At 43.2% G+C, this 1078786-nt stretch overlaps 96 protein-coding genes, 12 long non-coding RNA genes and 1 pseudogene across 239 annotated transcripts; 59 read left to right on the top strand and 50 right to left on the bottom strand.

The window, feature by feature from the left end:
* Window positions 1–4121: 4121 nt before the first annotated feature.
* On the top strand, window positions 4122–19626 carry LOC105689569 (organic cation transporter protein). Of its 4 annotated transcripts, none has more exons than XM_012406679.4 (9): window positions 4122–4881; window positions 8978–9100; window positions 16490–16854; window positions 17232–17490; window positions 17579–17889; window positions 17980–18292; window positions 18687–18868; window positions 19276–19418; window positions 19516–19626. In XM_012406679.4, exons 2-9 carry the CDS (start codon window positions 9073–9075, stop codon window positions 19568–19570), a joined length of 1656 nt encoding a protein of 551 aa, XP_012262102.1. In that variant the 5' UTR covers window positions 4122–4881; window positions 8978–9072; the 3' UTR covers window positions 19571–19626. The 4 variants fall into 4 exon arrangements, with proteins under 4 accessions (XP_012262102.1, XP_012262103.1, XP_048510822.1 ...); XM_012406680.4 differs by lacking the exon at window positions 4122–4881 and adding an exon at window positions 8276–8507; XM_048654865.1 differs by lacking the exons at window positions 4122–4881; window positions 8978–9100 and adding an exon at window positions 15585–15959.
* A 1971-nt stretch (window positions 19627–21597) lies between these two features.
* Window positions 21598–25569, top strand: LOC105689542 (protein yellow-like). Its single transcript, XM_012406623.4, has 6 exons — window positions 21598–21743; window positions 23675–23947; window positions 24022–24233; window positions 24305–24512; window positions 24594–24932; window positions 25001–25569. Coding segments are annotated over exons 1-6 (1224 nt in total). The 5' UTR covers window positions 21598–21742; the 3' UTR covers window positions 25192–25569.
* LOC105689534 (trypsin-3-like) lies at window positions 25559–26552 on the bottom strand. Its single transcript, XM_048653745.1, has 2 exons — window positions 26532–26552; window positions 25559–26478 (listed from the first exon to the last, which is right to left on the bottom strand). The coding sequence occupies exons 1-2, from the start codon at window positions 26550–26552 to the stop codon at window positions 25693–25695; spliced, it is 807 nt and encodes a 268-aa protein (XP_048509702.1). The 3' UTR covers window positions 25559–25692.
* Window positions 26553–38627: 12075 nt separating this feature from the next.
* Window positions 38628–150453, top strand: LOC105689572. Of its 3 annotated transcripts, none has more exons than XM_012406693.3 (8): window positions 38628–39587; window positions 133122–137110; window positions 138458–138583; window positions 138684–138794; window positions 139339–139525; window positions 145389–145570; window positions 148099–148339; window positions 148435–150453. In XM_012406693.3, the coding sequence occupies exons 1-8, from the start codon at window positions 39455–39457 to the stop codon at window positions 148680–148682; spliced, it is 5217 nt and encodes a 1738-aa protein (XP_012262116.2). In that variant the 5' UTR covers window positions 38628–39454; the 3' UTR covers window positions 148683–150453. The 3 variants fall into 3 exon arrangements, with proteins under 3 accessions (XP_012262116.2, XP_020710041.2, XP_048510739.1); XM_020854382.3 differs by lacking the exon at window positions 38628–39587 and adding an exon at window positions 106291–106379; XM_048654782.1 differs by lacking the exon at window positions 38628–39587 and adding an exon at window positions 132586–132643.
* A 4547-nt stretch (window positions 150454–155000) lies between these two features.
* Window positions 155001–161304, bottom strand: LOC125500576. 2 transcript variants are annotated; one of them, XR_007277950.1, is made up of 6 exons: window positions 161167–161304; window positions 159002–159219; window positions 157321–157484; window positions 156049–156216; window positions 155818–155957; window positions 155001–155430 (listed from the first exon to the last, which is right to left on the bottom strand). It is a non-coding gene; the product is annotated as an uncharacterized LOC125500576 (long non-coding RNA). The 2 variants fall into 2 exon arrangements; XR_007277949.1 differs by having other exon boundaries at window positions 155007–155430; window positions 156060–156216.
* On the top strand, window positions 159940–166145 carry LOC105689533 (neurotrophin 1). Its single transcript, XM_048653689.1, has 9 exons — window positions 159940–160545; window positions 161219–161389; window positions 161618–161878; window positions 162600–162702; window positions 162781–162904; window positions 163001–163168; window positions 163843–164007; window positions 164334–164990; window positions 165597–166145. The coding sequence occupies exons 1-9, from the start codon at window positions 160513–160515 to the stop codon at window positions 165823–165825; spliced, it is 1911 nt and encodes a 636-aa protein (XP_048509646.1). The 5' UTR covers window positions 159940–160512; the 3' UTR covers window positions 165826–166145.
* Window positions 166146–177398: 11253 nt separating this feature from the next.
* On the top strand, window positions 177399–178706 carry LOC105689557. The gene is made up of 3 exons (XM_012406644.3): window positions 177399–177616; window positions 177728–177824; window positions 178406–178706. The coding sequence occupies exons 1-3, from the start codon at window positions 177602–177604 to the stop codon at window positions 178651–178653; spliced, it is 360 nt and encodes a 119-aa protein (XP_012262067.2). The 5' UTR covers window positions 177399–177601; the 3' UTR covers window positions 178654–178706.
* Window positions 178559–180312, bottom strand: LOC125500578. Its single transcript, XR_007277952.1, has 4 exons — window positions 179875–180312; window positions 179626–179804; window positions 179257–179474; window positions 178559–178667 (listed from the first exon to the last, which is right to left on the bottom strand). It is a non-coding gene; the product is annotated as an uncharacterized LOC125500578 (long non-coding RNA).
* Window positions 179474–182975, top strand: LOC105689532 (formin-like protein 14). Its single transcript, XM_012406610.3, has 5 exons — window positions 179474–179634; window positions 180017–180080; window positions 180171–182387; window positions 182457–182622; window positions 182749–182975. Exons 1-3 carry the CDS (start codon window positions 179617–179619, stop codon window positions 181400–181402), a joined length of 1314 nt encoding a protein of 437 aa, XP_012262033.2. The 5' UTR covers window positions 179474–179616; the 3' UTR covers window positions 181403–182387; window positions 182457–182622; window positions 182749–182975.
* A 6775-nt stretch (window positions 182976–189750) lies between these two features.
* Window positions 189751–199235, top strand: LOC105689531 (proline-rich extensin-like protein EPR1). Of its 2 annotated transcripts, XM_048653683.1 has the most exons (4): window positions 189751–189885; window positions 194847–195004; window positions 195115–198094; window positions 198155–199235. In XM_048653683.1, exons 1-4 carry the CDS (start codon window positions 189883–189885, stop codon window positions 198974–198976), a joined length of 3963 nt encoding a protein of 1320 aa, XP_048509640.1. In that variant the 5' UTR covers window positions 189751–189882; the 3' UTR covers window positions 198977–199235. The 2 variants fall into 2 exon arrangements, with proteins under 2 accessions (XP_048509640.1, XP_048509639.1); XM_048653682.1 differs by having other exon boundaries at window positions 189752–189885; window positions 195115–199235.
* A 126-nt stretch (window positions 199236–199361) lies between these two features.
* Window positions 199362–203981, top strand: LOC105689530. The gene is made up of 5 exons (XM_048653688.1): window positions 199362–200015; window positions 201145–201581; window positions 201664–202074; window positions 202167–202637; window positions 203064–203981. The coding sequence occupies exons 1-5, from the start codon at window positions 199869–199871 to the stop codon at window positions 203623–203625; spliced, it is 2028 nt and encodes a 675-aa protein (XP_048509645.1). The 5' UTR covers window positions 199362–199868; the 3' UTR covers window positions 203626–203981.
* Window positions 203982–204059: 78 nt separating this feature from the next.
* Window positions 204060–250281, bottom strand: LOC105689582 (cadherin-23). 11 transcript variants are annotated; one of them, XM_048653676.1, is made up of 25 exons: window positions 249790–250281; window positions 246795–247568; window positions 246213–246329; window positions 245901–246092; window positions 245389–245601; window positions 244939–245220; window positions 242866–242969; window positions 241641–241867; window positions 221413–221930; window positions 221091–221330; window positions 220704–220848; window positions 219719–219817; window positions 211288–211597; window positions 210671–210942; window positions 210420–210584; window positions 209848–210286; window positions 209523–209764; window positions 208881–209405; window positions 208447–208799; window positions 208110–208324; window positions 207456–208015; window positions 207081–207389; window positions 206707–207001; window positions 204994–206638; window positions 204060–204784 (listed from the first exon to the last, which is right to left on the bottom strand). In XM_048653676.1, the coding sequence occupies exons 13-25, from the start codon at window positions 211583–211585 to the stop codon at window positions 204574–204576; spliced, it is 5529 nt and encodes a 1842-aa protein (XP_048509633.1). In that variant the 5' UTR covers window positions 211586–211597; window positions 219719–219817; window positions 220704–220848; window positions 221091–221330; window positions 221413–221930; window positions 241641–241867; window positions 242866–242969; window positions 244939–245220; window positions 245389–245601; window positions 245901–246092; window positions 246213–246329; window positions 246795–247568; window positions 249790–250281; the 3' UTR covers window positions 204060–204573. The 11 variants fall into 11 exon arrangements, with proteins under 11 accessions (XP_048509633.1, XP_048509635.1, XP_048509636.1 ...); XM_048653678.1 differs by having other exon boundaries at window positions 245901–246076; XM_048653679.1 differs by lacking the exons at window positions 244939–245220; window positions 246213–246329; window positions 246795–247568; window positions 249790–250281 and adding an exon at window positions 245263–245321 and having other exon boundaries at window positions 245901–246038.
* Window positions 217992–226151, top strand: LOC105689556 (basic helix-loop-helix neural transcription factor TAP). 2 transcript variants are annotated; one of them, XM_048653704.1, is made up of 3 exons: window positions 217992–219115; window positions 221087–221293; window positions 221430–226151. In XM_048653704.1, the coding sequence occupies exons 2-3, from the start codon at window positions 221108–221110 to the stop codon at window positions 221958–221960; spliced, it is 717 nt and encodes a 238-aa protein (XP_048509661.1). In that variant the 5' UTR covers window positions 217992–219115; window positions 221087–221107; the 3' UTR covers window positions 221961–226151. The 2 variants fall into 2 exon arrangements, with proteins under 2 accessions (XP_048509661.1, XP_048509660.1); XM_048653703.1 differs by lacking the exon at window positions 217992–219115 and adding an exon at window positions 220850–220987.
* On the top strand, window positions 241618–249289 carry LOC105689579 (vitamin K-dependent gamma-carboxylase). 2 transcript variants are annotated; one of them, XM_012406708.3, is made up of 10 exons: window positions 241618–241892; window positions 243300–243579; window positions 245269–245590; window positions 245684–245866; window positions 245957–246120; window positions 246199–246755; window positions 246821–247021; window positions 247295–247533; window positions 247630–247944; window positions 248040–249289. In XM_012406708.3, the coding sequence occupies exons 2-10, from the start codon at window positions 243318–243320 to the stop codon at window positions 248197–248199; spliced, it is 2403 nt and encodes an 800-aa protein (XP_012262131.2). In that variant the 5' UTR covers window positions 241618–241892; window positions 243300–243317; the 3' UTR covers window positions 248200–249289. The 2 variants fall into 2 exon arrangements, with proteins under 2 accessions (XP_012262131.2, XP_020710038.2); XM_020854379.2 differs by lacking the exon at window positions 241618–241892 and adding an exon at window positions 242004–242597.
* LOC105689580 (organic cation transporter protein) lies at window positions 249418–254194 on the top strand. 12 transcript variants are annotated; one of them, XM_012406711.4, is made up of 8 exons: window positions 249418–249556; window positions 251740–251920; window positions 252058–252297; window positions 252397–252655; window positions 252793–252961; window positions 253105–253403; window positions 253489–253772; window positions 253860–254194. In XM_012406711.4, exons 2-8 carry the CDS (start codon window positions 251744–251746, stop codon window positions 254118–254120), a joined length of 1689 nt encoding a protein of 562 aa, XP_012262134.2. In that variant the 5' UTR covers window positions 249418–249556; window positions 251740–251743; the 3' UTR covers window positions 254121–254194. The 12 variants fall into 12 exon arrangements, with proteins under 12 accessions (XP_012262134.2, XP_048509657.1, XP_012262136.2 ...); XM_048653700.1 differs by lacking the exon at window positions 249418–249556 and adding an exon at window positions 250114–250228; XM_012406713.4 differs by lacking the exon at window positions 249418–249556 and adding an exon at window positions 250280–250422.
* A 238-nt stretch (window positions 254195–254432) lies between these two features.
* On the top strand, window positions 254433–260921 carry LOC105689562. Its single transcript, XM_012406654.4, has 2 exons — window positions 254433–259347; window positions 259428–260921. Exons 1-2 carry the CDS (start codon window positions 255157–255159, stop codon window positions 259713–259715), a joined length of 4479 nt encoding a protein of 1492 aa, XP_012262077.2. The 5' UTR covers window positions 254433–255156; the 3' UTR covers window positions 259716–260921.
* On the bottom strand, window positions 260594–271936 carry LOC105689563 (bifunctional 3'-phosphoadenosine 5'-phosphosulfate synthase). Of its 3 annotated transcripts, none has more exons than XM_012406655.4 (6): window positions 271267–271936; window positions 263195–263998; window positions 262607–263041; window positions 262309–262518; window positions 261939–262221; window positions 260594–261867 (listed from the first exon to the last, which is right to left on the bottom strand). In XM_012406655.4, the coding sequence occupies exons 1-6, from the start codon at window positions 271324–271326 to the stop codon at window positions 261770–261772; spliced, it is 1890 nt and encodes a 629-aa protein (XP_012262078.2). In that variant the 5' UTR covers window positions 271327–271936; the 3' UTR covers window positions 260594–261769. The 3 variants fall into 3 exon arrangements, with proteins under 3 accessions (XP_012262078.2, XP_012262079.2, XP_048509647.1); XM_012406656.3 differs by lacking the exon at window positions 271267–271936 and adding an exon at window positions 267738–268060; XM_048653690.1 differs by lacking the exon at window positions 271267–271936 and adding an exon at window positions 264136–264549.
* Window positions 271937–272199: 263 nt separating this feature from the next.
* On the bottom strand, window positions 272200–301242 carry LOC105689573 (protein FAM13B). 3 transcript variants are annotated; one of them, XM_012406696.4, is made up of 12 exons: window positions 301110–301242; window positions 295438–296536; window positions 292594–292749; window positions 291359–291740; window positions 290999–291242; window positions 277425–277592; window positions 276981–277122; window positions 276649–276882; window positions 276134–276337; window positions 275400–276047; window positions 275063–275310; window positions 272200–274967 (listed from the first exon to the last, which is right to left on the bottom strand). In XM_012406696.4, exons 3-12 carry the CDS (start codon window positions 292714–292716, stop codon window positions 274754–274756), a joined length of 2607 nt encoding a protein of 868 aa, XP_012262119.2. In that variant the 5' UTR covers window positions 292717–292749; window positions 295438–296536; window positions 301110–301242; the 3' UTR covers window positions 272200–274753. The 3 variants fall into 3 exon arrangements, with proteins under 3 accessions (XP_012262119.2, XP_012262118.2, XP_048509641.1); XM_012406695.4 differs by lacking the exon at window positions 301110–301242 and adding an exon at window positions 298046–298200; XM_048653684.1 differs by lacking the exon at window positions 301110–301242 and adding an exon at window positions 297577–297820.
* Window positions 301243–301267: 25 nt separating this feature from the next.
* On the top strand, window positions 301268–306483 carry LOC105689539 (inhibitor of nuclear factor kappa-B kinase subunit beta-like). 4 transcript variants are annotated; one of them, XM_012406618.4, is made up of 13 exons: window positions 301268–302450; window positions 302566–302707; window positions 302912–303111; window positions 303224–303400; window positions 303482–303699; window positions 303817–303921; window positions 304007–304142; window positions 304229–304402; window positions 304534–304742; window positions 304833–305120; window positions 305215–305364; window positions 305469–305750; window positions 305821–306483. In XM_012406618.4, the coding sequence occupies exons 2-13, from the start codon at window positions 302608–302610 to the stop codon at window positions 305882–305884; spliced, it is 2103 nt and encodes a 700-aa protein (XP_012262041.2). In that variant the 5' UTR covers window positions 301268–302450; window positions 302566–302607; the 3' UTR covers window positions 305885–306483. The 4 variants fall into 4 exon arrangements, with proteins under 4 accessions (XP_012262041.2, XP_048509643.1, XP_048509644.1 ...); XM_048653686.1 differs by having other exon boundaries at window positions 301268–302707; XM_048653687.1 differs by lacking the exon at window positions 305821–306483 and having other exon boundaries at window positions 301268–302707; window positions 305446–305652.
* Window positions 306484–307247: 764 nt separating this feature from the next.
* Window positions 307248–312679, bottom strand: LOC105689587 (translocation protein SEC63 homolog). Of its 2 annotated transcripts, XM_048653685.1 has the most exons (13): window positions 312531–312679; window positions 311643–311986; window positions 310971–311073; window positions 310776–310890; window positions 310598–310703; window positions 310302–310525; window positions 310054–310215; window positions 309750–309978; window positions 309522–309667; window positions 309295–309442; window positions 308697–309195; window positions 308316–308607; window positions 307248–308155 (listed from the first exon to the last, which is right to left on the bottom strand). In XM_048653685.1, the coding sequence occupies exons 2-13, from the start codon at window positions 311764–311766 to the stop codon at window positions 308015–308017; spliced, it is 2289 nt and encodes a 762-aa protein (XP_048509642.1). In that variant the 5' UTR covers window positions 311767–311986; window positions 312531–312679; the 3' UTR covers window positions 307248–308014. The 2 variants fall into 2 exon arrangements, with proteins under 2 accessions (XP_048509642.1, XP_012262146.1); XM_012406723.3 differs by lacking the exon at window positions 312531–312679 and having other exon boundaries at window positions 311643–312112.
* LOC105689548 (E3 ubiquitin-protein ligase TRAIP) lies at window positions 312067–314539 on the top strand. The gene is made up of 7 exons (XM_012406632.4): window positions 312067–312453; window positions 312620–313000; window positions 313209–313310; window positions 313397–313519; window positions 313605–313812; window positions 313901–314032; window positions 314143–314539. Exons 1-7 carry the CDS (start codon window positions 312341–312343, stop codon window positions 314320–314322), a joined length of 1239 nt encoding a protein of 412 aa, XP_012262055.2. The 5' UTR covers window positions 312067–312340; the 3' UTR covers window positions 314323–314539.
* A 300-nt stretch (window positions 314540–314839) lies between these two features.
* On the top strand, window positions 314840–315883 carry LOC105689588 (protein FAM166C-like). Its single transcript, XM_012406724.3, has 3 exons — window positions 314840–315091; window positions 315157–315321; window positions 315410–315883. The coding sequence occupies exons 1-3, from the start codon at window positions 314918–314920 to the stop codon at window positions 315674–315676; spliced, it is 606 nt and encodes a 201-aa protein (XP_012262147.2). The 5' UTR covers window positions 314840–314917; the 3' UTR covers window positions 315677–315883.
* A 149-nt stretch (window positions 315884–316032) lies between these two features.
* On the bottom strand, window positions 316033–319198 carry LOC105689589 (calcium and integrin-binding protein 1-like). 3 transcript variants are annotated; one of them, XM_012406727.4, is made up of 6 exons: window positions 317887–319198; window positions 317356–317459; window positions 317180–317282; window positions 316946–317093; window positions 316744–316868; window positions 316033–316623 (listed from the first exon to the last, which is right to left on the bottom strand). In XM_012406727.4, the coding sequence occupies exons 2-6, from the start codon at window positions 317445–317447 to the stop codon at window positions 316513–316515; spliced, it is 579 nt and encodes a 192-aa protein (XP_012262150.1). In that variant the 5' UTR covers window positions 317448–317459; window positions 317887–319198; the 3' UTR covers window positions 316033–316512. The 3 variants fall into 3 exon arrangements, with proteins under 3 accessions (XP_012262150.1, XP_012262149.1, XP_048509662.1); XM_012406726.4 differs by having other exon boundaries at window positions 317356–317482; window positions 317887–319197; XM_048653705.1 differs by having other exon boundaries at window positions 317356–319198.
* A 5014-nt stretch (window positions 319199–324212) lies between these two features.
* Window positions 324213–397023, bottom strand: LOC105689544 (luciferin 4-monooxygenase). Of its 6 annotated transcripts, none has more exons than XM_048653694.1 (7): window positions 396999–397023; window positions 326882–327091; window positions 326169–326376; window positions 325768–326101; window positions 325263–325557; window positions 324623–325166; window positions 324213–324535 (listed from the first exon to the last, which is right to left on the bottom strand). In XM_048653694.1, the coding sequence occupies exons 2-7, from the start codon at window positions 327029–327031 to the stop codon at window positions 324417–324419; spliced, it is 1650 nt and encodes a 549-aa protein (XP_048509651.1). In that variant the 5' UTR covers window positions 327032–327091; window positions 396999–397023; the 3' UTR covers window positions 324213–324416. The 6 variants fall into 6 exon arrangements, with proteins under 6 accessions (XP_048509651.1, XP_012262050.2, XP_048509649.1 ...); XM_012406627.4 differs by lacking the exon at window positions 396999–397023 and adding an exon at window positions 377654–377783; XM_048653692.1 differs by lacking the exon at window positions 396999–397023 and adding an exon at window positions 328049–328164.
* LOC105689529 (lachesin-like) lies at window positions 349496–402163 on the top strand. Its single transcript, XM_048653702.1, has 9 exons — window positions 349496–350331; window positions 390700–390814; window positions 393593–393708; window positions 396685–396870; window positions 396971–397157; window positions 397235–397366; window positions 397470–397589; window positions 398245–398415; window positions 398537–402163. Exons 2-9 carry the CDS (start codon window positions 390760–390762, stop codon window positions 398878–398880), a joined length of 1311 nt encoding a protein of 436 aa, XP_048509659.1. The 5' UTR covers window positions 349496–350331; window positions 390700–390759; the 3' UTR covers window positions 398881–402163.
* On the bottom strand, window positions 397189–398396 carry LOC125500577. Its single transcript, XR_007277951.1, has 4 exons — window positions 398260–398396; window positions 397988–398185; window positions 397411–397572; window positions 397189–397327 (listed from the first exon to the last, which is right to left on the bottom strand). It is a non-coding gene; the product is annotated as an uncharacterized LOC125500577 (long non-coding RNA).
* On the bottom strand, window positions 402131–404906 carry LOC105689584 (ATP-dependent RNA helicase DDX51). Its single transcript, XM_012406720.4, has 6 exons — window positions 404738–404906; window positions 403929–404560; window positions 403633–403845; window positions 403292–403502; window positions 402783–403220; window positions 402131–402670 (listed from the first exon to the last, which is right to left on the bottom strand). Exons 1-6 carry the CDS (start codon window positions 404758–404760, stop codon window positions 402298–402300), a joined length of 1890 nt encoding a protein of 629 aa, XP_012262143.2. The 5' UTR covers window positions 404761–404906; the 3' UTR covers window positions 402131–402297.
* Window positions 404907–404926: 20 nt separating this feature from the next.
* Window positions 404927–407533, top strand: LOC105689585 (phosphorylated adapter RNA export protein). Its single transcript, XM_012406721.4, has 4 exons — window positions 404927–405132; window positions 405490–406099; window positions 406243–406521; window positions 406644–407533. The coding sequence occupies exons 1-4, from the start codon at window positions 405082–405084 to the stop codon at window positions 406913–406915; spliced, it is 1212 nt and encodes a 403-aa protein (XP_012262144.2). The 5' UTR covers window positions 404927–405081; the 3' UTR covers window positions 406916–407533.
* Window positions 407534–411081: 3548 nt separating this feature from the next.
* On the bottom strand, window positions 411082–412742 carry LOC125500755. The gene is made up of 4 exons (XR_007278219.1): window positions 412421–412742; window positions 411907–412011; window positions 411742–411821; window positions 411082–411651 (listed from the first exon to the last, which is right to left on the bottom strand). It is a non-coding gene; the product is annotated as an uncharacterized LOC125500755 (long non-coding RNA).
* Window positions 412743–413368: 626 nt separating this feature from the next.
* Window positions 413369–418668, top strand: LOC105689558 (DNA repair protein REV1). The gene is made up of 6 exons (XM_012406645.3): window positions 413369–413546; window positions 413614–415201; window positions 415284–415725; window positions 415810–417196; window positions 418107–418249; window positions 418345–418668. The coding sequence occupies exons 1-6, from the start codon at window positions 413463–413465 to the stop codon at window positions 418496–418498; spliced, it is 3798 nt and encodes a 1265-aa protein (XP_012262068.2). The 5' UTR covers window positions 413369–413462; the 3' UTR covers window positions 418499–418668.
* Window positions 418669–418786: 118 nt separating this feature from the next.
* LOC105689559 (GMP synthase [glutamine-hydrolyzing]) lies at window positions 418787–424323 on the bottom strand. 2 transcript variants are annotated; one of them, XM_012406649.4, is made up of 10 exons: window positions 424177–424323; window positions 423789–424051; window positions 421560–421828; window positions 421267–421479; window positions 420887–421184; window positions 420240–420702; window positions 419908–420149; window positions 419625–419795; window positions 419079–419510; window positions 418787–419005 (listed from the first exon to the last, which is right to left on the bottom strand). In XM_012406649.4, exons 3-10 carry the CDS (start codon window positions 421778–421780, stop codon window positions 418904–418906), a joined length of 2142 nt encoding a protein of 713 aa, XP_012262072.1. In that variant the 5' UTR covers window positions 421781–421828; window positions 423789–424051; window positions 424177–424323; the 3' UTR covers window positions 418787–418903. The 2 variants fall into 2 exon arrangements, with proteins under 2 accessions (XP_012262072.1, XP_012262069.1); XM_012406646.4 differs by lacking the exons at window positions 423789–424051; window positions 424177–424323 and adding an exon at window positions 421992–422709.
* A 73-nt stretch (window positions 424324–424396) lies between these two features.
* LOC105689560 (leukotriene A-4 hydrolase) lies at window positions 424397–427834 on the top strand. Its single transcript, XM_012406652.4, has 10 exons — window positions 424397–424725; window positions 425038–425150; window positions 425223–425365; window positions 425647–425758; window positions 425831–425899; window positions 425979–426255; window positions 426342–426637; window positions 426713–426967; window positions 427049–427344; window positions 427426–427834. Exons 1-10 carry the CDS (start codon window positions 424575–424577, stop codon window positions 427661–427663), a joined length of 1950 nt encoding a protein of 649 aa, XP_012262075.2. The 5' UTR covers window positions 424397–424574; the 3' UTR covers window positions 427664–427834.
* On the bottom strand, window positions 427832–429047 carry LOC105689561 (39S ribosomal protein L13, mitochondrial). The gene is made up of 4 exons (XM_012406653.4): window positions 428816–429047; window positions 428591–428714; window positions 428350–428504; window positions 427832–428256 (listed from the first exon to the last, which is right to left on the bottom strand). Exons 1-4 carry the CDS (start codon window positions 428837–428839, stop codon window positions 428023–428025), a joined length of 537 nt encoding a protein of 178 aa, XP_012262076.2. The 5' UTR covers window positions 428840–429047; the 3' UTR covers window positions 427832–428022.
* A 140-nt stretch (window positions 429048–429187) lies between these two features.
* LOC105689567 (myeloid leukemia factor) lies at window positions 429188–434681 on the top strand. 9 transcript variants are annotated; one of them, XR_007278218.1, is made up of 7 exons: window positions 429188–429472; window positions 430083–430284; window positions 430421–430712; window positions 430827–430983; window positions 431730–431854; window positions 432286–432344; window positions 433285–433367. XR_007278218.1 is itself a non-coding variant. In XM_048654723.1 (7 exons), the coding sequence occupies exons 1-6, from the start codon at window positions 429420–429422 to the stop codon at window positions 432302–432304; spliced, it is 816 nt and encodes a 271-aa protein (XP_048510680.1). In that variant the 5' UTR covers window positions 429188–429419; the 3' UTR covers window positions 432305–432344; window positions 433285–433425. The 9 variants fall into 9 exon arrangements, 8 of the variants coding, with proteins under 8 accessions (XP_048510680.1, XP_012262091.1, XP_012262085.1 ...); XM_048654723.1 differs by having other exon boundaries at window positions 431762–431854; window positions 433285–433425; XM_012406668.4 differs by having other exon boundaries at window positions 431759–431854; window positions 433285–433425.
* LOC105689528 lies at window positions 434548–436714 on the bottom strand (the record flags this gene model as incomplete). Its single annotated transcript, XM_025746649.2, has 4 exons — window positions 434548–435347; window positions 435473–436027; window positions 436170–436359; window positions 436497–436714. Coding segments are annotated over 4 exons (1143 nt in total), but the record flags the coding sequence as incomplete, so codon positions are not given.
* Window positions 436715–443938: 7224 nt separating this feature from the next.
* LOC105689550 (turripeptide Lol9.1-like) lies at window positions 443939–446427 on the top strand. Of its 2 annotated transcripts, none has more exons than XM_012406635.4 (3): window positions 443939–444083; window positions 444530–444729; window positions 446135–446427. In XM_012406635.4, the coding sequence occupies exons 2-3, from the start codon at window positions 444534–444536 to the stop codon at window positions 446203–446205; spliced, it is 267 nt and encodes an 88-aa protein (XP_012262058.2). In that variant the 5' UTR covers window positions 443939–444083; window positions 444530–444533; the 3' UTR covers window positions 446206–446427. The 2 variants fall into 2 exon arrangements, with proteins under 2 accessions (XP_012262058.2, XP_020710026.2); XM_020854367.3 differs by lacking the exon at window positions 443939–444083 and adding an exon at window positions 444253–444413.
* Window positions 446428–446566: 139 nt separating this feature from the next.
* On the top strand, window positions 446567–448006 carry LOC105689549 (mitochondrial coenzyme A diphosphatase NUDT8). Its single transcript, XM_012406634.3, has 2 exons — window positions 446567–446848; window positions 447208–448006. Exons 1-2 carry the CDS (start codon window positions 446783–446785, stop codon window positions 447916–447918), a joined length of 777 nt encoding a protein of 258 aa, XP_012262057.1. The 5' UTR covers window positions 446567–446782; the 3' UTR covers window positions 447919–448006.
* Window positions 448007–448348: 342 nt separating this feature from the next.
* Window positions 448349–451561, top strand: LOC105689538 (sorting nexin-2). 2 transcript variants are annotated; one of them, XM_048653539.1, is made up of 8 exons: window positions 448349–448508; window positions 449094–449348; window positions 449426–449672; window positions 449769–449933; window positions 450026–450147; window positions 450282–450290; window positions 450598–450897; window positions 450983–451561. In XM_048653539.1, exons 1-8 carry the CDS (start codon window positions 448404–448406, stop codon window positions 451328–451330), a joined length of 1551 nt encoding a protein of 516 aa, XP_048509496.1. In that variant the 5' UTR covers window positions 448349–448403; the 3' UTR covers window positions 451331–451561. The 2 variants fall into 2 exon arrangements, with proteins under 2 accessions (XP_048509496.1, XP_012262040.2); XM_012406617.3 differs by lacking the exon at window positions 450282–450290 and having other exon boundaries at window positions 448352–448508.
* Window positions 451562–463840: 12279 nt separating this feature from the next.
* On the top strand, window positions 463841–466752 carry LOC125500770. The gene is made up of 2 exons (XR_007278229.1): window positions 463841–464367; window positions 465332–466752. It is a non-coding gene; the product is annotated as an uncharacterized LOC125500770 (long non-coding RNA).
* A 301-nt stretch (window positions 466753–467053) lies between these two features.
* Window positions 467054–470140, top strand: LOC125500581 (WAS/WASL-interacting protein family member 1-like). The gene is made up of 2 exons (XM_048653744.1): window positions 467054–468439; window positions 469916–470140. The coding sequence occupies exons 1-2, from the start codon at window positions 467054–467056 to the stop codon at window positions 470138–470140; spliced, it is 1611 nt and encodes a 536-aa protein (XP_048509701.1).
* LOC105690321 (sodium channel protein 60E) lies at window positions 467109–532294 on the top strand. 2 transcript variants are annotated; one of them, XM_025746652.2, is made up of 21 exons: window positions 467109–468439; window positions 500294–500502; window positions 505297–505517; window positions 511051–511231; window positions 512652–512729; window positions 512942–513083; window positions 513267–513401; window positions 514326–514540; window positions 515173–515675; window positions 516552–516640; window positions 516824–518184; window positions 518264–518579; window positions 519604–519720; window positions 519892–520053; window positions 520164–520460; window positions 520944–521098; window positions 521243–521729; window positions 521816–522135; window positions 522237–522596; window positions 522675–523055; window positions 524223–532294. In XM_025746652.2, the coding sequence occupies exons 2-21, from the start codon at window positions 500441–500443 to the stop codon at window positions 524599–524601; spliced, it is 5961 nt and encodes a 1986-aa protein (XP_025602437.2). In that variant the 5' UTR covers window positions 467109–468439; window positions 500294–500440; the 3' UTR covers window positions 524602–532294. The 2 variants fall into 2 exon arrangements, with proteins under 2 accessions (XP_025602437.2, XP_048510046.1); XM_048654089.1 differs by lacking the exon at window positions 467109–468439 and adding an exon at window positions 492278–492473.
* A 267-nt stretch (window positions 532295–532561) lies between these two features.
* Window positions 532562–533635, bottom strand: LOC105690254 (NADH dehydrogenase [ubiquinone] iron-sulfur protein 4, mitochondrial). Its single transcript, XM_012407895.3, has 3 exons — window positions 533471–533635; window positions 532935–533273; window positions 532562–532870 (listed from the first exon to the last, which is right to left on the bottom strand). The coding sequence occupies exons 1-3, from the start codon at window positions 533530–533532 to the stop codon at window positions 532693–532695; spliced, it is 579 nt and encodes a 192-aa protein (XP_012263318.2). The 5' UTR covers window positions 533533–533635; the 3' UTR covers window positions 532562–532692.
* Window positions 533636–534862: 1227 nt separating this feature from the next.
* LOC105690260 lies at window positions 534863–536459 on the top strand. The gene is made up of 3 exons (XM_012407905.3): window positions 534863–535080; window positions 535350–535475; window positions 535603–536459. The coding sequence occupies exons 1-3, from the start codon at window positions 535045–535047 to the stop codon at window positions 535783–535785; spliced, it is 345 nt and encodes a 114-aa protein (XP_012263328.2). The 5' UTR covers window positions 534863–535044; the 3' UTR covers window positions 535786–536459.
* A 329-nt stretch (window positions 536460–536788) lies between these two features.
* Window positions 536789–540230, top strand: LOC105690256 (peptidyl-alpha-hydroxyglycine alpha-amidating lyase 2). The gene is made up of 7 exons (XM_012407900.3): window positions 536789–537296; window positions 537515–537672; window positions 537761–537959; window positions 538094–538295; window positions 538368–538556; window positions 538843–538955; window positions 539807–540230. Exons 1-7 carry the CDS (start codon window positions 537135–537137, stop codon window positions 539924–539926), a joined length of 1143 nt encoding a protein of 380 aa, XP_012263323.2. The 5' UTR covers window positions 536789–537134; the 3' UTR covers window positions 539927–540230.
* A 6643-nt stretch (window positions 540231–546873) lies between these two features.
* On the top strand, window positions 546874–572713 carry LOC105690255 (growth arrest-specific protein 1-like). Of its 4 annotated transcripts, XM_048654093.1 has the most exons (6): window positions 546874–547004; window positions 551657–551846; window positions 568728–568997; window positions 569105–569316; window positions 569424–569728; window positions 571957–572713. In XM_048654093.1, the coding sequence occupies exons 3-5, from the start codon at window positions 568731–568733 to the stop codon at window positions 569722–569724; spliced, it is 780 nt and encodes a 259-aa protein (XP_048510050.1). In that variant the 5' UTR covers window positions 546874–547004; window positions 551657–551846; window positions 568728–568730; the 3' UTR covers window positions 569725–569728; window positions 571957–572713. The 4 variants fall into 4 exon arrangements, with proteins under 4 accessions (XP_048510050.1, XP_048510051.1, XP_012263320.1 ...); XM_048654094.1 differs by lacking the exons at window positions 546874–547004; window positions 551657–551846 and adding an exon at window positions 557147–557293; XM_012407897.3 differs by lacking the exons at window positions 546874–547004; window positions 551657–551846 and adding an exon at window positions 560672–561149.
* A 3349-nt stretch (window positions 572714–576062) lies between these two features.
* Window positions 576063–579146, bottom strand: LOC105690297. Its single transcript, XM_012407983.3, has 5 exons — window positions 578850–579146; window positions 578611–578736; window positions 577338–578473; window positions 577094–577265; window positions 576063–577013 (listed from the first exon to the last, which is right to left on the bottom strand). The coding sequence occupies exons 1-5, from the start codon at window positions 578997–578999 to the stop codon at window positions 576897–576899; spliced, it is 1701 nt and encodes a 566-aa protein (XP_012263406.2). The 5' UTR covers window positions 579000–579146; the 3' UTR covers window positions 576063–576896.
* A 50-nt stretch (window positions 579147–579196) lies between these two features.
* LOC105690296 (ubiquitin conjugation factor E4 B) lies at window positions 579197–586199 on the top strand. Its single transcript, XM_012407982.3, has 8 exons — window positions 579197–579366; window positions 580319–580609; window positions 580767–581192; window positions 581279–582645; window positions 582727–582874; window positions 582989–583675; window positions 583747–584068; window positions 584156–586199. Exons 1-8 carry the CDS (start codon window positions 579343–579345, stop codon window positions 584218–584220), a joined length of 3330 nt encoding a protein of 1109 aa, XP_012263405.2. The 5' UTR covers window positions 579197–579342; the 3' UTR covers window positions 584221–586199.
* Window positions 584251–587677, bottom strand: LOC105690298. Of its 2 annotated transcripts, XM_048654095.1 has the most exons (5): window positions 587340–587677; window positions 587138–587264; window positions 586884–587055; window positions 586561–586763; window positions 584251–586399 (listed from the first exon to the last, which is right to left on the bottom strand). In XM_048654095.1, the coding sequence occupies exons 1-5, from the start codon at window positions 587448–587450 to the stop codon at window positions 586380–586382; spliced, it is 633 nt and encodes a 210-aa protein (XP_048510052.1). In that variant the 5' UTR covers window positions 587451–587677; the 3' UTR covers window positions 584251–586379. The 2 variants fall into 2 exon arrangements, with proteins under 2 accessions (XP_048510052.1, XP_012263407.2); XM_012407984.3 differs by having other exon boundaries at window positions 584251–586763; window positions 587340–587675.
* A 106-nt stretch (window positions 587678–587783) lies between these two features.
* Window positions 587784–593905, top strand: LOC105690267 (translation elongation factor 2). The gene is made up of 14 exons (XM_012407916.3): window positions 587784–587948; window positions 588883–589097; window positions 589286–589479; window positions 589800–590008; window positions 590100–590333; window positions 590410–590523; window positions 590721–590867; window positions 591068–591308; window positions 591516–591683; window positions 591781–592070; window positions 592251–592460; window positions 592658–592840; window positions 593035–593292; window positions 593584–593905. The coding sequence occupies exons 1-14, from the start codon at window positions 587799–587801 to the stop codon at window positions 593650–593652; spliced, it is 2682 nt and encodes an 893-aa protein (XP_012263339.2). The 5' UTR covers window positions 587784–587798; the 3' UTR covers window positions 593653–593905.
* Window positions 593906–594146: 241 nt separating this feature from the next.
* On the bottom strand, window positions 594147–597034 carry LOC105690270 (protein PRRC1-like). Of its 2 annotated transcripts, none has more exons than XM_012407918.3 (5): window positions 596896–597034; window positions 596009–596476; window positions 595519–595621; window positions 595067–595424; window positions 594147–594999 (listed from the first exon to the last, which is right to left on the bottom strand). In XM_012407918.3, the coding sequence occupies exons 1-5, from the start codon at window positions 596984–596986 to the stop codon at window positions 594853–594855; spliced, it is 1167 nt and encodes a 388-aa protein (XP_012263341.1). In that variant the 5' UTR covers window positions 596987–597034; the 3' UTR covers window positions 594147–594852. The 2 variants fall into 2 exon arrangements, with proteins under 2 accessions (XP_012263341.1, XP_048510048.1); XM_048654091.1 differs by having other exon boundaries at window positions 596009–596495; window positions 596896–597033.
* LOC105690266 (protein brunelleschi) lies at window positions 596962–602812 on the top strand. Of its 2 annotated transcripts, XM_012407914.2 has the most exons (14): window positions 596962–597101; window positions 597211–597327; window positions 597600–598576; window positions 598642–598915; window positions 599024–599222; window positions 599297–599508; window positions 599580–599778; window positions 599849–600263; window positions 600340–600560; window positions 600632–600992; window positions 601057–601213; window positions 601288–601462; window positions 601543–601766; window positions 601846–602812. In XM_012407914.2, the coding sequence occupies exons 3-14, from the start codon at window positions 597639–597641 to the stop codon at window positions 602035–602037; spliced, it is 3567 nt and encodes a 1188-aa protein (XP_012263337.2). In that variant the 5' UTR covers window positions 596962–597101; window positions 597211–597327; window positions 597600–597638; the 3' UTR covers window positions 602038–602812. The 2 variants fall into 2 exon arrangements, with proteins under 2 accessions (XP_012263337.2, XP_012263338.2); XM_012407915.3 differs by lacking the exon at window positions 597211–597327 and having other exon boundaries at window positions 596965–597101.
* On the bottom strand, window positions 602417–605110 carry LOC105690268 (ATP-dependent DNA helicase PIF1). The gene has a single exon (XM_012407917.3). The coding sequence runs from the start codon at window positions 604664–604666 to the stop codon at window positions 602810–602812; it is 1857 nt and encodes a 618-aa protein (XP_012263340.2). The 5' UTR covers window positions 604667–605110; the 3' UTR covers window positions 602417–602809.
* Window positions 605111–605868: 758 nt separating this feature from the next.
* On the top strand, window positions 605869–608227 carry LOC125500608. The gene is made up of 4 exons (XR_007277992.1): window positions 605869–606171; window positions 606581–606685; window positions 606771–606850; window positions 606941–608227. It is a non-coding gene; the product is annotated as an uncharacterized LOC125500608 (long non-coding RNA).
* Window positions 608228–609294: 1067 nt separating this feature from the next.
* Window positions 609295–613721, bottom strand: LOC112694964 (the record flags this gene model as incomplete). Its single annotated transcript, XM_048653743.1, has 5 exons — window positions 609295–611328; window positions 611420–611595; window positions 612972–613238; window positions 613369–613487; window positions 613634–613721. Coding segments are annotated over 5 exons (696 nt in total), but the record flags the coding sequence as incomplete, so codon positions are not given.
* Window positions 613615–619590, top strand: LOC105690300 (heat shock factor protein-like). Of its 5 annotated transcripts, XM_048653865.1 has the most exons (12): window positions 613616–614470; window positions 614547–614848; window positions 615870–615978; window positions 616075–616199; window positions 616282–616632; window positions 616726–616808; window positions 616903–617091; window positions 617368–617457; window positions 618147–618617; window positions 618990–619095; window positions 619182–619284; window positions 619366–619590. In XM_048653865.1, exons 2-12 carry the CDS (start codon window positions 614744–614746, stop codon window positions 619575–619577), a joined length of 1944 nt encoding a protein of 647 aa, XP_048509822.1. In that variant the 5' UTR covers window positions 613616–614470; window positions 614547–614743; the 3' UTR covers window positions 619578–619590. The 5 variants fall into 5 exon arrangements, with proteins under 5 accessions (XP_012263412.2, XP_048509822.1, XP_012263411.2 ...); XM_012407989.3 differs by having other exon boundaries at window positions 613615–614848; window positions 618147–618605; XM_012407988.3 differs by having other exon boundaries at window positions 613616–614848.
* Window positions 619591–620031: 441 nt separating this feature from the next.
* On the bottom strand, window positions 620032–625656 carry LOC105690299 (EIN3-binding F-box protein 1). Its single transcript, XM_012407986.3, has 6 exons — window positions 625422–625656; window positions 623651–623929; window positions 622558–623574; window positions 622065–622472; window positions 621843–621986; window positions 620032–621766 (listed from the first exon to the last, which is right to left on the bottom strand). The coding sequence occupies exons 1-6, from the start codon at window positions 625494–625496 to the stop codon at window positions 621563–621565; spliced, it is 2127 nt and encodes a 708-aa protein (XP_012263409.2). The 5' UTR covers window positions 625497–625656; the 3' UTR covers window positions 620032–621562.
* Window positions 624554–683244, top strand: LOC105690224 (zinc finger protein 423 homolog). Of its 6 annotated transcripts, none has more exons than XM_048653851.1 (10): window positions 624554–624688; window positions 631306–631389; window positions 632924–632983; window positions 640700–640789; window positions 671481–671719; window positions 673932–674074; window positions 678136–680580; window positions 680673–681150; window positions 681264–681485; window positions 681576–683244. In XM_048653851.1, exons 1-10 carry the CDS (start codon window positions 624664–624666, stop codon window positions 681981–681983), a joined length of 4194 nt encoding a protein of 1397 aa, XP_048509808.1. In that variant the 5' UTR covers window positions 624554–624663; the 3' UTR covers window positions 681984–683244. The 6 variants fall into 6 exon arrangements, with proteins under 6 accessions (XP_048509808.1, XP_048509807.1, XP_048509809.1 ...); XM_048653850.1 differs by lacking the exon at window positions 624554–624688 and adding an exon at window positions 626208–626598; XM_020854768.2 differs by lacking the exon at window positions 624554–624688 and adding an exon at window positions 626210–626598 and having other exon boundaries at window positions 640700–640768.
* A 434-nt stretch (window positions 683245–683678) lies between these two features.
* LOC105690304 (HEAT repeat-containing protein 3) lies at window positions 683679–686911 on the top strand. Its single transcript, XM_012407997.3, has 6 exons — window positions 683679–683912; window positions 684076–684336; window positions 684655–685592; window positions 685674–685956; window positions 686042–686215; window positions 686334–686911. The coding sequence occupies exons 1-6, from the start codon at window positions 683772–683774 to the stop codon at window positions 686445–686447; spliced, it is 1911 nt and encodes a 636-aa protein (XP_012263420.2). The 5' UTR covers window positions 683679–683771; the 3' UTR covers window positions 686448–686911.
* A 382-nt stretch (window positions 686912–687293) lies between these two features.
* LOC105690303 (putative uncharacterized protein DDB_G0274435) lies at window positions 687294–696402 on the bottom strand. 2 transcript variants are annotated; one of them, XM_012407995.3, is made up of 7 exons: window positions 696103–696402; window positions 692126–692463; window positions 689590–689660; window positions 689255–689504; window positions 689035–689166; window positions 688643–688922; window positions 687294–688351 (listed from the first exon to the last, which is right to left on the bottom strand). In XM_012407995.3, the coding sequence occupies exons 2-7, from the start codon at window positions 692326–692328 to the stop codon at window positions 687380–687382; spliced, it is 1908 nt and encodes a 635-aa protein (XP_012263418.2). In that variant the 5' UTR covers window positions 692329–692463; window positions 696103–696402; the 3' UTR covers window positions 687294–687379. The 2 variants fall into 2 exon arrangements, with proteins under 2 accessions (XP_012263418.2, XP_048509824.1); XM_048653867.1 differs by lacking the exon at window positions 696103–696402 and adding an exon at window positions 693484–693499.
* LOC125500607 lies at window positions 690705–692119 on the top strand. Its single transcript, XR_007277991.1, has 3 exons — window positions 690705–691244; window positions 691327–691621; window positions 691856–692119. It is a non-coding gene; the product is annotated as an uncharacterized LOC125500607 (long non-coding RNA).
* A 2569-nt stretch (window positions 696403–698971) lies between the features above and the next one.
* Window positions 698972–703781, bottom strand: LOC105690336 (calcium-independent phospholipase A2-gamma-like). Of its 4 annotated transcripts, none has more exons than XM_020854815.2 (7): window positions 703284–703781; window positions 701762–702558; window positions 701469–701681; window positions 701294–701311; window positions 700748–701155; window positions 700415–700627; window positions 698972–700317 (listed from the first exon to the last, which is right to left on the bottom strand). In XM_020854815.2, the coding sequence occupies exons 1-7, from the start codon at window positions 703334–703336 to the stop codon at window positions 700064–700066; spliced, it is 1956 nt and encodes a 651-aa protein (XP_020710474.2). In that variant the 5' UTR covers window positions 703337–703781; the 3' UTR covers window positions 698972–700063. The 4 variants fall into 4 exon arrangements, with proteins under 4 accessions (XP_020710474.2, XP_020710475.2, XP_020710476.2 ...); XM_020854816.2 differs by lacking the exon at window positions 703284–703781 and adding an exon at window positions 702775–703246; XM_020854817.2 differs by lacking the exon at window positions 703284–703781 and adding an exon at window positions 702658–702800.
* Window positions 703782–703794: 13 nt separating this feature from the next.
* LOC125500605 (transforming acidic coiled-coil-containing protein 3-like) lies at window positions 703795–706259 on the top strand. 2 transcript variants are annotated; one of them, XM_048653875.1, is made up of 7 exons: window positions 703795–704787; window positions 705062–705118; window positions 705201–705301; window positions 705382–705552; window positions 705634–705783; window positions 705863–706009; window positions 706119–706259. In XM_048653875.1, exons 1-7 carry the CDS (start codon window positions 704656–704658, stop codon window positions 706195–706197), a joined length of 837 nt encoding a protein of 278 aa, XP_048509832.1. In that variant the 5' UTR covers window positions 703795–704655; the 3' UTR covers window positions 706198–706259. The 2 variants fall into 2 exon arrangements, with proteins under 2 accessions (XP_048509832.1, XP_048509833.1); XM_048653876.1 differs by lacking the exon at window positions 706119–706259 and having other exon boundaries at window positions 703801–704787; window positions 705876–705987.
* Window positions 706260–707471: 1212 nt separating this feature from the next.
* LOC105690225 (atrial natriuretic peptide receptor 1) lies at window positions 707472–719899 on the top strand. Of its 8 annotated transcripts, none has more exons than XM_048653857.1 (19): window positions 707472–707613; window positions 710442–710610; window positions 712857–713022; window positions 713108–713182; window positions 713422–713701; window positions 713801–713910; window positions 714020–714208; window positions 714294–714514; window positions 714592–714831; window positions 715115–715241; window positions 715339–715544; window positions 715641–715791; window positions 715957–716116; window positions 716229–716389; window positions 716493–716659; window positions 716721–716867; window positions 716958–717150; window positions 717245–717518; window positions 719147–719899. In XM_048653857.1, exons 1-19 carry the CDS (start codon window positions 707538–707540, stop codon window positions 719431–719433), a joined length of 3399 nt encoding a protein of 1132 aa, XP_048509814.1. In that variant the 5' UTR covers window positions 707472–707537; the 3' UTR covers window positions 719434–719899. The 8 variants fall into 8 exon arrangements, with proteins under 8 accessions (XP_048509814.1, XP_048509812.1, XP_048509811.1 ...); XM_048653855.1 differs by having other exon boundaries at window positions 715641–715800; XM_048653854.1 differs by having other exon boundaries at window positions 715641–715890.
* A 123-nt stretch (window positions 719900–720022) lies between these two features.
* LOC105690315 (cysteine and histidine-rich protein 1 homolog) lies at window positions 720023–726832 on the bottom strand. 2 transcript variants are annotated; one of them, XM_048653873.1, is made up of 6 exons: window positions 726199–726832; window positions 721752–721990; window positions 721449–721660; window positions 721156–721316; window positions 720779–720999; window positions 720023–720685 (listed from the first exon to the last, which is right to left on the bottom strand). In XM_048653873.1, exons 1-6 carry the CDS (start codon window positions 726430–726432, stop codon window positions 720658–720660), a joined length of 1095 nt encoding a protein of 364 aa, XP_048509830.1. In that variant the 5' UTR covers window positions 726433–726832; the 3' UTR covers window positions 720023–720657. The 2 variants fall into 2 exon arrangements, with proteins under 2 accessions (XP_048509830.1, XP_012263443.1); XM_012408020.3 differs by having other exon boundaries at window positions 720797–720999; window positions 726199–726828.
* Window positions 726833–727178: 346 nt separating this feature from the next.
* LOC105690326 (kinesin-like protein KIN-14D) lies at window positions 727179–737806 on the bottom strand. 11 transcript variants are annotated; one of them, XM_012408037.3, is made up of 9 exons: window positions 734831–735726; window positions 730886–731281; window positions 730571–730796; window positions 729973–730109; window positions 729680–729901; window positions 729090–729275; window positions 728872–729000; window positions 728509–728749; window positions 727179–728334 (listed from the first exon to the last, which is right to left on the bottom strand). In XM_012408037.3, the coding sequence occupies exons 2-9, from the start codon at window positions 731012–731014 to the stop codon at window positions 728264–728266; spliced, it is 1341 nt and encodes a 446-aa protein (XP_012263460.2). In that variant the 5' UTR covers window positions 731015–731281; window positions 734831–735726; the 3' UTR covers window positions 727179–728263. The 11 variants fall into 11 exon arrangements, with proteins under 11 accessions (XP_012263460.2, XP_012263463.2, XP_048509829.1 ...); XM_012408040.3 differs by having other exon boundaries at window positions 734874–735726; XM_048653872.1 differs by lacking the exon at window positions 734831–735726 and adding an exon at window positions 734557–734803.
* On the top strand, window positions 733184–742158 carry LOC105690339. Of its 2 annotated transcripts, XM_048653868.1 has the most exons (10): window positions 733184–733782; window positions 734090–734272; window positions 739611–739762; window positions 740092–740413; window positions 740557–740693; window positions 740847–741018; window positions 741103–741297; window positions 741383–741579; window positions 741673–741816; window positions 741894–742158. In XM_048653868.1, exons 3-10 carry the CDS (start codon window positions 739685–739687, stop codon window positions 742032–742034), a joined length of 1386 nt encoding a protein of 461 aa, XP_048509825.1. In that variant the 5' UTR covers window positions 733184–733782; window positions 734090–734272; window positions 739611–739684; the 3' UTR covers window positions 742035–742158. The 2 variants fall into 2 exon arrangements, with proteins under 2 accessions (XP_048509825.1, XP_012263488.2); XM_012408065.3 differs by lacking the exons at window positions 733184–733782; window positions 734090–734272 and adding an exon at window positions 738622–738891.
* Window positions 742159–742307: 149 nt separating this feature from the next.
* On the top strand, window positions 742308–748517 carry LOC125500606. Its single transcript, XM_048653878.1, has 4 exons — window positions 742308–744019; window positions 745268–745406; window positions 746579–746656; window positions 747054–748517. Exons 1-4 carry the CDS (start codon window positions 743911–743913, stop codon window positions 747100–747102), a joined length of 375 nt encoding a protein of 124 aa, XP_048509835.1. The 5' UTR covers window positions 742308–743910; the 3' UTR covers window positions 747103–748517.
* Window positions 748518–748548: 31 nt separating this feature from the next.
* LOC105690288 (endoplasmic reticulum metallopeptidase 1-like) lies at window positions 748549–755017 on the bottom strand. Of its 2 annotated transcripts, XM_048653862.1 has the most exons (15): window positions 754877–755017; window positions 754264–754807; window positions 754055–754182; window positions 753828–753959; window positions 753632–753752; window positions 753245–753553; window positions 752925–753154; window positions 752667–752847; window positions 752390–752574; window positions 752142–752297; window positions 751845–752050; window positions 751659–751771; window positions 751406–751581; window positions 751146–751332; window positions 748549–750360 (listed from the first exon to the last, which is right to left on the bottom strand). In XM_048653862.1, the coding sequence occupies exons 1-14, from the start codon at window positions 754877–754879 to the stop codon at window positions 751168–751170; spliced, it is 2649 nt and encodes an 882-aa protein (XP_048509819.1). In that variant the 5' UTR covers window positions 754880–755017; the 3' UTR covers window positions 748549–750360; window positions 751146–751167. The 2 variants fall into 2 exon arrangements, with proteins under 2 accessions (XP_048509819.1, XP_012263393.2); XM_012407970.3 differs by having other exon boundaries at window positions 748549–751332.
* A 1008-nt stretch (window positions 755018–756025) lies between these two features.
* Window positions 756026–759310, top strand: LOC105690290 (trimeric intracellular cation channel type 1B.1). The gene is made up of 7 exons (XM_012407972.3): window positions 756026–756161; window positions 758220–758376; window positions 758450–758545; window positions 758628–758716; window positions 758777–758864; window positions 758963–759083; window positions 759148–759310. The coding sequence occupies exons 1-7, from the start codon at window positions 756041–756043 to the stop codon at window positions 759301–759303; spliced, it is 828 nt and encodes a 275-aa protein (XP_012263395.1). The 5' UTR covers window positions 756026–756040; the 3' UTR covers window positions 759304–759310.
* A 228-nt stretch (window positions 759311–759538) lies between these two features.
* LOC105690289 lies at window positions 759539–761797 on the bottom strand. Its single transcript, XM_048653877.1, has 2 exons — window positions 761043–761797; window positions 759539–760962 (listed from the first exon to the last, which is right to left on the bottom strand). The coding sequence occupies exons 1-2, from the start codon at window positions 761409–761411 to the stop codon at window positions 760573–760575; spliced, it is 759 nt and encodes a 252-aa protein (XP_048509834.1). The 5' UTR covers window positions 761412–761797; the 3' UTR covers window positions 759539–760572.
* Window positions 761798–761806: 9 nt separating this feature from the next.
* LOC125500604 lies at window positions 761807–763200 on the bottom strand. Its single transcript, XM_048653874.1, has 2 exons — window positions 762048–763200; window positions 761807–761941 (listed from the first exon to the last, which is right to left on the bottom strand). Exons 1-2 carry the CDS (start codon window positions 762841–762843, stop codon window positions 761856–761858), a joined length of 882 nt encoding a protein of 293 aa, XP_048509831.1. The 5' UTR covers window positions 762844–763200; the 3' UTR covers window positions 761807–761855.
* Window positions 763201–764204: 1004 nt separating this feature from the next.
* LOC105690245 lies at window positions 764205–768672 on the bottom strand. 3 transcript variants are annotated; one of them, XM_012407881.2, is made up of 5 exons: window positions 768233–768672; window positions 767882–768120; window positions 765874–767808; window positions 765705–765756; window positions 764205–765616 (listed from the first exon to the last, which is right to left on the bottom strand). In XM_012407881.2, the coding sequence occupies exons 1-4, from the start codon at window positions 768433–768435 to the stop codon at window positions 765746–765748; spliced, it is 2388 nt and encodes a 795-aa protein (XP_012263304.2). In that variant the 5' UTR covers window positions 768436–768672; the 3' UTR covers window positions 764205–765616; window positions 765705–765745. The 3 variants fall into 3 exon arrangements, with proteins under 3 accessions (XP_012263304.2, XP_048509820.1, XP_048509821.1); XM_048653863.1 differs by having other exon boundaries at window positions 765705–767808; XM_048653864.1 differs by having other exon boundaries at window positions 765705–767802.
* A 6337-nt stretch (window positions 768673–775009) lies between these two features.
* On the bottom strand, window positions 775010–777240 carry LOC105690258 (2-amino-3-ketobutyrate coenzyme A ligase, mitochondrial). The gene is made up of 7 exons (XM_012407902.3): window positions 777086–777240; window positions 776674–776876; window positions 776316–776602; window positions 776022–776228; window positions 775747–775939; window positions 775481–775658; window positions 775010–775391 (listed from the first exon to the last, which is right to left on the bottom strand). The coding sequence occupies exons 1-7, from the start codon at window positions 777105–777107 to the stop codon at window positions 775234–775236; spliced, it is 1248 nt and encodes a 415-aa protein (XP_012263325.2). The 5' UTR covers window positions 777108–777240; the 3' UTR covers window positions 775010–775233.
* Window positions 777241–777394: 154 nt separating this feature from the next.
* LOC125500609 (nicalin-1) lies at window positions 777395–780844 on the bottom strand. The gene is made up of 7 exons (XM_048653882.1): window positions 780460–780844; window positions 779870–780057; window positions 779450–779779; window positions 779155–779364; window positions 778662–779066; window positions 778351–778571; window positions 777395–778263 (listed from the first exon to the last, which is right to left on the bottom strand). Exons 1-7 carry the CDS (start codon window positions 780632–780634, stop codon window positions 778122–778124), a joined length of 1671 nt encoding a protein of 556 aa, XP_048509839.1. The 5' UTR covers window positions 780635–780844; the 3' UTR covers window positions 777395–778121.
* LOC105690295 (NADH dehydrogenase [ubiquinone] 1 beta subcomplex subunit 3) lies at window positions 780762–781933 on the top strand. 5 transcript variants are annotated; one of them, XM_048653885.1, is made up of 2 exons: window positions 780762–780900; window positions 781445–781933. In XM_048653885.1, the coding sequence occupies exon 2, from the start codon at window positions 781449–781451 to the stop codon at window positions 781782–781784; it is 336 nt and encodes a 111-aa protein (XP_048509842.1). In that variant the 5' UTR covers window positions 780762–780900; window positions 781445–781448; the 3' UTR covers window positions 781785–781933. The 5 variants fall into 5 exon arrangements, with proteins under 5 accessions (XP_048509842.1, XP_012263404.2, XP_012263402.2 ...); XM_012407981.3 differs by having other exon boundaries at window positions 780844–781000; XM_012407979.3 differs by lacking the exon at window positions 780762–780900 and adding an exon at window positions 780908–781148.
* A 27-nt stretch (window positions 781934–781960) lies between these two features.
* Window positions 781961–786189, bottom strand: LOC105690291 (meckelin). The gene is made up of 12 exons (XM_012407974.3): window positions 785973–786189; window positions 785631–785804; window positions 785235–785536; window positions 784958–785152; window positions 784638–784889; window positions 784421–784575; window positions 784160–784325; window positions 783756–784040; window positions 783224–783694; window positions 782879–783153; window positions 782388–782782; window positions 781961–782280 (listed from the first exon to the last, which is right to left on the bottom strand). Exons 1-12 carry the CDS (start codon window positions 786187–786189, stop codon window positions 782057–782059), a joined length of 3111 nt encoding a protein of 1036 aa, XP_012263397.3. The 3' UTR covers window positions 781961–782056.
* On the bottom strand, window positions 786183–789132 carry LOC105690294 (UBX domain-containing protein 6). Its single transcript, XM_012407976.3, has 6 exons — window positions 788850–789132; window positions 788212–788420; window positions 787973–788128; window positions 787489–787900; window positions 787082–787377; window positions 786183–786995 (listed from the first exon to the last, which is right to left on the bottom strand). The coding sequence occupies exons 2-6, from the start codon at window positions 788286–788288 to the stop codon at window positions 786605–786607; spliced, it is 1332 nt and encodes a 443-aa protein (XP_012263399.2). The 5' UTR covers window positions 788289–788420; window positions 788850–789132; the 3' UTR covers window positions 786183–786604.
* An 836-nt stretch (window positions 789133–789968) lies between these two features.
* LOC105690236 (protein Wnt-5b-like) lies at window positions 789969–916935 on the bottom strand. 2 transcript variants are annotated; one of them, XM_048653883.1, is made up of 8 exons: window positions 915736–916935; window positions 820763–820848; window positions 805364–805629; window positions 803510–803690; window positions 799529–799640; window positions 796574–796676; window positions 792201–792368; window positions 789969–791706 (listed from the first exon to the last, which is right to left on the bottom strand). In XM_048653883.1, the coding sequence occupies exons 2-8, from the start codon at window positions 820840–820842 to the stop codon at window positions 791519–791521; spliced, it is 1098 nt and encodes a 365-aa protein (XP_048509840.1). In that variant the 5' UTR covers window positions 820843–820848; window positions 915736–916935; the 3' UTR covers window positions 789969–791518. The 2 variants fall into 2 exon arrangements, with proteins under 2 accessions (XP_048509840.1, XP_012263292.2); XM_012407869.3 differs by lacking the exon at window positions 915736–916935 and adding an exon at window positions 824529–825430 and having other exon boundaries at window positions 789970–791706.
* On the top strand, window positions 812794–813383 carry LOC105690238. The gene has a single exon (XM_012407871.3). The coding sequence runs from the start codon at window positions 812872–812874 to the stop codon at window positions 813271–813273; it is 402 nt and encodes a 133-aa protein (XP_012263294.2). The 5' UTR covers window positions 812794–812871; the 3' UTR covers window positions 813274–813383.
* On the top strand, window positions 833347–837832 carry LOC105690244 (F-box/LRR-repeat protein 14). Its single transcript, XM_012407880.3, has one exon. The coding sequence runs from the start codon at window positions 834437–834439 to the stop codon at window positions 835868–835870; it is 1434 nt and encodes a 477-aa protein (XP_012263303.2). The 5' UTR covers window positions 833347–834436; the 3' UTR covers window positions 835871–837832.
* A 609-nt stretch (window positions 916936–917544) lies between the features above and the next one.
* Window positions 917545–921010, bottom strand: LOC105690239 (beta-hexosaminidase subunit alpha-like). The gene is made up of 8 exons (XM_012407873.3): window positions 920699–921010; window positions 920201–920497; window positions 919833–920046; window positions 919077–919198; window positions 918618–918990; window positions 918218–918513; window positions 917847–918106; window positions 917545–917767 (listed from the first exon to the last, which is right to left on the bottom strand). Exons 2-8 carry the CDS (start codon window positions 920393–920395, stop codon window positions 917587–917589), a joined length of 1641 nt encoding a protein of 546 aa, XP_012263296.2. The 5' UTR covers window positions 920396–920497; window positions 920699–921010; the 3' UTR covers window positions 917545–917586.
* Window positions 921011–921445: 435 nt separating this feature from the next.
* On the bottom strand, window positions 921446–923782 carry LOC105690249 (neuronal acetylcholine receptor subunit alpha-5-like). Its single transcript, XM_012407890.2, has 8 exons — window positions 923626–923782; window positions 923357–923520; window positions 923227–923271; window positions 922989–923098; window positions 922660–922873; window positions 922400–922577; window positions 922141–922293; window positions 921446–922028 (listed from the first exon to the last, which is right to left on the bottom strand). The coding sequence occupies exons 1-8, from the start codon at window positions 923687–923689 to the stop codon at window positions 921631–921633; spliced, it is 1326 nt and encodes a 441-aa protein (XP_012263313.2). The 5' UTR covers window positions 923690–923782; the 3' UTR covers window positions 921446–921630.
* Window positions 923783–925312: 1530 nt separating this feature from the next.
* On the bottom strand, window positions 925313–926814 carry LOC105690250 (trans-1,2-dihydrobenzene-1,2-diol dehydrogenase-like). The gene is made up of 4 exons (XM_012407891.3): window positions 926588–926814; window positions 926174–926465; window positions 925702–926102; window positions 925313–925561 (listed from the first exon to the last, which is right to left on the bottom strand). The coding sequence occupies exons 1-4, from the start codon at window positions 926787–926789 to the stop codon at window positions 925455–925457; spliced, it is 1002 nt and encodes a 333-aa protein (XP_012263314.1). The 5' UTR covers window positions 926790–926814; the 3' UTR covers window positions 925313–925454.
* A 269-nt stretch (window positions 926815–927083) lies between these two features.
* On the top strand, window positions 927084–931417 carry LOC105690335 (ADP-ribosylation factor 6). Of its 2 annotated transcripts, none has more exons than XM_012408057.3 (5): window positions 927084–927220; window positions 928334–928446; window positions 928645–928748; window positions 928842–929040; window positions 929159–931417. In XM_012408057.3, the coding sequence occupies exons 2-5, from the start codon at window positions 928365–928367 to the stop codon at window positions 929299–929301; spliced, it is 528 nt and encodes a 175-aa protein (XP_012263480.1). In that variant the 5' UTR covers window positions 927084–927220; window positions 928334–928364; the 3' UTR covers window positions 929302–931417. The 2 variants fall into 2 exon arrangements, with proteins under 2 accessions (XP_012263480.1, XP_048509841.1); XM_048653884.1 differs by lacking the exon at window positions 927084–927220 and adding an exon at window positions 927837–927988.
* A 410-nt stretch (window positions 931418–931827) lies between these two features.
* Window positions 931828–951524, bottom strand: LOC105690328 (voltage-dependent calcium channel subunit alpha-2/delta-3). 2 transcript variants are annotated; one of them, XM_012408046.3, is made up of 24 exons: window positions 951393–951524; window positions 949794–949875; window positions 948519–948629; window positions 946306–946528; window positions 946035–946166; window positions 945333–945923; window positions 945042–945178; window positions 944858–944938; window positions 944639–944719; window positions 943993–944067; window positions 943852–943866; window positions 943610–943717; window positions 943219–943290; window positions 942957–943098; window positions 942639–942863; window positions 942440–942539; window positions 941455–941487; window positions 938200–938316; window positions 937998–938110; window positions 937769–937908; window positions 937530–937702; window positions 937226–937425; window positions 936791–937133; window positions 931828–936643 (listed from the first exon to the last, which is right to left on the bottom strand). In XM_012408046.3, exons 1-24 carry the CDS (start codon window positions 951488–951490, stop codon window positions 936355–936357), a joined length of 3681 nt encoding a protein of 1226 aa, XP_012263469.2. In that variant the 5' UTR covers window positions 951491–951524; the 3' UTR covers window positions 931828–936354. The 2 variants fall into 2 exon arrangements, with proteins under 2 accessions (XP_012263469.2, XP_020710485.2); XM_020854826.2 differs by lacking the exon at window positions 941455–941487.
* Window positions 951525–953631: 2107 nt separating this feature from the next.
* LOC105690264 (exosome RNA helicase MTR4) lies at window positions 953632–958347 on the bottom strand. The gene is made up of 11 exons (XM_020854821.2): window positions 958207–958347; window positions 957687–958090; window positions 957525–957626; window positions 957206–957448; window positions 956885–957092; window positions 956523–956789; window positions 955611–956442; window positions 955359–955531; window positions 954776–955207; window positions 954169–954706; window positions 953632–954059 (listed from the first exon to the last, which is right to left on the bottom strand). Exons 2-11 carry the CDS (start codon window positions 957803–957805, stop codon window positions 953902–953904), a joined length of 3072 nt encoding a protein of 1023 aa, XP_020710480.2. The 5' UTR covers window positions 957806–958090; window positions 958207–958347; the 3' UTR covers window positions 953632–953901.
* Window positions 958348–958727: 380 nt separating this feature from the next.
* Window positions 958728–965413, bottom strand: LOC125500610. Of its 4 annotated transcripts, none has more exons than XR_007277994.1 (7): window positions 965270–965413; window positions 964920–965148; window positions 963386–964842; window positions 960800–963300; window positions 959512–960641; window positions 959047–959231; window positions 958728–958884 (listed from the first exon to the last, which is right to left on the bottom strand). It is a non-coding gene; the product is annotated as an uncharacterized LOC125500610 (long non-coding RNA). The 4 variants fall into 4 exon arrangements; XR_007277996.1 differs by lacking the exon at window positions 965270–965413 and having other exon boundaries at window positions 964920–964954; window positions 965018–965143; XR_007277995.1 differs by lacking the exon at window positions 965270–965413 and having other exon boundaries at window positions 963386–964954; window positions 965018–965143.
* LOC105690263 (protein pigeon) lies at window positions 965104–969745 on the top strand. Its single transcript, XM_012407907.3, has 10 exons — window positions 965104–965236; window positions 965675–965811; window positions 965885–966206; window positions 966393–966655; window positions 966778–968021; window positions 968148–968492; window positions 968621–968835; window positions 968938–969141; window positions 969222–969293; window positions 969381–969745. Exons 1-10 carry the CDS (start codon window positions 965179–965181, stop codon window positions 969449–969451), a joined length of 2931 nt encoding a protein of 976 aa, XP_012263330.2. The 5' UTR covers window positions 965104–965178; the 3' UTR covers window positions 969452–969745.
* LOC105690262 (ubiquitin-protein ligase E3C) lies at window positions 969508–975914 on the top strand. 3 transcript variants are annotated; one of them, XR_007277993.1, is made up of 7 exons: window positions 969508–969546; window positions 969853–969954; window positions 970045–971737; window positions 971850–972388; window positions 972503–974556; window positions 974612–975543; window positions 975791–975914. XR_007277993.1 is itself a non-coding variant. In XM_048653879.1 (7 exons), the coding sequence occupies exons 4-7, from the start codon at window positions 971322–971324 to the stop codon at window positions 974777–974779; spliced, it is 3177 nt and encodes a 1058-aa protein (XP_048509836.1). In that variant the 5' UTR covers window positions 969508–969546; window positions 969853–969954; window positions 970045–970314; window positions 970415–971321; the 3' UTR covers window positions 974780–975914. The 3 variants fall into 3 exon arrangements, 2 of the variants coding, with proteins under 2 accessions (XP_048509836.1, XP_048509837.1); XM_048653879.1 differs by having other exon boundaries at window positions 970045–970314; window positions 970415–971737; window positions 974612–975914; XM_048653880.1 differs by having other exon boundaries at window positions 970045–971106; window positions 971247–971737; window positions 974612–975914.
* Window positions 975915–976327: 413 nt separating this feature from the next.
* Window positions 976328–978157, top strand: LOC125500664 (hydrocephalus-inducing protein-like). The gene is made up of 3 exons (XM_048654231.1): window positions 976328–976496; window positions 976603–976852; window positions 977283–978157. Exons 1-2 carry the CDS (start codon window positions 976332–976334, stop codon window positions 976819–976821), a joined length of 384 nt encoding a protein of 127 aa, XP_048510188.1. The 5' UTR covers window positions 976328–976331; the 3' UTR covers window positions 976822–976852; window positions 977283–978157.
* Window positions 978158–978905: 748 nt separating this feature from the next.
* On the top strand, window positions 978906–983858 carry LOC125500665 (annotated as a pseudogene).
* LOC105690227 (hydrocephalus-inducing protein-like) lies at window positions 983812–995678 on the top strand (the record flags this gene model as incomplete). Its single annotated transcript, XM_048653742.1, has 33 exons — window positions 983812–983985; window positions 984072–984289; window positions 984364–984524; window positions 984602–984706; window positions 984794–984955; window positions 986707–986878; window positions 987005–987204; window positions 987278–987473; window positions 987562–987758; window positions 987895–988088; window positions 988221–988436; window positions 988533–988656; window positions 988761–988856; window positions 988923–989215; window positions 989305–989408; window positions 989524–989647; window positions 989754–989864; window positions 990046–990291; window positions 990426–990649; window positions 990733–990862; window positions 990931–991070; window positions 991138–991434; window positions 991522–992116; window positions 992239–992569; window positions 992667–992945; window positions 993029–993261; window positions 993326–993468; window positions 993591–993765; window positions 993841–994157; window positions 994238–994462; window positions 994522–994832; window positions 995005–995167; window positions 995299–995678. Coding segments are annotated over 33 exons (6816 nt in total), but the record flags the coding sequence as incomplete, so codon positions are not given.
* A 37-nt stretch (window positions 995679–995715) lies between these two features.
* Window positions 995716–997640, top strand: LOC105690280 (probable dimethyladenosine transferase). 2 transcript variants are annotated; one of them, XR_007278097.1, is made up of 6 exons: window positions 995716–995906; window positions 995993–996359; window positions 996458–996803; window positions 996921–997027; window positions 997286–997390; window positions 997495–997640. XR_007278097.1 is itself a non-coding variant. In XM_048654230.1 (5 exons), exons 1-5 carry the CDS (start codon window positions 995849–995851, stop codon window positions 997326–997328), a joined length of 921 nt encoding a protein of 306 aa, XP_048510187.1. In that variant the 5' UTR covers window positions 995716–995848; the 3' UTR covers window positions 997329–997484. The 2 variants fall into 2 exon arrangements, 1 of the variants encoding a protein (XP_048510187.1); XM_048654230.1 differs by lacking the exon at window positions 997495–997640 and having other exon boundaries at window positions 997286–997484.
* LOC105690279 (E3 ubiquitin-protein ligase Topors-like) lies at window positions 997020–1001841 on the bottom strand. Of its 3 annotated transcripts, none has more exons than XM_012407942.3 (7): window positions 1001700–1001841; window positions 1000795–1001309; window positions 1000300–1000527; window positions 999833–1000110; window positions 999584–999742; window positions 999219–999432; window positions 997020–999133 (listed from the first exon to the last, which is right to left on the bottom strand). In XM_012407942.3, the coding sequence occupies exons 2-7, from the start codon at window positions 1001262–1001264 to the stop codon at window positions 997882–997884; spliced, it is 2601 nt and encodes an 866-aa protein (XP_012263365.2). In that variant the 5' UTR covers window positions 1001265–1001309; window positions 1001700–1001841; the 3' UTR covers window positions 997020–997881. The 3 variants fall into 3 exon arrangements, with proteins under 3 accessions (XP_012263365.2, XP_012263366.2, XP_048510182.1); XM_012407943.3 differs by lacking the exon at window positions 1001700–1001841 and adding an exon at window positions 1001475–1001671; XM_048654225.1 differs by lacking the exon at window positions 1000300–1000527.
* LOC105690278 (zinc finger protein Xfin-like) lies at window positions 1001082–1016182 on the top strand. 3 transcript variants are annotated; one of them, XM_012407940.3, is made up of 11 exons: window positions 1001082–1001223; window positions 1001284–1001403; window positions 1006492–1006629; window positions 1006767–1006974; window positions 1007056–1007449; window positions 1007588–1008048; window positions 1008152–1008474; window positions 1008567–1008826; window positions 1008901–1009171; window positions 1009651–1009839; window positions 1010167–1016182. In XM_012407940.3, exons 3-11 carry the CDS (start codon window positions 1006537–1006539, stop codon window positions 1014214–1014216), a joined length of 6249 nt encoding a protein of 2082 aa, XP_012263363.2. In that variant the 5' UTR covers window positions 1001082–1001223; window positions 1001284–1001403; window positions 1006492–1006536; the 3' UTR covers window positions 1014217–1016182. The 3 variants fall into 3 exon arrangements, with proteins under 3 accessions (XP_012263363.2, XP_012263362.2, XP_012263364.2); XM_012407939.3 differs by lacking the exons at window positions 1001082–1001223; window positions 1001284–1001403 and adding an exon at window positions 1001890–1002481; XM_012407941.3 differs by lacking the exons at window positions 1001082–1001223; window positions 1001284–1001403; window positions 1009651–1009839 and adding an exon at window positions 1001890–1002481.
* Window positions 1002454–1006507, bottom strand: LOC125500666. 2 transcript variants are annotated; one of them, XR_007278099.1, is made up of 4 exons: window positions 1005006–1006507; window positions 1004758–1004928; window positions 1004413–1004625; window positions 1002454–1004313 (listed from the first exon to the last, which is right to left on the bottom strand). It is a non-coding gene; the product is annotated as an uncharacterized LOC125500666 (long non-coding RNA). The 2 variants fall into 2 exon arrangements; XR_007278098.1 differs by having other exon boundaries at window positions 1002456–1004625; window positions 1005006–1006499.
* On the bottom strand, window positions 1009249–1010226 carry LOC125500667. Of its 2 annotated transcripts, XR_007278100.1 has the most exons (4): window positions 1009915–1010226; window positions 1009777–1009831; window positions 1009536–1009678; window positions 1009249–1009389 (listed from the first exon to the last, which is right to left on the bottom strand). It is a non-coding gene; the product is annotated as an uncharacterized LOC125500667 (long non-coding RNA). The 2 variants fall into 2 exon arrangements; XR_007278101.1 differs by lacking the exon at window positions 1009915–1010226 and having other exon boundaries at window positions 1009777–1009911.
* A 243-nt stretch (window positions 1016183–1016425) lies between the features above and the next one.
* Window positions 1016426–1018074, bottom strand: LOC105690248 (60S ribosomal protein L11). Its single transcript, XM_012407889.3, has 5 exons — window positions 1017930–1018074; window positions 1017471–1017614; window positions 1017041–1017190; window positions 1016802–1016949; window positions 1016426–1016615 (listed from the first exon to the last, which is right to left on the bottom strand). Exons 1-5 carry the CDS (start codon window positions 1017933–1017935, stop codon window positions 1016488–1016490), a joined length of 576 nt encoding a protein of 191 aa, XP_012263312.1. The 5' UTR covers window positions 1017936–1018074; the 3' UTR covers window positions 1016426–1016487.
* Window positions 1016575–1017189, top strand: LOC125500669. The gene is made up of 2 exons (XR_007278103.1): window positions 1016575–1016716; window positions 1016990–1017189. It is a non-coding gene; the product is annotated as an uncharacterized LOC125500669 (long non-coding RNA).
* Window positions 1017733–1021862, top strand: LOC105690228 (dynein regulatory complex protein 1). 2 transcript variants are annotated; one of them, XM_048654226.1, is made up of 12 exons: window positions 1017733–1018277; window positions 1018349–1018457; window positions 1018643–1018993; window positions 1019108–1019505; window positions 1019632–1019848; window positions 1019907–1020033; window positions 1020110–1020324; window positions 1020495–1020637; window positions 1020712–1020884; window positions 1020962–1021350; window positions 1021416–1021520; window positions 1021608–1021862. In XM_048654226.1, exons 1-11 carry the CDS (start codon window positions 1018144–1018146, stop codon window positions 1021473–1021475), a joined length of 2316 nt encoding a protein of 771 aa, XP_048510183.1. In that variant the 5' UTR covers window positions 1017733–1018143; the 3' UTR covers window positions 1021476–1021520; window positions 1021608–1021862. The 2 variants fall into 2 exon arrangements, with proteins under 2 accessions (XP_048510183.1, XP_020710437.2); XM_020854778.2 differs by having other exon boundaries at window positions 1021416–1021862.
* LOC105690252 (zinc finger protein 385A-like) lies at window positions 1021764–1024460 on the bottom strand. 3 transcript variants are annotated; one of them, XM_020854822.2, is made up of 6 exons: window positions 1023953–1024460; window positions 1023563–1023788; window positions 1023312–1023450; window positions 1023168–1023197; window positions 1022257–1022402; window positions 1021764–1022062 (listed from the first exon to the last, which is right to left on the bottom strand). In XM_020854822.2, the coding sequence occupies exons 2-6, from the start codon at window positions 1023749–1023751 to the stop codon at window positions 1022000–1022002; spliced, it is 567 nt and encodes a 188-aa protein (XP_020710481.2). In that variant the 5' UTR covers window positions 1023752–1023788; window positions 1023953–1024460; the 3' UTR covers window positions 1021764–1021999. The 3 variants fall into 3 exon arrangements, with proteins under 3 accessions (XP_020710481.2, XP_012263316.2, XP_012263317.2); XM_012407893.3 differs by having other exon boundaries at window positions 1023949–1024359; XM_012407894.3 differs by lacking the exon at window positions 1023168–1023197 and having other exon boundaries at window positions 1023949–1024360.
* LOC105690309 (zinc finger protein 248-like) lies at window positions 1023828–1033503 on the top strand. Of its 5 annotated transcripts, XM_048654229.1 has the most exons (3): window positions 1023828–1023975; window positions 1024166–1024341; window positions 1025500–1033503. In XM_048654229.1, exon 3 carries the CDS (start codon window positions 1025641–1025643, stop codon window positions 1026676–1026678), a length of 1038 nt encoding a protein of 345 aa, XP_048510186.1. In that variant the 5' UTR covers window positions 1023828–1023975; window positions 1024166–1024341; window positions 1025500–1025640; the 3' UTR covers window positions 1026679–1033503. The 5 variants fall into 5 exon arrangements, with proteins under 5 accessions (XP_048510186.1, XP_012263425.1, XP_012263427.1 ...); XM_012408002.3 differs by lacking the exons at window positions 1023828–1023975; window positions 1024166–1024341 and adding an exon at window positions 1024590–1024726; XM_012408004.3 differs by lacking the exons at window positions 1023828–1023975; window positions 1024166–1024341 and adding an exon at window positions 1024762–1024896.
* Window positions 1033504–1033758: 255 nt separating this feature from the next.
* On the bottom strand, window positions 1033759–1036974 carry LOC105690337 (actin-related protein 5). Its single transcript, XM_012408062.3, has 7 exons — window positions 1036570–1036974; window positions 1036172–1036486; window positions 1035799–1036079; window positions 1035474–1035692; window positions 1035004–1035305; window positions 1034733–1034913; window positions 1033759–1034623 (listed from the first exon to the last, which is right to left on the bottom strand). The coding sequence occupies exons 1-7, from the start codon at window positions 1036670–1036672 to the stop codon at window positions 1034003–1034005; spliced, it is 2022 nt and encodes a 673-aa protein (XP_012263485.1). The 5' UTR covers window positions 1036673–1036974; the 3' UTR covers window positions 1033759–1034002.
* LOC125500668 lies at window positions 1034571–1036801 on the top strand. Its single transcript, XR_007278102.1, has 6 exons — window positions 1034571–1034704; window positions 1035663–1035762; window positions 1035915–1036043; window positions 1036116–1036253; window positions 1036380–1036563; window positions 1036664–1036801. It is a non-coding gene; the product is annotated as an uncharacterized LOC125500668 (long non-coding RNA).
* A 114-nt stretch (window positions 1036975–1037088) lies between the features above and the next one.
* LOC105690243 (DNA-directed RNA polymerase I subunit RPA2) lies at window positions 1037089–1042586 on the top strand. Its single transcript, XM_012407879.3, has 16 exons — window positions 1037089–1037305; window positions 1037379–1037711; window positions 1037924–1038163; window positions 1038359–1038681; window positions 1038881–1039140; window positions 1039256–1039498; window positions 1039586–1039863; window positions 1039950–1040147; window positions 1040296–1040403; window positions 1040551–1040727; window positions 1040809–1041023; window positions 1041154–1041292; window positions 1041374–1041530; window positions 1041642–1041895; window positions 1042047–1042211; window positions 1042346–1042586. The coding sequence occupies exons 1-16, from the start codon at window positions 1037237–1037239 to the stop codon at window positions 1042556–1042558; spliced, it is 3372 nt and encodes a 1123-aa protein (XP_012263302.2). The 5' UTR covers window positions 1037089–1037236; the 3' UTR covers window positions 1042559–1042586.
* A 3485-nt stretch (window positions 1042587–1046071) lies between these two features.
* LOC105690287 (V-type proton ATPase subunit H) lies at window positions 1046072–1051039 on the bottom strand. 3 transcript variants are annotated; one of them, XM_048654931.1, is made up of 11 exons: window positions 1050896–1051039; window positions 1050620–1050701; window positions 1050204–1050393; window positions 1049870–1050088; window positions 1049605–1049613; window positions 1048944–1049045; window positions 1048003–1048208; window positions 1047831–1047915; window positions 1047032–1047438; window positions 1046834–1046947; window positions 1046072–1046751 (listed from the first exon to the last, which is right to left on the bottom strand). In XM_048654931.1, the coding sequence occupies exons 1-11, from the start codon at window positions 1050951–1050953 to the stop codon at window positions 1046670–1046672; spliced, it is 1554 nt and encodes a 517-aa protein (XP_048510888.1). In that variant the 5' UTR covers window positions 1050954–1051039; the 3' UTR covers window positions 1046072–1046669. The 3 variants fall into 3 exon arrangements, with proteins under 3 accessions (XP_048510888.1, XP_012263390.1, XP_012263392.1); XM_012407967.3 differs by lacking the exon at window positions 1049605–1049613; XM_012407969.3 differs by lacking the exons at window positions 1048944–1049045; window positions 1049605–1049613.
* On the bottom strand, window positions 1050955–1059189 carry LOC105690286 (pentatricopeptide repeat-containing protein 1, mitochondrial). Of its 5 annotated transcripts, none has more exons than XR_007278253.1 (7): window positions 1057520–1059189; window positions 1057115–1057420; window positions 1056794–1056956; window positions 1056170–1056391; window positions 1052482–1052711; window positions 1051586–1052025; window positions 1050955–1051162 (listed from the first exon to the last, which is right to left on the bottom strand). XR_007278253.1 is itself a non-coding variant. In XM_012407966.3 (3 exons), the coding sequence occupies exons 1-3, from the start codon at window positions 1059050–1059052 to the stop codon at window positions 1056834–1056836; spliced, it is 1962 nt and encodes a 653-aa protein (XP_012263389.2). In that variant the 5' UTR covers window positions 1059053–1059189; the 3' UTR covers window positions 1056580–1056833. The 5 variants fall into 5 exon arrangements, 1 of the variants encoding a protein (XP_012263389.2); XR_007278254.1 differs by having other exon boundaries at window positions 1051788–1052025; XR_007278251.1 differs by having other exon boundaries at window positions 1050955–1052025.
* On the top strand, window positions 1051612–1057346 carry LOC105690285 (protein virilizer). The gene is made up of 5 exons (XM_012407964.3): window positions 1051612–1051753; window positions 1051845–1051957; window positions 1052072–1052435; window positions 1052507–1056146; window positions 1056235–1057346. Exons 1-5 carry the CDS (start codon window positions 1051700–1051702, stop codon window positions 1056531–1056533), a joined length of 4470 nt encoding a protein of 1489 aa, XP_012263387.2. The 5' UTR covers window positions 1051612–1051699; the 3' UTR covers window positions 1056534–1057346.
* A 120-nt stretch (window positions 1059190–1059309) lies between the features above and the next one.
* LOC105690229 (dynein axonemal heavy chain 8) lies at window positions 1059310–1075030 on the bottom strand. The gene is made up of 52 exons (XM_048654921.1): window positions 1074886–1075030; window positions 1074615–1074795; window positions 1074205–1074542; window positions 1073917–1074080; window positions 1073577–1073831; window positions 1073215–1073455; window positions 1072935–1073134; window positions 1072647–1072818; window positions 1072420–1072565; window positions 1072218–1072356; window positions 1071832–1072062; window positions 1071507–1071712; window positions 1071203–1071423; window positions 1070883–1071031; window positions 1070613–1070749; window positions 1070335–1070473; window positions 1070015–1070235; window positions 1069741–1069924; window positions 1069520–1069660; window positions 1069066–1069413; window positions 1068804–1068993; window positions 1068575–1068720; window positions 1068257–1068455; window positions 1068058–1068176; window positions 1067640–1067976; window positions 1067282–1067552; window positions 1067018–1067218; window positions 1066639–1066884; window positions 1066260–1066578; window positions 1065923–1066149; window positions 1065634–1065856; window positions 1065382–1065558; window positions 1065059–1065226; window positions 1064749–1064964; window positions 1064530–1064667; window positions 1064127–1064423; window positions 1063907–1064062; window positions 1063613–1063768; window positions 1063408–1063543; window positions 1063171–1063322; window positions 1062836–1063089; window positions 1062320–1062748; window positions 1061954–1062230; window positions 1061678–1061864; window positions 1061326–1061587; window positions 1060974–1061213; window positions 1060709–1060876; window positions 1060489–1060630; window positions 1060165–1060354; window positions 1059947–1060068; window positions 1059703–1059864; window positions 1059310–1059579 (listed from the first exon to the last, which is right to left on the bottom strand). Exons 1-52 carry the CDS (start codon window positions 1074940–1074942, stop codon window positions 1059454–1059456), a joined length of 10503 nt encoding a protein of 3500 aa, XP_048510878.1. The 5' UTR covers window positions 1074943–1075030; the 3' UTR covers window positions 1059310–1059453.
* Between the last annotated feature and the right edge of the window lie 3756 nt (window positions 1075031–1078786).

Raw genomic sequence — 1078786 nt, 5'->3', positions numbered from 1 at the left:
GCTAGATAATTGACTTTATTTTGCTCTTATCCGTCGTCGGCCGTTATTTTCTTCACTCGAATATTTTAATTCAAATATATTCTTAAATCTGGATTGAAACATTCTGCGAAGTACGTGTTATGATGTGTGGATGGAGCTACAAATATTCCACTGCCTCACCACGATAAGGAGGGTATCACCGTTCTAAAGTCATAATACTCATAACTGTCAGTATCGGCATCAGGATATTTGATGGAACATGCATCAACGTTCATAAAAGTTTGGATGAAATATTGCCCCGTATGAGCCAGCATTTTTCTTTCTTCACCGAGATGCTTCTGTAAGTTTTTAAGTCCGTTCATCTCCCGAACAGCTGAGTAATAATGACTTACATCGTAATCAACGCTCCGTTCTAGTGGAAATTTACCGTAATTCTTACATGGTGGAAATAAGAAGCAGTATATCGCGCTTCGCAAACGGAAGATTCCCCGTCCCTGTACCCGGGTGGAATTTGGAATTTTTCCGCCCGCGTGCGAATTCCATGGTGCAGAGGCTAACTCCTCCTAAACGGTTTAAGTTTAACAGAGGTTAACGCGCCACTTAGTCGTGCAATCTAGAAATTATAGTCTTAATACGTATCCTCGTTAAGAACAGGATTCTAAGGCTTTCAGCTCTTCAATCATTCACTTAATTTGGCTATACTTATACCCCTGAAACCATCTCACAATACCACTTATATCCTTCGTCCAGATCCAGTTTCATCTTACGATTTTGTTGAGGTGGTAAGTCATTCGTTTTCCGCAGGATCAATCTGTCTGTGTGATTAAAATTTCGAAAGATGATGATTCGATGAAAATTGGCTGATTCTGTTCCGCAGTGTCACCGAAGGATACAAGTTGCGGTTCGCCATCGACCTATAAATCCTGGAATTGTTTTGAAAATCCAGTTCTATTTCTGTTTGTCATACAATACTTGAATAAGTGGCTGAATTGACATAAATTTTATGCTCGGGTACTACACATGCTGTTATACGTACAACAATGAATACGATACGCAAATTAGTCGTCCATCGCGTCGGCGTTGCTGACATAGCGAGTCTCTCTGATTGCTACACAAAACAATTTGCGAAGTTAACGCGTTAGTCTTTCTAAAGTCTAGGGTAAATCTTGAGGTCTTCTTCCTCGTAATATGAAATCTCTCGTATCCCCAGACGTTCGCTTATCATCGGTTTACTAACCGTCGAATCGAGGGACTTTGAAAATGATTTTATTACTCGTATCCGCTTTCGCGCGACGGCTTCAGAAAATTTTGTGCGTCCTTACGCGTGGCTCGACGGTTTTCCCGTTTGTTCATTCGAGTCAATTTGTTATTCTTATCAACTATAGGTACTGTTGAGTTGCACCGAGTTCTCAACTCCGGACGATTAGTCAGCCGGTATACGCGTACCGCGTCCGGACGTGTATGGTATACACCATATATATTCGTACAAGTAACTTGTGCATCAAACGCTCTTACGAACAATGGAATAATTGTGCAGCACACGTCTTGTAAACGAAGCGTTTAATTATTGCACGTGTACTTTTTAAGAGCCTCGCGCTACGTGTAGCCTAGAATCGTATTAACTCGTTGCGTAACGTTAACGCGTCAACGGTACGTTAGCCACCCCTCGGAGTCTTAATTAACGAGGCAAACTTGAAAACACTCGTCATAGATCGTGACGTAACGAGCGTGAATACTTTCACCCGCAATCAACTGAAATTGAAAATATGAATGCATAATGAGAAAATTGTATGCAAATAAATAAATAACAAATTGATAAAAAGAAAAATCTCACAATCGTGATCGATCGTTATAAACAAAGTTCTGACGCGATCGTGTAGCTGTCGTCACATATTTACTCGTCTAACATGTAAACTTTGGCTGCGTTAAAATTAAACACGTCTCCGATGTGACGTTAAATTGCCAAAAAGGTGTTTCAATTATATTAACTAATTTTTATTTACTCTGTACACTGACGTATATCGGTTCATAATGCACACGTACCTGTACGGTCATGTAATTGTTTAACGACTAACATTATTCGAATTTTCCGCATATAGGATCACTTGGTTGTATGTACACAAGTACAAGATCGTACACAGGAAGCATAATTTCTAACGCGATAGTAAATCGCCCGGTACATATATGTATACGTAAGTATGGAAATGAGATAAGATCGCCTCCGACATTTACTTTCAATGATAATTATTATAATAAAAATCATTTGAAGGTCTCCGTCGCAGCTACTGAAATTTCAATTGGACGAGGATGAGGTATGTAATGTTTGGTTCAAAAATAATAAAGCTAATGTGTACATATTGTGGATACATTCCCTCTTTTTTAAAATATCTTTTCAAGCCGGGAATTCGATAAGAAAAATTTTTTATAAAAAAATAACAAGAAAAGAATGATCGCAATCGTTATCGCTGGTGTTATACAAATAGGAATGTAATGAGAATCGCATCTTATTATGAATTCATTTGATAAACCCAAATTTAATCTAATATCCATCCAAATTACGAACGGCGCTGCAAGGTTATTGGAAGACGATTCGGCTGATGCAATAAAAATTCACATTTTTGGGGGATCGTGCCAAGCGGCGTTTATTTATTTTTTATTTCATTTATCTTCAACGATGTCCATGTAACGTACCAGATCTTACACGCTATGTGCAACACATGCAAAGGGGTTCAGATGTAGTTGAAGGTCGCCGAGGGAGATTATTCGCGAGTTATAATTGCGGGCGATTTGATAAATTGTATTTTTTTTTTGTATTTTGACATCCCACGCATAACATTCCCGAAGGGTGTACGGAATCTGGTTTCTTCTAATTTTTTCTCTTCTCTTTTAATAAATCATCAAAATAAACGAGCGTTATCATATCTGTCCCATTCTCGAGCACGAGCTACTTTGGTAATTATAAATTTTACACACGTCTGTTTCATTAACAATTATAATACTATGTATATCCATTACGAGCACATGCATAGTTCCGCTTTGTATCTATATGGAAATTAGGGTTCAGGAGGCAGGCGGCTAGTTCACACCGATAAATTCATCGTGGGGTTAAAAAAATGCAAGTCATCGGTTCAAGTGCACTCCGTTACAAAACATTTTGAATTTCCGTCAATATATTTCCTATATATCGCGACAGCCGGGTGAGTATACAGAAGATTACGCGGCATATCGTCTGCCGTACCGTAGCTTGGTTTTTCGTGTATTCTCCCTGCATGACTTTGGACCGTCGCCAACGAAGGTCCAAAGTGTATCGACGCCACGAAGTTCCAAGACTGCGGTATACGAACTTTTAAACTCCTGTGAACTCGACTGCCGAACACTTCACGCTCTCGGATGGAGTAAGCGATAAAAGCCACCAATAAGATTGAGATTTATCTCCGCAAGCCAATTAAGATAGTCGTAATTAGTGGGTGATATTTTTCTCCCTCTAGTTCTAATTTTCCCGTACAATTACGGTGCGCTTCAAGATATTCCAGGGCACCAACTTCGAGATTAAGGGTCACCCGAAACGGGATAACGTGTGGAAGCGAAGAGCTGCGCTGAAACGCGGCATTTCTTCCGCTGGAAGAGAGATGCATTATTTTTACCAAGTGGTATCCACTGCTTCATTTTTCGAATCAGAAATACCGATGTCCGATTTCCCCTAAATTTTACTAACCGATATGAAATTCGATGAACATCTTTCCAAGTCGTGATGACGACTACGTCTACGCGTGGATTGACAGATTTAGTTTTTCAACGCGGGATTATTCGTTAATTTGAATTTAGAAAAAAAAAAGAACAGCGACGTGTACGATGGGGAGTCACAGTGCTTATATTTTATCACGAGGAAAAACCATTTCTGCCGGAATTCATCGCGTCTATTACGAGGTATTCAAACGATGCAAATATTCGTTCGAATAATCGCGTGTAATTTTTCATTTTTTCTCCGTTTTAATTAAAAAACGACGAAGGGGGCAAACGCACATCGAGCCGACGCGATCGTCTGTTGTCGCAGGAATGAATACCGATCGCGGTTGACTATTCTTCGAGTTCGCTGTAAAATTTCAGATCGCACTTTACACGATAAAATAGCGTAATTTTGAACCGCGCCAAAAGTCTGACGAACGACTGAAATAACTATATGAAGAAAAGTACCGCGATATTCGTATTAATTGATAGCGGCCACCGATTCGTTGCGTAATAATTTTCTGGTGGCGCCGCGGCGCGTCTCCTCATCGCATATAGAGACGCCGAACACTTGAGCATCGAGTCACCGAGCGCCGCCAGTTTCGAATCAGACGTTCGTGTCGACAAGCGCAAGCGGCGCAATAATTTCTTCGATACTCTAATCACCACTCTGCTAATACCGCATTTAAAATTATCCCCAGTTATTAATCGATCCAACGATCACTCCTTCGACTGGTTACCATTTATATTCGATTACAACCAACGCACTTTCATACTTCGTTACACCGCAGAAAGCTACGGATCGTTCGTCGGTGCTCAGTTCACGATTTCATTCGATTTGAAGAGACATTTTTCGTTTGAAAATCACTTTCTAAAGAACGAAACCTAAATAAAGATACAATAAGGAATAGGATATAGAAGCTCGCAATCAGATTACAAAGAACTCGAGCTTCAAGTGTTACTTGAAAGCTTTTATCCTGTTACAATTCCCGCACACTTTGTACTCCCGGAACAGAGAAAAAAAGCGGGAAAAAAATTTCCAATCGAGCTTTCGGGGCTTGGGGTTGATCCGTCGACGGTGTGCGGAGGAGCTTTTTACTTGCAAGTTCGGGACCGACGGCATTCCTGATTCGATTATCCGAAAGCTGCGAGTTTAGAGGCAACTAGGCGCAACAGGTGAGCATGCATTCTAGTCATAAGTCTCATTTATAGTCACAAGTCCTATCTTTTCGAATCAAGGAGTAATTTTATGTCATAAATTTTTTGCATCTATTTTTAAATTTCTGCAACGAATTTCATGCGAGATAAAAATTTTGTTTGTCCTTATGATTTTGCTTTCCATTTGTTCAATTTTTTTTCAAATGTTAAGAAACATTTTTATCTCAGATTTAAAGCCGTGCACCATAAATTTTGCAATGTGAATGAATTAACCCGAGTTGATCCACGTATAATTATGCATGAGTTTTTTTTCTCCGGTAATACTGGTTGTTGAATGATCGAAGATTCGAAAATTAAAATCCAAATTGACCAAAGGATCTCAGGAAGATCAGATAACCGTCCGATCAAACTTCCTTTATTACAAACACGTCTCGTCAAGCAGTTTGTTAATTTTCGCAGACAATATCTAATCTGTGCAGACGGTTTTATCTGCTTAACGCGCCATTAAATTGGATCGCAATCTAATGTTTGTCCGTTGCATTATTGAAATTCATTTTTCTACGACAACGTTCGAGTGCAAACCATGCTTATAATCCCAGAGTCGAAAGCTCGACTTGCGGTACAATAATTGCACGTAGTCGTCCCCCATCGAAGCTTGCGCGCAACGTAGTGTATCCTCCAGATTTGCACAGAGACAATAAGTTCGTGACACGCGCTCGGTTCGTTGTCGCATACAATGAACAATACGTCGATTATCGATGACGGCGAGACTCCCGCGGTGAACGTAATTGATATAGATTTCAGTCGTCGGGCGAAAGAAGCGCGCGGTACGGGTCAGCGTACGTTTCTTTTTTTTCCGGAATGATTCGAAGAAAGATACGGCGAGGACCCCGCGCTGATAATTTAACAACGTTTCGCGGTTAAACGTTCGAGTTTCAGAGGTCGGTGAACGTTTAAAGTTTATTCATTTCTCTTCTCTCGTACTTTAGTCATCGGTAAGAAATCGTCATTCTACTATTTTACGAGCACTGCGGTAGCCTCTGCTATGTCGGGCGTTATTCACCTTTTACGATGCACCGCAGATGAGACGAGGTAGAGATGATTGCGCAGTTGTTTCTAATGTACGTTCGGCGGTGGGGCCAAGAAAAAATCTGGCAGAGAAATTGTAAGGTTTACCAGTTGCTTCGCTGTCGGAGAAAATGCAGCTTTCGAGAGCTCTTAAATATCCTGGTTAACGTCCACCGAATTCCCACGCAACTCGGTAGTATATTATACCTATATGTATTGCGTTCAAGTGCGGATTAAAGCTCGGAGGCGTAGGTGGCCGGTGGATACGTCGCAGTTACTCGACCAATTTTCAAAACGAATTCAAACCGCCTCTGTTCGCAGTTTTCTTTTCTCCTTTTTTTCACGCTACTGTGCCGCATGGATGTAATTATCCGTCGTCGAAAGCGAGTTAATAACAGTCTTACGGAATACGATGTTGTAAAATCGATTTCCGAGTTCGTAAAACGAGCAACGTGGAATGTTGTACGGTAATAGCCGATGATAATCGTCAACCTAGAAAGCTTCATTCTTGTCCTACATATCGGGATAATGTTAACGTATTCATAAACCGATCACGTTAGAGCTCCACCTTGAAACGAAGATCAAGACATTTTACTTCTCCTGACCTCACCCAACTCTATACGGACGCACCCGACGTTGTACGTACATACCTGTGGTATTAGTAAACCTAGCGACTGGTAATCGATGGAAAAAGTATTTTTCGAAATGCGTCGTTTCGAGCGCAGTTGCGGAGATACCGAGCTACAGAAATCGCAAGTTCTCATTTCCCGACACTGTAATTCTCCCCGATGATAAAGTACGATGCACCGACGGCTATACGTATAAGGGAAAACCTTGACCGCCACGAGTTCAAAGTCGCTCATCGGACCCACGAGATAATTAAACACTGGAGAGGCTGAACGCCGGGGGTATGAAACCTTACTTAATTCGAATTTGGAACTCCCCGCAACCTCGGGGGTTAAATTTATAACGAGACACGGTGATACTTTGATGTACGCAGCGGAAGAAAAGAAGTAAGAAAAAAAAAAAAAAAAGAAAGAGAAGTAACAGGTATATCAGCTGCGTTATTAAATTTGAATTTGAATCATCGTACCAACGTGCAAAAGGGAATCACCTCCGAGGGTACATAAAAGCTCGTTAATAACGCGTCATAAAATAACGTCGAGGTAAAAAAAAAAAGTCTTAAAATTTTTTTTACACGCAAAGATTAATGGCTATCGGCGCTTTCCTCGATCGGTAATCTGGATTTATAATGCTGAAGATAAAAAAAAGAGGAAAGAAAAAAGGAACGCATCGACAAAGCTTCCGAGTAAAATTGCAGAAGGAAATAAAAGTGCGTGTGATATTATATCAGCGACAATTGTCGGTAGACCTCAAGCTCGACGTTCCTTGTAATTTAGCTCCCGATTTCCTCGGTTATGAGAGTGATTAGGTACCTGAGTAATTATACTCAGTCACTGTCGTGGCCTGTGATAATGGGTTGTTGTGGAATCGAGCGAAGATGTTTCAGCACCCGGCGTACTTGAATCCGCCAATTAAAGCTCGATCGTGATACGGATGAAACACAATTTCTCAATTCCGAGTCGGTTGGATTTTTATTCGAGATCATTGAAAACACGGTCACGCCTTCGCCATATTTTCACAACAGATTATTATCGTACAAAAGTTGACGAATGTTTCGTCACAGGTCGCGGAGATTGGAGCTCGTAAAATTAGAAATGTCGAGTATCGCGAATTTGTTACACATCGCGCGGTCGGGGAGGTTGAGAGAATAAATATTATGCTCACACGCGGAGCTTTCGATATCAATGGGAAGAAAAAAAAAAAACAAAATGTTCTCAATGAATCGATAAATCCGATAATTTGGCTCACGCAGAGCTCACGATTCGCCGATATGTGTGTAACGGTACGCAGATGGCGTAGCGTCGACGTCAGGAATTTCGATCAATTTAACGCTGAAAGATATGGCAAAACTGTCGACGGGGATTGTATGGGGAATTCATCGAACACGCCTTCGTCCTCGGAAAGGAATTCGCCGACGAAGCGCGTCTTAAATTTTGACAAGGAGGAGCCGTACGTGGCAATTATTTCTCGCGGAACGCGACGCGACAGACACGTCGATGTTTGCGATAAGAGGAGACGTCGTTCGACGGTTATTATTAAAGGTGTAGTGTGATCGGACAGAGTGACGAAAGATTTTCAAACAACGGCCAAAATTTTACAACGCGATTTCACTGTATCTAACGCTGGAGTCGATGAAAAAAAAAAAAAAGAAAAAAAATCGCCGATACTTTCACGGGGTAAAAATCGTATTTCGCTGACAACTGTATCGTCGGGTCGTTGCGATTGACGATTTTTCGAATTCCCGTATGACGTGTGCGGTGTCTCGAAATCGTAGTGAGATTTGATCAATATTTATGGCGATTCAATATTATTACAAGTGGCTTTATAACATCGGCGCGCCAGCAGTCGGTTACATTGCACGTGTCATATATTAAATCCGATTATTTATTTACTTTTATATTTACTACCTCACGTTGTACAAACACTTCAGATTAGCAAACGGACAAACAAAGGTAAGCAATTATTGTACGCAATAAAACCTCCATCTCGCGATCTCTGAGCCGACATTTTCCCCGTCGTCATATTTATCTAGGGTGAGGATTCGGAAAATTATTTCTCCATTTCTTTTCATGTTTTTATTTTCTCAGTTTACAAAATCCGAGCGTATCGAGCTTACGAAAATCAGCGTTACGTAATAACGATAATAGTTAATAGTCGTCATCGGTATTCATGTGAGAATGTTGTTCCTCTGGTTCGTTGCGCGAATCGCGCGCATAAATGCGAACTGCGGAGTGCGGAGTACGCGTAACGTAAGTTTATCTGGATATACATATGTATATATAAAATTGCCACGGCGTACTGCACGGTGACCATCGATCTACTCTCAATCATTGTGTTTGCCGTTCACATTTTCTCGACCTTCTTTTACGAATTAATGTTTAATATTATTTAACGGAGCTCTTCTCTATCTCGATTGTTTCAGATTTCGATTAGCCGTGCGCGGTTGCACACCTTGCGATCTTGGGTCAAGACCGTTGACGCCGGTGGTGGTAATTTTCTGCAGGCTTTAGCGAGGATATGAAGAATTCTGAAACGAACGGAAACGGTAGGTTATTAGCCTGAATAGTTATGAAATTATTCGCTGCACTCTAATAATCCAGCGGCTATACCTGCACCTCGCTAATCTCCGAGTAATGGCTCTGGCGGTATTATCGTAAATATTCAAGTTTTGCAATCGACTGTGGAAACGTCGCCGAGTGCAGTCTACTCGATCATAGACACACCCCTGTGAAAATAATCCCATCAATGGAGACGGAGGAGGATCAGGTGCGACGACGTTAATTGCGAGTATACAAGTACACTTGTAAAATCGAGTTTCGAAAATTTTCGACGCGATTATTTCACCGTCAGCGAGATGCCGAAGGGATCTTATTCGATTCCATCCGAAAGAACAGTTTCTGCTAATTTTATTTTCACGCCCCGTTTTACTCTCGGCGAAATGCGATGCGTATGGAACCTGATTAAGAAATATCCAGTCGAGGTCAAATTCCGCGGTTCGAATTTTTTTCGTGTAATTATAACTATAAGGCAGTTGCAGCTGTTATCGGTCATTGAAAAAAGAAATCATCACAAGTGATGCAACGTCGGGGCACTGTGATATCACAATTTTCTAGTTATAGTTTATGTACGCTATACCGCGCGATAACCGTCTGTAAATATCTGCATAACCGGAATTTTATGAATCATCGTCATCGTCCCGTGCGCGGTGACGTTTCCACCGGGACCGGTCTCCATAGATAGGAAATAGTACACACAGCCACCGACTCGACGACGTTACATTCGGTTTATCATACTTCAAATAAATCACGAAATTGTATTTTGAAATATCTTATTGTTTTACCGGGTCGAGAACAACTTATTTCCAAACTGCACGAAAGCTCGCACCCTACTGTAATTCAAAATTAATTTTATGGTCGAGATAAAAGGAAGAAATTTATCTCGCGGTTTGTTAAAAGTTAAAAATTTGTCGGGGAAAAAATTATACGGCCGGCATGTGATCCGGATCTAAAATTTTTCGGAGGAACACGTGAGGCGGCTATACAATTATGTTTACACAAATTTTCCATCTCATTAAAAACGGCTAGACACACATAAAACAGACGCGAGTCTTATTTGTTCAGACGTTGAACCCGCTTCGCGGTTTTATTATTCCAACAAAATGTTTGAATTTCGGGATTATATCGCGTTAGCGGGGCACGAAATTCCGGGTGGGATAAAATTGTATCAGAGGTTGTTTCAAACCGAACCTTGGTCGTTCGGTCAATTCAGTAAGTAGTTACGGACGTTTAACGAGAGCCGGCGAACAGGAAATTGCAGACACCGCGAATTAGTGGGCGGTCGTTGGTCCAATGCTCCTGTCGGTCTTCCATGGGATGTATAAAGGGTCGTAATTTTATTCACTGAATTTTAGACACTTGAGTACCATTAACTATAGACAGAAGGTAAATGTAGGCTTGGTCAACGAATAAAATTCAATTAAGCCAATTACGAATTATATGCTCCTCTTAAAGTATCTCTACAACTCCGTGCCACGGCCGGACATACTCGAGTCCAACGGTCCGTTGACTTATCCGCTGCTGTGGGAACCGAAGGGGAACTGATTTGAAATATGAAATGGAAAAATTGTAAAAGCAATACCGTTCCAAAATAATTACCGCTCGATCCCAGTTGTTGGAAGCGAACGGTAATTCTGAAACGCAATAATATTTAGATCATTTCTGTTCTCGTTTTATTAATTCAATTCGATCAAACGAATCGATGAACTCCCCTAATTCCTATTGACATCATCTCGCGGTCTCGTCTCGAGTTTAATTCGACCAGCACACGCGAAGAACCTAATTTCGCGTTCATCGTATATACTATATGTACACGTCAGTGTGCAACGCTTTAAACATCGATGAAAATACCCAACTGGATAATTCGATAAACGTTACGCGACGCTTATCGCTGCCGGGCGCACGAGCCTCTAATTTTCGCAACACGACATATCGCGAGCAACGATATCGTATACATCGTGGGGAACGAGCCTCTGCGTTGCAACACGGCGATACGTATGAAAAATCAAAAGTTGAGATCGCACCGTGAAATAAAAGTAAAAATAAAACGACGGTAATGACGACGATCCCGACGATCGTACAGCGTAATAATAAACCGCGAGTGTCCGTTGCGATCGCTCCGTGACCCGGTTGCTAGAACCGCATGGCTTGAGGCGCGTTTCTCGTATCCGCGAATCAGAGCTTTCCGTTCTGCGCACACCCACTTGTTGCGTAATGAGAGTTATTGCGAAGGTCTCTGACGTCATTGACACTCTCACAGTATCGGGTAATACAATAAGCATGCTAATTTATGGCGAATAACGTGACCCGCGACTTCTCTATTCCTTGATTCCCGAACAATCGCCCGCTACCGCACGTTTTTGCAATCATTGACGAAGTTCATTTTTTCGATCGTTTCTTTTCACCCTTCGAATTTTAGAAGCCCTCCCTTTCCTTCGTGCGACGTACGTTATACGGTTGATATACTTCGACCCCCGTTTCACGTCGTTCGGACTCTGCGTAGGCGGATGGAAATTTTCATTCATAGGAATATTTCTTCGTATCGGTATAGCTGTTTGTTAATTATTCGATAAATTTATGCAAATATGTAAATAAGATACGTGGTCGTTGAATGCGTGCGTATATACGACGGCGGATGCACCAGAGAGTGCGGTATAGGTTGCGAGTAATATTTCATATATTGCGTTCGATAAAAGTACGTTGACTATTGGATTAAAAAACAAAAAAAAATAGACAACAAATAAATAATACATGGTAATTCTCATTTGTCGCGGTATCGTTTAAACTTACGTAATGACAAGTAGTCGCAAATAGATATATTTGCGACACATACGTAGGCGAAGGCGTTTATGCATGCTATTGTATTATTGTTATGAAATCCGCGATGCCGTCGGTTGTGTTACACATACGTCGCGCACGAGATCGACGAACATAAATTATTGATCGATTAAAATTTTTCGTCTTTAATTGAATCGAATCGATTATAAACGCGACGAATTATATCATTCACGCCTCGCGCGTATATCGAGGTGCAGTGCGACGCTGGATAATGTTTCTTTGTCTCAACTTACGAGGAAAATTCAATCGCGACGAGAAGTCTGCGACGATATTCGTCACGTCCGGAAAAACTGCCGAATGAATTCGCTGCACAGGTACGAGCACTCTCTTGATCCGAATCGTGGCTCGCGAAGCGCACACCGTTCATTGAGATCAAGCTCCATGCATGCACGTACGCGACGTTGCACAACGAAGTTTGTGAGCGGAGAAAAAAAAAAAAAAATGAACAAATGAAGAAAAAACGTTCTTCAAACTTCTCGGTTGATTCGCGAGTGACAAACATATCTATTACACACGATCAGAGTTTGAACAATAACAGCTGCGCGTTTTACCCTTGACCATCCTTTTGATTGAGTATTCGATCGTTGAATCGGATTTGCCGTTTGTATCGGTAAACAGCGTAATTTTTCAATCTGTGTGCATGAAACTCACTCTTTCGCTGCAGTTGGCATCTATCGATTCGATTCGCAGAAGTGATGAATTCCCAATCAACAAATTACGTTGGTGGCTATGTGTGATGCGGGAAAATTATAGATAAAATATATTACAAGTCGGATAAACACCGTGACTCAAAATCTCGGAACTGATTTGTGATATGGTAAAAATCATGTATCTATTTGTATTTGTATTAATTGTTTTTAGTTAATTTTTTTTTTACCTCTTCTATCCTCATTTAGCCCGATTCCTCCGCGATGGCGTTGGCCCTGAGTAGATCGAGTTTCTGCCAGCCTTCTCTAGTTTGCAAATAAGGGCGACATTGAAGCGAATCATCGCGAATTTATGCTATTGCGTCTCAATACATGATACATACACATGTATCTGATACGCGGTGATGTATATGCCTAATTAAAACAGCTGCTACAACGAAAGAATAACTCGTGCCAAGACACGCGCCAACCCTGAACAGGATAACCATGTTCTGTTTGATTATCATATCAAATTTACTCTTGCCTTATTTTTTTTTTTTTTCTTCTTTTCATTTCGTTCTTCATAAAGCTCCGTACTCAATCGTACCGCGGTTTAAATTTCGCAATTTGCAATTCGCGATACCGTTTGTCATCATCATTATTATTGATATTACAATTTCGATGATGATTATTTGATTTATTTTTAGTTTTCTCACGGATCAATGAAGCTCTAATCTGTACGAACTTTTACTTAATGAATATTACACGCGAACGCTATATCTAATTAATAATAAATGTGTCCACAACCATTACCCCGAGATCTTTGGACCTTATTTATTTCTGTACTTGTTTTTTTTTTTTTTTGTTTTTTGTCAATCATTTTTTCTCTCTCAATAATCCCCAATCATTGTACAAATTAAGACTTCATTTAGATAATGCTCATTTTTAAATATTACAGACTAAATACATTGATGATAAAAAAAGCATTCGTTCAATGATCGGAGAGATTTGCAAAAAATTGACAATTATTATATCTGTGCGAATCGCATCGCTCACGCGTGAGTAATAATTGTTTCGAGTCGATGTTGGGACCGATTAATTTCAAGCTCATGCACAATTTTTTCGGGGCCGCAGAGGGAGGAAAAGAACTTGACGTGCTTTCGAAAAGTGTCGAAGGATAACGAAGGAACGGTAGAGAAACGAGGATGGCGTGGTACAAGATAAGAACGTGTGGAAGCTTAAACTATACTACTTTGTCGTATAGTTTGTCTATGGAGAAGAACCGGCTTCTGAAGAGCAGAAGCAAAGGAGATATACCGAACGGCATAGGCGCCGACAGTTCCCCCGGGGAATGACTCTTCGTTCTTTTAAATTATGCTCTAATTACCATAGCTATGCATTACAGGCTCGACTTAAGACTTTGTCGAACCGTATGTTAAGTTATGCTAATCGTCGTTCAAGTCTGATCTAAGCGGTTCTTAGAAACCGTACAATCACAAGCCGCTAATAAAGGTTGAACCTACGAACAACGAGGTGGACCCGTAATACCGCGCGAACAACGTCGGAACATCTGCAATTTCGGTGACGCTCACCTCGTTCTCCGCAATGCATCGATTCCTGCTAAATTATTCTTCAAGAACCGTACAAAGGGTTCCCGTACGTGGAAGGCCGTAAAATTCTCTCATGTACACCTATACTTATAACCCGGCGTGTTTGCAGACAACTCCAGAGACTCGTACGTTTACAATTGTTTGAACAATTTAGCGCCTGTAAAGTCCGCGTTCGCGTCTACGTTGGTGAGATCAGATAACGCGGATTTGTCGTCCATATTGAGGAGATTACATTTTCACCTAGTTAACCGCTGGTAGAGACAGATAGCTGGTGAAAAATCCCAACTCTGAAGCCACCCCCATATTCTTGCGATTGGGAAAGAATCGCGGTTTCGCCGGATGTGTAACGAATCCCGACGTGAAATCGTCAACAAAGTCCGGTGTGGTGTGATTCGAATCGGTACGAAACGACCGGGTGCACCGCGAACGTTACAATTAGTATGTAGACGACGAACGGCGACGATTGCGCTCCGACGTTTTCACGAGGAGTACGTAGCATGACGTACGACGACGACGACGACGAAGATGAAGACGGAGACGATGACGAGGACAAGTGTGTAGAACAAGTAACATAGACCGGTCATTGGCCCGGGCGTTCACTGCACACGTGAGTTTGGAATGCCGTGTGATTTCCGCGCGTCTCGATTTAATTGAAGGGGAATAAAACGTGGTGGAAATATCGAGGACGATCGCGAGGCAGCGTTACGTACGCAGAACTTTTGAATGCGCCCCTGCGCGATACGCGACGGCTTTTCCAGAATCCGTGCGTTTAGCCGTCTGCGCTATTTCCTTCGTGAATACTATTCACCGCACGGCAGTTGAATCTGAAGTTGGGTGGCTCGCTTATAGTCTACAGGCGCAGCTGGTATTCACGCGCGCGCTCGTATTCTCAAGGACTGATCTTGGCATTGCTGCCGTTGGGGTCGTTGGAATGCAAAAAGAAAGTGAATAATGGCAGCGGCGCCAAGATGTGTAAAGATTTTCATCCGATGGGATATGTAGCCGCGACTCGGTCGCGGGTGTTACTCGCTAATTAATATCCATAAACGCGCTGATCACCTCCCACGCCGCAACGCGCGGTCGATCCGCTAAATCTCCATCGCTTCTGGATCGATGATTTCGAAATTTCGTTATACCTTGCACCAAAGATTTCAATACTTGTGGTGAACTTGAATCATCATGCGAACGAGGATGATCGGTTGTGCGGATCGGTTGATCGATGATTCGTACGATTTTGATGACGATCCTCGGTTTGTGCGGGCGTTATAATTATATTCCGCGAAGTGAAAACGATATACCTTGTAGCGAAGGGGGGAATTAGGTAGGTGTCGGGAGAGCGGGAGAGGGAGAGGGAGAGGAATTCGTCGAATATTTTTTACCTCTAAGAAACGATGTCGTTAACCCTCCGGCAGGCAGGTAGACGACTCCGGGAATTCAGGTGGTTCGGATACTCCCGGGGGGGTGCGATACTAGTTTGAAACTTTGGAGTAAGGGAGCGTCTCATCGGGATATCCGAGGGCAGGGCGGTGGTGCCCATTAACCGACCTTAGAGAAGGATATATCCCGTGCCTCGGAGTAACTCAAACGACTATCTATAAAAGCAGGGACTCAAGCGGCAGAGCTGCCAGTCGTGAGTTGTGCTTGAAATTAAAAGAATCGACGTTGTGATATACCGCAACCCTTGTGCCCGCGCCGCGACGATCACCCGACCCAATAATCGTTGTCACGTGTATCGGTGCGACCGTCTGCGACAACTGCGCACGACTTTCAAAAGAGTAATTATCATACGTTGTTGTTATTCTTGTTATTATTTTATAATTAAAAAAAATTTAGATGACCCACCGTACGCGCCTTCGTATTTCTCTTATATAAAGAGGGAGGTGCACGCGAGCGTTAAGTCGCCTCAACGTCAATGAGGGCGGGCAGAAAACGTTTAACGAATCTCTTATTTAGCGAAGGTTTCGTGACTCCGGCAATACGAAAGACTACCTATAAAAGCGGGACCGCGTCAGACGGAGCTGTCAGTCGCGAGTTGTTCTTGAAATTAAAATAATCTGTGATAAAATTTTTTTTCATTCAGTCTCTCAATCGTTGTTTTTATTTTTACTCAATCTTTCTTTTCGTCTCGGAGTTTCCGATCAACTTGAATTCTTCGCTCGTTTAGTGCGCCACCGGCTGCTCATAGGGACTTAGAAAGAAGTACCTATCTCTCAAGATACCGATTCCAGATTTAATCGTTATTTTATCACGATTTATTATACATCCCTTTACTTACCTTTTTTTTTTCTCCCCATTTTTGCTTCAGTGGAGGTCAATGGCAAGGAGCTGAACGGCAAGCATTTATTAGCGAATGAGAAGGACGCCGAGGCCGCCAAGGACGCCAACAATGACGAAGAAATTGATGCCGTACAGAGAGCGATGGGTGGATTTGGTAGATGGCAAATTCTCGTATGCCTCGCCATTTCCCTCGTCAAATTTCCGGTCGCTTGGCATCAACTCGCCATCATATTCATGGCACCGCAACCCGAACTGAGATGTTCCGTTCCGAATGGAACCTACAACCCTCAAATTTCAGAGGACCAATGCTCGTACACCGTGAACGGTACCGAAGTCACTTGCACCGCGTGGGAATACAACAGAGATACGTTCCCGGAAACGATTGTAACGCAGGTAAATTGTGAAGCAAAAAAAAAAAAAAATTAGAAAAATTCTTTTTTCAGCTCGAGAAAACATCCGGGTACCGAGAAAATTGAAAAATTATTTCGGTGACGCGTGGTATACCTAATTATTGACGCGAGTATATTTTTTTTTTTTATTATACCCTTCTAATTAATTCATTCGAACGACTCCCAAGTAGGCTACCGTTTGCGTACATACATATAAGTATTTGAATATCAATACACATTGTGAATTCGATGGTAGAGCATACGTTCGACCAAGAGGGACATTTTTGTAGTTATCTGTGAAGTCGTAAAAGTTGAGCTTTCGCTCGATGATGCAATTATTTTCTTCCGTTACTGATTTTTTCTTCATCGCTTCTTTTTTAGTGGAATTTGGTCTGCGGTCAGTCGCTCTACGCGGAGATCTTGCAGTCTCTCCTCATGTTCGGTGTACTTTTGGGTAACATCGTTTTCGGCAGTTTGGCAGACAGGTACGGAAGAAAAAAGCCTCTCGTCGGTTCGGTCGTGCTTCAGCTGGTCACGGGAATCGGATGCGCGGTCGTTCCTTGGTTCCCTGCGCTTCTCGTGCTGAAACTTCTCAGCGCCCTGGCCACCGGAGGCACAATGGTCACCAGCTTCGTCATCTGTAAGAACCATTCGTCAATTTTTACACACTCGTCGAAACACTTTTCTTCGATTATCGTTCGTCACATCTCCATTATTTTCTTCCGCAGGTATGGAAATCGTGGGAACGAAATGGCGAGCCCCTATTACCGTTCTCTATCAAATCCCCTACAGTTTGGGACACATGTCTTTGGCAGGTTTGGGCTACTGGTTCCGTCACTGGCAGCATTTGCAATTAGCCATAACTTTACCTTCGATAATTCTCCTCGGCTATTGGTGGACGGTACCTGAATCTCCCCGGTGGTTACTGGCGATGGGAAGACAGAGAGAAGCATGCCGAGTGCTTCAACGTGCGGCTAAACTTAACAAAATCGAGAACAATGACATTCCAGAAATGATCAGGAAACATTGTCTCCATCAGGTAGATAGTCGAATGTGAATTTTGTATTTTTTTTTTGTTCGCAGTGCTTGAGAAGAAAAGCACTGATAATTTTTAACGAACATTTTTCAGAGCACAAAACAAACTGTAACGGATCATAAGCCGTCATTCTTGGACCTCTTCAGGACGCCCAATATGCGTACGAAATCTCTTGCCATATTTTTCAACTGGATGATTTGCGGGATGGGACTTTTCGGTATGTCTCAGTACCTGGGGCAGGTCGGCGGTAACATATTCGTCAACGTCGCTGTATCGGGAGGTACGCAGATCCCCGGAAACGTAGTTTCTCTGTGGGCGATGAGCGCGTTGGGCCGCAAAACTACCCTCATCGTGAGCAACGTAGTTGCCGGACTCGCCAGCCTGCTGCTCATAGCCGTACCCACAGGTATGACTAGATATCGAAAAGAATATTCTCGACGATCTATTTCTTTCGAGGACGGTGTATTGAGTAATGAGTAAAATTCGAGAAAATTCTGGGTCCCTCCGAAGAGACTTGCGTAGGCAGTTCTTTATTCGTCAAGTTACACGTCAGACCTACGACTCATTGTCTGAGAAAGAAAAAAAAAATAGACAAAACAAAAAAATAAAAAATTGGTTGATTGCTGCTATTAAATTGGCCTAATAACCCGCTCAACTAGTTGATAACAATTACAAACAATTATCCTACCACCGTACACTGTGGTCGATCGTTGTATTTTATACGTTAGCGTTTCAGGGATGCTGCAGATCTCGGCGATGTTCGATTTCTCTGATTGTTTTTTTTTCTCTTATCGTTTCAGAGACCGCTTGGGTCAGGCTGCTTTTATCCTGTTTCGGTATCGTCGGTATGTCGGTGTCCTTTACGACGGTGTATTTATTCTCCGGCGAACTATTCCCCACAGTTGTGAGAAACGTTGGCGTAGGAACGAGCAGTATGTGCGCAAGAATAGGTTCGATGGCCGCACCGTTCGTCGTTTCGCTGGTCAGTACACACATTATTTATAATAATAATAACAATTGGCGATGAGGTAATCGCAATTTTATAAACGCGACATTTTCAATTGGCCTGCATTCGCTCGCAAATCTGTCGAATGACGACACCGGTCGTTTTCGGAAACTTCGCGATACACAAATTAATATTTATTGCCGAGAAACGAGAAAGAGGTCAGATTTTGCCCTCGTTATACAGAAAAAAAAAACGCGCAATTTCATTTCGACAAATAACAAATGATTCTGTAATATAACAGTCAATTGAATCGCTCACTCACAGCGTCTGATCTACCGCATCATCATTGACGCGTTTCAATTGCGTCGTGATTTGGCTATTGAGGAATTCATTTCGTTTCTTTTTTTTTCCGACGAGATTCCAATTTCGGATTTACCTTTCAGGGCAGAGATGACTCGAGGGGTTGGTTGGCACCGATGATCTTTGGAACCCTACCCTTAATCGGAGCGCTTCTCTGTTACTTTTTACCGGAAACCGCCGGTTGCACGTTGCCGGAAACTCTGGAGGATGGAGAGACCTTCGGAAAGTGAGTGTCGACCGGTCATTTGGAATATCATTTTGTTTCTCTTTTTTCCTCGGAGTTCTCCTCTCCAATCGAACGGTTGTATTTTGCTTTTTTGCAGGAAACTCGTCGAATCGGATAGACGGAAAGAGGCTGAAGCGGAAGCTGCTTTATGATGGAAGACTGCTAATTAGTGGTTAATAATTATTAAAGAAAAAGTGCAAAAATGCCCAAAAAAAAAAAAAAAAGAAGAAGAAAAAAGAAAAACTAGAAAGGCAACAGCTACAATTTTAAATGATCTTAGAATAACAGCTTAGTTAGCGTGCGTACAGTGCCGTTGGATAGAATTTAAGAATCATTCCACCTCTCTATTTATTACACCGCATACCTTTGATGATATTGAAGAATTTTCATCATTGTCTTCACGAACACTAAAAGTGTAGTAACGTATATACGTAATATTATAAAGCATCGGGCGAAAGTCGGCTGCTAAAAGTGATCGATGTCTTAAAAACTGTCTACGAATAGTTCGCAATCGAAGCTCCCCCATTACAAATGGTCGCAAGAATGAGATGCTGTAGGGAAAAAAAAAAAAGAAATATTTCAGACGCGACAAGCCTTGATTAAGAATTGCCGGTTCGTCCGAATCCTCGCGTAAGCTCATCCACGCGGTGTTACCTCCGATTATCGGGAGCCTCGACGCCGCGCAGGAATATTAATTATCGCAATTCATACGAACCGCAGTCTGAAAATCGATGCATTTCAGTTCATTTCTTATAATATCGCCATATCGTTAAGTACCTTCGTTATATTAGTGACCCAATAAATCGTGAGAGCGAAATTTCACTAGGAAATAAGTAAGAGGAAAAATAAATGTAAAATAATAACGATATATTTTTATCAATAAGACGTCATCGATACACATGTACGAATACATCTAATGTTAATGTTTGTGTAAATATATGTATTTTGTTTTATATCGTTGTTTTAGGTAGATTTTCTACCAAATTCGCTGTTGTAATATTCTCGTAATAGATATGCAATTTGTTTTCAGGGTTCCGAAATTTTGGACGTTGCGTAAGAATCTTACATCGCACGATTATTAAACTCATACCCGCTTGGATACAAACGCGGGCTGGTTTGAAATCGTTACCGCTGATTATTCCGACCGTGTGAAGTTATATCACACGACCATTATCCTCGCTATTGTCATTACCGTAATTTTTTTCTTTCCTTTTTTTTCCGCAACGAACGGAAGCTTGACCGCGTATTTACGTTGGTTAACAATAGATCACAATTAATAAGCTCTTTTGAATGAAGCGTTTGGTGAACTGCAGCAAACCTGATTTGCCACTACTGCCGAGGTCTCGCTGTTGCCAAGTGAAGTTGTTGTAAAAAAAAATACGCGTATAGGATGTTCGGTGAGGAAGTACGCTCCATTTGTAGTTTTCGTCAAACGCTGGAACGATTTGATGTGGATGGATTTTATTTCTCGGGGTTGAACCGGATAACAAAAATCGTCAAGTTAGCTTCAGATTTTATAAATTTTTGGCATCTGTACGTCGTAACAATTCAGAAAAATGCTTCGTTAATTCCGATATATTTTTCAGAGAAGGGAAAAATCTAACACCACGTTGTCACGGAATGCCCTTTACATACCGTGCGCCTCTGCTTCTCTACCAGTTCAACCAGCTCGACTATCTGGTTCCACAGGGTCGAGAAGATCCTGAGAGGTTTCAAGGGCAGAGAATATCGACCCCAGATACGATCCAAGCCCGCCCAATATTCAAGAGCGCAAAGAAAATCTCGAGCAATTTGTCGAGGATTCTAGATGATCGGTATCGAATGTTATTCGGGTGGTCAAATTATCTGCCGAATTCTGCATAATGCGACGCAGTAGATTCACCTCGCTGAATCAATTCGCTTATTTTCATTTTCGATATCGTTTGAGCAAAATATTTTTATCTCTACTAGAAGAATCTCGTACCAAGAATTTTTCAAATATTACTCACCTACTCGCCATCGACGAAAAATAGACGCTTGGACTCGACGTTGTTAATTTCGCACAATTTTTGTGACAAAGGTACATTTCGTTCAGATTTACTATTTGCTCCGTTGATCGTTACACCGTGACATTTTTCGGGTCAACCTAATGGCTGCGGAAAATATACCAGATAGCGGAAAATAATGATGGGGCGAAAAAGCTGGATGTAGAACTTTTACGGCGGTTACGGTGGTGTGTAGGAAGATCCGGCACGCCGAAACCGATATAAGAAAGGCTTACCGGGGCGTATAGAGTCACTTCACAACGTGCCGTTCACCGGAGAGCTCATTTCGCCGGTTCGATCAGTGAGTACCTGTACAATATCAATACTTCGAGGCATAATTATACGTAGTATGTATAATTCCGTGACTCGGCGCGACAAATTTTCCACACAAATTTGCGACTCACCGGATCGCCGTTGCCGAAGTTTCTCATCCGGTTTATAAGTTAATCATTGAAAACCCGAAATCAGACGGGATTCAAGGATTTTCCGCGATCCAAATAATAATGAGAGAGATAATGCAATTCACTGGGAGTGCCGGGAAAGGTGCGTTAGATCGCTCGTTACGAATGACAAATGTGGATTTCTTTCAACTTAAAAGTTTATGCGTCGCTCTAACGAGCACCGTTTGTGCAACGCGAGTGAAGTTTAGCAATCATTTTGGCACAGATCTCCAACAAATCTGGAGCGTTCCTTTGTTCTTTCGCTCAATGTATCGCTCGATTTGAAAGAAGAAAAAAAAAAAAAAAACCAAAAGAAGTCAAGTCGTGGCGAAGGGTGTAGGATCGAGTGAATTTATTCATGGAACAGCCGTATTTGAAGTAGTAGAAAAATTTGAAAAGGAATGCAAAAATGAATCGCGTTTACAATCGGTGCATAATTATCGACAATTTTTTTAACGAGCCATCATCATGCCCTGCTGAATGCAGTACGACGGTGTAACGATCCTCTGCGAATGAAATCTCGAGATGAACGTACATATGCATAATAATGTGAACGTGCAAAAAAGTGCCGCGGGGCTCGCGTATTCTCAGTTGCGCGCGACACGTTAATATTTGTTTGCTTATTTTAGTGGGCATCGTCGATGTGTGATTAACAAAAGGATAAGTTTCGATTCTCGGCATGGAGAGTGAGTCACCTCCGTAACAGTTATCAATCATCGTGCTATTCATGCTCGTAGTGCGAACGGAGAATTGAACGATCGGTTAAAACCCATTTACTCGAGCTAGTGCCACATGCAAACTGGTTTTCCAAGAACCATTATAATCATGGCACACGAACCGATCGGGTAATTGATTTCTTATTACAATATTTGTTTTGCCATGAGTTCACGAACTTCGGACTATTTCTGAAAATCGGTTTTTCTCTTCGCAAGGAAATCTGAAAAAGAACGTTTCCTCCCTTTTCGATGTAACGCTATTCCGATTGTCCTTAATCGACCGCTTGGTGTACGCGACCGTGCACATTGTTTCGGTTCGAAAAGTGAAAGTACGGTAACTCAATCAAGAATCTAAGCGTAATCGATGATTTCTAACGTCAGTGCGGCGAAAGCCAATACGTGGTACACCGATTGGGTTTTAACTGTAATTGATGTACGTACATTAACGTGATTATCGGTCTTCGCAGATTGGTTCTGGAAATCCACAGTTGTAAAAAGAATCGATTGGTTTTACCTTGATTTTTTTCCAACTACTGGCTGATTATAAGAAAACAGAAAAGTGGATACTTTTGTACGGTATAATTGAGCGAGGATGATTCATAATTGTCAATTTGCATCTCACCTTGAAATTAGATAATTGCAAGAACGATTATTATCAAGATTTTCCAAACTGTTTTCATGAAAAAAAATACACCTCATTTGCGATTGAATATGGGTAATGAAATGGACTTCCGATCTGGATGAAACGATAGTTTTTTTTTTTTTCAAATAATCGTTTGAACTCTTTGAAACCTTGACTTGATTTCAACTACATCGAATCGTTTATGATTAACATGACCCGAAATCCCTAAATTGTCTCTCTCAAAAATACTATAGATCTGCTACAACACCGGTACGCATGAAAGAACTGACCCGAAACATAATTATCATACCATGTCCACGGTGAAATCCAAACTAATTCTTACAACCGAGAAGGACGCATGGAAATTGGTGCATGACCATGGAACGCATATTGTTTTGTTCTCGAATAGTGAATCGAAACCTTCGATCATTGAACATTCACCATTTCATTGCAGTGCAAACGTCCGTGAATTTACTGTTACTACTGCTGGGGGTGGCGGCCGCGTCGCTCGGTCCATTCAGCGAACTTTACGCCTGGAAACAACTCGATTTCGAATTTCCAAATTCGAACGCTCGCGAGAAAGCCATCGCATCTGGTGATTTCATACAGATCAACAATCTCCCGGTGGGTATCGGAGTTTGGAAGGACAAATTGTTCGTCACCGTGCCGAGATGGAAGAAGGGTGTCCCTTCGAATTTGAACTACATTTCACTGTCAAAAACGATGGGTGAGTCAATCGACGAATTGAAATCTGAAGAAACGTCCCGGACGATTCAAATACGATTGTTCCAATGTTTTTAGACAACAAGTCGCCAGCTCTGATTCCATATCCTGACTGGGAGACCAACGACATCAATAAAACCGACGGTGAACCGATCGTGAATATTTTCCGCATAGCTATCGACGCCTGCGATCGTTTGTGGGCGATCGATGCGGGCTCCAACGATATCATGGGTGACAATACCCTGGTTACGCCCGTCCAGATAATCGTCATAGATCTGAATACCGACAAAGTCAGTGAAACTGAATTTATTTCGCGTTCCTAGCGTTATTGGCAACTTTTGCAACTTTTTTCAATCGTTAGATCGTTCGACGTTACGCGCTCACCGATGCCGATCAAAAGTTCGAGTCATTCTTCGCAAATCTGGTGGTGGACGCCGAAGCTGGATCTTGCGACAAGGCTTACGCTTACGTTTCGGACCTCGGCGCCAACGGACTCGTCGTTTACAGTTGGGAACAGGATAAATCTTGGAGAGTGACCCATAACTTTTTCGCTTTCGATCCGCTTCACGGTAATTCGACGATTAATCGACAAACGTTTGCTTTTGAACGAACGGTCTTTTTTTATTCGACGGGCGCTGCTTCCTCCGCAGGTGATTTCAACGTCAGCGGTATCAACTTCCAGTGGACCGACGGTATCTTTGGAATGGCTCTAAGCCCCCTGCAAAACGACGGGTACAAAAACCTTTACTTTCACGCTCTCGCTTCCACCACCGAGTTCGTCGTCTCGACGAGTGTACTTCAAAACGAACCACTGGCCACATCGAGCAAAAACTATTATCACTTCAAGAGACTCGGTTACAAGGGTGATTTCGGTCAGTGTACCACGTCGGTCATGGATTGGAAGACCGGCGTCGCCTTCTTCGGTGCGGTGAATAAAAATGGGATCGCCTGTTGGAACACCAAGGAACCCCTGGACCAGTCGAACTTCCGTAAGTGAAAAGCGATCTTCATTCAACGAATCGCCTCGTTCGGTTAAATATTTATTTTTCACCCGTAGGTATGGTCGCGGAGGATCGCGAGGCGTTGGTATTTCCCAATGACGCAAAAATTGCCAGAGACGAACGACTGCTCTACGTCATAACCGACAAGATGCCGATTTTCCAATACGCCGAAATAAACCCCGATCAAATCAATTATCGTATCCTACGAGCCCCGGTGGACGAGGCGGCGAAAATTTGCATGCAGTGAAACGTGGAAATCGATCGTTCTGCAAGCGAAGCGCGAAATCCAGTGCAGGGGTGAAATAATTATGTGAATTGAACGACCGCCATCGCCAAATTACCGTACGGCGGTATCAGCGGTCAACTGATTTTGTAAAATTATATTCGCACTTACTGTCTCGTAGAATTTATTCTGACTTGGATCGGATCGTTCGACGATTTGTTACGAGACTCCCGCTAACCCGGAAATATTGGGAATCTTGAGGGGATATTGAACTCACGATATGGTGCTAACGTTCTCACTATTAGATTAGAAAGAGTCGTGTTTGCCGACGATGATGTGTACATGCAAACAAACAAAATGCCAATACTGGCTTGAAAAAATACGAATCCGTCGAAACATTGATTCTGGGTATTCAGAAAAAATCATCCTTCGTTTCCCATTCAATTTCTTTTATTTATTCCCGCTATTGTAACCCTCGTAATGAATGTACATGATTTTTTATGGTAATGAGGTGACGTTTATCCATTAGAGCCCAGTTGCGGAGGCGATCCAAGTTCGGTAAAAGGCGACGCGAGTATAAACTCCCGGAAATCCCGGGAGCGCGCACCGATTGCCCCAGGACACGATACCGACAAGCTTTCCCTCCGCGACTAGAGGGCCGCCAGAGTCCATTTGGCAGGCGTCTCTACCTCCTTCCCAATAACCGGCGCAGAGCATCGATTGTGAGATCCTTCCACGATAGGCGGTATTGCACGTCTCTTGATCTACTATAGGAACGACGGTCTGCCGCAATCGGACCGGCACATTCGATGCATCCCGATGAAGGATCCCCCATCCGGACACCGCGAAGTAGGTACCGTACGACCACGAATCTGAAGGAAGTGGTAGCGAGACGGGGCGAACGGTAAGGCTGAGGACGAAAGGACTGTCGGACTTGATGATCGCGATGTCGTTGCTCGCGGTCAAATGATGATAGTCCTCGTGTTCTATGATTTGAGAAACGCTCCGGATTTGCCCGCCGAACAGTCGGTTTTCGCTACCAGCTTGAAGAGAGAGCGATTTCGGAGGTCTGTCGACGGTGCAATGAGCCGCGGATAACGCCCAGGACAACGATATCAAAGCTGCACCGCAGCTGTGGACTCCGTAATATCTCAGACTCAGTTGGTACGGAAAATCGATGATGGAAGCTTCCGTGCCTCCGACGATCCGACCATCGGGACGTTTGTATCCTTCGTTTTCTGGTGTGGAAAGATGATTTTCTTCGATTGAGTATGCTGATTCGAAAATGAGGACGGGGGCACCGATAATTTTCTCATCAGTTACTCACTTGCGACGGCGATTGTGGAGGCCGTGAGAAAGCAAACGACGGTCCGGATATCCAGCATTTCTATATCGAGACAGAGGTCTGTACGTCTCGAGATTTTGTTGAGATTCTTTGAGGCGTTCAACGATACACGGGCGGTCCTCAACGCGTCAAATTTCTCTTCACGACTGCACGTGTTCGAAGGTATTTCGTCCTCAGCCCTTCCATTTCTCGTTCGTCCGAAATGACGTGGAGAAACGGTATGTCTAATCGCTTCCGTAAACGATGTTTGAAGTGATTTACTCCGAAGCCAATCAGCCCCAGGTACGAAGGTATCGGTATCGGCTATGATCTGCGGCCCATGCCGAGCCCTTCGAGCTATCGTCGTTTAATCTACACTTCGTACATCGAAATTACCTTACAAATGAGCATGAAAGGAACTGTCTTGGCACATCCAATACGAAAATTTGAGGCCGGAGGCTATCGGAACAAAGTATATGCTAATCATTTTGTACTGTGAATCACCTTTGGCGGTCTACTTCGAATTTATAGCTAACGAAATTTCCCCAAACCGAGGTATGAAATCTCCCATTGTTTCGTTTGCATTTATTTAGCATTCGATGAGACCGAAAAATTCCCGCTACAAGAATTTCGAAAATGTGGATGTCGATAATTTTTTTCCAACAGTGCGCGAGCTTTTCAACGTGAGAAAACCACGTCGTGCGTACCTACTACCGAAACTAAAAATCCGCAGAAGATAATCGACGAAGTCGCTCAAAGGTGGGCAGGTGGGTAAGATGAAACACTACCGCACCTGCGCGAGTTTCTCAGGTGGGCAGTGAGTGAAAGGTTTCCGTACAGGCGGAGGCACCGCCGGTTCGAGATCTTTCTTCGTACGACCGCCGGAGGCCCACCGAGCTCGAGACGACAAGCAACAAAAAAAAAAAAAAAAAAACTCATCTATTGAGTCAATCCCATCGACCATGAAGTTGGTTGATTGATTATCGTAAGAATGTGATTCAGATTGACGGGACCGAGACAATAGGGGACGGTTCTTATATCGACTCGATGTTCACGTCAATGCGATTTCTTCGCTTTTTCTTTATGATAATAATTTCTGGCGAGGGTTCGCAAGATGCGGCCGAAAGGAACATTGTCAATTTAGAACGTAAAAAAAGTTGTGCGTTGAATTCGGAAAGCCGAAATCGACGGAGACGGCTAGAAGAAGCGCGCATATTTTGCCGGGTCTTCGTTTGCCCGGTTGACTGCCGTCGTAAAGCCTTCTCGACTCACGATTCAATCAGTACCAACCAGGAACGCCGGTATCGACCGTTCGGAAAAAATTCGGAAAATGATTGTAACGTTTCCCCTTGTTAATCGGGAATCGGTAGAGAGCAGTGGTTTATTGCTGGGAGAAACAATGCGTGGAAGCGCTCGAAAAGAGAATGATGCGGGTAACCGGATAATCCGTTATGTCCATTACGCTCTCTGTACCGGCTCTAGAGCTTAAGATTCCCCCGAGTTATTTATTCGCTAGAGCAGATCACGGGAGGACCTCGTAAAGTCGCCTTCTAACTGGCTGAAAATGGTCACGTATATACGCGCGCGTGATCGGGTACCAGCGGCGGTAAAATCACCGGTGCATTTCTTACGGGACGAATATTTTTTCCATCAGTTCATTCCCGAATATATCATTCCAACTGCCTGAAAGTGTCTGAACATTAGAATCCAGAACTTCAAGTACACTGTTTTAAATTCGATCAGGATAAGGAAAAAAGAGGAGCAAAAGTGCAGGCGTCTCCCACCTTTTCACTCAAACGAGGAGAGGTGTGTTCGTGGAGTGGATCGTTTCGGTGCTGAAACTGCCGAGGCGACCGCACAATCCCGAGTCCGCTACTTGCCACACGGATCTAAAGACCCTGGTGGTAACGATTTACGCGTGGTTACATGTTCTTGCCCGATGATTACAATTCACGGAGCGGGAAAGCAAAAAGGGGTATCCTTCTGCTGGAGCGCTATTTTTTATCGTTGCGCCACAACGATCTCGGATAGCTGAAATGACCGGTGCGGAGTACGTCGTCTTTGGAACGGAGCGGCACTTCGGGATTCGCGTCGTTTGGAATTTCCTTTTTTTTTTTTTCTTTTTTTGTGTTCTCGTTAATGTTTATTTTCAAGTAGCGCCGATACTCTTCGGTCTCTCGCGGTGGACGATCGTTGTTCTCGTGCTCGAATAAAGTAGGAACGATTCAAATTTCTTTGCCAATTAATCGGATAACCGCTTATCAATTTCAGAATTAATTGCGATTGGCTCATCGCCGAGGCTGCGCCGATCGACACAATGGAGCGCATTCGTGACCGAAGCAATTATTTCCAATGATATTATTATTCGAGTAAAGATTTCCCAATGGACGAGCGGGGCGGGATGTAAACGCCATTAAGAATTATACCCTTCGCCGGTATAAATTCGCAGGACATTGCTTAATATCGGTGACTATCCGGAGGCGTGTTTGGTCTACGGATTAAACGGTGCCGTGTGAAAGCGGCCATAGGGATAATTTGATCGACGATCGATTCCTCGATAGATCTTTAACGTTATCGCAATCGTTCGGACGCGGCCCTCGGGCCTTACGCACGCCCAAAAACTCTCGATCGTTACGCGGCTTTGCCGCAGTTGGAAATTGAATAGCTAGACAGGTGCACCGTTTTTTTTTTTTTTTTTTTTTTCATATTAATGATCTTAACGTGCAGCGGGTTCTGCACAACAAGTTTTTACACTATGTAGGTGGTATGCGCAAGGGGGAACGAAGAAACACCGGCAGCGTACGGTGATGACCGAAAAGATTGATCACCGAGGAAACGCGCGTAAAAGTACGGAGTAATTTATTTACACCGACCTTGAAATATCCTCGTGGTTCTTCGAAGAGTTTAAAATTGTATATACCTACACCTCGCATCTGTGCGGGTATTACGATAGCCGTACGGCAATGATTCGATACGAGGTATGTAGAATTTCACTTCATTTAGTTGGTACGAAAAAAAAAAAATTTATTATGCAGTTGCACGAATCTTCTCATGACTCGACGTCTAACAATCAAACGCGAGTCTAACTAAGTGCAGGCTGCCATCACGCGTGTGCGAACGTGTATCCGATGGGTAGCTGGCTGCCTACCTACCTACCTACCGACCTACCGTTCGCTCGGAGCCATCGTCCGGGTAATAACTGTTCGTAAGAAAGCTTAAAAGTAACGAAACTTTAATGACATAAAATTTTCCAGCGTAGACACACTCGCTGCATGACCGCAACCGTCACTTTTGACGACGTACCCGCATCCCAGGGAACCGACCGTCGTGCCAACCCACTTCCGGTGACATCGTTTCAACCCGCTATTACCCTATCGCTGAAATGCTTACGGTCGCAAATTACTGGCATCGATAAGTGAAACGCTGCCTTCAATTGATATAGGAAAGGAAAAACGACGGACGCGAGCTTCGATAGGCAGACGCGAAATCGGGGCGTTAGATTTTCGAAGGGGTTTTAAATTTTCGTCGAAATCAATTTCACGAATAATTATTTATTGCCCCGCGTTATGTATACGGCAATGTTTCGCAGAGCTATCGAAACAATGGTGTGTGTGTCTCGTTTGAGCGCGGAACCGAAATGGTGGGGGCTCCCCGGGGTTTGTATAGAAACAATTAACTTCACACGAACTGGTAGTTCGTGGGAAATCGTTGCATCGTGCCTGAAAATATGCGGTTCTTCGCTGAAGAAATCTTGCGGAGCAGCGGCAATCACGGTTTATAAGTGTCTGCCGCCGTTGCCGCCGCCGCCGCCGTTGATGCAGTGAATTCAAAAATGAGGAGTTCGTTTAGCGAACCCACCGCCGAAGGTCTAAAAAACCGGTAAATCAACATCAAGTAGAGATGCGATCCGGGGAATTAATTTAAAGTGGACGTGTATAACTCGCCTTCGAGTGCGCCAAGGGTCGAACAAACGAATTATTATTTACGTGCTACGGGAGGAAAAAGATCCCCCGTCAAACTATCCATAATCCAGGTTCATACGCTGCAGGGCTCGTTTTGGCCCTCGCCGTGCCGAAGAATTCTCGAACAATGCGATGTACTTGTACCGCAGACTTTATTCTAGGCCTCGAACAATGTGCACCAGATCGCCCGCGTGTGATACGGGCCACGGAGAATCTACGAAGCACGTTCACGGTGGCTTTTGAGATACCGGTAAGCACCTCGAAAGGTCTGTCCTGAAATTTCTGGATTTTTATTATTCGTCGTCCAGTTCGAAAATGGATAGAAATCCAGAGGAATTCGATTTACGAAATCATTTTCGGCCGCGTTCGAAGGGACGGAGAATATCCGCTCGGGGGCACCTTCTCCTCCCGGTTCGTGAATTCAACATTTTTTTTATTTTCTATTAATTTTTTTCCGCGTTACCCATCGCGTATTTAACGACTGTCTAATCGAGTGAGTTACGCGCCCACGAAATATTATAAATTTTAAACGATGATGCATAGCGCATGAATATTTAGATGCGCCGAAAGCGATGCCTTTTTCGTTATAATGCATCCATATGCGAGTTTGCCGCACTGTACCTACTGTGTGGGATACGTTACACATACGCGAACCTCCGTGAAATATAAATATACGTGTGTGTATACCGTACGCAGTTGTTTGAGATGTTGAGAAGTTGAACAGATGCTCCGCGTCAACGGGGAAAAGACGTTAATAAATTTCGTAAGAGTTATAACGACGTATTTTCTAACCAATTTGAAGCGATAAATTTCAACCATCCGACAACCGCCTAGCCTCTGGTCATATACCGGGGGGAGGGGGCCGAAATATGACGGTCATTTTGCGAGGGCGAAAAATTCTACGGACCGTAATGCGGTTTTGGTTATTTTTTTTGTTTTTTTTTTTGTTCAACGGTGTTTACGAGTAACTCGGTGAATCGCGAATCGCCGATGAATTTCGACCGAAATTCTACACCGAGTGCCGAGTTTCATCGTCGTTATAATTATATATACATATTTGAGGTCGTGAATCGAGGTGGCGAAACGTTGAACCGTTGGAACAAGTAATTCATAACAATAAGGAAAGAACGAGGAGGACTGTGAGAAAAATCGGGCCTCGAATCGAACGGTCGGACGATCAATAAATCACCAACGAGTCGGTGTTGATTGATACCGAAAGACTCGATGTTTGCACAGCTACCTGCACCTCGATTATATACGCGAGAGAAACACGATCTTTTGGTCAAGGTTCGTTGGTCTTCATATTTTCTGTTAATTTTCATCCTCTTCGACGAGACGCCGCTCGCGCACCGTTTTGTATTATACCTGTAGATATGTGTACACGTCAAGTCGAACCGCGTTAAGTGTGGGTGAGAATTTTGACGTAATTTATTTTCTCATATACCTGCAGCTTAAAACTTTGAGATCTTTCAAATTCTGCCGCATCTACTCCTTGATTTTGGACGCCGACAGCAGGGACCGGTATGCGCGTATCGGATTACGAGGGGGGGTGGGGGGAATCCTCCACCCCCCGCCGCCGGATCCGCGATGCAACTTCCAAACGAATATTAAAACTTTACATAAATACGATACCCGCTCTCCCGATTTCATCTCCTTCGACGAATTTTTTCTATGCCTCATAACATCCGATTCGTATCTTGAATTACGCTTGTAACGACGAGGGGGAACGGTCATCGGGATCGTCACGTGCCCGAGAAAATCGGGACGATTTTTACACCTGAAAAAAAAACAAAAAAAAAAAAAAAAAAAGAAAAAGATACCGGTACTGGATCGACAGCTCCGCAGGATCCCGCTGATTGTGAGCCAGTTGAACGAGTTGAGCAACGACGTCTTACCGTTACGAGTTGCGACGTCGAGTTTCGAGTAAAAAGTTTGTCCGGAGACCCGACCATCGGCAGAGAATTTTGTGTCGAATAGCTTCAAGTCTTGGGCAACTTTTGTAACCGGGAATCCGCTGGATACCCGCCATTGTTGATATAATCAAAGAACTACGTGTGACTTTTCCACACCACGTTACGTCCCGATGGGAGAATATTTTCACCGAGAATTATCCGGCTGAGAATGTATGAAATTCACGTTTATCGAGTAGCGATGTCCTTCCTCCCCCCGCCTGCTTTAATTTGATCGATAATGTCCAGCATCAATTATAATATTTGTTCTTCGGATGGAAATAAATCAAATATAAAAGCGCCGTATGAAACGCCCAGGGCTTGTCCAGGTGGAGAAATACGGTTATAATTCAGGGGGAGAATATTATTTGTATAACCCGTTATTAGCGATTCAGTTGAGCACGCACATATATGTATATGAAATCGATCGATAAGCGGAACCGCGGTGCTTGTTAGCGCCTGGAATTGATTAACAATCTGAGTAATTATCTAGTAAAATTAAGACTCGTTTTTTTTTGCTCAACGAATAATCTATTATAACGCGTTATTCGAACAACACCAGAAGTCGTGGTGCGTTATAATTGAAACAATTGACACTGTTTATGGTCTATATACTATCCACATTCAAATTTCACACGCAATTAACGATCCGTTTCATTCCCACAGCAATTATGTATTCGTGAAAGAAATATATTAGCCCGCGCGAAGCAGATACTGGTAATGAGCTCGATGTTAAAATTGATCGAATCGTAAACGTCCGGGAACACGAAATAAATGTCGAATAAGTTTCCTTGTTGTAAAATTGCCATTTAAAAATCGAAAATCAATCGGAAATTATCGCGAGAAAAATTATTTCGGGAAATTAAAATATTTGCATAAACTTTCGTCACTTGCGTCCAACGGTGATTCCATTGATTCAATGTCAACGAACCGTTTTTATTTTCGCATGAGCTCATTTCAGTTCTCAGCAATTTTTGCACACCTAAGAAATACATTCGATTTCTGTAACTACAGTTATTCTAGAAAGTAAATTCGTTATTTATTCAGGAACCCGGAATAGCCTGAAGGAATGATCCAAAAATATGAGATCTGATCGGATAGGATGCAGATCGACCGCTCGTAAAATAATTGCAAGCTTTTCACTCGAAGGAAGATTTAAAAAAAAATGAAAGTAACCGAGGCTAATTAGAAGGCGTATTAAGAAGCATATTTTCGCGTTCGAGTGAACTCTATATTAATTAAAGATTAATTCAATTACGCAGCTGCATACTAATGAATCTTTTTCCAAGACTTGTAATTAGTCGTTTAAAAGTTTATACGCCATCGTGTTATTACGCGATGCGATGGAATTGCGGTGGCGTTTTGGTTTTCTTCTTTCTTTCTCTTTTTTTTTTTTTTTTTTTTTTTTTCATCGCAATCGCGTAGTGTGCAATTACGCGAGGTGACACAATGTGATGCACGATGATACGCGCGAGTATACAATAAAAGTGACGTCGATGCGTACGCTCGGAGGTACTGCGGGTAACGGGTCTCGGCCGTGCACGCTTCGCTGCTCCCGTATCTCTTCAAAAACCCATAGCTTCCTGTATCTCCGCGGTCTTTCTTTTTCCAGCCTCGACTTTTTCCTGAATTTACTTTATCCGCTCGTTTATTTGTTTTTAAATTTTTGAGTGTCCGAAGAACAAGGCTTTAATTGAATACCTAGATCCGCACCACCTCCCCGTGTACAATTCCTCTTTGAACCCGTCCGGTATATAAATTGGATCTGGAAGGAAAGGAAGGTGTATATTATGCTGATGCGAATGCGAATTGCGGAGGTGGATGCACTGCGTTGGCCCCTCGGATTTTATACCGGGACTGCGTAATCCCTTTCCCGCGTATTCGTGCGTTCGTATATCACACCCGTTCGCAGGGTTCATGCAGTGAGTTGGAAAATAAACGAAACAAGGGAGAATAAATAAATCGAGCTTCAGAAACGAAAGGCGTATACCCTGCGAAAGTTATGATTAAACGTCTGGTTTTTCGGGTGGACATTAAGAATGAGAATGTAAGTTACATATATCTATATACGTATATGGTTGTAAGGCTACAGCGATGTTTCATTTCCCTCTATATAAATAAAAAAATCTTGTACCAAAAACAAATGCGAGGGAGGAGATTTTTGATATTCAGATCATAATAAAAATATTACAACATTAGGTTCGCCGCAGTAATAACGAGGGAACTTCGGTATTCTGACAGATTCAATTTTCGTCGCCCAGATGTTCTGCTCTGACGGATAATTGACGTGGTTGTCTACTGACATTAAAAAACCAGAAAGCATGTACGTAAATTATACTCATTCATAGCGCATAATCGTAATCATAGATATTATCATACCATTTTTCAATCGATCAATATTTTTCAATCATATATTTCCAAGTTTCAAGTATTTGAAAATTTAATATTTGACAGTTTGTTTTTCAAGTTTCTTCGTTTCTCAATTCGTAAATCATTGTCCTAAGTATAGAATCAGGAAATGACACGCTCTTTTTTTGACTTGAAATCGAAGTTAAGTAAAAAACAATCACAATCGACAACTTTTAGATGTTTCCTATGATTTTTGACCAGAAAAAAAATGTTATTGCTGGAAGTACCCCACTTGATTAATTATTTATTCAAAAAACCAGTGGGCTACCTCAAAATATCGAGTAAAAAAATTTTTCCACCTAATGATTACTCGATCCATTGCACGAGTAGATGATTTTGGCTTTCAGATTTGGATTCCTGAGCTGATTATACGTGAGATTACCCTTGAGAAGCCAAAATAAAAATCGATTTTTGGGCCAAAAGTAAAGTAGTTTAAAAATTGATTGTATTACACTTTTCTGACGTATTTTGACCTCGGGAATCCAAATCTGGAAGAAAAATTAATCTATCTCTGAAATTGACAGAGTTATGGCCAATTTTCAGCTTTTTGGGGTCAAAAATAAAAAATTAGTTTTTTAGTCTATCTTAATGTAATTTGAGCCCGGGAATCCGAATCCAAAAGAAAAATTGGTCTATCTTGAAAAATGATCGAGTTATCCCCATTTTTTCGCATTTTTTGGTACAAATTTGAGGATATCTCGAAGGGAAAAAATCGTAGCTCAATTTGGCTTTCGGATTCGTGTTCCTGAGGTCAAAATACATAAGAAAAGTGTCATACGATCAATTTTAAAAAATAAAAATTTTTGGCCAAAATTTGAGATTTTTCCAAGGGGTACCCCTTACGATTTTTTCAAATTTTGGCCAAAAATTTTTATTTTTTAAAATTGATCGTATGACACTTTTCTTATGTATTTTGACCTCAGGAACACGAATCCGAAAGCCAAATTGAGCTACGATTTTTTCCCTTCGAGATATCCTCAAATTTGTACCAAAAAATGCGAAAAAATGGGGATAACTCGGTCATTTTGTAAGCTAGATCAATTTTTCTTCCGGATTCGGATTCCTGAGCTCAAATTACATGAAGATAGACTAAAAAACCAATTTTTTATTTTTGACCCCAAAAAGCTGAAAATTGCCGATAACTCGGTCAATTTTCGAGATAGATCAATTTTTCTTTCAGATTCGGATTCCTGAGGTCAAAATACGTCAGAAAAGTGTAATATAATCAATTTTTAAACTACTTTACTTTTGGCCCAAAAATCGATTTTTATTTTGGCTTCTCAAGGGTAATCTCACGTATAATCAGCTTCCAAATCCAAATCTGAATGCCAAAATCAATTACTTGTGCAATCGATCAAGTAATCATCAATTATTCGCTGTTGGGAGCATAAAAATTATAAGACATATCGATTGGTTTTAGTCGTAGACCCACTTTGAATCGTCGCAATCCATGCATGGGTCGAAATATTCGAATTTCTCAATTCATCAGCAAACCCGAGCTTTGCTGGAGTCAGCGTAGCCAGCAGCGTAGCGCTTTGTTGTGAGACGTCACCTTGGGGGCTGTGCAGAGGTGACGCCCCACAACAAACCCACTTTGATTCGTCGCAATCTACGCATGGGTCGAAATATTCGAATTTCTCGGTCTACGAGGAGCCCGAGCTTAGCTGTAGTCAGCGTAGCCACGGGCGCGCGGTTTGTCGTGCGGCGTCATTTCTGCTCAGCCCCTAAGGCTGAGGCTTATTTCTTTAAATAATAATGTTCTTCGAAACAACTTTCAAATGGGGGGAGTCATGTGTCATTGGATGTTCAAGTGCGACGACCTTTCGGGATGGATGTTAAAAATTTAGTTAGAAAATTGCACTCTCTTACGTTAGGAAATCATTGTACGCATATATTCCACCGGTTCTATAATATTCGTAATTTACGTACATAGGTAGGTATCTACGTATAATATGCATAATTTGGAGTACTGACCATATCCGGTTTTCTGCAACGTCAAATAATTCGTAAGAGAGTTCTGAGTAGACTTTCAAAAATTAACTGGCACACAAGCCTATCTCGCTAATGCATCGTTTTGAAACCAGTTTTTGGTAGGAGCGAATTTTCGTACTTATGTGAACAGGACTTTTGAGTTACTCATCTAATATTCCGTATGCAACACGTGAGTATAACAGCGGTTTTTTTTTCGGTGTACACTTGAAACTGTTTCTCTGAAAAAGTGTTTCATTTTTCTAAAAAATTTCCTCCTTCCACATTATATTATAATTCAACTATCGTTGCGAAACTTTATTACACATTGAAGATTTTCTTCAACGATCTTTCTCTACTCCATATTTGGGTAAGAAATGAAAGATTTCGGAATTTTATTTCGAAACAAGGGCTGCTTTTGTTTATAAATTGTCTACCAGATTCGCAACTTAGTCGTGGATTCGAAGTTTCGCAAATTGGACAAGTGTAATAATATGCCTACTAATTGGGTAAACCGCACAATTACTACTCTCGCGATTTACTCAACATCATACTTGAATTTTCATGCAACAAGTTGTCGGCAGTTAAAAGAAAATAACAGCCATCATTTATCATTCGAATTATACTTCATGCAGACGTTATTGTCTCCCATGGACGAAAAATGATGAGACTGCCTTTCTTTTTTTTTTTTTTCGTTATTCGATTCATCATCAAAAACACAATAAAGAATTTATAGGACACGACGAACGCGGAGCGGCTTCTGCTGTAATCGTGTTTAAAAATCGAATAAAACTGAGAATGACAAAGTCGTCTCGATTCTTGTTCTCTTCTTCTTAAATTTTTGTTCGAAACAAAAAAAAAGGGGTCCGAATGAGGAAATTTAAATGCACAGCTCCGTGAGAAATTTTCGCCTTTGACGCGTTCGATTGCAAATTCAGATCCGGCAACGGCGAGGTGCTGGAAAAACAAGAAGTAAAAGAAAAAAAGAAAGGGGAAAAACGCTACCGCGGTCCGACCGGGACATAAATTAATTTAATTAACATCGACCCAAGATTTCGGAAATTGTCAATCGAGGATATTTCGTAAGGATAATTATGTCGACGATTTATCACTTTGGGGTAGGTTTCAGTTTCGACGTGTACCCGCAGTTAACTCGTAAATCATCAGCATATTTTCAGAAAAATTGGAAACAAATTTGAACCTCTCCGTAACGAATTCCGAATGAAACACGAAGTATAAGATCTTACATAACAGTTCTAGGCACGAAAAGTCACGCGCAGCATCCAACGCGGTATTATTCCAAGATTCAATGAGGCAAGCACAGAATGTTCTTTCTTATTCATCGATCGCAATCTTACATGACTGCGAACGGGAGGGAATTAAAGGGAGTGTATCGCATCGACCGCCGTACAGGGCCAATAAAGAGCCGCTCCCATCGGACAAGCGCTGCAACAAAAGTGAGAGGAATTGTCCGAATGTGTTTGAAATTGCGGGAATTGCGTGAGGGTTTTGCTATAGAGGAAAACCTTCTCATCGCTACCGTAAGATCCTCTCCTTCCTACACGAACGTCGTTCGTTTCCGCATCCGCGGTTTCAACGATTTTTTTAAAGTACCTAACGAACCCGACGTCGATCCGCACCTCAACAAACGACACGTGAGCTATACGCGGATAACACGTGGGTTCGGATGTGTGGCCCATGAATGAAATCCCTACCATGTGGACCTACGAGAGGATCTTTCTCCTTCGGTACGCGCGGGAAAGGTGATTTTCGTCGGAGTTTAAGAATCAACCGCCAGGTATCGTGCCCGAAGATATGGCGGCTGGTTGAAACACCTGATCCGGCCAGTGCCGCATGGGCTTGTGCGCTAGACGCTTCTTTTATACGATCACACTACCTATTGATAACAACGGACGAGAATCACGCCATGGATAACGTCGTAGAAATTTTCAAAAATTAAATTCGATACGTCAGTGCGCTACGGACGATGCGACGATCGAACGATGATTGCAGCTTTTCGAAAATTTGAATTTTCGACGGATGAAGATCGCGACCTTTGAACGCCCGCGAAAGTGCAAACTACGTAAATTATTATCAGTATCGTTTCGAGAGTGTTCCGGAGTGGACTGTGCTTTGAATCGAATTTTGTGTGATAATTCTGTTGAATTATTTTGAAAACGACGACGACGAACGTCGAGCGTTCCTCGTACAATATATCTTTGAAGAAAGACGAACGGAGGACATGGTTGCATTTCCGTTTTCATCGGTGCATTTCGATAAGGAAAATATTTTTCGAGACTTTTGATGAGCTCGACGATGATCGCGAGTGGTTTTAATCCGGGCAAATAAGGTCATTTAAATTTTTGCTTACGTTCATTTAAATGCCAAGCTCATCGCACGCTCTCTCGGAGCGGTCTTTAGGAATAATTTGACGATTGGAAAAAAAAAAAGGAGAAATATGCCAATCGAAATTCGAACTAATTAATTAATTGTAAACGCGATCGATAATACTCGATTTATAAACGGCGGTTACGAAGTCGGTGCCGGAATACGTGGTAACGTAAGAATCCCGTTTCAGCATAAGAACGTAATTATCCATGGGGGACATTGAGAATATAAATAATAAAATGAATAAAGTAACGTGAGTGTTTATCAGTTTTATCAGTTTCATCAAGATGCTGGTATTCCGATTACTCCTGTTGTTGTCCGTGACATCTCTGCCGCTTGTTTACTCCGAAGATCCGACAACGTCCGTTTCAACCGACCTTCCGGTTCTACTCACCGCTGCCCCGCATCAACATGACACAGGTCAGTATCCCACATTATTTGCATGTCTTCTTCTTTCAGCGTCGCATCATCGGCATAATACTTTATAAGGTCGACGGAAGACGAACGGCTACGTTTGATAAATTATTCAAACGCTCATCACGGCTGGACATTTATTCGCCTATGGATTGGATTTTCTGTGTTTATATATACGTGATAACGAGGCCACACACATATCTTTCCAGCGATCGATTAGCGTTTATTATTCGAAATTTGAGCGTCGTACTACCACGTGATTAAAACTCGATCTAGAGATCCGAAGCAACTACTCGTCGTGCAACAAATTTCCGTTTCTCAGAATCATTATGAGACTCAAATGACGCGTTATATTCCCTCCACGTTCGCGTATACAATCAGAACCGACCGTAAAACGTTTGTGAGAGAAAAAAAAAAAGAAAAACTGAAGAATCCGCTAATTGCGCCGGGGTCAATTTATCGTCCTCTTGAGTAAATTAGAATTTCTTCTTTCTTGCCGTCCTCCTCCACGCGCTCCGTCGCGTACACGCGACGATGACACCACCGTTACTGTGCACCACGACATTACTGTGTTATATTTTTCTAAAGTTAATGTTGGGTTGCGAGGACTACGATCGTTCGAATCATCGCCCATGTCCACTTAATACGTTGTTAATAATGCCAAAGTAATCGGTTCAACGTGGACGCAAAATGTGTACTTTTTTCGTTTTCATTATTTATCTAACAGTAGAAACTGTTCGATTCCTCGTGGCATATCACGTACGGCGCACGAAGTCATAAATTCTTTTCGCGAAAGGACCCTACAGCGCATCGCCTCGTAGCGAATTGTTTATGATAGGTGCGAATTTCCGAGTATAGCGATGCAATAACAAACTCGTCTTTTAAATATATGTAATGATGCAACATTGAGCAGAAGCACCGCTGGTGTAATATACCCTGTTTCCTACTTCTGTATATATACGTAAAACCAGAATAAAAATGTATTTTGCCGGTAGACGCAGAAAACTCATCGTCGTAAATAGAGTATAATTTATGCGATATTACGCGTGCGCCTGTCCATATCACCGCGGTTCATATAATGGCAAACTTATTATTGCGAAAAGTTGCCTCCTCATTCTAGCGAGCAAAAAAGCGAGGCGTCGATCGAAGAGCTATAGGCTAGAAAATTTCTTAGATCGCGGAGCGAGAATCGGGCGCGACCCGTGGCCTGGCCCGGTTATGTCCCGGCTGTGGGATAAAAATAAAAAGTGAAAAAATGACACCGTTTGGCGCTACCTGCAGTCGGCGATTCTCATGTAAAGTCGAAGGTGTAACGGTACGTTGCGTCGCATACTCCGCTCAGATTTTTATGTTTATTTCAAGCCGCAAGTTGTAACAGAAACCCAGAAAATCGCCAACGCTTATTCCCCGGGGCCGTCGGACATTCGCCGTAGTCGCCATTCCGGTACGGCGTACTACTACTTCTTTTTCGCGACGGTAAAAAAATAAAAAGGAGCGTAAGGTCACCGACCGAAATGCAAATGATGAAGTATATCGGCGCCGCGGAGTTTCCTCCGCATCTCGCTCCACATATGTCTGTTTGAATATTAACGATGGCGAACTTTGGATGTTCGAACATACGTTGGAAAAGTGTCCTGCGATCGGTGTCGAAAATACTTCATTTTTTGCCCCTCGGAATTTTTCTTGATTCAGGGGTCAGCACTCAACTTTCTTTGTCGCAGGGGTATGCCGGCTTATCTCATGTAGTTTGATCTGAGACACACGAAGTAATTGACTGAATCAGAATTAGATACCTGCTGGAAAGAAAAAAAAAAAAAGTGTTGGTGATGAACTGCCCGTTTTCATACATAGATGTTATTCAAAAGTAATTACTTTCTAAACAATAAAGCTGTGTTGACGATCGTAAACTCGAAAATTACCGAATGTCTGTCACCCCCTCTCATGATGTACAAAAGCGTAATGTACGAAAAAATAAATTTCTAAATTTTTTTTTATCCTGTACACTTGGCGCCTCCGATTCTGAACTACAGACGTATGCTTTAGTGTGGCAAAACGTTACAGAATTGATCTTCTTCAGTGTACTCTGAACTATACAAGCATGTATAGAATTTTTACATATTTACTTCCTTAAACGATTATATAGAAATTCGAGGAAAAATCACTGCCAAGGAATGCCGCCAACTAGGTGGATCGAAGGGGTGATTTACGAGGTGTGAACACGATCTTTATCAGGTGTTGACAGCTCGTCCGACACCTGCTCACAATGGGAGCAGTAAAAAAAATAGAAGCTGTGATTTCACACTTCATCACCTATTAAAAAGCCATAAATTTTGTTTAAATTCTGGCACGTGCCGGCGGTCAAAACGTCTGTCGCACGTATAAAAATTGGGTAGTGGGAGAAGAGAAGTGATCATCCCTTTTGATTGGGTGAGCCGGAGCTCGACACCGAACTCCGCGCGGAGTGGATTCGCCTAATGTTTTATAGATGTGGATTTTGGTGCGAGAAAGCTGAGCGTGGTGCGAGCGCAGGGCGTGAGGCGTTACGCCGCGCGGCGGTTGCAGTACGAACGAAATCGAGAGCGCTCGAGCGCAACCCGCTAGAAGATGAAATCTCGAATTTTCAAGACGTTTTTGTGGCCATGGATTTTGTCTAAAAATCCTAGCTTAAAATTCTTGACTTTTGGCGTGAATTAGTGGACTGAGCATAACTTATGAGACTCTTCAAGGCATTGACGAAGTCTCATCAAGTTAAAAAAATTATATGCATGCGGATACATCAAAAATTCTCGTTTTTGTAAAAATCGTGAATCTCCAAAAATCCGTGATTCAAAGACGAGAGCTCTGATTAAAGAATGCCTTTGCAAATTTGTTGCTTTTTTCAAGCAGAAGAGTAGAGATATTTGAATCCGAAAATTGAACAAATTGCAGAGATTGCTCGATGGGATTCATTTTTAGCTGAACTTACTCAACGAATTCGTATTATTGGGGTTCAAAATACACAGGTATATAACGAGTTATGTACGCGCACATCGGTATGTGCACGTACGTACAGCGTATAACATGTGACCCCGATGTGTAATCGATCGTAAAATATATTTGGTATTGTCAGTGACACGTTCGTTGTTTCATATTAATGTGAATCGCGAGTCGCGGATTATGTAGGTGTGACGATCTTACGCTGGATCATATTTCTGTCGTTTCGCTTTGTCGAATCTGATTTTTGCTCAACTGCGGACAATTCATCTATTTTCGAGCTCAGAATCAATAGGTGTATGTAACGATTCTATACGTATACGGGTCAACGATGACGCGTGTGAATAGAAAAAATAAACGAAATAAATCATATGGTGGCATTGTCAACGTGACGTAATCACACGTGTATTTATCGTTAACAAATAGACAACGCGTCAGTTCGATGTCTATACCACCTATCCACCCTGCACCATATTTAGCGTCGTTCTTTCCACACAGAGATATACACGTGACACTCAAGTCTCTCCGTAGTTATAATTCTAGGCTATTCATCCGTTTTGTTTTATAATTATATGTAATATAAACGCACGATATGATTATTCGATAGAAAGTTTTCCTTCGCTCGATGCGCCCATGTGTATGTACCAATACCTGTATCATAGGTTACACGCTTGTTCATACATATAAATAATATGAATTTTTATACGTCGCGAGTATGAATTAGAAAATGTTTTTAAATACAACGATCAATTAGCGCTTCGACGATGATTACAGAAGATTGATCGCTGATCGCGCATGTAATGATATAGAAGGTCGTGATTATCGTCGAAGGAATTCATGATAGGTCATTCATCCGGGGTCATCGAGGTACATCCTAACCGAAGGATAAATGGGTTTTGGTGTTAAGGTGGAAGTATTAACATCACTTGCAGAATTATATCCGTCGTATCGTCGTAGCTACGTTATCGCGAGGTTCTCGATCGCTGTTCCCCCCCTACACAATTACATTGTATCGACGAAAACCTTCGGACTAATCGAATGATAAAATGACGTAAAAACTTATTCTTCCGATCTGTATCGCTTGTAATGTCCATATATTTCGTTTAACGAATCGGGTGAATCTATATGATAATGTCAAGTTTACCGTACAACCATCTAACACACTCACATCCACTATTGGATTAAAAAAGCTCATGGTTATTAATATATTTCTGTATACCAGGAACGTGGCAAGGTCTGTCAAAGTCACGCGGTCGCGATATCTGTGATTCTAGAAGAAAAAAAAAAATGTTTAATTTTCATAACAAGAAAAACTAGATATGTCGTTAATTTTCTCAGTTTCCTCTCGTCTGTACGGTAACTGGTCAATGTCATTTATATATTCTCGTAGTGACAGAAAAAATTCCTCGCATTATTTAAACGTATAGGTATACACCACGTGAAGAATCTACTCTAATTGAAACACGTCTCATGAATAATTTCCTCGTAGATCGATCATTAATATGTCCTCCGATGGATGAGATGGAGGAGAAATAACGAACGAAATGATAAAATAAAATAATAATTTATTCAACGATATCTCACGATTGGTGATACAAAATTTTCAATCTGAGATTAAAATTTTCTCTATAAGAAAACGATGCATCATAATACCGCGATGGCGCCTCCGCTTGTTGCGGGGGTTCGTTGATGTATCGAGTCAATTATTCAAAATTATTATAAATTGCTTATTAATTATTCCCACAATGATTCACGTTCGTAATTCTTTTCTGGTTCGTGTGCGCGTTGCCAGCTCACGCACTTCGTTCGCTAGAACATTAATTTGCATGTGTTTAGAAATGCGGAAGTGCGTGCCGCATGTTACGACTCCCAGCTCACGCCTTTGAGACCGTCTAGAAAGACGAACCAACCACCGTTCAAGTACTCGGCTGGTTCGTGCTCATCCAACGAACTATTCACCGATCGTTGTTTTTTAACAATGTGCGTGTCGGTGTACGCACTTTCTATTGTCAAATAATTAAAATATAACAGCGTTGTTCGTATTCTTTTTCTTTATCTTCCGGTTACCCTCGCGGTCATTCCTCGCTGACGCAGGGGGTGGGTTTGCGTATCCGAATTCGTGAAAATTTTACGTCAATCAAATTCGAGCGAAAAAGGCTGTTCCATTTGGTCTCGTTTCTCTCGAGTCGTTCGGTGCGAATGGGATTTTAATGCGAGTTTAGTAGAGCTGAAACGCGGCGATCGTTATTTCGCTGTATCGCAAGTTCTGAGACGTTGATTGGATGGATCGCTTATAGCAGAGAATCGCGAATTCCAAGGTAAAGGACGCCAAGTTCATTCGGCGCGGTGTATTAACGAGACAAAATTTACGATTCTCAATCGTTATTTATGACTCATAACGTAATCGCTAATGACTCACGTTCGCCCAATTTGGCTTACTTCTGCAGCTTTTGCAGACGCACGCCCGTAGATACCCGCCCGATGCGATGCGCTCCTCGAGTCGTTTTAATGATGCACAATTCTTATTGGTACGTAACGATCAAAACTTAAAAATCTATCATACTATCGATGGTAAATATTTGAATAAAAATTTCTCGCGGTGACGTTGCTGCGGTGCAACGGGAAAAAAAAAAATTTATAATAGCTTGTCGTTAGTGTAACGTGTCGCGTGGCCGAACATGACAAATGGCGAATCGAATGATCCGAAAAATAAGATCGTGGAAAAGATAAGAAGATATAAAGCGAGAGTCAGAGAGCAAAAGATATAGACAATTAACATATATAGAGGTACGGATTTCAATCGGATTAACAGGTTGGATTTTTGCAAGTTAATTAATCCAGGGCTGTCCGGATCGGCCAATTATCGCGGTATTGTAATTGCGAAAAATTAGCGCGGTATGTTTTTTTCGAGCTAAACTGCTGCGAGACACTATATTTTATACTCGTCAACTTGAGATGCACGGGATCATATATATGTATGTCGATGGTCGAACGTTACGTGCAGTTTGCATCGAAAGCAATTCAGTTTTGTCGTAATAAGGTGCACGACACATGTTCGAACGTAGTACGTGTGTACGATCCATTCCTCGTACGTGTAAAAGAATAACTGGACGAACAACATTATCTCAAAGTCGTAATTAAAATTCATTGAATTGAACGGCGTGTGCTATACCCGAGCGTTTCAACGACTCCGACCACTTAATTTCGTTCGCATTATAATTATATTAGCTCTAATGCGATCGGACGGTATACGATCCGGTTACCGGTGGGCGAATGAATTACTTACAAGGGACAGTGTTGGGTCGTTGCGAACCGCGATATACGTCGTGCGACCCTTTGGGCTATTTTACGGTCCACGTTGGACCTTTACGATCAAAGTGCACTTCTCGGAATTTATGTGCAATTCCGTGCATGCGTCGCAACTGAGAGCTCAATTCTCCGCCGCGTATCACACCGTTGTCAAACAGCGTCGGATAAAATTGGATAAAAAAATAATAATCCCCCAAAAAGAGGATATGAAAAAAACGGGATTTCAACTGCTTCGTAAATTCAGACGTGCAGCTTTGAATATCGGCGAACATTAGTCGTGAAAATAATAAATAGTAATTACGCGTAGATAAGTTGGAGCTAACAAGCCGTGATGCCGAAGCCTTGACCAACCGGTAACATATATAATTTTACTTTTTCAGAAATTATTCCCTCGTTTGAAATTATCGCGTGGGCGATTATTATTTTGTTTATTATAATGTGAAATATTGACCTCGCGTGTACACTCGTACGTAGTTACCCGGGTAAAACATACGTGTATATATAAACCAGTCCACGCGGCGGAAGCAATTTCGTTTTCTAGGCAAAATTCACGACGGTTTTTAAAACTGCCGGGATGTCAAAATGTAATGTGAATTACGAGAGGAATTAATAAATATTCGCACTACGAAGACCCATCAACCGATTTATTCGTTTCTTTTTATTTCGTTGTTATTATTTATACTTCGTCGTTGAAAAAATTTAACGCACCGGACGGCGAACGAGTGAGTGTCCGCGTGTACCATTAATTCCAATTTGCGCTCCCGCGGTGGTCGCGGTCACGGAAAACAAAGACGATTTCTTTTTCCAGCAGCTGGAGCGGCTAATTTGTGCGAGAGAATATATATGTAGTATACGTTAATCTGCCAAAATAATGATATTTTAAACGAGAGTTAATGGGCCAAGTTTTACTTCCAGATTTTTGCCTCGTCATAAGTCATAACCTCATAAATATTTCCCGACAAATTATCGCGTATTTTTCATCCTCGCTGTAATTCAGAGCTGCAATTTCGGCCGGAGGTAGAAGCCAGCCGCGTTCGCGCGTATAGCTAAAATTCTTCGCCTGCGGAACCCTCGTCTTCTTTATTTTTCGCCTTACTTTTTTTTCCACCCGGTTTTTTTTTTTGTTTGTTTGTTTTTTCTTTCTCGATCTTCGCTTCTCTTTTCTCTCGTCAATGTTCACCAAGGGAAAGAGGGTAAGAGATGCGGACCGGCCACCCCGGCAAGAGGTGTAATTTTATAACCGTCATTATTTCCATTATGGTAGCGTTCGGCTCTTTCGAGGTGTTACGTTCGTTATTCGGTCTCGCGGTTGTCGGTTGTATTGTACGTCGAACTTTGGCAAAAATGGCGTACTTCTGCACCGAGGTCTTTCACCTCACCGACAATTCCTACTTCGCCCCGCTCACAAGAGCTATATAACTTGAATTGTTAAATACGTTCGCCGCGAGAGAGACCGTATAAGTTGCGGGCAAACGGCGAATACCGTTCAACGATTGAAAACATTGTAAAATCCTCCCTTTCCGAATGGAGTTGTAAACTCGATTTCATTCCATGCCCTATTAACTCGAAATTGTGGACCGGCGAAAAAAAAAGAAAAAAGGAAAAATCTTATTGCGTCCTCGCCGAGGACGATAAATTTCTCGTTTGCCCTGGCACCGTGAGATTAGTTTAAGGATTATAACCTGCAGCCCGGCCCGAAACGATTACGGGCGAGAAAATACCAGAGCGAGTTGTAAAGCGCGCTGCTGTTACAACGACGACTGGGTCAGAAGATCGCGGTTGCAAAATTTTTCTGATATCTTATTTTCAGGTCAGTCGCAAAAGAATATATAAAAAAAAAACAAAAAAAAAAACGTACCTACCCGTACACTCAATTCGTATCGGAAAAGGACCTTCGCGGAGGGTATTCGGCCCCACGCCCTCGAAATTATGGACGTATAAAAAACTTGAGCGACTCGTCCAGAAATCGAAGTCGTATGAAAAACGACGGACATCGCCTTCCCCGATAATATTCGCCCCTACAATATCCCCGTGCGATATGGAATGGCGCGAAGGAGATCGAAACGGGGGTGGGAGGGTAGAAAGAAGAATAAGGAAAAGTCGAGTCAGCGCGTATATTCTTCGTCACCGCGAATTCTCCAGGCTCACGCAGAAGCCGGGTAGCTACGCCTTCGTAATTTCTTTGGTTTTCCTTTTATTTTTTTCCTCTACTCTTTTTAACCCTCTTCTTCAGCGTTTGATTATACGCGCGTCTCCGGCGTAGGAATCTCCGCCTCAACTTCTCTCCCCCTCCACCCACCCCCGACATTCGAGGAGGGATGACACTGATTATGTTTGCGCAAAAAAATGTCAGCTTAATAAATCACCGATTCCGAAGCGGCGAGGATCAAAGATATCCGCGTGGGGTTTATATACATATACGCAACGTCCAATCGACACTCCGTTCATTCGTAAATTTCAATCATTGTAGATATTATCGTTAGATTAGGGAATATTACAAGCTTATATAAGAATATTATAGACAGCTTGGTATAGGCGCGAGTAAGCCGGTATAGATAATATCTGGGAGGATGGACTGTGAGTCAAGAATAGGTATGGGTAGGATCTACGCCATCCGATCGATGGGCGTCTAATGGCGAGGTGCGATAAATATTAATTCGGTACGTAAACCATACGTAACATACATAATACGAACACGCGCGGACTTCTTCACCTGCCCGCGACACGAACTGCCTACGAACAATGTAGAAGAAACACACACGCCGATCATTTTATACGCGAGTCGATTGTAAATTCATGGATTAAAGAGTCCACTTATAGACCTCGCGCCATGAACGACCTCGCGAGGAATCCTGTACGGTTTTGTACATGTTCGATCGAGGAGTTTTTTTCTTTTTTACTTTTTTATTTTTTCATAAGCGCTCCACCGGCGAAGACGGCAGCCATTATTGCGACGAAAAAAAAATCGCGATAACCCCACAAACCATAGCGAAAATCATGGACCATATAAGTTTCTAGAAAAAACGTCACAGCGAATTGAATTATTATAACGTGACGTTTTTATTTCTATTTTTTATCTTTTTTCTTAATTTGTTGAAAAGGCAACTATGATTAAATAATGAGTTTATGCAGAGATCGAAGAGTGAGCGATCCGTGAAAAGAAGAAGATCTCCTTGGGAGTATTAATTATGCTTGCGAGAATCGAATTTTTTTTGATTTTTTGTTTCATTTTTATTTATCTCGACATTTTTTCCGTACCGAGAAGCGTGCCTCTATCCTCCTTTGATCTCGATCATCGCGTCGTCCGATCGCTCGCTTAAAAAGTATAAATAAAAAGTAAAACATCTAACGCCGATCGGCGTCCGTTTGATTCACAAGATATACGGATCAGTTTGGGATTCTCTTCGCAGACATACAAAAAATTGAAACGTGTCCAATCCGATCGATCTATCGATCTCACCGATATTATACTCGCGTGACTTCGAACGTCCGAAAAAATACCGTCCGACTGGAACCCCCAGCAGGCAAAATTTCAACCGTAGCAGTTTCACTTCGATCATCCTATATGCGACCCGTTGCAATTCTCTCGCAAATAATTGTTTCCTTTTTTTTTATTTTTGTTTCTGTCAAATTTTTTTCATCGATCTCTTGTCGTCGAGACTTTCAACGTTCCTCGGTTAATCGCCGCATCTCGCGAGCGTGTATCGCGATTCGGAGAAATTCGACTGGACATCGGTACGCGATATACTGACCCAGTCCTCGAAAAGTTGGTCCGAGAGGTGCGGGGGGGAGTAACGAGGCATATCTCGACCGACGCGACGCGATCCCCAGATTTCGGAGCGCGAATTTGTGCATCGTCGAGCGCAATTTAAAAGATAGCGTCAAAAATGTCAAGCGGAGCGTGCAGCTCGCGTTCAAATACTCTTACAAGTATATACATATAATGTATAATCCAATGTTATCAGAGCGACCGATCCGTCCGACACGAGACTCGCTCAGCAGCCGCGTTCGTCGGCGTCCCGTTGACACACTTAAAATTCGCCCTTTATATTCGCCTTACAAGAAGTGAGAACACACCGTTACGATAATGTATACACGCGTTAATCCGTCGGGTTACAATAATCCCGTGTGCACATTTTTTATGCGTGCATGCGTGAATTTCTCATCGGAGATTCGGCGTGTTACGAGGAACTCTGCCTACACCCGGCAATGGTACAGAACGGCGCGTCGAACATCGGGAAGAGATTGTACGTGAAATTTTAATAAAAGATTTTCTCGGCGTCAGTACGAAGAGGCAATGCCCCGGTAACCCAGAATCCGAGACGTAGGTATACTGGGATGCACGTGCTCACAACGGCGCGCCTCATGGCCCGGTCTCCGGAACCTATTTCGTTAGTCACGGTAAAAGGCGGGTCCGAAGATGAAAGACATAAGAAGAGGATATTGAAAGAATAAAGTGGGTTATACGTGATTCTAGTTGTCCTCGTCGTTTTTAATAAAAGGACTAAAATAAAAGCGACCTTCGCCTCACGTCGAGCTACTACGTATCCTCATTGTCGTTTTTTCATTTTGACTACAGGCAAGCATTTTCGAGCTCGTTACGCCGCGGTTGTATTTCAACCGAGGAATTTCGATGTTAATAAAATAAGTCGAAGGAGTCGATTGTTATTTCGTTCTAATAACCCCCACGGCTCTGACGAAATGTAGATAGGAACGTCGTCAACGACTGTCGGGACGTACGTTAGAATTATCAACGAAAGTTGTGGTGGGCGGCCATAATTATTATTTCCCCGCATCTTCGGGGTATCGTGTGTGTGTGTGTTCGTTGAGCGACGCCCGTGGACCACCCGATGCAGGACACCATGTGAAACTTGTTCTCTGAGAAAATTTCCAGCTGTGATTATACGCGATGTGCGTATACCTATACACGATCCCGATCGGGGTTATACCCGTGTCAAGAATTTCAGTTTTATGACGAGAATTTATTTTATTCCTACCGCACGTCGACAGCTTTTATACGAAATTATTACGACCTCTCAACGCTTCGAATAAAATCGGTAAATATAATAATTGGGATTGTTTTTCTCGTCTTTCTTTTTATCGTCGCAAACTTTTTGGGGGCGGTGAAGCGGCCAACTTTTTAATCCCGGCAAATTGAGCGCTCCGATAATTAACGAAGTTTGTCAGCCACACCTGATCCTCGAATTCTCGCGGACACCTCGTAACAAAGTTTGAGAAAAATCGCTACCATCTCGAACACCGAATAACAGAAAAACCGATTTAAATTCTACCAAATTACGTTCTGACGAATGCTGAAAATAAAGAAGAGGGAAACCCGCGATGTAATGTGGGTGAAAAGTAGCCGCTTCAGTTTGGAGAATTATAAACGATCGATAAATAACCGCACGGTGTGAAAGCGGGCTTGTCCGTTTTTGACAACTTTTTCGGCTAATTGGTCGGTGAGAAAGAAATGGTAAGAATCTGGGATTTTCGTCCTCTAATTTAGTAATTAAATACTTGATTCACGGACCCCTCGTAATCTATTTACACGCCTGTCACCGCTCTCTTAAATTCTTTACACATCCTCCTCCGGAATTAAGAGCTCAAAGACTATCCGCTTTATTGTGTTTTCGAGGCGATATTGTAAAGAGACGTCTTTTTATTTCATCGAATTTTTTTCATCCATTCCTTTTTTTTTCACGACCCACGATATTCCGTGAAGAATCCTGTGGGAGGATCATCAATTATACGTATTTATCCTCAAGTTTGTCGTCGTCTACGACTTCCAGCCTCCGCTTTGGTAAAATATCCTCCTCCGCCCCGGGAGATAAAAAAAAACTAGACAAATAATAAGAAAAACAGACGGAGTGAGATCAATAAAACGAATCTGGTACCTAAACCTACACCCGTATATCTATCCACAGGGTATTAACGCGAGAGGGCGATTTCTCGGTAGTAATTGGAGAACGTTTCGGTTGACATTTGAGCGCGCTTATTCCAACGATAAGCCTCTTAAAAAGAGCATCGAAACGAAAGCCCACGATCAATCTTACCAGCAGGCATTGACCCAGACTTTGTGCCACCAAATGTGACCTATAAGCTCGCCAGACTAGTCTAACGAGATTTTATCTCATTCTATCCTTACCCTCCTCTCCTTCCATCGTCCATCTCTCTCACTTCATCTACGCAGCTGCCATAATATCTTACAAGTAAAGAACGAATAATAGTCACGAAAGAGCCGTGGGGGGGAAGGGGGGGATGAGAATGTTCGTAACAACCGCGTCCGAGTCCATAAACCGGACAACCGTCGAGATGCATTTAGAAAGAATGCGTTTGAAGGCGTGCGGCTAGAACGTAGGTAGCGATGTACGTACACCGACGTACGCAACGCACGTGTAGAAGAATGTGATGTACAAATAGAAAAGTACGTTGAAAAACGTGCTCTAGATTCCAGCGGGCAGATATTCGGTGTAAATGAACGAGCGGAGCGCGCGTACCGGGAAGTTGTTAAGAGGACCGGGTACGCGATATTTGTTTGAAGCAATCCGCGTCGATTCTTATCAAATAGTGTAGGCTCCGTCCATCGCTCGCAAGCAAGCAGCGAGTCGCTTCGAGGTCGGATAAGATTCCGATTGTTTCTCGGTCCCGCTCCGGGCGAAACGGAGAAAGAGAGAGAGAGATGAGGAGGAAAAAAACGTTATCAGTTTGGCCGAAACGACCGCCGCAGACATTCTCTCAGCAGATTGGATTCGGCTGCTCGTGGATCTCGTTGGTCGGTCCGCTGGACGTTAATCGAAGTATTGATTAGCGGACCGTGAACGTCGGAATGCTTTTTTTCCAGATCCTCAGTTTGCTTTACTTTTTATTCTTACCGCACTTCGTCTGGGCCAGGGAGTGAAAAAAAATACTACCAGCGTGTCTAGGTCGTGGGGCGAAGGGGGACTCCCTCAACGGTTCAGCCGATTATTTTAGCGACCACGGACACCCGAGTCGACATCGAAGCTCCGAACTTGTGTCGAGTTTCACTCGGACCCTCGGTGCGTTCCTTCCACAGTCGAGTTATTCGCGGATGGGGGCGAATACGCTGCTACGCTGCTGTGAATAATAATACCCCGACGGGGATTGAGATTTAATGGAGTCACGCCGGTCGTAAGATGCGCCCTCGCAAAAAAATCCGAAAGGCGGACCCACGAATGCACATTCGTACTGTTCCTCTTGAGAATCATGTACCAAGATCGTCCTCTCCCGGGACACTCGACGATGCGCGGGATTTTTCGATCAACGGTGAAAATACGCGCGACTGGTCGTTGATTAGAAAATTGCAATCACGACGATATCCGAAAGTCAAGAAACGTGAGAAAACCGCGATTTTTTCGGTGTACCGTTCGCGGGAGGGAGGGACACGAGGGATATCGGAGGTGAAGATAGCGCGATCGTTGCGTTACAAGCGTGGGTACATATATATATCCATCGCCCCATCATTGGATCCAATTTACGGAACAAACTGCCATGATTATATCCGTATACACCACCCGCGCCTGTTTGTCTCGAAGTGAATCTCCGGTTAACTTCCTCCTGCCCAAGGGGTCAGGGGGTTATGTCTATCATGTTATTTTGCTCCGCGGTCTCGAGAGAACGGTGGATGGTTATAATATCGTCGAGGTTGTTCCGTGGGATAGGGAGGTGTACGACTCGGCGGCGTAGGATCGTGTTCAACCTACGCGGGTAACGTGTACGCTTCGGTGGGACGAAGAATGAAGCTCTTCGCTTTTCGACGCAACCGAAATAAAGGGGGCGGACAAAGGCGCGGGGGAGGACGGCCGCGGTATAAAAGTATCGAATTATCCGGTCACGGGAAAAGGGACATCGAAAGTTACACGCGCAGCTGCAGTCCGCGCGATGAATCCGTGGAGCGACAAAAAAACACCGCGCTACCGGCTGCGGGGTCAAAAATTCCAAAAAGGACCAAGAGCGCTCAACGAAGAGAGAGAGAGAAAGGAAATGAAAATAACCAACAGAGAGTACGGCGAAGAGGTGAGAGAAAAAAGACGTTCGAAGAGAAGACGAAAAGTCGATAGGCTGGTTAGCGGAAGGGTTCTACTATAATAACAGGATGACGTTGCACGATTCTTCGAAGTTTCGCTCGGGGCTGTCTCGTGGCCCACTTGCAGCAGAGGCGTAATGTGACATAACAAACGTTCGGGACGAAGTGGACCCATCTCGACTCTCTGAGTGGATTTCGAGAATTCCACGTCGCATTCCCGGGCCCTCGTCCGCGACTCGGGAAAACCGACTTTTTACTACCCGGCTGGGCTGTTCCAACCAGTTTTGTACACCGCGTCGCCGCTCCTACGACGTCCGAGAATTATTTTTTTTATCTTCCTTCGAAGTCTCGTTAATCGAGTACGAAGTGTACATCCTCGGCGGATCTATCGGGGGCTGTGCCGAGTTGGCGTTCGGTCGCGCCCGTTGCGATGGTCCCTTGGAACGTAAATTATGAGTTGTGGCAGGGAGTCGGTAATGATTAATATTCAGCGCTGGTTTAATCAAGCGATCTGCGTCGCCCCGCAACCCGTCCGGGTATTACACTCCGAACGAGCGGCGTCCTTGATCGAGTTCAGGAAGAAATGGCAGGGGAGGTAATTTGTTGCGAGAACTTTTGCCGCGTTACGCGCTCATGTATACGCGTCTCGGTGGGTAACGTGAGGATATTGTCGCGCCGTCGACTTCCTACACTATAGATTCGGCGATACGGATCATCGACGGTTCCCGTTATATTTCGTTTTTCTACAATAAATTTCGTAACTCTCGTCCGCACCAGCCACCAACTAGAGCGAACCAACCGCGAACCTTTTTATAATCGTTACGACGGTTACCGCTGTCCGAATCGGAACCTCAGAAGTTCGATCGAGAATGTGGCTGAAAATCCTACCTACGGTTGTCACGCGTGTTACGAGGAAGTCTAAAAAATTTCTAATCGTCCTAAGGGTTATCTCGAGTTGCGTGGAGTTTATAAACAGCTACTGGATTATGCAAATCGATCCGTATGCAGAATCACGACGAACGCATTTTCTCATAATTAACCTGGTCCACTGGCCCGCTTACCCGTTCAACGTCATTAAAATATCTAAATCCGGTATACAACGTGAAGAATATTTCTTCTCACACTACGGAATATACACGTACGTACGGTACAAGGCTCGCGTTCTACGGAGCACTTTGCAATTAGTTGCCATAAAATCATAGCATCTTCTTTCATGCATCATATGCAATTAACGGCGTAAAACGTGATAGTGCGGATGGTAATCTCGTCCGCGAACGGCCCACACCGAGCGAGTAGTTTTATTTCAGGCGCCCTGGCACGGACGCCGCGCACTTCTTCTCTACAATTATAACCGATTAATCGATTTCAGGGAAGCAATTCAACGGATAATCAAACGATGCTCCGGAACTACGAAATCATTGAACGGATCTCATTGTTTCCAAATGGTAAAAATATCCCCGACTCCGGTGGCTACCGAGCGCGAGTTATCCCGAGTCGAGATGATCGCGATAGTCGTCGTCGTCGTTGTAGTCGTAGTCGTCGTCGTCGTCGTCATCGTCATCATCTCTCGGATAATATCCAGTTCGCGGAGAAGTCGGTGCCCTCTAAGCCGTAAGCGAAGGGTGCCGCGGGATGCCCATCGACTAGAGAACAGGTTCGCATCGTTCGGTTGCTGGCCAACTTTCAACTTTTTGCAGATATCCGCGCTGCCTAGTGCAACAACTGCGGGATATATAGCGAGTTTCTAGGTATACGATATCCGAAGATCTCGTCGGGGCGCTAGAAACGGGTCGCCGTGGCAAAAAAGCCCCCCCCCCCTCGGCAAAATGATGAAAATAAAAACAGGGGAAGGATCTCAGTTACACCGTGGAAAAATAATCGGTATAAGTAAACGATAAAACGAACGAATAAGTAAATGAAGGGAACAACCCTACGGTACGGTGGAGTGTACGGAGTATATATATATATATATATATATATATATACAGCTATCGGGATTATCGCGATGTCTCTCCCCGTGTACTTGAGATGTGCTTCTTCCACGGAACGATGGAGAAGTAATTGCGCGATAATTAGCCGGTGGCGATCAGATTTTCTCAAGTTGTCTCGACGCGGGGAATATACGTATACGCTATATACGTCGCGTGTTCGCAACCGACGAACTCGAAACGCAGTCATGAGAACACGCGGTAACTGGAATTGCTGCAAGCCAACGAGTGAAAGTGTCAAATAAATATCCGTTTTGCCTGGTTAATTAGTAATTACGCTTTAAACGTTGAAAATAAAAGCGGAAGTCGAACGCGAAACGACGCGCGGTGTGCGCAAAAGAAATAGCAATACAACGGAACGAGTTGGTCTTCTTTCTTTTTCCTTGCCAAAGACACAACGACGACCACTCGGAAATTGTGACGGGGCTGACGTGAATTTGACCGATCGTTTACGACGGAATCGCGGACGTCACGGGGGTGGGGGGACGCGCGGAGTTTGAAAAGTTAACAGGGATGCCCCCGGCGTAACTTGTATCGCACGTATCTTACTCGCGGTGGAAATGGCTACATAATTGAAACCATTTACGGTAAGACGGCCGGTGATTTTTTTGCCGCCGATGCTTAAGCTAACAAGAAAGTCAGTTCCGACGATATCGATTCTTCGTTACGAGCGTTTACTGCCGAGGCACGAGAGGAGGAGGCGAGCCTATCCCAGCGGAGGATCTAGCCCCGAGCGGTTTGAAGAGGCGCTCTCCGGTCCTCCTCACTCCACGTGCTCCGTGTAGGAATCTAGTCTTAATGAATAAAATTGGCTGGGCGAGTCAATAAGGCAGGTAAAGCTAGCCGAGGCACAGCGAAGAGGTGGAGTAGTAGTACAAAGGTACGAGAGTAAGCCTTATTCCTACGTCGGTAAGAAAGATACTCGAACCCTCTTCCCCCGTTGGGCTACGAGGTAAAAATTCCCTCACGAAGACCTGTTCCCCTATCTGGTGCGCTGGTACGGGATCAGGATCTCTCGGGTCGCTTGGCTACGTGTACTCGATGTGTATACTTACCGACTACTTTTGCTTTTGCTACCTCCCTAGGTAGGTATATACCTTCTACTTGTTGTTCGGTTGTTCTTGCGCGTCGTTCAGGAATTACGCTGCGGTGAGTAGTGTTGGCTCAACGAACAGGAATTTGTGCTTAAGGCTTTTTAGACCTACTTAGCGAGGGAATACGACCGACTCTCAACCCACCGACTCTCAACGTGTTTACGGTAAGTGCAAAGCCCCCCTCCGACTCAAAGGTGCTTTCCACTCGGTTGAAAAAAAAAAAACGAAAAAAAAAACGAAAAAAACCGTATCGGGATCAAGTTCTTTCTAATACCCCCGCTTGGCGATCTTTCCCAGTTCGATGTCCGGTTGAGGTTTCGAGTCATCCGATTCCGGGGTTCGCGTTCGGCGAACTCGGATCGCAACTCGTTGCGTCGTAGGGTGTAATCCCAGATGACGAACGCGCGATTCGGTAAATTTTTATCGAGGCGATTCGTCGACTCGGCGTATCCCTCGCACGACGAAGAAAGTCGCTAACTCGCACGTTCGCGAAGTAGGCTGCGGCGAGGCCGCTTTACACGGCAGAAATTGCCGGGGCCAACGACCCGGAGGAACGACCGAGCTAATAATTGGCAGAGCCGTTGAACTTTTACCACCTTTTATCGTCCATCACCACCAGAAACGCCATTATTCTCGTTACCACCACTTTCGAGCGGTACTATCGACACCCGGCGGTACGGTACGGTGCGTTTCGCGTGCGCGTTGCGTTCTCTCGGTTCTCCATACGGCTTCGCCGCGGTAAAGAACACGTCGTAAAGTGCCGAGGGACTCCTTTTGTTTTCCTCCGCTTTGGAACCACTTTGGACCTCGCGGCTGTTTCGTATATCAAGCGATTTCACGCCCTGAAATTGAAACTCCGGGGGTGGGTCGTGGGTCTGGGTAAAATTCGTGTGCCGCTCCTCGGACATGTTCGCCTGACAAATTTAAGAGCCGAGTCCGAGCGGACGAGCGAGAGAGTTTGAACTTGAAAGTGAAGGGGGCTCGGTTGAAACGAGAGAGAGAAAAAAAAAAAAAAATATTCGGTCGAAATTGAATTTGTAGAGAAAATAGAACAACGAAGTCCGAATTGCTCGGGTCTTTTTGTAGGTGGCTCGAAAACTAGGTGATCAATTTATTCGCGTTCAAACTCCCGCGTAGGTTGTGAGATTACGAATTGAAAATTCCTCAGAATTTATTCGCTCCGGAGAGGAGGAAGATTCGAGCGAAAATCTGATTTAGAATCTCGCCCGTCCGGCACTTTGATCCTCTTCAGCGGAGTTTTATATTCAGTTTACAGCGTCACGTGCGCTACGGTAACTAAAGAAACCATAAAACGAAGATCAAAGGATTACTTTGACACGCAACACGTAAGCGTGGTGCACCTCGGTATCAATTAGCGCACAACTGCGGATCGTTTACAGTGTGGGCTGCATAGTAAATCCGAAGTTGAAAATTTTTTTTCTCTCATCGACGTACCGCGCTCTCGCGGATCCTGCGATCCGAAAAGGTAACGCGTGCACACCGCCGACGCTCACGCAATCGCTTTTAACGGCGATAAATAATTTTTTTTTTTTTTATTATTTTTGACAATCGCGTCGGGCCACGAGTGTCGAAATTTGGCGTATCGTTCGATCGACTTCTGGCTCCTCTCGACGATACGAAAGTGGATACCGGTGGCTTCTGCGGGGAGCAGCGTGGCAACTACTTTCCACGCTCGTGTCCCACGCAAACGAGCGGCGAACGAAAGCCCGAGGGTGATGCGGGCAAGTGAAAGTGGCACGCGCTACCGAACCACCACCTAGGAACGAATCGAGGAGTACGAAGACCGCGCGACCAAACAACACGAGGAGTCGGAGCCGTACCGTCTCTACGCACGTAGATATACACAGGAACCCGCTCACTTTCATACTTTCCTCTTCCGATCGTCTCGCAGCTGTTTTCGTCGCCTCTGGAGAGTTTTCTCATCATTCGCGCGGACAATGGTCACCTGTGGCGAAATTAAAGTTGTCCCTGAAGCGCGGTTGCCGGAAGAATTAGATCCGCCCGAGGAAACCGGAAATAAAAATCAGTCGGCACGCAGCGGGGGAGGATCCGTTGAAATCGCGGCTATCCTCTGGAAAAGTAACAGGTGGACTTTTTAATTGTTCGAATTGTATTTTTTCAATTACCTGTGTCACGTGCTTCGCTAAATACACCACGCGTACCTACCTACCTCGTAATCTAGGATGAAACGGAAGTGAAACTTACTCTCTCGCCGAAGAGCGTCTCGTTCGTCCCTTTCTATTTCTGTCTCGCGTACACACTCTCTTCTCTCATCTTCTCTTCCTTTTTTTCTCTCGGCTCCTTACCGTCGTCCTCTTCGCGACGTGGACGGGTCGCGGTGACACGCTCGCGAACATCTCAATTCAAGAAGAGAAGGTGTTCGTAATGACGTCTGATTTATAAACTCCGGTCAACGCTTGTCTTCGGATTCATCTCACATCGAATTAAAGTGAGGGGGAGGGGGGGAGGAACTCGTCGCCCGACGCGAGATAAGGAGAGTCAAAAAATGCGACGTCGTTTCGCGAGCGATATCTTCAATTAAGTTTCCACCCCGATCGTTATCTCTGTAGTTTATAATCTCAATCCTCACTTTTGTCACCTGAAAAAAACCAACGACGACGCCGATCCATGACCCCACGTTCCAACCGGTCGCTTATCGCGAAGCAGCGCTTTCACCGGGAAACTGTGAAAAACGATTCCTCGTACACGCTTTACCTTCTTCGGGGGGATCGTCGATCCGGGGGGATAAAGAGGCCCGCGAAGCTTTTCGAACGATATTCCGGATCGGCCGGCGCACTGTGTTTACAAAAATGTCGCCGTAGTTACGGCCTCGATTCATATTAATATAGTTTGAAAAGTTGAGTCGCGTGACGTGAACTGGTTTCGCTTAGCCCCCGAGGACTGGCCAATCCCTGACACTGACATCCTTCAAGGTTCGCCTTTTGCAATCGTTGCGGGCCCAGAGGCGCATCGCCGGCCGTGACATTGACTCGAGATGGAAGCCTCGTGAATATGGTAATACAGTGAGCCCAGACGCGAGTCGTTTGGTGCAGCCTTCGGTTCCTCGCTGTTCTCCTATACCTTCTCCGCGGATGGCGGATCTCCGACTCACTGACTGGTTATTTTAATTGGCGAAGAATCTTCCGGACGCGACCGTAATACCGGCATATATTGCCGCATCCCGCGGCCTAACCAGATGCACGACTCCGCCAACAGGACAATCCAATCGCAATACCTTTTCAGAAATTCCTTAATCCGAAACTTTTTTTCCGCAATTCACCTTTCTCGGTTCACCCCCTTCCTCCTCCCTCCTCGCCACCCCTCTCTACCCTCCTCGCCTCTTTTCAAGGCATTCAATTTCTCTCAAACGTCAAAGCCGGATAGAAATAACAAGTTCAACGAGCAACCGATCGGTTCCTCCGACCGCTCACCCCGTTTCCATTCGACGTTCTTTCGAAAGTCACCCTCGGGCACGAGAGTGATCCGTCGTAGCGGCGATCGAAGCGGAAGGTAATCCCGTCGGTCTTCGGAGGCAGATAATAGCGAAACCATGAACCATAACTCCCTAATAAATCTGAGCACACCTATAGCGTCCGAAGAGAATGAACGACTGTCGTTCGAATATAGGCGACGTGCTACACGAGAGCTCGTTACGGTGAGAAAGGAGAGAGATGAAACGAGGGAGAGACAGAGAGAGAGAGAGATGAGTCGTATGCAGTCTATTCCTCCGGGAATAAGGAACTGCCGTTCGCCTTGTCTCGCCTGATCCCGAGGCTAGATTTATTGGCGCACGGCGGACTAATGGTAACGTTGCGCGCTTGTCCCCGGACTGTAGCGGAAAATCCTCGGATCTCGCTGAATTCCCGCTGGTAAGGGTTTTCAACGTTCGTCCGTAGGTGGTAACCCTCGTACCTTCGTGTTCGCTGATTACAAGGTTACCTCGCGGATCGGTAATTGCAACTGTACCGTACAGGCTGCCTTCATCCGAACGTACGTACCGATTAGACCCGTGTACCATTACGTATAGGCGTCATTTCTGGACTCCCTCAATTACCCGAGGCGCATGAAAATCGGTAATCACGTGATCGGCGAAGGCGAAGCCGATCCGCAAAATTTTTCCATCCTCACACCCCGTACGTTGTACACGTCCGATTACATCGACGGATCTCCGAGAAATTATCGAGCGGAATCTTTGCCAATAAAGGAAATAGGATACTCGGTCTATTTCCGGCAGGAAGCTATCGTAACACGCACCGGTTTCGTCCGGGTAACCGAATGTTCGGGTTGGTTACCCATTTGAAACCCGTACGCAACGCAATTTGCAATTATTTGAATAGATTTTACTCGCGAGACGGGCGGCGGTCGGTGCGCGTCTTTCATCGCTCGATGCGATAACCACCGCATCGTGTGCCGCAGCGATACGGCTAATGGTCTATACGGGGTTGATTCGCTAGCGCGGATGAGAGATAGTTCGGAGGTGGTGGAATAACGCTTTTTATCCGCCGCGGTAATCACGAGCGGAGCGCGTTCTACGGCCTGCCGCCGTAATCGCGAACGAAGACGCGGTACGATACTAGTCGGGTGCACGTGTATACGTGTACACGAGGTACGTACAAGGTGCCCTGAGCGGCTGCAAAAACGGCGGGTGCAACGCCGGTCGGAAGCAGAAGCAGAAGCAGAAGCAGAAGCAGAAGCAGAAGCAGCAGCAGCAACGAACAAACTATCGCATCAAATGATCTAAATTAGAGTACGCCGCGTCATGAATCAACGTGTCCGTAACAGCGGTTGCTTGCGAATATAATTTCCCCGCGCGACTTAATATGCATCGGCGGATCGGGCCCCTAGAAATAGCAGTCGATTGCTCAGGTGGTCGGACTTACGGTGGTCAGGTGCTGCGTGAAACCTGCTAGCCATGAATGGTCGCCCACTCGAAGTAAGTACGCGTCGCTAGCTCCGCCGGTGTAGTTTCTCTAGTAAAATCTACATGATGTACGTTTACGCGAATAGGATTTTTTTCCCACGCTCCGGATCGACGCGAGGCCGATCCCACAGGAGACCGGATTAATAATATCGTCGTGAGAAGGACGAAGACTTTGACCGTCCCGTACGTACCTCGCTATGCGGAAGGCGTTAAATGGCGAGTTGATTCAATGCCGATTGAGCCTTTGTGGGGCACAGGTGCGAACCGAATCAAGCGGAATTAAAATATCGGGGGAGACAAGTGCGCTGGAAAAAATTAACCGAAACCGATCGAATTGTCCGAGCGTTTCTAACGCTCGCGAATCATCGCCAGCGCTCAGGTTGGTACGGAGAAGCGTCCGGCTGGTCAGGTCATTGAAAAATTCATACGTATGACGAATAGCGAGTACGCGCAATTAATGGATCGGACAAAGAAGTCAGGTGTGATTTTATGCAGGCGATAGGCGCGGCGATACAATTATCACAGGTACGCGCGTACACTGGTCTACGCATCTGCATGCGGTAGCGTAGACGATTTATTCTCGGGATGTTTCCGATCCGTAGCTCCGAGGATTGGCTGCGAGAAGGCAGCCCTACAGAGTTGTATCGACGTTCTCGTATCTCGCATCTCGCATCTCTCACATCCTCTGTATATCAAATTGATCTATAATTTACGGTTTCGTCTCGAGAGCCTCGGTCGAACGTTGTAGGTGATTTTCTCCGAATTGAATATCTCCCGAGTCCCGTAACGGAGTCACGTAAAATCATTGAATTAGAAATGACAATAACTCCTTTAGCACGTAATTCAATAAATACTCACTCGCTCCGACGAAACGATTGGATAATAACACCCGCTACGATTTCAACAATCCTCGTCCGTTACACCGACAGCGGCGCGCTAGCAGTCGTTGGGTATATTTTCTGTACGAATTATAGTGTGTAAAAAAAAAATTTGACGGCCAAGGATATCGCGCGAATTCGATGCTCCAAATTGCGGAATAACGAGTGGAGAATATTATTCAATTTTTTTTTTTTTTTCAAAGGCCTCGGGCCGTTCGCCAGTTGTGGCGTATCCGCGATTTGTATTCGTTGCCGTTACGCCGCCAGTCAAAGAACTCTCGTATTTCCGAACCACCTGTTCGTCGACAAAAACCCTCGAATCGACTCACCGCGGCGATAATCTCGAGGGCGCTCCGGCTGACCGTCTCTACCGTGAAACGTTATTTGGTATTCAGGGACGAAGGAGCTTAATCGATTTTTATCGCACTTCTTCGAAGTTTTCGTGGGGTGAATACCGGAGGAGAACTCTTTATACTCGTCGAATAACGAATTCAGACGGCGTGCCAAAATTTGTACGAGACCCCTTCGATGAAAGAGGGAAAAAAATAAATGAACTTGAAAATTTACAAAAAAAAAAAAAATAAAATAAAATAAAAGAAGAAGGAAAACTAGCATGCTCACAATCGGACACAAATATCCTTTCGAGCGAATGGAAACGCGGCGAGTGTTATTATTCGGGGAGTGTTATTATAGTCTCTGACGGCAAAAGTTGAACATCATATTTCAGATCGCAAATTTCATAAATTGCCTGTCTCGGGCCAACAATTACGCTGACATGAGTTTCGACTTGGGGTTTAAAATTTAACAATTCGTGAATACGATTTTAATCGGAAGGTTTCCAGAGTGAGAGGCAAACGCGGATATATATATATATATATATATATATGCTATACACGGTCGGCGGTATATTCGTTTAAACTCTTGTAATTTTTTTTACAATTACGAAGCGAGTGAATCGCCGAATCGGGACGATGATTTCTCTGAAGTCCAGAGGTCAGACAAAAGTGATGATTTTTGTTCCTACGTTTGGTGAGTAGTTTTTTTTTATTTTGCTTCTCATCGATGCGAACAGCTGCGGATGAGATGAGACCTCCTTTTTGGAAAGGTCTCGGAATCGGAGGTAGAGTCGTGTTCGTACCGCGAAAAGAAATCAGAAATTCGATCGTCGAAATTTTCGCGTTAGGATAAAAAATTGGCGATCTCGAAAATTCAGAGCAACGCCTTTCGTTCGTCCTTGTCTCTACTTTGCATAAACCACCGCGAACGATAAATTATCCGAGAAAATAACCAACGTCGGTCGAATAAATGCGGTTAATCCGTCAGAGTTGATGATGGATTTTGTGTTTTGCCGAGGAGGAATAATCGAAAGATTCTCATTGTTACCGCTTATTATTTTCACCGAACGAGTTTCCTCCTATTTCTGCCCGTGTATCAACACCGTGATCTGACCGTGGCCGACAAAATTATTTCGACCTACGGATAATCGGGGATGTACGAAGGTCGACGCGCGTACGCGTTATCCATCAAATCTGAATCCACGCGGAAGTTCGCCGACTATTCGGGGGTCAATATGGCGAACCTGTACAGTGTACACGTTGCACGGCGAGATGACGAGTCGTCCAAGGTTTGTTAATTAGTCGACTCGAAGCGATGTCCGTGCCTTTGTATCGTCTCCATCTTTTATCTCGTCCCCGCGCGATGATCCTTCGAAATACGGACGAGGAAGTGGATCTTCTTCGCGCTTCGTTCTGATGATTTTCCGCCGGATTCTCGGGGACGCGCGCTGGTCAAACAATTTTGTTACGCTGCCGCGCGTAACGCGCCGTTTCTCGTTTCGCCCTTGGCTAGCGATTAGACGCCATTCGACAGAAAATGCATCGGGTCGATCGACGGTAAACTCTACCCTCCGAAGGAAACGGAGGAAGCGCGGTCGCTGCGGTCCTCCGAAACGATGCATAAAACATAGAGATTCGACTTCGTTAACGAAGAGCACGATGATCCGGACGAGAGGGACGACGTCCTGCGCCCACTCGGCCGGTGGCCCTTCGCGGTCGGCCGAGACCAAATTGACCGAACGACTTTGAAAGACGTGCCGGTCGCGACCGCCTATTCGAGAAAGGTGAGCTGAATTTCAGGGCGCGCTCCGCGGCACGTCTCGAATATGAAAGCGAGACAACCGACGCGCGGGGCTAGAGAGCCCCCCTGGGGCAAAAGTGGGCGACGTTGGGGCTAGAACGATCGTTGATGCGGTAAAAATTTGAGGAGCGTATCTCGAACGGATCTGGATCGTTGCGATTTTTAATTTCGGGAGCAAAGACGAACGTCACTCCACTGAAGGATTATCTCTCCTTTATCTTCAATTCATAGCTGTAGTTGATGTTCCCGCGAGCTTCGCTATCCGAATGACTAACGCACTCCGTACCGAGCGACAACCCTACGCGCTGACAAAGGATTAATGTTTCTCATCCTCGCCGCTCGCTTGTTGCTAGTAAAGAGCGGGATTACTGCGGCGGGATGACCTATGCGTCATTCTCGAAGCGAGGTACGAGGAGAGATTAAGTACGTCTAACTTCTAAGCTGTCCACCATGTTTCGCTTCCATCAAAGACACGAGCTTCGCTTCCTGGATACATCGGTTAACTTTAATTGACGATCGAGGAAAAATTGAGTGTCTCTCTGCGATTTATACCCCCGGCGAAACTATCTCTTGATCACCATCCTTCGATTCCGAGTGCGCGACTCAATTTCGCGGAAGAGAGTAGTCGAGGTCGTACAACTGACCAGGATCTGAGGAGGAGCGGCGATTTCTTTCATTTCATTTCTCGATTAGTCGGAGAAAATAAATGACGGTACAGGGACGAAGGGATGAGGAAACGGAGAGCCGAAAGTGACGCGAGTGATCGTTGCTAATAAAATCGAAAGGAGGTTGAAGAAATAGAGAAAATTCTCGTCTCGAAGCGGTTATTAAAATCCAATCCAACGATCCACGAGATCCACGACAACAATCAACTTCCGAAGGAGATAGATACCCACCGGATAATAACAACGGTGGCTTCGAAAAATAATGAAAGAGAAATTCCAGCGGCTTCGGAGAGTCCTCTCACCGGGTACGAGCCTAGTGATCTCCCGCTCTGCGCGCGGAGCGTTGGGCGTTATCTTCCCCGATGCCCCGAGTCTAAATCCTAGAGATTCTAGAACTAGATGGCCGGATCACGATCGAGTGGAGAAAAAGTGGACTCGCGATGCCGCCGCCAGCTTTTATGACATCGGCGCGGACTAGTTCGCGGAGTCCTTTTTCTCATGGTCGGTTCTCGTGATATTTTTTTTTTATTTTTTTGTTTTTGTTTTATTTGTCCTTTTTTTTTTTGTTTCCACGGTGTCAAGAAGTGAATAGAAGACGGGAGAACGGCGCGAAGCGGATCCTCAGGAGGTGGTATCCTCCCAGGGTTGTTGATCTTCGTCGTCGTTGTCGATATCTCCACCGCAGCTCGGCTGTGTTTCCTAGGCCCCCCCGGGGGGGAAATCGGGTTATATATATATATATATATATGAACGAGGTGCGTGTGCGGCGTTACGGTGCAGCGGCGGCAGCGGGAGCTCGTCTCCCTGCGAGTTCAGCGGTGCGAGTATATTAACGGATAACGTTTCAATGCGACGCGACGTTGCGATTGTAGAAAAATTGCGGTCTATCGGGAATTATCGGGATCCGCCCTTATAACGCCGCACCACGTCTTATTAGACTCACCCATTTCCGCGTTATCCGATCGAACCTGCGGTATTCTACCGCCTCGCGGGACCGGTGTCTAGTCATAATTTTTCTCATCTCTTCAGCGGTGAGAGATTTCTATGATTTATCTCAGAAATTATACCGCACCGTCCCTATCATTTATCCTCGGTCGTCCTTGATTCCCGATACCGTTTCCCGAGGGAGTATCGTTTACAGGGAAATTATCTTCTTCCCCGATTACGATTGATTCCGGGTCGCGCGTTGTTACGCAACGTCGCCGCATCCCGTCGATCGGCGTAAGGCGATCTCGTTCCCCTGGGAGAAAAATAAAAATCCGACGCGAGGCGAGGTGGAATGAAAAAAATTGTAGGGATATTCTTCCTGTGCCGTCGCCGTCACACGTGAGACAGGCAGGCAATCTAATCTAACAAATTCCAACCGTCAAGGCGGCTCAGACCGACCAGCCACCTAGGCACACCCTGCTCGTAATATGCAGATGAGGGCATAAATATGAAACATGAGATCACCGGCACCACCTACAGTTTTCTCGAGCACAATACCGAGCGCAAACATAAAAACAGGGAAACCAGCACCGAGAGAGCGATAACCTTGGGGACCGGCGAGGCGGTCGAAAAGCTTTTGTTCGAAAGACTCTCGCTTTTCGTTTTGCTCGTCGGAAAAAGTAAACCAGGTAAAACTAGGAGCAGCGGCGGTAGTTTCGTTCGATACCCTCGGGGATTCGGTGAGGCTTGCGTCAAATGTTTTTTTCTGCCTAGTTTACATGCATATGTGTGAAAATTATTGTATAACTCGAAACCGTGTATGAATAGATTTATTTCTAGTTTCGCACGCGTACCTCGGAGACGCGGTTACAAAATAATCACCTCGCGGTATTGTTTCGCGCGAGGATCATTTTACCAAGCGACTTTTCCCTCTCGTGTGAAATCGCCGCGCGCGTTATCCTAAACTCGAAGAAGCGGGGATCTCATCGTATTCGACTGCGCAACGCGCGCTCATTGACATCGTCACCGTAACGACTGACCGGGTAACGTTTAAGGTATTCGTCGGTGGGGTATGTCGAAACCTCGGACAAACGTCATTCGTCATTACCGAACACAACGATCAACTGCACCCACTTCTCGAGGTCCCACGTCAGCCCCGCGAATGCCTTGCAATTAACGGTCAAAGGCCGAATATCGTTTCTAATTACCGCGTACGAAATCATAATTCCATCTCATCGATCGTGGCGCGTCGCCTGGTCTTCTCGCGACCCGAGTTGTGTTTCGTCACGACGATCGTCGTACGGCAATTGTCAAGATTACGTAGGGTCACACCTCGGTGATCGCGGTGCTGAATTTCATCGCGAGCGTCGCGTCGTCCGTCGGACTCCACGAGCCGGACCAGTTGAGACCGAAGTGGCGGTCAAGTGCAGAACGCCCCATTGTAAGGAGTTGAACATTTATCGCCTCCTCCCTCGATTTCTGCAGCGAGGCTTTCGTACGCGTTGGTAGTAGATGTAGTTACGATTAAAGTACACACTTTGAATGGGCGACCCACCGCCGGCGTTAGGGAACGACGCGATATCGTTCGTTTTCGGGGTCGTTGACTCGAGAGATTTTTGCGCCGTCGTGCCTCAAAGGATTTCGCGAAGGTTATAACGATAAGTCATCTTTTTAGATTGGACTCTTCTCTGCAATTAAAAAATTGAACCGAACTCGAACGTCAACTCGTAGGGAACGCGCGATATCTTTTTCTTTTCGGACGTTTGAGTCGTGCTCGATTTTTACTGCATCGTATTTCGGGGTTTTTTCTTTTTTTTTTTTTTGCTTTTTCGCTTTTACGGGGTCGTTCAACTCCCGCTGCAAGTGAGCGCTGCGGGATGGATATTGTAGGGAGAAAGCGAGGCAACAATCCCCAGCCTAGTTTTACACTAAACGATTTTACGACCCCCCCTCGACCGCATCGTTACCTTCGAAATGCTCTTTCTCTGCGGAGACGACGCGTCGTTCGTCGAAAAAGTAAGGAGAGCGGAGCGCGAACGACGTACGTAAATACTTCCAAAAATCTGCCCGTGAACATACGACCATTAATCTTGTAAATGATACACGGGGTTTCCTAACGATGAATTCTTCGTTGTATCGATCGGAAACCTTGGAACGCGTTGCGCCGCGGATCATTAATTTTAATAAATTCCTCGGCTTCGGTGTTCTTCTTATTTGTAGTTGTAATAACGTACACCTTATTTTCCTCGTATCTTTGGTAGTCGAAAGAGAAAAATCAACGTCCGCTGGCTCGCTCGTTTATTAAAACCAGTCGATAGAAGCTCAGAGCAAAAAGCAATCACGGACAAGTAGAGAGAGGCACGAGCAGCCGCCCTCCCGTAGGGAAGAGCTTCGTTCTCTTCTGTCTATTCAAAGTCCCAGGTGTTGTCGATGCTCCGACGATTCCCATGGGGTCTCATAAGGAAATCTTTACCAACCGTATCGTACACTCGAACCAAGGTTACGATTGTAGTACTGTCTTATCTGATCGCCGTTAGAGGAAACTTATGCGAATGTTTTTTTTTTTTTCGCAAAAGTTTGACGGGGCGATACGTGCGAGCCGATTTTTCACACCCGTCCAATTAAAGTTTAGCGTGGAATCAGTCAACTCTCGTGTAAAGATAGATAGATTCCTCGTAGGAACAAGAGATGGACGCGTCGACGTAGACAACGTGGCTTCGATTTATTCGCTATAGTCGAATACGGTGGTATTGTATCTCGGGTACGCGGTATTATATTTTATCCATTCCATTCCTGCGCACAGCATCCCCAAGATTTTTCACCGATACCTCCGCCGCACGGGTCGCCGTGAAAATCCCTTTTTTCATCCGACGTTTGCATCCACGAATTTTCGCGCCAAAAAATTTCTCGCCGCATCCGTCGTCTCGTCGGACGTCTCGAGCTAATTGCGCGTCGAAAGGAAGTTGGCTGGTGCAGCTAAGACGACATACGTGTATACCCGTCGCCGTACGAGGCTCATTGCTAGTCTGCCCGCAAGACGGGGCGCGTCTTATACACTTACGTATATCGGTGCGTGACGAGTCTCTTACGACCACATTTCGGTATCGGATGCGCGAACATGTGTGTGCATTACGTATTTATTGTACAGAGACGCGGTACGCGATGCAGTTTCGTGAATCACGGACGAGAATTTATTTTTTTTCTCTCATTTTTTTTTTTTTCTTCTTCTTCTTCTCTTTTTCTCCGACCGTCTGGGAGCGATGCACCGACGCGCGTAACATCCTCGGCGGGTGCTACGTCGTCGCTTTCATTTATTATTCCCTAGTGTCCGGTATTCGAGGGTGGCGTGACGTCACCGAGGCGATCTTTCCGACGCGGATTCGACTCGTTGAATAATTGAACCGTGCGTTATGATTCGAATTTATTTCTCTTTCCCCCGAGACCTCGGCGATTTCGTTGTACGTCCGTTGCGCGTACGGTGAATCAAGTTTCGAAGATCGTCGTACAGGAAATCGTGAAACAGTTTCGAGCGACGAACTTGTATCCATCCTTTTGAATGGCGAGTCACGAGGGCGGTGACTAATTCGCGGCCGGTGGTTGCGGTGCGGGGATGACCCCGGGCGCAGGACGACTAGCATGAACAATTAAACGTTCCTACGGGACACTCGAGGCACTGAATTCTGAAGGCATTAAATCTCGCAATACCGGCATTACGACGACGACGACGACGACGACGACGACGAGGGCTACGCGTTACTTGTATTATTATCTACGGACGGCGCTGATTCAACCTCCGAGGAATTCCGTTTGATTTTATTCATTTATTTATTCGAGCTATTTTATTTTCTTACGTTAGCTCGTTAGTATATAAGAAGCTGGTACTGCAGGTTTTCAAAGTTGAAAGCATCTGCGGCGAAATACCTGCGCCAGACGTTAAGAGGCACCGGTGGTAGCGAGGCGATATCACCGCTTTGAACTATCGTCGAGGTATAAAGTACAAGTACGGCACACACACGGTGCAACCGAAGCTCCGAAGCTAGGCGGCACGGATTTTCAACCTGCTTTCATAAGCAGCTAAATATCAGCACGTGCATCTTACTTTTAGACCTTTTGTACTTTCGGTAGAACCAGGATCACGAACTCTGCTACACTAATTGATCGCGTCTCTCGGATCCCTCCCGTCGTATCCTCGGTACTTTGCCTTACCTCTACTACCGCGGGTATACTCTCGCCCCCTCCCCCCTCCCCCATCCCCCAGAGACCCCGGAGGATAATGAAGACGCGCATCCGAGCGTACGAGCCTCGCGTTCCTAGAAGATCCCTCGATCCTCGATCCTCGCTCTTATAATATACCTCCGCACTCTGTCACTCGTTCGTTTTATCTCCGTTTCTGGTTACCTCGGCTCCTAGCCGCGACTGGAAGAATTTTCACTCCGCGTATCCGAGAGGAGCAAAAAAAGGAGCGGAAAAATATATTAACCACAGACTTTCAGATGTGGGGGGGGAGGGGGGTGGATGAGTTATGGCCTTGACCGTACGATCCGGAAATAAAGATCGGCGATAATTATACATCCGACGTACGTTACTTCGAGGCTTGCTTCCCGGTTCGCTTTGAGAATCGAAGCGAATTGAATCGTCGGTAAAAAATTTGTTAATTACCCCGCGGTTCACGTGAACGTCTGCGATCTTCTTGATTGAAAAAAAAAAAGGAATCGATGAACGGAGAAAAATAGAATGAACGTTTTAAAGATAGACGCGCGGAGGTTATCTTCACGCCGAGGTGAGTCTAACGAGATAACTCGTAATTACAGTCACTCGAGAACCTTCGAATCTGAAAGATTCAACACCTGCGTCCCTCGACTTTGTTGGTATGCTTTGGAAGAAACCAAAAAAAAAGAAAAAACGTTAAAGAAAAAATGAATAAACAAAAAGAGAAACATTATCTACGAAACATGTCGATAGCCTCTGCAGCTGAGAAGCGATGATTCGTTCGAAGGCGTACGTTTTTTCTTCTACAATTAAGCCTTGGATAAATATTGGCTCATCAATTCCTACCATAAATGCATTATCGGATGCCTTATTAAGGATTATTTCCATCAGCCCGTGCGATGAGCTTCTTATCGAGGATAACCCGTAACGAGTCACGTCGCACCGATATTAAAAATAGGCACTTAACAATCTTCGCGTATTTCCGTGGGATTCGATAACCCGTTATTAAGCGTTATTAAATACGAAATAAGATGATCGATGTGTATTCGGAATATAATAATCGATCGAGAAAAAATTTTATCGTATAAAAAACAAACCATCCGACCAAAATCTTCGTTCGGATATCGTCCAACGAAAATCACGCTCGTCGCAAATTTCCGCAAACCATATTCATCCGAACTTCGAACGGCCGAAAATTATTTCGGACTCGCCGACCGGATATGCACCTGCAACGTCATCCACGCGGAGTGAGGTCGTCGCGCCAGTTTCGTATAGAAATATTGACAATGGTTGTTACGTAAGTTCGCGATATGCGCGGCGACACGAGGTATTCGGTCACGGACGTGATCGCAATATTTAAAGAGTAAACCTTAGCTTTCACTCTTAGGGATTTAAAGTGTCTCCTCTTTGTATGCGTTTCATTTTTTTTTTTTCCACGTCGTTCTTACGTCCCGTATCCTTTTCTTTTTCGATTCTCTAGGTGCATCGACTATTGGGCAACCAGTTTTTGGTGAACCGACAGCGCGTACATCCGACTCCTCGGATCTCGTACCGCCTCGAATGAGACTTTGTTCGATTCGAAAAGCTAAAAATGCCACCTGTTGTAGATTCTCCCGATTCGTTTTTCGAATGCAAAATAGAAACGAGAAGCGCGTCCGTCGTTACGTGTCCACGCAACGAAACTTTCAGCGGCCTCAAACTTTCCTCCATCTGTTACGTTACGCGCGGCAGAGAAATAATTATCTGGAAGTCAAGGGAATCGAGTGATAATTTTCTCGTTTATTTCAACGATCGTACATCGAATCGCGATCAGGTGATTCGACAGGTGCATTCGTCGGCGTTGACCGGGTTGTTGTTATAATTATAATCGGTCGCTTCGTGCGTCGGCACCTCACATGTTTAAAAAGCGGTTGGACGTTTTTCTAGGAGTTGCCCCTGACTGCGGTCTAGTTGTTGACCCTATGCGGTGAATAGCGACGCCGACGCTTTCAGTAATTGGATCAAAACCAGTTTTGATACAGATGCTGATTTTCTCCTAGGTATGATTCGTTAAATGAAAAAAAAAACTCGTCAAGCTGGTATATCTGGCGGCTAACGCCGTCGTCGCCGTACGTATGTAGGTATATCAGTTAGTCATATCTCCTTGCGCGTAAAAAAACCGTTCGCCTAGGATAGTGGTAAGCGCTCATCTAGGACACGTTAGCGGTAAATATTCCAGAATCGAGCTGAGCTCTTTAACGCGACGTTGTCAACCGATTGACCGAGTTACCGATCGTCGTAACCGTATCACGCCTATACACCGACGCTATTTCAATACGTTTCTTTTCAACGCCGCGGAATGGGATCGCTTTTGACCGCGGCTTTGTTATTTCTATTCAGAAAAATTTACAAAAAATACGCTCCGCTTTGTTGAAATCTCAGCAGAAATTTCTTATACTTTCTTTGCGATCGTCGGGCATTGTTCGAGAAACGTAGTGGTTCGGTCTCTTTGAAAAAAACGTACCTCGAAATTGCTCCGATATTACGGAGGCGAAAAAAATCGAGGGATTCTCACAGAGAAATCCGTCTCGAATGTGTATTCGGAGAGGAATAATCTCGACGGGGAACGCCCCGCGGAGGTTGAGAATCCCGAGCGAGACCGGGTTACCCACATCATTTCTGTTTCTCGTCTTTCACTTCTTCTCTCAATGCAGCTGTTGCCCCGTACCTGATCCTCCTCGCCGCAAAACTGGGCGTTTCACGCCCACGAATGCAAACTCGGAAGATGCACTGCACTGCACTGCACCGTATAGTTTCGTAACCCGAACCCTCGATCCACTCGCTACTCTTGCCAACGTCTGCGTACCCGCGCAATTGCAAGTGGTAGGTAGGTAGGTAGGTAGGTACGTACCCTAGCAGAGTTCACGCTGCACCGTATCTCGACAAAACTTTCTACTGCCCTATTCTACATTCGGGATAAACGATCCTCGTATATTATCAGCTACGAGCGAAATCTGAAACCTCGTTCTACGGAGTAGGCATTCGTTTTATTATCAACTCGGACATAATTTTCGAAATTTCACGCCCCCTTCGTCCTGAAATTCGTTCGTCCGAACGAAAAAGGAACGATTATTTAAATAATTCACCTATGCGAAATCATCGCTTTCGGATACTTCCTGGAAGCTTGACCGTAACCTGGAGCGAACTCTCCGATATTGTATACAGTTTTGCGCACAAATCAACCGAAGAAGACAGGTGGTGGTGGCCGGGAGGCAAGAGGATTCCGAAGATCTTTTCGTCGTATACCCGTTTAGTTTATTTCCATACATCCGTCGATCCGTTCGTCTGGTCCGGCGGTTCGCCTCCCGTTGTCCATCTACGCGGAATCTCCCTGTAGAAACGTCGGAGACAGACCGCCCGTTCGAACGGGCGTTTCTGCGACGTACGAGACAATCCGCTTCCCGCAATGTTGAAAGAAACTTGTATTTTATTTATATTTTAGTTGGACGATTTATGCGCCGGCCAGTTTCTCTTCGAAACGATCGATCGGGTCTAGCCGGCTCTAGGCCGGGTTATACGCGGGTCGATGTTGTTTCGCCGCATCGGTGGTCCGGAGGCACGGGATTTTCGATTCAGTCGGACGCCGGGTCCGCTGCGTAGGTAACGTTCGAACGAACGAATCGGGTGGAATTTAAAATCGCGCTTAACCTGTTCCAAGGTGAGAGAGAGAGAGAGAGAGAGAGATCTTTTACGGGTGAGTCTAGCTGGTTGGATTATATTGGCGCCTTGTCCTTGGCCCGTAAGAAACGTTTACGTATTATAATTATTCCTGCGTACGCGCTACCGCTAAGGTGCGCGAAGCTGCGGCACCGTCCGCGATAAACTTCCCATGCAAAGATAATCGCTAACGTTTAATCTTTAATCCCGTATACGCGAGATATTCTTCCCATCCGCATGTTACGTGCGGTGTTCTACCTACCTATCTACCTACCTACCGGTTGCCCCCCAGTGTACACCCAGGTATGCGCGCGGTGTGTACGAGCCGGCTATTTGCCTAGGAAAAATTCTCGGCTATTTTATATTCCGAGAGTCGAGCAACGGACGTTTGTCATAATGACGTTCCGTCGTGTCATTTCGCTTATCCTTGATTTCCGATACGCTTTAAGAACACCGTATCGTCGCGAGCACCGTTCGCCTTCGGGTGCACCGAGTGCGTCGTCCATTATGGGAGCGGGGTGAGCTAATTTCAGCGACTCGGTGTCCATCGATTGTGTTCGCTAGCGTAAGAAAATGGAACGTGTTCGAGCTCCGCGCGTACATCATCCTTGATACCTCGCACCCTTGAACAAATTTTTTTTCTCAACTTCTTTATGGCGTTTCACGCGCGTTCGTAACTCCGATTTAATTTCCCACGATTCACTTATCGTTTGTCGCGACGTTGTACGCGCCCGTTTCTCGGCAAAGACACGCGAGGTCGCCTCTACGAGATCAAATTAGTCACAACGTTTGTTATGCGAGAACGAGATTATTCTCCCATGCGAGCGTACCACACCCCGCGACGATCATCGTTGTCTTGTGCAACCCACAAAATTTGGACGCACTTGTAGCTGGTACGCTGCATTTATAATTTGCATCTCTAATTTGTTTCCTTGTGTTACAGGTAAGCCACGTCTCCGAACACGTTTTCTCGTCGGGTTACGTCCGATCCGATTTGCCGAGCGGTGAGTGAAAAAATAAATAAAATCGTGATCGATAAATCGCGAGGAAATCTCCCTAATTATTTTTCATTCATCAACTTCGTTTTCGCCAACTGTATCCCATCTGTTGCATAATTTTGCCATCGTTCAGTCGCATGTACAGATTCATCAGCGCAGCTGCCGCTTCTTTTTTCGAGGTGAAAATAGTTCAGCCGCGTTACGTTATGCTGTAGATTGTGAGTTTTATGGTACGGGCGATTGCGGGTGTAGCGTCGTTGACGTGCGTTACAAGTTTTGTCGAACATTCTAGCAGAGGTAATAACGCGTTTAAAAAGCTGCGGGCCACGGTATCGCGCTACAGAGGCGCAAATGTCCCGCGATACCTTGGCACAGATGCGTACACATTTTCAGTCACATTTCCAGCATACGGTGAAGAACCATATGAGCTACCGATATCGTCACGTATAGCGACGCACGAACTCGCCATAAACCTGTGTGCGATCTCAAATAAGCTACGAAGTATTTACGCGAGGCCTTGTTAACTCCTCGGTAATGGGACAACTTTACAAGATGTTATGTAATCGCTAACCGAACGTAAAAATCAAAAATAAGGCCTTTGGGGAAACAACAATTCTCTTTTTTTTTTGTTCGAAAAAGATTTTTTTTTTAAAAAAAATCACTTATTTTTATTCCTTACTTCCGAACACGCGATGTTTATTTTCCAGACACTTTTCTCGTTAACGGTGTTAATTGTCAGATCGTACGATTCGAAGCTCACGCGGCACGGAACTCGTAATTTTACTTACATTATTTTTATTTTTTTTTTTTATTTCATTTTGCCTCAGTTATTTTTTTTTTCCTTGTTTTTTAGAAAGAACCGTGGGATGTTCTTCCTACCAGGAACAATATGGTCTTGATCATCGTGTTTAATGATCGTATGAATAACGTGTACCACCCGAGGCTTTTGCGAGGCTCCGGTGTCTTTATGTAACCTCGGCGTGTAATGTTCTCGTACCTATTATACGCGATAGGGCGTGTAAAAACTACCTTATTGGACGCAATTACCTCCACGATTCATATCCATGTCTAACTGATCTATGCAGAAACATGCTTCCTCGATATGTATCGTCCCCGTCTGTTCAATATCATTTACAACGTGATATAATATCGTTTGTGTAGCGCGAGGTGTGGAATTATTTAAATGAAAACGAGATTTTTCGCTCCGTACAAAGATTTTCGAACGATAATTTTATTTCTGCGTACGGACGAATGTGTTTCGACGAAACATCTGGAATATTTCGAATAGATTTAAGAGACAAGCGGTGATCGTACAACGCATAGAAAAACACCTCCAGATGTTTTCTGAAGATATGAAACCGCTCCATTCGTGTGTCATTTCGAAACAATTAAGTTTTATTTAATCGGTGTGCGGTTTCAGTTTGGAAAAATTTATTCCACAAACCAATCAGACGCGTAATTACTCCGCTTTTTGCGAGACGTCTAGCAAAATTGAAATCGACGATTCCGACTACCCGCAAAGTTATTACGAGTCGGTGGTTGTAAAAACTTTTTCCTAACGACTGTTGTTGTCGTTGTCGTTGTCGTTGTTGTTGTGAATAATATTCTTTCGCTCGACCATTTGGTCGAAAAGTTACAACTGACGGGAATCGTAAAATGCAAAACGGTATGAAGAGGAGAGTCAACGAATGTCTCATATCGCGCGCGGCCTGCGATATTCGATGATCGTCGAGAGAATCGCGGGGATCGCGTGAACTTGGACGTACTCGACCATCTCCACTTGTTGTGAAAGTCACGCTCCGCGAATTAACCACCCTCTCCCTCGTTGCTCGGACGTTAAAAGCATCGCTCTGACGTGCATATAAATATCGTCGATGTGCGAATTATCCGAGTGGCAAATCCAGAAGCCTTTCTTCGGTAGCGTTTCGCTACACCGCTTCGACTGGGTATATGCAGAAAATTTATCGCTTTTCTTGCACACCGGCCGCAGTCGTATTATACCGACGAATATCCGTGAACGAAGAAATACCCTCTGGCGACGCTTACTCGTCTTAAATAGAAATAGTCTTTCCGAACGAAATGAAGAGAAATTCTAAATTTAATCGCCTCATGAAAATTAACAACGATTCCGAGAGAAGTCTGCTGAGCGGCGATTAAAATTTTTTCATTCGTCCACCTTCCGCGATGAATGAAACAGATTACACACTCGATCGGAATGTTGTCCGGACACCCAGCGGTCTGGCACAACTTATTATCACATCGGATGAATAGAATTTATTTTCTAAGACCGTGATTATGATCGTTATACAGATATAACTATCGGTTTGTACCACGAATCTAATTGAATAGCGACGTTAACGACGAACAATATTCTTCAAATATATTTAGAAATGGACAGTTTCCTGCTCGACGGGACAAGCGGTAATATAATTTTGTAAGGGCACAAAAAAAAGAAAAAGAAAAAATTTGAAGCCAGAAGGAAAAAAGAGACGAAGAATCCAGCGAGTTCATTTATTATAAAGTAAACATAGAGTCGAGTTGATAAGTAATTAAAGAAAGTCTCGGATGTAACGTCGCTCGGTTGAGCGCGAGTAAGATGAAAGGTCGGGGGATCCTTTGCGGAAGACAAAGGCGGAAAGTTATCGGACAGGCGTTAACGTGGATTTCTAGTGCCTCGGGCGGTGAGAGGATCGTATCGGGATGTGGGTTGCGTCGTCCGGACCTCGGACTAATACCACCATCTCGTGATCTGACCCATTCCAAAGTGCGGAGCTATCACTAAAATTACATCCCCGCGGTTCAATTCGAACGATATACGGACGTATGTGAAATACAACCAAATAAAAAATAAAAAATGAATACGGAGTTGAAATTCCGGTGATATTTTACACAGCCTCTCAATTATTTTGTCACGCTTCGTTGGGTAGTGGTGATGTACATGTTTTGACAAACTTGAGTTATTCTCCGAGTGAAGTTGTTTCGTACGAATCCTCCAGCGGGGTCAGGACAGAAGACGTATAATTAGTTTGACAACTGTAAACTCTAGTTTAATTAAAATTAAACTGTTTCTCTAATTGAAAGAGCTAGACAATAAAGTTTCATACGATGAAAACTTGGAGAGATTTGCGGTCCTAATTAAATAACACCGTTCTTCGTGGAGAGGAGAACGTGGAACGGAGGAGGGAAATAAATAAACGTGAAAAATAAGCGGTGGTAAAAAAATGTATAAATTAAATATCACAAAGGCACAGATGGAGAAACGAGGAGAGAGCGAGAGAGAGAGAGAGAGAGGAATAAAAAGTTACATCTGATACGGCTCAGTTGTAAAATAGTAAATGAAATACAATCGCCGTCGTTACAGAAAATACACGAGTCACGGTGACGGGATTCCAAGTTCGAACGACGCGCTTTCAATTCTCGTTATAACACTTTTAATGCATCTTAACCCTATAAGGCTCTAGATTATCTCTAGCGTAAAGCAATATGAGAACTTATCAGATAGTGCTAATCTAACTTCCCACTTGCTAATAGCTTATAACGGTGTATACCTTCGAAGCGAAGTTACGGCTGTTTTACTTATTGCTTTATTTCCATCCAACGAGTTCACTACTATAGAACGATACGTAATAATCCAACGGACCAATCTCAGGATCGGTAATTATCGCCATTAGCGGGTATACCGTATCGATAAAATTTCAAATTGGGGAATAAATAATCCCGGAGTGAATTTCTTTTACGTTCGAGATTTTTTTTTTATTATTTCTACACGTAATTGCGAGTGTCGGGGCAATTTGACCCCCGTAATAGACCGCCGATCCCGATCGTTCGCTTCTCGGCCGATAATCGGTCGCTCGAAAAGCGTTCTAATAAGTTTCTCAAATTTAGTCGAGAATCTAAAACGCGTCGGGACTCACTCGGTAATCTACGTTCGGTTCGGCCTGCCTCGGAAATCGATTATGCAAAAGATAATAACGCCCTTACGCAAAGGATAATAACATCCTTTCTCGAGAAGCATCCGAAAAAGGATGAAAAGATACGTAAAAGCCCTCGACGGCGGCGGCAGCCACACGTGCGACCTTACCTCGTCCTCTCTTGGGACTCGTCGGAATTGCGTCGTCTCCCGACGATTTGCGTCGCTCTTTTCGGCCCTAAGGTCCAGGCAGGACTCCTCCCTTCTCCGCCGCGAGGCTCATCGCGATTTATCTCTATCTCTACGCGGAAACTTTCAAGGGAATTCAAGGGAATCGTCGTCGATATCGTTCACTTCGCCGTAAAAAAGCTCCGTACAATATTCCTTCGAGTGTACGTATGACAGGGCCGATTGTAAATCACGTTTTCTCCGAGCTACCGTAGATGACCGTTCAATAGAGGGACAACTCCCCGTTAAATTCAGTCAGCTATTTACCGCGTGGGTAAAAGTTTTTTTTGGAGAATATTATATATATTTTATCGCAAAGATTTTTATACCATTTCTGCGAGTGATCGACGTGCTTTGAATAAATTTTTTTTCATTTTATTTTTCGCGACGTCGTATAAAAGAAACGTACGCGGAACTCGCTCCGCAAATGGACTCGAACGGATCCAACTTTTGTACTTTCAGAGCGAACGTTAAACTTTCGACAACTTTTGAAATTCACCTCGCCAAAAAAAAACATAATATACCTACACATTTTTGCGCGTACGTTCGTATAATTACCGTTCTTTTTTTTTTCATTTTCGTTGCAACGATATATTATATATATTGTAATATGAGAATATTTTCACAGAGCAAACTTCATTCTCGCGCGTTACTAATTCAACTTCGAAGAATACTTCGTACATCAAGAGCGAGTCGATGGTGAATATTTTCCCAGATAAAAGGAAAACAGAAAAGAGAAATTTCAAGCTCCCGGTTCAAAGGTGAGCCGTGGGAATAAAATTGCCGATATTCGATGATCCGAGATTTTCACGAATCCGCAGTAATTTTCGCTCTACCATATTAGATATCGTTTGGATTTCGCGCATATACATATACATTATACATATACCGAATCGTACGAGTCGCAGCTGCTGCACTCTAGAAATGAATTAAGTCCGACAGGTTTGCCGAGCCTTCCGAACGGCAAGTAGGGCATGCCTGTAATAAAATGAATAGGTAGGTACGAGGCATCGTTGTTTTGTCGTTATTGAACTCGTACGTACCTACTTTGCACTTGGTTGTTCGTCGTCGTGGTCGCGTCTCTCGGTACGCGGTAAATGTGTACGTAGGCATTTAGTAACCAACGGTAGGTGGATACCGGGGTATACGTGTACACCGTGTGCATAAATACGTACATTTATCCCCTTTCTCTAGAGATCATAACAATGGTGCATACAGAGGCATGTGGTGGACGACGAGCGGTGAGGCTGGGTCGGATGGGTTGGGTTTGCGGTGAGGTGAGGGGCGAGGCGAGGTGAACGGAGGAGGAATATACCACGGAGAGGATAAAGAGCGAACATTAAGATCGCCGGTGGTTGCCGGGCGTCGCAACTAAATCTGACGAAATTTATGGCTCACGGTGTCGGTAGAGAGTACACGTAGATTATAAACTTTTAGTCAGTCCGTTTGGTAACGCGCTCTAACTGCAAACTTGAAAATTCCGGCATTCAATGCTAATTTTGTGATACAGAGCGTGCGGAGACGGTGCGGAGGTGTACGTACACATACCTCTATCCAGCTCGACGCGGTTCGTACCGTTTCGCGTTACGTTCGAGCGGCGAAGAGTTCAGGAGCCTTGCCCGGGTAATTAAACGAATTAAATTAACGCGTACGTTCCGCCTCTCGTAATTAAATCCTCGTCCAAGTTCGTCGTAGTTCGTCGATGCGGGTCGAGTATGCGCGGTGTTGATTTTTTAATTTTCATTATTCATACCCAGCACTCGCGCGGATGCGGCCATGTTCGAATATGATTAATTGTTGTCTTCTCCAAAGCTTTCTTCCATTTTCATCCTCCTCTTTTATTGCTTTTTGTTGCTCGCGACTCGCGAATGCGCGTCATTGGAATCGTCGGAGGTCTTTGAATTTGAAAAAATGAAACCGTCGAATTACCATTTTTTTGATGTACTTACATCCAAAGATCCGAAAATACTTTTACTTTTATTGTTTCCACTTTTACTTTCGCGTATCTTCGGATTTACTTTGATGCTTTACAACGCAACTAATGCCCGCCGTGTACCTTATAGGTAATGAGAAACATGCGAGGGAAAGTGATTCGATCGTCTTCCGCGCGTGCGGTGGTCAACATCTATTTTTACTTATCTCAACTTTTCATCTTCATCATCGCCACCGTCCTCCGCTATTCTTTCCAATTAGAACGCCGCAATTACGCTAACCGCTATGATCTTAACACGTTGCACAATCACGGAAAAAGTCGATTTTCAATTCACGTATAATAACACAACGTAGAATAATTGAATATTTAACCTACGCACTCCGCACGTATTCCATATCCAGCGATTTATACATATATTCGCCATGTAGTATGACAAATTATCATAATTTTACAACGGTAATCACGCAACGCGCGCGTTACGACCGTCGAAATAATCGCGATAAAGATATGAGCGGTGAAAGAGAAAAAAAAAAATGAATCAACAAAGAGAACAGGTGTTACATCCGTGAAATTCTCGAACTCCGTTAATCAGTGTTACCTAACAACGTTGCAATCCTCGAGATCAATGGCTGGTGAAATGTCGTCGACCGTTATTATATCGTCGCGAATATACCGGACATATAATGCGTCGTTAAGTTAATACCCGTAAGTCGAAAGCACGCACGCTGCTTGTAATGTCGTCCTCGTAAGGAACGTTAGGATCTCAACACGGGGAAGGTAGCCTCGGGCTGGGAGGGCTGCCCGCGATAAAGCAACGCGACACGTCATCGGCTCCGTTATAATTATCATTTATATCGTCGAATCGGATCGTTTATTAAAACGATTCGTAATTTCCTCGTCGCTGGCTTCGCGCCGCGGCGGTCGGGGTACGCGGAACGCCCTAAGGATACCGATCGAAAATGCACAACCTGCGGGGCGTTGTACGAGATTACATTACGAGACTCGTTCACCTTTTGTCGAGCGTTGGCTGCCGCTGTCCGCGAGGAAGGACCTGCGATATTTCCACCATAAATATTATTTCGTAAAGCGATAAATTTTTTTTTGGCTACCGAAACATTTTAATTGAACCGCGCGTACCTCGAAGGGAAGCGAGCGATTCTCCTCTTCGATTGCGGTGGCGCGAACGAGATCGAAAGATGATAAAACGAGGCCTAACGATTTCGAACCTTCGCGACGTCCAGCGGCCACGAAAGTCCAGATCGTCGACGTTGGCGCGTTAGAAAAAAATGTCTCAATTCTTCCACTGTGATTTCGATTCATTTTTAAACAAAAAATCAAACAAAAAGTTACGATTCGGATCTCCGGCATACCTATTGGGGGAAAAAAAGATCCCTTGAACTCGTTACCCGCGAGTGCGATGCGCGGTTTTACATTTGTGGAATGTAACGCGGCGCGAAACGTGCGGGTCCGGTGAATGAGATAAAATGATGAAAGAAAAAAAAAAAAGGAAATAATCGCGGTAGATCGAGGGCGAGGATGAAAAAAAGGGTATAAAAACGACGTGGAAAAAATTGGAGATTTTTTTGTTTCGCGCCGAGGTAGCGAGTATCGTAACCGGCCTGTATTATTCGCGTCTATGGTATAGCCGGAGAATTGAAATAATTCACGAATGGAAAATGTTTTACACCCAAGTTCAAAGTGGCGGGTAACCGCAACGCCGATAACTACTAAACGGCGATCAGATTGGGCCTCGATCGAACCGCGAAGTGTACGAGCAATCGATCCGCCGTAACGCCGCATAGATCATCGCTTGTAAATCTTTCGCATGATTCTCGCAAGTTTCTCAACCGATTCACGCCGCAGATTATCATCAATCGGATTCTTCGGCGGTAGCTTCGACTGATACGGCACGCGAAGGTTTTCAAGTGTCAGTCACTTTTATGACGTTCTAATTACCTCGGCATTACTCATTCCAATATCGATAAAGTGCGAGCGAAGAGGCGAGATTGTACGTCATTTTGCAATAATTATATTTATAAAGGTAATTAGAATTTCTACCCGTCTGTACACGTATCTATATTTACATATCAGGAAACTGGCGCGGATTAACTTAATCCGCGTACGATAGCCGACACGCCATCTCGCGTTTTCGATCACGTAAAAGATTAAATGATGATTGAAAAAATCATCAAGGGATAATGTATGATTTATACGTATCCAGTGTCCCACGCAAATGTTGTGTAACTTTGTCATTATCCCCGAAGGATTTATGACGCGTGTATGTGTACAAGAATAGGTAGGGAATACGTTCCGTCTTCAAATCCGCGACTCAATCTTTCACTTCTTTCGTGCGGCAGGAGATCGGAACTTGGAAGGGAAAAAAGGGGGGAAAAAATGAGAGGAAGATGCGAAATTGTGAAATGACTCTTTGACTGCGGCACGAATCGCATTTTTATCGAAGGAACCTCGTCGTTTAGCGTTTAATCGCTGAGATTTTGCCTTTCTAATTGATTAAGGATTTGCATTTACGGTCAACGGCGTGACTGGAGGAATTGCAACGGGGGGCAGCCACTCGAATTCATTGCATCTACGCTCGGTCGCCGCGAATATAATAACCGAAAGAGATCATCTCTCGTAGTCGCGACCAAGTATAGGCATACGTCGTACACTTTAAACTTTCACACTTTACCTACTAACTTGAAACCGTCCGGGATGGGTATATATCTCGTTTCCTCATCAAAAATGCCTAATTACAAGTCTTATACATTTTTGGACAATAAAGCATAATCCTGTTTCGCTCCGAGAAGCTAAATGACGCAATCGTGATGCGGATGAAAAAAAATAGAACTCGCATTTCAGGTCTCATTCTATTTCTATATATTCTATATGTGAGATTACTCTTGAAGAAGCAAAAAACGAATCGATTTTTGAGCGAAAAATAAATCATTGTTTCAATTGAGTTTGATATGCTTTTCTGACGTATTTTGACCTCAGGAATCCGAATCTGGAAGAAAAATTGATCTATCTCAAAAATTGACCGAGTTATCGCCAATTTTCAGCTTTTTGGGGTCAGAAATAAAAAATTTATTTTTTAGTATATCTTAACGTAATTTGAGCTCAGGAATCCGAATCCAAAAGAGAAATTGATCTATCTTCCGAAATGACCGAGTTATCCCCATTTTTTCGCATTTTTTGGCATAAATTTGAGGATATCTCGAAGGGAAAAAATCGTAGCTCAATTTGGCTTTCGGATTCGTGTTCCTGAGGTCAAAATACGTAAGAAAAGTGCCATACGATCAATTTTAAAAAATAAAAAATTTTGGCCAAAATTTGAGATTTTTCCAAGGGGTACCCCTTACGATTTTTTCAAATTTCGACCAAAAATTTTTATTTTTTAAAATTGATCGTATGGCACTTTTCTTACGTATTTTGACCTCAGGAACACGAATCCGTTGTCCAAATTGAGCTACGATTTTTTCCCTTCGAGATATCTCCATTTTTATGGTAAAAAATGCGAAAAAATGAGGATAACTCGGTCATTTTTGCAGATAGATCAATTTTACTTTCGGATTCGGATTCCTGAGCTCAAATTACATTAAGATAGACTAAAAAATCAATTTTTTATTTTTGACTCCAAAAAGCTGAAAATTGGCGATAACTCGGTCAATTTTAGAGATAGATCAATTTTTCTTCCAGATTCGGATTCCTGATGTCAAAATACGTAAGAAAAGTGTAATAGAATCAATTTTCAAAGTATTTTACTTTTAGCCCAAAAATCGATTTTTTTTTTCGCTTCTCTAGGGTCATCTCACGTATAATCAGCTCAGGAATCCATATCTGAAAGCCAAAATCATCTACTCATGCAATCGATCGAGTAATCATCGATTATTCGCTGTTGGGAGCAGAAAAATTATAAGACACATCGATTGGTTTTATTGTTAGTCGTAGACTCTCTTCGATTCACCGCTAATTGCCTGATCTACAACTTGGAAGCGAATGCACTTTTCGAAAATTATTGCCGCTGCGTTGGAACTATGAAGCGATGATTCTACAGCAGAACGAGGCGTGGCCCGTGCGGAAGAAGAGGGAACGTGGATGAGAATCGCATTTTTTCCCCTTCTGTATTTTATTCATGCGTTCTCACGGTGAGAGTTCGAGATAGCCAAAGGCCACCATTGAGCATATTTTATTCTGTACCTGTACATGCCTTCGTACCTACCCATGTGCGCACGTACGTACTTGTATCATACCTATATTCGCGTACATGTAACGCAAGGTAAATTCTGCACGCAATTTCTCTTCGACGTTTTCTAAACTTATAGCTTCAAGTCCAAGTTGGATGTATGAAATCGAAACGGCGGTAGTGGTGCGGTCGGTGTGTGCCGGCAGAACGCTACGTGGTTACGTTCGCTCGTGTTTGTAAAATTTCGAACATGTAACAGAAACGCCAACGTATTTCGAACGCATAATGCATGCCGTAATAGAACAAGTTTGTAGAGAGGATAACAGCGCGGGTCGCGGGTCAGAGACACACATGCTACCAGATAAAGGTTTTTATCTAGATTTTACGATCTTCTACGCTCTGGGGGATTATGAAAGCTGAGAACGGTAGGTAGGCATCCATGTACACGTACAATAACTGGTATATACATACATCCTACCGAAGAGAGCTACATCGCGCTCGATCTTACGGAGATACGTACATTGAGCAGCGATACGCAAGTTGAATAAATGAATACTTTCAAGTGTTATGGTTATTAACTTGATGTTAATCAGCTGGGAATCCTATCGATCCGACTGACCGTAATCGTACCTATAATCACCTTCGCACTTTGTCGAACCTCCGGTGTACCTGTCGTACGTCAAAAATTCACGAGGTATGCGTATACCCATGTACATACATGTACGCGTTTCTTACGCGTGAGAGAAATTTTTGAAATTAGAAAATTTTTTGGTAAAAAATTACGCCATCATTTCGAACTTACGCTTCTACATGTTTCCCATAGAGTAGAATGGTATATGTATATATACCTGTAATTACATAGACTACACAGACCTCGATGTGCATAGATCAGTTTTTTAGATTCGCGGGTTGCCGGAACGAATCGAGAGTACAGTTTGATTTAGGGGTAGCGATTTTGAGATTGTAATTTCGAGACGTCCAACGCAGTAGGAACACGTGCTTTCGTTTGGGGGGGGGGGGGGGGGGGCAAAGGTCCGACTTTCACACGGGAGAAGATTCCTCGCTTGGATCGCGAACGATCGATTAGACCGTAATTAACGGTTTACTACTATGTGGCTCTTTGATAAATAGCTGTTATATGGATCGCTAGGTGGCATGAGGCACCTCGGTTCGAAATTTTCACACCACCAATTATGCAAGACGCGTGTATTATTACTTATCTCTCGCAAAACTCACCGTTCATTTCCATCGCTTTTATAACGCCCACTTAATTCTCCTGCCAGGAACTGATGTATCCGAACGGTCGTTCGAACTACTCCGACGAATATTTATACCGTATATTTTATTTATTTATTTATTTATTCATCCGTTCGTTCGTTCGTTTTTTTTTTCATTTCATCTCTTTACGATATCATAGACATCAGGTGCGGTTTTCCATTCCACCGTATAGGTATGTACGGGAAGTTTCGAAGATATTTATCGGATTTTAAGCGCTCGAAGAATATCGATTTCAGGAAACCGCGATGTGATTTTTAATTTGATCATCTACGGGCCATCTCCTATCCGAATGAAATTAGACGACCTTGAACCGCATGAGATATTCGTCCGACGTGTGACAAGTGGGAAAAAAAGAGAGAAAAAAAAAAAAAAAAATTAAAGACATACGCAAAATTCCAAGTTTCTCGCACCGCGAGTTGGAATTCGCTGTATGCGGAGCGTACGTGTTATCTGAGATCGTATAAGTATATCTGTAGATACGTACGTGCGTATGTATAGCAGGTATATATAACAAGTTGAACTCGTTGCGGTGTAATACCTTTGGAGAGCGTTGCAGCTGTACCTAGTCGTATATTACACTCGATGGCGTTGGCCGGTTCTAATATTTCGTAATTTCTCTGGGAATTCCGTGCCTCTTTGAAAATTGAAGCCACGCATTTATCGCTTTAGCTCTTGGCCTATTGTTTTAAAGAGATTCCTAGCTGAGTGAGATCGGCCGCTTCGGAGTCGAGTGTATCGCGAGAATAAACTCGCGAGACTCGCGGTGCGTAGCGAATTACGTAAGGGTACATAATCGACGCCGTATTTGGCGGCGTGTCTCCGACGCGATTTGCGTCGATCGACTTTTTTCGAAAAAATCAACGGAATTTTATTCAACACCCTTGAAATTCAACAAACAACGAAATTTCGTCGATGTGGTGTTTCATTCGGAATTCATTTTATTTTCCTTTTGATGAAATTTTGAATTTCAGAAATTTCATTGCCTAATTCCGCCGGGTTTTTGAGAGAAAACGAAAAAAATCATAAATCTCCGCTGCATAACATGGTGCAGCTCGTACGCAATAAAAACTGTACCGTACGTACGTACGTACAATAATAAGGATAGGGTAATTAAAAAATTGGCGCGAATTACCTGAGCGTAGGAGGGGTAATAAAATTTAATTGATCGTAGGTGCATAAATTAAATGCGTTCGTTATAAAATGGAACATCGGTTAAGCGTCGAATTTGCGGTAAAAATAGAGAAAAATGAAAAACGAGAATAGGTATACATACGAGTAGAATTATGGTACGTATTTGGAAAGCCTCGGTAGATATAGGTGCGCAGGTATTATATACCGGGGGGGGGGGGGGGGGGGGGGGGGGGGGGGGGGGGTCGGGATGGTGCGTTACAAGTATAACGATGCAATGGGTAGTCACACCGGCGTTGAGATATGACCGTGTTAATAAAGCAGGTGTAAGACGGGCCACGGTTGCCTGACCGCGTTAGTGCGTGCGCTCGGTTATAAGAACTAGTCGGTGTTAATGCACCCTCGCATGAGTGATTGCACCCGACTTCATGCGAGAATAATTCTTAATCCCAGAGCAAACAGCGACCGTATAACGTCTTCAGCATCTCCGGGCGAGCCGCACTCGCCGTTCCCTCGCAAAAAAAAAAAAAAAATGAGGAAAACAAAAGGAGAAGAGAACTGACAAAATGAAAATAAGAAAAATTGATGAAAGAAAAAGAAAAAAAAAAAACAACGAACTGGTTTTACTTGTACAAATTTTCTTTTTTCGTATGAATCCGACAACTGCAGAGAGTAGGTATATACCTACGTGTATTATGGATATAGGTATGCGAGGTATACTGTTACCGCAACCTTGGATTTGACACGCGGGCCGAGAATTACGACTCGCGTCTTTTTAATTAATCGTAATCGATTACATGCTGCAGTGAAAAAAAAAAGAAGAGGAAACGAAGCGAAAAAATTTCTGTTTCCTTACGTCTATGATTAATCGAGATATTCGCGTCGGTCGTTATTCGTTGGAAAAAGAGAAAAACGCAAATGGGTCTCTGACCCGTATATTATTTCTTGGCAAAAATATTTGCAAAATGACGATACCGAGCTTTGGAGGTCGTTCATTGTTGTAATTAGATTTATTGAATATCGCAACGTTGATGCAGCCTAATTAATCCCAGGCTGTCTTATGACAAATCGAATAAATTAGCGGCATCGCGTGCGCTAACAAGCGCTAATTTTTATAATTTCATCACGTTAGGCATACTCTGTGTATATAATACAGAATTCATGCACTCGGTAATAAAACGTAGAGTCCAACGGCAACTTTACTGAGGTCAAAGATCCTATCCGACAACCCCCGCAGAGAAGAATGACGGGGCCTGTAAGAATCCCATTGCGAGACTCTACGCGGTACGGAGAGAAAAGAAATAGAAAAATGGCTTCGACGCGTGTTGGGAAAACGGAATAAAAAAAAAAAAAAAAAAACTTATCAAAATATTAACAAACTTACGTTGAAAACTTGAAGTAAACTTTTGGTCTTTGACAATGTACGCCGGACGTCTCAGTAGTTGGATTTGAATTTTTTTCAAGTCATTTTGAAGATTGAAGTGTCCTCTTCAAAGAGCGTTTTCTTAAATTTTTCGTACGATTTTTTTACGCATGAATTACGCGACCCTACGGCAATTATTGTCTACGACTCCTTGATCGAATACCCTGACCGACCTATTTATCGTATCCAGGCATTTCGAAAATGATTTCGATGCTCAAAACTCCAGCGGAACGGGTGGCATACGGGAAATACGAAAAGTTCATCAGTTTAATCAGGAGAGTATAGCTAGTGAGCGAAAAAAAGGCGATGGCCCGAGAACGGGGTGGTCCGCTAATTTTCGCGCGTAGCCTGTATACGACCACCGAAGAAACTCTCGACTCTTCGATTCACCGCAACGGATGCAGTCGGTGAAAGCTGACCTGCAAACTAACTCGATGTAGGTACTGCTGCATCGCGGGTAGTGGTGAGCCACCGAGTCGTACCGTACGATAAAGTCGATCCGACTGCACCGAAAAAAACTCGCGCGTTGGAATCACACGTACGAGGCGCAGGGTCGTGCGGTGTAAATAAAAATATTTCGCACGTCCGAACCGCATGTGAATTATTTTAGAAAATCAAAGTCGTCTTCGCAATATCATATCGTCCGTAAAAATATAACTTATGAGTCGGCGTTATATTCCGAGTCGGCCGCAGGTATAACTCGCTGCAGATTTAACGATCGCCTGAATCTTATTTCAACGGAGATACACCCGCGCGGTGAAAGTTGGGATGCATTTTGCGTGCGGTATCTATGTGCGCGCAACACGCGGAAGTGCAGCTCCTCGCGGTGTAATCTGCGCGTAATGGAATTTTTTTCCAGTTTTCGTGAAAAAAAAAAAAAAAAAAACTTGCATTTTCAGTCTCATTTTTATTCTTGGTTGAAAGAGAGAAAAAAAAGGAAAAAATCTTGTTTCTGCCCTCGTGTGTTATTGCAGATTGTTAAACGAGGTGAAATGAACAACGGGAAGTTGTAATACCTGTGGAAATAGGCGATAACGCTATATGTATACAGGTGTAGTATTTCGAAGTTGGTAGGGAAAAATCATTCACACCGAACAATCTTATCTCAGATTATAATACCAATAGCGCTGCAAGTGTTTTATAAAATGATCGTTGGACTTTGCCTCGCGATGCGGAGAACGGAACTTCGTCGTTGCATATCGGCGTATATGTATACGTGTACAGTGGTACCCATAATGTTATCCAGCAGCTGTAACTCCGCCGTTGGCATTGCATTATTTATTTCCGCAATCGTTGGGTACATGGTTGTAAACTGTTCTCTTCCCTCGAGTTAATATTAGCCAATTGGTCTCGTGGTCGTAGGATATGCCTACCTACCTACCTACCTACCTACCTACATACCTACCTACCTACTCTCGGAGGCAGAGGTACATACCCGAGGAATCGTCGTAATACACCACGTACACCGTGCGCCCCGCGAGTCGTGCACAGATATTGCCGTAATTAAGCATAATAAATGAACATCTAGTCCGCCGACAGTAAGTGATTACACCCATCGCTAATGCCTTTCAGTATCATACCCGGCTAATAAATTCTATTCTTTGGCCCTTGGTGGCTAAGTATATCGTGATCGTTACGTTCCGGGCATGCAAAAATATCCCGCACCGTCGCCTTCGATTTATTCTATTTCCTTCGGAGCGGCGTTTCTTCTTTTATTCTTCTTCTCTCGTTTCTCTTCTTCGTTCCCTCGTGTGATTTACGGTGTTTAACGCCGATCGCGCGGACTCTTCAAATTCGCGGTGGTTTTGCACACAGGTGTTCGGTACTCGGGGCGGACAATCTTCGATGAAATTCCCACAATTCCGCAGACTCTCGGGGAACTCCGTGCGAACTCTTGACGATAAGTGACTCTACGTGATCGAATAAAAGTTTTATGCAGTTCAAGCAAAATTACACCTGGCCAGGTATTTCAATACCTAATATCCTCGCGATAATTTATGCGTTCGGTTATTTTCTGGTTTTTTTTTTTTTTTTTTCTTCTTTATACACACGTACGATTGTAGTATACCTGCCGGGTGAAAAATAATTACGTAAATATTGTTGCAGGTATATTATAATAACACACATAAACTTTTGTTGAAACATGGTTTATTCTTCTTTTTTTCTAACCTCTTTTCCTTTTTCTTTTCTTACACATACATACACCGATTGACGGAGAATATACATACATATATATAGGTATATATTTACATGAGCAAAGATTCACCGACGAGATCCGCACCTACGGATCATTGTTCGCCTACCTACCTTGTACCACACCGACAATATACGTATCTGACAATTTTATGTGCAAATAAATGCACACACCGCGTATATACCTTCTCTCGAATCACGGTAAAACTTCCAACAAGTTTGAGAAACAAAAATCGTTACCTAACCCGCGCGTAACGAATTCTGATTTAAAACACGATCTGTTTTAAAACAGTTTCATGTAAAATTCGGACGTCCGAATTTATTCGAACACACGTTAGGTGTATAATATTATTTTCGTGTAGAGAGGAGTGTGCCGTATACCGCATCTTAGGTACGTACGCTGGATAATGTATAATAGTATAAAGCTGAAACATTTGCATGCGTATCTTCGTACGTGAAATCATTTTTACCACGGGATTATCATTGTTATTATTGTGATTATTATTATTATTTCAAACTATATGTTCTCGTTGTTGCGTACGCGAGATTTCTTTTTTTTTTTTTTATGGTACTTAAATTCTTATACGTTATACTCTGATACGTACGAGACGCTGAATCGCGCTGGTCCTTGCCATGATCTTTTTTCGGGTCGAACGGTCACGGATGGGTCGTTGTAATGGTCAGGGTTATGCCGATGAGTGGTCATCATTGAGAGATGTAAAAAGTAGCCCCCATTACACGAGTATTATAATTATAAGCGTACGTGCAAGTCTCGCATCTGTATTATATTTGAGTTTTTTTTTTTTTTTTTTTTCTCGCATAAACCGTACAGTCTTTCGCACCTCTGCGGAAGTGAAATGAATTCGGGTACATTGTAATTAATTTGAAATTAATCGCGCTGCGATCTTAACCCTTCGTGACCCGAAAATCGAAGGTCTCGTTATTTTTCATTGAATTCGAACGACGCTGAAAACCTTGTCGCGGAATCTGCACCATAAGTTCGTCTGTAGCTTGTATTTTATACCATGTGTGCGACGTAGACATACGGACGTGTGGAAGAAGCAGCTAGGCCAACTAACTGTAATTTGTGTTTGCGATCCTCGTACGAGACTGCAACGTTTCCGAGTGTTATAAAATCTGAAAGTAGAAAGGAACCGGATAATTCGAATGTGTATAATTGCCGAATAAGAGAAAAAGAATCACTGAAAATATTGTGACTCTTAGCGGTTAAGTGTATAGTGGTAAGACGTACTGCAATTGGCAATTAAGACGAAGCGTCGTTTACAATTCCGTGAATATAAATGTTTATACACACAGACGATTAAAAACGTCAGGAAGAATTGAAAGTCGCGTGTCGATTGCCAGTTGGAAAACTGATTAGACTTTATATCGAAGAAAACGTCGGTAATAATGACGCAGAATCGACGGAAAGAAAAAATTTCACTTTATGGTATACGTATGTGAGCGCAGCTGTCTTCGAATATGTCAGTTATTTTGAGATCGGTGCCAGAAATAGAATTTTGCATTAGCATCAAACGTCGAGTCCTGATGAAATTATTATACACTTGGAGAAGTTCGAGTTAACGGCACTAACTCATTTCTCGAGACCAGTTTTTGATCCTATTTTATGGCGGTCGGACTGCCGCTTATTATAAGCCAATATCATCGTCCATTTCTTTAGTCACACGTTCGAATGCCGTACATTTTAATGGTCGTTGACTAATTCCAAACGGTAGATCCGATAACGCAAATTAAATGAATAACGTAAAAGCGAAAGAACAAATCAACAGTTCAATTTCGAAGTCTGAAATTATCATTTTTGTTTCAACAAAACTATTCGCATAAGTCGCAGAAATTATCTAATTCCAACTAGCACTTTTTTTACATTCTTTTCTATTTCTAATATCTCATGTGGTGCAAATCATAGAAGAACGCCGACGGTCTATACTTATTCAAGATCCTGTCAGGCTCAACTTAGAAATGAGATAAAAAAAAAAATCTTAGGTCAGCCGGGTATCTAATCTGGTTAATTCATCCCCCACACCGAATCTATCGATAATTGAAATCATATCGATACAGATGCGTATTTTCTGCGGTTACACAACTGATTAATTCCCGACGTTTCCTACCTTCTGTCCGTAAAAGGATCACAACTCTTGTGGTTCGGTCGTTTCTAGTCGCCCCCGACATATTAATCGCGAATTACATAGGCACATTCTACCTATTATATTCACTGCGACGGGCAGACGGACGTCGTGCAATTTAAAAATTCGCGCATAACGCGACGATCGTCTCGCTATTGAGCACGACACGGTTCTTGTCTATCGGTAATGATCCCCGGAAGAGGAGAAGAGACATTATTATACGTCGTAATTCACATGTCGCCGCGGTTGTGCTCGCACTCTGCAGCACCCACACATCGTGAGATTCCTTTGGATGCGGAGTTGAATGTTAAACAGTTTTTTCTTCGTTTTCTTCATTTTTTTTCTTCATTTTTTTTTTTCATTTTTAGTTTTTATACTTCAATTCTTTTTCAAGTCCTGCGCAGGACCTTGAGTTCCCTCCTCTTAATGGTTACTTATGGTGGACGTTAAGACAGTTGAAGAATATTTCTGTGGCTTACAAGTATAAGTGGGTAGGTATAAGTACTGCTGTAAATTTTTACTCATCTCTCGGTTGCAATCCATATATCTCCACTTTTCAAACGTTTTTTTGCCTTCTCTCCTCTGTTACGTTAGTTGCACCTTTTGTGCATACATCATTATATTTCACACGTGTTGAGAGTTTTTTTTGTCGATCTACGAATTTTTCCAATCGTGATAACTCAATTTTTTTGCTCCAAAAAGTGAAAAATTGGCGATAACTCGATCAATTTGACAGATATACCAATTTGGCTTTCAAATTCGGATCCCTGAGGTCAAAATACAGAAGAACAGCATCCAAACCCAATAAAAATAATATCGATTTTTGGCCAAAAATTGAACATTTTCTAAGAGATTTTTTCGGTTTTGGGGCCAAAAGTGAAGTAGTTTAAAAATCGATTGTATTACACTTTTCTGACGTATTTTGACCTCAGGAATACGAATCTGAAAAGAAAAATGATCTATCTGTAAAATTGACCGAGTTATCGTCAATTTTCAGCTTTTTGAGGTCAAAAATAAAAAATTGAGCTTTTAGTCTATCTGAATGTAATTTGAGCTCAGGAATCCGAATACGAAAGAGAAATTGATCTATCTCTGAAAATGACCGAGTTATCCCCATTTTTTCGCATTTTTTGGTACAAATTTGAGGATATCTCGAAGGGAAAAAATCGTAGCTCAATTTGGACAACGGATTCGTGTTCCTGAGGTCAAAATACGTAAGAAAAGTGCCATACGATCAATTTTAAAAAATAAAAATTTTTGGCCAAAATTTGAGATTTTTCTAAGGGGTACCCCTTACGATTTTTTCAAATTTTGGCCAAAAATTTTTATTTTTCAAAATCGATCGTATGGTACTTTTCTTATGTATTTTGACCTCAGGAACATGAATCCGAAAGCCAAATTGAGCTACGATTTTTTCCCTTCGAGATATCCTCAAATTTATGCGAAAAAATGGGGAAAAATGAGGATAACTCGGTCATTTTTGCAGATAGATCAATTTTACTTTCGGATTCGGATTCCTGAGCTCAAATTACATTAAGATAGACTAAAAAATCAATTTTTCATTTTTGACCCCAAAAAGCTGAAAATTGGCGATAACTCGGTCAATTCTAGAGATAGATCAATTTTTCTTCCAAATTCGCATTCCTGAGGCCAAAATACGTCCGAAAAGTGTAATACAATCAATTTTTAAACTACTTTACTTTTGGCCCAAAAATCGATTTTTTTTTTTTGCTTCTCAAGGGTAATCTCACGTATAATCATCTCAGGAATCCATATCTGAAAGCCAAAATCATCTACTCGTGCAATCGATCGAGTAATCATCAATTATTCGCTGTTGGGAGCAGAAAAATTATAAGATATATCGATTGGTTTTAGTCGTAGATCCACTTTGATTCGTCGCAATCTTTTTGCATTTGGCATATCGCAAGTGCCGAATGGGTCATGCGTGAACACAAAAGTGGACGGATATCGAGATTCGACCGGACAACTTTTCAGAATATAGGATCGCTGTACGTACGACGCTGTAGTCGCGTTCGCTTTTACCTCGAAGCGAGCGCGGAACCTTTGACTCCGAGATGGGCCTTCCATAGTTATGGATCGTTGGAGGCAGTCTTAGACGTAATATAGTTGGTGCCTTGGAGCAATTTGCAAACGCACAGTCAAACCTTTGATTCCATGGACCGGAGCCGGCCGGGGGTTTGTCCTTCGGAAGACGTGAGGTGACGCGTAATTGGCGTGTTGCAGCTTCTTGAAGCCTCTCGCGGCTCTCTGCCTTCCCTTTCCCTCCGATGTGTAATGGATTACAGTATACCTCTGTATACGTATCGTGGCTTATGGGCACGTATTGTTACGTTCGTACCTCATACCTAAGCTTTTGCCAATATTATTGGCGTGCACCAGCCGTGTAATATCGGATCGTTCGGTTATTTCCTCCTTCGACAATAATACCGCGCGCCACCATCGCAACGATTGATACCCAAGGTATGGTCGACCTGTAGCCGCGACTTTTATTGTGGAAGGGAACGCGGCACTCTACGTCTCTGTGATGAGAGTAAAAAACCGGCTCGATTATGGAAGCTTATAATGTATCGTGAGTTAAATTTATGGACGATATCTAATTTTCATTCTCCATCGGTTACATAAGTTCTTTCGATGGTTTTTCGTTTTTGTTTCGTTCATTTTTTTTTTTTTTTCTATTCATTTCTGTTGAGACTGAGACTGGCCTAATCATTCGCATCGATTATATCCAGCTTGGGTCGATTAGAAACGGTCTCCTCTCGTCCGTCTCCTTTGTAGTGTAATTGAGTATCGGAATGTTCGAGCTCAGTTGGTGTAATTAGATAAATGGGTATACCCCTGAGTCATTAAATCATCTTTTCATGCTTTAAATCGCGACGATTTAAACCTATAGCCATCGGTTTGATGGGTAATTGCAGGGTGACTGCCGATTCTGCAGCTGATGTCCGTTGATGAAAACACATTTAAAAAGAATACGTCAAACAACGTACGTTTCTAACGTCGTGTCATACAGCTTAATTCCTTACAAATTTTTAAAAGGTAATAATTTTCATATACCTATTCATTCCACGCACAAATTTCAATAGATTATTGCCCATTATATCCGAAGGATCATTTTTTACTTCATTTGCCGATTGTTTTGTCTTATTGTTAATACGTAAGTACATCTTGAACAGTAAAATGTTTATGAGTTTGTTTGAAGATTTTTTTTTCTCTTCAAATTTATTTTTTTTTTTTCTGGCTATTCAAAAACAATTCTCTTCAACGTTGGACTTAATTTACCTGCCGTACATACGAGTTCATTTTTTGCCAATTCATAGATTTCTTTTTCTCTGCTTTTTCCGACGGAATCTTCGGAATTCGAAACTTCGACTCACGTGTGCAAGTAGCAGCTCATAAACGTCTAGATAATATATAATAAATGAAACTTCACGCCCCCGAAGTTTGAGGTCGATGCTCAGAATTTGACACGCCTTTTACCGCAGGGAGCAACAGTCGGTCGGTCGGTTGAAGTCGTGAGTAAAAGTTCCTTAACTTTGCGTAAAGGTTGGTATGTACCGGGCGTGTAATCTGTTGTTACAGGCAGCTGTCGCGTGGGCGGTTTCACGGGGGCATCGCTAACACGTATACGTTCTCGAAAGTGAAATTACGACCGTTATTGTAATTAGAACCGGACAGTTATAGGCATGCGATACGAATGTGCGTTATACGACAGGTAGGTACGTACAATGGAATGAAATTCTTCCGGGAATTCTTCGACGAAATATGAAACGGCAAATCAAAAATACCTCACACGTGTATTTGTGTCGTCGCTGATTGTGAGGCGTGGACATAAATCGTGATTTTTTATGCCCGTATAAGAACGAGGATATTATGCGGTTACTGGAAAGGATGAATAATTTAAGGGCGTTTGGTTTTTGAAAAATAGGGATTTACGAGCGACACGTGGTTCACAAAACTTTGTATTGAGATGCAGGCTATAGACCAGACATGCAAAGCTGAAAACTTTGTATGCCGCGGGGGTTGCGGACGCGTATAGCGAAGACGTGGGGGATATAAACGTCTTCGGTTGGATTTGAAAAAAAAAAAAAAAAAAGAACGAGTGAAAAAATTGCGAGAAAAAATGGTTAAATTTATATTCTCGTCTCACGAGGACGGATGTATCTCTCGTGACGGGGTACCTTTATTTTATTTCATTTTTTCGAGTCATTTCTTGAGGTCTTTTTAATTATTCTTTATTTGTAACTCAGGGCCAGACTTCTGGCAGTTCTTACAACTTGATGATTTTTGTTTCAACGTGTAGAGCGTCGCACGCGAACGAAACTTCCGTTATTGCGATACAATAATTAAAGAAGCTCTCAGTTTCACCGCCTGCATGACACTAATTTGTCCGATCATAATCTTCGAGTCTGTATGTTTGAACTTTTTTTTTTTCCTCCTCTCGTTCTTTCTAAGTTATAGGCAGAATGACGACAAAAAATCCTTCCCTCGCATCCATTGTTTTCGCGTAAACTATACCTATTGTACAATGACTCGTGGATAATTGGGAATTTGTCCCTGAATAAAAAGAAAAGTAAGAAAAAAAAAATAAATAAATAAAAGTATCCAGGTACTTTGTACATTCTTTTGCCGGTACGAAACGATATACATACACGCGAATGTCGCAAATCTCACGTCATTAGATTAAGAGGCTGGTCTATCCGGTCTTTGCTTGATATACAAAGATATACGCGCGTATACATACCAACACTTTCGCAATTAAATTGCATTGAATAATCTGTTATGTGGGCGCCTAGATCAGGCTAAATTAAAGGTCTCCGTCTACAATATAACTGTGTCATCTAACGATTACATATATGCTTTTATCCGTAACGTGCTGACCCGCGCAACGGACCGCGAAAAAATACATCGATTTGTAATTAAACATATATCCTTGCGTAATCAATGCGATTTGGGGCACACGGTTATTTCTCAGTCACTCGAGTTATGTAGTCAACGGACAAAAATCTGTAACGCGCGTAACTTCTAAAATCGTGCATCAGCGCGTGTAACGCGCTTCCCCGCGACGTGTCCTATGCGGGCATCGGAGTCTCTACGACGTGTCCTGCCCGCGCGTCGAAGTCTCCGCGACACGCTCTACGCGCGCGTCGAAGTCTCCCGCGGTCGTGCCGTATATCCACTGTAGGGCGCGCTAGCTTCTCTAAAAATTCAAACACCGGTTGTTGCCGCAGCTGGCGCCTTGGGAGCATCGGCATTGATGCAGCGTTCGCATATACGTGTAAAATATGGATGTCAATGATTCCGTCACGAGGTCCTTTGTCCGGTTGTCTTCGTACACGTCCGTCATATAATATATAATTCAATTCTCTCGCAGCAGCAGCTGCTGCTCGAGGATAACTCTATTCGTGTATATTATTACATATTTATATTGTAGTATACGCGCAGCCGTACATATTTATTTTTTTGAAAAAAAAAAAAAAAAAACAAGGAATAAAAAAGGAAAAAATTATTTTTACGCGATGCCTACGCGTAGGGTATACATAGGTAGATACATTTTGCAGCCAAGGCAGCGACCGCGCGCGCGTGCAATATTGATAGCGCGTCGTGTATAGGGACATTATGTGTAGTATATAGGTGTTACATAGAAATAACTTTCAAGGAAGACTAATGCCCGTAAGTATCGGTTACATCAACAACGCGACGGCCGCTGCAGTATTTTCCCATAATTTTTAAGGCACGGTGATGTGATGCTTCTGCATTTAGCTTTACACGGGGTATGTTGGTGGAACTTTTTCACAATAAAGTATCGCTCCGGGGTGCCTCATCGACGGTATCTAATGTACCATATACTATAATAACACACCGCGGTATTGTCGACGTACGAGAGCCGGTGCGTAACCGGAGGTCGTTTACATCGATTATGGTAATCTTTTTGACTCTCTGAAGGGTCCACACTCGGTGCAGTCAGCTCGGTGTTGAACTCCACGCAACGTAGGAGTTTCGTCATTTTTTGGTTCATCCGAAAATAATAATAATAATAATAATCGTAATCGACGTCGTTCAAGGTTTGAGATAACCTGGTGAAAAATTGGTTCACCTTTATTAGATATTAATCAATGACATTATTTCAATATTCGAACTGCGATCGTGTACACATGCGCATCCATTGTGCATGTGGCTTAGGGATCTTGGACGGTGATAGGAAATCTTATCGGGGAGATCGCTATTCTTTTCTTCCGTACATTTGTTTGGTCAGCGTTGTGTGAACCGCGGGATATTGCGGGTGAAATACCGCGGTAAAAATCGTACCCCTTTACATCGTCGAGTGTCCATTGGAATCCGGCAGCGTCCATGTGCGTTTATACGACTGTAACTGCGCACAATGCGGTACCATTTATCTTAGTTATTTCGTTTATTTGGCGCTTATTAATTTCAACAACGAGCACTCGGTATACCCCGGTGATAAAGTACTATTTGCCGCATGCCACAGCCTCTGGCCCCCTGAACCGAGAAGAGGGGAGCCGATGCGAGTCTCGAGATATAAAACGGGAAAAGAAGGCTCGGGAGAGGCTTCGTTCGGTACGGTAGCATGTGAGGCTGCCCGGATACCTGCGTTGGGATTTCGTGTATTTTTATTTCGCGATAAAAAAAAAATCAAACGAAACAAAGCGAGACGAAAATGCCCGCGGGTTCGTTTGGCCAGTTAACTCCGCCCTAGGCGACTCGCTCACAGGTATATACAGCAAACAACTTCGCTCCGATCCGATCTTGGGATATTTTTTTCTCCGTTTGTTTATTTATTCTCTTATCTCAACTTTGCTCGTAACAACAACGATGACGACATGTTAACAACGGTATAACGGATGAATCCGTTGAGATGAAAATTATTCAAAACAAATATTTTTTCACACCTTTTTTATTGGCTTATTAAAACTCGTTTCGATCGTCGGGTAATTTTTGCTCTGTCTTTTCCTCGTATTATTTTTTTACAATCAACAACTTATCACCGACCTTTCTGTCGACTATCAATTCAAATTTTTCGACATATATTTTCTCTACTTGACTTCGGCGACGAAAAAATTTTGTTCGTTCGTTTAGAAGAAAAAGGAATATAAAAAGTTAGAAACCAAAAAAAAAAGATACGCTTCTTCACCTCTTTGCCACACTAAATTTTAATAACTAGATCCGAGATTTTTACAATTCGACGAATTCTTTATTACAGCTTCGCGATTTACATAGGTATACGCAAAGTGATGTGAAAGTTTGAGTTAGATTAACTCACGAACTCAACTGAGTTTCATGAATATTGGTGAGGACAAGCCATAGGACACTTGGCGAATACTACCCCAAGTGTAATTGTCTATTCCACGCTATATTCTTCATTGTAATGCAAACGTATAGAAATTGTGTCTTCGTTAGCGGTAAAAAGTAACCACAATTAACTTTTCGATCGTCATTTATAATTCACTTGCGGTACATTATAACATTAAAGATACGGAATCCCGTGCTCGTCCTCCTCAAATACATTTATACTTTAAACCGCGGGACTACACGGCGAGTCCCAGAGTCTCGGTAACGGTTAAACGGCATTTCTCTCCGTGATTTTTTTATCTCTCTTTATTTCTCTTTTATTTGAAGAGAGACTCGAGGCACGTGCAGAGCTTACGCTACTCGCACGATTCTGGACCCAGACGGAAGGTCCGTTCGTCCCTCTCGTCATATTCACCCACCGACCTTAAAACTTGAATATCCTGTAGGAGAATCCGTTGCACCGCGAGCACGTCGATGTGCATGAAAAAATTAACTGTAAAACTTCTACCGGGTCCAGTCCAGGTGCGAAACCAGGAAGCGCGCGTTCTCAACGTGCTTTGCACATGCACCGGCTGTGTGTATATAACTGTATATACCCTACCTGCTCTACCGCGGCATATAACAGAGTGCAGGCCGGTCAAACTCTTTATCAACATTATCTGCTCGTTAGCGGTTTGAAAAAGAAAAAAAAAAAATCAGGGTTTTTCCATTTCCCTCTTCTTCTTTTTTCATTTGTTTTTTTTTTTTCAAAATAAAAGCGGCAGGTCATCCAGGAAGCTATTTAATCGCACGTGGATTTCGATCTCAACGCTTGCCTGCAATCTCCGGTAAATTTACAATTAACGAGACGATTATTTTACCACAAAGTGTTGACGGGACGTGCAATCTCTATATGATTTAACATCAGATCGGCGTAGATACGACTACCGAGTGTTGATTTTATAGTTTTATAAACACCTTGGAATATCCTTCGGACTCGTTGTGTGTACCACAGCGACGCATCGCTAATTGATCACCTCGGTGAATTGTTTTTTATACATTTTGTATTTTTTCTATAATTTCGTTTTAACAATTAACACCAAAGTGAATTAATGACTCAAGTGCTGCATGACGGGGCTGAAAAGTGAAGAAGCTTCACGCGTCAGCTGAGAGTTATTGAATTTTTTCTTTTTATGATTTTTCGAGGCCCAATTTTTCCGTGGAAAGTTTTTTTCGTCTCACACCCAGGTATACGCATAACTCAACCGGTACCGAGAACTTTAACGCTGCAGCTAGCATAACTAATAAATTATACCTACTAGCTGCAGCAAATGTCGATCCCACGTTTCGGAAAAATACGTTGTTTTCGATCCACCGCGATCACTGAGATAAAAAAAAAAAAAAACAAGGAAAACGATTCGTAATACACACTCGCTAATCGGGATGGACAATATATTATTCAAGATTGATTCTGATCACTTCTGACTCAAAATTTTCTACCTATACATCTTCCCTCCTACGTAAGCCCCGCAGCAAATTTTCCATCGTATTGTTCAACTTATCGTTGCAACTATAGTTTTTAGTTTTCGTAGCGATATCGTTGCGGTGTGCGATGTCGTTTGCTTATGCACGTATAGGTATATTATACATACCTGTACGTATTATACGCGCGTTTATAGTTGTGAAGACTGAAGTCAGTAGCCTCGTCCCACTTTCTTGGCGTTCGTAGTCGCTGATTACCATGATAATTAGCCCAAGAAAAAAGGCACGATTTTTTTTCCTCTCTTCGCTCATTCTTCTACTTCTCTATTCTTCTATCGTTATTGTTAACAGTTTTATTTCAATTTTTTTTTCAATCTTTATTTTGTCATTTTCATTTTGTTTACAGAAATAAAATGTTCAGGTATAATTTTTTCATTATTTCTAAATACCATGTGCCGCAGGGTGTTTTAATTGCGGAGAAATTTTGTTCATTTTTGTTTTTCTCTTTGATTTTGTGGAACAGTTGATATATGGTGCGACTGGAATAATCTACCTACGAATCGTCTAGGTTTAATGCAGATTTATCTCTCATTATTCAATATATCTCGTACACTGTACACATTACTTATGTACCTCCAACTTTGGTTTAACTCCGTAACCACAATACAAACTTCTCGCTTCGTTGTTGCAACGTGAGTTTCCAATTACAAGTTTCTCTTCTTCGTATACATATGTATATGTGTAGTACATACATTATATTAATACAGTAGGCGTCTGTATTATAACTAGCGTAACTTTTACGCCTAGACCTTAACTGTCTCTTCAATATTTTCAATTTCGAATCAAAAGTAAATTCACGAAAGAACGTAAGTAACCGATGCCTGCGTGAACCCACCCAGCTGGATTTTAATTTCCTTTCTTTTCTCCCTGCAGTTTTTATTCTTCACCCGCCTATCTCAATTTTTTTTTTTTCTTCTTTCTTCCGTCCTGGCGTTTTATAAACTGCGGGTAAAAGACGGGGCCGACCCTTAACCTGAAATGTTAGCGTATCAAAATATAATTACAGGTTTAAGGGCGCAGCTTCCATGAAGACGAGAGGTAACGTCCGTGTTCGCTCGGTTTTCTTCTTCGGTTCTCCTGCAGGCTCGTATTCTTCACCGCCCACGTGAGATCCTACAGAATGGGCGTGCCAAGTGCATTAAACATGTAAATATACATCAAACGTGTTACTACCGATTTCATATGACGTTTGCCGAGAATATTAGGTATTATATACGTAGGGTTTTACCGTTTCACTCTCACGTAATTCATTCATTCTATACTCTCAAACTAAACCCGCGGCCTACGCCTTCATTTTCACACAATTAATATGCTTCGCGTCGTCCGAGGGAATTGAGGAAATGTATAATTACAAAATGGATGTCGGTATGTGCGGAAAAAAAAATTTAACAATCCGATGTACGAGTAGCATATAGTAAAAAGTGGGTGACACTCGATATAGCGTTTCCGATCCATGGTGCCTACTTCATTAATCGAGTCGGTTTCTTTTTTCTTTTTTTTCCAGTGTTTGATGAGCTCGTTTTTTGCCATAACGAATGATCGATGGTAATTGTTTCACAGAGTTAGTTCAACTGTGAAGAGAATAGTTATATTTCACGCATGAGATTTTATTGGGGTTTCTCTCGTCTTTTTTTGTTTGATATACACCTACTTTGTACGCTAGTAAAATTAGACTGTATAATAGTAGCCGAGGATATAACGCTTGAATCTAATTCGAGAAGTTTTTCGTGAAAAAAAAAAAAAAAATCAAACAGGTAAACCAATAACGTTCTCGGAGTTATCATCAGCTACGACGGGTACACCTATGTCTGTGTAATGCAGGTGTTACGCGTTTTACACGGTTATCTATATTTCCACGGGATGAAACCAATCCCGTTGATTCAATGATCCGGAACAAATATTCTACGTTCTGGAATCCACCAACTTTACACGTCCTTTGTAAAAGAAATATTTATTCTGACTTTCTTGTTTGTTGTATCTGTATATTATAAATGTTTTGTACATCTAATGGTGGAACAAACTCGGTCGAAGACGACGACGACGACGACGACGACGATGATGAGGGGATTGAACGAAGGTGGGCTAGAAAATTGCGTCAGATAATTGACGAGAAAGTTTAACTGTAATACACGCTTTGAGTGACAGTGCACGAACACGATTACAACCGGGCGAAATATATCGTCAAACCACGATACGTCGCGACGTAACTCTCCCACTGACGTTCTCGAACTCTGTCAAAAATATTTCAATTTCGCTCCGATTTTTTTCTTTTTTTCGCATCTACCTTCTTGCTCTCCCTCGACTTTGGAGGGTCCATCGCATACCCCGTAGAAATCGATTCTCCTCTTCTCGATCGTCGATATTTTGCTATTGTACGGTGAGGCATGGTAAACGCGTAGCTCATATCCACGTAGTCGCAGCTCGGATCGCCGGAGGTCTGTTGTACTTCGCGTATAATAATTGAAAGTTCGACTCCAGTTTCAACGTAACGACCGAGTTAAGCTAGCCTTTTGTGCGGCAATTTCACAAGCCGTACATTTCTTTCTTCTTCTCTCTCTCTCTCTCTCTCTCTCTCTCCCTCTCTCCCTCCCTCTCTCCGTACCCACGAAGACCTAATAAGCGACGATCCCGCCACACTAATGCTATAATACCATAATGCCATAACTGGTTTGAGAAATCGGGAAGAAAATAGTGGACGGAGTGACACGCGTTCCGATGAACGTAACTCGGAATTATCCCATATATCTAAATATTACGTACACCTATTCACGTACGCCTCCGAAAAAATTCAAATAAGAAAAAAAATGAAACATACTTTTCTCTCGTGCCAGATTTTTCGTAGTAATTTTGTAAAAATGCGTACGTGTGCGAGGTGGGCAGGTGTTGGAAAAAAAAATTAACGCCTCGAAGGGTTCGCCCTACGAAGACGCGGGACGATTGTGGATCGGAAGAGGCAAAGTTCCCACGCCGATCGGCAGCAGCGAATATCAGCTGTGGCTCTGTTATTACCGTGGTTGTTAGCTGTTAGTTTCTACTTGTTACTCGTTACTGGTTACTGGTTATTCGATACTGGTTACTCGTTACTAGACTTGGTTTCACCGAGAAGCGAAGTTGGCGCATCCTGCAGCAGGTTTTTACGTACGTATACGTATACACACGTTCGTACACGCGTACGTATGGGGCATTCGCATCATAAATTCATGATATACATTTCCCATACTAAGTTAAATGGCGGCTTCATCCGGTGGACAATATTTACCCCGTAAATTGCACCTTTATATCCCATAATATCATGCGATATGTTGGTAAGGAGGTAAAAGTTGTGTCTGTAACATACTAACACAGTTTAAATTTTATCCACCTCATTTTATTCCCATTTTTTCTTTTTTGTTTTTCATATAAAATCAAGAGTAGCTGCGCTTTGAATGGATGCACGTTCGTGTACGCTTAATTCATTCTATGTACGGTGGACTTTACTCTGTAACTCCCAGTAATTAAACTTTATACTGTACGGTATAATAAGATAGCGAAGAACTCACTGTTATAATTAAGATTGTCCATTTTTGTTGCAGGTTCGTATTATCATTCGCCGAAGCCGCGCTCGACGTTAAATCTTAAGTAGTCATATCTAGCCCTATATCTCGGCGCGCATGCAGAGCGTCGTCAATGGTGAGTTTTATCGTTGTTCGTTGCTCCGATTATTTCCTTTACTCTTTTCATTCTCTTTTGTAATTATTTTTTGCTCGTTTCTCTACAAGCTGCATATTCACGGTGCACTTTGTTTTTTTTTCTTTGGTTTTTCTGTTCGTCGGTAGTTAACGTTCGGAATTTCTGCTCGCACTGTACTTAGCAGCCTTCGGCCGAGTATCGTGTTAGCTATTTATTATTTAAAATATTTACCACCATTGAAAATTGGTTCATTTACGTTACGTAGAAGAATCAATTATCCGATGTACATTCTATATACTGTACTCGTATTATAGTAGAATTCTACACGGTTGAGATGAAATTATATTTATACGTGTATGTGAGGTACTTCGATGATATATGTATTATATACTCAATTTACAATCATTTATGGCGAATCAGGAACACATTCTTATCATATACATCTATATATATATACTCTTGAACTCCGGAGTCAATCGCGCGTCATTTCCGATTTCTTTATTCTGAATTAAAAACCGGTTCTTTCTTACCCACCGTATTGTGTTGTGTATGTTACATATACATGTTACATGAGCGCACTGTGTACCCACATATATATATATCTTTCAGTTTTTAGTCAGTGAACAGAATTAATTTAAAGGTACTACCGCGATACTCGTATAGAAAGCAGTACCGAACTTTCGAACCAACGATCTGTTAAGAGTCCAGCTTTTCGATTCTTCGCTACCGGTATTAATTGGACGCATCTTGATTATTTTTTTCTTTTTCTCTTATCGCAACGTTTGGCGAAAAATCTTTTTCGCACCTCGTATAATTGGTCGGACCGCGGTAGCGGGATTCAGGGGGATATAAATGATCGAGACGGTCGTCCGCGAGTGCGTGTTCGCCAATCGGATTTGTCGGCTTTACAAACTGGACGTGCGAATGTTTCGCAGGATACGCAGGTAGTTCGCATCAAAGGGAGATCCTTATTTTTTTACGACGAGTCGTCCGGTTTCTAGTTGTCGTTGTACAGGCGTGTAGAACCGGGTCATAACCGTCGCTAGCTGAACCATTACTCGATACAACCCGTGAGGATTATTATGGACGGAAAAACGGCGGCAGGTGAAGATAAGATAAGAAACGTTCATTATTGCAACCCCCCGAGCGATTGATTGTCGTCTTTTATTATAGGCGTTATATGGAGCTATTAAATTGTCCGTTGAATGATAATTACGTCGCACGGTATACAATATACGTACGTCATTTGAATTGTTTTACTTTTGAACGTGCAATTTCTCGAATAGCTGCAAAAAATTCTAGTCAGTCGGGTTACGATCCCGACTCGAAGATGCCGCGTTAAATTTAATCAGTCCAAGTTTTATTATTACCCGGCCATACCGTGCGCGGAATTCCTCAGCTAATCGTGAGCTACTTTATTGAATTCCATAACGGATATCCGTCTCTCGGGAAAATCAAATAAAACGAATAAAAAAAATAGAAATTAATTGAATAATTGAATAATTCAATGTTGAAAGTAGAACGAATCTCCGGCGCCGCTCCTTCAACGCATACCTGTAATACACCACGTCGAGATTTCCGTCCCTCCGTCAACGTCCCCCCATTTTATTCAATTAATCATAAGTCTGTCCACTCGGTATTCTACGGACGACAATTTCTCATCTTATTTTCGATAAACTAGAATAGAAAATCGAACGGATGTCTACGTGGGGCGGTGGTGGGAGAATCGTGTTCGGAATTGCAACGTTCGTCGAGTTTTCTCATCCCCACAATCGAGCGAGAACCGCACCGTTCGCATAATCCGAAGTTCACTGCAGGTTTCTAATTAAGTATCGAGAAAGTAATCGTCGGACACCGTTCGCATCGCGTTCTCCGCCCTTACGGAATTGAGAAAAAAAAAACAAATGAAATAAAAAAAATAAAATAAAGAAAAAAAAAGCAAGAAAAGGTTATTGATAAATGAAGATACCTGTAATATGGCCACAACAACGCGCGAGGAAGACGTACGGCCTTTGCGGTGAAAAACAACGCGCGCGCGGCAGATGCGCTAAAGATAATGAACCGTATAGAATATCGCGGAGCGGCGGTACCTACCCGTACACCGTACATAGGTGCATATACTCGGGTCCGTATACGATCGCCGCGGGGTAATCTGGGCTGATAACTCATGTCGCGTACGTACCTACCTACCTTATATACCTGCAGCGTATATTTGATACATACCAGCGAGTATTTCACCTCATACCGCCACATACTTGTAATTTTAGTAGTTGAAGCGAGTGCGTTTTTGACGTTTCGCCGGTTTTTGCGTGTATAGGACTCGATGTCATTTTCCCCCTTTTCTTTGAACGTACGCGCGATATCTGCCGCAAATCGCGCGCGAACGTTCTTATCGGATAATCTTTGCCCTCGGTGTCAAGGCCTCTCCGCGCATCGTCCTTGCCGACCGTAATTGTCAAACGTAATTTAATTACGATAAAAGGAAGGAAAAGAAAAAAAAAAAAAAAAAAAACAAGGGGAAACGCTCGCTGCCATACACGGCGTTAAAGATATTCAACGCGAGAGAGCGGAATACGCGTAGTGTGCAGCGTACGAAAATTTACGAGACAGCTCGATTATTTACGAGAACGGAGATGACGCGGAGATGAGGTACTCAAATCCGCCAACCGAAGATGGTAAACGCGGTGGAAAAGGGGTCCTTGATGGGATGCATATATTGCGTACGTACCGCACGCACCTATACGCACCGCAACGCGGTGTCTTTAAATGAATTGACTTACACCGCTGATACTCGGCTGATGTGGGGAGAGAAAAAAAAAAATAACAACAACGAAAAAAAATGAATAAATAAATAAGATGAAAAAAAAAAAAAATAAATAAAATGGAGGGCATCGGGCTGCGGGACTACCCACGGATAGGCAGAGGTAGGTAGCCGTCGCTTTTGCTCGCGGGAGCTACCGAGTCATGTATAAGACATGAGTAGGTACCTACGTAGGTACCTCGCGAGGAGATGCAATGAATAAATGTAAATTCAGCCTCGTAATAATTGCCGGACGGGTGTACCACCACTGTAATCACGTTAATAGCTGCCCCCTTTCTCTGCTCCCTTCCCCCTCGCCCATCCCCCGCGGTTTTCGCCCCTCCGTCTCTCTCTCTCTCTCTCTCTCTGCGTCGGGCGCGCGATAACTGCAGCTATTCCCATTAATGGTGCATTTTACGAGCTTCTAGTCTCGGGGTCTCAAAGTAAATGTCCGCGGATAGGTGAGCCAGGGTAGAACGTCTCTGACCCGCGTTGGAGTGTACGCGCGTAGGGGAAAAAAAAAAATTTATCATTCTTCTGCACGTGTGCGCGAACACGAGCGACGATGACTTCTGGCTACCGGTTCCCGAGCGATCGCGGATCCTCGCGTAATGAGCTAATGAACTCGTACGCGTTGCAATTACGCTCGCGCTACAACGCGAAGCGGCTCGCGCGATATTTCGCGGAGTACCTAGACTCGAAATTGCCTCGAGAACGATCAATCGCGGTCCGGTTTCTCGTTGGTTTCGGCCGACGAGCGAGCAGGGGATCGAATTCTCGTTTTTTTCGCGCGGCGATCGGCGAAATTCATCATCCCGAAACACCGGAGTGATTGAAATTAATCGCGTAATAATTGCGGACGATTTTCGGCGGCGAAAAAAGGACGAGGCAAAAAATTCAACGTTCGAACGAGGAGGCGGGCACCCCGACCGTACGGTAACCCAATTATAACAAACGATAGTCAACCGGGTTTTTGTGTTTTTCCTTAAAAACTTTTTGCCTCGCAACTTCCGCTTTTTGCCCGGTAATGTCGCCCCTTCTCGCACCGCGGATTATACCTCTGCGTTATGTTATACGGAGTCGGCATCGCGGTCGCGCTACCTACACATTCCTGTGGGGGGGGGGGGGGGACTCCTTTGATTATTACGTGAATTCCTCGTGGATTCCTCGACTCCACGTGATTTCTTACGGAGCGCCGTGCGTTGCCGGTATTCTTCGGGTTCTTGAACCCGATGTGCGAAGAATGGGTGGAAATCTGGCGCTGGGGGAAAAAATCGTCGCATCCAAAAATCTCCTTCCTTTTTTTTTTTTTTATTTGTTTTTTTGGAAATCTGGAAGAAAAAAATCGTCGTCGCGTTTGGAAGTGAGTCTCGGGATGACCGTTTGGTAAAAATGTCACGCCTTCTGAATTGAGTGAAGCGAGTACACGCGTCCCTTTTAAAGTGCATCTAAAGATTATCGTGGCAACGGAGAACGAATCTCTTCTGAGCTAACAACAAACATAAATAGGAGTTTCCTGCGAGCTGGTAGGGATTCATGGAAGAAAACCTGCGTAGAATATTGAGGAGTATCCGAGCCCTGTGAAAGTTGTCATGACGCTGATCAAGGCCGAAGGATGTTTAACTATGATACCGCGAGCACCCGAGGAAACGAGAAACGGGAATAATAACAAGGGGTGGATTATGATCGGAGTAAAAAGTAAGCGAGTACAAAGAACCCTTATTTGGTCCGCTAAATAATTTACGATTCATCTTCTCCCCCCCTCCGCCCCTTCCGATCTTTGATGCTTCGATATTCCTATACGTATGTACGTGCGTATCTATATACGTAAGTAAAACCTGATTCGCAAGATTATTCGATCAGAAGAGCGTCGCGGAAAGCATAAATTGTGGAATCGACTCCGTCCTTACGTCGATTGGTGATCTGAAATCATGACTGGCAAGCCGAAAGCCCTCGCCACGTCGGTGAATCGAGCTGGTGGGTAACACGTTTCTGACTCTTTGTCGTGGTGAAGAACATTCGACGGACGATGTCCGTGTCGTTTAAATAAACATGAAGCAGAAAGATGGGTCTGACGCCACTACTAACACCGTTCGAAGTCATGCTGGGATTACAAATCGCAGATTAGAATATCCTTTGATACGATTTTTTCTCCTTTTTTCAGTCGATTCGGTGGAAGTTCTTCCCGAATTTTCATCGCGGACCCTCGTCGGAGACTCCGGGAATATTATCCTCGAGTAACGAAATTCGTGCGAAGAATCTCTCGAGTTTTGAGTTGTAAAATTTAATGGCGGGGTTTTATCGCCTAGCGGAGATTTTTCTTTTCTGTTCGAGGTGTTCTTTTATTTCGATATTCGAGTTCGTTTTATACCCGGTGGTAATTCGAGGTAGCCCGTTAATTGGAAGTTAAATATAAAAGTTGCAAAATGTGGCCCTACCCGTAGGTTGGTTTAAGGCAAGCGAAGTCCCGGTCTTTCAGACGGCACGAAACGTCACTTATATAATCCGTCAATGTCAGAGCTGCTACCGCAGACTATGCATGTTGAGGTATTCCAAAAGCCCTTTATGCCGCGAGTCATAAGACGTTGGTATATATATATATATATATATGTATGTATATACACGTAGGCACAACGTATTTTTATACTTGCCGACGATCTTTCTCTCAATGCGGTTATCGCGCTGTGTACATTTTCCGCACCGCATGACGCGGGGCTGCGGTACCGCAACGCCGGAATATAACCGCGCGGCGCTGAGGTTCGTTTTATTTCCAATTTACGACAGGAAGTCATTACTGCATGGAAATTCACCGTGCAAAGGGCGAAGGGCAATTACGCTCGCGAAAAGAACAAGAACCACTGCCTTCTGTCTGAAGATTTATTGTTAAAAAGTTGATTGTAAAGCATCGCCACCCCAGATATCACCCAGTGCGTGTATAATAGCGCGCTGCGGAGCACAGAAGTATAATAGCCCAACGAAGAGAAAAAATTTCATCTCGGATAATTCGAGGCACGAAACTCGTTCGCAATTACATCGATGTATCCTAGCAATTTTCAGGCGAAATAATTGCCTGAGAAAAAAACAAGAAAATTCAAGAAAAATATTCATCGGATCGAGAGAAGCGTCGAAAAATAGAATAAAAAGGAATCGGAGAACTCGTTCCCCCGGGAACTCGCGAGAGACTATACGGGATTGGTAAAAATGCGTAGATATCTGCGTCGGTCTTCCGAAGCGGGGTACGTTGTAGGTACGGGTGAAAATTAACGACCGGTCATACCGCAGGTGGGAGTGAATCCGATTTTTTTTCGAATCAACTTACAGCTCACTACTCGAAGATATGATAGAAAGAAGTAATAAAAGACATCCGCTCTACGGAATGCCGAGTACCGGGGGACGTCGTACGTTTGTCCCCTAGTGAGTGAGATTCGCCTCGCAGCCTGTCGCTGCGTCGATGATTTCTTCTTATTTTCGTCACACCGCGGCGATCCGAGTTTCCTCGGAGAACGACTTCGGCGTCGAGGCCCGTTCGCTCCCGGTTTTTCTCCGGGCGTACATAATGCCTTTTTCCCCAAGCCGACGACAAGCACCGCGGACGATGTTAGACGGGACGAAGCTAACGTCTCTTGAAATTACGTAGGACAATTAAATAATTTTATCGCATATCTCGAGAGTCCGCGGTTACGTTGTTCCGCGGAGGTTTCTTTTGTAGGATGCGGAGAGAAAAACGAAAAAAACAGAAAAAAAAAAAAAAAAACAAGTCACCCCGCCGGGAATGCGCCACGTCGCGTTGCGACAAACCCGCATTTCAGGTCGTGTGTGATACTCCTCGGATATGTAAGCCCTTATAGGACTTCGGCAAAGGGGCGGTTTGAGGAAAAAAAAAAAAGAAAAAAAGAGAAATTCAAAAAACACTGACAATGGTCAGGAGCGCGCGAGCAGATGGCACAGCGGTAGCTTTGGGTAATTTACGATTTTGTCCTTTCCATCGGTAACTAGTATATGTTTCCCCCCGTCCCCCCCGCGCGCCGCCCCCCCTCAGATTCCTAGCGGTCTGTAAGTCTCATCCTTTCATTCCCGTTTCTTCCTTTAGAATTTACTTCTCTTTCTCCTTTTCACGGCGGCGATTTTATATTCTTCAAAAGATTGCTCGTACGCGGTGTCCCACCGCCGTCGGTATAAGTATGGAAATTAATTGATACAATTATTGAAATTGGCTACATTAATTACCCGGGGTGTAGGCCATAATACGGTAGCCATCGGGATAAACCTTGGATAACAATCTGGTCGATCGGGTCCAGCGTCGCGCCGTCGAACGGGGTATCCACTGTGCGTACATTATACACAGATTAAAAGATTACGTTGGAATACCCATAGAGAGCGTATAATGTAAGGAGGAGAAATATGGAGAGAGAGAGAGAGAGAAATAAAAAAAAAAAAGGAAGGTGAATCTTTTTCACGTCGCATCGACGGTCCCGAGTAAAAGATCACGGTCCCCGAGATCCTCGAGGAATCATACTGGTTTCTTCTTTGTTTGCAGGTGCTGCATCGGCGCAAAACTATAAGCTAGTATATTACAGATATACGTATATATACGTCGTCGTACGTCGACATACGCCGCGGTCCTTTTGGACGCTGCAGCAGCAGCAGCTCCTACGTCTCTCCAATCAACGAAGATCCGAGAACTTCGGTATATACCTATACAACTTACACGACGCATTCCCTCTGGCTTCCCTCGTCGACGAGTAATTAGAGGAGATTAAAAAGTATCTTAACGACCATTTATTGTACACAGCGGTGTAATTATCTATTAGTTAGTTGGAAACGCGACAGAAGCTGGAAGTAGCAGACCGCGGCATCAGAAACTCCGCTCGCGGAAAGATGGGAGTAAAACCGTTGCCAAAGGGGGGTGAGGGGGGGTGGGTGGGGGGGAAAGGGGATGCGGGTCGTTGCATTCGAGACAGACTCCTTATAGGACCGAAGCTGCAACGCGGCATTGTCCAAGTGTGTTTTTTTTTTTCATTTTATTTTATTTCAGTTTTTTCTCTGTTTTTTTTTTCCACTCATTTTTTCCACGTTGAGGTCTAGGAGAATCTCGCGTGCAAGTTATATAACAAAATGGCTCCAACGTCCGATATGAGACGGTGTGCGTGCGGTAGTTCGACACACACGTACATAGCGTTATATAATATAAAGAGATATACGTATAGGTATATATATATACGTACGTAGGAAAAAAAGAAGCGAGAGCTAGGTTTCTCTATGCATCGAGCTTGAGCGTAAGGCTAGGTTGAGTCAGTTGCATCTTGGGTCTATAACCCAAGAAGTAAAGAAGAAGAGAGGCAGCAACCGTAAGCTTAGAGTTGAGGGGGGTGGGGGAATGCCTTCAACCGAGCACGGATGCATAGAAAACGGGTTATCATTCTACGGAACAAACGATCAAAGTTACAGAACGTACTCGCGACGTAGCTCCGCGCTTCCGGGCGTTCTTCGAAAATTACATCTCGCCAGCGAACCGCCGAGATTGAATTATTCCCACCCCGATATTCGAAGCATCATCATCCTCTTTCGCGACGCGTGCTCCGGATCCCGAACTTCCGGACTCGAGCGAAGGTCGTCGACTCGAACTCAGCTCCGTTTTCCGGTGACCCGGTTGACCTCCGAACTAAGAGAACGACGTACGACGTCGCAAGGCGAAACGAATGATAAAGTCGGCGAGATCGGATGAGAATCGGTACGAAATAAATATCCACGTTCGCGTCCAGTCCTAGGTGGCTTCGTTTTCCTCGGTTGTATTATTGAGCTCTCCGAGGTCCGCCGCGGCGAGCAGGAATATAACCATAGCTGGTCAGAGCCCCGGAGGCTTCCAGCGGGTAGTAAGTGCCCCCCGTGAGACGTGGAAGAGGATCGGTAGGAGTTGAGGCCGAAGTAACAGCAACAACGGCAGGAGCAGCGGCAACGACCAACGGGAAGAAGGCATGCGCACTCGACTAGAATATATAGTTTTTTTTTTCTCTATCAATTCTCTTTCTTCCTACTTCTATCCTCTAGTTTATACCACCACGATTCCCCGGGGCAAAATGCCGGTAAATCAAGCCACGACGTTTTCCGGTACAATATTCCTCTCCGGATGCCGGGCGGTTCGCGTTTAACGCGCCGAACCAAAGAACACCTTTATTCTTATATAAAAGGGAGATAGGATCCACAGTGAGCCGTTTCACGGTATATTATGTATTATGCGTGCCGCCGTTTGTGTTTCCTTCCGTAAGGAACTACCGGCTACCGGACTATCTGCGCTCACCTATCTCCAAAACAAATTGAGCCGTGAACGTTTTCCATACCTGAATATGATACATCTGCTTCTTCTCGAACCTACCTGTAAATTATCTCCGAGTTACCGACCTGTGCAACGAACTCTATTCGCGATCGCGATGCGGGTCCAATTCTAACGTGAGATCGACTCGAGACGAAGAAAAAAAAAAAAGCGACTCACTCGCGTTTACGATCGGCGTTTAGTCCCCCGAGCGACTAGGAATACCGAGGAGTACCTCGTGCGGCCTTGGTGTATAAGCTGCAGGAACACCTTTTTCGAAAAAGTTTCGCTTGTTCATTGTACACCGAAGTACGGAGGCAAAGGAGGTTAACGGGGCTACGAAACGAGTCTTCTCTCGGTTTCATTTTGCGGTGATATTCAGAAAGACCAACCGCGAGCGTATTTTTTTCTTCTCTTCTTTATTCCATTTTTTTTGCTTTTACATATATTTATACATTTTGTACGTGTATCCACGTACATCGCCGAGGCTCCATATGACTGGTGGAACGGTCGTCTGCCCACGTTCGCCGATGGCCCATTGTGTGCGTACGATACTAAACACAATACGCGAGACAAGAACAGGAGGAGTTGCGGTCCGTTCGTACGTATCCCACCCCGTAACCGACCAAATGTCCCGCGGGTTCGCCGTACAGTCGAGCAAATGAATCAGATTCAAGAGGCCGAGACGCTCCCTCAACGGTGTATACTCCGGAACCACCTACCTCGCCAATTTTATCCTATATCGCGTCTCGTTCTTCTCGGAAAATATCTCGCTCGCCGACGACGTCCTTTGCGGGAAAAAAAATTTCCACCCCGTCGGGAGAAAAAAAGAGAAAAAAAAAAAACACCTCCGCAATCAACGTCGTTCGAGTAACTCGGTGACAAAGGTCACTCGGCGTACGAATTCGCTGCGCCGCTTTTAATATTCGCGGAAAGCTTGTACCGCGGATCCAGCGCGACGCGAGGTCTCTACCGCGGTGGAGGTAAAGTTAAATATGCTTCCTGTGTAGCGACCGGAGGAGTCCTAGAACCCGAGAGATGCGGCCTCGTCGGGGCCGAGTAGTTACTCCCCTGGAATATCAACAAGATAGAATTTCACATGGCTATCGATTGGCTCTGATCGATTTAATACGAGCGGTTATATCGACGGTTCCGCAACGCGGCGTTTTCCTCCCCCCCCCCCCCCCCCCCCCACCGACCCTCGGTGAACACTTGAGGCTGTCAATCCCAGCGGCCATCATCATTACTTCGATCCCCGATGCCGTTGCGGACCTCCTCGTACACGATGTGTCGATCTCCTTCCTCTGTACATATCGCGGTGTACGCTTCTATATAGGTATACCGATTCTATGTTGACGCTACCGCTGCGTACAACGCGGCTCGTTCTTCCGATACCGAGGACTTACGACGCCGCTAAGTGCTTCCAACGACCGATGTTTGTTCGCCGTAGAGAAATATTTTTACCTGTACAATGCGCGAGACCCCTCGGTGAAAAGGTATGACGCTCGCACCGCGTCGCGTAGACGTACCTCGGCTCGTAGCTATCCCGGTGCTACCTGCGGAGTTGAAGACATTGATCCGAGGTCACAAACCTCTTGGTATCCATCGGCGGAGCGACCCGTTATCCACCCGGCAGGTTCGCCTCGCCGTAAAACCGAGTGATTTTTCCCCTCCGTTACCTCGGTGGCAACTCGGAATAGTCGTAAAATCTGGAATCGCTCGACGATTATTATACGCCCACGTCGCGTTACCGGGATACCCCCGTACAGGTGTAACGCGTCGCGTGTCGCGTTATAAAGATAACCGTGGACCGCGCGGAGAAGAAGACATATTTACAACGATTTTGTGACCCTCGATTCGTCGTTTCGAGTCATAGAGTCGTTGTTCGTTTACGATTATCGGTGTGAGTTGAGAAATGACGCGCGAAGCTTTTCGACGATTATCATCGTCGAGGATAAAAAGCAACGCCGTCGCGATGTTCTCGGTGAGCGTGCGAGATGTGACCGCTGGCTTTTGTTCCTCGGACAATCGTTAGTTCTTCTCCATTCCCCCGTTTTATTTATCTATTCATTTTTTTTCGCGAGGGGGAATTCAGGCTCGCCTCTCGCTGACTGCTGCAGTTTCAGTTTTTTACGAGCCGGATCGAACGAAGGGTTCCGAAGTTATCGGCTTGTTTTCTGGAGAAGCGAAGTTTACCGCTGCTACGAACCTTCGAAGCTTCGTACACTTCGGGGAATTCGCAGATTCCTAGGGAGCTTATACCGAACGTCAGGGACTACACGGAGCCCTAACTGTGCACGCCGCATAAACAACCTGCCAGTCTTAGAAAGGAGAGGCGAACAAGCCGATCGGCTATCCGCTTATATTAATTGATGGCTCCGCTAACATTCGACACTTTATTCCGTTCCTCGTACTCCTATAGACGCCGAGCCTCGGTGCCTCGCTGCGCGTGTACACAACGTTTCTTCATTCATCCAACCGACGTTCCTTTTTTCAAACTCCCTTCCTCCTCTCGACTCCCGGCCGATCGACGGTGTCGCGGATACGGCAGTAAATTCAGATGGAAACTACACGTGGGTGGTACTCCCCGGAGATTCGCACCTTCGACACTTCGAAAACCCTTTCTCGCAATTGTCCGTGATCTCCGGCGGTTGCGCCGCCAGTTTCCCTCAAGAGAGAAGACCTATCTTACTTCGAAGCTGTAACTCAAATCGACAGTAGCATCCATTTAGTTAAGGAGCCCTCCGGCAGATAGGAATCAATGATTTACAACAACATGTTGGAATGCGGGACCTACGGATCTTCGTGATCTGCTCGCGACGCGGATATTTGTTGGCGAGCAGCTGATGCGAACGAAAAGAGAAACATGGGTCGGTTGTAAACGGGGGGAAAATGTGGAGACCTCGGTGAACGTGCACCCGATACGTCTGCGCGACTGTTCTTAATTTCGAAGGTCTGTTTCGCGAGGATAATATTCGTGTGTAACGAATTCGAAAAACAGCCGACCGATGGGATATTTTATTCGCTCTTTAGAGCGCCGCGGCACTTCGATTGTTTTAGAATTGAGCACGGAGAGGATAATTTGTGCACGGAGTGAACGAATGCCGCTACCGTTCAATTCTTGCGCAAATAACGCGCTCCGTGAAATGCCTTGTCAGTTTGAAACAGGTGCAGAAAGAATTTCAGAGACAGAGAGAGAGAAATAAAAAGAGAGAAACAATTAGTCACGATCGGTTCATGCGATGCTTTAATTAGGCGAAAATTCACGCTTTTTCGGTTATCTTATAAATATATAACTATAACTATACAGTCGGTGGTTACGACGGAACGTGGACGTGAAATTTAAACTCGGTTACCCGTGTCAAGTTCATAACGTGATCGTGCACAATCTCATAGCGGAGATAGTCGTTAAGAGGATTTCTGATCGGATAAAATAAATCTTCTACATTTACAAGGAGGGAAACTGTTAAAACACCCGTTCACGTTACACGGTCTGTGTAGTAGCTGCTTATACCAATAACTTGTTGGAGATTCCTCGGATTAGTAGCGACGTTTCTTACCCACTTCAAAAACCTTACCCACTATTGTGACATACTTGACAAAACCGTATAGATATAATTCTATTCCCCTCTATATAAATAACAAAATCTTGCACCAAAAACAAATACGTAAATTATACTCATTCATAGCGCATGATCGTAATCATAAATATTATCATACCATTTTTCAATCGATCGATATTTTTCAATCATATATTTCCAAGTTTCAAGTTTTTGAAGATTCAATATTTGACACTTTGTTTTCCCTTCGTTTCTCAATCTCTCAATCGAGATAACTCAATTTTTCTGCTCCAAAAAGTGAAAAATTGGCGATAACTCGATCAATTTTACAGATATATCAATTTGGCTTTCAGATTCAGATTCCTGAGGTCAAAATACAGAAGAATAGCATCCGAACCCAATGAAAATAATATCGATTTTTGGCCAAAAATCGAACATTTTCCAAGGGATTTTTTCGATTTTTGGGCCAAAACTAAAGTAGTTTAAAAATTGATTGTATTACACTTTTCTGACGTATTTTGACCTCAGGAATCCGAATCTGGAAGAAAAATTGATCTATCTCGAAAATTGACCGAGTTATCGCCAATTTTCACCTTTTTGGGGTCAAAAATGAAAAATTGATTTTTTAGTCTATCTTAATGTAATTTGAGCTCAGGAATCTGAATCCGAAAGAAAAATTGATCTATCTTATAAAATGATCGAGTTATCCCCATTTTTTCGCATTTTTTGGCATAAATTTGAGGATATCTCGAAGGGAAAAAATCGTAGCTCAATTTGGACAACGGATTCGTGTTCCTGAGGTCAAAATACTTAAGAAAAGTGCCATACGATCAATTTTAAAAAATAAAAATTTTTGGCCAAAATTTGAAAAAATCGTAAGGGGTACCCCTTGGAAAAATCTCAAATTTTGGCCAAAAATTTTTATTTTTCAAAATTGATCGTATGGCACTTTTCTTATGTAAAATGACCCCAGGAACACGAATCCGAAAGCCAAATTGAGCTACGATTTTTTCCCTTCGAGATATCCTCAAATTTGTACCAAAAAATGCGGAAAAATGAGGATAACTCAGTCATTTTTCAAGATAGATCAATTTTCCTTTCGGATTCAGATTCCTGAGCTCAAATTACATTAAGATAGACTAAAAAATCAATTTTTTATTTTTGACCCCAAAAAGCTGAAAATTGGCGATAACTCGGTCAATTTTTGGATTAGATCAATTTTTCTTCCAGATTCGGATTCCTGAGGTCAAAATACGTCAGAAAAGCATATTAAACCCAATTAATACAATGAATAATTTTTTGCTCAAAAATCGAATTTCTTTTTGGTTCTTCAAGGGTAATCTCACGTATAATTAGCTCAGGAATCCAAATCTGAAAGCCAAAATCATCTACTCATGCAATCGATCGAGTAATCATCAATTATTCGCTATCAAGAGCAGAAAAATTAAGATATATCGATTGGTTTTAGTCGTAGACCTACTCTGATTCATTGCGATCCATGCATGGGTTGGAATATTTGAATTTCTCAATTCACCAGCGAACCCGAGCTTTGCTGGAGTCAGCGTAGCCAGCAGCGTAGTGCTTTGTTGTGACACGTCACCTCTGCTGAGCCCCGAAGGTGACTTATCACAACAAACCCCCACGACCGTGGCTACCTGACTCCAGAAAAGCTCGGGTTCGCTGGTGAATTGAGAAATTCGAATATTTCAACCCATGCATGGATTGCGAAGAAACAAAGTGGGTCTACGACTAAATCCAATCGATATGTCCTAATTTTTCCTGTCATTTATATCTTTATTTGTTCGGTTTTTTTTGGTTTTTTTTCTCGTTGCATAAGATCCGACAGCGCGCGACTATACCTTTGGAAAAATTCTTCGTTCACCGCCCGAGTGGAATACAAATTTGGTCGGTAGAATTTATTACACATCCTCTTACACCGATGCGATTATGCATTAAATTATCGTGTTTCGAAGTAAGGCGATAATAACTCGCGTAAATGTGTGGGTTGAAAATCTAATCTGATAGAAATCCCGAATGGATACACGCTGATCAGTCTTACGTTGTTTAATTTTGTGTCTATTCGATATAAAAAAAAAAAAAAAATTTCCAACGTCCGCACGGACGATACGGTAGAAAATTTTTGCGCCGTTGAAACTGTAGCTACGGGTTAAAACGCCGACAGGAAGTCCGTGTATCTGTTTTCGGTTGCGTAATTTTACCGTTAGATATTATATACGACGTGTTATATATGTACCAAGCCATGAGATTTCGTGCGTAACAAGTTCCTCGACTCGAGCTCGGTATAATTCGTTTCGAGTGGAGCATAGATGAAGATAAGAAGGAGATGAATAAGAAAAAAAAAAAAAAAAAAAGAAAAGAAATGAAATAAAAAGTGAAAATAAACGCCATGATTGTTTGAACATCGAAAAGCCAGACTGTAATCTTCGCTGCCCCGAGGCGGAACTTTGGAGCTCATAGACGCGTCCAAACTCCGGCTCGTGATATTCCTTAAACGGCACTCGATAAAACTTCCATTTCTCGTTTTGCCGGCACGTGCCACCGTCGGAAATTAACGGACAGGGTCGAGGTTCCATTGAAAACAGACGCGACTTACATTCGATCGGGATTGGCGGACGATCGGGGCGAAAAGATCGTCGGAATGCCGAAAGAAATGGTGTATCGAACGGTCCGGATTTCTACGAGTCTGGTTAGAGAAAATCTGCCGTCGTTCTTGATAAAATTGACGCGATTCGGAGGGGTGAGGAGAGAAAGAAAAAAAAAATCATCGAAGACGTGATTGAATCTGAATTCACTTTGACGTTTATTACGAGTATCAGTTGAGATGTAGAGTTCGCCTTAACGGGACGTAATCGTTAGCTTTTTTTTTCTCGTACGTCGGTTAATTGTGAACGTTGTTGAGTAGTCGGTAGCGATCGCGAGTTGAATTATTTTTAAACTCGATGCGACAAAGTGCAGTTAAACGTGACAGAACGTGCAAAGTGAACGCGACTGAATGCTACCGTTGCGAATAGCTTTCATTATACGTGACGCAAGGCGTAAGGAGCGAACACTTTAAACGGTTACGCCTTCGGATCTTGAACGCCGCTTTGTTTTGTCAAGTTTGCGGTTGGTCATTCTCGCGCTTGTTCCTCGGGCCTCCAGCTCTCGGGTAAATCGTTGCGTGACCTTGGACAAGGTTAAACGCGCGCGAACGAGGCCGTCTTGAGGCCACGCAGAGTCGGAATGTTCGAATGGTCGTTTTGAGAAAAAAAAATTTTGCCACCGCATCGACTCCCTTTCGGAGTAGATGAAATTCGGCGGAACAGCATCGTCGGGATACGTTAGTTCTTTTTTTTTTTTTCTAAAATAATTTCATCGATCAAAATTCAGCGACAGTCAGACGGTGTTGCTCGTCATGCAGGAGTTCGGTATCGACGATTCGCGGTTGCGTAACTCGTGGCGTTGGTATAATACGTACGTATAATACATCGGATCACGAAATCGCTTGAAACTAACGTCACGCGATCATCGCGAATAATTAATTATCTCAAAGCATGCTAGAGGAGCCCAAGGCGATGCTCGATGCCTTCGTAAATCATTAATTTTCATCATCGCTATTAATTAGAACTTCCGCGGTGAGGGTAAAAATTAACGATAACGTCGAAACACCGACGACGACGGCGTTGTATCGTATAGCGCGTGAACTACAATACATCCGCGTTACGGAACCGCCACGAATCGCCGGCGAATCGATGCGAACGAAACTTTGCAGCAGACGTCGCGGAGACGAGCAATTCCGTGTATCGTGTCCATTGGCAGTCTCTCGTCCCCGTATCATCGTATGTGAGAATTACAGACCATGTGACCGACCGTCGAAATACGTTTGCTCCCACGGACGCCGGTGTCAATGACGTCCGGTCTCCTCGTCGCCCATCGTACGGGTACACGTGTGTATAAAACGCGCAAATATATTTTTCCTTCCGACAATACGAACGGATTAATCATTCGGATCGGTTGAGTGTGGCAAAAATTTGCTTCGAACGAAACCGATCCGTGTACAATCGCATTATTACGCCACGATGATGTTTCGCAGCGAAATCGTATTCACAAAACTTTTGACGAAAGCCAGAAATAAACCGAACGGAAGAAGACAGCGATTTTCGGGGGATGGACTAGCGTCCGAATTGGAGAAGAATCTCGGCGAGATCGATTCATCCCGGAATGGTACGTACAAGTCGGGAGAAGTAACGAGCCGCAATTTTATCGGTACAATGGATAGTCTTGTCGCAGGAAGATTTCACCAGGTGAATTCAAGGTCTGAGCACAAGCGGAGCTGTGACCCGACGTCCGAGAATACAATGGCTCCCTTTCTCGATCGTTGGTTAGAGAGTCATTGGCGGTTTGATGCCTCTGAGTTCCTTTGGTCGCTATCGCTTGTACTCTGGTTAACTTGCACGTTAATGTATCGATTTCTGTATTCTTCGAGTCTTTGTCCGCTACGGAGGAGAACGACCGTCAGCGAGAGACGAGATGCTTCGCGAATAGAAATTAGCGTCGTACCACTCATTAGCATCTCCGTAGCTATTGTTTCGCGTTCGGTCGCCAGCTGCAGTCCTCTCCCGGTGTCGTAAAAATTGCGAAAACTTTTTTTTAATTTTTTTGAACAAACACGAGCAAACAACCTAATAAAATCGACGCTGTACGAAAGGCGCTCTGCGCATCTTCGATCGAAAAATTTGAAATGAAATTTGGAAAACTCCTCAAGGATCGCTCCCGGAATCGAAGGGAATTTTCATTCCGCGGATCGTTGTATACGGTACGCGATCTACAGGGAATTTGCGTAGATCGCCGTTGTTGAGAACCATCGATTACACTCGATCCATCCGACCCTCGACGGAGGTCGACGGTTAATATCCGTGCAAAGGCGACGGATGCGTCGTGGCTAACGAGAGAGTTACTCTTAAAATTCCAATCGTTGAAACCGATAATTCTTCCATATCGCGTATCGCGCCGCGCTTCTACGCGTACGTCGATTCGACCCTGAGAAAACTCGCGGACGGATGAACGATGCAAAGGTGTGGATCGGTGCTCCTAGGTTTGCGGAGCGCGAGGTATTCGAACGATCGAGAATTACTCGGAAACGATTAACGAGGCAAACTATCGTATTTATGCGCTAGGTCTTCGCCGCTGACAATAAGATCTTCGTTAATATAATTAACGCGAGTTATTCACTTCAGCCGGCTTTTCAATGAAATACAGACTCCGCGTTGTTTTTCAACGATGATTCAAATGAACGCGCTCATTATCCGCTGCAACGTTGATGAACATTGATGCCACGCACACACGAGCCTTGAAAAAGTGGTATACCTGCTGTAATGATAAAAAAAAGAAAAAAAAAAAAAAACCACGCCAGGTTAAGTAATTAATTAGTTTCTGGAACGTATGGAACCAGGTGATATGAAAAAAAAGAAACAAGGACCGCGTACCGACGTGGCATAAACGAAAATTATTCTTGATAATGTTCGCCTTGGACTTGTCAAGTACACTTGTAACTGGTCCAGATAAATCACCATCTCCCGTTGTTCCGTAGAAAATATATCGCTATCGGTCGCCACAGCTGGGGATAGTTTCGTATGTTACAAGCGTCGCTTGTCAGGTAATTAGTAGGCACATTACTCGCTTTCGCAATCGGTAATATACGTTATACAGCTCTACTTCGTCAGGTTGGGTTCGATCTCACCATATCTTAATGCGTAATCTTGAATCAGTAATCAATAATCCAATCCGATGTACGTTCAAAGAAGAGGAGAATCATTCTCGATATTTTTCAGCTTCGGAGGTTCGATATTGAACTTTGCGAAAAGGGTCGAGTAGGTGAGATACAGAAGTAGATATGACGGACGGGAGGCGGTACCGCGTCTGCTATCGCACGTCGAGTGAAACTAATCGTCGAACTCCACAACAGATTTCAATATTTTTGAGTTCCGATCTTACGCTCTAAAAAAATGGACCTTCGACTCTGCGATTCCATCCCTGGTTGGAACCCCTGATCCAATTATTCGCACACGTCGTTGGACACGGTGATAGTTTCCGACAAGAAAAACTGAACGCGAAGGGATCAGAAATAAGCATCCGACTGGTTTCGGTCATCGTATTTCGACGCGATCGTTATATTATCCTCCCGCGATGATGTAGCGGAGCGCAGGGAGGACGCGAGCGAGGATGCTGTAGTAGGCGGAAGATAGAGCCGAGGCCGGTTCTCGCACGAACCGTCAAGTAAGTCTAATTGAACACCACGAGTTGACATTTCTAGCAACGTGTAGTCGAAGACGAATACGAAGACGAAGACGACTCTTGATATATCCGGGGACAAAGGCGTACCGCTGCGGCGCGATCGTTCCGTCTTTGATTATTTTGCACGTGACGATTCCGTGAAGATATTCCCATCGAGTTCACCGCGAGTCAATGATCTTGATCTTGATCGTGAAACATGGGAACTGGCCTCGAGGCTTTTGAGATCTTTACCGGGGTAACCCGAACTAACGTTTCCGTTTCGCTCTTTTAATTACATCGGCGATTCTCTCGTGCCGCCGGATAATTACGATATAACTAATTAGTTACCGCCCCCTCCGCGCTCAAAATATATTACCTCCGCAAATTTTCTCGAACTACTACTAGCGTACGATTTACAACCGCGGTGCCCAGAGGTCGCGATCCCGACTTCATGAACCTTAAATTAAAACGCTGTTACTTATTCCCTCTAGCGAATATCGCGATACGTTCGTACGTACGCTATATACGTCTCCGCGTACGTTTGTCAAAGTTTGTGAAAGAAACAAAAAATTGAAATTGAAAAAAAAAGGTAAGTCATCGACGGGCGAAGACGAGAGCGCGAACGACGCGACGGAGAACGCTACCGTACTTGCGACATGTAGGAAACGTTCCCGGGCTGACTGAGACCCCTGGCGTAGTAACAACACCGGGTAAGGAACTACGCGATCTATTCGACTATTCCTCCCCGTCCATTGTTCGCCATTTACATTTGCATACGATTTAATGGATCCCCTCTGCCTATTGTACGATTCAGGAAAAGCTTACATAACAAGTTGGGGGTCGATGTAATCTAGCGACGTAACAGCATCGCTTTTACAGCTTGCATCCTACACCCACGTCGCCTCTGCCTCGCTGAAAATGAACGACGATAAGGTGGCTGGCTCTATTTTCCCTGTATTACGCTCAATGAGCCTCACTTCGTAACTCCTAGCGACACACCCTGTCGCAGGTACACGTGTACCATTCACGGGACGTTTCAGGACTGGAAATTGCTGTGACGTTGGCCTCGGTTCACCCGGCGGACTCTGCAGAGAATCTTCGTTTTGCACTTGCGGAAGACTGACGGAATTTCGCCGACGAAATTGACGCAAATAAGTCGCGTGACGTAGCCACGCTTACGCGTGACGATTCGCGAGTAACGCTTATTTCCTTCTGGCGAGAATTTTTTTCCTCCATTCAATTTTCGTTCGTTCTTTTCGTCATTCGTCTCTCAGGTTTTATTGGAGACCTATCGATCAATCGGATTAATTCGCTTCCTCGAAAGATTTTGTTCCAAGAAATCGCGTTACACCGTTCACATACCGAAGTGATTTTTCGTACGTTATATCGGCAAATGACGCATTGTGACGCACCCATACACACACGTGCGGAAGTTCGACGATAAAGCTGTGAGTGGACGTTACGGAGTACGACAAAAGTGAATTTGTTGAATCGTTAACCGTTTCGATCGACCGAACAACGCGACGGCGTTGTGTGCGTATAATTGAGCGCATAGAAATCTTTTGTCAAAGCTACGAGGGAGGTTCCTCCCAACGGAGAAAATGATTTTGCAACGTTTTTTCTGAAAACATTCGTTAATTGAGAACGAGGACGTCCGGTCGGGTCGTACCGGACGCTACGGGATGACGGATCGGTCAATTTTCCGTGTCACAAAGCAGCCGGTGTTAACGAACGGACGATCGTAGGACTAGCCCAGTTTGACGATGACTAGCCCAGTTTCCGTTTGTTCGTTTTTTAACAGTTTGGTTTTTTTTTTTTTTTTTCTTGCAATAGTTTTTCTAGACTTTTTTTTATTCCGAGCTTACGGTAATCGCGGGAGTTTACCGTACAAAACGAGGAGCGTTTCATGGCAGCTATAACGCGGATCTATCGGTTATGGACATTTCGAATGGCCGTAAGTTCATCCGTTACATAATACTGTTACCACGAGGTTGTGCGTGCGCGATGACCGGAGTGTCCTCTGCCCGGCGAGCGGCGCGTTGCCACCGGAAACGGATGTACGCTCCAAGGAAGACGAGTCGTACACAACGCGTGTGCCTCCTTCGTTGTTCGTCGTTGTATACCACACCACACCACAACAACTTTGTCGTTCGCATCGGTGTGGCTGGGGTCCCCGCGTAATTCGAAGGTACTGCACGCTCTATCTGATTGTCAGCTGAAATGCATTCGAGAGCAATGCACCGCCGTGTATAATGGAAGTAAAGCAGCGGTTGTTTTAGTCGGACGATTGAGAAAGTGAAACGAATGAGAACAATGCGAATTAAAACGGGGGAGTAAAATTGTGTCCCGATCGGCGATCGATTCGTTCGTCGCAACGTTCGAGCAACTTCCGAGTCATCGACTGCGGAGAAATATGATAGAGAAATTTTTTGATTGAATTTTTCGATTTCAATTTATGGATATACGCGGAAAAAGACTCGTTCGATGTACACCGTTCGAGGTCGTACGGACGTAAAAACTTTGACGAAGTTCGACGTTTTCTTGCGATTTATTTATTTTTTTCTTTTCTTTCCTTTTTCATTTTTGCCGCTCACTTGCGCATGTACATTACGACGTGCGGTTTTAACAATTAAACCGCGTTGAGCAAGCGGATAATTAACTTGTCACTCGATCGAAATCAAGTCGTTGACTTTTAGTGGGGGCGCATATTTCGCGCCAAACATACGTGAGTAAACCGTCGCTATTATATTCTCATGTGAGTTTTTTTGAACATGTTTTTCTGCTTTTTGTTTGTTCCGTTTTTTTTTTTTTTTTTTCAGGTTTTATAGCCGAATAGTATGCTTTTTAAGAACTGATAATTATCTCGTAATTTCTCGCGGTCACGCTATCGCGCTGGGAAGATGCAAAACTTTCGGTGGAATTTTATTATAAATTACTTTTTTGGTTCACCTTTGTTGGTTGAATCGCTTGTAGCGCTTATAGACGGGAATATTCACATGGCATAGCAGAGAGACGCGGTAGGGTTAAAATCGGAGTCGAAGAACCGTGTAACTTTCATGGTAGTCGTACACAGGTCTCGGCAATCGGTGCAATTTGCATTTTTCAAGATATTATTCAGATTAGTTACGCGAAGACCTTGATTGCGTCAAATTGGCGGAACGGTGATCGCATCTTGCTTACATAAGGTGCCTTCGTCTGCGGCGGGCACGCCGCCGCCGAGGAAAGCTTAAGTTTTGTCTACAAGCGCACCGGTACCCGTATCCCAAAGTCTGACTTGAGGCTAAAACGAGCAAACGAAAGCCGCGCTGCAGGCCGTCTGAATTTATTACGTACTTTAGCCAGCGCTGAACTAATTTTATAGTCCGATGTAATTCACGAGCGCAAAGATAGATATTAATTTTATACTTAGAATTTTCATGCGCCGCGGTAGCCGCGTTACAACGCTCCGCCGTGTATTCGAATATTATTTGCGCGTGTTCGTTACACGGGGCGATAGACATTGTTGTACGGATGTGATTTAGGCACGGCGAGTTTAATCAGTTGTTGGTTCGAAGCCGAGTCGCTATTACCGCGAGACTAGTTGTAGGTACACTCGGTACTTTCGAGACGGCGAAACGTGTTCGACCAGTTTCTTCTCGCCGGCATCCGTCAGTGTCGTCGGGGAGGTTCAATGCCACGATCGCCGATACAATGGTCATAGTTTTGCCGCGGATTGTACAATTTCACTGATAATATAATATTAAGCCATCGTGGTGTGCGATTGTCGTGACATCTAGATCTCGCGAGGGGCCAAGGTCTCGTATATAAACTATCAGATCATATTCACAGATAGAAAATAACCCTTCGGGTTATCTCTTCTTTCGCTGCGGCGGCTACGTGTACACGCTCTTCGAAGAATCAACGTAATATTATACGAGACGCGAAACTGTAGCAGTTCAAACCCGTACCAAAGGGAATAATATGCATCGCATCCCGTATCCCTTACCCGAGGCCTGCGGAGTGGAGAATCTAAAAAATTATATACCCACCCCGTCGCGGAGATTATCTGTCTTCCTTTTTTTTCTTCTCCATCGCGAGGAGTCGTACGAGATCACGAATACTCGTGGGTAGTCGCTAAAAATGATTAAACCGGCGGCGCTACCGATCCCAAAACCGCTTCCATACCGCGAACGTTGAAACATCGCTAAAGCTGAATTATTACTTCGATCCGCGACTGTATGACGCTCGCGTTTATCGCGGGGAGGATCGCAATGATGACACATTTTATTTTTTCCCGTCGGCGGTGCAGCTCCCGGTGGTTCTCGGGGTCCGCGACGTCCCTCCCGAAGAACAGAAGCAGCTACAGAGCAGCGGCAGCACTGACCTTCCTTTATACACGTGTTGCCATAAAATATTATGAGCTTTACCGTATACGTGGTCACGTTGCGGACTTCGTATACCTCGGGTCAAATATAAGCCGGCTGTACCCCAGGACTCTGGAAATGCGGAGTACGTCTCACCGTGAAGAAGAGAAGTGGAGCACGACGCTCGGGAAAAAAAAAACAAAAAATCACGCAAACGTATAAATTCACGAAAAAACATTTCAGTGATACCTTTTTTTTGCGCTCGGTGAACTTGGGGCGTTCGATTTCTAAACCGCCTCGCCGAACGGGCGAAGAAAAATTAATTGCCGATTCGCCCCGTGATCCGAAGGTTGTTATAGGTTTTAGTACAGTGTGCGTAGCTACACGTATCGTTTGTTTTACGAGGTATTTACACGAATGTTAACCTTGAAACGGTAACGATACAAATCATTTTTCAAACTGATTCGTAACACGCGAATACGTACGTAGCGGCCGTCACGAAATTTTTCGCCTCACAAAATAGTAAATCTAAACACTCGAAGCGGATTATGCCGCTGGAGGCTCCTATGCTCGCGCCGGAATTTATTTCGTACATCGGAATATCTTGATACGTTCGGTTTTACCTGTGCAACGATTTTACAAGACGTAACTTTATCGCCGTCATAAATTTCAAAGGACGCTGCAGTCCCCGCCGCGGTTCCATTATTCGGGGATCTTTCAACCTCCGAGCTTGAGGGCAAAAACTAATTTTACTCGCGAAGGTAGTGCAGTCGAACGGTTCCCGTCTGTACGTATACCTACTCGCGTACCTGTACCACTAGAAATGCAACACGGGGCAACCGCGTACGAGACCTTATCGCGTGGCCGCACGCTTGTCGCCGTTGGACAACGTTTTCATTCCCTTTATTTTCTGCGAAATGGCTACTCAGGTGCTAAGGACATGGTAACCTGTCATACCGTTGTGATATACGTCCGCGAAGCTCTTTCACGTCTCAAAAAGGTGCTCAGGGCCGTCCCAAGGGCGGTCCAAAGGACGAACGGAGTATCGGCACGAGATTGCGGCGTTATTAAAAAATTTAATTCGTCCCTTTTTTCGGTGTTTTGAGGCCCAGATATACATTTCGATTTGTCGCACAGCGTGTTGTTGAAACAGGACGAGGTACCGATTCGGTTCACGGATACAACGATTTTCTCGGATAATTATTTTCAGAACATCGAGCGTACGGAAGAAATGACACGTACGTTTAATATGCGACATAGTAGAACCTGCGATAAAACTTAGGCATTACTATAAAGGATGATGTGTTTTGCCCACGCAGCTGCAACGACCCTGAGGTAAGTACGTGAATACGCAGGGCCCGGCATACGTGAGACCCTGAGTAAAACGTTCACCGTTCTGGCAACGCGAGCAAGAACTTAAGTTATGGCAGGACGTGAATCTGGTTACTTTGAAGAGCTGCGAAGAAAAAAAAAAAAATAGAATAAAATCGCCGAGCGTGAGCCTTTCACCTCGAGCGTTACACATCCGTCAAATGAACGCGGCTTCGACACCCTTCAAAATCAGGTATACATGCGACGAAATCAATTTTTTTTTTTTTTTCTTTTGGTTCGACCCAACAGACCCCCGTAAATCCGACGAGTCGCATCGATCCGGCAACACTTGTAAAACGCAGTAAAATTTTCTGTACCGCCGTTTGCCTTACTCAGCTAATGACGAATCATGAGGTCATCGTTTATCGTTATTAATAGTACGGTAGCAGATAATGTAGTTCTGGTACCCTGCCCAAAACTTGTGACTTATTTTTCAATCACGATTGTCGGAGTGTTAGCTTCAATTTTGCTGGGGTAGATGAACCGTACCGGTTCGCGGTGCAGAGAGATTTTGCCTTGAACTTGGCGCGGCGATTCGACTCGCCTCGATCGGCATCGATAAATTTGTCCGAGGTATCTAGGTATGACGACGGAGATAATAAAATAGTTCGCAGCTGGATGGTGGTAAACGGAACGACGGTGGGACTCGATATGCAAATTAGAGGTGGTCCCGGGAGCAGCGGCTGGTCTAGGCGATCGTCGTAGAAATATTCGGCGAGTCATTTTCGTAATCGACAAGAGCTGAGGTTACCGTAGAAAAATCGTAACATCTGCGCCGACGATAGCGGCGAGTTTTAAAGAGAGGTGACTCGTTCCCGCTACGACTCGTGATCCGTGGATCCACGATTTTATACCTACTACGCGCAGCGATATCGAGTGTATAGTAGCCGCGGCCAACCTTCGGAGTTTGCCTCGGTGCCTGGATATTATTCAAATTTAAATCCGAGCGAAGCGATCCCACGTCGATCCCGATCGCGATCTCAATACGAAGAATTGCTCGGCGTCGTCCGGAATGACGGGCACCTGGTATTAAAGTTTTTTTTTCTACATTTTGAGACAAACTGCATACCGTTGACGTGCGCCGTATATAACTTGTGAAAAACTAGTCTGACTTCATTTGTGTATATCAAGTTGAAATCCGAACCGCCGTGATATACTTTCGATGTCGATCTGTGTGCGGGGTGACACAGTTAAAGAGATGGAACGATGCTGCCGGGAGTAATTGTACGTACACATCTCGCGATCATACCTACGCAAGGATTACCACCGCTGATCAAAGTCGCGATTTACTACAAGCGAACCGATATGCGTGGGCAAGCCGGTCGCATATTTTACATGTAATGAATTCTAAACACGGTCCGACCAGTTGCTGCTGATGCGGATAATTTTTGACGACTATGACGGGCGAAATCTCGAAGCGCGATGTTTTGGATTACAAAACAAAAAAACAAAAAATCAAAGAAAAGGAAGGAGGTTCTATGCAAGTTGTTTTAATCGTTGTCGACGAAACAAGAAATCAAGATCAATGTAACCGCGGCGAACATTTGAAGCGTGACGATCTGGAATGCAAGGAACAAACGGTGGCCAACGACCAGAGAAAATTAACGGTAAATGTCTTGCACCGACCAAACCCTAAACGGGCAGAAACGGACCTACAGTCACTTCATCTCTGACCTTCGGCTATCGCCGGCGCTGTTTTGAGACGGTTTTTTTTTTCCGACCGAGCTGATCAGTCATTTGATATCTGCCTGGCAGCGAGTATCGTGTACGAATTAATTGAACTTTTATAAGCTACCACTTATCGTGTTCGCCGTGATTTGAGTCGCGGTTGTTTTTCGTGAAGCCGTTATTAACCGCACCGCGTCCTCAAAAATTACCGTTACTCCAACATCTTGATTTAAATTATAATCAGAGCCTAGCAATCGGGCTGTCGTAAACCTTCGCCAGTCGATAAGGAATCGCCGCGAGCGTTTTTTATCCGATTCAAATTTGTCGAATTCCTACTTCCAATTCGTACGCCAATCCAACGTTACGAATACGACGAACGGGTCGCTAATTTTTCTTTTTTCTCCTTTTCTGCTTCAGTTGCGGATGCGTCTACCGAATCGCAGAGACAAGGGCGAAAGTCGTTGCAGGCGGAGTTGCCCGCAGCAAAGGCCAAAAGGGAACAAGCCCTCCGAAACATTCTGGCAGCCAAACGTCGACAGGTTCTCGGACAGCGGGCAAGCCTCGTTGCTCCTCGATCGCGCGGCGATGTAACCAAGGACATGACCGACGTTTTGGAAGTCCAGGAGTCCAGACACGGAATTTACTTCGCCGTGCCGACAGGTGTCAAAGATGTTTCCGTCGAAGGAGACGTTCCCGAGCCGTTAACGGTTACGCTTGCCAAAACCGCGTCCGAAGATCGGATCGGTTCGGTCGAACGAATCGAGGATGCGACCTCGAAAAGTCCGGAGCCGATCAAACGGACCACGGCGATGAAAGATCTGGGCTACGACGAAAGGAGCGCTGCAACCGTCGCCACCGAAATCAGACAGAAATTGTCACCCGGTGGTATTTCGAGGAGTGGCTACCCGTCAGCGAGTAGAAATAGCTCGGTTAATGTACAGAGGGCTACTGCTCCGAAAAATACGGCGATCAACGATTCCGACGGCCGAAAGAATAACAACACTGTGATAATGTCGGACAGTCTGTACAAACACTTCAGACCGGTGGAGAGCAACGTTCCGATAGAAGAGATGACGCAGTTCCTGCACTTCGGTCAAAAGTTGAGCCCCGAAACGCAGAATACGACCAGCAGTAACTCCCTGGAAGTAACGCCGACGTTGCCGCCGGTTCCGAGCTCGAGAAGACGGTTCTCTATGAAGCGATACAGTACAACGACACCGGTTCCAGTTCCAAGGCTGGAGGAGATCATAAACGAGGAGATGAATATCGCCGTGGAGAGGCAAACCGTGGAGAGGAATAAAATACCGAAGATAAAGAACCTCTTCAGAAGTCCGAGTGCCAGCAGTCTTTACTACAGGAAATCGCCGGTGAGACCGGCGGATCCCACGATAGTTTCGAACGTAATCAGCCAGCCGACTACGAAGAATATTTCGGAAGGCGACGTCACATCGAAGAGGGAAAACGATTCTAGATACGAAGAACTGCATCAGCCGTTGAACCCGTCGTCCTCTCACGCCTCACGGCGACACCAGGTGCAGCGCGGCGTCGCGCCGATCGAGGAGAACGAGGACCAAGGGAAAGGAAGTGCGACGTCCCACGACTCGGTCGCATCTGGGTATGCCGACGTTGGTGCGACCCAGTTATCGAACGAAACGAATAATCGCGGTTCCCAACTACCGAGAAATACCAACGAAACGAGGTCGACGGACGCGACTGAAACAAAGCCAGTATCCAGCGAAGAGACCAGAGGATCGATAAATGGCCACTCTTCGGGCTATCCGATGTCTTCCTCGAACGTGACGACGCAGGACGCGAGGGCGAACAATTTGGACGACCGGGTACCGGTGTCCTCTACGGATTCTCCGGGGCGAGAAACCAGCACCACACTTAGGATAGTGGTCGCTGAAACTCCTGCGAAAGATGAAGAGGATCCTGCAAACCCGTCGTCGTATCCAGGTGGTTCCCCACCTGTCGTCGTTCTACCGGCGCAACAACACGTGTATACGTACACGATAACCAACGTGACGCGACTGTTGCGCAACTACTCCGGACCTGGGGTAAGCAGCAAGGAGGAAGGCGAGCAGAAACGGCAGCAGTACCCGGGCCCCGCACCGGCCGGGACCGCTGAGATAAGCGACGACTCGTCGAGCGGTATAGTGGCGACGCGGTCTCGGTCCGATCTCAGTGCCGGCCCAGCGGCTGAAGGAGTTACAACATTGGAGGGGAAACAGGTAAACCGTAGCAGTGGGGATTACGATCCCAGGTCAGACGCAGACGCAGCATCCCGCGCCGCAACCTCGACACGACGAACGCCACTCGAAGTAAACAAGACCGCGACAAAAGTCGCGGACTCGGAAGTCGGTGGTAGCGTACCTGCCGACGCTGTATTTCGCACTGTCGGGACCCACGACTCATCGGCAAATTTTACCTATCGAACAAATCTGCGGGAAGATCTTCGGGACGCCGATCAGCGTATGTTGCAAAAATCAGCCAGTGCCGTTTTGAACCAGAGACCCGGTGACGAACTGCTTATCGGCGATCGTACGGCGGGGAAAGGAAGTCGTCGCAGGGATCAGCCCAGAGGTCATCCCTTCGGGGCGGACGATCGAGCGCCAAAAGATCACAGGAAGACGATACAAGTGGGAAGTAAGGTGGGAGATGACTCAACTCTGAGACAATTCGCTTCGAGAGGAGAGCGTAACGAAGCGAGTGAGGTTCCATCGAGTACATGGAAATCGTCCGATGAGTCAGTGCAGTCTACTCGGCCCACGGATAATGTCAGTAAAAATCGTAACACCTCGCGGAACACCGGTGATCGTCAGGTTCTGAATAGGAAGCGTAATTTCGAGGAGAGTTCCGAAAAAGAAACTCTCGATGTTCTAGCCGATCGGTCGTTGAGAAAGTATTCCGACATGACGAATCATCACTCGATTCCCGATACGCAGATACGGGGCACTACGATGACACCTTTGGAAATAACGACGATCGAAGAGAACAATCGGAAATCGGATGCGTCGAAGATCGCGGATGGGAAAAACGGACCCGACGATTTTAGGGAGGGCCACTTGCGGAGGAACAAAGTCGAAACGAGCGTCGGTCGTTTAAATGCCAGTGACAACGGTGCTAGTGCGGGAACCGGTGATACGGATCGAAAGATCGTCGGTGCTGATCCGCCGATAGACAAAAGTGGGATCGCGGAGCGAAAATTCGAATCAGCTACGAGTTCAACCAAAGAAACCGTAACGTCAGACGGTACGACGGCACCGTCGCTCTTTCCGGTCACACCGAGAATCTTATCTAGTGTAGAAATATTAGCGGACAAAGAAGCCAACGCTGTGACCGTCGAAGAGTCCGTCACGGACGTTCCGACGATCAGAGCGACGAATAATATTACGGAAGCGGAGAGACCCTTCGGGATAGCCGAAGACCTCAGTCCATCGGAGATTCAGCAAATGTACAGGCCGTCGAACACCGCGAGGCCCGATTTAACGACCACCTTGAATCCGGAGTTACAAGTGCCACCTCAACAATCCCAAGGTGAAGGCAAAGGCGAGGAGGAGGAGGGGGAGGAGGAGGGGGCGCCGCGAGTTCCAGATGAGAGATTTAACGGCACGCGACAGTTAGACGAAAATTGGAACGGTCAACGACCGGTGAGTGTCGAAAGATCACCGGAAGTCAGGGGGAGAAATTTGTCCGACAAGACGCGAGATAAGGACGACATACTACCCATAATGCACCTGTACAATACCACGTCGATTTTCAACGAAACCAGTTCTCCTCTGGCGACTAGCCCGTCCTCCCACGGTGCTGAAACTCGGCACTCGGTGCTTCCGGTTGACGAGAAAAACCTTCGAACTAACGAAGATGCTCTGGATTCGGTTACAACGGCTCTGCCAACGGTCGGGTCGCTCGTACCCGATCCCTCGAAGAACGTCGAAAAAAATAAAATCTTCGAACCACCTTCGCTACCCGACTACCCCGCCGTCCAACGACTTCCTGATTCCGCGTTAACGAAACCCGCGGACAATTCGACGCGACACAAGGAAGATCACGGATCCCGCGAACCGGCGGAACCTTCGTATTCCAATAAAGGAAACAACTTTACGAGCGGCGCCAATACGAGCAGACCGCGACACAAGCACAACCACCAAAGTTCGACGGCCAAGTTCAACACTTCCGTGTTCGAACCGGCGTTAAACAGGACGTATTTCGAGCCGGGTTCGTCCTCGCCGAGCGTCAAAGATACGGTGAATATCAGTGAAGTGATTAAAAGGTACGAGGGCGACGCTATAGCCAGTCAGGAGACGGTCGCTGTCGTCAGTTACATACTGGCGACCCTCGTCGTTTTTCCGATCGCCCTTGGAGTCGGGCTCATCCTGAGGAGACTGATTATAAAGAATCGTAAGGTGAGATCATTTGCATTTCTCGATTATCAATCACGTCCAAGGTAATGACCCGAAAATTATGCAGCTCCCAGTCTTCATGGGAAATGCATTTCTGATGGTTTTGCTGTAGATTTTTTTGCGTTTCAATTTTTTTTTTTTTTTTTTTTTGTTGCAAAATAATGGTAAAAAGTAACTTTACGCTTCACCGGGTATAAATTCTTGCGAACGCTTCGAACTTGTCTTTCGTATTTCTTACGCGATAATTCCGATCTTCTTACCGCGTACGATTTCAGTATCTAGCGTAGACCTTTAGCTTTACGACGAATAAAAAGGACTCGTACCGATACGAAGTACCATTATCCATATCGCGTGAAAAGCGAGCGTTAAATATCCATCTCGTTAAAGCTATTCTGATGCGTATCCATTGAATTTGGTAACAACAACAGGTGTACGTACTACGTCAATACTCCATACACCTTCAATTAAACATTTTGCGTCATTTCTCACATCCACAATAGCAGCGACTCTACGTCGTCGTTCGATCGTTCGAAAAACAAAAGATCCCAACGAAACTACCTCGCGTCATATCGTTTTACACCATTTGCTTTGTAAATATCATTTACTCGCTGCGCGAATAGATAAGAAGAACGAACAAAAAAAATAAAAATAAAAACTTGAATCGAATTTTTCCATTCAGATTTAAATCGTACTTGAGGATTTCCAGATTCGTTTGTATCTGCGAAGGATTTAACGCGTGTCCTTATTTGTTCGGTTTCGAAGTAGTTTCAATTTTTTTTTTGCCTATCGTTCGCTTTCGTTACACCGCGCAATAAAAATCCGTACACTCGAACGTTCGATTAAAAGCGAGGCAATGTTCGTGGGCGACGAACATAACTGGCGTCACGGTCACGTGTGTACCTACATATTCACGATTGAATAAGGTGACCGAGTCACCGTGAAACACACATGTCGAATGTATGCCACATCGGGATATCGTACGACAATCGAATAATTTCGCGATTTTAAAAGCGCCGCATCGAATTCCGGGTGTAAAATTTCACGAACATCACGAGTGGTGCGCGCGATGTATTAATTGATGTAATTCGAGTAGGAAACTTGAGATATAAATTTTTATCGTACCGTTACCCTGAATACATTACGCGTATACATATACACGCACGCTCGCGACGCTCGCGATTCTTTACAACTACCACCAGTTTCGGTGTCGACCGCTACGTTCGCGGAAAAAAATTCACGAGATGGAATAAATTAAAGCACGTCGCAAATCGCGCGTCTACTTGTTAGAGTTTGATAGCTCTGTAGTAGTGTAACAATATTTAAAAAACGGTTGAATTATCTGATGCGCAGATGTTAGAGGAGTCCGACACCTCGTCGGAGATAAGCTGTAGAAAAGATGCGCTGAATCTCGAGAACGGGGACTTCAAAACGTCCATTGAAAAAGCTATAACGAAACTGCCTCGCATACAACATTTGGTAAGACGAATCTTTGACTTGGAAACTCGTTGTCGAATTACACGAAGATGCAACTGAGATGCAGTTTTATCAATAATTTTTTTCATCGATAACTCCGCAGTGTCACGAGGCGGAGAAATCACCGTTACCTCCGGCCCAGGAATCGAGGTGGGAATTTCCGAGAGACAAACTTCGATTGCAGACGGTCCTCGGTCAAGGGAATTTCGGCCAGGTAAGTTCACCGCGTTTACGCGATCGTTCGGGGTTCCGACAGAGCCACGATTACGGTAAAGCCGGATGTTGGCGCAGATGCAAACGATTCGAAAGTCGTATTTCATATTCCTCGTATAATTCGCGATTGTTCATTCGCATTCCCGAGGCTATTCGATCCGGTATATCCTGACCGCGCTGGTCGATCCATAAATTGAAAAATAATTAGAAGTGAGCTGTGCCTACATACGTATCCAGCTGTCGCCGTAAACATTCGAGAAATTTGTTCAAATTGAATACAGCGTTTTGTGCCTCGAGGTGATCTTTCTCTCAAAGCTCACGGTGTTTATTGATTGAAATATCATGGTGAATCGCGTTGCGAAGCTACCTCGCGAACGCTCTCACGTTCGCTTATATTAACTGATATGGAAACACGTGTTGAACCCCTCCGAGCCACGCGAAGAGTGGTTGTTAAGTGATTATGCAAAGTGCACGTTCGATTCGCATGCATGTACGGATATTCGCCGGTGGTTAATGGTGTTCATTCGGTTTGTATTTTTCGCCAGGTCTGGAAAGCCGAGGCCGACGACCTCACGGGTCACCAGGGCACGACGCGACTCGTAGCGGTAAAGACCGTAAAGGAAGGAGCGTCGTCGAGGGAGAAAGAAGACTTGGTCCGGGAACTTGAAATCATGCAACAGTTGGGAAACCATCCGAACGTCGTAACTTTATTGGGCTGTTGCACGGAGGAAGGTAAGCGATCGTCGATCAACGACCTTGAATCGAATGAACGCGAACGTAATTCCTCGCGCATTATCCCTGGGAATTGTAATCGAGGATATTCGACCAAAAAGGGTGTCGTTCTTTCGAAAAAGGAAGCGTGTATCATCGTTTTCATGAATTTTTCCACTCGCCTATAACCGCAAGTTCGACAACTTTATTTTCAATACATAACACGAGTGAATCTCACCTCGCGCACATCCGACGCTCGCCTGCCTAGTCCAAGACGAGCTTCGCTCGTATGTTAATTCAACGATAATATTTTCCTTAACGGAGATATGATCGCGGCAGCAACTTAAACGCGACATAGCCGATCGCACCGCACCGCACCGCACACAGGTGCCTGCGTCACGCGTTTGAACAAGTGCATTTGTAATATACATACCTACGTACTGCAGCGTCCGTCAAAACCTTTGTCCATATAACGAAGCTCCGGGCAACAGAACTGCCGGCTCATTATTGTTAAAGTACGATACGTACGGTACGTACGATTTACTCACTACCGCGGCCAACGAGCAAACGAGTTCTTACGGAAAATTATTGTAATTATTATTTGTGCATCGATTTTTTTTTTTTTTTCATCCGGTTTGTAAATAACCCGGGGATACGAACGAAATCTCGGTTTTATTGGCGGCGTCGTCTCGTTCGCTAGCTGGCGAAAAATTTTCAAAAATATTTACTTATCAATTTATTTTATGGAACGCAGGAGATAAAGCGGCGGTAATACCGATTTTAAAACGTTCCGTAAATGGCGAGATGCTGCGCATCGAGAATTGTGCAAAATAATGACGATCGTATCGGCAGCGGGTAATTTAACCCGACGAGAATTCGCCGTAACAGATACGAACGGTAGACAATTTTTGAATAACATTGTTCGAAAAGAATACCCCGTGGTTGCGTAATCGATATAATTGATCTACGGTATATAACGATAATCGGAGAGACTGAATGCAGCCGGTAGCCGGTGATTTTTCAAACCAAATATCATCCCGTTACACGAGCTCTGCGGAGTTTCTGTTGAATTTTCATTCCTCATTCTCATTCAATTTTCACACCGGCAATTATACTTCGCATCAAGATTGCCGCGGTTAATAAATCTGCTGAATCGCCCACTGGATCGTAAATTATTACACGTGTACACCGATGTGCTCGCTAACGAGATATGAAAAATGATTTTTTGCGAAAAACATATTTTGCAACCGATGCAGCGTTCGCGTTCGGTCGGAAAATTCAAACCCATCGACGTGCCCGTTTGTACTCTGTACTTTTGAGAGTCGTATTCTCCAGCGTAACTCGATGTCCTCGCCCATATAAAACAGTTCTCTGTAAAACAGACCTATATATATATATATATATATATATGTATATCTATACATCGGATATTGCATACTCGCGAACAGGATTTAAACTAACGCGATTAACATGCGCAAGATCATCATACTTTCAAATTCATGCGATATAATTTTTCCTACCAAGGAACTCTCCATTGTAGTATAAAAGTTTTGCCAGCCCTTCACAACCGGCCTATACCGAAAGGTATATTTTAAAGTTTATATTCCGTCGTAACAAAGGGTTCCCCGTGCATTATATTATACGCTTTTTAAGTGACTCGAGCACTTAAATTTATGGGGGATATTTAAATTCTGGTTATTTATCAGGCCACTTTGACACCCTGAAATCTCGCCGTTGTCCATCCTTGAATCTTTATACCTCCCATTGCGACTTCGACTTTCTTCGCAGAAAACTTGATCCACGTATCGCTAATTTTTACAATCGCCCATGTTCCGGTTGGTCAAAATGAAAAGAAATTTCGCTGACCAATCGTCCTAAAATCCAATCGGACATGATTATCAAGAAAGCTACGTTCTATCAGACTTCGACCTACGGCTGCTTCGCGATACGACGAGCGAGTTATTTTTTTTTTCCACCCGCGATCTAAACTCCACCGACCATTTTTCAACGGGCGCCACTTTTTTGTTACGAAATAGAATCCGAGGAGAAGAAGACCCGGCGCGGTTGCGCATCTCCGATTCTTTTGCCGCATTTTGACTCCTACAATCCGTTCGGAGGATCGAAAACTTATACTTGACCGGCTCTTCTTCGGTATCCGCGCACCACGGGGTTTCCTCTAATCGTCCTCAGATCATCGAATAGGTACAGAATTTGGACGACGTTCGTAGATTCGGATAACGGCGACAAACTTCGGCATTCCACGCACTGTGTCTTAAAGCGTGCGCGTGTAATTAACTGCCGTCCCCGTGCTGCCCGATGTTTCGCTCGTAATGGACCGTCATTAGTTGATTTTCGGAACACTATTTAGCCTCGGCACGTGTCCCGTATAAAGTTCCGCTCCGAATTTTTTTGCCGTATTAATTTTCGACTGCAAAAAGAGGGGAAAAAAATGGAAGCTGTGTAACGACGGGAAACGATTAATCTTCGCGATCACCGAATCGCACTGCATTACAAACGGATAACCGAAATCAGAAAAAAGAGAAGAGAAAAAAAAAAAACCGGCGTACATGGCATTCATAAATTTTGTTAAGGTTCTGGTTTTTAAAATGGTTGACCTTTGGCACACAATCCTCGACCGGGTGGTGCTGTCTACGGTGGGCGTTGAATGCTATTATTTAACATCGAAGCAAGTGTGAATATATAAATTTATAATGTTACCACCTACAAGCTCGGCGCGTCCGTCCGGAGGAAACTCAGCGGTGTAAGAGCTTTTTTGCATAAGTCTCTACGTGCGCCGGTATAACGTTTGTTCGCCAGTGTCGTGTGTCGGGACGACGTGAGGACGAGGGAAGGACACGCGATATGTTCAAGGTGTTTCCACGATTCTTTCGATTCTTATCGTGCGCCGGTGAAAGCGCGAGCTGCGCATCTTCCACGATTCATCGAAGACCTGGACGATATTATTGAAGCGAATAGCGATGCAAATTACCCCGATCCGTTCTCAGTTTTTATTATTCCTCTCCTTCAATTCCGACGAATATCGGAAGTGTGTCCGCCGATACATGTGTTTTACCTATTTTTGCGTTACTCCCGGTCAAGGAGACGCAGCCTTATACGTCGCCTTGGATTGAATTTTTTTTTTTTTTTTATCACCGTACCAACTTCACCAACGATTTCTTTATCACTGATTTTACTGCCGCCGTATTCATCCATTGTTTTGCATCGGTTTTAACGATCGTTTGATACGTGACTCCTTCTGTACGGCGATTTTTAATCGAGACCTTGATTTCTCGCGCCGGTATAAAATTTTCGGGTCGGAGCGACAACATAAATAATATCTGAATACGGTATACCATATAAACTGACCGCGCGGAACGACGAACCCGCAATTGATTTGTCCTCGAATAATTATTAGCTTTGCGGTCCGATTTCTGCGGCACACGTTCCGCAATTATTCGCCGGTTCGTTTCTTTTATTTGAATTTATCATTGTCGTTCGACCTGTTTTTTTTTATCTTTCAATTTTCTTTTTTTTTTTTTGAACGAGTCGTTAATTCGGCTGTGCAAATAAATCACCAGATACGAATCTGCGTTATCCCGTGTATGTTTACATTTCCTGGTGCACCGAATCAAAATTTAAAAGCTCCGCTAAGGCAAACAACCATTAACTGAGAAAGAAGGAAAAAAAAGAAAACACGAAAATTATGAAGGGGGCCTAACAATCCTGAGTTATTAGTCGGCCGGGAACACCTAATGTAAAGAAGTTATGGGGCTGGCTGAGGTTTTTGAAGGGGGGGGAGGCCGACAAAAGTGCTCTCATAAGTTACAATCAGTCGTTAATTCGGCTGTGCAAATAAATCACCAGATACGAATCTGCGTTATCCCGTGTATGTTTACATTTCCTGGTGCACCGAATCAAAATTTAAAAGCTCCGCTAAGGCAAACAACCATTAACTGAGAAAGAAGGAAAAAAAAGAAAACACGAAAATTATGAAGGGGGCCTAACAATCCTGAGTTATTAGTCGGCCGGGAACACCTAATGTAAAGAAGTTATGGGGCTGGCTGAGGTTTTTGAAGGGGGGGGAGGCCGACAAAAGTGCTCTCATAAGTTACAATCAGTCGTTAATTCGGCTGTGCAAATAAATCACCAGATACGAATCTGCGTTATCCCGTGTATGTTTACATTTCCTGGTGCACCGAATCAAAATTTAAAAGCTCCGCTAAGGCAAACAACCATTAACTGAGAAAGAAGGAAAAAAAAGAAAACACGAAAATTATGAAGGGGGCCTAACAATCCTGAGTTATTAGTCGGCCGGGAACACCTAATGTAAAGAAGTTATGGGGCTGGCTGAGGTTTTTGAAGGGGGGGGAGGCCGACAAAAGTGCTCTCATAAGTTACAATCAGGGCGTACAAACTGAAAACCCACCTACCAATTCGGGGTAGCCATAATACGCGTCTTAAAATACCATAAATACGCCCCTAATAATTCCAGGAGCGCAGGAGGGTTCCTCGGATGGATAAAAATCTTCTAATCGTAGCACAGATTGTTTATAGTTATTATAAGCCGTTAAAATTCTGCAGGATACACGTCGATAAATTTCGCATATACAGATATATATGTATAATGCGAAACCGTACGGCGTTCGATACTCGCTGATAATTCATTACTGTATAGACGTTTCTACGTGCAGAGAGCGAAGATCGGTACACGTTAGGGAGCAAAACGAGTTAGAGAACCGGGAATGAAAGAAGTGTGCATATAATGTCTATACTCGCGCCATAATAGAATTCCGGAAAAACCCGATGAGGTAAAAATTGCGATTCTAATTTATCCGATCGATAAAAATCTGTCTACATCCTCGTGATTACGTAATGCGATTTTTATTGGCGATGCGACGAGGGGCTCAACAAGACCTGAAAATAAGAAGAGCGCGACCGATAATCGGTCGAATATATATATCGACTGCTTTAAAATGTGTAAAATGAATTTTTATAATGCGGTTTTACGAGGTTGCAGGCCGGCATGCGAGGTGCACGGTTGATTTTTTAATCCACGGGGACAGCAATGCGCCAGGCGCACATACCGAAATGAATTTACGATAGAAACTCGTATCGGCGAACGCGATAGTCGCGGGCGAAGGCGGATTCCACTCTCAGATACTAACAATCTAATTATGCAAATTGCCCACCCTAGTATTAAGTATGCAAAACCAAGGGATCCCGAAGACGAAGCGCCAATTGTTTTCAAACACGCTAGGATTTCAAGCAATTGCTTTGTGCTATTCGCAAAACGCCGCGAGGCGTTTTAAACTTATTATTCGTTTAGTTTCTCACAAGCGAATTGTTAATCGTAGCGTACGTACGTACCTACCGCAGGAAATATATTACGTAGAATGGAACACCACACTCGTTCCACAGCTCCATATACAGGATGACCTCATCAACCCTATAACGTGCACGCGAACGCTACACCTATACGTAACCTACGCTGTGCTGCAGTAGTTTAACATTTTTCAATACCGACGAACGTATATTATTTATCTCGGAAGTAGTTTGGCTCGTCACGTTCCAACCATTCAGTGAAACAATAATATAATGCGATAAGGTTTTTATTATTTTTCTAGAATAATAAGCAACATTATCCATAAATCATCGCATCCTTATACGGGTACTGGCGTGATTAATTTTCAAGTTGATTAAAGAATTTATCCGCATAATTATGATACTACGGTACACGGTAGTTCAACAAATTGACTTGTTTGATTAAATTCGATTAAATTCTTCTGATTTATACCCCTTTTCGTTCTCCTCTTTCATCATTTTACTCGCTACGAGTTTATACGACGCTGTTTGCGCTGACGTAGCGATACGTTTATTTTTACAGAACCGCATTACCTGATACTGGAGTACGTAATGTACGGGAAACTTCTAGCGTACCTTCGGGATCATCGTACCAGACAAGACTTTTACAATTTTAGCGAAGATTCGGCGGCTCTGACGTCGAGGGATCTCACGGTGTTCGGATACTGCGTAGCACGAGGCATGGAATATCTCGCTTCGAAAAAGGTGAGCGTATTATTCAATTTTTCAAAGGTTTTTTTTTTTTTTTTTTTCTTTTTGTTTTCTCTCTTTCGTTTATATTTATCTCATTGTTTCCCCGGTCGATTATGCGACATCGTGCGTATGTACTCTCCGTTCCGCGAGTGTACGCGTTTGTTCGCCGAGTCTCTTTGCTCTTAGCATACATATTATACCGAGAGAAATCGCGACTCTCCGACCTCCTCTTATTCGTCTCCTTCCTCCTTCTCTCTCTGGCGAGCGACACGGGAAGTTTGAACATCTTTACTGGGTCAGTATGACTCGTTTCGAATGTGTAACTCGAACCGAGGAACATGCGGGCACACCTCATTTTCGCATCTCTCACGTACATACGTTTGTCTAGTTTAAAAGTCTCCGGTTTCCTCTAAACACCGTCGTATATCCGTTCTGACAATTAAACACGACGATATACTCGCTTGATATTTTACCTCGTCGTTCTCTCCCTCTTCCTCTTTTCTTCAGAAGGTATAATTTTCATTTTTTACTCCACCGGTCTTCGCGAATTATGGGTCACGTAACAAAAAACAGATGAAACGTTCGAATGATATTATAAAGCAAAGAAGGCGACCGAAAAGGACCTTCAGACAGGAGTAAATATGTGCATATCTAGATAAAATATTTATTCTCTCGTGAAACTAATTTACTGACCAACTCGCGAACGCGGGGTAAATTTGTGCATGCATATATTTAGCAAAGTGTGTCAGTCGGCCCTTAAGAGGATTACCGAGAATATTATTTCCGAATGACGGTGAACTTTACCGCTAAAGGAGATGAGGTGCGAACCGGTACGTTACGTCGTCTGTAGGGTTACCGAGAAACCGCGCGCACGGGGTTTGACATTTTTTCAGCATTCTTATAGAACATGTTGACCGAAAATATCATCGCAAAAGTTGAAGACTCATCTGCTCGTCTGCGTCTATTTCTAACTGTGAGATGAGAAGACAACCGGTTGTTGTTTGAAAACGATAATTTATTCCTCGTCATGCACTTTTAACATTTGCATAAAAAGGAAAGAGCGAAAAAAAAAAAACGAATCAGAATAAAATCAAATAAAGATGCGATAATTGTGTGTCCGGGAGTTTCCGAGTAAACAAAATATATTCAAGAGATCGTGCGGGCATATTGACTAATTAAGACGTAATTATACCGACTAATGGATTTATAATGGTTATTCGGTGGAGGATGAATGAGCCACTTGTGCATCAAATAACCCTTGAAAATCCATAAATAACCCGCAATATCGTTAGATGCACGCAATTAATCAATGCTGGAACAACCGGGAATACGTCAATGTCAGAGTTTACTACACTTCGCTCACCGCGTACGCCCTACGGTTATAAATACATGAGCTCGCGAAGAAACCGCATTCGAAGATTTTATTTAACGACCGCTGCACTTTACGCCCCCGCGGTACACGATTCTCTCCAAGCTAACGAAAACGAATGGCTCGACGTACGGCGTTGATTAGCGATATTTGTGTCTCGGATGACGTAGGGGCATCGATTCGCGTCAGCTTTGTTGGTTCTTACTTTGACGCACACACGATATGATCTAGAGCCGGTCGTGATACAAACCCGGTGAAATATTTTGCCCGCGGAAAAGATCAGAGGGAAACGTTATTTCAGGATAATTCTGACGAGCGGAAAATTGAGGGGATCAACCGCGAGATTCGCGATTTATATCCTCTGGCTCTCGAATCGGATCTGCGGAGCAGAAAAATTCGATGGGATTTCATTCTTCCGTCTTCTCATTTGTAATCGAAACAGAGTCTCCGAAGAATTTATTCGAAAGCTAGGATCGTCGTAACTCACGGTGTCCATTTTTAAGATTCGTCGAATTGGTTACGCGAAAGAAAAAGATGAGAAAAAATAAAATGTGCATATTATCCGCTGCACCTGTAACCGGTAGAAATATCGGAGAGACGGGGACGATAGTTTGCTAAGTGCTTGAGACGACAATTGTATGCGATAAAAAAAACTTGTACGCCACGTTCTTTTACTTAATTATTTATTTCATTTCAATTACCTATGCCCAGACTTTTGACGCTTTTTGTTTTCGATTGCAGACTCGGCGGTGCTAATAATCGCGTATTGGCTTACAGTATCGCATTACGGCGTCTCGCGAAACCTTTGATGATTTCTTTCATTCGTTCAACTACTACCGTTCTTTAGATGTGATTGATTTTTTTTTAAATAAGAGGAAACGTTCCTTCGCTCGGCTAATTGTCAGACTCGTAGATGAATGTACGTCTACTAAACGCGAGCTGATATGCGTGTAGATTTGAACTTCTCAGAATCGAGAATAAAAACGCAAACAAAATTAACGAGCGCATCGATATATTTGCATTCCTGTATACCGTGGTAACGATTTTTTAACGCAGGAGAACGCAGACCAATAACTTTTGTACGATTGCATGAAAATTAATGACTCTGCAGAGATATTAGGATATCAGAAGCTGGAAATGATTGAACACGATTGTCCTTGTTTCTCCACAGATTATCCACCGAGATTTGGCAGCGAGAAATGTGCTGGTGGACCACAATAAATTATGCAAGATAGCGGACTTTGGAATGTCCAGGTTCGCGAACGAGGACGGTGAAGTTATCGAAACGAGGCACGGCAGAAACGCTCTACCTATACGATGGATGGCACCGGAATCCTTAATCTACTCGCTTTTTACAACGAAAACTGACGTATGGAGTTTCGGAATCCTAATGTGGGAAATCGTCACGTTAGGTAAGGAGATAAAAAAAAAAAACCTCAATTTTTATCGCCGCAATTTTTCACGCCAATCGATTGCTGAGCCAACATTTTTTTTTCTATCATTCTAGGTTCTACGCCGTATCCTGATATGACGGCGAGAGAAGTAATGCGAAATGTTCAGAGCGGTTATCGTTTGGAGAGGCCTTCGCACTGCCGGAGCGAACTTTTCAGGGTGATATCCAGGTGCTGGCAAGCTGATCCCGACAGAAGACCGGAGTTTCAAGTACTCAGAAGAGATTTGGCTCAGTTACTCGAGGACAATATGAACGGACATTACGTTGACTTGGAAAGTTTTGCTTCCGAATGCACAGATTGAAGCGGGTAATTTTTTCCCTCCCCACCCTCAAGACGTGAATTTGTTTGTACAGCGATCTCACATATCGTGATCGCTTCATCCCGCTCGGTTCCTCAATTTCTTTTGCGCTGGCGTCGTTGAAACCGACTCCTCGGTTGTTCGAGCGCCTAGAGTAAGGAAATTCGCTTCGTGGCTTGTGAGACTATAACATGAATATATAGTGTACATCGTTCACCTTCCGTCTGATAATTTCTTTCGTTTTTTTTCTCTTCCAAAATTATGTTGGAAACGGGATACTGCGAGTGAAAATTTGTCGGACAAGTGTGCGTAGTGAGTACTTTTTGTTTTTGAAATTATGAGATGAACGTTGAAATTTGGATTTATGGAGATGATGAAAAAAAAAAGGAAAAGATATAATTATAATTAGTGAGGTGGGATTATCCCGATGCTTTTACGATGTTAATAAAACTTCGGTATTCGATATCCGCCTGTGGATGATCGCTTGATGGTATCATTTGGTTTTCCCACGTACGTTTGTCGGGTAACAGTGCTCATTTATTCAAATATCTGCAAGCATTCGGATACGCTTCGCCGACTTTTCTACCTCGGTGTTTCGCAACGCCGTTGTTCCGCGAGCAGAAACTGCAGCTACGCGATTTGATCTTCGAGTGTTCTATTTCAAAACTTGCCATTATTACTTCGCTTGTCCGAATCGCTATTTGCTCACACTTAAGAAGAATGCGATGAACGTATGAAAAAGTGATTAAAATCGAACGGCGATCTGTTTACGGTTTTTATTTATTCTTTTTTTTTTCTCAGTAAGGTGTCGAAAATTTTGCTAAAGGGCTTGACAAAAATATGAGTATTCTTTTTAGTATTATTATAAAGTATATTAAAGGTAGCCTCGGCGATTAACTCGCCATAATTATATGGAATTATTGATGTAAGCTCTTCCATGATTGTTCTTATTTTTTAACAACAATTGGAAACTGGTGCCAGTGAAGCTCTATGAATAATATTTGATTTTTTATTTATTTCTCGCTGCGGTCATCTGCTGGCATCAATTATACATGACGACGATTATTTTTACGATGATTTAGATAAAAAAAAAAAAAACTTAAAATAAAAGAGAAATGGTGAGAAATGAAATAATGTAAATATATATGATCGCCAATCAAAAAAGACAAAAATATAAAGTTTTCAGATGATTTTCATCTTAGACGTTAGGATTATAGAAAATAGGTTTATATTTTACGTTTATTCTTAATCATTCTAGTCTTTCGACACGTCTGGGGCGGTAATTGACTGTGCCCTGTTAGTATGGTATTTTATTAATAATTAAAAAATGAAAAAGTAAAATCCGGAGTCACGATCCGGATATGACTATTTATGATAACAATTTAATACAGAAAAATTACTCAGATGTGATATTTTATTTGTTTAACTCTCAAGTGTCTAATAAATTAACACGTGTAGCGATATTGTATTACGCCAGTCAAGGCTCCGCCTCTGTCAGTTGATATTTTATTAAGTTTTTTTTCTTTTGACTCCCAGTGTGTTTTTCCAATTATATTTTTACAAACAAAATATCGATATCGTCGATGTATTGAACTAGTAGAAAAGAAAGAAAACAAACAAACAAAAATATATATAAACATATGTATACCATAATGCGAAATTACATACTTCTACGTCTAAAATAATCAAGCACTATTATATCTATAAAGATTTACGAATCGCAAGCATATTCAAAACAAAATGAAGAAAAGAATAAAAAATAAAAAATACTTTACTCAGCCTCAATTATTATACCTGTATCCAAAAATTATTTTCAGAGGACTATTCATCAAGCGCTATCTGATGAGCCATCACTACGATACGGAATGACCTATTCCCCCGCAAGTTCAATTCTAGTTTTCCATTATCTCTCTGTATTTAGGAAAAGGTGAGGGGCGGGGATAAACGGGGTAAGCGGGCAAAATGAAAGACCCCAACATATGATGTAGATTTTTATTTTATTGGCTTCATTTTTTTGTGAAGTCAGCTTTTCTTTACTTTTTTAGGAAGGGCCGTCCAAATTTCTAGATTCTTTGGTATTTCAGACCGATGCATCAGCCTTGATACGATTATTCAATAAATCTCTGTACCAGCTGAATCATAATTTTCATTATTGCGTTCCTTTTCTTTCAGAGAAGTATTTGGTCGCCTACGAAACAACCATGTTTCCATCCAGTGATTCCGCGACATTATTTATGACAGTCGTTGACCAATTTTGAAAACGTACGAGATTCGTTTTGTATCCAGTAGTTTTATACTCATTGTAATTATTGAAATACTATATGTGTATTATTACTGACAATGAAAAAACAATTTGTGAACCATCTTGTAATATAATTATTATCATAAGGGACTTCTCTCTTCGTAAAAATTCATGAAGTGTAGGATGATGAAAATCATTTTGTATCATTGATTTATAAATAAACAAAGAAGTTGCACGAAATGATTATTTGATTGATATAATTGACACCCCTGCACCCATAACCCTTAGACATTCTTTATCAGCAGCACATCACGTCATACATGACGTTCTGACTCAAAACACTTCCTCGCCTATCATATTCGCCTGATAGCATCACAGTATTTGGCCCGAATCGCCTGAATACATGTAGGTCCTACGAAATAAAATTGGGGCCAAAAATTCATTTTTCAATCAGGAGAACAGAAAAACTGAGGAGGTATTCCTAGACCTGGTGCCTCGTTTTCTGCGTGCCTGCAATCCTGTGTATTCAATCCTAGTATGCAAGACAGAGCAAGCAACCGTTTGTTCGCAACACTCGTCATATGCCTGCCTGTGCATTCAATCATTCATTCATGCTTTCACTCAACTAAGCAACGATAATGCAGATCTCTAGAATACCGGCCCTGGAAATTGAAAGTTTGCTGAAAAGTAGGTATTTGTATCAGGAGAACAGGAAACCCTAGGAGGTGTTCCGAGTCCGGGTGCCTCATCATGTGCATGCATTCAATCATGTATATTCATTCGTAGTATGATAGTTAGAGCGACTGGTTCCTAGCAGGACTAATCATATGCGTTTCTGTTGATTCTATCATTCGATTATTCTTCCATACGAGAAGAAATTATTAATTACAAGCGCTAGATCAGAGGTCTTAGAGAATAGAAAAGTCGAGCAAAGAATTTATTTTTCTATTAGGAGAACAGAAAAACTGAGGAGGTATTCCTAGACCTGATGCCTCGTTTTCTGCGTGCCTGCAATCCTGTGCATTCAATCCTAGTATGCTAGACATAGCAAGCAACCGTTTGTTCGCAACACTCGTCATATGCCTGCCTGTGCATTCAATCATTCATTCATGCCTTCACTCAAACAAGCAACGATAATGCAGATCTCTAGAATACCGGCCCTGGAAATTGAAAGTTTGCCGAAAAGTAGGTATTTGTATCAGGAGAACAGGAAACCCGAGGAGGTGTTCCGAGTCCAGGTGCCTCATCATGTGCATGCATTCAATCATGTATATTCATTCGTAGTATGATAGTTAGAGCGACTGGTTCCTAGCAGGACTAATCATATGCGTTTCTGTTGATTCTATCATTCGATTATTCTTCCATACGAGAAGAAATTATTAATTACAAGCGCTAGATCAGAGGTCTTAGAGAATAGAAAAGTCGAGCAAAGAATTTATTTTTCTATTAGGAGAACAGAAAAACTGAGGAGGTATTCCTAGACCTGATGCCTCGTTTTCTGCGTGCCTGCAATCCTGTGCATTCAATCCTAGTATGCTAGACATAGCAAGCAACCGTTTGTTCGCAACACTCGTCATATGCCTGCCTGTGCATTCAATCATTCATTCATGCCTTCACTCAAACAAGCAACGATAATGCAGATCTCTAGAATACCGGCCCTGGAAATTGAAAGTTTGCCGAAAAGTAGGTATTTGTATCAGGAGAACAGGAAACCCGAGGAGGTGTTCCGAGTCCAGGTGCCTCATCATGTGCATGCATTCAATCATGTATATTCATTCGTAGTATGATAGTTAGAGCGACTGGTTCCTAGCAGGACTAATCATATGCGTTTCTGTTGATTCTATCATTCGATTATTCTTCCATACGAGAAGAAATTATTAATTACAAGCGCTAGATCAGAGGTCTTAGAGAATAGAAAAGTCGAGCAAAGAATTTATTTTTCTATTAGGAGAACAGAAAAACTGAGGAGGTATTCCTAGACCTGATGCCTCGTTTTCTGCGTGCCTGCAATCCTGTGCATTCAATCCTAGTATGCTAGACATAGCAAGCAACCGTTTGTTCGCAACACTCGTCATATGCCTGCCTGTGCATTCAATCATTCATTCATGCCTTCACTCAAACAAGCAACGATAATGCAGATCTCTAGAATACCGGCCCTGGAAATTGAAAGTTTGCCGAAAAGTAGGTATTTGTATCAGGAGAACAGGAAACCCGAGGAGGTGTTCCGAGTCCGGGTGCCTCATCATGTGCATGCATTCAATCATGTATATTCATTCGTAGTATGATAGTTAGAGCGACTGGTTCCTAGCAGGACTAATCATATGCGTTTCTGTTGATTCTATCATTCGAATATTCTTCGATACAAGGAGAAATTAATAATTACAAGTGCTAGATCAAAAGTCTTAGAAAATAGAAAAGTCGAGCAAAAAATCTATTTTTCTATTAGGAGAACAGAAAAACTGAGGAGGTATTCCTAGACCTGGTGCCTCGTTTTCTGCGTGCCTGCAATCCTGTGCATTTAATCCTAGTATGCTAGACAGAGCAAGCAACCGTTTGTTCGCAACACTCGTCATATGCCTGCCTGTGCATTCAATCATTCATTCATGCTTTCACTCAACTAAGCAACGATAATGCAGATCTCTAGAATACCGGCCCTGGGAATTGAAAGTTTGCTGAAAAGTAGGTATTTGTATCAGGAGAACAGGAAACCCTAGGAGGTGTTCCGAGTCCGGGTGCCTCATCATGTGCATGCATTCAATCATGTATATTCATTCGTAGTATGATAGTTAGAGCGACTGGTTCCTAGCAGGAATAATCATATGCGTTTCTGTTGATTCTATCATTCGATTATTCTTCGATACAAGGAGAAATTAATAATTACAAGTGCTAGATCAAAAGTCTTAGAAAATAAAAAAGTCGAGCAAAAAATCTATTTTTCTATTAGGAGAACAGAAAAACTGAGGAGGTATTCCTAGACCTGGTGCCTCGTTTTTTGCGTGCCTGCAATCCTGTGCATTCAATCCTAGTATGCTAGACAAAGCAAGCAACCGTTTGTTCGCAACACTCGTCATATGCCTGCCTGTGCATTCAATCATTCATTCATGCCTTCACTCAAACAAGCAACGATAATGCAGATCTCTAGAATACCGGCCCTGGAAATTGAAAGTTTGCCGAAAAGTAGGTATTTGTATCAGGAGAACAGGAAACCCGAGGAGGTGTTCCGAGTCCGGGTGCCTCATCATGTGCATGCATTCAATCATGTATATTCATTCGTAGTATGATAGTTAGAGCGACTGGTTCCTAGCAGGAATAATCATATGCGTTTCTGTTGATTCTATCATTCGATTATTCTTCGATACGAGGAGAAATTAATGATTACGAGCGCTAGATCAGAGGTCTTAGAGAATAGAAAAGTCGAGCAAAAAATTTATTTTTCTATTGGGAGAACAGAAAAACTGAGGAGGTTTTCCTAGACCTGATGCCTCGTTTTCTGCGTGCCTGCAATCCTGTGCATCTAATCCTAGTATGCTAGACAGAGCAAGCAACCGTTTGTTCGCAACACTCGTCATATGCCTGCCTGTGCATTCAATCATTCATTCATGCCTTCACTCAAACAAGCAACGATAATGCAGATCTCTAGAATACCGGCCCTGGAAATTGAAAGTTTGCCGAAAAGTAGGTATTTGTATCAGGAGAACAGAAAAACCGAGGAGGTGTTCCGAGACCGGGTGCCTGATCCTGTCTATGCATTCGATACTGTGTATGCATTCAATCCTGTGTATAGAATCTCTTTCGAAATTTTTTTTTCTTATCAGGAGAACAGAAAAACCGAGGAGGTATTTCTGTATCAGGAGAACAGAACAACCGAGGAGGTATTTTGTATCAGGAGAACAGATCAACTAAGGAGGTATTCCGAGACCTGGTGCCTCATCATGTGCATGCCTCGAATTCTTCAAATGGATCTTCAGTATTCTGCTGAAAATTCATGTAGCCATCAAGAGTACACGACAGGCGAGGAGGTCTCTCGAGTCATCACATAATCCGAATATTTTAGTCATGTTCCATTGCTGATGACGGATTTCATAGATGGATGGTTGCAGAGGTTTGATTGATAATAATCTTACAATCATTTCGGGGGCGCGTTTCTTTATTTGCTCAATGGTATCGTAGAATACATCATAATTTAATATATAACATGGTCTTAATGGAAACATGCATCCTCATATCTCAATTATGACAAGGTCATTTACAAAATATTTACTCATTCCAACTTTATTACATCGTCTTAATCATTTTTATGAATACCTAATATGAAAACGTGACGAATCATTCATCCGTCAATAATCATTCACTTCATAACTAAATAATGTTTGTGTGGTTAGTAAGTCCAATTCGAGAAAGGGCAGACATGTAAACACTCTCTTCTCAAGGTCAGGAGGTTGGCTCCAATTGCATTCGGCGAGTTCATTTGGCTGCTGACTTCGTGAGACGTGAAAAGTCCTGCGGGTTCTGCAAATAGAAATGGAGATTCCTCGATTAGTATCGAGATTGGTTATATCATTCGCGGATTTTGTTTCGAAGGTTCAATTACACTATGAAACACTCGATCAGACAATACGGAAGATATGTAATTGCTCGCGATTTTGCTACAGTCCGAGATCTTAATATTCACCGTTTATCTTGACAAACACTCTCCAGGATTTCCGATCCAAATGATCCAAGTAGTCGTTTATTTTCAGCTCACAAATTGCAATCTCAATATAATTTTCCAAGCTTCATAAATGCATTTCGGTATTCATTGATCTCGTTTTTCCTCTGATGCGTTATAATGATGGTAATAATAATAATCACATCTATAATCATGATAATAATAAGTTCAACGATACCAATACTCACAAAGGATAGAGGAGCTGCTACCATGTATCAACGGTTTCTGATTCAATGGGGAGGTTTTCTTAGAAGTTCTCGTAGACTTTGCATGTTTTGCATTAAACTGCTTGTTGCATCGCGGGACATTCCACACGTACAAACCTGAGCTGCAATACTTTTTGCATGAGTATATGTGACGTGCGTTTGAATGCATTATATTCCTACTATGTGTTGCATATAGGCGATATGCGGACATACTTTGCACATACCTCACTCGCCTTTGCAGCCCCGCCGGCGGTATTACATTATATTATTCACTCTGCGCTGGCCATTATTTATACAGCGTGGAAAAGTGAAGAGGAACGAGTAGCAGGACACTCAGGAGGGCTGCGTGGTGCGTATCCAGTTCGCACTGCAAGCCAACCACTGAAACCAACCCATGTCAACAATAACAGCGAAATGCACCTTGCACAATTCTGACGTATCACAAATTACGATGTTGCAGTGACAGAATGCCTATAGCGGTTGAGAAATGTTGACAAAATGGGAATAGAAAAAGGAAAGATGCGAAACAACAACCGTGACTATAGATTTTCATCTCGAAGTCTGCAAAATTCGATAAAAACGATTCCATCATACTAAGATCTCCCTTGCAGGATTTGAGACTTAAAAAAAAATGTTATCACTAATCTTGACATCTAATCCTTGCGTGTATGTTTTCATCAATCAAAGACGATTTCAGGGGCAAATTATTCACTGGGAATCAAACCACAGCGACAAGTTGAACATCACATGATCGTACATCATATACGATTGCGACAACGAAGCTGAATAAATTTCGATGTAGCATCTTTTTTTTTCACTTCTAATAAATTAATAATTCACAATGAGCGATTAATTCATTTGCCCCTCATTGCTCTCATCTGTTTTGAATTAGAAACCAGAATCCATTGACTTCGATGTACCTATCTTTTTTCGGATATGCCAATTGAAGGAATAAATTTGAATAGCTGTAGCGATAACGGTACAATAGAATATCGTTCGATATAATAACCGTCTTTGCAACCCCAAAGTAGAAAAAAACCAAATCTCACATCACGCAGCTCTGAAGTAGGAAATAATATTCATTCACACTGTTTGAATATTCTTCAACAAAGGCACGAACAAAAAGTAATCACACGTCTTATTCGTTGTCCGAAAATGAGTCTTTTGTACAGTTAAATGACGAGAAAGCTACGAAGCAGATGGCTATTGGATAACGCTAAAAGATCTCTGCTAGACGCTAAGAAATTTTCTGGACCTCATTTATCACACCCCAGAATAAATCATATTTACGGACCTCTAATTTGTATGATACGTACGGGTATATTGCTCAACTTCAAAAATGACAAGAACTTTGAAATTCAAACGAATAGACGAACATGTTTTTCACGGAACGAGAACTACATCGTTTAATAACAGGTGCAGTAAGATTTAGTTTCCGTAATAGTAATAGATACATATATTCACAGAAATATACTTCTTACGAACCTTTGGACGACAACGCACTAGGTCAGAGTGAAAGACTTTCGCCTCGAAGATTATTCGAACGAATCGGGACTCCGTCCGTGACGTATACGTTGGCCTGGTCCAGCTGGATGTTGGGAGCCAGTCATCGGAACTGGGTCAAATCTCTGCGCCCAAGTGTATCTTGACTTTACGTAAAAATAAGAAATAAAATTTAACTAAACATTCTCAACTAATTAGCACCGGATAAATTCCTCAGGAACAATAAAAATGAAAGCACGCTTTACTGGGTGCTAAGTGATTTCAAAAGAAGAGAAAAATGCGTCTTAAGAATCTTGAGTACCTACATACACGAAAGGATCGTAAATTCCTCGGAAGGGAAAAAATTTTTGAGGTACACATAAGTATAGATGTAAGTTAGAGTAGTTAGGCGCATACCTAAGCCTGGGAAAATCCGGGACCGTGGAGATCGGTAACCGAACACTCAGTGAAGCCTAACGATTGGTATCTACCCAAAGGTGGTCTCGTAAATCTAATCAATCGAGCGTAAGAGATAGAGCTATAGAGCTAGTACCTGTTCGTAATCAAACACCGAGCGGTGCAATTAACAGTATAGTTAACGAGTCGAACAAATGCGATATACACACTAGTACCATAGCGTAGAATCTGATCCTTCTTGTAAACATGAAGAGTTTCTATTGCAACGTGCTACTTTTCGCGGAGTCAATTTATTTGCGTATTACTAATATATGTACATATGGGTGTTAGCCGCGTCGCTATTCGTCGCATATCTTCGTTCCAGATACTAGTCCCAGAATGATCGCCTCGCCTCTATCAAAAATAATATTCACACAGAAAAGTTTGCAGCAACTTTTTCGCATTCTCAATGCACCAATAATATCCTACGACAGTTTTCTTACCTCCCCATAAAGACGAATCACCGGACATATCGTTGACTGACAAATAAAAATTGAAGATGATTCCAGCCTCTCATTTTTACACGTTCATTTTATTATTTCGTTTGATTGATCGAACGTTGCAAAGACTTTCCCTGTAAGCGCTGAGTGTCTAACAATTAATTGTTCATCAATTTGTTCGAAAGAATAGAAACTTTTTTTCCCTTGGTTGTTTGCAAATGACAGGTGAACTAATTACGATAAAATTTCGCGCTCGGGCTCACGATTCGGAGCTTGTCGTGAAGAACATTTTTCAACAATTTTTTGCGGCCAAACCGGTCAAAAGAAAATGTCACATTTTTTTGAGTTATCTTTCTCCAGACGAAGATCAATCATTTTTACAGACGCGATGTGACCTTGGTACAGATTCACGATTAGTGAGCACAATACCACGCGAGAAACCGTTTGATCGATGACCAGGAATATCAGCCGCGAGGCATTTGATTTAGTGACAATAGCATCGTCCTGGTTGACATGTTGGGTAGAGAAACTTTAATTTCCTAGCGTTTACACGGTAATTATTTTACGATGAGGCAGAACTAATCCGTACGGGTTTGAAAGGAGATTTCACGGTTGGGTGAAAAAAATGAGGCATTGACAAAATGACAGCCAATGAAAATGTAATCACACGAAGCACCACGCTACGATTTAGACCACGAGATTTAGGTGGTAAAATGAACTGATAGAAGCGATGCTGCGGTGTATGGTAAAAATAAAAGAAAAACCGTTGCTTAATCTTCGAACGTTACCTTGTCCTTGGCCCACTGCGACTTTCCATTGACCTTCGGTTATGTCTGACAGAGGAATACGACGTCCAATTTGCTTGGGGGCAAGCCGGATTGCTTTCACCCTCATCTGAACCTCATAGCGGTCTCTCGTCTATTCAAATTATTATCTGACACAGCTGATGTTGGACGCTGATGGTCACACCGATCGAATAGAATCCAGAATCCAATCCGAGTCAATCCTGTGAACAGTGCCAACGATTACTCACAATCAGCTCGTACAAAAGATTGGATAAGGTGATAGATTCGGGATGGAACGCTATCTAGATCTTCGACGTTCGATGGATCGTCCGAATCGAATACCCCCGGCATGTAGAGAAATCTATTTAAGCCTTGACAATAAATCTCCTAATGATCCTGACGCGTATTATGAGCCTGCATCAATCCTTGTCACTAGAATCTCCTACGCGTCGCATTATATTCGTGTGTCTAATTTAAAGATATTTATACGGAAAAATGAAGAAGAAGAAATAAAAAAAATTGCCTTTCTCTCGAAACTGGATCCCGAGAAGAGTAAGAAGAAAAAGAAAAAAAAGTCGATCGTGGCATAAATAATATTCAATGACCGCCCCAGATCCGTACGACTCCCAGCGGTTTAGAAACAATAAAATTATCTCGATTACATCCGCATTTCCAAACTGCGAGATCTGTTAAGAATAGGAGGAGCGTAAATTTAATTTGAATAGAAGAAATTGAACATCAATCTTCGCCCGGATATTCCGATACGACGAGATGATGATATTCTCTCGCCGCGGAATGGTATACGGTAAACGGGACCCAGTAAACAAGTAAGCAGCGGCTACACCGTGTGGCCGACTTCCCGGTAGGGAAGCTGGTTGCCGATGTGGCAAACGCTGCGTGTTTTCTCGGTCACGGTTACGGACGCTTCCTTGTAACCACATCATACTCGCGATAAACCACGCGGTGTGGTGGGGAACAACAACTCAAACAAAAATCGTTGTTGGGACCGTCGCTAAAAAGAGCGATAGCTGTAAAGTTGTATAATTAGCCGAGAGACCGGAGGTGAACGAGGGCGGGTACGACAGGTGGTAGAGAATAGAGAGACGATGATGTCTCCTCGGGATGTTGTTTAAATCGTAATAATTTTCATTCACCGTTTTTTGATGCGCGCGCATTATTATAAGAGGAGAAGGCTGTATCGCGATCATCGTGACGACGGTACGCGCGAGTCTCTTTTGACCCACAAAAACCGGTGGAGAACTCGCAGCCGGTGAGTTTGTCCATTCTTCACAATCGTAAGAGTCTCGAAGGACGCCGATCGGAAGATGCAGATGAGAACTGTTCGACGAGGATCCGTGAAGTGAATCCCGTCGTTTGTCCATTCGGTTTTTATCGTGAATCCGGTAAAGTGGTACTACGTACATTTCGAGTCAGTGATAACGAAAAATCAAAGTGCAACCACCGCCGAGGGTGGGACGTGAAGAACTTCGTCATTTCAGGACTTGATTTCAAATATGAGGATACCGAGGAAAATATGTTTCCTGGTGGTAAGAGCAACATTGTTTAGAAAAAAAACTTATTCAATTCTAATGATTTTACGTAATTACAGAAATCTGAATTTTCAATCGCTACCCCGTGCGTTTCAAGGAAGTAAAATAAGTGCGTGATCCGTAGATTGGATAACGATTTCCGGTCCCGCATTATCGCGCTTACCGATGAAAATTTTGTAAAGATCATTCCGAAACTCAAAAAAAAGAAAAACGATGTGCAGATTCTTGAAAGTTTCAAAATTAGCTCAAAGAAATTCGAATGTGATAATTTCGCTGCTACTTTTTTCGAGACAATGACAAGTCCGTTTTGTAATCGAATATCGGCTACCGGTGAAACGTGTCGCAAGGACTGTTCCATTTCTTGCTTAGTGGGCCACATGGGCCCCTTGTCGCAAATGTAAGTCGGCGTAATTCATAGCGGGCATATTGGAAACGCGGAATTTCCATTTTACGACTATTTACAGCTAACACATTAAAAACCAGCTCTCATGAAACGTTTATATGTATACCCATGCCAAACATCAATACCGCAAACCGAACCCGCACTTATTTTATTTCCATTCCTATTTCGCGTGATGAATATGCTAACCGATCAAAAGTATAATGCATATTTCTCACCGTGAATGTTTCCAGTCATCAAAATAAAGACTTCTCTTCTTTACGTGCTCAGTTAGCTCTCCTGGCCATCATCGAGATCACCAGAGCCGAAGAAGAAAATCTGGATGACGTCGGTTACGATGACAGCGAAGAAGGAATCGATGAAAAGCTATCCACATCGTTAAACGTCGATGACGGTTACTTCCAGAAGAAAGAAACCGCCCTTCGGAACGCTGTTTCCGCTGTAAGTAACGCAATAATTTTCATTTCCTCATTAGTTGAATGATGGATTTCAAATTTAACAAGCTACGCTGGTCGAGAATAGAATTGGTGAAAGAGTGTTATTACATTACCTATTACGCTATTTTTAAGAAGGAGAAAATAGCTGACGAGAGTCACGCAATTAATTGTAACGACTACCTCGACAAATGACACGTGTCTTACGATCATTAAGAGAATAAATTTTCAACAGGCCGTAAGAATACCGGAGAAGCAAGTCCAGATCAGCCAAGTCCTACCCATAATTCGGAGCATGTCGCCTCCGCAAAAACGAGCGATGGCCGTTCTGGTGTCCACCAGAATGTCCCACAACGACTCAACTTTACCTTTCGATCAAGTCGAGATGCTCTTCGGCGCTGACAGTAATAAAAACATCACGAAGGACCTAATGCTGCCGATCAGTATGGACATCGCTAAGATCATCACCGACGACATTCCCGAGGAATTGCCAGAGGTGATTATCGCCTCTTTGGTCAGACCTGATGGGCGTGTATTTCAGGAGTTGCGAGTAGCTGCGAAGATAGAACGTTAACCGGCTGCTGCCGCCGCTGTTATAGCCCCGTTCGCGTAACAATACAATTTTTCCAAACAAGTAGAAAGTAACTAACTTTCAGCTTCGTCATTCCAATGCGCCGTTTTCTCTGGAAGCTCCTTTATCGATGCAACCATAGATCCGTTCGCTATTTATTACAAATACGAACCGCGACATTCCGTTATCCTCGTAATATAAAACGAACGGCGCACAAGAAGATTTCTTGGTAAAAACACCGTGCTACTTTCAAACATAGTTTCATACTTCCCGCAGAGAGTGTAATGAACAATGAAACGCTAGTTTATGTATCACGTTTAGCTCAGGGCATTTTTTGACGACACGTGCCGAGGCTGTTCATGCTCGCGGTATTTTCACTCCTCTCTCTGGTCCGCCACCGTACGAAATCGAGTCGCTTTCTCGAAGGACTTTGCCCAATGTAATTCCTACAGAATTCGATATGAACGCTACGCAGAGTACCTATCGAAATCACATTATTGGAACCAGCTGCGATGTAACTTCGAGAGTAAAGAAAAGCAAATACAGTTCCGTTTCTTTTTTTTTCAAAAGTTTGTCACTCGTTATTATTATCATTGCGATTCTCGTTCTACTCTCAATGACAACGAATAATAATTACCCGTCACAGGCCCAAGAATTGAGGTATGTACCGCATGGAAAAAGACGTCGTCCTCTGTACCAGTCGCCGCCGCGACGCCAGTCCACGATGATCCGACGAAACGTGCATCCCGGTACGAAATCCTCAGAGTTACCTCAAATCGTAAAACGAAGGGTTCATTAAAACTGGACGTATTCTTTACAATTTTCAGAAGGGTTGCGATCCCCTTTTTCCAGACCCGGAAGACGACCCACGGAAATCAAAAGGAGCCCGACCGAACAAGAGTGCAAATTTTTTTCGTCCACAGTTTGTCTCGAAGCCGCGGACTATCCACAGTTAGTAATTCGTAATTTTTATTTCCCTATTTTTTTTTTTTTTGTTCATAAAATCTCTTCGATGGCCGGTTGAATAAATCTGATGACTTATTATAGCGAAGCTATTATGAGGAGCATTAGAAGTAACAAAGAAATGATCTCAGCGCTGTTGGCTGACTATAAATCTCAAAGCTCTTCCGAACTTCACGACGATGGACTTCCGCTCGCATTGCCTCTGGAGCTGAATAAATACGAGAACAGATTCGAAAGCAACGAGATCAAAAGGTAATTCAAGATAAAAACAAACGTTTTAATTTTCTACGACTCATTAAACGACTGCAGTTGATTGAGAAATTATCAGGGTAACAATAGTTGAGCGGATGAATTGTGGTTACCGAGAAAAAGTCATTTTCATTACAATCGGCATAATCGATTCGTATTTAAGCAACTGTCACATTTCTAGATGGAAAGAAGTGGGTGATCGTTTTTTTAATTTTTTTTTGTCACGACAGATTTCGCAACTATCCGCTGTTCACCCATCGGTGGTCCGCGGTGGCATGCACCTATCGAAAAGAAAAAAAGGAAAAAACTGTTGCGATCTTGCAATTAGAAATGTTTATTTCCATCGCCCGGGGGATACAAATTGCACAATGTCGATATAGTAATTATTCCTAGATCCTCAATTATTCGCGACGAATGTAGAACGAAATTTACCGGAAGTTTAAATTGAGCCTCAATCTTTGAGGCGATTGGCCTACTCTCTATGTAAACGCTTGCTCCAATGTGGAGACGCATGTTATTACGTGTAATTTGAGATTGGAACGTAGGAAAAAGCTTCGGACCGATCGAGTACACGTTTCAAACGCACTCCTTGTACCGACGATTTTTCAAACCATTATTCGAACTCTCGATAATTTTTCCAAAGCTTGCCATTAAATGATTCGATGATTTTTTTACAGATCGGACACCAATTCGCCTTACGCGGATAACGTTGAAGAGGGCTTCACGTGTCCATCGCAGATAAGATACGCACGTCCACAGCTCGCAAGAGCAGCCTCTGGCGCATGGAAGTACATAATCAACACCGGGGAACACACGCAGACCCTGAGGCTCGAGAAATGCACGTGAGTTTGACCGGCTGTAATTTTTTGTTCATCTTTCTTCACTCGTGAAATGTAACATGGCAAAAGCAAGTGAACCGTGAACAATTGCCGAATGAATTTCGGTATCAATGACGTTGATCGTGGGCGCACACGTAGGTGAATAGAAGTAAAAGCGATCGATTCAGTTTCCAATTTTTACATAATCAGATACATAATATATTTGTATCGCGTGAACGAGTTGGGTTCATTGACTCGAGGTCACACAATGGCAGAGGCAATGGTTGAATTGTAAGTAAGCGAAGAAAAAAAATCGCTCGCATTAACCGAAGGACAATTTTACACCATAGGAAACCGCAGAGCAGCTGTTCCTTCGTATCGGATAATTACAAGTCGTCTTGTACCCAAGTGTTCAACTACCACCGTCTTTTGACTTGGGACTCAACGCTGGGACTTCACATGGATATTTTCAAGGTTCCCACCTGCTGCAGCTGTCACGTGCACGGATACTCGGATATTTATCCTCCGCACCGTAAAAATCCACCCGCAAAATTGAAGGAGACGTTTCCCGGTGCGGATTTCATAACGGAGGACCAACCCGACAATTATCGCGACTTTAACGGAAAACCGTCGAATTTTATCACCAAACAAAGTCCGAGCGCTAATTTTGATCCCGGTTTTTTGAGCGACTCTTCCGGACCGCCTTCTTACGTAGACGACGTAGAGGACGGTAGCACCAAGTACAATTACTTTGACAAAAAACCATTTTCCGAATCCGTTCCCAGTCGACCGACTCATCAGCCCCCCTCGAGACTGAGGCCCAAAAAACAACCTTCGGGAATATCGAGACCGTTCGATAATCTGCCCACGCAACACGCACCCAACACCAGAGCTCCCGGGTATACCGGACCAAAAATTCGGACGAGGCCGCACAGACCCTTCCGAAGGGAGTCCAATGCCCAACTGGACTTTTCCAACAGTGCGGAAACCGACAGTGCCAATAGCCGGTGAGTTAAAATTGGTGTTGGTAAGTTTTTGCGAATGTTTCCGTATACATGATTAAATCTCTTACTTCTTATCGTAATTGAAATGAGTTATGGTTAGATCTCTGGTTTCACTTTATCGTCGCAGAGTATAGATTCGTATTACCTGTGGCTGTAGAATTCACGGGGAATTAACTCGGATAATAAACTCTGTAACAATTTGCGAAAAGTGAATGCCGAGGGAAAATATTACGGTTATTCTTTCACCGAATCCGACGCGATTATATCCGGATGTCGTCCGACCCAGGAAAACCGTGTTACACCAACGTCACGATCTCCAATTTAGATTTTGACATCGCGACAACTCGATGTCCTTTCTCTCTCTCCTCTCTCTCTCTCAACTTTATTTCGAATGAAAATCAGCGCGAAAAAATCTCACGCACCCAAACCTACTTTTGTGGACAATAACTCCGCATTTTCGTTAATTATTTCAACAAAATTTGTTGAAAATCAAGCAGTTGAAATTACATCCGTGGAAAGTAAATTCTTAGAAGATATAAGCGATTATCAGCACGCGATTTGATATAACGGAACGATATCTAATTTTTGAATTTTTAATTTTTCTTTAAGATACAGCCAACAATTCGATCAAGACGTGGATGCCACGACTCGAGTTCAGAGCGTAACTTTCGACGAGGAATATCAAGAGCCACCACGAAGAGTGAATTACAATTATCATCCGATAATAGATTTTTTCAAACCCGAAGCATCGATGCTCCAGTCAATCCAGCCACAGATGGCCACACAGCCGGCTCCGGTGCAAAGCTCAAACTCATGGAAGCCCATGATTTCGACGTAAAAATTCACCCGCGATTTTACCAGTACCTGAAAATTTTTTTTCTTCATCAATTATTTATTCTCTCTCCTCATCTCGCGACTCATCGATCAACGATCCATCATATCCGCGAACTGACAGGGCTGATGCAATAATTATTGGCTAATAAATTCATCGATTAATTCGTTTTCCCCAATATTTATGTACACATTATCATTTCTTGATTGTTCTTCGTTGTTTATTTATTTATGAATCTACTTTTAAGTCGTATCAAATTTGTACCTTATATATAATTATACGCATACCTGTATATGCATTGAATAAAAACCTTGTGTTAGTTTTAATTTTTCCATTCCAATTAAAACTTGTATTCTGGTCTCCCAACTTTCCTGATTTCTGATTTGAAAAAAAAAAAAAACAAAAAAAAACGAGGACAGAAAGGTTAATAAAGTTTTCGTTCTCATGCTCCGGATATCCGCTGACTGGGGATTCGCGTTGACAATTACGTTGAAAACTGTTACCGAAAGTTTGCCTCGTAACTTTCTCTGAAGCATTGGGCTCTGGGTAGACTCAGACTTTGATAAAAGTGGTGATTTTAGGCGTAACTTTGACACGTACGTTGCTCAAGGCGTGGCTAAACGGTGAGTTGACCAACGCAATGATATTCTACTTCCTCAATAAACGATGTTATACGCAAGTAGAGTTAACAAATTGAGTTTAGGGCAGGAACCGGAACCTCCCAGACGTGATATAATCTGGAGATTCTTGACCAGTCGAATGTTATCGAATTATTACAGGTGGTAAGTTGATTTGCTTTTCGACAACTGGTTATATTCGTTCTTTCGACCATAATAATTTCGTTAACAGGTAAAGCTGTTGTAACTTACGCGGTAGCATAACGCGTACTTTACACCACAGTGACGTATGTCTTATTAATTTTTTTCACTCTATACCACGTTTGACTATAGAACGATTCGTACTTGGTGGTTTTCTGCCTCTTTCCGCCTTGATTTACCAAGCGTGTCGTTAACGGCCGCTCTCAATCGCTTGTGTTCCCTAGACAGCAGCGCGGCTTTCTTCTGCGGAATAAAATGCCGCAAAGTTGAATTGTCTGGGATATTCAAGTAGCGAGAATCGCAGTGTTCCATAATTTTGCGGTAAACTTTACTAGCGACCCGTGCAATTGACGCACGGGTAAATATTAGGATTCTTTTTGGACTTGGTTGCATCACATGCCCGTTTTTGGAAGAAGAAACCAGTCCCAGGATTTCTTTATACCCGAAGAACACGAACGACAAATTTTCAAAAAAGGACAGGAGAAAAAATTCTGGAGGTTCGAATTCGTCCGTCACTAGAGGAACGCAATGCTACCGTTCCGGCGAGTAGAGATAGCGTCGACGTTTTTCGTCTCACCTCTCCCTTTCGGATCGTAGGAAAATATAAATTAGACTGCAATGACCGCGCAGCGAGCAGTCCATTCTAGTTGTTCGTATGAAATTATGCAAAATTCGGAGCTCGTAATTTGACAGTGACAAGTGTGTCAATAACTTTACAGAATCTGGCGCGGATCGCATAGTTTCGAGTGCACGTCGAACTGAACTGAATAATTTCGTGGTAGGAAATAAATCGAGTGACGTATGCGAAAGAAAGTCAATAAATTTTCGTGAGGAAGTTGCCCGTGAATTTGGAGCAAGTATGCGGTGGAGAGCCAGCCAGTAAAATGATTCCAAAATTAGTTTGGTGCTTAGTTATTTCATTATTCGTCGATAAAAGTTATTGTTCGCCAACGGAACGCGATCTGTACGCTTTTACGACCCTCGCCAATGCGGAAAATCAATCGAAGAGCGACGAAAAACCGTTCGACGACAAGAACGAGGACACCGAACCTTCGGAAACGAATATCCACCCCGATTCTTACGGAGACTCGACCGAACTCAGCACGCAGTACGCTTCTCACCCGGGGGACGATTCGGAAGAAGAGCCTCGCGGTCCGGACGATCACGTGATTCCGTATTCGGAACATGAGAATCTCGAGGAACCACCGACAAGACCGGATTACGTAGCTCCCGGTGTTTGGGCGAAGCCCGCCCCGGAAAAAAATATCCCCCTAAATTTCGTACCCACCAAGACCTTGGCGCAAGTCAGGGGGACGCATACGGTGAAGATTTTGCCGCAAAGCGAAGCGTTGGCAGCGGCTACCAGCGACGAGGAGAAATTGAATGCACCGAGATTGAGAGAAGTGGTCAGTAAGAAAAAGACCAACACTATTTACACGGAGGAAGGATACGAGGACTCCGCGTACGATCATGCTGGACACGTCAGGGACGCTGATTTTCACGAAGGATATGCGAGGAAGTTACACGATCAACGTCAGAGCGAAGCGAGATCCGGAGCTGGTCGAAAACGGAAATCTAAGAAGAAATCTAGACAGAAAGCTAAGAAAGAGCCGGAGGAGTTTGAGGAATTTGGAGACGATTACAGCGACGAGGGAGCGACAACTGAGAGATACGAAACCGACGGCTCCGCGCAGAGAAGTGAGCGAAAGAAGGCTAACAAAATTTACAAGAACATGTGGAAGAGACCCGACGTGAATCCGAAAATAGTGGCGGAGAATGAAATCGAAAAATTGGAACACGATTTGAAAAGAGAAGACGAAGAAGCCGAGAGGGGTTCTGAAAATTATTCAGGTGTCACAAAGAGCCGTGGAGATGACGATGAAGAAGACTCGAGAGACGGATGGTCGGCTTCTGAGTCACGCGGATCTGAGAACAGGTCGAAAAATCCTTCGAGAACGAAGGAGCGAATTTTCAAAGAGAATTACGAAGCTACCACAGTCGAATTCGAGACACCGACGCCGGGAGGACCCGTGCAGTACGAAGCCGCAACTTCCGGATACGAAAATCCCACGACAAACGCGTATTACATTCCCGAGGGATCGGCGGTACGACAAAATTACGAAGCGACAACTTTCGCTAACGATCGTTCGAACGATCCACACCCGACGACCGTTAATTACGGTGACATATTTTGGAAATATTTCAAATCGTTACCCAACGAAGCTGTTACTCCAGTCGCTTTCCTGCAGGATCAAACCACGATTCAGCAACCTTTCTTGGGCGGAGAAGTGACCACGTTGGATCCATTCGGCGAACAACCCTCACCCGTTGCGGTAGCGACGATAAACGGGCACGGCCCCTACTTGCTAGTTTCCGAAAATGGGGGTGGCACTCAAAGTCCGTATTATTCGTCCGTCCAGAGCGACGTCCAGATTCGAAATGGACACCAACAAATCGCTCCGGACCTCAATTTCAAGGAAAAATATGGTCAGGCAACAAACTCTCGCAGTGGGCTTAATTTTCCGGATTACATTCGTTCTGATGGACCGGTAACGCCGGCGTACGACGCTTGGGGGTACAACAAAGGAGGGTACAATCCCCAAGAACTTCCTCTGATATCCACGGACTCACCCACCACGGGATTTTACGACAGCCTCGCGTTCTCTAGCACGCCTACGTACGCCGTGATCAAATCTCCGTTGAAAGAATTCGACGATTACGCCCGAAAAACAACGGCGAGAATCGATTCTCGATACAAAAATAATCCTTTTTTCGATTCGGCTGAAGACGAAAAGCAGAATCGGGATGACCGTGTGAAAGAGAAATTTGGATCTTTGTTCAAAGGTTGGTCGGCTAAGGATGAACGGAAAATTGGGGCAAAAGATTCGGCCGAAGAGGACGGCTCGAAATCGAAGAAGAAAGGAGTAAATTTTTTCGGGTACAATCCGGACTTGAAGTACAAAAAAATGTTGGGTTTTATTAAAAGCCAAAAAAATGGAAGGTACGATGGGGAAAAAAGTGAGAGTGGCGAGTTCGAGGATTTCACTATGATGAAGCCGCCGGCACTAAGAGAGTCCGTGTTCTCCGATTTCACGCTGAATTCATACCCCAATGTCGCTGGTTATTCGAGCGCGTCGCAGGAAAGCGAGGCATCGCAAGAACGCGAGGATAAAAAATTTAACGATAGAAACAACGCCACGAAACACAATAATTTATTAAAAAAGGATACCGGTCACAAATCACCGTCATTTTACGTCGGTAGACAACCACCAGCTGTTGGTAGGAAAAGATTGTTCCCAGCATCCAAACTATTGCCACCTGAACCGAACAGTAAAGACGATTACGCGGAGCACAATTATTCTAATCGAAAAAATGGGTATTACAAATCGTCGAAACATCCGAATCCGCGATACAACCCGAATTTCGGAAGTAGTGTTCAGAATTATAACCCAGACCCCGATCAGCTAGCGCGATATTTGAGGAGCCGCAAATCCCCCAAAAGACAAACTAGAAGTTTAGATGAGACAGCAATACGAGAGGAGAAAATAGCCAACGCCGTCATTGCGCAAGAGATCAACGCACGATTCAATTTTACTTTCGAAGATCAAGGATCAACGATAGACCGAAATATCGGGGAAAAATCGAAAGTGAAAAGAAATTCGATATCCATTACGCAAAATAAATCTGCGACGAAAGATTCATCATTGCCGAACGGAAAAGAACAATCGATTCGAAAAAAAAGGAGTCACCAAGATCTGTTGGACGCGTCTCATAAAATAACCGATGATGTTATCAATGGCGAAATTAATTCAAGATTTAGAAACAAGGAACTGGATGAAAAAGACGATAGAGAAAATGACGATCTGGAGGATCACGAGAACGAAGACATCGAGGAAGAAGAGCCGGAAAAACAGGTGGAAATCGAGGAACCAGATTTGGATTACCTTGATGAAGTCCAGGAAGTGAATAACATCGATCGCATCCCAACCACGGAGACTCCGGCTATCGACGTCGAAAAGTATCCCTATTACATGAACCGTAGAGTCTCAGATTCTTCCCCACTGAAGTACATCATCGATCCCAGAGAAGTGCCTAGAAAAACGTTCGGAGGAATGGAATTCTACGACTCGAGAGATAAATACGTACGGTGCGATGAAGTGGATCCTAATTTAGAAGAGGTTGTCCCCGACGACGAAGAACCTGTGCCTAATAGGGGTCCCAAGGAAAACCTACCCCGACTGAGAGGCTTGGGCGATAAATTGGACTGCTTCAAAGCTAAATATTTCGGAGCAAATCCGTTCGACAGTCCGCTGTTCTTCGAGAAACAAATCGATCAGCCAACCCCACCGACCGAACTGGACCCCGTAAAATTTGCCACTAGAATTTTAGAGCTGCCGGAAGAAAGTAGGAATTATCACGTACCCGCACAGTCGAGGAAACCCGAACCATTGAGTATCAGAAGAATCGATCATGGTAGTCGGAATAAGAATAGGCAAAACGACGCAGAAGCTTCGAATTCAATGACCGTCATTTCACCGAGATCTAGGAGACGTAACAGTACGAATCATAGTCAACCAAAGGTGTCGTCGACGGAAAGACCACGAACGGAATCTCAAAGAACCAGAAGACGAAGACCCGTACAGAAACCACAGACAACTACAACAGAAGTCCCTGAAATCGATCCTGTTACACCTTATCAAAAAGAGGTGTACGACGACGTGATGGGAACGATAAAAAACTTAGCGAGTATGTACGAGATGTTCGAGGCCCATACGTCGTCTCCGGTTGCGGATGTAACGATCGCTCCACCCTACGCTGGACTTGTTTCAAATCCGTCGAATACCAGGAACGTCAAAACGACGAATAGATTTCAGACTCCAAAAAGGCAAAGAGAAAAGGATTTTCAACCAGTGGGTGCGACGGACGGTTCTTATGCGTACCAAGAAATCGAAGGTCTTTTCCCACCCCCGGAACAGAACAAAAATCTCAATCCCTTGCCTCATTACAGATCCAACAAAATTCCGTACATCGTTCGATTCAGGGGTGAGCGACCGTCGAGAAACCGCGATAAAAAACTTGTCGGCTATTTCAAAACTGTTATGGTCCATAAACGGAGCTTGGACGACCGGAGCAAGCCACAGTCTGAAAATGACAAACATACGATGAAAAAGCGAGCCGTTTTGGACTCGGAGTATCAAGAGAGTCGAACGAATCCTCAAAAAGTAAATCCTGACGCTTCAACGTCAACGACTAACGCGACGCCAACGCGTGGAAGAAGACGCAAGACGAGCAGTCTTTCTGCAACTACGACCACCGCATCACCCGTAACGATTGGTAGCACCAGGCTGCGCGGCACAATCAGGAGTAGACACAGAAATACGCTAAATGATAAGAATAATAATAGATACGGATTGTTCACTACCACGGAACGGACTTCGACTACGACGGATGCTAGAAGAAATGAACCACGGTACAGTGAAATCACGAGGACGAGAGGTCGGACCACTACAACCACTACTCCCGCGACGATTTTACCTGAAATAACGGCAACACCTGAGATGAGCACGACTAGCGTTGAAAAAGATAGCGCAGAAGCGGGAGAAATTTATAAGAGCGAAGACTCGGTACCGCGGAGCAGGAAACTTAGTATTGGACAGGTGGAACCGTCGGGTGAAATTTACAAAGCTATTGCTTCGGAATTTGAAGCGGAACATGCGGATGAAGACGACGAAGAAAACGAGAATTATGAAGCAGAAAGCGAAGAAGACGGTGACGAAGAAGAAGACGAAGAAGAAGAGCAGACTACCGAAAAACCGGAGAAGAAAATTCGAAAATACGATGTCCACGAGGATGTTCAGGAAGATACGACACCCCCTCCCGTGAATATAGGATTTCCGAATTCAGCTGTGAAAACTGCTGACCATCCGGATCTTAATACTTTTTTGTCAACCGATCCACCGGGATTTAGCGAAGCTTTTCCCGAAGAAGCGATTCGGAGAGGGAATTTAGGTAGAGTTAATAACGAGGAGAGTTTACGTCACGCGGAATCGAAGGACGAAGAAGTCGAGAAAGACGAGGACGAGGATCGCGAGAATGAAAAATCGGAAGATGCAACTTATCGAGAATCGGAATCAGATTCGGAGGAAGAAAGCACGGAATCCCCGAGAAGCTCCGAAGCCTACAAAGACTCTTTCACCGACAATGTTGACGAATCTGGAAACGAGAAAAAAAACTCAGAGCAGGAAGATAGCGACGATAAGACTTTTTTCAGATTCGAAAGCAGACCTCAATCGCCTTTCGAGAGTTTCGAGGACGACAGGTACTCAAGCTTGGGGCCTCGCGTGAACAAGCCAGCCTTTTATCATCCCCCTTTCAAAGCCCCGAAATACGAACGTCATCACTTCGACGATTCTGAGGAAGAGGAAAAAGACAAGGCCGACGAAAGTTTGGAAAAAGAGAAATATGCCTTCCCTTGGTCACACGACGAAGAAGACGAAAAAGCTGAAGCTCGAGAAGAATATGCGGAGCAGTCCACGGAAAAATATGAATATCCTTGGGAGAAACGGGAACGGTTGGCCAAGCAACGCGCGCAAAGACGAAAGGATCGCGAAAGCCTGAGGAAACTACGGGACTTCAGCTTTCTCCACGACGACGACGAGGACGAGGAAGACGAGGACGAAAGGAAACCCGCGTCGTCCGTGAACACCGGTGAATACGTGTATCCTTGGGACCGTTACGACGTCCCTACGAAATCGAAGAAGAAAAGTTTCTGGAAAAGCGGGAGATACGACAACGACGAAATGAGCTCGGAACATCGTCCGGTCGCGAAATTCAGCAGCAAATATAATTCCAGTAAATTCAAATTGCCTTTTCTGGGTAGCGAAGCGATATCGGTTGCCAAGCCCAAGGAAATAAGAGAATCCGTGATGAAATTCTTGAGGGAAGAAGACCAGAAAATGACCGAACCCACCGTGGCTTATGAAACTGACGTTTCGACGACCGTAAAACCTGACGATTTACAGCAAACGAGGACAACGGAAGAAGTTCCCACCACAAAAGAACCGATCACGAAATCGAAGAGTAACAATAGGATATCGAACTCGAGAATAATTCCGGAAAATATAACGACGGCGCCGAGGAAAAGAGGCAGAGGTAGAGTCACAACCGTCAGAAGCAGAACGACAACGCTCAGACCGATCGTTGGAACGACTTCCGAAGGAGTTACCGAAGTTTCGCCAGTAAAAAGTACGACGTCTGCTTCTACCACGACGAAAAGACCGACCAGATCGAGAGGACGATCTTCGTACAAGGCTCAGGAGTCCCAAGTCGCCACGAGTAGAATTTCTCCACCTCCGACATCGACGACTACGTCCACCACTGAAATACCTGTGAGAACCGTTGTTAGGAACACCAGACGGGGTGCACGAAAACGTGAGGATACTACTCGAATTTCGAACGCACTGAACGCGAAAACTTCGCCAACGAAATCGACACCGGCAACGACAACGACAACGATCAGTCGCCGCAGAACGCGACCAACGACTGCGACTCTGTTAACGACTGCAAAAACCGTTTCGAAAAAATACGGCAAAAGTCCCAGGAGACCTTCGCGAGTTGACGTGAAAAGTAGGCGCAAGGAAACGAAGTTCGACGAGTATAATACTCCCGTCACTTCACCGGCGGATTCCGTGGATCGCGATCTTGAAAATTCCACACCGACGAGTAGAACGGTCGAGCATCGCTCTCGAGTATCGAAAGAAGAGATCATCACCAAGACTTCTTTTCCCAACGAGGACGGCACGTACGAAATGTACAGGGATAAAAATACGGCCGAGTCACCGGCTGCTCGTAAATCGAAAAACAGCTACTCCACCGATCGCGAGAAAAGTACGTTCGATGAAAAAACTTCAGAGAACGATAACCCAGTAAAGAATGAGAGCATAGAGAAATTGTCTGTTACGACGAAAGAGACGCCGGAACACTTTTATCAGACGAAAGAAGTTCTCGATAAAAATGGTCACAAGGGGATGTTCGTTTCCATAATTCCGAAGAACCAAACCAATGGACCCTTGGATCCGGAGGACGAACTTTATCTGAGAAAAGCGGATTTGGAGGAACTCGAGAGGAGAGAAGAGGGAAGCGACAGTTTCGACGAAGCTATAACGAAAAATGCCGAATCAGACGGAGATTACGGGGTGCCCCTAACGGACGATGTAAGTTATCTTAGCCATCGGGGAGTCACACGTTTGACAGAGCATGTCCATCGAAAAGTATTAATCTCTACCTCCTGGATTGCGGAAAACCACAATCATTAAAAGAGTAATTATCAACGTTGACAGTCTTCAGATTGTACAATATCTCTCAGTCCACTTACACAATTTCGATTGACGGTGTGGTGGCAACTTCTCGGACCATTCCACCTTGCGTCCGAATAAAAACTACAATATTTCCATTCCAGAGTTTCCTGCTGGGTCACGTGCTCCAGAGAGTTCCTCCCCGAACTTCCGAAACGCCCGAAAAAATGAACAGCGGTAGCGAGGAGTACGAAGATTCCGAAGAAGACGCGAGCACGGAACGCGATGGTCTTTTCAATTCGTACGAGGAAAGCGACGAAAGTGAAAATCGCAGCGAACAGAGCGCCGAAAAAAGTACCACGAAGGCCAAGTTCGAAAAGGATCCGAGCAAAAGACTTTACTACTATCTCGAAGATGAGAAATAATTGGCTCCAAATCTGAAAGTGATTGAAATCAATCGTTAAATGCGATTTTGCATAATTTAACGGTCTCGTATAAAGTTTCATTAATCACGTCTGTTGAAAAGTAGTTGGACCTTGAAGAGTTTCTTCCAAAGTCATTTTAGATTTTGACAGTCGTCGTCATGCTAATCGAATCTTAATTATCGCTAATGCAATTTTTCACCGTTCCTTTTTTTTTTTTTCTTTTTGATTTTATTTCGTTTCTTTATGGTTCTTTGTATAGTTGGGTAACGGACCGCGTGCTCGCCCGTAGAAATGTTACGTTGCTATAGCCGATACGGTTCACAGCCAAATATTCGCATGCATTCGACGATTGTCTATTATCTCGACTATTTTGCTCGACCGCCTCCGATCGATCGGCGAACGATTCGGACTCGAGTTTCACCTATTTCGCCCATATCGCGTTTGGGTCGTTACATGATACATTTATTTATAAATCTTGTACATAGAGAAAACTGTTTTGTTATAATTAATAAAAATACACGTTACGCAAAACGAAAGGCTTTACCGATATTCGTAGAATTTCAGACAGCCGTTACGTAAGTCGCGTGACTGTATAATTCTGTTGCAGAATAACGTCAATCGATATGAAAAATAGAAAGGGCATGGATAATCACCTCGGAAGACCGATAAAATTTCGCCAGTCCCAATACCCCTTCCTATAGGTCGCTACGTTCGACCGAACATAGATGAAAGTATAATCACCTAATTAGCCGAGATGCTGAGCTCCTTTCGTCCGAATACCGATGAATTGTTATTTTCTATATGTTCCGGTCGTTGAGTGCAGTTCCATCGTTTCTCCTCTTCGTTCACATTCGTAAAAAAGACCTCGTCAATATTTCCAGATCTGGACTTTTACCTCGAACTGCGAAGGTTCTGCAGAATTACAAGAAACGAAAAAAGTTTATTACTTAGCGATGTGTAATTACTTTTTCTTGGAACTCGAGTCTTCCATCGTCAACGTCGAATGCGACGATATCGGAACGGCAAAAAAATTCTCAATGCAGCCTCCACGCATCTTCGGATGGTTTTTATCCCGAGACCGTTCGCCGATTGTAATTAGGAATATTAACATCGGCGAACATCGCGAATGAAATTATTTTTTCAAATGCGAATCTTTACCCTGTTCTTGTACCTGCGCAACGACCACGATGCTCGTGGCGAATGATTAAAGTGCGGCACGTATCATTAGCATGCAGTTGCTAGACGGGTACTAAAATATAATTACATCAAGTAAGTAAATCTAACTGCAATACCGCAATTAAGAGACACTCGCAACGAGCAAAAGTGAAGTTATGTTACAGGATGCTAGAAGGTTTACCTTTTGTCGTGTAAACTTATACTTATATCTTTACAAAACTACATCACGCACGGCTGCATACGGTGCCTGATGAAATTGACGTACGTCTCGATCCTCCCGAATTATGAAATTTGACTCGAAATATTTTTCAATTACACGAAGCGCAAGAATCGATCAACCCCCGGAAGTCAGGCTGTGATTCGACGTACGAAGTTTATCGGTGCAATTATTTTTTAATACAATTTCGATGGAATTCAAATGTCCCAGTGCCTTGAACCGGTCTAGATTTCGATCGGTTGACGTGATATACACCGAGCTGCAATCCCTGACCTAATTTCGGGGATTCAAAATAGTAATCAATTTTCAGAATAATCCAATCGAGGTCGAAATACACTGCGACGGAAGTTCCTGGTAAAGAAGATGCACGTCATAAAAGCGACGGTGGAATCCCCAGGACCGATTGTCGAATTTTCCAATCATCTGGACTGTCGAGTGCTCATTTTCATGAAATCGTCGCACGTTATTTAATCAACACCTTTCCATATCCAGTGTCAATCGTGTGTGGATATTGAGCACGTACCCTCGACAAGCTGCCGCTGTCACATGGAACTAACAGTAATCGCTATGAAATGAGTCCTTGATGTGTACCGATCGCAGGTACACAGAGATAGAGCACACATAGTGTTACTCGTGACTTGTGAGAGGAACTGGGTCTGACTCAAGGTCAAGGAAGCCGACACACCGGTGTACAGATAAAATTCTAAGCCTATGAATAACACCTGATCTTGAAAAAAAAATTGCTCGCCTTTCATTGGCTAATGACATAGGCACAGCTCGTATATAATTCGATTCATACCATTGCCCGTGGGTTTCGCTCTCTATCGACCGACGAAGACTTCGCTTAGAAACATGGCTCTCGCAAAGGTGAGTTTTCGGGACCCTAAAATATCCCGAACACCCATCGTCACACCTCCTAAGTTAAGAAAGTGATAACTTAATCCGCCGTTGTTCGATTGACCTGAACTTTTTTTTCAGACCCTGATATTGGTGCTGGTATCCAGCGTTTTGAATTCGGCCGACGCTTTACCGGATAGTGCGGGAATAGTGGAGATGCCAAACGGACTCGCGTATGGTAAAATTTTTTAACAGTATACCTATCTTGTTTGGTACAAGTGAAACGTGAGATCCTCTTACCCGTTACTTCGGCACACCTGCGCGATATTCTCGATTTCTGAGAGTGACCTGTTCGTTCGGTTAAGCTCGTGTTCAGAAACGGAAACTCTTTGGATAAATCTTCGACAGGGACCGCTACCTGTATCTCGATCCTTTCTCTCGCTTTGCCGCGGAACGACCGACGTTGATTTTGCTGCGAACGAGACGATTGATAAAATGTTAATAAAAAAAAAAAATTCAAAGTGTGCGATTGGAGGGTGTTGGTAAACCGTGGAAAAAAAAGTGGACTTCTAAATCACGATTTCCCGATCACAGTATCGCGCGATCGCGATCCAAAGTTCGGTTTCTTTTGCACGATTCCGTCGTACGAAACGGCAGGAAATTCGAATGAAATTGCAGAGTGAAAAACAGAAAGTAGGTTTTCAGCTCCGGGTGCTGGTCGTTGCGTGAAGGACGAAGAGACAACGGTTATCGAAAGTTTTTCACACATATTATCTTACAAAGCTGCAGTCCGACGAGTCTCATTCATTTCTCACGCAGGTGGAATACCCTACGGCAGCGTGAGCGGAATGGTAGCTAAATACGGAAAAACGGAAGGCAGAAATTTCCCCGGCTACAACCCGTCGAATAATGCCCAAATAAACCCACCCGTGGTTTACACCCACAACACCAGAAGTACGGCGGTCCACGTACCTCGCGCAGGGGCTGTCGCCCCCGTCCAGATCTTCAACCACCCCGGCGTCGTGGCGCCTGGCGTCGTAGGAATGATCCACCAAGTCGGCTACTAGCGATGTACAGTTGTCTGTTTGTCGAATAAAGTTATTATTTATTTATCGAAAAACCATTTTATTTGATTCCACGTAAATACGTTCGACGACGGGGGTACCAGTTTTATAAACTGTCGTCGACGATTCCGATAATTTCAAGGTGGGAGTTTTGGTTCGGCTTGGCAAATTGCTACGATTAACATTCGAAGGAAAGTTCCTGTCCCAAAGTACCATGAAGGTCGACTCGATCGACCGATTCAAGTGAATGTGGAGCTTTGAACTGGATCGGGAGTATTTTTATTTTTAAATCGAACAAGAATAATGCAGATACGTTGGCTGAAACTCGGAGTACACGGGGAATTCAGCGGCGATAAAACAGGTTCGTTTCATAACGAAACTTGCGTCCCGTCAACGTAACGTGTGGCAACTGCGGCGGTAACCGTATGTATGGTTTATTGAACTGACCAAGTAAACGATAATCGCAATTACTTAATACACACCATCTCTCACTCCAATATTATGAATTATAATATACCACGAGCATCGGTGTAAATATCATCCTATCGAGTTAAAATGTTATTTGAAGTCGCGCTTTCTCCGTTTAAACGGACTCTTGTTACTTACCCGTTTGACCCGACGCGATCACGTCGTACAAGGACGCCAGCGTTGAACGATGAACCGAGGAGCGAAGAGTTCGAATGTAGTTTTTACGCCCCAACGGGTGCCGTAACTTTTAATTCGTAGTTCCTGTCGGCCCACCAACCACTCCGTATCTCCTGCGTCGAGTCACATGTACACAGAATTGCGCGAATGTTCGCAATACCTACTCCTCGTAGAGGAACCTGGCGACAAACGTCACGCTATATCTCCCCTTTCCTTAATCCAGATAGGCACTTGACGAGTTGACGGTAACAATCAAGGGGAGAAAGTATAAATAACATCGAGCAAGGAGTACGCCCTTTAGTCTAACACAGAGTCGGCACCATGCGTTACCTGCGACAGGTGAGTACATCCCAGCTGCGGTTGAAATAACAAAATTCAGTGAAACCTTGGATTTGCTTCCGAAGCGGCTAAGATCGATTAATGGGGTTTGTATAGAAAAGTTGATCGCAGATGACGTATTGTGACGTACGTTGTCTATTTCTCGATCGCTGATCCGACGAAATGTCAACCTGTGAATCGAACAGAAGAATATACATTTTTTTCATCCATAAAACAATAGATTGCGAAAGTGAGACTTACGTTTTTAGATCCATAACCGTGGCATCCGTTGTGAATGCTATTTATGTACGTGGAATACGTCGAGTGGTACCTGCAATTAGTGTTAGTACATCGATCATAAATATCACGGGCTTCACACTGATCTCTCTCTCTCCTCTTTCAGATCCTGTTATGCTGCACGGTATGGACGAACGTGCTCCCACCGTCCACGGCACAAGAATCTCCCGGTAAATCGAACGAACGAATCCTACCCTCAATCCCCGCGATAATTTGGGGGATGAACGCGAGAACTTTAATCGATCGTTAATTTTCCGTAGGCGCAAACCCGGAGCTTTTGAAGACGATTACTCGAAACGTCGAGTCCGTTTTGTCGCCGACCCTTGTCGGGGAACTCACGGGCGTCCAATCGAACCGCACGGCCGTAAACTTGGAGAAAACCGCGCCGAGGAATCCCCCGGAACAAACTGGCAGCATAAACGACAAGAAACCGGAAATACAATTCGACAATCAAGTGTATCCTTACCACTACGAAAGATCCTACCACTACCAATACCCGCCGGACCCTTCCAGGCCCGAGGGTTACTCCGAAAATTTTTACAGACCGAAAAATCACGTCCCGAACAACTATGACCCAACGTACTACAGATCGGAACTTTACAATCCGTTCGATAGAAATTCACAAGCCAATTCCAACGCGCATACGATCTCGAATACCGATGCCAACGTCGCTCCTGGCGACGGCGACGCCAAGCCTACCGAAGCCTCCCAGAATGGAAGTCAGGGTGATCATATTGCAGCCGGAGGTTACAGCGGACCGAATCCCGTCCCGTCGAACTCCTTTGCGTATCCCGACGTACTGCCGCGATCCGATCCATTCCCGAGCGTCGATTTCGACGGGTACAGGCACGGAGGTTTTGGGAGACCGTTGGTGCACAACGAAAACTATTTCAGACCGAGTGGCGAGAAGCCGATCGGACATTATTTGCCGCAGGGAGAAGCGAGGTTTCCGGAATCGCACTATCACCGACCCGTAGAATCTTACCAATATTTACCCCCCCTGCATGACTCCTTCCACAGTTATCCTACCAAAGATTTTCCTCACAGGTCTCAGCATCTTCCCTCACCTTATCTAGGCTCTTTTTTCCCTGGCGTGTATCCAGGTCATTTCAACGGTAACCACCGTCCCTCCGATCACTTCAATAATCTCTTCAGCGACAACTTCACCAGAAACTTTCCACCGAGGCCACCGTTCGGTGGATTTTATCCCAATTATCATTACCTTCCTCCTACACCCCCCGGACCAACTCCTGATCCTGGTTCTCCAGCACCCGCTGAACAGAATTCGGAAAACCCCGTCGATCCTCCCAAAGAATCTTCGAGTCAGTCGATTCCTACGACGAAACCGGATGACTCGGCCCCCGTACCTGCCGCTTCTAATTCCAATTACGAGGTAAAGGTACTTTTCCCTATAAAAGGAAACAACAATTATGCATACCGACCAAGAAACTCCCAAGACTTTTTAGAAATCGAGAAAAACTTTAGATTCTAAGTGAAACATGTTTGTAAACCGTTCGAGTATCCGAACATACCGATGAGAGGAAACGATGCTGGAAGACGTTACGTGTCTGATTATATAAATTTTCGACGGATGTTATTATAATAAAGTATTTATTCACCCTCGAATGATCGCTACGATTTTTTCACTCCTTTTACCGCCGCTGATTTCAACGTTGAATAAATATTTAGATCGCTTGTAATTAGCGCAGCTTCTTACGTCACCGAAAAAAGTCTTTCTACGTCAAGTCGCCACGGCAGGGCCGGAAACGAATGGAGGGCAATTGAAAAGCTGGTAGGTACGATATTACCGAGCCAAGGCTTTCTGAATATCGCCGATGACGGGGTACGGTGTAAAATTGCAGAGTAAGTGCGCGCGACGCTGAAATACTGCCTATCGATGATTGATGACGGTGATTTCAGAAGTATCCTAAAATTGTTTCGCAATCTTCGCACAGCGACTATGTGCAATTACAAGCGATTTACGTTACGCACAGGATGATCGTTTTCATTATGTAAAGGAAACTGTCGGATGCGTGATCGTAACTCAACAAGCTATTTCTCGTTAATAGCTATGGGAAGATATTTGGATGTCAAGGTATAGGGCGGGGCACCCGGTGGCCCCGACCAACTCCTTGTGCCGCTGTTTTACTCTTTCATAACGCGCGTATTCACGTGACTTTTGCAACTACTAACAACAAGTTTTAACAATGCACTCCGCTATTATCGAGAACATGCGTGAATACAAAGCGAGGAAAAATGATTTTTTTTTCTCCCCCTCATGTGATGACACGAGGAGGGGTCCCAAGGATCAGATTCACCGTATAAAAGAACATCGCTTTGTTCTCGTTGACATTACCGGACATCCGAACCACCGCTGCTGGTCTGAAGTCAAAAAAAAAAAAAAGAAAAATATATACCGCTTACCACCGAATCATCTGGAGTTCGACGCGTCATCGGCTATGGCTTCCGAAAAAATTGTGAGTGTTCGTCGAACGATCGTCAACTCCTCGCGAAAACGTTGATTAAAATTTTCGTCTTTTCGTCAGTTTGCGCTTCTTCTACTCGCCACTGTCCTCAGCGTGGCCTTCGCTCGACCCGGACACGGCGGATACTACGGATATTCATCCCCTATTTCGTACTCCAGTTATCACTTCCCGAGCTACAGTCACTACCCAAGTTACAAGTATGGACACGGCCTGTATTCGAGTTACAGTAAGTGAAACTGTGAAATTTTATCTCTTTATCACCAAATCACCGGTGGGAATCGTTCGGCAATTTTTTTTGCAACTTTCAAAGGGCAACGCTTTTTTGTTCGTTTTTTTTTTTTTTTTCTCTTAGGCTATCCGTTCTATGGATACGGCCATGATTATGGTTACGGAGGATGGCTGGGAAGCTACTGGTAGAACCAGATGTGATCGGATGAAATGAACACGTTTTTGGACATCGACGACCTGCAGCTCATCCAAGGAATCGAAAATTAAGCTAAGGATACTAAGGACGCTTCTTTTTTATACAGTTAATTATCTTCACCGTGTACACTTCAATAAATACAATTCATTACTATATTTCTTCTCCGAGGTACGATATTGAAACTGCTTTTAAAAAATTATCAGAGAAAACGCTTAACTTCGTAGTAATTCAGGTGACAAGAAACGAAATCGTTATATTATTTCCTCAAAGATGTTAGCTCGAAATATTTTTCCCCCTTTATCGATCGCGACTTTTATCCGTCCTTGTTTTACGAGAAACTCGCGATTCCATGGTCACCTTTACGCTGATCGTCGTTCAAATAGAGAGGCAATCGAGTAAAAACGTGAATAAGAATAGACCCGAAATTGAGTAATAAAATCTATCGGTCGTGTCGATCGGTTACTCGAAATTCTCGCGAGAAGTGGAGATGAGGATCGTTTCGACGAGTAGGAACACAATGTTGCCGAGTCAACGATTTATATTTGTTTGATTCCAGAAAACAGGTGATAATCATATGCAAACTTATGCAAACCTTAGAATCATTGGTTGTCATTTATATGTATATTCTCATTTCGTTTTTTCTTTTTTTTCGAACTTCTGCAGTCAGTAATCGGATAGTCGACTTTTGAATATCTTTTCACATAACGTGGTTAGGCACAATTATCGATGCGATCATCGTGCACCCGATGGCTACGTTGTTAGATAATTTGAAATTCTGTGAGTTTGAAGGAGCTCTCGGGATTGCAGCATAACATCCACATATAGGCAAAAATCCACGGACCGATGAGATTACCCAATAAGTGGACAAAATAAATTAGTCGATTTCAAAACGCCCTCGTCGCCCACAAAAAGTTAAACGTAGATTTTCATCACCGTTAGATGCTGCTCAACAAACCACCAGTTATACTGGAACCTCATCGTATTTATCTTCGACAGTATTTCAATCGTCTGGTGATTAGTTATACGAACTAATCTCTAATAAAACATTCATTCTACTATTTTCTCTCAATTTGAAAACTTATGATTATTCGAACAAGAATACCCATAAGAGGTCCCATTTTGACTCATCTTCAATCACCATCGTAATTTATTGGCAATTCATTATCTTTCTCAAGATGTCGATTACTCTCGAGAATAATTCATTGCATCTATTCACCCGTACGTTGAATTTTTAATTCTAAACTATGCGTATCCGCAGTGCATCTATGTATAAAGTAATTGCAACGAGTTATACAAATCAGTCGTTAGAAGTGAGCCGGTGAGAACGGGATAATTTAGCACTCGTTAAAATCAGAAGGTGTGAAGAGTTTTGTGGGGTCGTAATATTTGGGTTCATCGGATAAGGGAATTCAGAATTATTGGTAATTGCATAACGAAACTTGGTAACTGAACTAACAGTCATTTGACACACAGCTTTCACTGCATATCGACACACGCGCGCGATAAAAAGATGCTCAAATATTTGTCGAAGCAAAAAATAATGTACGTGTTTTTCACTCACCGAAAGAATCAGAATTGCGCTAGATTTGTATTATGAACTTTTGCAATCGTGAAATTATCGCGTGACGTGGTACGAGGCGCATCTTAAGTTGAAAGTGAAAATTAACGAGGGAAAGGACGCTCGGGGATAAACGTATCCTTGAATTGTCACGTTCGGTGATTTTCTTTTTACTCTTCGCCAATTTTCCACAAAATTATATTTGAAACAGAAAACTGCAACACCTGCGAATCGGTATAATTGTACAACACGTGCTTCTACCTGCTATGCAACACCAGAATTGATCGTCGACTACAAAATATTTTTATCCATTAACGCCCGATTAGTTCCCAGCCGTAAAACGTACGCTCAATACACGCGTCGAAATAGACAATAAAATTAAACTACCGTAGGGATAAGAATCGCGACGTTGCTACTGTCAAATCTTAAATACGAACCGTTAGTTAAACCTGCAGATAAACGTACAGTCGAAGTTCAGAGCTCAAAGTTGAATGTCATAAAATGTATGAAACATTTATACATAATCAGCAAAGTGTTCGTTGAAATGAAAGTTAACATTTGAGGTATAAGTGAGCACTTTTTTCATTCGTGTTTCATTTTCAAATATATTTTTACGTCGCACAATATTCACCTTCGCAAGGTTTCACGCGGTATAAATTCCGAGAGATGATAAAGAAAAGATTACGTTGCATCAGGGACACGATTAATCAAAGAACAGCTTTTAATTCACACATAACAATTTTTCGGGGACCAGCTGCACGTGAGAACAAAAAAAAGAATCACCCGTCTTGCCCCGGGGGTCCTTTTCGCCCGGCCTCCTTTACGGACTCAAGAATGGGAACGGTTATATAACAGGTGTATAACGAGTTGAGGATAAACCAATAAAAATTCACGTTGCACTTGAACAATAATAAATGCGCCGATTATTAATTCCATTGAAAAATATCGATCTGTTTTAAAAACGCGCGTTCCAACGGCGAGTCGACGCTGAGGAATATGAAATTTATAGCAAATAATTTGTCGTCTACGTCATCAGGTGATAAATGTCCGATTGATTCCAAGAGCGTAACGCATGTTTCATCTGTAAAAGAGGACTTACAATTAGAATGTTCTGGTCCGACACAACGACCCACGAGAACTCACCTTTTCAGGTCAAGTCTTACCGGCGTATTGCAGCAAGAGCCGATCGGGTAACGTGAGCCTCGGGTTGTAAAGCCGGACTTTAAGGCGATCGTAGAGTAAAGATGACTAATAATCCTTCACATTGTACAAGAAGATAATAAATAATTACTATTAGTTTAACATTAATAGACATCATCGAATCAATTTTCAATTGATGCGTAGGCGCCGGTTTTATACTGCACAGCAAATTCAATGACGACGTTGGTTTTCAAAGCGTATACTACGATCGAAATGTTTTATTTAAAACATGATCAAGAAAAAAAAGATTACATATGAACAAACGAGGAAGCGTCCGCAGAGACAACATGACTTTATACCGCTGACCTTGGTGAGAGTATTTGACGAAGAAGCACATCCTACTTTGGAGAAAAAAAGACAGAAAAAAGTCATTCGGGAGAAGGTCGTGCAAATAGAAACTCAATTTTGATTTTTCTCCAAACTTATTCAATCGAAATATACCGTACGCAGACCAGTCATGTTGATGTCATTAATTAAGCTATCACAGCCTTGTACTGAATGGAAATTTACAAACGGTTTTGGTGATAAGAAATGTGATGAATTTGATTCCATATTTTATTGCTGAAAGTACCCCACTTGATTAATCATATTTATTCAAAAAACAAGTGGGCTACCACAAAATATCAAGTAAAAAATTATTTCCACCCAATGATTACTCGATCGATTGCATGAGTAAATGATTTTGGCTTTCAGATTTGGATTCCTGAGCTGATTATATGTAAGATTACTCTTGAAGAAGCAAAAAAAAAAATCGATTTTTGAGCAAAAAACAAATCATCGTTTTAATTGGGTTCAATATGCTTTTCTGACGTATTTTGACCTCAGGAATCCGAATCTGGAAGAAAAATTGACCTATCTCGAAAATTGACCGAGTTATCGCCAATTTTCAGCTTTTTGGGGTCAAAAATAAAAAATTAATTTTTTAGTCTATCTCACTGTATTTTGAGCTCAGGAATCTGAATCCGAAAGAAAAATTGGTCTATCTTGAAAAATGATCGAGTTATCCCCATTTTTTCGCATTTTTTTGCATAAATTTGAGGATATCTCGAAGGGAAAAAATCGTAGCTCAATTTGGCTTTCGGATTCGTGTTCCTGAGGTCAAAATACATAAGAAAAGTGCCATACGATCGATTTTGAAAAATAAAAATTTTTGGCCAAAATTTGAGATTTTTCCAAGGGGTACCCCTTACGATTTTTTCAAATTTTGGCCAAAAATTTTTATTTTTAAAAATTAATCGTATGGCACTTTTCTTATGTATTTTGACCCCAGGAACACGAATCCGAAAGCCAAATTGAGCTACGATTTTTTCCCCTCGAGATATCCTCAAATTTATGCCAAAAAATGCGATAATTCGGCGATAACTCGATCATTTTTCAAGATACATCATTTTTTCTTTTGGATTCGGATTCCTGAGCTCAAATTACATTTAGATAGACTGAAAAATCAATTTTTTATTTTTGACCCCAAAAAGCTGAAAATCGGCGATAACTCGGTCAATTTTAGAGATAGGTCAATTTTTCTTCCAGATTCGGATTCCTGAGGTCAAAATACGCCAGAAAAGCATATTGAACCCAATTAAAACGATGATTTGTTTTTTGCTCAAAAATCGATTTTTTTTTTTGCTTCTTCAAGAGTAATCTCACATATAATCAGCTCAGGAATCCAAATCTGAAAGACAAAATCATCTACTCATGCAATTGATCGAGTAATCATTGGGTGGAAATAATTTTTTACTCGATATTTTGTGGTAGCCCACTGGTTTTTTGAATAAATAATTAGTCAAGTGGGGTACTTCCAGCAATAAAAATTTTTTTCTGGTCAAAAATCATAGGAAACATCTAAAAATTGTCGATTGTGATTGTTTTGTACTCAACTTCAATTTTGTATCAAAAAAAGAGCATGTCATTTTTTGATTTCATACTTAGGACAATGATTTACGAATTGAGAAACGAAGAAACTTGAAAAATAAACTGTCAAATATTGAATCTTTAAAAACTGGAAAGATAAAAATTGAATCTATCAAAATAACGAAGTTCCCTTGTTATTACTGCGGTGAACTTCATATTGTAATATTGTTATCATAATCTGAATATTAAAAATCTCATCCCTTGCATTTGTTTATGGTACAAGATTTTTTTATTTATATGGAGGGATTTAACTTGATTCGTCATTTCATTTGAGTTTGTTGCCGCTATAGATTATACCACAAAAATGCCCCGGAGCTAAGGCGAGACAAAATGATCGGTGGAATAGCTCGGATCGAAGATATGTTATTTAAATTTCTAAATGCGAACGCATTACCTACTCGGTGATATAACTATTGCTCAATAATTTGAAGATCTTATTTCACGGTCAGGATTAAGGTCGAATAAATGCTACAATTTCATCATGCTGGTAGTAGATGTATGTATACGGAATCAAGAAACGATCGGACAAAATTTCAGGAAGTGATCATCAAATTTCTGGATAACCGAAACTCTCTGCGGTTTTCATGGGTAGAAGACAAAAAGGATCGCATCAAATACGATACAGATACGTCTACGATATGTATACGCAAAATAGAATGAACGAAAAATTAATAACTATGCGCAGATGAAATTGAGATTCATTCATAAAAAAACCACAATCAGTCATCGAAATTCTTTCACGTGTCGTTAGCATCATCAATGGGTCCTTCGAGTCTTCGAAAGTACCAACCAAGTGCGATCCTTGGATTATAATTGTGTTTAAAATAAACAAGAATATTCTTGAAGCATCGGCACTACATGTATAATATCGCGACTTGCGAACCTGATGGGCAATAATAAACACTGATTTGCATCAAGAGATTTGAAAAAATTTCGTTTCATTGACACGTCGAATAATAATTTGAATAATATTTCCGAAAAGAGCATCAACACGATCGAACCAGCACTGGACGGTTCGCAGAGAAAAATTGGTACTTTTGCACGAAACAGCTAATCGCGCTCTCCATATCCCGCACGGATCCGCTGTTTAGCTATGAAAGAGACTTGAGAATATAATAACTCCGTCACTTTCATCTACCTACCCGGTTCGTCTGGCGTGCGCGGCCGTTGAGGAACAGTTGAATCAAAGTTGATGCGAATTTTCCCTCACGCTCCAACGATGACCTCTCCTCGCCCATTAAGTTATGCCTCTGAATAAACGCAACTAGTATAAATAAGAAATGTGCGTTTGCTCATATTATTACTTGTGTCATCACATTTGTACTTAGCTATGTTATACCCAAGTTTATGTACATGCCTTCGTTGGATCGCTTCTTTTATTGATCATTCTCTTCAGCATTGACCTGAGCGGTTTGATTAGCCGCTTGCGAAATGATATTGATTAATTTATATAATGAAGAATTGATTTGGTAACCATCGGATGAAGATACCTTCAGCTGAACTCTGGTCATATAGCCAAAAGTACGAGGTGCCAAAATGAGAAAAAATACCGGTTTGATGCAGCGATTATTATATCCTCAACCAATTGACGTGAGTTGTTAATTTCTATCGAAAATCCGAAGCTCATTGCGACACTGGTGTCAATAATTAGCCAGGAAAAAAGTGAGCAGATGTATCCCGGGGGCAAAACGTACGATTCCTCATTTTTCAGGTGAAGAGCCCCGGCCCCGGGGGCCCCCGTCTCGAATGTGGTATATCCTGACATTTTACACCTCATAATTTTTGACGCTTAACAATGATCTTTTGTAAGTTGTTTCTGTTTTTTTTTTCATTTTCTTCAAATCATCAAACGCTCGATCGAAGCCCTCGGGCGAGACATGACTGCCATTCGTCCATCGCAATAGCCATCCATCCATACCTTCGTACGAATCTATTACCGTGCGGAGACCTTCGCGGTTTACTGTGGCGGAGATCTCATTGAGCGGACCTTTTAAACACATCGGATACGTCCGTCCTCCGTCCTCCGTCCTCCGTTCTAGGATGACTATCGTCGTCGTACCGGAGTCTCTTCTCACACTCGAATCGGCGAAAAGTTGCAGCATCTCAGCTGGAACGACGAAGCTACGTGAAAAGTGGATTCTCCGCCGATCTCCCATACCCAACCAGCATCTGCAAATGTATCCATCCTTCCACCGTGTCCATCTCGCCGGATGATGCCAAACCCCCTTCCAACGCCCCTACCGATTCCCTCAACCCCCTTCCATTTGCTGCGGTCGATCGGGTAAATCCTATAAATGCCCGACGGTGTCGTCCAACAAGAAGTTTTAACGCGGGGCACCTATCCCGCGAATACTTCTCATTTTTTAAATCATCGAGAGTTCAGTGTCGCGTGAATTATGGTAAGTTTAGTGTACGTGGTGCGTTACATGACGTATTTCATGCGTGATGCGCGATGAACAAAAATTCGGGAGGTGAAATGCATCTTACAAAATGGATCGTTCGGTTATTATGTAAGTCGGAGGTATGCGGACTCTCGCGAGAGGATCATCGGGCGGCCTTTGATCGGAGAAATTTATAAAACGGACAAAAAAAATGAAAAAAAATTTTACCAATACTTCAAAATTTCGTACGAACGGCTATTTGGTAAAGTGTTTCCGTATCGGGCTTGAGACGTTATGTCAGCGTCTATCGACCAGTTCGAAATCATAGCAAACTGAAGAATTCGTCAACAGTAAATATTATGTCATTGATATGGACCTGAAGCGATTTGCAAATTTACTAAAAAAAGTACAGTGTCCAGATGAATCTCCAAATCGGTACGAAGATTAGATCACGTAAGCTTCGTTACTTACGTCGAGACTTACAGTGGGTGGTAACATAGTGGATTCGCTTGGTCGCGAAAGTCCGATTGGCTATTCGGATTTGGAAATCTGAAAATAAAAAATTTGTTAGACTAGGTCGACGATCAAATTTGACGATTAGATAGCCAAGTCTATGAAAAAGGTAATACGTAATCTGTCTTTTGGAAACTGAGTATATTCATTGAATTCCGTTCATTTTTGTGAAAATTATAGAAAAATCAAACGCCGACCGTATCCTAGTGACTCGAATAGAATTTGCAGTAAGGTCGGCTAATTATAGACCAATCGCTAAAGTACACGATCGATAAATCCCGCGTTATAATAAGTATAGAGTCGTGAATGACGTGACATTACAGTTTTCATTTTTTCGATCTCAAGATCCTTCGACCTCTCTTCTACATTGTGTTGAGAACCGGCGAGGTTATTTCTAATCATAAAACGAGGATTCCGAGTTCGCACCTGTTGCAATGGGTCAACAGATCTCTAAGTACTTGACGTTCAAAGATACTCGGGTATAGTTAGGCGCTCTTAGCTAAAGCTCCTTGTCCTGAGAACGACGATTCGTGCTTGCGCAATCGTAACATTCCACACGTTCTATGTCTATTGAAATCTGCGAAGAAACCTGTTTAAAAGTGAAGATGTCGCGTCCCCGAGATACGCGGCTTCTGGAGATCACCTACTACCTCGTCTCACCTTATCAAGCGACGAGTGGGACGTATATAATAAATTATTGAAACGAAAAAAAAAAAGAGAAAAAGCATGTCAAAGAATATGCGAAATACCGTATCTAAGAAGATCCATGTATTTTACAAAACCCGTTGGGATTTAGCATGCATATATCAAATCACTACGTTTTACGACACATGATCCGCTTGGGTTTATTTGTAATAGTCTCTACGTCATTTAAAAGTAATAAATTAGAAATCCACAGGTCGTACCGGATCCATCCCGATAATAAGAACACAGCGCGGAAATCTTTGGAGAATTTTTCGCAAAATATTTTCGCAAATTATGAAAATGAATACGTGAAACGGAATGATAAAAATAAAAAGATTTTCAATTTATTGCATCGTGTTTTTTTAGTCAAATTAATTAGTCCGTCTGATTAAGAAAAAAAATGTGCAAATCACATTTTGCCACGGCATTCAAAAACATGAATCCTGTTTTTTGCAAAATTTGCTTCGCAAGGAATACCAAGTTTCGAAAAACTGCTCGTCATTTTTTGTTCCAAAATAAGGTCAGATATCCGCAAGGTCGTCGTAAGTCCGCGAGATAGCAATACATCTAATAAAATGGCAAATAGCTTTCGATCTCCTCCGCGACGCACGTTTTGGACCCCCCGCAGGCTGTTTGTAATGAAATTCAGTTTCCTATTTACTCGCATCTAGTCATCCAGCATTAACACTAAAACCTGTCGATATTTCATGTCGTAATATGTCCACGCGATGCATTTACAAGTTTAAACATATGTACACGGTAGTACGTTACATACTTACCCGATGCTGCAGCCTTGGAAGACGCGTGTGCCACTGAACCGGGGGCCGAAGTCGTTACATTTTCGCATCAACATCGTTAGTCCGAATTCCCGGTCCTCGTGTTATTTTCACTTCTCTCTTTTCTTTTTTAGTTATTCTTACTCTCGCTTTCACTGCGAATTGTTTACCACAACGGTGGCGAAATTATACGCCTATACGAGACGTTTGCGGAACACGCATGAGCGAAAAACAAGGTTTTGTCTTCTGCAATTACGGGCCACTTCTTTCAACGACGGAGAATCGAAGAATTTCGCTAATTGGTCGATTTCTGACCCCCATTTCGACCCGACGATCAACACGAACTTCACCCGTGTACGGGTGACCGAGTACGTGATCGTTATACAAGAAGCCGAATCTAAAATCGGATAAGTAATTCACGGTTGACCCGTGTCCTTTCGAAATGATGATGAATGCCGACGTAGCCTCTCCGTCGTTCTTTCTCGCACTCGTCCTACCGACCAAAACTTACGAGTCCCCGAGTCCGCGTAGACTTCTCTTTACGTAATGTCCGCGTTTACGGCACACGAGAACTTTTACCTTCGACGAAACTGTATTTGAGTACGGTGGATTATTTACTCGAGAGAATTTTCTATAAGGACGTTCAACTTCGTTAGAAGTAACTTATTCAACGGCGCGTAGTAGTAGCGCTAATTTAATTTGATATATAAAAACTGTGAATACCGTTTCAGAGATGCTGACAATTGTCGTATGGTATGACATTATTCGTCCACGTATCAACTCTGAAGGCAGAAGTTATAACTGATCCTTTGTGTTCGCATTAAGCGGAAAAGCGAACCTCGTGTTCGACAATGGGGTATTTGTGACGGTAGAGTTTGTCAGACAATGCGAGTGCCTAATGGCGAGCTGCAGGCGTCAAAGAATAACACGAAACGCGAAGCATATATGAATATTTATTTTCGAAACGGAAATGTCCGATGAAAGGAAGAAAGAAAGAAAGACAGAATTCTCATTTAGTTAAGGAACTTTCTTATCAGGTACTAGAAATGCTGGCCATAGATTTCTCGAGATGTGGAACGCGCAAAAGTATGAATTGAAATAAAGTAAAGTCCACGATGAGAGAATAAAAAATCATATCGCTCACTTAAATCCGGGGCGGATTCACCGCCGAACACGTCAGATACCATCTTACGGTCGTAACGTGATCTGCCAGCAGTAATAATAGGGATCCAAGTGCCTCAACAGGCCAAAGCGTTCGAGACGTGTAATTACAATGATTTTATCAAACGGTTCCTAGTCAACACGCATCGCGGATCATCGCTAGAGTATAGTGATTAAATGATTACAGAGTATCAGCCACCTCGAATCGTAATTGCAGCACTTTTCGGTCAATTATCTAGATTATCATTGAATCGTCGATGATTCGAGAAAAACTTTCAGCTACGCGATGCACTCGCTTATGCATAATCAAATTCACTTTAAAATGGCAAGTTATCGATTGTAAATATATTTTTGTTGTGCGACAGGTTTACGTCCCTAATTACAACTCATCTCAAAAGCGATGCATTGCATTGCGCAATAAATAATCGACACGCAGCTTTTTCATTCGGGTTTGGCTTTGATAAAACGACGCAGCAAACAGCCACCGCGATATTGACTTCGTATCATCTACCGCGAGTAGGGACGCGCTTTCTCTCGCGGCAGATGCAAATGTGACATCATGTGGGAGCCACTCGGAAAATAATTGGGCAACGTTGCATGATCGCACGTGTGTAAGCGACACATAAGCGCCACTCACATGCTTACGATGAGGTTCTGAAAATATTTGCAAACTTCTTTTTCAAACATAATAACCACATGCGCTTCGTTGCATAAGCGCAATCCTCTGGATTCTTTATCGTCTTAATGTCGATGACGAGCGAGTTTCAATAGCTCAAGATTAAACACGGGGTCGCATCCGTTTAATCAGCAGCATTGGTCCCCCTTTCCCCCGCGTGACGCCAGAATTTTGATGAAGTGACATTTTAACAAATTATTGGATGGTCCACGAAGGTGGTCAACGTGCCAAGGCGAATGATCACGGCCACGCTCTTTACTGTTGAATACATTAATTATCCATGTACCTTAAAATTTATCACCAAACAGATCCGGCAAAGAATCCGATAATATCCACCCTTAATTTAATGGCGTTTTGTTCTTTGTTTTATGAATGATCACTACGCTGGATAATTCGTGGTACCTAACGTGGCGTAAGGGAATACGGATACGGGCGAAATAGTATGTCATTAGATTTATGGGTGAAAATTTTTATAGGTGAATTCAAGGTGATCATTAAAAGGTGCAATACTTAACACCGTTCCGTCATATGCAACCTACAGAACCAACGATACGTCGGCTTTCGCAGAGCGAATCATAGTATAATAATAATAATAATGCCAGCGGTACCACCATAAGCTGTAACCTTTCACATGACCATCGGTTGTTCTCTTCTTGTTGCCAGCATCTTTCATATAAATTAAGTTTAAATGTCAGCGAGCGCTACTACGAACTCAAACTATCATTCTTGTGTAGAACGTTTCAAAATCGAATGATATTTTAATTGATTGGGACGACTCCGATTTTTGGAATGCGCAAACAGCATGCGGAATGCATGCGGATATGAATACGAACCCGCGTGAATGTGACGTTTCATAAGACAATTCGGGATGAAACTCAATTTACCCTAGCAATAAAATACCGATGTGACGTAACCTTATGTGATTGTGGGCGAGGCGTGAGATTATCTCACGGGATAGCGCTGGGAGGCAAGTAGAATTACACGCGGATAATTTCATGAGAGTATAGCATCTTCTGCGCCGACTATTCTACTACTGCCTTGTTTTACAAAGTCACTTGTCGTGAATTGTGAACGGAAATTTTACGATTGCGCTTGAGTAAATTTCGAACGCAGAAGTTTCTTGAATTATGAATACCTTAGATTAATAGGTCCTTCATTTCTTGTTTCAGTGGAAGATCCTCTGGACCGCCACTCTTGTGGCGGCCCTCTCAACGTGCCATGGGCACGCGAGAAGCAAAAGAGCGATATACGGATACGCGCAACCTCAGACAACATTCCAAGGCTACGAATATCCTCAACCTAGCAATCAGCTCGGTTTTCAATCAAAGTAAGTTGCTACCATACTTCGGATTGGAAAAGTTACTTACCGAGAACAGAGCATGTTCTAGGGTTGTGACGATCTTTATCGTGGTGATTTTAATATTATGTGATCAACAGCAACGAGCAAGTCACTGAGAAACACGAAGCTACTGGATACGACTACCCAACACCAAAAGAGCCGTTTACGTTTCCACCAAAACCTTCACCCACGCCATCGCCGGTCACTGGATACGAATATCCAACACCGAAGGAACCGTTTACGTTTCCACCAAGGCCAACACCGCCACCAGTAACACCGAGACCAGTGGTAACATTTCCACCAAGACCGACACCACCTCCAGTTACACCAAGACCAGTGGTAACATTTCCACCAAGACCGACACCACCTCCAGTTACACCGAGACCAGTGGTAACTTTTCCACCAAGACCACAACCAACACCATCTCCCACGCCCTTGGTAACCGGATATGAATATCCAACACCGAAGGAACCGTTTACGTTTCCACCAAGACCTACACCGCCACCAGTTACGCCAAGGCCGGTAGTAACTTTTCCACCAAGACCTACACCCCCACCAGTTACACCAAGACCAGTGGTAACATTTCCACCGAGACCGACACCACCTCCAGTTACACCGAGACCAGTGGTAACTTTTCCACCAAGACCACAACCAACACCATCTCCCACGCCCTTGGTAACCGGATATGAATATCCAACACCGAAGGAACCATTCACGTTTCCACCAAGGCCTACACCGCCACCAGTTACGCCAAGGCCGGTAGTAACTTTTCCACCAAGGCCTACACCGCCACCGGTTACGCCAAGGCCGGTAGTAACTTTTCCACCGAGACCAACACCACCTCCAGTTACACCAAGACCAGTGGTAACTTTTCCACCAAGACCGACACCACCTCCAGTTACACCAAGACCAGTGGTAACTTTTCCACCAAGACCGACACCACCTCCAGTTACTCCGAGACCAGTCGTAACTTTCCCACCAAGACCGCAACCAACACCATCACCTACGCCCCTAGTAACCGGATATGAATATCCAACACCAAAGGAACCGTTCACGTTTCCACCAAGGCCTACACCACCTCCTGTAACACAAACCAGACCAACACCACCCCCGGTAATCCAAACAAGACCTCCACCACCAATTACTCAAAGACCAGAGTACAATTATCCAACACCGGGAAAACCGCTCACATATCCTCCAAGACCTACACCACCTCCTGTAACACAAACCAGACCAACACCACCTCCGGTAATCCAGACAAGACCTCCACCACCAGTTACTCAAAGACCAGAATACAATTATCCAACACCGGAAAAACCGCTCACGTATCCGCCAAGGCCTACGCCACCTCCTGTAACACAAACCAGACCAACACCACCTCCGGTAATCCAGACAAGACCTCCACCACCAGTTACTCAAAGACCAGAATACAATTATCCAACACCGGAAAAACCGCTCACGTATCCGCCAAGGCCTACGCCACCTCCTGTAACACAAACCAGACCAACACCACCTCCGGTAATCCAGACAAGACCTCCACCACCAGTTACTCAAAGACCAGAATACAATTATCCAACACCGGAAAAACCGCTCACGTATCCGCCAAGGCCTACGCCACCTCCTGTAACACAAACCAGACCAACACCACCTCCGGTAATCCAGACAAGACCTCCACCACCAATTACTCAAAGACCAGAATACAATTATCCAACACCGGAAAAACCGCTCACGTATCCGCCAAGGCCTACGCCACCTCCTGTAACACAAACCAGACCAACACCACCTCCGGTAATCCAGACAAGACCTCCACCACCAATTACTCAAAGACCAGAATACAATTATCCAACACCGGGAAAGCCGCTCACATATCCACCAAGACCTACACCACCTCCGGTAATCCAGACAAGACCTCCACCACCAATTACTCAAAGACCAGAGTATAATTACCCAACACCAAAAGAGCCACTGACTTTTCCACCTAGACCGACACCACCACCTGTGATACAAACGCGACCTCCAACCCCAGGAACGGAAAGGCCCGGATATAGCTATCCAACTCCCAATAATCCATTTACATTTCCACCAAGACCGACAGAACCGCCTCCAATTCAAACAAGGCCAACTTCTCCACCTGTATACCAGACTAGACCACCAAGGCCTGTGACGGAAAAACCTGGATATAATTATCCCAATCCAAACGAACCTTTCACATTCGCCACAAGAACCCCTCCACCTATATCAACCCCACCACCTACAAGATACACGCAACCACCAACTACCAAGAAACCGTTCACGTATCAACCACCGAGTACAACAAGCAGGCCATATACATACCAAACACCACCAACTACTTTTAGAACCAATCCGCCAACTTACTTGCCTCCTCAAACAACATCCAAACCATTTACTTACCAACCACCAAATACGACAAGCAGGCCGTACACTTATCAACCTCCAAATACTACAAGTAGGCCCTACACTTATCAAACTCCGAGTACTACGAAGAAACCATTTACTTATCAGCCTCCAAATACCACCAGCAAACCTTACACATATCAGCCTCCAACTACAAGCAGGCCATTCACCTATCAGACACCACCCACCCCTTCTAGGACCAATTCCCCAACTTACTTGCCTCCTCAAACAACCTCTAGACCATTCACTTACCAGCCACCTGGTACTACAAGTAGGCCTTACACTTATCAACCTCCGAGTACTACAAGTAGGCCTTACACTTATCAACCTCCGAGTACTACAAGTAGGCCTTACACTTATCAACCTCCGAGTACTACAAGTAGGCCTTACACTTATCAACCTCCGAGTACTACAAGTAGACCTTACACTAATCAACCTCCGAGTACTACAAGTAGGCCCTACACTTATCAACCTCCAAGTACTACAAGTAGACCCTACACTTATCAGCCACCGAGTACGACGAGCAAGCCATACACCTACCAACCCCCACAAACAACGAAGCGGCCATTCACTTATCAACCACCGAGTACCTCAACACCATTCCAAGGATCTACTTATTTGCCTCCAGTAGAGACTACAACTTTACGTCCATATCAACCCCAAGTAACGACGCAACGTCCATATCAACCTCAAGTAACGACGCAACGTCCGTATCAACCCCAAGTAACGACGCAACGTCCATATCAACCTCAAGTAACGACGCAACGTCCGTATCAACCCCAAGTAACGACGCAACGTCCATATCAACCTCAAGTAACGACGCAACGTCCATATCAACCTCAAGTAACGACGCAGCGTCCGTATCAACCCCAAGTAACGACGCAACGTCCATATCAACCTCAAGTAACGACGCAACGTCCATATCAACCCCAAGTAACGACGCAACGTCCGTATCAACCTCAAGTAACGACGCAACGTCCGTATCAACCCCAAGTAACGACGCAACGTCCATATCAACCTCAAGTAACGACGCAGCGTCCATATCAACCCCAAGTAACGACGCAACGTCCATATCAACCCCAAGTAACGACGCAACGTCCGTATCAACCTCAAGTAACGACGCAGCGTCCATATCAACCTCAAGTAACGACGCAGCGTCCATATCAACCTCAAGTAACGACGCAGCGAGCTACATACCTTCCACCTTACTCAACTGCTACCCCGACACGGCCCACATATCAACCTTCGACCCAAACGCCGCGTCCCTATGAACCCACAACGATAACATTGCCAACATACCGACCTCCAATTACTAATCAACCTGGCACAAGACCGCCACCATATTTACCTCCTTCTTCACCAAGGCCGACTTACACAAAAATCGATATACCCCCGAATCCTACTGTGCTGTACAGCATTACCCCGAGCACTAGCAGCCCACGACCTGTTACAGGTGTTCCATATCCCCCTCCAACTCTACCCACGGCTACCACTGAACGGGACAACGGGTATCAGTATCAAATTCCTGATATTCCATTTTACTAGCTGAATTTTGGAAGAGCTTAGGTTAATGACATTATTCCTGTACGCAAATAATTTAATACCCGACCGATCAAAGTCCCGACAGAAATGAGCGATATTTTTTAAGAAAATATAAGAAATTTATTACTGTCAACGAATGATTCTGTACATACATGAATTGACTCGGTAATGATAAAAATCATTTTTATACATCCATGTACAATGTATATGCGTTAGAAAGTAAATAAAATACCAATATTGGTAATCTTTTTTTAAATAAAAATCAACTGCCAAGTTATTTCCCCAAAGTTATTCGCATGATTATCGTGAAACTTTCCACCCGATATTTCTTCGATTGAATCTCTAAACACGATTGTATTAAGTAATTCAACGCGACGAAAGGACCTAGACCTTCGGATCCATGGACCTTGAACACATTTTTACAGCATGCATCGGTATACCTGACGTTTCACCGGTCAAGCCGCGACTTCTGTTCATAAAAAATAAGTAGTCCATAACAACTTGCATTTCCCCCTCTCTAATTAAAACCATGCAACTAAACAATAGCCGGTCTTATTTCTACCAACTAGAAGCCGCCCTGCGTTGCGCAGAGTATGAAAATTTCTTTGACTCAGATACAATCGCTAGAGAAAACATTTACAGCGTGTGACTAAAGAATTTTTAGTCTTTGTCGAGACTTTCAGAGAAGAGTACTCACGCAGTGTCCTTGTGTCAGATGCTCCAGGTATCTACCGATTAGTAAATATTCGTGCAATTTGTCCCGGTAATTGTGTCTGACGCGATGTTTTAGTCGAAACTATTGAGAACTATTAACATTCAAATGATTTTACTAGTCCGCTGCACTATTATCGCGGGATATTCTTAAGCGTTTTAAGATCTTCCACTGAAAAAAATAATGTTCGAAACTGGACGACGATCTGCAACGAGTACATCAGAACTTGGACTCTATTCCGATCGAAGCGATCATTATCACAGAAACCGATACGGAATTGGTGTTCGGAAATACGTTATCGGCGTTATGGTGGTCCTCGGCATTATTCTGGTAAGACCTCGTCACTGATACTCAAGATTTGTTAATTTAAGTTTGTTCTAATGAATGGTCAGCCATAGCTAATTGATTAAGGATCACAATAACTGCAATCTCTATGAACGACTGAGAAAAATTCTGACCAGTGTCCCGAACTAACTTTCGCTTTTTTAAATCCGCGTCGAAGTGGAAGAAATCCCTGGAGAATCGTTCCGAACACGTTACCGAAAGTCACTGATTGAAAAATAAATCTACAAATGCCCGATCAATAAAATCAAGATTCAATTAAGACGAGCAGCAGCGAGTATTAAAATTTTTCAGGAATAAAGTGAACTGAAAAATCAGTCACCTATAGGCTCACACGCAGAAAAACGATTATCGCAGGATTATAGTAATTCATTAAATTGAAAAGCTATAATTGGCTTCACTTTCTTTAGTGGTTTGAATTAAACCAGTACTAGAAAAATCAGTAGCTCTGTTGGAACTCCATTGATCGTTTGGTATTTTTACGACACCGTTGAAGTTATCGTAAATTTGTTAACAAACATTACCGAATGCAAAAATGACAAAATAACGTTAAAGGTCGAAGAGCTCTTCTCAGATTCCGCTCACTTTTCATTAATTGTAACCTGCAGAGATTGATGAAATAAATTGCGATCAATTTTACACGTTTTCTCCAGCGATTAGTGCAGAAGAATCAACAGGTGCTACAAACACCTGTAAATTAGTGGATAAAAATCAGATTTTCTCCTTACACTTGAAACACGAGTAGAATCACACCGTGTGTGCACCTTTCATGCCGCATGCATGAGAGCTCAAGCATCACGGGTCAAGCAGTAGATTTCTACGTATACTTCGCATACATATATGGGGCATTAAATGAGTTTTGACACGGATTGTCCCTCGCGAGTGAGAGAATAGCACTATTATAGCAACGTAATTAATGAATAACAATGGCTGTAATAACAAGTTGTACAGTACAGCGCTCTATTAATTACCTGATCACCTGGAGTTGTCCTGTGAACATTAAAAACAGTTCAAGTTCCCATGGTATTCAGCAACCATCTTCAGTTCTCATCAACGGTTCTTAATGAACATTACGCTTGGTTCAATTTCGGGACCACCATTCTCATATATCTTTCAGGTCTCGTTCCTGCTCTACGACTTCACCTCGGGCGCAATGGTGACGAGTCACGGAGCTAAGGAGACAAAACATATTTATATACTACAGAATGCCCTGAAGAGACCGATCAGTATTTCCAAAAGAACTACAACTACTACCCTTAGCCCGTCGTACCTCGACGGTAATAAGACTGAATTAATTAAGATGGAGGATCGTTCGGATGGGAACTACGACGGAGAAGAAATTTTGGACAGTGCCGAAGGAATAGAAGATCAGATCGCCTCCGAATCACGTTTGACAACAGGACCGAGAACGGACTTGGAATCGCGTAGTCAGAATTTGAACAATTTCAATTTACGAAAGAGGCTATTATCGATGGACGAAGATGAAAGTGAAGAGAAAGTCCGAGGGAAACAATTGTTCGACAACCACGCGATGGTTTATCGACTGAGACAAAGGTGGGATATGATATACCAATATTTTTCCACACACGTGAATCACGTTCATCCATCAAATTCTCGTACCTGTTTCGCTGCGCAGATACAAGCATCCGGTTTCGGAAGAAGAAGACAACGATAACTTCGAAGAGTCTCGACCGATACCATTTCACTTCGGTTACAGAACTCCCGTTCCGACTTCCTTCAAAAGACCGAAATTCCCGCAACTAGCGCAGTACCGTTATCCTCACAGCTCGAACAATATACAGGATATAATAAAATATCTGACAAGGGACAACGAGAAACCAACTCGTGGGATTAAATTCTCTGGCGTTTACGTTAACCCGAAAAAATTCGACTTTTATCCCGAAGTTGGCGAAATGATGTCGAACAGCGACAGATCCGAGGAAGACCATTCCCCTCCGTTCACCTATTCTTACAATTCCGATCCATTCTATCAATACAAACCGAAACATCCTTCGGACATAAACCTTTTAGCAACTTCAAATGTCAGGTACGAAGGATACGTTGCGTCGAGTGTTTATAAATGATAATTTTCTGTCTAACTTTCATTTTCTCGCGATGATGCTGATTCTATTACCGTAGATTCTCACCGTCCGGGACTCACAGGTACAATCCGAGTTTCTACGATCCGTATTTTCAAAGACCGTCCATCAATTTCAATGCGCAATCCTCCGCCTCCTCTTCGGAGTCACAGTACGATAATTACGAGTCTCATGGCACAGCGTCTTTTGGCAAGAAACGAAAAGCGAAACCCTTGAGCGTCATGCTGGACATTTATCCGATCTCGGACGGCGTTGATCCGAACAGAAAATCGTCACGACCGAGGACCGGGCCCGGCGGTTATCCGAATCAACTTTCAGCCGAGGAATCCGATACCAGAAGGCCCGTTTCTCACAGTAAGGGATTAAAATATCCCCAATTCGTTCCACCGTCGCAGCCTATTTCTCTAGTGGCTATTCCTAGTCAACAAACCAACGTGGGCGATGAGGAGAGACAGCAAATGGTGTTCCATTTGAATCTTTACCCCAAAAGGAGAAGTAACAAATTGATCAGGTAATTTTTGTATGTGTATAAAATATTCCTCAGGCAGGTCAATACCATGTCATACGTGTCAGGGTGATATTTTACGAACGGAGACGCGATTGTTACGTGTTTGATCGATTACGTACTAGATGTTTCCGATTTGATTGACAGTCAATGATTTTGCTGAGTTGCAACTTGCGAAATGACATTCACTCATTCGCAAGGTCATGCGACGATATCCTGCGTCTAATGTAAGCTCGAAAAACTACGACGATTTCAACGGCACGAGAGACTAATTTTTTATGTTTTCACGGATTAATTTCAAGTACCCCTACGGCAGAGGTTTCGTAAATATGACATTTGATCTTTGCGTTGGCTAATCGACAGCCTCTGGAAGTTCACATACGAGCGAAATATTCGTCACGGCGGTGTAATAAATGATTTGACGAATTGCAGGAACGACTTCAGCCCGAGATCTCAACGTACGGATCATGGAATAGAAGAATATCCGGATGAAAAAAATAAACCGCCGGTGTTCGATAAGATCGCGAAACAAGTTACCGATCATTCGGCCATACAAGTATCAAAATTCGAAGAGACTCGATCTTCCGAGACGACGGAGACTTCTGCCGAATTGTACGAAGATCCGGGATTGACTCGGTACGAAGAGAGCGAATTGCAGAGTACAAAAAATGAAGGTCAATCAGCCACGACGCTCGATGAGAATGTCGTTGAAAGAATCAAATCGAAACAGGACAAATTAGAGAACAGCACCTCGATACCCTGGAATCATAGGCCGTTAGATTTCACGTTAGAAAAAATCACGAAAAAATTGCTCAACGTAAAAAATGAAAAGCCCGAAACGGTGTCAAAAGACGTTTGCGACGGCTGTAAAAATTCCAAAGCTACCGAAAAACGCACGGAAATCGAAGAGACGGAAAAACATGTCAAAACTAAGGACATTGACACCGTCGAAGGTTTCGAAGACTTCGCGGACGGTCTGCTGGCGACCGATTGAATTTTTCACTAAATATTCAAGGAACTATGTAGTTTGGTCGAAAATTCGTTCGACCGATCGCTTATTCGAGTCGATTTTATTGCCTGATATAAAATTTGAATTAATTTGCAGTAATTTTGATTGAAATACTATCGATTTTTAAGAACTTACTGCCCTCGCTAATTACTCGTTTGATATTTTCTACTTCGTTATTTATCCTGTAATAATAATATATATATAGAGTGGACCCATGGTACACAAATACTCACGTATTTTTGGCGCTACGTCATGTGGTAGGCCGTTGGGCATTATAAATTTTCATATTCCACCTTGACATTTCCATAGGTAACGTTCAAACTCCTCAGGAAGCATTTTACATCGCGTTAAAGAACTTTGAAATAATTCTGTGGTTACGCACAGCCGGTGAAATCGCAACTGCAGCGAAATCCTGATAATTATTGTAAAATATATGAATCTATTCTCATTAAATATAAATTATATTACAATAAGAATGACGATTATCGTTAACATCTAACGTATACTATATCTCATACAGCTAATCTATAGTTGTTCATCACCGCAACAACGCTAATTCACCAGATGGTTTTTTCACAGAGTATTACGTACGTTGCATTCGGTGATTCGATGAAGTACTCTGGAGATTAAAAATTGTCTTCTTCCATATATTATAGTCCGTACGATCATTACCTTGTATGGAACCAGTTTTCAATATACATATATGTTTTCTCGTTTCTCTGAATAAATAAAATAATTTCCCTCTGAGATATTCACATAGAACAGTTTACACTATAGCACCATTTCTCTATTTTACTGTCTTTTTTTGACGCAACTTTCTGTACAATGAAAACAACGAACACGAGAACTCACTGACGTTCGAGTTCCCCGATTGTTCGTCATTCCGGCACTCGACCAGCTCGAACATCGATAACTTCGCAAAAAAATCACTCATTACGTTCTGGAGTTCAGGGTGTTAGGGTGATAAAGGGCGGCATCCGCCCCCCATTCGTAGGGTCCTTCGTGTGGTCCCAAAGTAACCATCGTCCCGGGGCCTAAAGTAGTATGTGATCCGGCATTTACCATTCCTGGACCAGCCGAGACGTAGCTCAAGGCTGGTCGCGGTTGTTCTCGAAGACGGGCGTGTTTCATGTGCTTCTTGTATCTAAGAAAAACCAAAAAAAGGAACATTGACGAGAAATTTAATTTCACAAACAGCGCGATTTGTCGAATCACTGTAAACGATATCGTGTGATCTTCATTCGACTCACGATACATCTGTATTCGAATGAAAGTTTCGACTCGTTGCGAGCGTTTCCTTTCTACAGACGCGTAGTCGTGATGAGTCGGTTTGACGATAATTTAACAACTCACTTCGCGTGCATGCAGCAGAGCGTACAACTGGAAACAATCGCGGCGATCCCCACGAGTACAGCGATTGCGAGAACCCACATCTGTGTCATGGAAGCGTCGGCCCTAGCGACGAGAGCAGCGCAATGCTGCACCGTGTCGACGTGATATTGTTGGTAGACCCTTTTCAATTCCTCGTTCTTGGAGTCCGTCAGAAGGGCTTTCATCTCTTCGAGGTCGTAAGACTCCTTTCCAACCATTTGGAAGCAGGAACTCGTCGACGAGAAGTCCAGAGAATTGTCTTCTTTCGAATAAAACTGAGTGTCGTAGACGTTCACGGATACCGGAAGCGACAAGGCTTGCTGTACCGCAATTTCGAATTCTTCGAGCGATTTCCTGACCTCCACCGGAGGTTTCGAAAACACGAATTTCAACATATCGCGATCGCGTAGCAGGAAAACTTTTACGGTAACATTCGTCTCTCTCCCCGGTGTCACGGAATTATTCGCCGATACCGGAACCTCCATGTAACCGTCGGCGAACCCCGTCATCGAACTGACGGTTCTCAACTCCCCGGTCTCGGGGTTGAGGGAGAACAATTGCGGCGTTTTTTCTCGCGAAATCGAAGGATCGACTACCGAGCTGAAAGTAACTTCGCCCATATTGTAGTTCATCGGTAAAGCATCCAGATCCGGGTCTGTGGCTTCCAGTGTGAGAAGACTCGTGTCGATCGGTACGTTCAATCGAACGCCCAGGGTGACGTTTTGTTTTTTGAATTTTGGTTTATTGTCATCGATGTCCAGAATCTTTATCAATATCTGTCTTTCCGACGGGTCTTGTCTGTTGTACGGCTTCGGAGGGACCTCCGATTTTTTCACGGGATACTTGAAGCACTTCACGGTGAGTAAATGACGGTCGAATTGTTCGCGATCCAATCGACCCGTGGATATTATCACCGCGGAATTATTTTCCGACCGTTCGACGGCGAAAAGGCCACCCTCGTTTCCGTACACGATCACGTAGTCGATCATCCCGTTCTCTCCGATGTCTTCGTCGATCGCTTCAACGATTCCGATCTCCGTACCTATCGGCACTTCTTCGTACGTGCTCAACTCCACGGGTGGGCTGTCCAGGCCTCTTTTGAAATGTGGCTTGTGATCATCGATGTCGTCTACGATCACCTGGAGGACACGAGTCGCTTGTTGAGGAGGATCGCCGAGATCCTGAGCTACCAGTATGAGAGTGTAACTGTCTTTAGTTTCGCGGTCTAGAAGCTTTTTCGTCGTTATCAGTCCGGTATCGCTGTTTACACTGAACGAACTCGCGTCGTTACCAAAGTTTCCATCTTCCAGAAACTTGAAAGTTATCTTTCCGTTCGGTAAATTCGGATCGTCCGGGTCGGACGCGACAACCTGGAAGACCAAACTACCGATCGTTGAGTTTTCCGCGACGTGAGCGATCTCGTCCAAAGTTGGCCTGATGAAAAGTGGGACCCCGTCGTTGCTGACGACGTCACCGATGTACAGTATCAAAGCGACGTCCGAAAATAAAACAGGCTTCCCTCCATCCTGAGCCCGCACCCGCATGTTGTAAGGCTCCGTTCGACCTTTGCCAGTCAGTTCTCCGGCAGAATAAATTTCGCCGGTGGTGTGATTTATCTTGAAGAGTCCTGGAGATTGTCGACATTGCGAATAGAAGGAAATACAGCTGAAATGTGGGGAAAAAAAAATTGCTCACCATTAGCTTCTCCTTCGTCGATGATTTCGAAATGAATTATTCCGCCTCTACCCTCGTCAGGATCGACAGCCGTGATATTGACAACACTGATGCCGGGAGGTGCGTTTTCCGGCACCACAGCCGTGTAAGAGTCCAGAGGAAAGCTCGGAGCGTTATCGTTAACGTCCAAAATATCGACGGTCACCAATGCCCGAGAACTTTTCTGTTCCGCGCCACCCTGCGGCATGTCCATGGCGACAACGTAGAATCGTAGAACGGATTGTCGCTCTCGATCCAGCGTAGTGTTCGCTGCGATCTACGAGGGAAACGGGTTGAGAAGACAAATTTTTTTTTCGCTTTCTCCGATTGAAAATTTCAACGAATTTTTTTCTCACCAGAATATTTCCGCTGATAGGATCGATCTCGAACAAGTCCGCATTTTCGCCGATCAATGAGTATCTGATCTCTCCGAAACCCCTCTTGACTTCCTGTTCCGTGTTCGAACTGTCCATATCCGTCGCTTTGACGTTCAAAACAATTTTCGACGGTGCGGAAGATTCGAGAACCGAAATTTTGTAATCTTTTTGATTGAAAATCGGACTGTTGTCGTTTATATCCTGCACTTGTACGATTACGTTCACCTCGGACATGCTGCGACTTATTTCATGATCCCTCGCCAAGGCACGCACTTTGAAACGTAGAACCTGCATAAAAAAATTTTATCTTCATAAAAATTTGAACCAGGAAACAAATATATTCCAGCTACATACCTTGTCACTGAGGGTTTCGTAATCCAGTCTTTTATTCAGCACAACATTTCCACTTTGAACTCCAACATTGACGAACTCTTCTTCGTTATCTTCGTGAACCAATTCGAACATCTCGATAGGTCGGCCGGTAGCCGGTTCCCTCGCGGATAACATCAGCAAGGTCGTTCCTACCGGTTGCTCTTCGGGAATGGAAACGCGAATCGTGGGATTGTTCGGAGACCATCCGGTGTTGGTGAATATCGGATTATCGTCGCTATACGCCTGGACGTAGATCGTTACTTCGACGTCGGTGACTTGCTTCTCCTTTTCAACGGCAGCGTTCAAGTCCCTCGCTTGAACGGTGAGAATAATTACCGCGGCTACCTGGTAATCCAGGACTTGATTCACCGTGATCAGTCCGCTCGTGGAGTTTATTCTGAACGCAGTTTTGTAATCATACGGCGTTGTACTTTTCAATGCAACGCCGGTTTTGTCGACAGCTTTTATGGGCTCGATTATCGAGTACTCGAGATTCGCGTCGGAATCCGGATCCGTGGCAGTTACCCTCAACACCGAATCGCCTGTGAAGAAGATGAAAGAAAAAAAGAAGGATCAAAACGCGAGTCCTGATCGGATTTCGGTACGTTTTTTTATTGCCTCTCCTTCGACACCCACCGATTGCCGCTCTCTCCGAAACGTACATCAAGTACGTCGAATTGTCGAAGACCGGCGGTTTATTGTTCACATCGATAATGTTCACGGCCACCGTGGTAGTTGCAGTCTCTCTTACCGGAGTACCGGAGTCAACCGCGTAAACAACCACATCATATCTGTCCCCCCCAGCCTCGAGATCCAGCCTCGCGTCCGGTGACACCGTTATGATCCCAGAGCTACGCGAAATGTTGCAACAGTGAAATTGAGCAACGAACTCCGTCAACAACTTACATTAGCAAGAAGATGGAAGTCTGCATGAGAACCATAATTTTTCAAATGAATTTCGAGCGACGCCTACCTCTGGTTGATGACGAAATTGTCTTTGGCTCCACTGGCTATGAAATATTGTAACAAATTATCTCTGCCGTCGGGATCGTTCGCTATGACCCTGACGACTTCGGTCCCCGGTGCAGCGTTCTCCAAAAGTCGCGCCTTGTAACTATTGGGACCCGGTGAACCCGCTTTGTAGTTACCTCGGAATATGGGTCTTTGATTACCCGGAACACCGACCCGGACCGAGAGCTTTGTTTCAGAATAGAGAGACGGTTTTCCTCCATCCGTCGCGCGAATGCTGAGTTCGTAAAGACCACGTTCCGTGTCAGCCGATCGTGCTGGCTTCAGCATCGTTACTTCGCCAGTATCTGGATCGACCTGATGGAAGAAAAAATTCAGGAAACCGTACCGAAATGGGATGTCGGCACGGTAATCGTCAGCTCCGACAAAATTGCATACCTTGAAAACGTTTTCCGTCATACTGTTGTGATGACCGATCGAGTAAGTGACTTTCCCATCACCTTGAGTGGGCCCATCGATATCCGTGGCTCTCACGAACAACTGCGGTTCAAAGCTGGTGGCTTCTTCGCGTACGGTTCTCGAATATTCCTTCTGTTCGAAAACCGGTTCATTGTCATTTACGTCCTGGACTTCGATCAGTATGTTTACGGTGGAAACTCTGCCGCCGCCATCCCTGGCTTCCATTGTCAGGGAATACGATTTTTGGATCTCGTAATCGAGCGCTTTGGCGACGGAAATACCGCCGCTTTTTTGATCAGTCTTAAATTTGTCGGTTCCGAAGCCTCGGAGATTGTAAGTCAAGCGTCCGAAATCTCCGCTGTCTTTGTCTACGGCGAAAACTTCGCCGAAATGGGTGCCCGGTACGGCGTCCTCGGGAACCGTGAGCTTGTACACCGATTGTGAAAATTCCGGACTGTGATCGTTAGCGTCTAAAAGTTCGACGTGCACTCTGGATGATGCCACCTTCGGAGAAACAGAACGAAAAATCCGTTACCAATATTCAATTCATCAAGCTAGAAACAGAGAGACGATGTACTCGGGAGGTTCAAATATCCTATCGGCAGAATTGGGATGGTTTACCACATTTCCAGCCACAGAAGCGGTGACGTCGAATTCCAGTGTTCTCTTAGTTTCGTCTTCGACGTCGTAATCGAGGACTTCTTTACTGGTCGCTCTCACAACCACCGGAACTCTTCCCTGGGCTTGTTCGGGACTCACTGAAAACGCTTTACCGATCCCTGGATACCCGGGTGCATCTCTCAAGGCCAACGTAAATCTAGCGTTGTCACCGACGTCGCCGTCGCTCACCACCATGTTGAGGCCTGAAAATCAGTTATCGATACAACCGACCCGTGCACCACATCGTCGAGGGTAGATCCCGCAATTTTGGTCCTGAAAAATATACCTGGCAGCGGCGTGTCTATTCCGATATCTTCTGAAATTTTTATCGAAAAATGATCGCTGCTGAACACCGGTGCTAAATCATCGACATCCGTGACTACGATGGTGACGACTGAGGTTGCAGTGTCGGCAGGAATCTCGTTATTTATCAGCTCGGTAGCTTTTACTTTGAAAATGTAAATCCCTCCGTTTTGTAAGATACTGGAATCTTCACGGTCCAAGGGGACGCCGGTCGTCGTCAGCTTTCCAACGGTTACATCTCCTTCTCGCGTAACCACAAGCTCGAAGTGTCCCGCATCTTCGTCTTCGAGGCTCAGGAGGAGAGGCCTCGGCTCTCCGGTATCGCCATCCCGAGATCGAACCGTTAAAACCACGTGACCCGCTGGAGTATTTTCAGGAAGAGCTGCACTGTACGGCGCATTGAGGAACGTCGGTGGCTGATCCTGCAACGAGCCAACGAATTATCGTCCGAGCATTCGTTTTTCGTCAGCGAATAACTCCCAGCCGTTTCACGTGGATGATATTCACCGCGTTACCGCGAACTGACGTTTGATTTTCGATCTGAGACTCATGTACCTGAACATCCAAAACGTCGACGGCGACAGTCGCTCGGGCGTTGAGTCTTTTCGCAGGATCGCTGGCCCCGTCAACAGCCACCAGATTAATCAGGTACGAATTTCTCCTCTCGTAATCCAAGGGCTTAGCTAGCGTTATGCGAACCTCGTATCTACCTTCCCCCAACTGTAACACAATCGTCATTGCTGATTCTGAAGAACTGCGATTATCGGTCATCTGCTGAAATTGTGCATGCTGAACCGGCGCCAAACCTTTTCCGTAGCAACGTCGAAGACCTCGCAAACGTCGTCGTCGCGCGACGAAGCGACGCATCGAACAACGACGTCGGCGTTAACGCCGCCGTCTTCGTCGGTGACGGTTATCGTCCCCGGAGGAAGCAACGCGCTGCCCACCCTCGCACTCTCAGGGACTCTGGCGGCGTACGGACGACCGTGATAGACCGGAGGATTGTCATTCTCGTCGAGAACCGCTATCTCTCGACGTAAGGAGACCGTGTTCGGTTCGGAACCAGCTACACCTTCGTCTACGAAACGCAAAAAAATCGATCAAGTTACGGATGCCCTCGGAAGGGATGGAATCGGCACGCGATTCTGACGACCGACTAAAACGCAGGAGCGCATAGTAACAGTCCGAGCAATTTTACGACCGTGTGGTACACACGCGTAATAAGTGTGCTAGCTGGTGAACAGATATGAGAATTCCGTGCATAAACGATCGGCACTTGCCGACTGACATTCACCGGGAGTCGAGACCGGCTCGACCGTATACACATATATTCACGTTATGCAGGAACGTTGCAACGTTTGCGAAAAGTTAGACGCGGATAGATAGGTGGAGAATTTTGAAAAATAAATATCATTTAGTATACCGGTTATGCTAATGATGACTTCTATCAGATCCTGCGTTTCCCTATCGAGTGCTTTTCTCAGGATGACAACACCCGTCTCTCTGTCAACAGTGAAGTACTCCCCGCTGATGGAATAGTGGAGTTTCGAATCTTCCGGGTCTTCACCCTGAAGAGTGTAAACCGGTGCGCCTGGTTGCGTGCTTTCGGAAACCGCCAAACGCGCCATGTCCCCACCTTGGATGAAATGGGGCGCTCTGTTTATCACTTGCCCTCCGACGGAGGAGCAAGCGACGATCAGCAGAACAAGATATTTTAGCATCCTGAAGACCTACTGGAAAAAAATTATTCGTCAGAAATTGCTTGACGGTGAATTATTTCGTTCCGATTCCCGAGGAGAAACACGAACGTATCGGCTGTAATAATTAGTAAATAAATCCGTCCCACGGACCGATCCGTTCACGGCAGAACTGGATCTGGTGTTCGACGTTGAGCTATTCGCCGCTTACGTAGCGTCTATATAAGGCGTCGAACGGTCTCGCGAGGAGACACCCTTGACTGGGACGTGCCAGCGTCGAGAAGCCGTTAGAAATCATTTTCCGTTTCAGGTGGTTAAGAATTCACCGAGTGGCCCGTACGCGTGTACCGTAATGCACCGCAAATGTCGTTCGGTGGAAAAACTTACAAGTCATTAAGCGCGGTTACGACGCACGCTTTCTGTCCGCAACTTTCTACAACGGGTAGTTAGCCGTCTACCGAGGATTCGGAAAGAGACCAAAGACCCCGGGGGTAAAAAAAAAAAAGATGGAGGGCGTACGTAGGTGCGACAGGGATTCGTGTAACAACCTCCGTGAAATATGGATGTACACTATACACGAGACTACGAAAATATTGCGTAAGTCTGCTCATTGTAACGGCTAAGCTCAGACGATTTTTTAGCTCCTCGCTGTTCTGCGCTAACCCGGGGATAGGTGCGCCACGCCGCTGGAGCAACTCTCACTTTTCGTACGGACGCTGAGAGATTTAAAATAAGGATCGAACGCGGGGTCTGGACTGCCGTTCGCTTCTTTTACCGCGAACGAATATTGTTTTCACCCAATCATTGAGATATCGGAGCAGCCGTGTCGGTTGCACCTTTTAAACCGAGGAGACAAGTTTTTGGACAACAAAAATTAGTTTCAAGAATTTTCTACGTTATAGTCGGCGTGCGATACCTGAGGAAGAACATCCGAGGAATGACTTTTTTTTTTTTTACCATCACGTAACTGTACTTTCAAAGTCCAATTGCTTACGTACACTCCTCTGGAGTTGAGGCGAGTAATTGAAAAGTAAGAATATCAACGCTTCGATTCGATGGTATAACTTTGAATCACTCCGAAGGACGTCTACATCCTGGTCAGTCTTCGATCGCTAAGGACCTTGTACGAATCTCGTTGTACAGTCCAATCTGATAAGAGAGTCTAGTACACGCGTTTTTCTAACCGCCGATTATTTCGATGTCATCGTTTCGTTTTTACCGGCCCTTTGGACGAACAATGATTATCACGATGGAGATGAAACGAGGAAATTATGTTGTAAAGTTATGAGACAGCGAACAGTTTCTCTCGACGAGCAATGCGGAAAGTGTTGGGCAAAAACCGTGACGAAGACAGTGGTGCTGCGATAAAATTTAAATCAGTTTACGTTTTCTAACTGGTCTGAAACGGAATGAAAATAAAATAAAACTTACAACGTACACGAAAGTTTTGCGCGCTCAAATATTACTCATCATTTTCGTGGGAAAATATTCTCTTCGGTGGGAACGATCCCCGATTTGAGTCAATTAAAATTGCGTAAGATGTTTGTACAACGACCTCGATCGCTGTGCAATTGGCATTAGTTGTCCCATACATCAAAAAACCTGTAATATTTCAACAACTCGTTTCCTTTTTTATACAGCGACGATTATTATTAACCCATACGACCTTCTCAATTTGATGGAAAATTTCCGGTGCAAACGTCGAGACTTTGAGCCAACCAACGAGGAGAAATTTCCAAATTTCAACCGACTGATCCAAAGCGCGAGGCAGAAAATTCGCGTGCAAATTAGGGAAATGACCGTTTAAGCGCGCGGAGTGGAAACATCGCGTATCCCAGCGTTGAAGTCTCCGGGTCTGAAACTCGTTTCTGCGCGGTTTTAGGCTGTCCGGAGCTCCGAGAAAAAAAAAGGAGTGTCAGTTTACTGACCCCGTGAAAATACCCGACAGTATCCCCGAATCCTTGCGAGACTAAAAAACGACTCCTCCTTTATTCGAGGCCGTCATTCTTTGTTCGAAAACAACGATTATTCCGTAAAGGTTCCGTGAAGAATTAGGAGCCGTCATTCCTGTCTCAATAATATTAAAACTCTCTCGATACCAATTATTCTTGACGATGAGATTGATCTATTACCTGCTGACCTACATCTGGTAGGATAATTTCTGCGACGTAAACCAACGTAATTAAATATGCACAGGTGTTATATAGAGGTAGGGAATCTTCGACGGTCAAAAAATGGTAGCTCTATAGTTCGTACGTCTTCGGTGGAGCAAATACGCGTGCTTAATGCGGACGTTAAATTTCCTATGCGTGTAACTATAGTTTAGCGGTATCGAGCTACTCGACCGTAGGAAAAAAAACACCGTTATCACCCGGTTACCTACCTACTTTACACGTGTGGCATTCCCGGCCCTACCTTCTTACGACATTAATCACCGTAACGGCGCAAGTGAACTAGAATACTCATTATCCCGAACGCATGTCCTTTTATTTCGGTTTCCTGGCACAGTTTTGGGATCTTTTCTACAAAGACGTGTCCATTGGGCGATCGACTCCTGAGGCGTACCGAGAATCGGTTTTAAAAAAGAGGCTTACCTCATAAGTTAATCCAACTTTATAGATGACTAAATTTTTTTTTGTAATTCGAAGGTGACGAATTATCACCATTTCACTCACACGAGACACTGCCGCACACTCAACGTCTCCCGATGTTCGTCATCGAGCGATCGCCGCATCGTTGTCCGACGAGCACATATTCACTGTTTAATCGTTTTAAACTAACTCATTTTACGGTAATGAAAAATTTTTTTCACCATACATCAAAGGTAGCGCGACCCGCTAGCGAACGCGTTGTAAAATTAACCGTAGTCTACGAGTCGACGAGCGAACAAACACTGCATCGCAAGACGAAAGGTATGCGACTAACCGCGATCGCCACGAGTCGAAGGAATGGTAGAGGCCCCGCTGCCTCTGCTCCACGTTCTATAGTCTCTTCGATGTAATTCTCACTTTTTACCTGAAAGAAAAAATACATTCTTCCCTCCGAAAGAGATCGATCCGGCGGGTCCTTTTCGCACCTGAATTTTCTCCCCGGCTTCCCCCGAACGTCGTTTCCCGTCTGGATATTTTATTTCGTCCTGCGAGCGCGTCCGAAAATTAACGAAGTGACGTAGCTGCGGGGAAAAATTTTTTGAAAGAAGAAGAAGAGAGTCCGTTCAAATTTCCCCGATCCAAACGAGGGTAAGATCTCGCAAGGGCTGCGCGACCCTCGTCAAAAACATGCATGCACGAATATTTAGCGATCAATTCGGGAGTACCATCCGTTGCAAAAAGGGCTGCTTCGGGAGGCTCGCTACGGAAAGTCTGAAAGGGCATAAGGGGGCGCTAAAAAGACGCGGGCAAATATTCGAAGAGGTAAAAGGCCTCGTCTACCGCGTCAGGTTATACCGAGAACTTGGTGCCGGGTATAGCCGCAACAACGAGAGTCCGACGGCGAATCTGATCCCTGGAGAGTAACGGAGACGGGAAATATCATGAAACAAACGCACCCCACAAACCGAAGAGAAAGATGGCGACTGAATGGAAGCGAGAGAGGGGGCAGGTACAGTTACCAAAGGCCAGAAACTGTCTGCCGGTCGTGTCACACACATACGTACATTCTATATTATATATACCTGTCTTTGAGTTAGTGTGCCGATGCCTTGTGCGCAAGAGACCTCGTAGTAGACGTCGCGGGAAAATTATTGGCCCTCGATGCTTCGATCATTGATATTTTATCGCACCTTCGAAACGGATGTAAATTTTTTTACCGCAGATTCCATCGATGGTGTGTTTGACCCGGATCGATAGCGTCGCTGTTTATTTCGAAGTTGTAGTAATAAACGATGAAAAATTGGATCCTTGATCGCCAGTTACGGCACCGAGGCGGCATCATCCGTAACGACATTATGTACACGTGTATATATACTGCAAGAAAGGATTACCGCTGACCTACCTCAGCACACGGAGATTATTTGTGTCAATCGGTCATTTATTATGCTCGAGTGAACGTTTTTCCCGTAATTCGTTTACCCGTTAATTATTATCCTTCGGGAAGCGGTGGATAAATTGACAATCGAATTGTAAGCGCGTGTTGTATATTTTTAGGGAAAGTTGCGCTGCGATTCTCGTGATACGATAAACGAGGTGAGAACCAAAAAAAAAAAAAGCGGAAGCGATATCTCGGGGGAATTAATTAGTTGAAAAATCATCGCGTCTCAATTATCTCGCGAACGAGAAATAAATTATAACGGAATATCGAACGGCCGACAACCGGTGGAGTTCAATTTGAATTTCATACGAGCGCGAAGTTACACAAGGAGCGCGGGCTATACAAAATCTGAAGGCGATTTAATATCGTTACGAGAGTTAACGAACGTTCGTGTAAAAAGTACCCACTCGAATAGCGCCGCGCGCGTTCGAGCAGTGCCATTCTACCGATCGAATGTCGCGCGGCTGGGACAACTACCTCCCTTGATATATTGAGTAATTGAAACAATCGAATTTGTCGAGGCTCGACGGTATTGAAGTGGACCGTGAGACCGGAGCTGGGCTGGGCTAGGATTTGGTTTGCCTTTTGCGAGTCTCAAGTGTATTATTTTCATCATCGTCGTCGTCATTATTATTATCATCATTTTGATTTTTTTATCCGCTACCGTGCAACACCTTGGGTACTACGCCGTAGCTACCGGCTCCGTCTTCTCATTATGTATACGAACGCTAATTAGCCCGATTCTCAGGAAAATGATGCGGTTGCAAAAGCCCGTAATTCTTTGCGTACGGCGTATCGTATTACCCTCGCGAAAGGATCGACGCTACGCCAGAATTTTACGCAGAAACGAAATTTTTCAAATTCACGTTACGCGTCTGAACATTGACGAAAAAAAAAAAAAAATACTCTCCTTCGAATCGACGTTTAAATTATTATAATCGTCGATGTCGTTCGATACGATCGTTCGAAAGAGATTGTAATTCACCTTCGATGTTTACGGCAAATCGCTTGAAATGTCGTACGATTTCTCAGGTACAAGTGAAAATGATCCCCCCGATACGGTCTCGAACTATCCCGCTCTCTAGATATTTCTGAACTTTATGTCGCAACGTATCGGTGAAATACGCGTGTGTATTTATTACGGTGTATCGGAGGCTATTCCACGGTGCACAACGATCGCCGATAAATTATCCAGTTGGAGCGAATCATTCGATTCACGGGGAAGCCAATACGGGCGGAAAGGGAAACCCTTTTTTTTTCCAGCTAATAACTCAACCCTGCCGATACGTCCGCACGCCCCTCTCTTCTCCTTTTTTATTTGATTTTCAATTTTTCACGCCCAAAAACCAAATCTTTCGTGTAATTTTTCCGACTCTTTTTCATACAACGTAAAATGACGGAACATGTGCCAACCTTTGCGATTTCACGGCCACAAGTTCTCCACGGCAATTCCCGGCTAAGGATTCGAAGTGCGAAACAAACCTCTCCCTGGATCTACGCGTCCTGAATATTTTTACGCACCGTATTTCGGGGGATATCTTTGAAATGAAATGTATCGATTCGCGACGCGACGCGTCTGAATTTTGTGCCGATTAATACAAGCTGCGGAAGGACCAGCGTTTTTTTTCCTCCGCGTGACCGCAACCGCGGAGACGCAACCGCACGCCCGGCCTTTGCAAAAAAAAGAAAGGTCTTCTCGTCTGTGCGAATAAACGTTACCGCAAGAATCGCGTGTAGAGTATAAAAATTGACATCACGTCTCAGGAATCGTGTCTCCGATAAATTCGATCCTTTTGGCGATCCGGCTGGCGTTGAGTTTCCGGCAAACTTTATCGCTCGCAGAGAAACCGAAGATATTTCGAGGAATCAAAAAAAAAAAAAAAAAATGGCTTCCGCCACCCATCCTGATTTGGCGAGAGCAGCTAAACGCAGTTGCGAAAACGAGACCGCGGATAAATAAAACGTGTTCCAATTTTCGAAAATCGAGGGTAAATCGAGCGTGACTTGTCGTCGCGAACCCTTTTTTCGAACGGTAAATTCTTACACGCGCAATATGTCACCCTCGATTGGTCACAGTATGTCGTAGCCCCGGTAGGCGTGAACCTTATACATACATTTTTTTTTATGTTACGCGTTTTGTGTCAACGAAACACTCGATCGAACATGATCGGCTACGAGGCGTCGCCTCGTCCTTTTCACGTCACGTCTCTTCTACAACTTTACACCACCACGAGCCCCTCAATCGTCCTGCGACTGTGGGGCTGTGTGGTGAGGAGAAAAGAAAAATATTGCTACGATCGGTCCGTCTGACATTAAGAATGATTCCAAGTTCGTTAGGCTCAAGATTTCTCAGAGGGAGAAAATTATTCCGAAGATATCGGGGCGGGGGGGAGGGGGGGGGGGGGGGAGGGGAACTTGCGGTTGAGACAGGTGAGTTTGTCCATGCCGGTAGCTGCCGGCAGTGGCGTGACTTTTTATCTGGACGTTGCTTACATTGCGAAAATAATGAATCGTGTTCCCGCATTGTACGAAATGGGAAAAAAAAAGGAGAAAAATTGATAGTAATACTAATAATAATAACGAAAGGCGATGAAATCAAGGTAGAGTAAGCACGTGATTTCTATCCCATTGGGAGTGACGGAGATCGTGCGGTGTCACCGAGACGTCTATTTGTTCTCATTGAACAAATTATTGACAGTACACTCAGAATGCGTGAATATGACTTGATAACGAATCGTTGAGCAAACATGCCACACGTGGTCCCAGCATTTTTCGTTCCCGTGTATTCGACGGCAGTTCGAATGGTCTTATTTGTCAGAGATCTGTGCAGACGAGAAAGCAGGTCCCATCGACCCTTGACAGGTACACCTCTCCGCCGGGTTATTAAACTTCGTATAGATTGAAGTTATTTATTTAAACTATACGTAACCACGTCACCTTCCGTATATTGGCGTCCAATAAATGGGCATATAGTGATCGATTGACTTCGACAGACTCGCTCGTTCCATTTTTTTATCCATATGGTTATCCAGCCGTGACCACGAGGAACAGGTGGATTCGCTCGACGAAAATCACCCATTCGGCGAAGGCTGTGAAAAGGCGATATGAGTTCGGAAAAATCTTCGCCACCGGTCTGTCGGTAAAAAGCAGCTGAAACATCTTCCATTTTTCTAATCAGAAGGGAATAAGTTTCGCGTATCACCGCCTCGTGAGTCGGACTGGAATTGCAGAATAGTTTCCATCCCGTTTCGATCCCAATCGCGAGCTAATTGTTTCACCTCTCCGTACGAAAAATCTGTAACACCTAGTCGCAGGTTTCTATAGCAATCCTATAAGGTATTATCAGCTGATTACCGTAGATGCGACATATGGCCAGCGTTAGCTTTATTAGATTATCGTTGACTTTCAGTTATTCTCATCCTGATATCGTCAGTGATCGTCCGCCGAGAGTGAAACTGTGTCAATTTTGGAGAAGCGAAAAAAAAAAATAAGTTGTTACGATCAACGTTAAATCGAGACGTCAAGGTAGGTGATCCGAACTTGTTGAATCATCAAAAAATCACCTGTAGCTCATTTCATCATTCATTCCAAAATAATATAAACTCGAAGTTAATAATGAAAGGACCGTTCCCCAACGCAAAAATATTTAGCAATGTTGAAAAAACAGCTCCATTGTCTTCAGGATCGATAAACCGTCCGTTTCTTTTCGGCAAAGAATCGGGGGAATTTCGTTGGGAACGCGCATTTCGGGTTGCGAACCCAACAGAAGAGCCGCGTAATTGCGCGTATATCATTAATGGCGTGGAAAATTTCTCGCGAACAATGGGTGTACGACTACCGTGGCTACCGTAAGGGAAAACAAAGAATCGTAAAGTTTATCAACAATAAAATTTTAAACACTAAGTATACATATTTGTAGAGGCACCAAACACTGACATATGGCGCACAACCGTATCTCTGACATCCGCCCGTAAGCACACAGGGCACAGCTATAACACGGATCCGATAAGTCCTTATTAATTTCTCGGCTGAATTCTACGAGCCGAATCCAACCCGCGCCGTGGATATTACGAATTTCGGGGGCTCACAAAATCGACGAAAAATCAGAGTGCTATCCGCCATATTTACCAATATTCGCTTCCGATAACGCGGAATCAGGTCCGCAGGGGTTGCTCGATCGAAGAATTAATTATAGTTCGAAAGTCCCGATAGTCGGCCTCCCATTGCCTGAAAAAAAAAAACGTTTCTTGGTTCAGGTCTGGACCAAGCGGATTTACGGGGGGGGAGGGCGGCGGAGGGTTGATCGCGAGATGCCTCGAGGGCGTTTCACTCATTGTGAATCGGGATACAAAAATACTCAGAGAAATCGGCGCGGGACGTTGATCGAATTACCGGAGTTACGAAGGCCGTTATATTTCGATGACGTAAGATATATCTACTCCGTTTCAAGATCGATCTGAAAGTTGGCGACCGCAAGCGATCGCGTAGGCGGTTATAGACTCGCGGTGTACGCGTCACGAAACGAAATCACGCGGTATTTCTATATCGTATACTCGTCCCGCTTTCACCGTTACCACACAACCCACGCACAGTCGATCGCTACCCTTCTGGATAATTGTTACAATTTTGTCGGGGACTTCCGGCGTCCGCCTGATTTTTGTTCCGATATTTCGTTCCATTCCAAAAAGGGCAGATGTGGCAGAAAAAAGGAAAGTGACGATCAACTTCGAGTAGAAATGAGTACCGATGTAACGTTACCGATTTCACCCCGGCTCCTTATCGGCATCGTTCGTCGATCGGCAAGAGGTTGTAACTAAAAATAATAAAGCAAGATCCGAAACTAAAGCGACCTCAAAACCTCTAATCCGCTAACAAGCTATTCCGCTGCGTCTGTTCGCCCCGGCACGCGTCTACGTCGAGGAAGAAAAGAGGGGGACGAACGGTCGTAGGTTCGAGGGTACCCCTCTGCCACTGATTATGGGGTGAGCCCTGCAGAGCCTGGTATGGTGCCCCATGGTGCACGGTGGTCGGGCGTGGTGGAGGGGGCGAAGGGCTCAGGGGGTGTATATATGCCTTCACAGCCCCTAAGCACATGCACAGTATTAAAGCGTACCCCGTATAGATCGGTAGTCGTTTCTTTCTCCGTTTGCCGTTCGATCGACGTACAGGTTTTCCAGTGAAATCTCAAAAGTTCGCGAAGTTTTATAAGAAAAAAAAAAAACGCCATGAATATCAGAGTATTCTTCGTCACGCGATCGCTGCAAACAGAGTGTTGAGTAACGATATTAGTTCAGTGTATGCGCAGTGACATCATCCTGCTTCTTTTTTTCTCTTTTTATTGAAAAAAAGAAGGAGAGGATACCTCTCGCTATTGGATATTAATTTTTCACCGTCAAGGTGAGAGAAATTCGTACGTTTGTACGAAAAAGTGTTAAAAAATCTTCGAAAGTGTTCTAGGTTCGCTAATTGGGATTCCGTTTGCTCAATTTGTTTCAGATACCGTGAGGACCCGTTACGATGTCATCGGAGTATTCTTTCTGCAGCGAGGGAGGTTTCGACGAACTTTCCAGTTCCTCCGATTCCGGATTCGACGTGAGCTTCGAGTCACCGAAACACGAATCTCCCTCGGACGGTCTCTTCCCCTCAGTGAAGGAAGAAAAACGCAAAAAGTCTCGTGGCACGCGCTGCAAAAGTCCGACTCAGGTGAACAAACCAAACTCCCACTTCTGATCTTCTTCGGCTAAAAAATATGTTTTTTTTTTGCCGAAACTAAACGGATTCAAACCTACGTTACATCCAACATACATATAACTCCAACTCACATTTTTGAAACCCACAGGTTTTGCGGCTGAAGAGAAACCGTCGTATAAAAGCGAACGACCGCGAACGACATCGCATGCACACCCTCAACGACGCCCTGGAACGTCTTCGACTGGCCCTCCCGACGTTCCCGGAGGACACGAAGTTGACGAAAATCGAGACCCTGCGTTTCGCTCACAACTATATATGGGCGCTTTCGCAGACATTGGGGAACTCCGACTCCGGCGAGATCACCCTAAACGTTGGCAACGTGACGGTCAGCATAGGCGAGAACGGAAATATGATAACTTCTTCGACGGGTAGCTGCGCCGTAGCCGCCCAAAAGCGTCTTGGACCGGCACACTCGGCATTTCCGTACCCCCAGGAAAGATTTATGCCCGAATGGCAGGAGTACGACTGTTACAGCGATCAAAGTATCAGTCCACCTGTTCAGTACCAACCGTGTTACGAGCAACGAATTTACGGACATCATCATTCCACGCACGTTCTACCGACACCCCATCATCACGCCATGGGACACCTAAACAACAACATGTACCAGTGCTTGTAAGATGATTGGACACCATCGAACCGGATCTTTCTTTCGCCAGTGAATATCGAAGAGAGTGTCGAATGGTTCAATGATTCATGCAAATATTTCGGAGGAGTCAATGGCCGGTATTTTAGCGTCGGCGAATAATCGCGCGTGTCGAGGTGATCGGGAAATACGCTGAACTGTTCGGTAATCAGAAGAGGAGATGAAATAACGTGATATCTTGAGTGAGTTAAATTCGGAGCTTTTCGCCATTTGATTTTATAAAAACCATTCGAATGTGAAACGAATGGCGGTTTATATCGCTCTTGTGGAGCGATGTAATTGTAAAAAAAGAAAAACGGAGAGAAAAAAAAAACGAAACAAAAAGAAAGAAAGTAATATTGCTAAAGATTATCGTTATCTATTTTATAAGAGAATTATAATATTATTTAATTAACCAATTAGTGGAAACGCACGATCGCGTATCTTGAATATTATTTAGAATTATCAGTACCCTCGAAACTTTAGTTACCAATTATTTTGAACAGTTTTAGTTTTTAATACGTACTAATTAAGTTCCTCTCGGATCTAGTCATTATTTTAAGTTGATCTCACGTCCACGATCTCATTTTTGTTTTTTTCCTCAATTGTATTTTATATTAATAATTAATTACAACTATGATAAATAACATGCCTCAACCAGTGCTCTTATCCCACGATGGAATTTTCGACTGTAATTCAGGGAAATATATTGTACAGAATTTATTATACTATAACAATAAAGTAATATTTTATCTATGAAAGCAAAAATTGTTTCGTACGTTTCATACTTTTTCCCCGGTCTGTTCGTCGAAGGAAAAAAAAATCACGAATCACGCCACGAGCAATTATGGCCATCCTCGTCGTTTATGAACAGATTTTTCGATCACTGCGAAGTCTGACCGCAAGTGCCAAAGATAATCCGACAATTGAAAATCAAAGTATCAATCTCGCGATCCGGGACTAGAACTTCGCTGTGTCGGTACCCCGTACACTTTGCAGGAATGAATTCGCGTTGAAAAATCACTCGGCACGTGCCGAGCCGCACGTGTCCTTTATGGAGGAATTAAGGGCACGAGGCAGATGTATCACAAATTTCTAGCCAATATTACGTCTACATCGTTAATCCGAGGGATTACATTTCGAGACTAGATTTTTGCTGTTTTTTACAGAGACGGCCGGACGAATGATTCTCAAATTTATACGACAAAAAGACTGGAGATTCGTCGGCATATTTCAATGGTTACGAAAGGGAAAAGTTTCGTGATTCTGCCGGCGAAGCTCGGATGAGTTTTGAAAAAATAAGGGAGATATTTCCATAACAAGGGAATCCAGGGCGTTCCCTTTCCATAGCAAAGGGACTGGTGGTTAGGAAAATAAATACAGAAAATGTCAGCTACTCGATCAATGATTCGAGAGGTGGTGTTTCGAAGATCTATCAAAACAGCACTCGAACAAGGTGCAAATGAAAGGATAATATTTTTCCCCATACCGTTCGCGCAAATCGTCCGTCAATTTCCTCGAGAGTTTTGTTTTTCTCGATCCACCGAAGTTATGCGGACAAATATATTTTTCCCTCCGACGCGCGAGTCTCGGGGATCTTATTTTTTCGAATCATCACACCCCGGCGCTCGACCGACGGACGATATTAGGTGGCTCGGCAAAAATTTCACTCGGACAAATCTATTAGTCGATCGCGTAAGTATTCGTCACGCCGTTCGGAATATGATCGGTAGCTCGGTACGAAGCTAAACACTGCGAGCCAAGGGCTATTTGCAAACAACGCGCAAGCTGCATCGAATCCGTTAGCACGCTACCGTCAGTTTCCCCAAATCTCACCAATAATGGTAATGGTTCAATAGAACCATTATACGACGTCGATATATTACGAGCGAACGCGCGAAAACTGCGACAGACGGCCCAACGTCGTATAAAGGTGTCTCCGCCCTAGGATTTCCAGATCTGTAGGGGGAACGACGTGAAAATTTTTTCACCGATTTTTGTCGATGGAAAAAAAAAAACTTCACCTGCAACGATTCCGATCAACGCGGAGTTGAGAATATTCCGGTCGATTATTGGACCGCGAAAGTGAAAAGGTCACCTCATCGCGTTCCGCGAATTCCGGGACAATTTTCCATTTTCTTCGTCGGCTGGTTTCAAGAAGTACGGAGATCGAGGAGGACCTTCGAACGATCGCGAGCCCTTTCCGTCGAACTAGGTGTGCGTGTACCTAGACATTCACTTGCGACACGCAGACCAACGCGCGCAAACGCATTATACGAGGGTGCTGGTGCGTACGGTGACATACTGGTGGGTACACGTTAGGTACGCTTCTCCGGGTTTCTCCCCTTCGCACGATATTTCCTCCCGATTCGAAACGAACGGGAAACCTCCAATGGGGAGGCCGCGTTTACGCGGCGGCACTCATCGGCTCAACGCGAGGGGGATGTTTCCTAATTCAGGGAAATTCGAGAAATTATCCGGTCCGATCGATGAGCGGATAATCAATGATTAATGACTCCGCTCATCGTCAAGATTGATGAGCGCGTCTGACGTATCACGCGTGATTTTCTATTACGGCTTTACGAAAAATATGCTGTACGTGTAACGGTAACGTTCACCTGTCCGATGTTCGAGATCGTCGGTCGAAGAAACGATGGAAAATATTTTAAAACGCTCGGTCAGCCAAAAATGAGATCGTGTGTCAAATTTTCTCCGAAAATTTGCGGCGCAGCAATTTTCTTTCCGTACAAAAAGTATCGAGTGAAAGAATAGGTGAAGCTGTACGATAATTCGCCCTTCTCCGCGGGGTCGCGTTCGAGAAAAGACTAACGCTACGCGGCGATGGAACGGGAAGGAAAAAAATTTAGGAAATAAAACAAAAATTGCCAAACGTATCGCGGCGTCGTGTTTCAGCATCTGTTAAGACCCGTAGGTTTCGTACACGCGGGCGCGGCATAGAACAGCTTTTCATTGTGAGCTTGGCATTTGCAGGCCATTGTGGTAAACCACGAACAATGCATAAAACCGCGTTGGGGTATACGCGCCATGTTCAACGTTCGAAGTTTACCTCGGATATGGATAGACGCGTTCCGCTTCGTACGAACGTATAGCTTTATCCGCTGTGTACATTGGCCACGATACCGCCACTAAAATATGGAAAACCCTGTTTGGTTTGTCGGTGAATCCGCGTGGAACTGCATTATTCATCGTACCAGCCCCATATCAAACATTGCCAGATGAAAAAGTTCACCTTCGGAGCGTACGACCGTCGCGACGAGCCAACGCAGGTTTCAGTTTCCGGAAAATATGTCTACCCTGCACCGTGTTGATTTGTGCGACGCAGTTACTGCGAAAAAAAGAGAAAACCCCATAAAGACCGGAGCAGAGAACCCATATCGAGTGAGGGAAGGGTGTAGATGAAATGGTTGAAAGACGCCACGTGACGTCACATTTCTTTTTTTCCCTTTTTTCAACCCCTCGAGTTCATACAGCGCTGTTTTATCGCGCCATAAAGAACTCGAATGCGAACCTATGTTATACCCATATAACTACCAGATACATTTCTGGCACGGGAAAAGGATGGGATCCTCAAACCCCCCCCCCCCCTGACTTCCGTGCGATTTGATTCGTCGCCCTCCTTTACCCGTTCATTTTCGGGAGACGATATCGGCACCGGATTCCACGATTAGAAGTGCGGCGAGAATTTGCTCCAAGATCCGGACGTATAATTTGACCTCGGCGACGAGCCCCCGGGATACCAGACTTCGGATGCATCTACGCCTATTCGTTTGTGTATCTGCCGTATATTTGTATTTATGTATCATGGCTGAGGTAGACGGGAGAAACGCGACGGCCTTTGACTCGCGATCGGGGGACAGATGTCCGGGTACGGGGTGCACTGGGTGAAACGCGACGGGTTTTGGATCGAGTAACTACGGGTGACGTTGCTCGAGAGGAGGCGACGGGACGCCGGGACAGAGGGGGGAAAAAAAGGAGGAGGAGGAGAGGGGCAGGTGAACCCCCGACGCGTGCCGGCCAACCAACCCCCCGCTGCGATGCCATTCAAGACAATAATTTACTTGAAGAATGGCGGCGGAGGCCACTGCGAGGAAGACCCGGTCGCAAAATGGTATAGCCGGAACGTTCGAAATTCATTTCTTTTCATTCATTGTATCCAATTTGTTTTTTTTTGTCAACTATATAGTTTCACTTTTTCGAAATGAGGGAATGAGAAAAAGAGTTGCGGGGGGGTAGGAAAGATACGATTAGCTCAGGAGTTCTTATTCGGAATTACTGAGGTCCCAATACTTGTTTTATGTACGTGGGGGGCGGGGGGTGGTGAGGACGTATAAAGATTCGAAGGGAGGCTTACGTAGGATTACAAGCGAGTTCGGAATATTTACCTTTGAACCAAAGCGCTACCCGTGTAAGTTTGAATTAGGGGGACCTGCTAGTCGCATGAATCGCGGACTCCACGCACTGCAAATGAAAAACGGTATATGTATATTTAGCTGGGATTTATCTTCCGATAAATCCGAACGCTTATTTTATAGCGCCAAAAATCCTCTCCACCCTCAGTGGTTGAATGAAAATAAGCCGCAATAACCTGCTTTCTATCAACGAACCAAAACATTTTCGCTACAAATTTTTGCTAGTATTTGATTTGAAATCGGCGATCGCGGTACCAAAAAAATGAAATGCTCCTGGAGATATGGCAGGAAAAATTCCGGCACCCAGCTGCGTAGCGACGAGGTAAGCAAGACGAATCGACGCGGGGGAAAACGTTCCGTTCAATTTCCTGACCGCTGTCCATCGCCAGCTCTTCTGTTGATACAATTCTAGGTAATGTTTCTATTCGGAAACTCAATATCTTCTATATTGGCTCCCGAAGACGTCTTATTTGCTTCTCAAACGCTCGAAGGTTGAATGGAGGTTTTCTCGCTTCACGGGCTCCTTGGTCCGGAGAAAGCACGAGTGAATATAATTACACGATCGAGAGGTTGCCGCAGGTACGATTGAATGGGAAAAAGTCTTGAATGACCTGCTCGCAGGTAATTTCGGGGGTCAACTAGCCGTGAAGTAGAAAATATGTATTCGGAAAAAGAAACGTGATTTTCGTTCTCATGGCGAAAGAACAACCCTTATTATTATTCCGACTATACAAGGCGCGCGATTCTCGTAACTCTGAACTATTTGCATACGACCTTGAACGACTTTGCGGGATCAACGGGTCTTCCGGTCAGCGATGAATTAACATAATACTCCCACGTACGATTATCAATTGCCAATCAGAATCAATAAGACGTGCATAGATTTGAATACATCATTTTTCTGTCTCCGCATGACGCATCGGCACTTACGATATGCCAAATGCTACGATTTATCGTTCTTCAATTGAATCGGAAATTGCCGAGCCTAAAAAAAAAAATGCTTGTGGTCTTAGATTTTTTTTAAAATTGGGGTGAAAAATTGATTTTTTTTTACATTTTGGAGCAGAAAAATTGAGATATCTCGATGAAAAAAATTCGTAGCTCAATTTGACCAACAGATTTGTGTTCCTGGGGTCTGAATACGAAAGAAAAGTGCTATACGATCAAAATTTTTGGCCAAAATTGGGAACAATTCAAAGGGGTACCCCTTAAAAAATTATCAAACTTTGACCAAATTTTTTTATCCTTTGCAATTGATCCTATTACACTTTTCTGACATATTTCGACCTCAGGAATCCGAATCTGAAAGAAAAATTGATCTATCTCTAAAATTGACAGAGTTATCGCCAATTTTCAGCTTTTTGGGGTCAAAAATAAAAAATTGAGCTTTTAGTCTATCTCAATGTAATTTGAGCTCAGGAATCTGAATCCGAAAGAAAAATTGGGCTATCTGCAAAAATGATCGAGTTATCCTCATTTTTTCGCATTTTTTGGCATAAATTTGAGGATATCTCGAAGGGAAAAAATCGTAGCTCAATTTGGACAACGGATTCATGTTCCTGAGGTCAAAATACATAAGAAAAGTGCCATACGATCAATTTTAAAAAATAAAAATTTTTGCCTAAAATTTGAGATTTTTCCAAGGGGTACCCCTTACGATTTTTTCAAATTTTGACCAAAAATTTTTATTTTTTAAAATTGATCAAGTGATACTTTTCTTATGTATTTTGACCTCAGGAACACGAATCCGAAAGCCAAATTGAGCTACGATTTTTTCCCTTCGAGATATCCTCAAATTTATGCAAAAAAATGCGAAAAAATGGGGATAACTCGGTCATTTTTGAAGATACATCATTTTTTCTTTTGGATTCGGATTCCTGAGCTCAAATTACATTTAGATAGACTAAAAAATTAATTTTTTATTTTTGACCCCAAAAAGCTGAAAATTGGCGATAACTCGGTCAATTTTAGAGATAGGTCAATTTTTCTTCCAAATTCGGACTCCTGAGGTCAAAATACGTCAGAAAAGTGTAATACAATCAATTTTCAAACTACTTTACTTTTGGTCCAAAAATCGATTTTTATTTTGGCTTCTCAAGGGTAATCTCACGTATAATCAGCTCTCAAATTCAAATCTGAATGCCAAAATCATCTACTCATGCAATCGATCGAGTAATCATCAATTATTCGCTGTTGGGAGCAGAAAAATCAAGACATGTCGATTGGTTTTAGTCGTAGACCCACTTTGATTCATCGCAATCTATGCATGGGTCGAAATATTCGAATTTCTCAATTCACCAGCAAACCTGAGCTTTGCTGGAGTCAGCGTAGCCAGCAGAGTGTAGCGCTTTGTTGTGATAAGTCACCTTCAGGGCAGAGCAGAGGTGACGCCTCAAAACAAACCGCGCGCTCGTGGCTACCTGACTCCAGCAAAGCTCGGGTTGGCTGGTGAATTGAGAAATTCGAATATTTCGATCGAGTTATCGCCAATTTTTTGCTTTCTGGAGCAGAAACATTGATATATCTCGATGCAGATAATTCGTAGATCGACAAAAGAAAGCTTGTGGAATATAATGAAGCGAAATTGAAGGAAGAATTACCTGAAAGAATCAGGAATAAGAATCACGTGAAAAATTTAAACGACCTAGGAAATGCAATACGGCTCGCGCGTGCAATGCCGATGACGTTTAAATATTCAATGTTATTCCTACACTTTACACGCGGTGTCCGTAAAGCAGTCAAGTGGTCCCTCCCCCATCTTTTCGCCTCCCTTTTTCATGCTCCGTACTTGAGCCTAGAGCAAAACGGGGAACAAATTTCCCCTTACTCCAACTCAGCGACAACGGTATAACTGGTAGTCAGTCACTGTACTGGCAGCTCATTAAACACCCACAGCACCCTCCGCCCCGCACCCTGATTTAACTATTGTTTAGTGTGCGTGTGTCTGACGTGACACGCGTGTGCGTGAGCCAGGGTACGCTATCCGTAGCTTGAGCTCCGATCGGTGAGCTCGTATTCTCGTCGGTGAGTCCAGGGGCATGGGGCGGCTCGCGCCACGACAAGCCATCTGTCCGCATTTTCAAACTGCAAGTCCGAATGGCAGGGGTTCGCCGAATTTCACGAAAACTCCCCGAACTCCTTCCTCGCTGCTCGCTCGAGACGTGGAGCAAAAGTGCAGCGAGTCGGTGGTTTTTATTTCAGCCGGAGGACCCGGTAGATTTTTCGCAGTTTTCTCAAATCTCGTCAACCACCACCCTCGAAAAGCACGCGGTCATCGAGGTGTGATTCCGAGTTCGCGAGAGCCCGGAATTGTCCCATAAAATGAATAAATAAAAACTGAATCGTTGTACGACCGACTGCGTTCGTTTCACCGCTTCGAATAGCGTATTTCGGGTGTAGGAACGTTCGAAAATTCGGTAAAGGTGCGGAGGAGGAATCGCAGCGCAGCTGAGAACCCCTGAAAATACGGTAGTGACGTGTTCGTGCGTTCATACGATCGTACACCGGCTTTGGCTTTGGCTTTGATTGTGATCGAGGCGGCTCCCCCGTCCGTTCACCCCCTCATTGGCCTCCCTCTCGGAGCTGCACTACATTATTATTTCATAACAATGACACTAGCGCGGGGCGATAACTGTTATGTGTGCCGGCGCGACACGGTCCGTTGAACAAGGCACGAATTAAAAGGTGGATTAAAAATTTACCCGTATAACGTCGTTTAAGGGATACTTTCCGCCCGACGAATGACTAATACCAAAAAATCGGTGGTCAAGCTCGATCGGTCGTTACACCCGACGGACTAATGAGAATAACACAAATATCCCAATTTCTGATTCCCGGTAGCGAGAATCATCTGGTCAGCTGCCCGGGCGTTTGGGTCCAAGGATATTTGAACTCCCCGGACGTATCGCCGAGTAGCGTGATTATTTTACGTGATGCATTTATCATCAGGCGCGTAAAAGCGGGGGACGGGCGGGCGGGCGGGGGGGTTGCGGAGGCTGCGGTGTTTGCGCGGTGTTTGTTTTAATTGGGTTTTTTATCGACGGTAACCCGAGAAGATGGACGATGGTCCGAGGAGCACGGCGAGTTGTCCGTCTGTTGAATCATCTGCTCAACGGGTTTACGTTTCGTTTGTTCTTTGCTTAACCGACGCTCCTTAGAATACGATAAAAAGTTAATTAACTCGTGGGGCAGCGCTCGCTGGAAAAAATAAACCACGTTCGCCGTGTTTGATCATATGCATTATGTCGAGTAACGTACGTTACGAACATACCTACCCATATCCGATCTCCGTTCGCATATGCTGTCGCGACGAGTCCGTTATCCACGTACATTTTCAACGATCGACTAACAAGTATACCCGATTCGAAGACAGATGGGAAAATTTTCACACGATTCTGGAAAATGTTTGGACACCGCGGAGTCTTTGATCTGAAGAATAAAATTTTGACAGGTGGGCGTCTCTGGGGGTCGCTGGGCGTCGAACCTACTCGGTGGTGGGCCAAGATGAAATCCTAGTGAAGCGTGGACGGCATCACTTAACAAGCGCGTATAGAGCTCGTACTTTTTTTGGGGAGCGGCGTCTTTGAAATCGGCCACTTTCGGGTAGATCTGAGAAATATCTCGATGGGATTTTCGCACTTTTAACCTTCCTTGGCTCGTTTCCACTTTGCCTTTTCTCTCGCACAAGCATGCGGTATAAACCGCTCGAGTGTTTCCAGCGCATGAAATCCTCAGATTGTCTGCTTTTTTCTTCCCCCATCTCTTTCTCTCTCTTCAAACTTGTAACTCGTCTCGTATTGAAATCGCATTTGTGGTTTATTCTCCTTTTTACCAAAAAATTTTTCAAATCCGCTTCAAAGCTCACCGACTCCAGAAAATTCTCAGCGACTACGACTGATCGCGGTGTTACAGTACATCTCAAGTGATTACTTCCTACATTACGTACAGGGCGTATTTTGTGCGGCTGAATCGATAGATCAATCGAAATATTGTTAAGAATTTCATAGAATAAGAATATCATGGGAACCCAAAATACGAGTAAAACCGCATAATGTTCCAGTCACTCGCCTGATTACCCCTAAAAAAGAACTTTATCTCACGCCCCACGTTCTGCAGCCAGCTGCACGCCGGAAACAGAGAGCAAAAGGAAAAAAAAAAAAGGAAGCGTGAAACCACTTCCTATACGGAAAATATAAATCTGACAATTAGTAACCTGTAATACCAACACGCCAATTCACGTAATGCACCCATTCCCGATTTGCTACCACCGCCGAACATTTCCCAAACCACACATACTGCCGCTGCAGCCGCTCTCTGAGGGCCGTGGCGAATTGATTTCACGGTACCGAGGGTGCGCGCCGCCTTCGGGCCAAGACCACCGTCCGCACAATTTCAGGCTATTTAAGGTATTTAGCGGTAGCCGTTTGCCTCATTCACGGGAAATTGAGAATGAATTTGCCTGAGCGTGACCGCTTCCATTTGCTAACTACCGCCCACCCTCGAACATCGGACCTATTCGAAGACTCGAGTTTATTTGGCATTGCGCGAATGGAAAAAAAAAAAAAAATCAGATCTCACGTAATCCCTGAGAAAACTCGCCGTACCTTCTCACGGCAAAATTTTTCAGTTCGACTCGTCTGACCGCTCGACACCGAGTTTAAATCAAAGACCGGATGACGGACCAGGTGGGGTGAAAATTCCGCGTTTTCGAATGAAAAAAAAAAATTAGTTACAGAATAGCGCGAGAATCTGCATTAGATTTATGACGAGGTTCCTACTGTTGGTCGCATTTGCAAGCCATCAGCGTTCCCGGCACGTGACAAGCACGTGGCTGGTCGTTCGGTGACTGACAAAAATCGTTCATCTCCTTGTATCCGATCCCCATAATTTTTTACGCCCTCGACCAGCGCGCACGTGTCCGATGTAAGGTGCGAAAGTTCCTCTTACATGCATAGGATGAAAACCAGCACCGCAGATACCGGTATCACGCGTTCACACCTCCCTTGAGAATCATCCACCGAATGACGATAACCATAGAAATAACACCGCGCCTGGTTTAAGCAATAACAACATCAATAACGGCTCCGTTTGCGTGACTAAAACACCAAAGGCACGTGGCGACTCGAGGTGGTGAGCAAAAAACCCTTCCCCGTATTTTTTAGATCCCATATCGCCATACTTTCGATGGACACGCGCGATATGAAGTGTTACTTATTCAGCTTCGCTGCAGCGCAGATCGAACCGCACCTGGTATTTAAAAAAAAAAAAAACTTATCAAAACGCTTCTCATCATTTCCGCCGTTACGAACATTAAGCGGGAGATTTCTGTAAAATCGTTCTAAAAGCGAGGTCAATTTAAAAAAATAAAAAGAAAGAAAAAAAAAATTACTTTTATATCTGGACGGTAAAAGTCGCCGAGGAGATAAGACGGTTAGCATTTCCCACAAACGAGATCAACTCGTAACGCGTTATCAATCTTCGTAGTGCCCTGCGATTGGCCACGAGTCACGGAGGCACGAGGCGGGAATTAAAGGTTGTCCAGAGGTCGCGTGGCCGGAGCTTCGCGCACGTGTCGAGAGTAAGAGATAGGTAAACCAACCCCGTAAACGGAGCGGTTCCGCTCACGCCCGTTGACACGCACGTGTCTTGGAAAAAACCGTGTGCACGACACCAAGGCATATCGATCCGCGCGCGGATCGGCCGGCTAAATATTTCAGGTTGCACACGCCGCACGTGTTCGGAAGAGCAAATAGAGGCTATTACACGCACGGAGGAGGAGGGAAGGCGGACAACGGCTAATTGAGATATCATAGCCGCAATTCGACCGCCGCCAAGTGTGAAAGCTACCGCCCGGGATTAAACAGCATCTCTCGGGATACTTTCGCACCGCGATGCAATGCGCACGTGCCGATGTGTTTGCCGGCTAATTCAACGCACCCCGGGAGGTAATAGAGCTCGAATAATCGCGGTGAGAAATAATCCTCGAATTAGATACGCCGCTGTATAAAATTCACCTTTGTAACGGTCACGAACGCGGTGAATTCGTGGCCGAAAAAATTACGCGCGCGCGAAAGTCACGCGCTTCTCCCAAAGAAAGAAAAAAAAATCAACCCGGAATCCCGGCGCGTTGCGACTTCGAGAAAATCTCAGTCACGAATTTTTCGAGTCCACCGACCACCGCAAGTCCTGTCGACTATTCCGTAGACTGATCAGCGACGCGCATCGTCGCTACCAGCTTAACCGGACAAACAAATACGTCGAAATTAAACCCCGCCCGAGGATATTGGCGGAAGCTCGCGATGTTACGCAAACGTTTGCGAACGCCCCCTTCCCACACGTGAAATGCTCCGGGCACGTTTGCTATGCCTTTCAATTAGGACACGTGGTTTTCTAGCTCAACTCGTACCTACGACTCAAGTTTGTCTTTCACCCCAAACGAAGTGGTGGACTCCTCGTCCACCGTCCCCGATGAGCTCTGGGCTATGTGCTCAAAATTTTCATTCACGCTCAACGACCACGGGATCCTCCGACGGATCGTGGTTGGAAGAGTAATAAATAGATGAATAAAAAATGCGAGCCACGTTCCGTGAATATTTCCGGTTCTACGGAGCCGTAACCGGTGTATGTATAAGGTCCATTATACGGCCAGTAACCAGAATACTAATAGTTACATTGTGACGCGTAGTGAAAACTCCGAGGAAACGTGATGGAAGGGTTGTTCGCTTCCTTCTTTTTTTTTCTGTCAAGTCTTATTTCTATTCCGTTTTATTTCACATCGGCGTACAGCGATGAGCTAGGGGTGCGCCGCGGCACTCGTACAGTTTTACGCCGTTGAACGCGAATGGACCGTCGATGGTTCCGTTGAACTTTTTCAATCAAAAGAAATCTTCAATCATCGAGTACTTGTACCACCCCTGCCGAAAACCCGCACAAAGACCCCGGTACCGGGCTCTCGGTAATGCACGCCCGCGGAACAGTTTTTTCGGGGTGGTAAAATTTCGGACGACGAGATAACGGATCTCTTTTACTGCCCGTATCTGTACTCCAGATTACAGATACGCGATGAATATCCGTGTGCACCGCCGTCGGATTCATCCCCCGGAACGGCGTCGTCGATTATTTCGCAAAATTTTCGCCAGAAATTTTTTATTTTTCTAAAAATAAAACCAGTCGAGATTATCAAACCACGAGAATTTACCGATGAAACGCGAACGAGGCGAACATAGCGACGAAAAAACGGAGTGCGGCGGGTGCGTGGCAACGGCGGTTGGATACAAAAGGGAAACGGTATTTAAAATGTAGTGAATATCTCGTCTTGTCCGAAAATATGGCACGTGGTTGCGGCCCGGCCAGGTGAGCCAATCCAACCGAATAACGCTTTTTGACGTTAACGCCGAGCTCTTATGTATGCTACACTAAATGCAGTGTGTAACAATGGGCCGATGGTAATCTCGAGCATTAGTCCCTGGTTACAGCCACATTACTATTATGTCCGGTGCTTCGCCTATATCAGTCCATTGTTTCACTTATCAGATTTCAAAATAGGGAACCCCCCGCTTCGGTAACGGACCCGGAGAGCCCGGAACGATCGATCTTTCGAACAGATACACCTATCCCCCCATTCGGCGAACTTGTACAGTGGTATACACGTGGCGCGGAAGTAACGAAATTGCAGAAACCCTTTTCCGGGTCGAAGGAGCTCTTCGGCGATATGATTTTCGGATCCGAATAACGAGCGAGTCGATCTAATTTTCGCGGTACGAAAGAAACGCGCGGCCGATATTATTAACGTACCTACATTTCGGCCAATTTACGAACTGAGCAGTTTTTATAGAAACCCTCCCTTGCACTGCAATTTGGCTCTTTTGTTCACAGCTTACTTAGATCTCTATCCGACGAACTCTCGAGGGAGAAGGAACAGTTCCGTCGAGAGTTCCGCGGTACATTCGAACCAATCCCAAAGGACTGATGGATTATCTCCTCAACATCCAGCGTACCCGAGGTTCCTACAACCTTATTCGTAGATCTGAGGGTTGTGTTTTCCCTTCGATTATTCGTAGCTCAGTTTTTTTTTTTTTTTTTCTAAAACTGAATAATAAATCCGCATCTACCCCCGAGAAACGACGATGTAAATTGACAAAAAGAAAGAAAAAAAAAGAAAATCATCGATGACAAAAAATAAAAAAATCGCTGGTGAATAAACTCCACGATGGAAATCGCGAACGAGGTCGGAAATAATAATTGTTTTAGAAAAATTTAACAAAATAATCGACGATAAGAGGTGTGTAGAAAAAATATCGCAGATGTCTGTATATATCGAACAGTGCAGCTTACAAGCCACTTGAGAATAAAGTGGTCGTCGACAAAAGGACCGGTGGGCCCTACGAGTAAAACAGTTGCCGATAAAATAATAGTAAAAAAAACGGTCCACGGGCTACTGGTTTTCTATGAATGGAAAATTATGAGCGTAGGGATGTTTATGCCCGGGGGCAGGGGAGATGCGTCTCGAAAGATAAGGGCTTGATCGTTGAATGTGAATCAATGTATAGAGGTGAGTGAATATAAGTGTAGCCGGTACCGCGCGCGAGCACATACCGAATCCACCGGCTCTTGTATATCTTTAAAAATTTTACGAATCGAAATAATAAATGACTTCACCGAATACTACGCTGTACACCGTTACCCGCGCTTGGGGAGCAAAATCAAATTTGGTTCCCCAAGTTGTTACGAGTAGCGAGCTTTTCAAAAAATTAGAGAGCTATTAGAGAGGCTAATGTGTCTTCGATGTGGGTCGTTTGCGAAGAAATCAATCTCCCTTCGCCACCGGATTACAGATGAGAAGAAAAGGTGAATGTAAAAAATTATTGAACATCTCGGGTGAATAAATAGAATTAAAAAAAAAAAAAAACGAATAAGAAGAGAGAAAAAAAAACATCTTTTCACTTTGCGAGGGTTTTTTCAGTTTATCAGATCCCAAAGGGAATTTCAAATTTCAAGGAAATCCCCCGGTGTATTTGAGATGGCCATAACGGCAGTAACGTGAATTTACCCTCGAACGTTAAAAATTGTATTTCGTGTTTTTATTTCTTTTTTCAAAAACGTGCTTCGTGTCTGCTGTTTTTATACAGCACGGATATATATATATACAGTACACGAACAGACAACAGTGGATTTTCCCCGTACATCGGGTTCAAGGGTGGCACCCTTCGTGCAATGACAGTTTCGCCGTATAGATTTTTTTTTTTCTGTTCTCGTTCTCTCCTTTTTCATTTGATTTCTTTTTTGCTAACTAAGGGTACCTGCACCGGAGATGTCCCCCTAGGACGTCTTTACGGTCGAACGCGCCCGCAGAATGGGCACATGCATGCAAGAGAACACGCGTGTAATCTCATCTAAGATTATGAGCGGGGGCAGAAATAGTTGGTAAATACTTTCTGATAAAGGCCACATCGAATCGTAACTACGACATGCTGATACCTGAGCATCCGCTCTAATCCGATCTTGATGAAAATTAATTTTCATTGCATATCGTCGGATATATTATGCGGGACTGAACGATCGGGCAGCGCGATACGTACGCCTTCGAAACGCAACTGCACCGGCACTGAGGCGTTGAGTGAAATTGGCGTGTGCCCAAGATTGCGCGAAAAACCCGCCCGTGAAATGTTTCACATTTCACTTCTTTTTGTTCAACTTCTTCGGAAAAAAGTGATGGAAATTTTCACTCGGAAAAATCGACAGATTGGCGCCAAACTGTCGATTAATCGTCACCGAGTATTTTGGAAAAAAAAGCGGGGTGCCCGTGGTGTGAAAATCCCTGTTAAGTCTGTTGACAAAATAGCGTATAATTTTTTTTTCTCGTTTTTTTTTTTTTCTGACGAAAAAAAAAACCGTTTTTGAGGGAAGCGGTATTTTTGGACAGCTGTAATAAGTAGAGCGAAAGTAATGCTCGAGATTAAAATCAAAGTCCTGGAAGAGTGCCTTAAGTTATGCTAATTGAATGGAATATTAATCAGGTGTTTGTCGCCCGTAAATTAATGATAAAATTCACTCCTTCATTACGACATAATGCCAATTGAATGTCGATCCTATAAATGGAACAGGGTTCATCTCGGAAAATTGAATAACCTCGCGAATAGAATTCACCTATAATATTCCGTCGTCTGGACGCTTTTTTTTTTTTTTTTTTGGATGAAAATGGAAAGTTTGCGACCCGTCGGAATACGAGGAGAGGAAAGGAGAAAAAAAAAAAAAAACCAACGAGCGAATATTCACGCTTATCGAGAGCGTTGGTCGGTAATAAAATTTCAAATCGTACGTCGTACGGGCTATGAAAAGCTGTCATGGTTTTAGAGGATTACACGACGATTACAAGGCTTAATTTTAAACGCGGCCATAGCAAAGTAACCCTTTGTGGGTTACTCCATGGTTTTACAATCAGTCACCCATGCTGTGACATAGTAAAGGGGTAGCTCACCCGTTTTAAAAAGCGGATTACTCCTTTTTGATTTTGCACTATCGATCCGTAGACGATTCTTCCGGTTATATGAGACGTGATTGATGGCGGTGTCATTGATTTCTAGAGTTCTTTTCGTACGCCAAAGAACCGTACATCATCCGACAGTAGCCACCCGTATTTGAAAAAATATTCTACCCCTTTGTACAAATACGCGGTTTCACGCGATTCGTCTTTTTCATTGATAGGACGAAAATAACGTCGCGTCACTCTCCACTCGAGCTTTCAAAAGCCCTTGGCTCTATTACCCAAATAAATGAATCCGATCAGCTTCCCCGCATGATGGTCTCTATGATAATTAGACGCTCCTAAAATTTCCCGAACTTATTCGGGCACGAATTTTTGATGGGCATCAATTAGGATCCTGCATCCGAAACGGAAATTCCTAACCTTCGGGTACGACCGACCAATCGCAAAAAAAAAAAAAAAAAACAGAAAAGAAACCTCGTGCGGTTACGTCGGAAAATTGGGAAGGGTGAAATTGATTAGAAACCAGCCGAATCAGTGCCGTAACCCATTCGATCCCGTTTTCAATTCGCAGCCGTGCCTCTCCGAGTACCTCGTGAAGAACGAAACATTTCCGCGATAAATTCGGAGGCGCAAAGAGCACGAGGAAAAAATGTAGTGAGGTAGACGGAGGGAAAAAGTAAAGAGGTTTTCTAGCCGTCGTAACGAACAGACTCCCGTTTACCAGGCCCAACGTATACTGGATGTAGGACCCCCGGTTCTTTCTTCCTTTTTCTCCTTTTTTTTTTTTTTTTCTCTCCTTTTTTATTACAGGAATGATGATGTATGGATGTTGGCTGGGTGCTAGGGGCTCGGTAAAGGGTTCCATTGTCGAGCCTTCCAACCCCTGGCCCCCTTTGGCCACCCTTAGGCCAGTGGCAGGGAGAAATCCTGATGGTCAGAGGGGAGGTGAAATATTGCAGCCGTGCAACAACCTCGGTACTCGTATACTATATACGCGTACGTTGTAATATGGGCTACGTACGAGCTGTATACTGTTAATTTTATGCCAGGTTTTTTGGCTCGCCCCCCCCCCCCCTTTACCCCCCTTTTCACTTTTTAAAATATCATTGTTCTCCGACGGACGATTTGAAAAACGAAACATACGGATCAAGTGCACGCGTACACGGTGTACGTAAAACGTTATTAGAAAGAATTTTCTTTTCACTCTCGAAGCAAAAACTTTTAGGCCCTCGTCGTTCGGATTGAGGGGAAAATTCTAAGCGGCTCGGTTCAACTAACAAACATTACGCGCCGCGAGAAGTCCTCTACGATTAGAAAGACGAATTATTTCGTTCCTTCGTAGTAGAGATTTTTAAAACATAAAGCCGCGGTAGACGTGACCCAAATGCTTCGCGTAAATTACGTAACGAACCTCTAAGCGTTTAACGGAAGATCAACTCGGATCTTTCGCTCTAATCGGAACCAGCTTGGAGAGCATACTTTCGACCCTCGAGGTATGAAAGATTGAACGGGAAACGCCAAAAGGACCAAGTTTTTAGGGAGGCGACAAGTTTGGTTGTGTAATTCGATCTGGATCGCCTTAAACAACCGGTAGAACGTGTAACATGCCATGGATTTCCGGAGAACAAAAAGTAAATCCTCAATTAACGTATAGCTTGAAATCGGACACCGCACGCGTTCAATATGCAAATCCGATCGGACATGGTTTTAGAAATTTGCTTCGGCCCTTCTCCGTTACCAACAATGCGTGACTCCGTCAACAATGGGAAATAATAAACCGTGATAAATAGCTGCGCAAATACACAACAATCGAGGTAGCTCACGCTCCAGGTGGGCGATTCAAATTCTTGAATAAATACGCGGGGCAAATAGTCCCCGGTGAGCCGATAGGATGGCTCGGATCATCGCCGAAGGGTACGCGCCGCTAAGGTGTTCCCATTATTAATTTTCGTGTTTGCATATTTACCTTGGTATCGCATAATTTGTCAAACGACGACGAGATGAAAGCAAACGTCAAATTTCATACGATTTTTTTCAATTTTTCACCGCTAAACTCTCGAAACTCTTTCCTCGCGGTACACATTTGTGCAATCCCAGCTGAAATTGTCCTCGCGTTCCTGGAACGCCCGTCTCGACTGACGTAGCGATTGCAATGGAAAGTGGTCCACGGAGACAGATTGCGGGGTGTACACAAAAATAGATCAGCCTTTTGTTTTACAGCCCCAAAACGGCCGTTGGGGATTTCGCCCAAAGTGACGCCTATTCATTAGAAAACTCCGCCCGTTTCCAAACGTACACGTGGCACCGTTCTCGCTTCATATACATTCTCGATAAAGAAACGTCGTGCGGACGTACACGCCTATAATACTCACTCTCAACTTCGCTGCCGAATCGGAGGTGGGATCGGAAAAAAAATAGCTGTAACATCGACCCCTCAAAAATTATCATCGAAAAAGTTCAGCGAACGGGGATTTCCTCCCCGACGTCAGGCGATCGTTCCGAATCACAGGAAAAAAATTAGCTCTCCCGCATCTTTCGCGAATTTATAATTGACGTTCTCCCGCTCGAACAACGCCGTTGAAGTGATTCGCCAATTTATGATCCAATTCCCTCTGCGCGACGCGAGGAATACCCGACGATTACGTTCGAGCGACACCACGGGACGAGCGGTGCCTCTCCCCCGTCTAGATTTTCTTTTGACGGAGAAATCCTCTGGGACGGGAGTCCGAGCAAACGACCCCCGTAACATTAATCCAAATAACTTCCGCAAGATCGCATCCACCGCTTAACCCTTTTCATTAGAAAGGTGTTCGACGTGATTAAACGACCACCGCGCTCGTCGCACCTCCTTCAATCAGCTCGAGCGATGACGAATTCGCGAATAATTAGCGGTCCGATGTGAAACGATTGGGGAACGATGACCGATTCGCGCCAGATACGAACCGGGGTGATGTTTAGAAGAAACAAAAAATAACATGTAATTTTTTTTTGTTATCGGCGAAACGGGAGATGAGCGATCGAAAATCTTTACCGAGACAGGGGTTGACCCGTCAAGTCCTGCCTCAGCGAACTCCGATTGAACGTTTCATTGTAGAGCATCGGCGAGTCCGGTGGCGTGTATGAAGTTAAGAGAGACAAATTGGCGATTGTCGATAAATGCTATTGTCGAAGATCCATCGCTCGTTCAAGAATCTTTGATCTTTGGACCCTCCGTTTGAGATACGCTCGTAGCTCCGATTCAGTCGTTCGCCAACTACCGTTCGCTACGCGCTTTCGCGATAATAAAAATCACGATCGCGGCACATCGCAAAGCGCAGAATACAACAATTCCATTGAAACGAATATCGATCAAAAAAAAAAGCGGATAAACTGGCAACCGTGAAACACCTACGAGTGAACAAAGCGGTAGACCAGTTTTTAACTGTGTGCGAAAAGGTGGTATCATATGTCAAAGGTTACCTTTCTCGGAATCCTACCTGACACACGGTAGAGGTATACGGTATGGTTTAACAGCCGAATCAGGTTTAGAGCAGTTGGAGGAACATTTTCATTTCGTTTTAAGCCCGATGGTCGCTACGCATCTTATACATACTTACGAAGGTGAAACGTCGAGGACTCTCGCAAGGGCGATGCGGTCGTATTCCCTCTCGGAAGAGATACTTCGAGGACAGGTTTCCGGGGCATCTTGCGGCTAAATTCCTACCCCCCCGAGTTACCAGCCAAATTGTATTAGCCGGCGTGCTTACCGTTGGTATTTACCTGAAGCAAACAATGACGAAAAGTTCGCCGACGCCGAAGACGCCGAAGACGACTGATCGTGAGGAAAGGTGAACCGAGAGAATCGCGCCAGCGCGGGTCGATAGGCGCCCAGGTTGCCTGGCGACAGCAGCCGCCGCATCGTACCGAAGGAGAGGACTGACTTCGGGGTACGCTGCAGACAGAACTCCGTCAGCCTCCGTTACGTCAAGCAGGGTCGTAGGATTTCTCTGCCGAGGAAACGCCGCACTTTTGGTAAGAATTTCAAATCAGTTTTGCGCACTATTCGGGGTCTGGTGAGGGGGAATTCATTCAGGCAAATGATAACGAGGGTTCGATTAGTTTTAAAAAATGTAAAACGCGATGCACAGCTATGGAAAAATTGATCGATCAAAAAGTAGTCGAGCGACGTTCGTGACAAAATTTTTTTTTTAATTGGAGTACAAAGTCATTAAGGAAAAATTAGAAACTCGCGCTGCCCGGAATGCTCGAGTGTAGTGATTACTTCAATTGAAACGGAACGATCCTTAACGATCAAGGCTCGAACAAGGCTTTAATCAAACATAAGTTCGAGTAGTCTGTATAATAAAGTCCAACACTTACGCAGCCGAAAAAATAAGGCAGAACAAACGCGCCGTCCGTTCCTACTAGTCGACTAGTCTGTGAGCTCGAATAAATCGTGTCTAGCATCCAGTTACATTACCAGTCCATTTGTTGGTGCGTTTATTCGTCCGTTCGTTCGTTGGTTCGTTCGTTCGTTCGCTGGTGCAACGAGTCCAGTTTGTTTAAGTACGAGTACATACGTCTATCTAGTCGGCTGGTAGACCGGAAGCAAGTTTCTAGTCTCCAGTCGCCAGGCACTTCGCGAGAACATTTAATTTTCCAACAGCTATTTCATCTGATTATCCGCAAGTTTAATTTGCGGATAATTCGTTCGAACAACGAGTGATTCGTAGCCGAGTAAGTAACAGCGTCGCAACGAAACGAGGAAATTCGACTTACGGCTTCGGATCAATCGTGATCGAAGAATTGACCAATCGCCGAAAGGAAAAAAAAGGAAGTTGAGCCAACGATCGGATCGGTTGGTTCGTCGATCGGCGGAGTGACTGGCTTAACGATAACGCTAACTCTGATATATCTGGGCGAAAATTATTTTGCAGAAATCGTTCATCACTCGTTCAATCTGCATACATTATCTTTGCACTGTTTGTCAATTAACTGGAATTACCTCTTGTAATGTTTCCCGGTCGTCTCGAAGAATTTATAGACGACATTCCAGACGGACTTATCCGATGACATCGAGTCGTCGAACCTCGGCTGCGAAATGCGCTACTGAAAAAAGAAGTTTCATTTTTTATTCAACTTTCAATGCATTTTGTTGAATAAAACAAAAGGTAAAAAAAAAATAAAATAAAGAAAAAACTGCATCGACGGCGAAGCCGCAATCCGTTCTCACTTGAAGAAATCCGAGCAGCTGCGGCGACGAGTGAGTGTTAGGATGACATAAGCTTACGCGATGCCTTGCTATCGGAAAGTCTGAAATGAAAGCCTGACAAAACGGGCGACCGATGTGTAGTCTAACGGCGTAGAAGAAATAAAAGTGATCGCAGAAAAATTTCGCAGTGATATATTCAAGGACAGGCGCGATTAACTCGGTTGCAGATATCGAAATTTGGGAAAATGAAACGTCGGGGCAAAGGTACGGATACGCCCCGAGAAAATTGTACCGTCGACGAACCTTTGCGGACGGAAAGTGCGAAGGGCCCCGCGAATGATGAAGGATGGACCGCGTCCCGCATCTCGAAAATGCTGCCCGGTGACGAGAAGTTTGAAAAAGTTTGCGGCTTCCGGCTGAGCGACCTCCAAAGTTACAAGAAATTCGTCGCACTGATGTACCGCCCGACAGATCCAGCATCCCTTGGAGTAGCGCGCGCTCTTTTCGGTAAGTGGCGTGCACAGCTCCTTACGTATTCTAATTTCGGTGATCGCTTAGGACCGGGCGAAAGGATCGAGAGATCCCGTCCGAGGAAGGAACCGTTCGATCGACCCGCTGGAACGAATTAGTAAATAATGTTCGCCGCTCCGGAGCTACGAGTTTATTTCTTATTACATAACACATAATCATATATTTCTGTTGCCGCGGGTGTATAACTATGTATAACGTTCACGGTCATCGGTGATCCGTGTAGGCCACGTTTCAAACGGGTATCTAAACACGGTATTAAAAATTGCCGTCGATCTCCCGAGTTGGACCGATAAAGCAACTAACCCCCGCATCACGGGTTCTTTGACACGAGTAATATTGCTGATTATAGTCCTTCGGATCAGTGGCTCTCAATCGCGATGATAAAAGAAATAGACAAAATAAAAATACCGATAAAACTATGTCTCGTACCGCCGCAAGTCCTTCGAATTAGAAAGTAATTACACGTACATGGATCGCAGTCCGATGGAATAAAATTTTGGCCTACGAATGATTAATTTTAATCGACGCGATCCACGACCGTACAGTAATTTGTCTCGTTAATATCTGCTTCGTTTGTATATATACCACCGCACGTCCGTTGGTGTTTTGCGCGATTTTGATCGTCGCCGGATCGAGTTACGCGCGTTATGGCGCGTGCACAATCAGCTTAATACGTATATACGGGGTGTTGATAAATAATCGTGGCAAAATCAAGGGGCTGATGAAGTGCGCTGAAACAAGTAATCCGAGATGAGAGCGACCCGTGTCCGGAGACGTCGCGTTCAGCGGCGCCTCAGTGTATCGAAGGTCGCAGGTTAATCGCCTTGTGACCGACAATTATGCCGATTATTTGTATTAATTGAAAACTTGAAAATTAACGAATGATATACAAAACGAATGGACCACAATCTAAAGCTCTTCGTCATCTGAATTGTAAGCGTATTACGGCTTCCGAGTGGGGGACGCACGTTGGGTTGCCAATGAGCAGGCTCAGACTGTGCTCTTCAGCTGCGACCTTCGATGCCCTGTAGCGCCTGAACGCGACGGAGCACGGGTTGCTCATCTTAGATTACTTGTTTCGGTAAAATTTATCCAGCCCTTGGCACAATTATTTATCAACGCCCCGTACAAGGAGCATCGGATAACCATCTACTATCGGAATTTGACGTGTAAAAGCGTCAGCAAAAAGTAAATGTCATCCACACCACTTGCGCGAAAGGATCAACGAATACTCTGTATGATAACGAGAGACCGTTAAAATTTTTTCACATGATCGATGATTATTATTAGCGGTTTGATTGATTTTCAAATGAAAGCGTGATGATCAGTTCTCACCGACGTACTCGTCGTCGAACGAAATTCACGAATAGCTTCTCAGCATCCCGTCTCTCATCTCTCATCACTTGTTTCGATCTTCGCTGTAGGTAGGGTTCGTTTGGTCAGAGATAACGCGATAGGCGTTTGCCTAGCCCTCGTCGGGGGTGTAAACAAGGCTCAAAATAATCCGGTCAAAATAACGTGCGGTCGCCGCGAGTCGTGACATCGTCCAAGGTCGATTATATTTAGAATATAAGTGTCGAGTGGCGAGTGTCGAAGGGCTATCGAAATGAAATTTCGCTGAAATAAAGTGGAGAAGGAATGAACGAATATCTTTTTCACCTGCAGGACTATGCATGGTAATCGACATCGTGGAGGAAAGGGGTTTCTCCGACATCGATCTGAAATGGGGAGATCCGATGATTTGTCACTTTCCATTGATCCACGGAATGAAACCACCGCGCTTACCGTGGACCATAGCGTTGTACACCCTCATGTGGATCGGCGCCGGAGGTGTAATGATTGGTTTTTGCTTCAAGTTAGCTTGCGGATGTTTTCTGCTGCCCTACTGGTATTTTTTTACACTAGACAAAATGAATTGGAACAATCACAGCTACTTGTACGGCGTCGTCTCCATCCTCTTTTGGGGTACCGGAGCCAGCAACTACTTGTGAGTTGACTCTGAAAAAAGTAAAAAAAAAAAAAAAACTGTTCAATTAATTGCGAACCACGAATCGAATCGCTGCAATTTATCGTTTTTCAGTTCAATCGACGCAAAATTATCAAAGTCGAAAGACAACAGCGTGCCTCTATGGAACTATTTTATCCTAAAGTTCCAGTTCTTCGCCCTGTACTTTTTGGCCGGGTTGAAAAAATCGAGTCAAGAATGGCTCGACGGATACGCAATGATGAATCTCTCCAGACACTGGGTTTTTGACCCGTTCAAGTTAGTCGCTACAGAATAGACGAATCAAACTCACATTTTTTTCATTTTATCCGTCTAGGAACCGATCGTCACGGTGGGATTTTTTTTCAGGCTCCTCCTCACCACCGAACAGATCGATTTCCTCATCGTACATTGGTTTGGATTCATCTTCGATTTGACCGTAGGATTTTGGATGTTATTCGACAAAACGAGACTGCCCGCCATGGTGTTCTGTACAAGTTTCCACCTAATGAATTCTCGACTTTTTCATATCGGTAAATAAATCGGTAGTAAATCGATACGTTCCTTTTTCAATTTTCACAACGGCTGATTATTCGTTTAATTTACTTAAGGGATGTTTCCTTACGTCTGTTTGGCAACCATGCCTCTATTTTGCCACGTCGATTGGCCCAGGAGAATCGAAGCCTGGTTTTACTCGAGTCGACTCGAATCTTCGTTATCGGATGACGAGGTCCAGGAGAACCTTAAAAATGAATATGCTAATGGAATTGATGAAAAACCTCAGGAGTCATGCTCCGAAAAGCTCGTTGAAATGAAAAACTTCGAAGACCCCTGTGAACAAAATGTTCGAAAGACTGATGACGATGGCGAAAGTAATTTCGATGAGACCGGTGCGTGTCCTCGTCAACACGATACCTGGGAACAAAATTGCACAACAGAGGGAAACAAGGATCAAGACAGATCAGATCAAACTTCTATAGAAAGAAAACTTGATCTGAGGCAAAGTGTCAGGGAAATGGTATCATCCGATTCGAAATACATGGTTAAATCAAGGAAAAAATCTTACAACGAATCAAGCGTTACTAAGAAACAAAAAACCGTTGTCGCACTGCTCCTCTTCCACGTTTTTATGCAGCTATTCTTACCCTACTCTCATTTCATCACCAAGGTATGGAAAAAATGAGAAGAAAAAATTCATTTCACGTACCTCGTAATCGCCCATTGATTTTTCAGGGATACAATAACTGGGTCCCGGGTTTGTACGGATACTCCTGGGATATGATGGTTCATTCCTGGGACACGATTCTGGTCGTGATAAAAATCCACGACAACGTGCAGAACGAGGACCATTACCTAGATCCGCAGGCGTGGGTCCAAGGAGATCGATGGTCCAAACACGGTGACATGGTTAGACAATATGCCCACTGTTTGAAGGTATGCAAAAAATAAACCAACTAACCGCTACCGTGTTACGAAACCAGTCTCCAGGCGATCAAAAGTAAATCGCGAGTTCAAAGGTCATAAATTTAAATTGGCGTTGGGCTCTGCCAACGCCAATTCAAATGCTATCAAGGTCACGGCATCGACAGTATGTTCATTTGTCACGACAATTTTCCGGCTTGATGTACACAGGAATTTAGAATGCAGACATAAATTATCTGAATGATCGTTCAGGTGTGAAATTCCAAGTGAAAAATTACTTTCTAGGATAACCTGATGCTTCAGAGGCAAAAAGCACGGGCGTCGGGTCGGCAACCCAGCGAAACCGAGCACTGGGCAAGACTGTCGACGAACTTGAGCATTTACATCGACGTATGGTGTTCTCTGAACGGACGATTCCTCCAAAGAGTTTTCGACCCCAGGGTGGACCTCCTCACCGCAGATTGGCACCCTTTTCAACCTGTTTCTTATCTCATGCCTCTTATGACGCAATTCAGCTCTTACCGGTGAGTCGAAAGTAATTCCTCGCTGACCTGGAAATCTGTAACAATGCAAAGAACAAGTTCAGCCAACGATTCATTTCTTCTATCGTTGTCTCGCAGAAATAGACTCGATGAAATTCAACGCGACGTCTACGCCTGGTCGAATTACACGGACGTGCTTTTCGTGGCGGACTATCCGGGAATGCAATTGGAGAATTACATCGATGAAGATTTGTCGAATGTTACCTTGACCGTGCTCGAAGGTCAGGTGATTTACCGGGAAGATTCTTGGCAGCAGGGAGTCACGGTTGCGAAAGGAAACTCGTTGGAAGTCAGCCCTGGAGAATTTCACAACGTTCAAACGATAAGTTATAACCCGGCCTGCCTGATGTACACTTTTACTAACGGAACTAAGCAAAAACTGGAAGCCAGAGGGTAATACGGTTTGCCGATTATTTTTCTCTGCTTTTGATCTCGAAAAAAAATATATATATATGTATTTTCTAAATCGCGTTTCGTGAAACTTCCAGAGAAATCATCCCGCCGTTAAAACCGAAAGATGCGTTTCCCATTTTCAAGGAGATAAAGTACAGATTCAACGCCTGGAAACGTACCCTGGGACATATCGCCGACGCATTTTTTTACCTCGCTTACGATGTGCCGATGCTTCGTCGTATTCGTATCAACTGATCTGAGACGATTGGCCGTGATGATCGCGTTGCTTAAACTGATATATGGCACTAGAGTTATAATTTGGCGTGTATATATTTTCAAATTAAAGACAGTTCCAATGACAATTGCCTGGACGTGCAATCGAAAAGTGACGGACGGGTTCTGAACAAATGGTAAAAAAAAAAAAAAAAAAAAAGATAAAGGAATAAACGATATTAAAGTCCAAAATAACTGCTGTGAACTTTGCACCCCGATGGGTGGCGAGTAAGTAGATATGTTAACTATTTATTTTGTGATATGACTACGGTGAAATTTGGTACGAGACTAAACCCGAATAATAACTGCCTATGGAATGTTGATGAATATGCGGTGGTTTAGTACTTGTGAGACCGAGGACCAACACGAGTCAAACTTCCTATTCTTAGAGTGTAAGCGTCTTATCTAAACTACATAATCAACAATACTTTTTCAACAAACCAGACATCTAGATTATTCCCACTTTATACCGCGCCAACACATCTCCTTTATGATATCAATGTGTACATACGTACCCCCCCACTCTCGACCCACTCTCGAATATACTTGTCTCGTTTCTTTTGTGTCTTCTCGCGATCTGTTTTAATTTTATAGCATCTGATACTGATTCCACATGATTTATAAGCGATACGGTTTCCTTATTTTTCGTATAAAGAAGGAAAATTAATGAAAAATGAAAAAAACGTTCAACAGTTGTCCGAAAAGGTGTATAATGTATACAAGTTATAGTATTACGAATAAGGTTCTGTATGAAAAATAAATATATTTTATATAAAACCTGTACGTGAAAAAAAAAAAAAATAAGAGCCCGTAGGGAATGTGATTAAAATATTTGGATGAATATTAATAATTCTGTATATTATATAGCGACTGATGTTAGGGTGCTCATTGCTGTAATTGCTGCTCCAGCCTATAACGCTCCGACAATGAATATATATATCCCCATGAAAGTGTTTAGAATATTATTATATAGTCTCAAATTGTAAGAATATACTAACCGACAAACGGAGCGGATGCACTTACGACCTTTATGTAATTTCAAATGTCTATTAAATGTTTTACAAACCAAATATACGTGTATCTACATCGACTTTTAAAGTACAGGATAAGTCGGGGGCTCGTGTGTGATATGGAAAAATAACCGATTGGTTATCGTGGTCAGTATACAAATATAAATCGCGTAAGAGGGCATCGTCAGTGCGGCGATAACTCCACTTGCAGTGACAATATTCAATTTCCGTACTCTCCTCTGATACGTTTCGATAGAAAAAAATTAATGTCAAGGATAATTTGGTATTACGCAATTGATGTGTCAAGAATAAGAATTCATTAAAACAAGGTTCGTACGGGGCAACGGTTTAAGCTCATGGTCATTTCGTCGATTCACTACCAATTGATTCACTGAGATTAAAGGCAACGTTTTCTTTTACGGAGAACGACAAAATCCTTAACGAGTATTAACGAATAACGACGTGTAAAATTCTTGAAATTAAATCTACGAACAAATATGCCAATTTGCGTGCGAATGAAATGAATTATACAAAAAGAAATCGAGCTCAACGATACACGTACCAAAAGCCTTCATACTCGACAAATTAGATCGCATCGACTCCGTCGAATCCACACGGCACGTCATCACCAAAGATCTTCGGTCATCACTGCGATTACGACATTCCCGGTCCATATCCAATTGTCTCAAGCTTCGTCTGTATATCCACTCATTTCACTTCACCGCATTTCAATTCACAGCCAACTCGTACGTAAGTTACAGAAAGCGTATAAGATTTCACCAATAAAAAATCCAACGAATCTGGAGCTACCGAGATATATCCCGCGACATCGTTGAAAAGACGGTAGTACGGAATAAATCATGAAAGATCACCGTAACACTTCCTTCTGACATTTCTAACGATAAACTAAACTCTGGCTTCGAATCCAGTTATATTTAGCTCAATGAACCAGAGTTCGTAAACACGCACACCCATCGGCCTTGAGGCCGGTCGACCCAGCGGTGAATTTTTATTTATTTCTGTTTGTTTTCGTGAAACTACAGTCTCGGAATCGTGTCGAACAGCTGTATAAACGTACTTTTACTCGACCGACCTACAATTCCTTTATTCATTTAATTTCGGATACTTTTATCTTCCGATTTTGAGCTACGCGCAGTCACGATGTTGTTAATTAACTGATTGCGGTTGAAATACGGTGTGAGAGAGAGAGAGAGAGAGAGCTGCTCGCGACCAAATTAAAGAATATCAACGCCAATGAAAGAATCCGAATACGCGATCACAGATACACGTAACAAACGCGGAGGTGATTGTGGTTCTGAGTTCCGCTGAAATTTTTACGCGCGGTTCAAGTTCATAATTACACAACGCGTGAGCATAGTAACATCGTTTAATAAGCTTTCGCGAGCTGAGTACTTAATTCTCACTAATCGTACATACCGCGCACATATGCAAAGTGCAGAAGATTCGTGTATTTATTTCACATTGAAAGAGGGGGCAAGTGTTAAAAGGGGGGAAGTTGACTCCGAGGTTGTTAATGATGGAGACGTCGGAACTGTTGTATAGTTAGTAAACCGCTAGTTTATTAGAAAGACGTACGCGAGCACAGGAAAGTTTGCAGGAGTAAAACTTTTCGTTTGCTTTTCAGTAGATCTGACATAAACTTGAGAAACAGTTTTTGCAGGTGGTAATGATCTGGTTCATTATTTTTTTACACATTATCGAAAGCGAGTGATTTTCAAAAAAGGTCAACCCGGAATTGAACGACTCGAAGAAACTCAATATACTGACAAGTTGACAATAAAAATAACTATTCTCAACTGGTTTGTCTACCACGGTCTGTAGGAATGTTAGTTCATAGAATAACGAGTTTCACATAATCGACGAGCTTACAAAAGTCATTCGCCAATTGTATCGCGACTATTGTGGGTCTCGACTTTTCCGCGATTAATTATTAATGACTTGAATGAATCATATCTTGATTCAAAAGTAGTGGTATGAAGTGAGGTAGTTTTTATCGATTTGTCAATCATTCGCTGATACCGGAATCAAATCGCAGATAACAGCTACGATGTTAGTGGGCGATAATAGGTCAAAGTCCTATACTCGGCGTCAAATCCGCGTGGTGATGTCATTGACATGTGCCGGCTAAACAAAACCCGCCTACAAACATATTGAATGATTTTACAGTTACTCGTGTTATCTTCATGTTATCACACGTGTCGCTGGCTCGAAAATAATAATCCTCCCGTAAAGAGCGCTGCTTCTGGTAGGTAGCATCTTAAAAAATTATGCCATGAAAACCAGTCTCATTTCAACCTACCGGAGCAATATCAGCGCCAGAGAATCTTCATCCGAAGGAAGAACTGAAATTTGTCTGTATATTGTGATTAAGATTTCATCGATAAGATTTATCTCGGGAATCATCGAGGATCGACCTCGAGGACTTTGACACGTGAGATAACTCATCGTACGAACATTGAACTAATGAAATGTCAATTAATAAAACTTGCAGCGAGATGATTGGACAAGAGGAGGAAGGGGATGGAAAAAGAATAGAACAAAAAGACGAACTGGTAACTGCACTCGACAAACTCGGCGAGGGGTCCAAGTTGCTATGGCTTGTTTTTGCGCTGACGGCAACACCCACGTTGTTCAACGGACTTCATGCAACGTCTTACGTTTTTTTAGCCGAGGTACAGTCACGAATAAAAGTGAGGGGATGAAGGAGGTGTACGATAATTGATAATCATGCGGAAAACATGTGTGCTGTACAGAGAAAAAAAGGGATAAATCCAACAGACGCATTACCTGATCGAAACGATATCCACAGGTGCCAACGCACTGGTGCGCAGTCCCGCAATTAACGATGGCAAATTGGACGGACGTGCAAATCAGAAACATCTCTTCAGCTTCGTCGTGTAGGAGATTTTCCCACAATTATACTCACCTTGCTACGCTCGATTTTGAAGGAGCTCTCGCCTACGTTAAAGCCAACGGAAATCCAGGGACAGAAAGTTGCAACACATTCAGCTACACGAACGATATCGACGGATCTTCAATCGTCGCTGAGGTAGGATAGAAATGATTGAGCGAAAATCATCGCTCGATGTACCCTCTGCAATGATTCTAGTGTAACACTTCCCTCACTGGTTGTAATACCGAATTACAGTGGGATCTGGTATGTCACAGAACCGCCCTCCGGAGCAGCGTGCAGATGGCATTGTCGTTAGGAAAATTTCTGGGTGCCAGTATATTTGGCATAATCGCCGATAAATTTGGAAGACGAACGAGCTACATCGTTGGCGTTCTCATTCTAATCGTCTCCGGTCCGATTAGCGCGTTTGCTCCTTGGTACTGGCTCTTTATGATACTGCGAGGATTGATTGGTGCTAGCGGTTCGGCAATTTATCACTCTTCTTTTACAACACGTGAGTTCCAATAATTTCATCTGTGCGCGGAAAATTTGCAGAATACGCTGGAAAAAGTAATTTGATTGATGAATAGAATCTGAGATGTTTTTGAATGAAAACTTTTCTGAAAAAGTCAACGATCAATGTCAAATTAGTGACGGAGGTTGCTGGTCCCAAACACAGAGCATGGATGGGTATCGTCTACAGCATGGGCTACCCTCTCGGCATGATGATTCTTCCCGGTATCGCCTACTGGGCACAAGATTGGAAACTGCTTCAATTATCCATCACGTTACCTGCCGTTATTCTGCTACTGCATTGCTGGTAACAATCACTTGCGTTATTTAACGTGTATAATGTCAACTGATATTTCTATGCTTGCACAGCGAAAAGGAATACTAAGTAATTCATTTTTCAAAGTTATTATCGTAATAATCGTAACTTCAATTTTGAATGTTTTATTCCAGGCTGATGCCGGAGTCCCCAAGATGGTTGATCGCTCAAAATCGTCGTAAAGAGGCGCAAATAATTATCGAAAGGTCCTACGGTCCAGTGTACCCATCGGTAAACATTGCTCTCACGGCTGAGAAGGAAAAGGATATGCAATGCGCAAAGGAAAAAGTAGCGAATAATAAGAGCGGCAAGGAAACGTTCGTAGAAAAGTGGAAAAGTCTGATCGATCTATTTTCCCACGCGGAACTGAGAAAGCGTATAATAATTGCATATTTTGCATGGGCTGCTACATCCCTGTCGTACTATGCAATCGGTAATAATAATTGGACATGATCTGGATTCTTTTCGCACATCATCATACTTCATCATTCGTATGTTTTCTTTTTCTCTTGTTCCAGCGTTGAACGTAGACAACTTCTCCGCAAATCGCTACCTCTATACTTTTTTAACTGGAGTAAGTGAAATACCAGCTTATCTTGTGCCTTTGCCACTCCTTGCATTTATGGGTCGACGGGCCGTGACCAGTCTGCTATTTTCCATATCTGGAATTGCATTACTCAGCATATTAGCCATTCCACAATCTGATACAACTGCTATTATGGTAGTTGCATTGACGGGAAGATTGACAGTGGCTGCAGTCTTCAGCGTAATTATTTTACATACATCCGAATTATTTCCTACGGTAAGTTCGCATTATTCAAATCGTTCCAATGAGGCAGGAACCATAGATCAAAAATTCAAATTCAAATTCAAATATTGACATGCGCAGGTATCTCGAAACAGCGCCGTGGGTACGAGCTCAACCATGGCTCACGTTGGCAGCATTGCGGCGCCTTACGTCGTGGATCTTTTAGGAGCGAAGGCGTGGTGGATTCCTAGCACAATATGTGGCGCCACGGCAGTAGTAGCTGGGTTATTGTCCCTTATTTTACCAGAAACGAGACGACGGACCTTGGTCGATACTGTCGAAGAAGAAGTTACGGAGGGTAGGGGAAAAGTATCAATCAAAAATTGTTTTTCTTTTAGATAAATGATTGGACTATTGTCCAACGATGTAAAGAAATGTAAAATGAATAACTATTAATAGAATTGCTAAAGACAAAACGAAGATGTGATATATGTTAGTAATTTGTATTTGGGATTCACGTAGATATGTTCTGCTATATGTATACTACATAAATTGGAGGCAATTTGTATGGCGATGGCTATGAAGCACATATTTATCATTTCTACGTGAAACTTCGATCCGTACGTGAAGATGTAACATAGTATGATAGAACTCAATAGTTTGTCGAATCTTTTGGAGGTCCGGCAATGGATCATTTACGTAATACGTTTACAATATCCAAAGGAAGCGCATCGATTTGAATGAACGATGATAAACTCGATTGTCATGTTAAAATCGCCTCACAAAAAAAATTCAAATTGCGTCTTGATACTACGTTCGTTACATGCAGTTCCATGAACATGAATTGACGGAAAATCGTTTGCGTATAATATGAGCGTGTATATTCAACTTTCTCAGACTGCATAATACAAGTATACAAGCGTAGAATACACCCACACATGCGTAGCTTCCGTATGTATTTTTAGCTGAGGGTGTAAAAGGTAGTGCGATCATTCGTTCAACCGAAGAAGCTCGTCATTGAATAAGTCGTAATTGACGACCGCGTTGAAGCACCTTGATTCCGCGTTATTTTAAATATAAATTCGGTCGACTTCCATGAAAGTAGTGAATACGGTGAAGATAGATAAAGCTCTGAGAAGGGAACTGAATATAAGTCATGAATTTGAGGAGCATAGAACGCCGTAATGATTTAAAATAGTGGACAACGCGGATGCCATCTTAGTATACGCCATCTGGATAACACCAGTGAAAAGTTACGGTGGCAAAATATTGAAAAACTCATTGAAAATATAAATATTTCACCGAAAATCACCTACTTAGAAGTGAACAAAGTATCTATGGACAATATTCGGACCTCTTATTCATTACAGAGTGCTGTTTTCGCGGGGTGTAATGTATTATGACATTGTTTAATGAGACCTAACCTCGATCCAGAAAAATGAGTGGTTCAGAGGGAGGTATCATATACTTTGCCTATGAAAACGAGGATGGTGATGATGGGGCTACCACGATACCAGAGGTACCTGCAGATCAATCTGAAACTTTAGGTGATACAAACTTGAAACCAGATGAGCCCGACAGGGAAGATGTCAGAGAGGATGTGACAGAGAATATCACAGAGAATGTTACCGAGAGTGTAACAGAACACATTATAGAGACCATCACAGAGGATATCACTGAAAATGCAACGGACCACGATTACATCGAACTTATTCAGGGTAAAGAAATGGAGCAATTGCCAAACATGGAAGAGGGAACGATCATCATAATACAAGACAATGGAGACATTGAAGATGAAGGCTCCCACGTATCGGTTTCTAATTCAGTAGAACTTCCTCCAATTAAAGAACACTCTTTTTCACAAATAACAAACTTGTCTCAATTGAAGAAGGTCACTCCTCGAGTCAAGCTGCAAAGTCCCGAAAAACATTTAGTCAAGGGATTAGCAGAGCTAAGGAATATAAATTTTCCAATACGCAATAAACATTCATTGAATCAAGCCAAACAGCAGTTGAAGAAATACTGTCGAACATGCGCGGGACTCAAACTTCCATTGGTAGATATATTTAGTGATAAAGGAATACAGATGCGATTGAATCAGCAAATGAAACATCTGGAAGAAATTAATCAACACGGAAGTTTATCTACCCAGATGTGTATGGATTGTATTTGCGATTTGAAAATGAGCTACAAATTTTTTATGCAAATTAAAAAGGCTGAATTCAAACTAAAATCTATATACAACTCACTTAGCGAAAAGTCAGAAAATGATTGCACATCAAAGAACTTATCACCTGGCGAAGTAAGCCCAAACATCGCTTGGAATGATCCCACTGTAAAAATTGAGAAAGATGTGCATACATATGCTAATAAGAAAACTAGCTTTGTAAATGCAAAAAAAACTGGCCAGTTACCCAAGACATTGTCATTTCATTTATCAACTGAGATTAGTGATTCTGTTAAGTCACCTTTAATTAAACCCAAAGAGGAACCATTGGCAATTTCAGATGCCGAATGCACGACTGATATGTTTGAGGATGTTACAGATCTCAACCATAATGATGACAATGATTCTATTGAGGAATTTGATCCGGAGGATCTACCATTCCATCCCGATACCTCGGAATATGGAGAATCTAACGACGAACTTGAAGAACTTGGAGTTCAAAAAGCAAAAAAGGCACGAATGATGCCAATGAATGAACAGCAAGAATTATCGTCGACTGCAGCGGTATATCACTATGACAATACAAAGAAAGCCTATGTTAAATATGAGGTCGGAGAAAGCAAAGAAAATTTACCCATCGACGTTAAAGACGTGGTCAAATCTGAAGCAGTTGATGGTGGGACGGATCCAAAAAAACAGCCAAACATCTTGAAAAGAAGGCTGTCCCTGCCCCTCAAATCAAAAACGGTCGTCGATTCTTTAGAAACCAGTCATTCAGCAGATTCAAATATCCCCACCAGTCCTGGAAAAACGTTGCAAAAATTGAGCATGAATCATCCGATTAGTATCGGGACTAAAGGCGAGGATGGCATTATGTATGTCACAGTAAAAGGATCAAAGCCAAATGAATTGCTTTTAGTGAAAGTGAAAAAAATGGATAAGCCTGGGGAAAAAGTTGAGGAAGTTAACTTAGCTCATGCTGCTATCGACATGAAACCAGTAGACCGCATGCTGAAAAAATATGAGGCACTAAAAATGAAAGAAAAAAATCTGTTTTCAGACAAGTATAAAAAACCTGATATAAGGGAACAAATAATAGAAGAACAGATCGAAGAGTATAAACGAAGGCGAGAACAGGTGCTAGGTGGAAATATGATTGGTTTAACTAGTGCGATGAATAATGAGGATGGATCATCAAAATTTATAAAGACGGAAAATAACTCAGGATATCATAGGCGATACACTCCACATAAAACCAGAGACAATGATGTCCTAAAGATAAAAGAAGAACCAGAATCTCTGGAGATTGTTCATGAAATAAGAATCAAGGAAGAGTGTACTGAAATATTTGAAAAACCCACAGATCACAAATCATCAAAACAAAAACAAGATACGAAATCAGATGAATATCTAGCTCGAATGGCTCACCTCAAAGAAAAATGGGAAGAAGCCAAATCACAAAAAGAGTCCCTGCTAATGGAGCTAGAAGAAGAGGGAAACCAAGAAAAGTTGGAGAGAATTTTAGGGGAGAGAGAAGACGTTGACTTGGAGGAGTTTCAAGAATATCTGAAACAGAGAAATATTGCAATATCCAGACTGAAAGATCAGGACATAATTTCACTGTATGAAGATAGAAATAATGCGCACATAGGAGACCATCTTTTAGAAGGCAGCGAGGATGTTTCGACGATACATGCTATTCCTTTGGAAGATTACTTAGAGTGTGATTACTGCCCAGAAACCTTTCCCACCGATGTTATGCTTGAAGATCATCTAAAAAAGCACGATTATAGAATAATGCATTATTGCGAAGATTGTCTTACAGAATTTCCCACAAACAAAGCAAAAAAAAATCACAATATTACCTGCATGCAAAAAATGATATGTAAATATTGCGATTTAATGTTAGACTCCAAAGGTAAAAAAAGACAACACGAACAAAAACACTGCGACAATATGTATGGCCAACTCTGTGATACTTGCGGTGAAAAGTTCAAGCACCAGGGCACTCTTGATCAGCATATTAAAACACAGCACATGAGCTGGGAGAAGGTCTTCCAATGTCCCAAATGCCCCAAAAAATTTGCATTCAAACAAAAATTGACTTTTCACCTGAAATCTGTCCACACCACACTAAGGGCATATTTATGTGAAGACTGCGGAGCTGATTTCAAAAATCCAGCAAGTCTACGGCATCACAGGATTCGCAAACATCAGCCTGTTGGTAACAAAAGAGAATGTTCGGTTTGCCATAAAATGGTTCCATTTTACAGCCTGTCCAAGCATATGCATACGCACAAGGCTTACACTATACAATGTCCACATTGTGATAAAATGTTCAAGAATAGTTCGACACTGAAACAACATGTTAGAATTCATGAAGACCAAAGACAATACAGATGTGACATTTGCGGGGTAGGATTCAATCGACGAGATGGTCTAAGATTGCACATGAGAGTGCATGAAAAAACTGATAGTCGAGGGTTGAAAGAGTGTTCATGCCAAGTATGCGGTGAAAAATTCCCTAATCATTCTATGCTGGTAATTCACAGAAACAGGGTTCATAAGGACGGAAGACAGTATACTTGCCATATTTGTAATAGATCAATGATCTCACCACGGTCCTTGGAATGGCACATGTCTCACATTCACAACCAAGCGCTTCCTGGAGAAATGCAAGCGGATTCAGAAGTTCCTCAAGTGAAGAAAAGAGTAACGTGTTATCACTGTGACAAAACATTCAAAACTGAAATGATTTTAAGAACACATATCAAGAACACACATGTCGAAAAAGATCCAATGAAATGTGCAGAATGTGATCAACTCTTTACTTCAGATGTGAGACTCAGACATCATATGATGGTAATCCACAATAGATTGGAGGGAACATTGCCATGCCCGCATTGTCCGAAACGATTTGTGAATCAATTGAGATTAAAAACACACATGATATCTCATTCTGAGGAGAGACCGTACACGTGTGAAGTATGTGGATTTAATTTGAAAACTAAAATCCAATTAATCAAACACCACCAAAATAGACATAGTGACGAACGGCCGTTACAATGCAAGTATTGTCCCTGGAGGTGTAAGCAGGTGAGCGCTCTTGTCTGTCACGAAAGAACGCACACAAATGAACGACCATACGCCTGCAGCGTTTGCAGGCAAAGATTTAAATATCTTGGGGACAAGAACAAGCACGAAAGAAGGCACGAGAGCCTAGGGGGTTCTGGATTTAAGAGAATAGTCACCGGTCGAAATACCAAGCAACCAAGGATACAAACAGAGATGCTTACTTCAGGTTCTGAACACGATCAAGAAGAATATGGGCAAATACAAGTTCAATACCAGAACGAGGGTCAATATGAAGAACAGACTGAGGATCAGTACGAAGATGACCAACAGGTCACGAAATTTGAACCGCAAGAAATTGAAGCCGAATACGAACAATCTTATGATCAGGCAAGGAAATCTCTTTGCAAGATTATTTACATGCGTTTTATAAGAGACTACCTCTGATAATAATCAATCAACATTTACAGGATTACGAGACATCCAGGGAAGCTTCAGAAGCAGCAGAGGTGATAATGAGTATGGAAGATACGACCGTGTATACCGAAGAAGTAACTGCAGATGACATGGAATCAACAGAGATTATAACTGATGAAATCACGAACCAAATATTCCAAACTGGTACAGTCGTGCATTTGGAGCAGCAAGACGATTCTGGTAAAATACAAGTTTTTCCTGTTATGCTTTCCCTGCCAGATCTAACAGATGCGAACTCAGAGGTCAATCTTGCGACAGCATCTATTATGTACAATACTTAATAATTATTGATATCATAGATAGATCAGGTACAAAGAAACGTTAATTTTAATATCTGGCTTTTCATTGTTGCGAATAGTTGTGGGCTAGTTTTAATTCCATATTATATTTGGTACGTCTACGCGCATATTAAACTTATAATCTTACGTGTTATCTTTACGTGTGTTCCTGGACCACCACATACAATAATTCCACACACATTCTGCACATTTGTTGAGACTCAAATCTTGCTTCCTAAGCAACGGTGCAGTATAATTACTGTACTGTTTTTAACACGGCTGGCCTTACTTCTTTTGATCCAGGCGCTATTGAACTGGAATGATCAATTACAAACACATTAATCAATAGGTTTAGAGGCATGAGATTTAGCGTTGAAATAGTCGTTGAGCTTTGGAACATGAAGTTTACGTTATTTCAATATCTTCTTAGGTATTGAAAATTCTATTGATGGAAATGACGCATGTTATAATTTTCGAAAAATTCGTAGAGTGCCATTTATATCCTTGCTAACTTTTCGTCAACACAAGAATATAGAATAAACAAAAAAACAAGAGACCAGTAAATCTGGTTAATTGACGGTGGAAAAAATCACACATATTTGTGATTATACAGTTGCCTTTTTCTTTGTAAATAAAAGTCCTAGAGAAAAAAGATGACAATTGTAGAACGTCGCGTCGCGTGTTCGCGATGTCGCAATGTCGCGTAGTAGAAAAATATCTGTATATCTTGGCAGACAAACAATATGATGAGAAATTGTTGAATGTTTCGGATAGATGATAACCCATCCTAGTATAATATACATACTTGTATATAATATACAAATAGTAATTAGTTTTGCTAACTGAGGAAGACTTTTTCCTCGAATTAAAATTACACAGGATCTTTAGAGTAATTTATATTTCATTATTTTATATAACATGTCACGCTGATCGTATAAATATTCCAGCTTTAACATAAGCCATGTAATTAGTTACTCATGATACGTATCGACAATTCACCTAGTATCTTGAATGATAAACCAGTCCTGTGTTTCGATTCAAGTTCACTGATTCAAACTTACTTCCTATACATGAATCGAGTGGTGAATGTCAATATGGATTGGAATAGTCCCTCCCCCCCCCCCCCCATGGTTCTGTTGTTTTAATTGAATGATGAAAAATCTAATTGTACCCAAATACCTTACTGCAACAATAAAATATTTTAAAGTACTCAGAGATAATTATTTATTTAAGATTGACCGAATAATACTTCACGAATAATATGAAGGATTTCCGTCCATTTCACGTGTTTCATTCGGGTGAGTATAAGCAGGTAAAACTTTTGCAGAATTTGAGCGTATAGCTTTCTGTTAAGACAAGAATTCGAATGCGACAACTGAATTCAGGAGTGAATTATTATAGAGCATCCTAGATGTTGATATAATTTAAGTGAAGCATTATTTATGTACATTTCATATTAAGTGTGTTCCTTCATCTGCAATAAATAGTATATGATCGATCGGCAATATATTTTACAATAACAATAAGTTTTCACGTAAATAATACTTGAGCGTGATCGCATTGTATGCAATTTCAACTCGCAACGTGGAATTTGTGACCCTAAATACCTGACTATTAATGTACATTATAAACTATAGTGTGTATATTCATAAAATATATATAAAATATCAACTAACAATTAATAAACTGCGTGTAAATAATTGTAAAAATAAAATTCTGTTATGTGCCCCAAAAATTGTTAGTCAATATACGCAATGGAGGCGTATGAGAATTGCCGTAGTAAAAATTCAACACCAAAAAACTAAGGAATGGTCTTGAATATTGAAAACAGTGATTACAGGCAAGCAGCAAGATAACTTTCTAGGTATCTTGTTGATTGTGCTAAAAGTAAAAATTCATCATAGAACGTGATAATACCCTTCGGGATCATGCATAATTATTTTGACTAATTGTAAGTAACGCGTGCGATTATTTTTTTTTCCTAGTTCGTAAGTTATCGGTTGTCGAAATACCTCCGCACTTAATGAAAAAAGGAAAAACAACAATAAAAATAGTCATCACTTTTTCGTCAGAGTCTGATAGTAATCAGCGAGGATTTTCCACGCCGTAGGGGCCATAAATCCATCTGGTGGCTGTTCCCCGGATCGTGCAAGACCTGGAAGAAATGGGATGCCAAACATCAACGAAATCAATGGTTCGATCTAATCGACTACAATTTTTACTTACCACGCATTCTAGTCCCCGAAATAAAGTCAAAGTCTTGCTTGCGCTCGGGTTCGAAGAATGCCATCTTCTTGTTCACAGTGTCGTACGCAGCAACTCTGAATGGAATGATTTCTAAACTCTGCAGTCCCGGTGCCATCGAGAGAACTCGCGAACCATGAGTCGCGTCGTATAGGTTTCCATCGGGTACGGAAGATTTATCGGGATGTGGCATTCCCGCTGGATCTCTACCCACTATGTAAAAGTTGGCCCCCGCTGTCATTCGGGATTTAGCATGCCATTGTACCTGTTATCGAACAATCATTGATAGCAGGGCGGATACGGAGGAACAAATAAGCGGCGAAGACAAAATTTCCATAGAGTTACAATTTACCTCGGTTGGTCCCGCGTACATCATTGGACTCGGGAAAATAGCCAACAACGTTGCGTTTGGATCCAAGACGCCTTCGTCCAAAACAGCTTTATGTTGCTTTATTCTAACAGGTAATGGTACATCGTCGTCTTTCGTCCAACCTCCCAAAGGATGAAGTAATAGAACTGGTTTTTTAAATCCTCTTTCTTCCAAAAGACGTCTTTTGGTATCCTGATAAGCGATATGTATCACATTTTGGATAAAAATGGTACAGAGTAAATGAAAGAAGAAAGGATAAAAAAATGAATGAGACCATTACCTGCATGAGAAGTGCATGACCATTGTGGATAGGATTACGCAATTGGAAAGCGAAAACCGCGTCGGCACCCATTTCTTGGCATTTTCTCCTAATCTCATTGGGAGTTAATCTATACTCATCGAGACCGTCGTTCCACTTTATTCTTTCCAAAGCTTCGATGTCTCCTCCAACCAGCCAGTCACCGGATTCATAGACCATTTTTATGTAAGGATGATCTCTGTTACTGGTACCAAATTGTCGGCTGCATCTCTCTTCTTTTCTATGGTAGTAAAATTCGGGCTTGCGGAGAATGGCGACAGGTTTACCTTCGTACTTCAAAGTGAGTGCTGAAACTCCGTCAAGACGATCCTTGTCGGCGGTTGACACCGGTAAAACTATCGGTATCGATTGATTGATCTCAGAACCTTCTTCTACGAGGCAATTGAAATGTTGCGTCTAAAAACGAGAAGGCATCGCTCGAGGAATTGAATTTAACCGAGAGAACCCGCATGCATAATTTAATAAAAATTCGAAAAAAAAAAGAAAAGGAAAGAAAGACATCATCGAGAGCGAAAGTGGACGTATTACGTAAAAATCTTGAAAACTCACTTGGAGGTACTGGCTCTCTCTCATAAACCCGGTAAGTGGAGCAGCCCATCCCTCAGCCAACACTTGAACCCACTGCAGGTCAACTTGCGTGATATCTATGCTCTTCAGGGTTTCCGCTTCGGCTTTGGCCGTAAGAATCCTCTTCTCTGGTACGAAGAGTTCGACTACACCAACGTCAGCTCTAGGAAGAATTGGAATGATTCCATGTTTTTCCAAAAATTCAATAACCAAGGCCGTCGATTTTTCTATGGTAATATTTTCCGTTGTAACGACTAGATCAGGATTAGAAGGCCTCTCGTAGCTCTGGTCAATTCCGGTGAACCCTTTGATGTCACCTTGCCTGGCTTTCTTGTACAATCCCTTAACATCACGAGCTTCGCATACGTTGAACGGGGTATCGACAAATATTTCGAAAAATGGCAATTCGGAATCCTTGTGTATTTGACGAGCCATCTGTCTGTCTTCCTCGAACGGTGATACGAAACTGCACAAACTTATTACCCCGCTATCGGCAAAAAGCTTAGCCACCTCGGCGACTCTTCGTATATTTTCTTCCCTGTCTTCCTTGCTGAATCCCAAGTTCTTATTGAGCCCTGTACGGACGTTATCACCGTCGAGACCGTACGCCGGTATTCCATGGGACACCAACAAAGCTTCCACCTGGAAGGCTATCGAGGTTTTTCCTGCTCCAGAAAGACCGGTAAACCAGATCGTGCACCCCCGAAAACCTCTAACCGCCCCCACAGCCTGACCACGTTTTGCTCGTGACACATGATGCGCCTGTGCCGAGACATTGGCACAAGTCTGTAAAAACGGATTTCAAAAATATATGAAGAAAAAAGATCGGAAACTGATTCAGTTACTAACACATAACGGCAACATGAATTATCTCATAGATGGGACGACGATTTTTTATGAATCTATGTAATACAGTTTCACACCTTGAATCGCTTCACATTGTTGTTACAACAAAATGCAGGCTGCAGCGCGTGAATGACCATTATGTACGATTAATTTACCGCACTGGTTGAAAAGGAAAGTGTAAAAATATTACGACGTATTTCAAAAACTCCGTTCGAGTGTGAGAAATCTGTGATGAAAATTTATTCCTGTAATTACACTACAGGTTTGGCGACATAATCATCTCAAGTAGAGTCTACACCATCTGTGATATACTTAATAGCTGATACTACGTTTTTTATGACATATATAGTAAAAAAATTGCGAATTATCGTTGACGATATAAAACAGATTGTATTAAAGCGATAATCAATTTCTATATCTTTTTATCTGTGCAGAAATTCCACGGTAACAATGCGTGAATTTGCTCAACTCTGACCACACTTCGATCGCGAAAGAATTCTCTTCAATAACTGATCGGAGTCTACTGCGGGAATCGTGGTCCCCTCGTTTAGCTCCTCGAACGTTGAACGAGTAGAAATGATGGGAAAGTTTAAGGAAAGTTATATACTTTCTTTACATCACGTTTGCGGATATATGTATACACGACTATCTCGTTCAACCAACACTTTGTACATGTATTTAAGTTTACATCCTGTATTTGCCTCATAATCCAACGGCCACTTCACCGAAACGATTGATGAGATGGAATAATCTCATCTGAGCAAATGACATACAATACCATACATTAAAAAAATAATTTTAACCACGTTAATTACACGGATGAAGTGAATATTTTTTGTGATTTGAGATTTTTGAATATAATGAACCATAACGTATGAACTTTATTTTCGTATGGTGCTTCACACATATTTTATGTCTACTACCATTGTACGAGTGCCCTTTGCGTGCACCGTATTTCACTTCAGCCTATGAAACCGAATAAAAAATGTTGATTTTTCACCCCAAAATTGAAAAAATTTCTAAGGAAAAATTGGCAAATTTTGGACAAATTTTTTTATCTATTAAAATTGATAAAATGACACTTTTCTGACGTATTTTGACCTCAGGAATCCGAATCTAAGAGAAAATTTGATCTATCTCTAAAATTGACCGAGTTATCGCTAATTTTCAGCCTTTCGGGGTCAAAAATAAAAAATTGATTTTATAGTATATCTTAATGTAATTTGAGCTCAGGAATCCGAATCTGGAAGAAAAATTGATCTATCTTGAAAAATGGCCGAGTTATCCCCATTTTTTCGCATTTTTTGGCATAAATTTGAGGATATCTCGAAGGGAAAAAATCGTAGCTCAATTTGAACAACGGATTCGTGTTCCTGAGGTCAAAATACATAAGAAAAGTGCCATACGATCGATTTTAAAAAATAAAAATTTTTCGCCAAAATTTGAGATTTTTCCAAGGGGTACCCCTTACGATTTTTTCAAATTTTGACCAAAAATTTTTATTTTTTAAAATCGATCGTATGGCACTTTTCTTATGTATTTTGACCTCAGGAACACGAATCCGTTGTTCAAATTGAGCTACGATTTTTTCCCTTCGAGATATCCTCAAATTTATGCCAAAAAATGCGAAAAAATGAGGATAAGTCGGTCATTTTTTAAGATAGATCAATTTTTCTTCCAGATTCGGATTCCTGAGCTCGAATTACATTAATATAGAGCAAAAAATCAATTTTTTATTTTTGACCCAAGAAGGCTAAAAATTGGCGATAACTTGGTCAATTTTAGAGATAGGTCAATTTTTCTTTCAGATTCGGATTCCTGAGATCAAAATACGTAAGAAAAGCATATGAAAAGAAATATTTCTTCTGCCCCAAAATCGACAAAATTTCAAGGGGTCAAGTCCAACTTTTTAGAATAGAATACACCCTCGGACACACTAGTATGGCGAACAAGTTACAAAATTGTTCATTGTCTGAGTATATCGCGAAGTTGACTCTCATCTAATGTGATAAAATGGATCCTCAAGTCAACTGTATAAAACAGGTAGTTACATGCGTAACAATATCGTAACACACGTGCACATATGTGGGCAATGAACGATATGACACCCGATACAAATAACCCATAATCATCGAATCCTACACGAACTCATAATGCTTCATACTATAAGTTAAGGTGTCGTTATCACAGCATCGGGATTAACTTTCTAACCGCGTACGGATCACAGGTTTATATACAGACGTGCATCAATTATGTTTTAAAATTTCAAGCAAATCTACATTACATCTATTCAAAGTTGTGTTTTGATCAAAATCGACTCTGCAGAGAGTGACGATACGTATAAAATATCCTATGAGTGGTTGGATGCAAAACCGCGCGCGACTGATTGTGAGACAAACCCAGATTATGTAACAGTGACTGTATACAATATTTCCAATCAATCAACCGAACCAAACCTATGTACATATTCATGGCCAAAAAGATACCTAATTACCAATAAACTGGGTCTAATTATTATAAAATTAAAAAAAAAGCTAATAGTGTGCGTGTAGGCGCGTTAACTATATGGGTAATTTCATCTCAATGCAGGTTGGCGACCCCTTCCGATCTGGAATAATTTTCGTTAGGAGTTTTCTATTATCAACAAACGAAGACATGCCGAAGGAAAAAATCAAACATTGTTTTTCGAAACTCATGTAAAATTCAAAATCTCGCCGTTTTTCGCATTTTTTAGGTTTAATTTTTAAATATCTCGAAAACTATTGTAGTTACTAAGATGAATCTGGGTTTATTTCGTAGGGGCTCCTCAACGCTACGGTGAAAAAATATTGTGCGAAAATAATTTTCAAAGAATAATGAATTTGTGAAATTTTGAAAGTTCAAAAATCGAAAAAATCGAAGTTGGGGATCATATTTTTGGCCCAATTATTTTTTCATAACGTCTTGAATTGATCTTGAATTATCCTGAGATTTTTTAAAGGATGTATTCTTTTTTTAAGTAATGAATTTTGGCTTTTTTCAAGTCACCTTGTAAAAAAAGTAAAAAATAGAAGAAAAAGAGACATTGTCTTGATAAAATTCCGATTTGACAATGAGATATGTCAGTAGTTCTAGATCTAGTAAATTGTACGGTGTACTATAATTTTTTACGTTTGTTCTTTTTTTCCTTTTTCTTCATCAAATAGATATTTTTTAGAATCTTTTATTCTACACCTGTACAATATATCTGAATGTACGGTCTTTGATTACGCAAACTGTCTTACAATTAGTAAGAAACTGACAAACACATATCAAGAATTGTTCTAGATATGACAGGAACTAGACACGCTCTAAGTTTCGTGATCTATCAAGCTTATAGTTATAACTATAGAATTCACATTATCTTCGAAAAAGATTCCACGTAACGAGTAAATACAAGTGACCCAATCTGATAATATTTCGCTGTACGTTGGCTAACGTAAACTTCACTGACTTACGCATTCGATGATCGCGATTCATAGATTTCAATAAACATTAGTTTGAAGCCTGTAAAAAATCGATCGCGTAAAAATGAATCCGAACGTTCTGACAGTTGAGAAAGGAGGTGGCTTTGAAAAAAAAAATCTTAACAATGATACAAATACCAATAAAAATTGTCGAATCGTGTTGGACCAGAATTTTTTTCATCGGTTCTACTCACTTTGCCATTGAGGATGAGCGGTCCGCGAATCATTTTTCGGATTTTAAAAACCTGTAGTTATTGCGACTCGCTGTGTGAATATTAATTGGCGAATTTTCGTCGTTTAGCCCTTCGGCCTCCCGTCCGTTCAATTTTTCTCCCTGCCGACGTTCTGACCGTTTTGTCGCCCGCTCGAAACGTCTTGAAAAAATTCACGATATGGTGTACCTCGACAGTTCTGATTAAACTCAAGTTATAGCATATACTGCATATAGGTATACGGTGCAAGCTGTTGAACGGTAGTACTGGCAACTTGAGTTTCGCCGCCTAACTCGGTGTAAAATTAATCAGCTGCTCCAATATATGTAGCTCCGTCAAAGCGACAAAGCCCAAATAGCGCATATCGGGGGTTGGCTGGCCCCACCACGAATCTTTAGAGTATACCTATACGATCTACCTTTTTCTCTATCTCGACCCTGGGAGCACACGTTCATTGCGAAAAACTTATACAGGAAATATAGATAAAAAAACAAAGCCCCTCAAGGTTTTACATGGGCATGAGACCTTTATTATTGACGATTATCGAATAGTCGCAATTGTAATCGAAATCTATATAACGAATAATCAATAACATCTAAAACCCATTCAGAGAACAGATCTCGTCAACTTATGGATCGGGGGATAAGTGATAAGCGATACGGGCGGGAAAGTGAGGTAACCATTGGACAATTCTATAGATACCGGTATCGTTTCGCACTGCAGTATTTTTATAAATCTTCAAATTTCCGGACAATGTAGTCCACTTAAATTAGCCATTTTTTATCGGCCGTATACACGCATGAAGACCTATATAGGAAATGGGAAAAAACAAGATCAAGGATAAATTCCGTAATCATTTATCTTATACATCACGGTTTCTTATTGTTATCATGTAGCGTTAATTGGCGAATTTCATCGTTCGCGATACGATGTCGAAAATATGTATGCGTGATATCTAATCGTCCTGATTTTTATCTAAAATAAACTTTTATGTAACAAAATTTTGGCTGACGATTGATATGGACATTTTTTCTTTTTCTCCTCTCGTCAGTCATCACTTGCCGATGTTCTGAAAATTAGTTACTATGTCCGTTCATTGATACGATATTGATACGATAGCATGAATGGAAAAATAATAACCAATATAACATCTCTCGAAGAAGTATTCGCTATTTTACTGTTACAGAATGACGTCGACTGATTTCAGCAAGTGTCGGTGAACGAGAAACGCTATCGTTTCTAATCAAACAAACTTGTGCATTACAATCAGCAGAAGATAAAAATTTTCCACTCTATTTCAATTAAACACGTGTTGGAATGACATGTCATTGGACTACCGAGATAACTAGGCTGACGATATTAACCTTCATTTGACACCTGGGGTCAGAAAAACCCCACGGTCCTTTTGATTTTCATTTTCTCCCAAATAAGATGAAATAGAAAAGAGGGTTCAAAATATACCGCCGATTTGGTTTGGGTTCGTTGAAAAAAATTCTGGGTATTTTAACCGTCATTAAATCTGTTGGGGTCTCACAGATCCCGTGCTGCAATAACGTCATTCTTAGGAGGTGCGTCATAGAGGGATTACGAACGCATTATAATAAATCCTTGATGCAAATTTTAGTCCATACAGCCCAAATTTCGATCGCAATAATTTCGCGGTTGGAGCTGATTTCCCATCAAACCGATCGTGTTGCACTATTAAAAATAATCGCGTTGTTCTGTTCTCATAATTATCTATGTTGTGTGGAGTGCATGTATCGGTCGACCGTTATTTTATCTATCTTATAAATTGATTGAAAGGTGGAAACGGAACGATTTCACCGAACTGTCATTGCAATCGAATTATTTCAAATGACCGTATTCGCACGAAAAATGCACTTGTACACAACGTACACCAGCGGATTTTCGAGTTTCTCTTAACCGTTGATGCAAAAAGTTGTCGGATGAAATACCGCTGATCCGTTCGAGTACACCTATTCCGATCGTAGCTCGATCTGCATAAATCGATTATATTGTAATATTAATTAACCGTGACCTAAGAGTGACCTACGGACATGCTTCTATAAGCATTCAATTTCATAGTTCGATAGAATTGTTTTTACCCGACTCAGGGACGAAATCTGCTAGACGACAGGAGATCAGTTATTGAAACTCGCAAAAAAAATTTATTAAAAAAAAAAAAAAAAAAAAAAAAAACAATCCATACACCTGCGTATGTCTCGCAGTTGGTAAGATTCATGGAAATATTTGTTTGACGGAAGAGTAAAGAGATATTATATCGCTGACTAAATAATATGTACGCTATTTTAACTTTTTATCTCTCACATATTTACAGTAGAGACATAGGCAGGAAAAAAAAAAATCAGGCTGTAACTTAATCTTCCTCGAGAAATGAGATCTCGTTCGAGAAGATCGTTCTCCCTATGCCAAAGTATGTTACGGTAAACGGCTAAAAATACAACCAATAAACGATTGAGTGCAGAGAATTGAACTCGATGATTTCGTATACGCACCTACATAATCAATCACCCGTTCGAACGTGAGAATACGAGATTCCGAAGCGGGAAAAATTAAAATTCAAACACGGAAGAGAGAGTTGGCGTTGGTGTTAGCTTAAGGAAATTCCGCGATCATATAATTAACGTCCGGATCTGCACGGTGTACCGAATCCTAATTGATGAGTTTAGAAGGAATGAATAATATAGGCTGCACGAACATTATATCATCGTCGGTCTTTTCCAGAAATTCCTTCGATAAAAATAGATGATAGATAACACGAGAGAGACACGCACATTAACAACCGAAATGTGATGGTTCAACAGTGTGGACTATGATCCACGGTCTATGACCGACATCTCGGCACACTGTTACAGATTTGTACGCGAAGAGCAAATAGATAAGACGAGAATAAAACAGAATTTTCAAGATTAGATTGCGTATAAAAATTTGGCCAACGAGCGAATGTAAATATTACAGAGGCATTTTGAAAAAAAATGAAAATAACGACGGCAGGGGAGTTTTAGCGAGGATTGTTGAACTAAGGTCATCAATCATTCTAATTTTACATGAAGGAACTATGACAGGGAAAATATTGTAAATCTGTTTGGCGAGAATCCCCGGTGAAATTTGGAGGAGAGGGGATTCCAGCGGTTGCAAACACAGTACTGGATAACGGTAAAATTGCCTGTCATTACCTCGTGAAAATTGAAAAACAAGTTATCACTGATAATTGATAAGCACAGTACGAAAGTCAGATATTGTGATTACAGATCGTGCATATATATATAATCAAGATACATGAAGATCTCCACTCACTACATTCAGCGGCCGATCGGAGAGTGAATCGTATAGTTGATCGCTATTATAACTGGTAGCACGAAAATTATTCGTAACATTCTGGTATCGTGAAAATAAGCAGTAAAACATGGGAATAATCGTACACAAAGATAGCATGATGACAATATTATTTGACGACAGTAAAAGAAATTAATGGATCATCGGCACTCACCGTCATCATCTTCTTCTTCGGAACCGCTGCTGTATCGTTTGACATCTCTGTATTGTGCATCAGGCTTTTAGTTTTGAATAAATTTCGAGCGGTGCAGCACACACTAATCTAATCTAATTAGAGAGACTGTTATCAATTAACAGGTCGCCGCGTGGTCGGAAAGAGATTACTCTTAACACGAGAGCAGCGTACTATATACGTAGCACGCACACGCGGCTTCCGACCTATTCACGTTATTAATCGATTCATTGAAGTAATTTCACTCCCACGCACACACTGTCAATGAAACGCACATCGTATTAACGGCGTTTGTTGACACGACAGCCGTCCAACTTGCGAAGTTAGAAAGTGGAGGGGCGAGTCGGCGATTACCATAAGCAATGTTGGAGAATATTCAATAATCGGACGTGTTCAACTCTCGTGTTGAATAGTTGTAAGTTAGGTTAGACGAATTATTCGCGTTACGCTACGTGGCAGACGTCAGCATTTTACCACTAACCAATATGAAGGATCAAACTACTCCCAGGGCCATTTGGTACTCTGATTATTTTTGTAGCGCACGAAACCGAAGCCCTTGTTTATCGAGGGTCCCTGATAGATTTGACAGTTCTTATCAGTTCTTATTGGATAGCGGGTTCTGCCGACGATACCCTAACCTCGGTGCGGCCTCCTCGAGCAGATCATGGCGCCCGACTAAACGCACAGTGATTTCACGGCTGATTTCGGAAACCATTCGGAACCGTTCGGAATGAATCATGGCGTCATCTAACGGTAGAAAAAACCGGGAAACGGAATCAGCCGAAATTGGCCGAACGCACCGAATAATTCAAATTTAAATTTATGGTTCACCAATGCTGGTATAATTTATTGTTCGATAGGGGCTGGATGAGGATTTATTACTACGGAAAATTCAATATTATTTCAGATAATTGGTCACGTTTGTAACTGTTTATGGAGTATATACTATTTCATCTACATATTCATATGTTTGAAGCAATTTAGATGGTTATGAGACGCTCTATTAATATTGTCTTGTAGCAATTATCGTCTGCAATTCAACTACACATAAGTTATCATTATAATATTATTCATTTAATTCATCGGTATTATTGTAAGTTTTCAACATCAGTTTCACTGCCCACTCATTTCTTGTGAGAATTATTCATAATGTGTATCATCTATAGATATGTTGTTAAATAATTATAGCCGATTCATTTTCAAAGATTTTTTTTACTCAACTCGTGTACGTGACTTTTTTTTTTAATCGTTCTACGTAATACGTGACTCTCGATATCTTATCAATTAGAATTGGATAAGGTTTGAGTGATGGATAAATTCGTCTTCAATTTGTAAATGCATCAGCTAGAATATGGTGAGAAACTTATGAAATATTATAATTTCTACTGGCTCTATATAATATTTAGTTTATTTACTACTCGCTAAAAAATATTTTAAACAATTATATTATCATAATATAAAAAACATTACTCTTATAAATAGTATTTTCTTTCTCCCTACCACAAAAAGCAATTGTATATGTAAATCTATTTATGTATATATATATAAGTATATATATTTGTCTTTAGATAAATCAGAACTCTTTTGTGGCACTAAATAAAAAAATTAATTTCTCTTTATTGGTCACGTTTACATTGAAGCGCAATTCAACTTATTATAATATTATAAATTGCACCTTAATGTAAGAATCGCCTATATCTTATAAGCTACCAACATTGCTTCACGATTTGCCGAATCAGACTTCAATTTTGACATTTCCAAAAATGGATAGAACCGTATCATATTACACGTTCTACGAACGGTATAACTCCATCGAAACCACTCGAAAAGATACTAATCCATGCTTTCCTTAATAAGACTCATGCATAATAGTTTTTATTATCACAGACTAAAAAATGCTTTGGTCTAAAAAATTCTTTACGATTCTCCTGAATCAAATTAAGTCATAACACTTAGAATAACAATAAAATGATAATCGTGAAATGACTTCTAATAATTACAATACTTTTGGATAATTATCAATTAAAGTAGTTCCTGTACCCGTAATAGGGATCAGTCCATGGAAATGAAGAATGGTTTTGGTTTCGTGTCATACGATATTTATGTCGAATATTTTCTCCAACAGATCTAAGAGGTATATGAAAAGCAAACTTATTTACACGTGTTATAAAACTTTGACTAAAAAGAACGCGTAAAAACACCTGCAATTGAATAATAACTCGAAAAGTCATAATAGGTCTTAATAACTTTTAATATGGTTATATATATATGCTCATAACATTTTATAGTACTCTTAAAATTACAACATGTAATATTCATTAAGGTACTTATTTCATATACATGATTCCTTTTTTTTTTCTGTTTTTTGTTTTTAATTATTCGATGATAACACATTCTCACGAGCGAGATCACGGGGATGGATAGAAAAAATGAGATATCTGTGATATTACGATTTGACGACTGCAGTTATCGGTAGAAGAGTGTGGCTATAATTGTTACGGTAAAGTGCGTGTATTTTATGATAATGTTTCTTATACTCTTACAAAAGTCTGCAAACAGATTTCATTAGCAATACGAATATACGAGAAGGATGTTTTCAAAACCCTTCGTTAATTATATTACGTACTATCCGACTGTGAGTAAATCCGGACGATGATGAAAATCGTGGAAATTAATGTCTTCGACAATAATTAGCGGCAGATCTACGCGATTCATGATATTTCGATGCTCTTCGGACAGCTTCTTCTATTTCCTAACATACTATATCATATTTTTATCGTTTAAAGGGATAAAATCTGTGACCAAGTGTACCAAAAAATTTTCATTTCTGGATGTGTTCATTATTTTATTCTTATCAGATAATTAAAAATTTGTCAAAGAAATCCAGGGCAGCATGAATAAGTCATAAAATTTGCGAATTTAGGGACAAAAATATTCTCAGAATGAAATATTATTCAATCAGTTTTCACCCCTAGTAATCCGATCGACCCCAAAGTGTTGAAGTTCTTATTCTTTATTCGAATTCGACCGTCTCCTTTACATAAGACGACCTTCACGATTTTCATGATAATAATAGTAGTAATAATAATAATAATTAAGTCCAATTTGTCCTCGATAAGTACTCGCATAATGTCTCTTTATAATTTTCAGTACATATCAACACGTTGCCAAGATAAAAAAGTCTTTTGTTTAATTCATTCGGTTTTTCAAAATTTAAATTGGACCCAGTGCCTCCACTTACGCATCTTATCCGATCTACCAAGATAGTTTCAAAGAACCAGTAGTTCTGATCAAAAAATCAACTGCAAAACTATCGCACTGTTTGAGTCGTCTCTGATGTCGTGATAAACTGAACGTATTATTATCATTTTTAGTACAGAGTGTGCTACCTTATGAAAATCCTGCTCCGACACCCGAAAAGTCTTCACAAGTCAGTTCGTCTTCTGTCCCAGCATACTTAAATACTTCGTCAGGCTTTCTTGGCAATCAGAGCGTCAATGAGCCTCAGTTTTGCCTTAGCTTGTTTGTAAGATTCGTAAACGGTAGTCACCGGAGGTCCACGATCTTCGCGTTGCATTCTACGACCTGCTCGCGCTTCGAATTGAGCCTCAAGTTCCTTCAACGCTCTACGAAGCCGTTTTTTCTCCTCGCGAGTAGCTCGTTGCTGCGCTTCGAGTTCCTCTCTGAAAAAAATAGAGGGGAAATTTATTAGATATGTAATTATTGAAAAGCTTGGGGGGGGGTGGTTGCGAAGCTTCATTTCAATTACTATACTCACTGAGGAAGAGCGTGAAGGCTCTCCGCACCACCTCGACTACCCTCACTGCTACTGTGCTGACTGTCACTGTCGGTTGGAAGTTGATCCACATTTTCAATGCAGTCCAAGATTCCTCGATGCGACATGTCTGGCTCACTAGCACGTCTCTCGCCGTCAGCAGCATTGCTCGGCAAAGACGATGATGTAAAATCCATCGCTTCATGCTCCAAAATGGTTGCCAATTCCGATACACTATCTTTGTTCTTATGCTGTAAAGAAAAAAAATACAAAAATGATCTACACTGTTAATATCAGTTTTATAAAAGAAGTTATAAACAAAATTGTATATTTCACTCACCGGTCCTGCTCTGATCAGCAATCTTTTGAGTGTTCTGTAACGATCGTAAAGCGGTCTGACCACTGCTCTATCTTCCTTAGAAACAGGCCTCCCGAAGGTACCTTCGATGTGCAGAAGTGCTTTTTGCACAGCAGTTTTTTCATCCATAAGTTGTTCGTGAGTGAGGTCGTCCATATCGTCAGATCTATCGTATTTCAACCTTTTATCGCTCAATTTTCGTTCGACTTCTATTACCATTTCTTCCATCAAAGTCGTCCTTGATTTTTCGCTGTTATTGTTGTTTATTCTATTCCCAGGGCTAGTTGATTTATTGTTAACATTTGCTAAGAGAGCGCCGATGGGATCTTCTTTAAGTAGCTTATGTTCCTTTCTCAGCTTATTCAATTCTGAGCACAATCGTTTTATGTCACGGTTGCTCATTTTGTCGGAATGACTGGGACGGTATCCAAAATTCTCTTCAAACTCCTCCTCGTACATCTTTATCTTTTTTTTCAGTCCGTTAATATGCTTCGTCAAAGTTTTAAGACCCCGTTCAGTTGTAATTGGAACACTTGGTTGTACTTCGGTTTCGGAATAAAACCGACGTGGTACAACCAACGAATTACGAGGAGACAACATGGCCTCGACCCGTGCACTCGCCTCATCATCCTGGAATCGAAATTGATGATAATTTATGGATTATGACGTTCTTTGCCGGATTCGTTTTACAGTGGATTGTATTATAGGATACTAACAGCAGCTTGACGATGTGGAAATCCCCAATTTGTCAAACTTGGATTGATTCCGTCGTCGTGTTCTACGGTCGGAGGTCTCGCTGGTGACGGAGATCTGCTGGGTCCACTGCTGAGCATCTCCAAAAAACTTTGTCCACCGGCACCGTTGCGATTATTTGCATGATTGGACGCCGCGTACATGTTTTCTGATTCCTCTTCGTTCTCCTTAAATAGTTGAATGGAAAATTTACAAACAAATTGCCTGACGAAGAGCCGGTATTCATTATTCATCATATTTTGATTCAAACAATTTTATGCAAACTTATATCACGGGGTTAAACTTCGGTAGGATCAATTCTAAAAAGCGCATTCCGTGCTTCCGATCAATAACTTCTCTGAAGCATATATTCGCGGAGTATACCGCTCATGCGAATTGCCCGTCTGAGCTCTGGAGATATGGAACGACGATAATGGATTCTTTTTCATCCCCTAAAAATTCCTTGAAATCGAAATGGCCGACGATGAATATTTTTTACCTTGCTGGATCCCTGGTCGCCATCTTTTTCAATGTGAACCCTCCTTCTGCGAGCTTGTCTTCGTCCTCTCGGTGTTACACTTCTGCTGAAACGTTCGGTCCTCCTGAGACGCTCGGCGTCGCATTCAAATCTTTCAGCTGCGAGAACCACGTCGCACGGCGAGGGAAGTGGAGACGGCTTGTGAAAGACCGGCGAAATATTTGTTCTCTCGTGAAGAGGGAGGCTTGCACATCGCTGGAGAAACGATTTCATTGTACAAATTTTGAAAAATGTTAGAATGTGAAAAGCTGTGTACGTTGGAGGAAAAAGGGTATCAAAATCATTGAACTCACCACTCCATGGCCCATTTCTTGACCGACTTTAGCAGTTGCTGTAGGGTGGTTTGCGCTATTGAAATCTTCGTGGCTACTGACGCGCCGGATGGAATCTGCAGACTTCCGAATCGGTTCTAATATCTGCTCTTCGCTGTTACTTCTGCAAATTGTTGCATATTTATAAAAATTCAATATAATTAACCGAAGTATTCGAAAAAAAGACACAGATATTTTCTCATCGTGAATTTTTCCATGCACAATTACGCGTGGTACAATCGACGAATATGAATGTCGTAATTACTACGCATATATGGTCCGTCGCGTGATAATTGACGAGGAGTATATTTAGTTTAATTAAAACTGCCCATGATAATTTGATAACAATAGAATAATCTAACGTCAAAAGGCATAATCATAAACCGCGAACATCCGCGGAGTCTTTAGCATTAATTTATCGGTTACCTAACTAATTTTCGTTCCTGACAGCAGGATTCCCGTCGCTCCTTACGCTTGCGTGGCTTCAGTGCACTCAGCAATGTCGAAGTTTCGGATTCTTTGAGATTGTCTTTCGAACCTTTACAGGCCCTGCAATCGTTTGGAATTACACCGTTAACCGTTGTATCTCTTGTACTGCAACAAAAATGTACAACCTTAGATCGGCGGCTCTTAATGTCGATGAGAGTTGGACATTGAAAATTGCAGAAAACGAGTTCGCAAAAATCAAAAAAAAAAAATCTTGATGAGGTGATGTACAAAGTTAACTAAACCACGATTTCGTATTGTACTTAATTACGGAGTACCGCCAAAATGAGTGCGAGGAATGAATCAATTTCGATCTAATACAGTTCAATATATATTTACGACTCCCATCGTAATTGATGAGGCATATGATACAATTATCTTATATTCTTCATTCTTCGTCCCCAAACCCTATCATGCAGATTTTTTCGAATAATATTTCTCGTGTAATTGGAAACACAGGTATGAAAATGAAAATCTAATTTTCATGCGACACTGGGAGAGTTACAACATATATTGTTGTTAAAAAAAACCGTGTGCATTTCCTGTTGAAAATTATTACACACGTCATAATATAATAATATATAATATGCGAATTATTCCGCGACAACGAATTTGGTTGCATGGTGAAACTATAATTCCCTCGAAGGTTCGGACCATGAGTGCAATACGGCATTATCATCCTTGGATAAATTGAATAAATAATAATGAAAATCTCTAGAGCTACGATATTACAGAAATACATACGTGATTCAAATTTGGTATGTTACGCTCGTATTATCCAAACGAATTCATGTAATAACAAATACCAGCTTTCTGTTCCAGTACTGAAGTACCGGTGTAAAAACAAATCTTTCAACAATTCTAAAAAACATTTATGTTGCACTTAATTAATAATATATAATCCAACCGCGGTACACTGACCGCTTCTACGGTGACGATTAATTGTTACGATGACGTTCGAATTTTTCGCGGGGAAATTACTCGATAATTAAATTCCTATCAATTTATCGATTCGACAAAAAGTGAACAGTTCTTGATAAATATTTATCACTTTTTACTATCGTTTTCTCACAGACGCCTGTGTTAGCACATGATATACGTCCGTACGATATCTTTGCACACATGTATAATAATCGGGCCCGGATGTATGGAGTACTTTCGAACGATACGAACGAATGCCGGGGACAAACTGTGCCGGCAAACCAGTCGACCTAAGTCTATATTCGTACCACGTTCCCGGTGGTGGTAGGCAGAGGAACGCTCCCATCATCGGCCACATACGACGTTACATGTATGATAAACGTATGTGCGGAATAGAGACACATACGCGTATGATGTATCGCAAGAATTATGCGATAGAATTAAATCTATAACAGCTACGCGATGCAAGAACCCCTGACTCTACGTTCGCCAAAATGGCCGCGCCAACGTTTGCGATTTTTTTCTCTTCTTTATTATTATTTATCTGTAATTTCGGAAGTAGAATCTGGAAATTGAACCAGCTGCTTCATTGGCGTTTCAAGAGAATTGTCTCGGGTCAATGGTTTCCGTGACTATTGTTCTTGAAAATTCATTTTTCGATAGGCTCCGTCACCAACGACGACGCGTACGTATCGGTAGACACACCTCTTCTCCATACGTTCTACGTCAGATTTGCGCACGAGCTGATAGTTTTCATTTGAAAAATTGAACGAGAAAAAAATAAATAAAAATAGAGTCAAAGTCTTTTTTCGACGACTCATCGTCGGCCGCGGATGTAAAATGGTATTCGACGCGTTCGACGAACGACGGTCAGGCGAGTTTGGGTCACGTAGGAGGTTTGTCTCTCCGTACATCACTGAAAATCAGGCTAATCGACGACAAAACAAAACGTCACGTGCACGTCTTCGACCGAAAATACAATAATGTGTGTCTGCGAAATTCATTCGAACTTCTCAAACTTTCGCTTTCACCAAAAATTTTCCTTCGGAACAAAAACAAAAAAAAAAAAGACATTTTTCGTTATCCATTTCTCTTCGTCTATTTTTCGTCGAAGGAATGCTCCGCACGTAACAGTGCAGTTTGTCGGACTTTTGACGTGGACGTAACCACACGTGAAGTCCTAGCAACGATGGTCAATGGGTCGATATCAGTTACACTCAAGGCTAATTACGGGGCGTTATTCAGCAAAGCTTTCGTGACACGGCTCGTAACTGTCATTGATTCGACTGCAACTCTGCTGCGGATAAGAAATGCAACGAAGAAAAAAATCAGAGGAGACGTAGCATCGTCGTGAAATCTGATTTCTTTTGCTTTTTATACTCCCGCGGGAGGAACACCAGCTGCCGATTCCCTTGGGTACAGGTAGCGCGGTATGTGCATACGTAAGCGTCGCGTGTTTCTACGAAGAAAATATACATTGACCCAGACGCATCGTTATCCAATCGATTTCGATGCACCGTAGTCTGCATCGAGAGATGATAAATTCTTCGCATCGCGCTTCATCTGATGAAACAGTACTTCCTGCGTTAATTAATTGAGCTTGCAGCTATCAACGCATGCAATTTCGACGAACGATCGAAGCTCGGACGTTTGCATCGGGGGTAAAAATTAATCGGCATTTATTTTCGCGAGATTCAATTAGCGAGACCAACCGAAGTCAAACTTTGGCCCGTCTATCGAATAAAACGCACAACAAATTCGCATGCATGGTACGGGAGAAAAAAAAAGAAAAAAAAAAAGCAAAACCAACAGCAGCTCGGTCGTTTTGCGGAACACACTTCATAACGCGGGGCTTCGGTTAAAAACGTAATTGCTTCGGACTGTAATCGAGTGAAGTGTATAAACGAATTATGTGTACGTCGCTCGGCAAATCAACTTATACACGCTGCAGGCTTTTTCAACAAAGTTTTTTTTTTATTTTTCTCTTAATTTTTTTTTTTAATCAGCATTTTTTTCTTCCTTTATTCTTCATCTCTCGAATTACAGCGATTATAAATGAATGATGAATCGATGCACGGACGTGATATTTATAGCGCCGCGATGCAGTGATGGATGGGCATTGAGTAATTAATTCGAGCATCCGTAATGAGCGTTATACGATCACGTATGCGTGGCGTCCCTGTATGTACGTACATTGCGGTATTCTTCCACTGCTAGAACTATAGGAATATTCCATTCGAAGTCGGATACTAAAATGAGGGACACCGACACCGCGGACGCGGTGGATATTATGTGAATGAAAGCCGTGACCTAGTGGCAGAAGTGTAGCCCGTAGAAATGCAAAATGTGTTTCTCCACTCGCTCGCCGTGTAACTACGAAAGGCGCGGGATATGTGGCCGAACGGTGGTTCGAGAGCATACGAGGAACCGGATCGCCAATATTTTTCTATTCTTTCCCCAAAAATTTCACGGGACTAGATTACTTCTTACTTGTTAGCCTCGGAAATATTTTTAACCCGTTCGCGCACGTGGAGGGATGTTACGGTAGTTCGCATACTTATACGTAGACATAAACGTCACCGGTCCGCAGTTTCCAGACGTCTGCTGGTCCGCGATGCGAGCCAAAAATTTTTGTTTGCACTCGAAAAAAAGATAATAGGTGAAAACTGAAAGCGATCCACGGAGGCCGGAAAAACCAACATCGATTGATTTAGTCACCTTTCACGCGCCCGAAGATAACATTATCGAATAGATTTCGCTAGATTTTAGAATATAATTGGAAAAACTCCTAGATAATGGGATTTTTGATGATAATCGTAATCGAATTCAGCGAGTCATGTAGTAGATAATCAACACTACGATGCAATCTGTAGTTCTCTATCGGATGAAATCGTAGATCAAATTTTCACGAGATTAAAATTCAAGGGGTTACAGGAAAAAATGATGATTGTAGAAGATTCTGTCATGGGTGGTAGAGCAATAACGATTAAGCTCAACTACAGATGCGGAGGTGATTCTGTAACGTTGAACTTTGCCAAATCAGGTTGTGATTGTATAGAGCAAATATTAATATCTGGGTGATCGCCAGGATTACAACACGACCGTTCCAACGTACCGCGCGAAACCTAGACACACTGCGTAGTTCGAAAGGTTGAAAATAAATTTGACAAAAATACCCGCGGACCGGCAGGTGGTCATACATAGGCTTACTCTACATCTCGCACGGGTGCACATGAAAATTTGGCACTTGTAATCATTGCAACCCGAAAAAAAGCGCAATTTGGCCGTCACTTTTCCTAACGGTGCGGTAGCGAAATTCCAGACTCGCATGTAGCGCGCGTAATGGTTCGTACTTGAAATATTTCAAGATCATTTTTCTTGGTCGAGGATTCACCGGAACGACCTTGGGAGGTCAGCAATTTTTTTTTTTCTAAGGCTAAAAAAGAAGTTTTATAGCGACCTCGAAGCTATGTTTGGAAAATAAAAGTGTCGGTAGTAAGTGCTTGCATTGTTCAAATCGTGAATTTTGATTTTTACTTTTTTTCTCATACACATAAAAGTGGGAGGTGGCATAAGTGCGTGAGAATAATCAATAATCTCGAGTTTCCTGGCCTTTATATTTCACCGACATTGGTGGGTTTTTTTTTTTTTTTTAAAACGCTATCGATACCTGAAGGATTCGTCGTCATCACTTTGACATTTTCTCTCTTAAGGATTCGCTACTCAAGAATTTTTGTTCCCTCGTACTCTCGCAACGCGAAAATTCAATTTAGAATAACGACGAAATAAACTGATCAACTTGCGTTGTTTTAATGAATGAAAAGCGTGAAATATCAAATAACAGACCGCCCTATCTGTATATCGAAGTTTATAGAGTCAACTCGATACACTTCAACGCATATTAATTATGTGAATGTTCCCGATGAAATCGAGAAGATGAATCACTGCGAGCCAACCGCGATCTGCGCTCTCCGTCCCGGAAAACTAGTTTCCCCTCTTTTTCTTTTTCTTTCAAAATAGTCTCCGCTCTTCGCAGGTGGTTAAAATTCTCTACGGAGATAAAACGGCAAACGAAAAAAATTATTACTCCGCGTTTGTTGAAAATCACGATTTATTTGTTCAGACCGTCCGGAGAGATGTAATGGCGATAAAATTCATCCGGGAGATTTTTTTTCTATGTCATTTGATTACTCGTATAAATAAATTCTTCTTCTTTCTCACCCTGAAAAACAGTGCAATTAATGTCAAACGCAATAACAACTTTAGATGGTTACACTTATATGTAATTTGAGCGTGTGGGTGCACGTACGCATACAAAGTTAGAATCGTAATTATCGGTTGAAAAGATTGTGAAAATATAATGGCAACGGTAGTAAACGGTAGTACCACTCCGTACGACCGCCAGAAAGCTTTATTCAGCTCGCTCGATAATATAAGTCAGAAAAATATACCATAATCGATGTCGCGTTAAAAGAGATCGAAAATGCGATCCGATTGTATTATATTACCTGCAACGCCATCGACTGCGACCTCCACATCCTTAAGCTGATTACGAGCCCAAATTTGAAGTCAAATGAGAAAAGAAGGAGGCAAAGAAAAAGAAAAATGGCGAAAACAGTTGGAGACGTGTGTCAGAGTATGCGGAGAATTTCATCATTCGCATTGCTGCATATATATTTATATAATAATTCAGACGTGACAAAAAAAGAAGAAAATATACCGCGGTTACACATATATGTTAACGCTAATTGCGGTATTTGTAATTCGCAGCATGAAATTGCGAAAATTTATGAAGACAAGAATGATAATGTTAACTCGTTGAAAATCGAGTGCGATAATAATTCCGTGCACCGTTTTTTATGAACTCCGTGTACATTCACCTGCCTTACGATCGGCCGATCAGAGCTTTATACGAGGCTCGCGTGAAATGTAAATCGCGAGTATTTCTACCTCAGAAAATTCGTGCAGCCAAAAATAGAACTGAATAATCAATCGGAATTGCATGCGATTACGCTACCCCCCGTGGGGGTTGGCTATAACCACGAAGCTCTACGGAATCGCGCGGGGCTGATCGAACGCGGAATTTCAGCCGCTAATAGAAACCGGTTATAATTAGAACCGAGAAAAGCACCATTGTTAATTGGAAAAAAAAAAAAGAGCAAACGAACTTGCGACAGTTTATACCACTTACAATAATTGTATATTGTAACAACATACCTCGGGCAAATGCGTACCGCGGCGTTTGCATAGCGTATAATACGAAACGTGTACGTACATCAGTTCCTATTAATAACGATTGTTTTAAATCGAATATTACGTTACCGTTTGAGAATTTTCTTCCTCGAACGAAGCGAGGTGTACGCCTCGCGATCGAATGGCGCGTGTACGAACAATGCTTCGAAGACGGTCACATGATTCGTAGAGTTTACTAATAACTGTACGGAACTCGTGATCCACGTTATATCCCATCAGTGCCATGGCTTCGACACATCTACGGTTGAACCACGTGCCTGATAACCTGACCTGACGTAACTTGAACCAAGTTGACGTATCGCACTGCAATGAAACCTGTCAATGACACGAATCAAAGCGTTGTGTAAAAAGATTTTTAAATTACTGCATAAACACGTAATGAGAAAAGTAGACGATTTCTCGCGGGATACGTCGACACTTGGATGGCTCCTCCTCGCAGGGGTGTCTGCGGATTTTTCTTTTTTTTTTACTTAACTTGAAAAACAACGGAAGTTAAATCTAATTCCCCGATCCACCTATTCTCTGCGAATGATAAAAATCTAAATTTTACTATAGCTCAAGAACGACACGTACACCTGAATTATATGAACGTAAACTAATTAGACGCATTTGACGGTTTGAGATAAGCGACCGTCAGAGATAATACCGAGTAACGCTATCGTTGTGTAAAAAACGAGGAGATTTTTTTGTTCGAGGGAACGGATACAAAAGATTCAGGGTATTTCTAAATAACACCGCGCGGGGTGAAGCGTGCGACGAACGGGAACCTTATTTCACCGTCGACGCTCTCGGGTATCGAATTTCTGCAGGCGTGCGTTCGATTTTCGCGTTGAATTCTACACCTCGGTTAGCAACAGCGTCGTCGTTCGGAAGGTACGGGTCGGAAAATGACGCCGGTTCCGGAGCGAAGCGGAATTCCTCCTTTTCCCTTTTCTTTTTTCTTTTCTTTTCTGCTCGATGAAAGGCGTCGTATGAAACGACTCGCTTTTCAGCAAGATTTCCTCTATTCTTTCAGCGGAAAACGTTCACTCTCACAGCTATATATATATACCCTTGTTTAACGACCGTAATGGGTTTCAAGGTCTGCTCGTGAGTAGAACTCTTGGGGGTGTAGATTATTCGTTGGTGAAAAATTGTCTCGGAATTGTTTTCGGTTGCACCGACGTCGTCGTGCTTCTGTACCGTACTTGAAAACGATCTATACCTCTGTTGCATTTTCATCATGTCCGATTGACACGCGATCGGCATTCACGGCCGCATTGGTCAAGGAATTGATTCCTCCGCTAATCACGTACGACGACCGACCTGCGAGAGGTCGAAGAATCGGAGGCTGTGCTGTGTAATTATAGATATATTCAAGATCACTCGATCTTGACCCAAACCAGACGTCGATCTGAGAGCGCGACGGTTTTTGGCGACGGTAACGACGATGACGGTGCCGACGACGACGGAGACGAGGATCGTCAACACAGTCCTGCTGAGCTTTTGTTTACGAGGTGAACGACATTAGACGATGACGCATGCGAACGGGAACGCCGTACGTCCGATCCACGTCTTGTTTGAGAGGACGCGAGATAATGTGTCGGCTGGTCTAATTAAAACGTTGATTTAACGCAGTGATGATAGATACGCCCGAGCTAAGCAGGACAATGATCGTTGAAGATGACAAAAGTTGACGTGTGCATCGGGTACGACGAAATGTGCAGGGCTCATGGGCCCTACGGTACATTGATTGGCGAGAAACGATGAAATGAAAAAACTGTTTGAAGTTTTTTTTTCGCTTCTTCCAGATATACGAACCCCGCACGATTTTTTTTTTTTCCAGTTTTCTCTCCATCTGTTTCTTCATAACGGTTATAAATTCTCGTTACGTAATTTGTATAACAAAATGTGATCTAAATTTAAACGTTCGCAGGACGCTGCAGCGTCTGCGTGTATATCTGTTTTCTAAAATATATATACACCGACGGGAATTGAAGAAAATTTATTCGCGCAAAATGACAATAACCTTCCGTACCCTGGATAAAATAAACTATTTTTTCTCTAGACTTCTCTCAGCGAATATCCAAGCGAGAGACAGCGTTTAAATCACGTGCGGTGGTACGACACGCCGTATTAGGTCTTCGAGTCACATGATGTCACTTTCTCTTGTAAAAATGATCTCAGGTGTACGCGTACCCTGGAGATCTAGTGTATTTTTTGAGACTAAAAATTCACAATTTTTCAAACAGCGCCTTTCCGTGGGATTGATTTTCGTTCCGAAAAATTCCTTTTTTTTTTCAAAATTATATACAATCGTCGCGATATTCCAATTCGTAACGGGAGCTCGCTATATAGATACGAATCGTTCGAATGTTTGCTGTGTTATAATTTAAGAATTCTATTTCAAGCCAATGGAAATTTTATATAGAACCCGCCAACGGAAACTTCTTCAGGTAATCCAGAGGTGAGAATTGAGGCGTTAAAGACACGTGTCAATAATCTTGTGTGGTCTAAAAATATTGACGGAACAAATAAATAATAAGATTTTCCACGGGTGCAGGAATATTCCGTTTAATCGAGGTCCTTATATGCAACGCGCGTCCGATGCATTTCGCTTGTATTCAGTTACAGTGTGCATTTAAATTATGGAGTCGACTGGCGAAGACTCGATACCTTGAATACCAATTTCTATGATTTATCAAGTCAACTTGAGAAGTTCTTTGCTCACTGACGTCAGTCGATATCGTGATGAGTTTATTACGAGAAACCTCTTGAAAAATTATCGCTGAAATAATTGCGCGTATAGGTACGTCAGAAATTTCTGGCAAATTATTAATAAGCACATCCGCTACATATATATATATATGTATGTATATGAACCTGTACTTACGTAAGATTCAAAAAATTTTGCCACGAGTTTTATCATCCTGCAATTGTTCATTTTATGCAGAAAGAGTAAGCGTGAAAGGTAAGAAAAAGAGAGACGAAAAAAAAAAAAGGAACCAACAAAGATCCGACAGTTTGTTGACCTACCTACACACTATAAATAGCAGAGAGAGTGTAGGTATAAAAATTTAACTACATTCACGCAAAGGATTCTGCATAATGAACGTATCATATACAACGTGGTGTTGGTTAATCGTAATTTTATGCGGAAAGCCTAATACCGCGGTAATATTGCATAATTATTGTCGAGCGTGGTAATAAGTCGATGAGAAGTTATTAATTTCACGAGTTTTCAGGACAAGGGTTTCAACGCGTGAAAACCGTGATTACGGAGAGCGAGCGAGGATCGGCAAAAAAGAAAAGGAGAGGAATAAAATGAAAGGAAATATGACAAAGAATTTTCCATCGGGAAGAAAACTGCCGCGAGGTGAAAAGAATATAATAAGAAATTGTGAGAAAAGCTCGAGTATCATTCGGTGAATGTCTCCGAATGCGAGATTCTTCAAGTGAGAAGGGGCTCCAATTAAAACTTTCTTTATATACAGCTTTAGCAACGGGACACGAGAGCCGTTGCCTCAACTTACATTCTACGTACGGTTATCAATGTTTATCGCAGATACTCACGTACTCGTACATTGATTCATTTATTCGTTTTTTGTTGTTTTTTTTTAATTTTTTTTATTTACTTTTTCATTCGACGCCGATCGCACGGTGAATAATTCGCGAGAAGAGCATTCGTGAAAAGAGTCCCGAGTTACAAGCACTTCGAGAAACAGGCATTGACGTCGAACGTGTATACTACAAACTTACATAAATCACAAAGCTTAGAAATGAATCGCTAAATGTTATGTAATATCATCTTCATTTAGATTCGACGAAATTATTCGCCTCGGCATCGCGACCGGTTCGGACCACAGTTTACCACACTTTTCTCGATACACGTGAAATTACTGCAGCTCGTACGTTCAGATGTACCGGAATAATGATGGAATATTTATAGACGATTGCGGAAATAGATTTACCAGTATAAATCGATCGATTGATTCCCCGTCGAGAGATACCCTGCACCCTCGTGACATAACTGTTAATTTAATCTCCTTGACATTCGTCGTGCAACGTTAATTATATCGTAAAAATACCTCACATCACCCATCTCCTACCCAACGTGAATAATTGGTATGAGTTTCATTTGAAAAAATTTACAGGGCAAATGGAGAGGTGTTTCTTTTTTTTTTCTTCCTCTAATGTCAAACTGACTATACCGAATGAATTAATTAAGTTTTTTTCTTTAATTTTTGTTCTATCGCAATGTACATATTTGTTATCTCTCTTGCGAGTAACGAGAAACTCGATCAGATAGGTATATACGTATGATGTAGTACGTGGTACCTTGAGGCTCTGGAGGAAAGGGTAAAAATCGATGAAAAGTGGCGAATATGTACAAGTGAGATTGCAGAACGCGGACAGCGGAATATAACGCTCGCGTATGCCCATCAGCTAAAATAACAATTAGTCTAATGGTGAAAATGAAAGGCGAAGCGGAGGCGCAGCTACTAACATAGATCCGTTTAAATAATCAGGTGGATGTGATACAATATAATTTTACGTTATGAGTACGAATCAGAGTAGATTTTGAAATTTCACGGCTTATTTCAGCTCTATAGGATTGAAATAAGCATCATCTGCTGGATGTGACGGGAGATATAGAGACGCGAGACGCGCATCCTGTTAAAATACGATGAAATCTTTTCAAAATTTCGTACACACCTGATTCTGACAGATTTCATTACCTTCATACGCTTGTAACAACGTTATTTATTACAACAATATATTGTCGTTAAATTGTTTGACAATTCTCTACGAAATCCCAATCAGATAATTCCTACATAAAAAAATCGCGACACATCGTACGTGGCGACTCAAATACAACGATATCTAAAGTCGGTCCTCTTCAAATATTAAACCTTGAAGTTACAAGTCTCGATTCGAACAGGATTAAATAGATTTACACATCTATATGACTCACTTTTTATTTGCACAATTATTTCACAGCCTCGACATTACTATAATATTACACCTATAGTGCCCGCAGTGTCATGAACATTAATTTTTCTAAATCTGTACGAGGTATACTTATCGCTTGAATAAATCTTCGATTATTCATAACCCCGTCAATCGTATACAATGGCCCGGGGGCAAGTTTTACAAAATTAGGCGCGTGCCTCGGCATTTAAAAGTCAGCCACGACTCGAAATTAAAGATAGATGAAAAGGAGAGAATGAAAAAAGAGAGAAGAAACAATCAAATATCGCAATCCTTCATTTTCGCTAATTTTAGGTCATGCATGCGAAGTGAGAAGAGTGAAAAGTAAAAATATAACAGCGGTGGAGGTTTGGTGCCATTCGATAGAACCGCGGATCTCGTAAATCATTGTCCTATGTATGAAATCAAAGAATGACATGCTCTTTTTTTGACTTAAAATTGAAGTTGAGTAAGAAACAATCACAATCGACAATTTTTAGATCTTTCCTATGATTTTTGACCAAAAAAAACAATTTTGTTGCTGGAAGTACCCCACTTGATTAATTATTTATTCAAAAAACGAGTGGGCTACCTCGAAATATCAAGTGAAAAATTTTTTCCACCTATGATTACTCGATCGATTGCATGAGCAGATGATTTTGGATTTCAGATTTGGATTCCTGAGCTGATTATATGTGAGATTACTCTTGAAGAACCAAAAACAAATTTGATTTTTGAGCAAAAAATAAATCATTGCTTTTTGTTGGGTTTAATATGCTTTTCTGACGTATTTCGACCTCAGGAATCCGAATCTGCAAGAAAAATTGATCTATCTCTAAAAATGAGCGAGTTATCGCCAATTTTCAGCTTTTTGGGGTCAAAAATAAAAAATTGATTTTAAAGTCTATCTTGATGTAATTTGAGCTCAGGAATCCGAATCCGAAAGAAAAATTGATCTATTTGCAAAAATGACCGAGTTATCCCCATTTTTTCGCATTTTTTTGCATAAATTTGAGGATATCTCGGAGGGAAAAAATCGTAGCTCAATTTGGCTTTCGGATTCGTGTTCCTGAGGTCAAAATACATAAGAAAAGTGCCATACGATCAATTTTAAAAAATAAAAATTTTTGGCCAAAATTTGAAAAAATCGTAAGGGGTACCCCTTGGAAAAATCTCAAATTTTGACCAAAAATTTTTATTTTTTAAAATTGATCGTATGGCACTTTTTTTATGTATTTTGACCTCAGGAACACGAATCCGTTGTCCAAATTGAGCTACGATTTTTTCCCTCCGAGATATCCTCAAATTTATGCAAAAAAATGCGAAAAAATGGGGATAACTCGATCATTTTTTAATATAGACCAATTTTTCTTTCGGATTCAGATTCCTGAGCTCAAAATACAATAAGATAGACTAAAAAATCAATTTTTTATTTTTCACCCCAAAAAGCTGAAAATTGGCGATCACTCGGTCAATTTTAGAGATAGATCAATTTTTCTTTCAGATTCGAATTCCTGAGGTCAAAATACGTCAGAAAAGTGTAATGCAATCAATTTTTAAACCACTTTACTTTTGGCCCAAAAATCTATTTTTATTTTGGCTTCTCAAGGGTAATCTCACATATAATCAGCTCAGGAATCTAAATCTGAAAGCCAAAATCATTTACTCATGCAATCGATCGAGTAATCATTAGTCAACCATCAACCATCAACCTACGGTTTCGCAATCTGCAGATATCGTGACGAAAAAAACGAAGGATGATAAAAAGCACTTCGTCATGCTTCGTTTGGCGGTCCACGCAGGCAAATTTTTTGCAGTAAAAAGAAATATACAAATGCGTACAACAGATCGGAAACACGATCGCGATTCCAACTAAATCGCGCAGCTGGTCCTTCGAAGACCGGAAGTTATACGGAACAACAATTAGTCGTGCACCAGTTGTTAGGGGCATTTTTTTCAGGATTGATACCCCATCCGTCATGCGGTCAATAATAAACTATAGTTACGCTATTTGTTATACTCGGTAAGGTCACGATACGTGAAAAACTTTACAACAAATAAGACGTTGGACAAGGCTGAGCGGAGTTCCAGTGCACGCAGGTTTCACCGGTAATCTTCGATATTAGTATAGGAACAATATTCATGTTTTATGGAACAGCACGGTGTCGTAACATTTAAAATATCGGAGTACACGTTTTTACCCATATGCATGTAGATTGTATTTACTAAGAAAAGCACGAAGAGAAATAAACTTGTATCATGCTCGCATGCTCGCCGGAGTTTGAAAATATAATAAGATTGGAATAAAATATGTACTGAAAGAAATATACAAACAGATCTTACATGACCTAGAAATTTTTTTTTTTTTCAAGGATCAACACGTGACTCACCAATCAGGAAATAAAACCGACGCCGCGGCCAGGATATCGCGAAGTAAGATTGTAGCCGGTGGAACGTGTGGAAAAATGACGGGGGCGAAGACGCCGCATACTCCCGCACCACGGCCATGTTTAGCTTCGTAACGGCCCAAATAAACCGTCAAATAGCCCAGAAGTCGGTAATGGGAAGGAAGAAGCGTCGACAGAAGATCCTTCGTAGATTTGATCCAACTCTCGTAATTCTTCACGTATTCTTCTGTTGTACGGTAGCCGCCCGAAGAGGAATAAAACAAGGGAACAGAAAAAGGTCCAGAGAGATTTAGGATGCTGGCCGAGCGATCGCCGAAAAGCTGAAATAAAATTCACACTCACGCGCATGGGTGTTGAGAAGACTGCCGACCAAAGTTGAGGGTACGACGGGCTGAGGTAACTCCTTCAAGTACTGTCGGAGCAAAGTGGCGGCTGTCGGCGGACAACCGGCACCTTCCAAGTCGGCGTCACCCCGTCTTTCGAAGGCGGCTCTCAAGCGTTCGGCGACCCGGGGACTTCCTCCGGACAATCGGAAGACGGAGGAGCTTTGAAAACCGTTGAGTTCGATGTAACTGCACAGTCTGTGAACGACGAAAGGGACGCCGGTGTCTTGGTACGGATCTATTAGCTCGAGACGTACTCCGAAAACGCGGTTCGAACCGCCCGATCTACCGAGGAGGGAGACCGCAAGGACTCTCTTGACCTTAGCAAGGCGAGATTCGTCCTGAAAATGGAACGAAACGAAAATGAAAAACGTGTTTTATCGTCGTTCGTTTTCAGCTGTGCGGTGTTAAGCGACTGTTATACCGCAAAAGCCGCGAGTAGAGCTTTTTTAATTATCGCAGGTTGACGTATAATACGTGGACCGTACCTTATACGCGAGGGTGTAAGCTAATTTCGTTTCATCGTCGAAAAGTTAATGATAAAACCGCGTGGATATACGCTTATCGCCCGGAGCCACGGGGAATTGGAATCGCGATGAGATCAAAGCGGTGGTGCGTATTTATTTTGAGTCGAGGGACAAAAAAAAAAAGGTTTCGAATTATTCCGAGATAAAAATTACTCGCGATGCATAATACATGCCGTTCGCATTATAAGCGTGTATTTCTTTTCGTTTTCTTACAAGGCTTCTCGTTGGTACAAAAGCCACGCTGTTCAACGGACGCGGTACGCCCTGACAAACTTCAACTCGATTAATTCCAGTATCAACTGGAATAATAATTACTAAAAATAGAAACCTCGCGGTACACATGACGAGTCCGTATAAATTCAGAGTACCACTTCGTAATAGTTACTTCCACGAAGTTACAGCTTCGCGATACCGGCCGAATGAATTGTGAGCTTTTTTCGTAAATTTTCGCAAAAAATTAAACGGCGAAAATTCGTAGCTTTGAACCCCGCAACGGTTTCACCTCGCGGTGCGAATAATCGTGAAATTAATTCGCACCAGCGATAAAGTTTGATTGCGATCGTCGTGATAATCATCCAATCGGAACAGCTACTCGTGCACTTTTAATGGAATTTACGTTGGTCATCGGAATCGCGGGTGATCGGATGAAATTATAACGCAGACCGACCTTGTCGTGGGCTTGGCGCGAACGGGTAGGGCTTGCTGATGACCCATGATGATGATGGTGGTGGTGGTGGTTGTTGTGATGGTTGTGGTGATGATGATGAGTATCCTGCTGGGGTCGTCTCATCCCACTACGCCGGCACCGCGACCCACCGCCGCACTGGAAACCAAATTCTCATAAACTAATCCGTAAACTGAACGGACACGAAATTCATGAAAACAGGTACGTGTCAAACGTCGTCAAGCTCACGTACTGAATTCGAACCCCTGCGTAAGCTTTCGAAGGAAAAAAAAGTGGTTATTACCTCGGCAAGAAGGTTGAATAAAAATGAAACACTTGTACTGGACTTTTTTCTCCGGTCTTCCGAGCTCTTCGGGACCGGTACAGATCCGATCGGTGTGAATATATTATAGAGTGAAATATTTAAAGATACCGACACCGGACCCGATCGTAATAGTATTCTAATAATTGAATGAATAATAATTCGCTCTCAACGTAGCGGGTGTCGCACACCAGCCTATAAATGTCGCCTGTAACTCGTATATCGACTTTCAAAGCTACGTTACGTAATGGGTAGGAAGATTCCGCTACTACGGGGCCGCTCGGACCGTTCCGAGGATATGGTCGAGTAACTCAAGCGAGTCTGAGATGAGGGGAAAAAAACCTGTAATAAAATTATAGGCAAATACGTTAGTCCGCGATTCCCGTAGAATTTGGGTTCGAGACGCGACTTTTATTCGTCGACAATTATATCGGCGTACCACGTGAAACGGACTTCGTCGCTGTCGCGAATATAACGATACCTGATGTGTCCGAAAACAGCGAGGCGAATAACATCGGCTCGGTAGATGCGACAATAATGGAAGGGAAATCGATCGATTCGATAAATATCATGCGCAGGCCTTTGAAAATTGTATTCGATCGTGATCGTTCTTATGACTATGTAGTTACCGACTTCTGTGTACCTGGCTTTTGTTTGGCCGTAATGTACATTTTGTCGACTGGAAAACTACTGCCGAAAATTCGTGGACAAAGATTATAATCGATATCGAAACATTATTGATTAGTTTGCACGTGGTGCGCCGATTCGTGAATGTCCCAATTTTCAGTAACTCGATGAAAACACGACATCCGTAGTATGTATGTTATATTTTATAGGTACATTTTTCCCGGCAAAAAAGGAGACAAATAATTTATGCAATTTTTACAACCTTGACGTTAAATTACACAGCAAGGTATGGAAGCAAATATAAGAACCGAAACGGAGTGTTGACGTTGTAATTATTTTCGCGTTAAGCGAATCGAAGCTACAGAAACATAAAAACGTTGATCAAAGCGCGTAAACTGGAATTTTTCCATTATAAAACCGAAAAAATTAATATACCTTCATTGAGAGCCAAACACTGTGGAAATAAATCTGTGAAACGTTTTGAAAAAAAGTCAGTTTTTGGCCTGAGAAACATTGCAGCTTTTGATTCCTTTAGATCTTTCGACCAACTTACAATTAGCCAAATTCTAGTGGACATCTTTTATCTTAAGACAGGACACGTCGAACAATGATTACGGTAGTTGGTAAGTCCTTACGATTATTTTATGAAAAAAAAAAGTGTCTGCACCTGAGTGATTAGATTTGCGTTTTACCAACAATAAGTCTCTTGAATGATGTGCGTAACGGTGTGAATACTCGACGTATACACAATGAATTCGCGCTCGTTAGCAAAATTACTTGGATAATTATTCATAACGACGGATGATAGGTCAGCGCGTAAGGATTCCGTGCATCGAAATGTGCGTTATGTAAGTGTATCGTACCAATATTAATTACGGGGCAATTTTGATTATAATGACGAATTTAATTAGCGGCTCTTGATACGGTAATGATAACAGTATTGATTATTCTCGTGAGTCGTTATAGGTAATTATTCGCTATAATTGGTATATAAATATAACTCGGCGTTCCTCCGCCGAGCGGAGATAATACCCTTGCCATCCACATATCCGTTTATGGTGAAAGGAATTACATACACATAAATTTTTTCCTTCCCCATACGACATAATATCATATTATGTATACTTCCAATAATCCCTCCGATACGATGAATTATATTATATCGTAATTTCACGGGGTTCTGACGAAATCTGTCAAATCGCGTGGGATGTTGATTACGAGAGCGAGGTAATCGCATAATATTACATCACATAACAATTTGCAATTATATCAGCGATACGCGTATAGATATATACAAACGATACGGATGTTTCCTGCAATCGGGAGGTGAAATATTTTCATAGATGTATGCATGTCTGCATCAATTTGAATTTTTTCTCCCAAGAAAAATAGATCGCTTCGTTCGACGACGCGCGAAAGGGTGTAAGGTATCATTTGAACGTGATACACTTTTGGAACGAAGGAGTTGTGAAGTACGACTGACGGATTGACGGAACAACGGATATTGTGTACGTCTGCTTTCATCGAAGCTTTTACAGCAGGGAAAAAGCGGAGGTAACACAAGCCTGAATCGCTTCTGGTTTCGATCCATATTATATACAAAGTTCAGAAACAGCATATAAGCAGAGATATCGCGACCTTGCACCGCCCAGCCTTCCACGACGTTTTATGACTTGCGATTGGAAAAGCTCTCCTCCATCCGCGTAGACAATAACGATTTTATTTTTATACGTGTGAGAGAAATTCCGAGGGAATATACATAAATTACAGAATTTCACACGGTGAGTTAGATGCGTATCGGATATAACGTCTGGCGATGGATGATTTTTGTAACTTTGCATTTTATGAGTTGTGAATATTTATTAATATTCCATACGTATGCTGCAATTGATACTTACAATACACTCTCTCGCGACTCTCCACAGGTTGAAATATCCGATGTTCAGTCTGGTAGCTGTCCGATACAGCAACGGCTTTTTTGGTTTCCTCCTTCTTCTTCTTTTTCAATCTTCCTTATTCTATTTAATCAATTACTTTTTCTCTTCCGAAGGGTGCGATGTACTCGGGAAGTATGTGGATCGTTTCGTCGCGGTGGTTGAGCTTTTCTTTTATCTTTCTTACCAGTCAAAATGATTTTAAACTTCCACTAGGGTTCGCGTTATTTTACAATCCCGTGAGTTTATTTACGAAGCATTTTTTTTTTCAACCTCTTCTGACGTTTCTCCTCTAACTTTTTTATGCATCGGCCGTGCATGCCACGACCCCGTGTTTGAGGACAAAAAACGAATGTAGACGAGAAATCAAAAATTTACACAAACTTTGAATCCCTGAAAATCTTTTATGGACTATGATTCACGAGATATGAAATAACGAAACGAAGAATCAAAATGACACAAAAAAAAAAGACGAAGGATGTGGATATGGAGTTTCCAAACTTCTGCTCCTTCCCGTCCCTCTCGTCGACTGGAATTCGACTTCTTTTTATTTCAGAGCTTACGAATTACGGTGAACTTTGCAGTATTAATCTGTTATACGTAGAGAAATATTTCGGAAAGCGCGGGTGGTTCAAGCGATACACTTTGTCAATAAAAAAAACAGAAAAATGTTCGTTCTTCTTTGGTTATCCTGTTTGTCCCGTTGGTTTTTTTTTTGTTATTTAATTATGTTTTTTTTTTTCTTTTCTCTTTTTCTTTGCCAAACAATATATCAATTCTGAACGTAGAATTCAACTAGGTTTGGGATCATGTCCCATTCACGGCACATCATAGGCCCTTTTTAGCTAGGCGCAGGGCGTTGCCTATGGCTGCTTAAGGAAATGAGTGGAAACCAGCCGTAGGTTAAGCATCGAGGGTGGTTCACGAGCTCAGCTCACCTCGCCGCCCCCTGGCCTACCATGACTTTGTTTCTTTTACTATTAAGATTCACTATAATCCGCAATCGCTGCGGAAACTCCGAGTCCCTTCGATATTCCGCGATTCACGCTGCGACCCTTTCACTCTGAAACAAAAAAATGAATAACCATTCACCTGAATTCGGGAATTATTCACTATCCCTACTTATTCCCACTTCGAGTGACCTTTTACGGATTTTTATCTCTACTGTGTATATAAGCGTAGACACGACGAGTCGCGCATTTTTTCCCTCTAATATCGGCGTGTCTTTTTTATCTAATTTTAATCTAATCCGGTTCCCTGGCAAATTCATGGGTTCCCATAAAGAGACAGTCGTTTCAATTTCGACTCGGGCAAGAGATTTGTGGCATGGGAGTAGGGCGCAGTTTATATACGTGCGACGCCACGATCGGGTTAGGGGGTCGATGGGGTGCAATTCCTGCGCACTTGCAAATTCTATGCAGACGCATATCCCCTCAAGTCTCAGGATTTTCAGGATTGTCGAAAAATCGAAAAAGAAAAAGGAAAAAACGAATCGTTGTTCATATCTGGACGATAAAAACGTAACGCCTGAGGTACGCGAGGCACGTTAACGTGTATCATTTTTCATTAGACGTAGTTCCGACTTATCTTCGGAAGCTGTTCTGATCGATATGAAAGCGAAGCACGCTCCGTGTGCGTTGGTTTGTATCGCATGCAGTTTTGCACGATAGATTTTTCTTCACATGTAACAACCGAATCTGTATCCCCAGGAAGTAATTACGGCGTAACAACGCTTCGTTAGCGCAACCCTTCCGGAAGTCTGAGGGCTCAGAAGAAAAAAAAAAAAAAAAACGCGTGAGAAAATCTTTTTTCAATAGGAATTCTCTCCATTTCAGACGGTCCTTCGAATGGTTGCGAATAACGTCTCGTGCGCCAAACGGGTTTTCGAATATTAAAAGTCGTGGGAAATAATCGTACCGAAAAATTTTAAACGCGCATAGACAACGGGGTATTTTATCGCCGGTGAGATTCGTGGATTACAGGTAAAAGAAAAGATACGATAAAAACAGTCCCGATGACAAATACGAACGGTGCAACTTTTAATTATCGCACCTGTCCGCACTCGTTATACAGGTGTTAATGGAAATCGTAATTTATACGTACAGGTATGTACCGATCTTTGAACGCAGGTGCAACACTCCGACTTCCGTGACTCACACGTATAAAACTGGCGAAATAATTGCAGGTATAGTTGGAGTCCGCGGTTCATCTCTATACCAGGTGATAAAACTTCCTTCAATCGATTAAACGAATAGACGATGATCGCGAAAATGTAAATATGAAATTTCTCAACCACATGTGACACGCAATAATATCACAGGAATTATGCTCAAGATTATTGCTCCCCACTATTTATAATACCGGAATCGATGCAAAGCTGGTGCGGAACTACCGGTACGTTTCATAAATAGCGTAAATATAACGGAAGGAGGTGACGAACGTAATCGAAGTTTCACATATATATATATATATATCTACACAAAATTACACCGATAATATTGCAAAATTAAGAGGTGGTTAAGAACTGCTAATCGCATGCGATACGCGTAATCGTTAAATAATTAATCTGTACCTGATTAAAGAAATAATCGAGAGTTCGTGGTGCTTTCTTGACTCGTGACGAATAGCTTTTGGTTCCTTTGCTTTCCTCAGCTCTATCCTCTGACTACGTCCGGAGGGTTTTCTCTGTCTCGCTTCCGCGACCGGTATTTCCCTCGACACCACAAACGAACGGAGCGTCGCGGCGCCGACGCGCCTTCACCCTCACAGAATCAATAGCTACCCCCGATCACGTGACGTTGCCAAACGAGAAATGAACGGAGACGGAAACAAGATGTGGGACAAGGATGGTCACCAGATACGTACCGCACACACACACACATTTCCCTACATATGTACATAACTCGGTGTACACACGGATGATACATATTTCAGTACGATATGTACACGTACATAGAGATTTGGTGTCAGCGACGATTGGGTGACGCACGAGTAAACAAACCACGGGATCTTATTCCAATTTTACGACGGATAAGCTTCTATAATTATTCGCGCAGACGCTTAACTCGTTTTCATCCTCGGTAGCTTTGCCTCGATGATATAAGTCTAATTATGCGATATTAATACGAACGTACAATAAGATACAATTAGAAAATCTAAAAAAAAATAAAAGCAAAATAAATGCGAGTATGCCAATGATCCCTGGACATCCCTCCCTCCATTCGCTGAGATTATTAAACGCGTACGAATCCACGCACAGGATGGAATAGCGTAACATCCATCGTTGAAAAATTTGGAATCGATCAAAAACAGCGCCGTGAGATCTCCGGTGTACCCATATAATTTCTGAATACCGATACTCGTCGACGATATCGATTCCGGGCAAACGGCCGATGTTCTTGTAATTTCGCGTCAATCCGTCACGATTGTATCGCAATAATTCCCGAACGGTTGAATTATTAATCGGAAGGAATATGTCGAAGAATAAAATGACACCCCGTAATTTTGCCTATATGCGAATAGTGCGTTGGTCGTGTCAATAGTTTATGAGGCAGTAGGTATAAGGTGGTTGTTTTTGAGATATAGGGCAGAGACGCAATACCGATATATGTACCGAAAATTTTGCGGTACGGCTCGAAGAGTAGGAAGGGCAGGGGGTTGAGACCGCATCGTGCGACGCACTTCTTGGGCCATCCCCTGCTAGGGCCTGCCCCTACTACAGGTATTGCGTAACCGGGACGAGGACGAAATAAGCCAGGACGCGTTTTACGCGGGGAGAGCGAGGAGGGTCCTGCAGGTGACCTTCAACTTGAAGGGGAAACCGTTTTCCGCTCCCACTACTCGTCCCATCCCCCATTCAGCAACGCAACTCAACGGGGGTCGGCGGGAAGGACAGGGGAAGAGAAGCGCCCGGTGAATGGGCCGGAATATTCCACTGGGTTCCTCTCGACCCTTACAACCCCCTGTCTCCCTCGACGTCTCAACAACGCTATTGGGAAAATGCGACGCACAAAGTCGCTTCGATCCATGATGATTCTTTTTTAAAGACAGCGCTCCAATTTCCTTACAGTGATTTTCTACGTTCGTTATAAGAAGTCCGATTCACAGGTATATGTGAGCGGTTCTCATCCGCAAATCCGACGAAATCGAAATCGAAAGTGAGTGAACTGCAGCGCGTTAATTGCGCACTCGGAGGTCGTCGTGCCGAGAGACTCGGGACGAGATGTTTGCCTTGCATATTTCGGTCGATCGTTGCACATAACTGATAAAAGTAAAGTTTTGCGTCCAGTGAAATTACATGAAACTTTCATAACTCACGTATAAGTCTTTAGATTTAAACATGTAACAATTGTTATAGTTTTCATTTTTCGCGTTCGGATTGAAAATTTTTTCACGCAAGTCATGATTAAAAAGCTGTAATCGCCGCTATAAATGTGTAATAAAATCATCACCTGAAATTCAGGGGACTTCGATACTCCAAATTTTCGTTTCCTTAGGATTTTCTAGACATATCCGTAGACGGAGTACCGATACTAGACAACGACACGCAAATGAATCGCGTGCATGCCGTTCGAATTAGATTCTCTGAGGACAAATAAACGCCCCCTCCTCATTCCCCGGTATAATAGAAATTAAGACCACCTGCGATGGAAGCGTTTGGTAGATCGATTTATGATGATTGTCGTTTATCAGGAAATACGTTCGGACGTTCGGTGATTGAATGCAAAAAATCACGAGCTCAGGATTGAGAAAAAAAGAAAAAGAAAGTTTTCGGTTTGACTTATCATCTTATCGTTGAGTGATCGTGAAGAAAAAAAAATGAAGTATTCTCTAGCGTGGCAAAAATTGGCTGATGAACGAAAACAATGTAATTGTAAAATGATGGAGACGAATACAGCAATTTGTTGTGTCCTGACGCAATTGAAATCCGTCCACGTTTGTCGAATGCGGAGTGAAATGCATAATCGATAGATCTTCGGATCAGTGCAATGTCCTCATTATGCAATAAATCGCAGGTTGCTGAAAGAAGCGTTCGTTTCACGGGTGAACACGTTGCTCTTCTATAAGACTTGTGAGAAAGTAGTGGAACTGTGGAATGTACCGATATTTTTTTCAGGTTCCGTCAGCCTACGAAGCGCCACGACCCGTGCTGGAACGACCATAATATCGTGACTATAGAAAGACGAATCAAGTGATACGGCGATGTAAAAAGTCTAGACTTATTTTACAAGATGAATTTTACGCTAAAAGTATTGCAGGTAGATCAGGTTCTGTGACTGAATTCAGAACTATCCGTTTAGATAATGTTATATTTTTTCTAATTTCGTTTCTGTTTGTATACGTTCGCCGTAAAAATGTGGGAAATTATAATATTCGGCGATTGTGCATATTTTCAGAAAAGTGAGATTCAATTTTTTATATTTATATATTTACTACAGTTGTAATCATGTAATTTCAATTGGTCAGACGTAAATGTACCACACAAAAATCTTGGGCCAAAGTGACATAAATATCACGGTGTAAATGATATGAAATTATACCTAAGAGTCGCAATTGGAATATGGTATATTACAAATTCTTTGGATTATAAAGATGACTTGAAATGATAATGTTATATCAAAAAACCATTGACTCACCAGCTTTTCAACGGCTGAGGTCTAATTAGTTTAATATCCAGCAACGAAAATTAGACACGATTAAATTATTGTTTGTACGACGTTGCGTTTCCGAACACTGCAACAGGCGATATAGGATATGCAGACATAAATGGTGCCGGCAAGAAATGCAGTATAGCAGCCATCTTTGCTGCCGAATGCAGCCAAAGAGCGCAGCGCGCATTCTGTATGCAATCCTGAATGAATTCAAACGAAAGGTTTTATAAATGTGGTGCAGCATCGCACCCCTAACTCAAATCTTTAGTCAACGATAGCATATGCAAATATGTTGGACACTATCTATGCACATACGTACGATAAACGTATAACATTCATTCAATTCATATTATGTTAGTTGGAACTAAATATAACAGATGCAAATCTATATAAAATGTACCGAGTTTTCACTTCCGTGAAATTTCTTAAATCGTAGAGGTGGTTACATCTGTTCGAAATAATAAGCTTATACAAGAGGTGTCCACCGAGCCAATGCTGAAAATGATTGGTCATTACTCATTAGCAAGAATTGTTACTATTCTCAAGAATTTCAATTAGCACGTCACTAATTCTATTCTACTTACAACTGAAGATTTCAAACTAAGTACTTTTTGCATAGCTTATTCTGGTTAATTACAGATTTATTCATGGTGCGATAGTATCCGCAATAATACTTAGCTCGGCTGAATACTACATTAAAAAAATTTATATAGCTCTTGGCTGCCTTGCCCAAATTAAAAGTAGGAGGCATGATTCGTACAGCTAACTGCGGGAGAATATTGCCTAAACACGCTTTGACGATGAGGATTTGGATTTTTTAAATATTTGATAAGCACCCCTCGTCAAACGATTTTCGCATTCTTCTTATTTTTCCCTTCAATTAACCCGAGACTAATATAAAATTCTTCAGTAAAACTATGTACTGCTAGAAATAAACTGAAGATATCGATGGCATTTTCTCGTTGTACGAAATCGAAAATCTAGTGCAAATGATTCGCACTGGAATCATCGGATTTATTAAAAAAATCCGCTTTCTAAGTTTAATATCAGAGGTGCCACCTATTCGTACTGCCTGCGACTACTGCATTATCGATGCGTTTACTGATAACAAACATTGTGTAGTGCATTGTGATCAACTGTGATGATGGAGTAGGATCACGGTATGCGAGATGGAGTGAGAACATGCCTATTGCTCTCTCTGCATCATTTTGCCTTTTAATAATGGGTGGTGGAAAGTCTGATCAAAGTATCCAATGCTTCCTTCATGTGATGTACACAGGCCATTTGTGACGTATAAAGCTTTGAATCGACCGTAGCTCAAAATTGGTGAATATGACAATATCCTAATACTTGTATTCTTCGTTAAACTATCAGTAATCAAGCTATGGCCATTCCTAGATCTAAATCAGAAGGAGAGTGGTAATTATAGTTTGTTTCTTAGATTTGTTCTTGTTGTTGCACGAATAAGTAAATCGCAGGTGCAATGGAGGTAGACCATAATTGGCAATGCAAGTCTATCTTGGGTAAAGGTGGATTTGGTATCGTAGAACTTTGGACAAATATAAACACCGGTGATGAACTAGGTAGGTTTTGAAGCAAGATGATATTGAGTGGTGTTATTAGCATCAGAGCTTCAGAGTTTGTGCTACACTGTCATACTTATACGCTTACAATATAAATTGTAGGCTATTGTTTAGTCATTCATTATATGAAATGCTCCTTTCCTTCACTCTGAAATCTCACAACTTTGAACGGATACTCATTAGTTACTTAATTTAATTTGTTAGCTATAAAAAAATGTAAATCTGGTAATGCTGTATTAACCGAGAGGCAAGAAGAACGATGGAAAGATGAGATAAAAATCATGAACAGGCTGCAACACCAAAATATTATTGCCACAAGACCTGTTCCAGATGAAATAAGAAGGATTATAGGGCCCTTACCAGTCCTTTGTATGGAATACTGCAGAGGAGGAGACTTACGCCATGTTAGTTTTATTCAAAACCTACTTTGAAATTTGATATTCTTCTATTTTGTATTCTCTACTAATTGATGAGATGAAAACTTTCTGAAATCAATTTGACCGAAGTGTTATTTAGGTACTGAATGAGAGTGAGAATTGCTGTGGTTTACCAGAACCAGATGTTCTTCAAATAATGAAAGATGTTTCCAGCGCGGTAGAGTACCTTCATTGCAAACATACACCTGTTTCACAGAGTATAACTCACAGGGATTTGAAACCTGAAAATGTTGTACTGCAACGGACAAATAATGAGGTATCATTTTTGCAGATGATATTTGATTTTTATATTTAGGATATGTGATACAATCATAGAAATGTTGACATTTCTTTATAGATAATCTACAAGTTGATAGATCTGGGTTATGCCAAAGAACTGGGCCACGATAGCATCTATGCATCGCTTGTTGGGACCTTGAACTATGTGGCACCAGAGTTATTATGGAAACATAAGTATAGTTGTTCAGTTGATTACTGGAGTTTAGGAATATTATTCTTTGAAATAATAACTGGATCCCGACCATTTTTGCCATCTGAATCAAATCCAGTGGCATGGTAAACTTTAGTCCTTCAATAGTTACTTACTGTCCATATAAACATGTATATTTCTGTTTCTTGTCTAATAGATGAATGCTCCCAACTTGAATATTACCTATTGTTTATTGTCTACAGGAGAAAACATATTGAGCACAAATCGTACAACGATATTTGCGCACAATATGTAAATGGCAGTGTGATACTTCAAGAAGATATTCCGGAACCTACAGACATAAGCCCGTAAGATTCCAATATGCAAATATCATATAAACCTCTTGGGGAAAAATTTTTTGATACAAGGTTTGGGTTTTCCATACATTGATAGATGTATCAGAGACGCACTGGTAAATTGGTTCAGACTCGTTTTACAATGGGAGCCTAAATATCGTGGATGTGAATTTATTAATGGTAATCACAAACCTGTCGTCTTCCAATTGCTCAGGCAAATCCTCTTGAAGAAGGTACATCTAAAACATAAAAAATCAGAATTATATACAAAATTGATCTGTAAGCAACGATCATATTGATTTTTTTGTTTGATGTACAGGTAGTTCACGTTTTCTGCGTATCAGAATATCGAATAATTAGTTATGAGGTAAATGAATCGACCACTTTGGGAAACCTGCAGTCTAGGCTGGAAGAAGACACCAAAATAGCTGTATCTAATCAAGAGCTCATTCGGTCTACTGGAGAAGCTATTACGGAAAATGAAGTATTACATGTAAATATCTCAGTTTTACAACAGAAAAAAATACACTAATAGGTGTGCATGCGGAAAAAATATCTTATCAAGTTCATAAGTTTTTCTAAAATAGATTTTTAGTGTATTGACTGCAATTCTTCGCCTTTCAGGATACGTTCCTAACGCTTTTTAGCAAAGAAGGTATTTTAATGCACCTACCTGCGCCTGACCTACCTGCACTCGTTGATAAGATGATAGTATCACCCAAAACGACTATGGGCATCTACGAGTTGAAGCAGTGCTATTCTGCAGCGATGTTTTTTATAAAAAAAGAAGTCAAGTTGTTGAAATGTTATATGAGGGCTCTCAGTATGAAAATGTAAGTACACCTGCCAAATCGAAATCAACCGGTCGGGTGTTCCACAGCACATAACTTTCACTATAGCCCAAGCAAGTTTTTCTTTCATAGAGACTTAATCAACTCAAGATTGGATACAATAATATCAAAGACTCGCGAAACGACTCTAGGGGTCGATGTGCTGAGAGCTGAATTCCAGTCCTTGTGTGAATCAGTAAGGGGTGGTGTAAATAATTGCCTTGAGAAGTGGGAGAACGATTTAAAGACAAACGCGATCAAACTAGAGCGTCTATCGGAAGGAGTAGCTGCCCTTGGGAAAAGATGTGATACGTTCCCACAAATACGTGAAATTTTGAGAGGGTTCATAGATATTGATTGGATGTCAAAATACGAAGAATCGTAAGTCACAGGCTCAACCTTTGGTGTTTTGATTTTTTTTTGATTTCGATGACCAAACTCACTTTCCGTTTTGATAATTCCTTTCATCCAATAGCTTAAATAGAGTAGCAGTTGAAGTTGATCGGTTAAAAACGTTACGTACGTCTACCAAAAACCGTCCAACTCAGATGGCACTGATAATAGCAGAGTTCCTAAAATTCCGCCAATCACAATTGAGTGACCCAAAATTCGCAAAAATCGCAAGGTATCTTATGAAATGAAATATTATTGTCTACGTTGGGTTTTCCCACTAAATGTATGACAACGATTTCAATCTTATAGGAAGTTTTCATTTTTTTCACTTTGCAGACACATCAGTCAGATGGCTAAACCGCAGGCGGCACAATATTTGTTAGAATTAGAAAATATTGTTGAATCTCCTGTTGCATTGACCAATGTATACCGGCAAGAGATTTCAATTATGAAAAAGAAATGGCAGAATCAAAAAGCGACAGTAAGTTCTTTTTGTGTTAGAGATCTACCCATGGTTGTGGAAGCTAACAATGACGCAGTTCTTTCATTATCGCCGACAAACAGCACAAACGTTGCAGCTGATAGCGTCATATACGACAACTTAGTCATACGATACATGTGAGTAATAATCAATTTTGTTTTTCTATTCTTCTTAAATAAGATTGACGTACACGTGTTTTTTCTCCAGGATGCATGACGTTATGTCCGACACGTTTGAAAGGTTGTTACAAATCCGTCACTTAAGTCTGTGATATGATAAAATCAAAGATACAATGATTTCAAAACGTATGTGATATAAAAAAAAGTGATTGAAAATATTATTTGAATATTCTATTGTTGGAACAAAATAGTACATTATGCAACAAGGAAATAAAGCTGTAGTATATTCCGGCGGACGACTGAACTGCCCGAGCAAAATTTCTGAGCGGCAGTATTCACTCGAGAGAATTTTCGGGAGGGCAGTAAGTCCGAAGGAATGATTAACTTTATTCCTGCGATGCATATGTATAGGATTTTATTTCTGACTCGACTGTGAAGACCACTTTTCGTCCCGCAAATTTTCTTTTCTTCGTAAAATGCCGGAGAAAAGTATAGTAGGGAATCAGATTCAACTTTAGTCCCGCCTTTCAGGTCAAAAAAGTTGTCTTTACGTTTCAGTCGGGAATAAGAAATTATAGTATCATAGATATATTCAACTATATCGGTGATAGTACTTGTATTATCTATCACGTGTTACAATTTTATACTAAATTAGCTGATCAGGTCACGCGATGCCGTGGCTCAGTTTATTAGTAATAGTATATAAGATTCATTATTGTTTCATAATAAAAATAAAGAAATTTTAACAAAGTTTGAACGTGAACTATCTTAACACCTAAATCTACATCTATCTATCGAGAATATATCACAGGAGACATTCAAAGCAGTTGAACTTGATATAATTCAATTCTTTCGAGGCAGGTAATGCCTCACACCCCATTTAATATTTGCTTTCTTGTCAGTCTTGACAAAGGTGTAGACAGGCCCACCATAGACTCGGGGTTTACCGTGTAATTGTTCCGCTCGGTAACTGCGTGCTATTTTGGAAATAATATTATGAAGAAATTAGTAATTCAATGGAGAATGATTTACTCTGTCTTACATCATGACAATGAGCTAGGAGTACTTACAAATTCCGGTAGCACACGCCATACTTGAAAAGAAAGCAGCACAACAGATCAAATAAATCTGAAATCCAAATACGACTCAACGTGATGTGATTGAATCAGTGATTATTTTAGTAATTTAACACTTACTATGCGTAGAAAATTCATTCTCCATTTCATTTTTCAGAACAATCACGTTCAGGAAGTGGACAGGTCTACTTTTCTTAATGAACTGGCAACAGGTTCAGCTTCTTTGTATTTCAAAGATATTGTTACGTTTCAATGATCACCAATTTCACTTTTCTCTCTTTACTTTCTCTTTACTTACAGTTTTTTGTGTACCAAAGTTCTCAAGATCTGATGGGTAAATAGTTTCTACTGTATACAGTGGACGAAACTTTCAATCACCCATTTAAAATCGTCTAATGGTATCTAAAATGTACTAGCCGTAAAGGGGAGAAAGACGCTCTTTTTAAACATACAGATATCTTCATTTTATTACAAAGTTGTGCACACATAGTTTCTACGGTCATAAATCAATTAACAATGATAAAATAAATATTCACTAACCCTTTCCCATGTCTGGGAAAATTTGTAATCTGTTGTCGTATGATTTTTATTGAATACATACAATAACACATGATCAATTCATACCTATACAAAAGTCCCATGTGATCTAACTTGAGTAAAAAAACCAGTAGATTTCTGGAGCGTTAGTTAAGGAGATGCATTCGCTACTGGCTATTATTATCATTTATATCCTATCAATTGAAAATCAAATGAATATGGAAATGATACAGGAAACAGAATATTCAGCTCTACCTCTGGACCGAGTAGATAGTTTTTCAAACAGTGTGCCTTTTAGGTACTACATAGGTTTGTCGTCAACACTGTGTTACTATGTATATTTAATTGACTTGATTTTTGAATTTCAGTATCCATTAAGCAGTTGATTTTTTCAATTCTAACTTCTCTGATATAATAACATAAACACCGATGAAATTTTTTTATTTTCTAACTAGACTAATTTTGTTTCAAACTTTGAATCTGTACAACAGTAATAATTTAATTATTTATCATCGAGAAAAATAGGGGGGCAAAAAATACAGTTCCATAAATAAGTTTCAACTGCAAAGATCTGCAGGTGATGACACAATATTAAGTCAGCCTTCTAGGTTAAAAAAAAGACGTGAATGCATCACCTCAATAGTTACTAGTATATTAAAATAACGGGCTTCATTCATTGTCACTGATATCCTCGTCTGTGGTAAATTCGGAATGTTCATCAACAGGATCTACATCCTCTGCTGTTTCCTCATCAGAGATATCCCATTGCGGATGTTCTGTTGGTACTTCAGGGGCTTCTTTAACGTCCAACTACGTTTGGGAATGCAAATTAATGTAGATAAACTATACTAAAATCGGCTTTACTAACCAGTGATGCAGGTAAATAATCATTGATATGGAATTTCAAACTATTGTTATGCTATTGTTAAAGTTTATACCATGAAGACGAAATAAGATGAGTTCAAATTACCTTTATATCTTGGGCTTGGTCAAAGCCAATGTAAGAATCACTACGCAAGCAAACAGTGAAGGTGTAAAGACCTGGCCAACGAGGTGCGGTAAATCGTAGTTGGACCTCTTCAAAGTTTGCCAATGACGTGATGTGCACTGGCGCGGTGAGCAACGTATGACTTTTTCGATCGCAAATATATGCCCACCAATATTCCTGCTTTGCTTCTGGGAATAGAGGACAATGCACGTCATGTGAGAGTTTGCTCCTTCCTTCAAGGATTTTCTCCCGCTTTGAGATCCTCTGCTGAAATCTGGTAAACAGAAAATAACAAAGGCAATAACTCGAATGAATTGAATTGATTTCAAAATCTGCAAATCCGTTAATGCAAAAACAACTCACCTTTCCCATTCTGTGTCGTCATCATCAACTGCGGAGTCTTTCTTATCATGAGAACTTTCTTCATCATCACTTCTCTCTGTATCGATTTCTGTGTCGCTAACATCTGAAACCCCTTCTTTGTGTGAATCTTTTTCAAGTTTGGCATCATCTTTTCTCCTACTATTTGGTGTATTATTTTGTTGAGTCGAACTCGCAGTTGCTTGAGTTTGTACTGGTACGGCTTTGGGTGGTGGTGCTTTCTTGTTTGCCCCCTTTTTGTTTGACTTCTTAGGGCCCTTTCTTTGCCTAACCCAGGCAGGCTTCTTAACAGCTTGATTTTCTTCTTCTACAACCTCTTCATTACCTTCTCCAGCAGCACCAGATTTACTATCATCAATTATGGTTTGTTCCTTTACAGTATTGTCTCCAAATAAGTGTTTCATGTCTTTACGTGTCAGGGACACTGTCACTGTGACTATTGCTCCTGCAGTATAAACTGTCGGGTTTTCGTCATCGATAACTGAAATGAGTATGGCAAAATATTAGACTTCATATATGCTGTCAACTTTTTTCCTTCACGTGTTTTTTGCTCATTAAATAATCAGCTTTTTCTACAAACCTTCAGAGCGGACTTTAAATTCAATGTATGGCATGCTGCCCAGAACTTTCATTATATCTTCGTATTGGCTATCGGTTAGAGCTCTGAGAATTTGTCTCCGTTCTTCTCCTTTCAATTGTGCAAATTGTTGAAGACTTTTAATTTGACGCTGGGAGATTGAAACGAATTAAACTTTTATTCAATATAATCATTCCTTCCAGAAATTTTGAAGGAAAAAGCATAAGTACCTTCTTGGCAAGGAAATACTTCAGATTATCATCTGTAATATGAGGCAACTGAAGTAGAGGGTTCCTGAACTCCCAGAATCCTTGTACAATCATAGGGCACAACTTCATGCAATTTTCGATGGTTTCGATACTTGGTAATCGCTGAACTGCGAAAATTGAAAGCACAATAATGCTACACCGTGCATTGAAACTTACATTTTTCGATATAATACCTGATAGCCCACTTACTTCGCCTAGCATATGCTAACAATATCAATTGATTAACGCAAGTAACCATCTCTTGTATAAGATAAGGACACTTTTTCACAATATACTGTCGATCCTTCTCCAGAGTTTCCGGATTTAAGGGCATTCGAGATAAATGAGCATGGAGCAATGCTCTTGCTTTGAGTGAATAAACGTAGCACAAAGGCCTCTCCTTATTTTTGGCTCCCAAATTACTGATCTGTTTAATGAGCTGTGACAAATAAAATCAATTGACAATTGTTAATAGTAAAACAACAATATCTTTCTACCAGCACGCAAAACTTACAGCTGGCACTTCTTCGTTATCACCAGGCCGTTCTACGATTTCATTATTGCGTCCTTTGTAAAATTCATAAGATGCAGCAAGGATCATTATCACTCGTTTCAGAGTCATAGATGGGGTTTTGTGGAAAAAGTAATAGTATAACTGTGTGGTGTCCAACAGCACCTAAGTTGTAAAAATAGAAAGCTTGATTGGTGTGGCTCATTACGCATTATTTGGAATGAAAAATATCAAACAAATGTATGTTGTACCTGGTCACCGGAATACCGAATACTTCGGTACCACCACATACCAACCACAGTAGGCAAAGCAACCATAAAAACCAGAGCATATAATCCCAGTACCCAAACTGAGTTTTCCTTCTCTACAATCCACGACGGCAGGGCTATTCCAAAACTCATAGCTCCAGGACCATCCGGATTACCATACTTTTCCCAATTCTTTCGTGCTTCATCGTCGGTTAATGCCTGATAAGCTGATAAATATTTTGCTAGTGTTAGAAAATATCCTGCACTTGAATAGCTCAAATAAAGCTGATATATGTTACCTTTCGTTAGTTTCATGAAGGCCTTTTCATTCCCTGTTTCCTTATCTGGATGGAGAATGAGCGATAATTTTCGATAAGCTTTTTTAATTTCGCCTTGTGAAGATCCCTAGAAAATCATGAAATACTCAAGATTTGAAGGAATTGGAGATAACAAAATTGTGAAGAATAATATTCTTACTGATGGAACACCCAAGATTTCAAATGGATCAAAGTTAGCCATTTCATAGTCAAACTGGGAGACTTTGTACGCTAGTAAAATAAGTACAACCCAGCCAAAGATGATCAGGAACTTCCTGTAATCATAATTGCCATTGATAATCTTGAAAGCAATAATGGACCGTGTGGATGACCGAATACAAAATTATCATCTTACGTAAGTAATGCCTTGGTCTCTTTCCAAGGTTCACTTGACTGTAATATAATTTTTTTCTTTTTGCATCCATCACACTGGCATTCTTTGGAAACAAGTTCGGGATCTGTTAGAAACAATTTTGAAAGAGTTTATTAGGAAATAATTTTTGATTCATGTCTAACAACATGCTAGTTCAATAATTCAATTGCCATTCAATACTTCCAGAGACTGCTAAGTAGCTATGCTGTCAGCAAAGTTGAAAAATTCAAGTCCGACACTTTTGATGTTTAATGGAATGATCACTTAAAATATAGAATCCTGAATTCACATTGTGATCTTCTGGCCAAAGGATCATGCTAAATAGTCACACCGCTTCATTTACTTTATTTCTCTATAATTCGATAGTTTGTAGGTATATCATATGGAAACGGAAATGATAGAATTTGGGCCAAAATCAAGGACAGGTCATTACCCTTCCACCAATAATCCGTTGACACTTACCTAATGGATTTGATTTTTGGATACAGGTGGTGGGAACTCTACAATCTTATTAGAGATATCAAATACAGACGATGATCCATGAGAAGCACATGACAGGTCACAGAATCGTGGTGACAAAAAACCATTTTTTTACATAGATTTTTATATATCTGACAAACGTTACCTGAATAGAAGTTTAATTGATATTCTAACCTTGTTTCGGCCGACGTGGCCATAAATAGTAGGTCCCAGGTATTAGCAGTAGAGCCAAGAACGAAAGGAGAAAGTAAAAAAATGTACCACCACTTTCGTCATACTGAAATTTTTGTCCACTCATATTTTATCCCTCTCGACTATTGCTTACCACTTTTTATTTAATAAATATTATCAACTTTATTTAGTACTAGAGTGCCATAGAATGAAGGTTATGTGTGTACACCCGCTATGGCCCCATGACCCGTGCACAACCGTTCAACGAACGTCAACGACGATGACGACCAAACGGGATCCCGACCAAACCTACGACGTCGCCGCTGCCAACTCATCGGGTGGTAAAACTGGAAAAACGTAGGAATAATCAGAAAAACGTTATGGCTGTACTGTTTGTTTGGCGCGTTTCTTCGGCGATTGCTTCAGAGGTTTCTCAACACGTTGAAATGATTTTCAAAGTGAACGCCTGACATTAATATCTCCAAACACGATGGTGATCTCCTCATCTCGTGAATAGCAACGCGGCTACATCCAGTAAAAGAAAAGAAGAAGAATCTTGCAAACAAATAAGGAAAAAATAGTGATAATCTTGAACTTCCACCAAATTTGAAGGTTCAAGGTGTCTGTTTAACGTTTTATTACGACTGTTCAAATTTTGTCATGTTTCTTCATTTCTAACTGACAAAGTAATTTAAGAAACGATGAATATCATTTGCGCAATTTGCACTGAATTATTTCTACCTTCGGACGATCTACATTTCTCTCCATGTGGGCACTTATTCCACTACGCATGCATTTGTGAGTGGTTGAAGAGGTAAACAACAATTGATGAATCGCTGTAACCATCAACTTCAACCATATACCTTTAACTGAAATCTAACTTTTATATACCTCTTATATAATCCAAGATTTGTCGTTGAAATCCAAGGTACAGCAAGTATGTGATGTCAGTCTTATCCCACAGTTTTTCTCATTGTCAGGTCCAAGACTTGCCCTCAATGTCGTAAGGAAGTCACCAGCAGAACTATTCGAAGAGCCTTCTTTACTTTTGGAACGTATACGACTGATGATTCTGAGACAAATGTAGCAAAACTTGCCAGCACAATCGATAGCTTGAAGCTTAAGTTAATGCTGTTGGAACAAGATGTAAAAAATTGTGGGGAACAAAATACGATCTTGAAAAACCAAAATAAAGGTCTCAGAGCAGAAGTCAAACATCTTGAAGCAAAAATTGAGGAACAGAAGTCCATTATTTTCAGCTTCAAGCAACAGCTGAAATACATGAGCGAACTTGACTCTAGTCTAGCAACAGCTAAGAAAGATGTGGTTAGATTGAGGAAGAGTCTTGAAGAATTTCAGCAGTGAGTTCTGCAGAACCATGCACCATTGAGAAATGCATTTATTAAATTCCACACTATATACTTTTTAGATTAATTAAAGACAGAATTTCCAAACAGCTAAAGCCAATTACTGGGATTAATTTCCTAGTAAGAGTTGTATGTTGTAGTTGTCTTTCAATGTTTCATTATGCATAAGTATTCAACTAATGTCACATTATTCCAACTACAGTATACAAATACTCCTGACCGGTTCACATGATGAGGTAGAAGAACTTCTGAATCATGCAACTAGTGCTAAGGAACTAGCTACGTATGTTTCGGTGATGAAAAGGTATTGGCCCACTTATAGAATGTCAACATATAAACGAAGCTGTAGAGGGAAGTCATATATCAGAAATTTACCGAATCTGATTACAGGGAAATTGAGACTAATGTACAAAAGCGCAGAGAAGTGCGGGGAAGGGTGAGACAATTGGAAAAAGAACTCCAGAAACATACTGACGAGCAAAAAAAGTCCATGAACCTCAATGCCGCCTACAAGTGAGAAATTCTCTCGAAATCAAGTTTGGAAAGCACCTGTATTATACTTGTAATCTAATTTTAACATTGGTGTTATATGTTTCAGAAAACTGCAAAGAAATTTAATACAATGTGAAAATGAGAAATTATCATTGCAAGATAAACTTGATAGTCTCACGTGCCAAATTGGTGCCACAAAGGTTCCAGAGACTGATGCGCCGAAGCAAGATATAAGTGAAACTCCAACTCCAAAAGAATATAAAAGTTGTCAGTCACCCCAAGTAGTAGTGTTGAACTCTGACACTGATGCAACGGTAACATTTTAATTAATACGTAACAAACTTACATATAGATAGTTGGCGACCTTTATTACAAATGTTACAAAGTCATAATAATTTTTAGCCTTGTAAATCAATTGAGGTAAACAATGACAAGGAATCATCTTGTTCTTCCACATCGACTGAGGATGGAACTAAAGTAAAGCAGTCTCTTTCAATCTTTTCAAAGAAATCAAGAATACCATCATTACCAGAGGTACAGTGTAATTTTCCTGTTGCAATTTTGAAAGCTTTTCCGCCAAGTATCCCGTGTCGTTTGATTCCATGGTAACGTAACGATTTTTCATCGGCAATAACTAATTACAGCGGAAGCCTGAATCACAAGGAATGTACTACGATGGTTTTGGAGGTCATTCGAAGATTGATGTGTTTCCCAGCCCACTTCCTAGATTCAAAACAAAAGTTCTGAAGAAGAATTTGATATCTATTAAACCGAAGCGGCGCAAGCTTAATTCAGACAACTTTTTGCAAATTGACTTGACATAATCTGACATAGAAGGTGACCTTTTTGTCAAATGTGTTGTGATGTAAAGCTATGTGGTAGTTCCTGCCTGATGTAACAAAAAAACCGCTAGACAATTATTTCTGCTATTTAAACCAATGAAATTTTTATACATAAGAATAGAATGTTTGTTGTTCTGAAATCATGTAATTTGTAAATTAATTTAAACAATAACACGAATATTTAATTTTCTGAAATGGATGACGCCTTATTTTCTTTACAATCTATCTATAGGGATATTTACCAATCTCCGCTTAACGACCGTTGACGGAAGGAACAACTAATTGTAAGGTATTGAGATGATTGAGACGATTCATTTGAACAATATCCTACAGTTTCTCACTCGTTACCGGGTCAATCGAATTATTACTGTGAGGGCGATCAGCGCCTGCTAGGTACCAATATCGAGAGTAGATGGCATGACGCATTCAGATTTAATTGTGATTCATTGTCGGCCGAAAGATTTACCAACTACCTCCAATCACTAACCGGAATCGAGGAGCGGGAGAAAATTCAAACAAAGTGACGGAGTCAAATTACCAGTGAATCGCAGATGTAAAAAAAAAGGAATCAATAAAAATGGGGATGGGAAGTCGAAATCTTTCAGAAAACCAAGCAACCTTTTATCCACCGTCATTGACGCCAATCTTTATGGGTGCTCCTCCGCCCCCAAAAGCTGAAGGTCCCACGTACGAAGGAGGGACAATAAGCTACTTTCAAAACTACCGAAATGAGACGCTTTCCAGATTTATGGTAAGACTATTCATAAGATTTACATCATGGTACCTGATTCTGAGGGTATTTGTCATTTGAAATAGATGCCACCTCACGAATGGGGTTCGCTGAGCACACCTTACAGTCCTAGGCCCGATTCAGCGACTGCGGCAAAGGTCCGCGATTATAACAAGGCGTTATCGGTACCACGAAATAATATCACTACGATTGATGCAGGCCGTATGCGGGAGATAGATGACCTGTACAAGGTTAGCGATTTCTTGATGAACTTGAAATATCGGCCGAATTTATAGATCTTCGACGGTAAACAACAATTTCCACAAATGATCCGTATAGGGTGTTCAAATGCATCGGCAACAGTACAAGGACCGTACCGGATCGCTACATCCTCTGACCTTCTTCAAGGCTGATGAGTACGCCTTCCAGTGTTCACCAGAACTCGTACCCTCTTATCTTTTCAAGTATCCAGAATCTTATACTGAATACAAGCGACCCCCCGTAGTGCCATTGACTTACGAGAGGATATCCAAAACCCCTTATATGCCAGATCTAGCCTTCCCTGGAATATATTCTTCTGACAATTGCATTGCTTACAAACGATGATCATTTATGCGTATCGACGACGAAAAGAATTCACATATTCTTAATTAAAACTCAATTTCATTTAATAAGTTGTCTTCCTACTCACAATAGCGACATAATCATTTACTCGACATCACTTTCATCATTGCAGCCCTTAGAATATACTTGATTCAGTGATGGATAATAATAATAATAATTACCACAACAGCAACAACAACAACGATAATTGTAATAATAATTACTTTCGGAAGATGGGTGCAAATGTCAGTGATTTTGAGGGTCGCAAAATATAAGCTGCATCGAAGAAGCGTGCTGATTGTGCGTTGATGAAACGCAGTAGATAATTTATACGTGATAAATTTGTTTGAGAATAAAAATTGCGAAAGGTATTATTTATTTTATTTTTTTTCACGGCTGCAGAGAAATAAATTGTCTCAACGGCTTCATACAGCCGCATTGTAGCTGGCGAGTACTCGGCCAACAGATTTATATACATTGCGTTCTAGGGATTTATTTGTTCAGCGTAATGATGTATGTACATGTTTGGGAAATACGATCCCGACACATGTGGAATAATAGATACAAATGCAGTAAAAATTCAACAGCCGCCCAGATTCTTTGCATATCTGTCGGCATAATAATATAAAATGACGTTATGCTGCTTCGTACGGATTATGAAAAAATATAAGCATACGATGACAAGAAACAGAAATCAAAGATATTCAGATGTGATAATAATGCTGACCATTATTATACTTTCAATTTCTAAATGATTCGAATTCAAATACATGCCTAAAATATTTTTTTAGTCGCAAATTATCGTCTCCAATGTATTTATTTTTCAGACTTTTAACTAGCTAAGGCATGAATCTGAACGTATGTGAGAATTCTGGCATCCTGGATACGATATGGACAAATTCCTGAGGGGCAACACTTCCCGTATGGTCCATATCTATCTCCGCGAGAACCTGAAGCCACGAATGAAATTCGATGAACAATTGATCGATAAATAATTTAATACGTATAGGTATACGTAACTAAATCCCATTAGAGTGATGAATGTGCAGTTTCTGATTAGGTTTACATACCGCCTGGGCAATGCGTTCGGAACTTTCTCGATCAATTCTAGGTTCGTTGTTCGTGTTGTAGCCAGTCAATCGCTCTATCACCGTAATTAGATCATCGAGCCCTAGCTGATTGTCGCCGTCAGTATCTAAAATCGCTCGTTAATATGTTTTATTATTTACATTTGGCTGTAATTGCTGCAGGTTTACGATTAACCGAAATTACCAAAGATTTTAAAAGCCCAAGCAGCTCTTACAGTGTCCGGACAATTTTCCGATAAAGCTGAGCACAAGTCAAGAGCATCTTCAAAACTCAAACATCCGTCGTCTTCCGAGGAGAAAACTTTCATGATTGAGTCCCGAAAGGGGTTGTGCTATGCGAATCACACGAATGAGACCGTGACATCGAACAATGAACGAATAGGACTCTTCGATAAAATTGTGAGCTTTTTTTTTTTACCTGAATCACTGGAAAAATCTTGCAAATTTCATCAGACGGAAATCTGTGGTGAAAATTCTCCGCTAATTCTTCCGATCCCACCTTTTTGAAGAGTTTGAATATGCTACGAAAGAAAAACGCTTGTGATATCGCCGATGAACGTTCACTGTGCTCTGATATCAAAATTAGGTACTTACTGCATAATTTCTGCTTTTGTCAGATACGTGAGCTGCGTATATTCTTCGAGCAGCTCCGGCGTGAGCTGTTTCGTACTAGCTGAGTTTCCCATAATTACGGAGGTCTGTTATAATGAATCGCGGAACCCTTAAATTAGATACTATTAACAGTTGACAATGCCTGCTAACTCGGGCAGGGCAGTATAATAATTATTCAAAGTCTCTCGCAAGCTTTGGATAATTTATTTCGTTTTTCAATCGAATGGGCAGCGTCACGTTTCACCTGTTCATAATTATAACTTATATCTGTAGTCTAATCGCTTCCGATTCCTCGATGTTATATCTCCGTGTGTCAAACTCCCTTTACTTCGAACGTAAAAGTTTATCCATAAAACCGGCAACCGAATACTCGTATCTCAAATTTTTAAATTCGACCACATATAAATACAACCAAAGGTACGACATATGTTTTAGAAAAATATGCGATTACGAACGTCGTTTTTCTTTCGACGGAAAAGTTAGAACGGCATACTGGAGGTGAAATTCACGAACCTTGGTAAAAATACTTCGGTATCAAACGCGAAGCCACGTCCCCAATTTCTTATCCGCTTCTTCTTCCTCTTCTCTCCTCTTATTTTTCAATACCTATATTCTCTACCATACGTGCTGACACGTTCCGACTTTAAGAGTCACGACGACAACAATACAGAGCAAGTCTTAGAATTAGTCAACACGGAGATGTCCGGTCACCGTGGTGCGCCAATCTTATCAGTAAACGGAACACAGCCATACTGCTTACACCTGCTGCTTTGTAATCTACGCGTTTCACGCTATGAACAAAAATATTATTTATGCTCGATTCGATAGGTCTAGAGGAAGGCTTGAATTATTGTTAGATTGATATGCTTTCAATGATTCGATCGAAGGAACCGCGGCGAACTGAGAACTGAAGAAAACGAGTCTCGTTTTTTCATGCACAGTGTCTCGTCGGCGGATGATCTTGACTGAAGGCGACGACCCAGGTTTATATATATAAAGATAGAAAAAATTGTGTAAACTAGCTGGGAGGCATACAGGATGCGGTTGGGAGATACCGGTTGCATGTATTTGTATTTCCTCGTCATGTAACAGCTCTCCGCGTGGCGAAGACATTTTGAATAATATGGGAATGATGAGCACGCTCGCGGGAGGCTTGAATTGAAGTGAGGAGAAAAGAAAAAAAAAAAAAAGTCAACTCATTATCTTACTGGAATTATTCAAAAATCTTATCTCCTGTACAAACAACGGCGGAGAATTACTGATTTTATACTATTAGCACGTTAATCACTACCGCGGCAGCTGGTGAAATTTTTTCACCAAAATTCAAATAAGGGATTAGCGGCCGCGAATTGTGGTATTTGATTACCCTATCCGCACTTGAAATAATTCCCCAACCGGGGGAATATCAAACTCACCGGTAACGTTCGCGAGTTTAAATTAATTTAGTAACAATCAGGATTATTGGTTTTCAATCAAACGCTAATAATTCACAAATTTATGCAGAAGATAATAACGCTAAAGTTGGACACCACGCTCCGCGTGAATTTGTCAAATCAACCGCATCGAACGGTCCATTCCCATTTAAAGCCATGTGTCTGATGCATCCCAGCGATTATCGCGAATCGAAGCCTCGAAATAAGATGACATTACCCCTGAACTTTATCGCTGTTTTATTTTCCATCAATTCATTTTTTACAGCGAGATCTCTCGCCTACCGTGTATGAACGGCAGGCGAAGTCCGACGAATTTTCGCGGTACAATAATCCCGGATATAAAACGGCGAATGCCTACTCGAACGGGTAACGAAAATCGGCAAAGTTGATAAGCTGCTTCGAATAACTGGTTTACTGCAGCAGCCACAGAATTGTTCCAGAGAGAGCGGAGCAACGTACGGTGACGTATCGATGTGTCAACGGCAAGTATATGTCAGGCTAACTCTGCACGGTATCGGGGCCTTGATCGGACGATACTGTGCCGGCCTCCGTTCGTGCCCTCTAAACCTGCCAGCGAACTGCTGGATACGGTTTGACACGAATTTCTATGTTTTATTATTGTACGTAGAAATGACGATTGAACCGTGAATTTTCGATTCGGTCGAAGGTGACGCGGTATGACTTTCGATCTCTGGTTAATTGATTCGATGCGATATTGTATTTACTCCGCAGTCGGCTGATAATTTTTAAGGACACATCCGCAATGGTGAAAATCTTTCTGGGACACTCCCTACTTGGAATGCAGAGGTAATATTAGAAACTGATAGCCGAGCGCGCTACCGTACTTGGATCTCGAAATGAACTTGGGTCGCGTTCTGCATAAAAATTCAAACGTCAGAACGGGGCGAAAAATCATCCTATATGCTCACGATTCAGATAAGAAAACTCGTCTTAACTCTTTCGCATGAAACCGCACGGGAAAAATACCACGCGAAGTACCGCAGGTGTGAATTGTAAGAGGAATACGACGAAACAATCTATACGTAATTGCATCTACTTGTCAAAAATTGACCCAGGATCGTTTTTTCAATATTTATAAAACCACCGCGATTCGTCGTATTTTTTCGACTGTAACGTTTCGTTTCATATTCGCGTATGAAAATCGCGATTCGCTGCTCACGAGATAGCACGAGCAAAATTTTGGAAAAGAGACGCTTTTCTCAGGGTGAAATCTCCTTGACCGAGAACCCCTGCGACTATAACTACGTGGTCACGTGAAGTATCGCATTGTATGTTGCGAACGTTAGCGCCTGATAGTTCCATATCTAACTTTCCTGGCATCGCATAAAGTACTTTGTACGTACTTACATCTATACGTGCATATCTTTTATCGTATGTACATGAATGTAGTATACGCCCATGTATCGCAGTTGCGTACATGCACCGCGTCCTCGTCGAAAATACAACGAGAGCATGGAAACTAAGCAGATATTCACGCGGCGCATACGACAACGGAGACCCTCGAGGGACCCCTCTCGTCTTTGAATCGTAATCACCTACCGTGTACTTGACCACGAAACGACCAACTTGACCATTCCCCGAGCCCAGAGCGCGACACTCGAGTAGCTAGGGCAGGGGGGGGGGGGTAACGATCGAGTTAATTGAGGATTAAATTTTGAGCACTTTGCACCGAGTCTATCGGGCAATACGCTTCGATATATTTTTACGCGATTTCTTTCTTTCTCTTTTAATCAGACAGAAGCTATGCAATATTTTGCAACGAAGAGGGGGGGGGGGAGGGAAGGAGGGAGGGGTGATATAGTTTTCAGAAAAATTAAATGGTAATTTAATTCTGGATAGATTAAAATTTTGTTTAATTATATGTACTCAATTAGTATATACCGTCGATAGTCGGGAAGTCAAGATCCAATAACCTCTAGTAATTAAGAGCTTTAATAAATTCCTGCATTTCTCTCGGAAACCTGCACTTCCCACAACTCGAGACGGAACTCCTAAATATCACTAATTACTCATAGATTAGGTCGGGTAGGATACGTACCCTTGTAGCTGATAATTGCGAATTATTGAAAGCCGAGTCTTTTTTAGAGGGGCTTACAAATATGAAAAATTAGTCACAAATTATTGCCCCTATTCCAGAAACCTTGAGAAACAATGATACAATTTTAAAAGCTCATTGGGATGTGCAGCTTCCCCATCCTATTTTTCAATGAATAATTGCAGGTACGTCCTACGGTTTGAAAAAATGCCGGAAGACAGACCTACGATCGCACATCGCGACGTCAGATCTTGTTGCATGAGTATATTAAAAAAATACGATTCATCGGGGAAGAAAAAAATGGACCAGAGGTAGTTTGTGAGGCCGGAGGGTGGAAGCTCATTGCGTCCTATTTCAGGGATTGAAGAGCTGAGATTTCGCGGAGTAACATGTCTCTCCGACGCCGACTATTATACCGCTTTTAAAAAGCCATTACGATGACGGGGAACACGAATCTAGGAGGAATCCTCCAGAATCTAGAGTTCAGACCGAGGGTGGCAACATACGGGGGAACAAAACATAGTTGCTCTCTAGATTCTGGAGTTATCTTCTCAGGACCATTCGCTAACTCTAGTCCGGAGGACGCCAGACGTCGACTATGGACCGAGTATCTATTAGGTGTAACTCTCACCCTTCGCGTGTAATGAATGCAAACTATCATAATTATAACGCGCGCAGAATTAGGGGTGTTTTATCGAGTGTCAGTTGAGCAGTGTCAACGTCGCCCCGATGCGTTAGATAAAAAGGTGCAGTTATGCTTCTTTATTATCCCTCTTTGTCCGGATCCGGTCCGGTAAACTGTCACGTAAGGTAACGAAGGAAATAGAGTATAGATGTGTATAGAGCTATACGGAATAGCCATTTCCCTTTTTTTTTTTTTTTCAGTAACTACTAAATTTCACTACTGTCTGCGTACTGCATCCACGATACGTTAAATAATTGCCATCTGTCAATTAAATTTGTCAGTAACGGACGTTACAAATTGTATTAACTGGGCTGCTAGCGTGAGTCGGAAACCGCTCGTGAACGACCGACACTGACTTTGCAGCAGCCCCCGTATCACCCCGGGCAACCACCACCGGGCACTCTGGTGTCTAGGCAGCGGATGTGCATTTGAATATACCTGCCACAGGTATGTATGCGCGTACATATGTATACCCGCTATATGCTAACCCTCCGCCTAACATCGGTTTTATCATTCTCGTACGGGTAAACCGATTTTACTCTTGCTGCACGAAGAGACAGATAATTTCGGTCTAAGTTAATTTGTGAATTTTTCACCCGACCGTCGCTCTATCGCTAAAAAACAAGGAAAAAAAAAAAAATAGACAATTCCTCGTCGTAATTAGAGTAATAAATTGATCCCTCCATACCCTCCGCGGTATCACGTATAGGAACAGAGTTGTTGTCGCTTAATTAAAGTATCTGACTCCAATTACGATTAATTACCTAATTATAAACGGGTATAACGACGTATCGTGGAGGAATATTTACCCTCACTTACCCGATTCAGTACATGATTTTATGAATAATTATATCGATGCGAAAATGTATTGTATGTATGTACTTATGGTAACCAACTGGCGACGGAAAATGTGGTCTTTTATTTTCTTGATTTTTGGACTGCAAGTTCGATCTCTTGCAAATCTATGCGGCTAGTTCGGAGGTATTTGAAAAAAGATAATAATCGGGCCACCGTCAGTCCTCCTAAAAAAAAATGGATAATTGATTACTTTTATTGTTGAGATGTTTTGATTTGAAAGAAACCGATTTTTATGGATCGGCTCAACCCCGAAGGTGACATCTCTCAACAAAGCGCTACGCTGCTAGCTACGCTGACTCCAGCAAAGCTCGGGTTCCTTCGTAGACCGAGAAATCCGAATATTTCGACCCAAGCATGGATTGCGACGAATCAAAGTGGGTCTACGACTAAAATCAATCGATATGTCTTATAATTTTTCTGCTCCCAACAGCGAATAATTGATGATTACTCGATCGATTGCATGAGTAGATGATTTTGGCTTGCAGATTTGGATTTTGGAGCTGATTACATGTGAGATTACTCTAGAAGAACCGAAAATAAATTCGATTTTTGAGCAAAAAATAAATCACTGTTTAATTTGGGTTTAATATGCTTTTCTGACGTATTTCGACCTCAGGAATCCGAATCTGAAAGAAAAAACGATCTATCTCTAAAATTGACCGAGTTATCGCCAATTTTCAGATTTTTGGGGTCAAAAATAAAAAATTCATTTTATGGTCTATCTTAATGTAATTTGAGCTCAGGAATCCGAATCCGAAAGAAAAATTGATCTATCTGCAAAAATGACCGAGTTATCCCCATTTTTTCGCATTTTTTTGCATAAATTTGAGGATATCTCGGAGGGAAAAAATCGTAGCTCAATTTGGACAACGGATTCGTGTTCCTGAGGTCAAAATACATAAGAAAAGTGCCATACGATCAATTTTAAAAAATAAAAAATTTTGGTCAAAATTTGAGATTTTTCCAAGGGGTACCCCTTACGATTTTTTCAAATTTTGGCCAAAAATTTTTATTTTTTAAAATTGATCGTATGGCACTTTTCTAATGTATTTTGACCTCAGGAACACGAATCCGTTGTCCAAATTGAGCTACGATTTTTTCCCTCCGAGATATCCTCAAATTTATGCAAAAAAATGCGATAATTCGGCGATAACTCGGTCATTTTTGCAGATAGATCAATTTTTCTTTCGGATTCGGATTCCCGAGCTCAAATTACACTAAGATAGACTGAAAGCTCAATTTTTTATTTTTGACCCTAAAAAGCTGAAAATTGGCGATAACTCGGTCATTTTTAGATATAGATCAATTTTTCTTTCAGATTCGGATTCCTGAGGTCAAAATACGCCAGAAAAGTGTAATACAATCAATTTTTAAACTACTTTAGTTTTGGCCCAAATATCGTTCTTTATTTTAGCTTCTCAAGGGTAATCTCACGTATAATCAGCTCAGGAATCCAAATCTGCAAGCCAAAATCATCAACTCATGCAATCGATCGAGTAATCATGAGGTAGAGAAAATTTTTTACTCACTATTACTTGATATTTTGAGCTGGAGAAATCTAGTCCGTTGTTATGTGGCCAAATCTTCATACAGCTGGTAAAATACGTTGTACCGGCTTCCCGGGACATCCCTTGGATACCCTCAATATCGTTTATTAAATAGTTATCTTACGGCGATATTACATCACGATGATAGAAAATTATTACAATATTAATAATAATTCTCATAACAAGTTAACGCCAGGGAAGCCTGCGAGCCTGGCCGAGACAGGGGCGGGGGTCCGTTCATTGTAATAATTTGGTACGAATTTTTGGAATCGTTGACGGTATTTTCGACGGTAGGAATGTACAATACACATGAAATAGACGTATTACAAAGATCACGAACACGTGTTTCAGTTTCATAGTAAAGAGATGTACGAATATAGAAAATTACACATAGATATGCGAGCAGTGGAAAACATTTGCGAAATAATCGCTCATCAATTATTAACTTTACAAAACATCGGGGTCTACAACTTTGACAAAAGTTTTCGCAGTTCTCGTCTTAGTATCTTGCCCGATGGATTTTTCGGGATATCCGGGATGAATCTGACGCCGCCTCGCAACCATTTCGCGGGAGATACCTGACCTGTGATCAGAAGATTTCAGTAAAGAATCATCAAAGGACCTCGTCTCAATAAAGCAGCGTGCATTTGGACCGTATTCATCCGCTTACCATCGACAAACTTCCGTATTTCGTCTGCGGAAACCTCAACTCCAGGTTGTCGGACAACAAAGGCCAGCGGAAGTTCTCCACTGTTCTCATCTGGTAGTCCGATTACCGCAGCCTCGCTCACTGCGGGATGATTAAGTAGGATAGCCTCGAGCTCTGCCGGTGGCACTTGGAAGGCCTTATACTTGATGAGTTCCTTGAGACGATCGACTACAAATATGTAACCCTCCTCGTCGTAGTAACCGATGTCACCTGTATGGAGCCAACCGTCTTTGTCGATGGTTTCAGCGGTCGCTTTAGGATCACCGCAATATCCCATCATCACGAGGTCCCCCGCGAAGCAAAATTCACCCTGCTGATTCGGACCAAGTGGCTCGGAGGTCTCCAGATCGATGACCTTCAGGTAAGTGTTCGGCGAAAGAATACCGGAGCTTCCCACCTTGTTCTTCGCTACCGGACTCAGGCTCACTATCACCGTAGATTCGGTCATTCCGTATCCCTGACGAATGCAGGATAGACCGAGGCGTTTCATAACCGCGGTCTGGATCTGTTACAAGTGCATTTGGGAGTGATTTATTCGTTGGACAATTTTTCCGAGGGGGGTTTAATCGAAAGGTAAAAGAAATATTTTCATGAAATCCACCTCCTCCGAAAGCGGGGCAGCGCCGCAGATGATCTCTTGAACGCTACTCAGGTCGTATTCACTGATAATCGGATGTTTGGCAAGGAATACCATGATCGGCGGTACCAAGGGTACAATCACCACTTTGTGGTCCTGTATAGCGCTCAGGAAGACAAACGGATCGAAGTCGCTCATCACGACCGCCTTGCCTCCGGTTGCAGTGAGTCCCAAGTTCAGGGAGAACCCGTATCCATGGTAATACGGCAGCAGACCGAGCAGCGGACGATCCGGACTCATGCTTACAAAATCTGGATTCCTAGAAAGTGGAATTTCGGGATTTACATTCGCCACGCGCGTCGACTCCTCTTACCACCGCAAACACGAGACGTAGGTTACTCCATAGTTACGTAATTATACGTGCCACGAATGTGACCTAATTAATGTCGAGCGAATTAAATTAATCGAAATAAACAACGGAACTATGTATCAAGAAATACATCGTTACACGTATCCCCATATAGCTTACGCAAAGTGTTGACCAAGCGTCATCAGATTGTGGTGAGACAGCATAACGCCCTTCGCGAGCCCGGTGGTCCCGCTCGAGCACAAAATAACGGCAACTTGTTTTTTGTAATCTGGAAACTGAACGGCTGAAAAATTGCTGAAATCTGACGGTCGTTTCGTCTCGGCCAATACATCCGGTAAAGTTGGAACGTCTTTGGATTCCGATTCTCCCGCAAGCTGAATGACCGAGGGTCGCGGTTTCAATTCCTCGACAACCTCCGACACGATTTCCTCGGTTCTCGGCGAAACGAAGATCATGCACGGCTTGGATATATTCAACGCGTGTAGCAGTTCGGCTAAAAAAATAAAGAGGAATTTATATAACTGTCCTTACGTTGTCCTCGGGCTGATCTCGACGGTCACCTTTCGAATAAGCCGGGTTTAAGGGCGCCAAAGCCGCGCCCAGGTAAAGCGACGCGAACGTTGGAATGATCAGATTCAGGCGATTTTCACTGCAAATAGCTACCCGATCGCCGGGCTTCAATCCACGTTTTTTCAGACTAACGGCCAAGTGGATACTTTGTTCGTAAATCTCTTTGTAGCTGATCTCCTCACCGGTAACAGCGTCGATCTACGAGACGTTTGGTCGAGTTAACTAAAAGTGTGATCTATTTTTTCAGACGTCATTCGATTCTTTGACGTTAGTTTTTTTTTTTTTTGATTGGATAAGTTATCGAGAAGTGGTAGACGACGGAAGAGAGCAACTCTCCGTATAGAGACCGAGTTGAGGAAAAGATATCGGTGTACCTACAACGATCGACGTTTGTATATGTATATATGTATGTACGTGCTCGATATCCGCATACATGCACACGATCAGAACTATCTTTCAATAGGATTCATTAAAAGCTAAAGTACCATTCACCGGTGATCCGCCGACCGGATGCCAGTTCTTGATTTCATATTGTCGACCGTTTTAACAATCACTTGTCGGACGGGCTTCGGCAGCTGATTTTTTATTACCGGCTGCTCGAATCCCGCGGTAAAAAAAAAAAAAGGAAAGGAAGGAAGGAAAAAAAAAAACAGATTCAACAGAATTTCACAAGGTAACGAATACTGTATACTTATAGACTTACTTGCGCTACCGTATCACCGTTTTTACGCAGGCAATCCAACATGTATTGCCCCAGCGAAATGTTCGGTGTTGGTTTCCCCGGAATTTTACTGGCCACGATATTCTTTCCTTCCAGCATTTTTCGGTCGCTTTGACTTCTGTTATTGCTCATTTTACTTCCTCGACAGGTGTTAACTCCCTTTTGACTACGAACTACCCGCGTGCGCTTCGCCTGTAAAAATTATTTAATGCGATTAAACTTCATGATATCCTACTCGTCCAGGTGTAACGTTCGTCAACGATTTTAATAATAATTTATTCCATTCGTACGAAACGGTCGTACCGCAACGCGAGCAATAATTCCTGCTGCCTTTTTGCCATTTATTTGCAAACTGTTATGCAACTGTCCAACGAAAAGTTAGCCGCGCATGGCATCATATTATAGCGAAGAAATTGAGGTCTGCGGTCTTTTTATGGAGGTACCATCCGAATGCATTCCGTTGAAAAACTCCGCGTTCGAATCGAGTGGATATTACGAGAATGTGTAATTTGTCAGTCGGTAGGAACGTGAGACTTTGGTTTACAATTCCGAGCAAAGTAGTCGGGGCGTATGTGACTACAGTATATATATATATATATATACATTCCGAAAGTTTGTTGATGAGTTAGACAAGAGAGTTTATGTATTATGAGCAACTGGGGGATGATGTCGTTGCGCGGTAAGCAACACGGTGTTGAAACGTAATTTTCGGGGGGGGGGGTAACTTGAAATGGAGAAGTCAGAAGGTTACGAGACTACGTCGGTGGAACACCGAGAGGTGAGAAGGGCGGACTTCACCCTTACAGACGCTGTGTACGTCCCGACGCTCCTCCAACAATACTCCAGACGTTTGGCCGACGTGAATTTCTATCTCATTGTCGCTATAAACGTTCATATTCCACTCGACAAAGTCAAGGGTTCAACCTCGTTTACCTATAGCACCGTTAACCGTCTGTATTTAACGACGAGAGTATATCAGCCTAATCATCCGTCAAAAAGAAATTAACTTTCGCACTTGCGATCATTTACAATTTTTCACCGCACAACAGCACAAGTTCCACTGCATTGGAAGAAAAAAAATATTGTTTTTTCCGTCAAATTAAAATATATATAAATTGTACAGTTTTATCGTCGCCGAGCTCACATTACCCTTATCGATTAACAACCTCGCCACACCGACTACATACAGCAAATACGAAGAGGATTGATTAGTTGATACCTCGTTATTTCAACAGATAAAATTCTCATCGTCCATACATATACATGTACAGCGTGTACGATAGCGGTAATTGGTGTTCGAGTATATTTCCGCGGTACATACATCTGTTTTTCAGCGATACGATTGTAATGTAAAGACACTCGCGATAAGCAACAGGCGCTAGGAACACAGCTGGGCTCATCGCTTTGTATTACGGTGTGAAGAACAATCAGCAGCCGTTCGAGTATAGGTACAGCCGTATAGGTGTACGTACGTCGTAACGGTGAACGTTGGTTACCTCTGTATAGATATATACCGCCCAATTTTCTCCTACCTTACAGAGTGAAAATATCGATATATACGAGTGCACCGCCTAATAGGTCTGCCGATCAATCGACGGACTGCGATGGGCAAAAATGTCCGAAATATTCCTACGATTTTATTTGTTCGTCGAGTGCAGGTATTCGTCCATCGATTGTTGTCCGAACGATGATATCGATTGCAGATTTTCACAATCAAAGTTTTTTCGTTACCTCGGAGAGGCGGGATGAAAAAAGGAGAAGAAGAAGAAGAAATTTTACCGTCAAGGAGCGCGAACGAAAGGGAGTTAAATTTATCGACGAAACGGAAATGAATAATATCCCGGGCGAAAAAATATCCCGACTACGCTATGAGTTGGGTGAAAAAATCGTTTCTATTTAGCTTCTTTTATTTTAATGATTTTTCGTTTTTTTGTTTTTTGTTTTTCTACGCCGCCCAAAAGAACGTGCGAGTATTTTTCGAAAATATACGATTGAAAATATTGAGATTCATGCCCGGCATAGAACTGCTGCTACATCCGCCGCTGTTACCGGTGCAGGTATATAATATAGTAAAGTCGGCTCAGAGCTCGCGCATCCTCCAAAACTGTGGAACCTGTTTGCGCCGTAATTTACGCGTCACATTATTTTCAACGCGGTGCCATAAATATTGGTTTTCCAAAAGCCGCTAGTGTTTATCACGCGTTCGCGCTCGTCTTCATTTCCCATAAAATTGGCGCCGCGCGGGCGTTCCTCGCCGTCGAAAACCTGCAGCTGCAGCGCGGTATTATCGCACTCATTTCACCTGTTAATGCTAATTTCCCCCCACCCCCCGACACCTGTTCCGCATTTCATACCTGCAATCAAACATCCGATAATTATTCCGTTAAATCACGCTGTATCACCCGCACCCCGAATAACCGAAATTTTCCAACGCGTTGTTACCGCACGTACAATTTTACCGTTCGGGAAGGGGGGCGCGCGTAATATTTGCCAAATGCGCGTGTATCGGATTATCCTTTTTTTCGTTACTTTCACTTTTTATTCTCGTTGTCAAACTTTATCAGCCAACAAAGGTAACGCGCACGGTGATGAATGTAATTTTATTTCACATTCGAACGAATGTGCGCGATACCTACAACGACGAGGGAGGCGGATACGCGGTACGGCTGTGCGTCGAATAGAATGGGCAAACTATAATCCGTATTCCGGCACGTGCGAGCAGTCGAAATATCGTGGGGATTGTTTGGCATGTGTGGCCGTCGGGCTACGCGGGGTGGCGGAAGGGGGGGGGGCAGCAAACGGGTAGGGCGATCGCCAACACTTCGGTGATCCCGGCAGTGCCCGTATCCCGTGGTCCCGCCCTACCGATACCGGGTTTGGAACGCGAGGCATAAATTGTATCGGTTTACACGACCGCAAACATTTGTAGCCCACGGCCCACGCGATGTCCCCTCGGATTCCCCTCCTGTCCGGTGCTTTCTACCTACTGTCCACCTACTGTCCGCTTCTGTCCGCCACTGACAGCTCTACGGGTGCATCGGCCAGATAATTAGTAGCCATTGACAACGCGCGACACGGCATTCGAATGATAATCGTCGTCATTTCTCTACCCGGTGAACTTCGTTGCGCCCACATCTGCGCAGGTATGGGAAAAGTACACGGTTACCCCTATCGCGAGTCGGAGGGATGCGAACGCACCTGCTACGTTCGAGGAGGTGAGCAGGTCCACGTGGATATTTATAATCGAGGACTCGTTTACGTGTGATGTATCTTCGGTTTGGGGTACGGAAAATTAAAACAAGGACGTTTCCCGTTCATTTTAATAATGCATCCTTTTAATTCGCCTTTTATTCCGCACCTTGTACACGCGCACCTACTTAGAATAATTGTTTCACGTACACCGCACATGGTTCTTTTTTTTTTTTACTCTACTTTTATTCGCGAACTCTTGATATTTTTTACCCTCAATTCGCCTAAATTCTGCAGGTGAGAATTCAAGGGGAAGTTTGTTCGACGTATGTGCAGGGAATTCGCGACGTGGACACGGTGAGAATATGGCACGTGAATCACTTTGCGACTTTGGAGAATTATCCAAGGAATTAATGTCCCCGATAGCGACTATGCCGCAACATCGTAGATACAACACACCGAAGGAACCGAAATTATGTACGCCGGTATTAACCCCCCCGATCACGTTATAATCGACTGCAAATCATAATCACGTTGCACGGAATTCTCTACTCGAATTCTTCCGTACCCCTCATATGCAGCGGGTGCGAGACAAGTGTTCGTTTTCTTTTCAACGTAATTCCAACGAAATCGAGACCAGGGTAATTTTGGGCGTCCGGGGGTCCCAGGTATGGGGGTATCAAAAAATGACGATCAGGTGACAACTGGATGGAAAGGATTCCGATAACGTATGACTCTATTATCTGCGCATTCGCGTGCGGAGGGAGGGAACAGGTAGAGTCTGTTTACTTAAGATAATAGGGCGGCGCGGGGGGGGGGGGGGGGGGAATGGAAGGGTATTTTAGGAGACAGTATACCCACCGGGGAGTTGGTAACTGTTCGTGGGGTTCGGGTGCCTCGAGTTTTGCGGAAGGTTGAGAGGGGCGGCGCGGTGTATGAAATCGAGGCGTTGGGGTGGAGCGGAGCTGCTCGAGACTCGGGAATAGGAGGATGGGGATTCTCCTCTCTCGGAAAGCTACAAGAACTTCATTTTCCGAGCCATTACGCTCCCGTCCCACTGCAACGCCGGCTAGAAACCCCTTTACCCCCTTAAATTAATTTATATCGAAATTTTAAATGACACTCATCGGTCCGTGCAATAAATAACATGGGAAACGCTTTTTCTACCACCTCTCGCCTGTTTGCACACCTTTCAGTCTTCCCCCCTTCGTACCACTATGCGAAAAGATTTTACCGATACACAACACACCTACGTCGCGTCTTCCGTTACTCGCCCGACGGTGGTATTTTTACACTTTTTCCTTTTGCTCCGAATTTATGTCTTCTTATTTCATTTTCCTCCTCCTGTTTTTTTTTTTTTTTCATTATTTTCTCCTCTTTCTTTCAGCGGAACGTATACGATGAATTCCGCTACATGCATCACAATACCCCATCCCCCGTTTTCCGGGGGTTTAAAAATCTGAAAATACGATCGTCGTACCCTTGCGTAATATCGTTTTCTATCCGCACGAACATTCGTCACTTCGGTTAACATCCATTTGCCGGCAACTTCGACGCGCCGCTCTCGCGTTGGTCCGGTATGACGGATCGCGTGTACTCGAGGGACAAGGGGGACGTTCAAGGGCCGTGAGACTTGCGGTGATTTTCGTTCCGAGAGACAAAACGGCCTAGGTGTTGTATCGCGTTTTCGGGTGTAACGTAACACCGCGCGATCCGTCGAGCGACACCTTTCCTTATCTACTCCGCGAACCCCCTCTAATCACGAGCATCCGTCACTTTATGCTCCCCCGGGACTATTTAGTCAGTCGGTCTTTTCCGCGAGAGATTTTTTTTTTTTTTTTTTTCGTTTCTCTTTGACGAATTCGCGGGCTTTTCCTTGCCGAAAGTTTTTATTTATTTATTTTTTTTTGATTCGTTTTTTCACTGCGACAATTGTGCGGGAAACGGTCGACTATCAATCAGTGATGTAAAAAATGGGAAAATTTTGAGTTTCATCGGTTACGAGCATGCGTACGTAATGGGTATAATGGATTCATTGACGTTGACAAAATTCTCGTTTTTTTTTTCATCGTTCTTTTTAGGTGTTTTGCAAAAAAAAAATAATCTGGGACGTATGAAAAAGGTCGGCGTGTATAACGGATCGTGCATGGAAGCAATCCGGCTGTATCGCGAGTGATATAAATATTCCAATAAACCAACTACGAGTTATTGGCTTTGACAGAATTTGGAATTCGGTTTTATATATCATTTTCCTGTCGGCGATCGTCCGAGTTGTTTCTAAGGATCGAGCGTACCTCCTCCGGGCATAATAAAAGCTAACTAGGTATCGCCCCGGCCTATCTCTCTTCCCTGTTTCAAAGTTTAGAAAAAAGAAAGGGAAAAAGAATTCCAAAAATTGACCTCCACCCTGCCCCCCCCCCCCCTTCTCTCTACCTACCTACTAGCTACTTCATCGGGGCTTTTTCGATCCATTTAAAAGGACCGAAGAGCCCGCGGCCAAGGGTCGGGGTTCGGGGGTATTTGGGCCGAAGGTCGAAGGTTGGAGGCTGGGATCCCCCCGAAAGGGGGTGGAAGTCGCGGACAAGGTTAGACGCGGCGTCGTCATCCCCTTGTGTGGTTCAAATTGGTACAAAAGGTCGCGGGGGCCGTGAGTATTTCACAAAGGATATGCTGACTTTTGACTCGACTCTTACTCCCGTTTGAGTTGCGTTCCTACCTAACAATAAGCATTATAATGGCCCGTTACCAGAATCGCTTTTCTCCCTTTCAAGATTGATTTATATATATCTATACCGCGCACAGTCTTTACCGCGATATGTATCGCCTTGTTTCTCTTGAAAACCTCCGGAAGAAGGGAGGCGTACTTTTCCCCAGCTGCACTTGTCAAAACGGAGGTCATTTTTCCCGTCTGTTTTTTTTTTTCGTCATTTTTTTTTGCCTGCAGGTAACGTACGACATATCCGCTCAATCGAGTACGACGAACGATCATTCGTACGCGTTCGCGGTAAAAAAAACACAGAGAGAAATATCCGACCCACGCACCCGTTTCGTTTCTGCGGTTTCGTTTACCCCCTCGCTTTTCTCGCTCGGAAATAAATATAGAAATGCACTTTACGGCGAGCGTGAGTGTAATACCGAATTTGAAAAACGTGAACTTCCCCGTATATAACGTCGCGCACAACCCTGGCAACCCTCTGTTTTCGGTCAAGTTTCCACACCCTGCACGGCTACGGGGATGAATCGGGGATAAAATAAAAGAAGCTCGACGTCGAAAAGATTGAGAGGGAGACGGGGGATGATAAAGAGAGGAAGATTTCAGAAGGGATTAAAGCTCGTTAAAGTCCGATACGCCTGCCTATTATTACGGCTCATTCGTCGGGTCCGCGAGATAACCGGGTCGGCTTAAACGGTAAACCTGAATCAAGTATTTGATTAGTCGAGGAGGAGTCACGTTTCCCTAATTATATATTCCAATCGAGACGCGTAAGACCGCGTTACTTGACGCCGCCCCCCCCCCAATATTCTATCCCTCTCAAGAGGTATTAGCCGAACCTACGATTCGACGAAGCGATAGCCCCCCTTAATCCGCTGAAATCAAAACTCCATCAACTGTACCAAGAATCGTCGAGCGCTTTTGACTTTGTAAATTTTCTCTCCGTTGTTCCGCTCGCAGCTTTTATTGCGAGTAGTTTTGGGATTATTTTTTTTTTTCTCGCGAGCCACCGTCGCCCGGTATATCCAAGAGGTTCGTTTTGTTCGCTACACACCCGGACCGACCCTCTCTCGCGGAGCGGGTTTTTCTCGTCGATTAAAATTTACCATTTTTCTCAACAACACTTCGCTCGCAAGCTTTCAATCACGCCCCCGACCCTAATTTGTTTTCACCCTTTTGTAGTTGTTTTTTTTTTTTTTTTTTTTAATTTTTCTTCTCTCCTTTTTCCGATTTTTCTTTCTCGCCCAACGTCGGCAAACTTTAACCTTCCTCCCAACAGAGTTTGAAAGCGCAAAAATCTTGAGCGCAAAAAATCGTTGTCGTTTACCGAGCGTTACCTACCGAATTTCGTGCAATCTCGTCGCTTCCTCCGTTATTCGGCCCCCGTTTACGTAACCCGGCTATTCGTTCATCCGATAATATCCGTCTTATCTAACGGTCGAACAACCTCCCCCGTCACTCTAATCATATCCAATTACTCTCCGTTATCGTAAAAATACCTAACAAAACGCATCGGCGGTGCAGCGTACGAGGGGCGATATCCGTGCCCCGACTGCGAGCGTGATTCAATCCTAAAATAATAGACTTGAAAACGAGAATCGCTGGAACGTCAATTAACCTGTAGGATAGAGTGAATATTCGTGCAATCAGTTCGTTTAATTTGCAATTTCAAAGTAGCGGCTATAGATGTATATATATATTTGTACAACGTTGTAATATACATCCATCTCGCATTCGGATGTTCCCATTATTAGTCTATTTTACAAATTTCGTCAATCTCAACGTACAACCCCAACGTAAATTTCATTTTAATTTCATACATCCGAGCATACATAGGACATTCATCCTGATTCACCGTCATTCGATGAAACGTGCTCATAGAGAAAAAAAAAAAAAGAAAAATAGAAAATGAGTCAGAGATTTTCGGGATTTTTCATAAATTCATCGGCGTCATAGGTACACGTACCGCACCAAGTAAAGCGAGTCGAGGGGGCGGCATAAGAAACGGAATTACCGGAGAGTCTCGTTCGAGGGGGTGAAAAGGAGTAGGAATGCTTAATAGCGATATCTGCAGAGCTGCAGTGGGGGGTTGGGGCGTACTATGAAATAAAAATACGCAGGGCATGAAGAAGAGGGGAGGGGGGGCGGGGGGGTGGTGTACGAAGCGCAGGGAAGGACGAGCCGCTGTGGCGAGCGCGATGAGCGTCGGTGAAACAACGCCGTTGTTGTCAAAGTATGCGGAGAAATTGTTTCGTCCCCATAAAGGAGACAACGTGCCAGGGGTTTACCGCACGCCAGAGGCGCCCATCGTCGTTCCTCCGTCGCTTCTACGTCGCGACGACGTTTTCACCCCCCCTTCCCCCCGCCCCCCGGTTGAAAACTGAAAACTGGAAGCTCCGTGCCGGTATCGCAGTTACCGGGGGCACGTGCATACGGAATTACACTGCATCGGGTATCCCGGTTATAAACCACCGCGGGAACTACGGCACGCTTATTAGTCGTTCGCGGGGAGTAAATTCGGTGATTCTCGACGGCCGTTATCCCACGCGAGTACGAGATGCCCGGGTTATTCGTGAACGTCGAATACTGCCGGCTTGGCGACGAACGTCCCGCGTCGCCCCGGAAAACGGTCTCTGTGTATCCCAGAGGCCCGAGGGCCCGCTTTGTCGCATCGCGCGCCCTTTAGACGTCGAGAAACTATATACATATATACCGCGGAGCATACTCGGCATACTTGTCGTGCCGAATATACAGGAGAAGAGTTGTAAACGTGAAGCTAAACTCCGTCGCGTCTACCTTTCAACCCTCGTAACCCTTTCCGCCTGCACTCTCGTACCCTCGGAATTGGGGGAAAAATTAAAGAAGAAAAAAAAAAAAAAAGTAATATCATTCGTCGCCCTTTTGCGACCCTATCTAGGACCCGAACGGTTGAATTCGACGGATTTCGTTTTACGGTTTCCTCGACGCCTCCGCGGGACGTCTGTTTGGTAAGGTGAGGTTTGTTCGAAGAGAAACCGGAGAGATTAAAAACCTTGTTGTGACGTTTGTGCCAGAGCCATTCCCGAGGACCCCCGAGCGCTGGTTTAATTTACTAAGCGCTCCTTAATCAGCCAAGATCTCCTTGAAGGAAAATCGTTTTTACTGCCGGAGACGCGGAGCTAGTCATCCTCGTTTGACGTCTCACCGGTCTCTCTCCGGGTACACAATGCGAAGAACGAACACACGAGAAATTTGGTACGAAAACGAACGTCACCGTTATGATTTCTTTGTCGGCTGATTCTCGGATAAACGAAAGATCAAATTATTTGGAGTAAATTTTGGGGATCCTCGAAAAGAGAACGGTAACTCGCCTTTCGTATTTTTCATTTCGATTCAATTGGCAAGATCGGACGATTCCGCAACGGTCCGAACACCTATATTGTTAACAATTTTAACACGCGAAGACCGACGTTCTCTCCGATTACAACGACGGATGCAATATATGCGGGGGCTTCGCTGCTTCGCGAATGTGCTCCGGGGCAAGAAACTACACCGTGTGTATATCCGCAATATTAACTCCCTTTCTCTCTTCATCTCTCCCTTTTACTTCGTCGTCTTCCTTCGACTCCCTTCAAAAGACTCGAGCGTAATTTGCACGCGGATAAACAGATTCCCCGGTTGCATTTGATATCCATCGATAACCGTTTCCGACGTAGTTTTTTTTTTCCAACAGTTCGTTGATTCGGATTCCAAAAATAGCAAGAACAGAAGGAACGTTTCGCGGTCCCGTGAAGAGAGCGGCGCCAACGAAAGGTTTGTTACCCGCTGATCCCGGGAGGTTTATCCAAATCGTCGGATAATTTCCAAAGGCGAATATTCCCCGGGGGGTGACGTCATTACACCGTACGCTTCTAAAAGCCAGGGTTCGTACGGACTCGAGAGTCGCGTCGGGGGGCGTTCTATCCACATCCTTTGCTTCTTATTGTTGCAAAGTTAAAGCCTTCGACTGGCGTAATAATAACGGTCGCGATAACTCTTAAGCCGCCCCCGTTTAGAGCTCACCCCCGTTTACATCTTCTGTCCTGACGTCGGTTCAACGGCGTGGTCCAACGGCCCATTCGCCCAACGGATATCCCAACTTTACTTGCATTTTATTTTTATATCTTTTCTCGCCGCCAGACGCAACGAATCTAATGAAAAAAAAAAAAAAAAAAAAAACTACGTCGGGCTATTCCACTGCAAAGTACACAAACCTGGAGAAATTGTGACGAGAATAATGCCGGGCGTAACTCGCGCGTTCAACTTCCACGGTATAAATGTATATAGACCAACGTCGTCCCCGGCGAGATTCGTACGAAGTTAGGGTCGGGGGTTGGGATCGCGGTAGCGAAAAAGTCGGCCTAGGGTCGGAACGTTCGCGAAAGGATTCGTACGCAGGTACGCGGTGTCGGAAAGAAAAAACCTCCCGCACTTGTTCCCTCAAGCCTGACTCGAGAAATCGAGGAAAATCTCAGGTGGCGAAAGAAACGATGCAGGCGAAACAATTAATGCATGCGAAACAATTAATGCATGCGAAGGGTGAGGGTGACTGTCCTTTTCTTTCATTTTCATCCCTCATTTTTTCACCTGTTTTTTTTTTTTTCACCGACGTAATCCATGGTCCAGATTCCAGGGAGAGGGAGACTTTTCCACGTCGGACGCGTCGGTGACGTTCGCGGGCGACGCTGGACAAACACTGCAAAGGGTGAGTCGTCCGTGAAGATAAATTCATCCTCTCCTCGGAGTTCGAACGGATTTTCTCCGGGATCGACGAACGTCTCGAAATTTCTGGAAATTTCATTCCGAACGAAACGCTCTTGATCATCTTGAATAGCGCACTTCCTTTTTTCGTGCCTCGTAATACACGAGTATCTGGTATTCGGCGAGTTATCGTTTCCACCCCCCGCCCCCTCCTCGAAACTCGGAGAGCGCGATCGTAACGAGAAACAGATGGAGAAAAAAAGAAAAAAGTACGGTACACGTCCGCGGTTATTACCATTCAAAATGTGGCCTCTGCAAGCCTGTTTTTCAAATCTACCGTGTCGGCGCTAAATTTTCCCACCGTTCACCGGAAAATCCGAAAATCGCGTCGCCTCCGTAACGCCGCGGCATGCGCGCAAAGTGCGATTCCTCGACGATATCGTGCTAACCTACCCCCGGAGACGTGAGCTTTGGCGAACGCGAAAACCGTAGCTTCCGTATCGTTCGGAATTCTCCGCCGGTATCTTTCCGGTCCACCGTGTATAGCGGTGGTATACTGTAGAACGGAGAGAGGGGGAGGGATAATTGAATACAACTTGATCGGGCCGCGCGTTTCCACCCCATTAAATCGGGCTTAAACTCTTGGGCGGCGGAGCGCGGGGCGACTCTAGCCCCAAGCCTCGCGCGCGCGAGAGAGAAATCAGAGAATGTTTACTGCTGCCCCAGCTGGGGGCCAATCAGTACCGGCAGCCGCGCCCTGCACCCAGTCGACGCCACTATACAACCCTACAATAGAACAGCTTATACAGCAGCAGCAGCAGCAGCGGCGGCAGCAACCCAGCCACCGCACCGACACGGGCAAATAGCGAGGCCAGTCTGTAGGGAGTCTGCAATAGCCGCGAGGCGGAAGTGTCGTTATATCGGTGAATTATTTCTAAACGACCTCCGGTACGACTGTAATCAAATTAATTCCTCCTGCACCGTTTTAGAATGGCACTTACCCGAATGGCCCTGTTACAATCCAGCGGCGGTGGGGGGGGGAGAGTAAAAGTTAACCCATGATTTTTGACGCCTCGCCGCGGATACGGATACGGGGTGGTTTTTCCGCGAGGCGTTCAACGGAAGCTCGTGTGAAGCGGGAATTACGAGGAGTAAGGTGGCCGCTCGCTACGTGAACATTTGAATTTACGTAACTAAAGAGGAATCGTCTCTTGTTGCGTTTTGGATGGAATCCAAGAAAAATTGTTTTCCGTTTTCCCGAAGTTCGCGAGTCGAACTTCGACGTCGGGGGCTTCATACCGAGCGATTTCCACTCCGCGATCTCGAGCGGCGCGTCCCGCCACATCGGCGGCACACTTCACCTAGTTTCCCGCGTACCCGCCCACCTTAACCCGCAATCAGTTCTTGAAGAACCGCCGCGCAGCAACGGTACTGGGGGTAGCCAGCCGTCTCTCGTCTAGTACCGAATACCGTTGCGAGCTTCCTCGCGCACCTGAATCAAGCTTACGAATTCCGGGAGGAATTCAACCCCTTCGGCTTCCGCCGACTAAACCGACCGTATCAAGCCAAATGTGTACACTCGCTGCACCGCCGTCGCGACTATCACCGATTCCCCCGTATATCCCCGTCCACCGACGATACACCGCGGGATGCGTATCTCTTATACACATGCGAAAACTATCGCGACAATAAGACGCGCTCTTTCACCTCCCACCTCCTCTTTCCGAAAATATAATCAAAGTTTTCGCCCCTCTCCTACCCCCTGCCGACGTCCTCTCGACGTTGTAACCGTAGGAACGAAGGTTACGAGAAGCGAAGGTCGCACGTCGTGGAAAACTTGACTCGTCGTGGTTGAGGTCGACCGGGTGCACCGCGGGTTGAATTTCGAATGGTATAGGAACAAGGGGGGTAGGGGGGTAGGGGGGGTATGGTGTACGTCGGCGACGGTCCGCTCTTGCGGTGCTATCTGTATCCGAGCTAATCTTACCAAGAAGTCGAGCGACCCGGTCGAACCCGAGAGCTGCCGCTACACGACTCCTCCGAATCCTCGCGGAATCCGCTCCGATGCCGTCCCAAAGCCGAGGCAAAGCCGGAGTCAGACCCGGCCTAATCTCCGCCGCAGTTGTGTTACTCGAAATAGGTATACGTGATTCGAGTTGCTCAAAGGAGCTAATGTTGTTTCTTTTATTACCAATTATCTCTAACCTCTGTCACAGGTTGATCCCACTGGAAAACGCCGCCACGTCGCTTTGGGGTAAACCGGCTACACCGCCCTGCCGCGTAACCGCCTCCTTCTTTACGAAAGGATTCGATTTCAATTAATCGCGAATCACGGGAGCAAACACCGGGAAAATAAGGAGGAGAATGGTCGTGGTATGAGACCGATTCCGAGAATATAAGACACCTCGACGATCGCGATATCGCTCGGTAGCGAATCCAACGTAAATGAATCTCGTACGCGGACGGACACGACGTGCCGCGAAAGAGTCCGTCGATGAGTCAGCTTCTTCCTTCCTCCGCGGAGTTCATCTAGCCGGGGGATTAAAAGGCCCGACGAATGGCAGTGGCACCGCGTACACGGCCGGTGGGCTATTAATCAAGTCGAATCAAGCTGTGGCTAATCAGTCGGCGATAGGCCAGTCAAGAAGGGATGCAGAAAAACTTGGATTGGCTATCGAGCAGTTTGTTGGGGGGGGGGTGGCGTGGCGGTTCGCCGGTCTAGCGGTGGCTTTCGGGGTACGACGGACCGGAGGGGTAGATAAGGTTGGGTTACGTTTTCGTTGCGCTGTGTTGCGTTGTAGCGGCCCTAGGCTGCACTGACGTTGAAAGATGGAGGTGTTCCTTCTCTGCGGCCGCTGGTTCCAGCATGATGTAGGAGCCAACCGAACGCGCTGATAGAACCAATTTAGAGAGAGCTCTCCTCGCCCCCCTCGGCCCCCAGCTCCGAGACAATTTTTAACTTTATTTACGAACCTCGCGCGAGAAAAGTGGCGCGATAGAAAAAAAAAAAGAGGAAGGTGAACGCGATCGCGCTTCGCAGGGTCCGGGTGAAATAAACGAATTCGCGATCTTTGAGTTTTTTTTTTTTTTTGTCCGGCAATCCGATGCCCCCGGCCGAAACGATGCGGGGACGTGCGAGCAGCCGGTCAGCGAAGATTGATGAAAAACTTAGCTAATTATTGTTGGCACGTTGCGGGGGTAGGAACGAAGCAGCGACGTTCTCCGTTTCGGAGGGACGCGTTGCATTCGGCGGTGGTCGAGCAAGGGATGTACTTGACGTATCGCTCGAGCAATTGGATATCGATTAGGCCGGGGATAGAGAGAGCCCCCGTTCGCGGGATACGTGACGCGTTTTTTTCTTCCAACGCGCCACGCGCGCTACTACCGCCGGGGTGTATCCGGGTGGCGCCCAAATCACCCTCCGCACGAATCCATCGACGGGGGTGGGCAAGGGAAGGGGATCGTAACTTGCACTCGACGCCGTTCCACTAATTACCGAATCGACATGGCGCGGCATTGCGGTTGACACTCGGACCTTGCGGGCCTCCGCGATCCACCCCCGATAACTTTCCGCTTGTTAACGGAAGTGCGTCGACCCCCGATTCAGAGGGGTAGAGATTTCGTTAACGCGATCGATCGGCGGTGGAACGCGCGTAATCGTTCGTCGCGAGATGGGGGAATAACGGTGCGCGTGTTCCGTCCGGGTACTGCAACGTACGCCGTAATTCGTATGATTAACTTCACACGCCGGAAGCGGGCCTCGAAACTTTCGCAGCTCACTCTCTTTGACCGTGTTGTTGATACCGATGGTTTACTTTCCGTTCTCAGAGCGCTAATTATTTAGGCTGCCAATTAAGCGGACCCCTTCTCATTCGCTCTAGTTTCTTAACTATGCCAACTATCCGCCACATGGTTAAGACGTCTTTCGATAATGCACCCTTTCCCCGTTTTCCACAACCCCCCCTCCCCCCGACGCCCTCGCCCCTTGACGTGTGCTTCCCACCCCCCTAACAAGTGTGCGTGGAACATATCTCGTTGTGAACCCGACGCACGCGTATTTATAGCACACGCGAAATCCGTTCCGCGTTTCACTTACACTGCAGCAGACTTGCGGGGGTTACGCAGTTATCGCTTAGGGTACGCCGGTGCAGAGGGGGGGGGGGGGGGTTGGTTGTTTGAGAAAACGGCGTTCGAAGGAGGGGCGAAAATTAATACGGGCGAACAATTTATTATACGAAAGGTGTTATTAATAACAAATACAGCGGGGTCTTGCCTCGGCTCCGGTACGACCGAACCCGCGAGGTCCCGGTGGCGCGTCGCCCCCTTTTCGTCCCGCGCGGTCCCACCCTCGCGGCTTACGAGGAACGGGCGAAGAGGGTGAGGGGGGAGGGCCGTGAGGATGTCGCGGAGCGGAGACGGCATCCCGACTAACCAGTCCCCGGAGCACCGCGACAGGCGATGCGATAGTCGCTTCTTCCAGCTGAGAATCTCCGCTTTATTGGACGTCACAGATTATTAACTCCGTCTTTAATTTTGAAAGGTGCCTTCGAGCGCTCTCTACCTGTATCCCATATCCCATCTCCGTTAAACTTCACTTCCGCTTCCTTCTTACCGGTTACTTTTCCTCCTTGTTCGCGTTATCCTCATCTCTATTTATCTTTACAACTACTTTACGTGATGTTGTGTCGCGTATTAACGACAGAGTTAATGGAGTCGGAAACATGTTGCAGGGTTTCACCGAAGCTACGGAACCCGGAGCTCCCTCGATCCGCCGATGCAACGGCGAGATAAATATTCCACCAGATATGCTACCCCCCCCCCCCCCCCCGACACAGCTTGTGTATATACACATATATGTATACCTATACACAACTTTCCATACATTCCTCAGATTATTTCCGCACTACGCTTGTATCGCACTTGTGCAGCGAAATTCCTATAGTTATGCGACGTTAATTCGTTCCCTCTATACACGTATATTACACACGGGATTAATAACGCGGATAATTAACCGCGTGCGATCGCATAATTTATGTTAGCTACAACGCCGACTCTCTAACAGGCGCACGACATACTACCCATTTCGCAATTGTTGCGTTCGAAACCGCGTAGAATTTGGAGAAAATCTTATTTATTTTTTTTTATCGTCGTCGTCGTCGAATCGAATTTAACTTGCATTCGAGACTTTACGTTCTAACGATGCACGGTACAAGGATCGCGTGGGGGAGGGTTGAAAATTTATTCACGACCGTGCAATTGTTTTGCAGGTGTCGCGCCCCACATGCTCGCGTATTTATATGAAACGTCTGTAAGGATATGCGGGGCGTAGTAAATCCTGCGGCAAGGAGCGGGGCACGTGCTCCCGCTTCTTGGGGTGGATTATTTCCACGCGTGTATATCGTACACGGATATACGTATATGTGTGTATACGTGTATACGCGTTCGCGTAAACATTCGTACCAAAGACGCGAGTCCAATTAATTTGGCGAATGCAATTTATTCGCGCGATCCGTCGGGGCTCCCGTAATTTCGCCAAATAATTACAAAAGCTTCGCAAAATCGTACTCGTATAACGGTGCGAAATGATCGGAACAAACGAAAAAATGATCGATCGATCGATCGACTCGGTATATTTCGTCGGCGAGCGTAGCAGCGCCAATTATAACGCACGGTGCTCGCTGATTTTCGGATTTAATTTTATTGGTTTGTTTTTCGTTTTTTTTCGTTTTTCATTTTCATTTTCTTCTTCCTTTTTCGAAAACGGGGACGTGCAATATTATGGTTGTCCGACGGGAACGCGGTGTCACAGCATCGGAACGGGAGCGGCACGGCTGTGTTTGTCGAACTAAGTGACACTAATTGAAAGTTCAATGCTGGCATATTGATTACATCCGTAAGACACGCGATACTGCAGTGTAAATGCAGCGAGGAAACTCAATCTGATTCTTGCTTAATTTATCCCAGAGACCTCTCGTATTCCCAAACTTTGCGGTTCGATACGTGGAGGGTGGCCCGTCTATATACCATATCTCTGTGTATCATATACGTATATAGATCCGTCTCGCGCTATACCTAAACATTCTCGTACCTGGTTCGCTTCAAACCGACAATCCACTCGCCCTGTCCATCCATCTATCCTCTTGTGCAAGTAACGCGGGTGGCCCGAACGGACGGTAGAAACATTCGCCGTAACGGGATAGTTCGCGGTTTAATTTATTATCGCCTTCTTACACACACCCGTTCGCTGAATTTTTCGTTCCGCGCAGCAATCGGATTGCATATTTTTCGGTTTTGTTATCACGATGTGCGTGGAAATTTTTTTTTTTTTTTCTATTCTCTTCGTCGCTATGAAAATAAACTATTCCATTCCGAAAAATGAGCCGAGCATGAATGGGTGCGATGTATTTTGCGGTTAGCGGTAAATCTTCATATTTCTTATTACCTACCCGTAGCTCCTCTATTTTTCTGAGGGCGCGGAATATCGCTGAAATCTTATTAGACTCGGGAGCACCGTGCAGACGCGTTTTATTAATCCCGCCTCGTGGGCGAGTTCAAAGACCGTGGAATTTAAAAAATTACCTTCGCATTCGGCCCACCTCGAGGGTGCCCGTAATTCGTATTACTGGGAAACTTTTGTGTCTGTAGATATTTATTCGCGTCAGTCCAGGTTGGATGGCAGCTAATCCATTCGTGTAACACGGAGTTCGCGATCAGCGACGATATCGTACGATTTTTAGATAAGATCGGAAAATGAGGTGAAATTATACCGACGACACCCTCTTCGTCGAAGAGTCGACCGTGAAATCGTGGCAACGATATCGTCGCTGAAAATTTTGCGCGCAGAAAAAAAAGTGGCAGAAATTTTTCGGCGTTTTAATAAAACGTGAATCATCGGGCAGAGACGCGGAGTGGATTATATGTATTATTTGTCGTACGCGTATTTTTACGATTTTTCCCTCGGACTGGAAGCAAAACTCGCTCGCTCCGCGCAAGTTTTTCCTCGACTCCTTTCAGAGTTGTTACAAGTTTACACGTGGTGCGGGCGCCGTGTATGTACTCAACCAATTCGAGTGGAGTGAGATTTTAAAACAGCCACTCTAGAATTTCTTCACCCGCACTCTTCGCCGGGTTCTTCGCCTTCTTCTACCTTCTATTGCCGCTACTTTTACTCCGCCATTTTCTCCCTCCTCTTTCTTTTGCCTCTCGTGTCGCGTTTCGTATGCTTCTGCGATAATACTCTTAGTCTTATTTACCGTCCTCGTCCGTTACGTTATTCTATTTCTCGTTCTCCACGTCGCGATACGCTGGTCCTGCAGAGACTTCTCACGTCGGTGTGTGACTTTTAATTTTTCAATAATTCGGTTTTTCTATTTCTCCGTAATTTTCATAGAACTTTACGGTCGATGAGCACTACCCGTCTCTGGTCATTTTTCGGAGATCGTTATCCGTTCCGCGAAACAACTCTGTGAAAATTTTTGCCTCGTTTATTCATTTCTCTTCGTACGGTGCCACAGGTTTCAGATTCTATTTGCTCGTGCGAAACGTAGATTTAGCAAACGTATCGGTGGCTGTGCGCCATGAGTAGAACTCGGTGTTTTCCAGAGCGACAGGGGTTGTACGATAGCCGTGTAGGAACGGTCCGCCGCCAACGTGTCTCTGCAGACCGCAAAATTGTATCTTGCACTTTGCGGCGTCGTGCGCGCGTGATACAATACGCGTGGGACAGCTAACCCGTAAAACGCACGGGTATTTATTGTCGCTGCCGTCTGGTGTTTTTTTGTCCAAGCGGGCGGTGGACGGGGTTCGTTATCGTCGATGCAACGCACGGTGTTCGTCCGCGCTTGCAGCTCGAACATAGCGCCCCGGTGACAGAGATGAGGAGAAACGGTTGATTAACATTTATCCGACGATGTCGGAGCCGAGTTTAGTTGGCTTCATAACTTGAGGGTAAGCTTTCTCAAGGAGGAAATTAATCCTTCAGGCTCATCCTGAATCCGTCCGCATTTCTGCCCCTCCGCCTCGCCAGCCGACTCCTCTGGACCCGCTTTTCTGGCTCATCTTCTCCTCCTCACCATCGCCGACGTTTCGCCGGCCTCGCTCGCCCCGCCGGTCCGCACCGTCTCTCAATTTAGACAAACGCCACGGCTATTGTTGTACGCGAGCAACAACACCTCGTACAACCGTTTGCATCGGCGATAAAAAAAAAGAATTTCGGACCCGTTATCCGGTTCGCAGGGTTCGCAGGGGTGCAGCGTAGTGTGGGTGCGGACGGATAAGAGTTTATCCTTATTTTTCACACCGTGCTCGGGAGGAGATTTTTCTTTGGAGAAAATTAAGGGGGCTTGGCGAAGACAAAAGTGAAACGAAGGATCGGAGGTACGTCGTCGGGAAAAAAAGCTCGGGAAATCAGAGTCGCCGGCGGTGTTGTAAAGATGAGCCCGATGTCGCGGACGGCGTGGTAAGGGCGAGAAAGCGGGAGGGAGGGGGGAGGAAGGAAACGCCGGTGAAACACGCGATCTTGATCTCTCAACATCCCTCCCTTCCTCCCTGCCTCCCTTTCTTTGGTCCCGAGCCCTCCAGCCTTCTGGGTTTCTTCATCCGCCGCAGTTACAGAGGAGATACGAGGCAAAGCCACGTAAAAGTCACACAATTATACGAGATTAAAGATACGCGCTTTGGATCGGTGGCGGGACGGAGTGTGGCGAACTTGTACAACAACCGAAAGCCAACCTGTACGCGAGGGTCGGAAAAGTGAAGAAGAAAAGAAAATCACGGCGAGTATAAAGGGCGGCGGGACAGAATGAGGATTAAAAGTAGATTTTTGGAGGACGGCAAACACCCGACTCTCGGATTTCCGTCCACGGGGGGGGGGAAGGTCTACAACCCTCTTATCTCCACCCACTCGTGGGAAATTAGAAACATCGTCGCTTAGGTGCGGTCGGTAGAGGCAAGCTTTGAAATTCAGCCAAATTTCGAAAAAAAAAAAGGATAAGAAGAATCCGAAATTGAAGACGGCCGTAGTTTCCCATTTTTCTATACTTCATTCTCCGGGTGTACGTATATCGTAACGCTTTGTTTAATGAAAGTCTATGCGGTGACCGTGCGGTCCTTTTGCGCGTAACTCGCAACAGCGATACGAGCCATTCAGCGACCTACTGCTATATTTATCACTCTGGGAATCCGACCGCCGGAAAGCTATCGAAACCCCTAAGACCCCCGGTTTTAATCACTTTTCGACCCGATCCCCTATCGGCGCCTCTGGATCCCACTTTTATCCGCTCTGGAGTCCGAGGACTTTCCCAAAGTTTCCGTCTATTCGTTAAATCTTCGAATCACATAAAAGGTAAATGAGATAAGAAGACCCGGAGCTTTTCTTCTTATCCTACTTTCTGCCGAAACAGCAATGAAAAATACCAGCTCTGAAATTATGAGGCGAGGGTTTGGAGGCTGAAAAAAAATGAAGCGATTCGGACGACCGACTTGATTACCCGTGTCGAGGGAGTAAGAAGAAAAAAAAAAACCGGACAACGGTAGCGGAATTCGAAAAATCGCTTCACGAGTGCGTGCGAGGGTGGCAACAGGTAGGCATTGGGAATTCCCACGAGGGATGCGCCGCGTCCCATACAATTAATTTCAATCACTCGATGACCGAGAGGGATGAAACGGGGGGCGAGAGAGAGAGAGAGAGAGAGAGAGTGGAGTCGCCGTACCGGATCGCGAGAGCGATGAGTCGAAGTATACCGAAAACTTTCCTACCCCCCAAATAAGAGTCCGGGAGAATAGAATGAAATAAAATAAAATGAAAAAATAAATAAGCAGAGTAAATGAACGAGGGACGCGGATCGAAAAAGAAAAAAGTAAAACGGAATGAGAGAAAAAAAAAAGAAAAAAAAAAAAAAACTCCAATCAATTACAAACTCCGGATAACTCCGAGCCCGCCGCGTACCGAATTCCACATGGATATTATCGGACTTTTTGTACCGTACAACCCTCCCCCCCCCCCCCCCCAACTTATAACGTACTTACCCCAGAAATATATATTCGAGTGGCAACGGTTGTAGTAAGAGGAAGCTAACTCAAGACGATTGCAATTCTCTTTCACTCGCGGTAGAGACGCGCGAGGAGGAGCCGGAGTTCCGACGTGACAGGAGTTTCCATGTCCGCCATGGCCGCAAATTCCCCGAGGGCGTAAGCCGGCATCCTGATAGCAATATTAAACTTAGCCAATGCCGATGCCTCGGGCTACGCAAAATTTCCTCCACAGTTTCACCGTCTCTACTATTTCTGGTATCTGCAGGGAGCATACCTCCACCGCGCGGTACCACGGCGGGCGTCGCATCCCACATCGCATCGCAACGCCGACGCACAACCACCCCCTCCCCCGCAAGACCTTATCCTCGTCCTGGCCACCAAAAAGTTCCGAACCAACCCCGACGCGAGGAACCATCCGCGGGCTTGTTACACAACGTACGTCCGCACGTAGGGTACACACTCGATCTTCAGACGCAATATTAAACGGCGTAAACTACTTGGCAGTTACGCGGGAGTAGGTGGTGAACAAACAAAAGTATGTCCCGGCAAACGGTTGGAGAGAAAATGGACCAGTTTCTCCGCAACGTATCTGGGCGATAAGTACGTCTGCAGGTTACAAGGTCCGTACATGGAGATGAGGTTGGCGTATATAAGCGCAACGAACGATCTGATCCAATTAAAAAACTTTATAAATCCCGCGGTGGGTGTAGAAAAAACGCACTCTTTTTATCTCGGAGGCAGGAGAAACTGGCAGGGCGCGAGGCGCCTGCTTTGCGAATTTTATTTATAAGGATGCTTCGGTTGTATGGCGAAGGTCCGGGAGAAGCAGTTCTTTAAAACTGACAAGCAACGGATTATAACGGGCAATGAATCGGCAGGGCGGAATCCGGATAATATTTACCGCCTCCGAACGACGAGCGAGGTGATCGGAAATATTGTTACTTTATTATCGTCGTTGTTGCCCTTGTTTTACGCGGTTCCCATGTGTATCTAATCGTAATTCTTCACCGACTTCATTTTTATTATTTTCACATCAACTTGTGTACGACAATTTGAATTCGCTTATTCCCCGGGGTGGATGGGGTTTTTTTTTTTTTGAAGAGGGCGATGTGTGGTATAATCTCAATTCCGACGGTGTATTCGTTCGACGCGATTAGATGATATTTATTTATTTATTTTTTTCGTCGTCTGCGAAGGCGGGAGAATCAACGAAATCGAAAGACAAGAGTTCGAGGAGGTGTAGTAGTGCGAAGGGGTGGCGACTCGAAAGGGGGAGCGATACGAAATATAAGAAACGACGAGTTCGGTAACAAAGCGGAGTTGAATTTTATCGGAGCGATGGGAACCTGGGTGAGAAATCTGATTGTAAAGAACACCCAAAGCTAACACCTCAATTTCTCCCTCGATATACAATAATATAGATGCGCTGTCTTGCCTGCAGCAGAAACTTTCTTCTTCTTCTTCTCCTTCTTCTTCTCTCTGTCTTTCTCTCTCTCTATCTCTGTCTATACGTCACTTTTGCACCACCGTCGGCGGGCGCGCAGTCTTCCACCTCCAAAACTCTATTTCTCTCTTTTATTATTTTTCTCTCTCAAAGAAATATCGCGACTATTTCAATTTTCGCTGATATTGGCGAGCGATAGACGCCGCTGTACCGTCGGTACCCCGCCCGCGGCACATATATCCACCCGCTGTCCTTTATTTTATCCTTCGTCCTTTATTGTCCGAGCGGGCGCCGTACATTCTTACTCATCCCGATCCCCCGTCCCGCCCCCCGTCCCTCCTTCGCATACTTCCTCCCTTTTAGTCCTTGCCCTCGAACATCACGAGAGCTTCCACTTTTTGTACACCGAGTCCGCGCGGTGTACACGATGCCAAATTTTCATTTTCATACGCGACGTGCCTCCGCGTCATCGACGATGGAAACGACGACTCGACGGTCGAAGAGCGATTGAAAAAAGGATCGGGAGGATGAAAAAGAAAAAAAAAGAAAAAAATCGTGCGCGAGAGACGGGCGAAGCGACGCGTTTTTTATAAGGGGGGTCGGGATCGCACGCGATACGGAGCGGCGTCGAGGCGTAAAAATGCGCGGTCGCTGATTTGTGGAGCGAAACCGTAGTACAGGTGTGTTCATAAATCTGGTCCCTAACCTACCCCAAAAAGAGAGGAGCCCGCGGTGGCGTGCCTTCCGACGTCGCGTCGGGGTGAAAAGCGGGGAAATATACCCTCGCGAGGGTTCGGAGCGCGCGCGCGGGCGCGTCGCTATTGCCGCGTCGGTCGCGCGCCTTCCACCGTGCAGTAGTGTTATCGGCTCGGCGAGGCGGGTTGCGCGCTAAAATGCGCTACGGCATAGCGCCGAGGGTGGAACGAAGGGGGATACACACGCCGCGGGGTGGAAAGTGGAAGAGGAGGACGGGAACTACGAGTTTCCGCGGAGAGGGTAGCGATTGTGTCGGGAGTTGCGTTACAGTCGTGCCGCGCCACCCCTGGGAGTGAGACCGCGTGCGAGAAGAGGGTTTCAGGTACCTCCGATAATAAAGTAGTAAGCAAACGTCAAAAGTTACGAGGCGGTCGACCCGCGACCGGCGCTTTTTTTACGCGCTAAAAATAATCGGAGAAACTAAAACGTCGCGGTGTTCGATAATATACACACACAGGGGTTCCGATCGCAAACTCGATCGCCTCGATTAAAAAAAGAGAATCGATCCACGATCGAGAAACATCGTTTACCTACGTGCGTATCGGGCAAAATCGTGAACGATTACCAAAAGTTAGAGGGGTGAGTATTTCGTGTATTTATCGCATACCTACCTATACGTACGCGGACGGGTACACGCACGCATCCCCAACGCTACTTTCTTACGTGGTTAACGTAAAGATAAAAATGTACGTGTGCGAAGGTTGCTACCTACGTTATCTCGCGCCGAGATTCCCGTGTAACATGACTTCAACCGAATGAGATACCCACCCCCTTCACCACCGTGCGGCAAATGACCGAACATAAAGTACGAGCAAAAATGTATTTTGTACGAACGCTTTTTTTTTTTTTACCTTTTTTCCAAGGCGGAGAGAAGCCTTCGGAATCGATGAAACAACGTGCCGCAATTTTATTGCCGCCGTTGTTTCGAATAAAATTTTCCCGCCAACAACTTTGCAACCTTTTTTTTTCACGTTCGTTGAATCACTGGTCACGATATATTTCACCGTATCTAGTTTCCATCGTTTTCGGTATCATAATGCAATAAAATCCTGTAACGAAGTTTTCCTTCCTCGAAGTGTATCCGTGCGATGCGGGTGATGTACAGAATGAAAAAAAAAAAAGGCGGGCTTGGAAGCGTCTTGATCAACCGACGTCGATGCCGAAGCACGTCCGGCGTGTCGTCTAATTGTTTTCCGCGTGTAACGTGGCCGGCGATTTTTCCCATTCCTTTCAATTTCCGCTCGACGCTGTGCAAGGGTTGTACGAAAACGAGTCCACACGGTCGTTGATGATTTTTCAAGGTGGTAAAAGCGGTTCTCTCGTGTTTCACCCCTCGCATTCGGGCGGGGGCAGGGGGCCAAGGAACGGTCGGTATCGTTTGGACAAACGCCAATGACTGTTTAATCGGAAAGAACCTGTTGACAACGCCGGAAAGTGTTTGCCGTTAAACGCTCGCCTCTGTGTGTACGTATATACGTGAAGTGGATACGGGGGTGAGGGCTGTTCGAACAATGAGCGCAAAGTCGATTGATTCCCTGAAGCCTCGCGCGAAAAGCTCAACCCAATGAGTGTACGAAAACGTTATCGTCGAAGTGCGCGAATCATCGACGGACCTTGGAAATTTCAACCCTTATCCCGATCGTGAATTCTAATACCCAATCATACTCGTACCAGTTCGTATATTTTTACGTCCGCTCGTATTATGCGACTTACGTTGTACAGTTTTTTTTTTTATTTGCCGCTTTTTTGAACCGCCGTAAAAATGACGATGAAGAACGTTTACCTCGCCAGTTTTATTATGGCTTGGCTCTTTTCCTCTTTTCCACCCCTCTGCACCACGTTCGAAATTAAGATTCTCCGACCGGAATATGCTTTTGACAACGAGATGTCCACATATTTTCTCGAAAGTAAATTCACGGTAATTTATAAAATGACATCCGCTAGCATTCGATGACGGAAAATACCGTCGATGACGGTCGAGGGTTGAAATCTATCGATTGCATCGTCGACTTATTTTTTTAAACTTTTTTTTTCTCTCCCTATACATCGCACCCGCTGTACACGTAGGGTATCGATATAATTATATACTTTTATTTCTTCTTATATTTCTTCCGGGTTTCACCCTATATAAATACCGCACATAAGATACTCGTTTACTTTTCTCGACCTAGCGTTAAATCTTTCGAAAGCCAGATGAGATTCGTTAAGGAGAGGGATGCATAACTTCGGTATAGATAGCCAACGCTATAGCGTATACCTATAGCTGGGTGTACCGATCCGCCGAACAAAAGGAAGCCTTCCATTTTTCCTTCTCCGGCTATCTCCCCCCGAGATGCGATCTCGACATCGACGTCATCGCGTAATCGAGACACGTGACACCTTCGATTTGTATCATTGCTGATTGGCACCTATTTCTTCCCGCGATAAGAACACAATGACGATCATTTTCCTTCGAACCTTTCCCGTTCCAAGGTTATTTTTACCGAACGCATGGAACGTCACGTTCCCGGGAAAAAAATAAACATCCCTCACGACCGCACAGCGACACTCCAAGTTCGAATTTCTTTCTTTTGCTGGCTACACCTCCGACTTCCAAGTTCGACAAATTGAATGAGAATGGAGAAAAGAAAAAAAATTGGCATCGGCGTTCTCCGATCCTCGATGAGAATCGGAGACTCGAATGAATGTTTCTAGCGTCGCGTCGGGTATCGTACCACCGACAATAACTTCTTGCATTTCCGGTTTCTATAGTCGTAAATATTTCTCATTGATACCGCGCTACCGACACGGTGGAATTTTTACGGCAACTAATCACATTTCTGCCTTCCAAATGTAAACCCCCTTCTCCCCCTTCGCCACTCCGCCGATCCGCAACGCTAGGATATACTTTGGCTGGAATTGTTATAATGCAAAACGCGAAACTCTGTTGGGTTCCGAACAACTTTCTATTGTTTTTGATGTAATGCAATCACCTTGTGCGCTTCGGTATAATTCTTCTTCTCTCTCGCTCGCCCCGTACGTTTTCAACCCACCCCACCCCACCCTACCCCACCCCAATTCCTATTCCTCTCTTATTCTCCTTTTCCCAAAACCCCTGCAGGCGCCCAGTTGCGAATTTTCTCTCTAACGATTCAATTAAAATTGTGAAAAGCAATCCTGCTCCTGCAGCCCTACGTATCCGACCGTTCAACTACCTACGTTACGCTAGTAAAGCAATATACCCGGACAAGCAACATTTGTTTGTTGCGCTACGGATGGTAGGGTATAATGGCCGACCGTACACCGTACACCGTACACCGTACACCGTGCCCGGAAAACTGAAGGCGGGGAACATTTTTAGATTTCCAAAAACTTCGCAGGTGCGATGCAGCAGCGTCGGTCCGTGCACCCTCTATAGTCTAGACGCACCTGCAAAAACATATCCACCGTTTCGCTGGTTTTATTTAATCCGCAATCGTATTACCGCTTTTTGTATAATAGCGTGGTACGCGCGGACTTTTATTACAAAAACTTGACGAATGGCGGATGTTACGAGTTTTTGTTCTAGACTCGCTATTACCGAATCGATTTTAACCAACGGGGTGGTATTGAACGGGAACGTTATGGCATCTATAACGGTAACGTTTCAATAGGAAAAACGAGAAATTTGGGGACGGGGGTACCAAACGGCACGATGTACGCGAATTCAAATTTTTTGGACGAGACACACGTGCAGCGGCAGCCGACCTCAGTCAGGTTTCGACAAAAATTCGTTTCGATTCGCACACGTCCGCCCTACGCTACCTCTACAATTCGCTACAATTCCAGCCGCGAATTGCACCCCGTCTGCAACCACCCCACCCCCCGTCGCACTTTTTCTCATTTTATCAAACTTACGGTTTATCGTTCAAAACGAAATTATCCAGCGTCAGTATTAATCGGATTATATTCCGCATCGCGGCGCGATTTTTTTAAATTCGAAATATTAACAAGTTTTTTGCGTATCTGTTTTTGTTGTTTTTTTTTCTTTTTTTTTTTTTGTACGTGTATACAAAGTGCCTGGGCGAGGGCTGAAAAATAATATATTACAGCCATTACGTACGTCATCGCCAGTTGATTGTTCGCAACTGGTTCATTTTTTCGCCCGTGTACTTCGCGAGGATCAAACTTTTTATTTTTACTCGCCCCTCCGTGGTTTTTCTTTCGAATTTTTTCGCCCCCCCCGTTTTTTTCGTAGATTTTAGGCGAATCGAGTTTTCAACGACGATCGGGAGTTACGCACGAAATATCGATGACCGGCGGTGTTGTGCCGCGAAACGACGAACTTTTCAAGCTGAATAATTCACCGTCTGCATTGTGTCGCCTATAATACTTTAAGGTAGAAGTGGAACGGCGGTAGAAAATGAAGTAGATAAATATAGAAAACGCGGGACGATAACGCGAGCTGGGAGCGCGGCACAGAAATTATACTCCGATACGATAAATCAGGGGGATACACAGTAGGTATTGATTATTGTCCGCAAACTATCTCGTGATAATTGCAACGTTCTAATTTCAACGGAAAAATCGCCACGGCTGAAAGAATTCATCCGACTTTTCTCGTTTTCTGTTTTCTCCGTCGCCACGTCAAATAAGAACTGTACACGCCTCGCTGCGGACTGTGCAGTAAAAGCGACTCGAAAGTTTAATCCACATTAACCACCGGATATCTGCTTTACAGAATAGCCGAGGAAGGAGAATTATAAATTAAAAGACGTTTCGCGAAATCGGTATACCGTCAACGAATTGGGAAGAAAATATTTCTGCGAGCCTACTCGCCCGTGTGATTTTCGAGACGAAGATTTCTCGCCGACGAATCGAAACTTTTTCTTTCCTTTTTGATTTTTAGATTTAGATTTTTTTTTTTTTTGTTTCATTAAGACGGAAGTGTCCCGCTTCGACAGATACGTTATAAATTGTTCGTAGTGTGCGCCGCATTACAGTAGTTTAGCACCATACAGGTTGGCCACCCGCGAACGTTGGACATTGCCTATATTTATTGCGATCGCTTCGTGCGAAATACCCGGCTTTAAATTTACGACCGCGGCATGTAAATATGTGTACATATATAGGAATATGTATTGATACGTGTAAGTGACGTATATGCGTATAAATATATACATATATATTTTTTCTTTTACTCTTTCTCTGTCAATTTGTGAAATGAATTTTTCCCGTGATTCGTATAAACTGCATACTATAACGGACGGTGTACGGGCAACGGATCGTGAATATAAGTCGTTAAAATTTTTACAATAAATAAAAAAAAATATAAATTGCGTCGTCAAAAAATTAATGCCCCGTGAGAGAACCGCGGAGATCCGTTCGATTTTTACCCAAGTAAAATGCGAAATATATCCACCATCGGATGAATTATTTAATATTTGGGTATATTTTCTCTCGCGAGTGATGTCGATAATAAAATATTTGCCGATAATTTTCTGAACGGGGTTTTTCGATCGTTCGCAAGATACGAGATCTCCTCTTTTCGCAAACGTCTAAATACATGGGATACAAAGAGCAGAAAATTACGCGCAAGGCATCTCCCCGCGAAGCTCAAATATATATCCAGCCGTCAAATTTTCAGGGGTAATTTTAACGGAAAGGAAAAAGTATATCAGAGGCAATTACTACGCACGCACACACACGCACATACGATACGCCTAAAAATATCATCGGAGCGGAATTATGTTTGCCTTATGTATGTTTTCTGATACGCGCAAATATATATCTTACGTAGTGAGATTTTCCCAGAGGTCGATCTCCCCCCTTCTTCTCTGCTTTTTTTTTCCGCTTTCATTTTCCAAAGGGTTGCAGGCCAGGGGTCGGAAAATATTCGTGGATTAATATGGCGCATTACGTATACGTGTATACGTCGCGCGGTGCGGGTCGCTCCGTTAAAACATTCCCTCGAAAATAAAGGTTCGCCGTCGCGACGCCGGGTCTTCGAAATGTTCCGCGTCCAAACAACCGGCTAAATTTTTATTTCGAATTTCCTTTTTTGTTTTTTTTCTTTCCTGTTTTTTTTTTTTTTTTTTTTTTTTACGGAATTCGTATCATATCGCCGTAGCCGGTGGGGAACTTATACCCGCACGGCCGGCGTACGTTCGCAATTCTCTGGCGCAGCGGGTCCGAGTAAAGGTAGTTATATAGGTGGAGGAATTGCGGGTTAGGATATTCTCCCTTTTTCCGCCTATTTCAATACGCGGTTTCGCCGCGAACGTGTCGACGTTTAAAAATAATATAAACGTCAATGTTGCGGCGGAGAAATACGCCGGGAACGTGTCGCGAATGACGGATGTATACGATGCGCGGTATACGCGCGAAACTCGCCCCCGCCCCGCCCCCGCCCGCGAAATGTGAAAAACATTCAAATCATTCCGCTCGAATTACGCGCGCCCTGTACACCCTATACGATTCTACGAACTTGAAACTTTTCGTAAGCAGTTTATGCATGCACGGATCTGCATCACTCCGTGCAACCCCGCATTCCGAATGATCCCCTTGTTCAAGATCGCGTCTAGGCAAAGTTCGGTGAATTTTCAGCGAAACTTTATCCATCCCTTTTTACGCGTCTGATGTAGGTACCCGCGTTAGGCTATGAGGCATTGCGGGATGACTTAATTTCCATGCGATTTGCCTAGCGAATTCGAATGATTATATCCGCGTGTTATTAGCCGGCATCCTGCGGGAGTGCGGTTGGCGGTGGTTTTGATTATCGCTGTTCGATTTCTGTATCAGCTCGATTTTCTACGCTTCGGAACGAACGGAATGATCAACGCACGGGTTAATCGCTATCGCAACGCGTTATTTTAATCTACAGAGTTGCGGTAATATATTAACGAGATACGGTTGCGCTTGTCGTACACGTTTTATACATACGCCCGTTAAATTTTCACCAGCTCACTAAACCGATTGTGAAAAAGTGGAGATTCCTTTTTCTTTCTAGGCGTTGTCCCTCGACGCTGCAGCCACTTTTTTCTACTCAACCCTAACGAGGTTTGCACGACGATGAAAAAATACCGTAAAAAAGAACGCCGTACCCCCGACTCTATAATTATATGACGTGTACGGAGGTATACGCACGAACGGGAGAAGAGAACGTAAAGGACATTAAAATTCCGCGACATATTCTCTTGAAAGGAAAAAAAAAAAAAAAAAAAAAAACGGATAGGGAAAAGGATAACAGCGAGCCTGGAGAGCAAGACGAACAAAAATGAATTCAGAGAATGGAAAATGTAGAATTGAAAAAAAAAAAAAGTAGAAAATCTAGAATAATCTACTCGTGTATACAACAGTTTTCTTCAACGGGACGTTTTCATTTTCCGTTAATCGCGATCCATCATCTAATTGGTTTGCGGTAAAGAAAGAAACTTTTATCACTATCGAAAAGTCGATCGGTGACCTACCCTATACGCGCGCGGTGTATCCCCTCGAAAACGAATTACATATAGATAAGTATGTATACCCGTATACGTGTATTTTATACGTCCTACAATATCGCTATAAAGAAGACTACACACGCCACGATGTGAAACGATGATGAAAATCTCATTGCAAAGATTTCCACCGCAAAGGCCAGAGTGAAATTCTTTGAAGAATCCTTTTAGGAATCTTTAAAGCTCTATACCGATGATGGATATATCCAAGGCACACGATATTACACTGATTACTATACAGCATTATAGGTGGGTCGTTCGCATTTATTTTTATCTATTATCTATTTTTATACGAAAATCAAAAAAAAAAAAGGATTACCTAATCACATATCATAGTGGAACACGCTCATATCCTTCGGAGAACGTGTCGTTCGTGATCTCTGCGAAGCGCGACGACGTCGGAAATTTTCAAATTTTTCATTAGCTGTTCAAGAGAATGGTCGCACGATTTGCAACATCCCGCGCAAATGAGAATTGAGCGAGCGGAAGGGTGACGCGGACCAATGGCGAGACGACTCCCCCCCCGATTTTCCATGGTTAAAAAAGTGAAATTAAACGCTCAAGCGCACCGAGGAGAGGATCGCAATTGCTCCAGGTTAAAAATGCAGTTAAAAATGGGATCGGAGATTAGGAATTTTTTTTTGTCCCCTTCTCTTTTTTTTTTCTGCGGGGGTTTCATCCCATCAGAAGTTCGCGGTATGTTTATAATCCACTAATCGGCCCTTTTCTCTCCCCTTTTTTCTTCCCCCAATTTCCCCCCGCCCCTCCGATACTTTTGGCACAATTTAAAACTTTTCCACCCCAACCCAAACATTATCCAGGGCGTTCTATCTTCGCCTCATACTTGCGGGTTCATTTTGCGGTTCATAGACCACCAAATTTTCCCTCGGATAACGTTTAAATTCTCCGCCCCGCGCCGCCTGCTAATATTGTTTCGAGCAACTTTTTGAGCAACCGTCGGCGTCGCGGTTTACTACCCTCCGTCACTCCCCCCTCGTCCCGCGTCACCGCGCATCTTTTCTCTCTTTCTTCGTATATTTCCCTGCTTCGACTGTACCTTTCATCCCTTCGCCGCTGATGATCCTTCCGCCTAACCCGAATTCTCTCACCTCCTTTCCGGTTATAGAGTAGCGGGACTTGCGACCTGCCGGTGGCTTTTGCTTCGGTACATAAGTACGTACGTACGTACGAGTATACTCGTTGTACACAACTATTTCCTACCCACAATTCCCTGCAATCACTTCGAGTACGTGTATACCTATAACACGTACACGTAATATAGATATATATATATATATGCCAGGGCAACTTTTATTCCCAATATAATTGCTTCCACACCAGAGCTTTGCAGCTGCAGGCAACCACCAAACCGCAAAAGCTTCGTTCTAAAAGCTCCGTATAAGAGCGGCGGGGAGGGGGAAGGGGGGGAAAGGGGATAGAAAATGATACGGAAGAACGTTCATCTTCCGCATTTTTATCCCTCTTATTGCCCTCTTTACTTCATAAAACTATGTCCCCGTGCGACCAATCGCGTATCACGAAACCGTCCGATCGCATCATCAACCGGATACCGGAGGAAAATGATTTTTCCTGCGCGGTTACACGAGCCACGGAAACATCTCGATACTCGACGCTTTCTTTCTTAAAAGCATCGAGAATCGAAAAATTGGTTGTAAAATAAATAAATGAAAAATGCATAAGGACAAGGATGCGCCGCTCCTTTCCGAATCCTCTCCAAGGTTCGGTCGCGGTGTTTGCGCTCGCGTTTCGCGTTAGCTTCATCTCTGATAGGGAGGATTCGAAGCGAGTGAATTCGCCCGTGCAAAGATATTGCGGAGATGTATGGCTGTACACATACATCTCCGTTACATAGTTATCAAGGTATACATACGTATAACTTGGCTAAGAAATTTCACCTATTATTATATCCATCTCTAACTGTATGTACGCGTACTTAGCCGCCCGAGTTACACACGTAACCGTTCCTACTTTGTGTACACAAATGTCGGATGTGGAACGGGTCTCCGCGGTGCGGCGTACGCTCCACCGATATCGAGTGTGGAATTCGAATAAATGGAAATTGACAAGAAATTTTCGAGGTAGCAGACGGTGCGGAAGTGCGAAGGGGTGGAGTCGGGGGTGAAGCTGAACTAACGCGAAACACATCACGTTTGTGAACCGTTACGTCGGACCCCAGATGAAACGCTGAAATATACAGTCATAATTTTCAAATTTTTACTATTTCTTAATCGACGAAACGTGGGTCGTATCGATGGTAAAATTGGGGAGGAGAGAGGGAGAACGTGTCGGGTACGTGCGGTTACCGTTGTAGCCGATGGATTTAAAAATTGAGGGGCTTGTCGCTGAAACTGAATCATTTTTATCTCACGGAAGGACGCACACGTCGGTCCCAGGAGTGAATCTTCTCGGCGAGGACGCGCGAGTCTCTTGGATATAAATACTCTCGTACGTACCGCACGTTTCTTTTTGTTCTTACTTCCGTTTGTAAGAGACGGGTGGGTACGGTCTCGCAATTTTAGATCAATCGACGTTGTTCTCTTGTAAAAATCTGCAGGAGTTTTTACGTTTCGCGTTTTGTAAGCGGGATGACAGAACAATTTTGAGAGCCGGGGGGATACGAATTATTGTGTGTCGCTTACGTGTTGTAATTGTATACAGCAAACGTCGTTCCGACGATCGCTTACAAGGAGATTACGTGAGCACTTGGTTAATTGAATCGCTACAATTATTATCGTAGGTATACACATTGTACCTATTCCTAGAGATACGCACGGTGTATAACGAAGGTTTTTGAGGTACGCACGCCCGGTTAGGTTGATAGACCCGTTGAATTTTTTCGATTTTGGGTCAAAAGAAAATAGTCTATTTTACATGCTATTCTGACGTATTTTTACCTCAGGAATCCAAATCTGAAAGAAAAATTGATCTATCTATAAAATTGACCGAGTTATCGTCAATTTTCAGCTTTTTGGGGTCAAAAATAAAAAATTGAGCTTTTAGTCTATATTAATGTAATTTGAGCTCAGGAATCCGAATTCGGAAGAAAAATTGATCTATCTGCAAAAATGACCGAGTTATCGCCGAATTATCACATTTTTTTGCATAAATTTGAGGATATCTCGAAGGGAAAAAATCGTAGCTCAATTTGGACAACGGATTCGTGTTCCTGAGGTCAAAATACATAAGAAAAGTGCCATACGATCAATTTTAAAAAATAAAAATTTTTGGCCAAAATTTGAAAAAATCGTAAGGGGTACCCCTTGGAAAAATCTCAAATTTTGGCCAAAAATTTTTATTTTTTAAAATCGATCGTATGGCACTTTTCTAATGTATTTTGACCTCAGGAACACGAATCCGAAAGCCAAATTGAGCTACGATTTTTTCCCTTCGAGATATCCTCAAATTTGTACCAAAAAATGCGAAAAAATGAGGATAACTCGGTCATTTTTGTAGATAGATCAATTTTTCTTCTGGAATCGGATTCCTCAGCTCAAATTACATTAGGATAGACCAAAAAATCAAATTTTTATTTTTGACCCCAAAAAGCTGAAAATTGGCGATAACTCGGTCAATTTTAGAGATAGGTCAATTTTTCTTATAGATTTGAATTCCTGAGGTCAAAATACGTCAGAAAAGTGGAATACAATCAATTTTCAAACTACTTTACTTTTGGCTCAAAAATCGATTTTTATTTTGGCTTCTCAAGGGTAATCTCACGCATAATCAGCTCCGATATCCGAATCTGAATGCCAAAATCATCTTCTCATGCAATTGATCGAGTAATCATCAATTATTCGCAGTTGGGAGCAGAATAATTATAAGACATATTGATTGGTTTTAGTCGTAGACCCATTTTGATTCATTGCAATCCATGCATGGGTCGAAATATTCGAACTTCTCAATTCACCAGCAAACCCGAGCTTTGCTAGAGTCAGCGTAGCCAGCAGCGTAGCGCTTTGTTGTGATAAGTCACCTTCGGGGCTGTGCAGAGGTGACGCCCCACAACAAACCGCGCGCCCCTGGCTACCTGATTCCAGCAAAGCTCGGGCCCCCTCGTAGACCGAGAAATTCGAATATTTCGACCCATGCATGAATTGCGACGAATGAAAGTTGGTCTACGACTAAAATCAATCGATACGTCTTATAATTTTTCTGCTCTCAACAGCGAAAAATTGGCGATAACTCGATCACTTTTACAAATAGAAGAAAAGAATAACATAGAAAACGTAATATTTTTTTTTTGTACTCAAAATAGGAGCAAAAATATGACGGTCAAGTTTCAGAAACCTCATGTTATTCAAATTGGAAAATTGGAAGACGTTGAGGGACCACTTGGAATAGAGCTACGAGCTCCAGCTTTCGCGAGCTTTTATTTCCATTTATTTGCAGACATTCTTGTTATGGGAAGCAAAAAAATTCAAGAATTACCCGAATAAGAACCTAGCGGTGTACCGTAATTTATATACAATTATCATAGATATACACTATGATATTATTATGATATCGACAGACTCCAGTCATCTCGAGGCTGTTCATGACACAGGAACGAAAGAACCAAGCGAAGCAAACCCATCAAAGAGTTTAATCAGGGCAAGTCTATAACTAAAACGTTTGTTTCTGCCTGGCGCGTGTTAATATCTAACGCAGGATCTTCTCTATACCAAAATCTGCTTTATTCCTTCCCTCCGACAACGTTTGGAGAATCGTTATAAGGCCAACGTGTCTTTCGCAGATGCCGTTAGAAGTCCGTACAAGACGTGCGCTCGTCCGATACGTAGTTTCTAATACCGTGTCTATAGAACGGGCGATCTGTGAAATGATTCGAAGAACGATAGCCGCGTATAATCGCGTCAGACGATATTGTATACCGAATCAAAAGACATTCTTCTCGCGAAGGTCTGGAGGAGACGGTGGAGAATGTTGTTTTAGCATTCTATTTTTCAACCCCCCTCCCCCCCCCCCCCCCCCCCCACGGGATAGATCTAGAATTTAGACCACCTACTCTCTTTCCCATTTTCCCCTGATCTGTGACGAAGTCTAAGGTCGTATTCTACTTTCCCGCGCCTCGCGGGTGGAGGAGGTGGGTCCGGCATTCCGTCGGAAATGTCGATTTGTTTCGTGTCGCCCTTTCATTTGTCACTCGATGGACGTCTTCCGAATAGGGGTGGGTGTCTAGGTGTGGGCTACGCTACACAGTCGGCATTAAAAAGAGACGAAAAGCAGAGAGAAAAAGAGAGAGAGAGAGAAAGAGAGAGGAAGCTTGGGGGGGGGGGGGGGGGGGGGGGGGCGAGAACTAGGAAGAGCTTGCAGAGATAGAAACTCCTGGAGAAAACAACCGTTCGCGACTTTTGCGTGCTTGTATAAATCACGACGTCGTCGACGACGGCCTCGAATGTTTTTAGAAACGTTTTCTCCAACGTACACCCGGGAAGAAGAGGTCTGAAAAAAAGAACTTCGTATATCGGCTGGGCTGCAGCGAGATCGCTGCGAAAAAAAATTTGCGAAAAAAGAAACGAGACGCGACGTATATGTATACAGATTTTTACACACCCTTACCCGGAGCCACATAGATTTTTTTCTGAAATTTATGCCTCCGATATTTCATTTCTCAAACATATTGACGAAATCTTGTATATTTGTAAAGGGAAGTAAAAGTTGCGAAGGGTGCGAATGTTATCGAGGTTCTTTCATTGGAGCGCAGACACTAAATCAAAATCGGAACACAGCCGAAGTACGTCGAGGAAGAAAAAAAAATGAAATAAATCAAAAAACTGAAAAATAACAGAATCAGATGTGTATAATTATTGTCTTATTGGACCGCAAAGTTTCAGCCGGACGTCAAGTTTTTTCTTCTCGTTTTTTTTGTTCGTCTAATGTACTTCTCATTGTTCGGACAAACTCATGATTTCAAGTATCAATAGACCACGATCATCTTTCTTCTTCTTATTTCTTTCGTTTTTTTCTTCTTTTTTTTTGGGTTTTGTTTTATTTATTTATGTCCAACTGTTTCCTTTTTCTTCGTAGCGTTCCTACTTTTCTTTATCTCTATCCAAAGGCGAGTTTCTTATTTCCCGCAAGACACGACTTTATAGTTAGAGACGTGACAGCGCACAGCTACTCCAAAGACTTCTTTATATCTAGACATATACAATAGCCTGCCACCGCTGCTCTACGAGGACCGAAACTCTCGTGGTTTGTCGACGTAATAGTTTTCGAACGTTCCCAGATTCTTTCACAAACTTCACGCTACCTTCCACGTCTACCGTCTTTCCCGTTCGCATATACCCGTATATCTTTTCTCGCATTTTTTTTTTTTTGCTTTCTTTTTTTCTCTTCCTCTTCATACGGAGAGACGTAATTATCCACGGACAGTATACACGTCGGTTCACAATTCACGTCGATGCATGATCGAGGGCAAAAAAACTATCCCCAGAGGGAATGAGATGAGATCAAGACCGACGGAAATCGGGTACGTAAATTTGAGTGAAAAGTGCTACAAGGGGATCCCGTTAATTTTTCAGGGATGTCAGGAGCGATTCGAAGCTTCCAAGTTTCCCGAATGCGAATCGTTGAGAAATTCAACGACGTCAATTAACGATGACTCGAGTTTGAGTCGCATACACCTTAGCGATACAGGACGTCCAGTCCCTCCGAGCTTTTCACGTGGACTCTCGACGACGCGAAATCTATACAACCCATATATTTAACGGAGCTGATCCGCGGCGGGGAACGGTTGCGATGGGCCGCGATGCAGGTGCAGAAATGACGTACCGCTGACCATGGAGGGTGCGGGAGGGTGCGGGAGAGGGTGGGAGGGGGTGGGATCGGGTGGTCGTTGAAGAGCGTGGCGACGGGTCGGGAGTGTTTGGGGGGGTTCGAAAGTGGGGTGGTAACGGGTCGGATGTCCGGCAGTCCGTCACCCGCCAGGCGATGCAGGGGCACACGGCATATCCCTCTGCATATCGCTGTTAGGGTGCAAAGCCGACGTCACGGCAAGCCGCCACCGCCACCGCCGCCGCCGCCGCCGCCGCCGTTCCGTCCCCCGTCATATCGCCCGTATCGCCGCTACACAAGTACTGAATATGCATATATTTCGCTATACGTACAGAGAGGCCAGGACAACCCTGGGACTGCCAAAGCGCCATTGACGCCAGTTCAGCGACTGACCACAGAGATTTATAGCTCGCATGTGTGCCTCTATACATCGCCATGTGTCGGTGCACCGCCTCTCCTTTCCTCTCCTCTCCTCTCCTCTTTGCCCCCCCCTGCACCCCCCCTGCACCCGCGACGCGATATACACCCCTCCTCGTGTTTGTGTTTACGAATACCTCTCCCCCTCCCCCGGTATATACATTAACACATAGGTATATATGAATACGGCGATTATGTGCAGGATGCCCGTGTCGCGCGTGGAGAGTGGTGTGTACGTGTATAGTATACACACGATTAGCCGTAGTTCTCGCACACGCGTAATACGGTATTCATCTCCTCGAGGTGGGTGGACGGGGCATCATCGACGAATTCATTACGTTCATTCGCCGGCGCGTTTTGACGTATTGCCTGCATTAGGGAAATTCTAATTACCTACCCTCGTAGCGGCTACCGGGAGCGGAGCTCGCACACACCGTCGGACCCCCGTGTCACCCGCCCTTAACTCCACAAAGGAACCGCCGCCGCCGCCGTTTCACCAAAACCCAATCAATTTCTGATAACCTTTTTCGGTCATTTCTGCGGCTGCAGTTACGTGACGTGTTCACGTATCGCGTATACCTCGGCGGGTTTGTACATCTCTCGCTTTACATCGCCCTTATGTAATCCGCGAACGATTCGGACGCCCCTCGTCGGTCACCCTATTTTGTCGGTGGAAAATATCATCCGTTTTCACTCGGCTTATTTTTATTTCTTATTATATTATTACACATGGTGCGTATTTCTGTATCGTCGGATGGGAAGCGCTTTTGCGTGCGATTCGGTATGAAATTTTGCCCGTCGGTTGACGGTGTTATTAGGTAATCGAACTTTCAGGCATGAAATTCACGCTCACAATGGAGATCGAACGGATATTATCAGACTCTGTCTTTTCCCTTGTTTGTCGTACGTAGTTGATAAATACTTCGGTCATCGTACAGGGTGTCCCGTTTCGATCTCGCACCTGACTCGTCTCGGAAAATACGACTCCGATCGAGTATCGAGTACGATCGAACTTTTAGCTTTCGAAGGGAAACACGTTAGGGAAAAAATGTGTTTCGGTCCAAAATTAACATGGTTATTTTTTTTTTTTATGGGAAACCTGACTCGTCTCTTTCGTATTTTCCGAGATAAATCAGGTGCGAGATTGAGACGCGACACCCTGTAGTACACCGTCGCGAAACGTACCTTCAATTCGAATAATGCGAACCGTACAGAGCCGCGTCGATTGGATTATAATTACGACGTTCACCTCATCCGCTATTTGAATAATAATTATGTAACGTTTTTAGTCTACATTACGCAATGAGTTTCGGTATAAGGTATTACGAAAGCGGCTATTACATTATACGTGTATATATGCTCCTGAAATTTCGCCATCTAGAAATTTGAACAAATACACGGAGAACTCCGAGGAGGTTCCTCAAGCTCCGGCTTAATTTCGTCCCGCATTGTTCGGAACAATGGTCCATGGGATTAAACCAAGAGTTACATCTCGGTCATGCTTGGAATCCATTGATAGTTGATACTCGGAGGGTGGATCGCGGGCGCACTCCCGCCGTCAGTCTCTTCTCTCTTTTCTCCCCTTACACCTCGTCCCTCCGCCGATTTCGCCGTTCGTTGGGACCGGGACGACGTCGGCCGGAGAATTGTCCTCGTACAACCCGGACGGACGGGGGACACGCGCGGGGGGGAGGGGGGGAGAAAAAAGTGTCGCTAATTCTTCCGACGCCGATAAAATATCTCGCTACGATACGGCTGCTCTGGAAACAAACGGATTCGTCGAACTTCGAAAATGGACGAAAAACAGACACGGAAATCACGCACATCCGCGATCCAGGGGGTTATATTTGAATTATAGGGCGAAAACTTTCTGATTAACTATCTCAAGGTTCGCAGCGGGATGTATCTGCGTTACGGGTTTGATACATAGACCAGATGAAGCGTGGAAGATATATTCCTAGCACAGGTATTATTAATATCTCTCTTCTTCCGTATTCCATCTTCACCGGGGGAAAGATGAAACGGAGAGAAAGAGAAAGAGGGGAAGAATGCGGCCATATATTTAGCGACGATATACAGCAAGCTGCGATATGGGGTGAGAAACTTTACACGTATAATTCGGTCGAGCCGTAGATTCTCCCGACGCTGGAGGTGGTCATCGTACGTCAGGGGGTGCGAAAAAAGCTCGCAAGCTCGTAACGATCGAGAGATGTAGATGTGATCGGTGGGGGATCGATCCTATCGAGGAGATCGGGGGGGGGGGGGGAGGGAGGGTCCCAGATTTCTCCGGCGTACAAAGGTGATAAAAATATACGAGACGAGAGTTACGCCGTATGTTTCGTTAGATTTACGTAAGGGGTTTCGGTGGGGAAAAAAAGGAAATCTCGCGGTACACGTAGCGTTAAGTAAGTATTGTAAAATGTCGTTTTTCTCGAGGTCGCATGTGTTTCCCGGGAAGTTAGAAGCCCGGAAATATTCTCGCGGACGATAAGCATAAGGGTACCTTATGGTATAGACTCTGGGACCAGCTGAACGTCTGCGATAAGCGCGTGAGGCACCGCGAAAGGATTTCAGAGAAGATATTGTATTAGGTTTACAATCAATTAAATTACAGAGAAATACATCGGAGCGACGCCGGTTGAATATATCGTCGAAGTGATTGCAGCCGTTCGTTTCCGCTCTTCTGACGCGGGTAAAACAAAAGGAAGAAACGGATTAACTGTCGTCGTCGTTGATTATTTTTTTACTCTTTTCGGACGACGTGATACTTTCATCGTAATGTATCATATCATATACCGCGCGTTTGTTGAGCTAAGGTAGATTACGAAGGAATTATAAGGTATGCGAGGAAGTATTTAAATCCCTGTGAAATACGAGTCTGTAACGAGGATTACAAGAGTAGGTACACTGTACACACGCGTTGGTGTATCGGCCGTACGTGCCCCTTTTTCTAACTAAGTGGAAAATTCGTAACGATCATCGCGTCCGCACGGAATTGGATGAGATTTTAATAAAATTGGTGTTATCGGGTCGTCGTCGACGGCGCGGGTATCAATTTTCATTTATATACACATAAATGCAGCCCTCGTCGTTTTAACGAGTCTGATCAAAAATCGAGTTAAAACGAAACGGCGCGAGTGTAACAATTGTAATACCAACGATAATGAGATGGATGTAAATTTGAAACTTCGTTCCCTCATTATCCTTCACGCGTACAATCGTCGAATGTGTGTATGTAATCCGGTGGTGTCCCGCCGCAGAGAAGCTTCATTTTTTGACTCGAAATTCCGGCAGGACCCTGTCCCCGTAGCAATGCGTGGGAAAATTACTAACTGATCCTTTTGTTTATGCCTACGATAAATTCCTGGCGATAAAAATTCATCGTTTCCGAACCCCCTTGATATTCAAAACTTATAGGTGGTCCAGAAATTATTCATAACAGTATGCACAGCATAAAATGCGCGTATACATATGTACATGTATACGATTATAATATAAGCGGCAGAGAAGTGCAGCGCCGGTATATAAGTCGTTGTATGTACAGTATAAGCTAATATTAAATTCATCTCGACTAATTTCAGAACGCTCAAGTGAATTTTCCTAGCTGAAAAAAGGGAAGATGTGTAAAATGAAAAGAATCCGAACAAAAAAAAAAAGAGAAAAAAAAAAAAGAAAAAAAAAAAAAACAAGGGAGCACGTACAAAATGTATACGGCGGCGGGTAACGCGAAGCGTTCGTAAATGGGGACCTATGGGAGTAAAGAAACGAAATAAAAAATCTTCACCGCGGAGGATCGGCTGCCTTCTGTTTAGAGAAAAGCTGCACCGACTACGCTCGGGTGCAACGCCTCCTTTTTTTCCACCCTTAGGTATTGCGGGAAAACGGGATAGCGGTGGCCGTTGAGCGCGGAGGCAGAAGATCTTTCTGGCTCCTGCGCTTTTTTTTCTCTCTTGTTCTCTCCCATTGAATGCAATAAGAGGACACGGGGAGGGGTGGGGGGCGAGCGTAGGAAGGTGGTAAAGCGAGAAGTTGAAAATCCAGAGACGGAGCGCGAAACGGGAAGCTAGCGTAAAACGAAGGGACGATACAGAAGGAGAGAAATAGCCTCCGGGGTCGGCCAGAAAGGGAGGGAATCGACGAGAATTGGGAGATTCGCGTCCGGCAGTGTAGAATTGCGATAGTAGGTACTGAATGCTCACTCCATGAGGCTAGACAGCGGAGCCAATCATTCCCGGCATTGTTGCACGCGGAGCACCAGTATACGAACCGATTTATAAGGGCTTCCGCGTATAAGTATGCGTAATATTCCATGTACACCATATCGCATGTATTCATAGCTGAAACGTACAGTCGTGCGCCCGGGTATTACCGCGTCTATTTTACGTACGTACGTACGAACCTACGTAACATCGGTCGTACCGTACACTCGCGTTTTTCACCATAAACGTTGACAACCGTATCCGTTCGTACCCAGTGCGGGAACGGTACGGACTGCAGGCAACATGTGATACGAAAAATTGGAGAGTTTATTAAATAAAGGAAGAAAAAAAAAATAAATAAATTGAAAATAGCATATATTTGCGCATCGGATAAATTGCTTTCAGCTATCCGTTGTACCCCCTCCCCCCTCCGTGAGCGAAAAAAGTGCGGAGGGCTATCGGGTATGAAATGAACGAAAAAAACGTGATTAAAAATATATAGAATGAAGCAAAAAGTGATGGGAAAAAAATTCGAAAACCAATCAATTTTACGTTCCGAATTATCACGCCGATCCTTTGCGTAAAGCAAACTATGCCAAAATAGCCGGAATACACTGTTCAACCTTTGACAAGTTTAGACGGTTCGATAAATTCGCTGGATGAAATTGAATGAAAAATAGACGTTATAAAAATATTACGCTCCCCGGAATCATTGGGATTAGCCGATGTTTCCGGAAAATGGAAATAAAAAAGGGCTCGTTCGAGGGCCTAACAATAAGCTGGAAAACAGATTCCATTTAACCCAATTTCGCGAAATTCTTGACTAATAAAATCCGGTGTAAGGCTTCGCAATAAAATTGTAGGCTTTATGAACCGTTTCTATATAACTGCCACGAGGAATTAGGTGGAAAAGCCAATTGTAAGTATCGTAATTCTTCTGATCAATGGTGTATCGATTTCTCCTGATAGCATTATCTGTTAAATAACCCGCTTCTTTTTTTCCCTCCCTCCCTCCCTCCCTCCCTCCCTCAACCGTTACGATAATTCAATCGACGTCGATTCGGACTCGCAAATTTTACCAAGGTAACTAATTTTCTCGATAAATCGGGATTGCGACGACGCGCGACGAATAAGATACCGCGATACACACCCTGTACATCGGGGCCCATTGTGTACGATAAAAACTTTGGCTAAATATCCGTACGTATCCGAGCGTGAAACGTAGAAAAGTTAGTTAATATATCGGAGATCCGGAAGTCCCCGGGGACCCGCCTACGGAGAATCTTTCGTTGCTCCTAGCATTGGAGTTCCGTCCTCACGTCCATCCGGCAGGGATTGGTTATTTGTCGGGTTATCTAAAACCCGTACGCGGTGACCGCATATCGGCTTCGACCTCTGCGCTCGTTTTTTTTTTCTTTCCCTCTTTCCCTTCTCCTCTTTGCGCGGGGTATAGGTTAGTACCATCTTCGCCGCGGCTCAGTGTCAGCTTTACTTTTCTCCCGAGGGCCACCTGCGGGAACTCTCTTCTTATATGGTATATAGCCAACCTTTTCTCCTTCTTTCCTGTATATTATAAAGACTCCCGAGCGAGTTTCCTCTTTTTTTGTTTTTTCCAAACCATATCGCGCACGTATACGTATCGTGAGACTGGCAATAATTTTCAGACCCGATGCCCGGATTTTTTTAGAAACGAACAAAAAGGGAAAAAACAACATCCCGTTCGAATGGACCAGTAATAGGACTCGACTATTTTCATCGCGACGAAATCACAGATCAGGTTTAACGCACGCTAATGTACATATTGCAACTGTACACATGACGCAGGCTCAAATCTAACGAGTATATACATATATACGTTTCAATCCACTCTCTCGTCTACATAAACTCGGCGGATACGTGAAAACGGAGTGAAGATTTACGCCATCGAAGAGGCCATTAAAAAGGGAAGGGGTTGCAGAGTACAAGAACGGAACGACCTTGACTCGGTTTAGAGAAAATGGGATGAATGTTTCGTACCCCCGTTCGGTACGACTGCACCGACTTCGGATCGGTTGAAAGTGGAAGAGATCCTACCGAGGTATCTCGAAAAGTTTTGCACCCCTTTCGAGGGACCCCGAACCGCTAAACGAATCGCCGTATGTATTTGGCCCGTCGAAATCTCTGGGTAACACGTATAGCCGACGCCGTCGCGTATGCGATTTCCTCAAAATCTCTCGGTATCCTTCAAAGTAATTTTCCTGAGCGCCTGATAGCGGAGGGAAAAACGCTTTTCTACGATCCGGAATCGCTCCTATTCCGTATATTTATAGACACGGTATTCGGTTTATACACCGTATCGTATAAGGGACCATCGCGGCGTCCGGGTCCAACGATCGGACGTAAACATGTGACGATTCTAGGTAGGTTAAACCCGCGTAGCGAAATAATTTTCTCTCTCTCCCTCTCTCCCTCTCTCTCTCTCTATATATATAACGGGTTCTACCGTAAATGATGAAAGTGCATAAAAATTCACATACGCGCGGATCGCGTATTAAACTGCAGCTGGTGCGCCGCCCTGCATTCGTACAGAGTGGAATGGAGTGGACTCCGGTCACGAGCACGGAGAGAGGACGTATGATGGAGCTAACCACCCCCAACCCGTACAGCGGGCGTCGCGGCGCTCGACATACGCGTGCATAATACAGATTAGCTCGAGTGCGTTAGTTTTTATCGTTTGAAACGGTGGGACGCGCACACGGTGTCATGCGGGGGGGGGGGGGGGGGGGGGGGGGGCCGACTAACAGGTATGAGTGTGTACACGGTTGCTTTTTCAGCAAAATTTGCATTTTCCGCGTTATCTGACAATGAGCCTGAATTACGAGGTCCGGTAACTCGGAGTATCCCCGAGTACCTAGGAGTACGAAGGAGGAGCGGTAGAGGGGAGGGAGGGGGGGACGCTGCTCTGAATTTTCCTTGTTTCGGTCGTTTTTCTCATTTTTTTTATATTTGTACTTTTTACACGCCGGTATTGAAGGACCTCGACGTGCAGCGCGGGACCCTGCTTACTCGTTTGCTTATTCCTGCGTATTTTTAGCAACCCTCCACCACCCTAATCGGTGCGGAGAGAAAAAAGAAAAAAAAAAAAAAAAACAACCACCACCACCCCCCGACAGCTACTGTCACGCGGTGCCGACCCTCGACTTTTATACATCTGCCTACTAATTGCCTGCAATTTTCTTTCATCCCCCTTGTTGCGTATTATATTTCCGTATATATATATATTCCGAACGGGTGCAGTATGACACCGTAGAAAAAAAAAAGAATAAATAAGTCAAAGAAAATAGGATAACAGGTGCGATTCTTGTGTATACTGATTCGTGGCGCGGGCTGACGAAAAATATTTTTTTAAATTTCTCTCCGTATTCACGGATTTAGCTACGGCTCGTGTATAATTTAATGTGTGAACATTTTTAAAACGAGTTATCGCGACGGTGACTTTGACTTTTATGAAAAAAATTTTCTGATTATCCGCAGCTCGGCGAGAATTAAAATCCGATTTATCGCGTGCGAGCATTCGAAATATGCCTCGTACAATGGACTCGGTAGGACTTTGTTAAATTTTTATTTTTTGCAAAAAAAACTTGTCGTGCGGTATACTTCGAACATATTTTTTTTTTTTCATATGAATGTTCACGTGTCGTAAAAGATTCGAATTTCGAGGAGGTATATTAAAATTTCGTCTGCACCGCGTAGGTACCGATTATATTAAATTTCGAAGTTCTTATTTCGCCTTTCAAAAACGCATGTCATCGCGCGTATTTATAAATCGCGACTTCGCGGCTCGCGAGACTTTCAGTCGCTCATGAATCCCGATGACTTATTCATCGCGAATTAAATATTTCCGTACGTACCATACTCGCTAATAAAACGTACCTCGGTGACTGACTTTTTCTCGCCGGTATAAATAACAATTCCCGGTACACGTTACAATTGCAAATATAACGTAGACCGGAAAAACGAGTAACCCCGCCCGCTAATTTCATGAGACGATATTTACACTGAGGTTCTCTTTGCCATAAATCCACGCTAATTATAATTACACGCCGCAATCATCGATTGAAAAACCCTACGTTGATTTTCCTGTCATCAAACGAAGTTTGATTACTCCGGCACTTTTTGATTCACGTGTACATCATGCGGACCGAAATATTCCGTCGAAATTTATTCGAATTAATTTCGCGGATCGTAATACCGGGGGGCTCGCGGTGCTCTACGGTATTTTAACGGATTTTCGAAAGGAAAAAGGAAAAAGTAAAAAAGTTTAGAATCGAGAGAGAGAAAGCCCTCGGCAGTTTAGAAGCTAGTAGACATTTTATCTCCCTTACGTCGGTAGTAGGCTAGGAAAACACTTTGGAGGTAGAGTAGAGTAGAGGCGAGGCGAGGCGGTGCTCGTCGGAGAGAAAGAGTCTCGCATCGAATTGAATCCCGAAATGACTCGGACGAGCAACAACGGAGACGGTAAATCTTTTTTAAAGTAGGTAAGGTGAGCGTATGTACGGGTGGGTGTGGGGGCGTTCGAGGTGTAGTTATACGATCTTAGGTATACGGTGAATTTCATCGCGAGTTATATAACCGAGTGAGTATTACGGGAACTCGGGGTCCCCCGGAAAAAGCGCCAGAAGGTGAAGGAGGTATACCTATACCGTCGGGGTATTTCTAGCGAACGATTTACCGATAAATAATTTTGCTACATGGCGCTTTCAAAATAATGAAAACTTTCGCGGAAACAGTGTAAAATAAGTGAACGAAACACGCACGGGGTTCGCGGACGAGGAGGAGGAGAAAAATAAAAGGGTAAACGTGTACGTACTCCACGTTTGCGTATTATATGTACGTACATGTATACAGATATAGAAAATCGAGAAGAGCTTGCGGAGAGAAAGAGAATCGCGTAAACGCGAACGTGTACCCCCGGTTCGTGTGAAATGTGCGCGTTCGAGGAGAGAAAAGTAAATAGATGAAAAAAAGAGAAAAAATGAAAATGAAAATAAATATAAAACCAAAAATAAACGGGGGGTGGGTGGGAAAAAAGGGAATTAAAAAATAATCACGGAACGAGTGTAATAACGACGATAACAATGATAATAACGGTCGCAATCCGCAAAAGGTGGATAGACAGCGGTGTGGATACACACGGAATAGGTAGCAACTACGCGCACGCTGTGTGGGCGGAGGCGTGGAAAGAGGGAAAGGAAAAAGAAGAGGAAGGGGATGCCCGTGCGGCTCTCTAGCCTCGGAAGCTGGAAAATGCTAAGCTACATTCTTGGGACCCCCGGTATGCCGCTGGTATTGCACGAAATTGCCGCACTCCGTCCGTGTCATTCGCCCTGCCCGTCTCTACGGAGGTGCCTTCCTCCCACCCCCCCACCCCCCACTTTTCCACCCTCCTGCAGGCACACGGGCGTGTATGCCATACCTCTACGCACACCCATACGTGTATAAAAGGACGTGTGTCTGTATACGAGAAGAAAGGAGGACGGAGGGATGCTACGGAGTTGAGTATAGTGGCTACACGTAACCACGCGCGTTGCGGGGGTATGAAGTTGGTAGGGAAGAAAAGGAAGAGAAGATCCATCCACTTCCAGTTCCACTTCCAGTTCTGGTTCCTGCAGGACCGTCGTGTCGGTGGGGGGGTATCTCTGTCGCAGAGATTGCTCCGGCAATCTGTGAGTTTCACCTATTCCCAGTCTCTATCTATACTTCCCCTATATTCCAGATTTCGATATCTGTATCCGCGTGCCGCTTGATGGTACCGGCTCTGAATTGAATTCATGAAAAGACATATGCGGCGTGGACGACTGTCGAGACGAGCGAGGATCTCTCTATAATCTATACGGATACGATTCGCGTTACAGAGTTCGAATTTATTATCCCAACAAAAAATTACACCACCCCCGCCCCCTCCCAAAATTCGCCAATAATTTTCTACGCTCCCCCCGCGTTCGTCGGCCGTACAAAATAATCGCACGCGAAATAATTCGTCATAGAAATTCCGTTCGTCACTGTTTCGCAGAATTTTCCAAAAATGGTATCCAGAAACCAATGGAAAAAAACGTAGAGGGGCCACGCGAACAATGCGATGTATAAAAATAAAATTCGAGTCAAAGTGAGGAGACGATAAAAAAAAACAATAATTCAGGAGAGGCGATACTAAAACGGCGTTATAATACACCGTACGGTGTTATATATGTACCACGTTTTACCAAGTATGTACGCAACGGACGCATCTGTACATACCCGTTGAACGATTTTAAAATTCCTTCCAAACAATCGTCGTCCTCCGCGTCGTCGTTGTGCGAAGCTTTCGAATAATGGTGGTGAAAAACTTGTTTTGTATATGAAAAAATAATGGAGTCTTCGGGGAGAGTATCTGCGCCGCAGGAGTGGCGGATTGTAACGATAATGGCTTTGGAGTGTTGCGGCTAGGGGCTGACGGTGGTTGCAGCGGAACGCGGAACGTGAAACGTGGTTCGCTGCTCGTTGGCTCTCCGCGTCGAAGCCATCCCCGGCTGAAACCACCGGCCCCTACGCCGAAGGATAACACGCGCGTACGCGGGTGGATGTTGTCTTCGTTATCGTAGAGCCGTGCTGGCGTTAACCAACGGGATCACGGCGTTTCCGTCGCTTTCCGTCCCCGGCGGAGCCGAGTGCAGGTTTCGCCGTAATGCTACCGCCGTTCGGAGGAACCTCCGAGGGTGAAATTCACCGCCGACGTCCGATGGAAACCGTTGGCGAAACAATCGGTCGATTCACTCAACGGCACCCTCGCCCGCAACCCCATCGGATACTCGAGCGGACATGGGAATGCCTGTAGGAATATTTCTCTACTCTCATCCCGATATTGTAAAGATCGTGATCTTTTTTCGTGGTAAATATTTCACGCGCTTCGTCTGGATTTATTGTAGACTCGCAGATTTTACATCATGTACATAGGAAGGAAAGAGGAAATCAAATCCCTCCACTACCGTGCAGCAACGGGTAGCATCACGGGGAGATTGTGAAGAGCAATCGGGTTTTGATTTACGGTAGCTATCGTCACCTGTCATTTCGCGTGTTCCTGGGGGTGACGTCACGCAAGCGAAAATCGCGAAGCCAAGAAATAGGGAAATTCGCGAGGAGGGGACGAAAAAAAGGAAGGACGGAATTTGAAGGATCGTTGTACATAAAGCTCGTCGCACCGCGCGCTCCTCGAGAACGGCCAATATTCCGTTACGCATCTATAGAGAAGACAGTTTTCGCCCGAATAAAGATCGGCAGCGATTTGAAACCAGAGATCTGGAAGAACCCCGATATGTTCCACGTATATACGTGACGCGGTAGTCGCCCAAATCGGGTATGCGTCGCACCGCATATTCGAATTATACCAAAAAATGTTCGTCGGAAAAATTTTCCACTACCCCTTTTCAAATTAGACACGAATCGTATCCGGTTCCCTTCTTGCAATTTGTCCGAGTCTCTCTCTCTCCCCCTCCTTTCGCTTCTCTCGATCGCCATTTTTCCCGTACCGGCCATCCCTCGCTTTTCTATCTTCTATTTTTTATTTCTCCCCGGCTCCGTGTCCTCGTACCTCCGAGTCGATCGTTTCTGCGACCTGTTTTAGACCAGACGGTGACGGACGGACGGTCCGTCCACCTGTCCGTCAACGAGACGTGGTCGCCAAAAACACTACGGTACGAACGTATACATATGTATATAGACCGCATCCGTGTCCCGGACTTCCCCGGTGACGAAAGGAGATTTCAAGTCCCAGGTTAATCCCGTTACATCCGGATGCTGCATAGAATGGTCGGTATTCCCTTATAGTTCTGTCTTCGGGAGCTGAATGGATGAATGTTAGGTATACAACATCCGTCCTTTACAGTATACATGATATAATACGTACGAACAAGATGTGTCCCATAGAAATACGCGGTGATGCCAATTTAACGAAGAAAATACGCGGACAGTCGGTAGACGGCGAGATGGAGGGAAAGGGAAAGAAATAAAAAAATGAAAAAAAAAACAAGGAAACGCCTGTTAAAATGATTGTCTTGCGCAGAAAGAGCCGCATTTCAATATAATCCTCTTCCTTTCGTTTTTTTTTTCTCTGCAAATTGAACGAAACCGTGCGGAAGGTATATAGACCGGAAAAAGGGTAGAGAACGTATACAAGGGAAAATTTGTCCGAGTCCTCTTATACAATTTGTAACAGCCGTTACAAAGCTCGTTGATAAATTATTTTTACAGGAAGCTAATAGAAAACGTCGAGCTATTTTGCGGATGACGTAATATGCGGATATGTATTCGCTGAACTGTACCGCGGGGACCGGAAAATGATCGTCGAGAAAAACGATCGGGGAAACGGATGCGAGGAAGCAAAATATCAAACTGCCCTCGCATGTTTCGTGAAGTGTATCTCTTCTTTTTCATCCATTTTTTTCGGAGCTACCGACCCCGGAATTAGTTCAATAACAGTGCGATATTTCATAGCAATATTATCGTTTCAGATTCTGTTACAAAATGCCAGGAAGTTTTTCAAATTTCTAACAATTTCTAAGCGTTTCCCGAACCTTAACGAAATCTGTACTTCGAACAATTCGATTCAACCGCCGCGCCGCTGAAAATAAATGAACGTTGAATCCGCGAGCGCCGGGAAATTCAAAACAGGGAAACGCGCCGTTCGGCGACCAAAAATTATTTGAATCGCCTAGGTATACGCAGGGTCATTTTCTGTCGCCTATCCGTATATAGGTATACCTATATCGTGTCGAACGAATCATCGTGCGCTTACGCATCGGCGTAGTAACCTGGACATCGGTTATGTAAAGCTAACCTAAAAGTCACGCCTCGATTCCGTAGCAGAAGATGTGATGTTACAAGTCACTTCGAAGGGTCCCGTCGAATACGTTGCCGCGCGCAGGGCAAAAGTTTTTTTTATAAAAAAGGGTGTTTAGTAACGAGCTATTAACAAACATGGCGGAATATATATATATATATTTATGGGGATGATCCTACCTTTATTTTAACGAAACTTCACCGCACACGCTTTTTCTTAGCAGACGAGAGAACTTGCAATGTTATCATACAACATACGGGTGCCGGCTGATGCGCACGCATAATCCATCGTTCGCGCAAAATCCCCTCCAAATCGAACCAGGCGCGAGACGAACGTTCGAAATTCGAAATCCCCGCGAAACTCACGTTAGCTACGATCGCTCGAGGCTTTGAATTTGAATCGACGAAATTCGTCCTTGGGACTCGCGAAACGACGGAAATTTATTCTTAATCGCTCGCTCCTATACTTTCGTATACCTCACGGCGATAAAACGAAATTTACTAGGTGGACCCGAGTAAACTTTGTTTGCTTAAAGTATATTTATAATCTGAAATATGTCATGGGAACGTTCCGAGTGCGATGTACAAACAACGCTACAGTGACGTTCTACGTGCCATGGCTACTCAATTATGGCAATTCGGAGCTCGCCGTAGCCCGTGCGCGAACGAGATTGGTGGTAACATAGTTTTAAGAAAGTTGGTAAAGAGCCTTCGACTACGCCTTCTTATCAAATAAGTCGAAAAATACACCCGACTGATTGTGTACACAAAGTTTTCTATGTACTTTGGTGCCTGCAGCAGCAGCAGCAGCAGCAGCAGCAGCAGCAGCAGCGGCGGCAGCGGCAGTACCAATTCTTCTCCACCAGAGCTTCTCGGCCCTTAGCTCTCAGCTCTCTAGGCTTCCGATGCCTTCGATATCTTGACTTTTCGCTGTTTGTCTTTAATTACGGGGAACGTTTCGGCTCGCCGTTACTTCGAGCGTTTCGCACAAGCTTCGCCCTACACGGAGCAAAATGGAAAGAAAGAGAGGAGTACAGATTATATTTCTTCCACCTTTCCTTCATTTTTTTCAACAACCCTCTCCGCGCTGCACATTAATTAATTAACTCGTACCTCATGATCCAACCGGTCCTACGAAGATGAGATAAAAAATGTAAATTCCACTCCGAAGTTATATTACGTTAACTCGATACAAAGATCTCTGGCGAGTATAACGAGTGAATTAAGTTCAACTTCCATTGGGGGAATAGGTGGAAATCGAATGACTGCGAGTTTCTCTGCTCTCGTTGAAATCCTAATGAGATTGAAGCGAGCTGCTCGCAAAATTATCCCGACTCGGAGAGGCATTGCAGACCGTACGCGTGTCGCGCGAGGGTGAAAATACAAAAACTATTATACGCAAAGCTGGATGAACAAGGGCGCGGAGCGTGTTGTGACGTAGTTACGTAGAAGGTGGCGGGACGTATGTATATTGGAAAATTAAAATATATTTCACTCTGGAAAGGAGGCGGTGGAGCCGGTTGGTTCGGGTTGGGACCGTTTGAAACTTGGGATTGTTGAAACGGTTGATGACTGGCGCAGTGCCTACGAGCTTCGACAACACCTCGGGGTTCGCCTAATGAGCTTCCTGCAGCAAGCAGCCTCTGGCATTTGCAGTTCCGGGCTAAGCGAGGATATAGAAGAACAGCGGAGGACAGTGGGACCTCTGCATACCACCGCACCGCAACTGCTGCAGACGACGACGACGACGACGACGACGATACCCCAGCAGCTGCTGGTATACGTATATCACGCGGCCGAGAAAGCTTCAGGAGAAACGAAGAACTCGCTTCAACAATCGACACTGTTTCCACCGAGACCATTGTCTCGGAGTGCGAAGCGCAGATGATGCTTTAATATCCAACCTCTCCGGATAGAGACTTTCTGGCTCGCGAGATCTGCTCGTACCAAATTATGCACCGCGGTCTCCCTCCCCTCCCTGATTTTTCACTCTTTACACCGGAGTTGAATCCTCCGGATCCTTCGTCAACCTCGCACGACGACTCGTACTCCTCCGCGTATTCGTTCTTTCCACGAAAAATTATCCTCGCAGTTCCGCAACGCGTTCCGCCGACTTTTTCACAGGGTAGAGATGATACTCTAATCTTTTTTTTTTTTCAGAGAGAACGTGAGACCGACAAATCCGTAAATTACTACGCTCACGGTAACTGTTTCGAAGTGGTGATAACTTTGAAAGTACCCACATTCCGGTAAATAGCGGCGGTAACGATAAATTCCTCTAAATAATAGCTGAGAAATAAAAACCCTTCGCGGGCATCTTCGTCTATTTGCGGTTCCAGAAAAGTCAAGCCTGTTCACCCATACTTCAGGTTTATGGGCTAATTTGTATCGACCGAACACACACGGTTGATTGTGAGGTATAGCCCACGGCTAAAGTTCCCTCAATCAGAAACACCGCGTCGTTTCTCTCCCTCTTCTCTCGCTGTCTCCGCGTTAACGTATTATGCGGAGCGGATTTCGCCGTTAAGCAGATAGAAATAGAGGCGATCCGAATACGGTAATGCATCCGAACGTACACCTAGGTACATACACCAATCCGCGTAGACGAGCCTCGCACCTATGTACACACACACAGCTGAATATATTTATACGTTCAGCAGTACCACGCGAAGCATCGCAATGGCGGTAATGGTGCAACGAGGGGGGAGGGGGATGCGGACCAGCCCTGGAACATGGAAAGGCATCAAATCCCCCGTGCGCTATAGTGCTCAGAAAGGCGTAACACATCCCAATTGGAAACACGGTAAACCTGCCGCGTACACGCGATGCATCAGTTATAAAGCCACTCTCATTTGGATTAGCGTATACGCGCAAATTACATGTTACCGGTAGCTATGAACGACGACGTAAAAGACGCACGCGGAATATCATTTCCAGAACTCGGCGGAGCAGGGGCGTGAAGAGAAAAACAAAAAAAAATGGAATAGAAAAAAGACCGGAACGGCACCTCGAGGGATCGGTTCCTCAGTGTCCGCGGCGAAGAGTTTGTCCGAAGAGTTCGAGACTCGAGGGGTTGAGAGCCTCGAGCGAGTGGTTCTCCTTTTCCTTAGCTGCCTTCGGTCTTTTTCCTCGCTGTTCGATCTCGAGGGTTTTACAGACGTTGATTTCTCGTGCCCGCGGAACTGCCCCTCGCTCCTCCTTCTCTTCGTCGGCGTTAAACCTCCTTTAGCCCTCGTCTTCCGTAACTTTGAGCATCTTTGAGTAAAAGTCGAACGATGTTTCGTTTCCCGTATCTCGTCTCCGAGCTACTCGATGTCCTCTGTCGCGTCTAGTCGTCGTCCTCGTCGTGCGATCGATTGATTTTCCGCAGAGACACGCGTTGCCCGCAATTAGCATCCGTCTACGCGATTCCACATTCTACGCGTCCTTCGCCGACGTACGTCCGGGGGTCCCGAGGGATCGCTACGAGGGCGGAGGTGGATCTTTGGAAAGTAAAAAAAAAAAAAAGCGGGCTACAGATTCGAAGGAAAATAACCGATCAAACATCGGCCGAGGGTCAATTATGAACTCTAGTTTGAAAGTTTTGCGTCCACCTGTATTTGCAGAGGAGAGAGATCTCTTTCACAATGCCTCGTCGTACCTACCCGTACACAACCTTAGAACTTTATCAAATTTCTCCTACTCCATCTTTTTCATTCTTCTCTCGTTTCGATCCCCGTTCCAGAGCTAGAAATCTACGCAAGGGCGTTCATCCCATTACGTCACGATAAAAGGAAGATATTAGAGAGAAAAAAGAGAAAAAAATAAAATAAAATAAAATACCATCCCAACGAACAAAAGTTCAAAACTCCCTTTCCGATTCGCGTTCTCGAACGAGCTCTGCCTAGTCACGCGATCCCAAATCCTATTTTCTAATTAAATTATATTTATCACAAAACGCCCAGCCTTTTATAACGATTTGGTACAGCCGCGGGCAATGTTTGACTTCACCGCACCATGTATATCGTACGTACGTACGTACGTACGTGTGGACGCACGAATGCGTTCGCTGTTCATTATATTAAAATAAATTTCACGCTTTCGCGCGATTTAATACACGGCGAACATGTGTGTACACGGTAAACATCGGTAATAATGTCCACGTGAAATATATATATATATATGCCGCGTTTTTGATGGCCCACAAATATCCGGGACACGTTACGTGTTTCGGTATGGGGATGTAGCGTACACACCTACACACGTGTCCGACGTATCGTCGAGTTCGGTCACAATTTCGCAGACAATCGCCAAAATTCGGCACCAAGTGCCCGACGGATCCGCTTGACCGTGTCGAGGGTTTCTCAATGGGGTATCAGATGTAGAAAGTTCCCCCCCCCCCCGTTCTACGAAACGTAGTACAGATCTGTCGAGGAGAGTAAATACGCGACGAGGCTAAACATTCGCGAATCCGAGCGGTCAAATAATTCCCGCACAACTTCGACGTTTGACTTTATTCAAAGCGAGGCTGTATAACGCGCGCGGCATTTCCGAAAGAAAAAGATATGAAAAAAAAAAACAAGGGTTTTGAATATTTCGATGTGAAGAACGTCAATTAGGCGAAAAAAATTTACGAACAATATCCCGGAGGGCGTGATGTTAAGAGAGAGAGTCGCAGAAGGCAAAAAAAAAAAAAAGAAAAAGAAAAAAATCGTCTGAAACACGAGGATGAAAATTGCAGGCGAAACGGGAGGCTGTTTAAGCTGTACCTATACGTCGGGAAAATCCTGAGGGTTTTTCCGGAAGACAGGAAGTAGAGAAGTGGATGTGAAAAAAGAGAAATGGAAAAATATTCGGGAGAATAAGAAAAAAAAAAAAAAAAGGACACGGACCTCCCGCGAGTAGCCGTGACACTCGGACTCCGCTCGAACCCCCCCGCGAGTAGATATAGCCGACATCGCGCTCTTTACGAGGAGATTAAGCGTGTCTAGAAGTCACGTTGACCCAACCCGCACCCGTAGGTCGAACCAAAGGTGAAAGGGTACGAATGTAGTCGCCATGATTACCTCTGCCGGGTGTATATGGGGTCGCTTTCATGCTATTCACATACCTAATTCCGCACTTATATGTGTTACATGGATATCTGTACGTAGGTACCACCTTCGTTGGTATATACTTATAATTACATACACGCTGTATACCGATTGATCGACGAAACACAATGAAAATTAATTCACCGATGTAATTAGCAAACGCGTAATTATTCCGACTGCCTCATTTTTATTATTTCTCCTCGACGACTCTGCATCGGGGAGGAGAAAAATTTTTCATAAAAAATGCACCAACTTTCGAGCGACGTAATTTAACAGTCTGCGGTGTATATATAAGTAACGCGTATTAAAAAGTTCGAGGGAAAGGTAAAGTGGAATATGCTCGTTTTATCGTCGTGTCACATTTTTATTACCATATCGACGTTTTCAACCTACCTTGACTGATTAGGTTTCGATAATTTAAGTCCGTACCCTATAGCTGGTGGATAAAGCTTTAGATTTCCCTCCAAGCGACGAGGATGACGCCGCCGAACTCTTCGATCCCGCTATGTATACGAAAAACGCCCATAAGCTGCGCCGCACGTATCCTCGTCGAATCCGCAAGAGAAAAAAAATTCCGGAGCTTTTACGCGGAGGACGAAATAAAATCCGTTCGGGGTTGTCACCCTGTCGTTCGCTCGCCTCCTGTATTTGCGATGAAAATTAGCGATGACTTTGAGACCGTTGGAAACGTGGAGCGGTCAGAGGTATATATCCCTATCGAAGTACAGTTCTGAAATCTCGTAAGAGCGATACCTGCGGAAGCGGGTTTTCAAGAGGGTTCGTTCGACGCGTAAGATAACAAGGTTACAACGACCGGGGTGTATTTATGATTATGAAGCGTTTATCGCAGTTTCGGGGCAGTTTTAAGTGGGGTAGACGACGCTGTCGAGCTGTTTTCGGAGTTTGATTAATTAGATTTCTGCCCACGGCGATGGCCCTTTCTCTTTCAGATCGGAAGCTTGCGACCTGGTCTTAAACACCACGGCAACGGGTCTTTGGCGTCGACCTTCGCACGCCCCTTGCCATCGGAGGAGCTCCCCCCTCGCGATATCCTCGGAGACAACAATATTGGCTCGAACACCAAAAGTCAGGTTCTCGTTTATGCCGATTCTAAGCGCTCTTGTAAAGACCTGAAAATAATTTTCCATACCTTTCCACCCGTCCCTCTCCCGAAAGCGAATGGAGGAAAAGTATTATTTTCAAAAGGGAAAAATGTAACGGCGTTGAATCGCGATTTTTAGCCCGCCCCGGACACGCGTTTCTCTTTGGCACCGGCCCAAAATGGAATGCAGATTTTTTTTTCATTCACCGTATTATACTCATATGGCCTAATTCCCGCGATGCGGTGTTTCCGAACTTTTTTGCTACGAAACGTTTCCTTTTTTTTTTTTTACTTAGTTTTTTTGCGAGGCTTATTTGTCGGCGAAGGTTGACCAGTTTCCCTATAGCTTGTCCCTGCACCCGTTCGCGATGACTAACCATCGAGGAACGCCCCCGTCCGTATTAATTATCTGCACACAACGGCTAGCAAGTGAGAATTTGATTTAACGAAAAAAAAAAAGAAAAAAGAAAAAGGAAGACGAACCCTCTTTGTTTGGGAAAATGATAAATAGCGACGATAAATCGTCCGTCGTTGAACTTGGTGTGTGAGAAAAAAAAAAAAAAAAAAAAGAAATACCACCCCGTTCCGTCAGCCTCCCTGCAGTTTTCGGCGTCGTTCCGTAAGAGAGACGGTAATGTTCAAAGGTCGGTATCGACCAATCGAAACAAGGAAGTCATTACCGCACGATTAGGAGAAGCACGCGCCGGGGTCGCCGAAGAGAGGAGGAGGATCGAGACCGGAGTAACTGGCGAGTAAAACGCGCGCGACGGCTCGAGATCTATGGGGGTTTCGGGGGGTCTATATACGGTACGGGCGGCGTGTTGCCCAGGATTACGGAAATGCCGGGGTTAGGTACGGTTGGTCAACCGGCGGCTAGCTGATGCTGAGTTACGTCCCTCGCTATATCCCTCCACCTCGTCCTCGTGCTCATCCCTCGTTCTCCTCCTCATACCCGAATACGTGCATGCGCCCGTACCCGTCCGTGTTTCAGTTTCGCCTCGGTGTGCTCCAGGTGTATATAGATACATATATATGTATATGTATATGTATATACCTTACTCGCGGGTCGTACCGGCGGACCATCAACTACCCCTCTACTCATCCCGGATCCTGCACCTTTCCTATAACCCCGTACGCCGCGATCCGAAGCTCCCGTTATCCTGGAGATTCCGCGCGGCTCGAACGGAGCTACGATAAGACCTATGCGAACGTACCTGGACCGGTGGGGGATATATATACGGTTCCCGAATCGGCGAATCACGCCTACGGTTGGAAGAATTGAAAAATCATTTCGTCGGATTCGCCGCGACATAATTCTTCGCTCCGGTCGAAAATCAACCGGCGATCAGCTTCGCTACGAGGACCAACCGCAAACTTTTTGGGGTATTTCTGCATATCCCGTTTCGACGTTGTTACATATAGGTACCCGCATAGCCGTGTGCATGGACGGACAGATATATAGGTCATACGTACACTTAGTTCTCATCGTAGCGGCGTTAAGCGTCGCCGTAGGGTATGCGGAGGGGTGGTATTAGCGCCGGGGGTTCACGTGTACGGTATATACCCACGTTATACATCGGTGCGGTTAAATGGAGGACGGAGGCTACTACTATACACACGTATAGGTGGTATAAGGTGAGCTCGGCTAAACTAACTGCCGAGCTTTTGTGCAGCGAAGGAAGGACCGGGAAGTCCCCGCACCTATATTCCGCCTCTTATGAATCTTCGGGAAGACAATGCGACGTCGCACCGCGCCAAAAACTAGTTCCTACTCCGTTTTCTCCCGCGAAATTTCTCCACACCCTACGGTTCTCACCGGTTGCGGGGTGAAAGTGGAAAGGGTGCCGTAGGGAGAAGCGCCGGGGTGCGGTAGGGCGCCGAATAAGGGAGTGGAGGAGATGAGGTCCCTTGCACACTTTATTATCAAACGTTGCCCGGTGTTCCGGTGCAGGTTTCGCCTTTATACCCGAGCGCCAAAAGGGCATTCCGCCGCGTCGGCTGTACGTACGTACGTACCGTACAATACACCGGTAATCCGCCTCGATAAGACGTACACACATCCCTCGTACCTTTGGAACTATACTCCCCTCGGCGGGATACCTCCCCGTTTCGAGCCATAACCGAGTAAGTTTCCACAGCGGATTTCTGAAGTATTCGAGCGAGTGTATGTACGTATAGGTGTACCTTATATACCTTATAGTACATGTACCGTATAACTCGAGACTCGGCGTGGCGAAACCATTGTTAATATTCGGACGATTGCGTCCCCTTCGCGGTTAAGTAGTCCGCAGCGGAAGATCCGCGTATAGCCGGGACGCCGCCCGGTACGCCCGCACACCGAGGAGTTGCTCCTCCGCCGCTGCTTCGGAATCCAAAAGTTGCCTTTTGTTCGAAGTAATTGAGATGCCCGGAGAGCAACGGACTCGTTCCCCCTTTCCCTCCTCCTCCCTCACCCCCTCACCCCCCCTGCCGCCCCGTTCGTTAGAGAATCGGATATCGGAGGGATGAAGAAGACGCGAGGGAAGAGAGCCGGCGAAAAAAAAAAAAATAAATACCGGTTTTAATTAGCGCGTAACGAGATACCGCACACACCGATTCTCGGTAAACCAAAATTAGCCCGGGAATCGTGACGAACTGCGACAAAAAAAAATTTTTTGCCCTTTCTCCGCTCCGGTGGAAGTATAAGCGTACGTTTATGTATTTCTCGAGATTCACCGGGCGATACGGAAAACACCCTCTCCAACGAGAAAGAAGACCGATGCCACCCCGAACTTGTTAAAACTTTGACGCTTTCGCGAGAATACTGGAAAATGTTTCTCGCCACGACAACCGAACAAACGAAGGAAAAGTGCGAAAGAATGAGAGGAAATCCGGTAGGATTTTCAATTTAACATAGACGCGATGAAAATATTTAATTTTTTAGGGCCGGCGAATCGAATGGAATCCAAAATTGCTATCGAATTTTATTGGCTGCGTGTCGATCGGCAGTATTATTACAGTTTTCGAGGGCAAACTCGATCCGTTCGGGTTTTCTTCGCCGAACGAGTTTCGCCTTTTCTCTGCGTCGCGACCGGTGACCAAAAAAACCCTTTCGGCTTTACGTCGAGCCGGTCAAATAACATAATTCAATGAATTTCCCCCGCTGGCTAAACTCTCGGTACTGGCAATAGTTAATTGCTCGTAAAACTCGCCTGCCGGAGTGGTAACGGCAAACAGTTTAATGTTTATCGGAGTTTTCACTAGTTCAACAAGTTCCCGAGATAAGGTACCTACTTTGGCCTTTTAGCCTCACCCGGTTTCCCTGTAAGCCGTTCGAACCGGTATACGACATTTGACTTTGGAGAACGGTTATCCCTATACCCCAGCGTTCCGCTCGACTCACGGCCGAACGAATTTCCATCCCCACATCCCGCGTAAATGAAACGAAAGAAATTATCAACGATTGTTCGTTATAAGGTGTCCAAAGCGTAACGTAACTTCGACATTATCCTTTCGGCTGGGCATAAAGAATTCATAGTGTGACGCGCGCGAGCCGGCGAATCCTTTGAGAAGATTTCGCTAGAGCGTCATTTTGACAGTCATTCGTGGCGTAAAAGCTAGCTTTGGGGTTTAAGAAGATAAGCTCGAATGGAAGTTAAGTGTATTACGAGATATATGCGCGGCGAGGTCACCCCGCCAGACGAGTAGAGCCCCTCGCGTGGATGGGAGAGGAAGAACCGTCGGGGGACTTCCCCCGTGAGCTTGCAGGAAGGCTGATAGAGGAAACATGTTACCGCCGACGTCGCGTTCCACGCATACAAAGTACACACCACTCTTTTTCGCGACCACCTTTCACTGGTTCCCCGGCCGCCCGCCCGCGATTCTCGCACCCTGTTCCTCCGATCATATCTTCGGCCGTGGGGAATTCTACCCGGGGAAAAGAAGCCGTCGAAACCCTCCGAGATGCGAGTGGCTGAAAGGCGCTCACCGGAAACTACGTATGCAGTTGCTGCACTTCAAACGGAAATGAGATTCAGCGGGTATACAATATTTTAAAGGAAACTTTCCTACCTCCGTCTATTCCTGTACGGAACGTACGTACAACGTACGATGCATTAGAATTTTTAAAACAAAATTGCGCCCTCGTTTTAGACTTTTTTTTCTTTATTCCATTTTACCTCGTTCACATTTTATCGAAGGATGACGAGATATACCGGGGAATTTTATTGAAAAACCGGATGTGCGTCGGTGTGCGAGGATTATACGGGTAATACGCCTGTACGTAATGCATAAATCTTTGAATAAAAAGAAAAAAAAAAAAAAAAAACGCTTTGATTTTCCATTGTGTCGAGGGTGTAGGAAATGGGGGGTGGTTGGGTGGGTGGGTGGTGTAGATTCGGGCACCGGCAAATGGGAATTGTATTTCACCGCACGGGGGATTCGACGCAACGTCTCGTCGGGGAACGCGTGAAACGATAAGATTCTTCCGCAGCATTTTTACTTTCCTTATTTTATTTTACCTTATTTCATCTCATTTTACTTTATTTTATTTCGATTCATTTTCCTTATTCTTTTGCAAGAGCAGAAGAGGAAAGTAAATTTCGGCTTGAAAGCACTCCGCCGTGAATTTTCCACGGCCTCGCGTTTCAAATCCGAAAGAGGCCTAACTCATCTTTGGCTGCACTTACGGAAAACTCACCTTGTAATTCTAGTAGTAGAGAATACACTCGATTTACTCCCCCCCCCCCCCCTCTCCTCCTCCTACCCCTCTATAATACTTTGTGGAAAAGCCGCTGCTCCCCATTATTTATGAACATATACTGTACACGGGTATAAGTACCTATAGTTCGTAAGACATCGCCTCCGCATTTACGTACAAGTATGAATACTTAAATATTCCGTTTCTTCCGGACGTTCGACTCCGTTCAACGTTACGAGAGGTGAATTTTACGCTTTCGAAATATGTGTAAAAATTCGCGGGTTTTCGACGCGGGGTTAAAATTTATATTTTTGGCTTAAAGCAGTCGATTTATGGGTATAGTTGCGAAGAGTGGAAATGTTTGGAGATTTTCAAGCCGAGCCGCAACGAGGGAACGTATTCAACCTGTTTGTCTAAGGATGAGCTTTTCACCGGGGATTTCGGCGTGGAGCGCCACCGAGCAGTTTACGCGATACGGAGGAGTAAATATTAAATATTTGACAGATGAAGGGGATTTTCACGAAGGAACGAAGGAAGAAAAGAACGTCACGCGGCGTTAAAAGGGATGTGTTTTCGAGGAGGCTGTAAATACTCCGGTGCGGAGTATACCCACCTCACGCCCGTGCTGGGAGGAGAGAGAGAGAGAGAGGGCCGAATTAGCGACGAAAAATACGATAAATTCCTTTCTTATTTTTATTCAAGGTAAACGCCGGAAAAGTTGGCGAGGATATTGCAGGAGTGCCTGTCGAAGGATTCAACCGATCTGACGCACGCGGCTGTCAGTCGGTATACCCTGACGTTCGAAACAAGACAGAAAACAAATCTACAGATTTCGAAATTAAAAATATCAGACCTCGTTTTTTTTTGCCCTCTATTTTTCCTTACTCTCCCTCCCCCCTCCCCCTCCCCTGAAACCAGTAGCAGCTGCCGCTACCGCTGCAGAGAGATGGGTGGAGCTTCGCTTAAGCCACTCTAAGAATCTCCGAAGGAATTCGCTATTGCATCGTCAGCGTCGTCGACGTACCCAGCTACACTTATACACACTCGCAAACTTACATCCCTATACTGCATCCGTTATACCCACTCAACTCCCTCCCTCCCTCCCCCCCCATCGCTTCGGGGCCTGGAGATAAATCCCTGCACGGAGTTTTATCCGATGCTGCTGCCGCGCCGCCACTGCTACTGCCGGAATGGCTAAAGATGGAAAAGAAATTATCACGGTCGACTAGACCTACGGCTTACGAATACCTGACCTATAACCGCCTGGGAAAAGCTCTGCCCTTCGGAGGTATCGGTATAACTAGACCTATTAAATATGGTCTATGTCTCGAGTCGGCATGCCGATGACACGGGGGTCGACGGGGGCGAGGGCGGGGGCGGGGGCGGAGGGAGGGCACACGTGTATAATCGACGAAGTGGAGGGAAACGGGAGAATTATTGAGCAATACGTATACGGTGGGCAATCGTTTCCCGCCTCACCGGATAACTGCGAACCACCTGTCACGAACAGGTATCCCCAATAGCTGTATAAAACATAAATATAAGCTAGGTATCGAACTATGCGACCACCACCCTTGCTCCTCGTGCACGAAACAACCCTTGTAGCCACTAGTGGCAGCGTTTGTTTGGCCAGAAATATTGTTTCCTTCCATATCCCCGAATTTATCAACTGACCTTTGTATACCGGTTGTGTACGTCAATTCGTTTTCGTGAGTTCCTTATACTTCCTTCGCTGCTCACGGATTATTTGCCAATTGATTATATCCGCTACGTTTAACCCCTCGTAGCTTATCATCCGCAACGGATGGAACAAACTTGTACATCCTAACGGTTTTCACTATTTTTTTTTTTTTTTTTTCTCGTTCTGACTCAACGGTTAGGGAGAATTTACATTTTCGGCATTTCTTTTACCTGTTCGGGAACATCGTGTTCGCGAAGTTTTGAAAATTGTTGAAAATTTTCTCGCGATATAGGGGGAAGAATATGCGGCGAAAGTAACGAAAATATTGGCGTAGATGTACGTTGGATATAAAACATTGTCGAGTAGTAGGTGACTGAAAGGACCTTATATACTCCCAGCTAGGTATAGACGACGGATGCATTCAAAACGAGCGTACAGTAGAAAGTTCATATCTCATTTACAATTCATGGCACGAACCGTAAACTCGATACCGTATTGTAGTAAAAGGTGAATATAACCAGAAATATCGCGCCGGGTTGCCGATAAGGTCATTTCCCTTTTCAAAGTATTTCATATCGTTACGACCGCAGAATGAATATTTTCGAAATCGTTTGTTACCACATTTTTTTAATCGGGGAAAAAAAACCGGCGAAAATCTCTTCAATAATTTTCCATGCTTTTTCGTCTTTACAGATTGGTGCTTCCGTCAGGCTTAGATCGCTCCTCGAGCAAGACGAATTCACCCTCCTACCCATGGCATCGAGGAAACTCGCTGCTGTTCTCGGAGCCATTCTACATCTCTGCTTTTGTAAGTTTTCATCACCCTTCCGGCGTTTCATACTTTTCGTATAACTTTATACTTTGGAGAGTAATTTGTCACCGCCGTTATCATCGTCGTCAGTCAAATAATTTGGATATTCGGGCGGAACTTATCGTGTAAATACACGGGGTATGTACACCACCCCCATCAGTTTTCAAAAATTCATCCCCTCAAAAATATCTCATTGTTGAACTAGCGCCGCGATTTTCTAATTCGAAAAGTTTTTACGCACCAAAGGCGCAGGTATACACCGTAGGTTACGTACGTACACCGGTAACCCACCCGGTCTGCGGAAAAACTTTTAAGAATTTATTCAGATTCGTTTCGGTGGCGAGGTGCTCGTCCACGAGGTAAGTAGAGCTGCTCTCGAGTATCCCTCGAACGCCACCGCCAGAAACCGTGGCATCCGCGGGATTTAAACCGCGTGACTTTAACTAAATCATTGTGGATTTTAGTGGATTCTCGAGAACACCCCTCGAGAGTCCATTGCAGGATCTATTGCCATTTTCTATATATTTCCAACCTACAACTAAAGTAGTTTACTCCTTCTAGCTGCTTACTTTTTCCACTTACTTACTCGCCGCAACGGGGATGGGGTCGTTTTTCGCCCCCCGCGCCCAATCCGAATAATAAATTCCTTCTAGAATTCAGCGACTAATTTGACGATGGTTCGAAGACGAGTTCGTACGTCGTTCGGTATTTGCTCCGAGTCTCCGGACTCTCGCGGGGATGATTTGCATCAAAGTTACCGCAGGATTAACCGTTGAGTAAGGCTAAATATCATCTCGTCGAATGAAAATAATTTCAATCCTATCAGCGAGACATAATGAGAATAATCGCCAATTAATAAGAAAATTATACAACGTCGAGAATAAGCGAAAGGCGAACTTCGTGATAGCGTTATCCCGATGCGCGCGATATGTCGGTTGCGCGGTTATCGCTATTTTTTTTACTTATTCGTCGTCTAACCACCCGCTGAACTTGTGTACCGCAGCGAGTATACACGCGAAGGTTGAGATGCGAATGGGAAGACGGCGAGAGGTTGGTGTATAAGCTGGATCGTGTCGCAGCTCCGATGGTGCGCGGGTCGTCGGGGGAGTAAGAGGCTTGAGTGAAGCAGTTTTAATACGGCTGTCGCGCCCTTAAATAAAGCACAATAGCACCACCCTCTGACAACCGCCCGCGGGGCTTCTTGCTAAGACGTATTGGAAAAATACCGACGAAAGCTCGGTATAGAAACGAAGATGCTGCGAGAGAGAATCTTCGAGAGAAGCTAAGAGACACTGAAAGAAGCACTATAGCTCCCGCAGATTTCCCCTCATTTCTCTTCTCATCTTCCTCATATACCTCGATCTGCTCCGTTTTATTCTTCCTCCCGATTCTTCTGCTCTCTCTCTCTCTCTCTCTCTCTTTCTCCCCTCCAGACTCGCCAGATTATGCTAACGAGACAATTTCCCAGGAACGGTGAAATACATCTGAGATTGTTCCCTTGTATATATATATACATATATATATATTCTCTTCGGAAATTTCGTTTTGCTACAACCATTCGTAACCGATCGAGCATCGCTCAACGCTCACACCGTCACGGAATCACCGGTTTTAATCCGTTTTTGGAAACGTTCCTTACTCCGTCACTTTCGTTGTAAAAATTAAATCGGGATCAGTCGTTTCGAGCGTTATTTTGTCACACGTTTGAAAGGAATCGGTGTGCTTTGGAAATTTTGCATTTCAATTTCTGTATCGGCGAGAACGTTCGATGCGTGAAGATCGCTCGGGGTTTCGCTGAAACCCCTTCGTCCAATTCCCTTCCTTACCCTCGAGCTTTTTTTTTTCTCTTTCCCCATTTTCATCCGAGGCGCAATTCTATCCCGATTTTATACAGGGCAGTAGTATTTTTCCCTTTTCATAGCTCACCGGGATAGAACCGGAATCGTTTGGGTACCTTTTTCTTTACGAGCTTCGCGATGGAGGTGAGCTTTACGCCGAGTATAGGTAGTAAGGTATAATAAGAGAGTTGCAATTTAATCATTTCCGAAGCGGAAACATTCACGCAGGATTATTGGTCACCCATCGGCAAAGTCCCGATATTGTGTCAGTTTTATCGAACGCGCGTATATAGGGTGCTTTTTCTTCCGAAATTATCCGTCCGTCGCCGACTCCTTATCTCGCAACTTCGCCAAAGATTTTTCCACGCTGCGCCGCGAATGCCAAGTTACATACCACAATCGACTATCGCGAAATCTTATTGGAATTTAAAAAATATCGAAGAGAACTCGGGAGCCGCGCGGGTCTCCGACGTTCCATTTTAAGAATCGTATGCGTTCCAAGAATTTTTCCACTTATCTGTCTCCTGCATGGCCGCATATGCGAGAATTCGATATGCTCGCATCGTATACACGGCAAAGAATACGGTATAATATTTTCACACAATCGCTGAACACCTTTGAATATTCAATCGACCATTATTTATTTATTCCCACACCTACCTCGCCTCCGATAACATTCTGAAACGTTTATCTTTATCCCTTTTTTGAAGTTGAAAAATAAAGAGAGAAAAAAAAACTCGCGAGGAAGAAATCTGGCTTCAAGGCGTCGCCGTTGAATATACACTTATACAACGAATGCCTCCAAAATCCCACCCAGTTTTGTGGGAATATAACTTTTTTCTTCTCCACATTTCTTATTCATTTGAGAACTCATTAAAATCCGTTTCAACGCCTACGACCATAAGCGATTGTCATCACGGCGTTATTATTGTTCCAGGTCAAAATTCGCCGGAAGTTAAACCAGAGTTTTTGGCTGCGCTGGAGAATCATACGGTAACTCAAGGTCGCGACGTGTCCTTCACCTGCGTCGTCAATCACCTGCAGATGTACAAGGTATTTCCGATGCTCGATTGAAATTATGTCTTCTCGTAATGCGGTTACAGAATTAGAGAGAGAATCAATTTTCCCGACGCGACTTCATGTATACATATGTACCCCTGTATACTCTTGTAGGAAACTCTCGAAATTCGTGCAGACTGAGAGAGAAAGAGATTGAGTGAAAAAGAAAGGGAAAAAAGAGAAATATCGACTTCGAAGACTCAGGGAGAGTTCGACTCGAAGACATCGGGATTCGAGAAGCCCTCGAGTATCCCGCGTAAGCTGAACAATCGTAAAGTGAACTTTTTTTTTTATTTCCTGATTAAGACTGGGCTCTCTCTTTCTCTCTTCGGGTAGCCCCAAAGCCTAGACTCTGAAACTTTATTCTGGAGCGAGCCAGAAACTTGAAATATTCCGAACGTTTCTCTGTACTTGCTTTATTTCTGAACGACGGTACGTTCTACTCGCGAAATCAAGCGTGTGCAGCAAGACGCCGCTTTACTTTTGCTTTTGCTGCTGCTGCTCTTACGGATTAAGTAAACGCGAAATCGAACTTGTCGTTAGAACAGCTTCTACAATGTTGACGTATCCTGTTTCCCATTTTATACTCGTACCTGCGTGAACGTGAAGCGTAGTATCGTTAGAACGTTGGGCGATAAAATGCTGGAAGAAAATTCAATCACGGTTGAAAATTCCTACGTTGATTTTAACGCGGTGAATTCCACGTCGCCTTTTCCCATCCCGATAACAAATTTACCGGATTATTTCGTTACTTTACATATCTCATCGTCAGCTGATGGTACTGCAGCTCTAACTTATCGTTTTTTTAAATTATTCAGCGATCATAGATATGCATTATTTATATTTTAATCCACATCTTGCAAAAGTTATCCACCCTTGGTAAATATATAGGTACATTAGGATGGGTTGAAAAAATTTTTGCAAATTTCTCAGTCCTACGAGGAGCCCGAACTTAGCTGGAGTCAGATAGCCACGAGCGAGGGGCCTTGTTATGGGGCGTCACCTCTGCTCAGCCCCCAAGGTGACGTCTCACAACAAAACGCTACGCTGCTGGCTACCTGACTCCAGCAAAGCTCGGGTTCGCTGATGAATTGGGAAGTTCGAATATTTCGACCCATGCATGGATTACGATGAATCAAAGTGGGTCTACGACTAAAACCAATCGATATGTCTTATAATTATTTTGCTCCCAACAGCGAATAATTGATGATTACTCGATCGATTGCATGAGTAGATGATTTTGGCTTTCAGATTTGGATTTCGGAGCTGATTATACGTGAGATTACCCTTGAGAAGCCAAAATAAAACTCGATTTTTGGGCCAAAAGTAAATTAGTTTAAAAATTAATTATATTACACTTTTCTGACGTATTTTGACCTCAGGAATCCAAATCTGAGAGAAAAATTGATCTATCTATAAAATTGACCGAGTTATCGCCAATTTTCAGCTTTTTGGGGTCAAAAATAAAAAATTGATTTTTCAGTCTATCTTAATGTAATTTGAGCTCAGGAATTCGAATCCGAAGAAAAAATTGATCTATCTTCCGAAATGACCGAGTTATCGCCGAATTATCGCATTTTTTGGCATAAATTTGGGGATATCTCGAAGGGAAAAAATCGTAGCTCAATTTGGACAACGGATTCGTGTTCCTGAGGTCAAAATACATAAGAAAAGTGCCATACGATCGATTTTAAAAAATAAAAATTTTTGGCCAAAATTTGAGATTTTTCCAAGGGGTACCCCTTACGATTTTTTCAAATTTTGGCCAAAAATTTTTATTTTTTAAAATCGATCGTATGGCACTTTTCTTATGTATTTTGACCTCAGGAACACGAATCCGAAAGCCAAATTGAGCTACGATTTTTTCCCTTCGAGATATCCTCAAATTTATGCCAAAAAATGCGAAAAAATGGGGATAACTCGGTCATTTTTGAAAATAGATCAATTTTTCTTTCGAATTCGGATTCCCGAGCTCAAATTACATTAAGATAGACCAAAAGCTCAATTTTTTATTTTTGACCCCAAAAAGCTGAAAATTGGCGATAACTCGGTCAATTTTATAGATAGATCAATTTTTCTTTCAGATTTGGATTCCTGAGGTCAAAATACGTCAGAAAAGTGTAATATAATTAATTTTTAAACTACTTTACTTTTGGCCCAAAACTCGAGTTTTATTTTGGCTTCTCAAGGGTAATCTCACGTATAATCAGCTCCGAAATCCAAATCTGAAAGCCAAAATCATCTACTCATGCAATCGATCGAGTAATCATCAATTATTCGCTGTTGGGAGCAAAATAATTATAAGACATATCGATTGGTTTTAGTCGTAGACCCACTTTGATTCATCGTAATCCATGCATGGGTCGAAATATTCGAACTTCCCAATTCATCAGCGAACCCGAGCTTTGCTGGAGTCAGGTAGCCAGCAGCGTAGCGTTTTGTTGTGAGACGTCACCTTGGGGGCTGTGCAGAGGTGACGCCCCACAACAAACCGCGCGCCCGTGGCTACCTGACTCCAGCAAAGCTCGGGTTTGCTGGTGAATTGAGAAATTCGAATATTTCGACCATGCATGGCTATGATTTTTGACCAAAAAAAACATTTCCCTGCTGAAAGTACCCCACTTGATTAATTATTTATTAAAAAACCGAGTGGGCTACTTCAAAATGTCAAGTAAAAAATTTTTTGCACATTTGAAAAATTTGCTCGTTTTATAAGGTACAAATTCTGTCCCCATGCTAAGAGAATAAAAAAAAAAATTGTTTTTCAACCCACCCTAAGGTATATATTCACAAAAAAAAGATGACAGAATGAAACGTGTATTGATAAATCAATAATCGGAAATTATTTTTTCGCTGATATTCAGCCTTTCCTGAAACTGAGTGGGATTAATTTCGTATTAAAATGATGAAGTCCTTCTAGATTCATGAAAGTCAGATCGATCTCCGATTAGTTATAAGCTATCTTTACAGGTTGCCTGGATCAAATCAGACTCGAGAGCGATACTTGCCATCCACACTCATATGGTCGCCCACAATCCTCGGATATCCGTAACCCACAATGGTCACAACACCTGGAAATTGCACGTTGCAAACGTCCAGAAAAACGATTCCGGTACTTACATGTGTCAGGTGAACACCGACCCGATGCGTAGTCAGGTAAGAAAAGTAGAAAATATTTCAAAAATCAATAACCACCGTTGAAAACATTTGGGCGTTCATTTCGTAAACGAATCTCAAATCTTATAAAATATCGCAGAACGGTTATATGGAAGTAGTAATCCCACCTGACATACAAGACGAGGATTCGTCGGACGATCTGATTACCCAGGAAGGTGGGAACATCCGACTACGATGTGAGGCCACAGGAACACCGATGCCGAACGTTACTTGGCGTCGCGAGGATGGGCGTAACATAATCCTGCGAGCCGATGGTCAGAAACAAGGTACCAAAGGCTTCCGATTCACCTCTTCTGCGTTGAATCAGAATAAATAACGTTTTCAATTGTCCCCTCCAACGCAGCGGTCAAGGTGTACGAAGGTAAGACACTGGAGTTGGTTGGCGTCCTCCGTCAGGAAATGGGCTTTTATCTCTGCATCGCCAGCAACGGGGTACCTCCGAGCGTAAGCAAACGGTACTTGGTCAACGTCAACTGTGAGTAATTTGAAAAGAAAAACCAACTATCGATTGATACGTACTCGAAATATTTTCCAGCAAACAAAAATTCATTATCCTCGTATTTTTTCTATTCTTCAAGTTCCACCTCTGATCAAGGTCACTAACCAGCTAGTCGCCGCCCCCGTTGACAGAGACGTGGTGCTTCAATGTTACGTCGAAGCTTCTCCGCGAGCCATGAACACCTGGTACAAGGACACAGGTAATAGACAACAGTTGTAAAAATAATTATAGAATAGAAATGAAGAGAAATTCGTTGGGAAATGATAGTTGTTCAAACAGCTATACGTATAATAGGTGGTACGTTTCTGGGTAAAATTGTAAGCCATACGTGGTATATTGCATGGCTGATGTTATGTACCGGGTAAAACTCTCACGTGCAAATATGTACATATAGCACATCTTGACACCATCAGGGATAGGTATGCCAGTAGTAACGCTGCAGCCTGTTGAATTAAAGCGTAGTCGCCCGTAGTTTGGACGAAGTTTCAATTTGACGCGGGAAATTTCCATGCAATTGAGCTTGCGATAGCGGAACTAATTAAAAGCTGCACTTTTCAACCGTTACCCAACGAACTTCCCATAATGAATATACGCAACTGCGGAATGCCTCGGGAATACCAGACCACGTTCCACTTCCGGTTCTTCAGGTTTGATCATACTTGCGCATAGCCAAGGGATGATTCGAAAAATTTCAAACCATTTTCTGCATCGCTGAAATTAATTTTTCCTCATTGTTAAAGAAAAATCAATCAACATTCGCAATGATGTAAGACTCCCCCTCCCTCTTTGCCAACCCTGAAGAAAACAATGTATAAAAAATAGAGAGAAGGTAGAATGAAAATGAATTTATTTAGGTGAAAAATTATTACCAAACGACAAGTACATGATGGCAGAGACGACGTTGAGCGACTACGCTTGGCAAATGAATCTTACGGTCCATTCTCTTGAGAAAAAGGACTTTGGCGGTTACGTGTGTTCGGCAGAAACTGCTCTTGGTAAAGCGGAAGGCGTCATTCGACTTCAAGGTGAGTATATGTGTGCGCATATACGGGGGTACTACAGACCCCTATGTGTGCAGTAAAAGGCAGCGTCAAAGGAATCATAAGACTCGTTGAAGTAACTCGAGGTTCCCTTTGACCCCCGCAGAGTTACATTTGATGCCAAAGACGACGCCGGTGAGTTTAACGAAAAACACGGACCAGGGACCTCGAAGGAAACTGAAAAAAGAAGAGGAAAGAAATCGAAAGAAGAACAGACGGCCTTACGGAAAACACTACGGGGACGGCGATGGGTCCATCGGGAGTGACGACGACTTTGGAACTACCCAAAGAATGGGAGGAAGCACGCAGGACCTTCATCGTACGGAAGGACCTTTGACGGTACCCTCCCTGTCACCGCCTTGGGTGATCATTAACGCGGCAACTAGAGAGCATTTTTTTCCTATAACAAACGTAATACTGATATTATTATTGTTCATGATAATTCTATAAAGTGGATTCAGAGATACCGGCAAGCTTTGCGTGTTATCGTATCGTCAATGATCATCGCGTTTATACCCGCGATCGCTGCGTTGTCGATCTTATTACAATAATTTTAATATCATTTATCTACTATAACCATGATTGTTATTACTGCCAAATTATTTTAAAATATGAAATTTGTAAATAAATAGCAATGATGAGCACTCAATCGGAATGGGAGTATTATAGTAATGAAGATACGGGCTGTTTGATATTACATTAATTATACATGACGAACTATAAAATATATTATGTACCGTAAAACAGGGGTGGTAATTATTAATTAATTATTATACTAGTGGAGAATGGAGGTAAAAGTATAGCATATACAATAATGTAGGCGTATACTTGCAAGGGAGATCGGGTAAATATTGAATCCTTAGCTCTAAGAATTACCCATACAAAATATTCGGTATGTATGACGTGGCATATTAAATTTAGATGTAAAAATACTATATCTATTACGATATAGGTACATATACCGTATCAATACTAAATGGGGCGATGGACCGAGTGACCTCGAATTAATTCATGTAATACATACATAGTAAGAAAAGTGCAGCGATGATATTATAATATTGTACGGATGAAATATTGTTTATCAATATGTTACACAATTCTTCATTAATTCATATCAAAATTGATGTAAATCCTACGCAGCGGAAAATAATCTACCGGTATGATTACTGCGACGTTTGATTAGAAGCAATGTAAATATGTAAGCGTAATTAAAGATTCAGTTTGTCCGAATTGAATGATTAACAAGCAGGAGAAAATTTTTACTCACATGGAATGTAACTGTTATCAATTTTATGATTTTTTTCCGGTATGTCTATCAACGCCCAAACGAAGCGATTACTTCAACCGACTATCTTTATAATTTATAGAAAACATAACGCATATTATGTATAAGGGTGCAGGAGTCATTCTTCCAAGACGTTCTTCCATGATATTTGATGAAGAAAAAAAAAAATAATCAAAATGAATAATATTTTTCTATTCATTCTATGTATTGTATATTTAAAATCAATCATATTTTCATTTCTAGTATAGATGAACTTTTGATTTTTATTATTTGTTTTTGAATCATAGTGTAAATAGGCTTCACCCGAAAAATTTCTGTACTGATTTGGGGTTGATTGCAAATAGTCAGAGAACTCGGTCAGAAATATTCTCAGTTAGGACAAACCCGTGTGCTAATGATTAAGCCAAACAACCACCGACCGAGGCAACACTTGTTATACTTATACCGCCTATACGTATTGTATGTATACCTAATACGACTATACTTGCATACCGACGTTCATCGTTATCCCATTAATGTCGCATGTATCTAATTTACGAGTTTTCATTGAACCTGACAGAATTCATATGGGCACATTAATGTCAACAAGGATTAGAACTATGGAATTGAGGTCGTACTTCGCCTAAGCTGATCTAACAAGGAGGTTCATTACGTTCGAGGAAACGGGTGGTTCGTTTGCCTACAATCAAAGTCAAGATCTAATAAGGGAAATTCGGTAAATAGCTCCTCCAGAGCAATAACGATCGCTTTATACGGTCCGCACCACGTACCTCGGACATAATGTACACGACCAAGTTTGGAATTTGATACTGCTTCATTGATCCGATCAAAGGTTTTGATTTTGTTGTTTCCTTCGGACCATTCAATGCATTTATTCGTTGCTGATTTCGGACTGGCCCTTCGAGCTACGTAGAATGTTTCTTGACGCTAATTTAGCGAACAATGAAAAGTTTCGCGCAAACGTTATTATGTATGTTTAGGCTGCGAAATATTCTTACCGAAGTGTTGTCGGTTATTGATTAAGTATTCGTTATAATAATGTGACCAACGGTATTGTTAGAAAATTACAAAGAATTCAAAAAATTTTTTGTAAATAAATACGTATTAGCACGGAATTGCCTCTATTGTGGTAAATTAATACTTTTCGTTGCGCCAAATCGCTGTGCTAAGCTTATTCAATAACTAAATATAAACGCGGTGTCGTGACAATAAAATATATATTGGCATAGTTCGTACTAGGTAACTGTTCAAAGAATATAAATGAACGGTCATACCTATATTTAATGGTTGATTAAATATATAATGATGAACCAGAAATCGAAAGGTTCTTTTTCGCATAAAAATAAAGGTGTTTAAATTAAGTACAAAATACAGAAAATAATAAATAATGCAGAAATATTATACATAGATTATACATATTTGGCAACGACACATATGAATTATGTAGGACCACGGTAAATGTACATAAATATAACATTATTCACTAAACATTGAAAATACCACGCAGCATAATTATTGAATTGTAAATATTTATAATTGAATGTTGAATTTCACGAGTCGCGGTATTAACTAACGTTGTTAATAATTGCATATAAAAGTTGATTAGATTTTATATCTAAAGGAAAATTACTTCATGTACGGTGCTGTTATGATAAAAATGAAAAAAATGTTTTGCCATGTATGAAGTAGACGTTGAAATATCTACGGGCTTAGGCGTCATTTCCGAAAGATGAATGTTCCGGTTATGCAAAGTTTCGTATTTGTGCTAATAATCCAAACTTTCTTTCAACCTTATTCAGAGCCATTACCTACATTTCTCATGTTAAACATTTTCCTGATTATGCCAGATTTTTTTTTCATCAAAATTCGCCTCGGCCCTAAATGAATTACCAGTAACGATTTCACGATAAACAAGTCTCTATTTTAATTCCAAAAACGTAGAAAGACATGAAAAACAATCAACACATATTAATAGTCACATTGTGCAATACACAAATGTGGTGAGAAGCATACAGTCGAAATAAAACAATGTTCATAAAACCGTATAATAGCTCCGCGCAATGAAGAACAATAAAAAAAATGTATCATACATAATTTATTATAGGGATCTCGCATATTTTGTACCCATGTCGTGTACAGAAAAGAAAAAAAAGTTCTACATTTTCATTTCGCAAGTAATAGAATGTAAATGACATTCGTGTACGTTAAAGATGGGGGTTTAAGGTACAGTTGTAATAATATTTTCTGCGTTTTACAAGATAAATAACATCGTTTATCTTTTTATAACTTTTATTATTAATAATTGCCTTCGTAAACGTTAAAATAACCAAACTAATCACTAGTTCACGATTTGGAGTTGAAGTAAAGGATAGAACGACGTATAATAGGAATAATATGATGTATAATATTATTAAATTCAGACAATAAAATGTTTATTATCGATGTTAAATCATTAAATTTGTACAGAATTTATTCCTCATCGAATATCTTGTGTTGATTGCTACACGACGATGACTCCATAACGTTTACATAAATTTGTAGATAGCCAAGAAGTGTGGACTCATATTCACAATCAGACACATCTACGTAGATTTAGAAATTTTGCTATGTTTTCGTTTGACAGCTTTCAATGACTTTAATGAGTGAGTTTTTTCATCGCTCAATGTTTCCTTTAATTTATTAACATGTTGCTCATAATTCATATCTGCCGCTAATCTGTCAAAATTTAATACCTCTATGTTTGGCACAACTTTATTGGCACCAGACAACATTTTGGTAAAAGCTGCGACCTGCTTGGGTTCGACAAGGGACACAGCCGTTCCCGGATTACCAGCTCGACCTGTTCGTCCAGATCTATGAATGTACCCCTTTATATGCTTTGGCATGTCATAGGAAACAACCAAGTTTACCCCAGGAATGTCCATTCCACGTGCCAGGGCGTCGGTGCTTACTAAACTGAAATAAAAAATATCAACCGCGTTAGAAATCTTAAGTCTTCTATTACACAGACATGGACAATTAGGTGAAATATGAGCAAATTTCATGTCCTGTATATATAAATACGAACATTTGAATATTTCCTTCAGCAAATCTTGTTAAAACACTTTTTCGTTTGTTATGAGTTAGGGTTGAAGATAGTTCGGCAACAGTTAATCCAATGTCCTTGCAAAGCTCGCCAAGCAGTAACGCTAATCTGTGTGCCATTTGCCCGGAATTCATAAATACGAGCATTTTAGGCAATGTTTCATTTTCGGTTAACAAATGAACTAGCGCTAGTGGCTTATAAAGAAGTTGGCACTCCACTGTTCTCTCTTTCAGCTCATCGGGACTAGTGTAACGTCCAGCAAAATCGCCAGTCTTTTTATCCAGGTTCAAATCCTGGTCTTTATCTTGTGGATGAACTGAGGTAAATAATTTTGGCTGAATTAAATTCAGTTTACTCAGCTTTTCAGGGTCTTGGGATAAAGTTGCACTGCATAACAATTTCTGAGCCGGTTTATAACGTCTGTTGAGAATATTTGTGTAATTATTTTTAGCCTTCTTTCTGTATCCATCGATTGAATTAAAAGAACTTACTTGTTCATAAGATTACCTACGGTTAGAGGAATGCTGCCAGAATGAGGCACTGGGAGGTGCTGTAGCCAATCTATAGGTCTATCTGCTTCATCAATTATAATAAATTGCAAAGCAGTTAAGGAGAACCCAGGTGTGTTTTTGATATGATCAATTAGTCGACCCGGAGTTGTTACGACAATATCCACCTTACTGACAAGCTCTCCAGATGCAACTTAAAGTTCAAGACAGACATTATTAATTGATGGATAAAATTTAATTGATTGTAATGTATCGTGTCGACAAGATCGTTTGAGCTGATATAGCAAATAGCATATTTATACAGCCAAAAATTAAAGACCAACGTTTTTTGACGAGCTGGATTTGTTCTTGCTCTAAAGATGTTAGCCCTGAGAGTAGTACCACTTTTAGATCTGTATGTGCTGTATAGGTCGTCATGACCGTATAAATCTGTGCTGCCAATTCTTGTCCTGGTAGTACAACTAAACACCGAACTTTTGGTACAAATCGGTGCTGCAGATGCTGAATAACTGGTAAGACAACGGCCAAAGTTTTTCCTAGAAGGTAAAAGTTATTTCCAAACGGGTGGCAATTATTTGTTCTGTACCTAGAAATGCAGGAATCATGAATGACCACTCACCGCTTCCTGTAGGCGAAGAAATGCAGATATCCTGGGCCCACCATCCCATTTTTCTTTTCTCATTCCATTTTAGTATGAAAGGTATAACGCTGGCTTGAACAGGAAACAGTTTTGTAACTCCATTTTTTTTTAGAATCTTTATCAGTTCGTCATCAAGACCCGAATTAAACTCTGAGAGCGAAGGGCCACTGTTTAAATCTGCAGAAATAAGTACTGGATCCGCTAACCAATCAGGTAATACTCGTTTGACCACAGTTTTCTTTTTGTGTGAATCTGAACCCAAAACAATGAAGTCTTGTTTCGGATCTTTTATATTTTCTAAACTTTTAGAAATTTGGGTTATTGCAGGGTCGTTGTCTGGATCCAAACTAGGTTGGTTATTGTTGGATGCATTCTGATTTTCAACATTATGGGTTGTATTATTTAGATCTATATCAACATTCTCTTTGAGAGAAGTTTCTAAATGCTTTCGTGATTTCTTATGCGCTACTGGAAAACGTTCAGCATGCTCTTGATTTTTTGTATCGCCTGTGGTACTTTTACGCTTTTTACGTTCCTTGATCTTTTTTAACAGGGCAGTAAGATGATTTTCAGAGGCAGCATCTTCTACCACATCTTCATCACCTTTATATCTGAAATATTGAGAATACTATAATTTTAGTGGTATAAAGTGCATGAAAATTCTCTAAAATTTGTTTCAGATTACAGACCATGTGTGTAAAAATCTGAAAGATAATTGTTGACCATAGAAATTGACAGGCATGTAATGCAAATGTGACGAATGAATAAGATGAGATATCAAAACGCACCTATTTTCTGTGAAAATACTCATTATGATACGGTCACAGCTGGAAATTCATATGCTCTCCTCGCAGACTAGAGGTTACGACTGAACGTGCATGTATGAATACCACGCGACATTCCCCAAAAGTCAAAGCTTCAAAATTGTGCGATGTTCGATGTTGATTCGATGTGTGATCAGCTGCGACTTTTATAAAACACGATAGAGTGCATTTGAGAAATGGCGTAAACGCGTAAATGCCCCGTAACAAACCCGTAAAATCCGATGCACTGAAAATTGAATTTCTACCAAAAATTTTGTATCACTTTTGAATCGTCCATCGACATAGAGTTATTAAAGTTTCTGCAAATAATGGAAACTGAAGCGGTGACACTCGAGGATGGAGAAGTCGTCGATGATGAGGTTAAACATTTTGCGTTTGACAGAAAGCTAACCTTTTTTTTACAAATATCGTGCGAAAATTACCTTCGTTTTCATATGAATTATTTGTCGCGATTCAATTTAAATACTGGCTTTCATGTCAGGCAATCCAGGGTTTGAAATAGAACATGAATCTGACTAACTCTCACATACTCATAAGCTTACCTAAAAATTTGCCAGACTACAGTTGACGCTCACAGATATTATTCGAAAATTATTACTAGCTTTTCAAAAATAATCCACTCGTGAAGTAAACATAATTGATTCCCATCCATTATCGACTTTGCTCGCAATGTTTTGTACATGGCAAAATGTAACATGATTCTGGTCCTATCGTAGGTTGTTGATGCTTTTGATGCATACAATGTTTTGCCACGACCCCATGCTGCTCCGAGACCTGAAGATTCCACAAAGCATCGTTACAGTGATGAATCTGACGAACCAACCGATACGGAGAGCGATACAGACTCGGATTCGGCTCATATTTGCTCCAAGAAGCCAAAAATGAAAATAAAACGTTGCCGAAATAAAGCTGCAGAGAAACAACAGGAGCAGGACAAATACAAAGTATGGTGCATGCAAGTACAAGAAGAAGCATTAACTGAGGAACTAGTTTCTTGCGGGGTAACGAAACGCGATTATCAGGATCGAAATGTGGAATACTACAATTTTCCTCTGAGGTACTCTCCAGATGAAGACCAAATACCTGGTAACCACAGCTCAGACTCTGTGAAAGAACCTGAACCTAGACTGACTAACAAAAGAACAAACGAGGACAGGACAAATCTTAAACTAAGACTTGGAAAAAGAAGAAATTCAATGGAAGTTGATGGCCCACGTGGGCCTGCCCGAAAAATACTAGACCTATGCACTGATGCCAACTCTGAAGATGCAGATGTTGCAGCAGATATTGCGGAAAAGCTATGCGAAAACAAAGATGATCTTATAAGTAAGCGAAAATATTTTTCATTCCTCTGACACACCCTAATAAGTGTTTCAATCACAATTCTAAACTCTTAGTAGCAAAAATACAGGTGACTATGTTCAGCGCAGAATTTGTTCCGAGACACTATATCTATATTTTTTTTTCAGAGAGAGTTGTGAGTATATTAGGAAAGGAAAAAGCAATTGAATTTTTCGAACGAACAAAAAAAATTGAAGAAGAGGGAGGAATGATGATAATGAATGGATCACGCAGGAGAACTCCTGGCGGAGTATTCTTACTGCTTTTGAAGAAAGATGATCACATTCCCCAGCAACAGATACGTGAAATTTTTCAGGAGGACCGTAAACAGACCACTGAACAAAGAAAACAAGTTCAGGCCTCGAATAGGAGACAAAAGACCCAACAACTCATGCGAAGTCTTGAAAGTAAGAATCCTAGTTCAGTCACAAGTAGGGTAAATAGTTGAAAAAAAAATTCTTCATGAACATGTCAAGAATTACTAGCTTTTGAGACAAAAATTGTCTGAACTTACGATATCAAATTACAGATGGCTCAGAAAAAGATCTTCCTGCTCTTTTGACTCGTGCTGAACTATCGACTAGGCAGATAGCAGAGGAGGCACGACTGAGAAGAGGCGAGGTGAGAGCAAGAGAAAGAACTCCTCCCGATTCAGACCGCCCTGTTACAAATCCCCCACCCAGTCCAGTAACGGATGACCCTGACCACACACCCCCTTCATCACGGAGACAGGTTCAAGATTATGCTGCGGACGATTTTCTTGATATCGGAGTGGATGTAGACAGTATGGAACTTTTTTAGAACTCAATATTGTAAGAATTTTTCATATTATTGATACAGCGCCCCAGATCTGTTTTGTGAACTAAGAAGTTCATCTGAAAAATGAGAAAGGCTACTAGGACGCTTGTGTTACATGGCAATCTGTGACATAGTTTTCAGGTAAACTGAGAGTGTTAATGACCGTTGAACAAAACTAGGAACAAATTGAATCAATTGAGTTGTTCTTCTGTCATCGTATCATTTTTTTTTCTTCAAACAAATTCTTACTTTTCTCTCAACTTGTTTGTTTTTCTCTTGTTGTGCGGATGAGTACATGGCAATATAGTTGGTTCTCAGGATTCCTATGCCTTCTTCATCTTATGCTTTATCTATACTTGTATAGGTGGTATTTGTGTGGCGAGGAGAGAATAATAATGTTTCTCTGTAGTTGAAATTAACAATGAATTGATTTAAATGAAATTAAATGTGGCATCACAGCCTCTTGTTGAATTGAATCAACATTCAATTGTACATAAAATTACTTTTTACTTTAGTTAACAATTTCGCATGTATTCTAATGTATTGATCGAATTAAGTTCAAACGCGAATTGAATACTAGAAAATTCATTTTATAATATATAATCTCAGTAAAACGCAAAAGCATCGTTCATACTTAATCAAAATGCCCACCTTCCCGTTCCACTTGATTTGCGCACCGAGCTGCAGACTAGGGCGGAGTTCGTATCAGTTGGAAAATTGCAGACGTACGGAAACCCAGTGGAGACATCAAACTGACCCTGCGTGTCGGTGTTCCCGACAATTCATCTCTCGGGATTTTTCAAAATACATACTGTCTTACGCCCTCTCACCTTCTGGGAAACGAGGGAAATATAGGATTATTTGGAATATGGAGATGATGAATGATTGATTCCACTTCTGAAATAACAGAAAAGTTTTCACAGATAAATCACAAAAATACTCTAAAACATATCTGAAAACGAGTTTCACGTTTATAGACAATCAATGTTAGAGATGAGATCTTTTTATCACAAAAATGAGGCATCGTCCTCTGGAACAATCCTTATGTGAGAGTCGACGTTGTCTGAATCAATTCTTGACATTCTGCTACACGTTCAGCAAACCTGAATGACAATTTAATTTTGTAAAGTTTGAATATAGATTAATCAGTTACATCTATGAGTGAAAAAATTATTTCTCTAATGAGATACAATTTTTAGGGCCATGGTATCAGCAATTAGAACCACCTGAAATGACGCGTTTCCAAACCACCTTAAATGAGGTAGCGTCCTCGGCTCGTTTCGATTTTTTGCCCAAGTGGAACGATCGCCATAAGTACAGTTTGTAGAATATGTAATACATTATATATTCTACATACTGTGCCGAGAGCCCTATGCAAACCACTAGCAGCTCAGCTTCCCGAATCTGGCAAAGAAAAATCTGAAACATACGAATAGAAAAAAAATAGTATAACAGATAATTTATATCATAATAAAGACATGATAATACACAGTAGTCTTAAATTTAGACATGGCATTTGCATTATGAATTACACGGATAGACGAACATTGCATGAATAAAAATCTTATGGATACATGGCCAATTAAAACTTGCGCAAGTCAATTACACAAAGTTACACACAAAACATGTACGTACATGAAACACTACATAAATGACATGAAACACGAAACACAACAGACAAATACATAAACATCATTATCAAACAAATAATCAACAGCACAAAACAGTAAGAAATATATGGGTTGCAACGGTGCCATTGCTGAAAAGAGAGAAAGCATTTGTCAATTAATTGATTAAACTCGAGATCTGAAACATACAAACAAATACATATAACAAACATATCATTAGCATATAAAGAGAAATTTTCTGTAAAAATAAAAAATGATCTTTGCTAGATAAAATAATTTCAGCTGCCAAAATTTCTGGATCCTGATGTGCGCCACGACCTCCACAATCGAAGACGTATTCTTTTGATTCCTGAAACAGAAATTTGAAACGTTATGAACCCTTTGAGGCGATGACGATCCGTCCGATTTTCCAAATTAGATATTGAAGTAGAAGGTATACGAGGTGCTGATTCCTGAAATCAGAAAGCAAACTGCATATTAGTAGCCAGAGACAGCCTGCGAACAAAATTTGATTAGTACGACGACATCCAGGATCTGTAAGAAAACTTGGAGAGTTTTCCGAGACTTCGGATCCTGAAATCAGAAAGCAAACTGCATATTAGTAGCCAGGGACAGCCTGCGAACAACATTTGATTAGTACGATGACATCCAGGATCTGTAAAAAAAAACTTGGAGTTTTCCGAGACTTCGGATCCCTGAAATCAGAAAGCAAACTGCATATTAGTAGCCAGGGACAGCCTGTGAACAAGATCTGATCAACAATAAAAGTAAAGACTAAAACCTAACATCTGTAAGAAAATTTTCATTAGTAATGGAACTGAAAACAAAAAGTCATGATTAGGACCTGTAAGAAAATTTACTAATCTGGAAGGTAAAATGTTGATTAGTATCTGACAAATAATCCCGTGGAAGTCAAGTACCACGCACAAAAAGGTGCGATAGTACTTGATTCCTTACAATTTTTCGGTTGTTGGGTTTAAAACGCATAAAGCGTTGCAATGAATGTTTTAGGCGCCAAGTTCGCGCGCATACGAGCAGCAGCGACGAAACTTGGGTTTTTATTTCACTTTAAATCCCTGAAAAAAAATCTCTCAATTCAAGTTTTCAATGCGCCTTGCAAGATGGCAAGTCACGCATACAAAAAATGAAATACATACATATACTAATACATAACATGCGATTCCTCGTCCTCGCGCTATACCCGCGCGAGCAGCGTCGGAGTTGGAATATTCATGCTAATGGAAATCGGAGAAATGCAATTTTTAATCGCATCCTCCTATTCCAATTAGCATTGGGGAGAGGAAAGAGGAAAGGTTTACAAATTTTTGGCGTGGCGGTCGGCGATCCTCTTCGACGCGAAGTCTTCGAGCTCAACGTCCACCTCGCTTCCATGCACCACGGCTGGTACGGAGAGCAAGGCGGACGCATTTTGCCCATTCCAAGTGACCGCAAATATTACAGGGAAGAAAGAAAACCTCAATCTAATTTAATTTATTTAGTTGGGAAGGAAAAGTGTCTATCAGATCTCAGCAAAGAGACCTAAAAGACCACATGAAAAGAATTATTTGAAAAATATGGAGTTAAATGTTACATAAAATTAATTAACGGAATTTGATAAACTCTACTCAATTGATCACTTGGAATTGCTGTGGAAAGAAAAGTTGCGCTTCCGATCTCTTGCCTACCCATTTTGTGGAGCCCACATCCCACCCAACGGTTAAAACTATTATTCACATACACACTGCTTATAAATGCCCTCGCGATGCATGAATTTACCTATACCTGCCTTTCACCTATAATTATCCAAGAAATGATTTTACTGACGAAAACCCCAATTCATACTTGCGCCGGCGCACCGAGAATTTCGTCTCACTCACATCTCACATTCATTGCCGTGGTATCTCGTTCAAAAAACTTACTGTTGACCTGTTGTGTGTGTAGAAATATAAAGGCTGCCCATGCCCCGGCCGAAGCCGTAATTTATTTAAATTTTGAGAAAAGGTGTGTTTGCTATCTGGCCGAAATTTAAAAAACATCAATGATCTTTAAATGAATTTAGTAAATTTACTCTTGCGTAAATATCATCAGTAAGAAAATGAGATTAATTAATCTCATATAATATTCATTAAGCAAGAAAAAATTAAGGGCTGAAAATTGTGTGTAAGGGAAGAAAATTCCTGAAATGATTAGACATCCTGTTATAGCTCTAGTGAATTTACTTATCGGTACCTAAAGACGGGTTCAAGTTTGATCAAAATTGAGTTGAAAGAATTGAAATTTTAAACATGCAAATAGATAAAAAAATATAGAGATCAAATTCAAAATTGATTCAGCTGATGGCTGATCATTAAATTGAGACTAAATGAATTCTGACTACTCGCGGAAGCTATCCAAGTCAATTCCTGATGTACCTGAAAAAGCTGAATCTATGGTAATGACCATCATTCGCGCGACAAAATTTTAATACCGATCAGTGATCGACGCAAACGAGATCGGTCACTGAAAATTATAGAAAATTTATAAAACGCGAGAGTCGATTGAACGACGGCCTTTACCGTTGCCTATGAGCTGCACACTCTTGCACTTAAATTTATCTAAGATGTGATTTATCTGAATAGTTCATATTCGATGAACTAATAGTTGACTGATTGCTCAAATAACTGATTGACAAATTAATAAACTGACTGACTGACTTAATCATTCATTGGTTTTTTGACTGATTAATTTCAAGGAAGAGTTTTATATGTTTGACGCTAAAGGGTGCACGTGCGCTATGCTCAACAGCAACCAACCCTACAATTACCTGATCTAATAAAATTGCAATTCAGGGTACCGCCACGCCATGTTACAAAAAGGGAACAGAGGAATGACACAATATAAAATACAACGACCCGATGCCAGCGTTCACCATCGTGTGAGCTGGCAAAGAAGTCGAGGAACTTTGAGTGCTGGGACTCACCATCGCTGCCGGTACCAAGACCGGACCCGAGCCGGTTCCCAGGCCTCGGGGGTCTTGGATTTTACCCGGATGTCTCTGCCTCCCTGATGGCTATAGCTGTGTAGTAGGTTGAAACACGTTGTATGGATGAGATGCTCCCACGAAGAACGATGCTATAAAATGGCAAGGAAAAAACCATGAATAATGAGGATCAAAAATTTGTGAATCAAAGGAAATAAATAGTTGTGGAAAATTTTAATTACCAAGATTTCCCACTTTATGTGGATGATCGATGATCAGCTATGGACGAGGTGACTACATCGGATGCAGTAAAAACGATTGTCTGTAATAACGAATTCCAAAAATTAGTACAAAGAATATCAGAATCTTTGAAAAATGAAATAGAAATATTCAATTATCAAACTCACCAATTTTTCCTGAGTCTAGCGAATATTAGAGATCCGATTGGAGTCTGCTGAACAGGTCAGGTAGCTTTGAGATTCTTCCCTGCTGTGTGCTGCAGACTCTGAGCTCTGTAATGCACAATAAAACACGTATAAATACCGCGGTTCTGAATCAAATTAGTCAGTACAATAAAAATCCCATGTACCGCCGTCGTATTTACGCCCGGTCTTCTAATTGCCGCAAGGAACTGAGCAAAAATAAATCTTTTCTCCTTTATTCGATCTACTAATGCGCAGTAAACTCCGAATAAGCGAAAACAACTGCACCAAAGACGCCACAAGAATGAAAACCAACGGTCAGAAACACAAGAATGTTAATCTCGAATCAAAATATTTACGCGACGCGCGAGTTTTTGTTTTGAAGCAGTTTGAACGGGTGAACCAATCGTAACAAGTCGAGTCAAGGGCGCCTGACCTCTAGCGGCACAAAACTCCGCTGCAGAGAAATTGAGAAAAAATTAATAAAATCAAAACTCACCAATTCACGTAGCAGGAAGAGCGGAGATCTGGTGCTTATTCTTCCAGTTATTTGTATGCACTAATTATGCACTTTGAGTCCACCGTGGAGATACTCGAGTTTCGACAAGAATTCAAAAATAATTCACAATGGCTACCGGTTCGACTTGTTGCGTCCTGCATCACCACTATTACAAGTTTTATTAAGCCAATTTTACACCCAGATGAGATAGGATTGTTCGAGTCACTGTGTGTCGATTTATCACTGGTTTTAAGATCTGATATCACAACGTATGATTAGAATTAGCAACGAATTTAGCGGAGACGAAGCAGATAGTCCGAAGTTTAATGTTGAACTGGCGTCGTGGGGAAGCGCTCCGTACTGATACTAGCTCCCTCGTTCTACTAAGCGGGCCAATCAGGGGCCGCGTGGCGGCGCGCTGGATCACGCGACTTTGCACCGACTAATACGACATATCGCCATTTTTTATGCGTTTAATCCAGCGGCGTCATACACGTGATTGAGGCGAAATCCTCCGGTTATTTATGACAAAACTAAGGATTTGGTATTATCAGGTACAGCCAAATTCACAGCGAGACACGGAGAACAACTAGACTCCTCGAAGTTCAACGTAAGAATGGCGTCGCCGCGCAAATGCTCGCTACAATATGGCCGCACCAATCAGGGGCAACGTAGAGGCGCGCTGGATCTCGCGACTTTACTGACTTTGATACGATGTATCCTCATTTTTAAAGCGTTCAATTCAGCGGCATGATACACCTCAATGAGGTGGAATTCTTCAAATGATTCTCACAGGTTTTAGAATTTCAAAATATTAGGAACAGTCAAATGTACAACAAGTTACGTGGAGACGTTGACTGAAGAATGGAGATCGACTACTATTCAAAGTCGCCCTCTATTACCCATGATTCATAGCATGTTTAAAACTGCAGTCTGCTGCAGTGAACGTCAGTGTCAGTGGTTTGTCGGCTTCGTACGGTTACGCCCAACCGATGGTGACCAATATCTTCAGCATGACACTTCGGATATAAGAGGTTAGATTATGTTGGATCGCTCGAATGGAAAAATTATGGCTAACAAACGAAAGAATAGAGAAGCGTGGGCACCAACCGGGTTTGAGGAATGGGTCAGTAAAATTCCACAGTTATATTTCCGTTTTATCTCGGAAAACTTGATTTCAATTATGCATTTAGGGGGGTTATATGGCTGCCAAGAAGGCGAAGCTCGAGGAGCAATTCCAGGAACGAGCTGCATTTGAATCAAAAAATAACTCTACAATTTTTCAAGGAATTTGCATATTTGTCAACGGCTACACAAAACCCTCAGCCGATGAAATACGCTTACTTATGATGCAACACAGTGGAGTCTATCACCACTACATGCGGCCCCGTATCACAACACATATCATTGCTTCAAATTTACCCTATTCCAAAATTATGATGCACAAAAAGAGCCAGAATCCACTTCCTATTGTTAAACCAGAGTGGATTACCGATAGCATCAATGCTGGTAAACTATTGAATTACCAGGACTATCTTCTTTACTCACAACATACCCGAACACAGCCTAAACTGGCTTTTGCTAAAATTACCACTAGAACTGTAAATACAGAAAACAAAGCAACTGAGCTGCAGCCTGATATTGAATCGATTTCATCTGATAAGTTAGGAAACACAGATTCAGCTTCTGTTGCAAACAAAGTATCTGTGACAAACAGTACAGAAAGTTCAAAATCAAATCCATCTAGCATAAAAGCTGCAAGGCTGAGTATATCCAATTCATCTTCAAAGGAAACGTCTCCAATTAAAGTGCCTGGAAGTGAATCTGTTAATTCAACAAAGAATCCGGATTTCCTCTCTGAATTTTACAACAATTCAAGATTACATCACATTTCCACTATGGGAACTATGTTCAAAGATTATATCAATGAATTGCGAGATAAAAGTGACAAAACGTTCCCTGGATTAAAGAGACTAAAACAATTTAAAAAATCAACTCGGATCTCGACCTCTATGGGTCAGCTTCACTCTGATTCTGAGGAAGAATTAACTGATTCACCTGTATTAAACTCTTCATCAGCAAAGCAGGAACCAGTCATCATGCATATAGATATGGATTGCTTCTTCGTATCAGTTGGTTTACGAAAGAGACCAGAACTACGTGGGCTGCCTGTTGCTGTTACACATTCTAAGGGGAAGACAGCTCCGCAAAATGGTGCTACTCGAGAAGCAGAAGTAAAAATGTACCAGGAAAGGCTCAAGCAGAAATTGAGTAAAATACATAAGGTCTCAGAAGATAATGAATTGCCATCAAGAGTTGGTAAATTCACTGAAAACTCTTCTCTGGCTGAAATAGCTTCATGTTCATATGAGGCAAGAAAAGCTGGAGTTAAAAACGGGATGTTTATGGGGCAAGCACTGAAGCTTTGTCCTAATCTGAAAACTATAAGTTATGATTTTGATGACTACACTGAAGTATCTTACGCATTATATGATACAGTTGCTACCTATACTTTAGATATCGAGGCAGTAAGCTGCGATGAAATGTATGCAGATTGTACGAAAATTATCGCAGATTCTGGCTTACAGCCTCTAGAATTTGCTACAATCATCAGAAAAGAGATAAACGAAAAAACAGGCTGTCCAGTATCCACAGGGTTTGGACAAAATAAATTACAAGCCAGATTGGCTACTCGAAAAGCCAAGCCGAATGGACAATTCCATCTCCAGCGTGAGCATATTCAACGACATATGAGCTCTATGAGTATCAGAGACCTGCCAGGTATGTCTATTTTTCTGTTAATCTCTCATATTTTCAAAATAATAATTTTTGTATTTGCTAATAAATTGTTGTTCAAAATTAGGTGTTGGTACCACAATCAATTATAAGTTAAATGCAATAGGAGTCCACACCTGTGCAGAGTTGCAGAGCGTTTTTTTAGGGGAACTTCAGAAAGAACTAGGTAAAAAGACTGGAGAAATGCTATACAATATGTGCCGGGGTATAGATAATTCAAAGTTGAACTTGGAGCATGTGAGAAAGTCAGTTTCGGCCGAAGTAAACTATGGAATTAGATTTGAGAATACCACAGATGCTGAAAAGTTCTTCAAACAATTATCTGAAGAGGTTTGCAATCGACTCACAAAAGCCAGTGTCAGAGGCAGATGTATCACCTTGAAACTCATGATCAGATCCAAGGATGCACCTGTGGAAACAGCTAAATACATGGGCCACGGACTTTGCGATCATTTCACCAAATCAAAGAATCTTATTTCACCAGTAAATAACGTTTCCATTATTCTTAAGTGAGCATTATTATCTTTTAACATTCTTAATCTGAGAATTTCACTTCAATCATATAAGTCTGTCATGAAAATTTCTACTCTTAGGGAAGTACTCAGTATGTGGCATCAATCACAACAGCTACCAGAAAATGTGAGAGGAATCGGTATACAAATTTCTAGATTAGAACCCACCAAAAAATGTGGTAATTCTGATCTTATGTCATTCCTTGGCAAAACAAAACGTGCAATCACAGATAATAAGCCAAGTATGTTAGGTGATGGACTTGTTGTAAGAGAATCAGAACCCAACACATCAAATGTGGATCAAATCTATGAACACTTTCCATCAGTCACAACTCCCAATAAGAAGTCAGTAGCCACTGACACTTCTGAAAGTATTCTGAAGCTCAACCAAAGCACAAAGTTGATTCCTGAATCCAACCACGGTATAGAATCCACGGATACTGGGGAGAGTAATGTAAGAAAAACAACATCTGGCATTACTCAGAATCATGAGGTACATACAGTTTTTAAATCCTGCTCTAAAACGCCTGCACATGACGAAACAGTTCCATCCACAAGTGGAGAAGACAAAGAGTTCATTGATCTTGAACCTGCCCCACTTATGGAAGATATTGATAAGTCATTTTTGGCTGCATTGCCCGAGGACATTAGAAACGAGGTAATAACAGCATCTAAACAATCGCACGGCACAAGCATGAAGAGTAAACAAGATAATCCACATTTGGTTCAGAAGAAACAAGATTCTTATTTTAAGGAGTCTAAACGAAATATAGAGAGACCTAAAAAATCTGAGATGCCACCCATCCAAGAAATCGATCTTGAGGTTCTACTAGAGCTACCAGATTCTATCAGAAATGAAATACTAAATGAATATCGTGCTAAAGCAAAAGCGACCAAGCAGCCCTCAGTTGCAAGTCTTAGCTCAGAAAGTAATGAAGTTCACAGCAATTCTCCAAGTGATGAGACAAATCTATCGATTTCCCAAGTGGATCCGGATGTTCTAGCTGCTCTACCAGAAGATATACAAAACGACGTTAAAAATTACTGTGCTAATGTGAAGATAGGAAATAAGGCGAAATCTGCACAGATAAAAGAGAAAATAGTTTTAACTTCTGAAAAACTTCCAGCCACAAGCAAATTGACAACCAATCAGAAAACTAAGTGGAAAATTGTTAATTCAAAGAATATTAAAACTAGTAAAAACAAAAAACCAAACGAAGTGATAATTACTAAAAGTATCAAACGGTCACCTGAATTAAACCAACAAAGTATGGAAAGTAGTATCAGGGATGTACAGCCAATGCTACCTGACGCAGCAGAGATCAAAAGTACACAAAGACCAATCAAAGAAAATGTGGTTGAAAATATAAAATCATTGAGCATGATTGCAAAATCTGGAGATCCAAATGATCAAAAAGCTGTACTAGGATTTTTGGTTCAAGAATTCATGAATCTATCGTTACGAGAGGTGTGTATGCAAATTCGATTTAACATTTTTTGCGGGATTTGGGAAATGTAGGTTACAAAAGGGAATAGGAATACAGAATCGATGAGACAGAACGTAATAATCAACTATTTGTAATTATTTAATGCATTATGACAGAAAAATAATATTAGTACAATAATTGTGATGTGATAGATAATAATTAATAAGTTAAAACTTTTAACATTGGCCTGACTATCAATATCCAGTTGGATTTCGGTATAATAAATATTATTTTTTGATTACTACATATTTACATTCGGTTATTGAATATCTGTTGTATTGTTCAAGTATTCAAAACTTGACCTATGTTGAATATAATTTCGTAATAATAGCAATACAAATATCAAGGCATCCATGCATACAATTATCTATTATAACACCGTTATCGACCTAAAAAAGAAGCGACTGTCAATACACAGCTAGCTTTTTGCTTATGCATACAAATAACAGATGATCTATGAGGCGAAAGTATGTATTCTTTATTGATTCCTAAGTCGATATACCTAAGTTAATTAATATGAGTTCAAAGGTATTAAAATTTCAACAAAAGTCGACAAATTGATTCAATACGCGCGTTATTAATTCCATACACATTTACAAAACAGGAGAAAATTATTCTATAATTCTACACTTTGCCAGTGTCCACAACTTGGAAAAATAGACGGTAAACAGGATATTAGAAATGTAAAAACATTCTATAATAATTCAATACTACGATCAAAATTATTCGTTCTCATTTTTCCTGATGAATCACCTCATCAAGTGAATTGATTGATCTTCCTCCATATTATCAAATACTGGAGTTAATTTATTGTGACTAATTTCGGTAGCAAAAAATATTTGTCATTCCATAAGGATCATTCCATAATGCTAACAATTATCTATTTTTTAGGTGAAACTACAAATACAAAATTGGATATTAGAGTCAGATTCTGTGAACGATGTAGACTTTTTAGCGTTCACTTCATTTCTCAGCAGCTTACCAAAGAAAAAGCGCATAGAAGATTTGCATGTATTACTGAAGACCATGCACAGGTAAATGAAAATTTGAAATTCAAGCAACACTGATGTTTTTCACGGTAGCGTATCATTGTCATAAAAAATAAATTGATCTTTGTTCAACTACGCAGGTGTATCGAGAGAACTGGACTTTGCCTTTGGCATCAGACTTATAAAAAAACCGTCGAACACGTCCAACGCCACATGCTAGCTATGTATGATAGCTGCCTGATGGTATCATCGATAGAATGTGAGCATCTTGATTGCAAAAATTTTAGAACTTAAAGTGGCGAAATGATCTCTGCATGAATGAAAAATCGATGGCAGATATTAACATAAAGAACACTTACCTGGCAGATACTCCGAAAAAGTTTAAAAATAGAAAGTTTCAAGTTTACAAAGCAAGCTCAAACCGTTTAAGTTGGTCTATCGGTTGAAGTTGTAACATCGGAGTTTCGAATAAAAAAAAAATATATATATATGTATATATATATATATATATTTGAAGAAATAAATAAAACTAGTTCAGGAATTGCTTGCCATGTATTGGCAGGAAGTTGTTAACTTCGTGTCTATGTTTTTGTAATATATATATTTTTTAAATATAGCTTTTACTTTTTTTGTTTGTTGTTGTTACGCGCAAGGGTGGTGAAAAAATAGAAAGGGGTAGATCAGGGCTGAACAACATTGCTACTCCCACTCGGTTGTACCTGGCGGTTTAGACGTCAAATCGTAAAGAACTCGAGAAATGCCAGGCACGTTTAATATCTCTGTCACCATCTTATTCACCACCTAGAAGAATACCGAAAAAACCATAATTAATTTGAGTCAATTTTAATAATGTGTGGGCTTTTGATGAACTTACATGCACGGGCAAATCAGTACCAGGGATTGCTGGAGTTCCGGTCATAAAATCACTCGAACAGAATGGCCTCAAGACAATGGAACGCTGGCACGATGGTGCTCGAAGCGCAATATCTCGATCGAAATGTACCGGGATGAGAACAACAGGCATTTGACTAATCGCACTCAAGCATCCATTAGAAGCCAAAACTTGATTTGCTACATGGTCAGCCTGTCGTAATGTGGCGATCACATTGGCTGTGAGGTATGTGGGGGTAATGTCTGTCACAGGATGATGAACTAGTTCTCCAAAGATATAGCAAACACGATTTACATTGTGACAAACGCGTGGAATTAGTCTTGCCAAGAATAACATATCTTCCCAGTTCACTGCTTCCCCGATACTTTCTTTCACTGATAATCCAACTACGTAGCTGTAACTCCGCCGATCTCCCTGTGGTTTTGGGAATCACATTTATAAATGTCTGTGAGAAACAATTTACAATTTTCGTAAATTTCTCATTGACTTTGGCAATGGGGGATTGGATTTTTTGGTTACACAACATACCTGTACGCCGACGCTACGAACAGGTAAGAGAGTTGCGGCAATGTGATGTCGACTTGAAACACGTCTCAAATGCTGACGTTCAGCCTCACAAGTAGCTCCTTCTACACGATTAAGCAATGCATGTTTTTTCTGAAGTTTTTGCTCGTATTCTGCCATTATTTTCACGATGACCTGTAATGATGTAAAACATATTCCGAACCAGATGAAGCAGGATAAAAATCCAGAAAAAATTAAAAGTGATAAACAATTTTTATAAGGGTCATCAGGAATGTGCTCACAGTACCTGTGTTTCTGAGAAATCTTTGTCCATAAAAGGTTCATCGGCACAAAGAATTCTTATAGCGAGTCCAGGGCCAGGAAAGGGATGCCGTGTAACAAGCGGTGCTGGTAATCCTAAGTCACATCCCAGCTGCCGAACCTCATCTTTGTGAAAGTCTTTTAGAGGTTCAACTACACGCCCTTGAGCTCTCAAAGCTCTTACTAGTTCACTGTCATTGTGATGCGTTTTTATCGCGTCTGCTTTACCTGCAAATAATAATTGAAAGGTCCATACAGCCGGTATTCAAAACTAATTCTAAATAGAATGGAAATATATCGCGTTAATTAAAAACTCACCACTTGCTAGACTACTAGCGCTTTCTATGAGATCAGGCCTGAGAGTTCCTTGACCTAGAAAAACTTCTTCAGGTTTGAGACCCATTTCCATCATAGCTTCATTTGCGACCCGCACGAAAACGTCACCTATTATTTTGCGCTTTTCTTCGGGATGTGTGTTGGCGCATAACATCTTTGTTAATCTAGTTCTTGGTACTACTATGACTTTATTATTGGAAGTACTGCTATTCGTCAGATTAGCGTTATCCATTGGAACTACCGTCGTACCCTGAAGAAAACGATGCCCGGCATTTACTACTCTTAATTTAAGTCCCAATTGAGCTAAACTCTGCTCAACAAACGGTGTTTCACCCTTCCTCATGAACCCATTATCGATATGCAACGCGATCACCTGCTCCTTTCGCAAAGCTTTGTGTAGCAGAGCTGCACATACCGTTGAATCAACACCACCGCTCACAAGTAACTAGAATTAATGACAAAGTGAAAGTGGATCGTTTGGACAGAACTACGAGTAAGGGTCATTTGGACAGAATATGATTTGTACAGCAAAAACGGAGTGAGCATCGTTTGGACAGAAATCGTTCGGACAGAAACGAGTAAAATAGTCAAAGAATTACTGGAATACTTTTGGTTGGTACTTCACTTACCAAAACCTTGTTATTGCCGACAGTATTTTTTATATACTGGATGCATTCGGTCTCACGACTTTGAAGAGTGAAGTTGCCTGTGAGACCAGCAATGCCAAATAAAAAGTTGCGTAACATAGCTTTGCCATTAGGGGTCAAATCCACTTCAGGATGAAATTGCACCCCATACAAATTCAATTTATCGCTTGCAATTCCAGCTACGAAGTTTGCAGATACAGCAGTTGAACGAAAACAGTCTGCAACTCTGTCTATGCTATCCCCATGCGTTAGCAAGACCATTTGTTCCTTTTCCAGTCCTCTGCAAAATAAATTTGTTATTTAATTCAAGACTTATTTGTGATGTGCATTGATTATTAATGCAGAGCAGTATTAATGCGCACTTGAACAAAAGGCACTTGCTGTCCACTTCGATGGAGAATTGGCCATCTTCACGTCCCTCTTTTCTAATAACAGTGCCTCCAAATTCCTTATTCATCATTTGCATTCCATAACAAATACCCAGAACAGGGATTCCTATCCGAAAGATATCTGCGTCGTACCTGGGAGCATCTTCGGCATAGACTGAACTTGGTCCTCCCGAAATGATGATGGCTCTGTAAATTTCAACAGGTAGGTGAAAACAATCTTGGGTAAAAAATGATGATCAAGGGGATATTGTATCAGAGAAATTTACTTGTATCCTTTTTCCTTAAGGGTGAATGCAGGTGTGTCGAGAGGAAGTATCTCGCTGTGAACATTCAGTTCACGGACTTTGCGATCAATCACCTTCCCATATTGAGCACCTGCATCCAAAATGGCCACACGTTCATCGAACCCAACGACCCCCATAATGCTGTCGTCGGCTCCGTTGTTTCTCTCAGTATGAAACAACAGGCCATCTGCGCTTTTTTCCATACCGCTATTGCCGCTATTATTATCACTTTTGATATTTCCACAGCAACACTAGAATTGAGTAAAGAAAGTCTCAATCAATAATTTTACATGTACTGTGTCTATCGGTGAATATATCTACTGTTACATAGAGCACCAAAATATTGTCAAAGTATGAACAACTTTGCTCGCAGCTTTTGATTCAATTTGTTTGATACTACTTCTAGCAGTTTACCAGCTTGAAGCACTTGTGCATTGTTCAGCATATCACGGATATCGAAGAGAATAAGTCATTCCAGCTGAGAAAGCAAATATCAATTATCAAATACGTTCATAATGCATTTTGTGGACGAAATGTTGGCGCACTCGCCTGTTAACATCGTACAATGCTAGGGCACCGACTACCAGTTTATCTTTCGCTTTCAATGATGTTGGTTTGCAGACTAAATTCCTTTGAATGAGTTGCTCGATTTAGACGAGTAAGATTTCAGTGATTATTTTGTAGTGAACACTTTGATTGATCATCCAGTATTTTCCTAATGTAATTGCTATATCTTACAGATACAATTTGCATCATGTTTACCATAGAATGTACATGACATATTAGACTCTTTAGCAATCAGAAAGACTAGATAATGTGAGCAGTAACAGCACTAACAATGACATCCATCACCTTGATTGTGTTTTTAGTAAATTGGGGATGAAAGAAATTTCATTGACTTTGTAGAATGTTTTATAATGAGTAAATATCAAAAGACATTCAAACATATTTGTCATTCTAGGAAATGCCACGATATGGAACACTCCGCAGGGCAATATATTATGTTTTTACTACTTTATGGCAATAAATTTCTGGAATATCAAAGTTTGTAAACCAAAAGTTTCAAAAAAATTATATCTGAAATACGATGAATTGCAGCTTTTCTGAACACCTGTCAAACTTTGGTACTTGAGCGAACGTCATACTACTTACTGGTCCAAAAATAAACTCTAAAGAAGGCTTGCTACAGCACAGTTGCTATTATTAAGCAACAATGTTCAAGAGTCATTCCACAAACAAATTCTACTGGTATCAGCTGATGTTAGAACAATATTTGGTAATAACGTACACAAAAATAAGGCTTGCAGATTGAAATTGCACAATAGTATTTGAGTAGTCTTCCATTTACACGAATGCATGCACACCTTCTTTTATCCTCACTACATACCTACGTGTGAGTAGCAAATGTATATAAATAAATGAGGGATGATGGTGAGCTTTTGAACATTTTATACTTAGCAAGTTGTACAAAAAATGGACAAGTGTGGACCTCTCTGGGGTACAATATTGTATAATCATGTAATGATAAAGAAAATTGCGAATTCTAGTGTCATCATAGGTTATCATAATCTTTATGAGATGAAGTTGCAAATCTGTAAGATGTATGCTTCTTCAGTATGACGAAATAAATGAAATAATAATCAACTTGGATTGATTAACCGTTTCTTGTTGATTGTTTCTAATATTTTGTCCCAGACAATCCACGTTACATGGCTATTTTAAAAAACATGCATACATTGGTGTGTATACGTGATGAAATTACCTTGAATATTTAGATAACATATGTATTTGTACCACAAGAAAATTTATGCCATTTGGTTTATACAAGTTTTAAAGTTACGTGACTAACTTTTCATTTTATCAGGGAAATATGTACACTGCCATTGAAATGGAAAACCTAAAGAACTGTAGACAGAGGAAAGAGGCAGATTAGTTTCTTGAGCAGCTTGAACGATTGACAGGCACGAGGGCCCAATTCCGAGATGCATTGGATGCCTTTAGGATGCTACAAAGTTGACACATATATTTATGTGTCTACGGGGTGCTGAGGATGATTTGGGGTTTCTGGAGCAATGTGTTGTTCAAGGATGAAAACAAATCGCCGGCCGTAAATTTGTGACCACGTTGCGAAAAGTGTTAATAATTCTGGAGTATTAAAAGCAGAAGTAGAAGAATTTTCAATCATTCAAATTTACAATATGCAAAACTTACCGAATATGTTTAAATGCTAGTTTAATCACTAACGAGCCACTGGATACAGAGAAATTAATTAGAGAAAAACAGAATATGCACACACAGGAGAAGGCGGCCATTAATTCGTGACAGTGCTACGATCACGCGCATGTCGAGTCTGCCAACTACATCATGAAAAAATAATCATCCGCTTCCCCAATGCGTTGTCTTGAAAGATTCCTAAAGGCAGTCGGCCCCTGGAAGGGTTGACTGAAGATACTGGAAGGGTAAAAATCTGTCCGCTGCAAAATAAATTTAAAATCCAGTCTGTGCCTTGGCCAACAAATTGAGACCTACGAATTCGTTGCCTTAGCGAAGTTCAGCGTCGTAGGGCAGCGTAGGGACCCGTAAGAGACCCCTGACTTACCTTACAATTAGCCTGACTTAACAACTAAGAGGCATCTACCAGATGTCGGTCAAGCTATGTGCAGGATGATGTTATGTAGCCGATAAGTGCAATATCATAAATCCTCAGTCAACGGTACCAATCCTCAGTCAACGTCGTTCTTGCTGCTCAAAGTTTAAAGTACCATCATCAGTCAACGCACGGGTCAATCAGCGTTGACTGAAGATTGGTAATCAGTGACGGGTCAACGTTCAAAGTCTGTTTGGTGCGACTGACTGATCAGTTTGAACATAGGAGCCATAGAGGGCGACGTGTACATAATCAGTCTAATCAGGGCCCGTCAGTCAACGCTAAGTCAACTAATCTCCGTCACCTGCCGTGAACACGATTGTCCTGACTCACAAGACCTGATCGCGGCGATGCAGCGATCGGCGGCAATTTCTTTGACCTGTTTAATTTCTACAGCAGTCTTGATCAAGTCCTCTCCGCCAGAGGTTGGATTCACGTTGGCAAACTCTGTTCAAATTATGGCACTCAGTCCTGGAGATCCTAATTCTTATTCTCGACCGGGTACAGCCGTTATTATTAATTAAAATGTTGCTGCAATTTTTATTTTTTTAGTTTGTTTCGGTGCACAATATTAACCATTTGCAACACATGCCGAAAAGTCTTAACCTAGAGAAAAGACATTTTATTTCATCTAAATTCACTGTCGACAGTACAATCAGTACAATTGAAAATATATATTTTCTATTTCAATTTTTGAGTGAACCTTGCATTTTGGAATCTGCATCATATTTATTACAAAGAATACATTTCAATGCAACAAACTGTTATTGTCAGTAGTCATTTCAAACCTTTTGGACCTTTTAAAATTTACAGATTTAGCTGTTGTTACGCATACGAATCTGAAACTCAGTGTTGATTTTGATGCAAAAATATTACGGGGGTGGGCTACCTTGTATGTCAAAAAATGTGGCATTACCGATGAACTGGTAAGTTGGATGGAGCAGTAATTCCGAAAGGCAATTCTTAGTTGGATTATGATACATCGAAAAATTTCATAGATTTTGGATCATAAAGGATTAAACATTTCATCCATTTTGAATGATGCTGATGATACTGCTTTACAATATGTGCTGGGAGAAGCTGTTGAATACGGGGAAAAACTCAGCATAAAATTGCCACAATCGGAGTCCAGCAATAATACGTAACTGAATTATTTGTAAATTGATTTTATCCATTATGTACTTAATTTTATAGGATTATTACAGCCTTTGATTGTGATAAAACGATTTATCAGCTTGTGTCATGAGGTTTGATAAGCAATCAATTCTTTTATTTTAATATAGTAATTCCTTGTATTAAACCCAATGCTGATAATGGCAAGTGGTATCTACTTGTTATTTTTGTGAGGACCAAAACTATTCACACACCTGCAACTGTAATTGAATTCATGTTAAATTTAATTTTCTTCCCATATTTTCACAGGTATAAAATAAGGATACACTATGAGACATCTCCGAATGCCAGTGCACTGCAGTGGCTTCAGCCTGAACAAACTGCAGGTGGTGATTATCCATTCCTGTTTTCACAATGCCAGGTACTAGACTAATCACAATTATTCCTCTTGTTGAAAGTGATTATGCATTGATGATGAGGATTTTATTAATAGGCGATTCATGCACGGTCCATGGTTCCATGCCAAGATACTCCATCTGTGAAGTCAACATATAGTGCTGAGGTGATGTAGCTAGTCACTATCAGTAAATTCAATTAGAATTAACACATCATGTTACTGTATGGAATTAATTCCAACATAGATAAAAGCACCTGCTAATCTGACTGTCTTGATGTCAGCTTTGCGTGAAGAAGTGATTGAGTCAGATGGAGCAACCAATACATATAAGTTCAATCAGCCAGTTCCTATTCCCATCTATCTGCTAGCAATCGCAGTCGGAAAATTGGAATCTCGACAAGTTGGTCCGAGAACACATGTTTGGGCAGAAGCGGAATTTATCGAACAAAGCGCGTATGAATTCGCTGAAACGGAAACTATGTTGAAGACTGCCGAAGACATCTGTGGCCCTTATGTTTGGGGTGGGTGAATTTCTTGTTCAGATTCCTCATTGCTTTTTGTGAGAAATTACACATCACTGATTTGACTGTTATGGTTAATTTTTTAGGAATTTATGACTTGCTTATTCTGCCTCCAAGTTTTCCATTTGGTGGAATGGAAAATCCATGTTTGACTTTCGTGACACCAACTGTACTAGCTGGAGATCGGTCCTTGGCTGGTGTGGTAGCACATGAAATATCTCACAGCTGGACTGGCAATTTAGTGACCAATGCAAACTTTGAACACTTTTGGCTTAATGAAGGGTTTACGATGTTTGTTGAACGCAAAATAGACGGAAGAATGTTTGGAGATAAGTTTCGTGATTTCTCTGCAATTGCAGGGCTCAATTCCCTGAAAGAAGCTGTAAGTTTCAGTTTTCTGTCATTCCACGACTGTATTTCAATCATGTACATCATGTCCGAGAATTCTGTTGCTTAGATTGCGACGATTGGGGAAAATAATCAACTGACAAATCTGGTACCCAGTTTGATAGGTGTGAACCCAGATGACGCATTTTCGGTGGTACCTTATGAAAAGGGTCACACATTTTTATACTACATCGAACATCTGCTTGGCGGCCCTCAAGTGTTCGAGCCATTCCTAAAGTCTTACTTGGATAAATTCAAGTATAAAAGCATTGTAACATCAACTTGGAAAGAATACTTGTATGAATACTTCCATGACAAAGTAGAGGTGAGATAATGATCATCACACAGTATCTTGCGGAATTAATTTTGTTGTACGGCAATACAATTAACATTGTAATCATTGTAGGTACTAAATACTATTGATTGGGAAACGTGGCTATACAAACCAGGAATGCCCCCTGCAATTCCAGCTTACGACAATGCTTTGATTGAAACTTGTAAACATCTGACAAAGCAATGGCTACAGTGGGATGAAAATACAAGTTGTCCGTTCAATAAATCAGACATCACAAATCTCACCTCGAATCAGAGAATTGAGTTTTTGGATGAATTATTGTTGGCTGATGAAATTCTATCTCAAAAGAAATTGGAAACCCTGAATGAAAAGTACGACTTCGACACAATCAAAAATTGTGAAATCAGGTACAAGATATCAAAATTACACAGTTCTCTACCCGATTTCATAACTGGTATAATCACACATCCATATTTTTCCTTGCATAGGTTCAGATGGTTACGTCTCTGTTTGAAGGGCCGATGGAGGGCTAAGGTGACACCTGCACTAACTTTTGTAACAGAGCTAGGGCGTATGAAATACGTTCGACCAATATTCCGGGATGTATATGCCTGGGAAGAAGTTCGCCAACAAGCCATTGACACATTCTTAGCGAACAAAGACAAGATGATGTATGTTAGTGCCTATACAGTGGCCAAAGATTTACATCTTGATATCAATGGTTAAATTTCACACGCCACTGACAAAATTGGAATATAATCACCCATACCCTTTGGAAAGCCTCGGATGTCACCTCGTACTATAGGATTAAGTGCATATTTTGATGTATATGTTTTATAATATATCTTCTACGTCCTTGCTAATGGAATTAAATGTCTCATTAGAGTCGGTACCTAATTTTATCTGTTTAAATTTATTTTCATGAGTCTATATACAGATGCATAACACTAAAAGTTTGACTTGGTTTAAATTCAGGAGATCTTTCCATAGACCTTTAAAGGCATATGATACCTGCTATGAACTTCAAGCTACATTACCTTTTTGTCATCCTAGCATCTCCTAACTTGCATATGTCATTAGCCAACTTATCGCACAACATAATCTGTGGGATAATCCATAATTTTAGGAAATTGTTCAACTTCTTCTGGTGACATATGATCCAATCGTTTTGGAACAGGTCTCAATTGTTTTATCTGATTGCTGATATTGCCTAAAATTTCTTCCGGGACTTTGCTGTCTGGAAATAGGTGCAAACGTTGCATTGTGTGTCTCCGTTGTAAGTTGCCTACCATGGAAGTATACACCGCCTTTTTAAGGACCTGTTGGAAAACGGAAGAATGGGTTAAATCCCTGATGAAAACAAAATTAGACAATTTAAACCAAATCCTCTAAACCGTAGTTCAATATCCTACCAATACGGGATTTTTGTTATGTAACTCCCAAGCGAGTGTCCACGAAGCACCCCCAGGATATCCAGTGTGATGGAAATACACTCGTTTTCGCCATTCATCTCCTCTTAATGCTATATCTCTAGTATTTATAACAACCACATGGTCTCCACAGTCATCTGTAGACATTAAAAGAACTTAAGAGCTAAGCAGAATTCAAAATCAGAGTTTGTAATCAAATATATTTTATAGGAAATATACGTACTCATAGGATGATATATAGGTTTATGAAGTCCCATTAGATATTTTTTTATAACTTCTGCGCTGTTGAACGGGTTTTGCCAGGTAGCGTCATAGAGATGCCAAGTTCTGGTAAATGTGGCCCATTGCTAATAATGTATTAAATGATTAATCAGCATTCGAAAAAACTAAATTCAAATTAAGGAATTAGCAAAAAAATAATAGTAACAAATGTTATTTTGAATCTAACCTGTGCCCTCCTTAATGCAGACATTATAAAGTTACACTTTTATTCTATCGATAAAAACTCATAAAAGTGTCGTTCCGGTTTTTCTAACCACGTATTCATTCATAAATTTGTTATTGTCCACAACTCAATTACTTTTTTAATTTTTACTGTGTACGAAGGAATTGCAGGGGTACCTCCCTTCCAAGATTACCTTCTCCACGCTAGCAGCAGTAACATCAAGTAGGGTAACATCGTAGCTACATGACGACGATGTTACAAATGTACGTACGTACATTATATTCCTATTGGCTGATATCATCTTGTCATCGAATCCCACGTACCAATCACACGTACGGACATTCCATCAGATTCTTCACGATGCTAATTAGCATTTCCGGTTAGCTTACCGTATTTCTGCTTGTTTCGTGCGTCGCGAACTTTCTACAAGTTAGAAGTTTTCACTCGCTTAGAAAGACTAGCGTATTTGTCGTTGAATCTTCATCGAATAAAACACGATTCTTGTTTTCTGTCGTCGAGCTTGTGATACTCCTTCGAGTGAGAATAATCCGAGGAGTAAAGCAGAGAAGAATTTAACTTGATCTGGTTCAGGCATATCATATCTCCGATGTCTCTTTTTGGTTCACTGATGGGTGATTTTGAAGATGATCCTGTGATTGGGTAAGGTCATCTGTAATTGCTGTGATTTATAGCCGAGAACATCATTAAATGAATATTTTTCTCATCGAATGATCTCCAAACATCCGTAATGTCAGTCTGGCAGATCGACGACATCCATGACATGCCTCATAAAGTAGCATCTTGATATTGATTTTATTTTCATATTAAATTCGATATTCTCCTCATTATTGGTTGCAATTAAGATAAGTTAGATGGGGGTTGTATTATTCAATCACTTCACTTTCGGTTATACATGATCCAATAGTTATGGCAAATTATTTCATCCATGTTCCAAAAATCAAAAAACTTGCACAGTTCAGTAGGGTTTAGTTCATTCATCGCCACTTGAAAACTGTAATTCTGTCTGCAATGCCATAATAATGAAAATTGACAGATCAATGTAGCCGTGCCAACATAACATCATTTCATTTAGAATAATAGTGTAGCTTTTCAGCTATTTTGAGGATCTAGCTTTTTATACCATACTGGTATTAATATGACTGTGAAATATTAAATTACTTGCCTACCGACATGGATGACTATGGACTATACACATATTGAGGTATTACCAATAAATAGTTTGTGACCAAAACTATTTCAATTTCAATAGAAGTCACATGCGATCCATGAGATACATGATGAACAACATGACGAACTCGCTATTCAGTGACCCTTTTGGCATGATGGGTGGACCACCAGCACTTACTGCTCCAAATCATCGAGGCAACCCTCGTCACAATGAAATGCAGATGATACCCTTTGGTTTCCCTCCTATGCCTGCTTTTAACATGAACAGGGTCTTTACAGACTTTGTGAGTAGTAAATTCTTGGTTTTTTATTTTTGGATATTGAACATGATTCAATCTTTTTCATTGGTCAAGAATTTCTGACTTTAGGCTGACAATGAGTCTTAGATGACACGTTATTTTAAATAACGCGATTTTCCAGGGAAATATGGCCCCAAACAATGGAAATTGTCACTCTTTCATGAGTCGTTCTGTCATGACCATGACCAGTGGTCCTGACGGTAGGCCACAAGTTTACCAGGCATCATCATCAACCAGAACAGCACCTGGTGGTGTGAAGGAAACTAAAAAAACCGTTTGTGACTCTCGCACCGGCACTAAAAAAATGGCAATTGGACACCATATCGGTGAAAGGGCTCATATCTATGAACGAGAACACAACCTTCATAGTGGCGAACAAGAGGAACGTCAAGAATTCATTAATCTCGAGGAAGGCATGTCTCACTCTTTCATACTGATACTCAAACTGCCATTTAGAAACTGTCGTTGATGAAGGCGCAGATTCATTTTACCTCATATCTTACCTTTGTAATATTTTATATTTGTAGAAGAAGCTGACGAGTTTAACAATGAATGGGAAACACGCACAAGGCACGCAGTTGGTGCTGTGGATTATGATACGCGTGGAACACCTGGCCATACTTCTTCTCGACACAGGACCCGTCCTGAGCACAGCCCCCTGGCACTTCCGGCACCAGCAGCAAGGTTAGTTTGCTACAAAATATCATTTGATTTTTAGTTAATCATGTTCTATTTGTGGTCATCCTCTAAGTCGATGATTAGAGTATCATAATGGGTTACAGACCCGTTGTTTTCCCTGCATATTCTCAAAGAGTATTAAAATGTTGATCTTCAATCCAGTACTTACTTTAGTTTACCTGTGCTTGCTTTTGTATCCGGTCATATAATTACGCATGTGACACGCATGAGTTAGAATTTGCTCATATGACTCTCAGGTAGAAATTGCACTATATTTATAATATTACGTTATACGCAGTATCTTATCATAGTCCTTTCTCTTCGTTTAATATTTTAATTGTAACATACTTATACTACAACTTCAGATTATCCTTTATCTAGCAGATACAAGAAGCGTGGCAGACGATCTGGTAGAGAGTCCTTCCCAAAAAAGTAATAACACAAAATGTCCATCCCGCCAACATGATAATTCGCCTCCCCCCAATCAGAACTGTAAAATTATCTTGTAACCCAGCTCTGCAATAAAAACTTTCTCTAAGCACAGCCAAAATTAAATAAACAGAGGTCGATTTGTTATTTCATAATCTTCTAGCGCTATAACTTGTATAGTCGAATGCATACTTTTAGAATAGTACGTCATGTCACAGATTAATTTGTACAGTTGGACAGTTAGTCTAGATAAAATAGGTAGCATCTTGGATAGATGTATTTTCACATTAAATTATTTTTTATTTTTTTATTTTATGTTTCTGGTCTGGTTGTGGTTGGTATGCTTTTGTAGCAGACTATCTAGTCGCTCGAGGTGGGCACCTTCTCCGAGGCGAGGTTTGAGAACCTCGAGTAATCCAAAGTCCAGCAGTTTGTTGTCAACATCACGGTAAGCTTCCATTGGTATACACTTCGTTTTACCTCTTCAAATTGTAAACTCAGCCTCATTTATAATCGAAATAGGTAACTGAAGAAAGAGACTTTATCTCGAGATTCTAAATTGTGATGTTGATGACACGTGGTTTCTTCTCTTTTGACTACCTAATCCTTAATATCAAGTAAATTTTCTCTCATTTACACATGTAACAAGGGGATTGACTGATTCTTGTAATTCGTCCACTGAAGGGAATGTATGCACAGATAAAAATCATTCTCTTCCTTACATGAGTACAAAAATTTTAACAGGTGATCTTTCCAATCAGAGTTTGAAATTCAAATCAAATATAACAGACAAGCAGCAGGGTGCAACAAAACTTGTTTCATATTATACACATGAAAGCATTACTGAATTTGTCGAATATCATCTGTTGTGTATTGCAGGTACAGCCGAAAATATTAATAGTTAAAAGCATAGTACACAGTGGTGACGCTAGTACGACGTAAGTACGACGCGTAACATTCACTTTTATACTAACTACATTACTTTAACTTTGTTAACGAAAATCTGTCCCTTATCCATACACATTGTACCATCTCTTTAGTGATACCATGTGATACATATTTATTAATTTTAACGACGTCGACCCACATAATGTTGGGCATGTAGTTGTGATTTTAAGCTCCTTTCAAAAACAGATTTAGCTAGATTCTATCGAAATATCAATCATTCCATCACTAAATAGTTGACTTGACATGAAGTTCTGGAATGGAAAAAACGTGTTCTGTTTTGATTTTGTTTGCATACAGTAATCATGAATCAACCCCGATTGTTTGAATTATTAACAATAACAATTACTTCCATCTATCTATGAAATCATGACAAGACTAAAATTTAGTACACAGGACTTAAAAACATTTAATAATTGGAACACAAAACTACTTCGGCCCTGTGTCATTCGATGTAATATATCCCTTGTATACTTGAACTGTAGATTTCTTGATGTGATATTCTCATGGTTTCTAATATCCTTCTGGCTAAAATGTTTTGTGCAGTTCGTAATTTGTGAGCATGTGAAGCACATGGTAGCGTTTGTGTATTTGAAAAGTATGAAAGTACAGACATCAAGACACAAAATTACTCATGTCCAACTTTAATTTTCTGGCACCATTCGCAAAATACATTCACCCAGTCCATTTCATCTGATGAACCAATATTTCCATTGATTTCCATTTCATTAGTATCATCGAATATTATTAACAATCGATTGTTGGATCCGTTATATTTAATTACTCCATATTGGCCTGGATTTGAACAAGTTTTTTTCACCTGTATTGCTACCTGTATACTTGGTTGGACAATATGCAATTAGTGCATGATTTTTCAGATGACTGTATAAACAAAACTAATTTTTGCAAATTTTATCCCTTTTCTTTTTTCAGCACTGATACGTCAGAAACTACAACAAATGCTACTGTTACACAACCTCCGGCAAATTTACCTGCTGGTTCAGGAAGTCGCAAGCGCGATCGTAGCCCAGAGATTGAAAGCAGTAACAAACGACACTCCAAACCTGATTCCGATGTTTGAAGAATCTGCTCCATAGGGTTCATGTCATAGCTCATTTTATTTCTGTAGCAAGATCTCGGTATGTTTCACTATTTATTTCAATCTTTTGCAATCGTGCAATAAAATATTGGTATTACTTTCATCTTACTAACAACTTTCAAATTGAATTACCGGCTAACCAGGAACCGAGCACAAGTTTGGTTTATTGTACAGCATGTTGTACTAATAAATTAACCAGATTTACATACGTAGATTACATTTATACTGATTTCACTTAGTGTCGAAAGAAAAGAAAGTTTTACCAGGCACAGTATTAAATTCTAATTATGTATTACCGAGATTTTGCTGTATTATATCGTAAGCTGTACGATACTGTCCCACGCATTTCAATAATCTCGATGTTATAATTAAAATAATTCTAAATCGAAGGCTTAAGAGCTGTTAGTATTTATATTGGTCGAGAACATTAGCTTAACAGTGTTGTTGCGTTTTCACTCACCGAGCCCTATTTTCTTTTGGGACACGACTCCAATCAGGCTTATAGGTCAGAGATTGTGAAAATGAATCTTCATAAAGTACAATATAGTTTTTTAATTCGCTATGTGAGTTTCTGAATGTTGTTCTTCAGTTGTTTGAACACGATGCGATTCAAGCACAATAATCGCCTCTGGGGTTTAAGAGTAGCTATTAGTTCTACAACTTATAAGGAAATCAAACGAATATATTTATATTTATATTTTTTTTCGGTTAAACTGAATAGCTATTGCTAATTTGGATGCAAAACTTTACGCTGCGAGTAGTTCCATACTTTCTGACGTGATCTTTGCATATTTTTTTTCTTATCTAAAATAGATAGAAATTGATCGGTCACCTGTTTTTTTCTAAATACTGATGCATGAGATGGAATGACATTTATTCACGAACAAAGCATGTGTAGCAGAGCTCGGCTTATCTGTAAAGGGACTGTAGTTTAAAGATTAGAGATTCTACTGCATAATTGAGATATATCGTAGGTTGTAATATAATTATAATTAATCACGTAGATACTTGTAGATCGATTGGAAGGGACAAAAAAATAAGGATATATTTTGGGACAGGATCTTTCGTTATGCTGAAATAATCACACATTTCACTTGTTAAAGTGCTTACTTTCTTGATTTATTCGAACTGAACCAAGCAGAGAAATCTGTCATTACATAATTTAGCATAGTTACTGACAAAGCAAAATTGTAAAGTGTGGTATAAAATAAATATAATATCGTACCCCATACCAATATTATTTCAATTGCATACTACTTCGAGTAATTGTCGCGTTGTATATTCAATGAAAATGTTCTCAACTTTATTTCTAGTTTTAACTTTATTATTGGTATGTAGGTATTATGAACAGAGTTGTCCAATGTAAAAACCTTTAGTTTCGTTGTACAGTGTTCTTGGACAGAGTAATTGGAGTCTGGTCCCGGTGGTATATAAAACGTTTATAATATTAATTTTTGACGAACATTTTCACTGAATAACAAAGTAATTACATGTACAGACAAATCCCAACCTACGCTATACCCGAATACAATATAACATGAGAATTAAAAGACAAATAAACTTCGCTCAGTAATAAACTGAAAATAGGTAGTTGTTAAAAAAATGTGTACATTGAAACCATAGTAAATAATAAGAAAAGAACAAAAGAGGAAAGCTGGCAGAAAAAATGATAATCTTTGGGATTTTGCTGGCACCACTTCGGGTGGAGCAACTTCTGTTAATTGTCTTCAGCCAAGGTGTTGATTCTTGCGTTGATGGTTAAAAGTTGAGCAATGTACTTTGTATCGTGCATCACAGTAGCAAGATTGGACAAAAGACCTTCAAATTTTTCGCACGTTAGACCCATCTGGCGTGCACATTCCAAAAGTATTGTGGTTTCCTCGGCATCGTGTGTAGTCTGAAAAATAAAAATACGTAACAATGAATTAATATGAGTAGTTTGGATGGCTATGGTGTTTCGGTAACAATGAGAAATATTCAGACTGCGTATTCATTTTTCGTATCGTATAACTAGATAATCACCTTAGGCGAGCCAAAAAATTTACTGAATGGCATCTTTAAACGTTTTTTCCCGTTGCTTGTTTGGTAAAAAATGGTAAAGCTGTGCGATTGATTAATGTCCCGCACAACTGGAAAGTAAATTCCAGCAGTCACGTGGCCTTTGGTATCTCTGGCAAGGAGACTTCTGAAGTTGTAGACCAAGTTACGGCGTTCAGTTACATCGATGGCAGTTAAATAAGGTCTTGCGACGTATATAAGAGCAACTTGTGTTCTTTCTTGAGCTCCTGGCCTGTTCTCTCTTTCATGCCATTCGACATAATCAGAATCCGTAGCGCACATGGTGTAGTTATACTCTTTTTTACAGTTGGGCTCTTCAGATTGCGTAAACCACCCAGTGTGAGGGTATAGTTTGTCAGCCATAACTGTTACTACACGCGCAACATGGTAGCCAGGGTCAAGGAGTAAAACTCCTCGACGATCATTGATCTCAATCTTCAGACAAACCAAAACGTGTTCCTTTTCACCACTATCTGCGGCTGGGGGACCTCCAACATACCCAGCGATGTCACCGATTGTCTGCAAAATTAAAAAGAACTTTGTTGTAAATATTAAGTGTGACTGACCACTGATTGAATGTTTTCATTCCTGGGCAAAAGGTTAGTCATTTCTCTCAGGAAGCAGAAATTGCAAAGTATCTGATTCAACTATAAATTCTCACCTCTTCACAAGATACCAAGTACAAACGACCTGCTATCCCAGGGAATTTCTTGTTTAAACTGCACAAGCGTCGCAGTAACTCAAAGCCAAGACCCACACATGTATGATGTTCATTAGTAATCACTGGCTGGTATTTGCGATAAAAGCGTTCTAGCGAAGTTTCTCCACTTACTTTGAACTCTTCATAAAGCCTGTAGGCAGAGAATGGAGAAAAACAGTTGGATTAATGCTTTTATTCTGGAAATTTATTAGATAACTCAAGTTAACTGACGCAACTCTACTAAAAAATTAACTTGATTCCAAAAAATAACATGTTGTGAAATAATACCTAAGGAAGTTGCTGACGGTGTCGTAGCGATGCTCACGCAACAGACGTTGTGTTTCAAGTTCAACGCTGCCTGCTAGTTCCTCATATTGTTCGACCGTAGGAAAGGTCAGGGCTGGTGACTCGTCATTGGCCCAAACCGGCAGGGGTAACGGTAGGCCCCTGATCCAGGGCCCACGTGCCTGCCCCCGCGGCTGGCACCATGTTTCTGCCGTCTCGAGTCAACTTGGCCATTCGCTGCCCCATCGCCCAACGGTCGGCACATAGCCACGCTCATCCCTGCAGCTGCTTATCGGCTCCACAGGGCGCTCTCCGTGCTTTACGATCTTCTCTCGCTCTAAAATCAGGAGTTTAGTGGTCAGAAATGTTTGAACCAATTTAATGCAAAGCCATCATGGTTAGTGAAATAATTTTATGTTACAGGATTCATCGGGTGAATAATATTTTGATTACATTAGTCGCCGTCACCTCAACCCTCGTGTTCGGTCCAAGATGGCGTTAGTTCACAGTTGACGCGTGGTGAATCAATACGGATTGGAATGTTTTATGCCACGTGTGCCATGAATGGTCTCTCAAATGTATGCGTATGTTCAGACCGTCGAGGGTAACGAATTCAGACTTAGAGGGTATGCCGCGATGACGCATCAGCAAAAACGGGACTGAGACGAAAAAAAGCAGCTCATGCTCGACTATGTCCAGATAGATACGCAGAAGCGTCATAACGAAAAATATCCAATTACAAAACCAAAATTCGAAATAGATTTTTCTTGCATTTACACAACCGTATGTAATACATGAAATTAAAATAGGTCAGAGCGAGATGCACGAAACACAAGTTTATTTAAAGATTCATAATTCTTTGTATTGCCATTGGAATGTGTGGATTATACTGTAATATGAAACAAAAATAACTACGTCGATGGCAAGTATAATCACACAACGGAATATCACGAAATGTTTGGATACGTCAAAAATGGGTACCGGAAAACGTTTCCAAACAAAGAGAAAGTAACGACGTCAAACGTTAACAGTTCTCAGAGAAAGACGCCATCGTTGGTAGTAGTTGGTGAGTAATTCATAAGAATCGCACCATCGAATCCCACTGCTAGTCAAGGTTAGTGCGTAATTCTTAAATAAATTTTTAAGAACAAAAATAAATCAAATAACAATAATGAACACATAGGAAAATCTTGTAAAATTAGCGGCTTGAGGTTATGGTAACAACAAGCGATCGACATCAAGGTAATATGTATTGACAACGGTAATAATATCGCTAATCACAATTGCATATGTCATGTGAATTTTATGATAAACTTACCCATACAATGAGCGCACCAAACAAATAAAAACTGTCGCTCCCTAAAGGCTTATTAAAGTTCACGCGTCCGAAGTCCAAGCAGAACTGAATTGGAAGGACCTGCGCAGAAGAATATATAGGTTTGTAGCACCCCCACCCTTTCCGTTTCGCTCCCCTCTTCTCCAGTTCGTAGTTCACTTACGCCCCCTCTGCACCTGCGACTGATTGTGAGTCTTTCCCCAACAACCTCACCACTGCCACCTCCCACCTTCACCTTCGCGGTCAATTCCACCCCAACACTATAAACAATTCAGTTATGCAAACTATCGACGGATGCGTCACTAATAATTATTTGTACTTATTCAAAGTCCAGCCACAAAAGTTATGCTTGTTTCGCATTTTATGTCCATTTGAAAATACTTTTAGATGGCAGAAGCGCACAGGATAATCCACGGCGAGGATGACCCGATGCAATTGAAGGAGAGAAAACGTTCATCCGTTTTGCCCGAGACAAAACGAGACGCTGGGCGTCGCGGCGCCGTTTCTCCTAAACCCTGTCACTCGTCTACACCCACTTGCCGGTGACGTCACAATCGATATCCTCCACCTCCCTCGTCTTCAACATTGTTTCTACCCCCATTCTCTTTGGTTTCTACCACCAACAAGTCGACGCGGGGGCGTCGAGACGCCTTTCCCCTAATCAGCCACGTGAAACTCCTCTGAACTGACATGTGCCCTGATATTACGCACGCATCATGTGTGTCTAGCATAGTACATGAAATACACACCTTGTCATTAGGTTTGTACAGCCGATGACCGGTAAAAATATTGTTTGAATTATTAACGACATGCGTAAAAGTAGAAATTTAGTTTCACGTATGTCCTCATTTTTTTTATCTCTTTGCTATGAGATAAAATTGGAAATATGTATTCATGATGCGTAATGAATTTCACGTAGGTACTCGAGAGATTCTATCACGGAATAATCTACTATTTTTAGTTGGATTAGATCAAATTGTAATACATATCACCACGCTTTCGAGGGTAACGTGACCTTCAGATTTACCAGTATTTCTTGATGTCATTCGATGTCACTGCAGGGTATGAAGTACAATATTATCGATAGTTTCGTGATCTGTAGTTTTGCTTTTACTATTTTTAATTGTCGGTAGCCTTGAAGGCTCGCTGGTCCAATCATACATTCATTAAATTCGTTCTTTGCATTGTTAGAATGGGGCCAATGAAACCCGTTTACATGATCCAGAATGGTAGAAAAATACGTATCCACATGGCATGGGCAATTTGTTGCATGTATGTAATACGAGACAACAGAATCACTTCAATGCTACTAAACAATCGCTTGCAGCAGCGTCAACACGAGTTTTATTTGTAGCGATTATTACTCGGATGATTCACTACTGACGTTACATTGTTAGGTGGAAATCCCTCTAATATTGATTCGTCAGAAATGGCGCACCCTGCGGTTTTACTGCTCTTATCAGCATCTGTTTTTATCCTTCTCTATCACACGATATATTTCCTTGAATTGGGCCGCAGCCAGTCCTGGATAAATGGACATCATGCGTTATAAACCAAGGCTATTTCCCTCTGCGTGACGTAATACCTCACCTTACAGTTTACCCTAGGGGTAAGTTGGACATACTTTCACCTATCAATTCATTGCAACATCAGAAACTAAGAATTATATAGCTGCAGGTAGAGACTAGCCAGAAACCGAACCGAAGTAATCGTATCAGTTATTGTTTACCCCTTTTCAACGATACGATGAAAAATCAAAGGGGCAAAAGCTTCTTCCGTCCGATCCATCGACTCAAGGTATTATACTAGCAGGTATCAGCGATGCGTCATACTACCTGCGTCACGAGTTCGGCAAAGAAAAAGAAAGGAGACGTCGTTACAACGGTATAACTCGGATTGCAGTCTGTTACGCAATCGACCTTGAAAGAAGAAACGCTAAAAGTAGCGAAAGAATCACGAATTATCAGCTGCAGCTTAAAGGCAGTAGAAGCTGCGTAGATGAAGTATTTTTTCTAATCTCCATCAGTTGCTGATAGCACGTACTAAAGAATGTCTGTAGCATCTAGAGACCCAAATACAATTTCCTCCTGGAGTTTCCTGGTGTGAAACGTCAGACGTTATTATCAACTGGAATTCCAGTACGTGTAAATATCGAATTATATAAAGAACATCGGAGGAAACACGTCATTTTTTTTTTTTTTTATTATCGCGAAACTTCACGGTAGTGTACGCGTGTTAATTAACTGTAATGGCGATAAAAAATTTGTTCGCATTCGCAAACAACGGTTCGCAGACATACTTCGACCTCGTACACCGCATACGCAGCAACGGTCTTGTTTCAACGACGTCACGTTTTTCAAACCCCTTTCCAGTTTATACAATACGAACGAGTTGCCATACGAGGACCATTCGAAATTGCCTTCATGAATCCGACTTCGAGGCGCAGTTTGCACTCTCATTATACTGAATTGATTTGTCGAATAAGTTCCGAATCTAAAAAGTCGAAAATTTAATGAGTAATTCACGCTGTTCATGCAGATTGATCAGAACCAGTAACACTGGTTCCAATCAGAGACTTAGAACTAGACCTATATGTCCGCTACATCCCTTCTACGTCCCATCCCTTCAAACGATTACAATACGTTTATATCGCGTCTTGCAATGTGCCTGGTTAGAATTTTCTAGGTATTTTGCTTCGGTCGCTTGACGATGGATAATAGGAATCAGAATCGCAAACATTGCTGTTGATATATTTATAATAATGTCGTAGTAGAACGCTTCGAAGTACGTCATGCAGAATACTTGTTTGTTTGATTCAATAATGCATGTATATATAGCTCATCACGAATCGTACTCCGATTTCGGACTAGTTTTCTCTAAATAGCTGGTAGTGCTTTTTTTCTTTATGCTTTTTAGCTGTTGGAAACCAATTTTTCAGTATCGAATTTTATCCAAGGATTTTCAAAGGCTGCGCTCTTCGATGGCGACGAGCAGATATATATATTTTTTAATGGGAAATACGCTGGTATTGGCAGTTTGAAGATTTCAAACCACTCCAAGTTACGCTCACGCCAGCTATAAATACAATCTACCGAAAAAACTGCATAATTTGCATACATGAAACGAGATTTAAAACAAACTCGTAACTATGATAAATCGTCGCATTGCACTGGTTATCCCCCCGATATCCTTTCACCATCCAGCTGATCTTGATCACTTGAAACTTGAAACTTGATTAAATAATAATAAAAGAGAAATACTTGAAATTCATCGCTGATCTATGACGGTACGACCAAGAGGTCAGATCATTTACGTGGTCAATCTTCGATCAGCTGCTGTACCATTTTACATGAATGGCCGTTGTTCGTTGGTGCTCGGTACCAAGGCTAAAGATTACGATCTGTGTCTTTTGTTGGACCGGCCACGGGCAGTTTGTTTTCTTCAAGAAATATTTCGTGATTTCGACATGGAATATACTAATTGTAAGTTCAGAAGAATTGATAACAATACGTGGACTTTGAATACTGGGTGCTGTTGAACGTAGATTCTGCAATCTAATCTCCGCAGGAAATCGATCTACATACATATGTATCGGGCATTTACATATACGTTGAGGGCTCCATGTCCTGCTTTTCTTTTTTACAGTTAGTCCGGATTTTTCACAAGCTTCTTGCGTTTGGATGGTAATTATTTACAAAAAGTTTACCAATGAAGAGACGAAAAAAAAAAAATTCAATCAAATTCACCCCTTACAAAATATTCTACCAACTCTTAACAAAGAATTATAAAGCACTCAATATACGTATTTATGGTAACGCGCAGTACGCCGTTAATCTGCACGCAATAAATACATCTATGCATAATCTTATACTACGAACTATCCATGTAAAAACCGGACTGATCGAGAACAGGCCGGTATATATATATACATACAAAAATACCTATTTACATACCTAAGTATATGTACATGTAATACGGTTATGTGGTGGATGTAGATGTGGAGTAAACCAAGGTCGATATTTTTAGGTCATTGATCGTACCGAGTAGTCTGCCAGTGGAATTTTTTTTTTCCATTTTTCAAACGCAATGAAAATAAGATGTATGCACGGGTACCTATGTTATAATATAATAGGGTAATAGGAGGACTTCTCCTCAATACGGTATGGGAGTCATGGAATGATAATGAAATTTGAACGATCTTTCGAGTGCAAAAATACTCGGTTTGTTGTAAGAAGAGTTGCGGAGATAAGACATATCATACATGCAACGTTTGGGTGTATAATGTTTTCGCACTTCATTATTATACTCGACGAAGAATGGAAGTGGTTTGTATTTTATTATGTTGATCTCTGCAGCCCGACAATTAACGCCCAGTTGGACAAATGCGGGTTCCCGTTCAAATCTCTAATTTCATTATCGTATTGGAGTGAACTATGCGAGTTCGAGAACTTCGGGAGTTTATTTTCAATACACGCATCTATTTTCGGTGTTTCCATTAGCCATATTAACACACCACCACTCGACTGGAAACTACCAGATTGTTCACAACTACGACTCAACGGGATGTTTTGTAAGAAGCGAAAATTTATCTTGTAAAATGTTTCGCTTTTTCCATATTAACCACGTATGCGTTTTTGATTCGACGTAAACTTTATGCATTGCATTATGAACGCGTGTAAGAAAATTAAGCGGAAATCAAACAACCGTGTGATTATATTACGACATAGAAAGCGATTTCAAATGTTCTCCGAACAGGTCTATTATATCTAGGGGTGTAATAGGTTTCACGTTATGTGAAAACTGTATAATTTTTATATGGCATCGAATCATACTTTCTTTACTTGTGTCAGATCGTTGAAAGTCGCGTATTCAAAGATCCAGAGATAGCGTTAACTTATGAAATAAACCAGGATGTGTAAATATGTAAAGTAAATGATATTTTGCTATCGGTTATTTTTCATAGACTTGATTTCAACTGCGCAGATCATATACAAGTAATTATTGAGTCTATCAATCGTGTCGCACGATGGAAGAATTCATAATTTGTAATGATAACTGCAAATCTTTCTATATCTTATCACGCTTATGACTGTGCCTTCAAACGATGCATGATAATGTCACATCGTGTCACTCATTTCCTGTCATATCGTACATATACCTATGTACGTTTGCACGTGTTCGGTATTCGATAGACTCTTGTAACGCAAGAGAGCTGTATCGCATACTTACTCCCGATGAATATATAACTACGTACATGCATAGGAAGGGAAGGTAGAAATGATTTGATCGGCAAGGTTGGTACAGCTACCTACACGTAAAAGCGAAAGTAAATATCCCTCAGTTCATCGCTCGTGCCACTGATGTGGCTAGACACCTCTCTCCTCTGGGTTATCGGATCGAAGTCACCTTCGGAAGTTTCTCCGTGTATAACTATGTATGCCATTCGTAGACGAACAACTTTGAATCCAATTACATCTCGCTTACAGGGGCTTCTCGCATCGAGTTCTAGCAACCTTCGACTGCTATCTGGCAGCCTCATACCTTCTCTGTGCAGCACACGCGACTAATATCTGCAAGGGTGTGTGGTTACCCGAGAATCGCGGTATATCTAGTAAAAATCAACGAAAAATAGGAAATAAAAATGTACAACCATTGATATATCAATATATCTATGGTACAACGAATACTAAATTGAATTGCTCGTGACGGAAAAAAAAGAAGCCGCACCACGTCCCATCGTGACTAATTACTCGCACGAGTTTTAATTGAGATACAGAGATCACCTGCACTTGTAGGGTTTTTGACCTCAACTGGCATTGTTCCATAATTAAGATCACCTGAAGATTATCTGCGGTAAAGGTTTACCGATACGCGTACAGAATAGAAACCTGTGCCGTAATTCTTCCAACGATTTTCACCTGAAACGTCGCGATGTTAATCCCATTATTGACGAGTTTTCCATCCACCTATATTACCTTACTGTTACCTGTAGATTGCAGCGAACAATATATTGCAGCGCTTGCACAATCAAGGTTTTAAATAGGCTTTCGGGTTTTCAGCACGTTTGCAGACTGATCGAGGGTATTGATAACCGATCGCAAACAATTATTGATAAGATATTGTATATGAGTAAATATGTATGTATATTTATACTTGGCGTGAATCGATGGTTTTTTTATTATTCGTCTTTGACTGCGAGTGCTGAAACGTCTTATCGGCTACTACAGACAGATCTATTGAAATAATCTAAGCAGGTAAGAATTTTCATCCGTATACGTCGTGATAACTGAATCAGAAAAAGGCAATTTTTTGGTATTTGCTAACTGTTTTGGTACGATTTCGATCTTTCCTTAATAACGACTATCTGTAATCCGCGGTATACAAAAAGTCAGGGGTGATGCATTCGCATATTATCTATAGAAGCTCGATTCCCGATTTTAATCAAATTGATAATGAACGAACGTATCATAGGCCACGTAGGTACAAACCGAGTACTAAAAGAGCAGGTAGCAATCAGAAAATTCAGTAATTCCAATCTAGTGTTGATCATATAACGTCACGATAGAATTGAAAACGACCTAAAGGTGGGTTCGGATTACCTCAAGGAAATTTAATATTCAAGACAATTACCTTGATGCGAATCATACCTGAGCGTGAATGATTTATTAATTTTTTGTTCTTTGTTATTATTTTTCTGAAGAAAGATGAAATTCCTCTGCGTTGCATTGTTGTTGGCGATGGTCGCCTTCGTCGCATCTAGCGAAGAAGCGTTACCACCTTGCCTATGTTCAAGGATATATTCCCCGGTTTGCGCTAGCAATGGAAAAACTTATGCCAGCAAATGCGAGTTTCGGTGTCACAAAACGGAGCTTCAGCGACGTGATGTGGTTGGCGAAATCGGTAAGATTTTATTATGAGGAGACTCCATCCAACAATTCGATATAACTTTGTAACTATCGTATGATAAAGCCTTGGTGTTGGCGATTTGACAAGATGTGAATTAGGGTGGGTGAATGATTTTGGCTTTCATATTTGGATTCCTGAACTGATTATATGTGAGATTACTCTTCAAAAACCAAAAACAAATTCGATTTTTGAGCAAAAAATAAATCATTGCTTTAATTGGGTTTATTATGCTTTTCTTACGTATTTTGACCTCAGGAATCCGAATCTGAAAGAAAAATTGATCCATCTCTAAAATTGACCGAGTTATCGCCAATTTTCAGCTTTTCAGGGTCAGAAATAAAAAATTTATTTTATGGTTTATTTTAATGTAATTTGAGCTCAGGAATCCGAATCCGGAAGAGAAATTAATCTATCTGCAAAAATGACCGAGTTATCCCCATTTTTTCGCATTTTTTACCATAAATTTGAGGATATCTCGAAGGGAAAAAATCGTAGCTCAATTTGGACAACGGATTCGTGTTCCCGAGGTCAAAATACATAAGAAAAGTGCCATACGATCGATTTTAAAAAATAAAAATTTTTGGCCAAAATTTGAGATTTTTCCAAGGGGTACCCCTTACGATTTTTTCAAATTTTGGCCAAAAATTTTTATTTTTTAAAATCGATCGTATGGCACTTTTCTTATGTATTTTGACCTCAGGAACACGAATCCGTTGTCCAAATTGAGCTACGATTTTTTCCCTTCGAGATATTTCCATTTTTATGCTAAAAAATGCGAAAAAATGAGAATAACTCGGTCATTTTCGAAGATGGATCAATTTTCCCTTCGGATTCGGATTCCTGAGCTCAAATTACATTAAGATAGAGCAAAAAATAAATTTTTTATTTTTGACCCCGAAAAGCTAAAAATTGGCAATAACTCGGTCAATTTCAGAGATAGATCAATTTTCTTTCAGATTCGGATTCCTGAGGTCAAAATACGTAAGAAAATCATATTAAACCCAATTAAAACAACGATTTATTTTTTGCTCAAAAATCGAATTTGTTTTTGGTTCTTCAAGAGTAATCTCACATATAATCAGCTCAAGAATCCAAATCTGAAAGCCAAAATCATCTGCTCATGCAATTGATCGAGTAATTATGAGGTAGAAAAAAATTTTCACTTGATATTTTGAGGTAGCCCACTCGTTTTTTGAATAAATAATTAATCAAGTAGGGTACCTCCTGCAATAACATTTTTTTTTTTGGTCAAAAATCATGGGAAACATCTAAAAATTGTCGATTGTGATGTGAGACGCAACGCCACGCAAGGGTCATATCCCGACCCTAGACTGATTCCTTGATATTTTATTAGAAATAGATATGATTTCTGAATGGACGTTTCGATGTCTTATTTCAGATTTGAAGATCGTGAGGACTGGAGCATGTGACGGTCCTGAAATTCCTGAGTTGGAGGATATTTTCGAATAAGGATGTGTTACGAATGAACACCCCTGATTGTTCCAACTGCGTCTACCAATATACAGCGTAGTATTCTGCATTTAGAGCTTGGTAAATCCGGCGCTGCTAACGTTTGGCAAACAATATCTTTGAACAATATTATGGAATAGTTTTAATCATTTGAATAACTAAACTTTGATGATTATAACAATATAACAAGGAAATAATAAAGAAACAATTAATGCAACTGTATGCATGATTTCGAATAATTTTACAGCCCGCAAAACATATTCTTTGGAGGTCTTAAGATATTCATATCTCCTATCATTGCTCTATTGAGATTAGGAGTCCTCAATATTGATTAACAAAATATCAAAGCAATATCATTTGACTTTTGGTGGCTTTGCAATCATAGGCACATTAGTTGGCTCGAATTCTGATTGTGGAGACCACGATTGGCGTTCGCAGCGCTGTCATCCGGTTGTCATTGTAACTTTGACCAGTGGTTCTGGTTCTTTTGCTTTGGTTTTGAGCCAACCTGAAATTACATATCTGTTAAGAATTTTTTTTTGTACGTATGTTCGAAGCCCAGACGTGTTCGTAAGAAATGAATATAGTCAAAGAAAGTTTCGCTTGTGGGTCAGTGTCTCGGAGATTGTTTCTTCGGTCCACGGTAAGCTCTTGCAATGGTGCCCTCTGGTAGTTTGGTAGCTTTTGACCAGAGGGCATATTATTTAAACACCATTAGAAATTGGCGGTAAAAACGAATAGCGTTAGAGTTTCTAAACCGAGTATCTGTCGAATTTTGCCTTTGTAGAAATTCAAAGAACCGCATGGGGAATGAATTGCCATTTAATAAAATTATATAAAAGGTCTTCATGAAGGTAGGGGGATTGAAAAAGAAAGAATCCTCCGAATTTTCCGAAAGGCGAATCGTTGCCTGAAGATTAGTAAAAAACGGTGTTTAAATTTGAATGGTGTATCATTTAAGAGGAATATCGGACTAAAAAAATATTTTTTTTTGCCACCAAGCCTGCAGAAACTCAGCGAAGACTTGGCGGGATAAATGAGAATGATTTGAGCCCCGATGTTGTACTAAGTACAAGTAACAGGAAGAATTGCGCGAAAAATTTGAGACTTTATCGTCCTGCTCCGACAACGTCAGAAGATGAGATTAGTAAAGCAGCTGTTCTTGTACCGCTTTGCATGTACAAAGGTGAACTTGGATTCCTTTATACTCTGAGATCAACGAAGTTAAATACTAACAAAGGGCAAGTTTCATTTCCTGGAGGAATGTACGATAAAACTGACAATAATTTAGAGGAAACAGCTATGAGAGAGACCTATGAAGAACTTCGTATTCCTAGAGAAAAAATTGATATATGGACAAGCGGAAACCCAATGGGAAGAAACCGAGTTAGTGTACTTCCGGTACTTGCATACCTTGGAGAAATTGAACCAAATGAACTCCAGCTTAACACCGACGAAGTGGAAGAAGCCTTCGTTCTTACTTTACACCAACTCTGTGATCCATCCAATTGCCGTTTTACACAATTTAGAGACAGTTATACTTTACCAACATATTTGGCAGCCAAACACCGAGTATGGGGCTTAACAGCTGCTATAACTCACGTAATAATGAAGGCATTAGTTCCAAACGTCTATAAACACAAGTTGGCCTACGTACAACCCATTCATAAAACAAAGAGTTCTACGAAATCTACGACACTATCGGTTCCCTAAGTCGAGATGATTCTGTACATACTTATCGTCTTTTATTGTAATCTTGAAAAAACATTATTGATAAATAAACATATCGATTTTCTGATTATGTTTGTATCTACTTTCGTTTACCTTGATAGTCGCGCGTTAATCGGGTCCAGTGGTCGGGTCAAATATTCAAATCAAAATCTTCTCGCAATGCATTGTTGGCTGACGCATGCGTACAGCTGGAACGTTTTTTGGGTCTAGTAAATTTCTACTTTTCAGCTCTGTGACACGTGAATTACTGAGAATAATTTCATATTCTTTGTTGTTAAATGACAATTATGTCTTTTGGTCCTGGTGATTTATCAGATGGTATCATCTCCTGTAAAATGCAAATCGTGGGAGGTTATTGTTATCTGGTGTTATCAATTTTCTGCATTGGTACAGACTGACATCTGACGGGACGTCACATTTGGGGGCCGGTCCCTAGGCCGAAAATTGGAACTGACAGTACAGCAAAGATGGCTGATGAAAAGGAACCTCCTCCTCTGTTTGATAACGTGGAAATTAACAAAAATGATGAACTCGATGACGACGACGATGATCTTTTCGCATCAGCTGTTCAGGTAAAGTGTTAATTATGATAAAAAAGCTTCAGAAACACCTCACTGCTTTAGAATTTCACTGGTTCCGAATTCTTGACGTAGTGCGTTTTTAAGTGTAGTATAACGTAGTTACCTATCAACCGATCTTAATTCGAGTGCTGATTTATTCACAGAGTTGCTAAAATTGTCAAATGCTTGGAATGCCTTCCATTTACAAGTGAAAAATTGGAAGCCTTCATCATGGTACGATGAATGCGAATTTTTCTCTTGGCGACCTAGCATGCTAATTTGCTTGTGGTCAGTACTCCAATCATGTATTTCCCACTCATGTTCAACGGTTTTATGTATTTTGATAACACATTTTGTATCACTATTTACTCAAATCATCAATGGAATAAAAAAGAATATCTTTTGTTTCCTTCAATATTATTGAATACAGAACTTGATGGCTTCTACCTTATACTCTCTATTACCAGTTGGTATGCACAAAAACATTGTGGCTTTGAACGGTGATCTTAAATACCGGATTGCCATGACTGTTTTGTTTTTCGATTCTGGGATATATTTAGTCAAGCACAAATCCAGGTAATATTTTGCCAATTCTAGGACCAGCATCAGCTCAATGATGATTCACCTTACAATGGAGTGAGCTCGATACAGGCAGAGCTTCCTAAATTAACTTTGCGAGATGCAGCAGAGCAAAATTCTGTTTCATCTATTTCGAGTCCTCCTCCGGGACCCTTGAGCCCTACTCTTGATCCCATGGGTAGTGATCTGGGAGAAATGGATGAAGTGCCTATTAATGATAACAATGACATACCCCCATCAAAAAGTGTCTTCCAATCGCAATCACTTGAAGAGGTAATTTTCAAATGTTCTGACATTCATACATTCCAGGGATCTGGAATTTTGTTTTCATCATCAATATCCAAACACAGGTGCCGACAGAGTCATCGGATGTATTTTTAAAGATCACAATTACCTCACCTCAAAAAGTTGGTGAAGGTATGGGAGCATATGTTGCATATAGAGTTGAGACTAGAACTAACATGCGAATATTCAGAAAGCAGAGCTTCAGTGTTGTCCGCCGCTTCAGTGACTTTCTTGGTCTTCACGACAAGCTCACTGCAAAGTATCTGAGAAATGGCCGAATCATCCCACCGGCACCCGAAAAAAGCGTAATTGGTACAAAGATATAATCTTGTCATGGCTTGGTAAATAGTTGAAGGGTCTAAATGACCATACTGAATTTTGATATGCTCCGTGTTTCAAATTTTACAGGTATGACAAAAATAAAAATGTCCGGGGATAAGTCCCAAGAACACAATTCGAGTTCCACCGAATTCATTGAGAGGCGCAGAGCAGCACTGGAGAGATATGTAAATAGAACGGCCGCCCACCCTGTCCTCAGCATTGATCCCGATTTTAGAGAATTTTTGGAAGCTGGTATGTTCTAAAATACGAACCAATTAAAGTGAAATGAACTGCGAGGTTTCATGTATCATTGAATGACCCTCTATGTTTATTCTATGAATTAGATATGGAGCTGCCCAAGGCTACGAATACGTCCGCTCTCAGTGGTGCTGGAGTAATGAGGCTTTTCAACAAAGTTGGAGAAACGGTTAATAAAATCACCTATAAAATGGATGAAAATGATTCGGTAAGCATGTATTTTATGTTCCTTGAAAAAAAAAACAAAAAAAAAAAATTGCGTATGTAAAAGCAAGTAAAATTTAGCGTCATTCATTGCCACAAACAAAAGCTGTGAAACAATTTTCTGTTGCTCGCATTTAGGAGGGTAAGGTATGTTCATCACTCATCATAGATGTTGTCCAAATACCAGACTTTTCAATTTCCTTTTTGTCTTTATTAGTTGAACCTTACACGAATCAATAAACTTAGCACTCATCTAGCGATCACTTGTAGCAATTGCGAACATCTTAAATAGAATTACCTTATTTTAGTTACTGTCCAGCTAGTCAATAATATTAGAGCTATGCTCTAAAAAAATCCCAACATTGATGTTCATGACACTGGGGAGGTTCGCGCTCATATTACTCTGAAAACTCATGCCAAGGTCTAGTAGTCACCAGTAATTAATTACTTTCAGTGGTTTGAGGAAAAAACAACTCAAATTGATTCTCTCGATACGCAATTACGCGCGTTGCACTCCGCCGTCGATAATTTGACTAATCAAAGAAGAGAATTGGCCAATTGCACAGGTGCCACTGCAAGATCTGTGGCTGTACTTGGTCACGGTGAACCGGGAGCTTCTCTCGGAAGAGCGTTAGCTCAATTGGCTGAAACTTTAGAAAAAGTTGAGATAGTTAGAAGAGCTCAAAGTAACAGTGACCTGTATCAATATGGAGAAATGCTGAGAGATTACGTCGCATTGATTGGTGCAATCAAAGTGAGTACGCAATGTCGATGCCTTTTGAGTAACAATCTGTTTTTGTTTTCAATGATGAGATATGAAAAATAATTATTATTATCAGGATGCCTTCCACGAACGTGTGAAAGTATTCCAAAATTGGCAGCATGCTCAACTAATGCTTAACAAGAAACGAGAGCAGAAGGCCAAGTTAGAACAATCTGGGCGCAGCGATAAATCCAGTCAAGCTGTGACAGAAGTTATCGATTGGGAAGCAAAGGTCAAGAGGGGACAATTAGAGTTTGATAATATTTCAAGAATGATAAAGAAAGAGGTGGAAAGATTCGAGTTGGTCAGGGTAGATGATTTCAAGAAACAATTGATTGAATATCTCGAAGCAATGTTACAACATCAAAATCAGTTGATTAAGCACTGGGAAAGTTTTCTTCCAGAGGCTCGTGCGGTCGCATGAACATTCCACAACCATATAAATAAATAAATATATATAAAAACAAAAAGAATATATAAATGTTACATACATCATATGTAACAATAATAAAAGTATCTTTTTTAAGCCTTAGGTAATAATTCATATCTGAACATGTATTATCAAGGGTAAAAGTTGAGGCTCTTTAATGTTTTGCGTCTGAGTTTTCAAGAAAACAACCAATGATAAAAAAAACTAATACTTAAAACTTCATAACTATAGAGTGTTTTTATTAAAACATGCACATGTTCGCCACTTCTCAGCTTTTAAACGGAAGCAAGAGGATTCACACCTTATTGAATAAAAAAAATTACATAATGTCAAAGCAACGTATCTATCCGTAAAATTGACCCGGACGCGTTAAAGTGAGCGCTCGAGGCGAATTACTCATCGTTAATAATATTTATACATGCATATATTATATACAATACATTATACAAACATCAAATCGTACTTTTTCTTTTCAGGCACTTATTATGTATAATTATTGTTTGTCAGAGGATGTTATTCGACAATAAAATTGAAGTTATATAAAATTCGATGTACTATGTATACTCATATTCTTCTATCCCAATAATCAAATAATTAGCACACCTAATTTTTTCATTTTCCGTATTCGGTACGTACGGACACCTGTTTTACTCAGCGAACTTTGTTGATAGGGTTCGCTCATTTTGTTGTAGTATTTGTTTAACAGATGGCGTAAATGGGTTGGTCGCGTCTAGTCGGGTGTTTCAATTCAAAGTCAGCTGTCGCCACATCACCAAAAGCTCTCGATGGTAGAGTGTGTATGTAAATGCATAGATATGGAAAAGAAAAGAATATTATTCTCGAAAACAACCCTTTTTTTCGAAAATTTAATTTTTCAAATTTCGCAACTTGATCATTATAAAATAAAAAATTTCATCAAATTTTTCTTTGATAGCCCCAAATATCCCCTTTAAAACAAACCCAGATTCATCTGTGTAACTAGTATAGTTTTCGTGATATGTAAAAAATAAACTTGAAAAATGCGAAAGATAGTAAACTTTTGAATTTCACATAACTTTTGAAGAGAAAATATTCAATTTGTTTCCTTTGGCAGAACTTTATTTTATGATGAAAGGAAACTTCTGACCGAAATTCATCCGAATCGAAAGGGTTGTATTCCAGCCATTGGTCTATTTGAGATGGAATTACCCATATACAACTCAACGATTCAAACAATTTTAGTGATTGTCGGCAATATTTCACATTCAATAATATGTACCAATGTAGAGAAATAATATGTCTGTTTGGCCCGATCAAATCCATGTATTATGGACACTCGTGTATCGAAACACACATTCCGTTACCGTATAGATTTACCCTTCGAAATTAGTTTCTTCTTGCAGTCACTCGTATCCATTGCCCTCCGCACGAATAATGAATCTGCATAATGTTGCTACACACGCGTATAATTAATTAATGGGTGCCATCCGCACGACGCTAACGAAAATCGTTGGAGATGTGGATGAGTTATTAATATGGCAGTGGGTGTTCCAGTTCCTAATTAACAGAATTCCAATCCTGGCATATCTTCATTCTAGATCATGCTCAAGGATAACTTATTGTTAGTTGTGTTCTAATCTCGATGCAAGGTCTGGGAAATTCGGGTATATTATCTACGATCAATTCTGTTGTGTCGAATATCCGTCACTATCGCTCCATTAATTTCCGCTCAGCTTTTTTGGTGTATTCTCATCATCATTTATTTTTAATTTTAACTAAACATTGACTGCACGTACGCAGGCTATCGTCCAACGCAATGATTACGGATACATTATCCAATTTATTTCCGTTCACAATCGAATAAATCAACATCAAATTTGAGGGGAATGATTTTTTTCTACCTTCGTATGGATAGGGGTCGATTAATTTATTCATGTATATTGCAAACGGTTATTCAATTACAGATAATTAGAGATGAGTTGGGGGTAGTTAGTTTGCTATCACTTGATACTGCAAGGATAGCACAATAGGATGAGCAGGCGAGCCTCGTATCAATTGAAAATTACGTCATACTCGTTATTCTCGATTATGAGCTATAACTATCTTATGAGGTATAATCACATCATCTACTTCTACACCTTTATGGGGTAAACGTAGATCTAAATGGAGTACGTGTCATTACTTATACCGTATTCTTTCCTAAATGTTGCTCTCCGTTATTCTTGTACTTAAATTTAGTACGCTGGCATAACACGAGAATTGATGTATCTAATACAGTGTCAATTAATCCATGCGAGAGATGTGATAAAATGTGATGGGGAAGGCTCAATTCAAACAACTATAGTCGCAAGATTCTGCTACACCCCGAAACCTTATTGAGGAAGATAATCTGACGAGGAAAATTACGACAGAAAAATATTAATAACGTGGAATAAGTGTGCACGACGATGTTTTATCGTGTCGAGAATGGGGTGAAGCGTTCGAATTTCGTGTAACACGGTAACTGTAGTTCATAAGTATTGCTGAAATTAAAATAATTTAATTTTTCACATAATTTCGAGAATAAAATTTTCAAAAAGTCTATCCAGCAGCGCTGACCGAGGCAGAAAATAATAATTAGCCAGCAACGCTGCTGCAGTGCAACGAGACGCGTGCATAATCCCGAAATTTAATGCAGAGGTGGCGATAAGGCCGTGGAATTGAGGGTTCGGGTATACGGCGCGCCTTTCTGTGGTCAGCTGGTTGAGGCAAATTCGTAGGATAAGATCTTAATACATCTCTGAAGAAATAGTGTTACGAAAAAGAACCCCGATGACCTCGTAGATAATCGAACACGAAATTATATATTCGCGTGGAATATAATTTCATTTTTTTTATCGAAATACCGACTCGAGCGGCAGTCAATATGTGCTGCGTTGTACACGTGGATATTTGAATATGTAAATTCTCCCATCAGAGATTGATTGATTGGTTTTTCAGCGTTCCGAACGTATACGTACAGCTTTGAAATTCCCATCGCTTTGCTATAAAAAATATCGCACCGAATAACCGACACTTTTTCTGTCGGATGCGATTCGTGATACGCGAAAGACGTAATTCTATCGCGGGTAGCTTATCCCCGACCGGGCCCTCGATCGGGCCTTGTAATCAGAAATCACATAGTATAGGGAAAGTTGGAGCTGTCTTGATAAGGTAACTTCTGCGGATCTCTTTAGTTCAAGGAGTGAGAAACTTTCGAGGGTGATCTTAGAGCGTAACTTTATATGTATACCCGTACCTGAAGAATATCTATAAACATAAGGCGACGAAGGGATATCCAGGTGGTCCCCTGACACCCCTAATGGGGGGGTGGGGGGTGAAAAAGTTGAACTTAGTAAAATCTAGTATAGAATCTCGTGATACTGCAGCGTCCTCAAAGGTCACACAAACCCGGGGTTAAAATCACCAGCACTCCGAGAGAGGTGGCTGTGAATATGGTCTGTATAATTAGCCCTGCAGGATCCGTGATTTCAAAGTCTAATTATTCTAGTTCTACTTACGTTTATGTTGTAAAGTTGGGAGCCGTCTGGCTGAACCCATGGTCTGAAGACTGCAGACCCGCAACGGTGTGACATTACGTTATGCCCCGTCTACGCAAGATTCCCAAGCTAGTTTTCGTCCTTTTGAGACGTAATTAACCACGGCTCTAAAATAGAGTTAATTAAACGCTAAACGCGTTTATAATTGTATGATTTCGCACTCGGAATACGCATGATAACGATTAACGACTTTACAGACCGCGTTTTGTTACTTATTGTAAAGAATAATCGACCGAAAGAATTCACTCCGATATCGTACGATTTTTTTCACGTAGTTTCGCGACGTCTTTTTCCCCCCGATGTCATGGAAAGGAGGGATGTTGCATCGCTGCTGCTCGTTTTCACCGGGTCCGATGCACGTATTACTTTAAATTTTCAACTCAACGGGCTCTCTACCATCTCCTAAATCCATTTCCATCTTATATACGGTAGAAACGTTGGACTGGGATATAAAAAAACCGTTTGCAACTTGAAACTTGTATTATTCGTTGTTTGTTTCACAGACCGTAAATCGTTCGTGAATACTTGAAAAAGCTCTCAGTGTTCACCATACATAAATCGTTATACTGACTGTTACTGTTCCACTGCAGCGGCTACTGCAGCGTTCAGAAGATCGTTTTGTCTCCCCGTTGCGAGAAGAGCGTACGGGTCTGTACACTGAAAAATTCATATTTTTGAGTAGATTTAATCTCCGGTATTCGTGATTCATACATTTTTCGTTATTCGCCAATACGGGGATCTGCGATGGGTCATTTCAGAAGAGAGAATGTAATCTTTGATCCAATCGGAAAAGAGCGAGAGAATCGAGGGGAATATTTACTCCCATTTTGTTCCTATCGTACGCATAGAAAGGCATTCATTTTCCCCTCGTTCGCCCTGCTTTTTCCGATAGTAGTACATCCCTCGGGGAATACGTTCAAACTTTTCCCAACGTTTACCACTCGATATTATTGAAATCATCCCCCGGGACTAGCAGCCGGTAAAGCACTCACATTCTTGTCAGTTCCCGCCACAGAATCTGGAATATCCTTGTCCCTCACGTGTACGTATATACTATAAACAGAGAGCGTCTCCCTCGTACACCTACCCTTATATTACCGAATGCGCAGGTGTTTCTAGCCTACTTTCCTCCAGTAACCTCAACTTTCAGCTATAATATACACGCCCACCTTATCCCAAGGGACGTAGCTTCCTCATACTTCAAACATTACACATATAAACCTCCCCCATGACGATGAAAGCACTCGTATAGTTTCATCCGACGACGGCGACGACGCATCTCTTGAAACTAATTGGAACGCGAGCATGGCTTTACTTTTACCTCGTCTAGCACCATACAATATACATTCGCTTCAAGTCACGCGTCTTCCCCAACAAATCGCTCGTAATTTATTAACGAAAAGAGTCTCGATGTTCGCTCGCGAATTAAAGAGTCATATCCTTCCGTTGAACTTATCTCTGCGAGCTTTATTCCGCGTACGGTCGAACATTTGCATGACCTCGGTACCGTTGACGATTCATTTTGGTACGATGTCAACGGATTTGTAAAAAAAAACACGTTAGCCTTACGAGTTATCTTCTTCCAAAAGATCGTCGCTCTAATTTTTTCATTTCAAACCGCTCGTCGCGAGCTTTTTGTCGGAGTGATATTAGAGCCACGTTTTCTAGGGCGGTCGAAGCAAGAAATTCGAGGGTTTTAGCTTTGTGCTGCCTAAAGCTAATGGGTGTTCGCCGCTCAGTTTCTACAATAACGAGGACATGGTTTGTTACAAAAGATAAACGAAAAAAAGTCTAATAAAATATACGCCGATGCATGAAGTTTCATATGATATGGTTAGAGATTTCAATTGTGAGCTTTTTCAAGTATCCGGAAAATGAAATTTTACGATCACCAATTATCCAGGAGAGCAGAAGTTGCAAAAATCGAATTTGCGAGTCACTGCAATATGTGCTCGCTCTGTAAAGTATAGGTATACCTGTATAATCACGAATAGGGAATCGAACGAAGCTTTTGATTCGAAATTTATCGAAGAAAAATCATCCCACATCGAAACAATTGGTGCTGATTTCTTCCGAAATTCGATGCGAAGTACGTATTATTACTACCTGCAATTGCGAACATTTTCTCAGGCATATTTTTCACGACAACTGGTCCGAAAATTATTTTATAAAGAAATCATCCGAGCCACCGCCGAGTAGCGAAGAAAGAAGGGATCGTCGTCCTCGGCATCAAAGAAAAATGAGGTATGTAGGGAGAAAAGTAAAAAAAAAAAAAACAACCCCCTTCCCCCCCCCCCCCAAAAAAAAAGGGTTCAAGAAGGAAAAAAAATCTCCCATTATTATTCCATCGTACGAAAATCCTTTGAAGGACTTTGTAGGCATCCGACTGTAGTCGATGTAATTTGGGATGTATTTCCGATGAAACCACTGTTCGACCAACGATCAAAACCACAGAGGATCATTCAGAGGGTCCGTAAAGCTCCGAACTTTCTACCTTTCAGAAGTTATAACCGCACACCATCCTCAACGTATGTATTTATCGACCTGCGCTATGGTATATATAGGATTCGGTACAGATGTTTCGGTGGACCATTTTTCTCGACGATATCAATAATTTTTTTCATACGTTGACGGGGCGAAAAATTTTGAGCATCCGCGTAAAAGACGAAAAAAAAAAAAAAAAAAAAACGCATCGCTTTTGACCGAACAAATTTTATTCGAACGACGTCGCGGGTGAAGAGAAAAAGAGAATAACAATTTGTATTTGTTACATTCCCGGTGCACAGCATCAATTGCCGAGTTGTTCACCCCGGTCAAGTTGCTGTTGGTAACCGCAATGGCGTCTGCACGAGGTAAGAGCGGATGAATTGGATCGCCCGGTGCATGTAAAAAATTCAACGGTAGAACCATGGATGTGGAACCTTCGAAATTGGTCGAGCGTTGTAATTATCCACTAGTTTCTGCCGCTGCAGACTCTTCGCCCTTTTCTACGCTCTATTGGAGAAATTCTTTTCTCGTCCCGTTACAGGTGTGCAGGCAAAACGCATGCGTAAGTGCGTGCGGACAAAAAATTGTTGAAATATTCCGCAACATCCTGCGGTGCAGATACTCGATGTTACACTCGTGTTGATTTGAATGAAAAATTTCAGAATGTAAATGGGTGAATTTTTATTTTTCTACCGCTGGACCGAATAAGAGCGACTGATCCCTTGCCTCGATTTCTGCACAATGATATTCCGTTTGTATTTATCAGTTTTCCTCCTTCACTCTCGCCTGTACAGGTAGCTTTATCTTGGTCCAAATTCTTTTTCCCCCTTTGCAACGGTTTTTTTTCTCTCCTTTCTTCTTTTTTCTTCTCCCTTTTTCCGTCTTTCTTGTTTGCGCACGGGTTCGCTAATTCTGCCATTATTTCCAACCACGGCGTCCAAACCGTTTACGGATTACGCGGTCTCGTTACGCGTTGCCCCCGCTGAAAAGGAGCTATCAGGACCTCTGGAAAATAGGTACGCAGACGTGAAACGTCTCTTAAGCTGCGAGGCGTTCGTATCTCGCCCTCACATTTTGGGAAACTAGATTCAGGGAGCCCTGTTACCGGATTGGTTCCGACAAATAATCCATACGGATCATTTTTAACAGAAAAAACTTTGATCACTGTGAATTCGGAATCAGTTGCGGATGCAAAGTAAATCCCTCAACGTCCGATTTTCCGATCGTAGCCACGCGAAAAATATCGAGCTAAATATCCGGCGGTAATTCGACCTCCGTGTTTCGGTACGTACGGTATAACTGCAGTGTACTGCAGCATGTAGAAAAAGGCAATTCGAGGAAAGCTGCACGGCGTTGCTCGCTAATGGGAATTAAGGTCCTTTCTGTCCGTAAAGGTGCGAACAAAATGGAGAGAGAGAGAGAGAGATAGAGAAAAGGGCGAAGAAAAATAAACGATGCTCAATCTCAATGTTCCGACGTGAAATTGTTGTCACGGGAGAAGAACCGTGGGGTGGCAGCAGTCGGCTCTTATTCGGCGAGAAATACGGGCGAAGCGCTGCCCCGCCGAGAGTTGCCACTTGACGACATCTGGCTAATGAATCAGTGCTCGACTCTCTTCGTACGAAACGACGTGCGAACGTAGCGGCGTAGTCGCGTTACACCAAAATTAGGGGGTGTGAATTTTTCTGACTACAGTTCGCCGCGCATCCGTCCGTCAACGCGGCCGCGCTTTTCCAAAAAAAACAAAAAAAAAATAATATCCCGTCGAAACGTCCCGGGAAATAGCCGCCCCTCGAACGCGAGGGGTTTGAATTTACGGCGAAATAAAATAGCGCTCGAGTAATTCGCTCCTCGGTCTTCTTCGGAGCAAAGACTCGTCGGAGGATCCGATGCGGACGAGATCAGACTTTTTTCCGGGTACAACGAGACATCCGTTTTCTCGAGGTCCCCGCAGACACAATCGCCCTCCACCCTTGCAACGCACGTACAACAAACGGCGTACAACGGTGGTAGTTGTTTTTTTTTTTTACACTCACGTAGTTAATACGGCTCGAGGGGGTTTTCGTCCGTTGTGTTTCACTCTCGTGCTTTTGAAATACAACAGACGATCCCCTCTTTTCTGATTATCCTCGTACAACACGTGCATACGTACGGTACGTACCTCTCACCGGTTCAACTCCGAGTACCTCTACTCGCCGAGATCCCCGAGTAATCTGTCGACAATCGGTACGCGAATATCACCACCGAGTTAAGGGGTGATGGACGGTATCGGGAGGATACCGATTTACGCAATACCTGTAAGAGAATATACTCGCCGCCCACGCCTCCTCCCATACTCGTTATTCGGATCACGGTTCCAACCGGTCAGCGATATCGAGCCCTTCCTCCACCACGAACTTCCCGCCCGATTCTAACGAAGTAAACCGCGGACCTTACAGTCGTACCGCACCGCTGCAACATCAGCCTTGCGCTCGGGGCATGATTGCGTCCTGTAATCCCCGAGCGCGGAAACTCCGTCGGTGGTCTCGGTGTCGGTGTCTTTCGCCCCCAGGAAACACATACCCTCCTCCCACACATACCACCCGTCCATCTATCCACCTGCCAACCGACACTCCCATTCCGCACAGCCCGGGGTTAGCTGTGCAATCAAAAATGTTTCAAGATTGGAGCGGAGCGTGGCTCTCTCTCCACCGTGGCGGAAGGCCGTCCGTGACGTGCGCGTGTCGTTGCATCGGTGTAGGGGCGAATGGGAGGAGTACACGTGTGTTGTACGAGGAAGAACTATCGACGGGTATCTCGTGAATCTCGGGCCTCCGTATAATCTCTTCCGGTAGCGGGAGTCCGCGGCACGGAGACTCGCCGCCCGGCTCCGTTTTTAGAGGGATATTTTTTTTTTCTACCCCCCCGCCCCCGATCATCTGGATCGGAGTTCTTAAAGGGGAGTAGGACGGCACGCGATCTCGTCGGAACGCGGGTACGGCCTTTGAGACCCTGATGACTGCGATCGCTACCGTGCAAAGGAATAACAGCTCGTCCGGGGGGGGATTCTCGTTGGTCGATACACTCGCTATACCCAGCTGCTTTAACTCGTATCTACGCGTTCACCCCGCGGGCTAATTCGCTCGTATACCTACCCTTCGCTTGATTCCGCACAGAGCGATCGTCGCGTTAGATTTTTTTTTCATTCAATTTCGGAGCATCGAAAAAGATCGCACGTTCGGTCGCGAGAGTCCAAGGGAGGAACGAACGGTCTTCGCCGAGTCTCGCGAGGCACTCGAACGACCGGCGGAAGCGGAAACCCGGTAGGCGACCAGCCGAGTGCAGCGTCCGAAGAGGTGGTTGAAGGGCAGGGTGGTTACGCAGTGAGGGTGGTCCCTCGCCCGTGGAACTGGAAGGCGTCGGAGTCCGAACGCACGTCATGTACGGGGTTGTATTCGCTCGGCGAGCGTTTGAAGTTCGCCTGGTAGTCGAAAAAGCTCGGCGGCGGCGGCGTCGTCGTCGTACCTGGGGCGTTTGTCGCGTAGTCGGTGGCAATAGCAACCGGCGGAACGGCAACGGCAGCGCCGCTGCTGATGCAGGAAATTCACTCGTTCAACGTGGAAAGAAGAAGCCCAGGGTCGATCAATACGCGGGGCGACTTTGTGACGTAGAGAGAGAGGAGATGACGCGCTTCTGGATCTCGTGTTGAACGCGAGTACCGCGCTGAAGGGGTTTGAGGACAACGCGCTGCTCGCGCGTTGTCCTCCGGGTTATCGTCTTCGAGGAACGCACCCGCGCTGCTCTCGTCGTCTCCTAATTTTCTACCAGCTTGACGCGGGGAAAACTGGCGCCGTGGTTTTCGGAAAGACGATCCGAAGCGCTCTTCTTCGATCCGATCCTCCCCTGGAAACGATCCCGTGAGAAAAATGCACAATGACTTTGCGGCGGACGACGACGAATCTGTATTTCCACAATCGTTTCGCCCTCCGCTCGATTTCACTTAGCTTCGTACCGGAACAATATCTAATATTTACCGCTACGCGGGAGTAGTGGATATCCCCCGCGAACCCTTGCTCAACGATCACCGGCGATGAGCCGGGGGTGAAAAGGAATGTCGCGACGGGCTTTATTGGTTTATTTTCTCGACGTTTTGACACCGAGGGACAGGTGGTACGTCATCGTCTCGTCAACCTGTCGGACGTTTTCAACAATTATTGGTACAGCGCGGTCGCGTCGGATGGCTTTTTATTCATAAAAAGAGTCAGCTGAGAATTCGGGAGATTGCCGGAAAAATATAACGTCCTCGTAAAAATGAGGAAAAAAGCGGAAATCTGACACCAACGATACTCGCCATTGCAAGCCCTAATAGCGATAGAAACGCACACGTATTATCGAGGTTTCGTTAGAATTATTATTCGTTATTTTTTTTTTTTTAAATACAAATTTAGAAGAATTTCTTTACTTTAGCCACATCTCCGGAGTTGTACGAAGCGAATCGACCTCTCAAAATTAGTATCCGAACTCCGAGTATCATAACGAGTGAAAGCTGGTAGGAAAAAAGTGTGTAGTCGGGGGTCGCAGTAGGTTTTTAGGGGCGACAAAATTGGAAACGTTGGTGAAAAGCTGCGGATCGGTCAGAGGCCTATAAGTAGATTACGTGAACTATTTTTATGTGTAACGAGCGAGTGTACGGGGGGCGGGGGGTGGTGGAGGTCGAGGGGCGAGGGGCGAGGGGCGAGGGGCGAGGGGCGAGGGGGGTTGCCAATTGAATTTCGTTGATTCGTCGAAATAATGAAGCGTGAAGAGAATTCGGGATTATGGAAGATTAAGAAAGATTAAGAACAAGTGCCGTTTTACGTTCGTCGAATTATCCCGCGTATACGTTGGAAAAGGGGGAAAATTTTGTTGGAAATGTACAGCTGACGTTGAGCCTCTGACAAATGAAAGCTTTCAAGGACGTTAATAATTCCCCCCTTCCCGCCCATTAAATACGTGCAGGTTCGGTTATATACCTTCGCGCGACCGACGACGATCTCCGCCAGGTTAAGGTATTACTGCGACGTTTTTTTTTTTTTTTTTTTTTTTTACCCTCGTTTCGTTTCACTCGTTTCATCGTCGTTATTATATTCCACTCTCTTTCTCCCTCGGCAGCAGCCTCTTTTCCCTACAAAATTCTCCCTCCCCCCCCCCCCCCCCCCCCCCCCCCCTTTCCCTCAGCAGCGATTCTCGCGCGTAGTTCAAGAGAACAAAAGTTCCCGCTGCATCGCGAAAACCCCTTCAGAAATCCACTTTTCAGAGTGCGTGTAACGAAGACCCGGTTATTAGCTACCACCCCCCTCCCCCAACCCGTTACGTTCGGTTGCATCTGCTTTTCCTCGGATGACACGCCATAAGCGAATCGAAAAAATTGATTTTTCGAACCACAAGCAATTATCTCAGCCTCGTTTCGACCCTCAACTTTTCAGCGCATCGTAGAGTCCGATTATCTCAACGTTGCCTCTTGGCTATCGAGCTGCACCGATGCTAGAAAAAAAAAAGGAAAAAGAAAAAAATCAAACTGGCAAACCCTAATTTTAACCCATTTATTGTTTTACCGTCTCAAGGGCAGAAGAAAAAAAAAAGAAAAAAAAAGAAAAGAGAAAATGGGGATGAAAACGGAGATTCCCAGTGAGCGATTGGCATGCCATCGAGTGTGTAGTTTTCTAGAAACGTTGCCACCCCGGTCGCTCCTCCGTTGTATGAATTTCTACAATATACGTGTGTCTCGTGTGTAGCGAGTGTCCCATTGACGTAGTTTTTGAGCTCCGCGCTACGTTTCATTCCGTTCACGTGTAGGCATTAACCGATGCACCGTGGGACATGCACAGCTCTTTTACGGAAGAACTGGAGGTACGTCGGAAGCATGTCGTATACGTCGTCGGTACCTGCATCCTGTGTGTCCTATTCCTCGCGTGTCACGTTCAACGAATCGGTCTGAGCGGACGGCGGGTGGGGGCGGGGGTCGGGGGTTGGGGTCGGGGTTGGTCGAAGGAGTAGGGCGCGGGAACGACGGGGTTACAAATGGCAAAGAAAGATACAGCACACCCCCGACGTACGTGTACCGGTGGGCGTATATTTATACACACAGCTGTATATGTATATACATATACATAACGGAGCCTGCACGAAAACACGCAATATATACGCGAACTTAACTCTCGAAAAACACGCATATTTATTTCATGACGCAATTATATGGTGCATTCTGGGGGGTATCGCGCGCGCCGTAATATAAAAAAAAAAAAAAAAAACAAGCCAAAGAATCAGAGGAAGGGTATCGGGAGTGGAGCGAAGTAAAAAATTTATAAACTCCGACGAATACGGCGATATCGTCGTAGGGGGAGGGGGAGGGGGGGGAGAGGGGGTGAGCGGAGCCGGAAGAATAAGATAAAATCTGAGCTTTGGCGCGGGGGGATCGAGCCAGGGGTGATATTGACCCCAGGAATGCACTACGCGGAGGGTGGAAAACGCGCGAGCGGTGTGGCGGAGACCGCGACGTTTCACCGACGAGGGTGAGCCGGGAAGTTCCGAAGGGAATCGCACCGGTAACTTTACTCCGAGGGAAAATGTGCGCAGGTACTTTTGCCGGTGCCGTTTCTGCCTCCAGGTCTCTCCAGGGCGGTTCGCGGTCGGTCGTTCGGTCGGCGGGCGCTTCGTTGGGGTTGACGTGACTCCCCAGTCACAACGACCGCGCGCTCGATAGGCGCGCGCGCCCTGATGTCCTGCTTTTCGCGGACAGTGCCGGTTGCTCGTGAGTCTGTCTGATACCACCACCGTTCCCAGTGCCGTCAGTGCTCTCCTAAGAGGCACCCGTGCGTTTTCGCTTTGCTTGACCGGGTTCCGGAGCCGGCAGGAGGTCGCGGGCTCGAAAATTAATTAACTATAGTAACGGTGAAACCTGCTGCCCGCGAGATCTGGAGCCGCGTGAAGGAACGCGGTACATCGGTGGAAAGAATCCAACATCTCAGAGTACAGTGAACACTATCGTCATCGATAGGAAATTTCCCCCCGTACAGTTTCGATCGTTTCATTCCTCGTTCGAATCGGTCCTCTCGGATCCGTGGATCGCGCGGGGAGGGGGGGTGCGATCGTTGGATTGAAAATTTCATTACGGAGAAGAATCGGAGTGCCGGGGGCACCGCTCTCGATCGCGTTATACCGACATTCGTTCGTGGGATTTTTCTCCTTTTATTTTCTTTTTCTCTCAAATTAACGAAGAACAATGCGAGTCGGGAAATTTGTGCCCCGTGAACTCACTCGCTGTTGGGCAACAATGAGGAGCTTTGTAATAGCCGGCGATGGCTACCCCGAATTTTCGACCGACTTAAGTTTTTCGACTACTTTTACGGCGTTTATCGCCACTGTTATTCCATTCCCGTACACGGAGAATCGTACCGTCTCCGTTCGCTCTACTTCGACGTTGAGAATTATTTGTTTATTCCTTTTAATTTTTTTTTCTCGCCGACCGCACGCATTCGCCGGGTCTTGTTCGGCGGAGTGCACGTACGCCGCGCCAACGTATTTACACCGTCGCGTACGTTGACGATGTTTGTGAAAGGATCAATTATCTTTCGAGCCGTACGATGATATTGTCCGTCAGTTGATCGAGTTTATTTTTTCATTGGCCTTAATTTAATCTTCGGTCTCATTGAATTCGCACCGCGACTAACTCGCTACGGGCATGACAAAATTTACATACGTGGAACGCAAGCTGTCCGGATAGGAGCGCGAGATTTCACGCGAGCAAATCCTGCACGGGGTGCCATTTTGAGATAGACTTTACGCTATATTACGTATCCTCTGTGTATCATTCGATCGTTCTCCCGTAACCACGCGACTCCTCGGTATCCCCTGTACTTCGAACGAACGAGGAATAATTACGAAAATGCTAATCCACGCCGGTGAAGCATAAATGAAATTGATTGACGAATAGGTGTACGTGACAAGGAGTCGTTTCTGATCGAACCGCGGTATAGCCGCCGCAACAAGGAGTGTGTCGAGGACGTACGGTAGTACTTTACGTTGAGAAAGCAACCGCGAATAACGGATAAGATTCATACCGAAGAAAGGAAAGAACAAAAGCGAACTGTACATCTTCTGTAAAACAATCGGACGAGAGAAAAATATAAAAAAAGCCGAAAGCGAAACGCTCGTATTCCAAAAATAAAGCAACGACTCACGGACAATCTTCTGAAGTGTATTCGAAACACCGTTTCGCGGCGATAAACTTGGCGTTATTAAATTTCAAAGTCGATGAAATAAAATTAGAGAAAAAAGAGGAAAGAGAGAGGGAGAGAGAGAGAGAGAGAGAGTGTGTGCGCGTGTGAAGCGAACGGAGAACGAACAACAAAATCTACATAACGTCAAATAATTTTGAACGAAAAAAAATAATAATCTCGAGCAAGTGCAAAATAATTATAAAATCAAAAAAGTTACGCGAACGCCTGCAGCATAAAGAAGAGAGAGAAATATATAAGAATAAATAAGTAATAATTCAGTTGTCAACCGGAAACGAACGCGTGTAGCTGTCGTTTACAATTTTAATGTGTACCCCCCTCCTCCGTTCCCCCCCGTCAAGGATTACGGTGTTATAAATAAAAATTTAATTTCTTCCTTCGGCTGATGCTGTAACGACCTATGAGATGTGTCGATTGAACGAAAAAGCGAGGAATAACAATGGAAATTAAAATAACAATAACGAAATAAAAGAACCGGACAGATTGACGAACGTTCGCCGTATGTTTGACGAAAAACAGTGCGATTATATAGAATTACAGTATCAGTTTTTTTCCCAATTATCGTTACTTTCCTATTGGCTGATTTAACATAATTGCTTCGTTGGTCGAAGACGCTCACGTTTGCCGTATAAATAAATAACCCCGTATACTCAGAGATAATTTTGTCCGTCGAGAAAAGAAAATAAATTTTTGCAATAAAAGCCAGTTATCGTGGCGTAAGTTCTCAGTTTTTAAGACACGTTTGGCTATTGGCGCCAGGAATCTTTCGTAACTAATTAATATGCTCATCTCATGACTGTGACTCGTAGCTTATAGCTTAAGATACTTTATTAAAGTTGATATTATAACCATGTATTCTAATAGTGAAATTAGTGAGAAAATTATAAGGATAACGAAGTGAGGCGAATAAAATTCACAAGATTAACGCAGAACTGGTGAAATATAAAAAAACAAAACAAAAACAAAAAAAATAACAGCGCTAATCACGAGGGTAAATAATCGTTAGGTGTTCAGTAGTGTTGAAAACAAATTCGTAATTGATTGATAAAAATGAGTAAATAAATTGAGAATTTTTATAAATCAATATTCAAAGTGCATTACTGTTTAGAGAGAGAGAGAGAGAGAGAGAGAAAAAAAACGAACAAATATCCGTTGAATTAACGAGTAAAGGAAACGAGATCTCCCGGTTTTGAGGAATAAACGAATTCGCCGACTCTGTGCAGGATGCGGTGCTATGTGTCGTAATGACGATTATTCAGCCGGCGTAGCGATGGTCCACGAGGAACGGAAAAATTTGTTAAAAATATCGAAATCTCGGAACTGCAGTGGCAGGGACGAAGGGATAAATCGAGAATTATGTACGAAAAGGTCAGTGGCGGTGACGAGAACGGTATAAGGGAGATGAAAAAATCAACCGAATGACATCTAGACAGGGTGGGGGAAATGGGGGTGGCGGGGGTGGCGGGGGTGGCGGGGGTGGCGAGAGAACCGCGAGTTCGCCGAGCAGCGGTTCCGAGGAGAATGGATTCGTGCATCGGCCTAGGGTCGCCGGACTCTACGCTAACCTCAGCAGGGAAGAGTTGGACCGCGTCTCCGAGGAGGGAATATACGGGCCAAGCGGCGACCCCAACGACAGGAGGGAGGCCTCGGGGAGTCAGAGGAGCCTGAATCTCCCGTCCACCGGTACCGGGGGTCACCCGCGTCCTCAAAGGATATCGAGGACCCCCCAACCCCCGCGAAGATCGGCGGGATACGGGGGCGGCAGACGACCCGAAAAGCCTCGGAGGTCCTCGCCCGGAGGTCTGGGACGGTCCGGATACGCGGACGACATCCCCGTGCGGAGTTCGTTGACCTCTTTGACGTCGCGGGAGGGAGAGCGGGGATCGGCGGAGCTGGGAAATATCTCCGGCGAACCGGAAGCGCCGCCGAGGAGACCCACGGATTTCGGTTCCTCGGCGAGCGTCCACCAGACTCTTCGACGCCGCGACGTCAACGACGACTACGACGATTCCAACGTCAGAAAATCGCCGCCTCCCTACGCGGGCCTCAGCCCTCCCGAGTACGAATACGGGGACACCTTGTCGCCGCTTTTTCCGAGGTGCGGCGGACCATCGTCCGCCAGGTCTTACGCGAGCTCGTCGTGTTACTCCGAGTCGAAACAACGCGCCCGCGACGACGTCCTGCCGGGTTTCTCTTCCTACGATCCCAGGGCGGGGATTCGATCGGAGTCGACGGATTCCACGAGGCAAGACGACCACTTCCTGAGCCCCCCGGAAACCGCCGCTCACACCCCGGTGCCACCGGCCTTTCAGGAGAAAACCAGTCCGGCCCACTGTTCGTCGTCGGTGGAAGTTTCGCCGCGAACGAGGATCACCGCCAAGCCTCAAGACGGTACCAGGCTGAGGCCTCCGTTGTCCGGGATAGCGGGAACATCCGCGGATTCCGGAACGGGGGATTCGGGGAGCGCCGAAATTCAGGCGGACGCGATCGGACCCCCCCAACCGCAGCCCGGCTCCTGTCACCCCGACAATTTGAGCGTGCGGAACGTCCCCGTCGACAAAAAATCCCCCGGTGGTGTGAACAAAGGTGGAGGTGCCGTGAAGCAAACTGTAAAGCCTTTCACCAAGGAGAGTCTCGATCGACTCGAAAACCGAACTGTTCAACTGGTACGCGAGTATGGATTTCAACCGCGAAGAAAAACTTCCGTCGAAGACGGCGCCGTGCTTCCACACAAGTTCGAGCCCTTTCCTTCCGACTTGTACGGCCGACCGTTGGAGGAAATTGACAATTTCATTTACGACGAGGTGAGTAAATCGAAACACCACCCGTGCGGTGCCCCCCGTACACGATTCTACCCTCGGCACCTGGTAATAAGTAATAGTTGAAAACTGAACTACGTCTGCGTTTACCACTTCCATAATGTACTCTCCGACTGAACGGTCGCCCCATCGATTTCAACTCTTCGTTCTGCGAACGTCGAGTGCCCTTTATCTTTATTTTTTTTTCCCTCCACTGAATGTTTCCCGTTTTGCTCCTCGCTCCACCCCATTCTAAGCAATTAGTCTAACGACTCGCGGGCTATAGCGTCCTTACGCACGGCCAGGAGTAACAATTGTTATGTCTCGACCGAAACGGCGTCAACGAAATCGCGTAGTGTCGTTACGTCTGCCGAAGCAACAGGGGGGAAAAGAAAGCGTCGACGAAATTCCTACATTTTCGGTACAGACGACGCGATATGCAAAAATCGTGGTTCGATATCGTCCCCGTACAATCGGTTATTAGCCCGTCGTACGGTGTATGCACAGCGAGAGAGAATTTTGCTGAGAAGAAATAAAAAAAAAAAAAAGGACGTCGCGCGAATGATAACGCGCTTATACTTTAGCTTTACATTACGCTGCAAGGGATGAGCGAACGATTCTCCCTACCGTTTCGAATCGACCTTCTTTAGCCGGTAATTTTTCCCCTCTGCCACCCCGAGGAAAAAATATTACCGTAAATCTTTCATTACGCGCTGTTATGTACACACGTATGTATAGTGTATTCAAGTACATGCGTTACGTGCGAACAAGCGTCTGTTTTTTAAGGGACGTTGGAGTAGGAGGAACCGCCACACGTTTATCCACCCATCGAGATATTCATTTTTCCCCGTCTGATTTATCCGCGAAAAAATTCAATCGTATCGCAGCTGAGATCGTATTGCTTGGGGGCGTTTAACCGTATCGCATTGCATCTTCGAGGATGGTGCGGAATAAGTTTTCACTGTGAGGGAAATTTCAACGCTCTCGGGGCACGCGAACTCAATCAAAATTCGAAAGTACAGAACTGTCCAGAATTTCGGTCTGCGGAGAGAGATCGATTTTCCTTCACCTTTCTACGCCGCGAAAATTAAAAAAAACAATTTTCGAACGTCGCCTACCTCCGGCTACGGCAAATCTCGCCCAGTGATACGTATTTCTGTCTCTGTTTTTTTTTTTTTTTCTCAAGAAATTACGAACGCAACGCGAATGGAAAGATGACTGTGCAACCTTTTCGAATCTCCCCCCCCAGACAATGGAATAATGGAGATCCCAGATCCGGTCGCTTTACCCCCCGCAGCTACCGCATACACACCGTTACACGCGTACGCTTCTTTTTTTTTTTTCTTTTTCCTTTCTTTTCTTTTTTATTTCTTACCCGCCAACTCCGCTCGCCCGGAGGTACCAGATATCGACCCTAAAATACGCTCGCGACTCGCGGAATGTGTTTGCGAAAACTTTTCAGTCTCAGACCTTGAATTTAAGTGCTACGTTCCCACTTACCGAGGGAATCCCTCTTATCTCCAGGATGTAACTGCATTATATGCGCCTAATGCTCGTAATATCAATGAGGAGCGCCAGGCAACTGCTCGGATCTGGTCAGCTGCCACTCGGCATCAGCTCCGCGCGAGAATTTCAAGGAGAGTCAAATTTTTTCGTCACTTCGCCGAACGATTCGAAGCAGTTCCTGCGCCTGAACGGGAATTTTAACTTACGTAAGAAAAAAACTAACTCGTGAATTTTTCACGTGACAAATGAGACTAGCCGCACAATCCAGCGAGACGTTCGGTTCAGCTGACGTCAAAGTATGTGGGACATTTTATTTTCCTTCTTATGACCACGATACGATATTCGTGAGCGATCGAAAATTACCAGGTATACGACATCCCTGATTTCGGAGGTAACGGCAATTAATTCGACGATGTCGGATTGAATTCACAGCGACGCTGGTGAGGCGGTTAGGTGAAAAAGAAAAAAAAAAAAACGTCCAGCTTCAGATTAGAGAGCCCGGAGCTTTTCCGAATCCTAATCTACTCAGCCATTAGCGCGAGCAATCCGCAGTTAGTGTCGATTTCTCTGGCGCCCCGAACGAGGGTGGGGAGCGTAGAAGGGTGGTTGTGGACGTAAAACCGAAACCGATTCGTAGGAATCTTACGATTAGTCCGGCGTTTTATTTCCTTTCTTTATTTCAAACGTCCCCGGGCCAGATTATCCCTACGTCCTCCTTTGTTTCCTTCGCAGCCGGGTGAATATCCCGGAGAAAAAAGATAAAAGTACGCGAATCCGTTCGATACGAAGATTGACAATAATCGGCTGGATCCGGTTGTCGTTCGTTTTAAACACGGGCGCAGCAGCTGACGCCTTTCAAAGTTGAATAGGTCACACATGCAGCGTTTCAAGGAGGAAGGTGACGTGTAAAGTCAGCGCGGCTATAACCTTGTGCCTTATATACATAAAATTATACGGGTATCGCGCGCGATACGACAAATCGGTAACCACGTAGGCCCGCGGACCTTACATCGACTCGGAAAACGTTGCGCTTGTATTCGCCGCCCCCCGGAATAGGGTGAAACGAAATTGACGAAAAAATTCAGAAAAACACACGGCGAATTATGCGCACCTGAATCAGGGCTCACGGTTCGCGTACACATCGCATTACCGTAGGTGTACACCGTGAGGGTGATCGTAATAATGCACGAGTTTTACAAGTGTACACATACCTATGCGGATGGAATATGGCATACGGCAGTGGTTAGCTATTGGCCGGCCTAGACGTCTATATGTATATGTATACGATAGAAATGCGGCTGCAGAAATGTGCGTGTTACCGCACTGCGCCTACTGACACAATTCACAACTACGACTTGCCGCCGGTTGTTGTTACCTTCTGATCCGACAATTTTCATTAAAACTTATTTTAAAACTACATAAATTGGCCAGATTTCGAGCCGACGACAAACGCGAAAATATTTTATACCTGTACCCCCCCCCCGTTAGCTATTTTACACGATTCTCCTTCGTTCGGGTTCTACAAAATTATATTCGGACGTCGCACGCGAATCCGATACGATATTTCATCCCCCTACTTACACCCGCTGATTAGCGGAGCACGATTTCAAGGCGGGCGAATCTTTCATCCACTTTTAGCGGGGTCCCACATTTTTCCATCACTGAGAATTTAAGGCAGGAACATCCACACCCCCGTACCCGTGACTATCCCCGTATAATTTTGTCGACCTGGCTAAATTGCCTGTGCATTACGGTTAACTGTACGGGTTATTGCTTCGACCCTCGACCTCCGGACTCTGCATGGCGAGCGGAAGCACGCGAACCGATATCTCTGTTGAAACGACGACTCTCTCATCTTGATCAAAATTTTTCGTTCGATTTCAAAAAAAATCTTTACGTGGATCCTACCAGGAGTGGGAGGATTATTTGAGGCGAGTGTACGGACCGGTTGTGGGTTTTGAGTTATTAATCGGTGACCCAGTGGCTTCCGCGTAGCGCGTTTTCAGTTTTCATTCTCGATTCCATCTTAATGTGCGGCAAACATTGACGAGCCCGGTTGTAAGAGAATGCCTGAATATTTTAGCGGGGCGCGTCGGGGCGGGACGATATAAAAAGTAGTGAGAAGTTGGTAAGAAGAACCGGGGGGGGGGGGGGGGGGGGAAACCGGGACGAGGAGAAGATTCGGAGAAGACCGTGGGGGAGGTAGGTGTAGTCGGTGCGACGGGTATACCTATACCCGTCGCATGGGGTGGAAATAGGTGTTTCTGTTTCAGGCGCCAGTCGTGACCTCCGACCTTTTAAAGTAGGTTCCCCCCCCGTACCGGCGAACGTTGCGCCGCAGTGAGCGAATGACGAACGGTATAGCCGGGGGTCAGACCTCCGCATCTCCGGTTTCAGTTTTATTATTCAAAAATATCCAAGTCATTCCCTTCCATTAACATCGGACTCCGCGATTATTTCCAACGAACGGGGGATACCTTACCACCGTCCCACCGATTTTTCCTATACCGCTGGAATACCGAGTTGAACGTGTTTTTTTTTTTTTAATTCTTTTTACAAATATTTACATCCCCCATCCCCGATTTTATTATACCGATTTCGCGAACGGGGATAATTATTACTTTCTTTGTTCAGCTGGACGGGGTTGATTTTAAAAGACGGCTTTGCACCTCCTCGAATTCCCCTCTTCAAATATACTTATGTACGAGATCTTTCCCTGCTCTTGGGCAAATATAGACTCGACAAACAAGTTTGGGCGGTTCGGTTGAGGAAGGCTAGTTTGACGCCACGTAGGCAAAGGACGGAGAGCTGAGTTGGAAAACAAGTAGAAGTTCGCTAAAACATTTCGACGTAGACTTCGAATTCATATTTCTCTCTCTATATATTTTCGGCGTGGGCGTCCGATCGTCTCTTACTCACGTCGGATTCGCCTTTGATAATTCCGCGTGTATTTATCGAAAAAATTATTTTCGCAAACTTTTTTCAATATTCCTTTTCTCCTCTCCCCTTCTGAGAATCGTTGCGCCGGGACGTCGGATGAGACCTGGAAATTTTCAAGGCAATATCGTTCGGTTCGCGATAATCCAAACCTTGTTATTCCCTCAAACGGACTAACGAGAATAACGATGGAGATTTCGGAGGAACTCGAGTGGCAATTAATCTATATTAAATAAACCTTGATTTCGGGGAATCGCAAAGCACCTCTGCCAGCCTATTACGCAAATCTCTAGTCGGAGAAGTCGCGTTTATTTAATTGATGATATTTTTTTCACGCTTCCTCCGCATCGCTTACCGGTTTATTTTCGCTCATTCTATCAGTTTTTTTTTTCTCTCTTCTCTTTCCTCAATTGCGAATATACATTTGTATTGTTTCAAATTTCTACCAGATAACGATACGCGGCGTAAAGTTTTTTCATTAGAATACAATCAGTACCTACTTTACTCTATAACCCGATTTAGCGGCGTTTCGCGAACTCGCGGAACTCTCGGTTTAAAGTTGTTTCTTTCATTTAAATTTCCATCGTTTTCTTCAAAGTATACGGAGATAATTACAAACAAGAAATAACGGCGAAAACTCCGTTGTTCCTATTTCAATCAATTTTCATTCAGACGAGCCGGCGAAAATGTTCCATAAAATATCGCACGCCACGTAACCGTACGTCTCTCCTATGTATCTTGACTTTCTCGTCTAGTTTTCAGCTTTATTGTACGTACGGTACATGATGTTCGAAAGTTTTGGAATCTTGCTGAGCGAAGTGGCAACGTGGAATAGTTGAAGTAGCTACCTCTACAGCTATAGGTGCGGTAATATTATGCTTTAAAATTCGCTAGAGCGAGTAGACGGAAACTGGCTCACGATTAGATAAGCGGCGAAGCGGCGAGCTGAGGGGGTAGGTAAAAATTATTATATTTATTGCGAAAAGTTGGAAACTGGATATTCACCCCGAAGCGATCTTCGCTATGTGCGTGCGAAATCTCGAGTGCGTAAAACTTATACATCAAAACCACCCGTCTCCGGAATGGAAATTTTATATATAACGAATTTTAAAAAGACTACGGCAATTCCACCGATTTTCGGCAATCAACCGCGCGCGTTTTTTCTTTCATTCTTCGTTTTATATATTTTTCGAAAAAATTAAAAACAAAAAGTAATTCGATTAGATTTTAGAGAGATTCATCATTTTCAAAGAAATGTGGCGAAAGCTCTGGAATAAAAATCGTCTTACTTTTGGTTCAACGTATTCGCGGAACGCAGGAGAGTCGGACCTTAAACCTGCGGTGAACTTTTAAAAGGGACACCGGAATTCAACGAAAAAGAGAGTAAGAGAAAGAAAATAAAAAAAAAAGAAAAAAAACCGCTCCATAAGCTCCTCACGGTCAATCTCCGCTCTGTATATCCTGTATTTTGTGTAGCGCTATGCATGACAAATATCTCGTTTATATCTCCGAAAATAGCTGGTATTTACAGCCTTCGCAGGCACGCGGCCAATCCCCGGTGATGAAAAAAAATGACCAAAATGAAAATGACGGGAAAAAAACGTCACCGTATATCCACACCGGGCTTCCACATATGCGGGGCGCCGGTGGCGGGGGCTGAATAATACAAACCGGGTTCACGTTCGCGCATCCCTCGCCACAGACGACAAAAGAACACATAAATTTAGGTATTCATTGTTAATTTTATAATCCGCTATGTATAAAGCGTTTTTCCCGTCGATGATATTTTATTTATTCGTTCATTTATACTTCCTCATTTTATTTACATTGTCCGTCTTCTCCCGCAGGTGTTTTTCAAATCCTTCGAGTGGTCGGAAAAGTGGAACACGGTGAAACCTGTGAACGTAACAACGTACGGTTATATTTAATATGCGTTGGTATTTTTAATCACCTCGCATTCAACGTACGTATTGTTTTATACTTACGCCGTTGTTCGGACTTCGTGATTTTCGTTCGTTCGTTATAACGGTTTATCCGCGCCAGAATAACGTCCGCTAATTGGTCCAAACGCACTTTTGCGTATTGATGCAAATTCCCAGTATGTACGTCAAAACTGTGCACTCGTGATCTGATCGTTGATCAACGTCTCGGTGTGCCTACAGGTGTCCTTTACATTCGGATCCCTCTAAAAATCCCACGTAGCCAGGAGTTCCTCCGAAAGTTGGCGATGCGAAACAACCCCATGCGGAGCAGTCGGAGGACCAAAATTTACAGTTAATCGAGTGACGAAGATTTGCTAGCCTTGTGTTTTGCGGGTGAGGGGTAACAACGAAGCCCAGACTCGTCTATCTCTTCGCATAGATTCGCAACTATTGTTTTATTCAGAGTAGAACGGCGCGGTGAAATTACAGAGGAATTTTATGGTTCATCCCCCCGTTCGCCCGATCTACGTTAGCTGCGCCAAAATTGCACAACCGTTAGAAAATTTCACATCTCAGGGTACACGGGATACTCGCAGGTGTGTATAGAAGTAATGCTCTCCATAATTCAAATCTCATCTTTCTGCGCCTTCTTTTAGCGCTCGACTCTTCTCGCTGTCCTCTCGCCCCCATTTTTCTTTTTTCATTTTATTTCGTTTTTTTTTTTTTTTTAACTCCGACCTTTTTTTTTCACTACACTCGTACCTCTCTATACCGTCCGTACTTTCGTCTCCTTTTGTCTCTTCGACGCCCAGGCACCCCGACGCGTACTCCCGGTTATTTTAATCCCGACCCGTAAGGGGCGCGACTTTTTTTCTTTTTTTTTTCCTGCCCCTCTTTTTATTTCATCTTTTTCCCTTTTTCTTTTTCTCTACAGGGCTCATTTATTTAACCTATCGTCGCACACCGCGGTGGCTAACCCAGACAATGATTGAAGCTAATAAAAAGGTTAAAGCTGCGTAAGGACGAGGGGTAAGAAAATTGAAGAAATATACGTAGCGCGGGATTAAAATTGACAAATGACGAGCGAAAGAAGAGAAAAGAAATGAAAGAAAAAAACAAGGAGGAGAAGGAACGCCGCGAAAGTGATAGGAGACGAAGATATTGTTTCGATAGGGAATGAGCGTCAGGCGGCAGGCGTGCGGTGCGATCGCATTATCGATTCGTTCCAACGTTACTTTACCGGGTGACGATTATACGCGATGGATACGATCGCGGTAAATGTTAGCTTATAATGTCCGCCGATGAAAAATTGATAGCGGTCTTAAAATTACCGCAGATTTTCATTATTCCATCGCGGCGAGTGGCGCGCCTCGCGATCGACCAATAAGAGATGAAAAACTAACAGTAATTTCGAAGAAAAATTTTATTATTCATGAATTCGCTGACGTTGTAGATTCGTCGGAGGCTCGTCGCACTTTCGGTATTTTTGTAAAATATTTCTTTCGTTTAATCCGCACAGTTGGAGCAATTTTTCCAACCGGGGACACTTGATTCGGTGCGGAAACGCGCGCCGATACGGGTTTGGCCGTTTTTGCCAATTTTTTACCCCGTTACACCTGCAATTCCGGTGGAATGGGAATATTCGAAGGTGTGAAAAATGAGGCGTGAAATGTATTCGCGGTTACCGAGAGGCACCTGTGCGCGCCCTTGAAGATTTTCGAAATACGGTTTATAATAGATGCGGCGGTTGTCGGGCCGGGGCGTTCGGCAGGCCCCGAGGCTCTCGAATTTCGAGGGTCTCCGGGCGTCCTTCGCGTCGCGAGTTTGACTTCGCCCGTGTCCTTGATGTGCGAGCACCCTTCCCGCCTCTCTCTCTCTCTCTCTCTCTCTCTCTCTCTCTCTCTCTCTCTCTCTCTTCTCGCTTTTCTCTTTCAACCCGGCCCCGGCTCCTCGTCCGCTCTTAAAAAGAGTCGTAACGAAGCGGGGAAAGTTACGACGGCCATATTTCTCACCTCCTCCCAGCGAGGAAAGTTTGCCCGATACTACGAACGGGTCCTCGATCGGTTCGTGTTCGGTACGAATGTAACTACCCCCCACCCTCCCCACTCCCCCGCGAGTTCATGCTCTCCGAAATGTCGCGGAGGGAAATCTTTTCGACCGATTCTCCTTAGCGGCGATCATTTTTCAGATAAAACCGTTGCACAGCTGGGTAAACTGACCAACTGGAAAATCTCACATCATTCTTTGCGTACACGCGTTACAGGTATTATACGCACGTCACCCTCCGCTCTACTCCATTGTGTACGAGGTAATAGGGTGAAGGAAATCTGGATGACGGGGATCTTGACATCCGAGTCCTATTATTTGTATACCCTCGTACAAGGGGTAAAAATAAGTGAAAATAAGGGTGAAGTGAATCAGAAAAATAATTTTCAAAGACCGAACGATGTCAAAATGCGATCCAGCTTCCCCCCACCCCCGCGTTTAAACTTTGGTAGTGCGATGCACACGTATAGCTAATTTTATCAGGTCTCTGCGGACTGAAGCGACTCGGCGCCAACCAGTGTTGACCCGAACGCGACCTGAGGACGCAGCAGCAGCAGCAACAGCGGCAGCGGCAGCAGCAGGGGAAAAATATTGATATTTTATACGTAAGCCGTGGCTGTTTACGTGTGTAGATCTGACGTCACGGTCTCGTGCCGCATTAAGTATGGCGGCCATGGCATACCTGCCTATATCGCTATGGTAGACACGGGCACTCAATATTTTAACTAGTCTACCGCAACGTGTATCACCGGACGCCCGTACACGGCCTGTACACCACCCGGTAGAAGACGAACCACCGCGCCGCGGCCTCTGACCAAAACGATGAATCAAAATCCGTTACGCGCGATCCGCTGAACGGACGATCGGCCCGGTTCGCCAAACTTTCGTTTCGAGGGTCGCGCGAGACTCCGCGACAAACAATATCGATGTAACATCCAGTGGCCATTCTCGTTGGCTTTCCTTTTTCCTCGCCAAGCGTACACCCGACGCGATATCTCGTCGTACCCCGTTGAGCCTTCGCAACGACGCGCGGGGTAGCGAACTTGGAATTACAACGCTCCCACATTTCTCACCTCTAAACAACACGTTTCGACTATTATTACATATCGATCCCTCCGATCCATAAATTGCGCCGCGAAGGCACGCGTGCCGCGGGCGAAGCGTGCTTGGTGAACAGAGAAAAAAAAAAAAAAGAAAAAAAAAAGTCCCGCAGGGCTTTGATTCTCGTGACCTCTTTTTTCAAGCTTTCACACTCACTTCCAGCGACTACTTCCATTTGTTCATTACTTCCGGTCACATCGCGCACGCGGCGAACCGCCCCGTCCAAAGGGGCAACCTAGATCGGAGGACTCTCGGATTACAATCCCGCGAAACTCGTCGTTAAACGACTCGCGCGAGTGAAATAATTAAATCCACGAAGATTGGAAGGGAGCGCAATCGAAAGGCGTCCGTCGTTGCGCGCGAGCCCCGAAGGTAACGCGATACAACCGTCCCGGAAACTCCTCGCGCCTATCGAGGGTGCGTTTCAATTAGGATGTTGACGGTGTCAGCGATGACAAACCATCCCGAATACCCGTTTGCTTCCGTATCAGATTTCGGGGCAGCTCGAGAGTCCCGTCGCGGGGGTCTCCAGGCTCGACTACACGGATCCTTCCCTCGCCTCCGACAGCCGCCGCCTCGTGCACAAAGCAGCGATAATTGTCAAACGATTCGGAGTTGGCCGACCCCGGTCGGCGCGGATTCCGCGTCCCTCGATTTCCTCGAACTCCTTCGACCGCTTTCGAGACGAACATCTCGCGCGTGTCTCTCCGATTTTCCAAGGCGCTGAAAAAACGTGACGAAGAATAAACGATCGGATCGCATCGCCAGCGAACGAAAAGTGGGAAGAGCGCGCGTAGCCGGTGGCCCGCAGTAGTAACGCCAGAGTTTGGTCGGCCGCGGCGCTCGGCGTATCTCCGCAGTGGTAACGCCCGGCGTTTGGCCAGCCAACGGCTCTGTCTCTCCGCTTCGCCCGTTCCGCCCGCGCGCGTCTCTCTTTTTCTCTCTTTCTCTATCTCCCTCGTTTGAAAAGAAGGAGGGGGCCGCGTACGTTGCGAATGATTGCGGGGGTTCGAAACGGTCAACCTGCCGGCCGCCTGCCATCTCCAATATCCGCGGAGGCGTACGCAACGTCGATAGATCTTTTACGCCGACATCGAAACGGTCAGCGGGCGCTACGGGATACAACGTCCGACCGAGTCGGACAATGTTTTTCATTTCTACCAGCTGAAACACGGGGACAGTCGATCCCTCCGAGGGTTACGCGTCGTCTCTCGACGTTGAGCACGCGACGTGCGACGGACGAACGTCGACTCTGTGAAACGACCAAGCTGTGCACGCGCTGCACCGTTCGCTTCGCCTAATTCTCCGAATTACCCTACCTTTTTTCTCTCCTTCGTTCGTTCGCGTGGATACAGCTGCTGTACCACACCGTGGAACAGCAGCTTTTACAGATTTGCGAACGCCCCGGATACGCGGGGGACGTGAATAGCCGTGGGTGTCGCGAGATAACCGATCCCTCGGAATAATATTGCCCGCTCGTAAAGCCGGGCTCGTCTTAATACCCACCGGTCCTCGCGAAATCTCGACGTTTTCAGCACACCGTTTCGTTCGCGCACGGGGCGAACGTCGCGATCGGAATTTACCGACCGCGTCCGAGGATTTTTTAAAAATGTTCGCCTCTCATATTCTTTTACTTCCGATTATTAGAAATACGCACAAAAAAAGGGGGAGGGGAATAAGGAGCGTGGATCGCTCTCGGAGATAAATTTTCGCCACGTGTGTGTCGCACAGCGGACGGTTTTGTCGAGATTGCGTGGCGCGTGCGCTAAAATGATTAGCGTAATTATAGCGGACGGTTAGCACCGAAATCGGAAATGCGTTATATTTGTCGAGGTGTCTTATTTGCGTTGTAAACTCGTCGTCGCGAGACCCCTGAGCGGAATCGTCGGGGCAAACAATGCCGTATGGTTTACGCAGCGTTATGCTAATTTTCAGGGGGCGCGCAAAGCTCTTGATTTATCATTCATTGAGAACATTGTTGTTCCATCGTACACCTAATTAACCCGAAGATGCGGTGCGAGCCGAAGTTGTTTTCGCGTAAAGTGCGCGGCGGCCGACGGTGAAACGGGACGGGGGGAGGCTTCGATTTGTCACCGAACTCTCGTTTTTCATTATTACCGCCCTTTGGAGGGCCAAATTTAATCAGAACTCGACAAAACTGGATCGACCCCGTTCGCGCAACGCATCGACACCTACCGCAGGTAATAAAAATCGAGTCCTGCTGCGGTGGGGTGAAAAAAAGGATACAAGATGGTGAAAAATGTTTCCGCGCTACTACGAGTCGGACGTTTACCCGAGATCGCGTCGTTTTGCTTTTCCCCATTTCGCGCAGAGTTTCCGGAAAATCAATTATCGAGGATTCGCAGCGGGTACTCGCTGCACTCCCGTTTATCGGTAATTAGATAACCAGAGTCCAGAGTTTCTCCGATTCCAATTTGCGTCAGTTAATTTTTCTTATTTCGTCGGTGAACTGTTTTTTTCTTTTTTTTTTTCCCCCTCCTCAACTCGTTTCACTCTTCCCGTTCAAGTTCGCGGAGTCTCGCGACCGCATTTTCTTACGCCGATTCCGTCGTCTGGAAGGCGTTCGAACGAACATCGGAACAGGAAATTCGTTCGAATGTCGCGTGTAGTAACAGGTACGCGACCCATACCCACACTCGATCCGATAACGCTTCGCGTAGTTTTCCTCCGTTAAGGACATCGTCGTCCCACCGGATCCGATCGGTTGCTAGGACACATTCCAATTCGCTCCGGGCGAGCCCTGTGAAGTCGGGCGGCCATCCGCGATCCGGGGAAATATCGCGGATCAAGTATATCGTCATCGATGACGGAATCGTACCGCGTATATATGTGTATAGCCAGGCTTCCCTATTCCGGAATCCCTATTCCGGATCGTCGATTGGATCGATAATGGCTGGAATAGCCCTGCCCTGCACTCCTGCACGTCGTCGGACGAGCTCGATTAATTATTCGGTACATCGGGCTCCGAAGACTTTCGTCATTTCGCTTTATTCGATTCAGAAAAAAAATGTCGGTATCCCCCGGTGTCTCTTGGACTTTTCCGATTCATTTTCTTTCTTCCGTTTAACGGACGCCGGTTCGTACAGCGACGCGTACACGTGGACGAAACAATGTACGCGAGAACGTTGGATCGAGATTAATCTTATTTCGCTTTAACGGGGAACGATTGTATTAATTATGCGACAAGGTACAGGTACGTGAGTACACAACCGCGTGTATTACGAGCAGTATTTTTTATCCACACGTTGCACCGCTCGCGGTACCTTAACTAGATTCGGTGCAGCTTTGATTTTATCCTCGTTATTATTATTATACACAGGGAATTCAATGTGCGGATTAACCCGCGCAATGTATAATCTGCTTCGTTAAAACGAATCCGTAGAAAAGTCCCACTCCTAATTAGTGCGAGCCGTGCAACGTTCGCGGTTTGTTTTATACCGTGATTAATTTTATCCGATCCATATCGTAGCTCTTAGCTCGCGCGTTATATCGTCCCGCAAAGGGTTTACCCGCCCTCGCTCTCGCTCCTCGGACAGAAATGATACGAATCTTTCGGTTTTCGGATGTGCAATTTATCACGTTTAACGCGAGGTGTATATCACGTCGCGCAGCTCTGACTTTTTGCTCGTTAGTGGAAAATCTTTTTCCAAATGACGTTCGACGCCGCGTCACGTTCATTATCCTATTTATCCGATTACTCCGCTTTTGTACTTGATTCGAATTTTTTTTTTTTGTTTTTTTTTTTTCCCCCATTCCTTCAGGAAATACAAAATTTGCTCCGACGGTCGTTATTATATTCCTCGTGGAACGGTGTACGACCCCTCGTACGCAGAGGTACACACTTTTGCTTCCTCGCTTAACCCGCATTTCCCGGGGGAATCGACAATTTGAAACGTCATCCGGTATACGGGTAGGTATGTCGAAAGATGTCGGAGGATGCTTCGAAAATAAACCGGTAGCCCGCGGCGATGGAAACGTTTCCACAATTACTATACATATACAGGTCTGCGTCGATTCGACGACGATTTATTTTCATCGGCCGATACTTGACATCGGAGCAGAAAAAAAAAAATAAATAATAACAACAACGACAAGGATAACGAAAAAAGGCATCGTCTCCCCGGATAAATAAAGGGGCGAACTTGCCACCCCGCCCCCGAAATATCCTTCCGCTGCGCTTGCCGCGTTCGCGGAGAAACAAAAAGCGCATCGCAGGCTCGCGCTGGCTCTTTTCACCCTTGGGCTGCAGAATATGCCCGATCCGTAGGAATTTCCACCTGCGCGGAGAAGGCCTATCGATCGCGTTTACCGCACTCGGCTGCGGAGCGGACAGATCCGCGTAAACACGAGCCAAGGACTCAATGATCCGGGGGTCCTCTCGTCCCCCACGTGCTCCGGCTTCGCGTATTATTTATTATCGAGCTTCGCGCAGCTCCTGCGAAATTGTTATTCGAGGGGATCCGGCTGTATTCCCCGCGCGCGTATTATTCCTCGAAGAGTACGAGGCACGCTCTACCCGTAGTTTCGTCTCTCTGCAGCGAGGAGAAAATACCTCCGCGCCGTTCGTAAATCTTTGAATTTACGTATCTCACCGTAGCATCGCCCGTTACAGGGTGTCGAAAAAGTACAGCAGTTATCGTAAACTGTCCACTCAATTTATTTCTCGGCCGTTTCTTCCATCCATTTTTTTCTTTTTTTTTTCTCTCCTCTTCGTTTCGCGGACACGCGTAACGAATATTATCTTACAAGCCGACGACGATCTACGACGGAACTTCGACGTACCGATATATTTACAGGCGATTCGTTACAATCTGCCGCCTCGTCCACGGCCGGATCGATTCGCCGACCGTTGCAACGTTTCGTTTCGGACCACGTCTTCGCGGGTCCTTCGCTCCGTTTCAATCATGCGAGCGACTGTTGTTCTTTTCCAGTCGCGCGATTCCCTCTTCGATTCGCTTCGCGTCAGCGGCGTTAATAGATCATCCCTCGAATTAGGGGGTTTATGAAAATTTGAACGCGTGCTTCGTCGATACAAGGGACGGGCGGTGAATTTGTCGCGTCCTTTTTCGGGGGTCATGCAAAATTCGAAGAGGGCGGTTGGGTTCCCTTCTGGTTCCCTTAACGTTCGGACTTCCGACCCTCCGGCTCGAACCGCGCCAGTCGGGAGCGGCTGTTATTCCAAACCCTTTACCCTTCGTATCTCGCTTTCCTTTGGCTAACCACCTTTGAAGGGGGAAATTCACCGTTTAAAATCGACCTCGCTACCCAGAACCGTGACGGTGTGTATTATCCCTAACTCCGGGCGCACGCATATGTTACACCTACGACCGGATTAGCATACTTTTGGGTAGTCTCTTAAGCAGCGATCTACCTTTCGCCATTCGAGAGTGACTTGTGACCGCGCGATGTGTAACGCCGTGTTGTGCGTACATTCGAAGTTCGTCGTAGGGACGTTAAATTGAATTCTACTCGATCTTTGTACCGAAGGTATATTTCACAGTTTCTTTCAGACTTTTTCCTAACTTCGGTTAATTTCAAATTGAAATTGAAATACCAAAAGTTTCACCCCCCCGGTGAGCAATTATAACGGAGGTCGAAACACATCTAACCAGACGTCCGTGTGTTATACCGGGTACGAGGTGGGTACGAAGGTGTATCTCGAGGAAACTATCGCTATGGCAGAAAGTCCATTAAGATTTTCCACTCTTCAATACGGAATACTTATGTTAAACTAAAAGTTTTACCGCCAAGGCTTATCCGAAAGAGGAGTAAAGTTTCAGTAGAACAGAGCGAGTGTATACTTATAGCGGGGGATATTCACTTCCAGCAACTGGAATGGGATTCGTTCAACTCGGTGTATAAGGATACCCACGAGGACTATACTTCGTTCAATAAGAGCAAATGTTGGCTAACTTTCTTGTTTTTTTTTTTCTCTCTCTATTTGTTTTCGCGAAACTCGCGACGTATCGCCATTTATTATTATTCTTAGCGAATTCTCCGACCAACGAGGGAACCAACGTCGTCGCGTCGAGGGCCGGAACGTTCGTTCGAATCTGTAATCCCTGTATCGGTATCAGAGGATCACTTCAAATTGCTTCGCTAATTCCTATGTCGGTTTTCAACTTCCTTCGATTTTTTTTATCCGTCAAATTTCTTTTTCTTCTCTCCGAATTTGGCCCTCGTCGCGCGGCAGGACGTCACCCTTATCCGCGGGGACGTGAACGACACGCGGATGAGCGTCGCCGATGGCGCGACCGAAGCGAAGGGACGAGGGGCGGCGGTTTTCAAACTTTTCGGCACACCGCCGAATACCGTGAACAACGCGTGGGTCTCCGTACGCCATATTGTTCGACCGGAGTTGAATATATCGTCGGTTTGTTCGAACGAGAACGAGAGACGGCACGGGTAGTTCGATGTCGGTTTGACGGACAGACGCAAACTTTGCGACACGACCTGCCCGCATACTCACGCCGCGAACAATGCTCCGCAGAACTTGGCCAAAACAATCCGGGCGGCGCGAAGCTAACGATCAGGTTTTTCGGTTGTTTGTTCGGAAAATGAGGGGGGGGGGGGGGGGAGAAAAAGGATCGGAATCGGGGGGAGATAAAATTTCCGGCAGGGGACGTGACGGGGAAAGTACGTGTCTCCTTCGCCCTCGGGTAACCCTCGCGTACCAACCGATGCAGCTGATGATTCGTCTTATCGCCGGCACTTTTGTACCAATCGAAAATAAATTTCCGGCGCACAAGCCAACGAGGTGCGCCGGAATACGTGATTTTTTGGCCCACCGACGGATACCTCCGCCCTTGTTCAATGATTCGCGGTACATAGGTACACGTCTGCGGATACACCCGTATTTTTTACGCCCCGACGAGCGGCACGTGGAGAGCAAAAGGGGGACGAATCGAATGGAGTGTATAAGAGAAAGTATGTGACCTACGGTGCACGTATAATATCGATGTACACGCCGCGGACACAACTGTCGGGTACATCCGGCTATGTAACGATCGATTGCCAACGAGAGGCGCAGATTCCGTAGTCACAATTCGCAACTCGGGAGGGACCAGCGCGATAAGCGTATTACGCGTACACCACACGTGAACATTGGCGTATATCTTATCCGTGCTGCATCTACACGGGGCGTACCCCCGCGTCGATTAGAGGGTTGATTTTCCCTCGCCATTTTCGATGCGGATAATCAACCGATTTTTTTGGAGTTCGTTAAATCGTAGGAAATAGCAAAAAAAATGGCATGAAAAATCATAGAAATGTTGTACTTTTACAAGCATTCTACGCGCTACGTGGACCGGTACGAAAATATACAGAGGGCATCGCGATCGTGAACATGCGGGGGTAAATAATATCGCCTCCGGCATTTCCGCGGTGCTTTTATACGCGCATACCCCAAGCAGATTACGCCGGTTGTAAGCGTCAAAGAGAGGCGCGCGCGTACATATCGCGGTTGGAAAAAATTTGAAGAAACAGAGAGAACGAACGGACGGCCGATACATTCGCGTACACGTACACGTATACGTGTTTTAGAGTAAACAGGAGCTTTTCACTTTACACTCGATCGGCATAGCGTGCTTTCGCCGAGTGCCGAACGCGATGGGAATTTTCAAAAAAAAAATTACGCCGCCCTTTCGACAATGGATATTAAGCTTGTTAGGGGATTTTAATAAATACACGGATACGCACGGTCGTCTACAAATACGGCAGAACGTCGTTCTTTTTATTTAATTCCGCTTCTCCGCCTCACTCTTTTTTTTTTTTCATCAAGTGTCGGGCCGTATCTTTATTTATGCGATTTCGTTACTCATTTCCATTGCCGGGAGTGGATCGAGAGAAGAGAACGAGAGAAAAGAAAAATTTAATGGAAGCTTTGAAACTCGAACATTCCGAAAGTATGGCAGAGGTTAAACGGATCTCCGTGGACGCGGTGCGGTGGCTTTAATTTTTCAATTTTTAAACACCGCGCGTAAGCAGTTCGCGTGGCACGTATTAAAGTAGATTAAATTTTAGAAAGAGTCCGGAGTAAAATCTACGTTTCCGTACAGCGCAGGCGGTGCACCTGAGTGAATTGTTACATCGAAACGGTAAATATCGGTGGCGATACGAGTCGTCATATAAATTCTGAAGGGGATCCGCGGGGGCGAGCGGAGCTTTAATTCAATACGCGATCGTGATAGAAAGAAGATTCCCTCTGCGGTATCGATTCGCACGTTCGAATACCGGAATTACAAGCCCCCCCCTCCGTACGTGGTGCAAAAATTAATGTACGGTAGGTATACCTGGAGAAGAAAACCCCAGGTAACAGTTTGTCACGTAAATCTTTGACGAGAACGAGAATAACGTCATTACCGAACTGGCCATTACCCGTTTCTCGCCGAAATGGTTGAGGGGCCTTTTTTCTTTTTCGTTATCTGCTGTTTATTTCATTCCTCCCCGTCCGACCGGCGTTATTTGTTTTTTGTTTTTTTTTTCTTTTCTCGTTTTTCGGTTCGATAACGAAAATGTCGGCGCATTTCGTATCGTCGAATGTGAGAAAAAGATAAAATTCGTCGATTTTTATTGCGGTTTTTTCCCCACCCGTGTATACACACTCACACTTCATCGACCGTACTTGTAATTAGTTTTAATTAATACCCTTTGATTCGCGATACTGCAGCGGTGTATAGAAAAAGGCTGGTTCACGTTCACGAGTACGCGTACACGTAGGGTACGTACACATTTACACGTACCTGTATACCTGTGAACACCACGTGTGCGGGAAAACGAGATGTCGGACGAAAATTTAACGTCGCGATATACACATAGGGGTGCGCACCTATAAATGCAGTATTTCTAAGGAAGTAGGTCTGTTTTTCACCTGCACTGCGTGCATACGCCAGAAGTAATTCAATCCGTGTACGGTGTATACGCGGCTGGATATACGCGTATAATATACTCCCTGCATCCATAACAGTCAGCAACGATCTACTTTCGCCGCTGCTGGCTGCTGCTGCACCAGATGCGGATATATTGAGAGCAGAAATATCGGTGGGGAAATTTTGATCTCCCCTTCGACCTTCCGGATCGCGTCTCCGTCATAGTCGCGATGAAAGAAAATTAACGCCGCGAATAAATCTCCGTGACTCGTCGTCGCGGATGAAATATTTGTTCGATCCAAAAGGAATCGAATCGTCGTTCTAATTATCGAATGGGGACGTATTCGTCGGAGCTCGGAATACCGAAACGTCGAGTCGTATTCGCCGATAAAACTGTGGCTAAAAGAGGATCGTGTTTTCGGAAGCGGTTGCCGCTGTAACGTGATACACACGGGTTAAATACACGAAAACTTCAACACCCCCCCCCCCCCCCCCCTTCCCCCTGCGGGAAAAACTTCACGGTATTCGACGCGGATTTTCACCACCCCCGAATACCAACTTTCCGTCTTCCGCACTACGCCAACTCCCTCGTGTTATCAGATTTTTTTCCGCATTTTTTTTTTCTTCCTTTCTTTTTTCTACCTTTTTTTTTTCACCCTCCTGCGCCAAACCACTTTCGGGGGATGTTACGTTTTCACTTGTAGGTGTACACCTGCAGCTCAGGTACAACGGTTATCTGTATCGAGAATATTCTCGTTACAACAACCTCGTGCCGATAAAAATTTGACGGGGGCTGCGGAAAAAAAGGGGGAATCAATTTTTCAGGGGGGAAAGAAATCAGAAATATCTTTGGCGAAGTCGATATTCCTACCGGACGATTTTTAACCAAGGACAAGCGGTTGCCCCGTTGGTCCTGCGGATCGTCTGTGGCACGCGACGAATTTAACGAGCGACTGTTTTCGGCCCCCACGTAGCGTAATTAGGGGTGGGCTAATCGATATAGCTCACAGCCGAAGTTAGACCCGCACGGTGCTCTCCGAGCGCGTGAAGAGTTTTCAGTTGAAAATTTCAACCACCTTCGTACAGGGTGTGCGATTACACGTACGGTTTCTATACCTATACGATCACGTCTTGAACTTGTTGGGTGCAGACTCAATGGTTACGATGAAGTTTCGACGTAGCCGGATCCGTCCGACCGCAATTTTCATAGGTAAGGGGAGAAAAAAAAAGAGGAAAAAAAAAATAGACTTATCGCACAACGTTCAAACTGCGGGGATTCGAGATTAGTATTACCGTCAGCCGTGATCGCCACTACTGATGCGGTGAAAATCGCACCACCTCGAACTTCTCGTATATCCAAGTGAAATTCCGTAGAGTTCATTTCCACGAAGTTATCTTCATCTCTTTACTCCAGCACCAGCGCTGCTACCGATACCGCTACACCCCTACCGCACCCCGTTATACTTCCATACGGCAAACGTATATCTCTCACGTGTTCGCTTCGTATTTTCGCGTGTTCCGAGACGTGCAAATGGGACTTCTTTCTTCACGTTACATATATACCTATACTTCGAGCTATACGTACATAAATAGAATAATAGAACCCACGCCATTTTGAAACTCCTCTTAGCACCGTGGCAATTTGTTCTCAGCTACACAATCGAAAAAAGAGAGGAGCAAAAAAAAAGAAAGAGAAAAGAAAAAAGAGAAAAGAAAAAAGGGAATTCGAGCATCTTTTCCACCGAGTACATGGTATTATGGGAAGGACTACTATATGTCTTCAGAATAGTCAAAGTGCGCTTCACATTCTTACCGATGGTGTCTCGGTAATTGGATAACCAGTGGAGTACAGAGGCAAAACGGATATTACAGCCGTGTGCTTTTTCGAGAAGTAACGTAGACGGCGTAGAGGTGTGTATATAGGTGGACTCGGTTGCCCGCTTGTTATTTACGATACCGAACGGAAAAAAGGAACAAACCATGAATCGCCCACAAGAATCGTTTGGATTCGTGCCAATCGTCCTTTCGGCGGTACAGTGCTCGGGATCGGGTCCTCGGAGGAACTCGAGGTGTTCGAAAAGGCGATTCGCGTTAGTCGCCTTCCATTCTTCGCGGTGTTGTACAACGTTAGCGATAAAGCAAAGTCCGCTTGATTACGAAACGACGAGAGAAAAATAAGAGATGAACAAAATATGACCGATACCGACCAATGGAAAATCTGCGAAACATTTTTCATCAAAGTTGCGTGATTTCAATCTCTCGTTACATACCGCGTGTATACCTATAAACACCGGGGAACTTAGATCGGAGCCTCGAGAAGCACTCGTAAGCCGCGTGCGTCTCGCGATCTCCTTTTAAAGCGGTGCAACCACCCCGACGGGGAGCCGGTAGCTTGAGGTATTTATCGTTCGAGCGCCGAACGACTATCCCTTTTATTAACCCCGCTTAGCCGGCTGGCAGCCCTCGTTATAGACTCAAGCTGAACCGCTCGGCGTTCCGAGGCGATATTTCGACCCCTCGGTTACTCGAGGTCGGTACCGTTTAATTTCGTCGCCGAATTCTCGTTGCGTCCGGTGCGGTGTAAAAAAAAATCAGCAGCGCACCGAGTCCCGTTGCAGATATCTCGAAACACGCGATACTCCACGTCAGGATTTTACGCAGTAAAAGAGGATTGTATAAAATAGACGCGTTCGAAGGCATCGGCACGAACGGTGCGCTTTTTCAACACAGCTACCGAGACGCGATTTATTTGATGTCTTTCAATATCTCACGGTACGAGCGAAGCTAGACGTTGCAGCAGTCGGAGGAATGTACGAGTAGAAATATGCCGAATGTTTACTACGGCGCGCCTCCCCATTTTTTTCCGTGTTTGTGCATCAAAGTATTAAATTTTATTCTCACTACCGCTTGGAAAAAGCTCGGAGAAAAACATCGGGATCGTGTATATGTTTATAAGCGTTGCGCGGTCTGGCCGAGGGGTCGATAAAGTTTTTTCCCCCCAAAATTGGTTTTTATATCCCTACCGATGCAAAATTCCATACCGAGAAATCGAAATTCCTCCGGATTAGGGGTTTGCTGAGAAAACTACCTAGTTGCCCCTGTAAATCGCGACGCGAAACTGCCCCCTGGTTTCGCGTTTGGACAAGGAGATGGGAGAGGGGGAAAAAGCTCCGCATAAGCTGAACAAAGGAGAGAGGGGAAAAAGATGAAAAAAAAAATAGAAATAGAAATAGAAATAGAAATTAACGGACAAAGGGTACGTGAGCTCGAACGTTAAACCTGGCGAGTTATCCAAGCTTTTGTTTCGTTCTTAAACCAACTCGCACTCAGCCTCTGCAATAAGTGCAATAACACCGGCAGCGGGTCGGCGACGTGCGCGTTCCAAGTTGGGTTCCGGTGCAGTGCCGCTGAAAATAACGATTCGCGAATAATCAGTTTTTTGCTTTCAACTTTTTTAATTAAATAGCCCAAGTCGGACTCCGCGTGCGCAACCGATTCTTTCGGGAAATGGAAAACTAATTTCCCTACCCCGCGCCTGATCTATGAGGAACGACGTCTGGCAAATAGCAATTTTCCAAATACCGCACAACGCCTCTGTTTCATTCGCGTTTCTTCAACAACCACCGATCATCTCTGTGATCAGAAGAAGTTCGGGGGGTTCGTTCGAAACGGGAAGAAATGAAAAAAATGAGACGAAAAAAAAAAAGAGAAAAAGTCACACCGGTGCCGCGGTCTGCGATCGGGTATTTTCGAGATCCCCGGATTAACCGAGGGCTCGTAATAAAACTGGTATTTTAAACTACACCGTATATAACCTTCGGTACAGGTATGTACGCTACGCTACGTACGTACACGTACACGTATCGCGCGTCGGGGGGGGAAGCTGGGCGCACGAGAAAAGCGGAAAGGATGCGGACCGCATATGTGCCGTCGAAATATATTACCCTGTAGACCCGACCGGCGCCCGGGTATACCCGCAGGATGTTGCAGGCGCGCTTCGCTGGACACGAACAACGAAAACCGTTTCGTTAAAACGCTTGAATAATTTTTAGCACACTGGAGAAGCTTAATCACGGATGACGCGGCGTACGTTCTAGGATATACAGGGGGTTAAGGCTCGCTCAAGATGAAGAATTATCCCTCGAAACGGAGGGGGAATTTCATTAGAATTTTTCGCGACCTACGATTCATGACGATTGTGACCCCGTGCGCGCGTTAGCGACCCGACGACGTGCGGTGTGGCTAATGTACACGTGGCCGCTTCCCGCACGTGCGCGAGTTTAACGGAGTTAAGTATCCTCTCGTCACATGTGCTTTGGGTTTTGGCTGGAGAATAGCCAAACATCGCGGTCATCCCTTATCCGGCCCCCCCCCCCCCCCCCCCTGATCCCGCGGGGTATATCCGTCACCTTCGCTTTTTTAGTTTCGCGTTCTCTCCCTCCGCTTTTCTCTTCGTTATTTTATTTTATCTCTTCATCCCCGTTTAACGACGAAACTTTTGCACACCCTATCCACGTTACGTGTGTAAGTGCGACTTACTCGACGGACGTCCTTCGGGAGGGGCGGAAGGTCGTTGTGAATTCGGGGAAAATATTCGTTCGGGTGATACGAATTCAGGATATGAGAGTAGATGTGTAGGTATATTTCGTGGGTCGTGGTAGATGCCCCTCTCCGCAGCGAAAACCTCTGAATATAATTGAATGGATTGATTAATCAAATAATTAACCACTCGACGCTCAACGGAGCCAAATAAATTATCGCTACGACGCCGACGACGGAGTAAATAAAGCGGTGGAGCGGGGTGTCGCGCGATATTAATTTCTTCAGCGCCCGATGATTGAAAATATCGAGTCAGGGATCAGCTGTACCGTCGCGAACCTCACGAACTCCTATTTTCATTTCCAACGGCTGGAGCGATTCGTTCCTCCGCTCTTCTTTTTTCGTTCAATTTTTCTTTCGTATTCTCTTCCGTTTCTTCGAACTTTGATTCTCTGTTCCGATTCTCTCGCCAAAGAACGCGACTCTTTGAATCATAATCGAACCTTCGCTGAAATTCTTACTCTCCTACTCACGTCGAGGGGGATTCCGTAGAATGCATCTCAATTTTATTCGCAGCGCGGTCGAGAGTTGAACTCATTTTTGGTGGTCTTCTCCGACTGGTCGTCTACACGTTGCTGTACGGGGACCGTCGGGATCCCCGACGCAAATGTAATCGCGGTATCCGTAAAAATGTAGTCGGCTTTTTTTTCGGAGTAGACGAGTCAAAGCTTTCCATGCGGTTGACACACGCGCCTTTCGTCGAAAAGTTATTTCTATGCTTTGCGGAATGTCGGGAACGCGTGACGTATATTGTGTGTTTCATCCGATATTACGACGTCTGTACAACGCACGTAGTTCGCGCGCAAAAAAAAAAAAAATATAGCGGGGCGGAGGCCTCGGATTTAGCCGGGATATTTATGCCGTCGAAAGAAAGGATATCCAGCCAGGCTTCGTTTGACGCTGTTGGATCAGCGGCGTGCTACGGGACGCGTGAATTCTAATAAAAAAATAATAAAGTGAAGAGAAACGAGTCGGTAAAATAAATGGGAGAAAAAATCCGGAAGACAAAGGAGCAAGACGCGCGTTATCGTACGAGGGCAGGTGAGAATCTTTTCAAAAACGTATGCACACATGAATATTCCGGAGTTAATACCCTCCGACGTGCGGGCGTGAAGAGAAAAAAAAAATTTCCATTTCAAAAGAAATTCAAAAGTGTTTGAAAACATTTTTTTTAACGCCGAACCGCGCGCGCACCCCATCGCCGAAACATTGTGCATATTATTTATCGCGTAATGTGTGCAGTGCGAAAATCTTCCGTTCCGCTTGGGGGATTGTTGTTGGTTCGGCGGAACGCCTGTAATTTTCATGTTCAACGCGATGTGTAAGCATGTGTATTACAGGTACTTAGACTGAGAGCTTTGAGCAATAAAAACTTGTAGCCGCCATTACCGGCCCGTAATTAAAATAAAACGGCTGTCTTTTTTACGTCGCAACCCCAACAGTCGCGGCAATTTTCCTTCTTTTATATCTGTTTCCCTCCCCCCGCCCCCCTGCGCGACCGTTCTGGCGATCTTCCATTTCGGGGTGAACCGAGATCCTTCAACCGAGCGCAACTGCAGCCATTATCGCGAGGGGCGTAGCAGGTGTAATGTGATAGGGGGTCTAACTTATTTCTGCAGTTAGTTCGAAAGTGACGAATCATCGGCGTAGCGCCGCGGCGAAGGGGGATGTTACGCAGCTTGTAGTAAAATCCATCGGGACCTCGCGCGTTTCGGTTCGCGTACCGGTCCTCTTGTTCGAGGATCTTCGCGGATTCTCTACCCCTTCGTAGGGCCGTTCTCGTTGTCTCAACGCCCTTTGGCGGATCGTAACACCTGACGTCCGATCAATGCGTAACGCACAAACTTTCCAGCTATCGCAAGACGGCGAGACGACGACCAGTCGACCCGGGGAAGCTAACGTGTTCAGGGGTCGGACAAGGTCGGGTGTCTGGCGCGAAAGCTCGACATCTCGTCGTTTGGTTTTTGCTAATTTTATTTTTTCTTCGTTCCTTTTCTATTTCGGTACATAGGTGGAATTTTCGGAGATCGCGGATCGGTGAAGGAGGGAGGATTTTTTTTTTTCTTCTTAAATTCTTCTTTTATTTTTTCACGAGGGTAGCGCGACGTCAAAATTCACACCCTCCCCGGCGTCCTCGACTCGCGTTTCTACGGTGAATAACTTAAACAGAATTTAAATATTATATTATATCCAGAGACGCGCTGATGTAAAATGAATGGATGAATTCGCTTGGGTATATTCATAGTCGGTCAATGTTTTCTCGTCGTTGATTCGTTCATTTGGTCCGCCGTCGTAACCGCGCTGCAGACGGTCCTCGTTAAATTTATTCAAATTTTTTTCTTATCATTCGTTATACCAGTTTTGATGTACACTTGAAATTTGACTTTCTCGTCGTAACGCGACGATCGATGCTCGTAGGTTTCGCGAAACCGTGAAAAATGAGAACTAGGAAACAAAATTAAATCTATTGTACGAATCAAAGTAGTCAGATTAACTCACTCGGATAGAAACTGTTGTAATCAGCTAAAATAGCGACGGAGAAGTTTCAGCGTTGATTGACGAACGATGGGGTCGTTAATTATAGTCACTCCACGTTCCCATGAATATTTATTCCTTAAAAACTTTCTCCGTATACGCGAAAATTGTATGAATGATAAAAAATTTATAACAATTCCACGATCAACCCCTCTGTTACATGGATTTGCGCGAGTTGATTGAAAAAGAGAAGCAAAAAGTGTTGGAGTGTTCCAATTGTTAATCAAGAAATACATATTCTGACAAAGTTTATATACATATAACCCTCTACACAAAATGTATCGACGCGAAATAAAAAAATATCCTTGACTGGGGTACCTACACGGTACATAAGTTTTCGTCTGGCACGCGAAGAACGACAGCTGCACGATTTTTGCTTTTTACCTTAAATAAACTGAATAATGAGGGTGTTGAATTATACGTACGGGTGTATTGCGCGTTGAGTGAAATATTTTATGGATAAAAAGAATATATATGGTATATATATATCAGGTGCCGATAAGTATGCAGCATACATTAATGGTCCTTGTCCTATTCTACCAATTTTTCGTGCTCCTGAGGTGAAAATACGTAACAACAGTGCCCTACGGTCAATTTTTGAAATACTTTATTTCTGGCCCAAAAATCTGGAAAATCCAAAGGGGTACCATGGGTCGAAATATTCGAATTTCTCGGTCTACGAGAGAGCCCGAGCTTAGAACTGGAGTCAGGTAGCCACGGGCGCGCGGTTTGTTGTGGTGCGTCACCTCTGCTCAGCCCTGAAGGTGGAAGTCTCACAACAAAGCGCTACGCTGCTGGCTACGCTGACTCCAGCAAAGCTCGGGTTTGCTGGTGAATTGAGAAATTCGGATATTTCGACCCATGCATGGATTGTGACGAACCAAAACGGATCTACGACTAAAACCAATCGATGTGTCTTATAATTTTTATGCTCCCAACAGCGAATGATTGATAAATACTCAATCGATTGCACGAGTAAATGATTTTGTCTTTCAGATTTGGATTCCTAAGCTGATTATATGTGAAATTACCCTTGAGAAGCAAAAAAAAAAATCGATTTTTGAGCCGAAAGTAAAGTAGTTTGAAACTCGAGTGTATTACACTTTTCTTACGTATTTTGAACTCAGGAATCCGAATCTGATAAAAAAAAGTATCTATCTCTAAAATTGACCGAGTTATCGCCAAATTTCAGCTTTTCGGGGTCGAAAATAAAAAATTGAGTTTTTAGTCTATATCAATGTAATTTAAGCTCAGGAATCCGAATCCGGAAGAAAAATTGATCTATCTTAAAAAATGACCGAGTTATCCTCATTTTTTCGCATTTTTTGGTACAAATTTGAGGATATCTCGAAGGGAAAAAATCGTAGCTCAATTTGAACAACGGATTCGTGTTCCTGGGGTCAAAATACATTAAAAAAGTGCCATACGATCAATTTTTAGAAATAAAAATTTTTGGTCAGAATTTGAGATTTTTCCAAGGGGTACCCCTTACGATTTTTTCAAATTTTGGCCAAAAATTTTTATTTTTTAAAACTGATCGTATGGCACTTTTCTAATGTATTTTGATCTCAGGAACACGAATCCGAAAGCCAAATTGAGCTACGATTTTTTCCCTTCGAGATATCCTCAAATTTGTACCAAAAAATGCGGAAAAATGGGGATAACTCGGTCATTTTTGCAGATGGATCAATTTTTCTTTCGGATTCGGATTCCTGAGCTCAAATTACATTGATATAGACTAAAAACTCAATTTTTTATTTTTGACCCCGAAAAGCTGAAAATTGGCGATAACTCGGTCAATTTTAAAGATAGATCAATTTTTCTTTCAGATTCGAATTCCTGAGGTCAAAATACGTCAGAAAAGCATATTAAACCCAATTAAAACGATGAATAATTTTTTGCTCAAAAATCAAATTTTTTTGCGGTTCTTCAAGAGTAATCTCATGTATAATCTGCTCAGGAATCCAAATCCAAAAGCCAAAATCATCTACTCGTGCAATCGATCCAGTAATCATCAATTATTCGCTGTTGGGAGCAGAAAAATTATGAGACATATTAATTGGTTTTAGTCGTAGACCCACTTTGATTCGTCGCAATCCCTACATGGATCGAAATATTCGAACTTCTCAATTCACCAGCAAACCCGAGCTTTGTTGGAGTCAGCGTCTTGAAGTGATTTTTGAGCTCGGGAATCCAAATCTGGAAGTCAAATTGATCTATCTATAAAATTGATCGAGTTATCGCCAATTTTTAATTTCGAGCAGAAAAGTGAGATATCTCGGAGGGAAAAAATCGGAGCTCAATTTGAACAACGGATTCGTGTTCCTGAGGTCAAAATACATGAGAAAAGTGTCATTCGATCAATTTTGAAGAATAAAAAAAAATTTCCAAAATTTGAGAATTTCCCGAAGGGGTTTGAACCCTCGACGTTTTTTTTAATTTTTACGTCAAAAATCAACTTCTTTTTTATTTGGATTTTATATGCTATTCTTATGTAATTTGATCTCAGGAATCCAAATCTGGAAGTCAAATTGATCTATCTATAAAATTGATCGAGTTATCGCCAATTTTTAATTTCGAGCAGAAAAGTGAGATATCTCGGAGGGAAAAAATCGGAGCTCAATTTGAACAACGGATTCGTGTTCCTGAGGTCAAAATACATTAGAAAAGTGTCATTCGATCAATTTTGAAGAATAAAAAAAAATTTCCAAAATTTGAGAATTCCCCGAAGGGGTTTGAACCCTCGACGTTTTTTTAATTTTTAGGTCAAAAATCAACTTCTTTTTTATTTGGATTTTATATGCTATTCTTATGTAATTTGATCTCAGGAATCCAAATCTGAAAGTCAAATTGATCTATCTATAAAATTGATCGAGTTATCGCCAATTTTTAATTTCGAGCAGAAAAGTGAGATATCTCGGAGGGAAAAAATCGGAGCTCAATTTGAACAACGGATTCGTGTTCCTGAGGTCAAAATACATTAGAAAAGTGTCATTCGATCAATTTTGAAGAATAAAAAAAAATTTCCAAAATTTGAGAATTCCCCGAAGGGGTTTGAACCCTCGACGTTTTTTTAATTTTTAGGTCAAAAATCAACTTCTTTTTTATTTGGATTTTATATGCTATTCTTATGTAATTTGATCTCAGGAATCCAAATCTGGAAGTCAAATTGATCTATCTATAAAATTGATCGAGTTATCGCCAATTTTTAATTTCGAGCAGAAAAGTGAGATATCTCGGAGGGAAAAAATCGGAGCTCAATTTGAACAACGGATTCGTGTTCCTGAGGTCAAAATACATTAGAAAAGTGTCATTCGATCAATTTTGAAGAATAAAAAAAAATTTCCAAAATTTGAGAATTCCCCGAAGGGGTTTGAACCCTCGACGTTTTTTTAATTTTTAGGTCAAAAATCAACTCCTTTTTTATTTGGATTTTATATGCTATTCTTATGTAATTTGATCTCAGGAATCCAAATCTGGAAGTCAAATTGATCTATCTATAAAATTGATCGAGTTATCGCCAATTTTTAATTTCGAGCAGAAAAGTGAGATATCTCGAAGGGAAAGAATCGGAGCTCAATTTGAACAACGGATTCGTGTTCCTGAGGTCAAAATACATTAGAAAAGTGTCATTCGATCAATTTTGAAGAATAAAAAAAAATTTCCAAAATTTGAGAATTCCCCGAAGGGGTTTGAACCCTCGACGTTTTTTTAATTTTTAGGTCAAAAATCAACTCCTTTTTTATTTGGATTTCATATGCTATTCTTATGTAATTTGATCTCAGGAATCCAAATCTGGAAGTCAAATTGATCTATCTATAAAATTGATCGAGTTATCGCCAATTTTTAATTTCGAGCAGAAAAGTGAGATATCTCGGAGGGAAAAAATCGGAGCTCAATTTGAACAACGGATTCGTGTTCCTGAGGTCAAAATACATTAGAAAAGTGTCATTCGATCAATTTTGAAGAATAAAAAAAAATTTCCAAAATTTGAGAATTCCCCGAAGGGGTTTGAACCCTCGACGTTTTTTTAATTTTTAGGTCAAAAATCAACTTCTTTTTTATTTGGATTTTATATGCTATTCTTATGTAATTTGATCTCAGGAATCCAAATCTGGAAGTCAAATTGATCTATCTATAAAATTGATCGAGTTATCGCCAATTTTTAATTTCGAGCAGAAAAAAGAGATATCTCGGAGGGAAAAAATCGGAGCTCAATTTGAACAACGGATTCGTGTTCCTGAGGTCAAAATACATTAGAAAAGTGTCATTCGATCAATTTTGAAGAATAAAAAAAAATTTCCAAAATTTGAGAATTCCCCGAAGGGGTTTGAACCCTCGACGTTTTTTTAATTTTTAGGTCAAAAATCAACTTCTTTTTTATTTGGATTTTATATGCTATTCTTATGTAATTTGATCTCAGGAATCCAAATCTGGAAGTCAAATTGATCTATCTATAAAATTGATCGAGTTATCGCCAATTTTTAATTTCGAGCAGAAAAGTGAGATATCTCGGAGGGAAAAAATCGGAGCTCAATTTGAACAACGGATTCGTGTTCCTGAGGTCAAAATACATTAGAAAAGTGTCATTCGATCAATTTTGAAGAATAAAAAAAAATTTCCAAAATTTGAGAATTCCCCGAAGGGGTTTGAACCCTCGACGTTTTTTTAATTTTTAGGTCAAAAATCAACTTCTTTTTTATTTGGATTTTATATGCTATTCTTATGTAATTTGATCTCAGGAATCCAAATCTGGAAGTCAAATTGATCTATCTATAAAATTGATCGAGTTATCGCCAATTTTTAATTTCGAGCAGAAAAGTGAGATATCTCGGAGGGAAAAAATCGGAGCTCAATTTGAACAACGGATTCGTGTTCCTGAGGTCAAAATACATTAGAAAAGTGTCATTCGATCAATTTTGAAGAATAAAAAAAAATTTCCAAAATTTGAGAATTCCCCGAAGGGGTTTGAACCCTCGACGTTTTTTTAATTTTTAGGTCAAAAATCAACTTCTTTTTTATTTGGATTTTATATGCTATTCTTATGTAATTTGATCTCAGGAATCCAAATCTGGAAGTCAAATTGATCTATCTATAAAATTGATCGAGTTATCGCCAATTTTTAATTTCGAGCAGAAAAGTGAGATATCTCGGAGGGAAAAAATCGGAGCTCAATTTGAACAACGGATTCGTGTTCCTGAGGTCAAAATACATTAGAAAAGTGTCATTCGATCAATTTTGAAGAATAAAAAAAAATTTCCAAAATTTGAGAATTCCCCGAAGGGGTTTGAACCCTCGACGTTTTTTTAATTTTTAGGTCAAAAATCAACTTCTTTTTTATTTGGATTTTATATGCTATTCTTATGTAATTTGATCTCAGGAATCCAAATCTGGAAGTCAAATTGATCTATCTATAAAATTGATCGAGTTATCGCCAATTTTTAATTTCGAGCAGAAAAGTGAGATATCTCGGAGGGAAAAAATCGGAGCTCAATTTGAACAACGGATTCGTGTTCCTGAGGTCAAAATACGTAAAAAAAGTGGCATACGATCAATTTTTAATAATAAAAATTTTTGACCAAAATTTTTTATTTTTTGAAATTGATCGTATAGCACTTTTCTTATGTATTTTGACCTCAGGAACACGAATCCGTAAGCCAAATTGAGCTACGATTTTTTCCCTTCGAGATATCCTCAAATTTGTACCAAAAAATGCGAAAAAATGAGGATAACTTGGTCATTTTTGAAGATGGACCCATTTTTTTTCCAGATTCGGATTCCTGAGCTCAAATTACAGCAAGATAGATTAAAAAATCAATTTTTTTTTTTGACCCCAAAAAGCTGAAAATTGGCGATAATTCGGTCAATTTCAGAAATAGATCTATTTTTTTTTCCAGATTCGGATTCCTGAGGTCAAAATACGTAAGAAAAGCATATTAAACCCAATTAAAACAATGATTCATTTTTCGCTCAAAAATCAACATTTTTTTTCGGGTTTGCTATGCTATTTTTATGTATCTCAATTTCAGGAATCCTAATCCGGATGTCAAATTGATCTCTTTATTAAACTGATTGAGTTATCACATATTTTTCACTCTATGGATCAGAAAAATTGAGATATCTCGATGTGAAAAATTCGTAGGTTCACAGAAAAAGCACTCTCAACATGCGTGTGAAATATAATAACATGAAATTGAGTAAGAATTATGGGACAAAACTTTGAACGACGAATGATTGCTTGTCTCATTTTAATGGGATTGTGGCGAATGATATCTGTTTTCGGTCGTTTCCTTTCCTTTGATTTTCTCTCTTATCAAATGTTTCAGACGTTCTGCGTGGTGTCCAAAAGGTTTCGCAAGAATTACATTCATAGGTTCACGGCGACGAATAGTTGGTTCTTTTTTTCGCCCTGGAACCGCGTGAGACGGTGCTGTATCTTCCTGAGTACGAATCAGTACTTCGATTACGTTGTCATGGCCACAATTCTCCTAAACTGCGTCTTCCTGGCCATGACTGAGACCGTGGAGGAAGCCGAGTGAGTATAACGTTAATTCTTTCATTTCTAAAACCTCGTTTATACGTAGAAGTTACTTTTAAGTACACGGGGCATAACACCGCGAAGTTCGGGAGCTTTTCAACGGCACCTAGCTAACTTCCTTTCTCTCTCTACGTTCACCGTACGCTTACTCGCTCTTTGCTCCGCCGCCCCGAGGTAAACTCGTTCTTTTATAATCTAGAAGAAATCTGAATTGGTAAATGTCCGACCTACCTAACTCTACCCACCGTTGTTCTTGGATACGACTCCGCAACGCCAGAAAACCCTCAAGTTTTTAACCAAATTTCACCCACACCCCACGCCCCGCCGGAAGCGGTGAACAGTTTTTTTTCCTCGCTCTTTAAAAATTCACGAATGCCTCTATCTCGCTCCTCCAGATTTCTTCACTCTCCGAGAAAATTCTACACCACCACCACCACCACCGGTAACTTCGCGATGATTCCCTAGGGCATCTTACACCGAGAATCCGTCGCATTCCATACACCCACATGCCCCATGGAACTCGGAAAAATCACCACCGGGGCATTTTTTATAAAAAAAAAAAAAAACTAAACTAAGAAAAAAATCCATGCACGGACGCGTTATCGAGACTTTATGAAAAATCATTCGCCATTTAATTTCCGGTTGAAACGTTGAAAATAATCTCAATATTCCGGCGTTTGATGATTATCACTGTTCATATCATCATCGTCAGTTTTAATTTGATGAGTTGATGCGAGAACGCGGTGGCGGAGTTATAGTCGCACAAATTATACCGAGTGTATTTTAATAAGAGGAAGTGAAAGTTGGAAAAATCTGACCATCGCGGTGGTATAAAGAATTCCGTGAGGACATATTAGGTGGGGGTGGTCGGGTATACAGTCGTCGCGATGTCCAGTTTTATAGAGTGCGCGTGTGTATACGTATTATACCGCGATTCTTATCGCAAACCACGGCTCAGTTCGGGGTGGATTTGCGTGACATTTGTGCTTCTGCCCCGAAGCGATCAATTTTTATAAAGGGGCAACCCGCGCGGCCAAGAGTCGTTGGGACTGCGGACCGAGACCGCGGCGAACTGTATATTATATCCTCGACTGGAATGAAGAGAAAAAAAGGGGAAAACAAAAATACGAATAAATAGATGGGAAAAAAATAAACGAAACGAATATTTCTTGGCGACGCGACAATCGCCGGGCCGCTCCAATTTCCGGTCTGGCTATTAACAGGAAAAGGAAATTGCAAAATAATCCAACGCCCCGACTTATATACCCGAGAAATTCACGCGACTCCGATAACCAACCCCAACTCGTTACTCATTATCGCCCCGTGCGAAACGCGGCTCGAAACCCTTGGTGAATTCGGAAAGGGAACTTTTCAAAATTTTAACAACGTTTTACTACGAATCAATCTCCGTGCAGGATCGAGGCGAATGATTTTCTCGTAGAGGCATCCACTAACGGAGGTGGTATTGTACGGTTCAGACTGCACGAATCCGCGAGGGATTTCGAGAAGGATGTGTCCGGTGAAATATTTATAAGGATTGATTTCTGTTAGCCGTACCGCGGCCGTGGAACATCAACCTTCGCGGGTCCGACTCGCTCTCTTCCATACCTACGAAAATCTAGTTTCTAGCGGCGCGATTTTTCCCCGCATTCGCTCGCTCGTTCGGACAAGGAGAAGCTCCGATTTCGAGCAATCTCGCGTAACTCGCGATCCCGGCAACGGGTTTCTCGGATTAAATACCAGCGGAGGAAAAAGGGAACTATCGACCTATATCGAGACGCCTCGCTCCGATCACCCGTGAACATAGATTAGGTGCGCCGATCGCCTCGATCGGGGCTCATCTCGTTCCGCTTCATTTAACGAAAGTCGTACCTTCCGCTCGGCTTATTGCGACGAAGAAAGTGGACGACACGAGGGGCGTATAATAAATCGCTCGCCCGTGAACGGACGGAGGCGCGACCTACAGCGTTACATCGCCGAGGGAAAAGTGCGTGGAAAAAATATCGTCGTTACACGTCCGTAAAGTCGAAAATTAATTTCGAGAGCACTCGCCAAGGATGCCGCGACGACAGTATCGGATGTAGCTGCACTTCTCACGGGGTGTAATTCAGTTAGTCGGCCAATTTATTCTCCTCATGTAATATAAATATCGTGTAAAATGTGAGGTAATAATAATGTAACCGCGTTAGTCGTCCCGGTGTTCCCGGGGGAGTTGAACCTGTTTTACAATATTTTGCCTCGGGTTCTACACGGCAGTTTTGATGTATTACGGCAAATCTCTTGTAATCCTTCGCCCACCTTTTACGTACATCGTACGACGTACGTTTGATCTCGTAACCGCCGCGCACCCTTGGGGGTGGCGCACCCCCCCGTTCGCAGAATTTAAGGAAGCGATGAGGGAAAGATGACGATTAATTCGAATCGCAAGAAGGCGAGGTAATAAAGTACTACGCGTAAATTTGTCCGTTGAATTTTTCGAAGTAACGACGATTTTGTACACGGCGTAACAAGGAATTTTTTTTAATTTTCATTTTTCTTTTAATCGCAAGTCGCGTTTTTTAGGATGTAGATCGCGTGTAATACAAGCCGAGTGAAATATTGTGTAATTTGACACGGGGAAAAAAGGAAGAAAATTCGGGGTTACTTTATCGGCTGAATTATCCGCGCGATGACGTTACGGATTCCGACCCGATAAAGTTCGCCAAAAATTCGTCTTACGTGCGGTGCCGGTTCTGCGATATTCTGTAAATATTGTAACAAAATTCTCTAGTCTCCATTTTTTCGTACATCCGGTTATCTCAAAATCCCACGTATGAAGTGTCACGAGTCGTGTGACAAAAAAGAAAAAAAAAGGAAAAAAAAAAGAGAAAAAAGAAAAGAAAAGCAAAAAAAAAATAGCCGAGTATACGTACGCGTTTCACGATCGCGAAACTGCAGGGTATTTAAAGGGGAAATTCTCCGTCACGGTTCAAGATAGCGCGGACCGAAGCGTCGCCCGTTTCACCTATCATATACCAACACGTAGCCACGTCGACAACTCTTCCAGTGCAGCGCGGTTCCTCGGTGTGAGAAAATTTAAAGACCCCATCGGGTATAGAATTCCTCGAGGAGTTAACGATCGGGGACGCGACACGAGGGTCTATGTATAATTTAACGTTGGATTGTCGGTCGAGTTTTTTTCCTTTTCACCTATAATACCTGTTGCAAAGACCGTTCATCCTGCGGCACTCTCGCGAAGAAGTTATTTTCGCACGGCGAAAACAAGTCGAGCTCCAGCTGGTACGCGAATGCGACGCGATTGTCAAATCCGCGGTAAGGGCGGAAGGAGAGTTTCGATTCCCTGCGAAATGTGTCCGCGCGCGCGTGCGGTGTGGATAATTTTCGGTGAATTACACGGAGATAAAATCGTTCGGTAGGCGAAGTCGAGATTTTCCAATTTTTTTTCCCTATCCTAATCCTCCGCGATGTACGAGAGTACGAGAGTAAAAAGAAAAAAGAGCGAGAAAAAAAACCACCCGAGGTATCGCGGCGGAGGGTCGCTAAGCGCCGGTGGGCTTATCTCGAAAAAATTTCACCCGATATTCAACGCACGCTATATTCCAATTTTTCTAACTCTCTTTCTTCCCCCCAACTCGCATCTCGCTCGCTCGTTTTTTCTTTTTTTTTTTCTTTACTTCTCTCGCACAGCACTCCGCACGATCATGAACAGCGACGGCGGCTATGCGACCAACTTTTTACTACACTTTGTGCCGCACTTGTGTGTGTGTGTACGAAATGGAGATATATCAGCGGCGGCGTATCACCGACGATCGCATCAACGCCCTCCGTGGTGGTCTCCGCGTCGCTGCAACCCCTACTCGAACCGCCCTCGCGCTTCGCCCTTGCACTTCTTTCCCTCTTTCCCCCGATCGCTGCAACGCTCGCCATATTTCACAGGCAAACGAGAACAGGCCTCAAAAATTGCCTGGCGGCGGGCTGGCGTTTTTTTTTTTTTTTTTTTTTTTTTTTAACACGCACACGGTGTGTTGGAATTGAAATAACGCAGTGCGTAAATGTACGTGGAAACGATCGAGCCAATTTTTATAAATTTTCCAAATCGTTTCCCTCCTTTTTTCCGAATTTAGCCCACCGTTGGAACTTCCTTCGGTCCACCGAACTGATTTCCCTGTCAATTTCCGCCAAACATTCGAACGCGTTATTTCAAGTGGGATACTCTGTATATTTTCTTTTCGCAGTGCGCTTTGTATGTAAAATGATTTGCGGTGGCGGTACCACACCCACAAGGCTCGTGGGAGGGACGATAAATAAATACCCCCGTACTGCAATTAACTTTATCTATTTTTTTTTTTTTTTTTTGTTAACTTTTTTTCTTTTCGTTCTCTTTGTTTTTTTTTTCTCTATTTAAGTTTTACGGTTACGCCGTGACGCTGTTCCTCATTTTTAGTTTAAAAAATGTAACGTTTCACACGTGCACCGCGGCAGCGGAATCGCGATGCGCTTTCAAATAACCCGATTTTCAGAGGTATAAAATATCCCGACGGCCAATATACCTTACGTTAGATAACTTACGGCACGCTGGTACCGAGTACACACGTATACATCTACATAGGTATACGTCAGACGTACGACGAATGTATGTGAGAAATACATTTGATCTTTGAAAAATCGATTATGTGGGTGTATATTACGTACGCATATATATATATATATGTATACCTGTGTGCATTAACCATCTGATACGGAGGAGATAAATCGTGCCGATATATAAATCATTTATTTTCTGTTATTCAGGTATATCTTCTTGGCGATTTACACGGGTGAAATGGTGATCAAATCGATCGCTAAGGGTTTCATATTGAACAAATACACATACCTGAGAAATCCGTGGAACTGGCTGGATTTTTTAGTAATCACCAGCGGTTACGCAACCATCGGAATGGAGGTTGGAAACCTCGCGGGGTTGAGAACGTTCAGGGTGCTCAGGGCGTTAAAGACGGTTTCCATCATGCCCGGTGAGTAACGCATTGCTTCTATATTTCGAGTGGAAGCGAAGAGAAAAAAAGAAAAGAAAAAAAAAAAAAAAAAAAAACACGTAAATATATAACCGCTCGTTAGCCCCGCGTATACACCCTGTATTAGGGGTGATGTAAACGTGACTCGGATTATATCGGATAAATTTTTTATAACTTCGCTAAATTATCGTCACCCCTGTGATTTCTAACGATCGACAAAAATTTTCGTTGCATCTACCGGCCAGCCCGTACCCCTGCCACTTTCGTGCTAACGCTTGAAAAATATATGGGAAGATCGATAGTTTTTATCGGGAGTGAATATATAAATCCGCGGTGAACGAGCGAAGCGAAATGCACCACCTAATTCTCTCAGCGAAAGCTTCGGCTACGTATCCATATTAAAAGCTACCTAATTTATTTTAAATCCCATCGATCCTTGGAGAGAGAGGAAAATTTTCCCCATCTTACGTCGATCGCGACGAATTTCGCGCCCCGCATAACGCTCCGTAAATTCGGTAGTTTCGTACAAATCCCGGGCTCATTATAATTCGCTCCCAGGTCTGCTTTGCGGAATAAACGACGATTGTCGTGGTAGTTTTCCTACCGAAAGGAGATGTCATAATGGATTTTGTACAACGCTTGGATTCCCTGACGTTCGCCAGATGGAAGCTGATTGTCGGTGTCTCACTGAAATCTCGCCGCTTAATCCCGACTGATTTCAACTCTTTTCCGCCTCGGATCGCGACGAATTCAAAGCCATTGTAATGCACGTACCTACTATACCCTACGGATCGTACGATCCGTACGCGGTACTGTTTGCTTGGTTGATTGCGAGTTTCGGCTGTGCCGTAAAAGGCCGCGAAGACCTGAAAATTTCGATCAGTGGCGAGAATAAATGAGGAAAATTGTCGCTCCGCGGTCCGTTGCGTACAAATTTTTTTTTCTCGCCGCACCGGTCGAAAATTTTTTTTGCGTTGCGTGTTCGCAAGTTTTACAACAAACTTGATTAGCCGCTCCGCCATTCTGTACCCGCCGGTAGCTCGACTGGTCGCGAGGAAACTAAAGGAAAATACGACGGCCGCTAATGGCCAAATAATGGGTGGGATCGCGAATTCTAGTAGGGTATAATACCAGCTAAACTATAGCAAAGTGAATTCATTTTCCTTCCTTTCTTTTTCTTTTTTTTTTTTTTGTTATATTTCAATGAATATTCCAATGCGAGTAAATTGTAATTCGATCCGAAATTTGAATTCGCTTATAATTAGGATACGCGATATTTGTAGACGTGTGTGTGCGTAGCAGATCGCTTCTCATGGCGATAATTCGGATTCGAATGCCCGGAATTTTATCTCGGCCGCAGGTAAAACCAGGAGCAATTTTTCGGATGAAATTATTGACGCGCGACCGCGGACCGCTGACCAATACCGCGTGTGGTGTGTTTGCACGCGATTTCGAGCAATTCGAAGCCTGAATATCGTGGCCAAATATTTCGATGTACGGGAGAAAAAAAGAGCCGAATTTTACGTATCGGACGTAAGATTGGGCGAAACGTTTTCGGCAGGGCGTCGATAGGTGCGAAAACTTTTCTATTGCTTACGATATTCGGTGGGGAAACGAAGAGTGGCCGTACATTGATAATTTCTCGTAGTTTTACGCAGCGTATCCTGCACGTGGGTGTACATCAGGCGAAGTGAAAATCTGGTAATCGAGGTATGTGGAAAAATAACGATCGGTTCGTCGTAGGCGTAATTCCGTACGATGACGTTGTACGTACATACTCGAATACAAAATGCGAAGAATAGAAAACGAAGGGTAACGAAAATCTGGGGGGAAATTATGTATCACGCGTGCAGTAACAGCTGAAGTCGATTATTATCAACCCTCGCGGTTATACGCGTACAATTCACCCGCGGTGTATATAATAAGCCCCGCAGATACAGCGAAGTCGAGGTAAATATATTTTAATTTTTACGAGAAAACTTAGCTCGTAAAACTGCCCTCTCTTTCTTTCCCGTTGCAGCCGCACTCTTACCTAGCTGTACATACGTATACGTGTACATATTCCGTACAGCGCGAATATTCCTTCTAGCCGTTAATTAATTAAGGATTATTAAGGGGGCCGGTGTATAAGGTGTATATAACATCGGCGGTGCCGTGCGCTACTCCGCTCCTCTATATTCCGCAGACCCCGGTTATGGGCTCGCGTTAAATAAATTACGTCAGTTTAAGGTCGCGAACGTAGGTAGTAGGCTCACAACGGCGAACCAACATTCGTTCGATGTCCTCTCCGCGTGAAGCTGCCTGCTGCCGCTCCGAACGATCGCCGTTCTTCGGCGACTATTGAAATTTCGCGGTCACGTAGCCCCGACTCCGTAATCGCATTACCCCCCTCCCCGCAGCTCACCCCCTGTCAATCGAGATGCCACGCGTTGCACAAATTTTCAAATATTTCCCTCGGACGATCCTCGAGCGCGTTCGGACTCTCGGATCAAAAATCAAAACATTCACGTTGCACCGCGGGGACGAGCTTCCGTGTTCCGTTTTATGATATTCCGAGAGGGGGAGGATTTTGCAGCTTCATCGGTGCAGGGGTGTTTTTATCGACGTACCGTTCGTACGTGAACGAGAATTCTTCAGAACTGGTACGGCATAAGAGAGACGACGAATTCAAAGCGGGGTGGGTGTGTCGTCGATGTGACCATTCGCTACCTACGTACGTACAGAGACGAGGCTCGCCTTCACACGCGTAGGGAGGAAACAATCGCACCGTGCAAAAGAGTCCCTCTGAAAGTGTAACTAAAAGTAACATAAAGCGAGCTTGCGTAAGTATCCACGTAGTATACCTATGTACGCGGGTAGTACGTGTGTCTAGTGTGCTCGTGTGCTACGGAACGACCACTCACCACTACGACTTACTACGACCTCAAAGTTGGGGTCGATGACCCTTGTTTTCGCACACTCGACCGCCCGCTCTCTCTCTCTCTCTCTCTCTCTCTCTCTCTTTCTCTCTGATCATCCCCGGCAGAAACGAGAAACAAAAAAGGAGAAATTGAAATTAAAATTAAATGAAAAAACGACAAAGTAAGGTGACCCCCCCGCGACAAAGAAACACTATTGAGGATAAAAAGGATTCGAATAATAACGATGATACAATACTCCTACGAGATGCCTTTGAGAGTATACAGGGATGAAAATTACTGCAGCGGAGATGAACAACGAAAATCGGATCAAAATGTTCGCGGAAAAACGTATATATTTATTTATACCGAGTCATTCGCGGAGAGGGAAGACGTCGATCGACGAACGAGTCGAAAGGTTGGAAACTATCGTAGGGTGGTTTTTTCTTCCCGTGTACCCCGAAGAATTTCGGTTGTTTGCCCGGGAGCAGGATAGGTGAGAATTTCGTACTCCTCGATGTCGTTATCCAGCTTTCTTTGCATCTTTTACCTTTCCCCAATTTTTGTCCATCTTTCTCTCCCCTACCCCACATGGTCGCTTACCTCCTCCCCCCGTCTATAACAGTACCTGCTACCCGGCTGTCGCCTATCTTCGCTTTAACGGGTCTCTGAAACTAGGAGCCGCGAATGAATTCAGACTCGCGAGAGCGATGAGAAACTGGAAACGAAAGGGGGGTCGGTGGGGGTCGGTGGGGGTCGGCGGGGGTGCGAGAGAATTGCACCGAGCGGGGATGCTGTGCTATTGACCTAGTCACCGGTACATTCGTACGGCGGGTGTCGGGGGTAGCCTCTTCCCTCCGTTCGCCGTCCCCTCGAACCACCCCTTTACCCTCGCTCCTCGCCACTCGTATCTCTCCTTCTCCCCTCGGCTTTTTCCCCCCTCTTCCCTCGTCGGTTTGATTCCCTTCTCTTGAACGGCATCGTTAGAGGGCATTCATTCAGCGCCGGTTAAGACGCTCGCGAAATCGAACGTCGAGTGTTCCGCTTGTATTCTCCATTGTCCTTCCGAGTGGGTTCTTCGCTCCTACCCGCGCTGCTTTCTCTTTCGTCTTTCTCCGATACCTCGCATCTTCCATTTTTTTTCATCTCTGCGGTACCGAGGATATTTTTTTCGGGGCACGTCCCACGTCGAGTCGCGTACGACTCGCGAAATTACGACCGCACGCGCGCTACGCCGTACGAACCGAACGAATACGATTTTTTTCGCGACGCCGCGGAGAGAAATCGACTCTCCCTACGCTAAGATCGAATTTCATTTTGGGCGTGCGGACAACGCGGAGTATCGCAAAGATGAAAATGAAAATGAAAATGAGGGAAAAAACTTTGCAGACCGGAGAGACAAGGAGAGGCGATTATTATTTGCTCGGCCGATATGAAACGTTGAAATATTGATCGCCGCGGAGTTCTTCGCGATGAAAATACCGGAGAATCGTGCATCGTGTGTATTACAACGGTAGGTGGGACAGCTACAGGTATACCTACGCCGAGAATTTTTGCCTCCATTTTGTAACGCGAGAAGTTGCAGTCCGTGTTACCCCGGTACGTACGTACGTACGTACGTACACCTATCCGACTTTATTTTTCATGTACGCCGTGCGAACTGAGAGGGGGGATGAATTCGCGCGGATGTCTTATTTACAATTCAATTTCGCTGAGAATTGCGGGTCAACGGGGATCTCGAGGTTCTTCTTCGTGTCGAGAGGGGAGGAGAAGAAGCGTAAGAAAAATAACTGGAGCATGAGCCGCGTAAATACTTTTTCATGCCGCAGACACAACAGCTGTTCCAGGCTTTGCTTATTTATTTAATTGTTTTATTCGTTATTATTATTTTTTTTTTCTTTCACCGTGCTTTTCGCCGTACTCGCGAACACGGCGACGACGGAATTCGTCTTTTCATTTCGTCGATCCGAAACGACGCGGCACCCCTCAAAACCGAAAACTACTTTCGACCCCTGGAATTTCCGTGGCGTTCCGCGCGTTCAAACTCATGTACACCCAAAGCGTACGACGACACTTTGAATAAGTTTCGCTGCAATTTTTATAACCATTATGTTACTTAATTGCACACCCGCGTTCGCCAAAATATCAGGGTAGAAACCTCGTGTTAAAATTTAAAACCAACTCTCGGCGTACAAATACAAAGTTTGGGTTTCAAAACTTTTCTCACGTGGTAGCCGCGCCGCGTGGCTTGTGGTTATTTGTAATTAATATTAATAGTTTTAAAAGTGAAAAAATTATAATTGTGATAATAATAACAATAATAACGACGACGATGATAATTTTTGCCCAGCTACTAGCGCTAACACGGAGTAAAAAGTTTTCGGTGGAAATTAAAAAACTCAGGCGTGCAGTGTACCCAACGTACGCGTGCGTACCCCTGCTCGCGATGTGCGTTAAGCCTCCCCTTCCGGCTACGGGGATAATAATTAGCTCCGTCCCTTTGTTTCCGAGTGTTCGAAATTTTTTTTATTAACAAAGCGTCGGTAATTGCCGAACGAAAAAATTCACAAGACAACGTCTTTGTGCGGATTCTCGTTCGCATTTATTATTCACGGGCAATCGTTCTCGCCTTCCAGGTCTGAAGACCATCATCAACGCGTTGCTGCACAGCTTCAAGCAGCTCGCCGAGGTCATGACGTTGACCATATTTTGTTTAATGGTCTTCGCCCTCTTCGCCCTTCAAGTTTACATGGGCGAATTGAGGAACAAGTGCGTCAGACAGCAGGATCCAAACGACACTCAAGTGGACTGGTACGAGTAAGTATCATGCAAAAAAGACGACGACTCCGCCAGATTGATAATAAAAAAAAGGAACCGAATTTCTTTCTGCGTCGGTCCCATTGAATTTCGGCGGTACGAATAATTCGCCGACGTCTCCCCGCGAGATAAGCGTGGCAATTTCCCTGTCCGTCGTATGAACAGGGTACACTTCGCACCCGCCGTTATTGTATATTCATGCGGTCGAAGGTCATTATTCTTCCCGGGTAGGAAAAATGAAAGGGAAACGTCGACGCGGAGGTTCGTCGAGCAAACAAAAGGGAGCTGTATACAGGGATCGCGAGGTTAACTGCGCCTAATTATTTAAGGACCCTTTCGGCGGCCCGTGATATTTTCATCGCTGGCAAACGGGCGGCGAGAGCCGATAATTTTTCACAGAAATCCCGCGCCAGATTAATCGCCTTGTACGTGGCGTACGATATAACGTGGAGCGGTAGAGCTAAGGTGGTAGCTTAACGCCCGATGCGGTAAGACCGCGGCTAGTTCCAGTTATGAATAATTTACGATACGCCCGCGCCGGTTCCTTCGGTAGTCGCGTAGCTCCCGCCCGCACTCGACGACGACACCTCGAGGGAACCACCTCACGGCCCGCCGGGGGACCGGAAGTCACGACGGGACGGGCGACGGGTTGAAAATAAATTCAGGCGAGCGCGGTCCCGCGAAGAGGGCAATTATTATCGGGGGGGCGGAAGATCCACGTCGTCATCCCTCGCGCTCTCCGGGGCACCCCGTCGTCGATGCGGTATACATTCCTTATCCCGATGGAAAATCTCATCAAATTTCCGGCACCCGTCGGATACGAACTGAGAAATCGCTGCCAAAGCTGCGGCGGCTTTTGATACACCACCGCCGTTAATATATAGTCCCGATAATAATTATTTCCCCCCCCCCCCCCCGGTTTTTCACACAAAGATAAATCGGACAGGTCCTACGGGTTTGTTTACACGAGTCACGCGATTAAACGCTCAAAAGAACTCTCAGAGGTCCTTTACGCAATTAATCAAATAACCCGTCAACGTCTGCGATTCGCTAAAGCGTGTTATGCAACCGAGTCGTCGGTCGATCGTCGATTCGAAAATGTTCGTTCGTCCGCGACTCGAGTTTCCATATATGTATATTCTCCAGAGCCTGATAGCCGTTGAGTCGTAGATCTTGGGGTTGATCGATTTCGCCGCCTTGGCGAAGTGAACTCGGTTGTCTGCGTAGCGTGCGTTGGGGGAGGAATCCGAGCGACGGCGCGAAAAAAAAAATAAATAAAAGAAATAAGGGAAAATAGGAGAGAAAAAAAACTAAGCGGCAGAAGATAAAAGATCGAGTCGGAAGTAATACCCCTCTCGGATTCACAGCTATTCCGAAAGTATAACTGAAGAACTTGTTCTTCCGTTTTTATCGCCAACAGGTGGAACTGGAACTCCTCCAACTGGGCCTTCAACGAAGCGGAGGAGCCCATCATCTGCGGCAACGTAACCGGCGCCAGGTTGGTCTATATATAATTCAATTAATGCCAAAGTCAAACTTTCAAGATAAGTTGTTCCATCGCTAACACGTAGGTGCTACGCGAAATTACAGTTGCATCAATCTCTCGCACCTGATACGAAACTTGATGAATTAGTTTTATGAGCTTCGATTCGTCTATTCGCGCAGCGAGAATGGACGTGAAGCAACCATGCAAATTAATCCTTATTCCAGACACTGCAATGAGAGTTACACGTGCCTGTGCGTCGGACCGAATCCCAATCACGGTTACACGAATTTCGACAACTTTCTGTGGTCGATGCTGACCACCTTTCAACTGATAACTCTCGACTACTGGGAGGATGTCTATAACAAGGTTTGAACGCGATAATAATTTTTACTTTTCAATGTTTTCACCGATCGCGAAACCGTCGCGGTTCACGAATGTAGGTAGAAGGTGTATTGAAATTTTAACGGTGAAAATTAACGACGGAATTTTTGAAATAAAAAAACCAAAAAACCGAAAAAAAAAAAAAAACAAACAAAACCAACTGAACAGGTATTGTCGGCGTGCGGACCTATCAGCGTCTCGTTCTTCACGGTGGTCGTGTTCTTCGGATCGTTTTACCTCATCAACCTGATGCTCGCTGTGGTGGCATTGAGCTACGAAGAAGAGGCCGAGATCACGAACGAGGTATAAGCCCTTTAAATTATGAATAATTATTCCCAATTTACCTGGAGTTTCGCCTCGTAGCCTCCCGCAGCTCCTGTTAATACCGGATAAAATTACATTCCCGTCGCGTCGTCGGCGTCGCTGATCGTTACGAGGCTTCGTTCGAAAAAAAGTCCTTTCCCTCTACCGAACGGGAGAGGAAAAAAATCCGTCGGTCAGGAATAAAATATTCTCGACCGGGAAAAAAGAAAAAAAAAAAAACATTTCGCGGTTGGAAAATTTACAGCTGCAGCTAGGGGTGGTGGCTCGGCGTTAATCAGATTTCGGTAATCAGCGTAGACGTCGACGGAGGAAGGCCACAATGGCGTCTGAACTCGATAGCGATCCATCGGCCTTGCTTACCACGCTGGAATTCTCGTCGAAAAGTGTCCTCGGGGTTGTGGGAAGTTTCAGGTCCTCGTATACGGTGACAACCCTTTCATCTCCGCTCCGTCGGACACTCGAATTTCGCCACTCCGAAATAGCCTCCGTAAAGTATATGGAAAGGATAAATGTATAGGACCGTCGTCGCGTGTTTTATCGATGTACAGATATCCGAAGTTCGCGAACGAATCAGCATTTATCGACCGAAGCATCTCCAGTCAGCAGAGACCTCCACCCCTCCCAGTTCTATCCTCTTCGTATAATTCCGCTTTCTTCATCTCGAACGGTATAATTTTTCATCGAATCTCGTAGTCCGTAGGACTTTCGCGCGACGATGATCCTTTGAACTTTTGTAGATCGGGTACCTTTGTTTCTACCGATGAGATATGAAATGGACAAGGGCACACCGGTGGGAAAAGGGAAAAATAACAATTTCCTCTATGGACTCGCATTTAATAAAATGTCTTTTCTCTATTTTTTTTTCCCCTTTTCGTTTCCCTTATTTTTCCGCTGCTCCTCCAGGAACGGAGGAAGGACCTGACCGACCACCGTGAGGACTCGACGTTTAGTTTCGACCCGACAAAGATCAACATCAAGACCCTCACGAAGGACAAACAGAAGAAAATTGACGCCCGAAAAGGAGTTCTACTGAGCAGTTACACCAGGAAAAAAACGAGGAGAAGAAAACGCGGTAGGAGTTCGGCGGGCCAGGAGAAAAACGGCGGTACACGCAGCAGGTTTGTGTAAAAAACATTCGTCGTTTTCACATCACCGATTTATTTCAATCGATTCGTTCGAATCATCGGCGTGTGCAAATTTTAATTCAGATACCTTCGGCCGAGCTACAAATGAAAACTAATATTCGTACTGTGAGCGCGTAACTTTTAACGCCGATACATTCGCAGCAGCCAAACGGCGGGTGTACGTGAAATGATATTTTACATAATTGATTCGAATGCAGCGTTAATGGAGTTTGTTAGCGGTAGTTTATTTCATCGTAGATTTTCAAAGTTTCGAGCTCTACGGAGCGGCGCGTCGAGGGTCTCGGTTCCAGCGAATTCATTAGTAAGTTTCAGTTAGCGGGTCAAATATGATTTAAGGCGACTTATAAATTATAATACAAACCCGGAGTCCGTTCCAGTTACTTGTTTCCGCGGTCCGTGCGGTCTCCGTATACAACGCGGTACAAACCACCTCGCGAGACGAGATTCGTAGCGCGCCTTCTCAAATTTTCCACGGTACCGCCGAAGACGCGCCTTCCGCTCCCCTCGTACTCGCGCGGACAAAAAATTTTCACGAAACAATGCTCGAGTCCGACAAAAGAGCCGAGGGGAAGAAAAAAAAAAACCGCTCGAATTTTCCTCCACAGGTCAGTGACGCCGAGCCCGAGTCCGAGTCCTCGGCACTCGAGTGTTCGGCCGTCTCATCTCCCGCTGCAGGTAGTCGCCGCGACGCGTCCCGTCGACCCGGGAATCGTCCACCGTCTGGCCCCGCACAGGGGTATGTTGCATTCCCGGCAGGCGAGTAACAACAGCAACCAGCAATCGTCACTGGACGATTCCGGAGTGGTGGACGACCACGAGGGCGACCACGACGGCGACGACGTCACCTCGGCCGAGGAACACGAGCGCAGGGAGCACCGGGTCGATCGGCAGGAACGGCTAGCCGTCGAGCAAAGGTGTCGCCCGGACAACGAGAAGCATCGTCAACAGCAGCAGCCCCCCCAACAACCGTCCGTCACACAGCCGGTCACCGTCGCCGTCCGTACGACCAACAGAGAGATAAGGGTCCTCAAATGCAACGGAATAAAGACGAAAAAGCACAATATGTACACCCTGCCTCCCGACTACTTGTCTCACATCGTTGTTTTAGGTACGTTGTCGCTACGCTTCGCCTTCTTTCGTTCGATTGTACTACTTCAATTGGACACCGGTGAGCCAAGGACGGCGGAAAATGTTGTACGGACGCATTTCGCTAACCGTCGGTAGATTCGAACTACACGGTTGCGGTAGTAACCGTTTAAACTCGTACCCGTCAGGGTAGTTACTTCCGTTCGAATTAACCAACCCCCCTCTCGAACTCGAGAACTTTGCCCCAAGACGTACACTTGTATAGATATAGGTGAGCCGCGGTAACGATAGGGTGCCCGTACGAACTGATTCGACGTTTTGATCCCATTTTAACGGTTACCACATTCCGGGAAAATTATCCGAGTCTATTCAAGTTTTCCGACAAACTGCTGGTTGCTTTTTCGAGTTGTAATCGAGAACCGTTTATTACCGCGGTAGATGAAAGTGAAAAACAAAAAATCATACTCGTTTTCGAGTACCCGCTGAAAAGAGAGTGGTGATTTTTTGTTCATCCGTTTCTCCGTTATCTCTATTAACGAGTAAATGAGACGAGCTAGCTCTGGGATAGCGAGCGAGTTCGTTCAAAGAGCACTCGCGTCATCCCAGAAATAATACATGAGGGTGCGGAATTTCGGGATACGTCGAGTGGCTCGATATACGTGAACCGTCGCGTCGCGTCGTTCAGTGCAAAGCGATGTAATCCTATTCCGACCGGTGGGTCGCGTCTGACGTTGAGCTGCACTACTGCGGTTGATCGGCCTGTACGGTGGAGTCGTTCGTCGAGAATATACCCAGTGAGATTCTAGTCCGGCTGCAAAGGATTTCCGTACAATTTTTTCAGCCACTTGCGCTCGCCCCTCTACAAGAATTTAGAAGAAGTAACGATTTTTTTTTCCAGATGATCTTCCAGACAGAAATTGCGACCGATGCATTCAGTGTTGCGTCGACTACGACGGGTGGCTGAGGTTTCAGAACTGCCTTTATAAGGTAGCTAGCTATCGTGTAGCTATAAACTTATTCCTTCATCTGAGTTTCAAAGATCTATTTTTTAAGTGTTTTTTTTTTCTCTTCTCCTCTCGTTGTAATCTTGGAAGGAAAATGTTGCCGATCAATTTTCTCGTTTTACCTGCTTCAATATGAAGAAAAAAGTAACGATCTTCTTTCCGCCAGGTGGTGAGAGATCCACTGTTCGAGCTGACGATAACGTTATGCATCGTTTTGAACACGGGATTTCTAGCTATGGAACACCACGGGATGAGTGAAAATATAAGGCAAGCTTTGAACATCGGTAACAAAGTGTTCACGAGTATATTCACGTTCGAATGTTTCCTGAAACTTCTGGCTCTCAGTAAAGACTTCTTCAACAATGGATGGAACATATTCGACCTGATAATCGTCTCCGCGTCCCTGATCGATCTGACATTCGAACTGGTCGACGGTTTGTCGGTAATCAGAGGGCTCAGATTATTGAGGGTACTTAAACTCGCGCAATCTTGGACAACGATGAAAGTGCTGCTCAGTATTATTATCTCGACTATCGGCGCCCTGGCTAACCTGACCTTCGTACTCGTCATAGTTATATACATATTCGCCGTGATCGGTATGCAGCTGTTCAGCAAGGATTACACATTGGACAAGTTTTATCCGGATCCGGTGCCCAGATGGAATTTCAACGACTTCTTTCACTCGTTCATGATGATCTTCCGAATACTGTGCGGCGAGTGGATAGAACCGTTATGGGATTGCATGAGAGCGGAAAAGGACGAGGGTCCCGAAACATGCTTCGCGATATTCCTGCCAGCCTTGGTCATGGGCAATTTCATGGTCCTCAACCTCTTCTTGGCCTTGTTGCTCAACAGTTTCAATTCCGAGGAGCTGAAACAGAAGAAGGAGGAAGTCGGCGAGGACTCGAAGCTGGCCAGATCCTTCGACAGGATACGGTCGATCGTCAGAAAGAAGAAATACCGTCGAGAAAATTCCGAGAACGAGAAAAACACGAGGCTGGAACAAATCGTTCGAGAAGTTATGGACAAGTCGGACAAGGAGAAATACGCCATTCAGGAGACGGTGTTAAGCTTACCCAAGGAAAACATCTACAATCGATCTTACCAGGAGAGTTTGAACCAACCAGTTTTTAGTTATGATCCGATGTACCGCCAAGCCACCGTAACGACTTACAGTCAAAGCAGTCAGGAAACTGTGAGGGAAAACAAGAAGCCCGAAGACAAGGGGGATAGCAACGAAACCAACCAAGAGGAAAGCATAGAATTAGAAGTTCTTAACAAGGACTCCGGCAAACCCGACGAAGAAGTTGCCATGCTCCCCGAGAAGGACGCGGCCGTGCGGATGGACGAAACTTCCGAGAAGAGGCCGTGGCACGCGTTGGTCAGCTACGTGGACGAATTGACCGTAGGGGGAAGAAGGGACAGCAAGGGGAGGTATATCGACGGGATGGGCTCGTTCCCCGGCTTTGGTAGAAACAAACAAGCGAAAACACCGCAGGACTGTTTTCCTCAGCATTGTTATCAGAAGTAGGTGTCGGCGGTTCGGCTGCCGAAAATTTTCTCCCAAAAGTAGAACGGCGGAAATGACATTGAACTTTTCCATCAGATGTTCCTGTATCGACCGTTGCATCGCGACCGATCTCGGCGGCAAGTGGGTCCGGGTTAGAACGGCCGTTTTGTCGGTGGTAGACACCCCCGCTTTCGAATGGATGGTCTTAGTCCTGATATTCGCATCTTCCATCACCCTTTGCTTCGAGGACATATACCTGGACGATAATCCCTTTTTAAAAAAGATATTGTACTGGACGAATTTGGGATTCTGTGCTCTGTTCAGTATCGAAATGATTTTAAAATGGCTGGCTCTCGGATTTTGTAAATACTTTACAAGTTTCTGGACAATCTTGGATTTTATCATCGTTTTCGTAAGTAAGAGTGTCATCTATTTCCATTTTTATTCGTCAGTTCTTCGTTTTCATTTGACTACAAATAGACCGCATATCGCTGTGGCATGGGTTTTGAATAGCGATCATCATATATTTGAATCATATACACATGGCGTGTGTCATCACGAGCTGTTCGTTATGTATTATTATGATTATTATTATTGCCTAACGGATATTGTTAAACGTCTGTCCAGTTACGGGTGTTATATATGGCATTTGTTATTAGGTCTGGTAAATCTTTGAATGTTGTTTCCGTGTTTTTTCTATGTTTTATGTGTCGCCTCATGGACCCAGGTACGTGCGTTGTATACGTTATATCCCTAGGCGTCATCCTTGTCATGCAATTTCTTCTTTCGTTTCAACATTTTTCATTTTATTTCTTTCCAGCACGAGTTTGTTTTATTGCAAGTTAGCTACGTACGTACGTATACATATATGTATACGTCCGAATAACTCGCTAGGAAAATATTGCGCGTAGAGATATTCTCCTCCCTTCATCCCGCGCATCTCCGACATCGAATCAAACAATTTTCCTCGATTACCAATCCTCAGAGAATTATATTGATTTTTTTCTACAATCACCCACGTTGTTGCGGGGCACGATGTGTTTGATGTTGCATAACGTATTGTATAAAACGTGTCGTAAGAATGCGTTAATTTTACGATAAGAATTCATTTCATAAGAATGTATAGCTTAACGCAAAAAAGTGGCAACGCATCGTAATGACATGTACGATGATTTCGAGTCAATAATTGATTCCATCAAGTATAAAGGAAAACAGATCCTGAAATCAGATCCTGAAAAAATGGAAACAATCGCTACTTGCAATCTTTTTCCCAGTGATATATTCGGGACGAGTTCATACCAATGTTTACTTTGAAAGAAATATATAGGATGTCTTCTTTTTTCATGGTAAAAGTGCATAATGCGATGCCACGTACGTTCGGTAAAATCATAATTCGTAACAACGGGCATATTATGACAGTTTTAACCCTTCGACAGGTATCCATCTTTAGTCTTTTGATAGAGGAGAATGAAAATCTGAAGGTGCTGCGCTCGTTGAGGACTCTCAGGGCACTCAGGCCATTGAGAGCAATCTCAAGATGGCAAGGCATGAGGGTACGTGTTTGTTGCACCCTGCAGATTACGTTGCCTCTATATTTTTTTTATTATTTCTATGCACCAATGGAGAATATCGTATCTACTTTCACCCCCCCCCCCCCCCCCCATTACTATCGGCCGATAACGGATAATAATGCAAACGCTTGTTATTTCCCATTTGTTCCTTAGATCGTAGTGAACGCGTTGATGTACGCAATACCTAGTATTTTCAACGTGCTCCTCGTCTGTCTCGTGTTCTGGCTAATTTTCTCAATAATGGGGGTGCAATTTTTCGGCGGTAAATTCTTCAAATGCATCGACGACAACGGAGAACTATTGCAAAATCTATCGGTGAGTGAACGACGCGAATCGCCCTATTTCATCCCCCTTACGCATGGGTGTGAAAAAACAAATAATCGCTCGACGATAAAAGTAACGAGAACGATTGATTTCCATTTTAGTTAGTGAATACGAAACAAGACTGCTTGAATCTCAATTACTCATGGGAAAATAGTAAGATAACGTTCGACCACGTGGGAATCGCCTACCTGGCATTGTTTCAAGTCGCCACATTCGAAGGTTGGATGGAAGTGATGGAAGACGCAGTCGACGCCAGAGGCGTCGACCTCCAGCCCATGAGGGAGGCAAATTTGTCCGCGTACCTTTATTTCGTCGTTTTTATCGTCTGCGGCTCGTTCTTCACGCTCAATCTCTTCATCGGAGTTATTATAGACAACTTCAACATGCTCAAAAAGAAGGTGAGCTGCGGCGATGTTGGCGATCAGTTGCAACGCTCAACATCTTCATCTTCTTCTTCTTCTTCTTCCTACCACTCGGTCGCTGACCGTTCTACAAAAATGCTTTCATACTTCACATCGCACGTTCATTTGCTATATGGACCACTGAAATTCTACACGCTTCGCATCGTCGACCTTCGACGTTGTTCTCGTTAATCTTTCAAAGTTGCGCCTCTTGATGTGCGTCCCTACCAAAGATTCTTTTTTCTCCGTCTCTATCGCTTTCTTATTTCCAATAATATCCGTGAAGTATTTTCTCCTTGAAATAATCTCACGAATACTGGTCATAATTCAATGGAGACGATAAACGAGGCTCTTGATAAGAGCGTTCATCAAAGGCGAACGTTGAAAGATGCTCGTGTCCCCGTGAGGACCGAGTTCTCGGAACCTCGCAAACGTCTTCGAAAGATAGAAAAGTACATTTATTTATTTTTTTATTTTCAGTACGAAGGTGGAGTGCTAGAAATGTTTCTGACCGAAAGTCAGAAGCACTACTACACTGCCATGAAAAAACTCGGTCGCAAAAAGCCACAAAAAGTTATTAAGCGACCGATGAATCAATTTCTCGCGATGTTCTACGACCTCTCCAACTCTAGAAGGTAATTATAACGATGGTGAAAAATCAATATGGGGAGGGGGGGGGAAAGATAAGAACAGGAGGGCGAAAAGGAGAAGAACAGGAGACTACGGCTCTCGACGATCGCATTTTTGACCTCCATCTCTTTTTCTCTTTCATTTTCCAGATTCGAAATAGCGATTTTCGTATTGATATTTCTGAATATGCTGTCCATGGGAATCGAACACTACAGCCAACCGCACGCGGTATTTTTCGTGCTCGAAGTATCGAACGCATTTTTCACGACGGTCTTCGGATTAGAAGCTATCGTTAAAATCATCGGACTGCGATATCATTATTTCACGGTTCCGTGGAACCTCTTTGACTTTTTATTAGTGTTGGCGTCGATTCTCGGTATCCTAATGGAAGATATCATGATGGACTTCCCCGTGTCCCCGACGCTCCTGCGAGTCGTGAGGGTGTTCAGAATCGGAAGGATCTTACGACTCATTAAAGCTGCTAAAGGAATAAGAAAATTATTGTTCGCGTTGGTCGTCAGTCTGCCGGCGCTATTCAACATCGGCGCACTTTTAGCCCTGATAACGTTCATTTACGCGATTATCGGCATGTCGGTCTTCGGCCACGTCAGAAAACAGGGCGCGTTGGATGATATGGTGAGCTCAATCTTCACCACGTTCGGTTCAACGTCAGGATTCGCACACTCGTGCGACTCACACCCGTCGTCCCGTTTACATTACAGGTAAATTTCGAGACTTTTGGGCGAAGCATGCAGCTGCTGTTTCGCTTGATGACGTCAGCTGGATGGAATGACATCCTCGAGTCTCTGATGGTCCAACCACCCGACTGCGACCCAACGCCGAATAGCCGACAATCGAACGGCGACTGCGGATATCCTCTTTTGGCGATCACCTACTTCACCTCGTTCATAATAATCAGTTACATGATCGTCATCAACATGTACATCGCCATAATACTCGAGAACTTCAATCAAGCGCACCAAGAGGAGGAGATCGGTATAGTTGAGGATGACTTGGAAATGTTCTACATCAGATGGTCGAAGTGAGTGGGCGATTAGCTCGCGCGATATTCACGTGGGTTGTACTTTGTCCGGTTCCCGATTGTCTTCATTCGTTTTTATTATTATTTTTTTCTTTCGCCAGATACGATCCGCACGCGACACAGTTCATCCGTTTTTCGCAGCTGAGCGATTTTATCGCGAGTCTAGACCCACCGCTGGGAATATCAAAGCCCAATGTAGTAGCGTTGGTGAGCTTTAATCTTCCCATTGCGAAGGGTAACAAGATCCATTGTCTGGACATCCTGCATGCGCTCGTCAAGCACGTCCTCGGGCACGTGGAGGAATCGGAAGATTTCAGAAAGTTGCAGGAGCAGATGGACGTCAAGTTCAAAAAACAGTTCCCCACGAGAAAGGAACTCGAGATCGTGTCTTCCACGAGGATATGGAAGAGACAGGACAAGGCGGCCAGGCTGATACAGCACACCTTCCGTGAATACGTCAGGTGAATATATCCTCCGCAACGTAACGTCCCTCCGCACCGCAATTCTCTCACCTCTTCTCTATCCTCTTCGTCCCGCAGGATGAAAAAGGAACGCGAACGCATCGCCCACGAGGTGGATTCCCAGACGCAGACATCGAGTCCTGGGGGGGGAGGTAGCGAAGGTAGGGGCGGGGGTGGATGGGGAGGGAAGCTGTCGGCCCTGCTGCACGTGCACCGAGGCAGCCGGGCCAGCAGTCGCAAGTCCTCTCGGGCCAGCGACGCCAGCGATATCAGCGAGCTCGGGACAGCTTCTGCCTGGCTATTTCCAAACCTACCTCTGCTGCTACTCTCCGGCGCCGCCGGGACCCACGATGACCTGCAGCCCCCTGCCCTGACTGTGTCCCGCCCCTCGCCTACCACCGAGCAACCTTCTGCCGCCTCCAGTTCCGGTTCCGGATCGGAATCGCACGCCGCTGTCAGGTTGGTAATTCGCAGTTGAACGGACCGTCAGCCGATTGTCCGACCTTGTCCGTGACCCGACCTTTCCGTGATACCCAATCGGTTGCTTGATCTGTTTGTCGTCGCCTGAAAATGCCGAGCAGATTCTACGCTGATGTTGTGATTTTTCGGTACACTTGTAACGTTTGAAAAAAAAAACAGACCAAACATTTTTGCGCTTTTTTCTATCGTTTGCCACGAGGAGAGTACGCCCATGTTTCCCCTGTGTCATGTATTGATAATCTCAACATCGGACGGTGCAGCTTTGCCAGTTTATGTCGGACGTTCAGGTTTGTCGACGATTTTCATCTGCTGCAATGTCCGCCTTTTTCCCCCCCTATGAATTACCTAATGATATTTTTTCATTTCATACTGCCCAAGGCAAGTCAATAAATAGGTAAACGGTAGCATAATATAAGAGAAATCATTTTCTTTTTTTTTTGTGGATTCACTATCGGCATATATAACTAGTAGAGTGAACCGCCGTTAATAGAGTGCATTAGATTAATATTTAGATTAGAAGAAATTTAGATTACCGCTATCTACACTATATCCTTCATCCCCCTGTCCCGTGTAACATAATCCCATCTGTGTAACTACTTGTAATATTTATCGTACTGCGCTGATACTATCGTACAAGTAACTGTCGTTTCATTCGTACTTATATTATATTATTCATCCTTCCATAATTGTTCTTGAGAAACTGCATACGAGGTGCCGTAATCGTACTTCGTCTTTCTTACACACGCAGGAGCTTTTCCCCGAGCTATACATGAATCTACATGTATATATATATATATATATATATACCCTGTTATCTGATACTTTCTGCTCTCAATTCTTCTCGCTCCTAAAAGTGCTTTCTGATTCATTATACGCGTATATTATGAAAATATTTATCTTAGAAAATTGTCACCATATAACGGGGAGCTCTAGCGAGCTTTCTATACGGCAGGTGAGCAGCGTATACACAAAATTACCATATTTCAATGAAGCTTGAGCGCACTAAAAATTTTAGGAACCCCCTAGAGATCCCCTTATATACGATCATTTAGAAATATTAGCGTCATGTTGGGGAAAATGCAAAAATTTTCGAAGACAAAAAATTCGTATCGGAAGAAGGAGGACTAATCGAGTCCTTTACCGCAGATCGTCCGGAGCGACGTTGGGTCGACAGGACGCGGTCGAGTCTTACACGGACGATGATGTCCTGAGTCCACCGACGTCGAAACGGGGCTCCCTGCGACCCAGCGGAACCGTACTCTCGTTGAACATGCTGCAACGCGACATCAAGGACGCGTTCAACAGAAGATGCGGTAGCCTGAGAAGAAGACCGGTTCCGGAACCCGTCCAACTTCCCATTGCGGACGGTAGTGACGTCAGTATTCTCGTGACCGAACCAAGTCCGGAAAATACCGCGCCACCCAACAGACCGCCCCTTCTGAGACAGCAATCGGAGGCAACGGTCGTTCACGTTCTTGTGCACAGAGAAAGTGAGGAGTATCACGTATCACCCGACGACAGCTGATCCCTGCATAATAGCGAGGATGTGACACAGGAACCTGACGGGGAGAACAGGCAAGAAGACTTGAATCGTAAATAGTAATATCTTTTCAATTATCGTAGTTATATTACACTTACATTGTATACCTAGATTTATGACGGAAAATGGGCTCTCGAAGCCGATTACCAGGGGTAAAAATTAAGTCGACGACGCGCTGAGGTGTGATTCGTGTTTATACTACGTTGAAAATATCCGCGTAGGGATGCGGATAGGCGAAGATAATAAAATAAGATTTATCAATTATTCCGTTTAATCGAGGCAGTAATTCACCGGATCTATTAGCCCGTAGATTTTTTTCCAATTAAAATATCCAGGGCTTGTGAGGTCAGCGATGTCGAGGAGGGAACTATACTCCCAAAATTATCGATGAAACTATCTTCTATACGACGACCAGTGGTTGAGAATCTGTAGCCGATTTATCCATATTAATCCTAATCAATTTTTCAACTTATCAGCTTTTATTCCCAAAGACCCTTTTTTATTATTACGAATGAAAGTTAGACCTCCTAAGAAATAAGGGTAAAAGAAGCAACCGAAGAAATTTGAAATTCACGGCGAAGATATACGCATAGATTATGTACCGCGATATAATAGTATTGCATAATTTGCAAGCTTAGATTGCTTAGAGTTTGTCGCAAATATTGATGAGTGTTTTTTATTATAAAAGAAAAAGAACAAAAAAGCAAACAAATAGTACATACTATATTTAAATATATATGAAACTACTGCCTCAAAATTATTATATCTAGCGTAGAATAAATGAAAGCGTATATATGAATAATTTTTATTGATTTTTGTCCTTATTATTTTTCCCGAAGGAAAAACGTTAAGACAAAACGATCCGCACGCGCATTTATATAAGTAAATGATAAAATCGTGATAAGAGAAACAAAAAAAAAGAAAAAAAAAATAATTACAAATCTACGAAAAAATATCTCAGAGTTTGAAACGGGGTGTCGAAAATGTCCACGCACCTTATATTTCGCACTGTACCTTTGCTTTTCATAAAAGAAGGATATTTTTTGGAGCGATAAAAAGAGACTGTTGCAGACGTAACGTCGCCCCGTTTCAACTTCGCGATATTACGGTCTGATATAAGCTTACGACTTTTTTTTAGAAGAACCGAACCGGTGAGACGAGAAAATAAGAAAAAATAAAAAATCAGGAAAAGAAAGAAAGAGAACGTACGTCATTTATAACGAATGTGAACACTTGCGTACAATCTTACGCGTTTGAGCAGGGCGTACTCGCTTGAAACATGAGACACATAATACACATTTGTGCAACAGACATTTCGTGATTAAATTAACACAGTTAAGTAGGTGTAGCTAATTAGATGAAGGACTGTTACGATCGTGGTTCTATCGATGCCCAGCTGAGTGACCACACAGATCACCCGATAAGAAATAAAATTTGCATAGGTCGTTTCGCGGGACAACGAATTTTTTCAAAATTAACAAAAGTGATTGAAAACGAAAAAAAAAAAAAACAAACAAACAATTATTCAACGAGTAAAAAAAGGGATAAGGAATTCGGCTTATCGGAGCTCAATTCAACTTGTTACTCGAATGTGATGAGAATATTTTTAATTATTATTAGAACAAAAAAAAAAAAAAAAAAAAAAAACGACAAATGTTACGTGGGATATGGTACTGGAACGTTCGTTGAAATTCGATGATATTTCTCGAATAATCATCGTTGACTTTATGAAAACAATTACGTGCGTTATCCCTCTGAACTGCGTTGCCCAGTTACGAATGCTTTGTACATATTTGATGTGATAGGGTTGAATCATACGTGAATCTGTTCGTTATTTAATAACAAAGAGAATTATGAACGAAGCGAAGTTAAATTCCGGTGGACGTTTATCAGGGAGAAATATTTTGGAAAGGTTTCAAGTGCGCCGGAGAAATGCGGATATTACTTTTTTCCACGAGTAGGGAATCAACTGTAGGGGTCGTTTCCAATGAGGAGATTTTTCGAATTATTTCAAAAGACGTATTTTTATGCTTTCGCAAAGTCTCATTAGCGTTACGCCTCATTCACGGAGATTTTTTCGAGGAAATTCCGTTCGTCGTAGCCTTGTAAGTGTCGAGTAGATTTTTCAATTATTTAGAAGTATAAGAGAAAAAGACAAACACGGAATGCGAGTAAAAAAAGAGAGTAGAAACGGAGAGAAGAAAATAAATAAATCTGCGTCGTCCCTTGGCTGGCTCTCAATCACGAAACATATTAAATAATAAAATATAAGTCAATTAACGCTAACACAAATTAAGACGGAGAACGTGGTATAGACATAAAAAAAAAAAAACAAAAAGAAAAATATGACGAAGAAAAAAAGAAGATAAGAAAATTAAAAAATTGTACAATGTTTCAATTCTATTGCGATGATGTAGAGAAATACTATTACGAAGGGGCAATGAATCGCGAACAATCTATATGTAATTGTATTATACATTATACCTATAATACTGAAAAAAAAAAAAAAAAAACAGACAAAATAACAATTATTAATTACTTGAATATGGTAATGTCTCAAAACTGTACAATCATGCAGGTGCTTCTAGAGTGCCGTAGATCATTTAGACTACATTATATACATATATGTATATTTATATCATATATAATATGTTGCGTTAGTATACAATATACATAAATTGTAACGAAAAAGACACTAATTGCTAAACTAAAGAGTTCTAACGATAATTGAGATTATCATATGTTATATAAATATACCTATATACATGTGTGTATATATGAGAATATATATTTTAAAAAAAGGAAAGAAATTAGAAGGAGTTATACGCGTACTCGTATAGGAGTATATCAATTAGTATCTTGCGGTATCGATTTTTCGGTATCTGCGATATATTAATATTCGTATAAACGCTCTCTCCTTTGAAATCGTTTGCGATATGGTAAGTAAATTGGAACGATTATCTCGATCAATATCTGACAATATAATGTACATTTAGATAATCGATTTAACCGAATACATTATTCGTAAACTTGTACGATAAAGTGCAGTGGCCACGTCTCGACAGGGTAGATTTTTCTCTGTCTTCCGTTCCCGATGAAAAGGTACGATCGCGGCGCACTCTTCGTCTTTCATTTGGGACAAGGGACGAATTATAAATTCCCTCTCCAGCCGTACCTGCTCCGAAATCACAAGTTGATCAATCAAACGTTTCCAATCATGATAAGAAAAATTTATTTAAATAATGCATTTCCTAGGAGACGCGCGAAACACGATAACGAGCTTGAAGAAAGTTGAAAAAAAAATAATTCAGAAAACAACAAAAAATACAAGAAAGATAGAAAAAAGGAACAAAAAAAAACGCAAAACAAATATACCGAAAAAATTTGAAAAAAAATTAATCAATTAATTAAACGAAGAAATTATCTTGCGAAGCATGAAAAAATTGCAAAAGAATTTGTCATTGTCATTCTTTTTATTACCTTCGTTATTATTGTTCTCATGATTTTTATTACAACTGTCATTGGTTTCCCTTCTATCATTAGTATTACCTACTGTAATGGAGTAAATAAATGAATCGTAGAAACCATAAACATAATAGCATATCAACGAATGAAAATCACTATTCTTTACGTAAATCTTTCTACGATATATCGGGGAGTACGCGATCAAAACGGATATTAATACGGAAAAAAAGAATAATTATTCAGAGAATCCTTCAACACATAATTATACGTAATAATAGTATGTACAACTATTTACATTTTCACCTTTAAATACAAAAATAATAATATTATTTAATGAAAGTGAAATGATGAATAATGAACAAATGGATACGTATGAATAAATTAAATTTGAATATAAATGAATATAGATACTCGTAATTGCGTAGCATTTTTACCGATTAAATAACCTTTATACTTATGCATATTATTATACTATGTGTCGACCATAAATTCCAATTTTCAAAAGAATAAAACAACAACAACAAAAAATAGTAACAAAACGAAATAACTGTTCGGAGCAATAATGAGGAGATAAAATAAAGAAATGAATAAACCGAAAAAACATCCCTTGATTCGCTTCTTTCGTAATGTATTTTATACAGCTACAATTCATGCGTAGAAAAATGCACCGGTTATTATGTAAAATCATTCCTCGAATATCCAGATATACGTAAAATCTTCCTCTATACATATACCTATAATATCAGCAAATTAATCGCAAGAAAAAAAATTATAAATATTAATAAAAATATTAGGGCAAAAACTAAACCGTAAAAAATGATACAATTAGTAGTTCGGATCTAAATTGTTCTGACGGTGTACTCCTCAGTCTATACACGATCTATAATCTATATCTATATTACATACACTAATGACATATATTATTTGTATGATGTCTATATTTTTCGTTCATTTATATATACCTACGTACGACATTTGCATATTTCAATCGATATACACATCAATTGTAAATTTCTGATAATTATATGAAAAACATATACATTATAGAGTTACGGGCTGACGACGCCGAAATGTAATTGGTTTACGTGGCAGACATTGCAGTATACCTACGTACCTATACTTATGTACTATACGTATATTTCTCGGGCATATAACATACATATACGATTTCTACGATTATCCTTTAAAGCAGAATAAAAAAAAAAAAAAAAGATACAAGAAGCAAAAAAAACTACAAAACTGAAAACCGAACGAACGAAATTAAAAAAAAAATCGTCAATTTATTCGATCATTTCGATTATACAGTGAATCAATTCGAAAACTATAGAAAGTATTTCTGAAAAACTTAAAAATTAACATCTCTGCGTCTTATGAAAATTGATGTAATCAAAATCTTTCCTTCGCTCGTTCCGGATGAGATGATCAAAAATTTTACATCTCATACCGCGATAATCGATAGCTGCAACTATAAATGCTTTTGTCATATATATACCTATCTAATTCCGAACTTGATGTCATTTTGAACCTTAATAATTTCGCGAATCCAACCCCTGAGAAAACCTCGCGTGTATCGGACGCCCTGCTGACAAAGACAAGAAAAAAAAAAAAACAGAAAAACATCCAAAAAATTTAAATTAATGAATAAAAGACAAAGAAAAATAGATGTATATACACGTAATATATTATTGCCTACCCCATAGCCGAATCATACTGTATTATATCTATAGTATTACGCATTCTTGATTCCATGTAAGCTCGGCGTACGTAAAAAACATATAAAATTCGCGATCGTAAGACTATGCATAAACGATTTACCTAAATAAGTTAAATTTTCTTTCGAGTCTGCAATATTATTAGCATTGTCATTATTCTATGCATCAGGTTATTATTCAAGAGCGCAATTCGTATTCAATAAACGATACAATAAACGATAAAACGAAACAAAAGGAAAAATAAATAGATAAAGAAGATTTTGGACTAGTATAAAATAATAATATAATATAGATATTATACGATTTTCATTTAGGAGAGAAAAAAAATTTCTACAACGGTGATGTACACCTATGGGTGATCGTTCGAACGGATAGCAAGAGAAACAAAAAAGAAGTTAATAAAAATTTGTGTTTTAGCTTAATTCATATACTTATTATAGTTATATACGTATGTTAAGAGGTATAATGGCATTGACAATATTTACCACAAAAGATATGAAATAGAAAAGAGAAAATTAAAAAAATTAAAAAATAATAAGAAGAAATTAAATAAAGATTGAAAAAGAGAGAAGAGAAAAAAGTAAAAAGTAAAAAAAATGAGATAAAAAATTCTAAATAAAGTTGTACGAAATCTACAATCAAAGGCCTATATTACATGTAACGTTAGCGGATGTGGCGTTAATTAATGTCTTCATATTAATAATTAAAATTCATTCGATTAAGAATACCAGACAAAACAAAGTTTCTACCGTATCATTTGATATAATACATACTATCACTATTATTAATATTCTATAGTTATTGGTGACAAAGCATGTGCTATACATGTACATGCATTCCTGTTCCCAAAAACGAAATTTTCGAACGAATGAGTGAAAGTCCTGCAAAGTACATTTTCGTTGCCGATGCAGCTGTAGTATTCTCAGTTAAATGATTTCTGTAGAATTAAGTAGGAATTTAGTGGCCATAAGGCTGTGTCCGATAAAGAAATCAACAAATTATAAGCCCGTGCTGACGAACGGGACCGAAGCAAGGACTCAAGTTTCGTGATAATATTTAAAAAAGAAAAACCTAATACAAACATAATAAATATCATATGGCAATGCTATCACGATGAGATTAGTTGAGATATTTCGAAGATCGTTAATTCTCTTTTTGTTTCTAGCAAAGACAAAATGGTAATCGATATGCACGAGCTTCGATCTCCATTCGTTCGGCACTTACTAATTGTTGATATCAAAGTGGAATTTGAATAGATTACTATCCATTTCTTTCTCGATAATGTAGGTATAACGTGACGAAGGCAGGGGCTTGAATGAAAATCCTATCAAATAGTACCTATACAATCGATTTCTAATTTGAAATAATATTTGAGAATCACATACTTATACATAGTGGACCGTGACTGTCGTAAAGATATAATACACACACACACACACACTACGTAAGGACTAATAACTAATGAATAACTATATATATAGATTAAAACCGTATAGAGATATGATATTGTAAATTATGATTATATTGAATTTATAAAATATTATATTATTACAAACAGGTTTTGTTATAGGCATACGACATGGTATGTGTTTGAGCAATTTGGAGCGAGCATTAAACTTACGCACACGTAAAATTCATATTATAAATACCTACATTGAAATGAAGAAGTTTGAACAGATCATTACCAATATTATTATTGTTAATGATATTATTGATATAAGTATTGTTGTTATTATTATTTGACGAGTACGTAATGATTTTCATTGTCTCGTACTGATTTATCTACATTAATGCTGTACATACAAGAATATAATATCGTGCGTACGTTTTGCTCAAGCATGTGTAGATATTGAATTAATTCTTGTTGGCTTGTGATAAAAAAATAATTTACTCGAGGATTTACGGATGGAAATTAGTGCGCGTTGAACATTTTTAATATATTACACAAATATATATAAATATATATATATATATATATATATACATGTATAGGTATATTAGTTTTATCAAATATGTTGAATACGTATATGTAATATTAAATAGGTATATTCAGCATTCCAAAATTAGATCATACGGATAATTATAGATATTGTTATATTAATTATTACTTATACGATTAAATGTCACTTAATCTGTCCGTAAATCGTCAGGAGTTTCGATCCCTTTTGGGCGTCTCTAAAATATGAGATGAAAAATGAATATTAATGATAATACAGAATATCTGTCTTTGAGGGTGTTAGGATCCCAACTCTGAAACCTATCGGATTCTAATTTCTGTTATACATTCAAGATTGGCGACCGAAACGCAACGGCAAAACTACATCTCGGGGACTTTGGTAGATCGATCTTACAGGATGATAAAAAAAAATAAGAAAGTAGAATTCGGATCCTATAATCGTCGAGGATAGATAATGAAAAAAATAAATCAGCAATATTATACGCGGAGTAGTAATTTAGTCAGATATTTTATTATATATTACTATTAAACTCAGTAAATGATATTTAAATGATGAAATGATCAGTTAGATTTGATCATATAGGAAAATTTTTGCTTGTTTTCGAAATATTAAAATTATTATTATATCATAAAATTATTATATATAATATAATCATTCCTGAATAATAAATAATGGAGTTTATTGCTACGTGATGACACTTTCGTTTTTCTACTGTACCATCTGTAGGTGAGACAAGGTATACGTGGTAAAGTTGCGATCAAAATTTTCGCACGCATTGGATGAAGGTGATTCAATAATTTTTCACAACACTTGATATTTACGCCTTTTATTTTATATTTTACATTTCATATACAGAGATAAGAATGCACAACCAAAAAGTTATGCATTATCGACTAAAATATGCCAGAATTATTTTTCAGACACCAAATAATATTTTCAAATTATTTAGTAGATACTCGAGTGCGCTTGTCCCATGAAAAGTTTACCCCATAGCTCCTTGGCTTGGGAGTTTTCTTGTTCGGTTTCTGTACATAATATCGCCATCCCATTTTTTCACACAAAGCAATGGCCTCATCTTTGGTTTGAAATTCAAGCTTCAAGTTAGAATGTGGGTCACCGCTGAAATACAACATCCAATAGGTAATCACAAAGTTTTTATTGCATCGGTTGCCATTGACCCTACCTTGAAGTCCATCCCATGAGTGGATTCTCCCATCTTTCACGAGTATCGAAATCCATTTGCCACATGTTCAAGTTGTTAGTTCCAGATTGCATTGCATTTTTGGCTGGTTCATAAATACGGACCAAACGATTTTTCAAGAGCTCTTCAGGAACTCCAGAAAGCGGAGCAATTAGTTCTACAGCATCGACATTAATGTACCCCTTCAGAGCTTTCTGTCTTTCAAACTTAGCTGGGTTTATTTCTTGCTCCGTATTTTTTACTTCTGGTTCACGAATATTGAGTGCATTCTCAAGATCTTCTCCATAACGTACACTGCTTGTGCCGATACTTTTCATGGTCCTAAATATTAAAAATAATTTTGATATATTTCCGACAACTCGGAAATAGAAGAAGAATTATTGATTTGGAGGTGAACTGTGCATTTCTTATGAATTAATGGTCTCTTCAAGCGATTACATAAAGTTGATTAGTTAGGTTAAGTTTCAGAATCCGAGATGAATTAATGAGCAACTGACTAAATGGTTCTAAATACTCACCATTGTTGATTACCACTCCTAATAATATTGACACAATTTCGCAGTAACGAACGCGTTGCCATTTCACAGGCTAGATGTCAACGAAAGATTTATCGCACTAGCAAGAGCAGAAGACAGAGTACAAGTGTTTTGTGTCAAAATTCCATTATTCAGGCATTAACTAAATATTCGTAATAACGTCCAGGCTTATGGGATTCTTGTTCTCGGTTAGAACGTCTCGCGAGCCTCCGCCCTCTCACCAGACACGCTGATCTAAGGTGAATCGAGGCATGTACCGACCGTAGGACCAACTGGTCACTGCAGCGGCTACTTGAACTTGAAAGCTCATTTTCGCGGCAAAAATATGTAGAGTAAAACCAAAAACAAGAAATAGGAAGCCAAATTGAATTTCTAGAAGACCTAAGGAGCAGCGAACTGCAATAAATAAATGCAAAGCGTGTTGTAGGATTTTTCCTATCATTTGCAGTCATTCAAAGACGTTCAGCAAAGGTCCCAAAGTCAACTCGTATTTACAGCTGCAATTCATCGAAATTCCGAAGGGTAGTGCTAGATTTTGCTATAGCAATCCTGTAAAGCGACGAAAGATTTGATTCTGGGAATGAATAAATTCTCATCTCAGGAGTCTAGGGATCCCAAGACGTCTTGGATTTTTTATGCCCTAATTCAATTCCATCCCTTATTTGCGCCTAAGTATATGCAGCCCTAACGACGCCTTCCGAGTCACCCCTAAAGACTGCCCCACATTATAAGCGCTCTACCTCAATCAATACCGTCGTTCTCCAATGGTGGTAGTTCATCATAAATCCAAGGTGTAGCGCTAGAATTTGCTACCCCTTAAATTGATGGGATTCGTATTTTTGAATCGAATAAGATTCCACCCCTAAAATGGGAAAAATGCAGAAATTGAAGCTCCTGATTTTTAGGGCTTCGGATTTGAAGATTGAAATCGTTCAATGGCTGTATTCAATTGTATTTCGAGTTCAGAAATCTGAATCCGCTAACTAACAATAAATTAATCCACCTTACAAAATGATCGAGTTATCGCCACCTTTACGCTGTGGAAAAGGAAAAAATTGAGACACGTTGATCGGTTTTATTTGTGGTCTGATTGCGTTGAAGGATTCTTGATCCTGAGATCAAGATACATCCGAATAGAATCCAATATTTGCTACCAAATTGTTCATGATTCGAGATTCAAATGCGCCCATCGTTCACAGCATCGAGACATGTTCAATAACGCGGAAAATCCATGCTGGATTTATGATACGTGGACGCCTACGCTTCTAACAACGCAAAATGTATTGACTGAAACTCGTCATTCAAATCTACCCTGGTGAACGTTGACCTACCCCAAACGATACGTTGAAAGGGTGAATCTCTGCAAGACGCATGCTCGGAGGAACTCGAGTCACAAACGTCGGTCGAAGTCGGATAATATCGAAGAGGGTAAAATACAGTTTTCCCCGATGTTCTGTCATCGCTGGGCCATGCTCATCGAGTGCGTAATCATTTCGAGTCATACTCCAGCCTAGAGACCAATTTGGCTTACCAAATGTTAACGAGGCACATCGAAAATGTGCCACAAAACCAATAATCAAATGTTGCACGAAGTGAGTATCCCACCTTTTAAAGCTTCATTTCCCCTTATCGAGTGAGACAGTTCAATTGTGCGGTATATCTATAACTCAAGACCCGATCGATCGTGAGAAACTGTTGCTACCAGCAGCTGTTGCACGTTTTTTCCTGTTGCATAATAACTAACGAGATCCTCCTATTGTCATCCATCTCTCTACTTTAAAAATGACGCATAAGCACAATCGCTTCGTTCCATCTGCACTTCAAGGAATTATGGAACCCTGAAATCGTCTATTTGTTTCAGAACGGTACCAAACTCTGCCTACTCTTGCTCCTGGCTATTTGCACTCGGGTCTATTCGACTCAAGCAAAGCATGTGATTACAAAACGGAACTACAGCGACCAGAGTGTCCGAGGATATCTGGCAGAGGTGAAACTAATTAGGAACAGTGTCTGTTGCATGAAGATTAATTATTTTTCGTCCGTTTCGAACACATTTTCGTGATTCGTCGTTAGTTTTTATTTTTTCTTTTCTAATTCAATCATTTTTTTCACAGAGAACTTGCTGGGGAAATGAAGTCTGCAAAGAGGAATTTCACAGCAAATTTCGGTGTCGATGCCCGAGGTGGTATTACTGCAGAGCACCGGGTCGTTACTACGACGCTAGGTGCAGTATGACCAGTACCGGATACATATGGACCCAACCGGAAACATCCTTAGCCCTGGAAATTGAAAAGTAATTCAGGAATATTATTAAACTCTAAAACATGATTCAGCTTATCGCCAATATCCGCATACCTCATAGTATAACCAAATTCACTATATAAAACTATTCTCTCGGATTCTTTTGTCACCGTCTTACGATAATAAATTAATGAATACTAATCAGCTATGAGATCTCGAATGCGATCGTTTCGCATCGTATTATTTAGGCATCGCAGACACGTGAAGAATTGATTTAGCCATTAAGGATATTAATTACCGTAAGGTGCGAATGTTGTTTTTCCCGAACTCTGTGTTTTTTTTATCGCCTTATTGAGCATTTATTATGGGGGAGGAAAAGAAAAACAACAACGAGGCTTGAAAAATATACTAACAAATTTATTTTCAACGATATGTGATGCAACGACTATCAGTAGAGGAATTAAAATAGATTGAGATGTTGAATTAGAGAAGGTTCAGATTTATACGTCGACCTTCTTAGACCAATTGCGAAGTACACAGCCTATAAATTTACGAAAATTTTATCACGATATCGATTCATCGGTGATATATTATTCGCAGTAGTGATGAAAGAGAAACTGAATAAACAGTTTCGCGACAATATTATATCCTAGGTGATAATTTAATGTTCATTGTTATCGGTTATTGTATTACCTATTTGCCACTATAATATACACGTATACAAGTAAAAGAAGGAATTCGTTGATTATAATAATTTCCCTACGCGATGGATAAGATTATACAAGAGAGATCTCCCTTTTCAGAGGGTGGTATTAACTGTCAATTGGCAAGTTTGTCTCGGAGGGCGTGATCGGCTCAAGTTTGTACCGCTGGCTATAATTTAGCTTTCGGAATTTGAGTCCGAAGTCGATTTGTTATCGCTGAGAAACGCGCTGACCCTCGTCAAAGGCGTCGGTCCCAGGATTACATCCTTGGGCGACCCCTGGTGCGACGTTACTTATTTCGTTTTCTCCTTTGAAATTTCCAAAGCGAGAATATAAGACGGGGGTGTCAGCAACTGTTGGAAATAAATTTGTCAAACGACGAACCGCCTGACCCGAAGTAAATCTCCAAGGTTCATCCTCGCCAGGTAAAATGACGATGATGATGATAATAATAACGAAACGTCGACCGACGCGGATCCTGTGAAGATCGTTAGGATTTTTCAACTCTGTAAAATTGACGCATACAACGGCGGAATCAAACGCCTCGCCTGCCTCCTGCAAATTGCATTTATCTCGAGGACCCAGAGGAAATAGACGCAAAGCTCGATAAGCTTGGATTCAGGTGCGCTATATGTGCGCGCGCGGATATCGACCCGCTACCAAAAATTTCTCGGGCAAACATCAACCGCACAGAACAGGCCATGTCACTTTCAGCGTATTGCCTGACATATTTTCTCCCGATTTTCGTGCTATTAGTCAACGTTTCCGAAGGACGAATAGTCAATGACCTTCAACCGCATCTTGGAGAAACGTTCTATGGAGAAATACGCGAACTTCTGAGGCGGAGACTCAACAACATCGAGGTGAGTGCACCGCCTACTCCGCAAGGATACCATACAATCCAAAAATTGTTCAACAAACTTTGAACGAATCGTGTGAATTGGTTTGTTTGAAATTTCGTCAACTGCAGAAAGTGAGTAAGATAGATAACGGAAATATCACGTTAACGCTGCGGATTTCATCGATCGTCAAAATTCGAACGAACGTTATCGCACGTTTTTAACTCGTGTGCAATTTTCAGAACGATGCCCCAATTTTGGAGAACGAGCAACCGCCCCACCCAGAGGAGAATCCCTCCTGGCGTGGGCCTCAACATTTGGGTGAAATTTCGGGGGTCGCCGTGGATCCCACCGGCAGACCCGTAGTTTTTCATCGCGGTCACCATACCTGGAAGTATTCGTGAGTGATTCGGAAATATTCTGCAGGGTTCAAGGTCGTTCGAATCGTTGACAACGCATCGAATTTATACCCGTGTTCCTCCCCGCAGCACGTTCAACTCGAGCTTCCACTATCAGGACGTGACGAAGGGACCAATCCTCCAGGACACGGTGCTCACTCTCGACCCCTCGAACGGCGAAATAATCGATAGCTGGGGAAAAGGCATCTTCTACATGCCGCATGGTCTCCACATCGACGTCTACGGTAACGTCTGGTTAACGGACGTCGCCCTCCATCAAGTTTTCAAGGTGAGTCGAACCGAACGAGTGGTAGAAAGTTACGCATACAGATCTGTCGTTCGGAGGAGCGAAGAGTAAATTGTTGTAATCTGGACACCGTCGTCTCCGTCTTACCGTACGTGCAGATCGTGTAATGCTTATAGTTTCGGAGGAATGCGAGATACCCGAGCCTCGTACTCGGCGAAAGATTTCAACCCGGCAGAGACTCCGTTCATTTTTGTCAACCGACGAACGTCGCCGTTGCCCCAGCCGGGGAAATAATCGTCGCCGATGGCTACTGCAATAACCGAATAATGGTTTTTAACGCGGCCGGAGGTTTATTGGAAGTGATACCGCAGCCCGGAGGTAAAGCAGCGGATCGTCTGACGTACGGAAAGATAAACGTCCTCTTTGATTACGTGTGATTTTGATCGGCAGAATTTTTATCGCTGCAAGTACCACACGGATTAGCTATTCTTCCGGATCTGGACGTAGTTTGCATCGCCGATAGAGAGAACATGAGAGTAACGTGTCCCAACGTGGGGCTTATGCAATCGAGAACTAGAAGCCCTCCGCTGACTATTCAGCAGCCGGATTTAGGAAGAGTTTTCGACGTGGCGCCTTACGGTGAGATTCTTCACGACGAATAACTTACCCAAAATTACAACTTTAACTGCCACATGTTTCAAAATTATTCAAATTCGGTTGACGTCACGGCCGATGGTTATAAAAAAATCAAACAACTCACTGAATTGATAACCCTTCATTCCACAACTTCGTTCGAATGTTCGACAGAACTTTAACGACGCCGATACACGTACACGCATATAAATGTAAATTTTAACATCCAGGGTACTAAATTTCAACGCGCTCAGCTAATTAACATAATTTAATTCGATTTTTATGACATCAGGTAACTATATCTACGCCGTCAACGGTCCAACGTCGCCTATGATTCCAATTAGAGGATTTACCCTGGATCCGAGGACCGAAAGAATCATCGATCACTGGTCTCCTTTGTCAAGCGTGAGTCAATTAAGAGAATGAAAACCCTCTCGAGGGTCCCCGTCCGCCATTAACACCTCGCAAATTGCACGACTGCACCGAAACCGTTTCATATTTGGCGACCCGATGAAATCAGCCACGGCCGCTCCCACTACCGGATTGACCTTTCGGAGCGGACGCCCCCCTTTTGTTCATTCTTTTTTCTATAACGGTTTTGGTTTTTATTTCAAACACCGCGAAGCGGGGGAAAAACATAGAGCGAAAATTGCACAGGGTTCCCCAGCGTGTTCCGACCACTCGGTTCTCTCTCCTCTCGAAAATTGCGGATCCTCCGACCGACCGACCAACTTCCGCGCATGTGGCGTAAGCCCACGATGAAGACATTAAGAGAATTTAACGACTGCACACCGCATCATTTTCCTCGGAAATGATTACACCCCGAGGCAAAAATGAATGGTTCTTTTGTAGATTCAAAATATATACCGTATCTGAAATTACTAATTATGATTATACACTTGCCCGCCCGATGCGCGCTGCAGCAGAAGAGAAAGATCTCTTTCAATGATTATACCGAGAAGCCCGGATAACTTTCGCAAGCTCCTCCACCGTTCAACATTTTTTTTTCTCTCATTCTCATTTATTTTTTCCGCTCGCCATCTTTCCGGATGGGATCCGAACCTTCGTTTTTTATCTCCCGCTTTTTTCTGCGCCTTGGGATGTAATTACATGATTGCGGGCCCGGGTTAGTAAGCTTTCACAACGGAACTATGGCGAATACCTGCCACTGCTTGAAAAACGACGCGTTTCCGTTATTCACCTCTTCGAAAAAACGTCTCTTTTTTTCTCAACTGATATTTCAAACATTCTTCCAGAAATTTGGCCAGCCTCACGGAGTCGCAGTTTCTCCGAATGGAACCGCTCTTTACGTCGTTCAGCTCGAACCCAATAAAGTTTGGAAGTTCGATCTCGTACGATCCTTCACGAAGAAGTAAAATCTGGATATCATGAATCGAGAATAACGGATACCCGCGCTATTGCTCGTAGAACGACCCCCGGAAAATAGACAACCCGTCATAGACTATTTTCAATATGAATTCAGCGTACCTGGTATGAAAAATCTAATAATATTTTTTCGATAGCCAATATTTAATCAACCGTGTAAGTACACATTGAGATATCAACTGCAATTATCATATCTGTATAGTATAACACGTGTATCGATCGATATAATTTTTTCTGACTGTCCGTAGAGTTGATCACTCGAATAAAATGGCGAATAAAAGCATACGAATTTGAGTGGCGAGATGTTTTGAGTCAAAAAAAAAAAAAAAACTATCACCACATCAAACTCTGACCCGCGCCGTAGGTAACGAGCTTTTTTCCTCGACCCACATCGAGACTATTTCCCCTCTGTTCTTGCGACGTCAGAAGATCAAAGCTTCTCGTCGACTACAGCAACGCCTTCGCTACCCTTCGCTATTTACGGGTAAAAAATTTTGCACTTTCACAACGAGCAATGTGCGGTGTGCGGGAGACGGTTTCATTACGCCTCCTCCGTTCCGCTGCAGATTGCAAGTGAAGCTGTAAGATTGCACGCGAAGCTTTTCTCGAATATCATTAGCAGTCCGGTAGGCCCGTCGGCAACATCTGTTCTCCACGCTCCACCTCCGAGGAGGAGGAAGGACGGCGAAATGAAAAGCCCAAAATGTTGAGGGGAAAAAAAAACAGGGACCGCGGAGCGACGTGGAAACACCCAGAAATCTCTGGCGCGCTTCTTTCCTAGCGCGTTCGTCCGTCGGAACGAGGACGTAACGTGTCCCCTATTTTCGAAACTGCATCCCCTACTCCTCCTCCGGGACATCGCAGCTGCAAAAAGACCATTCGACTATCGCGCTGCGCCACGTCCGTTGCACCTTCGACGACGGAATTATGTACGTGACTCGCGAAAGATGCCGCGCAAAAACTGATCTGCTCGAACGACTCGATAAGAAAAAGCGATATTGCTTCGGGAATTAACCAAAGGTGCGGATCGCCTCCTTGCACTTACATACTTGCAATACTTGTACCTACCGTTGCACCTTCGACGTGCAACGAAGAAGCACCTCGACTGATTTCTTCGCTCTCCTCGAGGTGCGATCGGTTGACAACGGGCCAAAAGAGATATACTACACAACCGCAAAAAGTCATCGACTTCTTCAGCTTTCGGACTTCGAACGTTCGAACGACGATTTCGAATCTCGGCGGAGAAAATTTTAGCGCTCTATACCCCGTTTGCCGGGTGAAATAATTTCTTCGATTTCGCTTGTGTGCTTTATTTTATACTTTTGTTTATTTATTTTTTCTTTCTTTCTTTCTTTTCGTAACAAGTGCCGATGCTACGAGTGCGAGGCTTTACCGTTACTCGCGTTGCAACGGAAGGTGCGTTCTATCTGTGTACAGGCACGTAGTTACGATGATTTGTCGACGTGTTCGGCCCCTTTGATCTCGACCCCTCGGGCGTTCGTATGGTGGGGTAGTTGCGAGCATCGGATCGCGACTTTCGACGGCCATCTTTATCCATTTTTTTGACGTCCGTTAATTATCCGGCGACGATGAAAAAAAAAAACGTAAGACTCGAAAGACGCGGTACCGCTCTCTTGCCACTGGCGTCCTGAAATTCCTGCATTATCTTTCTTATACTCCCGTTCGGCCACATCCGGAACTCGTAAAAATCCCCACTAAGGATTTCAGGATCGAAGTTGCGCGGCTCTTCTGAAAAGACTCCGCGGGATCCGCTCGGTGATCCTTTCGCGTTGGAAGGACTCGCGATCTGGAGATCGGACGCGGAAATACGGCGCAGCGGGATCGACCGTGGGACCGAAGACATCGATTTTCCGATAATTGGGGGGAAAAAAGAGAATTTCGTTAGCGTGGTCGTCGAATTTTCACATCCGTATTTGAATGGAAAATTCGTGCCCGCGACACTGAAATTCTACGCCACTGTCGGGGGGTCGAGATGCTGGTCTAATGAAGACGTGCCGGACCAGTCGTTCCCTCTTCGTCCCTGTTTCTCGCTGTCGCTTTACCTCTCCTTTCCGAAATTCCCTCTCTCTCTCTCTCTAGGCATCGTCTCCCGCTCGACCACTCGGCGGGATCTTTCTCTCTCCAAACATCTCTGAACTGGTTTTGATGCGGTGCCGGAGGATGTAGCGGCGCACGAGATCGCGCGATGTCGATCCTCGAGAAACTTGCGACGAGGAGGAAGCGGCTCACGGACGACACCGCGGAGCTGTACCATCGGCGGAACACCGAGGCCGAAAAGAGGCCCGAGGAGAGCTGCGTTGTAACACACGTACACGTACACCGTACCCCGTTTACCACGTCGTTACAGGCCCAACGGAATATTATTCCCAACGATTTTTCTCAACGATTGATAAACCCGAAGCAACGGATCGACCCAAATTGTGTAACAACGATACCGAAGACGCTACTCTTCCCTCACGTTCCATTCCCATTCATCCTTCCATCTGTAATCGAAGAAAGGTGAAAGGAGGAGAACGAGGATGAGGATGAAGTCCGGGGTGAGAATGGCAACGAGACAAAGGCGGAAACAGGTGGAATAAATTCGTACGCAGAACTTTGCCGTACAGCTGATCAGGAGAGGTAAAAGAGAAAAAAAATTGGGAAAAAAAGGAAGAGGGAAAAAGTTTGAGATCGCGATGACAGAAGAGGAGGACTGGCTGGCGCAGGAGTCCGCGGACCAGGGGGAGTGGGTATGGTAGGGACGAGGCAAGAAGTAAAAGGTAAAAAGCCGCTGCCGGAGCAGCTCGATCTATCTCAGAAATTAAGTTGTTAAGATGCTGCCTTGAGCGTAGCGAACGAAAAGAGAAAAGAACGGTCGCGCCCGGCGCAAATGCAGGCGGCGTAATGGCGGTCCGTGCTGCAGGGTCCGATGCCTGGCGTTCAGGCAACACCACCAAGAAAATCTTCACGTTCTCCACGGATGTTGGACCGCGAATCCCAGCTTCTTATCCCGTCCGAGAGTATACGTACATACCTGTACAGGGCTTCGTATTTCCTCGAGAAAATTAAGTACGCTCGCGAAGAAAATAAATAAATGAAAAAAAAAAAAAAAAAAAAAAAGGAAGACGTTTCATTGATGCGATTCCACTCTGTGTGTATATAATAAATATGATTCCCGCAGCGTGTGATTATATATAGATCGTGCCACGTATCCTTATTTACATAGCCGGTGGCCGCGGCGCGATTACGATTACAAATTATAATTTCCGAGAATAATCTCAAAACGGATATAACGGAGACGCAGCATAAGATGCGCGTTCACCGAACCTCCTAGTCGTTGAGTTTCGACGACGGAATCACTAACCATCTAGAGATAAGACGGAAAAGGTCTTCGATAATATGTGTACAGTTTGCATGCGGAACAATAAGAAATTCTTGGGAGTCGCGTCGAGGTTGTTAACGTTGGCTCATGTGTGTGAGTAGGTAGGTTCGTATCCCATTGCTCGCCACCGTGCACTACGTCATTTCAAGTACATCGCACGGCGAACTGTACCGAGTGCATCGCGAGATCTCGTCATCCATCTGCGCGTCGTTTTTCCTATACTCAAGCCTACGTTGCATCTGTTCCGGGAAACGCTTACATATCGTGGCGAATCGCTCTATGCGGCGAGCGGCCGTACCACGAGCGAGCAATAATCGTTATTTAATGAGAATCATCCGTCTGCCGTACGTCGAGTGTCCGACTTTTTAGACCACTCTGCGCAATAATAGTTTCCGAAGTCGCGATCTCCTAACGCGTTCGCGTCCCGAGGCGATTCGCGTCGTGCGAGTGCTCTGCGAAATTCTCGCGAGCTTTTTTCTTACCTCGATAAAACGCAGACTGCGCTCGAGACTTTTTCCGAGCAACCTTGCGGGGTCGAAGCGTCCGTACAACGCGAACACAGTACAGAAAAATCCCTGATCCTTGCGTAACACCCTCGCGCAGTCCGAAGGACGGAACAACGTGGAAAAAAGGGATGTCGATTTTATTTTTGTGCGCAGGATTTACCTCTCGCATAGGTGTACGGTGTACGGGTACGTGTGCAGGTATACGGTGAAAAGAGAATCGCGGGAGAACCTCGCGCGGCGTCGCGGGGTGAGCTAAGTGGCTGCTGTCGAAGAAATATGGCTGACACCGCTGCCCGTCGCGTCTACACACTGCCGAGGAGTTCAAAGAGACCGTTGAAACGTGGAAAGCTCTGCGGCAGCAGCCTCCTCGACGTCGGTCGGGATACCCACACATCGGCATAGGAACGCGCGATCAACGGGGATTGGGGCCCTTCTCCGCGAAAAACGGAGGGGCGAATTCGCCGTGGCTCGCATCGCCGCGAGGTAAACGCGAATCAACGTTTCGCGAAAGAAGGACGTGGCGCGAAAGAGATTTTTCAGTTTTTTTTTCACATTCTACGTCGGGCGTGCGTATACGTATGTAACATGTATAGGTATATATATACACGTATCGCGACTCCTGCGGAATATTATATCTCATTCACGAGCCATCGGGAGCAGCCCAGCACGCTCTTCGCGTGACCGGATATTACCGGTTAAAAACTCAACTCCACGAGTTTCCTGTGTAATTAGTACACATAGATATACAATGTGTCTGTTGTATACATGGTCGCGTCGTCGGTCGAATCGGTTTCATTCGTTTGTATCAGAACATAAAAAGGAGATTTATTCCCGTTTCCTATGAATTGTTCGACTTCATCGCGATCTGCTTCGCGCCGTGCATCGCGCACGTCACGCATGGTCGGTTTCGACGAACCCGCGTTACGGTAACCGATGCGGTACGGTCGACCGGACGACGCGAGAAAAGGAAGAGAGGCGAAAAGTAGAATAACGTAATCGAGGGTGAAAACGAGGAGATCTCGCGACCGCGAGAAGTCGGGGGACGCGCGCGGGCTCCCCGAAAAGGCCGATTTCGGAGGGGCGTACCGGTGGTATTTGGAATAGCGTCGGAACGAGATCATAAATTCGAATTATGAGAGAACGGGGCCCTCAGCTTGAGACTGGGCGGGGTCCGGCGAGGCTCGCTCGGCGTGAAAAGTGAAAGAGCCGAAGGATCGGGGGCCGGGGCGCATTGGAGATGTAAAATATGGCCGAGAGGCAGGTGCCGGAGGCCGATCGAGATGCTGCCGCTGTTGCGGCGCAAGGCAAGGCAAGGCTCTACGCGTACACGGGCATCACCGGTATCGGGAGAGCAATCGTTCGTTACGTTAATACGCTCGTATATCGCCTCTTTACACGCCGTGTGGAACCCGGCGTAGTGTATGTACGATAGACGCGTGAGCCTCTAATAAATGCCCGATGCAGAAATACTCGTATATATATATCGATATTATCTTTTACTCTCCGTCATCGGCGATGCAGGTAATAATTACCTGTGCTTCGATTTCGCGTTACGCGCGTGGGAGGAAAAAGGAGATTCTCATCACCGCTGTCGATCGTTTCCATTCGTTTCGCGAACTCGTTGTACTTCAGTCGATATTTGAGGCGACGCGAGGCACCGAAAGGTGCAATCAAACGTCGCGTTTGTCAAAGGATTTTTTTACCGAAGACGTAAGTTAGGCGTCCGTTGAAATGCGCTGTATGTTGCATACGCGCGTGTGAATCGGTTCGAAGGTTTAAAAATTACGTATATGTATATGTATTTTATTGCAGCTGCCGGAGTGAGCTACAGCTCGCAGGGATTACAACGTTAATGTTATCTCATCGGATTCCCTCCGAGGTACGGGAGGAGGAAAATAATCGAGAGAAGTTTCGGGAGGGTTCGAAAGGAAAGCAGCGAACGGTACGGCGCGTGATGAAGCCAATAGTTACGAAGAATCAAGGAGGCATTAACCGCTCTGCCTCGCGTTGTACCCCGAAGCGCGATGGTGGGCCGTGTGCGGATATGGGGAACGAGGGATAAGGAGAGGTGGTAAAAGAGGAAGACGAAGAAACGAAAGGAGAGTCGGAGGGAGCGACGAGGAGAGAATCTGGAGGAACCGGAGAAACGAAGACGGGAGAGAAGTAAAAGGAAAGAGGAACGTTACAGCGGACTACACCGGACTACACTGACAGATACATCTTTATTGTACCAAGAAGCCTGATGCACTCAGCTCAAACATTCTCGGAGTCCGAGTCACGGTGATGAAAAAAAAGCGGCGATAACGATTCAACGAAAATCGTCACGTTCTCCGTCGTTGTACGCGTAGATAATTTTCGGGGTCCCGACAATTTTCGATCTTCGCCCCAAAAATTTATCGATATATTTACCCGATTCAAAATCTGTCGCGAACCGAGGCAATTGAAGTTCGCGTTCCCGCAGCTGAGCGTCATTGGTTTTTGCCCCCGAAGCCTCGGTACGACATGCCACTTACGTCGTATTAATAAGTCTTGAGGAGGAAATAATAGACACCACTTAAGAACCTCTCGAGAGGGTAACGACGTCTCATCCTCTTCAACAAACGAAAATCAGCTTTCACTCATATGCGGGCGTTTAATGAATTTATGACGCTTTGGGTTGTTTATTCTTACTACTTATTAGCCTTCGTTAGGTTTAACGTCTGATACAGCTTTACCGGTTGTGTTTTCTGTTTGCGCCGTTCATTAACATTTTCAACCCCCCGCCTCGTATCAAATATACATACATACACGCTAGTCGGTTCCACGCAGATGGTCGAACGGATTAACGTTATTTTTCACCGCCCACGTTAATCCATCTCCAAGGGATATCTGTAACGACATCCACTTTACATCGAAGTTACGAGACGCTTTGATTTCGACGCTAAAATGATAGCGTACGATAACTGCAATTTTTCCGGAGTCTCGATATGCGGTGCGCGGTAGAAAACATTACAGTTTGCCCCTTTTTTCCAGCCACTCAGCCCCCGCCATGCGCGTGTAAGGGTGGAAAGTCGTCCTAGACGTCCGTGCCGGCAGTCAATGGCTGACATCTTATTCCGTGCGAGTCGAGAAGAGGGGAAAAGGGACAAATCCTGTGATTTATATCCCCGCAGGAGACTGCGGCGTCTCCACCGGGCGCAGGTGCATCCTTTGAATCCTTAAAAAGTCTGGCGGTAAGATAAGCGGTAGATAACTTGGAGTTTTCGTATAATTTTCTGTCCGAAAGCAGCAGCTACATAGCCGTTATACGGACTTCCCTTCCTTTCCGAGGGTTTCGACACCGGGATTACCTTCTTCCATATTAATTATCGTACGTGACAAAGGATACCGAACAAACGAAGCAAAGTTTTCCGAACATTACACCTCTGCGGAGGAGATTCGATCCGATTGTTTTATTTTTTTTCAAACATATCTTGGAGAAGTGCGGCTCGCAACTCGCAAAACTTCTAAAGCGGAGTATAATCAGCCCGTTTCGGCAGCGTCGTGCGCGGCATCGGTTTCATTTTTCAGGTCTCTCATTATTCTCGAATACTCGAAGGTCTGAGCAGTCCCTTGAAAATACAGCTGCTGGTGTTCCGCGGTGCCTCGTGTACACGGCGATGCTCCGCAGCGATCGTCGCCGGTGTTAATGGAGAAGAACGGGGTATAAAGAGGGATAAAGAGGGAGAGCGGGAACCGCAAAAATAGTTCGCAAAAAGCAAACAGCCGTGGGGCAGGACGCCGAGTTATAAGCTCGATTTCGTGCAGAACTCGCGGGTCGAGCTGCGGAACGCAAGTGGGTGTGGAAAAATGCAGATTTGCCAGATACCGAGGGACGCCACACGGACCGCGATACACGGGTAGCGACGCGGCGGTATCGGGACCTCGGCATCTTTGGAGCGAATCGCCGTGCGAGAGAATCTCGAAGAATAAGAGAGGCAGGCTGCCCGAGCGTAAGACACGAGAGCGTCCCGTGCAGGAAAGAGGCATGCAAAACCAAGAGCAGAAAGATCTTTCTCGCCGCGTGTGTTAACCAGCGGTGTCGACGCCGCGCTAACGCAACGACGGACGTTGTACGTTATTTTAAGGGGAAATTTTTTAGGTAACTTTCAGGAGGTTCCTCGGAGTTTTTCTCGACTTATGCGACGAGGTCCTTTTTTCAGTTTTGCCACGTCGAGCGGTTGGGGTGGAAGCTGGAGATTTTTGAGAGTTGCGGGGGATGATCGTCCGCGTCGAAAGCGAGCGGTAACGTTTTTTGAGGTAACGTTGCGACGCCCTTGGTGCTCGCGCGAAACTTGTCACGAAATAAAGTACCTTCCTTGGGCAAAGGCCGAAGACAAGGCAGAACAAGAACAGCACGTGGCCGGGACATCAGACATTCAAAATGGCGGTGGTGCGACCAACCGTGGATGTCGACAGGATGAGATCTCTCTTTCATCCAGTTGTGATACTCCTACATCTCCGCAAACATGCGCAACTGCCGAACGAATGACATGATACGGTTGACACCGTTTCCGCACCTATGAAAAAATTTATTCTCTATCTATCTTGAAAATCCTAGTACTCCAGATAATGTTTTGATCTCAGGAGTTCGAATTCACGAACTAAATTGATCCATCTGTGAAATTGATCGAGTTATCGCCAATTTTTCACTTTTTGGAGCGGAAAAATTGAGATATCTCGATGGAAAAAATTCGTAGCTCAATTTGACCAACGGATTCGTGTTCCTGAGGTCAAAATACGTGAGAAAAATGTCATTCGATCGATTTTAACAATATGTACTTCATTTGGGGGCTCAAAAATTGAAAAAATCCAAAGGGGTACCCCTTGAAATTTTTGTCGATTTTGGACCAAAAAATTTTTTTTTATTTTATATGCTATTCCTATGTATTTCGACCTCAGGAATCCAAATCTGGAAGTCAAATTGATCTATCTGTAAAATTGATCGAGTAATCGCCAATTTTTCACTTTTTGGAGCAAAAAAATGGCGATATCTCGATGGGAAAAAATCGTAGCTGAATTTGGCTTTCAGATTCGTGTTCCTGAGGTCAAAATACATAAGAAAAGTGCCATACGATCAATTTTAAAAAATAAAAATTTTTGGCCAAAATTTGAGATTTTTCCAAGGGGTACCCCTTACGATTTTTTCAAATTTTGACCAAAAATTTTTATTTTTTAAAATCGATCGTATGGCACTTTTCTTATGTATTTTGACCTCAGGAACACGAATCCGGAAGCCAAATTGAGCTACGATTTTTTCCCTTCGAGATATCTTCAAATTTGTACCAAAAAATGCGAAAAAATGAGGATAACTCGGTCATTTTTTAAGATAGATCAATTTTTCTCCTAGATTCGAATTCTTGAGCTCAAATTACATTAAGATAGACTATAAAATCAATTTTTTATTTTCGACCCCAAAAAGCTGAAAATTGGCGATAACTCGGTCAATTTTAGAGATAGGTCAATTTTTCTTGCAGATTCGGATTCCTGAGGTAAAAATACGTCAGAAAAGTGTAATACAATCGATTTTTAAACTACTTTACTTTTGGCCCAAAAATCGTTTTTTTTTTTTTTGCTTCTCAAGGGTAATCTCACATATAATCAGCTCAGGAATCCAAATCTGAAAGCCAAAATCATCTACTCATGCAATCGATCGAGTAATCATCAATTATTCGCTGTTGGGGGCAGAAAAATTATAAGACATATCGATTGGTTTTAGTCGTAGACCCACTTTGATTCATCGCAATCCATGCATGGGTCGAAATATTCGAATTTCTCAATTCAGCAGCAAACCCGAGCTTACAACTGGAGTCAGGTAGCCACGGGCGCGCGGTTTGTTGTGGTGCGTCACCTCTGCTCAGCCCCGAAGGTGACGACTCACAACAAAGCGCTACGCTGCTGGCTACGCTATCTACGGACCGATGGACATATAAATCACGAACAGTTTCGAAACTTATCAAGTTGGAAAATATAATAATACACGTGCATGTGAGTCGATGAGAAATAATTCCGTCACGTAGTCTCGTTGCTCTATAGATATCTTCTTTCACATATTTAAAAAAACTCGCACACCCAATATTTTCGACCTGCAATTGAAACGCTGCAGCCCGGTATTCTGGATTTTTCGACCCACTTCGGACTCTCCCAGAACACATCGCAACAATAAAAACGACGTGCAAGTAAATCCCCGCCCCGAATTATCGTGAAAACGAGGGATTACTTCCAGTAAAAATCTTCAAGAATCCACGCAGCCAGCGCTGGCCACTTCGGACCTGCATCTGCAAACGCTCGAGGTCGAAGTTATAAGCCGCTATTACCTGTAGCGATTTCAAAAGAGCGAGCCATTATTCGGAATGACATCCATTTTTCACGGGGATCATTGAGTTGTAGGGGGATCGCTGTCAACCGATGGGCGAGGAAGGACCTATAGAAAAGTAGCCGGCCGTTGGAAAAAGAAGAAGAAGAAAGAAAGAAAAAAGAAAAAAGGAAAAAAAGCAGAAGAGAACTGTCATCGATTGTGGATTTTTTCTTTGTAATCGACAATCTAAACACGCGTTTAGCCGGTGCCCGTATCCTTTCCCCGGTATTATCCGCGTTTTACGGTGTGAATTCATTGTCGAGTTTACGCCTGGTATGACGCCGGTAAAGTTTGAGCGATGATCGATTTCTTTCTTTTTTTTTTTCTTCTTTAAATTTTATACCCAGAGGCGAACGATTTATACGACAGGTTCGTTGGATCGCTCGATTACCTTTGGCGGCACGTAACGAAATTTTCTACTATTATGAAAAGCCGGGTTTAGGACCTATGCGAAACATCTTTGTGCGTCGGAAAGTTCGTTCGGTTGTGAAACGGCGAAACCCAATTCATTTCGAGTCCGCTGCGGAGCGAAGCAGCCTTCCAAACCGACGTACGCCGTGCCTCGCTCTTTTGAACCCGAAACCCGATTCATCGTCAATTTCTCAAACTACACAGAGCTAAAAGACCTCTTTGTGATTGTCTTCGGCGCACAGCTAGCTCGCCAGTCTCTTAACAACAGGACGTCCGACCAGATGGACCTAGAAATTCTCAATGGCCCGGTACAGCCTCTGCTTCATTTGTAAAGTACCGAAGAATACCTCGAACCAAAGAAGATACGGAGGGCTGTTGCGTGCCTCGAAGACAAAGAATCCCGTCCGATGAAGAATCGAAGCAGTTGGGATCCGGACACCGAGTCTCCCGCCGGAAAGAAAGCGGAGTCGCCTTCTCGAATCCGAAAACTATAGCACGTGGTCGTAATCCCAAATAAATGTGGGCTCGGTGATGCCGGACCATCAGAGTATTCGGTTTTCGAAAACACGCTGAATCTCTGGGCATTGAAAATTTGAAAAAGGTCTCGGAGGCGCTGCGCGGTGCGGCGATGTCCTTGGCGTTGAAACGTGACGCTTCGAAAGGACGTGCGTGCGGTACGTATTTCCGTAGATACAAACGAAGGCCCGTACCGTCTGTAACGTCGTAAAACAGACACGCGATATAAAAAGTTGTCGCCTACTGCCTGAGGATGAAAGACGTGATTATTTTTAACGACTGAAACGCTCCACAACCGATGCAGATGATCGCGACCGTTAGGGAGTTGTAAACCGTAAGAGCAGCAGCAGCAGCAGCTCGCCCGCCACCAGGACTCGCTCGCTTTCAACGTTTTACTGTAATTTCAGGCATCGCGGGAATAAAAGGACCTCGATTCAACGGGAAGATATTTTTATGGATTATAATCGTCACTTTTCATTGCTGCCACTGTGCCGCGCGCCGCATCGAAATACATTAACGTCGGTTCCAGGGAACGGAGAGCCGGGGCTGTAAACGACGCGAGGAATAGAACCGGGCTAACTTTTCCACATTCCCAGATCGAAGTGTTACCGAGAATCCAGAAATCGTCAGCGGTTGGCGGTCATTCGGTACGAAGAATTACGTCGATCTCCATTGGAACGAACGACGTGCAAGCGGAGGGGTCGGAAGGGACGAAGATAGTGAGTAATCGTACGACTCATTTACCGGTGAATTTCTACATCCGGTCTTTTGTTCCACACTTTCCGATCGGCGCTTTCTCACTTTATTTCACGTGTGAATCGAGTTCGCGCTTTTGTACAACTTTTTTTTTACCTTCTCCATGTTCATTTCGTTGTTACTTCAGGCCCTTCAACGGTTGCGGACATTCAACGTGGCGCGCGTGTACCTGAAAAGCTTTTCTCGACAGGAACGAACTGTTGTAATATCTGGAACAAGCGAGATGTACGAAGAATAATCTTTATTTGAAACCTCTCGCGTGGGTATATAAAAGTTTCGTGAATCGCGTCCACGCCGTCGGTCGACGACGCTTTTGAGAACTCGAAGACGCCTCGCGTGGGCAGCGGCGGCTTCGAGATGATTGAATCGCTCCCAACAATTAGACCCTGGAGAGCTAGCTCATTGTTAAGCACGTCAACGGAGACGTGGGTTCAACGTATGTCCGAAGAAAGAGCCGTCAACTTCGTACAGCTCGGAGGGCATGTTTTAAGTTTTTCATCGGTTCGATACGCGACGAGCGTATTTATAAGAAAATAATGGAAAACTCGCGGACGTTGCCGAGGTCTAGCGCACCCTGCCTTGCTCGTTCTCGTTCGCCGCGAAGAGTTACGACGACATTTACACAACGACGGGGAGGAAATGCTGAATAAAAAATTCAATCTTTCGCGCATTACGTGTGTGTCTCCCCTCGCTACGCTTATACTTCGCTCTCCTCCACGGAGACGCGCGTATCTTCTCGCTCTGCGGCGGACGAAGCTGTCATCGCGTAGATCGGGTTCGAGATTAAATCGAAGCGAGAAAAGAACGAGAAGAAGAGGGAGCAGAGAGAAGGACGCGGAGACGCGAAGGCAATCTTGCGCCCAATATAACGGAGTGACTGGTCGCTCCTAAAAAGGAGAGTCTTAAGGGCGCTAGTCCGTTATCGTCGTACGTGTGCAGCATCTACCTGTAACTCTTTCGTATTATAAATTTTACCCTATTCCCTCCTACGAAGGTGAAGGGATTGCGACGAGGCTCCGGCGTCGCGACGTCGCGTCGTCGCGACGAGACGACGTCGAAGTGTCGAGTCGAACGGAGCGTATCACCTACCTACCTTCGTACCTTCCCCGATCGTTTTTTTACCGTCGACTTCGTTTCGCCGTCCCGCTGCGGGTGGGGGGGGGAGGGCTACCGGTGTTCACCTGGTGGAAAATTGCGATTCGCACGGTTTTCCGAGGTAGCGAAACCAATCGGGTCTCATTAGTCGCGGCGCGGAGCTCTTCGCTCATCTTTGGCTCGATATTAAGCCCCGCCGCGCGATCGGCTTTGCTCCCGCAGCATCGGCGGCAGCTGGACCTCGGGATTTTTACATCGTCGAGTGTTACGTACCGCGGCAAACCCACGAGACGATGCTTCTCGGAATGACTTTGAATCGAGCGACGCGTCGTCGTTGCTGCGCGGCTTCCTTCGCGTCGTTTTCAACGGCGCTTGCGGTTAAACGGAAATCTTTTCATGTTTGCCGAACAATTTCCCTTGATTGGAGGTGTTATAAGTTACAACCTAACGACTTAATGGACGCCTCGTATAATCTCCGCTCTCCGCTCATGGGCTACTTCTTCGTGTATCGGTACCTACGCGCCGCCAAGACCCACGAAAATTTCCATCCAATTTATGGAACTAAATTTCCACCGCATCGGGTCTCCGGTCAGACTTTTGACGAGTAAAGTGTTCGACTTCCTCATCTAAGCATACATCCGACTAACGAAGCGAGATTTTCTTTATCCTAGCTACGCGTAGCTCGGGGCAATCGCGGCTGCATAATATCGCTTTTGTAAGAGCCGCGACCGACCAAACTGCCCCGTACAACTGTACGGTATACGGGCGTCCTCGCTTCGGATCTCCGAAGCCTATCCCTCGCTCCTCGATGTCGGTTGACGTCTTAATGAAGCAATCATCAAGCCCCGAACGTTCCGTGGCAGGTAGGTACGCGGAACGTACCCAGTATACCTATACCGAGCCGCTGGACCATCGGAAAAGAAAGACGCGGGGCCTCTTTTTTCCTTACATTAACTGCTGGATCAGGTATATAAAGCACTACCTGGCATTGAAAGGCGTCGACCGGGGCGTGTCGACTCGGCAACTTCTCGAGCGGGCTCCGTGTAGAAACTTGGAACAACGCAACGGGCATGTAACCCGTAGCTTTCGTAAGTACAAAACTTGCGCCGATGATATAGGTATACACACCGACTCGTTCGCAATCGAGAAAGACCTACGAGATAGATATCTCCTTCGAATTCACCGCTTCCCGTAGACAAAGAAACTTACAACAATTTTACTAAAAAATACGCCACAGATAACGCAACGTTTCGTTGCTACCGTAACTGTAATTGGACCGACAAAAGATAGGGGAGGATAAAGGGTCATAACCGTATCGTATCCGCACGTCGCCCATTAATTTCATTAATTAGCATCGTCTCGACGACGACCGGAGGCGCGCGGGTTAGCGCGTTGTTAATTAACATTAGACTAAATAGACGTACATTTTTACCGTTTCTTAGCTGTTACTCGATATACGACTCTCTCGATATTCGCCCCCGACCGAGAGCACTTTTCCAATTGGCCGGCTGATCGTTGCCTCCGGACTCACGGGCGTATATCCATCTCGCGTGTTGCTACTACTCGACGACTCCGCTCCGATTATTTTTAATATCGAAACCAGTCGCGGGTTTCGCGTAATTTCTTCCGACCACCTTGCGCGGGTAGACCGCACCCAATAGCTACTATTTTCCACCATCGCGTAAACATCCTGGCTCTTCTTCCGCAATGAATTCTTCATCCGAATCATCGCAACGGAACTTAACGTTACACCTACGGAAATGACCTCGTACTTCTCTTATTTCTCCTCCCCGTCTCTCACTGACCAAAAATTGACCGTATCATTATCCGACCACGTATAATACGTCTAGCAACGGGCAAAAGAAAGCGTACCGAAATTACACCGTGTCCCGCAACCTCAACGGGGGATCGGAAGATCAATTTTTTTTTTTCCGATCACGGTCAATTTTTCCATCGAGAGATGGAAACGGAGTGCGCTCACAGCTGTGACTCTCGAGATGTTTTTTTTAGTTTTTTTTTATTCGTATTCCTTGCCTCCTTCGATTCGGTTTTTTGGATATATATTTTTTTTTTTTTTTTTCTTTTCATCCAGCGCACATGAGACGCGTTGCGAGTGAAGTTATACGTATAGAAGGCACGCTTTTATGTCTCAATTATACTTAGAGATTTCAGATAGAAGATTTATGGGCCGAAATTACAGCGTTGCTATGCAAATTGCAGCTTCCTATAATCACACGGTCGACGGTGGTACCTAATATACCCTTCGGTTGCAGAAGAAATCGATATCCTACAACGGTCTAAGTACGATCGAAAATCTCGTCTATTATTCCGACTGGGATGACCTCGCCTCTTATTTCGGTCCCTCCGAGAATAATATCGAACCGACGTGTATTAAATATGATTCGGAATCGACCTCTCTTTTTAGAATCTTCGTAGCCAGATGTGCGTACCCGGTACATGAAACCAGGTGAAGCGGGTTTAGATAATGATCGTTGATTTTTTAAAACTTCGAACGCTCGGTCGAACACCGTTTGGTGGGATTAAATCTTGCCACGGAGAAAAAAATGAGACGAAACCGACTACGATCCGCGGTCTACAACGATTCTACCGGACACGGCGCGGACAAATAGAAAATATGTTGATTCTACGAAAAAATTGTATTTACTCGACGAGTCTCGAAAGCAACGCGGGTTCCAAATCGAGGCGATCGTTTCATCTGATTTTTTCCACCGTTTTGTGCGACTAAGGAGAAAATTAATGCATCACGCTGTACAACACAAATCGCTCATATCTTTCGATTATCTACCTTGAACGATCATCGACCGTACGGAGCAACTCAATTTCTTTCCCACATTTATTCTACATCGCGGTTAAACTTGTACGCGGTACGTACGGTATTTGTAAAAGAAGGCTAGAAACTCGATTGCGACGAAGCGCAAACTTGTTCCACGTCTCCGTAATTCCACTTTCAGAATATATTTGCTCGCTGGCCGCTGCACTCTGTGCGCAGGGCGATAGGAAAAGAGAGGAAACAAGAGTCGGAGAAACATGGCGTTCTGATCTATACGCGAAGAGAGAGAGAGAGAAAACGAAACGAAAAAAGCAAAAGCAAAACCAAAACGAAAAGAAGAAAAAAAACAAAAAAACAAAAAAAAAAAAACACACCGCAATAAAAGGAAGAAAGACGAAGGATATCGTGCACCCATACAGGGTACATACGTATCGGAGGCATTCGCGGCTTTTATTTCGTCGAAGGGGTCTTGAGTCAGTTGAGCGCCTCTAAGTGTGTCCGTTGAACACCTTTGGAGGAACACGGTCCTCGCCACAGGGGTCCTTATAGGATGGTCGTTGGCTCCCGTCGCAGATGGGGTTCGCTACGGGAGACCTGGACCAGAATCCTTCCAGGAAACGCAGGAGTTCAATCGGTTATCTTTGTTTCACTCCTGACGTAAATTGCTGGGAGCAGAAAAATAAAAAAAAAAATAAAGAAAAACAATCCCAAAAGGAGCGCAAACGAGCTCAAGTGGCAACGCGTCGTTACCTCTCGATCCATAATTAGTACAACCGAGTCGAGACCGACGCAAAGACAATTAAATAATTAAAAGAAAAAAAAGAAAAAAAAAAAAAAAAAAACGACAACTCCAACGTCGATCGTATATATACCTCCGATCCGGCGATCCCGCGTTAAAACGATCGTTAAACGATCTCGATAACCAATTAGCGAAGAACCGTCCGCAACTTTCGCTGCAGTTAGCACAACAATCGCCCTTCTCGCAACGATATATTACAGGCGAGCGGACACGCGTGTACACGCGGTTTCTCCGCACACGCACTTGCGTACCGGGTCGGTGTGGTAAATGGTAATTGTATGTAATTACTCGATCGGTGTATATAACAGCTTATACGCGCTTTACGCATGATCCTCGCACGTCGGTTATAGGCGAACACGTACGGCAGGCAGTTCGATCGAGCTGCACATATTTCTCAATCCTCTTTCCTTTCGCAGCCAGTAAAGGCATGACGTCGACATCGGGCGTTATAACGTCGCATGACACCAAAGTTTAATCGTCTCATTATGTGAGGCCGTTCTCCCGTATACCGCGGCCAATTATACGCCCAGATCAGAAGTACAATTCTCACAATCGATCGACACGAACGATCGGCGTTACATCCGTTTACTCTTCTTTTACCCCATTTTTCGATATCTCGCGGATCCTGCAGCGAAGAATCCCATCCGGTCACCGAGACACATTTCAAGAACCCTCGATAAGAAACTCGTACTCCGGAAGTTACCGTTGATTCGTAGGGAGCATCGGTAAGTGGACATCCGTCATCTATAATTGACACGTGCCACGATCGGTGATTAGTGTACGCGAACGTTGAATAAAATTATCCCGCTTGCATCACGGTGTATATGTATAAGGTCGAACGTTGAGCGTGACGTACGTAATTCGACTTTCGGTAGTTTCGGAGCATACGGCGAAACCGTGAGCCCCGCGACTCGACAATTCGTTGGGTAAATAAGAATTTTTCCTCTTGAATAATGCAGCTCGAGTATCGCGTGGTAAGAAAGGTGCTTATCCGAGAGCTGGGAAGTAAAAGGGACGTCGCTGCTGCCGGAGACTGCGTTATTAAAAATTCAAGCTCACGCGTCCGCATGCCTCATTTGAATCGCTTAGCAAATCGGAGCACGCCAATCGTAACTCCGAGCATCTCACAGATTGATTTATCGCCGTACATACGCCGGGGGGGGAGGGAGGGCCATCGAGACGCGCATCGCAAGTGGTAGACGATCGGTGTCACCGAGTGTGTTTTATAAGTTACGTCCGCGGACGTCCAGATTATTCTACGTCTCGACGCAGCTGACGGGAGACTTCGGGGAAAACTAGGAACGTGTCGTTATATGTTCACGCAATCGAGAGTCCAACGAAACGGACGAAGTACCGTCAAAATAGATTGTACGAAGTGAGAAAAACGAAGCAATTTCATTTCGTCGTAGGGAAGTTTAGTTTTTTTTTTCCCTCCCCATACCTATTTGTACGGCGTTTATCGCAACGAGACGTCGACGATCGGAAATTCGATAGGCACTTCGGCGGATACGATTGGGATTCGCCCGAAACGATGTAGATTGCGAGTGTCCGTCCGATGGGATCGACGAATCTCGGGATCTCCGCGGCGTGGAAGAACGGGGATACAAATGAGGGTGATCGTCGCGATATCGGATGATTCGGGATATCTCATCATCTGATCACGCGTATCGGTACAGGGGGGTGAATGATATCGTCGGATTATAATCGTCGCGACATTTTTCATCCCTCCGAATTTACGTGCCGTAACTACTCCCCGCTATCGGATCGGTAAATGCGTTACTTTTCACCGCTCGCGTATTACCCCGCGCTTCGACGAAAGTGCCTTTTTTTCTTCTTCGCTTCCCCTTTACTTTTTAAATTCCCGAAATCGTCGCAATCGTAACCGTCGATAACCGGGATAACCCGTACGAATTTCCCGTACCTGGAAAAAGTCAAGTCGTCGAAAATTGCGGGCAAACAAAAACGACGAAAGGAAAAAATATAACCGCCGTTATGCGCTGTTATATCCGTTTAGTAGGAGATCAGCTATTTGCAGATCGGCTGAATATTTTTGAGAATGATGTTTGACCGTTGGCTTTGGGGTGTATACCACCTATATGCGCGTGCCGCGGTTTGCTTAGGACACCTTTGCGTTTTCTTTTTCTTTTTTTTTTTTTTTGTTTTTTTTTTCTAGCCTCCCTCCTTTTCTCCTTCTCCTACTCCTCCTCCTCTTCGTCGACCCTGTCTTCTCGGTTCCACACACACGTCTCTATACTCGTTCTTCTTTCATCTGGTGTAAGATGAGGTTCGTTTCGCTTCAGCTTCGTCGGGTTGGGTCTGAGCCCGGGCCCGGGCCTGGCCCTGGGACCATTGTCCTGCCGAAGGCTCGAGCTCCCTACCAAAAAGAGATAGAAGAGTCCCTTTTAAGCGATTCTCAACCTGGCAAGGGTCACCAGACTTTCGGTCGACCCGATTTTTCCCCATTTTGAACGCTCGCCCGAGAACTCTCGAACATTTTCGTTTATTTATCCCTTTTTCCATCCCGTTTCTTCCCCTTTTTTCTTTTTCTCTTTTTCTCCCGTTTTTTTTTTCTTTTTCTCTTTCTTTTCCGAGGCGTATTGGACACGCTCTGAGTTCTTCACACTTGTACGCTCCGGGTCCTCCGCCATACATTATCCTATCGTATCGTATCTCTTCGTCGTAACTTGATACCAAACGAAATAAAACACGTGACGCCTTGACTCCGTTAGAGATGCGATCGAGAAGAAGAGATTCGAGTAAAGGGACGGTGTGTGAGCGACCGATACGCTGCTCGGAGGCTCTCCACGCAATCTCTCGATATCGAGAGAGATTCCCCCGAACTCTCGCGCCGAGTACATCGCGAAAATAAAACGGAAAGACACCGGGACACTTTATGATAACGCGACGGAAGCCTGGAATCGAAGTTAAAGAGGATAATATCCTACCGATTATCATAATCAAAACGAAAACTGATCCTTTGCGAACAACTTCCTCATTTCAACGTCTTAGGAGGAGTTTTTTTTTTTTTTTGCACTCGTATGATTTTGTTATTCTCCTCGAGGTTGCCTGAATAACTGTCATATATACGAATGTACGTTTACGAACGACGGAACGTGCGGTTGAATAGTTTTAAACGATCGTATGACCGAAACGAATGTTTCACCTCCACTCGCCTCGAAGTTGTAGGTACAAAATAACGCTTACAATTTTTCAATCAGCTAGCCGTTGGATTTGAATCCTGGAGGCGTGAAACTGGGAAAGTGCCAAATCGTATAATATACCTGTGGCGAACGCACGTACGCCTGAGATGATGTTGCGATTTAAGGTCGTATCATTTTTTCGAGACGATAAAAACGAAGAGTCCGAGGACAGGTGGCGGTAACTCGATACGGTGACGAAACGAAATTGCGGTTATTATACAATATTCTCGTTTTTTTTTCTCTTTTCTTTTCTTTCTTTTCTCTTTTCTACACGCGCCAAATTAATTACTTTCGGCGGATCCTCCGTGGCGGGGATAAATTATTCTTCACTCTCTACTACAAAACGGGCGTGCATCGTTCGGTACACCTCATCTCAACCAGTGTCAACGGACCCGAGTCTTCCACGAGGTCCGGATGACGTTTCGAAATAACTTTCACGAAGCGGGTGGTTCCGCTTGTACCGGTATACCGCGACACGCGACGTAAAAAAATATCCGGAGTCGAAGACGAACCGACGAAATTGGGAAACAATTCCGTTCGTTCGTCGGATCGGCGGGACTCGCAACGACGCGAGTTACGTGCCAACCGCCGCTAGTGTTGCGTAACGAAAAATCGGTGGCCACGCGAATTTGCGAAGTTGTGTACATGCTCGCGCGTAGGGCAGGAGATGTTCGAAAAATACAGCTGAGAACCCCGGGTGCCCCGTTCCCTCGAAAAGAGGAGGGAAATAGGGGAGGGGGAGGGGGGGGAGGGAGGACGAGGGGAGAGACCTACGTCCAAAGGCAAAGAGGCGGGTGGGCTCAGGGCCCGAGCGCTGGTATCTCAATCAGGCAAGGGCCACAGGTTGGGGCCCGTGGACTCCTGCGGGCGGGACGGCCAGGGACGAAGAGGAGGAGGAGGAGGAGGAGGACGAGGAGTACGAGGAGACCTCGACTCGAGGCCCGACATCAACTCACAACTCAATCTAGTCCGTCAGAGTACGCGGTGGAGTACGCACGCGAGATTTTTCTCCGCAGATCGCACCCGGTCGCCGCCCACCCCGTTAAATAGTATTCAGGCGACGTTCAGGCGGGGACTATTTCGAATTCTCCCGCGTTCTTCGCCTTCGACGTTCGAACGCCCTCGGAAAAAAACATTCGAATATTTGGGAACGCGACGAAAGCCGAGAGTTTCGCGGCTATTTTTTCCGACGTTTGAAAATTCCCGCATCGCCCGAGGCGCGGGGAAACTCCGCGGATCGTCGAACACCGCCGGATTCGATGCGACGATTTTGAAAGAAACCACACGTAGCTGGGGGTAAAAAGTGATTTGTGTAAAATTTGTGACAGTGTCCGAGAAGGGAACGATGTGATAGCGAACACTAGAAAGAATATAAACCGAGGTGAGAATTTTTCCGACGGAAAACTTTGAATTAGAAATTTTTCTTTTCCTGGAACGATTTCGCTCGAGTATCGAGGCTGATTATCGAGCGATACGTCGCATCTTCGAATCAACCGATCCTCGTACGTTCGTATGCAATAATAATGGTTGTTTAATTAGGCAGGTCATTCAATGAACTTTCGTGTGCGATTACGTTCGCCTTTGTGGCTCTACACGTCTCCTGTCTTCGGGTCGGGCCCACGCGAGTTTACCTAATTAACTATACAGGGGATTAGTTACGATGTTCGAGGATGGTTTATTCAACCGGTGAACGGAGTGATGACCGTGACCGCTAATGAATGACAGTTGAGATCGAGCGAGCGGCAAAGCTGTCCGCGATGAGGGAATCTGGAAAGAAATTTGAAAATAACTCAATCGAAACAACTCCGAAAATCACGTTACGATCATATTCAGGGAACAATCGAGTCCCGTTCATCGATCACGGAGATGCGGAGGACAATCCTTCGGACGGATAACGTCAAAGCATCGATCAATAGCGCGCCACCCGATCGATCCGCATATAATTTCTCAATCGACGATTCCGTTCCGGGGTGAACGTAGATTTATTATAATTCAATTGAACGAACGTCCTCGTGATATTCTCGCGGAAACGACATCCGATCGGCTCGTTCAATTCGTATTCAGAATCGGTATTTCTCGCGTCACCTGGCCGCAGCATCAACGGACGCGGTGCCAGCTGACGACGCCTCAACTGGTATACGCGTACTCGTTGATTCGGCTCATTCGCAGCCGGGTATTGTCTTTTATTGTGATTTCAGCTGACGAGGCCAAACGACGCAATTCACCGTTTTCCCAGAACACGCTGAGAAGATGTATAGAAATTTTTTTTATTTACAAGCAGAGTATTTATACGATAGTTATAATGCCTATAGTGTACGTATACGACGTAACGCCGTAATTCTCTTCGGAGTTACAAGACGGTCCATTACGAAACCGGATCTCGCTTCAGCGTGCATCCATCCGTTCACATTTCGAACGCGTTTATCGTTTAGCTTTGTGTATTCACGTACACCACTGTACGCAACACTACGAGTTACGTACGTAGCACACGCGGGTGCGCTACGTGGGTAGCGGTGTAACCCGACGATACCCCAAGGGCTGAACGCTGAGAAATACGAAACTCTTCCGGATTACCCGCACCGATAAAAAGAAAAACAGATAAGGGGAATAACAATGCGTAAGAATGACGACATTAAAACGTCGGAAGATAGGCGGTGCGATCGTTCGAGACATTCCCATGATACGTTGATCGCCGATGGAGCGATGGAATTGTCGAAAAACCGCGGACTCGTGCGACGAAGAGGCGACGGTAGGCGCGAGAGGCGACGAACGAACCAAGAATAAGACGAACTAGGTACGGCGAAAGAGAAGTTGCCCGCGGTGTCCGCGGGCTCGTTAGCGTTAGCAACGGGCGAGAATCGAGATAAATTTATGTGTTCCAGTGCTAATGAACTTGATCCACATCTCCGACCGTATACCCTCCGATGTACGATGTGTGTACGTCTACATCCACCATCGGCGAGTCGCCTCCGAGAGAGGAGCTCCGTAAACTCCGTGACTCGTGACTCGCGACTCGTGACTCGCGACTCGTGACCGCGACGTTTCCTTCTGGTGACAGTCGAGCGAAGACCCCTGGTTAAGACGTAAAACTCGCCGAATCGCGGCCTCCCGCGCGAGGGACACGCGTCTCGGGTACACACACGCGTACACACGGGGTGGACGGACGATAGTTCCTGGATGCGTCAAAGCGGATGGGAACGGCGATCGTCGTTTACCTGCCTCATGCATAAATGCAGCTCGCCACACTCGTCTCTTCTCATTTCAAATATCACCTGGATGCACCGTTCGGAGTGCACCGTGATATTATTGGCGTAGCTCGAGATATATTCTCGATGAGATACATGAGTCGGAGTGCTCGCCGCGGCTACGGTTTCAACGCTATTGCCCGATTTCCCTTCACCCGGACTCATGACCGAGCCAGGCGATACGGAGTTAGACCAAGTAGCGGCGGTAATGCGGTAGCAGCTGCTACGCGGATGCAGATAAGCTTCGGTACCGTACGGTTGCTCTGCCTCTTTAAGGAATCCCTTTTTTCTTTCGTGTTGTTCTACGCGCCGATGATCCGCTCGAGGAGAGCCGCTTCTTCTTCTTCTTCTCCCTCTTCTTCCTCTTCTTCTTCTTCTTCTTCTTCCGTTTATCTACCGGCGAGCCGGGCTACGTAGCAAAAGCATCAAGAGTGCAGGAGTACGGGGGCCCTCTCCAACTTACGCCACGACGGGTACTTTGTCCGAGTACGTAATAAACCCCGCGTATCTGTCTTTCGGAGTCGTTCTTTGAATCCCCCTTGGCGTGGGCGCGAGCGATACCGTCCGAATTCCGTGGTGAAGTGACGCGATGAAAAAGGGAGTAAACGAAGCGAAGAATAGCTGTCTTGAAAAAGCCACTCGCGGTCGTTCCCCGCATCCAAGATTCAATCCGAACGCGGATATGTCCGCCCACGCGATTCGTGTTTACCTTTGCTTCGCTCCGTTTTCTACGCGAGCGTTTCTGCGTATACGTACAACGAGTATAACTGCATGCGGATAACTGGTTCCTGCAGAATATTACCGGTGAATTGCGCGAGTTTTCGAATAAAAATTTATCCCTTCGTTACTTTTCACCTCGATTCGTTCGATCCCCCCCAGCGAAGGGGGATAATCAAACTTTGTCATCGCCGCGACACTATTTCTTATAACCGCGGGCGCGCCCGCGTACTCCAACGAATCCGTCGAGAGCCCGGCGAACGTCATCGAATCCATTACCCGCCTCAATGAATAAGTAAGACCCCGCGGACAACTGCTGTACGGACCGCGAACCTCGATACATACAAACCGGCGCAACGAAAAAGTAAACCGACAACAAACGATCGCTGCTACCCGAACGGAGCCACCTACCGCTACGGCACGTGTAGAAATTCAATCCAATCGGACGACCGGTTTAATGTACGTACAGCTGTGGGGGATCGAATATAACAATGCGATCATCGGTCGTCAATTATCATACAGCGGAGAGACAATTAAAGACGTAAACATCATCTGTAGGGATAAACTCAGCGCAGCGTCCACCCTCGAGCGATCCTCGACGCGATCCGATTCCCTCCCTGAATGGCGAAAGACGTTCGTTTCTCGCCCTCGGATTCCGATTCGAGAATTACAATGTTTCGTTTTTTTCATCGATTTCGGTATTACACTTCCTCCGTATCGTCGAACTCCCCGGCTGCTCCGGGGATCGAGGTTTTCGACGTACCGCACGAGTTCTGATACATTAATCCTTCGCGGCGACTCCGAGACACGGCGCCATATGTTTTTAATAATAAATCCCGAAGTCTCGCGAGGCTGGTGGGCATTTGGCCGCCTTTTCCTCTCTCGAAATCGTACCGCTTCCCAGCCGGCACAGGAGGATACGCCGCTGCGCCAGTTGAGCCTAGATTAGGCCCATGGCGTGACTAGAGATAAAATCCTTTGGGGCAACGAGATCGAAGAAAATAAAACCAACGCGTCGAGGGATGAGAACCGGGAGGGTCTAAACCAAGAAGAAGTATTTTTTGCATCAGATTCTATCGCGGAACGTGTACGATTCGGAGAGATGATTTTCTGTCACATAAAATTGCGAATATGGTACGGCCGTGTACACCTATAAACGTGAGGAACGTAGTGCAGATTTTTTTTGGGTATGGAATTCTCGACGAATAACCGGGTTAAAAGCAGGCCTTCCGAACGACCTTGCGGACCATTATACGCACAATGACGGACCGCTGCAGACGTACAAATCCCTCGGTAACGTACCGATGTAAACGTGGCGTGTAAGTGTACGAGGATTCTCGGTAACACATGCATCTATCACCAACGGCGGAGGCTTTGCGGTATCTTACATGATTAATATTTCCTCCTATAAATAGTCATAACGCGCCTGGCGGGGATCAAAGCGAGAATGCGCGGAAATTTGAACGAGTGGTGAGACAACGTCGTCTTTGTTCTTCAGCCGTCTGGACGTTCGTCCGTGAAGAACGTCCTAAGAGAGATGAAAACGTGCGGGGTTTTTTTTTTTACGGGCCTTTCCGCAACGAAATGAGCAGAACTCGTCGGTGATACGACGACGACGATTCAGATGACTGTCCGAGGAACGGCGCGGATCGCCGTGGAGTCGGTCGTTTATCAGGGAGAACGTCTCCCGTAAACTCTCTTCGTTCGCTCCGAGGACTGTATTTAATGGGGTTTGTTCTAACCGATGTGACTCGAAAAACCATCGAAACTTTCAAACAAACATAGTTCGAGACGAACGGAGCGGAGAAAGAAGCGAGGAAGCCGATAAAAATGTAGACGAAATTTGTCAGGTGCACCGCGGCGTGCGAGGGAAGGGAAGGGAAGGGGAGGGGAGGAGGGGTACAACGTCCCGTTCTGGCCACGTGCCAGTCGAAGACGTACGTCGTCTGCACGCGTCGTCGGAGCCCGGGGATCTGCCCGCTCGGTAGGTTTCGAGGGTGCCGGTGTGTAGCGGCGGCGGAGTCGTCGGCGATGCGTCTGAGTGGTCGGCAAGACAAACAGACGAACGGAACGATTTGTTTGCCTCCCAATGAGATTCATCACCGCACGAGTAGTTAGCGGAGTAGCTAATTCCTCCTTCCGACGTGGTTCTGCCGGTGCACCACCTCGTCCCGCACCGCCGCCACCGCCACCGCCACCTCCCTTCGCCCCCTACCCTGCAGAGCTAATATTTACACGCCACCGCTAACGACTACCTCAAATATTGTAAAACACTCGAGGCCCGTACACTCGAGGACTCGAGAACCCGTCACCCGAGGGTATTCCGACGTCGTTAGACGATCGCGTTACCGAGAAATATTTCAATTTCGCCCGAGCGAATGTCATCGGCGACGTCGTCGATCCCTCGAATTGGGGCAGAGCCGGTGAAATTACATCTGAAATGCTACCGTTCCACGCTGGTAACGGGCCCACTCCGGTCCGGGCCGGAGCTTAGGGGCCCTTAACGAACGAAACTACGCGGTGTTGAGAAACTTCTCGGGGTTTTGTGGGCCTCAAAAGCCCCCGGATCGAGCCACGGGGACGGCTGCACAGACGTGGCAACGAGGGACAGATGGTCGGCTCCAAAGTTTCCAGTGATCTCCAACTCGCCTCCGCCGCACCTTCTTCTTCTACCGATCCTCTACGCGTTCTAACGCACTGCCACCACCGCCGCCGCCGCCGCCGCCGAGAGACTTACACAATTTCCTCGTTAGCTCGACCGCTCAAGGAACAAATCCTCCCAACGGGACGAAACGAGAGCAAAACGGAGTAAAAATAATATGGTCCGGTCCTGTCTGACCGCGTAGCGCGCTCCGGAGGTAAAAAGGGGGGTTTTTTGGCTCACCATGTGGTCCGTCAGACACGTGGCTAAGCCGGAATAAAAGTCGTCGTATCTCGCGTCCGTACCGCAGACTTCGTACAAAGAGTGTCTAGACTGTGAACAGAGAACACCTGACTTATCGTCGGTGGGAAGTTTGCCTGGTCAGAAGAAATTTACACCACTTTCATCTCATATTTTGCCAGAGGATCCAACGTTGGATCGTTAATCCGTAGCATAGATTCACCGTTGAACACTCGAGCTAACGAAATTACTCTTTCTTATAATGTCGAGGGGACAGCAACGAGCAATTTAACTTCGTCTGGCCAGAAATCGAGTATACGTCGTACGGTCGTTATTCCCTGACGTTCATAAACTGATGGACTTCGTTGAGAAAACTGAGTGATACGTAGATTGATGGTGGTAAAATCTTGATTGATTTCCTCATCGTAAATAACCGAAAGCGATATTGCGTAACGACAATCCGAGGATATGACGATGCAGTAGTACATCGACGTATGGAATCTTATACGAGATACCCGGTCGCTGAGATGAGCGCTCGAATCGTATACCTGTGTACCACGATATTTCTATATTGCCTCGAATTTATTCAACCTTTCATAAATAACGTTTCTCGTTTCGATCGTTACGAATCTCTCCTGGGGTCGCCTCGTACCGCTGAGGCGCGTCTCGCGTCAGCTGATTGTATTCACGATATTTCTAACGTCGACGTATTTTTTAAACTCAATATTATCACCTCCGCGTCAAAAACGAATTCTGTTGAAGAATATGAAATAATTACAACCCCTGACCCTCGTACGGTATAGTTATATGCGTACAACCGCGTGTCACACACGCTCTCGTGTATAATATTCGACTGAGAAACGAACCCACGAAAGATCTACGAGGGTTATTCGAATTTTCGACATCATTCAAAGCCCTGACAACAAAGGTTTCTCTCCGATTCGCTCTCTCTCTCTCTCTCTCTTTCTCTCTCTCTCTTCGCCCAGACTCCCAACCGTTTCCGAAGCCTCCCTTCTATTCGTGGATGACGTATTTTTAGCGTTCAACTTTCAAGTGCCCCGGTGCTTTCCGAGCCCGTGTCGAGGGAGATTCTCTCTCCGTGTGGCTAACATTATCGGCAGCTATGCGGAAAAATTCGTAACAACCGTCGAATGCGAAATCACAATCCTCGGAGAAGCGAAATTTCACTCCGTACTCGTTTGCCTAGCTGCCAATCGTTACAGTTTTATAAACGAACGTCGGAAGTTTCGCACCTGCGGCACAAATTGCCCTCGATTGCTTTTTGGCTTTTGTCCTCTCTCTCCGTACTGCCGAGGCAGAACGCGAGAGAGATTACATCTGCGTAGGATCTGTTGTGCAGCGATTGAGTACGCGACGACCCGGATCAATTTGCAGATGTAGTTACAGCCGTTGGAGCGAATTCCGTAATCAACGCTCGAGCGAAAGAGATGCGTGGAACGACGCGTGGCCCACGTTTCAAGATCAAACGTAATAAGTAAACGATGATCCTTGATACAATTATCGCAACGACGACTAACGAGAATCAGAGTCAAAACTTTTGCGGAGTGATAAATGTACGTCGACTGCTCGTCACGTCGTATGTGACCTAGAATTTCGATTAGACCGAGTGACACGAGAGGAATCTCCATTTGTTTCGACAGAGATTATCGTGTGCGCTTTTTTGAGATAATGGGGTGGCGGCGGCGTAACATTCAGCCACTGGTATCACGGAACGATATGAATTCGCAAAAATTCCAATCGCGTCACACGACGTCGTCGACGTATTCACTTGTAATATTACGGACTAAAAAAATGGTGCGCTAGATAAAATGGGGGGCGGGGGAAGGGGGGGACACCCCCGTTTGGCCCATCGAGAAACCGTGTTTTATCGTGAATCGAGGTTGACATCGTGCCGCGAAACACGTAGCTATACTCAAACTCCCGTTTATATACGAATACGCTAATCTTTACGTACGACACACTCGATACACGCATTCGCCGTTCAACGTTCAGTACGGGGTTCTCGTTACAGTTCATTCGTTTCAAAGCTCCGGATCGTCGGAATCTTGCGCACCGATTTATTCCTGACATCCTCCTCTTCGACTTGATTTTACAGGATATGTCTCGTACCGTGGCAAGGCTGGACACCGCCCTGGCTTCGTTGATATTATTGGCACTCTGTACAACCTGCACATTTGCCGCCATGAGTTGCGTAGACGCGAATCTGAGGTGCGCGTACAGATCCGGTTGCGGAATGGCCCTTCAACAGTACCTGACCAAGTGCTCATCCGACCTACAAGGGGACGCCGTTCGAGTTTGCCCCGAGTCCTGTCTCCACGCCCTGATCGCCCTGACCAGTACGGACGAGGGCAAGGAATTGATGACGGTGAGGCGATGATCTTCCGTAAAATCGGCTTCGATCAGACGAATTCGGTAGCGACGAGTCCGCACCGTTCGGTATCTAAAATTTTGCCATTCCGTTTTATTTCACAGTGCGAATGCGCGACCGACGAGCACCTTTGCATCCAGTCCAAGCAGAGGGTGGAAGTCTGCAGGCCGTCGGTCATGACCGTTATGAACAACACCAGGGTATCCTGTAGGATAGCTACCGGGATATGCGGCGCCGATGCCCTTTGTTCAACCGCTCTTGAATACTACAACGGTTTCTGCCGCAGCATGTTTCACGGGAGAAAATGCACCTACAGGTATTGAAACCGCGGCGCGGATTCGCCGATTCGCCCCCGTACGAAACACGGAGATGGTAAAAACTTTGGTGACAAACTGGATGCGAACTTTTCCTTGTTATTTTCAGGTGTCGCAATTCCATCAACATTCTCAGACGTCAGGAGAAGGCGGCCAAGTTGAACACGTGCATTTGCGACGGTGCCGAGGATTACGATTGCAAGGGAATTCATCGTAACATGAACCGGCTCTGCTTCGGTAAAATTCATCACGATTATCACGAGACGACGAAGATCATCAATGATCCGAGATCGGACGAGATACAGAGGAATAATAACGCGTACAGTCGGGGCGCCGGCGTCACGACACTGGTTCGCCGGACAACGCTGACCTTGACGTCGACCTTCCTGCTGGCTCAGCTCGCCAGATAATAAGGTGACTTTCAAGCCCTTTTTACCGTTCAAGTACGTTTCGAACGTTCGTCTGCTCAACCCCTCCTATAAATTCGTAGTCTCACTTTTATTTGTTTACGACGGAATTATTTTACCGATCTGCGGATCCCGCGGGTCGCCCTCCGAGACGTTTTACGGTTCGTTTTAACGACCCCCCCGATAATCCGCGCGGTGCGAGCGTCGCGGCAGCTATTCCCTCTTCGGAAAATATATTCATCATAGCAGCAAAGCTCGGAGTGAAAGTGAAATTCGGGTCCTCCTACACCGAGAATAGACGCCGCGTGTCTTTGTGCGTTTCCTAGCCCGCGGTAGAGGGATCAGGGCGGAAAGGGTTGTCTCGTAAATACCGCCGCACGGTGAACGGAGAATGAAAGATTTTTTCGTCGAGTGTTTCAACGGATTCGCAGCTCCGGAGTGCCACGAAGTTCAAACCTCCGGCGACCCGTGTATAAAACGGTTTCGAGCGTTTGTACGTTATATGGCATCGTACGCACACGTGTAAAGAATAACGTCATCGCGCGGGGACATTTCGAATGTCGTAAATACACAGTCGGACGTAGACCTGTAATACCACGGCCGCAGATCACAAGAGCGAGCGACATAAATCAACCCTGCGCAGATCTACGGATTAAAAACGCTGCGGAGATGGACAAGCGACGCGGCCGCAGCCGTAACAATACGTTTGCATTAGATGCATGTACGTACGACGCGTGGGTGTATAGGTAAATATGTATACCGTTGCAACGTCGGGCGTAAGAGTATACGGATTCGTCGCGGTGTGGGCGGAAAGTAGCTTCTGGATTTTCTCGACGAAATCGCACCTCACACGGAGCCGTAAAAGTATAGACCTCGAGCGACAGGAAAACGCGGCGCGTTTTCAACTTCCTGTTCGTATTTTGGCCGCGGTTACACCAGCTATAATACTCCTTCTCTAATTCGTTCTTTCCGGTTAAGACACCTGCTACCGGATTAGAATGAGCGTTCGCCCGGCTTTTTTTCTATTTTCGTTTTTTCGGTCTCGCACATACGAGGGTAGACTGATCATCTTCCCTCTAATAAAAGGACGCGAAATGTGTACCCCTGCCTACGACCTGTGCGGGCTCGCCTTTTTTCACTTCTCTGGCCATTACTCTAGCCGAGACTGCACACACGCGTCACTGCTGACGCGAAATTAACGTAGATTTCTGTGCGGAAAAATCATCCACCTTTTTGCCTCGCGATCAGAAACAGGTGTTCGTACAAAAGTCTCGCCGTTCTAGCTGTAGGAAAGCGATGTGGACTACCACCGTTTTGGCAAAGTCGTCGGACGGCCTGCCCTTTGCTTTGTAATCGGTCGAAAGTTTTTTCCAACTCTGACCAGAAGTAGATAATATCACATACGTATCAATTTTTAGTATCTACATCGTCTGTACAATCGCCCGGAGAATTCCGCGTGTAAGAAAAGAGCTCGAGCATCGGCCGAAGTCCGAGAAATTTATTCAGAGGCCTTTCGCCTCCGACATTCGAGTCATACTTAAAATATAACTTTGTTCTCGAACAAGCTCGATATGCCGTCTCGGTGTTCCTCTAGTCGCGGTGTTAACTCGCCTCAGCCCTGCTGGATCCCCTTTTTCGTGGGTGGATGCGTCGGTGAAGGAGCAAAAAAAGAGCTCGAGTCGAGAGCGAAAACGGAGCGTCGAAAAGTCGCGCGAATCGCATCGCGGTATAAGAACCGTAAGTTTCATACTTACACGCTGTGCGTATACGCCCGCGGTGACAGAGCTTTGCGAATGTAATTTGGACTTTTTCGTTACGTACAGGTATACTCCTGCGTACGGTATGAGTTACTCTTGCACGGTTGTTGGCGGGGTAGTCGGAGCGCAAAACATTCTCTTCTACCGCATTACGTGGACCATCCAGCGCTCGCTCGGGCAGCGACTCCATTCTCTTTCACGAAACGCGCCGTGCCGAATTTTACGTCCCATGGATAATCCGTTAATTTCGATGATACCGACGTAGCATATACTTATTCCGAGAGCGAGACACATTCCTCATGTTCGTAGGAATGGCTCGGTCAATGTGCGCCGACACTCGGCATTCTCTATTTTCTGTTGATCAATTCGATCGGCGATCTTCGCGGATCTTTCGACGGATACACCGACGTTGATCGGTTTTGGGATTTCGATATTGACTGGGAGTATTTTTTTTTTTTTCTTTTTTCGTGTGTTTCAGACGGTCGAGACGCAGCAGGACGACTTTTCAAACAGTATTCCGCGAGTGAAGACCAAAGACTCAAAAGATTACCAGTTAGTGCGTTTGGCGAGGTGAAGGGAGGAAACCCAAAACCTTGTCGTCGGGTGTTTAGAGGAGGAATAGTATACGATAAAGCTACGAATGATTATTTTTAAATATACGTACCTATACAGAAAAGGAAAACGGTTGAACAAAGACATAAATGGTCCATATGGTCCTTACCTCCATCTTCAAAGGATCTTCCAGGCGTCCGCGAATACAACGAAACTTTATAAATAGAACAAAAAGGCTCCAGGCACAAATAGGGCAGAATTTTTCTATACTGTAAATTAATGAGTGTATCATAGAGTTTTAAATAATTATTATAACTTAATTTATATCAAGTGACTTAGTGAGTGAGAGAGCTTGTGTATGTAAATAGATAAAATTAGAATTACGCGTCGTAAATAATAGCGATAATGCAATTGCTGATCGAAAGTGTTTGAAAAAATTGAAGTTTAAAAATCCGTCGAAACCGATATCCACTTTTTTTTACCTACATCGTCGAATTCACACATCTTCGAAACATCATCCGGATGAATGACCCTCGAAATTGCCCCTATCGGACGATCTTCAGCGGTTTAATCATTAATGAACGATATCTGATTTCATCCGAACGGACTGTGGCAACTATACATAATACGCAAAAGAGATATGTAAAGTATTTAAGTGAAATAAAAAATAATTTTTGCCAAATTTTCCTCATCGTAATCTCGATTAATCCGCCATCGTGAAATTTACTGGACATTACGCTCGGTAACGTTGAAGATTGAGAAATTCGAAGATTTGTTATTGTTGTTGTAAGTGGTGATCTGGTCTCTAAGAACCCGGGAGCACACTGAGTAAGAATTTCGTGTATACGGGGATCTACCCTGCGCTTGAATCGGCCACACACGTCGGTCTCAACCGTTTGGCTGCCGTCTCGAGGCATCGCGGCGTCGCCCTGGGCGCGATCGAAGCCTCGGTTCCTGAAACTTGGTTGTTCCAGTTTTGAACGGGACATTAGAGTAAATTAGGCAGCCGGGTTTAAGCTAAAATATCCTCGGTAGTTTCGCTACCGAGGATATCAAATTTTCGTCCCTATTTTTCTTGTTAGTTTTCAGCAAGAACGGATGAGGGACCGTCGTACTTGAAGAAACCCTGCGGTCACAGAGGCATATACGACAATTTCTCTTTATCGTGTACGCATCCGCAGGGTAAGACCGTAGCTCCGGTCTTCCGGGTATAAAACATTGACGATAAGTGAGAGGCTCCTACGAGGCATATACAGTATTCTCCGAAGTGGCGAAGTTCCTCCGGAACGGGGGATGACAGCCGAGCACAATTAGCGCGCAAGTAGTACCCTGGTATGCTATATACCTTGGAGTGACGAGATTGTAGAGTATATCCTATAGGTCGGGCCCCGCGGTCCATTCGTCCGAGAAGATCCAGCGCTAGGAGCAGCAACGTCAAGAGCCAAGACTCTGGTGGATGGAGAGCAGCCAGCTTCAAGGTGGGTGGTCCATTGCGGAGCCTCCGGCGTCCTCTCCTCGGCTCCCCTTGCCCATATATTGCTCCTCGTCGCACCCGGTCGTCTCTTCGTTACTCCAGCGTGCCTACAACGTGTGTGGCCGACACTAGCATCTCTCTTACACACTCCTTCGGCGAGGCCTCTCTCGCCCGCCAGGAGTAGGGAAACGAGCCAAGTCTCACCGTGTCTCGTGTCTCCTGTCTCCGGTCCTGTGTCCTGTACTCCAAAGACCCGGGTAGTCATGTCCCGACCACGTGCTCCTTCGAATCTAATGCTTCGAGTTCGAATTTAATCGGACCGAAGGTCCGTGAATGATTACCGAAAGACTGGGGGCGTCCGAGGGCGTTAGAATTTGGTACGGATATCAGATAGCTGTCCCCAGATAACGAAAGATTCAAACAGGAATTTGAGATTCCTGTATTAAAAACGTTCGAATGTTACCCTTGCGATTTTTCGAAAATTGCATTCCACCGAGGGATAAACCTGCTGTTTTCGATGCTCAATAAAGCAGAGGTAACTCACTCAGCTACTGTTGAGTATAGGTGGTTTCCGTATTAGCTAATCGCTGTATGGAAATGCGGGTCCTCCTCAGGATGCGACTCAGATTATGCGAGCACGCGAAACTGAATAGTTTTAAAAGTTCTACTTTATTAGAGCTAGATATGTAGAATCGTATGTACAGAGAAAACGAAAGGTAAAGATCAAGCCAGAGACGAATAGCAAGAGAACGAGAAGACGAAGGAGCCAAAGGGATGAATACCCGCGGTAGCCTCAGTCGTATCATTACGCCCGCCGCGCACCGCTGAGTTTGCCGCATTCAACTTCGTTAATCTTGATTTGATGTCGGATGGATGTTGGTTCGCTGCGGTAGTAGAGCGGCTACTAGGAGGAGGCTGCCGGTGGACCTTCCACTTCCAGATATCCTTCGGTTATATCATGGAGAGTAAATTTCCCCGCGCTCCTTCCAAAGAGAATGGATCAGCGTTGAGCGTTGGTGCTACAATGATCACGAATTATTTTTTCGCTCTTGCGGAAAGACGATTTTTCTTTTCAATCTCCGACATATTTCATTCACCGACCATTTTCCTTCGCAAGCCATTAGATCCCTGTATCAACTTCCAAAATTTGCTGCCATTTTGCTCCGATAATACACCGCGATGGTTCATTCATACATTTTATCCTGCTGCTGAACAGGCGAATATTCATGTACAGAATCGGTGATGATCACATACTCCTCCTGTATGTAGAATTGACCACCATATGCGAATAGCTGGTGTCATCTTCGTAGAGAAGATTGATGGATTACCGCGGTGGTCCCCATCGAGAACCGACGTCCTTTTTGTAACGCTGTTACCAAGGACTATTCACCGTATTGAATCGGGGGGAGTAAAACGAGCGTTGTTACTTCTGCGTCCTGCAGTAAAGTGGAAATCGTGCACCGTTGTAAAACTCGAGTATTTTGTACATCGTATATAAATAGGTAGTATAATATTTTGTACAAAACAAACTCCCCGTCACAAGGAGTTGTGCTTGTGCGTCTCTTGAGCTCTCAGATTACATGAGGGCTGCACATCCCATGAATCGCGGGATGCTGGAGACCTGACAGGGTCCTTTTGTCCGTTCTCGAGTTGCAATTTCTATACCTATTTCTCAGTCTCTGAAGCTACTTGGCTCTAGGTGCCCTCGTTCTGCCTACGTTTATGCGGGCAACAGGACAGGTTCTCGTCGTTGAGGATTTTTGTACACTAAATTTTCACACACCGTCCCTCGTATTTCTCCGGTAAGTGCAAGCTTTGGCGAGATAAAAATTACATAACGGGCAGGGAAGAGGAATCTATTTGAAATTCCATTCCGAACACTCTGGCTTTAAAATCTCACAATAGCATAGCGTACGTGAAAATTACAGGTAGCTATTAGCGTCCAAAAATATTGGGCACAGTCGTAATCTAATCAGAGCGTATTTGCCCGTTAATGAGGCTGCAGCAATCTCGGGCAACGAACTCAGTTGAAACTGATGAACCGTAAGCGCGAACACGCGTTCGTTCCCAAAGTGCAGGAGGGCGTGTAATTGAGAAGGACGGTGAATTACGAAGAGTTACTTCATGATTTGCGCTGTTAGCTGCAATAATAGAGCGAGCTTGTGAGCTCTGCAGGTCTGATTGTATACCGCGTTGGTAGGGGTGTGTATGTTGATTGTTTTCTAAGAGCAGAAGCCCCCATGCGTGGACAGTCGGTGATGCGTGGTGACCAAGCTTTGCGCGTTAGTGGAGACTGCAAAGCTTACGGCCAAAGCGCACGTGAAATTGAATCCGATTGAGATGTAATGGGATCGACACCAGCGCACTTGAGCGACCAGTTTTCTCTATAAGATGCTGTAAGTCTTTCGACAGCTCTGGGGCACCGAATGAGCAATTGCAAATTGAATACAAGTAGTTGAATATTATTGTTATCGCGCAGTTCAAAAATTTGTATTTAGTGATAACATGAACACTGGATACCTAGGAATATTCATATTTAAAATAAATGTTTGAATTGATTTGTCGAGTAATGGACAATTTTATTAGAATCATTATATCATGAGCAACTAATAGATCCAAATTACTTACAAAATACTATCACACTTCGGTTTGTTACAGTTTTTTGAAGAGGAAAAAACTTTCAATGCACGAACTCATAGTTTGCAGAGACATAACTTTGAGGATAATATAACATGGATGCGGTATTGGTGTTAGAAAATATAACATTTCACCACGACATTCGAACCGGGTCATACTGGCGTTATCGAAGAAAATACTTTCGGGTATGTTATTGCACGTGCGCATCGTTCCCGCGTGAGAAAATAAGTTTCAGGAATAATTGGTAATAGCTATATTAGTTGTTAATATATCGTACGCAACGACCCTGTATATTTTGATGATCTGTGATCATATAACATTTTTATAGACTAATAAGACAGTCTAGTAACAAGTCCAGCCGTGTGCTCAATAAGCACACGACTGTATGATATCGATTACACAGGAAGATTTTACTTGCAATAAAAAAATTCAATTGATCATGTTTCTGTTAAGAACATTGGTACAATAAATTTTGGTATGTTCGAAACGATGAGGAGAAGAAAGAAACGTGAATATTTTCGTAAATACATCCCAAAAGATCTTAAGGTATTTTGCAAAACCGGTATAGCTTGATGAACAAAAATAATTAATCTTTTCATAAATCATGAAAAATATCGACCATACTCTGAAATGAGATTATATTAACTTGTGCCAGGCCACTAAGAGCCATGTCTGGAGTCAAATACGTAGCGCATCATACACATCGTTTTGCTTCTGTAATTTATACGAGATACAGATATACTTTACTCATCTGATTATGACGGCGTCAACACATCGTGCATCGCGTATCTCCAAGTCCAGGCTCTTGCCACTTCTTCGAATTTCTCCCGATCATTCAAATACATATCCCCTAACTCTGGCTCCATGCATACCTGTGCACATTATTAATTTTTTATGAGATTTTTATTGGGCGTCACTCGGACGTAAAAGTAATAGACGAAAAAGTGCTCACCTCGCAATAAGGATCGGTAAGCAGGCTCTGGACACTAATGAGGACCTTTGATATTGTCAGAGCAAGGGACCAATTGTGATGAATAGAATCTATACCGACATCTCCATGCCGCGAGACATTCGGATGCAGAATCTTTGTAAGAAATCTTACGACTGGAGGGCACATAGGATAACTGTAAAAATTGGCATTATTACTCAGAGTCTGCCAAGGCTCTATAAAATCCAAAAAATGTTGGTAAACTTACCTGTAAGGTACTAGTAGGTATAAATAGAAAAGTCCTCCTTCGTAAGGGCTTCCAACAGGTCCAGTAATAGTTGCTTGCCAATGACAACACATTTGATCTAAAGGTGTTGCTTCGATTCCCTCTGGAGGATCTATCCTCAAGCTTTTGAGCTCGCTTCGCAGTCTGTTTCTACGCCAAGAATTTTCTTCCATACGTGGTCTTGTTCTAAGAGAGGTTTGAACCAAGCAAGCTCTACATGGAGCGGAAGATGCCAAGTGATCATAAACTCGATACCAATTGCCAACGTGCCCGATCGGTCTATACAAAGGCCAACGTAGTTTGACATACTGTTGCCATTGGTGAGGTGTCACATGTGTTGATAATAATCCACACCATCTTCTGCAGACTTTTCCAGCTGACCACAAACTCATATCATCAAGATGAGAGAATACGGCAAAAAGAACTTCAGGGGGTAACCTTTCTACGAGGCCTGGTTCGTTTATTCTTTCATGCTCAAGATGCTTATGATCCGATAGGAGTTCTAGTCTTTCAGATAAATTGGGAGGTCTTGAGGGCTCGCTGAAGTCTCCGTGTATCCGAAAATTCCACCTGAACAGTCTATTGTGTACAGCACTTCCGAAATTCTCAACTTCTCCAGGTGGAGCCAGATCTTCTGGACTAGGGAAATCATCTGCAGCAGGATCTTCGCCATGATTATTGGGAATTTGAATATTTTGGTTTGGCAGAGCCATGTTTCTAGGATGATTTAATATGTTTGGTGGATTGACATTAACAGGATGTTGACACTGAGCTTGATCATTGCTTACATTATTTTGTGGTATGGGACGATTGTGTTGCACGTTCTGATCACCAGGATTGTTCTGTGGCATAGAATTATTCAACGGCACTCTATTATTAACTACTGGGCTACAGCCACCCATGGGATTTGGATGATTACACCTTGCGTTTGGTGCATTTTGAAATGGTAAATATGGAGTTTGATTTGACCTCAAATTTGGAATCACAGGACCCTGTTGGTTTTGAACAACTGGATTCACATTTTGTGGAGAGTTTTGTTGCTGTTGACTCGTCCTACGTTCAGGATTATAAAAAAGATCTGTTGGTTCGTCATTGCCAGAATCTTCATCATCAGTTTTCTATGTTAAAAAGCAATAAAAATTAAACCTTGTTAATCCTGCTTAACATCACAATACGGCTCACAATAGCCCAAAGTTGTTGCTGCGGCAAATCACTAACACAGAATGTGTCAGATACATAAATGTACTCAACTCACCTCACTAAAGATAGGTACTGGAAGTAACCCAACATCATCAGGGAATAAAAATGCATGGCATGTTGCACAAACTGGTTCTTCAAAACAGGGTCCATAATAGCCGTTGCAAATATAGCAAGTTGTTGTCTGCAATCAGTTACAGACAAACTTAATTAATGAAAATATTAGTTCATCAATATATACATCCATGAATGAACGTCTGACAGATATTTGACAGATTGGAATTAGACCCAACTCACGGCGAATTGAAATTCTGGGCACGGTACATGCTCGATCGCCTCTAGAAAATCATCTTCAATGTCTATATTCAACGGGGAATGATCACTAGCATTAGTACTTTCGTTATTTTTGACATTACGGGAACTTGAAGCTACCTTTTCGCCGGCCATGTTGCTAGAACTAGCAGAATACGACAAACAAGAAGTTCGTGCTAGGCTACATATGATGTGAGATTTATCTGAAAATTCATTTGTGTATGAGATCTGGAGATGGCGCAGTGTGGTGGCTCAGCTGTTCTGAACAATTGACGTGTCCGTGGCCTGGGAGGAATTGCTACATTACCGTCTAAACCCAAACAGATGTGGAGTGACTGTCCGAATTTCTGACATATCTCAGCCTCAACTACAGACACAGATTACAATCAGAAATTTTATACATTTATATAAGTAGTAATTAGATTACGGCCGACGAGCTAGACAGCACGTTTTGGTGTCAAAGAAAAACGAAATCGCCATGAGCGAATTAACTCCAGAAGAGGTAAGTACGAAATGCCTCACTAGTCGTTTTGTCAGACGATGATATTCTCTCATGGTACTGACTGGAAAGTTTGCCATTCAGAGGGTTAGGAGGGGACAATGGAACTCTCTCAACGACGAATTACATCGACCTTCAATTAAGACAGCAGAATGATAATTTTTCACAATTCGAGAGCCAAGCTAAAAGCCCTGAATTTTCTATACCAAAAAAAATCATCACAAACCATGTCTCCATTGATTTTAAGTCTGTATATCTGTCGCCAAATAACTTGTCTGCATGAATAGGTGAGAGTCATCGAAGACTCATGATTGATTGTTTGTTCCTTCCCTCTGCTCTTATTAAAATATCTAACCAAAACTTTGTCACTTCACGAGTTAGTCCTATGGAATTTTGAGTGATCATGGAATATTTGAATTCATTCTAGAAATGTCAAACAATGCTACAATTTACACAAAGCACAGAGATGTCAAGGCCCTAAATATAGATCTGGCTCTAAAATACTGTTGTTTACTTGTGAATCTGAAAAAAAATTGTGCAATATATTTGTCTTTGTTAGAAAAGAACAAAGGATCAACAACTCCCACTGAACATACAAATGTGTTTACAAGCTATTATGGTTCTTACAACTCTAAAGGCATACTAGATACTCCAGAGCATTGTTATGAATAATTCTGGAGAAAATTTTAAACTAATTTCTCAAAATCATCTCCCTTGTCAAACAATTTAATATTTGATTAAATCCTCTGTATTGTTTTAGTTCACGATTATGATCACTTGTATATGACCTGTAATTTTTATCTTGCATTAACATATAATTCACTCACATTTTGAATAATGGCTGATTTAAAGTATCACTAGTTATATTATGTTGACTGTGTCGTTGTTTTTATCTTCATATCACTGTGATTCTATCGAGGAATTCTTATCCACACAAATACAAATTCTTTATTAGATGAGGAAGAGGCGATTAGCCCGCCTAGCAGGCCTTGAGACAAGCATTTCCACTAATAGTTCAAACAGTGGCACTGGATCTCTATCTCCTAGTACTCCAGGCCCATCAAGATCATCTTCTGGCCCAATAATGTCTCCACCCACACAGCAACTACAACATCCAGAGGCTCCGATGGAAGTTGAAGATGCCAGCGAAAAACAATGTAATACCTCAGGAGTAGATGTTGATTCTGGTATTGAAAATATGGAAGTTGAAGAATCTGATCGCAAAGAGCTTGCACCACGATCCAGGGTATGTCTGCCAAGAATTTCGTATCTTAGTATTACCAAATCAATGTATTTGTGGTGCAAAGTAATCTGAATCTACAAAAAAATGAATGGAAAAATCAAAACGATCGAACGCTTGATTGAAAACTAATTGAACTTCATACATGTTATTTGATTCACAGACAACTAGTTCCAGTACTGAGGTAACCACTGACCAAATCCACACAGTGGTTTCCCGTGTGCTTTGCGTCTCTTGGAAAGAATCAACTGAAGGTGCTATATTTCTTCCACAAACTGCCGCCAATGCTTTGGAGCATGAACTTGTCGATGTTACTGACATAGCTAATCAAGCACTGATGGAAGTTCTCTGCATGTTCTCACGGGGTGAAGACCCTCTAAAAGAAATTTCATCGGATGTGTCTTCCGACCGCGAAGACAGTCCTAATAGTCAAGCAAGCCCTTTGCTGAGTCCGGTTGTCACTTTGCCTTCTTGTCCAGTACCTACATTGCCCCTGCCCACTGCTGGCAAGTCCCAGCAACCAAAGAGTCTCATTTATCTGCTAGATTGCTACTCCAGGGTTGCTGTTGAAGAGAGAAATCATCCAAAGGTAATGTTTCAGATTTATTGGCAAAATGTATTAACAGCGACAACTATCGCTCAACTTCTGGATTCTCAATTGGTAAAACTTTACAGAGATCCAGTACACCGCCACTCTCCGAAGTATTGTCCGCACTTCGGGCCCAATGTGTGCAACACGCCAGCCTGGTTCTACAAGGGTTAGTTGGTATATGCCCAAGCTTGACTTTGCCGACACCGTCAGCATCACTTCTTTATCCAGTACTTTCACAAAACCTTCCCCGAGGTTTCTTGCACGAACTTGTTGCCAGAACGTACTCCAACCCATATATCTTCGGCAAAATATTTACTCCATTACTCCAAGGGTTGTTTTTATCGATGCAGCAAGCAAGCTTGATTGGCAACACACATCGTAGGCCAATTGAAGCCTTGGAAGAATTGATTGAAATACGCTGTGGACAGATGGGCAATGTGCGTCCCATTTGTCGCCTGATTACGCATCAAACCCAGTTCCTTCCAGACGTATTGACGACCGCCGTTGGTCGAGAACTAGCCAGAACTTCATTTTTGGGGCCCTTTTTGTCTGTGTCTGTATTTGCAGAGGACCAACCGAAGGTGGCCGAGAAATTTTTTAGCGGTAATCCAGTGACCGACAAATCCATGAATTTAACTCTACAACAAGAGCTCGAGAGTACGCGATCGTCGCTTCACAAAATGCTCCATGCTATTTTGGCCAATAGTAGTTGCTGTCGTGAGGCTACACTGGCTTATTTTGCGGCTCTTCTTCGTCATAATGAGAAACGTGCACAAATTCAAACAGAGGAATTCGCCTTGGCTGGTGATGGGTTCATGCTCAATCTGTTATCGTCACTTCAGATGCTGGCTGTTAAAATTAAGCTCAATACAATAGATACGTTGTATCCATTTCATCCATCCAGTTACGTTGAAATAAAAAATGATACCAGATTGAAACTGAGCTCACAAGAAGTCACAGAATGGTTGAAGAGCCTGGAATCAACGCACAAATGGACAGAGGCCAAATTTCCTACTCAATGCTGGTTTTTGACACTTCACTGCCATCACTTGGCACTTTTGCCAGCACTTCAAAAGTATCAGAGAAGATTGAGAGCACTCAGAGAGTTACAAAAAATGTTGGATGAACTACAAGCAACTGAACCGCAATGGAAAGATGCCCCTTTTGCGGCCCATAACAAAGAACTGATGAAACGTTGGAAACAACAATTGAAACGTTTGGGCAGATCGAAATCCTCTGCCGATGCCGGGTTAATAGACCAAGTTCTCCTAAGGCGTTCCCTACACTTTTACACTTCTGTGGCCGACGTTTTGCTTGGTCTCCTCAGTCAGAGACCGCCCGGTAGCGAACTACCTACCCTTCCCCTTCCCCAACATGTTCCACCTCAATTTACTGCCCTACCGGAATGGTATGTCGAAGACATCGCCGAGTTCTTACTTTTCACACTTCAGTAAGTTTGCTACCTTTTTCGTTATATGATTGCCCAATGTTTAACGAGTACATACATTAAGTCATTGTTTTTTTGCCTTAGATTCAGTCCTGCAGTTGTGGCAAATAACATGGATAATTCCCTGATTACATGGCTGCTGGTTGTGATATGCACACCACACTGTATTCGCAACCCGTACTTAATTGCTAAAATTATTGAAGTACTTTTCGTGATAAATCCCAGCGTTCAGGTAGGTGCTGATATTTTTACTTTTAATGTCAATGGGCAATCCATGTAGATGCATAGTTTTTTGTCAAAGATATGAACTCTAACCATACATTGAATTTTCATTTATATGCAACAGGGAAGAACCGAAACTCTACATGACCAAGTAATGGCACATCCAATATCGAAAACATTCTTGGCATCATACCTTATGAAGTTTTATACTGACGTCGAAACGACAGGATCCAGCTCAGAATTCTATGACAAATTCTCTATCCGTTATCACATCAGTCTGATATTAAAATCTATGTGGGAGAGTCCTGTGCATAGAGCATCCATTGTTAATGAAAGCAGAAGTGGCAAGCAATTTGTGAAGTTTATAAACATGCTGATGAATGACACAACGTTTTTGTTGGATGAGAGTTTAGAATCTCTGAAACGCATTCACGAAGTTCAAGAACTCATGTCAAACACTACAGCTTGGGCTGCGCTTCCCCAAGATCAACAACAGTCTCGATCGAGGCAATTAACAGCCGATGAACGTCAGGCAAGATCATACCTGACACTTGCAAAAGAAACAGTCGCTATGTTCCACTATTTGACAGTAGACATCACAGAGCCATTCTTACGCCCAGAGTTGGTCGGTAGACTCAGTGCCATGTTAAACTTCAACTTGCAGCAGCTTTGTGGACCAAAGTGTAAAAATCTCAAAGTGAAAAAACCAGAAAAATATGGATGGGAACCAAGAACATTGTTAAGTCAATTAGTCGATATATACTTGCATCTAGACTGTGATAATTTTGCTGCTGCTTTAGCTAGCGACGAGGTGAGTGTCTCAAAAATCAAACTGAAACATAATTATACATGAGTTTTGAAATGTCACTGAACAAATTACAGCGCTCGTTCTGCAAAGAACTGTTCAACGACGCAGCAGGTAGGATGGAAAGGTCTGCAATAAAAACAGCAACTGAAATCGAACGGTTTCGAGCTCTGGCAGAACGGGCTGCCGCAATAGCAAGGGATAACCAAGCGCGGGATGAGGACTACGGCGATGCACCGGAAGAATTCCGTGATCCTCTCATGGATACACTAATGGAAGAGCCGGTCAAACTCCCATCTGGGATTATCATGGATAGAGCAGTAATCATCAGACATCTACTGAACAGCGCCACGGATCCTTTTAGTCGTCAACCTCTCAGCGAGGATATGCTGACACCTGGTATGTAAAACAGCATAAACCATCTTCTATCAATGCTAAAAACGTTGAATGAAAATATGATGGTTTATTTTGTCGCATTTTTTCCAGTGCTGGACTTGAAAGAACGGATCTCCGCATGGAAACAGGAGAAAAAGAAGTCTGCGAACATATAAGTGCTACTAAATACGCGATGAGTTATTGAGAAAATATGAAAAAAAAAAAAAAAAAAAAACTAAAACTAAAAACGAAACAAAACTATATCCGATTATTTGTGCAAGACTAGGTGGTGTATTCCATCGATTAATAAATGCCGCCCTTTTACGTGAACGTGAACACAGTGCAACGATCTCGGTATTGTGCAACTGTTGCGCTCAATAAATTGAAACAGTTTTCGTACAACAAACACTGACTGCAGCTAGGAAACTGCCAATATAACTCCAAGCGTGCGTTTAGATTAGTATGTAAATAAGTACTGGCAACATTTGCTAGTGTACAAAATTCAATTTCGCTCATAGATATAAGTAATCGTTCGAAAATTTCAATAAAATACATATAATCTGTTAGTACCGAATAAATCTATAGTATCCATCCGAAAAATACAAACAAGTCCTTGACATAGGGTGATATTTGTTATGGATTATGTACATCTCATGTTGGAAGATATTTCGTAATCGTCATTTTCGAGAAGATGTAAACCAATATTTGAAAATCCACCCTAATTGGCAATAGAGATTTTCAGTATATTGAACAAGTCAGTGATCTGTATACTAGAACGCTATTAATCTATAGGTGAACATAATTTGACGTACAAAAGACAGAGAAACGAAAGTATTAGTTCTAATATTGAAATGTTTTACAATTAGTAGGGTAATTTCTCACCGTCAATATCGGCCGAAAAATTATTTATGCCTACATTTTTTTTCTCAGACAAATGACAACTCTGCACTCGCCGCATCACGAAGAAAATTATAATAAATTATTTCACTGCTTTTGCTAAAGATTCTAGTCTATATAAAGCAGTTAAATTGTTTAGATACAATAACACAAAACGCTGCCTAACTTTGACATCGCAGGAAGCGATAAAATTTAAGGAAAATCATTGACATATTTGAGCAATTGAAAAATGATTCTACTTTGCTAATCAATGTAAAACAACCATGAGAAAATACCGAATCCTATCGGGATGGGGAATATTGTAGACAGCAACATCGAGTCAACGAAATTAAATATTCCCAAATATTTATCAGATGTACATGTTTTGGAAAGTGTTCAAATATTAAAATGTGTACAGTTTGGAGAAAATTGAAATATTAATATTGAGTTGTTTTTTTTTTTATCCACTATAATTGTTATGCATAATAAATCTCTAATGACTTCAAAACGAACGTAGTTGTATAATAACTATTCAGGAAAATAAAAATCTGATTACCACTAATCATATCCATTCAAAATTTATATCTGTTGCAACAGCAATTTTTATGAACGGACTCGTATTCTCTTCAATCACAGCGCTTTACCAGCAATAATTATATGAAAGAAAAAAACTTTGCTACAATTGCAGGGAGTGCAGAGCGCCACCAGATACATTTACTGACTGCAGAAGATAATAAATTTAAACTGCATTACAGCATCAATCGTTTCTGTGTCAGATCCCTTGTAATTGAAAGCAAGAAAAATCGACGATTAACACGATGAACAATATCAATGAACAAATAACTGAATAATGATCTCAATATTAATTTAATAGCCAGAGTAGCAAGAATTAATTTTCAAGTTGAACAGCAGAATAAACCATTCTAATAAGGTTGGTTAGGTACTTGAGGGACTATTTAGTTTTTTTTTTTTTGTCTTACTCACATTATCTTTCTATAAATCAACGTTGTGGATTGATAATTATGACATGTGTGAATAAATAATATAAAATAAGTAACAAATGTGTCGAGCAATCTCCGAATGACGGCGGAATAGTATCACAAACCGAGGAATCGCTATTAAAAGTAAGGAACATGCTGTACGGAAAAACATAGTCTTCAATTTAAATTTGATGTCTTATTTCAACTCAACAAGGTGTAAATAATGAGAAACTATTGTATCGTGATAAACATCACTAATCTAATTGCAAGAAAAAATAAAAAATTAGAGATCGATAGAATTTAATGAATTTTGGATATCTATCCCTTACTCTCGTCCTTACTTAAGCTACTGTAGTATTACAAATTACAAAACTAAAGTTCTTTGTTCTCAAATCGTATGACATACTTAACATTAGTACTTCCCAATTTGTGGGAATATAAGGATGGTTTGAATGGACCTTTGGATTCAACTAAATATTTCAAGTATTTCGAAAGATTTCTGGAATGAAAAATAACATCCCAGAACTTACTTGCTGGTCTGATTATTCAAATCAGAAGGTTTTACAAAAATGAATATGATATATGTAGGTAACAATGAAAATCAAGTCTTTCATCAGGTTTCAAATACTCACTATTGATATGTCATAGGTCTTTCCTTACCAATCATCAATCTTCTGTATTGCTGCATATTTCCTGGCTTAGCGCGCCCACGCCCAATAGCCATTACACTAATTACCGAATCCATATCCAAAACTTCAGTCCCAAAACCTCCATCAACCATCATAGCTTCTGAAAAACCACGCGGAGCACGCAAGGGGTTGCCAGGTGTGTCGTTAACTAATTTCCGAGTGGTACCCAGATAGCTGGAATAGGAAAATCAGGACATCAGTTTCAAGTTATATGCCTAGTCTTGTTGAAATTTTGTTCATGAAGTATACTATGTGCATGCTGCATGCGCAGGAAATGAAAATTTTGTATCTTACCCTTGATGGAAAAGTTTGTTGATGTTACTATCATTAGTTAAACTAGGTTTTCCATTAATTGAAACAGAATCTTTCTCTATTTCATTATCCCAAGATTCTCCATGATCGATCATACTTCCCAGATCTGATTTTGCCATGAATTCAGTCATTTGACATCCATGGTTTTTGACATCTACAAGAATTAACATCAACAATGTAAACATGTACATTGTGGCTATAATTTTTACTCATTATATCGCAATAACAAATCTTACGTTGGTTTAATTCAGGCTCTATTAATTTCTTCTGGGGACAATGCTTCAAATGATGTGCTAGCTCATCTTTGAATACTCTATGTGAAGCATTGTATGGGCATATTTCCTTGTAACCTGGAGGATGGTTCTGTAAAGAAAGTGAAGTGAGACTGGCGAAGCCACTGAAAATATGACGTATGATAATGTATGTATATAAATGAACCTTTTCACATTTCACAATGTGCGATTGAATTCTGGATCGCGCTATTTGGTGCGATTCGTCGTATGGACATATGACGACTGGATCCGAATACTGAAGTTCTAGAAAATCCATCTTTTGATTGCCCAATGTTGAATGACAATTGTTTACTAATAGTAATGCTTTCTACGACAGAAAATGGACTTCTGAGCGACTTGCCGTTCAAAGCTACTCTACAGTAAAACCCTCGTGCACTGTGGCCCTATAATATATAAATCTGGGACTTTACAACATTGTTGACTGATACGTTGACTGAAGAATGGGGTCTGGTAGAATCATCAGTCACGCTCCCAATAGTCTCTCATCACGATTATCACGTCTACAATTTGCTACTGATTGAATTTAGCGCCCATTTCTGGAATTTATTTGACTGCAGTCCCGTTTGGTGCAGAGGGAGCCCTTGGGAGCCACTGATATATATTTATGCACTGTTGGCAACCCTTGTCACTCGACTCCTGCCTGCTCCTGCCTGCTCGGCTCGCGGCTGTTCGTGTTCTTTCCCAGGGAGTCCGCCATTGTTGGCGCACGTATATTTCTGACCAGGCAAACGAAAATCGGACAACATCCAAAATGGTAAGTAATATTTGGTCGAATTTCCTTTGGAATTGTATTCCGTCTTAATCAAGAAGTGCAGCAATACGAATATTTTCCATATCAGAGTGAAAGGTGTTTGTGAATTAAATAAAAGCTGGAGGATTGCACCGGATTGCGCAATCCTGCGAACGTCAGTGCTTGAGGATGATTTATCAATATTGTCAAAGACCTATCCTAACAATTAAAACGCTAAAGTCTTCCCAGTAATTCGAATCACCATCCTCCGTTGAATCAATCTGTAGGAAATTCTGCTGTACGATAATAAATCGACGAAATATGTTTCGCTCAGCATCGTTGGCGACAACGTGTCACAAGCCAATATGACGATCTTACCAGCGCACAATGATTTTCGGAGTTGTATGCGTTTTATGGTCATTGGAAGCTACGATAAGTCCCGTTATGGGTCATCGCTCGGTTCATGAAGGAGAATCACGCTGTTGTTTTGGATAGTTCCACAATTAATTCAATATTAAAGGAATTATTTCAACATCAATGAAGATATGAACAACTGGTTCGCTTATGTCTACTTGTTTGATGGACAGTACAATGTCAGACTTTATCACATCTACTCACGTAATGATTAGAAAACGGGACACTCGTGTCTCAATGAAACAATGATAAAAATCTAAGATAACAACAATTGACTGAAGAATATGTTTCATAGATTTTTATAAATCTCCAACTTTGATTCTACTATTGGCAACCAAGCTGTTGGTGTAACGTATCACTAAACATCTACTGAATCATTTTACAAAATGACGAATGCTGAGATTATTTGTAATTATTCCATTATTGAACACTTTGTTCCTTTTCATTGTACTATGCTTTATTAAGAGCACAAGTAGATCAACATTATAAACTCTACTCGAAGTGTAAAATTAGTACTTATTTTACTGTATTTAATTTATTTCAGGTGAATTTCACAGTAGACGAGATCCGTGGGATGATGGACAAGAAGAAGAACATCAGAAACATGTCCGTCATAGCTCACGTCGATCATGGAAAGTCAACTTTGACCGACTCCCTTGTTTCTAAGGCTGGTATTATTGCTGGCGCAAAAGCTGGTGAGACTCGCTTCACCGACACCCGCAAGGATGAACAGGAACGTTGTATTACAATCAAGTCTACGTGAGTAAAACTTCCCAATTCTTTGCTAAATTTACTCCCATTTGTACAAATGGCTTTTACAATGTCTGGTCAAATATTATTTGTCATTACAACTGACATATATTGTTCAAACTCTTATGATATCTATCAGTCATACCTAGTGATGAGGTAAAAGCAACAAAGTAACACAATTGGTCATTATTTCTTAGTGCTATCTCCATGTACTTTGAGCTTGATGCTAAGGACTGTGTCTTCATCACAAATCCTGATCAACGTGACAAAGATGAAAAGGGTTTCTTGATCAACTTGATTGATTCTCCTGGACACGTAGATTTCTCAAGTGAAGTAACAGCAGCTCTTCGTGTCACTGATGGAGCACTTGTTGTCGTCGACTGTGTTTCTGGTTAGTGTATGCCTGTAACTTGATATTATGTCTTCCAGCACACCCGGGCTACTCTGTAGTGTGCGGAACATCTTTTTTCAAAAGTTGTTCATACACTTTGACAGTGTTGGCAGTGCGTTAATGGAAGAAGATAAATTTATAGTAGCTTTGTTTAAACGCTGTCAGTGAACCTCTATCTCTATGTTCGTTACTGATATGCTACGACTTTGTTACTACAAAACCTTTTGTAATATAATTTCGTATAATCAAGAATAGAGTAGAATCAAAGTATAAGTAGAATACGTATTGAAATGAGGTTGAATTGATCTCTCTTTTGAAAGGTGTTTGCGTACAGACTGAAACTGTACTGCGTCAAGCTATTGCTGAACGTATCAAGCCTGTCCTATTCATGAACAAGATGGACCGTGCTTTGCTCGAATTGCAATTAGAAAGTGAGGATCTGTACCAGACCTTCCAGCGTATCGTCGAAAACGTCAACGTTATTATTGCTACTTATTCTGACGATGATGGTCCCATGGGAGAAGTTCGCGTAAGTTTTTTGTCTATTAATATGCTACACGAGAATCATACGATTCACATGATTATTTGTTGATTCTTTTTCTTCATCTACATCACTACAGGTAGACCCAAGCAAAGGATCTGTGGGTTTCGGTTCTGGGCTTCACGGTTGGGCGTTTACTCTAAAACAGTTCTCAGAAATGTATGCCGAGAAATTCAAGATCGACGTCGTCAAATTGATGAACAGACTTTGGGGAGAATCCTTCTTCAACCCCAAGACCAAGAAATGGAGCAAGCAAAAGGAAGCTGATAACAAACGTTCTTTCTGCATGTACGTCCTCGATCCTATCTACAAGGTATTTAGAATAACAATTTCGTAACATGTTACTATAGATGATTCTGGTTCAATAATTGGAATCATCATTTTTGCAGGTGTTCGATAGCATCATGAACTACAAAAAAGACGAAGCGGAGAGTCTTTTGAAGAAACTAGATATCACTTTGAAACCTGAAGACAAGGACAAAGATGGCAAAGCTCTTCTCAAGGTAAGATTAATAAATATTTTCATGTTTTCTACAAGCTATTGAAAATTAATTTTACCGTGATGAATGTTCTAAATTATTTCTGACACCTCTTCTGAATTATTATGAGAGAATTGATGAACAGAATCTGAAGTCGTCACAGATAAGTCCACAGTGACCGATTGAGCCGAATTCTACTAACAGTCAGTTTATATTTATAGGTCGTCATGAGGACCTGGTTGCCTGCTGGAGAAGCACTACTTCAGATGATAGCCATTCACTTACCATCCCCTGTTGTAGCTCAGAAATACCGTATGGAAATGTTGTACGAAGGACCTCATGATGACGAGGCTGCTATGGGAATCAAGGTGAGCTATTTAATATTGGAAAAAAATTATCACACTCACTTGTGTACACATGATAACCAACCATATGATGATTGTTCTTCACAGACCTGTTCTGATATCTAATGATTGATTTAAGAACGGCCAGCTGACGTTTTCTATGGTCATAATTAGCATTCGAACGAATAACGACGTCGAATTGACTAGGTTGATTTTATTTTCAGAACTGTGACCCTAATGCACCTCTGATGATGTACGTCTCGAAAATGGTACCTACTTCAGATAAGGGACGTTTCTACGCGTTCGGACGAGTCTTCTCAGGAAAAGTATCCACAGGACAGAAAGCTCGTATTATGGGACCCAACTTCACACCAGGAAAGAAAGAAGACTTGTACGAGAAAGCCATCCAGCGTACTATTTTGATGATGGGACGTTATGTTGAAGCTATCGAAGATGTGCCTTCCGGTAAGCATCAGCTTTTCTCAATTTATTCATTTTTACAGAGTTCCATGTGACAGATATATGTATGATGATTGTTCTGCACAGACCTGTTCTGAAAATAGTGATCGACAATTTAAGAACGGCCTACTGACCTTAATAAATCAAGACTCGAGCATCATCAGTGTGCCATATTGACTGTTTGTTTAATAGTGCCAATATTTTGAATTTTAGGAAATATCTGTGGACTTGTCGGTGTTGACCAGTTCTTGGTTAAGACTGGAACTATCACCACCTTCAAAGATGCGCATAACATGAAGGTCATGAAGTTCTCCGTATCACCTGTTGTGCGCGTTGCCGTTGAACCCAAAAATCCTGCTGATTTGCCGAAACTCGTCGAAGGTCAGTACTCTGTAATATAAGTTTCGTATTGAAAGATCGATCGTCCTTACTTTCGATGCAGTAAATATAAAATGCCTACCTTTCATTCCGTTCACAGGATTAAAACGCTTAGCCAAGTCAGATCCTATGGTACAGTGTATCATCGAAGAATCCGGAGAGCACATCATCGCTGGTGCCGGTGAACTTCATTTAGAAATTTGTTTGAAAGATCTGGAAGAAGATCACGCCTGTATTCCAATCAAAAAGTCCGACCCAGTCGTGTCTTATCGTGAGACTGTGTCCGAGGAATCGGATCAAATGTGTCTGTCCAAATCACCCAATAAGCACAATCGTCTTTTCATGAAAGCTCAACCCATGCCTGACGGTCTTGCCGAAGACATCGACAACGTAAGTCATTTATATTAAGTTTTGGAGAGCAACCAATCTTCAGTAATATATTCGAATTGGAATGTGACAAGTTTATGTGGGACAATTCCAATGGCTCTGTCTTTCATTTAAAGAAAAATTAATTCTTTCGAATAATTGTTCTTTTTAATGACAAATGTGTTACAACTTATTATCGAATAGGGTGATGTCAATCCAAGAGACGACTTCAAAGTACGTGCTCGTTACTTGTGCGACAAGTACGACTATGATATAACTGAGGCTCGTAAAATCTGGTGCTTCGGTCCCGACGGAACTGGACCTAACATTCTTCTCGATTGTACAAAGGGAGTCCAATATCTTAACGAAATCAAGGACTCTGTAGTTGCTGGATTCCAGTGGGCCGCTAAAGAGGTAATCTCCTCTATTTTGTCACAAAGTAAAACAAGTAAACGTAACTCCGGCAATTTATGTGATGAAAAAACTCGTTTGAGCACTGGGTTATGACAAACCGTGATTATCGTTGACAACCTGAATTCATGTTGAAAAAATTTTACTTCTCTTTGATGTACGACTGTATCTGAAATGATTTTTTAACGTTCTACCAACAGGGTGTTCTTTCCGAAGAAAACTTGCGAGGTGTCCGATTCAACATCTACGACGTAACACTACACGCCGATGCAATCCACAGAGGTGGTGGACAGATCATTCCTACTACCAGACGTTGTTTGTATGCCTGTTTGCTTACTGCAGCGCCCCGACTGATGGAACCTGTTTATCTTTGCGAAATCCAGGTCAGTGTTTGTTGTCTCATACTCATTTGTATCTTGATATGCGTATAGAAATTACATGATGATTGTTCTTCACAGACCTGTTCTGAATTCTTATGAAAGACCATAATAAGAACGGCCGACTGATTTTGGAAACCGATAATATTCGTAGAACGAGATTTATTTCTAGCCGAGTTAACCCATATTTTTATTTTTAGTGCCCCGAAGTGGCTGTCGGTGGAATCTACGGTGTGCTCAATCGCAGACGTGGTCACGTTTTCGAAGAATTACAAGTTGCCGGTACCCCCATGTTCGTCGTCAAGGCTTACTTGCCTGTCAACGAATCCTTTGGATTCACTGCCGATCTTCGCTCCAACACCGGAGGTCAGGCTTTCCCACAGTGCGTGTTTGATCACTGGCAAATTCTTCCCGGTGACCCAACTGAATCTGGTACTCGACCATTCCAGGTTGTACAGGTGAGTTCGCTGCTTCACTATTTGACTCATGATTCGCCGCTGTCATTATTTTCACGATCATAACTAATGACGATGTTATTCGAAGCATTGGCATTTTTAAAATCGTGAAACATCAAATGTCTTTCGATTTAGGTTGATCAATTAATTTGGTCGGCCAGAATAGGAGGACGCACATAGTGAATTTAAAAAAAAAATTACATGTGTTCCATCTTTGTGTAATACCACGATAATTTTGTATTTAACATCAAATTTGCCTGTGATTATTTGTGATGCGAATGATTTTTTTTTCAGGATACCCGCAAGAGGAAGGGATTGAAGGAAGGACTTCCCGACTTGGCTTCGTATCTTGATAAACTGTAACCGGTTCAAAGATACGCAGTGTATTTAAATATCTATTTAAATATTTCAATTCAATTAATATCATTTCGAAGTTGCCGCGACACGTATCCCAACACCTGATATCAGTTTTTTTATTGATCTTGTTTGCGCAAAATACTGCCCTGGGCCTTGCATTGTCGAAATGCAACAACGGGTATGTATGGAAAAAGTGATAAACAACAAATATTATAAAAGAAATAATAATAAAATAAAGATATTGTAATTATGTCGGAAATCCATGTTAATATGGGACAGACGGTTATTTTATACATTCATTTTATTTAATTACACAAGCTATACCAACTCCCAGTGGTACCTAGTATTCAAATATACGACATCACATGAATAATGTTTTTTAATATCAGACCAAGGAGGTATAGTAATCAGACTTTGAGTTTAATAATAGAAAGTTGAGATGAACTTTGCTGGATATTCGATTTTTAATTACAGTGATAACTGGTGGTAATTCTGGTGAATTTTTTTTTTTTTTTTTTTTTTACTCTTGAAATATATAGATGCCTTTATTATACATACTAAACAAACTTGTCCTGTATGTTTTTTACACTCATTTTTTTACTCCTAATCCGCACATTGTTTATCTGGTTTTCCAGTTGATTCCAGAGTTAGAGAAACGAAAGGTATTAACGACTGATGTAAGATAGAATTGCTTGAATAACCGTGGAAGCTTCAAAATATTAAAGAGATCATTCGGAAAATAAATTGCTGTATTTTACTTGCCTTGTACACAAATGAATAATTTGGGATTGTCGGGAATTATGAAGGTTTCTTCGATAATTAAAGTAAACAATCTGAGTTCAATACTTGATTAATTAAAATATATATTCGTGTTCAGATACAATGATTTTGATATTCTTACACCACGTTTTGCGATTATCCATTATTCGCCGAATCGCAAGCTTCCACAAAATCCGCTAATGGTTACAAGGATTGTTTCACATTTAATTGTAAGTCTTCTCAAAGGCTCTGCAAGTTACACTTTCTGGCAACCTCGAAGTAAAATACATGTCGATCAGGTTGGACTGAATCGTCTGATTTTATATATAAATTAATCTGTACAAAATACCTCGAGGAAAAAAAAAAATTTTTAAATTGAAAGTACTCCACTTTTTGTTAGAAGTAGTTTGGCATAATAAAATTAACTTAGATTCAACGTAATCGTATTTACAGCGACTGCAGAGGACTCGTGGGCAATTTTTGAGATCGTGGGACAGCTTTGATGTATATACCGACTAATGACTGAGCAGCGAGTCGGATAATGTGTCGTCGAGAGACCCCAGTGAGGGAATGATGCCATTCGTCATGAGATACCTAGTGAGAAAAAATGCAGAAAATTTATGTTGTCTAGAAAAATAGAGGTAACCCTTTGTTCTCATACCTGTAGTTCACTTGCTATCAAACTGCCGACCGTAACAGCCAAACCCGTGGATCGGAGATCGTAGTCTTTTGACGTTGCCTGCTGTGCTAACTCAACGATATGACTGGGTACCGGTGTCATTTGTGTGAATGTCTTTAAATTTATGTTATTTTTTGGATCACTCAACAAAATTACTCCGACGTCGTACCATTGTCCTTCGCTAACTTCGAGTAAAAAGTTTTCAACTGCGACAATGGGCACATCTTTTCCAACTGAGGAATTACTACGTGCCAAACTAATTCGTTCTTCAGCTCCCTGTATGCCCGCAGCAAATCCAACAGGCTGCACAGCTACTGTTGAGGTTTTCACTTCTATACCACTGTGATTTAAAAACAAATTAATCGAATCTCATAGCATCTGTTTAGAATGAAAATTATTAATCTTTTTTTCCAAGAGTGTTTATTTATACTCACGAAACTTTAGCCTGACCAAAAATTCCTTCAAAGGCATTCCGTATGGGGCTGATCTTAACGTCTTTATTGGAGGCAACTATAACTTCTACATCCTCATAAGGATCTGTAATGTATATTTCGAAAAAACTTCGAAAATAATTTTTAACATGATGAACCAACATGCCTATTATCATTCAATTTTCTCAAATGACAGATCGTTCACAAGTTGTTCTTCACTCACAATTGATGTTAATTTTATTAACAAGGCTTTATTTCAGATTTCTGCTCTGAGTGACAAGTAGAACAAGTCGCAAATCGGTTTAGAACTGGGCTATGCAGAGACCAAAAATAGATTTCTCTATGAACTAAGCTAGATGTGATGCAATATCACATGGGCAACCATCTACATAGGGTTACTCATCTGAAATTGGATTAATTCATCCGATTCTGAGATATCACAAGTATAAACTTATCTCTGGAAGTCCACATTACTTGAAGAATATTAACTCACACATGAACTGCTCCATCTGTGGATCCAGAGTAGTTAACATGTAGTTTACGCTATTCTTTGCCGTTTCAGCCACCTTCTTCACAACTTTACTGCTTGTCACATTTTCCTTCACCCAGGAAAACAGGCTGAAATCTTGGGCTGGTGTGGTTTGCAGTGGTTCAGTATTCTCATTAGATGGTATTGCTGGTGAAAAACTTGCCAAATAATACGTTTCCTGCTGGGGTTGTTTGTTTGTGACATCAGTTTGTGACTCTGGCTGTTTCTTGATAGAACCAGAATTAACGCCATTCTTTGTTGTCGGGGTAGTCTGGTTGGAGACACTTGATTCAGACAGCAGCTGCACAGGGGTTGACATGAAAACGGGTAAAGCACTCGGAGGAGCAATATTGGAGAGCAAGTTTCCAGATGACATCGAAATACCGAGAGGTGGCAACAAAGATGCGGTAGATGACATACTACTCAAAGAGTCTGAAATAAAAACTTGGGCCTGAATGATATAATGTTAAGTTTCAGTATGTCGAATATTTATTATACTGAAATGATAGGAAACATTCCAGTTATTATGTGATTGGTAAATTTGATCTATATCCATTGTGGAAAAGTATTTTGATGTCCTTAACAACATCGAAAAAATGAGAAAAACTGCAGGGAGATGTGTTGCATTCTATCAACATGGTGTCTAGAAGAGCATGGTTAACGTAGCCAGTTTCGATGATGACGAAATTGGAGAAAAAAATTAGGTCGATCAAATTTACTCATTGGTATATATCATGTAATGTGAACGTGACTCAATTGGTAGCGTGCACCTTGTTGACATGATAATAATCGCGTATTTGACAGGCCCACCTGCACATGTGGGAAAGTAAATATCTGTCTGCGGGACTAACCAGTTTTTGCAGTCTCCTCGGATATCGACATGTCGTCCGTCTTTTTCTCGACAAACTCAAATGTGGATTCTCCGTTGGATTCTTCAGCCATCGTGCTAATCACTTTGAATTTTTTACGGATGCAAAATTATCTTTTGATGTAATGCGATTTATTTGTGGTACCCCGCACGAAACAAGATGACAGGAATTTTGCGAGTACGACAATGGTAAGATCGTTGACGACTTCGGATTGCTGATAACCTCGCATGATAAGTCCGTAGCAGTGTTGCCAGGCTAAAAAAGTTTTCTTTATGTTTTTTCTTGCTTTTTGATCAGAGTACGGCGTGACCACAGCTTTCGGCTGCCTCGACAGCTGTCAAATAGCAACTCCCAAATTAGATGCAGTACAATTAATTAAAATTCTATGCACGGTGTACGATGATTGCCCTAAAGGTAAATAGAAACTCAGAAAACAGAAGCTTTAGATAGACGTAAGCTGACTGGCACAATAAAAAGCGTTTTTTTTTTTTGGAAAATCTAATTTTAATAACCAAAAAACTGACATAACTTTCAGCTTTTTCACATCTGAGAAAAACATAACAGAGAGAGATCATTATTCTAAGTTTATCACAGAAGATAGATAAATCCGTAACATTACTATACTCGATTGTTAACTGTGAGTCCTACTATTGATTCATTGATTTTGTTTTTTCTTTTATTAACAGGTGATTTTGAACAGTCGCTTGATTATAGTGAGCACATAAATGCGGTCTTCAGTAAGTGTTATTCTGTCGAGTGCGGTGCCTGACAATAAGATGTCCCAGCCAGACTATGAGCAAACAGCTCATGATCATGCAGCGCTATTGCTGTTATTGAAACCGATTGGGACTCAGATCAAACCGAAGACTGTTTTAAAAATCAGTGAAAGGATAATAAAAAGTGGCAGCAGATTTACAGTATTAGATTCAACAGGTACAACACGTGAAATACTGGCAAGATTTATTAAGGATCATCCAGTTGAGAACAGTGATTGGGGAGAGTTCCAAACCCACAGAAGACTGCTGGGATTAATTACAGTTGGGAAATACGATTGTCAAACAGAGTTGGACGAACTCTGTAGGGTTCATGAAACTCAAAAAGTCAAATATGACAGTACTTTATATGATTCTAGAGCTATACTTTTTGGGCCAGTTGAATCAGAAAAGCCTAATGAACCACCAGCAACTTTTACAACTCCATCAAACTTCAAGACCACGGCACTGTTCTATGCTGATGAAACTTGCCTGAACCTCGAGGCTCAAATTGCAGAATTACTGAATTCACTGTTCTGGATTTTGGAGTCCAAGCGATTAGAAAGATCCAGAGAAAAAGTAGATCGCGTGTCACTTCTTCTAGCACCGTTTGAAAAAAAAGATTTCATAGGGCTTGATCTTGAGTCTGGCAATATGAGAAAGAGATGCGTTGGAAGAATGACAAAACATCTAGGAGATCTTTGTCTCCAAGCAGGCCTCCCGGCTGATGCCTTGTACCACTATAATTCTGCTGCAAATACTCTACAGGCAGTGAAAGATTGGCTGTGGCTTGGTGCGGCCTATGAAGGACAGTGTGCTGCCTCTGTTTTAGTGTTATACCCAAACATGTGCCGTAGTCTTCCATTACAGAGAAATTCGTCTCTGCAAGAAGGCAGCCCAGGAAAACAGAGGTAAATGTGGAATCAAGGGCTGTATTTATGAAACAGGCATTTATATTCTTTGCTTTGATTTGCAGAAGAGGATCTCAAGCTGTGAATCCTTTGCCACCATCCCCGAATCTAGAAGCCATCAGGGCAGAAATGCCTCATATTTTACCACCTGAAGAAATTGCAAAGAAATACCGAGAAGCAATAGTGCATTATAGTAAACATAAAAACGCAGGCATAGTTGAAACCGAAGCCAGTTTCAAGGCAACTAGAATTTCTATTGAACAAAACTGTACTTTACAAGCGGCATCTTTCCTTAACAATGTTGTCTTCATCAATTTGACACTCAGTGAACAGGAAAAAGTAAGTTTTCACGTAATGTTTTCTGTTGTTTATTACTCAACAGGATAAGTTACTGGTTAATCGATTTCAAGAGGTATCCAGTTGATTAATTCGTATATTTTGGTCTAGATTCAACGGTTCACTACTTTATCAGAACTCTTTACAGCGTTTGGATTTACACGCAAAGCCTCTTTCTGTTTACGTCTAGCTGCTACCAGACATGTTTCACAAAATAATCCAAATCCAGATTGGCAGCAATGTTACAGTTTAATGCTTCAAGCGGCCCCAGGGCTCAAGCTGTGCCTGGATCCTATAGAAATGCCTTCAGGTATGATTTTTTTGACGATTGTCAATGTTATTGATGCCTACCAACCGATGTAATCCCCAAATTCCATATTAAAGATGGTTTAAGAGGATGGCCAGCATTGCAAATTCAATTGATACAAGAACTGGTCGTTGCTGCAAAACGTATGGGAAATCCGGCACTAGCGACTCGTCACATGACCTTCTTGCTTCAAACAATGTACAACCATATGAGCCCTGTCGAACGGAAGGAATCGGCCCTACAACTTCAAGCTGTTTCGCAGCAGTGTGAAGGAGCCCCAGTGCCACTTGTATGTCGCATTTTAGTTAATTTAATTCACAATTGCAAATGAAAAGTTGTCATAATTAGTGTTTTACATAGGTATTGGATTCGGGAATGGTCATACCACCAGCAAATCTGACAAATATTCCAATAACAAAATCATTCACTCTTAAAAATCTCCAACCGCATCTACAGCCACAAAAAATTGAAAGAATCAAAGAAGATCACGGCCCTTTTTTATTTACACCCATCAATTTTGGGTCTCTGGAACGAAAGAATACATCAAAAAGTAAAATGGGTGAGATTTAACAACAAGACTCTTTGCACAGTGGAAAATCGGGAACTTGAACTAAGTTGTTTGCTGTTAGATTATCTCTGGGTGGAAGGTGATATTTGCGAGGTTTCTATGCAGCTGATAAACCCTCTACCATTTGAGCTCCATGTGTCAAATATGCGTCTTCTCACTAGTGGGATAGTGTTTGAATCGATACCAGAAACAATAACATTAGCTGCCGAATCTGGCCCTATTGCGGTAACTCTGGCTGGCACACCTAAGGAAATTGGGGACCTTGAAATACTTGGCTTTAGTACTCATACCTTAGGGGTAAAGTCCAACTGCAGATTGAGGCACATGGACGGAATGCCTCACCCACAATACACGGTCGAAGTTGTACCTGCTCTTCCAAAAATTGACGTCTCTACAAGCTTGCCGCAAACGGCAAGTTTCAGTTCTGGCGACAACATAGTCACGAGCGCGAGTATCTCACTCTATGGCGGAGAAAGGTATAAATTTCAGGTCGACATCACGAAGCATCTCACCCATTTATGAGTATTACATAATCTAGGAGTTTCATTTCAGTGCAGAATGTACAGTTACTTTAACGAACGTGGGGCTGGTTCCCATCGAGATGATAGAAGTGTCCGTGCAATCGGGACTTGATACTTCAACAGAGGATAAAATCTTCAAATGGAGTGATGAAAATTTGCAAACTCAACTGCCCCTTGCGCCAGGAGCTAGCGCAAGCTTAACTATCTACTTATATGCTGTCACCAACTTCATTGCTCCAACTTCTAGAAATGGTGATATGCTTTTTCTTATTATTAGTCCAATGATGTACCGATTATCAACAACGCAAATTTTGATGTACCAGATCTCAGCAGCAGCACTTATTTGAGTCAGCCAAGTAGCTTGATGTCACAGTCTGGTCCAAGTTCTTTACCATCTCGTTTGAGCTCTCCGTCTCATCATACAAAGAGGCAATCAGAATTAACATCATCTTTTCGTTCTGGACTAAGCTCTCAATCCGGGCATTCTTCTCTGGCGAGTACGCGTCTATCCAAACTAGCGGTACCCCTTCATGCTTCCAACATCATTGAAGGCCAATTGAAGCTCAAATATTCTGGGGGAGGTGGACTATCTACCGGTTACTGTCGAATATCCTCAGTTTTTATAACTATCGAAATGTTACCCAGTGTACAAATTACCAGCTGGGATGTGCTCCCTGCAGAAACGTGAGTTCTCTATCGGTCGCAAACTTTATTTAATTATTCAATGATGACAATTAACTTATTGCAGGTCGACACAATTCTATCTAGTATTGGATGTAACTAACATGACGAACCACGAAATGGAGTTGCATTATACCCAGAGCAAGTGCATATACATGGAGGGCCGAGAACCTTGTAGGATTCCTGTACCAGTCAATCGATGCCCACTGAATAAGTTATCTTCAGTGAGTCATTTATTTTATATAGCCAATGGAATGAGTTTAGTATAGTATTTATTTTTAATGGGCTCTGTAACTAGCATAAGGAAATCAGCGATGTGGAACTTGAAAGAGTCTGTTCGGAACACATAGCTTCGTTGGTCGATTTGAGGTGGCAATTATTGGGCACAGAAACGACTGGTAAAGCTACGCTAGCAGGCATTACTTTGACACAGGACATGTTAGACCTGGTTAGGATGAGCCCGTTACAATGGGGTATGTTCGATAAATTTTGTTTATAGCAAAGGAAGAAAAAAAAATAGTTTGATAATTGACGAAAATATTGTTTCTGCTAGAAATCACAATCAATGATTCACCAGTCAAAGCGCAAGAGGAATTGACTTGTGGCTTGGGTGAATGTATCAGCTTAAAAATTGGCGTGTGTAACGCATTGGAAAGACCGCTCAGAGATCTCAGACTTTCAATTAATTTTTATCAAGACCACCACAATGGAGTAAACAATTACAGATTGGATACAAAACTCTCAACAGCTGGTGCAAGTAAAGTGATGCTGCCTATGGTAAAGTTCAACATTGATGCATCACTTATTGATATTCAAGGTTCTGATATGAGATGAAAAGTTGTTTAATCTTTTGCAGCTAGAGGAACATGGCCGTGCACATCATGAGTGTCGAGTAGTGTTTTTTACCGCAGGCCAATATAAAGTAGATATTCAATGTAGCACCAGTGAATCAGCTCCAGGAACACCGACTTTATGTTCTGAACTCATGAATGCTGGCCATACATGGCGTTACATTCCACCTATTGAAATAACCATTGATGACTGCTGAAATTCATACATTAACTAACTAGGAATGTATATAAACTCCAGTGTGAAATACTTAAATGAATCAGTCCATTGATTATGCTAATTGAAAATTTACTGGACATTTAACTACTCAGCAAAAAAATAATTGAATGAGATGAGATTTTAGTGACAATTCAGGATGTTATTATTTTCAATATGCTGGGCTGAGTAGAGTTGCGCACAAGAGTGGTTTGTAATAAGTGATCAATGCTGTTTTACTTCGTATAGGAAAATAGTACACAATTATATAGCAGTATAAAAAAAATGTATCCATATGTTTAATCTTTGTCACAATTGCCTTAATTATTATTACCATTTATCTGTAACAAATGATAAGCTGACAATTATTTTATCCTTCAATGTATGAATAATATTTTTTATTGGTATATGATGAGATAAAATTATGGTTTATAAATAAGAAGATACAAATCTCTAGAAAATTATCTTTTCACCATTACTTTTAGTGTCTACTTATCATAATTAGTCATGGCTAGAGATGTTTTCTATTACCCTTATTGCACTAAATTGAATTATTGGTGATAATAACTGTCACAACTTGGCTGATTCTAAATATAATAATATAATATTTCACTCATGGTCTAATACTCAGTCAGACTATGGTCATGCGCTATTACCTGATGTTGAGAAAAAGAAAAATATCATCGCAATTACTAACAGTGCAAAATAATATAAGAATAGAATCATCGTATAATTATGTGTGTAAAAAACGTGTTTAAAAAATGACAAATGTTTTACTATTTGTTTCGTGGTTTTTTACCCAAAGGAATGAATTCCATTTCATGTAACTCTCGTCGAAAATTTCTATAAAATTCAAGAACTACTGGATTAGCCCATACCTGGGTGGCATTAAAATCCAATACTCTTAAAGATTGCAAGTTTTGTGCCCTGGAAAGTGCGACATAAGCTTGTCCAGCATCAAAAACTCGACCAAGACTCATTTCCACACAGTCCAAAGTGAGCCCCTGACTTTTATGAATGGAAAATGCCCAGGCAAGTTTCAGCGGGATTTGTTTTCGACTAATAACAGAACCAGATACTGTTTTTACTGTCCATTTTTCAGATTTTGCCTTGTAATCTTTCCCAGTACGAAAATGGACCACAGGTGCATCTGCATCAATTCTTATTACCACACCCCTAGCACCGTTCACCAAACCATTTGCCACATTTATATTTTTCAAAAGCATCACTTGAGCTCCAACTTTTAAGACTAAGCTACTAGGAACTGGTAGCTGTTGATCCAAAATTTTTGTTGCATTGATATCGGAATCCTCTGCATTGAATATCCGAGACTTTTCCTCAAGCTGATCTAGTTTGGACTCGTTAATGAGTTTAGCATCGTTAATATGTGTACATAATCTGGTGGCTAGGATTCCATCTTTTTCAATCTGTTGTCTAGCAGTGGCAACAAGAGTTTCTGTGATTTCTTTAGTGACTCTTCCAATCCTGATGCTATTTAAAATGTTGATAAAAGTAGAGTCATTTTGCCTGTGGACTTTTTTTAACTCAAAAGTCCGTTTAACACAGTCCTTCCAAGACTTGCTTTGGAAGCAGAATGTCAGCTTGCCATCATATTTGACAACCGGAGGAAGCTGCAAGAAGTCGCCGCACAAAATCAGCTGTATCCCTCCGAAAGGTTTTTCATTTCTTCTGATCTTCCTAGCAACTGCTTCGATCTTATCAAAAAATACTCCATCCACCATAGATATTTCGTCAATCACCAGATACTTGGTTCTCCTCCATACTTGTGCTACCGATGATCTGGATGCTAGCTCATAACATTTTTCAAGAGATGCAGTCCCCATCCCAATCCCTGCAAATTGATGGAGCGTTATGCCTCCAATATGGCATGCAGCTACACCTGTGCTCGCAGTAGCCATGGTGACATCAGGTGGTAAAGCTGCAATGATTCTCCGCAGCAGAAAAGATTTGCCGGTTCCAGCTGACCCTGTGAAGAACAAATTCTGCCCTCCTAACGCTGCATTAAGTATGGAAGTCTGCTCCTCGGTTAATTCGCAAGCCGTTGGATTATGGTATAACTTTTTTGCTGTTGAAATCTTAGGCTGACTATGATCGATAAATTTCCTTTTCCTTACATTCGAGGGGGATGGAGTGGTAATACTTGCTCTGGAACCAGCAATAGCCTTCTGTTTTGCTCTTTCCACCTCAACTGCAGTAGCTGGACTTATTTCTTGACCAGATTGAAAAGGTTTGTTTGAGAGAAGCTGGTCTCTAAGAGGATTCTTTGATACTCCTTTTTCAATCTGACCAGTCATCTTGATAAATATGATTTTCAGAAATGATATCAACTGTGCAGGTGGTGCATTTGATAGAAACACAGTGCACTTTAGATCTATGAACTTTATGGATGCTTTTCCTTCGGTGATGAACTTCTGGAAGACGGTGAAAGATTGCAGCAAAAATTCTATAGGACTCTTACTTTTCCCTGGTCTAACTTCTAGAAGAATTTGTTTAGCGATGTTTCGAATCAAACGGACAGTAGCTGACTTGTGGATTACTTTCCTCGAAACAGATCCCTGGTTTTGCAGCCACTCTATGGTGACGACACAGGTAACAGAATTGTCCGAATCCATTTTAACAGCTTGTTTCGTTTACTGGGACACGAAATGAACCAAGTCTTGTACAGTACAGCAATAACAATGAGATTTGATGTATTTGAATATCAATTCGAACATGAAAGATTGAGAGATAGTTGCTTAAATTTATAACCTCCGACTCGATGAATTATCAAGCACTTGATATGTTCACTGATAATTAGAATTTAACAGATTATATTTTGGTTGGAAGCAATACTGAAGTGTGTCATTATGGACCTCTGGAATCGAGTAAAAGAAAAATTAAGCCATTCGTCAAACCGAAAAAAGAAAGTACACAGCCCACAACCTTTGCTGGCAGTTGCTTTGACGCGCCAAACAATTGCAAAGTGGTCAGGGAATTGTGATTGGCGAGTGATTATGGAAGCCCGGTTGGGAGTCGTACTTCGAATGGTCTAATTGAACTCTAAGTGACTTGGTGTGAATTTAATTGTGTCTGATATTGAAGAAATCTAAAACTTGAGATAATTAATTGGAGAATCCCAACTCATTCACGTTTATAACGCCGCTAAAATAAAGGCAATGGTGATTCGTTGTATCAAAAACAGGTACAGCCCGTTTAGCAGGAGCTGGTGCGAACACCAAGCGCTTGCGCGGCGGCGCCGAACAGTTGAGATAAAACTTCGAATCGTCTAGCTGTTCTCCGTGTAACTCGCTGTAAATTTTATAACTTTGCGTGATAATACCGCTTTCTAAAACTTATTATAATCAATTAAAGAATCCTGGCTCATTCTTGCGTATAACGCCGATGAATTGAACGCATTGACAATGGTGATACGTCGCATCGAAGTCAGTGGAAGTCGCGAGATATAGCGCGCCTCCATGCAGCCCCTGGTTCGTGTGGTGTTATTCCACCATGTTGTGTCTAATCGAGATCGAATTTCGAATCGTATTGTTCCTCTCCGTGTCTCGCTGTGAATTTGGCTGTACCTAATAATTCCGAATCCTTAGTCTTGTCATAAATAATCGTAGGATTCCGCCTCAATCACGTGTATGACGCCGCTGGATTAAACGCATAAAAAATGGCGGTATGTCGTATTAGTCGGTGCAAAGTCACGTGATCCAGCGCACCGCTACGCGGCCCCTGATTGGCCCGCTCAGTAGGACGAGGGAGCTAGTATCAGTACGGAGCGCTTCCCCACGACGCCAGTTCAACATTAAACTTCGTACTATCTGCTTCGTCTCCGCTAAATTCGTTGCTAATTCTGATCATACGTTGTGATATCGGATCCTAAAACCAGTGCTAAACGGACACACAGTGACTCGAACAATCCTAACTCATCTGGGTGTAAAATTGGCTTAATAAAACTTGTAATAGTGGTGATGCAGGACGCAACAAGTCGAACCGGTAGCCATTGTGAATTATTTTTGAATTCTTGTCGAAACTCGAGTATCTCCACGGTGGACTCAAAGTGCATAATTAGTGCATACAAATAACTGGAAGAATAAGCACCAGATCTCCGCTCTTCCTGCTACGTGAATTGGTGAGTTTTGATTTTATTAATTTTTTCTCAATTTCTCTGCAGCGGAGTTTTGTGCCGCTAGAGGTCAGGCGCCCTTGACTCGACTTGTTACGATTGGTTCACCCGTTCAAACTGCTTCAAAACAAAAACTCGCGCGTCGCGTAAATATTTTGATTCGAGATTAACATTCTTGTGTTTCTGACCGTTGGTTTTCATTCTTGTGGCGTCTTTGGTGCAGTTGTTTTCGCTTATTCGGAGTTTACTGCGCATTAGTAGATCGAATAAAGGAGAAAATATTAATTTTCGCTCAATTCCTTACGGCAATTAGAAGACCGGGCGTAAATACGACGGCGGTACATGGGATTTTTATTCTACTGACTAATTTGATTCAGAACCGCGGTATTTATACGTGTTTTATTGTGCATTACAGAGCTCAGAGTCTGCAGCACACAGCAGGGAAGAATCTCAAAGCTACCTGACCTGTTCAGCAGACTCCAATCGGATCTCTAATATTCGCTAGACTCAGGAAAAATTGGTGAGTTTGATAATTGAATATTTCTATTTCATTTTTCAAAGATTCTGATATTCTTTGTACTAATTTTTGGAATTCGTTATTGCAGACAATCGTTTTTACTGCATCCGATGTAGTCACCTCGTCCATAGCTGATCATCGATCATCCACATAAAGTGGGAAATCTTGGTAATTAAAATTTTCCACAACTATTTATTTCCTTTGATTCACAAATTTTTGATCCTCATTATTCATGGTTTTTTCCTTGCCATTTTATAGCATCGTTCTTCGTGGGAGCATCTCATCCATACAACGTGTTTCAACCTACTACACAGCTATAGCCATCAGGGAGGCAGAGACATCCGGGTAAAATCCAAGACCCCCGAGACCTGGGAACCGGCTCGGGTCTGGTCTTGGTACCGGCAGCGATGGTGAGTCCCAGCACTCAAAGTTCCTCGACTTCTTTGCCAGCTCACACGATGGTGAACGCTGGCATCGGGTCGTTGTATTTTATATTGTGTCATTCCTCTGTTCCCTTTTTGTAACATGGCGTGGCGGTACCCTGAATTGCAATTTTATTAGATCAGGTAATAGTAGGGTTGGTTGCTGTTGAGCATAGCGCACGTGCACCCTTTAGCGTCAAACATATAAAACTCTTCCTTGAAATTAATCAGTCAAAAAACCAATGAATGATTAAGTCAGTCAGTCAGTTTATTAATTAGTCAGTCAGTTATTTGAGCAATCAGTCAACTATTAGTTCATCGAATATGAACTATTCAGATAAATCACATCTTAGATAAATTTAAGTGCAAGAGTGTGCAGCTCATAGGCAACGGTAAAGGCCGTCGTTCAATCGACTCTCGCGTTTTATAAATTTTCTATAATTTTCGGTGACCGATCTCGTTTGCGTCGATCACTGATCGGTATTAAAATTTTGTCGTGCGAATGATGGTCATTACCATAGATTCAGCTTTTTCAGGTACATCAGGAATTGACTTGGATAGCTTCCGCGAAGTCAGAATTCATTTAGTCTCAATTTAATGATCAGCCATCAGCTGAATCAATTTTGAATTTGATCTCTATATTTTTTTTATCTATTTGCATGTTTAAAATTTCAATTCTTTCAACTCAATTTTGATCAAACTTGAACCCGTCTTTAGGTACCGATAAGTAAATTCACTAGAACTATAACAGGATGTCTAATCATTTCAGGAATTTTCTTCCCTTACACACAATTTTTAGCCCTTAACTTTTTCTTGCTTAATGAATATTATATGAGATTAATTAATCTCATTTTCTTACTGATGATATTTACTCAAGAGTAAATTTACTAAATTCATTTAAAGATCATTGATGTTTTTTAAATTTCGGCCAGATAGCAAACACACCTTTTCTCAAAATTTAAATAAATTACGGCTTCGGCCGGGGCATGGGCAGCCTTTATATTTCTACACACACAACAGGTCAACAGTAAGTTTTTTGAACGAGATACCACGGCAATGAATGTGAGATGTGAGTGAGACGAAATTCTCGGTGCGCCGGCGCAAGTATGAATTGGGGTTTACGTCAGTAAAATCATTTCTTGGATAATTATAGGTGAAAGGCAGGTATAGGTAAATTCATGCATCGCGAGGGCATTTATAAGCAGTGTGTATGTGAATAATAGTTTTAACCGTTGGGTGGGATGTGGGCTTCACAAAATGGGTAGGCAAGAGATCGGAAGCGCAACTTTTCTTTCCACAGCAATTCCAAGTGATCAATTGAGTAGAGTTTATCAAATTCCGTTAATTAATTTTATGTAACATTTAACTCCATATTTTTCAAATAATTCTTTTCATGTGGTCTTTTAGGTCTCTTTGCTGAGATCTGATGGACACTTTTCCTTCCCAACTAAATAAATTAAATTAGATTGAGGTTTTCTTTCTTCCCTGTAATATTTGCGGTCACTTGGAATGGGCAAAATGCGTCCGCCTTGCTCTCCGTACCAGCCGTGGTGCATGGAAGCGAGGTGGACGTTGAGCTCGAAGACTTCGCGTCGAAGAGGATCGCCGACCGCCACGCCAAAAATTTGTAAACCTTTCCCCTTTCCTCTCCCAAATGCTAATTGGAATAGGAGGATGCGATCAAAAATTGCATTTCTCCGATTTCCATTAGCATGAATATTCCAACTCCGACGCTGCTCGCGCGGGTATAGCGCGAGGACGAGGAATCGCATGTTATGTATTAGTATATGTATGTATTTCATTTTTTGTATGCGTGACTTGCCATCTTGCAAGGCGCATTGAAAACTTGAATTGAGAGATTTTTTTTCAGGGATTTAAAGTGAAATAAAAACCCAAGTTTCGTCGCTGCTGCTCGTATGCGCGCGAACTTGGCGCCTAAAACATTCATTGCAACGCTTTATGCGTTTTAAACCCAACAACCGAAAAATTGTAAGGAATCAAGTACTATCGCACCTTTTTGTGCGTGGTATTTGACTTCCACGGGATTATTTGTCAGATACTAATCAACATTTTACCTTCCAGATTAATAAATTTTCTTACAGGTCCTAATCATTATTTCTTATTTTCAGTTTGATTACTAATGAAAATTTTCTTACAGATGCTAGGTTTCAGTCTTTACCTTTATTGTTTAATCAGATCTTATTCACAGGCTGTCCCTGGCTACTAATATGCAGTTTGCTTTCTGATTTCAGGGATCCGAAGTCTCGGAAAACTCTCCAAGTTTTTTTACAGATCCTGGATGTCATCGTACTAATCAAATGTTGTTCGCAGGCTGTCCCTGGCTACTAATATGCAGTTTGCTTTCTGATTTCAGGATCCGAAGTCTCGGAAAACTCTCCAAGTTTTCTTACAGATCCTGGATGTCATCGTACTAATCAAATGTTGTTCGCAGGCTGTCCCTGGCTACTAATATGCAGTTTGCTTTCTGATTTCAGGATCCGAAGTCTCGGAAAACTCTCCAAGTTTTTTTACAGATCCTGGATGTCATCGTACTAATCAAATGTTGTTCGCAGGCTGTCCCTGGCTACTAATATGCAGTTTGCTTTCTGATTTCAGGATCCGAAGTCTCGGAAAACTCTCCAAGTTTTCTTACAGATCCTGGATGTCATCGTACTAATCAAATTTTGTTCGCAGGCTGTCCCTGGCTACTAATATGCAGTTTGCTTTCTGATTTCAGGAATCAGCACCTCGTATACCTTCTACTTCAATATCTAATTTGGGAAATCGGACGGATCGTCATCGCCTCAAAGGGTTCATAACATTTGAAATTTCTGTTTCAGGAATCAGAAGAATACGTCTCCGATTGTGGAGGTCGTGGCGCACATCAGGATCCAGAAATTTTGGCAGCTGAAATTATTTTACCTAGCAACGATAATTTTTTATCTTTACAGAAAATTTCTCTTTATATGCTAATGATATGTTTGTTACACTTGTTTGTATGTTTCAGATCTCGAGTTTAATCAATTAATTGACAAATGCTTTCTCTCTTTTCAGCAATGGTACCGTTGCAACCCATATATTTCTTACTGTTTTATGCTATTGATTATTTGTTTGATAATGATGTTTACTTATAAGATGATTGAGAATGATGATGTTTATGTATCTGTCTGTTGTGTTTCGTGTTTCATGTCATTTATGTAGTGTTTCATGTACGTACATGTTTTGTGTGTAACTTTGTGTTATTGACTTGCGCAAGTTTTAATTGGCCATGTATCCATAAGATTTTTATTCATGCAATGTTCGTCTATCCGTGTAATTCATAATGCAAATGCCATGTCTAAATTTAAGACTACTGTGTATTATCATGTCTTTATTATGATATAAATTATCTGTTATACTATTTTTTTTCTATTCGTATGTTTCAGATTTTTCTTTGCCAGATTCGGGAAGCTGAGCTGCTAGTGGTTTGCATAGGGCTCTCGGCACAGTATGTAGAATATATAATGTATTACATATTCTACAAACTGTACTTATGGCGATCGTTCCACTTGGGCAAAAAATCGAAACGAGCCGAGGACGCTACCTCATTTAAGGTGGTTTGGAAACGCGTCATTTCAGGTGGTTCTAATTGCTGATACCATGGCCCTAAAAATTGTATCTCATTAGAGAAATAAGTTTTTCACTCATAGATGTAACTGATTAATCTATATTCAAACTTTACAAAATTAAATTGTCATTCAGGTTTGCTGAACGTGTAGCAGAATGTCAAGAATTGATTTAGACAACTTCGACTCTCACATAAGGATTGTTCCAGAGGACGATGCCTCATTTTTGTGATGAAAAGATCTCATCTCTAACATTGATTGTCTATAAACGTGAAACTCCTTTTCAGATATGTTTTAGAGTATTTTTTTGATTCATCTGTGAAAACCATTGTGTTATTTCAAACGTGGCAGTAGGCTCAATCATTTATTATCTACATAAGTATTCAAAACAACCCCATATTCCCCCCGAATTATAGAAAATAAACGCGGAAATGATTTTCATGCGTACGTTGTGTCATTCTGAGCTTTGATTCCGCAATCTGTACTCACAATATTTGTCAGCTAAATATTTGCCCTCATATTCATGGATATTTATTATAATTACAATTATGATGCCACGGATTTTCGATCCATTCATGGCATCTGCGGTGTCTCCAAGGGTAGCACTTGCGTCTTAGCCCTGAAAATTTGAATATTTTGTAGTTGATGAACCCCAGACTGAGAAAATTAAATATCGTCTATGAAAATGATATGAAAACTCTGTTCCGTACCTGTAGCCTTTTGTATCTGCTGTGTAAGTGACGCGGACGATTTTCATACTCTTATAATCTGTGTATCCGTATTCACCGATAACTGTTCCATTCTGCAATTTCTCTTCAGAGCGGAACTGTTGATTGCCAAACGCGTCAAACACGTTATCGTAGCCAAAAGCGTACGTTCCGGGTCCCTATGTACAGGATATATCCGTTGAATTTCATAGCTCTTATCGAGCGCATTTATTAAACCACCATTGTATGCGCGCACCGTTTTCTATTTCGTTCGTCATTTAAATTTTTGACCCATAATTTTATCTCCAATTTCACATCATTATATTTCAACCATGCATGGATTGCGATGAATCTAAGTGGGTCTACGACTAAAACCAATCGATATGTCTTATAATTTTTCTGCTCCCAACAGCAAATAATTGATGATTACTCGATCGATTGCATGAGTAGATGATTTTGGCTTTCAGATTTGGATTCCTGACCTGATTATATGTCAGATTACCCTTAAAAAGCCCAAAAAAAATCGATTTTTGGGTCAAAAGCAAAGTAGTTTAAAAATTGATTGTATTACACTTTTCTGACGTATTTTGACCTCAGGAATCCAAATCTGAAAGAAAAATTGATCTATCTCTAAAAATGACCGAGTTATCGCCAATTTTCAGCTTTTTGGGGTCAAAAATAAAAAATTGATTTTTTAGTCTATATTTATGTGATTTGAGCTCAGGAATCCGAATCTGGAAGAAAAATGGGTCAATCTTAAAAAATGACCGAGTTATCCTCATTTTTTCGCATTTTTTGGTACAAATTTGAAGATATCTCGAAGGGAAAAAATCGTAGCTCAATTTGGCTTCCGGATTCGTGTTCCTGAGGTCAAATTACATAAGAAAAGTGCCATACGATCAATTTAAAAAAATAAAAATTTTTGGTCAAAATTTGAAAAAATCGTAAGGGGTACCCCTTGGAAAAATCTCAAATTTTGGCCAAAATTTTTTATTTTTTAAAATTGATCGTATGGCACTTTTCTCATGTATTTTGACCTCAGGAATACGAATCTGAAAGGCAAATTGAGCTGCGATTTTTTCCCATCGAGATATCTCCATTTTTTTGCTTCAAAAAGTAAAAAATTGGCGATAACTCGGTCAATTTCAGAGATAGATCAATTTGACTTCCAGATTTGGGTTCCTGAGGTCAAAATACATAGGAATAGCATATAAAATAAAATATTTTTTTTTGGTCCAAAATCGACAAAATTCCAAGGGGTACCCCTTTGGATTTTTTTCAATTTTTGAGCCCCAAATGAAGTACATATTTTTAAAATCGTTCGAATGACACTCTTCCCACGTATTTTGACCTGAGGAACACGAATCTGTTGGTCAAATTGAGCTACGCATTTTTCCTATCAAGATATTCCAATTTTTCTGCTCCACAAAGTGAAAAAATGGGGATAACTCGATCAGTTTTATAGATAGATCAATTTAGTTCGTGAATTCGGATAAGGATTAATATTTTATACTACAGCCAACAATGAGGATAAGAGATTAACAGAATACCATACATTTGGTTCCTTCAAACTATAAGTCGAGAACTCTGCTAAGGATAGTCTTTCTTTTCTGTTTGCTCCTTGATCACTCGTTCGTGAATTTTGCTGATCAATCAATTCGTTGCTTCTCGATGTAGTTCGAGGTTTTCCAAGTGGTTGAAAAGAGCTGTTGATGACTCTGCCGCTAACCAGATAGATTAGCCCGAAGAGAAGAGCGATCTTTGATGCCTGCGTAACCGTCCTCCAGATTAAAAATACTTTACTGTTCACTGTAGTACACAACTGAAAAAATGAGTAGAAGTGATAGAAAAATAGCAAGTAAAACGTACCGCCTCAGTCATCGGAAATTCGCGATATATTTATTACAATTAATTGAAAAAGAAAAGAGAAAAATCTGTTTTAGCTAACAAACCACGACGACTGATGCTGGCCGGTTGGACACTGTTAGCCAAATGTACCGCAGATTTCTGTACCCCTTATTATAGCTTTTGCGATTGTACCAAATCGCAAATAATCGTGGTGAATCCCCACCTATAAAATCACCATTAAAATTTCAAATCAAATAGATTCCCACGTGTTCGTTTTGACCCGTAACTGTTATGCTACACGTTATGCGGGCTCATTCGAGTCATTCGCGACCGTAGTAGGTTGTAGCTGATGATTTTTTTCTTACTTACCGTATGCCCTATATCGCCATATTATGTCACTGCATGAGAGTAAGAAGAGCGGCGATCTATCGTGATGTGGTTTATCCAAAATTTGTCGTTTTCATGCTCCGATATTTTCATAATTATACATATCTTACATATACCGCTCGTTATTCGATCTACATCTTAGCAATACAAGTTTCTATAAATCCCACCGGTGAAGTACTTCATCGTCTGTTTCCTGGTAAGGAACTGGACTTGGGGTTAGCCGAGTCACGAGTTTATTTAATATATTACGAGACCTCTTCGCGGTTCTGGGTCAGGTCAACATACGCCTATTAGGTGGTCGTTCGGATCATGATGAAAATTTCCTCGGTGCTTCTCTATAAGCTGAACTCTTTGACTGGAATTGCATTGGCATAATACTCTACCGCATACTCGTCAGGGCCAAGTTCATAAAATATTATATATCGGACAGAGTGACCGCGGGGCGGTAGTATAATAATAGATACAAGACATCTTTTTCCGTGCAGATTTGAGATGAATCCGTATAAAGTCCCTACCGCCTCTTCACCGGGCGCAAATCATATGCACTGACACAAGAATGCGTGGGTTTGCTTTTAAAATTGTACTCATCGGTACCCGCATATTATCGAATAACTGTTTGTGGATTACAAATCAGTATGCGGTTACATTGAATCTGACTATGATCATTTTCAAAATTAATTTTCATTCTGCGAATCTCATGTTAGGAGACTGTTCGAAGATAAGTCGCTCCTGCCAGAGGACTGAATTACCAATCTTGAGTCGAAGTGGTTTTAAAGTCATGACGAAATTTATTATGGGTGGAAAAATCGATTACACGAAGTATTTACATTTTACTGTTTGAGTGTGAAGTGGGTACAATCAACAATCAAATTTCAAATATTAGCGGTTTTTTTAGATCGTCCATTTTGTCTTGGATTTTCGGATGGTTCCGCGAGCAGCCGCATCTAGTGGAGATTATGGAATACATAGCAGAATACTGCAGAATAACATCGTCAGCCATTATAGTGAAACTTGAAGTGAACTCGTCTCTGATAAATCGTAGAAAACAGTATCTAGGATCGTATTTATTGAAGTTAAAAGTTGGATAAAAAGATGCACACGATTACGGAGTTGGGAGCAAGCGTACCCGCTTTTCTAGGCAAATTATGGAAGCTTGTCGAGGATCCAGAAACCGACGACCTTATTTGCTGGGCACCCGTAAGTTTCCCTATTCATTTTCCATGTTATGAGAAAATTATTTCGCTGTTTTACGTCCAATTGTCATCATGCTCTATTTTTTGACCACTTCAGTCCTTGAATCGTAATTCCCAATCATCTCGCACATTTGATATAGTATTGATAGTTTAGTTGTATTTATGAGCTGCGACGTTGCATATCTGATACTCGCACCATATATATATATATACATATACATATATCTATGTTCACACCTACATAAGTACGTACTACATGGTATACATGGTGTTGTGGAAATTTTTCAAGATTTTTATTCACCGTATAAGGATACAATCGTAATTACATGCATCGCAGCTTTCAAAACGGATGACTACTTATGTCCTGAGCTTACGATGCAAAAGAAACAGCTCTCGGTACCCCAGTTCTTCCTTTTTAGAATATGTCAGACACGTTTTGGAGAAAAAAATTAAAGAACCAAAATAAACATTTCACAATCCAATCAATTATACGTGCATTACACACTAGATCAATTTCGTTCAACATTAGATTTCTGTTTTTGCAAATAAATTCAATTCTTACATCAGCTATTAATTTATTTGAACTACATTTTGTAAGGTTTTGTTGCATGTATCAATTGAGTTTGAATTCCAAGTTGTCAAGTGGTTGAAGGAATCAAATTGTTTTTACAAATTGATAATTGTGATTATGTTATATGATAAATATTGTATATCTCAGCTCAAGGACACAAGGATAAAATGGCCCTACATTATATTTGTGACAAGAATGTGAGTCTGTTGAAAATGACATGTGTATCCATTGATGTAAATGCGCATTTTCTGATAGCAAATGTTATATTAGGTACAAGAAATGACTGGCTATGGAACTCCTAGAAATATAATCAATACTATTGCTTTTAATTCACACATAGATAGTTTGATCAATACAATGAATATTCAAATACAGTGCATTCATGAATCATTTACTGTCAGTCCAAAAATCTATCGATGAAACAAAATAAATTTTTTTTCCCCATTTATTGCAGAATGGCAGGAGTTTTTATATCAGAAATCAGGCACAGTTTGCCCGAGAACTGCTGCCTCACTACTACAAACACAACAACATGGCCAGTTTTGTACGACAGCTTAACATGTGTATGTAAATCTGCAATAATTTTTTCAAAATCAATTATGTGTGGAATGATGATTTTTTAAATTAACACTCAATGGTGTTACCGTGTTTATCTGCAGATGGTTTTCACAAAAAAGTATCCGTTGAACTGGGAGGTCTTAAATGTGACAAGGATGAAATGGAATTTGCACATCAGTATTTTTGTAAAGGACATCCTTGTTTGTTAGAACACATCAAACGCAAGGTATGAGCACCATTTATTCACAACTTCAAGTTATAATAAATTGAATATCAAAGTACTGAAAATTTGCTATACATTATTGTAGATAGCATCCAGCAAAGGGCAAGACACTACACAGGCTCCAGTGAAGCCAGAATTAATGAATAAAATGTTGACAGAAGTGAGAAGTATGAGGGGTCGTCAAGAGCATCTTGATTCACGTCTAGGTGCAATGAAGAGAGAGAATGAGGCCTTATGGCGAGAGCTTGCGATGCTCAGACAGAAGCACCTTAAGCAACAGCAAATTGTCAATAAACTAATTCACTTCTTGGTCACCCTTGTTCAACCATCCAGAGCAGGAGGTGGAGCGGGTATATCGGTTAAAAGACGATACCCCTTGATGATTGATGACCCCAATCGTCAGCGTGCTAAACAAAGCAAAGTGTCTAACGTTAAGGTAATAACCACAGTATATTCCAGACTGTATTTGTAATTGGACCATACGAATTGCGGAAAGGCCATTGAATGTGCGATTTGATTAATTTTCCAGCCCAACACATCACCTTTAGGTCCAGTAATACACGAACTAGATCCGACAGATCATGATTTGGAATCAGAATATATTGTAGCTGAGTAAGTTCAGGATTTGAAGTAATTTGATACCACAATACTCACTGGGAATGTGTTGTAGTTCGTCTGACAAAGTCTTATAATTGCCGGTTCACAGAATGTTGGAACAAAGTACCAGTCCAGCTGTGCAAAGTCCAGGAGCAAATAGCAGCCCTTTGTTGGATGAAGATAGTATGGAAACCATACAGCTAGTTACCAGTCCGCTGCACAGGCCAGATGGGTCACAATTAATCCCAGAACAAGATGTCGATTGCAAGAAGAAGCGCAGCAGTAAAGGAAAGAAACCGTAAGTGATGCTTCACATGACGATTTTTATCATTTCGCCGTGTAAAACTAGGGAATTGATATCAGGATTCATCGTTTGATAAAGAGGGCTCAGCTGGTGGACTAGGATTTTTGATTAGTGTTGCAGTAACTTTGTCATTACATTTGAAGTCCTCATCATTTTTTCATTTTTGTAACTGTTTTCTAATAAGGAGCCAGCCCTTTTTATTTAAGCAATCTATCACGCGTTAAATCACGTTATCTACAAATTTTGGATCTTGTTGTTTATATACGTAAGAAATGACTGCGTTTTGAACGCTGCCAGGAGGAAAAACAAGGTGCCGATCAAAATTCTGATTCCACCGCTGGAACAAGGCGACAAAAACAGGTTAATCATATGACTCTTGTGATCAAGTTTGGTGCTGGTGTCCAACTTTGTCATGCTTGCAAATATTGGTATTCTTTGTTAGTTGTTTTTTTCTACCAAAAAAGTTGGTCTTAGCTTGAGTAGGGTGCTATTTAGCCAAAGTTATCCAAAATTATATCTGATATGTCACTGATATTGCATGATACTTTGACGAAAATTCTATTTGGAAAACATTGGGTCTTTGCGATTAGCCAAATTAGAAAAAATTACGTATAAGGGGACTGAAATTTATTCTTGTATTTCTCGTGTCGTATATATAATTTATATTGATAAATTCAACCTGGTCTGTAAAAGTAAAAAGACACTATATCATGGGATGCATGTGAATGTACGAAGTTGAAAGTATCTGTAAAGTATATTGTTCTATACTAATTGTAAGTTTGCCACTGAGTACGTATAGTCCAGCATGCTAACTGGTGGAGAAAGTATTGGCAACTTGTGTGACTGAAATGAGGTTTTTTTCTTAGGCACTACTACAGGTATATTGATTTTGCAATAAACAAAATCTGCTCTTAGGTATCTTGGTTCATCAATTGAAATTCGAATACCATTATATTTATAGTTGTGCCTAAGAATTTAAAGAGAATACTAAGACTGAATTGAGAGCAAAATAGAAATCAAGACTGGCACGAAGCTGTCTCGGTTTTTAGGGAAGAAATGCTGTTTCTCGAAGTACCTGCAACAACTTCCAGTTGTCCCACACCCGAGATACCATCGGTGGAAACTAAGAAAAAAATCAAACCAATACCCCGGGCCATGTTCAGGAGCTCTAAGCTGGCTGCAATGGCTGCTAACATGAATTCCTCTAATGATTTGGAACTGGATTTGGATAGCGATGTCATGGAAAACACTGAAGAGGATCGTAACATGGATAACAATTCACCTATATCTAAATTAGAGAAGCTTGATCAGATATTGCTTATTCCTGAACCAACAGATAATGATAATGATAATGAATTGAATAATGAAACAAATAGTGACGCCGGATTGTTTGATAACGAAAATAACCAATGCGAAACTACAAACGTTGTCGATGAGGAAGACAATGGGGAAGGAGCTAGCACAAGTGCTAACGATATGTCACTGAGTTGTTTCAATGATCCACTTAGGTTAGGGCATACGTAAGTCTAAATCAGTCCCTTGGTGCTAGTGAAGTATTATCTGGATGCAACTTTGTAATCAACACCCTGGAATTTATAGGTTTTATGAAACTAATTTTTGTCTTGATAGATGTTTTTGCCATATGCACCTGTGAGATCAGAATTTTTATCAACTGATTCCTGAAAGCTTAGATCTATTAATTTCACTGTCCATTCATTCACAAAGTATTTTACCAGATTCGTTGGTTCTTAGTTTTTTTCCGTCAAACTGTAAAACGTCCCAAACGATAATCTGTAATATTTTTTTTTCATCTCTGATTGGGCTCGTCATTTTATTGTTGAGATATGTATAACAATAGAATTCAGCAGCTAAACTCCAGTAATGCCCTACAGGGAAGAAGTGGACACCCATTTGGAAACTGTGCAGACCGAATTGGATAACTTACGAGACCTGCTACGAGGCGAAGGCTACAGTATCGATGCTAATACACTTTTGGGGGTATGTCTAATGATACTCCTTTTTTTTAAAATTTATACTACTGTGTCCTACTGTGTGTTAGTCATTGTTACTGGTGTCGATAATAGTTATTTGGTGCCGATGATCCGATGTCCTTTGGAATCCCTATGAATCCAGAACTCGATCCACATTCGCAGACTCATAAAGATAAGGAGGGAGATGATAATCAAGGTAGGTGGTAAATAGAATTGAGCAAAAGATCCGTCACTCAAATTCTCATTCGAGTTATTTTCTATGTTTTTGTTGTTGCAGAAACAAACGGGGGTGGAGAACTCATGGCTTACAATCCTCCTCAGAATTTTCTGGATTTTGATAGTGATATAATGTTGGGTGGAAACTCTTCCTTAACGTCCCCAGAGGGAAACCCAGTGGACTACGAAGATAACTCCTACAACTTGGAAGACAGTAAGGCATCACTTCTGGAATCCTTGAAAGCAGTAAACGACAATATGTCATCACCCTAAATCTTCTCGTGTGGTAAGCACATGTGGTTATTTAATTGAATAATGGTCAATACCCATGATACACATTCAACAAAGATTTGGCGAAATGCTGAATATTTTTTTATTCTATCTACACACGTTCTAGTAATGCTATTGACAAAGATCATTTCTATTTCAGAAATAGAAAACCCTCGAATCATACATAATTTTAAATTAGGTTTGATGTACTGCACTACATCCCTGACTAAATTTTATTTAATACTGTAACAGTAGAGGAAGAAAGAATAACTAATGAGTTGAAAATTGATTATTGAAGTCTCGCATTTAGCTCTTCAGCTAATGGAATTAGCGGTCAAAGTTTGGTACTAAAATGCTCGTTTCAGTTCTATAACGAAGCTGTATGTATATTGTAAAGTGGATGGTGCGGAATAAAATAAAAGACTGAATATTATTTGTTGAAAAATCAATTTAGCTCTTTTTTTTCTTCTTCTATTCTGTATTTTATTTTCGCCATATCTATATTGAAGACTTAAAATACGTCGACAATGTAAAGCATCGCAATATTTCCTACAGGTCATTGTAAATACGTTCAAGTTTCAGAATTTGTTTCACACCCATGAACTTGCTAGATCAGTAGGTCTATCATTTGTCGACTCATCGACTTTTCTCGTTAATTTCGTTTATCATGGTATATACATCACTATATCTTAATGTTAAGGCAACTAAGATTATTCCTTTCTTTCTAGAATTGGACGAAGTACTGAAGCTATCCTAGTAGCTTGATTTTAAAATATTATCGATTGAATTTTTCATGAGCCGAAATCAGGCTGCGAAATTAATCATCTAATAATCGAATCGGAATCAGAAAGGAAGAATTTAGTTTATGTTCAACCAGAGTTCGGATTTTTTCGGCTATCTTAGTTAGTTTTCGTATTCCTTTATTGAGCCATACCTAGCTACCGGCTCAGTTTTTCTCATTTCATAAGTTATCCAAATAAAACGTCAACTATTTTTACTAATTTAAAATTAATTATTGAATAAGATTTTATTACATGAACAGATAGAGAACATAGTAAGCTTCGCAATCGGCTTATCGCACGCTAACGATAATTCCGAATTTATGTATTCTACTAATTTTTGCGATACCTATCATTATTAACACAGAATTTAAAAAATTGCCATACTTTCATATTCTATGTAGCACAAGTTGATGATGCTATTTATTAATCATCATACATAATTTTATGGAGGTAAAATGTTTATCAAAAAAATATTCCGACAAAATTACTTGGAGAGCTATTGGTCGTCGAACGGCGGGAAGAATTTTACTTACGTTTTATGTATGTATTCATTTTCTTTTTTGAGAATACCTCGCGTTCTTTCCCGTCTGGTTACTAAAACACACAAACTGTATCTTGGTATCCGTGGACTCATACTTTGTCGGTAATGAGTGTACAAAATAATTGTAAATTTGAAATTCGATGAATTTTCTTTCGAATGTTTGTGCGTACAATTAGATATTGTATTGTCTGAAAAGTATTTTCATATTTCACACATGTACAGGTTGACTCAAAACATCTCATAGTCACATAAATCAATAAATAACATGTTAGCAGCAATAACGTTGACAAAAGTAAAAATTCTGAGTATAATTTCCAGATATTTTTCTCAGCTGTAGATACTCATATTAATTGCTGAGTCCCTGAAATGAGTTCCAAGTACAAGGGAATTTCACCATGGCTCTATTGATTTAATTTTGTACATATTTGGTAGTTTCGTAATCATTCATGGTTGTATGATTTTTCTCATGTTTTACAAAAAGATGTCTAAAATCAAATAAAATGATTTTGAGAGTTGCTGGTGTTTAACACAAAAGCTTTAATATTTACATGTTTCCATTTGGTTCTGTATCAGATTAAAAATTATGGATAAAATACTCTGATTTTTATACAAAATACAGTTATAACCAAGATCAAGAAACAACCTTTGAATAAATTTCACTTTTGCTATCTTCGCATCGGGGGAGCAGGTGGTGGTTTCTTACTAGAAACCATATCTTCAGCTTCCTTTGAATAATCAATATTCAAATGAACTAAGCTTTCTATACCAGCAACAGACATTCCACGGCAAGCTTTAACATCTAGGAATTGTAAAGAGCTGCAATGGATCTTTATCGAATCTAAACTGTGGTCTGTTAGCTGGGAGCACCCCTATATTAAACAAACAAGACAGTCAATACCTCGTGAAATATTAAATTAATTCGGGAATTACTGCTTTAGTTCATACCTGCAAATAGAGACGTTTTAGGCGATGCAATCTTTTGGCAATGTATGAAATTCCGATGTCAGTCACGTTATGACATTGCGACAAGTGCAGCTCTTCTAAAGCTCTATTATTTTTAGTCAAAAAATCTAAACCCTCGTGTGTTATCTGTAATTAATTATACAATTCGTGAACTTTCAAGGGCTGTGTCTAGAAAGAATTCTTTGGATTTCTTCCCAATTTTACCTGCTGGCATAAGCTAAGGTCAAGAATCCTCAGCTCAGGAAAGTTGAAAGCATATTTGAGACTGACGTCTGTGATTCTTATGCATCCAGCCAAATTTAACTGTTTAAGACCTCTCAGTCGAACCAAAGAAAAGCCAGAACTGGCATCATTATTACATGGCATTGAAAGGTCTTCGCATAATTTTGTCACTTCTCGTTTTCTTTTAGCATCACGCCAAATTTCTGCTTCAACCTTAGACCCTAAGCGTATCCTCAATTGAGGTTCTGGAAGTTCCACGTAATTTCGAGACCATTCTGCTTTCACATTTTCCCTGTTTCCAGCTCCCATCCCTGTCAAACCAAGGTCACTTACCTTGTCACAGCGACTTAGCGTTAGTGACCTCAAGAGCACTAATTCTTTGAAAATCATCTGAAAATTAAGTTGAATCACCAAATGTAAAGTCGACCTCATGGATTATTTAATTGCATTGAGTATCTTTGATCAGGTTTGGTACCTGTATGCAGTTATCGGTTACAGCATTGAAGCAATATCCAAGATCCAGCACAGTTAACTTAGAACAGTTCGTTGCGATACTAAGTATGGATTTTTCATCCAAATTCAATGCATTAGCATACAACTTGTCCAAATTATTATTTAATTCAGTCTGTTCTGGAGATATGGAGTTGGAGGGGTCAGGTATTGGTTCTTCATAGTTCAATTCATCTTGAATAACTTCACTTTTTGAATTCTCTTGCCAGTTTGTCGAACATAAACCCTTTGTAATACAATCACCTGTGAGTTGTTCACATTCTGATATATCTAATTCTTTCAGATGTTTCAGCCGTCTGATTTGTTTAATTCCGTGGTCAGTTATGGCTCGGCATCTTCTTACACTTAGAACTTCCAAGTTGACCAAATTCGTACTAATACTAATTAAACTTGCGTCTGTTACTCTAGTACAGAAACTTACATCTAAAACCTTGAGGCTTTTCTGGTACTCGGTCAAAGATCGGATACCAATATTTGTTAGCTGGTCGCAACCGTGTAATTTTAGTGACTCTAGTTCTAAATGTTCTACGGTGGACAAAGTCACCAAAGCTGTACCATCTATTAACGTAGATCCAAAACTGAGATATTTTAACTGTTTAGCTTGACGTTTTAAGAAATTCAAAATATTGCAAAATGTCAACACAGATTCGGAAGCGTGTGTTGTGTTGCCGTCATTGGGATAAAATTTTTTGTACAATCCAGAATGAAACGATATCTGACACCCGCTCAGACTCAGAGATATCAAGTTCGGACAAATATTAACGATTCTATTGAATAACGCGTCACTCAAATATCTGTTGGAGGCCAGACTCAGTTCTTTTAAATTGATTAATTTTTTTGAAAGATCTCTGACATCATTCGGATCATCCAACAGGCGCCCTGACATAAAGCACTCCCTGCAAGTGTTAATATGTAGGGTCTGTAGGTTTTCAGACCCTTTCAAAATCTCAACCAGAGTCCTTTCCCCCAGATTGCAGTTTACCTAGAAATTTTTTGTGAGATAAAGTTTTCTTTGATATTCGTTGAACCCATAACTTAATTAAAAAAAATCAAAGTACCAGAATTAGGCTGCGTACTTCCGGGCCAAACTTTTCCCAAAAGTTCCCGATCCCCCTGAGCTCAACATCCTTAAATACGAAGTTATAGAACGGTCGTACAGAATTATTTAGTATCGCCATAACAGTGTGTAAATTGTCACCAGCAGAGCTTTGAGTCACGCTTATGACTTGTTGATTAATAAACTGTGTAGCAAGCGATGCACCGTGCCAATGGGTACAAACCAGCCCTGCTGAATTTCTATCTGAACCGTAAAGGTACGACATGATATTTATAAGCACCTGGAAGAATTATTTTACGCTTGTATATGATTAATTCAATCGTTCCATTCATTATTTTTTTTATCAACTTAGATATAGAATATTTGTTGTGATGAGAATGAGGCATCGTTATTCGTAGATCCTTTCAAATGATTTCTATTGTCTTCGCATTATGCGAATGATTTCATATCGCATGGCAAATGTACTATGCATATATGTGGGTATGTTTCATGTTTCTTCTTTGCTTTCAAAGTTATCCTGGTCTGTTTTTACTCTAATTTATTATTCTGTGAGCATACTTTACACCGGAAGATTGAAGAAAAAAAAAAAACAGAAAAAACTCAACTATGTGCGTATACTTATTTGCATGTGATTATCAATCACCCCGCGATGAAAAGTTAATTGTGAAAATGTTATTCAATCAATAATATTTGTTGATGAAAACGTTCAATTAACTATTTAGCAGTAATCAAAAAGACCTCGATTGATCGTGTGATCAGATTCTGGAATAGAACTATTTGGATAAAATATATAAGGGCGAGAGTTATCGTAGAATGACAGGAATCATAACGATTGTTAATAGATTGGACAAATATGTGCCCTAGAAAGATGTCGGTTCGACCGAAGCGGTCCCCAACAAAGGAGTCATTACTGAAACCTTCATCTACGCACTATCAAGAACAATCTCTTCGAATGTCAAGATCGAGGTCGAGACGGTATACCGTCTCGAGGACCATGGGGAGACGATCTGACAAATGGTCTGCAAATTATATTTTCAAGGTAAACGCAAATCTAAATGTTTCGCGGAGATAATTTCCCTTTCACGCAGGAGCCCTATGTTCTATCACCCCTTATACCAACAATTTTGAAAAAAATATTGGATATTATTTTCGTAATTTTAAGTATAGATTTCGTCGCAGTATATTAGCTGGATCTGTTCGGTATTTTTTTCATTGTCTACCAGATTCAATATCAATGACGAAGAGCAAACATGAAACGATGTGTTGTCGCCGAAAGCGCGAGCTTCGTTCAATTCGCACGTTTAAGGATGTCTGTCAGTGGAGATAATGTGACTGACGTTTTAGTGCTAACAACCTGCTGATTTTTTATGCCATGTGTGTCACGCTTGACCTTTAAAATTTCTCAAAATAACAAATACAAAAATATATTCAATTCCACAAATAGTTGCGAGAGCATGTAGGTAGCCCCTTGTGACTGAACGAAGCGCGATCATCGCTGATAAAAATCGTACAGATCTTAATTTCTATGATAAGAAAACCTTTCGCAATATCTGCATCATTTTTTCATTTTTCACACAATCATTCGCCGATTGATAAAACCCACCGAGAACCTCTCAATTTATAAACCCATCTACGATTTCCAAGTTGTGAATCATTGACAATCAGTCACAACGCACAAGCTATCAGTAGTTAGACAATACGATAATATTTAATGATTCTGATCGATGGTATTTTTGACGAGTGATTTAGCTTACAAGTAAAGATTGACCTACCTCCGTTGGCAGCTGAGGAATATCACAATTCTCCGTATTCAACATTTCGAGCAGGCTGTCATTGGTTATCGCCATAACGCACGTTTTAAATTTACGAAATGAAAAATAAATCCACACACGTATTGTGAATTCATCCTATGTGTCACAGCGGTCAGCTGATCACTGCCAGCAGCCTACACCACTATTTCGTCGTGCGTCGGAATGTCAGGGCTGTAGATCAGAATATTCGAGCCCGTGCTACAGCAATTGAAAAAACCGACGAACGAATGACACCCACCGTCAACAAATCCGAAGCCCGTACGCCCGATTCAGAAGTTGCATAAATTATTTAACAGATAGCACCACGAGGTTAATTAGAAAATCATTGATGTATTTATAAAACAGTGCGATCCGCTGCTCGTTACGGTCGTCCGACTTCGTTATCGGCGGTCAATTCAGACGGCTGAACGAAGATATTGGCGTCCCATCAGGTCCTGAAAAATAAGCGATCCTATTCCAAAATGGTTACCTCTATTCTAATTCACTGTTTACGCACAGGGTTAAATAAGTAATGTATAGGAAAAGGGAGAAACGATGGACCCCGATTGCCATTCGATGGCGCTTGCGCCACCCCAGTTTGCGATGGCACCAGGCGCCAGCCGTCTAGCCGTTCGTAGTTTGTCGGGGCGGGGGGGTGGGGGGGTTTGTCTCCCCCGCGAAGGACGCATCGGCAGAATCAGGGGTGGGTTTTGGTAAGCTGGTAGGATAGTCGCGACGTCACTTGTCGCGCGTCTCTCGAGCGAGACGGAACGGAACGGGTCCGAATACGGAAGTTCGTCCGGGTCCGGTAGCAGGGTTGCTGCCAAGTGTGACACGCGCGACCCTTCGACGGCAGGGCGCAGGGGCGCGTCGGGGTGGGAAGGTGAGGTGGAACCGACAACCCACGTGGTCAGCGGCCGCGTTACAGTGTGTACATACGTGTACATCGAACGGTATCGTCCGGATCCCCTCGTCCGTCCACAGATGAGCGAATAATAGCGGAAATGTCAAATTCTCCCGTCTGCAGATATCCTGTTTACAACCCTCACTTTGCCATGTTCTTTTAATGTGATATGAAAAGTGAGTGAATCAAATACAGCGTAGAAGAGGCTGCGTGCTATGTCAAGGAGGAAGCAGGCGAAACCGAGATCTCTCAGAAGTAAGTTTTCATTGAACGTCGCTCTGCGATCACCGGGGGATACGGGCTTTTTGTTTGATTTTATATCGCGAAATCAGATTCGATGATTCGGGTATTTATGCGCGGAACGAGCGGGGAGTATTCGGTTTACATTATAGCTGCGTGCGGAGATATAAACTAATGGGGTAGGAGAGTACGGTAGGTTGCAGATGTACGGAGTAGAGGTGTGTGTTGGTCCGACTCACTAGTCAGCCAGGATGGAATTAGGTGGAATCCCCCAGGAACTCAACATCTCCTACGGGAATTCCCAGCCTCTGTAATCACCAGTTCTCCTATCCTATCCCATCCCGTCCCATACTATCCTGTATATCCTATATCCTATCCAATCTCACTCCTTTTCCCTGCGACTGCTGCGTGACTCTCGTCTATCATCCAGTTTCGTACGTTTCTGCATCATTCCTGACACACGTTATGCAGGATCTGTAACTTATACGCTTTTTGGTTTACCGTAGTAATTGTTGATAGGAAATAGGGGAGAATCGAGTTGCCGAAGTGTAAGTGTTACAGATTTACCTTATCAGAGATGTTTCATGTCTAATGTTTTACTAAACGTCCATCTCACTGGAATTGATGTTTCGATGTTCTGTCAAAAATCGTGATTCGCAAATCACGTCACGGAAAGTAGAGACCAATTCAAATTTCAAACGAAAAAGGATTATACAAGTGCTGTAAGAATCGCGTTTGTCGCGATGGAAGAATTTCAAATTTGAAGAAATGTTGAAGAAAAAATTCTCGCGATTGTAGTATTTCATTTTTGTGCAAACTCAATTTTTCCATTGGTTTTTTTTTTTCCGAACGATCAGGCAGGCGAGCGCGGAAGTCCCGTAATAATTAATGGGGTCCCCTATCTGCACGTAATTATCAACGCGTCTGCACTAGACGCACTCTCGCGTTGCGTACCGTAAATACAATACGACTACCGTATGTAGGAGTTTCTAGACCGAACAGGGAATGCAATTTCGCCATACCTCGTATTACGGAGCTTGAGTGAATTCGTACGAACCCGCGGCGAACTGTGCAGGGCCTAATAATTAATATACCGTAATGAACCGCGTCGAAACCAAACCTATATATTAATAGATTCAAATCACAGGCTGCAACGTTCGCTCGCGTATGATAATGCTTTTACCCTTGTTCCCGCAGATTCTGATTCCTGCCAAAGGCGTACGCAGTTATTTCGTACACATCCGACTTCATCCTTTTCCAATTTGCTGCAACGGTTAAAAAAACGCTACCGTGTGACGACGACGGGATGAAAAATGAATCTACATTTTATTTCTTCGTCGCGGTCGACCGCTCGTTACCCTAAAATTCGAAAGCTGGGCGTCGATCCCGTTGCAAGGGATCCGCAGGATCTGTTTTCCGAGGAATTTTCAACGGCGATTCTTAGCTAAATTTACGTTTATGATCTCGTTCGATTTTTCCTTTTCTTTTCTATTTTTTTTTTTTTTTTTTTCTACAACCTCATTTGAATTGCATTAGCTGGGAGCAGAGTAACTACGTTGCAGTAGATTAGCAACGGCACCGACACGGGGGTAGAGAATACGCGCGGCGAAGCGACGCTACTGCAGCGGTAAATCGCGAAGGTAAACATATTATCTGAACGCAACCCGACAGCCTGAATCACTGTACATTACGCGAACCCCCTGATTGTAATTTGTACGCGCGGCATAAATGCATAATTATTACTACGGAATTAATTCACGGCCTTGTTAATTAATATCGACGATTATGCGGAGCGCAAGACGAGAGTCGCCATATTTCTCGTCGTTACGTGCCCCGCACCGCATACGCGCGATAATTCCCCGACTAACGAACCCGCGTTTCCCATTCCAATCGAAACGGAAGTTGAAAAATTTTCGAAAAATTTCTATCCCTTTACATTGGACGAAAATTCGAGACCTGCGACACGCACGAGTCGGACAGTCGTACACGAAATTACGGATGCGGCGGTCGTAGGTGTAGATGGGTCCGGACCGCCTGAGCTTTTAATCGTAGGAGGATTTCTAAAACTTGAGCTTTTCGCTGCCCGCGTTGCACAGTACGGTTGCTCTCGTCGTTAGTTTTTGCTATGACAAGGGCTCAACTCGTAGGATGTCCTCATTGCACTTAATACCGCTCTACGAGTACCATATAGGTATATCCGGATAGCTACCGGATTACAAACAGACGTCAGATTTTTGCCAACGATTCAAAGCTCGCCTTTTCGGTGTACGGCCGTTTCGTCCCTCGTATCCTCCCGTAGACGACCCTAACGTTCGGTAGACAGTTTCGTAATCTCCAGTTTTCCACGTATATATATTGTCTACTGGCTGTTGTATCGTCGTACGAATAATATACGACACGCTCATTTGATTTTTAACGGAATGCACGACCCGCTTTCAGATTTCACTACCGATTCCCGTATACCTGAGTCTCTGGCTCTCGAAGAGCCAAACTTTCGTTACCCTGTGGACCGGTTCGCGGAATATTCGAGAGGAATTTTAATTGTCGTATAATTTGTTAGGTCCAAACGCGTCTCGAACTCGCGATCGCTGGTGTATCCGTACAGAGAGTGGAAAATTTCACGTAACAACGAAAGAGAGGAAATTCGGCATCGAACCGTAATCGAATAAAGAGCTGGGATCTCGTAGACGTAAATTTCGTCAAAGCCGCTGGTGTATCCGATGAGTCGAAACGCGCGACAAAAGCGGAAGTCGTTATCGTCGGTACTTTAATTGAGAGCTATACAAGTATTTCTTGAGAGCGAAGAAAATTCCCCGACGAAGATCGCGAAAACCCTTTGACGAGCCTCCTCTTTCGCCTTTCAGTACGATCGCGATTGTCAAAATCCCCCGACATTGTAGTCGGATGGCAAAGACATTTCTGACGGTGGAAATTTCGCTCGGCTGATCGTCGCGTGCTTCGCGCAGTCACTGAATATCGTGCGACAACGGAAAGGGTGTAGTTGATTATTGTCGTCGTTTTTGGCGGGTCCTAAATATTTGACGATGAATTTTCGGAAAGCCCAGTTTCTGCCGATCGCGAACCACCACCCCCCTCCCCCCACCCCCCACCCCCCGTACCTACACCCACGCCCTTCGCGATACCTCCGACTCCTGCGGATACCGACTACGTCAGGGACTGTATGTATACCGCGCTCCGAGACCTGCAGGAGTTCGACTTTGGAAGGGGTACCCCTTTTTTCCCCCGGGAGTCTGCACTCGCGTCAGAGCTACCCAGGGTTCGTTCCCCAGGGAGAGGCAACCTCTCCGCTTCCAATGGCTGCCAGGGCTACTTCCACCGCTTGTCAGGAGTAAGACGTACGACAATTCCAACGGTTATAACGCGTAATACAGAAATTAAGTCCGTCCGACGCACGCGACGCGTTTCTCCCCCGATCATTATCCGGCCGTCGTGCGTCGAAATTCGCGGGTGACTCGGAGGGGGTGGGTCTGGGGCTGGGGGCGGAATTATTCCCGATTTCTTCCGTTTCACTTTTTCGCCCGGTTGGACCGCGCGCGGCCGACGTACGTTCGGGTTCGGGTGCAGGTTGGATCTATTTCCGGATATTGTCGGAACGTAATATCCATTTAGTCGTCGTCGTTGTATAGGTATAGGAAAGTCACACAGTTAAGCGAGATGAGATTGCAACCTATATTTTCGCGAGCTTATGCCTTTCTGTGTATCCAGAGCTAGCTGCTAGGTTACGTGGAATGGCCTTCCAGCTCGTCTATGCGCCGCGCCGTGTCCCGACTCCTTTTATATACAGCCATATTATACGTACATATACCCTATGTGTCCTTATTCGACCTTATACGGCCTTATGGTATACGTGGCTAAGGATGGCCCAAGGAGATAGCCAATCCCGTTGCGTTTACGATTATTACGTATAACGGACAGTATAGGTATACCTCGGTACCTATACAGGTACCTGCACTCGACCCAACATCCACCATAGTTTACCGCCAAATTGTTTGCCCCCTATTTACGAAAGATTGAATTTTCCGAATATCGCGATGATGCATGGAAAAATAATTAGAGATACAGTAGAGAAAAAAAAAAACCCCGTACAATCACGCTCTCGCTTATGGTATATACATTATAGACCGATTGTGTCAACCCAGATCCATATTATATCCCATTCGTGGAATAAAACATGGGCGACCGTTCCGCGCCGCGTATAAATATAATCCTCGGTTTTTGATTGGTTAACATTTTGTAGACCGAACCAAGACCCTGACATTTCAGTTCCTGATGTCTTTTCAAATATTCAAACCCCTTCTGGTGTCTATCCCCGCAGCAGCAGCAGCAGCAGCGACGGTCGGGTCGGTCTGTCCGTCAATACGTTTGTCTGTCTACCGTTTCAGGACCTGTGCTATCGTACGTCCCGAACGTGTACATCCTTTCGTTCACCGCTAACGGAAAATAATCCTTCGCTTCGCTCCGAGCGTAATCGGCCAATTATCAAAGTGGCAAGTTCACCGCTACCGCCGTCGCGTCAATTAACCCTCAACGAGTTGTGTACAGTAAACAAATATCAAAAAGTTTCTGCCGACTTTCTTAATCCGGAGTTTTTTTTTTTTTTTATCGAACTCGATGCCTTTCTCCCGAAAAAATTTCTCACGCCTAGGAATGAAACGTAACGTGTAACAATCGGGGTAATAATTTTTTCCTTTTATTTTTCAGGGGACGAAGAATGGGATGATCCCAACGAATCGCAAAACGCCGTAGAAAATTCAGAACAAGATTGCAAAACTTCGACTATTAAACGTAATTATATATTATACAGGGTGGGTTTTTCCGGACCCCGAGTTCGGGAGGAGCTTCATTCGGCGGGTGCGAGCTCGTCCTCGACTCTGTTCTCGTTCTCTCCATAATTTTTCGCGTCTGGCAAAAGGACCGAACGAAACTCCTCCCGTTTTCGGAGTTCCGAATCATTCGCCCGATATATATTTATACTTTTACGCATACCTGGGTAAACAAAATTTTTTTTTTATCCATTTCTCTATTTTTCCATACACATTTCGCTCATTCGATACATATGCAGCATAATACATATATACACACACATGTGTGCGCTCTGCGAATAAACCCTCTCATAATTCCCCTGCAGTATAATACCTGTGTACCATGTATTGCATGTGTACAGGTATATCATGATTGGCATGGACATCGATAAAATGACACAGATATCGCTACACCGAATGTTGCGCAGGTCGGATTTTATGATTGACACGCTGATCTGTACCGTGTGTATCCCACGTAACCTGCACATTGGTTAAAAAAAAAAAAAAAAAACAACGAAATAAAAAACCGAAACAGACAAAAAAGCCAACAACGTGATTGGTGCAGTGCAGGTTTTTTTGTGTTATTTTTCGCGATCATGAAAAAATCAATGATTAGACAAACCGGTATTTTTTTAAACTTTGTCCCGATTAGGTGTAACGAAAATACGAGATCGTTGAATTCCTTAGGCGTTACGCGAGTCGATTGGAGTAAAATTTTTCTCTCTAAAAAAAACTCGGGGAAATGTTAAGGGTCGGGGAAATTATCGGCGTTGAGGGGGGAGGTAGGTTGCCGTGTATGAGATGATGACAGTTGCTTTTAAGTCCCCTTGTCTCCCTGTGTAGTATTTCGTATTTCCTTCTCCCTATTTTCAACGCCCGGTGGTGGTGCACCAACGTTCCCATGTGAATATTACATTATGTATTCCGTATTATATTCGCATTACTACCTACACGCGGCACATCGTGTGGCTGCAGGCGTGGGCGACGAACGTACGCGACGCGCTGAGAAGATCGCGGTTATTATTATATTCGAATTTTATACGCGAACGGCAAACGGCGAACGTCCTTCGCGACTTCTTTAAACTTGAACATCCGATGTGTAACGTATACGTAGAGTACAGTTTTTTGTAGTGACGCGCATCGGCTCGTGGATGAGTTGAGATGGGTGCAAAAATCGCGTGGTTCGCGTTTCATGTTTCACGTTATGAGGCGTGCCCCCGCAGGTGAAGGAACGAGAAAAACTTATAGAGCGAAGACGAAGTACCGTAGGAAACGTAATAAGTGTTGGGTACATAATGAGATCCCAGAGGCGTTATTCTTCCCGTTGGATTCATAATGGAAGATATACAAATAAATTATTATCAAACGAAATTGGAATTCCTTTGACACGACATCACACACCGTCGAATCATTCATGGAACGAGATATTTCACAAGTATATATATATATATATTCGTATATCGATTGATGTGGAGTTCTAATCTATTTTTTCTCTGCTTTTCGGACCGCTGTTTTAGCCGAATACGATGAAGAGGAAGACGAAGAACTTCAAAGGGCGTTCAGCAGGGCCTCTGACGGTGAGAGACGATGACCTTTATCCGTTCATATTACCGATAATACAATCAATTTTTTACATTCCAAACAAGTAAATCACACTCGCAAAATTTTCAAAACCCTCCCTCGCTCAGCGTCTGGCTGTACCCGTTCGATTTCCATTCGTACGGATTACAAAATCCGTTGAAAAAATAGAGCAGAAGAGCGTCGAGTGGGAGGGTGGAGATCGACGCGACAAAAAATCATCCGTCGCTCCGGACCGTGTGTGGCAGGCGTGCTTCTGGTGTGTCTCGCGTGGATCGAGCAACGGGAGCATAGATTCCACGGGTTTAGATCCGCGTAGGTGGTGTATCGCGATAGTTGCGTCGCGACTCCTGGGTGCCGGTGCCACGTCATTGTTGTCGTCTCCCGGTTGACTCGCGAGGGACGCGACGAGCTAGCGGGGCACAGGCATCATCGGTAACACCGGCAAAAACATCCCTCGCGTTCGACGTGTACAATGCGACAATGCGTCGAGATACCCCATTGTGTTCGTTCGTGTTTAAGAAATGCAATACCCGCGGCAGAACCATTCGTGATATAGAGGAGAGATCGAGGAAGGAGAGAGTTTTTCGGATGCGCGTACGGAACGCGGAGGAAAATTAATGGAGAAAACTAAGAGAATATCACGAGTATCGCACACGCGTTTGAATAGGAGAATGCATTTCTTGCAGACGCGATAACGTACCAGTCGCCGTTCAAAAAAAATTTAAATAAAATAATGGACACAATTATTCGACAATCGTTCCACATCCGAGCGGAATGATCGTACGCTTGTACTCATAGATGTGTACCGTTTTGTGGAATTTTTGAATGTTTTTTTTTTTTTTCGGAAACGTTGACGGGTATCGCGCGTGAGATGACGACGAGAGAGTTGCATTTTTTTCCTCGACTGTATTATATAGGTAGAAGTGAATCTCGCGATGTTATTATTTTGAGTTAGCTTTCATCAGGTATACACTTACATACTTTATATTACTTGGAAGTAGAACCGGCTCGAACGGGGCCGAGTCCCCAAGGAGCACCCAGTTTCCCAGGGGATTCCGATCTATCTACCCACCTGAAAACATCAAACTCCTTTCTTCTGTCGACCTAATGTATTCCTTCAAATATTTATTGGGTCCTGGAAGTTATAACTTTCGAACCACCGTTTGCAGAATATTCATCCGGAATACATACACCGTTGCTCAAACTTTTCGAATTTACAAAGATTATTTTTTCCCCCGTTATTATCAGCGGTGGTGTAATCCATCGTCGCGGTCAGAAAACGCGTCCGTATTATTGACCGCGAGATATATCGATCCCCCCCAAACAAGTCGCGATCTGGTTATCCGGAATTTATTTTTCCCTCTACGTGGGTACGCGTTACTTACATCGCTCTCGGGGGCGGAGGAGTTACTCGTCGGTTAGCGGGAACTTTATATTTTCGAATACGTTGTGTTTGGAAAAAAAATCGATCAAGGATATCGACGAAGGTAGGCTTCGACGCGGTGGTGTATTGAATGATACAAACGTGCACAATCTACATTTGAAAGCCACACGTAAGTGGTAAATCGCGTGGGGATGCTAATGAACCGTTATGTACTTTGACTAGCAGCGATGTAGTACGTGAGCATCTGCTGCGCGTCGACTGCAGCCACCGTGAATTGTATGAAAGTGATAGGTCGGAATGAGCGCGTGTATTTTAAATTCATCTTGGGAATTATCTGGTCTTTTTCACGCTTCCCAACGCCACCGGCAAACCGGGGTCGTGCGCTGCACTGTCGGGGGGTTGGTTGATTCAGCAGGGCTGCTGGGGGAGGGGGGGGCGGGGGCATAATAAGGCCTTATTAAACCGAGGGAATACCTATACATTTTTATGATCCTTACTTTTAGTTTATTTTTCCCCATTTCGGTGGCACGTCTTTTTACGACCAATGCCGAAGGTGCGTAACTCTCGGCTCCGATAATCATCGTTCGAGTACGCTGTTGTTATAATCATCGTTATTTTTTTTTCTCTCTCTCTCTCTCTCTCTCTCTCTCTCAGTCAGACGTGATCATTGCTCAGCGAGGACTGTCCGTAACGATACGTGCACGATCCGTACCCTTGAGAAACACGAAGTTTTCGGATCGGAAGAATTTCGTCACCACCTTAGCGCGACGATGGTACCTTTGGCGAAGCGAAGCTCGCGATTTTCGTCCTAAAAACGCGGTGGATCCCGTAGGTATAAGGTACCTACTACCTACTACCCGGTTGAACGGCGAGCGACGCGCGGGATTCGCGACGCGGCGGGGTTTGACGGTTCGGGGGGGGGAGGGGGGGTGGTTTTTGCAGGGGGTGAAGGCGCTAGGAGTACGCCAAGGGGATTCCCCAGAGACCCTCTCGATGCCCGTTGCGCACGCGCGCCGCTGATTAGTTCCCTCCTCCCCCGACATTTCGGAGTGCCGGCAGCGCCATAGGAGAGCAGCAGCATCCCCTTGAGGGCTAAACGCGCGTTCTCCTCACCCTCACCCTCCTCACCCTCCTCACCCGGCCCCCGGCCCCCGTTCGCTCCAGTCCCTCCGCTCCTCATCCCGTTTGGGGGCCTCTCTTGATGTGTTGCAAGTCTCCCGGCCTTCTACCGCGCATCCATTCCCCGGTACAGGCTCTCGCTAAGTAGATTAATAGAACCTTACTTTAAATGGCAATAAACTGTCGTAAACTACACGGTTGTACTTTCGACGGGGCCATTTTCTCTCTCTCTCTCTCTCTCTCTCTTCGTAAACCTCTCCGCGTATCAACGCCCAAATTCTCGTTCCCTAGACCCCCTCGTGCAACGCGCCGACGATCGTATTCTCGACTCGAAGAATTCGCCGAATCAATTTTTACTCCGTTGAACTTAATTTCCGAAAAATTTCGTAATCTCCTGCTCCGTTTTCGTCGTTCCATTTTGCCGATGGAAATGCTCGCCCCCCCCCCGCCCCCCCGAATTTTGTGTATCGAAATCTTTGCGCCGGACTGTACTTCGATATATGTATGAATAAGGGTGTCCCAGGTGAGACAGAGCTGCCTCCAGCCGTGGCACAGCGCTACGGATCCCGAGGGAATATTTCCCTCTCTTTTCCGCTATGCCCGATCCTTCTCTTTACCTCGTTCCATTTCTCTGGTCGTCTCTCTCGCTCCCGCGGTAACCCAACCATCGGCGGGTGTATTCCAGGAGCTTGTCCGCGTGTACAGCGACGTGCTACGAGTTTTCGGCTCCCCTGCATTATTTCCACTATATCTACCGTACGATGTATGCGCGCGGATATAGGTATGTATGCATGTACGTATATCTGCATATACGTACACCGTATAGACAACCCCCGTGACGAACGCGCGATGACCCGGCCGCATTTTTGCACCACGTGCTTCGCCCACCTTTCGTGTTTTTTTTTTGTTTTCACCGAGAATTCGAAGAGAAACGAGCGAGAGACAAAAAAAAAAAAAAAAGGGAGAATAATTGCACCGCGCGTATCCCGTATCGTCGGAAAGGATGCCGCGAAGCGAGAGAGAAATATATGAAACGTGAATGGCGCCGTGTAGCTTTTCTTAGTTTCCATTATATTCCCGTCTGAAGGAGGAAGAAACGTAGTTAATAATTCTAGAGTAGTTTAGTGCCACCGTGCTTTAGTCTGCCTCTCGTAAAAGTTCCTAACTTTCGGAGATAAAGGCGCCACATAGCCGCCGGCGATCTTCAAGGATCTATAAGCGGCTGACTCCGACCGACTCGCGGAGGAAAGCGTACCCTGTATATCCACCCCGTATATCCACCTATTGTACATCACCTATGCATCCGCTTAATTTGAAAGCTCGAGAAGTGGGGCTACGGCCTCGTCAATTTCGCGGATTAGAATACAGCTTTTTTTCGCATTTATTTGTCTGTGATATTTGTTTTTTTTTTTTTCAACATCTATTTTATTCATACCGCCGAGATACGCGCGAGAGCAACGAAAATTCCCCTCTCTATAACCGAAACGCCGTTCGGAATCGGAAGATTTTGCCGAGGAGAGTAGAGGACCGAAGGACTTTGTCCAAAAAGTAGTGCTCGGGCCTTGGGGAGCAGCTCGCGGTGGCGCAGGACCAACACGAGGTAAAGTAACTTTTTATTTGAGCAGAAGACGCGCGGTGTGCGGGCGGTCGGTCGCGCTCGTCTTCGCGTTTGTCTGAAACTTTGCGTTAATCTCTCGCTTCTTTGGCCGCAATTTCTTTACTCCTCTTACCTCTCGACTCACCCTTTCCGATCCCTCTGTTCAGCCGCCCTCTCTCTTTCTCCATCTATTCGTCTCCCTTTAGCTCGTCGGTATACCGTAAGCAGCAAAAATTTTCGGCGACGTCGAGTCATCCCTTGTCACGGAGAAACTGAGATCGCGCGCGATATTTAGGCGTTGAAAATCCCGGGAGATTCGCCGGAAGAGAGAAAAAAAAAAAGGATGGGGAAATAAAAAGGGAAAAGAAATACAAGTAAAACAAAATTGAAATAGGAAAAAGATCGTGCGTTTTATCTATTCGTCTTTTTGTACGTCGTGTATCATACGGACGGGTATCCGGGTACCGCCTATAATCGCGAAAGACAGAAGGGAGACGATAGTAAGAGATGAAGATCCAGGTGCTCGGTGGCTCGTAAAAGGAGCATAAGTCATAAAGGAGCGTACACACCTGTGTCCTTGTTGTTGTGGCGCGGTAATAAGAGACCTTCAGACCTCCGGGGTGTTGTTAAACAACAAATTAGTCAGCTACGGGAGTTCCCCGTTATTATATACAAATATAACATTTACGGCTCGAAAAGTTGAAAGGGTATATTCGGTTGAACGAACGGATCGGTACAGGCGTACGAATACCATACGTCAAAGCATATAGGTACGCGAAGAAAAAAAAAAGATTAAAACTTGATGATATTACGTCTGCGGTAATGATTAAAACTTGACAGTTTTATCGACATTTATCACGCACGATTCCAGCCTTGGTTCGAAAAAAAAATTTTCGCCCGTCCGAATCAATGCCCCGTAAGATACACGTGTGTCACTTATCCTTCGCGTATACTGCAGCTACGGCGTACGTATAACTTCATCCTGCGCAGAGGTGACCCAATCTTTTTAACGGAACAGAGTAAATCTAAGAAGCGGCCATCTTTTCGGAGAAAGAAATTAAAGTTTTCCCAAAGGGATCGTGGAGTTGGGCCGGTGGCCAGTGGGCTATTGCCTATTGCTATTGTTTGTGTGTTCCCTGGGGATGAGCCGGCCCTTAACAGCGCCGCGTAGGGATGTCCGTTCTTACCGTCTATCGGGTGTCTTCGAATAGTACGCGCTCCGCGGAATATCCTGCGAGGGTGCGTAAAGCCTTCAACGATCATTTCTTACGGATCTCGTGAAAAATAAAATCGAGAAAAGCGAAAATCTAAAACGCCTGTTTTTTTCCTTTCAAATGAAACGGAAATGCGATAATTTTATCAATCGCAACATCCATTGGGGTTAATTCTCTCGCGTGTATCTCATTATCCTCCGTTTGCTGTACATCTCGATTGAAGATTGATGGAAAAAAACGAAAACGAAAAGGAAAAACTTGAGTCGCCAATCTCATAATCGAAAAACGAATGCGTCAGGGCAAGGATCGTTTTAACGGTATTTGCGTCAAAGGACGCGTCGAAGGAAGGAAGGAAGGAAGGAAGGAAGGAAGGAAGTAAGTTGAGCAACTGGTAAACGGCGCATGAAAGAGCGGCGCCGGGTCGAAGGGTCGAATCTACGAACAACGCGACGTATAGCCAGATCTAATAATCCGATCCTAAGGCACGTCGTCAACGATCCGCGATCGCATCTTTTTGCTTAGTTGTTTTTTTTTTCATTCATTTCTTTCGCCATCCGCACACTTTTTCCATTCTCCCTACTAACCTCGTTCCCATTTTCCCCTCTAACGTTCTCCTCGCACACCCCTTTACTTTGGTTTTCTCGCCGTCTCGATTCCTACGCCGCGGTTCGAAGCACGCGTCTCGTCAATTCGCACGAGTCCTAGTAGTAAGGCCGACAACAGGTCGGCCGTCCGCCGCGCGCTTCGCCCGATCCGCAGTAGTAGCGCTCGGCGTCTGGTCAGACCGAACCGCCGAGCCGTTTCTACTGCGTGCCGAGCGCGTTCGGCCGTTCGCTCTCGGGATTCATGGAAACCGATGGGGTTTTCGGAGGTACGGGGAAACGACGTACGCGTTCCTTCTACATTTTTCCCAAAAATACTCGTTAGAATAATTACAATAGAGTCGACAAATCGTGACGTGTACTCGTGGTATACGTAGCGCGGTGCAATTAGAGTCGGGTCTGACGTTTTTGCATAAATTACCTGCTTACCGAGGTAATAACGTAGGGAATTTATGGGGTTTTCACGATACGCGCACGTCGACCGTCGTTAATAAAAAATAAAAAAAAATAACAACAACAACGATAATTTGATGTTGTAATAATTGGATGAAAAAATAAAATAGTGTCAAGAAACTACCCTCGGCGGAATAAATTTTTTCGTGTTAGCTAGCAGTTAAGAGTTGTAATATACGCGTGTGAATTGCACTTGCGTAAAAATTAATTTAAATATATTTCCCACGATGCCTTTAGATCAGTCAATTCAACAAAACTAACTGCTTGTGAAATCTTGAAAAATAATTGAGGGCAGAAAAGAAAGAGAGAGTCAAATTCGGCCGCGTGACGAAAATATTTGTCCGCTACGTCCGTCCGATTTCGGGGCGTTTCGCGGTTTGAAAATATCCGGTTTTTCGGTGCGGTTGCGAGTCACTGTGCGAACCACTGACGCCGGTCCCTCGGGTGCACTGGGAGCAGAGGGGAACAGTGGGGAACCTCTGTGCCCGTACTGGGGCTCTACTCTCGTACGGATAGCATGGTGGGGGATTCCCAAAGGAGGTAATTACCCCTCACGACGCCACCCCCCGGCCCACCCCCACACGGTCCTCCCATCCACAACCCATCGCAACTTCAACTCCTATAGGAGTTACATGCTAATACAAAACCAAACCGGTCTCCGGCATGTATACGTGTAGCCCTTTCTCCCTTTCTCTCTCTCTCTCTCTCTTTCTCTCTATCTCGTTCTCTCTCTCTCTCTCTCTCTCTCTCTCATCGTCGACTTGCGCCCCCGTTTTCACCGCGGGGGTGGAAAAAGATATGTAACTTGTGTACACAGGTGGAATATGGCGATGATATTTTCGAAAAATTGAACGAATGAGGAATCTTTTTTTTTGGACTTTATTAGCGAAGTTCGCCTCAAGTCCGAATCGTAACATGGTACGCGCTAGCTGCTGCTGCTGCGTGTAGCATGTAGAGTCGTATAACGTAACGCGTATAACGTAATAGATACGCGACGTGTAACGTAATGAAACGCATCCGACGATATTCAGGGTCCCCAAATGCGTCGATGCGGGAGCCAATATCACCCCGAATCGCCCCTCGGGATCTCCTCTCCTCCCCTAGGTTTCTAGCCGCACGGGAAGCACCGGCGCGCACCTTCGCTACGCGGACGATGATCTAGATACGGACGAATATACATATGTATACGCCGAGTGTCGAACGCCGAGAACCGCGGTGTTGCGATATGTACAACCGTCGAACGGTAAACCCCGTGCGGAGGAAATCAGGGGGGGGGGGGATGATTTGAGGGAAACGTCGTAATCTGGTTAGACCGTAGGATGAATGTGAAAAATTGATTTCAGATTATCTACGGGATGGAGGGCACTCCGTGCAGGAACCGGACCTCGACAATCAGGACAGCCTCGACAGTGGTGAGTCGCGATTCCGCTTAGGTAATTCTTACCTTGGTAAAATGTGTTTCGTTTCCTACTTTTACGTCACCCGCTCCCCGCGGGACGAATGATAATTCGTTCTTTTCCTCGAGAATTTAGTCGCCCGGACGCCCGCCCGAGGTACACGAGTATTATATAGGTCGGATTCCGTAATTTTCCGACATCCGGGTTGAGCCTTGATGGCGTGGGGTGGGGCGGGGGGCGGGTGGCGAAAATTACACTGCATTAGGTACGGACCAAGGTAGAAAGAGGATCTCCGAGTGGATTGGTAGGGGTGTTTCGAGTGTGTCCCCGTCGGTAGGGTCCGTACGGAGGTCGCAGGGAGTTTTAGTGCCGACATCAAAGTGTGACTGACCACTATGACGTAATACCTACTTCCGCGGGGGACTCGCGTTTACGTCGTACCCTACGTACGTGTACACCCTACCTATACACAACACACACACACACACCTGTACGGACCTATCGCCCGTACGTAGCAGGTACACGGGCCAACGGCTCCGGCTTAGCGCGGAGTCCACCCGGCGCTCCCGAAGGATTCTCAAATCTCAAACGGCGAAGCCGGTTTGATAACCTCCTTCGGAGTTCCCGAGGTCACCCCACCCCCCATCACCCCTCCTTCTCCCCGTCCCCGAATTCCGACGTTTCCGCTCAATTAGCGGCCGCGGAAAAATCAAGCGTTGAATCAACGTCGATCGGACGATCCGGGGCAATAAATCCCGGAGATAAGACGATAAAAAGGTGACGTTATCCCGGTTTTGTGGCGGGACGCCCGGAGATCCGAACCGGATGCTAGATGACGAACCGTATAGCGTTACGTGGCGCCCGTACGACTTCCCGTGCAGGATAGACTAGGAGTCGAGGGTTGCCGGATAGCGGGCTCTCGGGAGGACGTAAACGTACCCCTTTAGCGTACCCCGTTCCTCCCGCCTTTCGTCATCACGTGTACGCACTATAAGGGTGTATATTTTGGGGACTCGGCGGAAAAAGTAGTCCGATTCAGCTCGTGGATTTTTTTGGGAGTAAAATTTCTCTGGATTCATTAGTTTCGACAAAGATTTTCCACGTACGGTTGCACCGGGCGTTTCGGGAGCGCTCGCGCGACGATCCGTGAGCCACTTGTTGGCCGAGCAAACACTTAATTAACCCATCAAGCTTTGAGATTGAAATAGTCCTTTCTCGAGCAAAGGCTGTCCTTTCCGTCCCCGGCGCTCGACCCCTTTCCGAGGTTTCTATCCGAGCGGTTCTTAACGCTGCCGCAAGATTCTACGGAAGGATTTACAACCCCGTGTTTCGTAGGTAGCCTAATTACATTTCCCCGTTTCCGTCGGTGCATCGGTGCGATTATTCTTCGTCGAAACGACGGTTGATAGCTGTTCGCCCGTATTCCATATCGTCGGCTGATTTATCCCCTGCCCCGCGACGTTTCCTATTTTCAACCGACGAATCGAACCGGCCGCGGATTTCACGGTCCCCCTTCTCTCTCGCGACCGCTCCTCGACTCCTCTTCTCTCCTCTCTTCCCGCTGGTTGGTTAATTAATCTTCCGGGACTACGTGCCTCGGGTTTTACGAGACGCGTTTCCGCGCGACTCGCGGACATGTCGTATCATAGCTCCGGGTGCCCGACCGCCCTCGGATTCGGGAGTAATGGGCGGCTGCCGCCGAAACCCGCGATGGAAGGAAGGGGTGGATTTTAGTGCGATTCCCACACCCGGAGCAGCTCTTCTTCGGATAACCGGACCGAGGTGGTGGCCTCTACGACCAGCCGTACCGGAGGCTGGTTTACGGCTGGCTGTGGGGTCCCGGCTATACGCGCTGACCATAAACCGGACCCCCTCCGGGACGCTACGAGCGTCGCCCGCGTCGTTGCTTCGCACGCCGAAAAACCGGTGAGGCGAACGCGAAAATCGATCGCGCGCCACCTTTTTCATTTCGAACGGGGGGGCTCCTTCCGGTTCCGCGCCACTTGCCGTTCGTCGCCGGGTCGTGTTGTGGTTTGTTTTTTTTTTTTTTTTTTTTCTCTGTAACGCGGAATGCGAAAAACGCGCGGCGAGGGGGGGCACCGCGAGCTCGACTCTGGTTCAGTACACGGCGCGATATTCCCCGGGGAGTTTCGATTCGTCGGGACACTGCGATCCCAATCTCTTAGCCGGCCGGCTCGCCCTATCTTCGAGTCAGTCACGAGGTTCCACTTCTTTTCTCAGCCCATGGGACCCATTGCAACTTTAACCGCTCGGCATTACGGATCTCCGTCCTCTTCCGCGAGTCGCGGACTCGCGAATTTAACTTACGTTCCGAGATTTTGGCGCGCTCTCTCTCAATATTTTTCCACCCTACGAATTTCGGAACGCCCGCGCACGGATGTCGAGAGGCGCGAAGCACCCGTAGCGGGATTGGAATCAATTATGGAATTAAAATATACCTGCGATAATTATTTCGTGCATTCAGCGGAATTGGATAGCTCGTTGTGCGAAACGACGAGATTCAAGTCCGGCTCGAGGAGTCTTTATTTCTCGACGAATGATTTATTTAACGGAGACGGAAGAGCAGCAACGCGGCTGACCGTTACGGTGTCTTTCGTACGTCGGGGTAAATGAATTTTCGGCCGATACACCGACGCCGAAATTTCAATAATTTAGAACACTTCGGCTGGATCGTTGGCGTCCAGACGCCGGATCATGTATCGCCGGGTATAATAGTTCTATCTCTGCTATTTACATTCCACGGACAGATTCCTATCGACAGGTCTCCATCCTGTTTACCGTGACGTTGTTTGAATTTGCCGGCCGCAAATTCGCGGCGCGGCCAGGTAGGTATGCCCGTACATCGCGATTCCCAAAAACCACAAAAGGACGAATCCGCGAGTGTCCGGGGCGAAACGACGCGCTCCGAAACGTCATTTGAATAACCCACCACCCGTAGAGCGACGCGCGTAGCGTTGATTAGTTTGAGTTTGCCGAAAATTGATGCGTTCATCGATTATTTGTCGTCGCACTGATTGGAAAAGGGATTTCGGACAACGGCGGGACGCGCGTCGATAAGCTCGCACCGGTTGATTCGAAACTCCTCGTTGTGCGGGAGGGGGGTGTCGAAAATTTCGCTCGCACCGAATGCGTCGAGCGTGAACGTATCTTGGCGGTGTTCTTCGGTTCGGAGGTCATCTCGGCCAAACTGGACCGAGCGACGCGGTGTGACGTACACCGTTGGTCGCGATCGGGTTTCGATGATGTCGCCTCGCGACAACCGAGTCGCGTTATTTTCGTATCCGATGCATTTCGCCTATCGATCTGATTCAGTTGCGGCGAATACTCGTCCTCCTAACCAGGGGTCGAGACAACCTGACCCCACTTACGAGCGGCAGGCCGTGCGATAACGGAGGTGAGAGAGAAATCGGAAAACCCGCGAGCCGCGGTAGCGGCGGCTATATTCGTACGGGATCTGGTCGGACGGCACGCTGCGAATTTCCACGGGATGAAGGTAATTAGCGAGGACGGACGCGGACACGAGCCAGCACTTTAAATGTCCATCGCACGTTGACGCGTACGTTTGTCGAGCTTATCCGCTTCGTTATTTAACAATTTAGACTCGCCGCCGACGCGACTCGCACGAAACTTCTTCGACCGCTTGAGTAACAACCGCGGAGCGACCCGGTTGCAGACGCTGAATTTTCCTACGTTCCTAATAATTGATTAACCTTGGACGAATTTTTTCACCTTGTTATCACCCCGGCTACCAGAACTCTCCACCCCACACCCTCCCCGCCGTGGTGAGTTGAGCTCATTTTATTACGCGCGAATGCGAATTTGAACTTCTCGCCTCGGGCTTTTTCGATTCCATTGTCTGGTCCTCGTTCTTTATCGCACTTCGCGTAATCTCCTTATCGTAGGCGCGTTCTCCTCGTTCGGGTAATTATAAAGTTGGACGAACGGTAGCGAACTGAAGATATCGGGCGGACTTTTCGCCGAGCCCGCGTCTTTTGATTTATATACCATACATTTTTTCAAACTTTACCGCCCCTCGTGACGATGGCGCCACGAGCCCTTCTACCCGATTCACGTCGACGACTTGGAATTGCCTGTCGACGGGCGCCGATTTACGAATATCCCGACTAATGGAAGAACGATGGAGAAATTTTATTAGAACGAAACTGGACCGAATTTTAAAATTTTGCGTATTTTTTTAATTCATTCTCCGCCCGACGATACGTTTTTTCTCTCGTACAACCTGGTTTTCAAAATTGTGCGTACGGAAGTGGGAGAAAAAGAGAAAAGAGACGACGAGGAAAAGAAAAAAAAATAAAATAAAATTCGTGTTTCGTTTCGCACCTGTATATAATTTTCCTTTCGCACATCACCTTTTTCTCTGTTCTCTTCCTCTCAAGCGGGCCTGTACAATACCTTAGCGTACATTACATACAGTCTGGTTATTTCTCCAGGGAATTTTCTCACATCGATGCTACAGCTACGCGTAGGTGTATAGGTATGTACGGGGGCATATACATATGTATCCATGTACACCGTGGAACCACCTTAACGTAAACACGTTCTTCTCTTTTCAACTCGCACACGCACACCCACCTATCTTATGCCGCACGAACACTCTGAAAATTTCGCGAAGCGACCCACAGCGCGAGAAATGTATATACGTACACACGTGTATGTGTGTGTATATAATATCCTCTCCTTATACATTCTTGAGGAGGTACACCGGTGTGATCTCTCGGTTTGTGTGTTGGTCTCGAGGGCGATGTGCGATGTCGAGTTTGGCGGGGGCTGGGGGGCCGGGGGGCTGGGGGGCGCTGAGGCGAGAGAATGGCAGGGTGGCACCGTCGGCGATGGTGTTGGCTACCAAGGGTTGGGTGTACCGGGCACGCGGGAGGCACATGGCACCCTTGGGATACGAGACGAAAGTTTCGCCAACGAGAAGAAGAAATTCTTATGACGCGTACCAACTTTTCAACGCTTCTCCGTACTTTATTGCCGACGATTTAATATTATTTGGCGGTGTATCTCGCGTGTGTATAACGCGCGAGCGTACGCGGTACGTGAATATTCATGTACACGCGCGGCGATATTGCGGGAAGTGGGCGTTTTTTTTGATTACCGAAATAATTAGCGGGGTGAAAGGAGAGGAAGAAGATCGATTCGATCCTGCGAAAGTTTAGATGTTCGGTCGCACGGACACTAGTCGTATTCTATGATATTCGCGGTAGAAGGATGGAAATAAAACGGATGAGAAGCAAAAACGGAAATAATAATACAGACAAACGGTCCGGCGGTTACGCGGTTAAATTTATCGTAGCGAAGCGCTAGCAATCATCATTACAAACCGGGCTTGTTATATTACCTTTTCTGGGACACTTGCAGGGCGATTCCGATCGAGAGTTGTTTTTTCGTAAGCCACGATTATTTCTCAACGAGATATCTCGATTTTTCTGATCCAAAAAAGCGAAAAATTGACGATAACTCGATCAATTTGATGAATAGATCAATTTAACTCGTGATTTCGCATTTTTGGGCGAAAAATTGAAAAATTTTCAAGGGGTACCCCTTTGAATTTTTTCAAATTTTCGCCACAATTTTTTATTTTTCAAAATTGATTGTATTACACTTTTCTGACGTATTTTGACCTCAGGAATCCGAATCTGAAAGAAAAAAGTATCTATCTCTGAAATTGACCGAGTTATCGCCAATTTTCAGCTTTTTGGGGTCAAAAATAAAAAATTGAGCTTTTAGTCTATAATAATGTAATTTGAGCTCAGGAATCTGAATCCGGAGGAAAAATTGATCTATCTTAAAAAATGACCGAGTTATCGCCGAATTATCGCATTTTTTGGCATAAATTTGAGGATATCTCGAAGGGAAAAAATCGTAGCTCAATTTGGCTTTCAGATTCGTGTTCCTGAGGTCAAAATACATAAGAAAAGTGCCATACGATCAATTTTTAAAAATAAAAATTTTTGGCCAAAATTTGAGATTTTTCCAAGGGGTACCCCTTACGATTTTTTCAAATTTTGGCCAAAAATTTTTATTTTTTAAAATCGATCGTATAGCACTTTTCTTATGTATTTTGACCTCAGGAACACGAATCTGAAAGCCAAATTGGGCTACGATTTTTTCCCTTCGAGATATCCTCAAATTTGTACCAAAAAATGCGAAAAAATGGGGATAACTCGGTCATTTTTGGAAATAGATCAATTTTTCTTCCAGATTCGGATTCCTTAGCTCAAATTACATTAAAATAGACTATAAAATCAATTTTTTATTTTTGACCCCAAAAAGCTGAAAATTGGCGATAACTCGGTCAATTTTAGAGATAGGTCAATTTTTCTTTCAGATTTGGATTCCTGAGGTCAAAATACGTCAGAAAAGTGTAATACAATCAATTTTAAAACTACTTTACTTTTGGCCCAAAAATCGATTTTTTTTTTGGTTTCTCAAAGGTAATCTCACGTATAATCAGCTCCGAAATCCAAATCTGAAAGCCAAAATCATCTACTCATGCAATTGATCGAGTAATCATCAATTATTCGCTGTCGGGAGCAGAATAATTATGAGACGTATCGATTGGTTTTAGTCGTAGACCCACTTTGATTCATCGCAATCCATGCATGGGTCGAAATATTCAAACTTCTCAATTCACCAGCGAACCCGAGCTTAGCTGGAGTCAGCGTAGCCAGCAGCGTAGCGCTTTGTTGTGAGACGTCACCTTGGGGGCTGTGCAGAGGTGACGCCCCACAACAAACCGCGTGCCCGTGGCCTCAGGAACACGAATCTGTTGCTTAAACTGAGCTACGAATTTTTCCTATTAAGATATCTTCATTTTTCTGCTACAAAATTGAAAAATCAGCGATAACTTTTTTAATTTCATAGATAGATCAATTTTACTTGTGAATTTGGGTTCCTGGCGTCAAAATACATAAGAATAGCACAAGAACCCAAATAAAAAAATAATGAATTCGGCTGACACGTTTAAAAAATTGAATATTAACCCCTCAGCCGAACAGCAATCGAATAAAATGTCATCACCGTTCAGCGGCACAATTCATTCATTTCGCAAAGTCCAATCGCCCCACACGTAAAATACAACTTTACCAATCGGTATACACGCTCATTTCGCAGCGCCAGTTCAGAAGCACAATATTCATTTCGAATTTCGTATTTTCATCCCGTATTCCGAATTCTGATTGGTCATCAAATTTTCAGAGCGGGGGACACACTCCCCGTACACGTTTATCAAGAAGATAAGTGGGTGGTGAAAAATAATGTAGAGAAAGCTAAAAAGCTATGTGAAACAAAAATGAAAAGAGTGATGGGAGAAGCGAACGGACGAACAGACGGACAGATGTACGTAGGAATTCTCTTCTGCGATAAAATCTGCCGACCTACACCTCCTCCTTCGAGAGGAGTAGTATCCGAGCCCTTTCTGGAGCCGCCTCGAGGCGGTCGTCTCTCGTTGTTTTTTTCCTCGTTGAAGCAAAAGACCGAAGGTGTACGGCCTGTGCGGTGTGCACTACCTGTACAAATGTTCACATGTAAACCGTGAAACGTATTATACAAGGTACGGATAAAGCAGCGATAGGTGCAAGGGGTTAACCGAAGACAAATGTTCAACGATCGATTGGAAATCAATCAGACGCCCCGCGGGGTAAGTGGGTACTCGAATCGGAGCCTACCGGCGGACCCCCACAGTTTTTCATAACCGTACCCCGCCGTTTTTCCAGAGGTGAAGCTAGGCGGATCTATATATATGCCAAAGTAAATAAGTAAAGGATCAAACGGTAACTGAGAGCTGAATGAAACTCACGATCTCTTACACATCGGATTAAATTCGAACTCGTATTTTTACACGTTCTGTTTCTCTATGTACACAGCGCATTGTTTTTTTCGAACCGCGGGGATAATTTGACGTTCCTTTATTTATTTTTCTTTAATTTGTTTTTTTTACTTTTGAAACGCCCGTTTTTTGACTCGTGAAAAAGGTTTTCTGTTCCGGTTTACGCCGTACGGAAGATATGTAAGGCCTTAATCACCTAATGTATACCATATTCGGCACCCTGCAGAACAAAACGTTAAATAATGAGCGGTGATGGTCAAACCCCAGGGATCTGGATAGTATAGCGTGACGACGAGACCACTTTGTGCTTCCGCGTCCCGTGATACGACGAGTACCTACACTATACCTCCGGCTACCGTATGTACCTCGTGGTATGAGTACGTGTGTATTACACGATCGTTAGAAGTTGGACGGTGAGAAAATTTCGTATCCTTTAAAATCGAAAGAACGATGCGAATCGAATTTTTGTACCCCGGAGTTTATCAGCGCTCACGTTTGCAAATTGATTCGGGTTCGGTCGGTTGACGAAAGTTCCTAAATACCTAAGAGAAGAAAATTATCCTATACAACTTTGCGCGGCAGTCGGTCGTCCGATAATGATCTTCGCGTCCTGGGAACTGTTACGACGAACCTTAAGGATCTGGCGGCTTTCAGATCGTTTAGTTTGTTCAAAAAGCTCCGTTTGTGATCATGCGATTCGGAAGGCTACGTAGAAGTAGGGAACTGCGTGGCATACCGTTTCCTGTATATCATCAAATAATTGAATAGCGCGATGAAATAGTCCTGCGAATAACAGTCTAGCCTTGAATTTACCTCTTCGAGTCGACCGCAGGACTCACCGCAACGCTGCATCGCAGGTCACCGATAAACCGTTCTTTAAAGTGTGGGAGTTTGTCCTCCGATCTCCTCCTCGGGATACCCGACGGTCGAGCAACAGGAACTCGGACCTCGCTGTCGTCCGAGGAAAATAAAATTGATAGAAAAGGAACGTAAATTTGTTCCAAAATCGGGAGCAAGAAGAAGAAAAGAGAAACAAAAAAAAAAACGGGGGCGAAACGCCACCGGGAGCAGATCGAGAAGGGGAATCGAAAGAAGAAGAAGAAGAAGAAGTGGGATCGAAAAGAGGCGAGGGACGGAGTGCAGATCCTCCGGTGGTAAACGGATGCCCGAATAATTACAAGTATTTTTGTACGTAGCTACCGTACAGGTATGGAAGCCCGGAGAGGCGGGCGGGCCGGCCTATCGAAATAAAATAAAGACGCCGCCAATTAGTATTTCGGCTCATAGCCAGCGATACGATCTTCGAGTCCCGAGGGGCACCGCGCGTACACGGATATTCAGGTATAAACACACCTGCGATACGAAGAGTTTCAAAAGCGATCTCTCCGGGTCCCCGCGATCTATACCCACCATTACAGACGGTGACTCCATGCATTCTATTCCACGCAGGCATTTCTCCCCTGTCTCTTTTCATTCAATTTTTATTTTTCCATCGATCCCCCAGCGTGCTCCCTTCGTCCCGCGGCTCCCGAACTCGCCGTCCGTCCCCCCCGCCGCGCTCCGATCCCCCTTCAGAATTTTCTTAATCATTTTAATTACTCCGTACGTTTATAAGCAGATCGGGGTTCGCTCCGCTTGTGTTCGGGTACGGGTACCTGTATTTATAGGGCGAAAAACGAACGAATTAGCTACGGTAATTGCGCGGCTCGCGCGTCCTTCCATTTCGTCAAAGCGTTCAGAATTTCTGTCGAACGTCGCGAATGAAAAAACTTGAAAAATTATCTATAAACCCTTATTTATTGGGGCGTTCGAATTACACGACTGGTAACGATTTTTTTATTGCCTTTTTTTTTTTTATTTCTCATCCAGCGACCGACGTCCGCGTCCCTTCTCGTCCAAAGAATACACGGATCCGTAGGTACGTGATACGGTATACCTGTATGTACGTATGTATTATACGAGGATAGCTGGCAAGGAACGCCCGCGCTTTTGTGGTCGTCTGTCGTAATGGAATACGATATCCGTATAATTCGCGGTAAGTTCGCGGTACGTTACTAACGTTTTGAAAATACAAAAAAAATAAAAGAAAAAAGTAGAAAAGAAAAAACGAAAAGAAAAAAAGTAGGAAATAAAAAATGCGACCTCAGAACCTCCGCGCGGTGTATTCGAACGGGGTGGCGGAGGGGGGGCACCGGCTACTATCCTCTACACCTCGAGCAATAATTCCTAGGATGCATCCGTACGTCGTACACTCGCCTACGTGCAGACCGCAGAAACACGCTTCTGACTAATTGTATAAGATCTGCAAAACGAAGGGTAAAAAAAAAAGAGGTAAAAGTAACGAAGAGAAAAAAAAAACAATCTTAGAACTTATTACTCGACGATAATTTACGGTTAGACGTGAACTGTGAATCGAGGAAGAGGATATATCGAGCGTACGTCATATTTACAACAATTGTCGTCAGGCGTTTAATCATCGGGTAATCAGGCAGCGCGTTTCGTCCACCCGATGCTCGTTGAAAATGAAAACGACGATTCATTTTTTCGAGTATCTATACAAAGAAAAGGAATCGGGATCACTGGCGCGACGGAGCCGCTGTTTCGGCATAACGTTCGAAGTTCTCTTCCACGCGGGTTAATCCGCAGCGACGATCCAACGGCTCCCGTTAAACCGAGAGAGAGAGAGAGAGAGAGAGATGATTTATCGGCGAGTGGATGCGAGCGGCTAACGTGTGGGTCCCGTGCACAGGGACTTGGGTGCACAAAAACCACCGGGGTAGCAAAAAGCACGGTGGAAGCCGCGGGCGCTTCCACCGTGCCCGAGACACCACCACGTGGGAGGGCGTCGCCGCACCACGTGTTAAGTTTCGTCCCATACCGCGCGGTCTCCCGACGTACACACCGACACGGGCACACGCTCCCGCGCTCCGTTTCGTCACGCTACTCCGCTCTCCATTTAATCCTCATATCTCATCCACGATTTTATTTCCACCGAGCGGCGCGCCTCTCCTTTCTCCCCCCCCTCATTTTTCCCCCCACGGCGTTTCTACCGTTGCCGCACGTTAACCCTGTACAGAGGAGGATGTGAATCCAGTTCCCGTCGTCATCTTCGATGATTCTTCGATCGCTGATATATCCGCGACGGGATCTCGCCTACTTCCGCGTCGAGGACTAACGAAATATCCGCTCGTGGGGAAAGCGTGCGATATTTTTCCCCCCGTATTTTTGGAGGACGAACGAACGAACGAACGAACCAACGAACGCCGTCTACAACGTTGAACGGATGAATACGCGATGAAAAAAGCAACAAGGGGGTATAATACCATAGGCAGTTACATAAAGCATAGGCCGAAACGAGGCCACGGGGTGCCGTGCCGAGATACCCGTGGGGGTTTTCCCTCCCGCTACCGTATTTCCTCTTTTTTTTTTTGCCTCTTCCTATCTTCGTCGTTTTTCGCCGTAAGAAATGAAAAAATATGTACTCGCACTACTTACCGGTACATGAAATTTTTTGTACCTCGCGACGATACGCGTCGTGCGATCGAAGTCAATGACGATGAAAATGACGGGGGCTCGACGACGAAATAACGGAAATGGAATATTCCGGCCAGTTTTTGACCCGGTGCAGTTTACGGACGTGGTACAATGTGGGGTACGCGCCACCAGAGATCTATGGGAAGCAATTTAAATTAAAAGCAGCTTTGCGCACCCGATATTTGCTGGACCCTCGGGGGCTCCTATCGTTCGTACCTCGAACACACGTACGTTTGCAGGTATTTTTGTTCAGAGTGTCGGGTGGGAATGGGGTCTACGGATACACCGCGGGCGGAAGGCTAAAAAGCAAAACCCGAATCAACGATCGAAGAACGCGCCCTTCGACACCGATTTTTTTCACCGCGTTTTTTTACATATTTTTTTTTCGACCCGCGACTGCAGCAACGAAATACCGTCATTGTAGAGCAAAATCACTCGTTCGTAGTTCGACGAAGTACAGAGAAAACGTGTCGTAGGCGCGTGTCGATTTTAAGTAAATAATCGAGTAAATGAGGAATAAAAAGGTAGGCAAAGTGAAGTGCGTAGCGATAAGTTTTCTTACGCACGCTCTCATGTATCTCGGTATGGAGAGGTGTCGAAGCGTGGTGTGTGTACATACATGCGGTTGTATGTGATACGGAGAAAAGTGTAGAGATGCAGGGAGTAGATATACGCGGGGTATGGACGTATAACATACATATAACGAAAGGCCAGGGGACTAACAATCGGAAAACAGCGTTGGGCTGCCGGGGGGGAAGGGATGCCGGAGTAGGGGGAGGAGTATAGGGGCGCCAAAGGGCCGTTCGAGGATTCTCATCTCCCAGAATCCCTCGTCTGCCATACGAGCGACGGTTCCTATTCTGTCCTCTGCGCACGGTAGGTGATCATAATTACACCGGAGGGTCTACCCACCCGAGGAGGTCACCCCCGATGGGCCCCCGTCTCCATCTCTCTCTCTCTCTCTCTCTTAATCTCAATCTTCCTCTCAGAATTTCCGATCCAACAAATATATTTTTTACGGATAATCTTGGGAATCGCGAGCTTTCGTGAAAAACCGTCCCGCCTTTTTTCGAACGTTTTCCTCTCATTTGGTTTCCAGGTCCGAGAGATATCAATTCGATTTGTCCTAGAGTATGGGGGGTGTAGGAATTTTTTCGAGAATCATCTTCGAGGTATTTTCTTGAGGCGTTTCCTCGTTCCGGTTTTACCCGGTCGTCGGTTGTACGGGTTGTGTAGCAGGGGTTGGAATGTAATGCATTGAATTAGACACAAATGCACCCTGGGCACCAGTTGAACCAGCTTCCCGCGCTCCCCATCTCTCCCCGGAGAGGCTGCCGCTCCTCGACCGCGGTGTTTCGCTCGCCTCTCAACTTTGGAATGTGGTTGCATTTAGAACAACCGCAGGATTATGCCGAAGTACCAATAAACAAACGAGATAATCTACGACACAACTGCAGTAAATATAATTGTACCCATCGTACCGTAAGTAGAAACGAACGCGGCCTCGTATAATTCAACCATGCGAATACCGGAGTCCGCAGCAGACGTCGCCAAAAAACTAATCGGAACGATCCGATCCTCGTCCTCTACCCTCTCTCTCTCGGGGACCGATATCAATCTGCGACCCTGCGGAGCAAAAAAATAAAAAAAAAGGTACGACGTACTACGCGCACCGCACACGCACATTCGTCGATCATAGAGACGGACTTTGAAATATCCCGTTGTTTTTTCGCCGCTGAGAAAAAAAGGGGGCCCCGCAAAACTTTAAAGGCTATCCAAACTACTGTACGGTGTGTATAAAGTTACACACGCCGTCGTTCTTTGTGAAATACGTGTACGCGCGCACCGGTATACGTATACCATGGGTAGATTATTATTGTCCTTAATTTTTTATACCACACACGGGTATATGTGTTATTGTATTATCTGTAGAGCTTCGGAAGTATTCACCTGCGTGTGCGGTAGCGTAACCAGATATCTCAATCATCTCGTCACGGTTTATAACCTGAAGCAAAAACCCCCATAGAAGATCGTACAAAGGGTGTTCGACAATAAACCGCCCTCATAGGACACCGTGGGCAACGAAACTCGGCATTATAGGCGCGCCCACAAATAACGCTCGCATGAGACACAAACGTCCCACTATTGGGCGTGGTAAGAGAAATCAAGTTCACGTACGGTGGGTTCTGCATTTTTTTTTTTTTTTTTTTTTTTTAAATACCTTCCGCTTCGATTTAGCAGAAAGCCCACGAAGATAAAGCCGGTGCTGCCGATTTCGGGGAACCGTTCGAAGGTTGTTCTATGCGATGTGACTTGCACTCCGCAAAGGATTCGCGAGCGTTTTATTTCTGCGGCTAAGGGGGGGACCGACGTACCTTATTCTCCGACGGCGGTAAACTCGGTACAGTTCGAGCGCCGCGACGGATTCGGATAGGGATAGGGTTACGCTTACCCCTAAAAACACAGCCCTCACCTGTGCGACGGCCCCCCTCGTTCCCCAATGGACGGCGTTTCACCGGCGTAAAATGCTAGTCAAAGACACAAGCCCCCCGGCAGGATATCCATTCTATATCACATCGCGGGGTTCCTCTACCCGCAAACCCGATTCAAACTCAGTTCGTAAAAGGGCCAAGTCCCGGAAGGCTGCGTCTTCACGCAGGACCTCGACCGTTCTTCGTACGTCATTCGAACGAACGAGATGACGTTCCCATTTTTTGGCTGCCGAGCGATGAACGGGTACAAAAATTTTTGCCACTTTTTTTTTTTTTCTTGCCAATCGCGGAGAACGCGCGCGGACAGAGTCGCGCGTACTTGGGTCTTTATTTTTCCGAGGGGGAACGTCGGCGCCCGTATTTTCTTTTTTCTATTTTTTTTTCGCTCCCCTACGGCAGCAGGAACTCCGTTCGTCGGGAAGGCCGCGCGCGAAAAGGTTGGAATAATGGGTGGGGTACCGATTTTTGTCTTTCCTAAATACTACAATAGAATGGGAGAGATCTGGTGAATGTGGGGGATGTGTGTGCGCGTTGAGGTATTTTTGGTCATAGGTACAGGGGGGGGATCTTTGAAGGTTCGTTAATGGCCGGCGGTACGCGTACAACGACACCCGATACACTCGCGCTCCACTTCGGGGTAACTTCAATTCACCCATCATTCTTGTACAAGCTATAGCCGGTACCCTTTTTTTTTCTTTTTTTTTTCAATTATTTTATCCCCTTGTTCTTGAGGAACGAAATGCGGCCGGAATCATTGTTGTCAACTCCTACGCGGAGGATCGGGTGAATCGGGAGGCAGAATCGGGCTTCCCGTGTAACCTACACCCCCGTACCGTACCCTTTTCCCAAATCTCACCACCGTCGAATCGGAAAAAAACGCACACACCGGAGCGCACGGTGCCACCGTCCTTCGAATCCTGGGAGGCGCGAGAAAGGAAGTCGCGATTCCGGAAGTAAAACCGAAGGCAAGAGTAGTTTTGAAGATTGTCGAGGAGAAGGGAGAGAAAATTTGTATCGAGATCTGCGCGGCAGCGAGACAGAAAGAGAGAAAGAGAGAGAGAGAAGAGGGGAGGCGGGAGCAGAAGGTCGTCGGGAGGGTGAGATGTAATCCGAGTGGGTTAAACATTTACACCCAACTTACCTTTCCCGGCGTCTATCCCCGTTTCGCTCCCACCCCGTCACCGGCCCATCGCGGCTCTCGCCTTCTCCGCGTCTCGCGATGAATTACACCGTGTCCTTCCCTGGAGGTTAGAACCACCGTTCTGGTACCGGGACGCCGCGTGATTTCCACCCCCAGACACGAGGAGAAGAGTCACGGCGAGTCGGTCGCGGCAAGTGCCGGGAGTAGTTCATTGCCAAGATAACCCAGGGGCGTAGAAATATTCTCGCCCCTTTTCCGGATGGAACCTCATCGCCCCGCGTCGGTTTCTCTGGTCCGGAAAGCCTGAACGTCGATCTGTAGGATCTTCCAGTTTTTACGCCTTTACTCCCAATCACGGAGTAACCGCGATCGCGTTTCGTAGGCGGGCATTCCGCGGATGCGGCAAAATAGAAAATTGGTCTGAATATTCAGAGGACCGTTTATCGGCGTACGCGGCTGGTAGGTACGTACTACCGTCTCTCGTCGAGGGAAATGAACGATGGAACGAATGAAATGAAGCAAATACGGTTCGGGAATAGAAAGCGCGAGGACAACGGACCCCCTCCCCTCCCCCGCCCCTCGTCCCGCGATGACTTCTCGGGGTGAAGAGAGATCGGGAATTCCAAGTTGGTGCAGAAGCCCTGAATCCCAAGGGTTCGCGCCAGCAGGGCGGATCTTGGTAAGATTGGCTCAGGGCTGCCTCCCCGGAGGCCGAGACTCAATTAAACTTTAAGATGATATGCAATCCCCCCCTCTGTCACCCTCTTGGCCTATCCGGACCTCCCCGTTCGCCGATGCCATCTACCTCCCTCTCGCGCTCTACCCTCTTGTACCCTACATTATACCGCGCTACACACTGATAATTCTTTCCCTCGACAAAAGGCCAATCGCAATTTATTCCGACTCATCGAGGAAAGTCAATTTTCATCCGGCTGAGAGAAAATGAACAAGAAGAAAAAAAAATAGAAAAAAATAAAAAAATAAAAAAAACGAAGGAATATCGAAAAGTGTCGTTCTTCCGGAACGGAGTCCACGTCGAGGCGTGTCCGTTTCGTGAAAGTGAATTAACGATTCGCGGATTGATTTTGGTCACGCCGAGTCGCCTCGTGCCTAATGTTCGCCAGTCGTGTGCGGGATATGTATTTCGGTAGAGGAGGCACCTCGAGGTCCTCCGAACTCCTCGCGAGTGGAGGTTTCGGTGGTCCGTCGGTCGGTTTCCCGTGGGTCGAATTCGAAGGTTGAACTCCGCCGTGGCCGCGATCAAAGGATGACCATCAATTCAGTGGCGATCAACGGTGAAGTAGGCCCGAACATCGGCGTCACGTTTTCTGTGGGAGCAAAGCGAATCGTAGCCGGAGCGAGTGACAAAATAAAAGAGTCGAGGTCAACGCCGGACTGTGGGAAGTTGTTCTCTTTGACTATTGAAGACGACGCTTGTCGGCACAATCGCCACCGCGCGCCGACTAGAAAATCTCTCCGCATTTTATATACATTCATTCAAACTTATACGCTTTACAGATTTCTCGACAGACGTTTGACGGACTCGGAAATCAACGACGCCTCGTAGTTATTTATCGCCGCTCGACGCCGCGGTTCGCTCTCTAACGGCTTTTTCTCAGAGACATTACGTACCTACTACCACCGGCGAATCGAACGTCTCCGTCCCGCACGCACCAGTTCTCGAATAATCGGCAAAGTGAAAAACGCCGCGTTATGGATGACGTCGCTTAGTGTTTACGTTCGTCGGACGGTGGACGGTGGACGGAGGCGATTCGTAATCGAAGACGAATCGAATTAACCGTACAGGAGATTTTAGCTGCGGGACCGAGTATCCTCTGGTAATCGGGAGCGCCCTGAATGGTTAAATCGTGCGTGACGCGAAACGGTCGATTTCGTTTTAGGGTATGGAAAAGGAGGAAATTGGCTTTATTCTGAAACAGATATCCGAAACGCATGTGACAATGACGCGGTGTTTAACATGGTCAAACCGGCAGCGGGGGGTTCCACGCCGGAACGATCGCAGCGGGTGTTCTTGTCGTGTGTCCGAGTGTCCCGCGTGCTCCCACGAATCCGACGAGAATAAAATACGTCACACGGACTCTCAACCGCGGCTTTTTTTCGTCGAAACGAAAGGGTCAAGGGCAGATACTCCCTTACGACTCGAGGATATGAATTTGAGAACTCGAAACTCCCGCTGAGAGACGCTCTGGGGACACTACGCGACTCCGGCGTTTATCACACCTACGCAGCTCGTAGATAAGGAAATATGAAAAACGGTATAAAACGAACGAAAACCGTCAGCCGAGGAGCCCGGTAAAAAAAAAAAAAAAACGTACACTTTCCAAGGTTACACGCTCTCTTCGGAAACAAACCCCTCGATACCGAATAATTTACAATTACATTTTTACCGTACACTTCACGTGTTTTGAAAAAGAGAAACTTTCACAAAGATTTGGAGACGGTCTCGAAAGGGGGTAAAGGGAGACGGAGAAGAGGCGCGCAGTGGGAGAGCTGCCGGACAAAAAGAGAGATAATTTCTCGAGGCTAACAGGTCCGCTGCTAGGCATGTACGTACGTACGTCGAGATGCAGCTGTGTTGGGGGGGGGGGGGGTGTTGTGTCGCTAGCGCGTGACATCTTAATCCTTACCCAAATACCGCGCGTCACTTCTTAATCTTGGCACGATTCCCAGGGCAGATCGTAATCCGAGACTCTAGGGGTGCCAGCCACCGATGGTTCTGACCAGTTTTACACTCGCTTATACACCACCTCACACTCGTTTCCGAAGCTACGACGATGCCTCCGCACCCCGACACCCTGAAAACGTCCCGACCACCTGCTGCCGCGCACCGCTTGAAACCCCATTGAATTTTCCAAGCGTAATAATCGCCCCCAACAATATCGGGCGGGGGGGAGAAAAAATACACTCGGAATAAACGGGCTGAATTCTTCCACGAGTCCTCGTATACGCGTCAAAAGCGTGTAGTTTATGCAGGGGGGGAGATTCGGAGATGGTGGTCAATATTTTGACTGCGGACGGCAATTTACAATACAGTCTACCGTTCGGACGACGATCCGTGGCTCGTGCGACTTGCTCCTTTTTTTTTCTTTCTTTTTTCTTTTTTTTTTTTTTATCGAGCCGCTTCACTCGAGCTTCGGCGAATCCGGAGCAACAAGTAGGTGGTGGCTACGCGAAGAATTATTTTCCGGAGCCTGGACCGCACGTACGAGAATCGCGCGAATAATCGATGTCATTCGACGTCGTCCCGGTGTGTAAGTTTTCCCGTAAGTTCCCACCGGATAAAATTCCCCCGATATCGTTATTGTTGAGAGAATAATTGGGATATGAGCGTGTACGGTATAGGCGATGACCAGATCCTAGGTGCGGTGCGTCGTTAACGTAGACCGTCGTCATCAGGACGAACAGCAGGATGTATGTATGAAGCGCGCGGACTCCCGACGGTGCGGAGTCGCTTATTTATTCAAACTTTGGTAACGATATTTCAAGTCCGTCGATACTCCGTAGAAACATAGTCTTCGAACAACTAGAAACGTCGGCAGGATTTCGCGCTGCCGTAAACTAAATTTAGAAAAAAAAAAAAAAAAAAGGATAACCTCCTCCGTAAAAATCTCTCGCTATTATAATCCAACTGTGTTTAACTGCTCATTTTTTAAACAGGAAATCTCTGAAGTTGGACCCGTTTCACGGGTCGCCTTAGTCCCGAGGGACGACACAAAAGTTATTTCGTTTTTTCATTATTTAATTACAGTTACATTTTGTATAAATATTAAACAGTTTGAAAAAAAAAACGAATCACGGGTGACCGTCCACAGAGTTTTGCGAGTTTGCGTCTCTTCGGTCCACATCGTCGAAGAGAATTATAAATATTGGTGCAGTATTTTTTTTTGTTTTTTTGCAGTTGCATTTTTCGATTTCACCCAAAACGTTGGCGTGCCGCGGCGAAGTGAGTGCGGCGAGTTATACTTTTTTTTTTCTTCATCAGACGACCGGTCACGCGTCGAAGGGTCAAAGGCGTATGCAGGATGGGGTATAATTTGAGTGGATTGTGAGGATCAGATTATCGTTCGCTACTCTCTCCGTTTCGTATACCTATTCCGTGGCCGCCGCGATGTTGACTTTGTCTGCGAGCCCCCCCCCCCCCCCCCCCCCCCCTCCGCGGTATCTTGTTTAATCCGAAAACCAGAAGGTTTTGGTCTGTCGCGTCCGAAGATTGGACAGCAGGTGCCTCGTGCGGTACGGGAGGGACTCAAAGAGGGGTACAGGGGTCATCGGGACACAGGTATGCGTATTATAGCCGCACCGTTCGTGAGGAGTTCCCGATTCTCTCGAAACTATAGCCGGTCGATTACCCCTTTTGGGGGCATCGGGCCGCTGCGCGAAACCGTTTTCTTCTCCACCTGATTTAATAAAGGTGAAATCGAACCCTTTCCTGCCCCACAGCGAGTCCCGAAGGATCTCAGGAATTATGAAAAATTTTTTCATCGACGATTGCGAACTCTGTATTCCGATCCGTGAGTAACGAACGAATACGATCGTCAGCCGGGTCATTGGACGTCGTACTCACGGGGATCGCAGAGAAGACGAGAAGCGATGCGTGGGACAGGTGATCCTGCGATCTCCCGTTTAATACCGTCAACGGCGGGGCGATATACTCGGATGATTTTCAATCGAAGCATGACCAGCGGCACGCGCCGCGCTCTGCATAACCCCCCTCCCCCCCGCGTCACCGAACGGCCTCAGATTTCTTTTTATTGCCATCCTCGCGATGCGGCGCAAATATTTTTTTTTCCCCTCCCCCTTTTTCTTTTCCTCTTCTCATCCTTCAAAGATGGTCAAATTTTCGTCAGAAATTCGCGTACGATGTACACGGTATCGGAGGCAATGTCTCGTTTCTTTGGGCATTTTCTCTACTGTGCCAGAAAAAAAGGGATGAAGCAAAAAAAAAAAAGACTGACGAATGTATAGGAATAAATTATACTTCAAATCACCGAGCTGGCCTTTGAGTCTCTCGCGTCAAAGCAAGAGAGCTATCCTTTTTACATTTTTTTACGCCCGCGCGCTCCAGCAGCATCAAAGCAGGAGTCCAAACAAGTGACGAGATACCAAAAACTTTGGACTTAAGTTATAAGCCACGCTTGTACTCCCTTTGGATTGTGTAGACTACATAGCCGTATATCTGTACGGTGTCCCTTTTGTCTTTGTGTGTGTGTAACTCTCTTTGAACCTTTTTTTTTTTTCTTTTTATTTTACTTCTTACTTAATCGTCACTATTACTATAATTTTTTTTTCTCTCCTCGCATTATTCCGAAAGATAATGAGAATAATTTCTCTTTACAATTGCTACCCGATATTAAAAATGATTAATTTAATTCACGCTTCAAAAAGGAAAAAAAAAAAGGTGGGGCAGCCATTCAGCTACACAATGAGCGTAGCTTTATGCCCAAAATTTTGAGCAGCTATTCGAAAAAGTTTTTTTGCACGTGAAATAAAAATTGGCAGGGACTCTGCTGCGGTATATAATTTCCGGGTGTAACAAGAGAGAAAAAGGAAGAGACATTCGCTACCTGTACATCCTATTTGCAGGGTAGTTTGAACCTTAATTATGTACGTGAAATTAGAAAAAAAAAAAAAATTACATTCTTTCGAGTGCGCCCTGTGACTTGTAAATTTTCCTGCAAATTGCCCGCAATTATCAAAAAGTTGTAATTGATCATAAAAAGCGCCGCGACGACGGACGATCGTTTTGGTCATTGATCTCGCACGTGTAGGATAAATGAGCGATCGGTATTACGAAAATCGACGGAGCGGAGCATGAATTTTTCCACGAGACGTTTTTAACTGGACGAGAATCGCGCAGGTGAGAACGGGGTTAGGCGAAGCGTTCGTTCGATCGATCGGATCGTGTAGATCGTCGGACGGCGGTAACTTTGATATTTTTCGGGGCCCCCCAACGAATTAAATTTCACCTGCCCCGCGACGCAACCACCGACATGGGAGGCTATAGAGGCGGCACAATGCCTGCGTAGGTAGCGGGTTTAGTTTTCGTTGAAACTGGACCGGGAGCCTCGGCTCTATTTGTCGAGAGAAAAAAGACTGGGGAAAAAAAAAAAAAAAGAAAAAAAAAAAAGAAAAATCTTTGAACGAAGCGCAAAGGTCTTCTCGCTCGCTCGCACGCGGACCACAACGAAGAAGAGGGTGCTGGGGGCTGAGCGGAGGCAAAAAATAGATTAGTTTTTATGCGGCGGTATATAAATCACCGCGCACGCTGCAGTTTCGTTTTCTTCACCTCCGAGTCTCGGGAACAATTCCGTCGGCAGCCTGCGGGGTCATCCTTACCTTCGACTCGCCGATAATCACAGGAATGTACAATACGGATTCGTTCACGGCGTAACCAGATCTGGACGAATAATTTTTCCGCGTTCCGCAGGATTTTCTAACTTCGGTGCACGTCACAGTCGAACGAGTCCGACAGTCGTGAAGATACGTATAGCGTATGGCGCGAGTACGTGGCAACGAGAGGTGACAAAAATCAGCATAGATAATTCCCCCTTCGAATTCGTTTGAGGATTAAATCTACGGTGGAAGCGAAACGAGATCTGGAGGAGAAAAAAATATATATCAGCGGAGTGTAGAAGTAAAGAAGAGAAAATAAAGGAACGATCTAGATACGGAAGAATTACCGTTTGACAAAACTCTCGTCGACAATATTAAGTGTGGCAAGTAGGCGACACAGAAATATGGCGGATGGGTAGGAAATAGCTACGATCTATTGTAACACGTAGCACGGTCAGAAAATTTACTCAACCGGTTTAATAAAAACGGTTTCACAGTTGATGATAAACTCGGGTATCCCGCAATGACCGGATGTAGCTGGACGCGTCGAAGAATTCTTTCAGATCCTCTCGGTGACGACGCGATAAAATTTTCGGTTTTTTTTTTTCTCTTTTTCATCCGTGCAACAGTTTACCCAGATTTCGGAGGACGGACGGACGGGCGGGCGGGGGCCCGAATGTGAAAATATATATCGTCCCGGGCACCGGTTAAAAATCGACAGGAAATTGGAATTTGATTGAAGACCATCCGCAGGTGTACATAATGCGACCTTGAAGTATCAAACAAACGAGAAAGTGGTAACGGAGATCGGCCGGGAAAAAAAAATACCCTGAAATTAGGGGCGGTTCTTCGATTTTACCGGGGCTGAACGGCTATCGCTCCTGCGGGAACCCCCCTTCTCGCATCGGCTCTGGGCCAATTGACTTTCTAACAAAATCATTCAAACCTTAGATTCGGAATGAGGGACCCTGCTACGGTAAAAAACAAAGATGGGGTTCTTTCGTCCTTTTTTTTTTTTAACACTCTTGACCTCCCAACCGCGTTGAATTCGTCATAGAGAATAATAATAAGCCGCGCGCGTTACACGAATTCTCTAAACACTTAGTTGTACGCGTAAGTATATACCGATGGCAGGATTTATATACATATATAATCTCTGAGAAAAAATCTAAGCGAAGTCGAAAAGCGGTTTGCGGAAATAGTTGCATTAGCGAGCGTTCGTTAATAACCTGAAAAATGTTTAGGGGTCGCCGGCTCACGTCTCCCGCAGTAGATCATTAACAGTGGCTCGTCGTATTATGTCGTCGCAGGGCCCATTAGTAGTAAAATCGTTGGGGAAGGGGCGCCCTCGAGGAGTCCCGTCCTATTAAATACATTAATAGAACAATGCGTAACGTCGTCCTGCGCTAATTCAGAGTCATAAACCCTTGACGGAATTTAAGGATCCCCCAGCGAAATTAAGGAACTACTCGCCGCCGTATTTATATGTACGTGTATTCCGCAACGGTTTCGTTATAATACCCAAGTTTTCGGGCAAGAAGAGGAACGAGAGAAGAACGACGGTACGCGAGTTACGCGAAGATATATGTAACGCCGGGACGTCGGTATTGTACGTGTAACGCTACGCAGCAGCAGCTCTCTCTACCTAGATATACGCGTATACGTTTCGAGGGGCGAGGTTCGCTCGGTTTCGGGGGCTAAGAGGGTAGCCACTTCCGGTCAAAGTCACTTCCTGCGGCAATTTCGCGTGCCGGCCTCGACGGCATCTACTTTCTTAGTTCCGTTACGCAAAGATTTACCTTTGGCAAACGGAAGCGGAGAACGCGCGCACCGCCGCGTGGCACGGTCTCGTCTTATTCTATCGTTACCTTGTTCCTCGAAGGAGGAGAACAAGGAGATGAGCCGGCGGTAGTCATTGTTTCGTAGGTAATGTAACTATACAGCGAGACTATATCGTCCGTCTGATTTCACGAGGCTGTGGGAAGGACGCGGTGATCCGATAGTTCGTTCGCTGTGGAAACGGCCGATTCTTGGAGGTTTCATGGTAGTTGGGTCTCATCCGGGGAACCGTTAGAAATATTCGAAGATCCCGAAAGAACGAGAAAAATAGCGGATCAAATTTTTAATCGATCGCATTCGTCATTTCACGCTTCCAATCATTCGCCATATTTCTCCGTATCATCCTTTTGCGCGATTCAATATCTGGTAGCGAAAAATCCCGAAGAATTGTAGAATCCGTGAGATAGAAATATGGAAATGTTTGTCCCTAATCTATTCGGATTTCTACGTAGAAATCGTAGAGTCCGGTGTTGACCGCTGATATCGCGTTACGTGTACACACGCAACGTATCTACATCCTGTTTGGGAGTAAAATTTTCGCCCTTTTGCTCGCCTCTGTTTCGTCTCCCGCGGCGACTGTACTTTGCACTTGTTGGTTCTTACGACGAGCAAACAGTGTAACCGGAGTAACTTCAGCCCTTGGAAATCGCCGTTTCGATACTGCAAAATTTGGGCGAACGAAAAATGCGCGCACATTTTGAAAATCCTCGTCCTCGCTCCAGCGGATCGCGCGGGTTACGTAACTCCCGTTACACATATATGTCCCGACGGGGACTAGACACACGATTCGTCTATTTGCCGAGGTAACTAGACGTAAGTACGTACGGTTGTATACCTATAGGCCTGATATACGTTTCTAGACGAGAGAGTGGCGTAGGCGGAGCTGATGATTGGGAGCTCGGCTCATGCGCCCGATCCCAAATCCCTCCCACGCAACGCAACGTTTCTAGTTTCATTCTTGAACTCGCTGGCTGAATCGCGAGACGACGATTTTCGCTGGGGTTTACCCTCCTCGCACTCCGTTGAGTGAAGAAAAAAAAAAAAAATTGAAGGAAGAGGAGGTTCGGTGAGATGAAGTAGAAAAAATCGAGAGAAAGGATCTCGCGGTAATGAAGAAGCGACCTCCTAGCTGCCGCCGTTGAACGAACTCGAACGTGATTGATCGCCGCTTTTGATCCGCGAATCTTTTCTCGATTAAAAAATTATATATCCCATTCGTACGATTTTCAGGGGTATTCTTCGGACAATGTTCGCGTGGAGCGAGTTCCGATCGTTCGGATCCACGTTACAGTTTAAGCCCTATGCATGCATGCGATATGGATAACGTGTAACTTCCGGTCCTCCTTGGCACCGAGGTTTCGAATAGTTCTGCGACGAGTTCCGTTACCTATAACAATTGTTCCGACGCCCGGGCACCCTCCCACGTTATTAAATGGGGCAAAACGAAGCGAGAGCACCTCGTGGGAGCCCGATGTGCGCAGTACACAGGGAAGGGAAATAATACCTCGAATCGTTTGTCGTCCGATTTGTGGACGTTGACGCGTAATTTTTCCGCAATTCGCACGACGCGGAGGTGGTCGAACGAAAAAAAATCGGTAAATCAAAATCGTCGGACAAACGCTGACGCGGAAACTGCAACGCAACAGTCCCGAACAGCGTTCGGATTCGGCGTATTATACTGAACTGCAGTTAGAGAACTAGCGGCAAAGTTTCGCACAAAGTTTGCGGAAGCCCGAGCTTCTCTATAGCTTCTTCCCAAGTTTCGCATAGTTCTATATCAAACTCTCCACACCTATTACCGCACGGTCGTACAATAGCCCCGAGCCGCTTCCGTCCTCCTCATGCCATTGACAATCGCACCGTCCAAATTACCGATTCCCCGTATAATATACGTATTAATATCCGACGTTAAAAAGCCCACGCGATTCCGTGCGGGCGCGTCCGTTCGCAAATTCCCCGCATAGTTTCGAAGATGATCAGTTGACAAAATCGCAGTGCCGATTTTTCTTCCCATCGCGCATTTTCCCTGTACCCTGCAACGCCGTGAACCTCGCTCAACCCCAACGCTCAGCGCGCACTCCGCGTCCTTCTGGTTCTCAAGCCGATCAATTTGCGTTTAATAAGGGGTTGAAAAAGACCAAGTTTTCAAGGGGATCGGAATTAACTCGTTGCTCCCAAGGCTCGAGGCGGGAGTCCCCGCGGTGGCGCGTAAGATAAGCCCCATGGGTGGGCCCCGTGTACACGTGATCCCTGCGTATGTTTTACGCGGTCTCCCCTGTCGGAGCACCTCGGTCTCCGCGCCCCCCGCGGTCACAGTGTCAAGGGAGAGGAGAGGAGAGGTCGCGAGAGGTGGCACGGAGTTCCAACCGCGTGTGAGAATCCATTCCGCGCGATTTCACAGCGATGCCGGGGGGGGTCTCCTATTTGTACTTCTCTACAAAACTTTTCTCTTTTTTCACTCTCGTTCCGTACGGACACCGCGGGGCATTCCATTCCTCGTTCGCGATCACGTACGGGACTGCGAGTATCGAGTATACCGAGGGCACCCAGGGGGCGGTGGTTTTCGCACACCCGTGCGTGTGTGAAATCGTTTTTACCGAAAAGTACACTTAAAAAAATTATTATTAAATTATTGTTTTTTTTTTTTTTTTTGTCATCCTCGCAACGCGTGCGGGGGTGTGAAAAATTGACGGGGAATCGCGTTGAGGATCGAAGGTGGCTTAGGGGGGTGTCGGTCGATAAGGCGATTGCGACGCGTCGATCGTCGAACATTGCGCACGTATACGTACGTAGGTACTCGGTGGCGGGTCGCATGGCACGTTGACGGACGTCGAGAGGGTGACCCCGCAGGTGTGTACGCATTTATCGTCTGGCGTGAGGCATCGAAATCCAAGGAGAGTCTCGGTGGGTGGAGGCAAGCGTCCGCCTCTCGGCCAATGCGAATGCCGACTCCCTGGGGGCGACCGATCCTCCGGGGGTCCCTGATCCCTCTCTCTTCTCCTCGGCGAGTCACTCTAAGGACTCGTACCGTGCTGCCTGCCTGCCAGTCTCTCTAGTCACTCTACGGCTAGGCCCCCTCGGCTTCCTCCTTAGTCTTCGTTAAACCCGAGACCAGCTAAGACGCTCAGCTAAAACTTGTTAAACTGACGTGCACGGGACTCGGTGATTCTCGAGCATCACCCTTCGCCTTGAAAAGGGTGCCCCGAACCGCCAGCACCCCGGACGGGAGTGTCGCGTTGTGAATGTCGGATGGTTTGTTTGATTTTTTTGATTTTTTGAAAAAGAACAGTTTCATTTAATCGACGAGTTTGATTTTTGGCCTTTTCGTTTTTCTCGTATCTCGCTCGTTCAATTTTGTTATGTGCGAAGACGTGGTAAGTCCGGGACCGCAGTGTTGTGACACAGAGAAGAATACGGATCTTCAGCGTCTCCGTTAGATCGAAGATTCGTTTCGATATCGATATCGAGGCTCCGAGTGAAACGCACCGGGGAAAACGGAATTTTCGAAAAAATGCTGTTCAAAGGTAATAGCTCCAGGCTCGAACTGCTGATCGGAAAAATACAAGCGCACAAGGAATCGCCGTCGCCACCGCAGGACGAAAAATGTCACCCAAAATCCAAAGGTCTGATTTCAAAATTGAAACGCCCTTTGCACAACACCCTCTACACGTCACGTCACTTTTGTTCCATCGATATCATTTTATCGCACATCGTCATTTTGCAAAAAAAACATCTTCTTAATTTTTTTCACGTATCATCCGCCCTCGCCTGAATTTTCATATCTACGCTGTACACGCGCGGGGATATACACAGCCTCCGGTTGCGCTCCTTTTTCTTTTCTTTTTTCTTCCTTCAAATTTGAAAACTTTATAGTCAATCATGTTCGACGTCGTGACGACGGACATGCGGAGGCTACGAAATTCCCCGATCATCGGGAAAAAATGAAAAATTTCATTCACGTCCTCGAATCAAAAACTTTTACTTCCAACCCTTACACATCTCACCCGCTTTTCGCTTGTATTATCGTAAGTCCTGGTGGCGGCGTTTCCCGTTTCATATGGTAAAATATCTGATTTATGATTTATGAGAAGTAACACACGTATTTTTAGGAATAGAAATTAACGCAGCTGATACCGCGATGTCGCGTATCAATCACCGAGTGATTACCGAGAAAACACCGCGTACATACGATATCAATCTGCGTTGGCCACGGAGACGCGGTAGCCGTATATTTCTCTCATTTTTCATCTAATAAATTCATACGAGGATCGAGTTCGCCTTGATTTAGCTCGATTATTAAGCATCGCTAAGGTTTATAAATAGCCTCGGGGAGCCGACAACTTGTACGAACTCCGTGTTGGCATCGGGTCGCGAAAAGAGTTTACGGTGTTAAGTGCTGTTATTTTAGCCCCGATGACACACGCTCCGCAGGATTCGTACGTCCGTACAGCGTTCGCGGATCGATCTTTGATCGGCGATCGCGGGTGCAGCTCACCTCCGAGTCGTTCGATCCGCACGAATGGGGTGAAAAAAAAAAAAAGAAAAAAAGGAGGAAAAAGAAAAATGGAAATCGGATTCGATGCGTCTCCAGCTTCGATCGTTTGAATATTTATATTTATTCTCCTCAATCCTCAATTCAAGATTGCCGTCAACCGGATTGCTTGAAGTCAATTCACATGAAACATGCGAACGCATCTCGCCCTAATTAGAGACTCGCGCGAAGACGAGCGTTTTGACGCGGGGGGGGAGGGGGGGGCTCATGCGAATCAGGATGACCAGACGAGGTTGTAACGCTACGAATGACTCACCGAGGTGACCTGAATTTTCCAAAGTGCAACGCCGCTTCCCACCTAGGCCAAGGGTACCTATACATCTCCCAATTTGCCTAACTACGGACATTGCGTGTACGGTTGCGAAATTTATGCCTAATACACAACTTCCGACGATTTTCAAACTTGAAACTGCGCGCGAGGAAAAAAAAAAAAAAAGAGCCAAGAAACCGCGAGGATCGAGCCAACGACGAGAAGACGTTCGCCGTTGCGGGCCCTCGACGTGCCGTCGAAAAATACATTCGTACGCGCGTACCTATGGGGTACCTATGTAACTACATTCCATGTAGTCGCGTGTCGGGCGCGCGTAGATTTGGAGTCGGTGTGACTAATGCAAAAGTGGCGCCTAGCGAATTGGGCCCCGTAAAAATTATAAGAAGCTTCGTCGCGGCTTTAATATCGGCGTGGGCAGAGGATGCTACCCATTTAGTGTCGTCGGCTTGTTTCTGTATACTTAATTACCGCGGCCCGCTATACCTAAGTACAATATAAAGCGCTCCATGGGTGGCGTTGATTGGCCCGGACGACTCTTACATATACACGTCTCTTTACGTACGTACGTACGCCCGACACGCGCGTACAACATTGGAGATAATTTTCGTTAAAGCCGGACGCGCAACCCTGCGGATTCCGTAAAATCACTTAAATTGACTCGTGGGTGTCTTCGCCTCCCCTTCCCTCCCCTCCCCCCCGTCGTCTTCCTCCACTCGGCGTCGCGACTCTAACAAATGAGGAAACTACTGCCCACAGCGTCCACAACGTCATTTCCAGGTTGACGTCGAGGTATGCCAACGCGATTACGTTCGTACGTACGTACGTATACGTGTACGACAATTGTGTCCGTATTATTACTCGCCGTCGTGCACCGGAAATCTCCCTTCATTTCACCAAATAATAAGAAGCGCTGGACGCCCATCGCTAATTTTCTTTGCCTCATTATCCTCGTATTCTCGATTCTCGTGTACACGGTACACGTATACAATATCCAGCGGATGTAATATACCGCAATTAACACCGAACTCAATTCTCTCCAAGTCTCTTTTCACTCCTGTCGCTCCTGCGCGGGGAATTCTAGGATAGGATACAGGGTCCGCTTCAGCGGTGATATGGACAGAATTTTTCTTCCATTATTCCTTCGTTCGGTTGTTCTTTCTTTTTTTCTCAAATTTTCAAAATTATTGGATTTTCTCAGACGCTCAGTTTCGCAAACGTATGATGCGTCTCCGGTGTTTTGACGAATACATTCGGCGAGTGGAATCGAGCCACTTGGGACTCTTGCCACGAACGAGTAACGTCTATGTGCCCGAGCCATCGGCATCTCCTCGAACACGCGTAAGCCAAGGCCCCGGTTACACCTTAGATAATGGTACAGGTTTTACCGCACGACACTCCTGTCGCTGAGACAGTAGGTACGAAAGTATACCGGTACAGGCACGGTACGTATGTATAACGACGCGTAACCTGCAAGGTGAGGTACTCGAGGAGTTCGTAAGGCCAACCTACTGAAAACCTGTCGAGCTTGCGTTGCTCAAACTCAGTTAGTTTGCCTTGATTTGCGTACGACTTGCGTACGTATAATACGCTCGTTTCTCTCGTACGTATACCCCCCCAAACCCCACCCCCTCACCCCCCGCTGAGATACGCTGGAAAAGAGATAACGACAATGACGTTAATAACAACAACAGCAACGACTGTGCAACGTTGAAGTGGAAAGGAGAAAAATATTGTATATTACACATGGAATTGGCCCACTTCGCTGACTTTGGGGATACCACTTGACCTTAGTCTCAATTTATAACAATCTCGTTGCCCAGATATTCCCCCTCGCGCCCGTCCCCCTGTTTTTTTTTTTTATATTTTTTCATCACTCCCTCTCTCTCTCTCCCCTGTTATCCCTCGACCTCTTCGCCCCCCCCCCCCCCCCTTCGCCCTGCGTGTATCTGCGACGTCTCTCCTCTTTTTGGAAACACTCCCACCTTTTCTCCTCTGAGAAGGTTTAGCCCCGCAAATGGCTAGCTCATTCGTCATCGTTATCACGTCATTTTTCACCCAATTTCACGAATCCATTTATTCGCACTTATATTCGCCGGTATACAGCAAGTCGGTAGGTACGTGAGGTGTGTTCTTCGCGGCCGTTCTCTCGAAAGTCACTTCATGTGAAATCTCTTCTATTCAAATTGTACGGGGGAATCAACCGATCGCATCTCTATTATGTGCGTACAGTGTACGACGTGAGCTATTTCGTTCTATCTTTTAACGATACCTACGTACTCACCGTAAATTTCTCTAAAATAATATCCTCTGCACGCGAAGAGATTTCTTTGAAAACTTTTTATTCCTCCTCCTTAAACGGTTAAAGACGTGTAATTTTTTTAATATTACGTCACCCGTGCGCGGCGGAACCCGCACCCTTAAAAACGCCGGGTATTACAAACGTGAACGTGAAATGGCCGCCGATAAAATCTCTGTTTAAAATGACGCTGGTGACGCAACCGCTCCTTAGCCGTAAAAAGTAAGGAGTGTACACGCGAGGAGAAAAATCGTGATTTTCGCGCCTCGGAGGAAAAATTGTACCTATATATCGTAGTGTAATTGTCGGGTAAATCGGTGGAGATATCGCGTGTGCACTGGTTAATTTATATATCGTACCGAATGAAATTTTCAGAAGCTCTGGGCACCGGAAGTTCGTCGTGGCACAGCGAGGACGGTGGTCCGGTATCGAGAAGGGGTGGCGACACGCCATCTTCTTGCGCTACGCCGACGTCCGCCAGTTTTCCATCGGAACCGGAAGCGGAAGGTGAAAACGGTTCGCACAACGACCTCAACAATCCGGCGGCTCCTTACCCCTGCCAATTCTGCGACAGATCGTTCCCCAGGTTGAGTTACCTCAAGAAACATGAACAGGTTGGTTCGAAAGATTTTCGAAAATAAATTTTTCCTTCTCCGTGTTTTTTCTTCTTCTTTCGCGTTGTACGCCACGCGAATTAGAGGCAATCTCGCGGTTTTCAGTTGTACGTGCGTGGGATAAAACGTGCATACAAAGTGTATGCGCAGCTAATATCAGCTGTACCGCAAAATTGACATACATGTGCGCAATTTCGCATATAATAAGTACACGGCTGGTAAACCCCCCCATCATTTCATCGCTGACGCGTGGTTTATTTTCTACCCGTTTGAATGTACATATGTATTTTTTTTTTTCATTTTTCTATTCGTTCATTCGACTGCTTTGCATGTGAAAACCATTAGCTCGTACGCTTCCGCATGTCCTGCGAGTCGAGGTCATCTTAGGGTCAAAATCTGGATTGTCTTGTAACAGGTTGCGCCACTCGCCTAGACTTACACATTTTTTCATACGTTATTGCTACTCCGCAGCCGATGATTCTCCGCAGGTGCCGTTCGAGACTCTGTACGTCCTACATTGTAAATTCGCCTCGCAAAAAAAGAAAACAAAAAAAACAAAAAAAAAATCACGTTGAAAAGAAGGATGAAAAAGAAATAGAAAAACCGGAACTCTTACCGTGCGAAATATTTCAACCCAGTAATCAACGTGAGATTCCTTTTTCTCAAACGATACTTGAAATAATTTTCTTCCCAAAAAAAAATAAAAAAATCTTCAGGTATATACGAGGAGATGAAGATCTGGACCGAAGAGAATATAAAAAGTCCCTCATGCGAGGCACGTTCCGTAGTCATCGCAGGTGCAAAATTTTGTCGTCTCGGTTTAGATATAGAGAAAAGAGAGGCAAAAAAAAAAAAACCCGAAAAAAGCGAGAGAGAGAGAGAGAGAGAGAGATGAGAGGAGGGCGTAGAAGTAAAATAAAAAATATAATCGTGCGCGACGCGCGTCGTCGGTTACAAAGAAGCCGCCATGGTTTCTCACGTGCGGTGGCTATACACGCGTCTTGTTTCGTTCCTCCATTTTGAACTTTAACTCAACTTTTAACAATAAGATTAAGTCGCGTCTCTTCTTCAGCAGAGAAGCGGTCGCGGCCCTCGGTCGCGGGTACGCGCGACAAAGGATATCTCACGCACACCGGTCGTATCGCACCTTATCGCAGCCTCTCATCTCAGCTAGTCGCTGGGTGACACTCGAAAAACATTTGATATCTTATAGCGTACGGCGTTCTCTATCTTCACCGTATACCTCGTATACATACGTATACGTATGCCTACTTGTCACAGGCCGGTCGCCATCTTTCCGCGCTCAAAAGTCCCGCAATTAATTATTCCTACGTTATAAAACAAATAGGCTGTTGCCTCGCGTTACTCCAACGACGAGGCTACTTTCCTTTCCACTCGCGTATGCGGTTGAATTTGGTATTTTTTCTTTTTTCTTTTTATTTTTTTTGATTCTTATTAGGCGTCGTTGGAGGGTCGTAATTATTCGAATCAATTGGTCCGAATACGTTATCCGAATCTCGCGGAGGAGTTAACGAACTGTAATGTACTCGTTGAAATCAAAAAAAGGAGAAAAAGAGGCAAAAAATAAGTCGCTGTTACGCGGGGACACCTGTAACTCGCGCGTCGTCGATCGTCCCAACTTATCGCGGTCAAGAACCATCACTAATGTCCCGACGACGACGGACATGTACAGTATGCGGCTCTACGTTATAATAGTGTAATAGTTGGCGAACTTGTGTAACGCTACAACATGCCCTAGGTGCAGAGCTTTTGTGAGATTAAACCGCGCGTATATATATATATATATAGCAACAACTGTATACCGTATATATACAGAAGATCCCTACCGCGCGCTATTCTCCTAAATACTGATATATATATACCTATGGAAGGGATCTTTTGTAACCATAATCGTCGCTCTGCGCCTCGTTAAAACCAACGCGGCAATAGCTAATACCGTAATAAAACACGCCTCCAATTAGATTAGCCTCCACTTATATATATATATATATATATACGACTACGCCATGTATTACACGGTATATGCATTTATGTATCTGCGCAATCATTGTCATCACCGACGTATCCCGTGTGGAAATTTTTTCAGAAACTTATATCACACACACCCTTCGCATCGTCAACCTTCGTTGTAATTTGTTTGAATGAAATTTGATGAATTGTTTTGATTTCGATTCGTTTCATGTACCTTCAGAGCCACGGCGATCAGATGCCCTACAAATGCAGTTGGTGCGCAAGATTGTTCAAACATAAACGTAGCAGAGATCGACACGTTAAATTGCACACCGGCGACCGGAGATATCGATGCACGCACTGCGAGGCTGCTTTCTCCAGGAGGTACGTCTGACTTTGTCTAGTTTTCTTACGGCTCACCCCCTTCGAACGCCCGGCATACCGACGCGTATATCCGTCCACTGCGTTATTTGCCGTACGTTCTTCTCTCGCCATTGAACGATTGCGAAGTTTTTTGCCTTATTTTTTTCTGATTATATTAAGATCGTGGGTGACGTTCGGTTTTATAGGTGGGAAATTGTTGTATACGTATAAGAACTTTCTATCGAGGAAGAAAGAGAAATAAAACCGCAAGAAGAAAACGAAGAGACGAATAATAATAACGGAGGCTACCCGCTGGGTTGTAATTGTTTGTTGTTCCTTTCGTCGAAAATATGTGCATGCGTGAATATAATCGGACGGGAAAACGTATCAACTGGTTTCAAAAGCCAAAATTATACAGAGTACATCGCCTCATTTTATATTCTCCGTACGACGTGGGGCTAAAAAAAAAGGATATTATCCCACCGGGTAGAGCGTAATGTCTGGTCGTGCCATCGGTCGAAAAGATACAATTGTTTTCCGCACTGCACATCCTAATTAGGTAACTTCGACCGATTGATTATCGTCCTTTTTTTTGTTCATCTCCCTCTCTTTCGCATCCTACTTCGTTGTGTACGACTGCGCTGTAAATAAGGTGTCGTTCGTTAAGTGGGATAAAGTTCGTTCACCTTTTACCCCGGAGATCTACCTCCCTGCAGGGCGTTACGTGTGGACGATCGTTGTGTATTCCACCTATGCAGGAGTAAAACGTTGGTTCGCCCTACGTCGTCGTGGCGCAGCGTGCAACGATAATTCAAAATCGGAGAAAAGTGAGTTTCAGCTTCCCTCCAGGGGTGACAAATGAATAACGATAACACGGTGACCGCGAGGCTACGCGCATTAGTCAGGCTTATTTCTCGCGGAGCGAGCTTTGGTACTCTTGGTCCTCTTCGTCGTCCTCGTCGTCGGTATACCTCGACGGTGTGGTAGGTGAATTCAAATGCCACACGTAAGCACCGCGGCCTACGCGACAACGAACGAACGAACGAACGAACGACGCTTGTTTTTACACGGGAAAAATAATGCACGCGAGAAACGACCGATTCCACCCCTCGCCTCACCCCTGGATAATGCTCTACTTATTACTCAGTTCGCGTGTATATACGGTGCGGATACCTTCCCGGAAGATTTCGCACACCTGTACCTTGCGCTCTAGGAATCGACCGCGCGTACACGAATCAAAATACCTGAGCAGGTAATATAGCGCGTATCGAAATAGACGGACGCGAAAGTATATTAACATCGGGGGAATGGATTCTAACGAGGGATCACGGGTTTATCGATTCCCGTGATGAGGTATTACGCATATGTGTAATACAAATATGGAAATACAGGTATACGCGTACATGCGTTTGAAATGTGAACGCGACAAAGTTTATGTAGGTGCGTTTTTCGGTGTACGGCGGGGAGAAGAAGAATAAGAAGAAGAAGAAACGGAAAACTGTTGGTCGTGCAGTGTGAATGAGTTTATGTACGTGAACGTATACGCGACGGTATAGGTAGAGCCGTACTACGGAGGAGACGTACGCGAAGCTCGTGTATACCTTTTTAATATAGGTATACCTAGGGTATAAATATGTTACCCAGCGGCAGAGTAGTCACATCCTATAGGTGTTGCGGGACAACAGGTAGAACATTAGTCAAGTGTCTCCGTCCTCCGACTCCTTCCTTCCCTCCTGCCCGTTCTTCTGCATATTATGTGCTTCCCCCACGAACTCCTTATTCTCGCATCCTACATACCTACCCATATGCCTCGTGCATTATACGAACAACTAATAAAGTCGCAGTTGCGACCATACGGACGGTTGTACGAATCCGGCGCTTCCATTCCTCGGGGGATGATGATCGGTGAACCAAGTACGAGAGGTGCGCGGTGATTTTTGGACCCCCGGATCGGACGGGGATAATAAACACATTGCGACGAATGAAATTAGCGTCGTTTCGAAATTTTCCCGGATCGGATGAGCTTTTCGAAACAACGCGGGGAAATCGTGAGGACACGCGAGGCTCTCTTTCAACACTCTTGAAAAGATTCGAGTTTGGTCATAACTGCGCATTTACTTTTCGAGCTGTCATCCTTCGGGACAATCGGGCTTTGAAATCTCCCTCGCGTTTACGTCTCTATTCGTCTGTCGGAGTCCCTCGGCTTGGGTGGACCCAACAAAAGGGTATAGAAATCTCAGGGGTTCTCACCGTACTTCGACGATATTGTTAACAAATAGGCATAAGCCAGGTCCGTATATCCGCGTCCGCGGATATGTGCGAAGGATAAAGTGGGAAATAGTTTTACGGTGGATCGATTTATTCTCTCCTTTTTTTTTTTTTTTTTCTCTTTTTCTTTCATCGTCGAGTTCCGATGATTCTATCGACCAGCGACCGTGAGATTCAATTTTTCAGATCGATTTCAGAAGCGGAGCGAAACAAACTCCTCGGAAGATAGAGTTGGGTATATATCGCCTACCGATGTTTCTCTACGATCCGGATTACCCTCTAATCAGATTAGACCCGCACCATTTCATAGAAAACCGAAAGATCGACGGCCCACACCACCGGGTTACGCGATTCTACGCGAGCACGATAATGAAAATTCGCACGAGATCCGGTGTCTGAATTTTTCCGCGATAAAGTCGACGAAAAAAGTAGATCCCGGTACGCGACGTCGGGATCTAATGAGAATTATAGTTTTGGATGGATTAAAAAAATCCGATTTCATCTCATGGGAAATTAATGAGGAACGGGGCATGAATGTATAATAATATTATATCCCGCGTGGTTTGGCGTATCGGGGGGGGGGGGGGGGGGGGGGGGGGGGGGGGCTACGGATGGCGAAAAAATTATAGACGATTTCGTAGAGCTGCAGCGAGCTGTTTACGCACGACCCGATCTAGCCGGCTCTAAACTTTCACAGTTTTTGTTACGGAAGATTTAGCGCGATATTCTCAGTCGGTGGCCGTTGACTGGCGCGTCTCACGCTTCGTTCGGAGGTTTTTGGTCCCCCGCCTCGCTCCGCTCTGCATTCCTGTCGTAATAAAACGACGGAATTAAAAGGAAATCTAGGAGGCAACGAGGGTGTCGCGCGGTGTGTTTCGGCATCCGAAGTAAATCGTGGGAATCGCGTTCGCCCGATATTCGGGTTCGTCACAGGGTGAAGCCGGCGCGGCGTTCCGATTGAATTCCTCCGATCAGCTGGACGTCCGAACTACGGAGAACGTCCGACAGCCTGACCCGCAACGTCGCTACGTGAGACTGTGTGACGTTTCTTATCGGTGCACGTTAAGATTGACTTTTATACGCACGCCGTTCAATTAAACGATTCTCTTTAGTTTCTCCCGATTTCGTTTCCCCTCCAACTCGTTCAACAATGAACGCGACTTTTTATCCCGACAAATCAAACATCGGTTTGCGGTATCGTGCTTCTCGAACTTCGCGCTTGGTAAACTCATCGTCGGAATAATAGTTTACCTCGTTTAAAAAGAGCAGTCACGGATGCATCCCTGTTTGCATTCAGCGCCGTGTACTGAATGGCCTTGAAAGCCTTAGGGGGAGAGAGAGAAAAAAGTTCAGCCCTTTAGAAATCGGTGGGGTCCCTCGGCGCGTACGCCGCACCATGTTCGTTTCTCCATGGTGTCCAGGATAAGAAAACGGGCTATGTGGTCGTCGTCGTCGTAGCCGCGTGAGAGAGTTCGTAGGATACGAATGTATATATATATATATATATATACATATATACGTGGAGGTCTTCAAAGGAGGCAGGAATCGAAGGTGGGGAGAAAAAAAATTATTTGGGGCTAAAAAGTTGATGAAGACGTCTCCGAGAAACGGGATCCCTCTCGCGGTATTAACGCGGCTGACCTCGCTCTTTGACGCCCGCGCGCCTTCCTCGCCGCGGTCCTCGTCTTCACGCCCCGTCGCGATTATAAAAATACCCCACGGTGATTTAGCTGCACGTAGCCGGCAGATAAAATTAAGTCCCGCGTATCCGACCTCCGCTCGAAATTCAGCCGTGTTATTTTCCATTTTTACAGCGACCACCTGAAGATCCACATGAAGACGCACGACACCCAAAAACCCTATCAATGCACCGCGTGTTCCAGAGGTTACAATACCGCCGCCGCTCTCACCTCCCACATGCAGTCGCACAAAAAGCATCACGGACACAATCAGGGCTCGAAAATTGAATCGGACTTCGGTCGGAGGAGCGTGTCGTCCCACAGCACCGCTTCGCCGCCCGTTCCGAATTCGCCTTCGCCGAGTTTGAATCTCACTTTGAACGCGAGAAACCAGAGCAAAGGCTCGCCGATGGTTCCTAGCGCCTCGAATACCCCGATTCTACACTCACCCATGAAACTCGCCTGCATGTACTGCACCAGAGACTCCTTCACCAGCATGCAACAACTCCAGATGCACGTCCACGCGATGCACCGAGCAATACTCAGCGGAGAAAACCTGACCATGCCGTCCCCGGGGCAAATGTCCGAGGTCTCAGGTCTCTCGAGGGACAAGATCTTCGAGAGTCGGGAGAAGACGTTCAACGAAAACGACAAGAAACACGCGGAGGACCGTGAGAAGCTCGTCGAAGGCGCTAATCTATGCGTGAAGAAGGAGTACTTCGACAATAGCTTCTCGTGCGGACAGTGTACCATGAAATTTTCGAACCTGAGCACGCTCAGGGATCATTTGATATCGATTCACCGCGTCGACGGGTTCGGGGCGACCCTGATGTGCCCTCTGTGCGGAATTCCCTGTGTGTCCGCCGCCGCTTACGCCGAACACTACGTTCTCCAACACTGCGACGATCGGAGGATAAATTACGCGGAAAAAATGGACTACTCCGACTTCAAGAGTAACTCGAGGATCGCTGCTCGCAAAGCGGAATCAATCGCCAACAGTAACAAGTGTTCGAGAGACGAGAGAGAAATGATCGTTAAAACGAACAGAGAGCTGGTCGCCGAGCCCAAGATGAACTCGAACGGCAGCTACGAATCGAAGGAACAACCCGCGGATCTTACCAACAAACACGTAAGACCCGCCGAACCTTATTCGGCGGGTACTCTGCTTTGCGGGCAGTGCGGAGCCGCTTTGAAGGATTTCGAATCCTTCAGAGAGCACTTGGCCAGACATTTGCAAGCCGATCATCGTAAGGAAGCGGCGAAGAATCCGTGTCCGAAATGCGAGGCGTCCTTCCAGGACAGAGAAGAGATGCTCGTGCATTTGACGAAACATTTTCTCGGTCAGGTGACCAAGGAGTACGTGTGCGGGGTGTGCAAAAAATTTTATCCCCACCCTGACCTCCTGCAAAGGCATCTGCTCGACTCCCATGCCCACCATTTGTACAGGTGCGCTTTGTGCAGGGACACGTTCGACTCCAGAGTGGCCATCCAGGTTCACTTCGCCGTCAAACATAGTCAGGAGTGTCGCATATACCGATGCAACGTATGCCCGGCGACAAACAACGAAAACTCCCCGGGGAACTCACCGGGTGGTGCGAACGGTAACCTGTTCCGCAGCGAGGCCGAGATGGCATCTCACGTGAGAGCGGTCCATGCGCCTCCCGTTACCGCTATCGACAGTCCGATGGTACTCAGGAGTCCGTCGAGCACACCGAGTACATTGGGGGCTAATTTGAGGTGTGTGTTCTGCGGCGTTTGCTGCGCTTCCGATCTCGAACTTCAGTTGCACCTGGCGAATCACTCGGCTAGTTTGTACCGTTGCCCGATTTGCCGGGAGGGTTTCGCGGTGGAATTCTTACTCGATAAACACATGCAGTCCCATCACATCGGCAATATGCCGAACGCGCAAAGCAACGCGGCGCAGACCGCCCACGAAAACGGCAGATCAGCTACGAATTCCAGGACCGCTCACAACCCGGACGAGGCCGTCAGGATCCAGAAGAGGGGCAGGTCGCCCGCGAGCAGTAACAATAATTCCCTCAACCAAAGGGACAACAATAATAAAAGACCTAATTACGGTAGCAACGCGCAGCATTGCGAACTATGCGAAAGAGGGGAGTTCGCGAACGACGCCGAACTGCAAGCCCACAAAAAGCTAGCTCACACGCCGCCTAAGGCGCAAAACAAGTCGTTGGCTACTCTGAGCCTGACGTGCGCCTACTGCGGAGAAGTTTGCCGATCGAGAAGCGAACTCGAGTCGCACACTAGGATACAACACGCTTCGAATGAACCGGGAGGTCGACACAAGTGCAACATATGCGACGAGGTCTGTCCATCTGGATCCACCCTCGCCGAGCATAAGCTACAGAAACACTGTAAGATTCTGGTAAGTGACACGTGCGTCGTGTGCCGTGGAACCCTCAACTCTGAAAGCCAGTTTCTCGAGCACGTGCAACGACATAGTCTGGAGAATGTCGACCCCCAGCAGAGGGTCGATAACTCGTTACCTCATCTCCCATCGCCCTGCGTTATCTGTCGTCAAACGCTCATCAGCGACTTGGAATGCCGTTTGCACGCAAGGTATTGTGCATCCGAACAACGATATCTCCGTTTTATTTTATAATATTCTCCGTCGTTGTATTTATGCAATTTTTCCCATCCGAAATTATTAGGTACCACCTGAGAGCGACTAGTTCGCAGAATTCGAGTCCTAATCTGAGCCGCAAGTCCCCGAATTTGAGCTGCTGCCTTTGCCTGCGTGAATTTCCCGCTGAAGACTTTGTCAGTTTACCTTCGAATCCTGCCAGTGGCGCGAGCCAGTCGCAGCTCCAGGTGTGCAAGTCCTGCTACGTCCGACACACCCAGGGCTTACCGATTCTCCATTCGCCCTACGAACACGTTAGGCAGGGAGCGAAGGACGAACGTACTTGGGACCAAACGAGAGACAAATGGGACCCGAAGTCGCGTCCTCATAAGGATTACGGCGAGCCGCAGGAATCGAAGGTCATCGCTACGGAAGACGAAATACCGAGGTGTGAAGATTGCGGTGTTAAGTTTGAAGCCGTAGAAGAATTGGAAGCCCACAGGATACAGGAACATCCGCAGCGCGAGGAAAGTCATCCAAAAACTTACACCTGCATTCAATGCCAGGTCAGTTGATCGACTTGTTCTTTTTTTTTTCTTTTTTTTTCCTATAAGAAGGCTTCGAAAAATTCGAATTCTTCAGCCGAAATTAGGTCTTCAATTCGATTCGTTCGCTGCAGATTCCTTTCGCGACGGAAAGTGAGATACAGAAACACGTGAGGCAGGAGCATCTCGAGTCTATGGGAAAATCCTGCGAATCTTTAAGGTGTCATTTATGCCCCACCGAGGCTTCGAGTCCCTTACAACTCCAAGCGCACTTGATTGAGCACACTTTCGCCGGTTGTGCAGCCCTAAGTTGTTACATTTGTCAGGCCTTGTTCACGGCGCCCGCCGGACTGCAGGTAATTTGCCGCACGATGGTTATCCTTTTTATTTTTTTATTTTTTTCTCTCCGTTACTGAAAACTATTTTTTTTTTTTCTCATATTCCAGAACCACATGCTTCAGCAACACGGTCTAGGTGCTCGTCCTTACGACTGCAGTTTATGTAGTCTGAAATTCTTCTTCCGTGCAGAACTTGATCATCACCTCATCACTTCGCATCGTGGACGAGATTCAGCGTCACCGCGCGATCATCAGCTGCCTTCAACTGCAATTGTAGTAAAAAATTTTGGGGCCGAGAAGGAAGTCCCCGAACAGAGAAGTCAAAAGGTCAGAGTGAAAGACGAGGTGGTGGCTGCGGTAGAGGAGGAAGATGTTAACGTCGACGAGCAGGATGACGAAGGACGAGAACAGGACCAAGTCGAAGATCAAAATCTCGGAGCGGCGGGTGAAGGGAGTGAAGGTAAAATAGAGGGGGGGCACCAGACGGAAAGATCAGCTGAAAAACCTGAATCGTGATCAGCTGGGGCGAAACATGATCGAGAGCTGTAGGTAAAAAAAACTGACCGATTGACTTTTCATTCGACTACTATTTCCTTTCGCTCAACCAACTTTGTTGGGTAATTTCGAGTGCTACCGACTTGAGAAATATATGAAGATCTTCTCAATCGTTCCAGACTTTCGGTTTTTGTGATTATTGTTGAGGATTTATTTATCCACGTAAAAATCCACCGACGATACGATTAGCACCCGATGCTATTACATCGTTATATATTCGTACGAAATCGCGCGAAGAGAATCTACCGCAAAGTATAAAGTTGTTTGCGTAAAAAGCTGTAAATATTTTTTAAGCTGTCAATATAAACGAATTAACATATAACTTTAATACTGTAGTTGAATTTGGCTATGAAATAGTATTCGATTATTCGCGTTGAGTTTTTCATTGTTTATCTGTCCGATAGTTTTTTCTATAAAAATTATCATTGCTAGCATAAATATTATCAATTATTGCCACTGTTATCCTTATCATCGTCATTATTATGGTAATAACTATTATTCTCATATTCATTATTAATATCATCATTGCTTCTATTATCATTATTACGAATATTATGAATATTATTGCTATTATTATAATTCTTATTATTTATGGTGAAGAAGTTTATTTCACAAAAAAAGCCTTTATCACTTTCAACGTGTACAATTGCTGTTTTTTTTTTCAGTAGAATGAATAAGCATCGAATAAATTCCATTCATATTCATATTCATGCATAAATGATCATGATGCATTGTTTAGGTGTGGGTAAGATAGGGATGATATATAAATTTATTATTTAATCATTTTTCAATCCTTTAATTGAATACTTTCCTTATACTGCTGCCCTGCTCTCGTAATTATTTATGTTACAACTAACTATGAATATGTTCACGAGTGGGCATCATCACATAAATCATGCTATTGGAAAAAATGACCTATGGAAAGAATCCTCATCGTTTTTCCAAAGCAATGCATATAGTTTTCATATTGTAAATACACGTGTTGAAGTTACATCGACAGCAGGTCGAGGCTATTAATTTATTATCGATTATTATATCATATGACATATGTATAGGTCCTCTATAAATATGTACGTATGACTAAGGATTTGAAAAAAAAAACGGAATTTAAAGAAAATGAATCAATAAAATGAGTTTTAAAAAAACTGCAATAACCTGTCCACTAGAACTAGAAAAATGATAAAATAGTACTGTACGAAATAAATTATTGTTCTAAATCCTATTTCTATCACGACATGATCCCTATCTTGCCCCTGTATAATCCATAAAACTAAGCTCGTTCTACGAGTAGGATTAGTATGTTTTAGCGGCAACACTAAAACCTGGATTAATCTCCTCCTAAGCGGCAAGGTAATTTTCCTAGTAAATTGGCGTATACCTATTCTGTAGGGTATGTATACGAACGTAGTATATACCAATTTTTCTATTTCAAATCTCATACGTGAGACATTTCTGATCATGGATTCTGATTTTTCTTTTTTTTAAGTTCCATGTACCCACATCATCGTTAACTGAAGAATTGTTGAAAAGCTTTTGTGTCACAAAAGAAGAAGACACAACCGGTTCGCAAAGGTTCGTATTTCATATTTGGCACGTTAAAAATCGAATATGGTTGAATCGCTATTCGTGTTCGAGTTCGATTTAAATTCTCCCTACTGTCAAACATGGCGACAGTCATAGTTTTGTTCTTGTGACGATAACCACGTGCGTTTACTCAGTGCCGCATCGTGTATATCACAATTATTAACGATGGGTAAACATAAACGGGAAAGACGTAAACCCCATAAAGATAATCCCACAGGTCTTCCTAGTATCAAAGATTTCGAAAAGAATGCAGAGGATTTCGACGATGAAGATCAGGACGGAGCGTTGCAACGAATGATCGAACAGGTTAGAATTCGTTCAGGACTTTGATTCACTATCAATAATGTTTTCTTCGAATCATTCGTATCATTTGTCTACAAGTCTGATAGGAATTGTTCTTCAGCGGTTACGAACACAAACCAAACCATATCGTCGTCATTATTTTGTTATCTAGTTTTTTATTTTTCAGTTGGGTTCCCCAAACGTGGAAGATAAATTATCTGGCCTTCAGACATTAGAATCAATGTGTACCAACGTTGAGCTAGCTTTGCAAGCAGCCAAAGAAGGAGTGGCGAGAATAGCTGGACCTCTGCTGGTAGACGATAACAATTTAGTACGTGCAGCTAGTGCTAGTGCTCTGCGTAATATTGCCAACAATGGAGGTTCAGAAGCATGTAGATTGCTGCTAGAAAACGACATCATGACTCCCTTGGCTGCCTTGTTACAAAGAGTGAGTTTATGTTGCAACATGCAAATAATGTTGATGCTTTCATGATTTCATTAGACTGTTGATTCATTTTGCTTTCATTGTATCCTAAAATACCCTTATAGGATAAAAGCTCCCTAGGGAGAAATTCGGCAACAAATATTACTCACATAACTTGTCTCTAAAATTTGGCTAATCCTCTACTATGATTCTATAATTATTCTATCGCAATATGTGTCCTATGGGACCAGTTTAATTTAGCTAACAATAAGTAAATCTTTGACTATAATGGCATAGAAAGCAGTGATCGATATCAGAGTTAGTATTTCTTCTGATTAACAGCACTACGCGTCGTGGCAACCTAAGCCTAAAGAAAAAGGTAAAACAGATGATGAGAAAGAGACCTTTATCCAAGCTATAACTCTGCTCTGGACTTTATGTGAAAATGATGAGAATGCTATAAAGTATTCAAATGAAGGACATCTTATATCGATCCTGATTAAATGTTTAGATATTACTTCTCATAGTTTGGATATCAATGTCATAGCTGCTCAGTGCATGCTAACTTTGTCTGAAGACAATCCTCTGGCAATTAGTGAACTAAAAAAATTTGAAGGACCTCTGCTAAGCTTGCTCAAATTCACAACTGACAAGGAATCTGACTTGTCCAGTGTCACATTACTCAAGACTTTAGCTGCTGGTTTACTGATGAATATAACGAACACTGAAGTTGATTCATCAATCGTATCCTGTCAAGTAGCATTGACACTGGCAGAAACTTTGTCGAATGATCACAGAAAATTATTAAATACCATAAGTTCATCCATACCTGTTGACACGAATAGTTTGACCAGTGAGTCTGAAAAAAAATTGAGCGACATAAAAAGGTATATAAGCGCACAACAACAGGCTCTCGAAATCCTGGCTAATTTGTGCTCTGAAGATCAGCAAGATGCGTCAGAATCTGATTTGGATGATTCAGACCCAGCTGAAGATGATAGTGAATTTGTCGACGACGAAATGTCTAACGACAAGTTCTACACTTCAACACTACCAATAGAGCTCACAGAGGTTTTTGCAAGCCAAAAAATAGTTGATAAAATTTGGGAAAAAACTATCCTACCAGCAGAAAACGTCAGGCAAATATTATCGGAAAACCCTGAGAGTAAAGACGTTTTAAAACAAGTTCATATACTCAGATGCAGAGCATTTCTGTGCCTGAATAACTTGATATCAAGCTTAGACGTAGATGGGCTTGGGGGAGTGGATAATTTGTATAGGTATTTATTTTCAAATTCACCGATTGATCAAGTATTCTTTGATTTCGTCTATCTCTGCTTCAACTATCAACGAATTTTCAGAATGTGGGTTGAAATTGGTAAAGTGGTATTTAAAGAGGCGAATCCAAATGATATTGAACTCCTCGAATCAGCAACAGCCGCAATGAGAGCTGCTCTGCAAAAATTAGTCGAAATTCACGCAGACGTTTTCAGCCAACTGAAAATGATCGATGTCCATGTTATGCTCAATGGAGAACAGCAGTGTTCGAATCCTAACGTCAGAGTGAATTTAGTTCGAATTCTAGGTAATCTCGCTCTGGCTTTTACGAGTACAGACACTGCCAATGGACGTGAACTAGTTAAGGTTTGTTCTTCACCCGAAATATTCCGAGAATAGTTATTGTTGGGTGCAGTGGTACAAGGGCAATCTAATTTTCCACTGCTTATAGCTTCTTTCAGAATTTCTACTGAATGCGTGCACTACCGAGTCCGAAGTGTGGGTAATCGCTGAAACTCTAGATGCTTTAATGGATGTTTACACAGAGGATGAAACGAACGAATTAGCTGCTCAGGTAGAATTAGTAGATAAACTTCGGCTGATAGCACCAATTTTGAATGCCAAGGTAAGCGATTGACCGTCGTCTAACGAATCGCGTTCTACCGTGGTTCAGGTAAAATATCTTATTGCATAACTGAAATCTTACTTTTCTCGCCTGAATGAAAGTTTTGTTTCTCAAATAGATTCGACAGCAGAAGAAGAAACTGGGCGATAATTTCCTTGTCGTGTCGACTGTTAGAACGAATCTTATTAGATTCATCAAATACAAAGGAGCACAGTTGGCAAAACTCAAGTGAACTCCAGGATTTTAGAACAGTAGAACTATCATGAGAGATTATTTATAAATCATACGACGTCGCATATGTGAGCAATCATATTGTTGTACCATCAATATTTTTTTCATTGAGGATATTTCAACGTGTACATAAATACGGATAATGCTGACGCTCGATGTACGAGTGCGTAAAACAATCGAATTTTTTTTTATTGATTAACTGTGTATGATTATTGCAGATATTGATTCACTTTGTAAATCATTGTAAATTATACAGGCAGGTACCAAGATTCAAGGTAAGATGAGAAAAAAAAATCTATTTTTTATCTGGAAATAAAAGTCGATAAATGATATTTACGACGAGAGAAAAATAAAAGATCCATTCGTTTTTTTTTTTCAATATTATTTATCAATAAATAATGAAAATGATAATTATGCTATGCTAATGCTACAACACCATAACAGAATATATTATACTGTTTACAATATTTGTGTTACATTATGATTACGTATGTAGTATGCGCCTCAATTACTATCAGGTATTTCACGCTCTACCACAGGCTCACAGCCTCTGTTTCTGATATTTGCATTGGATAGCTTCAAATGCAAACTCAATATTTTTCCTCTTGAATAATGACAAATGCTTGGCACCGCTACTTCATTGATGATTCAATCATTGGTGAATCATTGGTGACCCACCAAGTGTCTGATATTTGGTATTGTATAAGGCTTTTGGGTATCACGTACGTACATGTTACAATTATGTATAAAAAGAGACTATCAACATTCATCATTCAGACAATTTTACTGGTTCGACAGGGTATTCATAAAAATATACTTCCGTTTCGCGTTGATTTACTTTTCGAAAAAAAAAAAAAAAAAAAAATGGAAGAAATTAGCTGCGCGGTCTCGATTTTTTGTGCTACGGACTTCCGACATAGGTATTTTTAGTTTTCACAGAGAATCACCCCTCGTATCTCTGGTTTTGGAATCATCGTTAAGAACTCGTTCTCTGTTATCGTCGTATAAAATATTTGGGGCTGGCGTCGAACTGTGCCTCCTCGGTTTAGGTATCGGATTCACGTTAATATCGTCCACAAGTTCGGGCACCTGTTTAATCGGTTCAGTTATATGAAGTTCAACGATTTTTACCGGCTCTTGCGGTGCTTCGACAGCCACAGGTGGATCGGTCAATTTTATTACCTCGATCTGCTTTTGTTCCCGCGGTAATTCTTTGATCTCGATTTTCACCCCATTCGAGTCGTTGCTGACCATATTTTTGAAGAAACTCCTACGATTAGCCTGAATAGATAATCTCGTTTCGGAGGGTTCATAGAACTTAGACTCCTGGGTCGTGGCAACATTATTGTTATTGTTGTTGTTGTTATTATTGTTATTACTCGCATTTCTCGCCTCCAACTCTTTTATTTGTCTTTCAATTTGCTCTATTTGTTCTTTAACCGAGAAACTGTCGCTTCTCGATAGCCCTCCGGAGTTCTTTCTGATTTCAACATCTTCCGTATCATCGTACGATTGTGAACTATCGTCTATGTCCGTTATTATTTCTATTTTATCTTCTACGATTCGTTCAATCTCTACGGTTTCGACTTCCTCTCGATTCGCGTTTGGATCTTCGCTAGGCTCTATCACTGTTTCAATCTCCCTCGAATTTACGTCCGTTGCTATATCTCCATTTATTTTCGCCGGTGAATTTTCCCTGGAACTTTCCTCCTCCACATTTCTAGCTTCTCCATCGGTTTCCGATACTTTAAAATCACGTGTCTCACGAGGCGAATTCGAAGGGACAGCCACTTCGATGTTTTGACTTTGTTTCGTCATTTCTTGAATATCTTCGGTAACTTTAGCGATATCGATTGATTCCGTAATCTGTAATTCCACCGGGGACACTGGAGCAACAGGTCTATCCTGCAACGTTATTTTTCAATCGTTAATTAAATAAACGTCGAACAAACGATTACGCAATTCTTCATTGACTCGACGATTATCCAGAGTACGAAAATAAGATAAATCACTTTTCAAAGCATTCGATAACCGAGTTATGAAACGAAATGGGTTGATAAAGAGAAGAAAAATTAATGCAGAGATATCAACGTTTCGTTATATAATCACGCTATGAGCTCATTTCCCTAGAATTGTCGCATGTAACGTATACTTTTTGCGTTTTTTTCAATGATAATAGAAGTGAGAAAGACTTGCCTCGGGATTTTGCTGGGATTCTTTACGCTGTGGGGGTTGCGGAGCTCGTCGTTTTTTTCTACCCAAAGTGCTCATACCACTAGCTGTTGATATGCAACTGTTTATCGATAGATTTGATCTCCGTACAGCATCCAGACTGCATCTTCTGAATATGAAATCGTCAGCCAAATTTTCATTTTCGTCCCTCATCGATAAATCTGAGGCAGCTATCGATCCTCGGTCTTCCTCCTCAGGGGCCTCCAGAACGCTTACACGAGGTACCGACTTTCGTCCGAGTCTCCTGTCAATGCGACAAACACATATGTATGTATTTAATATTCGAATCTTGATAAAGTCGAATTTGAATTGGGAGCACGTTGAATTTTAGTTGAGTAAATTTGCCAATAATCTACCTGGTTGGAACGGGAACTTCTCCCGGTACATCGTCGTCAGCGTCGTTTTGTCGTCGAATTTGAACTTCGTCCTTAGCTTCAAATTCTAAAGGTGGAATCTCGTCCTTCGGTCTTGGACTCACTTGTCCGAATCTAAACAACATTTAATCGGATGAAATCTTTTTCCCTCCAGATTCAGAATCGGGAAATAGATGTACCAATTGAATGGACTTTTTCCGACCTCCTTGCCGGGGGCTTCGGCGTAAGTTCCCCTAAAATCGAGGCTGTCGTATCCTGGGGACTTCCGTTATACAGACGTGCAGGGTCACCGTTTACCGTTAAATTAGAACCATAGTTCGACGAGTTTTCCATTGAGTATTTTTTCCGCCTCGAGAACGTTCCGAAGGCTTCCTCAAATTCTTGATGATCCCTAGACGGCCTTGGGGGTGGTACCGGTCTGCTGAAGTGGCCATTTTGATAAGACGTTGAAACTGCGAAAATAATTCATGCGTTATTGGGGTGTAAAATCAATCAAAAAATATGAATACTTTTTGTCAAATGTCGAACAACATCTACCTGTGGTGATGGTTGTCCTACGTTGATCCACTTCCGGAACCGGTTCCTTACGTTTGCCAAAAATACCGCTCCTAGAAAAAATGAAAATAAAAACGGTCAGAGATCAATTTTCATCGTCTGTGGTAAAATTACTGTTTTATTACAATCCGAAAGTTGATTTGAAATTTATAGTCCGACACCCGTTACACATTTATATACCATACTCTGTAGGGACTAATAGGTTGACAGCTACGTATGCAATTAAGGAATTGAGATTGGAGGTTCAAATTGAACGTGGGTGTTGACGTACACTTTAGAATACCGGGGATAAATTATGTTTAATTTTCCCCATTCACATTACGACCCAAAGCAAATAAACAACATCAACTTAATTGCCTGCGAACTACCACAGCAAACTCACTTCGACTGGGATATCTCCTTTCGGGGTAATCTAAACGAGTTTCCTCCTTTTTTATTTTCATTATTCGTGGTATCACACGTTATGATAAATCAAATTTATTGAATATCAGTTTAGAGAACGAACTGGGACAGCGCAGCAGTAATGCAGAGATTTTTTTTTTCTCATGGGTATGATCGATCCACACAAATTGACAAACATTGAGATGAAGGAATCACTTGTACCATTTACAATGTTTGCTGATAAAAAAAAAAAAAAATCGAGCATCCAAAATTATCGCACTGACTCATCGTCAACTTTGAACTCTCGATATTCCAAATTTTTGGAATTAGAAAGAAGAAAGATATCCTTTAGCACCTTTCGAATGGTGAACGTTTGATTTATACTTTAGACTCTAGACTCGCCTGTACACACGCATAAATCCAATTGGAGTAAGTAGACGAATGTGATTTAAGATTCAAAGTACATCGCCTCGGGTCGTACGGTCAATTTTCAACTACTGCCTCAAATTACACATCGCTCGCAGAATCGTACAACATAAATTTACTCTTTCAAACACACAACGTTCGATACGTTTTTTAGTTATTGAATTGTTTGTCATGTTGTTGTTTGCAAATTATTTTCCACGTTTCATCATACGTTTCTGCGCCCATTGTGCACAAGTATTATGCGCTTCTTTCATTGTCGGCCATTGTCTCGAGTTAATTTTTAATATTTTTTTCTTTCGCGAGTCATCAAAGTCTACGAGAATCGACGCACCTGCAAGGCTGACCATCGTCGTTATATCCGCGCAATGATGCAGATCAGTCGGGGCTTAGGTGATTTTCATTTTCTGAAAATCGATCTGTTCGATGAAAAACGAGCGAATGGTCCGTCCAGCGGATAATAACGTTTGATTTATGCTGAGAAGTACATGTGGTTCAGAATCTGCTGATACTTACATTGACCTATAAATGACGGATGAGCTGTTCGAACAGCGGAGGCATAAAATATTCCGAGATAAAGAAAAACAAGAAATGAGTGAATCTGGTATCCGCACGTTTATTACGAAAGATGATGCCAGCCTGACTTCTGAAGTCAGTGCTTTGAATATAACTGCTTATCCAATTCCTAACTAATACCCACTCGTCGAAAAAATAACCAGTTCTGTATAATCCGCGCTTATAATAATATACCGATAGAATGATAAATGTTCACGTGTAGTGCCGTTCCCGCGTATGTAAGACGTGGGCATCGAAGTAGGCGCTCGCGCTCTTCGGTAAGTGCCGAGTTACATGCTAATGAAGTGAATGAAAATTTCGTCGATAATGGGGCGGTTATTACATAATTTTAATTTTCAGGTGCTGTTATCGGAAGACGTTCGAGCAACGGAATGATCGATGCAGCTGCGTGCGAGGCCTACCGAACGGTAACACCGCACATTCTGCAATTGGTGCACACGATGGGACTCACGAGGCAATCGTGCTTGTTAAATAAAACGAGGACGCTGCTCGGAGAAATGTATTTATTGCATAATCCGTCATATCGTACAACCGATACGTTGTTATACCTTCGCCGCTCGGAAGTAATTTCGAAAAGGGAGCGAGAAGTTTGACCGCAGATCGGGGGCTACAGCAGCTTCTGAACTTGAACGTGGTATGAGATTTTCTTTGTGAACGAGAATAGACCCTTTCTTTCCTATATAATGGCGCGTGTTAATATACCCGTCTTTAGAGTCTGAGGTCCGTTCTGCTTTTACTCTCCAACAATTGCACGGTCAATTAAGAGCCAGCTGGGTTCGAGCAAAGGAAAAAAGATCCGAGCTATAAACGCGCTCTCTTCAATGGTCGACAAAAAGCTTGTCATACACGTGGGGTATTTCTTTTATAGCAAAGATTAAAGCGACACTGAATCGGCGAACATCTTTGGCACGACTCTGCGATCGACGAGTGCACTAGGAAAATTGTCTGGCCGATCGCCAATTCCAGGTGTGGCCTGGGTGCCACTGCATTCGCAACGCCATTACAGAAGATCAAGTTCAATAAACCGAATCTCTTCGGAGCCGCGTGTCTTTCATCTCCGCGGCGATATTCGCCGATCACCTCAGTTTCGCTGTAAACAGGTATACCGGATTTAATCTGATTTCTTGTCACCACTCACCATGCAGATTTTACTGAAAAACTGTTGGACCGTTTCTTCTTGCTTCTTCCAAAGGTCCAGAATTTATTCTTTGGTTCCTTGGTAGATGATCTGAGTTCTACGCTGATCGGAGAGTGCTGGAGCGTCGGGGGGCTGTCTTTGAAGGGATTTAAATCCTCCGGATAATCGTGGATGGAAACACTCGGTCTCCTTGGCCGCGACATAACGCTCGCATTAATTTCAACACTCGATTATTCAACGCTTAATTTCTACGACGCGCTGGACGTCGTTTCAATTTTAATTATAGGAATATACTGCTGTCTGAACTATTGGAAAACCCGTTTCCGATGATCGCTAGCCTGCAAAATTGCAAAATATGAGGATGTTAGTCTTACACAAGGTGCGTATATTGATATTTCAGTTTCTAAACTACTTCTCGAATTCTTGTGTACTTTTTTTTTTTTTAACAAAACTTCTGACTAATTTTTTAATTCTAGATATATATTTTTTCGTTTTTTTTTTTCAACACGGTTTAACGTACTAATTTACTAATGATTATTCTCTACGTATCTGTAGCCTTGATTTCAACTGATAAGACAATTGCGATTGCGATACACGTAGCTCGTGCACATTCGCATTACGTGATGTTACTGTCTCTCCGCAGGTTACGAATGATACCTATATTATCATGATCATCATGCGCACGCGGAGACACACGTATTACACTTGTAATTCATCTCTTGATACACTTTATAAGCGTTCCAATTACAAAAGCGAGGGACAAACTGTCGAGTTATAGTATATCGTCCCCGGTATATCGCAGAAGGAAGCTCGATTTGAATCGAAATTCTGCATTTCGCATTTCGGACCAACTAGCTTTACCCCGATAATCGAGTCTGCCATGCAATCCGATCTGTACTAACTGAGGATATTATTTTGTTATTTTCACTCTTCGTCGTGGCAACGAATTTCAGAAAGACGAAACTCTTGCATTCGATGCGTATTCACCGCGCCTTTGAATTCTTCGATATCTTCTCACTAGTAATGCACGTTCTGCATCACCGGGTAATCGTGAATCGGACGTTGTTCATAATTTTGCTAATTGAATGCGTAACAATTATTGTATATGTACACGAGAAACCGCGAGAGTCTCTGCAGAAGCAGAAGAAAAATAAAAATATTTTTAAAAACCAAACAGCAGCGGAAAATTCACGAAGATCTTTATTTATATCGTAGATAAAATTCAACGATGCGTCTATACCTACGTATGTGATATTTACGCGACCGTTCTACTTGCCCTAATCAAAGTTCTGCTTTAATCTCTAGGTTAAACAGCGAACGATGACGAACGATCGCTATCGATTTTATTTATACCATACCGATCGAAAAGATTATATTCTCTATTGCGTCACGTTGAAATTCCCCCGTTTTTTCTCGCCCAATTTTTATCGCACCCTCACCCGAGCTTCGAACGGAAAAACTGACGATAAGCTGGCTCGGGCTTCTGCAACGGGGCTGGATACAATCTACACAGTTGATCTACGCGTTCTACGTTCTTTCTCTGTGCAGCGAACTCGAACCGCAGCAAACACAATTAGCTCAATTAGCCGGTCGCGCTGTTTGTTCCTGATCCTCGGGTCTTTTAATCGATGCCGCGCGTTTCATCACGTGGCAAGTTAAACGCGCATACGACTTACGTTGATAATCGTAATAGTTGCGCGTCTCCAGATAACGCGAGCACGGTTCTCGCTTGTAAGTAAAATTCCTAACGCGATATGCGGAGGTAGAGAAATTATGATCCCTAAAAATATGAGTCGTCGGTAGGAAACTGGGCGTTGAAAGTTCGCAAGAAGTTTTCGTTTGACGCGCGAAAAGTGATCGGTTTTGCCGCAGATCGAGGTCCACGTATCGCACAGATAATAAAACCGGTGCGAGGGTCACACTTCTGAGATTCCGCTGATTCATCGTGTTTCCTTATTTCGAACAAACGTAAAAACCTATGCGGTAGACGAAAGTGTATATTGTATAGATGGTATTGTAATTACGCGTGAAGCTGCGCGCCGGTGGATTTAAACGCTTAAACTTGAGATGTGGTCTTTAACGCGGTTCGGTCTGGTCCGCGTCTGCACTTGGCGGTGGAATTTGCCTCCCGCCCGCATATCGTACATTGTGGGCATAAATGCTATCTGTACATACGCGAGTACACGTACGTATTCGTTCTATAGAATCAACCGCTGCGGAAAAAGTTGACCTCTGTCCGGCTTTGAATTTTAATTTAATAATTGCGATAGAATCACGTATATCAACTAACATAAGAGCGCGGTGAAATTGCCTCTTTTTCTCTCTCTCTCTCTCTCTCTATTTCTTTTGCTGCACGAATGAATGCACATTGTCGCGAATGCAATCGTCCATCCCGCGAATACGCATCTACATACATGTATATCACGTTACTTTTCTCATCGCGCATGTTACACGAATAATTCGGATGACCGACGGACTTGCGTCCGAATAAAATAATTTCACTTCAGGGTCAGTGTACAACGAACATTACGCAACCCCACATCGTACTTACATAGGTATGATATCCACGTGACTCCGTTTTTCAAATCTACATATATTCAAACTTTCTGTTCGATTCACTGCGGTATACGAAATTCGTGATGTTATTAACCGCGAAGAGGAGATGGAAAAAAGAAAATACCGATGAACAAACAATGATTACGTAATAATTATGTGTGAAAAGAATAGAAAATAACAATGTTCGGGATTGTCAGTAAGCGAATCAAATTCTGTATACCTAGAGAATATCTATAAAATACGTCTGAGTAGGCACGCTGAATCTCAAGTGAAATTATCATGGTAATTTTCGGTTACGTGGAAGTCAGATACGTGCGTCAAACAAAATGCTATTTTAGAATGAAAAAAAAATTCAAAAAAATCCATATATATATATAGATACATGGAATCAACAACGGAGCGATAAACCTGCAAGTAGTTTGGTGAGAGGGTATAACGGTAGGAGAAGAAAGTAAAAGAAATACGAATTATCACTCGCGGTATGTACAAGGTGGCATTTATATATCTGTTGTGTGACGACGGTAGTTTGCTCCTATCGTAAAAATGCAGCAAACTCTTGGCTGACTTCCAGATGCCACTCGTATTTGTCTCTCTCCTCATGTCTATGTGTGTAATCACCTATACCTGTTAACGTTGACGTTGTGCACTTGTAGCTCAAATATAAATGTATATCCACGCATATCTCTATACAGATACACGTCTACGGTCCGTTCTATTTTCTAAGATATTTTGGGAACTTGTACGTATACTTCTAGGACTCATTGACTGGATTATAAGTCGAAGAAATTTTTATACCAACTCATTTCCAGCGCGGTGCACCGCCGAGCGAGCAAGTTCGATTTACCCTACGAATAAGTGTACGCGTAACTTTATCAATGTTCAAATTATTCGGTGCAATTTTTTGTATCGCAGTTCGGCGATATCGCGAGACGAAGAAATACATTTTTTTTTTTTTTTTTAAGAAAAAAAGTACCGGTGGGAAGAACCGATGCATTCGTACGAATAGATACCTACGTCTACTCATCGCGCCGTTAACTTTGCCTCGAAGTTTAGCTATACAAATTATATTCGAGTTCCATTACGTTACATGTATGGAATGCCGCGAATAGAAGTCTGTCATTCATATATAGTCGCGACGAAGAATTTGTTCTTACACAATTTTTTTGTAGTTTACATCAGGTGGCTGTACTGACTACAAGAATAAGACTAAGTTTCCACGTCAATAATCATCAGAGCGATCGCTTTCCGAAATGAATCCGGTGAGATGGTAGGAAAATGACCATTGTACTGTACGGTAGTATTGCGAGTTTACGGTGGACAAACAATGATGAACAAGAAGCGTTTTGTAATGTCTCTATTGTATTTTAAACAATTACGTAATTAGGCGTGTGTGCGTACTAAATTTAAATTAATATACGTACAGAGTAACAGAGTGTAAAGTAACCGAAGCGGCTTATCGATGTCACTTCTTATGCGAGATAATAGACCGACCCAAATCCAATTATACATCAACTTGCACAATTGTCACTTTTTGTTATTCAAATTAATCCTGAACAAGTTTCAGAAAATTATCCACTTGTAGATGGTAATTTTTATTTTTATCGACCGTACGGATAATAGAGAATATGTAGTATTTTTTTCTTCATCCACCGATTCGCGGATCAAACTGCGAACGGGTGTCGCGGCCACGAGTCGGTCTGCCTGACTGCGGCTGAGGACGTCGCGTTCCTCGATGCCACAGCAAACGCAATGACGTCATTGATAACTATGTTTTCTCGATACCAACAACTGTTAATTATTTTATCATACAAGAGGCTCGATGTGCCGAAGTTTGAAAAAAAGAGCGGCCCAATTTTCGCCGTCAATTTCTTCGAATTTTCACGCTGTTATATTCTGTTTTTGCTTCCGGTATACCTGGCCTGATATTTATTCAAATTCACTTCCCATACGTCTTGTCGTAAAATACAATTTCGCCCACCTCTGCATCTCACCTGGCATCGCGGTAATTACGGGACAATGACGTCATGTGGTATCGATCTAGAAGCGAAAGTTCCTGATGCAAAGCGTCGAATTTCTCGGCTATTGTGGGCTAAGTGAGTATTGATCCGAAATCAATCTTGCGGTGGGCTGTTCCGATCTTGAACATACATATATGTGTAACTAATAACTCGCACGTTCTTATATCATACGTGTACCTATTACATGGTTCGCGCAAAGGTCATCATCGTTTCAATGATAATTTGAATCTCAGCCGCGATGTCGTTGACGAAGGAAGAATGGCCGTACTCTAATTTACGGAGGTGGAAATAATACCTGCCATATTCAATGTTCACGTCCGCCGATTACAAGGAATACTCCACATTATGTACAATGGTTAAACATAACGCGTATCATACGCTAAAAATGCTCAAACGCAAAGTATAAATTTATACCTCAGCATCCCGGTTGCAAGTTTCGCGTATCACTTGATACCTTTTCGTTTTAATAAACATACACAATCGAGGGTAATTCAGCGTCAGTATGGCTACCTATGTGCAGCACCTCATTGTCGGTTATTTGAAGCAAAAATACGATAATCAATGTGCCGCAACGCGATTAGATTACGGTACGACACTATCATTTTTATCTTTTATGCACGACTCCGGCGATACGCGGATTCGCTTATTAATACCCCTGTACACGATATACGTGCGATATGTCCTGCAGCGTTCTGTACTGGTTTTATTGATGATAAAAATAATTGTCAGGCGAATTTGTGTGGAACGGAAATGACCGCATCATTTTAATTTTTTAAAATTATCAATTATTATCATACATAGATATACCCCTATATGGACTTAGTGCATATATTAACATGCACGATTATCTTTGCTATACACAGACAATATTAGAGAGGTACGCCAATTTGTTGAGGTCATTTTAGCTCGAAGCCATTTAGGAGAGTCTAAACTGCTTGTTATTTTCGTGCCTCAATTCGCCTCCGACCAGCTGGAAAATTGGATCTTCGGTGGTAAACGCGCGCGGGGACCCGATTACTTCAAGAAGGGGTTAATCAAATTCGGTCCACTTTGAATCGACGATTGTAAAAAAGGTGGTGCCCTAAAATGACGGATATACGATCAAACGCGTGGGCTGGCTAGCTATACATGTATAGCATGGGACACGTGGAAGAAATTGATCGTAGCGAATCGAGGAAAAGTAAAGAACCAAACGTTAAGATAGCAGAACCGGTGAGCTAGAAAGCTACTAGGCCTATTTGACCAAAATAGTCCACCTTCGATCCGTGAAAATGAATTTTATTTTCGTCGAGGTCGGCTTTTGCAGTGCAACATGGTGTGAGCGAATATTGATTCTTCATTTGCGTGCAACCGGCTGCTGCAAGGATTTATAGCCACGCTATTCGTGTTTATAAGCTTATGACATTCCCTCGCAGCAGATACGCGCGTAAATAATTCGTCGTTCCTCAGGAAGGAAATGCATATATATTGTCTGGCAGATATTCGTAAAAAAACACATTTTATTATTCGAAAAATGAGTCGCCGTTTAGTGTTGTTTGATCGTAACGGTGAAGCTTTTTAAGTGAAGAAGTGAGAATTAAACCGAATTATTACGCAACAAGGACAGAAATGAAGTTTAAACTAGTTCGTGCTTTTAAAATATGTATCATACATGATAATCATTCTGTATGCTAATTTAAGTGCAGGAAGACCGGCCATTTAGAACGTACTTCGGAAGGGACCAGCCGCACGATTTACATGCGACTTTATATACAAGTGCACAAAGTGTGTGAGGGTAATTTTAAAAACAGTTCCGTGCTTATTAACTCGTTCAAATGGATATCCGTATTTCTGTTAATAATTTCATATCAAATCCGAATTTCTAATCTACAACATATCGATAATTTATCACTAAATACCGGATACCTCGAATAATAATTTTTTTTATTGCTATTCGCTTGAGCCGTAATCGCATAGTCCACCCGCAATCTTAATTTAGGTCTCCCTCGGGAGAAATTAGAACTGGAAGCTCGGGCTTACTTATAATTAGTAGGAAGCATGTGAGGCGAGGAATCGATGAAGTTGGCGCACGATGTTAGGCGTTCTAACTGCCATAAATGCATTTAAAACGAAATTCGCGGTGAATATTTTTCCCATGGCTGCCCGACTGGCTTCATAATCTTCTGCAGTCAACACAGGAAAACGTGATAGGCGAGGAGGTCCTCCGAGTTCTAAATGCACGCGTATCATGATATTCATACAGGGGTGTTAAAAATAAAAATCAATCAACGCATCAACTAGTAAGGTGTTTATTAACTAATCAACGATATGAAATACATATGAATATATTTCAATGTAGATTGCGGTATTAATTATAGAAAGAATTATTCTCTTATAACCGATTCGCTATAATATCATTAACTATATTTCTATTACAATTAGCATCAAAATAATACTAGACATTTAAGTATGTGATGATTTATTTACAGATTATGAACTACTGGGTAATTAAAGTAAATGTTTCAGAAACTATACTTCGGACAAACCGTTGAAACTTTTCTTGTCAAAGCTCTGGCATTAGAGTTTCGGAAGATAAAAGCTTCAGAATGATAATTAAAGCGAATTGTAAAAGCTTCGCTAAACCCGTTTGCAGCCAATAACTCCTGAACGAAAAAATTGAGACACGTCAATTATTTGAGATATAGCTCAATTTAGACGACAGAATCTGACGTTTTCTTAAAGCAAAATGCATGCAATAGTATTTTCAAGTTTTTACATGATTCATTTGCCCACTAGTTAGTGTTTAGTGTTTGACTCAAAATTGAAATCTTATTATTCGTGGACATTGAAAATTGGTATTTCAATATGTCAATGTATCTATGAAACATTTAGAGCAAAAGGTGAGAAACATTTAACATCGTACACAGATTTTTCTATACATTGAAATATTCGTATTCGGTGATCATAAATTATGAGTTGTACAGTAAAAAAAAACTATATCACAGTTCAAAATCAGGATCTTTTCAAGTTTATTTCGAAATAAGATCGTTCGAATTAATTTTCTACATTATACGCGATATGCGACTGTTTCTATGGAAATTATTTTCAACTAAACCTCGATCAGTGACCGTATAATATTCATCACGTTATCGTAAATAACATTTGACCGAACTTATTCAATCATTTCTTTATAGCTTATATACCGTGTTCAATGAACAGGATAAAAACGATCAGCGTAACGGGAAAAAAATATTACGGCGTCATCTTGACGATCACCAGTCATTCCAACTTGTACGTACGTTGTACAAGTAGTCATATACATATGTATATCGAAACCAGTTCAGACCGTCGATATGGTAAAATCTAAATCTAACTCATTACTTGATCATAAGCCAAGAACTTTCTTCTGCAGTGTAACCCAATCCATTGCTTTTTGGGTAAGTTTCTTTTCTTTGAGCAATGCCTTTGCTGCCTGTTCAAACTTTTCCTCATTCCTACGAATGTACATTGCAGCATCTTCCTCAAGTTGCGCAAGTTTTTCAGGTCTAATTTCCACCATTGTCAACATTTCAGTCAAGTATGGGTTGAAGCGGTAGTAGATATGATCCGGTAAAAGGTCATTTAACGTAGTGTGAGTGGCTGCAGGTGCAAATAATTTCCAGTTTAGTAATACGTAGCTAATTGACAAAATAAGTCATAACATTCTGTGATACATAAGATGAATATTAATGATTACCTTCTGTATCTGTAGCACTGTCTAGAATTTTGAAGAACTTATCCTTCCAACTTGAACTACCTGCTACTGGTTTGGTATCCCGCTCGTCACAGCCGAGTAAACTGTTGGGTGTTCGGCCTGTGCCAAAGGAAACGACACACTGGATTGGATTGTTTGGCCACAACTGCTTTGCCTCGTGAATCGCAACAGCACAGGGATTGTTGACTAATATGCCTGAAAATGAAATTACATATTCTAATGAAGCGAAAAGAAAACGATCGAAATGATGGGATCAAAATGGTTGAGCTACTCAATCGCAGCATAACATTGAACTGCCAATTAATGTTTCATTACCTCCATCTTGATGAAGATAATCTCCAAGTTTGAATTCCTCAAAGTAGCTTGGAGCTGCGGCAGACGCTCTGACAGCTTCCCAAAGTTTGTGTTTGTAGGATCCCATGTATTGGCTCTCAACTCTGTGAGGTAGTGTATAGTTTCTAAATACGTATGCCATGACTCGATCCTGATTAACAACTGTGGAAATGGCGGAAAGCTTTGGTGTAATATTATCTCGCGTTGTTTTGATCAAGTCTTTGTCTCCCATTTGTTCCTGTAGCATTTTCTCCCACAATGATGTATCGTAATAAGCGTGACTCCAGACAAGATTACTTGTACCCCAGAGTGCGCTTTGATTGAAAATCTTTGTACTGAGTTCCTTATAGAGTACAGATACTTCGTCCAAGGATTTTCGTTTGTATCCGCCTGAAATGTTTGAAAAATGTTTTGAGAACAAGCCTCTGAATTATCATTAGATAGTAGAATCACAGCATAAGGTCTGTTACACCTATTCACATGTAAATTCGAATTCAGTACACGATTATGTCTGAAAAAGGTGCATACCTCGTTCCTTCGAAGTAGCTGTATGCATGGTAAAATTTGATGGGAAAAAGAGAGAACCAATTACTTTCATGGGCAGTAACATATAGTAGTTTGATATCCAAGATTTTTTTTCTAGATCTTAGGAATGCCTTGGGGCTGACAAATGTTTGTTTTTCTTCATATCTCAGTTACTCACCTAGTACAACAGACAGAATAGCGCCAGTGCTGACTCCACAGATATAGTCGAACATTTCATGGACCCGTTTTCCGGTAAGCTTTTCCAATTTCTTCAGCATTTCTATCACAAGTACTCCTCTTATACCACCACCATCGATAGAAAGGATCCTGATACCGTGACCAGGTAGTGGATCGATATGTCCCAAAACAGCCAAAGCTTCTCTTACAGCTCCTACAAAATAGTTTCATTTAGAATATGAGAATATTGTGTTTTACTTCTGATTTAGTTTTATCAATTACAAATCAACTGACCTTTACTTTGATCATCCTTAGTGTTTCGTCTGATGCCTAGCAAGATCCTAATAGCACCTTCTTTGATTGCATAGTGTCTGGCATCGGGATATTGATCAATATGAGTAAGTAAGTCTTCAACTCTTCGCCATTTAGATGCATTGGATTCGGCAATAGCAATGCTTGTCAAAATGTGTCTTGTTCGAGAGGCAATACTGTTTCGTGATATTTGATCAAAGTTATTTTTCCATCTTGGAACAATGATGGATGTTTTTTCATCTGATTTTTGGCTAAGTTTTGGCATTAAACCTGTCAATACATTGGGCAATGAATACGCCTGTTCTTTTGCTGCTTCTTTTGCTGGGTTGATTCCTTGTTTTGGTTTGTCTTCGACTCCAGATACAGATGAATGTGGCGTATTTCCTTCGCCAGGCCTGATATCTTTAGGTTCAATTACAGATGGAGACACAGATAAAGATTGCTTGATTCCTGTATCTTGTTCTGGACCAGTTGATGAACTGGAAGCCTTAGATTTAGCCTTTCTAATTTCATCATCGGTAAATTTTCTGATGCTTTCAACCTGGGCGTAAGTTATTCTTTGAAAGAAATTTATCCAATCTTTATTAATGACCAGTTGCAGGTTTTTCTCGTAGCCAGATTTATTCAGATATTCTTTTAGCTGAGAAAGAAATTTCCAATAATGTGGCATCGACATCTTTGTGTTTCGCAGCAGGTTCACTGGATCTGGCATTTTATCTGCTTCCGCCGTAGTTACGTTAGCAGTTCCATCTCTGCTTGCTGCACTTCCAGTAAATTGTCTGGAATAGATAGTCGATTCTCAAAATTGAAACTCTGGCAAAATAGGCTTTCACAACTACACAAATTAATTTTAAATGCTGAATGATGTTTGACTTAACCTGAAATTTTCATATCGAATTGACGATTGCTCAAGAATCGTGTGAACAGAGCACACTAGTTATAGCTCTCATTACGTATCTGTCGTTAGTAGAATCTTGTGATCAAACGTTACGTACCAGGTATTGATTCAGTACAAGGGATTGGGAGAGTGTTTTCTGTATGGCAGTATGATTCTAGAATTCTCCAAGGGTATCTGAGAATGAAACTGGGCCTTTGTTGGCGGTATCGTGTGTGAGCCGTCTCTGTGCGATTGTTATTGTTATCCCATGTGTCGTCCACCATGTTATTGACGTTTGCTGGCTGTCAGAATCAGCTGTCTAGGGGGAGTGTCCTTCGGGGGAAGAATGGAGCGCGAAGTTTTAAAAGGGGCGATTACTTGTTACCAAAATCATCGCGTTTTAAACATTAAACGAATTGAATAAAACCACCCTGGATGCGATTAAATTCAGAGGATTATCTAAAAACAGTTTAATTTCGAATCTGCCGAAATTGAGACTCTTTTATGGCGATGTTATATTCTCATTTTAAAAAAATCTGGCTAATTAATACCTTGCATAGCGATAAGGCGTAATATCTGAAGGGCGAGTGTGTGTTACGTAAAATGAGAATAAAATATGGCACTCACCTAGTTAAAGATATACATCTCCGGCAGTGTCTCACGTTCTTACTAAGCGACATGGTACCACCACGTTATTCCTGATGTTGATGTCACTATCTATATTTTAAGTATTGCTTTGACAGAGAACAAAAAAAATCACAATTGAAACTCACTATCTGGAGTTCCAAGTTCAATGAATTTTCAACCCGAATATATTATATCGGGAAACTCACTTCCGCAACTGATTAAAATTACAGGAATAAAATGTAATAATGATATCAAACGACGACCAACTTGAATATATTGTTGCACAAACACCGATGACACAATAATTGAAACAATAAGGTTTATCGTTGCGTTTGCAATTAGCAAACTTGGATAGATTTAATGTTCAATTGAGATGGTTGTATTTTTATTTTAGGTTTCGACGCGAGCGTCTAGCACGAAAGTTTATTGGGTTACTGACTGTTCGTGGAGGTTCCGCGTTCTTTTATAAGATTTGAAACGGTGACGCGACGCGACGTCGGCGATGTCAGAATTGTAAATAAAATATGGTACGATGCTGTGAAGCACGAACTTGGCACCTAAATTAACTAATGTGTATAATCCACGTATTTCATCTAGCAAATATTACATGCATGCCGAAACTAGGAGTTCAATAATATTTTTGTTTTTCATTTCATGCTAGTACTACGCGTGTACCGTTATTTACTACAGCTTATCTACGTCGTTAATTAATTATATCACAATCAGCTGATGTATCTACATTTGTGTATGCGTATTATTTAATTCAATTAGTCACCGTACAAGTGCAGATTTTTCGAGTTAGCAGAAGCGATCGATTTGGTTTGATTCTGACAAAGAAGGAACGTTATAACTTCAGACTGCAAAGAATTTTGCAGTTGTTACTTGACTTCTTAATTTTTGGATTTAAAGCGGGCTAAATAAAATGAAATTCGCCAGCCTATGCTTTTTGCGTGCCAAGGTCGCCCATCTTATATCAACATCCGTAGTTGGCGCAAGTTCTATTAATCCAATAGTTTGCCATACAGATATACTACCTATTGCGTCCGATCGATTAATAAATTGGCTAGATAACGATAAACTTATGTTAAAAACTCGTATGTATAGTCAAATAAACAACGCAAAATTACAGGTGACGGAATCCACGTGTCAATGAATTCTAAGACGATAGAAGAGCCCTGAATCTATCAAACGATCGTTAAATTCACCGATAATTAGTTGCGTTTGTTCACACGTAATCGTTTGACTGTTACTTATGTTTGGTTATCGTTTTTAAATAACATTTTCATTCAAGACGGCTCATTCTCCTTATAGATATTGTCGTACGTTACGTTATTCAAAATTTGCAAAAATAGAAACCAAAGTAAGTTTAAAAATGTCTTCGAGATCGTCGTGGAGTCCTCGAGTCACTCAACCCGCTTCTGGACCAACGACCGAGGATTTTGAATCGACGCTTCCAAGGTCTTCGGAATTCGTTCACTGCGAATTGGAGCAGCTCGATTTAAACGTAATTTACTACAGCCGAGTATCACTCCGCGTATACCCACGTATATCCTTATTTGATTATGACCTCTTGTCGCTCACTTGTATGTAAATATACATGCATAATCCAATTATTCGTATTACAGTGACCTTTAGTTACTCCGTTGCTGCAACTTCTGCACCTATTATTATTCGCAACCCTAGTTACTACGTAGAAATTCATAGCGCAACCCTCCGAAATGATTTCACGGGAGAACGATTCGCCAGTCAATTACAAAAATGCGTTCTTTGTTTTCCAGGAGTGGCTTCGGTCAAATGAGGAAAATTTAGGACTGCATAGTTCAAAAATTACTGGGGTACGGAGGAGACTTTAGTACATCTTTTTAAAGAGTTGCTGAATCGTAACATAGATTTCATGCGTTAATTTATTCTCTTCAGCCAGAACCCATCACGAGGGGTGAATGTGGAGACTGCGGATTTCGAGGACGAGAAATTTCGATGCACGTTGATTTTCTCGAGGCAAAACTGAGAGAGGAAACGTAAGCTAGGACTCGTTTAACGTATGGATTTCATAAAACGTTAATTATTTAAGATCCATGTAAATATTCTCGCTTCACAGTCTAGCGACCACGGAGTGCAAGAAACAGTCGTTGGTAAAGGACAGAGAGATCGAAATTCTCAAACTGGAAAACCGCGAGATGCGGTCCGAGTGTGACAATATAAAGGATCAGCTAGAAGTAACTTCTAAGCACCTCGACGCCATGGAATTATCGTTCAACGACGTTCACGAGTAATTATTTTCGGTTCAATCGGAAGCCGACTAATCAATTGAAAAAAATATATGCCTAAAATGCAACGATCGATTCCACAGAAAATACGAAAGAGCCAAGCATACCGTACAGATAATGCATCAAAACGTGGAGACGCTGAAGGAAAGCCTTGCAGAGCATAATTTATGCATCGGTAAAAAACACGAGCAATTTCTCATGCTCAAGGAACACGCTATGGAACGGATGGACTTGTGAGTTGGAACTCTGAAGTTGGGATAAAGAAATATGAAATAGTAATTCTTTTTACTTGACATCTGGCTCATTGACCAGTGCGAATTCACAGTTGGATTTGATCGAGCGGAAATATTCACTTGAGACTTCAAAGCTCCGAGCCGCTTTACGAGAGGCCGAGCTTGGAGCTCGATCGCTTTCTGATCAGCTAGAGCAGAGAAACAGGGATAACGCTGAATTGACGAGGTGAAAAATTTCCAGAAATCATTTCATAATCAGACTTTTCCCGATTCAGTCACAGATTGTTGCAAATACGATAGGCGCTGTGTTGACGGTGTTACAATAATGTGTGTAGCATTTGCGACGGTCTGATAGCACGAATGGACATCCGGAAGAATATTGGAACCGATAACAAATCGATGTGCCAAGAGTAAGAATCGCGACTTATTCGATGGGGATCAAAATGATGGGATGAAATAAAATTAATCAGTCGCAGAAGTAGAAGGCGATCAAAATTTATTCAATTCATTGTATCGTTTGCTGCAAAATTTCACATCAGGGTACGTTGTGCGGTAACATCGTGCCATCGAAAAGATCAATTACTATTGGTTCTCGTTCGTCGTAATTGGAGATAGTAAGTAGCAGGGACACGTATACATATACGTATACCTGTAGGTAGATGCGTCGAACACGGTGACTAACTAAATTCCACAATCAATGTTTGTTTGCGTTGCAGATTACCATTGAAAAATATTACGTGGAATTCGAACGATCTGTAGGAGATAAAACCTTGGAATGATAAACAAATTGTATTTATCTGTTAACGATTGGCCACCGAGAATCACCTGAGTAATTCGATTGGCCAAAAAGAAGGCTCGTCTAGTCACGCCACTTCCCGTTATAAACTCTTCGCGCAAAACTAGTAGATAATAATGATACGTATATGTATAGGTTTATGCATGTACGCGTGAAGAGCTATATAACTATAGCACGAAAATAATTCTAAACGAGACAAACAATCTAGCAACTAGACTCGGCACGTGTTCCTATTTTTGCACATGCGTGGTTTCTCTTTTAACGTCTACACTTGTGACGCTGAATTTCAATCGTCGGCATTCGGTATCCTACTGTTAAAAGATGTATCTACTTGAACTTTCCCTCAGCCCTTCAAAGATTAACCCGTGCGGTGGTAAAAAATGATGTTGTCTGCATCGAGCTTCGAAAAATGCAATGATCAATTTTGGGTAACTTTGCATTAGTCAGTCAATCATTCTCTGTTAAATAATCACGCTCGTAGAGACAATGCATAAATCCGCCGGTGTCTAGTTTCATGGTGCTTCGGATCTAGACCGGATCATATGAGAGAAAATGTAGTTTTCAGTAATATTTCAGTCCAAAAAAAGCTCTTCTCTCCGCGGTGAATGTCCATCAATAATGAATAGCGCTTACAGGTCCCCAAAGCTTCTGAAAGGTGGCGACACGCCATCGCAGGGTGAAATTCAGAGCTTGCCTGCAGAAGAAACCCCTATATAGGGGTGCGATTTGCCCCGCGAAACTTCAGATCTGTTTCAGCGCGCGCGTCGCAACGTTTACCCAATAATTGAATGCACGAATTACCCGTAAACGATATATCAAATTAATCGAGTATGCCACAGATGATAAAAATTTGAAAAAACATCGATTTGAAAATTACAACATTCAGTGGTTGTTAGAAGTGGTTTTTTTTTTTTATTTATTTACTTTATTTCTCTTGTAAGTCAAAAACAAGAAAAACATGTGGCCCATCGGGATAGAAACTTTCTTGGTGTGTTTCATTGCCAGAATTTTATTCGCGATAACGGTGATTTCAGGTGAGCATTTGTTACTTGACGACGAGAAAATTTTTTTTATCTTTTCTTCTCCATTTGAAAAATATCGTACGTTCATTCATTTGAACTTGATACGTGTACTGTCGGAAATTTTTTTCCCCCATTTTCTACCTGTAGAGTGTAAATCTAAGAGAAAATCATTCGCAACATTCGTATATCTCGTTGGTCCACATCGCGTCTCGTGATTCACTTAACGCTGGTGACACTGGGACTCGTGGCCAAGTCGTTATTGCTAATATGGTTCCGGACAGTTGGGCCTATGAATAAAATAGCAATATTTCTGGTCAATGTGTCACAATTGCAGGTCATTTGCAAGTAAATATTCGTCCAAATTGCCTCTCGACTTGCGTTACGTTATTTCGAGCCTTCTGTATGACACACAATAGAATTCGGACTCCAGTTTTCGAACCTCGAAATTCCCCGTGAAACAGCGCGGATTTATTGTTCGAATTTACCGCGATCAAACTACAATTATTTCACCTCAAGTTATCCGGGTATTGTTCGGTCCCCTTTCATTACACCTCGCTTTTTCCCCGATAAATTTCACCCCGAAAGTGGTTTAACCAGAGCGATGTGGTGATACGCTAAACACCATCGGTTACAATTTTTATAAAGAAAATTTATACCTTTACACGGCTCTTCAATATCAATATGAATTGATGCTCTCATATTAGATTCTCCACCTTCCAGAATCTTGAGGGTGAGTTTTAAGGATATAGCTCAATATTTGCAGGTCGTCGTAGTTCTTATGGTATACATGAAAAAATTTTGTCTAGCGATAGTCCTCGGGTGAATTTATCCATCGGATGATGTTAACGCGCTGTGTAAACGTCCCAGACAATCGCCAATAAGCGGCGCCAGTATGTGCGAAAAAGATGAAAAAGAAATTTGTTGATTTTTTTCATCATTCGCGATTTATTTCCCCCCCCCCCCCCCCCCCCCCCCCCCCGTTATTTCGGTCCAGCTTCAGGGAAATACATTTTGCACAGAGATAATTCAACTCGTTGTCAGTGGGTGCATATACTGTATCGGCTACTCGGAACTTGTGTCCTAATTTTGAGCGCTTATCGAATTTTCGATGTACAAGTTTACGGTAAGTTCAGATAGCTCATCAATAACCCGCGGTATTAATAATCGCGCGAAATTGATTAAGTTGATATTCGATTCGTTGATATGGCACCGGTACATACATATATGCATATACACACGTCGTTTCGTGTGCTCTCTGTACCTCTATATGTTCGCGCATTACTTACTTCGTCTTTTTACTATTTCCACTTTCTTTGTTTTCCCTCACAGCAGCTACATGACCCAGCAAGAGTTACTTAACGTTACACCCAACGCTTCTGCGGGCTATCTAGAAAAGTAATTGGATTCAGGGGTCGAATCTTTACCATCACCTTCGGCGTGTATCCTAAAAACTGCTTTGACCTTCTTTGACTTGATTCCTTTTTTTTTTGACAGACTAGGATTTTTTCGGGGTTTCGTACGTACGAGATATCATATCGTGTTTATTAATTAATAATATTCGGGGCATAGTTTAAAGGTTGCGGCGATTAATTAGACGGCGTGTATCAGACGACAGTAGTTATCGACCAGCAGTGATAAATGTATTATAGGTATAGGTAAAGCTATATGTAGTCCAATTTGATGCATCATCGTCGTCGTTATCAGATATATCATATTGTGTACAAAAAAAAAAAAAAAAAAAACTCAGATAAACAGTGAATATACGACCCGTAAAAAAGATACGATCATCGACGGTGCATAAATTTGTGAAAATTTATACCTTCTTTCTCCTGAGAGAATAATAATATTTTCCAAGAGTTGAATTCAAAATGAAGCAGCTCGTTGGGTCCTTTGATTTCAGCCTCTCTGGCGATAAGGCGTTCGCAAGATGAAACGAAAATGGTAAAAAAGATAATTATCGCATCGGTCACCGCGAGTTTTTCAAAATCATGATATACCTACGTACGTATGTACACTGTATGGATACGTCGACAGTTTCTCTTTACGTATCATCGTCGTAAGGTATACGAATGGAATAAATTTCTAGCCACATGATTTTCTTCCGCGCATGGTCCCACGAGGGAATATGCAAACGATCTAATTTACGTACAACGAAATTCAATTTACTTTCTGACGCCAAGGTTCGTTCATGACGTTTGTAAATTACGTTCCCCACACCGTATATCCTTTACAGCTGTACGCGGAACTGTGCGAATGATGCGAAAATCATTTGGATTAATCCGGAACAATCCTTAATCGTGTATACAGATTGATAAAAGATCCGATTCCTAATCTCGTAACACTAAAGAGCTCCTAGAAGCACATAGCTATAAATAGATTAGAAACAGTGGCGGATAATTACATTTGTAATTAATACTAATCAAGTCGAATCTCGTTATGTAGGGATACGTACGGATAACAGCGTGCAGTTATATAGCAGCTCCGGTGATCGTTTAACGAGCTAATTGTATTACAGATATTATACTTTTTTTTTTTTCAAAGATACACAATCTTTATTCGTTCGATTATATACCACAGGTAGTGGGTGATAATCGTACACGTATTTTTCTCAACGTATTTCGAGATGCGAATTTTGAGTGTCAGACACAGGTATACAGGGAAGGAGGCGATCCATTGTACTCCCCGAAAGTGGAGTACAAATACAGGAATACAATCCTCGGTGGTACTCTCCGAATGAGATTAAAACGAAGGGACGTCGGCGTCCTTTCCCTTTGGTCTTCGCTCAGTTATTCAATCGTTATTAACTCCGTTTTTTTTTTTTCTTTCTCAACTCTCAACAGCTCTGCAAACTACGATGCAAACTTACAACGTCGGTGTCCTGATGGCCTCGCACCTCGACAGCCCTTTCGATTTGGAACGATGTGGTCCAGCCGTCGACCTGGCTCTCGCAGAGGTCAACGATCAATTTCTCACCGAACATAATATTCAACTTCAAAAAGTTCAGGGCAGGTAAATCGAGCGTTCCGAATAACGATAACATTCGATGAATCTCTGTAATCAATTTATCCGTTTGAAAATGAAACTTATCAATTGGCGTTCCCATCGATAGATACAATTTTTTTTTCAATTGCTGAAAATTATTCCATCACCACTCTGCAAAAGAGCGGGAGAAATCGGAGGAGCGAAATGAAATAAAAATCGTACTACGCACGGTCGCAAAGAAACATATATTCAGTTCAAAGGATTTCGCAGCCCCCTGTGGTCATGAATTTATATTGATACATTAGGCGCGGAGATTGGAAAAAAAAAAAAAATTACAAACGATCATCCGACTTGAGGATAGAACGAACTGTGTGCTCGAAGAAAAAATCCGTGGTAGAAGCGGTACGTCGAATTATTGTCACATCAAAGATATACAGTACGTCATCTTTTGAGCCTTCCTCCCCTAATTTGTTTTTTCAAGAATTACGACACTCTCTTTGTAATCCCTTCATCCCTCAGGTATATGATAAATAGAAAATTCAGGCTAAGATGAAAATATGGTCGACGTTATTTTAGCATACACAAACGCGCCGTGGGACGTTCTCATATACACGGGACAAACTTGTACGGGGGGGATAAAATACCCTCGACTTATAGCGACAGGGTTCGGGCGTATCGCATGCAATAAATGGACCAAACCATCCGGGACTACCGTCCGGTGAAAATATTCCTGATATCAGCGGTGTTGAAAAGCGCACGTCCACGCGTAAGATGCGATAAGTCGCGAAACAATATTCGAGGTACAGTTGAATATAATTAAAAGGACGGAGGATTGAATAAACTCGGGGAAAGAAAGAGAAAAGAGTGGTAGGATTTCACGATTATTCTGAGACGCGATTCTCGATAACGAGGATAAAAAGGATGTGCAGTAACGGAATAGCTGCACGTCCTCGTTTAAGTAGGTGTGTACGTTGTACATACACGTCCGCATACCGAACCTAATCTTAATGCTACGATATACTTAAAGATAATTATTGCTCTCATTATAACGGCTACGACGCTATGGCCGTTGCAGCGTTAGATGAGGGGGTTGTAAGTCTGCAGTTTACCTCGGATTTCTACCTCATTAGGGTATTTTCCGCCATAAAGGAGGTCTGTCAAGCCGTGACCGTAGACTTACGAACCGCTGTTATATCGGCATAATTGGCTCAAGAAAGTCCCGCTCGCTACAATTTCCACGAAGGGGTTGTAAAAAATTTCAAAATAAAGAAGACAAACGCGCCTGTTCCGAGATTCTTTCCGAGATTTGAAAACTTTCGACAAAGCTCGTAGTCACCGAGACATCGCGGATTCAGCTTTGACATTGTGCAACGACGAATCGATTCAAGAGAGATAAATGTAATTTTTCTCATTTTCCGAATAGTCGAAAACGCGTAACCAACTTTGCGGGTCTATGATGTGGACAATGTCAGGCTAATTGGCTGGGTGAAACGCGGGGACCGTTCCGTCCTCGCGTATTTCCATTTCTGTGGATGACGAACGGAGCGCCTACAGCCATTCCGCATGCATGTGTACATATTATTATGTACGACGTGTGTGATGTCCAATCACCGCCCATTGTCCGTTGCAAAATCTCGTTTCATAATCCATTCAGAATTAAAATCATCATTGATTAACACTGTGCTGCAGTAACGACGATTCTCACCTCGTCGGATCGCGTAAGTTTCCTCTTCATTTCACGACCTCTATTCGCGACTCGTCTCCCTTTCGCGTGGACACGAACATCGGACGGGGTTAAACGTCGAAAGAAATCTTTAGGAAGAAATTTCGGAACAAGCGGCGCCTCGGTTATGAAATCGTAGATCGTTTTTCGTGGATTCGAATATCCGGAGATCGCTTGACTCGATCTGCTTACAGGTACAAACAATGCGTGGCTAGGTATCCGCACTTCTAAACCGCAAAAAGCAATTTGGAAATCAAACAGGTCGTACAGGAGCATAGCAGCCCCCGAGATTACCGCTGTAATCGCGAACGAGGTCACGCGAGCTTCGGATTAAAAAGTGACGAGGGAGTGCGGAGTGATTATAGTACTTATACACTTGATCCCCTGGCGCCGATTTAATCCTTCGTAGTAAATTGGTTTCGATTTCGATTGCGAAAAAAATATATATACATCTGTATCGTTGCGTGTGCTCATACCGCGTCGTACAAGAGATCGCCTACAACGATGAAATCTACGACGTTTCGATCCTGTCAGATCTATTCTCCCACAGCTATCCATCCTGCAGTGGTGCCCGAGCACCTGGACTGGCTGCCGACATGCATTTCCGGGATAATGTGATCGCCTTCATCGGTCCCGCCTGTGCTTTTGCCCTGGAGCCGGTAGCGAGACTCGCCGCTTACTGGAACAGCCCGATAATCACCGGAATGGGAGATCAAGTATGATAATTATGCGTAGAAAAAGAAATTCACCGTTCGGATCGATTTGGGAAAAAAAAAACAAACTTATGATTTTATCGCACAGCCACCTTCGGAGGGAGAGCTTTCGGTCACCTCGGGGATCCTCGGCCGTCTTCACAAATGGAAAAATGAATCGTCGGTAAGAATTGACGTAAAAAAAAAAAAGTGGAGTGTGAAATTCAATTTGTATAATTTTCATTTTTTTTCACATCAGTTCCCCCTTCTACTCATTATTGGCATTATTATTTTCAATATTCGGCATGCTTTGATTTGATGAAGCCATCGAGGAGATCACGTATGATTTTGTAAGTGTTCGCGTGATCCTGCAGAATTCTAGTAATTCTGGTAACAATAAATTTCTCAACATCATTTTTCCAGGGAATATTCAAAGACAAAAGCAAGTATCCAACCCTGACGAGAATGTCGTACTGCCAGTGTCGTCTCCGGCTGGTATTTTCGAGTATTTTCAAAGAATTCGGCTGGTCTCACGTGGCATTGATTTTAGACAAGTCCGATCTGTTTTCTCTGACAGTTGGTAAAAATCTAGAGTACGGTCTGAGGAAAGAGGGACTTTTGAAATTTGTCAGAGAACTCGACGGTAACTCGGAGGAGGAACCCTATCACTTGTACTTGAGAGATGCAAGCATGTACGCCAGAGGTGATTTATCTATTGATCGCGGGCCAATTGAATGCATATTACCGAAGTTAATATCCTGAAATCCCGAATTCCGAGTAATCATTACGGTCCTTTCTTTAGTTGTGATTCTCAGTGTGCGAGGGACTTTGGTAAGACGATTCATGCTCGCTGCTCACACTCTTGGAATGACGAGGGGTGATTGGGCCTTTCTCGATGTCGAAATATTCCAGGTAAAGCTCGTCCCCTCTGAACTTCTATTTCGGGACGAATTTCCACAATCCGTGTACATCACGTCCGGACGATCTAACGGCCCCCGTTTTCAGTAGAAAAATTTTTCAGGGTTCCTACTGGGGTGACCATGACTGGGAAGTCGGTGACGAGGACGATTCCGTAGCGAGAAAAGCCTACGAAGCTCTCTTGAGGGTTTCTCTCCTGCAACCGACGAGTCCTAGATTTCACGACTTCGCCGACAATGTCAGACAAAGAGCTCAGACCGACTACAATTACACATTTTCCGAGGGTGAAGAAGTGCGTGAACGCGAACGTTCTCGATCTCTGATTCCTCGCTCTGCCACCGACAATCATTCATCACGTTAATAATTTCAAATGCCAGGTGAATTTCTTCATCGGAGCATTTTACGACGGCGTTTATCTCCTGGGTATGGCCTTGAACGAGACTCTGACAGAAGGTGGCGATATTCGAGACGGCATCGCGATAACTAGACGAATGTGGGACCGCGATTTCATCGGTATCACCGGTCATGTGAGGATCGACGACAACGGCGACAGGGACGCCGACTACAGCATCCTTGATCTGGACCCTATAACGGGAAGGTATAAAGGGGGACAAACATCGATCATTCGTTATTTCAATAGCTAGATGTTTCGCCAACGTCACCTCCTTCCCCCAGATTCGAAGTCGTCGCTCATTATCTCGGACTCAACAGAGAGTACAGTCCGGTACCGGGCAAAAGAATCCATTGGCCGGGAGGGAGAGAAGGGCCGCCGGCCGATGTTCCGGAATGTGGTTTTTTGGGAAACGATCCGCTATGTTCGAACAGAACGGAAGCTTACACCTTCGTGGCATACTCGAGTTTAGCCTTGGCCGTTTTTCTCATCGCGATCGCGGCAGCTTCCTGTGTTCTGTACAGGTATTAGAAATTTCAACAATTTTCCACTCGATACCTTGAACGAAAGATATGTAGGTGAGTAAAGCGTTCACGCATCGTAATGGTACAAGAATTTAAGATCTGCCGGTATTATTATCATTTTTATTTCCCATCTTTTCACCCCACGGATGATACGAAAACTTTTTCAATATAGATTTAACGTGTGAATCGTACGAGTGAATTTTTTATAATATACCCAGTGGCACGAAGTTTCAACCGAGGAAAGTTTTTGTCCGACGTATATTCATCACTTTCCACTTTTCAGGCACCTCAGGTTATCTGCGGACTTGAATAACATGTCGTGGCGTATCAGACCGGAAGAACTTTTGCTGGAAGTCGGAAAACCTTTCTCTTCTAAAATGAATCTGCATCAGGCGATGTCAGATATAAACGTTAGTTGACTATAGTACAAGCCGGTAGCTGTTAGATTGCTCTGATTTATCGTACCGATAAGTTGCAATGTTTTTTTTTAATCATGTCCTCTCGCAGAATTATGGGCTTGAAAAAATGCGTCGAGGTTCAGCCGCAAGCTGCGGTTCGCTACCACCATCCACGGTTTTCACTACAATTGGTATCTACAAGGGTGAGAGGGTGGCAATTAAAAAAATTACAAAAAAAAAGGTGGTAGATGTAACGAAAAAATTGCTGTGGGAAATAAAACAGGTCAGGGATGTCACCTCCGAAAATACAGTAAGGTAAACGTTAAATTGACGAGTGAACTTTGAAATTCGAAGTTTCGAAAATCATCATAGATTCTTGACACAGTGATTAGAAATGATGTTCAATCCCAGATTCATCGGTGCCTGTCTGTGCTCTCCATCTCCTACGGTCCTGATTCTTACCGAATATTGCCCGAAAGGTTCTCTGAAGGATGTTTTAGAAAATGAAGCCATCCAATTGGACTGGAATTTTCGAATGTCTCTTATCCACGATATCGTCAAGGTAGAGAAGGTGCAAATGCAGCATAATTCGTCATTTCAATCGCGCAATCTCATCAACACCGATAGTCCTAAATTCTACACGTTCTTCAAATCTACCCAAGTAAAAGTTTTTCAATATCACTCGATTGTTGCTCCGGAATGAGAGAGAACTTTTCACTCTTCCCAGGGGATGGCTTACCTCCACGCGAGCGAAGTTTCGGCACACGGAAAACTCCGTTCTTGTAATTGTTTAATCGACGGTCGTTTCGTACTCAAGATATCAGACTTTGGTCTCAAAACGTTAACCACCCCCTCGGAACTCATCATGGACGACAATTACTACACAAGTAAGTGGACCCGAGATAAACTTTCTGTCATTTGTTTGTCTTGCGGCAAATTAATGTGGCATCCGACTCGGCGAGGGGTGAAGTCTAACGATACTCGGGACAAAATTTGCAGAGTTACTGTGGATTTCACCGGAACTTGTCCCGTTGACAATTACACCCGGAAGTGCAGCGACCCAAAAAGGCGACGTTTACAGCTTCGCCGTAATCTTGGAGGAAATCGTCGTACGCGGAGGTCCCTACGAGGTCGCTAGGACGTACATGACGCCCGAGGAAGTATAAATTCCCACCATTTTTATTTAGCTTCTCACTGCGAACGAAACAACTGCACAATTATTGATCTTTTTCCGTTACCACGTCCCCTGAATTTTCTTCCAAGATCGTCAGCCGAGTGACCACGCCGGAAAACCCGCCGTTCCGACCGGAAGTAACGCCCAGGGATTGCCCTGCAGATATTTTATTGCTTATGGAAAAATGCTGGACAGAAATACCAGATGAAAGACCAACTTTTCACGCTATACGCGGAACGATTAGGGGAATCATGAAGTGAGCGATTGTTCGCAGCCCGCGCTATTGATGAAAGATCATTGTCCGTTTTGTATTCTAGGGGCTACTGCGAAAATCTGATGGACGATCTTCTGAGAAGGATGGAACAGTACGCGAATAATCTCGAAGCTTTGGTTGAAGAAAAAACGGAACAACTCAGTCTGGAGAAACGTCGTAGTGAGGAACTTTTGTACCAAGTTTTGCCACGGTAAACGAAACGATACGTACTTTTGAATATGGAGTAATTATTGATGAGTATTATTGATGATCTGATAAATAAATCCTGTACTACCCGCAGGCAAGTAGCTTGCCAACTGATGACGGGTGAGCTCGTTCAGCCAGAACAATTTGAATGTGTAACGATATACTTCAGTGACATAGTAGGTTTTACTGCTCTCTGCGCCCAGAGCACCCCTATGGAAGTTGTTGACTTTTTAAACGACCTCTACAGTACTTTTGACCGCATAATCGGATTCTACGACGTTTACAAGGTTCAATCTAATGAATGTAGAAATCGGAATAGCTCTGTGACACTTTTCCATTGAAGCCACGTTCTAATTAAGGTCTGAATTCTTTTATCTGAAGGTTGAAACCATAGGTGACGCGTACATGGTGGTGTCTGGATTACCGCAACGTAACGGTGATGAGCACGCAAGAGAGATCGGGCTGATGGCGTTGTCGATATTAGACGCTGTGAAATCATTTACTATATTACACAGACCAGATGCTCAGCTTAGCGTTAGAATTGGTGCTCACAGTGGTCCAGTTTGCGCCGGTGTTGTTGGACAGAAAATGCCTCATTACTGTTTATTCGGAGACACGGTAAACACCGCATCTAGGATGGAATCTTCCGGGCTGCGTGAGTTTTATGGAATAAACATTAAGTAAAGCTAGACCATACTATTCTAAAAAGTTCATGTCCAGTCGAATCTCCAAATCCATCCACTTTTGTGCATATACCCAAGCTTATGGTCTTGGATTTTTCTCAAAATTCGGACCGAAATCCAACATTTTTTTTTACTTGGGTTTATAAGCTTTTCTGACGTATTTTGACCTCAGGAATCCAAATCTGAAAGAAAAATTCATCTATCTCTAAAATTGACCGAGTTATCGACAATTTTCAACGTTTTGGGGTCAAAAATAAAAAATTCATTTTATAGTCTATCTTGATGTAATTTGAGCTCAGGAATCCGAATCCGAAAGAAAAATTGATCTATCTGCAAAAATGACCGAGTTATCCTCATTTTTTCGCGATTTTTGGCATAAATTTGAGGATATCTCGAAGGGAAAAAATCGTAGCTCAATTTGGCTTTCGGATTCGTGTTCCTGGGGTCGAAATACGTAAGAAAAGCATCATTTCATCAATTTAAAAAAATAAAAAATTTTGGCCAAAATTTGAGATTTTTCCAAGGGGTACCCCTTACGATTTTTTCAAATTTTGACCAAAATTTTTTATTTTTTAAAATTGATCGTATGGCACTTTTCTTATGTATTTTGACCTCAGGAACACGAATCCGAAAGCCAAATTGAGCTACGATTTTTTCCCTTCGAGATATCCTCAAATTTGTTCCAAAAAATGCGAAAAAATGAGGATAACTCGGTCATTTTTGCAGATAGATCAATTTTTCTTCCGGATTCGGATTCCTGAGCTCAAATTACATTCAGATAGACTAAAAAATTAATTTTTTATTTTTGACCCCAAAAAGCTGAAAATTGGCGATAACTCGGTTAATTTTAAAGATAGATCAATTTTTCTTTCAGATTTGGATTTCTGAGGTCAAAATACGCCAGAAAAGTGTAATTCAATCAATTTTTCAACTACTTTACTTTTGACCCAAAAATCGATTTTTTTTTGGGCTTTTTAAGGGGAATCTGACATCTAATCAGGTCAGGAATCCAAATCCGCAAGCCAAAATCATCTACTCATGCAATCGATCGAGTAATCATCAATTACTCGCTGTTGGGAGCAGAATAATTATAAGACATATCGATTGGTTTTAGTCGTAGACCAACTATGATTCATCGCAATCCATGCATGGGTCGAAATATTCGTATTTCTCAATTCACCAGCAAACCTGAGCTTTGCTGGAGTCAGCGTAGCCAGCAGGGTAGCGCTTTGTTGTGAGACGTCACCTTCAGGGCTGAGCAGAGGTGACGCCCCACAACAAACCGCGCGCCCGTGGCTACCTGACCCCAGCTAAACTCGGGCTCCCTCGTAGACCGAGAAATTCTAAAGTAATCGAGTTGTCACCAATTTTTCACTCTTCGGAGAAAAGCGAAAAATTGAGAAATTTCGAAGGAAAAAATTCGTAGAGCGACAAAAAAAAAATCTTAACACGTGTAAAACATGAATGATGCGAAATTGAAGAAAAAATTACGGTTCAATAATTTAAACGACAAATACGGAGTGCACGTGCAACGCTAGTTCAGCTATGAAACAAAGATATTTCTCGTTTTCTTCTATTTCCCGTTTATTCCTATGTACAGCACTACGCATTCATGTGTCAGAGGCCACCAAAAAGATCTTGGACAAGTACGGAACCTTCAATTTGGAACTTAGGGGGGAGGTGGAGCTTAAAGGAAAGGGACGAGTGACGTCGTATTGGTTGCAAGGATGCTCAGAACCTGACCCTAGACCTCCAACACCCAAACATCGGAGGTACAGCAACAGCCCAATGGAAAACAACACGGCGTTAAACCCCTTGATATTTCCACCGAATAACGCTAACGGACCCAAAACGAATAATACCTTTATCAATTTGTCAGAATTGTGAATTCGATGTATGTGTAAAAATGTAGATAGACATAGCTGGATAATTGATGGAGTCTAAGTTTATGTTGATTATAATCGGTCGTCATATATCTCTCTGGAGTTCGAGTAGATCGTTATACTGGCTGGCACCTCAGCAAATCGAGTGTGAAGGTACCGGATCTGAATTAGTATGGTTGTGTCCTGAGTAAATATATTTTTTGATCATGTTGTGAATGCGGTAATTTAATGTGCGAACATTATTTTTGGAATGAAAAGGACCAATAATTATGTCATATCTGAAGCTATCTCTAATGATTGTTGAATACATACGATCTCGATGCTGTAAAACCGATAAATACTTGTTATCCCGATCCTGAATTCTAAACGCGCTCCCGTAATTGACGATTTCCATATTTTATAATTTGAATAATTTATTACTCAGGTACCGAGAATATCTACTGAAAAGAACACGTAGCTAAACGCTGTTCGAATCCTCGTCCCTGGCCATCATTAACAGCGTATAATCGGTACCCTCGACATCGAATGCGAAATGGGTTTAGTCAGGAAGGTATGGTATACTCTGAATCAAATAATGTTTGGTTTTTTCTCAGTAGGTTTGATAGAGAATTTATTTAAATCTACACATATATCATGTTCACATACTGAATTCAGTTTCTTAGAATCTAATGCATTAGATAGTATAGATTTTTAATCACGATTCTATTACATAAGCTGCAGTTAGTTACCTAAATCGTGCCTTATTCAATGGTCTCCTGAAGTAAAGCCTGATCGGTCATTTCACAGAAGATGCTTATATATTTGAAGAATTAGGAAAGTAGGTAAAAAATCTATCATCGAAAGTTAAATAAAATTTTTGAAGTGTAAGAGTAAAAAAAATCGAGACTTACTTTCGATAAATATTCAAATATACGTCTATACATATAAAGATATATACATATACATATATATTCGCGTATATCTATATCTATATCTTCATGTATCATGATATAGCTCATTAAGTATATATCTTTTTTCTCTTACTTAAAGATCTACAGGATGAACAATCAGCGAAAAAAACATAAATCAAAAATTTATACGTATAATAACTCTAGTAATATGTAAATGTACGTAATTTACTTATGTTATATGTACTATGTTACGTGGTTTCAGTTGCCCTAGTGAGAATTTTTCAAGTTTCCATCCCACCGCCAAGTAGCAGATCAATATTTCCGAGTAATCATGACCTCTACTTCGATGCCAGAAACATGATCAGTCTGAAAGTAATCAAAAAAATGTGATGATTAGCTTTCCACTCACCCTATGGATGGTCTGAAACCAAGGTTGGGAAAAAACGGGGAAAAAATTACCGTGGAATGTGAACGTACCGAAAGTTGATAGCCTTTGCAGCTAAGAGTCTGTTGCACTCCGCTGTATCGGGTAAGGGAAGAGGTAGGTACGGACTCTCATTTTCCTGTTCGGTGAAGTCGAATCTGTGGATTCTTGGTTGAACTTTCATATCTCCGAAGGGTCCTTTCAGTATCAGATAATGCAGAGGCAAAGGATACGTGGTTTTAGTCTTCAGAATCAGCTACCATCATGGAAAAAAGAAAGCACTTACGTCTGAAAACGAGCGTATGCGACGAAAAAAAGGTACGACTCATAGTCGGCACGCATAACGTCGTGTTACCATTGTTTAATTATACAATACCAGGATTAACGGAATTTAGAACGATAAAAAACATACTTGATAAGTCATGTCGCGTTCGGAACTCTGGGTTGGATCCCGTTGGCTGTTGTTGATGCGAGCCTTGACGACCCACTGATTATTGAATGCGGTAAATCTCGAAGTTTCGTAAAACAATTTATGAACAAATTCGTCGGTGCGGTACGGCTTCATTTGGAGATCTTTCATAAATAAAGGTGACAATTAATTACAAAATACACATAGATTAGAGTTAGATAAAAAATATTGCGACAAAAAGCTCGTTCAACCAAGTTATACAATGTGAGTGATGAAATTCATGACTGAAAACCAACCCTGGAATGTAATTTTTTCATATGACAAGAGGTCGAAAACACTGTCGTAAAGACGACGCTCCTCGAGTGTTCTGGCATCAATATCTCGAAGGGCTTCCATCACATCAGCCCCGGTGCGATGGGGATGAACGCAGTGCGTCTCATGCTCCGCTCCTTCGTGGCTTGGTCCCCTCCAAGGACACCCGATGCGGCTGTATTTGCAGCTCGATATCCTGCGAAGTAACCGTCGCAAAATTTTGTAATAATTTTTGCGCGGTAAATCAGTAATTGAAAATACAATTTACTCCAGCTGCGCGGCGTTACCTTTCCTCGCACATCGTGTCTTCGTGACGTTCCAAAGAATTTCTTGGAAATTCTTTAGCGCAGTATTGACATTCGGCCGGTAGTTCGGAAACAGCTTTTTCAACAGCAAGATTTCTCGATGCTGATGTTTTGCTGATTTCTATCCGACAATTCGGACAAGTGGCGAGTTCGTCGCGGAGCCTAGCATCGGCCAATACGTGAGTGAAGCATCCGGCGCACATCAAGTGTCCATTAGTGCACTGTAATCACCATTGCAAGAAAATTAGAGTAAGAGTCGAAACTAATTTTTATTTGCTATCATAGAATTATAATTGTCGAATGAAATTATTCAAAATTTGTCCATGTCCCAATGAGTCATGATGACGTAATTATCTCATTTCCAATACTTTCAATGGAACGAATGCTACGACAAAACTGTTTATCATGTGACTTTCTTTTGTGGGGGAATCAGCAGCCTCGTCACGTGGACATTCATATTTATAAATACGTACAACATATAAATATTAATGTGACACGTGATTGAGGGAATTTTTGGATCGACGGACAAGTGATTTCCGGTGTACGGAAAAATAATTAGACGGTAGGCAAAATGTTTTATAAATTCGTGTAACGATGCAGAGCTGTAAGATAAAATGATTAATTTCAAATTCAACTTTTTAGCTCATCACATTTATGATTGGAATGGTGATACAGTCGCATTATGAAATATCACACATGCGACACATAATTCTAAGCTTATGAATATGCCTGCGCTGCTACTTCGCTGATACCAAACCTGAAACACAAAATCGTAAGTTCAGTGTTAATTATTTGCGAACACCTCCATCACGGAATAAATTAAAAACATTTATACTACACAGGTGAATAATGGTAATAATTAATCTCTACGGAAACGGGAGATTGAGGATAACATATAAGGGGTTGGTTTTCACATTCGAAATAACTAATTTGAAGTAACCTTCGTTAACTCTCTTTATTTTATTCTAAAAACCTTTTGCGCTACATTATGTACAAAAGTTGATTAGATCGGCTCGATCATCCTTGGTCATTAGTAATTTAATAACTCATGAGTTTTTAGGGAGTATATTTACGTATATATATTTTCTTTTTAAATATAAAATCCTATCAACTAGATGTTTATGAAAAAATTAATTTCATCTCTATAAGTACAATGAGTAAATACCATCTACGTAGTTACCTATATTATAAACGTATTAATTTATTACATATTATAAATCAACATACTACAAAATTAATCTGGCGTTAGTATTGCTTTAATTTTGATAACTGCCACTTTTTTCACCTTTACTCTCTCTCTTTTTATAAAATATATGCATGTGAAATTCCCAAGCGGCGCAATCGAACAAATCAATTGATGATAGAAAAAAAAAATAAAAATCTGTGATGGGGGATACTGTAACAATGATTTGTGAATCATCATATTCTCAGCTATTTGATTTATGTTATAAATACCTATATACGTATATATTTTTAAGATGTATGCATCACATGTTAATGGTTGTTACGCATATACTATGCATAATGGAGAGAGTGAATTTCTTTCCAGTGTATTTTATTTTATATCTCCATTCATACGTTGTTCTATTTATAGCTATTTTTTGACAGAACAAAGAGTGATCTGAAATGATTCTTTTTACCTATACAGTAAGATCTTTTGAGGTATAATCCTAACATGAATCATGCCCCCTTACTCTGAAATCAATGAAATAGTTACTGCGTAAATATTCTTTTATCTTAATGATTTTTCTATACTTGCCATGGGCAACAGTTGGGGAAAGTTTACTTTATTTTACTTTCGATCCAGGAGGTGCGAGGAAAACTAATTATAGACCGAGCATACCGGAGTTTTCTGCCGAGAGCATCCCGCATCTAATTTAGTACCTAATTGTTTTTAGTGGCTATAGCTATGTACCTCAAGAACTAACGGTATAGATGCGTGTACGTATACCTCTGTGGTGAAGAAAAATAAGATGAAAGAATTCATCAATGAAAATGATGAAGCAAAACTGCGATATTTTTGCTGACTGGGCTTTGGATAACGGAATTACGCCAGCTGCTCGTTTTCATCGTCAACGATATCTGTAACCTTCGATGTACCTTCTCAATCTACATCTAACCGTTTTCTTAGCTTTACGTATCGAGGAAATTCTCTTCGAAGTTCATCGTTCTACGTCAAATAACTCCGAAATTTTCTAATCCTAGGTGGGGCCCTAGGATTTTCTCGCGGGTGTGGACCCTACGGAAGAAGGGTTGAATCTAGTTTCGTGTAACATTTTATTGACCTCGATGCATCAACATAATGCAGAAACTTTCAGTCGCAGATAGTCACTGATATCATCAACCGTTGATGATCTTTGAACTATATTCAAGATTGAAACTGTGACAACGAAGGAAAAAACCAACGCTCGTACAGTCATTGCAGCTTGTGGAAAAACCGTCGAGCATCGGTGATCCAACAACGATGCTCGTTATCATTAATGGCCTGTCCCAGTGCTTATAATCAAAGGAAAATAATCGTCAACTAGGAAATAGAAAGAAATATTCACAGCGGAGGCGGCTTGTTCTTCGATTGACGAGGAGCGCTATTACCATTATCGTCGAGTTGAAGTGTTCGCTAGAGTACCAGGACTACTCGCGATACCGTTGCCTATGTGAGTACATCGCAAGCAAGGAATTCTTACTTCGTTGTAAAACTTAGGCAAATCATAGAACGGACGTAGCAACGAATTGCTGGATGTCGCCGAAACGATAAAGCAAAATAATCAGTCATTAAAAGATTCGTTGGGGTTGAGAGAATGCGGAAGACAAGGAAGTAGTTTGATGATAAAATGAATTTATTAGATGGAAGTAAAAGATTATTTGAGAAACTCGCTGGTGTATGGTATAATAATTGGATTTAGAATCATGTGAACCGATGAATGCAGTTGAGCGACCGCCGTTGTGCGCAGTTAAAATTCAACACCTCCGCATACGTATGTATAAGTAAGTGGATGTGATTAGATATATTAAGCATGTAAAAAAAGTACTGCGTAGAAGGAAATAGAGCAGCAGCAGGAAGGCTCAAGGTTACGTAATGTTTCAACGGAGGTGCAGCGTTATTTCTGCAGTTTGAACGACGATGCGACCAGAGATTAGGATGAGGTCACGAGCAAACGCCGATATATTTGTACGTCGCTGCGATTTATTGTCAGAGATTAGTGTACGTACATCATACGCCGAAGCATTCGATATGTATATACATACATACGTGTACATTAGGTCGAACTTTCGTGCTTTGTTTGCCAGACGTGAGACTCTGAACTCCATCTTGACCATTGCCTTTTATTGATTTTTTCAAACTCCATTCAGCGTGGAAGAGCACAACGTGTAATACTGAGGAGGACAAATGACTAAAAGAAAAATTCATGGATAACATTTCGGTTTATTGAAAAATTTATTCATGCTTCTGACTGTCGTTCGATTGAGATTCAATAATCCATGTTTCGAATTAATTTCTCTCCTCGACTTGGTTTTTAATCATGTTCACGTGTTTCTTCCATTGAGGGCTGGTATAAAGATCGGAGTCAGTCGGAGTAGAAAAAGAAAATTAAAAATTAAAAAGAGAACGGAATTTTTGCTTGTAATAATTATAGCGTAAAATCACATACCTTTTACTGCTTCCTCTGTATTTATACATTGTTTGTCGTACAATGACATTGTATTTATTCGTGGTCTATTCGACGAATATCTAAATTTCATTGGGAACGTTAACAACAGTTTGAACTTTTTGACAGATCTCGCATTTGACGTTATTAAGAACAAAATGGTAATTAGGACAATTAATCGGGCTGTATAATCGAATGCGATAATTGTTGATAAGAATTTCACGATTTTATTTATACGTGGGTCTTTGTTTGGATTTGGTTCGACGCGATTTCTGATGTGAGAGCGGATTATTCCAAGTGTGCATGTGTCAAAAATGATTGACAGTTGACAACAGAAACATGACTCAGGATCTTGTTTGAAGTAACGATGTGAGAAATGTCAAAGTTTGACACATCGAAAGCTGAACTAGACCAAACCCGAATTCAATTGCATAGGAAAAAAATCTCCATTTTGTTCACGCCTTTCAGACCAAAAGCTCCCGCATACCGACTAGTACAAGTCAAGAAATCAAGAGAAACCGCCCTTAGGAGTAGATGAATTAAAAATAAATGCGCAGTGCGACAAGTTATGAAATGTAGGCATTGAAGCGTGAATATTTCGTCTCATATCATTTGGCGAGTATTCTGATTAAACGTCAAATGGAATGAACAGCTGTTCGTTGTTAAATGATTTCGTCAGAGGAAACAGGCGCGTCTGGTCCCGGACATCGTGGTCGTCGAGTAAGACAAAGAATGTTAAGGAGTTTGTGTTAGTCGTGTGTTAGAGAGTGAGATGAACATACCTGATAAACGGCTGCCCTGGGCAGATCGAGACAGACGGCGCAGCAGAGGATGCCGCCCAGGCGATGCTCCAACTTTTGTTCAGTTTTTCCATCACTTTTCAATAATTTTCTACGCTTTTTGTCAGGTTCGAGAAAGTCTTCTATTTTCTCTGGCTCGTCACGAATTGGGGCGGTGACACCCACTAGTTCGGAAACACCGCTGGATGATGCAGCTTCGTTACTCGGATCCGCCATCTTTATTGTTTTGATTTTTTGACAAGAGCCAAGTCTCGTCCTCTGCTCGAGGCCTATGCTTCGACGAGAGTCCGATATCCTCAATTTATCCCTTGGACCAGACCCTAATCGAATGGCCGTTCACGGCCAACGAGTCTGACGAAAGGACAACTGTTGGTTACACGAATTAACAAAATATATTTTGTGGCAATGCACTAAAGACCCAAAACTTTGTCGCAAACCCAATTCATAGGGCCAACTGACTGAGATGTGGAAACGCTCAGATCCGGGCTTGGCACGCACGCGATACGGCGTTAGCGTGACTGCGGCTGGACGGCACACGCAACAAATATGATCCTAGGGGAGCACTCAGGGACGTAAAAATGGAAGGGGAAGGAGATGAGGATGACATACCACCACTGCATATCGCATACGTATACATTTGTGTATCAGTGACTCGGGCTTCACGTCAGCTGATCGATGTTCACGGTGCGCAGAATCAAGGGAGAGGTAACCAATCGAAAACACTCGTCGCACGCAACACGTGCAGTATATTCGTTTGAAAGATTAAAGATTTTTCATTCGAGAACGAATGGGAGTAAAAATCATTGACGAACCGCACCAAGGGTATTGAGTGAGAAAGGGGGTTGAAAGGTATTTTGATTCGTTATCTTTTTCCCCCAACATTTGATGGTACTATTTCTTTCAATGCCAACACCCAAGGAATAGTTTTTTAAATGGTAGGAAACTATTTCAACACTTCGAGAGACAATTCAACAAATTTTATTGTACCTAGACATTCTCCCATTCACATCCGACACATTCGATATTTTTCTTCCTGCTGCATAGGTACGAGCAAATACCTCAGGTTGTTCAAACGAACATAATTATAGATGATATTCTGCATCTACTTAATCTGATCAAATGAATTGAACCCAAGGTATGTCATTCTTTGACACTCAATTACAGTATCCCTCTAAACTCTCAATCATAAATACAAAATTTACGCGATGCAATAATCAGATAAGTCGAAGTTTGCCAGTGAGAACACGAGACCCCACACCTATTCAACTTTACATATTTTCTGTGCGGAATAAAATCATACAAAATAAGTAACGTACTCTCACTGCTTTTTTTTTTTTATTCTATAAAATTCGAAAGTAGAATGTAAAAGCAATATATCAAACAATGTTGTACTGAGGTAATATAACTTCGTGACAATGCTATGATCTAGATTATTCAAACACTCGATAGTAACTGGATTCGAAAATTTGCTGTAAGAGTTTACTATGGGTTCAAATCTTATTGGAAGCATAGCACCGTAGCCACGATTCAAAAAAGCTCACCTACCGTTCAGCAAATTTTAATTTATTAATTCTCTGTAAAATGTACAAGAATACTTAACGGGATGGTTGACTAAACTGTTTTTTTTTTTTGCTAAACCTTAAAGAATTTGTACTGTTTTAATTTATATCCTGAATTTGCTCTTTTCTGAGTTCTTCACATAACTGAATAAATAATAGATATATCGATTTCATATTGCTGAAATCATAGAGAATGTACCTTTTCTCACTATATTTACATTTTGTTTCTTTACCATTACTATGCTTACAATATTTTGTTTTCGATGGCGATTCAAGATAAAAATCTTAGTCATTTTTTCTTACCGAAATAACAAGATTTCCCACAAAGCGGTGTTTTAAACAACAACTTGCTTACCCGATCAATTAATTTTCGCTGCTAGTTAATTAGTTCAGTTTATGTACACTTACGTACTATCCTAACACTTGCAAACGTATCATAATATAATTATAGGACCCATTCGGATCCTGGAATTTACTGGACTTCCAAGTTACGCGGGGGTGGGCAACGGCGATCCGGGTTCCACATCCTTCGATGGTCCTGGTGATCCAGTCACCATTTCTAAAACATTTATAAGTACGTATCTATGATTAGATGTGTGCAATATTTCTAAACGGAAAATCTGCAGAGTGCAAGGCTCGATGTAAATGTCTCGCATTCTTTACTCAAAAATGAGAATATGACAAAAAGCGGGATAAGTCAATCAGTCCGATTTGATGGAAAAAAAGCCCTCACCTTCTTGTGCCGTAACACGCGAAATCGTAGAAGTCGGTGAGGAATCTCCAGCTGGATTATCGTTGCCCAATATTTCTTTGATTGAATTGTTTGTTTGAACTATTTCGTTTGACTTAGATTTTCGAAGTTCGGCTACGGAAGCCAACATCGTATCACTCGAATTTTTCAACGAATTGTACGAATCCTCCAAGTTCTTCAGCTTCTGAGACACCTCGAGGTCTTTTACTCTCGTCAATTTGACCTGTGAAAAAAAGAGAAAAAGTCAAAAAAAAATAAAAAATAAATAAGCCAAAATAGAATTGAAGGTGATCGGTGTCATATTCAAGGATTGTAGTGCTTGTGAGAAAAAAATATTTTACTCACATCCTCAACTAATTGGTTAATAGATTCTTGTAGTACTTTTTGCTCACTGTGTTTCGCACATCTACCTTCCAATGTCGAAACTTGCGTGCTGACATTTATGGCCATGTCTTGCGCAGACAGTAGGATTTTCTGAATGAAGATTAAAATTAGAAGAAGGAATCACGTTGGGTATTTGAATTTTTTTCATAGATACAAAGATTTCAAACTTGATGCCTTACGTGATATTTGGCCAGGTCGGCAGCCACCCAATCGATCCTTCTCGTGAGCGTCTCATTGACCCTAGTGAGATTGGTCGTGAGTTCCGAGATAGTGGAGCTCATTAATTCGCTTTGCACTTTACTTTCATTCGATAAAACGACCTGAGGTTGTTGGAGCGTAATTTTCGACAGTTCCGAAAGTGAATGCTAAAAAAAAAAAGTACGAGGCTTTACAAATCTCGGATTGAACAATTAATAAAGGACCAATGTGCAAGGTCAACCATTACTAGGATTAAGATTCCGATCACGAATCTTCAAAATCATAGGTACGTCACTCATTGCAAACATTGCTGACATCACCACACGCGAGGAGAAATAGAATTTCCGTTTCTTTGTAACAGGTGGATACTATTGTATTCGAAGAAGCGGATGAGGGAAGTAAAATTAAAACGTAACGATACGAATTAAAAAATGTATCGGAGGTGGTGTCAGCTATCTCTTTGCAAGAGCAATGGTTTTAAAGACGCTCATGAATATTCCACGTCATGTCTACATTCCTCATGTATTCGTTCATGAAACGATGAAAGAGTGTTAATTCTTTGTTGACGAACCTCCATTGTCGTAACATTCTGCAATAGATTGTTCTGCACGTTCTGTATCCTGGTGTTAGCCTCTTTCATCGAGTTAACTGTCGCTCCAAGATCTCTTATTTGGCTACCAAAGGTCCCGACTTCTCCTAACAGAGAATTTAACTTTTTCGGAACATCAACGAGTTCGGGAGCAGCCCTAAGACTTTCCTGTACATCGTGCAACTCGTGTTGGATGTTCGATAGCTGGATGATAAATGAATTATTTTCATAAGATCTCTCACGTTTCTCGAAAAAATCGACCAATAACAGCGTACCTGCGTTGTGAAATTCGTTATTTGAAGATTGATATCATTAAGGCGCGTGAAAATGGTGGTTTGGTTATTCAATAGATCTTTCGATTGAGAATGACACTCGTGAAGAGTATCCTGGACGTTTGCGCTTCCTGCTATAACTGTAACAAATAAGTATCGACAGAGAAAATCAATGGGTGTACTCAAATATGACATAATTTGTCAAGAGTTGAGGACAGTTACGAAAACAGGATTTCCCACCCCCCCAAATGTGGATACTACTCGTAGTGTCTATCAAATATAATGGATGATCAAATAACGCGCAATCAATTGATTTCTCGCATTTTCCAATGCGCTAAGGAGAGTGAATATACATATACCTACACAGTTGCAGAGAAAATTATTACTGATGAAAATCGAAGCAACTTCGTAAACTTTTAGAGCATAGAAAACTTACGCAGCGACATCAAAGTTCAATATATTTATTGCATCGCTATTGAATACCATAGGTGTACAAACAGGTGACGGATATTATAAGATACGTACAAAAACACAGCACACAGAAACACTAAGCGACATGAAAATTAATCAGTTTTCCTCTTGCGGTCTTATATTTATATACCTGTATCCAATTCCGTTCGAAGTGCGCTGAGCTGTTGACGAACGTCGATGAACAACCAGATCAAAGTTGCTGTAGCTAAAACCGATGCGCAGGCAAGGAATGCACTGCATGCTCGTAGTAGACCAGGACAGGTACGACTTCTTCGGCTCCCGCGACATTTCCGACCACCCCGCGTCGAAACGCTCCAATATTCCGATCTATCGTCGCTACTGTCCGTCAAAAGCTCCTTAAAATTGTGAAGAAATAATCGTTACCAAATGAAACGGCAGAGGAGCGACAGAAATCAGGATGATTCTTCTGGCTGATAATTTTTACCTGAGAGCTTCGTTTGCCCGAATTTCTCCTCGTGACGGCATGGGGTGCAGCTAAAGCGTCGAGTTCTTTTCGCTTCTTCATCTTCTTTGTAGGGGGTCTGAGAGGCACGGTGACGGCGACGGAGTCCATTTCAAGGAGGACTACGCTGTCCCCTTCCGTATTATCCTGGGCACCCACTTTACACTATTTACTGCGACACTTACGTTATTAACGATCACCGAGCCGAACAAGATGACCGCATTGGCGTCAATAAATTGATTCCCTCTCAGTATTTCACAAATCACCGTACACGTAGAACTGCACTTTTCAACACTCGATTTTCAATCACCGTACTTCGAATTCCACCGATATATTTCAAGTTCTCAGTCTCCAATAAATTTCAACGCTCTTTCATAACTGAAAATTAAATACACCAATATTTATAACGTACACATTTTTTTTTTTTTTTTTTTCCAAATCCAAAAAAACTCCGAAAGCAGGCCAGCAATCTCAGCTTGTACAGAATTCAAGTCTTTACAGCGTATACTGATTGGAAGAATTCATAAGATGCATGAATAAGAGCGTAAAAACATATTTGCTTGTGATACTAGTGGGTGATAATTAATGGTATAACAACATATAAACTGTTAAATTAGCATCGTCTCAAACGGGGGTGAGTCATAAATAGATTTATCATCGTTTCGTTAACAGCAAAAAAACAAAAAAAGAAAACAGAAAAAAGCATGTACATCAAATCAGTTAAATTCCATTTCAAAGTTTTACACGTGTCTCGTCATTGTTCTATACCAATTGCGTTCATTTCGTTCCAAGGAATTTGATGTAACAGATGTGATAGCAGTTGATTAAACGTAAATAATTCCAAATATATACGTAGCGTTAGATATGGACATATATTTGTAAGCACGATACGACCTTGTTTCGCCTAAGAAACGGTTTCATTTGGTACATATATTCGAAAATGAGAAGGGGATTCAATTCAAAGCTCAGAACAATCGCTCGCCAACGATCAATAACGTCGTAACGGACGGATTTTGAAAAAATCGGGCAATCTTGAATTCTTCTTAATCGCAAAACTAGAATGGAAAAGCCATCGCGACAATTTAACGCTGTACGAAAACGAGACACTGTAAAGATGCAATCGCACGTGCCGACTCTACGTGAGTGGATTTTAAAAATTGTTATGCAAAAAAAGAAGAATTCCTCACAAACCAATCGGATAAAACTCACAGATATCAATTCACCTCAATAAAGCACAAACAATAACGACAGAAACCACAGCATTTCGCGATAAATTTAATCCCTAATCATGTTCTCAGTTGAATATTTGAAAAAAATTCGACCAAAAACCCAGAAGAATTGTGCAAGAGGAAAATGACGAGCTTCTCGCCGTTCGATCCTCTGGACTGTGTGTTTAAAGAGTCTGGCTAACAACACCAGCTCTGTATTCTTATCAATCGTCGCCAAAGTCACGACTGACAAGACGTCAAGGCAAGTCAGGCGACCTAGTCATAGGTATACATACACCATATGATAATGCCGCACAACCGGTAGATCGTTGTGTTATAAGGTGCAAAACCACTACACACGAAAACTTTAACTATATGTACGTATGAAAAAAGTTAACGCGTCTCGAGCCAAGACGAAAAGTAAAACCAGCAGGTGAAACGGAGAAGTTTGCGGCACGCGATAACAGCCCAGCAGCTCCTACAGAACTTTTTCACCCATGGAACTGATATACCGAGGTATCTACAGCTGTGACCGTGCGGTAGCTAAAAACGAGATTACATGTAACGCATTTAAATAGAAAATAGAAAAAATAAAAAATGGAATGCTTAAAAATGAAAATAAATGGAGAAAGAACGGTTTGATCAGCTGTTTCAACGATTCAAATATATGTATAGGTATACGTAGATGGAAAAAATGATTTTGCTAATGGTGGAACGTTTTTAACATTTTGTATTCAGACTCCATTCTATTTTTGATACCGCCCAACGAATGAGATATATTTTTTTCTTTCTTCTTTTTATAAAAACTAATTATACACCGACTAAATAATGATACGTGACGACCGACGAAGTGCCAAATTATACGTATGTACATGTTTATTACACGTGTTACATAGAAATGTACACACGTATACAATAATTAGGAGGGAGTATTAGTGCGCTGATTGTCGGGCGTCCAATAAGAAAGAAGAAAAACTTTTTTTGTACGTACAGTGCTATCGGTGAACCTCATGGCTCCAATATCGACTTTATGTTTTGCAAAGAAAATAAAATAAAGAAAGGAAAGAAGTATTTGACAGATGCGATAACCAACGCGGGTGTACTGTATCGCTCATTATAAAAGTGCGAGGAAAAATACAGTTGTTCAAACAGAGAAGGTATACACGTCTCATCGGTGAACATAATTTCGTGGTCCTTACGAATTGTGGAAATAATGAAATTTTCAACGAGGACTTTTGATAATAAGTGAATTTCATATTCGGTAAAAACACGAGCAGATTATTGACGAGTTAAAAATTGTACGCTCGAAAAATCGGCTTTATCGTGCGGAAATTTTAAACAATCGTGTAATTACAGGTACAGTACCTAAAACCGACACGTAAGATCGTCGTTGAATGTATTTACATGAATTTGATTCGAAGGAAATTGCCACCACACCTTTGCAGGTGATGGCTATAGTATCGATTTAGTCCGCAGAGAGGGTGCAATAAGTAATCTATAAACGATCGAAGTAGTTCCAAGCGGTTTTACACCAGCTAAATGTTTCACGTGATGTGTTATACCTACGTAGTACCTAGAGACAACAGTCTGCACTTGGCCTCCTTTCTCGTATCGCGTCGAGGCGAATAGCCTTTGGCGAAGGTCGCATTGATTTCAATTGAATATTCAACGGTTTGTAACAATTATTTTCTATTTTATTTATTTATCTATCTATTAAATATCATGGAAAATCAATATTACATGTCCCTCTGTATAAAATCCCAACCGAATATACGCACATTACTGAATGTTATTATTAGCGAAAAAGTTCCACAGTGTGCAGGACAGATAAGGGAAAAAAAAATAAAGAAATTGTTATCGTGTCGTTATCAATAGGCCGATATTATAAAGCGTGCGTATCAAGTAATCCGATGTAAAAAAAAATTCACTTTGTGCAACGTTTTGTAATTTTATACTATAGTTCGTTTATTTTTTTAAGATCCGACCATTAAATGACTCGGTGATGAAATCTGAACGTGAATCAGCTGGTCCCGCAGTTCAGCAAGAGGAATCTGTGCGGCGAAAAACAACTCGCAGGATTGAAGGAAATCCCTCGGATCACGTATCATCATTCGCGAGAAATGACCATACGACACGTAACACCGTGATGACAGCGTTATAGGTATGTTTCTCAATACCGTGGAGATAAGGTAGTCGTAGGCGACAGGAGTTTTTTATTCTCCAAATTGATACTTGTAAGTTTTAAACTAACGATAGGTATCGACTGCTAATCTCAATTGTACTGATTACTTATTGTTTCTTGATTTGTCATATCTTTTTAACTGGTCCGTTGAATGAGTGTCCGCGGAATTGATGATATGAAATTATGCAAATTCGATTCAACGGATCTTGGAGTCGGTACAATTAATCTAATTAGTTGATAAGGTTCGTGAAAAACCGGCATACCTCGGGGAATCTGTCATACGTTCGAATTCGAGTTCGAATTAATTTTCGAAAATGGAACAGCTCAATCGGTAGACACCGGCGAACGATGTTGATGATTCGAAACAAAATATTTGTGATATACCATGCCAGATTTCAACCTGTCATCTACGTTGTCATAATATTTTTTTCCTTTCGAATGGGAATAAGAATTCGTATCGCAACGGTTAAATTTTGAAATGAAAAAAAAACGGTACATATAATCTCCTTGGTCGGACACACGGAACAATTTGTATACCTCTGTAACAATTCGGTTATGACTTTCACGAAATTTTTTTTACCACCAATCCCAGATCAACTGATATCTGCTCTCGATAATCCTTGAATAATTCACACGTGTAATGAACTTATTCCACAATCTGTCACTATCGCCTCTTTTCAACCAATGTTCGTGCATTAAAATATCAATGGTCTCACAAAGTTCGAGGTAATCTACAGAGTAGTAGACGGTTTTAACTGGCTAAAGACGAGTCGAGAAATGGATCAGGTTCGTCGCGACGGGGTACCGGCCGCGATTACAGCTGTCAGCAATACTGACTCATGACTGTCACTCACTTCCTGACTCGACGTGTGACGCTTTAGAGAATAAATCTGACTGCTGGCACCGACGACGAATGTCTAAGATTCAAACTGAATCAACCCCTGCTATCTAATCTCCAACGATAAGTCAATGAAATCAGGAAGGCCGGTGTTGACCGAAGACTAATGAGGCACAAAAGGATTCGAGGCATCCCAATATCCTCGTACTTTCGAGCCACACATAGCTACCCACTAGTAAAACGAGGTGGTTCATCGCGCAGGCAAAATCGTCGACGTGCGCCTTCTCTATCGATCTGTAGGGGAGAGCGCCAAGGCAAAATTTTAGATCTATTACAGGGCGACATTTGGAAACTTCGAATTTCGAAAATTCAGGATTAAAGTAATGGAAAGTGAATTTTTGCGCAGATGTTCCCGAAACGAACGGACGCGTCAACATTTTTTGTTCGTAAAAATTATTTTTACGCTAACTGTGGACAGGGGCGTCGCCCTCTTCTTATCGCTGCACACCTGCATAGTTTTTCAATACCACACCATGAATAATTGTAATTCAGATACACCCAGTGGGATTCGTAGACGTCTTTCCACCCCGATCAAATCACCGCACAGGAAATGCTTTTCTGACGATGTCTTGAGAAACTTTATTTTTTTTTAATCCGAAGAATTTCGCGATAGATATTCCAATTATATTTGCTATTTTATTTGTCTTCTTGACATAGATTGGTTGCGGAAGAGGATTCTCACCTTTTCAGAATAATGTTATATAGTCAACGAAATGTAAAGAGAGGACGAAATTTTCGAAATTGAGGAAGATTGGAGTAGGATAAAGAGGGGGTAGAACACAAAAAAAGGTCGATGAGTCCGAAGAGTATATATTGTAAAATCATTTTTGACATGGTCTCAGGTTAAAAGTTTTTTCGAATTTCATGACGCTTCCATCAGGATGCGATGGGCTATGTATTCGTCTATTTCCTGTTTGAGTTGCACTCAAACAACCCACGCGTTCGCGGGTTTTCAGGACATCGATCGTCGACGTGAAATCTTAATATATAATAGACACGACCCATATCTCTCGAAGAGGTAAAGGAAGATTTGAAGACTCTTGTCTAACGTGTAGGAAACCAGAAGTCAGAGGATACAAAAATACTGACGAGGAAAAGAAGAAATTAAAATAATAAGGCAGCTTGGTCCTCCAACTTACCGACTCTCTTACGTTTGAGGGAACTTCTATTTTCGTTATTATCCCTACAAATTTATTCTCAGATATCAATTCCCTCTGATCTTGATTTTTTCAAGCAAGCAATTGCCAAAGTTATGGGCAGCTTAACTCTATCTACTAACTGATCTGCGGTTCGACTGTCAAAAATGATTAGCACCACAAGGGTTAAATGAACATATAAATACAGGCATGTGATGCATGTGACAGAGCATACAAATCTTGCATTATACGTAACATGGTAAAAAGTATACTCAGCGCAAACATTTTGTAATGTGAATTTCTAGAATTCTGCATTACCATTCTATTACCATTTCCAAAGCATTGCAACGTCCTAGTTTCTTTTTCAATTACTCCATCAATATTTTAATTTTCATCATAATAATCCTCATTATGAATAAAGTACACACCAAAATTTGATAAGTTAATAGAAGATAGATGAGACCTTTCATTTGGCTTTACTTCCATAGAATGTCTTTCCAAACTCCAGCTGCATGTTGTATTACACAATATATGAATAAAAATACAACTGCGTTTACAGAACTCAAATCTAGCTAGACAACTGCTGGTAAAATACTGCCAAGGTAAATAAATATTGCATGCAGAATTCTCTATTTTGTTCCCTATGTAGAGATTCATCTTGATTCGCATTTAGCCTGCCAATTTTGGTGGGAAAAAGGAGATGTCGTTGGGCTTCCCAGATAATATTCAGTCTTTCACTGACCTGATCTGATGTTTGCATCCATTTTTCTGATATCGCTGTACAAGACAGCAGCCAGCCAAGAGAGTGCTAATAGCCATAACGTTATTAAAACAGCAGCTAGCCACAAGACAACTGCTCTTGTTTGGGATTTGCTGCAACCACATGACCCGTCACGTTTTTCTCTAATGGAAACACCAGACTTGTAACGCCTGATAACACAAAAAATGATTTCAATAATAATTATAAAAAGAAAATGAGGCCTACTTGAGGTTATGTTTGTTTGTTAACATGATTCTATAACTTTGACGTAATTTTAATTAGTAGAAATAACATCAATAAGTAAATTTTCATATTTGACAGCAGCTTTTACCTCTTAACTTTTTTCTTTCTAGGTGTGAGTTGCACTATATCCGAAATAGCGGATTCACTATCGGATAGTAGATCCAGCAAATTAATTGTCTCTTTGTTATTTTTTGCCTCCATATTGGGCGGTAACTTGTGGTCCATGTCAAATAAAATGATTAATGCACTGCAAGGTTGTTGATATTCGAAAATGGATCATCAACACAACATAACCATACTTTGAAAAAAAAATGTCATGACACTTTCACTTTTGACAGATGGGCTGTGCACCTACCAAAACGCCCGGAATTAACTTAAATCTTAATAATACATTAATTATTGCATTTTATTGCTTTAATTCACGATTCTTCGTGGGTGTCTTAACTATTATCACATTGCAAACTTTACAAAAACCTGGACCATAACGAACTGATCTGACAGTCACGTGGATGACTACAGCAGCGCAGTATAACGTTAAGCGCCAGAACCGATGATCACTTTCCATTTTCAATTCAAAAAATTCCAAAGATAAAAAAGAATTATCATGCTGATTATAAAAATTGATCCGCAATAAACCTCAGTCAAAATGATTCAGAAAGTAATTGACATTGTTTTGTATCTAGTCAACATCAGCTTTGGCATCTTATTGAGATGATGTCTTATTGGGATCTATAAATAAATCATCGTGAAAATGTTTATGATTAGCATAACTCGTTTGATGGCATACTATCGAACCTTGCACACCACTGCAAAATACATGATTTACACCTGATGATTATTGACCTGATCGATTATTATACTGTTCATTGAAAAAAATTATTTTTTCATCAACATAAAATTTCAGAAACAGCCCGAAGCTCATGATTCAAAGTAACTCCACGAAGTCCTTGAAATGATCATTTACCCTGAAAAAATGACCAGTATGATACAGTAGGTTGAAATGGCGATAATTTCACGGATTCATAAGGTTGTAAAATCCGTTATGGAAATTAATTCTGTTAAGAAGAAGTTATTTTTAATAGTTCATGAAGAAAAATGATCAACGTGTAGATCATTAAAAAATTATTGTCTGAAATTTTTAGTATCGGTCTTATGGCCGGAGATGACAATCGGGGGATTCACGACAAGTCTTTCGTTCGGGAAGAGTAAACTTGTTGGCAAAAGCAACCGCGTCTTTCTGATATTGAGACGATTAAAGGTCTGGTTTTGCAGTGGTCAGTGTGGAATCTCGTAACCAGTCTTTCCTCCTCTTTCGAACGGACCGGTGCTATCTCTGAGCCTTTGATCTCAGTTCACCTCTGCGATTTACGTGTCAACCATTTTTTAACGTTTAACTATCTCTACATTATCTGCTACTGACAGTGAATCCAAACATGATCGAGCTCTGATTCTTTGGACATTATATTCATATAAGAGGGATAGGATTTTCCTCTCAGGCACACAATGAATTTCAAACAAGTTCTTTTCGTTGCGATTCTCGCGGTGTTGCAAACCGTTCAAGGTAAGCCTGATAAAAACCTTCGAAGTAATGAATAACATTCGTTACTAACGGATTTCTTTATAACGTGTATCCTCAATCGCAGAGTCAACAATCATATTGAATTTTGAAGCAATATATGGTCAAATGCATTGCAATTAAGGTCGAAGACATTAAAAGGTGTTCAGATGTGGTGACATTCGAAAAATTAACTAGTTTGGTGTTCAAGAAGCATATAGGCAGACCAGTCTGTAGACATGCGGTGAAAACCTTGGAATAATATTTTTATTTCACCGAAATGTCTTGAACGTATGCTGCGTGAATATGATGCGCGATATGCGATGATTCTTTGTATCAATAAACAATCATCGACGTTGATAAAATCACAATAACATATACTCGCTGATCTCTACCATTGACGACTATTGCAGAATTTTGTGTCTGACTCGCTGTATCTGTAAGCTATAGTATCATCATGTGTTTTTGTATCGTATCCGGCACGAGATCGCGAGTAAGTGTTCGTAATATATTCATACAGATGAATACAACGCTATAAAATATCGAATCATCTTTGTAATCTGGCGTATGCGGCTTCGTGTAGGAAATCCGGTTATTCTGCGGTACTTTGCGACGTGAACTTCAGTGTTATTTACTTTACTATAAATTTAAGTTCGCTAACTTTGTCTTGTCATCCATAATCCTTCGTATATCGCCAAAATATGTATGAATAATTCCATTCCCAGTTAGGAGCAACGACGTAAAGACGCTCTACACAAATGGCTACTACTACAGCCAATATTTCCCTCTCGAAGAAAATATGGCTGCGGAAAAAACCCTGCGATTTTCCGTACGTGCGCCAAGGGACGCTCACATTTTACTGGCTCCTTCGCACCAGGTGAGTTCGCGAAATCTACGATATAGCTCTAAGGTTTTATGATTCGCCATTTCCCAAGAATTCTTCAATCGCATTCCGATCAAAGTCAGCAATCAGCATTTCACCGTGCCAGCTATTAATTCTGATAATTTGTCAGTTTTCCTTCTCCCGCCACTGTAGCCGGTACCGAACAGCTCTCTAAAACAGGAAATAAAAACGAATGAATGAATATTCCCGCCTGGCTGGGTTGGAATCCTGATGTATTTATTTTTGTCTTTTCGTTTTTTTTTTCTAATAATTGTAAGCAGATTAACTTAAACGATTCAGGGACGTCGTACATTTTCCCACAGGCTGACGGACCTGTCTACGAAATAGTCCTCGGAGCACACGATAACACGGTAAATTACATAAGGGGAAGATGCCCTTGTCAGGAAGAGCCGAGTGCGACGATCCGTACGGTAAACCTTCTGAATCAGCAAGAATTCCGGAACTTTTGGATAAGGATAAAATCGGACACCCGGAGGACGTTCATTCAAGTTGGTATCGGAGGGAAGGACACCCCTTTCCACGAATGGCGTGACCCACGACCTCTGAACGCCCAGTATCTCAGTTTCCGGTCGGGGACCACAGCGGAGTGGAGATACGGCTATAGCGACAGTAACTACACCATAGGTACGCGGAAATTAGTAATTTTTTAATTTCGATGTATTGAGTCGAACGTAATGTCTGCACGAAGAGTGAAGGGAATCCGCATCATATTTGGGAAGCGCATTCGATCACAGCGAAATAAAGAAACTACCATTATTCCTACCCAGGCGTCTCTAAGGACAAACGGCAATCCGTGGTCACGTCGACAGGATATGGACAATACTTTCCACTATCGGAAATCGTTAGCCATTCAGACGATGCAATAACGCTTTACTTCACCGCCAGAACATCCAAAGAATTTCAAGTGAGCTTTTACGCATAGAGCGTATATTAAATTATACACTGAATTACTCCGGTTCGTCAATTTGAGTTATAATTAAATACGATACATTACAAGGTCTCTTATGACTTAGTTATACACATACGTATATAATACGCACTACTTGTTCCCTCCAAGATTCTTCTCAGCCCTGCAGTAAGCTCTTTGGGCGACGTCTACGAGTTTGGTATCAGCGGAAGAGGAGCGTACGTCCGTCGACGACATCTTGGTGAAAATAAGGCGGCCTTTCAGCAGGACGGATTTTTAAACGAAAGAGAGCGCATCCGATATTGGATTAAATTAACCAGAGGTATGCTCGTCGTGGGTGGACGTTCCGCAGATCTGCAAGAAGGAAATTGAACCGATGAAAAATGACGATACCATTGTATTTCAGACGGTCAGATACTACTGGGAAAAGGTGGCTCAGCGAACCCGGTCCTCCAGTGGAGAGATCCTGATCCTCTATCGCCACAATTTGTCAGTTTCAGTTTGCACAGAGCAAGAGGCGAAGATCCTGACGCGAGCAGTTTCGCAGATGTTCAGTACTCCCTGGGGCCGGACTACACTTTAAATTCACAGGACTGCAGACGTACGAAAATTGACTTGGAATAAGGAGATTGTACCGATGAATAAATGAAAAAGTTTGTCCAAATTTATAATACCGTAAATTTCAGCACGGTGGAGAGAATCTTCGGGTCAACTACCTCCCGGCGCCGTACGAGGTGGGCGCAACTTGAAGGATGAGCTTTTCGTTTGCCGTGCGAATCACGACGGCGATGTTCTTCCCGGAAGTTTTGTACCAGGCAAAGGCCGGAAGGGCGAGTGTCTGGTGTCTTCGAATTTCTTCTCCTACCAAAAGACAGAATTTCAGGTAATCTGAATCCCTTTTCGTTGAAATAATTATACCGAGGACCTCATCTTCCAATGTTTTTCGTGTTACTCTCCCATTTCATCGTTTCGTCAGGTATTGACGGGGTGTCGCTTCACTTGGTCCCCGGCAACTTTGGGGGGTGTACCAGAGGGTGCAGTTTCAGCTGGAGAAACATCCGCGAACATGAAACTGTACGTTTCCAGGGTCACCCACGAGGGCCAGGTGGTAACAGGAAAGGTAATCGTTCGAGAAACGTAACGAAAAATGAACGGCGAACATAATTTTCTTACTTGTTTCATGATTTTTCTTTGCAGCTCCTACCGGAACATCGACTGACTTACATTCCGTTCAACGGGCAGGAACTTCCGTTCACGAACTACGAGGTCCTAGTCAATACGGCACTCGGTCGAGGCTCGTCCGGAAACCGTGGTCAATCACCCCTCATCGGCAAGTGAAGTGTCGTAAGGGAGTTGTCTTATTTTTTCCTCTCTCAATTTTAATTCAGCATTTTATCGCGCCAAACAAGAAACTATCTACTAGAGCCATAGGTACGCGAAATAAAGAATTTTTTCTACCCTACAATCGTCCAGTAGCGCGATAATTTTCTACATCGTCGTATCACTTCTTTTTGTGGATCATCCGGACGTGCGGTTGGCTGGATGTGACACAGCCGAATTTTCCGACACATCAGCTATGCCGACATCTTGCCTCCCTGACGTCCAGTGTGATGTTTTTCAAATTCACATTATTAAATCAAGACATGCGCTATATATTTTTTACGCTGCACTTGCACTCGGCTCAATCATAACGCGGGAATTTTTCTTCGAAACAGGTAATTTAAATATCACGTTACGTCATTGAGTAAGTATAGGTATACATGTGAGTGTGAAGGAAATATTGCTTGGAGAATTGGCAATCGAACGATATGTAATAATCCATTGATCTTACGGAGATTAGATTAACGAGCAATATTCCTCGAATCTTGACCGTATCGTATAATCTCAACCTTGCTGCAATTTATCTCATTTTCGTGCGCGCTGCACAATCATTAGCTAAAACCAATGAGCTTGCACATACTGCATATTGTACATGGGATGGGCATGTGCAGCCTTTTATCGTGGTGGATCATATTGAAGTATAATAATGGACAATGTGATATCGTAACTAAACACCCTACGAATGTTGGAGTTTTATTGATTAATTGTGATGATAAAAATCCGACAAATAAAAAGAAAAAATGGTGTATAGTTTCGGGTTAATTGTAATGAATAATAAATTTGCTCAAAAATTACAAATCCTACTTTCGCGGTCTGTGAGCTCATACGTGATAATCAGAAAATGAGTTTATGGATCTCGCAGCAAGGACAATTCAGGGATCTATAAGAAAAATGAGAAATGGCAAAGTTTATCAAACTTAAAAATGATCCAACGGCTGGATAAATTTTTTTCTCCGTGGAATTACGCGATTTACAGACATGCGCAACGCACGTTCAAGAGTTAAGTTATCTGTGCAAACAACATCACGCTGCTTCCAAGCACGTATCACTTTCCACTGACTTATACGTAAACGACGAGACTCGTATTTTAATGCTTCGACCGTACATATACCTTTATGTTTTTACAATCGGTTAAACAATACCATAGCAAGGATAAAGGTTCTTGATTCATCATCGAGGCTCGAGTTGATTCTAACTTTGATTCGTATCAACCGCGAGGCATAGTTCTTTCGATTTTGAAAAGAAAACTATCAGTTTTCAAAGTTCAAATCGTATCACTTTATAATACATGAAATATTCACTAACAATTTGGAAAACTGTTCCGTCTACGATTTCCAAAATAAAAGCACACATACGTATTTATTCTTATTTCCAGTTTCCCGCGTTGTGTAGTAATCGGTCGAAATATTGAAATATACGTTAGTGGATCACTGAATAACTAGATGACAAAAAATAGGTAAAAGATACAAATGGAAAGAAGCATAATAATTCTGATCCGCACGAGCGATCGGTTATCGTAAATATAAAGTTTTTTCGAAATTGCGTGAATGCGATAACTCCTGCGAAATTATAATTTCACTGCTTCTGTAGGGTAGTGTCTCATGGTGCAGCGCAGCACTCGTGCAACTATCCACGAAGAAGGTTTGCCGAAGAACTGATGGCGCAGAAGTTCCTCAGTCTAAGAACTGGACGTCGTTCAGCTCTTTCACCTTTACCTGTGGTCCCCGTTGAGGTTGCAGAGAGGGGTGATGCGGTGCTGTCTTTTTAACTTTGAGTCGCACCTACTTCGTTAGTTATTACACTCCTTCTGGCCAATCACCAATCGTCCGTGATAATGGCGTCGTCGGTATCATTTTTGGGAGCGGTTTCTTACATCGAGAATAATTTTCTCTGTACGCCGGTTATTAAACCCATTCCGATACAGGTATACGAAGGATACACAGGTACGATCGATCAGAGTTCAAAGTTTTTCGCTCTCTAAACACCTTCGCCAAAATTTGCTCCTCGCACGATACACATAGCCAGGTATAATCATTTTGGGTAGAGAAAAATAAAAGGGGAATAAAAATTCTTCAAACGTAAAAACTGAATTGCAAATCGACCTTGGCCCTGCCCGACGAAACGATGACGCGCGTTAGCCAGATATTTGAATGAAATCGCTCTACGTAGGATTACACGTAGTTTGCCCGTTACGGTGATTGACAATCCACCTCAAGGTTCAAAATGTTCCCTTTGATTTTTAAGAGAAAAATTTTCGGTTGTAACACCTGTACCGTACGTACGTATACTTGTAGTTTCTGCCACCTATACCTACTTTGATATTATGCTGCAGTTACCCTGCGTTGCGTAAAAAGCTATATATAATTACCCAGTCGTTACGAAATTGTTTGACGTATTATTACGCCACGTGTGTATCAACGCAACGAAACGTCTAAATATCTTCAGTTAACTTATAGACGTGACTAATAAATGCTCCGCAAAATTCAAGACATTGGTGCGATTGATGTAAATATGAGTTGTGCAGCGGTGCTTCGACCGCAGAGCTGTATACTTGAGTATATTAGGTATTGAGGAAACGGTCGTAATTTCCACTTGACGATAGTGTCGTTTGTCAATCTAGCGAAAGAATCGTTACAGATGTTCACATTTACTCCTATTTAATGCAAAATGCGAGATAGATGCAGCGGTATATATTACACACGCTGTTCTTTCGACTCGATTCAACGTGAAAATACACATACCGGTATATGGAAGCGCGTATTATATGATGTCATGGTTCTAGAGTTCGGACGGTATTTGGTACACGATGTGCGTGATTGACATTGTAATGCAGTCCACTTCGTATACATGTACAGGTATATAAACTGCGCGTTACATACATTTCAAAATGACCACATTACGCCGGCGTTTCGACTGTACATCCGGATGCTTGGTTTTTTTTAATATCCCGTGCCCCCCATATAATACCCGCACCTCGACATTAGCCACACAAGAATCAAGTTTGAAAAATTGTACCTACCGGAAGTCACGGCGAAGCTATTACTATACGTGCGTTAGAAGGCAACGTGGATCCTCGATACCGGCGAACTTAAAATTTTCAAAAATTTTTACCGTATATTCCGTCTTGAGCTGCTACCGGGGATGCTCGTTGTAAAGTAGGAGCCAAGGTATAATATTATATATCTGTATAGGCATGTGTATACATAAATTCTACACTTATACCTACACCGGAAGACGAGTGCAGACGTCTGGCGTGCAGAGACTTCAAAATTTAGTGTCCATCTTCGGCTTTAGCAGCTCGCACGTGAAATTCGGAGTCGATGTATCGAGGTATGTGTTAGTCACCGAATCTTATTGATATTCAGTACACGAGAAATATAAGGAATGTAGCATATGACGACCATTGCGATCAGATCTGTCGTCGAAGCGTGATTATCGGTTCAAAGTTTGATATATAATGGCGTCATCGGAGTTCGAACGATCAATCGATTTAGCCGAAATTCTCACGAATCAGCTCAAGTCTTACAGTTCGATTGGCGAAGAAAGCAGATCGCGCGAATTCAGGGACCCTATACCTCGTGAGGGAAATACCGAGGGGGAGAAACACTTTGCAGTAAAATGATAGGAGATGACTCCGTGACATAATAACTAATCGAGTCATCTCACATTACACACATATCTTTCTTATCTCGGCGATTTCCTGTCGACTCGTGTTATGAACGTAGATATGAAAATTGTTGTGTGGAAGGAAACGCTAGATTTGGCTCGTTAAGTCAACCGCCAAGATTCCTATTGATATAACAATTGCATATGTGCGATATGATACTGTACATCAACGATACCGCCTGGGTTGAGTTTTCAGAAAAAGAAAAACAACCTTTTCTTATCTATTATTCATGGTTTTTGTGTTCCACACACGCATTCGATGACGGGACATTCGTGTATACGTATATTATCCTTCTTTCCGTTATTTTTACCTCTCCGTACGAAATTAAAGTAGACGATTAGTAGGCACCCTGAGATCTTGGAGTCGGGTTCCGTTGAGGAGAAAGTCTTGAGGGATTGGCTGGCCGATGGTGGTTAACAATAGAGCTCCTGCATATGCTGCCAGAGTAGAATCATTTGTACGCTGGACACGCGCAACACACGCATAAACTGCCGATCCGCATCCAAACTCCATTCGGTCAGGTCCTCCAGGTCTCGAGCGGCAATGTCGGCGCGCCATGCACACTGTGCGGCTGGAGCTCTACGCCTGGTCCAACAAACTCTTATAAATTATGAGAATTCTATTCAATTCGTTATGTCCAGAGATTACAAATTTGTCTTTTGACGCCTGATTGCATATCTGCTGAAATGACGATTCATTGCCGGTTGATTGATTCTTTTTTTTTACTCAATCGGCACCCGCCACAAGTCTTCGATTCAAAAAGAGAAATGGCGCCGCGTAAGCTGCTAGTGGAGCACGGGCAAAAATATAAATAATTTATTATATGGATTTACAGGAGCGACGATTTACGTTTCCCGAAAAAAAAACTTCCGAGGATATTTCTTCAGTCCGGGACGAATTACCGTGACACAAGGTGATCTGCTCTCTTGAATGGAGTGCTGGTAAAATATTCATAACTCGTCTCAGACTGAGTTCTATACTCAACCCCAAACCCTTTCTCATTTTCTACTTATACTATACGTTGAATATTATAGAATATATACCGCGGCAGATGGAACGACAATAATTTACCACATCTGCATTATCCTTTCTTTGCAAGTACATGAGGTTGTACACCTCGTACACCGAAGACGAAAATTACAAACATCGTATATTTTTCACATGCATATAAAAGAGATGTGCTAGTAAGAATTGACGACATTAATAAATGGCGCCTGATACAGCACCAAATATTGTCGGTCTATAGATATAGAAATAGTTCAAACAACAGCTATTTACAACGTATATCGAGACAAGGATTCTGCTTTCAGCGGGCACCCTGCATCAGGTGGAAAATACTGTACCGAGAAACCGGAATAGAAGTAGGCCGTGCAAATGAGTCTCTGCTCCGCACGGTCTCAAGTGTTAATTGATGAACAAACAGGTACAGTTTAAGTGAGATGCTGAAATGCCGGTCTAAAGATTTAGAGAACTTATACACGGGCTCGATCATACGCTATACAAAATCCGCAGAACTTCCTGGCGGAATTTTTACCCCGTATTAATAACAGATAACGGAGAACGATTTTCATTCAATATAAAGCATGATTCGGCTGATTTTGGATCCGGTATTTAAAAATCCATTTGTTGGCATCGTAAAACTCGCCTCAAGTTTTATTGCAGACGTAGTTTCTAAGCTGTAACTGCAGCAGTACACCTCGCTTCGATATTATACGTTAATAATTAAGACTGGTTAAAACCAAAGCGGTAATTATCTACACCTGCAAATGGAAGTTCAGTCAACAACTTCATTCGCGAAGAGTTAATAATTGTAACGCTCCAGGGTCGAGACTGAGATAATTCAATTTCATCGCGGCGGTAGTTTTTTCTTCTTTTCTTTTCAAAGTAAAAATTATGAAGCGATGATCAGAAAACTTCTGTCGAAGCATCACTCAGCATCAGGGAGCGGAAATAAAAATTCGATCCATTTTCAGGGCAGGTATTGATTACACCTGTGATCTGTATTAGCGTAATTCTCTTCTTACCTGATAAAATATGGCATCCCCGAATATCTATTTTAAATACTCCGTTCAATGTACGTGTACTTCGTGCAAGTCCACGATATTGTATCGTAGAAAAAATTCCATAATATTCTTAACGACACAAAATTTATTACACATCATTTCACTATTATGATTAATGGTGCGTGATCAGAAATTTGACTTCGTGAGATCAGTTCAGCTCGATGCAGGAGTAGTAAGAAAATACTCTGTATGGATATCCGCGCGCGGAATGTGTCGCACACAAATCACTTACAACCAGGAAACTTCTCGGCTTGCTTTACGGGACCACCTGAGAGTCAATATTGACACACTATATTTCTTACAACGTTAACTGGTAAAATAAGAAATATGTATTAAAGGTAAGATACTGCCGACGAGCACCGTGAATTATTCTTGATTTAAAAATGTAGCAAGTTACAACAAACTGTATACACATTGCATATCAGGTATATGTTTCGTTGGCCCGATGGTCCGACAACTCGAAGGTATGATCTGTTCAAATATAAATCACCATTGATTAATCATCCAACAACACGTAAGCAGGAAATTACATACGTAATATAAGTAGTAAACGGAATTGTATAACTCGATCCTCTCCATTCATTTTCACTGTACCGCCACTCCTGTTTTTGTATTGGGAGCAAATGAGCACGTACCGCGCGCATTATCAGATATAATTATCTGATGGTCAATTGCTGGATTCAAAAACTATAGATTCATATTCCCTGAAAACTGGAAGGATTGAAAAAAGTAACATCATCCATTCGATTTATATTACAATTATTACTTTGCCAACAATTTTTGAAATAACAATCATCATATACACTGTGTGTATATCGCCTTACATTACTTCTTTATAATTCTTTGGATAACGAAAGAAACCGAACAATATTACACTGATAATGTCGGAAATAATTGTAATAGTACATATCAGAAATGGTCGTGATATACAACGTGTATAAAAAACGGAGCTTGAACACTTTTGGATATAGACAATAACATTCGACAAACCCCTACATTCCCTTCCAGTTTTTAAACGATACGCACAACAAATATCAAGTATTTTCTTAAATATAAAGAACATAATAAATGTATTTAATCGTCGATAGAAATACCATACCGTGAATTGTGCTGAAGTTTCAGTATATCACTTGAGTTTTATATATTATTTTGTAAAACACAACAAAAAATACGAAATTGACGTACAAAACGAAAAAAAAGACTCAACTTTAAAAACTAAAACCCTGCTTTATGCGTTAGTGTCAATAACGTTTATGAGCAAAATTTCATGTAAATCGATGAAAATTTGTCGATGAATAAATTCGATCGTTAGATATAAAGTCGGAGATAGCGAGCGAAAGAAAGTATAGAAGCTGAGGAAGAAGGGGAGAGTAAGAAGAAGAAAATGGAGGAAAGATGAACCAGAAATAGTCACAATCATATTTAGCAACAATATGTAACAGTCAAAAAATGTAACGTCCGCATGCGGACAGCAGTAACTACCATAATGCTGTTCACTATTGCTGGAAATTAGTGCATCAGATACAGGAAAATGAATATCCTAAACTATAGAATCTAGGGCGGTTTGATTTGTTCTTTGAAAAATCACCAAAAAAAACTTATCAAACATACGATTATGTTAAAGTTTTAGATAAACGCAATTTGAAACATTTTTTTTTTTTTTTAGTTATATTGGTTATATTATGAAGGCGTCAGGCGGCGAGTTTTGAGGACGTTATATTTTGTCTTACTCATTCATAATCTTAATTGTAGATACCACTTGTTATTGTATGTTTACTAGGCAATTTCGAATTATATGTATAATAATGATATAGGTGTATCGAATTTATCCTGATAATTCCTCTAATGCATTATTCGATTTCACATATACTATGACTAAAAGGCATCAAAAGTTATTATCATAATTAGTATTAATATGATTTTTTTTAATTATTAAATCGCATTATAATTATTATTGTAATTGTTGCAATTTCCGATATCGTTCTTATTATACTAATGTTATTGTTGTATTTAATATTATTAGGTATTTGATTTATCGTTGTTACTATTATTACTATCATCACCAATATTGTTAATCGCAATGGAATTTTTCATTCATAAATATGTATACATACATACATACGTATAATTAATTCATAGTTATTGTAGCTCTTTTATAATTATATTTACGAAGTTCAAGTAATCATCTCTCTTCAGACTTTGAAATACTTTGTTAGTAATACTCGATCTAAATTCATTTTCCATTTATTTTGCTTCCAACACGGGTTGGATCTTTTTTTTTATTCGCGGGCGTGCTTTTTATTTTACACTATTAGGCAATTATTCAATTTGCACAATTCCTTAGTGATTATATGCATAACAATTAACTTTATGAATTAATCCGATGATATTTTGGCTTTAGTTGATATGCTACTCTCGTTTTGTAATCTAGGTCCGTCGATTCATCGTATGGCACTTTATAATTAAACTTATACATAGGTAAAATGTATGTATATATGAATATATACGGCACTGTCTTCATCAGTAATCAATGCTGTCTTCATCGGCAACAAAGCTGCGAAAGAAACCGGACGGAAACTATAGCTTCAACTTCTAAAGCTCCGAAGACATTTTGCTTTTTTTTGTTATTTCGTATTTGATAGTTGAAAAGTAATGATCGGCGAAACTGTCTACAAACATTGTATGTATATAGTAACAAATTGCACTGATACGCATAGCCAACGTTTTACTTGTGTTCTGTTAATCCTCTTTTTCGTCCGATTTTTTTTTCAAAGTTTTGGAGCTTGAGGTGATATGTTGAAAACGAGTTGGGGGAAACTGTTATATTCCAAAGTTGTGCTTTCAAAGTTGTGCGAGGATGTCAATAAATTGCAACATGCATATAAGCATCAGTCGAGTGATAACAGAACTAATAACTAATAAATAATATTATCATTGCGCATTATGTTTGTGCTACCATAATGTTATCCATGCAAGAGAAAGGATCACGCCAAATTAAATGGAAACTGTGGAAAAAATTCAATCGTAAGTTCCTGAGTTCACTATCCCATACCACACCTAACTCAAATGTTTTATTTTCCTAATAACTTTCAATTTTTATTCAATGCAATGGCAGTATTATTAACGCGCTTGAGACGTTATAATATCCGAATTAAACGTATAAAATATAACGTTGCAAACGATTTAAGCAAACATACACGAAGATTGTGATATATGTCTATGATCATGTTGTAGAAACCTATCGATATTAAATTAGCAATTTGATTTCGTTGCTGATGAATATCGTGTTTTTCCTATAATACTTTTTAGAGGTATGTAAAATAATTGTTAATCACAAACCCATTGCAGATTTGGTTCACCACTAATATATCCAAGACGTATAGGTAGCAGTCCAAGGATTAACTGCCGCCCAAGAGGGAAATTGAGACAGGAATGTTTTGAACCTCAAGGATTTCTGATTTTCACCGTGTAAAAAGTGGCCGCACAGCGCAATAGTCAAAGACGGTTCTCTATGATTTTCTGGCACCTTGAAATAAAGAGGTAAGCATAATTACAAATATAAGTTCAAATTTGTTTGCAGCATCAATCGGAATACCCACTTCTAAATCAACTGTGAAACTATAAGGTTCACAGTCAGATGAACAGGCATAATATATGAAATAAGTCTCTCGATTATTCCAATGAGGGCCCTGCAGTGGTGGATCGTTTAGTACACTCCACTTTTTTAGATGTACGCCTTCATACGGTGATAGCATTATACCAATATGATCTGGTCCTGAAATTTGAAGCCAGCAATGTAGAATAACACACAAGTCACGTTTGTTCTAGATATTTTGAAAGATAATGAATTACCTGTGACGTTGAAGGTGAAGCTCAAAATATTACCCTTCTTTATTTTGGAGATTCTTTCTAGCGTTGTAGGTATTTTTATCAACGGTGCTGGACCTGGGATCCAACTCGTTTTCCTGACAAATAAATAGTTGATGTAAAACAAAACTGATTTGAGTTTAGCTTTAAGTAAAGTTATCTAAAACATACCATAAGAACGTTGTGACAGGCATCAAGTACGGTAACCCGCAATACAATTCAGCTTTGCAATCTTCTATGGTCCCAATTGCGGTACCTACTTCAGGTATGATCGTTTCCACATTGCGTGGGCTGTTTACATCCGAATCCACCATCCAATATCCTGTACTATAATGTCGCAGTGTGCCATTTTCGTTATAATATTGTCTTTGCGTATGCTATCAGAGAAATGTTTGTTTTTGTTATTTTCCAAAATGATGAAGTATGGGTATATAACTGAGGCAAGATAGATACGTGTGTAATACTCACTGCAATCATAAATCGTGCTGGAGCTGGTGCCAGCGGATCGCCACTGTACGGAAAACCTAGTGGTGTTAAAATTAGTATGCTGACTGCTATTAAGAAAATCCCGATCATGATACTTATTACCCTGCCTGCGTTTTCAACAACAAGTACTAAGGGTACCTGCAATACAAATGAAATTTTCGTAACATATACGAGGGACAAGATATAGTACGTGGAGATTAAAAATTTCGTAGCATAGATTTATACGGTACCGTGAAACTGAATAGGAGACTGAACAGAAATGATATCATATTCGCAATAACGATTTCAGAATTAATACCAGCTCCACTTCGTCCCATGATCGGAATGAAAAGGTACAATGCCCCCAGAGCCAGGTAAAATGATTGTATGTACGGCAAACTTATCACACCCATGTGGTACACCAACCATTTGCCGTCTATTATTAAAAGAAAGTATAACGAATTCATTATTGCCTAGAACGCGTGAAAAAAAATGAAAATATTTCGAATCTTTGATTCATTGACTCACCCCTCCAGTTACTGAAAAACTTTTCTCTCAAAATATTACCGATTGACGGGAATATTACCCAATGCAGTGGTATGAAACCGGATCTGATACGTAGTATGACACATATGGACAATACTGCTATCCACAATGAATTATAAGCGTCAAAATATAAATAATAAAGTGTCAATGGAGTGATGTTTTTCTGAAAATACAGTTTAAAACATTTATATTCACAGATAAAGCTGAGCTATATCTGAAATCCATAAGATCTAGGCCTACCTTTTTTTGAGATCTAGCTATGGCTAAGATGAAGGCCATTGACGTGAATACCGTTGGACATATGTACAAAAAAAATAACCAGGCTGGCCTGGCATACCAGCTCATAACTTTTCCAAGTTGCGTTAGAAAAACAGCAATAATTGTCACAGAGACCATTGCAAAAATTATCGAACCGATCACAGTGAAGACGCTCACAGCTAATTGTTTGATGTAGATCGAATGACTGACATCTGAAACACACGTAGCTTCATGAATAGTATTGAGAAATTAAAGTTAGAATTCACACAGTTCAAAACGAAAAATAATTTCATTTGAATTACCTGATTTCCGAGCAGCTTCCATGTTGAGGTATATCGAATAAAGTCCAGTCAATATACCCGCAATGTTGATAGTACTTGCGAGATACTCTGGCCACCTGACCACAAATGCACCCAAGAAATCAAAAAATACCAAGCTTCCTTTTTGATGATGGACTATCACGTCTGACAAATAATGACCGGCCGTCATTCCTCGAACCAATGCCAACATATTGTCACCAGTTCTTTGCAGAGAGCCAAGTGGTATTTGATCGACATTATCAAACTTTGTGTGATAAACATAGCCATTCGTTGACCAAGCGAAATCAACACCTGTTCAATAAATTATAACTTCAGAAAATTACAAACCTCCATTGAATGTATTAGAAGTGAGGGTGTTTGTACACTCACCAGAAACCTTTCCAAAATCACGAAATATTCTGAAATCAGTGTCTCCAGGGACGATGCCACTTTGAAATATTTCTTGGGCCAATGAAGAAGCATAAGGATATGGAACTGTTTCAGAATAAATCTAGAAATTAATTAACATGAAGTTAGAGATACAGAATCAATGGATTAATATGAAAATAATATTCTTGTTAATCACCTCTAGGATCCAAGGGTTGTCTGGACCAGCCTGAAATAATAATTCACGGCCACCTGCTCCGCAAGCTTCCAGATTTATGAATGATCTCACTTCACTTGCCCATTTGTGCTGTGTTATAAAGCCATGGGATGCCTATCATAATCAAGTCAATTATTATTCACTGTTTAATTGGTATTGTTTATTTACTCTTGTTTCCGTAGAGGCAGAATTTGATGTGCTTTACAAACCTGTAATAGATTCTCCTCTGCACCATTGAATAGGAATATAACATTATGTTTCAGAATCTTTGGACTGTGAGCTATCACCCTCAGCATTTCCAACATAACGGCACATCCAGCACCATCATCCGAAGCACCTAGGATGAGTAAGTAGCAGTGGTATGTTTTTAAACACATCAACAATTTTTTTCACACTGAGTTATTACATGAAAACATACCAGGGCTTTCAGGAAATGTATCGAAATGGCAGTTGACTAACAAACTATGCTCTGATTTTATTTTGGAACCAACTTTCACAATAACATTCTGAACATTCTGGTAAACATTGGTCATTCCATCCAAAAAAGTTAATGTGAATGCTCCACTGTGTCGAGTAATGTCAAGTTGAATTTCGTGATTATTGTGTGCATCCCGCATGATATTTTGAATTTCAGTCTTCAAAAAATTTACAGCAGCAACTTCGTTCTCGTAACTCCCTGCGACTCTGGGGCCCATTTTAGTCAACTTCACCAAATTATTTTTTGCTCTCTCAGCCACAAATTTCTCAGGATATAATCCTTCGCTGTCTGTCAGGAGAGGCTCTGGTAATTTTTTCTCCATGACTATTACTATTAAAGACACTCCTAGTAAACATAGCAACAAATATAATAGATGCTGTGTTTCTCTCAGCGATGTGTTTGACTTCGATATTCTTTTCTTTGAGTATAATACTTCCTCTGACGTCCCTTTTGGGACGTGTATACGTAGTCTGACTCCATCACTCTGAAAAGAAGGTGAATCTATTAACCTATCCACTGGGTTGCAATTGATAGTTATACTGATTCTACTTACCATATTTCAAGTTGAATGTTAAACTTTGCTAGTGGAATGTTGTTGATAAATAGATAATGAGTATCACATTTCCATGTCCAATCAAGTCCTAATTTAATATGTTGCACGAAACGTCAAAATCGTTCACAGGTGAATCTCTAACTACAATACAAAATTAATTATGTCATCAAGCCAGTCACAGCTTTACAATAAAATTCACGTGTAGTATAGGCTGATAAGCATTGGGAAAAGCAAAGTTCACTAAGGCAACATCAATCATGGTATCACAATCAGATAAAAAACCACAGCGGCTTTACACCAAATATATTCCTGATAGCAATAAAAAGTAACGGCTGAGATGTAGTATGCAATAATTAAATTTTTACCAGATTGAATGAGAAATCAATCATCATTAAAAATTCAAATAAGGTGTGCATAACGTTAGATAAAACTATTGAGTATTTACAGAACTTTTTTAATCCCAACTGTTTGATGCAGTTATTTCAAAATGTATATTTGGAGTAATAATACTGCATAAATATAAAAAGTTAAATAGCACCACAGTTCAAAGTTCGAACCGGTGAGCACCTGACCTACCGTGGGGTCTTCAGTCAACGCGTGGAGCGACTGCTGCGGTTCCATGCAGTAATTCGTTGCAGAATTCACCTGCAGTGGCAAGAGCACCTACCTATGTATACGTGCAGCACGATATACGTAAACCTTGCGTGTGACCATCATTCATCCCTGAGCCTATTGCGCATACGTGGAAGATACATTTATCAGCAATGGCCGGTAGAAAATTAATTATTTTAAATGAAAGGTAATAGCAATGATTACGTCAATCAAATATTTTATCGTAGAGCGCGATTCAAACAACACTTACAAAATATCATCAATTTTTTTATCTGCCTCAGATCAGTGTTTGGATCCATTCCCATATCAACTTGAAGCGATTATGCTGCCAGCTGCGTGGAGTCACGATGAAAACCGAGAACTATTTTTTAGCAGACGACCAGCAGACGACGACTAGCAGACCGCAGCAGCAGACGGCATAAGTGGCAGCTTGGGCGACAGCGCGCGGGCGCTCGGGTGTTTTTTTTAATAAATTTTTTTTATTTAACTGATCTTCAGAACTGAAAAATTGTATCGAATCGGGCTGTAAGAAGAAATTCAAAGTTCGCAATCATGGATCCCGAAGCCTTTCTCGACATGGCTAATCAAGTCATAAAATTAAAAATGTTTCCCTACTTTGACATTGCACACTGTGTTCTGTGCGCGTTGCATGTCAGAGAAGACCTAGGACCCGGTAAGCCCACCTATTCTATATTTAAAATCCTGCGAGGTTCTAGATCTCATCCGACGTAGTACTTACATACCGTGCTTTACTTTTTATTTATCCAAACTTCTGCGGTCATTGACCCATAAATGACGCAAGATTTTATTGTCTAGGATTCAATGCATTATACCTGCTTAAAAATACATGCATTCAACTTTTCACCTCGAATTTTTTTTAATCGAATTATCTTACTGAGACTCTGCTCATAATGTTTCTAAATGGGTCTTTGAGGTCTGTGTCATTGGATTTGTATGTATATTTTATAAATACGTAGCCTCGCGCACGCATCTAGGTATAAATATATACATTTTTACCGGATGTAATAGTTGTTCCAGATTAAATTTCACATTGCACGTTCAAAATAATCGCCTAATTATCTACAGCACAATCAATTTCATAGTTCAGAGAAAGCTTCTTCCACCTTGAACGTAATCTAATATTTGAATCAAGGTTTGATATTCCTAGGGATTGATTAAGTCGTGTACTGTTTTATTTTTCTATCACATTATAACGATCAATTACTGCCAGCATCAATCACTTTAGAAAATAATTATGACATTTTACTCCTACTTATAATTAGGTCATATTATGTATTAATTATCCATTATGGGCACACGTCATGCTCCATAAGATTAGTTTTATTACCTCGCATCCTCATATAATAAAATTGCTTATTTTGATGCCAAGGTACATATTTATAATAGGTAATGTAGTCCGTAAGAATATAAATTTTAATTTTAGTTTGGCTGAATTCTAATAAAAGAAAAATGTTGAAGACCTTGAATCAGTAGTGTTATAATATCAATGAAAAGAATCGTTAGTTTCATTGTTATTCTTGATAGCCAATAAATCTTACTTTCCACTTTGTGAGTTTGATTACATTCTGAATATTCTTTGTTGTGTGATGGTAGGAGGTCTGTGTAATACTTTTCTTTTTTTCAAAATTTGGGTATTGGCGAGTAAAGAATCACAGACGTCTGGCACGTGTTCACACGTGTTCTGTTAGGGACTCTTGGCAGCTAAAACAACAATTAATATTAACGTATCCCAATGTTAACCGAGGGAACCTAGCCATTCTATTCTGGTATGGAATGTAGGAGTTGCTCCCAAGCTACCCATAATGTGCCACCAAATGATCAGGGTCATCTGGAAACAAATACCATATATAAAATAATGATACCTAAATCAAAGTATCCAGCTCAATCATTTTTTTTGTTAACTAAGATGCCCTTTGAATCCTAGGATTATTTTTGGATTTTTCAGTTTCGCTATCCGTTTAAATCTAATATACTACTACTAAAAAAAATTTTCAGTTTCAACCATTCTTCCGTTATAAATAGTCTGTGACTACAGAGCTCAGATTGAATCAATTTTCTTGAAAATCTGTAAGCAATGTTTGATTATGTCAATCGATTCCTTGGAACCAATATTCATTTGGTTGGAAAGTAATATGCAGTCAAGCAAAGACGGCATAAAATCAGCTTGTGACACAACTGCTTATTCGACCGATTAGATTAAATGTAGCAATGTTATAAATACCTACTTGTAAGATGTAGGAAAGAGCTTGGAAATAATACGCTACCTAGCCAATGGTAAAGGATCTTTCACAACAGTGGTGTGAATTTTGCATACATATCTTTTGAATATCATATGATTGGCTATCTGATTTGATTGTGAGTTTACTTATCTTATCATGGTAATCATAAATTGAAAGTCTTATTATCAAACGGCAGATCACAATTTTTATATAATCTATTCAAAGCATTATTCCAGTTACACATCATTTGGCTATACAAAGTATCTTATTTTTAGCCTTGCTCTGTATGATGTTAAAACTGAATTACATTTGACAATTTTGTTCTGAATAGAATAGAGCACAACTGTACTTATAGGGATTCAATCGACCTGCTTCGAATATTGCATTCCAGAAGAATGCACTACTTGAACTCATACTTGAAGATATTATAATTGTATAGACTTTATTTTGGTTTTATTCAAGCAATTTCCATTCACTTATTATTTTCATAGGAGCACAAGCTTTTTCTCGAAAACACCCACTATCATGCTGGCTGTCTACCATGTTGGTTGTTTTTGCCGGAGGCATGCTCTGCAATGGTTTACTTGGAGAGCCAATTCTTGCCCCGCTCAAAAACACCCCACAATTAGTTGTTGCTACTGTCGTTTGGTGAGTTACACATCATGTAGTCATTACTTATATTATTCCTACATGCATAAATAATACCAATTTATATTACCAGGTATGTAATATTTTATACTCCATTTGATATTGGATACAAAGTAGCGAAATTCCTGCCAGTAAAAATCGTCTGTTCAGCAATGAAAGAAATCTATAGGTAATGAAATTTTTATTACGTTTTTGCAATGAAGAATTACAAAATTTGTACAGAGATATTGACTTATTGATTTCATCCTCAGGTGTAAAAAGGTGTATGATGGTGTGACACATGCAGGAAAACTTTATCCTAATGCATATCTTATAATGATTCTCATTGGAACACTAAAAGGTATAGCAGTGAGATCAATTTACATTTCATACAAAATATTTATCTCAAACTTTTTTTTAGGTAATGGAGCTGGATTTACTAAACTGTTTGAACGTCTCATTCGTGGAGTTTGGACACCAACGGCAATGGAATTTATGCAACCCAGTTTGTGAGTTCCATATTTACATATAGTATTACTTTAAAAAATCTTACTTTTGTTTCTTGAATGGATGATAATTTTACATTGTTGTCTTTTTTATTTCACAGCCCAACAAAAGCATCTATGGTAGCCTCCATTATCTTTGTACTTGATAAAAAAACTGACATCATTTCTGCACCTCATGCTCTCGTTTACTTCGGCATCGTTATATTCTTCGTTTACTTCAAGGTATATAAAAACTATTGCCCAATACTGTTATAGCAAATCTAAGTTTTCTCGTTTCTGTTGACAGCTGTCTTCTATTTTACTGGGTATCCATGATCCTTTCATACCCTTTGAAAATCTATTTTGCGCTCTCTTCATGGGAGGAATTTGGGATTCACTGGCAAAATTACTTGGACGAGGTCAAGCTAAAGATGAAAAAGCAGATTCCAAGAAAACTAACTAAACTCAAAGTAAGTCTACCGATTAATGGATTTGAATCAAGATGAAGTAAAAAAGTTCATATGGTAATATAATCAACTGAATCAGTTTTTTATTCATTTCCAGAAAAACAACGAAAAATCGAACTGATTCTTTATTGACTGATGTGAAAAATACGACAAAGAGAATAATAGGAACGCAAGCTAGTCAAATAACTCGATTCCCAAAACGTAACATTTGAGAATTTTTCGAAATAAAAGTACAATCAATTATTTATTTTACTAACAACGGGATGAGAGCAGAAGTATTTACAACTTGCATTGCAAAAGGGTTCTGTGCAGTATTATGTAAAACATAAATTCATCAGCAATTTATTAGACAAAAACACACCACTCATATGCTGAAAACTAGTCGTTGCATGTGATATAGATGATTCTACTGTATTCTGATTTCATTTTCTAACTAAAACTATTTAAATTTACAGCAATCCTTTTTACGCTTTGACAAGTTCATTCGCTTCTTTTTACCTAGTAAAGATAGTTTACTTCTTATTTCATATGAGTGGTGTGGACTAATCACCTGACTAGCATGACAATCATCATTCAGAAGTCAGCTAACATTCACATCATTATTGTAAATATCCAAGTTGATCATTTGAGAGATAAAATTTTATTATTTGTCATCATACTATCCGTATTGTACCATTTAAATTGTAACCAGAAGCACATTCTGATATAATTCACGTATATTACTATTGTAATACTTGAATCATTGCATTTTTGTACGCTCAAATTTTTATCTACCGAATACGCAGTGGGTGCGATTTCGTAAGGAGCGTATTAAAGTGATGATTATCGAAATTTTACTTTTTCGAACGTATAAAATTATGGTGTTTTACCGTGTTCATTCTATCTGCTTTATAATTTATTCCCGAATTTGTGTATCTATAAAGAATCATGTAGACATCAATGATGATGCCGTCGTCATCCATCGATGTTGTTCCATCGATATCGGATAATTAATGATAATCAATGCAATACATTAATAATTATGATAACACATGAGACATATTTTCAAATACAGAGTGAATTGTATGTTAGTGCAAAGTGTGTCGAGTATGAAAATGTTTTCATCATGATAAAATCAAATAAAAAAAACTCTTTATCAAGACCTAATGAAGGTAAGAAGCGGAATAATTGCAAATTTTCAGCCCATACCAACCCTATTAAGTTTCTCACATAGCATTTGTTCATAACATAAGTTGCATGGGCTTATGACCCGTTATCTTCGAATCCTAACACGAATAATGTTGTGGCTGATGGATTTTTATATTCAAGCCGTATTCGCATCTATATTCACTGTTCAAACTGATTTTCCGTGTTTCAAGTGGCTTATATGCATCTGTAAATATGTTTCTATCCGCTTCAGTTATTTGATGATCTTGTCTTTCTAGTTTTAGTGGTACGTCTTCACCACGCATCATCAACTGGTCTTTATCCACCTGTATCATTTGTTCATCATCCGGAATTTGAGTTCTTATGCGATAAATGGTATCCCAATCTTTATAATGACAGTATTTATCAAGATCTAGCATTTGAGAATCTTTATGATATGCCACGTCTTCATGCACTTCTGTCTTCGGCCTTCTGTCTGCAGCACATTTCTTACATATTGTTAGATCAGGCTGTAAGAAATTCAAGTTATGTATGAGTTTCCGAATCAACATGTACGAGAAAACCCCTGTTCAACTACTAGATAACTCACTTGATTATCTAATCTGTGATCTGAGTTTTCTTTATAAGAAGACAATTTACAGTTTGAACACAATGTCGCATTGGAGCAGATAGTGCACGATGATAAAATTGATGACCCACTGCTGCCTGAATATTGAGCATCATAAGTTCTCATTTCTTCATCCTCTATACCTGAACCACACTGACAATATGCGTCAGATGAATACGAAGACTTGACATCTACGCATTGATTATTTTCGCTGTCAATGTCTGTAGAGCTGTTTTCCCGATGATCTGTACAGCTTTTTTCAACGCTGCAGGTATCGTTTGAAGTTTTGGAAGAAGTTTCTTCGCATGTACATAATAATTCCGCGTCCGCGATATCAAGAAACCAATCCATAACATTCGTTTTAAAGTGCTGTGGCGTCCATATATCTTCTCTATATAATTTTGGGCAGCAAAATTCGCCTGGTCCGCCTGCGTTTGCTTCAACCCGGCCTGTTCGAGATTGAAAAAAAGTCGTTCAGTTAACATAACTTATCTGAGTATTACTATTATTAAAAACTGACTAGTTTTTCTAGCTGTTTTCACAGATTTTTCTTGAACATTTTTCATGGTTTTTCAAGCAAATGGAACTGAATCAAGGAAGTAAATTTTTGAAACTTCTACCCAAAAAAAATATGTTACATTAAAAATTTAATCTGTTGGGGCTAACTGAACGGGGGACTGAATCATTTCGATCAGAAAGAACGTAGCAGAATAAGTTGGCTGTGCATTTTCTACTATTTTCATCAGATCTATTTCAGTGAAATATTAGAACCAAATCCAAGGGATGGTGAACGATTCATCGATGCTGCATATTCCTTTCCGACTCCAAACGACTATTACTGATTAATGTTTGGATACGCTGTTGAGATCGCAGAGCTGCTTCTGAAAAACGAACATTGAATTTCAGGAATCCAGCTATTGATATTACCAACTTGTTGACATCAAATAGATAATGACAAGTTTCAATGATACAAGCATATTGATATACCTGTGGTCAACTCCCTTAATTGAGCTGCGACTGTATTGACAAAAGTATCTAAATCAACTTCTGAGTCTTCCTGGCAACAATGATCAATTTCGTCATTGCGAGATGATTGTGAAATTACTACCAGACTTGCTTTATCATTTGTATCGCTGTTACAGCTATTACTCGCAGCTACTTTGTCGGTAATACAACATATTTCATCATTGGAATGGTTCGCTTCGTCCAGCAAGTTGCTCGTGATTTCCTCTCGAATTTCACTCTGAAGATCCGCATTAGATAGAGGAGGATTTCGACAGTCTGTAGAGCGCATTTCGCATGGGATATCTTGATTGCTAACAATAAGTTTTTCCGCTGATAGATATTTCGACTGACTTTCAAAAGAGATCTCCTCTGAACGTACGACTTCCAACTTCACGTCCTCAGTGGTCTCTCCACTTTGTGGAATTTCGTTTTTGACTTCAGGTATGATTTTTGTATAATTTTCCTTATAATTATTACCATCAAATTTTACTGGAAGAGGTTCGCATGGTCTGTGGCATTTAGTCATTTCAGAAAACCCTGATTCGATATTATCTTGGTATTCATCAATTTCGTTCTTTTCTCGAAGTATTTCTAAATTTCCAGAATCGGCTGGACTTTCTGTCTGTACTTCTATCGAACTACAGCAATCCTGATATTGGATTCTCTCCATAAAACTAATCAAACGTTTTAACGTATCGAATAATTTTTTAAACATCGCAGGATTCGTTACTTGCAGTAAATCCGATTCTGTTCTATTAAGAAAAGTTTCTAATGACATTGATTCAGTTTTTTCAGGTAAATTCTTCTCGCAGGGTTGCGAAATATTTCTCGGTATCCCACAAATTGAAAATGTTTCTTTTTCATCAAAATTATTTGATGTAGTCGTTTCGACGCAATTATTTCTGGCCTTCAGTGGTAACGCAGCATTTAGTTCGGTATCACATATCGATACAGATTTTTCAACTGGGAATAAAATGTGGCTGTCATTCGTTTCTTTGCACGAATTATCGCAACAACTTTGCTTATTCAGTGACGAGGTTTTCTCAACAATATCCGGTGCTTGTGTCCATGCCGGCGTACCCAATAAAACTGCTGCTTCGAAATTTGCAGAAATTTTTTTGTCCACTTTAAACGGTTCGCATTAACAATCCACTGAAGTAGTAGCTACACCAGTTTCATTTTCTTTCAGTATTTTATTTTCGCCAATTTGGATGTCTCTAGGTTCAATATTTTGCATCGGTGGTCTTGTAATCGTACATAATTGCACTCGACCTTCATTCGCTCCATTTGGTGCTAGTGAAAGCATTGTTTTAATTTTAAATCTTACTGAATTGTTAACTTTCTTATCCCGAATCAACTTATTCACTATATTTTTCAATTCCGTTTTCCATTCTCCCTCATTTTTGATAACTTTTTTATTCATTTCCATATCATCACTCCAATCGACAACCGAACTGTTCCGCTCGATGAGATTTTCCCTTTCAATTACAAACCCTTTCTGATGTAGGGTCTCATCTAAAAAGTCTGTGACTTTGGTTACAACAGAATCGATCGTTTCTGATGCTGAGTTAACGGAAATCACATCGGGATATTCTTGGGACTTCACTTTCGATGGTGTTTTCTGATAGGGTATATCGACTGCCTCTTGTTCTTGTATTGCTTGGATGGTTCGAGAATGAAATTCATTGCTCGATCCTCCTTTGCAGGACAGTGTGGGTCTTTTAGCTAGATTTATATTTTCTTCATCGGTTGAAGTATAATTAGTCTGAGCCGGTATCTCTTCAATCGTTTGATCACACCGACAGATTATTTTGTCTGACGGCTTCGACCCACTTGGACTTTTTCGTTCTGAATTTTTGATCGCCGATTTATTGTTTTTACATTTGAATCCCTCCTCATTCACAATTGCTTGTAAAATCTTAGTCACCTTCTTTGCGATCAACATCTCCTGTGATTTCCTTTTTGTACCGCATGGCTTATTCGAAGCATTTTGAATAAGATCTAGAACCATTTTCGTTAAATTACGTTTATTTTTTTTTTGCGATTCTCTCAATGTATTCTGGAGTTGTGTGTGATATTTCTTTTTCTCAATTCTCGCCTTTTCCGCAGACACTCCGGGGGTGGATTCTTGTTCAACTTTTATTTTTTTATCGGAATAATTCTCCTTTTCGCAGTCATTGTAAACAGCTAAAGCTCTGTATTGTACCACATCAAATGATTTTTCAGACTGATTTTCAGATTCTTCTGGAATTACACTTTTAATCATAGGCATATCATATCCACGATTGGGTAATGGCTGATGGGATTCGGAGATTTTTACCGCCGAATTTATATCCGATATACCATTTCTATAATTACGCGAAGTTCTTGGTAAACGATAACTAATTTGACCAATTGAAAAACAGTTATAACTGCTGTTGTTTAAATATCCACACGTTGGACAGGATCTTATATGTTCGTTTACACCCTCGAAGCTATGGGGACAGTTCGGAGTCGAAAAATTGTCGGGATCATAACTATAGTCTCCGTGATTTGAATCTGATAAATATGGACACATCGTCACATCTTCGTTCAATCTGTTCCACGGAACTATATGTTCTCCAGCATCGAATGACAAATTTTTCGTCACCGCAACTAAAGCTGAGGAATCTCCTAACGCGGCAGCATTCTGAATAAAATTTATGATTCTTTTATTCTACTTCATCACATCTAAATATGTAAGTACGTGAGTTTTATCTTTCCTACCACTCTCTCTTCATCCTTGATAATTTTTGACAGCATACTGTTCATTAACGGATACCACAAAAACTTTGAATAGCCACGACCACCTAAATCGGTAAGACTCTGCAATCTCTTCCTTTCTCGTTTGTACGTGTCGCGAATATATTTTATTTCGCTCAAGCACTTATCAACGGTTAATCCGAGTTCGTTCATATCATATAAAATTTTAGAAAACGCTACAGATTTTATGCCCCGATTTGCATATTCAGGCGAATAGGGATTCCATAAACATTCATACCGTTTATAGAGTCTTAAGAACTTGAAAAGTTTCGCCTCGCTCCACTGACTAGACATTTTTTTTTAGATAATCGATCACCGGTCAAGTTTCGCGAGTCCGATGTATCATGTTTCAAATCCTGTCACTGTAATTACTCGTGTTTTTTTTAAATTTCTATTATTATTTTTTCCAACACTGATCTGAATTTATTACCGAAAAAACTAAAATAACACTTGACACACATGTCGTCTGGCATTTCCTTTATTTCAATCAATAGATTAAACAAAGCATCGTTAATTCTAATTTAAAAAATTTTCAATCTGATGTATCGAAGAGGATAGTTCATTGGGAAATTATTTGCACAATCTGCGCAGGTATGTTAAACATATTAACATACCTACACTTATTTGTAGCCTTACAGGATATCTTGATATTCCATTGATCGCGGGATAACACTCGGTTGTAAAATTACGGTCATAATACAAAGGGAACAGATATTTGATTTTTACATAAACATTCATTAGAGTTGCAGTTTCAATCGGCTCAGTCCTTTCTGCAACAAGCATAAGAAACGAATGAAAATATCGCATATTTGTGATCCTCGTATGTGAATATAAATGGATTGAGTAATTAAAACGTACCAATGACGTGGGCTGGGTAATTCCTTTGACTTTTGACAGCACTAGTTGTTACCTAGAGTTACGAGGATATGTAAAGTAAAGATTTTTTGCATAAATTTTAACCGATCACTAATTACGAAAGACATGTAAAATTCATCGCCAAGTTGTCTATCGACTCGGTAAAACATGCCTGTATAATCCGTGGAATTCAAAGTCTCGTCCATCTTCATAGTGTATTTGAGAACATTCAAAAAGTCTTTCGTCAACTGACTCGAAGTTGGACGTTCTTCAAATTTTCTGGACGACGAAGCGATGGGTTCTTCATTCTCAAAATCAGTATTTGTATCGATTGAAGCAATAGAGGTGTTTCTAGCGTTATTTGATAATTCAGGAGATGGACTATTGGGCTTGTTAACTTCCTCATTGCTTTTCACCTCACTTTTTTCGACTACAAATCCTGAGTTTACTCTGGTTCCATTCGCCACCTTATTCTGCACCTCACCCGGAAGCGCAAACATGGAAGTTTCGTCGGTGGGTAAATCAAAGAAATGATCAGATGTTAGGACAGGATTGGCTACTCGTAAGTCGTCATCTGCACGTCGATCCCTTGGGGTAAAACTTTGATACTGTGTGCTGCGAGAATGATCATTGTTCATCGCCCGTCCACTAATTTCAGCATTACGTTCTTCCCCTGCAGTACGGTCTGAAATTCTTTCGAATCTATCGAGCATCGAATTCAACGTTGTTTGCAGATCTGCAGCACTTTCCTTCGTGTCATCAGCCTCTAATATTTTTACGATCACATTTAGGAATGTTCTGGTATTATTGAACTTTTCCTGGGATGGAATATTTGCAATCATATGTTTTACTGCTGGGTTTTCACCCTGACTTTTTTCAGATGATCCAGATTCATTAATTAATGAACTTCCGAATTTTTCCGTCAACGTTGCAGCTTCGTTGGGATAATTCGTACCACACGACGATGCGTAATCTGCGGGTGTCCTGTAAACTGGGCAATCCTGACCTACGGTGCATCCTTTCACACAAATAATATTTGAAGAATTTGATTTGCATATTTCTGGTACGTATAAAGTCTGTATTGTTCGATTTTCACAACACGCTTCAGTCTGAGTTATTTTATTCGGCAACGATTCGCGCGGAACTTCAACTTCTGACGAGCAATCTTTTTTCCCGTTTTCAGATTTATGTTTCTTATGCTTCGTGTGAGAACGCTTTTTATCATGAAATTCATTGGACGATCGTTTCAGTTTACGATTGACTCGCAACTTTATAATACTGGTATACCTCACCGGATCAAAGTTTCCAGATTTTTTTGCAAGGCATAATTGTCTATCGCATTTACCGTTTTGATTATCAGCCACGTTTGACGCCGCACAAGGGGGATGCAACAAGTAGTTTGATAACTGTTGAGTCATTACGCGAATTCCATAGCCAGTGATCTCAAGATTTTCATCCACTGCTTCAGAAGTGGGAATAGTAATTTTGAACTGCGAGCTAAACTCATATTTATCCGCATTATTATGTTCGTCTGATCCGTTATCTTCGAATTCAGTTGATCTCTGTGATTTTTTGTTGACCGTCTTTCGGTACGAATCAACGTTTGACTCTGGTTCATTGACGTAACAATTATTTCGATCCTCCTGAACATTTGTGGGGCGTTTTTCCAGAGATTGATTTTTATTACTTTCTTGCCGTTGATTTCGAATGGAGGTAAAATTGTTTTGTGACCCTACATCGAGCCAGCAGGAACAATTGGAACGATTTTCTTTCGACGGTAATTCAATATCTGGTAGTTTTTCTACATTACACGGGTGATTCTCGCGGTAAACCGCGTTGAGTTGAACTTTTTTTCTATCTTTTGCAACGTTCAATTGGGACGAAATAGTTTTGGGGGTAGGTAGAAGACCCGATGTATTCACCCCATTATCGGTGGTTGGAAATTCAATTTCACTGTCTGTGACGTTGTAAAATCTATTTGAATCATTGAAGCCGGATTTCTTATTTTTGTTCTCTGCCCATCCACAGGATGGACATTTATTCCAAAGATTATCCGCGTTAGTATCAGTATTACGGTTCACGTCGAAAGGTGTTCGCAAGCCTGCAACTACGATACCAGTTGAAAATTATTTGTAATCGCTTTTTTTCCTCTTCCTTCGTTAACAAAATTAATCACGTACGTGAGTTGGGGGATTTCTCTGGTAAAAAGAATGCCTCGTGATCTTCATTCGGACTATTTTTTGAGGAAATTTTCTCCACGAAGCAAGGTATGTATCCAACCGGATTTTTATTAAATTTTTCTTCGTCGGTAATCACCTCACTCAACATTTGCGACATAAGATTGAACCATGGTAGTTTTGAATAATACAACTTCCCAGATTTTAACTTGCCTTCCACCTTCAGCTGCTCTTTTTTATAACTAAATTGGTAAATTTTATTACGTCGTACTATGTTTAATTATAAGGCTGCTCCTACGACAAATTTTATTCTGAACTCTTTACAAGCAAAGAAAACAGCTCTTTGAACTTTACCTTTCTCTTATAACTTCGATCTGTTTCAAACATTGAGCTAATCCGATTCCAGGCCTATTCAATTCCTGTATAACGCTTTTAAAGGCTTCATTTTTATCCGCGCAATTTCTGTAATTAAATGAATATGGATTCCACAGACATTTGTGTTTTCGATACAAAGTCAGAAACCTTTCTGTCAATTTATCATCCCATTTATCCGACATGTTTCATCACGTTATAGTTGATTTGGTACTGAAAGTTTAGGATGAAAATCTTTTTTTTTATCATGTTACGGAATAATTTTGAAAAATTTTAACCATTGAAGTGCCTAATGTGCATATACGGAATTTTGACAGGTTTCGAAACAGGTTGGAAGTTACAATTGAACGTTCAGTCTGTACGAATGACGTGCACTTTCATCGAATATCATTGCAACCCTTGATGTAAAGAATTAGAGAATTACTTTTAGTTACAGGTAGATCCGTAACACTGGCTGGCTTCAAGAGGAGATACAGGGAGACATTTGTTAATCGGTAATTCACATGCGCATAGTTCTCCTTTCTCTGTGTTACAACATTCGTTGAAGTCACTGCAGGCTCACGTGCATTCTTTACTGCAAGTTTCCACAGCCGCAGAGCTGTTTCGGGTGAATTGTTGCATAGAATTCTTTACGGGGGGAGAAAAGAAATTGTTGGGAATCGTCAGAAGTGACATTCAAGATACAATTGAGAAGATAGTCTAATGAAGTCTGTATGATGCTTCAATGAAAAGGAGAAAAATCTCATTCATTTTGACTTTTCATTTTTACAAATTTCCCAATAAAAGACAAACAAATAATTCCTCGAATCCTTTACCATCTTCATTTACTCCTAAATGTAAATCCATTTGTTATTCAATAATAACAGCCACTATTATCAGCAATTTTAATATTTATTTATTGTGTAATATGATTTTTGTATTTTCATAACGATACTGATTTTTGACATTTTTCATCGCTGTACTGCAAAGTTTTACACGGGATATAATCTATATTTATCGAATCTTATTCGCTGGCCGAATCTTTGATCGAATGTCATGAAGATATTCTCATTTTTGTCCTGGCTTTTTCCTTCTTCGGAGAGCGATTTTTCCCCATTTATTTTCGATGTTTTAATATGTTTCAATCAATTATTCAATTGCCCCATCTTCCCCGCTGAAGAAGTGACAGGTAGCGCCGAGAAGCGTAACACTGGCTCGCGGAATTTGCGTGAACTAAAATTCCAAGTTTCTTGCCCCTTGACTTCACGAGACCCGCATTACATTGGAGGCGTAGCTTGTGATGCGGGTCTCGTGAAGTCAAGGGGCAAGAAACTTGGAATTTTAGTTCACGCAAATTCCGCGAGCCACTGTTACGCTTCTCGGCGCTACTTGTCACTTTTTCGGCGGGGAAGATGGAGTAATTGAATAATTAATTAAGAAATCGAAAATAAATCGGGAAAAATAGGGAAAAATTGGAAAAAAATTGGGGACCGTGTAGCTAATGGTCGCATATCATCGGGCGCCTTCAGGGGCATGGGAAGATGCGCTAATTAAACAATTAATCAAAAAATCGAAATAGAATCCGAATATTTGGAAAAGCTTGGGAAAGATTTTGAAACGACAGTTGATTTATCTTACCATGAGTAGTATGGAACATCAAATATGTGTGCAATAAATGTTTACCGCGCCATTAATGCTCAATACAAACTGACTTCGTTATAGAAACTGATATATAATTTTTACAATATCCAAGGATAACATTTATGAAGTTGAACTATTTCCATTTACAATTCTAACACGGAATCAGAGAATATGCTGCACTTCAGGCATCTTTGAAAGTGAAAAGTTATGCGTGATAGCTTTCTATTACAGTAAAGCAATGTTTTTCGAGATGATTCAATTTTCAAGAGCTACAGTTGAGTTTCATCATGTTATTTCACCACTCTATCATTCTTATTTTTCAGGATAGCATTAGGCAGCCTCTGAAGCAACAGTGGCCCCGCATCCGCATAGGAAATACAAGACTATCTTCGATGCATTTACACCACTGGACTATACGATATCCTGTGCTTCGGTGATTTATACATAGAATCATCATGTGTTCCGAGTAGATAATTATGTAGCAATGAATTATAATGTCTCGTGTCTTAGAGAACAAGAAATAAATAATTTAATGGTAATTGAAATGAGACTATTGTCCATACTCTTGTAACGCATTAATCACAACTATACAACAATGAATTTATATTGTCTATTGCTAAGTCTCAATATGTATTCTTGACAATGAATTTATTAATAAAAACTCATTATACCCAATACGTCAATTGTTCAGTTATCAATGATCACATCCCTGTATGCATCATTAGATGATATTGATTGTTGGTGATTCATTCATGCGTATATCATATCGCACAACATCACATGCATGTATGCGTATCAGATCATACATCACAACCGGAAGTGATAATGTAGAGCTCTAGATTGCCGGCCCTGAAAATTGAAAGTTTGCCGAAAAGTGGAGATTTGTATCAGGAGAACAGGAAACCCGAGGAGGTGGTCCGAAACTTGGTGCCTCATCATGTGCATGCGTTCAATCCTTCATGATTATTCCTAGTCTGATAGAAAGAGCGACTGATTCTTTGCAGAACTAACTATATGCCTGCCTGTGTATTTATTTATTCAATAAATCGTAGATACAAAGGAAAAGAATGATTTCTAGCTTCAGAACAGCGTTTCCGCAGTTTATAATTCAGGCAAAAAAATTGTCTGGGTATCAGGAGAACAGAAAAACCGAGGAGGTATTTCGGAATTCAGAATTTGGTCAAAAAATTTTCTGGGTATCAGGAGAACAGGAAAACCGAGGAGGTATTCCGAGACCTGGTGCCTCATCATATGCATGCGTTCCACCCTGTTTATTCATTCCTAGTATGAAAGAGAGAGAAACTGATGCATTGCATGACTGACTGCATGCATGCCTGTGTCTTTGATCGTTCAATCATGCTTTAAACCGGAAGTGATAATGCAGAGCTCTAGATTGCCGGCCCTGAAAATTGAAAGTTTGCCGAAAAGTGGAGATTTGTATCAGGAGAACAGGAAACCCGAGGAGGTGGTCCGAAACTTGGTGCCTCATCATGTGCATGCATTCAATCCTTCATGATTATTCCTAGTCTGATAGAAAGAGCGACTGATTCTTTGCAGAACTAACTATATGCCTGCCCGTGTATTTATTTATTCAATAAATCGTGGATACAAAGGAAAAGAATGATTTCTAGCTTCAGAACAGCGTTTCCGCAGTTTATAATTCAGGCAAAAAAATTTTCTGGATATCAGGAGAACAGAAAAACCGAGGAGGTATTTCGGAATTCAGAATTTGGTCAAAAAATTTTCTGGGTATCAGGAGAACAGGAAAACCGAGGAGGTATTCCGAGACCTGGTGCCTCATCATGTGCATGCGTTCCACCCTGTTTATTCATTCCTAGTATGAAAGAGAGAGAAACTGATGCATTGCATGACTGACTGCATGCATGCCTGTGTCTTTGATCGTTCAATCATGCTTTAAACCGGAAGTGATAATGCAGAGCTCTAGATTGCCGGCCCTGAAAATTGAAAGTTTGCCGAAAAGTGGAGATTTGTATCAGGAGAACAGGAAACCCGAGGAGGTGGTCCGAAACTTGGTGCCTCATCATGTGCATGCATTCAATCCTTCATGATTATTCCTAGTCTGATAGAAAGAGCGACTGATTCTTTGCAGAACTAACTATATGCCTGCCCGTGTATTTATTTATTCAATAAATCGTGGATACAAAGGAAAAGAATGATTTCTAGCTTCAGAACAGCGTTTCCGCAGTTTATAATTCAGGCAAAAAAATTTTCTGGATATCAGGAGAACAGAAAAACCGAGGAGGTATTTCGGAATTCAGAATTTGGTCAAAAAATTTTCTGGGTATCAGGAGAACAGGAAAACCGAGGAGGTATTCCGAGACCTGGTGCCTCATCATGTGCATGCGTTCCACCCTGTTTATTCATTCCTAGTATGAAAGAGAGAGAAACTGATGCATTGCATGACTGACTGCATGCATGCCTGTGTCTTTGATCGTTCAATCATGCTTTAAACCGGAAGTGATAATGCAGAGCTCTAGATTGCCGGCCCTGAAAATTGAAAGTTTGCCGAAAAGTGGAGATTTGTATCAGGAGAACAGGAAACCCGAGGAGGTGGTCCGAAACTTGGTGCCTCATCATGTGCATGCATTCAATCCTTCATGATTATTCCTAGTCTGATAGAAAGAGCGACTGATTCTTTGCAGAACTAACTATATGCCTGCCTGTGTATTTATTTATTCAATAAATCGTAGATACAAAGGAAAAGAATGATTTCTAGCTTCAGAACAGCGTTTCCGCAGTTTATAATTCAGGCAAAAAAATTTTCTGGGTATCAGGAGAACAGAAAAACCGAGGAGGTATTTCGGAATTCAGAATTTGGTCAAAAAATTTTCTGGGTATCAGGAGAACAGGAAAACCGAGGAGGTATTCCGAGACCTGGTGCCTCATCATGCGCATGCCTTCAATCCACTGTATTCAATCGTTGTTTGATGGAGAGAGCAACTGGTTGCTTGTAGGACTAATTGCATGCCTGCCTCTTCATTCAATCGTTCAATCATGCTTTAAACCGGAAGTGATAATGCAGAGCTCTAGATTGCCGGCCCTGAAAATTGAAAGTTTGCCGAAAAGTGGAGATTTGTATCAGGAGAACAGGAAACCCGAGGAGGTGGTCCGAAACTTGGTGCCTCATCATGTGCATGCGTTCAATCCTTCATGATTATTCCTAGTCTGATAGAAAGAGCGACTGATTCTTTGCAGAACTAACTATATGCCTGCCTGTGTATTTATTTATTCAATAAATCGTAGATACAAAGGAAAAGAATGATTTCTAGCTTCAGAACAGCGTTTCCGCAGTTTATAATTCAGGCAAAAAAATTGTCTGGGTATCAGGAGAACAGAAAAACCGAGGAGGTATTTCGGAATTCAGAATTTGGTCAAAAAATTTTCTGGGTATCAGGAGAACAGGAAAACCGAGGAGGTATTCCGAGACCTGGTGCCTCATCATATGCATGCGTTCCACCCTGTTTATTCATTCCTAGTATGAAAGAGAGAGAAACTGATGCATTGCATGACTGACTGCATGCATGCCTGTGTCTTTGATCGTTCAATCATGCTTTAAACCGGAAGTGATAATGCAGAGCTCTAGATTGCCGGCCCTGAAAATTGAAAGTTTGCCGAAAAGTGGAGATTTGTATCAGGAGAACAGGAAACCCGAGGAGGTGGTCCGAAACTTGGTGCCTCATCATGTGCATGCATTCAATCCTTCATGATTATTCCTAGTCTGATAGAAAGAGCGACTGATTCTTTGCAGAACTAACTATATGCCTGCCTGTGTATTTATTTATTCAATAAATCGTAGATACAAAGGAAAAGAATGATTTCTAGCTTCAGAACAGCGTTTCCGCAGTTTATAATTCAGGCAAGAAAATTTTCTGGGTATCAGGAGAACAGAAAAACCGAGGAGGTATTTCGGAATTCAGAATTTGGTCAAAAAATTTTCTGGGTATCAGGAGAACAGGAAACCCGAGGAGGTATTCCGAGACCTGGTGCCTCATCATGTGCATGCATTCAATCCTACGTATTTATTCCTAGTATGATAGAGAGAGCAACTGGTTACTCGCAGGACTAATTATATACCTGCCTGCGTTATTAATTACTCAATAATTCATCGATACATGAAAGAACGAGGGATTCGAAGCACTAGAATGTAAGTTTTGGAGAATAGGATTGGAGCGGAAAATTTAGTTTTGTATCAGGAGAACAGAAAAACCGAGGAGGTGGTCCGAGACCCCATGTGCCTCATCATGTGCATGCCTTCAATCCACTGTATTCAATCGTAGTATGATGGAGAGAGCAACTGGTTGCTTGCAGGACTAATTGTATGCCTGCCTCTTCATTCAATCATTCAATCATGCTTTCATACAAACCGGAAGTGATAATGTAGATCTCTAGAATACCGGCCCTGAAAATTGAAAGTTTGCCGAAAAGTGGAAATTTGTATCAGGAGAACAGGAAACCCGAGGAGGTGGTCCGAGACCCCATGTGCCTCATCATGTGCATGCCTTCAATCCACTGTATTCAATCGTAGTATGATGGAGAGAGCAACTGGTTGCTTGCAGGACTAATTGTATGCCTGCCTCTTCATTCAATCATTCAATCATGCTTTCATACAAACCGGAAGTGATAATGTAGATCTCTAGAATACCGGCCCTGAAAATTGAAAGTTTGCCGAAAAGTGGAAATTTGTATCAGGAGAACAGGAAACCCGAGGAGGTGGTCCGAGACCCCATGTGCCTCATCATGTGCATGCATTCAATCCTACGTATTTATTTCTAGTATGATAGAGAGAGCAACTGATTGCTCGCAGGATTAATTATATGCCTGCCTGCGTTATTAATTACTTAATAATTCATCGATACATGAAAGAAAGAACGATTCAAAGCACTAGAATGTAAGTTTCGGAGAATAGGATTGGAGCGAAAAATTCAGTTTTGTATCAGGAGAACAGAAAAACTGAGGAGGTATTTTTGTATCAGGAGAACAGAAATACCGAAGAGGTATTTTTGTATCAGGAGAACAGAAGAACCGAGGAGGTATTCCTAGACCTGGTGCCTCATCACCTGCATGCAATCATTCATGTGTATTTATGACATGATTGCGGAAAAACTGACAACTTCATCGTTTCTAGAAATTATTGCTTTATTCTTGTATGCACGAATTTTGCGATATACATAACTTTCTCTGATCTGAGCTAAAGAATCTTATACATATATTGTGTCCATCTATTTTGTAAGAAGATACGATATCTTTCACAATACTCTCCCTTTACTACGGCTTAACTAAAGATCTTTATACATCAAAAATCGTTGAGATTAATTCATGGTATTCTACTTATGATTTTAAATTCAAGAAATCACTTTTAATTCCTTTCCAATTTCAATGAAAGCATTTACTGCTCTATCAATATCTTCTGTTGTATGCGCCGCGCTGATCTGGACACGTATTCTTGCTTTTTCTTTTGGTACAACGGGATAACTGAATCCGATTACGTAAATGCCTCTGCCTGTAAATAACATTGCAAATATCGTAAAAATAAAATCTACGGTTGCAATAAATATCTTATCGATCAAATATTCGATCTCATCTTCTCACCTAGCATCTTATCGGCAAAAGAAGAAGCTAGCTTCGCATCTCCAAGCATCACGGGGCATATCGGATGTCCATCGCCGTTAATAGTGAATCCAGCCGACGTCATAGCACTTCTAAACCGTTCTGTATTACTAGCAGATCGTTCTAAAAATTTAGTGCTACTAGAAATGAGGTCGAGCACCTGCGAAATGGTAAGAAAAAGAAATTGGTGCCAAGTTTTGAATTAATTGTCTTTGCGATCCTCTTCCGTTCTTGAAACGGGGTATTACCTTAATTCCTGTGGCAACAACGGGCGGTGGTAGTGAATTTGAGAAAAGGTACGGCCTACTTCGCTGCCTCAACAAATCAATGAGTTCTTTTGGTCCAGTTGTGTAACCACCTGCTGCACCACCAAGCGCCTTACCCAGAGTTGAATTTATGATGTCAATTTTACCCAAAAGATCGAAATATTCTTCTGTGCCCCTGCACCGAAGTTACTTGTGAAATGGAAATTCGCTTACCACGAGGTCACGTGGAAAAAACGGACTCGTGATCCGGAACTTACCTGCCTGTTTTTCCAAAGAAGCCTGTCGCATGACAATCATCAACGAAAGTTAAGGCATTATATTTTTTCGCGAGTTCAACAATTTTAGATAACGGTGCGACAGTTCCATCCATTGAAAATATTCCGTCCGTAGCGATCAACCTCAAGCGGGATGAGGAACTTTCTTGAAGTTTCTGTTCGAGATCCACCATGTCTCTGTGTTTGTACCTAAACCCATAATTAGTCGAGAATATTTTTCCCCAATTGCAGAACATGAAAAGTTATTTCATTCCAGATCTTTAAAGGATATACTACCTGAATCTCTTTGCTTTACAAAGTCGGATTCCGTCAATGATGGAGGCATGATTTAACTCATCGCTTATCACCGCATCATCTGCCGTTAAAAGTGTTTCGAAAATTCCAGCATTCGCATCGAAGCAAGATGCGTACAAAATCGTATCTTGTCTTCCGTGAAAGGTTGATAATTTATTCTCTAAGTCTTTATGAATTTTTTGGGTTCCACAAATAAATCTCACCGAACTCAAGCCTGCACCATATTCATCCAAAGCAGCTTTAGCAGCTGCTACTACTTCCTCGTTATTCTGAAGCGTAAACAATTATCAATTAGCGGTGTTTATTAATTGGTATAGTATTAATTATCCATTATACTCACGGATAATCCCAAGTAGTTATTAGCGCAGAAATTTAGGACGTTTTTTCCATTAGCCACACGAATCTCCATGCTCTGGGGGGAAGTAATTATGCGTTCTGATTTCCATGTTCCAGAACTCTTGATCGCGTCTAATTCTGGATGTAAAAATTTTGCCAGCGAACTCATGTTTGCGCGAAGGTGGCATTTTGTTGAAGTGTAAACTGCTGTTGAATAAAAAAAAATTTTTATTAACATTACAACGTTCGGACTCTAACAATAATTTTTCTAATTGCACCCATGTGAAGTAAAGAAAATCGTACTCTGTCTCAACAGGACATCTTATTACTAAAGTTATCCTATGAATAATTTTAATAAATTGATCAATGGCTCAATGAAAATCATAGAAATAATATATTAGTAAATTGTTACTTACATGGTTTCAACATTGCTCGCATATTGTTGTTTCAACTAAAGCTGGATAGTCTTCGAGCAGTGACAGCCAAATGTATTGCCGCACAAATATCCGTAGCAGCAAGTACCGAATGGTGAAAGTACACATGATTAACAAAACGCAAATCAAAAAGCGAAGTGGTCGACCTTCAAACGTCTTGGAGAGTAGCATTATTATTTCGGTAGCTTGAAATTGTGAATTACATAACTGTTATCAATATGTAAAGCAGTGAATAGAAAAAATTTACCGGTGTGTTTTTGGCCACTGATAAATATCACGTCAGTGAAAATATAGTTGGTCATCTTTGAATTTTATTGCAACATGATCCAGTGTACAATTCGTATTGTAACATTCTGTTCATGCCTATTTGATAGACACTTTAGAGGAATGAAAATACAAGACAATGTTTTATCTTACAAACTAAGAATGGCCATTAACCAGTTTTAGCTGATCTTCCATCTGTACCGATGAAAATTAATATAGGTATTTGTTGATGAAAAATAAAATCAATATACTATTCATCAGGAGTTGGGAACTTTATATTCCTTCTTCGCTATTTCGCCTGTATTCAACACACATATTATTCTTATAGTTCAATTTAACGCAGCTGTTTTTCAATTCGCTCAAATTACTTGTTTTTAGTCTATCTCATAAATACACAATATACAGAACTGTACAAAACAAATTCGATTCGTTCGATCTTTTAGTAGACGTAGCTTTGATATCTTAAATAATATTACAACTTCTTTACAATCTAGTTGAATTTGTTTTTCAATTTTTCGCTATGATGCGGTACTAGTAACAATTCTAATGCGATGGATTAAGATAATTTTTAGTAAAAGACACTTTTGATGCATGTGCCAAGCATGAAAATTTAACAAATTGATCTTCTGCGCCGTTGCCCTACAAATGATACACTTAATACTTTACAAAACAACCAAAATCATCACAACAAAATATGAATTTGATTTTATTGCGAATGAAGCGTCGAATAATAATGCACATATGATGTACCCTATTAGGATGTTTTACTTTTGGCAACGGAGAGGCTTGTGGCGAGATTGTAGACGTGCGAAAAGTTATGAACCACCACGTACACGATACCGAGATATGACACAATTGCGATCGTCAGAAATAGATCGAACACCGCTGGCTTGACGCTGAAAGTGAACAGAGAATAAGTAATCGATTGAAAATAATAATTTTGGATAGTCCAATCATTAAATGGTCACAGTGTACCTATTTACCTGTAAACGTTAAGTGTGGCTTTCGTTACGTCATAAAATACAAATTCTGGGTCACGCTTATCTGGAGTGTGAAATGTGACTTTGACGTCTCCAAGATATCTTGACATAGCTTCCTTCAATGTTGTAACTAAGGGATTTTGTTTATCAGCTAATAGAGGTGCAGCTCTTGGTTGGTTGCTCAAATATTCTTGCCATGATAAAAGAGAATCTTTAGAAACACTCTGCAACAAATAATATCGTCGCAAGATCAATTTTAAGCGTAAACTGGTGGAGGTGGTGGGAACTGACGAGTTTGGGATAACTAAACTTACCAGAGATTCAGCAAATATTTGACTGGAACTCAAATTGTAAATGTGTCGGGCTAATGCCTCTGCTAAAACTTTGGTGTTCCTTTGGAGGATATCGATTTGTTCGTTCTGCCGTATATCCAAAATTGATGACCTGGCGGGACTCTTATGAGATTTTAAGCTGGAGATAGTTGCCGCTGGGAGCCTTCGAATACTGTATCTTTCATGCTCCCATGCCAGCATCTCTTCGGCAAGATTGATTTTTTTATGTACACCTTCTACATGGACATCACCAATTGAATCTCCGACAGCTTTGAGTTCCTTAAAGAACAGTCCACCTGGAGAAGTTTCCTTCGGTGGTTTTGATACATGTACGTATAAATTCTCACTCGTGGACACAGAGTCCAGACAAATAACGTATGAAGCATCCTGAAAAATAGTATAGACATTAATAAAGGTCAAACTAACTAAAATCAACTGACAAAGAAGATAACTAAATCTGGAAAACATGATGTACCTGTATAATTGAGCCTTCTAGTCCATCGAGCTGATCCTCAAGCCACTTTTTGCTTCCTTGGTAATTTAATTTCCCTGCACCGGTCAAGATGAAAACCAAATTCTGACGTGGTCGAGACCGTCCAACTGAGTACAATGCAGAGAAGAGTCTAGCCAGTTCAAGTAGCATCGCTACACCAGAAGCATTACTATCGGCACCAAAAGATAATTCCTAGAAAATCAGAAAAATACCACATAATATGAGTCGAAGGCAAAAGTATAACTTCTTTCATGAGCTCTACTAATGTCCTACTCACTGGGGCAGCTCCTGAGCTGTCATAATGCGCTACTATGGCGATTGTTGGCAATTTCTCTTCAGCTCCAGCACCTGATAATTTTCCTTGGAGTGTTGCCACTTTAATGTCAGTTCTAGCTACAGCTTGACTCGAAGCTACAACGACTTGATAACCACTTGCAGAAACAGAGTTCAACATGGCTTCTGCAGCTGACCCAGCGTTTTCATCAGTCAGAAAACTACTGGATACATCATCCAGAATTAATTGAAGATCAGGTGTCCATGGTGCAAAATATACTGGAATTGGTATTTCTGGCCCCAGAAGCATTGCTTCTTCTAGTGCCATAATATGCTAGCGAAAGATGTTTATTGAATCTTCATTAATACAGAATTAAGTTGGAGTTAACTACTGAATGATATACTGCATAGAAATTTATAATACCTGTCTCTCTTCTTGTGTAAGTGCATCCAATTTCTCAGGAAGAACCACTACCAAGGCGCCAGCTTTGCTACAAATTGAGTAAAACGTATCGGGAGCAAGATCCAAAGCTCGAGTGATGATACAGTGCCTAGACGTACTCCAGCCGGTCAAGGATCTGGCTTCCAGAGAAATGGGTGCACTACGACATCCTGCAAATAACAACCAAAGAATTTGTCTTACTTCATCAAGGCAGTGGAATAAGACACACATTAATGATATAGAACTAATAGATATCTCCATCTGACAGAGGTCCGTTGTCTGAATAAAAAACATGGATTTAATAACAATTCTCCAAAGTAACAATAACTTCTACAGTTTCTCAAACAGGCAAAGTGAATTATGACAGATCTTTAGTGATAATGGAGATTAACAAAGATAGCATGCTTGCAAAGTTTTGTTCAATGAGCTGACGACAACCTTGATGAAATTAATTTTCTGATCGTACATGATTGTGCTAAAATTCTTACTAACTCAATTTTTTTCAATTTCTAACGAATGTCACATTCGTTTAGGAATATGACATGAAGATAAACTTTATGTTTTTCAATTACCGTGTGGAACCCCGTGCAAGTCATACTGATGCATGCGAAAGACAGGAAACTCATGAGAAGCGGCTACGGGGTTAGCTGGTGAAATGATGATAAAAATAGGCAAAACTATCAACAAGTAATAAGGCAGATAGCCACGGCATAGTTCTGCGAAACTATCGCACTCTTCTAGCCACATTTTCGGTTGTAAATTTATTCATAAAATCACAAAATATTTTCTTCAAATCACTCGTATTGGGTATTACAAACAGGATCACAACCCATCCGCAACACGAAGGAAGAACGACGGTCGACACGACGACACTACACGATATGACGAGAAAACCACACTGCCGAGCCGCAACACGCACAACCAACATCGCGACTTAAATCGCGACGTCATCTAATCGATACAAGTCGTCTGTCCTGACAACAATAGTGGCAGTATCCAAGAAATTATAACAGGTCCACATTTACAATAATCGTAGTCGACTGAAGCCTTTATTGATGCGTCTTTGAACTGAGTTTTGATATCTATTAAAAATTTATCAGTTCGCAATACCCGGTATATCCTTGTTGCTTTGTTTATATTTTTTAAAAAATATCATTTGACATCAAATTCTGCTGTGTACTTGGCACTCCTGACTTTACTATTCCACATTTTTGTGTCGTTGAAAGAATTGCAGTCAAAAGTTACGTAATTTGAATTAGAGGTAAATTAGATTAAAACCTTAAGGTGAGAATTTATGATACTGAAAAAGATATTGCTCAGTCAAACTAGTTTCTAATTGATCTACTTTACGCAACAAAAAAAAGATTTATAATCTAAAAACTTTAACCCTCTATGAGGTATCTAATGACAGAACACTACAAAATATTAATTCTATCGAATATTATCAGCTTTTAGTAATCTTGTTAACTTAATGTACAAGAGTACATTGCAGATATATTTTGCATCATGAGTATTCTTAATCTCTAACTTTGATTTCTTTGATTATCATGTTTTCAGAGTGATGGGAGGCCACGATCACCACGGACCACCATTTGTCGTCCCCAAGGACCCTAGCATATATAAACTAGAAAATGCACCACAGTTGGTGCTCCTTCAAAAGAAGTTGGCTGAACATGGCTTGAAAGATCCTTGGATCCGAAATGAAATTTGGCGTTACGATGTGACAAAATGGGGAACACAGGCTGGGCGTGTAAGACAATTCTTTCTGATGGGTGCTAGAGTTGGTATTCCATTATTTCTCATAACGATAGCTGCTGAAAAAGCTTTGGGTATTGATTATAGCCATCATCATGGTCATGGTGAAAACCACCATGGGAGTCATAGCAAAGAGCATTGAATTATTTTGCAATTAATTCCATTGGTGAAAATGATAAGATGCTAATAATACCAGTATAGTCTTTAGTATAATAAATGTGGGAATACCATCAATATTCTTGAAAGTATGTATTTGTTGTTGTAATAAAAAACTTGAGAGGTGCAACAAAACCTTTTTAATGTAAGAGAACAGCTCAATATGATGTAATACCCAGTCTTTATTCATAACTTTACTCATGCTTTTGGCAAATTGAAAAATTATCAGACTCATTAATCACATTTTATCTAACTGATCTAGAGTAAAAACCTTTCATCGATCAGTGTTTTATTTGCTAAATTTTTCTTTCCATTGTACTTACGACAGACAACTAGTAGCTGCGATACCAACACTGTAATTATGATTGCTAGTGTGTAATCTTGAAATAGGGCTCCAACAAAGTTGAACAAGGTGATCTCAAACGTAACCAATGTCCATTCATTTCCATAGAACATAACACGATCAAATGAATGATTGTTGTCTGGAAAGACAAGAGTGTATATTTGAAATGTTTCGTAGTAAAATTAAATTGTGCTCTTACAGAGTTAGCTGTTGAAAATCATGCATAGACAAATCATTTAAACTTACCTATGTGGAAAACCGAGCCATCTACGGTATCTGTAAACTCTATATCCAAAAGTTTTTCTAAAAACCGTTTTTCTCTGACAAGATAATTTAGATCCTTGAAACAATGATCTACAAATTGGGTCAAAAATTGGGTCATTTTCTGATATGTTTGCACGTTTCTTTCCTTCCTTGACGTTCCAACCATTTTTCTCCTGAAGAATCTACTTTCATCATTGATGATTTTATCACTCATGATTTTATCGTAAAAATCTCTGAAGGTTTTTGATACAGAAATGACAAAGCTTTGCTCTGTGGTGCCAGGTAACAGTCCTCTGTGTGCACATAAATTTTCTTCTTCTTGCTTCAAATTGTTGATTAGAGTTGCCAAGTCGGTATCGGCAAACCCATGCACTGATCTGCAAGCCGTAATTTTGTTTTAAATCTGATTTATGCCCAGACTAAGAAACATCCATAATGAACATGATATATCTTCAGTATCGTGTAAACGGTACCTTCCATGAATATAAAATCCGTAGCGATTTTGCGAAAGAATGAAGACACTGATATTTGCCATTGAACACAAGTCAACAAATTCTTGTATGTGATTCTTGATATATCTTTCGTAGAAGGTGACCATTATTAGCCATTGTGCACAGTGTACGGATATATAGACTAATGTTCCAACACCGAATTTCAACGTGAAACTCTCTCTTTCCTGTAACATTGGATCTGCAGCATTTATAGTAAAGTCTGGATCAGGTCGAGCCCAAAACTTGATATCCAGGACCTGCAAAAGCACAGTGTCGTTTTCAAATAAATTTTTCAATCTGGATGCCATGCATGGTTGATGTACTGACCTCTAGAATAAATAATGTTGCAATTCCTTGTACTACTACATTCACTTTTCTCATTGTTTGAATTCTAAACCATTCGTTTGCAATGAAATAGGTTCGCCAAATACTGACAGGTATTTTTTGCCGATTGTTTAGAATAACTGGTCCTTTGATTGATGGATTTTCAATGAATGATTCTTCCAAGAAATTTGAAACGCTCAATTTACTCGGTGTTGAGCATTTAGATTGTCGACTTGGTGTACCGATAATACTAGATTTCCGTGGCGTTCTTTTCCTCCTAGCCGATATTATATCGGAGGGAGTTTTCAGAGGATTAGGATTTTCATCCGGAAATCTCTTAGCATATAATTTTTTCAGAGAAGTATGTGGAGAATCATAGTTTGGTTGGCTTAAAACAGATCTTGGTTGTTCCCAGTCGATAAAAAATATGTCCAGGTTTCTAAACCGATACACGAGAGTGATTGTTTCCACAAGCTGTGAATAAGACCGAGAAAAAATTTTAACTTTCAATGAAAAAAAGGATTGTACTTCTTACCTTCAAGCAGAATGCTACAATCACAAATATCCTGACTTTTTCCTCTGTAGTATCACTTGGCAAGAGAACATGTAACACGGTCTGCCCTTTATAGAAAATAAACGTGTAGACACTGGCACAAAATGAAACGAATATGAAGATGTTCCCCAATATGCCACAGCAGAATATTAAGAACCAAAGAAATGTTGAGGCACTTAGTATTTCGTTTCCATTTCGTTTACTATAGCTCCATGCTTTGATTGCAGCAAATGCCAATCCTAATCCAGACAAGACTCCTGTGGCTACCTATAAATTTCCAAAGACTCATTCGAAAATTCTGAATGATTTTTAAGCATCATTTTTCTTGCTACAAAAAAATACATTTCTTCAAACCCTGTGATCATTCATCAACCGATAAAAATTACCTCTATTGCCATGTACATGTCATCATTTGCCAATATGTATGTAACTCTATAGCTGATTTTAACTTCAACATTTCGGCGGATATGTTCCATTGGGAGTTCGTCGTACTCAAGTATTATTAATGGTGGAAATATTTTCCCCTGGTCTTCTTTATTCTGTACCTTTATCCTGTATGGTTGCATAGGGACATATAGGTAATTCATGGGATAATGCATGGTATGGAATTATAGTATAGTTGCACTTTAAAACCGGATGATACTAACAAAAGATGAATAGACTTTGCATATCGCATAATGCTCGGATGTTTGTCTCGTTTGAACTCGGTGTTAAATGAGCTGGGCAAGGCTTTTATGCCGGATATGGTATCAATGATAAAAAATCTTCTTACCAATCGCCATCCAGAAGCATCAGTTTGTTCCTGGGTTGATTTATTATAAATGAGTAATTATTAGTTTTCATAGGTCTGCGATATTATTTTACCTTATTGGTGTTTCTAATTAAAACAGGTAGTGGGTACAATGACACGTTACGTCCATCAGTAAACCTGAGGTACGGCTCGAAAAATTCCATTTTCATGTTGCTGAGTTTCTTAGCAGTCGTTACACAGAACTTTTCTGTATTTATGCCAAACCTAATATTCGTTAACAAGTCGCAGAATATATCAGGCGTTGAAATTGATTGAAACTGACCATTGGTTGAAAATATAGCAGATGCAATATTTACTTGGCTGTTCTATAAAACAAAGAGGATTGGTATTTCTTCATTTAAACTATGTATGTGCTGCTTATTCGTACACGTACGTTATTATTTGTATCGAGGCTATATTTTTGTGTGATTTTTTCCTGATTGAGTACAGTGGGTGCTTCACCTGCACCATAATACAACCACAGCGGAGTATTGTGTTTCTCTAGAAATATTCTACACGGTATTGAATTAATAAACAAAGTCAAGGCACACATATTTGCCACATGCTCACAGGCAGTCTTGTTTCCACTCTAAAAATAAAAGAATCGTAATAAACTTTCAGCTTATCTAAATAATCAATGGTTCATCATAAATTTAGCAATAAATGCTTACTTTACATAAGTAAACGGCTAACTGTAACTCAGTTCTGAGATAATAACTATCGACCTGTTGGCTTTCATATTTCACTAAGTACGTGCTCCTAATATCAGGCCATTCCACCAGCCCATTTTTGTCAACGCAATACTCTTTGATTCTTAAGTGAGAAATTAATGGGCACGGACAGTTGATGTGACTTTTAAAGGCATTCTTTCGACAAGTCAAGCATTTTGTTCCATCTGGCGATGGATAGGTATTATGGGTGCATGGAATACATTGTATCTTCTCTAAGAGGCTTCCATTCACATTCCGTTCCACTGGAAAAAAGAATTTAATTTTATACCCAAAAAGACTAATTTTTGCAATAGCACCGCATTTGATAATTAATAGTAATTCGTAACATTTTCTTACATCTAATGTCACTTGAAGCGCATTCGCAGCTACTATTGTTACTGTAGGTGGAGCAGGCAACACAATCCAGTCCATCAATTGTTGGAATTTCATTATGTCCACAGAGTTCACATTTTGGACAACCATTTTGAAATCCAACAAACTTACTTTGCTTATTACAAACACAAGTTAGACCTAGAATTGCAATTCAACAAGCTGAATATATCAACGTGAGATAAATTTGGCCGGTCATTTGGTACTTGGTTGGGATCAATGATCTCCGAATGGTCAGAATCACTGATCTCTATAATCAGTGGTCAGAATAGATTAAATCACTTGTTTTTAGGAGAAAATCAGACTTACGATCTTCAGATGGCTCCAGATATTTGGTCAAGTCGCATGCAGCACAAATCAATGATTCTGCATTAAAATATTCACCGAGTTTACAAGTGTCGGGTGTGATGTATTGGAATATTTCTTCATTAGAATAAGCGTACACTTTACAAACACTCTCAATTATCATGAAAATAAATAAGGTAGAGGTAAAAGGGTTAAATAAAAAAATATCGCGACTATACATAATTTGCAATGATATTTCTAGTTTCGTAGCTCGGTAGTTTGTTTACGGTTTTATACCTACTGCCCGTTGCCATGGCAACAAAAGCCAGCAACACCATTGAGAATAGATTATCCTATCTATTCTCAATGGTAACACTACGTGGCACCATCAAACAGTAAATTCAGCCTGCATGTTGCAGATAATGTAGTGCAACCAAATTGTTCCTTACAATGATCCATAATTCAATTGTTTTACTACTTAGATTATTAAACTATATTTTAGTCCACTTCGGTAATTTATAGTTTTTCAATTTTTTACACAATGGCGAATAGCTTCAAACTCCGTGTTTTTTGACGGTGACAACGAGCGGTTAACTGTTGTAATCCAATTCATACGTTCTTTACTTGTAGAGCAGATGCAGCAGTAGGTAGAAGTCTTACGCCGACTGTATAAGGCACAGAATATCATCCTTGAGGTATTCTGTGGGACCTTTCGCATTCAAAATCTCAGTATCCCAGTTGAAATTTAAAATTGACGCGGGCACGAGCTTCAAGTCGATTAAAGACTTATCGTGGTCCTCATCACTAAGACGGTAGCCAAACGGCGTTGTTAGAATGAAGGGTATCTCGTCGCTGACGAGATTTTCTTTAACAAACTCAATCACGCTTTCGATCCTCTCATAAACGGCAAATGTTCCTTGGAGCATTATTCCATCCGGGTAACGCACTCGAATCAGAGCGTAGCGATATTTTTTCATCTCACGGAGCTCCTCCTTTTCACGCATCGCTTTAGTCCGGAGAATCTGACTCTGAGCGATAGCTTCGGACCTGGGGTGATTAATTGCACGGAATATAGGTGGTTGGATTTGTGCGCGTTATCCCAAATTAAAATATCAAAATGAAGCTCGTCAAACCTGAGCTGCTGTTCTTTTTTTATCTCCTCCAGTGTCATGGTGAAGAAAACAGGGGGTAGCTCGTTCCTTTTTGCGGCCTGGCTGGGGAGCAAGACTTGTAGGTTTCTGTCAAGTTCGATTTTGACTGGGTCTGCTGTCCTGAGGGCATCGACGAGCATTTGGACATGGTCGATCGAAGATTTGTTCGGCCTCCACACAAGGAAGTCTTCCTCTTCATCCTGGTGCATTAATTTCACCTGCTCAAATCCGGCTGCCTCTAGCAACTGCAGAGCACCCTCTACGGGTTGCACCTTGTCCTGATAATTGAATAAAAAATAAAAGAGAAAATAAAGTAACATGTACACAGTCTCGAATTTTGGTTTTGTTATCTTTTGGAAATCTAGGCGTAGAAGCTCTTGCTTTATTACCTGAAAAACGCGGTTGGACATTCGGACTTTCCTATACTTTTCCTCCTCGGGATTGTTCACAATATTTTCTAGATACTTGCAAATTGTTTCTACACATTGTTCGATTTTTTCTTTACCGGTGTTGCAGCTATGAATTATCAGGCATGCCGTCAGACCAGCTTCCTCGTGGTTTAGCTGCTCGTAAAGGAACTGTCGAATCTTTATCTTCCATTCGTCTCGCGTCAAGACTTCGTCAGATATAATTGGGCACCGGAAGTAAACGCCGCGTACCGCGAGCAATGGATTCGCTTCGACTTCCTGCGGGATTTTACGCTCCTTCGGCGTTGCTTCTTCCTTCGAGGTGCCTTCAGCCGCAGCCTTTCTTTCAGCCTCTAGTTCTCGCTTAACTTGCGCTTGTATCGCTGCATATGATCTGCGAATGGAACCACCTTTAGAATAGGCGGATAATATCACATAAATTGTAATCAAATTTCGAGCGAATTACGTGTTGAATTTTTTTGGATCTGTCCTCTTAGACTCCAATCTTGCCAGAGCAGCCTGCCCGGCAACTTTTGCTTCCGTAGTTGGTTCCGCTCGTTTCACCGGCCTCGGTACATCGCTGGCGTTTGATTTTGAGGAGGAAGCTGATGATTCGGTTAATCTGCAAGACGTTGCACATGATAAGGAAACGTGATAAGAAACGAAAAATCTCGTTCAATTCGCCATCTCATTCGAAATACGCACTTGTATCCCTTGCCAGCCATCTTAAATTTGGTATCGGACTTTTTCTTTTGAAAGAAGGCCTTAATTTTCTCCGCCATATTCGATTTTTAGATTTTAATTTTCGGCAGGGGTATAAATTTCGCGGGCGTTCTAAACCCGTGGGGAATGCTCCTTTGGAAGTTTCAGACGAGACACGCTCTTCTTCAGTTCCTCAACGGCAGCAGATGTTGCTGAAATTCATTATCGAAAACTTACGTAATTGAATTTCACATATGTAATTTATAATAAACTCAAGTTATCGTAATGTATCTGCAAAATATTTTATTTTAATTATACGTCGAGCCGCAGATACTGCCCTGATCTTTGTACTAACACAGAGATCAGTACGTGAATACGAAGCCAATAAATCGTCAGATCCCTTAAAAGAATACTACCCACGACCCTAGTAAATGTGAAACTAAGGGGATATAGATCTAATGCATGTGGAATACAAACATAGTGCTAAATTACGAGTAATGTGGACGTAATAGCGGTAGCAGGAGCGGGGAGGAGAGTTGACAACTCAATTATCTCGTTACAGGAATTAAATTTGCGTTAATTTCACTCTAAATTCGACGACAACGTATGATTATGCATAGTATTTGACCACTCTTACTCACGTAGAATTTTCCGAGTTATTTGTGGCGAGAGGCAGTCGCATTGTTTAAGACAAGTAAATCATGATTCATTATTGATTGGATATTGACAATTATGATCTTAATCACTCCTTCCAACAAGGTGTAATGAAGGTGTGTGACAGGTACAAACCTCTTACCTACATACGATAAAACCAACACTTTTCGAAATTCCCAGTCATCATCGGCCATTATCAGGGGTAAAATTGTAAATTCCAAGCCCTTTATTATTTTCACAATGGTGTAATGAAAATATGGCGATGACAACGAAAAAGGAGGTCAGAAAAATTGGCATATGAGGATAAAACGAATAAGCCTCTCCTCACCTGGTTTCATGAAACGCTCGGATATTCGAGCCCCGTAAACGTGCCAGGCTACGTAAATAAGAGCAACGTTGGTGACGAGAATAAAAGCGAATACTTTGAATAGTTGGAGCTGGAATTCGTCGAAGGCAAGCCAACCGCAAAGCTCCTCGTAGAGCTGAAGGAGGGTCTGGTGGTGTTGGTAGGTCGAATCCACCTTAGGAGTAGTCGTTCTTGGCCCAGTGACGTTTGAGGTTATGCCGAGGGTTGCGAAGACCAAACTGGTCAAGTCGCAGGCGAACTTATTGATTATATCAAAGAGAGAGCCGCTCTCGGGAGCCGCGTCATCGCACATGCGGCTCATCACAGGTTGAAGCTTAAATTTCAAATGCTATTCACACCCCCGTGATTCCGAGCACTTGGAACTACAGTCGTCCTTTTACACAGGCGATTTTGATCACGAGGACAGTGGAACAATCGTCGCGCAAAAACTTTTGACTCTTCGACGGTCATTTATACAATGATTACGAACTGCAAACATCCATGAAGGAACTACCTATAATCACTGAACTGCCACCTGTACTGACTGCCGGTAACCCGATCGTTTGATCGTCGTTCATGTCCACTCCATACCGGTAGCAGATTGTCGTTAAGTCAAGGGTCTTCTTTACCTCTGCACCCTCCGGACTGACTTACCATAGACAGATTTCACCCAACTGCAAAATAATTTGATTAGTCAAACGATTTGAAATTAGAAATAGCGGGACTAATTTAAGAAACAACGAACCTTTTACGAAGGCGATGGGGCGTTATATGCAGATTAAAGTATATTTTTAATGGTTACGTCTTACATTCATCAACCTGTAGATTATCCACAGGTATCTATACCTACATATAAAGTACACAGTTTGGATTCATGAATACAATGGGCAAAATCTATGCGACCGGTGATGTAACATTGAATAAATCCACACGTGATACGATTACGAGATATAACGTATTATACTATGTAAATCTACACTTATGATTACGATCAATAATACCATTCGTTCTTTCATCTTCATACGACTCAATTGCTAATTAAAAATTAGATTCAGCTGTCTATGACTCTATTGAATATAGCGATGCTTGCTACAGTGCCAGAAATTCAATGAGTTGAATAATCAAAAGAGATTCATCCGTGAGGAAATCATGAAACGGCCTCTTCAATGTAAGAATCTGAATAATCGGACAGAAGTCGAGTGCATTATTGTGCAGTCTTATTCATTAGACGATATTTCACAGTGTACAACACCGAAATCTCTTTGAAAATAAATTAACTCTCTCTCTCTCCCTACATATCAATTATAACGCGAAAAAAGCTGTAATCGAAACGGATGCTCGATGATAAGTCTCATCCGAGCTGAACTCTGGGAGAGATTTCACGTGTAACATTATGCACGAAGAAATTAAGGTATTGAAAACTTTTCATCGTGTTTTCTGAATATTTTACATCGCAGACAACTGAAATTTCAAGATTATTATTCGTTTAAGTATTAATATGCAGTTGAAGAATATGTACATTGATAAAATAAGATATTCTATGCTGTAGATCAGCGAATGTATCAAATTATTTTATTCATCTCTGTATAGGTATCAACGCATCGACGAAGTTGCGGTAGCCGTAGAATCATGGGAATTGAAAAAAGGAGATCGCTCTCCTCCTCATTTATCGATTAAAATTCTTTCATTTTACAGTACATAAATTATCGACCGTTCACTTGGATACCATGATATAAAACACAGTGATCAAATGAAACTCCGTGAACGCGTTAAAATCTACTTCTAAGCAATAAATATTAAATTCGATGTCGATTTAAATAATCTACCTAAATAACGAGTATCGTTTGTCAGCCTTCAAAATAATAGTAGTACGATTTTTCATGAAGTTTGATCACTCGGAATCAGTCGGTTTTCCATTTTGCACATTGCATCAACCGGAACAACTCCCCTCCGGAGTTGCTAAGAAGGCTGACAAGCAGGTATACGATCGCAGCAAGTCCCCACATTTATATTACGAAGATCGGTAAGAAAATTCACTCGTTAATTCTAGAATCGAACACTGTGCTTGGATTTATAAGTCACGTGTTTCACCTACTTTTCCGTAGTACTTGGCAAGAAGTTTATTTCGATAATATTGAAGTAATAAATAATAACGTTAGAAACGGCAAGGGTACCGTTGATTCCAAGTTTTCGACGCAGGGTACGGAAAAAATAATAAAGGAAAAACAACTAATTTTGTTGCGCTCGATGGAATAATCAGGGGCTTCACCCCTTCTCTGCTCATGAGACCGTTGCAGCTGTAGGCTCTGGCTACTTGCACGTGTGCACGTCAACGCTCTTGACGCATGTCTTACATTCGACGAAACAACACCAGTGGAATTTACACTCGCACCTCTCCTTCACCGTAGTTTTTTGCGTGTTGTAACCTCTTCCGCAGCAAAGAAGATTGCACCCATCCATACCAGCGGACGTTCGGTTGCACACCCTCCCCTGAGTCCCTGCAATGAAGAGTCGAATCATCTCGGCATGACCTATGTGAACTTGGAAACCGACTCGGATATGGAATCGGTTGGACTTCATTTGTACTTGTTTGTACAATTCTGATTTTTGTTTGAACCTCGAGGTTACAGCATTTTCAAAGAATGACCAGCACCTAACGTTTTCGTGAATCTCGAAAGAATTCATAGCGACCCGTTGGAAAAATTCAATTATCTTCACAAACAAAAAAGTTGCAATTCCAAAAAATCAAAAAATGAGTCAAGTATCTTCAGGTTTAGAAGGAAAATAGGAGGAAAAATCATTTTCCTGGTCAATTTACAATTCTGAAGCGATTGCCGTTGGAAAAATTCAATTATCTCCACAAACAAAAAAGTTGCAATTCCAAAAAACCAAAAAATGAGTCAATTATCTTCAGGCTTGAGAGGAAAAATAATTTTTCCGGTTATCAACGAACTCTCTATTCGAGAGCCAAGTTTGAATTATAGAAACTTACCCAGGGATCCCATCGTGAGATTTCTGAGACAATAGTTTGGCGAGTCTTCGAGATACACTAGGTCATTGGCTGTGGGTAGGGTGTAGCGTGGGTCTCGAATCGAGAGGCGGCCTCTTCTGTTCACTCGCACCTCCGTCGCCCCATCGTACTTGTCCAGGAGATAGTCACCTGGAATAATCGAGGAGACAATAGATATCGGCGTACGCACGCGGCAAGGGATTTTGCGGAGAAACTTCATCGAGAACCAGATTGAGATGAAACGTCCTACTTAAAACAAACTGGATAAAGCTCTTATTCCAATCGGACCGTCATTGGAAAATAATAATAATCTGAGTCCATCGTTCAATTACCACAAGTGAATAACGAGCAACTGCTTTTGGTGACTCACGCCTCACGTGAGGTGGGCAAAATCATTTGTACGAGGGTTGCGAGAGCGGTGCCCGGTGTAAGACACATCCGTCAAATTACACCTTGAGCGCATTGTCCCGTCAACTTGTACGTCGTCTCGTATTCTCGTATTCGCGCTACGCAGCACGTTTCTCGGACGTGATTCGAGCCCGAAAAAGACTTGAGTCCGAGTCTCGTGATTTCGGCTACCTCCTCGGGACTCTCCCGTACAATAAACTCGAAAACTGCGGCCCGCGACTACGCATTATGATAATGCAATTGTTACGCGCGATTTCGGTAACCCGCAATTATTCGTCACCAGGTACGAACGATCCTCATGCTAATCGCGTTGCTAATCTGCTTTTTCCTTCTCCTCCTCCTCCTCCTCTCCGTCCCTCTCCTTTTTCTTCGGCTTCGACTCTTTCTCGCCGTCCTCTCCTCGACCATTATCTCCTTTTTCAGCGTAGGACGTGCGCTCGCATCTCGTAATTGTTCCCTTACATCCTATACTTACAAGCCTACACGGAGACGATCGAACTGCTCGGCTCCGCGGGAGTAACCGGGAAATTTATAACGGGGTAAAGTAAGCGCAGGAGACAGCTACGACCACTCGCCGGTTGGTCGGGTCACCGAGCCTCTCTCTCTCTCTCTCTCTCTCTCCGACCATCATTCAAATTTGAATATAACAACTTGGCGAACGAGATAAACACGGTTTGGGACGCACCCCATTGTCCTTTCTTTAATTCACGGGATACACCGGTAACCACTACGTATCACCGGCTTCTCCCGAGGACAATCTTCGCCTCGTGATTTACATTTCATACGTACCAATCTGCTTCGCGTCTCTTTTTTTTATTACCACCGCACACTCGAGATTCTCGGGAAAAACACAACCGACGTTGAAAACGGTGTGGCTACGGGGAAATATTCTCCACGGTAAAAAACTATTGTAACCAACGTGTGTGACAAATATACGTGCGACTGAGTTTCCAGCTGTCCGTTCGTCGCGACTCGCGATGTCGGGAGAATTTTCGGAATTCGAAGCCCTTTCGAAGGAACGCGTGTCCGGGCTAATGGAGGTTCGTGGTCGAGACGTTCCACCGGCATAGTTTTTCCATCTTTTTCATCCAGTTCCTCGGTCTTTTCCCGCATCTGCGGCACGTAATGGCTACTCGGAAGGCTCCACGTTCCGCAGCTATACGACGGGGAATTCTTCGTCGCCTGTTCATTAATCGTTTTTCCTTTCTTTTTTTTTTTTCCCTCTTCTTTTCTTTCTCAGATTTCCTTTACTACCGATTTTCTTCGCTCCTCCGCCGCGCCCTTTTCCTCCTCCTTCTCATCTACCGGTCGTTTTCATATGCCGATAAAAATAAATTCGGAGCAACGGCTTCGAGTCTCGCTGCAGTGAAAGTGTAACGCCACACGGACCATATTTAAAAGGGAATTGTGGGTCAGATTTATGAAAGGCAAGATAAATCCGGGGGATAAGTTTCGAACGCACGAATATCCCTGCGGTATAACTCCGAGGCGTTTCGAGACATCTAATTAACCGCAAGGGAATGGATTCCGGCTAGCTCCTGTGTTCCAGGTGGGATTAAAGCGAAGAACTCGAAGGATCACGAGCACCCGTGGTCCTCGTGGGTGTACACGTATCTTACATTGTTCGTACGATACGCGGCCCGTATGGGACCGTAATCTCGGGGCATAAGGGATGGGCGCCGCGGGGTGCGGCGAATAGATGGAGTCGAGGGAGGAGGAGAAGAAGAAGAGGAAGAAGAAGAAGAAGAGTGGACCTCACACGCCGTGAAACGCAAAGGAATTACCTATGGTCCCCGAAGCGGCGACGAGGCGACCGCGGGAATCACAGAGATAAGGACTAAATACGTCGCTGCCGCGGTCCGTGTCAACTTAGTATTCATAGGATTTCAAAGATTCGGTAGATTGGGTGGAAACGATTAAGCCGGAATCGAGAAACGAAAATTAACGGGATTAGGAGCCAAACGGTCCCGGTCCACGTCCGTGAACATCCCCTCCCCCGACTCCGTCGACTCCTTTCTTCCCGTATAACGCGTGGAAATACGGTGTCGGGGATATGGGTGTGGGTGCGGTGGAGGCGATCGAAAAATTAGTCCCGCGAGTTCGAGCGACGTTGACCCCTGACATTGGTCCACCTTAGCGCGCCCCCTCAACACGCAATTTCGCCCGCGCTTACTCCCGTGTCGTATACGCGCGTAACGATGCGTCTTCTATAGAAGCGAAGTCGAGTCGCGCAACCTACGTGTCTCGATAATTATTATAAATGTACTTTCGCCGTATCGTACGACGCGGGCGTACCTACAACGCGACGGGGTTGCCCTTATGCGAAAATCACAAGTCTCGAGACTCCGATGAATGCCAGCGATCCATATTTCGTGATATACACACCGATGGGGTGGAACTTTTCAGCACGTGCACGAGATCCGGGCGGTAAATATCTACGATATATAGACCGCGACCGTTTTTTTTTGTGTTTTTTTTGCTTATTTTTCTTTCTCGCCGTGCTCTACTAGTAACCGTGTTCCTTCCATCGTCGGTCGGACCGCGTTTCGAAAGGTCTCGCAAATCATCCGCATTATCCCGTTCGCTTCCAGCCTCCATATGGAACGCGCGGCGATGTACACGCGCAACGAGAGAGCTGGGTGAAAGTATAATAATGTATGAAATCCGATGGATTCGTGCGTCCCGTGAACTGTACAATACGAACACGAATATATACTAATATGATTGCGGAGAGTGCAGCGGTACGACGGTTTCCGGCCGAGGCAAGAATTTCTGGAATCGGGAGGGAAAACTGGGTCCAGCTGGGACAGCTGTGTAATCGCGTGGAGGGCCGATATCGGGGGGGGGGTCGGCGACCCCCGTCTCGGGGTCAAATCGTATCTGGAGGCAGATAGCGCACCTTCGGAGGTACGAGGAGGTATATCGGGGTTGCGCAATTGATTCAACGTCTAATTAACCGAACGATTCGAGGAAGGGGGGAAGGGGGGAAGTGGCCTCCCGAAATTCCCGAGTGTATCAGTTGGGCGTCCCATAAAACGACAATAAGACAGTTTATATTTATAAGTATGGAGTTTATGGAGGTTCGGCGATATGCCCACACCCGGTGCCGTCGCGTATATCGGGATATGCCTCGCCGATAGGAGGTACCTCCGGTACAAGGGCCCCCAGGGCCATCCGTGCCCCGATCGCTGGAAGGGCCCCAGCTTCACCGCAGGTTAACGTCGATATACCCGGTAATTAAAAGGCTTGTTTAGATTAGAACGGACACTTCCACGTCGCGTCTTGAATTCTTAATCAACCACGGAGTACGGTGTTTGTGAAATGGTGGAGATTTTTCACCGAGCGGGTTATAAGGCACCGTCGCGGCGGACCCGGAGAAGCCGGGGCGACCCTTCCGATCCGTATTACACAGCTAAGGGGAGTTTTAAAGTAATCGAGGAATTCGTAGTAACAGAACGTAGCGTTTCTCATTCACCACGACTCTTCGTCCTCTTCCACCTTTGTAACACCCTTCTCTTTTTGTTTTCCATTTCTCGGGCTTTATCGTTTCTTGTTATATTAATTCAACGCCTACCCACACGTATGCCATCGGAGTCGCCATAGGTGCGGAGCGTCCGTGTATAATACGCGTCCATTGTACACCGATACGGTGTAATGGACTCCTTGAAGAATCTTATCCACGTTTTACTCGGCGTTGCGTTTCTCTCCCGGTCGTCGTATACGTACGACGCCGCGTCGTGTGGGTATAATTTAAGGTCTTCGGACGAAACACCTGTTGCCGCGTCGCCTCGCGTCAAAGTCTGGCGATACAATAACTAATACGTGTACGTATACATATGTACAACTATGTACGCTCTACGCTTTAAAAATCGCTTGTTTAATCATTTCTACGGAATTTCGTAAGAACCCGATGTCACATCTCGACGCCTGCGGTATTGTATACGTACCGACTTCGCGGAAAGACGCCAGTTGTTGCCAGCAGGTGATGAGACTGCAGCTTCCCGAGACACCGTGGCACTTGCACGTCACCTTTGACTTCTTCACGACCGCCTGAAAGTGAAAATATACACACATTTTTGCATTTTTGTCGGACATTATTGGCAAAGAACGAGATTCGCGACCGCCGTATGCGCGACATCGATTACCACCCCTACACCTGTACACCGCGTATATCCATCTCACCGAAAGATTATCGGCTAAGAAATGGCTTTACGTCCGCTCGGAGTCAACGCACCATTGAAAATAGTCTTTATAGCAGTGAATGGGTCGCGTTGAAGGGCGATAAATCATTCCTCACGCGAGCGAGTGCACGGAAATCCGTGTTCCTTCGGCTCGTACGTATCAAACGTTTCGTGCGTCTACGCACACCTTCCACCACTACTACTACTCGCACATACCCCGCGCGTCGTGTTATTCCCAACGTTATAGCTACGCTCAAGATTATTAAATATATATTTGACAAAATAACCGACGACCGAGGTGATAATTTTCCTCGCTCGACGGAAAAATTCCTCGAGCGTATATACATCGAGGGCGTTATATCCGTCGCCGCATTCGCGCGCGGGGGGAACCGACTTTGTGAGGACGAGGTAACGGTGTAAGAGTACCAACATCGGTTAGAGATAATCACGCATCCCGCTTAATTGGAACGAAAACGAGGCGGATCGATCGATCGGCGGATATCTGGCGGTTCTCGAGTGCCCCGTCCAAAGGCGATTAAATCTCTCGCGGCACGGCGAGCACGCGTCCCGAGAACTCTGACATTCGCTCGCGTTGCTTTTTTTCCTCTCACAATCGGACGCTCGCTCTCGCCCCTCTTCTTTTTACGCTTCTTCGCGCCGGCGACGCAACGGAGCGCGGAACTCCGATCGTCTCTTCGGATTAATTTTTCAATATTTACCCGACGTGCGTCCGACTCGCTATTTTTACGGTATTCGATCTGCGATCGGAGCCCCGGTGCCCGACGATTTTTTCAATCACCGATTATCGGAGACGCGCCACTCGGCTGCTGCTGTACTTGGTGAATCGGTCGCAGATCAGACCTCGACGCAGCTTAATTAAGACGCGTGAGATGGAGAGCATTTGACAGCGAGTTGCGAGGTAGATTTGAATCCAATCCGCGGTAATCGAACTTCCGTTATAAAATATATGAGAACGTTTTCCGATTTCCGCAAAGAATCGTTATCCCTGGGGGGGATTTTTGACACTGAGATCGAAACGTTGTGAAATTTTTATGTTGCCCCGTCGAGTGCCCCGAAACTCTGGAGATCGAAAGTATCGTACGATACGCTGTGTGCCTATGCATATGTAGATCGTCTATGAAAAACGTACGTGATGCAGCTGGAGGATGGAAAGTTGGATGCATATTAGTACGTAGCATGGGGGACGACGAAGTGACGTAATACCATCATCCATTAATCGCTCAAATTGGCTGGGCTCAATAATTGGTTTTATCCAATGGCTCTTCGTTCTCTAGCTTCCTCTCTCCCTGAACCCTCGACGCGGCACCCACGTGCGGCCACGCGTCTGCTGCCGGACTATTATCAACGCGAGGAGAGCTGACTGGAGGATATCTGATTATGCAAATCCCGAATTTACATGCAAATTGCAGCCAATATATTTACTATTCGTTACCGGCTACTATACAATGCGCGAAACACCGAAATTGCCCCGAAATCACACACCGGATACGACGGACGTTCCCGTCGCACCAACCCCCGCGCCCTTTGCCCTCCGAAATTCCGCACAGATTTTACACCTCTCGCGGAGGAATCTACAGCGATTCGAGTCCCCGAAAAAATCGCTAATCGTGTCGAAATCGGTGCGTAGCTGCGCGTCTGCTCCGTGCGGACCATTTTATCTAAGGTCGGAGTAATTACGGTCGATCGGACATGTCCCACATGTTCGTCGAAATCGTCGCTCGTTGTGTCATCAGCTGGTGGAAAGAAATCGGAGAGCGGGATCATCAATCGTACCGCGACGAAGTAGGACGACAGAGGGTGTTTTCGTCAACATCGTGAGTCCGAGGATAAAAATCGCGGTGGTATTACGTTCCGCTGGGGAGTATCGAATAAACGATTTCCGCGTATAGAGCCACCGATCAGCTCCGGTGTCTATTTCACTTTTTATCGTTCATCGAGTGCAAATGGTGTCCAAAAGCTGGGGGCCGGTACCCGTCGTGTCCTTGCGCTCGATCTCCTTCCTTTTTCCCATCATTCGAACCTTTGTTTCGACAAACATTAACCCGCCCGACGATCGCGTCGCCCACCCAAACGAGCGCGTTGCGTAACGCGAGCCCGTATCGCGTGTACACGCCCGATTGTCACACCACAGCTTCGGAACATTATAAACAATAATATGCGCGTATCGCGATTCCGGTGTACGGTCATCGCGTCGAGTTCGTCGATGGAACGGAAAGTTTTTTGCGAACGTCGACTTTTTTTTCGGGAAGCGAGCTTACGACCGGACGAAAAGAAGCGCCGCCGTGTACCGATTCTAATTAATGTACTTTTTTCGACATCGGGACGCGCGCTTTCAGTCGGCTCGAAATTTTACAACCGTGAACAGAGCAGACCGGGTCTCGACGTTTCGAGTTTATTTCCGCGGAAGGAGGTAAAAAGCGCCGTGCCTTCTCTGTAACGATCTAACCGCAACTCTCGATTAATTAAATCTACCTTCCACTCGCGGCCTAACCCGATTAATTTACGACTCTTGTTGCCAATTAATTACGAGGAGTTCGTTGATCGCGAGCGATATCATAGTTATAGAAATTCGAGTCGTGCGGTCGAAAAATTACTAGCGAATACGCGGCAGCGCGTTCGATTCCGTATCGTCGGGGTGACGAAAAAAAAATAATTCCCGTATAGGTACGCGAGGGAAAAATCGCTACAAATCGGACTCACCCGTCGTCCCGCCTCGTTGTTGTGGAGATTCATCAAACTTCTTCCCTGTTCTCTGCTGCCTCTCTTGTAGCTCTTCTCGCGCTCTCTAACGTCCACGAATCCCTGGGTGAACCTGGAGGGAAAGTCAAGACGGTCGATTAGGCGCACTGCAACGGGGGTAATTTTTTGCGTCGAGGGGGCGGAGAGGGTGAAAGCAGTTGAGGAATCAGGTTTTTCCGCCGAAGAGGCTCGGGATCTCGCTGAATCGCGGAATATGCGGGTGAAAGAATGACGGCGGAAGCGACTAGGGGTGCAACGATCGGTGACGAGGGGCGCGTGGGAAGGAGGATATAGAGGGGGAGGAGGGGGGCGATCGCGGTACACCGGTTTAATAAATCTGAACGGGATCTCTGTCAGTGATAGATAAGTGTAATATTCGCTTTGTATCTGTTACCGGCGAGGGAGTCGTCGCCGCCCCCAAGAGGGTGAGGGAGATGAATCGTTCCCAATGACCCGCGTGCGCGCGATCTCCCCGCGCGCGTAACAATAAAGCGTCACGTTTACTTGACAAGGCAACAAAATTTCATCCACTTGTCGCCGACTACACCCCTTTTTTCCCTAAGATTTATCGCGCGTATGACGACGACGGGGGGGGGGGGGGGGGGGGCAATTTGCGACTCGCGTGCACCGCGGGGCTATACACGTTGCAGATTAATCGAGAAACGGGGCATTTTTTTGAAGTCGAGACGAGTTGGAGCGGCCGCGGAGATATGGTCGCGTAGCGCAAGGACGATAGAGACGTCAGCTATGGACGGAATCCGACGGGGTCAACCGAGTAATTTTCATCTGCGACATGGCCGATTGACTTATTTATTCAGTTTTTATTGTGAGAGGCATGCAGGGGCCTAATTCCATAGCGCGCTAGACGATACGCCGCTTATTTCGGTGTATCAATTATCATAGACGACTCAGCATACGTGATGAAGTCCGTATCGTTGTATATCATATATATACCTAAGGGCGTATACATGTATTTATAAATACCCATATGCACGTACAAGTCCCGGGGAACCGTCCTAATGGTCTGTCGTATATTCCCCGGTGATTAATGACTACGAGTATATGTTTAGAGAAAGAGAATTAAAATAAAATTGTCGACATTCGAAACATACGTTGCGGGATTTACTTACTTAGTTTTTTTTTTTTTATTTTTTTTTTTCCCTTTCTCACGAATGATTATTTATCCATCCGCTCGTACTCGGAATAAACAATTACGACGAGATCGGTTAATTTTTCGTCGATCTTTCGTTTGCAACGACGAGGCGAGCGAGTTCGAAAGAGCTAACGATGAACGGAAAGGGATAAACCCATCGCGATTTCCGATCGTTCGAAACTTTATACACGTCGGCGAACGGCTCGATCGACATAATTTATAGCGAATCACGTTTTCCGACCGCCCTTTCGCAGCAGCGGTCTGAGTCCGCTCTCACACATTCCTAATTCACATAATTTATTACACCCACGCGTGCATATAGGTATTACCCGTACATAACGCGGCGGATGGAATCGAGGAGTGAAACAAATCGCGGATACAAAAGAGCCGTATAGTGACGGAGAGTGTGTGCAGTGGCTGTGGGTATAATGTACGGATATTCCACGAGCATAATGCATAACGTGGCGGCTTGGGTCCCGCAGAGCTGTTGCAGGGGTAGATTTAACCCGTGACAAATTTTAACCTTTTTGACTCCGCATCGCGCGTATCCCCTGTTCAACCGTGCGAGTCTAACGAGACTGACTTCTATTGCGAGGTTTAATCCCCCCTACGTGCGACAAGTCCGGGGTCTCCCGGGTTCCCGGGATCCAGGGATCCAGGGGAACGTGAATTCCCGTATACTCACGGTCTCCTGCGCGTACCTACTCCCGATTCACGTCCTCTTCCACTATTTCTTATCCCCCCTACCCCCCAGATTTATTTTCGCCTACGAACGACGAACCGAGCACTGTTCTTTATCGTGGATATTTCAGATCTTAGGTCTGCAGAAATTGGGAAACGGTAGTCGACGAAAAAAAAAGGAAGGAAATCAGGACGAAAGGAGAACAGCAAACGACGAAATGGTGACCATGAGCTTTTTCTGTTCGGGTGATGCCCGACAGAAGAATCCATGATTTTGGTGGAAAGATTTTTCAATTATGTTAATTGAAAATTGCTGAGCCAAAAAAAACGCCAAGCAGAAATTTTTCACAAAATTGATACAGTTGTCAGGAATTTTTCGCTGTTGGGAGCAGAAAAATTATAAGACATATCGATTGGTTTTAGTCGTAGACCAACTATGATTCGTCGCAATCCATGCATGGGTCGAAATATTCGTATTTCTCAATTCACCAGCAAACCTGAGCTTCGCTGGAGTCAGCGTAGCCAGCAGCGTAGCGCTTTGTTGTGATAAGTCACCTTCAGGGCTGAGCAGAGGTGACGCCCCACAACAAACCGCGCGCCCGTGGCTACCTGACTCCAGCTAAACTGGGGTTCGCTGGTGAATTGAGAAATACGAATATTCCGACCCATGCATGGATTGCGATGAATCATAGTTGGTCTACGACTAAAACCAATCGATATGTCTTATGATTTTTCTGCTCCCAACAGCGAGTAATTGATGATTACTCGATCGATTGCATGAGTAGATGATTTTAGCTTGCAGATTTGGATTCCTGAGGTGATTATACGTGAGATTATTCTTGAAGAAACAAAAAAAAAAATTTGATTTTTGAGCAAAAAATTATTCATTGTTTTAATTGGGTTTAATAAGCTTTTCTTGCGTATTTTGACCTCAGGAATCCGAATCTGGAAGAAAAATTGATCTATCTCTAAAATTGATCGAGTTATCGCCAATTTTCAGCTTTTCGGGGTCAAAAATAAAAAATTTATTTTTCAGTCTATCTTAATGTAATTTGAGCTCAGGAATCCGAATCTGGAAGAAAAATTGATCTATCTTGAAAAATGACCGAGTTATCCCCATTTTTTCGCCTTTTTTGGCATAAATTTGAGGATATCTCGAAGGGAAAAAATCGTAGCTCAATTTGGCTTTCGGATTCGTGTTCCTGAGGTCAAAATACGTAAGAAAAGTGCCATACGATCAATTTTAAAAAATAAAAATTTTTGGTCAAAATTTGAGATTTTTCCAAGGGGTACCCCTTACGATTTTTTCAAATTTTGACCAAAAATTTTTATTTTTTAAAATCGATCGTATGGCACTTTTCTTATGTATTTTGACCTCAGGAACACGAATCCGAAAGCCAAATTGAGCTACGATTTTTTCCCCTCGAGATATCCTCAAATTTATGCCAAAAAAGGCGAAAAAATGGGGATAACTCGGTCATTTTTGCAGATAGATCAATTTCTCTTCCGGATTCGGATTCCTGAGCTCAAATTACATTAAAATAGACCATAAAATAAATTTTTTATTTTTGACCCTGAAAAGCTGAAAATTGGCGATAACTCGGTCAATTTTAGAAATAGATCAATTTTTCTTTCAGATTCGGATTCCTGAGGTCAAAATACGTCAGAAAAGTGTAATACAGTCAATTTCTAAACTACTTTACTTTTGGCCCAAAAATCGAAAAAATCCAAAGAGGTACCCCTTGAAAAAATTGCAATTTTCGGCCAAAAATCGTTTTTTTTGTTGGGTTTCCGATGCTATTCTCATGTATTTTGACCTCAGTAATCCGAATCCGAAAGCCAAATTGAACCACGAATTTTTCCTATCGAGATATCTCAATTTTTCTGCTTCAAAAAGTGAAAAATCGAGGATATCTCAAAGGGGAAAATTCGTAGATCGACAAAAAAAACCTCTCAACACGTGTAAAATAAAATGACGTGGAATTGTAGAAAAGATCACCGTATCTAAATATTCCAAAGACAAATGAAACGAAATACGCGCCACGCTATTAATTATAAAATTTGAAAGAAATTCACGCATCAGACAATTATATACATGGAGTACTCACTTGTAACCGTACTCGAGATTGTCGCCGCAGCCTCCCCAGATCCATTCGCGATTAAGATCCCTCGGTCGGCCACTCCTCGAGCATCCGCAAGACGACAGCTGGCCGTCCCTGCAAGCCCGACTAACAGAGTAAACGACTCCTGCCGCAGCCATCGCGTGAACGAAGGCAGTTTCTCTGCTGGCTGCAAACGAGTAGTAGTTATACCATACCTGTGTACAGCTATACTAGTTTCGCGTCAAACGAGTCCAACTATCGCGTTAAATATCTAACGTATGCACACCGCCGTCGATTTACATAGCGCGCGCACTTTTGTTCGGGGTATATAAGGCGCATCGTAATTTCTTCATTTTCCGCTGCTTAATTCGAGTTTAATTTGAAGCATAAAATCCGAATATAGTGCACCGCCAGTTCCCGGCTCGTTGAGAGCGCCATTTACGACGGTGATCCAATTATAACAGCCCCTTACCCCCCGGGCACGGAGGATACACCTCCGAGGAACAGAGGCTATTAATAACGGTTCGATTGTCACCGCCGTGCAGCCTCGACGTCCCACGCCCTCGGTGTCCCATGAATATGCAATAAAATATACGTATATCATTCAGCTTCGATAATCCGGCGTTCGACCGACTCCGATTCCTTCCTACCCCTGAAAAACTGCGGCGCGTGCGGAGCGATTCGAAACGCGTCTCCGGTTCGCTTCGATAGCCAAATTACGCCCTCGATCGCCCCTCGAAGATCTACGACGTACATCTTCTTCGTTATCTCGACCGAGATCGTGAATCTTTTTGCCAAAAAACGTCCACGGAGTTTTACTACTTTGATTTAATTGAAAAGCTCGCGCATACCGAATTAAGGAAAGCTCCAAATATTTCTCCACATTCGTACTCCGAAACGCACAATTTGGACTCAAAGTATCCGTGGAATTCGGTCAACCTACGCCCGAAATAGCGGGTCCGTCGTTTTGATCTCAACAACACGGAGCGATCGTGGCGAACAATGATTCAAAGAAATTGTCGGATATCACGTATAGCTCTCTCGGTGGGATAATAAGACGCCGGCGTTGTGTCCGTGGTATATCGTGGAGCATCTGGAGAGTGCATCGTAGGAACATTAAAAGAGCGCGCGTTGTTGCGGCCGGAGATCGAGCGTTTCCGCTCGGTAGAAAATTTGTCTTTTTGATTTTTTCTCTAGCTGCAGTGCAGTGCGACGCAACCCTCCCGCCGATCTCCATCCTCCCGTTTCGTTCGCGCGTTCGTCTCCTCGATTTTCCTCATCTTGGCGAAGGTGTGACGGCGCCGGGGTAAGAGGTGAACGGCGAATAAGCGGGGAGTAAGGAGTGCGGCGTTACTCCGCCGGATCGAAAAGCGGAGATGGAAGAGGCGGCGAGGCGGATAGGCCGCTGGCTCTACGGGCGAGATAGGACGTCGGACGAGAGGAGGATAGGTGGTACGCGACTACGCGGGACAAGACAATGCGAGCCGTATAGCGCGGTAAGCATCGCGACGCGCGCGTTCCCGAGCCCCTTTGATCTCGCCGCCTCCCGTCGCACCGCATCCTGTCCCGGTCCCCACGGCGCGGACGTTACCCAGCCAGCTAGCTCGAGATCCTCACAAAAGCCGTCGAGCCTCGACGACGACGACGACTCCGCTTCGCCGTATTAATACGGCTCGCGACTCGACGAGGTAACGCGGGATTAGAAAGTATCGGGGAGCGAGGCTCGATCTCCAACGATCCCGAGCCGCACGCGATCGGCGCGGAGCCGGGGCTCCGATCGCTCCGAATCGAAGGGACGGGAGGCGGCGATCCTGCCATCGAAACTTCCGGGGCATGTTCGCGTAACGCGCGTATCCTTACCGATTCCTAGTACCGGTCCGAACACCGTGCCGTCCTCGACCGTCGAGCAGTTCCACCTTCTGTCCCGGAACTGGTGCTGGCACTCCGTTATTCCGGCTTTGGCGCCGCGCGCCACGCCGGCCATGTGATCCTGGTAGAGCTGGCAGAGCCTCCCCTGTCCCGGGGAGAGACCGTTCAAGTTGCCGCAGAGCGGTGACGCCCCGACTTCGTAGACCTCCGTGGTTCTCATCGCCTCCAGCTGACGGATGCCCTGGAGACCGATGTTTCTGGAAATTTTTCAGAAAGCAAACATCGCTATCAGTCGGCTGGCGGGTTCGCGGAGTTTCGAAATATTTCTAGGAACTAACGTCGTTCGTTTCGGATTCGATTCGATTCGACTTTTTTCTTTTTGTGGTCCGGGTCCACGTCGTTGCGCAACGCGTCTTCGACGTTTCGTCGAAGATATATAGGGAACGGCGATCGATGGGACGGTGCGTGACGTGACGTCCTGTTACAAAAGTTTGTCTAGAAAGAAAATAGTCCGCGCGAGTCGGCACGACAAAGGCTTTGTTAACGCCTCTTTAGGAGAACGATTAGGCAACGGAGCCCAGCTGAACCGAACTTTTGAAGCTAATCTTATATACAATTTCGTTGCGCTATCGCTTCCGAGGCGGTCCGCACCCGTCGGTAGTCGAGTCGTTCGAATTTTTTTACTCCGATGCCCGAAGCTTCCAGCAGGTATACGAGCTTATCGGATCCGATTTCGGGGATCGCCAATGTACCCTTCGGAATCGGATCGCATCGAACGAGGAAACGAGGATCGAGGTTACGCGCTTCTCGCTCTCTCCTTTTTTTTTTTTTCCATCTCAACGGACGAGGGGGTATTCCGAAACGGGTTCCGAAAGCGCTGCCCGATTTTACGGGGGGAGGCCAACGAAGGGCCACGTAATTACACACTTTAGACACCGATCTCGGGCGTCGAAGCCCCGATATTTTACCCCAAATTAGAGAGGCACCGGAATCGCTGGAGAACCGCCCTAGTTCCATACCTGTGCGACCTCGTCCCGTTCGTAGTCGCCGACGAACGAACCGGGACTAACGTTCGTCTTCTATCCCCATCGGACTTTTGAAAAAAAAAAAAAAAAGAAAAATTTTTCAACGCGTCGCCGTGCACGCGGCGCACGATCGGCTAATTTCTATCGCGGATCGTTCGCGCGAGGCTATTCGCGTTTATTGCGAGCGTCGAGAAATATACGTCCGTTGGCTTGTGAGTAATTTTCGCGAAGCGCTTAATTATCCCTCCGAGTTTGATCTCGGAGGCGCGATAATATTGCGTGCCGACTCACGGGTACGGGAGGCTGAGCGCCCGGGTATCCGGAAGGGCAGGGCGCCGCCCATTTAACGAGTGCGTTCAACGTGTGTATCTCCCCCCCCGTATCGTCTCTCCGCCGCCGCTTCGTCCCTTGGATTTTCACGCAGGTGCGGCGGTCCGCCGATCCCGCGCGTCGCGAAAATCGGAATAAGGGCGATCGTAATCGCGGTATCGCGCCTCCATCTCGATCGTCGACGGGCCCCGTAGATTTTCGTCGCTTCGAAATCGTAGAGCGATCCGATCGCAGGGGGTACCGCGGATCGGATAAGCGAAACGGCGATGCGCGGCCGTATGTACGGGATAATCCGAAGTCGTGAATAAGAGTAATTCGAAGTAATGACGCGGTAAAATAATGGCGCTATAATTACAAGGGGATACGCGCCGTTGAGTCCGGCGGGCATCGGTCAGACGGTGTTGCGCACCCGTTGCAACGACGCGGTGCACCACCACCAGGTGCGCCTTACCATAGCCACGGAGACCGGTTAGGAATCCGCACTCCGTGTCGGCGCATAAATAATCCCCATCGGTATTTTGCGAGTATCTTTGGAACGGCCCACTCAATTTCTAACCGTGGCCCGAGAACCGCGGGTGTGCATAAGGTGTAAACGATGGGGGTATATAGCCGGGTGCGTCTTTCATCTCAATCGTGCGCCGTAGAAAAAAGATACGGAGGAGATACGTATACGTTGGAGATCGGGGGATCGGGACCCCGAAGTCAGACGCAACGGAGGATCGCGCGTATCACCGCGAAGCTCCGAAAAGAGCGTATAGAGTACGCGTCTCGTGTAGGAACTGGAACGGGAGGAAAAGTAAAAGAGAAAAAGTAAAAGAGAAAAAAAAAAAAACAAAAAGAACGACCGACCGAGATAACGACACGAACGGATGGAACAGCGGGCGTCTTTAAAAATGAAACGTACGCTCGAACGAATAAAGAATTGACCTTTACTAACGGGGGGTGGGGGTGGGGGGGGGGGGGGGGAGTTCTACAAACGATGCGTTTCGATTAAATACTTTGTTGGTTTCGGAGTCTGGAAACTCTCGGTAGGTTACTTATCTACCTCGTTGTATGACGAAAGAAGAATTTACGACTAGAATCGTGAGTCGAAGTTTCAACGTTGGGTATACCTACTTTTTTTTTTCCGTAATGTGAAATAATGCCCAGTTTTACTCACTCGAGGCCAACGGAGCAGCGGTTAATTGTTTAAACACCGTTTCTCTTCACGACTAATACGCGGCTGCGTTACAATCTCGTAACTAATGCCGGTAATCACGGGTTGGACAGATCGTTAATATCGTGAATATCTAATCAACGAATCCTCGACGGATATATACGTAATACATTCCGCCTCTGTACATCGGTACAGACCGCACGTTGTTGTAAGAGACTTCGAGAAAAATTCGGAAGATGCGCCAACCCGATCGAGAGATTACATCGAGCTTCCGGAAGATTCTAATCTCGATCTTAAATCTTGTTACGAAAAAAAAACAAAAAAAAAGAGGAATTAAATTACGTCTGGGTACTGCAGGAGGAGTGGACACGGTGAAACGATTCCCTTGTCAACCGGTATTATACCGCTCAATGCAATGTCGTCATAATTCAAATGGTCGATACCGCGGACTTCCAAGATTCGGTTCCTACCGATTTATCGTCGAGATAAATAAGCGTCGTCGAGGTACCGCGTAGGAAAAAAGTCTACCGATGCCGATTTTTAAGCCCATCGCAACTCGAACACGACTTCCCGAAATCCGATAGGATTGCAAGGCGCGTGATTTTTGGCCTTTTATATTTGCTTCGTTAATTTTCCACCAGATAATCTAGATATCGGCGATAGCGACGCCGCCGGATAGTCTGTCACCGATAAAGCACTCATGCGAGAAAGATTTACTGCGGAGTTTAGCCATGGTATACTTACAATTAGTTATCCCAACACAGCGAAAGGGTATTCAAATGAGCCTTTGTCCGTTCGGTCGCTAAGCGGTAATGGACAGCGTCGATTGAAAGGCATAACTATCGGCGCATCCGACCGATGATTATGTATTACGGACCGCGTTTGTCAAAGGTGTGGTAATAATTACGGTCAACCGCCAGGTAAAACACAGGGGTGACGATTCTCAATGGAACGCGTCGGAAGTGTCGAGCACTTGGTGTTTTTCCGTTCGGACAACGGGCCATCAAATATGCGGGGTACATTTTACCGTTTGTTCCTCGCGATCGGAAACGCGGTGGCGTCGACATTCGATCTCGAAATCTCTAGAAATGACATCATCTCGGTAAACGTTGGTCAATCATCGGAACCTCACACGAGAAAATAGTGAAATGTTGATAGTTTGTTGGTAACGTTTCGCGTGGAGTCGGTTCGGAAAAATTTGAAATTCTTATCCTTACCCCCCCGACGTTTCGCCGTTCACGGAACGAGGAATGCGTATTGTGTTCCCGCTGAATCGCCCGGTTAAAACACCCATTTACGGCGAGTCACCGCGAAGCGTCCGCGGACGCGGTAAACGCGTACACGCCTATGAGCTGCCGACGATTTTCGCTATCGTCGTCCGTCACCGACTTAACTCGAGATCCGATCTTTTCCGTTGCCACGACATCGGGGTGTCGCGTGGCAGGTTGCCGAGACAAGCGAAAAAAACGCGAACCGCCCCGCCGATATCCGCGCCGGGGACCCCGGTACCTCGTCGTACTCCAGATTCCTGTCCTTATAACTCCTTGGTACCTCCGAGAAGTGTGAGAGGGGCCCGCTCGGCATGGTGGGGACGAAAACTCGGGCCCTTGACTGCGAGTGAAAACCGGTTGGCCGGCCGGCCGAAGGATCGCTCGGAGATCGCTCTAGCCGCTCTCGGAGGATGGCCTGCGATAGGGCAGCGCGATTCCGACGCGCGTTAACGTCGCGGCCCTTTTCCTCCTTCCGGTAAAAAATAACTGACGAGGGATCCGGGAAAATTCCACGGCGATGGAGAGACAATTTTCCGCAACCGTTGAGGAACGGGGGGGGCAATCCGGATGACGCGGGGGACTTTTGTCGTACTTTTTTGCGAGCGAAAACAACTTCGCTCGACCGTGACACGTCGCGTGGCAGGTTGCGCCGCGGAATCGTAAGACAACCTGTACCGCGAAGGGGTGCGGCGGGGAGGGTTGTTACTCCGGAGGCCCGTTTCCCACCGATCCTTCGTCACCGCGATCGTCGGGACGGCGAAAGAAGAAGACGGGAGAATCCACGTCGACGCTATCGGCGGTACCGAAAAACCGGTTTACCACGTGAGAAAGGATATCGTGAATCTTTCGACGGTCGTAGAGCGTCAGATCGCGACGTGACTTCCGACGGTGTCAACGCCGTCGCGACGCTCTCCGCGCCCAGTTTTCACGTTTTCCCGTACACCGGATCGCGGACGGGACGTCCCGCTGACGTGTGTACGCGGAAGTAAAGGAGAGCCGAGAGTCGTGGGGTCGATGGTTCGAATGACCTCTGCGCGCGACCCGCTGTTTTCGTTGTTCCCGAACCGACGGTCGCGTCCGTCGACACGCTTTGACGCATTCCGGCTGACAATGCAACCACGTATGTCGGTGCAGGTTATTCATTTTTTTCAAAATAAATTTTATTTCATTTCCAACAAGTCATGCGAAACAGTGATAAGATAAACATGTTTCTCTCGATCCCGACGTCGCGAACACCTGCGCCATCAGCTGCACAGCTCTCTTCGTGTCGCTGAGAGCTCGTTGATTTCGATTGTCGTTCCCTCCGAAACGAGATCGATCGCTCCCGTTTCACCCAAATCTCCGCGTTCGCCCTTAATATCGCACGTAGGCCCTGACCGTTGCGTTTATCGGTTGTCCGGCTTTGCTCGTGAATCGCAGCGTCGTGTTTCTCTGTCCAGGTCCGCCGCTGACGAGCGTAGGATAAGCGGCACTCCTGTTCGTACCCGAGACGACGGCCTCCACATAGGTGAGATTGAAGTACGTTACGATGGACAGAGTTCGGGTGACGATTCTCGACGGAATCGCTGCCGCGTAGACGACGTTCGTTTTGCCCAGCCAGTCGTCCCTCGTTCTTTTTCCTGTGTACAGGTTGTTACCGACGTACGTAACGTTCGCGGCGGTGGCCCGTTTCGGAATCGCTGACGGGGGTATCACGTTGGCGGCGACTGCGATCGCCGTAACGATCGCCAGAAATATCGAGTATTTGTTGAACATTTTCGAAGGTGATAACTGGTCAGAAACACCGTACAGAAGTACACAGCTGTCGTGACTTCCGATCAATGAGTAGTAATCGTGGTTTATTGGAGAACGACGACCGTTTTATACTTGTGCGGAAGCGATTATCGTTTATCGCGATATCGCCACGAGATTGGACGTAATCAATTTCGAAATCAAGAGCACCGCGATAAGATATTATTTATACCTGGAACATCGACGGATCGTTTCCGTGATCCGAAGTTGATTGCGGTTAATTTTTGGCGATGGGAGCAGTTTGTACCGACAATTTTTTTTCCACAGTCGAGTCGAGCAAGGGCCCCGAATCGTGGCGTCAGATTTTTTTCCAGAAAGACGCGGAGCGTCGGACATTTCTGGTCCCCCTGTGAACCACTTTCTCTCCGTTTAAAAGCGAGGAAAAAAATAACGTTTCTGGTAAATCGACCGATAAAAGTACACGAGTGACTTTTCCAAGGAGCTTGTCGATCGTTGATAGCGTGGGCGACAAAATAGGTGGGTTTATCAATACCGAACGGTACGATTACATCCCCACGGAATGTCGTGTCTCATTCGTCGTACGGGTCGACTCGAATCACCGGAAAATGCAACGTCGTAGAGTATCGAGCGACTGGTGCGTACCGAGAATAGCGCAGATTAAAAAAATCCGGACGAACTCAATGCATCTAATCGCAAAACTAACGACTGACTATAATGTGAAATCTTACCGATCTTTAGATCAGAGTCGAATCACCTTGATTCGATTTCAACTTGATTCGCCGCACGCGCAGATGTCTCGATTTCCGAACAGAGGGAGATGGAACGCATCGTTGAATCGAATCGCGCGTAGTCAATTTATCTTCGACTGTTTATTATCCAGGAACGAACGATAAAAATACCGATGATTTCGTCATTTTTTTTTTCGTAGCGTAGAAACGATCGCACTCCCGTATTCCATTCGATGAAGCCAGTTGTAGGGTGAGCGTGCGCGCCGTAAACTTTTCAGTTGGGACACTCTACACGGGATCTAGATGTGTAAACATCACGCAAACATCGAAGTAAATCTAGCCAAAGTCTGTGGTGTACAGGTAATACGTGTCCGGCACCTCCACAGTCTCGAGCTTGACGCGTACAACCTGCGTATAAATTTATTTAGAGCGGAATCGCAGCTATAACACAGAGGTACAGGATGCTGATTAATTGAGCTTTTGTCTCTCTTGTACCGCTGCAGAGTGAATGAACGGGGTCGATTGAAAGCGGTATTAGCATACCTGCCCGACAATGCTCCATTATAGTAGGATACCGACGCAGAGATTTATTATAAGCTGCGAAGGTGTGGTAATTACGGTCAACGGACGCAAAAATGATTAAATCTCGCGCCGAGGAAATCCAAGGCGAATTATAACGACAGCTGGTATTATATGTACGCGCGCGGACGAGCAGCGGCCCCAGACGCGATCTTTCGCACGTTCGGAAGAAGATTGATTAATCGCGATTAACGGAACCAGTCGTGCGGAGACCGCGAATTCTGAACGGGACGCGCTGCTGTGCGCAGAAAAATAGAAAACGGGAAGATCGGACGACACGCGACGGTCACCGGACGCGCGAACGACGGAGCCGGGCTGCGAAAAATCGAAACAGGGTCTCGGATTGATTGATCGATCGTTCGATAACTCGGAAGAATTTGGCCGCTCCGAGAAATCTGGAGTTATCAAACACGTTTCGCAATCGGCGGAATTCCTGAAACTGAATCTAAGTATAAATTTAGCGTCGCGATCATCAACCGCGATACAAGATAACAATCGTAATTACGGCATTATTGGAACACGTTATCTGCATAGATAAAGCTCGACGGTATACGCGGTACGTATATAACGCGCCACCGCGAACCGATTGGGGACAGTGGAATAATTCACGAATTCTCAAACAGTCTAGAGTTTCGCGACGGAAAATTTTTTCGCAAAAATGTACGCAAAGGGTTCGCTTCTCTTGGCCTTCCTCGTGGCCATGACCGTAGCCGTGGCCACATTTCCAGCGGCTGCCGGACCGCGATCGAGGTGGTACCCCGTCAGCTACAACGGGAACAATTTGTACGCCGGCCAACGTCAGAGAGGAGACTGGCAATTGTCGGCCCACGTCGTCACCAAGCCAGCGATAAGGAAACAAGCGGTGGTCCAGACCCTGGACATCAACGTCGGTTACAACATCACTTACATAGCGGCGCTGGATCAAGCACGGAACGCGAGCGTCGGTGCCTTCCCCACGATCGTCAGCGGCGGACCGGGCTACAAGTACGCCTATATGGTATTCCGCAGCAAAGTCGGCCAGCCGATCAACTTCCGCGTCAACACTTACGGTCGACGATGAACTCGATAGGATCCGCCACGACTCTTCAACTCGGACATTGTACCCTTGATGTGAACCGCAATGCTGCAATCGTACCGTACAACGACAATAAAGATACATCATTCCCTTGATCAACGCCTCAGAATTCGATCGTTTCACCGACCGTCTGCGTCATCGTCTCCCCCGTCCTATTAGCTTCGCGATTCCCTCGCACAGCTTATTCCCAGCGACCGCAAGGCCGCGCAAAATTTTAGGGTAAAGTGGCGCTGAACAAACGACCGCTGTACGCCGTGAGCGGTGCGCGTAATTGGCGCTGAAATAACGGTTCAGCTGGGTGTTCAACGTAGCGCACGGGGCTCGCGCGCCCGACGCGTGATTCACGCGCCGCAAGCTGGGGGTGGTGGTTCGAGAAAATCCGCAGGGTTGACCAAACTGAAGAAATTTGAATCGAATACGTCGAGTGAGTCGTCAGAGCGCGCGCGGTGGCGGCGGTGGTGGTGGGCGACGGTAAAATTTGAACGGCCGTTCGATCTCCGTGGTCCCCTGTACGCCGATCGGAGAGAAAAAAAATAACAAAACTTATTGACTCGTCAAAACCTTCGGACGCAGCTGTAACAGTTAATTATTGGCCAATAACAATTAATACTTAAAATTCAAATGAGGCGTCGCGTCGTTTTGTGGAGATGTCTTGCCGAGGCGACGCAGCCGGGTTTCTAAAATTGGTGAAAACCCATTCCGAACGGAGAGAGTGTGGGACTCCTAACAGTTAAAACCGGTTAAAGACACACCGGTTAAAGTCAGGGTGGTCAAAATTCGTCAACGCCACTTCAGGCCCGTAAACCCGTGACCCTGCGGACTTCGCGCACCGGGGGGAAAAAACTGCGACATTCTAACGGCCGTTCGCCCGCAATAAAAAGAACTGCGAACCGCCCTCAACCCCTCCGAGGTGCCGCGGACCTCTCGGACGTCGCGGAACGACCAGATTCAATAATACCCTTTTGTTTACCGCCTCGTACACGACGTGGACAGTATCCGAACGTTTACACTCGTATGAAATACCGCTGCAAAACCGAACGTTGTAGCTTTTTTTTTTTTTTTGCTCTCTTGCAACAGCCTCGCACAAAGTTGATCCCGCCGTTCGACGATAATCATATGCGTTTACCGTGGCCACATACTTAGGATATATGTATATATATACATACAACCCCGGCGGCTCTGACCGGGCGTAAATCATTTACCGTGATTGGATATGCAACCGCACCGAATTTACGAACCACGTGCAATAATCTGCTTTCATCTCACCACCGATACATTCGTGCCTGAGTTCGGTTGGAAATTCGTGCTCGATATACGAAACGGCAACCGGAGGTCCGACGCCGGCTTATTTCGAACGGCTCTCAATCTCGGAACACCGTTGACACCTCGGCATCTCAGCCTCCGTTGTTTCGGGTCTTGTTCCTCCACTTTTTTTCTAACAGAGATAAAAAAAAAAATCGCTCCAAGATTCGCTTTTCGGCATTCTCAATTCTCTATGGATTCGTAGAGAATTGTCGAGGCGTCGCACGTGAAAATATTCAAAGTTCCCTCACGGAATTCCGTGCTCGGACGCAGCTGGTATCAACTCAGTTGGATTTCGTGGAGCGTCCGTGAGCTATCTCGTGACGGGAGAGGTAGAGAGATAAGTTGGAAATTAGTCTGGGACTGCCTCGCGCAGAATCGGGAGGCAGGACCACCGGGAGGGCAACGAGATAGCTGGGGTGCTCGGGATTGGTACGTGCGCGTCGTAGATTGTATGCACCTTTTAATGTGCTTTGGGGCGACCCGAGTGGCTCCCGATACCGCCCGTACGAACGTCGCCTCGACCGCATCTTCCCACCGATTACCGATCGAGTTCGGCGTTCCTCGATCGAATCCAGATTCGTTTCGGACGCGACTTCCGAATGAATTTATTCGTTCGCCTTTCGTACTCGCGAGGTTCCTCTTTTCCGTCCACGGGGTAGAGCGAACATACGCGCGGTCGGTCGGTCGGGTAACGAACAACGATATTCCCGTTGAACTTTGTCGTTTTAATGTCGATACTGGATAGGACGCTAAATTGGTTCCCCGCGGCGTTTATCGTTTACGTCGCTACCTGGACCGGGCGGCGCAGCTGCGGCGGATCCTTCCCACATCTCTTCGGAGGATAACCGCGCGCCTCGTATACGAGGGCACGTGGTATCCGCTTCGAGCTATACGGCCGTTGAAAATTTATCGCTAATGCGGAATGACCGTGCGATTAATTTACTGCCAGACGTCGTTTGACCAGTAATGGGTATTTTCCGAAAACGTTATATCGCTGAGGAACATCGGGAAAAGATGAAAGAACCGTCGAATCCGGAGCGACGACGAATCAATGGATTTTTCACGACTCCGAGACACCGTCGAAACTCCAGACTAAGTTTTCATTCGATAGGAATATGGCGGGACGTATATATATATATTTTTTTTTACCGAAGGACTAAAATGCCCATAAAAAAGCGTACGATGATCGGCATTACTTTCGGTAGAAAGGAGACTACGAGTTTATACACGGACGGCGAGAGACACGCGAAGGAATGAAATTTATGGAAATAACAGATTCTCAGTTCGTTCCATTCATCCGTTGGTTCTCTGCTCATTTGTTGCCCATTGTGCGTGGGTTTTCCCACGAACGTGGATCCTACAGCTAGGCCATAACCCGAGTCCGTCCTGCGGAGCTCTCCGAAGCCAACGGCAGCGACGGACTATAACTTGTACGGAGACTCTCTGGACCGTGAAGCACCGTGAAGTGAAGCAAACTCTCGCTCCCCCCGTTCCTCGCTCCTTTCTCTCCCCCTTTCGCCGGTCGCTACGCCGATTCCTCGCGCGGCTAGTGCACTCGCCACTCCAACCCCTCGAAAAGTAGAAACTTCCCCAACGACGGCGTCAATTTGTTCCGGTGATTATTTAAATTTACCGAAGAACAGGAGAAAGATAGATGCGTTGCAGGGGCTCGTACGCGTGGTGCGACTCGCCTGCGTCGGAGCGACTCGTCGTCGGAGATGACGGAGCGATGTACGCTTGTATCCAATTCGTCGGATATTCGAAAGGAGAGGAAACGATTCGTAGGATTTTACACCGGCGATTCGGGAGTCGACGCTATACGGTGCCGCGTAGGTGTGACGATTCCATCGATTCGGTGTAAAAAAGTGCCCGGGGTCGGTCGTTCGGTCGTACACACGTACGTACGTACGTACGTAACGTGGCGTACCAGCAGCACGCGCGCGCTAGAGGCTCACAACCGGAGCCGCTAATATCTCAGGCGCGATAAGTCACCGGGGCCGTAATCTCCTAAAACAATAAAGTACCCGTGGCGGGTAATATTTTGGTCGGACGACCCACGCCGCAGGGCCCCCGTACAGCATCGGCCCTTCCTACCGACCCAAAAGTAATGCCCTGTCTCCTAATAGAGTGCAATAACATTCATATACGGATTCGCGCGTGGGACGATCATCCCGCACCGGCTATCCCGGAGGACATCGCGGCGCGGGAAATCGTCCGCAACCTCCGCAACCTCGGAGTCGAAAGATCGGGATGTTACCGGGCGCCCGGAGGATTGGGATATCGAGGGAGGGGGGGTTGTTCTGCTCTTTTTCCCATTATTTTTCCCCAACGATCGAACGCGTCGCTCGCAGCGGCGAGGTGGGCCGCGACGGAGTTCGATTTCTTAATTGTATTCCGATCGGCGATTTTCGTCGTCAGAATTCGATCGTCGTGGGGTTAGCCCGTAAAACCTTATTACGGATGCGCTTCGGGACAGGGCCCCACGGTTGGTATACCGCAGTCGGTACGTCGGACGCGTACTACACGCGTTTATTTTATGCTGTTTTACATAATCCGGCCGTACTACCGCCTCGGCGTATACACGCCTACCTCGCTTTAATTCACCTTGCACGATATATCGCGCAAGGTATACCAGCCGTACAGGCGTACGCGTGTCCATAACTCATGTAACTATATACATATGTATATGTATATATATATATATATATACCGGTGTACCCGCCCCGGTGCGTAATGTACCCACACCACACCACCCTTTACTCGTGAGCACCGTACCACTCGACGTGCGTCGATCTTCCCTTCCGACTTTCCGCTCGCTTAATCACGCTGTAACGTGAATTATACGACGACACCCCATTGACGCGGAAGTTTCCGTTGGTTTTCTTATCGCGGCCTTCCAGTTCTTAGAAAAATTCCGGATAATTTTTTTCACAGCGATCTCCGAGACGCGGGCGGCACGCTCCAGTTTCATCCGTACACCGTGTTATTATACCGGCATGAAACGGCACCGGTATTAGATATTTAGAAGCACTCAGCCGCGGCTCATGGGGGTCGATATCTCCGTCCGAAGATCGAATCTCACCTGGCGTTGTACACGCGACAGAAAAATAACTCCCAGTTGACCGGCGGACTGTGAAGATTCCATAACTGTAACTCGCATGCATCGCGGCCTTTATTCTTTAGCCGTAGCCGAAGCGACGGTGTACGTATGGACGCGGAACAAGCTCGCGATCGTTCGCTCGAGCATCGCCTCTGGTGTTCGCGAATCGAACGCGAGGTAATTCGAAACTCGGTTCCTCGATCTAATTCGAATCTTTATTTTCTCCACGAGATTACGAACGGGATACGGACGCAGTTCTCGAAAAGACAAAACTCGCGGCGAGTCCGACGACTCCACGCATGAGCCGCGCACCTGTCCGCTTTCGAGTCTCTATCCGTAGGTATATCTCCGGTTATTCGTCACCTCTTATCCCTCCGGATGATAAAACGATGAAGTACCCCGAGAGGGCGAGGGGGACGGGATAGACGTTGACGGAGACTGGCGCCTCAGCTCTACCTTCCCTTATCTAATTTATAAGATTGGTGGCGAGCCTTTGTCAGATCCCGGGGATCGTTCGCTCACGCGGGGTACAAAGCGCAGCGCGTATACGTATCGAATTTATAAGTACGGAAAACGTGCGCACGAATACATTGATCCGACTTTTTCAATTACCCCCCCCCCCCGTCGATCCGTCTCGGATTTAGCCGGTGACGCCCGAGCGCAGCGCAACTGGCTCGCGCACGGATCGACGGAGATACGGCCGGGGTAAGGGCGACGGGGTAACGGCGACGCCCGACGGAGACCTCGACGCGTGGACACGCCGCCCGCTACGTCACGCTCCGCACAATCCCGTCGCCGACGGGGGCACCCGACACCCTCCGAACCCCCCCGACGCGCTCCGCCGCGATTTTATCGCGCGAAAACCCGGGACAGCGACGAGGGGTGCGGGGGGCGAAGAAAAAAGGAGACGACGTCAAGGGAAAAAAGAATCAATCGAAACGCCCCCGACTCCGCGGGCGATCCAGGGGGAGGCGATCCGTATGCGGAAAAACAAGCGTTGCCGGGATTGACCCTGTCGGTAAAGAGATACCGCGATATGCACCCCGATGCACGGGAGCGCCGCCAATGCAGCGATCGGCGGCTCGAGCCCCCGCTGTGTAAGTAGGTCCGCCTACCCGTACCTTCGTTACGAATATCGTAAAGCGTTGTACGCATGCTAAGGCATAACCGTTGCTACATCGAAGGAACGCATTCGTACAGTAGTTTTTTCTCGACGAGAGAAAAATTAATGGGCGCACACCGGCGCACGTATCGGTATCGAGTTTAAACCGAAGCACCGCGCGCGGACGTATCTGTTAACGTGTTGTAACGACGGAGTGAAATATAGCCGAGAGCACTCGAGCCGTGCGCGTCCGCTACTACGTGTCTTATACGTATACCTATATGTATATTCGATGATCCTGCCGGTGGCGAAGCGCGCGATAAGCGGTAGCTCATAAGTCGAGGCGAGATCGTCGTCTCCTTCGTTCGAGCAGCGGTTTCTGCGGCGAGCGCAATTTTCGAAGAAAATCCCGCCGACATCCGAAGCGACCGTCGCGATTTTTTGGGACTCTCAATTTCGGTGACTCGGACTCGATCGCCGCCGTGGTACGAGGTACACAGTGTACACGCGGAAGGAAAGCTCCGAAGGGGCCCGTCGCCCTCCCAGGAGCGGCGTTACCGTTCCCACGGTGTCGTGAAACGCGACTGATGCGAGCGTAACACTACCCGAGCGTGTTACGGCTCCAGATAAGATCTGGACTTTGAAGAAACTAGCGGTAGAATTTTATCCTTCCTACGAGAGAGAGAGAAAGAGACAGAGAGAGAGAGCGGCGCGCCGCTTTTGTACAACTCCGCCAAAGGTCCGCGTTTACCGAAGGCTACCCCGACGAACGCGACCGCGTCGTCTCCGCCCCGCGCACCGGACTCGGGACGGGCCACCGTCCCCCTCGAAGCGGATCGTTCGCTCGGGATACCTACCCCCGGCGAAAACGGGGGTCGGTTACGTTTCGGGGCGTCGCGGCGCACTCGAAAAATCTTCGTACGGGGTACCCAGACGGGTAATCTCATCCCCCACCTCTCGTTGATGCGAAAATCAACTTCTGCTGCGAATGCGTTATTTTCATCAGCGACCGGAAACCGGTATCACAATAATCTCGACATTACGCCGGATGATCTAGGCGCGCGTTCCACGTTCGTCGAGCGAAAGAAAGCAGAGGAGGAATACACGCGGGGGCTGCCGCGGCTTTCCGAACGAAATAACAAACGACAAGCTCGCGATCGCTCGTGAAACTCCTCGGTACTCGCATCGGTCGCCCTTGCGGGTCGGGGGGGAGGATATATGGGAGTTGGGAAAGACTTCGAGGAGCAATAAAGTGAGTTTTATCGGGAAAGCTGTATACGCCGGGAGTCGGTGGGGAGTTTTACTTTTTTTTTTTTTTCTTTCAATACCAACGTTGAAATTCTCAACGTCTCGTCTCGCGCGATGTCGTGTACGCGACGCCGTCGTTCGTGTCCTTGCGCCAAAGGTGCGTGGGCTGAGGCTAAAGAGAATTTACCCGCCTACCTGCACGCGTATAATACCGCGCGTATCTCTTCGCATCCGCACGCGATACCTCCGGCCGCCGCGGCGTCCGCGCCTTCGAAATTTAGCTGTTGTATTGGTTTCACGCCGGACGAATCAAATTCCTCCGGAATTACGTACACGTGTGCGGGATACTCCCCACGATGCGGCCGATGCGGCTGAACGTCGTAAGAAATCGTATTGCAGCAGGCGCGTTAGATGCCTATACGAGCATTTAATGAAGACTCAGCTAGCTGCATCAATAGCTTTTTACAGTGGGGAAAAAACTAGTAATATTGTTACATAAGTATTATATGGACTATCTCTCGCGTGTAAACGGGCTTCATTTTTCTCTTTTCTTTTTCCATTTCCGTTATCCATTCATCCTTTCTCTCTCTCTCTGCCATTTTACCCTCTTTTTTCTTACCGAATAAACGGACGAAACCAACACGGGTAGCCTCATAATATTCTTCTATAAATCTTAGTTATACAGTAAACGACGAAAAAAAGCGTAAAGTTCAACTCACATCCATGTGCTCGGAGACGTGGAAGCTGCGGCAGCTATCGAAACACCCAGGATAACGAGGATCCAGTTTTTGCACGCCATCTTTATCTGAAATAGAGAGAAACCGTGATTGTACAGCGAGAGTAACGGGGTCGGAGATACGAGGCCTGGAAAAAAAAGAGCTGTTAACGTTGACCGTACGGTCCGGTCCTTCAGTATTTGACGTCGAAAGCGCACCTTGAACGAAGGAGAATGAGCGAGAGGGACCGCTCGTTGGCGCCGAGTAAACCGTCCGAATGGGCGTTAAGTTTATAATTGTTTGTCAATATTTGACGTGGACCCGGTGCGCGCGTTCAAGAGCGTCGCGGGTGCACCGCGCGAGTTTCGACGAACCGAAACGCACCTCGTGTACAACGTGTTTCCGAACGTCGAAGACTCGACGCCGCCGACCGAGGAAACGGGGTTGAGAGGAACGAGGTGAAAAATAGTCGCCGGAAGCGAAAAAAAAAAAAAAAAACGGAACGTCACACGGAGCGAAAAAGGACGCGGAATTCGAATCCTGCGAAATATCTCTTGCTGGGAATAACATCTCGCCGTGGATTTCGAGGAGCGTATCGCGCGCGGGGGGCCGCGGGGAGGTCGATCGCTAAATTGAGAGGAGCTTTTACAAGGGGCGATAGGTTCGAGACCCGGTTAAAAGCGCGTTGAATCGGTATCAAATTCCTGAGAGAAGAGAGAGTCGAGGCGGGTGGCACTTTGCGTCGGGGCGATCGGTACCGCGTTCGTACTTCGCTCACGCCGAATGAGTTAGGAAGAACATCGAGGTGGCTGCCGCGGCGCAGCGGTAGGGTACCTACCTACCTACCTACCATAGCGTCTGGTAAAATCGGCGCGCCTCTCCAACCTCCGGCGCTGTTGTACCGCCACCTTTTGCGGAGGTAATCCGAGTTTATGCCATCGTAAACTATCGTATTTACGCGATAGAAATATGCGACAGAACGGACGGGCGCTATCGCTATGGGAGTCCCGAACGAGAACGAGAACGAGGAGTGCGGATACGCCAGCGAACTTTAAAAGGGATCGTCGTGCTCGTTATACCGCGGTGCACACATGTGCGGAGAGCGTCAATCGTTGGGTATAACTCCGCGCGATATTCGCTCGGCCTAATCCCCGGGGATGATCCCCGAAATTCGGCGCTCTTAAGAGTTTGAGAAATTATACTTTTACTCGCGTACGCTTAACGGACGAAGATTTATAGACGATCGAGAAATCACCTCGCGGTTATCGGCGGTAGCCGCTAACCCGAAGGTACGTGGGATTTTTTAACAGTTACGCGTGAATTACGGCCGAGTAGATAGGTAAGACGGTGCGGTACGGGTATAGTAGGTAATAAAGGAGAGAAGGTGTATATCGGATATCAATTTATAATACGTTTGGTCCCGCGGGTTTGTCAACAGCTGCGCGTCGGACCACACGGGTGGCGATAATCTGTGATTTTAAAATCACATTGTCTTGTTTTCTGTTTTTAAATAACCGCGGTTCGTCGCCGGTAAGCCGACGTGAATAATCATCCACCGCGGCTCATTCTCTCTCTCTCTCTCTCCGAAATTTTGCTTCTCTGACCATCTGCCGGGGATTTCATCCGTTCGAGTGCAGCCGAGCGTACTCGTGGTAAGGGTCAAAATGGAGGTCTGAAGAATACCGCGCGGAGACAAAAAAATGAAAATAAAGAAAAAGAAAAAGGAAAAGAAAGAAAGAAAAAAACCCGAAGAAACCGCAAGCACTTCTCTCGCGGCGATCATTAGGTGTCGTTAACGGCATCAGCGTTACTACTCTCCGTAGCGCAGCTCGTGTCCGGAAGACCGGGCGGCGCGGCGGCGGTGCGACGTAACGCGCGCTACTACCGCGCGCGCAAACCAGCGCCGCCTGTTTCAGCGCCCTTGGTTCTCTCGCCCGGCTGCTACTCCCTTTTTTTTTTTTGTTAAACGGTAGCGGCGTTACGTCGAATTGCGTAACACGTACGCGCGGGGACTCAAGTGGGCGCTGGCCTCGAGCGCCCGTTCCGCGACGTGGAAAAGAAAATCCGGGCACAATACAAAAGCTGCGGTGTTGCTGCTGTAACTTGGGCTCTTAATTATCCGCATTCGCGCGCGAATAGTAACATCGGTGAGGTATGCCCGCGTTCCCTATGGTATGACTCCCGTTCGAGTGCGGTGCGCACATTCATGCGACGCGTATAATGGATATAATGCCAAAGTGCAGCAGCGGTGGAGGGATCGCGGAACGGAGATATCGCGATGCTTTAATTAGAAGAAAACTGAGAGGTGAAAATCTGCTGAATGCAGGGAGGAAGCGGATGGCGCGGAGTGCCGATGATGTATACAGCTTGTAAATTTTAATTACAAATATTTTTAAACGCGGTTATTAATTACGCGATTAAGAGAGCGACGCGGTGTGTATACGTCGAGCGTCGTCTGGAAGACGGATTCATAGGGCAACCGACGCTACGTAAGAGCGTCGTCGATCCATAGATCGTTGTCCGCGGGAGCGAAGCTTTACTCGGACAGGTAATAATCGGGAATGCACGCGTAGTACGTGAGGGAATGGAGGAGGGCCCACGCGATATCGCGATCGAATACACGTCGCGGACTCGACGTTTGATATATACGAGTTTCCGATAGAGAGAAAATTCTCATTTGCAGGTGAGACGATATAAGCGACGCGTATAAAGAGAAATAAAAAAGCGACGCGCGCTACCCGCGGAACGACCGCATTTCGATAAATATAATCATTGGGGACCCGGATCGATTACCACCTCTCACCTATACAAATTAAATCTCCGATGAATAAGAACGAGTGGCTCCTAGTAAGAATTAATTAGCCAATCGTCGGGAGATGCGCAAACAACAGCTGTACGAAGTATAATGGGACGTACAACTCGTCTCATGATTATAATAACGTATAAAATTGGAAGATAATAACGAGGAGCGAGGATGTTCGGTCGCGGGGGGGGGGGGGGGGGGGGTTCCTCGTCTATACCCGCGTGTAAAACGTCGCGTGTGTACGTATAGATGGTAATATATCTATATAGGTGCGTGGCAAACGTACAATAAGCGTATAAAAGAGAGAGAGACCGGGCTGCACTTAGACTCCGGCGAGAGACGGAACAAAAAGCGGTTTAAATTTTCGCCAAGTCAGATCGTGCGAGCCCGGCTTAATGAAGCCCCCGACCGTACGTATCGCATCCGACCGCCTCATCCTCCTCACCTTCGTTCTCTAAGGGTATTGCGTCTGTACGTGCGGGAAAAGAACCGGCGTCGGGTCGCCGCCGTGTGCAGCGAATAGACGAGATGCGGAGATGGAGCTGGAGGGGTGGAAAAAGAGTCGAAGAGACGAGGCGAAGTATAATAAGAAGGAAAGATCCGTATTGCGCGAAGCTGCGAGTACGCTTAAGCGGCGGCAACGGCAGCGGCATCGGCATCAACATTCAGCGTCAGAAACAAGGAGGCTCATGCCCGCGTGAACGTTCAGCTTCGGTTCAGTCGTAACTCATATGTTTTATGACGCTTTCGTGAGGGCATCTTATTAACATCCGGATGCACTAATTTAACCCGCGACGGTCAATTTTTAATTGGGAAAAAGTTGATGATGGCCGCTGCGTTACCTGTGCCTCGATTTTTGATTTATTCATTTTTTTCGTTCCATTCAATTTCGCAAAAGATACGTTTTCGTTATCATTCCTCGATTTCGGAGGAGAGTAAGCCAGACGCGACTGAATCTATACTCACTTTCAATACCTCGATCCTCCAGGTGTTACCATCACTGTATTATTTGAAACCAAATGAAAAAAATTTTCCGCCTTACTTCGATTTACAAAACTGAACAGTTTTCACTGATTACCATTTATCGTCACGTATCGACTGCACTTCTAAATCGGCGGTAATCGCGCACATTTTCACTGCACTTGTAACGTCGTATTATCCACCGAATGCGATACGCAGTTTTCCAAATACTATCGCTACGCACAAACTCTCAAATTTTCCAAATTTCGTATCATCGTCCTTCGATGTCGCGGGTACGAACTGTCGTAATTCACCCTCGCAAATTGGGGGATAACGAAGGGAAACACTTGCGATAAAAAAAAAACCGGTGAAAAATGGTGAAAATCGTCGAGATCCTTCGCTCCAAAATGTTCCGACGTACGATGCGTCGCAAATACTGACCGTCGAAGCTTGCGAGTTCGGACCTGCCGACGTAATGCCAAAGTTACGATCGCGCGGTCCGGATTAAATATCGTCAGCCGCTGCCGACGACGCGTCGCGGAACGAAACAATTTTCAAAATACGGTCGAATCTATTTATTTTCGGCGATCCTCCTCCTCCTTCGTCCGTCGAACGACTTTCTGTTCATTCGCGGTTCGAAATACCGCTGCGAAAACCACAAAAACTTATCCCCAGAATTGGTTTCACTTATTTCTTACGGATTCGCAATCGTCGAAGGACTTCGAAACGGTACTCGAAAATTCCTCCTCCTGACGCATGTCGACCTCGTTTTCTGTCTATCCAAAATTACTTCCCCTCATCGGCGTTTATCCTCAATCGAACATGCCCAATGTCACTTTGACCTCCGTATATTTCAATTCGAGAAATGAGTAGTCGTACCCGCGCACGGCTAGACGAGACCGGCGCATTCGGCGTGCCGAGCGAGAGTGCCGCAGAATCCAACGTGGTGCATGGACCCGTTGATCCCCCACCCCCCACCCCCCCTGCCCGCCGCCTTTCCCCTTGGTCCCCGTCCTCTTCGTCCTCCGGTAAACTCCACGTACGCGATTGGTGGTGGTGGTGGTGCAGCGGACGTCTATCGTTTCTTGTCCTCGCTGCACCCGTACAGAATACTCCATTCTTCTACGATCTACCCTAATCGGTTTCCCTAGCGGGCAACGAGCCGCAACCGATTTAACGTATAACGTAACGAGAATCGTCCCGTACGAGCACGCCATTTCGAAAGTCGGATAATTTCATTCGTCGCACCGATCGAAAATCGCATCCCCCGCGACGAATCGAACAAAAAAAATTATTCGGAACTTGGAACGCTGTTTGTTTTTTTTTTCAACATCCGATCGACAGCGTACCGCGGTACTTCTGATCGGTAACGAAGCGGAGGGATCAGGCCTAGGATCGACTTAACGGTGCATCTCGTTTTATATGTATACCTGTAGAATCGTAGCGAGCCATGAGGTAGATACGGCTGACGTATGACCAGAAGTTTATCTTGTCGAGGCGTCCGTACAGCGGCGGTAGCAACATCGGCGGTATCGTCGCCGTGGTTGCACCGCCGGGTCTGTACAAGATCATTTTTTTTTTTCTTTCGAACGCCACTGACAGTAGACAGCGAAAGACGGAGACTGCGACGCGTAAGCGATGCCTAGGGCGGCGACATCAGTAGCGGCGATCGTTTTGGTTCGGAGCACCCCACCATAGATATATTGAACTAGATCGGACAAGTTGCTGGCAAATTGTAGTGTCGCGACATGAATGTAGTCGGCGCGCTCGGCGAAAATATCTTTTTTGAGGATTTCGCTTCAGGACGCTGTTTTACTCACAGAATTACCTAAAACCCCATGATTTGCTTAACAGGTCGATATGATAATTTTATGAAACTGTTCGACTTGACCGACAGATATGTGACCAAGCGACATGAGCCATGTTATACACGGTATCCATAAATTTTTAACGTGATATATTAGATATAGTTATACATGGCTGTTTTACCCGTGATAAATTATTGCAGTAATGTCTCAACAAGCAGAACACAAAATCCAAAAATGCACGAATGCACGGCATAGTGGATTGTACCCTCCATGTAAACAGGATATATTTTTCAAAGTGTTACAAGGTGTTTTCTCAAAAACTGAGGATTATTTTGGAAAATTTTTGAAACAAAAATTGCAGAATTAGAAGGAAAATTCAATAATACCATGGACATTGAAATTTAGCTGGATTGTATGGGGGTTTTGAGGGTCACTTGGTTTTCCGAGTGGAAATCCATATTTTGTATTGCAGATTCGTAATCTACAAGAAAAGCTAAGCAGCATTCGTACAAAACATTTTTTTCATAATCATAATTTTGCAATTATAATATACAAAATTAATTTTACACGCAAAAACTAAAACTTCTGAAGAAAAATCGCAGAAGACAAAGAGAAGATATTAGAAAGTTTAGAATTCTATAAATTTCTGAACGAGGAATTTTGGCACTTGAAATGACCGAGAGGGTTTTATTACTTGCCGTATCAACAGTTAATGAGTAATTCTGGTTCTAATTTTTTTCCAACTGATTATTGTTTATTAAAGTGTCCAGCAAGTACCTAAATTTTTTTATCCCTCAATATTCATATATAAACTGTTGAATAAATTTTTTTTTTGCTCATGTCTCCCAAACGAGCATCGCGCGTGGGAGCCGAATCAGGCATCATCGGTCATTTTTTCATAGCTCAATTAAAATTATAAATATTCGTGGTGCAGTTCAGGGAGGTTGGACTTTTTTTTAGTGTGTTTTCTGCTCTTTTTGAATCTTTTTCAGATCAAATTTCAGATAGCCGCAATAGTTTTCGAGATATCCGCAAAAAACCGAACCCTACTTTTTTTTCCATTAAATTGTTTATTACTTTTGTAATTTTTTCAACCGCGTTGTCATGCGATTTCTGAAGTTTCTCGAGCTCATTCCGGATCCAAAAATCACCTTTACATTGAATTCGGCGAAGGCTAACTCAAATTTGACCAAAAGGCACTTGTTGACTAGACTATAGGACTAGAAGGACGAAAAAAGAGCGAGGTGCAAAAGTGATAATTTGCTGGGAAGCGAGTGTCGTCGCTTTGATGCGCGGCGAGCTAAAGCCTGGTTGCTGGTGCGAGTGAGGTTAGTTTGGACAGAAATCGTTTAGACAGAATCCGTTTCTACGGAGAAAATTTGCCCAGGGTTCGTTTGGACATAAGAAATTTCGACTTAGGTTCGTTTGGATACAAATGCAAACGACCCTAAGTCGGTCGGTAGAAAATAAACTAACTAAAGAAAATGAATCGAAGAAAATGACAACACGTTAATGATAGAATTAAGTTCCAGTGAAAATTAATTGAACAATCTAATTTCTTTGAAAAACTTGTTACAAGTTTTCTTCTCACTTAGAAATCATTATTTCCCAATTGATTTTCAATTAATTCTTCTTTCCTCGGCATCTTTGGATTTTGATTTTGGTTTTTTTTTTCTAAATTTTTTCTGTACTCGAAAATCTTTCCATCGTGACATATTACCAAGTTTACAAAAAGCTAAACAACGAACAAACTCCTACTCGCAAGCCCCAACAAGAATAACAGTTATATTCAGTTTTTTTTTTTTTTTTTGACCGATAGTTTGTGTTAGCGAACATGAAATACTACTTTTTTCCAAAGCCGTAATATTGCGAACTATACTGAAATTTTTTTCAACCGAACAAGAATAATTCTCCTTACAGAAAATATTGTATTTCAGATTTTTGTATTCAAATGTGAACAAATTATCATAATATCCATTTGCACTGAAATCATCCTAGTGATGAGAGAAGCTCATCTGCTGCACCGTAATACCGATAGTCCGGACGAGCGTGTTATATTTGTCGCGCGTCACCGTCTATAAGGATGAATTTGAAGATTGGATCTACAGATCGTTCGTGCGGTTGACCGATAATCTCTCAGAGGTCGATGAAGGGTCTGTTTTACCATGAAACGCAGAGGGCGCTCTGGGCTGGCACTCTTTTTTTGCGACTTAATACCCTATGACTCTCACTTTTCGCAACTTGTCCGATCTAGTTCAATATATCTATGACCCCACTTAGATCTTTAGATAGCCTCGTCATCTAACACCGGACTGGTTTTTTGCGAGCAACGGCTTTTAGGCCACGCTTCGAACCCATTCTAAACTCATCCCCGGCTCCCCTTCACCTCCATGGCCGCACTCCACGTATTAGCCCGGTACTATGCTCCGCGCTCGCAATCGGGAACACCGTGCAGGACCCCAAGGCAACGAGGGCCCGAACGGAAAGGCCCAAGGAAGTAAGAAAAAAAACTCCCCCACGCTCGAAATCGGCAGACGCTCTCACCCGTCGATCTCATTGTCTTCCCGGCTGATTTGTATGAAAAAGCCGAGGTGAGAGAATAAGACGACTTTTGGGAGCGCGGGGCTCCGATTCGGAAGCGCATCTCCGCCTACGCGTCCTTTAACGATGACGTGGCGCGGGAAACGCCGACCAATTACAGGATCGGGCGAGCCGATTCACCGATATCCCTTCTCTCGGGGCGATCCGGGAATCCCGAGGGTGCGCGATGGCAGCTCGCTCGTATATCGTCTTCGAGAAAAGGGTAAAACTTTCCCCGTATTCGACGGGCTTGACATAAGAAGACGACTGTCTCAGGAGAGTCAAAAATGGAAGCGAGAAAAAAAGAGCGGTCGGTTGCCGGATAGCTGGCGGTGCCTTTTCCGACGAATAGGACAAAATTTTTACCCCAGAATTCTTGCGTGCAACCGCAAACGACCCCGGGACCCTTTCGGTGGTGCCCTTTACGCGGTACGACCGCCTGCGCCGACCCTTCGAGTCGGGATGAAAAACGCGCGTTGGTTCGGTGACACCTTACTGCGACGATGCCGAAAAACAATAAGCGCATTTGAAAACGATAGAAACTCCGAGTGGCTGTCCGTTCGTTTTTCGGGATCGAAAAAAACGTTGGATTAAACTCGCTGCGCTTCGACGAGTAACGTGTTAATGGCAGTAAACACCCCGCTACGAGAGGACTTGTCCGAGAGTGGAGCGTGGGATGAGAGAGGTCCTATTTTTAAAGTTGTACAACATAATGGAAAAAAGATGAAGGAAAAAAAGAATCTTGCACCTGTCCGTCCGCCCGGAAGACTGAGAGAGGAACATCGGTGGCGTATACCACTTCGTACAGTCCCTTCGAGCAGTGATTAAGATTTATACGGAGTCGTGGGTTCCTCGCGTTGCCCTAATCGTCTCCGCATGACGGTTGTGAAACCGAACTTGAGAAAAAAAAAAAAAAGAAAAAAAAAAAAAAATAGAAGAACCGTCCGAAATCGGGGGTCGGCTGTAAAAAGAATCAACGGTGTAACGTATTATAAAAATATACACACAGGTAACACGTAATGAGTCTAAAAATTGGCAAATGAAAAGCACGAACAAAGCGAGTCACGAATGTGTAGAGAAAAATGTCGAGACTGAATATCGAGAAGTGATATTGCGGAGTTCGCGTTCGAGGGGTGAAGGCGGCGAGGGGTTGCCCCCAGTGGCTTCCATTTCCTGTATACCTATGTAATTTGAATTATATTGGGCATATAGCATGCTGCAACCCCTGGAGGTCTTGGGGGGAGGGGAGGGGGGCTTTCGACTCGCTCCTCCGGGTCGAAGGACTCCCGAGGTCTTCCGGAGGCATTCCGGGACCCACCGGGACTCTCACAATAGCTCCTATCATCACGCATTGTGCCCACCGTGTTTAGGGCCAGGTGCCCCCTCACACTGTTCCTCGATTCGTGCGCTGCACCGAGTCGCGTACAGTCAGCCCACAAACTGATTTTTCACGTTCAACCCGACGATCGACGAGCGTACCAATTTCAAAAGACCTTTCGCACGGTTCGAACTGATGAAGAAAAACTTCTGACAAAATAAAAAAAACTAACGGGTAGAAAAATCGACGTGATACGAATTTGCATAAATTTGCAACAGGTGTGCAAAAAGAGAATCGCTATCCGTCAGGGAATTGTTCGATTCCAGAGCTTTCGAACAATTGTCGGAAAGTGAGGTGTTCGAACTCTGCGGTTGCAATGCTATCATCTCACGGACAGCAAGGTCCTTTCCGTCTTTCGCACGGTCGGCAACGCGAGTGCGTGCGTCGTTCCATCCGACGAGTGAGTAGAACGAGTCAACGAACGTACCGGCGCCCAGCAGTACGTACCGCTGGTACGCCGAACGTCGTGCTGGGAACGTACCGCGCCCGACGGCAGGGCAACTAGCGTTCTTTCAGCGCTGGGGGGGAACGCTCGGCCGGTAGATGGAGGCAAAGGTCGGACGTCGGGCGCAACGAAACGTTTGAAATCTGAGATCCTCGATCCACATCTCTCGCTGACTTCTCACCTTGTTCTTTTTTTTTTTTCTCTCTGCTACACCTTCCGATTGGTTTTCCAATTCCGGCGCGGCGCGCGGTTCTTAACGTTATTTCCTACTCGGCTGGATCAATTTCGTCAGCTGTATGATCGTAACGGCATTAAACGGCGACGATGAACCCGATTAGGAACTGCTTCCGCAATCTGCTGCTGCAGATGAGAGGAAACCGCAGGATTCAACCGAAACTATTCGATTATCCCGTACGCTTAGCGATCCACGAATTACCCATCCATCGTTGCCCTGCTCGACGTACCGTTGCTTCGGATTTTTCTTCTCAGGTCGGATTGTAGGTATAATTTACGTTCGGTATACACATGAGCTTGATATAGGTAAAAAAAAGTATCATCTGGAAAAGGGGCGGCGCTGATGATAAGCCAGCCGGTATCTCCGCACGCAGCCCACATACGCGATAACGAAACGTTAGGTCACATCGCACAAATATAGCGCTGAATGGGACGGAAATCTTTCAGCCCAGCCGCGCTGATGCAAAGAGTTTCAAATTTCTGGTCTACAACGTTCCGAAGAATTGTACGTATTCATCATTCACGGATGCGTTGCAGCCGATGAGAGGATATTGAAATTTTTTCCCGCCCAATAAATTCGGCGATACCGAGGAATATTGACGAACGACGTGGAATCCAAGTTCCGGCCATCGCCTATCGCCACCAGATACTTTTACTTCGGGAGCAGCGTCCCCAAACGATATTCCTCGACGGATAGAATATGCCATCGAAATTCCATCGACTCCAGATCTTTGAGGAGCTCGAGATCGGTACATGAAAATGGGAAAAACAGACTTAACGTAATCGAAGCGAACGAAGTTACTCTCGTACTCGTCGTACGTACGTACGGGTCGCAAATAATATCGACGCTGCGCGCGGTGCGAAAGCTGACAAAGTGTTACGCCTGGCGACAAAGTTGCGGGGGCTACCGCAAACCTGCAGGTGCAGGGGAACACTGGGCTACGACCGATGCCTCCGCGCGCACACGTATCCACACACACACACACGTGTGTAACGTATTATGCTATTCTTATACCTGCATTTCATATTGCGGACCGTGCTGCACGCATGGCTGCGGAACCCGACGTGTACGGTGCGGCGACAACGGCGGCACGTATATGTATATGTATGTACGTATACACGTAGTAAGTGCAACGCAGGTATACATGCGCCGGTACGTATACTTTATTGTCCTGGCACACCCGCCACGTAGCGCGGGCTATCGCCTACATGTAAAACCATGATTCATGCACCTGGTGCAAAACTCCGCTACTTTTACCTGACGATTCGTGGAAAGGAAAAATCACAAAGGTAATGCCAAAATTTTTGACAAGAATTATTCGACGTTCTCGACACATCGGGCGAACGTTTCGTAACCGAAATCGGTTTCGAGGTAAACGGGTTTTCACGTGCCGTGGGACCTCCGCGGAATCACGCGCCCGTGTATATATGTAACACGCGTGTGACGCATTCGTGTGAAATGCACGAACCCCACGATCGGGGAAAACGTGCGTTACACGGCTGAGGCGCTGATACGTGCGTTTCTTTCAGCGTCTCGACTGCGGCTGTGAGGTAAAAGTTGCGGGCAACACTACCCGATTTAGGCGACTACGAAAAGAGATCCCTCTCGCTCTCCCTCGGGGTGACGGACCGACGTGCCCTCCGCATTCGAAATTCCCATTCCGCGTCTGTACTATACGGTCCCCTCGCGATCGCTCCGGGCAAGTTGGTTCGTGCGGGAGCAGCCGATTGAGCGACGTTTTCCCATCCCACGCAACAAAGTTTCTCGTTTCTTGTTTCTCGTTCGATTTCACCAAGGAAAGAGAATACGAGTCTATATACGTATATATGTATACGTATACATACCCGCGAGTACACGTACGTACGTAGGGTAGACGTAACGAAAAACAGGGAGAGAGACGACCGGTACGAAGGAACGTGGAGCGGAAGAGCGAACGGCGAAGGAGGGCGGTAGATAGATAGAGCGGAGCGGAGGAAAATAAAAGGTGAAAAATAAAAAATCAATCGACGTTATCGAAGCACGATCAAGTTCGTTCGTCCGCTCGTTCCCGAACAAGCTGCGGCCGCCGCTGCCGCCGCCGCTGACGGTGGTGGTGCCGGCGCTGGCGCTGGCGCTGGTGCAAGGGAGCGGGATCGGCAGGGCGCCCGTCGCTGGTCCCGCCTCTCCGAGCGAAAACTTAAAAATGCCGCCGCAGCGCACCCCGAATCGATATCCGCCGACCGCGTCACGTGACCCACCACCGCCAATGGCGGTTCGGACCGACCTGTCGCTCGCCACGCCCTCTTCGACCCCCACCCCGATTTCCCTGTAGGAGATAACTCGTTCCACCACCTGGCGCCGCGCTCGCCGCCAAGTTCGAATGCGGCGGAGATCCCGCAGTACGCGACTGGAAGCGCACCCGTTAACTTCGGTGCCATGTCGCTCCCAGGTGTAAACGACGACGAGTGACCTCGCTGCACTCAACACGTAATCCGCGCGAGTCGTAATTCGTTCCGTAGTGCGTGCAGGTGTTGTTATCGGGTTGATCGTTTCGTTGATCTCCCAATAATCATTGATTCGTGTGTGGCCGGGGGAGTTTTTAACGCGTTGAAAAGTGTTGGGGAAAAAGGCTGCGGGCACCAGGAGCGTTCGCCGTATAATTCGATCACTGAGTCATCATTTTGTTCGGTCATTGTGCAGGTATACGTGTGGTGGCGCGGGTGTTCGTGCAGGGACAGGTGTGTTGGAATATCAAAACCTGCGAGTTCGTTGCGACGACGGAGGTTGAAGATCGAAGGGAAGGAGAAAAAAAAAAAAAAAATAAGTAAATAATAGAAAAAAAAAATTCCGTCCGTCTCGCAGAAGTCGACGGCGCATCGTACCTGGTGGGTAACGCGCGAGTGCAGGTTACATGGTTCGGTTGTACACGTTCTGTTCTCCGTCGGGTGCAGTATATAATTGCAGCCCGCTCGTTCCGTTCTAATTTAGGTGCCCTTATAATGAAACGGTCCAGTGTGAAACGGCAACGCTACGTCGCGTATTGATAAACGACCGTTTGCGGAGTGTGATGATAAAACGACGACGACGATAACGATACCCGTTGGATAGTGTTCGTGTCCCACGGTACGCCCCTTTCGTTATTATAATTCCACAAGTGCTGATCCGATAAAATTCCATTGCGTTGCGACCGGTTGCCGAACGCAACCGCCACTCGACGCTCGAGGAACGCGCGCGTTAACTACGCGACTTTTAACCCCCTCGAATAAGCTCCGTCGCTTGGGCGCTGTAACGCTGAAAAACAGCTGAAATTGAACAGCGGCGTAACGGCGCCGGAGCGCGAAGGGAAACGCGTGGACGATGACCTGGTGATTCCGCTGCAGCGTGGGCCGGCTATTATGCGGGAGTTGCGGGCCGGAAACCACCAAGGAGCCTCGAGCCTGCAGCAGTTCGAGCAGCAAAATTATCGCCACTGAACAGCTGAACAATAAGATGGAGGAAGGTCAGCTGTTGCTCACGGAACTACCGGCTCTACCGCCGTTGAGGGGATCCACCGTTCTCCACAGGCCCCAATACTACCCCCTTCATCAACCCCACCTGGCACTGCCGACTCACAACAGCCAGAGCATACAGCACACCCCCTCGAACCCCCCTCAGTACGGGACCGGCGCCACGAATCTTACGACGAACCATCAGGGGATACCCAGACAACTTCCCCCCGTGCCCAGAGGGACATCGGCGGCCAGTACCCACGTGTCCAGTTTGTACCCCGAAATATTGGCGCTCATATTCAGCTACCTCGACGTAAGGGACAAGGGAAGAGCGGCGCAGGTTTGCGCGGCGTGGAGGGACGCGGCGTATCACCGATCGGTGTGGAGAGGCGTCGAGGCGAGGTTGCACCTCAGAAGATCGTCACCGGCGTTGTTCGCCAGCCTCGTGAGACGCGGTGTAAAGAGGGTGCAGGTCCTCTCCCTGAGGAGATCGTTGCGCGACGTCGTTCAGGGGGTGCCGAACCTCGAGTCCCTCAATCTGTCGGGGTGCTACAACGTGACGGACGTCGGTCTGGCGCACGCCATGATCCACGAACTCCCGTCGTTGACGGAGCTCAACTTGTCACTGTGCAAGCAGGTGACGGACGCCTCCTTGGGAAGGATCGCCCAGTACCTGAAAAATCTGGAGGTCCTCGAGCTCGGGGGATGCTGCAACGTTACCAACACCGGCCTACTGCTGATCGCCTGGGGTCTCAAGAAACTCAAGAAGTTGGACCTGAGGAGTTGTTGGCACGTGATGGACCAGGGTATCGCCCACCTCGCCGGCCTGAACCGCGACACGGCCGGCGGCAATCTCGCCCTCGAACACCTCGGCCTGCAGGATTGCCAGAGACTCAGCGACGAGGCGTTGAGGCACGTCTCCGTCGGACTGACGACCCTCAAGTCCATAAACCTGTCCTTCTGCGTTTCCATAACGGACTCGGGGCTGAAACATCTAGCGAAAATGCCCAGTCTGAGGGAGCTAAACCTGAGGTCGTGCGACAACATAACCGACATCGGTATGGCCTACCTTGCCGAGGGTAGCAGCCGAATCTCCTCCCTCGACGTGTCGTTCTGCGACAAAATCGGCGATCAGGCGCTAGTCCACGTGTCCCAGGGTTTGTTCAACCTTAGGTCGCTGTCGTTGTCCGCCTGCCAGGTCAGCGACGACGGTATTTGCAAGATCGCAAAAACCCTCCACGAACTCGAAACCCTAAACGTTGGCCAGTGCAGCCGTCTAACGGACAAGGGACTCACGACGATAGCGGACAGCATGAAACATCTGAAATGCATCGATCTCTACGGGTGCACGAGCATAACGAAGACCGGATTAGAAAGGATTATGGAATTGCCACAGCTAAGTATACTGAACCTTGGACTGTGGCATCTGCGGTGATGGCATTCAAGAGACGAGGAGAAGACGGAGCTCTATAGGAGATCTACTCAAGTGTCCGGAGGGAACATTTATTCTATATAAAGATAATTCGTTGATGATCAGCCATCACCTCGACTCGCCTCGTGATTATTAATATTAATATTTTTATTATCAACTATTACCTATTGTCATTATCATTATTACTGTTAAAACCGCCGCATGCCCTCAACGATTCAATGTCAGTTCCAACGCGCGAACGTATCATCCGCCGCCGCCGATCTAAACGCGATCGACGGATGTTCCAAAAACTTCCCCCCCCCCCCCCCCAAAAAAAAAAATTGTCGGTTCACAACCAACTTCTTCTACTCTAGACGAATTCCGTTCCGATTCTAACGGCAGACAGCCTTGCGAACGTCCATCGCTTCCGCAAATGCGAAAATAACGTTGAAAACAATGAAATTTGCAAAACCGGAGAACACCGATTCAACTCCCACTCGCAGCGTCAATCTCCCATAGCCGTACCAGTCGCACATCCACCTTCTCACGTACCCATCATGATACGCCGGTTCTCCATCTCGGATGGCGTTCGATGTTTATGAATGTATACTATACTCGAAGATCGTACGTCATACGTAGGATGGTTGCGGGCTTACGTGTGGTACGTACGAAATATACGCCGAGAAGGGGCACGCTTCAATATAGTCGTGGTATAGCTGGGTAGGGTTTTTTTTTCATGTGTGCACCGTGCATGGGCGGACAATACTCTCGCCTCCTTTTATACGTATTCGCCTCGTTCGCCTCGCGGTGGGCAACGACTACGCACACATCCGCGTATCCCGTCCGCTTATACCTACCGGTCCACCTACCTGTGCCCACCTTACCGGCTCTACGTGTAGCCGCGGTGAAACTCGGGGGCCCAGCGATATTGCGAAATCGATTGAAAACGTGCGCGATTTACCGCGACTCTCTGTCCACATCCAAGATTTTCGCCCTTGCGAACCGCAGCCTTGGCGTTGCAGCCCGGCGACCGCGCTTTTGCTCACCGATTTCGCGAAAATTTTTAAGTTTCCAGTCCGGTCGCCCGTCGCACTTTCCGGAATTTAATAAGGTACGGGGGTCGGGTACGACGCGACGAGGGTGAGGGACGGAAGGGATAATCGGCTCCATCGCTCTCATCCGCCCGTTTCGCTTTTGCGAACGGTGAACCTTGCAGCGTTCCGGCTTTCTTGGGGAGGCCTAGGGATTGTCCCACAATATAATTTCCAGTGAAAAGAATTCCTCGAATTCTGCCCACTTTGTTGGGCCATTACATAGGTATATACACTACGGCGGGGCCCTATTTTCCAAATTTCATATTTACCGTTCCTCCGGTAATCCCGGGCCCCTCGGCTGACCCGCATTGTGTCGATTTTCCGGCATCGGTGCAGCGGCCCAAAAGTTACGCTTCCCCCAGAAAAACCGAATATCGTTCCTACCGAGGTACCCGGGTCAGAACGTTGATTAATTTCTCTCTTCAAAATTACACACAGTATACATAAAATTGCCCTTTCCGGCCCTTTTGCCCTGTAGATGGTGATGAGTAGCGAACGAAAAAAAAAAAATGCGAATAGAATGAGCGAAGAAGCAGAAAAAAGAGCGACACTCTTGGCAAATAGAGCAATAAATCGGCGAACGCGAGAATAGCGATAGATTTTCGTGAAAACGGGGCTGTTTTTTCACGTCGGTATTGCGTTATAGTGCGAGCGCGAGGCAACGGGGTCGGTTACAGTAGTGACGGCTACGTAGCGTAAACTGCACGATTGCAAACAAAGAAACGAAGACAAGTACAAACAAACTACAAGTTGTGGCAACAAGTATATACTTACTGGCGAGTTTCTTGTCGGAAGCCAGAAATAATGATAACAACAAACGCGAACGTGATATCGAATCGCGCTGGACCCGGTGGAAAAGCGGAGTAAAAAAAAAAAAAGAAAAAGAGAAAAAAAAAACACCTCCATGCAATCGCATGTGCTAGCATCGCATCGCATCGCATCGCATTGTTGGGTATACATAACGATCGTCGTACTTTGGAAGCACATTGGGGCGTATACGGCTCGCTATTTCTTCGCGGAGGTCCGACACCAGGTTTTTCTAAGAACTTGTTCTTCCCGTTCTTCACGGGAGGGACGGGGGTGAGAATATATATATTTTTTTTTGTTCCCGGACGACCGTATCCCGCAGGGAATATTTCGGAGGGCCCCCGGAGTAGAAAGGCGCGGGGACTTTCGGCGGAGCCCGGTCAGGGCTCTGCAGTGCCATGAGAATCTGAATATCGACCGTTCGTGCCGCCGAAGGCCCACGGCATTTCGGGGCCCCCGATCAAAACCCGAACCCACCGTTTTAGAAGGTGAATACTGCATCGTGGCCGCAAAACCGGAAATACGGGTGATTTTTTTTTTTTTTCTCCGATTTCATTCGGAATATTCGACGTCTCTCGGATCGTCTTTATTATTATTCCGCTACCGATGTCATGTCGATGAATAATATTTCCATCCCCCGCCCGCGAAATAATAAATCGAAATTATCGTGCGGTATATCGATACGAAACGATGTTGTGAACTGTAACGGTTCTGACGCGGTTGTCGCGGTATTGTTGCGACCGATTTGCGTCAGTGACAGAGAAAAATATATTGATGGGATTCGATCTTAACGGCGATAATATTTATCGCCACTATATAGCTGGGCTTACAGTAATTTTATTAACGCAGCCACTCGTCGAAATAGATGAAGGGCGCGGGGTGAAAAAATAAGGAGCGAACGAAATTTCGCACGCGTAACTCGCAGACACCGGAATATTCAGAATAGATGCGGCATAATCCTGGGGGGGTTCACGTGGTTCACCGGTGGGAGATAATCGTTGAATATCCTCGTGTTCGCTCCGACCGCCGATTATTTTAGAAGTTTCTTTCCTCACTCTCGTCCTCGCTAACGCATCCATAATTCTTGAAAACCGAGTTAACGACGTTCGATGATCCGTAAAATGAGATCCGCGGGCCCGAATTCGGACGGATAAATGAGACGGCAGCCAATTCTAATTACAGTTGCACCTGCTGCAGATTGCGATACCCGGAAACGTTGTCGCGATATCCACCTATTTTTAATTGCGGCGGATTTCTTTCGACTCGTCCCCGACGCCGATCGTAGATGGAACGATTTCAGCGCCGATCGCGAGGATCCGCGAGTGACGGCGCGTTCCCCTCGATCCGAACCGTGTGAAAAAAAAAAAAACCTCGCGCTGCTCCCTCGTCGGCCGCGTCGTCGCGACGCCATTGTATAAGATATGTACGAACGGGGTCTCGCTTTCCATAAGTTTCTTCGTTACAAAAACTTTTCCACGAGCCTTGTCCCGTTCTTTACGCGGCGAGCCTCCGGCGCAACGTAGCCGGGCAGCCCTGGCGTTCTTCCATGTATTTTCTTTGGTCGAAAACCGGCAACAATAACAGCGGAATCTATTTCTCTCCCTGAAACTGGAATTTCTTCGCGGTTTTCTCAACCGTTTCCGTAAACCGTTTCTCCAGCTATCGCGTACGCCCGATAGAAAATTAGATACGCTTTGGTGGGTAATTATCCTCTTGGAAGGGCAAGGAACTCGTCGGAGAATAAAACAGTGGAATTAATAGTTTTGGTCAGGTTCACGCGACCCGGCGCCGCGGGGGTGTGTATACGGCCTCGGTAAGGGCGGCAGGGAACGTCGAATGGGGAAAATGAAAAAAGGGAAAAGGGAAAAGGGAATGTGGGACGGGGCGAAGGGGAAAGGGGAGCTCGGTCGAGGGGTCGAGCGGGAGAGCGAGGGAGTCACCCTCGTGGGCTAGGTGCTATTGTAATCGATTGGGGACGCAGGGAGGGTGCCGAGGAAGGGTGTGTTCCCTAGGTTCCCGTAGTCCCCTCGTACTTCAGTCTCGTTACTCATTGTCTGGCCACCCCATCCGAGGCCAGACCAGAGTCAGACCCTCCTAGACCTTGCCAAGTGTCTATAGCGCTACAGCTGCAAGACTTTTCTCTATACCGTTCCCGGCGAGCGAGCGAGAATCGTGAATTTCTCGCCGGATACATCCTGGCCTCCGACTTCTGCACCCAGCCAGACTCGACGACGAACGTGAATTCCGGTAAAAATTCGCTTCCTCACGTCGCAAATTTCAAACATCCCGTAGTTCGCGGTTATTGGCGTAATCTATTTTACGAAAATCTTTCGCCGTTTCTGTGACGCGATTGATTGCGGAGCGGTAGTCGTTTACCATCGCTTCCATCTGATGCGGGCAACGGCGAAATTCGTATCTTAGGCATGCGAGACAAGCAGGCCCGGTAGGACCGAATGTTTTATCCCGTGAATTTAGAGGGAAAGAGAGAGTGCGTTGCGCGAAGGAGAAAGAGCCGTCGAGATAGTCGCCCGTGGCCTAGATAGAGCGTTGCGTTTTCTCGCGGCGCGGAGCGGCGGCGGGGGGGGAGAGAGACCGAGGAGGAAAAGGTGGCGGAGGGGAACGGAGATGTTGAACTTTTGGATTTTATAACTTTACGACAGGGTGAAAACAGTTGAGTCACGAAGGGAACCCGTCGGCACTCGACCTGCGCCACCGCCGTCACCGTCAGCGACGCAGACACCTGCACTCCCTGCGCCGACACACAGCCCGCCCTCGTAATACACGCGTACAGCGACGCGCGGGCGTCGTCGCCGCCAAACTTTGACCCAAGGCGAGGGTCGCGTCGACGGGTACCCCTTACCGACAAACTTGCGCCGTAAAATATTTATTTCTTTTGAGGCGAACTTGGTGAAAGCGATGCCGCGTCGACGCCGCCGTTTTCCTCCGTCGCTCTCACTCGGCTCCTTCTCCTTCCTACTCTTTTTTCTCACCTGCCGCCGCCAGCCCGATACCAACGCCGCCGAGAGAATCGCTCGCTCGCTCCCGGTTTTGACGACCATGTGCCTAATTCCGAGCCGAGTCAATACGCTCCTTTTGGTCTCGTTGCCTTGTTTTGTACGGTAAATTTCTCGTCTCGCGTCGTTCGAACCGGCCTTCCGTCGATCGGGTACACCGAACCGTCCGACGTCGTGGCGCAGGTGAACAGGCGTAGAACTCCGAAGCCTTGAAATACGAAAGGTGCCGAGCTCCAAAAGTTGGAAATATCAGGTACGCGAGTTCTCGATCGACATTCGTTCGAAACTAACATCCCATTCCATTATTCACCGCGGCTGGTTCCTCCATCGCGATTCCATCGAAATCAGAGTAACAAAAAAAACTAGACAAGAAATACCCGCGTAACGGGCAAAGCGCAGGAGGCCCTGGCAACAATTTCAGCGTTCAATTTTACCGATTCAGGCGCTGACTCCGTTACAACCGGTTCCATCGTCGGAACCAGCGTTGAATCCCGAAGATATTATTCACACCTTTCAGCACCGTCGCTTTTCGTCGACGCGGGTACAACCGCGATCGAAAAAATCCCCTCAAAAAACGACACCCGGTACAGTTTTCCTTCTCGTTACGCTGCCGCCTATTTTCGTCTTTGTCGTTTCCCCCGGTTATCATACAGCCGTACAACACGTATCGATAGGTTTTTTTTTTTAACGAATACGAAGCTGTCGTGAGATAGGTAATATCGCCTCTGTACCCGTACATGTGCGTAGGTACGTACGTCGGACATTCGGTCTTGGCTTACAGCGAGTGAAAAATAGTGAACGCGTACGAGGAGAGTTCGTATCGTTGGTTGAGCTCGCAACGACGGAGCGAGCGAGCGAGCGAACGAACGAACGCGCGAGCGCGCTAGCGAACGATCCGAAGAACGGGAGAGAACCTAGGAACGGAGGAAGAAACGAGCGCTCGTTCGTTCGTCGTACGTATTTCGTCACGATATCTGAGAGTTTAGGCCGCTAGGTCGGCCATCATGGTACGGCTAGGTTTGATAACTGCTATCTGAATCTGAGAAGTCGACGGCGCCGCGTTGCGCTCCACGGTTACGAGCCCCGTGTGTCTGCTACACACACATATATATATATACATATACGTAAGCTACATCCGGGCACTTCCACGCCGCGTACTATCCGTCCTCTGCGTGCAACACATCTTGACATTAATACCACCGCGGTTCCCCGCACACGCGGCACTTTTATTCAAAGTTATAATTATCGATCGTTGGCCACCGATTAAACGCGAGCAGATACCAAAAATTCATAGAACCACACAGACTTTCGACGTCTCTCTCATGCCACGGAGCGATCGCTCCCCCAACTCGCGTTAAACATTTTTTCAAAACGCCTTCGTTCTTCGCTGCGAAAATCGCCAGCAAAAATCGCTCTCCTCTCATCATCCATATTACCCGTGAATATATGCCTGCGTGGAACGTACGCGCGGCGTGTGTTACTATCGAAATCATCATTAGGACCGGACGCTGAGCTAGTGAGCCGCGACAATCTCCGGATGCATCTTGTTAGTCAGAAGTAGGATTTAAGCGCCGTTTTACTGCGGATGAAGCCCGAGGTAGCGGACGAGCGCGAAACTCCCCCCCACCGACTTACCGATAGCCACGTAACGTACGTTCGTGCGCTGCGAGTCAGCGCCACGACGAGTCCCGACGAAATTTTCAGCGCCTCGTGCGCATTTCGCCCGATATTCACTTGTTCTCCGTCGCGCACGAATCGGGCGATAGAGAGAGAGAGAGAGAGAGAGAAAGAGAGCGACGTTGAACGTGCGAGCGGAACGACAGCGACGACCCGATCAGGGGCGGCGATTCCTCTTCTCTTTCGTACGCGCGATTAGCCAGCCTCCGAATCCGCGTTCGCGGCAGCAGGTGCACCATAATGCTCGGTCGCGGTCTCGGATCTCGCGCGAATTTGCGAAACCCTGCCTACCGCCGGCAGAAGAAGCGGCCTCGATGCAACGGTGCATATTCATATTCCTGCGACTGCAACTGCAACTGCAACAGCAACGGCAACTACGACTGCAACTGCGAATGTGCGGCGGAGGGGGTGAGAGGGTGATAATTAAATTTGCGCCGGTGTCATAACATACGGAGGACGCGGAGGTGTGTGCGTGCGCGCGTGGAAGGCGGGGTACGGAGGGAAGCAGCGAGTACTACCTGCGACGTACAGGTTTATGATCACGTACGTACACGTGGACGGATGTGTATACACATATATATACAAATATACATATGTAGCGAATGTGTTCGTACGTACGTGCGCGTTAGGGTACAGGTATACGAACCGAGATCGGTGTGTGCGCACGTCCGAGTGTATCGAGTTTGGCGCTGTGGAAGTTGAGTTGCGTATGCTTGGCTGCCTACCACGAACATACCTTACGATTTCCCCATCTCTGACCCCCGATCCCCACCCGCGCAGAACTTCTTCTTCTTCTTCTTCTTATTCTTCTTCTTCTTCCCCCGAAGCGACGTAATTGTATATTAAAATTAAAAGACGTAAAGTGAGTTATCATTATTATTACCATTATTATCTTAATCATTATCATTATCGCAATCATTATCATCGTTATTATTATCATCGTCATCGTTATTATTATTGTCATTCTCATTATTATTATTAAATGAATGTCCCTCCTAATAAACTAATTAGTTTTGTATCATACCGTTCCGTGAGTCCCTGATATACATGTATATATACATCTTATACATACACCTATATGTAGAAAATTTTATAATTACACGTTGATTTGAATAGGACTTTTTAAGTTACTGTTTGTAAATTGTATAGTACATATGTATCGTTCGGTTAGTTTCTCCTATTTTTCCTCGCCTTTTATACATCGTCGATAACGGTATATTATGTTGTTATTATTATTATTATTATTATTATTATTACTGTCATTATTATTATTAATACTACTACTTCTACTACTACTATTGTCATTATCATTATTATTACCGCTGTTATTATTATGATTATCGTCGTCATCATTATATTACTTTAGTTATCGTCATTACTACCACTGTTATTGTTATCATTATCGTTATCATTATCATCATTACGATTATTTTCATAATCTAGGAAAGTTATGATACGATGAAAATTTATCACTGAATGAAACGATGAATATACATAAATATATACATATATATATTGGTAAAATGTTAAAGTAACACACATTTTAACAGGTGCGTAAATAACCTGCGAGTATAACAGCTGTGCAGCAGCCACTTTATGCGTATATATATATACTTACACGAATATCCATTTACCTATGTGACACACATATATATTTCTATATATCGCAAGTATATAGCAATGTGGATTTTTGCGGAGCATGAGAAACTACAAAATACCTATAAATGTAATACGATACCTGGGATTCTGGGACTCGTTCTGGTGCACATTTTACCGTGAGATTCGGATGAAACTGGCTGCGAAGAACGCAGGCGTCCTAATATTCGGATTTTGTCGTTCTACGAGCAAGCCCGAGCCTCGCTGGAGTCAGCGTCTACCCAGCAGCGTAGGGGCTTTGTTGTGAGACGTCACCTTGAGGGTCGCAGACCACAACAAGAGGCCTGCGCCTGTGGCTACGCTGAAACCAGCGAGGTTCGGGCTCGCTCGGGAACCGAGAAACTCGAATATTTCGACGCATGCGTTGATAGCAAACCGTTTCAACAAAATCGCACTGTATATGATCTTCTAAATGCAATTTTCTTATTATTATCTATGTACGATTCGCATACGATAATGCGATTACCGTGGGGATTTACCTACACGTTTTTCAGTTGATTGAATTAACGGAAATTCGTTAAAATTACATATGACAATGTTTTTTTTTTTTTGCAAATTTCACATCTACACCTCGTCTGGCCCATGTGATGGTCGTTTTTCCTCAGTTTATCGTTGCACAAACTATATATCACGTGTATATATATACATAGTATATCATTGAATGGTTTTTTTTCTATTCAAACATTTTCATTTAGCAAAAATATGAAATCGTAATTAAAAACTTATTGTGATGTATAATTCTCTGAATATTTTAGATCTATGAACAAAAAATTTACATACCTATGTACATATATATATATATATAACATCTATTATGTATAAATTGAATCATTTGAGCGTACAACGAACGAGGGAGTAAAATTATGCAAAAAAAAATTAAATAAATAAATGAAAATGAATAGATAATAAATAAATAAAATTGAATGAAATAAAAAAAAAATACTCTCTCTCTTTCTGTCTTTCTCTCTCTCTCATGTTATTTCAAAACTGTGGTGTAGAAGTGAAAATTTAACGAGATCGATGAACGATTCAAAAAATGTTTAAGTTTTTTTTTTTTATCTCTCTTCCAATTGTTAGTGATCTATTATCTGCAGGGAGGCATCCGCGTACACATATACTACACGTCTATACGATTGTCCAGCTGCTACGTAACGTAATAATGATAATTATAATAATAGTAATAATCAATAAATATGTACACACTACGTGAGAAGAAACAAAAAAAAATTTGAAAGAATTCAGCAGCCTGACGACGACTGCGACGACGCTGATGATGATAATAATGATCATGATAATGATAATGTTTAATTGAGAGAAAATTTACACGTGCACAATGTATATAGGTATATCGTGTTACAACATTCAATATTTACAGTGGTCACGATCTGTCTGTCAAAGCTGTCGATATATCCGACGCAAATCTTTCGTTACGAGTTGCACAACTCTTCCATGTGACAAGAAATTCTCTCGGAATATCTGAATTTTGAAAAATTGGGTGACCAACCCTGAAATTACCCCATATATCTGTATATGAGTAACACGTGTGCGTGTGAATTTGTAAATTGAATTTTCTCCGAAAGCGAAACACGCACCGAAAACCACCGTAGCTAGGGGTGTGTTACTTTCATTGTTTATTGTTATAGATTTTTATATTTAAGAAAGGAGAAAAAAGAAATCAAGATAATGTGAAAAAAAACGAAAAGAAATTTTGCGAAAAAAATACGAAACAAACAATTTCAGACGCACGAAAAATACACACACACACACACACATGATGATAACACGAAACACTTGAACGGAGTGCTTTTTATTTTAGCGCGTCGAATTCGAGCAATATCTAGCTAATAATAAATGATACGTACGACGGATGGAAAGAAATAAGATGTAAGATTAGATGAGTATCGAGGGTATGGTACAGAAATATATTGATTATAGATACGTAAAAATACTTTCGAATGAAAATCGTTCGCCAGAGAATGTGGAAATATTGGAAACAACGATGATGAGGAAATTTCTGGAGAAATAAAAAAAGTAACAAAATAATCAAGGGGCAAGGTGACGAACGGATCCGTTTCGAGACCGGTATCCTTTCGGTTTCGTTTTGCATAATTTTCGCAATTGTTAACTCGTGTACAAGAGGAGAACGTTCGAAACGACTTTTAAACGTTAAATATAGAGATAAGTAAACGTTCGGTTTAAGAAAATTTTTCAATGCCATTATATACGTACGTAAAGAATAAATACACGTGTTTCTATACAGAGATATACACTTAAATAGCTACACGTATTCCATCCGAAACACGATCGTTATCGTAATTATAATGTTTATCACTTTTCATTTCCTTATCAAGGTTATGACGATAACCGTTAAAAATCGCGGAGCAGGTATCGGTCTTTTTATAGAATCCGTTCCTCCCTCATCGCCTTGCATCGGAAATACCTATGCAGTAACCCGTGCATGTCTGTATGCACTCATCACCCAGGCTATAAATTTCTTCGTTCGTATATTTGAACAAACGCGTGTTACCGAAAAAAACGAAGTACGACGACGCACCGAACGAATCCCTGAAACTGTCACGGCGGTCCTTAAAAAACGAAAAAACAATTCTTACAATTTTATATCAATTTTTTTCATTCGTGAGATTCCCACTAGTTTCCGCCGTCATCGGCTCTTCATTTTTATTCGATGAATTATTATCGTATCCTTCTTTTTATCGGTCTGCACATATACTCGTAGCGTACGAGGACTTTGTTCAGGGGTTCGTCTGTCAAGGATCGTAGAAAATTTTTCAAGTAGCCAATCTTACGCAAACAGTAGGTTAATTAATTGAAGAAGAAAATGCCAAATGTTAGCTTTAACCGAACCGCATCAACCAGGTTTCACTAATTAATTTATAACAATTGTTGGCGGCCTCGTTTCTTTTCAACCCCCCGTTAATCGCCGGTCTCGCGAACGCTTCGAAAACGCTTCGAATTCCGTATCTTTGATTCTCGCTTCTCGTTTTCGTTACTGTTTTACAGTTTTTCATTTACTCTTCTCGCGTTCTCTTGTTCCAACCGATTCACCTTATCCGATCAATTTTATTCTTCGAGTAACGACGATACACGAAGGCGGCATAAATTAACGAAACTCACTTAATAATAATAACAATATCGGTAATAACAATAACGGTAATGATAACGGTAATAGTAACAGTAGTGGTAAGAGTAATAATAATAATAATCATCATCATCCAATGGAGTTCGATAAGTGAATACCACAGTTTTTCGAAGAATTATTGTCCGTTTATCGTTTCGAGGGGGTGGAGGAAGATTCATTCGAGTGTCAGCCAACAATGATACGTAAACGATTATATTACCGTCGAATAGAACAATAGATAAACTAATATATTGCCCGGAAGCATTCACCTGTATACCTGTCATATATAAATAGCCACACACATATGTAAACTGTACGCCTCTATCGTATGCCTATACCTAATAACGCCTATACCTAACTTAAACCTAGATTTATCTTATTATATTATATCAAACGGTGAAGCTGAACGCGGAGCAGGATATACATATATATACATGAAATAACGATAGGTACACGTAAAAATAGTTACATACATAATGTACGTATATGCGTATAACATAAAACCGCACGAAATATTGTCGTCGTTGCAAAGCCGCGAAGAAGGCTTTCGAACAAATTTTGATTTTTTTTTCTCTTTCTTTGTATCATCTCAATCGGTACATTTGATTAGGATCGACTGTCCGGATGTCTATGTAAATGTAGAATGTACATAAATGTAATATAAATATATATATATATTTATATACGTAATGTTGAGATTAACGAGGTAGGGCTAAATATGTGAAGAGGTAGAAGTGAATCATACCGCGGAACATCCGCGGACCATGTACCGCCGCTATACTATATGGATATTGAATATATATGTATAAATGAATAAATATATAAATATACATATACATATACTGTACGTATACGATTAAATGCGTAGCATCTACGTCGTTCAACGAGATCCCATACGTCCTTCCCCCGCGAAACGGACAACGTTCGATAATTATAAAAGAAATAACGATAACGATAACGACATATTATAAATAATAGTAATTATAGTAATAGTATAATAGTAATAATAATGATAATGTTAATAATAACGATAGAATAAATAATAACAACAATCGTAAAAAGATAATATTACCTAGTAATCGATCGTGTACGAAAACGCGGGGGGGAGGTACGATGGAAATTTATTAAGCCATGTGGTCCGCCGATGGATTCGACTATATTCACTTGTACTCCGCAAAGTGTGAGAATTCGACCTGCTGATCACTCCGTTCGCGTCGCATTGTAATTTGCATTGTAAATATATTCAAAGACGATCACGATATAGTATATGTAAGATATATATACCTTTACGTAACACGCAATATTAAACAATGAAAACTGTATGAAAAAAAAAAATGGATCGAGAGAAGTGGTAAGGATAAATGAAAAAAGAAAATACAATTACACGTAAAATGAAGGAAAGAAAAAAGAATATTATAATAATAATAATAATAATAATAATAATAATGAAAAGGTAAACACATGTAAATATAAACGAAAGATGTTTGTTAAATATAGAATATGTTACGTTTTTTAAACAACCTGGCCTTTTATTTTACTCGCCCATCAACCGTCACGTTTTTCTTTCAGACTCGCGAACCGCGCCGCATATAAGATGCGTGCACTTTCAAGATTCCCCCCCAACCACCCCCCTCCCCAGTGTGCACGCCGACCGTACGACAAAAGCAAATAAATTGAAATTATTCTGTCCTCCGAGGATGCACGAACAAGGCACAAGTCGAGGAGAATACGAAGCTGCGTCGGTCCGCCTCGCGCGGGTTGAACGGAAATACGTAACGTCGGTCGTTTCCCTTTTTTTGCTCACCTAATTTTCGACAATTTTTAGTTTTCCCCATCACCCCCGAACTCCGCGGCTCCGTTCTTCTGGCTCGAAGCCAGACACGACGACGAGGACGAGGACGAGCCGTTTCGTCTCTCCTCTCCTCGTTTCTCCGTCCTATCGCGAGACCACCGGGTTCCTCTGAGCTCCCGCCGCTCGACGGTTAGCGGCGCGACGTAACGCGGAGGGTTGAAACGCAGAGTTCGAGTTGACCCGGAAACAAAGATTCCGAATCCCGTAGGAAACTCCCGGAGGAAACGTCGTCCGCTCGTTTCCCATGGGCGTTCGGGTTGAACTTTTCCTCGCGGGGTGTCCGAGGGGGTTTGCAGTTTGACTCGGGGTTTCAAATTTCGGGCAACGTAATCGGAGACTCGGGATTCGTTTTGTGCCTCGGTTTCGGCCAACCGTCGCGTCCGGATAGGTATACATATACGCGCGCGCGTTCACCGGCGTACGTAATGCGCGGATCATATATTTTCCGATAAAATAACGTCTCGGAGTTCCACCTCGCGCAAGGTCTCAGCTTCCGCAGCCCTCTGCAAGGACGCGGCGAATGTACCCGATTACCATTTGATGCCCACCGCGCCGATACTCGTAAATCAACTCGACGAAAGAATAATTATGCTCGCGATGATCGAAATTGAAAATTCATTTCAATTCGGGAATGTCCGTGGTTTTTTTCCGTATACCCGAAGAAAGACGTAGAGGAAACACCGTCGAACGACTTTGCAGAAGTTACCATAAGTCCGCGGGGTGGTTTATTACTTCGGGCCTGATCACACCGTTCATTCGGGGTGGAACTGCGTTGTCAGGTATATTCGCGAACGATCGTCAGCCGGGAGTGCGTAGGATTCGGCAATAAAATAATTGAATTGTTTTTTTTTTGTAGAAAACGAAGAGTTTACGAGTCGTCGAAACGCTGGCTGGCGGCACCTTCGAGTCCGACCGAAGGAGTCTCCCGAAATCGCGGTCGTTGAAACGTTTAAATTGTATCGGACAAAAGGTTTCGGGGCTGCAGTTTTATTGACCAGAGGAACGCGATCGTAAAATCGCTTGCCAAAAACGGTGGAAAAGGTTCGAGACGTGCGGCAGGCTGTTATTGTAGGCTCGCTTTTAAGGGTGGCTTGTTAAAGCCCGAAGAAGCTAGCTCACCCCGCATACCCGGAGGATCCTTTGCCGAATTCGACGAATTCAACGTGAAAGAAAACTCGAGGAAAAGAGAGACGTTGGCGCTAATAACTACCCCACTTACATAGGTATTCGCATAACGGAATATGCCCACTGCCCCGTCCCGTCCACCCCTCCCAAAAAAAAAAAAACCCAACCACGTTCGGCTTCAGATTCGATCGTCGATCGAAATTCCACCCCCGCACGGGCGAGTCTTACGGTTCGTCGACATTTCGACTGAGGTTTCGAAGAAAAACGTTACACACGCGGCTTTTCCGCTGCAGAGAGAAGGTCAAGTAAGTATGGTAACTCAAAAATCATCTATCCCAGTCTTTCCTGCGGCCCCTACGTTTCTCCCTCTTATTTCCTCCCGTCCGGGGCCCCCCCTCCCGTCCCCCTCGACGTCCCGCACTCTCCTCTCCGGTATAACGGCTATCAGGCAGCTGGTTGTTGGCGTAGTGGCTCAGCGTTCCGTGCTCGCGGCTAAAACGATAGCATCTCCCTTCGCTGCTCCTACCCCCGAGACGCCGAGCATAATTCCTTGAACTGTGTGCAGCCCGTTTCTACACACTGTCGTCGCACAGACACGAGCCCCCCCTCTTCCCTCTTCCCTCCCCCTCACCCCCCGACACGCACGTCCTATATATATATATATACACGTATCTCCACGCATGATACATGCGTGTTGTACATTATACATACACGCGCTACGCCGAGCATGAAATAAAATGAACGTATATATATATATATATATATATATACCGACGTACTGGGTGACCGCGAAGGAACGGATGGAAGCGTCGCGCGGTACGCGAATTCCGTTAAAGAGGATCGTCAGGCGAGGGAAGAAAAAATACACATGCGACTCCCATCCCTCGGCTGGTTCTCGGGGGGAGGGGCGACCGGGGGAGTCGGAAGGAAGGAAGGAAGGAAGGAAGGAGAAGAACGAATCGCGACAAAAGTAATTCGCGTCGAGCTGGGTGGGAATTTTTTCATTTCGTCTAATTGTCGATCGAAGTACGGTTTTATCCCGGGTTTTGCATCGCGGTGCCAATCGCGTCCGAAAACAGAGATAATTTACCGTGGCTCTGCAGTTCGGACGCTCGTTCTGGTTTCCGTCTAACTGCAGCCGTACGCTCGACTTCCACACCGTCCGTTCCGTTATAGCCCCGCCACCCGCCGCCACGGAGAGTTTTGCCCGACAAATTTTTACTCCTCCCTGCCGTTTTATCGGAAATAATTTCGCCCAGCGAATTTTTACCACCCGCCGATCGATCCGATTGAATTAATTGGAAATAATCATCCGTCGAACCGCCGCGTCGCCTCGCCGTTTCTCCTTCCGACGACTCTTTTCTATCCGAACGGCCGGGGGCCCCGTCAACCCGTTACAAACGTCCGATGAGAAAAAAATTTCGTGTCGAGGCGGACGGACGTTCCGCGTAACGGGAGGGGGAGGGGGAGGGTGGTGGTGGCGGTGGCGGTGGCCACCGCGTTTCTCGGACGATCGTCGGTGGTGAGGGCCCCCGTTCCGGATCCGGGAGCGTAAATACCGGAGCGCGTACAGCTCCGCATCGGCGGAGGGATCATCGGGTGGTGGCGCGCGTGGACGCGCGTGTCTCGGCAATCTTCTCGACGGAACGGTGGCACCCGGCGTAATGAAGCACGAACTCTCCTCTCCTCGGATACGGGCGTCGGCACCGTGCTATTACCTCGATGATAATGGCAGGACATCTCTCTACCGAGCTTCTTCAGTAGCCGGGACATGAGCGTCCCGGTGATACGGCCGCCGCGGCGTTTCATCGCCGCCGAGCGGAGCTGAGCGCGATCTCACCTTGTCCTTTTTTTTTTTTTTTGCTTTGCTTTTTTTTCTCTGCTTTCGCTCTTACGATTTTCGGCTTTTCCGCGCACCCCTCGCGCCCTAATTTCCAACGGTATAGCGTCGTGTGCGTTCCGCGTCTTCGTCGGGCGTATCCGCCACGTAATTATAGGCAGAGAGAGATCTGGGAGCTCGTAAGGATCGCCGGTTCGTTTTTTTGTTCCACTCCTACGCCGGACGCGATTCGTCTCGAAGATCATCCTCGAGAGGAATCATCGTTCCCCGGGCTCCGGGGACTCGGTCCTTCGCTCGTAGACTTTCGCCACCGCTTCGGGGACCCTATAACGCACTGACCCGCAACGCGCAACGCTGACCGACGAACTCTTCCCCGGAGAGGATCGTCAGCTGGTTTTTACCTCCAGTGATTGGAGTCTACCTGGTTTCCGAGAAACCGCAACCGCGGTCGTCCGGTATACTGCAGGCCCCGCCTCGAATCCTCCGAAGAGCGATCGTCGCCACTTTGAATATGGACGGCGAAATTACCCGCGAGTCGCTTCGTTGCGAAGTCTTTGGGAGGGATTTTTCATCCCTCGCGAGGATAACGGCCCCCGGGAAATCGGCTGATAATTATCGATGAGGTGAGAGCTGAGAACGAGAGTACGGAGGCGGATAGAAAAATGAGAGGGGAGGGGAAGAGGAGATATCCTTTCTCCGTGCGCCACCTCCACCTGTGCACACACCAGGGCGAGCCTGTTTCGAGTTCAGGTTAGACCCGTCGCGTAGGTATCCCCCCGATTGCCCCTGGGCGTAGGGTGGCCGGCCCTCCACAACGAAAGGAATCCCGAATCCGTAAGGCGTCTTTCGGCTTGCCTCCTTTATTCCCCTCTCTTTCAAAGGATGATGTTCCACAGGGATACCACCGAGCAGCGCTTCTTCGTCTCCTTCGCGCGCACACACACACGTATAGGTATGTGTACCCCGTATAGTCGGGACGAGCGAACACAAAGAGACCTACGTCTGTCCGACGTCGCCTCTTCGGGTATATCTATACCTGGGTCTGCCGGCGCTGTTCTCTTGTGCTCGACGAGACCTTGGAGCCCTTTGGCCCCTTCGGGAGGCGATCGGCTCCACCGATTCCCCGGGTCCGCTCGCCCTCCTCCTAATCGACCTCTCTCGACTTCGGAATCTTGAAATATTTTTTTCCAGAACCGAGAAACCTCACCCAGCTGACGACGGGCCTCGGAACGGGAGCGGAGTCCGACGAATTCGTCGGAACATAACGTTGGAACATCGCGACGGCGTTCGTTCGCACCGTTTCGATTCGTCGTCGATGACGACTCCGTGCACCTTCGCACTGTTTCGATTCGACGACCAGCGACGTCGGAGTGTAGATATAGGTACGCGGTGGAAGCGATAATAATCAAAATAAATTTCGCCGAAAGTCTGAAAAGCAGGAAAGAGACGAGCGAAGGTTCTGGCAAAGATCCAACCGGAATTGAGAGATGCGTCCCGTCGGAAAATAGATGAAAATAAAAAAAAAAAAAAAAAACAACAAGAATAAAGAAATGAGAGAAAAGAAAAAAAAACAAGGAACCGAGGCACCTCGCGAATATAGGGGCGCGAAAATACGGGTTGCTCTATACCTATAACTGCGAGTATATATATAATACACGGACGCACGGCATCGTATCTCGTATTTTCTCGGTATATCTTATATATCGAGCAACAAGCGACGTTTCCTTCTATTTAGCCCCGCGAGATAACCCGGCAAAGTTTTCATTCTCTCCTCGTACCGCTCCCTACTTTCCTCGACGCGAATCCAACGATTCCTTCGAAAATAATTTCCATTCGAAAAATGAATCGCGCCAATTATCGAATCCCTGTAATTACCAACGGCGGGAAATTTCGCCGGAATATCGGTTCGCCGTTGACGTTTCCACGAACCGTTGACAAGAGCGATAACGTGCCGCTAACGTGTCGCGAAGCGAGACCCATTCGTCTTCGGTCTCCTTAACTAATGGCAGATCAAAGTCGTCGGGATGGACGAACCGGCGTTCCCGCTGCCGGGCGGGAGGAAGGTCGAACGCGATCGGGTGTCCCTCTTCATCTGGCCGCCGCGCAGCTGGAGATCGGGGTCCGCATCGTAGGAATCAGCTACGCGGTTGGCTCTGAAGATTATTTGAAAAATAATTTCGGGCTGGCGGTCGCGGTTCGACGAAATCGACGGAAGGTAGAGAACTTCGGATATCGCTTGGCGGAACCGCGTGGATATCTCGCGGAGTAAAATAATTTCGGCGACTACTCTCCGCTCTCGACTCTCGTCAACGTTGTATAATAATGGTAAGCCTCGCCGGTTGGAAGCGGCTTAAAACCTGAGTTCTCCCGTTTCCCTACCGTTCGTTTCCCTCCTTCGAAGGCGAAGAGCAGAACAGAGGCGATTGGCACCCGAGGGACGTGAGAGGCGCGAAGGGAGCGGGACAGTAGAGAAAGGGAGGGACTAAAATCCGAGAGCAACTTGTCAACTGTCAGAGGGGCCTTTGGGAGCAGCATCCACGAGGCAGGGCAGGGCAGCGGGGCGGAGGGGGACGGCGGGGGTGGGACCCGAATTCAGGTATACGCTTCGCCGGTGCCGCGATCCCAGGAGACATGAAACGGGCCGCCACCCGGACTGCCGCGGCTCGGGGCCCCTCCGAGAGAAGAAGAAGAAGAAGAAGAAGAAGAAGTTTTTCAGCCCCCCGGCGACCACCCCCCGCTCCTCCCGTCGTCCGAGGATGCACACGTGCACGCATCTATTGCGTCTAAGTTTTTCGGAGTTTCGCCACGCACCGTTTACCTCCGAGGACGATCGCGGAGGACGCGCTGAAACTTGTACTCGACATTCGCCGGGCGTAGTAACTGAATTTTCGGCGATAATCGTAACGTGCAATGCCGCCGCTATTTTGCACTATTCCGAGTTGCGCGGGGGGGGAGGGAGGGGGAGGGAGGGGGAGGAGGGCGGCCGGGCGTAGAGGGAGGACGGGGTGACGTAACGTCGGAGTGCTCTTCGCGGAAGCGCTCTGCGCGGTCTAGATCGATACCGGGGCTTTCGCGTTCGTGTTGCCGGAGTTTAGAACGGCGTACAAACACACAACGGCATCAACCGTACGTAGTAGCTCCAGCGCTACGCCGCAGCGTTGTTACGATGCGTTTCGTTTCCCGCTGCGCATTCCGCGCTCCCCGGGGTCGGTTTTCGAGTCACGGCCAACGTATGCAGTCGCCGTGGCTGTGCTAGCCGGTTCGCGTTGGTCGGCCCACCGCCTCCATAGCCCCCGTAGCTTCTGTTGTCGCGTATTTCGAAAACGCCAGGAATCCGCGCTACGCTGCCCCAGGCATTTCACCAAGGAATCTTGTTAAAGACGTCGGAATTTTTAGCCTCCCCCCCCTCCCCCTTCTTCTTCGCTCGCTCTCCGGCCACCTACGTCATCCCGCTACCGTTCCCTCTTCGGAGCGTTTTATACGTACGCGTCGACGGGAGGGACGGGAGGGACGTCGACGGTCGAAAGAACGTCGGGGAACGGAACGCGTACTCCGCGACCGTTATCCTCGCGAAAAAGCGAACGTCCCACGAGTCAAACACCTCGGCGAAGTTATCGACGGTATCTGATGCGTTTGTTGTTATTATTGACGTCGGTCCGACGGGTTTTCCACCCCACGGAACGCCCGGCTTTGAAGTTTTACGAGCGAAGGAAGGAAAACTCGGCGAGGACGCGCGCCAAGATATCGTTCCAATCGCCTCGGGCGGTTGACCTTTCCTCCCGTTTCAGCCTGTGTCTCGCCCGACCTATCCTCGTTCCTTTCCAAACGCGGAGGGATCGAGACGAGGTACGGACCTCGCGTCCGGCTAGCGACTTCCTCACCGGATCCACCGCGCGCCACGAATCCAAACTACGGGCAAAAGACGTCGCTCAATTTTCGAAATTCCGTTTCAGGGCGCGAGTCGAATCCCGATGGTTGGGGACGGGGACGGGGGAGGGATCTGCCCGCAGCTTCACGGATTTGGAAGGAGTAACGAATCTGGATTAAAGCGTGGAAACTCCGAGGCGGAAACTGCAGGAAGAGTTACGCGCGGAACCCCGAACGAAGCTTTTTGCTCGGGAATATTTCACCCCCGGTACAGGGGGATAATTATTCCTCCCGCCCGAAGGGCTCGGTCGTTCGTAGCCACCGTGCCACCCGGCCGTCCGCCCCCGCGCGATTTTTCACAGAGAATTTTAACCAGAACTCGGTGCGGAGGGGTAAAAGAGGTTTCGCGAGGGGCGTGGGTATTTCCTTAATCTCGCGATCCACATTTATCGGACTGTGCGGCTGAGCAAAATGACGAGAGTATAGTAGGTAGGTAGCGAGTAGCGAGTAGCGAGTAGGAAAGAGAGAGGAATAAGAGAGGCGATATTAAGAGATGGGAAAAATAGTAATGAGTGCCCACCGACGAGAAGAGGTTGTAATACGCTCCCCGCGGACGAGGGTTTCCAATAATTTCGATTTTTCCCTTCCGCGGCTAGTATATATTACTTACAACCGGTACCCCGCAACGGAGTTGTAGGTATACTCCGCGATGTTTACGATCGGAGTAATCCCCCGCACGCCCACGCGATCCCCCGATGCTGCGCCTGCAGATGCATAATTTTGCAATATCGACCGAAGGTTCCCTGCCGTGTTAATTGGAACGAAACGCGACCGGCATAGTATACAACTATTTTCATACACACACACACGTAGCTTCCACGTTGCGGAACGTACCCGCACACCGACACGCGTACACCCGTTCTATCCAAACGTACCTATGGCGGAACACGACGAGCACGATCGATCATTCGACTCAAGAATTCTCGAGCACTTCGAATTTTTACCCAGGGCTTTCGACCGCCGCGCGGAACGTTGGGTCAATTCTTTTTTTCGTCGTCCCTTCCCTCTCGGATCGCGAGGATCTAAGATCGCCTGCAATGGTCTCGAGTGCGTTTAATCGCAGTCGCGTAGCTCTCCGTGTTTTCTCTGGGGCTGTCGATCCCGCCCCCAGCCCCCGGTACAACGTCGCTCTCCGTTCCGCTCGCCTCCCTGTTTCAGATTGTTTTCCTTTAATTCCCGCGTACCTCACCGTCATATTTATCTAAGAACCTCATCAGGGTGCAGGTGAGACAACGGGGGATCGGGCGGTAAGACTTTCCAAACTTTCCAAGAACCGGTGGGAAAAACCGAATAAAGGAAATGTGCCCCGAATTTTTTCGCTCGCCCCAAATGTTCCTCCTCCTCCTCCTCCTCCTTTTCTCCTTCTCCCATTTGTCCAACGATATAAGTATCGAGGCGACGGGGTAACACAAAGGCGGCCCCGTCTCGCGCTAGTTTTTGCGACGTGAATCGAAACAGGTAATATTCCCGATTCCCACCTGCCCCGGGGACTCGTCGACCCTTCGCCCCCGCGTCTCTTCTCTCCATTGTACTTTCCCCGGTGAGATCCTCCTCGTACCGTACAGGTAAGTCGCGAGCACCTGCCAACCGTGCGATTCGGCCCTCGGTATTTTCGCCCCGATCTACCTCCGCAGGGTTCGAAAATTTCGAGTCGCTCGACCAACCGTTGCCCCGGGTAAACACATTTCGCCCCCGGAAAGTGTCGCTTGTCAATTCGTAGCGGTGCTAGTAGGGTCGACGTATCGTAGGTACGCACGTTAGCGGAGGTGAGGGGAGGGCGCGGGCTCCTCGACGAGTCCGATTCCGCGGACCCCGCGGACCCCTAGGTGGCTCGGGGGCTTCGAGCCCCGAACCCGAACCACCGACTCCGAAACCCGGGGCTCTCGACACGGCAAATGTTGGTTCAGCTCTCGGAGTTGGCGCTACGCGCTCAGCCTGTGGATACAGACCTCCCCCGTAGATATACATTATATACATAAATAGGTGTATATATACGGGAGGGCGGCCGTATACCTCTACCTACCTACCGCCACGTTCAACGTTCGCAAACGTATACGCGGCCGATGGATCGCGGGTTATTCGACGTTCGTTTTGTAACGGGCGATGCGACGTTCGCACGTTGCACGCACACGCGCGCACGGCTATCGTTTGTCTGTCTGTACCGTCAGCGGCGCGTACGCGTGTGACGTGCGTGAAATTATTCGAGATATACGAGCGGGGAAACGGCGTTTACGCGCCGTTCGTACACGCGTCACCCGAACGCGCTCGTCTTTGCTCCGCTTATGTATCGACGAAATTTGCCGGATGAATCGGGCGCGTGAAAAGTTCGTCGAAAACTGCGTATAGCAGCAGCCTGTAAACGCGCGCGGGGTTCTATGGATTAACACACGGCGGGTACGGCTTGCAGATCGCAGGACTGCATCGGCTTAATAAGGACGCCAATTATATCCGCGCAGTCATCGGAACCGGCGCAGAATAATCAGAGAATCGGGGCGGATGTTGCGCCGGTGAAAAATACGGTTATAACGAAGATCCCTGAAACACATTGCAGCGGTACGCGCGCTGATCGCTTGAGAAATTCAATTCTTCCTCTTGTTTTGTTCGAGCGATTTGTCAAAACGACCGAGGAATCCCGATGTTACATAGATATATATAGGTATACGTGTACATTCTCGCGTACATGCGTTACGTATAGTTATAATCGAGGTGGAACGGAGGAGGGAGGAGGGAGGAGGAGGACACTCGTTGGCGCAGGTAGTTGCATAGGTGTGTGCGCGCGTGGACGCGACGTTACGTACGTCGGTACAAACGTACTTGTAGCATTTCGAACTAATATCGGAGTCATCGCAGGTATTTTTGGAATGCTTAAAATTAACCGAATTTCGTAAGGAATTCTTGGCAGTCGTCGGATAAGGTTTGAGACGGTGTGTGTGGCGCGCTGGTTCGCGGCAGGAAACCGCCGCCGAAGTGCCTGCCCCCCCGGCGAGACTGGTTTCCCTCGCCGCTGACAATCGACGAAATCCCTCCTTTTTATTCCGACGAATTTCCGCTATCGGCGATGTCCGCGTAGATCGCCGACCGGAATTCCTCCAAATCATAGCTTGTACCGTACGGACGCATGATACGCGTATGACTCGCGTGATGGCGTCCAGGGTAGGAGTCAGGAATTCCCGAGATCGATCGTCCTCGCTCTATCGGGGCCTCCCGCCCCTCCGCCGCGGCACCGTTGCCACCCTCTCATCCTCCTCTCCTCTACTCTCCTCTCCTCCTCCCCCCCAGCTCTTCCGCCCCTCGTCTATTCGCCGCCTCTCCTTCTCTCCTCTATTCCTCATCCTCCTCCTCCTCCTCATCCTCCACCTCCTCCTCCTCTTCCTCCGCCTTGACGTGGCTGCCCCCGTACTTATTATCCCTCGTCTCCCCGGCCTTATTCCATTCCGCGTACTCTACCGCTACGCCAGAGGCCAGAGGCGGCGGGAGGCATTTCGCTTTCGCCTTCGCCTTCGCGTTCGCCTCGCCTCGCCTTTGCCAGCGCGACGCTAGAGACGAAGGAAGCGTCAGAAAATGAAAGGAACTCGGGACCTCCGAGACGCCGGAGGAGTCCGTTACATCAACAGCTGTGCGGCACCGTGGATATTGTGCCGAAACGACACCACCGTCGATGCACCGAAATTCTCCCCCCTCCTCCCCCCGGCCCTCCTCGTTCCCCCCGTCGTCGGGCCCGCTCGAATCGAAGCCACCCTCCGGGTCTCGGTAGGAATAATTACGAGCCTTGCGTAACTTGCATTCGTATGAAATGCGCGATACACGAGATCCAAGATCCGAATTGCCGCAGCGTTACAATTCCTTAAGGCGCACGAGAAACGCTCTCGTGGAATAAAATCCATTTATCGTGCCGCGCGCGGTCGCTCCGAGTTTATATTATCGTTCCCTTCCAATTTCTTATGCAAGTTGCGGATGGAATCCTCCCACGAGTCTACGGTGGCCAGCTGGCGACTCGCAGGGACCCGGACTCGAGACACGTAATACGCGCGCTCAAATTGCCTGGGAAAAAATTCGGGTACCGGAATTTCGGCGTTTCGGCAAATGATAGCTCGGAAGGTTCGCCTCGACCGACCGGAGCCCGGGGGACGAGAGAAAAGTGCGGAGGAATCGCGGGGCCGCGAAAACGTCGAATTATATTCAAAGCGTCCAGAAGAACGCGGCGATCCGGCGATCCAGCGGCCCCGCGGCCGGGTTATTAAAGTTTCGCCGAATAAAATCGCTGCACTTATTTTTCGACGACGAATGATGTACCGGAAAAATGGACCCGCGTCGTATGGATTCATCGTAGGCGATCGAAGCGGTTTGAAACCGCGAACGCTCGCCTATACGGGCGTTTAATATTATAAATAATTCAGCGACGTCGGCGGTCTTAGCCGTTCGATGTACAAAATTCAATATCGCGGCGGGGCCGAGAGTACATTATGCGAGAATGCGGTACGAAAGGAGGAGGAGGAGGAGGAGAGCGTTCGAGGGAGGAGGCGACTCCTCCGCCAATTTCCTCGGCACCGCGATCCGACAGCCCTTGTAATTTTCCGCGATACTCCGCGCTCCTGACCCGATCGTTTTTACACGGAACGAACGAACCGCTTCGACCGGACGATTCCGTTCGCTTCGCTCCTAGCCTCGGAAGCCGGATAAATTTTTTTCCACCCAAGAGACACCCGTTACATTTCTTTATCACGTGGATCCACATCGAGGTCTACGCCCCGTTATCAAGGCCCTCTTTATCCGGCATATGTTTAAACGGGCTCTCGGGGTTTTTACATTCCCATTGTTGTGCGTATGGGTCTGTTTTTTTTTTTTCTTATTTTTTTTTTGTTTTTTTACTACTATACGTTTTTTATCGGGCTTCCTCCCTGTGTACGGCGCCGCTGCGATGATCGTGTGCCCTTTTACTCGAGGAGAACCGAAGGCGAACAGCGTCGTCCCGAGCACATGCGTGGTTTTTTTTTCTTTTTTTTTTTTTTTTTGCCAGAAACCGAACGACCGAGCTCTCAACCATCGGGTTGGCTCGAAAATTCGTACACGGAATTCGAATGTAGTGTACATTTATTAGAGGCGCGAGTATATGCGTCGATTGTAAAGCGACGACGACGTCGACGACGAGGACGACGACGACGGGGCGCCACCGAGACGATAAAGTGGGTCTAGCGAACAGCTGTTTAAACTATCGACTAATTTTCGTGACTCTCGTTTCTTTCCGCGTCTTCGTTGTCACGGAAATTTTCAGCGTATCCCTTTTTCGTCGAGGTGCGCGACTCTCGCGAAGAGTACTAATTCCGTATCCTTCGATTTCCGGTAATCCGATCGCCCGCAACGTTCCATATTTCCCGCGCGATTCACGTCCACCTGTACACGCGGTCATTCGTACCGTCGTCGCCGTTACAATTATCGCTCTCGTTTAATTTTCACCCGCCTCTCCCGTCCCTCCCCTCTCTCGTAATAAGCATTCGAGTTTTTCACGCCGCGGCGGCTTTACATCATTCGGCGTTATTCTTGGATTGATATTCCCTTTTTATTTTTCTCTCTCTCTCTCTCGCCTAGCTCTTTTTACCCGTCCGTACGGACCCGCGTCATCGGGCGCACCGTGGGCACGGGGAGACCGCGAGTTTTTCCCCCATGGTTCTCTCCGTATCTCTCGGGAACGCGAGAACGTCTTCGGAGAGACAGACGACGCTGCGCACAGTCTGGACCTCGTATCGAGTTACCCGGCCCTTTTTTCAGCCGCCGCCGCCGCCGCCGCCGCCGTTGCAGCGCGCACGCATTTCACGGCACCGCACCGTCTTATGGAAAAGTTTCGTCGTCCGTAACTCGGATGGCCGCATTCCTTGTATGGAATCAAAATTTGCCGTCGCGGGGTCTCTCTTTCTTTTTTTTTTTCTCTCGTCTCCGAGAGGGAGAAAAAGGGGGACAGAGCCGAGCGAGGAAATCGAGTTTCGGTCGAAGAGCGAGCGACATCCAAAGCCCGTCTTCTTCATTGTTCGCGCTTTTTCTCTCTCTCGCTCTCGCTCTCTATGGCGTTTCCTTTTGCGGTGCAGCGGCGGCAGCGGCGGCACCGCAACGACGCTACGCTGGCGTAATTCAACGACGATTACGCTAATGAAATATGAAGAAAGAGCTGTTTCGAGACAGGTGAATCTCGACTGCGACGGAAGAAGCAGAAGCAGCAGCACCAGCAGCAGCAGCAGGTTGGTGGATTCGTAGGCAGCTCGCGGCCAGGTATACCAGATATTCCTACGCGGCTCTATTCCCGCCCCTGTACCGCCGGCGACCGCCGAATAACTTCGGTATTTCGGATTCAGGTCAGTCGTTTAAAAGTCGCGCGGGTGCAGTATCCCAGGGAATTCGTGAGGCGTGAAGCGCGAGATCGGGGAACGAGGAGCGCGAGAAGAAAAGCGACGGACGCCCGGTCGCGTTGCCTGTCGCTTCGATGCTCGCGGGGACCTCGGAGCTTTCGAGAGCTTCGGGTGCTTGCTATTAACGCGTAGCTGCCGGAGAGAAAATTTTTTTAACGAAAGAAATAAAATATAGGTTTGGCAACGCCGCGTCGGCGGGGCCCATGTTTCGGACCCTCATCATCGCATCCTGTCCCTCCAGCTCCGGACTCCGCGCTGCCTGGCCCCTCTTCTTCGTTTCAACCGAGTATACCGGATGCCCCGAAAAAAACACGATCCCCGCACCCGTTTTATCGCAACGATCTCCCTCGTTTTTTTTTCTTTTTCTTTTTCTTTTTTTTTTTTTTTTGTCGCCTCAACGTTCGCTCGACGTCCGTCGATCGGCGAAGTCCATTGTGGTTTTTCTGAATTTGGGCTACCGGAGGTTTGTGAAATCAAAAATGGACGGCTCGCGAAAAATTTGGTAAACCGAGGATTTTCTACGTCGATGTAAAAAACCATCTCCCTCCTCGTCGTATCTTCCGACTGCGTGTACGAGTCGAGAGTGCGTATCCAATTCTGAAAACTTTGAATTTATATCGCGATACGTGGATAGTCGACCACCCGGTATACCGATCTCTTTCCTTCGCCGTCTTTCTCTCTTCCTCTCTTTCTGGTTCCCCGGTGTTTTTTTTTTTTTTTCTTCTCCTCCTCGTCGGAGCGGGGCGCCAAGAGGGAATGGGACCAGAACGCGAGGAGGGAGGGGGTCGGAGGGCGGAGAAGGGAAGGGAGTAGGAGAGCGGTGGGGGGGAGGGGGAGGGGGGAACGGTAGGACTCCTCCGATCCCTGAGGGAGGAATTCTAAACAGACTCTACTTGAGACTACTTCTGTAGAAGCCGCTCGACCCGCTCGGCCCAAGTTTCGGTCGAACCATGCCGCGGCTCTCGGTCGTCCTCTTCGATTTCGTTGCCGCTGCAGATCCGTACGCAATATCGAGGAGCCCGAGCCGCCCGGAGTCGTTCCGGCTTTTCTGGAGGCCCCGCTTCTCAGGGGGCCGAGGAATTCTCGTTTTCTCCCCCGATTCCTCCGCCGACATCCGCCCGAATTCTCGACAACGCTCGTTGTTTTCTTTGCGGTTGATTTGCGAACGAGTATAGCGGTTCTTCGACGCTGGATTTCCTATTCGGTATACACGCTCGTCCATCATTCGCACGACTCCGTAGTATATAATATATATATATGTATGTATAATACGTTTCGTTGCGTTATCAGCTGGTGGAATAAAATCACTTGTACGTATCGTGGCGCGCACGTGCACCGCGGTGCAACGACCAATACCGCATGCGGTATTATTGTTACTTCCACGACACGAGCACGGCCGTTACATTTCGTTCGATAAATTCGAATACGCCTCCTCCTCTTCCGCGGACGTAATATTTCTCTCTCTCTCTCCCTCTCTCCCTCTCTCTCTCCTTCATTCGACCTTCGCAGGGTGTAATTGCGGATCGACGGAAGTACGGAAATAAAATATACATCGTCGTCATCAAGGTGGTCGTCGACGTACCACATCCGAAGGTCGTGCACGACGGTACGGGGGGAGAGGCGAGAGGATCGGACGTACCCTGGAGGAGGAATTCGAGTTGGAGAGTCGAGGGAAATTCTGATAAACAATGAAAACTTTGCGGTCCCCTCGGGGTCCGAAGCTTTGGAACTTGGAGCCCCGATCCCGAAGCCTGAAACCAGGAAGTTGGCCGGAGCCCGCGAGAGCGTAGTGTGGCTGGGAAATAGCTCGGGAAAGAAAGGGGGGGAGGAAAATGAGGGAGGGGTAGGGAACGCGGGTACAATTTTTGTAACGAACAAAACAAAAGTTCGTAAAAATCATCGTTAAAAGTTTTCGCGAGGCTCCTGTTCGCGGAGGGTGGATGTCCACGGGGAGGTGAAACGCGCGCCAGACATTAAAGAGAGTTTCAACTCCTCGGCTACGGTGTACGTCACGTGCATACACAGTCCTGTACAACGCGGAGGGCGAAGACGAGTTGAGATAAACTATACAGGGATCGGAAATAGCATTCTCACTTTTACTTCTTTATTTCACCCTCGTCCGTCCCCGTTGATTTTTCCAAAGTGAGGCACCGACACTGGAAGAGAAAGAGCCGGGGAAACTGTGGTACCCCTTTGGATTCTGTCGATTTTTGAACCAAAAATAAATCATCGTTTTAATTGGATTTAATATGCTTTTCTGACGTATTTTGACCTCAGAAATCCGAATCTGGAAGAAAAATTAATCCATCTCTCAAATTGACCGAGTTATCGCCAATTTTCAGCTGTTCGGGGTCAAAAATTAAAAATTGATTTTATAATCTATCTTAACGTAATTTGAGCTCGAGAATCCGAATCCGAGAGAAAAATTGGTCTATCTTCAAAAATGACCGAGTTATCCTCATTTTTTCGCATTTTTTGGTACAAATTTGAGGATATCTCGGAGGGAAAAAATCGTAGCTCAATTTGGACAACGGATTCGTGTTCCTGAGGTCAAAATACATAAGAAAAGTGCCATACGATCAATTTTAAAAAATAAAAATTTTTGGCCAAATTTTGAAAAAATCGTAAGGGGTACCCCTTGGAAAAATCTCAAATTTTGGCCAAAAATTTTTATTTTTTAAAATCGATCGTATGGCACTTTTCTTATGTATTTTGACCTCAGGAACACGAATCCAAAAGCTAAATTGAGCTACGATTTTTTCCCTCCGAGATATCCTCAAATTTGTACCAAAAAATGCGAAAAAATGAGGATAACTCGGTCATTTTTGCAAATGGATCAATTTTTCTTTCGGATTCGGATTCCTGAGCTCAAATTACATTAATATAGACTAAAAACTCAATTTTTTATTTTTGACCCCGAAAAGCTGAAAATTGGTGATAACTCGGTCAATTTTAAAGATAGATCAATTTTTCTTTCAGATTTGGATTCCTGAGGTCAAAATACGTAAGAAAAGTGTAATACAATCAATTTCTAAACTACTTTACTTTTGGCCCAAAAATCGTAAAAATCCAAAGAGGTACCCCTTGAAAAAATTTCAATTTTCGGCCAAAAATCGTTTTTTTTTGTTGGGTTTCAGATGCTATTCTCATGTATTTTGACCTCAGGAATCCGAATCCGAAAGCCAAATTGAGCTACGAATTTTTTCCATCAAGATATCTGCATTTTTCCGCTTCAAAAAGTGAAAAATTGGCGATTACTCGATCAATTTTGATAGATAGACCAATGCAACTTGAGAATTCGGATTCCTGAGGTCAAAATACGAGAGCAAAAGCATATTAAACCCAATTGAAACGATGATTTATTTTTTACCGGACTCTCAACCCTCCGTCTCTCCGAGTCTCAGCTGCCGTTCGTCCTACACACGGTTATAGGTACCTGCGTTTTTCTCACCTATCGCTCCCTCCCTCCGCCCCCTCCGCTCGAGCCCGTCGCAAAAGTCCGAGGGCCGAGGGCTCCGGGTGGAGTAAGTACGGCGCTGGGTATCCTCGTGCCCCTGCCACCGCTCCCCCACTTCCTACGGGTTGATCCCCTCGGGAGATAACCGGCGCGCGGGACGAATTTATCATTCCGGACAGAAGATATTACCGACGATAAAGGAGGCACAGCCCTTCGTATGTGCAGCCCCGATGCCCGCTGGTGGGTCTACCGTGTTTCAACCGACGCTACGGTGCGGCTTCTGCAGGCGCGGGCCAAACCATGCGATGCAACGTCGTACCGTTTTCACAATCGTTTGTCCTCTCGACGGTGGAAACCGGCGGGACTCCGACTCCACCGAGGTGGGCGTCGTACGGAACCATCGCGGAATAATTTGCCGTACCGTGTACAACGGAGCCGGGCGAATTCGATAAAACCGTTTTAGAATCTTCGAAACTTTGGGGGAATTTTGGAGCGGGCGTCGGAAGCCCGGGGTATCCGAGGCATTCCCAGCATCCGAAGCGTTCGCGGAGCGAACGTGGTCGCGGACGAGTGCGTAACCGATGTGTATACCGGAGTGTAGGAAGGGCGTCGGGTATCTTTGGGTCCCGGGGGACCCCGCCATCATTCAACTGCAGTCAGGAATTCGAAACTTTAATCCCCCAAGTTTAATTTCGCGCCCGAGGAGGGCTTAACCCCGCGCGGCACGCACCCCGTTCGCTACCACCCGACGAAACTCCGCGTCGCTCCTATTCTCGTCGTCTCTCGGCGGTTTCGCTTTCACTTTTCCATACCCCGTACCTCGCGTACGGAACGCGCGTTTCGTTACGTCGTCGCAGGACTACACGGGGGAATCCGTTCGCTCGTTCAATGAAATTTCCAGATCGTATTATTTCGACTATCCGGCTATCGACCGGAATCCCGAAGAGTTCTTCGAGTCGGATGAATCGCGGTGTAATACGGAAAGGACGCCGGCCGCACCTGCGCCCGCTACCGTGGCGCAGAGTGTCGTCGAGAGTTGCGGAAAATAGGTAGGGGATGGGGAGAGTTACGGGAACGGGAGGGCGCCCCGCGAACGGTGGGATGAAACGACGGAGAATCCCTCCAGAGTAATTTTCCCCGACAAATGAGAAAGCCTGTACGGAGAGCCGCGACCTTCGACCTTGAAACTGGGAGGCGGCGGTCGCTGCGCTACGGCATCAGCGACATGCCGTCTCCCCCGCTTCGAACCCTCCGTTCGACCCTCCGGAGGACGAACGGCGATCCGTTGAATCCAGATATCTCGAATATCCGGTTCGTATACGCTCCGCGTTCGAGGCTTTGATAATTTTTGCACCTCTCTTCGTTCGTTTGGTTAAGTTAGGTCAGGATTTTTCCACGCCCCCGTGTTCTCAAAAACAACCCCCTACCCTCAAAATGACGAGGCGCGCGGGTGCGGTGTACGCGAGTAAGAGACACGGGCGTGCGAGTATGCTAAAAACGGCCGAACGTTGCAGCGGACGTGGAACGGCGCGGCGGTGAGGTCCTCCCGTTTCACCGGACGGAGTGCGACGCGTAACGTGTAACGGTACGAGGCAGGCGGTGAGCCGGTTGCGGATGAAACAAAAAGACCCCGGTCGTTCCTTCCCCCCCCCTCCCCCGCAGCCACCGTACTCGCGTTGCGTTACGAGCTCCCGTCGAACCCGACAACGCGACTCGCCTCCTCGCTCTAGGCTCGTCCTCTTTCGCCTTCTCCTCTTATTCCTCGTCCTCTACGTTCCGCCGCTCGTCCTCCCACTCCCCTCCCTTTTCCTCTTCCACTTCCTCTTCCTCTTCCCGTTCTTCTCCCTCCCGCCTCTCGCTCTTCCGCCGGTTCTTCTTCTCTTTCCTAGTTCGCCTCGCCTTGCCCGAAAGCTTCGTGGTGCATGCCGGATTATCCTACGGATGACAGCCCCCCGAGAATCCGGCCGTGTGGTCGTCGTCTTTACGCGCCACTGTCTCTTTTCGCCAAACATCGCGAAAGCTTCGCGACACGACGACCGCGACCTGATGCCGAACGCCCGTCGATTCCGGAAGCGAGCTTCAAAAAAAGGTAATCAGGGGAGCGGGGCTTCCGATTTTTTGCGAAGAGTGACGCTCTCGTATCTCCTCCTCGGAGCTTTTTGATGGTGGGCAATACCCACGCGAATCACGAAAGGAGGAGATCGGGAGCCAAATGGTTCGGTGGACGGACGGACAGACTGGCATTTTTTTTAACAGAGACCAACGAAGGAATTCCAATTCCGTTATAGATATCCACATCTATCGCGAAAGAAAAGATTCCTTCGCGACGATGTGGATTCAGTTTTGGGCCAGCGGCGAGGTTGCAGATTTTGTTTACCGCTATGCGCTCGTTGTGCAACTCCGCACTCGCCGCGTTTTACCTTTGCTTCCGAGCTTCACCTACGCGAGGGTAGAGGTATAGGTGTAGGTGCGGGTTATATCCATAGCACGCGTGCACGCTGGTGAACGAAGGTTGGTCGAGTTTCGCGGCGTATATATCAACAGAGCCGCGCGACGTTGACGTTTATGAAACCAATCAAACATTTTTGTAACAGGAAAGTTTTCAGTGGTATTCATTAAGCCGCGGTAACGTGCGGTGACGCAATTGGATCGGAACGAAATTTTTTATTCGGGGATCGATAAATCATCATCCGATACCCGGCAGAGGACTACGGGGCCGCGAAGTCGTCTTATTCGCTTCGGCGTCGTTCGTCCGCTTCGCGGAGACGACGCGGCCCGAACGTCGGCGTTTGCGGATGAAAAAAATTTCTCGCAACGGTCTAAATTTTCCGCAGGTACGAGGCACCTCTCGCGCGGCGATTGACATTAATTATAAAAGCGGGAATTGTCTGGCAACGTTCCAAATAAACGTTCCCAAATAATACGCGGGTTCGCGGTTCCTGGTTCCCCGTGGTTTCGGGATTTGGTAAGGTGCCAAAGACACGGGGAATCGCGCGGGTATACTATACTACTGCAGCTCCGGGTTAGACACAAGTACGACCGTGTGGATCGTAGACGCTGCTTTCGCCTGTAATATCTCACGAGAGCGAAGGAACGACCGTTGAACTCACCTTCACAAATCGCGACCCTTCGCGAACTCCGTTTCGACCCCGGGACACCCCGAAAGCCGGAGTCCCGGCTACAGTTTGAGTGCGTGATTCTTTGATAATTCTTATCGGTTGGAATTGGAAAAGCTGCGAGATGGATCCAACGTTACCGCCGCTCCTACCCGAAAAGATAAAACCTACCACCCGACCCTTTTCAGCCCGCGATGTTAATGAGACTTGCGAATAATTGCGCGAGGTGGTTTCAAAAGTGCGGACGAAAATATTCATAACCAACCGGCGCTGACGGCTCGGAGACTCGCGAGCTCAAAGAATCGCGTGTCCGAATGCCTGACCGAACTTTTTCATTCGAACATTGATCTATCTATCAAAATTGATCGAGTTATCGCCAATTTTTCACTTTTTGGAGCGGAAAAATGGAGATATCTTGGTGGGAAAAATTCGTAGCTCAATTTGGCTTTCGGATTCGGATTACTGAGGTCAAAATACATGAAAATAGCATCTGAAACCCAACAAAAAAAACGATTTTTGGCTGAAAATTGAAAATTTTTCAAGGGGTACCTCTTTGGATTTTTTCGATTTTTGGGCAAAAAGTAAAGTAGTTTAGAAATTGATTGTATTACACTTTTCTTACGTATTTTGACCTCAGGAATCCGAATCTGAAAGAAAAATTGATCTATCTTTAAAATTGACCGAGTTATCGCCAATTTTCAGCTTTTCGGGGTCAAAAATAAAAAATTGAGTTTTTAGTCTATATCAATGTAATTTGAGCTCAGGAATCCGAATGTGGAAGAAAAATTGATCCATTTGCAAAAATGACCGAGTTATCCTCATTTTTTCGCATTTTTTTGTACAAATTTGAGGATATCTCGAAGGGAAAAAATCGTAGCTCAATTTAGCTTTCGGATTCGTGTTCCTGAGGTCGAAATACATAAGAAAAGTGCCATACGATCAATTTTAAAAAATAAAAAATTTTGGTCAAAATTTGAGATTTTTCCAAGGGGTACCCCTTAAGATTTTTTCAAATTTTGACCAAAATTTTTTATTTTTTAAAATTGATCGTATGGCACTTTTCTTATGTATTTCGACCTCAGGAACACGAATCCGAAAGCTAAATTGAGCTACGATTTTTTCCCTTCGAGATATCCTCAAATTTGTACAAAAAAATGCGAAAAAATGAGGATAACTCGGTCATTTTTGCAAATGGATCAATTTTTCTTCCACATTCGGATTCCTGAGCTCAAATTACATTGATATAGACTAAAAACTCAATTTTTTATTTTTGACCCCGAAAAGCTGAAAATTGGCGATAACTCGGTCAATTTTAAAGATAGATCAATTTTTCTTTCAGATTTGGATTCCTGAGGTCAAAATACGTCAGAAAAGTGTAATACAATCAATTTCTAAACTACTTTACTTTTGGCCCAAAAATCGAAAAAATCCAAAGAGGTACCCCTTGAAAAAATTACAATTTTTGGCCAAAATTCGTTTTTTTTGTTGGGTTTCAGATGCTATTCTTATGTATTTCGACCTCAGTAATCCGAATCCGAAAGCCAAATTGAGCTACGAATTTTTTCCACCAAGATATCTCCATTTTTCCGCTTCAAAAAGTGAAAAATTGGCGATCACTCGATCAATTTTGATAGATAGAACAATGCAACTTGAGAATTCGGATTCCTGAGGTCCAAATACATAAGAATAGCATATGAACCCGAATAAAAAAAACAATGTCGGATTTTGGCCCCAATTTTGAGAATAATCTAAGGCTATAAAGCTTGGCGTTTTTTTTGACCAGGCAATTTTCGATTTAATTGAAATTCCATAAATCGTAGCGTTTGGCTGACATATTTGAAAAATGGAATATCAACCCCTCAGGACCCCTCAGCCAATCAGTAATCAAATAAAATGTCATCACCGTTCAGCTTCACGATTCACTCATTTCGCCAAGTCCAATCGGCCCAAACGTAAAATAAAACGTCACCAATCGGTCTACACGCTCATTGTGCTGCACGAATCTAGAAAGACGACGCTCACCTCGTCATTTAGAACAGGACCCCATACGTCGATTCTTCGAATATGAGTTACCTTACCTCACATTTGATCCATCCGCCTAGACGCTCGTCCATCGCGAACCGCTGAACATTTATTTCCCGAGTCGCCCCTCTCGCCGCGATCTCCGTTCTCAAGCTACAGGGCTGATACATTCAAGGCCTTATTTCCTTCTCTCGCTTCGTTATGAATGGGGATTGAAGTACGAAGTACGTAAACGTCAGGAGTGGGATGAGCTTTAAAACTGCGATCAGGTGGAGGTAGCAGGGTATTTGGTAAAGTGGCTCTCCTACCTCCGTTGCGTTCGCAGGTCATAGTCGGATACACACACGAAGCTGCATGAAGTTTACGGTATACCCGGATCGAGTGTGTTCGCGTACGGATTTATCCGAAGAAGATGCTGTTCGCTGTATCGCGAGCAGGGGGATGAGCTCAACGTACGGTTTGGCGATTGTGGAGCCAAACTGAATTCGAATATACACGAAATAGACTCGGGGTTTTAGGAGAGTGCCTTCATCTCTCCGGGAATAAGCCGTGAAAAAACTGCGCAGCAAAAGCAGCCTAGACTTAAAAATTTCAATTGCTGCCTCATTCAAGAGCCGGAGAAGCTCGTATTATATCCTCGTTGAACCCCCTCGCCTCCCCCCCGCGAACGCCGTTCTTCGCCCCCCTCGGTATCTCCCTCTCGGCGCGTATTCCCTCGGCATACGTCGCGCTTTCTTCTCTCCTCGCACACGCGTTGTAAAAATACATCCAGCCGTGCACCGGAGAGAGAGAGCTTCGGGAATCGGGACTCCGACTGACTCTACGGCGCTAGGAACCTTTAGAAATTCGCATCTTTTCAACGCCGTCCTCAGAGTACCCGCCTACAGATATACGAGGGAGTTTTTTTTTTTTTTTTTTTTTTCAGCGAGTAGAAAACGACGTGTCTGTAGGTAGATCCGTACAGGTATCTACATACCTACAGCACGTGAACACACGTGTTACACGCGAATCGGGGGTAGGGGGGGAGCTATTCCGGAAAAAGCTGAGGAAAACATAAACCGGTACTCACGCTTGTACGTGAGAATTAACGGTACCCCGGGAATTCCGAAGGCGGGTCAAAAATCGAACGACGTCGAATGGGTCGAAATAATTTTCCGAAAATTTGGCGTATTGTGTCAGACGTTGCGTTACGTAACGCGTGCTCCGAATCCGGGAGGGAGGTGGGGCACGGTCGAGGGCCGTGGGTACGGCAATACCTCATGGAATAAAAGTTGCAAGTGTCGTCGGGACGAGGGAAGGAAAACTGTTGGAATATTGGACGGTCGCCCTTCCCCAGTTTTAGAGCGGCCATCTCGCCTCGAGATGACGACGTCGGTGGGCCCCTCATATCCGCGATATTAAAACTATCCCACCTATAGTCCTGGAGCCTCGCGACGCGACGTCCTCGAGCTGCAACGCTTATTCGCGTCGCTCTTTCGTTTCGCCTCCTGTACGCCCCTCACCACCGCGCAGACACTGGCCCTCGGTAGCACGGATTAAACGCGTCTGGACCCGAACTTCTTATCCAGGGATTTTACGAGCCCTAAATCTTGGCCCTCGGTCGCCGATATCTGCTTTACCGTGGCAGAGAATCGATGCAGACAAAAAGGAGCCGAGATGTTGAGTGTTTCTGAATATCTGTAGAATACGTAGAGTCGATTACAAATTTTTTTGGAGCAAATGAGGGAGTCTACCTGTCCAAGTCCACGAACCGAACAGATCAGGTGATCGCGATGATCAATTTTTTCATTCGCGTTTGCGACACCCTCGCGATCGCCGGGCGGACAGAAACTCCCGGATTGTCAGCGGTGATTCCGCGGATTCTTTGGCGACGTAGCGACGTCCTTCGGGCGACGGTCGTCGGTGTTATAAGGGTATCCAGATATCCCTCGGAAGAACGACGTGCGCTCGTCTGAGCACCCGATAAACCAGCCGATAAAATGGCAAAATGGAGCGCGGACAGGACGCTGTCTTACAAGGAACCTCCGCAACGCTGCAGCAGTCCCCTTCTGGAAGGCGGAAATCGTGCAAAGTCTCGAGGGCGCACGGCCCACAGCGAGTACATCGGGCTCGGAGCTTTCGCACGAATCGGAGGAGCGATTTTCGATATTTACAACGAGAAATGTGGGAGCGTACCGCGGTACGGTTGAAATTTCGCAGGTGGAAAACGAAACTCGAATTACACAAGCGAGCGACGTCGTGCGACGATGTATGTATAGACCGTTGCGGGGTGTGCGGCGTACGAATAAACGCGTACGTGTAGGTTTGAAGGGACATGGAGAACCGCGTGATACGTGATATTCCTGTCGGCGACACGCGCCTGCGAATGACGGTGAGCGCGGCTGAGGGAAATAGACGGAGGGAGAGGAGAGGAGGGAAGAAAGGTATGGCGACATGGATGTTTCCCATTAATGGAATTTTATCCCCGGCATTAGGCATTAAAATCCAACGGGGCTGCACGGAGTGTGCACGGTTGTACCTAGTAAGGTATGTATATCGCCGGATTATACGTACACCCGATATCGATCGCGCGGTCCTCTCTGCCGCCCGTCAAAATTACTCTTCTGCTACTTACGGGGACGCCGCGCCGTCAGGCCCGGCAAGATTGTACGGGCGAAGTAAAAACCGGGAAAGAAAATATCGGGAAAAACTCCTCCCCGTCCCGAGTCGCCCCGCGCCGCGCGCTATACCTGACAAAAAGTGTTTTCAATATCGCGGAATAGGAATGCTTGATTCGCGCCGTAAAAAAAAAAAACACACAAAAGTCCAAATTAACGGCTCTGCGAGGAGAGTCGGTACACGTTCGAAAGCTTGCGAAAAACTTGTCGCTCGAATGACGAGCGCGATTCTCAAAGCTCTGCAAAGTTTTTCCGGAGTAAGAAAAAGCCCTCGCCGCTGACGGTTCCGTGAGCTTTCGGTATCCGGAATCGCAACGCCACCGAAAGCTTGAAATTTTCCTCAGAAAATTCACGCACATCCTTCGATCGTCGAGGGTGGAGTCCCCCCCCCCTCCTCCGGTCGCACCTGCTTTTCCCCGAAAAAAATTGAATCGGTCGGTGCAGTCGCCCTTTCCGATCGGAAAGCTCGGTGCTTCGAGTGCAAAGCGCCCGTTTCAGCGCCCGGGCTGCGCGCCGACGAACGCGATAGGTGTTCCGGGTATTTTCAGCCGGCGACGGTCCTCCCCGAGTGTAACAGAGAGCGAAACAGTTGGAATAAATAGCAATAAAGATGCACGAGTTAGGCGTGATATTCGAACGTTTCTGGCTAGGTCCGTAGCGCAGGTCGAGCAACGCGATAAGAAGATTATTTCCCACGGTGTACAGGTTACAGCCGTTTTACGAAGACGCGAAAATGGTCCGGGGTGATTGTCCCGCGCGTAGGTGTTCGAGGCGGGTATGGATGTGCCTGGCAGGGGGGAAGGAGGGAAGGGGGGAGGGGGCGCCGGAGTTCCCGTAAATACCGAGAAAATCCAGCGGGATTATCCTAGCCGCAGAACCGCTAGAATTTTTGTCCCGCAAAAAGTGGAGGCGTCGTATATATGTACAGATATTACCGCGCCTCGCAGGCTTAGCCGCTTCTATCGGTGATTTGTGACTGGCTTTATCATATTAAGGTTTATCAAGCGGCGTTACGTTGCACGTTGCCGTTGTGTTTGCCGGGGCCACTCCGAAGAGGTGACGTCGATGTAACTCGACCGTTGCCCGCGAATCGCCGATCGATAAAACTCAGGTAAGAAAAGACGACTGGCGAACGGAGAAATGAGAGTTCAAAAAGTTCGAAGGAATCGTCGGGGGTTCCTCTCGCCCTCGTCCCTCCGTGTCGGTGACCGGTGAAGCACCGTTCCCGAGGGCGCCGGGGCGTACCTTACGTGTAACGTTGGTCCTGCGGGCTCGGAACGGTGACGCTTAGGGCACCGGTTCACCGATCGTAGCGCTCCCGGCGCGTTTACATTGCAAACAAATATTGGCCGGGGATAAATAAACCCGAGTGAAGTTTATTACCATAGATTACGTAATAAAATAAACATCGGCGAATGCGGCAGCGGCGGCGCATGTGCGCTCCTGATCGCCGGCTACGGGAGCGCGGACCCCGCGACGTTCGTTTTTCAGCCCCGCAGCACCGGCTCTCGGGTACCTGGAACTTCTGGATTCCGAAGATTATGGAAGAAACGTCGAAACAACGCACGAAAAATGAGGCGTTCGATCGTTCGTTCGGAGAGCGGCGTCGACTCTCCTTGGCTCGGAATTCGCGCGATCCAATAATTTCCGCTCTTCGCGATTTCACCCATTTTCCAACGGGTCGTCTGTTTTTTTTTGTTTTTTTTTTTTTCTTTCGCCTTCGCCCGACTCCCCCTCCCTCTCGCAGGGTTATGCCCACCCTTCGGGGTTCTTGGCTCGGATCCACGTCGTAAAATGATCCCTGCACACGTTTTTCCGTACGCGAACAAGCGACTGGATCCGAAAATTTTAGCGCTGGATCGCTAAACCGTCCCGTACCTCCGAGCTTTATTGTATCAAAAACCTTCGGCTTTCGTAACGTTTGTTTGGATACACGCGAACCGCCTCCGGTTAAAACCGAAGCGACTCGCGGCCCCCTTGACCGGAATTCTCGAGAATCGAAGAAGTCGAACTTCTTCCGACTCCTCAAAATTGACGAATTTTACCCCGCGTCTATCGATTTCAGTACGTCGCAGATTTTTCTCGCCGGTGCGTATAAATACTCGGGTGACATTTCACCCGGAATCGGAGCTATAATTTCGCGTCGCTTTCTTTACGCAACGAATCGAAACCAGCCTCGGCGACGAAAGTTATCGAGCAGCCGGGGGTGGCGCGGCGCTGGCCGCCCGAAGGGCCCGGATCGTCGCTGAATTTTCAGCGACGATCCGGCTGCGGGAGGAGCGCGAGCCTCTCTTCGTAGTCCGAGGCCGATTCAACTGTCAGGTGTCAAAGTCGAACGTAGCTTCGGGCATCTCTTGGTTTTCAGTCCGACGTGCGCGTGGAATGAAATGTGGTTGGCACGGAGGTACCACGTGTGTGCCACGCATCGTGCAAAGTCGTACTCGTGCACACGTGCCGAATCCTGAGGGGAGGCAGAAGAGGCTACGTCATCCCCTTCCCCGTGTATTCGCCACCGTTCGTATCACGCGTGCAACTTTTTGCAAGGTTGAACCGGTGCCGCGGTTGCACGTGCTCTGCATAAATTTCTATCACGCGGGGTATTATAGGTACAATTAATCCGGCCGTATAACCATTGCCAAGACAAGTAGGTATACAGCCGCGCCGCCGGCTAATTGACCATCGCTCGTTATTCCGCGGACAGATTTTTCCGTCAATCTCGGAAACGCAGCTGATCGCAACGCGTCACCCGATCATTGATCGCGAAACGGAAAGGGATACGGGGGACGTACCTCCCCCGCTCATCGTGACGCAAGTTTCGGTAGGATCCCTCGCACCTTCGTCTCGACGTGGCGTGCGAGCTCGACTTCGATTCCACGGAGGACCCGCAGCGTGTTGCGTAAGCAAAGTTATCAAATCCATGCGCTCTCTTCTCTCCTAGACCCAGACACGCATTTTTTCTCAGCGCACAGCGATCGATTGCAACGGAGGCAGCGACGGAACGCAGCGTTTCCGTTGGCAAAGGCATCGCGGATCTCGACGTCGCCGACCAATTGACCAAGTGGCGAATCGCCGCCGAATTTTTTTTTCCCCCCGCGAACGATTCGTCGTTGCGTTAATAAATTCCGATAGCGGGCAGGATTCTTGCGACCGGTAGATACTCCGCGTTTTTTTTTTCTTTTCTTTTATCTCCATCCTCTTTATTTCTGCATCTCCTTTTTGCCCCCTTCTCCTCCTTCCGCTGTTCCCTCCCTCCCTCCCTACCTCCCTACCTACCTCTCTCCCTCGGGCAGCGCAAACACGCACACGACTCACGCCATGGTGAGGCAAAGCGTACGAGTATGGCGCGTGAATCGCACACGAAGGTACCGCGGCTCGCACGGGTGTTGCCGCGGCTGTGCGTCCACGTACGTGGGCAACGGCGACGCGGGTGCACGTGGCGCGGGTACGGGGCTGGGCTGTGCCGGGCTGTGCTCGGTCGGGTATAACCCGGAGAGCGAGCGAGGAAACGAACGAATATGGTAGAATCGGTGTAGGTGTACGACGTAGGTATATACACACGTCTGTATAGCGGCGCATAGGTCGCGTCGGGTGTAGGTGTTGGTCGGTGTGGCTAGGTGTGCACGCGTAGTTATATAGGTATAGGAGGTATAGGTACCCTTTTTGCTTCTCTGTACGTTCTTCGGTCCGTTTTTGTGCATCTTCCCCTCCCCCGTCCCCTGCCTCTGAGTCGAGTTTTCCCCCTTTGCCCCGTTGCCCCGTTGCCGCCGGCCGCCCCATGCCGGTCCCGTTCGCTTTTTACTATTTTTTAACATTTTCTTTTCTTCAATGCCTTAAAATGCAAAAATAAACGAGTCCCGTAACGCGGCGAAACAATTGTCCACGTGTCAAGGTATTCCATTTTTCTCACATTTTTACCGATCGAATTAAAATTAAAATTTATCTCTGGTTAGACGGGGAAACCGACGATCTACCACGCCAGAGAAAAATAATCTTTTTCAAACTTGTCGAAAAAATGTGGCCCACTTTTGGGCGTCCCGACAACCGGACAACATCAACCCCGCCAGAGGTTGGAGCCATCGTCTCTGCCTGGTTCGCTCTCTCCGTCTATCTCCCGTCCCCGTCGCTCCCCGACGCGCCCGGAAAACTATTGGCCGACGTGCCCCTTGTAAACCGAAAAATCCCTTTCGGGAAATTCCGAAATATGCCCCCCGATTTTGGATAACTTTCAACCCGCCGAGCCACCTCGCCGTGCCGCCGACGACGCTGTTTTTCGGGGGGTCCGAGTCGCCGTTTCTACGACGCGGAGTTAACGCTGCGGACAAAACAAACCCGATCGATCCTTCTCTGTCGCTTTATTCGTCGTGAAACTTTTTATGTTGTGTATATTAAAGGGAACGTACCAACATCTATTCCGTTAAAGCGGATATCGTGAAATTAAGGGCCCGAGAATTCTTCTTTTCCGCCGTTCTTTACCTTATATCATTCTCCTACGCTTCGGCCCTCTCCTCTTTCTTCTTCTTCCGCGAACTATTCTTCTACCGAAGCCTTCTCCTGTGGACGGTCGCACGTCGACGAAAAGTCTCCACTTCGAATTTTGGATAACTGCAGCCGAAAATTTCCTACCGTAGTTTACTACGTCAGCGTTCTTTGACTCGCAGGCGAGAGACGACCCTCGAGAAATGCAATTTCCGGCAAACACGTTCTACGTCTCCGAATTTGGTAAAGCAGGGCCATCGCACGATTGCGTACAACGAAAAGTATATACCGCAAAAGCTCGATGAGGTCCGACGCAAAGCAGACCCCGACTTGATATCGCTTCGTCGTTTCCTCGTTCTCGCGTTTCTCGCGAACGGTTGGATATTTTTTTTCCAAAACTCGACTAACCGATCGCGAGACGTGGATTTCCTTTTTCTCTCTCCTGTACGTAGGGAATAACGAAAACTTTCGACACGATCCCGTCAACTTTCGCAAGCTCAAATTGTGCAATACTGCGGGAAAAACGGTTTAAATAACTCCGGAGTGTTTAGCCACGCGCCGTTTTCGCGTTGCCTTTATATCCTCCTCTCCTCGCTTATTTTCTTACTCCTAAAATTTTTTTTTTCATCTCCCTACCTGCCTCCGACACTTTGCACAGGATTTTTCCGGAATCCTTACCAAACCGTGACGCGTGGCATTTGATACAAACGGGTGACTTTTTTTCGTTCGATTTTTTCGACTAAAAATCTAATCGGAAACTGCGCTCGTTCGGAGACTTTCGGTGGCTCCTCCCGTCTATCCGTCGTTCGACCGCGCAGCGTTGCCGATGACCAGAAGGTGGAGGCTTTTCGAGGGCACGAATATCACGGCGTCTGAGAATTTTTTCGAGCCACTCCGGCTTCCGACGTTCGCCCGCATTCTCCACAGTTTTTTCCCTCATTCTCCCCCGAAGCTCGCGAGCTCGTAATTTGCAATTTTTTAATGTACACGACCGACTACTCCCCGGAGTAGATTCTTCCAGCCGACGTCACTCGATCCCTTTGCGCTGCGCGCATCTACGCGCCGTATTATTCTACGGGGGCAACCTCGAGCCAACCTTTTTTCCCACGCATACCGCGTACGCACCACGTACCCGGCAGACAGCGGAGCGCGATACGCGAACGCACGTTATTTGAATATAGTGTATGTGGACGAAAATACGGCTCGTCGGTAACAATTATCGCAAGCGAATTCTTAGCACCCCCCGAGAGTTGAACTCAAGAGTCCCGATTTATTATTAATAAAGCCCGGAGAGAGTCGAAACTTTTTTTCCCTCCCCGCTCCCTGCGCGCCGTTCTTTTTCCCTCTTCGCTCGTCTCTCTCTCCCTCTCTCTCTCTCTCTCTCTCGTCTCTCTCTCTCTCTCTCTTCTGTAAAGAGAAATACGAACACGTGTCACGGAGTTCTGCTTCGAGGTGGAAGATTATTTCGTTATTTTCCTTCGCCCTTCGCACGAGGGCGTGACGGAGGGTGCAAGTATACCGGTTGAAACGGGACCCGCGCTTCCCCTCCGTACCCGTATATATTCTAACGGGGATTAATTCGGATCCACATTCCCCTCCCCCCCCCCCCGCCTCCCTCCTGCCGAAAACTAAGAATTCGACGGAACCTCGAAACGTAGAAAAATTGAGGGGGCATCGGAATCATTCTCACATCCGGACACGCCGCTGCATTCCGTTTGTACCCTCGTACGTCGTTAAGAGCGCGCAAAATTGCCGAGCGCCCGCGGAAGAAGCTTCGGCAAAATAGGTGGGAATGCGCGGTGCCCACACGAGTCCTACCCACGCCCCGATAACGCTAACGCCGTAAGGTGGCTGATAAAATATTCAAGCTCTACGTTTTCATAATAGATGCAAGCTCGGCGGACGGAAGGGGGTTGGTTCTTTTGTTAATGTCTCCCGTCGTAGTTCGGGGTAGGCGAACGGATGTCCTCGGAATATACCGAGATACCGAATACCGAATCCCTCCGAATGACTAACAATCGGACATCGTCTTCGACGTCCAGTGGGCCGTGCACGGAACAATCTCGCCTCGACGGCTACGCTAGGAACTTGAGGGGGGGGGCAACTAGCACGGGGCCACAAACGGAACGGGGCAACGTGCCCGCGTTCGCCTGCGTCGAGCACGAAAAGAACAATGGAATAACGGAAAGGGCCCGAAGCAGGTAATTCCACGACTTCGCGGGGCTACAGGCGATCGGGAAGGCCGCGGCGACGTTCGTCGTTCGATCGGCGACGTCGTCGTTTCGACGGGGGTTTCAGGGGTTACAGGGTGCCGGTCAATTCGGTTCGTTTGCGGGGTCAACAACGTAGCAGTTGGACGTGTACGTTCGGTACGCTCCAGATGAGCGAAGACGGGTAATTTTTTGAACACTCGCGTTACTCAGAAGCATTAAAGTACACGGCCGACAACGAGCGCGCGCGTCACTCGCGTAATATTACAGTCGCGACGACTGTAACTATAAGCGAGTATCTCTCGGAGTGGAAGCGAACGAGCAACAGCGAGGAGACAAAGAAGAGAGTCGGTCACGAGAGGCCCCACTTGACCCAGTGGCCAAAACGGTTAAAGGGTTAACGTTAACGTTTTGTTACCGAAGCTAACCCAGCAGCGGTCGCCGCCGAGCACTTCTTTCGGGATTACACGAGACGCGGCAGCTCTCGTCGTCGACGGTGCAACGCGAGGCGGACACTCCAAAGTTTTCCCGAATATTTTAAAAATCGAACCCGCGAGGGATCGGAATCGTTGATCGGCGATGAATCCTCAAGTCCGAACGCTGGAGACGTGAGAGGGAGGGAGCTAAAGAGGAAAAACGAGAACGTTACGGATACTCGCGATCGCAGGTTGCATACGTACGTACATGAACGCGTGTTCCTTCACACGTTTGTAACGCGTGTGTAATAATTATATGTACGTTAATTATAATTCTTCCGCACTGATTACGCCGCTCGTTGAAGCTTGCGGGAAATGAGAACGGAAACCCGTTCGGCGTTGTGCGGCGTCCGTGTTTTTGATAGAAACAAGACAAGTGAAGAGAAAAATGGAACAAAAATCCTGTTACGCAACGGCGGCAACGGTTATAACGAATGAGAAAATGCGAGTCGCGACGTTGTAACGTACGCGGAAAATGTTAAGGGGGGTAAACACTGTGGCGGCGCGGACTTCGGAAACGAGTAACCAACTTTAACGCACGTAGGTACCGCGGCGGGGTAGGTACGCGATTATGCAAGTAGAAAAGAAGAAAAAAAAAAACAGAAAGAAAAAAATTGAACAAAACGAGAAAAGAGAGGCGAAAGAAGCGGACGGGGAAGAGAAGAAAAAAAAGAAGAGCAAATGGAAATGGAATGAGAAAAAGGAAAAGGGAAATGAAACAAGAAGAAAAAAATAAAGAAAAAAAAAAAAAAAAGAACGAGGGAAAGAAAAATCTTAACTCTTTATTTCTCGCTCCCCATAACCGTCCGTCCCATCGGGGCTGCCAGGGATGGTTCTTGGACGTGACTCCGGCGTATACCCTCAGGCTCCGTGCCTCCGACACACCCCGAGGGTAGTTGATGGCTCTATCTACCGCGAGACGGTGCGCCGGTTCCCTGTCCCCCCCCCCCCCCCCCGTCGCCCTCCTTCCTGCCACCTTATACCTTATACCTTATACCTTATACCTTATAGCGTATACCTTATACATTTTCCCGGCGCCCTGCCTCCCGCCCCCGTCCTCACCCCGATCCCGTCTATTCCACCCCATTCCGCTCGCGCTCTCTTTCACTCCACCTCCATCTGCGGACCGGCAAAACGTGACATCGCGACGCGACGCCCGCCGGAGTCCCTTCGTTTTCTCTCGCTCCCGGTCTCGCGTACCGCCGGACCCTGGGATGGAACTGAAACTGGAAGTGGAAATGGAAGAGGAAGAGGACTACTCGATTCTTCGAGACGCTACGACTCGATCGACGAGTCGGTCCCGATTTTCGTGAAACGCGTCGCGGGATCAAAATCAGAGAATCGACTCGCGATCGGAGGGATCTTTGAAATCTTCGGAAGAATCGACAACAATTGAGGATACGCCGCCGTGACCGAATTTCGGGGTCCGACGGCACGCGGCTCTGAGCCCATATTTCTAGCTCCGTGTGCCTTAACACTGCATCCATTATACCAGCACATTCGAAACCTGACGTACGTATTTCACGACGAAGTATTCGTGCACACCAGAGTAGAACGGCTCTCGCTCGTGGAGCGGGTTGACCGATTACGTCACGCTCACGATACCCTCGGACCCGACGTACACACGTCGTATCTACGTAAGTGACGCGTAACTATGTATATACAGAAGTTCGAACGTGTGCGTAGAGACATACGTACGTAAGCGTATAATTTCTTTTATTATTTTTGTTTAATTTGTTGTTTTTTTTTAAAAACTTATGTATTACTTTTTATACGTACATATTTTCGTTCTTCCTGTATCGTACGGAAAGTGTACAGATGTTTTTATTGCCCCCCCCCCCCCGTACATACATTTATACATCGGGTAGACGAGTAGTACGTGTAAGAGAGTACACACAGAGGAGACACGGGAGCAAATGAGTCACGGGCCGCATTTAGTACCGCGGCACACACGTCAATTTAACCGAAGAAATTTTCTCGCGTGGATTATTTCAATTACACACGTTTGACGTTAAAAGGTCACACCGCTCGGCCGATGCCATGGACCTGTGACCATATGGGAAACATTCTCATGCTCATCCAAAACTCACGTTTCGCGACATTCCGATTCGGTGATCCCTCGGGAGAATTCGACTGGGAATCGGATACCCCCCTGCGCAAAATACGCGCGGCGTCTTTTCAACCCTCGACGAAGGACGGGGAACGCCGTGCGCGACGCGGGTACGCGACCGGGGTCGGTCGAAACCGTCCTCCGCGTGAGGAATAGCGACGCCGATTCGCGGATCGCCCTTCGCCGCGGATCCTATAAGGGCCGGTTGTCGTACGTAGGGTTACGCGCGGGCTGCTCGGGGAGCGTGTCGTCGTTGCCGGGGTCCCGGAACGGGGCGGCGGGACGGCGGGACGGCGGGACGGCGGGGCTCGGAATCCTCGATAAGATTGATGGGAGCCCTGCGCCTGCCGGGAGTTGTAACGGTACGTTACGGTGCCGTAACCTCGGAGGACATTTGCGAGGGCAGCGCCGGTGCCGCGAGGGCGTCTCGTGAGGTACGTCGTGCGAGGGAAACTTGGACCTATCGGGCCATTAGGATCCGTCGCTCGTGCGCCATTTCCCAGTCGGCGAAATTTTGGAAACACCGTCAGGTGCCAACGACTCAACGGGTTGCATAGGTTCGCCCTTCGGAAAAATGGGCATCGAAATGATAAGGAAACATTTGTTTCGTCATTTTTTAGAAGATGCTTGAAAGAGAAAGCGAGGATTTTACTCCGTCATTTTTCAGTTTTTTTTATTCGTCATGATTTGAAAACTTTTTTTTTATATCTTTCTACCCGATTTCCCGAGCACCGTCGGGGTGGTGCGTAGCCCCTCGACGATCGGAATGCTCGAGCGTTTCGTCCGTTGGTCGATGAGGAGAATTTCCAGTTCGTCGTCGGGATAATGAAGCGAACTACAAGCCAGACTTTGTAGAAGTCACACCGCAACTGGAATCTGATTCGTTCTGCGGTTTGTCTAGACTATTTTCCCTCGGAGTTTAACGTTCACCTGCGCCGCGGCGCAACGGCGTACCCGAAAGTTAACGTCAACTTCAAAGACGCTTCGGTCAACGATCGATAGATATATTTACACGTATCCACGTACTTTGGTAGATGCATGAAATACGCGACGGAGTTCGGATATACCTATACGTATATCGTAGGTTTGACGTAAATCGAGAAACGAGTCAGCGTGAGCCCTGCTTTCTACGTGCATTTTCGGAACGTTCCGCGTCGCCGTGTTTCGCCGGCAGGAAATTCACAACATTCGACCTTTGTACGCTCTCGTCCCCGCACTTAATTGTAGGAAGCGGAGACGCGGTCGCAGGTAGATACGATAAATATAAATCCTCCGGCCACCGAGGTCCTCGTCCATTTTCCGAGGTAACCCCCCAAAGGCACCGCGGGGTGTTCCCATTCAATTCGAATTTCGCTGAGCAAAGTTCCTACACGCGCACGTGGCCGCAACTTCGCAAGGTTTCGTCTCGAAGGGTGCCGCGCGCGCGCCCGGATAATGCAATTTAAAATTTAAATCAAATTATACAATTTTATGCGGGGTGGCGCCGGAGAGGGAGAGGAGGGAGGGAGGGAGGGAGGGAGAGGGAGCGGCGGGAGGAGGGAGGATTGTCGGCGGATCGAGGGTCTGGAACCTCGCGCGTCAACCTCCTCCGTATGCGCTGAGTTGCACTTTTTAACCGCAACAGAAACATTTGCGATTACCTTACGGATTCGCAAGGTCGCGAAACGAAACGGAATATACCTGTAACAGTTGCAACGGTCGTGGAATCGCCTCAGCGGTCCAAAATCCGTGGAGCCCCGGCGGGGCCCCGGATCCGAAACGGGTCGGCAGGTAAAACCATAACCACCGTAACAGGCCTGGAGTGTCCGAGTGTGAGGTGGTACACGGTCGGGGCAGAAAAAGGGCAGTCCTGGGTAACCGAGCGACCAACCCTCCGAGCTATGCCCTATACCCCGTGCCCTGTACCCCGTACCGTGTATAATATACCGTATACCCTGTACCTCGTACACCCGGCTATACGGCGGAGGCCCGAAGGCGAGCGTTGGGAGAGCGAGAGGCCGAGGGGATGAGAGGAGATCCCGGGAGCCTCATCAGTCATCCCACCCCTAGCCCCTCTGGCGCCCGGCGTAATCTACGGGCCACGCGACGCAGGGAGGTGGGGATAAGACGGGTGGGTACGAAGGAAGGAAGGAAGGAAGGTAGGTAGGTACGATGTTCGCCAAGGTATACACGTATAGGTATGTGCATAATATCCGCGTGCCACGTGGGTATGTACGAGAGACGTGCATGCATGTAACCGCGCGTAGTTGCGACGAAACGTTACGCTTGTGACACGTGTTACTAGCATGCTAGTTTTGCCCACCTGTCTCTTCTGGCTATGCAGGGTACGCGGATCGCACAAACGCCGCGCGAAATTTTTCATGCAAAACTCACCCTTTAATCGCTCCGTACCTTGCTCCACACCCCCGGCGTCCCCTCCGCCATTTTTCTTTTACGGATTTTCGCTGCTCGGATCTTGGAACGGGATTATCGAGTTCGGTTGTTCGTTTGCAACGAGCCAGTCAAGTCCGTTGCTGTCCCGAAAATATCAAGAGAGACAACAAGACATTTGTAACGGAATAATTCGATCGGATAGAACGAAGAATAGATTCATCGATCTTCGTTCGGTGGTTCCTCCTTGCTGGAAGGAGAATTTCGTTAAGACGCAGAGCGCAAGTATATCATACCCGTTGGGTAGAAACGAGAACAGACTCGCGATGCCCTCCGCACCACCCATGCGTTCGGATGAAGTACACCGGAGTTCGTTTAATCCGTGAGTTCCCTCGGAGAGGGATGGAAAAAAAAAAAATAAATAACAGAAGAAATCCGATCGCTTCCAGGACGAGAATCTGGTATGTCCAAAAAATCCTGGACCGCGGCCCTTCGCTGAGGATGAAAAATTAAATAACGTTCTCCCCGTCACCTTGTTTTTTGTTTTTTTCTTTTTTTTCTCTTTGTGATGCGGGGACGCACGTTCGGGGACTCCGGAGATTTCTGCTTCGATGGTCCCACGCATGACCCTGGTACAGGGGACGGCGTCGTCTTCGCGCACCGCGACGGGGTAGTAGATGGGAATCCCAGGAGTGTACTTCCGAAGACGCAACAACGGATCCCGGACTAGCCTGAGGGGAGAGCGGGCGGAACGGAGACGGGAATATATCGGGAGAGAAAGGGAGCGAGAGGGAGCGCCGGGGGTAATATATTCTACCGAGGAAGAGAGAGAGAGAGTGAGAGAGGGGATTCGGAGGAGTTCTGCGATAGGGAGAGCGTAGGATGGGCTATGCGAATATATATAGGTACGCGTTTATACAGATATATACACATACAACGCTGGAAGTATTCCGGAAAGATATGATGTACAGCCGGCGAAACCCTTCTCCGGGATGGAAGGGAGAGACGGAGCGATATCCCGCCAACGGTAGAGAAAGGGACGCCGCGAATATTTTAACCTCGACTCCGACCCCGATCGGACCGCGCGCGCTCCGAGATAAGGGCCAACCCCACCGACTAGACGCCCGTCAAACCGACGATTGAAATTTGACGAAAAAATAAAATACGCTCGGCGTATTGAAAAAAACAAATGTCGTATTCCTCATAAATCTAACCGGTTTCGATCGATTAACGTCGCGAAGCGGATAATTGTCGTTTCGTCAACGACGTTGATTACGTCGATTCGCTCTGCGCAAAGATCCCTCCGAACGTGATCCGCCGTACGCGGCTGCTGTACACGTAATTCTTCGGGGTATCTGGAAGTCCGGGGTGGCGTGAAGGTGGTAATTTTGGTGAGGGAAAAAAACAATATCAGCGTTCAAATAAATTGAGGCCTTTAGTCTACCCGAATCCGTTGTGCACGTGGTCGGTTTGTACGCAGGTATGCCGGAGAGCGAACGAGTACGAGGCGACGGAACGCACGATCGTTTGATTGCCGTAGCGGCGGTTTATCCTTCGACAAAAGGATCTTCACGGAGGCTCGAATGTGAAAAGAGGAGAACCGGGAAGGAGAGACAGGGGGAAAAAAAAAAAAGGTAAAAATAACGTAAAATAAAAACCGCCGAAACGTCCGTATGGGTATAGGAGAAGTGGTACCTACGTGTACGCGCGGGAGATCAATTTTCGGGCGATTCAAAGTTTTGTAAATAAAAGTTTGGTCCAATTTTGAAAAGAAACCCAACATTCACCCTATAATTTCGGCCCCGAAGATCTCCCGCAGATTGACGTGAGCCTGCCTACCCGGCTGCCTGGCCCACCTACTGCCCGGTCGGAGCCGTCGGAGGTAAAGGAGAGAAGAAAAAAGGGGAGGAGGGCAGAAGAGAGGAAACGTCCGTCCAAATTGACAGCTCTCGGCTCGCCTTACCTCCGGAGCCTCGAAAGAAGGAGAAAAGAAAAGAAAAGAAAATAGAAAAAATTCGAGAGAAATTAAAAAGAGATTCAAATCGCCTCTCCCTCTCGATCCTTTGGGATCTGAAAAAACTCGGGGGGGGTGCAGGGCACACATCGGATCCCGTTCCTCTGGAATCGGCGATACGCCTCACGGTCGAAACACGAATACGGAGTGAATCAATGCGTCATTACGGAGCCTCGTTCGTCCAGCGCAATTTCGCCGAACGCCTGGCAATGGTATGAAAAGGGCTGGTGGGTGGTCTTGGCGACGATTTCGAAGGGCAGACGCCCGTTCTGAGCACCACTGGCCGGAGTGCCCAAGGGTTGCGGTACCGGCGAGGCGGAGGCGAAGGGCGACGGAGGGCGAGGCGGGCCTCACAAAGGACGTGAGCAGAATGGAATCCTAGGAGAATTCTAGATCCGTTCTCGGTTTCCAGGAGACGGTTGCCGTCTCTCGGCCGTGCCGTTGGACGCAGGTCGCGTTGCGGGGCCGCCGCGCGGCTTCGCTTCGCCCGTCGGGCTCTCAAGAATTTCACCTCCGATCCGTCTTCTTTCCGATTTCATCTTACCGTCAAACCTACGCGCGCGCACCGCGGAGTCGGACGTGCACCGTTAACGCCACCGACACCGTGACCCATCGAACTCGACGCGGAACACCGACGGACGACGACCGTTATCCACCGATTTGGAACGTCCCGTGCCTCAGGTACGAAAAAGTTTTTCGGATTCCCCCGAATCTCTCGCGATTCTACGGAGGCCCCCCGGTGGAGCTTTAAACTCCTGTATTGTCCCGGAGAAGTTGAATCCTGATCGTTTCATTGCCTTAGTTTTCTTATTCCCTCCGAACGATCGTGAATATATACAGAGGAGAGGGGATCGGCGTCGCGCCGAGTCTTGGCGATCCGTGAGAAAACTTTATCCCCAGTTCCTAAGAAATAGCTGGTCCCAAAAGTAGCCGGTTTTATCGCGAACTTTACCAGTTTTGTTTAGAATCGTTCCCTCGGGTGTAAAACGGCGTCGCGTCGCGTCGCGGCGCCCACCAGTCGATATCGCTATCCCCTGTACACACGCTCCTCTCCGTGTCCCGCATTTGCCTGCAGCCCCGCGACCGCACGGGGAAAAAACTTTTTACGCGCCTCCCTCTGTTCCGTTCGACGGAGATTAACCGCTCGCGATCTCCGGACCTCGTCTGCTCACACCTGTTCGTGTCCGCGAACAAAAAAACAAAGAAAGAAAACCGCAATCAAATACACGTAGGTCACGGTTGGAACCCAACAAAAAAATGCGAAACATTCGCAGGTGTATCGAATCTGCGAGAGAAGAAGGAGGGGGAAAAAAAAGAAGGGCGTTCGACGTCCGGAAAAATTTCTCCACCGTTCCGAATCGCCCGTGGAACGGCGAATCGCGGATCGTCGAATCGTTGAAAATGTCGGGTGCAGACGGGCGACGGGAATTGTGTTCGGGGGAACGGGGCTGGAAAAGGTCACCCGTCATCGAACGCGCGCGTCCCGTCCCTTTCGGAACGGTTTCCGTCACCCAGATGCATCGAAAACTCGGAGATTATGCTCGGAAATCGGTTTTCGGGCACACGGCTGAACGCACCGAAGGCATTAACGCACCGGCGGACGGACGAGCGCGCGATGCGAAAATGATAATTTTCGCCAAATTTCCTCGTTCCCCGCATTTTTCATTCACCGTCAACGGATATTGTCGGGTATTCGCGCGAACTTCGTCACGTCCATCCGTGTGGCAAAATAAGCGGAAGAAATATTCGAACGCGTCGAACTTCGCGTAACGTCCCCGCGTAATTCGAACCGTTCCGAAGTTGCGAAGGTGGTTCCGGAAATTCTTCGAAATTCGGGCGTCGCAGCAAAACAAATGACGAGGAATCCGAATCGCGGGCACCGTTGTCGCAGGGCACGCTCCCTTCGGACCCACCAGCGCCGGTTCGATTGTTACTCCGCGGGAATCGGGGAACAGGGATCGATTCGCGCGCGGGTGGCGGGGGGGGGGGGGGGGGGGGGAGGGCGGGGGGTAAAAGGGCGCGAGAGGGTGAGTCGGGACGAGAGGGGGATAAAAAAAAAGGTCGGAGGACGCCGGAACGGGACGAGAAGCGTTAACAGGTGGTAAAAACCGCGTGCAGATGTCTTCGGGCGTGGAAGTCTCCACGCCTTATAACCAGCCGCCACTCCAACGAGGCCCTCAACGACCCTTCAAGCCTCGCTGGATAGCCTTCAACTAGACAACGAGATGACTCACGTACATCTATACCGAAGTCGTGCGAGAATAACTGCGTTAAATGTCTCGAGAGTGTTTTCTGTTTGTTTAACTTTTTGGAACTTCGTCGTTTTCCCATCGTCGCGATTTTTTTTCTGCGAACCTCGCAAACGTTACGTGCGAGCTGTACAGTCGGTGGTATATGTACGCAGATAATTTTCGGCGTTTGTAAAGCCCCGGGCCGTAATATCGAAGAGCCTCCCTCCCCCCTCCCCCTACCCCCAATGGGTACTTGTAGCATCGGTGGCTCGCCCACAATGCAGGCACGCTGTACCGCCGTGAGCGTCGAGAGTGCGTAACACGACCATGTAACGTACATAAGTTGGGTACGTGTAGTTTGCGGCAACATGCGAATACGCCGTCGTCCTGTCGAACCTGCGGACTCTATGCATCCTCGGTTACACGCCGCGTATCCGCCCGGCAGCGCAACGCGACGGAGGGCGGGTGGAACGGCGCCCGCGTCGGAACGGCGTAACGTGGGTCGCCCGAATACGTGCGCAAAGGTCATCGGAAAAAATTTGGCGCGTACGTACGAGAGTCGCACGATCGGACGCAAGACGACACTCCCAGTCCTCGCGATCGCCCGGATCCCCCCGGGTGATTTTCGGAGGCGAGAACGAATTCGAAGGAGGAAAATTAGACCCAAAAAGCGATCGATTGCGTCGAGCCACCGTCTAATCCATGCCGATAAATACGTCGCTCCGATTGGCCCGAGGAACGCAGAGTCAGGTGCTATCGTCAGGTGGCTGTGTCAGGTGCCACGTAACGTCACGTCACCGGAGGTATGGGTGCCTCGACGTATATGGATGTCTCTCCACTGCATATACACGTACGTACCTACGTTCCCCGTGTATCTGCCTATATGTATGTATAATATATACACAGTTATTACATCGGGCTTTGTTTATGCATGTGGCCCCACACATACGACGGGTAGCGACGAGTACCACCGGCTCGTTCGTCTGGATTCGCAAAGGAACGCGCGTATTATATATACGGGGAGGGGACATCTGATGGTGAATCCATGTACGGTAACACAATACGTACACGTGTCTGCGCGGAATACGTGTGCGTGCGGTGGATTCGTAGATGTGAGGGAGCGGAGGTTCCGTACCGTCGAGCCATCCCGTTTGAATGGCGTGCTATTTCACCCTACTCGTCGGTATACCCTGCAGCGTGCTAGTTTCTGGGGGTTTCCTGCAGTGGTAAAATGAACAGAGCGAGGGAGTGGGGGGAGGGGGGTAGGGGGAGGAGGGTGGAAAAGGGTGGAAAAGGGTGAGCTTGGAAAGGAGGCTAACGTTGCCCCCCCGTTGCCGCGTGGGCCGTAGGGGTTGCGTGAGTCCAAGTATTATACGCGGGACAGACGCGAACGTAGCTATACCGGGTGGCGACTATCGACGATTTCTTACCGCGAGTACGGAATATCCAGCGTAACCTTTCGAATCACTTTCGAAGATTCGCACTTTTTTTTGTTGCCCTTTTGCGTTTTTGTGAAATTTTTTTTCCGAATTACGAGGCAGAGTCGCATCGGCGGTAAACCCCCTCATTTGTTGCCAATAATCCCTCGGCGATCTACAAACAGTCGGAACAATACCTGATGACGAAAAAAAAAAAAACGAAAAAAAGAAAAAAAGCAACAAAAACTAGACAAAATCGTTGGGACCGGGCATGCAAAATTTGGGGTATCCATTATACGGCGGAAAAGGTTGCTCGATTGAATTTCGTTGAATTCCAGCGAATTCCCTGCAGGCTAATGGGTCGCGGTGCGTGTAGCCCTGCAGGATATGTTATGAAGGGCGGTAGACGGGGGGAAGGGGGGGGAGGGGGCGAAGGCGTGCTGGGCCAATGGGATGCCCCGGCAGTGCGATTGAAACAAAATTGCTCACCCCGCGCAATTTATTCCGAAATATCGACTCGCCATTTTTTATCCTACCTGTGCCACCTGTCTCCGTTTCGAATATGCCTTGGACAACGAACGGACGCGACGTGGGCGAAAGCGACTCCTGATTTTCCAACGTACACATTATCAGCGGACGCGCGTTAATTGCAGGTGAACGAAAAGCGAACGAGGGCAACGTTTGGTGAGACGAAGACGCGCGGTCCCGTACGGCCGTCCGTTATCAAGGTGACGTGATCGAGTTACTCGCGGCATCGTTATAGAAATAAGAGAGCGAGAGGGAACGCGGGGCCCTTCGCGATCGGAGGAGGACCAGGACGAAAACAGGACATCGTTGTCGCGCGACGCTCTGTGTAATCGTAGACGCCTGTATTCCGTCCTCCTTGAGGAATCCTTGAGCCCGTAAGCTCCTTTCGTACCGGATACCTCGTACTCCTCATATTTCCACCCAAATTGGTCCCGTTTCAAACCGACCGACGACGACGACGACGACGACTCGGACGCGCGCTACGGTACCCGGCCCTTCGCGTAATTATCGTCGGGTAAACGTAATCTACGACGTCTCGCCGACTGTCCCGCAAATTCTGACCAATCGTCAACGGGGTTTTCTCGGTTCGCAAAAGGGCACATGCCCTTCGAACGACGTCGAAGGTCGAGGTGATGCCGTTCGAAACATGCGACGATTACGAATTTTGCGATTTTTACTCTGTTACATCGGGAAGCCCTTTGCCCGGAACAAAAAATCCGATTCAAGAGCTAAAGTTGAAAAAAGTTTCGGGCGACGCGTCGCTCTGAATTCAGTCGGATTGTCAGAAGCGTCACGCGTGTCACGATCGTACACTGGCTGGAGTGTACAACGACCGAACAATGAACGTTGGATCCTCGTGTGCCCCGTTACGATATTTGCTTGTTTGCACAACCGATACGGTGGCCGGGAGGGCGAAGGGAACGATGTACGGGACATGTGGGCGAAACGTCGCGGCAGACATTCGTACAGCTACAATCGAGACAAGTTAACGGGGAACGGGAAGCCGTCCCCGTCTCAATCCCCAGCCCCGTGCCCGTCCCGTTCCCGTTCCCGTTCCCGTTCCCGTCCCCGTCCCCGTCCCCGTCCCTCGGCACCGCGAAAAAAAAAAGAATCTCCGCGAAAACGGTCCAACGCCGAGGAAAGGGAAAGATTTCCCCGAGATCTCCTGATGAGAATTGTCTGTAAAGTTTCACCAAACTTTCCGGGAGTAGGTTCGGTACGTATACGTTACCGGGAGAAGCCCACGCCGCTCGTTCCTAAGGGATGAATTGGTATATACTCTGGATACGGAACTACCGGACTATCGCTCCTGCATATCCAAATTGCTCGTCTGAAATGAATGTTCAAAAGTGATATTTCATTCCGGCTTTTCTCTACGGCTCGATTTTCCTCTCATTCCTTTTCGCCTCACTCGGTCTCTCTCTCTCTCTCTCTCCACGGTTTTTATTTCCTCGGCAAACCTGCGACGCCTTTATTTTCACAAGGATAGTTGCCGTCGATTTCTACTCTAGTTTAAAAATCATCGATCACGATTTACCCCGAGGACGTTGGAACTCGCATCTCAAAAATAAGAAACCTACGCGTCACGAAGATGCGAGATTATTTCCCCCGTTCGTCGCGGAGCCGCGATATTCGCGAGAGCTAAATATCGTCGCGGGTACGTCGAAACGTGCGGTAGGTGTGAGGAGCCTGGCCTTCGAGAGTGATCGCGAACGGGGTATACGTTATCCCGAGGCACGGTACAGGAGGGTGCCTTGAGATTTTCAATTGAATGCGTCACAGGACGTCCTGGGCTGGGCGCCCCCGCGTCTCCAGCCACCCCGCCCGCTCCTGTCGCCCCGTGCGCCACCCCTGGCAGTGGAAACCCTCGCCGAACCTCGCCAACCCTCGACAGTTTTGATCGGCGATGCTGCGGGACAAGCGGCGTTCGCCGAAAATTTTCTATCATTTTGAAAACGCGGCCCACCGGATCGGCGTCGCGGGCTCAACCGAGCGCCTCCGCTCCCGCGTCTTTTCAGAGAAAAATAATTTATTTCAAGCCTTCCGTTGGCGAGATATCGCGGCGCGGAGCGCCGGGCGTTTGACATAACTTTTCCAGGCTACAGGACAAACATCGCGAGCGGGGAAACTCTGGTCCGCGACGTTGGCAACGTTTCCTTTAAATTCCGCGTTGGGGAGGGCGGATTCCGCGGCGTTTTCGTCGCGTGATGTACCGCGGAGAGAGCGTCACCGCGGTGTCGCGATCCCGGCGAAATCCGCGGCCTCATCCGCGCGTTTTTCACCGCGGGAAATAGACCGCCGGTCATTTCTTGTCCCGTCGTTGCTACGTATGGTTTATTTGGATTAAAGGGGATCCGACGCTCTGCACCCTCCTCGAAGTAAAGGGAATACTGCGATATTAAACTCGCGCGCGGAAAGAGCTTGTCTAGGTTCGAAGCTCGAACGCAGGTTTCCCAGGTAGGTCCGATAAGGAGGAACTCCCGGATCCGTTCGGTCCAGGCCTTGAAGTTAACCCGATTAACGTGGAACTGCAAAACTCCCAGTTTCTTCGGAAACGCGAACCATCGAAGGGCGAGACAATCGAACGTAGGGACGAACGGCGCGAGCCTACCTTATATTCACATCCGTTATAAGAACGGAGCGAGAAGCGTATCTTTCCAGCCAGGGGGATGGAGTTCGAACGGAACTGAAACCCTGCAGAGTAAAAAGTAAAGAGAAACTGGAGATCGCAATCTGTGCCGCCGTTGCACACGTACGGCGTTTATGCGATCGCGAACAGCGTCGCGGTCGGAATCTACTTCCCCGTCGAACGATCGTCGACTCGTTTTTGGGACCGGGCCGCCCCGCTCGGCTATTTTTGCGGGCCCGCAGCGGAAGAACGACGATCGGCGTCCGCGTCGACGTCTCGGAGCTTTCGGGATCGACGACATCCTCTACCGCATTCTATTTTTTCGAACCTTACAACCGTCGTCGGTGGTTGAGCGACTTTCGCGGCAAAATACACAACGCAACGTCTGTGGATGTGAGAGCCCTGCGTGTGTCGCCACTCGCACCACCGAACGTCGGGCACACCTGCACGCCGTTGTAGGCGCAGGACGGTTCGAGTTGATATCGATTCGCGAGTGCTCGAGTATAGGCGTAATTCGTAATTCGGCGCAGCTCTTGCAGTGGGACGTATACGTAGACCGTGTACCAGAATTACCGAAATATATGCCTCTGACCGTATTGCGTAAGAATCGAAAAGTTGCCAGGGGGGGGCCCCCGCGGCGGCCCCGAAGAGATGAACGGTCGAAAGATCCGGAAGGGCCTCGCGTTCTTTCTTCGTTAAAATCGGCGACTATACCTCGTTCGACTTTCGGCGTAATTAGCGGATCCTCCGATGCGGTCAATATCGCGGATCGGCCTCACGAACGCAACGGAGGAACGGTTTAATCTCCCGAACTATTCAACGTCGGCCCAAAGCACGCTCAAGCCCCGTGTCCAAAGGGTCACACTTGTGGCGACGCGAGTTCTTCCTATCGTCCACTCCTATCGAAATTCAGCTTTCGCTGCGAGCTGCTCTTCAAATTCCGTAACGCAACGTTACGACTGTCCGATCTCATCGCCCATGGTACAAAGTAGGGCCGTTCCGGAACCAGAACGGAACGTTTAACGTTGTAACGCGTACGCCGACCGTTCCGGACTTACCACTTTATTTCGTCCGACGAAACAATCGGTTGTAAGGGTGGATATCTCGTCGCGGGGTCCGCGGAGCTCCTCGCTGGTGCGAGATCCGGAGCCCGGGGAGGGAATGGGAATGGAAATGAGAACGGGAACGGGGACGGGGGAACGGGATGCAGGCGTCGGAACGCGGAGTGTACGGGCGCGCGTGGATACCGTAACGTCCGCGGGCGGAGGACCGGAGGGCGATGGGCCGAGGAGTTTAAGAGGGGCGGGGGGCGGGCGGAGGCGGGTGAGGCGGGAGGCGACAGAGATGAAGTGCCAGATTAACGTCGACTGACGTGGTCCATTCATAACGAACCTCGTGCAGCCGCTCGCACGAATTCTATACCTAGAATACGTACGCCGGGTGGAACGGCGCGGCGGGCACCTTCACCCTCGGCACCGCGAATTCTGCGTTTTCGCAAATGTGGCTGCGATACGCGCACACCTCTGTCACCGGTACCGTTCGGCGAACGGCCCGTTCCGTTCGAGGAACTCCGTTCTTTGATTCCCTCTCTTGGAACGGAGACGTCCCGAGGACGTCGAGAGGGGTGTAAATCACGAAGCTCTTCGACGGACGATACCGACGAACGTTCCGCAAACTTCGTTGGGAACGGGCCGGAGTATTTATGACCTCAGCGGTCAAAACGACGTTAATACTCGTCACATGGAACTTGATTGGCTTGAAACCTGTTGAGCTTTTTTTCCCAATCTCTTTGGAAAGCTCTCGCGTCGCGAGGTCGAACGTATAATATCGGGGTTGTTCGATTTAAATAATAGTAGAAAAAAACTGGAGCGCCCCTCGTCCTAGCGTTGTTATTGAAACGGACGACGAGAACGTCGGTTATTACCACGCTCTTTCCTCTTGTTTTCGTTCCGACGTTCTACTCGACCGATCGAATCCCGATTTTCGCGAGGCCGTCCCCTCCTCCTCCTCCTCCTCGGCGATATATTCAGGGTTTAATGAGATTCGTGTTCGTCGCGAGAACCGCGGAATATAATTAGTACCGCGCAACGGAACCTGACACGGATCGGGGTGACCGGGGGTCCCGCAGGAGTCACGAAAATACGCTACCCGTCAGAAAACCCCTCGGTGCAGCCCTGAGCAAGAGTGCACGGGTCATCAATCACCCTTGGCACCCTCGAAGCGCCGGTACGCCCGACGTGCGCCCGTGTAGCCGCGTCCCTGCGGAGGGTGAAGAGGGGGTGGGGGGACTCGGAGGTTCCAAAATACCGTTGAGAAGATCCGAAAACTCTCGAATTCTATCGGAGGTGAAAAACAAAAGGGCGAGAAACGAATGGACGGGACGTTACGTTCGAACGGTTCTCGCGAGGTCTTATCGCGGCGAGGGTTCGCGACGTACGCGGTACCGCGATTCACAAATTTCCGATATCTACCCAATCAAAAGGTGGGTGTATAGAAAAGGGACGGAGAATGCGGGGCGAGGCGACGTAACGCGTGTGCGGCCGGACTCCATTTCGATAATCAGATTTTTCGAACGATTAGTAGCTCGGAGTAGCTCGGACTCGACGCCCGACAGAGATGCGAAGAGCAGATGTCGTTCGATGGATATGCGAAAGAAGGAAGTCCGATACATCGAGGGAAAAAGGAAGCGTCGACGAATCGCACTTTCGACCCTTACGTATCATCGAGTGAAATTTTTTCGCAATAAGTCGGGAGGTAAAAATTTTCTCTATCGACGTTTATACGATTCATCGTGGCAAAATGCCTATAGACACAGCTGAGCGATTGAACATTATGCATGGAAATTGGTTCTCCGCAGAGTAGGCGATAGGGAGGGGGGGGGAGGAAGGGGGGGGGACTCGGTAGCGATGTTAATTTTTTCATCGAAAATCTTACGTTGACGCAGTTGATACGGACTCAGGGAACTCGATCGAAGGTCGACGAGTTGTCATTAATTGAGATTTGACAAACTCCTCGCCACTCGCTTCCTTCTTACCTACCATTCTTTCGCCGATTCGACATTCTCGCCACGTTTTTTTTTCCCCACCACCTTCCACTCGACGCTCCAATCGTCGGATGAAAAAAACAATCACACACGCTCGCTCGCGGGCTCAGGTATAAGACGTACGTACGTCAGTCGCACCTGCAGGATTCATAGATAAAACCGATTACCTCAGACTTGGAATCTGAGCGAAAGAAATCTTACGCTTTCGACGTGGACGCCGAGCGTACGACGATAAAACTGCGGTATCAAAAGGGATCGGAGTGTAATCAGATTTTCTTCTGCAGCTTTCGGTGACGCGGGTGTCGTAGAGTCGGTAGCCGCGTACCTACCCGCGGTTTCGCATTAATCCGTCAACGGATATTTAGCGTACGAAAGTATCGTCAGAGAGACACAAATCTATCGCTTTAAAGGCAAACACAGCGACGCCTGTGCAGCCGGCGGTAGCGCGTCGGCGAACGGAGGCAGAGGTCTAGGATGTGCGGGCGAGCCGGCAGCCCGACAACAGGTGTACGCCTGCTAATTGAGTTGAACCAGTTTTATTAATTAAAAAATGTCCATTTTTTCCACCGTACCGTACCGCGCACACACACACGCGTGGAGCGCGCGAAACCCCAACCCCCCAACCCCCAACCCCCCCCCGTCGTTCAACCGTGGGTCTCTCCTCTTTTTTTCGCCGCTCTGTTATTCTCCTCTCGTCTAACCGTTCGCTTTATGGACTCTCACCGCGCTTCTTTCTCCTCCGCATTCGCCGAATGTGTATATACACGCGCATCCGTTAGCCGCAAGGCAATTGATGTGAAACCGAATAAAATGACGAGCGCTACGTGCATCCGAGAGAATCAGCGATTAAAATTTTCAACCGAGGGAACAATCGCACCGCACCAACCCCTCCACACCACACCACCACCCCCACGATCGACTCTGATCTTATAAAGGGGATTTCTGATAACAAATTGGGATGAAAAATCCGCGATTTTTACCAAACTCCGGATCGATACGCGCAACATGTTCGCCGGTAATCCTCTCACGTTGCACGGGTGACACGGAAATGATCTTCGAGTGAATAAAAAACTGCGATGACGTTTCGCCCTTGCGAAATTCACAGAGTATACCTGATCAGGTAAATCAGGATGCGACTGCCTACTTTATTCGAAGCAGGCTTGGTGGCCAGCCTGCCCTGTAAAGAAAAAAGGGTTGAGAACGAGAAGGTAGTAGAGTCGACGTCAAACGGAATACCTTAAAAAGTTCACCCCCTCTTTTCGCTTCTTCATAAACTTCAATTAAAAACTTTGCCGAAAGATTTTTTTATTTTTTTTTCTTCTCCCTCGATCCTTTTTCCCAAGAAATGAAAACAAGGGAGAATGAAGAGTAAGGAGGAAGTAAAGGGCTCGCAGCTGCCACCGAGGAAGAATACACCGCGAGTACGAGGCTAGGTCGTCGAATATGACGATACGATCGAGACTCGTTTCGTTACGCACCTCTGTCTGCGGTCCCGCAGGCGTAGAGGTGCACATACCTGTCGCGGAGGGTGACGTGGAGAGTCGGGGAAAAATAGAGAATCGGATGAAAAACTGTATTCGTTTCGAGCCGTGGCATTTGCTGCGTGAAAGTCGGCGTGTGTCCCGTACGCGGAACGCGGCACTTGATTCGGCGGTTATTCAGATCGAATCAGCCTCCCGTTATAAGATGAATAAATTCGAGTGCCCTGTTAGCGGCGTTTATTTCCCCGCTGCCGGCGGGGTCGTCCGCTTATAACGCGTTATGCACGTTCAAAATCACCGCTTCAACGTTTTTTTTTTTTTTTTTTTTTCAACCCCGCGCACGCTTCCATCGCTTTTCCATTTTTCTCCTTTACTTTCCGGTGTTCGCTTTTTCTGGATTTTTATTTGTTCGTACCGCTGCGTTTTTTTTTTTTTTATTTTTTTTTATTTTTACCCACATGCACTTTCAAATTATCCCTCTGTCCACGCCCTGGGCTCCGACGGGTTCAACCTACCTGTTGGAAATTTTAGCGGCGAATAAAAACTACCTACTCGACGATTGATGCTGCTCAGCCCCATGGCGCACGTTACGAGTTCGCGTTCGGGGCGATCCAAATATTTCCATTTTCATTTAAAACTCGAACGGATTTCGCACCGCTATAATTCAGATACGGTCATAATATTATCCACGGTGCGAGCTATGACCCGACGTGACAGGACCCACATTGATTACCGGATACTCGGATTAATATCGCGGTTACTCGTTTTTTCCCTTCCCCGATTGATCGTCCTGACCATTTTTTTTCATTTCATTTTTTTTCACCTGCTTCGAACGAACGACAAATTGACCGAGGTACGGGCAACGTGGGGTTCCACGTTTGGTACGTCCACTTCGTAAAAATGAAACGAAATCGTTCGAAAACAGGCGAATTCGCGAAGGACGATCCGTTGGGTGAAAAGAAAAAAAAAAAAAAAAAAAAAAAAAACAATACGACGATGAATACGTGAGTACGCGAACGATTGATTCGAAGTCTCCGTTTCGCAAGTTCCGAAAGCAGAGAGAGAGAGAGTGTGGGTAGGGAACGAATGGCCCTTCGGAACTGAAATTCCCTGGCAATCTAGATTGTCGAGGAAAATTTCGGAGGGCGAGCAGGGGTAGGGCGGGCGGAGGGCGGATGGCGGAGCGCGATATTTAAATATTTAATGTAGGAACAAAGTTCCCCGGATTCACGTGTTCCTGCCAATTACAAGTACGGCCGGTACAACACCGCTGTGATAGTAGTTACTACTACTTTTTTTTTCCACCTACCTATATACCTACCTACGCTTCGCGTAGTCGTCGCCGTTTGTTTATGCATACCGAACACGGTGCTTAGGATTGAGATATGAATTTTCATCGCGTGGTTCGCCACACCGTACGTCGGAAAATTCCACGTCATTTTCTTTTTTTCTGTTTTTTTTTTTAAATTCTCAAAGACGCCAAAACCGTCGGACTTGAAAAAAAGTGCGAAGAAAATCGCGAAACGTTTCCAACCGAGAGGTGGGTGGTGAAAGAAAGAAAAAAATCATCGCCCGAAAAACTGGGAGAGGGTGAATTTCGCCGGTCCGTCGAAACGACGCGAAATCCCACATTATGGATTCCGTAAACGTGGCAAAATAACACGCGAACGTCGGTGCATCGCGTGGGCGACGTCGGTAGCAACGGTTGCGGACCAGGGGGCCTGTTTTTATTCCACACCTTGACTATCCCACGATTACCATAGAGTTTTTCGCACCTTTATCCGGTCGCGAAACTTTCGATGTTCGATATATCCGTCGGATGGTGAAAACAAAAAAAAAAAAAGCAGAAGATAAACGTTGATTAAAGGGGATACAGCCTACAGGTCGAATGAAAACTCGCTGACGGGGTGAGCGAGACAGCGATGTCCGGCCGTCGGTCCGTCCTACCTATTCTTATTTTCGCCTTCTCCTCTCGCCGCTCGTTATCGATCTCGATCGAATCTCGGCTCCTTCCTAAGGGGAGTTATCGCGTGACTTTTGACCACGAGATAACGACGGCCCCTCGCACGTACGTTGTACCAGTTCGTATGAAAAATTATAATCGCACGAACCGGGTCAAGAACAGCGGGCGCCAGCGATCGACTGGCCGGCTGCACCGGTGCAAAACTTCGTCGCACTCCTCAGGTTTTTCAAAGGCGACGGGGGGGAGGGGAAAAAGTTAGTTGAAAAAGCGGCTGTGGTGCATAGGTTCGTATCGCGAGCACGAGCTGCACAACGTTTGGCCCCGATCCCACCGGCTCCCTCCAACCCTATAATTATCATCAACCCGCTTCGCTTTTTACCCGACTATTAGAGGGCGTTTATTTTCTCATGTTTTTCTTCGGAGCCGATATACGTATTTTCGTTTCTCCCCGGTACCGCGTATCCCCGTATTTGGCAAAAATTCCTACCTCACATTATAAATACACGGTGGACTTGTGAGCGCGCGCGAACTCCCGTTTCGTATCTCTCGCACACACGACGACGACGACGACGACGACGACGACGACGACGTCGGAGCGTAGCGGAGCGGGCGGTGGAGGAGCGGGGGCGGAAGGTAAGTTCTTTACAGCCCCAGAGGCGACTGCGTTCCCAACCCACCCCAACCCCCCCCCCCCCCCCCCCCTCCGGACAAATGATTCCCTGCCAGCTCAGCTATGGCCACATTAATTCTCATCCCAACCCGGGCTGGGGGATCGATAATTCTACGGAGATGCCGATAAACTATTGACCTGAAATTCTCCCTCTCAGAATGCTTCCCGTGTACCGACCCTATACGTACGTATACATACGTACGTACGTATCGCGCCAAGGTATATTTCCCGAATGTACGCGCGCACCTATGTGTGTTTTCCACACAGAGAGAGAGAGAGAGAGAGAGACCGCTGTAGGTAGCCGGTATGTAGGCACATAGGTTTGCCTCATTCTATCTATATATATTTTCTTTCGTACTTGTTCAACGCAAACCCTATTATATTACGGATTCACTTGGTCCGTTTTTTTTTATTTCCTTCGCAGCGACAAGAAACGACGGCACGAGATCATTTTTTACTACCGTCTCCTCCCGCCCTCGAGGATCCTCCGGGTTTGTCTTATCCAAATTTTTGGATACCCCACGTGACGAGCGCGAGGCGGGCAGCAAAAACCGAACGAAAGAGGAACGGGACTCCGCGTACCTTACCTACCCCTGTTTTTTTTTTTTTTTTTCCCCCCCCCCCCCTCGTTGCGCAAAGTTTGCCGGAACTCGGGGGCGAATGGTACAGACGGATGAAGATGGCGGTCGGGGGTGGACGCCGAGCTGAGAACGAAGAGGGAGAAAGGAACGTAGAGATCACAGGGACTCGTCAGCCTTGAAGTTCGCCTAGCGGTTCTTCGATTCCCACGGGGTCCTCCGCTCGGTTTGTGTTCCCCGTTTCGGATCGCGACGTACAAACGTACAGGTAGAAGAACACAGATACGAGCGCGGTTGTACGCACCGCTGGGACGTCGAGCTCCGATTTTTGCGAGGGAAAAAATTTCGAAAAAAAAATCGGCGTCGACTCCGAACGGACGAGAGGGCGGAGGGACGTGTGTATCCGTATCCGGGTCACGGTAGTTCCGCTAGACCTTGCAGTAGCTGACTTTTTTTTGTTAGCGACTCCTTATCGGAGCGTTCGTCGCTTCGGAAGGATCCACGTGGATCCGGAACGCGGGCGGGAGGAATCTCGCGGGCGCCTCGGCTATTAGTCCGTCGCCTTGGTCCCGTGCGTTTTCGGAGTAGGTGTATACCTAGAGGGGTATTGTGTGTGCAGCGCGGTGTAGTAAGGGAGAAGAAGGAGCGTGGCAAGGAGAAGGAAAATCGGGAGCCGGAGTCGAAGCTGGTTGGTTGAAAGTCGTCGGGGGCTCGAAGGGGGTCGAAGGGAGGGGCGGGAGGGGGCTGATTACTTGGGTCTGTGCCCCGAAGGCTCAGACATCGATTTTACTCCGTGCAATTTTCGACGCTACTCCGCGATATCGAGAAACCCGGAGAAGAGGGAGAGAGAGAAGAGAGAGAAAGAGAGGGTGGGAGAGAAAAGCGAACGAAAGAGCGAAGTTCGAGGGGAACTCGGGGGATTCCGCTATTTTGCCCACGAAAATTTACATACGTTCAACCCTCCCCTCCCCGAAAGATCGCATAGGTACCTGTCCGAGTAGCGATTAATAATTATCATTCGATGAACTGAAAATCAAGTTTACCACGAAGTACGAATATTTTGAAAAACTGTCCAAAGACGTTTCGGATACTGCAATCATTTTTTAACGACAGCCCCGTGGTCTGCCAACCGTATTCCAACGCGCCCACAGAAATGGAACATCCCGTGTAATTGTAGGGATCAGTTTGCGTTGGTTGTAACGTAAAGGGAGTGCCGAAGATCGGGCAGCGCCCTACGCGGGTATTCGGGTGAGTGTGTGAGCTAGGCCTAGCGCACGTTGCACGGAATCAGCAAGGCGCGTGCACTGTTAAACATGCGGCAAAATGTGGTGTGAAATACGTTCGCGCGATTATACCGATGGAAAACCAGAAGGATTCGGAGTTGCGTTCGCGGTAATAAAGAGCCGTAGGTATAAGCTGGAAACGGTGGCCTGCATACTTTCCCCGATTATGCAACGAACGGTTTGCGCAAACGTTACAGGGCCAGAAACGGACGGTAAATAAAAAGAACCACGAGAACGCGGATACGACGAAACGAAAGTAGTGGCGAATAAAAATAAGTCACCTTCGTACATCCACTTTTCCCATCTCCTATCCCGCACCTCGTATCCTTATCCTCCTTATCCCACCTGTGCGACTACTCGGAAAAAATACCACAAACGGATGAAAAAGTTTCAAACCCGTCGCAACTTTTGCGCCCAATCGTTTCCCAAAAACGGAGGGGGGGTAGAAAAATTTTTGCCCACCGGGATCGGGAATTTTATTTTACCCCTCAGTTTTTGAGGGACTGGTGTGTTTATTTCCGGATAAGATCTACGGAGTTTGACGGAGAACGTCACTTTGGAAAATTTAATCCTCCCCGCGCGCGATTAAATTGACAATCAACCGGATGACCCCGAACGTTTGTTCGGTACGGTTCGGATGGCAATTATATTCCCTGATATCCGTCGAACGCGGTATAAAACCTGAGGATTTGGATCAACTCCGATAGCTGCACAATTTGATTACCGAATTATTCGTATACATTGACGAAGAAACGGACCTCTCCGATCGGGGGGATGGGCAAAAAAAAAGCACAGGTTCGTGGGGCCGTGGAGAAAAAAACTTAATTTCCCCATCCTTCCGGTCAGCTTATCGTCGAAACGTTATGCTCGTTAATTGGACCAGTCCAAGCTGATTCGGAACAATTCTGATATAGTTCGTGGCCGGAACCTAGATTCGTACCACGTGTACCAGCAAAAGCTGCGGAGGCGAAAGGACGTCGGGGAGGTGGAGAGGCGGTATAAACTTCGATGACAAAACGTCGAATGCGGCAGTCACGCACCAGCGGCACTGATTAAAGGTGTGTCTCTCCATATAATACCTTTCCGTTATAATGGATTAATAGCCATTCGCCGCGCTTCTCGCTGCAAGTCATCGGTGCGACGCGAGCTATCCCAAATGTTGGAACGTAGACACGGTCGAGCAACGCGGAGACGTACCACGTGTCGCCCTCGTGGAATCTGGATGGGAATCGAAATTGGTATGGGAATAGAACGGGAATGGGAATGGAGCTCCTCGACGGAGAAGCTCATCTCTACGATACGACGTAAATATACCTGGCAATGGGTATCGCGTCGAACCATCGGAGGTCCGCTTCCACCGTCCACGGGAATCCCGTGCCGAGAAAACCGCGAAGACCATGATGCGGTGCTCAACCTCGGAGCGCTTGAATATTTTCGGATTCAACGGTATCCCCGTTACGGTACTCCGTCCCATACGAATACCAATGCATTTCCCGATACCGCCGTTTCCACCAAGGATGCAATATCGCCCAGGAAAATTCGAGTCTCTCTCAAAACCTTTGGAATCCCGTGAACCGATTTTTTCCCCAAATAGCGACTCGTGGCGATCGACCGCCACCTGGACGATTCGTCGAGCGAAGGGTTTGGTCGCGGTAGTCGGATCGGTATAAAAATGGCGAAAAATAGCGTTGGCACATAACGCAAGCGATAAAACGGAACGACGGCGGCAGCTGCCTGTAACGCCGAACGCGGCATCGAACTTTAAGACTGCACGCGGAGCCTCGAACGGAGAACAGCTACTCGACTGGCGGATGCTGCTGTTAAGCTCATTCGAAGCGTCATTAACCAGTAGTGATACCGCGCGCGGGGAGGGGGGTGGGTGGGAGGAGAACGCGGAGGGAATGAGGATCGAGAGTATCGCGGAGGGCGTGAACTCGCCGGACGTGAAAAGAACGGCGTTAAGATTTGCCGCGGGATTCGACAAGATTCGCGCGATCATTTTTCTGCAGACGTTTGGAGAAACAGCGGCGGCACGAAGAAACGGAAAAAAATCGTCGACGTACCGCGTCCACCTCGCGGGCTTTGCGCGGATCCGCCACGCCGAGCCAGGTCGAAACGCGTCCGCGTCGCTCGTTCGTTTTGAGGCCTCGTTTATTTTTAGACCAGCCGTACGACAGCGACTGGATGCGTGCGAACGGTAAAGCTCCGCGTGTACGGCCCGAGGCGAGTATTACGATAAATTATTCCAACCGGTGGCACCGACGGAGCGTACCACCCGTCCCGTACCACCGTATCCCCCTTTTCCACTTCTCGCGGTCAAGTCGTACGCGACGATCGGACCTCGTCGCCAGCGCCGTCGTCTAGCTTCCCTGCCCTTCTCCGTTTCGTCGTTTTCCGTTCCGGTTTTTCCCCCCCCCCCCCCCCCGTTTCCCCGTTTCCCTTTTCCTCTTTCCGCGCACACCCAGTTCCCAAGCTTAAAACTCGCACGGTTCGCTGCAGCTCCTGAATTCGCTGAACCGTCGCGGGTCGCTCGATCATTAATGAAAAGAAGAAAAAAAAAAATCAATCAACGGCGCTACGCTCCTGCCGCTGACGCTGTTATTCCGTCGATGAGCGTTACGCGAACCAGAAGACAGACCTGAGAAAAAAACGATCGGAAAATAAGAAGAGGGAAGTAACGAATCGACCCCGTCGTTGGCCGGGCAATCGTGTCGTGCGGATCGAAACGATCGCGCTGCTTTCGTCGATCCCTCGTTCGAACGCCAGAAACCCGAATATGACGACGCCCGCGAATTCTGGGTGCCTCCGCTGTTTTCCCGAGGAAAAATACAAAATACCACGGATATATAAGACCCCGTAGCACCGAACCCGCGTTACCACCACGGGGTACCTACCGAGTCGGGTGGCCGTTGACGCAACAAGTAGCGATCTATACGCGTATTCTTCTGTTCTTTACATACACCGTATACGTGTACCTGTACAAATATGACCATATAATCCCGCGTATACGTGCGTATCAACGGAACAAGTTCGACTCGTGTACGCGATCGCATGTAAATTGGCGAAAGCGTGCGGTTATATAAAAGTAGCAGGGATGGATCGGAAGCTTTTGGTTCGGGTGGAGGTAGAGGTTCCCGATGACCATTGGTCCCCGAGACAGTCGTTACGAGGACCGGAATTAATTATACGCCTCTAGAAACCAGCGCCACTTGAAAATTTAAACACGGTTTTACAATATTGCAGGGACGTATAACGTACGCATAACGAACGAACGGTCCCGGTTATCACCGTGGTGTTCGCTCGCCCGGCATCTTTTTGACTCTTTTTCTTTTTTTTTTTCTTTTTTCTTATTTCATCGAGCATCTTCCGACCGGTGGAATTCAATTTTGGCTAAACAACGCGCGACGTGTACGTCCGCGAGGTTCGTCAAAAGTTTTCGTCCGATATCGCGTACGCCGCATTGCCGTATTATATATTAGGACAGCGTGCACCGCGTTATACACGCAGAGGCAGGGCCATTATGACCGAATCTCGTTGCAGCGTCGAGCTCTCCATATTGATTTGCACAAATTTTGCAACCCTAATTCCATCATCGTTGCCGCCTCTATTACCCGTGCACGTGTTACATTATGCCCTGTTACGTACCTACGTATACGCGGAGCTGTTTTAACGAAAATTCATGAGGTTGTTCCGAAACGGGCGGTACGTACGACGCGACCCAACGTCCGACTCGGTGTTTTCCGTTTCAAGTGTCCACCGTGTATACATATATACTTGTACGTACTCATAGGTGTACCCGTATCGTATTTATACACCTTCCCCTATTTATATCCGAGGAGGCGTACGATTACGTCGTCCACCTTGCCGCTGATGTACGTATGCGTGTACGTACGTGCGTCAGGTGGGACGACGGAGTGGAAGGGAGGCGCGTGTGCGTCCCCGTAGTTGCTACCCCGACGGTAACGCGGCGGTCTCACAAGCTACGTAGGTGGTAGACGTAAAGGGACGAAGAAACTTGCGGTGAGCCAGGTGGGCCGCTTCCCGTTCGAGGGGGACAGCTGTTTCCGGTCGCTGTCATTCCTTGGAAAACCTCCCTACGTCCCTCCCTTGCCTCCCTTTCTCTTTCTTCTCGTCGTGCAGCGCATCCCCTCCCCCCTCGTCCCCCGTACCCCGTCCCCGCGAACCGCGACAACTTTAACGTGCCGCTGTCGCGCGGTGTCTTTCGGATCGTTCCCACCCTACCGAACGATCGATATTCCATCAACGAAACCCGCTGGATCTTCGCACACCTGTAGAATCCGACGCGCACACTTATACTTGTATACGACGGTGCGACATCGTTCGTTGTGGAACCCGATGAATTTATTCATCGAGTCATCCGCTCGTTCATTTATTATCGTCCGCGGACTCCGGGGTGGGGGGAAGGGGGGGGCAAGAGAAATTGGGGTCGGAAGGGGATTGTCTTTCTCGATTTTTTCCGAAAAAAATATTTTCGTCCCGTCATCGCAGCTGGACTAGTCCCGACGCGGACGTTTCGCGCGTCGCCCGTCGTTCCCGGCCGTGACCCGGAAGCGGCTCTTTTCTCGCCCTTCTTCTCGCTCTCGACCCCCGTCCCCCGTCGCCGAGGTATCCAGGGTTTAGAAGGTCTTAACGGTTATGGGTTATGGCGGCGCGTGCCATTGACACCCTCTCGGCGACGCGCGTTTGCAAATTCACACTCCTAGCTGCCGGCGGGCGCGACGACGTTTCACCGATGGTCCTCCTTCCCCCTCCTCCTCCTCCTCGCCCTCGCGTCGCGGACGCGACGTCGGAAGCGGGCGGCGGTAGCGCGAGGGGAGTAAAAAAGTTTTCACCCCATCCGCGGGAGCCACCCTCCGACGCCTTCGGGGAGGTCAGTACCGCCGCGCCGCAACGCCCTGGGGACTTTAATCCCAGTCGCGTCCTTCGCCCGCGACTGGAATATCTTCCGCCTTTGTATACTACCCGTCCCCTCCTCCGCCCACTCGCCCATTGTGTAAATACGCCCTACGACCCCTACAGCCACCGCCACCCCCGGTGCCCCCAACCTTCGCCCTCGTATTTTCCGTCGTCCTCCTCCTCCTTCTCCTCCTCCCCGTACTCCGCACGCACTTCGATCCCTGACCGCTCGCCCTCCCGCCCTCGTTACTTCCGCGCTCATCTTACCGAGCAACGCGATCGAATGAATCGGAAAAAAACGTAGCTACGTACTTCGCGAATGTCGTCGAAATTTTGGCGTGTCTTTTTCCGCGGCACTAACAACGGGCGCGTATATCGGTGATCCGTGCGGCTACAACCACCTTCGTTTCTCTACCTACACGCGTGTGCGCCAGTCCAGTTTTCTGCAGCGCGGGTTAACGTAATGTAATATGCAAATTCCGCGTAATCCCCCCCCCCCCCCAACCGAGTTCCAAACACGTTATTTCAACGGTCATTGAGTATCGAGCGAACGACTCTCTTTTCGCGCACACCGTCCAGCCGGACTCTAATGGACGCTCTCTCGCCAGTTGGCCGGTCACAAAAACGAAACGGCGTACCTCTGGGTGCACGTCGCGCTACCAAAATTACGCAGAAATCTGCACCAGACGCGTAACACCGAAGCTGCAACGAATTGTCGAACAGTCCCGAAAAAGCCCCGAAGTCCTCCTCCCCCCCCTTCGGAAAACACCCTCCGTCCCGAAGCCCGAACAAGCAACGTGGGACAAAAGGAAGAAAATCCGGGAAGCGAGCTTCCCGCGACTAGAGACGGAATATTTCGCCCGTCGACTCTCCGTGTCGCGCGCCAATCCGTCGGAGACTCGTACGATTCGCGATTGCGATTGCGATTTATTTATTTATTTTTTTTTCTTTTTCGCGAGACGAGCGCAATACCGCGAATCACGTAATGCACGGTAGGGAACGTCGATGTATCGCGAGTAACGTGGCCGGGCGTACCGGCGTATACGCCGCTAATAATTACTTAACATTATAATACCCGGGCATATTCTCCGGGGTGTTTTTACGGGGTGTAAACACCGTGCGTATATATAGCGAAAATATTAGCCGAACGAGGGCGTAATGACGTTGCAAAATATACGCGGTACCCGGCTAACGGGGACGCGGAAATCGCGCGCGCGGTTCCGTTTCGCCGAGCGTAAAAGCCAGACGCGCCGCTGGAACGTTTTCAAGTTCACGGAACCCTGGCTCCGAAGAGGAGGAAGATTTTCAAAAGAATCCGGGACAGACGGATCGTAGACGAGATATGCGGGTCAATTTTATTAGTTACCCGGTTGCACGACGAATACGTCGAATGACGCAGGCAACGCGGGGTGGCTCCGCGGGCAGGGTCGGATGGAAATATTCACTGTGTGTGCGTAACTCTCGTGTTCAGATGCGTGGAGAATACCCGCATTGTACGTACATGCGGAGGTACGTACGTACGTAGGCACGGGATATTGTAGCCGCGATAGCGGTGGTATAAAACACGAAGGCATCGTGGAAGCAGCGGCGGCAAACAGCAGTCGGCTATACACACGACGCGCGGTTCCGGGCGAAAAGTAAAGCAAGGGTTATAATTTACGAGTAAAGTTCTAGTGGCACAAAATTCGAATTAAAATGCGAAATACGCGCGGCGGGGCTCGGTGCCTCGGTGATTCATAGGCGAAGTTTAGTCACGCACCGGGAAACGCGAATGTGTGTTTCTAGTATCTGCTGCCGCTGCTGCTGCTGCACAGGAGCGACGCGCACAAGTGGACGTATACGCGTAACGTCTGTCCACCGTGGTGCGGGACATTCGAGTTGTATAATCTGCATATCGCACAAAAAACCAAAATCTTCCCCCCTTCGTCTCCGAGTTCCACTTCTAGCCCTTTTCTCTACTTTCGCGCCCTTTGCGCCGCGCTGCCATATCGTGAAAAAATTGACCAGAGCCCCGTTCGCATCTAGTGCGATATCGGGGCATCACGTGTTTCGTCCGTGAAAGGGTCTTCGGAACGCGCGGTGGAACCGTGTGGTTCCGTTCGAGGGCGACTCCGACTCGTTACGGGCCCTGGATCCCGAGACGCCACGTGCGTGCGTGCCCTAGCGCAGCCCTAGAGCCCCTGGCTAACGGAGTCCGCGCGTCAACGTCGCGCCCTACCCGACCGCCCTGTACAGCTGCGCAGCGTGCGTTTTTTCGGGTGGCCCCGGTGGCGCTGCACCGTCGCTCTCGCTCGCCGTCAACCTTTGACAACGTACGACGACGACGTATAAGGAAGGTCCGAACGTATACGCGAAAGCAGGTGGTCGCCGAGGGTCCTTTCTCCTCGTTCCGTCTACGTCCTACCGATACCCTATAGGCGAACGTATCGGACTAGCCCTGACTCGGAAGGGTCCAAACTCAAAAATCATTGATCATACGCGTTATACGCAATTACCGAACATCGGCGTTTAGAGATTTGCATTCCCTCCGACGATATCGAGGTGGAGATTTTTCTACGCCGCGCACACGTCACGTACGATCGCAAGAGAGGCATTCGCGTTACTGTACACGTTACACGGCTTCCTGCTCGGTTCTCACCTCGCGTCTCACCAATTAACGCAAAAATTCAGCGACGTTGTTTAATTACGCTTCTGTCTCGCGATATCTTCTCGTTCTCATCTTACCCTCCCTTCACCCCCTTATTCTTTCTGTCTCCCTCTTCGCGTCGTACTTCCCATGTCGTGGCTCATTGTCAGAGATGGGAGAGAGATGGGAGGTTTGCGTACGGGGGTATGGGAGGAATACACGTTCGTCGTCGTCGGCGAGTCGAACGTGGAGAACTACCGCGTAGATACATCTCGTGCGTAACTCGCACATTTTACTGCAATCGCGGGGTACGTCGTGGCGCGAGCAAATGTGCAACGATGCACACACGTGACGCAATCGGGGGACAAAGGCTCGGGGGGGGTACGAGGCGTTGCGAAAAACTTGCAAAAATTCTTCGCCGTTTGATACGTAACGTGCGCGTCCTCGATCCTCGCCGCTCCTCCACCCTCCAGGTATACAGCGCCGTTGGGAAATCTGAGGATCCTTTGTCCCGTCCAAGGGTGAAATAATGCGCCCTCATTTGTTCCGTGCTTCCTCATCTCCTCGCCGTTCCCCCGTTTTTTTTTTTATCCTTTCTCGCCGAAAGGGGTGACGCCGCTGGATAAATATCGCGCCGTCGCGATCGAACTATAGGCGAACGAGACGGGCACCGGTCACCCATTCGACCCCCGAACGGGGGGTGAGAAAAAAATAACTCGCCTCGTTTTACAAGAGATGTTAAATAATTGACGAGATTCTCGCGGTCATCGCTAGTTCTCCGCTCCGATGCCGGGCGAAATGTTTCCCTTTCCCGGGCAGCGGACCGGAAGAAGGGGCGAAGGAGGAACGCGACACGACGACGACGGAGAGAGGGAAAACGGAGGGCGGAAGGAGAGAGGACGAGGTGATCGTTGGGCGGAAGCGGAGGTGGAATGATCTAAAAAGGACGCCCGATAATGCGGGAGCGGAGGATCCGACGGGAGGGAAAGGATCCGCGAAGCGTACGTGCGAAACTTGGCAATGGCTCGAGGGTTGGCGGTTGCTCAGAATTGTTACCTGGCTGCACTTCGCGCCGCGAGCCGACTCGCATTGTCCAGAATTATTTCTAGGGATACCCTCGGCTTGGGACGAAATGCCAATCGCAAGAAAGAAGAATAACCGTGATGATAATAACAGAAAAATCGGAGCTAGGTCAAGAATACGAAAGCGGAAAGCGAGCTTTTCAATTCTCGAGCGGCGTGAGTGCACGCCGAATTCCTCGCGAGAATCCAAGCTCATCGATCAACGTTCATCCCTCGCCGGATAGTCGCAGACTTAAAAAATTACGGGGGTCATTATATTCGTGGTAACTTTGCGCGGTGAATTTTGTTTTTCGTTGCACTTGCTCTCGTTTGAGAAGGATCGTGAAAAATTTACCGCAGATGAAACGAACGCCAAAATGATTCACGGCATATATCCTGTCTCAACGCACACGTGCGTGAACGAGGTGTACGCGAATTGTGACAGCGCGACGTGTGGTTACTAAAACGCTAGGTAGCAGCAATCATTCGAGCACAGGTGCGATTGTCCGGGCGTATCTATTAGTTATTCCGTAGACGTGGCGTCTCCCCGTCGTTTCCGTTTTTTTTCCCCATTTTCTTTTTACTTCTTCGAATCAGCGAGTCGCTGAATCCGGTATTCCGATTACAGAAGAAACCGAGAGAAACCTGTGGCGTTATTTTCACGTGTGACGAACGCACCGGCCCTCGTTATTCCCGACTTTAAACTCGCTCGAGGTTCGCGTGTTCAAATTCGTTGGCGGGCAATGTCGGTTACCATCGGACAATCACGGTCGCACTACCGGCGCAGCAAACCCTTCGAACTGCAGATCCCTTCGCGCGGTTTCCAAGTGGGTCCGCGCGTCTCTCCCGAGGAATCCCCGGGTCTCAATCGCATCTCCGATGCCATCCGGTGGCTATGGCGGGATACTCCTACCCATGAGATCCTGAGTATACCGACCGAAGATAAACGGACCTGAGAAAACTGAGAGCGATCTGCCACTCGGCTACGTTTCATGAACGATTTCATACGATTTTTGCAGAGTTTTCAACGGGGTGTATACCATTTTCCGGATCGATGAAATCCATTACATTAATTTCTAGAAGTTTCCATCGCGATATTTTTTTCTTCGATATTTTTTTGGATTCCGCGATTTTATGGAAATGCCGACCGACCATTTCAGAAGGGGGATTCGGGGTCCGGTCGTATCGCGGGGGGAGATTATCAATTCGCACTAATTATTAGCGGGCGATTCGACATCGCTCACGACGTCGCACGGTCGGATCCCGCTGCGTCGTTTTACGGCCGGGGCGTATGATAAACGGTAGTAACCGAATACCATTTATATTCGCAAGCTCGATCGAAAGCACTTTTCAAATAATCATTATCCCGCCGACGACTGTACGCACACGCTTGTACGAACATTAATTATATCGAACGGGGGTCGGGGGGGGGTCGGGGGGGTGAGAGGGGTGGGGAACCGGTTGATTATAATTTGCCGAAACATATATTGTCTCGATTTCTTTCATCCAGCTATCAATTTACCAACGCCCCATAGTTTCCCGTTTGTACGGCGCACAGCGATGCGTCGTACAACTGCCGAAGATTAATTAACGCCACGTCAGAATTTTTAATCAAGTCTTGAGCGCGAGTAACAGGGAACTGTTTACAGTGAAATTAATGAGTCCCGCGCTCGATCGCGTGGCGTTATAATCACCGGCTTGCGGAATTGAGACACGAGCTATCCGATGCGATTCCCATCCTCCTCTACCGCGCGGTCAGCGCTCACCGGTAAAACATCCCTGTACGAATTTCGTCCGCCCTGCAACGCGACCGCCGGACTCACAGCCGAAAAAGGAGAGATACGGAATCCGCGTCTCCGATACATTCGCCGTCATTTTTCAGCCTGCGAAATAATCAACCCCAGCGTCTTCGGCGTGTAATATTCCTCCGCCGTAAAAACACGAACGAATCGTCGAATCCCCGCACGCGCGTGTACTCGCCGAGGAATTATCCCGCGAGAGCGTCGCCCGGCTCCGTGTGCGGGACACGTGATATTTGGAATCCGCAATCTCACCACCCCTCGGCGCGTTATAACGAGTCTCGTAAATCAGCGTACAACCGACCAACCAACCTGTGCGCGGTGCCGCGGGTTTCGCCCGTATACAGCCCGGCTGGATGTATAAAACCTTAAATATGTTACGGGCTATCGGAAAGATACGTTATACCGTACGAAAACTGGCCGAAAATCCTAAATCATTGATAGCGCCCGTGAGATCCCTTCGGTATTCGAATTTCGCTGCCGATCCGCGTGGGCAGGAGCGCGGCCCGGGCGAATTCTGCGGTCCGCCTTCCACGCGGACGACGTTGCGGCGATTTATTTATCAGGCGGTTTTTCGATGCGACGGATTAAACGCCGCGTATCGTTCCGCTCAACCACCTTAGAAACAATCGCGTGCCCCGTGTGCGGTACGGTCCCATTACCTTCGTCACCTCGGTTTATTACAGGTAAGGTGAGCAGGCTCGAAGAATTCTCGATATCGCTCGGAGCGTAAAATGCACGAACGAGACGGAATGAGAGACGAAAAAATCGAAGCCGACGATTGAGATCACTTCGTCTATATCTCTACCCGCGTTAAATATCCACCGGGTGTCCACCGTCTTCGCAAAAGTAGAAACGTGACGATGATATTCGTTGCGAGAATGTTCGGAATCGGTTAATCTGGGATCGTATAATACCACCGTGGATAGCGACACCTCGACGTTTTTACGCCCGACATTTTCGCCTTGTTTATTTCGGATGGATGCGAAGTGCGTTGATCGGCGAACACCCCGGACACAGGTATACCCCGTTGGTTAAAAAATACGTGCGCAGCGTGTATACGGCTCCATCGATAAGAAGACAGTGTTTGAGGACGTCATTTCCCTTATCCGAATGCATTCGGGGTCTCGAACGGGCGCGGACCTTGCTTCACCGCCGCGATCGACTCGATAATGCCACGCAAAACCCTCGATCCCTCTTTCCCGACTACTTACACGCGGTAGGACGTCGCACGATTTGCATAACGGCGTACGAGAAATCATCTTTCACACCGCGGTGCCGTATATTAACGTTCGCACGAATGCGACGCGCGTCTCTCTCTCTCGTCCACCCCGCAAACCCTGAAACCAAAACTTCGTTCGTCCCGATCTCGATGAATTTTCGCACTAGTTCGCTCCGATTTCGGTCGTCGATCGAAGAACGTCTTCGGAGGTCAACCGATCAAGAATCGGATCGGATCGATCTGGGAAAGAGCGAGGCGCCCCGAGCGCGAACAGCGAATCGAATGCCGATTCGCCCACGCTCGACTATTTGGAGTTGGAAGTTTTAGCCAATTCTTTTCCCTGAAATGTTCGGCGATCGAGAGACAAAATACGTACGCTCTCGTTATCTTTGCGATCGTTAGTCTCGCGCTGCCGGATCATAACTGCGGACGATATTTCCGTCAATAATTTAAACGGAAGATTTTTTAATTGCGATCAACGTGGGCGTCTCGAGTTATCTACTGTATACGCACGTCGTAAGTTTTACGATACAAACACGAGTATGTATATGCATATATGCAGATATGCAAATTGGTACAGTTTCTTTCTGCTTCCCTTTTTTTTCTTTTTACTCCTCCTTCTTCTCCCGCCCTTACGCACGACAGATTAATTGCCTCGCGCAATTGCGGCAGGAGTTTAAGCGAATATATGTATACGCGTGTGTAGAAATGTGCGGCTGAAGTGGCATACCTATACCCACAACCTTCGATCATTCCTGTCGGGTTATTTTGCTCCCGCAGAAGTCAGAGGCATCGTACAAATCGATCGTCCGCACGTCGGCGGACGGAACGCGCATTAACGAATATCGATGGGACGTCGAAACGATCGACGAGCGGTGAAAATAATTAACCGCTGCCATCGGCCCGTTTCCAAAAAAAAAAAAAAAAAAAAGCGCACACGGAAACGCAATCCTCCCATAATGTCAAGGACTCTCACAAGTACAAATAAGTACGAAGTACTTACCGACGACGCGAACGATTCCTCTAAAAAAATGGCGAGCTACCCCTCGAGAATTCCTCCCTCGAATGCACCGCGTCGATATCACTCACTGTCGGTTTCTCCGCGTCCGCACTGCGGTCACTTGTCCACGATCGACGGGGAATCAAAAAATCCCGGTTTTGTATTATTGCCGATTGTTCGGGGGGCGCGATATTCCGCGCGTTCGATCCTCTCTACCGTGAGGCGAGAGCAGCACGTGGACCCGCGTCTCAGGTGCGGAAAATCTCGAAGAACTGCAACGGCTTCCTCCGGAGGTACGGAACGAGTACGAGGGGAAGGTGTTGCTGCCTCGAGTACACCATTCGGACTGGTAGAGATGGAAGACGATGGATGGAGCATGGGATATGGGCGAAGCTAGGCTTTTTTGCTGCTGCATTGTTTTTTGTTTTTTTTCTCTCTCTTCCCGCTCTCACTCCAGAAGTCATCGGCAGTTGGAACTCACCCGGGTGCGTTTTGCACATTCGGGACCGAGCACCGGGCACCGCAGGGTAACGCGAGATATCTCGACCTCGGCAAGGTCGTGGAGAAATTGACGACGAAACGCGAGAAAAAAAAATTAAAGAGCACTGGCACTGCGTAGCTCACTTTGTACGAACACCTCTATACGGAACCTTTCGACGCGATCGCGACGCTGGGAGGACAAAGACTGGGGAAGATTGAGGTGCGACCAAGATCGCAAAACCGTTTGTTTACGGGATTCGATTACGGAACGCCAGAAGGATTACACGTATCAATATGGCGTAGAATTGATAACAGAGCCGGCCGATTGATTCGATATTTGTTGGTACGATGTAGTGTACGTTCGTACTAGTTTCGCGATAGTTGTATCACGCTGGACGGTATTCTTCGAGCGTTCTTCAGAATCGGAAACAGTCGCGTTGTCTTCGTTCCTTTTTTCTTTTTTTTTTTACGCACCATTTCTTCTGGAAACCTCTTTCGCCTCCGGACGTACCACCAGATATGTATAAGTACACACGCGCGTCATCGTGATTCCATTTAAAAAGGGTCCGTCAAACCTGCACTCGAGGTACGTGAACTAATATATTCGTTCCGGTCGTTCTCCGCGATTGTTCAATTACTACGAACGTGGTGTTATTTGCACATCGGTGAGCCAAATATGTACAAAGTTGTGTCGTCAAAAGCCGCGAACCTTACAACCAGCTCCGTCACGCCGTGCTTATTTACGTTCGACAAACTCTTCTGCGGAGTCGTTCGTGTCTATCACAAATAAAACTCGAACTCTTCAAAGAGTCTTTAGCTGCGTGCCGTTCGTCCAGTTGGGGGCTACAATAATGACGAAGAGCAGGGGTTATCGGATATTCGGTGCATTTGACGAGGTTCAGAAAAAAGAAAACAAACAGTTAAACGTGTAGTACGTGTTCACCTTGAGAGGTGACGGAAATCGAAATGAATATACGCGTGTTATTCCGACGTAATTTTTGGCGATTCGGTATCACAGCGTCAGGGGCAAAAGACCTCGAGTAAGATTTCTAAAGAATATTCGATCGTTCGTCCATAAAATTGTTGTTTCTTTATAAATAATCGAGCTATCGTAGGGTATCGGGTATACGTCGATTCGGTTGGTGTTTTTGGATCCTCAAGTTTGAACGCACACAGGATGGTAAGTACGTTCAATTTTTATCTCGAGAGTAGACCTAATCTTATATTTACTCATTGTAATTTCTAAATCATAATTTTTCAAGGTCGATGATATCCTAAACTCCACTTTGTTCTGACTATTCTAATTATCTCTAGCGAACGTTATTTCGTAAAAAAAAAAAAAAAAAAACCACGAGTCCGAAGGATGAGTCAAGTTCACAAAACGCAGAAACCTGGACCATTGGGTGGCTGAGCGGGTATCCCTCGTCGGTTCATACGACAGGTGTGCTCTTCTAATCGTCTCGCCGCGTAAGAGATGGACGGACTGCGGTCATGGCTCCAAAGTCTCTCCGCTGCGGCGCTCGCCCTCGGCCATATCCTCGGGTGGACGTTCGTCCTGCAACGAATGAATCGTCATCGAAATCGGGAGGACTCGTCGTCGGGTAAGTGAAACCTTTCGGCTGTTATTTACACACCTGTCGACGGACTCCCCCCACATGCAAGCTTCGCCCCCCAGTACCAATCGGCGCTGTTCAGAGGTGCTGGGAAATGCGAGCGGATCGCAAGAGTAGAACTTCAGCCAGTCCCCTCCGCCGGCGATATGGTCAAGATACCAGCAGGTTGAAAGTAGCGCGTGAAATCCCGCCTTCGTAACGCTGGCCAGCTTGGTCATCTGATTACCCGTCCACACGTGGACCACCGTCTCCGGATTCAGTTTGACACCGTTGTCGAACACCTTGAACGAAGCGTCGAGTGAGCTACGTCGACGAACCGACGAATCAACGATATGTACATATACATATAAATAACAGCCGTCTCAGGTGCGAAGTACGAATCGCTCGTATACCTCCTGCCAGACCACGGGACTCGCGCCGAGTGTTTCGGTGATGTTCAGAAGCCCTTCGACGTACTCCTCCTCGAGGAGTTGGTAAGTGTCGTTCATTCCACGGCGGCGCATGTAATCGCGGATGTTCGGATTGCTCGCCCAACAGTCGAAGGGCACCTCGTCACCGCCCAGGTGAATGTAACGGTCGGGAAATGCAGCGACGATCTCGGCGAAGAGTTCGCGAAGGAAGGGATAAAGCTTCGCGGCCGTTGGGTCCAGCGGTCCCAAGGTGCCGTCCGGCTCTCCGGTGCTCGTATCTACGCAGCGATGAAAATTCACCAATCGCTCCAGGTATATACCATGGGTCAAATGTACAAATAATCGTCGTCAGACGAAGACCGATGGAAGGTGTTGCGCCTACCGTAACAAGTGGTGAGCAACTCGGGATGAGATTGACCCCAAGACCTGGTGTGTCCTGGTGTATCGAATTCGGGCACCACGCGAATACCCCTTAGCCTCGCGTATTCGATGACCTTCGTCACGTCGTCTGGTGTGTACACCATGCTCGGGTGATAGGCACCTTTGGCTGACAACTCCGGAAAGCGGATACTCTGATATGGGAAGCTGTTGTCGTCGACTATGTGCCAGTGCAGTACGTTCATTTTGTTGTAGGACATACCGTCGAGGGTCAGCAGTATGTCGAGTACCGGCAGGTAGTGGCGCGACGTGTCCAGCAACAGACCACGATGAGGGAACAGCGGTTCGTCGATTACTGTCCGGCATTTGACGGCGAGCTAAGGGCAACACGGTTGATGATTCTTACCGCGGCAATCCAAATAATCAGTAAGTTTACGGAACGTAGATGCTCTTAAATTCTTACGTTGGGACCGTCTCCCGATGCCGTCAGAATGTGAGTGAAGGTCTCGAGTCCCCGTAGGATCCCCCAAATACTGTTAGACACCAGGGTTCCGGTATCCGAGTCCTCGGGGACGTCGAGGATATCTGTTGCAGGACGAAGAATTCATCAAAACATACGTCTGTGGGTAAAAATTTGGTTGAATCGAATCAACGATCAGAGGAATCTCCGGGGTGTGCCGGAATCTACTGAGTGAAACTTAGAGTCAGCGCGACACACGTTGTGATAGGAATGCCGGCTCCTACTACCACACACGCACGACTGTTGGAATACGGCTGCAGATAACTTGACGAATGTTTACAACGAAACGCGTATACGTCGTCGATCTTTGGCCCCGCGGATCGAATCGCGGCGAAGAAAAATATTCGAGGTTTCGACATCCGAGACGGTTTTTTTTTTTTTTTTTACCTCCGTTTCGCGCGAGCAACGGAGTCGATCGATTAAAAAATGACCGTTTCGATTCTCGTCCGGTTTTCCCTGGAATTTCCCATTCGCCGAAATTCTCGATCTTTGATCCGTAGATTTATCTGCCCGCAGATACGAACTGTAAACTTCGCCTCGCGAGTTTACCGACAAATAACGAATAAACACTAGCGACCAAAATATCTCCAACGATTACGTTGTTTCATCGATTCGATAGGTCAGGCATTTCGGTATTTGCGTTACGCACGAATACACCTTATCTTTCGGCAGATATTGAGAAATGGAAGGGGGCCTTACAAGATTCGTTCATCCCGAGGTGCGGCAGATTTTCGCAAGGATTTATCAATCGGATTTCCAGGGCGACGATGTCCCCCGCGAAGAGTGGATCCCGCCTGGCGTGTCTGCGTCTCCTGGATCCCAGTAAACGAACGGCCGCTCGAGCCTCCGTCATCACGATCCTGGTATAACGTTGAACCGCATCCTCCAGGATGTCGCAGGTCTCTCCCGTAACCTGGACGTAAAACATTCCCGAATAGCTGCGATTAATCGTCGTCTCTGGGGCGAGTTGTACCCGGTCGTTGCGCGGCCACATCGGATACAATCCGAACGCATAAAATATCGCAAAGTTTTCAATTCAACGTCGTATGTGGCCTGCGGCGACTCACCAACATTCGAAAGACCGACGGGCGAAGAAGACGGAATCCGTAGCCCTCGATGATCCTATAGGGTTGCGGCCACGGCTCACCCCGAGTCGCGTTCACGGAGGGTCCGGGCTCGATGCGAAACGGTTCCATCAGTTGGGCCTCGATTGCATCGGAAAACAAGGCAAATATCCCCAACAAAGTCCAGAACCGCAGCATGATGATCCGTGGACTTATTTTTCCTCTGTACAGTCAATCACTCGGAAAACGTAAGACGTTCGAAGTCTGTATTGTACTCTGCATTCGCACGAGTACAACAAACTGCAGGGAAAATACGCCGACGAAAATTAGCTGTGCAATTGTGAGAAATCTCAGCACGATTAATCCATGCGTTAGCTGGTAACCACCTCGGCACCCTACTCCTCGCATATATATTATGTAAATATAGATACAGCTGTAGCGGTTTACGTACACAACAAACGCGATAGTGCGTACGGTATACGAGTGAGATAGTGCACGTACCTATACTCTACTCTTATCATGGACCAACATCGGTGCTCTATTTTTTCACATATCTTACGCAGACCGATAGCGACCACCGAGTCGAAAAGTAGCGCAGATCGCGTATCGTATGGAATCTTGATTTTTCCTCGAGATTCTATCGGAATCTAAAAATGAGGAATCTTGCCCACTACCCCTTCGTTACAGATCGAACGACGACCGATTGTAATCGCAAGTACGAATTGAACCGATCGCGAGTTCGTGCGCGACTCGCGATCAAACTATAACTTACTCGGACGACTCGAAAGCCTCGAATGAGCCGAGTTTCGAAGAGCGTACGATAAATTACGGATGTGCACGTTCGGCGATAGGCCCCGAAATACACGCGAAGATAATATGTGCTCGACGTGACCGCGTGTGCGTTTCAACGGGGAACACGAGAGAACGGACGGTCGACGAGAGTGGGGCAGTGAGTTAAATCGTACCTCCGTAAGCGTACGGTACATACGTATTACGTACGCCGTTTGCAATGGAAACTTCCGCTACTCGTATAAGTTCATCGAAACCATCGAGATATTCTCACCCTTCGAGCGACAAGGGCTGACATCGTCGAAAACTATTCTTCGAGCAGTGAATCGGGAAGATGTCCACTCGGTTGCAGAACATCGACGTCGAACTCTGAGGACCAGATTCGGGACCGACGATCCTCGAACTATACTCGAAACACCCTCGGAGCTCGAGTCACACGTGAAAAAAAGTCTATCCAAATAGCCTCAGCTTCGGCGATCAGTTCGCACATTTATTATAAAGAAGACAAGCGTACGCCACGTGTACACAGATTCGGAGCACATCGCATCGTTATGCGATTTACCTACGAATACACCTGCAATGACAGGTAACATGAACGGTAACTATACTATACGTGGATATGAACAGTTGGATCGGTGATTGATTCAAAAGCGGGATAGATTGGGGACGTTGTTGAGGTCGTTCTTCGGCAGTAGAACGATTATCATAATGGCGTAGGTGAACAGAACGGCGACAACGGAGAGTCGATCGACGAGGGTGGCGAAATGATGCCAGGCATCCGGACCCCCGGGATTTATCTTTGCCGAGGGTGAACTCGGTTGGACCAATCCGGCGTTGTCCTCCTCGGCGTCGAGAGACGCCGATGCCTTGGGATCCAAGCTCGCGAGAAGAATGAATTGACCCGCCTTGGTGTCCAGTATCGCGGTGGCTGTCGACGTCAACCAGATCGGCGCCGGAATCGACATTCCCTTGAGTTGACGCAGCGTGGCGGTCAACAACATCACCAAACCGGCTATGATCATGGAGTTCCGGTGAAAGATCACTGAAATTGAACGCCATCTTTCAAACCCCCGCAGACCTCGCAACGTGACTTTTTGGACACAAAAGTTCAACGATGACGAAAACTGTCGCGCGAATTCGCAAATAATGCTTACTTATCGAGGGTGCAGCGTCACCGTTCCACGGCAGTTCCCAGTATAGTTCCTGAACGACCATCAAATGGCAGACCAAGTTGAAACAAGCCAGTACCATCCGTTCCGTGGACGTTGGATTCAACCACAAAGTCGTCATCGTAATTGTGATCAGCACTGTAACGGAATCATTCACTTTCACGGATATCTTCAAGTAGTGTGAAACGGGGTACACGAATAATGTACGCGATTACACCTTATCTAATTCAATGATTAAACTTACGAAGGGCGGGAGCGATGACGGTGGCTTGCATTTCCTCCGAATATCGTTCGAGAACGAGGTTGAAGAAAACCGAGGGGAAGCTGTCCTCCGGGCAGCATTTGAACTTCTGCACGTTTTTCGAAGCGTTAGCCGACAGGACCTTCCATTCCCGATTCGGGGTATAATCCATCATCTCGATCTGAAATATTCAATCGCTGGTAACGAACTGCACATCCCTGAATATATGGAAGGGCGATTGTCCCTGCTTTGAAGAACATTACCCCGTGTCCGGTCAAGTGAAAGTCTATCTCTTCCCCGGTGTGCGCCCACGATCCGAGACGAATGGTACAATTTTGTCTGTCGAAGGGCCAGTGTTTGAAATCCGCGACGCAGCGTGTCACATACTTCACCGGTAGAACGCACATCGTCATTCCATTGCTCATTAGTATGCAACTTGTTCTAGGCACTCCTGACTGTTCGTATCCCATGTCGCCCCTGGAAAGACACGGGTAGATGAGAAGATGCGTGACAATGTTCCGACACTGTTCCATGCGCGAGATTGTAACGAATATCGAGCATGCTTCGTTCTATTTCGATGTTGGGGCCTTACGAGTTGTAAACGGATATATCGGGCGACCAAACTTCGTCGCTGTACACGTGAATCGCATCAATCGCATCGAAGCTATCCTTGGTCCATTTCAAGTTGACGTCGACCCAATACTGAAAGATGATATCATTGCAATATCTTGAACCGGACGGTTAAGAATCTAGTTATATGGCGACATCGAGACCCGGTGGGAGACTGATTAAAAATTGGAGTGCTACGGAGCTACAGTGTAATAACTCACCATCGACATCCAAGCGTGAATCACCAAGGTATTCGAATGATCATCCTGCAACAATGCGACTTTATGTACCAACGAGTATTTGCCGATAAAATTCCGGATAAACTTTTTCATACTGTATACGCAATCTTACGAATTCGATGAATTTCGGCATCAGTCTTAGATTCACCACCGTGGCGTTGTTTTGGTGAATAGATGGACGGACCGCTTTATCATAGTCGCAAAACAGGTGTCTCCGTAAACGCAACGTCGGCGAGTGACTCTCGATATCCTTGGCGCAGTCCGTGCTCGCGATGACTGCGGAATGCAGGTAAATTTGACAAATTTAATCGGCTGGGTTTCCGTAAACTGGACGATAACAACGTGACAAAGTGATCGAAACAATCGGTAAGCCGCACTTACCTGAGAACCTGATTGCAGGATCGGTGAACAGTGTAATGAAGACGAACGCCAGTAGTCTCTTCATTGCGAAAGAGTCTACAGCGGTAGGATCGAGCGTCGTGGATCAAGTGTATACTGAATTGTCGTGAGGAAAATGTAAAGAGCCCGCTAACGCCCATGAAATTCGACTCTGGTATACGCCCCCGAAGAATGTACGGAGTTATCGTAAAAGAGCGATTTGATTTTCACCGCACTCGGCATTTGCGTCTGCGTTACCAATGGAAATACACTACGCACAACAATTAAGGGATCACTAAACTGAAATTTTTTCATAAAAAAGACCAATTTTCGAATGAGTATGATATTTCGTCGCAAATGGAGGGATTTCGATGACAAAAATGCAGTTTCGGAGCTTGGAGCATTGACTTCAAAACTGTCATCCCGAATTTGGTTTTTGCACGGTTTTTACTAAAGTTTTATAGCTCTGAGGCGATGAATGCAAAATTTTGCGTTTAACTTTTTTTTTGTACTCCTCTCGTAATATTTAATAACGCAAAGTACAAAAAAAAAATTTCGGATTTTTTTTTTTTTGTACACTTTGTTACTCTGATTCTGAACTACAGACCTATGCCTTAGTATGGCAAAATGTGATAGAATTGAACTCTCTCAGTATACTCTGAACCATATATGTGACTATTGGATTTTCACATATTTACTTTTATAAACGGTTTGCGGTTACATAGATTCGCAGAAATACCGTCGAGGGATGCCGCCATTTAGGTGGATCAAAAGGGTAATTGATGAGGTGTGAACAAGATGTTTATCAGGTCTAGACAGCTAGTCTGGCACCTGCTAACAATAAGCGCGAGTTGATAATAAAGGCAGTGATTACACACCTCCAGACGCAAATGAGGCAGTGATTTCACACCTCAAGTTAAAAATAAGGGCAATGATTTCACACTTCATCATCAGTTAAAAAGCCATAGATTGATCTCATTGATGGCACGTGCCGGCCGTCGAGCAGGCTAAAGCACGTGTACCAATAGAGCATTGGAAAGAGTGACGCAGGGACACCTTTCCATAGCTGAGCCGGAACTGGCCGACGTGGTACTGATTGTGATTTGCCTAATGAAATAAACAACTTTTTCTGGTTGCGAGAAGACTTAGCGCCGAGCAAGGCAATACGCCACCCAGCGGTAGGAATACCAAAGACATCGAGAGCGCTTGAGCGCAGCGCGCAAAAATATGAACTCGAGCTACGTAACCTGCCATCACGTTTTCCACTATATTTCGGGAACGAATGATCGGAATTTGATGATGAAATTCGTATTTTCCAGACGTTTTTTTGTGGTCATGGATCTTGGTAATTCCGTGAAGAGAATTCGATTATCTTCAGAACCAAAATAGTTGGATTTTGAAGGAATCGGAAATTGAGTTCATTTTCTTTCGGAATGAGGGAAAAATGAGAGAAAAAATATTTTTAGATTTTACGAACAATTTCTGAAGCGATTCCCGTTGGAAAAATTGAATTATCTCAAATTTACCCTCAAATTAATTTTGCTCACCGCGATGGATTGACTGGAGAGATATCCCCTATCATCCAGAATTGTATCATCAATGTGGCGGATGGAGTAAGGGTATATTCGCCTTATCGAACGCGATCATATCTCTACCTGGGATCGCATAGGCCGAAGACTCACAGTAATCATAGCAGTTACCCATTTATTGGTCAGATAGGTACAAATTACGTCTTGAAGACTAAGTATGATACACAAATTTACAATGTATGTTAGAAGCGCCACAGAATAAGATGGGCCGACTATCGTTGACTGTCAGAAGCCAGGTGGGGTTCATTTATCCTCGGAATAGACGACTCCTATCTGTCTCCTGAGCTCATCTTCAATCATTGCGATGGCCAACGACTCTTCATGGGTTACAAAAGGGCTTTCCTTCAGACCTGCAACGCCAAAAGAAACATGAATAAGACCATAGTTCATATAAGCAGCTACAAAAGCTTTGGAAATTTTCAGATGTATGCAGAGGTACACATATCATACCTATGTACCTATTACCTACGTATATTGATGTACCACTCACCAGCTTTCAGACATCTACGGACTTCCGCCGCTTCGTATCGTAGACCAGCAGAATTGCAGAAGTTGAATCTATGGGCACCCTCTGGTAGAGTCAAGGATCGTTCTTGACCAGATGGGAGGACAAGTTTGGTCGGGCACCAGAATTGTGGCACTCTCAGGGTGCCTTTTGTACCGATTACAAAAGCTTCATTCGGCAATGACACCACGGCGTGCGTCAATATCGTAGCAGTTCGACCCCCATCATATGTGAGAGTCGCTGACATTGAGGTATCAATACCATTCTCGTTCAAGTGACCCGATGACTTAATAGAAGTTGGCTTATCACCGTTATAAATGAATGATGCGAATTGTATAGTATACACTCCGAGATCCAGTATCGTCCCTCCACCGAGCTCGTTTTTACTGCAACAAGTATGATGTTATTAGAATTTTGATAATTAATGCGGTACATCAATAGCAATACTACTTCATACCGGAGCCTTTCCACATCAGCAATTGGAACTCCAAAGGTTGCAATAACTTGTTTGATCTCTCCCAGCCTCCCGGAGTTGACTTCTTCCTTAATCCATTCGTATGTTGGAAAGCACCGACTCCAAATTGCTTCCATCAAGAAGAGACCCTTTTCGTTAGCGAAATTTATAAGGTCCCTGGTTTGCTTGACGTTTAGAGTCAATGGTTTTTCGCATAGTACATGCTTGCCATTGCTCAACATCAGCTTGGCAACCTCCAAATGCTGAGGATTGAGCACCCCGATGTATACAACCTCTGCAATAAAATGCACACGTACACGATTATATCTCTGTACTAACTAAGAAAATATAGGCCAGGGTTCGTGGAAAATGAGAACTGAAAAGCATTGAACAGATTGCTGGCTTCTTGCAACTTACCCACGTCTCTGTCATTCGCGAGATCTTGGTAACTCCCATAAGCATTTGAAACATTGTGAAGCTTGGCAAATACTTTTGCACGTGAAAGATCGCGTGCTGCAACTCCAACAATCTCGTGCTCCCCTGTGGGCAGAGTAGCCAAAGCTGTCGCGAAGTCATGGGATATTTTACCCGCGCTTGCTATTCCCCAACGAGTAGCCATCCTCCTGCCGAAAATTATGCTGCGACGAGATCTCTCAAGCTGCGGAAGTGACTGATATCGTTAAGTGCAGATTGTATCACATATCTACACCGTTATCTACACTCAACGATAACAGTAGTACCAAATACCTAACACCTAACACTAGTAGTACCGGTAGTACCGGTAGTACCGGTGGTATGTGACGTAACAGTGTCAGTCGGTAATAGTGGTTGTTACTCGGGGAGCGACATAACGGTTCTTGACCGTTTCTTGACAGTTGACCCGCACCAGCCAAGTACGGGTCCACGGAAAACGGCGACACCCCTCAACGACAGGAGGCAACAGATTACGCCGCCAGCGCCAGCCGGGCGATTAGTATAAAATGGTGTTGTGCGATTGCGATGTGCTCGTTTGTTGACGATAAATTTCGGCTATCGTGTAGATGTTTTTTGGTAAGTGTCTGCATGATCCGCCAAGGTCCATGCCACAGTGTTACGCATAAGTTCCTGGGTTTTTCGGATAATCCGTGAATGTACGAGGTGAAAAACTCTGTGTGCTCGTTCTGGGTTCTGGTCGCCATAGACTGCTTTCCGAATATCTTTCCACTCATTTTTTGGAGCCTATCATCGAATGACTTCTGCTCTGATTTATGACATCCGCAAGATTCGTTCGTTACGATCCCCCTGGATTTCTTTATTTTTCACTCAAAGGAGCGTATGCAATGGAGCGTAGCTCCCTTGGCGGTCCATAGTTTGAACTTTGCTATCCTAACCTTTCTGTAATACCCAAACACGACTGCATTTCCATCTTAATCATCGTTACATCGGAACAATTTCTTTAAGTGGCATCTTTCGGTGAGCGCGACACCTAGGTCAATGATCCTGCTTTCAATTTTCTGTCTTAATAATTTCTTCGATAAAGAAAGTTGGCTTGAACCTTTCAGGAAGTGACACCCATTCCGTTACCCCCACTTATCCTCATATACCATGCAACCGACAATTCACGATCTGTCAGCACGCGTCAGGCACAATCAGGAACTGCCCCAACCTGAGCATAGTGGCAATTTGCCCAGCTTGGCCTAACCACTCCCTTGCACATTACTTTATACATTTATAAATCATCTTGTGTCCAAGTAGTGTGTTGTGCACATTGTACAGTATGTTCCTGTTGACTACTACTTTTTACTTCTATAGGCAATTCAACGGTCATATTTCTTGACAGTAGGTATTCATGTTAATGAATTTCAAGGCTTGATGAATTCACTGCCCTAACTTATTAAAAAATGTAAGAATTTTCAGTAATCCTTGAGCAATAGAAACAAGATCCATCCACACACTGATATTGTTCTAATTTTAATTTGGAGGATGCGCCAGAATGCACAAATTAGAAACAAAATAGGTTTTATAAAGACAAGTACCCAAATTATTCTATTATGTTTTCAAATTATGTTATTTCAAAGACGGTTGGCATTTATTATTTACATGTGACTGAGTATGTACCAACTCCATGAGTTACAAGCACTTTGAATTTCCTAGTGAAATATCGATATTCTGGTTTGATTTCAGGTGCCAAACGAATAGTGAGTGAGCCGCCAAAATGGGCAAGCTCCTGTCAAAAATCTTTGGCAACAAAGAGATGCGTATTCTAATGCTGGGACTTGATGCTGCTGGGAAGACAAGTATCCTTTAAATTTGAGATGGACATCTGATGATATGAGTTCATGTTTTTGTCCTATTGTAAAATTGAACTTTAATAAGGAATCTACACCTTTTAAGAGGCTTCAGTTCAATGCCAATCTATGTGAGCTTGTAAATAATTCAACACGATTGAAAAAATTGGACAAACATCATTGTGATTTCCTTACCTTATGTGCTAGCTATTCTGTATAAACTCAAACTAGGCCAGTCTGTGACTACCATACCCACCGTAGGATTCAATGTAGAAACTGTTACGTATAAGAATGTCAAATTTAATGTCTGGGTGAGTAGGCAAAAATTAATTAATTAATTAATTTCAGCCAGTCATATCCCAGTAGTATGTGACTTCATGATGTTTTTTTTCTTTTTTGCATAGGATGTGGGGGGACAGGATAAAATACGCCCTCTTTGGCGACACTATTATACAGGGACGCAAGGGCTGATATTTGTTGTCGATTGTGCAGATAGGGATCGAATAGACGAGGCACGGCAGGAATTGCATCGCATAATTAATGATCGAGAAATGCACGATGCCATTATTTTAATTTTTGCCAACAAACAAGATCTTCCCGACGGTGGGTATCCAACTTGAGTTTGACATTGATTTGCAAAGTTGGCTATTGTATAGACTTCGTATCCAAGTTGACTGCGTTATTATTATTCCACGCTTGAACATCGTGAATCTTTTTTTAGCAATGAAACCTCACGAGATCCAGGAAAAACTTGGTCTAACGAGAATACGTGACAGAAACTGGTATGTCCAACCTTCGTGCGCAACGACCGGTGATGGCTTGTTTGAGGGCCTTACGTGGCTCACTAGTAACCATAAGTTATGAACAAATAGTTTAGTGTACCCTTTTGATCTACGGCTGGGTCAACACGCACGCTTGTGATTGTATTCTAACCAACCAAGTTACCAGCTTTCCAAATACTTGACAAACAGTTCAATTCTCTACCCAAGTATTTCCAGTTACATTTTGATAACACATCGAGTTCGCGACACAATGAACATCGAGTATAACATTTTTTTGGGATCGCCAATATGAATCTTGGAAATGTCCAGGAATCGTCGGTGGTTGTCCATTGCTTCATGTCAAACTGTGTGGTGAGAAATTAACAAAATAATAACAATAGTGCTCAACGGGGGTTCATAATTTGTTACTGACAGTTTGTTACCTTGGAAAATGCTCTTTGTTCTTTGGTTTTGATGTGTAAACTCATGCAAAATTCAGAATAACAGAGGCGTTTTTTTATGGCTAATCCCTTTGTCGTGTACATTAATAAACCATTTGATCCCTTTGATACATATATGGTCCAAGCGAGCGTGTTGTATTCACAACCTTCAACTTTCCCTATCAGATGTAAAAATTTGTTCACCTTTTAGTTTTTTAAGGTCTTCGTCACAAGGTGTCGCAATGCTAGAGTAATAAACATAAAAGAGTACCAAAAGAGCCCATCCGTCATTACTATGTATCAATAATCACTGCACAAAAATTTTAAAAGACAATTCTCGGTAAATGCGATTCCATATTTCAGCTCAAAAAACTGATATAATCTGTTGCTGGATGTATCGCTATCATTTGATATTTTCATCAAATTTTTCACCATGGTTAAATCGTTGCCTGTCGCAGACACTGCCAACAATTCAATCGATCCCTTAGTCGGTTCAAGTTCAACAAGGCTGAATTTGCACAGTTTCGTGGGACATGACCACTAGATCGATACCTGTCAGAAACTTGAAAAAAATAGATAAATGAAAAGGCAGGAACTCCGGTACAGATAGAAAAACTTTAGCAATTGAAAGCGAATTGATACCAAGGCATTGCGTGTGTGCAGCACAGAAAACTGATAGAAAAATTGTCATTTTTATAATTCCATTGTCATAATATTATTATCACTGAATTATAACAATTGATACGATATACGTATAATTATATTTCGACACACCTGTTGCTGATAGATTTACGTAACCGGGGAGTCGGCAAAGTGATACTTTTCTACCAGCTCTGTTGACTATCGTTGAATTTTTTGTATATTCGTCCATCGTTCGTTCATTGAGACTTCAAATCATGTTCCGGTCATTTGAAGAAATCCTTCAAGAAAAGAAACAAAATAGAAAAAAGAATCAGTAAAAATCCTAGAAGTTCCCCCTTGAATCAACGTACTATATTGAATTAATACGAATTTTTTTCGTACTCCATCAAACGGAGTGCACTCCAAACTTTAGTTCGATCGGATGTAATCTTATCGAAGTAACATCGAATCTATGCGGATAAAAACTACTGGAATCGTACTGCTTCACGTTCTATGTCGATCTGCGCCTGAAACTCGAAGCATTAAATCAATAAATCCGTTGGACATCGATGCTCACGAATAAATTCCGATAATTAGGTATTCCCTTTCGCTTAATTATTTACAAACTCTATAGTCACCGCCTCGAAGTTGTATGATAATATAGTATCGTGCGTTACGTGAATGGTTCAAGTTTTTTACGTGAGAACTTGATATCACAGGACTATTCCCTGGATCCGTTAACAGTTACGTATGCATATCATTGAACAAAAGTTTGATTATTTCTTTTCTTTCCCTGCAAAAGCATGTAGGGAAGTTTAATTTTTCATCGTATTCTAACTTGCTAGGGGCCATTTAGCTGTTAGGTAACGTTTTTGTCTATACCTAGGTTCAAGTGAAGGCACAGTCATCTCGGAAAAGGAGATATCGCTTATTATAACATTGTATACACTATACATATTATATGGTACGCTCATTAAACGATTATTGATTAATTAGTACTAATTTTCAACATTAATAAAATTAGTCACATTTTATAAATGCGATATTATACATATTATATTATACATATACCTTACAAACGAAAGCAAGAAAAAAGAAAAAATTGTCTGCATGTACATTATTATGTAACTTGTATAATAAAGATTTGTTCCAATTCAACAGGTATTTCATGGATCACCATTGAAGGTTCCACTATGAATCCGTTATCTGTTAGTAGCCTTCGATGAACGCTACTACTAATTCTCTGTCTTAATTTTTTCTAGCCACTGCCAACACGTCGAACAATCGTACACCGTACTTCATAATGTTTCACGTGTTATACAATAGCTGTTCCGAGTGACCAGCTTCAAGTACAACACGTAGCGGTGGTACCCACTCGATATTATTACCGAATAACGGAAATTTCCGAAAATTTAGTTCTCCTGATGCGGCCGAGGATGCGGCTAATGAACGCGTCATTATTTCTTGTACATCCTATGTGTGCTCAATATTGTAAAATATCGGGTGTGTATAAAGACTAAAATGTGGTGGATATTAAAAATACAATCTTGGTCTGATGAACAGAATGATTTTCAATGCTCCGTGATTTTATTCATGGTACAGTTAATTTACTTGAATCTCTGGCAACAGAATATACCTCCCTTACATCTCCATACAATAACAGGAAACGTGGGTGGCTGGGAAGTAGGGACGAAAATTTGAGAATATCGAAATTTCGAAAACAAGATTATAGGTACAATATTGTACAGGCACAACCTACCTATGTATGTGTAGACTATGTTTCAATTTTATGTATATAATTAGGTATTTAGCTTGAACCTCCAGCAAGATGGATGTTGGGTGTTGAAAGGTCGAAGGATCATGAGACGAAAAGTGCAATTCTTTTAAATCGATTTGATCGAAATCGGTGAAATGATGAGGAATAGAATTATAGAATAACGCGACGTATAGTAGCATCTATAAGTCTAATCACTCATCATATCCCTTGAACACTCAACACTATAATTTATACATATATATTTCCAATTATGCACACGCCATACTTGCGATTACATTTTTCGCAACTCGTCGGTTTTATCAGTTTTAGTTATTTTATTTCATCTATTAATTATGATAATACGTTATACGCTGCGTTATGTTATTGTAGTATGTATAATATGTATAGGTAATAGGTATATGTATGTATGTCATCATGCCATGTGCATGCTATACGTATAGGTATGTGTGATGATTTTTCATAGAATATGTGTATCGTAATATCATATAATATAATATAATTTAATTTAATTTAGTTTAATTTAATTTAATATAATATAATATAATATAATATAATATTTAAATATCATTAATATAATAGCGTTATACAGATAATGGAAGACTCGACAGCATCTGCAGTTGCGATGCTTTAAAAGTATCATATCTATATTATAGTGTTACATTATTCCACACGTTCAGTTATACTTATGTATACGTCTGCTGCAGTTTCCCTCCTATTTGCATACGTTATTATCGTCATATACAACGTCATCTTATAATATTAATTTTATTATTGTTGTTTCCATTTTTAATTATTATCAATATTATTATTATCATTATTATTATTATCATTATCATTATCATTAATGTTATTAATGCTATTAATGTTATTGTTACTGTTAATATAGTTGTCGTCGTTGTCGTGCATGGTCGTTGCGTTGTCGCGTTATCGGTGTCGATGTCATTGTCGTTACTGCTGCTGTTACTGTTGTTGTTACTATTGGTATTGTTATTGTACTACTCCCGATTATTTTTATCATTATTATTATTACTGCTGCTACTAACACTATACTACTAGTACTACCATTACTATTGTTGTTGTTGTTTTTAATGTTATTTTTTTTAATTATCTTATTATTGTTAATATGGTTATTGATCTTATTTTTAGATTGATCCATACATTCTCAACGCATTCGACTCAACAACATGGCATTATTCATTTGCACCCACATTCTTTCAACGCACTTCGTCAGACTATACATACACGGCATCCGAATAAAATTATACAGTGCGAAAGGCAAGAAGTCTTGCAGACAATCATCACTCAACTTTTGCATGATTATGGTATAAGGTATGTATAAGGACCTATCTCATTGTATAATATATCTATATATTATATTTTAATTATAGCTACTAGAATGATCTTAACAATTGCAACAATATAATGACGATGACGACGACGATGACGATGATGATGATGATGATAACGATTATGATATGTATACGACATAGGGGTATACATTACGATAGGCAATATGAAATATGACGATGATATCATGATAGTAAGAATTTGTTGTAGAGCGTAAAAAAACCAACGATCAATTGTACACAATAGTAATACATGACTGCATACCTGTATGTACAAGAGACACATGTACACGTACATAGTATACATACAATATACATACCTATATGTATAGTATATCATATACAAATGTATATGTTTCGACGTATGCAACACGTGTCAGTGTTATATGTATTTATAATATACCTAATATGCGTATACTTATAATTAGACTGCGCTTAGGTTTTTTTTTTACCAGTATAAATTCTAAGTTTCGTATTGTCTGAATAATAGGTAATTTCATAAATTTTCGTATAATAACATTAATATGCGTGATTACATTATAGGAATATCTGTCTATACATAATGCTATGTAATTCAATTATCAATTATCATATGCTATACGATAATTTGCAGGGTGCAGAATATCGACGTGTTTATATATTAGTGTGTGGCATGTTTGCAGCGTGATGCTATTTGCCTGCACGTGGCCGGTACTATGCAACGCAAATGTTAACACGCGAATCATCAATTCCCATCTCCGCGTTCATTCATTTTATTTATTTCTTTCTTTTTTTCTGCGCCAAAGATCGGACAATGTGGACCACCTACAGCGAGACCGATAATCATGGAATTTCCGCAAACGAATCCGCAACTGACAAATAGGTATGTATGTACGTATACGTTTACATGGTGGTAGTATCGGTCGGTTGTCGTCTCGGTCAGTTCGTCGTGTCTCTGCCTGATAACGATAGTTACAATTGAGGGTGTCGTCCCGAGGACTCGATCGTTTAATACTGGAGACGGTCTACCGAACTTTCCATGAAATCGTATATTTAATTGATAGGTGTATAATGTAATTGTAATACTTGTTTTAGCGAGGTATACTCATATTCGTGTATGTACAATTAACGATCTATCGATGATACAATGATGGACAGAAAAATTTCAGGCATCCCCAGAAGTTCGCGAACGATCGAAGGTTGTCCCTTAAGAGCGTTCGAATTCAAGTCGCGACGCCCGTTTAAATTTCAAAGGAAATTTCATCGGACAAATGATACAACGATTAAAAAAGTAAAATCACCCGATAAGATTTAGGCAAAGCATTCGCCGCTGCTCCGGTGCAAGTGGGCAGAAAGAAAAATATTCAATTCGCATCTCGTCTCGTTTTACGCATACCTGCGCTCCGTTTGCCATTTCCTCGGTTCAATTGAAACCGATTCACACTAGCCAAGTTATAATTCTTGGGTCCCATAAAGTTTTCTTTTTTTTTTTTCTTTTTTTTTTGGTTTTTTCTTTTTCTTTTTATCAATCGTTTATACATATAGAAATTGCTAAATTTATACACGTCCTCGCGTGTCTCTTTAATGTACTATTATAATATCCGTACACGTATATCCAAACCGGTATGTATATATATTTAATATGTAATTTAGATACACATCCATCGTAATTACAACCATTCGGATATCGCGATATGGTGCTAATAAATAATACTCTCGGTCATTCTCTAATTATCGTGTATCTGTTTACCTATGGCATAGGTATGAGCATTCCCTCATAAAACTGTAGATATTTGTATAAATAACAGGGCTAATCTCTATAAACATTCGATAGTATAACGATCTTCCAACAAAGTCATCCATATTTTATCTGCAGCAGACATCGGTCATATCTTTCGTCGTCCGTCATGTGCGCGTATTATTATATGGAATTAGTTTATTATTCATCTATTTACTCGTTCGTTTTGGCCATTAAATTATTGTCTATTATGTACACGATTTATTTATTCATTTATTTATATCATTTCCTACTGTATTAATATATGTAGATTTGATAATATCCTGCAGCCTACCTCCCGTTTTTCCGCTACCACATTGTATACTTATTATAGTTATTATCATCCTGATATTTGATCGTTCGTTCGTGAAAATATTCCGGCATTAATTATTTCACGATGTACAGGAACTACGCGTATATTGCATAAACTGGATTCGCGCGCAGGTACGAAAGCTCGAATAGTTATATCCCTATAAATTTTTTTCGAATCTCACGATCAGCAGCGATGATTTGCCCAACAAAATCAAGAGCGACACCGACAACGATGACGATATAGTAACAATAACAACGTTAACATCGACATCAGCAATAATAATGATCATAATGGTCACAATAAAGATAACAATTATGGTAATAATAACAGTGATGACAGTAGTAACGGTGATGGTAGTAACAAAGGTGAACATAATGTTAACGATAAAGATAAATTGAGATGTTGATGACAAACTGAATTAACGGTACGACGTTAGTGATAATTATAATGAATCGTGATGCAGGTGATAACATCGCGCATGTTATATGAAGTTTATTGTCCTAGTGAAATAGGGTGTACGTAGAGTAAAATGTCAACAATTGCACCTGTCCTAGGTATGTGTAACTACAGGTGTATAGGCGTGTACACCTGCGCATACATGGAATGGGCGTAGAAGTTACATCCCATGTATGTACGCATGTATGTGCATGCGGTTTTTCATCTACATTGTACGTACATACATACGATGACATAGGTGTTGAGGGTATAGGGCTGTCGCCGAATACAACTTGAATATAATTTGGCCGCGTCGACCGTTTTGCAAGAAACAAATCGTAGCTCGACCTCGCGTATAATAAATAGTACGTACATTATACTTATACGTACAAATTATTTCTTCTGATCCGAAGCTGTGTGCCAAATAAGATCAATTTAATCAGCGGATAATATCGGATTTTGGGAGAATCACGTCAAGTATGGGGCCAAAACGGCGACTATTGCGACAAGACTTATGGCCGGCAAGCTAACGCGACTCGATCCTCCACACTCCCTGATTTCCATCTCCTCTGGATGGTAATTTATACATTTCGGTGGTCTTCGTCTGTAAAGTCGTTCTCTGCGCGCCGTGCAGGCACCGGGTTCCGTAAGAGCTTCCATCGGCTCGATACTTAGCTGTTTGCTACCGCAGGGGCATAAGGTGTCCACCACCAACAGGATCAAATTCGTGTGTTGAATTTTCTGGACGCTGAACGGTCTGCAAATACGAGACGACGTTCCCATAACTTATCAGAGCAAATTCAGCGTCTCGCGGTTATTTGTATACGACAAAAGATTCGCCACACCGTCCGGTTTAGCATTTCCTACAAGGAATTGGAATAAATATTCTATAAATTCAAATTACCTCTCGCATCCGGTAACGTGGCAGTTGGTCAATTTCCCCTTGAGCGGATTACTCTGGCCACTGGTGTTCAGACGCTCCGGCTGCAGGATATAGAGATCGGTCTTCTTCTCGCAGGCGCGTACCCTACGCCCTTCGGCGAAGGTCGCGTGAGTGGCATGTGTTGTCGGTGGTACCGCAGGTGCCGGCAACGGAATCGGGGCTGGAGCTGGAACGGAAGCTGGGCCGGGTACCGCCGCTGGTGGTACCGGAAGTTCCTCGGTCTCGGGGGCGACATCCTCCGCGAAGTCTGGGGCGTAGGATTCGAAGTGATTCGTCTCGTAATCGTCCGTGTAGACCAGTTCGTCTGAAATCAGAATCGTTCGGGGTCGCAGTTCAGCTGACGATGTAGAAGTGTCTATGGATTTGAATATGTTTCGCAAGCCCCGCAGTGCTCACCGTCCGTCTCAGTTTCTTCGGCACAAGTCCAAGTCGGTCCCCAAAGGTCGCGAAGGGTCAGCTTGAGGCCGAGACTCCAGAGTAATCCACCGATCGATACCAACGTCTTGACGATGGAGTCCGAAAATGTCTTCGCCGCGGCGGAGTAACGGGACCGCTGCGGAAGACAGACTCCCTGGTAATCGACCACCGTCACTTTCCTGTTTCAGTCGCAGCGGAAATGAATTGTATAAATTATCAATGAAATCGTAGGTCGAACGAGTTAACTCGTAGACACGCAGTTAGGTTTCCTGAAGGCATGTACCTATAAATCCTATCTTGGACGAGCGAATCCATTATGGTTCCGTCGATTTCCCCGAAAAATTTCCCTGTGTGCTCGTGACTCTCGCTGATGATGATGAACCCTCCGTTGTCCAGGATGTAACAGTCCAATTCTTCGGACGCGCAGGTCTTCTTGCAGCCCGTTGTCGCCGAGCACTGAACAAAAAAGTAATCAATGGAAATGGGAACGATCGAGTCACGCCGTCGACTATAAATGCTCACTGTCGAGGTGATGTTGATAAAATGGGCGGCCAGGGAGGAGTGCTGAAACTGTAGACCTACAACGGCAGCAGGAGCCCTGTGTCCTTTCCTTTCGACGAATACGGCGTGCGTCGCGGTGACTAATGATTTTGTACTATCGGCTGAGGGGGATAACGAATATGCATCAGACATGATTTTTGTGATACGACCGCGTATGGAATGTGCAATAAACGAACACGACCCGACTTACCCGCGTCGAATGGTACGCTGAATACGAAACTTTCTGGTTCAACGGCATGCTGATCGACGGCCCTTTTGTACCATGACGAATCCATGGCTCTTCTGTGGACGTCGGCAAAGTGTCTGAAGGACAAAGGTTGTTATTTAATCGTATCGTTTCATTAATCGTGACGGTATGCCTGATCGGCCGAAAAATTGTTATAAATATTTACGGCTCGTCGGTAGCTTCGACAGGGAGGTCATCTTGTTGAGGATGTTCGTGCCAACGCAGCAACCCGCTACGAGTAGCGATGAAGCTCCGCGTCACCCCGAACATCCCTTTTCCTTGGCTGCAAAATGAATTCAATATTAGCAAGGAATGTCCGCACCCACTCGTCCTGCATGTTTAATCCAAAGTTAACCATTCAATCCAGTGCAGTGTAGTTTTAATGTACGTATGCGCATTTAGCGTTCGTATAAGGTATCTACTATACATGGGTACAATGGGCGTTCATATTCCTCTGGTGCGAGCTTTATCATTCTGCGACATTTTGGAGCAGAAAAATTGAGATATTTCAATAAATATACTTCAATTTTGGGCCAAACATCGAAAATATTCTATTTTATATGCTATTCTGATGTTTTTTGACCCCAGGAATATGAATCTGAAAGAAAAATTGATCTATCTGTAAAAATGATGCATACATGGATTGCGATGAATCAAAGTGGGTCTACGACTGAAACCATTCGATATGTCTTATAATTTTTCTGCTCCCAACAGCGAGTAATTGATGATTATTGGATCGATTGCATGAGTAGATGATTTTGCCTTTCAGATTTGGATTTCCGAGCTGATTATATGTCAGATTACCCTTGAGAAGCCAAAATGAAAATCGATTTTTGGGCCAAAAGTAAAGTAGTTTAGAAATTGATTGTATTACACTTTTCTTACGTATTTTGACCTCAGGAATCCAAATCTGAAAGAAAAATTGATCTATCTTAAAAATTGACCGAGTTATCGCCAATTTTCAGCTTTTCGGGGTCAAAAATAAAAAATTGAGTTTTTAGTCTATATCAATGTAATTTGAGCTCAGGAATCCGAATCCGAAAGAAAAATTGATCTATCTTAAAAAATGACCGAGTTATCCTCATTTTTTCGCATTTTTTGGTACAAATTTGAGGATATCTCGAAGGGAAAAAATCGTAGCTCAATTTGGACAACGGATTCGTGTTCCTGGGGTCAAAATACATAAGAAAAGTGCCACGCGATCAATTTTAAAAAATAAAAATTTTTGGCCAAAATTTGAAAAAATCGTAAGGGGTACCCCTTGGAAAAATCTCAAATTTTGACCAAAAATTTTTATTTTTTAAAATTGATCGTATGGCACTTTTCTTATGTATTTTGACCCCAGGAACACGAATCCGTTGTCCAAATTGAGCTACGATTTTTTCCCTTCGAGATATCCTCAAATTTGTACCAAAAAATGCGAAAAAATGAGGATAACTCGGTCATTTTTTAAGATAGATCAATTTTTCTTTCGGATTCGGATTCCTGAGCTCAAATTACATTGATATAGACTAAAAACTCAATTTTTTATTTTTGACCCCGAAAAGCTGAAAATTGACGATAACTCGGTCAATTTTGAAGATAGATCAATTTTTCTTCCAGATTCGAATTCCTGAGGTCAAAATACGTCAGAAAAGCATATTAAACCCAATTAAAACAATGAATAATTTTTTGCTCAAAAATCGAATTTTTCTGTGGTTCTTCAAGAGTAATCTCATGTATAATCTGCTTAGGAATCCAAATCCAAAAGCCAAAATCATCTACTCATGCAATCGATCCAGTAATCATCAATTATTCGCTGTTCAGAGCAGAAAAATCAAGACATATCGATTGGTTTTAGTCGTAGACCCACTTTGATTCATCGCAATCCCTACATGGGTCGAAATATTTGAATCTCTCAATTCACCAGCAAACCTGAGCTTTGCTGGAGTCAGCGTAGCCAGCAGCGTAGCGCTTTGTTGTGAGACTTCCACCTTCAGGGCTGAGCAGAGGTGACGCTCCACAACAAACCGCGCGCCCTTGGCTACCTGACTCCAGCTAAGCTCGGGCTCCCTCGTAGACCGAGAAATTCGAATATTTCGACCCATGCATGAATTGCAACGAATCAAAGTCGGTCTACGACTAAAACCAATCGATATGTCTTAATTTTTCTGCTCCTAACAGCGAATAATTGAACATTTACAAGACTTTTTTAGATTACTCCGATGGATATAAAGAATACGTCAGCTACTATGCACCAGAGAAATATACGTATCTGCACTCAAACATCCAACTCAATGAATTCATCATCGAATATGACGTGGGATATTCATTGATGGGTAGAGTCGTACAGGTGTATTGGCACACTCATTGAATAACCGATGCCAGAAGATCATTGGATCTACCTAGCCCTAGGAATCTGCGACTCAAATGTGTTTTCGTCATCTCTGGGGGAACCGCCACAAGGATTAAATAAAACATACGAAGGAACTTCTGCAGCTAGTCAATCATATTGCAATTAACGAAACGTCATTACGCAGTATTTTGAAACAAAGAGTCTCGACAGAAGCATAGGTATCTTTGGCGTTGTACCAATACAGAATACATCGTTAAAACAGCGTCGTTGAGCAAATGACATCAATTCCTTGCAGCAGTGTGATAATCAAGCATTAATTTTGGTGTCCTTATGGGGAGTTAATAATACCATCACCGATTCCTTGTCCTGGCGTCAGCAGCTTGTCGAATGATTAAAAATTGGACGTAGTTTAGCACATTGATGACAAGTTTATGCATAGCATGGGGATATTTTTCATCGCCCCCCAACGACCAAAGGTCGCGATCAGAACCCGTCCACTCTGGAGGTCGCTGAAGTTGGGAGGGCAGATGTCATACCAGTAGATTAGAGAAAGTCAGGATTTGCATACTTACGTAGTGATGATTAACATCGAAATCATCGCAGGCATCGTACGTATCAATTACCTATACCTATTCATAATTAGAATAGTCATGTTTAGATAAATGTTTGTGATGATATTCGTACTAATATTCACATAACTGCAAGATCGTTTGATACCGCATCTTCGAAACCTATGTACACACCATACCTATGCCAATGTCATCGGATACACTACATACTTATTGTTAGGTATTAAACATGAATAGTAATGGATAGTAACATTGTTCAGCTTCACGTTCACACGTCCACTCATAATATTTTAATATGCATATTACGAATATGCCTACTGGCAAAGTGCACGTATACCAACATATGATATACACAGAGATGAGAGATTGTGCATGCCTGTATTTAACATCTGAATAAACATCTCTATCGTATATTCACATATAGGTATTGCAAAATTATTATAGTATATATATATATATATAAGTGCGGAGCAAGTCTCTTAAAACATATACATATAATCGTGTGTTATTGAATTACCTGTGCAGTAGAGCCATCAGTATGGCAATTGGGCTAGCGGTGGAGACACAGACAAAAGATGTGATAACAATACTAATCATAACAACAACAACGATAATAATGTTAACTATGTAACAATGGCAGAAAAAACGACAACCAATACTGATAGGAAATCCGAATAGTATAAAACTATATATTATCGATTATGTGGATGTTGTTGTCGATGACGATAGTAGAAATAATAACAATAAATAATAACAATAATGATAACAATGATGGTGATAACGATGAAAATTGTGATGGCGATAGCGATAGTGACAGTGATAATGACGATGTATATGTGCCACCTACAAAACTACGGTGAAAATAATAGATCGTAAACGTTGATAAAAACGGCCTGGTGCATTGTGCAGCGGTGCATTTCAAAGCTTGGTATAGAAAACATAGTCATCGACCAGTTCCATCATTCTCTTTTCATATTTTTATGGTAAGTTGACAATTTTCATGAAGTATAAATCAGAAATCAGACCAGGACCGCGACGTAACATCGTTCGAGCAACTCCCGATTAGCTGACACGCACTATAAGATTACCATGAAACGGATTTACCTAATATTCACCCCGTAACTGATGAACGACGCTTGCTTTTGTAAAAAACAATTTGCTTCAATGTTCCCATAAAACCCTCCCCAAGTTCTTCGCCATTTTCTTCCCCTCAAGTACGACGTGTTCGCACGGAATCAGATAAAAAAATGTAAAATAATCGCGATCTCCGAATGGAAGACGTTCTCTGAATTTTCTGAAATTAATTTTTGCCATTCAGTGGTCAACGAGAATAGATTTCAAGTGACATCGATGGCAAAATGCGACGAACAAAACTAATATTGCGATACCAAGTGCCGGTGCATTAGGTGCTCAATAATTTTTGTCATCTGTATGAGTATGCGATGTAAAATATGCGGTGGCTTGCACGGCTATAACGGCCCCGCGAATAACATGCGTCGTACCTTTGCTTCTCCTCTTTATGCACAGTATGCGTACTTCTCCTGTCAAATCCATCGGTTGCCAGAGCGTCCAACACCAGCGACTGTACCAACGTCTTGTCACCTGAAAAATGACGAAGTTCGTAAACGGAGCGCGATGTGAAATGAATCATTAAGAGAGGGTATGCTGAATCGATTGTGAAGACGAGCTTTCGGGACTCACAATAGTAAGAGTCCTTGTCCGGCTTGCTCGCTTGTCTGTGATGCGAGCTGGGGCTTCTGGGTCTCAATGACATCCATTTCCAGCCGGGGCGACGAGTTCGGTCTAAAAAATGGAAGACCCTCTCTTCGGGCGTGGCGAACCATTTGTCCGAGCCCGAGTTGTACTCGCAGTAAACCCAGTCGGGGTGTACCTTCCAGTTGTCCCCCAGCTTAAAGTACTCGGTGACTGGAATATTTGCGAGACATTGTCATCAATTGTCGAACGGTTGATATCTTACGGAAGAAATTTTCCCTCCGTTTTCACTCGATGTATACTCACCATTAAATTTAGCATGCTTGATCTCCTGCTCCGCTAGGAATTCGTACATACCGTACCCCTCCGGCAGAGCCAGACCCAGAGAGAACGGCGTCCCCTCGATCGGAATATAGAAGTATTTGTGCCTCCTCAGAGTCACCCTCCTCTACAACGACATGAATATAATGAGATATTCGCACGAAAAGCCCGCGAATAGGTGTGCGAATAATAGGTACGGCGTTATACCTGAATCATTAAAGCGTAGTCGTTGAAAAGAAAAACTTACCATGTTGTCGTAGTGAATTTTTACGGCGAACTCGGTCTCCCCCTGTTTCTGATCAATCATATCGTGCCTCAGCTGGAAACGCGAAAATGACATTAGTTCGTGGTATATTCCGTAATGGAACGGTGCAAAGTTATATGCGCCAACAAAATAAGTCGAGAGGTATTCGCGGACCGAATAACATACGGCGGTCCGTGAGTAGACGTGATTTTTCAATTTTTGTTATTACAAGTACACCCCAATTACTCGCTTCCGCATCTACCCATTTTCAACCAGCAACGCAGAGCTTACTCGCCCTCGATTCTCGGTCTCGGGTGTACAGAATTGACCTTCGTAAATTGGGCTTAATCTAGAGCGTATCGTGATGAAAAATAAATAAAAAATTTGAACTCACGTCGAGGAGAAGGGAATTGTTCAGCGGATGAGAGGGCGCATCGTATTCCGCAAGCTCTACTTCCGACAGATCTACGCTCACGTATTTCGGTCTCAACGTCTCCTCGTACTAAGGAACGATAAATACAACGTGCGATTTTGATTAGTGAGTTTCACACGGAATGCCCGTGATTTAAATAAATCAGAAACGGTATAATCATGTTTAAAATGATAAAAATAACGATACGGGCGTGCATGACTTACGTCAATATTTCCCGGCTGCTTGTCCAACGATAAAGAATTATTTAATTTTGTTCAAAATTACATTACATCGGATCGGAATTATATCACAAATAATTTTACATGATTCAACGAAAGCGACGATGGTGGAAAAGGGATACTCACCAACGGGCGTAGGTCTGGGTGATACAAAATCCGGCCGTTGTTGTCGACTATGAATGAGTAGCCGTTGACGCCGAGCTGAAATTTATGCGTTATCATTTAGGCGTGAGCCAGCTAGTGTACACGACGTCCTACACGTATGGAGGAATAACGGATCAATTTTTCGACTCGGATTAAAGAAATAATCGAGACAACAAGAACCAGGAAATGAGAATCCCTATTGCGGCCCATGGACCCCACGAAGCGGCGAGACAACGTTCCGTTCCACCGTGTACAAATAAAAAAAAAAAAAAAAAAAATACTTAAAACGTGCGCACTTACCTGTTGCATAATTAAACAACGTAAAAAATGTGTCAATGTGTTACATACCTACATGCTGGGAAGTTATTGTTAGGTAATCGTTTTCGTGCAGTGTATTACAGCGATATCACAGTCCCCTCGGAGTTCCGGGTTGTCGTTATTCTGATTGTGAGTAGTGGTGGGGGTGTGTTTTTTTCGTGTTGGAATATGTTCAAATATAATTGTGAGTAATGACAACGGTGTAGCTATTAGTAAAGACAGTATTGAATCATCCGTAAATTTCATCTCTACGCCTGTACTACAGGAGGAAAGTGGGATGCGCTTTGTTACATCGCATCGGCTGTCATACCTTGTAAGGAGGCACGAGTTTCTGGATTTGCTCGACCGGGACGTCTGTGCCAACGATCCCCAACAGATTGGCGACCTTCACCTGCGAAGGGATTAAGGTAGATATACCTTCACTGTGTAATCAATAAATACGACGATTCCAAAGGAATGTTTCACCTCCAAATTATCGGTGGGGTACATTACTTGTAGCGCAATTGTATTAAAAAATCACTACACTTACCGTATGGTTTCGGCGGTCCAATATCGGCACCGTCACAGACGTCATGAGTTGTCCGTTTCTTTCCTCGCCGTATCTGTTGCTCTGGAAGCAAAAAAAAAAAATCGTATACCATCGCGACGAGTGACCAAGTGCGCCCATTAAATTGCCGAAGGATGCGCTTCGTTACATGCCGCTATATACGAACCTTGCCACCAACGTATACGGATGTCCAGTGTATCGGATGATCGTGTTGGTAGAGCACCATCGGCCTTGCCAATACTTTGATGTATTCGAAGACCTTCTCCTCGATTTCATCGGTGTTCGATATTCTCGCGTAATATCCTGAAAAATGAGATAACTACGGATGCTGTCGATGCGTAATTAAAATTGACACTTCGATGTCAATGTATCCAGCGCAATTCACGAGTCAGGGATTATCCGCGTGCATCGATTCGAGGACATACGGACAATCGTAGGAATATGAAGGCAATCTCACCCTTGTTGGCGCAAGCGACGCCGCGAAGCTCCGGGCTCCTGTCACCCCCTACGAGGTAAGTGAATATTCTCACCGGCATGTGAGGCCAGTTGTACTTCTTTATGATGTCCCGCGGCACACCGTTGGTGTCGGCGGTTATCAGCATTATCGCCTGGTTGCACTGACTGCCCTGACCGGTCCGGTTGTACTTGTGCAATATCTCGAAGGCGGTCGCGAGGGCGGCGGAAACGTTGGAGGTCCCCTGGGGCCGTGTGGCTTCGAGGGCTGCTTTGAGCTCCCTGACGTTCTCGGGCGAGGCTTGCACCATGCTCTCCTTGAAGCACTGTACCACCTCGTCCGCCCCCTCGGCGTAACGGTAAACGTTGACGTAGTCGTCGGGTCCGAGGGTGCCGAGTATCGCCCTGGCCGTCGCGATCGCCAGGTCCCGTCTGTTGCCCGACATGTGACCCCCGTTGTCGATGAGGATCGCCAGATCCTTGGAACTCGTCGCCCCGCCGACGAACCAACCGGAGTTACGAAAGTCGTAGACGTCGCGGACTACCGGCGACGATCTCGACGGTCCCGTCGTGGATTCCGGTGGCCAAGATATCGCTACGGGGGATTCGAAATTTCACATCGCCGAACAGAAATCCCACATTGTACGATATCGAGTTCGGAATGAAGTGGTACAGCGATTAGAATGGAAATTTCTGGATTACCCACCTGGAAATCGTCGGAGGAAACCGGAGGTAGCCCCGAAGAATTGCCAGGACAGAGACGGGTCACTTTCGTAGTTGTTCGTGAAAAGTGGATCGAGGATCTCGCTCCACTGGACGCCAGCCGCGACCTCAGGATCTTGGGGGGAGGGGGGTGGAAAAAAAAACGGAGGATTATTCATCTGGGACAAGTCACAGTCGTCGATTGAGAATAACGTGGAAAAAACCGTTTAGGTGTAACGTGCGTGTAATTCAATGAGCGATGGTACGATAATTACCGGTGTCCTTGACGCCAGGTGGTAAAAGTACGGCGGACAGACTGACGTTCACCGCCAGCTGGTCAAAGTGACGATTAGGTGTGAGGATCATTTCGCGTGCCCCCGGGGCGACCCTTTTATCCTTGGTGAACAAATTCAGGCGGTGGGAGGCATAATACTTGGTGAACGAGTCGACCTCTCTGGGGGCGGAGACGGCCGCCTGTTCGGCACTCTCCATAATGCGCTGTACGTAACATCCAAATAGCATATAGCTGAAGCTGCTTAATCTAACGAAGATTACACCTAATGTGTCTACACATAATTTTACTACACGTAGAAAAAAAAAACATCTTCGATTTGAAGAAAATCACCGACGCGGTGCGGCAAACGGTCGAAAACAGAAAACGAAATCGTTGGAATGCGGAAAATTGAAAAACCGCTGTGATCGATTTAAAAAAAAAAACACAGCTTTTATCGCTCTCCCTGGATGAAACGTATATCGTGTAAATAAAAATGCATCATCGATCCACGTGTCATGTGATCCGCGGCGCGAAGAAACGCGACATAGGGTAGACGTAGGATAAATTCATGCGATTACTCTCGGTGGATCCTTGCGGAATGAACGGTGCAATTGTTCGCCGTACTCTGTGCAGGACTGGATCGTTCGGCGTTCGAAATGCAAGTTCCGAAGCTCCTCTACCTCCATCCCCGGAAGACCTGTGGAGTTTTATCGGGGCGGAAACGAGCGTCTACTCGAAATAGAAACGCTACGAGAGCTTCCACTGTCGCACAAATGCATGCTACGGGGGTGGAGGTAATACACGCGAATTTCCTACCCCTTGGACCGATTCCTACCACGGCCGGCGTTGATCACCTCGTACGTACGTGCGATGCACGATTCACACGCTGCGTCGACGCTCGTGTGGAATGGAAGGGCGCCGTGCCCGATTCTTATAAGGATATTTACAGGGATCGGATGTGCGCACCCACACACACAAGCATACGTCTATGTACCGCACACCCCGATTCGAATATCGAATGGGCCATCGGGCGAAAGGGTGGCAGAGATCTCGTTGCTTCGGATACGCGAATTACAGTCGTAATAGGCGGGAGGGCTGCGAAGATACAGGTGCAACGATCACCTATGCGGGTGTGTCTGTCCCTGTGTTGTGCCGGTGAATTTCTACAGGCAAGAGGGAAGAGTATTGATTGGTGGTGGTCTTGAGACGCGAGTCGTCGTGGCGAACGCGACGCCGGGCCGAAGCTCCAGCTTTAAAGCCTACACAATTCGGTGCGGCCCTTCGTCATACTCGCCCTTGCACCGAGCGCGCATCCCTGCGACATCGCGTCGACGCCATCGCGTGAACCCGATCGTAACGCGATGCAAATTCACCGAGGATAACGACGACGGACTCGCGACGCACTTGACCCTGCCTGCACTCGGTGCTCCCGAATTTTTAATCGGCAGAGTTAAGGACGTTGACGATGTACACGCTCAGACGAAGTTCCTCGAATCCCGGGGGGGTAATTCTTGAATTATCGGCATTCCGAACCCTTTTCGTCCAACGCGTACCCCTGAGAAATCACGCGTCTGTACGGCGCGAGGAGACGATCGTATCCTCGAACGCGCGCGTCGTGAATACGGATGCGGGGGTTGCGTTTCGAGTAGGGATGATACAGGGAAAGTATAAGGACAATAGCGTCGCGCGACCCGCAACGCCTCGCGAATGAATAGTTCTCATCCATTATACTTATATAGGTAATAAGAATGACGCAGGCAGGGTATTTCTTTGTCCGGACGATCAAGCCTGTAGCTACAGCCGATAGCCCACGGTCGCGATTAATCGCCTGCAGTGATGCTGCACGCATCGAACCACCCCCGAGACTCCCGACAGCCGGTGTATACCTGTGTGCATGTAAAGTGTGGCGTCGTTTGCGATGTGTCTTTTCATCAGCTGCCTTTTTACCCCTTGCACGCTGCCGCTAATCAGTACACGCGTAAAACGTAAAACGCGATTCTTTCTCGTTGCTGGGAAAAAATTTTTCGACGCCGTAAAGATGATACGGCCAGCTCTACGGATGAAATTGAAGACCGTGCACGCAGGATATCCGGAAGAGCGTAATCTATGATGACGCGCGAAATCATTTTTTTTTTTGCGATACACCTGCCCGACGATCGGCTTCGAATATACTCGCGTTGATAGTTATGAGTGCAGGATTGGAATAGAACTTACCATAACGGCATTCATTTTGAAATCCATCATGTTCTTCACCTCAGCAGCCATTTCGCGAATCAAAAGATGACCGTCTTTTCGCACGACGTCGGCGTCGACTTCGTGATATTTCTGCGGGTAGAAGAATACGAATTATGAGTTGATTTAGTACTACGGTGTCGCAGGATAATTCACGCAGAGTCGATTGATATACGTAAGACACCTGCGATCTTCGGTGGTCATCACTGTAATATGATGGGGATTTGTTAAGTCAACGTCCGAGGATTTGTATACGTATACACGATATAACTGTAGCGATCGGAACATGTGTTGCCTGTTGGAGTCTGAGATCGCATTGCAGTATCTGTTATGGAAGCGGAGCACTTACATCCCTCCAGAAAATGAAAAATTGCCAATAAATCGACATTGATTCCTTCACTGTACATCACACTCGATTCTTTAATTATTCGTCATCGATTAGGCAATGATCACATTCGCCCGCTACCCCTAGGTATATCCAATTTTAAATTTTCTATGCATGAGTCGTATCGCAGTATCGAGTTTTAAAAAATTCTACAAATTTTTCCTATGTTTTCCAATAAGATTACACGACCGATTCATCGGCGGGACGCTTATTTTTTTCTCATACCGTTGTTAGATGAAAAAATCTGCGATCCAAAGAAATCAATGAACGAATTGGTGAATAGATATAAATGAATGAACGAATCGTCCTGTTCCCAGATTCCTCTCCCCGTAGATTTTCCTGGCCATCGACTGTGAGCAAATTTGAGCATGATCTTGGAGCACGGTTTGAACGAACAATCCAGCACTTCGAATTTTCGTGCAGTGCTACCGACACGCAGCAGCCAACGAACCGCTAACGATGATGGATGACAAGCCTCCTACTCCTGCATCGAGTCCAAGGATCGACTATAATGTATGTACCTATACACCCTCGTATACGTACGCAACGAGCGATAGATGACACCCGACCTACGAAAGATCTATTACAGGTACTGCTGTCCGCGTATAGGTATATCTTTCAAAGTACCAAAAATCCACCATAACGTGACTCGTATTCTTTCGGCAGGAAAAATCGAGTTTTGTTCAACTGACGACGAATTGAAGCCTCGAATCAATCGAGATGAAGCGCTCGCGTCTTCGAGGACTACAGGCTCTTCGTTTTCGTTGGTTCTCGTCGATTTCCGATCATCGTTCTTTACAATTTATTCAGTTATATGCGTGACAAAAGTTGAGTGACGTGGAATAACGTGAAAGCGTGCGTGATCATCTTACCCGTTGTATCTCGTTCATCTTTGTCACCTGCTTCCCAAACTCCCAAAGATCGACGCCGAACTTGAGCGCCCAGTTCTTGACCCTGTAACAAGATAGAAAAAAAAAAATATTATCGAACAATTAGCGGGTCACGGGCCCCGACTCCGTCCATAATGATTTTTATATCCCATAACCGAACTTTGTTATAGATATACCACGACAATCTGAAGATACTAGGTATCTAGCATGCTAGCACCGAGTCCGGTGGTCTAGATAGCGATAATTGGATCGTCGGAGGTCGGAGGTAACTGTCGTGGCAGAGATTATGATAATCGAATATGTCTTCGTTCGCCGATGGTACGAATTTTCACGCGAGACTACAGGTAAAAATGGAGGTAGTCATACCGTATAGGTGTATTCCACGATAGAGCCGTAGAAGAGCAGCGTGCGTCGAACTAACTTTGCGAACAGATACGAAATTACCAAAGCAATTTAAAAGGTGGGACACGGTGGTTTGGCAACGGCTCCCATTTAATCTATACGTATATAAGATTACACGTATACTTAGCTATACCAACTCCTAGACACCTCGCCTGTACAGCGTATACAAGCACGTCTATAACAATGTAACCGGGTGGTCATATATTTTAGAATGAAATGCAATCAATTCAAAGCTAATCGATAAACAGGATGCAAGTCGTGAATCGAAGGGACATAAGTGACATGCATTTTTCCCGTACCTGCATCAATTATGAGATACGTATAAAAAGATTCATTGTTCATATTTCTATAAAGATGATACTGTGTTACAGATCAGCCACCCCGTTTTGCTACAGGTCGATTTAGTTCTTGCATCCCAAGGAAGGACGCGGTGTGATATCTGCAGGTAGGAAACTATGGTTGTCAATATAATGTCAAGGGAAATCGAGAATGATTATTTTTTATGTAACATTTCGCGCAATATTTTAGGCCGGAATGACATATGCGTTACTGTAAGAATCCTGAAAAGGGTAAGTTTGATGTTGCGTTGGATTTCTCAATAAAATACTATGAAAACCGCGTGGCAGTCGACCCAATGACAAACCAGTTATCCAAGAAACTTCGAAATACAGAAACACAAATCGGCTTCGGGTGATGTAAGTTCTTTACCACTGATGATGACATAAAAGCGTCCATCGCGAGCAATAATCATCGGCAATGATAATTCGGATGCCAAGTGTGGGCGGAGTCTGGACCAATATGGCGTCGCAAAAGAGGGTAATCAGCTAATTATTTCAGGCAATAATACGAATGAGGGATTACCCAAAATTCGGACCAATAGATTATACATCACATTCGACCGATTCGAAATAAAAATTGTGATTAACAGAGCTTTTAATTACATGAATACGACCAAACAGCTCTGATACAGATTTGCACATTGGATCGCGTGCAAGAAATCTTGGTATCCTACAACCGGCCTATATGTATAGCTAATAGGTGCCTAGATCAGTGATGCATGCATAGATATGTAGATAATCATCGGTGCACGCGTCATGTTGCCAGTCGCGTACCGGTGCCATGGGTGGAGGGTACGTGTACGTAAATGACTTCGTGATTTGCGAAAAGAATCATACTTACTCATTGTGAGGAATATCCTCTTCTTGTTGACGTGAAGTCTTCGCCCTGAGTAGTAAAATGACGCCGAAACACAGAATTTTCACGCAAGCGAAAGCCATATTGTACCGTAATGCTGCACTCGGGGTAACTTCTGATAGTATTTTATAATAACGTCCGGATATAATTGGAATCGGTTACGTTGAACAAATTCGAGGAGGATTCCACCAAATTTGAAATTCTTTCGAGGGAACCGTGTTTAGCGAGAGACTCAAAATGTACACCTACTTCTTGTTCCTTCTACCCCTGTGGCTGAAGCCCATTGTTCAATTGGAATTAATTTATCTCCGTAAATGTTGTGCAGAGAAGATATCGCCTCGTAGCGGGATTGATCAAGCCGCTTCCTCTGCGCGACTTGAGAGTCATCGACATTACGGTATTATGCACATGCGATATAGTATGCACCACGAATCTGCAGCGGGGTTTGAGGGCTCTACGGCGTGCATCAGTCTATATATCGTCCTTATGAATGATATTCGTGTGCAATAATTTTTCTATAATTCAGATGCAGGTGCTGAAAAATTACGGAATGGCGGCCGAAACGGGTGCAGAGGTCATCGAGCGTCCGCTTCTCTTACAATGATTGCTCTACGCTTATCTATCGTAATTATTGTTTTTTCTGATATTATTTAAATCATACTGTCGTTTATTCCATAATGGTTTTTTTATGCTAGTTTCATCGTTAATTTTAATAGCGCTATCGTAATTATTCTCATTTTCACTGATTATTGTTGTAAATATTATTGTCTCGTAGTGTGCAGGTAGCTGCGAGAACGATGTTCCGGCAGCTTTTGCTAGGACCGCAACGCTTACGTTCTCCCTTGTATTTCTACGCAGTATCCCTTCCTTCAAATCGCCCTTGTCCATCCGACGCAAATATCACATGAGCTTCGATTCAGCGTCGATTATTAATATTGGCTGGTTCCATGCTGTCGCAATGATTCGGGGGAGATGTTTCACGAATTTAGCGGCGCGGTACAGATTCCATTCAGGTGTACTACGTCGCCTACTTTTGGCTATTCACAATCCAAGATGCGGCAATTCCTCAGGGATATAACGAAATTCCGGTCGACGATCAAAGTCCCCGTAGCAGCGTACAGGTGAGCATGTACCTGAGGCGTGAAATAATCGACGAAGGCACGCTCGGCCGCTTTGAACTATTACAACACTCCCGGCTAATGGCAGCTCTTCGGCACCTCGGGATTCCGCTTAATTTCAGGCGAAATTATACCGGGAACACTGCACCAACCGATATTATATAGTTATGGCTGCTAGCAGTCGGAGGGTTGTCGGCGACCCGTGTAATAATTCAGGATTCGCGCCGGTTGGCTTGAAAGAATTTCAACCACGAGCGTGTACCGATGAATCGATTAACTTACGCATGCAGTCATGACGCGACTAGGAGTAATACGTTCGCTGATGAACAGAATACTATAGGTATATCCTTTTGAGAATCATCCACGAACGTTCAACCCCCGACTGCGGTACGCATGGGCCTCTCCCGGAGTTTCGCGAAAATTAAACAAATACCACCAACGATACCGACTAGCTAATAACGCGCTGTGATTTCGGCGACCCACGATAACGCGCACTTTATTATTTAAACTAATCTTCTTGCACCCCTCCGTCTTTTACCCCGACTTTTTCAGCGAAAGGAACACCGCCGGAAAATAGAACGGACGTAAGTTCTAGGGGTTGCGCGAGCGCAGTCCTTTTTACTACGTACTACGGATACGCCGGTACGCTGCGGCGGTTTACGTTGACGATGGGGTGAGGATTTCGCGGGCCGAACGTCGACGATGACGGCGGCAACGGGGAGGCAGGCAGGGTTTTTTGGATGAAAGGTAAGGGGCGTCGAGCAGCCCCAGACCCTGGACGCGCGCCACTATGTAATACGCGAACCTCCCGGTGCGCGCAGTCGCTATATCATTGATTCAACCCCCGCCCCCATTCCACGATATTCCGCCTGTGTATTACGTAAAGGATGCTCGGTCGAGCCACAAGGTATCGGAAAGGGCGAGGGCGATGGGGATGGGAGCATCCGGCGGTACCTTGGGGCGGGACGCAGACGGTCAGACGTTCGCTGCAATCGTCGACTTGGCGCTGCATTTCGCGTACAGCCACGGCCATCGTAGTACAGGGTCGAAGGGATTGATACCTCAGCAGTGATCGGGGAAAACTCAACGTTACTTTTTACAATGGATCCATTACTTTGTGATCTAGTCCTAATCACATTCTTTATTTGTTTACATCACATTATGAGTCTCCGTCGAATCTGCAAGTTACAAATTTTGTCAAATTAAATTCGAATCGTTATTTATAAACTCTCGAGATCCGAAAGAACTAATAGGTTGCGTCGATGGTCCATAGGTAGATGTGGCTGTATGCCACAGTATAGATGTATGTCCACGTTATTTGGCTAATTTCGTCCGGTCCCAAAGTGATATCCGGCAATCGGTGGTTCGTTGCCACTTTACAAGTACAGCGAGGCGGCGAAAACGATATCCCGTTTTATCACCTTTATACCTTCGCTGAACTTATTTTCTAAATCTGAATTTCCGATATTTTTTGCAGCCTGGCAGAGCTGCCTCAAAACCTCCTCCAAACGACGTAGACATCTTATTATGGACCCTGCGAATATTGTAAACTCAATTAGACTAAATACTATTGAATTCGTTCGAACGTCGCTCGACCGGTACTATCTATCAACGTGCATGTGTCGGCACTCGTTCGGACTCACCTTCAAATATGTCGGTCATTTTGCAAATTTGGAGGAAATTGGCGCCTTTGCACCACGCGTACACAACATCCATCATAAATGGTTTGAATTTCCCGATGTATCCTTCCTCGTCGATTTCCAATTTCGCGTCAGCTGTAACTTTTGCTATACGCCTCGCCATGTCTTGCATTTGCCTCAGAGGACCGCTAAGCTCCTCTGTACTCTTTGGCAGTTCGGCACCTTTTTCGTCGCAAACGAAGCAACTAATCAGAGCGACCATCTGCGGTACGCTCAAGGTATTGAACAACCCGTTGAAAATCATTTCGGTCATCAAAAGTTCGTCCGCGCCGTTCAACTCACAGGCCACCCGGCCCTTCAACTCTATCACATCGGCGGCTGTGCAATATGCCATTCGCCGCAAAACACGCTTCCTACATTTCAACTCGTCCATTTGCAGTACGGATCTGGCGCGTTTCAGCTCAGCTTTGGCCTGTTTCAGTTTTTCTCCGGTCTCCTCTTTCCGTAAATACCGTTCTGACAATTCCGGTAATTCAGGATCCTAAAAACGCGAGTCGAAAAGTCAAAGGAATTCACAAAATGTGGATAGAAAATGCGCGAGATCAGTTACCTTGTGCAATGCATGGGCGAATAATCTCTCTTCGAGTGTTTCAATTTTCGTAATTATATCTTTGAAACCAGGTTCATTGATGTGCATATCAGTTATTGGATTTAACAGGGGCGGACCATCTGGGAAACGCTTCTTGACCTCTTGGATGGTTTTTAATACGCTTTTTCTATTGTCACTTGGTCGCAAGTCTTTTGGATAAAAAACACGCAGTGAACTGATTTGTGAAATTAATGATTGTAAAACGGGAACCACTTCCATTTCCCCGCTCTCCCCCTCTTTACACGGGAGAGGATTTCCCTCCGGCGATTCGCTGGATATGTGGAGCAGAATATCAATCACAATAACGGTCTTCTCTTTCATCGGATTTTTCGGGGTTTTCTTCTTGAAATTAACGATGATCCCCCAGTCAAACTCTTCAGTTTCATTTTTAACCTGCGAGGTTGATTAAAATGTTTATGTTCATTAGAGCTTGGACTACGGAACGTTCGGAATCTGCGAGGGTTGTTTTTCCCGCAAAGGGCATGGACATCGCCAACTGGCAGAGGTCGATATGACGATATCATAAAATAATAGTAAACTTCACCTTGATCAATCTACCGGGTTGTAAAAATGGGACAAGATATTCCGGTTTGGTCAAGTATTGCCGAAACTCGCTACCGAGCTTATCCAGTTGTTCTCTGATGTGATGATATGACGATACCTCGACAAACTTATCAACTACTATTGAATTGTAGAGTTGTTGCAAATCTTTGACCCCTGAAGAATGAAAAAGTACCGGGTGCTATCAGAGCATGCCGATAAATCTGCAAACAAGAACTGACAGACGCATACTCACTATTGTACAGGTCCGGTATGCTCGCTTGATTCTGAAATTGGTAAAAGCTCCTCTCCAGCATGTATTCAGGATTTATCTCCTCCACCCTCAACAAATTAAGGACCATGTTGTAAGTCAGGTGAAACGCTGAATTTATCGGATCAGGTTTTCCCTGCACAATGTCTCTGCCGACCGCTGGGCTAACTTTTTCGTCAATCATTAAAACCACGATACCCTTCTCGTCAAGACCTCTTCGACCGGCCCTGCCTGACATTTGAATATATTCTCCTGAGGTGATCCAGCGAAAATCTCTGCCATCGAATTTTCTCGGTGCGGTAAACAATACCGTTCTTGCCGGCATGTTAAGCCCCATAGCAAATGTTTCCGTGGCAAATAAAGCCTTGATCAATCCTTCACCAAATAATATCTCGATGGTTTCCTTAAGAATAGGTAGTAAGCCACCATGGTGAATTCCTATTCCGCGTCTGAGCAATGGCAGTACGTTTTCTACTTGGGGTAGTCGCCTATCTTCTTCGGTCAACACGTCCATTGCGTTGTTGAAAACTTCGTCAACCAATCGCTTTTCGTCTACAGTGTTAAAATCTAACTTTGCCATCTGCATGGCATATGTTTCACAGTCTTTCTTGGAAAAACTGAATATTATCACAGGGGCGAAGTTTCTCTCCATTATCATTTTTACAATTTTAAAAATGTTAGTCTGGGCAGCGGCCTTGGAGGCTACTCCACCTTTCCGACCTTTCTGATCCCCCTTAGCAGCATCGCCACTTTGTTGTAGGTAAGCCATGGCCCTGTTGAAATTTTCTTCCTTAAATTCACCATTTTCGTCAACAACCTTCAGAAAGCAAAGAAAATTACAAATTTGAATGTGGATCGGAAATATAAAGGACTATACGAATGAACCAAACAACTTACCAAATGAATTCCATCACCACCTGCTGGAAAAATATAATGTTGTAGAGGCGTTGGACGATAATCGGTGTAAACTACATGACAGGGTTGATGGTGTAAATGAGCAACCCACTCAGCAAACTGTCTAGCATTTGGAATCGTCGCTGATAAAAATACGTAGTGAACGTTATCGGGAAGAAGAATTAGAGTTTCCTCCCACACAACACCTCTCTCTTTGTCACGCATGTAATGTATTTCGTCAAATATAACCCAACCAACTTCTCGCATGACCTGAAAACAAACATCAAAATATGACAGCAATTCAGTAGTGAATTTGCGACCACTGCAGCATTCCACAAATTAACGGCAAAAGGGCAATAAGGTACCTCCGATCCTCTGTAAAGCATATTTCTCAGAATTTCTGTTGTCATGATGAGTATGCTGGCCGTAGGATTTATGGTAACATCCCCTGTAACAAGTCCAACATCTTTGAATTCCTCAAAAAATTCTCTGTACTTTTGATTACTCAGAGCTTTTATGGGGGTTGTGTATATAACTCGTTGCTTATCCCTCAGAGAGCAGGCTATTGCGTACCTGTTTGGAAGTGCGTTTCAAACGTCGTTAATAATGTTCAGGTTGTGTTTGATGATGAGTTATTTTTGTTATAACTAGAAAGTTGAATGAAATTTAAAATGACAACAGCATACTCAGCTACAACAGTCTTTCCAGCAGAAGTATGAGCAGAGACGAGTACTGATTGGTTGTTTTCAATGCATAAGATAGCTTCTTTTTGGAATGGATCCAGAAGAAACTTATATTCCTTTGCTAGCGGTTCGTCTTTCCTTTCCAAGGGCACATACTCATGTCCTGGTGGTACCGCCACCTCGTGGGTGCAAGACTCTATCGTTTGAATTGTGTGCACGGTTATACGGCGAGATAGCTCTTCCAAACTGAAGTTAAATTGGTAAAATTTAGGATCTTCTATTGAAAATTGTTACATGGAAATGTTTTTATTGTATAGAATACTTCAGATCCTCAGTGAGGGAGTCTATTCTCTGCCTTTTCCCAATAGGCTCATCATCCTCTTCGAGACCTCTTTTGATATTTGGTTCCTTAGAGTCTTCGTTCCTAAAAGTTAGTACATACAATCACGAGGGTGTAAGGTTAAACGTAGGCGATACAACTTACTTAATTTTCTCGATACCCGACAATTCTGTAGCGGGGTCAGTTTCGTTTGGCGGCTGTACAACATCCTCGTTATTTTCTTCGAAGACTTGGAAGAGATCGTCGCTAAAATCAGCCATCATAAACACTACCCTTGATCAGGATCAACAGTAAACAGCATTGGAACACTCCACGCACTGATTTCACAGCACATGCGGCGAGCACGAATCAACACCAGAGACTCCAGAATACATTGTGGGGTGTCAAACCAACTCCAAGCAACGATTACCACGGTTGGGAAGTCAGTCAACCTTGCGGGAGTCCGATTTTGCCATTTGGTACATGACAAATTAATGAAAATTGAAGTTTTTTTCCACTTATTCGTTATATAAACAGTATCTGACGTGAGGAAAGTAACTGAAAGCAGGCTTGAGACCGAAAGACAAAAATAAATACACTATTTTATGTTAGTTTTATAGACTTATCAAATAATTTCGTGACATTCCGTCGATAATGTTGCAAGAAACATCTTTGAAGTGCTCACTGCATAGTCAACCGCTGGTCCACCGCAGCGTCGATAGCAACGAATTCAGACTCTAATTGCTTCGATGGTACGATTCACAATAGTACCCCACCATCTCCAAATCAGACCGGATCTTGGTGCTAATATTCGGGTTGTTGCAGTTCATTGCCAGAGTACTGTTGCGTTGCAGCACCTTGGAATTTGGATATGACCGCGGGTTTGGTGGTGTCTGAATTACCCCGCTGATTGTTGAATATAAATACGGTTTATTTTTCTCTTCTCTGTTTCCTTGCAGTTTTGCTCCATAAATGCCCTTGGTATTCGAATAAGTAGGTGCGACGAAATATCTGCATACCTCGACTATGCCGCGATTCCACAAGATTGAAATTAATAGAACAGAATGGGAAGTCCCGGAACGTTATCAAATGTTAACACCAGTTGGTTCGGGGGCTTACGGGCAGGTTTGGTAAGATTTTCTCAACTGCGCTTACGACACAATCGAACAATGCTTATACTCATTGTGTAACCATGTACCGTTTAACCATTCCCACAGGTATCCGTACCTGCTCGTCGTTTCCTCGCTTCTCAGGCTTATCTCGCCCACTATAGCAGTGGATACACGATAGCGCATAGGCCATAACACAATCGCGGTCGCGCGTCAGGATTTCATGGATTTCACTAGTAGCTATTTTCACCAAACTGGAAATACATATATTCATTTTATTCTTGTTCTTGCTACGCGTAAAAGAGCCAGGGAAAAAGGGGCAGGCCTTCTATTCTTGGCACCTGCTTACTCTTTCCTAATTAAATGATACTGAGAAGTCTTGCGAAACAATCTCTGATTACTGTAGTGAGGTTTACCTTATTCATAGTGCTTGTCAAATGCAATTATTCAAAGACAGAAGCGATAGCATTAATCGTACAGATGAACAACAACAATCTTTCGTTGGTATGTCACACCGCAGTCCTTCAAAACCGTTTTCATCTTAAATTGTGCGGTGCTGATTCTAATTCATTGTGCATGAATCGTACTCAAGTTGCGAGTTCTAAATGAGGGAAAAAAATACGCTATAGGACCTTTGGATATTTTCAAAAATAATCTCTGAGTCACTTTCATATTTCATACAGTTCAAGCTGAAATTAAATCTTCCAAATTGATCCCCATATTCAGCAAGTGCAACAATAAACTGATTAGATTAACAAGTCGAAAATTTTTCCTGTAATTTGTGAGATATGTCATGCCTATTTGCTAATAGTTCTCAAAATAGAAGAGCGTTATGACAAGATTTTACTAGACAAAACTCTACAACTCTATTTGAAACTTACTTGTAACTTGAGGATCCCAACTTGACATTGTCCTCCAGCTTTGAAAAATGGTTTGAAAAGGTTGCTCCTGTATGTCACAAATATAAAGATTGCATTATACATGCATATTTCTCTTATCACTTACAGCTCAGCCGTAGACACAGCCAACAAGCAAAAGGTAGCCATAAAGAAGTTGGCACGACCGTTCCAATCGGCTGTACATGCCAAGAGAACCTATAGAGAATTGCGCATGTTGAAGCACATGAATCATGAAAATGTAGGTTGCCATACAGTGATTTAAATGTTCAAGTAAATTAATGGTTCATGCACCCAAAATGTGATAATTGCAAAAATTTTTAGGTGATTGGATTACTTGATGTGTTCCACCCATCTACAACGTTGACAGACTTCCAGCACGTGTATGTATTAGGGGAAAAATACTTCACTACCTCTTCATACTTCGTAGTCACTCAACTGACCTAACATGGCTTTTGTTACAGTTACTTGGTCACGCATTTAATGGGGGCAGACTTGAATAATATTGTACGAACGCAGAAGCTTAGCGATGATCACGTACAGTTCCTAGTGTATCAGATACTTCGTGGTCTGAAATACATTCACTCAGCAGGAATAATTCACAGGGTAAATTCACGACAATTTTGTTCCTATGTTAATGACTTTCTATCAGAACTTCCATCGCCAAATTGCTGGTTCTTCTGTGCTTGTTTCATCTGCGTGGTAGTTATTTGATGATAATTGTCCTTCACAATTACTTATCAGGATTTGAAGCCATCCAACATTGCCGTTAATGAAGACTGTGAACTGAAAATTCTGGATTTTGGGTTAGCCAGGCCGACAGAGAACGAGATGACAGGATATGTGGCGACAAGGTGGTACAGAGCTCCAGAGATTATGCTCAACTGGATGCATTACAACCAGACTGGTATTTATTTCATGTGAAACCGTTTTGAAACGGAAAACTGTCTATCCCCACTTAGATCTCTTCATCTCTATTGTTCTTTTTTTGTGTGCATTCATGTGTCTATTCCAACTTGATATGATTTCATAAATCTAAATTCACTGAATTTCAGTCGATATTTGGTCAGTTGGGTGTATAATGGCTGAATTACTGACTGGAAGGACGTTGTTTCCTGGAACAGATCGTATCCTTTCATAAGATGCCAAATAGTTTTTATTGGGTTACCTGTCATATGGTCAAAGAACTTTCATGGTAACAACTAATCGTCCGGAGATAGGTTCCTACTAATTCGTTTCGTTTTGAAGACTGTAATAGCTAACACACATTCACCTTGCCAGCGTGACCCTAAAAGCAGCATGTGTGTTCTCACATTCTTGTTGTTCTTCAATAGTTTTTGTTTTCTTGCTAAGGATCTATCAAGAATCCAAGGAACGGATTGCCTTTCTCACACAAATCTGCAAGTATTGAAAGTCTATTAATCGTAACATTTCAACAGACCAACTTGCACGTAATAGGTAAAAGTTCAATTTATTGCTCTATATGCTATCTCTGCTTGGTTCAAATTGGTTCCAATTGAATGACTTTGGAGCAAGCTATCTGGTAACTGCATACTCATATTCAAGCACGTTTAAAGACGCTTCAACGTAGCAATACAATAACTTGAATAAATGATTTCACCTTCAATCACAACTAGCTCTTCTCACTGAAAATAATCGATGCTTATTATTATTGATAAAAATTGCTATATCTACAGTCAGTTTTCAAAAATACGACACACGCGTACCACAGATAATACTTGATATAAACCTGGCATCATACATTATGAAATGCGAATACACATTTCTTGAAAATATGTGTGAATGTCTGCTGCAGCAACAGCTTTCATTGCATTTGAATTGACGTATGATGTACACTTGTATCTTGATATACTCAATAGTCGCGTATTGTCAGTGGAGCCTTAGCCTCAGCAGATATCCACCAACTGAATCTTATCATGGAGATACTGGGTACACCACGGGACGAGTTCATGCAAAAAATATCTTCAGAGTCGGTAAGTGTGCAGAAATTATTTAACGCTAGTAAACACACTATATGCTAAATAATTATGATGAGGTTTCTGCACAAACGGGACATTTTTTCTCCTCCACAAGACATTGAATTTAGGTAGGTTCAATGAATTCTACATTGTGATCTTTATATATGTCGACTCAGATCAATCTGAGATAGGCAATTCTATGAACTTTAATTATTGTCCATCAGATATCAGTTCGAGCTTCAATGTATGTCAAATTAACTCTTCATATTGTGTTACCGAATTCCCAATCTCAGACGAATTTCTTATTGATGGGAATATAGATAAAGCCTCTTACAATCACATGTATTTCATTACAGAATACGGTTCTTGTTATTCAAACCCTCAAGTGCAATGAACCTTGCTTATCTACTTTTATGGTGCATGAAGTGTTTCACTCATCTGCCTGAGCTACCTGTCATTGCTTCACATTACTTTTTTAATTTATTAAGACGTTTAATCATGCTGTGTGAGAATTCCAGTGTTCGAATAGTCGCGGAGTGGTTTTATGACCTGTTGATATTATGCTAATTATACAGATATATACGATCGTATGCTACCTTCAAACTGACAGTCATCCACCACATACTGATCGCTTTGCAGAGTATAAAATACCATAAAATTGTTGCAACCTTTGAAGTCCAAAAGAAATTTCCATGTTTATGCAAAACTTTATGTGAGTTTCGCTTGAAACAAAATGCCTTAACTGTTGTCAGACATTGATCATCTAACCAGAGTGCTCGTGCTTTGTGGTACGCCCACAGAAGATACTTTAGCCAAAATTACCAGCCAAGAGGTAAATAGGAATTGAGTCAAATATAGTGTAGGGTCTGGCACATTGCATCACGTCACACAGCGTCACTTTGCCAAGTATTGTCGATGCTGAATCCCTCCGGTTTAAATGTTTTCACTGCACCTGTACTGTGTATTCATTGAATGTATATATCTCCATATAGGTATAGTGCTCCTCTCACCGGAAGAATTTTAAGACCGTTTTAATCAATTACTGGCATGAAAATACATATGCTGATACGCGATTGAACATGTTTTGCATGCAAATTCTACCAACCCTTTGCACGATCGATAACAAAATTGAACTTTCAAGGGCTTATTTGATTTATCTGGAAGATAAAGCTACGTTTTACCCATGAAAATCAATAACCGATGCTTGAACATGCTCGAATCATGCTGCTATAGACTAAAGTGATTTCTTTTCAAGTTAACTTGATACGTATAATAGCTTTGTACGCATTTTAACTTGGGTAACAATCAAATTTTATTCCAGGCTAGAAATTACATACAAAGCTTACCTCCACTCAAAAAGAAGGATTTCAAGGAAGTGTTTCGTGGTGCGAATCCATTAGGTGAGAGAAACTGCTTGATAAAATTAATAGGTGTAATAGGTATTGAATTATGAATCTCTCAAAACAAGTATCGCTGTTTATGAACAAGGGTGAATAGCCCTAAACTTTCTGCTACATGTTACAGCAATCAACTTGCTGGAATTAATGTTAGAGTTGGATGCGGAAAGGAGAATAACGGCACAACAGGCATTGGCACATCCTTACCTTGCACAATATGCAGACCCTTCTGATGAGCCGGAGTCCTTACCATATGACCAAAGTTTTGAAGATATGGACTTGCCGGTGGAGAAATGGAAGGGTGAGTGTCGACACCAGGTAATCCCATGTGATAATCTTCAATAATTGGAATTCGTCATTGCTTTGCAAACTCCTATATTCCATCACCCCAGATCAACCTTAAATTTGGAACACGACTGACCATGATTTATAACTTTTCCTGTTTTATAGAACTTGTGTATCACGAGGTTGTGACTTTTGTACCTCAGCAGTTACCAGCGTCATCTACAGCAGGCGAATCAACCTCTTAGGATGAGGCGTTGACTAATGCGATGAATTTAATTCAAGACAGCATTAGTGAAAACTTATATGAAATACCTGTCGCTGTAAATAATCCATAGTTAGGCTGGAATGGTAGAATAGAGAATTAACAAGCACCCCACTAAATCATTCATATAATTGAAAATGTTAACATCTTATGAGGAAAGTGAGATTGTATTGTCACATCTACTCAACTGCATCGCAACGGCATTGTGTCATTGACAAGCCTCGGCCTTTCTCTTTATCTTGCCTCGATTGTGCCTGTCATGTGTAGTAGCCAGAATTCTCACTGTACGTATAAGACTGTACCTATGTAGTACATATCCTTTGAAACATAAAAGTTAATCAAGACAGATTAAAGATTCTGGCGCGCTCACTCAAAACATACTTCTTGGTACCTTAAGCACTCAAGGATGCAATGACGCAGATCTTGAAATGCATCATGCATCCACCTGCAATAAGTTATTCTTTTCATGAATTAACAATTAAATGCCCAACCAATGTCGGGTAATATATTTACAGTAGGTGTAAGTTTGGGTGTAACATTAACATGAATTAACTATAAATTCAATTCAACGGTAGACATCAATGATCTAGTTTTTTTCAATGTCAACCAATCCCTGGAATAATCAGGAGGCAGATCGCTTGTCGTAAAATTCGACAAGGGTAAAATCTCGAATTATGGGCGAGGGATGAGCCCTCAAAAGCCATATCCTGTGACGTACAGGAAAATTTTCAATTTCAAAGAACTTAGTCTGTTCAAAAGTACTTTACAGGATTTCTAGCCAATAATCTCAATTTTGACGCAGAAAGGGGACGATATGTCTCTTTTGTGGAGGTATAATTTTGAACCAGATGAAAAAAGCAACTGTGATTCATGGTGCCGTACCTTTTAGATCCCGCTTATTTTTAACATTTAGTCACATACACATGCTTCTCTTAGCAGTATAATGAGCGCATAGCGAGCTGTTAGTAATTATTTGGTGCCTAAAAAACGTATATGCTAAGATGTACTGTAGGTAAGTTCAATACATACATATGTATTGAAATGGAACATTAGAAATGCGTGATTACAGAAGAGATATCACACGGTTGTGGAAAAGTGTATCATGTTATATGTATATTATTGTATTAATTGTATTACCTTGTTGGCATTGAGTAACCAGATATTCAAATAACAACATTGAGGATGTAAAACCAATGACTACATGATTGCATGCATCAATTCTAGTTATCCCTGTTCGTTACCCGGATCATTAGATCTGATGTGATGCTTTTTCAATTCAAAATGTGCAGTCAGTGACTAAAACATATTATTCCGTCCACGGTGCCATGTCCATAATCTCTAGTCAACGAGTCTATTGAATCCATCATGTATTTGAATCACGGACCTAGGCGACCTAGGATTTGAATCATGGAACTAGTTTGAATTCCACCGCCAATGGTCACATGACACTGTGATTTTTACAGATGGTACCTCGTTGGCTGAATGCCGACTACGCCGACCAGTCCCTGGCATGGGTTAAGGGGGTTTAATTCCCCATCATCAAAAATGTTCCATGACTCGGTCCGTACCTGCTTATCAGATGTCGTTGTTGTTCGTTATCTTTCTTCTCATCACTGATATCAGTGCACTATTGTAGATCACACCTTGTACCGGTGGTACGATCTCAAATCAGGCATTACGCACTGACGTTCAGTCAGTCCTGCGTACAGTAAATCAGTGTATCACCGGTATGACGGACAATCTGGCCGCTATACTTTGCTCGCTCTTAGACGATAAGGCGGTTAAAGGTAAATCATGTTACAACTCTTAAAAGTATGCACCTCTAGTTTTTTAAAAAATTGTGGTAATTATTGTTGGGGGGGTTGTACATCGACGACTTTTTTCCACCTCTCACAGATCTGCCCAACCAAGACGAACAACAGCAGGATAAGTTATTGACGTCCCACTGAGAAGCATGCATATCGTATTTATTATTGCATATTTCTCTACTTTCTTGTTATCGCCGTTCTATTTCCGCACGCATGCTGTTAGCGCAAGTCAATGCGCGCTTTCGCATTCAAAATTCAAATCCTATTAGAACCGATGACCGATGGATATCTTAGTATCATTTGACAACTGTATAACTAATTTTAGAAGGTCGAATGCTTCGTTGCAATTTAAAGGAAGTTTTAGGGTAATACAAAAATCAGTCACCTTGAGATTATCAAATTTTCTACGCTTTACAGCTGAACAATGGAAATTACTGGGGCAAGAGAAGGATGGATCGCTGCTTGTTGGATGGGTAGAAGAAAGTTCGGAGAGAAATTCCGCTTTGCCATACTCCGTGATTGGACATTATGACAGAGCCAAAGGCACCTTGCAGGTGAATTGACAAGACATTTATCGGCTCTTTGTTTTATGCACCACTCAGATTCCAATGCGTGTCATTTTTCCAGATTGTATACAAATTCTCTCAAGTTTTAAATGTTGTACAAGCCACCATAAATCAATACCACACATTGCTCGGCTATGTTATCAAGACCAGTATTGTCGTCGATGACAGAAAAGTGGAAACTGATTGTGCGACTGTCAACGAAGGATCATCAGAGTCTGATACTTTAGAAGTATATCGGGTTTATGTGGTGGATCTTTGTTCGCCAACCAAAACTATTAATAATTTGGAACTAGAGAGAAGTAAACAGGCAAGGATACAATTTCTGTACAAACAACGGCCACAAAGGAATTTGGACCAGTTCCTGGTTCTTATTCATCAAGAATGTAAGTGATGATTGACATTTACGAAAAGTCAAATTATCGTTTCACCAACAGTTTCCAAGTAGTTACTGCTCACAACCTTTCTAATCCGCCAAAACCACCGCTTGCAATCCTATCCTATCATTGTGACTGTCCTCAGTTTGCTAAGCTATGATGAATAACGTTTTCAATGTTTAATATCGCACGCAGCTGTCATGTTGTACAACGTCCACTTTGATAATACAAATGACGGCACATACACGCTGAAGGAATTAAAGTCAGAGTCCTTAGTTCGCACATTTATATGGGCTCAGTGGGATTCGGTGAATCAAGTTTTATATCACATACATCACCGCAGATCTCCGACAAGCTTAGTTACGGAAGAAGCTAGCGACAGTCAACAAAAAACACCTGGATCTTGCCCAACATTGAGTGGCCTCCAGTTTCATGACGATCTACCCCATGAAACAGTTGTAAGTCAGTTTTGTGATCAATACTCTCTGCTACTCTAATTTTGTTTTCATTGACCCCTAACGTTCTGCAACATATATGTGAGAATTAGTTCGTAATTAATGATAGATATTATTAATTTCAGTTGAATATACCGTTGAACTTACCACAGCTACCTGACTCGAGTCACTGCGGGACTTACGAAGATGATGTAATTCCATTACGAGTACACGACTGTTCGTTAGACTTAATCGTTGTTTCGGACCCAAAAGGAATGGTATGCATATGCCATCATTATCTTTATCGTCCCGACAATCATTCTGCAGATTCAATAGACAACAATTGCCTCTCTGACATGAATACTGTGCACTTTGCGTATTCCGTCACTGTGTTACATCACAGCTGCGTGATACATTGCGTTATACCAGGAATCCCTTGGACACGTGCTAAATTGATGAGACCAACATTTGTCATCCACGGAGACCACCATATGGTCGTATTTGTGCAAGGAGCGTTTACGCACCTTCTGGAAATAGGTGTGACACACGAACCATGCTGTCACATCCTTTCTGGTCCTCTACCTTGTGTGCCTTGGCGCACTTCATATTTAGTACCTTTATTAGATCTCACTACTAATAATCCAAATGACGGTAATAATAGTAAGAGGAGACGTAATTCTAGTGAAAGATCGCGAGCTTTGAAAATTGACGAAAATTTTGGGCCCACTGGTACTAACGTTAGAACAGGAACTTTCATTAACACGGAGAATTATAGTACTCTGATAAGTTCAACTCCTAATCCGTTGACCGTAGATCTTCCGACGTTGGATCTTGTGACGCTGACTATCCCTGTAGAATTTCTGATCGAGGAGTTTCGCAAAGAAACATCCCTCGATGTTCGTCTCGGTATACTACACTACTTCCTTGTACACCGGAATGATCCTGAATCAGTGATGGAACTAGTTTCTGCAATAGCTGAACAACCAAAACTACTGAGTGTGGCCAGACTGTTGCAAGAAATTTTAATCTCTGGCTCATACGCAGCCGTGCAAAAAAATTTGCCTGCAGACGCACCACAACTCACATCGTTACTGCCCTTTACTACCATGCAAAACAGCATAGCAACCGAGGTCATAGTGAATGACTTGACTATCACACTAACTCATGAAAAATTATGGAATACCTCTGTCATGTTATTGTCTCCCCAACAACGGCTAGTTCCATACTGCAACGATCTTTGGACCCGACTTTGGGATCAGTTAGGTAGGTGTATCGGAGATAAACCCAGATTCAAGCCAAGTCAGGTTGCCGAAAAACTGATGGTCTCATTGGCATGTTATCAGCCAGAAGCACTTTCCAGATCTAGTACGCCCATGTCCCCCAGCGGTGGGTGAGTATTAACAAGATTACTTATTTCAATTAAATAATCATTGAGGAAATTATTCTGTGCATAACTTCTATCTAACTAGTAAAGAACTGGGATGGTGAAGTGTTAAGGGGGCTGATGTCTTTGTAGATTAGCGGTAGCTGCAGCTTCAATGGGGGAACTGATGGGCTGCAGAGGGAATAGCAAGATCTTAGATTCTGGCCTGCCTTTTGTGGAGGTAGAAAGTTGTACAGCCTCTAAACAAGAGCATGTGGTATCGGTAAATTTGAGGGAACTTTCGATGCACCTGCTTAAACATGGAACTCAAACTTCCACTATGCGCTTGCAAGGAATTTGCACACCTCTGCATCTACATGCCATGGCCACTAGGCACGTGGCCGCTCAATTAGAAACCTCTCGTTCACTCTGTCAGATGCTTTGTCGAGCCTCCAACGTCGACCCTAGAACCGAACAGAAACGCGGATTTGATCTCATGTAAGAAGTCTGTAATTTAAAATTTCCCTTTTGTGTATGGAATCATAGCTGGATGTGGTGAATCTAAAATTTTCACTTCAATCAAAGACACTGATACAAACGCATAATGCCGTCGAATTATATTTCAGAGACCAATTGGACGAATCAAGACTCTGTTTGTTGTTCACACTACTGGAACGCTACAGTTATGCCATAGAGGGGACAGCGTTCCCATTACCTCAAGGATTCACATCGTTTTTCACTTATCTAGGATACCGAAGTCTGAACTACCCGACTTTTCTGCAGTACGTTCGAAAAGATGTATTTGAACTACAAGTCGACGTTATGAAAGCAATTATGGCTGGTGAGTTTGATAATTGTTTGCTTGCAAAGCCACAGTCATGGAATTCCCTGTCCACTCTCTGGTTGTGTCATTTTTAATTGTAACACTAATGAATACCCTAAGATTCAGGTGAATCGAAAGCTGGAGTCTGCCAAAAATTAGGCTTGTTATCGTTACTGCCGAGGTCTAGAGCAAAGAGATTACTCAATCAGTGGTTACACCCCGTTAGTTTGATGTTGAGAGCTCGGGAACATGCTACTAATATATTATCTGGAGAACTCTGTCAGTGTCGTGGAAGAATCCCACAGCATCGCATTGATCACAATGGTAAATGCAATGACAAGCTTTCTTATCATTCAAGTCGGTTTGTTAAGATCTAATAGATATTTGCTTGTATTTGTATTCAGGGCTAGCTGCGTTTCCATCAGCAGATCGACTTTCCCCGCTGGACACGTTTCTGGATTTGTTGACAGCCAAAGGTACGAATTGCATATTCGACTGTTTAGGATACAATATTTTTATAGCTCCAGTTTGCAGTATCAATGTATCTTTTTTCTACTCCGCAGCTAGTCTAACAGAATTAGACTTTGGTCTGCTTATAGAGGCAACGGTAACGTCAACGGAAGATTTTCTATGATTTTATGGTACCGTAATGTAGATAGGGGCCAGATTCTCATTCTCATACACTCCTATCCAAGTACACCGTATGATGTATCCCACCGAGAAAATTCAGTAAGTAGGTGTAATTTTCTGCAAAAATTTAGCCATAATTCTAGAACTTGCTACCAAATATAATTGCTATCGGTAACTAGTAATCAAGATACTCAGTGATCATGGAGACTTTTGCTCGATTGGCTGAGAACAGTCTGCAAATGCAATAATTCTTGTTGGTCAGCTTATGAAATCAGGCTAATTAAATCGAGTTGTAGTATTAGAGTTAATATTTAGATACCGTTCCTTACAAATCAATAGTCATTTATAGAAATAGGGTGTTGTGCAATGAGTCGTGATTTGTACAATTAAATTAAATTTTCACAGACCATTTTCCTGTGTGACAAATTCCCAAATAAAGACTTGTCACCAGCATGTGTCCAAATTGATACAGTACAACCTACCTAATCCCTGGTTGAGTCTCTAATGGTGAGAGATGTTCTATTTATGATTTTCTATATGGATTGAAACAGATAGTTGATGGTAACTTTAAGTTATAATTGGCTAATATTTTCTCAGAGAAGAATCAACATAGTCTGGATCTCCTTGACCAAACCAATTTTCTGGAACTCTAACATCCTTACGCCAGGACTCTGCATGATTTATGCTTGATCGACGTATGACCCAGTTGTGCCAGTCAGTTATTCTATAATATGAAAAGAAAGATAGAATCTATCTCGTCAAGAGTATTATCAAACACTGAAATGAATTGTCTGGTTGTTTCCACTCAATAGTGGATTTGAAGCCAAAATTTAGTAGAGAAGTGTAGGGTGTAGACATGATGAAAAGGTGAGTGATACCTCTTTCCGGGTATATCCACAACACGTTTTTGTGGCATAGGAAGCTGTTCTCTGAAAAATTTGTATTTGTTTCTATGGAACGCCAACAGAAATGGTCTGATGTTGCATTCAGGGAATGGTGATTGCATTTTCTTTCATATGTGCAACCTACACCTACAGGACAGTCATCTTCATTGAATACGTAGAGCTTCGATGCAAGCAGTGACTGAAATAGAATTCTGCAGTCAATGATCCAAGAGACATTGAAAGCTTTTTCTATATGTTTGACTTTTGACGGATAACAGATGATTGGATAGTTCCCGCTTCTCATTGAAAAGAATGCTAGGCGGTAGTTTTCAATATGGCGTGCTCTTGATGACTAGTGTATATGTATAACGAACGTCGCTGGACGTGTGTTACGCAGGGTGCTTCTAAGACAGAATCATTCTTTATTTTTATTGATTGTCATTAATTATTTAGTCGAAGACAGCAGAATATTAGGGTTGTCGTTTAAATTAGTCAAGTGCTTAAAAAAAGGACGTTGGTGAGTACGTGTCTCAAACATTGGTGAAAACTGACGGCTGTGGGCATAACCTTGCCGACGAGAACTCAGGAGCAGAAAGGGTGATGAAAACAGATCAGAAAGTAGGAAATACAAAGTGTTTGGATTGAAAGAATAACGGCACATAACTTGCAAATAATTTCAATGGAGTCGTACCCAATGGAGTATCTATACGTATATCAATAAGCCACTGAAACGTATCTAATGTCTGACCCTGTGGAATATTTGATAATCAAATCTGTAAGTTGCTCAGGTAAAGTTCACGGTCAATGAACAGTCACAATGATTTAGGCGATTATAACTATGTGAAGTTCATTGGCAAGTTACCGCACAAGATTACGATCGACGATATGATTTCAACTAGCAATTTTATACTGTAGAACATAAGTTGTTGACTTTAGAACAGTCCTGAAAGGATCTAACGTACAGCGAGTTGGCTCTGGATATTCACCGCCATGTTTAGCTTCGAAGGTGACTATAGGCGCAAACCTCAACAAAATTTGGCTGGCGCTAGTCGTAGAGATGAAAAAGCTGCACTCCTGCAACATGCTCAATTGGAACGTTTGAAACGTGAACAACAACGTCAGAGACACGATGCTGCTCTTAAAATACAAGCTCAAATCCGTCAGTTTGTCGCCAGACAATTAAAACGTAAGCACGAAAGGCAAAATTTCGACAAGGCTCAGCAGTTGTTGGCAAACAAGCAGCCAAGTTTGGAAGAAATCATTCCCTTGCTGAAAAGATTATTATATTTCTTTGACAAGGCCTTGGATGCCGCCAGATTAATATGGGTACTCAGGCATGTCCTGAAGCACCATGAGAAAATAAAGCAATTAACCAGTACCTCTGCTGAATGGTCATGGCGATTACGGTACGTATAAAATTATAAAGTTGGAAAAGATGATCGTCAGTGGCCGTTACCTATGTAGCAATCTGATTAATATCGTTGAAAATTAAATGCTTGAGTATTATGAATGTTTCAGCTGGATTCTCAGATTATCGATGCGGCAAATAGCTGACATGGTTTCTGCAGAACAGTCTCGTTCCATGGCCGTGCCTCTCCGAGTACTGGAGGTATTCACAGATAAAGAAAATAATGAAAGGATTCTGAAAGAAGGAAGCAACCCCCATTTGCTTGGTATATTCGTTTACTTGTCGAAGAACAGATACTTTGTACAATTGAGAAAGTTGCTCGACGAAAAAATACCGCCGTTGTTAGAAGCATCTCCTGTACCACCGACCCCGATGGCCGCATGTCTCTTGGACATGCTCAAACGACCTCTTAGACTTATTTACAACATGGAAAATAACAACGAATCTTCAATTATAATACTTGAGGAGTTTTGTCGCAACATCCTTATGCCGCGGATGTCGGACCCAATAAAAATGCTCGTTCTGCCCGCTTTGTCGACGTTCCACGAGCTTCCTTACAGACAATTGATCGATTGCATCAACAGGCTTGCCAGCGAACCAACGCTCTGCCTACTTTATGGTGTACTGTCGTTAGAACCACAGGGATTTGGTAAGCAAGGACTAGTGTTATATTTTATTCTATCATACTTCGAATGGTTCATCCTCCATATTTTCTACTCGCTTGATTTATTCTGCTCATATGATGTTTCACGGGATTGTACAGAGCCTGGCAAATCACGAGACACACTGACCAACTATCTTCAAGTCCTGGCCTCGCTGAGCTCGACGATAACCCCGTCACCTGCGGAGCAATGCCTCACATTTACCGAGGAATCAGATAGCGACGAGGACACGGATATGACGGATCAGGGTGAGGCTGACATTCTCCAGCGATGTATAGAGATGTTGAACGCCGAGAATCGCGTGCATGGCATACTGATGGCTGTGGACCAAAGCGAGGATCCTCTCGTACTCCGTGCCCTTTGCCAGCTTTGCCACAATCTTTTGATAACCAATAAGCTGGCCGTGCCCAAGTACAAGCTACTGTACATGCTCGCGTTCAAACCTTCGTTCCTTCGACACCTTTGGACCGCTCTACTCTCAGTCTCTCAGACGTCTTTATTCGGAGGCACAACCCCCCTTGTACAGGTGGTATCGCGTGGCATAGCTTTAAACGCTGAGGATACGAAGAACATCGTGTCGCTTCTCGCCGTTTTTTGCTCACTGTTTAGCCTGTTGATCGCTACGCTCCACGACACAGAGTTCTTCAACGACGGAATCGAGGTTGGCGCGACAATGCCTGGGTCGGTTCAACAAACAATGCCCTTTACTACCGCGGATCTGGTGCCACTGTCTGCTCACTTGAAGGGCATCTGCCTGGGCTTGGTGGAGCTCGCCTTCCCCGATACGAGACCAACGGTACGGGATGATTACAAGACCGCGGTACTCGGGGCTTCCTCGACCGGACACAATCAACAAAACACGCAAATGTGGGCACATTTGTTCAAAGTCACAGTCGGTCTGCTCCGGCAGCTTCACACGCGCGATCTCAGGAAACAATTCTGCCCCGAGGGTCATTGGATAGCTTCCAACATCGTCATACCCTTGGACAAGCCCCAAGACTTCACCTTTCGCCGGCGCAGGCTGCGAGGCTACGTGCCCTTCCAAGGTTTGAGGTCGTTCACCCGCGAGGATCTTGAAGAGGGCCCACCATGGTCAACGAAAGAGGTGCGGACGCTCACCTTGCTGCGAGAGATACCATTCGTCGTGCCTTTCAACGATCGCGTAGTCGTGTTTCAATCGCTCTTGAATCACGACAAGGAGGAACAGCAAGGAGAATGGACAAATTTCATGCGCGGTCCTTACATACAGATAGCAGTCAGACGAAACTACCTCTACGAAGACGCGTTCGACAAGCTATCTCCGGAGAACGAGTCCGAGCTGAGGTTGAAAATGAGGGTGCAGTTGGTGAATACCGCTGGTCTCGAGGAAGCTGGCGTCGATGGGGGAGGTCTCTTCCGCGAATTTCTTTCAGAGTTACTGAAAACTAGTTTTGATCCGAATCGCGGATTCTTCCGACTCACGAAGGACAACATGTTGTATCCAAATCCGACGGTACATCTCCTCGTCGACGATTTCCCGAAACATTACTACTTCATAGGTCGCATTCTGGGCAAAGCACTCTACGAAAATCTACTCGTTGAGTTGCCGTTTGCGGAGTTCTTTCTCTCTAAGATCGTCGGCAGGCAAGCCGATGTCGATGTTCACCACCTGGCATCCCTCGACCCTATAATGTACCGGAACTTATTGTATCTCAAGAGTTACCAGGGCGATGTAACCGAGTTGGGGCTGGATTTCACGGTGTTGTCCGACGAGCTCGGGGAGAGACGAGTCGATGAATTGAAACCTGGAGGTGCCAACATCACGGTGACCTCCCACAACCGAATCGAATACATTCATCTGATGGCCGATTACAAATTGAACAAGCAAATACGTGCACAGTGTTATGCGTTCAAGCAGGGAATCAGCAACGTCGTATCGCTCGATTGGCTACAAATGTTCAACAACAAGGAGCTCCAGGTGCTGATATCTGGTGCTCAGATACCGGTTGATGTCCACGACCTTAAGCTACACACAAATTACACCGGAGGATATGGCCCCGATCATCCAACAATAACTACCTTTTGGAAAATCGTTGACGAGTTCACCGATCAACAAAGGAGTCAGCTACTCAAATTTGTTACCAGCTGTAGCAGACCGCCGCTCCTGGGATTTAAGGTAACAAGATTCATTCTAAAAAAGACCAGGTCTTCATTCTTGTGATTTTTTTTAGGAGCTGGACCCCCCTTTCTGCATTCAGCACGCGGGTAGCGTCGATCGTTTGCCTACTTCGAGCACCTGCATGAACCTCTTGAAACTTCCGGAATTCCCGGACGAAAAAACTCTCAGAGAAAAGCTTCTCTACGCAATACAAGCGGGTGCGGGATTCGAACTTAGCTAAGTTACCAATTGAATCCGCTGAAGCCGTGACGTTGGTTCACTCCTCCTTGATTAAAAAAAGAAAAAAATCAACCCACGCGACGATAATCGCAATGTACTCGACTTTGCAAATGGTCCTTGGTGATATTTCGAGTGCCTAGAAGTGTGAGGAAGATTGCGGGCTGTGGGGATGGGATCAAGTCACTCCGCACTCATTCGGCAAAGCGCATATCGTTGATAGAGACGATAACTCTGATTTGGCGATTGTGATAACGCAACATAAAAACTGTCATCGTTATGGATTGGAAGTTACAATGTAATGAAAGAGTTGCGTGACACACGATGGGAGCACATACCTGTGTACGCTATACTCTAGATGCGGGATAAGGATGGTACTCGTAAAGAAAATCGATAATTTTGATTCGTTAAAACTCGTCGATTTACATCTATAATTAATCCATGTAGAAGAATGCCTCACGATATCGATCAGCTTGTGTCTACGTGAATTATCATTGCATCGAAAGAAAATTTTCAAGTTTCAACTGATCGCAGGAATCGTGTGGTATTTGTAATGTGTAATTAACAATGTACGTACATGCATGAATATTTATTGATTGAGAAAAATCGGTAGTGGGGAAACAAGAGTCTGGCAGGTCATCCACTGGGGTCGCAGCAGCGAACAACCAATGTTGCCACACAGGCAATGTCATACAATTGATATTGCATCGAGGGGCCAACTACTTACAATTAGGATACGTTAGACAATGTGTCTGCAATAAATGATAAGTGGGTATAACTATTATAGGTGTGTATTTGTATAATAAGTAGAGTCTGGTAAATTAGCCGTTGAGTGTTAATAATTCAAATTAAAACTGGGATTCCATACCAAACGAGTTTAGTATGGTGTCATATTATTATGACAGGTACACCGGTATCCGTACCGTACGGTCTACCTACCTACCTAAATACCTGCCTATCAATCATCCATGCTATACAAGTATACCTATACAATATCTATATTTTTTTGTTACAGTTACGGCCCTGGCGTCTGTATATTGTGTATATTTGAAGTTTATATCTGCCTGTCAATGTATCAAATGTATGTATGCGAGAACGTATTTATGTAGATGATAATAAAATAATGTAAATACAACTCATTAGCTGGCGTTTCTATTTTTGTTTTGTTCATTATATTTCTTTGTTTTCCCGTACATTTGTCAGACGCGTGGACACATCTAACAGAAGATGGAGTCTTCGGATGATGAATCTGAACATTTGTTCAGGGAGAGCAAAGAGATTTCTGCAGAGATTATGGAAATTCTGATGAACGGGAATTGCGAAGACTCCGCATCGGTGAGGCTATTCGTTAGAATACAATAAGCTATTCATTAGAATACGATAGGCTATTCATTAGAATACAATCAAGAGACTCTGTAGTCTCGCGCCAAATACATTCAAAAACATTCAAAAAGACGGGCGATAGATCGATCCACGCTCCTCCAATGCGCGAGGATTCTTGATTCAGTTTGAATTTTTAGTATCACGGAATCCCGCCCTCTATGTACGCGCGGCAAATGCTGTTGACAACGGAGGAGCGCACTTCGAATACGATCAAGCAACAGAGCAACAACTTGTGTCGGGACTCGTGCTTCCTGGCTACCCCTAACATCGTCATATTCCAACAGTTCTCCCCTGGGAATAGGTATTGCGTGAAACTTACTTTGAAAAATATCACGACGGTGAGACAATTCGTATTTTATCTACAGACCATTCATATACTTGTCCCTGAAAACTTGTATCTTGTAGTATCCCCTACTATATCCCGTCCTCTTATACACTTAATAGTTGCCCCAATACCTGAAGATGACGCACACCAAAGATCAGTGGTTCACCGTCGAGGTTAGAGACATTGCGAGCTGGAAAGGAAGCAAATTAGCTCCAGGAATGAGCGTCGTCTACGATGTCAACTTCTTTCCGGATGAGAGACGGGATTACAAGTTCTTTGCAGTCTTCGCAATGCTTGTCGAAACTTTCGTGGTCCCGATATTAGGTAACCCGAGCTGATCGAGAGCATCAAGAGTCACAGGTTTCAAAGGTAATGGATAAATTGGTTCTCATAACCCTGTGCTAATCTTCACAGCAATCGGGCCCCGGCCACTGCTCGATCTTCCTGATTCAATCGATGTACCGAAATCGGCGGTAAATATGGAGTCTTCGAAGTTCTTGCTTGTACGTAACACCGGGACGGCGTCAGGTGTCTTCACTTTTTCCACCGTCAGGTACAGCTACATAATGTAATCACCTGTAGGAGGGTCGCCAAGGAAATAAAGGACAACTTTGGCAAATGATTAGAACCCATAATGTGGAGGAAGGATTGAAATGTACTTTATTCGGGAATTGCCATTTTTGTTCAAATTCACGGTACCCCGTTCTACCCCAGTCTTCTTCATGGCGTGTATGCTGACAACCATAGTTAGATTAGTTACTTTCATTTATTCCATCGTCTTTTTCTATGTTACTTACAGTCCTTTCTCAATTCACCCGAGGAGAGGGGTGCTTGCCGAAGGAGAGACTATGCAGATGTCCGTCAACTTTCTGTCTAACAAAAAAGGGTGTTTCAGTGAGCAGCTTTCGATTACGTTCGAAACCGGTATGGGACATTAATTACTATAACTATTTTACGTAGGTATATTCGTCCCTTTTCCTAGCAGAGAAAAATTGTCTATGTTCTTAATGAAACCGTAAGAAAAAAAATCGAACGAATAAAATTGATGTGCCCAAATCTGTTAAGGTGAAGTTATCAGCCTGGAGCTGCGTGGAAGCGCGGACACTTGTGTAGCGGCGCTCGAAAGAACAAGTATAGGGTTCGAGGACACGTACCTAGGACTGACGAGATCCACGATGTTCAAGATTTACAACAGAAGCGATTTCATAATGTATTTCCGCTGGGTTCTCGACGAGGACGATAGACGTGAAAAAGCTGGTTGTGATATGTAACGTATACGTATGCTTTTTGAATCATCGACGATTACTCTTGCCGATATACCTGTATATTCATCTCTGTCATCTCATCGCGCCCAGTGACAGGCGATTTTTCGATATGATGAAGAACGCTGAGGAATTATGCGGAATTGATTTGGAAGACGACGATACCTCCGTTCCTCCAGTTCACGAATCTTCAGGGCAACGATTCTACGCTGACGAACAATCGTCGCTGTCGAATACCGGTAGCAACTCCTTCCGCCATCCCAATTTCAAATTAATACCAACAGTGAGTGGAAGTATGTTACAAAATTAGAACATACCATTAACCATCGTTGACAATCGTACGTTAAGGGAGGTGTAATATGGCCACACAGTGAAGTTTCGGTCACGCTAGTTTTCGAACCGGATAAAGTTGGCGTCCTCAGCGGTATGGCGTATCTTGATGCCAGCGGATGCGCGGAGAGGATACCCCTCAGGTATAATAACCAGTATGAATTCATATGGTATGAATGAAACTTATCATTCGACGCTCGGATCGAGCGATGATAAAACTATCCAGGCTATCGATGATCTATTAAAGGCGTGTGTGTCAATTCTAGCATGCATGGGGTATGCATCGGGCCATTGATAAAATTGAACGTCACCCTTATCGATTTGGGACGCATATTTTTGTGCTCGGTTCATAACATTGAGGTAAGTTGACCAACGCTGTCCTATACATTACATACACACCCTCGCACCGTCCTCAATATCTATTTCCAATAGATATGGAGCTCAATAATATACTCATAAATCTAATAGGAATGCGTCTTTGCAGGTGATTTGTGCAAACCAAAGTGACATTCCCGGGACCATAGGGTATCTCCCGAGGTCCGCTGACTTTGGTGGTAAAATCAAAGTGTCTCCGTTGAAGCTGAGACTGAAACCTGGAGAATACAAGTCGTTTAACGTTTCCATCTCCTTAAAGCGGATCGGGGACTTTACAGAGAGGGTTGATTTCTCTGTCGAGGAAAACCTGCAGCCGATTTCGATGCAAATCAAGTACGCGTACCAGCTCGTGTTCATCCTGTCATATTGATTACACTTTATAAATATTTACGTTACACACGGCGTCGATAATCACGCAATTCCATTTCCTGTGATTTAGGGGATCTGTGGTTCCTCCCACTCTGCATTTTGACAAGGAGTACCTAGATTTCGGAGTAACGGCGTTGGGTAAGATTAAGTTGCGCTACCCGCATTGTATTACTTACATTCGCATAACGTTTTTTTTTTTTCTAACTTTGAAATCAGACCTGCTAATTTTAAATTCGACTTATCGATCGAGATCTATAATTCTATCAAGGATTTACTACGAGCCGGGAAGCCTGTCTCCGCAATTCGTCACTTGTGCCAGTCGCGTTTCGCCTGACCGTTACTGAGGATGGTACACAGCCGACATTAACGCGGGAAGACTTCGCTAAATGTCCAACTAAAACAAGCTTGGCTGGCAATCCAAAAGAGTTCACAATAATACCCTGCGAAGGAGTTGTAGCTCCGCAGAGCTTTGAACGAATCAAGGTACGTGAAGCTGACGTATGTTGACCGCTAACGTATTTACTCGAGGTGATTATTTTTTCCCACCGCAGGTCTCGTACACGCCGAACTTGGTCAAATTGAATTGTCAGACCGCACTCAGGGCGGAAATGTGGGACTCCGACTCGGAGCCGATTACTTTGCCTCTCACCTTCACCGGCAAAGTTGCTACGTTCGTTGTCAGGCCCGGTGAAGTTCTCATCAGATTCTCCTTCGTCAATTTCCCCTACACGAGATCCATCACCGTCGAGAACAAGTCGGACGTGGAGGGATTTTTCCACATCCCTTCGCAAACGGTAACTATACTATTTACCTATAGGTATAAGTATACCCCAACGATCGTGCAAAAAAAAATGTTTCACAACAATACGAACCGAACTCGAAATTCGCGTATGAACACATCGTATTCAGACGGCTAAGGGAGAGGACGTTTTTCATATAAGGTCCAAGAAACCGCGGGCTCGGCCGTAATGTACTCGCTGTCGTCGTACAAAGGACATTTGAAAGCAAACGAATCGGTATCTATATCCTTGGAAATAATCACCTCCGCATTGGGCAGACAAAAACTGCAGTTGAGGTAAAATAATTTCGACGAGTTTTCATAGCACATTTCATCTATGCCTTACGTATCTTCTCATGGTTCACACGTTGATACTCCATCCATTTATTTTCCGTAGTCTTCTAGTCCTCGGCGAGACGCTTCCACTGCCCTGTTGTACTCTGATATGCAACGGGCAGGGTCCCGTTGTCACGGTGGAACCTTCGAAACTGGACTGGGGGGAGGTTCAGGTCCAAGATCGAGTCAGCTCGGTCGTTACTTTATTCAGCGACACGCCGATTCCGACGCAATTCGTCGCCGGACTCGTGAGTGTGATTTCAATTGAACATGTGACGATAATTTAAAAGACCCGTACGAACACCGTAACATCTGCTGTTCGACGTCCTCAAACAAGCGCAAGAAATCTTCACCTTGGACCGTTTCGCCAGTTTCCGGCACCCTGGAGCCGAACGGATCGTTGGATCTGGAGATAACGCTGTATCTCCGTGACGCTGGTCAGTACACAGACACGGTTGACATTGAAATAATCAACGGCAGAGCAATCGGGTGTGCGCTGAGCGCCCTTGGAATTGGGACGAGCGTCGATTTCAACCCAAAGATGATGGGCGTTTTCGATATGGGGCTGCTTTTCAAGTAATTGGTTGATAATTATTCCCACTCACCAACTCCTCGCTAAGATAATTGGCCGATCGGATCGATTGTGAATATTATTTTTCCCAGGGATCAGGACATCAGTATACCGATAACGATGGAGAACAAAGGCACCAAGCATCACCGGGTGACGTGGAGTACAGCGACCGATATTCAAGCTCCTCGACAGAGCGGGACTCTGCAGGAGCAGCACCGGTGAGTGATCGGCATCTCGATGCAGATCCGTCTAATAACGTGAATGACAATTTGTGCGTCGGTATTTTCAAGGGACAAGTTCGCGATCGATCCGAGCACCACGGAGCTACCTCCCGGTAGCAAGGGCGTAATTCACTGTAAAATACGATGGGGAACGTAAGTATTGAGGTTTATACCCTGAATGATAACTGATTGTGAAATCCACGCCTTTTCGATTCGTGACTTTTCTGGATTTCTTTCGCAGAAACGAATCGATAACGGAGCAGTGGTATCTCTACGGGCAGATCAAAGGTCAGAGGAAACGTGAGCTTTACGGTAGCAGTTTGTTCAAAGCAAAGTTTACCGACCCCAATATTCAGTTCAGCCGAAAAAAACTCGAGTTTCGATACGACATGGGTGCTTGCGACACGGAAACTCAGCCAAAAGGTGGGTTCCAAGTCTGCACAGTTTTTTCTTCATACATTCTAGATTCACCTTCAATAATTTCAAGTCATCTTTTTCCTATCCGCCAGTTGATTCGGTATTCGTGACGAACCGTTCGTCGCTGGATTTGACGGTGCGCGTGAGCATCGATCCTCCGTTCGAAATAATTGCGGACCACGTGGAAAAGGATCCGATTCGAGGAACGACCAGTTGTAAGATGTTCCTACCATGTGACGTCCAGATCCCCGTTTGCGTTACGTTAAACACAAAATTGGTGGAATTTTCGAACCTTTACTCGAAAAAGTTTCGAGGGGTTTTAACGTTCGAGTACGAGACACACCGTACCAAGGTTGTCTCAATGTCACGCTCCCCGCATTTAATCCACGTTCATTTTTAGTCTCATACTTATATCTGTCCCACCAGGACACAGTCGAGTGCGTTGCCGAATTGAGTTACCCGAACATATCTCTGCAGCCGTCAGATTCAACGATTCTCACGATTGACGGCGGAGTTGGCTCTACCGCGTATGGGACCCTTACCCTAATCAACGCCGGACATCTTCCCGTTCGTTACGATATCGGGTGGATACCTGAGTCAACGGCAATTGACGGCATCTGCGAGACTGAATTTTCGAACGGGGAGACCGATGGACCAGGGGAACTGGAAAAATCAAGCACAGACGTGGAGGTCATTGAGGACAACGAGGGATCGAACACCCAGCTCAGCTTTGCTCAGGTTGCCCCCGGCGAAATTCGCAATCTCTTATACCCGATCATCGAACGATATACTCTCGAGGATGCTGAAATCTCTGCTATGGGAGATTCGCCAATACTAGACGGATACGATGAGTCGGGATCAAGCCTGAGACCCCTGACAGACGTATGTGCTGATCTGTTTCCATGTTACGTCGCCTGGACGAGAGTTTGTGCATTAGATTTATTCGATCCTAGATTCTCGACGTCGCACCTGAGAGAGGGGTAGTTTTGGCGCATTCGTCGCAATGCGTACACTTCGTTCTCGATGCCCGGGAACGCGCCGATATCGAGGCGTCGGTCGTGTGTCGAGTTGAATCCGGCCCCACAGAAGTGACCAAAGTTCGCGCTACGGCCGATGTGTTCCGTTACTCCATTGACAAGAATCACATCGATTTTGGTCGTCGGGTACGTCTTCCAACTATTTTAGCATCACATACGTCCTTATCATGCTCACTACCATCTAATACCAACTGCCGTTCTCCACGATGTTCAGCCATTCGGCGAAACATGCAGGGCGACGCTGAATATCTCAAATCTCAGCCTCGTCCGATTGAACTTCGAGGTGCACCCGGTGTACCGTTCCTCGTTCGATGATCCGCCAACACCGGAATTAATCAAACAAGCTGGACGACCGGAAACCGGCTTGAAAGTGACGCCCAGGTGCGGTACGGTGGACCCTGCCTCGGAGATCGGTTTGGAAATCCTCTACCATGCGGACGTGCCGGGAGAGATCCGCGAGGCGTTCGACCTCGAGGTAAAGTTGAGTAAAGCCAAAGATTTACGCGCAGTCTGACTCGGATGCGGATTACAGATCGCCGATCATGCTCCTGTTCTCGTTCGTGTCGGGGGCTACGTATCGCTGCCGCAGCTGTATCTCACCGGAGTACCTCGTCACGAGGAATTTGATCTGTTACCAGCTGAACTGTGTTATCGAGCAATCGCCACCCTGACCAACCCTCAAGTAGGATCGAGACTAGATCTCGTTCGCTTTAAAATATTGGAGTATTTGCTCATCGATACAAAATGCAGGGCCAGAGACCAGCTTCGACTGACGAAGCTATCGAATTTTCGGACAGCGGATGGGAAGTGATATCTCAGTGCGAGAAGCTGCCGAGTCCCGTGGACATTGTAATGGCGATCGAACGATTGTTGACCATCGAACACTTGAGCCAGAACCCGCAATCTCTGCACTTGCTACACTCCCAGCGTAACGCGAGTGCTGGAAAAGATCCAATAGCCCCGCTATTCCTACCTGGATATGTGATAGGTATAACACCGAATGTTGTAATTAATCGGTAGCTACCCTTTTATACATACGTATTCACCTGTTTGATCGAATGACGTAAATGCAACGCAGATATGGGGTTCGTGGCGATCGGGCAGGTGGCTTGCTATTCGACGATGCTTTTTAACTACGGTCCGGCTCCAGCTGACGTACGCCTGATAAGATCGAAAAATAAACTTTCATCCCAACAGTCGAGCTTCGTTGTTCAATTCCAGAAGAGGAAAATGTTACCAGTAGGCGAGTCGACGCCGCTAAACGTGACCTTCCATCCCTCGGGGTCGTTGTACACAGGAAAACGAACGGATGTAGAGCACACGATTTACTTGACGGTATATACAACTTCACTACCACCCATCTCTGCTACGACCTTCCGACTACGGATATCGGGTATTCGTTCGGGAGTGTGAAGTAAAGATTTGGATGTTTACAGGTCTTCCAAGGGGCACCGTTGCAGGTCTCCGTGAGGGCCGTGGCTACGTATCCGATTCTCACCGCACACACCGATCACTTGTCGTTCGAAGAAGTCGCAGTGGGCAATTGCAAGTTGATGCCTATACTACTCCGCAACAAGTTAATAGGACGAAGTCTGACGTCGATGAAACGCCGTAGTATAAATCTGAATTGATGTTTCATATCAAAGCGGGTGGATACCGTGCGAATGGGAGGCGACTGTTCGCACCGAGGAGAATTCCCCGTTGAAAGGGGAGACGACAGGGCCTTTCTTTCTCGATTACCGCCACGACGATATTCTGCCCGGTGAGGAAAACGTCGTGAACGTGTATTTCAAACCAACCGAAGCTGTGAGTCTACGAAACGCCGCACAAAATAAGCCCGGCATTTGCCATTGTTCAAATAAAAATTAAACACTACTCGCAATCTTTTTCAGAAACACACGGAGGGGCAGCTAAGGATAAGGATCAAGGGGGCATGCACCGTACCCATCGACGTGTCGATATCTGGTACTGGGATTGGTCCCGACGTGATAATATCCGAGAAAACGTTGACGTTCGACCCGGTCGTGCCGTACTGTACTGCAGAAAAGACGCTGCAGATTGAGAACAGAGGTTCATCCCCGGTCGAGTCATACTGGCTAAATCAGGACAAGTTAGTTTACATGGATAACGATCGGTTCATCGAAGAGTGATCGACATTTTTACCCAGACCGGATCTACTTGCAGAGCTTCCATCGAAGAAGAACGTGCGATAAGAATATTAACGCACTATTATGGCGTAGATGAAGTTCTGCTTCCCCCCCGTAACCCGGGTGATCGATTACCCCTTCGAGTATTCAACTTTTGCCAAACTCTTGCCGACGAAATGATTCAAACGTATGCAGGAGGTAATCGGAGAACGATCACGCAGCTTAAGATTTCAATTGGTGGTGTATTATTGGCTAATAATATTTATGTTTGTTAGACCCGATTATGTCGCAGATGTGGGAAGGTGGAAAAAGTGCAGAAGGATACGACCGATCAGTGGAAATGGCTTCGGATCCCGATCAAACAGAAGCCCTTCTCCACTGTAATTTAGTTTGCGTATTATTAAATTAGTGAATTACCCATCATCTCTGCACCTTGATTTCCGGTAACAGTATCCGTATGTCTATAGGTTACATAGATGAGTTACGCAAAAGGCAGAATTCCGAAGAGACGACGATGAGAGATCCTATCAGAGAAGTTTTAGCAGATGCAGATCACGAATTAGCTTCGACTGATCATCCGTCACAGATGCCACGATCATGTATCATCTTTCATGGTGCTCCCTTTACAGGTATGCACGATGTGACGTGAAATCCTGTTCATTGACATTCATTTCAACCCCAGGAACCCGAATCTAAAAGCCAAATTTATTTATCTATAAAATTGATCGAATTATCGCCATTTTGTCGCTTTTTTGAGTAGAAAAATGGAGATATCTCGATGGGAAAAAATTCGTAGCTCAATTTTCTCAACGGATTCGTGTTCCTGAGGTCAAACTACGTAAAAACAAAGCATCATTTCATCGATTTTAAAAATACTTCATTTTTAGCCCAAAAATCGAAAAAACCTAAGTATCGAAATATTCGAATTTCTCGGTCTACGAGGGAGCCCGAGCTTAGCTGGAGTCAGGTAGCCACGGGCGCGCGGTTTGTTGTGGGGCGTCACCTCTGCTCAGCCCTGAAGGTGACGTCTCACAACAAAGCGCTACCCTGCTGGCTACACTGACTCCAGCAAAGCTCGGGTTCGCTGGTGAATTGAGAAGTTCGAATATTTCGACCCATGCATGGATTGTGACGAACCAAAGTGGGTCTACGACTAAAACCAATCGATATGTCTTATAATTTTTCTGCTCCCAACAGCGAATAATTCTGTTTACTCGATCGATTGCATGAGTGGATGATTTTGGCTTTCAGATTTGGATTTCGGAGCTGATTATACGTGAGATTACTCTTGCAGAACGTAAAAAAAATTCGATTTTTGAGCAAAAAATAAATTATTGTTTTAATTCAGTTTAATATGCTTTTCTGACGTATTTTGACCTCAGGAATCCAAATCTGAAAGAAAAATTGATCCATCTCTGAAATTGACCGAGTTATCGCCAATTTTCAGCTTTTCGGGGTCAAAAATAAAAAATTCATTTTTTAGTCTATCTTAATGTAATTTGAGCTCAGGAATCTGAATCCGAAAGAAAAATCGGTCTATCTGCAAAAATGACCGAGTTATCCTCATTTTTTCGCATTTTTTGGTACAAATTTGAGGATATCTCGAAGGGAAAAAATCGTAGCTCAATTTTGCCTTCGGATTCGTGTTCCTGAGGTCAAAATACGTAAGAAAAGTGCCATACGATCAATTTTAAAAAATAAAAATTTTTGGCCAAAATTTGAAAAAATCGTAAGGGGTACCCCTTGGAAAAATCTCAAATTTTGACCAAAAATTTTTATTTTTTAAAATCGATCGTATGGCACTTTTCTTACGTATTTTGACCTCAGGAACACGAATCCGAAGGCAAAATTGAGCTACGATTTTTTCCCTCCGAGATATCCTCAAATTTGTACCAAAAAATGCGAAAAAATGAGGATAACTCGGTCATTTTTGCAGATAGACCGATTTTTCTTTCGGATTCAGATTTCTGAGCTCAAATTACATTAAGATAGACTAAAAAATGAATTTTTTATTTTTGACCCCGAAAAGCTGAAAATTGGCGATAACTCGGTCAATTTCAGAGATGGATCAATTTTTCTTTCAGATTTGGATTCCTGAGGTCAAAATACGTCAGAAAAGCATATTAAACCCAATTAAAACAATGATTTTTTTTTTGCTCAAAAGTCGAAAAAATCCAAAGGGAATTTTGTCGATTTTGGGGTAAAAAATCAATATGTAATTCTTTTTCATGTGTTTCTTATGCCATTCTTATGTATTTTGATCCCAGAAATTCCAATCTGAAAGCAAAATTGATCTATCTGTAAAAGTGATCGAGTTATCGCCAATTTTCTACTTTTCGGAGTGGCTTTAATTACAAGTATCTCCTTGTATTTCGTTCAGAATATCAAGAAGCAGCCTGCCGGGTTGGGAGGGCATTAGGCGTCCCTGTGCTCCATATAACTAATGCGATTACAGAAGTCATCGCGTCGGGGGTGAGTCCTTGTTCGGAAGAGCTGCGAAAGATCGTGGATGAAAACTATAACAAGTTACTCTTGGATTCTGAAAATAATCGGTACGTGCAGATGCAGATGCGCTGTATCCAGCAAAGACACATGGTCATGTGCCGAAGGCCTGTAGGCCTCCCTGGCTACGGTTAGCTAGACAAGTCGATTTACCTGTACGCGTCTTTGCTTTTCAGATCGAGGAAACTGCGGGCTGAGGCCGATGGATCAAACGGGTCAGCAGGTGAGATTGACTCTCCCTTGAGCAAAATCAATTCGTTGGACGAGACCGACTCTGACAAGACTGACGCGAATAGAAACGAGAGTACGAATATCGATGGAGAAGTATCCTCAGAACCGGGGCGTCTCGAAGAGTCGGAGAGATTACTCGTACCCGGTATAATTAAGATCCGCATCAGCGTGTGGTAGTCGGTGTAAAAATTTACTTAAAAATAATCATCGCGTCGTAGGAGAACTCGAGTCCATGACTCCAGTGGACCAGTATGAATACAAGATCCAGGCGCTATTAGTTCTGCAAGAGAACGTCTACCCGGTGAAATCAGAGAAGGCGAAGAATTCACGACGAGATGACGCCAAGAGTTCGGTCACCGAAGAGACCTTCCTGGGAATCAATGCCAACTTGATTCACGAAGCTCTCAATCAAAGGTGGGTCCTACGCCGTAGTGTAAGTGGGATGCTCGATATAAATTTTCTAGGAGAACCGCCACGCATTTGCAAGATATCATTATTCCAGACTGACCATGGAGGATTACCGACTTGGATTTACGGTGCAAACCATGGACAATATTTTTATCCGTAACGAACACGATACTCTGGTGATGTTGTTGAAGGTCATCGGTAATGATCCTCCGAGCTACCTGCTGTTCGTAACTTTTCATAACACCTTCGACATGTATTTGAGCCAGCAAGATAAATTCGTTGCAATGGAAAGTAAGATTTAACACGCTGTAAATTATGACTATCCTATAAGCATGGGTTGTTACATCGAAATCGAAGATTACATCCCTATGTAAGTTACTGGAGCTATTTGAAAGACGCCATAATTGCGATTCTATATTCCTTTCAGAACTGCGGGCCACGGAGAAAATGATGAGCAAGTTGAACGAAGTGGAAGAGATGACGGGCACGGAGTACGACCAAACTTCTAGGGAAAACAAATTACTCTACGCAGCAGAGACTCTCGCTTTGAAAAGAGCAGCCTGTTTGCGTAGAAAATTGATTTTCAATCACGGGGCGAGGGATGCAAACTTTGATGAAAATGTAATGATGATTGTTACAATTGGAATGCGGCTATATTAAGGATATCAATCAGCACCTCGTTCATTGATATCTTTTTGTATTTTACTCTCATGCTGCGCCCCATTCACTCTGGTCTTCAATGCACACATGCAGACCTTGGCTTCTACGGGCTGTGCGTCAATTCCAGCTACCAAAATGGGGTCATCGAAAACGAAGAGGAATGATTCAGCAGAATTGAGAAGCGTGCGGCCAACTCCGTTGCCGGCAGATTTGGAAAAAATTTCTAAACTCATGGATTCGTACCGAAAAAGTTTAGCCACCTTGCAGCCTGTTCTGGATAATTGGGATCCCCGAGAATGCAACTACGCTGTCAGTATACAGTACATGCATAATATTTTCGTGCCCCACCAATTACACGATTGGTCAGATTGAAGTGAACGAGTGACCAATATTTCTGCGTTGCAGAAAACTGACCAAAGTAATGGATTCGAAGTTTGGTACGTTGCGCCATCGGACCCTTGGAATTCTGAAATATACAGTTGGATTGCCTCCCATATAGCGAGTGTTCATGAAACGAAGAGAGCTATTCGTAAGATTCTGCAATTTCATCATACATTCATTAACAGTAATCACTCTGGATGAGGAAATCTGGGGAATCTGGTAGTCATCATTATCGCATTTCATCATTTGCAGTGACAAAAGCTGAGCCAACGAGGTGCCTAAATTCAAAATTGTATTCTGTCGTCGGGCGTAAGGCGTCCATACCGTGGCAGACAACAATTAAAAGAGGTAGACGTTTGCCCAGACTTGCCCAGCAAGAAGCGCCAAATAACTTGATTTCCCAATGACTTCTAGATGCGGAGTACTCGGAATTCGACTCTTCTGTGCAGCGCTCCTATGTAGAGAAAACACATCAACCGAGCAGTTTCCGAATCGTAGATGAAGAGGAGACTTTGAGCCCCCGATGGGTCATGGACCCTGGACGATTACTCAAATTCAGAGTACAGTTCACGCCGAATAGTGTCGGGATGTTCAAGGACGAGTACGTGGCGAGCGTTGTTGGGTCCAACATCAGTTATCAGATCGAACTTCGAGGGTCCGCAGACGTGCCGAGACTCAGTATGGAACCAAACGTTATTTTCAGAAAGGTAAAAAACCTCACCTGGCGACCGACCGTTTTATACTACATTCTACCAATTACAATAAATAACAAAGATTACACAATTTTCGTTTACAGGTGAAGTCTTCCAAGTTCGATGACCTCAACAAACCTGCGTTCTTTCTCGACAGCAATACTTTTGATTTCGGCTCGATACTGCTACCGACAAATAAACAGAAAAGGTCAGACACATTTGCGTTGCATTTGTCATACCCTAATACGATCTGTATAAGACGGGACGTTTCAAAGTCGAAAGTAGGAGAAACCACCTGTAAAGCATACATTATTATATCGCAGAGTCGACGAGCGTGAGGAGAAATTCGTCTTGAAAAATATCTCCACCGTCTTAGCAGCCGTTGCCGTTTACGAAATTGACGATTCGAACGCCTTCCACGCTTCTCCCGGAACTTTGAACATAGCGGTGAGCATTGCTGTAGTGACTTGTTTAGTTATCTGCTCATCGAACCTAGGCCTCGTAGATGATCTCTATTATTGTGCTAATTCGTTGACGGCGGGGTCCATTGTAGCCCGGTACATCCGATATTCTCAACGTACGGGCCGGAGTATCCAAAATTGGGGCTAATTTCGCACGTCTTTTGCTGTGCGTCGAGAACAACCCCCAAGTGGAAGTGATTCATGTAAGTAAGGGAGTGTCTGTATGACTATATGTAGATTGGTGATATTTTTGTGGAAAGATCTCCCTCCTTCTAGAAAGGCAGAACGATCTGAACTTTAGCGGTGAAAGGAGGGCGATCCTTCTTCCTTAAAATACCCGCAAGTTTAATTCAATTGAACATCCTCCCTTGACCTCCCCCACAGCTGCGGAGTTACGGATCAAAGTTGGAAGTGGAGCTAGAAGGTGGGGTCGTATCGTTCGGTAAAATCTTACTTCGACGGACGGAAAAGCGGAACGTCATCGTCAGGAATAAATCCACCATACCGCTCTACTGGAGGTTGGACTTAATCGAGGGAGTCGTCGATGGTCAGGTGACGCTATACCCTGAACGGGGCGTCGTCGAACCCCTCGGTATCCGGCGCATCGAATGTCGATATCATGCCAGTTTGGTTCGTCTTTTGCATGTAACGCATACCTTATGCTCCTGTGATATTTCCTTCACAATCGATAGACCGATCAATAACGCGTATCCTGTCTATTCCTTTCATTTCCAACTGCCGCAATAACCACACGTTTGGTACAGGTAGGTGTCAAGGAAAAGAAGGTCCTTAGATTCCAAGTATTTCTCGACGCTGACGACGGGGAACCATTGCTCACAGATCTAATAACCGTTTCTGGAGAGACCTACGACGTAAAGGTGGATGTCACCAATGCCAGCCCCATTGATTTCAAGATCGTTAGCGTGGGGACCACCGCAGTCGAGACTGTTTCCATAACGAATCGAGGACCGTGCGACGTCGAATTTATGTGAGTTTTGGATTTAGTAGTTTCTTTCCACAGACCAAAAAAAAACGCAATTCAATTCCTGTTGATTGTCAACGTACGATCAGCGTCCGTCCCAACAATCCTGTGAGCTTGGCCGGACTGAAATTGAGTTTACCACCCAGTACCCTGAGTACGGACTTTGAATTAGAGCCGACGAAGGGATCCTTGTCGCCCGGAGCATCTTCTTCTATAGTGGTATGATCTGAAATTATCACGTGCGAATCAATTCTCCTAGATCCAAAATTTTTATGCATTTCGCACAGGTCAAGTTTACACCGCGTGGCGAATTCACGGTGTTCGAAGCCCCCTTGCTGCTGTGTCATTTGGTCGACGTTGAACAAAAGACCCCCACCTCAGTTGCGGAATTTCCACTTCTCGTATCGGTCAGCGCTCACTACTCAAAGTAAGATGAATTTTTCAGCCCAACCGAAACCGACAGACACCCAACGTTGAGCTCGATTTATTTTCAGATTCAAAATCTGCCCCAGCTCGTTTCTCAACTTTGGATCTATGGCACTCTTCGAAACGCAAACGATGTACTTCGACGTTGAAAATTTCGGGTACTTTCCGTTTTCTTATAAAATCAACGCCTCAGAGGTACCCCAGGATGCATCGGAGGAGCCCTTTGTTCTTCGTAAAATTTACAAAAGCGACGAAATTGTCAGTAACACAGGAGAGACAGAAAAGTTAGGATCAGCACCAGGTACCACAATTCGCTCCTCTGCGGTGGAACGAACACCCCGCAACGCGCAAGCTAAGAAGTCTAGGCAAGTTTCACAATTAGATACAAGTAATAAGAAAACATACTTTTACCAAGCAGAGTTTTAACGTCGCAATAACAATTGATTCTCTAGCCGCCATCGAAAACCGGAGGAAAAAAATTTATCCCTACGGGTGGGTCCGTTTCTTCTGTCGAAGGATAACGGAACGATCGTGGCTGGTGAGGTAGACACCGTGACCGTTCAATGCTGCCCACAATCTGTTGCAAAATTCGATGCGGAGATTTGCGTAATCGTTACACCCGATGCCGGGGCGGATGCGGATACCGGAAAACTGGTTCGACTGTCCGTCGACGGATGCGTTCCCACGATTGATTTACACAACGTGGATGCGATCTTCAAAGAACATCTGATCGTCGACAGCGTCACCGATTTGACCAGCAGAAATGAAAAGTTTCTACCGAAAATTGGTGCGCACACCGTATTCGGACGACAAGAGAATTCCCTCTACTTCCGGCGCGTCTGCATATCGAATACGCACGCCGCACGGCTTCGGTTACACAATCCTGGACTCGTACCCGCCGATGTAGTCCTCACTCTAGGAGCATCGGATCCTGATAACTCAGGGGATAGAAAGAGCGATGTGTTTGCTATCGATCCGCACGACGCTAAAATCGCCCCGATGTCTACCGGTATATTTACCGTGTCATTCGCACCTACAGGTTTAGGGGTGAGTCGAATCTATAGTTACAGCCAAGGAACGGTTTCGTCCGCCATGTATACAGTATAATTATGATATGTATCGCGAATCGTATTAATTCATACGACGAACTTGGATCTCGAGTGGTACAGAATTACGCAGCGAATCTACGCGTGACTCTTGCGCTTCCTCCACCATTGGATTGTCCAAACTTCGATATCAGGGTGTGCGGCGAGAGCACCGTGCCAATTGTGGCCCTTCTGGAACCCGAGAACCCTTCTGTAAACGACCAGATCATCATCGAATCCGTCAATTTCGAACGAAGCCCGGTGGGCCAGGTCAGCTGCAGATCGCTAGCCTTGGGAAATATCGGATGCGTCGACGCACGGGTCATCGTTGAAATGACCAGCGAAGCAAGCTGCTTCAAGATCGAAACTGCCGGAGATTACAACGCTGACGGACCGGACCACCGTGCCACCGGAGGTAGTCTAAGTTTTCATCGTTAACTTTATATTTTGGTTTCATGTGACTCGGTCCGGCGATACAGAGGTGGCTTATGATCATTTTTTGACCTTCGAAGACGCTAGACGGGTGTTGCTTGGCTTGATGCCAGGAGAAATCGTCGGTATAGAAGTGAAGTTCAGACCAACAGAAGTCGGCCGCTACGAAGGTCGTATTCATATACTCACCCTAGGAAATCCCAACGAGTGTATCAGCCTGACCATTCGAGGTGAGAGTTACCAGGACGACGTTATTATCGAAGACCTTGAATGCGGAGACGATGTCGAGATGAGGACCTCCCTCGCTGGCAAAAAAGCGTCAAAATCGCGGCATTCCCAAATCGATACACCAGTTACCGGTAAGTGTCCAATTGATGATTTCACAATATGCGGTTTGCAAAATTATATATACCTGTGTGTTCGCATCATTTCAACTTGGAAGAAACTAACGATCCGATCAGGACCTACAAGCTGAATTTCGGCAAATGTTTCATCAACGAAACGAAGCGGATATATTTCAAGATTCACAGCACGTCTGGAAACCGACGGTTCCACTTTGAATGGAGTTCGCACCCGAACATAGCATTTTCACCTTCGACCGGTCACCTCGATCCCCGTGGACGCAGGGAGATCTTGATCACCTTCTACGCCGCGGAGCCAACCGTTCATGCTGGGGTACTCTCGCTCGATTTCCACATATTATGGAATTATACGGTATATTTTCATTTTCTACGGACAGACGCGATTCGAATGTAAATTAACACCGATCAGTGATCAACTCCACGAAGGGACGACCAACCAAGATTTTTGGGACGAAGCGCAGATGAGCACGAGAGGAACTGCCGCCTCCACAAAACTGCAGAGCGAAAGGATTCGGTCCAAGTACGAAATAGATGCGCGTAACGTGTATTACTTTCCTCATAGCATCGAGTCAAATGAATTTCACGACTAACGATAAGAATTTTGAGCAACGAAGTTGCAATATCCTAACGCTTTCCAACCAGGGAGCAGTTCTTGACGAATGTCGAGGAATCAGCGCCGGGACCAGCGGACGGATTATACGTTGAGCGCGGAGGAGCGTCGAGGATTATTAGAGTTCTAATGTATGCCGTTGCCGCATACTCTCAATATCAATGTCCAGTCAAAGAGATCAACCTCGATGACACGTTCGTCTTCCAAGTGAGCGAAGGGCGGGTTACATGTGAGATCCGCTAAGCTGCTGTAAGAGTATTAAACCAAAGGTATGCACTGCAGAGACGTAGGTACACCATCGTTTTGACGAACCCCGGAGCCACGCAGGACACGTCATTCGAATGGGATGTGAAAACGGAGGTGAGCCGGCATCCGGCGAGTCGACTGAATCCCTCTGCGCTGCGGGAAGTTTTGACATCGTTCGAAGAGCAAAATACATGCTGTGGCGAGGTGGGCGGTCACGCGAAAGAGGATCATCGCCGCATCCCGTTCAAAGTCACACCTGAGGCTGGAATCTTACCCCCAGGCGGGTCGATCGAATGTGCTGTTGTGTTCTCACCCCTGGAAGTACGCGAATACAAAGTTAATCTAACGTGCAGGTGTGCTTGATCTACTGCTAAGTATCAACGGAGATTCGATTTCACGCTGTCGCACGACAATGTCCATTATTATTTCACAGAATGGAGAATCTCGACCCAGGGTGTCACCCTCTGAACATCCGGGTTACCGCTCGGAGTCTGCTGCCCTATTTTCATTTCGACATATCGACACTGCCAGGCGACCATTCGGTTCTTGGGGGTGGTGACGAGCCCTGCAACGTAGTCGAACTCGATGGCCCACCAGGTGCAGAACGCACGCGACTCGTCGTATTGCGAGTTATCGGAGTTCGTCGTACGCACGTGAGGTAAGTGAACGCAGTAACGATGCCGAAGATAAAGGACTCAACTTTCATTTTGAATACAGCAAATTTACTATGATAAATCCAACGGCGGTGGATTACGATTTCTCATGGTGTGAATACGACGTGCAACGTGCCAGAGAAGATATTTCTTGCTCCACTTGCGTTGTGCCAAACAAGGGTGTTGCAGAACACGGCAAACAGATCGAGTTCACGTTCAATTTCCTGGCTAATGATGTCGGAATCTTTGAATCGTCCTGGATCTTTTCAATCGATTCTTACGAGTTGACAACGAGCTTTCTATTTCGAGTGACGGTCGCAGAACCATCCGTTTACTTGATTCCCGGATATCTTAAGATGCGACCTACAATTGTGGGTAATGGAACTCTTTAACGCATTGCCGTCCAGGCCTCAAGTAATCATTCGTCCAGGCACCAGCTATACCGCAGAGTTCATAAATGAAGTGTACTTTCTTTTCGAACTCTAACGGTGACCCGAGTAGTTGATAATTTATTCTGCAATGTTGTATAACGTGTATATTATTCTAGGTGGTAAAGCGCGGCGCAACACGATAACGATCATCAACGACGAAGAAATTCAACTGCCATTTCGCATAATCCCCGCGTCGCTGACGACCGGGGAACATAATGGGCGTCTGATCGTAAACCCTATGTCGGGTGCCTTGCCCCCAAAGGGTGAACAAACGTTAGAGTAATTACCCTATACCTTTCACGTTGTATTTCGCTGTTTATTGATCTGCTGTTGTACTGGCGACTAATCAATCGCACAGGTGCAGGGTGTACTTAAAACGTATAGTGACGCAAAATATTTTTGTACTGCAGACTGCACTTCGAACCAGGTGCTAAGGGTGAGCCTGGGAGTGCTGAGTTTTGCATCCGTTGTCGGATCGAGAGAATGAAGAGACTGTTGAATACTGTTGTCGAGACAACAACTTACGATATCCAATTATCGCATAGGTCGCGTAACGAGGAGATGCGGTAGCACAAGTGAACTCAATCGCCGCTACCTGACCAGGAATGAGAGCTACATCTCGCGATGGGTATCAAATAAGAGAAACAGATAATCCATTTGAATTCGACTCCGAGCTACCCCCATGTATTTATAGTTTTTATATCAAACGCCAAGCCATTCACAGTGGCAAGATACAATCTTGGGCTCCAGAAACCGCGAAAATTTGAAATAAAAAAATGAACGTCCGTGATTCGTCTTTTGATCTGAACTGTCAATTTAGTATGGCCGATTGTCCACTAGTATTGCAGTAGTGCACGTGTTCGTCACTGACCTGATACGACCATGTGTACGACGCGGTGGAACGAACATTAACCTGCGAGGGGTACATTTTGCCATAGCTCAATACGGATAAATATAAAAATGCCGAAAATCCGCGTGGAAAAGAAGTCACGCGTCCACCAGGAGGTTGCGAAGCAAGGTTTGTGACTCATCTAAGATTCTTCTATCAACGAAGTAAGGTTATGTATTTTCTATGGTACATTACAAATCTTATTCAATATCCAGGACTCGTATTCAACAAGGACTTTGGTCAGCATATATTAAAGAATCCGTTGATCATCCAGGGAATGCTGGAGAAATCGGCACTACGACCCACCGACGTGGTTTTGGAGATAGGTCCTGGTACTGGAAACATGACGGTAAAAATGCTTGAGAAAGTGAAAAAGGTAATTGCATGCGAAGTGGATCCGAGGATGGTAGCTGAATTACAAAAACGCGTACAAGGTACCCCGTTCCAAGCAAAACTTCACATCATGGTCGGAGATGCTTTGAAAACTGAGCTTCCTTTTTTTGATATATGCGTTGCCAACGTGCCATATCAGATTTCTTCACCATTGGTATTTAAACTGCTATTGCATCGACCGTTCTTCAGGTATATTAGATCTGGCTTTATTGACAGACGTTTGACATTTCCACCAATAACGCAAATGATAAATTCAATCTTCCAATGGTCTTTTTTTCATTCTTCAGGTGTGCCGTTCTAATGTTTCAACGAGAATTTGCACAAAGGCTCGTGGCAAAGCCAGGGGATAAATTATACTGCAGACTGAGCGTCAACACGCAGTTATTGGCAAGGGTAGATATGTTGATGAAAGTTGGCAAAAATAATTTCAGACCACCGCCAAAAGTTGAATCCAGTGTGGTTCGAATTGAACCCCGAAATCCACCACCTCCTATAAACTACAAAGAATGGGATGGTTTAACTCGAATAGCGTTTGTTAGGAAAAATAAAACATTGGCTGCTGCGTTCAAACAGACCGCTGTAACAACCATGTTGGAAAAGAATTACAGGCTACACTGCAGTTTAAAAAACACGGTAAGTGGTCAGAAGTCCGATTCCAACTTGAGCCAATGTGATAAAATTCATTGACGTCAGTTGAGTATAAAACATTCAGATGACCCCATATTTAACAACGATGTGAATTTTTGGCAGGCAATATCGGAAAGTTTTAATTTGAAAGACACAATAAATGACATACTGCTTGGAGCAATGGCTGCGGATAAGCGAGCGAGAAACATGGACATAGATGACTTCATGAGGTAACTCGTATTTATTAGTTTTTTCATTGGTTTTCTTTTAATATATAATCCATTCGTCATTGGTTGTTCTATTTATTCATAATCCATTATTCGTAATGAACTTCGATACTTATGAGTAACGTCGCGTTATTACATTAATTCATCGTAGCGTTACGCCTTCACATTCGTACCATTGGTATTCAATGTGTACCTCGAAACTCAAGACATAAAACTTAAAAATATTAATCCGCATCCTTCCGATTATTCTCATTGTTGCAGTCTTCTACACGCATTCAATTCCCAGGGAATTCATTTTTCGTAAACAACCGAGTCTATTGTACATAGCTATCTCTGCATTCGAGAAGTTTTTCTCCCGTTCGCTACGTAAGTATGCATACTTCCGTACCTACGCACGACATTCATTTTTGTACAGTATAATAAATAAAAAGTTGTGAATTCATCTTTCGAAAATTATAAACATTGTCTAGGCACAATTCTATGGTTTCCTCGATTCAATCCTAATTATGCGCGTACACGTATGACAACAATCCCAGGAGAAAGGAAGTGGGCATCGTCACTTCTGTACGTATGTGACATTTACAAAAATAGAAGTTTTCCACCAATTTCTAATCAATTGCAAACACGGTTTTATATACGATATAATTGATATACGTTGAACAAGTTACAGCAGTTGAATACGTCATTGTAGCAGTTCGAATCCGTGCAAGAGCTGTGACAAAGGTAACAGCTCTATGATCTAAAAGGGCAATATTTTCACTGGTAACACTAGCGACGAAATAAGTAGGTAAGTAACGAAACACTTTAATCAGGTATGACATCTGACCAGTTGGAATATCCTGAGTTTTTAAGGGTCACTAAGAATGCTCGGGTGGTTGATCTCGTCCCGATTCCGAGCTCGTTAACGATGTGGTGCGTCGCTTCTTTTTTTTGGACCTTGATTTCGAACTACTTTTGGATCTCTTGCGAGACTTCTTGGAATCCTTGTGCTTCTTGTGGGTTCTGCGTCTCTCTCTCGAACTGGGACTTTTTGTGGAATTTGAATACTTGGGCGGAACGAGCGCCTCACTCCTGGTGGACGAAGTTACGGAAGCTGTTGAAACGCCCGGGTTAGAATCGTCAGCTTGGAATGAATCTGAAACGGCAATGGGGACGAAACACTTGTTTTCGGATCTACGACTTCGTTTATCCTTCCGTTTGTCTTTGTGCTTTGATTTTTTTTTGACAACGTGCGCTTTTCTGGACCGTAAGCTAGATTGGCTACCCGAACGATTATTCAATGAATTTCTATCCGAATCGGTTGAAGGATACTCAACTTTAGATTTCGATTCAGTCTGCTTTTTATCCAAAACCGGGTCGTTGCTATCCTCGCGCCTCTTGGCAATACATTCCGAATCTGGATCTCTGATGAGGCGATGTCGTCTCGCTCCGGACTTATCAACCCTGCGGGAGGCCCGTTCTGGGCTGCTATCACTCCTTGTGGATACGTCGCTGTCTACGCAATCATCGCTGTTCCATTCTTCCTTTTTTACCAAATCCTTTCGAACTTTTATTACATTCCGTATCTTGGACTGCGCGGACTTTGATTTACTTTCAGTTTTTTGTCGCTCGTCACGTCCGTCCGGACTAGAATCGCTACGACTGGACGAACGCCCTCTCTTTTCACTCTCTGGTGAGATAGACACCGATTTATATGCGCGTCGATCGCATCTGTCGTCAGAATCACTACTGCTGGACATCATTGGATCGACGCACCGCCTGACTCTCTTCGATCCACTAACACGCCGCTTACAAGTTTTCTGACTCTTCAAAGTAGTCGCTGACGTTTTCGACGTATTCTTGGATTTGGCGTTACCATATGGAATATAATCCAGATCCGAATCGAAGTTATCACTGTCGGACGTCGTTGTATCAGGAACTCGCCTTTTCGGAATGACTCGGTTGCTACTTCGTAGTGTACTTCGTTTTCTATTCGTAGAAGTGCTAGGTTCGTAGATCTCTTCAAATGTTGGTGCACCCGAAGAATCAAGTAAAACAGTTCGATCATTTGACGCATCGTAATTTCCACACTGCCTCGGTGCCGATTGTAACCCATTGCTGTGGTGATCGCTAAAATTTGATGAAAAACATAAATCTAATTACTTGAACTGAGTTTCATTGGCAAAAGATAAGTGGCTAAACATTATAAACTCACCCATATTCCGAATCGACAAAATTAGTTACGTGTGTAGTGTCAGCATCTGATGACAACAGGTCAATGATCTCTGGAGTCCTTTCATGTCGAGGTTTTACATAACCGACGACTTCACATTCGTCGTCAGACACTTCTGATGAACTTGATGAAATTGTCAAGACGATCCTGGGAGACATTGCACGCTCCTGAAAAGCTTGCGCCACCGTACTGGGTCCTTGATGAATGAAATAACGAATTACATTATCATTGGAAATCGATGACGTGATCGCAGTGAGGTATTAAAGTTTAGAACTGCCAACTGCAGAGAATGCTATTGCCAATAAGAATGAAGGATGCGAAGAGTAATTCCATACAGATACGCATACCAGGCATCGTGACAAGATGAGGCCCTACTCCGGGCATTCCTGCATTCAAAGGATTCAAATCAGGAGTTTCATCGACCACCTGAACGTCAGAATCATTGGATGTACTGCTACTGCTGGAACTTGGAGACGTCACACGAGGTACATATTCATTTGACAATCCTACAGCAAATGAGAATAATAGATCGAATACATATCCATGAAGAAATATCATTTTGAAAAATATCATGAAAAATTGCAAGTTATACTAACCATGAGTCGGAAGAATATAGGTAACATACTGATCGTAACCGATCAAATCAAAGTTGGTACGTGCATAGTTGAGTAATTCATGTACAAAATGTTCCGTATGAATGCCAAAATAGGGGCGAACAATATCCCGGAACTCAGGACTCCTCAAGTCATAACGAGTAAGAGATTCCACAATGATACGCATAACATAGGCTATATGCGGGGCATTGTTATTAAGCAGTACCTGCAACTCCCGGTTCAGCCAGGGTATTATTCGATTTAACTGATTTGGCTCTCGTCTGTAAAATATAATCCATTTCTTATGCTGTTATTTTATTCTAGTGAAACATATGCCAATTTGATAATCGCAATTTTTTAATGCAACAGGTAGTACTTTGCAAATGCTGTTATCTAGAAAACGTTTGCAAACGCTAGAATAGGGAAGTCTATGCTATTGTCAAAAGAGAAGTGATTTCGGAAGTTTTTACCGATAGTACTCAGCGCTGCACTCTCTGAAATTGCCAAATATGTCAGCCAGAGATGTGGCCCACATTCCAAATCGATAGACATTACGCCGATACTCAACAGGATTTGTACGTCTATGTCTAAGTTCTCCCCGGGAGACTAACGAGGTGAGGGCTGGGATTTGCTCACGTCTTGCAACTTGATCTGGATTCAATATAACACCATAACGACGATTTGGTTGCATGGTTGTTCTGAAATGCAGGGCAAAAGTTATTACATGATGCTCAACCAAGTTCTAATTTACTTAGCAAAAAAATTTGATTTTTCAATGGGATAGAGTATGGGCTAAACCTGTGCCTAGGTTGTCATTTCACTCTGAAATTACTGCTCTGAGATTATCAGATTGATCGAATGAAGAAAGTTATCTTCACCAGTAACCCAACAGTAAGTACAAAGTACACGTTTGCGACTGCCAAAGCATAATAAAAATATGGGATTGTTTTAAGTTTTGTTCTGACCTGTAGCTGAACCTCCGGACTCCCACACCAAGATTGACACCAACCAAGTCGAAATTAACATCCAGTGTAGCTGCCATTGGCGGGGGAGGTAAAGCGGCAAACTGGCGAGGCACATGATATTGGTCATAATCCTCCTCGGATCTAACATTGTGTATGATAGATTTGAATGTTTGTTTACACAGAGGGCACTCTGTTTTTATTTTTGACCACTGTGAGAGGCAGCTAAAGCAAAATTGATGTAAACAGCTGTCGGTGAACGATTTGTTCACAAGTTTTCCAAGACAGATGCTGCAGTTGGGTGGTGGCGATGCAGCACCATCACTTCGCCCGCTCGTTTCATTGTCAGGGCTGTCTTGAAGTATCACCTCCGTCTTAAGGGGACTCTTCGGAGCAAGAGATGGGATACCTGTTGCAGCTTCAGAGACTGTGGTAATTGCAACCGTACTCAAAGTTTCCGTTTGTTCCTCCATTTTCCTTTTGCATTTGCAGTTGTCCACCGATGTCCACACACCTCCCTAAAGCATGCGGACAATTAGGAAGAATGTGATTTTCATCGTAAAACAACAGGAAACCACATGGCTGGTAGATAATAGCTATGCCATTGTATAGGTAAGTTATCACACACGAAATGAGTTGAGATGTATAAAGATGGAGATCGAAATATTTCCAATTGATTATACCTCTTACTGTGATGTACAAAGCTTATTATTTACAGCACAGTTAATATTAGGTGTAACAGTTTATTTATGAAATATGCGCAATGGTTGATGCAGGTAACTCGTGGCAGAAGATATAAATATTGTAGAAAGCCATGATCAATTGTACGTAAAGTTCAACCGCAGTCAAGCTGCCCTTGAGCCTTAACTCCGAATTGAAAATGAAAATCAATATTTCTGTCGACGTACGGTCAAATCTTGCAATTCTCCAGAAGGAATTTTATCTTTAAACGTCCGTTCACCATCAGAATATCGCCTAGAATCGAGCTGGAACGTGAAATAATACTATCACTACACCGTTGCAACTCGACCAATGACGGACCACCCAGGCACACAAAGCTCTCACAGTTTCCATCGGCGAAGATGCCCCTGTTCAGCATCACAGATGTTCGACGAACCTCCGACGAGTGGCGCCTGCTTCGGGAGCTAGGAACTCTAGTGGCTAATCCAAAGCCCGAGATAATTTGTTAAAATTTAACTTGGGGGCGTAGTTGGTGAAACAAGTGGCTGTATCGGGTGTATACAATATGGCGGCCTACTCCGAAAATCGTAGGTTCATCACTGCTATTAAGCAGGGTTTACTAGAGTTTCGATGAAAAGTTAAACTATTGGGTGATATAACAAGATAAAGGACATGTGTGGGCATGGGATATTTAGTAAAACGGTGATCAGTTCCTCGATAGCTAGTTGCATAAGGTGAATCAGTGAAAATGTGACGTGAAGTGGGCGGCGAGGCTCGGCGAGGAAGAGGGTCGCGCGGCAGTTGTGCGAGCGGCGCCGAGTGCGCGGGTTCTCTGGGTATTGCTTTCAGAAAAATCAGTGAAAATTTTTGAAAAATGGAGTCGAAGGAACGGTACGCGGAGTTATGCAGGCTGTGTGCGTCCCACGATGCTATTAAAATGGATATATTTGGTCAAGAGGGACGGAATCGACAGCTAGTCGACAAAATTCAGACCTGCCTTCCCTTCAAGGTAAATCCCGGACATGTTCATTAACACCTACGCCATCGAGGCGACCTCCATATTCCCCGATCGTTATAGTCCGCCTGAAATTTATCGTTTACTTTTAAACTTATTAATTTTATTGCAACGCGCGAGCTGCGGCTGCCCGCAGGCTGACGTCGAGACTTCTTGGGTCGCTACCTCCCAGAGGTTCTTGTAGCTTAACGCAACGTCTAGGAGGCTAGGATCGGAACGGGCGACATTTTGCGCGTTGGAACACGACGTGTAAGTCGTAAGTTCACGTCGTCATCGGGAGGAAACACTCTCGACCCCGTCACTCAAGTTGCTTATGCGACGAATTCCCGTGCCAAACTCGTCGTACAGTCGATCGTATTCACTTGCTACGAATAGACGCCGCACGTTTTGGAAAATTGAAAAAATTTGTCAAGAACCTGCATATTCCGTACTCACAATTCCCTCAGTAATTTCAGAAGGAATTATCTATTACAACATGTTTTTTTCTACCTTTGAAATGCTTATCCCCACACGTATAAGATTTTGTTTATTTACAACAGTCGTCATTCCAACAATCCCTATTAAGCAAACGAAAATCAGTTCATTCAAGTTTTCCGAAAATTTTTGTTTCACTCTTCGCTATAGTTTTGACAGGAACAAAATTTAAAGGTTATTTCATCGACTCCAATCATCTAGTAAGCAACGCGTGTTTATCTATTATCCACTGATTTGACACGTGGTTATAGATTTGGACGACCAACGATGTGATACATTCTTGATACATTGAATTACGCCATTCACTCAGTCAGCTATTTAATCCAGATATCAATGTTGCTCAATTTTCTAGCATCTAATGAGATCACTGCTTGTTGTGCAGAAAATGCATCTAATCGTATGCTGAAAACGTGTGTCCGGGCTGATTATCTAACTCGCATTCCGCCTTCAAAGCCATACCTATTACCTACATCGATTGATGTAACAAGAACCATGTACGAGGAAAAAAACAGCGAGCTCGTTACGCTACAATTAAAATAAAAAGGCATTCATCTGACTCCAGTTAATAATTCCCTTGAAATTAAACAGATTACATCTTTATCGTTAATCGTAATGAAATTCCACAAATTTTTCGTTTTTTTTCAAAACCTGTCTAACGTATTTCCTCAGAACCACATCACTATGTCCGGAGGTAAAAGTCGCGTTATCTCAATAATTCAAGTTGGGTATCGAAGTCGGGTGCGGTTTCTTGGTCATTGGCTACGTGGAAGACGCGCCGTGTCCCGGTCGTGTCCCCCCTTTTTTCCTCTTCCCAAGTAATTCCCTGTTCTTTGCCCTGCTCTGCCCTCTCTCATCCGATGCGACAGCAAGCCCCGGATAGATCGGGTCGCTTCGGGTCCTCAGCTTTTCGTTTTACCTTCCTCCTTCCTTTGCGCCTGCTGCATCTTCGGGAGCGAACGAAATCCGCCTCAATTCTTCTCACAAGACTTACGCCAATTATATTTTTAATTGCCAACGATTTCGCAACGTCGTCAAATTGTCATTGAATTTATACCATATCAGGGAATTGTCAATCCGTAAATTCGAAATCACGTTTGAATCGATAGTTAATGCCAGTGTAAGGGTTGGCTTCGATACCTTTACAGAAACTAGAGGGCAATCGATCAAAAAATTCTACTTGCCTTACCATTATTTGTGAAATCTTGACAACTGGTTTTTGCCGAAATACGAACTACTCGTACCCGTCTTACATAACTAGGTCAAGTTCCCTGTGCCTCGTGGAACCGCATACACATGTAATTTTACAAAATAAAACTAACGTCAGGCGACAATTGAATTGATATTTCTCTTATCTGCAACATTTATTCCGCGTTAGGTCCGCAACTCACTTCTTCTACAGGAAGCGGTGATATGTGCGTTAGTTCCATTTATTTATTTATTTATTTATTCACCAGTGTGGCTCGTGATCAGTCGGGAGAGATCCGCTTCGACTCCTCCCGAAATTCGAAGCCATTCCGCAATTCACCTGCATCGAGCCGCAGCCGTCCAAGAACATCAGGAGCTCGCGCAGCTGCACGACTGACTTACAATTAATTGTTTCGACATTGCAATCGAACCTGTATATATCCGTTGACCAATCGTCTACTCGTCTGCTTTTGATTTCACTATAAATTAGACTTTTTAAATTCTCTCCGCCATATCTATCAGGCCTGACGAATCAGCTCTCCGGAGGGAAATTGCAAAGAAATATTTAAATCAGTCTTGCGGAACGATATGGGACCCATGTATGTACGTACCTTCGTCGCAATACGTGTCATTGGAATCGGACGTAGGAAAATTCTAGAAAACTACCCCCGAATTTGAGGGAACGAGAGCTTCGTTAAACCATGGTTGAAGTTCATCTCACTCTTGAATTATCGTCTTAATCTGTTGTAGCAACGCTATCGACGGATGAGTCGTTGATAAAACTAACAAGAAAAAGTGTTAAACATTTATCTAAGGGTACACATAGAAGATACGGATATCCAAGATGACTGAAAAACACCTTTTCCTGCAATTCTTTCGATTCAACTCCCAATTTATTTTGACCGACTACCGAGCGTATTTTTTATTCACTTGCCTTTCGTTATTAATCGCACTCAATATATGGTAAATAGTCTGCCGATCGAAGGCCAATCGAACAGCGATCACCCGGTGAACACGAGAGAGTTGAATTACCTACTACAGTGTATTATACACATGCACTGGTAGTATGAAAAATGAGTGACACGTTCGAAGCAAGATTATGAAGTTATTCTTATAAATTACTTACGTGTCCGCCGCGTACATGAACGTACATAAGTGTGCGCACGTATAATTTATATTGCGAAATCACACCTTTCTAAATATGGCCAATACATGAATTTATTGCTGCAATAAAGCGAGATTCGATCGAGAAAATTATTTGCATAGAAATATGCTTGTACCGCGGCTACTGCATCTGTCTGTTATTTTTGTCCACTTTTTTTCTCTTTCACTTTGTCATTGTTTAATTGTTATTATGCGTTGGATTAAATTTCTCCAATCTAATTTAAGTGTCATTACATTCGTCTAGACGCTGAGAGAAAGTGCAACGAATCACGTGCAGCGGGTCGCGGACTAGAAGTAATCTTCAGATCACTGACGTGTAGATCTGTTCTAAACGTGGATGTGATAACGTATCCACTGGCAGATTCAATGTCGAATATAATGCGTTCAATGAATCGCTGATGTCCATTGTATAAAATTCTCATTAAAACTGGTTCGTGATTTTTCATTAGAAGTGATCTGTACCACTTCTGATGTAGATTATGCTTTGAATCAGCGACTGTAATTTTTTTTCAGCATAAAATTCGTTCGGACGCATCAGTGGTTGTTCTTGACACAGTTCCGAGACAGATAGTATAACTGTTTTTAAAAATGCAATTACACAAGGCCGGTGAACCTGTGCGCGGTAATTTTGTAACTCATTTATCATTGTTGAGGTATCTCCTGTAACTCATAAATTATAGAATTAACGGCAATCAGTTTTTAGTCTCAATTTTTAATGAACAGTAAACTTTTCCAATTACTCTCGTGTACCCTCGCATACCGTGTTCGACTAATATCATATGCTAATAAAATCCACCATATTTCTAAAATAGTCTAAAATCAAATAGTGTATTCTTTTGATGATGTAAACGTTGATTACACGGTTTTTACGAATATCACTTACGGGTTTGATTCATTCAATAATCACACACCTTGACCTACATAGTAAATAGTAAAGTAACACTTTCTCTTTTATACCTATGTTCATGAATGGGTATCTCGACATTAAGATTTATAATGCTCGTAATCTCTGGATATAAAACAAACATGAATTTAGAGTGTTTGTTATTCATTTTGCTCCAAATAACAATAAGAATTAATTTTCTGCAAAGAAATTATACATTTAAATCGGTCTTCGTGTGTACCAGACAAACTTCTGGAATGTGTGTATTTCATCGGCATATCTTCTTTGATATTTTCAGATTGCGGAAAATGACAAGCTACCGAAGTGCGTGTGCTATAGATGCATGTACAACTTGGAAAATTTTTACGATTTCCGGACTGCATGTGTCAATGCGGTGGCTATGCTCGAGAGATTTCTGCCATCTAATAACAGAGATGTAAGTTTCTCAGACGACTAAAATTATGTCTATCGCATGAATAGGTGCTGCTAAGCCGTCAATGAATTGTAATAATAACTTGTGTTTTTGTATTTTTTTTTTTTTTATTGTTTTTTTTCACGCGTGGGACAACAAAGACCGGAGATGGAATACAAAGGCATAGCGTTCAGTTTACTCAGCTGCACTCAGAACCTTTCAAGAAGAAAGAAAATATGCCAATACTCATTCCAGAGGCCCCGATAGTAAACCCTAATGGTGCTTTAGGAACTCCACCTAGATTGAATTCGGATGGAGAAGCATACCACGAAATTGAAGAGATTCTCCATCAAGTAGTCAGTGACGATGGTGAGTAGCTTTCTAAATCGATGGATTATATCGCTGTTGCTCGTCATCGCGAATATACCTCACGTTAACGCTACATATCAGGTGGGGAGTATCACGACGACCAAAAATCAGATGAGTATGAGATGGACATGGAAACAAATCCCAGTGACTTTCTGGAAATGACCTCCATTGTCACGGAAGACGCAGAAGAAACCGACGCCCCCAATCAAGGAGGAACTCACAATGAATCGGAGATATTTCAACACACTTCAGAACAACACGAAGTTTATGTCTGTTCGTTATGCAACAAAGCCTTCAGTTCAAAAGGACATTTATCTCTACACGCTAGGATTCATGTTGGGGCCGGTGATATTGTTGGAGAAAAAGTTATTACCGACGATCACACATCCTACAAAAGACCATATCAATGTGATTTGTGTAACAAATCTTACTCCACTGCGAAACACAGATGGGGGCATGTATCGACGACTCATAGGTGCGTTGATTAATTTGTTTCAACGAGTGGAAAAATTATTTCGTTGCCTACGACTTCCCAGTCCCCCGTATCCTTCTGTGCATGCCCGTTCATTTACTTGGGTATCAACTATAGTCTTTGTCCATTTATTCATTGTAGGGGACATCCCGCAGTAACATGTAGGTACTGTTCGCGCATTTATTCGACGAGAACTAATCTGGAGGAACACATAAAATCACGGCATGCAGGTTTACCGCCACCTCCCGAGTTGTCTTTGCCTTATATTCAACAAGACAATAAGTTCCAGTGCAAGACGTGTCCTAAGATGTACACAAACGTTACGGATTTGAATAAGCATAGTCGAGTATGCGCGGGAGACAGGAAGAAGGAATTGTCTAAAAAAATATCTGTGCACAAAAGTAAAAGTGTTATCGACACATCCGACTTGTCTAGCGTTGATTCAGACGACGAAGGAAAAGATTACAGAGACGCCGAAGCCAAATTGGCTAATAATCCACAGTTGACCATATTGAAACAGGCTCTGACCAAAAAAGAAAGTTTGAAACGGGAACATGACGAGCCAAGGGTGAACCAAAAGCCGAAAAAAATATCTAGAACAGGTAAAGTTTAGGGGAAATACAATGTCAAATATTATAAATTTCGATTCAAAGATATATATATACACGTATGTACATCAATGATAAAATTGTAATATTCGAACAGTCAGCAGCGATATGGAGACACAGAAGAGGTGGTACTGTGAGACTTGCCCCGAAAGTTTCGTTTCCGTGGACAGCTTGAAAGAACATGAGCTCTTGCACGATGCTGACAAACCTTTTATTTGCATCCTATGTGAGAAGGACTTTGCATTGAAATCATCGCTCAGCCGACACATAGTAGCATCACATGGTGTTGATCCCACTCCCATAATCGATAGTGACAAATGCCTGAAAAGGCCTCCCGCTCCCCAAGTATTAAACAAGCAACCAAACCGAGTAGTAAATGAAAGCCACATCGAAATATCGGACTCCTCTTTATCCCCCCAGGTACATATAGATTCATTATTTTCTGTTACTGTGATAAATTTTAAACATTTTTAACGAATGGCAAGTACGAATAATTTGATGCATTGTTATAGCGCAATGCTGAAAATGACTTTGAACATGACAGTAGTCCGGAGAACATGATTGAAATCGAAACTGTTTTCGTTTGCGAGATCTGTACTCGAGATTTCAATGACCGTGCTTCCTTATGGCTACATATTCGAGCAACCCACAAAGAGTATGCAGCATTTGCATGTGGCGTGTGTTTGAAGATCTGTGCAGACAATACCCAGCTGTTGAATCATGTGAACATGTATCACGGGGGATCAAAGTTACAAGTTTCCGAACAGAGAAGGTATGATTCTATGCTGGTGAATATTAAGAATTTTCAAAATATTTCGGGTGACTAGATCTCCTTTGGGTTTACAGGTATAGTTGTACTATTTGTGGGAGGCAACACGATTCGAGAAAAAAATTGATAACACATGTCTCCATACACAATGTGGACCCAGGATATGATCCAGCAAGTTTTGTGCAACTTAACAGCAATTACTACAGTGAAAATTACAATAGTAACGAAGCGAACGATCAAACGTTAGAAGTTGATGCGGATGAGGGTGAAAAAATGGACTGCTACATTTGTTATAAATCCTTTCCAAGTGAGGATCATCTTATACGTCATCAAAGAAATGCTCATAAGGTAATATTTTGCGGTATGCACTATACATGTGTTCTATGTATGAGCTTAAAAATAACATTCAACGATTACAGAATGTTCGGTGTGTAAAAAATATTTATCATTGGTTACTCATTCATATCGTCTAAGCCTGTGTAACACATTATGCTTACAAAATTGATTAGAAATAATTGGTGTATCATGCTAACAATGCCATCAGATTCACCCTGATTACTTCGAACCTGAAAAAAATCAAAGCAAATAAATGAACAATAGAGATGTTGACGATGTTGAACTTTGCCGCGTTTTGGTACTGCATGTGTTCATAAAAAAACAATATTGTGCTTAAAAAACCTTTGTTGAATAGTATTCGATTATACAGACTTACCGTCCATTTATTTGTCGACCGAATCCATTCTCAATTGCTTATGAAGCTCTTGAGTCTTACACGTGCCCACATCAATCACACTCTAGATAGTTAATCTTGTACTCTCATCTTCCAGTCCGAACCACTAGCACCAATGGGAGAATCTGCTGGCAATGGAAGCGGAACTGGTTCTGTGAGTGGTAATGGAAACCGAGCACAGTATCATTTATTTTTCGTATGCGAATTATGTGGTAGTTCTCACCCAAGCAAATGGGAACGCTGGCTTCATGTCAGTAGTATTCACAGCAATGAGCCTGCTATTAGAGTAAGTTTTTAGTTTATCATGTGTTTTTGTCATATGCCGTATTATTTCTAATAAGTTTATATTATGTTTCGTTACCACTGGGCTTGTAAAAGAGAATCCGAAATTGAAGAATCCAAATTACTTTGGCATTCTAATGGTGTACACAATTTTTTTTATCAACAAAATAGGCTCTCGCATTACACTATAAAATTTTGGCTGACTTGTGAAAAGTTCTTTTTTCATGTCCTCGCTTTATTATAGTTAATAAGATGCTATTAGACCGTTGTTTTCAAAGACTAGTAATATTTACAATCGTATCTAAAAAAACAAAAATTATTTTATGTTTAGTGTGATCGGGACACTTGTGGAAAGATCTTTGCAACCAGATCACTGCGCAACGACCACGTTCAGCATCATACTGCTCAAGGGGCTTCACCTAACACTTGTGAAATATGTGGGAAACTGTGGGGTAGCCGCGTCGATTACTGGAAGCACGTTATGGGCGTTCATTCGGATACTGTGCCTTTGATTTGCGGAGTCTGCCTAAAGGTTTTTCCTGACGTTATTCAACTAAGCGGTCATGTAAAAGCTAAGCATTGGCCGCTCACAAATGGGGATTTCAGTTGCGACATTTGTGGGAGACCATATTCAAACAAATCGAAAATGTCCAGACACAGAAAGATTCATGGGCTAGAAGCAGATAACTACATAAATAACAGCGTTAATGAAACATTGAACGATTTGAGGAGGCTTGAATACAGCGTTCCCGATTCAGATTTAAACTGTGAATTGTGCGCTAATTTAAAGTTCGCTAATTTAGAAGAATTATGCAATCACAGACGGAATGTTCACAGCTTGTTCCCCTGTGATTTGTGCAACAAGTGCTATGGCAGGACATCGCATTTATGGAAGCATGTTAATCGTGTACACAAAGGACATGAAGATGTGACCTGCTGTTACTGTTTAAAAACAAGCGCATCCAGAGAACATTTAGCTGCTCATATTGCAAAGATCCATAGGTACGAGCCGGAGACAAAAAAAGAAATCAGAGAATCTTTGAATTCGAAATCCCCGAACGAGGAAGATGAAACGCCCCATCACTGTGAAAAATGTAACAAAGGTTTCCACAAGAGATATTTGTTACGTCGCCACATGAAAGGCTGTCAGAACTATCGAAAAGACCCTGGAGCCTTATTGACTCGTTGTAGAGCTTGCGAAAGAATATTCAAGGATCGAGCTAGTCTTCAAAAACATCTAGAGAATCACCATAGCACCTATACTTGTCACTTATGCAACGAAGATGTTACGTCCAAATTGGGTATTATGACACATAATAGAGTTCACCATATGAATCATCCTGATCTGACTTGTGACCATGCCAATTGCAAAAAGTTATTCAGAACAAGAGAGGACTTGGAATCCCACATAAAGGATCACAAGTATCACAGCGTACCAAATGTCTGCGATTTTTGTGGTGACACAGTAGAGAATAAACTTAAATTGAAAATGCACATCCTGTCCTTACATCGAAATGAAATTGGTGTTTCATGTGGTGTTTGTCTGATTCCTATGAAAGATCCTAAAGACCTGAAAAAACACGTCGAAGAGGTACACAACCATATTCTATCAAAGCCGAACACCTGTCAGGTTTGTGGAAAACGTTACGCTTCTAAGTGGAAGGCTTTTGATCATACAAAGAAATGTCATGGAAAAGTCTTCAGAACATGCAAACAGTGTCTTGCTGTTTTTACCGAAGATGAAGAGCTCAGAAATCACTACGCCGATGTTCACAATGTCCCAAAAGACCAGCTGTCTGCGTTCAATTATAGATTGGAGGTATCAAGTGGTAAACAAGATGAATACGAGCCAACGGATTTACTAATCAAAGAAGAACCTGATGACCTGGACTTTGTTGAAGATGGTTGCGACGAAGACGTAAGTCGGCCTCAAAGAAAAAGATCTGCGGCTGATACGTTCGATTGTGAATCATGTCACGAGATATTCCTGAATAACGACACCCTATTTCAACATTATCGTAATGTTCATAATATTAATCCAGTTAAAAAGTTCAAAAAATCTAAAACGAGCGGCATTAGTGCTAAGAGAAAAATGCGAAACAGAGAAAACTTCGAATGCAAAAATTGTGGAAAACAATTCTGTACCAAAACATTATTTTGGAATCATATCAACGTCTGTACAAGACGGAATAGCGTAAATAAAAATAGTAACAATAGTTCTGGCACGTCCATCCTAGAAGCACATCTGAAGAATAATAATCAAATAAAAAAAGAAGACCCTGAACCTATTTCGAATGAATCGAATTTGAATATACCAGACTTTAATCTGTTTGAGGATATAAACTTACAACTATCCGGTCAGAAACCTGTACCTGATTTAATGCCAATATCGTCGATGAAAGGGGGTTCGAGCAGTAAATGCCTGCGTAAAGATTCGAGAAAGGTCTATGACGAATCTACGAACACTGAATGTGCTTGCGAAGTTTGTGGAAAGCAATGGCCAGCCAAAAAGCATTTGTGGCAACATCTTATTCGCTTTCATAGAGCAGAAGCAGCTGTTACATGTGGTGTTTGCCTGAAACTCTGCCAGACATACGAGGACTTGGCGACTCACCTGAAAGTTGCTCATGAAGCTATACTGACCGGCGAAGGTAACAACTTCACATGTAAGACTTGCGGTAGGTACCATAATGCGCGAAGTAAATTACTGTTACACATGAGCATCCATATAAATTATAATGGGAGTCAGTGGTGTCCAAACTGTCACGAAGGTTTTGAAGATGAAGAAAAGCTGAAAGAACACTTGAAAACTTGTACAGAAAAATGTATTGAATTTTATGAAAATAGTAATGACATGGATGCGAGTGTCAAAAACGACGATAACCAAGACAAAGGTAGTTTGATAGATGATGACAATTCCCTGATGGAAGAAGTAGAGGAGGTAGAATTTGAGTCAGAAGTAGAGGGTGAAGCGACAGAAAACCATGACAACAGTAACAGTGATAATACAGACAGCGAAGCTAGCGACAGCAGCACAAGCGACGCAGAAGAAAATGACGAAGATATTGAAGAGGAAGATGACGAAGAAAACGGAATCGACCATGAGTCTAGAACTCATAGTAGAATGACTGGAGATGTTAGCAGTGATTCTCAAAGTGAAGCTGAAAACTCTGACCATGCTGCTGAGGATATAACTGCACATGGGGGTAATGATCCAAACGATAAAGAGACCATCAACGTTCCTTTGAGTGGAAGTGACGATACAAATATGGAAAATGAAACGCAAAAGGATGATAAATCGCCAATGGAAGAGACAGATACGAATGTATCAGATCTGCTGAAAATCGATACAGGCAAAACTGAAGATGCTCCAAGCGGTGGACTCAAAATAAAATCAGAAATTGTTAATGAGATAGAATTTGATGAAGAACCTTGCGAACTACAAAATCAAGCCTTGTTTAAAGAGGAACCGGGAGATTACACCGATGACGAAGGCCCGCCTATTCTAAGTCCAATGGTACCATTGGCAATGGCAAATAGTACAGAAGATCACGATGTGAATGATTCAGAAAAGACTCAATATAAACGAAGTCCGACGACCCTAGAATCGGTAAAGACTGAAAAGCCCACAGTCTTGTGTGAGTTGGACCAGATCCGAAATGAAATAGAAAAAGGCGAACCATCGTGGTCTGCATCTGACTTGGTGGAGTTAAACAATGATTCAAACGTAAAAAAGTTTGTTATAACAGCGAATAATCTTACAGGGATCTTAGAATCAGATTCTGATATCGAAAACGAAGAAGACAGGGATTCCCAAGGTGGGGATGATGCTTCGGAGATAGCGGAAGAAGCTTTTGAAAACGACGAGAATTCAGAATTTGAAGAAATCACTCCAGAAAAAGATGAAACAGATAATGACCATCAGGAAGAAGATATAGCGGAAAGTTGCGACGAACAAGTGGAAGATAATTTAGGTGACACGCAAAACGAAGTTGACATGGCAGATGATACTTCGGACAAGAACACCGATGAAGAAATAGAGGACATGGATGTAGGTGATAACGCAGACACTGTACAAATACCTAGTTTAGATGGAACTGTGATTATGGTAGCCAATGATGCCGATGGTAATCAAATTTTGATACAGCGTAATGTTTCTGATTTTCCCAACGAAGATTCAAACCCTGAAGTGACAGAATATATTTTAGAGGAAGAAAACGAATATGAAATGAGTAACTATGAGGTTGCGTCAAACGAGGATGCAACACAGCAATCCGACGATAGTCCTGTAATTTCAGATGAAGAAAATGAAAATGATATCGAAGTAGCGGAAGAGGAGCAGATATCCATCAGTGCCAAAAGTAATGTGTCAAGGACGTAACTAAACCTGTACAAATGAAAAATGAAGCTATTCAATAATTATAATAATATTAATTATAATAATCCAAAACGGAAATTTATTTTTTACCATGAATTCAAATCATAATTAGCTGAAAATTGTATGCCGGATATCAAAGAGGATTCGAGTAGGTTTTTGTGGGCATTAAACCAAACTGAGTTTTATACGAACATTGAATGTTACCAAAAAGTTTTGATTTAAAGAAGCCCGTGGTCGTAGGGGCCAATATATAGAATTACTATTCAAAAGAAATAGCTGTTGCATGATGCAATGTTGTTCTCCGAAGATACGTAACACTCTGTCAATGTTCTAAATTCAATTGTAAAAGCACGTATTCTTGAAATAACAAATTTTCAAGACGTCTCGAGCAAAAGCAGTGAAGTATTATTACCTGTTTATCTTGACATTATTGATATACTGAAGAATATCATTTTGGAAATATATGATTAAAAACTCAGGGCTTGAAGCTTATATGCATCTGGCAAGTAGCACTAGGCAGTGTCTATTACACTGTGCATGTCCAAAAAGTCACAGATTTTTATAAATCATGGTAACGTTGAGTTGATACCACATCACGCCGAAAATGTTAAATCACAATATTGATTATATAAAGTCTACGATTCTTTTTCCACGTTACAATAGATTATGGTCAAATTCACCTTGAGACCATATTCCACAATAGCACAAGGTTGTAAGATAGTTGTAACACAGCTCCCAACTAAAGTTGTGATTTTACGCTATTCGCATCATGACATATCGTGTTTGCGAAATGATTATACACTAATATCGGTAGACTATTGTTTTGACCTATCAATTACTAATTGTAAGATGATTAGTAATTCTGATGGTAGAACTATTAATCGAGTACATGCGTATTTATTTGCCATATATACCTATATATTTGACATATCAGTGTTACAGGCTGAGTAGGTAATTCGAAAAATTCAGAAAAAAATTGTGTAATATTACTACCTACCACAATACCTGAAACTGATATTTTTATTGGTTTGAAAAAAATCCATTCTCGACTCAAAAATCCGAACGCATGATTCTTTTTCGCATCCTGCTACGTATTATGTTGATTCTATTTTTTCCCTTACCTTATTCTGCTCCTTGACATAATAGAGTATTACCGCAGTAGATAATCTACATTATGCATAGGCTAAACTAGTCAACGATTATCTATTCCACCTGTAACATCAATATTAACTATTTATTGTATTCATTCCAAAAGAATTATTGCGTAGTATGACGGTTTATCTTTAGATTAACGTTGTGTAACTAGTTTGCTACGAATGATAGACATTAAATGGTTGTGTTCATGTTATCGATTATTCACTGTTCCAAAATTATTTTTTTTACAATGGTTCGATTCGTCATTAATTTCTCCATCGGATTTATAACAATAAGTTGTAACTTATCCTTGATTTTTGTTTTCTCCTAGGATAAGTTGATCAATTGCATGTATACTGCTAATGGCGGGTCACAATACAAAGATACAAAATGGTATGGAAAATGTATTCTGTCCATGTCCTCTGTAAATATTGTAGCATATTGCTATTGTTTAGTCGGTTAGCATTAGAATTAAATTTTAAGTTGTGATAATATTGAAAACAGTCATACTATATTTTCTATTGTATAATGCCACGCGTTTTCATCTTGACTGGGAAAATTTGATTAAATATAAAAACATGTATATTGTGATAAGTCGATCAATCTTATATAAAACGATATTGAAGCATTTACTATTACAGGACTTTTTGAGTTCACTATTACAGGACTTATTGATCGATGTTTCCTGTAATTGAATCGTTACATTTGAAATTCAAAATAGCATGAATATTAATATTGCAATAGAACAAATTGTCACTAGAAGGATGCTGAAATAAGTTGTTGAATGATGAAAAACCAAAACTTTCAAATAAACTCCTCACGTTAATTTGCAAAACTTTGCACTGACAGTTTATTGCCATAATTCCACGATCTGAGCTATTGGTCAGGATCATATCGATATCTCAAAATCCAGGGAACTTTACTCTGAAATTTCAATTGAATGGAATAACCAACTCAGAGGGTCGCCATTGAACCTATGTTTGTAGAATACACGATTAAAATCCGTTTTCTTTATTCACTTACTAGCTTCCGTCTAGAAAAACTGTTAATGGATAAATTAAAGAACCATTGCGCATCATTTTTTTTTTTTTTTTGGTGTTTTATTAATGTAGTTCAAATGTAAGATACAGACGAGGTAAATTACTTTTTACCAGCAAGAATGATACCGTCATATTTCTGTTGGAACCACTTCATGGCATCCTCCTTGGTGAGTCTATGCTGGAATCCAACTTTACCAGTCTTCCTTCTTCTGTGTGCTACGTTGAAGCCTGTAACAGAAGAGGAAATGTCTGAGTGGCTACTTGAAGTCTAGCAAAAAAGCTCCATATTCATGAGGACCGACAGTCAAACTACTTATTCCAAAATTTAGGTAATGTGTAATTCAAGTTTGAAATGACTTGATGACGTATATATTGAAACAAAATCTTTGACATTGAACAATGGGTTAAACTTACCAGGGCGTCCAAGTACGACGTAAAAGTCCAGACCATAGATACCAATGCTGGGATCGTATTTGATTCCCAAGTCAATGTGTTCTTGGATTCCAAAACCAAAGTTTCCAGTCCCTGAGAAGTTCTCTTTTCGCAGTTCATATTCACGTACCTGAAATGTTACAAAAAAGTAGTAAAACCTTTACTTGTAGGAGCGAGTCGCTGACTATGATATATCAACCGCATGAACTGAAGTAACCTACCTTCAGACCACGCTCTAGAATTTCTTCTGCCTTTGCTCCCCTAACAGTACAGTGCACAGCAATCTTCTCATTACGACGAATACCAAAGGAACGAACGGTATAACGAGCCTTGGAAAATACTGGCTGCTGTCCGGTAAGCTGCTCCAATACCTATATGAATAACGTAAATTGTTAGCACTAAACAACATCAGCTGAGATATGTCAGAATTGCCAGAGCATTTCTCAACAAGTAATTGAGATCTTGGAGGATATGGACTGTAACTTCTCTCAAGTAACATCCCCAGTACAACAAGTGGGCATGAGTTGCAAATGAGAAGTATTTTATTTGGCACATGCTCAAAGAGCTAGTAAACATCACTTATACCAGAGATATCTACGATACCAGATAATGTGCCCTATCGGATGAACAATTTGGATAATCAAATCTCACCTTAGCGGCACGAGTCAGTCTGTCACCAGATTCTCCTACACAAATGTTGAGGCACAGTTTGCGAATCCGCACTTCACGCATGACGTTTTTCGCAGCATCCTTAGGTTCCTTCTTGGTCTTCTTCACTGCGACTTTTTTGACGTCCTGAAATAAGATAGATCATTTGAATCGAATACAAGTGAAGAAGCCAAATCTTTTAACATGTATGTATGAATAGGTTATTCATTCGAGGTGCATGCTAGTCAAAAACAAACGTGCTAACGACGAATGTTTGGAAGAGCGCTAGTCTCGGTGCGTCAAAATAATATTCCTGGCTGCAGCAGTTTCAATAATATTGGTTCCATTTTTTCCAGGATATTGTAGACCCTATTGTAACGAGTTGCTCATTTTGCTAAGGCTACCGATTGCACAGATGTTTTTGGATTTTAAACAGAATTATAACGTCCGACGTGCACTCACCGCCATGATGGAGAGAAAAAAGGTCCGACAAGGTTAAAGAACACCGACCGAGCGATCTCCACAGCGACGACTTTTGGAAACAATTCAATGAACTACCTCTATCCGTCATCACTTGTGTTTCCGTTTCCTGCGTTTGGACCGGCGATCTTTGGTATTGTCTGCTCTGTCAAACGTCAAATTTGACGTTTATACTTTTAAATATCGCGTTTTAAACATGGATACAAATGGAAATAAACCTCAAGAAGATGTAGACGATCCAGAAGAACCTTCTATTACCTCTTCCGACCCAAACGAGCGAAAATTAGCCAGGCGACTTCGAATGCAAAGAAGATTGGAGGCTCTCAAGAGGTATTTAGCTTTCCATAGCAACGAATTTATTTGATTAATTGATTTAACAATAATTGTGGTATATCTTCAAGACAGGAGGGTTTGGAAGAGGAAGTAATCATTGAAAAATCCACATTCGAGAAGCAAATCGATGCTAGTGCGGATCTCTTGGAAAAATTAATTTCTGAAGGTGAAGAAGCTGTAAGTTTGTTGCACAACAATGCTCTTTTTTGAAATTGCATTTTTCAAACTGTCTGATAAATTTTGTGCCTCGCAAAATCTAAAAGGAGTTGAACCACAAATTATATGCTATGTTGACCGATATCGTTCAATATTTAGTGCCTGAGTTATTGAAGCAATTCTTTAATACTCATTTAATATTTTAGATATTAAATGTAAGAATAGCTAATGATGCTAGAGAAGTACATAGGCGCAATGAAGAAAGTCAAGTTCGAAGAAAACTGTTGGCACAGTTGGAAGAAGAGGCCAAAGAAAGTATGGAAAAATATCACGAAATTAATGCAAAATGGACCAATATTCTGGCTTCCAAAGATCCTCTTGACATCCACTGTGAAATGAAAGCTCAAAATACTAAATGCCTGGAAATTCTTAAAGAAAAAGATCAACTTATCAGTGACCTAAAGCATGTGTTGGAAGATACTGATCTAAAATTTGCCACAGATCAACAAAAACAAAATGATGATATAAATTTATTGATGGAAAGGATCGATAATCAAGTTAGTTCTTCATAAATCTTTGACAAGCATTTGAATCTAGCATTTCAGTTTTTGCACTAATAGTAATCAGTTGGAAATCCTACTTCTGAAATAATTGTGTGCTTGTCTTTTTAGATTAATACAATATCTACAGCTTATCGTAGAGAATTAGTGCTCATTGACAAGGCTATTGAATCCGAGCGTAAGGTACTCTTAATCAGTAATGCAAAGAAATGGGAGCAATTATACAAACAACGAAATCAGAATGAGATCGATGGGTTTGAGGCCAGGAAACAAATAATGCGTGACTACGATATTGAGATGAAAAGAGTTATGACAGAACATCAAGAAGAGTACAGAGCTCAGAAAATTTGGTTTGAGACAGAGTATCAAAAGTTGCAACAGGAGCTTCAGCAAATGAAATCCACATGTCTTATGAACATCGAAAAATTAGACTACAGTTATTCTGTACTGAAACGCAGAGAAGATGAGAATACCATCATTAAGAATCAGCAGAAGCGCAGAATAAATAAGTAAGTATTTAAACATTATGTTGGATCTCATATATCACAAATCATCTGACAAAGCATTCGAATGTTCCAAAGCATTCATAAACATTGTTCTCATTATTGAAAGCATTGTCAAGTTGGTAAATCCAGGTTGCAGGATGTGGTCAATGGATTGAAAAAAACTTATGTTGAGTTAGAAGAGAACACTAGACTTGAGATACAAAAACTCTCTGAACAAGTGATCAAAACTCACAAGAGTATTCTTGAATTGGAGCAAAAGTCTAATCACTTCACAGCAATTAATGAAAAACAATATAAAAAAATCTGGAACATGAATGCAAACAGTGTCGGTGACTTGGCAAACAAAGTAAGTATTTCTGTTACGGTGATTCAAAGGAATCAAATAATCTAATGTATTGCTCTAGATTTTAACAGTGGACCAAATCATCTATGAAAATACTCTAGGCTTAGAATGGGAACCTCCTGAAAAGCCTTTGTTAGCTATGGAAGATTTGCCGTCCTACCAGGAAGTTATGAATCAGATGGATCGAAGTACTCACTGTACAAAATATGAATTAACTACTATCACAAGATAATCTTTCGAACAGTAATGATAGTTATTTTTCAGAAAAATCGAAGGCTCGAGAGACAATTGAAATTTGTAAGCCATACGTTGTTGCCACCACCCTAACAGAAGTGAATGCTGAAAGACAATTGCTTTACACCATTTTGAACCAGATATCGGATCACACTGGATTTTTGATCGAAGATCGACTTCGAGAGTTACTGACCCCGTATACAGTTGATGAAAAACATATCATCAGGCTGAATAATATCTTTCAAGTACGATTTCTGCTGTTAATTGGTTACCGATCTTTGCAATTCTATAATGACATCTAATAATTATCTCGATTTAACAAAGATTTTTTGAGCATATTTTAGCCAATAACACACTAGTTATGACTATTCCACACTGTATAGAAGTGTTTATATGCTATGTATTTATACTTTAGGCACTGTCAATCAAGTCAGAAACTGAGATACGAATGATGATGACTTTTTTTCTACCCTATTCGTATTGTCCAATCTGTACACACATACCACTGACGTGTGGAGAGTCGAGTGAAACATTGGCAACAGAGGCTTTAGATGAGAGGTACTTCTATAGCAAATTTTCCATTATTACAACTGTAACAAATTGCAGTTTCACTGAATGAATGTAAATTGCAGTGACGAACATTCACTGAAGGGTAAAGCAGACAAAAAACAAACTAGTTTTGGACTTCATGAAGAAACTAATCAATCAGAAGGTCTTCTACCTACATTAAAATCTTCTGAAACAACAGGTTCCAAAACTCAATGTTATTGCGTGATCCCCGACGATGCAGACTTAGGTGTTGAAGGTTTTTTTCATATCTGTATTAATTTTATCAGAACTGTTTTAAGTTGATCTTTCCGCCAAATAACTTATCTTTTTCAGATACTTCGTTGCAAAAGAAGAGCGTGGTTTGTGAAAAAGGTCATGCCCTTTTTATTGAATCTGCATACGTGACACGTGCATTCAGAGAATTTATTACAAAGTATCATGCGGCTCAGCATGATGAAATTCCTATGACATTCAAAGAAAAGTTAAATTATCAGGAGCTTACTGTATCCCGCAACTTAGCCGTTGAAGATGTTACAGAGTTCTGGAAGCGTTACAGAGAAATATTTTCTACAAAGAAGGAAAAACTATGGGATGGGTTACTCATAGGATTACGCAAATATCACGAAGTACTTAAAGAGCGGCATAAATTGAACACTGAAACCAGTAACCTTCAAAGACAAAATTCCGAGCTACGAAGACTCTTGCAGATTTATATGCTTAAGGTGTGTACCACAAATTTAGAACCATTCGAACAAAGCGATGGATTTATGCCATCATCTCATTTCAGCCTGCTCAAGGTTCTTGTTTACCACCATTGGAACTGCGATCAAACAGCAGTATTGAATAAATCAAAACTGGAGCTCAACTCTCTGATGACAAACTAGCAAACTTGGTAATAAATACGTTTACTTTTATGAAAGCTAAATGTCATTTTTCGTCTTTGTCACAATTTCTAATATCTCACCAAATTTTTCTACAGTCCTGTTCTAACCGGATCTGTATCTATTGCTACGATGCAGATTTGATTTGAACTCAGCTGTGAGAAGTTATTAATCCATCATACTTACTCACTTTTCTTCCATTTCCAATCAAACACCAAAGAACTCGCGGATCCAGTACAAATTTTACACACGCCTTCAACTTCGGATAATTTATTTCTTATAAAACAGAAAGATAGAAAAAAACAACAACTTACGTTCAACAATATTGTCGGTAAATTCAGCATAAATAAACACTCGTCAATAAACAACAATCGAAATGAAAGTTAACTTATGTGTAGTTCTCATAGCCAACTGGAATAAAATTGTTGGATAGTGACTTCATATAAGATTCGGAATCAGTCTTCTTAGGCTTTTTTCTATAAGGTAACAACTAATTCCTCCTTTGATTCTTGATGCTGTGCATCTTCGCAGTGTGCTTTTTTGAAGTTACATGCTGAAAAATATATTGATACATCCTATACGTGAATTCGAGTGATTTAGATTATTGATCTGACAAAACAATAACTTTTCGATTGAAATGATATTGAAGAAAATTTTGAACAAAAAAAATGATGAAAACTTTTTTGTTTTGCGATCAAAATTTTATCTTTTTTAACTTTGTAAATTAACTAGTTATTGATAAAGTACCTCGTCATATTGGACATGAGAGTGGAATAACTTGTTGCAAATATCACAAGACAGAAAAGTACTCGTTGCTGGGGCAATGGGATCTGACAAGACCGTTGGTGCCGATACCAAATTGTTGAGTGAAACTTCGCTGTCACTCCATCCACCTAGGCATCAATGTACGATCAATGCTATGTATCTATCACACCTGTGTATTTACAATGTTGCGTGATGATAACTAACTAGCTTGAGTACTACATCCATGTCACAGGAACGAGAGAATATACAAAAACAGAATAACATCGTGGATGGTTAAACTGAAGATTTGGAACTATAGCCTGAAATTTCGTCAGTACAAACGTTCAAATCGTCAATGTTTGAAGACTTTTTTATTCTTTGATGAATCGATGCATACTTGCACCAACATTTGCATTGGACTTAAAGATGAATGAAAATGGTGATTTTATTTTAAAAATAATTTGGATCAATTTTTTGTGTCTGTTTGAATTTCATTTAATTCATTTCTCATAATAAATATTTTATTGTCAAGACAAAGGTAAGTTATAGTGCGAACGAAATATTATGTAAAGTCTTTTGCTTAGAGCTACACATGCATGGAAAATATTAATAAATAATGGAATGAATAAACTATACATCAGGTTAACAACAAAGAAAATAACAATAATAAAAGTAATATTATTGAGCAGCATAGATTAAAATATTAATAGGACCTAAAGCATTAATCGTGATGACTTATTACACTATCCATATATTTATGACAGCCAAAATCACAAGCAACAGGCAAACAAGCGCTACAATAAGCAAGCTGATCACTGTAAGAGCAAAGTGTTGCTTCAACATTTCCGAATAGAACGATCGATTACATCTAAAACTATTTGACCCAGAATTATTCCGAACAGATTGCTTATTACCTTTTAAAGCTTTTTTCTTGTGGCGATTTCCTGCGAAATAAAATGCATCTATGTAGCATACCCAACATTGGATGGATCACAAAAGCTGCTCTTTATTCGTTTTTATGTGTTTTTAGCAATGTAGTGGCACATGTTGGAACGTACCATTAAGATGCGTTTGCAATTGCTGTATAGAATTCAGAGAAACATTGCATACATTACATCTTAGCCCGTTCGTTTCTTGGTCCTTGGTGAAAGCAACTTTGGTATTGTCCAGGGTTGCCATAATGGCCTTAGATTTGACCTATGATATCAAGTAAGAAATAAGCTCGATAAGACTTCTTTTGATTAACTTATTCCTCATTTGTTTGCTTGTTTGTGAATTCATTTGTGCCATTATTGAATTTAACATGAACCTGTTTAGCATGGCGAGCACCTTGCAGATGTGCATCTAGAACTGTTTGACTGGTAAAGGAAAGGTCACAGTCCTCACAGCGTACGTGTGGTTTCTTGGTTGGTAAATTTCCCATTATGTTGTCAACGACTGCTTTTGTCACTGGATCGCTAATGGGAGCATCGATAACGTTTTTTGCCGGTACAGCCATTGTGGAATATTGTTACTCTACAGAAGTTGGGCTATATCTGTAATTACATGGTGTTCAAAATACCATTACATTAGCAGAGCTCTATTCTGGAGGTATAACTAAACTATTTGATAACATTTGGACTTGAAGTTGGATCTTGAATATTCCAGGATATTGTTATCAAAGACCAACTCTGGAAGAGTGAAATTAATACTTACGTACAACGTATAATGGGTAGTGATTGGGTGAGTAACCTCCAATCTTATGAATAAGTTAGTGAAAATTGTGGACTACGTATAATAAGAGTATATCATTAATTTACTTCGTAGTTAAGACAATGCTATTGTCACCAAATCTGGAGGATAATTATGAATTTCTACTTATACTTTAAGTGTTTATTGACAAATTGAACGATTACTCCTTGTCTGTTGACAGGTTACCGTTCGGCACACATCAACAGCATTACGATAAAAACTAACTCGGATCATTCAAATATTTGTAATCACCCACGATTACTACCACGACCGATCATATCCAGTTCCCACTCATCTTCAGACGAATGAAGTAAGATCTCGAGCATAGTGCGAAAATGAAGGGTGCAATAGTGTTGGGTACGTACAAACTTACAAGCAGTTTTCATTGGGCAAAATTTTACTCAAAGACTACACAATGATAAGTTAGAATAAAATTCTCGCTCCGATTGGTACAGTGGGCGTGAAAGAAGCAAAGGCGCGTTCACAACTCCTCTTCCAGGCTATGGTAATTTATTATTACACAACACATTGGTGCGTAATCAAGGAGACATAATTCTCATTTGGAAAATTACGGTATAGTTGTAATTTGTGGGATACGAGTAGGAGAGAATCGGAAATTTCGAGCTCTTCCGCACTCTTCTTTTACTCATCAGTGCCGGATGCTGGACCAAATGATGTCGCCGTGGGGCATCGCGCCCCCGCACATATCCGGTTTTCCGGTATAAGTTAGTCCATGGATATTGTAAGGCAAACTTTAATAAATAACATTTGTAACTGGGGAATATTAATGAGGCGGTTGATTATTATTTGTTATTCGGTGAATACATGATTCTAGTTTGGGTAATTGTGGTTTCATAAAAGCCCGTTCTCCATGAGGACGTACAGAACTTTTTCAACCAATCAGAATATTCGGTGGGTACAGTCAATTTGCACATATGTATAGCTATAGTCGGCTGTGGAGAGATATAGTAGCAGCCATCTTATATTTTGTGTTGAAGAAAAACATTATTTAAACAAATGTTTCGCGATATCCCGTGAAACTGATAAATGACAAGCGTGCGCTAGATGAAGCGTAACTTTTTTACCACTAGCCTGGATCACCACATTAGCAAAGGTTGGTCCAACACAGTTTCATTTTTATTGAGCATTGAACCCCCGCCGTGATCCGCGGAAGAGAATCCGGTTTTAGCGTCAAAATAATCTGCCGCCTCTTGTGCCGTTTTTAAAAATAGTCTGGCACGTTGAGTGACAGTTTCTGGACAGATGCAGCTATTTAACGTAATGGGATATCATTGTGATAGTTTGCTCGCGAAAAAGTTATGCAATCAGCTGATCACTTAGTTCTCTTCTGTCACTTGTCAAAAATAAATGTCAAACTATTAGATCTAACCTGATGTGTCTTTACATGGTTGCCATATCTGCCCAGAGTTTTGAACGTCATTAATTGTTGTATCCTATCCGCTTAAACAGTAGGAGGAAGGCATTCATTTAATTTCACTGCGTCGTATAATGCAGGTGGATTGGTACGCGGGATATGAGCAGCTTGTCAAGCGCAACCTGACTCTGCTCCCACATCAGCAAACCGCCCAGCAACCGCTACCCCAACAGCAGCAGCCGCAGCAGCTGCAGCTTGCTCATCCGCAACACTCGGACATCATGACATCGATGTTTGAACAGCAAATTAAAAGCGAGCCAATGGGATTTTACTCGGTAGCCTCGAGTCGCTCTGATGGTTCCAACTCAATGGTAAACTTGTCAGATGAACGAGAAGATCTGTCGCAGCAAGAGGGTCACCTCCAGCCGCAGCAGCAGCAAACGCTGCAGCAAACGCTGCAACAACATCAACAGCAGCAAGGCCAACAAGGGCAACAAAACCAACAAGGTCAAGTCGTCCAACAGTCGGCTCCAAGTCGTCAATCGACGGGGCAACAGACTGTGAAGGAAGGGTCACGTTCTAAACCGCAAGCCTGTAAGGTCTGTGGAAAAGTCTTATCTTCAGCCTCGTCGTACTACGTTCACATGAAGCTACATTCGGGAAATAAACCGTATCATTGTACAGTCTGCGAGGCGAGTTTTTGTCGCAAACCATATTTAGAAGTTCACATGCGAACCCATACCGGCGAAAGACCATTTCAATGTGAATTGTGCCTGAAACGATTCACCCAAAAAAGCAGCTTGAATACCCATAAGCGGGTTCACACGGGGGAGCGGCCATACGCCTGCGATATCTGCCAGAAACGTTTTGCAGTCAAGAGTTATGTAACTGCCCATCGTTGGAGTCACGTTGCAGAAAAACCTTTGATCTGCGATCGATGTTCGCTCACATTTACATCAAAGAGCCAATTTGCTATTCATATTCGTACGCATACTGCCAGTACTACGTACGAATGCAACATATGCGGCCGCACGTTCGTCCGCGATAGCTATCTTATTCGGCATCAGAATAGAGTTCACCGCGATATGAATCAGGGCAGCTCAAACCACAATCCAACGACTCCCCAGAGTACCGGTGGCGGAGGGACAGGAGCTGGATTTGAAAGTCCCGTATGCGATTTGCGTTACAGCGAAGGTCCTTCTTCTCTGGATGGACTAGGGGGTGCAAAGGGTGGCATCGCTGCTGAAATTGCAAGCCTAACGAAACAAAATAGCTTACAGCTACCTCTTCCTTTACTTCATCCGCAGACAACCAACTAGTGTTTAGATATCAGCGCGTCTCAGCCCTTGCAATTGCAGCAACCTCCGCAGCAAGTAGCGTGTTCTGCCTCGGCTTGTACGCCGTTTACACTTAACCCGCCACTGTCGCACGAGCACACCACACCACAGAGTGTCTACCAAACTACGGGCTTTTCTCCCATGGATACCGCGAGTTCTCGCTTTTATTCCCATATTCCCTTACCGCCTTCGGAATCGCATCATCATACACATTCGCATCAGCTCCACCGGTCCATTCCCCCACCAGGTCTTCATCCTGCGCTTTATCTCTATGCCCAATACAGCAATACCAGCGCTTCTCTGGCATATCCTGAATACACTCAGCCCAGCAATTAAAATTGAGTTTATGCTAGCATTGCACTCAATTGTAACGATGACAGTTGACCCAGATCAGGCTCTCAAAAATAATACTTTATTCAATGAATATATCTGGCAACCTCTATTTCTAATTTTATTATTTCAAATTTTATCAACTCAACAATTGATGCTTGCGATTAGACACAGGCTATGCAAAATCAGCTATCAATTTTTGAAGATTATTTTTATCTCCTTATAAATTCAAACAAAGGGTAACGTGTAAATAAAAAGTAGTCATTTTTCTAATATCATATGATGAGATCTATAAATAAGGCCTTAATCTAATACTTGTTAACGTTTTAAGAATTTTTTCACATTTTATTTTCAAATAACCTTTGTTCAAAGTCGAATCGATATTACACAAAATTCGAAAAATAAAACCCGATTTCAAATAAAATATTTCATCAGCTACGCTCTTCTAACTTTGGGTTTGCTATTAAATGTAAGGTATTTTAAAAAGTTCCTCCGATTCGTTTTGAACTGCAAAATTTTTTGACGCTTCTATTTTTTATTTTACACATTATAATTAGTTTTGGAGCAATGCGGTAGCAATTTTATAGTCAAGATTAAAAGTATAGGAAAAGTTTCTGTGTTATGTAATATTTTAGATCGAGATGAGAAAAAATAAGAAAAACTTATCAAATGGTTGGTTACTTTCGTTATTTGTTAAAAAATTGCAGATATTTGGCAAATTTTCTAGCATCTTGTTAGAACAGACTTAGAACCTCGTGACATTTTTCAGGAACGATTGTAAAAACTTTCGACTTAAATAATATAGCGGTAGTAAAAGTAGTATATATACCTATGTATATGTATAATGTGGCAATATATATATCAGTCAACTGATTTTAATAATTAGTTAGTCTCTTGGAATTATGTCGTGAAGTGCAACTGATTTTGGCCACTAATAATGACGTTGAAAAATTCGTACATATTCTTCATATTATTTTACATATTCATCGTAACTCCAACATATTTTAAAACTGGTATCTCAGAATGCTAGATTTGTTCTGTAAAAAAAAATTGTCCGATATTTCAGTTCCTATGAAATTAATTTTCGACAAAAAGTGAATAGATGAAAATCAATATCACGCTTTATAAATAATGATGATGATTATAATAATACTGACAGCAACGGTCGATAATTAAGTATTAAAGTATGTAAGCACGCTTGAGTAATATCAATCAATAAAAATCAAGCTAAAAATGATCATATTGGATTTTTTTTTAAACATCTGTCCATTTCAAAGGAATAATAATATTATGACTATAGTATTTTTGAGCCTGTTCAATGCTATGGGGTCGATAGATGAATGTCGAAGAGTACAATTTTTCATAATCAGCTGACTATTCATCGAGGAGTTAATCAATGCTGGCATAAACTAACTCAAAATCGCTACCACTCGTTTCCATAATTTTGGCATGCTCTTTTTATTTTACTTTTTATGTACCACATCTGCAACCACATAAATAAACAATCATCACACATATTTATATTATATTCTTAAAGAGTTTTAGTCACTTGAATCTGTGATATAGATAGTAATTATTGTCTACAAGATTTAAACATTGGTTCACTATTTTAATGTCAGAACAAAAAAATCAACGTCATGGAGCGGTGTAGCTAAACAAGGGAGTAAACAAATGTTGGCCTCTACCGAAGGTGTTTGGTAGACACCCTACTACTTACCATTAAAAACACAAAAATGAACACATGTTTATTTAGCAGCATACTTGACACTTCTATATTAGTAGGGCTGATGAACACGGAGAAGTCATGGTTTCTTTAGCTTCAAAAATGCTCCATGGGCTCTTTTTGTACACTACACCATCGATTGGGTTCAGATGATCTTTTCTACTGAAAAATATTATACCTATGAGGAGATACAACAGAACCGTTTTATCCTGTTCCATAGGCATACTTACTTTCTACATATCGAAGCTTGTAAAGAAATAATGTATATAAAATCCAATTAACAAGAATGTGTAATGACAGGGCTGTTAATTTCAACACTATTAGGCTTACAATTAGTTTAAACTGACACGGCTTAAAACCAGCAGAGGAGCCATGACAATCGCGATGATGCCCATAAATAAATAATAATCGCGGTTAATTGGGTAGTGAGTTGGTACAATAACTTGTTACTATTTATTCATAAGTAATTTGAGTAACTATGAAAATTTGTATTAGCGTGCCTCGAACAATTAGGTCTGTTTCGGCAATTTAGTTGCAAACTGCGTGCGTATGGCCAAGGCTTTCAATTCCATAAGAGATGGAGTCATCTGGCAAGACTGATTACTTTACAGGATCATAAAATTTGACAAAGAGAAAAAAAAGAGTTTGAATTATAAATGTAAAACGAAGATAATGATCTTTATATTGGCTAGTCAATGTGTGCAGCTCTATAAGACAAAGTACTACTAAGCTGTGATTAAAGCCTACAAGGACATGCCCACGCAGCCCCTAGCTAGTGATATACATTATAATCTATTATTAATAACGTAGCTAGTAGACCTACCTAAATTTTCACATTAATTGGTCGGATCTGATGACGATGTTTTAGGTAGCACTTACCTAATTACATGTAAAAACACATGAATTGTTGATGGAAATTATTTGGTAAATGATCATCTTAATAATATCTATAGGAATCTTTATTCTGGCAAATATCAAAATAACATGTATTTTTAATAAAAGAAAAAAAAGAATATTGAAAGATGATTAGGTCCCTTTCTTATAAAGAGTACACGGACCAAGAAATTTTCAAAAGCTTTTAAAGCTGCGTCTGAAGATCAAGATTAGTTTTTGGAGATTTTTTTGATGAAAGAACAACTATTTATTTTTAACTAATTGCATTGCAAAATATAAGTATTTTATTTAAAATAATTTTCTTTTTTTTTAGTATCTTTTAAGTCGGTGTAAGCTTTTAAATTATCATAGAAAAAAAGAGAGAGTAACTGTGGCAAACTATGAAACTTTCCAGCCTTGAAAGCCAAGCTTCTCAGTAGTTTGCGTACGAAATGAAATGAGATGTTCACGAAATTTTATTCAATGTGATACATATTCGAATGGCGGCACAACACAAGCCTAAGGCACTAGGATACTAAAACATGTAACAGCTATTTTTGTTGTTTTTTTTTTTTGTCATGAGCAAAGTTTGAGGAGGCATCGTATGTTATAAAATTATAAGACAAGAAAATTTCCAACACGATACCTCAGACTATCATCTCAAAGTTGAGATACTTTTTAACTTGAAACTCTCCGGAGTCAGAGATAATATACTTTCTATTTGACTCTTGTACAGAAATTTTTTTAATTAATAATCCTCAAAACTTTCAGCTAACACAATTTAATTCTATAGCTTAATAGTTGATACCAAATAAATGATACAACTATACTAGACAATATTTTTATTACAAACAGAAACTTTCATATCAGTTTGTAGAATTGGTCTCTAACTGCATCTTAATAGAAGAAATAAATCAAATTCAAGTAGATAAAGTAAACGTATAAAACGATTGTGTACGTCCTCCTGGAACTTGAGATGAAATGGCTGTTACCTCTGCCTTGTATGCAGTGCCATGCAGCGGTGTATGCACAGTGACCACTCATCAGATGTCCATGAATTAATATACTTCCTGGCAGAAAAGCCTTGTCTCCCAAAACAAATTGGATATAACATACATATAACTAATATTAGGATACACTAGCAATTGGAAGTTCTACTCACCCTTAAAAACAGTAAAAACGCGCAACTATCCCAGCTGCATTGTAACTAAGTGAAAGTAAAGAGACGGATACTAGATGCCATCCAGATAAAGAGATACACTTGGAGCCGTTTTTTTGCAGGCAAATTCTGTGTGCAAATTTAATTGAAGCACATAAGAATAATTTTGTAGCAAAGAAAGAAATGGAAAAAAAAATAATTAAATAAATAAATAAACACTACCAGGATAGATAAATAGAATTAGTTGCGTCGCTCGATGTTGTGCGTGTACTATTTTGCTTCTTTAACAGAGTACAATGCCATTTATTTTTGTAATATGTTTACGTAGCATAGTTGTTATTTTTATAGAGCTTTACCATGCTTACCGTAAGATTTATGTAGGCCTGCATAGAGTAGATAATATGTTACGAGCCAGGGTGCCATGAGCTTGCATACCCTCGAGCGACGCTGCAACGGATGAACAAAACGACAACATCAACCAGCCGCAGTATCATATATATGTATATAAATATACATAATTAATAACCAATCTATAATTATAACTAATAAAAAAAGAAAAAAGAAAGAAAATGGAAAAAAAAACAAATAGTACCATATTAAAAGTATCTAATTAATAATTTACCTAAATAATAATGACAATGAGTAAGTAGATAGGTAACATAACTGATAACAATTATCAATAAGAATCGAGTACATTTTATATAGCAGTAAAGTGATGCTTGAAAATAGTTTCACAGTACATATCCTGGCTAACAAATCCTTACGTACATACTGCATAGATATATATGTATGTATCTGGGCCGATATTTACATATTATATAAATAGGTATTTCATGTGTAAACAATAACATTGAATATTATTATTATGATTATTATTATACATTATGATAGGTACGCATTGTAACAATGGTACAACTAAGGCAAGTATGTACTGTATATAGCTGTCACTCGCTCCTTACCCACCATAATGAATACTATACATACACCCCTTATATGATAATACATTAACCATTGTTGTACTAATTATCAATTATTATGATTATTACATTATTACAATATAATAATATTACATATACTTTTACTTAGACAGCTAAGCTTACTATTACGAAAGTACCCTCACTTTTAGCAAATTGAGCCAAAAGATTAACAAGAAAAAAAATTAAAACAAAAACAAGACAAAATGGAAAAAAGATTCAGAGAAGAACACAAATTTCTACTCTTCAAATTGGATTCTACCTCAATTTCACAATAATACCAAATTGGATCCTCATATTTAAAAGTTTAGGACTAAATGGAAAAAAACATTATTTTCGAGAAAGAGCAAAATGTTGGCCTGCAGCGACCTCATCCTGTGATAATTATACAGAATATTATTTAATCTAAGATTTCTTGTTTTAAGTAGAAAGTGTAGAAGAGTTTTTACAACCGGGTGCAGTTAGTCAATTTTCTCAGGATCTGTTCTGTGAATTATTTTAATACTCTACTTTTATCTCTGACTCCAGAGCTAAAAAGCAAAAGAAAAAAGATAATGTAATAAAATTGGTGAATGTCAAAAAGAATGTGTCAATAATTGACTTACGAAAACAGCTTCATGATTCGAACGCACAAAAGACAACCAATTTCATGCAACGCTTTGTACTATTCATTTGAGTAGCGACATGTTTCACGGAGTAGGTGTTTAGCATGATGTAAAAGATATTTGCCATGTTCAGTTTGCAAAACAGATCAGGAGATGAAATTGTTTTTTTTTTCTTCATTTTCATGCATACTTCCCAATTTACCATCGAAAATTGTATTGCATTGTGCTACGCAGGAAAGCAAATGTGCACAGATATTGGGGCAAGGGCTGCCATAAGTTGGGTCGTGTCTTGGGAAAGTAAATTGCACATGTAATTTCTTTTTATCTCTCAATGCTAATTCTGAGCAGTATAGTTGCGTGTTGATTAATTTCTTCCAACTCTAAGTTCTGAGAATCTAGATTTTTCATATAAATAGAGCATGAAAAGGTAGATATAAACCATAGTTTCAATTTCATGGTTCTTTGGGAAACTGAAAACTTCAACTTATTTTGCATGCCTTGTTTTGATATCATCTGTATGGAGTCACTGTACATGGAAGATTTCCCACAAAAAAAATTGTTGTATGTTGTACAAAACACTGGAGCCAATCCAATTAATGTGAAACATTGAGAATAAAAAAAAAAATGAAGTCAATAACCTTGGCTTTGTAAATTTGTTAAGTAAAATATACCAACATTTTGCCAATAAACACATTTCTATTGTGGGGGGTCTTCATCGATACTACCTTGGCAAGGGCAGATAATCTGATACTAGAAGAATTTATGTGAGGATATCGAATGAATAGCTTAGCTATACAAAGCCTGGTAGGCCTGATATTTTCAGTATATTACATTGTGATGTTAGGATAAGCTGTGGATCTAGGTTGGAGAGTTACACTGGGGCCGCTGTAGTAGGAGCAAAGCTAGTGTGAGGGGTAACTTTCACAATTTTCACTAGGCCACCTAAATCATAAACTGATATAAGTATATTGAAAAATAATTAAAAATAAAAAAAAAGAACAAAAATAGTTGCATAATTGTCTCTGGAAGTTAAAAGTCCAAGCGAAAATGTAAATTGTGATCAGCGAGCAAGCTACAGTGTAGTTTGCTTGGAAAATCTTGAATGAAGGGAACGTAATAAAGTAGACATCCATAGACAAAAAACATTTTCCTCTCTAATTACCTAATCTTTTACTTCAGTAATTTTGAGTAACAAAATTTTTCCGTTTTTTTTTCAGGAATTAAAAATTAATTTATCATATGCGATCCACCTACGGTATTTTCAGGAGTCCAAACCATCTCCACCTTTTCTAATTAAGGTTTGTTGTAGGATCTCCAAATCTAGACATTGTTCTACTATTGCTATAATTTTCTATAGAAACTACCTTGCGGTAAAGAAATATTACTTCCATCAAAGTGTGATTTTTAAGCTATTTATTGTCACAAGAGTTTGATGGCTATTTAAATGTTGTGTAATACATCAAACCTGTAGGATATTAACAAAACAAGTGATAAAAGAATATTGCTGAATTTAAAATTCCTATACGCAGTCATGCATAATTAATAACTTTTGCTCAATGTTATTGCAAAGCCACAGATTTTCAAAGTTTAACGATTACAAAAGTATGATTAATGTGTACGAAGTGATCGTGAATCTACTCCCTCACTCCATTTCGACATCAACTATAGCTTCTTCTACTACAATCTGTTCGGTAATTGTCGGTATCGGTATTGGAAGGGGCTCCGGCGATTGAGTATATGTATTACTTGCTGAGTGTTCTTTCAAGTACTCACCTCCTTTTTCATCATACTCTTTGCGGCTTACTAAATATTCTGAGAGATTACCGTTCAATGCAAAATCTCTTGCGCCGTACCACGCATCTAGGCTGGTATTTTTGGCAATGTTCACTTGAAAACTAGATTGAAATGGCCGTACCTCCCTTAATTCCCTTTTCAATCTTTCAAGAAGTCCCGGAAATGCTGCTGATCCTCCGGTCAGGAATATATTGGCAACTAAGAGCATTTGCTTGTCTGGTGAATAATTTTTTAAAACAAACTCGATTGTTTCAGCAATACCAGCCTCAATGGATCCAATCATGGATGGTTGAAACAATAATTCCGGAGCTCGTAATCTCTCTACCCCAACATGAAGCTGATGTGTTTCACCGGGCACTAGGGGAATCGTGGCCCCAGTACCATCAAATTCTGGATCGTGATACCTCAGGACATCTTCTAGTTCAATCAATCTTTCTTGCTCTAGTTCTGAGTCAGAGTCACCTCCTTCCTGAAAATTGAGTCAATATGAAGATTGTATTCAAACGAAAGTTCACGTTTTGCGAGATGACCAGTATAACAGAAAACCAAGGTTTGTGACTATTTTTCCGATAACTTACTCGATTAATAACTTTGTATACATCCCAATCTTCATCCCTCATGCCAAAATCGTCATCACGCTTTTCTTTCCTCGCTAACTGACTGATAATTCTCATCCTTTCTTGAGCTGCTGCAGTCCTACGTTTTGCCATGTCTTGCCTTCGTTGTCGTTTGGCAAGTCGCTTGTCTAATATGTCTTGTCTGTGAGTGGAAATGATCAGAAAGTATTGGGAAATGTAACGCAGTTGGTGTTAAAATTTGATGAAATGTCGTTGGGCAATAATGAAATACCTTTTCTTTCTAACACCTGTGATCCATTCATCAAAATCTTGTTGATCTTTGGGTTGAAGAATAGATTTCATTTTGGGCTTCGGTTCTTCGATCACAATATTTTCCTCTTGAGAGTTGGCCGCTACTATCTTTTGCCTCGTTCGTTCGACTTTAGCTTGTAAGTTGTTGATCATTTTCACCAAGTCAGCTTCATTTGCAAGCGAGTAAGATTTTAATGCCTGTTCAAATTCATCTGTCTCTCCTTCTTCAAGCAAATCTTGAACAGCTAATAATTGATTGAGCTGTTCTTCATCTTCGGCTAACTGAAACATATCTCAATTGAGAACTCCGTGTAACAGTTCGTTATCCATTCCCCAAACTTCTGTAACCCTGTGTCCCAAATATAGGTACCAATGAATGATTGATACTGAACATTAACAAAATACGGATACCCAAATATTTCGGAGAAAGTCATAATAATTGTTACCCACCCTTTCTTCTCGTTTCCGAGCATTAATCTCCATCAGTCGTCGAGCAAGTTCTCGCTTCCTCTCTTTTTGTTGCTCCACAGTTAGTCCAGGGGTACTAACAGGAGCAACATATGGGAGTTGTACACGAAGTACATTCATGTCATAATAATCCGGATCTGACCATTTCGATATTTCTTCTTGATATTCCAGAGCGACAACAGAGTGATCACGAATCAGCTCCTGCAAGTTCGAATAACTGGATAATTCATGTGTACCAAATTTGGTTGCGGCCTTACTCAGGAAATATATGGTACAGCTACAAATCATATTTTAAAACAGAACATACTTCAGCCCTACTTGGTGTTATTGCGTTAACATGTACTGGATACTTGAGCTGGAGTAATCGATGCATGTATGATATAATGTGATAACCACCAATGTTAATTCTCCTTGAATTAGCAGGATCCACCAATCCATCGAGTACAGGAATAATGTGTGACGTATGATATCCTATATTAACGATGAGACCATTCGGTGGGCAGTTATTATGATGATAAGAAAAAAGGCAATCTACTCCGTACGATATGGCTGGTACGCTATAGCATTCAAATAATAGCTCTGCCATCACTGAAATGGTGAATTAAAATAAATCTTGCATCACAGGCCAAAAGTTATGAGAAATATACTATAAATATAGAAGATATTGCACAGATCCTTACAATTTCTTGAGTAATTTGGATTGAGGAAAGCTTCAGTAAGGACAATTGGATGATTTACAGCTCCATCAGTATCAATTCCCATGTGAGTGAATGTGTAGTCAAATATTTGCTCTTGTGCCTCAAAATGTGTTACTATATTTCGATCAAATTGGGTTTTCAATTGAAATCTAACAGCTTCAATATTGGCTATGTCATTCCCCACTTGTAGCTCTCCATCTTTTTTGCCACGTTCTTTACGAGGTTTGGCTATCAAATTTTTGAATATCAACTGTGGCTCTTTTTCCATTGCCCAACCAACTCTGCAGTTGTATGATCCTGTAGAAGAGGAAATATCATGTGTCTACAATTGAATTAAGGGTTGAAAAGCTGAACATTGTCAAGGAATTCTGAAGGTATACCATTGTCGATGATCAGTGGTGTCGACTCGTTTCTCACTTTTGCTGAATATTCATATACTATGTCCGGCACTGTTTTACTATCTTTCAATTCCAGTATTTCCATTTCAAAGGTGAAATAGGATTGTGAAAGCTATAGAAAACTAATGACTAGCTGAAATCGGCAACTACGTTTACAACGCAGAATATCTTTGGTAAAATAATGCGGTTCTTAACCCCTTGAAATTACACTGGTCCTGCTGTCATATGTTTGACGTTTCCGAAACCAAGCAGTAATTGTTGATGTTTATTTACTGAATTATGATGTGATTGGAATTTCAAAGCAGATGCGATATGAGTTTTATGCGTGTATAGCTATAACAATAAATACTCGATACAACTGGTGCATCGCGCAAGCCACTTCTATTTGGTCGTCGGCATCTATCGACGAACGGAGTGCGTTTATATTATATACATACAATTTATGAGTATGTATATTCCTTTAAAATACGTGTATATCTTGTGTATATTCATGTACCGGTGCCGGGTATACCTAAATGCATATGCTGTAGTTGTACACCAATGAGAGTTGACCCATGGAGAATCAGTGGAGCATTGCGTCTAAAAGCACGTGTGCTGCTCGCCACGGTGCTGTTTTTGTGTTAGACTTGGATTAAAAATAAGTGACAATATGTTAATAGAACCGCAGCTAACGAATACGAGGCCAGATTTTGGAAAGCCTCCATCAAAGCAGAATCCTGTAAGTTTTAACTTAACTTTAAGCCGTAATTCAGTGAAACTGGCCTAACCCTAATTGGTATTCGAAATTTCAGCTCTTGCAGGCTCTTGGGGCTCCCCATGTCGAATCTTTCAATTACATGCTCGATGAAGGACTTTTAGATGCAATTGCGAACATAGTACCAGTACACTTGGTACTTGCAAGCGGAGACAAAATAATTTTTTCCATTGAGGATGTCACTATCAGTCCTCCAGCCGTACCCACAGGAACAATTGGTGTTAAAAATCACAGAATATTTCCTTCCGAATGTCGTCAAAGAGCTGCAACCTACAAAGGAAAACTCACCGCCAAAATAGGATGGTCCATCAATGGCGTACCACAAGCAAGCATCTTGAAGGATTTGGGAGAAATTCCAATTATGATTAGGGTAAATTTTTGTACATTATCAAGTTCAGTTGAGTTGGCTAAACCTTCTCATACTGGTAGTCGAGATGTATGCTCTATCGTGGAAGTTGATGAGCTGACTTGAAATAGAAATTTTTTACAATGCATTAGTCTGCTGTATCGCTGATTGTTATCCATGTAGTTGACTCTTTTCAAAGTTTCTTGACCTGATGAGATTATTTTCTTGTTTCTTAGTCAAATATGTGCAACCTGCGCAATATGAGTCCTACAGAATTGGTTGCTCATGGGGAGCATGAACAAGAATGGGGAGGATATTTTGTAGTCAAGGGCCATGAGAGACTCTTGAGAATGCTGCTTATGACACGAAGAAATTATCCTATAGCTATAAAGAGATCTGGGTGGAAAAGTCGTGGGGCTCTATTCAGTGATATGGGGATTCTATTGAGATGCGTCAAAGATGATAATACAGCCGCAGTATGTATATTAATTTGCTTTATGCATGCACTTGGATAGTGATATCAATATTTTATCAAGAGAACAGATTGCTATCTTAGATCCAATGCACTCTTGAAACATATTTTGTGTTGCAAATTACATACAACACCACACTCTTTGGAAATTCTGTTTTTCATCTGTCATTATCATATTTTCATTAATTTTAAATTTCAGAATAATACGTTACATTATGTAACTGATGGAACAGTTAAGTTGATGTTATCTCATCGAAAAATTTTGTACTACGTTCCTCTAGTTTTGATGCTGAAATGCTTAGTTGATGTTTGCGATAAATTCATATTCAGTCAATTAATTGCTGGTTTCGAAGACGATCTTTATTTTGGAGGATGTGTACGTAATATGCTGAGAGCAATACATGAGGAGAATTTGCACTCTCACGAACAGTGCAAAGCGTATGTGGGAAAAATTTTCAGAGTCAAATTTTATGAAGTACCACCAGAGGCTTCAGATACTGAAATTTGTGACTTCATCATAAAGTGAGTTTTTGGCCATCTCGGCAAAATATTCGTTAGTTGAATCTAAAGTATAAATCATCACTGCTACCACCTTATAATTAAGGTGAAAGCTCATTGGGTAAAATTTGAAGATACTTATGTTTAGTTTTTCCAAAATAACAATTTATAGGTCACACTTTATCTGAATATGCTCTTTATAAATAATTACTTTATATTTCAGACATTGTGTTGCAATTCACTTGGACAATCCTATGGATAAATTTAACCTGCTGATTTTCATGACTCAGAAATTGTTCAGCTTCGCTAATAAAAAAAGTGCAGTCGAAGGAGCAGATGCCGTTATGATGCAAGAATGTCTCCTTGGTGGTCATTTGTATCTACAAGTTCTAAAAGAAAAATTACAAACTTGGCTGAACGTCCTTAAGTTACACGTCATGAAGCGCCCTGGTAGTACAACCGATAAATACAAGCTTACGACACGTATGTTTTTGAATTTCATCATTTTGTAGCTTATTCAACTTGATAATTATGAGTGCAGTGAAGCATGAAATTATTCTAACAGTGTTTAGCTTGTAATATTTTTTTCTTCACGTAGAGGAGATGCTGGCAGCCTTGAAATCCAGTGGCACATTTGAATCCCAGATGGAAAATTTCATATCAACTGGGAATATAAATTCATCCACAGGATTAGGATTGATGCAAGACAAAGGGTTAACCATAGTAGCAGAAAACATTAACAGGATGCGTTACATGAGTCATTTCAGAGCGATACACAGAGGTGCCTTTTTCCAGACTATGAGAACTACCGAAGCTCGGCAGCTGCTTCCCGATGCATGGGGTATTGATTTTTATTTTTTATCTGAACTTGGACTTGTTATTTTGCTTCCAATTAGTGAAAGTATATTCAAATTTATTTTTTCATCAGGATTTATATGCCCCGTACATACACCTGACGGTGCTCCTTGTGGCCTGCTCAACCACTTGACATTGAACTGTATCGTAACGAAACATCCGGATAAAAAGCTCAGAGCTGACATTCCATCTGTGTTATTTGAGTTGGGGGTTAGTCCCTTCAGTACCAACGAGAACATTGGGGATTCTTATATCGTAATGGTCGATGGAAGGGTAATTGGCAGACTTCAAACAAAGATTGCGGAGAAGCTAGTTAATAAGTTACGGATTTTAAAAATTGACGGAGCCAAGGTAATTTGTCACTTGTATTTTACTTTTTCATTAGATAATTAGACACACTTTCTATGACATTGAATCGGCACAACTGTTATCGATAGGTTCCATCAACTATGGAAATAGTTTTAGTACCCAAAATGGAAGGGCCGTCTCAGTATCCAGGATTGTTTCTGTTCACCGGACCAGCTCGTATGATGAGGCCTGTGATGAATCTGATTGTAAAAAAAGTCGAGCTCATCGGTACCTTTGAACAAGTTTACATGAACATTTGCATTACAACTGAGGAAGCATATTCAGGGGTATGGCATTTTATCGTTATCGTAGAATTAAATTCTCTGTTAGTGATAACTTTTCATCTACTGTCCATTATCCGTTTTTCTAATCCCAGACTACTTCTTCCGCAACAAAAATATGTCTGTACGGATATTTTTATCTTTTTTATTTCAGTTGACGACGCATCAAGAGCTATCGAAAACGAGTTTTTTGAGTAATTTGGCACGACTTATACCAATGCCCGACTGTAATCAGAGTCCTAGAAACATGTATCAGTGTCAAGTAAGTTAAACTGTATATTAAGGTGCAATCTCGGTTTATTTAAATATGATTGATGACTGTTTGGAAGTTTGCATCTGTTGCATGAAGTTTTTTCATGCTCACTACAGTAATATTATGGTGTTTCTATTGATTTATTTTTTTTTATAGATGGGAAAGCAAACTATGGGTACACCGTGTCACAACTGGCAACATCAATCAGAAACAAAACTATACAGATTACAAACACCAGCAACATCTTTATTCCGGCCTGTGCATCACGATAACATTGACATGGATGATTTTGCCATGGGAACCAATGCAATAGTAGCAGTCATCTCTTATACGGTATGCTGAATATTACGAATACTTTATCGTATTTTGAAAATTTGCGAAAACGTATATAATATTAGTTGTTATCGATTATAGGGTTACGATATGGAAGATGCTATGATAATAAATAAATCAGCACATGAACGTGGTTTTGCGCACGGTATGATTTACAAGTCAGAGTTTGTCGACTTGGAAGATCCTGCGAGTTACTTCTGCCGAGACCCTGACAAACCTGAACTCGGAGATAAACTGGACGCTGATGGTTTGCCGTTTGTCGGTGCTACCATCGAAGAGGGAGATCCCTATTACAGGTACCTTGATAATAGTAGCCAGAAAAAAAGTTGAGAGTTGATTTAATTTTACTTTATTAATTTATTAATTATTATTAATTTATTTTTTAATTTATTTTTTAATCTATTTATTTATCAATATTAATTTCAGTTACTACAACGTAGACCAATCTACCTACAGAATTGGCAAATATACTGGTAAAGAAGCAGCTTACGTCGACCACGTGAAACTGTGCGGTACTTTGAACACAAAGAGTCCGAGAAGAGCATGTATAACGTTTCGAGTGCCTGTTCGTAAAGTTCCTACAGGGTTAAACTAAATATTTTATTACTATTTCGTGAATTTCAATAGATTACAAAAATAATTACAGCGTAATCCGAGTGTGGGCGATAAGTTTGCTTCGAGAGCGGGGCAAAAAGGTATTTGCTCGCAGCTTTGGCCTGCGGAAGATCTGCCCTTTACAGAAACGGGATTGATTCCAGACATCGTATTCAACCCTCATGGTTTTCCCAGTCGTATGACGATTGGTGAGTCTTGTCCCTATACTTGTCAGCCACGAGAACATGTTTTCATCTACCGAAGATTGATTATAAACTCGATTGCTTATCGTTAATGAAGATAACGTATTTCTGTGCCAGCTATGATGATCGAAGTTATGGCTGGAAAATCAGCAGCTCTTCACGGCCTTGTTCATGACGCCACGCCATTCAGATTTACAGAGGAAGACACCGCTGTTGAGTATTTTGGTAAATTGTTGGAAGCTGGTGGATATAATTATTACGGTACTGAAAGAGTATACTCCGGTATCGATGGACGAGAAATGACGGCTGACATATTCTTCGGAGTTGTACATTATCAACGTCTTAGACACATGGTGTCAGACAAGTGGCAGGTACGTACATATTTCAGTAGCACTACATGACGTGTACGTTTGTGAAGGATATGAATTTATTTTACCTTTTGGACTAAAGTAAACTGCAAAGATCGTACAGATTTGACGTTACATTGCAACTGAGTAAGAATTCCAAATGCTTTTATGGTAGGTGAGGAGTACTGGGCCAATAGATGTGTTGACGCGGCAGCCGATAAAAGGTCGAAGGAGAGGAGGTGGCGTAAGATTTGGAGAAATGGAACGTGATGCACTCATTTCTCACGGATGTTCCTTCTTACTTCAAGATCGTCTTTTTCACTGCTCTGATAAAAGCTCCGTAAGTGATTCGCTTTATAAATCAGTAAATGTCATGATGTATGATATTCATTGAATTTATGCTGTGATTATAATTATGGAAAAAAATTTCTTCAAGATTCAGCAGAAGTTCTGTAATTTTGACTTTGGTTACAGACGCTTGTTTGCCAGCGGTGTGGGACTCTGCTAGGCCCAGTAATAGAATTAGTATTGAACGAGATGGGATTTGCTCAAAAGAAGATGAGATGTCGACTGTGTGGTGATGATGGAGAACTATGCGAGGTAGAAATACCTTATATCTTCCGGTACTTGGTTACTCAACTAGCTTCATGCAATATCAACATAAAGCTGAAATTCAACGAACTGTAAATAATAATAAATTGCAGAAGTTATACAACGCATTGATTATTTTTTTCCTACCAAAATTACGTGCGAGCCTACGGCTTGCATTCAACATTGTACTGTGTTATAACTCGCCATCTTACTGAAAAAATTATTGCATTCTAGAAGTTCCTTGAACCCACTCGGAATTGGCCTGGCTGAAAAACCGTAAGAACTTGAATATTTGGAAGACCAGGAGTGTGTTCTGTAATGCTTTGCGATTTTTACAGGCCAAAAATAAATCTTCTCCGATTCGGCCGAGAAACTGGTATTCATTGTACTTTGAACTTTGAAACATTAATTGCCCTAATTTTGAGAAAAGTCAAAGGCATAAGCTAGCCGTATATTTGGGGCGAAAAGTGAAATATTCTGGAAATCAATTGCAGGGCACCTTTCTTATGTATTTTTGTGTAAGGAATTCAAACACGTCGATTGAATTAAGCTAGAAACATTATTCTTCGAGATAACTCGATTGTTTCCGCAATTTTTTGTTTTTCAGAAGACGAACAGACATTTTGCAGTGTGCAGTTGGCCCCTGAACAAGATTACAAGACCATGTCCTCAGTACATCTGTAAGACAACCCATCAGCATGTATTCGGTGTAGACAATTTGTACGAATAAGTTATTATCTACACATGATCGGACTGTATTATATTTTTAAGGAACAATCGAAATGATAGTGAGATTTTCATTATAATCGCAGTATTGTCCATACTACTGTAACTCGTCATACAAAAGAATAGATGTATTCGTGGAAATAAATCTATGTATAAAAGGCATAACAGTGCCCTCGAATGTATAACTGGCCACTGATTTATCAATAAACATTCATTATTCTCAATACACCAATTGTTGATTAATTCCGATCAATCACATTCCTGCACGCCTCCTTCGCTGTTATTCATTGTGGACAATATACAAGTGCAAAATCATATGCATGCATGCGTATCCTATCATACATTATCCAAGAAGAGATGATGCAGTGCTTTAGAGTACCGGCCCTGGAAATTGAATGTTTGCCTAAAAGTAGGTATTTGTATCAGGAGAACAGGAAACCCGAGGAGGTGGTCCGAGACCCCATGTGCCTCATCATGTGCATGCCTTCAATCCTATGTATTCAATCGTAGTATGATGGAGAGAGCAACTGGTTGCTTGCAGGACTAATTGCATGCCTGCCTCTTTATTCAATCATTCAATCATGCTTTCATACAAACCGGAAGTGATAATGTAGATCTCTAGAATACCGGCCCTGAAAATTGAAAGTTTGCCGAAAAGTGGAAATTTGTATCAGGAGAACAGGAAACCCGAGGAGGTGGTCCGAGACCCCATGTGCCTCATCATGTGCATGCCTTCAATCCTATGTATTCAATCGTAGTATGATGGAGAGAGCAACTGGTTGCTTGCAGGACTAATTGCATGCCTGCCTCTTTATTCAATCATTCAATCATGCTTTCATACAAACCGGAAGTGATAATGTAGATCTCTAGAATACCGGCCCTGAAAATTGAAAGTTTGCCGAAAAGTGGAAATTTGTATCAGGAGAACAGGAAACCCGAGGAGGTGGTCCGAGACCCCATGTGCCTCATCATGTGCATGCCTTCAATCCTATGTATTCAATCGTAGTATGATGGAGAGAGCAACTGGTTGCTTGCAGGACTAATTGCATGCCTGCCTCTTTATTCAATCATTCAATCATGCTTTCATACAAACCGGAAGTGATAATGTAGATCTCTGGAATACCGGCCCTGAAAATTGAAAGTTTGCCGAAAAGTGGAAATTTGTATCAGGAGAACAGGAAACCCGAGGAGGTGGTCCGAGACCCCATGTGCCTCATCATGTGCATGCCTTCAATCCTATGTATTCAATCGTAGTATGATAGGGAGAGCAACTGGTTGCTCGCAGGACTAATTGCATGCCTGCCTCTTTATTCAATCATTCAATCATGCTTTCATACAAACCGGAAGTGATAATGTAGATCTCTAGAATACCGGCCCTGAAAATTGAAAGTTTGCCGAAAAGTGGAAATTTGTATCAGGAGAACAGGAAACCCGAGGAGGTGGTCCGAGACCCCATGTGCCTCATCATGTGCATGCCTTCAATCCTATGTATTCAATCGTAGTATGATGGAGAGAGCAACTGGTTGCTTGCAGGACTAATTGCATGCCTGCCTCTTTATTCAATCATTCAATCATGCTTTCATACAAACCGGAAGTGATAATGTAGATCTCTAGAATACCGGCCCTGAAAATTGAAAGTTTGCCGAAAAGTGGAAATTTGTATCAGGAGAACAGGAAACCCGAGGAGGTGGTCCGAGACCCCATGTGCCTCATCATGTGCATGCCTTCAATCCTATGTATTCAATCGTAGTATGATGGAGAGAGCAACTGGTTGCTTGCAGGACTAATTGCATGCCTGCCTCTTTATTCAATCATTCAATCATGCTTTCATACAAACCGGAAGTGATAATGTAGATCTCTGGAATACCGGCCCTGAAAATTGAAAGTTTGCCGAAAAGTGGAAATTTGTATCAGGAGAACAGGAAACCCGAGGAGGTGGTCCGAGACCCCATGTGCCTCATCATGTGCATGCCTTCAATCCTATGTATTCAATCGTAGTATGATGGAGAGAGCAACTGGTTGCTTGCAGGACTAATTGCATGCCCGCCTCTTTATTCAATCATTCAATCATGCTTTCATACAAACCGGAAGTGATAATGTAGATCTCTAGAATACCGGCCCTGAAAATTGAAAGTTTGCCGAAAAGTGGAAATTTGTATCAGGAGAACAGGAAACCCGAGGAGGTGGTCCGAGACCCCATGTGCCTCATCATGTGCATGCCTTCAATCCACTGTATTCAATCGTAGTATGATGGAGAGAGTAACTGGTTGCTTGCAGGACCAATTATATGCCTGTCTGTGTATTCAAGCATTTAAGTATGCTTCTATAAAGAATGTTAATAAATGATGGATGCTGGAGTTTAATCAATAAAGATCAAGTAATCGAATTGCCAATTGTTGTTCGTTTATTGTTAAGATATGCTGGTAGGATACATTCAACATTGCTGTGTTCGAATATTCATCACATGGTATATCAGAAACGTTCCATTATCATTCACAAGATGTATGCTTATCTAAATATTATAATATTGTCCCAGTCATTCTAATAATTACAAGACACGAGGACCCAATCATATATTAACAGTCAACCACTATGCACATATTATAGTTAATATCGTAATTCAAAACTAGCGGACGTAAAAACACTTTCTGTTGAAGGTAAAAAGTTGCCCGTCAGTGAGTGTGACGATGTTATCCCTGTCACTCATCCCTGGTCCGCTTTGAAGTGGTGTTTTGGCGAGTACATGCTACTGCTAACTTCCTGGAATGTCAGATATCCTGAAAATCCTGAAAAAGATAAGATATCTCAATGAGTATTGGTTCAGGCTAGATTAAGTTGATAGATTTGTGTTCCTGAGGTCAAAATATGCTTGAAAAGCACGAATTAGGATTATAATATTTATTGGACACTATATTGATATTTTACAATTCATTCTGCACTGCTACTTACAAGAGCATAATTATTATATTACACAATCACCGCTCATAAGGCTACAATCGAATAGGTATTCATAATTTTATATGTACATAACAATTTAATACTTATTGATAGACAATTAACTCATTCAGAACAGCTCATTACGCGGACAAATGAAAAGGAATAACGATTGAAATAGTGCAAGTACCGTTGGTGGTACATTGGGTGTTTCAAATTCCACTGTTGCCCAACATATATTGATTCAAATTCCGTTATTTTCTGATATCTTATGTGTAAGCGAAGCGTCTTCGACATTTATCTTTAGAATATTCAGAGAATTTTGAGTGACATCTCTGCCTCGAAAGACTTGGAATGTTTCGTTATAATAATTCAACTCAGTAGTTTTCTAATTGCCTGATTAATTTAGATGCTTAACAAATATTTCGCTCGATGAATCAAAGACACACAGCAAAATTAACAGAATCTGTATCAACAACGTTTTACATGACTTATCTGGAACATTAAATAGGATCGAAAGTGCAATGAGAGGTAGAGAATAGAGTTCTCAGGCTTTAGCAGGAACCTGCGCACTTCCAGATCCCGGCATTCCTGTTTGTTCCTTCTCCAATTGTTTGCCAAGATACTCCCTAAAAGTATAAACAATCAAATTATTGACATACTTGTCAGCTGGCGATACAAAATAGGTAGTCAACTAATCGATTTAATTACCAATTGTGAACCATCAACTTCTGAACGGCAAGAAGTGCTTCGTAGCGAACATTCGGATCTTCATGTCCCAATAACTGCATCACTCGTTGTTTACCACCCAACTGTTCGATGACACTGTGAAATAACGGAAGAAATCTAAGTTTGAAGCGATGTTCTCCGTCATGAGAAAGCTGCATTCACCATACAATTGATACTCACTGTTTTCCGCGTGGATAGTGTCGCACATACTCTCCGATATCAAAACTTGCAACACTGAGAACGAGCGGGTCTTTGCTCGTCTCCAATAGATGAACCAGTATGCGCAGTAGTTCGTAATTCTTTTCATTGAGGCGACTCGCATTCTCCCTCCAAAATTTGGCTGACTTATGGACAGGTGACCATTCCAGACGCCCAGACTTTACTTCCGTTGAATATTCGTCAAATGAGCTCAAGTCTTGAACTGATGCTTGTAATCTGTCATTCAAGTATTCAATATCTTCGGTTATATCTTCGTCATCAAATTTCCGCTGTTCCAAGATGGAAAGTTGCTTCAATACCTTACACTGCACCATGGCGATGCAGTGCTCCTTTGCAACTTGACCGTCTTCCACTTTCTCAATCAAGTTCTAGCGAAAAAAGAAACAAAGTATTATCAAACTGTGACGAAGTAATAGAGAGAGAGAGAGAGAAAGAAAGATAGAGAAAGGCAGTTTTATTTGACTTTGGGACAAAGCTCCCTAAAAGCCATAAGAGATCAGTATACAAAATAATATCAAAGACAACAATACAAAGTCGGGAAAGCGCTAAGTAAAACATAGAAGGCATTTCTACATGTGTTTGTGAAATATGTTAACCGATTCTCTGTTCAGATTCATCACTTGTTATGTAATAACAATGAATGATTTAATCCGACGATCTTAAAATATAATAATGTATAATACTTTAGTGTTTTAACAAAAAAGAAAAGCGTTGCTATTTGGGGTCGTTATAAATTTGAAAGTAATTTTTTCAGTCGTACCCTGAATACTGCGAGAATGATGCGGGTGACTTTTTCCTTAACAGAGTCGCTCAAGATGTCAGCAAGTATTGGAATAACGTTGAACCTGGTGAAACGAGATATTCAAGTCCTCATCATTAGAGTTGATGCATATTATGATTTAATATGTTAATATCTTATCGAAGTATCTTACTTGTTCATTTTCTCTGCAAGAAGAGGGTTGAATGTGAGAACCCACAAGCAGAATATTAGCTGATATTGGACCTGGAAGTTTACTCTTCCAGACAGAACACTCAATAATGTAGAGATTCCATCAACCGAAACAAATGCGAAGCGGTACTCATCGATACGTAGCATCATTTGAAGACAACGAGCAACTGATTGGATGTATTCATTGTTCTATAGGAATAGACAAAAGAATGGTTAATCACAGGATATTTCAATTCAATTCCCTCGTGGGTGTGATTTTCTGTTATATCCAACTTCCAGAGTATACCACCACTTGCTGTGATTTTAATTTTTGTTTTCGAAGTGTCGCCTGAGATGCATCAAACATAAAGAACCATTTATATGAATACTGTGTGTAGTAAAAACCGAAAATCTTTCATCGGATGTCTGGGGAATGTTGATCTGAACACTGAAATAGATGGGTCATGCTTTCACAAAAAAATTCATCTCGAATGTGTCATGCACTTGAGGGTATGGGGTTGTTCAAGTACACGCTACAAAATTAAGACATAGTAAACAAAATTACATTAGTTCCAAGTAAATGCGATAGGGCAGCGCAATGATAATAGGAACCAGATCGTGCAGGTGCGGGTACGGTAATGATGTAAGAGTTGATTTCCATATTGGTTCATAATTGAGATCAAAAACCTCGTTCTATCGAAATAAACAACATGGAACTTTGAAATCAGATGGAATACTATGAGGACATACAGATGAATTCCCAAGAATATATGAAACACGAGGCTTTATCTCTGAGAGAGTGAACGGGCATTTATAAAATAGTCAAAGATAGTTTTGAACCAATAAAAGATCAGACTAGATTCTTGATACCAAGGTAGTAAAACTATAAAAATAATTTTGTATAGCCTTTTTATATACGATATGGTGAGTTGTTATGGAACCAACCGGGTTCTGCAATTCACGCAGCTCATTGGAATCCCCGGCCTCGTTGGGTGTGATGTCCTGTACTATCTCCGCATGCAAGCTTGCCTCCTGAACAGCCTCAAACTAAAAACCCATTTGATTTATCCTCTGCGTTTTATGAAGTTTGAAAAAATCCCACAACCTCACAAGAAAGCAACATTGAACGTAGTACCCCTCATTGTCAGAGACTGGATTGAATATTTGCGTATTTCTATGATCCGTTATGAGTTTATTTAGAGGCTCAACATGAAAACAGACACTAGGAATTCGAGTTTCCCTCAACCCGAGCTACACTGGACTATTCACAAATCAATCATGGTTTGCTAATAATAAGTTCAATGAGCACAGGAGTGAAATAAAAAAAATTTTTAAAATGCATCGAAAGCTTGAGACCGACTTATGCTTGATTTTTCTAACACAAATTCACAAACATTGAGTAGGGGTAAAATGTTAATGGCTTAGTTGGTTATTTATGAACCGTCTAGACCAAACCCTGGGAAATTGTTGAAATGTGTGTGTAAATTGTGAAAGCCAGACAAGCAAAGTAGCATGCAAAAAGTAAGCGTTGGTAAGCTACCAACTACAAAACTAATCTATGTCTAATCTATGTGGCAATAAAGTAGTACTCTATTACTCTACTTAACTTATAGCTCTGAAACAAACAACAAATTAGTGGCGACAAGTTTGTGAATTGGAAGACAGAAGTAGTGTGATGCTTGAAGACTACACCAAAGAAGTTGAACATCAATAAGATTTGACTGATTTTCCAGTGAATGGAAACTCAAAATTTTAGGACATAAATCGAATTGGGGACGATTTAGGTCCAAATGTTGATCAAAATCGAAAAATCATTTCATCAGTTACTGCCAAAGGTACGGTATCATTCTGAACGCTAAGCGAAAACTCACATTCAGTTTCAGTTGATCCTTAAGCCACGTGAGATAGAAATGAAGATCGGTTTTCTCCATGGTTTCATGGCTCCAGCAAGCAATCTTGGCAATTATACGAGACGTCATGTGCATGATGAACCCATCTGGTCTGTTTAGTAGATTCAAAAACGGACCCCATACCGATTCCCGTTTGCGTGATGAATGCTCACGGAATATCTCAACACGGTTACTATCCTCCTATAAAATTAAACATAATCGATCCTATTTCCTAATTCGATAATCGATGTTACAGAATTACTTTGCTAAATCTGCATAAAATTGGATGTTACTTGTGACCAAATAAATCCCTCACCTGTAGCATGTCGTCAATCATGATGAGAACATACTGGATAGTTTGATCCTTTGAAACATGGCCCAGCAGATTGAGGAAAGTTTTAGCTGCCTGGTTAGGATTCTCTTTCAACTTTGCTTCTCGAGCTGCAGGATCATTCGTATCAAAAGCAACTACAAAGTCGTAGTCTTCCTTCGATATCATCTGTGATCTATTTTTTACAAAGTAACAAAATTAAGTTATTCAAAACTATCTCCTGAGATGAAAAAATGGTGAATGACAAATTGCTGGTGATATTTATATCACTTTTCTCATATCCAGTATAGAACAAATTGACCATCATTGCAATCTATAGACAGTCATTAACTTACTGATAATAATGTCAGTAGAATGTCATAAATCAATTTTGAAACTTAATGAATGACCGGTAAACTTACTGGAGGTAGGATTGCCACTTGATTCGCTGATTCCTGATATCCGCAGCCTGCTGTTGCAGGACGCTTGTTGCGGCGAGCATGTCTGTTAACGAAATAATAAGTCAATGATCACGATGTCGACATGTCATGTGTTATAATTGGGTTAGTCATTGTACTAAAAATAATAACCATCTAGAGTTAGGAAGTGTATATCGTAGGTAGTACAAGTGGAAAATAAGTTTGTCAAAGTGGGAGGGGCACTACTAGATCGACAGTACGACTTTGCATTGTATTTACCAATTTTTTCATCGGGCAATGCCGGAATAATATCCTTGATAGCTGATCGATTCGCCATGATTGTTAGTTTTCACTGACTGCTAAATTTTTTTCAAAAATACACCGAAAACAGAGGTTTAGCTGGTGCGCGACGATGCTATCCAGCCAAGACAAACCTCTAAGTTCCAGCTATATTATCGGTGCTCAGCTGCTCGATCACAAGACCATCATAGTGATCGTGATGCCAACGAAATAAAAAGTGCTAACTTATCAACGGACGATGCCAAACTGTTGAAAAAGAGAAAAGTACACACCACAAGGTACACGACTCAAACTAGTAGTGTATCCCGTCTGCAATTTCAGTAATATAAGAGCCTTAAGCCGAATTAAATTATTTAATACAAAATTTCTACGTCAAAATGATGAGTATGAAAGTATAGATATTTCGTTTCCGGAAGTTCGATCCATGCTCAGGGTCTAATCATTAATGCGCAATCGCGGTTGGATATTTATACACATTGTTGGGGGAAATTTTAATCATTTGCCTCATCAAATCAATAAATAAATAAATTTGTAGGATGGATTTTAGTTTGTTGTTCTCAATGAGATTTATGGATCAGTAACTCACGAGGCTTTTCACTCTACAAGTGCAATTATCTGTAATTTTTAATACCTAATAATTGTTGACGAGTGACAATTGATATTACTCACTGCAACTTGAATTCAAGATCTCCGGCATTCCACAATAAATATCATTGGTGTGCGATAGGCGTCTTTCAACAATTTACTATTCATGATAATCTCTTTTTAACGTGAAAATAAAATATGGAAAACATAGAGCTACTATTCTTTGATACTTTTTCCCATGATATTTCCGAGGTAAATGCAGGTTATGCGTACATGCTCAGCATACCCTTATATTCAAAGGTCAACTGTCATTCTCATACAATTGAAAAATCCTTCATTTCAGGAACTCAACTTGGATCTGGTGCAATTTCCCAAGCCTGTGTTCATAAGCGAGGTCCGAATAATCCCACTGGGAGCTCGTGTACAAGCGGATTTCCCAGGAGGTGTTCGTCTTGGGTGAGAAACTTTTGTTTGTTCATGAGCTGTAGTTCATAAGGACTTCTCACACAACTGTTGATCGTGCTCTAGAATCAAATTAAACAGTTTTATAAAATTATGATATGTTTTCAGAGCAACAAACCCATCACAGTTTGAAATTGAGTTCTTTGTTAATGATTTGAGTAAACCTGGAGCCTCGACTTTTGAGTCACTTGGAGGTTTGGAATATAAACAGAATGTCCACATTCAGCTTGAATGTGAACGCAAACAAATACCAACTGATGGTCTTGTATTGCGCGGATGGTACACCACCATTACATTGGCTGTGTATGGCAGCCTCACAAAGAGCCTCACAAATCCTCCAGAGGTACCTGGACCAACGCCAAGTTCGACGGTTTGCGTCAATACACCAGAAGAAACTCCAGAGAATGTCACTCAAATAGCCGAACAACCAGCGGAATGGTATTACGAGAATCCACCAGCGGCCAATTCTATGGTTAGTATTACTAGTTGCAAACCAGTTATGAAATTTTTTTTTTTACGTCATTGAATTGAATGTATCACTAGGAAACTTGCGTGGCCGCAACCCCATCTCCACCTGTACAGCCAATTCAAACGGTTGAACCATCAAGATCAGTAGCTCCAGAAGCTGTGGTAAACCCTCCAGCAGAACAATGGGATGAACATCCTGTGAATGCAGTGGTGAAAGTAGTCAAGCGACCCTCTTCCCCACCCTCTGAATCTCTAGTTTCCCTCAGTCCGGAATCAATCTCTGCGGAGGAAGAAGATGGTGACAGAGATGGAATCGAAGTGGGCACAGTCGAACCCTTCGAACCAATTCTAAGTGATGAGGATATCATGGCTGATGACGCGCCCCCAATCGCCGAATACGAATGCGACAATTCCCTCATCATAGATCAGTATACTTTGACACCTCCAGATCTATTGGAGCTGAACAAGCCTGTACCACTGACGGATCAAAAGTGTGAAGACAATACAACCTTGGACCATCATCGGAAGACCTTAATGAGTGTCACAAAGTCAGTGTCAAATTTTGTCAATGCTTCTGGGTTAGACAAAGAGACGTTCGTTCATAATTGTGAAACGCTTTGTTTGATACTGAACAATATGGCTTTGGACTCTGATGATCTGAAAGATCTAGGTAAAATCGTTGACGTCGGACTTGATATGGATATTACTTGCAGCCAACCTCAGCCTGCTTACAAAGTACGGCATATAAAAGTTGGCGTGCGCTTAGCTGAAGCATTATGTAAAGTTCCACATGGGCCTGAAATGTTATTGGAAGTTAAAGCCCCTACTCGATTGTTGCAACTTTGCATGCGAGAGAACGTTGCTCTGTCTGTTAAATTATCAGCATTGAGAGCATTAGATGCTGCATTAATAAGCCCGAAAATTGTCAAAGAATTTGCAAACCCAGACAGCAAGTTGTACAAGCTCAGCCTAGAAATGCTCGACACTGCAAAGCTGGCTAGACTGAAGTACGCTCTGAGTTCGTTATTGAGAAAGGTACACGTCTGTGAATTGCTTGCAGAGATTAGCGATCTCACAGAATCTGCTGTATCTGAATTAACAACGACGTACATGTACGCCCCGACACTAATGTCACAGCCAAAACGGCAATTGCCAGCAAGCGCACGAATAGAGTTTGAACGTGAACCAGATACGCGGAGTCATTTGATGGCCTATTTCATGCACTATAAACTGTCTCATCGACTTCTTCTTGCACTGGTTTCGCCTGAGTCTAGTATCGGACTAGTCAAAGCCATTCGACACTTTTTGTTATGTCTTGCTGAAACCACAGAAGGTCTTTTATACTTGTTGGACGAGCCCGAAGTAACAAAACTGATCTTGAAAGCACTGCACTATGATCGACCTGGTCTCGGCTCTTTGCTTGCTTGGCGACTGCAGGTAGTGCAATGCTTAATATCCATGAAGGGTAGTGATTGGAACTATTTGAAGAAGCTACACTCTTTCCTAGTGTATCCTGAAGGCTTGCGTGCAATAATCGCTGTAGTACCAATGGACAAATTCATAGACATTCTCTTGCCGCATTTATCTGATATTACTTTGGGTGAATTTGCTGCAGAAATAATTTCAATGATTATACGTTACTCGGACCGTGTGGAGATCTTTCAGAATCGTGCTACCGAAATTTTGGAAAAGTCAAGAAATCATACGGTTCTACGAGATGTAGCACCTTATTTAACCATCGCTATGCAGCGAGCCAGTTGGGATTATGGCGACGTGTCATCGTTGGTAGCTTTAATTCGAAAACATTCAAATCGTGCTGCATCATTACCTGGGGAATTAGTTACCGCCTGCAGGATATTAGTTTATTTGATCTTCCCATCGAAGAATGATTCAGATCCAATGGAACCGTACATCGAACTCAAGCACTGTCACGCTTTGACACAACTATTTGCTGCTGGAGGACTTCCTGCTCTCGTTGCAGTCATGGGAAATGTTGCTGAATATTACGAACAGCCATATTTACATCGAGCAGCTTTAACTGGACGAAGAGGTTTGGCTTTGGTTGCTCTGCTTTTGCCTTGTGTTAAATTAGTTAAAGCCATGCTCGAACGATTGATCAAGTGTATGGCCACGGAGTTCAAAGATTTGACGGCAGTAGTTTCGCTTCTTGGCATCTATTCTCTGGTGGAAGCTATGCCAAGTACGAGATCAGTCCGTAATCTTTCAAATGAAATAGTAGAAACGCTGTTAGTGTTTACGAGAGCTGTTGATGCAGACGGTTCGGGTAATGTAGCCAAATCTTTATGGACGCAAATGTTAGGGGAAGTTTTGAAGATGGTTGCATTGAGCCCGTGTAATTTCATCCCCGGTTTAAAACTTCTAGCGCGATTACTTCCGCCAATTTTAAGCGTCAAAGAAATTCCCTCGGAAGATATTCCACGCACCCTTGGGCAGAGGAAACTTTGGTCTGCACATCTACAAGCTCAGGCTGCCAACTTGACGGATATGCTACGATTACTTTGTACCAGCTGGAACACTGACTTGTTGACGCTATTATCTGGCGTTTGTAAGCAGCTAAGTGACCTTGCCGCACCAACTGCACTTTTAGTTGGAAGATGTTTGCTGGATGGAATATCAGCTGGGACCCCGTTAGATAAAAATGTACCGATATTAGTCTTGCTTGGGGATCTTGTGAGACATGCTCCTTTGAAAGCAACGTTATTAACCCTGACGAGTCCAGCAGCTAGAGCCCAAGTAAAATCTGATCAGCGCTACCCATCTGTAATCGATCTGCTGTGCACTACTGTCAAAACGACCTCAGATAATTTTGTACAATGTAAAATATTGGATATACTTACAACCCTCTGCGATTCTACTCTAAGTTTGATGGATTTGGAAGTAAGCGAATTATTTGAGAAACGACTGGCACACTCGGTACCCAGCAAGGAACCATTGCTCGCTATCGTTAACTTGCTTATTGAAATTTTGGCGAGCGCATCTAAATTTCAAATGAACATTTTAAGAAATAGCTTGAATGTGCTCATAGCATTGACTGCTCACAATTATGGTCTTTATCACGTCAAAAGCTGTCTAGAGAGTCACCCTGCAGCGTTATTCGCACTCATGGAACATGTGTCAAATTTGGAAAATGACCACGAAGACAGGAAGGCAGTTTCAAAGTTGATAGTCACATTTTTGGTATCTCTAGTTACTTGCACATCAGCAAACAAAACTTTGCACTTACATACGCAACAACTCGCATCTCTCATTTCATGGGGAAAAGCAAACCATCCGTTAGAAAGGTTCGAAAATACTACAGACCTGATAGAGGCTCTGAAAAATTTCGAAGAAAAAGAGGAGAAGGGATCAATCCCTGAAATGCTGGAGCCTTTACTTCCAACGCCAGAGGCGTTACTCAATCAGTTTTCACAGAGATCTTTCTGCGTCGGTACTCATACGGTGAACCGATCAGAAAAGTTGATTTTTGGTCCAAACCATCAAGCATTAAATGAAAATTCGGTCGACCTTCTAACTTTAGCCGGCGAGTTATTGCCAGCCGATTTTAATTTGATAGCTGAAACTCAACGTTTATGCACCAAGGCACCACCCGATAATACCACGCAACTTTTGCAACCCAAAACGCAGATAGAGAGTCAAGATACCAGAGACCTGCTAAAGTCGGGTGTTCCAGCTGCTAAAACTAAACAACCATTCGGTAAAGCAATTTTTACTACTTACACTCATTGCACATTACTCGTAATTTGACTCTGTCACTAATCTTGAATTTTTTCTTTGGTCTCCAGTGACACCGATGCGAGGCAGAGGTCAATTTGCCAACTCTATGAGAGGCAGCTCTGCAGCTGGTGGAGTGGGGCGAGGTGCGGATCCTTTCCGTTCCAGGCCACCCAATACTTCGCGTCCACCTTCTCTTCACGTTGATGATTTTGTCGCATTGGAAACCTGCGGGGCACAGCCCACAGGGCCAACGGGTTATAATAAGATTAGTATCCGAGGTACATGCCCTCCAAGAGGTGTGATGGTTGGCTCGGGGACTAGAGGACGGCCTTGGCTTCCTGAAACGCGGCCATCCTACCTGCGGTGATTAATTGTATCTCTTTTTTCATGGGGATCAAATAAGTTCAACGATCTATTTTTCTATGATATCCCTCTCGTCAATCATTGATTTATAGTAATTTTACTGAAAATATTTAACATATACATATGAACAATTAGGATATTCAACAATTGCAAGTTATCATTTTACTTTTTACTTCTGTACGAGTGAATCATTTAATTGTGATGATTTGGATTCATTTGATGCGTTATTTTTATGAGAAAATTTATCTACATATCGACAGTTACCGTTGGATGTGTGAAAAGTGAAAATAGAAGGAATGAGAGTTCACATTCGTTTTCTTCTTGAATCTTCTAAATCTTTCATTTCCTGTATCCATGAAGCATATCTCAGGTTAAACTTGCGGTACCCATTGGCCCAGAAAGGTTCGCTTGTAAAATCTTTGGCATTCTGAAAAAACAAAGGATTTGAAGATTGAAGGCACTGAGTCGGTGAATCCAAATTATCTGATGGAACACATCTCCAAGAATCAAAATAAAAAATCCATACATAGTAACAAAATCAAAGTGACTTTTGTGGTGTTGTGACATTGAATACAAGATGCATACCTTATCCTTAGCTTTTTGAGCAGCGTGCCTTTTAAATGTGTCCAACGTTTCATATATTCTATGGTCAGGGCTCAAGTTTAGAGTTCGCATCTTTTCCATCAATTCTAGCACAAGCCCGAAGAGCCACCGGCGGGTAGCTTGGCCTAGAATAGCTCCGATAATTTCTATATTCAATCTATGACCACTCAGCTCCATGCCCTCGAATAATTCTTTGGCTTGTGCTGCACTGCGGCACGTTAATGCTAACACACCCCAAGTCATGATGTTTGGTACTAGATTATCTTTTTGTATCAACTTCAGCACATCCTATCAAACAAATTAATAATAATTATTCAAATCTCGGGTCATAGTTTATAAAACATTATTGGACGTGATACTGGATATGAAATAAAAAAAAACCAGTACCAAGGCATTCTTGTAGTCAAATTTGAAGCTTCTTTTCCTTATCAGTAAGTTATAAAAATCAATGTCCAACTTGATTCCCATTGACTTTGCATATTTGATCACAGCTTTTTCAGCTGATACCGTAGAAGGTACAAGTTCTAACAAGCATGTTACAGTTTTAATGTCAGGTTCCACGTTATCAATTTTCATTTGAGTTATGAGATTATGGAAGCCACCTAACAAAAGTAAATTTCCTTCTGGCGAGGCACTCGTTATATTTGCAAGTGGTAAAGTAGCATTGGTGTCTGCAATGGCTGGTTGTATCACACTATCATTTTTGGGGATAGTAACTGACTCTGGAGATTCTGGTCTAACTTCTGAAGAATCATCGTTTTCCGCTATTTCTTTAAGAGGTTCTGAGTCTTTAATGAGTGGGATTTCTACACCAACTACGGGTGGGTAAACTAGTAAGTTTGTTCTATCTGAATACGTAACCACAGGTGTTATTTTATTCAGATTTGGGGACACTAGGATATCTTCAATCTTCATGTCTCCAAGTTTGCAATCTCTAGCTGATCTGAGAAGAAGATTGTAAGTATATATATTGGGCTTCAGCCTGCGAGATCGCATTAACTGCCAAATTACAATCGAATGTCGAAATCCAGACTGTTTATCAGTAATAGTTCCTTGCAGAAGAAAATTAAGAGTACTAATTCCAATTGTCAGTTTCTTGTCGTACATCTCATCAGCCAATTCAAAAGCTTCGGCAAGCTTGCCATGGCGGCCATACACCTTTATCATGACATTATAATGTACAGCAGTCAATGGCACTGCTTTTTCAATGAATAACTGCCTCATTTGACTGACTTTTTCCAATGCTATTTGAGTATTATGATAGTTGGCGCAAGCATTCATCAAGCTGACATACGTGGGTGAGGTTGGTTTCAATCCTTGTTTTTTCATTTGATTATAAAGAGTGTAACATTTTTTGACATTGCCGCGAACAGCAAAGGCTCTTATTAATAAATTATACATATAAGCATTTGGCTTCTGGCGATCTTGCTTCACTTGGTCAAGAACAGCAACAGCGGCATCTAAATGCCCTGATTGAATATGTTTCTTTATCATATCTGCATATCTTCCAGGACTAGGCACAGATGAACGACGCGGTCTAGCTTCTTTCATTAAAAATTCCTCCTCTTTCAATTCGGCCTCATCCATTTCAATTTTATCATACTTGTCATTGGACAGGTCGCCAAAGATATCAGCCTTCTCCTGAAAGTCTGTCACAGGAAGAGTTTCCGAAGATGCTAAGCGCAGAGAAACTTTCTGAGCACTAGAACCAATGAACAAATTGTTTGTAGCAACTCTTCTGGCACGTTCACTCACAGATTCATTGAATCCCGTGTCAACGTGACCTGCACACATGAGATTACTGTTGGCAAACCTCCTACCATTCTGTTGTGTTGCACGTAATTTAGCAGAGAGAAAACTTAATTTTACTCTATTCACCGCACCGGTCGACAATGCTGAATTTAATTTTACTGTCAACATTTTCTGTGATGCGTGATTCACTTCATTTATTTATTGATTGTACTTCATTGGCACTTTTATTTCATAACGAAACGTGTTTTTAAAGACGCAGAAACGATGATCGGACTATCCAAAGGGGTTATAAACTAAACTTCCTACTAGTTTCCGCTGGTAAATCAGGGGTCTTCTATGACGTTTTACTCATTTTTGACTGCACAATTGTTGATTGCAGGTCTTTGATATCATTTAGATTATAAAATCAGATGAGTAACAAAGAGTTGAGCCGATAGAACAACGTTTATTGTTATGCGCTCAAAAAATATCAAATACAAATACGTAGGTAGAGACGGTCGGATTCTTTTTAAAATCCGTTCAACTCGTAGAAGTAGAAAACTAAATGCATAACTACCCAAATCATTGAATTATTTGATATCGCAGAGCAAAGCTGTTCCTCGCATGACCCAAAAGTCTGGCGGCTTGGTTGTTTGTAGCCAAAGAGGTGTCACTAATAATACGTAGGTTCGCATCGGTTTCTTATAGACAGGACACTAGGATATAACAAAATAGCACCAAAATAATTTTCTAGAACAATGCATTACTTCCACAAAGTTATTGGTGAATGTATATCTAAGAATATAAAGAATTAATGCCAGCGACCAAAAAGAAATTACCTGGTACAATTTAGGACTTTTATCCGGTGTATTGTACAGTGCAAATATGTGTATGACCGGCATGAGTACACATAATACTTTATTCGTAGCTTCACACAATTTATTGTTTCTTTTATCCCATCCCGCCCCTTCCAAGTAAAGTCCATACACATAAACTCCTTCCTGTTTGTGAGGGAATAGTTTTGATGTTATTTTAAAATTGTTATTATTGGTTTATGAAAAAAATAGAGCAACTTTTACATACCTGAGGAGGAATTCGGGTTTCTTCTCTGGTATGTTTAGTAACTTCATTGTGTAAAGTTACATTATCTAAAGCCCAACCAGAATGTGACCGAGTTACTTCTTGTTTCATAGCAGTCAAAAACCCTATAGGAATAGAACAACAAACCAAATCAATATAGCAATAATATCTGATCAGAGCCCGAAAATAGAAACGTTTTTTCAGATTAGATCATAGAATACCTTGTGGATTAAAAAATCCCGTCATCCAAAACTGGCATGGTCTGCCATTAAAAATCCACGTTGAAAATTGCTGGTTTCTTTCTAGTAGTTCTGTGAACCAAAATCCTATAGTGGAAGATTCCCATGATTTGTCCTTCCATACTTTTGGCACTCGAGCATCATATATATTATCCAGAGCATCTCTCAGCGTCTAGAAAGTATACGTTCATTAGAAGTTCCGTTGTAACTGTCGATTACAAATATGATTTGTTTATTGGACAAGAAGCTGTATTTGGTAATTTTTCTTCTACCATAAAAATGACGTTTGCCCAAGAGAATCAATACCTCATTCATGATTATAATTCCCTCTAAGGCTAGGATGAGATCTTTCAACATTACTCTAACTAGTTTAATAACTTTTTGCATTCGATCTATCTCCTGTTTGAGGAAAATATTCATCGAGGCTGTATGACCCATTATTTTCAATCTGAAACACACAACGTACACTATCCTTTAGTATCCAGAATACCAAGTTTGTAACCAAGGAGAAAATACTCCAACGAACCTTTCTTTCACCTGGAACGGATCATAATCAGTTGGCAACTTATCTAACATTTCTTTTGCCTGTCTCATGACCACTGATTCTCTCGATTCACCACTCCCACCACCAGATTCTTTTGGCTGTACTGAAATGATAGTATCCAGGACATCTTGCGCAGCACTACTCTGATGACTAAAATTCAGCATTATTATAAGTATGATGGTTTGATGGACAAAAATGATTATTGTTTTGAATGAAAAGTTCGAGAATTAAATTTGCCTCAACATACGTGATATCAGCATTTGGATGTAAACCATATGCTTGTGGGGGGTCAATTGGCGCCATGACATCAATAGCTTTCAAGTATTCGGAAACCAGTTTGTACCAAACAATTGGATAGCCTTTGTAGAAACAAAAACTTTCGCTAAACATTCCCTCAAAAAACCATACTTTAGCAAATGTGTTTAAAAGTCTTTTGTCATAATCATCTGTGACACGACCTCCATATTGCACTTCTCCAATCATGTATCTGAAAAATATTACAGATCAGTCATAAAATTGAAACGTGTCGCATATCCTATAACAGAGTTTCAGTTAGGGCTGTAGCACTGAATTAATTTATAAATGCACTAAATATTAACCTGACAGTCGACCAGCTTATTCCACGTTTGGGATCATAATCGTTGAAATGATTATTCATAAACATACAGGATGCTAGCCAATCAGCCGAGTTAAATTCATAAGGTATATTCCAGCCGAGTGGACCAAATTTCCTTCGTTCTTGAACAACGGTGTGGAGGAAGGAGACGGCATAGATCAATGGTATATATAGTGCAACATCACATTGATCCAACATGTCCTGATTCATCCCACTGTAAGTAGCAAGGAGCCCTGCTCGGATACCTGAACATTACATTAAGTTATTCAAAGCACAGATTCACCCTTAATTACGTTCAAATACTTGAACGAAGCAATTGACAACCCTAGTGGTACCTTGAGGCGGATCATTTGTGAATTTAATGGACATTTGTAAAAGAGAAATTGGAAACTCCGGATGTGGCTCAGTGGTAATCCATATCCGGAAGTCTGGATGCGGCGAATCCATTTCCGAAATAAAGGTCACTAGTTCAGTCATGTATTCCAAACCCAAATGGCAATTCTGACACAGTGCCCAAAAGCCCTGTGACGATTTATTAGACGAATCGTAAATCATAGAAAAAATGGTTTTCGAACATCTCCTTCAAACGTCTGTTGAAATAATTATCATACTTCCATTTTCGCACTGTTCATCAACTTTCGAGCGTGAACTTCTTGACCTTGTCCCATAGAAATGCTCCTGCACACAATATCCATTTTCTTTGCAAGTTGTTCAATACTTGGTGTGGGATCTGAACCCATACTTAGAAAGCAAATCATCGGGGTATTCGGTCGTGACTCGGCGTGCATGACGTCCCAAAGTGTGATTACCGGTTCAGCGTACTTGGGCCCCAAAGAATGAGCAATGTATTTGCGCGACTGCGATAATGTTCGATCCATACACCATGCTCTAGGTGTTACCCAATCATGACAAGATTTGATTATAGAATAGAAAATTATTGTTGTGCACTGTTGTTACCTTCAGTATAACTTCATTACCTTATCATAAGCAATCGCCGGAAAGTATCCAATGTGTTATAGCCATCCGGAATGACTTCTTCCTCGGGCGCCTCTTTATCGAACCAATATTTCCACACCTTCTCCGACGTCGGTACTTGCGAGACGATGTACTGAAATTGTCTCAATCCTGAAAGTGCTACTAAATTTAACCACGTCATATCCGTGATCCACTTGCAAGGCTTTGGTGTAACTGCGTTTAAATTGAGCGCTGCACCACCCTTTATGAAGAATTGAAATTCTTCGTGACTAATAGCCCCTCTTTGTAAATCAATTTTCAGCGTCATCAACAAAATAAACATGTACTTATGATTCTCATAAAGTCCTCGGGCCTTATATTTACAAATTTCCAGAGTAAGGTATTCTATTATGAAGTTGATTCTTCTCTGATTAATTGGGCTCTTCTCAGATCTGAAGGAGTGTAAGCGTTTCATTGATGAGATCTGTCTATCAATTCAAATCCTGTTAGACTAATTATCAATCATTCCTAAAACTTACCTAGCCATGGAAATATCAAAACGTTCTAGGAACTGAGTAAGCGCAGTTTGATACATGCAATTTACTTGCGCCATATCACAAACTAAGAAGTAGAGAACACTACCGCGTGTAGCTACCGGCCTAAATTCTTCTCGAGCGGAATTAATTTTGACCTCTGTATCTCTGGCAATGTTAAGTTTTTCATTCACTTCAGCTGCTGTTTGTTTTGTGGAGTTTAAAACTGACATCAGTTCCACATCTTCGATCAATGAACCCTTGAAGAAATAATACAAGACAATTGTTTGCTCCAGATAACTAAAAAGCAATTTAAAACGACTTAACTTAGATGTACACACCTGTACGGTTGTCAACTTTTGGAGTAAGTTTTCTTCAAGCTCTTTTATTTTTCTTTTATTGCTAGTTACATCGGTAATCAATTGTGTTCGCTCATTCTCTAGTTCCCTTTTCTCAGTTAAGATTACTCTCCCTAACAGTTGATCTTCTAATCCTAAAATATTTTAAAGATTCTTTTTTACAATTCTTATTGTGAAAGGATTGAATGAACAGGATCAATTCAGAAACTTTGATAATACCTTTCAGAGTAACTGTAAAATCAATTATAGAAGTACGAGCGGATATTTCTGGCGTGTATGATGGATTTGGAAGTTTTGTCGTTATATAAAGTCTGAAATCATCGTGAATATCGACTTCTTTATCACCAAGTTTCACCTGAAATAAGCATTTAAGATCAGTATACAATCTTTAAATATCGGAAAATGTAATAATAATAATAACTACCTTCAACGAAGAGCCAATTTTTATGAAATTTTTCTCCAACAAGTTGTCCAATACGGGATCCAACTCCTCAGACACATCTTCGATGAGTAATGGACGTCCAAGGGAGACACAGTCTTCCAGGTGGCTTCTGAAGTATTTCAGCGTTAGCAACGTTGACTGGAATATTTAAAAAATGTACAAATTACATAAATTACATTCATGCTTCAGTAGGGACAGTGGAGTTGAATGAAGGCAGAAGAATAAAACGAGTGAAATTTTACGGTAGCGTAAAAAAATATAATGTTCCAAGCTTACTTGCAAATCGAAGTCCTTTTCTTTATTTTTTATCCATGTCTTGCCTTGAAGTTGTGGATCAATTAGAAGTGGGTATCTAGTAGATTTTGTGACAATTATACCATTTTGAATCGACAATTCATCATTAGGTAGACCTTGCAGATTCCATTCTCCAGTCTAACATAATATTAATTAGCGATGTTACATAAACATTTATGATTTTTTTTCATGTCCAACCAACCGTTGCTGAGTCAGTCAACAACTCCACAATATTTATAGTCACTGAAACGGGGATTTTTCTACTGTGTAGAAACTCGGACCATTTCTTCTGTAGAAGGATCCTAAACTCCTGATTGAATGGCCCGCAATATGACAAAAATCCTGTCAAAATTAGAACGTCACCAACAAGTCTTTCTCTTTCGGATTTGAATGTTGCTAATTGATCCGTCCAACGGATTCTCTCTCCAGATAAACCATCGATCATGGCTGTTGCAGTATCCATTTTTGCTTGACATACCATAGCTTGATCCACTACTTTCTATGCAACGTCATATCAATATAAAACTTGATAACATTCCATTCTTCAATGATTCAACGTACGGTACAATAAATCTGACTAGAATTCTATTGACGTATTGGCTTACTTGTCTCTCACTCATGGCAAAATCATATTCTCTTTGTACTACTTTCAAATCTTCATCTTTGGCTCTCAAAACTTTCTCTGCCTCTGCCAAATTACGGTTTGCTCTATCGTGCTTTCCTTGTTGTATTGCTAAATTTGCCTGTGATGGAAGTACAAGTAAAATATAAGTCAAACGCCCCACCTTTCTCAATGATACACATTAATCTATATTCGATCATACTTTTAAGGGCAGCACATCTTTGTTCACCGAATAAAATGTGACCATTGAAATGGTCCACTGAATCAGTCCGGCAACATTTCCACAAGCTTGTTTAGCAGCTTCATAAGTGTACATGTGGAAGTTTATATAAGGTCGCATTAAATCAACAGTTTCACCATTGATGTTATCCTTGGGGAAATTTTGAAGATTGTAGAGGAAGCGAGTATCAGCCATGACCTGATATAGAATGTTATTAGTTGATAATCTCATATATGCATCGAATTACTTTTGCTGTGATTAAAGATTTAGCGTCAAATATTTTTCTCCCTACTTTTAAAGCCTCCCCCCACGAAGCACACAAAAATTGTTTTTCCGGATCTGGTTTCACAGGGTCCAAATGTTTCCCGAATAAAATTAAAACACAATCCATAATGAGAGTAATTAGATAAGGAGGTTTTCCTAATTTTCGTACGGTAGAAATATCACTTCCTTTGATGGTCTGTGGACAAGGAAGATCTTTCATCGTCAATTCTAATAATTGTTACAAAGCTGTGAAATTATCAAGCCCACTGTGACACTCGTATAATTCATTACTTCGATAAGGTGTGGACTCGATTATGATCAGGAAAATATTCGTGAAAGATGGTATCTTACCTGCAGTGCTGCTTCAGCTTCTGCTAAGGCTGGTTCAGCAGCTCTTAATTTAATTTCTGCAGCAGCCCTTTCTTTGGAAATTATTTTAAGAAGAGCTTCAGCTTCATCTTTCGAAACTTGAACTTGCGCCTTCACAGTTTCAGCTTCACGCTTTTTTTCATCTACATGTACTAAAATCTGAAACGATAAAGATATCAATAATATTGAGGCACGATATGTGGCGCAAATAACAGAGGATTTGTTTCATCTTACTTCTTCTACTTGGGCATTAGATACTGCAATTTCTGCTTGATTTTGTTCTAGCACTACCCGTAACTCATCAACTTGTGCGGTAGCATCAACTAATTTACTAAGTCCATTGCTCATACCAAAAGCAAGTGAATTAATGTTGTTCAAACGTTGTTTGTAAATTATTTTATACCCATTGATGAACGATAGAAATGATTTTGGTGTGACATATGACTGCCGGCGGAACCTGAGAATACAGTGTTAATTTTAAATGAAATCAGAATTAAATATGTCGGGTGAATCATGGACTTACCTGTTATAATACTCTACACAAGTATCTGCAACGTCATCTTGTACGTCACCCATAACTTGAATTATTTGCTGTTTGATTTCAGGGGTGCAAATTATTTTGAAGTTTCCTAGAAAATGTTCACTCACAGCACACAAAGCGTCTTTTGGCCATTTGGTGAACCAATTCATTGTGCAGCCAGATATTAGCCCAGGAAATTTCAGGGATCTAGACCTGAATTTTTCGCCCACCTAGCAATCGTAGTAGATATTTAACACTAATTCTTTGAATTTGTCTTCTCAACAAATTAGAATGACCGACCAATAAATTATGCAGAATGGTCCAGATGTACAAAACTTACTGGCGAAAAGCATAGGACCACATGCAAGTTATTCCTAGCTCGCGATATGAAATAATCGTACAAATTATCTTGTGTCGGAGGTCTCTTTGGATCATCTTTCTTCATCAGCGGAACTATATTAGTTAAAATTTCATCCAACTCATCTTTAGGGAATAAATTTGCTATTTCACCAACGCTGAGTACATTATTAAGATATTCAAGGAATGCTTCGTCTTTGATTTCGTTGTCGGTAAAGATAAATGTTAATCCCTTTGGACCTGTACCAGCATCCCGATACAATCTCCGTAAGTCATCCATCAAACTGCCTACATTATAACTCCTGTGGGAGGCAAGAGTGATATCAAAAAATCTGGATATTCAAATTACCTGATGATCATACCTAGTTAAAGTTATTTGGAAGAAGTTGAATCCAGCGATAAAAGATGAAAGACGTGTCAAGCATTGTTTCCCTGAGCCACCGACACCAACGAGCATTGCATTGCCTCTGGGAACGCCGAGAATCCTAGATATCCTTATTAAATGTACGAGAGCGTCATGGAAGAACACCATATCCAGAGTCATACCTCGTACATATTCGTTAAATTGTTCCATATTCTGATGCACTTTACTGATTACAAATTCATAGCTGCAGAAATCAATGTAATCTAATGTAATTTACTGATCTAATGTAATGTGATTTCACAGACTATTGGAAATTCTAATTGATAAGGAAAGTAATCAGCAAATATTAAATCTAGGGAGGGTAAATTGAGGATTACCTTGGTATTTCTTCATATATTTTGGGTGTTTCAATTACGTAATCTTCTGGTTCATCCCCAGTTGGCTCAGGGGGCTCTCGCAGAAAGTTTACGAAGTATGTTTCTGCACCAGAATAAAATTTGAAGTCGGCCCCTAGTAGTTTTTCAGCTGTCTTACGCATAGTGCTTTTGAACCATTCTTTGTCAGCGAAATTCGTGAATCTTAAAAAAACAATTTCAAAAGATTTATCGAGTCTGTATTCTCTGGCAACAACAGCATCTTACCTGTCTGATATAACGCGCGTACACTCGTGATCCCATAATTTTAGCAGCATTTTGATATTCTCACACTCGTTGCCTTCTATCCGTAATATTCCTTCCCATATTCGTGAAAGGTCTCGCAGGTTGAAAACATAGTGGAACTTTGCTGGTGTCGGTAGCATTTTGATTTTTGTTTGCTGCCACAAGACGCGTGTTAGCGGTATCAGTTTTGGGAGGAAATTAACGATGACCGATGAAAATCTTTCTTCACAGAAATACCCTTGTCCGATAGAACCTGCGAATGAAACGATGGAAGGTCAAGATGTGTATTATATAAATTCTGAATTTATAATTTCTTCATCGAGTTCTTGTGTCTGCTTACTGAAAATAGTATCCATTGACTTATTTGATGGCAGAGTACAATTAAATATGCAAAATTGTCTCTTCAAGCGAGGGGGAATATCATTACGTCCACCACCAGGGTGAATCATGGCAGCCAAAAGCATGATATCTTGAATGATAGAAAATTCTCCAGGTTTATCCAAAGAATAGAAACCTCCACACTCCATTAGTTGGCGAACTATTTCATTCGTAATCTGATCACCCCACTCATTTATCACTGGCATGTTTATGTCATCGATGAAGATACTCATTTTTCTTCCACCCGGAGGACCATACGTAGAGCCAACTCGTTTTTCAACATAACTCTCAAAAACCCGCTACAATGAAACATGAATATCCATTAGAAATAATTTTTATTTAAATTGTGAAAGTCTAAAACTCTAAGATTTTAACATTACCTGCACCATATTAGGAGTAGATGCAGAGGAAAAGTTGAAAAATTTATTCAAATGATACTCCGGATCATGCTTTGCCATGAAACTTTTAATCATAACAGTTTTCGCAGTCCCTTGTTCACCTGTTAAGATAATCCGTTAAAAGGCAAAGGTAATTACGATACGTGTCTATGTTGAATTAAATTATCAAAGCTGGTAGTACCAATCAGAAGAACTGCCTTTTCCTGCCTTGCTATTAGGTCTATGAGGTAGGAGGTTCTTGTATTATCGATATTAGGAACCAGAATGGAGTAGTAATCCAAAACGGTATCAGTAGGATATTCAAACTTTGGAACTCTCTCATTCCAATGAATCCATTTCCCCTTCTCAGATACAAGATATTCAAATATTGTTTCATCATCCTAGATTTTGACAATTATTTTGAATTAGAAAATCAAAAGGTTCCAGAGGTCAAGATTATAATCATGCACTACACTACTTAATGTACTGGTAGATATTATAAATTGAATAGAAAACTTTCCATGCATCTTGGCCAGTCGCATTTGGACTCATGGAGTACTAAAAACTCCTCCAATGCTGCTCGGTCATCAAGCTCGAGCACTGCACCAAGACTCCACATCACAGCAAAGAGGAATAATTTTTCAATATGCTGCTCGGATAAAGTTCCTACAAAATATAGAACTCATTATTTTTACAAGTGGTAACTCATCAATCTCCCTGAAGATCTGGATACTGTCATAGGTATGTACTTGTAGGATCCACCTCTGGCGTGAGTAGTCCTTGCAGTAAATCGGTACATTGTCTTATATAAATGGCTTCTAAAAGTGCCATTTTTGCATGCAGTCTAGTTTGAACAAATGTGTGAGCATCACCATACAATTTTTGAAACAGCGGACGAAGAACTTCTACTTCATGAGATTGGCGTTGTTTAAACCAACCCTATGACATTGGATAACAAAATACGGTTTTTCGTATGATATTTTCAAATAATTTACGGATTATCCAAAATACCTCTAAGAATGGAGTCCATTGCAAAACTGATGCACTGACGAATACCATCCCCATGCGAGAAATAGTTGCAGGTGATGCGTTGTCAACGTTATCTGGCTCAAACACAAGTTTACTATTCGGAGCCATTATAATACGATCCCCGTTAGCTAAAGTCAGAGTCTTATTATCGTCTAAAACAGAATTCAAGTTTTCAATCCAGACTGCATCAACTGGACCGTCCAAGACAATCCATAAGTTGTCGGTTTTTTTCAGCTGTGTTGACCGACGCCACAATGTTGAAAATATCCCATCAGTCCAGTCATTTGTTGCAACATCTAATCTCCCAAACATCTGAGATGCAGTTATGGCCTGTATCAGATATTATGAATGTTTGTTATCAAATATCAGACCAGAAACTATTTGCACATCGTAATTTTTTACTGATAATCTTATTGTCACTTTATTCAGAATGTACCTTTGGATTCATCCTGACTTCTTTATGTGGCGAACCAATGTCAGTCATTGCTCTCATTAGGGCCCACATGCATCGTGTCTTTCCAGAACCAGTTGGACCCAGGACCATCAGCCCATGTCGCACAAGTGATGTCTCATAGAGCTGTTGACGATAATGATCCATTCAAACGGGATAATTTTTAATATAGAAATTACTGATTGCTATTAAAACCCAAATCTGACCTGAACGGCTTTCAAGTTCCAATCAGCGTGATTCATTATACCAAGTGCTGCTGCTGCGTTTGCAATCCCTTTTTGGAGATCCCTATATGTTTGTGTACTTAGTTTAATCCCTGGAAACATGTCTTCGATCAGTGACATAAACAATGGTTCATCCTCATCAACCAGTTTTGAAAGATTCATATCTCTGTAAATAATAGACTCCATTGATTGTGTCGGGGTTTATACAGCACTAACTGAATTGTATAGATATTCAGGGTAAAAATAACATACGGACCTCAACACTCTCATCAGAGTTGTCTCTTCGGAATCCCCAGGATGAGCACGTTTTTGAGCACCGAGTGTACGGAGGCAAGATAAAATATTTCGCAGCCCAAAATCATAATGGACTTGCTTACTCAATTGTTCCTCGCATAGTTTATACAATGTGAAAAACTTGCGAGACAATACCAGATTTTCTTTAAACCCACATGCGGCAAGTTTAACGCGCATGATTATCTGTTTTGAATGAAATTTTTATACAAAAAAATTTTAGTCAAGTAATCGTCTAAGAAGGATACGAATATAAAAATATAATTTCATTGTCAGTAAGCTCACTTGTCTGTCTGGAACCATCATGGCAACGCTTCTGAATTGAATTTTCAAGTTTTCTGGCAACTCTTGACGTCCGGCATATCCGGGATTCATTGTTATAAATAGTCCAAACTCGTAATCAATGCTATACGTTTCCCCATCACTGAATAAAATGATTCACAATGATAAAATTTAGGGTAGAATTTCATATAAATTTCAGAACAAAACCTTGCATCAGATTTGACCGTGGAAATGTTCTAATTTCATTTTGATAGTAGATCAGAATTATCATTACTATATACCTAAAAAGAAATGAGGACCTCTTTTCTTTTCTACCTGTTAAAACGATAGCTATTTGTTGCGCAGCCACAGATAAGACAGGTAGATCTATTCTGTTAAATTCATCAAAACATCCCCATGCTCCAGCTTGGGCAAGACCCTGTAAAAATCAGGCTGCGATGTCAAGTTTCAAAAGCAGGGTAGAGGGTTCAAAATATGTGCAAGAATCAATTACTCGTATGAACAAATATAGTACCAATTTTTTTGATTGTGACCAAGCATAATCACAGTACCTTGAAGATACGGCCAAGACCTCGGAAATCCATTTGATCAGAGCAGTTAAATACAACAACATATTTTCCCAGAGCTTTTCCCATATCTTTTGTTGTCTCAGTTTTTCCAGTGCCCGCAGGACCAGCTGGAGCACCTCCAAAATTCATCCCTATATGAAGGGTACAAATCATATGAGCAACATGATATTTCCCAAGTATATCATCTGAATTTGGAGCTAACATTCAACATGTTGGAAGTTATAGGTGTGTTTGATTGGTGCAGATATTAATTATTAGTAACTAAGCAGTTTGAAAATGGAAACTCATCGTCAACGACTAACCAACGGCTTGAGCAAGAGTTATGTAACATCTATCAGTTAATGGGGTAATAGCAAGACGGTCTGTGCATCCTAGAAATTCATTCTGATACGTGAAATCAACATCTGTTATTCTGATTGGCACCTCTTCTGATTCTTCGTCATAGTAGAACCTCGCTTGCTTCAGCCATTCGAAGTCTTGAATGCTTCTGATTCTGAGCCGACATAATTCATCGAAGATGTCTCTAGAGTTAACAAAAGAAGAAGTTGGTTGGATATGAGTAGATCATGAATTCCTCTTACGTCCCCTTGATTACAAATCTCATACCTTTGATGTACGTGTATGGTTATCAGAGCTTCATATTTCGCTCGTGCATATTTCGTCAGATCTTTTACAGTCACCTCAATGAGGCCATTTAGTAGATCCAAAAACCATTGGTTAGTTTTCTTCATTATATATTTATCTCTTTTAGCTGATATCATAGCTATTTCGGCATCTCGGGTCCACGAGACTTGAACAGCGAGTAGACCGACCTGTGGATTACTTTCTTTGTAATACCAAGAATATCAACAACCGATGTACCCGCAGCACAATATTGAATAATGTGATGAAGATTAGTCAATTCATATTGTTTTCAACTTCGAATAGTCACCTGTAATACTGAGTTGTCAATTAGCTGTAACATCTCAGTATCAGGACTATTAAGGAGCTGTAATCCTTGTGATATAACACTTCCAACAGACTGTTGATGCATTCTCAGAAGTGAGTTCAACCAATTCTCTACCCCCCCTGTGCATATCACTTCTTTTTCAAGGACAACTTTTTCTTTTTCTCTAGAGAAAATTGCCACAATCTTCTCATACTCTTTTTCGTGAAATTCCAACTGTCAACATGGAGTAACTGTACTCAATATCATAAAATGATGATCTCTATTTCTAAATAATAAATTGATCCAATTGTTGTTACAATTGTCACTAGCACCATGCAAATCAACTATGAATCGTAGATCACTGCTGAGAAGACAAATTGAGTACAAACCTTTCCTATGTTATCGAAAAATCCATCTAGATATTTTTGTATTGTATGACAGTCTGCGGCTTGACCCAGAATTTCTAGTAAACTTGGATCGGATATAAAACAAAATCGCGGAAATATCACACGTTTTGTCTCCAGGTAACTAAAACGTATAAATGTCAGAATGTATAATCATGACATCCTTTTTAAAAATAAGTTCACTTACCCACTCAGAGATTTCTGGCAAGATTCTAATTGTTCTAACAAATGAGGTAAAAATTGCCCCATTGTTTCATCTCCGGTGCAAGTTTCCACCGCATTAAGTTTCTCGTGAGCACGATACATCAATTTCACCCAAGATTTGTCAATGCTCTGGAAGTAATTCAATGAGAAATTTATTGTGAGAGTTGACAATGTGATCTAAAAATTTTTAATTCGTAAATTAGTTCTTACACTGAATCTCTTTGCCTCTCCTGGTAACTGTTTCGATATGTCTCCACCAATGAATACAGCTTCCAAGTATGCCCATAAATTTTGCACATTTATCCACTTGGACAATATCTCTGAGGTATTACTCAATTTAAACTGCCATAACTGAATTTCTTTTTTAAACGGAGCATTGTAACTAGAATATAAAATTATGTTTTGATAATACGACAATATGTGTGATGGATTATTTCCAACTTTTTAACAAATGGCGAATAAAGATTCTAATTATAAAATAATTATGTTATCAGGTACCGATTGGCCATTAAAGAGCTTATGATCATCAGACTGTCTTCAAGTTGAGCGATTATTTCCCCAGTTTCTGTGCCTTTCAATTGCAACTCTCCTCTTTGCTTAAAGTTAGTAAACTGCAAATTTACTATGGACCAATCTGCAATGACTTGCTTTAATTTACTTTCGATATCTTTTTCTTTAGTGGCACTGATGCATATATCCTGTAAGAATTCAATTTTCAAACCGAGAGTCAACTAAAAAGTTTCATTGACTAAAAAAATTATTGAAGATGCATACGAACCTCTACTTCGTCCTTGTGTTTTAAAAGTGGTGCTTCCATCACATCTGCTAATGTGAATGATTCAGATTCAACATCAAAGAAGTAGTTACAAGTTTTTGACATCCTCTCCCAATGCCGGTCTTTCATTGCTTTATTTGCCATTAATTCCAGCAATGGGCATGTTTCATTGAAATCATCAATTTTTTTTTTCAGTTCAATAAAGGCAGGCCAGTCTTTCATACCCCTGGGCAACTTTCGGCATCTGTATACATAATTTAGAAAAAAATTAGAGTTTTGTTAGCTGGCTTTTATCTAATCTATTCGAGATGATAAGGCATAATTATAAAACGTTACCATTGAAATAAAGAGTCGAATCTACTTACTTGTTCTGGAATTCTGCTAGTTCTGCAATAATGTCGTCAGTATCAATTTCACCCCATGGAATCTCAAAATAGCCATCGATAGCTCGCATAACTTGTAAGTATAATCCATATAGCTTCTGTAATAGATTGAATTCCTTTTTTCGTTGTTGTAAAATCGGATATTCCGTCACCGCCATCCCAAATAATGTCTCTCCACTGCTATAGGTCTCATACCTTTCCCACAGTTCATCAAAACGCGCTTGGAACAGTATGACACTAGATATACAATTGAATTGAGAATTCTATCAATAACCATAGCAAAACCCGTCGCTGACTAATTTTTAAATATATTGATTGATACCGCTCACTAGCTTCCTTTGCAGGAAGTCCTTCAACCATTGGGCCATTCTGTTCGAACTCCAGATCAAATTCAATTACATCGTTGTTGAGTACAGCAACACCTTCAACCAGTTCTTGCCTCAAGGGCTCTTGCATTTCACAGATTGTTGCTTGAACTTGTTTAGCCTGAATATTATTGTAAGTAAAAATTCCTGAGCACACGATAATAAAAATTCTACGTCACCTCAAAACTACACAATCATATCTACACTATCTAGAATATAGTGTAAGTCATGGTGAATTGTCGCACCGTAAATAACATGTTGGTGAAGTTATATCGAAGACCATCAACTGTTTCTGTTTCCTCCTTTGTGACATCGATATCAAACTTTGCAAGTAGAGTGTAAGTTTCATCGATAAGGATTAGTTCCATATCCAATGATATAAAATCATCTCGTATCTCTCCAAGACACTTCATCGCGACACGCACATCCTCTAAGTCTTTTATGGTGCGAGACAGAACTTTTTTTTTATCATTCATGTATTCTGTGATTCTCCGTAATTTTGCCTTGTAAGTAGTGGATAATATTTTTCCCAAAGTAGTCTTCCACGCTTTAGCCTCAACTAACAAAGCTAGCTTTAATTTGTCTGAAACATAAATTTAAATTTAAATTGTCATTAGAAGTTACATGTGAAAAAAAATTTGAAAAATAATTATACCCATGTTAATTTGAATAGGTCCAATAATATGATGGTCAGGTAAATTCGTGATCTCTGTACATAACTCATCGTATCCTAGAAGTTTTTCACGTATCACTTGTGTAATAGGCTCAGAATCAACAAAACTCTGGACTTGAGCCACTCTGTCTTCAGCCCAAACATGAGTATAGCGTAAATATGACTGCAGAAGTAATTAAAACACCCAGATTATCTCCATAGTGAAAGTAAAATACTAGAAAATTTTTGAGTTCCATACAAGTTTAATACTCACGTTACCTTGTGTCGCAATGTCATCTTTCAACATGAATATCGCACCTTGCAAGCTCATTGAAATGCGAATTACTTCTTTATGTTCAAATATACTTGCGTGGTAATTCCTTAACAGAGCTTTCGTAGAGTCTAACAAAAGTAATCACAGTAACTATAAGATCATTGAAACAGTGTGTGATTAAGCTAACGATATACTAATTACGACATAAGGTACTCCATAGCCGACTAAAGGATTGTTATAATTCTAACACCGCGCTGAAAAAAGTCAATATAATTGTTCAGGTCACCTTCACATGAACTTACCATCTTCTATCTCGATTCCAAGAGTGTCTCTCCTCTTTGGTATTGCAGAATATCTTTGGCCCCACATCACTACAGATTTGTGGGTCTCTATTAAGTTTGTAATGACGCTGCTGAAATGGTGTTGTAAGTTTTCTATCGGAGGAACTATGACGATATTTGGTATTTGCAGTACGAATTGTGTTTGCATTAGCGGAGCCTCACCACCTTCGATATTTTCTCTGAGCAGCACGCTGTAATTATCAAATTTTTATACCCAGTTTATAAGCTACTAAGAGAGAGGATCTGATTCATTATTTGCTATAATCTAGCTCGTTTGAATACAGATCTTTTTCGAGAAGAAAAAAATGTTTTGAACAGACCTGGAACTGCCCACTCTCTTCTTTAACTGATCAAGAGAAGATTTTGTACTTTTAACTAGTGCTTCAATTAGTTTAGAGTTGAAGTATGCAAACAGTTCCATGCAGTCGTTATGCAAGTAATCAATATTAATCTTAATGCTTCGATCAACATGGCCAAACCCTGAAATGTGTTTATCACTCAGATATGAGACCAATAACTTAGATTTTTATGATTAGCAATTTGGATTGCGCACCATTAAAGTATCCTCACCTGGGTCAAAGGGCCCTTTGACTAATTTGGTTTGGGACCCGACTACTTTATTTGCTTTTTCTGGGTCCATCCAATCATATTTTATATGTTCGATGGCCGGGTCATTGATCATAGCCATAAATTTATTGATAATATTAATCACAGCCTTTTCAGCTGCAGCAGATTTAATTTCCAATTCAATTGCCACAGCATTTCTAAACGTCAAATTATCGGACATAAATTTCTCTGGCGATGTAGGATAGTTGTACAACATGATGAGCTTAGTTTCTGATATCGATTCAAAAACTTCGTCAACTCTTGCTTCTTTCATATCTTTGATTTCCTTTACTACGGTTTCAACTTCCCGTATAACATTTTGGATGTCCGCACATACTTGTGGAACTTTTAAAGATGCCCATGTAATGACAGATAAACAAGGTTGAAATGCAATTTCCAGTTTTATGAAACCTGGTTTAATCATGTTCAAAAAAAGTATAGGAACTGAGCGCCTGAAAATAAAGACATGTCATCAGACGAGGGTGATAGATATCCTAAAAATTATCTATTAGCTTCTCTAGTCATGCTCGTATGGGACACAATTTAAATATAGTTAAACCTGAGAGCATTGTTGAGTTCAACCAATTTTTTGACTGTTTCATAAGATGAGAAAAGCTTCTCCTTGCAAAATGTGATTATTTGAATAAAATCTGGTACACTCAGTCCGAAATTGGACATGTGTTCTGATTCCTGGATAACTTCTTTTATGTAGGGATCAAAATTTAGACAATACTTGTTGGTTTTTGGGTGTCGTATAAGCAATGGCGCTGATAATGCCAGTCTGACCTGTAACGAGGAAGAATATTTTAATAGAAAGGTGCGTCTAGAAACGTGAGATTTGAGAATGTTTGAAAACTTACAACATCAGCATTGTCGTACCATGCTCGATGATATATCATTTCATAGTGAATGAACACGTTTATTAATGCATTGTATATTTTTATACATTTCTGCATCCTTTCATGAGTAATTACTCGGGGTCGAGTTTTATATGTTTCCATCGGACGCTCAATGCGCTTATACAACTGGCGGATCCAAAATATTCTACCAGAAAAAGGTGGAGCATTTCGCGGGATAGGAGGGTCCAGTCTATCTTCATTATATCTGTCCCGCGTTTCTTCGATTTCACGTTGATAACGTGTGACGAGTTCCAAATATTTACGATCAATTCGTAGCCGACGAAAGTTCAGTTTCTGAAATCTGAATGCAATAAAGAACCTAAGCTCGTATGTGCTACTGGCATTAAAAAATTCGAAGTAGTATATGTAACTCACAGAAAATAAGACTACTAATAATTACGGATAACTTGCCTGCCTACTAGGTTTAATGCTTGGAAAATATCAGGGGCCTCTGAGATAGTTTTGAAGAAAAATTCTCGCAATTCAATTTCAGTGGCAGCAACATTTTTTTTTAATTCGTCGTAATCTGGGTCGAAATAAGATTTTCTGTGATCCAAGGGATCGTAGGGCTGACTTGCAATCTTTGTATAAAAACTGGTAAACTTTTGCGCAAAGCCATCGATTCCTTCGATTTTAGAGCTGTGTAGCACAGAATATGTGAGCGTTGTTTGGAGTACATCGATCAACTGTAAATATTCAAAAAAATCAATGGAAATAACTAATTTCGATTTGAATTTGGATCCTAATTCTGAGCACACTTAGGTACAATATGAGTCTAATGGTAATTGAATGAGTCAGAACTGACCTTATGCAATCGCATTTTGAAAGTATTAAATTTTCCAAAGACATACATTTCGGATACTTCAAACGGTTTTTCATCAGAACATTCTTTGACCTTTTTTCGCATCTCGTCGTAGCATTGATGGTAACATTGATACAAATTGATGCAGTCCTGAGTAATGAGAAAAACAATATGAACAATCATGTGGGAGCTCAAGCAGCGATATTCACCTTAATCCTCAAAATCAATCCTTTTTTCTCGTCATTCCAAATATTCAACGCGCCATTTTCAGTTAGATAGGCTTTACACGACAAGATCATTTGGTTGGTCATCTGAAAGATAGATCGGCAAAGTAATGCCTCGTCTAATTTGTAATTGTTCTTTCATTTATCAAAATACACATCAAAGTGTTTTCCCCATCACAAACATTCTGATACCGTTGAGTATAGTTGTGATATTTTCGGATCACAATAGCGTAATTCCTACCTTAACAAAAACCGCAGTTACCATACGCCTCGTATTGAAAAACCGCGAGGTTGCATAAATCATCCTTATAGCGTACATTAAGCTTGGTAAATAATCGCCAATTTTAGTTGGATCCAATCTATACAACGGTTGCGTGAATTTCTCCAAAGCGTACAAGTATTTCACATTATCTTGAGATAAAATTTGTATCGTTGTCACATGGCTATCTAGTTTTCTCCATTTCTGTCATGACAAAAATCAGCAGCATCGCTTTTAGTTGTGAAATCATCAAAATAATGCCGAACCGATTTAGGAGAAAAATTTCCAAAAAACTTTTGAAGACGTTACAAAACGTGTACCTTGATAAGCTTGGATTTTGAATGTATTAACAACTGAATAAACATTTGTGTGTGCTGAGATTTAACGTGCTCAACAATGGATGAGAATTGTGCTAGTATTCTCCGCCAATAAATAAGTTCTGCTGTTGGTCCGACAGTTTCGGTTTCTCTCCTCAGTTGCTGACTTTCAACAATTGCCTGAAATTCAAACGCAACAAATTCAACATTGATAAAATTTTTCAACATCCTTCGCACGTTTTATTTAGTTTCAAAAATTAATCAATGATGAAAATTTAGAGACTATCAATACTTACATGCTCCATACTTATCATCCACGTTTTTACGTTATTCTCTGCTTCAAGAACGACCTCAGCATTCGTTGCATTTGCCATAACATTTTCTGGTGTCGACAAATATTGTTTGTAGAGATTCCAATCAATCCCGAATTTGATAGCTCCTTCCAAATCTATC

The sequence above is a fragment of the Athalia rosae genome, chromosome 4 (genome assembly GCF_917208135.1).
Source record: "Athalia rosae chromosome 4, iyAthRosa1.1, whole genome shotgun sequence".
NCBI lineage: Eukaryota > Metazoa > Arthropoda > Insecta > Hymenoptera > Athaliidae > Athalia > Athalia rosae.
Note: the sequence above shows the minus strand (reverse complement) of the source record. Positions and strands in the feature narration are given on the sequence as shown.

Bases quoted from the DNA above. Each gene is read 5' to 3' on its own strand.
- LOC105690335 (XM_012408057.3), top strand. From the start codon at position 928,365: ATGGGCAAGCTCCTGTCAAAAATCTTTGGCAACAAAGAGATGCGTATT. The intron at 928,447-928,644 runs GTATCCTTTAAA...CTTATGTGCTAG, and splicing joins TGATGCTGCTGGGAAGACAA to CTATTCTGTATAAACTCAAA. The intron at 928,749-928,841 runs GTGAGTAGGCAA...TTTTTTGCATAG, and splicing joins ATGTCAAATTTAATGTCTGG to GATGTGGGGGGACAGGATAA.
- LOC105690267 (XM_012407916.3), top strand. From the start codon at position 587,799: ATGCACTGTTGGCAACCCTTGTCACTCGACTCCTGCCTGCTCCTGCCT. The intron at 592,461-592,657 runs GTAATCTCCTCT...TTCTACCAACAG, and splicing joins TCCAGTGGGCCGCTAAAGAG to GGTGTTCTTTCCGAAGAAAA. The intron at 593,293-593,583 runs GTGAGTTCGCTG...TTTTTTTTTCAG, and splicing joins GACCATTCCAGGTTGTACAG to GATACCCGCAAGAGGAAGGG.
- LOC105689531 (XM_048653682.1), top strand. The intron at 195,005-195,114 runs GTAAGTTGCTAC...TGTGATCAACAG, and splicing joins CAGCTCGGTTTTCAATCAAA to CAACGAGCAAGTCACTGAGA.
- LOC105689572 (XM_012406693.3), top strand. From the start codon at position 39,455: ATGCTGGTATTCCGATTACTCCTGTTGTTGTCCGTGACATCTCTGCCG. The intron at 138,795-139,338 runs GTAAGTTCACCG...ATTTTTCGCCAG, and splicing joins GTCAAGGGAATTTCGGCCAG to GTCTGGAAAGCCGAGGCCGA. The intron at 145,571-148,098 runs GTGAGCGTATTA...GTTTCTCCACAG, and splicing joins AATATCTCGCTTCGAAAAAG to ATTATCCACCGAGATTTGGC.
- LOC105690288 (XM_012407970.3), bottom strand. The intron at 752,848-752,924 runs GTAGGCCTAGAT...CTGTATTTTCAG, and splicing joins TAGCTAGATCTCAAAAAAAG to AAAAACATCACTCCATTGAC. The intron at 752,575-752,666 runs GTGAGTCAATGA...TTTTAATAATAG, and splicing joins GTTTTTCAGTAACTGGAGGG to ACGGCAAATGGTTGGTGTAC.
- LOC125500604 (XM_048653874.1), bottom strand. From the start codon at position 762,843: ATGTCATTAGAAACTTTTCTTAATAGAACAGAATCGGATTTACTGCAA. The intron at 761,942-762,047 runs GTATATCAATAT...TTCGTTTTTCAG, and splicing joins ATTAAGGGAGTTGACCACAG to AAGCAGCTCTGCGATCTCAA.
- LOC105690286 (XM_012407966.3), bottom strand. From the start codon at position 1,059,052: ATGTTGACAGTAAAATTAAATTCAGCATTGTCGACCGGTGCGGTGAAT. The intron at 1,057,421-1,057,519 runs GTACTGGTTTTT...TTTGTTTGATAG, and splicing joins TTGACTACAAGAATGCCTTG to GATGTGCTGAAGTTGATACA. The intron at 1,056,957-1,057,114 runs GTATGCATCTTG...TTGTTTTTTCAG, and splicing joins CTCAAAAAGCTAAGGATAAG to AATGCCAAAGATTTTACAAG.
- LOC105689582 (XM_012406715.4), bottom strand. From the start codon at position 214,227: ATGGTGATAATTCGTCACCTTCGAATTACAAAAAAAAATTTAGTCATC. The intron at 209,765-209,847 runs GTATATTTTTCA...ACTGATTTTCAG, and splicing joins AATAGACACGCCGCTGCCAG to GCCTCAACATGGTGGTGAGC. The intron at 204,785-204,993 runs GTGAGTTGTTAA...GGTTTTTCTTAG, and splicing joins CTCTGCTGCATGCACGCGAA to ATACAAGAAGCACATGAAAC.
- LOC105689550 (XM_012406635.4), top strand. From the start codon at position 444,534: ATGAAATTCCTCTGCGTTGCATTGTTGTTGGCGATGGTCGCCTTCGTC. The intron at 444,730-446,134 runs GTAAGATTTTAT...GTCTTATTTCAG, and splicing joins TGATGTGGTTGGCGAAATCG to ATTTGAAGATCGTGAGGACT.
- LOC105689532 (XM_012406610.3), top strand. The intron at 180,081-180,170 runs GTAAATCGAACG...AATTTTCCGTAG, and splicing joins CACGGCACAAGAATCTCCCG to GCGCAAACCCGGAGCTTTTG.
- LOC105690266 (XM_012407914.2), top strand. From the start codon at position 597,639: ATGCGGTCTTCAGTAAGTGTTATTCTGTCGAGTGCGGTGCCTGACAAT. The intron at 598,916-599,023 runs GTAAGTTTTCAC...ATTTTGGTCTAG, and splicing joins CACTCAGTGAACAGGAAAAA to ATTCAACGGTTCACTACTTT. The intron at 601,214-601,287 runs GTGAGTCATTTA...CTCTGTAACTAG, and splicing joins CACTGAATAAGTTATCTTCA to CATAAGGAAATCAGCGATGT.
- LOC105690304 (XM_012407997.3), top strand. From the start codon at position 683,772: ATGGGTAAACATAAACGGGAAAGACGTAAACCCCATAAAGATAATCCC. The intron at 685,593-685,673 runs GTATTTATTTTC...ACGAATTTTCAG, and splicing joins GGAGTGGATAATTTGTATAG to AATGTGGGTTGAAATTGGTA. The intron at 685,957-686,041 runs GTTTGTTCTTCA...CACTGCTTATAG, and splicing joins ATGGACGTGAACTAGTTAAG to CTTCTTTCAGAATTTCTACT.
- LOC105689542 (XM_012406623.4), top strand. The intron at 23,948-24,021 runs GTGAGTCAATCG...CAATGTTTTTAG, and splicing joins TTCACTGTCAAAAACGATGG to ACAACAAGTCGCCAGCTCTG. The intron at 24,933-25,000 runs GTAAGTGAAAAG...TTTCACCCGTAG, and splicing joins CCTGGACCAGTCGAACTTCC to GTATGGTCGCGGAGGATCGC.
- LOC105689529 (XM_048653702.1), top strand. From the start codon at position 390,760: ATGGCATCGAGGAAACTCGCTGCTGTTCTCGGAGCCATTCTACATCTC. The intron at 390,815-393,592 runs GTAAGTTTTCAT...TTATTGTTCCAG, and splicing joins CATTCTACATCTCTGCTTTT to GTCAAAATTCGCCGGAAGTT. The intron at 397,158-397,234 runs GTACCAAAGGCT...CCTCCAACGCAG, and splicing joins AGCCGATGGTCAGAAACAAG to CGGTCAAGGTGTACGAAGGT.
- LOC105689587 (XM_048653685.1), bottom strand. From the start codon at position 311,766: ATGAGTGGACAAAAATTTCAGTATGACGAAAGTGGTGGTACATTTTTT. The intron at 309,668-309,749 runs GTAAGTGGGCTA...CAATTTTCGCAG, and splicing joins GTTAGCATATGCTAGGCGAA to TTCAGCGATTACCAAGTATC. The intron at 309,443-309,521 runs GTACTTATGCTT...TCAATCTCCCAG, and splicing joins AGTATTTCCTTGCCAAGAAG to CGTCAAATTAAAAGTCTTCA.
- LOC105689548 (XM_012406632.4), top strand. From the start codon at position 312,341: ATGAATATCATTTGCGCAATTTGCACTGAATTATTTCTACCTTCGGAC. The intron at 313,001-313,208 runs GTGAGTTCTGCA...TTCCAACTACAG, and splicing joins AGTCTTGAAGAATTTCAGCA to TATACAAATACTCCTGACCG. The intron at 313,311-313,396 runs GTATTGGCCCAC...ATCTGATTACAG, and splicing joins TATGTTTCGGTGATGAAAAG to GGAAATTGAGACTAATGTAC.
- LOC105689573 (XM_012406696.4), bottom strand. From the start codon at position 292,716: ATGAGACGACCCCAGCAGGATACTCATCATCATCACCACAACCATCAC. The intron at 291,243-291,358 runs GTGAGTGTGAAT...ACCGTACAACAG, and splicing joins TCTTCTCAACACCCATGCGC to AAGAATACGTGAAGAATTAC. The intron at 276,883-276,980 runs GTGAGTTCAATG...TCGTTTCTCCAG, and splicing joins AAGAAATGGGCCATGGAGTG to CGATGTGCAAGCCTCCCTCT.
- LOC105690299 (XM_012407986.3), bottom strand. From the start codon at position 625,496: ATGGCGATAACCAATGACAGCCTGCTCGAAATGTTGAATACGGAGAAT. The intron at 623,575-623,650 runs GTACTTTGATTT...AAAAATTTCTAG, and splicing joins AAGTACGCAGCCTAATTCTG to GTAAACTGCAATCTGGGGGA. The intron at 621,767-621,842 runs GTATGAACTAAA...TGTTTAATATAG, and splicing joins TAAAACGTCTCTATTTGCAG to GGGTGCTCCCAGCTAACAGA.
- LOC105689588 (XM_012406724.3), top strand. From the start codon at position 314,918: ATGGGGATGGGAAGTCGAAATCTTTCAGAAAACCAAGCAACCTTTTAT. The intron at 315,092-315,156 runs GTAAGACTATTC...CATTTGAAATAG, and splicing joins AGACGCTTTCCAGATTTATG to ATGCCACCTCACGAATGGGG. The intron at 315,322-315,409 runs GTTAGCGATTTC...TGATCCGTATAG, and splicing joins AGATAGATGACCTGTACAAG to GGTGTTCAAATGCATCGGCA.
- LOC105690291 (XM_012407974.3), bottom strand. From the start codon at position 786,189: ATGTATAGTCGCGATATTTTTTTATTTAACCCTTTTACCTCTACCTTA. The intron at 784,576-784,637 runs GTAAAATAATAT...AAATCAACCCAG, and splicing joins TAATTAGAAACACCAATAAG to GAACAAACTGATGCTTCTGG. The intron at 783,154-783,223 runs GTCAGTACATCA...GTGCTTTTGCAG, and splicing joins CAACATTATTTATTCTAGAG to GTCCTGGATATCAAGTTTTG.
- LOC105689562 (XM_012406654.4), top strand. From the start codon at position 255,157: ATGAGTGGTTCAGAGGGAGGTATCATATACTTTGCCTATGAAAACGAG. The intron at 259,348-259,427 runs GCAAGGAAATCT...CAACATTTACAG, and splicing joins ACGAACAATCTTATGATCAG to GATTACGAGACATCCAGGGA.
- LOC105690328 (XM_012408046.3), bottom strand. From the start codon at position 951,490: ATGGCTTTCGCTTGCGTGAAAATTCTGTGTTTCGGCGTCATTTTACTA. The intron at 937,909-937,997 runs GTAAGTCGGGTC...TATCCCCCTCAG, and splicing joins CAGCGTACCATTCGACGCGG to CCGATAGTACAAAATCATTA. The intron at 937,134-937,225 runs GTGAGCACTGCG...TTCTGATTTCAG, and splicing joins CGAAGAAACTGAGACGGACG to ACGAACTGGTCTACACGGAC.
- LOC105689589 (XM_048653705.1), bottom strand. From the start codon at position 317,447: ATGGGAAACTCAGCTAGTACGAAACAGCTCACGCCGGAGCTGCTCGAA. The intron at 317,283-317,355 runs GTAAGTACCTAA...TTTCTTTCGTAG, and splicing joins ACAAAAGCAGAAATTATGCA to CATATTCAAACTCTTCAAAA. The intron at 317,094-317,179 runs GTAAAAAAAAAA...TGATTCGCATAG, and splicing joins AGATTTTTCCAGTGATTCAG to CACAACCCCTTTCGGGACTC.
- LOC105690278 (XM_012407939.3), top strand. From the start codon at position 1,002,347: ATGGAGTCGAAGGAACGGTACGCGGAGTTATGCAGGCTGTGTGCGTCC. The intron at 1,002,482-1,006,491 runs GTAAATCCCGGA...TGATATTTTCAG, and splicing joins AGACCTGCCTTCCCTTCAAG to ATTGCGGAAAATGACAAGCT. The intron at 1,007,450-1,007,587 runs GTGCGTTGATTA...TATTCATTGTAG, and splicing joins CATGTATCGACGACTCATAG to GGGACATCCCGCAGTAACAT.
- LOC105689533 (XM_048653689.1), top strand. From the start codon at position 160,513: ATGAGGATACCGAGGAAAATATGTTTCCTGGTG. The intron at 161,879-162,599 runs GTGATTATCGCC...TACCCGTCACAG, and splicing joins TTCCCGAGGAATTGCCAGAG to GCCCAAGAATTGAGGTATGT. The intron at 162,703-162,780 runs GTACGAAATCCT...TACAATTTTCAG, and splicing joins CCGACGAAACGTGCATCCCG to AAGGGTTGCGATCCCCTTTT.
- LOC125500605 (XM_048653875.1), top strand. From the start codon at position 704,656: ATGTCTTCGAGATCGTCGTGGAGTCCTCGAGTCACTCAACCCGCTTCT. The intron at 705,119-705,200 runs GTACGGAGGAGA...TATTCTCTTCAG, and splicing joins ATAGTTCAAAAATTACTGGG to CCAGAACCCATCACGAGGGG. The intron at 705,302-705,381 runs GTAAGCTAGGAC...CTCGCTTCACAG, and splicing joins GCAAAACTGAGAGAGGAAAC to TCTAGCGACCACGGAGTGCA.
- LOC105689563 (XM_012406655.4), bottom strand. From the start codon at position 271,326: ATGCACAATACAGAGATGTCAAACGATACAGCAGCGGTTCCGAAGAAG. The intron at 263,999-271,266 runs GTGAGTGCCGAT...CCGTTTTTACAG, and splicing joins CGAAGAAGAAGATGATGACG to ACTTGTGCCAATGTCTCGGC. The intron at 262,222-262,308 runs GTAAATTGTAAC...GTTCGATAACAG, and splicing joins TGTACGCGGGACCAACCGAG to GTACAATGGCATGCTAAATC.
- LOC105689584 (XM_012406720.4), bottom strand. From the start codon at position 404,760: ATGAGTATTTTCACAGAAAATAG. The intron at 403,503-403,632 runs GTTGGTCTTTAA...TTGAACTTTAAG, and splicing joins AATCCAGCTCGTCAAAAAAC to TTGCATCTGGAGAGCTTGTC. The intron at 402,671-402,782 runs GTTCGTATTTAT...TTTTTATTTCAG, and splicing joins GCTGAAGGAAATATTCAAAT to TTTAGTAAGCACCGACGCCC.
- LOC105690321 (XM_025746652.2), top strand. From the start codon at position 500,441: ATGGCCACAATTCTCCTAAACTGCGTCTTCCTGGCCATGACTGAGACC. The intron at 518,185-518,263 runs GTAGGTGTCGGC...CTTTTCCATCAG, and splicing joins CCTCAGCATTGTTATCAGAA to ATGTTCCTGTATCGACCGTT. The intron at 521,099-521,242 runs GTAATTATAACG...TTCATTTTCCAG, and splicing joins GACCTCTCCAACTCTAGAAG to ATTCGAAATAGCGATTTTCG.
- LOC105690296 (XM_012407982.3), top strand. From the start codon at position 579,343: ATGAGCGAATTAACTCCAGAAGAG. The intron at 581,193-581,278 runs GTAATGTTTCAG...AAAACTTTACAG, and splicing joins AAGAGAGAAATCATCCAAAG to AGATCCAGTACACCGCCACT. The intron at 582,646-582,726 runs GTAAGTTTGCTA...TTTTTGCCTTAG, and splicing joins TTCTTACTTTTCACACTTCA to ATTCAGTCCTGCAGTTGTGG.
- LOC105689544 (XM_048653691.1), bottom strand. From the start codon at position 327,794: ATGAACGTTTATAGCGACAATGAGATAGAAATTCACGTCGGCCAAACG. The intron at 326,377-326,881 runs GTAAGTCTATAA...AACGTCTCGTAG, and splicing joins ACGGTGATACGGTAGCGCAA to ATCGACGCTGTTACCGGTGA. The intron at 326,102-326,168 runs GTGACCGTCGAG...TTATTTTTTTAG, and splicing joins AAACCCGGCTTATTCGAAAG to CCGAACTGCTACACGCGTTG.
- LOC105690256 (XM_012407900.3), top strand. From the start codon at position 537,135: ATGTCACTTTCAGCGTATTGCCTGACATATTTTCTCCCGATTTTCGTG. The intron at 537,673-537,760 runs GTGAGTGATTCG...TCCTCCCCGCAG, and splicing joins CACCATACCTGGAAGTATTC to CACGTTCAACTCGAGCTTCC. The intron at 537,960-538,093 runs GTGAGTCGAACC...TAATGCTTATAG, and splicing joins CCCTCCATCAAGTTTTCAAG to TTTCGGAGGAATGCGAGATA.
- LOC105690224 (XM_048653850.1), top strand. From the start codon at position 626,559: ATGTCAAGGAGGAAGCAGGCGAAACCGAGATCTCTCAGAA. The intron at 631,390-632,923 runs GTAATTATATAT...CCGCTGTTTTAG, and splicing joins CAAAACTTCGACTATTAAAC to CCGAATACGATGAAGAGGAA. The intron at 680,581-680,672 runs GTATTGTGCATC...CGAAATTATTAG, and splicing joins GAATGCCGTTTGCACGCAAG to GTACCACCTGAGAGCGACTA.
- LOC125500664 (XM_048654231.1), top strand. From the start codon at position 976,332: ATGCTGTTGACAACGGAGGAGCGCACTTCGAATACGATCAAGCAACAG. The intron at 976,497-976,602 runs GTGAGACAATTC...TACACTTAATAG, and splicing joins CTTTGAAAAATATCACGACG to TTGCCCCAATACCTGAAGAT.
- LOC105689567 (XM_012406661.4), top strand. From the start codon at position 429,420: ATGTCTCTTTTTGGTTCACTGATGGGTGATTTTGAAGATGATCCTGTG. The intron at 430,984-431,758 runs GTTAGTTTGCTA...ATGCTTTTGTAG, and splicing joins CTTCCGGCACCAGCAGCAAG to CAGACTATCTAGTCGCTCGA. The intron at 431,855-433,284 runs GTAAGCTTCCAT...TTCTTTTTTCAG, and splicing joins AGTTTGTTGTCAACATCACG to CACTGATACGTCAGAAACTA.
- LOC105689580 (XM_048653695.1), top strand. From the start codon at position 250,674: ATGCAAAGTGCAGAAGATTCGTGTATTTATTTCACATTGAAAGAGGGG. The intron at 252,656-252,792 runs GTGAGTTCCAAT...ATGTCAAATTAG, and splicing joins TCACTCTTCTTTTACAACAC to TGACGGAGGTTGCTGGTCCC. The intron at 253,404-253,488 runs GTAATAATAATT...CTCTTGTTCCAG, and splicing joins CCTGTCGTACTATGCAATCG to CGTTGAACGTAGACAACTTC.
- LOC105690294 (XM_012407976.3), bottom strand. From the start codon at position 788,288: ATGGCGGAGAAAATTAAGGCCTTCTTTCAAAAGAAAAAGTCCGATACC. The intron at 787,378-787,488 runs GTAATAAAGCAA...TTCAATTATCAG, and splicing joins TGTCCAACCGCGTTTTTCAG to GACAAGGTGCAACCCGTAGA. The intron at 786,996-787,081 runs GTTTGACGAGCT...TAATCACCCCAG, and splicing joins AAAAAAGAACAGCAGCTCAG to GTCCGAAGCTATCGCTCAGA.
- LOC105690279 (XM_012407942.3), bottom strand. From the start codon at position 1,001,264: ATGGAGGAACAAACGGAAACTTTGAGTACGGTTGCAATTACCACAGTC. The intron at 1,000,111-1,000,299 runs GTAAAAACTTCC...TATATTTTACAG, and splicing joins TGCAGCGCTGAGTACTATCG to ACGAGAGCCAAATCAGTTAA. The intron at 999,433-999,583 runs GTATGCGTATCT...TCATTCATCAAG, and splicing joins TCATCTTGTCACGATGCCTG to GACCCAGTACGGTGGCGCAA.
- LOC105690263 (XM_012407907.3), top strand. From the start codon at position 965,179: ATGACGGACAATCTGGCCGCTATACTTTGCTCGCTCTTAGACGATAAG. The intron at 965,237-965,674 runs GTAAATCATGTT...TACGCTTTACAG, and splicing joins AGACGATAAGGCGGTTAAAG to CTGAACAATGGAAATTACTG. The intron at 966,207-966,392 runs GTAAGTGATGAT...TATCGCACGCAG, and splicing joins GGTTCTTATTCATCAAGAAT to CTGTCATGTTGTACAACGTC.
- LOC105690290 (XM_012407972.3), top strand. From the start codon at position 756,041: ATGGATCCCGAAGCCTTTCTCGACATGGCTAATCAAGTCATAAAATTA. The intron at 756,162-758,219 runs GTAAGCCCACCT...TTATTTTCATAG, and splicing joins CAGAGAAGACCTAGGACCCG to GAGCACAAGCTTTTTCTCGA. The intron at 759,084-759,147 runs GTATATAAAAAC...TTCTGTTGACAG, and splicing joins TATTCTTCGTTTACTTCAAG to CTGTCTTCTATTTTACTGGG.
- LOC105690255 (XM_048654092.1), top strand. The intron at 568,998-569,104 runs GTGAGGCGATGA...TTTATTTCACAG, and splicing joins AGGGCAAGGAATTGATGACG to TGCGAATGCGCGACCGACGA. The intron at 569,317-569,423 runs GTATTGAAACCG...TGTTATTTTCAG, and splicing joins GGGAGAAAATGCACCTACAG to GTGTCGCAATTCCATCAACA.
- LOC105689559 (XM_012406646.4), bottom strand. From the start codon at position 422,012: ATGCACAAGTGCTTCAAGCTG. The intron at 420,150-420,239 runs GTGAGTTTTTAA...TATTATTTGCAG, and splicing joins CGCTAGTAGTCTAGCAAGTG to GTAAAGCAGACGCGATAAAA. The intron at 419,006-419,078 runs GTAAGTTCATCA...GTATTCTTCTAG, and splicing joins GTACTGATTTGCCCGTGCAT to GTGGTGAATAAGATGGTGAC.
- LOC105690300 (XM_048653865.1), top strand. From the start codon at position 614,744: ATGCACACGATTACGGAGTTGGGAGCAAGCGTACCCGCTTTTCTAGGC. The intron at 614,849-615,869 runs GTAAGTTTCCCT...CATTTATTGCAG, and splicing joins ACCTTATTTGCTGGGCACCC to AATGGCAGGAGTTTTTATAT. The intron at 616,809-616,902 runs GTAAGTTCAGGA...GCCGGTTCACAG, and splicing joins TCAGAATATATTGTAGCTGA to AATGTTGGAACAAAGTACCA.
- LOC105689561 (XM_012406653.4), bottom strand. From the start codon at position 428,839: ATGTCTGCATTAAGGAGGGCACAG. The intron at 428,715-428,815 runs GTTAGATTCAAA...ATACATTATTAG, and splicing joins CTGCATTAAGGAGGGCACAG to CAATGGGCCACATTTACCAG. The intron at 428,505-428,590 runs GTACGTATATTT...TAATGTCTACAG, and splicing joins ACCTATATATCATCCTATGA to ATGACTGTGGAGACCATGTG.
- LOC125500606 (XM_048653878.1), top strand. From the start codon at position 743,911: ATGGCGTCGTCGGTATCATTTTTGGGAGCGGTTTCTTACATCGAGAAT. The intron at 744,020-745,267 runs GTACGATCGATC...ATATCTGTATAG, and splicing joins GGTATACGAAGGATACACAG to GCATGTGTATACATAAATTC. The intron at 745,407-746,578 runs GTATGTGTTAGT...ATGGATTTACAG, and splicing joins TTCGGAGTCGATGTATCGAG to GAGCGACGATTTACGTTTCC.
- LOC105690248 (XM_012407889.3), bottom strand. The intron at 1,017,191-1,017,470 runs GTGAGATTTGAT...TTATTCATATAG, and splicing joins GACTGACTCGTGCCGCTAAG to GTATTGGAGCAGCTTACCGG. The intron at 1,016,616-1,016,801 runs GTAAGTTTAACC...CTTCTGTTACAG, and splicing joins CGTCGTACTTGGACGCCCTG to GCTTCAACGTAGCACACAGA.
- LOC105690238 (XM_012407871.3), top strand. From the start codon at position 812,872: ATGTACGCAAAGGGTTCGCTTCTCTTGGCCTTCCTCGTGGCCATGACC.
- LOC105689579 (XM_012406708.3), top strand. From the start codon at position 243,318: ATGAAACGTCGGGGCAAAGGTACGGATACGCCCCGAGAAAATTGTACC. The intron at 247,022-247,294 runs GTATGCAAAAAA...ATTACTTTCTAG, and splicing joins AATATGCCCACTGTTTGAAG to GATAACCTGATGCTTCAGAG. The intron at 247,945-248,039 runs GTAATACGGTTT...TGAAACTTCCAG, and splicing joins CAAAAACTGGAAGCCAGAGG to AGAAATCATCCCGCCGTTAA.
- LOC105690280 (XM_048654230.1), top strand. From the start codon at position 995,849: ATGCCGAAAATCCGCGTGGAAAAGAAGTCACGCGTCCACCAGGAGGTT. The intron at 995,907-995,992 runs GTTTGTGACTCA...TTCAATATCCAG, and splicing joins CCAGGAGGTTGCGAAGCAAG to GACTCGTATTCAACAAGGAC. The intron at 996,360-996,457 runs GTATATTAGATC...TTCATTCTTCAG, and splicing joins TTGCATCGACCGTTCTTCAG to GTGTGCCGTTCTAATGTTTC.
- LOC105690239 (XM_012407873.3), bottom strand. From the start codon at position 920,395: ATGCTGCGGTTCTGGACTTTGTTGGGGATATTTGCCTTGTTTTCCGAT. The intron at 920,047-920,200 runs GTGAGTCGCCGC...TTTTACGTCCAG, and splicing joins CGTCGGTCTTTCGAATGTTG to GTTACGGGAGAGACCTGCGA. The intron at 918,107-918,217 runs GTATACGAGCGA...GCTTCGTTCAAG, and splicing joins GTCCCGTGGTCTGGCAGGAG to GTGTTCGACAACGGTGTCAA.
- LOC105690268 (XM_012407917.3), bottom strand. From the start codon at position 604,666: ATGGATTCGGACAATTCTGTTACCTGTGTCGTCACCATAGAGTGGCTG.
- LOC105690339 (XM_012408065.3), top strand. From the start codon at position 738,834: ATGAATTTCAAACAAGTTCTTTTCGTTGCGATTCTCGCGGTGTTGCAA. The intron at 740,694-740,846 runs GTGAGCTTTTAC...GTTCCCTCCAAG, and splicing joins GAACATCCAAAGAATTTCAA to ATTCTTCTCAGCCCTGCAGT. The intron at 741,580-741,672 runs GTAATCTGAATC...TCGTTTCGTCAG, and splicing joins ACCAAAAGACAGAATTTCAG to GTATTGACGGGGTGTCGCTT.
- LOC105689549 (XM_012406634.3), top strand. From the start codon at position 446,783: ATGAATATAGTCAAAGAAAGTTTCGCTTGTGGGTCAGTGTCTCGGAGA. The intron at 446,849-447,207 runs GTAAGCTCTTGC...TTTGCCACCAAG, and splicing joins GATTGTTTCTTCGGTCCACG to CCTGCAGAAACTCAGCGAAG.
- LOC105689560 (XM_012406652.4), top strand. From the start codon at position 424,575: ATGCAGCGATCGGCGGCAATTTCTTTGACCTGTTTAATTTCTACAGCA. The intron at 425,759-425,830 runs GTACTAGACTAA...TTTTATTAATAG, and splicing joins TCCTGTTTTCACAATGCCAG to GCGATTCATGCACGGTCCAT. The intron at 426,638-426,712 runs GTAAGTTTCAGT...TCTGTTGCTTAG, and splicing joins TCAATTCCCTGAAAGAAGCT to ATTGCGACGATTGGGGAAAA.
- LOC105690264 (XM_020854821.2), bottom strand. From the start codon at position 957,805: ATGATGGCTGATTTTAGCGACGATCTCTTCCAAGTCTTCGAAGAAAAT. The intron at 956,790-956,884 runs GTACCTTATTGC...GTTTGTTTTCAG, and splicing joins TGCTTTACAGAGGATCGGAG to GTCATGCGAGAAGTTGGTTG. The intron at 954,707-954,775 runs GTAACTGATCTC...TCGCGTTTTTAG, and splicing joins TCGCCCATGCATTGCACAAG to GATCCTGAATTACCGGAATT.
- LOC105690298 (XM_012407984.3), bottom strand. From the start codon at position 587,450: ATGGATTTTCTAGAACTTCAGTATTCGGATCCAGTCGTCATATGTCCA. The intron at 587,265-587,339 runs GTTCATTTATAT...CTTTCTTTACAG, and splicing joins ACATTGTGAAATGTGAAAAG to AACCATCCTCCAGGTTACAA. The intron at 587,056-587,137 runs GTAAGATTTGTT...TAATTCTTGTAG, and splicing joins AGAGCCTGAATTAAACCAAC to ATGTCAAAAACCATGGATGT.
- LOC105690243 (XM_012407879.3), top strand. From the start codon at position 1,037,237: ATGTTAATAGAACCGCAGCTAACGAATACGAGGCCAGATTTTGGAAAG. The intron at 1,038,164-1,038,358 runs GTATGTATATTA...TTTAAATTTCAG, and splicing joins AAGATGATAATACAGCCGCA to AATAATACGTTACATTATGT. The intron at 1,041,531-1,041,641 runs GTGAGTCTTGTC...TTTCTGTGCCAG, and splicing joins TCCCAGTCGTATGACGATTG to CTATGATGATCGAAGTTATG.
- LOC105690287 (XM_048654931.1), bottom strand. From the start codon at position 1,050,953: ATGGCGAATCGATCAGCTATCAAGGATATTATTCCGGCATTGCCCGAT. The intron at 1,047,916-1,048,002 runs GTAAGATACTTC...TCGTTTCACCAG, and splicing joins CTTGCAGAGAAAATGAACAA to GTTCAACGTTATTCCAATAC. The intron at 1,046,752-1,046,833 runs GTAATTAAATCG...TTATACTTTTAG, and splicing joins AAGTTGATGGTTCACAATTG to GGAGTATCTTGGCAAACAAT.
- LOC105690258 (XM_012407902.3), bottom strand. From the start codon at position 777,107: ATGCGAGCAATGTTGAAACCAT. The intron at 776,877-777,085 runs GTAAGTAACAAT...TTTATTCAACAG, and splicing joins GCGAGCAATGTTGAAACCAT to CAGTTTACACTTCAACAAAA. The intron at 775,940-776,021 runs GTAAGTTCCGGA...ACTTCGGTGCAG, and splicing joins TTCTTTGGAAAAACAGGCAG to GGGCACAGAAGAATATTTCG.
- LOC105689530 (XM_048653688.1), top strand. From the start codon at position 199,869: ATGTTCGAAACTGGACGACGATCTGCAACGAGTACATCAGAACTTGGA. The intron at 200,016-201,144 runs GTAAGACCTCGT...TATATCTTTCAG, and splicing joins TGGTCCTCGGCATTATTCTG to GTCTCGTTCCTGCTCTACGA. The intron at 202,075-202,166 runs GTACGAAGGATA...CTATTACCGTAG, and splicing joins TTAGCAACTTCAAATGTCAG to ATTCTCACCGTCCGGGACTC.
- LOC105690245 (XM_048653863.1), bottom strand. From the start codon at position 768,435: ATGTCGGATAAATGGGATGATAAATTGACAGAAAGGTTTCTGACTTTG. The intron at 768,121-768,232 runs GTAAAGTTCAAA...TTACCAATTTAG, and splicing joins ATCGAAGTTATAAGAGAAAG to TTATAAAAAAGAGCAGCTGA. The intron at 767,809-767,881 runs GTACGTGATTAA...CTGGTATCGTAG, and splicing joins AGAGAAATCCCCCAACTCAC to TTGCAGGCTTGCGAACACCT.
- LOC105689539 (XM_012406618.4), top strand. From the start codon at position 302,608: ATGGAGGTAGACCATAATTGGCAATGCAAGTCTATCTTGGGTAAAGGT. The intron at 302,708-302,911 runs GTAGGTTTTGAA...TTAATTTGTTAG, and splicing joins AAACACCGGTGATGAACTAG to CTATAAAAAAATGTAAATCT. The intron at 304,403-304,533 runs GTAAATATCTCA...TTCGCCTTTCAG, and splicing joins CGGAAAATGAAGTATTACAT to GATACGTTCCTAACGCTTTT.
- LOC105690303 (XM_012407995.3), bottom strand. From the start codon at position 692,328: ATGTCGCGGCCAAGGAGACCGAGTGTTTCCATCCACGATTATCCGGAG. The intron at 688,923-689,034 runs GTAGATTATTGG...TCGCATTGACAG, and splicing joins GAAGTTCCCGTTCCAACCAG to GAGACTCGGACGAAAGTCGG. The intron at 688,352-688,642 runs GCAAGTCTTTCT...ATAACGTTGCAG, and splicing joins AATCCCAGCAAAATCCCGAG to GATAGACCTGTTGCTCCAGT.
- LOC105690228 (XM_048654226.1), top strand. From the start codon at position 1,018,144: ATGGATACAAATGGAAATAAACCTCAAGAAGATGTAGACGATCCAGAA. The intron at 1,018,278-1,018,348 runs GTATTTAGCTTT...TATATCTTCAAG, and splicing joins AGATTGGAGGCTCTCAAGAG to ACAGGAGGGTTTGGAAGAGG. The intron at 1,018,994-1,019,107 runs GTTAGTTCTTCA...TTGTCTTTTTAG, and splicing joins TGGAAAGGATCGATAATCAA to ATTAATACAATATCTACAGC.
- LOC105689538 (XM_048653539.1), top strand. From the start codon at position 448,404: ATGGCTGATGAAAAGGAACCTCCTCCTCTGTTTGATAACGTGGAAATT. The intron at 449,349-449,425 runs GTAATTTTCAAA...ATCCAAACACAG, and splicing joins AATCGCAATCACTTGAAGAG to GTGCCGACAGAGTCATCGGA. The intron at 450,898-450,982 runs GTGAGTACGCAA...TATTATTATCAG, and splicing joins CATTGATTGGTGCAATCAAA to GATGCCTTCCACGAACGTGT.
- LOC105690225 (XM_048653854.1), top strand. From the start codon at position 707,538: ATGTGGCCCATCGGGATAGAAACTTTCTTGGTGTGTTTCATTGCCAGA. The intron at 715,242-715,338 runs GTTAGTTGACTA...GTCCTCTCGCAG, and splicing joins AGGCGATGTCAGATATAAAC to AATTATGGGCTTGAAAAAAT. The intron at 716,660-716,720 runs GTGAGCGATTGT...TTTGTATTCTAG, and splicing joins ACGATTAGGGGAATCATGAA to GGGCTACTGCGAAAATCTGA.
- LOC105689534 (XM_048653745.1), bottom strand. From the start codon at position 26,552: ATGCTGGATATCCGGACCGTC. The intron at 26,479-26,531 runs GTTTGCTTTCTC...GTAACTGATGAG, and splicing joins TGCTGGATATCCGGACCGTC to AAAATTATCGGTGCCCCCGT.
- LOC105689558 (XM_012406645.3), top strand. From the start codon at position 413,463: ATGTTGGATCGCTCGAATGGAAAAATTATGGCTAACAAACGAAAGAAT. The intron at 415,202-415,283 runs GTATGTCTATTT...GTTCAAAATTAG, and splicing joins GAGTATCAGAGACCTGCCAG to GTGTTGGTACCACAATCAAT. The intron at 417,197-418,106 runs GTGTGTATGCAA...TCTATTTTTTAG, and splicing joins TGAATCTATCGTTACGAGAG to GTGAAACTACAAATACAAAA.
- LOC105690249 (XM_012407890.2), bottom strand. From the start codon at position 923,689: ATGAAGAGACTACTGGCGTTCGTCTTCATTACACTGTTCACCGATCCT. The intron at 922,874-922,988 runs GTAAGGCCCCAA...GTGTCTTTCCAG, and splicing joins GATATATCCGTTTACAACTC to GGGCGACATGGGATACGAAC. The intron at 922,029-922,140 runs GTAAGCATTATT...GTTCAATTTCAG, and splicing joins TGACGCTGCACCCTCGATAA to TGATCTTTCACCGGAACTCC.
- LOC125500609 (XM_048653882.1), bottom strand. From the start codon at position 780,634: ATGTGGCTAGAAGAGTGCGATAGTTTCGCAGAACTATGCCGTGGCTAT. The intron at 780,058-780,459 runs GTAATTGAAAAA...TGTTATTTGCAG, and splicing joins CTTGCACGGGGTTCCACACG to GATGTCGTAGTGCACCCATT. The intron at 779,780-779,869 runs GTATTATAAATT...ATCTTTCGCTAG, and splicing joins TTACACAAGAAGAGAGACAG to CATATTATGGCACTAGAAGA.
- LOC105690297 (XM_012407983.3), bottom strand. From the start codon at position 578,999: ATGGCCGGCGAAAAGGTAGCTTCAAGTTCCCGTAATGTCAAAAATAAC. The intron at 577,266-577,337 runs GTAAGTTTACCA...CAATTTTTACAG, and splicing joins TACCTACTAGTACCTTACAG to TTATCCTATGTGCCCTCCAG. The intron at 577,014-577,093 runs GTGAGCACTTTT...TAATGTGCACAG, and splicing joins TTACCGATCCTTATTGCGAG to GTATGCATGGAGCCAGAGTT.
- LOC105689569 (XM_012406679.4), top strand. From the start codon at position 9,073: ATGAAGAATTCTGAAACGAACGGAAACG. The intron at 17,491-17,578 runs GTAAGAACCATT...TTTCTTCCGCAG, and splicing joins GGTCACCAGCTTCGTCATCT to GTATGGAAATCGTGGGAACG. The intron at 19,419-19,515 runs GTGAGTGTCGAC...GCTTTTTTGCAG, and splicing joins GATGGAGAGACCTTCGGAAA to GAAACTCGTCGAATCGGATA.
- LOC105690289 (XM_048653877.1), bottom strand. From the start codon at position 761,411: ATGGATTGGTTTCTTGATATCGCGGACGCGGAATTATTATGTACATGC. The intron at 760,963-761,042 runs GTGAGTTATCTA...AATTTCTTACAG, and splicing joins ATCACAGATTAGATAATCAA to CCTGATCTAACAATATGTAA.
- LOC105690315 (XM_048653873.1), bottom strand. From the start codon at position 726,432: ATGGCGGATCCGAGTAACGAAGCTGCATCATCCAGCGGTGTTTCCGAA. The intron at 721,991-726,198 runs GTATGTTCATCT...TGGTGATTACAG, and splicing joins CCAGGGCAGCCGTTTATCAG to TGCACTAATGGACACTTGAT. The intron at 720,686-720,778 runs GTAATTTTTTCC...GATTACTTTCAG, and splicing joins CGGTACGTTCACATTCCACG to ACTGATCATGTTTCTGGCAT.
- LOC105689585 (XM_012406721.4), top strand. From the start codon at position 405,082: ATGGAAACTGAAGCGGTGACACTCGAGGATGGAGAAGTCGTCGATGAT. The intron at 405,133-405,489 runs GTTAAACATTTT...GTCCTATCGTAG, and splicing joins GAGAAGTCGTCGATGATGAG to GTTGTTGATGCTTTTGATGC. The intron at 406,522-406,643 runs GTAAGAATCCTA...ATCAAATTACAG, and splicing joins ACTCATGCGAAGTCTTGAAA to ATGGCTCAGAAAAAGATCTT.
- LOC105690254 (XM_012407895.3), bottom strand. From the start codon at position 533,532: ATGGCAACGCGTTCGTTACTGCGAAATTGTGTCAATATTATTAGGAGT. The intron at 533,274-533,470 runs GTGAGTATTTAG...TTTAATATTTAG, and splicing joins AGGAGTGGTAATCAACAATG to GACCATGAAAAGTATCGGCA. The intron at 532,871-532,934 runs GTAGGGTCAATG...GTTGTATTTCAG, and splicing joins CTCATGGGATGGACTTCAAG to CGGTGACCCACATTCTAACT.
- LOC105690262 (XM_048653879.1), top strand. From the start codon at position 971,322: ATGTTTAGCTTCGAAGGTGACTATAGGCGCAAACCTCAACAAAATTTG. The intron at 972,389-972,502 runs GTAAGCAAGGAC...GGGATTGTACAG, and splicing joins GTTAGAACCACAGGGATTTG to AGCCTGGCAAATCACGAGAC. The intron at 974,557-974,611 runs GTAACAAGATTC...GATTTTTTTTAG, and splicing joins CGCCGCTCCTGGGATTTAAG to GAGCTGGACCCCCCTTTCTG.
- LOC105690250 (XM_012407891.3), bottom strand. From the start codon at position 926,789: ATGGCTACTCGTTGGGGAATAGCAAGCGCGGGTAAAATATCCCATGAC. The intron at 926,103-926,173 runs GTATGAAGTAGT...TACTTGTTGCAG, and splicing joins GCTGATGTGGAAAGGCTCCG to TAAAAACGAGCTCGGTGGAG. The intron at 925,562-925,701 runs GTGAGTGGTACA...TTGGCGTTGCAG, and splicing joins CCGTAGATGTCTGAAAGCTG to GTCTGAAGGAAAGCCCTTTT.
- LOC105690337 (XM_012408062.3), bottom strand. From the start codon at position 1,036,672: ATGGAAATACTGGAATTGAAAGATAGTAAAACAGTGCCGGACATAGTA. The intron at 1,035,693-1,035,798 runs GTATGTTCTGTT...TCGAACTTGCAG, and splicing joins TAACACCAAGTAGGGCTGAA to GAGCTGATTCGTGATCACTC. The intron at 1,034,914-1,035,003 runs GTATTTCATTAT...TTCCACTCACAG, and splicing joins ACAGGTGTTAGAAAGAAAAG to ACAAGACATATTAGACAAGC.
- LOC105690270 (XM_012407918.3), bottom strand. From the start codon at position 596,986: ATGGCTGAAGAATCCAACGGAGAATCCACATTTGAGTTTGTCGAGAAA. The intron at 596,477-596,895 runs GTTAGTCCCGCA...TTTTTATTTCAG, and splicing joins CGAGGAGACTGCAAAAACTG to ACTCTTTGAGTAGTATGTCA. The intron at 595,000-595,066 runs GTATGAGAACAA...TTTTCTCACTAG, and splicing joins TGATAGCAAGTGAACTACAG to GTATCTCATGACGAATGGCA.
- LOC105690326 (XM_012408037.3), bottom strand. From the start codon at position 731,014: ATGGACTCCGTCGCCGTCACCGTGCCTCTCAGACCCCCTACAAAGAAG. The intron at 729,001-729,089 runs GTAAGGCATCAA...ATCTTCATTCAG, and splicing joins CCGACCTGGCCAAATATCAC to AAAATCCTACTGTCTGCGCA. The intron at 728,750-728,871 runs GTGAGTAAAATA...TTTTTTTCACAG, and splicing joins TTAACCAATTAGTTGAGGAT to GTCAAATTGACGAGAGTAAA.
- LOC105690252 (XM_020854822.2), bottom strand. From the start codon at position 1,023,751: ATGGCTGTACCGGCAAAAAACGTTATCGATGCTCCCATTAGCGATCCA. The intron at 1,023,451-1,023,562 runs GTTCATGTTAAA...TTGATATCATAG, and splicing joins GTGCTCGCCATGCTAAACAG to GTCAAATCTAAGGCCATTAT. The intron at 1,023,198-1,023,311 runs GTACGTTCCAAC...TTTATTTCGCAG, and splicing joins ATTGCAAACGCATCTTAATG to GAAATCGCCACAAGAAAAAA.
- LOC105690260 (XM_012407905.3), top strand. From the start codon at position 535,045: ATGTGCCACAAAACCAATAATCAAATGTTGCACGAA. The intron at 535,081-535,349 runs GTGAGTATCCCA...TATTTGTTTCAG, and splicing joins ATAATCAAATGTTGCACGAA to AACGGTACCAAACTCTGCCT. The intron at 535,476-535,602 runs GTGAAACTAATT...TTTTTTTCACAG, and splicing joins TCCGAGGATATCTGGCAGAG to AGAACTTGCTGGGGAAATGA.
- LOC105690229 (XM_048654921.1), bottom strand. From the start codon at position 1,074,942: ATGAGCTTGCAAGGTGCGATATTCATGTTGAAAGATGACATTGCGACA. The intron at 1,067,977-1,068,057 runs GTAATGTTAAAA...GTTTCATTGTAG, and splicing joins CTACTCCTAATATGGTGCAG to CGGGTTTTTGAGAGTTATGT. The intron at 1,063,090-1,063,170 runs GTGTGTACATCT...TATTTCTTCAAG, and splicing joins AAAAGTTGACAACCGTACAG to GGTTCATTGATCGAAGATGT.
- LOC105690336 (XM_020854815.2), bottom strand. From the start codon at position 703,336: ATGTCGCTTAGTAAGAACGTGAGACACTGCCGGAGATGTATATCTTTA. The intron at 701,682-701,761 runs GTCAGTTGATTT...ACTATTTTGTAG, and splicing joins TAAGGATGATCAAAGTAAAG to GAGCTGTAAGAGAAGCTTTG. The intron at 700,318-700,414 runs GTAATCATTAAT...TTGCACCTGCAG, and splicing joins CAGTGCTACAGATACAGAAG to CCACTCACACTACGTTAAAT.
- LOC105689557 (XM_012406644.3), top strand. The intron at 177,825-178,405 runs GTAAAATTTTTT...TTTCTCACGCAG, and splicing joins GCCAAACGGACTCGCGTATG to GTGGAATACCCTACGGCAGC.
- LOC105690285 (XM_012407964.3), top strand. From the start codon at position 1,051,700: ATGGAAAACATAGAGCTACTATTCTTTGATACTTTTTCCCATGATATT. The intron at 1,052,436-1,052,506 runs GTTAGTATTACT...ATGTATCACTAG, and splicing joins CACCAGCGGCCAATTCTATG to GAAACTTGCGTGGCCGCAAC. The intron at 1,056,147-1,056,234 runs GTAAAGCAATTT...TTTGGTCTCCAG, and splicing joins TAAAACTAAACAACCATTCG to TGACACCGATGCGAGGCAGA.
- LOC125500581 (XM_048653744.1), top strand. From the start codon at position 467,054: ATGACATCTAGACAGGGTGGGGGAAATGGGGGTGGCGGGGGTGGCGGG. The intron at 468,440-469,915 runs GTGAGTAAATCG...CTTGAATTTAAG, and splicing joins ACAATTTCATTTACGACGAG to TGCTACGTTCCCACTTACCG.
- LOC105690236 (XM_048653883.1), bottom strand. From the start codon at position 820,842: ATGGCGTGCAAAAACTGGATCCTCGTTATCCTGGGTGTTTCGATAGCT. The intron at 805,630-820,762 runs GTGAGTTGAACT...AAAAATTTCCAG, and splicing joins ACGTCTCCGAGCACATGGAT to AAACATCGGTCTCCAGGGCA. The intron at 799,641-803,509 runs GTGAGTACTCCA...CTTTCCCTCCAG, and splicing joins AATCTCGAGTACGGTTACAA to GTTCACCCAGGGATTCGTGG.
- LOC105690244 (XM_012407880.3), top strand. From the start codon at position 834,437: ATGGAGGAAGGTCAGCTGTTGCTCACGGAACTACCGGCTCTACCGCCG.
- LOC105689556 (XM_048653704.1), top strand. From the start codon at position 221,108: ATGTCATCGGAGTATTCTTTCTGCAGCGAGGGAGGTTTCGACGAACTT. The intron at 221,294-221,429 runs GTGAACAAACCA...TGAAACCCACAG, and splicing joins GCTGCAAAAGTCCGACTCAG to GTTTTGCGGCTGAAGAGAAA.